The sequence below is a fragment of the Lithobates pipiens genome, unplaced genomic scaffold (assembly GCF_037356315.1).
Source record: "Lithobates pipiens isolate NorthernLeopardFrog02 unplaced genomic scaffold, aLitPip1_a1.2 Scaffold_35, whole genome shotgun sequence".
Classification (NCBI taxonomy): Eukaryota; Metazoa; Chordata; class Amphibia; order Anura; family Ranidae; genus Lithobates; species Lithobates pipiens.
Window position 1 is genome coordinate 13,526,437 of NW_027507811.1, and position 1,146,592 is coordinate 14,673,028.

At 45.9% G+C, this 1,146,592-nt stretch overlaps 37 protein-coding genes, 1 long non-coding RNA gene and 1 pseudogene across 61 annotated transcripts; 13 read left to right on the forward strand and 26 right to left on the reverse strand.

Annotated features, from left to right (window-relative positions):
• Nucleotides 1-3,093: 3,093 nt before the first annotated feature.
• On the forward strand, nt 3,094-27,252 carry LOC143955660 (uncharacterized). Its single transcript, XM_077465762.1, has 7 exons — nt 3,094-3,199; nt 14,528-14,665; nt 14,754-14,877; nt 15,404-15,456; nt 15,547-15,759; nt 16,064-16,205; nt 17,842-27,252. The coding sequence occupies exons 3-7, from the start codon at nt 14,793-14,795 to the stop codon at nt 19,332-19,334; spliced, it is 1,986 nt and encodes a 661-aa protein (XP_077321888.1). The 5' UTR covers nt 3,094-3,199; nt 14,528-14,665; nt 14,754-14,792; the 3' UTR covers nt 19,335-27,252.
• Nucleotides 27,253-45,557: 18,305 nt separating this feature from the next.
• LOC143955754 (uncharacterized) lies at nt 45,558-61,036 on the reverse strand. The gene is made up of 7 exons (XM_077465877.1): nt 60,838-61,036; nt 55,162-55,268; nt 54,535-54,669; nt 54,323-54,446; nt 54,091-54,206; nt 53,871-54,012; nt 45,558-47,800 (listed from the first exon to the last, which is right to left on the reverse strand). Exons 2-7 carry the CDS (start codon nt 55,252-55,254, stop codon nt 46,878-46,880), a joined length of 1,533 nt encoding a protein of 510 aa, XP_077322003.1. The 5' UTR covers nt 55,255-55,268; nt 60,838-61,036; the 3' UTR covers nt 45,558-46,877.
• Nucleotides 61,037-67,327: 6,291 nt separating this feature from the next.
• On the reverse strand, nt 67,328-76,110 carry LOC143955736 (uncharacterized). Its single transcript, XM_077465857.1, has 6 exons — nt 73,773-76,110; nt 73,559-73,656; nt 73,309-73,470; nt 73,056-73,203; nt 70,258-71,512; nt 67,328-70,113 (listed from the first exon to the last, which is right to left on the reverse strand). The coding sequence occupies exons 1-5, from the start codon at nt 73,855-73,857 to the stop codon at nt 70,413-70,415; spliced, it is 1,593 nt and encodes a 530-aa protein (XP_077321983.1). The 5' UTR covers nt 73,858-76,110; the 3' UTR covers nt 67,328-70,113; nt 70,258-70,412.
• An 11,846-nt stretch (nt 76,111-87,956) lies between these two features.
• On the forward strand, nt 87,957-521,011 carry LOC143955522 (uncharacterized). 5 transcript variants are annotated; one of them, XM_077465560.1, is made up of 13 exons: nt 87,957-88,061; nt 90,102-90,210; nt 90,780-90,944; nt 91,033-91,227; nt 91,339-91,518; nt 91,607-91,730; nt 352,894-352,991; nt 353,111-353,273; nt 353,390-354,804; nt 354,934-355,075; nt 355,651-355,844; nt 355,971-356,112; nt 361,078-362,462. In XM_077465560.1, the coding sequence occupies exons 2-13, from the start codon at nt 90,133-90,135 to the stop codon at nt 362,115-362,117; spliced, it is 3,936 nt and encodes a 1,311-aa protein (XP_077321686.1). In that variant the 5' UTR covers nt 87,957-88,061; nt 90,102-90,132; the 3' UTR covers nt 362,118-362,462. The 5 variants fall into 5 exon arrangements, with proteins under 5 accessions (XP_077321686.1, XP_077321687.1, XP_077321690.1 ...); XM_077465563.1 differs by lacking the exons at nt 352,894-352,991; nt 353,111-353,273; nt 353,390-354,804; ... (2 more) ...; nt 355,971-356,112; nt 361,078-362,462 and adding exons at nt 428,520-428,614; nt 428,742-428,880; nt 428,998-429,095; ... (2 more) ...; nt 429,756-429,834; nt 434,632-436,766 and having other exon boundaries at nt 87,973-88,061; XM_077465561.1 differs by lacking the exons at nt 352,894-352,991; nt 353,111-353,273.
• LOC143955385 (uncharacterized) lies at nt 137,332-283,811 on the reverse strand. The gene is made up of 27 exons (XM_077465444.1): nt 283,445-283,811; nt 283,140-283,310; nt 282,928-283,051; nt 282,064-282,281; nt 281,840-281,978; nt 278,408-279,159; nt 211,808-211,852; nt 211,372-211,491; nt 210,901-211,035; nt 210,689-210,812; nt 210,463-210,572; nt 210,232-210,370; nt 207,805-209,353; nt 171,761-171,783; nt 160,559-161,137; nt 160,422-160,514; nt 160,136-160,320; nt 159,876-160,045; nt 159,448-159,745; nt 158,729-159,251; nt 158,537-158,681; nt 158,145-158,236; nt 152,613-153,063; nt 144,278-144,350; nt 144,019-144,153; nt 143,807-143,930; nt 137,332-140,474 (listed from the first exon to the last, which is right to left on the reverse strand). Exons 1-27 carry the CDS (start codon nt 283,556-283,558, stop codon nt 137,770-137,772), a joined length of 9,336 nt encoding a protein of 3,111 aa, XP_077321570.1. The 5' UTR covers nt 283,559-283,811; the 3' UTR covers nt 137,332-137,769.
• LOC143955959 (gastrula zinc finger protein XlCGF66.1-like) lies at nt 152,900-159,270 on the reverse strand. Of its 2 annotated transcripts, XM_077466087.1 has the most exons (4): nt 156,887-159,270; nt 156,626-156,742; nt 156,343-156,537; nt 152,900-156,179 (listed from the first exon to the last, which is right to left on the reverse strand). In XM_077466087.1, the coding sequence occupies exons 1-4, from the start codon at nt 156,977-156,979 to the stop codon at nt 156,135-156,137; spliced, it is 450 nt and encodes a 149-aa protein (XP_077322213.1). In that variant the 5' UTR covers nt 156,980-159,270; the 3' UTR covers nt 152,900-156,134. The 2 variants fall into 2 exon arrangements, with proteins under 2 accessions (XP_077322213.1, XP_077322212.1); XM_077466086.1 differs by having other exon boundaries at nt 152,900-156,537.
• On the reverse strand, nt 165,201-169,767 carry LOC143955687 (uncharacterized). Of its 2 annotated transcripts, none has more exons than XM_077465798.1 (5): nt 169,708-169,767; nt 168,846-168,965; nt 168,608-168,742; nt 168,398-168,521; nt 165,201-166,903 (listed from the first exon to the last, which is right to left on the reverse strand). In XM_077465798.1, the coding sequence occupies exons 2-5, from the start codon at nt 168,927-168,929 to the stop codon at nt 165,408-165,410; spliced, it is 1,839 nt and encodes a 612-aa protein (XP_077321924.1). In that variant the 5' UTR covers nt 168,930-168,965; nt 169,708-169,767; the 3' UTR covers nt 165,201-165,407. The 2 variants fall into 2 exon arrangements, with proteins under 2 accessions (XP_077321924.1, XP_077321923.1); XM_077465797.1 differs by having other exon boundaries at nt 165,201-166,906; nt 169,708-169,765.
• LOC143955679 (uncharacterized) lies at nt 171,603-178,437 on the reverse strand. Its single transcript, XM_077465789.1, has 5 exons — nt 178,374-178,437; nt 177,869-178,010; nt 177,611-177,745; nt 177,399-177,522; nt 171,603-175,069 (listed from the first exon to the last, which is right to left on the reverse strand). Exons 2-5 carry the CDS (start codon nt 177,941-177,943, stop codon nt 173,520-173,522), a joined length of 1,884 nt encoding a protein of 627 aa, XP_077321915.1. The 5' UTR covers nt 177,944-178,010; nt 178,374-178,437; the 3' UTR covers nt 171,603-173,519.
• Nucleotides 181,812-191,891, reverse strand: LOC143955643 (uncharacterized). Its single transcript, XM_077465746.1, has 5 exons — nt 191,668-191,891; nt 187,521-187,638; nt 186,900-187,034; nt 186,688-186,811; nt 181,812-184,841 (listed from the first exon to the last, which is right to left on the reverse strand). The coding sequence occupies exons 2-5, from the start codon at nt 187,623-187,625 to the stop codon at nt 183,142-183,144; spliced, it is 2,064 nt and encodes a 687-aa protein (XP_077321872.1). The 5' UTR covers nt 187,626-187,638; nt 191,668-191,891; the 3' UTR covers nt 181,812-183,141.
• Nucleotides 193,327-200,205, reverse strand: LOC143956137 (uncharacterized). The gene is made up of 2 exons (XR_013269835.1): nt 199,602-200,205; nt 193,327-195,737 (listed from the first exon to the last, which is right to left on the reverse strand). It is a non-coding gene; the product is annotated as an uncharacterized LOC143956137 (long non-coding RNA).
• On the reverse strand, nt 223,076-228,292 carry LOC143955733 (uncharacterized). Of its 2 annotated transcripts, none has more exons than XM_077465854.1 (5): nt 228,238-228,292; nt 227,904-228,023; nt 226,587-226,721; nt 226,375-226,498; nt 223,076-224,573 (listed from the first exon to the last, which is right to left on the reverse strand). In XM_077465854.1, the coding sequence occupies exons 2-5, from the start codon at nt 227,997-227,999 to the stop codon at nt 223,330-223,332; spliced, it is 1,599 nt and encodes a 532-aa protein (XP_077321980.1). In that variant the 5' UTR covers nt 228,000-228,023; nt 228,238-228,292; the 3' UTR covers nt 223,076-223,329. The 2 variants fall into 2 exon arrangements, with proteins under 2 accessions (XP_077321980.1, XP_077321979.1); XM_077465853.1 differs by having other exon boundaries at nt 223,076-224,576.
• Nucleotides 245,935-263,386, reverse strand: LOC143955609 (uncharacterized). The gene is made up of 5 exons (XM_077465698.1): nt 255,828-263,386; nt 254,530-254,646; nt 254,195-254,329; nt 253,983-254,106; nt 245,935-252,219 (listed from the first exon to the last, which is right to left on the reverse strand). The coding sequence occupies exons 1-5, from the start codon at nt 255,909-255,911 to the stop codon at nt 250,376-250,378; spliced, it is 2,304 nt and encodes a 767-aa protein (XP_077321824.1). The 5' UTR covers nt 255,912-263,386; the 3' UTR covers nt 245,935-250,375.
• Nucleotides 263,414-270,949, reverse strand: LOC143955584 (uncharacterized; annotated as a pseudogene). Its single transcript, XR_013269807.1, has 5 exons — nt 270,533-270,949; nt 270,105-270,435; nt 269,419-269,553; nt 269,207-269,330; nt 263,414-266,537 (listed from the first exon to the last, which is right to left on the reverse strand). The product of XR_013269807.1 is annotated as an uncharacterized LOC143955584 (transcript).
• Nucleotides 287,685-296,139, reverse strand: LOC143955386 (uncharacterized). Its single transcript, XM_077465445.1, has 7 exons — nt 293,914-296,139; nt 293,651-293,785; nt 293,439-293,562; nt 293,224-293,321; nt 292,806-293,141; nt 292,595-292,727; nt 287,685-291,798 (listed from the first exon to the last, which is right to left on the reverse strand). Exons 1-7 carry the CDS (start codon nt 294,022-294,024, stop codon nt 291,026-291,028), a joined length of 1,710 nt encoding a protein of 569 aa, XP_077321571.1. The 5' UTR covers nt 294,025-296,139; the 3' UTR covers nt 287,685-291,025.
• LOC143955568 (uncharacterized) lies at nt 303,547-537,765 on the reverse strand. Of its 2 annotated transcripts, XM_077465645.1 has the most exons (9): nt 314,007-314,245; nt 312,075-312,186; nt 311,784-311,954; nt 311,572-311,695; nt 311,367-311,455; nt 311,173-311,263; nt 310,726-310,943; nt 310,148-310,286; nt 303,547-308,675 (listed from the first exon to the last, which is right to left on the reverse strand). In XM_077465645.1, the coding sequence occupies exons 2-9, from the start codon at nt 312,156-312,158 to the stop codon at nt 306,955-306,957; spliced, it is 2,637 nt and encodes an 878-aa protein (XP_077321771.1). In that variant the 5' UTR covers nt 312,159-312,186; nt 314,007-314,245; the 3' UTR covers nt 303,547-306,954. The 2 variants fall into 2 exon arrangements, with proteins under 2 accessions (XP_077321771.1, XP_077321772.1); XM_077465646.1 differs by lacking the exons at nt 311,784-311,954; nt 312,075-312,186; nt 314,007-314,245 and adding an exon at nt 537,761-537,765.
• LOC143955614 (uncharacterized) lies at nt 316,506-664,120 on the reverse strand. Of its 6 annotated transcripts, none has more exons than XM_077465703.1 (11): nt 664,007-664,120; nt 663,484-663,584; nt 663,178-663,348; nt 662,966-663,089; nt 599,469-599,743; nt 334,229-334,370; nt 333,895-333,992; nt 333,633-333,774; nt 332,378-332,475; nt 332,140-332,263; nt 316,506-324,602 (listed from the first exon to the last, which is right to left on the reverse strand). In XM_077465703.1, the coding sequence occupies exons 2-11, from the start codon at nt 663,559-663,561 to the stop codon at nt 323,593-323,595; spliced, it is 2,262 nt and encodes a 753-aa protein (XP_077321829.1). In that variant the 5' UTR covers nt 663,562-663,584; nt 664,007-664,120; the 3' UTR covers nt 316,506-323,592. The 6 variants fall into 6 exon arrangements, with proteins under 6 accessions (XP_077321829.1, XP_077321831.1, XP_077321830.1 ...); XM_077465705.1 differs by lacking the exons at nt 662,966-663,089; nt 663,178-663,348; nt 663,484-663,584; nt 664,007-664,120 and adding exons at nt 599,860-599,983; nt 600,072-600,209; nt 602,654-602,817; nt 606,868-606,922 and having other exon boundaries at nt 599,469-599,665; XM_077465704.1 differs by lacking the exons at nt 662,966-663,089; nt 663,178-663,348; nt 663,484-663,584; nt 664,007-664,120 and adding exons at nt 599,860-599,983; nt 600,072-600,209; nt 602,654-602,817; nt 606,868-606,922.
• Nucleotides 442,760-453,008, forward strand: LOC143955783 (uncharacterized). The gene is made up of 3 exons (XM_077465906.1): nt 442,760-442,976; nt 444,883-445,020; nt 451,360-453,008. The coding sequence occupies exons 2-3, from the start codon at nt 444,942-444,944 to the stop codon at nt 452,688-452,690; spliced, it is 1,410 nt and encodes a 469-aa protein (XP_077322032.1). The 5' UTR covers nt 442,760-442,976; nt 444,883-444,941; the 3' UTR covers nt 452,691-453,008.
• LOC143955781 (uncharacterized) lies at nt 526,907-533,386 on the forward strand. The gene is made up of 2 exons (XM_077465905.1): nt 526,907-527,002; nt 530,738-533,386. Exon 2 carries the CDS (start codon nt 530,931-530,933, stop codon nt 532,344-532,346), a length of 1,416 nt encoding a protein of 471 aa, XP_077322031.1. The 5' UTR covers nt 526,907-527,002; nt 530,738-530,930; the 3' UTR covers nt 532,347-533,386.
• Nucleotides 539,133-645,401, forward strand: LOC143955619 (uncharacterized). 4 transcript variants are annotated; one of them, XM_077465714.1, is made up of 7 exons: nt 539,133-539,234; nt 542,398-542,511; nt 543,072-543,203; nt 543,292-543,415; nt 543,532-543,629; nt 543,764-543,890; nt 545,941-551,031. In XM_077465714.1, exons 2-7 carry the CDS (start codon nt 542,422-542,424, stop codon nt 546,906-546,908), a joined length of 1,539 nt encoding a protein of 512 aa, XP_077321840.1. In that variant the 5' UTR covers nt 539,133-539,234; nt 542,398-542,421; the 3' UTR covers nt 546,909-551,031. The 4 variants fall into 4 exon arrangements, with proteins under 4 accessions (XP_077321840.1, XP_077321841.1, XP_077321838.1 ...); XM_077465715.1 differs by having other exon boundaries at nt 545,944-551,031; XM_077465712.1 differs by lacking the exons at nt 543,764-543,890; nt 545,941-551,031 and adding exons at nt 639,187-639,328; nt 643,544-645,401 and having other exon boundaries at nt 539,136-539,234.
• Nucleotides 575,636-588,576, reverse strand: LOC143955731 (uncharacterized). 3 transcript variants are annotated; one of them, XM_077465852.1, is made up of 6 exons: nt 588,458-588,576; nt 580,927-581,062; nt 580,019-580,253; nt 579,822-579,901; nt 579,624-579,738; nt 575,636-577,997 (listed from the first exon to the last, which is right to left on the reverse strand). In XM_077465852.1, the coding sequence occupies exons 2-6, from the start codon at nt 581,002-581,004 to the stop codon at nt 576,889-576,891; spliced, it is 1,617 nt and encodes a 538-aa protein (XP_077321978.1). In that variant the 5' UTR covers nt 581,005-581,062; nt 588,458-588,576; the 3' UTR covers nt 575,636-576,888. The 3 variants fall into 3 exon arrangements, with proteins under 3 accessions (XP_077321978.1, XP_077321976.1, XP_077321977.1); XM_077465850.1 differs by having other exon boundaries at nt 575,636-578,000; nt 588,458-588,575; XM_077465851.1 differs by having other exon boundaries at nt 575,636-578,000; nt 588,324-588,460.
• Nucleotides 609,429-627,882, reverse strand: LOC143955633 (uncharacterized). The gene is made up of 7 exons (XM_077465734.1): nt 627,816-627,882; nt 620,978-621,093; nt 620,353-620,487; nt 620,141-620,264; nt 619,930-620,024; nt 619,698-619,824; nt 609,429-618,839 (listed from the first exon to the last, which is right to left on the reverse strand). Exons 2-7 carry the CDS (start codon nt 621,062-621,064, stop codon nt 617,275-617,277), a joined length of 2,133 nt encoding a protein of 710 aa, XP_077321860.1. The 5' UTR covers nt 621,065-621,093; nt 627,816-627,882; the 3' UTR covers nt 609,429-617,274.
• On the reverse strand, nt 658,916-683,843 carry LOC143955551 (uncharacterized). 2 transcript variants are annotated; one of them, XM_077465609.1, is made up of 8 exons: nt 674,566-674,656; nt 673,680-673,799; nt 673,390-673,560; nt 673,098-673,301; nt 672,788-672,979; nt 672,578-672,701; nt 669,163-670,994; nt 658,916-659,926 (listed from the first exon to the last, which is right to left on the reverse strand). In XM_077465609.1, the coding sequence occupies exons 2-8, from the start codon at nt 673,758-673,760 to the stop codon at nt 659,114-659,116; spliced, it is 3,417 nt and encodes a 1,138-aa protein (XP_077321735.1). In that variant the 5' UTR covers nt 673,761-673,799; nt 674,566-674,656; the 3' UTR covers nt 658,916-659,113. The 2 variants fall into 2 exon arrangements, with proteins under 2 accessions (XP_077321735.1, XP_077321734.1); XM_077465608.1 differs by lacking the exons at nt 658,916-659,926; nt 674,566-674,656 and adding an exon at nt 683,737-683,843 and having other exon boundaries at nt 668,762-670,994.
• Nucleotides 681,289-682,745, reverse strand: LOC143955835 (uncharacterized). The gene has a single exon (XM_077465955.1). It carries the CDS (start codon nt 682,558-682,560, stop codon nt 681,511-681,513), a length of 1,050 nt encoding a protein of 349 aa, XP_077322081.1. The 5' UTR covers nt 682,561-682,745; the 3' UTR covers nt 681,289-681,510.
• Nucleotides 683,844-689,144: 5,301 nt separating the features above from the next.
• Nucleotides 689,145-695,286, reverse strand: LOC143955799 (uncharacterized). Its single transcript, XM_077465919.1, has 5 exons — nt 695,133-695,286; nt 692,712-693,201; nt 692,407-692,631; nt 692,163-692,307; nt 689,145-690,609 (listed from the first exon to the last, which is right to left on the reverse strand). The coding sequence occupies exons 3-5, from the start codon at nt 692,509-692,511 to the stop codon at nt 689,558-689,560; spliced, it is 1,302 nt and encodes a 433-aa protein (XP_077322045.1). The 5' UTR covers nt 692,512-692,631; nt 692,712-693,201; nt 695,133-695,286; the 3' UTR covers nt 689,145-689,557.
• Nucleotides 695,287-700,536: 5,250 nt separating this feature from the next.
• On the reverse strand, nt 700,537-756,475 carry LOC143955503 (uncharacterized). The gene is made up of 24 exons (XM_077465538.1): nt 755,710-756,475; nt 755,501-755,584; nt 755,289-755,412; nt 755,075-755,172; nt 754,790-754,996; nt 754,534-754,678; nt 747,257-748,463; nt 747,104-747,180; nt 735,200-735,250; nt 734,992-735,083; nt 734,705-734,911; nt 734,477-734,608; nt 734,250-734,379; nt 727,899-729,081; nt 726,260-726,264; nt 722,413-723,595; nt 717,248-717,262; nt 709,248-709,327; nt 707,780-707,973; nt 707,568-707,691; nt 707,354-707,451; nt 707,052-707,276; nt 706,817-706,961; nt 700,537-704,701 (listed from the first exon to the last, which is right to left on the reverse strand). Exons 1-24 carry the CDS (start codon nt 755,902-755,904, stop codon nt 703,050-703,052), a joined length of 7,653 nt encoding a protein of 2,550 aa, XP_077321664.1. The 5' UTR covers nt 755,905-756,475; the 3' UTR covers nt 700,537-703,049.
• Nucleotides 756,476-758,724: 2,249 nt separating this feature from the next.
• Nucleotides 758,725-765,849, reverse strand: LOC143955743 (uncharacterized). The gene is made up of 7 exons (XM_077465864.1): nt 765,790-765,849; nt 764,700-764,866; nt 764,490-764,613; nt 764,276-764,373; nt 763,993-764,190; nt 763,775-763,916; nt 758,725-763,083 (listed from the first exon to the last, which is right to left on the reverse strand). The coding sequence occupies exons 3-7, from the start codon at nt 764,572-764,574 to the stop codon at nt 762,044-762,046; spliced, it is 1,563 nt and encodes a 520-aa protein (XP_077321990.1). The 5' UTR covers nt 764,575-764,613; nt 764,700-764,866; nt 765,790-765,849; the 3' UTR covers nt 758,725-762,043.
• A 23,987-nt stretch (nt 765,850-789,836) lies between these two features.
• Nucleotides 789,837-824,069, forward strand: LOC143955504 (uncharacterized). Its single transcript, XM_077465539.1, has 12 exons — nt 789,837-789,900; nt 791,426-791,566; nt 791,678-791,848; nt 791,937-792,060; nt 795,037-796,893; nt 808,687-808,760; nt 812,879-812,998; nt 813,199-813,369; nt 813,458-813,581; nt 813,698-813,792; nt 813,895-814,027; nt 820,654-824,069. The coding sequence occupies exons 2-12, from the start codon at nt 791,462-791,464 to the stop codon at nt 822,141-822,143; spliced, it is 4,464 nt and encodes a 1,487-aa protein (XP_077321665.1). The 5' UTR covers nt 789,837-789,900; nt 791,426-791,461; the 3' UTR covers nt 822,144-824,069.
• A 646-nt stretch (nt 824,070-824,715) lies between these two features.
• LOC143955506 (uncharacterized) lies at nt 824,716-931,354 on the forward strand. The gene is given in 16 exon segments (XM_077465540.1): nt 824,716-824,870; nt 827,834-828,099; nt 828,992-829,110; nt 829,387-829,557; nt 829,646-829,769; nt 829,886-829,983; nt 830,103-830,241; nt 832,198-833,500; nt 847,761-847,890; nt 848,294-848,464; nt 848,553-848,756; nt 848,875-849,169; nt 849,286-849,374; nt 911,086-911,221; nt 916,342-917,770; nt 930,286-931,354. Coding segments are annotated over 14 exon segments (5,343 nt in total). The 5' UTR covers nt 824,716-824,870; nt 827,834-828,099; nt 828,992-829,032; the 3' UTR covers nt 931,262-931,354.
• On the forward strand, nt 873,329-885,682 carry LOC143955387 (uncharacterized). Its single transcript, XM_077465446.1, has 8 exons — nt 873,329-873,449; nt 877,431-877,537; nt 877,667-877,834; nt 877,921-878,109; nt 878,163-878,258; nt 878,353-878,580; nt 878,678-878,819; nt 882,249-885,682. The coding sequence occupies exons 2-8, from the start codon at nt 877,460-877,462 to the stop codon at nt 883,568-883,570; spliced, it is 2,223 nt and encodes a 740-aa protein (XP_077321572.1). The 5' UTR covers nt 873,329-873,449; nt 877,431-877,459; the 3' UTR covers nt 883,571-885,682.
• LOC143955860 (uncharacterized) lies at nt 923,343-929,173 on the forward strand. The gene is made up of 7 exons (XM_077465979.1): nt 923,343-926,656; nt 927,558-927,677; nt 927,789-927,959; nt 928,048-928,251; nt 928,347-928,532; nt 928,621-928,958; nt 929,049-929,173. The coding sequence occupies exons 1-6, from the start codon at nt 926,636-926,638 to the stop codon at nt 928,810-928,812; spliced, it is 894 nt and encodes a 297-aa protein (XP_077322105.1). The 5' UTR covers nt 923,343-926,635; the 3' UTR covers nt 928,813-928,958; nt 929,049-929,173.
• Nucleotides 931,355-938,136: 6,782 nt separating the features above from the next.
• LOC143956117 (uncharacterized) lies at nt 938,137-964,619 on the forward strand. The gene is made up of 8 exons (XM_077466251.1): nt 938,137-938,191; nt 939,193-939,309; nt 939,420-939,590; nt 949,890-950,013; nt 950,130-950,227; nt 950,339-950,486; nt 952,056-953,494; nt 963,199-964,619. Exons 2-8 carry the CDS (start codon nt 939,232-939,234, stop codon nt 963,820-963,822), a joined length of 2,682 nt encoding a protein of 893 aa, XP_077322377.1. The 5' UTR covers nt 938,137-938,191; nt 939,193-939,231; the 3' UTR covers nt 963,823-964,619.
• LOC143955767 (uncharacterized) lies at nt 939,624-942,324 on the forward strand. The gene is made up of 4 exons (XM_077465890.1): nt 939,624-939,882; nt 939,978-940,163; nt 940,252-940,375; nt 941,339-942,324. The coding sequence occupies exons 1-4, from the start codon at nt 939,718-939,720 to the stop codon at nt 942,322-942,324; spliced, it is 1,461 nt and encodes a 486-aa protein (XP_077322016.1). The 5' UTR covers nt 939,624-939,717.
• Nucleotides 959,115-961,317, forward strand: LOC143955973 (gastrula zinc finger protein XlCGF66.1-like). The gene is made up of 4 exons (XM_077466099.1): nt 959,115-959,330; nt 960,484-960,603; nt 960,722-960,892; nt 960,981-961,317. Exons 2-4 carry the CDS (start codon nt 960,508-960,510, stop codon nt 961,170-961,172), a joined length of 459 nt encoding a protein of 152 aa, XP_077322225.1. The 5' UTR covers nt 959,115-959,330; nt 960,484-960,507; the 3' UTR covers nt 961,173-961,317.
• Nucleotides 964,620-971,321: 6,702 nt separating the features above from the next.
• LOC143955818 (uncharacterized) lies at nt 971,322-976,860 on the forward strand. 3 transcript variants are annotated; one of them, XM_077465939.1, is made up of 6 exons: nt 971,322-971,549; nt 972,476-972,595; nt 972,719-972,889; nt 972,978-973,315; nt 973,409-973,465; nt 975,018-976,860. In XM_077465939.1, the coding sequence occupies exon 6, from the start codon at nt 975,050-975,052 to the stop codon at nt 976,034-976,036; it is 987 nt and encodes a 328-aa protein (XP_077322065.1). In that variant the 5' UTR covers nt 971,322-971,549; nt 972,476-972,595; nt 972,719-972,889; nt 972,978-973,315; nt 973,409-973,465; nt 975,018-975,049; the 3' UTR covers nt 976,037-976,860. The 3 variants fall into 3 exon arrangements, with proteins under 3 accessions (XP_077322065.1, XP_077322062.1, XP_077322064.1); XM_077465936.1 differs by having other exon boundaries at nt 971,324-971,549; nt 973,409-973,550; XM_077465938.1 differs by lacking the exons at nt 971,322-971,549; nt 972,476-972,595; nt 972,719-972,889 and having other exon boundaries at nt 972,896-973,315; nt 973,409-973,550.
• Nucleotides 976,861-997,212: 20,352 nt separating this feature from the next.
• LOC143955507 (uncharacterized) lies at nt 997,213-1,044,884 on the reverse strand. Its single transcript, XM_077465541.1, has 22 exons — nt 1,042,326-1,044,884; nt 1,042,114-1,042,237; nt 1,041,900-1,041,997; nt 1,041,653-1,041,812; nt 1,041,439-1,041,536; nt 1,039,431-1,039,572; nt 1,037,009-1,038,135; nt 1,022,097-1,022,180; nt 1,020,469-1,020,576; nt 1,020,181-1,020,348; nt 1,019,974-1,020,097; nt 1,019,760-1,019,857; nt 1,019,474-1,019,633; nt 1,019,260-1,019,357; nt 1,019,002-1,019,140; nt 1,015,599-1,017,220; nt 1,010,376-1,010,567; nt 1,002,556-1,002,676; nt 1,002,378-1,002,439; nt 1,002,153-1,002,296; nt 1,001,888-1,002,032; nt 997,213-999,925 (listed from the first exon to the last, which is right to left on the reverse strand). The coding sequence occupies exons 2-22, from the start codon at nt 1,042,196-1,042,198 to the stop codon at nt 998,712-998,714; spliced, it is 6,189 nt and encodes a 2,062-aa protein (XP_077321667.1). The 5' UTR covers nt 1,042,199-1,042,237; nt 1,042,326-1,044,884; the 3' UTR covers nt 997,213-998,711.
• Nucleotides 1,044,885-1,050,564: 5,680 nt separating this feature from the next.
• On the reverse strand, nt 1,050,565-1,061,804 carry LOC143955693 (uncharacterized). Of its 2 annotated transcripts, XM_077465804.1 has the most exons (9): nt 1,061,747-1,061,804; nt 1,058,971-1,059,078; nt 1,058,675-1,058,842; nt 1,058,463-1,058,586; nt 1,058,249-1,058,346; nt 1,057,963-1,058,122; nt 1,057,758-1,057,846; nt 1,057,500-1,057,638; nt 1,050,565-1,053,831 (listed from the first exon to the last, which is right to left on the reverse strand). In XM_077465804.1, exons 1-9 carry the CDS (start codon nt 1,061,759-1,061,761, stop codon nt 1,052,933-1,052,935), a joined length of 1,800 nt encoding a protein of 599 aa, XP_077321930.1. In that variant the 5' UTR covers nt 1,061,762-1,061,804; the 3' UTR covers nt 1,050,565-1,052,932. The 2 variants fall into 2 exon arrangements, with proteins under 2 accessions (XP_077321930.1, XP_077321931.1); XM_077465805.1 differs by lacking the exons at nt 1,057,963-1,058,122; nt 1,058,249-1,058,346.
• A 6,030-nt stretch (nt 1,061,805-1,067,834) lies between these two features.
• Nucleotides 1,067,835-1,077,043, reverse strand: LOC143955628 (uncharacterized). The gene is made up of 11 exons (XM_077465726.1): nt 1,076,964-1,077,043; nt 1,075,406-1,075,513; nt 1,075,115-1,075,279; nt 1,074,903-1,075,026; nt 1,074,689-1,074,786; nt 1,074,425-1,074,572; nt 1,074,220-1,074,308; nt 1,073,931-1,074,093; nt 1,073,726-1,073,814; nt 1,073,462-1,073,606; nt 1,067,835-1,071,753 (listed from the first exon to the last, which is right to left on the reverse strand). Exons 2-11 carry the CDS (start codon nt 1,075,496-1,075,498, stop codon nt 1,070,699-1,070,701), a joined length of 2,169 nt encoding a protein of 722 aa, XP_077321852.1. The 5' UTR covers nt 1,075,499-1,075,513; nt 1,076,964-1,077,043; the 3' UTR covers nt 1,067,835-1,070,698.
• A 28,283-nt stretch (nt 1,077,044-1,105,326) lies between these two features.
• Nucleotides 1,105,327-1,124,950, reverse strand: LOC143955572 (uncharacterized). Its single transcript, XM_077465649.1, has 14 exons — nt 1,124,871-1,124,950; nt 1,124,001-1,124,108; nt 1,123,706-1,123,873; nt 1,123,494-1,123,617; nt 1,123,289-1,123,377; nt 1,123,030-1,123,179; nt 1,122,750-1,122,912; nt 1,122,536-1,122,633; nt 1,122,269-1,122,431; nt 1,122,055-1,122,152; nt 1,109,784-1,109,943; nt 1,109,570-1,109,667; nt 1,109,298-1,109,439; nt 1,105,327-1,108,087 (listed from the first exon to the last, which is right to left on the reverse strand). Exons 2-14 carry the CDS (start codon nt 1,124,091-1,124,093, stop codon nt 1,107,039-1,107,041), a joined length of 2,595 nt encoding a protein of 864 aa, XP_077321775.1. The 5' UTR covers nt 1,124,094-1,124,108; nt 1,124,871-1,124,950; the 3' UTR covers nt 1,105,327-1,107,038.
• A 10,130-nt stretch (nt 1,124,951-1,135,080) lies between these two features.
• On the reverse strand, nt 1,135,081-1,140,808 carry LOC143955916 (uncharacterized). Its single transcript, XM_077466038.1, has 2 exons — nt 1,139,982-1,140,808; nt 1,135,081-1,136,551 (listed from the first exon to the last, which is right to left on the reverse strand). The coding sequence occupies exons 1-2, from the start codon at nt 1,140,109-1,140,111 to the stop codon at nt 1,136,064-1,136,066; spliced, it is 618 nt and encodes a 205-aa protein (XP_077322164.1). The 5' UTR covers nt 1,140,112-1,140,808; the 3' UTR covers nt 1,135,081-1,136,063.
• Nucleotides 1,140,809-1,146,592: the final 5,784 nt, after the last annotated feature.

Consider the following 1,146,592-nt stretch of genomic DNA (forward strand, 5'->3'; position numbering starts at 1 on the left):
GGGGTTAAACAACAGAGTATCTTGATTATTGTAGCCAGGTGCTCAGTCAAGAATGGAGAGTGGGAGGAACACTGGCTACAGCTGCTCTTTGTAGCTGCTGCCCTGCGGTGCTGAACTAATTAACAGCTATATCATCCAGAGGAGGGAGCTGCTGAGTAAGAATAGTTCAATAGACTGAGTCAGGCAGCACCGCACTGTGGGAACTGTAGTCCAGAGGAGAGAGACTCTACTGTAATCAAGAGCTTTTGAACTGCATTTCCCAGAGAGGAGATGTCAGAAACCATGAAACCAGACCGAGACAGAAGTACACTTAAATCACACTTGTTTAATAATAAAAGTAAAAAGAACAAACATAGTCAAAAACATAGCCAACGTTCAGTAACCGGAACGGATAGTCAGCCAAGCCAGAAGTCAGGGATCAATGTAGTGTAACAGCTAGCAGGATCTGGAGCCAGAAGGGAGGTCAGCAAAGCCAGTCTCGAACAGGATCGCAGGAGATAGTCTCTGTGATGTTGACCAAGGCAAAGGGAGAGCTCCTCTGGACTGGATGGCTTAAGTAGGCAGGACTGACTAGCAGGATATCATCAACAGTTGAGTAACTGTGGAGAGAGATGGGAGCTGGCAATTTGCAGACAGCTGAGTGGCCAGCTCAGAGAAGGAAGGGCTGAGCCCAGCCATGACAGGAGATTGCCGGGAGGAGAGGAAAGATTTGCTTTTTCCTGGGCTGTGCAAGAACTAACTTTTGCTGGGGACCACAGAGTGGATATCGCTGTCCAGCATGCACCGTCACTGCTGCATATCGGCGGTCAGAGCGAGATCCTGAGTGCTGAGTCCAGCCAGAATCACCTGGATGCAGAGCTGAAATATTGTTGGGACTAGTAAGTTCCTGCTGTGGAGACTGAGCCCTTTACGAGCTGACCATACAGCCATCTAGTAGCCTTATTGCTGCCTACAGGCTTGACTGAAACTCTTACTATGTGCGCCAACAGTACAGCTGGGCCCCACCGCTAGCCGGCTGAAGAGTTAGGACTAAAGACTATCCCTTTACAGCAGCTACAGAGAGACTTTCACCTATTGCTTATGTTAAGAGGCACCTCTCAGGGGACATTGCACCATATCCTAGCCCTCCTCCTAGACTGCACTCTAGACTAGTTATACACTATATTTCCAAAAGTATTGGGACACCTGCCTTTACACGCACATGAACTTTAATGGTATCCCAGTCTTAGTACGTAGGGTTCAATATTGAGTTGGCCCAAACTTTTTCAGCTATAACAGCTTCAACTCTTCTGGGCTGATCACAAGGTTTGTCAAACATTCCCATAGACACCCTCCTAAACCTTGTGATCAGCCCAGAAGTGTTGAAACTGTTAAAGCTGCAAAAGTTTGGGCCAACTCAATATTGAACAATATTGAGTGTGTCTATGGGAATGTTTGACCGTTCTTCCAGAAGAGCATTTGTGAGGTCAGGCACTGATGTTGGACGAGAAGGCCTGGCTCGCAGTCTCCGCTCTAATGCATCCCAAAGGTGTTCTATCAGGTTGAAGTCAGGCCAGCCAAGTTCCTCCACCCCAAACTCGCTCCATCCACGTCTTTCTGGACCTTGCTTTGCGCACTGGTGCGCAGTCATGTTGGAACAGGAAGGAGCCGTCCCCAAACTGTTCCCACAAATTTGGGGGGCGTGAAATTGTCCAAAATGTCTCGGTATGCTGACACCTTAAGACAGGGATATGGACCTCCAGCTGTTGCAAAACTACAAGTCCCATCATGCCTCTGCCTCTGGACATCATGCTTGTGGCTTTCAGAGTCTTGCTATGCCTCATGGGACTTGTAGTTCTGCAACAGCTGGAGGTCCGCTAATTGCATATCCCTGCCTTAAGAGTTCCCTTCACTAGAACTAAGGGGCCAAGCCCAACCCCTGAAAAACAACCGCCACGCCACAATCCCCCCTCCACCAAGTGATTTGGACCAGTGCATAAAGCAAGGTCCATAAAGACATGGATGAGCGAGTTTGGGGTGGAGGAACTTGACTGGCCTGCACAGAGTCCCGCCCAGAGCCCACCCAGTTGTGTGACATTAGTGAAGTAATATTCGCCAATGTCTTCCTGTTTCTCCTCCCCGGGCCAATCAGGAAGCAGGACCTGAGACCCGATTGGCCAGGAGTCCTGAGACCCCGATTGGCTGCAAGTCCTAAGTCTTGATTAGCCGGGAGGAGAAGCGACCGCCGGGACTCGGGAAGAGACGCAGGGAGGAGGAAGTCACCAAAGCCGCGACCTGGATGGGGTAAGGGCAGGGCTGGCAGGGGGCGATGCGACAATTGAGTGATGGGGGGGGGGGGAAGCGGTGTGGTTGGTGGGTTGGATGGATGGGGGGGAGGCTGGCTGGCTGGGTAGGGTTGCCACCTCATCCCTTTAAACCCGAACACATGAAGTACACAGGTTCTTAGACTAATTTAACGCAGATGAGACACCAAGTCAGTTTAATTACCACCGTAATTGGCCACGGAACCTGTGTAATTAATATGTGTTCGGGTTTAAAGGGGTGAAGTGGCAACCCTATGGCTGGGCGGTGGCTGAGGGGGGACCACGGCACCAGCTGCCCCTGGTGGGAAAAAGTTGTGTTAGAAAAATAGAAGAAAAACATGGATAGAGGAAAAGGCTATATATATAGGCGGCGCGGAGAATTTTATTTTATTTTTTTGTTGGATTTTGTTGTTGTTTTTAGGTATTGCATTGTGAATAATGACATGCATTTATTTCCCCAAATATTTTAGTATTTTTTCCCCAATTAAAAAAATAAAACAAAAATAAAAATACAAGTAATAAAATATTTAAAATGTAGATAAAATGTAAAAAAATATAATTATATATAAAAAAAAAAAAAATGTATGCAAATTTGATACCAAATTACTGGCCTATCTGTCGCCCCCGCCCCAAAAAATATGTTATCGCAGACTTCAAACTCTTAAAGGTATACACCAGACACCACCAAAAATGAAAAAAAAAAAAAAAAAAAACTCAGGCACTCAGGGGGTTAAAAAAAAAAAAAGCACGATTGCATGCAGTTTGTAGTTTGGCCATCAGGTGGCGATGTGAGATCACACAGGAAGAGGCCAAAAAAAAAACAAAAAAAAACAGGGAAATGGTGGTGGGGTTGGCGGAGTGGAGAGGAGACTTTGCTGGAAGTGGCAGTAGAGGAGGTAATAAGATCTCATTTTCTATTCATATCCCCCCTCCCCCGGGTAGGATGTGCGATTAGGCGGACGTATCGCAGAGATATGTGGAGGGGGGGAGATGTGAGGAACACAATTCCAGGTTCCTGGCTTGGGCCAAACATGGAGATGGCAGGAAATGGTGACAGTGAGGCCTAGAGACCGGCCTAGAGAGCGATATGGTGAGGACTCGGGAGGGATGGGCCGGGACTGGTTGGGGGGGTAGGGTGGCCACCTCATCGCTTTAAACCTGAACACATGTGAAGTAGTCGGGTTCTGAGGATAATTGAATGCAGATAAGACACCAAGTGAGTTTAATTATCACCTTAATCAGCCCCAGAACCCGAGTGATCAATGTGTGATCAATGTGTGATCGGGGATGAGGTGGCGGCTCTAGGAGGGTCATACTTTGGGTGCTACAAGAACCTTCAAGTGAGCGACCAAAGATGGAGGACTTCACACTGTGGTCATACATTTTCTCCTCTGTGGGGGGGGGGGGGGGCGGCGGCCTTAGCTCTGCTCCTGTGTGGGGGGGCTCTGCTCCTGTGTGGGGGGGCTCTGCTCCTGTCTGGGGGGCTCTGCTCTTCTATCCTCCTGTGGGGGGCTCCTCTCCTCTGTGGGGGCTTCACTCTGCTTCTCTGTCCAATGTCAGGGGGGGCTTCTGTCCTCTGTGGGGGGGGGGGGGGGCCTCCGCTCTTCTGTCCTCTGTGGGGGGGGGGGCTCAGCTCTGCTCCTCTGTCCTCCTGTGGGGGGCTCCGCTCCTCTGTCCTCTGTGGGGGCTTCACTCTGCTTCTCTGTCCAATGTCAGGGGGGGCCTCCGCTCTTCTGTTCTCTATGGGGGGCTCCTCTGTGGGGGGCTCTGCTCTTCTGTCCTCTGTGGGGGGCTCTGCTCTTCTGTCCTCTGTGGGGGGCTCTGCTCTTCTGTCCTCTGTGGGGGGCTCTGCTCTTCTGTCCTCTGTGGGGGGCTCTGCTCTTCTGTCCTCTGTGGGGGGCTCTGCTCTTCTGTCCTCCTGTGGGGGGCTCTGCTCTTCTGTCCTCCTGTGGGGGGCTCTGCTCTGCTCTTCTGTCCTCCTGTGGGGGGCTCTGCTCTGCTCTTCTGTCCTCCTGTGGGGGGCTCTGCTCTGCTCTTCTGTCCTCCTGTGGGGGGCTCTGCTCTGCTCTTCTGTCCTCCTGTGGGGGGCTCTGCTCTGCTCTTCTGTCCTCCTGTGGGGGGCTCTGCTCTGCTTTTCTGTCCTCCTGTGGGGGGCTCTGCTCTTCTGTCCTCCTGTGGGGGGCTCTGCTCTTCTGTCCTCCTGTGGGGGGCTCTGCTCTTCTGTCCTCCTGTGGGGGGCTCTGCTCTGCTCTTCTGTCCTCCTGTGGGGGGCTCTGCTCTGCTCTTCTGTCCTCTGGGGGGGCTCTGCTCTTCTCCTCTGTCCTCTGTGGGGGGCTCAGCTCTGCTCCTCTGTTCTCTGTGGGGGGGGGGCTCAGCTCTTCTGTCCTCTGTGGGGGGGGGGCCTCAGCTCTGCTCCTCTGTCCTCCTGTAGGGGGCTCCGCTCCTCTGTCCTCTGTGGGGGCTTCACTCTGCTTCTCTGTCCAATGTCAGGGGGGGCTCCGCTCTTCTGTTCTCTATGGGGGGCTCCTCTGTGGGGGGCTCTGCTCCTTTGTTCTCTGTGGGGGGCTCTGCTCCTCTGTTCTCTGTGGGGGGCTCTGCTCCTCTGTTCTCTGTGGGGGGCTCTGCTCCTCTGTTCTCTGTGGGGGGCTCTGCTCCTCTGTTCTCTGTGGGGGGCTCTGCTCCTCTGTTCTCTGTGGGGGGCTCTGCTCCTCTGTTCTCTGTGGGGGGCTCTGCTCTGCTCCTCTGTTCTCTGTGGGGGGCTCTGCTCTGCTTCTCTGTCCTCCTGTGGGAGCTCAGCTCTGCTCCTCTGTCCTCCTGTGGGGAGCTCAGCTCTGCTCCTCTGTCCTCCTGTGGGGGGCTCAGCTCTGCTCCTCTGTCCTCCTGTGGGGGGCTCAGCTCTGCTCCTCTGTCCTCCTGTGGGGGGCTCAGCTCTGCTCCTCTGTCCTCCTGTGGGGGGCTCAGCTCTGCTCCTCTGTCCTCCTGTGGGGGGCTCAGCTCTGCTCCTCTGTCCTCCTGTGGGGGGCTCAGCTCTGCTCCTCTGTCCTCCTGTGGGGGGCTCAGCCCTGCTCCTCTGTGGGGGGGCTCAGCCCTGCTCCTCTGTGGGGGGGCTCAGTTCTGCTCCTCTGTCCTCCTGTGGGGGGGCTCAGTTCTGCTCCTCTGTCCTCCTGTGGGGGGCTCAGCTCTGCTCCTCCTGTGGGGGGCTCAGCCCTGCTCCTCCTGTGGGGGGCTCAGCCCTGCTCCTCCTGTGGGGGGCTCAGCCCTGCTCCTCCTGTGGGGGGCTCAGCCCTGCTCCTCTGTGGGGGGGCTCAGCTCTGCTCCTCTGTCCTCGTGTGGGGGGCTCAGCTCTGCTCCTCTGTGGGGGGGCTCAGCTCTGCTCCTCTGTCCTCCTGTGGGGGGCTCAGCCCTGCTCCTCTGTCCTCCTGTGGGAGGCTTCACTCTGCTTCTCTGTCCAATGTCAGGGGAGGCTCTGTTCTGCTCCTCTGTGGGGGGGGGGGGGGGGGGGGCTCCGCTCGTCTGTTCTCTGTAGGGGGCTCCGCTCTGCTGCTCTGTGAGGGGAGGCTGTGCTTCTCTGTCCTCCTGTGGGGGCTCCACTGTCCCCTATAGGGCCCCCATTCCTCCCCCTGTATCATCCACAGCATTAACCCATACTGAACCCTTTAGTAATATTGGCACTTTCTATGATTTTCTCCATTTTGTTGTCACACTAGGGTGACAACGCTCAGTGCACTGTATCTATGGAGAGTTGTCACCCTAGGATGGGGATACGGGAGATCAGAACCGCCATGTGATGTGCTCTGGATAACCCCACCCCCTCCCCTACCCATTTGGCCAATCAGGTGAGTTTGCGGTCATGTGACACCCTGGTTTCCAAACCTTCTTCCCCCTGGACTTCATTTTGTGCGAGGACTTCTTCAAACCCCAAGTCTCTGCAGCATTGGCCCTTCAGTTACCATCCTTTGTTTTATTAACCCGAGGTGTGCCGAGTAAATCTGGCCTTGCAATGCCTCATGGGACTTGTAGTTCCTGCAACGGCTGGCCGGCCACAGGTTGAGCGCCCCATGACGTAACGCGTAGGGTGGGGCCAGGCCCTGTTTACACTGGCATTAAATCCAGGTGTTTTTGAGGCTTGTTTTTCTCAAGTCATCTTCCAGGACGGCACACCTGAGAGATGAGAGGCTCCTCCCTACAGGAAACACAATCAATCGACAGCTGTTTTAAGTCCCCACCCTTCCCCTTGATCCTCAGTTTTTTGATTGTGTTTCTCCCTACACAGCGAAACTGTTTGTTTTTTTCCAAATGACCCGAAGCCTGGGGCTGGTGGTCTCCCCCTGGGAGCCGGACCACAAGCCTGGGAAGCCTCTGGGTCTGGTAGGATATTCTTGTCCTTCCTGGGGGGTTCCCCTATCTTTTCCTCAGGGCGGGCAGCAGAAATTGGAAGAGCCGCCCTGAGAGCTGAAGGACCCTGGGTACAGTGGTGTACCCAGAACTTCAGGGGCCATTATCCTGTCTCCCCCTCCTTACCTGTACAGGTGGCTGTTCAGACGGGGGTGCTGGCCATCGGTTCTTTCCAGGGGGATCTTGTCCCCGACTCCTGGGTCCCCGGTAGCTCGCGTGGGCTGCCGGAGAGGGAGCGTGGCAACAAGCACCCGCGTCATTTTCAAACTTCGGGAAAATGGCAGCGGCGTTCTTACCCAGGAGGGAAGGCTGAGAGTCAGTAGGAGCAGGCGCCCACATCCTCCTTTCTCTAGAGCGAGGAGGCACCAGTTTACTACGGTGGATGTCTGCCTTAACCACCTCAGATATGAAGATGGGAATGAGGAATGGAAGGCATTGCCCCCCCCCCATGTATATAGACTGACTGACTGGTACAGTGCAGGACACAGCCTAACCTAGCACCTCCCTATGGGGACAGCAGTTGGGGGGGGGGGGAGCACGTTGGCGGCTATCCTCCTTGCGTGTGGACCATAAGGATGGAAAAGCAAGCCCGCTGGCTGTGGCAAAAAGAGGAAGACGACAACGGTGAGTACTTTACTTTCCTTTTGCCGTGGGAAATTATCTGCAAAATCCCCAATTCCAGCCAGAGGGTTTCTGGGCATTTGAGATCTCACCTGGGGTCTGGATTCAAATAGCCCTTAAGCTTCTGCTAAAAACACCAGCCGCAGCTCCCTCTTGCATCAGAGAAGCTGTATGGTGGACAGGTGGTGCAGAGGAACAAGTGTGCCTAAACCACCTCAGATGAGAAAGAGGTAGGTAGGCCATTGCTCCCCCTTCCCCGTGTATATACTGACTGGTGCAGTGCAGAACTTGGGGTCGGGATACAAATAGCGCAGACGCCACTGCTAAAACCACCAGCCACAGCTCCCTCTTACAGCAGAGACACTGTGGTTATCGCAGCAGTAGGTTGCCAGCCTCTCCCTACATGCCCAGTTGTGGTACATTTAGTAGGGATGAATATAGCGTACAGAGGGGACCTGGTAGATACAAAGTTACTTACAGGCCAGGTATACCACTGAACAGGTTATTAATTGGGCAGTGGTTGGTGGATTCAGAAGCTCCCCTGGTCAGCAGGTGCACTAGGTTACCGGCCCTATTAGCCCAGCTGCTAGGAATCTGAAGTTGCTTCACAATGTTTAAAAGCTGACCTAACATTCAAGGATGGGCAGAGACCAAGCTACTGTGTGGCACAGTAGGGGTTCCCTTGTCACAGATCCTCCTTTTGGGGGTTGCCTGCTATAGTTAACTTTCATAAGCTCCAACCTCCCACTCCACCTTTACACTGTGTTTATATTATAGTGTAGGAGGTAAGAAGAAACTTTTTTTATTGGTTTGGGCTACAATCCACTCAGTGGCAGATCTAAAGGCGATTCACCATAGATCGCTCCCTACATCCTTTTAATTGAGGATTTTCTGTGCAAACCTATGCAAGAGCTACATAATTGATTGTTTGAAGCCTGCAAATAGCTATTTACCTCCCAGGCTAAACTGGTAACCACCTCTTCTAGAGAGGTCTTAAATTGGTCTCTAGGGCTGGGCTCATTGAGACTTTAGTTGCTAATCAGCACCACCTGGATTTGTGCTGGCTAGCGTTTGCTCAGTCTATGGAGGTAAGGTAGGACAACAACTACTACTAATAGTAGGGTGTCCAACCATTTTAGGATCTGTTCCTTCACTGGTGGTGAAGGTTTAGTATCTACAGCCCAGGCTATGCCTATGAAATAAATTGCCTGTTGGTTATTTCATAAAGGGATAGACCATGACTCCTCATTGGCTGCACACCAGTAGATCAGTAGTGAAAGTTTGTCCTTGCTGGGATGTTTTTGTGGCACAGCAGAAATACACATTGAGATTTGTGACATCTCTGCTTAATAAGGACTATATTGCTGTACATCAGAAATGCACTGCACTGAAGCTTGTTTTCTGTCCTTTATATACTAAAGGTACTGCTTTGTTTGGCTACAGATCAGAAAAATACAACAGTGAAGGTGGTCTGTACTTTCTGGTTTTGTGTTGCACAGCAGAAATGCACATCATTGAGTCTGGTGACATCTCTGCTCATAATGGATATATTGCTGCACATCAGACATACACAAGATTGAGGTCTGTCTGTGGGGCTTTGTGTCCTGTTTTACTGCCTTGTTGGTTACTTATCAGAAAGGCAGCAGTGAAGTCTGATGGTCCTGATTTGCGTGGCGCTGTGCTGATTCAGACAGTGCTATTAACAGCAATGGCTGCCGAGTTTAAACATGCGATTTGACATGTTGAGTCGCATGACAAATCATTTCAATATGGATGTGCTATCTCTATTCATAGTGTTTTATTGTTGCACATCAGATTTATACAGCATTAAGGTCTGTGAGGTTTTTGTGTCCTGTATTATTGCCTTATCAGAAAGGCAGCAGTGAAAATTGATGGTTCGAATTTGTTGGGCTACATAGTAGAAATACAAATTGAACCCCTGCCAGGTGTAGTACATATACTGCCTTTGGTAATCCGTGTAGCACCAAAAAGTGGTGTTGTGCTGATTTTAGCCAATGCGATTTGACATGTTGAGTCGCAAGGCCAAATCGCTTCAATATGGATGTGCTATCTCTATTCAGAATTGTTATATTGTTGCACATCAGACATATACAAGATTGAAGGTTGTCTGTCCTTTTATGTCTTGCATATACTGCCTTATTGGCTGCATATCAGAAAGGACACAGCAGTGAAGGTTGCTTGTCTTTTTCTGATTTTGTTTTTGCTGCTCAGCTGAGAGACACATTGAGGATGGTGGCCTCTCTGCTCAGTATTGGTATATTACTACACATCAGACATACACAAAGATTGAATGTTTGTGTCCTGTATGTCCTATATTTACTGCCTTATTGTTTGTATATCAGGCTAAGCAGTGTTTCTCATGGATCTACCTTTCTGCATCTTGGGGATACACAGCAGGGGTTTGTTGGCTGCAATCCTCCAGGGAGTCACAGCATTGGGGACCCCTTACTTGTTCGACCTGAAAATTGCTATTTGTTTTTTTCCCTGCGACCTGTGTAATCTTGAGGTCTGTGGATCCAGGAATCAGGGACTGCTGGTGTCGCACAGACACAAATGGTACCCATTGGAAGCCATAGTATATGACTTCTCATGCGTCTTGCAGTCCCAAGTCGCAGGTTGGGTCGCACAGGTGTGGGAACCCTAAACTTATCTGTCCCTTCTGATTGAGGTTTTGCTACACAGCAGGAATACTCATCATGACGTTATTGTTTTATTTTGCAGCAGACCAGAAAGATTGCAGCTGTAAAGGCTGTCTGTCTTTTTCCTCAGTGTCTGCTTTTATGTTGTTGCACAGCAGAAATACTCAAGATTGAAGCTTGTTGGTGCTTTCTGTTTCAGAAAAACACAATGCTGCAGGTTGCTTGTGTCCTTTCTCAGTGTTGGTTCTATCTGAACTACACTACAGAAGTGCATGACGGAAAGGATTGTCTTGTGTTCCATATTTTTCCCTGTGGCATAGCAAAAATGCACAACACGGGAGTTTGTGTTCATATTAATCTTATAACTGTGGTGGTTTGTCAGAAATACACAACATAGAAGTTTGGGTCTTTCTGTCTTTATAGCCTTGTTTTGCTGTACATAGGTAAAGCACAACAGTAAAGGGGGTTCCTGTCCTTTCCGTATTTATATATCAGTTATGACCTAGCTAGCTGCACTAAAGAAATACGCAGCATTTAGGGTTTGCTTGAGTCTTAATGTTTTTACATCTTGGCAGCACATCAGAAAACCAGACTATGAGGACTGTTTGTCTACGTTGAGGTTCAGATTTGGGTCTCTTCCCATATTTGATATATTGGTTTAGCTAGTCACACACTCAGGCACACAACATTGTTGTCTATGCTTGTGTCCTTTCTGTCTAAATCTATTGTGCCGTGCCCACAATCTATGATCATTTTATTTGTGATATTAATAATACATGTATCACCTTTTTGTATTTCAGCCTTCTTTTCCATGGAGGGGCCAGGAGTTCGGGCTGCAGCTGCCACATGTCAGAAAACCTTGACCACTTGCATTCAGGGATGCCAGAACCATTTCCTAGGGTTGAAGCCCTGTAGGGTTATGGGACACTGGAGGAAGGGGATAATGAATCGCCCTGTTTAGTAAGAACTTGGAGAGTTCTGTTCAGAGGAGTATTAGGGCCCAAGGATGAAGTATAAAGATGTATACCCGATCGAATAGGTTTCGGCTCGGTGCATGGCCTTCATTTTGCCCTTTTAGCAAAACTAGACATAGCAATATGGGTAGTCTACTCCTGCTAGGGACTTTAATCTCCTGAAGAAGGCTCTCAGGCGTAAGTAAGGACATAGATTGGGGCGTGCCTTAAACCCAGGGTTCAAGCTTCTGTTAATCTATTTCCCTTAAGTAGGCTTCCCTTTAGTCTTTTGCTGACATAAAGATAAAAAGGAAGCAGTTTTATTTCCCTCAACAGGATAGTGTTAAGACAGGCCCTCTTATTGATTAATGTAGTGTCCTTGTCTTACACAGGTCTCTTATTTATCTTTTTAGTGGTTCTAAGTAGCACCTACAGGCATAATAGGCCATGGTTGTTAGATGTGTGAGATAGGCAACATTGCTAACCTACAAGTTTAACATGTTTTCTGATTCCATTTTTAAGAGCCCATTTCACCTAGATACTGCATCTGAAGCGGAAAAGGCAGGAACATCTGTGGAGCAGACCTGCAGATCAGCCGCATGATCCAGCTAAGATGCCTTCATCAAGCATATGAGCGTATGGAATGGAGGTAAAGCTCACTGCAGAGCCAAGGTTCGCCAAGAGGGTTTTGCAGTGGCCCCACCCTAAGGTAGGCCTGAGGTACTTGTTTATCCTCTCAGGTGTGCCGTCCTGGAAGATGACTTGAGAAAAGTACCAGTTACTTACCGGTAACTGTCTTTCTGGGAAATCTTCCAGGACGGCAGGCCTACTTCCCGCCCGTTGGAGGAGGGAAAATTCTAGAACACTAGAAGGTGAGTACCTATGAGGAATGATTTCCCTTGTGAACCTGGTTCAGGAGTTACTTCTCTACAAACTGAGGATCAAGGGGAAGGGTGGGGACTTAAAACAGCTCTCGGTTGATTGTGTTTCCTGTAGGGAGGAGCCTCTCATCTCTCAGGTGTGCCGTCCTGGAAGATTTCCCAGAAAGACAGTTACCGGTAAGTAACTGGTACTTTTTAACCCCCAAAGCGCCTCATAAAACGTCTGCAGTTGATAATATGGACAGCACACAGAGGTCTTCACATTATCAAAACATGAAGTCACGTGTTTTGAAGCATCTCAGCTTCTTCCATTCAACTCTATGGTAACATGCCAGAAACACGTTGGGTCTTGTTCACAAAAAAAAAAAAAAATGGAGGCACCTGGGACACGTTTTTAACGCACATTGGGCGTTTGGGGAGCTTTTTCGATGTGCATTCAACACTCGTAAAATGCGCCGAGCAACGCACATTTAGAAGTTTTAGGCTCCTTTTTCAAATTTCTTTGACTTGGGATACGACTTGTGAGACCCCCCCAAGTCGCAGGACATGTGAAATTCAATGTAGGTCTATGAGAGCCTTTCCTAGTGAAGCCGCTGAAGTCGGTGCGACTTCTTCAGAATAGGTTCCTGCACTAATTTGGTCCTTCTGAAGAAGTCTATTGAGAAATCATGTCAAGGCCAGTGAGGGTGCGGACACCGGGGAGAGTTTTTTTTTTTATTTTTTTTATTTTTTTCCTTCAAAATTCGGAGAGTTCACATTGGAGACTTTTTTTCAAAGCTCCTCCCACAAAAAAAAAATGGTGACCTCACAGTCCTGGTCACATGTTTTTTTGCTTCACTTCAAAAATGATCCCCCATGTCACTTTCTTGGTGCTTCAAAGCATCTACAAAACCTCCAAAGCACTGGAAGCTTTTGAGAGGCTTTTTTTTTTTTCAGCATTAGCCTCGCTTTGCTTTGGAGGTATTGCAAGTATGAGATATCCCAGAATGCACTGGGAAACCAAAAAACTAACCAGAAAGACGTCATTAGCAGTCACTTCCGGTTCATCTGTATATGTTCTGGGAGTGTCTGGTGCAGACGCCACATCGGGTGTGCATTATGAAGGTGAAGCGGGGTCTGGAGCCGAGCGAAGCAGCAGCACACATGGTGTGCAACATCGGAACGCTATAGAGGAAGGTGACTGGGGACTGGAGAGAGAGAGGACTGATCGGCGGAGGATCAGTAGAGCTGGGGGACCAGAGCAAGAGAAACAAGCAGACGTCGCACTTGGTGTGCAGCATGGGAACGCTATAGAGGAAGGTGACCGGGGACTGGAGAGAGAGAGAGGACCGATTGGAGGAGGATCAGTAGAGCTGGGGGACCAGAGCAAGAGAAACAAGCAGACGTCGCACTTGGTGTGCAGCATGGGAACGCTATAGAGGAAGGTGACCGGGGACTGGAGAGAGAGAGAGGACCGATTGGAGGAGGATCAGTAGAGCTGGGGGACCAGAGCAAGAGAAACAAGCAGACGTCGCACTTGGTGTGCAGCATGGGAACGCTATAGAGGAAGGTGACCGGGGACTGGAGAGAGAGAGAGGACTGATTGGAGGAGGATCAGCAGAGCTGGGGGACCAGAGCAAGAGAAACAAGCAGACGTCGCACTTGGTGTGCAGCATGGGAACGCTATAGAGGAAGGTAACTGGGGACTGGAGAGAGAGGACTGATTGGTGGAGGATCAGTAGAGCTGGGGGACCAGAGCAAGAGAAACAAGCAGACGTCGCACTTGGTGTGCAGCATGGGAACGCTATAGAGGAAGGTGACCGGGGACTGGAGAGAGAGAGAGGACTGATTGGAGGAGGATCAGCAGAGCTGGGGGACCAGAGAAGGAGAAACTAGCAGATGTCACATGGTGAGCGGCATGGGTGCAATATAGTGGGAGGTGAGTGGGGACTGGAGAGAGAGGAGGATCAGCAGACTTAAGGGTCTCTACTGGGGGTGGTCAACAGAGCTGGAGGTTACAACTGAGGAAGGTTTAGCAGAGCTGGGGGTCACTACTGAGGAAGGGCATCAGCAGACCTGGGAGTACTACTGAGCAGGGGATCAGCATTGCTGGGGTTACTACTGACCATGGCATCAGCAAAGTTGGAGGTTACTACTGAGTGAGGGATCAGCAGAGTTGGGGGTTACTACTGAGTGAGGGATCAGCAGACCTCACTATTTTTTTTTTTTTATAAATAAGAGGTCAACGGTGCTTGGACATAATAGAACTGCTCCTCCTGGGCGAATGGTTGTCCACATGTACACACCAATTGGCCTCCACCTTTTTAAAATTTGCTTCAATCTCCAGCAAGGCATTAAATCGGAAAAACTGTTCCATAGCGTAAAACTTTATCGATTTACAAGGTGGAAAATGTACTTAGAATTTCTTGATATAATAAAAAGCAGAACATCCACAGATACTATTTCAGTATACGTTCCTCTAGGAAATCCAAGATGGCGCCTCGTACAACGTGATGATATCACGCCTACCTGACGAGTTGCGTCCCTCCTGGACCTTCTCAAGGTCTTTCACTTATTATAATGGTGTGCCTTGAATTAGTCGTGTTTTTTTTTTTTTTTTTTTTGTGTGGTTGCTATGGTTGCCCACATTATTTTTACTGATTTTTTTAATTAACATCTGTCTACAGCTCCAGTGAAAATTTTAATTGTTACGATCTACTTCTACTTTTATGCAGTGTTATGAAGGAGTGAAGAAGGCAGATATCCATCAGTCATCCCCCCCATGTGCCATTTCCACCTCGGTCCCTGAGGAACACCAACAAAAAAAGATTCCCGAGGTCACCAACAAGATCTTTGAGCTGCTGACAGGAGAGGTGAGGAGGATTCTGGGAATTCTGGGACATTATCCAGTAACAGACAAGGGATGTGTCTGGATGGTGACTGTATCATTGTGTGTGTCAGGTTCCTATAAGGTGTCAGGATGTCACTGTCTATTTCTCCATGGAGGAGTGGGAGTATTTAGAAGGACACAAGGATCTCTACAAGGACGTCATGATGGAGAATCAGCCGCCCCTCACATCACCGGGTAAGAGGAGACTTTATTGTAAAGGAGAGAGCAGTACGGAGGCTCCACCTAGATCCCCCATCATCTGATAAACACATAGAAACAATGTATTCAGTCAGTGTGTGTGTTTCCTACAGATGGATCCAGTAATGGGAACCCACCAGAGAGATGTCTCTGTCCTCTGTATTCCCAGCTAACAGTGGGGCCCAAACTGTGCAGTGGTGCACATGTTGTCTTCTCTTTAGGACTGCATGCAATGATTACTTTAATGGCTGTAAGGGAAAGGCAGTCTCTGGTTGTTTTGAATCACTAGCAGTGGAACAAAAACACAGTTGAATCCACTAACGAGTCCTGGTATATCACAAACCTTGTCCTGGGTGCTTGGTGGTCTGCAGTCTTTAGGGTCCTGATCCTTGGTGGCTTACCTCTCTGGTGCAGGAACAGACAAGTCCAAACAGAGCAGTACGGAGGCTCCACCTAGATCCCCCCCATCATCTGATAAACACATAGAAACAATGTATTCAGTCAGTGTGTGTGTTTCCTACAGATGGATCCAGTAATGGGAACCCACCAGATAAGACCATCCCTCACCATCATCAGGTAGGTGGTTCACAATCCATTAATGGTCATGTTACGCTTTTAATAGGAGTTGCACTGTTGCATTTAAGACTATTTTCATTATATATTCAGAGTGGAAGCCTGAGCAATTTGAATGTCGATGTCAAAGAAGAGATCAAAGAGGAGGAGGATGAGGTCGGTGTGATGGACAAGTTTTTAGAAGGGCACAAGGATCTCAATGTGACGGAACCACCCGTTGACAAAAATCCTTCAGAGAGCTGTCCCAGTCTTTCTCATTCTTTGGACGGTACACAAGAAGGTCACAACTACACACATCATTATCAGGTAAATTGGACTGAGTGTTTTTAAGACGTGAAAGTGCCTCAAAACTCTTGAGTTGATCCTACAAGCCAATGTTCTTCTAGGCCAGGGATCTGCAATTAGCGGACCTCCAGCTATTGCAAAACTACAAGTCCCATCATGCCTCTGCCTCTGGGTGTCATGCTTGTGGCTGTCAGTCTTGCTATGCCTCATGGGAGTTGTGGTTCTGCAATAGCTGGAGGTCCACTAATTGCATATCCCTGTTCTAGGCGGTGTCACAATTCTTTGTATTTTGAATATGTTATTTTGTATCATTTTATGGTCTCAGAATGAAGACCACACGGATATAAAGGCTGAGGTGAAAGAGGAAGAAGGAAAGCCATATGTGAAGGATGATCAGCTGTCTACAAAGGAGAATGGAACTTTGGTGGTCATTAAGGAGGAGGAATCTTTTCTGGATAGCAGTTCAGGTAAACAATTTCTAAATGCAGAAAAAACATTTACAGTATATGCTTCATTTTCCAAGAGTCTGTGTTTCCTTCATCAATATAACATCACATTCCCAACAAATGAGGAGGAGATACTGTACACCATATGAAAGATCCATCTCCATTCCTCAATATAACGTCATGTTCCCAACAAATGAGGAGGAGATACTGTACACCATATGAAAGGTCCATCTCCATTCCTCAATATAACGTCATGTTCCCAACAAATGAGGAGGAGATACTGTACACCATATGAAAGGTCCATCTCCATTCCTCAATATAACGTCATGTTCCCAACAAATGAGGAGGAGATACTGTACACCATATGAAAGGTCCATCTCCATTCCTCAATATGACGTCATGTTCCCAACAAATGAGGAGGAGATACTGTACACCATATGAAAGGTCCATCTCCATTCCTCAATATGACGTCATGTTCCCAACAAATGAGGAGGAGATACTGTACACCATATGAAAGGTCCATCTCCATTCCTCAATATAACGTCATGTTCCCAACAAATGAGGAGGAGATACTGTACATCATATGAAAGGTCCATCTCCATTCCTCAATGTAACGTCATGTTCCCAACAAATGAGGAGGAGATACTGTACATCATATGAAGAGATCAGTAAAAACAATTCTGTAATAGGTCAATATACTTGAATGTATTTCAAGAAAAAGAAAAAAAGGAATTCAAAGAAAACCTGTGATCGGACTTTAAAGGGACAACAAACACGAGACATGAAAGAAGTAATAAAAATCACATATGGAAATAGAAATCAATGCATGATGTGAGCCCTAATGCGTCTACGCGTTTCGTTGTACACATCTTCAGGACACATTTGGGGTTCAGAAATTGCAAAGAAGAGAAGGATCTCACTATCTTGCAGGAGGATCACGTAAATACATGTTAATCAATCAGTGATTGGACAGAAAAAGTTTTCCAATAAAGAAAAACTTATGAAAATGCTCAGGGGCAATCGAAGCTGAATACCACCGAAACCTATAGAGGCCACCTGTGAGCTGATCATCAAAATCTCATTGAACAGGGGAATAATAGATGGGAGATGTTGTGGGCTGTGATGAATAGATCAAAAAGGATCCTTAAGTCACCAAAAAAGACCATAGGTAGAAGCCTAACTATTTATCCAATATGGTGGATCCAGATCCCAACTAGCATCATACCAAATAAGTATTTGGTGGTATCGCAAAAGTCCCCCAGGGGGAGATAGTGATAGATAGTGAGATCCTTCTCTTCTTTGCAATTTCTGAAGCCAAATGTGTCCTTAAGAAGTGTACAACGAAACGCGTAGACACATTAGGGCTCACATCATGTATTGATTTCTATTTCCATATGTGATTTTTTTTATTTTTTATTTTTTTTTATTACTTCTTTCATGTCTCTGGTCTTTATACTATATGTACTTTTCAATAAATGTTAAATATTTTTTTGTACTCCCGGTGTTTGTTGTGCCTTTAAAGTCCGACCACAGGTTTTCTTTGAATTCCCCTTTTTTTTTTTTTTTTTTTTTTCTACTTGTGAGTGCTTTTTCTCTTTTTTTTTTTTTTTTTTTTATTTGAATGTATTTCAATAATAAATTCTTTTTTTTTTACCAGCAGATGGACATGGTGCCAATGAGAAGATGCAGCCAGGGGAACATCCGTTTTTATGTTCAGTGTGCGGGAAATTTTTCACATCCGAGGCAGATTTTAACAGACATCAAAGACGACACGTTGAAGTGTGGCCCTACACGTGTAAAGAGTGTGGCAAATCTTTCCAAAAGAGATCGCAGTTTACCAGACATATGAGGAATCACACAAACGAGAGGCCCCACTCGTGCTCGGAGTGCTCTCGATGTTTTAAATTGAAGAGTCACCTGATGGCACATCTCAGACTTCACAGAGGCGACACCCCTTTCTCGTGCGCACAGTGCGGAAAATCTTTTACATCCAGGTCGCGGCTTTTTAGGCATCGGATGTATCACATTGGCGTGCGGCCCTATTCGTGTTCGGAGTGCGGGAAGTCTTTCACGGAGAAGTTCATGCTTGTCCATCATTTGAGAGTTCACACCGGCGAGAGGCCTTATCCTTGCCCGGAGTGCGGTCAACGTTTTAAGGATAAAAGCGTTCTGAAGGGGCATCTGAGGGTTCACACCGGAGAGACCCCCTTCCAGTGCCCTGTGTGCGGGAAATGTTTTACGCGGAAAGATATCCTCACCATACACCAAAGGAGCCACTTGGACAAATTGCCGTACACATGCGAAGAGTGCGGGAAAGGTTTTACGTGGAAGAGCACCTTCATCAGTCACCAGAAAACCCACACTGGCGAGCAGCCTTTTTGCTGCACAGAATGCGGCAAACGGTTCAGCCAAAGATCTTCTCTTTCGCAGCATCTGAAGCTTCACTCAAATGACGCTTCGTTGGCGTGTGCAGAGTGCGGGAAATCGTTTGAAACGAAATACGAACTTGGCATACATCGGAGAGGTCACACGGGCCAGGAGGTCTTTTCGTGTTCGGAGTGCAACAGGTGTTTTTTGCAGAAGGGACACCTTCTTATCCACCAGAGGAGTCACACGGGCGAGCGACCTTATACCTGTCCGGAGTGCGGCAAATCTTTCTCGCGGAAAGGAAACCTCCTTACGCACCAGAGGATCCACACGGGCGAGCGCCCTTTTTCCTGCTCGGAGTGCGGGAAGTGTTTCCCTCAAAAAGGATATCTGATTCAACACCAGAAAAGCCACGAGGGCGACCGCCCTTTCTCCTGCCTGGAGTGCGTGAAGTACTTCAAAACCAAATCTGAACTCCTCCTGCACCAGAGAGGTCACAACGGCGAGAAGGTCTTCTCCTGCCTGGAGTGCGAGAGGTCCTTCCTGAAGAAGTGGCAACTCGTCGAGCACCAGCGGGTTCACACCGGCGAGAAACCTTTTTCCTGTTCGGAGTGCGGGAGACATTTCTCGCACAAGGCCAGCCTCAAAACGCATCAGAAGCTTCACACCGGCGAGAAGCCATTTTCCTGTTCGGAGTGCGGGAAAAGTTTCTTGCAGAAAGGACATTTAACGAAACATTATAAAACCCACTCCCATTCCTGCCAGCCGAAAAATGTTTCTTAGCCTTTTTATAGGATGGGTTATTGTTTTTCATGGCATACGCGAGAAAGATCTAAAGCTTAAAGGCTTGTTCTTCTAAAAACTGATCTTCGGAGTTGTCAAGAGTTGATCATCTCCAAGTAATCCAATCGGAACTGTAATGTCACTGCTGGAAAATTGGTCCTCAAATATTCATAATTGGATTTCAAATTTTCAGATTTAAGAGCCGAGGAATATGTGTAGTGATACCACTGAATAAGTCAAAGGTTTGACCACACGGAAGGTTCCAAGTTAGGTCTTCTTCTCTCTGTTTATTTCTCAGAAATTTGCATGTAATAATAAAGAATTCCAATTGGCACAACTCGAAACGCAGCGTGTAGAATGATGGGAGAGATGACCACCATTTCCAAATAATCTTCCTATTTCTAAGAGATGGGGGGTGCGGAAGGACATTCCAAAGCTTGATGGGGTTCAGAGGCTTCAGTTATACTTGCCCAAGGCATAGACAGTCCTGTAGGACAAAACTTACCTTTTGACAATGCTTTTGAGACCTTCATTTTGACAATCCTGTTGAGTCCTTTGGTGACCAAGCCCTGGTGGAAAATCTTGGCAAGACCTACCTTTTTGACAGTCCCGTTCAGCCTTTTGGCTACAAAGACCTTCCTTTTTTGACAATTCTGTTCAGTCCTTTTGGCAAGCAAGCCCCTGGTGGAACATCTTGGCAAAACCCTTTTCTTTTTAATGGCACTGTTCAATCTTTTGGCAGCCAAGCCCTGGTGGAAAGTCTTGGCAAGACTTGCCTTTTGATGACAGTCCCGTTCAGTCCTTTTGACTACCAAGCCCTACCTTTTTGACAATCCTGTTCAGTCCCTCTGGCGACCAAGCCCCGGTGGGAAATCTTAGCAAGACCTTCGTTTTTAATGGCCCAGTTCAGTTCTTTGGCTACTAAGCCCTAGTAGAAAATCCTGGCAAGTCCTATCTTTGATGGTGTCGAAGAACATACTGAAACTTGATGGGGTTCAGAGGCTTTGGTCTATGTCTTCGGCAAGTAAAATTGTTCTGCACTGCCAAAGACTAAGCTACACAGCCCCGGTAGAAAATCTTGGCATGATCTACCTTTGACAGGCTTCAATTTTACTTGCCGAAAGCGTAGACCATTCTGCAGGGCCAAAGAGTAAGCTACAAAGCCCCGGTAGAAAATCTTGGCATGATCTACCTTTTGACAGTTCTGTTTGGTCCTTTTGGCTACCATACCCTGGTGGTAAATTTTTGGCAAGACCTACGTTTTTAGTGGTACTGTTCAGTCTTCTGGCTTCTAAGGCCTGGTGGAATATCTTGGCATGTTCCACCTTTTTGATGGTGTGGAAGGATATACCGAAGCTTGATGGGGTTCAGAGTCTTCAGTTTTTACTTGCCAAAGGCATAGATAGTCTTGTAGGGCCAAAGAGTATAATTTTAAGCTACAAAGCCCTAGTAGAAAATTTTGGCAAGATCTACCTTTTGACAGTTCCGTTCAGTTCTTTGTCTACTAGACTCTGGTGGAAAATCTTGGCAAGACCCACTGTTGATGGTGTGGAAGGACATCCCGAAACTTGTTGGGGTTCAGATGCTTTAATTTTATTTGCTGAAGGCATAGACAGTCCTGTAGGACAAAACTTACCTTTTGACAATGCTTTTCAGTCCTTTGGCTACCGAGACCTTCATTTTTGACAATCCTGTTGAGTCCTTTGGTGACCAAGCCCTGGTGGAAAATCTTGGCAAGACCTACCTTTTTGACAGTCCTGTTCAGCCTTTTGGCTACAAAGACCTTCCTTTTTTGACAATTCTGTTCAGTCCTTTGGCGAGCAAGCCCCTGGTGGAACATCTTGGCAAAACCCTTTTCTTTTTAATGGCACTGTTCAATCTTTTGGCAGCCAAGCCCTGGTGGAAAGTCTTAGCAAGACTTGCCTTTTGATGACAGTCCCGTTCAGTCCTTTTGGCTTCCATGACCTACCTTTTTGACAATCCTGTTCAGTCCTTCTGGCAACCAAGCCCTGGTGGGAAATCTTAGCAAGACCTTCGTTTTTAATGGCCCAGTTCAGTTCTTTGGCTACTAAGCCCTAGTAGAAAATCCTGGCAAGTCCTATCTTTGATGGTGTTGAAGAACATACTGAAACTTGATGGGGTTCAGAGGCTTTGGTCTATGTCTTCGGCAAGTAAAATTGTTCTGCAGGGCCAAAGACTAAGCTACAAAGCCCCGGTAGAAAATCTTGGCATGATCTACCTTTGACAGGCTTCAATTTTACTTGCCGAAAGCATAGACCATTCTGCAGGGCCAAAGAGTAAGCTATAAAGCCCCGGTAGAAAATCTTGGCATGATCTACCTTTTGACAGTTCTGTTTGGTCCTTTTGGCTACCATACCCTGGTGGTAAATTTTTGGCAAGACCTACGTTTTTAGTGGTACTGTTCAGTCTTCTGGCTTCTAAGGCCTGGTGGAATATCTTGGCATGTTCCACCTTTTTGATGGTGTGGAAGGATATACCGAAGCTTGATGGGGTTCAGAGTCTTCAGTTTTTACTTGCCAAAGGCATAGATAGTCTTGTAGGGCCAAAGAGTATAATTTTAAGCTACAAAGCCCTAGTAGAAAATTTTGGCAAGATCTACCTTTTGACAGTTCCGTTCAGTTCTTTGTCTACTAGACTCTGGTGGAAAATCTTAGCAAAACCCACTGTTGATGGTGTGGAAGGACATCCCGAAACTTGTTGGGGTTCAGATGCTTTAATTTTATTTGCTGAAGGCATAGACAGTCCTTTAGGACAAAACTTAACTTACCTTTTGACAATGCTTTTCAGTCCTTTGGCTACCGAGACCTTCATTTTTGACAATCCTGTTGAGTCCTTTGGTGACCAAGCCCTGGTGGAAAATCTTGGCAAGACCTACCTTTTTGACAGTCCTGTTCAGCCTTTTGGTTACAAAAGCCTTCCTTTTTGACAATTCTGTTCAGTCCTTTGGCGAGCAAGCCCCTGGTGGAACATCTTGGCAAAACCCTTTTCTTTTTAATGGCACTGTTCAATCTTTTGGCAGCCAAGCCCTGGTGGAAAGTCTTAGCAAGACTTGCCTTTGATGACAGCCCTGTTCAGTCCTTTGGCTTCCAAGACCTACCTTTTTGACAATCCTGTTCAGTCCTTCTGGCGACCAAGCCCTGGTGGGAAATCTTAGCAAGACCTTCGTTTTTAATGGCCCAGTTCAGTTCTTTGGCTACTAAGCCCTAGTAGAAAATCCTGGCAAGTCCTATCTTTGATGGTGTTGAAGAACATACTGAAACTTGATGGGGTTCAGAGGCTTTGGTCTATGTCTTCTGCAAATAAAATTATTCTGCACTGCCAAAGACTAAGCTACAAAGCCCCAGTAGAAAATCTTGGCATGATCTACCTTTGACAGTTCTGTTTGGTCCTTTTGGCTACCATACCCTGGTGGTACATTTTTGGCAAGACCTACGTTTTTAGTGGTACTGTTCAGTCTTCTGGCTTCTAAGGCCTGGTGGAATATCTTGGCATGTTCCACCTTTTTGATGGTGTGGAAGGATATACCGAAGCTTGATGGGGTTCAGAGTGTTCAGTTTTTACTTGCCAAAGGCATAGACAGTCTTGTAGGGCCAAAGAGTATAATTTTAAGCTACAAAGCCCTAGTAGAAAATTTTGGCAAGATCTACCTTTTGACAGTTCCGTTCAGTTCTTTGTCTACTAGACTCTGGTGGAAAATCTTGGCAAGACCCACTGTTGAGGGTGTGGAAGAACATCCCGAAACTTGTTGGGGTTCAGATGCTTTTAATTTTATTTGCTGAAGGCATAGACAGTCCTGTAGGGCCAAAGAGTAAGCCACAAAGCCTTAGTATAAAATCTAGGCAAGATCTACCCTTGACAGCTCTGTTCAGTCATTTGTCTACTAGGCCCTGATGGGAAAATCTTGGGAAGACCTACCGTTTTAATGGCCAAGTTCAGTTCTTTGCCTACTAAGTCCCAGTGGAACATCTTGGCAAGACCTACTATTTAACGGCCCAGTTAAGTCCTTTGTCTACTAAGCCCTAGTAGAAGATCTTGGCAAGACCCTCCTTGGATGGTGCGGAAGGACATACTGAAGCTTGATGGGGTTCAGAGACCTCAACTTTACTTGCCAAAAGCATTGAAATTCCTGTAGGCCCAAAGAGTAGCTCATTTTAAGCTGCAAAGCCCTGGTAGAATAACTTGACAGAACCTACATTTGACTGTTCTGTTCAGTCCCTTGGCTGGGCCCGGGTAGAAAATCTTGGCTAGACATATTTTGTAATGGCACTGTAAGTCATTTTGGTTACCAATCCCTGCTGGAAAGTCTTGGCAAGACCTACCTTTTGGTAGTTCTGTTCAGTCCTTTGGCTACAAAGCCCCGGTGTAACATCTTGGCAAGACATTCTTTTTAATGGTCCAGTTCAGTCCTTTGAATACTAAGCCATAGTAGAAAACCTTGACAAGACCTCTGACAGATCTGTTCAGTCCTTTGACTACCACGGCCCGGTAGACCATCTTGACAAGACCTACCTTTTTTTTTTTTTTTTTTTTTTTTGGTCTACTAGGCCCCTTTCCTGGAAAATCTTGGAAAGACCTACCTGTTGATGGTCTTGTTCAGGCCTTTGGCTACAATTTTTTTTTTTTTTTTGACAAATGAAGATCTTAAAATCAACCAGTCCCAGCCTTTACATTTCAAAATATAATGGGGTTCAATAGGGGCAATCTTATAAGAGGGGTGGAGAGTTTATTCAGTCCTCAGGCTACTAAACCCCATTGGAAAATATTGGCCAAGCCCACCTTTTGATGGTCCTGTTCAGCCCTTTTGGCTACTAATTTTTTGGCAAGTGGCAGTCCTCAAGTCAACCTGTCCAAGAGTGGCCAACTCAAACTGAGAATGTCCTGGGGTTCAGTGGGGGCTATCTTATTATAGGGGTGAAGAGTTTATTCAGTATCTTAAGAGGCGGCTATTTGGATATGATTCTTCTAGAAAGAAGGGCAGCTCGGCAGAGATCTGATTAGGTTTTGGAGATAGCAGTCGGTATAAAGAACCACCAAGTGAGCAAACCTCTACAAAGGCCTGGGGAATAGATGAGTACCCTGAATAGGACCTACCGTTTAGGTTTTTGGTAGGCCTGTTCAGCCCATTAGCTGTTAATTTTTAATAATCAAGGGTCTTAAAGTAGAACTGTTTCAAACTAAATATATATGGAAAAAAGTAGAGGTCTCCTCTCCATGTCAAAACGATGAGTAGATCCTATAGATTTAGCAATCTGGTGTAATTAGCAAATCTCCACTTTTCCTATAAGAGCCATCTCTGGTCCTGTACCCTCTTACCTCCCTAATGTCCCCTATTGGTCTATTAATCTGATAAGCAGTCTGACCAATAGCGAGGCTCAAAAGGAGACTCGGGCCAAGCTCGATATTCAGTAAAAAGTTCATAATAGGCAATTCCTAACTCCTCTTAGAAAAGTCCATCATTGTCCCACCTCATAAGTATTGCTGCTGGCCATCATTGCAATAGGGAGAAGGGCTGGGGGGGACCAGGTCTGACTTTTACAGGAAACCTTGAGACCTTTTAGCTAACTCCTGCTTGGTCCATCTCTGGATCTACAGATATTTTGATGCTGATGTGTTTTTCCCATTATATGTTGACTTTGAATTGCCCAGATTGGTGATGGGCTTGTTTTTGAGCCTCATTAGTACCATAGAGGTACAACCCACCCAAACAGGCTACAAGAAATGTTTGAGTTGTAGAAAGGCACTGTTGAGTAGGGCCCCCCCCTCAAAAAAAAACACCCCCTGGACTGTCCAAAATGACCTGTTTAGGTTTTGCCTGTAGTATTGGTACTTCCAAAATTTGGTTCCTGTTTGATGGCCATGCCTTGTTCCTTCAACAGGAAAACAAGCTGAATACAGTCAATTGGGTTACCATATTCCTACACCCTTTACTTGGAGGCCTGTACGGTCAGCGGTTAACCTATAGCTGGTTAATATGGAACATCACCATTAACACTATCCTGACCTCCTGAGCTCAAACCTTGAATATTGGTTCCACCATCACTTTCCATTTGGTCTTGTCTTTTGCCAAGTTGATATTCTGCTATAACCTGGATGTCATCTCTCCACCATGTTCGTCTCCTCCCTGACCCTTTATTTACCTTGCTCCCTTCCACAACCTCGCATAGCTCTTCTACTGCTGAGTTTATTGGGATATGGCCCCAAATAATTTTATTTTCTCATGAATATTACTTTCAATACACTTGAGTTTTTTTTCTTCATTTGCGGTTTAATGACTCTTTGGAGCCGTGATCCGAAGAGTCATGATTCTTATTTTTGTAGAGCCATCGAGAGGGAAAACCTTTTTTTTGCCATACCGGAGAACAGACCAGGCTTGTATTTGTAGAAGTCTTTCTTTTCTTTGTGCTTGGAGGAAGATTGTTCCTCATAAGCTCTTTGTATCTCCAGAAACTTTGGTCTTGGTGATTCCAGCTTTGATGTCAACCTCTACTGCAGTCAAAGGTCAACTGACCAACCGCCCCATGACAGTCGCCTTTTCTGGTCAGTCCTACACTAGCTAAAGATGAGATCAAAATCAACTCGCCAACCCATGGTTGTCCCCCTTTCTGTGGCCAGTTCTACACTAGCTAAAGGTCAACTGACCAACCACCCCATGGTTGTCCCCTTCTTTGGCCAGTCCTACACTAGCTAAAGATGAAGTCAAAGATCAACTGACCAACCACCCCATGGTTGTCCTCTTCTGTGGTCAGTCCTACACTAGCTAAAGATGAAGTCAAAGATCAACTGACCAACCACTCCATGGTTGTCCTCTTCTGTGGTCAGTCCTACACTAGCTAAAGATGAAGTCAAAGATCAACTGACCAACCACCCCATGGTCGTCCCCTTCTTTGGCCAGTCCTACACTAGCTAAAGATGAAGTCAAAGATCAACTGACCAACCACTCCATGGTTGTCCTCTTCTGTGGTCAGTCCTACACTAGCTAAAGATGAAGTCAAAGATCAACTGACCAACCCCCCCATGGTTGTCCCCTTCTTTGGCTATTCCTACACTAGCTAAAGATGAAGTCAAAGATCAACTGACCAACCACCCCATGGTTGTCCCCTTCTTTGGCCAGTCCTACACTAGCTAAAGATGAGATTAAAATCAACTCGCCAACCCATGGTTGTCCCCCTTTCTGTGGCCAGTTCTACACTAGCTAAAGGTCAACTGACCAACCACCCCATGGTTGTCCCCTTCTTTGGCCAGTCCTACACTAGCTAAAGATGAAGTCAAAGATCAACTGACCAACCACCCCATGGTTGTCCTCTTCTGTGGTCAGTCCTACACTAGCTAAAGATGAAGTCAAAGATCAACTGACCAACCACCCCATGGTCGTCCCCTTCTTTGGCCAGTCCTACACTAGCTAAAAATGAAGTCAAAGATCAACTGACCAACCACCCCATGGTTGTCCCCTTCTTTGGCCAGTCCTACACTAGCGAAAAATGAAGATTTTGGCAATGTGAGATCTGGTGCTCAGATTTTGACCCATAATTGGCCTGTAGTGACTTGGGCCCAGTCTCTCGGGATACAGTGGAAGCTCCATCTGTAATGTTTTGTCACCAGCTGACTAGACAGAGGTTATCTATACCGGAAAAATTGGACTATAGATTATAATGATTTATTGTGATAATATATTTTTTTTTTTCCCTATCGGCAAGCTTGTGATTTTGCAAAAAGAATGTTGATTGCACTGTCGACTTTACAATCGTCATTGGTGGATATAAATCAAGTGGTTTCTTGAGTGGCATAGGGCTATTTGTAACACGTTGTAGTTACAGACAGCAGGTTTATAGAATGTAATTGTTTGTTGTATGGAAATGCATAGTTCAACGAGCCAACCAATAAAGAAAATTCTATGTTGTGTGTGACTCTCTCTTTTGTGTCTCTCGCGCATGTCCAAAGTCTGGCCCATGGGCCGATTGTGGCCCGTGTTCCGGGTCATTGGACGACTGTTCTGTCTATCGTAGGAGGTGGGACTTTGTAATAAAGAGGCCGTCAAGTAAACAGGAGATTCTCTTGTATGTAATGTCAGGCTCTAATCTCCGCCCCCCCCCCCTCCGCGGCTGCAGAGGGGCACCGGTGAGGCTGCAGATGGGCACCGGTGAGGCTGCAGATGGGCACCGGTGAGGCTGCAGATGGGCACTGACCCTTGCTTCACAGTTCCTTATTTTTTCCTGAAACTTCCCTCTTAAAGTGAAGGTGCGTGTTATATATGCCGATAAATACGTATATCCAAATAACACACCCAAGCTCATCCTTAGTCCTGAGCGACGCTCTGGGATTAGTTGGGGGCCACAAAAGAGATAGAGATATATATATATATATATATATATATATATCTATCTATCTATCTATCCAAATAACACACCCGAGCTCATCTCTTCACCACACACTGCCATAAAGGCAGGAGAGTTCTTGTTGGGCCGTGTATTAGTCCTCGGATGAACACACTTACACCGAATTTTAATGGTTCAAAGAATGTCAAGCAAAATGGTCGCCCCCTCGCCCATGTTCACTTCATCAAATCTGGCCCTCTTTGAAAAACAAAAGTTTGGAACCCCTGGTGTGTGTGTGTGTGTATATATATATATATATATATATATATATGTATATATATATATACATACACACTATATGAGATAGTTGAAGAGGCACCATGCAAAAGGTCTATGGAAGATGTAGACGTGGTGCAGCGGTCAGAAGATCTAGGCCAGTGATGGCGAACCTTGGCACCACCAGATGTTTTGGAACTACATTTCCCATGATTCTCTGGCACTCTGCAGTGTGGAGGAGCATCATGGGAAATGTAGTTGCAAAAAACATCTGGTGGTGCCAAGGTTCGCCATCACTGGCCTAGGTTCTCGGGAGGATTTGCTGTACCCGTCCCGACACAAAGTTGCATTCCTTTGTTTCTATTGGTTGACATATCTAAAAGGAACCAAACATAAGGTACCATCCCATTGCTGATGGGGGAAGCGGTGGTGGCCCAATAGTTGGGTGATAGTATCGTTTTTGAGCTTAAACAGGAACTGAACTTGAGAAGCTGTGCCCAAAAGTGGGCAGGCCAAGGATTAGTCACCGGTATTGGCTGTGGTCTCCAAGCAGCTGATTCTTTCCTAACTATTGACCTACCTTACCCTGTTCTGCACATGGTGTCTCTCTGGGTAGAGGTGGCCATATTGATAGAAGAGTACCAACAGTGGGGCGTAATTTCTTCTACTCCTATATGGTGGGGCACTATTCCTTATACTGACACAAACAATGAGGCATATTTTCGCACACTGATACCAATGATGGGGCACTATTCCTCCAATTGATACCAATGACGGGGCACTATTCCTCCAATTGATACCAATGATGGGGCACTATTCCTCCAATTGATACCAATAACGGGGCACTATGCTTCTCATTGACTCCAATGATTGGTCACTATTCCTCCCATTAACCTCAATGATAGGACAATATTCTTCCCACTGATACCAAAGATGGGGGCACTTACTGAGGGTCTCTATGTATACAACGTATGCTCAACACATTTGTTCAGCAAATGTATACATAGAGACCCCCAGAAAGTGATAGCTATCATATAACTCCAGGGAGAGTAGAGGGGGCAATGAATCCTCAGCCCCCCCCCCTGAGAAGCTCTACTGCCATCACCTTCTATGAGTGGTAACTTACCTCCTCTACAAGCTGATTCTGGAAAGGGGTCATCTTGTGTTCAGTGTTCCTGCTTGTTTTATTTTGTGTAGAATCAATAAAATGGAATCAGTCCACCGAATATTATATATTTTTTTAATTTCTGTGCTGACTTCCCAGGTCTGTATACCTGATGTCCCCATTATGAGGGGTTCCCACCATCCCTGCTGTCCCCATTATGAGGGGTTCCCACCATCCCTGATGTCCCCATTATGAGGGGTTCCCACCATCCCTGATGTCCCCATTATGAGGGGTTCCCACCATCCCTGATGTGCCCATTATGATTGGTTCCCACCATCCCTGTTTTCCACATTATGAGGGGTTCTCACCATCCCTGCTGTCCCAATTATGAGGGGTTCCCACCATCCCTGTTGTCCCCATTATGAGGGGTTCCCACCATCCCTGATGTGCCCATTATGATTGGTTCCCACCATCCCTGTTTTCCACATTATGAGGGGTTCTCACCATCCCTGCTGTCCCAATTATGAGGGGTTCCCACCATCCCTGCTGTCCCCATTATGAGGGGTTCCCACCATCCCTGTTTTCCACATTATGAGGGGTTCCCACTATCCCTGATGTCCCCATTATGAGGGGTTCTCACCATCCCTGATGTCCCCATTATGGGGGGTTCTCACCATCCCTGCTGTCCCCATTATGAGGGGTTCCCATCATCCCTGCTGTCCCCATTATGAGGGGTTCCCACCATCCCTGATGTCCCCATTATGAGGGGTTCCCACCATCCCTGCTGTCCCCATTATGAGGGGTTCCCACCATCCCTGCTGTCCCCATTATGAGGGGTTCTCACCATCCCTGATGTCCCCATTATGAGGGGCTCCCACCATCCCTGATGTCCCCATTATGAGGGGTTCCCACCATCCATGATGTCCCTATTATGAGGGGTTCCCACCATCCCTGATGTCCCCATTATGAGGGGCTCCCACCATCCCTACTGTCCCCATTATGAGGGGTTCCCACCATCCCTGATGTCCCCATTATGAGAGGGTTCCCACCATCCCTGATGTCCCCATTATGAGGGGTTCTCACCATCCCTGATGTCCCCATTATGAGGGGCTCCCACCATCCCTGAAGTCCCCATTATGAGGGGTTCCCACCATCCATGATGTCCCTATTATGAGGGGTTCCCACCATCCCTGATGTCCCCATTATGAGGGGTTCTCACCATCCCTACTGTCCCCATTATGAGGGGTTCCCACCATCCCTGTTTTCCACATGATGAGAGGTTCTCCCCATCCCTGCTGTCCCCATTATGAGGGGTTCCCACCATCCCTGATGTCCCCATTATGAGGGGTTCCCACCATCCCTGCTGTCCCCATTATGAGGGGTTCCCACCATCCCTGATATCTCCATTATGAGGGGTTCCCACCATCCCTGATGTCCCCATTATGAGGGGTTCCCACCATCCCTGCTGTCCCCATTATGAGGGGTCCCCACCATCCCTGTTTTCCACATTATGAGGGGTTCCCACTATCCCTGCTGTCCCCATTATGAGGGGTTCCCACCATCCCTGATGTCCCCATTATGAGGGGTTCCCACCATCCCTGTTTTCCACATTATGAGGGGTTCCCACTATCCGTGATGTCCCCATTATGAGGGGTTCTCACCATCCCTGATGTCCCCATTATGAGGGGTTCCCACCATCCCTACTGTCCCCATTATGAGGGGTTCCCACCATCCCTGCTGTCCCCATTATGAGGGGCTCCAACCATCCCTGCTGTCCCCATTATGAGGGGTTCCCACCATCCCTGCTGTCCCCATTATGAGGGGTTCCCACCATCCCTGATGTGCCCATTATGATTGGTTCCCACCATCCTTGTTTTCCACATTATGAGGGGTTCTCACCATCCCTGATGTCCCCATTATGAGGGGTTCTCACCATCCCTACTGTCCCCATTATGAGGGGTTCCCACCATCCCTGATATCCCCATTATGAGGGGTTCCCACCATCCCTGATATCCCTATTATGAGGGGTTCCCACCATCCCTGCTGTCCCCATTATGAGGGGTTCCCACCATCCCTGCTGTCCCCATTATGAGGGGTTCCCACCATCCCTGATGTGCCCATTATGATTGGTTCCCACCATCCCTGTTTTCCACATTATGAGGGGTTCTCACCATCCCTGATGTGCCCATTATGAGGGGTTCCCACCATCCCTACTGTCCCCATTATGAGGGGCTCCAACCATCCCTGCTGTCCCCATTATGAAGGGTTCCCACCATCCCTGCTGTCCCCATTATGAGGGGTTCCCACCATCCCTGCTCTCCCCATTATGAGGGGTTCCCACCATCCCTGATGTCCCCATTATGAGGGGTTCCCACCATCCCTGCTCTCCCCATTATGAGGGGTTCCCACCATCCCTGATGTCCCCATTATGAGGGGTTCCCACCATCCCTGCTCTCCCCATTATGAGGGGTTCCCACCATCCCTGATGTCCCCATTATGAGGGGTTCCCACCATCCCTGATGTGCCCATTATGATTGGTTCCCACCATCCCTGTTTTCCACATTATGAGGGGTTCCCACTATCCCTGATGTCCCCATTATGAGGGGTTCTCACCATCCCTGATGTCCCCATTATGAGGGGTTCCCACCATCCCTGATGTCCCCATTATGAGGGGTTCCCACCATCCCTGCTGTCCCCATTATGAGGGGTTCCCACCATCCCTGATGTCCCCATTATGAGGGGTTCCCACCATCCCTGATGTGCCCATTATGATTGGTTCCCACCATCCCTGTTTTCCACATTATGAGGGGTTCTCACCATCCCTGCTGTCCCAATTATGAGGGGTTCCCACCATCCCTGCTGTCCCCATTATGAGGGGTTCCCACCATCCCTGTTTTCCACATTATGAGGGGTTCCCACCATCCCTGATGTGCCCATTATGATTGGTTCCCACCATCCTTGTTTTCCACATTATGAGGGGTTCTCACCATCCCTGATGTCCCCATTATGAGGGGTTCCCACCATCCCTACTGTCCCCATTATGAGGGGCTCCAACCATCCCTGATGTGCCCATTATGATTGGTTCCCACCATCCCTGTTTTCCACATTATGAGGGGTTCCCACTATCCCTGATGTCCCCATTATGAGGGGTTCTCACCATCCCTGATGTCCTCATTATGAGGGGTTCCCACCATCCCTGATGTCCCCATTATGAGGGGTTCCCACCATCCCTGCTGTCCCCATTATGAGGGGTTCCCACCATCCCTGATGTCCCCATTATGAGGGGTTCCCACCATCCCTGATGTGCCCATTATGATTGGTTCCCACCATCCCTGTTTTCCACATTATGAGGGGTTCCCACCATCCCTGCTGTCCCCATTATGAGGGGTTCCCACCATCCCTGCTGTCCCCATTATGAGGAGTTCTCACCATCCCTGTTGTCCCCATTATGAGGGGTTCCCACCATCCCTGATGTGCCCATTATGATTGGTTCCCACCATCCTTGTTTTCCCCATTATGAGGGGTTCCCACCATCCCTGCTGTCCCCATTATGAGGGGTTCCCACCATCCCTGATGTGCCCATTATGAGGGGTTCCCACCATCCCTGCTGTCCCCATTATGAGGGGTTCCCACCATCCCTGTTTTCCCCATTATGAGGGGTTCTCACCATCCCTGCTGTCCCCATTATGAGGGGCTCCCACCATCCCTGTTGTCCCCATTATGAGGGGTTCCCACCATCCCTGATGTGCCCATTATGATTGGTTCCCACCATCCTTGTTTTCCCCATTATGAGGGGTTCCCACCATCCCTGATGTCCCCATTATGAGGGGTTCCCACCATCCCTGCTCTCCCCATTATGAGGGGTTCCCACCATCCCTGTTTTCCACATTATTAGGGGTTCCCACTATCCGTGATGTCCCCATTATGATTGGTTCCCACCATCCCTGCTGTCCCCATTATGAGGGGTTCCCACCATCCCTGCTGTCCCCATTATGAGGAGTTCTCACCATCCCTGTTGTCCCCATTATGAGGGGTTCCCACCATCCCTGATGTGCCCATTATGATTGGTTCCCACCATCCTTGTTTTCCCCATTTATGAGGGGTTCCCACCATCCCTGCTGTCCCCATTATGAGGAGTTCTCACCATCCCTGTTGTCCCCATTATGAGGGGTTCCCACCATCCCTGATGTGCCCATTATGATTGGTTCCCACCATCCCTGTTTTCCACATTATTAGGGGTTCCCACTATCCGTGATGTCCCCATTATGATTGGTTCCCACCATCCCTGCTGTCCCCATTATGAGGGGTTCCCACCATCCCTGCTGTCCCCATTATGAGGGGTTCCCACCATCCCTGCTGTCCCCATTATGAGGGGTTCCCACCATCCCTGATGTGCCCTTTATGATTGGTTCCCACCATCCTTGTTTTCCACATTATGAGGGGTTCTCACCATCCCTGATGTCCCCATTATGAGGGGTTCCCACCATCCCTACTGTCCCCATTATGAGGGGCTCCAACCATCCCTGCTGTCCCCATTATGAGGGGTTCCCACCATCCCTGTTTTCCACATGATGAGAAGTTCTCACCATCGTTGCTGTCCCCATTATGAGGGGTTCCCACCATCCCTGAATCCCTGATGTCCCCATTATGAGGGGTTCCCACCATCCCTGTTGTCCATATTATGAGGGGTTCTCACCATCCCTGATGTCCTCATTATGAGGGGTTCCCACCATCCCTACTGTCCCCATTATGAGGGGCTCCAACCATCCCTGCTGTCCCCATTATGAGGGGTTCCCACCATCCCTGCTGTCCCCATTATGAGGGGTTCCCACCATCCCTGTTTTCCACATGATGAGAAGTTCTCACCATCCTTGCTGTCCCCATTATGAGGGGTTCCCACCATCCCTGATGTCCCCATTATGAGGGGTTCCCACCATCCCTGATATCCCCATTATGAGGGGTTCCCACATCCCTGCTGTCCCCATTATGAGGGGTTCCCACCATCCCTGTTGTCCACATTATGAGGGGTTCTCACCATCCCTGATGTCCCCATTATGAGGGGTTCCCACCATCCCTACTGTCCCCATTATGAGGAGCTCCAACCATCCCTGCTGTCCCCATTATGAGGGGTTCCCACCATCCCTACTGTCCCCATTATGAGGAGCTCCAACCATCCCTGCTGTCCCCATTATGAGGGGTTCCCACCATCCCTGCTGTCCCCATTATGAGGGGCTCCCACCATCCCTGCTGTCCCCATTATGAGGGGTTCTCACCATCCCTGATGTCCCCATTATGAGGGGTTCCCACCATCCCTGATGTCCCCATTATGAGGGGCTCCCACCATCCCTACTGTCCCCATTATGAGGGGTTCCCACCATCCCTGATGTCCCCATTATGAGGGGTTCCCACCATCCCTGATGTCCCCATTATGAGGGGTTCTCACCATCCCTGATGTCCCCATTATGAGGGGCTCCCACCATCCCTGATGTCCCCTTTATGAGGGGTTCTCACCACCCCTGTGCTGAGTTCCGGGGTCTGTACACCTGCTGTGCCCATTATGAGGGGTTAATTCTGTTTATTGTAAAATCTTACAAACAACAACTTATATACAATAAAACCATAATAAATAAATAAATAATACATATTTACAAAATAATTGAATATGACTATACAAAACAAAAAAACAACAACAAAATAAACGGTGCAAACCAAATTGCACACATCATCCCTACGGGAGAGCCAGACCAAGGAACATCACCGTCATGCAGCCTTTTAGCAAAAATATATTGGATCTGAAAATCTAGGGGAGTGAAAGAAGAATACAAAGAAAATCCACACACCCCGAGATCAACAGGCAGCAGCTACAGAGCCCTGATATTCCTCCAACGCCTTTATCCAGGCCTCCTGCTGCCATCTGTCATCTGCCACCGAATCTTCCCAACCTCACCCAGAATGTTCTGCATCACCACTTCCACAGGGAGGATTTTACTTCCTAAGGATACCTGGCACTCCACGTGAAATAACGGACTACTAGACTAACTAAAAAAAAGTGTTTCCAAATCATAATCCCGACGAGTCTGGAAAGCCCCATACACCCACTCTGCATAACTCATATGGGGGAGGAAGGGTATACTCAGAGCCCTCCCCACCCTCTTGTACACCTCTATATTAAAAGGGCACTGAAGTAAAAAGTGATCCATGGACTCCACCACTCCTCCACACCCCACTCTCGGGCAGCCCCGATCACTCGTGGAAAGAAACTTCAATTTGCCCTTCACATATAGTTTTCCATGAAAGGCAAGCCAAGCCTGATCCCTAAACTTCATTGGGATTCTCTCCAAATGAATCAATCGCAAACCCACCCCCAAAACCAGGCTTGGGCAATCCCTCAAGGCCAGCGGCTTCGCAAAAAGCAGAGCTTATTATCCGCTTCTCAAGAAGTTTCCTTGGAAGAGATCCGACTTCTCCTGCTGTTACTTGCCACTGCCGAAGCATTTTCAAACACGGGGGCAACATAAGGCGGGAAGCTTATCATGCTTGAGCCTCAGGCTCTTCACTGGCCCACCATTTTCCCAGTCTCGCAGAAAGGGCCTAAACCAGGACTGGAAAATACCAACCCTACCCAGGCGGTCTCTCTGCCAACATGTTACCAAGATTGTACTTCACCAACATCAGAGAGAAAAAGACTACAGGGTTGATCATCCCTAGACCACCCTCCCGCCTAGAAAGGTAAGTCACATTCCTTTTGACAAGATTTATTTTGTTCCCCCATAACAGCTGGAAGAAACAACCTGGTATAGAGAGAAGCTGGCAAAATGCAAACAAAACTGACATACAGAAAAATCGGAATCAGGCAAGTCTTTATAAGATCAACCTTTTCCCTTTAAGGAAAGCCACCAACCTTTCCATTGCCAATTGGAATCGGCAAGTCACTTGGGCCAAATGTAATGCCTGGAACTTTTTTGCTGGGGATCCGGGAGAACAAAACTCTCACCTTCCACGCCCATCCAGAAAGCTTCACCTTTGAACCTGATGCCTCTGTATACTGCTCTATCACTGAGACCACCTCCTGCGCCTCCCCAGTCCCAGAGACAAAAACAGAAACATCATCCGCATAGGCCACAACCTTTAAAGGAGGCTCACCAGTGATGCCCAAAGGTACCCCACATAATGGTCCACTCTCTAGCCTTCTAATGAAGGGGTCGATTGTAAAACACATATAGCAGAGGACTTATTAGACACCCCTGATGCACACCCGAGCCAACCACACAAAGGGCTACCTGACCCAACCATTAACCAGAGGAAAGCCTTCAGCCCCTTTGTACAAAATCTTGAGCCAATCAATGAAACCCCCCTCCCCCCCCAGGCCATATTTGCCTAGAAGGAGCCATAAGTACTTATGATTAACCCGATCAAAGGCCTTAGAAAAAATGTACCCCAACCAGCAGCCCTACAACGCTCCAAGGCCTCCCGGACAGCTAACACTGCTGAGAAAGTGCTTCTACCTTGGACCGAGCAGTGCTGGTGGCGGCATAACAAACTGCCTGCCACTGGTGGTAATCGCCAGAAAAAAAAAAAATCTTTGCCAGTATCTTTCTATCAACATTAAGAAGACTAATGGGGGCGCCAATTCCCAATCATTGAAGGATCTTTACCCTTTGACAGAAGGATCACTGCAGATTGCCTCATGGAGGGAGGGAGAGAACCCTCATGCAAACAGCCATTAAAAACCTCCGCAAGGTAGGGAGCCAGGATCATCTCAAAACATTTATAAAATTCGGCTGTCAAACCACCTGGCTCTGGCATTTTCTTGATGGCCAGTTTATCAATAGCCTGGACTACCTCATCTGCAGTGATTTCATCCATCAAATTCATCAAAGGAACATTACTTTCCAGACCTGGTGTAGAGTCCAAAAAAGCCAACATCCTTGTCCGATCAAGGTTCCTTCCTCCCAGGAGATCGGCATAGTATGACCTGACAACCTCCAGGATCCCTGACCTAGACTTCGTCAGAGAGCCCGTACTGTCCTTCAGGCCATTGACCGTCTTAACTGCTACGCTCTGTTTACAGTTTTGGTAAGGGTCAGGCGAATGGTATTTCCCGTAATCCCTCTCCTGAACCAAAGAGGTCATATTGATGTCTCCTACGGAGGAGCTTCACCTCAGAGATCGCCCCAGAATCTCCTCCATTCAAACAAGGTGGTCAAGTTTCCTCTGCAGATACTTATCTTGCTGCTTCTTTCTTCCTATGGCCTTGAAAAGCCCAACAGTCTACTATTTTACAAGCTCCCACCATTCTGACTTACTGTTGCAAAAGTCTAGGATCGTTAACTGTGCTTGAAAAAAAAATCCTCAAAGGATTGTCTTACTTTATCGTCTTCCAGGAGGGCTGAATTCAATCTCCAGATACCCCTACCCCTAGGTGGCATGTCTGAGGCATTCAGAGTCACAGATAGAATACAGTGATCAGAAAACTCCACTGCCCGACACACAGGTGCCGAAAAAGCAGAGACTCCCTTTAAAAAAAAAATCTATCCTACTCTGACTACTACCTCGCTGAAAAGTGAACCCCGTGCTGTCTGGGCAGCACTTAATGTGCGCATCTACCAGACCTGTTTCCCTAACTATCGCATTGAGAAAAAGGCTGTCATAGCCCAGCTTATCTCTGAAACCTCTCCTGTCTTTAGACCCAGTAATGGTGTTGAAATCCCCTCCAAAGATAACCTGCTGGGCCGTGAATAGAAAAGGCTTAATCTTTGCAAAGAGGCATTTCCTGTCCCACTTCGTCTGGGGACCATAGAGGTTAATCAGGCACAGGTCCTGCCCCCTCACAGAGACGTCCAAGACCATGCATCTCCCAATCTCTACCTCAATTAACCGCCGGCACGTTACCATACCAGAAAAAAGGACCACAACCCCGCTGTAAGGCTTGGCTGCAAGAGACCAAAATGAGGGACCACGTCTCTACTCCTTCTTTGCCAGATGTATAGCGGACAGACTACTCAGATTGGTCTCTTGCAAAAACAAAATGTCAGCATCAAACTCGCTGAGCAAAAATAAGGCCATATGACGAGCGCTTACTGATCTTAAGCTGGCAACATTAATGGTTGCCACTTATAACGGAGTGGGAACTGCCATTAGGGTAATTGAGGCAGCCATTTCTTAGCCTGACTACTCCCTCTTCCTGGAGAACCAGCGCGCTTTATTGCACCCTAAGACTCATCATAAATAGAGGATGCCATAATCAACGAGTCCCACTCATCATCATCATCCGACAGGACCTCACACTTTTTTGCCATGGTCCAAACCTTAGGACTTTCTTTTGCCCCTCCTCCTTTTATCCTCCAACCACTCCATATCATCCTTAGACAAACCGTAATCAACAGCTTCCCCACTCCTACCCTCCCCTCCCCCCACTCTCCCTTCCCTTACCTACCACTAGGCCAGCCTCTTCACCATCCTCCCCACTCCTCTGCACCCCACTATCCTCAATAGAAACCTTGCAGTGTCGAGGGAGGGGAACTGGCACTGCACTTGATGCACCAGCCTCAGCACCTCTTGATGCCGCTCCAATTTTGGAAGACATAGAAGGATTGGACACATTCTCGGTAACTGATACCTTACCTACAGACTGGGAAGACACGGCAACACTAGGTAAACGCACAGACTGGGGCACCACAGACTGGGAATACACAGACATATCGAGTATTGGCACAGACTCACAGGCACCCCAGCTGCTGAGCTCTGAGCATCCTCCATCTCCAGGCGGTAGAACCCTCTCATAAACTCATGCTTGTTATGCATTGCCTCAGGACACTGACTGTAAGGATGTCCCACCGCATTGCACAGATTGCACCTTATAATGTTACAATCCTTTGCCAAATGCCCTATACCCTGACACAGAGACCACTTTATCACTGGACAGGAGGATGCAAGATGCCCTTCATCTCCACACTTGTTGCATAGCTTTGGCTGGCCCGGGTAGAAGATGGTCAGCCTGTCCCTCCCCAGGAAAGGTGAGGATGGCAGATGCTGGACAACATTGTCAGTTACTTTTAATTTTAACTGCACAGACCATCCATATTCCCCGATCATCCAAAATCTTCTTTAGGGGGCTCAGGATGTCTCCATACCTCCTCAACCATACAGATAAATCCCCTTGGATTCATTGCGGACAAGAACTGTCACAATTGTAATGAGTGGATGGCGTGACACAAGCTTGGGGATGAGCCCTCTCCAGTTCGGCAGGCCCCTACACACATGCTCATATTTCTCCCAAAATATGTCCAAATTCTCCGGACGGCTAAAGGACAAATCATACTCGTAGGAACCGGCTGGACTGATCAGGGCGAAGATATCTGTGTGCCCAAACCTCATCTGCAGAATCTTATCCCCCCACTGCCTTCCTATGCGGAGGAAGTCCCCCACTCTCCCATCTAAGCTGCACAACATTCCTCCTTTTAAACAGGGAGGAAGATAAAACATTTCCATGCTCCTTCCCTGCTTGCTCCCCCTTCCCAGATCCTGTAGCAGAAACACCAGCATAAGTTTTCCTTACAGACACACCAATTGCAGTCTTGTCCTTAGACACAATCAAATCAGCTGGCAGAGAGTCTGATTCAGCTGGGATAGCAGTCTTTGGATTAACAAAGATGAGGCCCGCCCTCTCCCTCTGCTCTGAACGCTCAGCTTCTTTCCTGGGTTCAAGCACAGTCTTGGCTACTGCAGACTACTGGAGAGTTATAGCACTTCTGCTCCCAGCATCTCCTCCACCATTCTCAGGAACAGCCGCTGTGTCTGGTCAAGGCAAAAATCACTGTATTGTCCATGGCGGTCATCTCTGCAGACTCTTCCCCCCCAGAAGCTGACAGTTACTCTCACCAAATTCATCTGAAGCTTTGTTTTCAGCAGGTAATTCAGACCGCATTGCATGCTGTACATTGTCTATGGGTCTGGGCTGACTGCCCGTAGCACTACAACCTTCAGCAAGCCCATTGTCATTAAAGTTCACATCACCATCCTGCACAAAGAGGATTCCAGCTTAGTGATGAACTCCAGCATGCCAGTACCTCCCTGAACCTCCTGCTCACATGTTCCATATTTCTGCTGCAGAGGAATGGGGACAGGGGCCTCAGCCATTAAGGGCCCAGCAAATGCCAGAGGTGTTGGACAGCTGGGCTCATCCTCCGGGCCCACTTTCTCACTCTCTGCTGACTCTGTTGGTACCTGCCTCTCCTCATTGATTGGGTCACTTTCCATGCAGGAAGCGGCTCCTCTCCTCATTGATTAGGTCACTTTCCATGCAGGAAGCGGCTCCACTCTTCATTGATTAGGTCACTTTCCATGCAGGAAGCGGCTCCTCTCCTCATTGATTAGGTCACTTTCCATGCAGGAAGCGGCTCCACTCCTCATTGATTAGGTCACTTTCCATGCAGGAAGCGGCTCCTCTCCTCATTGATTAGGTCACTTTCCATGCAGGAAGCGGCTCCTCTCCTCATTGATTAGGTCACTTTCCATGCAGGAAGCGGCTCCTCTCCTCATTGATTAGGTCACTTTCCATGCAGGAAGCGGCTCCACTCCTCATTGATTAGGTCACTTTCCATGCAGGAAGCGGCTCCTCTCCTCATTGATTAGGTCACTTTCCATGCAGGAAGCGGCTCCTCTCCTCATTGATTAGGTCACTTTCCATGCAGGAAGCGGCTCCTCTCCTCATTGATTAGGTCATTTTCCATGCAGGAAGCGGCTCCTCTCCTCATTGATTAGGTCACTTTCCATGCAGGAAGCGGCTCCACTCCTCATTGATTGGGTCACTTTCCATACAGGAAGCGGCTCCTCTCCTCATTGATTGGGTCACTTTCCATACAGGAAGCGGCTCCTCTCCTCATTGATTAGGTCACTTTCCATACAGGAAGCGGCTCCTCTCCTCATTGATTAGGTCACTTTTCATGCAGGAAGCGGCTCCACTCCTCATTGATTGGGTCACTTTCCATGCAGGAAGCGGCTCCTCTCCTCATTGATTAGGTCACTTTTCATGCAGGAAGCGGCTCCTCTACTCATTGATTAGGTCACTTTCCATACAGGAAGCGGCTCCTCTCCTCATTGATTAGGTCACTTTCCATGCAGGAAGCGGCTCCTCTCCTCATTGATTAGGTCACTTTCCATACAGGAAGCGGCTCCACTCCTCATTGATTAGATCACTTTCCATGCAGGAAGCGGCTCCTCTCCTCATTGATTAGGTTACTTTCCATGCAGGAAGCAGCTCCACTCCTCATTGATTAGGTCACTTTCCATACAGGAAGCGGCTCCTCTCCTCATTGATTAGGTCACTTTCCATACAGGAAGCGGCTCCTCTCCTCATTGATTAGGTCACTTTCCATGCAGGAAGCGGCTCCTCTCCTCATTGATTAGGTCACTTTCCATGCAGGAAGCGGCTCCACTCCTCATTGATTAGGTCACTTTCCATACAGGAAGCGGCTCCTCTCCTCATTGATTAGGTCACTTTCCATGCAGGAAGCGGCTCCACTCCTCATTGATTAGGTCACTTTCCATACAGGAAGCGGCTCCTCTCCTCATTGATTAGGTCACTTTCCATGCAGGAAGCGGCTCCTCTCCTCATTGATTAGGTCACTTTCCATGCAGGAAGCGGCTCCTCTCCTCATTCGGCTAAACCGTTCCTCGTTTCTATATTTTTCTTTAAATATTCCGCTATTCTCCTTCAGAGGTGCTCACCAGTTCCTTCTGTTTCCTCATAGATTGCTCAAAGTCCTTCAACTCAGGCCTCAGAGCCGGTCTCTTCTTACTGTATACTTTGGCATAAATCAGTTTTTTCTTCCTGAATTCAGCCATCAAAACTAACAATTTCTCCTCTTCTTTCTCAATCCGTTTTACCTTACCGATAATCCTCTGTCTAAAGGCAGACATGGACTCATCTCTCCTTGAGCCAGGCCCAGTATCTTCCACAGGCGGAGGCCTAGTCATAGGCCTATCCAGGGGGCCCCCCGCCAGGGTCCTCCCCTGGGGCAGAGAAGCAACTCTGGCCCCTGGTCTATGGAAGCACAGGAGCTAAGGAACCAGCAACCTCCCGCCTCACTGTCAAGGAGCAGAATGGCAGGGTTCCCACCATCCCTGCTGTGTCCATTATGAGGGGTTCCCACCATCCCTGCTGTGTCCATTATGAGGGGTTCCCACCATCCCTGCAGCCCCCATTATGAGGGGTTCCCACCATCCCTGCTGCCCCCATTATGAGGGGTTCCCACCATCCCTGCTGTGTCCATTATGAGGGGTTCCCACCATCCCTGCTGTGTCCATTATGAGGGTTCCCACCATCCCTGCTGTGTCCATTATGAGGGGTTAATTTTGTTTATTGAAAATCTTACAAACAACAACTTATATACAATAAAACCATAATAAATAAATAAAACATATTTACAAAATAATTGAATATGACTATACAAAACAAGAACATAATAAATGGTGCAAACCAAAAAGCATACAACATAATCCCTACGGGAGAGCCAGACTAAGGAACATCACCATCACCATGCATGGAACCTTCTATAGAAACGGAGTGGGAACTGCCATTAGGGTAGTCGGGGCAGACGTTTCTTAGCCCGACTACTCCCTCTGCCGGGAGAACCAGCACGCTTCGTTGCACCCTGACACTCATCATCCATGGAGGACGCTGAACTGAACGAGTCCCAATCATCATCATCATCATCTGACAGGACCCCAAACTTATTTTCTACATGCAAAACCTCAGGACTTAAGGTAACTGCACCTCTTTTCTTCCCCTTCCTTTTGCCCCTCTTCCTTTTATCCTCCAACCACTCCATATCATCCTTGGACAAATCAGAGTCAACAACCTCCCCACACCTATCCTCCCCCCCACTCTCCCTTCCCTTATCTACCACCAGGCCAGCCTCTTCACCATCCACCCCACTCCTCTGCACCCCATGACCCTTAACAGAGACCCTGCAGCGTCGGGGGAGGGGGACTGGCACCGCACTTAATGCACCAGCCTCAGCACCTCTTGCTGCCTCTGCAATTTTAGAAGACACAGAAGGATAAGACACAGAAGGATTGGACACATTCTTGGCAACTGAAACCTTACCCACAGACTGGGGAGACACAGACACATTGGGTATGGGCACAGACTGGGGAGACACATTGGGTATTGGCACAGACTGGGGAGACGCAGACACATTGGGTATTGGCACAGACTGGGGAGACACAGACACATTGGGTATGGGCACAGACTGGGGAGACACAGACACATTGGGTATTGGCACAGACTGGGGAGACACATTGGGTATTGGCACAGACTCAGATGGGATCACAGGCCCTCCAGCTGATGAGCTCTGTGCATCCTCCATGTCCAGACGGAAGAACTCTCTCATGAGCTCCGGCTTGTTGTGCATTGCCTCAGGACACTGACTATAAGGATGTCCCACTGCATTGCACAGATTACACCTGATAATATTACAGTCCTTTGCCAAATGTCCTATACCCTGACACAGAGAGCACTTCATCACTGGACAGGAGGATGCAAGATGCCCTTTATCTCCACATTTATTGCAGAGCTTTGGCTGGCCCGGGTAGAAGATGGTCAGCCTGTCCCTCCCCAGGAAAGCTGAGGATGGCAGATGCTGCACAACATTATCAATGACTTTTAATTTCAGCTGCACAGACCATCCCCCTGTCCATATTCCCCGATCGTCCAAAATCTTTCTTAGGGGGCTCAGGACGTCCCCATACCTCCTCAACCATACAGTCAGATCCCCTTGTGGTATGGATTCATTGCGCACAAGTATTGTCACCATTTTAATGAGGGGCTGGCGTGAAACAAGTTTGGGGATGAGCCCTTTCCAGTCCGGCAGGCCCCTACACACGTGTTCAAACTTCTCCCAAAATATGTCCAGAGACTCGGGACGGATAAAGGACAAATCATATTCATAGGAACCTGCCGGACTGATCAGGGCGAAGATATCCGCAGGCCTAAACCCCATCTGCAGGATTTTATCCACCACCACCCTCCTATGTGGGGGGTTTCCATCACCTTCCCATTTCAATTGTACAACATTCCTCCTTTTAAACAGGGAGGAAGATAGAACATCCCCATGCTCCCTCCCTGCTTGTTCCCCCTTCCCAGAACTTGTGGCAGCAACACCAGCATAAGTTTTTCTTCCAGCTTTTGCAGTCTTGTCCTCAGATACATTCAAACCTGCTGGCAGAGAGTCTGAATCAGCTGGGATAGCAGTCTTCTGATTAGCAGGACCCACCCCCTCCCCCGAACACTCAGCTTCAATCCTGGGAGCCATCACAGTCTTGGCTGCTGTAGACTCCTGGAGAGTTGTAGTACTACTGCTCCCAGCATCTCCTCCACCATTCACAGGAACAGCCGCTGTGCCTGGTCCAGGCAAAGTCTCTGTATTGTCCATGGACCTCTCTGCAGACTGAAGCTGACAGTTATTTATTGCTTGCAGTACATTGTCTATGGGTCTGGGCTGACTGTCTGTAGCACTACAACCCTCAGCAGGCCCATTGTTATTAAAGATCCCACCATCCTGCACACACATTGTACCTGCACCTGCTCTCTCCACAGGTCTTTCTTCCACAGGACTAGGAATGGTGTCCATCTTCTCCTCACCTTCCTGGGGAGCTGAATCTGGACTGGCCTCTAGTTTATTGATCACATCCAACATGTCAGAACCTTCATCCTCCGGCTCAGATGTTCCACATTGCTGGGGAGGGAAGGGGACAGAGGCCTCCGCCATTGAGGGCTCAGCAGGTGTCTGAGGTGTTGAAACACTGGGCTCATCCTCCGGGCCCACTTTCTCACTCTCTGCTGACTCCGACTTTACTTGCATCTCCTCACAGGTTGGATCACCTTCCATGCAGGACGCGGCTCTTCTCCTCATGCGATTAAATCGCTCCTCATTCTTATATTTCTCTTTAAAAATGCCACTGTTCTCCTTCAGAGAGCTCACCAGCTCCTTCTGCCTCTTAACAGCTTGCTCCAAGTCCTTCAACTCAGGCCTCAGAGCTGACCTCCTCTTGCTGTACAATTTGGCACAAACTTGCTTTTTCTTCCGAAATTCAGTCATCAACATCAACAATCTCTCCTCTTCTTCCTCAATCTGCTTCAGCTTCCCAACAATCCTCTGTCTAACGGCAGGCAGGGACTCCTCACTCCTTTGGCAAGGCCCAGAATCTTCCACAGGCCTAGCCAGGGGACCCCCGCCGGGGTCCTCCCCAGGATCCAGCATCCCTCCTGGGGCAGAGGAGTAACTCTAGCCCCTGGTCTCTGGAAGCACAGGAGCAAAGGAACTAGCAACCTCTCACCTCACTGTCAAGGAGAGGAATGGCAGTTTCCCACCATCCCTGTGCTGAATTCCCGGGTCAGTACACCCGCTGTGCCCATTATGAAGGGTTCCCACCATCCCTGTGCTGAGTTCCCGGGTCTGTACACCCGCTGTGCCCATGATGAGGGGTTCCCACCATCCCTGTGCTGAGTTCCCGGGTCTGTACACCTGCTGTACCCATTATGAGGGGTTGCCACCATCCCTGCTGTGTCCATTATGAGGGGTTCCCACCATCCCTGATGTCCATTATTAGGGATTCACACCATCCCTGCTGTTCATTATTAGGGGTTCCCACCATCCCTGCTGCCCCATTATGAGGGGTTCCCACCATTCCTGCTGTCTTCATTATAAGGGGGTTCCCATCATCCCTGCTGTCCTCATTATGAGGGGTTTCCACTATCCCCGCTGTCCCATTATGAGGGGTTCCCACCATCCCTGCTGTGTCCATTATGAGGGGTTCCCACCATCCCTGCAGCCCCATTATGAGGGGTTCCCACCATCCCTGCTGCCCCCATTATGAGGGGTTCCCACCATCCCTGATGTCCATTATTAGGGATTCACACCATCCCTGCTGTTCATTATTAGGGGTTCCCACCATCCCTGCTGCCCCATTATGAGGGGTTCCCACCATTCCTGCTGTCTTCATTATAAGGGGGTTCCCACCATTCCTGCTGTCTTCATTATAAGGGGGTTCCCATCATCCCTGCTGTGTCCATTATGAGGGGTTCCCACCATCCCTGCAGCCCCCATTATGAGGGGTTCCCACCATCCCTGCTGCCCCCATTATGAGGGGTTCCCACCATCCCTGATGTCCATTATTAGGGATTCACACCATCCCTGCTGTTCATTATTAGGGGTTCCTACCTTCCCCGCTGTCCCCATTATGACAGGTTCCCACCATCTCTATTATCCCCGTTATGAGGGGTTCCCACCATCCCTGTTGCCCCCATTATGAGGGGTTCCCACCATCCCTGCTGCCCCCATTATGAGGGGTTCCCACCATCCCTGCTGTCTTCATTATAAGGGGGTTCCCATCATCCCTGCTGTCCTCATTATGAGGGGTTTCCACCATCCCTGCTGTCCCCATTATGAGGGGTTCCCACCCATACTTCCTGTCCTCATTATGAGGGGTTCCCACCATCCTGATGTCCATTATTAGGGGTTTACACCATTCCTGCTGTTCATTATGAGGGGTTCTCACCATCCCTGATGTCCTCATTATGAGGGGCTCCACCATCCCTGCTCTCCCCATTATAAAGGGTTCCCACCATCCCTATTATCCCTATTATGAGGGGTTTCCATCATCCCTGATAATTAATTTTGGATCAAAAGATGCTCATGTGTGTAAATACAGTATACATATATATATATATATATATATATAAAATCATTGTAGAGACATAAAAGTTCAACCATAAATTAGCCTCCACATGTGTGTCCTGGGTATGAACAGGTAAGTGTTCTCCAGTTATATGTGCTTCCTCTGGTGTTCGGTCAGATGTACTTTCCTCTTATACGTTTTCCCGCATATGGAACATGAAAACGGACGCTCTTCCGTGTGAATAGTCTGGTGTTCCCTGAGGTGAGCCTTCTGCGAGAAACATTTCCCGCACCTCAAACACGAATACGGCTTCTCGTCCGTGTGCGACCTCTGATGAGCGATTAAAACCTCCTTCCGCACAAAGCTTTTCCCGCACTCTGAGCAAGCGTGTGGACGCACCCCAGTGTGAAGGACCTTGTGCCGGGCGAGACTTGCCTTCCATATGAAACTTTTCCCGCACTCTGAACATGTATAAGGACGCTCGCCCGTATGATGCCTCTGGTGCGCCAGGAGATACTGCTTCTCGCTGAAACCTTTCCCGCACTCTGTACATTGGAACCGCTTATTCCCGGTGTGAAGTCTCATATGGAGGGTGAGGCCTCGATTTTGTGAAAAACATTTCCCGCACTCGGAACAGGAATAAGGCTTTTCATCAGTGTGAGTTACTTTATGTCTATAGAGCTTCTTCTTTTTCTGGAACAGTTTACCGCACACCGGGCAGGAAAACGGACCTTTGTCTAAGTGATATACATCAAGAGGAGGTACAGATATCATACATCCCGAAAACTTCATATCACCCATAGTGACCACAGAAAATTCCTCGGGATTGGGTGGATCTTTGGATTGATCTTCACTGTGAAATATTGGGATGATATCTTCAGAAATTGAATACGATTTATCAAAACCTTCTGCAGGATCCGAGGAACCCCTTCCGTGGTGCCATCTGCAACGTGAGGGTTTAAGAACCGGGTTCTGTCCTTGAGAATATGGCACTGACCCATGATCTTCTGCCTTACTGTCTGACGGTGATACACGATGTCCCTCCAGTGTCATCGGGAGATGGAAGTCATCTGGTGGGAAGTCAATTTATAATCATTATTTTATCCATTGTAGTTAAAAATTATATGTATTGGTCTAGTTATCAGTTGTATACCCTTCCTGAAGTGTTCCCAACAATGAGGAGGAGATACTGTACACCATATGAAAGGTCCATCTCCATTCCTCAATATAACGTCATGTTCCCAACAAATGAGGAGGAGATACTGTACACCATATGAAAGGTCCATCTCCATTCCTCAATATAACGTCATGTTCCCAACCAATGAGGAGGAGATACTGTACACCATATGAAAGGTCCATCTCCATTCCTCAATATAACGTCATGTTCCCAACAAATGAGGAGGAGATACTGTACACCATATGGAAGGTCCATCTCCATTCCTCAATATAACGTCATGTTCCCAACAAATGAGGAGGAGATACTGTACACCATATGAAAGGTCCATCTCCATTCCTCAATATAACGTCATGTTCCCAACAAATGAGGTGGAGATACTGTACACCATATGAAAGGTCCATCTCCATTCCTCAATATAACGTCATATTCCCAACAAATGAGGAGGAGATACTGTACACCATATGAAAGGTCCATCTCCATTCCTCAATATAACGTCATATTCCCAACAAATGAGGAGGAGATACTGTACACCATATGAAAGGTCCATCTCCATCCCTCAATATAACGTCATGTTCCCAACAAATGAGGAGGAGATACTGTACACCATATGAAAGGTCCATCTCCATTCCTCAATATAACGTCATGTTCCCAACCAATGAGGAGGAGATACTGTACACCATATGAAAGGTCCATCTCCATTCCTCAATATAACGTCATGTTCCCAACCAATGAGGAGGAGATACTGTACACCATATGAAAGGTCCATCTCCATTCCTCAATATAACGTCATGTTCCCAACCAATGAGGAGGAGATACTGTACACCATATGAAAGGTCCATCTCCATTCCTCAATATAACGTCATGTTCCCAACAAATGAGGAGGAGATACTGTACACCATATGAAAGGTCCATCTCCATTCCTCAATATAACGTCATATTCCCAACAAATGAGGAGGAGATACTGTACACCATATGAAAGGTCCATCTCCATCCCTCAATATAACGTCATGTTCCCAACAAATGAGGAGGAGATACTGTACACCATATGAAAGGTCCATCTCCATTCCTCAATATAACGTCATGTTCCCAACCAATGAGGAGGAGATACTGTACACCATATGAAAGGTCCATCTCCATTCCTCAATATAACGTCATGTTCCCAACCAATGAGGAGGAGGTACTGTACACCATATGAAAGGTCCATCTCCATTCCTCAATATAACGTCATGTTCCCAACCAATGAGGAGGAGATACTGTACACCATATAAAAGGTCCATCTCCATCCCTCAATATAATGTCATGTTCCCAACAAATGAGGAGGAGATACTGTACACCATATGAAAGGTCCATCTCCATTCCTCAATATAACGTCATGTTCCCAACCAATGAGGAGGAGATACTGTACACCATATGAAAGGTCCATCTCCATTCCTCAATATAACGTCATGTTCCCAACCAATGAGGAGGAGATACTGTACACCATATGAAAGGTCCATCTCCATCCCTCAATATAATGTCATGTTCCCAACAAATGAGGAGGAGATACTGTACACCATATGAAAGGTCCATCTCCATTCCTCAATATAACGTCATGTTCCCAACCAATGAGGAGGAGATACTGTACACCATATGAAAGGTCCATCTCCATTCCTCAATATAACGTCATGTTCCCAACCAATGAGGAGGAGATACTGTACACCATATGAAAGGTCCATCTCCATCCCTCAATATAATGTCATGTTCCCAACAAATGAGGAGGAGATACTGTACACCATATGAAAGGTCCATCTCCATTCCTCAATATAACGTCATGTTCCCAACCAATGAGGAGGAGATACTGTACACCATTTGAAAGGTCCATCTCCATTCCTCAATATAACGTCATGTTCCCAACCAATGAGGAGGAGATACTGTACACCATATGAAAGGTCCATCTCCATTCCTCAATATAACGTCATGTTCCCAACCAATGAGGAGGAGATACTGTACACCATATGAAAGGTCCATCTCCATCCCTCAATATAATGTCATGTTCCCAACAAATGAGGAGGAGATACTGTACACCATATGAAAGGTCCATCTCCATTCCTCAATATAACGTCATGTTCCCAACCAATGAGGAGGAGATACTGTACACCATATGAAAGGTCCATCTCCATTCCTCAATATGACGTCATGTTCCCAACCAATGAGGAGGAGATACTGTACACCATATGAAAGGTCCATCACCATTCATCAATATGACGTCATGTTCCCAACAAATGAGGAGGAGATACTGTACACCATATGAAAGGTCCATCTCCATTCCTCAATATAACGTCATGTTCCCAACCAATGAGGAGGAGATACTGTACACCATATGAAAGGTCCATCTCCATTCCTCAATATAACGTCATGTTCCCAACCAATGAGGAGGAGATACTGTACACCATATGAAAGGTCCATCTCCATTCCTCAATATAACGTCATGTTCCCAACCAATGAGGAGGAGATACTGTACACCATATGAAAGGTCCATCTCCATTCCTCAATATAACGTCATGTTCCCAACCAATGAGGAGGAGATACTGTACACCATATGAAAGGTCCATCTCCATCCCTCAATATAACGTCATGTTCCCAACAAATGAGGAGGAGATACTGTACACCATATGAAAGGTCCATCTCCATTCCTCAATATAACATCATGTTCCCAACCAATGAGGAGGAGATACTGTACACCATATGAAAGGTCCATCTCCATTCCTCAATATAACGTCATGTTCCCAACCAATGAGGAGGAGATACTGTACACCATATGAAAGGTCCATCTCCATTCCTCAATATAACGTCATGTTCCCAACCAATGAGGAGGAGATACTGTACACCATATGAAAGGTCCATCTCCATCCCTCAATATAATGTCATGTTCCCAACAAATGAGGAGGAGATACTGTACACCATATGAAAGGTCCATCTCCATTCCTCAATATAACGTCATGTTCCCAACCAATGAGGAGGAGATACTGTACACCATATGAAAGGTCCATCTCCATTCCTCAATATAACGTCATGTTCCCAACCAATGAGGAGGAGATACTGTACACCATATGAAAGGTCCATCACCATTCATCAATATGACGTCATGTTCCCAACAAATGAGGAGGAGATACTGTACACCATATGAAAGGTCCATCTCCATTCCTCAATATAACGTCATGTTCCCAACCAATGAGGAGGAGATACTGTACACCATATGAAAGGTCCATCTCCATTCCTCAATATAACGTCATGTTCCCAACCAATGAGGAGGAGATACTGTACACCATATGAAAGGTCCATCTCCATTCCTCAATATAACGTCATGTTCCCAACCAATGAGGAGGAGATACTGTACACCATATGAAAGGTCCATCTCCATTCCTCAATATAACGTCATGTTCCCAACCAATGAGGAGGAGATACTGTACACCATATGAAAGGTCCATCTCCATCCCTCAATATAATGTCATGTTCCCAACAAATGAGGAGGAGATACTGTACACCATATGAAAGGTCCATCTCCATTCCTCAATATAACGTCATGTTCCCAACCAATGAGGAGGAGATACTGTACACCATATGAAAGGTCCATCTCCATTCCTCAATATAACGTCATGTTCCCAACCAATGAGGAGGAGATACTGTACACCATATGAAAGGTCCATCTCCATTCCTCAATATAACGTCATGTTCCCAACCAATGAGGAGGAGATACTGTACACCATATGAAAGGTCCATCTCCATCCCTCAATATAATGTCATGTTCCCAACAAATGAGGAGGAGATACTGTACACCATATGAAAGGTCCATCTCCATTCCTCAATATAACGTCATGTTCCCAACAAATGAGGAGGAGATACTGTACACCATATGAAAGGTCCATCTCCATTCCTCAATATGACGTCATGTTCCCAACCAATGAGGAGGAGATACTGTACACCATATGAAAGGTCCATCACCATTCATCAATATGACGTCATGTTCCCAACAAATGAGGAGGAGATACTGTACACCATATGAAAGGTCCATCTCCATTCCTCAATATAACGTCATGTTCCCAACCAATGAGGAGGAGATACTGTACACCATATGAAAGGTCCATCTCCATTCCTCAATATAACGTCATGTTCCCAACCAATGAGGAGGAGATACTGTACACCATATGAAAGGTCCATCTCCATTCCTCAATATAACGTCATGTTCCCAACCAATGAGGAGGAGATACTGTACACCATATGAAAGGTCCATCTCCATTCCTCAATATAACGTCATGTTCCCAACCAATGAGGAGGAGATACTGTACACCATATGAAAGGTCCATCTCCATCCCTCAATATAATGTCATGTTCCCAACAAATGAGGAGGAGATACTGTACACCATATGAAAGGTCCATCTCCATTCCTCAATATAACGTCATGTTCCCAACCAATGAGGAGGAGATACTGTACACCATATGAAAGGTCCATCTCCATTCCTCAATATAACGTCATGTTCCCAACCAATGAGGAGGAGATACTGTACACCATATGAAAGGTCCATCTCCATTCCTCAATATAACGTCATGTTCCCAACCAATGAGGAGGAGATACTGTACACCATATGAAAGGTCCATCTCCATCCCTCAATATAATGTCATGTTCCCAACAAATGAGGAGGAGATACTGTACACCATATGAAAGGTCCATCTCCATTCCTCAATATAACGTCATGTTCCCAACCAATGAGGAGGAGATACTGTACACCATATGAAAGGTCCATCTCCATTCCTCAATATGACGTCATGTTCCCAACCAATGAGGAGGAGATACTGTACACCATATGAAAGGTCCATCACCATTCATCAATATGACGTCATGTTCCCAACAAATGAGGAGGAGATACTGTACACCATATGAAAGGTCCATCTCCATTCCTCAATATAACGTCATGTTCCCAACCAATGAGGAGGAGATACTGTACACCATATGAAAGGTCCATCTCCATTCCTCAATATAACGTCATGTTCCCAACCAATGAGGAGGAGATACTGTACACCATATGAAAGGTCCATCTCCATTCCTCAATATAACGTCATGTTCCCAACCAATGAGGAGGAGATACTGTACACCATATGAAAGGTCCATCTCCATCCCTCAATATAACGTCATGTTCCCAACAAATGAGGAGGAGATACTGTACACCATATGAAAGGTCCATCTCCATTCCTCAATATAACATCATGTTCCCAACCAATGAGGAGGAGATACTGTACACCATATGAAAGGTCCATCTCCATTCCTCAATATAACGTCATGTTCCCAACCAATGAGGAGGAGATACTGTACACCATATGAAAGGTCCATCTCCATTCCTCAATATAACGTCATGTTCCCAACCAATGAGGAGGAGATACTGTACACCATATGAAAGGTCCATCTCCATCCCTCAATATAACGTCATGTTCCCAACCAATGAGGAGGAGATACTGTACACCATATGAAAGGTCCATCTCCATCCCTCAATATAACGTCATGTTCCCAACCAATGAGGAGGAGATACTGTACACCATATGAAAGGTCCATCTCCATTCCTCAATATAACGTCATGTTCCCAACCAATGAGGAGGAGATACTGTACACCATATGAAAGGTCCATCTCCATTCCTCAATATAACGTCATGTTCCCAACCAATGAGGAGGAGATACTGTACACCATATGAAAGGTCCATCACCATTCATCAATATGACGTCATGTTCCCAACAAATATGGAGGAGATACTGTAGACCATATGAAAGGTCCATCTGCCTGTCAATTGCTGGGAACATGACGTTATATTGAGGAATGGAGATGGACCTTTGATACGGTGTACAGTATCTCCTCCTCATTTGTTGGGAACATGACATTACAGAAGGGAGAGTTATACAACTGACCACTAGACCTTTTTCTGCATTTATTACTCACCTGAGCTGATATCTAGAGAATATTCCTCCTGTTTCATTGCGGCCAACATCCCAACCTTCTCCATAGACTGCTGATCACTCCTCGCAGGTTCCTCCTCCTCCTCCTCTTCATCCTCAACTTTTATATCCACATCGTCTTCCCACTAAAGCAACACAAATGATTTGATGAAAATAGGGAGTACTTATAAACGAATATTACATATAATGAAACAAGGTCATACCTGGAGAATCGTGAGTTCTAGATCCTCATCTACCTGATGATGATCTTCCTGTGTGGAATCCCGGGAATACAGAGGACGGGGACGTCTCTCTGGTGGGTTCCCATTACTGGATCCATCTGTAGGAAACACACACACTGACTGAATACATTGTTTCTATGTGTTTATCAGATGATGGGGGATCTAGGTGGAGCCTCCGTACTGCTCTCTCCTTTACAATAAAGTCTCCTCTTACCCGGTGATGTGAGGGGCGGCTGATTGTCCATCATGACGTCCTTGTAGAGATCCTTGTGTCCTTCTAAATACTCCCACTCCTCCATGGAGAAATAGACAGTGATATCCTGACACCTTATAGGAACCTGACACACACAATGATACAGTCACCATCCAGACACATCCCTTGTCTGTTACTGGATAATGTCCCAGAATTCCCAGAATCCTCCTCACCTCTCCTGTCAGCAGCTCCATCATCTTCTTGGTGACTTCTAGAATCTTCTCCATGTTGTGTCTCTCGGGTTTTAGGGAGTCACGTGGAGGCACTGTGATGGTCATATGATCACCGGACTTCACAAGAGGAAATCTCTGTATTGAGGAACCAATAGGAACATCATGTTAGAATCCCAGAATCCTCCTCACCTCTCCGGTCAGGTCTGTGTTTTATTAATAGAGATAAGAGTGATGTCATGTGACCTCCCAGAATCCTCCTCACCTCTCTGGTCAGGTCTGTGTTTTATTAATAGAGATAAGAGTGATGTCATGTGACCTCCCAGAATCCTCCTCACCTCTCCGGTCAGGTCTGTGTTTTATTAATAGAGATAAGAGTGATGTCATGTGACCTCCCAGAATCCTCCTCACCTCTCCGGTCAGGTCTGTGTTTTATTAATAGAGATAAGAGTGATGTCATGTGACCTCCCAGAATCCTCCTCACCTCTCCGGTCAGGTCTGTGTTTTATTAATAGAGATAAGAGTGATGTCATGTGACCTCCCAGAATCCTCCTCACCTCTCCGGTCAGGTCTGTGTTTTATTAATAGAGATAAGAGTGATGTCATGTGACCTCCCAGAATCCTCCTCACCTCTCCGGTCAGCAGATAGATGATCTCCAGGGTGAGGTTTAGTATCTTCTCAGCCATGTGACTCCCACCTCTGTCCGTCATTGAGTTTATCATGTCATTTATCTTCTCTGCAGATGGAAAATAAAATGAGATTTCTCTGGACTTTAGTAGGACACATGATGTTTATGATAGAAAGTCAATCACAATACTTCTAAAAAACAAAACAAAATCTGTATCGTTTTAAAAAGAAAACGCTTCTGCTCCACGTTGATGTCACCAGTAAAGGTCCCATCTGTCATTCAGAAGCTGCAACCGATTATACAAGACATGTATTGATCTATAGATGGAAGTGAAGCCAGTGGCCAATGGTAAACCAGTGTGCCTTATGCACCCCTGTCTCTCCAATGTGTCCCCATGCACCCCCTTGTCTCCAAGTGTACCCCAGTATTTACAAGCAGGCCCTGTGCGCCCTTGTGTCCCCAGTTCATCCTTGGGCACATCCTTGTCTCCAAGTGCGCCCTATGCTACCCTGCATCTCCAGTGTGTCCCCGTGCACCCCCTTCTCTCCAAATGTAGACCACAATGTCTCCTAGTGTGCCCCTATATCTTCAAGTGTGCCCTATGTGCCCTGTCTCTCCAGTGTGTCCCCGTACACCCCCTTCTCTCCAAATGTAGACCCCAATGTCTCCTAGTGTGCCCCTATATCTCCAAGTGTGCCCTATGTGCCCTGTCTCTCCAGTGTGTCCCCGTGCACCCCCTTGTCTCCAAGTAAGTCCTGCAGACCCCCATGATTTCAAGTGTGCCCTATACTCCCTTGTGTCTCGAATGTGTCCCTGTGCACCCCCTTGTCTCCAAGTGTGCCCTCAATAACTTTGTTTTTCAAGTGTGCCCTATGTGCCTCCGTCTCCCCAGTGTTATCTATGCGTCCTTGTGATTCCAGTGCATCCTTGTGCACAACCATGTCTCCAAGCGTGCCCTATGGTCCCCTGTGTTTCCCCATGCACCCCCTTGTCTCTAATTGGGCCTTGTAGACCCCAATAAAAATATTGAACACTGGTGCCTCGGTGATAAACACAGTTGAACACACACGCCATGCTATAGGCAGCGACCACTACTTTCACACGTGCAGGGGTGTTTTTTGCTTTTGTGACGTTGAGTTTGGTCACATTTTTGACAATTCGATCAATAGCAATACAATTTTAATGGGTTTTTAACCATGTATAATGCCGATATTCAATAAATCGTTTGAAGATTTTATACTATGAGGAGCTTTTTTCTCCATATATCGCACATGTGTGCAATCTGATCCAGGAGCTCTGGGGTCACCATTGGAGGTGACTCCCCATCAGTGGGAGCCATCAGAGGATATCGCAGTGGGATAGGTCCCCATAAAGACCTACAAGCTCAGCAGACTCTGCTTGCTATATGGTAAGGGAGTCCATCATATCTGGTGAGTGTGGAGTGTTTACAGTCCCTCATGAGGTGGATGCACAGATACCATAGGGATACAGAGCACAACAGCGATTACAAGGAAAATACTTTGTTTTGCACAGCCGTCACTTTATATGTTACTTAAATTTTTTTTAAATATGCACTTTATATGTCACTCAAATTTTTTTTTTGACTTGATATATTTAGCACATGTTTGGTTTATGAATTGATATGGTTTAGCAATAGACACAGAGTATATATTATTATAGTACTGGTACTTTACCACATTATTAGGTGGTGCAAGCGCTGTCTATAATTCATTTATCCTGTAGATCCCAATGTCTCCAAGTGCGTCTCTATGTCTCCTAGTGTGCCCCATGCACCCTTGTCTCTCATGGTGTGCCTCTGTAACTCCAGTGTGTCCCTATGCACCCCCTTGTCTCCAAGTGTGCCCTTTTCTCTGGCGTTTCTCCATTGTGTCCCTGTGCACCCCATTGTCTGTAAGTGTGCCCCTGTGCCTCTAGTGTGTCCCTGTGCACTCCCACGTCTCCAAGTGTGCCCTATTGCGCTCCCGTGTCTCCAGTGTTTCCCCATGCACCCCCTTGTTTCCAAGTGTGTCCTGTAGACCATCATGTCTCCAATTGTGCCCCTGTGTCTCTCTGTGCACCCCCTTGTCTCCAAGTGTGCCCTATGCTCCCCTATCTCTCCAGTGTGTTCTCGTGAACCCTCATGTTTCCAAATGTGCCTGTGTCTCCCAATGTGCCCTGTAGACCCCCATGTCTCCAAGTGTGCCCTATGAGCCCTTGTGTCTCCAGTGTGTTCCCACGCACCTCCTTGTCTCCAAGTGTGCCCCTGTGTCTTCAGGTGTTCCATGTAGACCCCCATGTCTCCAAGTGTGCCTTATGCGCCCTTGTGTCTCCAGTGTACCCCCCCCCCCCCCGTGCACACCCTTGTTTCCAAGTGTGTCCTGTAGACCATAATGTCTCCAATTGTGTCCCTGTGTCTCTCTGTGCACACCCTGGTCTCCCAGTGTGCCCCTTTGTCTCAAAGTGTGGCCTATGCTCCCCTGTCTCTCCAGTATGTCCCCATGCACCCTCATGTTTCCAAATGTGTCTGTGTCTCCCAATGTGCCCTGTAGACCCCCATGTCTCCATGTGTGCCCCTATGTCTCCAAATGTGCCCTATGAGCCCTTGTGTCTCCAGTGTGTCCCTATGCACCCCCTTGTCTCCAACTGTGTTCTGTAGACCCCCATGTCTCCAAGTGTGCCCCTGTAACTCCAGTGTTTCCCTATGCACCCCCTTGTCTCCAAGTGTGCCTTTTTCTCTGGCATTTTTCCAGTGTGTCCCTGTGCACCCACTTGTCTGTAAGTGTGTCCCTGCATCTCCAAGTGTGCCCTATGCTCCCCTGTGCCTCTAGTGAGTCCCCGTGCACCCCCATGTCTCCAAAAGGGCCCTATTGCGCTTCTGTGTCTCCAGTGTGTCCCCGCGCACCCCCATCTCTCCAAGTGTGGGTTATGCACCCTTGTGTCTCCAGTGTGTCCCCGTTCCAAGAGTGTGCTGTAGACCATCATGTCTCCAATTGTGCCCCTGTGTCTCTCTGTGCACCCCCTTGTCTCCAAGTGTGCCCTATGCTCCCCTATCTCTCCAGTGTGTTCCCGTGCACCCTCATGTTTCCAAATGTGCCTGTGTCTCCCAATGTGCCCTGTAGACCCCTATGTCTCCAAGTGGGCCCTATAAGCCCTTGTGTCCCCGTGCACCCCCTTGTCTCCATGTGTGTCCTGTAGACTCCCATGTCTCCAAGTGTGCCTTGTGCGCCCTTGTGTCTCCAGTGTCCCCCCGTGCACACCCTTGTTTCCAAGTGTGTCCTCCTGTAGACCATCATGTCTCCAATTGTGTCCCTGTGTCTCACTGTGCACCCGATGGTCTCCAAGTGGGCCCCTTTGTCTCAAAGTGTGCGCTATGCTCCCGTCTTTCCAGTGTGTCCCCTTGCACTCTCATGTTTGCAAGTGTGTCCTGTAGACCATCATGTCTCCAATTGTGCCCCTGTGTCTCTCTGTGCACCCCCTTGTCTCCAAGTGTGCCACTGGAGACACGGCGCTCCCGTGTCTCCAGTGTTTCCCCATGCACCCCCCATGAACCCTCATGTTTCCAAATGTGCCTGTGTCTCCCAATGTGCCCTGTAGACCCCCATGTCTCCAAGTGTGCCCTATGAGCCCTTGTGTCTCTAGTGTGTTCCCACGCACCTCCTTGTCTCCAAGTGTGCCCCTGTGTCTTCAGGTGTTCCATGTAGACCCCCATGTCTCCAAGTGTGCCACTGGAGACACGGCGCTCCCGTGTCTCCAGTGTTTCCCCATGCACCCCCCATGAACCCTCATGTTTCCAAATGTGCCTGTGTCTCCCAATGTGCCCTGTAGACCCCCATGTCTCCAAGTGTGCCCTATGAGCCCTTGTGTCTCCAGTGTGTTCCCACGCACCTCCTTGTCTCCAAGTGTGCCCCTGTGTCTTCAGGTGTTCCATGTAGACCCCCATGTCTCCAAGTGTGCCTTATGCGCCCTTGTGTCTCCAGTGTCCCCCCCCGTGCACACCCTTGTTTCCTGTAGACCATAATGTCTCCAATTGTGCCCCTGTGTCTCTCTGTGCACACCCTGGTCTCCCAGTGTGCCCCTTTGTCTCCAATTGTGCCCCTGTGTCTCTCTGTGCACCCCCTTGTCTCCAAGTGTGCCACTGGAGACTTGGCGCTCCCGTGTCTCCAGTGTTTCCCCATGCACCCCCTTGTTTCCAAGTGTGTCCTGTAGACCATCATGTCTCCAATTGTGCCCCTGTGTCTCTCTGTGCACCCCCTTGTCTCCAAGTGTGCCCTATGCTCCCCTATCTCTCCAGTGTGTTCTCGTGAACCCTCATGTTTCCAAATGTGCCTGTGTCTCCCAATGTGCCCTGTAGACCCCCATGTCTCCAAGTGTGCCCTATGAGCCCTTGTGTCTCCAGTGTGTCCCCCTGCACTCCCTTGTCTCCAAGTGTGTCCTGTAGACCCCCTTGTCTCCAAGTGTGCCCCTGTGTCTCCAGGTGTTCCGTGTAGACCCCGTGTCTCCAAGTGTGCCTTATGCGCCCTTGTGTCTCCAGTGTCCCCCCGTGCACACCCTTGTTTCCATGTGTGTCCTGTAGACCATCATGTCTCCAATTGTGTCACTGTGTTTCTCTGTGCACCCCCTGGTCTCCAAGTGGGCCCTTTGTCTCAAAGTGTGCCCTATGCTCCCCTGTCTCTCCAGTGTGTCCCCGTGCACCCTCATGTATCCAAATGTGTCTATGTCTCCTGTGCCCTGTAGACCCCATGTCTCCATGTGCGTCCCTATGTCTTCAAGTGTGCCCTATGAGCTCTTGTGTCTCCAGTGTGTCCCCGTGCACCCCCTTGTCTCCAAGCGTGCCTTACACTCCACTGTGTTTCCAATGCATCTCCCCATGTCTCCAAGTGTGCCCCTGTGTTTCCAAGCATGCCATATACACCCCTGCATCTTCAGTGTGTCCCTGTGTACCCCCTTGTCTCCAAAATATGTCCCTGTGACTCTGTGTCCTGTGCACCCCAGTGTTTCCTGTTCACCTCCATGTTAACAAGTTTGTCTTTTTGACTCCAAGCATGCCCTCTGCACCCCTATGTCTTCAGTACACTCCCCATGTTTTCAAATGTGCCCCCCCCACTGTATCCAAGGGTGCCCCTGTGTTTCCAAGTGTGGCCTGTGCACCCCTATATTTCCAGAGCCTTCAGTGCACCGACGTGTCTCTAAGTGTACCCTGTGCACCCCTCAGTCTTTGGTGCACCCCAGTGGTTTAGGTGTAACCCAGCGCTACTAAGGTCATGCCCCGTGCACCCGTGTCCCCACTGCACCCCAGTGTTTCCAGCCCACACCCGTATCTCCAAGTGTGTCCTGTGGACCCCAGTGTCCCCAGCATACCCCTGTGTTTCTGTATCACCCCTGCGCACCTCCAGGACACCCATGTCCCCGCACAGCCTCCGGTACGCTCATGCAAACACTTGGACTGTCCATCTCTCAGTGGATACGGCCCTCAGTCCGCAAAACACTAAATATCTGAAAGTCACGATACGTTGCAATTCACGACCCGGAGAAGACGCTTCTCCTATCGATGTTTTCAATGAAAGTCCGGCAGCAATTCCCATTTTGTGGGATCAGCCAAAAAAAAAAATGCCAATCCTGGGAAATTATTATAAATAGCGTTGTAATATATTATTGAATAACTGCTCCAACTTATTACCTCCTCTGCTGCCAGTTCCAGCAATGGCTCCTCTCTACTTCCTCCCGACTCACCTCTCACCCGGAACTTCCTGTCTGTATGTGACGTCACTACCTGTCTGTGCGTCTTACGTCCAATACGACACGCGAACTGCGGCTTTATTTTTTTTAATAATTGGCTGAATTCCAGTTTTTCACATTTTTTTTTTTTACCATCCCTCTGTGCATCTTTCACATCCAAAATAAAATCTTATTAAAAATCATAACCGCTAACAAACTATTTTAATTACAAATATCTTTTTCTTTTGCAAAAATGTAAAACTAAAGTAAGAGCACAAGGAACACCAGCCAATGACATATATGTGAAGAAAAAAAAAAGCTTCAAGGTTACTATGTACACCTTACTCATTCACATCCCAACCATTACACTACCTGCCTGGATTTTCTGGAGTTTGCATGTTCTCCCTGTGCCTGCATGGGTTTCCTCCGGGTACTCCAGTTTCCTCCCACACTCCAAAGACAAGCAGGTAGGTTAATTGGCGTCTGTCCAAAATTGGCCCTAGTATATGAATGGGGACTTTAGATCATGGGCTCCTTGAGGGTAGGGTGAGTGTGCAATGTACAGGGATAGGGACAATTGTAGACACTCACATTTAGGTTGAACTGGATGGACTGGCGTCTTTATTCAACCTTACTAACTATGTAACATGGCAGTCAATATCTGGACACCCCCTTATTGTAAAATGGGATTCCACATTCTGATAAGCCCCCACTGCCTGTAGACCCCCCACACCAGGTCCAGGGTTGTGGGGAAGAGGCCCTTGTCCTACATCAGATTTGGAATAAAGTGCTTTGAGGACATGTGGCCTAGTATAGCTTACTATGTACCCTTTACCCATTCACATGGGGGGGGGGCAATATCTGGGTGCCCCCTTAATGTAAAAAGGGAGCCCACCCCACTTTAATGAGTGAAATAAGTATTTGACCCCTTCACAAAACATGACTTAGTACTTGGTGGCAAAACCCTTGTTGGCAATCACAGAGGTCAGATGTTTCTTGTAGCTGGCCACCAGGTTTGAAGACATCTCAGGAGGGATTTTGTCCCACTCCTCTTTGCAGATCCTCTCCAAGTCATTAAGGTTTCGAGGCTGATGTTTGGTAACTCGAACCTTCAGCTACCTCCACATATTTTCTATGGGATTAAGATCTGGAGACTGGCTAGGCCACTCCAGGACCTTTATGGGCTTCTTCTTGAACCACTCCTTTGTTGCCTTGGCCGTGTGTCTTTTGGGTCATTGTCACACTGGAATACCCATCCATGACCCATTTTCAATGCCCTGGCTGAGGGAAGGAGGTTCTCACCCAAGATTTGATGGTACATGGACCCGTACATCGTCCCTCTATGCCAGGGATCTGCAATTAGCGGACCTCCAGCTGTTGCAAAACTACAAGTCCCATCATGCCTCTGCCTCCGGGTGTCATGCTTGTGGCTGTCAGCATTTTGCTATGCCTCATGGGAGTTGTAGTTCTACCACAGCTGAAGGTCCGCTAATTGAATATCCCTGCTCTATGCGGTGAAGTTGTCCTGTCCCCTTAGCAGAAAAACACTCCCAAAGCATAATGTTTCCACCTCCATGTTTGACGGATAGGGATGGTGTGCTTGGGGGTCATAGGCAGCATTCCTCCTCCTCCAAACACAACGGGTTGAGTTGATGCCAAAGAGTGAGGATGAAGGATCAAGGTGTGAGGATGAAGGGGTACATGTTATAAAATGGGAAGGTGCACAAGTGAAGAGTTACATGTTATGGGATGGAGAGGTGCATGGATGAAATAAGTATTTGACCCCTTTACAAAACATGACTTAGTACTTGGTGGCAAAACCCTTAGCAATCACAGAGGTCAGACGTTTCTTGTAGTTAGCCACCAGGTTTGAACACATCTCAGGAGGGATTTTTGTCCCACTCCTCTTTGCAGATCCTCTCCAAGTCATTAAGGTTTCGAGGCTGACGTTTGGTAACTCGAACCCTTGAGCTACCTCCACATATTTTCTATGGGATGAAGGTCTGGAGACTGGCTAGGCCACTCCAGGACCTTAATGTGCTTCTTCTTGAACCACTCCTTTGTTGCCTTGGCCGTGTGTGTTTTGGGTCATTGTCACACAGGAATACCCATCCATGACCCATCTTCAATGCCCTGGCTGAGGGAAGGAGGTTCTCACCCAAGATTTGACGGTACATGGCCCCGTCCATCGTCCCTCTATCCGGTGAAGTTGTCCTGTCCCCTTAACAGAAAAACACCACCAAAGCATAATGTTTCCACCTCCATGTTTGACGGATAGGGATGGTGTGCTTGGGGGTCACAGGCAGCATTCCTCCTCCTCCTCCAAACACAGCGGGTTGAGTTGATGCCAAAGAGCTTGATTGTGGTCTCATCTGAACACAACACAGCGGGAGGACCTTGCGGGCGGTGCAGGATTTCAGTCCTTGACGGCGTAGTGTGTTACCAATTGTTTTCTTGGTGACTATGGTCCCAGCTGCCTTGAGTTAATTGACAAGATTCTCCCGTGTAGTCCTGGGCTGATTCCTCCCCGTTCTCATGATCATTGAAACTCCACGAGGTGAGATCTTGCATGGAGCCCCAGAATGAGGGAGTTTGACAGCTAATTTGTGTTTCTTCCATTTGCAAATAATCGCACCAATTGTTGTCACCCTCTCACCAAGCTGTTTGGCGACGGTCTTGTAGCCCATTCCAGCCTCGTGTAGGTCTACAGTCTTGTCCCTGACATCCTTGGACAGCTCTTTGGTCTTGGCCATGGTGGAGAATTTGGATCCTGATTGATTGCTTCTGTGGACAGCTGTCTTTTATACAGGTAACAAGCTGAGATTAAGAACACTCCTAATCTCCGCTTGTTACCTGTATAGAAGACACATGGGAGCCAAAAATCTTGCTGATTGATAGGGGATCAAATACTTATTTTACTCATTAAAATGCAAATCATTTTATAACTTTTTTGAAATGCGTTTTTCGGGATATTTTTGTTGTTTTTCTGTCTTTCACTGTTAAAATAACCTACCATTGAAATTATAGACTGATCGTTTCTTTGTCAGTGGACAAACGTACAAAATCAGCAGGGGATCAAATACTTTTTCCCTCACTGTATGTGTGTGTTATGGGATAGGGAGGTGTATGGATGAAGGGTCACGTGTTATGGGATGGGGAGTTGCACGGGTGTAGGGTTAGATGTTATAGGGTGGGAAGGCGTGAGGATGAAGGGGTACATGTTATGAAATGCACAGGTGAAAAGTTACATGTTATGGGATGAGGAGTTGCATGGATGAAGGGTTATGTGTTATGGGATGGGGAGGAACATGGATGAAGGGTTATGGGATAGGTAGGTGCAGGGATGAAGGGTTAAGTGTTATGGGATGGGGAGGTGCATGGATGAAGGGGTACATATTATGGGATGAGGAGGTGCATGGCGGAAGGGTTACGTGTTCTGGGATGGGGAGGTGCACAGGTGAAGGGTTACGTGTTATGGGATGGGGAGGTGCATGGATGAAGGGTTAAGTGTTATGGGATGGAGAGGTGCATGGCTGAAGGGTTACATGTTATGGGATGAGGAGGTGCACAGGTGAAGGGTTACGTGTTATGGGATGGGGAGGTGCACAGGTGAAGGGTTACGTGTTATGGGATGGGGAGGTGCATAGCTGAAGGGTTACATGTTGTTTGATGGGGAGGTGCATGGCTGATGGGTTATGTATTATGGGATGGGGAGGTGCATGGATGAAGGGTTACGTGTTATGACATGTGGAGGTGCACAGGTGAAGAGTTACGTGTTATGGGATGGGGAGGTGCACAGGTGAAGAGTTACGTGTTATGGGATGGGGAGGTGCACAGGTGAAGTTACGTGTTATGGGATGGGGAGGTGCACAGGTGAAGGGTTACGTGTTATGGGATGGGGAGGTGCACAGGTGAAGCGTTACGTGTTATGGGATGGGGAGGTGCACAGGTGAAGGGTTACGTGTTATGGGATGGGGAGGTGCACAGGTGAAGGGTTACGTGTTATGGGATGGGGAGGTACACAGATGAAGAGTTACGTGTTATGGGATGGGGAGGTACACAGATGAAGAGTTACGTGTTATGGGATGTGGAGGTACACAGGTGAAGGGTTACGTGTTATGGGATGGGGAGGTGCACAGGTGAAGGGTTACGTGTTATGGGATGGGGAGGTACACAGATGAAGAGTTACGTGTTATGGGATGGGGAGGTGCACAGGTGAAGAGTTACGTGTTATGGGATGGGGAGGTGCACAGGTGAAGAGTTACGTGTTATGGGATGGGGAGGTGCACAGGTGAAGGGTTACGTGTTATGGGATGGGGAGGTGCACAGGTGAAGGGTTACATGTTATGGGATGGGGAGGTACACAGATGAAGAGTTACGTGTTATGGGATGGGGAGGTGCATAGGTGAAGAGTTACGTGTTCTGGGATGGGGAGGTGCACAGGTGAAGAGTTACGTATTATGGGATGGGGAGGTGCACAGGTGAAGAGTTACGTGTTCTGGGATGGGGAGGTGCACAGGTGAAGAGTTACGTGTTATGGGATGGGGAAGTGCACAGGTGAAGGGTTACATGTTATGGGATGGGGAGGTACACAGATGAAGAGTTACGTGTTATGGGATGGGGAGGTGCATGGCTGAAGGGTTACATGTTATGGGATGAGGAGGTGCACAGGTGAAGAGTTACGTGTTATGGGATGGGGAGGTGCATAGCTGAAGGGTTACATGTTGTTTGATGGGGAGGTGCATGGCTGAAGGGTTATGTATTATGGGATGGGGAGGTGCATGGATGAAGGGTTAGATCTTATGGGATGGGGAGGTGCATGGCTGAAGGGTTACGTGTTATGACATGTGGAGGTGCACAGGTGAAGATTTACGTGTTATGGGATGGGGAGGTGCACAGGTGAAGAGTTACGTGTTATGGGATGGGGAGGTGCACAGGTGAAGAGTTACGTGTTATGGGATGGGGAGGTGCATAGGTGAAGGGTTACATGTTATGGGATGGGGAGGTACACAGATGAAGAGTTACGTGTTATGGGATGGGGAGGTGCATGGCTGAAGGGTTACATGTTATGGGATGGGGAGGTGCACAGGTGAAGGGTTACGTGTTATGGGATGGGGAGGTGCATAGGTGAAGAGTTACGTGTTATGGGATGGGGAGGTGCACAGGTGAAGGGTTACGTGTTATGGGATGGGGAGGTGCATAGGTGAAGTTACGTGTTATGGGATGTGGAGGTACACAGGTGAAGGGTTACGTGTTATGGGATGGGGAGGTGCACAGGTGGGGAGGAACACAGGTAAGGGGTTACTTGTTATGGGATGGGGAGGTGCACAGGTGAAGAGTTACATGTTATGGGATGTGGAGGTGCACAGGTGAAGGGTTACGTGTTATGGGATGGGGAGGTGCATAGGTGAAGTTACGTGTTATGGGATGTGGAGGTACACAGGTGAAGGGTTACGTGTTATGGGATGGGGAGGTGCACAGGTGGGGAGGAACACAGGTAAGGGGTTACTTGTTATGGGATGGGGAGGTGCACAGGTGAAGAGTTACATGTTATGGGATGTGGAGGTGCACAGGTGAAGAGTTACGTGTTATGGGATGGGGAGGTGCACAGGTGAAGGGTTACGTGTTATGGGATGGGGAGGTGCACAGGTGAAGGGTTACGTGTTATGGGATGGGGAGGAACACAGGTAAGGGGTTACTTGTTATGGGATGGAGAGGTGCATGGCTGAAGGGTTACGTGTTATGGGATGGGGAGGTACACAGGTGAAGGGTTACGTGTTATGGGATGTGGAGGTACACAGGTGAAGAGTTACGTGTTATGGGATGGGGAGGTGCACAGGTGAAGAGTTACGTGTTATGGGATGGGGAGGTGCACAGGTGAAGAGTTACGTGTTATGGGATGGGGAGGAACACAGGTGAAGAGTTACATGTTATGGGATGTGGAGGTGCACAGGTGAAGAGTTACATGTTATGGGATGTGGAGGTGCACAGGTGAAGAGTTACATGTTATGGGATGTGGAGGTGCACAGGTGAAGGGTTACGTGTTATGGGATGTGGAGGTGCACAGGTGAAGAGTTACATGTTATGGGATGTGGAGGTGCACAGGTGAAGAGTTACATGTTATGGGATGTGGAGGTGCACAGGTGAAGGGTTACGTGTTATGGGATGTGGAGGTGCACAGGTGAAGAGTTACATGTTATGGGATGTGGAGGTGCACAGGTGAAGAGTTACATGTTATGGGATGTGGAGGTGCACAGGTGAAGGGTTACGTGTTATGGGATGTGGAGGTGCACAGGTGAAGAGTTACATGTTATGGGATGTGGAGGTGCACAGGTGAAGAGTTACATGTTATGGGATGTGGAGGTGCGAAGGGGGAAAGGGTACATATGTTATTTTCTTCTAAAATGAATAATTTTAAAAAACTGTTAAAAAAAAAATAAGGTTCAAACCTCCACAAGCGAGAACTGGATTTATTGCGTCATCTATGCCAACAGAACAAGCTTTTACTCAAACAACGTTTTTTTCCACAGGATTATATAACTTTTACTGATAAAAGTCAACAGAGCGGCATTAGTAATTATCCTTAATGAAAATGTCTAGTCAATATGTCCACCATGTGCCTTTATCAGCGTGACATCAGCGTGACATCAGCGGGTTTCATGAATATAAAATGTCCAACATTACCGGAACCCGTCTAGGACTGGGTGGGTAGAGCTGTGCTGGTTACATAACATTCATGTGGCTCCCCCCAATCTCATAGCAACATTATCAGCAATCCTTGGTAAGAATAATCACTGTGTCAATAGGGAGAAAAATCCAGTGATGGACCTGCCAGGTCATAGGTCACATGACAGGAACACACTGGGTCAGCCAATCACTAAAAGCTGTAGCTAGTTCAAAAGACTAATGTAATGTCCAATATAACGTCACAGACACTGAAGATGTGCCAGCATAAGAAGCCAGAGGGGGAGACTTTTAGCTGAGTCTAAAAAATGGTGGAGAACATAAAGGACCATCGTCACAGGCTGATGGACCCACATCGTACAATGACCAGTCTTGTAGGAGGAACTGTGGGCTCTTAATAATGGTGTCTCCCATCTATGAAATGTTGTAGGATTGATTGAATAGGTATATTTCATTGTGTAGTTCTAGTTCTGACCTAAGATATATTATGGACGCTCCGAATAGTGATGGTCCACTAGAAACGTAGCCTCTGAACTCCATCTAGTTCCACTATGTCCTCCTACATCTCCTCCACCTTGTAGATTGTAGGATTGTTCAGCAAAGGTCCTCTTCTACTCTCGTGTTCAAGAAGGGCTCTATTCTCCTCTTGTGTTTGAGAAGGCTCTGCTTTTTCTATTATGTTTGGAAGGGGCTTTTATTCTTGTATTTGTAAATGGTCCTCTTCTCGTCTTTTGACCAACAACGCTCCTCTTCTTTTCTTGGGTTCTGGAGGTGTCTTGTTTGCCTCATAAGTTAAGGAATGGTCCTCTTCTCCTTTTAGCTTTGGGAAGGGTCCTCTTCTCCTCCCAAGTTCGGGACGGGTCCTCCTCCCCTCTCAAGTTCAGGAAGGGTCCTCTTCTCCTCTCAAGTTTTGGAAGGGTCTTCTTCTCCTTTCAAGTTCAGGAAGGGTCCTCTCAAGTTCGGGAAGGGTCCTCCTCCACTCTCAAGTTCGGGAAGGTTCCTCCTCCCCTCTCAAGTTCTGGAAGGGTCCTCCTCCCCTCTCAAGTTCTGGAAGGGTCCTCCTCCCCTCTCAAGTTCAGAAAGGGTACTCTTCTCCTCTCAAGTTCTGGAAGGGTTCTCTTCTCCTTTCAAGTTCAAGAAGGGTCCTCTCAAGTTTGGGAAGGGTCCTCTTTTCCTCTCGAGTTTTCAAGTTTGGGAAAGATCCTCTTCTCCTCTCCAGTTTGGGAAGGATCCTCTTCTCTCAAGTTTGGGAAGGGTCCTCCTCCCCTCTCAAGTTCGGGATGGGTCCTCCTCCCCTCTCAAGTTCGGGATGGGTCCTCCTCCCCTCTCAAGTTCGGGAAGGGTCTTCCTCCCCTCTCAAGTTCGGGAAGGGTCTTCCTCCCCTCTCAAGTTCGGGAAGGGTCTTCCTCCCCTCTCAAGTTCGGGAAGGGTCTTCCTCCCCTCTCAAGTTCGGGAAGGGTCCTCCTCCCCTCTCAAGTTCGGGAAGGGTCCTCCTCCCCTCTCAAGTTTAGAAAGGGTTCTCCTCCCCTCTCAAGTTCAGAAAGGGTACTCTTCTCCTCTCAAGTTTTGGAAGGGTCCTCTTCTCCTTTCAAGTTCAGGAAGGGTCCTCTCAAGTTTGGGAAGGGTTCTCTTTTCCTCTCGAGTTTTCAAGTTTGGGAAAGATCCTCTTCTCCTCTCAAGTTTGGGAAGGATCCTCTTCTCTCAAGTTTGGGAAGGATCCTCTTCTCTCAAGTTTGGGAAGAGTCCTCCACTCCTCTCAAGTTCGGGAAGGGTCATCTTCTCCTCTCAAGTTCAGAAAGGGTCATCTTCTCCTCAAGTTTATAAAGGGTCATCTTCTCTTAAATTCGCAAGAGGTCCTCTTCTCCTCTTAAGTTGGGGAAGGGTCCTCTCCCCTCCCAAGTTTGGGAAGGATGCTCCCATTCTCTCAAGTTCGAGAAGGGTCTTCTTCTCCAGTCAAGTATGGGAAGAGTCATCTTCTCCAGTCAAATTTGGAAAGAGTCCTCTTCTCCTCTTAATTTTGAGAAGGGTTCATTTCTTCTGCTGTTTTCAGGAAGAGTCCTTTTCCCTTCTCCTGTTTGTTTGGGCTCTTTTTTTCCACTTGTATTTGGAAAGGGTCCTCTTCTCCCATTGTGTCCTCCTCATGTTCCAAAGGGATCCTCTTCTTTTGTGTTTGGGAAGGGATCTCTTCTTGTGTTGGGGGAAGGCTTTTCTCCTCCTCTTTTTCGTCTTTTTTAGCTGAATGCTATGGTTGGCGTGCATAATTCATCCACTATAATTTGATGTACAGTACTGTGTAGTATATATACATATATAATATAAATAGACAAAGGCCTGACCTTGTGAAGACCACTGTGGGTTTGTGTCTGAAAAAAGTACCCCTACAACTTTTCTATTTACCTGTTCCATAGTGGAGCAAAAACAAAAAAAAACACTATCGAAAAAAGACCAGTCTCCTTTGGAGAATTAAACACCCCCAAAAGTTTCTTATATCTCTTCAGGGGCTTTGGTGGAGAGATCTCTGACAGGATCCCCCAGGTCTACACACATGCTGTGACTGTATAGGGCAGTGATGGCGAACCTTGGCACCCCAGATGTTTTGGAACTACATTTCCCATGATGCTCAACTACCCTTCAGAATGCATGAGCATCATGGGAAATGTAGTTCCAAAACATCTGGGGTGCCAAGGTTCGCCATCACTGGTATAGGGGATCCCCCGCTTGATGTTTATTTTTCAATATGGAAAATGGAACCAGTAGGGTTGGCACTCCCCGCCATTCCCCAGTGAAAGGGGCAGGAACTATGCCCAGCATGTCTCATTCATGTCCCCAGGAGATAAGGAGCAAGCATGTGACTTAGTTCACCACGTCTACTCCGTGTAAAGGGTTTCCCTCACTTGAGGCAGCAATGTGCTTCCCGCAAGCACGGCGTTTTAAATGTTTGTTAAGGCTTTCCTTTTGGGTAAAAAATCTGCCACAGGCAGGGCACGAGAAGGGCTTTTCACCCGTGTGAACCCTCAAGTGCCTGAGGAGATGTGTCTTTGTGGTGAACGATTTCTCACACTCGAAGCAGGCAAACGGCTTCTCCCCGGTGTGAGCCTTCTGGTGTCTCTGGAGCTTCTTCCTGGTTATGAACAGTTTTCCGCACTCTAAGCACGGGAAGGTCTTCTCGCCGGAATGGCTTCTCAGGTGTATGTCAAACTGCGACTGTGTTGGGAACGACAGCTCGCACTCGGTGCACGAAAAGATCTCCTCGGCAGCATGGATTTTGCGGTGGAGGGCAAGGGCGGACTTCAGGCGAAAGTCTTTCCCGCACTGCGGACAAGGAAACGGACGCTCGCCGGTATGGATCAGGCGGTGATGGATCAAGTTACCTTTCTGCTTGAAGCTTCTCCCGCACTCCATGCACATATACGGCATTTCGCCCGTGTGCGTTCGCCGATGCATGTTGAGCGTACTTTTCGCCGTAAATCCTTTTCCACAATCCTGACAAGAAAATGGAGTCTCTCCAGTGTGTCCCCTCAGATGCGTCATTAGATATGTCTTTCGCGTGAAGCACTGGCCGCACTCCGTGCATAAATAAGGCTTCTCGCCCGTGTGGCTCCTCAGATGCTGGACCAGGTCTGACTTCTCTTTGAAAGATTTGTCGCACTCTGGGCACGAATAGGGGCGCTGCCCGGTGTGATAGCGTTGGTGCCTAGCCAGATGCGATTTGGAGGTGAAACATTTCCCGCACTGTGCACATAGAAAAGGACGCTCGCCCGTGTGCATTCTCTGATGGACAATAAGATCGGACTTGTTTCTAAAGCTTTTATCGCATTCAGAACACCCGTGTTTGAGTGATACATCAACATGGCGGAGTCGGCCCATTCGGGTAGCAGGGTTCCCTTCTGGAGAGATGTCATCGTCTTCTTCATTATAATCGTCAGCCGAGTTGTCCTGGACATAACGTCCATCTGTAGAGAAAGAAAGTTTTCACATTAAAACATTTTCATCATTTGTGAGAGTCATGTATGTTGATCTTGTACATTGTCAACTATTTCACAGAACTATATTGAGGAATGGAGATGGACCTTTCATATGGTGTACAGTATCTCCTCCTCATTCATGGGAACATGACGTTATATTGAGGAATGGAGATGGACCTTTCATACGGTGTACAGTATCTCCTCCTCATTTGTTGGGAACATGACGTCATATTGAGGAATGGAGATGGACCTTTCATATGATGTACAGTATCTCCTCCTCATTCATGGGAACATGACGTTATATTGAGGAATGGAGATGGACCTTTCATACGGTGTACAGTATCTCCTCCTCATTTGTTGGGAACATGACGTCATATTGAGGAATGGAGATGGACCTTTCATATGATGTACAGTATCTCCTCCTCATTCATGGGAACATGACGTTATATTGAGGAATGGAGATGGACCTTTCATACGGTGTACAGTATCTCCTCCTCATTTGTTGGGAACATGACGTTATATTGAGGAATGGAGATGGACCTTTCATATGGTGTACAGTATCTCCTCCTCATTTGTTGGGAACATGACATTATATCGAGGAATGGAGATGGACCTTTCATATGGTGTACAGTATCTCCTCCTCATTTGTTGGGAACATGACATTATATCGAGGAATGGAGATGGACCTTTCATATGGTGTACAGTATCTCCTCCTCATTTGTTGTAAATAGGACGTTATATTGAGGAATGGAGATGGACCTTTCATATGGTGTACAGTATCTCCTCCTCATTTGTTGGGAACATGACGTTATATTGAGGAATGGAGATGGACCTTTCATATGGTGTACAGTATCTCCTCCTCATTTGTTGGATACATGACGTTATATTGAGGAATGGAGATGGACCTTTCATATGGTGTACAGTATCTCCTCCTCATTTGTTGGGAACATGACGTTATATTGAGGAATGGAGATGGACCTTTCATATGGTGTACAGTATCTCCTCCTCATTTGTTGGGAACATGACGTTATATTGAGGAATGGAGATGGACCTTTCATATGGTGTACAGTATCTCCTCCTCATTTGTTGGGAACATGACGTTATATTGAGGAATGGAGATGGACCTTTCATATGGTGTACAGTATCTCCTCCTCATTTGTTGGGAACGTGACGTTATATGGAGGAATGGAGATGGACCTTTCATATGGTGTACAGTATCTCCTCCTCATTTGTTGGGAACATGACGTTATATTGAGGAATGGAGATGGACCTTTCATATGGTGTACAGTATCTCCTCCTCATTTGTTGGGAACATGACGTTATATTGAGGAATGGAGATGGACCTTTCATATGGTGTACAGTATCTCCTCCTCATTTGTTGGGAACATGACGTTATATTGAGGAATGGAGGTGGACCTTTCATATGGTGTACAGTATCTCCTCCTCATTTGTTGGGAACGTGAAAATATTTAGGACAAATAAAAGAAAAGATGGCAACTGTTTGGAAAGCCCAGATTGGCTGAAAAGCTACCTGAGCTGATGTTTAGAAAAGGTTCCTCCACTTTGACGGTCACCATCATCCCATCCTCCTCTGTAGACTGCTGATCACCAATCACATAGAGGTCTTCTTCTTCCTCTTCCTCCTTGACCTCAACTTTCATATCCATTGGTTTGTCATCCTAAACTCACGGAATGATAAAAAAAAAGCATTAATTATCATAAACGAGCCTCGTGCACAGTAATAGGAGATAATATAGTCTCAGTTTCTTTGGGTCTGAACAAACCTCATGATGTTCTGGTGAACCGTCCTGGAAATTAAAAGGACTTCTGCTTCTGGGTGACTCTATCATGGCTTCCATGGGTCCTTCTGAAAGTTTCTCCATTACACAAACCTCCTCATATTCCTCTTTTATCTCTTGTTTTACAATAATATTAAGAGTACCATTCTGTAACCATAAAAAAATATAAACGTTAATTGTCAAGCTAAGGCGGAGAACAGAATGTCATTGTTGGTCATGTTCATCATACATCTACCTGATAATGGTGGGGGATGGTGTGATCTTCCTGTGTGGAATCCCGGGAATACAGAGGACGGGGACATCTCTCTGGTGGGTTCCCATTACTGGATCCATCTGTAGGAAACACACACACTGACTGAATACATTGTTTCTATGTGTTTATCAGATGATGGGGGATCTAGGTGGAGCCTCCGTACTGCTCTCTCCTTTACAATAAAGTCTCCTCTTACCCGGTGATGTGAGGGGCGGCTGATTGTCCATCATGACGTCCTTGTAGAGATCCTTGTGTCCTTCTAAATACTCCCACTCCTCCATGGAGAAATAGACAGTGACATCCTGACACCTTATAGGAACCTGACACACACAATGATACAGTCACCATCCAGACACATCCCTTGTCTGTTACTGGATAATGTCCCAGAATTCCCAGAATCCTCCTCACCTCTCCGGTCAGGTCTGTGTTTTATTAATAGAGATAAGAATGATGTCATGTGACCTCCTCATCCCTTGGTCAGTGTTTTCTGTACAGCACTTTGGTATATGTCAGAGCTATATAAATGTTACATAGTAGGTGAGGTTGAAAAGAGACACAAATCCATCAAATCCAACCCATGTGTGTGATTATATGTCAGTATTACATTGTATATCCCTGTATGTTGCGGTCGTTCAGGTGCTTACTTAATAGTTTCTTAAAACTATCGATGCTCCCCACTGAGACCACCGCCTGTGGAAGAGAATTCCACATCCTGGCCGCTCTTACAGTAAAGAACCCTCTACGTAGTTTAAGGTTAAACCTCTTTTCTTCTAATTATTCACCAGTCCGGTATTTATATATTGTGGGGTCACCAGTACGGTATTTGTATATTGAAATCATCTCCCCTCTCAAGCGTCTCTTCTCCACAGAGAATAAGTTCAGTGCTCACAACCTTTCCCCATAACTAATATCCTCCAGACCCTTTATTAGCTTTGTTGCCCTTCTTTGTAGTCGCTCCATTTCCAGTACATCCTTCCTGAGGACTGGTGCCCAGAACTGGACAGTATACTCCAGGTGCGGCCGGACCAGAGTCTTGTAGAGCTAGAGAATTATCCTTTTATCTCTGGAGTTGATCCCCCTTTTTTAATGCCAATATTCTGTTTGCTTTGTTAGCAGCAGCTTGGCATTGCACGCCATTGCTGAGCCCATCATCTCCTAGGACCCCCGGGTCCTTTTCCATCATAGATTCCCCCCAGAGGTTCTCCCCCCAGTCTATAGATTGCATTCAAATTTTTGCGACCCAAATGCATTATTTTACATTTTTCTACATTGAACCTAATTTGCCATGTAGTTGCCCCTCCCCCATTCATTTGTTCAGATCTTCTTGCAAGGTTTCCATATCCTGTATTTATCGAAGGCCTTCTCCTTTTGCTTTTATATGCATTCTTACGTTGGAGTTAAGCCACCCAGGACTTTTATTAGCTCTTTTAAAATGTATTTCCCATTGGGATGCATTGGCTAACGCTCTTATTTAATATGCTCTTAAAGCAAACCCATCTCTCCTACGTGTTCTTTGTTCTTAAGATTTTATCCCATTTAGTGGTTTCTCAGTCTACTGAAAAATTTAAAAAGGGGTTGAAGACTTTTCTTTTTAGCAAATGTTTTGTAAATTAAGCGGTTTGTTTGTTTTTATTGTAATTATGTAGCACTTTGAGGTCTTTTGATGGAAAGTCCATTATAAATAAAATGTATTATTATTATTATTATTATTTAGTATCTTCTAGCAACGATCGTAGTTTAGGGAAGTTGGCTCTTTAGAAAGTCAGTGTCCTTGTATTCCCCTTATGTTTCCTATTTGTGTGATTTATACTGAAACGAATTGAGCCGTGATCGCTGTTTCCTTAATTCCACATCCGTGATCAGGTCTGTATTGTTGGTAATCAGTAGGTCTAGTAACGCTTTGTTTCTAGTTGGTGCGTCTACCATCTGACCCATGAAATTGTCCTGCGAGACATTTAAGAACCGGCAAGCCTAGGACGAATGAGCGGTTCCCTCCGTCCAGTCTATGTCTGGATAATTAAAATCCCCCCATTATGATAACACTTCCCCTCCGCCGCCGCTAATCCAAATTGTGATTGGAAGTCCGTCTCCCCCCTCCTCCCTCAGGTTAGGGGGCCTATAGCATACTTGCAGTGTTGTTTTCCCCTTCATCCCTTTGGAGCTCTACCCATAAGGATTCCACCTCCTCCCTTAGTGATGTCACCTCTCACATTCATGTATAATAATAAAAGTGTGTGACTGTGGGGGAGGGGACATTAGAGTGTAAGCTCCTCTAGTACAGAGACTGATGTCACTGGCTCAGTGTTCTCTGCACAGCACTGTGGCATATGGAAGAGCTGAAAAAACAAATTAAATTATTATATGATACTGGGGGTCTTAATGTGCGTCTGCTGGAGATAAAAGACATCACAGTGACTATGGAGGAAGAGGACGGACATGACGGGGGGGGGTTACTGGGTGTAAATATAAAATAAGATCTCATTACCTCCTCTGCTGCCAGTTCCAGCAATGTCTCCTCTCTACTTCCTCCCGACTCCCCTCTGACCCGGAACTTCCTGTCTGCGTGTGACATCACTTCCTGCCATGAGATCCGCACCCAGTGGAGAATCTAGGAACTGCTTCCACGCTTAGGCACAGTTGCACACTTTTTGCCGCGTACATACACGATCGGACATTCCGACAACAAAATCCATGTTTTGTTTTTGTTTTTCCGACTGATGTTGGCTCAAACTTGTCTTGGTCACACAAATGTTGTCGGAAAATTCCGAACGTGGAGAACGCGGCGGATGCACAACGCGTACAAAGAGCCGAGAAAAGGGACTTTCAATAGCCAGTGCTTGATTCCCCAGCATGCGTGGAATTCTGTGAATTGTCTACACGCGCTCGGAATTTACGAGAACGGGTTTTGCATGTCGGGAAAATTTGAGATCCAGCTCTCAAATTTTGTTTGTTTCGGAAATTCCGACGGAAAATGTCCGATGGAGCCTACACGCGGTCGGGATTCCCAACAACAAGCTCCTATCGAACATTTGTTGTCGGAAATTCCGACCGCGTGTACGCGGCATAAGGTTTCTACTATACCGGAGGTGATTGTAGCCGTATTAGTGCACTTGCAGCAAAAACAATTGAGTATTGTCCGTAATCCTTGCTTTATTTGCACTAACTCTCGAGTTTTCCTTAACCCCTTCCCACCGAGCATACGCAGATGTGCGTACTCGGCTTCCAGGGGGGTATACCGGGATGATGCCCGCACCTGCAGGTACAGTCCCGTTACAGTTTTTTACAGCGGGCGATTGGCTTTCCAGCCATAACAACCGAAGCGGCTAAAAGCCGCTCGGCTGTTATGCCGGAGGAGCGGGAGGAGACGTTCCCCCCCCCCTCCCGCCGCTGTTTTACCGGTGCTCCCGCTCGATCGGGAGCACCGATTCGCAATCCGACGCCTCCGGCTGCTGGGGAGGAACATGAACGAAGCCGTAATCGGCTTCGTTCCAGTCTCCTCATAGTAAACACGGAAGCGACGTCATGACGTCACTTGCCGTTTACTCGGCTGCCAATGGCGCTGGTTTAAAAAAAATATCCGGTATTCAGAATCGCCGTTTTCGGTGATCTGAATACATTGAAGTGTAAAGGAGGGGTGGGGAGTCTTTTAGACCCCCGATCCCTCCATAAAGAGTACCTGTCACCAGGGATGTTTACATTCCTTGTGACAGCAATAAAAGTGATCAAATATTTTTATTTTTTTTAAAACAATTTATTAATTTTCAAATAAATAAAATAAAAAATAAAAAATTTTTTTTTAAAGCGCCCGCCGTCCCCGCGAGCTCGCAAAGCAAAGAAAACGCACACAGAAGTCGCGCTCGCATATGTAAACGGTGTTCAAATCACACATGTGAGGTATCGACGCGATCGTCAGAGCGAGAGCAATAATTCTAGCACTAGACCTCCTCTGTAACCCTAACCTGGTAACCGTAAAAAAAAATTAAAGCGTCGCCTATTGAGATTTTTAGGTACCGTACTTTGTCGTCAATCCACGAGTGCGTGCGATTATAAAGTGTGACATGTCTGGTATCTATTTACTCAGCGTAACATTATCTTTCACATTACGCAAAAAAATTGGGCTAATTTTACTGTTTCGTTTTTTTTAAATTCATGAAAGTGTCCCTTTTCCCAAAAAGTTGCGTTTAAAACACCGCTGCGCAAATACCGTGTGACATAAAATATTGCAACAATCGCCGTTTTATTCTCTAGAGTCTCTGCTAAAAATATATATATATATATATATATATATATATATATATATATATATATATATATATATATATATATATATAATGTTTGGGGGTTCCAAGTAATTTTCTAGCAAAAAATATGGATTTTAACTTGTAAACACCAAATGCCAAAAAATAGGCTTAGTCATGAAAGGGTTAATATTTGGCTAAAACGTGTGTAGCGGATGACATTTGGGATCAAATGTCACACGCATCCTAAATTTAGTTTTTTTGCCTCAGGACCCTACGGTACTGAGGGTTAATTGTGTAGGTAGACCGTAACAACCATTGAAGTTCTGCCTGGTCATGTGAGCGGTGAGGTGCACATGACGGGCTAGAACCAGGCCTGGTTGGATGTTTGGGTATCGGCCCTCTCAGAGCCAATCAGCGGGAGTGCCTGGGCACGCTGAGGAGTCTGGGAGGTGGTACTTAACCAGGTATGGGTCAGGTGTTCGGGGTTCCGGAGTTGTTCGTGAGACCCATGTGGTCTGTTCTGGTTCCAGGACCGGGGGTAGCCCCGCGAGGGGTCACGGTCACGGGGTGTCTGACATCCCGCAACATGTTCCTGTCAGTGGCCCCTGATAGACCTGCTTGGTCTGGGGTAGGGATCCGTCCGTTCCCGAGTCTCGGAACCGGCTGGTCCGAGGCGCAGTAACTGAGGGAGGACTCAAAGTGTCCGGGTGTGCTCTCGGCTTGGAGGGGCACCACAGCTTGTGCAAGTGAACGGGGGGAGGACCGGCAAGTGGCATCCTAAGAAGTGTCTGGTTACTGCGTCGGGAAGGACATTGACGAGTTCACACTTTTCCAGTTCCAGAAAAGAAGCGGGAAACGTTCCAGGTACGGTTGGAAAAAGGTTCCTGTCCGTCTTCATTTGCTTGTTCAAGTTTTGAGTCAACATGCTGACTGCCATGATCTCTGGCTAGAGATCTGTTCAGCGTTGAAGTACCCAGCTGCGAGTGGCTACTCTCTGGGTGGAAGTAGAGACTTTGTTAAACCTGCAGTTCAAGGTCCCTGAGTTCTTCACCCCGTGCCCTCTGTTCCCTAAGAGACTGTGTTTTGTGAAAGTTCTACTGCAAAATAAAACCTTTTGAAAGGACTTTATCTGTGTCAGTGTACAAGTCGTTGGGTATCAACCCTGGGAACGCCTAGACGCGGAAGAGCAGGCCAGGAGAAGGTAACTGGTAAGCTCATTTAGTCAAGGCCGCCCTGCAACGGGTTATGGCCGCTACACGTGTATCAGTGCTGCTTGGACCTTGAAGAAGGGGAGTTCACAAAGTTAGGGTTGCCACCTGTTTAGGATTCACCCGGACAGTACGGGTTTGGAATCATGCGTTCGGGTTTCAGACCACCTGCAACCCGGACACATTGTTCAGTCTGGACTGGCTGCAGTTGTGTAAGCCGAGAGTGTCTGTTACACTCTCTTTCACACTGCCCAAAGCCAACATTAACAATTACATCTCCCCCCACACAGACAGGAGAGGAGAGAGGGCTTGGTCTGCTCCTCTTTCTCTCGCCCCTACAACTCTGTGTCTGCCCACACCCCAGCAAGCTGAGATACATCTGGATGAGAGGTGCTGACTGCCAAGGAGTGAGTGAGCTCACCATCCATCCCTGTCTGTGACTGAAGTCTCCCTCCTTCTCCCTCCTGCCTCTGAGTGAGTACACTAAGGCAAATCAGGGTTCTCAGAGCACCCCTTACATCAGAGTTCACCTTTACACCAGAGGCCACAGTGTTCCCCCTTACATCAGAGTCCTCCATGTACATCACAGTTCTCAATGTTCCCCCTTACATCAGAGTTCTCAGTGTCCTCCCTTACATCAGAGTCCTCTCCGTACATCATAGTTCTCAATGTTCCCCCTTACATCAGAGTCCTCTCCGTACATCAGAGTTCTCAATGTTCCCCCTTACATCAGAGTCCTCTCCATACATCAGAGTTCTCAGTGTCCCCCCTTACATCAGAGTCCTCTCCATACATCAGAGTTCTCAATGTTCCCCCTTACATCAGAGTCCTCTCCGTACATCAGAGTTCTCAATGTTCCCCCTTACATCAGAGTCCTCTCCATACATCAGAGTTCTCAGTGTCCCCCCTTAGATTAGAGTTCTCTCCATACATCAGAGTTCTCAGTGTTCCCCCCTTAGATCAGAGTTCTCTCCATACATCAGAGTTCTCAGTGTTCCCTCCTTAGATCAGGGTTCCCAGAGCACCCCTTATGTCAGAGTCCCCAGAGTTCCCCCTTACATCAGAATCTGCAGTGTAAAGGAACTCTACGAGTTCTGAAGTAAAAAGGAGAACTCTGTGGACTCTGGGGGATTCTTGTGATTAACTTAATTTGATTAGAAATGTTATTTAATTGCACAATATATGTATAGTTCATACAATAAAAAAAGATTGCTTTGGGCCTCTAAAGTGTTCGGGGTTTGACTTGAAGAGAAGGTGGCAAGCCTTACACAAAGTAGGCATCCAGAGACCGAGTACCACAATTCCCAGTGCCCAGCACACAGCCATTATGGACTACGAGTCCCAGTGTCCAAATAGCAGCAAGCAGCCAGTGGAGAACTACAAATCCCAGCAGTCCTATCGCATAGCTCCCAACTGTCCTGGATTTCGAGGGACTGTCCCTGATTTGGAGCAATGTCCCCCTGTCCCTCTTTCCTCCTCATTTGTCCCTCATTTTGGTCTGATCTATATAGTTGTATATAAAATGCACTTTTTATCTTTCAGAAAGTGTTTCCCAGTGCTAAACCTTTCATACAAATTCTAAAACCCAATATAAAGGAATAGGAGTGGTGAAAAAAGTCCTTGTGGATTTAATTAACCTTTTTTTTTGGGTTAATTCTCCTTTAAGAGGGTGTGGCAGGGGGAGTGTCCTATGCCTCCATACGTTTGCTAGTAGGTGTCCCTCATTCCCATCTGAAAATGTTGGGAGGTATGCTATCGTTCAGATGGCTGCACACAGCCAATATGGAACTACAAGTCCCATTAGCTCAAAGCAGTGCAAGCAAGGAACTACAAATTCCAGCAGCTAGCACCATGGAGTCGATATGGAGCTACACGTTACTTGAAATCTCCTAGTAAGACCCTGTGACCATAAGTATCTCCATATCTATCACTGGAGTACACTCTGAACACGGAATTGTTCAGCACTCAAAGAGATTCCAACAGTCCCGTATTTTCTGGGACAGTCTCGTATCAATGTGCTCTGTCCCGACGATGTTGTGCCGCAGGCTATATCTCATCAGATTGTGCCACAAGGAAGACTGCTGTTCCCCTATTCACCTGAAGTCGATGTTGCCAAGGATGCCGTGCTATACCCACCGGGCTCTGGAGAGAGCGGGAACGGGTCTGTTTCTAACCACTGCGGACGCTACCCATGGCCATCATGATTAGCAAAAAGTGAGGGAACATCCAACCTTTTAAGGAAGGTCTTGAGACATGGAGCCAGGGGCTGACTGGCAACTTTTGGCCCCTGGGGGGCAAATAGAACCCAGAGCCCTATGGTGCAGCAACTTGGTCTCCCTCCTACTCTTCCTCCTCCTGACCCCCATCCCAGGCTGAAGCTCTGCTCCATGTACTCTCTGTTCCCCGGGCGGGTTGGGCTTGGCCGACTCGGGTTTCCCAAACTTGGCTGGCAAAGGCTGCAGAGGGGAGCTGTGGCGGCTTGGTCGGCGATGGCTGGGAGAGGGGAGCCTCCCGTGGGGCCTCTGATCGACCTGCACTCTGTCCTTATCCCGCACTTGGTAGGGCACCAGCTGGGACTTTTCACTCTTCTTCACCAGAAAGCGTTTAGGCATGTCTGCGGCAGAATCGCTGCGGCCTTTTTGCCCCCCCGGCCCAGTCCGCTTCTGCATGGGGCCCCCTCAACCACAAAAGAAAGACCGTCCCTCAGGCAATATACCTCCTCCTAATGGAGCAAGCAAAAATGATTGGCTATCTTCATGAGGGATCGCCTTCAAAGAGCTAGAAGCTCTTTGAAGGCGATCCATCTCTCAAGGGCTGTCCTGGAAGTCGACTGGGGGGGGAAAAAAAAGAGTATTACTGATGGAATTGTGCCAGTGATTCGAGAGGTTCCCACATAATTAGGGGCAGAACCACACAAAAAGTGAGCATGAACTGGCCAGTACCACCTGCAAAGAGGGCGGGATATGTGTAGGCCATGGACGGTGGGTAACAATGTCCCAGGGACTAGGACAAAGGTGTTGACAAGTACACAATCAGAGTCCTGAATCCAAATTCCTGGTGCCAAGGTGTTGTGTGCCCACCCTTCTGCCCTTTGTTACGGCTTCAACTTTACTAGGGCTCCTTTACACTTGCTTTGAATTTAACAAACATTAAAGAGGAAGTAAACCCTGATGAGTTTACTTCCTCTTTCATTCCCTGCAAAGGCAAAGCATAATGGACTACTATGCATTGCATCGCATAGTAGCCCATTATGTGTCACTTACCTGACACAGGAGCCAGCGATGTCACCGCTGTCCCCTGTAGTGCGGCGCATCCATCTTCTCGGTGGGGTCTCGCAGCCCCGCCACTGTCATTCGGCGAAACCGCGATGACGTCACTCCCGCGCATGCGCACGGGAGCCGAGACGCGCGGCATCGCGCGCCATCTTCGTCATCAATGATGCCATGCTCAGTGCGCCTGCACGCCGCTGTCTACGGCGCATGCGCCGTAGACAGCGGTGCCTGTCTTCGGCCAAATATCTCCTAAACCGTATAGGTTTAGGAGATATTTCTTGGACCTACAGGTAAGCCTTAATCTAGGCTTACCTGTAGGTCAAAGTGGTTTGTAAGGGTTTACAACTACTTTAAAGCACCTATGGCTTCAACATGCATTTTTGATTTGTTTTTGGTAGCTTCTGTGATTCTTTCTTGAAGCTTTAATGAAGTTTGGCAATTGCCCTGTGTGTTTCTTTTTTATTTGTTTTAAAGGGGCTCAGTAAAATCACCAGCTCAGCAATACCCCTGTTCAGCAGATTACCAGCTCGTTAGTCCACCAGTTCAGCAGATCCCCACCTCATTAGTCCACCAGTTCAGCGGATCCCCAGCTCATTAGTACCTTTGTTCAACAGATCCCATGCTAAGTAGTAAACCCCAGCTCTGCTCATGCCCCGCTCAGTAGTACCCCCAGCTCTGCTGATCCCCCACTCAGTAGTACCCTCAGCTCTGCAGAACCTCCACTGAATATGTAACCCCCAACTCTGCTGATCCCACACGCAGTAGTAACCCCCAGCTCTGCTCAACCTCTGCTTTGCTGATCCTCCTCACACCTCTTGCTATATTGTTTCCACACACATAGTTTCTCCTGCTCTGGTCCCCAAGCTCTGGCAATCCTCTACCGCTCAGTCCTCTCTCTCTCTGGTCTTTGCTCTGGTCTTTGCTCACCCTCTGCTATAGCCTTCCTATGTTGCACACCACATGCAGGGCGATCTTTAATATTGATTGGACCCTGGGCAAACGTTTTCTTGGGCCCCCCATACAATTCCACTCTCCACCTGCTCTGAGACGTACAATAAATAGCAGCTAAACTTAAAATCAGTTTACTGTATCAGATCAGGCAGCGATTGTGATTGGTTGCCAGAGCTTACAGTGCATCATTACCGCTTACTGACTGGAGGTTATAGCACACATTACCGCTCACTGATTAGTTGCTTACTGACTGGCTCCTAGAGGTTATAGCACACATTACGGCTCACTGATTAGTTGCTAGAGGTTATAGCACATAATTTCTGCTTGTTTGGTTGCTAGAGATTACTGTACAGTAATACTGCTGACTGATTGGTTGCTAGAGGTTAAAGCCCATCATCTCCTCACTGCAGGGGGCATGATATACACATGAATGCCACCTTTTTTTACATATCTATGCCGCCAGATGCAGCTATTTACATATGAATGCTGCCTCTATTTACATATGATTGCCAGTTATTTACATGTAAAAACAGGCTCTGCAGGTGAGTCATTTGTATAAAACAATAGGGCAGAGCTGGGCAGCATTCGTAGCAGCACTTCACACTGAGATATCAGGATACAGCAAGGGAATAAAACTTCAAGGGACAAGGGAATTTAAACTGGGATAGTTGGCAAGTATGAGGCAGCTGCTTTGGGCCCCACAACAATGACAGGGCCCAGGGCAGCTGCCCCTTTTGCCCTGACCACATGTTTCATCTTCTAATTGCTCCTCTCTGGTCTGGACCCTTGCTCGCCTCCCAGCAGCTCCATGCTGCACACCAGATGCGATGTCTGCACCAGATACTCCCAGAATATATGCACATGAAACCAGAAGTGACTGTTGATGATGTCTTTCTCGTTCACTTGTTGGTTTCCCAGTGCATCCTGGGATCTCTCATACCTACAATGGCTCCAAAACAAAGCAAAGTTGATGCTGAACAAAAGCCCCTCCAAAGCTTCAGGTGCTGTAAGCAGGCGTTGTCATAGACTTCTATGGAGGCTTTGGGAGATGCTCTAAAGAACCAAGAAGGCCACATGGGGTATGATTTTTGAAGCAAAGCAAACGCTACGTGTGAACAGGACTTTAAGTTTAGGCCGCGTACACACGGGCGGACTGTCCGCCCAACTAGGTTCGTCAAACAGTTTGACAAACAGTCCGTTCAAAATTAGCATGAACGGACTTGACCACACACGACGAACGAACAGTCCGCTGAAAACTTGCCCGATGACGTGAACGGCTTGTACGACGGGACGAGAGATTCGAAGTCCAATACACTGCAATGCAACCTTCGCCGTGTAAATTCTTTCTGAGCATGCGCGAGACTTAGTTTGTCGAACAAGCCTACACACGAGCGGACTGTCCGCTCAAACCAAGTTTCAGCGGACAGTCTTACGGAAATTCCGAAAAACTTTGTTCGTCAGACTGTCCGCTGAAACTGTCCGCTGAAGCCCACACACGAGCGGACTGTCCGCTGAAACACTGTTCAGCGGACAAAGTTGGGCAAACAGTCCGCCCGTGTGTACGCGGCCTTACTATTTTGTTTAGCAACAGGAGATTTGACTGGCATTTAGAGTGCTTTAAAAAAGCGTGTCCAATGCCACATTTGAAGCAATTGTAAATGAGGACTTCAGGTAATGTCTCCCACCTCTGTGAGTGGACATTGTTTTGATTGTTACCTGGTGGTAGGTAACAAATTCTTGCTGCTCAAATCCTGAAGACTGAGCAGGTAGTTTTGGTTAAAGTTTTACAATTTGGTATTGTTATGTTTGTCCAAGGTCTCATTCACACAGCTGCTTCAGGCCTCACGCCATCAGGAATGTATATCTCAGGTGGGTTCCATAAGTATATATGATCAGGTATTCAGCATTTTCAAATCAATGACAAGCAGATAATGCCACCATGGCTGTTCACATGTCAACTGATATCAGAGGTGATACGTGATGATTATGGAGCCGCTCAAGCCTGGGAGAGCTGCTTCCCATCCATTGGAAGACAGGGTGGTGGTATGTCCATATGCTGCTCCAGATGGCTAACTTGTAAGAATGGAAGGATCGCCGCTCCCCCAACCAGCCCACGTACACAAAAAATTTGAGGCGGCTTCAGCCTATATGCTTTCACCAAAACCCCACCCGCAGATGCATTTCATTCTGCTCACGTCCCCTGAGTAAGCCCTGATGGGTGGGGTGAAATGCGTCAGTTGGCCTGGTTTTGGCGCAGACTGAGGCCACCTCTTATTTTTGGTCTACACAAGGTAATCAGGAGAGCGGCAATCCTTCCATTCATACAGATATTAGAGATGTTCCATGCGATTAGTTACATATAACTGCCTCTTCCAGCGGGTTCATCTAAGCATCAGGACCTGCAAACACTTTCCAGAAAGTTTTACTCATGGGAAGAGTCAGAGACCCCCAATCTAACTTCTCAACAGAATTTACCAAAGGTATCAGCCCCAAGAGTGAGATCAGTTCCTCCAGAACAGTCTCTACAGTACATACGTTGGTTTTTGTGGTTCCCCCACACACACAAAGATATACTGTCGCTTCTACTTCATGACGGGACTGGCAGAGAGGGTTGGAAACCACTGAATGGAAGCCAGTGGAGGAATTGTCAGAGAGGGTTGGAAAACAATGAATGGAAGTCAGTGGAGGGATTGGCAGAGAGGGTTGGAAAACACTGAATGGAAGCCAGTGGAGGGATTGGCAGAGAGATTTGGAAAACACTGAATGGAAGTCAGTGGAGGGATTGGCAGAGAGGGTTGGAAAACACTGAATGGAAGCCAGTGGAGGGATTGGCAGAGAGAGTTGGAAAACACTGAATGGAAGCCAGTGGAGGGATTGGCAGAGAGGGTTGGAAAACACTGAATGGAAGCCAGTGGAGGGATTGGCAGAGAGGGGTGGAGAACACTGAATGGAAGCCAATGGAGGGATTGGCAGAGAGGGGTGGAGAACACAGAGCTGAGGACTGTTGAGGGATTGGCAGAGAAGGGTGGAGAATACAGAGAGTGGGCCAGTGGAGGGTTTGACAGAGAGGGGTGGAGGATACTAAATGGAATCTAATGGAGGAATTGGCAGAGAGCGGTGAAGGACACTGTATGGAGGCCAGTTGAGGGATTGGCAGAGAGGGGTAGAGAACACTGAATGGAAGCCAATGCATGGACTGTAAGAGAGGGGTGGAGGACACTGAATGAAAGCCAGTGAAGGGATTGACAGAGAGTGGTGGAGAACACCGAGCTGAGGCCTGTGGAGGAATTGGAAGAGAGGGGTAGAGAACACAGAGCATGGGCCAGTGGAGGGATTGGCAGAGAGGGGTGGAGGACACTGAATGAAAGCCAGTGAAGGGATTGGCAGAGAGGCGTGGAGAACACTGAGCGGAGACCAGTGGAGGGATTGGCAGAGAGGGGTGGAGAACACCAAGCAGGGGCCAGTGGAGGAATTGGCAGAGAGGGGTGGAGGACACTGAGTGGAGGCCAGTGGAGGGATTGGCAGAGAGGGGTGGAACACACTGAGTGGAGGGAGTGGTAGAGAGGGGTGGAGGACACTGAACGGAGGCCAGTGGAGGGATTGGCAGAGAGGGGTGGAACACACTGAGGGGAGGCCAGTGGAGGGAGTGGCAGAGAGGGGTGGAGTACACTGAGCGAAGGCCAGTGGAGGGATTAGCAGAGAGGGGCGGAGGACACTGCATGAAAGGAAATGGAGGGATTGGCAGAGAGGGGTGGAGGACACCAAACAGATTCCAGGGGACAACTGGTTAGGTGGCCATCTGAGAAAATGTGGTAACCTCTTCAGGTTCAAAAGATGAACCCACCAAAGATTTGCACTTATTCTAGTCAGTGCGCAGCGGTATGACTAAGACCTGAACTTAAAAGGTCCACTATCATACAGTTAAACCCCAATAAAGGGCAACAGCATTATTTTTCCACAATTCAGTTTCCCGTTGTTTTTCGATTATCGTTGATCAGTTTGTTATTGCATTGGTGGTATGGCAGTGTTTTTTTTGTAGGGTTATACAATCCCACATCACAGGAGATATAACATGGGAAACCTCTTCTGACCAAGACACGGAAAGGACTGACAGATTGATAGCTCTTTCTCGATTCTGTGGATGGTGGCGCATGGCCGTTCTTAGTTGGTGGAACAATTCATCTTTTTAATTCTGATACAGAATTACATACAGTACGTATGAAAAAGGGATCAAACCATCAGAAAACCATTCAGGGTGCCATAACTTTCCAAAGGGAAATGTTGGATGTGAGCTTGTTGTGGGAAAGTCCGACCGCGTGTAGGCTCCATCGAGCATTTGCTGTCAGACTTTCCGCCAAGAAATGTTTCTTAGCAGGTTCTCAAATTTTCCGCCAATAAAACTTTGATGTCGGAAAGTCCGATTGTGTGTACACAAGTCCGTCGCACAAATGTTCACGCATGCTCGGAATCAAGCAGAAGGAGCCGCACTGGCTATTGAACTTCCTTTTTCTCGGCTCGTCGTACATCTTGTACGTCACCGCGTTCTCACGTTCGTAATTGTTGGCCAACATTTGTGTGACCGTGTGTATGCAGGACAAGTTTGAACTTCAAACACAAATCCACGGTTTTGTAGGAGGAAAATCCGATCGTGTGTACGGGGCATTATTCTCCACACGAAAGCGCGTACTCCCAGACGGGAAGTGATGTCAGGCAAAGACAGGAAGTGATGTCAGGCACAGACTGGAAGTTCCGGGTGAGAGGTGAGTCGGGAGGAAGTAGAGAGCAGACATTGCTGGAACTGGCAGTGGAGGAGGTAATATATTTTTAATATATACACTGATGATGAATGATTGTGCTAGGGCTGAGACTATGCAAAGGGGAAATCAGTCAATGCTGATGAGTAGATAAAAGCGTTTATACAGAAAACACATAAAATGGGATTGCCTTATAGAAATATTGGGAGAAATGTGCTACTTCCAGGCACAGGAGGGTTTGGAATTCTGCATGAAATCCAATTACTCCTCCGGCATATCAAGCAATGAAGTCCACTCCAGTCCCCTCTGATGTCAAGTGCCAAAACCAAGAGCCTATGGCATAATCAGGGCCGAAATTAACTGGTAGAGATGTCCACAAGGGAAAAACGAGTTTTGTTTCGGTTTCATTTGTTAACCACTTGCTTACCAGGCACTTAACCTACCCCCCCCCCCCCCTACTGCCCAGACCAATTTTTAGCTTTCAGCGCTGTCACACTTTGAATGACAATTGCGCAGTCATGCTACAGTGTGCCCAAATGACATTTTGCTAAACAAACAAAAAACGTTTCATAGTTTGTTATAAAATTTTGCAAACAGGTAATTTTTCTCCTTTATTGATATTCGCTGATGAGGCTGCACTGATGGGCACTGATGGGGCTGCACTGATGGGCACTGATGATGCTGCAATGATGGGCTGCACTAATGGGCACCGATGAGGCTGCACTGATGATGCCGCAATGATGGGCTGCGCTAATTGGCACTGATGAGGCTGTAATGATGGGCTACACTAATGGGCACTGATGGGCTGCACTGACGGGGCTGTGCTAATAGGCACAGATAAGGCAGCACTGATAAGACGGCACTGATGAGCCCTGATGGGTTGCACTGATGGGCACCGATAGGTGGCACTGGAGGGTGGCACTGATGGGCACCGGTAGGTGGTATCTATAGGCAGCACTGGTGATGAGTAAGGATGAGCTCCGGCGTGTTCGCATACTCCACGTGCAGAGCCCGCCAGGAAGTCGGTACTGCGGTAATCACAGGCAGTGAGACATTGTCCCAATGCGCGGCTGCAGAGATCGGGAAATGTCTCACTGGTTGTGATTAGCGCGGCACAGTACCGACTTCCTGGCGGGCTGTGCGAACATGCCAGAGCTCATCCTCCGTGATATGGCACTGTTGGTGACATTTATAGGTGGCACTGTGGGCAATGATAGGTGGTGCTGGTGGGCACTGGTAGACGGCACTGTTGTGGTAACAGAAGCCTTTGCAGAGGCTCTCCATGATTGGGATTGATGTCCCTCTCACAGCCGCCGGCGATCTGCTTTTTTTTTTTCTCCTCACTCTAACAGTGTGAGGATAAAAAATTGCCGATTACCGGCTCTGTTTACATCGCATGATCAGCTGTCATTGGCTGACAGCTGATCACGTGGTAAGGGGTCGCGATTGACCCCTTTACTCCGATCTGTGATCCAGCGAGTCTCATAGACTTGGCTGATCACAGAGCGCGCCGCACGTGCCCTGCAGAGGGCGCGCAGGCCCCTCGAGCGCGAGAGGAGGTCTTCTATGGACGCGCTCCCGGCAAAGTAGGTCCCCGCTGTAGCCGTCATTCGGCTTGAGCGCGGACGGAAAGAGGTTAAGTAAATCATTTTGTTTTGCCATAATCATTATGCTAGACTGATTCGTTTTCGGAACGGTTTCGGAGAGAGTATGTATTCATCGTTCCGATTCGTATTTTCGGAAGTTCTGTTACTCCTTTGTTATCTCAGATATATTCGTTATGGTATTATGTTGAATTTGGTTCTCCAGTCCGTTGTCTTTGAATTCAGATATTCTTCAATCTCCTGCTGGGAATGAAAAAAAGGTTGAAATACTTTAACAATTTTAAACCTAAACTTCACTCAGCAAATTTACTTTATATTTGTTCCTCTGCAATAATAGCCAATGTTTTTATGTTTTTATGGGTTGTTTTTTTTTTTTGGTGATTCGGGTTTTTTTCCCCCAGCATTTTGAGATATCAGAGCTATGGAGGAGATTTGTGCAGACGTGATTCATACCAGTCTACTCTAGATAAATCTCAGTTTATTATTTGTCTACAGAGGGGAAAGTTACAAAGCCACATCTACAAGGATGGATGAGGACCAAAGTCACATGACCGAGAGGATATTAGACTTCACCTTGGAGATAATCCACCTGCTGACCGGAGAGGTGAGGAGGATTCTGGGAGGTCACATGACATCGCTCTTATCTCTATTAATAAAAACACAGACCTGACCAGAGAGGTGAGGAGGATTCTGGGAGGTCACATGACATCGCTCTTATCTCTATTAATAAAAACACAGACCTGACCAGAGAGGTGAGGAGGATTCTGGGAGGTCACATGACATCACTCTTATCTCTATTAATAAAACACGGACCTGACCGGAGAGGTGAGGAGGATTCTGGGAGGTCACATGACATCGCTCTTATCTCTATTAATAAAACAGACCTGACCGGAGAGGTGAGGAGGATTCTGGGAGGTCACATGACATCACTCTTATCTCTATTAATAAAACGCAGACCTGACCGGAGAGGTGAGGAGGATTCTGGGAGGTCACATGACATCACTCTTATCTCTATTAATAAAACACAGACCTGACCGGAGAGGTGAGGAGGATTCTGGGAGGTCACATGACATCACTCTTATCTCTATTAATAAAACGCGGACCTGACCGGAGAGGTGAGGAGGGTTCTGGGAGTATACATAGTGATGATATATGCTTTCATTTTGCACTCAGAACTATGAAGTAGTGAATAAAACCTCTGGTGAGCAGGCAACAACTAGCATCTATCCCCATGAGTTATCTCCTGCCACAGTGCCTCAACCCAACTTCTCAGAAAGACACAACATGCAGGAGCTTCTGGAAGTCACCAAGAAGATGATGGAGCTGCTGACCGGAGAGGTGAGGAGGATTCTGGGAATTCTGGGACATTATCCAGTAACAGACAAGGGATGTGTCTGGATGGTGACTGTATCATTGTGTGTGTCAGGTTCCTATAAGGTGTCAGGATGTCACTGTCTATTTCTCCATGGAGGAGTGGGAGTATTTAGAAGGACACAAGGATCTCTACAAGGACGTCATGATGGACAATCAGCAGATTTTATGTTGTCTGAAAAAGGAATTTCAATTGAATGAGAAAATATTGAAGTTGTCTTTGGAGGTCATCTGCCTTCTAATCAGAGAGGTGAGGAGGATTCTGGGACTGTCAAATGACATTGCCCTTATCTCTTTTATAGATAGGCTTGATCATAAAGGTGAGGAATTGTGGGTTTGTAATATCTGTTGAATCAAATAGGACTGTGCGGTAGTGATGAAGAAGTCTATTAAACATAAGGCAACAACTGGATCTCCACAGCTAAGCAAAAGCCAGAGCCCCATTATCATTCTATCACAATGCCACCTGAAACCTGAAATACTAAATGTCCAGAAGCTTCTAGAAGCCACCAAGAAGATGATGGAGCTGCTGACAGGAGAGGTGAGGAGGATTCTGGGAATTCTGGGACATTATCCAGTAACAGACAAGGGATGTGTCTGGATGGTGACTGTATCATTGTGTGTGTCAGGTTCCTATAAGGTGTCAGGATGTCACTGTCTATTTCTCCATGGAGGAGTGGGAGTATTTAGAAGGACACAAGGATCTCTACAAGGACGTCATGATGGACAATCAGCCGCCCCTCACATCACCGGGTAAGAGGAGACTTTATTGTAAAGGAGAGAGCAGTACGGAGGCTCCACCTAGATCCCCCATCATCTGATAAACACATAGAAACAATGTATTCAGTCAGTGTGTGTGTTTCCTACAGATGGATCCAGTAATGGGAACCCACCAGAGAGATGTCCCCGTCCTCTGTATTCCCGGGATTCCACACAGGAAGGTCACACCATCCCCCACCATCATCAGGTAGGTGGATTTGAGGGTCTGAAATGCCAAAGTGACTCTCAGATTGTATGTTTTCAGTGGCCATATTTTAAAGATATTATTTCTTTTGTGTGTTTAGCATGACAAACAAATGGATATAAAAGTTGAGGTTAAAGAGGAAGACGAAGAGACGTATGTGATGGATTATCAGCAGTCTATGACAGAATTTGGGACGATGGGGACAGCTAAACAGGAGAAACCTCCTCTACTTATCAGCGAGGGTGAGTGATGAACAAGACATTCAGAAACTGTTCAGGTATAAAGATTTATGATCTGTAGACCATCACATCATCAGATAAAAAAAAATTCTAGAACTTATTGTAAAGGAGAGAGCAGTACGGAGGCTCCACCTAGATCCCCCATCATCTGATAAACACATAGAAACAATGTATTCAGTCAGTGTGTGTGTTTCCTACAGATGGATCCAGTAATGGGAACCCACCAGAGAGATGTCCCCGTCCTCTGCATTCCCGGGATTCCACACAGGAAGATCACACCATCCCCCACCATCATCAGGTAGGTGGGACTGAGAGTCTAGAACTCAAGAATGACTCCAAACTTAATGAGATTGTATCCTTGTGTGTGTTCTTCGGTTATCAAAACACAACTTAGAGATGTTATCTTGTTGGTATAGAGTGAAGAATTGATTTATATGAAGGTTGAGGTTAAAGAGGACGAAGAGGAGACATCTGTGAGAGATGATCAGTCATCTACAGTTACCATTGGAGAGAGGCAATCTTCTCGAGATACCCGCACAGGTAGGTAACGCAAGTGTCTTTCACATTTTCGATATGCAATCCTGAAAGTATACAGGGTGACGAAAGATGATGGAGAATCCACAGAGCTTCTGTTCATTTGGTAGGAGATTGGATAATAAATGGAGGGCCAGAAAAGCATAGCTGGCAATTTCATATGCAAGAGTCCCCTTACTAGGAATGGCAGCTGATTATCTCTTACATTTCTTTAGAATTTTACTCCTAGCCAGGGCTAGGACAAGGAGTGGGCAGGAGAGGCAGCTGCCCTGGGCACAGTGGAGCAATGGAGGCAGAGAATCGACAGAGAGCAGTAAACCAATTCTAAGGCATGCATATATATAATTATATTTTCCAAGAATTCATTGGAGGACACGATAGACATCAGAGTACAGGCCCAGGCTCAAGGAGCATGGAGCCTAACCAAAAGCAGGAGGACCCTTTCCCTTGTAGCCTAAACTCCTCTGCCCAGAAGTAAGAGCTCAACTTTAGGTTAGTGTCTTAGGAAGAAGCATGTCTAATTCATTCTCCTAGCTTGTTGTGAAGGTTGACCCATTTCTACAACAGATCGAAAATTTCATGGAATTGGAGTTCTTCTATCTAGAAAAGTCTTGGAGGAGGAGATACTGTACACCATATGAAAGGTCCATCTTCAGTCCTCAATATAACGTCATGTTCCCAACAAATGAGGAGGAGATACTGTACACCATATGAAAGGTCCATCTCCATTCCTCAATATAACGTCATGTTCCCAACAAATGAGGAGGAGATACTGTACACCATATGAAAGGTCCATCTCCATTCCTCAATATAATGTCATGTTCCCAACAAATGAGGAGGAGATACTGTACACCATATGAAAGGTCCATCTCCATTCCTCAATATAACGTCATGTTCCCAACAAATGAGGTGGAGATACTGTACACCATATGAAAGGTCCATCTCCATTCCTCAATATAACGTCATGTTCCCAACAAATGAGGAGGAGATACTGTACACCATATGAAAGGTCCATCTCCATTCCTCAATATAACGTCATGTTCCCAACAAATGAGGAGGAGATACTGTACTCCATATGAAAGGTCCATCTCCATTCCTCAATATAACGTCATGTTCCCAACAAATGAGGAGGAGATACTGTACACCATATGAAAGGTCCATCTCCATTCCTCAATATAACGTCATGTTCCCAACAAATGAGGAGGAGATACTGTACACCATATGAAAGGTCCATCTCCATTCCTCAATATAATGCCATGTTCCCAACAAACAACCTTCACACGGCACAGTGGTGTAGTGGTTAGCACTCTCGCCTAGCAGTAAGAAGGGTCGCTGGTTTGAATCTCAACCCACGACACTCCCTGTGCCTGCGTGGGTTTCCTCCAGCTACTCCGGTTTCCTTCCACACTCCAAAGACATGCAGGTAGGTTAATTGGCTTCTGTCCAAAATTGGCCCTGGTATATGAATGGGGACCTTGGATTGTGGGCTCCTTGAGGGTAGGGACTGATGTGAGTGCGCAATGTACAGGGATAGGGACAATTGTAGACACTCACTCAGGTTGAACTGGATGGACTGGTGTCTTTATTCAACCTCACTAACTATGAAACGTGTAACTCTTGACTGTGAAAGAGGAAAAAGTCATTTACATTTAATATAATTAATTTCTAACAGATGGATGCCATGTCTGGAACACCTCAGATGGACATCTTACCTTGTCTACTGATTTTAACGCAGGAGATCGAGGCGGAAAAAAAGGAAGCGGTTATCGTTCCAAACTCCTCAATGGCGAGAAGCCCTTTTGCTGCCCGCAATGTGGAAAATGCTTCGTTTGGAGAGGAGACCTTCTTCGGCACCAGAGAAGCCACACGGGCGAGCGCCCTTTTTCGTGTACAGAGTGCGGGAAATGCTTCACCCAGAAAGCTAATCTCATTGTGCATGAACGATTTCACACTGGTGTGAGGCCCTATTCCTGCTCGGAGTGCGGGAAATGTTTTACTCGGAAAGGAGACCTCCTTAGACACCAGAGAACTCACACGGGCGAGCGTCCTTTTTCCTGTCTGGACTGTGGGAAAAGTTTCACGCAGAAAGCCAGTCTCATTCTGCACGAGCGGCTTCACACTGGAGTGCGGCCGTATTCCTGTTCGGAGTGCGGGAAAAGTTTCACCCAGAAGGGAGACCTTCTTACACACCAGAGCAGCCACATGGTGGAGCGTCCCTTTTCGTGTGCGGAATGTGAGAAGACGTTCAAAAAGAAATCTGAACTTGTTCTGCACCAGAGAGTCCACACCGGGGAGACCTTTGCATGCTCGGTGTGTGGGAAATCCTTCACAAAGAAATACAAGCTCGTTACGCACCAGAGAGTCCACACTGGAGAAAAACCCTTTCCTTGTTCCGAGTGCGGGAAATGTTTTTCGATTAAAGGGAACCTTAGTAAGCATATGAAGTGCCACACCAGCGAGAAGCCGTTTTCCTGTGCCACGTGCGGGAAATGTTTCACCTTTAAAAACAGTTTTATCAGGCATCAGAAAGTGCATTCTGGGGAGAATGCGGGCCCCAAAAGTGCGGGAAACGATGTTGATCAAAAGTCAACACTCCCCTGAGAGTTCCGGAGAGAAGAACCTTTATGTTTTATGTTGGGTGTGTGGACGTTGCTCTATGGTGTAGAGAAGCTCTTGACCATCGCCAAGGAATCCAGGCTGGCGCAGTCACGTGTTGCTTCTTGGAGTGCAGGAGAGTTGTTTGGCAAATGTTTTTAACTTTGTACAGAGGCGTAACTAGAACCTTCAGGGCCCCCGGTGCAAGAAACCATGAAGGGCCCCTCTGACTGCCAAGGGGGCCCTTCCCTCCGAGGCCCTTCCCACAGATCCCAGGGCCCTTTTTATAATCCCCAGTTCACACTGCCGTGACTTATCATGCGACTTGCGACACATAAAGCCGCATGACAATTTAAAACATTCCTTTCAATGTGGAGCCGCGTTAATCGATGCCACTCAAGTCACAGCAACAAAATGGGTTCCTGCTCTACTGCGATAAGAGTGCCATAGAGTGTAGTGTTAAATCACAAAAGTCGCAAGCAAGTTGCACGATTTTTGGGGTCCCAGCAGTGTGAACCGAGCTTTATGCTGCGTACACACGACCGGAACTTTTTTTCGGCGGACTGGAATCCGTCGAACAATTCGATCGTGTGCGGGCTCCAGCGGACATTTTTCTTCCCAAAAGTCCGGCGGACCTAGAAATAAGACTGGCTTCAAATGTTTCCGACGGACTCGAGTCCGGTCGAAAAATCCGGTCGTCCGTGTGCTAGTCCGGACGGGCTACAACCGACGCTAGGGCAGCTATTGGCTACTGGCTATGAACTTCCTTGTTCTACGTCATCACGTTCCAATCTGTCTGACTTTTGAAGTGATTGTGTGTGGCCAAGTCTGTTTGTTTGAAAGTCCGGCGGACCTCAGCTGCAAAGTCCGTCGGATTGTCCGCTGGACCTTGTCCGTTAAAGTCCGGACGTGTGTCGGCGGAATTACAGTTCTGCAGAGGACCCCCTTTCTGCCATCTTGAGGGCCCCCACCCTGGTGGCGAAATTTTAGGGCCCGATCGCAGTTGCTACCCCCGGTAGTTTCACCACTGACTTTGTAAGTCCTGGATTATTTTAGACCAGGGATCTCCAAACTACGGCCCTCCAGTTGTTACTGATCTACACGTTCCATGAGGCATTGTAAGATTCTTACATTCACAGACATGACTAGGCATGATGGGAATTGTAGTTCCCGAACAACTGGAGGGCCATCGTTTGGAGACCCCTGCTTTAGACAATCCTTTCTCAACCAGGGATTTGTAAAAGGGTTCCTACAGAGGTTGCCAAGGGTTTCTTAAGAAATGGTTAATTGACTTTCTCTTTGAGGGTCCATAATAACGGTAGCCGGCAACTCGGGGGCTTCTTAGTATAAATTCTTTATTGGTTTAATGAATGCTGATGCAGAATCCACAGTGCTAACGTGTTTCGGCTTATGCTATGAGGAAGGTTTTGTAAGCCGAAAACACATTTGCACTTTGGATTCTGTATCAGCATTCATATAACCAATAAAGAAGTTATACTAAGAAGCCCCTAGTTGCCGGCTACCATTATTATGGATTTACACTTTGAATGATGCACATCTTAGCCAGATCACCGGTCTCCTGTCTCCATACTTCTTAGCCTCCGTACACACGGTCGGACATTCTGCCAACCAAATCCATCGGATCTTGTCCAAAACTGTTGCATACACACGGTCGGACAAAGTTGTCGGAAAATCCGATCTTTCAGAACGTGGTGACGTAATTTTGTTACGACGGGACTACGTTCAGGCTAGTAGCCAATAGCTTTGATGTAGGAATTTGATCTGAGCATGATCGGAGTATGTCCGATTGGACCAGTTTGTCGGAAAATATTTCCAACAAGTTGGAAAATTGGGTCCGACGGACATTCCGACTGAATCAGTCCGATGCATACCACGCACAGTCGGATTATCCGACAACGTGGTCCGATAGGACACATTCCGACGGATTCTCCGACCGTGTGTACAAGGGCTAACACAGCAGTTGAGCTCGGGTAAGGTTTGTTTGAGGGTTTCTGGATAGTCCAACTGGAAGAGTCAATGGCATGACACCAATGGTGTTTTTAGTGATTTCTAAAGGAGACATTCTGACCACCATTGTAAAAAATCATTTAGCTCCCCTGACCGCGAGGGTGTTCCTATAGTTCCTATAGTAGACTTCCAGCTCCCCTTTATAGTTGGTGGTCTTCATAATCTCATTTAGAATTGGAAATCTGAATAGATCACATGGGGAGAAGCCACACTCTTGCTCCGAGACGAGAAGGTATGAAAATCAGATCATCTAGATATTAGAATGTTCAAAGACCTTAGGGATCTTTTTAGTCAAGGACTGATGGAGATGTTCTGGGAAGACGAGTGGTCCCACTCGAAGAATAAACTTCTTGTGACTGTAAACAGTATTGTCCATAGATGAATATGATTGGTTGACATTGAGGCGGTTCCTGCGGTGTACTTTCTCAGCTCTCACCTTGGTGGTCCTCTGGGATGAACTTTGGGCAGGCCCAAAGCAATTAAAAATAACGTGAGAGGATTGAACCAACGTTTCCCTTGTTGTTTTGTATATCATTTTTTTTTTTTTTATGAATTATGAAGAGATCTGTTACCACGTTATTTCTTTATAAGAAGATGTATGCCGATATTGTTTTTGTTGTGTGGATACTAGACTGCAAGCTTCTACTTTTTGAATAAACCGGGGAATAAAACCAGAGCAACCAATCGGAAATGGTCTTTCACTTCCAATAGTATGTGGTCACCTGACCATTACACCTACCATGTGGCCAGACATGTGTGGACGTCCCTCCAAATGATGGTTTTCCAGTGAAGGGTGCTGGTAATACTATGACAAACCCGTGTGGTAACATTTTGGTGAAGGCCCTTTTTTGTTCCAGTTTGACAGTGTCCATGTGTACAAGGCTAGCTCCTTTTTAAGACATGGTTTGACCAGTTGGGTGTGGAGAAAATTCGAAGAGTCTGGATGGAGTCCTGACCTCAGCCCTGACGTCAAACCTTACGGAACAATTTTGGGGTGACTTGGAATGTTGATTGGAAACCATGTCTTCTCATCCAACATCAACATCTCATCCAACATCATCCAATCTCTGACCTGCGACCTGGGTAAAGAGCTTAGAGCCCCACTCAAAGCTGAAGAGTAGCCTTTTTCTCTAGATTCAGAGAAAGGGAGCGACGGCATGTTAGTACACCCATTCCAGAAAGTAACACACATAAATAGAAAGGACGTGGCTCACCTGACCAGCCTGTGCAAGTTAGAAGTGAGAAGCAGCCTTAGCCTACCTTTCTCTGCCAGACCACGCCCCTCCGATGTGTTTTGCCCCACCCAGCGAGACCCCTATGACTAAGACCCAGTGGCAAAATGTATCGGAGCATGGTTTGGCGAAGAAATGTAGGCTCAGTAAGGCCGCTTCTTCCACTTTGCATGGGCTGGTCGGGAGAGCCGCGTCCTTTCTTTTCATCAGTACCTGACCTCACAAAGGGGCACAAATGCCAACAGGCACCCCCCAAAATATTAGGGAAAGACTTCCCAGAAGAGTGAAGGCTAAAATGGCCAGAAAGCAGGAGAAGGGAAGGGAGGAGGTGCTATTCCTCACTTATGTCCAGAAAATGGAATGTCCAACAAGCTCATACAGGTGTTCTTATGATCATATACAGGATATCTTTCATTTTGTTACTGGGCATATTACTTGACTCTTTGTAAATCTTCGGTTCCAGTTAATGACTCGTTGGATGTGTGCGATATTTGGATGTTGTAAATTTACTTAATAAATATGAGCCCTTAAATCTATAATCTGAGATCATTTCGTTTTTATCTACGTTATACAGATTCTTTTGGTATCTGGAAATTAGATGCTTCTAATTTGAGTGTAGGAATGGGCCATACCAAGTCCTTGATAGGAGGAGATAATGAGACGTTCTCAATGATGGAAACATTTTTCATCTTTATCGAAAATAATGGTGGGAGATGGCATTGATCCATTCCCTTTTTATGGTGATACGGAAGGAGTTGACCAACTTTCAGCTGTAAACTATCACTATTGGAGGTTTATTTCACCGCTCTGGGTCTTCTCTACTTAGATAATTGCTAGCCACTGCCTGGGGATCACTGTTGGGGTCTATGATGTCTCCATTGAGGAATGGACTATACCAAGTCCTGGGTAGACATGTGCGATTCGTTTCGTACGAATCTCAAATTCTGGGAAATTCGTACGTTCGGGAGGATCTGAAATACGAATTGCAGTGCGTCCGAATTCTGTACGCAATACGAACTTTTGTTTACGAATTTCGGATCAGTTGTCTCAGTCATTATGCTTATTATGAGGGGCTCCAACCATCCCTGTGCTATGCTGACTTCCTCCTGGGGCTGTACCTCTTCTGTGCTCATTATGAGGGGCTCCCACCATCCCTGTGCTGTGCTGACTTCCTCCTGGGGCTGCTTATTATGAGGGGCTCCCACCAGCCCCAGGAGGAAGTCAGCACAGCACAGGGATGGTGGGAGCCCCTCATAATATGCACAGCAGAGGTAAAGCCCCAGGACATCCCTGTGCTGTGCTGACTTCCTCCTGGGGCTGCTTATTATGAGGGGCTCCCACCATCCCTGTGCTATGCTGACTTCCTCCTGGGGCTGTACCTCTGCTGTGCATATTATGAGGGGCTCCCACCATCCCTGTGCTGTGCTGACTTCCTCCTGGGGCTGCTTATTATGAGGGGCTCCCACCATCCCTGTGCTGTGCTGACTTCCTCCTGGGGCTGCTTATTATGAGGGGCTCCCACCAGCCCCAGGAGGAAGTCAGCACAGCAAAGGGATGGTGGGAGCCCCTCATAATATGCACAGCAGAGGTACAGCCCCAGGAGGAAGTCAGCATAGCACAGGGATGGTGGGAGCCCGTCATAATAAGCAGCCCCAGGAGGAGCAGGCGCAAACTGGACCAGCGGTGCATGGCAGACAATACGCTTCTCTCTTTCTCATCTAATGAAACTTCGTATTTCGGATCGGAAATTCTTCAACGGAATTTCGTATTTCGGATAAAAACCAAACTTCCATCAGCATCCACATGTCATATTGAGGTATATTTTTGCCTTTAAATTCATCGTAAAGAACGTTCGTACACGTTAACGAACCTAATGACAATTCGTATTTCGTACGAAATGGAATGGAATTTCGGACACGAAATACGAAGTACAAATTCATTTTAATACGAATCGTAACGGAACAGAACTAAACGAATTTATTGACGGCGCCCATGTCTAGTCCTGGGTAGGGGGAGATAATGATTTCTTGGAAGATGGAAACATCTTCATTGAAAATATTGCTGAGAGCTGGTGTTGATCTATTCCCTTTTTATGGAGATAAGGGATTGGCCACTTTTCAGCTGTAAACGATCACGGTTAGAGGTTTATTCCACCACGTTAAGTCTTCTCTTCTTAGATAATTGCTAGCCACTGTCTAGTAATCACTGAGGTCCTTGGTAGGAGGAGATAATGAGACCTTCTCAATTATGGAAATATTTTCCATCTTCATTGATAATATTAGTGGGAGTTGGTGTTGATCCATTCCCTTTCTATGGCGATAAAGGGGTTGGCCACTTTTCAGCTGTAAACTATCATGGTTAGAGGTTTATTCCACCACTCTGGGTCTTCTCTACTTAGATAATTGCTAGCCACTGCCTGGTGATCACTGTTAGGGTCTATGAGGTCTCCATTGAGGAATGGACTATACCAAGTCCTGGGTAGGGGGGAGATAATGATTTCTTGGAAGATGGAAACATCTTCATTGAAAATATTGCTGAGAGCTGGTGTTGATCTATTCCCTTTTTATGGAGATAAGGGATTGGCCACTTTTCAGCTGTAAACGATCACGGTTAGAGGTTTATTCCACCACGTTAAGTCTTCTCTTCTTAGATAATTGCTAGCCACTGTCTAGTAATCACTGTTAGAATCTAATGAGGTCCTTTGTAGGAGGAGATAATGAGACGTTCTCAATTATGGAAACATTTTCCATCTTTATTGATAATATTAGTGGGAGTTGGTGTTGATCCATTCCCTTTCAATGGCGATAAAGGGGTTGGCCACTTTTCAGCTGTAAACTATCACAGTTAGAGGTTTATTCCACCACTCTGGGTCTTCTCTCCTTAGATAATTGCTAGCTACTGTGTGGTGATCACTGTTAGGGTCTATGAGGTCTCCATTGAGGAATGGACTATACCAAGTCCTGGGTAGGGGGAGATAAAGATTTCTTGGAAGATGCAAACATCTTCATTTAAAATATTGCTGAGAGCTGGTGTTAATCTATTCCCTTTTTATGGAGATAAGGGATTGGCCACTTTTCAGCTGTAAACGATCACGGTTAGAGGTTTATTCCACCACGTTAAGTCTTCTCTTCTTAGATAATTGCTAGCCACTGTCTAGTAATCACTGTTAGGTTCTATGAGGTTAACTCCATAATCTGAGATCATTTCATTTTTGTTTATGTAATACAGTTTTTTTTTAGATGCTTCTAATTTAAGGGGAGGAATGGGCCACACTAGTTCCTTGGCAGGAAGAGATAATAAGACCTTCCCAATGATGGAAACCTTTTCCATCTTCATTGAAAACATTGGTGGGAACTGGTGTTGATCTGTTGCCATTTTCTGGAGGTAGTGAAGTGGTAACCACTTTTCAGCTGTAAACTATCTTGGTTAGAGGTTTATTCCACCCCTCTGGCTCTTCTCTCCTTAGATAATTGCTAGCCACTGCCTGGTGACCACTGTGGGGCTCTGTGGGGTATCGGTTATAGAGAACAGAAAATAGAACCATTCAGTTGAAGATACAAATAATATTCCCACACAAGCAAACATTAGAAATCCTAGGAGCACCTACAGCCTAACTAATGTGCCCCCATCCACTACCCCCTGCCCATGTAGCCATTAGGGCAGGCTAAGCATTGTCACCCCCATTGATGGATGTGTGGTCTTTTTGGTTGGGCAACACTATGGTTTTTGCCGTAGTTCTTGTTTAACCACATAAAACTATAAGCTAATGGTTTTGTCCTCTTCTCGACTGTCCCCATCCTCCACATCTCCCAAATCACCTGACTGAAAGGAGGATACCTGTAGTAGACATTGGCAATGTTAGGATAAACATGGCACATTCCACTGAGGACCTGATGCACAGAAGTCATATGAAGTGATGCCAAAACACCATCTGCTTTCCCTGACGGGCCTGGAACCTCCTGCTGACCTGATGGGACCCTGTATGGGACTACCGCCTGTAACCCCTCTATTGGTGACTCATGTATTGTAAACCTATACAGAGTGCTCTCTGCCATGTTGAAAAAAACATGCAATTTCTGCAAAAATGTTGGTGTATTTGTCTTCTAAAGTAAGGGTTTATTTCTAAAACATTTGTTGGATGAATGTCGCAACCATTCGTCCAACCTACACAAATTTTCTCTAATACAATTATCTCCTATGATGGTCGGCTCTATCTAGTGTGCAGAATGCCATATTATATGGTATTTAAAAAAGAAAAAACTGCGTTTGGCCACTAGATGGGGCTGACGAATACGGGGCAAATTCGTGCAGGATGGACGACCACTTGTGACATTCGTCCAACAAATGTTTAAGAAATGGACCCCCCCCCCTTTGTGAAAGGGTAGCAAATATTTCAATAGTCACTCTGGAGATGAATGATAAGGGCTGTTTCCAGGCCTATGGAGTAAACTGGTGGTCACAGGAACTGACCAGTTCCTGTGAAAACCAGTCACAGTGGTGAGGGGGAAATTTTCCAATGGGGACACCTGTTCATGTGACAACTAACAATGTTTTTTCCCTCACTTTGGAGAGATCTCCTTTTACATGCTACTTCCTAAAACGAAGATAATTTCCCTGATGGCACACAAAAATCCTGACAGGAGTCCTAACAATTCCCAAATGTGGACACCCCTTCTACCCAAAGCAACAACATTTCCAGATGCATGCCGATCTATAAACGTGGCCACATAGTAGGTGTGATGGTCAGGTGACCACATAATATTGGGCTTCAAAGCATTATGTTTTACCCACATTTAATACTTTTCCACTTCCTGGTATAATGAGGCACTGGTGATATAGCCAGGGCCTTACATGTGCCTCCTGGGAAGGCTACATCACCCATGCCTTCAAGGAAGATGTATGTAAATTTAGAAATCTTGTGCCACATCTTGTACAGAACATGCCCCATACAAGATCTGGAACAATGTGTCATTGTCTAATAATGCGCAGTGTCAGATCTCTTATGGTGCATACTTCTGATGTCACATATTAACCGTATCAGATCTGGCGCAGTTTGGTATTGGCAAACAATACATTGGGCCAGATCTTGTGAGGTGCAGGCACAAACATCATTGGGGGGCCAGAACAGATTGACAACAAAGAAGCTGGCCATCTGTTTTGCATTGTTAGGGAAACGTTAGGTCCCCCTCACTAGTGACACTTTATGCCATGTACACACGGCCTGACTTTTCGACAGCAAAGGTCTGACGGAACGAATCCGTCGGACAATTCGACCGTGTGTGGGCTTCATCGGACCTTTGCTGTCGAAAAATCAGATGGACTTTAGATTTAGAACATGTTTCAAATCTTTCCGACGGACTTGATTTCGATTGAAAAATGATTTCGATTGTATGCTAGTCCAACGGACGAAAACCGACGCTAGGGCAGCTATTGGCTACTGGCTATGAACTTCCTTATTCTAGCCCGGTTGTACGTTATCACGGTCGAATCCCTCGGACTTTGGTGTGATTGTGTGTGGCCAAGTCCGTTCCTTCGGAAAGTCTGTTGGGAAGACCATCGGACCTAGTCTGCTGGAAAGTCCGGTCGTGTGTACACGGCATAACTGGAAATCACACCTCCACGCCTCCAGTCCACTGTTGACCCCTCCTGCAGGTGTGAGGTTAATGTCACAATCCTGACGCACTTAAAAGGGCCGCCTCTCGGGTCGAAGACCACTCACAAATACCATAACCACTCATCAATAAATACTGTATATATATAAATTTTTTTCAGAAATGTACTCAACATGAACACACAAATACTTCATTGGTTGATCCACACATTGTCTTGTGTTCTTCTTTTTTTTTCCCACTTGTTTATGTTTTAATATTTTAAGGGCCTCACTTTTGTTCACAAGCAAACTGACCATAGATGTGAAGGTGGCCATAGGTGTGAAGAAGTAAGCTGGACCCAAAAACTTCTAAGATAAGAGAAGGTCATAGATGTGAAGGTGGCCATAGGTGTGAAGAAGTAAGCTGGACCCAAAAACTTCTAAGATAAGAGAAGGTCATAGATGTGAAGGTGGCCATAGGTGTGAAGAAGTAAGCTGGACCCAAAAACTTCTAAGATAAGAGAAGGTCATAGATATGAAGGTGGCCATAGGTGTGAAGAAGTAAGGGGGACCCAAAAACTTCTAAGATAAGAGAAGGTCATAGATGTGAAGGTGGCCATAGGTGTGAAGAAGTAAGCTGGACCCAAAAACTTCTAAGATAAGAGAAGGCCATAGATGTGAAGGTGGCCATAGGTGTGAAGAAGTAAGGTGGACCCAAAAACTTCTAAGATAAGAGAAGGCCATAGATGTAAAGGTGGCCATAGGTGTGAAGAAGTAAGCTGGACCCAAAAACTTCTAAGATAAGAGAAGGCCATAGATGTGAAGGTGGCCATACAGTAGGTGTGAAGAAGTAAGCTGGACCCAAAAACTTCTAAGATAAGAGAAGGCCATAGATGTGAAGGTGGCCATAGGTGTGAAGAAGTAAGGTGGACCCAAAAACTTCTAAGATAAGAGAAGGCCATAGATGTAAAGGTGGCCATAGGTGTGAAGAACTAAGCTGGACCCAAAAACTTCTAAGATAAGAGAAGGCCATAGATGTGAAGGTGGCCATAGGTGTGAAGAAGTAAGGTGGACCCAAAAACTTCTAAGATAAGAGAAGGCCATAGATGTAAAGGTGGCCATAGGTGTGAAGAAGTAAGCTGGACCCAAAAACTTCTAAGATAAGAGAAGGCCATAGATGTGAAGGTGGCCATACAGTAGGTGTGAAGAAGTAAGCTGGACCCAAAAACTTCTAAGATAAGAGAAGGCCATAGATGTGAAGGTGGCCATAGGTGTGAAGAAGTAAGGTGGACCCAAAAACTTCTAAGATAAGAGAAGGCCATAGATGTAAAGGTGGCCATAGGTGTGAAGAACTAAGCTGGACCCAAAAACTTCTAAGATAAGAGAAGGTCATAGATATGAAGGTGGCCATAGGTGTGAAGAAGTAAGGGGGACCCAAAAACTTCTAAGATAAGAGAAGGTCATAGATGTGAAGGTGGCCATAGGTGTGAAGAAGTAAGCTGGACCCAAAAACTTCTAAGATAAGAGAAGGCCATAGATGTGAAGGTGGCCATAGGTGTGAAGAAGTAAGGTGGACCCAAAAACTTCTAAGATAAGAGAAGGCCATAGATGTAAAGGTGGCCATAGGTGTGAAGAAGTAAGCTGGACCCAAAAACTTCTAAGATAAGAGAAGGCCATAGATGTGAAGGTGGCCATACAGTAGGTGTGAAGAAGTAAGCTGGACCCAAAAACTTCTAAGATAAGAGAAGGCCATAGATGATTATGTGGCCGGTTGTGCTGCATGTATGCATGGCATGTTACATGTATGCATTGTGCATATGTGTGCACCCCACTTTTTCTTGGAGTGACCACTTACACCTGTCCATCTTTATGGTTGATGGGTGGCACGTGCACGCATGTGACGCGTTAATGCTGTATGTATGCGTGATGCGTCGCATATGTGCATGCCGCATGCTCATGCACCCCATCTCCCTCTGGAATGGGTGCATTCCACCTGCTCCCGTCCACCTTTGTGGTTTTGATGGGCTGTATGTGCATGTGTGTGATACATTGGTGCAGCATACAACTTCGTGCCCCGTGATCACTAGTCTGTCATATTTTTTATATACCAACCAGTAGATTTCTCCTTTTGTGTGCCCAGTTTATCTGTAGATTACATGCTCATTATGAAATGTTTTTCATTTATGTTTATTTATTGTTATTCTTTACTTGTGACATGTTGTTATTAAAATATACCTTTTTTTTTTGGATTTACTATCCCTTATGCTGTACGACGGAGGGTCCGGTTGCACTTTCCCAATTTTTCCACTAGATGGTGCCATGTGAGGTTATCTCCCATCCTTATCTATGTCGATTGGATGGACCAATGGGGTATGGCTTCACGACCAGAAGAGGGGAGTGGCAGTGGCGCGCGCTTGCCTCTCCCCATTAGGTCCCGGGGTACGAACGGGTGAGCGCTGCCCGTCTACCCGGGACGATAATTTCTGGTCGGCGGCATTCCGAACAGTATCGGACTGGTGACCTCACCGCGCACGCGCGTTCTGCGCGTGCGACGTGATGCACCCATGTCACGCTGGTGCGACGCTACCGTGCACTCTCCCGTTCTATCAGGAGAGTCATTTCCGGAACGCCGAGGGGACCACATCCGGTCGTCCCTCAGGCGACCAATAGTGGTCATGGGTTAACGGGTGGAGACTTCTGATTGACCTATCAACCCAACCTGGGCTATTTATATCCCACCCTTTCACACTGCACATCACTTCCTCATCCACAGGAGCACACGCACATCGTTTTCACGCAACTGGGTAAGTCCCTGGGTTCTTTTACCCTATGCTGTTCCACTCATTCTATTGCACTATATATAGTTCTGTTGGCAGGAGTATAAGACTATCTCTTGTCTATTTGCAGACTTAAGACCTCTCTCGCCCCATGGAAACATACTAATGTGAAGGGCTGTAGTGTAAAGGTCATCACTTTCAAGCCACTTTATCACTAATTATTTGAGTGTTCTCCTTCTGGCTCTGTTGTCCAATGTGGACCCATTGGTAATTGGCTATAGGTATATATACATTGTTCTATCCCTGCACCACTGTGGTCACGCTGTGATATTCTGAAGCTGTTACACCACTTCACTTTCCTTCCCCATTCACTTTTTTCTTTAGCTATGTTTACTGTTTGTTCATTTTTGCAGTTTTGTTTGGCACTAGTTTGTAGTCACTTCACCCCCTTTTCCCTTTCTTTTTCTTTCCCTCCTCTATCCTTTGTCCTTCCCCCCTTTCCCACTTTTTTGCATATGGTGTTTCGGTCTGGCGTTGGTCTTTCCTTTGGGCATTTTTCCTTTTGGGCATCTGCTCACACTCTAACCGAGTGAAAAATTCCACTCTGAAATGGCAGGATTCACTTGACATATGTGTATCCTCGACGTGTGTGTACTATTGACACTGCATGCGGGCATGTTCTATCTCTCTATACAGAGGTGATAGTTTTCTAAATAGGGCCCTTCTCTTTATATATACATATATACATACATATGTCTTATATCCTTTCTTTTCCTGTAGGTTGCCCTCTCTCCTAATCCCGTTCACCCATACCCATACCTTCCTCCATTATTGTGTTTTGGAGGTGGTAATAGGGATGTGATCCCTTGCAAGCTCTTTACCCTTTGGATCCATTTTCCTTGCTCTTCCCCCCTCTTTCGGGGTAGAGCTAGCCATTTTTTCCATCTACATAAGGTCGGCACATCTATGAAGATTATGGGAGAATGTACGGAATCCTGTCCGGTCTTTTAAAAGAGGATTTCCTTTGTGATCAATATAGGTATTTATTGTTACAATATGTATCACTTGATTGTTAACTGTGTAATCTTACAATGTTTTGATATATACTCTGCCTACAGCAGATTATTTTTAGTACAACACAGTGCATCATGTATTGTGATATATATTTATGCTTGTCTTTTTTCCTTTTTTCACAAATAGATAGTAACCTTCTGAAGAAGACCCCTGGGAGGGTTGAAACGCGTAAAGGGTTTTTACTATCTATACGCATATATCTCTTGTTGTATTGATACTATGTTTCAAGCATCACAATTCTATGTATATGTGTATTTCTGTTTATACATGTAATACCATACATTTTTACCTATTTAGTGGAGCTCAGTCTTTGACCACTGCGTGACCTATTTTATCCTCTTTTTTATTAATAAACATTTACAATATTAGTCTACTTTTCTACATGTCAATGTTATTTATATTACACAGGTTAAACTTTGCTGGTAAAAAGCCCCGCTCTGGGGACACCATTTTCTTTTTTTGTTTCTAAGATAAGAGAAGGTCATAGATGTGAAGGTGGCCATAGCTGTGAAGAAGTAAGGTTGACCCAAAAACTTCTAAGATAAGAGAAGGCCATAGATGTGAAGGTGGCCATAGGTGTGAAGAAGTAAGGTGGACCCAAAAAACTTCTAAGATAAGAGAAGGCCATAGATGTGAAGGTGGCCATAGGTGTGAAGAAGTAAGGTGGACCCAAAAACTTCTAAGATAAGAGAAGGCCATAGATGTAAAGGTGGCCATAGGTGTGAAGAACTAAGCTGGACCCAAAAACTTCTAAGATAAGAGAAGGTCATAGATGTGAAGGTGGCCATACAGTAGGTGTGAAGAAGTAAGATGGACCCAAAAACTTCTAAGATAAGAGAAGGCCATAGATGTAAAGGTGGCCATAGGTGTGAAGAAGTAAGCTGGACCCAAAAACTTCTAAGATAAGAGAAGGCCATAGATGTGAAGGTGGCTATAGGTGTCAAGAAGTAAGCTAGCCCCAAAAACATTAAGCAACAGGGTGACTGAGAACTCCAGTCGGGTCTGCCTAACCCAACTCCCAGTACAACCATACTGGACTCAGCATTTCCTTTTACCCCTGTTGTCCTGGATACAATACAGTGGTGTGAAAAAGTGTTTGCCCCCTTCCTAATTTCCTGTTCCTTTGCATGTTTGTCACACTTAAGTGTTTCGGAACATCAAACCAATTTAAACAATAGTCAAGGACAACACAAGTAAACACAAAATGCAATTTGTAAATGAAGGTGTTTATTATTAAAGGTGAAAAAAAATCCAAACCATCATGGCCCTGTGTGAAAAAGTGATTGCCCCCTAAACCTAATAACTGGTTGGGCCACCCTTAGCAGCAACAACTGCAACCAAGCGTTTGCGATAACGTGCAATAAGGCTTTTACAGCGTCCTGGAGGAATTTTGGCCCACTCATCTTTGCAGAATTGTCCTAATTCAGTTACATTAGAGGGTTTTCGAGCATGAACGGCCTTTTTAAGGTCATACCACAACATCTCAATAGGGTTCAGGTCAGGACTTTGGCTAGGCCACTCCAAAGCCTTCATTTTGTTTTTCTTCAGCCATTTGGTGGTGGACTTGCTGGTGTGTTTAGGATCATTGTCCTGCTGCAGAACCCAAGTTCGTTTCAGCTTGAGTACACGAACAGATGGTCGGACATTCTCCTTCAGGATCTCTTGGTAGACAGCAGAATTCATAGTTCCTTTTATCACGGCAAGTCTTCCAGGTCCTGAAGCAGCAAAACAGCCCCAGACCATCACACTACCACCACCATATTTTACTGTTGGTATAATGTTCTTTTTATGAAATGCAGTGTTCCTTCTACGCCAGATATACTTGGACACACACCTTCCAAAGAGTTCCACTTTTGTCTCATCGGTCCACAGAATGTTGTCCCAAAAGTCTTGGGGATCATCAAGATGTGTTGTGGAGAAATTGAGACGAGCTTTGATGTTCTTTTTGCTCAGCAGTGGTTTTCTCCTTGGAACTCTGCCATGCAGGCCATTTTTGCCCAGTCTTTTCCTGATGGTGGAGGCATGAACGCTGACCTTAACTGAGGCAAGTGAGGCCTGCAGTTCCTTGGACGTTGTTGTGGGGTCTTTTGTGACCTCTTGGATGAGTCGTCGCTGCGCTCTTGGGGTCATTTTGGGCGGCCGGCCACTCCTGGGAAGGTTCACCACTGTTCCATGTCTTTGCCATTTGTGGATAATGGCTCTCACTGTGGTTCGCTGGATTCCCAAAGCTTTGGAAATGGCTTTATAACCCTTTCCAGACTGATAGATCTCAATTACTTTCTTTCTCAATTGTTCCTGAATTTCTTTGGGTCTCGGCATGATGTGTAGCTTTTAAGGATCTTCTGGTGGACCTTACTGTGTCAAGCAGCTCCTATCCTAAGTGATGCCTTGATTGTGAACAGGTGTGGCAATAATCAGGCCTGGGTGTGGCTAGAGAAATTGAACTCAGGTGTGGACAACCACAGTTATAGTATGTTTTAACAAGGGGGCAATCACTTTTTCACACAGGGCCATGATGGTTTGGATTTTTTTTCACCTTTAATAATAAACACCTTAATTTACAAATTGCATTTTGTGTTTACTTGTGTTGTCCTTGACTATTGTTTAAATTAGTTTGATGTTCCGAAACACCTAAGTGTGACAAACATGCAAAGGAACAGGAAATGAGGAAGGGGGCAAACACTTTTTCACACCACTGTATGTGTGGTTCGTGCTGAAGGAAGGAAGGGGCTCTTTCACTTGGGACTATTGTATACTTTTAATAGATCGTTTGATGTGTGGTTGTACGGCGAGTCGGGTTAGGCAGACCGGACCAAGGTTCTCAGTCACCATGTGTCCCTAATAGACACAGGTTGACTTACACATAGGAGGGGCCCGGGGGGGAGCTGGACAAGGAGTTTCCAGTGCTCTCCCAAGGTAAGCTGGATTTCACAAACCCTCCGCCCAAAGTGACTCCCGTCATACATACCACCCTTAAAATGTATGGGAATCTGAATCCCCATAGATTAACTGTCCCCTCAAACCAATGCACTGTGCATTAACCCTTTTCTGTCCCTTTCCATTCACTGAACATTAATCTTTTTTTGCCCTCGCTCATCCATTGTACATTAACTCCTCACTGCCTGCTCCAATTCACTGTACACAACGCCTTCCCCTTTCTATCCACTGGAATGTCTCATAGTCTGCACAGGGGAGAAGGACTTCACTGGCCACTTGCCTGTAGGATGGGCTAACCAGGCACAATATCTCTTTTTATCACGAGTAATCATCAGTTACAACATTGCATTGTTGAATACCAAATGTGTAACTCCGCATAACAAAGCACTTCAGTCACAAGGCAGTTCCAGAATGGAGGGATTAAATACCGGAGGTCGATAGAGCTGTGTGTTCTTCAGCCTGCGCTCGTGAGGCTTTACAGGGGGGACTTCCATGAAAGGATGTGGTTCAGATTCCAGACTGACTCCACCGATGTCCAGGAACGTCCCTAAACTTTCCATACCCGACAGGAACCTGTCCCCAATGCTAGCCTTTACCACTCCCTCGCAAGCAGGACACAGCAAGAACTATATATAACCCCTCTCTCTCTCTCTCTCTCTCAAAGATGGCCATCCAAATCTCGAGAGAACCAATCAGATACAGGCTCTCCCAAAATGGCGCCCACTGCAGAGGACACACTGGTGCTGTGCCTGGCTCTGCACCTCAATAAAACCAAATATAAGAATCGCCCTAAAAAACAGTTCCAATGAAGTAACTAATGACATGTGAGTGGGCATCTAGTGGTGAATAGTGGGAACTACACCAAAATCTCACTAGAATGAAACATCAGAGACTAACACCCTGTGTCATGTACCTGGTATAGGAGCCCAGAATGCAGGGAGCGGCCTCTCGTAAGCCTCTGGCTCGAGAACCCCTGGGAGTGGGGACAGGGATTCAGGAGTTCAGAGGGCACAAGTGCCAAGCTGGTGCAGGACTGGTCCGGACCCAAGGGGAGTGGAGGATCCACAGGAGCGCTGGGTAGTAGACACTTGGCAGACAGGCCGGGACAGCAGGTGGCAGCAGGCACAGGCAGTCAGGCTGGAACAGCAGGCAGCAGACAGCAGCAGGCACAGGCGGTCAGGCTGGAACAGCAGGTGGCAGACGGCAGCAGGCACCGGCGATCAGGCTGGGACAGCAGGTGGCAGAAGACACTAAGCGGTCAGACTGGAACAGCAGGTGGCAGCAAGGAAGGTCAAGGTACAAGCCGGGTCGGTAGCAGGCGAACAACAAGGATACACAGGAAGAGGCAGAAGCGTAGTCAGACAGGCTGTAGGTCGGTGGCAGGCAGCAAGCAGACGTCGTCAGGAACAGGCCGGGTAACAGGAATCAAAGACAATCAGGTAGCAGATAGCAGAATAACCGGACACGCTGTAGACTGGACAGCAAGGAGGCACAGCAACAGGTTCTTTAAGTAGCCCTTTGGGCGCCAAAAACGGTCGCACGGCGTGTCTGCCCACGCCCGCGTGTAACCGTGCGCCCGTTTGTGACCCCGCGCACCTGCGTGCGCCCGTTCGCGCCAATGCGCGCCCATGGATACTGGTTAGTTCTTAACGTGGAGATTCCGCGGGCAGGTCTCCCATATGCCACTGGATTCTGGGGACGACCATGACACCCTGTTACATTTTTTAACCTCACTCCCTAAGCTAGGTACTGTAGGTGATGTAATCACACACAGCTAGGAAACGGGTGTTCATTGGAGAAATTTAGCAATGGCACCCCCGTGTTTCTCTCATGATGGGTTGACACCAAAATGTTTCCTAAGGTGTCTCCAGATGGGGCTAAGTACACATCAGTAGGGCTGCCACATGGGGAGAATCCATAGCCCAATGACTTGGAGCTCATACAGGCCTGATTCTTCTGCTGCCGGCACTGAGTGAAAAGCGAGTGTGTGCTGATGGGGGAGGGTTGAGTATAAAGAACCCAGAGGCACCATTGTGCTTCCTTACTGGAGTCCTTATCTTTCTGGTACCTTCGTAACAGAAACTGCCAGTCCTTTTGGAGTTTTTTTTTGCCTAAGGAGAGATATTGTCTATATAGTGTGGGTGGCTTTTTTGAACTGTGTATACAACAGTGTCCTGCTGGTCTAGATACAATATTGGTTCTATTGGGTTGTACTTTTGTGTCAACTCTCTTTTCCATCATGGCAGGAAGAAAGGCTGCCAACCATCAGTAAATTTAAGGACAGTTTGTAGAATTCATGGATTTTACAAACTGTTTTTGAATTTACTGATGGTTGGCAACCCTGGCGAGTAGAAATCAACCTTTTCACTCCCTGGTTTTTAGTACTCCATATGGTCGTTTGCCTTAGGTCCGTGATTTTTACATCTGTCCATTATGGACATGCATGTCTGTAAAGGACTTTACAGTGGTGTGAAAAAGTGTTTGCCCCCTTCCTCATTTCCTGTTCCTTTGCATGTTTGTCACACTTAAGTGTTTCGGAACATCAAACCAATTTAAACAATAGTCAAGGACAACACAAGTAAACACAAAATGCAATTTGTAAATTAAGGTGTTTATTATTAAAGGTGAAAAAAAATCCAAACCATCATGGCCCTGTGTGAAAAAGTGATTGCCCCCTTGTTAAAACATACTATAACTGTGGTTGTCCACACCTGAGTTCAATTTCTCTAGCCACACCCAGGCCTGATTATTGCCACACCTGTTCACAATCAAGGCATCACTTAAATAGGAGCTGCTTGACACAGTAAGGTCCACCAGAAGATCCTTAAAAGCTACACATCATGCCGAGACCCAAAGAAATTCAGGAACAATTGAGAAAGAAAGTAATTGAGATCTATCAGTCTGGAAAGGGTTATAAAGCCATTTCCAAAGCTTTGGGAATCCAGCGAACCACAGTGAGAGCCATTATCCACAAATGGCAAAGACATGGAACAGTGGTGAACCTTCCCAGGAGTGGCCGGCCGCCCAAAATGACCCCAAGAGCGCAGCGACGACTCATCCAAGAGGTCACAAAAGACCCCACAACAACGTCCAAGGAACTGCAGGCCTCACTTGCCTCAGTTAAGGTCAGCGTTCATGCCTCCACCATCAGGAAAAGACTGGGCAAAAATGGCCTGCATGGCAGAGTTCCAAGGAGAAAACCACTGCTGAGCAAAAAGAACATCAAAGCTCGTCTCAATTTCTCCACAACACATCTTGATGATCCCCAAGACTTTTGGGACAACATTCTGTGGACCGATGAGACAAAAGTGGAACTCTTTGGAAGGTGTGTGTCCAAGTATATCTGGCGTAGAAGGAACACTGCATTTCATAAAAAGAACATTATACCAACAGTAAAATATGGTGGTGGTAGTGTGATGGTCTGGGGCTGTTTTGCTGCTTCAGGACCTGGAAGACTTGCCGTGATAAAAGGAACTATGAATTCTGCTGTCTACCAAGAGATCCTGAAGGAGAATGTCCGACCATCTGTTCGTGTACTCAAGGTGAAACGAACTTGGGTTCTGCAGCAGGACAATGATCCTAAACACACCAGCAAGTCCACCACCGAATGGCTGAAAAAAAACAAAATGAAGACTTTGGAGTGGCCTAGCCAAAGTCCTGACCTGAATCCTATTGAGATGTTGTGATATGACCTTAAAAAAGCCATTCATGCTCGAAAACCCTCTAATGTAACTGAATTAGGACAATTCTGCAAAGATGAGTGGGCCAAAATTCCTCCAGGACGCTGTAAAAGCCTCATTGCACGTTATCGCAAACGCTTGGTTGCAGTTGTGGCTGCTAAGGGTGGCCCAACCAGTTATTAGGTTTAGGGGGCAATCACTTTTTCACACAGGGCCATGATGGTTTGGATTTTTTTTCACCTTTAATAATAAACACCTTCATTTACAAATTGCATTTTGTGTTTACTTGTGTTGTCCTTGACTATTGTTTAAATTGGTTTGATGTTCCGAAACACTTAAGTGTGACAAACATGCAAAGGAACAGGAAATTAGGAAGGGGCAAACACTTTTTCACACCACTGTACATATGTCATGGTACTACTTACAGCGAACCCACAGGCGAGCAGGTGACACAGGATCCCCCAGGGCGTGGAATCTAAGAGTCAGCCGGTGTTCCGCCAAGGACCCTCTCATGAAGGTTTGGACTTAGCTGCGTGCTGACACCAGGTCAGGACCCGCGGGTTCACCCTGCTCGATAGGGAAGTACCAGAAGACACTCTAGACAAGGATGGTTGGATGGATGAAGCAAGGAAAGCCAGATAGTTAGCCAAGGTCAGGGCGGGCTGCAGACAATGTAATCAGAACAAGCCGGGTCGGTACACAGAAGGTCAGTTCACGAGAAGTCAGGTAAACAGGTTACACAGGGGAGCTTGAGAAACAAACGTTGCTCAAGCAATGGTAGCAAGTTAGGAAGGGATTTAAATAGAGAAGCACATGAGGGGCTGGACAGGAAGTAGCAGGAAGGAAACATATATCAGGCAACAGGTGAAGGGCGTCGACGCCCATAGCTGCAGAGTGCACAGAGCTGAACACCTGACAGTGGACAACAGATGCCAGCCGACCCACTGCAGTAAAGGTGAGACACAGATCAGCTCCGCAGCTGATCTGTGACAACATATGGCCATTTGGCTAAGGTACCTGGATTAGTACACCATCGTCAATGGAGATTTTGTGGTGTGGATCTTGAAGAAGTGCATAGTGGTGAAACGCGTCGATCTCTAGTGCCATAATTGACTTCATGTGTTCTAAGTGATTATTATTTATTATTATTATACAGGTTTTATATAATGCCAACAGTTTGCACAGCGCTTTACAACATGAGGGCATACAGTACAGGTACAATACAATTCAATACAGGAGGAATCAGATGGCCCTGCTCATTAGAGCTTACAATCTAAGAGGGAGGGTCTGGTGATACAAAAGTTAATAACTGTGGGGGATGGGCTGATGGAGAAAATAATAGTACAGTTGTTAGGTGAAGGTAGGATGGGCTTCTCTGAAAAGAAAAGCTTTCAGGGATCGATTGCCAAAGGATGAGAGAAGCTCGAGAGAAGTCCTGGATGCGAGGATGGGACAAGGTGACGAGGTGATGAATGGCTTTTAAAGTTATTGTTCGTGTTTTGACTTTTATTTGTGTGTGTGTGTGGGGGGGGGGGGGGGGGCGGAAGCGGAAGCCAATGGAAGGAATTTTGAGAGGTGTACCAGATGGCGAGCAGTTGGTAATGTGGATGAGTCTGGCAGCAGCATTCATGATGAACTGAAGGAGGGATAGACTATGTAGAGATAATCCAATGAGGAGGGAGTTGCAGTAGTCGAGGAGAGAGATAACTAGGGAGTGAACTAGGAGCTAGTTGGTTAGGAAGGGACGTCCTTTGGAGATGTTGCAGAGGTAGCAAGCTTTGGAAAGGGATTGGATGTGGGGCCAAAAGGAGAGTTCAGAGTACAGGATAACACTTAAAGAGGAAGTAAACCCTGATGGGTTTACTTCCTCTTTGATTCCCTGCAAAGGTAAAGCAATATGGACTACTATGCATCGCATCGCATCGCATCGCATCGCATAGTAGTCCATTATGTGTCACTTACCTGACACAGGAGCCAGCGAAGTCACCGCTGTCCCCTGTAGTTCCGAGCGCCCATCTTCTTGGTGGGTCTCGCTGCTCCAGCGCTGTGATTCAACGGGGCAGCGATGACGTCACTCTCGCGCATGTGCACGGGAGCGGACACTCGCGGCATATCGTTGCGATCTGCGGCCTGCCCAGTGCGCATGCGCCGTAGACAGTGGTGGCTGTCTTCGGGTAAATATCTCCTAAACCGTATAGGTATAGGAGATATTTCTTGGACCTACAGGTAAGCCTTAATCTAGGCTTACCTGTAGGTCAAAGTGGTTTGTAAGGGTTTACAACCACTTTAACACCCTGGCATGCAGGGGTGGGCTGATAGTAGTGCCATTTCTCTTGATAGAGAAGTCAGGGGAAGGGGCACGTGGGGGAGGAAATATTATGAGCTCAGTTATAGACAGGTTGAGTTTGAGGAAGTGGTGTGACATCCAGGCTGATAGGTTTCTAGTAAATTAGTGATATGTGAGGAGACTGATGGAGTGAACTAAGGGATGGAGAGATAGATTTGGGTGTCATCAGCATAGAAATTATATTAAAAGCCATGGGGGGCTATCAACTGATCCAGGGAGGGGGTGTAGATTGAGAATAGGAAAGGTCCAAGAACAGAACCTTGAGGGACCCTGATGGAAGAGGAGAAGAAGAAGCAGAATTGTGACACTGAAGGTGCGGTGGGTAGGGATGAGCTTCGTGTTCGAGTCGAACGCATGTTCGACTCGAACATCGGTCGTTCGTGCGTTCGCCGAATTCCGAACGTTTGGGCCGTTCGCGGCAAAATTCGTGTGGCCCACAATGCACTGCGATGGCGCAATGCATTGCTGTCTCACGATTGGCCAAGCATGCACTGTGACCCCGCATGCTTGGCCAATCGCAGCGCCAGTAGCGGGAAGAGCAATGGTTGGTCACAGGCATCCTGCCTGTGGCCAATCATAGCTCAGACAGTGTAGTGCACGCCCCACACTATATAAAGCTGCCTTTCAGGCGGCCTCGTGTAGTGTTTGTTAGCATCTGAAGCAGTGGGTGTTCTGTGTACCTTCAACACAGTTACACACCAATCGTTTTTGGCTGATTTACTATTTTGCTCTTGTGTAGTGGTTACTGTCTGTGCCCTGACCGCAGTATACACCACTATATTCACCTCACCTATATAGCTAGTGATCTAGCTTTAATAATAGAGCTTGCAGTCAGTAGTGTTAGTGCGTGCTGTCTGCGTGCTCTGTACCCAGTACATACCACTATATACACCTACATAGCTGTTCTCTATTTGAGCCCGATTGTCATTTGCTGGAGTTATTGGAAGTTGTGTGTGCCTCCAGCACAGCACAGTATACAGCTGTATATGCCCCTTTAACTCTGCTGTTTTCTTGTTATTGTCTGCGTGCCCTGACCGCAGTATACACCGTGATATTCACCTCACCTATATAGCTAGTGGTCCATCTTTAACAATAGAGCTTGCAGTCAGCAGTGTCACTCAGGAGATAGTGCGTGCTGTGTGCCTGCTCTGTACCCAGTACATACCGCTATTATCCACCTACATAGCTGTTCTCTATTTGGGCCCGATTGACATCTGCTGGAGTTATTGGAAGTTGTGTGTGCCTCCAGCACAGCACAGTATACAGCTGTATATACCCCTTTAACTCTGCTGTTTTCTTGTTATTGTCTGCGTGCCCTGACCGCAGTATACACCGTGATATTCACCTCACCTATATAGCTAGTGGTCCATCTTTAACAATAGAGCTTGCAGTCAGCAGTGTCACTCAGGAGATAGTGCGTGCTGTGTGCCTGCTCTGTACCCAGTACATACCGCTATTATCCACCTACATAGCTGTTCTGTATTTGGGCCCGATTGTCATCTGCAGGAGTTATTGGAAGTTGTGTGTGCTTCCAGCACAGCACAGTATACATCTGTATATACCCCTTTAACTCTGCTGTTCTATAAAAAAGGCATCTGCAGGAGTTAGTGGGTGTTGTGTGCCTCCAGCACAATATAAACTACCCAACTACTGTTTTACCCAACTCCCTTCAGGCCATTACCATGTCTGGAAGGCCAGCAAGGAGAGGCAGACAGGCGCGAGCCGATAAAAGAGTGCAAGCAGGCTCTGTGTCTAGAGACAACAGTGCTGGTCGGGGACGCGGTGCATTGTCATCAGCACGTGGCCATGGGACATGCTTGTCCTTCTTTTCTGCAGCTGGACATGTTGAACCGCAACATGCCAACGACTTGGTAGAGTGGATGACCAAGCCCTCTTCATCCTCCTCATCCTCTCTCACCCAGTCTCAGGGTAGTAGAAAAGCAGCTGCCAACACATCGTCGTCCCTCCTCTCAATGTCATCATCAGTGACTCCTTCCCTAGACCCACCACGTCCTCCTGAGGAGTCTCCTGAACTCTTTGAGCACAGTGTTGGGTACATGCTCCAGGAGGATGCCCAGTGTTTGGTGGGCTCTGATGATGACACTCAGCTAGAGGAAGGCAGTAGCGTGAGCACAGAGAGAGGGGATGCTCAAGAAGGACAGCAATCTGGCAGTAATGTTCCACAAGCTGCAGCATACTGCCAGGTTTGCTACAGCGATGAAGAGGGAGGGGATGATGAGGGCACTGACTCCACGTGGGTGCCTGGAAGGAGGGAGGAGGAGGAGGAGGAGGAGGAGGAGGAGGAGGCACATGTCCAACGAGGCAGGATGCCCTCCGGGGGCCAGCTTAGGGGCAGCACACCGACTGAATCACACCGCAGAGCTCCGCCTGCGCAGAGCGCTTCCTCTGCGCAGAGCGCTTCCTCTGCGCGTTATTCTAAAAGTTCTTTGGTGTGGGCCTTTTTTGAGACGAGTGCATCAGATCGCACCGCTGCTATTTGCAACATATGTCTCAAGCGTATCTCACGTGGCCAAAACATCAGCCGCTTGGGCACCACATGCTTGACCAGACATATGTTGACCTGCCATGCAGCTCGTTGGCAAGCATACCTCAAAGACCCACACCAAAGAACAAAGCGGACCTCTCCTTGCTCCTCATCAGCTGGCATCTCCAACCCCACTAGACCTTCAGTCCTCTCTGAAACCTGCTCTGAGAGGAATGAAGGTGTAGAATTAGGTGTGTCACAGCCAAGTGCTTCCGGGAACTCTGCTAGTGGTACATCCACGTCCGATTATAGCAGACAAATGTCCCTGCCCCAGCTGCTGGACCGGCGGAAGAAATTTACTCCCAGCCATCCACATGCCCAGCGGTTGAATGCTAGCTTGGCTAAATTGCTAGCACTTCAACTGCTGCCTTTTCAGTTGGTAGATTCGGCCCCCTTCCGTGAGTTTGTACAATGTGCGGTTCCTCAGTGGCAGGTCCCCAAACGCCACTTTTTCTCACGGAAGGCAATTCCGGCTCTCTACCGGCATGTGGAAGGCAATGTCCTTGCCTCGCTGGACAGGGCGGTCAGCGGTAAGGTGCATATTACCGCTGACTCATGGTCCAGCAGGCATGGACAGGGACGTTACCTGTCTTTCACGGCCCATTGGGTCACTCTTCTGGCTGCTGGGAAGGATGCAGGACAAGGTGCAGTAGTATTGGAGGTTGTTCCGCCACCACGCCTCCAAAATGCTACTATTGGTGGTGACACACCTCTCTCCTCCACCCCCTCCTCTTCTTCTTCCTCCACGGCCTCTTCCAGTGCTCTGTCCTCAGAACCAGCGGTGCTCCGTAGGCGTTGCAGGGGCTACGCAAGTACGCAGGCAAAACTATGCCATGCCGTGCTTGCGCTGGTTTGTTTGGGGGACAGGAGCCACACTGGGGCGGATGTTTTGTCAGCTCTGCAGGGGCAGGCCGAGAGGTGGTTGACGCCACGCCAGCTTAAGCCAGGAATGGTGGTTTGCGACAATGGCACCAACCTCCTCTCCGCCCTCCGACAGGGACAACTGACCCATGTGCCCTGTGTAGCTCACGTCCTTAACCTGGTGGTGCAGCGGTTCTTGGGCAGGTACCCCGGCTTACAGGATGTCCTGAAACAGGCCAGGAGAGTCTGTGTGCATTTCCGCCGATCATTTAATGCCTGTGCTCGGCTGGCTGAGCTCCAAAAGGAGTTGAACCTGCCCAAGAACCGCCTTATATGTGACATGCCCACCAGATGGAACTCAACATTGGCCATGCTGCAGCGGCTGCACACGCAGCAGAGGGCCATCAATGAGTACCTGTGCGACTACGGCACCAGGACAGGGTCAGGAGAGCTTGGTTTTTTCTCACCACGCCAGTGGGGCATGATCAGGGATGCATGCACTGTCCTGTCACCGTTTGAGGAGGCCACAAGGATGGTGAGCAGTGACAGTGCATGCATCAGTGACACTATACCTCTTGTCCACCTCTTGGAGCATACGCTGCGTGGAATAATGGACAGGGCACTTGAGGCAGAACAGAGGCAGGAAGAGGAGGACTTCCTTGCCTCTCAAGGCCCCCTTTATCCAGACAGTGTTCCTGCTGTGCCACCCATCACACAGGAAGAGGGTGAGGAGGAGGAAGAGGAGGAGGAGGATGATTGTGTCAGCATGGAGGTGGAGGCTGGCACTCAGCATCAGCAGCAGCAGTCTTATAGGGATGATTTACAGTCCCAAGAAACACGTGGACTTGTACGTGGCTGGGAGGAGGTAGCTGCGGATCATGTTGTCCTTAGTGACCCAGAGGACTCCGGACCGAATGCCTCAGCTAACCTACGCTGCATGGCCTCCCTGATCCTGCAAAGCCTGCGGAAGGATCCTCGTATTCTTCGGATCAAGGAGAGGGACCATTACTGGCTGGCCACTCTCCTTGATCCACGGTACAAGGGTAAGGTTGCCGACCTTATCTTGCCATCGCAGAGGGAGCAGAGGATGAGACATCTCCGGGAGGCCTTGCAGAAAGGTCTGTGCAACGCGTTCCCAGAGACTGGGAGGTCACAAACTCCTGGTCCTGGACAACGTGTTGCTGAGGCATCAGTCAGAAGGAGCGGTGGAGAAGGTGGCCGTCTGACTGATGCGTTCAGACAATTTTTTAGTCCGCAGCCCCAAGGTATGATTGGTTCCAGCACCCATCGCCAGCGTCTAATTTACATGGTGCAGGAATACCTAGGGGCAAGGTCAGACTTGGACACCTTTCCCACTGAAAATCCTCTGGCTTACTGGGTCTTGAGGATGGATCACTGGCCAGAGCTTGCACAGTATGCAATTGAGCTCCTGGCCTGTCCTGCATCCAGCGTTCTTTCGGAACGCACCTTCAGTGCTGCTGGTGGCTTCGTTACCGATCACAGGGTGCGCCTGTCCACCGAATCAGTTGATTGACTGACCTTCATCAAGATGAATCAGTCTTGGATCACCCACAGCTACCAAGCACCTGAAGCTGATGTAACCGAATAATTTTTTTTGAAATACCACATCCCTTCAAGACTGCCTATGCTGATGCTGAGTGACTGTCCTGTTATGTTGATTGTCTATCCTCTTCCTCCTCCGCTGATATGTTGGAAGAACATTTTTGGTTCTGGGTGATGCCAGCAGCCCAATTTTTCTGCCCCTGTTTAACAGGGGTGTTTAAGTACAATTTTTGATGCAATGCTTTGCAGCAGGGCTAATTCCTGCAAAAAAACTAGAGTGTATGGCAGAGGTTGCAGTGTGATGGCACCAGTGCCTAAGGCCCAATTTTTCTGCCCCTGTTTAACAGGGGCGTTTAAGTACAATTTTTGATGCAATGCTTTGCAGCAGGGCTAATTCCTGCAATAAAACTAGAGTGTATGGCAGAGGTTGCAGTGTGATGGCACCAGTGCCTAAGGCCCAATTTTTCTGCCCCTGTTTAACAGGGGCGTTTAAGTACAATTTTTGATGCAATGCTTTGCAGCAGGGCTAATTCCTGCAATAAAACTAGAGTGTATGGCAGAGGTTGCAGTGTGATGGCACCAGTGCCTAAGGCCCAATTTTTCTGCCCCTGTTTAACAGGGGCGTTTAAGTACAATTTTTGATGCAATGCTTTGCAGCAGGGCTAATTCCTGCAATAAAACTAGAGTGTATGGCAGAGGTTGCAGTGTGATGGCACCAGTGCCTAAGGCCCAATTTTTCTGCCCCTGTTTAACAGGGGCGTTTAAGTACAATTTTTGATGCAATGCTTTGCAGCAGGGCTAATTCCTGCAATAAAACTAGAGTGTATGGCAGAGGTTGCAGTGTGATGGCACCAGTGCCTAAGGCCCAATTTTTCTGCCCCTGTTTAACAGGGGCGTTTAAGTACAATTTTTGATGCAATGCTTTGCAGCAGGGCTAATTCCTGCAATAAAACTAGAGTGTATGGCAGAGGTTGCAGTGTGATGGCACCAGTGCCTAAGGCCCAATTTTTCTGCCCCTGTTTAACAGGGGCGTTTAAGTACAATTTTTGATGCAATGCTTTGCAGCAGGGCTAATTCCTGCAATAAAACTAGAGTGTATGGCAGAGGTTGCAGTGTGATGGCACCAGTGCCTAAGGCCCAATTTTTCTGCCCCTGTTTAACAGGGACATGTAATTACAATTCTTGATATAATATTTCACAGGAGGGCCCCTTCCTGTGCCCACCCAGAGTAACTGTGAGGACTTATAGTGTTGTGGCACCAGCACCACAACCACCAAAGGTCAATTTTTCTACCACTGTTCAACAATGGCATGTAATTACAATTCTTGATATAATCGTTCACAGCAGGGCGCTCCAGCGGCCACCAAGAGTCACTTTGAGGGCTTACAATGTTGTTGCAAAACCAACACCTTGTTCCGCCATTTCTGCAGAGCATATAGGGCAGGCCCCTACTTTCAAACATCCAATTTACAAACATCTCCTACTTGCAAACGGAAGGAGACAACAGCAAGTGAGATGAAAAAAGATGGACGACAAAACAAATTATACAGGGGTGATAACCCTTCCCTATGTTTTCCAAAAAGCTTAAAGATATTTTTTTTGACTGGAGCTACACTTTAAAAATGTACCGCTTGAAAATGACAAACAGATTCAACTTAACACAACAAACCTACACAGTCCCTGTCTTGTTTGCACCGCCTGTATACTGCTGTTCTGAGTATATAGGGCCTGGGGGCCACACGCATTTCCTTTTTTTAATATGGGTACGGGGTTCCCCTTAATATGCGTACAAGACCCAAATAGGCTGGTAATGGGCAGGGAGGGCTACCCATGCCATTTTTCTGAATGATTTTCAACCATATTACAGGAACCATATATAACATTAAAACCGCAAGCAGTTTTAAATGGTGTTATTTCCGTTTAATGTCATTTTGTGCAGGGACTGTTCTAAACACGGGAAACACGTGGCACTTCACAGGCATACTATAGACACCCCCCAGGCACCATATTTAAAGGAATATTTCACTTTTTTTTTTTCACTTTAATCGTCATTAAAATCAGTGCTCCCGCCAAAACGGTAGTTTTTAAAACTTTTTTTTGCAGTGACCCATGTCCCCTGAGGCAGGAGGCAGATCGCCAAACCCTTTTTAGCACACTATCTTGCATATTAGCCGTTAAAATTAGCACTTTCCAATTCGAACGTTCGAGTCCCATAGACTTCAATGGGGTTCTAACGTTCGTGCCGAACGCGGGGGTCGTTCGCAAGTTCTGGTGCGAACCGAACCGGGGGGTGTTCGGCTCATCCCTAGCGGTGGGATAGCAAGAATGAGAACCAGCGAAGAGTACAGTCACGGAGACCAAAGGAGTACCTTTTTTTGAGGAGGGGGTGGTCAACCGTATCGAGGGCACCCGAAAGGTCCAGAAGTAGGAGTACAGAATAGTGTCCATTGGTTATTGCTGTTAGAAAATTGTTTGTGAGTTTAAATAAAAGCAGATTATGTGGAGTGCACACTGAAGGGGATCAAGAAGGTTATTCTTAATGAGGTGGTCACTCAGTTGGTTGTAGGCCAGGCAATCAAGGAGTTTGGAGGAAAAGAGGAGATGGGGACTAGGTTGTTAAGATTGGTAGGGTCCAAGGAAGGCCATCTCACATTTGTAAACACATGCAAGCTATATTTAACAGTTATTAGTCTTATTTTATATATAATAATAATGTTGTATGTTGAGCCCTTTGTGGATTTGTTGTCTCCATGTGGTAAAATTAAAAAAGCCCCATTATTACCCCTGCCCTGATTTTCTCTTCTGTTTAGGAGGTTTGGAAGTGTTTTTCCTCCTTTGTTCTGTATGAATCTGTTTTTTGGACTGTATGGTTCTGTAGAGGTTCACTAGTTCAAAAGGAGGTTCACTAGTTCAAAAGGATGTGGGTAAAAAAAGAGCACTGCAAGCATTTATTCTATGGTAGAGCTCCAAATTACAAAGACCAAACGTGTTTCCGAGGCTACAACCCCCCTTCCTCAGGGCTTATTATGTTACATGAGCTGAAAGAAAATATGCCTGTATGGACAAAGGAGGGGTTCTCTACTTAGTCCGTAGGGTTTAATATTAAGTCGCCCCCCCCCCCCCCCCCTTGCAGCTATAACAGCTTCAACTCTTCTTGGAAAGCCGTCCACAAGGTTTAGGCGTGTGTCTATGGGAATGTTTGACCGTTCTTCCAGAAGTGCATTTGTGAGGTCAGACGCTGATGTGGAGGAGAAGGCCTGGCTCAGCAGTCTCCAAACTAATTCATCCCAAAGGTGTTCTATTGGGTTAAGGTCAGGCCAGTCAAGTTCCTCCACCCCAAACTCACTCATCCATGTCTTTGTGGACCTTCCTTTGTGCACTGGTCCAAATCATTTGGTGGAGGGGGGATTATGGTGTAGGGTTGTTTTTCAAGGGTTGGGCTTGGCTCCTTAGTTTCAGTGAAGGAAACTCTTAAGGCGTCAGGGTTGAGGCCTGGGCCCAACCCCAGGAGGAAGTCAGCACAGCACAGGGATGGTGGGAGCCCCTAATAATAAGCAGCCCCAGGAGGAAGTCAGCACAGCACAGGGATGGTGGGAGTCCCTCATAATAAGCAGCCCCAGGAGGAAGTCAACACAGCACAGGGATGGTGAACTTTACAGGTTGAGGTTGATAGATATCTTACTCTAAAACCATGGACATTAATATAGAGTTGTCCCCCTTTGTGGCTATAACATCCTCCACTCTTCTGGGAAGGCTTCCCACAATATTTTGGAGGGTGTCTGTGGACTTTTGGCCCATTTGTAAATAGTGATGGACGAACTTCCGACGGGACGTTTCGCGAACGCGGACCGCAAACGCGGCCGATAGTTCACGAACCGTGACGTTCGCGGCGGGCCCCTTTGACTTCAATGGGAGGCGAAGTTTGCAAACCTACAGGTCAAATTTGCAGCCACAAAATAATTACTAGCTGTGCAAACATAGTCCCACCACATGGCCAATGACATAACACATGTATGAGGTGAATCTGGGATCGACAACTACAAGCATTCTTTTTTTATATGTGAAATTGTTGTGACAATTCAGGACTGTGGAGCGCATGAAGGCAATGGAGGAGAGGGAAGGTCAGGGTAGGCAAAGAAGAGGGTGCAGGAGATGATCACCAGCAGCGTGACATACAGCAATGACACCAGCACCGTGATATACAGCACTGACACCAGCACCGTGATAGAGAGCACTGACATCAGCAGCGTGACATACAGCAATGACACCTGCACCGTGATAGAGTGATCTGACACCAGCACTGTGATAGAGAGCACTGACATCAGCAGCGTGACATAAAGCAATGACACCTGTACCATGATAGAGAGCACTGACACCAGCACCGTGATATACAGCACTGACAGCAGCACCGTGATATACAGCACTGACATCAGCAGCATGACATACAGCATTGACACCTGCACCGTGATAGAGTGATCTGACACCAGCACCGTGATAGAGAGCACTGACATCAGCAGCGTGACATAAAGCACTGACACCAGCATCGTGATATACAGCACTGACACCAGCACCGTGATATACAGCACTGACATCAGCAGCGTGACATACAGCTATGACACTTGCACCGTGATAGAGTGATCTGACACCAGCACCGCGATAGAGAGCACTGACATCAGCAGCGTGACATAAAGCACTGACACCAGCACCGTGATATACAGCACTGACACCAGCACCGTGATATACAGCACTGACACCTGCACCGTTAGCAGCCCCAGGAGGAAGTCAGCATAGCACAGGGATGGTGGGAGCCCCTCATAATATGCACAGCAGAGGTACAGCCCCAGGAGGAAGTCAGCACAGCACATGGATGGTGGGAGCCCCTCATAATGAGCATAGCACAGGGATGGTGGGAGCCCCTCATAATATGCACAGCAGAGGTACAACCCCAGGAGGAAGTCAGCACAGCACAGGGATGGTGGGAGCCCCTAATAATAAGCAGCCCCAGGAGGAAGTCAGCACAGCACAGGGATGGTGGGAGTCCCTCATAATAAGCAGCCCCAGGAGGAAGTCAACACAGCACAGGGATGGTGAACTTTACAGGTTGAGGTTGATAGATATCTTACTCTAAAACCATGGACATTAATATAGAGTTGTCCCCCTTTGTGGCTATAACATCCTCCACTCTTCTGGTAAGGCTTCCCACAATATTTTGGAGGGTGTCTGTGGACTTTTGGCCCATTTGTGAATAGTGACAGACGAACTTCCGACGGGACGTTTCGCGAACGCGGACTGCGAACGCGGCCGATAGTTCACGAACCATGACGTTCGCGGCGGGCCCCTTTGACTTCAATGGGAGGCGAACTTTGCAAACCTACAGGTCAAATTTGAAGCCACAAAATAATTACTAGCTGTGCACACATAGTCCCACCACATGGCCAATGACATAACACATGTATGAGGTGAATCTGGGATCGACAACTACAAGCATTCTTTTATTATATGTGAAATTCTGACAATTCAGGACTCTTGAGACAATGGAGGTGAGGGAAGGTAAGGGTAGGCAAAGAAGAGGGGGCAGGAGATGATCACCAGCACCAGCACCATGATATAGAGCACTGACACCTGCACCGTGATAGAGTGATCTGACACCAGCACCGTGACAGAGAGCACTGACATCAGCAGCGTGACATAAAGCACTGACACCAGCACCGTGATATACCAGTCCTTAAGGATTAGCAGACTGTACCTCACTCAACCCTATGTACTGTAGTACCCTAGACCTTACCAGTCCTTATAAGGACCTTTGTGGAACAAGTAGGTTGTGAATGATTAGCAGACTGTACCTCAGTCCCTATACTCATAAAGGACGACTGCAGCAGTAGGGCAGCAGTCAGCAGTAGTGCACCTCAACCCTATGTATTGTGGACCTATACCAGTCCTTAAGGAATAGCAGACTGTACCTCACTCAACCCTATGTACTGTAGTACCCTAGACCTTACCAGTCCTTATAAGGACCTTTGTGGAACTAGTAGGTTGTGAATGATTAGCAGACTGTACCTCAGTCCTTATACTGATAAAGGACTACTGCAGCAGAAGGGCAGCAGTCAGCAGTAGTGCACCTCAACCCTATATAAATTGTGGACCTATACCAGTCCTTAAGGAATAGCAGACTGTAGCTCACCCAACCCTATGTACTGTAGTACCCTAGACCTTACCAGTCCTTATAAGGACCTTTGTGGAACTAGTAGGTTGTGAATGATTAGCAGACTGTACCTCAGTCCCTATACTGATAAAGGACTACTGCAGCAGAAGGGCAGCAGTCAGCAGTAGTGCACCTCAACCCTATGTATTGTGGACCTATACCAGTCCTTAAGGAATAGCAGACTGTACTTCACTCAACCCTATGTACTGTAGTACCCTAGACCTTACCAGTCCTTATAAGGACCTTTGTGGAACAAGTAGGTTGTGAATGATTAGCAGACTGTACCTCAGTCCCTATACTGATAAAGGACTACTGCAGCAGAAGGGCAGCAGCCAGCAGTAGTGCACCTCAACCCTATATAAATTGTGGACCTATACCAGTCCTTAAGGAATAGCAGACTGTACCTCACTCAACCCTATGTACTGTAGTACCCTAGACCTTACCAGTCCTTATAAGGACCTTTGTGGAACAAGTAGGTTGTGAATGATTAGCAGACTGTACCTCAGTCCCTATACTGATAAAGGACGACTGCAGCAGTCAGCAGTAGTGAACCTCAACCCTATGTATTGTGGACCTATACCAGTCCTTAAGGAATAGCAGACTGTACCTCACTCAACCCTATGTACTGTAGTACCCTAGACCTTACCAGTCCTTATAAGGACCTTTGTGGAACTAGTAGGTTGTGAATGATTAGCAGACTGTACCTCAGTCCTTATACTGATAAAAGACTACTGCAGCAGAAGGGCAGCAGTCAGCAGTAGTGCACCTCAACCCTATATAAATTGTGGACCTATACCAGTCCTTAAGGAATAGCAGACTGTAGCTCACCCAACCCTATGTACTGTAGTACCCTAGACTTTACCAGTCCTTATAAGGACCTTTGTGGAACTAGTAGGTTGTGAATGATTAGCAGACTGTACCTCAGTCCCTATACTGATAAAGGACGACTGCAGCAGTAGGGCAGCAGTCAGCAGTAGTGCACCTCCACCCTATATAAATTGTGGACCTATACCAGTCCTTAAGGAATAGCAGACTGTACCTCACTCAACCCTATGTACTGTAGTACCCTAGACCTTACCAGTCCTTATAAGGACCTTTGTGGAACAAGTAGGTTGTGAATGATTAGCAGACTGTACCTCAGTCCCTATACTGATAAAGGACTACTGCAGCAGTAGGACAGCAGTCAGCAGTAGTGCACCTCAACCCTATGTATTGTGGACCTATACCAGTCCTTAAGGAATAGCAGACTGTACCTCACTCAACCCTATGTACTGTAGTACCCTAGACCTTACCAGTCCTTATAAGGACCTTTGTGGAACAAGTAGGTTGTGAATGATTAGCAGACTGTACCTCAGTCCCTATACTCATAAAGGACTACTGCAGCAGAAGGGCAGCAGTCAGAAGTAGTGCACCTCAACCCTATGTATTGTGGATCTATACCAGTCCTTAAGGAATAGCAGACTGTACCTCACTCAACCCTATGTACTGTAGTACCCTAGAACTTACCAGTCCTTATTAGGACCTTTGTGGAACTAGTAGGTTGTGAATGATTAGCAGACTGTACCTCAGTCCCTATACTGATAAAGGACTACTGCAGCAGAAGGGCAGCAGTCAAGTATAATATTCTTTCTATATTTGGAAGAAAGAATATTATACGTGTACAAGCCTATTACCATACCAGTCCTGAAAAGAACCTTTGTGGACCTAATAGTAACAGCTACTGATTAAACTGACTGTCCCTCACTGCCTCACACACAGCTTCCTGCCTGTCCCTATTTAAACTGACAAAACAGAGGCTGCTGGAACAATAACTGGAATAGCACTTTTGTGGACCTAATAGTAACAGCTAATGATTAAACTGACTGTCCCTGCAGCACACAGCGTCCTGTCCCTCTCTCTACACTGACAAAAGACACTCAGGCTGCTGCAAAAATCAGTAGCACAGCAGTGCCTCAAACCTATATCCTGAACTACACCTAACACCTATACCAGTCCTGAAAAGAACTTTTGTGGACCTAATAGCTAGCGATTTCGGTCACTGCAATCTCTCCCTGCTCCACACAGCAACATCTCCCTATAGTGACAGAAGAAAGAATGTAAAATGGCCGCCGGATCGGGTCTATTTATAAGTTAGGGGGAATGTCCAAGTGTCCATGTGCTGTAATGTCTCAATTGGCTGTCCTCTACCCCATGATGGATGTGTCATCATAGGTCAAATTTCTTTTACACAGTAAACACGGAAGTCCGCCGGGCGAACGGCGGCAATAGTCCGCCGATCGGGCGGACCGCGAATAGCCGAAATTCGCTGCGAAACGACCGCCGGGCGAACCGTTCGGCCACCCCTATTTGTGAAGTCAGGTACTGATTTTGAACGGGAAGACCTGGCTCACAATTAGCAGTATGATTCATCCCAGAGGTGTTCCGTAGGGTTGAGCTGAAGGTTTTAAGCTTGTCGAAAATCCTATTCTAAAACCATGGCCATTGATATGAAGTTGTCCCTCTTTTTGACTAAAACATCCTCATCTCGTTTGGGAAGACTTTCCACAATATTTTGGAGGGTGTCTGTGGGAATTTGTTGCATTTGTGAGATCAGATTACAATGCTGGATGAGAAGATCTGGCTCACAGACATTCCAACTCATCCCAGAGGTGTTCGGTAGGGTTGAGATGAAGGCTCTAGGCTTGTTGAATACCCTATTCTAAAATCATGGCCATTAATATGAGGTTGCTTCTCAACATGGCCAATAATATGGAGTTGCCCCCCAACATGGCCATTAATATGGTGTTGCCCCTCCATATGTCAATTAATATGAAGTTGACTCCCAACATGGCCAAAAATATTGAGTTGCCCCTCAGCATGGCCATTAATATGGAGTTACCCTCAACATGGTCATTAATATGCAGTTCCCCCTCATTATGGCCAATAATTTAAAGTTGCCCCTTAACATGACCATTAATATGGAGTTGACACCAACATGGCTATTAATATGGAGTCGACCCCCAACATGGCCAATAATATGGAGTTGCTCCACAATGGGCAGTAATATGCAGTTACCACCCCCCCTCCAACCATGGCCATTGATACAGAGTTGTCCCCTTTGTGGCTACAACATCTACCATTCTTCTGGGAAAGCTTTCTACAAGATTTTGGAGGTGTCTGAGAGAATTGGGCCAATTTTGAGGTCAGGCACTAATATTGGAAGAAAACACCTGTCTCACTATTGCCATTCAAATTCATCCAAGGTGTATTCCGTAGGGCTCTGAGCTTGTTGGATATCCTACTTATTATGGAGTTGTCCCCTTTTGTAACTATAACATCTTCCACTCTTCTGGGAAGGCTACCCACAAGATGAAAGTGTCTGTGGACATTTGTCCCATTTGTGAGGTCAGGCACAGATGTTAGACACAATCAGCAGTCTAATTCATCCCAGAGGTGTTCAGTAGGGTTGAGGTGAGGGCTCTGGGCTTGTTGGATAGCCTACTCTAAAACCATGGCCATTGATACAGAGTTGCCCCTCTTTATGGCTTTAACTCCACTCTTTTGGGAAGGTTTCCCACAAGAGATTGGAGTGTGTCTGTGGGAATTGTGTTGTCCCATTTGTGAGGTCAGGTACTGATACTGGATGAGAAGACTTGGCTCGCAATCGGCCTTCTAACTCACCCCAAAGGCATTCAGTAGGGTTGAGGTGCAGGACACTCAAGTTTCACTTTCTACGCACCAAACTGGTCACACCATGTCTTTATGGAGCTGGCTTTGTACATGGGGGGGGGGGGGGCACAGTCATGCCAGAACAGAAAAGGGTCTTCACCAAACTGTTACCACAAGGTTGTCTACAGCATCTTTGCATTATGTAGTATTACCTCAACCCTTCACTGGAAATACTTGAAACCCAACCCTTGGAAGAGAGTTTGCATACTGTACTTGTGTCCATATAGTCGGTGTGATTGCCCTGTATCCACAAACCTATGATGGTTTTCAATAACTGTAGTTTTCACAAGTCACAAACTCCCTCAGTGCCCCATCTTCCTTGGTGCACCCAGAGCCTAAGCCCAGGGCTCATCTGCTAGATGTGGTCCACCCCTACCCACCACTGAGAGCTTTCTACTGGTCTTTGAGCCTGCCCATCACATTGTTAGACCAATAGGGAGTTCCAGAAAACCAGGAGAGGCAGATGTTTTAAGTCTAAACCCAAAGATGTACATTGAGAGAAAGAAGCAGTAATACAAAACTTTTGAGCTGTAAATTGCTAAGAAGGAAGCAGACTACGCGTAGGTAATGAGCAAACATATCTGCAATCACATACATATAGAATTGTACAATATACAGAGAAAGAAGGTTTTAAAAAGAAAATAACATATTATTGATACAATGATTTACAAGAAGCTCATTATCCACACAGGTTTGTTGCTTTTCAATCAGTTGCAGCCTTCCTTAAACTCTTTAACATGGAGGAACCCTTAAAACACATTTTCCCCTGCTACCTCCATGTTGGTAAATTAACTTCTAAAGTCGGATGGTATCACCCATTTGGGTAGTCCATTCCTTTATTGTGGGAGGCTGTGTAGACTTCCAGTGCCTCAAAATTTAATATACGGGCCTGAAAAAGGGGATTCCAGAGGACCTTAAACATTGTCTGTTGGGAATATTAGATAACCTTCAGGTTGAGGACACTCCCAGACAGGCCACTGCCAGAGACCATTTTCAGGCCATAAATTTAATTTTGAGGCACTGGAAGTCTACAGAGCCTCCCACAGTAAAGGAATGGACTACCCAAATGGGTGATACCATCCGACTTGAGAAGTTAATTTACCAACACGGAGGTAAATTTGATCAATTATGGTCTTCAGTTCCAGGTTCAGATTCCAGAGGACCCTAAACATTGTCTGTTTGGGAATATTAGATAACCTTCAAGTTGAGGACACTCCCAGACAGGCCATTGCCAGAGCCCCTTTTCAGCCCTGTGAATTACATTTTGAGGCACTGGAAATCTACAAAGCCTCCCACAGTAAAGGAATGGACTAACCAAATGGGTGATATCATTGGACTTGCAGGGGAAAATTTGATCAATTGTGGTTGTTAGTATCACAGTGTAGGTGGGGTCTTTTTTTTTCTCAGAGGATAATTCCAATAAAGTATCGTTGTTAAACCCTTGATATAGGACCACCTAGCTTAGAGTTCGATATCTTCTTAGCTATTAAAGAATACAGTCCATAACTAGGTCCACAGGAGCTAAACCCGGAAAACATCAAGCCACAAAGACCATAATTGATCACATTTTCCCCTGCTACCTCCATGTTGGTAAATTAACTTCTCAAGTCCGATGGTATCGCCCATTTGGGTAGTCCATTCCTTTATTGCGGGAGGCTCTGTATACTTCCATTGCCTCAAAATTTTATTTAGGGGCCTGAAAAAGGGCTCTGGCAATGGCCTGTCTGGGAGTGTCCTCAACCTGAAGGTTATCTAATATTCCCAAACAGACAATGTTTAGGGACAGGCCATTGCCAGAGTCCTTTTTCAGCCCAGTAAATTACATTTTGAGGCACTGGAAGTCTACAGAACCTACCACGGTAAAGGAATGGACTAACCAAATGGGTGATACCATTGGACTTGAGAAATTAATTTACCAACACGGAGGTCGCAGGGGAAAATTTGATTAATTAGGGTCTTCAGTTCCAGGTTCAGATTCCAGAGGACCCTAAACATTGTCTGTTTGGGAATATTAGATAACCTTCAGGTTGAGGAGGACACTCCCAGACAGGCCATTGCCAGAGCCCCTTTTCAGGCCCGTAAATTACATTTTGAGACACTGGAAATCTACAGAGCCTTTCACAGTAAAGGAATAGACTACCCAAATGGGTGATACCACCGACTTGAGAAGTTGATTTACCAGCACGGAGTTATCAGGGGAAAATGTGATCAATTATGGTCCTTATGGCTTGATGTTCCGGGTTTAGCTCCTGTAGACCTAGTTATGGACTGTATACTTCAATAGCTAAGAAGATATCCAACTCTAAGCTAGGTGGGCCTATAGCAATGGTTTAACAACAATACTTTATTGTAATTATCCTATGAGAAAAAAGAAAAATCCCCACCTACACTGTGATACTAACAATAATTGAGGCACTTGAAGTCTACAGAGCCTCCAACAGTAAAGGAATGGATTACCTATATGGGTGATACCATCCGACTTGAGAAGTTAATTTACCAACACGGAGGTCGCAGGGGAAAATTTGAGCAATTATGGTCTTCAGTTCCAGGTTCAGATTCCAGAGGACCCTAAACATTGTCTGTTTGGGAATATTAGATAACCTTCAGGTTGAGGAGGACACTCCCAGACAGGCCATTGCCAGAGCCCCTTTTCAGGCCCGTAAATTACATTTTGAGACACTGGAAATCTACAGAGCCTTTCACAGTAAAGGAATAGACTACCCAAATGGGTGATACCACCGACTTGAGAAGTTGATTTACCAACACGGAGGTATCAGGGGAAAATGTGATCAGTTATGGTCCTTATGGCTTGATGTTCCGGGTTTAGCTCCTGTAGACCTAGTTATGGACTGTATACTTCAATAGCTAAGAAGATATCCAACTCTAAGCTAGGTGGGCCTATAGCAATGGTTTAACAACAATACTTTATTGTAATTATCCTATGAGAAAAAAGAAAAATCCCCACCTACACTGTGATACTAACAATAATTGAGGCACTTGAAGTCTACAGAGCCTCCAACAGTAAAGGAATGGATTACCTATATGGGTGATACCATCCGACTTGAGAAGTTAATTTACCAACACGGAGGTCGCAGGGGAAAATTTGAGCAATTATGGTCTTCAGTTCCAGGTTCAGATTCCAGAGGACCCTAAACATTGTCTGTTTGGGAATATTAGATAACCTTCAGGTTGAGGAGGACACTCCCAGACAGGCCACTGCCAGAGCCCCTTTTTCAGGCCCGTAAATTAAATTTTGAGGCACTGGAAGTCTACAGAGCCAGAGGACCCTAAACATTGTCTGTTTGGGAATATTAAATAACCTTCAGGTTGAGGACACTCCCAGACAGGCCATTGCCAGAGCCATTTTTCAGGCCCGTAAATTTAATTTTGAGGCACTGGAAGTCTACAGAACCTCCCACAATAAAGGAATGGACTACCCAAATGGGTGATACCATCCGACTTGAGAAGTTGATTTACCAACACGGAGGTATCAGGGGAAAATTAGACCAATTATGGTCCTTATGGCTTGATGTTCCGGGTTTAGCTCCTGTGGACCTAGTTATGGACTATATACTTCAATAGCTGAGAAGATATCCAACTCTAAGCTAGGTGGTCCTATAGCAATGGCTTAACAACGATACTTTATTGTAATTATCCTCTAAGGAAAAAAAAGCCCCACCTACACTGTGATACTAACAATAATTACTTTGAGGCACTGGAAGTCTACAGAGCCTCCATCAATAAAGGAATGGACTACCCATATGGGTGATACCCTCTGACTTGAGAAGTTAATTTACCAACACGGAGGTCGCAGGGGAAAATTTGACCAATTATGGTCTTCAGTTCCAGGTTCAGATTCCAGAGGACCCTAAACATTGTCTGTTTGGGAATATTAGATAACCTTCAGGTTGAGGAGGACACTCCCAGACAGGCCACTGCCAGAGCCCCTTTTTCAGGCCCGTAAATTAAATTTTGAGGCACTGGAAGTCTACAGAGCCAGAGGACCCTAAACATTGTCTGTTTTCGGAATATTAGATAACCTTCAGGTTGAGGACATTCCCAGACAGGCCATTGCCAGAGCCCTTTTTCAGGCCCGTAAATTAAATTTTGAGGCACTGGAAGTCTACAGAGCCTCCCACAATAAAGGAATGGACTACCCAAATGGGTGATACCATCCGACTTGAGAAGTTGATTTACCAACACGGAGGTATCAGGGGAAAATTAGACCAATTATGGTCCTTATGGCTTGATGTTCCGGGTTTAGCTCCTGTGGACCTAGTTATGGACTATATACTTCAATAGCTGAGAAGATATCCAACTCTAAGCTAGGTGGTCCTATAGCAAGGGTTTAACAACAATACTTTATTGTAATTATCCTCTAAGGAAAAAAAGCCCCACCTACACTGTGATACTAACAATAATGACTTTGAGGCACTGGAAGTCTACAGAGCCTCCATCAATAAAGGAATGGACTACCCATATGGGTGATACCATCTGACTTGAGAAGTTAATTTACCAACACGGAGGTCGCAGGGGAAAATTTGACCAATTATGGTCTTCAGTTCCAGGTTCAGATTCCAGAGGACCCTAAACATTGTCTGTTTGGGAATATTAGATAACCTTCAGGTTGAGGAGGACACTCCCAGACAGGCCATTGCCAGAGGCCCTTTTTCAGGCCCGTAAATTAAATTTTGAGGAACTGGAAGTCTACAGAGCCAGAGGACCCTAAACATTGTCTGTTTGGGAATATTAAATAACCTTCAGGTTGAGGACACTCCCAGACAAGCCATTGCCAGAGCCCCTTTTCAGGCCCGTAAATTAAATTTTGAGACACTGGAAGTCTACAGAGCCTCCCACAGTAAAGGAATGGACTACCCAAATGGGTGATACCATTGGACTTGCAGGAGAAAATTTGATCAATTATGGTTGTTATAGGACCACCTAGCTTAGAGTTCGATATCTTCTCAGCTATTGAAGTATATAGTCCATAACTAGGTCCACAGGAGCTAAACCCAGAACATCAAGCCATAAGGACCATAATTTATCACATTTTTCCCTGATAACTCCGTGCTGGTAAATTAACTTCTCAAGTCGGATGGTATCACCCATTTGGGTAGTCCATTCCTTTACTGTGGGGGGCTCTGTAGACTTCCAGTGCCTCAAAATTTAAAGGGGTTGTAAAGGTTCGTTTTTTATTTTCTACATAGGTTCCTCTAAGCTAGTGCATTGTTGGTTCACTTACCTTTTCCTTCGATTTCCCTTCTAAATGTTTTTTTTTTTCCTTGTCTGAATATCTCACTTCCTGTTTCTCCTCAGTAAACTTCTCACCATCATCCGAGCGGTGGTTAGTCAACCAGAACAGCTTACTGAACAGCTTACTGAGGAGGAACAGGAAGTGAGAAATTCATTTATAAGGGAAATCGAAGGAAAAGGTAAGTGAACCAACAATGCACTAGCTTAGAGGAACCTATTTAGAAAATAAAAAACGAACCTTTACAACGCCTTTAATATTCTACAAGTCTACAGAGCCTCCCACAATAAAGGAATGGACTACCCAAATGGGTGATACCATTGGACTTGAGAAGTTATTTTACCAACACGGAGGTAGCAGGGGAAAATTTGACCAATTATGGTCCTTATGGCTTGATGTCCCGGGTTTAGCTCCTGTGGACCTAGTTATGGACTGTATACTTCAATAGCTGAGAAGTTCGGGAGTTCAGCTTTAAAGCCCAACCCCAGTTCCTGATATTCCCCATTTCCACAGAAGCAGAAGACAATGGAATCACCAATGGAAGTGCCAACTGCTGTCCAACTGGCCACAAAAGCCTCCAGAATCGAACATTAGCGAGGTTTGATCACCACCATATTGGCTTTCACCTCGAAGGGACGTCATGGCGCAAGCTAGATCAAGCCCTCTCAGACGCCGTGCTCAAACTGGTGTAGAATAAAGTCAGATTTCGTTTTGAACGATTTCCCACACTCCAAGCATGAAAAAAGAGGTTTGTTCGCGTGAGTCCTCTGGTGCCTTAGCAGGTGCACTTTCTGAAAGAAACATTTCCCGCACTCTGAACAGGAATAGGGTCTCACTCCTGTGTGAAGTCTACCGTGCCTTACGAGACCCTCTTTCCTCGTAAAGCATTTCCCGCACTGAGGGCACGGAAAGCGAAGCATGCCCGTGTGGCTACTTTGGTGCCTCTGAAGGTGTCTCTTCTGACTGTAACATTTCCCGCACAAAGGACACGCAAAGGGACGCTCTCCCATGTGGATCCTCTGATGCGAAAGAAGGTCCTGCTTTTGGCTGAAACATTTCCCGCACTGCGAGCAGGAATGCGGGCGGTCTCCGCTGTGAATTTTCTCGTGCCTAATTAGGCTATCTTTCCGAGTAAAACTTTTCCCGCACACCGAACAGGCGAAGGGATGCTCGCCCGTGTGACTTTTCTGGTGTTTAATAAGGTACCTTTCCTGGCTGAAACATTTCCCGCACTCTGAACAAGAAAAAGGCCGCTCGCCCGTGTGACTCCTTTGGTGTTTAATAAGCTGTCTTTCCTGATTGAACGATTTCCCGCACTCTGAGCAAGAAAACTTGCTTGCGTGACTCCTCTGGTGTTTTTTAAGGCATTTTTCCAGCCTGAAGGATTTCCCGCATTCTGAACATGAATAGGGAAGCTGACCTGTGTGGGTTTTCTGGTGCGTTAGAAGGTGTACTTTTTGATTAAAACATTTCCCGCACTCTGAGCATGAATATGGACGCACACCTGTGTGAAGTCTCTCATGCCTAATCAGACCTTCTTTCCGGGTGAAACATTTCCCGCACTGCAAACATGAAAACGGACGCTCCCCTGTGTGACTTGTCTGGTGTCTAAGAAGGTGCCTTTTCTGACTGTAACATTTCCCGCACAATAGACATGAGAAGGGACGCTCGCCCATGTGACTTCTCTGGTGTGCAAGAAGGTCTCCTTTCTGAGGGAAACATTTCCCGCACTCTGAACAGGTATACGGTCGCAATCCACTGTGGAGCTTCTTGTGCCTGAGAAGACTTTCTTTCCGCGTAAAACATTTTCCGCACTGTGAACACGAGAAAGCGCGCTCTCCAATGTGACTTCTCTGATGACTGACAAGATACCTTTTCTGACTGAAACACTTCCCGCACTCTGAACATGCAAAAGGAAGCTCACCTGTGTGAACTCTCTGGTGTGTAAGGAGGTGTGTTTTTTGAATGAAACATTTCCCGCACTCCGCACAGGAGAACGGCTTCTCACCTGTGTGGACTTTGATATGCACGTCAAGGCTTCCTTTCTGTGTGAAGCTTTTCCCGCACTCAGAACACGAAAAGGGCTTCTCGCCAGAGTGAACTCTCTGATGTCTAACAAGATCCGACTTCCTTACGAACAGTTTCTCGCACTCCGAACACGATAAGGTCTTCTCGCCCGCGTGAGCGCTTTGATGCACTTGAAGTTCCGATTTCGTTTCGAAGGTTTCCCCACACTCCAAACACAACGTCGAACTCTCTTCTACGTGAAGCTTCCAGTGCCGCTGCAGCGACATTTTCTGTTTGAAGCGCTTTCCGCACTCTTCGCACGAAAACGGCCGCTCGCCTGCGTGGGTTTGCCGGTGCATGATAAGCATACCCCTGTGTGCGAAACCTTTCCCGCACTTCTTACACGTGTACACCCTCTTGCTCATGTGGGTTCGCTGGTGTTTAATGAGGGTGTCCTTCCGGTGGAAACATTTCCCGCACTCCGAACACGAAAAAGGGGTCTCGCCCGTGTGAAGTTTGGAGTGCCTATTCAGGTGGGCTTTCTCTACAAAGGACTGTCCGCACTCCGCGCACACAAACGGCCTCTCACCTGTGTGATATCTCAGGTGTTTGACAAGGACGCATTTGTCTATGAAGGATTTCCCGCACTCCGAACAGGAATAGGGTCGCACTCCCGTGTGATGGCTTACGTGCCTGATAAGATGCGATTTCGATGTGAAACTTTTCCCGCACTCCGAACACACAAAGGGCCGCACTCTGCTGTGAACTGTCATGTGACGGACAAGATGCAACTTGGTGTCGAAACGCTTCCCGCACTCGGGACATGAGAACAGCAGATCTTCCATGTCTGTTCTCTGGTGTACTTCAAGAGCTGGCGTTGAGCCTTTCTCATCCAAAGACGATGGATATATCTCTTCAGATTTGTATATAACAGTATCTGAAGGACTATAAGGAGGTTCCTCGGGTTTCGGATCTGGTGTCCTAATGGAAGCTCCTGGAGACACACTCAGGGTAATAATGTGTAACTTATCAGAAACGTCCTCAGGATTAGAGGAATCTGCCGATGTATCCGTACTGTGAACTCCCGAAGAAATATTTGGGATATCAATATGTATCTCAGAAGGTTCCTCCAGTTTACATGGATCTTCTGGAGTAGACGTCCCGCGAAGGTCTTCAGAAATATTTGGGGCATCAACAAAAAGTTCCTCAAGATTAGAGGGATCTGCCGATCTATCCACACGGGAAAGTCCGTGATCTATGTGTTCAATAGTGGGCTTTATGTCTGGAGAACATTGTATGATCCTGAAATCATCTGTGGAGGACATAAGATGTTCCTCAGAGGTCTTCCACACATCGTGTCCATCTGATGGAAACAAGATGTAAATGTAAAAACAGAAATAGGTAAAAAAATAATCAATTAAACAACATCACACGGGGATACGCTGTATATACATTGATGACATTTGTATCGTGAAGAACGGAGATGGACCTTTCATATGATGTACAGTATCTCTTCCTCATTTGTTGGGAACATGACGTTATATTGAGGAATGGAGATGGACCTTTCATATGGTGTACAGTATCTCCTCCTCATTTGTTGGGAACATGACGTTATATTGAGGAATGGAGATGGACCTTTCATATGGTGTACAGTATCTCCTCCTCATTTGTTGGGAACATGACATTATATTGAGGAATGGAGATGGACCTTTCATATGGTGTACAGTATCTCCTCCTCATTTGTTGGGAACATGACGTTATATTGAGGAATGGAGATGGACCTTTCATATGGTGTACAGTATCTCCTCCTCATTTGTTGGGAACATGACGTTATATTGAGGAATGGAGATGGACCTTTCATATGGTGTACAGTATCTCCTCCTCATTTGTTGGGAACATGACGTTATATTGAGGAATGGAGATGGACCTTTCATATGGTGTACAGTATCTCCTCCTCATTTGTTGGGAACATGACATTATATTGAGGAATGGAGATGGACCTTTCATATGGTGTACAGTATCTCCTCCTCATTTGTTGGGAACATGACGTTATATTGAGGAATGGAGATGGACCTTTCATATGGTGTACAGTATCTCCTCCTCATTTGTTGGGAACATGACGTTATATTGAGGAATGGAGATGGACCTTTCATATGGTGTACAGTTTCTTCTCCTCATTTGTTGGGAACATGACGTTATATTGAGGAATGGAGATGGACCTTTCATATGGTGTACAGTATCTCCTCCTCATTTGTTGGGAACCTGACGTTATATTGAGGAATGGAGATGGATCTTTCATATGGTGTACAGTATCTCCTCCTCATTTGTTGGGAACATGACGTTATATTGAGGAATGGAGATGGACCTTTCATATGGTGTACAGTATCTCCTCCTCATTTGTTGGGAACATGACATTATATTGAGGAATGGAGATGGACCTTTCATATGGTGTACAGTATCTCCTCCTCATTTGTTGGGAACATGACGTTATATTGAGGAATGGAGATGGACCTTTCATATGGTGTACAGTATCTCCTCCTCATTTGTTGGGAACATGACGTTATATTGAGGAATGGAGATGGACCTTTCATATGGTGTACAGTATCTCCTCCTCATTTGTTGGGAACATGACATTATATTGAGGAATGGAGATGGACCTTTCATATGGTGTACAGTATCTCCTCCTCATTTGTTGGGAACATGACGTTATATTGAGGAATGGAGATGGACCTTTCATATGGTGTACAGTATCTCCTCCTCATTTGTTGGGAACATGACGTTATATTGAGGAATGGAGATGGACCTTTCATATGGTGTACAGTTTCTTCTCCTCATTTGTTGGGAACATGACGTTATATTGAGGAATGGAGATGGACCTTTCATATGGTGTACAGTATCTCCTCCTCATTTGTTGGGAACCTGACGTTATATTGAGGAATGGAGATGGATCTTTCATATGGTGTACAGTATCTCCTCCTCATTTGTTGGGAACATGACGTTATATTGAGGAATGGAGATGGACCTTTCATATGGTGTACAGTATCTCCTCCTCATTTGTTGGGAACATGACATTATATTGAGGAATGGAGATGGACCTTTCATATGGTGTACAGTATCTCCTCCTCATTTGTTGGGAACATGACGTTATATTGAGGAATGGAGATGGACCTTTCATATGGTGTACAGTATCTCCTCCTCATTTGTTGGGAACATGACGTTATATTGAGGAATGGAGATGGACCTTTCATATGGTGTACAGTATCTCCTCCTCATTTGTTGGGAACATGACGTTATATTGAGGAATGGAGATGGACCTTTCATATGGTGTACAGTATCTCCCCCTCATTTGTTGGGAACATGACGTTATATTGAGGAATGGAGATGGACCTTTCATATGATGTACAGTATCTCCTCCTCATTTGTTGGGAACATGACGTTATATTGAGGAATGGAGATGGACCTTTCATATGGTGTACAGTATCTCCTCCTCATTTGTTGGGAACATGATGTTATATTGAGGAATGGAGATGGACCTTTCATATGGTGTACAGTATCTCCTCCTCATTTGTTGGGAACATGACATTATATTGAGGAATGGAGATGGACCTTTCATATGATGTACAGTATCTCCTCCTCATTTGTTGGGAACATGACGTTATATTGAGGAATGGAGATGGACCTTTCATATGGTGTACAGTATCTCCTCCTCATTTGTTGGGAACATGACGTTATATTGAGGAATGGAGATGGACCTTTCATATGATGTACAGTATCTCCTCCTCATTTGTTGGGAACATGACGTTATATTGAGGAATGGAGATGGACCTTTCATATGGTGTACAGTATCTCCTCCTCATTTGTTGGGAACATGATGTTATATTGAGGAATGGAGATGGACCTTTCATATGGTGTACAGTATCTCCTCCTCATTTGTTGGGAACATGACGTTATATTGAGGAATGGAGATGGACCTTTCATATGGTGTACAGTATCTCCTCCTCATTTGTTGGGAACATGACGTTATATTGAGGAATGGAGATGGACCTTTCATATGGTGTACAGTATCTCCTCCTCATTTGTTGGGAACATGATGTTATATTGAGGAATGGAGATGGACCTTTCATATGGTGTACAGTATCTCCTCCTCATTTGTTGGGAACATGACATTATATTGAGGAATGGAGATGGACCTTTCATATGATGTACAGTATCTCCTCCTCATTTGTTGGGAACATGACGTTATATTGAGGAATGGAGATGGACCTTTCATATGGTGTACAGTATCTCCTCCTCATTTGTTGGGAACATGACGTTATATTGAGGAATGGAGATGGACCTTTCATATGATGTACAGTATCTCCTCCTCATTTGTTGGGAACATGACGTTATATTGAGGAACGGAGAGGAACTTTTCATATCATGTATAGCATCTCTTCTTCATTTTTGGGAACATCAGGTCGTATACAGTCAGTACAATCGTTTTATGAACAGCAATATAGATTTGTTTTCTCGTGCTTGAAGAATATGTTAATGAAGCAATACCTGTTTTCTTTGTTAGGGGACAGTATACAATGTGTGGAATTAAAGGATGTGTAGAAGACACAGACAACTGATTTTCCAATGTTTTAACCAAGTATGACATCATTTAAACATGCTATTAATCTGCCTACCATTCACAGTATAGTTTTCTCTTACCTGGTGATATAAGGGTCTCCTCGTTCTCTATCTTGACGTCCTTGTAGAGATCCTTGTGTCCCTCTAAATACTCCCACTCCTCCATGGAGAAATAGACAGTGACATCCTGACACCTTATAGGAACCTGACACACACAATGATACAGTCACCATCCAGACACATCCCTTGTCTGTTACTGGATAATGTCCCAGAATTCCCAGAATCCTCCTCACCTCTCCTGTCAGCAGCTCCATCATCTTCTTGATGACTTCAAGAATCTGCATGTTGTTGTTTTTCTCAGGTGTGAGGGATTGAGGTGGAGGGACTGTGATGGTCACCTGGTCACCAGACTTCACCGGAGGAAAACTCTGTAAAGACCAAAGTAAATCAGAATCATGTTCACAGAATCCTCCTCACCTCTCTCCGGTCAGGTCTGTGTTTTATTAATAGAGATAAGAGTGATGTCATGTGACCTCCCAGAGTCCTCCTCACCTCTCCGGTCAGCAGGTAGATGATCTCCAGGGTTAGGTTTAGTATCCTCTCAGTCATGTCCCCCTCCGTCATCCTTTAGGTGGTCATGTGATCTCTGTAGGACTCTTCTCTCTGTAGACGAAAAATAAATTGAGAATTATTTGGACTGTACTGGGATGAATAATGTCTGCACAGAGGTCCTCCATCGCTCCGATCCCTCCAATTATTCTGTTATAAGAAGTACGAACTCTACGGTGACACCACCAAATTGTAAAATGTACCCATTGAAATCATAAATAGAATTTATAAAAAAAATTAAGGTAAATTAATCTTGATTTATGTTTTTTAAATTAGGGTGGATCTCCTGCAGATGATCTCTGGATATGACCCCTTTTTTGTGTGATTTGACCACAACAATAGGAAGTAACCCAATAGAAGGTCTTTGATTGTTCATATCTATATATTATTTTATGTTATAAATGGGTTTAAGCAGATCTTTTATCACCTCCTCTGCTGCCAGTTCCAGCAATGTCTCCTCTCGACTTCCTCCAGACTCACCTCTCACCCAGGACTTCCTATTTATTCCTGACATCATTTCCTGTCTGTACGTGACATCACTTCCTGTCTGTGCGTTTCAAACGAAGTATTAGCGATGGCCACCTTGTGGCAGATTACATTTTTGCTGCGTACTCTTCAGTGTTTCTGTACTCTTGTTTTCTGTTCTGTTGACTGTATTTGAATTTTTTTTTTTTAACAAAACAAGTAAAAAGTTTTAAAAGTACTGATACGTTGATGACATTTTTTTTTTTTAAATCCAAATAACGTGATCCATGAAAATGAGGTGTTCTGAGTGCATGAAATATTGTAACTCTTTTTCGGAAATGTACACAGTGTCAGGGCTGGCTTAGCCCTTCCTTCTCTGGGCTGGCTGTTCAGCTGTCAGCTAATTGCCAGCTCTCATCTCTCTCCACAGTTACCAGCTGTTCCTGATGATGCTCGTCTGACCTGCCTACTGTCAGGTCACCTTGAGGCGAGGTGACAGATGCATACCGTAGGGATCAGGAGTTCACCGGAAGGTTGTGGACCCTAAGGCTGACTGCTGCGGACGAGAGACAGATCCCACCGAGGTTAGAGCGTAAGATTCCCTGGGGCGCGGAGTCTAAGAGCCAGCAGGTGTTCACCAGAGCCTCTAGTGGTGAGGATGGACTTGGCTGCAACTGGCTCCAGGTCGCGACCCCCCCAGGGTCCCCCAGCTCGCACCCACAGTAGGCAACAGGAGGATAGGGATAGTGAGGGATAAAGCCAAGGTCGGGGCCACAAGCAGACAGGAATAGTCAGGGACACGCCAATAGGTCAGGATCACAGGCAAACAGGGATAGTCAAGGACACGCCAAAGTCGGTAACGGAACAACAGAAGAGCACACGGCAGGTAACAGGAAGCTAACACACAAAGGAATACACAATGGTTGATCAGCAGGGTTGGCCTGCAGTGCACAGGTTAATATAGCGTTCTCTGATAGGAGCTAGGGTGGAGTCATGCCAGAGGATGGATTACAAAAGCAGTCAGGTGAGGGTCGGCTGGTCTCTAGAGGTGAACACATGGAAACAGGTAAGCAGACAAACTCTATTGCATAACCATGACACCTACTTAAAGCTGTCCAGCTCACTTCACCTCTGCTTTCGCCTTGGTCACATCACAAGAAACCATCTCCTGTGGCTCTGTTTAAAGACTGGCTTGCTGACATCTCTTCTGGCTCCTTATCCTGCTTGCTGTTGCTCTACTTGGATCCCTGACTTCTGGCCTCGCTGATTACCTGATCTGGTTATTGAACTCTGGCCTGGCTGACTACTCGATCCGGTTACTGGACTCTGGCTATGCTTTGACTACGCTTTTTCTATTTACCTTTTTATTTTTATTTAATAAACAAGTGGGATTTATGCCACTCTTCTGACAATCTTCTGAAATTCCGGTTTTAATGTCTCTTCTATTTCTTCTTAAAGTGAACTTGAAGGGGCCCCTAGTAATAACTATTTTTACCCAGAGGCTGCCCACCACTGCATGCACCAGTCTATTTACTAGTTCCAATAAGACAGTCCAGGGTTGCCAACCATCCGTAAATTTATGGACACTCTGTACACATGGGCCGATTCACAGGTTGTCTGTAAAAAAAAAAAGACTTTAGGACGTTTTTGGAGCTATGCATGCAGTTGGGCTTGGGCAGGGGTAGGGTTGCCACCTCATCCCTTTAAAACCGAACACATACTAATTACAAAGGTTCTGTGGCTGATTGAGGTGGTAATTAAACTTGGTGCCTTATCTACATTATATTAGCCTCAGAACCTGTGTAATTTATATGTGTTCGGGTTTAAAGGGATGAGGTGGCAACCCTAGTCACGCGGTGATGCCATTGTGCCATTTGGTGACTTTTAGGAATCACACAGCAGGACTGGATGGGGAGCCTGGACTCAGCAGCGGGAGGCGGGAGAGCCACTGGGAGTCGGTACTGTGTCACTTGAGTGGAGGAGGCTGGAGGAGAAGAGGTGGTGGTGATGAGGAGCCACCGGTACCGAGCTTCCCGGAATGGTCTGAATACCTGCCCCTTGTGCACCCAAGCGAACAATGGAGGAACCTGTAGGTCAGGTGATAGTTCCTAGCCAGCTAGGCCACACAAAGGCTGTGGTGGGGGGGGGTCACTGAGGTAAGGGGGAGTGAACACACTAAGGTAAGGGAGATACCCTTATATAAGTAACCCCCTCCCTTAACTTAATGCATTTACTCTGCAGAAGGTGGCCACCAGAATCCCCCCCCCCAACATCAGAGTTCCCAGCATTCCCCTAAATCAGAGTCCTCAGAGTTCCCCCCTAGATCAGAATCTGTAGGATTCCCTCTTACAGCGCAAGGGGGAACTCTACGGACCTTGATTTTATGCGTCGTGTCAGTTAAAAATTGGCTCTGTCAGTAAATTTTTGGTGTCGTGTCAGTAAATTTCACTTCGGGAGGTTGAAAACCCTGCCACAATCTAGGACAGTGTTGGCGAACCTTGGCACCCCAGATGTTTTGGAACTACATTTCTTATGATGCTCAACTACACTGCAGTGTAGTTGAACATCATGAGAAATGTAGTTCCAAAACATCTGGGGTGCCAAGGTTCACCATCACTTGTTTAGGGGATGTCTTTTTAAGATTAACCGCTTGAAGAAAAGTTAAAAGGAGAGGGGTTAGGGCATTGGGTACTTCAAAATAATTGGCACGTAGAAATTTGAGGACAATCTTTTCCTTATGTAGACAAGAATGTTGGACAGTTGAAACCGCCACAGCTGAAGACCACAAAGTAACTCTCTGAACAGGCTAAGACCTTACAGTTGGGGACCATGAGGCGCGTTTCAGTGGTATCTGCTTACCTTGTGCCTCTGCACAACTACTGCTAGCCAACACGATTTCCAGAACACTGCACAGTCACGGGGTTCAGTTTAAGGTCTTTACTCACAAGTCCCCAGGACAGCTTCCACCTTCCAGCTTCCTTCAGACACGACCCATTGAGTGAGCCTTCCCCAGACCAGATCCCTTTTTGTAAGGTCCTGCAATCAGCCTCTAGCAAAATCCATCCAGTCCCTCAGCCCTGACAGGCTCCAAGAACAGCTGTACAGTCCGAGGCCTGCCTGGGGGCAGCTGCTTTTTAGGCTCTGGAACCGTCCCAGGGAGAGATAACCCAACTATCCAGTGCACGGAGAAGGTGCCTAAAATGGTTGGAAGACAAGTCGCTGCTTCCAGAGATTCCATTATGACCAGGGCATGAAAGTTGCTGAATCTGGGCAATTCATCTTTTAACCACTTTCAGACCGGACCATTTTGCTGGTCAAAGACCAGACCACTTTTTGCGATTCGGCACCGCGTCGCTTTAACTGACAATTGCGCGGTCGTGCGACGTGGCTCCCAAACAAAATTGACGTCCTTTTTTTCCCACAAATAGAGCTTTCTTTTGGTGGTATTTGATCACCCCTGCGGTTTTTATTTTTTGCGCTATAAACAAAAATAGAGCGACAATTTTGAAAAAAACTCATTATTTTTTTACTTTTTGTTATAATAAATATCCCCCAAAAATATATAAAAAAACATTTTTTTCCCTCAGTTTAGGCCGATACGTATTCTTCTACATATTTTTGGTAAAAAAAAATCGCAATAAGCGATTATTGATTGGTTTGCGCAAAAGTTATAGCGTTTACAAAATAGGGATAGTTTTATAGCATTTTTATTAATAATTTTTTATTATTTTTTTTTTTACTAGTAATGGCGGCGATCTGCGATTTTTATTGTGACTGCGACATTGTGGGGGACCCATCGGACATTTTTGACACATTTTTGGGACCATTGTCATTTATACAGTAATCACTGCTATATAAATGCAGTGATTCCTGTGTAAATGACACTGGCAGTGAAAGGGTTACCCAGTGGGTGGCAGTGTAGGGGTTAAGTGTTCCTAGGGGTGTGTTACTAACTGTGGGGGGGTTGGGGGGGTACACTGATCTCTGCTCCAATCACATGGAGCAGAGATCAGCGTCACTAGTTGCTAGGCAGAATGGAGAAATGTTGTTTATACAGCATTTCCTCCATTCGGCCGCTCCGTGAGACGATCGCGGGGATGCCCGCGGCGATCGAGTCCGCGGGTCCCGCGACCGGACTCACGGGGGTCCCGACCAGCGCGGGAGCACGCCGCCGGCGGCGCGCTCCCGATGGCAGGGCGGCATCGAATATTGGACGTACCTGTACGCCAATATGCCTGCCCGTGCCATTCTGTCGACGTACATCGTCGTGCGCTGGTCAGGAAGTGGTTAAAGATTAACCCCTGGTGAAGAACATTTTGGATTTGTGGATTGGGAGTATCTTGTGCTATGACAACCAATACAGTATTAGTTGATATTGAGAGCACTGGGAGATTAGCCATTTACCAGAGACAAACTCATCAAATACCTTTTCAGTGGACTGGCTAATAATAGTTAGTCACATTCAACTGGACTAGAGAGGCACGGAATTAAGCCAGAGGCTGGGTGGAGGGCCGGACATGACAGATGCTGAGGGAAGAGCGTAGGGGGTTAATGTAATGAGGAGAATTAAAGAGGTGGAGTGTAGAGAGAAGAAAGGAAGAAGGGGGGCGGAGCATAATAAAAGGAAGGGGAGGAGCGTAGAAGGCAGCGTGGTTCAGTTTGGAAGAGAGTTGCCCACCCACCCGCCCCGTAATTTCAAAAAAAAAAGAAAAAAGGGCAAATAAATAAATAAATAAAGCAATACCTAAATGACTATGTGATTACATTATATATATATATATATATATATATATATATATATATATATATATATATATATATATAAAAAAATGAAGTGATATTTGGTGTTGTAGTCGTCGTTCTTGTTGTCTGGGTTTTTGTTTTCTTGCAGGTTCGGTGATGAGGGTCGTCATAGCAGCTGTAGCGGCGGTGTCTTTTGGTCTTTGATGGGGCAAAAGGAAACAGATGATGGAAATGTGGGGGGGGGGGGAGCTCATAGGGATATGGGCCCTCCCTTTTGGTGTATCCCAGCGGAAGGGTAGGCTGGAATACGGGATTTGGTGGCATTGCGGGAAAGTGGTTGTCTCCAGGCTTATAAACGTCCGGAAGGCCTGGTATGGTAAAAGGTGGTCCCGCAGTGTAATGGTGGAAAAGGTTATGTTTAAAAAGGTGGAACGTGGTACCGTCAAAGACCAACTGACTGGGAGTTCTTTTAAAATTGCCGTTACCAAACAGTTGTTTTATATATATATATATATATATATATATATATATATATATATATATATATATATATATATTTAATAAAGTTATTTAAGTTATTGGTTTGAAGAGTGTTAATAAAAGGCTGCTATGGCCATTTTTACTCCAAACTCCTGTGTGGCCTGATTATTGGGTTGGAGGGTAAAAATTTAGAGAGTAACAGTAATAGAATTATATAAAGGGAAAGAAGGGGTAATTACAAGGGGTAAAAAGTACAGAGAGGTATGTCCCTAATGCATTGGTCATGTTCTCTAATGTTGAGGATGTTTCCCTGTTGCTAACAGTGAGGGGAATAATGACCCAAGGGCCAGATAAAAGCAGGCAAAGGGCTAAGGACCACTGCCTTAGACAACCTTTCCTTGTGTCTTGTTTCTAGTGACCTTGAACTCTTTGCTCCTCCCATGAACTTTCTATTTCAGCCATGCCTTTGCACTTCCTGTTTGCCAGATTATTGTGCTCTCTCCAACCAATATCTCGCTCTTGTCACTTCTGCTGCCGTCCATATCTTCGCTTCACGACATTTGTCTTGTTCCTCGACTACGCTTTCTCTTGAACCTTACCTTCTATATCTGCAACTAGACCCCGGCTTGCCTTACCTCCTGGTTGGGCGATCCTGAGAACCGTGACCTGGTAGTAACATGCAGCACAACCCATCTTCACCATCATGAGCTCTGGTGAACACCGGTTAGTACTTAGCCCCTCATCTGCCGGGGTGACTTGCTTGTGTACTTATCCTACTGATTGATGGGAGCCTCTCTACTGCTATAGATACTGGTCTCCAAGCCTGACCCCTGACCATGATCTAACCACAGAATAACGAACCTTAGATTCCTACAACAAATTGAACAGCATCTGTTTGTGCCAATTAACTTGACTATAAAGCTACTGTATGACTTCTCTGTCAGTCTGAGAACTAGGAAAGTACACAGGTGTGCATCCCTAGCACGGGACATTCAACTTAAGGACTTAAAAAGTAGTGTTGCCATCACAAAGCGAAAAATAAATTAGGCTTTCTTTTGGTGGTTTTATCTTCCATAAATATTTTATTTTCTGAGCAGTTTACAGGTGAAAATAGGAAAAAACAGAAAATATATATATATATACATTTTTTTCAGTTATGAAACAGCTAAGATCTATAATACATACCTCTACCCCACTCAACTTAGGGACCGCTGTTTTTAGGTAATCACTTTCCCATCTCCACCATTCACCAATAAAATTAGATAGGAATTGACATTTTTCATCCCCAGAGCATATAAATGTAAAAATGTAAAGCCCAGCTCCAGGCTGAGCAGATCCCTCCCACCAACCTTTGAAACACCCATATATGTATATGTACCATTTTTATAAGGTTCCTATATCCAGGGCCTTCGGCCACACAGGTCTTCCTCATGGAGAGGGGAGGGGGGAGAGGCTGCAGAGACACAATCACACAGGAGAGGGGAGGGGGAGAGGCTGCAGAGACACAGTCATACAGGAGAGGGGAGGGGGTAGGCTGTAGAGACACAATCATACAGGAGAGGGGAGGGGGTAGGCTGCAGAGACACAGTCATACAGGAGAGGGGGAGAGGCTGCAGAGACACAATCATACAGGAGAGGGGGAGAGGCTGCAGAGACACAATCATACAGGAGGGGGGAGGGGGAGAGGCTGTAGATACACAATTATACAGGAGAGGGGAGGGGGGAGAGGCTACAGAGACACAATCATACAGGAGAGGGGAGGGGGAGAGGCTGCAGAGACACAATCATACAGGAGAGGGGAGGGGGTAGGCTGCAGAGACACAATCATACAGGAGAGGGGAGGGGGAGAGGCTGCAGAGACACAATCATACAGTAGAGGGGAGGGGGTAGGCTGCAGAGACACAATCATACAGGAGAGGGGAGGGGGGAGGCTGCAGAGACACAGTCACACAGGAGAGGGGAGGGGGGAGAGGCTTCAGAGACACAGTCACACAGGAGAGGGGAGGCTGCAGATACACAATCATACAGGAGAGGGGAGGGGGAGAGGCTGCAGAGACACAATCATACAGTAGAGGGGAGGGGGTAGGCTGCAGAGACACAATCATACAGGAGAGGGGAGGGGGGTAGGCTGCAGAGACACAATCATACAGGAGAGGGGAGGGGGAGAGGCTGCAGAGACACACTCATACAGGAGACGGGAGGGGGGAGGCTGCAGAGACACAATCATACAGGAGACGGGAGGGGGGAGGCTGCAGAGACACAATCATACAGGAGACGGGAGGGGGGAGGCTGCAGAGACACAATCATACAGGAGAGGGGGGAGGCTGCAGAGACACAATCATACAGGAGAGGGGAGGGGGTAGGCTGCAGAGACACAATCATACAGGAGAGGGAAGGGGGGAGAGGCTACAGAGACACAATCATACAGGAGAGGGGAGGGGGTTGAGGCTGCAGAGACACAGTCACACAGGAGAGGGGAGGGGGGAGAGGCTACAGAGACACAATCATACAGGAGAGGGGAGGGGGTTGAGGCTGCAGAGACACACTCATACAGGAGACGGGAGGGGGGAGGCTGCAGAGACACAGTCACACAGTCACACGCTCACCCGTGTGACCTCCCTGGTGTTTACAAAGGTCTCTTTCCTGACTAAAACATTTCCCACACTCTGAACATGCGAAAGATCCCTCAGTTCTGCTTCGTGTGAAGTCCAGATTCTTTAGGAACAATTTCTCACGCTCTGTACATGAAGAGTTCTTTCTGTCCCCATGGGTTCGCTTGTGTTTTGCAAGGGTGTCTTTACGGGAGAAACATTCCCCACACTCTAAACATGTAAAAGGTTTCTCACCCGTGTGAACCGGGAGGTGTCTCGTCAGCTGACTTTTGTCTTTAAAATACTTCCCGCACTCACACACAAAAATTTCTCCCATGTGACAGCTCAGATGTTTGGTGAGGTCCCATCTGTTCGTGAAAGATTTATCGCACTTTGGGCAGGGATATACTTCACTGTAGAGCTTTGTATGAGTGAAATTGTATCCTTCTGCTGGAAAGAAATTTAATTTAGTTAATGTAAAAACAATTTACCTTATTTGTTGGGAACATGACGTTATATTGAGGAATGGAGATGGACCTTTCATATGATGTACAGTATCTCCTCCTCATTTGTTGGGAACATGACGTTATATTGAGGAGTGGAGATGGACCTTTCATATGATGTACAGTATCTCCTCCTCATTTGTTGGGAACATGACGTTATATTGAGGAATGGAGATGGACCTTTCATATGGTGTACAGTATCTCCTCCCCATTTGTTGGGAACATGACGTTATATTGAGGAATGGAGATGGACCTTTCATATGATGTACAGTATCTCCTCCTCATTTGTCGGGAACATGACGTTATATTGAGGAATGGAGATGGACCTTTCATATGATGTACAGTATCTCCTCCTCATTTGTTGGGAACATGACGTCATATTGAGGAATGGAGATGGACCTTTCATATGATGTACAGTATCTCCTCCTCATTTGTTGGGAACATGACGTTATATTGAGGAATGGAGATGGACCTTTCATATGGTGTACAGTATCTCCTCCTCATTTGTTGGGAACATGACGTTATATTGAAGAATGGAGATGGACCTTTCATATGGTGTACAGTATCTCCTCCTCATTTGTTGGGAACATGACGTTATATTGAGGAATGGAGATGGACCTTTCATATGATGTACAGTATCTCCTCCTCATTTGTCGGGAACATGACGTTATATTGAGGAATGGAGATGGACCTTTCATATGATGTACAGTATCTCCTCCTCATTTGTTGGGAACATGACGTCATATTGAGGAATGGAGATGGACCTTTCATATGATGTACAGTATCTCCTCCTCATTTGTTGGGAACATGACGTTATATTGAGGAATGGAGATGGACCTTTCATATGGTGTACAGTATCTCCTCCTCATTTGTTGGGAACATGACGTTATATTGAGGAATGGAGATGGACCTTTCATATGATGTACAGTATCTCCTCCTCATTTGTCGGGAACATGACGTCATATTGAGGAATGGAGATGGACCTTTCATATGATGTACAGCATCTCCTCCTCATTTGTTGGGAACATGACGTTACATTGAGGAATGGAGATGGACCTTTCATATGATGTACAGTATCTCCTCCTCATTTGTTGGGAACATGACGTTATATTGAGGAATGGAGATGGACCTTTCATATGGTGTACAGTATCTCCTCCTCATTTGTTGGGAACATGACGTTATATTGAGGAATGGAGATGGACCTTTCATATGATGTACAGTATCTCCTCCTCATTTGTTGGGAACATGACGTTATATTGAGGTATGGAGATGGACCTTTCATATTATGTACAGTATCTCCTCCTCATTTGTTGGGAACATGACGTTATATCGAGGAATGGAGATGGACCTTTCATATGGTGTACAGTATCTCCTCCTCATTTGTTGAGAAAATGACGTTTTATTGAGGAATGGAGATGGACCTTTCATATGGTGTACAGTATCTCCTCCTCATTTGTTGGGAACATGACATTATATTGAGGAATGGAGATGGACCTTTCATATGGCGTACAGTATCTCCTCCTCATTTGTTGGGAACATGACATTATATTGAGGAATGGAGATGGACCTTTCATATGGCGTACAGTATCTCCTCCTCATTTGTCGGGAACATGACGTTATATTGAGGAATGGAGATGGACCTTTCATATGATGTACAGTATCTCCTCCTCATTTGTTGGGAACATGACGTCATATTGAGGAATGGAGATGGACCTTTCATATGATGTACAGTATCTCCTCCTCATTTGTTGGGAACATGACGTTATATTGAGGAATGGAGATGGACCTTTCATATGGTGTACAGTATCTCCTCCTCATTTGTTGGGAACATGACGTTATATTGAGGAATGGAGATGGACCTTTCATATGATGTACAGTATCTCCTCCTCATTTGTCGGGAACATGACGTCATATTGAGGAATGGAGATGGACCTTTCATATGATGTACAGCATCTCCTCCTCATTTGTTGGGAACATGACGTTACATTGAGGAATGGAGATGGACCTTTCATATGATGTACAGTATCTCCTCCTCATTTGTTGGGAACATGACGTTATATTGAGGAATGGAGATGGACCTTTCATATGGTGTACAGTATCTCCTCCTCATTTGTTGGGAACATGACGTTATATTGAGGAATGGAGATGGACCTTTCATATGATGTACAGTATCTCCTCCTCATTTGTTGGGAACATGACGTTATATTGAGGTATGGAGATGGACCTTTCATATTATGTACAGTATCTCCTCCTCATTTGTTGGGAACATGACGTTATATCGAGGAATGGAGATGGACCTTTCATATGGTGTACAGTATCTCCTCCTCATTTGTTGAGAAAATGACGTTTTATTGAGGAATGGAGATGGACCTTTCATATGGTGTACAGTATCTCCTCCTCATTTGTTGGGAACATGACATTATATTGAGGAATGGAGATGGACCTTTCATATGGCGTACAGTATTTTCACATCATTTGTTGGGAACATGACGGAATTTTGAGCAATGGAGATGGACCTTTTATATGATATTCAGGATTTCCACCTCATTTGTTGGGAACATGATGTCTGAAGATAGCAGACAAGTGTAATTGGATGATGTGTAGAAAATTCTAAAGATTACATTTTCTAATTCTTTTTTACTCAAGTTTAAAATCACTAGTGAACTCTTCCTCTCAAGCTTTGCTGGCCTATCTGTCCCAATTTAGATTCCTCTTACCCGGTGATGTGAGGGGCGGCTGATTGTCCATCATGACGTCCTTGTAGAGATCCTTGTGTCCTTCTAAATACTCCCACTCCTCCATGGAGAAATATAAAGTGACATCCTGACACCTTATAGGAACCTGACACACACAATGATACAGTCACCATCCAGACACATCCCTTGTCTGTTACTGGATAATGTCCCAGATAATGTTCCAGAATTCCCGGCACCGCTCACCTCACCCATCAGCAGTTCAATTATCTTGTTGGTGACTTCTACAATTTTCTGATTGTTGTTTCTCTCTAAGGTAAGAGAGTTAGGTGGGACTGTGATGGTCACCAGACTTCACAGGAGGAAAATTCTGTAAAGACCAAAGTTAATGTAAAATTACATTCCCAGAATCCTCCTCACCTGCCTAGTAGGAATTGTGCTTATTTAAGACTTTGTCAAGTCTTTTTTTTCACGATTAGGTCTATGTAAAAAAGATAAGTCATGTCATTGGACCCTCTGAGAAATTTCCTTACCTCTCCAATCAAAAGGTAGATGATCTCCAAGGACAACTTATGTATTTTCTTACTCAAGTGAATTTTCTTTTTTACACAACTCAAAATCTGCTGATTGTCCATCATGACGTCCTTGTAGAGATCCTTGTGTCCTTCTAAATACTCCCACTCCTCCATGGAGAAAGAGACAGTGACATCCTGACACCTTATAGGAACCTGACACACACAATGATACAGTCACCATCCAGACACATCCCTTGTCTGTTACTGGATAATGTCCCAGAATTCCCAGAATCCTCCTCACCTCTCCTGTCAGCAACTCCATCATCTTCTTGGTGACTTCTAGAATCTTCTTGCCATTGTTTAGCTTAATCATTAAGGAGCGAGGTGGAGGCACTGTAAAGGTAAGCTGGTCTTCGTCCTTCAGAGGAGGAAAAATATGTATGGAAAAAGCAACCTTGATGTTGGGATCCTCCTAGAACTGTCCTCATCCCTCTGGTCAAGTCAAACTTTTATTAAAAGAAATAAAAGGGATATTATGTGACTCTCCCAGAATCCTCCTCACCTCTCCAGTCAACAGAAAGATGACCTCAAGGGTGAGGTTTATTATCTTCTCCGTCATTTGACTCCACTGCTTCTCCATCCTGCTTGATCTCATCTATATACAGGGCAGTCTTTCTGTAGATGGATAAGGGATATAAATCAGTATATACACCAGAGGCTCTGGATGGACAGTTGGATAAATGGTTCTATACTTAGGATGTATCCGGTCTATAAACCAGAGGCTCTGTATGGACAGTTGGATAAATGTTTCTATATTTAGGATGTGTCCAGTCTATAAACCAGAGGCTCTGGATGGACAGTTGGATAAATGGTTCTATATTTAGGATGTATCCGGTCCATAAACCAGAGGCTCTGGATGGACAGTTGGATAAATGGTTCTATATTTAGGATGTATCTGGTCTATAAACCAGAGGCTCTGTATGGACAGTTGGATAAATGGTTCTATATTTAGGATGTATCCGGTCTATAAACCAGAGGCTCTGGATGGACAGTTGGATAAATGGTTCTATATTTAGGATGTATCCGGTCTATAAACCAGAGGCTCTGGATGGACAGTTGGATAAATGGTTCTATATTTGGGATGTATCCGGTCTATAAACCAGAGGCTCTGGATGGACAGTTGGATAAATGGCTCTATATTTAGGATGTATCCAGTCTATAAACCAGAGGCTCTGGATGGACAGTTGGATAAATGGCTCTATATTTAGGATGTATCCGGTCTATAAACCAGAGGCTCTGGATGGACAGTTGGATAAATGGTTCTATATTTAGGATGTATCCGGTCTATAAACCAGAGGCTCTACCTGGACAGTTGGATAAATAACTCTACATTTAGGATGTAGCTATATGTAATGTACATATTATGACTATATATATTTTTTATGAGGTAGAGGACAGACCGAATGGGGAGATAACTGAGCCTAAATATAAAATAATAGTAAAATAAAGTAATATATTGCAATGTTTTTTACCTCCTCTGCTGCCAGTTCCAGAAATGTCTTTTCTTAACTTCCTCCCAACTCAACTTTAACCCAGAAATTACTATCTTTATGTTACGTCACTTCCTTTCTCTGTGCTTTCCACTTAAAATACCTGCGCTCTCCATCTTGTGGAGAGTACGATAGTTGCAGGCTTTCTAATTTCTCATCAGTGAGTCCTCTTCTGGCTGATGTTCTGATCTATGTTGACCCTTACATGGATTATAACGGTAGCCTCAAATAAAGGGAAATACCAATAGAAACCCATAATGTCCTTCTTACCAGACTCTTCTGTCAAAGGAAGTTGTGAGATGTTACAGCTTTGTAACCTTATGGGGAAATTCTGCTTTCTGCTTCTCTTGTAGCGTTCACTGCTGGTGTTTGAATAAAAACATAAAAAAATACAACTTGTAAAAAAAAGAACTAAATCCAAATATGTTGAAATCATGGACACGGATGGTTCCCCATCGTGATGTGAATAGGTGTCCACAAACATCCTCATGGAGAACACAGTCTCTATCATCCTCAGAGGACATAGCTCTTATCCTCCTCATGAAGAACAGTTTCTATCATCCTCAGGGAACACTGTCCCTGTCATCCTCATGGAGAACGCAGTCTATAACATCTTCATGGAGAACACAGTCTTCAACATCTACATGGAAAACACAGTCTACTCTATAACATCTACATGGAGAACACAGTCTATAACATCTACATGGAGAACACAGTCTATAACATCTACATGGAAAACACAGTCTATAACATCTACATGGAGAACACAGTCTATAACATCTTCATGGAGAACACAGTCTTCAACATCTACATGGAAAACACAGTCTACTCTATAACATCTACATGGAGAACACAGTCTATAACATCTACATGGAGAACACAGTCTATAACATCTACATGGAAAACACAGTCTATAACATCTACATGGAGAACACAGTCTATAACATCTACATGGAGAACACAGTCTATAACATCTACATGGAGAACACAGTCTATAACATCTACATGGAGAACACAGTCTATAACATCTACATGGAGAACACAGTCTATAATATCTACATGGAGAACACAGTCTATAATATCTACATGGAGAACACAGTCTATAACATCTACATGGAGAACACAGTCTATAACATCTACATGGAGAACACAGTCTATAACATCTACATGGAGAACACAGTCTATAATATCTACATGGAGAACACAGTCTATAACATCTACATGGAGAACACAGTCTATAACATCTACATGGAGAACACAGTCTATAACATCTACATGGAAAACACAGTCTATAACATCTACATGGAGAACACAGTCTATAACATCTACATGGAGAACACAGTCTATAACATCTACATGGAGAACACAGTCTAACATCTACATGGAGAACACAGTCTTTAACATCTACATGGAGAACACAGTCTTTAACATCTACATGGAAAACACAGTCTATAACGTCTACATGGAAAACACAGTCTAATCTATAACATCTACATGGAAAACACAGTCTATAACATCTACATGGAGAACACAGTCTATAACATCTACATGGAGAACACAGTCTAACATCTACATGGAGGACACAGTCTATAACATCTACATGGAGAACACAGTCTATAACATCTACATGGAGAACACAGTCTATAACATCTACATGGAGAACACAGTCTATAACATCTACATGGAGAACACAGTCTATAACATCTACATGGAGAACACAGTCTATAACATCTACATGGAGAACACAGTCTATAACATCTACATGGAGAACACAGTCTATAACATCTACATGGAGAACACAGTCTATAACATCTACATGGAGAACACAGTCTTTAACATCTACATGGAAAACACAGTCTACTCTATAACATCTACATGGGAAACACAGTCTATAACATCTACATGGAGAACACAGTCTATAACATCTACATGGAAAACACAGTCTATAACATCTACATGGAGAATACAGTCTATAACATCTACATGGAGAACGCAGTCTACTCTATAACATCTACATGGAAAACACAGTCTATAACATCTACATGGAAAACACAGTCTATAACATCTACATGGAGAACACAGTCTATAACATCTACATGGAGAATACAGTCTATAACATCTACATGGAGAACACAGTCTTTAACATCTACATGGAGAACACAGTCTAACATCTACATGGAGAACACAGTCTACTCTATAACATCTACATGGAAAACACAGTCTATAACATCTACATGGAAAACACAGTCTATAACATCTACATGGAGAACACAGTCTATAACATCTACATGGAGAATACAGTCTATAACATCTACATGGAGAACACAGTCTATAACGTCTACATGGAGAACACAGTCTATAACATCTACATGGAGAACACAGTCTATAACGTCTACATGGAGAACACAGTCTATAACATCTACATGGAGAACACAGTCTATAACGTCTACATGGAGAACACAGTCTATAACATCTACATGGAGAACGCAGTCTACTCTATAACATCTACATGGAAAACACAGTCTATAACATCTACATGGAGAATACAGTCTATAACATCTACATGGAAAACACAGTCTATAACATCTACATGGAAAACACAGTCTATAACATCTACATGGAGAGCACAGTCTATAACATCTACATGGAGAACACAGTCTATATAACATCTACATGGAAAACACAGTCTATAACATCTACATGGAGAACACAGTCTATAACATCTACATGGAGAACACAGTCTATAACATCTACATGGAGAACACAGTCTATAACATCTACATGGAGAACACAGTCTATAACATCTACATGGAGAACACAGTCTATAACATCTACATGGAAAACACAGTCTATAACATCTACATGGAGAACACAGTCTATAACATCTACATGGAGAACACAGTCTATAACATCTACATGGAGAACACAGTCTATAACATCTACATGGAGAACACAGTCTATAACATCTACATGGAGAACACAGTCTATAACATCTACATGGAGAACACAGTCTATAACATCTACATGGAGAACACAGTCTATAACATCTACATGGAGAACACAGTCTATAACATCTACATGGAGAACACAGTCTATAACATCTACATGGAGAACACAGTCTATAACATCTACATGGAAAACACAGTCTATAACATCTACATGGAGAACACAGTCTATAACATCTACATGGAGAACACAGTCTATAACATCTACATGGAGAACACAGTCTATAACATCTACATGGAGAACACAGTCTATAACATCTACATGGAAAACACAGTCTATAACATCTACATGGAGAACGCAGTCTATCATCCTCGGAGGACATAGCTCCTATCATCCTTGGAGATGACTGTCCCTGTCATCCTCATGGAGAACACAGACTCTATCATCCTCATGGAAAACACAGTCCCCATCCTCATAGAGAACACAGTCTATAACATCTACATGGAGAACGCAGTCTATCATCCTCGGAGGACATAGCTCTTATCATCCTTGGAGATGACTGTCCCTGTCATCCTCATGGAGAACACAGACACCATCATCCTCATGAAGAACACAGTTTCTATCATCCTCAGAGAACACCATCCCTGTCATCCTCACAGAGAACACAGTGCTCAACCTCATTGAGAACACAGTCACCATCATCCTCATGGAGAACACAGTCTCTATCATTCTCACGGGGAACACAGTCTCTTCTTATCCTCATGGAGGAACACAGTTTCAATCATGCTCAGAGAACACTGTCCCTGTCATCCTCATGGAGTACACAGTCTCTGTCATCCACATGGAGAACGCAGTCCTCAGCCTCAAAGAGATCACAGTCACTATCATCCTCATGGAGAACTATCATCCTCATGAAAGCCTCATGAGAGCACAGCCATCATCCTCATGAAGAACACACGATCCTTGTATAGAACACAGTCCTCATAGAAAACACACTCTATGTCATCTTCATGTAGAACACAGTTCCTATCATCCTCGTAAAGAACACAGTCCCTATCATCTTCATAGAGAACACAGTTCCTATCAACCTTCGAAAAGAACGGTCTCTATCATCCTCATGGTCACCACAGTGTCTTAAAGAGACCAGTCACACTACTTGAGGGACCCTGAACCCCTAGACTGCATGAGCATTTAACCCCCCACTACAAGGGCAGATTTTGGCTAATTGCTGGAGTTAGGCTTAAATATTTATGGTCATTTACCAGAACACTATTATCAGGTATACCTAACTGATTGGGTTATCCAAGCACCATCTCCCAATCATATATATAGGGAAAAAAATATATAGAAAGTATTTATGAAGTATATCTAGAGAATATGCCCATGGTGATGTTACAGTTTATTTATGATCTGAATATAACCTAACAACTAAAGATTTTAACTAATTATATAACTGTCTACCTAGCTTTTCTAGAATAACCATAATCTGATGCCACATTTTAATAGTTGTGGGTTCCTCTTGAGATATCCCGGACAGTTCCCTCTCCATGCTGGTTGTTAGTTAATTTTTTTTTTGTTACCCCTTGACCCTACTATGTAAATATGGCTAATGCTCCATATGCCTGGTTATTATTTCTGAATATGACATTATAGATAGCACTTTCTTTGGTAGTCTGTGAAACGCGTTGAGATGGTCACCCTCATCCCACTGCTGGAATCGGTGCAAATGGATTGAAAACATATTTGAATGCTTCAGAATAGAACAATATGGATACATTTTAATGTCATATTGGGAAAAGGGGGACCGAGAACAGGGAGAAAATGTACTGAATGCATCTGAATTGGCCTTTTACTTATTCCAGTGTAAGCTCCTTCTTCAGTTTAGGTGCAAATAAAGAGGTGCAGCACTATCATCAAACAAAACTAAAAGTAAAAAAAAATCAACATGAAACATATTGTCTTTTGTGTCTTCTTTAACATCCCATGTCCATGAATATGCATTTCTATATTATATCCCCTTCACTCCTCCACCGTCTGTGACCAACCAACACCAGTTGTGCTCTCACCTGAAGTATATGATCCTCATAAAATGTTTCTGTCCCCTTTAAATGGGATCCTCCTTTCCTGCAGCCCACTTATACTCCACTTCTCTGATCCAAAGGTATGGCCCCTTTAACCACTTCAACACCGGGCACTTTCACCCCCTTCCTGCCCAGGCCAATGTTCAGCATTCAGTGCTGTCACACTTTGAATGACCATTGCGTGGCCATGCAATGCTGCACCCAAACTACATTTGTATAATTTTTTTGGAGACAGAGATTTCTTTTGGTGGTATTTAATCACCACTGGGTTTTTTTTTTTTTGCTAAACAAATTTAAAAAGTCCAACATTTTTGAACAAAAACGTTTTTATTAGTATTTTTTCTCCTTCACCGATGGCCTCTGATAGGCTGCACTGATGAGGTGACACTAATGGACACTGATGAGGAGGAGGGCATATGCACCACGGATGGGCACTGATAGGCACCACTTATGGGCAGCACTGATGGGCTCTGATGGGCTGCACCGATGAGGAGGCACACATATGCAGCACGAATGGGCACTGATTGGCAGTACTTATGGGCACTGATAGGCGGCACTTATGGGCAGCACTAATGGGCACTCATAGTCTGCTCTGATGAGGCAGTACTGAGGGGCATTGATGAGGGACTAATATGCAGCACTGATGGACACTGATAGGTGGCACTAAAGAGGTGGCACTAATGGGCACTGATGAAGAGGCACAAATATGCAGCACGGATGGGCACTGTTAGGCAGCACTGATAAGCAGTACTTATGGGCACTGATAGGCACCACTGATGAGGTGGCACTAATGAGGAGGCACGTATATGCAGCACAGATGGGCACTGATAGGCAGTACTTATGGGGACTGATAGGCAGCACTTATGGGCAGTACTGATGGGCACTCATAGTCTGCACTGATGAGGCAGTACTGATGGGCATTGATGACGGACTAATATGCAGCACTGATGGGTAGCACTGAAGAGGTGGCACTAATGGGCACTGATGAGGAGGCTCGAATATGCAGCACTGATGAGATGGCACTAATGAGGTATGCATATGTAGCACGGGTGGGCACTGTTAGGCAGCACTTATGGGCACTGATGAGGCAGCACTGAAGAGGTGGCACTAATGGAAACTGATGAGAAGGCAAGAAAATGCAGCACTGATGGGCAATGATAGGAAGCACTGATCAGTACTGATGAGGGATTAATATGCAGCACTAATGGGCACTGATAGGCAGCACTGATGGGCAATTATAGTTACTGATGGATGGCACTAATAAGCAGCACTGATGAAGAGGCACTGACGGGCATCGCTGATGGTCACTGGTGGGCATCACTGTGAGGAAATCTGCTTATTGGCTGATAACTAGCACTTCCTATTTACACTGTGATCACCCGTGATTGGACACAGCTGATCACATGGTAAAGAGCCTACGTCATTGGCTCTTTACCGTGATCGGTGATGCGGTGGAGAGCACGACTAATAGTTGTCCTGTGGACAGATTCTCCCCCCTGAGCTGTGGATCTCTGCAACTCCTCCAGAGTTACCATGGACCTCTTGGCTCTTCTCTGATGAATGCTCTCCTTGCCCGGCCCGGTCAGTTTAGGTGGGCGGCCATGTCTTGGTAGGTTTGCAGTTGTGTCCATACTCTTTCCATTTTCTGATGATGGATTGAACAGAGCTCCGTTAGATGTTCAAAGCTTGGGAGATTTTTTTTTTTTTTATCACCTAACCCTGCTTTATACTTCTCCACAACTTTATCCCTGACCTGCCTGGTGTGTTCCTTGGCCTTCACGATGCTGTCTGTTCACTAAGGTTCTCTAACAAACCTCTGAGGGCTTCACGAAACAGCTGTATTTATACTGAGATTAGATTACACACAGGTGGTCTCTATTTACTATTTAGGTGACTTATGAAGGGAATTGGTTCCTCTAGATTTTAGTCAGTCCGAGTAAAGGGGGCTGAATACAAATGCCCCCCCCCCCCACACACTTTCACATATTTATTTGCACCCAAACCCTAACTCCAACCCCAATCCTATCATTTTCCTTCCACTTCACAATTATGTGCCACTTTGTGTTGGTTTATCACATAAAATCCCAATAAAATACATTTACATTTTTTTTTTGGTTGTAACATCAGAAAATTTTAAGGGGTATGAATACTTTTTCAAGGCACTGTACCTTAATTGGCGGAGGTCAGGCTGGAGGAGTGGGCATTTCCAAACCGACTGTATTTGCATGCAGACCGCCCCCCCCCCCCCCAGGAAACACCCACACGTGACGCTGGACACTCACCCATGTCTATTCTCTGGTGTAATAAAAGGACTTTATTTATTTTTTTAAAACATATTTTTTGCAGTCCATAAATGATTATGGCGAGCTCTCTCGTGTGAATTATTTCTCCCTTTCCTGAACTATAAAAAGAATGCTCACCCTCAGGGAATTTTACTGCTGTTTAAAAAAAAAAAAAAAAAAAATACATCCTTTTTTTTTTGTGACAGAAATCATTTCCTTCCCTCTTAACATGAAAAAAACTTGTCCACGTGGGTCCTCTGGTGTCGAAGAAGGTCTCCTCTCTGGGTGAAACCTTTCCCGCACACCGGACACGAATGCGGGCGCACTCCGTTGTGAAACTTCTTGTGCCTGATCAGGCTCTCCTTCCACGTGAAACTCTTCCCGCACTGCGAACACGAAAAAGGCCGCAGGCCAATGTGGTTTCTTTGATGATTGACCAGGTATCTTTTCTCGTTGAAACGTTTCCCGCACTCTGGACACTTAAAAGGGAGCTCGCCCGTGTGAATTCTCTGGTGCGTAAGGAGGTGTCTTTTCTGACTGTAACTTTTCCCGCACTCTAAACATGAAAACGGCTTCTCTACAGTGCGGGCTTTGATGTGGGCGTGGGGGACGTGCTCCGAGGGTTCGTTGGCGGGGTGGACTCCCTGAGGTCCTACAAGGTCCGACATCTCGCTCTCCGACCATGGAAAGATCTTCTCAACACTTTGAAGCTCCCCACATTCAGATTTGGTTGGTTGCTCCCTTGAGTGGGTTCGCTGGTGTAGGATAAACATACTTCGGAGCGCAAAACCCTTCCCGCACTCCTTACACGTATACGAATTTTTGTCCATATGGACTTGCAGGTGATTGATGTACGTGTCCTTCCGAGGAAAACTTTTTCCACACTCCGAACACAAAAAGGGTTTCTCGCCCGTGTGAACTTTGAGGTGTCTGGTCAAGTGACCCTTCTGCATGAAATACAGGCCGCACTCCGAGCACACGTAAGGTCTCTCCCCCGTGTGGTGCCTCAGATGTCTGGCGAGGTCGCTTTTGTGCAAGAAAGATTTCCTGCACTCGGGGCAACAATAGTGCCGCGCCCCCGTGTGATTAATGGAATGTCTCGTGAGATGCGATTTCGAGGCAAAACTTTTCCCGCACTCCAAACACGGGTGGGGACGCACTCCGCTGTGTGCTTTTTCGTGGCAGTCGAGGTAGGATTTTGCGTTGAAACATTTCCCGCATTCGCAGCATGAAAACGGACGCTCTCCTGCATTCCCCTGTTGATGTGCAGCTAGAGCTGAGGCCGATGTTAAGCCGTTATCGTCCATGGAATATGGAAAGATTTTTTCGATTTTCACTACAACAGCGTCGAAATTATCAGGAGAAGGTTCCTCAGGTTTATAAGGATCTAGTGTCCTATCTTCAAGGTGAATTCTCGGAAAAATATCCGGGTTAATAGCATGGAACTTATCAAAAGGATACTCAACGGTAGATAGATCTTCTGGTCCATCCACATTACGATCGCCAGGATAAAAATGTGGGTTATCAGTATGGAAATTGTAGGAAGTATCCGTAGGATACGGAGGATCTACTGATATATCGGCACAGCAAACTATGTGGTGTCTATTTTGAGATGTGGGCTTTAGTTCTGGAGAACATCGTATGATCCCTTTATCTATAATGTTATAGTTTGGAGAGTACGCGAGATGTTCCTCTGAGGTATTCCGAACATTGTGTCCACCTGCTGGAAAGAGATTTTTATCATTATTATAGGAAACACATTAATTGTGTAAATGGTCTGCTCAGGTCCATCAACCAGTACAATTATGAATAATGATGACAATACTGTTGGGAACATGACGTTATATTGAGGAATGGAGATGGACCTTTCATATGGTGTACAGTATCTCCTCCTCATTTGTTGGGAACATGACGTTATATTGAGGAATGGAGATGGACCTTTCATATGGTGTACAGTATTTCCTCCTCATTTGTTGGGAACATGACGTTACATTGAGGAATGGAGATGGACCTTTCATATGGTGTACAGTATCTCCTCCTCATTTGTTGGGAGCATGACATTATATTGAGGAATGGGGATGGACCTTTCATATGGTGTACAGTATCTCCTCCTCATTTGTTGGGAACATGACATTATATTGAGGAATGGGGATGGACCTTTCATATGGTGTACAGTATCTCCTCCTCATTTGTTGGGAACATGACATTATATTGAGGAATGGAGATGGACCTTTCATATGGTGTACAGTATCTCCTCCTCATTTGTTGGGAACATGACGTTATATTGAGGAATGGAGATGGACCTTTCATATGGTGTACAGTATCTCCTCCTCATTTGTTGGGAACATGACGTTATATTGAGGAATGGAGATGGACCTTTCATATGGTGTACAGTATCTCCTCCTCATTTGTTGGGAACATGACGTTACATTGAGGAATGGAGATGGACCTTTCATATGGTGTACAGTATCTCCTCCTCATTTGTTGGGAACATGACATTATATTGAGGAATGGAGATGGACCTTTCATATGGTGTACAGTATCTCCTCCTCATTTGTTGGGAACATGACATTATATTGAGGAATGGGGATGGACCTTTCATATGGTGTACAGTATCTCCTCCTCATTTGTTGGGAACATGAAGTTATATTGAGGAATGGAGATGGACCTTTCGTGTGGTGTACAGTATCTCCTCCTCGTTTGTTGGGAACATGAGATTATATTGAGGAAGTGATGGACCTTTCATGTGGTCTACAGCATTTCCTTATATGTTGGGAACATGACGTTATATTGAGGAATGGAGATGGACCTTTCGTGTGGTCTACAGCATCTCCTCCCCGTTTGTTGGGAACATGAGATTATATTGAGGAAGTGATGGACCTTTCATGTGGTCTACAGCATTTCCTTATTTGTTAGGAACATGACGTTATATTGAGGAATGGAGATGGACCTTTCATATGGAGCACAGTATTTCCACGTCGTTTGTTGGGAACATGATATTATATTGAGGAATTGAGATGAACCTTTAATATGGTGTACAGTATCTCCTCTTTGTTTGTTGGGGACTTGGTGTTATATTGAGGAATGGAGATGGACTTTTCATATGGTGTAGAGTATCTCCTCCTCATTTGTTGGGAACATGTGGGTAGAACATGTTGACACACAATTTTCTCAGCTTTACCGGTCTACCATATATATTACACTGTTCTCTTACCCGGAGATATGAGGGGAGGATGATTGTCCATCATGACGTCCTTGTAGAGATCCTTGTGTCCTTCTAAATACTCCCACTCCTCCATGGAGAAATAGACAGTGACATCCTGACTCCTTATAGGAACCTGACACACACAATGATACAGTCACCATCCAGACACATCCCTTGTCTGTTACTGGATAATGTCCCAGAATTCCCGGCACCGCTCACCTCTCCTGTCAGCAGCTCAGTGATCTTCTTGGTGACTTCTAGGATCTTCTTGTTGCTATATTTCTTAGGTATCAGGGTGTGAGATGGAGGAACTGTGATGGTCACCCGGTCACCAGACTTCACAGGAGGAAAACTCTGTTTAAAGATAAAGTGAAATCCCAGAAAGCCCATCACCTCATGTGCTTTAGTGATAGAGATAATATTGATTATCATGTGACGCTTCCATAGTTCTCCTCACCTCTCCAGTCAGTAGGTAGATGATCTCCAAGGTGAAGTTTAATAACCTCTCAGTCATCTGACTTCGGTCTTCGTCCATCGTCATTGGTGTGGCCACCTGATCTCCACAGGCAGAGAATCTCTATAGAAGGTTATACACTTGATAAATAAATGGTTCTATAATTAAGATGTATCTGGTCTATAAACCCGAGGCTCTGGATGGACAGTTGGATAAATGGCTCTATATTTAGGATGTGTCAGGTCTATAAACCAGAGGCACTGGATGGACAGTTGGATAAATGGTTCTATATTTAGGATGTATCCGGTCTATAAACCAGAGGCTCTGGATGGACAGTTGGATAAACGGTTGTATATTTAGGATGTATCCAGTCTATAAACCAGAGGCTCTGGATGGACAGTTGGATAAATGGTTCTATATTTAGGATGTCTCCGGTCTATAAACCAGAGGCTCTGGATGGACAGTTGGATAAATGGTTCTATATTTAGGATGTATCCAGTCTATAAACCAGAGGTTCTGGATGGACAGTTGGATAAATGGTTCTATATTTAGGATGTATCCGGTCTATAAACCAGAGGCTCTGGATGGACAGTTGGATAAATGGTTCTATATTTAGGATGTATCCGGTCTATAAACCAGAGGCTCTGGATGGACAGTTGGATAAATGGTTCTATATTTAGAATGTATCTGGTCTATAAACCAGAGGTTCTAGATGGACAGTTGGATAAATGGTTCTATATTTAAGATGCATCTGGTTTATAAACTATATCAGACATCACAGTGACTATGGAGGAAGAGGACAGACATGATGGGGGGGGGGGGGGGGGGAGTTACTGGGTGTAAATATAAAATAAGATCTTATTACCTCCTCTGCTGCCAGTTCCAGCAATGTCTCCTCTCTACTTCCTCCCAACTCACCTCACACCCGGAACTTCCTGTTTATTCCTGACATCACTTCCTGTCTGTGTGCGTGCCACTGAAAATGGCCAAGATTACCATCTTGTGGAGACTGTGTTAGCTGCATATTTCATTATTTCTCATTAGTCTGACCGCTAGCGGATGATTCTCTTTCTTCCAGGATGATCCGTACATTAATAATATCCATAACTTTAACTAATCAAATATAACATTAGTAACCCATACTGTCCTTTTTATCGGACACAGCCTGAAGATTTTTATCAAATGTTACATAGGGTTGTTACATAGTAGGTAATGTTGAAAAAAGACACAAGTCCATCAAGTCCAACCTATGCGTGTGATTATATGTCAGTATTACATTGTATATCCCTGTATGTTGTGGTCATTCAGGTGATTAGCTAATAGTTTCTTGAAACTATCAATGCCCCCCGCTGAGACCACCGCCTGTGGAAGGGAATTTCACATCCTGGCCGCTCTTACAGTAAAGAACCCTCTACGTAGTTTAAGGTTAAACCTCTTTTTTTCTAATTTTAATGAATGGCCACGCGTCTTGGTAAACTCCCTTTTGCAAAAGTTTTCTCCCTATTGTGGGGTCACCAGTACGGTATTTGTAGATTGAAATCATATCCCCTCTCAAGCGTCTCTTCTCCAGAGAGAATAAGTTCAGAGCTCACAACCTTTCCTCATAACTAATATCCTCCAGACCCTTTATTAGCTTTGTTGCCCTTCTGTGTAGTCGCTTCATTTCCAGTACATCCTTCTTGAGGACTGGTGCCCAGAACTGGACAGCATACTCCAGGTGCGGCCGGACCAGAGTCTTGTAGAGCGGGAGAATGATCGTTTTATCTCTGGAGTTGATCCATTTTTAACGCCAATATTCTGTTTGCTTTGTTAGTAGCAGCTTGGCATTGCATGCCATCATCTACTAGGACCCCCAGGTCCTTTTCCATCCTAGATCCCCCCCAGAGGTTCTCCCCCCAGTCTATAGATTGCATTCATATATTTGCCACCCAAATGCATTATTTTACATTTTTCTACATTGAACCTCATTTGCCATGTAGTTGCCCATCCCATTAATTTGTTCAGATCCTTTTGCAAGGTTTCCACATCCTTCGGAGAAGTTAATGCCCTGCTTAGCTTAGTATCATCTGCAAATACAGAGATTGAACTGTTTACCCCATCCCCATCCTCCAGATCGTCTATGAACAAATTAAATAGGATTGGTCCCAGCACAGAACCCTGGGGGACCCTACTACCCACCCCTGACTATTCAGAGTACTCCCCAATTATCACCACGCTTTGAACTCGCCCTTGTAGCCAGTTTTCAATCCATGTACTCACCCTATGGTCCATCCACAGACCTTATTTTGTACAGTAAACGTTTATGGGGAACTGTGTCAAATGTCTTTGCAAAATCCAGATACACCACGTCTACGGGCCTTCCTTTATCTAGATGGCAGCTCACCTCCTCATAGAAGGTTAGTAGATTGGTTTGGCAAGAACGATTCTTCATGAATCCATGCTGATTACTGCTAATGATACCGTTCTCATTACTAAAATCTTGTATATAGTCCCTTATCACCCCCTCCATGAGTTTACATACTATTGATGTTAGGCTAACTGGTCTGTAATTCCCAGGGATGTATTTTGGGCCCTTTTTAATTATTGGTACTACATTGGCTTTTCTCCAATCAGCTGGTACCATTCCAGTCAGTAGACGGTCGGTAAAAATTAGGAATAATGTTGCAGCTTTTGTTTTTATAGAAAGGAAGATTTATGGTACAGTGTAGGTATGGTACAGCGTAAGTTCATGCAAAGGGTATGTAAAAAGGGAAGGCAAAATTTAAGCAGATTAAAATTCAGCTTTAATTATGATACCAACAAACATATACATTTTGTTTTACATAAACATCAGATACAAATGATATATAACAGGTAACACATATTTACTAAACCATTAATTTTAATAGACCTAAGGTCCATTGTTTTAGGGTGATTACCTTTCCATTTCCACACCTGGCAACTAAGAAACAGTAAAGTGCAAGTTTGAGTCAGCGGAGACACAGTCACAGAGGAGAGGGGAGAGGATGCAGAGACACAGTCACACAGGAGAGGGGAGGGGGGGGAGGCTGCAGAGACACAGTCACACAGGAGAGGGGAGGGGGGAGAGGCCGCAGAGACACAGAAGAGGGGAGGGGGAGAGGCCGCAGAGACACAGTCACACAGGGGAGGGGAAGGGAGAGGATGCAGAGACACAGTCACACAGGAGAGGGTACAGAGACACAGTCACACAGAGGAGGGGAGAGGGAGAGGATGCAGAGACACAGTCACACAGGAGAGGGGAGGGGGGAGAGGCTGCAGTGACACAGGGGAGAGGAAGTGAGAAGATGCAGAGACACAGTCACAAAGGAGAGAGGAGGGGAAGGGAGAGGATGCCGAGACACAGTCACACAGGAGAGGGGAGGGGGGGAGGCTGCAGAGACACAGTCACACAGGAGAGGGGAGGGGGGGAGGCTGCAGAGACACAGTCACACAGGAGAGGGGAGGGGGGGAGGCTGCAGAGACACAGTCACACAGGAGAGGGGAGGGGGGGGAGGCTGCAGAGACACAGTCATACAGAGGAGGGGAGAGGGAGAGGATGCAGAGACACAGTCACAGAGGAGAGGGAGAGGATGCAGAGACACAGTCACACAGGAGAGGGGAGGGGGAGAAGCTGCAGAGACACAGTCACACAGGAGAGGGGAGGGGGAGAAGCTGCAGAGACACAGTCACACAGGAGAGGGGAGGGGGAGAAGCTGCAGAGACACAGTCACACAGGAGAGGGGAGAGGCTGCAGAGACACAGTCACACAGGAGAGGGGAGGGTAGAGGCTGCAGAGACACAGTCACACAGAAGTGGGGAGGGGGAGAGGCTGCAGAGACACAGTCACACAGGAGAGGGGAGGGGGAGAGGCTGCAGAGACACAGTCACACAGGAGAGGGGAGGGGGGAGAGGCGGCAGAGACACAGTCACACAGGAGAGGGGAGGGGGGAGAGGCGGCAGAGACACAGTCACACAGGAGAGGGGAGGGTAGAGGCTGCAGAGACACAGTCACACAGAAGAGGGGAGGGGGAGAGGCTGCAGAGACACAGTCACACAGGAGAGGGGAGGGGGGAGAGGCTGCAGAGACACAGTCACACAGAAGAGGGGAGGGGGAGAGGCTGCAGAGACACAGTCACACAGAAGAGGGGAGGGGGAGAGGCTGCAGAGACACAGTCACACAGGAGAGGGGAGGGGGGAGAGGCTGCAGAGACACAGTCACACAGAAGAGGGGAGGGGGAGAGGCTGCAGAGACACAGTCACACAGGAGAGGGGAGGGGGGAGAGGCTGCAGAGACACAGTCACACAGGAGAGGGGAGGGGGGGAGAGGCTGCAGAGACAGTCACACAGGAGAGGGGAGGGGGGAGAGGCTGCAGAGACACACTCACACAGGAGAGGGGAGGGGGGAGAGGCTGCAGAGACACAGTCACACAGGAGAGGGGAGGGGAAGGGAGAGGATGCAGAGACACAGTCACACCGGAGAGGGAAGGGGAGAGGCTGCAGAGACAGTCACACAGGGGAGGGTAGAGTCTGATTATATGATTTCCTGCATTCTGAATAAGAAAAAGAAAACTCACCTGTGTGATTTGTCTTTCGAACATTTTGCACACTAAATATATGAAAAGGAATGCTCACCCAGATATCTTCTCTAGTGTGAAAAGAGGTTTTGTGGAAGCATGCCTATGTCTGCAACGCAATGTGAGATTTCCAATGCCTAATGTAACTATCTTTCCGAGAAAAAGATTTTTCACATTCCGAACATGAAAAAGGCCGCTCCCCCGTGTGCTTCCTTTGGTGAGTGATAAGGTTTCTTTTATCACGGAAAGCTTTCTGGCACTCAGAACATGAATATGGAAACTCGTTTGTGTGGATTTTCAGGTGTCTAATAAGGTGCGCTTTCAGTGAGAAACATTTTCCACACTCCCTGCAGGAATACGGACGCACCCCTGCATGAAATCTTTCATGCCTAATTAGGTTCTGTCTTCTTGTGAAACATTTCCCACACTGCAAACATGAAAAAGGACTCTCGCCCCTGTGAACAATCTGGTGTGTAAGAAGGTCTCCTCTTTCAGCAAAACATTTCCTGCACTCTAAACAACAATATGGGCGCACTCCAGTGTGAACTTTATTGTGCCTTATTAGACACTCTTTAAATGTGAAACATTTCCCGCACTCTGCGCATGAAAAAGGTTTCTCGCCTGTGTGAGTTTTAAAGTGTCTCACTAAATGTTCTTTCTGCATAAAAGACTGGTTACATTCCGAGCACGCATAAGGTCTTTCACCCGTGTGGCACCTCAGATGCTTGCGAAGGTTGTATTTCTGTAAGAAAGATTTCCCGCACTCTGGGCAGGCATACGGGCGCGCTCCGGTGTGGTGACTTACGTGTCTTGTAAGGTGGTATTTCGACAGGAAACGTTTCCCGCACTCTGGACAGGCATAGGGCCGCACTCCACTGTGAACTTTTGTATGGCTGACAAGATGCGCTTTTGAATAGAAACACTTCCCGCACTCGGAACATGAAAACGGTCTCTCTTTTGAGTTCACCTTCTGGTGTACGGCAAGAATTGATGTCGACGGTGAGCACGGATCATCCATAGTATAGGGAAATATTTCTTCAGTTTTGCATTTATCTTCCATAAAACAGGGAAATATCTCTTCAGTTTTGTATATAACAGTATCTGAATTCTCAAGAGAAGATCCCTTAGGACTAGGAGGACCTGGTTTCCCATCTCCAAAGTAAATTCTTGGAAGGATATTCGGGGTAATAGTATGTAACTTATCGTCAGGTTCTTTAGGATGAGAGGAATCTTCTGATTTTTCCATACTGAGGACTTCTGCCCAAATACTTGGGGTATCGGTACAGAACTTATCAGAAGGTTCCTCAGAATTAGAAGGATCTACTGATCTCCCCACACTGTGAACTCCTGAATAAATATTTGGGGTATCAGTAAAGAACTTATCAGAAGGTTCCTCAGGATTGGAGGGGTCCCCTGATCTATCCACACTGAGAACTTCTTTAAAGGTTTTTGAGTTATCAGTTCGTAACCCATCAGAAGGTTCCTCAGGTTTAGAGGGATCTGCTGACCTATCCACAACGTAAAGTCTACCATCTACATTTTGAGCATTGTGCTTTACTTTTGGGGAATAAGGTACAATCCTATTATCTATTGTGTTATAATCTGGAGAGGACATAATACGATCCATTGAGGTATTCCAGATGTCATGTCCATCTGTTGGAAAGAGATTTTCAGTGATTAATGTACAAATCACATTTATTTTTCATTGTCTGGCAGTAAGCACTTTCACAAACCTCTGTTGTAGAATTGGGTAGACCCATAAAGGCGATCTATGACGTAATATTGAGGAATGGAGATGGACCTTTCATATGGTGTACAGTATCTCCTCCTCATTTGTTAGGAACATGACGTTATATTGAGGAATGGAGATGGACCTTTCATATGGTGTACAGTATCTCCTCCTCATTTGTTGGGAACGTGACGTTATATTGAGGAATGGAGATGGACCTTTCATATGGTGTACAGTATCTCCTCCTCATTTGTTGGGAACATGACGTTATATTGAGGAATGAGATGGACCTTTCATATGGTGTACAGTATCTCCTCCTCATTTGTTGGGAACATGACGTTATATTGAGGAATGGAGATGAACCTTTCATATGGTGTACAGTATCTCCTCCTCATTTGTTGGGAACATGACATTATATTGAGGAATGGAGATGGACCTTTCATATGATGTACAGTATCTCCTCCTCATTTGTTGGGAACGTGACGTTATATTGAGGAATGGAGATGAACCTTTCATATGGTGTACAGTATCTCCTCCTCATTTGTAGGGAACATGACGTTATATTGAAGAATGGAGATGGACCTTTCATATGGTGTACAGTATCTCCTCCTCATTTGTTAGGAACATGACGTTATATTGAGGAATGGAGATGGACCTTTCATATGGTGTACAGTATCTCCTCCTCATTTGTTGGGAACGTGACGTTATATTGAGGAATGAGATGGACCTTTCATATGGTGTACAGTATCTCCTCCTCATTTGTTGGGAACATGACGTTATATTGAGGAATGGAGATGAACCTTTCATATGGTGTACAGTATCTCCTCCTCATTTGTTGGGAACATGACATTATATTGAGGAATGGAGATGGACCTTTCATATGGTGTACAGTATCTCCTCCTCATTTGTTGGGAACATGACGTTATATTGAGGAATGGAGATGGACCTTTCATATGGTGTACAGTATCTCCTCCTCATTTGTTGGGAACATGACATTATATTGAGGAATGGAGATGGACCTTTCATATGATGTACAGTATCTCCTCCTCATTTGTTGGGAACGTGACGTTATATTGAGGAATGGAGATGAACCTTTCATATGGTGTACAGCATCTCCTCCTCATTTGTAGGGAACATGACGTTATATTGAAGAATGGAGATGGACCTTTCATATGGTGTACAGTATCTCCTCCTCATTTGTTGGGAACATGACGTTATATTGAGGAATGGAGATGGACCTTTCATATGGTGTACAGTATCTCCTCCTCATTTGTTGGGAACATGACATTATATTGAGGAATGGAGATGGACCTTTCATATGGTGTACAGTATCTCCTCCTCATTTGTTGGGAACATGACGTTATATTGAGGAATGGAGATGGACCTTTCATATGGTGTACAGTATCTCCTCCTCATTTGTTGGGAACATGACGTTATATTGAGGAATGGAGATGGACCTTTCATATGGTGTACAGTATCTCCTCCTCATTTGTTGGGAACATGACGTTATATTGAGGAATGGAGATGGACCTTTCATATGATGTACAGTATCTCCTCCTCATTTGTTGGGAACATGACGTTATATTGAGGAATGGAGATGGACCTTTCATATGATGTACAGTATCTCCTCCTCATTTGTTGGGAACATGACGTTATATTGAGGAATGGAGATGGACCTTTCATATGGTGTACAGTATCTCCTCCTCATTTGTTGGGAACATGACAATATATTGAGGAATGGAGATGGACCTTTCATATGGTGTACAGTATCTCCTCCTCATTTGTTGGGAACATGACGTTATATTGAGGAATGGAGATGGACCTTTCATATGATGTACAGTATCTCCTCCTCATTTGTTGGGAACATGACGTTATATTGAGGAATGGAGATGGACCTTTCATATGGTGTACAGTATCTCCTCCTCATTTGTTGGGAACATGACGTTATATTGAGGAATGGAGATGGACCTTTCATATGGTGTACAGTATCTCCTCCTCATTTGTTGGGAACATGACAATATGGGGATTTCTCAATCTTTCTAAATCTTTTTAAAACGGAAGAATGTTCTCTATGTTTGATAACACAAGTCTGTTCTCAGTCATGGGATTGCACTGTATGGAATTATTGGTGGGCGCGACACTAGTTATGTGGAAAATGCTTGTACTCAATTTTTAAATATTATTAATATAGTTTAAAGTCACAAGAACGTAACAACAACCTGGTCTACCATTAATAGTCCAGTCTTCTCTTACCTGGTGATATGAGGATCTCCTGATTCTCCATCTTGATTTCCGTGTAGAGATCCTTGTGTCCCTCTAAATACTCCCACTCCTCCATGGAGAAATAGACAGTGACATCCTGACACCTTATAGGAACCTGACACACACAATGATACAGTCACCATCCAGACACATCCCTTGTCTGTTACTGGATAATGTCCCAGAATTCCCAAAATCCTCCTCACCTCTCCTGTCAGCAGCTCTGTGATCTTACTGGTGACTTCTACAATCTTCTGCTTACAGTTTTCCTCAGGTTTCAGGGACTGAAATGGAGGGACTGTGATGGTCACTTGGTCACCAGATTTCACCAGAGGAAAACTCTGTAAAGACCAAAGTAAATGTCAGATCATGTTCCATGATTCCTCCTCACCTCTCCGGTCAGGTCTGTGTTTTATTAATAGAGATAAGAGGGATGTCATGTGACCTCCCAGAATCCTCCTCACCTCTCCGGTCAGCAGGTAGATGATCTCCAGGGTGAGGTTTATTAACCGCTCGGGCAACTGACGTTTTTCATCCATACTTGTTCATGCGGTCACGTGATCTACGATGGCATTTCCTTATAGCTTCGGAATAGTTAATGTTTACCTGTCAAACCCCAAAAAAAAAAAAAGATTTGGGAAGATTTCAAATAATTAACCCGGAGGAGCCACTTTTCCCAATGTTGACTATTCGGCTTAGTCTGTGGCCGATGATTTTTGTATTTGGCCAAAGCAAAAGGACAAAAACCCCAAATATGTGCAAAAAAAAAAGTTTACTATATTAAGAGTCTATTTTAAATTTGCATTTGATTTGAGTATAAGGGGGTGTTGTTATATTTATATAGGTCTTTACTATATATGTGTGTATCATCATCTGCTGGAGAAAAAAGACATCACAGTGACTATGGAGGAAGAGGACAGACATGACGGAAGGCTTACTGGGTGTAAATATAAAATAAGATCTTATTACCTCCTCTGCTGTCACTTCCAACAATGTCTCCTTTCCACTTCCTGTTAACTCACCTTTAACCTGGAACTTCCTGTCTGTACCTGACGTCACTTCCTGTCTGTGTGCGCACAGCGTGCAGCTAGAGTAACCAAGATCACCATCTTGTGGAGAGCACGAAAACTGCAGAGATCGTTATTTCTCGTTAGACTGACCACTAGCTGATGATGTTTTCTTCCTCGATGGCCTGCAAATGATTCATATCCGTAGTTTCGACAGTAATAACCCATAATGTCCTTCTTACCCAGGCTCTGTATGAAGAAGTCGTGAAATTTCGATAGCTTTGTCATCTCTACTTTTCCATAAGTTAGATTTGTTCTTCTTGATAAATGGACAAATCTTTGAAGTTTATTCTTTGTGAAAATTGGTGAAACGTTGGAAAGTATGTATCACACGCGTTCATTATTTTGTTTTTTATAACCACTTCAGCTCTATCACCCGGACACCCAAAAAATGGACCAGAGCAATTTTTTAATTTTGCCCATGCACTGTTTATGCGGCAATAATTTGATCATTATTCAAGATAAAGTATATGTACACACATGCTAAAAAAAGTATGTATATATATATATATATACAGTGGCGTCGCTAGGGGGTGGCTTTTGGGGATATAGTCCCGAATCTGGGGCACATAGCCCCGCGAGTCTCTGCAGGGGTCCCCAAGGGGAGGGGAGGTTCTCTGGGGACCCAGATGTAAGTGGGGGGCTCTCTGGGGATCCTGATGCAACGGGGAGGCTCTCTGGGGACCATCATTTTAAGGGGGAGGCTCTCTGGGGACCATGATTTAAGGGAGAGGCTGGTGCAGGGGGGAGCTCTCTGGGGACTCTGATGTAAGGAGGAGGCTCTCTGGGGAATCTGATGTAAGGAAGAGGCTCTCTGGGGACCCTGGTGTAAGGGGGGGGGGGCTCTCTGGGGACCCTGATGTAAGTGGGGGGGGGCTCTCTGGGGATATATACACATACACACATATTACTGTATATACATGTTTATGCCCGCCCAAGCGTATGACTTTCTTTACTACGCAGCTATGGGCTCTAGCCCCAGATCTTTTGTAGACCTAGAAACGCCCTTTGTATTGTCTGTTTTTGAACGCTCCATCTATTACAGTGGCTGTATTTACACAGCAACTCCCGGCTGTCATTTTAAAAGCCGGGTATTACCAGCAAATGCAAGGCAGTGGTGGTGTTTTTTTTGTTGGGGGGGGTGGCAAACAACCGAACCCCCACCCCGCAGCAAATCACTTTTCCATGTCATCTACGACCCCACTGACACCGGCAGTAATGTTGGCATTAGTTGTAGTGCTAAATAGAGATTTACATTTATTTTCTTAATAAACAAGGCTTTCTTGCAAAAAGTATTTTATTTTCTATACATTTACAGGGAAAAATAAGAAGTAAAAACAAGAAAAATATGATTTATATTCTTTTGTTCACTTATTACGACTTGTAGTTTATAAACTGCCCCTATCTATAATACATTTATAGCCCACCCCTTGTTCCTCTTTATGGGCGCAAATTTTAGAGCGGATTTCCCATCCCCCCCAATCAATAAAAGAAGGGCGTACAGCGGGTAGAAAACAATAGAAGAAAAGAACACTTAGTAAAAAGTATAATAAATTCCTGTTCTCACAACTCTGTATAACTGAAACTGTTAGACGAGGGCTGAAGATTTTCACCTTCTGAGGATATAAATGTGAGCTCACTATTACATCTAAATCTTCCTCCCCCCATGGCCATGGGAGAGGGGAGGGGGGGGGGAGGTTGCAGAGACACAGTCACACAGGGGAGGGGAGGGGGGAGAGGCTGCAGAGACACAGTCACACAGAAGAGGGGAGGGGGAGAGGCTGCAGAGACACAGTCACACAGGAGAGGGGAGGGGGAGAGGCTGCAGAGACACAGTCACACAGGAGAGGGGAGGGGGGAGAGGCTGCAGAGACACAGTCACACAGGAGAGGGGAGGGGGAGAGGCTGCAGAGACACAGTCACACAGGAGAGGGGAGGGGGAGAGGCTGCAGAGACACAGTCACACAGGAGAGGGGAGGGGGAGAGGCTGCAGAGACACAGTCACACCAGAGAGGGAAGGGGAGAGGCTGCAGAGACACAGTCACACAGGAGAGGGGAGGGGGAGAGGCTGCAGAGACACAGTCACACAGGAGAGGGGAGGGGGAGAGGCTGCAGAGACACAGTCACACCAGAGAGGGAAGGGGAGAGGCTGCAGAGACACAGCCACACAGGAGAGGGGAGGGGGGAGAGGCTGCAGAGACACAGTCACACAGGAGAGGGGAGGGGGAGAGGCTGCAGAGACACAGTCACACAGGAGAGGGGAGGGGGAGAGGCTGCAGAGACACAGTCACACCAGAGAGGGAAGGGGAGAGGCTGCAGAGACACAGTCACACAGGAGAGGAGAGGGGGAGAGGCTGCAGAGACACAGTCACACAGGAGAGGGGAGGGGGAGAGGCTGCAGAGACACAGTCACACCAGAGAGGGAAGGGGAGAGGCTGCAGAGACACAGTCACACAGGAGAGGGGAGGGGAGAGGCTGCAGAGACACAGTCACACATTAGAGGGGAGGGGGAGAGGCTGCAGAGACACAGTCACACAGGAGAGGGGAGGGGGAGAGGCTGCAGAGACACAGTCACACATTAGAGGGGAGGGGGAGAGGCTGCAGAGACACAGTCACACAGAAGAGGGGAGGGGGAGAAGCTGCAGAGACACAGTCACACAGGAGAGGGGAGGGGAGAGGCTGCAGAGACACAGTCACACAGGAGAGGGGAGGGGAGAGGCTGCAGAGACACAGTCACACAGAAGAGGGGAGGGGGAGAAGCTGCAGAGACACAGTCACACAGGAGAGGGGAGGGGAGAGGCTGCAGAGACACAGTCACACAGGGGAGGGGATGGGAGAGGCTGCAGAGACACAGTCACACAGAAGAGGGGAGGGGGAGAGGCTTCAGAGACACAGTCACACAGGAGAGGGAAGGGGAGAGGCTGCAGAGACACAGTCACACAGGAGAGGGGAGGAGGAGAGGCTGCAGAGACAGTCACACAGGAGAGGGGAGGGGGGAGAGGCTGCAGAGACACAGTCACACAGGAGAGGGGAGGGGGGAGAGGCTGCAGAGACACAGTCATACAGGAGAGGGGAGGCGAAGGGAGAGGCTGCAGAGACACAGTCACATAGAAGAGAGGAGGGGGAGAGGCTGCAGAGACACAGTCACACAGGAGAGAGGAGGGGGAGAGGCTGCAGAGACACAGTCACACAGGAGAGAGGAGGAGGAGAGGCTGCAGAGACAGTCACACAGGAGAGGGGAGGGGGGAGAGGCTTCAGAGACACAGTCACACAGGAGAGGGGAGAGGGAGAGGCTGCAGAGACACAGTCACACAGGAGAGGGGAGGGGGAGAGGCTGCAGAGACACAGTCACACAGGAGAGGGGAGGGGGAGAGGCTGCAGAGACACAGTCACACAGGAGAGGGGAGGGGGAGAGGCTGCAGAGACACAGTCACACAGGAGAGGGGAGAGGCTTCAGAGACACAGTCACACAGGAGAGGGAAGGGGAGAGGCTGCAGAGACACAGTCACACAGGAGAGGGGAGGGGGGAGAGGCTGCAGAGACACAGTCATACAGGAGAGGGGAGGCGAAGGGAGAGGCTGCAGAGACACAGTCACACAGGAGAGGGGAGGGGGGAGAGGCTGCAGAGACACAGTCATACAGGAGAGGGGAGGCGAAGGGAGAGGCTGCAGAGACACAGTCACATAGAAGAGAGGAGGGGGAGAGGCTGCAGAGACACAGTCACACAGGAGAGGGGAGGTGAAGGGAGAGGCTGCAGAGACACAGTCACATAGAAGAGAGGAGGGGGAGAGGCTGCAGAGACACAGTCACACAGGAGAGGGGAGGGGAGAGGCTGCAGAGACACAGTCACACAGGAGAGAGGAGGGGGAGAGGCTGCAGAGACACAGTCATACAGGAGAGGGGAGGCGAAGGGAGAGGCTGCAGAGACACAGTCACACAGGAGAGAGGAGGGGGAGAGGCTGCAGAGACACAGTCATACAGGAGAGGGGAGGCGAAGGGAGAGGCTGCAGAGACACAGTCACATAGAAGAGAGGAGGGGGAGAGGCTGCAGAGACACAGTCACACAGGAGAGGGGAGGGGAGAGGCTGCAGAGACACAGTCACACAAGAGAGAGGAGAGGGGAGAAGCTGCAGAGACACAGTCACACAGGAGAGGGGAGGGGGAGAGGCTGCAGAGACACAGTCACACAGGAGAGGGGAGGGGGAGAGGCTGCAGAGACACAGTCACACAGGAGAGGGGAGGAGGGAGAGGCTGCAGAGACACAGTCACACAGGAGAGGGGAGGGGGAGAGGCTGCAGAGACACAGTCACACAGGAGAGGGGAGGGGGGAGACTGCAGAGACACAGCAGAGAGGAGGGGGGAGAGGCTTCAGAGACACAGTCACACAGGAGAGGGGAGGAGGAGAGGCTGCAGAGACACAGTCACACAGGAGAGGGGATGAGGGGGAGAAGCTGCAGAGACACAGTCACACAGGAGAGGGGATGAGGGGGAGAAGCTGCAGAGACACAGCAGAGGGGAGGGGGGAGAGGCTGCAGAGACACAGTCACACAGGAGAGGGGAGGGGGATAGGCTGCAGAGACACAGTCACACAGGAGACATTTTCCCATGTGTCACCTCCAATATGAAAGGAAGTATTTTTTATTATAAAGTTTCCCGCACTCCATACATGACTATGGCTCTCCGTAGTGATTTCTGACGTGCCTATAGAGACTATCTCTGCGAGTGAAATATTTACCGCAATCTGAGCAAGAAAAGGGGCGCTCGCCCGAGTGACTTTTCTGATGCTTAATAAGATATTTTTTGAGGCGGAAAGACTTCCCGCACTCTGAACAGGAATGAAGAAGCTTGTCCGTGTGGGTTCTCTGGTGTCTAAGAAGGTCCCCTTTCAGGGTGAAACTTTTCCCACAGTCTGAACAGGCGTACGGGCGAACTCCACTGTGAAATTTCTTGTGCCTTATAAGACTCTCTTTCCAGGTGAAACCTTTTCCGCACTCCGAGCACGAAAAAGCGTGATCGCCCGTATGACTATTCTGATGATTCATAAGGTATCTTTTCTCGCTGAAACCCTTCCCGCACTCTGTGCATGTAAAGGGAGTCTCACCCGTGTGAATTCTCTGGTGTGTAAGGAGGTGTCTTTTTTGACTGTAACATTTCCCGCACTCTGAACAGGAGTGTGGCTTCCCCCCAATTTCGACTTTGACGTCGGTATCCGGGCTTTCCTTTTGCGGGAAACTGTTTTCTTGCTCAGAGGGCTCGTCGTGAGAGTTAATTTCCTCCTGCTTAACAATGTCCAACGTCTTTATGAACAATTCCTCGCTCTCGAAGCATGAGGAGGTCACCCCGGCCGCGTTGGCATTTTGATTCTCCTGAAGCTTTGGTTTTGATTTTAAGGGTTTCCCACACACTGACTGTGTTGGCTGCTCCCCTGTATGAGTTCGTTGGTGTAGGATAAGCATACCTCTGATCGCAAAGGTCTTCTCGCATGTCCTACATGTGTACGTTTTTTTGCCCACGTGGGTTCGCTGGTGTTTGATGAGCGTATCTTTCCAAGAAAAACATTTCCCGCACTCGGAACATGAAAAAGGTTTCTCGCCCGTGTGAATTCTGAGATGTCTCCTCAGGTGGCCCCTCTGCATGAAAGACTGACCGCACTCTGTGCACACAAAGGGTCTCTCCCCCGTGTGGTATCTCAAATGACTGACCAGGTCACCTTTGCCAATGAAAGATTTCCCGCACTCCGGGCAGGGATAGGGGCGCACGCCTGTGTGTTGACTTACGTGTCTAGTAAGGTGGGATTTACAGATGAAGCGTTTCCCGCATTCTGAACACAGGTAGGGGCGCACCCCGCTGTGAATTTTTTTGTGAAAGACCAGATGTGATTTTGTGTTAAAACACTTCCCGCACTCGGAACATGAGAATGGCCGCTCTCCCGTGTTCATCTTCTGATGCCCAGTAAGAGTTGAGGTTGACGTTAGGCATTTTTCATCATTAGTATATAGAATGGTCTCTTCACCTTTGTGTATAATAATATCTGAATTGCCGTAAGGAGATTCCTTGAGCATCATCACATCTGGTGTCTCACCCGCAACGGGAGTTCTTGGAAGGATATTCAAGGTAAAAGCATTAAACTTATCAAAAGGGTTCCCCGAGGTCAAGGGATCTGCTGGACTGTCTGGATATATATTTGGGGTGGCAGTATGGAAACGATGAGGAAGAACATTGAAAGTATCTTCTGGTCTATCTGCACAGTTAGGTGTGTGAGCCGTGTGCTTCACTTCTGGAGAACATTCTACGATCCGGATATCTACTCCATCATAATCTGGAGAGACGAGAGGACATCTCTCCGAGGGATTGAAGACATCGTAGTCATCTAATGAAAAGAGATGAAAAAAAAACAAAAAAAAACATTGACATTGGTTTGGTGAGGAATGTTGGGAACATGACATTATATTGAGGAATGGAGATGGACCTTTCATATGGTGTACAGTATCTCCTCCTCATGAAAGGTCCATCTCCATTCCTCAATATAACGTCATGTTCCCAACAAATGAGGAGGAGATACTGTACACCATATGAAAGGTCCATCTCCATTCCTCAATATAACGTCATGTTCCCAACAAATGAGGAGGAGATACTGTACACCATATGAAAGGTCCATCTCCATTCCTCAATATAACGTCATGTTCCCAACAAATGAGGAGGAGATACTGTACACCATATGAAAGGTCCATCTCCATTCCTCAATATAACGTCATGTTCCCATCAAATGAGGAGGAGATACTGTACACCATATGAAAGGACCATCTCCATTCCTCAATATAACGTCATGTTCCCAACAAATGAGGAGGAGATACTGTACACCATATGAAAGGACCATCTCCATTCCTCAATATAACGTCGTGTTCCCAACAAATGAGGAGGAGATACTGTACACCATATGAAAGGTCCATCTCCATTCCTCAATATAACGTCATGTTCCCAACAAATGAGGAGATACCATACACTATATTTGTTGGGAACATGACGTTATATTGAGGAATGGAGATGGACCTTTCATATGGTGTACAGTATCTCCTCCTCATTTGTTGGGAACATGACGTTATATTGAGGAATGGAGATGGACCTTTCATATGATGTACAGTATCTCCTCCTCATTTGTTGGGAACATGACGTTATATTGAGGAATGGAGATGGACCTTTCATATGGTGTACAGTATCTCCTCCTCATTTGTTGGGAACATGACGTTATATTGAGGAATGGAGATGTACCTTTCATATGGTGTACAGTATCTCCTCCTCATTTGTTGGGAACATGACGTTATATTGAGGAATGGAGATGGACCTTTCATATGATGTACAGTATCTCCTCCTCATTTGTTGGGAACATGACGTTATATTGAGGAATGGAGATGGACCTTTCATATGGTGTACAGTATCTCCTCCTCATTTGTTGGGAACATGACGTTATATTGAGGAATGGAGATGGACCTTTCATATGATGTACAGTATCTCCTCCTCATTTGTTGGGAACATGACGTTATATTGAGGAATGGAGATGGACCTTTCATATGGTGTACAGTATCTCCTCCTCATTTGTTGGGAACATGACGTTATATTGAGGAATGGAGATGTACCTTTCATATGGTGTACAGTATCTCCTCCTCATTTGTTGGGAACATGACGTTATATTGAGGAATGGAGATGGACCTTTCATATGATGTACAGTATCTCCTCCTCATTTGTTGGGAACATGACATTATATTGAGGAATGGAGATGGACCTTTCATATGGTGTACAGTATCTCCTCCTCATTTGTTGGGAACATGACATTATATTGAGGAATGGAGATGGACCTTTCATATGGTGTACAGTATCTCCTCCTCATTTGTTGGGAACATGACATTATATTGAGGAATGGAGATGGACCTTTCATATGGTGTACAGTATCTCCTCCTCATTTGTGGGGAACAGGATAGAATCCCTGCATTATTTGCTAGTAGCACTGGGCAGTGTCTTAAAATACCAAGATTATTGTATTGTATTAAAGTACTGCAGATGTTTCACCTATATGAGGTATTGTGATATATACATCTGCTGGGCGCATAAGATGGGGGTGTAGGTATTTTGATGATGTTATTAGTGACAGCAATAAGGGTTAGTAAATCATATTATCATTGATGAATGTGCTTTTCTTTCATAATCCATTTTCCTCTTACCTGGTGATATGAGGATCTCCTGATTCTCCATCTTGATTTCTGTGTAGAGATCCTTGTGTCCCTCTAAATACTCCCACTCCTCCATGGAGAAATAGACAGTGACATCCTGACACCTTATAGGAACCTGACACACACAATGATACAGTCACCATCCAGACACATCCCTTGTCTGTTACTGGATAATGTCCCAGAATTCCCAGAATCCTCCTCACCTCTCCTGTCAGCAGCTCAGTGATCTTACTATTGATTTCTACAATCTTCTGCTTGCGGTTTTCCTCTGGCGTCAGGGAGCGTGGTGGAGGCACTGTGAAGGTCACCTGGTCACCAGACTTTACAGGAGGAAAACTCTGTATTGGAAAAACAAATTTAATACAAAATTATTCTCTATCCTCCTCACCTCTCCGGTCAGGTCTGTTTTATTAATAGAGATGAGAGTGATGTCATGTGACCTCCCAGAATCCTCCTCACCTCTCCGGTCAGGTCTGTGTTTTATTAATAGAGATAAGAGTGACGTCATGTGACCTCCCAGAACCCTCCTCACCTCTCCGGTCAGGTCTGTGTTTTATTAATAGAGATAAGAGTGACGTGATGTGACCTCCCAGAATCCTCCTCACCTCTCCGGTCAGGTCTGTGCTTTATTAATAGAGATAAGAGTGACGTCATGTGACCTCCCAGAATCCTCCTCACCTCTCCGGTCAGGTCTGTGTTTTATTAATAGAGATGAGAGTGACGTCATGTGACCTCCCAGAATCCTCCTCACCTCTCCGGTCAGGTCTGTGTTTTATTAATAGAGATGAGAGTGATGTCATGTGACCTCCCAGAATCCTCCTCACCTCTCCGGTCAGCAGGTAGATGATCTCCAGGGTGAGGTTTATGATCTTCTCAGTCATGTGACTCCGGTCCTCCTCCATCCTCATTGTGGTGCCCATGTGATCCATACAGGATGCTTCTCTGTTTAAATAAATAATAATAATAAATTAAGAATTATCTGGATAGTACCGGTATGATTAAAGTGGAAGTTCAGGCGCAACCTATTTAATTTTAAATATGCTCCCACCCCCATTCTAACTATCCTGTAGAGGAAAGATGTGTATACTTACCTATTCTCAGGGATCTTCTTACACTGGTGGTCATTGGGAAGAATTCCCGCACTACAGATAACTAAAAAGATCAATGGAGAAAGCTGAAAACAAATATATATTCCAGAAACAACAAGCATTTGGAGATCTCGACACCTTCCATGGTAACAAGGATCAGAATGGTAGAAGGTGGGATATCTACAAACAAGCTAGATATATTAGAGAGATTTAGAGCCTATTATGAGGATTTATATCACTCGAATCAGGATGAGAAGGGAGAAGAAATGGACACATTTTTTAGTGGGCTGACAATACCTCACCTCTCTAGGCAAGACAGGGATACTCTTGATGGTCCTATAACGATAGAAGAGATCAGGCGCATCGTACAGGAAATGGCAGGGCAAAAAGCTCCAGGCCCAGATGGTCTCCCGGTGGAGGTTTACCGCCACCTTGGTGAGGTGTTACTGCCTGAACTGTCAAAAGTTTTTAATTGGGCACTAAAAACAGGAGAGCTTCCGTCTTCAATGATGGAATCAATCATAATAGTGATACCGAAAGAAAATAAAGATCCCCTCAACCCCTCGTCATATAGACCTATCTCTTTATTGAACTTGGACGTAAAGATCCTAGCAAAGGTCTTGGCAGCTAGACTAAATGGAGTGATAGAAAACCTTATACATCCTGATCAATCAGGCTTCATTCCTGGTAGATCTACAAGTATAAATATCAGGAGGGTTTTCTTAAATCTCCAAATACCAGTGGATGGGGAGGGCCAGAGAGCCGTCCTATCTTTAGATGCTTCCAAGGCCTTTGATACTATAGAGTGGAGCTATATGTGGAGGGTTTCGAGGGAATTTCAGGTGGGTCCGGTATTTATAAAATGGGTGAAAATGCTATATAGGTCCCCGGAAGCAAGGATAAGAATAAATAATGGTAGCTCGGCAGGGATTCAATTGAAGAGAGGAATGAGACAGGGGTGCCCTCTGTCTCCTCTCTTGTTTGCCATGGCAATTGAACCCCTGGCCATGTCCCTTAGATTCAATTCGGGGATAAAGGGATTCAAGAGAGGGGATGAGGAAGAAAAAATTGTTGATCTCCTTTTGCTTCTTGGAGATGTGCAGCATTCTATAGGGGAGGTAATGTGTAGAATTAAAGATTTTGGACATCTTGCGGGATTAAAGATAAATTGGGAGAAATCTTGTATATTGCCCATTGACCCCCTGGATAGTCCTTTACCTTGTGAAGCTGCACATATCCAGATAGTGACACAAATGAAATACCTAGGCATATACATCACTAAAGACCCCAAACAGTATATAGTGGACAACCTGGCCCCTTTGTTACTTAAACTTAAACATAAAACTAATATCTGGAAGAGACTACCTCTATCAGCAGCAGGCCGATGTAACTTAATTAAAATGATAGTTCTACCACAACTTTTATACGTTCTACACAACTCTCCAGTATGAATCTACAAAAATGTAAAATTTAAAAAAAAAAGATCAATGGTGTCGGTGGGAACTTATCTGAGAGGCAGAAATTGCCCAATGCTCAAGAAACCCCTAGCAACCTCTGGAGCAACCCTGGGGTTCCATGGAGACCTTGTTGAGAAACTCTACACTATACTATGACTCTTAGTCATTTAGAACATTACATTTGTCTATTTCCACAGAAGTCAGAAATTTCTATTTTGGAAGCCTTGTCCCATTAGTGTCACTGGGAAGAGGATGCACCGTACCCATTGTTCTCACTCTGATATCAACTTCTTCAACGTAACTTTGGAGGCATCTATGGTGGGAATAGTATTTAAGTGGTTTTGGATCTAATTTTAAGCTGTATCTGGACTATAAACCAACAATTCTGGATGGACACCTTGATAAATGGGTAAGACAGCTTCCTGCATCAGCAAGAGAGGAGTGTGGAGGGTAGGACCTTGGGTATAGAGTTGCCACCTCATCCTTTTAAACCCAAACACCTTTGAAGTACACGGGTTCTGAGGCTAATTAAATGCAGATAAGGCACCAAGTGAGTTTAATTAACACCTTAATTAGCCACAGAACCTGTGTAGTTAATATGTGTTCGGGTTTAAAGGGATAAGGGAAGCAACCATACTTGGGTATTATGTGGAGGAGAGGTGTACGGAGGGTAGGGCATTGGGTAATATGTTAAGGAGAGGAGTGTGGAGTTGGGTAGGACATTAGGTAGTATGTGAAGGAGAAGAGTATGGAGGGTAGGTAGGACGTTGGGTAGTATGTGACGGAGAGGAGTGTGGAGGTAGGTAGTATGTTAAGGAGAGGAGTATGGAGGGTAGGTAGTACGTTGGGTAGTATGTGAAGAAGAGGGGTACGGAGGGTAGGTAGGACATTGAGTAGTATGTGAAGAGAAGAGTGTTGAGGTAGGTAGGTCATTAAGTAGTTTGTGAAGGAGAGGCGTGTGGAGGGTAGGACATTGGGTAGTATGTGAAGGAGAGGAGTGTGGAGGGTTGGACATTGGGTAGTATGTGAAGGAGAGGAGTGTGGAGGGTTGGATATTGGGTAGTATGTGAAGGAGAGGAGTGTGGAGGGTTGGACATTGGGTAGTATGTGAAGGAGAGGAGTGTGGAGGGTTGGACATTGGGTAGTATGTGAAGGAGAGGAGTGTGGAGGGTTGGACATTGGGTAGTATGTGAAGGAGAGGAGTGTGGAGGGTTGGACATTGGGTAGTATGTGAAGGAGAGGAGTGTGGAGGGTTGGACATTGGGTAGTATGTGAAGGAGAGGAGTGTGGAGGGTTGGACATTGGGTAGTATGTGAAGGAGAGGAGTGTGGAGGGTTGGACATTGGGTAGTATGTGAAGGAGAGGAGTGTGGAGGGTTGGACATTGGGTAGTATGTGAAGGAGAGGAGTGTGGAGGGTTGGACATTGGGTAGTATGTGAAGGAGAGGAGTGTGGAGGGTTGGACATTGGGTAGTATGTGAAGGAGAGGAGTGTGGAGGGTTGGACATTGGGTAGTATGTGAAGGAGAGGAGTGTGGAGGGTTGGACATTGGGTAGTATGTGAAGGAGAGGAGTGTGGAGGGTTGGACATTGGGTAGTATGTGAAGGAGAGGAGTGTGGAGGGTTGGACATTGGGTAGTATGTGAAGGAGAGGAGTGTGGAGGGTTGGACATTGGGTAGTATGTGAAGGAGAGGAGTGTGGAGGGTTGGACATTGGGTAGTATGTGAAGGAGAGGAGTGTGGAGGGTTGGACATTGGGTAGTATGTGAAGGAGAGGAGTGTGGAGGGTTGGACATTGGGTAGTATGTGAAGGAGAGGAGTGTGGAGGGTTGGACATTGGGTAGTATGTGAAGGAGAGGAGTGTGGAGGGTTGGACATTGGGTAGTATGTGAAGGAGAGGAGTGTGGAGGGTTGGACATTGGGTAGTATGTGAAGGAGAGGAGTGACGAGGGTTGGACATTGGGTAGTATGTGAAGGAGAGGAGTGTGGAGGGTTGGACATTGGGTAGTATGTGAAGGAGAGGAGTGTGGAGGGTTGGACATTGGGTAGTATGTGAAGGAGAGGAGTGTGGAGGGTTGGACATTGGGTAGTATGTGAAGAAGTGGGGTGTGAAGGCTATGACAGCAGAAGTGCGGACAGTGTACACAATGTGACGGCATGTGTTGGACACTGGGGGGTGAGTGAAACGTGTAGTTGGACTTGATTAGGATGGGATAACTGTTCTCGAAATTAGATGCCTGTTGAACCCATGGTACTTCCTTACTGCCCGTCATATACAGACCAATCTAAGCAAACTAAGAGCCCCGTTACACAGAATAGAAAACTCTATATAAGCATCTTCTGAAGATTGACTATGGAGGAAGAGGACGGACATGACGGGGGGGGGGGGGGGGTTACTGGGTGTAAATATAAAATAATATCTTATTACCTCCTCTGCTGCCAGTTCCAGCAATGTCTCCTCTCTACTTCCTCCCAACTCACTTCTGACCCGGAACTTCCTGTCTGTAGGTTACATCACTTCCTGTCTGTGTGCGTTCCACTGAAAACTTTGTAGTTAGCCACCCTGTGGCGAGTATGCTAGCTGAAGGCTTAATTATTTTATTAGTCGTCTGACCACTACCGGATGATGTTGGGAATAGTCAATTGAGTGAAACTAATGCCGCGTACACACGATCGGAAATTCAGCCAGCAAAAGACAGATGAGAGCTTTTGGTCGGAAAATGTGACCGTGTGTATGCTCGATCTGACTTTTGCTGGCTGAATTCCAGCCAGTAAAAGATTGAGAGCAGGTTCTCAATTTTTCTGTCGGAAAAAGTTCCGATCGGAAATTCCGATCGTCTGTACGAATTCCCACCCACAAAATTCCTACGCATGTTGGGAAACAATTTGACGCATGCTCGGAAGCATTGAACTTCAGTTTCTCGGCTCGTCGTAGTGTTGTAAGTCACCGTGTTCTTGACGGTCGGAAGTTCAGAGAATTTTTGTGTGACCGTGTGTATGCAAGCCAAGCATGAGCGGAATTCCATCGGAAAAACCATCCAAGATTTTCCTGACGGAAAATCTGCTCCTGTGTACGGGGCATAAGCCTGGTCTTCCTGATATAGAGGTGCAGGTTGGATAATGAAGACATTAAAGTCCCCATCCTTAGATATCCAGAGATTATGAAAAATTATGGACCTCTTGAACTTGATTTCAGGTGGTCAAGTCCTGTCATGGCTTCCAAAAAAACACTACATTTTCAGCCTGGTCTTCCCGATTTAGAGGTGCAGGTTGGTTAATGAAGACATCAAATTTCCCATCCTTAAATGGCCAGAGAATATGCAAAATAAGGGTTGAGGAAACTCTTGAATCTGACTTCCAGTGGTCAAGTCCTGTCTTGGTGTCCAATAAACGCTACATATTTAGCTTGGTCTTTCTGATTTAGAGGTACAAGTTGGTTAATGAAGACATAAAAGTACCCATCTTTAAATAGCCAGCAAATATGGAAAATTAAGGATGAGATAACATTTAAACCTGACTTTAGGTGGTCATGTCCTGTCATGGCTTCCAAGAAAACACTATATTTTCAGCCTGGTCTTCCCAATTTTAGAGGTGCGGGTTGGTTAATCAAGACATAAAAGTTTCCATCCTTAAATAGCCAGCGAATATGGAAAATTATGGATGAGGGAACTGTTGAACCTGACTTTAGGTGGTCATGTCCTGTCATGGCTTTAAAAAAACACTACATTTTCAGCCTGGTCTTCCTGATTTAGAGGTGCAGGTTGGGTTGGTTAATAAAGACATAAAAGTACCTGTAATGGAAATTTGTAGGTTCTGTATATAATTGTATTCTATTTTATATGTATTGCACAATGCCCTCACTGTGCACAGGGCACTAATAATGTTTTCAGTACATGTTTTTCATTCTTTCGAGTTCTGATTAGAATTAGCCTGCCTATGTAACGCCCCTTGTTACCATAAACGTACAATTGTAATTGTTAGGTTGCTCGACTTCTGTAAGTAACCCCTGGTAGCCTAGGCTAGGATTGAAGAGCGGAGGTCCCTTTCACCGGTGGACAAAACATTACACATACACTGTTGTACGTGAATAATGAATGTGCCTATTGAAGCACACACAACAATTTTATTTAGTTTGAACAGAAGGACAGCCCTGTGGTTTAACCAATCAGGGACTGCCACATAAAATATGCAAGATAGTATATTTTACTACGTCATCATGGTTTTTTTGTACAAGCAATTTCTGCCTAGTAACAAAAAGCTAAATATATACATTTTTATACAGTTTAAAATGTTTCTTAAGTCTGGTGCAAGACAGGCCTGTGGTTTTAACGCCATGGAGTTACTTCTGCTCTCAAAAAGGGAAGTAGCTTAACCGCATCCATCTGTTCTAAACAGATATCTAACCTTGTGATAAAATACCTTGTACAAGCAAAAAACACATATGACCTTAAGCAATAGGTTTCTATGTCATGCTAACAGTAATTTTCCAATACCCAAAATGGATGTCTTCTAACAAGATGGTTCCCTCATTTACCTTATAATCCTTCCTTTGATCATTCTGTGATTTACATAATGATCATTCCTTTTCTAATTTAATAGCACAGGCTTCATACTCCGAACCCTTGTGCTCTTGGTTTCTATACCATACCGTTGGATCCTTAACAATGGAAGTGAGTTTCAGATCCTTCGGAGCGACCGTGTTTCCCTTTTTACATAAACATTTGATTATCTTATAACAGGCATATAAAAATAGAATGAAGAGAATCACAGTGACAATTGTCATGGCAGCATTTCGGAGCCAAGATATTAATCCCCCAAAACTAAAACTGCTCGAGAAGGGATCCCAGTTTTTTCCTATGTTCCTTGCCTCTTTCTGTAGTTTATTTACCTCTTCCCTGTGTTGGGCAATAACGTCATAGTAGTCTGGGACTTCGATGCTGGTATTATGAATCCAGGTACAGCACTCATAATCCTCAGTAGTCTCACAGAGGCCAGTAAGGGCTGCACTCATACTTTCTATAGCCAACTCATGTAGTTCTAGTTGCTTCCTAATTGCCCTAGTTTCTAGATTTAGTTTGGTTATGTCATCAGAATTTTCCTCCAGAATCTCATCAATTATGCCAGTGTAATTATTTAATCTTTTCATTAGGTCAATTCCCCACCCTGTCCAGGAAGGGAACCATGCCCAGGCCATATCTTTTTCTAAAAACAATTCTCGTTTATTACGGTGTCTAAGGGGATATCTAGGATGCATGCTGGCTTCAAGGAGGTGACTTCCCTTGTTATCCCCTAATACCCCCATAATAGGAACCAGGGCTGCAAGGTAACACCACCCCTGGGGTTTGGTTGGGATCCAGGGGTGACAGAGTTTGCCGCAGCATATATATATGGTATTTCCTAGAGCTAGGGGTCGTTTATGGAACACGTTCCTAAGAGTATCAGAAAGGCCAGAGAGCACCAGTATTGACATTAATTGGTGTATTGTAGTCTTGGTACTGGAGCTAAGAAAGTCTAAAAAGGTGGCATTTAGGGTGGGATCTGAAGTATGGAAGAAAGAAGGACTGTTAAATGATGTCATTGAAATGTTAAGTTTTGCTTGTTTGCAAACCTCGGCTCCATCTGTGGTGTTTCCCAGTCGGAAACACCAGTCTGGGAAGTGGCTTCTACCTATAATTTGGAAAGTGAGGGTTTTATTTGGAAGGGTCCTAGTAACATTCGTTAGGACGATAGGGGGTGTTCCATTAAGGAGGGGGGTAAAATTCAAGGGGACTGCCATGAGAGGGATTCTAGCTGTACTGGGATGTAGCTTGCTGCAAATCCAGCATTTCTCAAAACCAGATTTTTGAGCATAGCTATATTTGAATTTTAGTAGTAACATCTTGTTAGTCAGTCCCTTAGGTGACTCATTAACGGGTACAATACTTCTACTATGTCTTTGGCCGGGGGTATTATTCATCTTAGGTGGTCCACATATCCCTTTTAATAAACCTAAATCTTCTGGATGATATATACAGTTGGCTATAAACCATGTGGGCAGGAATACAAATAGTACCAGACTACCCCAAAGGCATACAGCCTTCCCTGACACTGATGGAGAAAGCATCTTTGTTTTTTTAAAGTTCTGATTATTTGTTATCTAAGAGTTCTGTTCTTCTTCTTCGTTTCTCATCCCGGCAGTTGTTGGCTCTGTTTTGTCCTTTTGAGGGGGTGTGGGATCTTCCAGGGAAATTTGTTCTATGCCTCTCTGAACTTCTTGTAGATCTTGTTCTTGGGAGTTGCTGCTCTCTGTCACTGCCAGGGGCTCTGGAGTCGAGGGAAGCTGGGGACACTTTTTAAGACGGCTGGCGTGGATCCAGGTGTTTCCTAGGTCTGTTAACACTGCGGTCCTGGATACCTTTTCCACCTTCCATGGTCCTGAGAAAGCCGGTCCGATACTCTTTCTTTGTGCTAATTGTTTGATCAGCACTTTATCCCCAGGGATGAAGGGATGCGTTGGTTCTGTGGGAAGAGGGAAAAAAGGTGACAGAAACGTGTTCGTTCATTTCATGAAGCATACTTACCAGGTTTTTCACGTACATTTCCTGTTGGGAATAAATGTCAATATCAGTGTCTTGGTCTAATGGGGGTAATTCTATGTTTGCGGGGATTCCCATGAGGACCTCAAAGGGTGATAGTTTTGTTCTTGCATGTGGATCTTCCCCTCTTTTGACCAAAGACCTTCAGGGTCTTTGGTCAATCCTTCCTTTGTCCAAAAATGGACATCATCTTCTGTGGCCATTGATTGCATCTGTGCTATGACAGTTTTAAAGTTAGGTGCTGCGAAGTGTTCCTTGAAAAACATTGTTGTGGGGGCAGGTGGGTTAGGGGAAAAGGCAGCAGCTCTTTTAGCTTCTCTGTCAGCAAGAGCATTCCCTTTTGAAACACGACTGCTGTTAGAGGAGTGTGTCTTTACTTTACTTTAATTATGGCTACCTTTTCTGGAAGAAGAATGGCTTGGAGGAGAGCACTAATCTGTGTGGAGTTGCCAATTATTTTGTTGTCTGCTGTTTTAAAACCTCTATTGGCCCATATCACACCAAAATCATGCACCACTCCAAAAGCATATCTACTGTCTGTGTAGACGTTCACCTCTTTACCGGTGAATAGAATGCAGGCCCTAGTGAGGGCTTCTAACTCTGCTACCTGGGCTGAAGAAGGAGGTAATGATTTTGCCTCCAGTACGATGTCTGGTAGTTGAACAACTGCATAACCGGTTAAAAAGGTGGAGTCAGAGGGACGTGAGCAGCTACCGTCAACGAAAACATCCTCTGCACCTGAGATAGGGGTGTCAGTGAGATCCGGTCTGGGACTGGTAATAGCAGCAACCTTTTCCGAACAGTCATGTATAATGTCTGGGTCATGTGGTAAACGCAACATGGAATGCAAAAGGCGCACAGCGGGGTTGCTGGCAGGCACATATTTGAGTGTGAGGTTATCAGTGTTCATCAGTGTTATCTCATAACCACTAAGTCTTTGCGAGGTCATATGTTGGGTATTCATGTTCTGAATAAGATGCGTGACTGAATGAGTGGTATAGAGAGTCAATGGGTGACCTAGCACTAATTTGTTTGCATCTTGTACAGCCATTGCACAGGCAGCAAGATTTTGGAGACAGAATGGCATTCCCTGTACTTGGATGGGGAGTTTTTTTTTTAGATAGGTAGGAGACAGGGCGGTAGCCTGTTCCATGCTGTTGTGTTAGCACGGCGGCAAAAGAGGTCCCCGAGACTACACAGTATAGTTGAAAAGCTTTACCATAGTCTACCAACCCTAGGGCGGGAGCATTTGACAGACTGTTTAATAGAGCTTGAAAAGCTTGTAGTCTGTCTTCAGTCCAATCTATTAATTTAGGGGCTGTCGAGCCAGTAGCCTCTCTTAGGATACTATCATAATGAGAACAGTCAGGAATCCATTGGCGGCAATATACCATTGCACCCAAGAACGAGAGTAGGGCGGCTTTGTCTTTTGGGGGACTGAGAGCTCGAAGGGCTGCGGCACGTTTGGGGGACACTAGCCTTGTCCCTTCCTTTAGAATGCACCCTAGGTATTCTACCTGTGGCTGGCACCATTGTATTTTCTTCCTTGAGGCTAGATGCCCGGCGTGAGCTAGGTGTTGTAACAGTGATGTTGAATCGACCGCACAATCTTCAGCAGTTCGACTGCACAGGAGCAAGTCGTCCACATACTGTATCAGTACCGACCCTCGCTCAGATGTCCAAGACTTGACAGTCTCGTTGAGTACCATAGAGAAGGCGGCTGGACTGTCTACATACCCTTGCCAGGTTAGTTGGCCCCCGGCCCAGGAGAAAGCAAACATAGGTTGGGCTTCCTCTGCAATGGGAATGCTAAAGAAAGCATTCGCTAAATCAATTACTGTGTAGCATAGAGAGTCTGCCGGTATGCATGAAAAAATAAGTGATGTCTGAGACTAGGGGTGGGAGGGGAATCACTTGTTTGTTTACTGCTCTGAGGTCTTGGACGAGTCTCCACTCGCCACTGGCCTTCTTTACAGGGTAAATGGGTGTGTTCCAGGGACTGATGATTGGTCTCAGGATACCTTTTGATATGTAATCATTAATTTGAGGGGAGATGCCTTTGACTTTCTCTGGGGGTAGGGGATACTGTTTTTGATATTGTATCCCTGCATCTGACCGCATTTGGGGTGCATATGGTGTGCAATTAATAAAGCCCACACTACCTTTGTTTTCTGCCCAAATTGTGTGATGGTCAAGGGAGGAAGGTATCATTAGAAAGAAACTCCTGTGTGCATGTCTTTTTGGGAACCCTCTGTGTGCATGTCGCTTAGGGCCATGTAAGTCACATAATGGTGAACTAGCGGTAAGGGAACCTTCTTTATTAAACTTAATGGTAATACACAGTTGTGCCAAGAGGTCCCGTCCCATAAGGGGCACAGGGCATGAGGACAAGACGGCAAAAGTTTGGGTACATAATTTCTGTCCTTCTGGAGTGGCTACAGTCAGTGGTGGAGTGATGGGATGGGTGACAGGTGTCCCATTAATACCAACAGAGTTTCCCTCGGTGCATTATTTGTGGCTGTGTAGGATATTGGGGTAGTGGTTGACGAGGGTTCTGGTATGGCAGATAACGGGGATACTGTGGGCGGGTCTGGGGGTTAAATCCCCTGCCTCTGCCTCTTGCTCTAATCTGTCCAGTCCTATAAGGGCACTGGGATTTCCAATGTCCTTGCTGTCCACAATTGCCTATATTTTCCAAGGCATTTGTTCCATGCACAGAAACAATCCTTCATGTATTGTGGGTCAGCCCCTTTGCAGGGAGGATAAGAATGCTTATGTACCTGACAAATTTTACTGACTTCTTGCCAGTCTTCCTCTGAACAAGGACCTTGGGGTCCTGGGTCATGGATTCCCAATTGCTGACACCTTTCTCGGACTTGTGTCCAAAATGGTTCTACCTGGGGGCCAGGGATCATATTACTGACAAATTCATAGGGTGATGGGGTGGCCATAGCTTGGGTTGCTGCAGTATTCCCCATCTAGTAGTCTGGGCAGTGTGTGTCTAGTGGCAGGACACAGGTGATAACACCCGGTTTGTCCAACAATCCGGTCTCTGGTCTGGGAGTAGGATCCCTGATCTTTTTTGGGGCAGATGGACTTATATAAAAACTATGAAGATTCACCCTTAATATATGATAAAGGGTAAATTTTTCCTGGTGGCGGTATTTACCCCTCTTACACCAAGTCTGCAAGAGAACCCCCCTGGTCTGGTGGTCAGTAAAATCCACTTGTCATCTATTCTTAGGAAGAGTAGACCTAACGTGCAATGGGGGCAGGCGGATGCTATGTCACTACAAGAGGGCTCCTCATATTCTGCACTCATTTAAACAACAACAATTATTTTCCTTATACTCTATATTAAAACTTATACTCTATATACTTACACGTGTACCTAGAGAGAAACAGACATATTCTTAATATACTTTAAGACATGAAATAACCGTATTGCAATACATTTATCAATTTATAGTGCACTTTTTTTTTTTTTTAAAAAAAATTTTTTTCAAATGGGCGTCCACTCCACCAATCCCTTTGTCACGGGCGTAATCTACTACTTCCCGTGTTAAAAATACTATCACCAATAGTTTTAAGTCAGACCAACCTAGTCGGACTCCCCTAAACCTATAAATTCCTTGCGAGCCCTTTTAACCTCCCGAGGGACCAGCCTAGTTCCTCGCGAAGGCACAGTTACTTCTTTTAATTTTAAACTAAGTTCGTAGCGGCCGCCCGGACAGAGTAAGTGTTTACACCATTCACCAATCAGGTAAAAAAGAGTAAAGTGACTTACCTGTCGCAAGACGAGACGAACCCCACTTTGCTGGTACCAAAACTGTTAGGTTGCTCGACTTCTGTAAGTAACCCCTGGTAGCCTAGGCTAGGATTGAAGAGCGGAGGTCCCTTTCACCGGTGGACAAAACATTACACATACACTGTTGTACGTGAATAATGAATGTGCCTATTGAAGCACACACAACAATTTTATTTAGTTTGAACAGAAGGACAGCCCTGTGGTTTAACCAATCAGGGACTGCCACATAAAATATGCAAGATAGTATATTTTACTACGTCATCATGGTTTTTTTGTACAAGCAATTTCTGCCTAGTAACAAAAAGCTAAATATATACATTTTTATACAGTTTAAAATGTTTCTTAAGTCTGGTGCAAGACAGGCCTGTGGTTTTAACGCCATGGAGTTACTTCTGCTCTCAAAAAGGGAAGTAGCTTAACCGCATCCATCTGTTCTAAACAGATATCTAACCTTGTGATAAAATACCTTGTACAAGCAAAAAACACATATGACCTTAAGCAATAGGTTTCTATGTCATGCTAACAGTAATTTTCCAATACCCAAAATGGATGTCTTCTAACAAGATGGTTCCCTCATTTACCTTATAGTAATATTAATGTGATACCTACGTAATCATGTGTATAAAAACCTTCACATGCGTCATAATAAAGGAGAACGGTTATTTGGAAAGATGCTGAGCGTATCTTTTGTGTCTGTTCCCTACTGCAGTAGTTATTAATTTGGAACCACTAATCAATATGAGGATAGGAGTTGCCTATCATCAAAATATCCATGTATATTCTTAGCCCCCAAGTGCAGAACTTTACATTTATCAACATTAAACCTCATCTGCCACATAGTCGCCCAATTAGACAGAGCATTGAGGTCGGCTTGTAAATTGGAGACATCCTGTAAGGACGTTATTCCACTGCATATCTCGGTGTCATCTGCAAAGACAGAAATGTTACTTTTGATCCCAGACCCAATATCATTTATAAAGATGTAAAAAGTAAGGGTCCCAGCACTGAACCTTGGGGTACACCACTGATAACCTTAGACCATTCAAAGTAAGAATCATTAACCACTACTCTCTTAATTCTGTCTTTTAGCCAATTTTCTATCCATTTACAAACATGATCACTTTGTACTCAGAAAACACTCAAAATACCGATATACCATCCACTGCCGGCCAGAACTGGCAACAACGGACGGGACAGATCCATGGATTCCCACTTCGACACCAAATTCTGACACGATCGGACTTTCCGGCAGACTAGGTCCGACGGTCTTCCCGACTGACTTTTCACCAGAGTTCCGACTGACTTCCGAACTAACGGAATTGGCCACATGCGAACGGGCTAAGTCCGTTCGAAAGTCCGTTTTCGTTTTGAAGGTGATGAGGTAAGAAGGGACTAAAAAAAGGAAGTTCAATAGCCAGTAGCCAATAGCTTCCCTTGCGTCGTATTTGGTCCGTCGGACCAGCACACAGACGAACGGTTTTCCCCGATAGGAATTGAGTCCATCGGACAGATTTTTAACATGTTCTAATTCTAGGTCCACCGGATTTTTATAACGAAAAATGATCGGATTAGCCCACACATGATAGTCTGCTGGAAAGTCCAGTCGCGTGTGCGGCGTTACCCGACTTTTGGCTTTGTTAAATTGAGATTCCTCAGACCAGCTGGTCACCCCATGTTGGTGATCTGGTAACCCCGTTTTCCTGTTCTCAGCAGAAAGGAGAAGACCCTGGTGCAGTCTTCTATTAATGGAGTGCATCCCTCGTAATGTTCTCCAGGCTGGGTGTTCAGAAACAACCTTTTGCAGCACTGCTGTAAAGAGGGCAGTTACGGACCAAAAAAAGGCAAATAGATATTTATTTTTCGGTTTCAAATAGACTTTAATGGATATGTCTTGCTTTAGCCGAAATCAAACCAAAATTAGCTCTTTGCTAATCGAAAAACACTTCAGAAAGTTTGAGTTGACGTGCAAAATGTGTTCTATTTCAGCACTGTCGCCATAGATATATATATATATTTTTTTTAGTATTGGAGTTTTATCTTTTTTTTTATAAAAGAGAAGCAGCCCAAATACAAAACGCCCGGCCCCCACCCCGGGTTACAACCCCTGTAACAGCCCTACATAGTTGGAAGTAACATATCAAGAACATAAGATGTTCCATACAATAAATATACTTATACATAGTCAGTGGTGGACCTATCATATCTGACAACCAGGATAGTAACACCCCTCCCCTTCCCCCCACGCAATATAGCATTACAGACAGCATGCACAGTCAAGTTGTGGTTGTGGCCAAATGGCGTTAACAGTAGGAGGAGCCAAGAAGAGCATGGTTTAAAAAAAACGAAGCCTTCTTACTGTAGAGTATATACTATACGTAGTACAGTGGTCAGGAGTATGTCATATAAAGCCCAGTGTACAGAGTTCTGTGGCCAGGAGTGTGGTACGTACAACATAGTGTTTATAATGCAGGGACTCGGGAGTGCTTAATGCAGAGAGTGAAGGGGTCAGGAGTGTGTAGCGAACAGAGTGCAGGGCACAGAAATGTATAATGCAGGGGGTGCAGGATCTAGGAGTGCCTAACATAGTAAGTACACTGAGTGTGTAATGCAGATAGTGCAGGACTCAAGAGTTCGTAATGTAAAGAGTTCAAGGGTCAGCAGTACATAACACATAGAGTACAGGGGTCAGGAGTCAGTAACTGTCAGGGAAATCATATGCATAGTTATGCTCAAAGGCGTGCGCAAAGATGTGCACATGTTCATATGAGCTCTCGAGTGACAAGTATACATTCCCTGACTCACGCACATGCCTGTGCGCATGTGCATTAGCGTGAGCATGCATGAATACTTGGCGCTCACCTGCCTATTGCATTAGAGGGAAGAAGTGTGTCCATGTGGGTTCCCTGGTGTCTAAAAAGGAAGAAGCTTCTCCATGTGGATTCTCTGGTGTCTAAAAAGAAGGAAGCTTGTCTGTGTGGGTTCTCTGGTGTCTAAGACAATTGTTCAAATGTTCTCTGGTGTTTGAGACAGAAAAAACTTGCTGAAATGGTTTCTCTTGTGTCTAAGAGGGAACACAATTGTCTGTGTGGGTTCTCTGGAGTCTAATTAGGAAGAAGCTTGTCCGTGTGGGTTACCTAGTGTCTAAAAAGAAGGTTCTCTGTGTGGGTTCTCTGGTGTCTAAAAAAGACGAAGCTTGTCCATGTGGGGTGTCTGGTATCTAAAAGGGAAGACGCTTATCTGTGTAGGTTCTCTGGTGTCTAAGCCCTTGTACACACGGTCGGAGAATCCGTCGGAATGTGTCCTATCGGACCATGTTGTCGGATAATCCGACTGTGTGTGGTATGCATCGGACTGATTCCGTCGGAATATCCGTCGGACCCAATTTTCCAACTTGTTGTAAATATTTTCCGACCAACTCGTTCCATCGGACATACTCCGATCATGTGTAGAGAATTTTGATCGGACCAAGTGCCACGCATGCTCAGATCAAATTCCTACATCAAAGCTATTGGCTACTAGCCTGAACGTAGTCCCATCATAACGAAATTACGTCATCACGTTCTGAATGATCGGATTTTTCGACAACTTAGTCCGACCGTGTGTATGCAACAGTTTCGGACAAGATCCGACAGACAAAATCCAAAGGATTTGGTTGTCGAAATCTCCGACCGTGTGTACAGGGGCTTAGAGCTAATAAGCTTATCTATGTGGGTTCCCTGGTGTCTGAGAGGGAAGAAGTGTGTCCATGTGGGTTCCCTGGTGTCTGAGAGGGAAGAAGTGTGTCCATGTGGGTTCCCTGGTGTCTGAGAGGGAAGAAGTGTGTCCATGTGGGTTCCCTGGTGTCTAGGAGGGAAGAAGTGTGTCCATGTGGGTTCCCTGGTGTCTAGGAGGGAAGAAACTTGTCCATATGGGTTGTCTGGTGTCTAAAAAGGAAGAAGCTTGCCCATGTGGGTTGTCTGGTGTCTAAAAAGGAAGAAGCTTGCCCATGTGGGTTGTCTGGTGTCTAGAAGGCAAGACGCTTGTCCGTGTGGATTCCCTGGTATCTTAAACGAAAGAAGCTTGTCCATGTGGGTTTTCTGGTGTCTACGAGCTAAGAAGCTTCTCCATGTGGGTTCTCTGGTGTCTAAGAAGGAAGAAGCCTGTATGTGTGGGTTCTCTGGTATCTAAGAGGGAAGAAGCTTCTCCGTTTGGGTTGCCTGGTGTCTAAAAAGGAAGAAGCTTCTCCATGTGGGTTCTCCGGTGTCTAAAAAGAAGGAAGCTTGTCTGTGTGGGTTCTCTGGTGTCTAAGACAATTGTTCAAATGTTCTCTGGTGTTTGAGACAGAAAAAACTTGCGCAAATGGTTTCTCTTGTGTCTAAGAGGGAACACAATTGTCTGTGTGGGTTCTCTGGAGTCTAATTAGGAAGAAGCTTGTCCGTGTGGGTTACCTAGTGCCTAAAAAGAAGGTTCTCTGTGTGGGTTCTCTGGTGTCTAAAAAAGACGAAGCTTGTCCATGTGGGGTGTCTGGTATCTAAAAGGGAAGACGCTTATCTGTGTAGGTTCTCTGGTGTCTAAGCCCTTGTACACACGGTCAGAGAATCCGTCGGAATGTGTCCTATCGGACCATGTTGTCGGATAATCCGACTGTGTGTGGTATGTATCGGACTGATTCCGTCGGAATATCCGTCGGAACCAATTTTCCAACTTGTTGTAAATATTTTCCGACCAACTGGTTCCATCGGACATACTCCGATCATGTGTAGAGAATTTTGATCGGACCAAGTGCCACGCATGCTCAGATCAAATTCCTACATCAAAGCTATTGGCTACTAGCCTGAACATAGTCCCATCGTAACGAAATTACGTCATCACATTCTGAATGATCGGATTTTTCGACAACTTAGTCCGACCGTGTGTATGCAACAGTTTCGGACAAGATCCGACAGACAAAATCCGACGGATTTGGTTGTCGAAATCTCCGACTGTGTGTACAGAGGCTTAGAGCTAATAAGCTTATCTATGTGGGTTCCCTGGTGTCTGAGAGGGAAGAAGTGTGTCCATGTGGGTTCCCTGGTGTCTAGGAGGGAAGAAACTTGTCCATATGGGTTGTCTGGTGTCTAAAAAGGAAGAAGCTTGCCCACGTGGGTTGTCTGGTGTCTAGTAGGCAAGACGCTTGTCCGTGTGGATTCCCTGGTATCTTAAACAAAAGAAGCTTGTCCATGTGGGTTTTCTGGTGTCTACGAGCTAAGAAGCTTCTGCATGTGGGTTGTCTGGTGTCTAAAAAGGAATAAGCTTGTCCGTGTAGGTTCTCTGGTGTCTAAGAGCTAAGAAGCTTGTCTATGTGGGGTGTCTGATATCTAAAGGGGAAAAAGTTGGTCTGTGTAGGTTATCCAGTGTCAAAGAGCTAATAAGCTTGTCCATGTGGGTTCACTGGTGTCTAGGAGGGAAGAAACTTGTTCATATGGGTTTTCTGGTGTGTAAAAAGAAGAATCTTGTCCATGTGGGTTTTCTAGTGTCTAAGAGCTAAGAAGCTTGTCCATGTGGGTTCTCTGGTGTATAAAAGGAAAAAAGCTTGTGTGTGGATTCTCTGGTGTCTTAAAAGGAAGAAGCTTTTCTTTTCTCTCGTGTCTAAAAAAGAGGAAACTGATGTCCATGAAGAATGAAGCTTATCCATATGGGTTCTCTGGTGTCTAAAAGGGAAGAATCTTGTCCATGTGAGTTCTCTGGTATCTAAGAGGGAAGAAGATTCTCTGTTTGGGTTCTCTGGTGTCTAAGAGGGCAGAAGCTTGCCCATGTGGGTTGTATGATGTCTAAAAGAGAGGAAGCTTGTCTGTGTGGGTTCTCTGATCTCTAAGCCCCTGTACACACGGTCGGAGATTCTGCCAACCAAATCCGTCGGATTTTGTCCGTCGGATTTAGTCCGACGGATTGTGTCCGAAACTGTTGCATACACACGGTCGGACTAAGTTGTCGAAAAATCCGATCTTTCAGAACGTGATGACGTAATGTCGTCACGATGGGACTACATTCAGGCTAGTAGCCAATAACTTTGATGTAGGAATTTGATCTGAGCATGCGTGGCACTTGGTCCGATCAAAATTCGCTACACATGATCGGATTACGTCCGACCGGCCCAGTTGGTCGGGAAATATTTCCAACATGTTGGAAAATTGGGTCCGACGGATATTCGGACGGAATCAGTCCAATGCATACCACACACAGTCGGATTATCCGACGACACGGTCCGATAGGACACATTCCGACGGATTCTCTGACCGTGTGTACAAGGGCTAGGAGGGAAGAAGCTTATCCATGTGGGTTCTCTAGTGTCTAAGAGGGAAGAAGCATGTCCATGTAGCTTCTCTGGTGTCTAAAAAGGAAGAAGCTTGTCCATGTGGGTTGTCTGGTGTCTAAAAGGGAAGAAGCTTGTCCATGTAGGTTCCTTGGTGTCTTAAAGGAAATAAGTTTGTCCATGTGGGTTTTCTGGTGTCTAAGAGCTAAGAAGCTTCTCAAATGTGGGTTGTCTGGTGTCTAAAAAGGAAGAAGCTTGTCCATGTGGTTTGTCTAGTGTCTAAAATGGAAGAAGCTCATCCATGTAGGTTCTCTGGTGTCTAAAAAGGAAGAAGCTTGCCCATGTGGGTTGTCTGGTGTCTAAAAGGGAAGAAGCTTGTCCACGTAGGTTCCTTGGTGTCTTAAAGGAAATAAGTTTGTCCATGTGGGTTTTCTGGTGTCTAAGAGCTAAGAAGCTTCTCAAATGTGGGTTGTCTGGTGTCTAAAAAGGAAGAAGCTTGTCCATGTGGTTTGTCTAGTGTCTAAAATGGAAGAAGCTCATCCATGTAGGTTCTCTGGTGTCTAAGAGGGAAGAAGCTTGTCCACGTTGGTTCTCTGGTGTCTAAGAGGGAAGATGCTTGTCCATGTAGGTTCTCTGGTGTCTAATGCCGCGTACACACGGGCGGACTGTATGGCGTACTTAGTTCGTCATACAATCCGACGGACAGTCCGTCGTACTTTCGACTGAACGGACTTGACCACACACGGATGCACAAACAGTCCGTCGAAAGCTTGCGCGATGACGTGTACAGCACGTACGACGGGACTAGAAATAGGAAGTCCAATACACAGCAAAGCACCCTTCCGCCGTGTAAATCCTTTCTGGGCATGCGCCATTCTTAGTCCGTCGAACTAGCATACTGACGAGCGGATTGTCCGCTGAAACCAAAGTATGACGGACAGAATTTCGAAAAATCCGAAATTCTTAGTACGCCAGACTGCACGCTGAAAAAGTCCGCTGAAGCCCACACACGAGCGGACTGTCCGCTGAAATGTGTTTCGACGGACTAAGTACGCCATACAGTCCGCCCGTGTGTACGCGGCATAAGAGGGAAGAAGCTTGTCCATCTGGGTTCTCTGGTGTTTAAGAGGGAAGAAGCTTCTCTGTTTGGGTTGTCTGGTGTCTAAGAAGGAAGAAGCCTGTCTGTGTGGGTTGTCTGGTGTCTTAAAGGGAAGAAGTTTGTCTTTGGGGTTCTCTGGTGAAGGAAGAAACTGATGTCTAATGCTGCGTACACACGATAAAATTGTCCGGCGTACTTAGTCCACCGAAACGCATTTCACTGGACAAATTGATCGTGTGTGGGCTTCAGTGGACTTTCTCGGATTTGGGTTTCATACGTTCGTCAGTATGCTAGTCCGGCGGACTAAGAATGACGCATGCTCAGAAGCAAGTATGAAAAGGAAGCTATTGGCTACTGGCTATTGAACTTCCTTTTTCTAGTCCCGTCGTACGTGCTGTACGTCATCGCGCTAGCAAACGCTGGACTTTCTGTGTGTCCGTGTGTGGCCAAGTCCTTTGGGTAGAAAGTCCGCCGGACTATCCGCCGGATTGTTTGCCGGACTAAGTACGCCGGACAATTTGATCGTGTGTACGCGGCATAAGAAGGAAGAAGCTTGTCCATGTGGCTTATCTGGTGTCTTAGAGAGAAGAAACTTGTCTATGTGGGTTATCTAGTGTCTAAAAAAGGTTGTCTGTGTGGGTTCTCTGGTATCTAAGAGGGAAGAACTTGTCCATGTCAGTTATCTGAGCTCAAGGAAGTATCTTATCAGTGTGGACTCTCTGGTGTCTAAGGAAGATTACATTTGTTCATGTGGGCTTCTTTGTTGTCCTAAAGGGAAAAAAATTTGCCTCTGTAAGTTCTCAGATCTCTACGATGGAAGAACCTTGTCCATGTGAGTTCTTTGGTGTCTAAGGAGGTCTCCTTTCAGGGTGAAACGTTTTCCACAGCTTGAGCAGGCATGTGGCCGCACTCCACTGTGAAATTTCAAGTGCCTCATAAGACTCTCTTTCCAATTAAATCCTTTCCCGCACTCTGAACACGAAAAAGCAGGCTCTCCGGTGTGACTTCTCTGATGGTTAACGAGGTATCTTTTCTCATTAAAACTCTTCCCGCACTCAGAACATGTATACGGAAGCTCGCCTGTGTGAATTCTCTGGTGGGTTTTAAGATGTCCTTTCTGGCTATAACATTTCCCGCACTCTGAACAAGAAAACGGCTTCTCTACGGTGTGGTTTTTAAAAAGGGCATCAGGGCGGTCCTTCTGTGGGGAACATTTTCCTTGCTCAGAGGGCTCCTCGGTGGAGTGCGCTTCCTGATTACCAACAAGGTCTGGCTTCTTCCTGAACACTTCCTCGCTCTCAGAACACGAAAGGGTCTTCTCGGCTGTGTGATCATCTTGATGTTCTTGAAAACTTGATTTTGCTTTTAAGGAATTCTCACATTCAGATTTTGCTTGCTGCTCATCTGTGAGGGTCCTTTGGTGCAGGATAAGCATGCTTCTAAATGGAAAAGTCTTTCCGCACGCCCTACACGTGTATGTTTTTTTGGCTATGTGGGTCCTCAGGTGTTTGTTAAGTGTATCTTTCCAAGAAAAACATTTCCCGCACTCGGAACAGTAAAAAGGTCGCTCGCCCGTGTGAATTCTGAGATGTTTTTTCAGATGACCGCTCTGCATGAAGGACTGACCGCACTCTGTGCACACGTAAGGACGCTCTCCTGTGTGAAACCTCAAATGGCTGAGAAGGTCGCTCTTCCCTACGAAAGATTTTTCACATTCCGTACAAGGATAGGGCCGCACTCCAGTGTGTTGGCTTAAATGTCTAATAAGACCCGACTTCGATATAAAACGTCTCCCGCACTCTGAACATAGGTAGGGTCGCACCCCTGTGTGTATTTTTTTATGAAAGACGAGATGTCCTTTTGTCTTAAAACATTTTCCGCAGTCAGAACATGAAAATGGTCGCTCAGCTGTGTTTGCCTTCTGATGTATAGTAAAAGTCGATGACAACGTTGAACATTTTTTACCCTTAGAATGTGGAGAAATGGCCTCAGCTTTCTGGAAAACATGACAAGGTTTCTCAGGATTTCGAGGATCTGGTGCCTTATCTGCGATGTTAGTTTTTGAAACGATATTCTGGGTAATAGCATGTGACCTATCAGAAGGTTCCTCAGGAATAGAGGGATCTGCGGATGTGTCCACACTGGGAATTATTGGATATACATTTGGGTTGGTGGTATGTAATAGATGAGGAGTATCAAAAGGATTGGTTGATGTTTCTGCACTGTAAATTCTGTGATGTATATTTAGAGTTATGTTCTTGACTTCTGGAAAATTTTGCATCATCCTGTTATCTTTTGTGTTATCTTCTGAGGAAGACAAAAGATGTTCTTCAGGACTATTCCAGGCATCGTGTCCATCTTCTGTAAAGAGATTTCCATAAATAACCATTTAACTACAGCACACTGGGTTATCATGTACACACATTGATGACATTGTCTGGAAAGGAATGGAGATGGACCTTTCATATGGTGTACAGTATCTCCTCCTCATTTGTTGGGAACATGACGTTATATTGAGGAATGGAGATGGACCTTTCATATGGTGTACAGTATCTCCTCCTCATTTGTTAGGAACATGACGTTATATTGAGGAATGAAGATGGACCTTTCATATGGTGTACAGTATCTCCTCCTCATTTGTTGGGAACATGACGTTATATTGAGGAATGGAGATGGACCTTTCATATGGTGTACAGTATCTCCTCCTCATTTGTTGGGAACATGACGTTATATTGAGGAATGGAGATGGACCTTTCATATGGTGTACAGTATCTCCTCCTCATTTGTTGGGAACATGACATTATAATGAGGAATGGAGATGGACCTTCCATATGGTGCACAGTATCTCCTCCTCATTTGTTGGGAACATGACGTTATATTTAGGAATGGAGATGGACCTTTCATATGGTGTACATTATCTCCTCCTCATTTGTTGGGAACATGACGTTATATTGAGGAATGAAGATGGACCTTTCATATGGTGTACAGTATCTCCTCCTCATTTGTTGGGAACATGACGTTATATTGAGGAATGGAGATGGACCTTTCATATGGTGTACAGTATCTCCTCCTCATTTGTTGGGAACATGACGTTATATTGAGGAATGGAGATGGACCTTTCATATGGTGTACAGTATCTCCTCCTCATTTGTTGGGAACATGACCTAATATTGAGGAATAGAGATGGACCTTTCACATGGTGTACAGTATCTCCACCTCGCTTGGTCTTTAGTACTTACCTGAGCTGATAAATAGAGAAGAATCTTCCTCTTTAGCTGTCACCATCATCTCGACCTTCTCTGTAGATTGTTGAATACCCTTTACATAAGTCTTTTCTTCTGCTTTAACTTCAACCTTTGTATGAATCAAGTCTTCACTCTGAACCCAAAATAATAGAACATAACAACTGAAACTAAAAAAAGATACATAACTGTATACAATTTAGGGCCTCTTCTGTGCTTTATACCTACAGTCCCAACTACCTGATGATGGTGGGGGATGGTGTGATCTTCCTTTGTGGAATCCCGGGAATACAGAGGACGGGGACATCTCTCTGGTGGGTTCCCATTACTGGACCCATCTGTAGGAAACACACACACTGACTGAATACATTGTTTCTATGTGTTTATCAGATGATGGGGGATCTAGGTGGAGCCTCCGTACTGCTCTCTCCTTTACAATAAAGTCTCCTCTTACCCGGTGATGTGAGGGGCGGCTGATTGTCCATCATGACATCCTTGTAGAGATCCTTGTGTCCTTCTAAATACTCCCACTCCTCCATGGAGAAATAGACAGTGACATCCTGACACCTTATAGGAACCTGACACACACAATGATACAGTCACCATCCAGACACATCCCTTGTCTGTTACTGGATAATGTCCCAGAATTCCCAGAATCCTCCTCACCTCTCCTGCCAGCAGCTCCATCATCTTCTTGGTGACTTCTAAAACCTTCTTCTTGCTGTTTCTCTCAAGTGTGAGGGGGTGAGGTAGAGGCACTGTAATGGTCACATGGTCTCCAATCTTCACCGAAGGTAAATTCTGTATTGAAAAACTGAAGGTAAGTTGAGGTGATACTCACAAAATCTTCCTTAACAAACATAAGAGTGATGTTCCTGATGTGAATGAGTGATGTGACCTCCCAGAATCCTCCTCACCTCTCCGGTCAGGTCTGTGTTTTTATTAATAGAGATAAGAGTGATGTCATGTGACCTCCCAGAATCCTCCTCACCTCTCCGATCAGGTCTGTGTTTTATTAATAGAGATAAGAGTGATGTCATGTGACCTCCCAGAATCCTCCTCACCTCTCCGGTCAGGTCTGTGTTTTATTAATAGAGATAAGAGTGATGTCATGTGACCTCCCAGAATCCTCCTCACCTCTCCGGTCAGCAGGTAGATGATCTCCAGTGTGAGGTTCAAGATCTTCTCGGAAATGTGACCCTGGTCCTCCTCCATCCTCCCTAAGGTGGCCAGGTGGTCTGAACTGGATTCTTCTTTCTGTAGATAGTTAAAAATTTAGGAATTATCTGGATTTTATTTTATTTGAGTAATATTGTCTGTACAGTTCTGTCAAAGCACTGGACCGGTACCGATGAATAGAAAGCCCAGATGTCCTCAGGATGCTGGACACTTATGTGTTCTTTGTGTGTAGAGGATGTCACTGAATGGGTTATTATATTGACATATTATTGGACACTATATATGTGTGTATAATCATCTGCTGGAGCTAAAACATGTCACAGTGACTATGGAGGAAGAGGACGGAACATGACGGGGGGTTACTGGGTGTAAATAGAAAATAATATCTCATTACCTCCCCTGTTGCCAGTTCCACCAATGTCTTCTCTCTACTTCCTGTCTATGTGACATCATCTCCTGTCTGCGCTCGTTCTGCAGAAAAATAATGGAGACCGCCATCTTGTGGAGAGTATAGTAGCTGAAGGCTTCGTTATTTTCGACATCTGACTACTACCGGCTGATGCTGGAAATAGTAATTCGAGTGACGCTAAGCCTGGTCATCCTGATTTAGAAATGCAGTTTTGTTGCTGAAGACATCAAAAAAAGTCCCCCTTCTTTTAGAGTAAGAGCAGCGTTTGTCAACCTTTTCCACACAGAAGAACCCATGAAATAACTTTCCCATCTCAGAAAACCCCTGCTAAAATGGCTACATCTACAACTCATGATATATTAGTGTGATAGTCAGTAGGAAGAATTCTTCTTACACTTGTGGTCATTTGGGAAGAATTATTCCCTTGCAGATAGTTAAAAAGTTTAATGGTGTCATTAGGAACTTATATGAGAGGTAGAAAATTTCTCATTGCTCAAGGTACCCCTAGAAACCTCTGGAGGAACCCAAAGGTTGCATGGAACCCTGGTTGAGGAAGAACGCTCCTTAAACATGTGGTTATTGGGAAGAATTACCCCCTTACAGATAACTACAAAGATCAATGGTGTCCGTGGGAACTTATCCGAGAGGCAGAAGTTGTTCACTGCTCAAGGAACCCCTAGCAACCTCTGGAGGAACCCTAGCATTCCATGGAACCCTAGTTGAGGAAGAATTCTCCTTACACTTGTGGTGATTGGGAAGAATTACCTCCTTACAGATAGCTACAAAGCTCAATGGTGTCATTGAGAACTTATCTGAGAAGCAGAAATTTCTCATTGCTCAAGTAACCCCTACCAACCGCTGGAAGATCCCTAGAGTTCTATGGAACCCTGGATGAGGAAGAATGCTCTTTACACTTGTGATCGCTGGGAAGTATTATCCCCATTACAGATAGCTAAAAAGATGGTGTCAGTGGGAACTTATCACAGAGGCAGAAATTGCTCATTGCTCAAAGAACCCCTATCAACTTTTGAAGGAACCCTGGTTGAGGAGGAATACTCCTTACAGTTGTGGTGATTGGGAAGAATTACCCCCTTACAGATAGATAAAAAGATCAATGGTGTCAATGAGAACTTATCTGATAGGCAGAAATTTCTCATTGCTCAAGGAACCCCTAGAAACCCCTGGAGGAACCCTAGGGTTCCATGGAACCCTGGATGAGGAAGAATTATCCTTACACTTGTGGCGATTGGGAAAATAAACCCCTTACAGATGGCTAAAAAGATCAACGGTGCCACTGAGAAGCAGGAATTTCTCTTTACCTAAGGAACCCCTACCAACCTCTGGAGGATCCCTAGAGTTCCATGGAACCCTAGATGAGGAAGAATGCTCCTCACACTTGTGATCATTGGGAATAATTATCCCCTTGCAGATGAGGAAGAATGCTTCTTAGACTTGTGGAAGAATTATCTTCTTCCAGAGAGCTAAAAAGATCCATGGTGTCAGTGGGAACTTATCTGAGAGGTAGAACATTTCTCATTGCTCACGGAACCCCTAGAAACCTCTGGAGGAACCCAAAGGTTGCATGGAACCCTGGTTGAGGAAGAACGCTCCTTAAACATGTGGTCACTGGGAAGAATTACCCCCTTACAGATAACTACAAAGATCAATGGTGTCCGTGGGAACTTATCTGATAGGCAGAAGTTTCTCATTGCTCAAGGAACCCCTACCAACCTCTGGAGAACCCCTAGAGTTCCATGGAACCCTGGATGAGAAAGAATGCTCCTCACACTTGTGATCATTTGAAAGAATGATCCCCTTACGTAGACTTCTTAGACATGTGGAAGAATTATCCTTTTCCAGAGAGCTAAAAAGATCAATTTTGTCAGTGGGAACTTATCTAAGAGGCAGAAATTGCTCATTGCTCAAGGAACCCCTAACAACCTCTGGAGGAACCCTGGTTGAGGAAGAATTATCCTTAAACTTGTGGCAATTGGGAAAATAAACCTCTTACAGTTATCTAAAAAGATCAATGGTCTCACCGGTAACTTATCTGAGAGGCAGAAATGTCTCATTGCCCCAGGAACCCCCACCAACCTCTGGAGGATCCCTAGGGTTCCATAGAACCCTGGTTGAGGAAAAATTATCCTTAGCCCTTGTACACACGCTCTGAGAATCCGTCAGAATGTGTCCTATCAGACCGTGTTGTCGGATAATCCGACTGTCTGTGGTATGCATCAGACTGATTCCGTCGGAATATCCATCGGACCCAATTTTACAACTTGTTGGAAATATTTTCCGACAAACTGGTCCGATAGGACATACTCCGATCATGTGTAGAGAATTTTGATCGGACCAAGTGCCACGCATGCTCAGATCAAATTCCTACATCAAAGCTATTGGCTACTAGCCTGAATGTAGTCCCATCGTAACAAAATTATGTCATCACGTTCTGAAAGATTAGATTTTTCGACAACTTTGTCCGACTGTGTGTATGCAACAGTTTCGGACAAGATCCGACGGACAAAATCCAACGGATTTGGTTATCGAAATCTCCGACCGTATGTACAGGGGCTTACACTTGTGGCGATTGAGAAAATAAACCCCTTACAGATGGCTAAAAATATCAACGGTGCCACTGAGAACCTGAGAGGCAGGAATTTCTCTTTGCCCAAGGAACCCCTACCAACCTCTGGAGGATCCCTAGAGTTCCATGGAACCCTAGATGATGAAGAATGCTCCTCACACTTGTGATCATTTGGAAGAATTATCCCCTTACAGATGAGGAAGAATGCTTCTTAGACTTGTGGAAGAATTATCCTCTTCCAGAGAGCTAAAAAGATCAATTTTGTCAGTGGGAACTTATCTGAGAGGCAGAAATTGCCCATTGCTCAAGGAACCCCTAGCAACCTCTGGAGGAACCCTGGTTGAGGAAGAATTATCCTTAAACTGATGGTGATTGGGAAAATAAACCTCTCACAGATAGCTAAAAAGATCAATGGTCTCACTTGGAACTTATCTGAGAGGCAGACATTTCTCATTGCTCCAGGAACCCCCACCAACCTCTGGAGGATCCCTAGAGTTCCATGGAACCCTGGACAAGGAAGAATGCTCCTTACACTTGTGATCATTGGGAAGTATTATCCCCTTACAGATAGCTAAAAAGATCAATGGTGTCAGGGGGAACTTATCTCAGAGGCAGAAATTGCTTATTGCTCAAAGAACCCCTTTCAATTTCTGAAGGAACCCTGGTTAAGGAAGAATGCTCCTTACAATTGTGGTGATTGGGAACAATTGCCCCCTTACAGATAGATAAAAAGATCAATGGTGTCACTGAGAACTTATCTGATAGGCAGAAATTTCTCTTTGCTCAAGGAACCCCTAGCAACCCCTGGAGGAACCCTGGTTGAGGAAGAATTATCCTTACACTTGTGGCGATTGGGAAAATAAACCCCTTACAGATGGCTAAAAATATCAACGGTGCCACTGAGAACCTGAGAGGCAGGAATTTCTCTTTGCCCAAGGAACCCCTACCAACCTCTGGAGGATCCCTAGAGTTCCATGGAACCCTAGATGATGAAGAATGCTCCTCACACTTGTGATCATTTGGAAGAATTATCCCCTTACAGATGAGGAAGAATGCTTCTTAGACTTGTGGAAGAATTATCCTCTTCCAGAGAGCTAAAAAGATCAATTTTGTCAGTGGGAACTTATCTGAGAGGCAGAAATTGCCCATTGCTCAAGGAACCCCTATCTGGAAGAACCCTGGTTGAGGAAGAATTATCCTTAAACTGATGGCGATTGGGAAAATAAACCTCTCACAGATAGCTAAAAAGATCAATGGTCTTCACTTGGAACTTATCTGAGAGGCAGACATTTCTCATTGCTCCAGGAACCCCCACCAACCTCTGGAGGATCCCTAGAGTTCCATGGAACCCTGGACAAGGAAGAATGCTCCTTACACTTGTGATCATTGGGAAGTATTATCCCCTTACAGATAGCTAAAAAGATCAATGGTGTCAGGGGGAACTTATCTCAGAGGCAGAAATTGCTTATTGCTCAAAGAACCCCTTTCAACTTCTGAAGGAACCCTGGTTAAGGAAGAATGCTCCTTACAATTGTGGTGATTGGGAACAATTGCCCCCTTACAGATAGATAAAAAGATCAATGGTGTCACTGAGAACTTATCTGATAGTCAGAAATTTCTTTTTGCTCAAGGAACCCCTAGCAACCCCTGGAGGAACCCTAGGGTTCCATGGAACCCTGGTTGAGGAAGAATTATCCTTACACTTGTGGCGATTGGGAAAATAAACCCCTTACAGATGGCTAAAAAGATCAACGGTGCCACTGAGAACCTGAGAGGCAGGAATTTTTCTTTGCCCAAGGAACCCCTACCAACCTCTGGAGGATCCCTAGAGTTCCATGGAAGAATGCTCCTCACACTTGTGATCATTGGGAATAATTATCCCCCTTACAGGTGAGGAAGAATGCTTCTTAGCCCTTGTACACATGGAAAATGTCAGATCGGACCAGGTTGTCGGATAATCCGACCGTGTGTGGGCTCCATCGGACTGTTTCCGTCGGAATATCCGACAGACGAAGTTTTCCAGCTTGGCTATAAGCCCTTATACACACGGCTGGACATTCCCGACAACCAAATCCGTCGGATTTTGTCCAAAACTGTTGCATACACACGGTCGGACAAAGTTGTCGGAAAATCCGATCGTTCAGAACGTGATGACGTTATTTTGTTACGATGGGACTACGGTCAGGCTAGTAGCCAATAGCTTTGGTGTAGGAATTTGATCTGAGCATGTGTGGCACTTTGTCCGATTGGAATTCTCTACACATGATCGGACAATGTCCGATCGGATCATGTTGTCGGAAAGTTTTATAGCCAAGCTGGAAAACTTGGTCCGTCGGATATTCCGACGGAAACAGCCCAATGGTGCCCACACACGGTCGGATTATCCGACAACACGGTCCGATCGGACATTTTCCGTCGGAATGCCCGACCGCCTTTACAAGGGCTTAGACTTGTGGAAGAATTATCCTCTTACAGAGAGCTGAAAATATCAATGTGTCAGTGGGAACTTATCTGAGAAGCAGAAATTGCTCAAGGAACCCCTAGAAACCTCTGGAAGAATCGAAGGATTCCATGGAACCCTGGTTGAGAAACCCTGAGCCAGAGAATGTGAAAAGGGATGAGGAAACCCAATGCAACCTGACCTCAGATGGTCTTTCCCCTTCTCCACTTCCAAGAAATGCTTTGGTTTTATTAATAAATAAACATACATAGATTTGGCCCTGTTGATGGGAGCACCAATAGTGATGGCCGAACGGTTCGCCCGACGGTCGTTTCGGGGCGAATTTTGGCTGTTCGCGGTCCGCCAGTTCGGCGGACTATTGCCGCCGTTCGCCCGGCGGACTTCCGTGTTTACTGTGTAAAAGAACTTTGACCTATGATGACACATCCATCATGGGGTACAGGACAGCCAATTGAGACATTACAGCACATGGACACTTGGACATTCCCCCTAACTTATAAATACACTCGATCCGGCGGCCATTTTACATTCTTTCTTCTGTCACTATAGGGAGAGGTTGCTGTATGGAGCAGGGAGAGATTGCAGTGACCCAAATCGCTAGCTATTTGGTACACAAAAGTTATTTTCAGGACTGGTATAGGTGTTAGGTGTAGTTGAGGATATAGGTTTGAGGCAGTGCTGTGCTAGTGATTGTTGCAGCAGCCTGAGTGTCTTTTGTCAGTGTAGAGAGAGGGACAGGAAGGTGTGTGCTGCAGGGACAGTCAGTTTAGTCATTAGCTGTTACTATCAGGTCCACAAAAGTGCTATTCCAGTTATTGTCCAGCAGCCTCTGTTTTGTCAGTTTATATAGGGACAGGCAGGAAGCTGTGTGTGAGGCAGTGAGGGTCAGTTTAATCAGTAGCTGTTACTATATTAGGTCCACAAAGGTTCTTTTCAGGACTAGTATCAGTGGTATGGTAATAGGCTTGTACACGTATAATATTCTTTCTTCCAAATATAGAAAGAATATTATACTTGACTACTGCCCTTCTGCTGCAGTCTGCTAATCAGTCACAACCTACTTGTTCCACAAAGGTCCTTATAAGGACTGGTAACCTGGTGTAGGGTGCTATAGTACATAGGGTTGAGTGAGGTACAGTCTGCTATTCTGTAAGGACTTGTATAGGTCCACAATACATAGGGTTGAGGTGCACTACTGCTGACCGCTGCCCTATACTGCAGCAGTCCTTCATCAGTATAGGGACTGAGAGTTTTGTCACAGGGTCATTTAAAAAATGACAGGCAGAGGAAGAGGCAGGCCCTTCCGCAGGGGTGGTAGGGGTAGGGCAGGAGCAACAGGCTTGAGCCAAAGTGGGAAGTTGCAGAAGGTGCGTTCAATTACTTTAAAGGACGCACCAGACTTGGTTGAGTGGCTCGCTCAGCCTTACTCTTCTGCACCCTCCTCATCCTCTCGATCTGCACCCTCTTCTTCACTCTCTGCTATGTGCACCCCCAAAGACACTACCACCAACAACACCACCACCACCACATACCTTCCGCTTGAGTCACAGGAATTATTTTCCGATCCATATCAAGACATTTCTGATACGCAGCCACTCTTGGTATTGGATCAGGAAGAGGAGGTAGCAACAACCGCTACTCAGCAGTCTGACGACAGTACCCAGATCAGCCCAAGGAGGAGGTTGGTCCCCGGTGTTGCTGCCTACTCCGAGATCTCTACTTATAGCGGTGGGGAAGGTGACATCGATGATGACGTGTCTAGTGATGTCACGTGGGTGCCCACAAGAGAGGAAGAGGAGGGGAGTTCAGAGGGAGATATGGACCAGCAGATAGGGAGGAGAAGCAGGAATAACTTACATTGCACAGGAGGGACAAAGCAGACTGCAAATGTATCAGGAGTGAGTCATCAACCATGTACGGTCACATCTGGCGCTCCCAGGACACCGGCACATGGCTCCGCAGTGTGGGCTTTTTTTAACGTGTCCGCTGCTGACAATAGCGTTGCCATCTGCAATCTTTGCAGTCAACGCATTAGTCGCGGTAAGCCCAACACTCACCTAGGGACGACCGCCTTAAGAAGGCACATGAGCAGCCATCACCGAGCCCAGTGGGAGCAACGGAACACACAAAGCCACACTCCAGGCTCTCACCGTCCAGCCTCGTCTTCTACTTCTCCTTCTCCTCACAATTGTCCTCCACTCCACCTTCCATCACGCCAAGCTCACGTTTTTCTGCAAAAAGGCAGGCTTCCGTGGGCCTAATGTTCGAGCGTAAAAAAAAATGATGCCGGATAACCCTCTTGTCCAACGGTTGATGGCTGGCTTGTCAGAACTGATAGCTAACCCACTACTGCCATATAAACTGGTGGACTCAGAGGCCTTTCGAAAATTTGTGGCCATTGGAACACCACAATGGAAGGTCCCAGGAAGGAAGGATTTCTCACAGAAGGGCATCCCAGAGCTATATGGCCATGTTCAGCGGCAAGTGAATGTATCTCTGGCACACAGTGTCGGTGCCAAGATACATCTGACCACAGACACGTGGTCTAGCAAACACGGCAGGGAAGGTATATCACTTTTACTACCCACTGGGTGAACCTTCTGACGGCCGTCAAGCATGTAACCCGTGGCACCCGTGTAGATTTGGTTTTACCGCCACGGATTGCATGCAGGCCTGGCTCTTCTTCTCCTCCTCCTCCTCCTACTCAATCCTCCTCCCTCTCCTCCTCGGCTGACTCCTCCTTTTCCGCTGCTAGCATCTCTTCTGCTGCGCCGCCCAAGATCCCCAGAACCTATTCGACATGCCAGGTGAGACGTTGCCATGCCGTGCTGAGTCTGTTGTGCCTGGAAGCCAAGAGCCACACTGGCCCAGCACTCCTTTCAGCTTTGCGTTCAAAGGCAGATCAGTGGCTAACACCGCTCAATTTGACAGTTGGTAAAGTGGTGTGTGACAACAGTGCCAATTTGCTTAGCGCATTGAAACAGGGCAAATCACGCACGTGCCATGCTTGGCACACGTCTTAAACTTGGTCGTGCAGCGATTCGTTGTCAAATACCCTGGGGTCCAGGACATCTTGCGGCAGGCAAGGAAAATCTCGGCCCATTTCAGAAGATCTTACACGGCCATGGCTCGCCTTGCTGACATTCAGTGGCGACACAATCTGCCGGTCAGACGTCTTATTTGCGAATGCCCGACGCGATGGAACTCAACCTTCTATATGCTTGATAGGCTGCTCCAGCAGAAACGTGCAGTTAACGACTACCTGTATGAACTCTGCGGCAGAACAGGTTCTGGGGAGCTGGGGCTTTTTTCACCGTGTCAGTGGCTGCTCATGCGCGACGCATGCAGACTTCTGCGGCCATTTGAGGAGATCACCAAACTGGTCAGTCGCAGCCATGGCACCATCAGTGACAGGGTACCTTATGCCTTCCTTATGGAGCGTGCATTGCGGTGTGTCATTGATCAAGCTGTGGAGGAACAGGAGCGGGAAGATGAGGAAGTCGCAATGCTGGATGAATTACCAGGGGGGTTACTCTATCTGAGACAAGTCAACAACAGGAGTCTGAAGAGGAGTCAGAGGAGGATGGTGCCAGGGCGGATGAGGAGGAGCAAGAAGAGCATGCTTTAAACCTTTCTGGGATCCCTGTTGTGTGTGGATGGGGAGAGGAGAATGAAGAGGACGACATTATCCTGGATGATGAGCAGGAGCCAGGCCACCACACCGCTTCCAGTTTAGTGCAAATGGGGGCCTTCATGCTCCAGTGTTTTAATAGGGACCCCCATATAAAAAGCATAAGGGTCAAGGACCAGTACTGGGTGGCAACGTACTTAGACCCCCGGTACAAACACAAAATGGCGGAAATGCTACCGCCGTCACAGAGGGCTGTCAGAATGCAGCACTTCCAGGCCTTGCTTCGAGAAATGCTGCATTCTGCTTTTGCGTGCGCTGGCAGAGGAGCAATTCCCACTCCCAGAGAAGGAGTTGCGGGTACCAATCCAACAGCGCATGCAAGAAGAGGCCGGTTTGAAGATGTGTTGGTGACTTCGGATATGAGGTCATTCTTTCAGCTGACCCATCGACAGGTGTCATCCGGATCCAGCATCAAGGAACGCCTAGACCGTCAGGTGTCCCACTACATCGGGTTAACGGCCGATGTGGACGCTCTGAGGAGTGATGAACCCCTGGACTACTGGGTGGGCAGGCTTGACCTCTGGCCAGAGCTTGCCCAATTTGCAATCGAACTGTTGGCTTGCCCCTCGTCCAGTGTCCTGTCCGAAAGGACGTTCAGCGCAGCTGGGGGGATCGTGACCGATAAGCGTACTCGCCTAGCTCACGACAGTGTTAACTACCTCACATTTCTAAAAATGAATGAGGCATGGATCTCGGAGGAATTCAACACATGTGACCAGTAGACCATGTATATGTCTATAAACAATTTTTTAAATCGAGCACAGAGACCTTCTTTCTTCATTTGGCTCACTTCCTTGTCCAAAAAAAGCACACCGTAGTACATGCTCGTACCCTCCTCTTTGAAGAGGTTGAGCGGTGTCATATTTCTACTGGGGCTGCTTATTATGAGGGGCTCCCACCATCCCTGTGCTATGCTGACTTCCTCCTGGGGCTGCTTATTATGAGGGGCTCCCACCATCCCTGTGCTGTGCTGACTTCCTCCTGGGGCTGTACCTCTGCTGTGCATATTATGAGGGGCTCCCACCATCCCTGTGCTATGCTTATTATGAGGGGCTCCCACCATCCCTGTGCTGACTTCCTCCTGGGGCTGCTTATTATGAGGGGCTCCCACCATCCCTGTGCTGTGCTGACTTCCTCCTGGGGCTGTACCTCTGCTGTGCATATTATGAGGGGCTCACACCATCCCTGTGCTATGCTTATTATGAGGGGCTCCCACCATCCCTGTGCTGTGCTGACTTCCTCCTGGGGCTGCTTATTATGAGGGGCTCCCACCATCCCTGTGCTGTGCTGACTTCCTCCTGGGGCTGTACCTCTACTGTGCATATTATGAGGGGCTCCCACCATCCCTGTGCTATGCTTATTATGAGGGGCTCCCACCATCCCTGTGCTGTGCTGACTTCCTCCTGGGGCTGCTTATTATGAGGGGCTCCCACCATCCCTGTGCTGTGCTGACTTCTTCCTGGGGCTTTACCTCTGCTGTGCATATTATGAGGGGCTCCCACCATCCCTGTGCTATGCTCATTATGAGGGGCTCCCACCATCCCTGTGCTATGCTCATTATGAGGGACTCCCACCATCCCTGTGCTATGCTCATTATGAGGGGCTCCCACCATCCCTGTGCTATGCTGACTTCCTCCTGGGGCTGCTTACGGTGCAGGTGTCAGTGCTGTATATCACGGTGCTGATGTCAGTACTCTCTATCACGGTGCTGCTGTCAGTGCTGTATATCACGGTGCTGGTGTGAGTGCTTTATGTCATGGTGCTGATGTCAGTGCTCTCTATCATGGTGCTGGTGTCAGATCACTCTATCACGGTGCAGGTGTCATTGCTGCATGTCACGCTGTTGATGTCAGTGCTCTCTATCACGGTGCTGGTGTCAGATCACTCTATCACGGTGCAGGTGTCATTGCTGTATGTCACACTGCTGATGTCAGCGCTCTCTATCACGGTGCTGCTGTCAGTGCTGTATATCACGGTGCTGGTGTTAGTGCTTTATGTCACGGTGCTGATGTCAGTGCTCTCTATCATGGTGCTGGTGTCAGATGACTCCATCATGGTGCAGGTGTCATTGCTGTATGTCACGCTGCTGGTGATCATCTCCTGCACCCTCTTCTTTGCCTACCCTGGTCCCTGACCTTCCCTCTCCTCCATTGCCTTCATGCGCTCCACAGTCCTGAATTATCACAATTTCACATATAAAAAAAGAATGCTTGTAGTTATCGATCCCAGATTCACCTCATACATGTGTTATGTCATTGGCCATGTGGTGGGACTATGTTTGCACAGCTAGTAATTATTTTGTGGCTGCAAATTTGACCTGTAGGTTTGCAAAGTTCGCTTCCCATTGAAGTCAATGGGGCCCGCCGCGAACGTTACGGTTCGTGAACTATCGGCCGCGTTCGCGGTCCGCGTTCGCGAAACGTCCAGTCGGAAGTTCGTCTATCACTAAACACCAATATTTAATAAAAAGAATAAGCACAGACTTTATTGGCACAGAAAGGGACTCACACTCCAATGTATAAAACCATCAATAATTTTTATTTCGTAAAAAAATGCATATAGGTTAACAATAAAAACATTGTATAAAATTCCCTTAATTAAACATTTCCCGCACTTCGAACATGAAAATGGATGCTCATTTGCGTGCCTAGCCTGGTGTCTATAATGATTGTAACATTTCCCACACGATAAGCATTAACAGAAGACACCTGTCTTCTCTTGGGCAAAACAATAATTTTTTTTTTAACACATTTCCCACATTCCAAGCTCGATTATGAAGGCTCTCCGGAGTGAGTTCTCATATGCCTATGAAGCCCGTCTTTGCGTGCAAAATCTTTACCGCACACTGAACAGGAAACCCGCTCACCCGTGTGGTTCTTCTGATGTTTAATGAGATATTTTTGGAGACGGAACGATTTCCCACACTCTGAACATGAATAAAAAAGCTTGTCCGTGTGTGTGCTCTTGTGTTCAAGGAGGTCCTCTTTCTGCGTGAAACGTTTCCCGCAGTCTGAACAGCAATGGAGACGCACCCCACTGTGAAAATCCATGTGCCTTATAAGACTCTCCTTCCTGGTGAAACCTTTCCCGCAGTCTGAGCACGAAAAAGCGCGCTCGCCCGTGTGACTTTTCTGGTGTCTGCGAAGATCTGTTTTCTCAGCGAAACACTTCCCGCACTCCGAACAGGAATGCGGCCGCACTCCGCTGTGAATTTTCTTGTGCCTCATAAGACTCTCTTGCCACGTGAAACTCTTCCCGCACTCTGAACACGAAAAAGCACGGTCACCCGTGTGGCTACCCTGATGGTTAATGAGGTACCGTTTCTCGCAGAAACTCTTCCCACACTCGGAGCAAATGAAAGGTCGCTCGCCCGTGTGAACTCTCTGGTGGGTAAGAAGGTGCGTTCGCTGACTGAAACGTTTCCCGCACTCTGAACAAGGGAACGGTTTCTTTATCATTTGGACGATGACATGGGAATTGGGACAACATTTTTCGTGTTCTGAGGGCTCCTTAGTTGGGTGAACTTCATGTCTAATAAGGTTCAACTTCTCGCTCTCTGAGCTTGAAAAGATCTTCTCAACTGTGTCACCTTGACAAATCGATTTTGTTTTTAACGATTTCCCATCTTCAGATTTTGTCCCACATGTATCTGTCTCTTTACCCACATGAGTTTTCTGGTTTTTGATATTCCCATCTGGTGTCATACCTGCATTGTAAATTCTTGAGGAGTTATTATGGGTGAGAGCATGTAGCTTAGAAGAATTCTCACAATAATCGGAATCTCCCGATCTTTCCAAACCGTCAGTTATTGGATATACGTTTGGGGTAGCGAAATGGAAATTCTCTGAAAGATTATCAAAAGGCTCCGCAGACCTATCCAGGCAGGAAAATCCATGAGCTGTGTGCTTTACTTTGGGAGAATCTTGTACTATCCTTTCATTTATTAGGTTATCATCTGGAGAGGATGTGAGATGAGATGAATCCTCCAAAGTATTCCAGACATCTGTGTGTCCGTCTGCTGGAAAGAGATTTTTTTCATTATTGACCATTCAACTACAGAACCTCCTCATTTGTTGGGAACATGACGTTATATTGAGGAATGGAGATGGACCTTTCATATGGTGTACAGTATCTCCTCCTCATTTGTTGGGGACATGACATTATATTGAGGAATGGAGATGGACCTTTCATATGGTGTACAGTATCTCCTCCTCATTTGTTGGGAACACGACGTTATATTGAGGAATGGAGATGGACCTTTCATATGGTGTACAGTATCTCCTCCTCATTTGTTGGGAACATGACATTATATTGAGGAATGGAGATGGACCTTTCATATGGTGTACAGTATCTCCTCCTCATTTGTTGGGAACATGACGTTACATTGAGGAATGGAGATGGACCTTTCATATGGTGTACAGTATCTCCTCCTCATTTGTTGGGAACATGACGTTATATTGAGGAATGGAGATGGACCTTTCATATGATGTACAGTATCTCCTCCTCATTTGTTGGGAACATGACGTTATATTGAGGAATGGAGATGGACCTTTCATATGGTGTACAGTATCTCCTCCTCATTTGTTGAGAACATGACATTATATTGAGGAATGGAGATGGACCTTTCATATGGTGTACAGTATCTCCTCCTCATTTGTTGGGAACATGACATTATATTGAGGAATGGAGATGGACCTTTCATATGGTGTACAGTATCTCCTCCTCATTTGTTAGGAACATGACGTTATATTGAGGAATGGAGATGGACCTTTCATATGGTGTACAGTATCTCCTCCTCATTTGTTGGGAACATGACTTTATATTGAGGAATGGAGATGGACCTTTCATATGATGTACAGTATCTCCTCCTCATTTGTTGGGAACATGACGTTATATTGAGGAATGGAGATGGACCTTTCATATGATGTACAGTATCTCCTCCTCATTTGTTGAGAACATGACATTATATTGAGGAATGGAGATGGACCTTTCATATGGTGTACAGTATCTCCTCCTCATTTGTTGGGAACATGACATTATATTGAGGAATGGAGATGGACCTTTCATATGGTGTACAGTATCTCCTCCTCATTTGTTAGGAACATGACGTTATATTGAGGAATGGAGATGGACCTTTCATATGGTGTACAGTATCTCCTCCTCATTTGTTGGGAACATGACTTTATATTGAGGAATGGAGATGGACCTTTCATATGATGTACAGTATCTCCTCCTCATTTGTTGGGAACATGACGTTATATTGAGGAATGGAGATGGACCTTTCATATGATGTACAGTATCTCCTCCTCATTTGTTGGGAACATGACGTTATATTGAGGAATGGAGATGGACATTTCATATGGTGTACAGTATCTCCTCCTCATTTGTTGGGAACATGAGGTTATATTGAGGAATGGAGATGGACCTTTCATATGGTGTACAGTATCTCCTCCTCATTTGTTGGGAACATGAGGTTATATTGAGGAATGGAGATGGACCTTTCATATGGTGTACAGTATCTCCTCCTCATTTGTTAGGAACATGACGTTATATTGAGGAATGGAGATGGACCTTTCATATGGTGTACAGTATCTCCAGTATATTGAGAAACACTGGGTAGTGTCCTACATACCAAGACTACTTATATATTAAGGGCTGCATATTATTTAACTATATGCAATGATAATATATCTGTTAGGAATGTTAAATGGTGGGTTGGTTTTATTGAAGATTCTCCTATGAGCAGCAATGGTGATTTCTCAATCTTCTCATACATGAAAAATTAGCTTTCCTTTCATAATCCAGTCTCCTCTTACCCGGTGATGTGAGGGGCGGCTGATTGTCCATCATGACGTCCTTGTAGAGGTCCTTGTGTCCTTCTAAATACTCCCACTCCTCCATGGAGAAATAGACAGTGACATCCTGACACCTTATAGGAACCTGACACACACAATGATACAGTCACCATCCAGACACATCCCTTGTCTGTTACTGGATAATGTCCCTGAACTCCCAGAATCCTCCTCACCTCTCCTGTCAGCAGCTCCATCATCTTCTTGGTGACTTCTAGAATCTTCTCCATGTTTTGTCTCTCAGGTTTTAGGGAGTCACATGGAGGCACTGTGATGGTCATATGATCACCTGACTTCAGAAGAGGAAATCTCTGTATTGGAAAAACAATAGAAATATCATGTTAGAATTCCCAGAATCCTCCTCACCTCTCCGGCCAGCAGTTTCATCATCTTCTTGGTAACTTCTAGATGTCCCGGGTATCATAGAGTGAGGCTGAGGCACCATGATGGTGACATGATCACCAGACTTCATAGAAGGAAACCTCTATATTGAAGAAACAAAGAGTTCAAGCCAAATGATACTCCCAAGAATCCTCCTCACCTCTCCGGTCAGGTCTGTGTTTTATTAATACAGATAAGAGTGATGTCATGTGACCTCCCAGAATCCTCCTCACCTCTCCGGTCAGGTCTGTGTTTTATTATAGAGATAAGAGTGATGTCATGTGACCTCCCAGAATCCTCCTCACCTCTCTAGTCAGGTCTGTGTTTTATTAATAGAGATAAGAGTGATGTCATGTGACCTCCCAGAATCCTCCTCACCTCTCTAGTCAGGTCTGTGTTTTATTAATACAGATAAGAGTGATGTCATGTGACCTCCCAGAATCCTCCTCACCTCTCCGGTCAGGTCTGTGTTTTATTAATAGAGATAAGAGTGATGTCATGTGACCTCCCAGAATCTTCCTCACCTCTCTAGTCAGGTCTGTGTTTTATTAATAGAGATAAGAGTGATGTCATGTGACCTCCCAGAATCCTCCTCACCTCTCTGGTCAGGTCTGTGTTTTATTATTAGAGATAAGAGTGATGTCATGTGACCTCCTCCCAGAATCCTCCTCACCTCTGCGGTCAGGTCCGTGTTTTATTAATAGAGATAAGAGTGATGTCATGTGACCTCCCAGAATCCTCCTCACCTCTCCGGTCAGGTCTGTGTTTTATTAATAGAGATAAGAGTGATGTCATGTGACCTCCCAGAATCTTCCTCACCTCTCCAGTCAGGTCTGTGTTTTATTAATAGAGGTAAGAGTGATGTCATGTGACCTCCCAGAATCCTCCTCACCTCTCTGGTCAGGTCTGTGTTTTATTATTAGAGATAAGAGTGATGTCATGTGACCTCCTCCAAGAATCCTCCTCACCTCTCCAATTAGGTCTGTTTTATTAATAGAGATAAGAGTGATGTCATGTGACCTCCCAGAATCCTCCTCACCTCTCCGGTCAGGTCTGTGTTTTATTAATAGAGATAAGAGTGATGTCATGTGACCTCCCAGAATCCTCCTCACCTCTCCGGTCAGCAGGTAGATGATCTCCAGGGTGAGGTTAATTAGCCTCTCAGTCATGTGACTCCTGTTTTTGTCCATTCTTCTTAAGTTGGTCATGGGATCTCTACAGGATGCTCCTTTCTATAAATTGATAATCAACTGAGAATTACCTGGACTGTACTGGGATGAATAATATCAGGACAGAGTTCTTCTATCATTTTGATATCTTAGACAGCGTCTTATACTATATTACAGACCTAATTCATTAAGAATATGATACCAAAACAAATATGGAGGAAGAGGACGGACATGACAGGAGGTTACTGGGTGTAAATAGAAAATAATATCTTATTACCTCCTCTGCTGCCAGTTCCACCAATGTCTACTCTCTACTTCCTCCCGACTCACCTCTCAACTGGAACTTCCTGTCTTTATATGACATGGCTTCCTGTTTTCGCCTTCCTTTACTTCCTGTCTATGTCCCGCCACATCCTGCTAATTAGTGCGTTTCGCTGAAATAATGGAGATCGCCATCTTGTGGAGGCTACACTAGCTGAATACATTCCTATTATTATTAGTAGCCTGGACACTACTGGCTAATGTGTGAAAAAATTGTAATTTGAGTGAATCTAAACCCAGTTGTTAAGTACAATTCTCAAACCAATTGCTTTTCCTCTTTGTAATGCTGAGTTCAAATCTTATGCTTCTGATAGAAATGAAGTACAGGAGACCTTTTCTGTAGCTCAAATCCAAGGTGAATGGCCCCAGACGTTTATTGTTTGACAGTTTTATACACTCAAATATGACAAGTCATACTCTTCTTAGATAAGCAAAAATACCATAATAAGGAAAAAAACAGCCTTTCCCCATCGTGTGGTCAGCAGATGGGCGTAGTCTGAGTGACTTTACACTTTTCACAATACCTATCTCTTAACACAGTAATTTTGTACAAATAATGTCAAGTCATAACTTAAGCTAGAACTCTGATCCTATCATTTTCCCCCTTTGACATCATCCTTCTCCCAACTCTGGGTCCTTACTCATGAGTTACAGCCAATACTTTCCTGAGTACTATCCCTGACCGCGGGTTGTCAGAGGAGAACAATGTCCTCATCCCCCAGTTCCATATCAGCATCTCAAAAGAGAATCTAAGAGAAGGGTGAGGTCAACTCATAATCTCAAACTCAGAGTTCTATAGGGCACCCCTATTCATTCTTTTAACTTTCTTTTGAATTCTCTTGTATATACAACAATTAATAATTGTCATTATAGCAAAAGCAAACATAAGTATTAGTATAGGACTCAACATCCAATTAAGTATAGTAGTGGCGGTAGGAGACCATCCACTGAAAACATCGTACCAATGGTGGGTAGTTTCATCTCTTATCTGTGAGGATAAATGTATTAATTTTCCTTTATCTATAACTGCAGATATTAGATTATTTTGAAGGGTATGTTCCTGTGTCTCTATGTGTTTTCTAAGTATTTCGGACTCTCTTAAGATTTTTTGTAAGGGCTCTAATGATATTATGAAAGTCGTAGTATCAGTAAGGTTATCTACCGTCCATTCTTGATTAAATATTCTATGTGCATCTGGTTCAAAAAGGAAAGTTTCATTCTGCCATTTAAGCATTTTAACATTCTTTACACATCCTGAATAAGGAGCTGTTTTATTTAAACTTTCCATAGTTTCCTGATCATTTGTAATTAAACAAATATGTTGTGGTCCTATCTCCATAAATCTGTTTCCTACACTTACTGGTAGTCTCTGAAACTTACATATATTAGATTGATGTTTCAATAAGCAAGGTTCATAGACTGGAGAACTTCTTCCACAAACTATTCCCTTATTAGTTTTAGTACATAGACTTAGATCATGAGTCATGTTTTGTGTATCTACATAATGTCCATAGATCTCAGGATACCAAAATTCAGGTAGATCCTTTCCTATCAAGAGTGGCATTACTATTAACTTACACATTACCTCAACCCTCTCTACTTTATATACATCAAATCTTCCAGCACACCATCTTTCCTCACATTCCACTTCTTTTCCTGGTACTTCAAACCATGTACTTTCTAAATTTAAACCCTTGAAATAGTTCATCCAAGTGTGATAATTCCCCAATCGTAGCTCATCTCGAGCTCTATTAATTTGAATGTGATAAGATAGTGTAGAGAAAGCACATTGAGTAATGTTTATGAACTTCTGATTTGCTTTCCACAACTCCAAACTAGCTAGTGCTGTGTGATTAACCATAATATTGAGATATTTAGTTAACTGTACCTGGCTAATTTGTGTTTCAAATGTTGTAGGTAACCATTTGCTTGTGATTATCAAACTATCAGCTATGTGACTTCCTGCACGTTTCCACTTATTTTGTATCATTTCCATCTGTATCCCATTCATTACTCCCATTCCGGTTCCTGCAGCTCCCAGAACTGTATCATACAATCCTCGTCGATACCTACACTCTGGTAGCTGGGGAAAAGTTACATTAAATTTGATTTTTGTTTTCTGTAGTGATACCGAAACATTTATGCAAGATTTAGGAATAGGAGTTAATACAGAGGATTCAAAGATGGTAGGTAGAGTGTCCTCTATCTTTATATCGAAACCATAATGTTGCCATTGTATATATCCTCCTGTTGTTTTACCTGATTTCCTTATTGGTACAAAATACCATGCTGCACAAATATAAGTTGCAGATTGATTTGTACTAATAGGACCTGTTAGATTGAATTGTTCACTTCCACTTACTGGTCTGGGACCCTTTCCCCTCTGTAGGTTCCTGTAGGTTTGGGAATCTGGGGTAAAAAGTAACATTTGTGTTTTGTCAAATACTTCCCTCCATGTTTCAGATGGACCTAACTTATGACATTTATGTGGTGTGTTATTAAAGGGTGATGGTAAATTGTCCTTCCACTGGAAAGTTATGTTTACTTGTGCTTGTGACTTAGCTTTTATGAAGGCCACTGGTGAACGTGGATAATAGTCATTTTCTTTTACATAGAAAGGACCCTCCTGTCCTGACACAGTGAAATTTCCTACAGTGTATACCTCATATCGGGGATACTGCGTTATACTCTTATCCTGATTTATCCATTTAAGATCAGTACTGTTTTCATGAACTGTTACATTGATACCGGGAGTCCATGTGTAAACAAACATTTGAAAACATTCAAGCACTATCATCATAGTTAGAAAGATCGTCATTCTGTTTCTCTCGGTTCAGGACTCTTTTTGCAGTGTGATGCGTGGATCCAGGCTGCTCTTCCATCCAAATTGACCGATGTGGGAGTGGTCAGCAGTACTTGATATGGTCCTTCAAACCGTGGCTCTAAAGCTTTTCTGGTATGTTTCTTTACATAGACCCAATATCCGGGGCTCAGTGAATGAGTACCTGCTATAGAGTTGGGATCTGGAATGGAAGTATAAACACTCTTGTGGATCTTGGTTAGATGCTGTTGCAATTGTATCACATATGCAGTCAAACTATCACATTGCAATTGCATACTCTGTGGAAAGTATAAACCTAATCTAGGTGCATTCCCAAAAAGTATCTCATATGGAGACAACCCTGTTTTTCCTGTTGGGGTATATCTTATGGAGAACAAAGCCAAAGGCAGGCATTCTGGCCATGGCTTGTTTAACTCTTGCATGGCTTTCTGTATTTTTAGCTTTATTGTCCCATTTACTCTTTCTACTGATCCTGAACTCTGTGGGTGATAAGGGGTGTGGAAACTCTGTTGAACCCCTAACATGGTCATCACATTCTGCATTACTTCACCTGTAAAGTGTGTCCCCCCTATCTGATTCTATTGTTTCAGGTAATCCGAACCTTGGTATTAATTCAGTGATCAGTTTCTTAGCCGTGGCTTTTGCCGTGGCTGATTTTAACGAATATCCCTCTGTGGCCAGCCTGAAAATAAATCGATGCACACAAGTACAAATTCAAAGGGGCCACTTTTTGGCAACTGTATGTAGTCAATTTGCAGCCTTTAAAAGGGGTACTGGGCCCGAGCTTGGTGTTTTCGTGGCGTTTTTACCTTTTGTCCTGGATTATTCAGGAGACAGATTTGGCATGCTGCACAGTAGTTTTTGGCCATACTACTGAATCCTGGTGCAAGCCATCCTTGGTTCACAATTCTATACATGGAATTGGAACTGACATGGGTAGGTAGGTGGATTGCCGTGGCCATGGCTGGGTACAGAGATGCCGGTAGGCATACTTTACCTCCTGCCCTCCATACATTGTCAGGGTCAATTTGGGCTCCCATCCTTACCCACTTGTCTCTTTCACTGTCTGCCGCTTGCTCCTGTAGCTTGCTCAACTGTTGCCATGAAGGCTTTACTGTACTTACCTCTGCCACTGCCACTGTCTCAGGGTACATCTCTTTCTGGGCTGCCTGTTTCGCAGTTAAATCTGCAAAGGCATTTCCTTTTGCTTCCCTTGTCTTTGCACTTGTGTGTGCCGCTATCTTCAAGATGGCTACCCTTTTAACTTTTTGAAGATGTGTCAAAACCCGTTTTATTCCTTCCGCATGCTTTACTGGTGTGCCTGCTGCTGTCAGATACCCTCGAGCTCTCCATATATGGCCGAAATCGTGCGCTATGCCGTAAGCGTAGGCAGAGTCAGTGTAAATATTTCCTTCTTGTCCTTGCAAATATTCTAAGGCCGCGTACACACGCGCGGACTGTTTGCCCAACCTTGTTCGTCAAACAGTTTCGGCAAACAGTCCGCTCAAAATTTGCATGAGCGGACTTGCCCACACACGAGCGGACTGTTTGACGAACAAGGTTGGGCAAACAGTTCGCTCAACTTTTGAAATGAACGGACTCGCCCACGTAAGGAGGAGGCAAATCCGCCCATTTCGAGCGCGTGTACAGGTAGGCGGGGCCCGCGAAGGAGACGTCGCGGGCTCCGCCGCCTGGAATGGGCTTAAAGGGGAACCCCAACGCCGAAAAAAAATCGGCGTGGGGGTTCCCCCCAAGTCCACACCAGACCCTTGTCCGAGCACGCTACCCGGCCGGCCAGGAAAGGGGGGCGAGCGAGCGCGCCCCCCCTCCTGAGCCGTACCAGGCCGCGTGCCCTCAACATGGGGGGTGCCTTGGGGAAGGGGGGGCCGCGCGGCCCCCCCACCCCAAAGCACCTTGTCCCCATGTTGATGAGGACAAGGGCCTCTTCCCGACAACCCTGGCCGTTGGTTGTCGGGGTCTGCGGGCGGGGGGCTTATCGGAATCCGGGAGCCCCCTTTAAGAAGGGGGCCCCCGGATACCGGCCCCCCACCCTATGTGAATGAGTATGGGGTACAATGTACCCCTACCCATTCACCTGTGAAATAAAGTACAAAAAAAAACACAACACATGGAAAAAGTATTTTATTGCACAGCTCCGGGGGTCTTCCGTCTTCGGGGGTCTTCTCGCCGGACTCCTCCGCTATGTGTGTGTAGCTCTTTTACTAGCGGAGGAGTCCGGCTTTCTTCCTCCCCGCCGCCGGCCTCTTCTCCAGACTTCGGGGGTCTTGTCCCCCTCTTCGGTTCTTCTGCCGGGCCACCGCGCCTGGTCCGGTGGCCCGGTCTTCTGTCGCCGTCTTCCGTTCTTCTGTCGCCGCCTTCGGTTCTTCTGCCGGGCCACCGCGCCTTCTTGTAGCTCTTTTACAGGCGGTGGCCCGGTCTTCTGTCGCCGCCGCCGCCGCCTTCCGTTCTTGTTCTTCTTCTTGTTCTTCTTCTTCTTCTCCTGGAGATGTTGACTCGACGAGCTCTCCGGCCGGAATGCCAGAGCCGCGCTGTGCGGTCACTTATATAGTGACAATGGGGCGGTGTCACATGGTATATGTCACATGGGTTGGTCACATGGTGACCCCGCCCCCTTACGATGTCATAGTCCCCATGTGACATCAACCCATGTGACCAACCCATGTGACATATACCATGTGACACCGCCCCATTGTCACTATATAAGTGGCAGCGGAGCGTGTCCCTGGCATTCCGGCCGGAGAGCTCGTCGAGTCAACATCTCCAGGAGAAGAACAAGAAGAAGAACAAGAACGGAAGGCGGCGGCGGCGACGACGACAGCGGCGACAGAAGACCGGGCCACCGCCTGTAAAAGAGCTACAAGAAGGCGCGGTGGCCCGGCAGAAGAACCGAAGGCGGCGACAGAAGAACGGAAGACGGCGACAGAAGACCGGGCCACCGGACCAGGCGCGGTGGCCCGGCAGAAGAACCGAAGAGGGGGACAAGACCCCCGAAGTCGGGAGAAGAGGCCGGCGGCGGGGAGGAAGAAAGCCGGACTCCTCCGCTAGCAAAAGAGCTACACACACATAGCGGAGGAGTCCGGCGAGAAGACCCCCGAAGACGGAAGACCCCCGGAGCTGTGCAATAAAATACTTTTTCCATGTGTTGTGTTTTTTTTTGTACTTTATTTCACAGGTGAATGGGTAGGGGTACATTGTACCCCATACTCATTCACATAGGGTGGGGGGCCGGTATCCGGGGGCCCCCTTCTTAAAGGGGGCTCCCGGATTCCGATAAGCCCCCCGCCCGCAGACCCCGACAACCAACGGCCAGGGTTGTCGGGAAGAGGCCCTTGTCCTCATCAACATGGGGACAAGGTGCTTTGGGGTGGGGGGGGGCCGCGCGGCCCCCCCTTCCCCAAGGCACCCCCCATGTTGAGGGCACGCGGCCTGGTACGGCTCAGGAGGGGGGGCGCGCTCGCTCGCCCCCCTTTCCTGGCCGGCCGGGTAGCGTGCTCGGACAAGGGTCTGTTGTGGACTTGGGGGGACCCCCACGCCGATTTTTTTCGGCGTTGGGGTTCCCCTTTAAGCCCATTCCAGGCGGCGGAGCCCGCGACGTCTCCTTCGCGGGCCCCGCCTACCTGTACACGCGCTCGAAATGGGCGGACTTTCCGAGCGGGAACAGTCCGCTCATTTCGAAAGTACAGCGGACAAGCCCACACACGGGCGGACTGTTCGCTCAAACACAGTTTCAGCGGACAGTTTTTCGGAATTTCCGAAAGACTTTGTCCGTCCAACTGTCCGCTGAAACTGTCCGCTGAAAGCCCACACACGAGCGGACTGTCCGCCCAAACACTGTTCAGCGGACAGGGTTGGGCGAACAGTCCGCCCGTGTGTACGCGGCCTAAGGCTTGTTCTAAAGCTTTTAATTCTGCTTCATGTGCTGACATGTGGGCTGGTAAGGGCTGTGCTTCAATCACCTGTGTATCAGTTACTACTGCATATCCTGTGTGATATCGTCCTTTATCATCAGCAAATCTGCTGCCATCTACATACAAAGTGTGCTCAGCGTCTAAAATTGGTGTATCTATAACATGAGGGAACCCCATTGTCTCTTGTTCCATGAGCTGAAAACAGTCGTGCTCAACTATCTCTTTAAACAGAAGAGTGTCAGTTTCCTCATCTCCTTCCTCCTTATTCCCCCTTGTCAAATCTGGTGACTGAAGAGGCAAAAAGGTGGCCAAATTTAAAGTTGTACAGCGCTGAAAAGTGACATTTGGAGGTAAAAGTAAAGTACACTGTAACCTTAGTTGCCTAGCCATTGAAATGTGTTTGGGCTGTACTTGAGACAAGATTGCATGTATGTCATGTGTAGTGTGCACTACAACTGGATTGTCTAGAACAATTTCTGATGACTTATCTATAATTATTGACACTGCTGCTACCGCCCGTACACAGGACGGTGAACCTCTGGACACTGGATCTAGTGCTGCTGAGAAGTAAGCAACGGGCCTTTGTTTTATATGTGACTGTGTCAAAATTCCTGTTGCATGTCCGGTGATCTCAGCAATGTATAGATGGAATGTCTTTGTATAATCGGGGATACCTAGAGCCGGTGCAGAAATCAACAACTGTTTCAAAGTGACAAATGACTCATAAGCTACTTCTGTAAGCATATACGGTACAATTTTCAAACAATCGTATAATGGCTGCATCAAAAAGCTAGCGTGGGGTATCCATTGTCTACAATATGACACGATACCCAGAAACATACGCAATTGTTTGAAATTTTGTGGGGGTAAGATTCCGTTTATCGCCTGTACTCTCTCGTCTGTGAGATGTCTTGTTCCTTGTGATATGCAATGTCCTAAGAAGACAACTTTTTCCTGACACACTTGTAACTTTTTCCTGTTAACCTTGCAACCCTTTTTTGCCAAGAATTGCAAAAGTGCCAAAGTGGCATGGAGACATGTTTCCCTATCTGGACAGCATAGCAATAGGTCATCCACATATTGTAGCAATACACAAGAGTCTGGAGGTAACCATTCCTCTAGCACTGTTTGTAGAGCCTGTGAATAGAGGGTTGGCGAATGCGCCATTCCTTGCGGTAGGCGTGTCCAGGTTAGTTGTTTATTTTTGAAGGAAAATGCGAACCATAGTTGGCATTCTTCCGCCAATGGCACAGAAAAGAAGGCGTCAGCCAAGTCTATTACCGAAAAATGCGTACTGGTGGATGGCACCTGTGACAACAGTGTGTGGGGGTTTGGTACTAAAGGTGTAATGGGTACCAAGATTTTATTCACTGCCCGCAAGTCCTGCACCATTCTATATTTAACTTGACTGTCAGTGCCGGGCTTCTTTTTTACTGGATACAAGGGAGTATTAGCGGGTGATTTTACTTCCTTCAATGCCCCCGCTTTAAGCAGAGATTGTATTTGTGTAGCTATAGCTGCTTCTTGCGGCGCACTAAGGGGATATTGTTTCAGCTGGGGTAGGGCGGTACCTGGGATCAACTGTAATTTAACTGGGGAAACAGGTAGTAAACCAACATCTGCTTGATGACTTTCCCACAAATCTTCTGGGAGTGTCTGCAGAGCCTGATATATATCTGGAGGAGGGTGACACGGAATTTCGGGTTCCTCTTCAAAATATTGGATCACATTACACGTGTCGAGGTGTTGTTCCTCATCTATCGTTAATGTTACTGTACCATCTGTATGATATGCAATATTGGCTCCCAATTTTTGTAAAATATCTGCTCCCAGCAGATTTGTTGGTGCTCCCCGTGATATTAAAAACCGAGAAAGAAAAATCCTATTTCCAACTTTAACCTTCAGGGGCTTTGTCAGGGGAGCGTCAGATAAAATTCCATCATACCCCGTAATTAATACTGTTTCAGTGGACTCCTGGCCGGGCCGTATCACTGAGTCTGAAAGCAGGCTGCACGAAGCTCCACTGTCCACTAAACATGAGATGTTTTTATTGTCTATTTGTATTGGGATGTGTAACATTTTTGTATGTGATTTTCCTAAGACAGGAGCGAGTCATGCCCTCTGATCCTCCGATTGATTAGGAGGTCCGGAGGCCTGCCTACATCCATATCTAGTGTCAAACCTGGCTGGAGATGAAAAGTCATCTCCCTCATCTCTCATTCTTTTCCTACAATAGCGTTTCACGTGGCCAATTTTGTTGCAGTAGTGACAAGTCAAAGGTTTTCGATACTGTCCTTTTTCCCTATCGTGTGGGGTGGTTATGGCATTAACAGTAGAGTGTCTTCGGGTTTTCGTCTCTACCAGGTCCGCCTCTATTCCCTGTGCTTTTTGCAACAATGTTCCTCTATCTCTAGTTGCTCTCCACTCCGGTGTACAGGCTTTCAGTCTTTCACTTATCTGTGGAATTAATCCTTCCATAAATTGTCTATTGAAGGCTCGGATCGTAGTTGGCTGAGCCAAATCCAATCCTTCATCTGCCATCATACTTTCCATAGACAAGTAAAAGTCTGATACTGTCTGTCCTGGAGTTTGTTTCATGGGTGATATGGACCCTCTCTCTATTTGTTTTGCCGTACAGAAAGCTTCCAACCTAACAACAAATGGGGCCCTTGAATCTATGTGTCTGACGTGTCCTGCCTGTTGGTTGCCGTCTGCGTCAAACTGGTCTATAGGTCGGTGCGGACCTATTTCTGTCACAAATTGCTGAAACAGAGTAGGAGTCATTTTATGTCTACACAAATCTTCCCCGTCTTGCCATGTTGCATCATGTGTATCCATCAACTGTCTTACAAATCTACAAAACGCGGCTGGTTTCGCTACTGGGTCTGGGGCATTCTGTATTAGTGCCATAAGGGCGTCTGGTGTCCATGGTGCCGAGGTCCTTATCTGCATCCTACGAGTAACAGTAGGTGGGGCATTTGGATGGGCTACTTGTCCAAATTCCGGATTATTTACCTGTACAATGTGTGTATCAGTGCGTACGGGGGCTACAGTTTCTGGATGAGGTTTTTGTGCCCCACAATGCACACACTCTATTGCCCATTCTGGGTTTTGTGTTTCACAAACCTGACAAACCCATCCCCTGCCTTGGAGTGAAGGATATATCTTATGTGGTTTATGTTCTATGTCAGTGTATGGGGGTGGAATGGCTGAGCTGGGGTCAACCAGAGCCTCAGCATTTTTTGTTCTTCTATCCTTCATGTCCCAACCATCACAATCTGGGTTATATTTCCACCCCTCCTCTTTTGCTCTATAAGAGACCTTAACTAAGCACTGAACCTGACGCATCCATTGCTTCTCGAACACCTCTCCTTGTCTGTCCCTTTTTATTTCCTTCCACACGTCTGGGTCTAAACCCGCTGCTCCTTTTACCTTAAATTTATGAAGTATGGTTTTTAAATGTCGTGCTTCATCTGTCCCATATATGTTCTTAATTATCTGTGGCACCGTATAGTGGGCCACAGTTCCTTGATGGGGTTTTGTGTACCTCTGACCCATTCTAACAGTCCGTGCCTAGGTAGCGTGTGGGACACTGTTATATGTCCCAAAATAAAAAAATAAAAAAGTGTGTATGCGGGACCCTACAACAGTTCCTCGTTGCCTTCCTCCTAGGATGCTAGAATACTAAAAACCTCTCCGGGATGAGATTTCTGAAATCGAATTACTTTATATGCTAGCCAACTGACAAATATTATGACCAGACTGACGGCTACAACATATGCAAGCATTCCTTTAAGTGGCCAGGTATCCGACTAGATCTCCGGGCTTATGGAGACCTTATTCCCCCCCCCCCCCGTATCTGGGATCCCTCTCGTGCACTCTTATCCCCGCTTTATGGCGCAGACAGGGCTTATACTTTCAACCAGTCTTATGGTTTATGACTTAGATGTGAAGGTTGACCCCCCGAAAGGGCGCTTTCACTTGCCTAGTACAGCAATCCTCCTTCTAATTCATACCATCCTAAACATGGCTCATTCTTTCACCCAACATGGACAGACAACAAATTATCAGCAAAACAAAGGTATTACTTATAATAGTTCAAGACTCACCCCTACAGAGGTTGCAGTTAATATGCTGCGTGGAGACCCGTTTCTGAAAGAAATGACTAAAGGCACAAATCAGGGAAGCTCAGAGTATAAAGAGAAATAAAGGCTTTCTCTTACCTGGCCAGGCTTCGTGGTCTGTGGTTCCCGAAGTGCCCCAGTGTTATGGTTCCGTCAGCTCCGTTCGTCCACCTCTAGTAGGATCATTAATGAGTCCATGTTCGGGCGCCAAAATTGTTAAGTGCAATTCTCAAACCAATTGCTTTTCCTCTTTGTAATGCTGAGTTCAAATCTTATGCTTCTGATAGAAATGAAGTACAGGAGACCTTTTCTGTAGCTCAAATCCAAGCTGAATGGCCCCAGACGTTTATTGTTTGACAGTTTTATACACTCAAATATGACAAGTCATACTCTTCTTAGATAAGCAAAAATACCATAATAAGGAAAAAAACAGCCTTTCCCCATCGTGTGGTCAGCAGATGGGCGTAGTCTGAGTGACTTTACACTTTTCACAATACCTATCTCTTAACACAGCAATTTTGTACAAATAATGTCAAGTCATAACTTAAGCTAGAACTCTGATCCTATCACAGTCGTCCTGATTTAGAGATGCTGGTTGGTTACTGAAAAAAATAAAATAAAAGGCTACGTCCTTACGTAGCTCTGCCCTCTTGAGGGTCGCAAGATAGACCAATACCCCTCAGGCTGCCCCGACCCTGCGAGTCCTCTGACATCTCTGACACCCTGGGTTAAAAATGTCCTTTCAATTACAGCAACGATAAGGAAATGCACCAAAGTTTGTTAGATCATGTCTATTTTAGGTAGCACCAGGCATGTACTGGCCATTGGGACTACAGGGAGTTTCCCGGTGGGCCGATGGCTCAGTGGGCCGGTTTCAGTGACAAAGTAATGGCTGCGCGGCTCGCCCTCAACTTCACGCAGTGATGTGAGAAACATGAGAAAAATACAGAGGAGAATAAGTGAAATAATAAAAGAGGTCAGTGAGGACTCCTTATGTTAGGCTACTTATGTTTTTTTTGCACAATTACGTATAGTTTTATATACTGTTTTTGTGCTTGCTTGCAAAATTAAAGTGGGCTGGTCTGGATGAAGTCCAGGGCCAATTTTTTTTCCCAGTCCAGCCCTGGGTAGCACTATACAAGTCACTCATTCATTGATTCATTCAAACATTCAACAGTGCACACTGTATTTCCTATATCGAAATAAGTATATGTATATTCTATGTGGGTAGGCTACAGGAGAGCAGAGGAATGACTCTTCTTCCTCCATCTCCTCCATCTCAGGACTCATGGAACCACGTCTGGAAGGCTCTTCCTCTGGATTCCCCACTTTCAGCAAGGGTAGATTATGGGGCCCACCGGGCAATAGGGAAGATTATGGGGCCCTTGGGCAATAGGGAAGATTATGGGGCCCCTGGGCAATAGGGAAGATTATGGGGCCCCTGGGCAATAGGAGATTATGGGGCTCCCAGGCAATAGGAGATTATGGGGCCCCCAGGCAATAGGAGATTATGGGGCCCCCAGGCAATAGATTATGGGGCGACACAGACACACAATATACACACACAGTATACACACACAGAATACACATACACACATTGAAAAGGTACTGGAGAGGCGGGGCAGCTATAATCTTGGTATTTTTTTTAAAAACACTGATTTTTACATACTGTCCCTGGTTTTATTGAGGCTGGCAACCCTGATGGGGCCTCTTAGTGGCATGGGGCCCTCCGCCAGTGCCCGAGTGCCCGAATGGTCAGTCCGCCCCTGCATGTGAGTGTAATCGCCATTTGTTGTTGTCAAACTTTTTTGCATCGCATTTTGGTGTTGGGATTCATCACATATGGACTTTCAAGCTTGCTATATTTTGAATATTTGTATTTTTCCGATTCACTGACCATCACTAGCGCCTCACCCTTTAACCACTTGCCGACCGCTGCACGCCGATATACGTCGGCACAATGGCAGCGGTGGGTAAATAAGCGTACGTGTATGTTCCCTCTAACTGGCGGGGCTAGCAGGCATGCGCACCCGGAGCGTACAGCGTGAACGTGCCCGCTGGTCCTGCGGACTCAATGTCCACCAGGGGCCCGCGATCGTGCCACGGAGCCGCAGAACGGGGAGATGCCTATGCAAACAAGGCATTTCCCCGTTCTGCCTAGTGACATGACAGAGATCTACTGCTCCCTGTCATCGGGAGCAGTGATCGCTGTCATGTCAGTGGTAGATCCCCCCCTCACAGTTGGAATCACTCCCTAGGACACACTTAACCCCTTGATCGCCCCCTAGTGTTTAACCCCCTTCCCTGCCAGTGTCATTTACACAGTAATCAGTGCATTTTTATAGCACTGATCGCTGTATAAATGACAATGGTCACAAAAAATAGTGTCAAAAGTGTCCAATGTGTCCGCCATAATGTCGCAGTCACGATATAAATCGCTGATCGCCGCCATTACTAATAATAAAAAATAATACTAAAAATGCCATAAATCTATCCCCTATTTTGTAGACGCTATAACCTTTGCGCAAACCGATCAATATACGCTTATTGCAATTTTTTATTTTTTTTTTACCAAAAATATGTAGAAGAATACGTATCGGCCTAAACTGAGAAAGAATTTTTTTTTATATATATCTTTTGGGGGATATTTATTATAGCAAAAAGTAAAAAATATTGGTTTTTTTTCAAAATTTTCGCTTTTTTTGTTTATAGCGCAAAAAATAAAAAACCGCAGAGGTGATCAAATACCACCAAAAGAAAACTCTATTTGTGGGGGGGAAGAACGTCAATGTTGTTTGGGTACAACGTCGCACGACCGCGCAATTGTCGGTTAAAGCGCTGCAGTGGCGAATTGCAAAAAGTGCTCTGGTCGGGAAGGGGGTAAAATCTTCCCGGGGCTGAAGTGCATAAACCATCTGGGACTCTCAATCCCATAATCCACTTAAAATGAAACTTTCCTCCTAAAGAGCACACCACCATTCTTGGAAGTCTGCCCAGAGCTTGACTGAAATCGCTTACTCCAATTTCACTGCACACTGCGAGCTTCCCGTAAAGTGCATCAGAGGCTGCAGCAAGTCAGATGGAGCCCACCTCATTTCCCGGTGGAGGACATCCAGTGCCATCTAACCTGACTGTCCCTGGTCCTCTACCTTTCATTCATTGGTTTTGGGGCCCCTGGTTTGTCCCATATATGGAACCTGCAGTTCTTATTCGGAGGATTGGAGGGTTTTGTGTGATGGGTTTTACCATACCCATTCCTTCCCTCCTTCCCCCTTGGCATGTAGCTCTTTTGCTGCATATTTTTCCAGCCCAGGTGGGACTATTAGTGTGCCGTCATTGCCTTTGTGCGCTCTGACATCACCTGAGCACCATGTTTCACGTAGGTTGGACTTGATGGACTTGTTTTTCAACATCACCTACCATATGGCACAGCAGATATGACTTCACCGCACCTGGAAATGATGGGGATCAAAAGCCAGGATGTAGGAAGCAATTGTCTTCCTCCCCACAGACGTCCTTTTTGGCACCAGTCTTGACACATGGCACCAAATGTTTGCTTCCCACCCATGGAAGAACTTTCCAAGGCGTTTCGTCCTTGTGGGGCTTAATCGTAGATTCATCTGTTAAGGACAAATTTTGGCTCTTCAAGCTCCATCAACCACAAGAAAACAGCACCGAAAAGCCCATCACACCGCAGACAATTAAGCCCCACATGGTTTATGGGCATCACACGAGTGTTGTCCCTCCCTATTTACAGGGTATTTATGGTCTGAGACACATGTAATGGCGCTGACTACTTACTGTCTCGGATGGAACTATGGAACCACATAGGTTGAAACAATATGTTTCACGTAGGTTAGACTTGATGGACTTGTTTTTCAACCTCATCTACTATATGGCACAGCAGATATGACTTCACTGCACCTGGAAATGATGGGGATAAAAAGCCAGGATGTTGGAAGCAATTGTCTTCCTCCCCACAGACGTCCTTTTTGGCACCAGTCTTGACACGTGGCACCAAATGTTTGCTTCCCACCCATGAAAGAACTTTCCAAGGCGTATCGTCCTTGTGGGGCTTAATCGTAGATTCATCTGTTTAAGGACAAATTTTGGCTCTTCAAGCTCCATCAACCACAAGAAAAGAGCTCCCGTCCGCACTCAAAATCCCAGCACGCACCGCAGACGATTAAGCCCCACATGGTTTATGGGCATCACACGAGTGTTGTCCCTCCCTATTTACAGGGTATTTATGGTCTGAGATACATGTAATGGCGCTGACTACTTACTGTTTTGGATGGAACTATGGAACAACATAGGTTGGACTTGATGGACTTGTTTTTCAACCTCATCTACTATATGGCACAGCAGATATGACTTCACCGCACCTGGAAATGACGGGGATCAAAAGCCAGGATGTTGGAAGCAATTGTCTTCCTCCCCACAGACATCCTTTTTGGCACCAGTCTTGACATGTGGCACCAAATGTTTGCTCCCCACCCATGGAAGAACTTTCCAAGGCATTTCGTCCTTGTGGGGCTTAATCGTAGATTCATCTGTTTAAGGACAAATTTTGGCTCTTCAAGCTCCATCAACCACAAGAAAAGAGCTCCCGTCCGCACTCAAAAGCCCAGCACATCGCAGACGATTAAGCCCCACATGGTTTATGGGCATCACACGAGTGTTGTCCCTCCCTATTTACAGGGTATTTATGGTCTGAGACACATGTAATGGCGCTGACTACTTACTGTCTCGGATGGAACTATGGAACGACATAGGTTGAAACAACATGTTTCACATAGGTTGGACTTGATGGACTTGTTTTTCAACCTCACCTACCATATGGCACAGCAGATATGACTTCACCGCACCTGGAAATGATGGGGATCAAAAGCCAGGATGTAGGAAGCAATTGTCTTCCTCCCCACAGACATCCTTTTTGGCACCAGTCTTGACATGTGGCACCAAATGTTTGCTCCCCACCCATGGAAGAACTTTCCAAGGCGTTTCGTCCTTGTGGGGCTTAATCGTAGATTCATCTGTTTAAGGACAAATTTTGGCTCTTCAAGCTTCATCAACCACAAGAAAAGAGCTCCCGTCCGCACTCAAAAGCCCAGCACACCGCAGACGATTAAGCCCCACATGGTTTATGGGCATCACACGAGTGTTGTCCCTCCCTATTTACAGGGTATTTATGGTCTGAGACACATGTAATGGCGCTGACTACTTACTGTCTCGGATGGAACTATGGAACGACATAGGTTGGACTTGATGGACTTGTTTTTCAACCTCATCTACTATATGGCACAGCAGATATGACTTCACCGCACCTGGAAATGATGGGGATCAAAAGCCAGGATGTTGGAAGCAATTGTCTTCCTCCCCACAGACATCCTTTTTGGCACCAGTCTTGACATGTGGCACCAAATGTTTGCTCCCCACCCATGGAAGAACTTTCCAAGGCGTTTCGTCCTTGTGGGGCTTAATCGTAGATTCATCAGTTTAAGGACAAATTTTGGCTCTTCAAGCTCCATCAACCACAAGAAAAGAGCTCCCGTCCGCACTCAAAAGCCCAGCACATCGCAGACGATTAAGCCCCACATGGTTTATGGGCATCACACGAGTGTTGTCCCTCCCTATTTACAGGGTATTTATGGTCTGAGACACATGTAATGGCGCTGACTACTTACTGTCTCGGATGGAACTATGGAACGACATAGGTTGAAACAACATGTTTCACATCGGTTGGACTTGATGGACTTGTTTTTCAACCTCACCTACCATATGGCACAGCAGATATGACTTCACTGCACCTGGAAATGATGGGGATCAAAAGCCAGGATGTAGGAAGCAATTGTCTTCCTCCCCACAGACGTCCTTTTGGCACCAGTCTTGACACGTGGCACCAAATGTTTGCTCCCCACCCATGGGAGAACTTTCCAAGGCGTTTCGTCCTTGTGGGGCTTAATCGTAGATTCATCTGTTAAGGACAAATTTGGGCTCTTCAAGCTCCATCAACCACAAGAAAACAGCACCGAAAAGCCCATCACACTGCAGACAATTAAGCCCCACATGGTTTATGGGTCTCACATGAGTGTTGTCCCTCCCTATTTGCTTGGTATTTCTGATCTGGGACACAGGTAATGGTGCTGACTACTAACTGTCTCAGATGGAACTATGGAACACCTATTTTCACCAGCATTATGGATAATAATTTACATGGAGAAGATCGAGTTCTTTGCCTCTTGACCCTCATTCAGTTGAGATTTTGGATGGCTTTTGAGTTGATCGTATGCCCATTGATATCTACTGTATATTAATTAGGAAGGGCTTGAACCAATGGGTTCTTTTCCAATATATTTTTTACAGTTTACTCACCTGAGGGGACTCCGTGGTGATCCTTGGGATTTTTCCCTGGGTGGAACCTGTGACAACTTGCTGGACACCATTGTTTTTATGGGTTGGCCAACTTCATGTGTATATCTTGTCTCTGCTACGTAAGCTGTTCTTGTATCATTATGCATAAAAGGTGACCCATTTTATTGTATTGGAAGTATGAGATTAAAAAATAAATCTAGCACTTCTTCACCCCTGCAGAAATTTTTTGCCATAGTTGAAACGCGTCGCTTTTCTACATGTGATCATCTTTCATAATTTGACATATGGTGACAACATTTTAACATATGTGACTAAAGGAGCAGATAGACCTTTATATTTGCATACAGAGAAAGAAAAAACTTCAAAGAATACATCAGCCAATGTGTTTTAAATGTTCGGTTTTATGGCTATTTGTAATCAAAATTATACTTTTTATTCATATTTATTTAAATTGAAGCTTAGCACACCACCAGTATGTAATTCATGAGAAATAGCTTCAGTTCTGCTCGCCACCTGTGGAAGAACCCCCTCCTCAATACGTTTCACCCTTATGGGGCTTAACCATAGATTCGTCTAGTCAGGACCAATATTGGCTCTTCAAACTCCATCCAGACCACAAGAAAATGGTGCCTATCTGCACCCAAAAGCTCAGCACACCGCAAGTATGTAATTAAATGAGAAATGGCTTCACTTTGACTCTTCATTCGTGCAAAAAAACCTCCCCAATGTATTTTGCAGAATGTGGGGCTTAATCATAGGTGATTAAGCCCCACAAGAGCGAAATGTGTTAACAGGTACTTTAATGGATATGTAGTTAATAATAAATGGCTTCAGTTCGGCTCTCCATCCATGCATGTAATTAATGAGAAATGGCTTCACCTCGGCTCTCTATTCGTGCACGAGCCCCCCTCAACATGTCTTCGCCCAATGTGGAGCTTAAACAGCAATTAAGCCCCACAAGGGTTAAACACTTTAGGGGGTTCAGCTTGGCTCTCCAACCATGGAAGAACCCCCCAGCGTGTTTTGCCATTGTGGAGCTTAATCATAGGTGTTCAGCTCGGCTGTCCACCCATGAAAGAACACCCACCCAACATGTTTTGCCCAATGCGGAGCTTAATCATAGGCGATTAAGCCCCACAAGGACTAAATGCTTTAGCAGGTTCTTCCATAGGTAAGTAATAAGAAATGGCTTCAGCTTGGCTCTCCACTAATGGAAGACCCCCCCCACCAATGTATTTCGCCCTTGTTGGGATTAATTTACCCTTGTGGGGCTTACTTGTAGATGATTGGGCCCCAAAAGGGTGAAACACTTTAGCAGGTCCTTCCATGGGTAAGTAATAAGAAATGGCTTCAGCTCAGCTGTCCACCCATGAAATACAACCCCCTCCAACATGTTTCACCCTTGTGGGACTTACTTGTAGGCGATTAAGCCCCACAAGGGCGAAACATGTTAGTGGGTTCTTCCATGGGTATGTAATTAATAAGAAATGGCTTCAGCTGGGTTCTTCACACATGGATGTAATTAAGGAGAAATGGCTTCACCTTGGCTCTCTATTTGTGCAAGAACCCCCTCCTCCAACATGTTTCATCCAAACTGGATGAAGTGATTAACCCCCACATTGGGTGAAACATGTTGGAGGGGTACTCTTGCATGAATAAGGAGAAATGGCTTGACCTTGGCTCTCTAACTATATTTAAGCTTCATCCAGACCACAAGAAAATGGCGCCCGTCCACACTCAAAAGTTCAGCACACCGCAAGTATGTAATGAGAACTGGCTTCCCCTTGGCTTCAGCTTGGTTCTCCACCCATTGATGTAATTAAGGAGAAATGGCTTCACCTTGGCTCTCTATTCATGCAAGAACCCCCCCTCCCCCTTAATGTGGGGCTTAATCATAGGCGATTAAGCCCCACAAGAGCGAAACGCTTTAGCAGGTTCTTCCTTAGGTATGCAAATAATAAGAAATGGCTTTAGCTTGGCTCTCCACCCTTGGAAGAACCCCCCAACATGTTTTGCCCTTGTGGGGCTTAATCATAGGTGTTGAGCTCAGCTCCCCACCCATGGAAGAACAACCGCCCTCCCCCCAATGAATTTCGTCCTTGTGGAGCTTAATTTACCCTTGTGGGGCTAACTTGTAGTTGATTAAGTTCCATAAGGGGGAAGCGGGTTCTTCCATGGGTATGTAACGTGTAATTTATAAGAAATTACCTCATTTTGTCTCTCCACCTATGGAAGAACTTTAACCCCCCAACATGTTTTGTTTCTTAATCTAGATAAATTGAGCCCCACAAGGGTGAAACGCATTTTGAGGGAGGGGGAGTTCTTCCACGGGCAGATAGCCAACTGAAGCCATTTCACAAATAGAGAGCCAAGGTGAAGCCATTTCTCCTTAATTACATCCATGGGTGGAGAACCGAGCTGAAGCCAAGTTGAACCCATGTCTCATTAAATTACATACTTGCGGTGTGCTGAGCTTTTGAGTGTGGACAGGCGCCATTTTCTTGTGGTCAGGACTCACAGGAGGACGCTGTGTGGCCCCACTTTGGATGAAACATGTTGAGGGAGGGGATTCTTGCATAAATAGAGAGCCAAGATGAAGCCATTTCTCCTTAACCACTTACCTACTGGGCACTTAAACACCCCTCCTGCCCAGACCAATTTTCAGCTTTCGGTGCTCTCACATTTTGAATGACAATTACTCAGTCATGCAACACTGTACCCAAATGAATTTTTTGTCCTTTTTTTTCCCCACAAATAGAGCTTTCTTTTGGTGGTATTTGATCACCTCTGGGGTTTTTATTTTTTGCGCTATAAATGAAAAAAGACCGAAAATTTTGAAAAAAAATTTTTTTTTCTTTGTTTCTGTGATAAAATTTAGCAAATTATTAATTTTTCTTCATAAATTTTGGCCAAAATATATACTACTACATATCTTTGGTAAAAATAATCCAAATTAGTGGATATTATTTTTTCTTTGTGAAAGTTAGAGAGTCTACAAGCTGTGATGCGAATCATACAAAATTGATCACATCTGATGTACTGGTGGCCGATCTCGCTTCTTGTGACCCGAACAAGTCAGGAAAGTACAAATACCCCCCAAATGACCCCTTTTTTGAAAGTAGACATTCCAAGGTATTTAGTAAGAGGCATGGTGAATTTTTTGATGTTGTCATTTTTCCCCACAATTCTTTGCAAAATTAAGATTTTTTATTTTATTTAAATTTTTTCCACAAAATTGTCCTCCTGAGTATTACGATACCACATGTGTGGGACTTTTCCACAGCCTGGCCACATAGAGAGGCCCAACATGCAGGGAGCGCCATCAAGTGTTCTAGGAGCATAAATTACACATCTAACTTCTTGACTATGTATTACACTTTTGAAGGCCCTGGAGCACCAGGACAATGACACGTGACACCGACGTGGCACTGATGACAAATGCCACTAATATGTGGCACTGATGACACGTGACACTGACAGATGGCACTAATATGTGGCACTGATGACAGATGGCACTTATACGTGGCACTGATGACATGTGGCATTGATGAGACATGGCACTAATACGTGGCACTGACAGATGGCACTAATATGTGGCACTGATGACACGTGACACTGATGACAGGTGGCACTGATACCTGGCATTGATGACACGTGACACTGATAACAGATGGCACGTGACACTGACAGGTGGCACTGATGACAGATGGTACTGATACGTGGCACTGATGACAGATGGCACTAATATGTGACACTGATGATGCGTGACACTGATATGGCACTGATGACACATGGCACTATGTGGCACTGATGACAGGTGGCACTGATGATAGATGGCACTTATTCGTGGCATTGGGGACAGATGGCACTGAGGACAGGTGGCACTGATGACAGGTGGCAGTGGGGACAGATGGGCACTTTTTGTTTTATTTTTTTTATTTATTTTTTTACACAAACCGCTGCATCTCTGTCTGTGTGAGGAGGGAGAGCTGGCGATGAGAGATGATCTCATATGTTTACATATGAGATCATCTCTAATTGGGCACGCTGATCGCGCTGTAAACGGCCGCTGTGATTGGCCATTTACAGCGATCTGTGACTGGCCGTGTCCGGGGGACACGGGCAGCACAGAACTTCCCCGATGGGAAGTTAAAGGGAAGAAGAGGGGAAGTTAAAGGGAGGACGTCCAGGGACGCGCTCCCGGCAGATAGCGTCTGCGCTGTAGCCGTCTTTTGGCTATAGCGCGGACATGAAGCGGTTAATTACATCCATGTGTGGAGAACCGACCTGAAGCCAAGGTGAAGCCATTTCTCATTAAATACATACTTGTGGTGTGCTGAGCTTTTGGGTGTGGACGGGCGCCATTTTCTTGTGGTCAGCACTCACAGGAGGAAGCTGTGTGGCCCCACTTTGGTTGAAACATGTTGGGGGGGGGGGGGTTCTTGCACAAATAGAGAGCCAAGGTGAAGCCATTTCTCCTTAATTACATCGATGTGTGGAGAACCGAGCTGAAGCAATTTCTTATTAAATTACATACCCATGGAAGAACCCACTAACATGTTTTGCCCTTATGGGGCTTAATCACTTACAAGTAAGTCCCACAAGGGTGAAACCTGTCGGGGGGTGGGGGTTGTATTCCATGGGTGAACATCTGAGCTGAAGCCATTCCTGGAGCCTTTGGAGTCCACTTCCTTTTTTATAGATTTTGCTGCATTTTTGCAAATCTGCAGACCAGAACTTTCAATGAAAACGGATCTGAAGGTTAGATGGATCAGCTATGTAATTCGCACTTCCTGTTTTATGTAAAAAATCCCCCCCCCCCAATCAAAGATCGTGATATCTCTGGTGAAGATCAAGTTCGGATTTTTTGCTGAACGACTTCTCACAGTTCAAGCACGAAAAAGGAAATTTTTTTCCCGTATGAACTTTCTGGTGTTTAAGCAGATGTCCTCTTTGATTAAAACATTTCCCGCACTCTGAACAAGAATACGGGCGCTCGCCCGTGTGAACTCTCTCGTGCGTCATAAGAGTTGCTTTTATGCGAAAAGATTTCCCGCACTCGGAGCAAGAATAAGGAAGCTCACCCGTGTGCCTTCTCTGATGTGCAACAAGGTGCTCCTTCCGACTGAAACTTATCCTACACTCTGAGCACGAATACGGACGCACTCCAGCATGAATCCTCTTATGCGCGATGAGGTTTCCTTTCCGTGAAAAACATTTCCCGCACTCCGAACATACGATAGGACACTCTTTCATGTGACTCAGGAGGCGGCTGTTGTCCTTGAAACATTTCCCGCACTCTGAGCAGGAGAAAGAACTTTCCTCGGCGTGACTTCTCTGGTGTTGAAGCAATTCTTCTTCCCGAGCGAAACATTTCCCGCACTCCGAACAGGAGAAAGGGCGTGCCTCTTTGTGGATCCTCAGGTGCTGGAGGAAGTCTTTTTTTAGGGCGAAACGCTTCCCGCACTCTGGGCAGGAAAACGGCTTCTCGCCGGTGTGGCGCTTCAAATGGTCGCGAAGGCTTCCTTTTTCTGAAAAGCTTGCGCCGCATTCAGGACACTGGAAGGGCTTTTCGCCGGTGTGGGTTCTCTGGTGCATGGCAAGCTTCCATTTCTTCGGGAAGGATTTCCCACACTCCGAACATGAAAAAGGTTTTTTATTATGGGGGTGAAGTTTTTGGTGCTCCACCAGCTGCGATACGTCTGTGAATGATTTCCCACACTCCGAGCAGGAGAAGATCCCCTCCGCAGCGTGAACGCTCTGGTGTGCACAGAGCTCGGATTCGGTTTCAAAGCATTTCCCACACACCGGACACGACGCCGACCCCTTGCCAATGTGACATTGCAAATGCTTAGTAAGACACGAGTTCCTCCTGAAACGTTTTCCGCACTCGTCACAGGAAAACAGTCGCTCGCCTGCGTCAGTACCTCGGTCGGATTTTCGCGCGTTTGGGATTTCATCCATGTGTGTCCTCTGGTGTATCCTGAGGGTGGCCCTCCGAGCGAAACACTTCCCGCACTCTGAACACGAGAAGGGTCTCTCCCCCGTGTGACACCTGAGGTGTATCGTCAGGTTAGCTTTGTTGGTAAAGGACTGGCCGCACTCTGAACACGCATGAGGTCTCAGACCTATGTGACCCTTCACGTGGGTCACCAAATCCGATTTGGTTATGAAAGATTTGCCGCACTGAGAACATGAAAAGGGGCGCTCTCCAGAATGGGAACGTTGATGTCTAAGGAGGAGCGATTTCGAACTGAAGCGTTTCCCGCACTCCGAACACGAAAAGCGATAATACCCGGTGTGATATCTTTGGTGGTGTAGAAGATCCGATTTCCACATGAAAGCTTTGCCACATTCCGAACACGAAAACGGACGCTTCCTGGATTGCTTGGGATGAGACATATCTGGAGATCGATCTACACCGGGAAAACCCGGAGGGACATTCGTCTCAATAGCGCGTGCCCTAAAAGACAATTCCTCAGCATTAGAGGGGGCTGGTAATTCTTCCGTATGGCAATGGCTGTGAGGGAAATTGTAAGAAACGGGTTTTACATCCAGAGAACATTGTGTGAGGTCATCATCATCATCATCATCATCTTCTTCTTCTTCTTTACATTCAAGGGGTAAAATTGGATGACTTTCCGAGGTATTCAAAACGTCAGGTGAATCTGTTGGTCAAAAAAACATTTATTCATAAAAAAAATGGGCAATTATTCAAAGTCAGAAGTCATGTGTGTTAGTCTAGAACAGCCTCTCTCAACCTTTTCAACACAGAGGAAATCTCAATATAACTTTGTGGTCTTGGGGAACCCCTACTAAAAAAATGACCATATCTATAACTCATGATGCATTATTAGTGTGATGATCAGTGGGAAGAACGCTCCTTACACTTGTGGTCATTGGGAAGAATTACCCCCTTACAGATAGCCAAAAAGATCAATGGTGTCAGTGGGAACTTATCTGAGAGGCAGAAATTGCTCAATGCTGAAGGAACCCCTACAACCTCTGGAGGAACCCATCTTCCATGGAACCCTGGTTGAGAAACTCTGGTCTAGGAGTTAATGTTTTACAAGATCTTCACTATGAAATCAGGAGCAGTAGTAACACTAACATAAGAAGAGAAAAAGTATACATACATCGATTGCATCATTTTACTGAGGAATACCCCCATCTTATTTGTTGGGAACATGACGTTATATTGATGAATGAAGATGGACCTTTCATATGGTGTACAGTATCTCCTCCTCATTTGTTGGGAACATGACGTTACATTGAGGAATGGAGATGGACCTTTCATATGGAGTACAGTATCTCCTCCTCATTTGTTGGGAACATGACGTTATATTGAGGAATGGAGATGGACCTTTCATATGGTGTACAGTATCTCCTCCTCATTTGTTGGGAACATGACGTTATATTGAGGAATGGAGATGGACCTTTCATATGGTGTACAGTATCTCCTCCTCATTTGTTGAGAACATGACGTTATATTGAGGAATGGAGATGGATCTTTCATATGGTGTACAGTATCTCCTCCTCATTCATGGGAACATGACGTTATATTGAGGAATGAAGATGGACCTTTCATATGGTGTACAGTATCTCCTCCTCATTTGTTGAGAACATGACGTTATATTGAGGAATGGAGATGGACCTTTCATATGGTGTACAGTATCTCCTCCTCATTTGTTGAGAACATGACGTTATATTGAGGAATGGAGATGGACCTTTCATATGGTGTACAGTATCTCCTCCTCATTTGTTGAGAACATGACGTTATATTGAGGAATGGAGATGGATCTTTCATATGGTGTACAGTATCTCCTCCTCATTCATGGGAACATGACGTTATATTGAGGAATGGAGATGGACCTTTCATATGGTGTACAGTATCTCCTCCACATTTGTTGGGATCATGACGTTATATTGAGGAATGGAGATGGACCTTTCATATGGTGTACAGTATCTCCTCCTCATTTGTTGGGAACATGACGTTATATTGAGGAATGGAGATGGACCTTTCATATGGTGTACAGTATCTCCTCCTCATTTGTTGGGAACATGACGTTATATTGAGGAATGGAGATGGACCTTTCATATGGTGTACAGTATCTCCTCCTCATTTGTTGGGAACATGACGTTATATTGAGGAATGGAGATGGACCTTTCATATGGTGTACAGTATCTCCTCCTCATTTGTTGAAAAAAATTGGACTGGATACCAAATGTTATAAATTCTTGCTCTTTATGCGTTTGTCACATTAGGTTATAGATAAATCTACAATGTTTTGTATGGGCAGAAATGTCCTTATGTTGATAAGACATTAAATGTTTCTATCCAACTGCTTAAACATGGACAAATTATTTATTCAATTAAAATTTCTCTGGTTACTCTACTGGCTGTTTCAGCTTTAAAGTAGTCTCCTCTTACCCGGTGATGTAAGGGGCGGCTGATTGTCCATCATGACGTCCTTGTAGAGATCCTTGTGTCCTTCTAAATACTCCCACTCCTCCATGGAGAAATAGACAGTGACATCCTGACACCTTATAGGAACCTGACACACACAATGATACAGTCACCATCCAGACACATCCCTTGTCTGTTACTGGATAATGTCCCAGAATTCCCAGAATCCTCCTCACCTCTCCTGTCAGCAGCTCCATCATCTTCTTGGTGACTTCTAGGATCTTTCTGTGGATGTTTCTCTCAGGTTTCGGGGAGTGAGGTGAAGGCACTCTGATGGTCGCCTGGTCACCAGACTTCACAGGAGAAAAACTCTAGATTAAAAAAGATAAAGATTAAAATTGTGACCCTCCCAGAATCCTCCTCACCTCTCCGGTCAGGTCTGTGTTTTATTAATAGAGATAACAGTGATGTCATGTGACCTCCCAGAATCCTCCTCACCTCTCCAGTCAGGTCTGTGTTTTATTAATAGAGATAAGAGTGATGTCATGTGACCTCCCAGAATCCTCCTCACCTCTCCGGTTAGCAGGTAGATGATCTCCAGGGTGAGGTTTATTATCCTCTCGGTCATGTGACTCCGGTCCTCATCCATTTTTGAAGTGGTCACGTTGTCTATATAAGATGTTTCTCTCTGTAGACGGATAATAAACTGAGCATTATCTGGACTGTACTGGGATGAAAAATGTCCTCCATAGTTTCAACATCTCAGATTGCTTCCTTTACTACATTATTGTAGCACCCTCCTTGTTAGTGCAGGTTGCTAGGCAAATTGAGTGTAGCTCCTCTGTACTCAGTGGAGCAGAGGTTTATTTCTCTAGCCTGGGGACAAAGGTCTGATTGCTTCCCCCTGCACTATGGAAGGTTCTAGGTTCTTACAGTGGGAGAGCAGCTTGAATATTTACAGGAACCCAGCCAATTCCTGGAAAGGTCTGTCCAGAAGGTAGTTGGAGAAGCCATAAATACCCTGAGGCACTAGAGCATAGGGGTCTTGGATCCTGGGTTAGCCTTGCCAGAGGAATCCCTTCTGGGCAGTCTACTGAGCTGCTGTATGGAGATCATCGAGGTCCCTACCAAAGCTTAGGCTGGAGAGGCCTATTCCCTAAAATCTGTGGTTTCTCACATATGGTCTGGAAGAGCACTCTGGAGGATACCCAGTAGAGGCTGGATGGAATAGGGGCCAGTGGTTGTTGTATTGTGAGTTTGAGTCTGCCTAGTGGATGTCAGAAGGTGGCAGCTGATGATCCTGAAGCCTTGTGAGTACTGACCCAAGTCCTGTGCCCTATGTGCCGCTACCAGTTTCACCCAGAGGCAAATCCAAAGCATTTCTCTTAGCAAATAGTGACTCTGTGAAAGTTCTCCACCAGCATAGCAAGAAAAGTCCTCAGCTACTTTGGTTCCTTTGGGGTATCCCATGCCTCCTCCACCCCCCCATACCTATCCAATTTTTAAAAAATTTAAAAATACAAAAGATACCCTTAGACTCTTATTGAGTCGATGATAGAGAAGAAAAGTCTGGGGTGAAACAGGACTATTCAAGACCAGCGGCTGTTTTCGGGGACACCCTACATTACCATCATTGCTTAAATGCTATAATAATAATAATAATATTACAGCATCTCTTAACACATAGATGGGAAAATTGCTCTATATTTAGATGTCATTTGTAAACATATGAAGGTATAAATTTTCACTTCTGATTTTGCATATTATCATCATCCGTTGGAGATAAAAGAAGTCACAGTGACTATGGAGGAAGAGGATGGACATGACGGGGGGGTTACTGGGTGTATATATAAAATAATATCTTATTACCTCCTCTGCTGCCAGTTCCAGCAACGTCTTCTCGGTACTTCCTCCCGACTCCCTCACCCGGTACTTGCTATTTATACCTGACATCACTTCCTGTCTGTACCTGACGTCACTTCCTGTCTGTATCTGACATCACTTCCTGTTTCCCCCCTTACTTTATTTCCTATCCACAACCCTTTCCTACCAGTACCAGTACGTTCCACTTAAAAATAATGGATGTTGCCATCTTGTGGAGATTACGCTAACTGTATACATCCCTATTTTTCGTAATCTAAACATTACTGACTGATGTTGGAAATAGCAATTTTAATGAAGTTGAAGCTGGTCTTCCCAATTTAGAGATGCTGTTTGATTACTGAAGAAATAAAAGATCCCCCCCCTTCTTAGGCTTGATTCACATCTTTACGTGTTGCTTTTGAACGTTTCTCCAGTGCTTTTTGATGTGCTCGTTGCGTTTTTGGACACGTGTTTTTACTGCGATTTGCGTTTTTGAATTTTTCTGCTACACTGTATATAGCTGATTGCTAAGGAAGAGGCCATGAATGTGGCCGTCGCGTCCTTAACAACAGATGAGTCATCAGCTGTCAGTGGGCTTCCCCGCTGACAACTGAATGTAAAAAATATAATTGCCATCTAAAAACAAATTGTGAAAAAAAACAGCGTGGGCCCAGGCCCTTGGGTCTAGTATGGATTCAGAGGGGACCCCCATGCCAAAGTTAAAAAAAAAAAAATGGCATAGTGTCCCCCCCAAAATCCATGCCAGACACTTATCAGAGCATGCAGCCTGGCAGGTCAGGAAAGGGAGGGGACGAACAAGCAACGGTTGTTAAAGGGATTGTAAAGGGAATTTTTTTTTTTATTTAAAATAACAAACATGTTATACTTACCTCCACTGTGCAGCTCGTTTTGCACAGAGTGGCCCCGAACCTGGTCTTCTGGGGTCCCTCGGCGGCTGTCTCTGCTTCCTCCCGCAGATGCTTCTCACGTTCATGCGAGCTCCCTCGCATGGTGAGAAGCATCTGCGGGCACGCTCCCGTGATACAGCCGGAGGCTATAGCGGCTCTGGCGCTCCGCGTCAGTGGATGTGATTGACAGCAGCGCGAGCCAATGGCTGCGCTGCTTTCCATCCATCCACTCCAGCCAATCAGCGGCCAGGCTGAACGGTGGAAAGGATGTCGGGGGACGAGCGTGGGACTTTCGAGGGGTCAGGTAAGTAAAACGGGGGGGCTGAGGGCGCCGGGACTGTCAGATGTTTTTTCACCTTAATGCATAGAATGCATTAAGGTGAAAAAACATTTACCTTTACAACCCCTTTAAGGACATGGCGGCCAGCTTCCCGGCCCCCTCCTTAGCAACCAACTATATACAGTGTATAACGCAAATTGCGTAAAAATTTGGGTAAAAACACGGTACTTGTGCTCTGGATTGGACTGAATTTGATTGAAGCCTAATACATGCAAGACGCTGCATTTTGCGTGAAAAAATGTCCCCCAATCCTTTCCAAAAATGCATTGATATGAACGCGTTCCATAGGAACCCATGTTAAAAAAATTCCCTGCATTTCTGCAAAATGCACCAAAAAACGCATTAGTGTGAATCCAGCCTTATATAGCCTGTGAAGGTGAAAGACAATTGACAAGAGAACCTTTGAAACTGACGTCAGGAGGGTAAGTTACCTATAGAACCCTCAAACCTGACCTCAGGAGGGTAATTTCCCCATAGAGCCCTTGAATATAACCTCAGGAGGGTTATTTCCCTATAGAACATTTGAACCTGAACTCAGCAGCATAGTTAAGGGGGGAGAGGCTGCAGAGACACAGAAGAGGGGAGGGGGGAGAGGCTTCAGAGACACAGTCACACAGGAGAGGGGAGGGGGGAGAGGCTGCAGAGACACAGTCACACAGGAGAGGGGAGGGGAGAGGCTGCAGAGACACAGTCACACAGGAGAGGCGAGGAGGGGGGAGAGGCTGCAGAGACACAGTCACACAGGAGAGGCGAGGAGGGGGGAGAGGCTTCAGAGACACAGTCACACAGGAGAGAGGAGGGGGGAGAGGCCGCAGAGACACAGTCACACAGGAGAGGGGAGGGGGAGAGGCTGCAGAGACACAGTCACACAGGAGAGGGGAGGGGGGAGAGGCTGCAGAGACACAGTCACACAGGAGAGGGGAGGGGGGAGAGGCTGCAGAGACACAGTCACACAGGAGAGAGGAGGGGGGAGAGGCTGCAGAGACACAGTCACACAGGAGAGGGGAGGGGGAGAAGCTGCAGAGACACAGTCACACAGGAGAGGGGAGAGGCTGCAGAGACACAGTCACACAGGAGAGAGGAGGGGGGAGAGGCTGCAGAGACACAGTCACACAGGAGAGGGGAGGGGGAGAAGCTGCAGAGACACAGTCACACAGGAGAGGGGAGAGGCTGCAGAGACATAGTCACACAGGAGAGGGGAGGGGGAGAGGCTGCAGAGACACAGTCACACAGAAGAGGGGAGGGGGGAGAGGCGGCAGAGACACAGTCACACAGGAGAGGGGAGGGGGAGAGGCTGCAGAGACACAGTCACACAGGAGAGGGGAGGGGGGAGAGGCTGCAGAGACACAGTCACACAGGAGAGGGGAGGGGGGAGAGGCTGCAGAGACACAGTCACACAGGAGAGGGGAGGGGGGAGAGGCTGCAGAGACACAGTCACACAGGAGAGGGGAGGGGAAGAGGCTGCAGAGACACAGTCACACAGGAGAGGGGAGGGGGAGAGGCGGCAGAGACACAGTCACACAGGAGAGGGGAGGGGGGAGAGGCGGCAGAGACACAGTCACACAGGAGAGGGGAGGGGGGAGAGGCTGCAGAGACACAGTCACACAGGAGAGGGGAGGGGAAGAGGCTGCAGAGACACAGTCACACAGGAGAGGGGAGGGGGAGAGGCGGCAGAGACACAGTCACACAGGAGAGGGGAGGGGGAGAGGCTGCAGAGACACAGTCACACAGGAGAGGGGAGGGGAAGAGGCTGCAGAGACACAGTCACACAGGAGAGGGGAGGGGGAGAGGCGGCAGAGACACAGTCACACAGGAGAGGGGAGGGGGGAGAGGCTGCAGAGACACAGTCACACAGGAGAGGGGAGGGGGGAGAGGCGGCAGAGACACAGTCACACAGGAGAGGGGAGGGGGGAGAGGTTGCAGAGACACAGTCACACAGGAGAGGGGAGGGGGAGAGGCGGCAGAGACACAGTCACACAGGAGAGGGGAGGGGGGAGAGGCTGCATAGACACAGTCACACAGGAGAGGGGAGGGGAAGGGAGAGGATGCAGAGACACAGTCACACAGGAGAGGGGAGGGGAAGGGAGAGGATGCAGAGACACAGTCACACAGGAGAGGGGAGGGGGAAGAGGCTGCAGAGACACAGTCACACAGGAGAGGGGAGGGGGGAGAGGCTGCAGAGACACAGTCACACAGGAGAGGGGAGGGGGGAGAGGCTGCAGAGACACAGTCACACAGGAGAGGGGAGGGGGGAGAGGCTGCAGAGACACAGTCACACAGGAGAGGGGAGGGGGAAGAGGCTGCAGAGACACAGTCACACAGGAGAGGGGAGGGGGAAGAGGCTGCAGAGACAGTCACACAGGAGAGGGGAGGGGGGAGAGGCTGCAGAGACACAGTCACACAGGAGAGGGGAGGGGGGAGAGGCTGCAGAGACACAGTCACACAGGAGAGGGGAGGGGGGAAGAGGCCGCAGAGACACAGTCACACAGGAGAGGGGAGGGGGAAGAGGCTGCAGAGACACAGTCACACAGGAGAGGGGAGGGGGAAGAGGCCGCAGAGACACAGTCACACAGGAGAGGGGAGGGGGAAGAGGCTGCAGAGACACAGTCACACAGGAGAGGGGAGAGGCTGCAGAGACACAGTCACACAGGAGAGGGGAGGGGGAAGAGGCTGCAGAGACACAGTCACACAGGAGAGGGGAGAGGCTGCAGAGACACAGTCACACAGGAGAGGGGAGGGGGGAGAGGCTGCAGAGACACAGTCACACAGGAGAGGGGAGGAGGAGAGGCTGCAGAGACAGTCACACAGGAGAGGGGAGGGGGGAGAGGCCGCAGAGACACAGTCACACAGGAGAGGGGAGGGGGAGATTCTGCAGAGACAGTCACACAGGAGAGGGGAGGAGGAGAGGCTGCAGAGACACAGTCACAAAGGAGAGGGGAGGGGGGAGAGGCCGCAGAGACACAGTCACACAGGAGAGGGGAGGGGGGAGAGGCTGCGACACAGTCACACAGAAGAGGGGAGGGGGAGAGGCGGCAGAGACACAGTCACACAGGAGAGGGGAGGGGGAGAGGCGGCAGAGACACAGTCACACAGGAGAGGGGAGGGGGGAGAGGCCGCAGAGACACAGTCACACAGGAGAGGGGAGAGGCTGCAGAGACACAGTCACACAGGAGAGGGGAGGGGGGAGAGACTGCAGAGACACAGTCACACAGGAGAGGGGAGGGGGGAGAGACTGCAGAGACACAGTCACACAGGAGAGGGGAGGGGGGAGAGACTGCAGAGACACAGTCACACAGGAGAGGGGAGGGGGGAGAGGCTGCAGAGACACAGTCACACAGGAGAGGGGAGGGGGGAGAGGCTGCAGAGACACAGTCACACAGGAGAGGGGAGGGGGGAGAGGCTGCAGAGACACAGTCACACAGGAGAGGGGAGGGGGAAGAGGCTGCAGAGACAGTCACACAGGAGAGGGGAGGGGGGAGAGGCTGCAGAGACACAGTCACACAGGAGAGGGGAGGGGGGAGAGGCTGCAGAGACACAGTCACACAGGAGAGGGGAGGGGGGAAGAGGCCGCAGAGACACAGTCACACAGGAGAGGGGAGGGGGAAGAGGCTGCAGAGACACAGTCACACAGGAGAGGGGAGAGGCTGCAGAGACACAGTCACACAGGAGAGGGGAGGGGGAAGAGGCCGCAGAGACACAGTCACACAGGAGAGGGGAGGGGGAAGAGGCTGCAGAGACACAGTCACACAGGAGAGGGGAGAGGCTGCAGAGACACAGTCACACAGGAGAGGGGAGGGGGAAGAGGCTGCAGAGACACAGTCACACAGGAGAGGGGAGAGGCTGCAGAGACACAGTCACACAGGAGAGGGGAGGGGGGAGAGGCTGCAGAGACACAGTCACACAGGAGAGGGGAGGAGGAGAGGCTGCAGAGACAGTCACACAGGAGAGGGGAGGGGGGAGAGGCCGCAGAGACACAGTCACACAGGAGAGGGGAGGGGGAGATTCTGCAGAGACAGTCACACAGGAGAGGGGAGGAGGAGAGGCTGCAGAGACACAGTCACAAAGGAGAGGGGAGGGGGGAGAGGCCGCAGAGACACAGTCACACAGGAGAGGGGAGGGGGGAGAGACTGCAGAGACACAGTCACACAGGAGAGGGGAGGGGGGAGAGACTGCAGAGACACAGTCACACAGGAGAGGGGAGGAGGAGAGGCTGCAGAGACAGTCACACAGGAGAGGGGAGGGGGGAGAGGCCGCAGAGACACAGTCACACAGGAGAGGGGAGGGGGAGATTCTGCAGAGACAGTCACACAGGAGAGGGGAGGAGGAGAGGCTGCAGAGACACAGTCACACAGGAGAGGGGAGGGGGGAGAGGCCGCAGAGACACAGTCACACAGGAGAGGGGAGGGGGGAGAGACTGCAGAGACACAGTCACACAGGAGAGGGGAGGGGGGAGAGACTGCAGAGACACAGTCACACAGGAGAGGGGAGGGGGGAGTGTGTAAAAGTCTGTAGAAGTAAAAACACAGAATAATCTTTATTGTAAGCTGAATCCATTAGACGTAGTGGATTACATACTAAAGCTTTCCATTTCAAACTTAAAATACAAACAGATTTTCTCATGAATAAAATGAGAGTAGAATGTATATCCAGGGGCACCACCCAGAACCAGAGGGGGCTTTGACTTTCCGCGGTCTGGTGGGCCCAATATCTCTTTAGGAAATGTTTACTTTGAGTGCAAAATACTATCCCTTCCAACAATATGGTCCCGGATCCCGGGACACTTTTATTCCTACCGACGGTCTTCATTTCACCCTCTCGAAAAAGACACCAACTTTATAGGTTGGTCCTTCCCAGACCCCACCACTAGATATCCCGGGACCATCCACTCACAGCCCCACAACCAATGCCTTTTTGAGTTGATGCGCATGTGATGCTGCAATCCCAGGACATGGCCCTGGACAAAGATAAAGGCAGGACGGGGGGCTTATCCGGGACAATTGGCATGTATGGAAATAGCTGGCCCCAGGGGCCGCCACCTCGGGTTCCTTGTCAGTTTATGGCACTCCAATATGCAGACACCTTCTCAGTCAGAAGGGTCAACTCCACCCCCTCTGACCTCCTAAAACTCACTATTGGCCCATTGCTGTGATAGGTGGCGTCAACAGAAAATAGTGAGGCAGGAGGAGGGGGTTATGATGTGAAGGGGGGCTGGGGACACTGATGTAAAGGGGGGGGGGCTGTGATTTGAAGGGGGACTGAGGAAACTAATCTAAAGGCGAGAGGGGTTGGATGTGAAGGGGGGGCCTGAGGACACTGATGTTAATGGGGGACTGTGATGTGAAGGGGGACTAAGAGCACTGATGTAAATGGGAGGGGGCTATGATGAAAAAGGGGACTGAGGACACTGATGTATTGGGGGGGCTGTGATGTGAAGGAGGACTAAGGGCACTGATGTATCGGGGGGCTGTGATGTGAAGGTGGGACTAAGGACACTATTGTAAAGGGGGACTATGATGTGAAGGGGGACAGAGGACACTAAAGGAAAGGGGGACTGTGATGTAAAGGGGGACAGTGATGTAAAGGGGATGGAGGCCATTGATGTAATGGGGGGGAGGCTGTGATATGAAGGGGGACTGAGGACACTCATGTAAAGAGGGACTATGATTTGACGGGGGACTCTGATGTAAGGGGGGGACTTTGATGTAAAGGGGGACTGAGGACACTGATGTAAATGGGGACTGTGATGTGAAGGGGGACAGAGGACACTAAAGGAAAGGGGGGACTGTGATGTGAAAGGGGACGGAGAACATTGATGTAATGGGGGGAAGCTGTGATGTGAAGGAGGACTAAGGGCACTGATGTATCGGGGGCCTGTGATGTGAAGGTGGGACTGAGGACACTATTGTAAAGGGGGACTATGATGTGAAGGGGGACAGAGGACACTAAAGGAAAGGGGGACTGTGATGTAAAGGGGGAGAGTGATGTAAAGGGGATGGAGGCCATTGATGTAATGGGGGGGGGAGGCTGTGATATGAAGGGGGACTGAGGACACTCATGTAAAGAGGGACTATGATTTGACGGGGGACTCTGATGTAAGGGGGGGACTTTGATGTAAAGGGGGACTGAGGACACTGATGTAAAGGGGGACTGTGATGTGAAGGGGGACAGAGGACATTAAAGGAAAGGGGGGACTGTGATGTAAAGGGGACAGAGAATATTGATGTAATGGGGGGAAGCTGTGATGTGAAGGTGGACCGAGAACACTGCCCCCCTTCACATCACAGTCCCCCTTTACAGCAGTGTCCTCAGTCCCCCTTTACGTCACATTCCCCCCTTTACATCAGTGCCCTCTGCCCCCCTTCACATCACAGTCCCCCTTTACAGCAGAGGACACTGATGTAAAGGGTGGAATGTGACGTAAAGGGGGACTGAGGACACTGATGTATTGGGGGGACTGTGATGTAAAGGGGGGCTAAGGGTGCTGATGTATTGGGGGGATGTGATGTGAAGGGGAACTGAGGACACTGATGTAAAGGGGGACTATGATGTGAAGGGGGACCGAGGACACTAAAGGAAAGGGGGACTGTGATGTAAAGGGGATGGAGGCCATTGATGTAATGGGGGGAGGCTGTGATATGAAGCGGGGCAGAGGAGACTGATGTAAATAGGGTACTGTGATGTAAAGGGGGGCTGTGACATGAACCTTTTTTTGGTCTTCCCCCTTGCCAGGACATCGACTAACAAACCTTGCTTTGTGCTCTGGTGGGCAGTCATGTTGGAACAGGAAGGGCCCACCCCCAACCCCTGAACTCTTCAGGTGTCAGCATTAAGACATTTTGGACAATTTCATGCTCCCAACTTTGTGGGAACAGTTTTGGGGGATGGCCCCTTCCTGTTCCAATATGACTGCCCACCAGTGCACAAAGCAAGATCCATAAAGACATGGATGAGCGAGTTTGGGGGTGGAGGAACTTGACTGGCCTGCACAGAGTCCTGACCTCAACCCGATAGAACACCTTTAGGATAAATTAGAGGGGAGACTGCGAGCCAGGCCTTCTCGTCCAACATCAGTGCCTGACCTCGCAAATGCGCTTCTGGAAGAATGGCCAAACATTCCCCATAGACACTCCTAAACCTTGTGGACGGCCTTCCCAGAACAGTGGAAGCTGTTATAGCTGCAAAGGGCGGAGCCAACTCAATATTGAACCCTAGGGACTAAGACTTGGATGTCATTAAGGTTCATGTCCGTGTAAAGGCAGGCGTCCCAATACTTTTGGTAAAAAATATATATATATATATATATATATTGTGTGTGTTTCCCTCACAGATGGTGATCTCTCTGGTGAAGATCGAGTTTGGACTTCGTGCTGAACGAGTTCTCACAGTTTAAACACGAAAACGGAAAACTTCCCGTATGAACCTTCTGATGTTTAAGAAGATGTCCCTTCTGATTAAAACCTTTCCCGCACTCCGGACAAGAATACGGGCGCACGCCCGTGTGAAGCCTCCCGTGCCTCAAAAGACTTGCGTTCCTGGTAAAACATTTCCCGCACTCCTCACAGGATTAAGGAATCGCTCCCACGTGCCTTCTCTGGTGTGCGAGAAGGTGCCTTTTCTGATTGAAACCTATCCCGCACTCTGTGCATGAATACGGACGCACTCCGGCGTGAAGTCTCTTGTGCCTATTGAGATTCTCTTTCCGCGTAAAACATTTCCCGCACTCCAAACAGAAAATAGGACGCGCCATGGTGTGACTTTTCTGGTGTCTTAGAAGGTGCCTGTTGTCGCTGAAACATTTCCCGCACTCTGAACAGGATGAAGGTCGTTCCTCTATGTGAGCTCTCTGGTGTTGAAGATAGTCTTCTTTCTGGGTGAAACATTTCCCGCACTCTGAACAGGATGAAGGTCGTTCCTCTGTGTGAGCTCTCTGGTGTTGAAGATAGTCTTCTTTCTGGGTGAAACATTTCCCGCACTCTGAACAGGATGAAGGTCGTTCCTCTGTGTGAGCTCTCTGGTGTTGAAGATAGTCTTCTTTCTGGGTGAAACGTTTCCCGCACTCGGAACACGAAAAAAGTTCTTCCTCTGTGTGAGTTCTCCGGTGTTGAAGAAAGTCTTCTTGCTGAGCGAAACTTTTCCCGCACTATGAACAGGAAAACGTCTCCTCGCCCGCGTGAAGCTTCATGTGGTCGAGAAGACTTCCATTGCGCGCAAAACTTGCGCCGCACTCAGAACACAGAAACGGCTTCTCACCAGCGTGAACTCTCTGGTGCACAACAAGGACCGATTTCGTTTTGAAAGATTTCCCGCACTCCGAACAGGAAAAGCTTTTTTTTTTGCGAGGATGACGTTTTTGGTGTTCCGCCAGCTGCGATAAATCTGTGAACAATCTCCCGCACTCCGGGCACGGGAAGATCCCCTCCGCGGCGTGAACGCTCCGATGCGCACGGAGCTCGGATTCCGTTTCAAACCATTTCCCGCACGCCGAACACGACGTCGACCGCTTGGCCGCGTGCCCTTTCAAATGTCGAGCGAGGCACAGTTTCTTTCTGAAGCGTTTCCCGCACTCGTCTCAGGGAAACGGTCGCTCGCCCGTGTGGGTTCGCCGGTGCGTGGCGAGGTCGGGTTTTCGCGCATAGCCTTTTCCGCACTCTTGGCACACGTATGGCATTTTTTCCATGTGGGACCTCTGGTGTATGGTGAGGGTATCTCTCCGAGCGAAGCATTTCCCGCACTCTGAACACTTGAAGGGCGTCTCGCCGGTGTGGAGCCTGACGTGTCTCGTCAGGTGAGCTTTCTCTATAAAGCACTGGCCGCAATCCGAACACACAAAAGGTCTCAGGCCCGCGTGATACTTCACGTGGGTCACCAGGTCCCATTTGCTTTTGAAGGACTTCCCGCACTCTGAGCATAGGAAAGGCCGCTCGCCGGAGTGGGAACTTTGATGTCGGAGAAGGTGCGACCTGGAACTAAAGTCTTTCCCGCACTCCGGACAGGAATAAGGGCGATAGCCGGCGTGATACCTTTGATGCCTTGTGAGATCGGACTTCCATGTGAAGGTTTTCCCACATTCTGGACATGAAAGCGGGCGGTTCCTGGTGCGCGCCCTCTGACGCACGGAACGCGAGGACTTTGCAGGAGAAGATTCGTCTTCTTCGGGTCTCCGGAACATCTCACCGGTCCCCTGTGCAGCAACACCACCAGAAGATTCTGCGGGAATCGAAGAGTCTGGGGGTCCATCCAAGATGTGAAGACCTGGAGGGACGTCGTTCTCCATCACTTCATCAGACGATTCCTCCCGGAAAGAGGGGGCTGGTAATTCTACCGTATGGTAATGGCTGTGAGGGAAATGGGAAGAAACGGGTTTTACGTCCAGAGGAGATTGTGTGAGGCCATCATCGTCTTCTTCTTTATATTCCTCAGGAAAAATGGGAGGAGAGCTTTCTGAAGGACTCAAAACATCAGATGCATCTGTTGGGCAGAAGATTTTTACTCAGATTAAAATAAGCGTCATTTTTTATAGTCAGAAGTAATGACGTTATATTGAAGAATGGAGATGGACCTTTCATATGGTGTACAGTATCTCCTCCTCATTTGTTGGGAACATGACGTTATATTGAGGAATGGAGATGGACCTTTCATATGGTGTACAGTATCTCCTCCTCATTTGTTGGGAACATGACGTTATATTGAGGAATGGAGATGGACCTTTCATATGGTGTACAGTATCTCCTCCTCATTTGTTGGGAACATGACGTTATATTGAGGAATGGAGATGGACCTTTCATATGGTGTACAGTATCTCCTCCTCATTTGTTGGGAACATGATGTTATATTGAGGAATGGAGATGGACCTTTCATATGGTGTACAGTATCTCCTCCTCATTTGTTGGGAACATGACGTTATATTGAGGAATGGAGATGGACCTTTCATATGGTGTACAGTATCTCCTCCTCATTTGTTGGGAACATGACGTTATATTGAGGAATGGAGATGGACCTTTCATATGATGTACAGTATCTCCTCCTCATTTGTTGGGAACATGACGTTATATTGAGGAATGGAGATGGACCTTTCATATGGAGTACAGTATCTCCTCCTCATTTGTTGGGAACGTGACGTTATATTGAGGAATGGAGATGGACCTTTCATATGGAGTACAGTATCTCCACCTCATTTGTTGGGAACGTGACGTTATATTGAGGAATGGAGATGGACCTTTCATATGGTGTACAGTATCTCCTCCTCATTTGTTGGGAACATGACGTTATATTGAGGAATGGAGATGGACCTTTCATATGGTGTACAGTATCTCCTCCTCATTTGTTGGGAACATGACGTTATATTGAGGAATGGAGATGGACCTTTCATATGGTGTACAGTATCTCCTCCTCATTTGTTGGGAACATGACGTTATATTGAGGAATGGAGATGGACCTTTCATATGGTGTACAGTATCTCCTCCTCATTTGTTGGGAACATGACGTTATATTGAGGAATGGAGATGGACCCTTCATATGGTGTACAGTATCTCCTCCTCATTTGTTGGGAACATGACATTATATTGAGGAATGGAGATGGACCTTTCATATGGTGTACAGTATCTCCTCCTCATTTGTTGGGAACATGACGTTATATTGAGGAACGGAGATGGACCTTTCATATGGTGTACAGTATCTCCTCCTCATTTGTTGGGAACATGACGTTATATTGAGGAATGGAGATGGACCTTTCATATGGTGTACAGTATCTCCTCCTCATTTGTTGGGAACATGACGTTATATTGAGGAATGGAGATGGACCCTTCATATGGTGTACAGTATCTCCTCCTCATTTGTTGGGAACATGACGTTATATTGAGGAATGGAGATGGACCCTTCATATGGTGTACAGTATCTCCTCCTCATTTGTTGGGAACATGACGTTATATTGAGGAATGGAGATGGACCTTTCATATGATGTACAGTATCTCCTCCTCATTTGTTGGGAACATGACGTTATATTGAGGAATGGAGATGGACCTTTCATATGGTGTACAGTATCTCCTCCTCATTTGTTGGGAACATGACGTTATATTGAGGAATGGAGATGGACCCTTCATATGGTGTACAGTATCTCCTCCTCATTTGTTGGGAACATGACGTTATATTGAGGAATGGAGATGGACCTTTCATATGGTGTACAGTATCTCCTCCTCATTTGTTGGGAACATGACCTTATATTGAGGAATGGAGATGGACCTTTCATATGGTGTACAGTATCTCCTCCTCATTTGTTGGGAACATGACGTTATATTGAGGAATGGAGATGGACCTTTCATATGGTGTACAGTATCTCCTCCTCATTTGTTGGGAACATGACGTTATATTGAGGAATGGAGATGGACCCTTCATATGGTGTACAGTATCTCCTCCTCATTTGTTGGGAACATGACATTATATTGAGGAATGGAGATGGACCTTTCATATGGTGTACAGTATCTCCTCCTCATTTGTTGGGAACATGACGTTATATTGAGGAACGGAGATGGACCTTTCATATGGTGTACAGTATCTCCTCCTCATTTGTTGGGAACATGACGTTATATTGAGGAATGGAGATGGACCTTTCATATGATGTACAGTATCTCCTCCTCATTTGTTGGGAACATGACATTATATTGAGGAACGGAGATGGACCTTTCATATGGTGTACAGTATCTCCTCCTCATTTGTTGGGAACCTGACGTTATATTGAGGAATGGAGATGGACCTTTCATATGGTGTACAGTATCTCCTCCTCATTTGTTGGGAACATGACGTTATATTGAGGAATGAAGATGGACCTTTCATATGGTGTACAGTATATTGGAAACAGTGGGTAGTAGTGTGGCATGTACAGAGATTGTATTCTCCTGGTGAGGACTGGATATTGGTCTACCACATGGTACAATTTTTAGTCTTCATTTGTTTGCCATATTAGGTATTGTTGTAGGTACATTGATGATGTTCTCATAGACAGAAATAGGGATTCTGAATTAGTCTTTCATGCTCTTGAGACATTACTTGTTTATAGCAAACTGCTCAAAAATTACATATTCAATTACAATTTCCCTCATTATTACGCTGGTAATTCCATCTTTAATTTAGTCTCCTCTTACCCGGTGATGTGAGGGGCGGCTGATTGTCCATCATGACGTCCTTGTAGAGATCCTTGTGTCCTTCTAAATACTCCCACTCCTCCATGGAGAAATAGACAGTGACATCCTGACACCTTATAGGAACCTGACACACACAATGATACAGTCACCATCCAGACACATCCCTTGTCTGTTACTGGATAATGTCCCAGAATTCCCAGAATCCTCCTCACCTCTCCTGTCAGCAGCTCCATCATCTTCTGAATGACCTCTAACATCCTCTTGTCGTTGTTTCTTTCGGGTGTCAGGGAATGAGCTGAAGGCACTGTGATGGTCACCTGGTCACCAGACTTCACTGGAGAAAAACTCTGTAAAAGGAAAACAATAATGTTTATGTCACTCCCAGAATCCTCACCTCTCCAGTCAGGTCTGTGTTTTATTAATAGAGATAAGAGTGATGTCATGTGACCTTCCAGAATCCTCCTCTCCTCTCCGGTCTGTGTTTTATTAATAGAGATAAGAGTGATGTCATGTGACCTTCCAGAATCCTCCTCACCTCTCCAGTCAGGTCTGTGTTTTATTAATAGAGAGAAGAGTGATGTCATGTGACCTCCCAGAATCCTCCTCACCTCTCCGGTCGGGTCTGTGTTTTATTAATAGAGAGAAGAGTGATGTCATGTGACCTCCCAGAATCCTCCTCACCTCTCCGGTCAGGTCTGTTTTATTACTAGAGATAAGAGTGATGTCATGTGACCTCCCAGAATCCTCCTCTCCTCTCCGGTCAGGTCTGTGTTTTATTAATAGAGATAAGAGTGATGTCATGTGACCTCCCAGAATCCTCCTCACCTCTCCGGTCAGGTCTGTGTTTTATTAATAGAGATAAGAGTGATGTCATGTGACCTCCCAGAATCCTCCTCACCTCTCCGGTCAGCAGGTAGATGATCTCCAGGGTGAGGTTTAGTATCTTCACATGACTCTGGTCCTCATCCATTTTTGATGTGGTCTTCATAGTACATTCCAGTCTGTAGACGGATAATAACCTCCGAATTATCTGGAATGTTCTGGGATGATTAATGTCTTCCAGAGTTCCTCCTTAGCTCCGAATCCTTGGACGTCTTCCTATACTTATTACTGATCCCGTTTTTTATGCTATAATCCAGCATCTTTTAATGTACAGTTAGATAAATGGCTCTATACTTAGACTGTACTTTCTAAAGTAAAATTATGTTTAAATGTTTGTGTATCATCACCTGTTGGAGATAAAAGACGTCACAGTGACTATGGAGGAAGAGGACGGAACATGACGGGGGGGTTACTGGGTGTAAATATAAAATAAGATCTTATTACCTCCTCTACTGCCAGTTCCAGCAATGTCTCCTCTCTACTTCCTCCCGACTCACCTCTCACCCGGGAACTTCCTTTTTATACCGGACATCACTTCCTGTCTGTAGATCGTGTTCGCCCCCCTCCTGGCAGGATAGATGAATTGCAGCGGTCTATCATGGAGTGAATGCATGTCGTGTCCCAGCTGTATATTACTTATGTCATTACACATTTTGGATAAAGATCAATAAATACGGGAAATGTTTGGAATAAAATGAGAAAACGTTGGGATGTCTCATGTTCATCTCCAGAAAATATAGATGATAGTCCCATGAATAAAGACTAGAGCAGAAAAATGTCTTTCCTTTTCCGGATAGATTTGTTGTTACTAATTTTGATTTGTTTGGGAATAAATTTAGTTTCATTTAATTTTGCTTATAAATTTTCTAACGAATTCCAAATTTTTGAGATGATTCGAATTCTGTGTGAAGAATTGCTGGTCGTCAAGCAGCAGGCCGGGAAGCCGCCCGCCAGGTCCTTAACAACCGATGACTCATTATCTGTCGGAACTCTTCCCCACTGACAGGTGAAATGTAAACGAAAGAATGGCGGCAATGAAAAAGTCAGAAAAAAAACAGTATGAGGTTCCCCCCCCCCCCAAGCCATACCAGGCCCTACGGGTATGGTATGGATTTTAAGGGGAACCCAATGCCAACATTTAAAAAAAAAAAGACGTGGGGTCCCCCTCCCCAAAGTCCATACCAGACCCTTATCTGAGCATGCAGGAAAGGATGGGGACAATCAAGCGCCCCCCCCCCCCCCTCTTGAATCATACCAAGCCACATGCCCTCAACATGGGGGGTGCTTTGAAGCCCCCACACCAAAGCACTCTGTCCACATGTTGATGGAGAAAAGGGCCTCTTCCCCACAACCCTGGACGGTGGTTGTGAGGGTCTGTGGGCGGGGGTTTATTAGAATCTGGAAGCCCTCTTTAACAAGGAGTAAGGCTTGTGGGGAAGAGGCCCTTGTCCCCATCAAAATTCCCCCACCCCGCGCAGCCCCAAAGCACTCCCCCCATGTTAAGAAAATGTGGCCTGGTATGGTTCAGGAGGGGGGGGGGGAGGCGCTTGCTCGTCACCTCCCCTTTCCCAGACTGCATGTTCGAATAAGGGTCTGGTATGAATTTTTTTTAAATTTTGGCATAGGGTTCCCCTTAAAATCCATACCAGACCTGAAGGACCTGGTATGGACTGGGGGGGTGGGGCCCACGCTGTTTTTTTTTCTGACATTTTCTTTGCCGCCATTCTTTTGCTTACATTTCAGCTGTCAGTAAGGAAGCCCGCTGACAGCTGATGACTCATCGGTTGTGAAGGACGCAGCGACCGGCTTCCCGGCCCACTCTCCTTAACAACCAGCTATTCTTCACACAGAATTCGAATCGGCCGATCATTTTTCAACCAAATCCAAATTAGAATCGTTCCAAAAATGTGTAATTCGTTAGTAACGACTTTTGTTTTATTTATTCGTTTTCTATTTCACTTGGAGATTCGGATACATCCGAATAACCAAAATTTTGTCCGAATTTATATATGGACCGAAATGAATTGCACATGTCTAATAAAGACATCAGTCCATCCAGTTCAACCTGTGTGTGATATCTCTACGACTTCCCATATCCCTGTATATTGTGTTCAATAAGATGTACTTCAAATCATTTTTTGAAATCAGCAACATTATCAATTGCAACCACCGATTGTGGAAAGGAGTTCCATCCTCACCGCTCTAACAGTAAAAAAAAAAAAAAACCCTTATGCAGTTTAAGGTTGGACCTTTTCTCGTCCAACTACATTGAGTGGCCACGTGCCTTCCTAAGGGACCTGAGACTGAATAGTTTCCTTCCAATGTTGGAATCACCATTATGATATTTGTATATCGCTATCATATCTCCTATTAATCTCTTCTACATGGAGAATACATTTAATGTTTGTAGTTGTTCCTCGTAATTGAAGTCCTCCAAAACTGAGGTCCTCCATAACTGAGGTCCTTCATAACTAAGGTCCTGCACCCTTCATAACTGAGGTCCTGCACCCTTCATAACTGAGGTCCTCCACCCTCCTTAACTGAGGTCCTCCACCCTTCATAACTGAAGTCCTCCACCCTCCTTAACTGAAGTCCTCCACCCTCCATAACTGAGGTCCTCCACCCTTCATAACTGAGGTCCTCCACCCTTCATAACCAAGTTCCTCCATCCTCCATAACTGAGGTCCTCCATAACTGAGGTCCTTCATAACTAAGGTCCTGCACCCTTCATAACTGAGGTCCTGCACCCTTCATAACTGAGGTCCTCCACCCTCCTTAACTGAGGTCCTCCACCCTTCATAACTGAAGTCCTCCACCCTCCTTAACTGAAGTCCTCCACCCTCCATAACTGAGGTCCTCCACCCTTCATAACTGAGGTCCTCCACCCTTCATAACCAAGTTCCTCCATCCTCCATAACTGAGGTCCTCCACCCTCCACAACCGAGGTCCTCCACCCTTCATAACTGAGGTCCTTCATCCTCCACAACTGAGGTCCTCCACCCTTCATAACTGAGGTCCTCCACCCTCCACAACTGAGGTCCTCCACCCTTCATAACTGAGGTCCTTCATCCTCCACAACTGAGGTCCTCCACCCTTCATAACTGAGGTCCGTCACCCTCCATAACTGAGGTCCTCCACCCTTCATAACTGAGGTCCTCCACTCGTCATAACTGAGGTCCTCCACACTTCATAACCAAGTTCCTCCATAACTGAGGTCCTCCACCCTCCACAACTGAGGTTCTCCACCCTTCATAACTGAGGTAATTCACCCTCCACAACTGAGGTCCTCCACCCTGCATAACTGAGGTCCTTCACCCTCCACAACTGAGGTCCTCCACCCTCCATAACTGAAGTCCTCCACCCTTCATAACTGAGGTCCTCCACTCTTCATAACTGAGGTCCTCCACTCTTCATAACTGAGGTCCTCCACCCTTCATTACCAAGTTCCTCCATAACTGAGGTCCTCCACCCTCCACAACTGAGGTTCTCCACCCTTCCTAACTGAGGTAATTCACCCTCCACAACTGAGGTCCTCCACCCTGCATAACTGAGGTCCTCCATCCTTCATAACTGAAGTCCTCCACCCTCCTTAACTGAAGTCCTCCACCCTCCATAACTGAGGTCCTCCACTCTTCATAACTGAGATCCTCCATCATTCATAACCGAGTTCTTCCATAACTGAGGTCCTCCACCCTTCATAACTGAGGTCCTTCACCCTCCACAACTGAGGTCCTCCACCCTTCATAACTGAGGTCCTTCACCCTCCATAACTGAGGTCCTCCACCCTTCATAACTCAGGTCCTCCACTCTTCATAACTGAGGTCCTCCACCCTTCATATCCAAGTTCCTCCATCCTCCATAACTGAGGTCCTCCACCCTTCATAACTGAGGTCCTTCACCCTCCACAACTGAGGTCCTCCACCCTTCATAACTGAGGTCCGTCACCCTCCATAACTGAGGTCCTCCACTCTTCATAACTGAACTGAGGTCCTCCACTCTTCATAACTGAACTGAGGTCCTCCACCCTTCATAACCAAGTTCCTCCATAACTGAGGTCCTCCACCCTTCATAACTGAGGTCCTTCACCCTCCACAACTGAGGTCCTCCACCCTTCATAACTGAGGTCCTTCACCCTCCATAACTGAGGTCCTCCACCCTTCATAACTGAGGTCCTCCACTCTTCATAACTGAGGTCCTCCACCCTTCATAACCAAGTTCCTCCATCCTCCATAACTGAGGTCCTCCACCCCTCATAACTGAGGTCCTTCACCCTCCACAACTGAGGTCCTCCACCCCTCATAACTGAAGTCCTCCACTCTTCATAACCGAGTTCCTCCATCCTCCATAACTGAAGTCCTGCAGTCCTATTATTAGCTTGGTCACCCTTCTTTGGACTCTCTCCAATTCCAGCACATCCTTCCTGAGGACTGGTCACCAGAACTGGACAGAATATTCCAGGTGTGACCAAACCAGAGTTTGATGAAGTGGCAGGATTATCGTTTTATCTCTTGAATAAATACTTTTGTTAATGCATGCCAATATTCTACTGGCAAGGGAAGATATGTACAGCTGTAGGGAGTGAGGGGAAGGTATGTACAGCTGTAGGGAGTGAGGGGAAGGTATGTACAGATGTAGGGAGTGAGGGGAAGGTATGTACAGCTGTAGGGAGTGAAGGGAAGGTATGTACAGATGTAGGGAGTGAGGGGAAGGTATGTACAGCTGTAGGGAGTGAGGGGAAGGTATGTACAGATGTAGGGAGTGAGGGGAAGGTATGTACAGCTGTAGGGAGTGAAGGGAAGGTATGTACAGATGTAGGGAGTGAGGGGAAGGTATGTACAGATGTAGGGAGTGAGGAGATGATATGTACAGCTGTAGGGAGTGAAGGGAAGGTATGTACAGCTATAGGGAGTGAAGGGAAGGTGATGCTGTGCAGCTGTAGGGAGTGAAGTGAAGGTCAGTATATACAGCTGTAGGGAGTGAAGGGAAGGTCAGTATATACAGCTGTAGGGAGGGAAGGGAAGGTCAGTATATACAGCTGTAGGGAGTGAAGGGAAGGTCAGTATATACAGCTGTAGGGAGGGAAGGGAAGGTCAGTATATACAGCTGTAGGGAGTGAAGGGAAGGTCAGTATATACAGCTGTAGGGAGTGAAGGGAAGGTCAGTATATACAGATGTAGGGAGTGAAGGGAAGGTCAGTATATACAGCTGTAGGGAGTGAAGGGAAGGTCAGTATATACAGATGTAGGGAGTGAAGGGAAGGTCAGTTTATACAGCTGTAGGGAGTGAAGGGAAGGTCAGTATATACAGATGTAGGGAGTGAAGGGAAGGTCAGTATATACAGCTGTAGGGAGTGAAGGGAAGGTCAGTATATACAGCTGTAGGGAGTGAAGGGAAGGTCAGTATATACAGATGTAGGGAGTGAAGGGAAGGTCAGTATATACAGATGTAGGGAGTGAAGGGAAGGTCAGTTTATACAGCTGTAGGGAGTGAAGGGAAGGTCAGTATATACAGATGTAGGGAGTGAAGGGAAGGTCAGTATATACAGCTGTAGGGAGTGAAGGGAAGGTCAGTATATACAGCTGTAGGGAGTGAAGGGAAGGTCAGTATATACAGCTGTAGGGAGTGAAGGGAAGGTCAGTATATACAGCTGTAGGGAGTGAAGGGAAGGTCAGTATATACAGATGTAGGGAGTGAAGGGAAGGTCAGTTTATACAGCTGTAGGGAGTGAAGGGAAGGTCAGTATATACAGATGTAGGGAGTGAAGGGAAGGTCAGTTTATACAGCTGTAGGGAGTGAAGGGAAGGTCAGTATATACAGATGTAGGGAGTGAAGGGAAGGTCAGTTTATACAGCTGTAGGGAGTGAAGGGAAGGTCAGTATATACAGATGTAGGGAGTGAAGGGAAGGTCAGTTTATACAGCTGTAGGGAGTGAAGGGAAGGTCAGTATATACAGATGTAGGGAGTGAAGGGAAGGTCAGTATATACAGCTGTAGGGAGTGAAGGGAAGGTCAGTATATACAGCTGTAGGGAGTGAAGGGAAGGTCAGTATATACAGCTGTAGGGAGTGAAGGGAAGGTCAGTATATACAGATGTAGGGAGTGAAGGGAAGGTCAGTTTATACAGCTGTAGGGAGTGAAGGGAAGGTCAGTATATACAGATGTAGGGAGTGAAGGGAAGGTCAGTTTATACAGCTGTAGGGAGTGAAGGGAAGGTCAGTATATACAGCTGTAGGGAGTGAAGGGAAGGTCAGTTTATACAGCTGTAGGGAGTGAAGGTAAGGTGAGTATGTGCAGCTGGTGGGGAAGCTCCTATGGTACAGAACTTTCCAGTTTTTATATTAAAAACAAGACCGTGAAACTCAAAATATGTAAGGACCGCCCATCGTGCCCACTTTACTAGTTGGCCCTGCCCTGACCCTGCCTCTATATATGTGGGGGCTACCTACTGCCTCCCTGATCCCTGTAATTAATTAGTAGTTTCTTAAGCTACTGCACATTTACAGTAACCAAAAAAAGGTTGATACTGTGATTCCAGGACACAGCACCAGCGGGTTAGAGGGCCAAGATGCGGGACTGTCCCTGTAAATCCAGTACAAAGCATCAGCGGGTTACAGGGCCAAGATGCAGGACTGTCCCAGCAAATCCGGGATGCAGCGTCAGTGGGTTAGAGGGCCAATATGCAGGACTGTCCCAGCAAATCTGGGACACTGCATCAGCGGGTTAGAGGGCCAAAATGCAGGATTGTCCCAGCAAATCCAGGACATAGCCTGGGACGCAGCATCAGCAGGTTAGAGGACCAAGATGCAGGACTGTCCCAGAAAATCCGGGACGCAGCGTCAGTGGGCTAGAGGGCCAAGGTGCGGGACTGTCCCAGCAAATCTGGGACACAGCATCAGCAGGTTAGAGGACCAAGATGCAGGACTGTCCCAGAAAATCTGGGGACACAGCGTCAGTGGGCTAGAGGGCCAAAATGCGGGACTGTCCCAGCAAATCCAGGACATAGCCCAGGACACAGCATCAGCAGGTTAGAGGGCCAAGATGCAGGACTGTCCCAGAAAATCCAGGACGCAGCGTCAGTGGGCTAGAGGGCCAAGGTGCGGGACTGTCCCAGCAAATTGGGGACACAGCATCAGCAGGTTAAAAGTCCAAGATGCAGGACTGTGCCAGAAAATCCGGGACACAGCATCAGGGGGATAGAGGGCCAAAATGCGGGACTGTCCCAGCAAATCAGGGACACAGCGTCAGAGGGTTAGAGGGCCAAGATGCAGGACTGTCCCAGCAAATCCGGGACACAGCATCAGCAGGTTAAAAGTCCAAGATGCGGGACTGTGCCAGAAAATCCGGGACACAGCATCAGGGGGATAGAGGGCCAAAATGCGGGACTGTCCCAGCAAATCAGGGACACAGCGTCAGAGGGTTAGAGGGCCAAGATGCAGGACTGTCCCAGCAAATCCGGGACACAGCATCAGCAGGTTAAAAGTCCAAGATGCAGGACTGTGCCAGAAAATCCAGGACACAGCATCAGGGGGATAGAGGGCCAAAATGCGGGACTGTCCCAGCAAATCAGGGACACAGCGTCAGAGGGTTAGAGGGCCAAGATTCAGGACTGTCCCAGAAAATCTGGGACACAGCATCAGTGGGCTAGAGGGCCAAGGTGCAGGACTGTCCCAGAAAATCCGGGACACAGCATCAGCAGGTTAGAGGTCAAAGATGCAGGACTGTGCCAGAAAATTCAGGACACAGCATCAGGGGGTTAGAGGGCCAAAATGCGGGAGTGTCCCAGCAAATCCGGGACAGTCGGAAGCATATTACAGTCAGGAGCTCATTCATCCCACTTTTACATGAAATAACTCGTTCACACCATGTAAAAAAATCTTTATACAACAATTGGAGTATGAACAGAAAATTACAACTTATACCATGCAAGTGTCTATTTACTGATGTACAGTTAGGACATCGGAGGGGCTTCTGGCCAGTGTGAGTCCTTCTGTATAAAACGAATAGTGATCTATATATAATATTTTAATTAACAGTTTCCCGCACCCTTAGCTGGAAACGATTGTGTTGCTGGTGCGGACTCTCTGGCCTACAGTAAGTTTGGATTTTATATTACAGGATTTCTCCCATGATCAAGAACTTTCTTCAACATGGAGCTTCAAATGCTGGGCAAAATAAAATTTCCAACGTAAGCTTTTTCCTCACTCTAAAAGGTAAACCTTTTTAGAAGGAACCTTTCCCGCACTCTGTATTTGCATGGCGTGCCTATTCCATTTGTGTTTGTTGGTGCTTGTTTCATCACCATGAAAGGTTTCCCTCAGTCTGCGCATACGTATGACATTTGGTCTGTGTGCGTCTTCTGGTGCGCAGTGAGATTGTTCTTCCTCGTGTAACACTTCCCGCACTCCGAACATGAAAAAGTCTCACCCGTGTGAACCCTGAAATGGCTCGTCAGATGAGTCTTGCGTTTAAAACGTTGCCCGCACTCCGAGCAGCCATAAGGCCTCTCCTCTCTGTGACTTGTCTGATGCATGACGAGGTCAACCTTCTCTCTGAAAACTTTCCCGCACTCGGAACACGAACAGAGGCTCACGCCGGTGTGCCGCCTCTCGTGTTTCAGCAGGCCGAACTTCCACGTAAAGGATTTGCCGCACTCCGAGCACGAATATGGGCGCACCCCGGAGTGCTGCTGCTGATGCCTAATGAGAACCGATTTCGAAGTGAAACATTTTCCGCACTGCAAGCACGGAAAGGGGCGCTCGCCGCTGTGTAGTCTCTGGTGTAGGACAAAACGGGACCGCACTCCGAACAACTTATTGCATACAGAACATCTATAGCCAACATTATGAGGTTCCTCGGGACGACACGCACTCGGGGGTGGATCCACCACTGGAGGTGAAGTTAGGTTGGTAATGTGTGCTTTATCAGAAGACTCATCGGGATCGGTTGATCGGTCTCCATTGGAAGGTCTTTGAGTGATGGGACTTTCTTTGGGAGGATCTTGTGCCAGACCGTTATCTTCTGCTTTATAATATGAGGCGAAAATGAGATGTTCTTCTGAGGTGTCCTCAACATCTGGTGAGAAAGGAAAAAACATGAAAATATAATGTGGAGGAAATTGAGAACATGACGTCATATTGAGGAATGGAGATGGACCTTTCATATGGTGTACAGTATCTCCTCCTCATTTGTTGAGAACATGACGTCATATTGAGGAATGGAGATGGACCTTTCATATGGTGTACAGTATCTCCTCCTCATTTGTTGGGAACATGACGTCATATTGAGGAATGGAGATGGACCTTTCATATGGTGTACAGTATCTCCTCCTCATTTGTTGGGAACATGACGTTATATTGAGGAATGGAGATGGACCTTTCATATGGTGTACAGTATCTCCTCCTCATTTGTTGGGAACATGACGTTATATTGAGGAATGGAGATGGACCTTTCATATGGTGTACAGTATCTCCTCCTCATTTGTTGGGAACATGACGTTATATTGAGGAATGGAGATGGACCTTTCATATGATGTACAGTATCTCCTCCTCATTTGTTGGGAACATGACGTTATATTGAGGAATGGAGATGGACCTTTCATATGGTGTACAGTATCTCCTCCTCATTTGTTGGGAACATGACATTATATTGAGGAATGGAGATGGACCTTTCATATGGTGTACAGTATCTCCTCCTCATTTGTTGGGAACATGACGTTATATTGAGGAATGGAGATGGACCTTTCATATGGTGTACAGTATCTCCTCCTCATTTGTTGGGAACATGACGTTATATTGAGGAATGGAGATGGACCTTTCATATGGTGTACAGTATCTCCTCCTCATTTGTGGGGAACATGACGTTATATTGAGGGATGGAGATGGACCTTTCATATGGTGTACAGTATCTCCTCCTCATTTGTTGGGAACATGACGTTATATTGAGGAATGGAGATGGACCTTTCATATGATGTACAGTATCTCCTCCTCATTTGTTGGGAACATGACGTTATATTGAGGAATGGAGATGGACCTTTCATATGGTGTACAGTATCTCCTCCTCATTTGTTGGGAACATGACATTATATTGAGGAATGGAGATGGACCTTTCATATGGTGTACAGTATCTCCTCCTCATTTGTTGGGAACATGACATTATATTGAGGAATGGAGATGGACCTTTCATATGGTGTACAGTATCTCCTCCTCATTTGTTGGGAACATGACGTTATATTGAGGACTGGAGATGGACCTTTCATATGGTGTACAGTATCTCCTCCTCATTTGTTGGGAACATGACGTTATATTGAGGAATGGAGATGGACCTTTCATATGGTGTACAGTATCTCCTCCTCATTTGTTGGGAACATGACGTTATATTGAGGAATGGAGATGGACCTTTCATATGATGTACAGTATCTCCTCCTCATTTGTTGGGAACATGACGTTATATTGAGGAATGGAGATGGACCTTTCATATGGTGTACAGTATCTCCTCCTCATTTGTTGGGAACATGACATTATATTGAGGAATGGAGATGGACCTTTCATATGGTGTACAGTATCTCCTCCTCATTTGTTGGGAACATGACATTATATTGAGGAATGGAGATGGACCTTTCATATGGTGTACAGTATCTCCTCCTCATTTGTTGGGAACATGACGTTATATTGAGGACTGGAGATGGACCTTTCATATGGTGTACAGTATCTCCTCCTCATTTGTTGGGAACATGACGTTATATTGAGGAATGGAGATGGACCTTTCATATGGTGTACAGTATCTCCTTCTCATTTGTTGGGAACATGACGTTATATTGAGGAATGGAGATGGACCTTTCATATGGTGTACAGTATCTCCTCCTCATTTGTTGGGAACATGACGTTATATTGAGGAATGGAGATGGACCTTTCATATGGTGTACAGTATCTCCTCCTCATTTGTTGGGAACATGACGTTATATTGAGGAATGGAGATGGACCTTTCATATGGTGTACAGTATCTCCTCCTCATTTGTTGGGAACATGACGTTATAAAGAGGAATGGAGATGGAGCTTTCATATGATGTACAGTATCTCCTCCTCATTTGTTGGGAACATGACGTTATATTGAGGAATGGAGATGACTTTTCATATGGTGTACAGTATCTCCTCCTCATTTGTTGGGAACATGATGTTATATTGAGGAATGGAGATGGACCTTTCATATGATGTACAGTATCTCCTCCTCATTTGTTGGGAACATGACGTTATATTGAGGAATGGAGATGGACCTTTCATATGGTGTACAGTATCTCCTCCTCATTTGTTGGGAACATGACGTTATATTGAGGAATGGAGATGGACCTTTCATATGGTGTACAGTATCTCCTCCTCATTTGTTGGGAACATGACGTTATATTGAGGAATGGAGATGGACCTTTCATATGGTGTACAGTATCTCCTCCTCATTTGTTGGGAACATGACGTTATATTGGGGAATGGAGATGGACCTTTCATATGGTGTACAGTATCTCCTCCTCATTTGTTAGGAACATGACGTTATATTGAGGAATGGAGATGGACCTTTCATATGGTGTACAGTATCTCCTCCTCATTTGTTAGGAACATGACGTTATATTGAGGAATGGAGATGGACCTTTCATATGGTGTACAGTATCTCCTCCTCATTTGTTGGGAACATGACATTATATTAATGATGGGTATGCAACTGATTACTAAACATTACTAGACCCTTTTCTGCATGTATTACTCACCTGTGCTAATATCTAATGAAGACTCCTTCCCTGTCATTGTCACTATCATCCCAACCTCCTCCATAGACTGTCGATCACCCCTCAAATGTGTCTCTTCTTCCTCTTTAACCCAAGCTTTTATATTCATATCTTCTTCACGCTAAAGAAACACGGAGTATTAAATGCAAATAGCAGGTGCAATAAATGGTACAGGGTCATAACTGAAGTTCTAGAACTTTATCTACCTGATGATGGTGGGGGATGGTGGGACCTTCCTGTGTGGAATCCCGGGAATAGAAATGTTGGGGACATCTCTCTGGTGGGTTTTTGTAACTCAATGGCTCCACAGTGATGTCCTTGTAGAGATCCCAGTGTCCTCCTGAAAGGTCATCAATAAAACGATTACATTCTGGATATGAAGTAAGATGTCTCTTTGATTGATTTTGAATGTCATGACCATATGCTGGAAAGAAAAATGTAATTCATTAAAAGAAACATTTTATTCTTCATGTTCTGCACTCAGGAATCAAACGTCAGTCTATTCGTATTGGTCTCATAAAGCTGTGACATTCAATTTGATACAACCATATGGAGGTGGACCTTTCATATGGTGTACAGTATCTCCTCCTCATTTGTTGGGAACAGGACGTTATATTGAGGAATGGAGATGGACCTTTCATATGGTGTACAGTATCTCCTCCTCATTTGTTGGGAACATGACGTTATATTGAGGAATGGAGATGGACCTTTCATATGGTGTACAGTATCTCCTCCTCATTTGTTGGGAACATGACGTTATATTGAGGAATGGAGATGGACCTTTCATATGGTGTACAGTATCTCCTCCTCATTTGTTGGGAACATGACGTTATATTGAGGGATGGAGATGGACCTTTCATATGGTGTACAGTATCTCCTCCTCATTTGTTGGGAACATGACGTTATATTGAGGAATGGAGATGGACCTTTCATATGGTGTACAGTATCTCCTCCTCATTTGTTGGGAACATGACGTCATATTGAGGAATGGAGATGGACCTTTCAGATGATGGGGGATCTAGGTGGAGCCTCCGTACTACTCTCTCCTTTACAATAAAGTCTCCTCTTACCCGGTGATGTGAGGGGCGGCTGATTGTCCATCATGACGTCCTTGTAGAGATCCTTGTGTCCTTCTAAATACTCCCACTCCTCCATGGAGAAATAGACAGTGACATCCTGACACCTTATAGGAACCTGACACACACAATGATACAGTCACCATCCAGACACATCCCGCGTCTGTTACTGGATAATGTCCCAGAATTCCCAGAATCCTCCTCACCTCTCCTGTCAGCAGCTCCATCATCTTCTTGGTGACTTCTAGAATCTTCTCCATGTTGTGCTTTTCAGGTATTTGGTAGTAAGGTGTAGAAGTTGGGATAGCAGGTGGTCCATGTGGGAGACTGTTGGGTGCCCATTGTTCACTAGAGGTCTTCTTCACCACTTCAAAGTCCTGTGGAAAAGAAAAATACAATATGAGTGATCACTACTTACCATCCCAGAATCCTCCTCACCTCTCCGGTCAGGTCTGTGTTTTATTAATAGAGATCAGAGTGATGTCATGTGACCTCCCAGAATCCTCCTCACCTCTCCGGTCAGCAGGTAGATGATCTCCAGGGTGAGGTTTAGAATCTTCTCAGTCATGTGGCTCCCACCTCTGTCCTTGTTAGGACTCCTTCCTGTGTCCGCGATGAGTGTCATTGCTTTCCAGATGTTGCCCGTGACAGGCAGACCTACGACAGAGGTGGAGGTGTTGGAAGGGGACTTATTGGGGAGGAAGTCTGGTTCTGCAGGACAAAGCGATGGTGGAGAATGACTGGAGCTCCTCTTTATGGCATCACCAAACCCATCAGCACAGGTTCACTTCCATACAACAGGATAAGACATCACAGTGACTATGGAGGAAGAGGACAGACATGACGGGGGTTACTGGGTGTAAATATAAAATAAGATCTTATTACCTCCTCTCCTGCCACTTCCAGCAATGTCTCCTCTCTACTTCCTCCCGACTCACCTCTCACCCGGAACTTCCTGTCTGTATATGACGTCACTTCCTGTAACTCACATCACTGTCCGTGTTTCGTCAGATTAGGCGGCCCGTAACGGAAGCGATGTTCCGTCGCCGCCATCTTGCTCCACCCCGCACTCCTCCACAGTAAGGATACATGAGAAGGCGGCAAGCGGACATCTTGTTACACCCACCGGAGTTTTGCATTTCACACTTTTTTTTTTTTTTTTGAACAGTAAACTTAGGTTATATCTTGAAATTCGGTATTTAGAAATCCGTCTGACTGGTTAGATGTTGAATTTTAAAAGCAGCAGCAAGCCTGCTGATCTCACAGGTTTGCTGATCTGACAGAACACCGCTGCTTTGAAAAAATCAACATCAAAACAGTCTGGGAGATTTGAAAATTCTGAATTTCACTATATAAGCTGACTTTACTGGTAGAAATAAGTGTGAAATGCAAAACTCCAGTGGGGGTAGCAAGATGTCCGCTTTCCCCCTTCTCAATGCATCCTTACTGTGGAGGAGTGCGGGGTGGAGCAAGATGTCCGCTTTCCCCCCCTTCTCACTGTATCTTTACTGTAGAGGAGTGCATGAATGAATTAAATACTTGTATAGCGCACAATGCGAACTGAATCGCCTCTAGTGCAGGGTGGAGCAAGATGTCCGCTTTCCCCCTTCTCACTGTATCCTTACTGTGGAGGAGTGCGGGGTGTAGCAAGATGGTGGCTACGGCACGTCACTTCCGCTACACATCCTGACGGGTCGCATAATGTGACGGAACATCCTGTGTATACCTGACATCACTTCCTGTATGGTCTCCCCCTTCTGGTGAGAGAAAGTGCAGTGTTCTAGAAATAAAACCGATGGATGCTCTGTCCTACCATGACGATGAGCATGTGCAACTGGATTGAGCAAAAGGAAGATGAGCATGTGCAGCTGGAATAAGCAAAGGGGAGATGAGTATGTGCATTAGGATGGTGCAAAAGGAAGATGACTATGTGCAACTGGAGGAGCAAAGAGAACATGAGCATGTGCAGCTGGAGGGAGCATTGGAAGGATGAGTACGTGCAGCGGCAGATGATTATGTGCATTAGGATGGTGCAAAGGGAAGAGGAGTATGTGCAACCTGGATTGAGCAAAAGGAAGATGAGTATGTGCAGCTGGAATAAGCAAGGGGGGAGATGAGTATGTGCAAAAGTGAAGAGGAGTATGTGCAGCTGGATTAAGCATAGGGAAAAAGAGTATATGCAACTGGGTTGAGAAAAACAGATTATGAGTATGTAAAGCTCAAGGAGCAAAGAGAACATGAGCATATGCAACTGGAATAAGCAAAGGGAAGAGGAGTATGTGCAATAGGATGGTGTAAAGGGAAGGTGAGCATGTGCAACTGGATTAAGTAAAGGGAAGAGAAGTATATGAAACTGGGTTGAGCGAAGGGAAAATGAGTATCTGCAGCTGGATGATGCAAAGGGAAGATGAGTATGTGCACTAGCATTGCGCAAAGGGAAGATGAGCATGTGCGCAGCTGGATGGTGAAAAAGGGAAGATGAGTATGTGCAGCTGAGTTGAGCGAAGGGAAAAAAAATAGTATGCGCAGCTAGATGTTGCAAAGGGAAGGAGAGCATGTGCAGCTGGAATAAGCAAAGGGAAGATGAGTATGTGCAGTTGGAGGGCGTAATCAGAGGATGAGTATGTGCAGCTCGAGGAGCAAAGAGAACATGAGCATGTGCGACTGGAGGGAGCATTGGAAGGGTGAGTATGTGCAACTGGAGGGAGCATTGGAAGAATGAGTATGTGTAGCTGGAATAAGCATATGAAACTGGGTTGAGCGAATGGAAGATGAGTATGTGCATTAGCATGGTGCAAAGGGAAGATGAGGATGTGCGCAGCTAGATGGTGCAAGAGGGAAGATGAGTATGCACAGCTGTAATAAGGAAAGGGAAGATAAGTATATGCAACTGTGTTTAGCGACTAAAATATGAGCATGTGCAGCTGGAATAAGCAAAGGTGTGATGAGCATGTGCCGCTGGAATAAGGGAAGATGAGTATGTGCAGCTGGATTAAGCAAAGGGAAGAGGAGTATGTGCAACTGGGTTGAGCGAAGGGAAAATGAGTATGTGCACCAAGATGATGCAAAGGGAAGATGTGCATGTGCAGCTCGATTAAGCATAGGGAAGAGGAGTATGTGCAGCTAGGAGGAGCAAAGAGAACATGAGTATGTGCAGCTGGAGGGAGCATTGGAAGGATGAGTATGTGCAGCTGGAGGGAGCACTGGAAGGATGAGTATGTGCAGCTGGAGGGAGCACTGGAAGGATGAGTATGTGCAGCTGGAGGGAGCACTGGAAGGAGGAGTATGTGCAGCTGGAGGGAGCACTGGAAGGATGAGTATGTGCAGCTGGAGGGAGCACTGGAAGGATGAGTATGTGCAGCTGGAGGGAGCACTGGAAGGGTGAGTATGTGCAGCTGGAGGGAGCACTGGAAGGATGAGTATGTGCAGCTGGTTGTGGAGTGAAGTGTGGGATTGTATATGCAGCGCGTCGATTGGTTTTAGTGGCCGCAGAATGAACGATTATTCCGGCCAATGAAAAGAAGTGACGCCGAAGCATTTGATGCAGCTAAACCCACCTGGACACCACCGGCTGTATCCTTCAATCATCTCGGGGGGGGGGCTGCGATTTGTTTTTAGGAAGGTATGTACAGCCCCCCCCCCACCAGCCACGATCTGCCCACATTGCATAGAGAATCGCAGAGAGCCAGTGATGACATCACCGGGTCTATAGTAAGCGATGGAAGGAACACAGACAGGTTTTATTTCATATTTTATTATAGAACCAGAGAAGACAAAATACAACCAGAAGGAACTGTAAACTTTTAGTACTATTTGTTCAAAAACACAGAAAAAAAAGAAATAATACGTATAAAAATATTTCATGTTTAATAAATGACATAGGAGACGATCGCTGCGTTATGGAAATCCACCTTCTTAAAACATTTCCCGCACTCTGAACAGAAACCAAAAAAAAAATTAAAATAAAAAATAAAAACAAAACACGGCTTCCTCACCCGCACCTAGGCCTCCACATAGCGGAACGAGAAGCCTCAGGAGAAGGAGGACTTCTCACCGCTGGGACCTCCCTGCTGTCTATAAAGTTCTGATCATTTCCCGCTCTACGACCACCTAAAGAGATTTTGCCCGGAGTGACTTCTTCCAAAGTTAGACCGCTTCTTCCACGAAAAAAACAAAAAAACAAACAAAAAGGGACCCGACTCGACTCTGGTGTGATATTCGAGTGGAACACTTCCCGAACATCGGGGACACGGAGGAGAAGAACTCTCCTCTAAAAAAGGAAGAAGAGCTTCTCTAAGTTCGAATGAAACATTTCCCTCACTCCGAACAGAGGTCCTCTCAAAAACTAGTGGGGGGGGGGGGGGTGAGAAATGATGATTAGATCTCCTGCAGACCACCTACAAACAAATGAAGGGTCCATCGTTTTTATCAGAAGTGTATTTTATACGATAAGAGACAGAAGATCAACCAAAAATCCAGAAAAAAAAAACAAAAAACACATAAACGTTATAAATGGAGTTGCATTTCAGTGAGTAAAATAAGTATTTGATCCCCAAGCAAAACATGACTTAGTAGTTGGTGGAGGGACTTGGTGGACTTGATGGTCTTGCGTCTTTTTTCAACCTCGCCTACTATGTAACCCTTGTTGGGAAGCACAGAGATCAGACGTCTCTTGTAGTTGGTGACCAGGTTTGCAGACATCTCAGGAGGCATTTTGGTCCACTCTTCTTTACAGATCTTCTCCAAATCCTTAAGGTTACCTGGAATCTCAAAGTCTCAGCTCCCTCCATACATTTTCTGTAGGATTAAGGTCTGGAGACCGGCTCCACGACCTTAATGTGCTTCTTCTTGAGCCGCTCCTTTGTTGCCTTGGCGGTATTGTTTTGGTCATGCTGGAGAAGACCCATCTTCAGTGTTCTGGCTGAGGGAAGGAGGTTCTCCTCCAAGATTTTACAATACATGGCCCCCTGTCCATTGACCCCCTCAATGCAGCAAGGTCGGTCTGTACCTTTAGTAGAGAAACAGCCCCAAAGCCTAATGTTTCCACCTCCGTGCTCGACTGTAGGGATGGTGCTCTTAGGGTCGTAGTCGGCATTGGTCTTCCTCTAAACAAGGCGAGTCGAGTTAATGCCAAAGAGCTCAAATTTTGGTCTTGGAATTTTGCCAGTGAACATCGAAATGATTCAGAGAAGGGTTGGGAGAAGGTGATGTGGTCAGACGAGACCTAAATGGAGCTCTTTGGCATCAACTCGACTCGCGTTGTCAGCATTGGTCTTCCTCTAAACAAGGCGAGTCGAGGCAAAAGAGCTCAAATTTGGGTCTCGTCTGACCACATCACCTTCTCCCAACCCTTCTCTGAATCATTTAGATGTTCATTGGCAAAATTCCGAAACCAAAATTAAGCTCTTAGGGTCATAGTCGGCATTGGCCTTCCACTAAACAAGGCGAGTCAAGTTAATGCCAAAGAGCTCAATTTTGGTTTCGGAATTTATCCAGTGAACATCTAAAATGATTCAGAGAAGGGTTGGGGGAAGGTGATGTGGTCAGATGAGACCTAAATTGAGCTCTTTGGCGTCAACTCGACTCGCGTTGTCAGCATTTGTCTTCCTCTAAACAAGGCAAGTCGAGTTGACGCCAAAGAGCTCAAATTTGTGTCTCGCCTGACCACATCACCTTCTCCCAACCCTTCTCTGAATCATTTAGATGTTCACTTGCAAAATTCCGAAACCAAAATTGAGCTCTTTGGCATGAACTCAACTCGCCTTGTTTAGAGGAAGACCAATGCTGACTATGACCCTAAGAGCTCAATTTTGGTTTCAAAGGTTTGCCAATGAACATCTAAATGATTCAGAGAAGGTGCTGTGGTCAGACGAGACCTCAATTGAGCTCCTTGGCATTAAACTTGACTTGCCTTGTCAGCATTGGCATTAACTCGACTTGCCTTGTTTAGAGGAAGACCAAAGAGCTCAATTTTGGTCTCGGAATTTTGCCAATGAACATCTAAATGATTCAGAGAAGGATTGGGAGAAGGTGCCGTGGTCAGACGAGACCCAAATCGAGCTCTTTGGCATCAATGTGACTTGCCTTGTTTAGAGGAAGACAAATGCTGACAAGGCAAGTCGAGTTGACGCCAAAGAGCTCAATTTGTGTCTCGTCTGACCACATCACCTTCTCCCAATCCTTCTCTGAATCATTTAGATGTTCATTGGCAAACTTCTGAAACAAAAATTGAGCTCTTTGGTCTTCCTCTAAGCAAGGCAAGTCGAGTTAATGCCAATGCTGACAAGGCAAGTCAAGTTAATGCCAAGGAGCTCAATTGAGGTCTCGTCTGACCACAGCACCTTCTCCCAATCCTTCTCTGAATCATTTAGATCAGGGATCCTCAAACTACGGCCCTCCAGCTGTTGCGGAACTACGCATCCCATGAGGCCATGTGAAACTCTGACATTCACAGACTAGGCATGATGGGGAATTGTAGTTTCTGAACTTTGAGGGCCATAGTTTGAAGGCTGATCTAGATGTTCATTGGCAAACTTCCAACCGACCAAAATTGAGCTCTTTGCCATTAACTCGACTCATCCTGTTTATAGAGGAAGACCAATGCTGACTATGACCCTTAGACCACCATCTCTACAGTCGAGCATGAAGGTGGAAACATGATGCTTTGGGGCTGTTTCTCTGCTAAAGGTACAAGCCGACTGTGCCGTGAGGGACCAATGGAATGTGTTTGGAGAAATGAAAAAATGCCGACTAACACAATACGCCGCCATGGATTGAAATCCTGCAGCGCCCGCAAGGTCCCCCTCCTCAAGAAGACACATGTACAGGACTGTCTGCTAAATAATTCGGAGAAGGATTGGGTGAAAGTGTTGTGGTCAGATGAGACTCACCGTGTTTGGAGAAAGAAAAAGGCCGACTATGACCCTAAGAACACCATCCCTACAGTCAAGTACGGAGGTGGAAACATGATGTTTTGGGGTTGTTTCTCTGATAAAGGTACAGGCCGACTTTGCCGTATTGAGGGACCAAGAGAACTTGTACTGTAAAATCTTGGGAGGAGAACCTTCTTCCCTCAGCCAGAACACTGAAGATGGGTCGTAGATGGGTCTTCCAGCATGACAATGACCCAAAACATACCGCCTAGGCAACAAAGGAGTGGCACAAGAAGAAGCACAATAAAAGGTCATGGAGTGGCCTAGCCAGTCTCCAGACCTTAATCTTATAGAAAATTGATGGAGGGAGCCGAAACTTCAAGTTGCCAAGAGACAGCCAAGAAACCTTAAGGATTTCGAGAAGATCTGTAAAGAAGAATGGACCAAAATGCCTCCTGAGATGTGTGCAAACCTGGTCACCAACTACAAGAAACGTCTGACCTCTGATCGCCAACAAGGGTTTCTCCACCAACTACTAAGTCATGTTTTGCTTGGGGCTCAAATACTTGTTTTACTCACTGAACTGCAACTCCATTTATACAAAAAAGATCTTATGTGATTTTTTGTCGATATTCTGTCTCCATGATAAAAATGATAGACCCTTCATTTCTTTGTAAGTGGGCAAATTTAGACAATCTGCAGGGGGAACAAATCATGATTCCCCCCCCACTGTAGGCCTTCAACTTGACTATGAAGCCTGAACTTTCACGAAGAAGCATCTGCCACACTCCGAACAGAAAAAAGGGCTTCTCACCAGGGTCAACTCTCAGGTGTCTATAAAGCTTTGACCATTTCCCGTACTATGAGCACGTGAAGGCTTTTTGCCCGTTCTGACTTCCCTGAGTTTTAAACCACTTCTTGCACACTGGGATGTAGAAAAAGGACACTACTACTCTGCCGCTATTTCCATGTGTAACACTTCCCGCACATTGAAAATGGATAAGAACTCTAATTTCTGTGAACTATCCTATAAAAGAAGAGGTTCTCCTTTTCGAATTAAACATTTCCCACACTCTGAACAGAAAAAAAAAAAAAAAAAAAAGCGAGAAGCCTCTGCCACACTTCCTAACAGGAAAAGTGTCTGTCTCTAAACAGCGTACACCCTTTTGAACTTTTCCCCCGCACTATATGCATGTAAAGACTATTTGACTGGCGTGCCCTCAGAAATTCAGGTTTTGGTTTGAAAGAGGTGCCGAACGGGCGGAGGAGGAGCCCCTTTTCCCGTGGAGCTTCTGATGCCGGACAAGACAGAACTGCAGTTTGAAGCGCTTGCCGCACTCCGTGCAGGAAAACGGGCGCTCGTTCACATGTCCCCGCTCGTGCAAGGTGAGCATATCTTTCCGCGTAAAACCTTTCCCGCACTGCTTGCAAGAGAAAGGGGTCTCGCCGGTGTGAACTCGGAGATGTCTCATCAGATGGGCATTCTGGACGAAGCGCTGACCGCAATTGGAGCAAGGAAATGGCCTGTCGCCGCTGTGAATTCTCAGATGCTGGACGAGGACTGATTTTTCCTTGAAGGACTTCCCGCACTCTAGACATGGGTAGGGCCTCAGTTCGCTGTGATATCTTTGATGTCGAAGAAAATACGACTTGGAGATAAAGCTTCTGCCGCACTCCAGGCACGTAAATGGGCGCGGTCCGTCGTGTATCCGCTTATGGATGGCGAAATACGCTTTTGTTGTAAAAGATTTACCACATTCAGGACAGGAAAACCTCTTCTTGTTTCTTTGACGTGTAACCTTCTGCGGATTGCCAACGGAACGTTCTTTAGGAACCGAGAGATCTGCTGACCTCATATCAGGGGGTACCGGGAGATGTTTAGTAACCGGGCCCATTCCCCGAGATTTTTGGTTTGCGCCATTATTTTCTGTGTTATGGATTGGACGTGAGCGGAGACGTCTTTTTGAGGTAAACTGAACGTCACGACCTTTTTCTGTAAAGAAAAAATTTAATTAACGGTAGAGGTCATATGGTGTACAGTATCTCCACCTCATTTGTTGGGAACATGACGTTATATTGAGGAATGGAGATGGACCTTTCATATGGTGTACAGTATCTCCACCTCATTTGTTGGGAACATGACGTTATATTGAGGAATGGAGATGGACCTTTCATATGGTGTACAGTATCTCCTCCTCATTTGTTGGGAACATGACGTTATATTGAGGAATGGAGATGGACCTTTCATATGGTGTACAGTATCTCCTCCTCATTTGTTGGGAACATGACATTATATTGAGGAATGGAGATGGACCTTTCATATGATGTACAGTATCTCCTCCTCATTTGTTGGGAACATGACGTTATATTGGGGAATGAAGATGGACCTTTCATATGGTGTACAGTATCTCCTCCTCATTTGTTGGAAACATGACGTTATATTGAGGAATGGAGATGGACCTTTCATATGGTGTACAGTATCTCCCCCTCATTTGTTGGGAACATGACGTTATATTGAGGAATAGGGATGGACCTTTCATATGGTGTACAGTATCTCCTCCTCATTTGTTGGGAACATGACGTTATATTGAGGAATGGAGATGGACCTTTCATATGGTGTACAGTATCTCCTCCTCATTTGTTGGGAACATGACGTTATATTGAGGAATGGAGATGGACCTTTCATATGGTGTACAGTATCTCCTCCTCATTTGTTGGGAACATGACGTTATATTGAGGAGAGTTATATACAACTGATCACAAGACCTTTTTCTGCATTTATCGCTCACCTGAGCCGATATCTACGGAAGATTCCTTCTTTTTCATTTCTGCCAACATCCCAACCTCCTCCATAGACTGCTGATCACCCCTCACAGGTTCCTCCTGCTCCTCCTCTACTTTTATATCCACATCGTCTTCCCACTAAAGCAACACAAATGATTAGAGGAAAATAGCGAGTACCGATAAACGAATACTACAGATAATGAAACAAGGTCATACCTGGACAATCGTGAGCCCTAGATCCTCATCTACATAACGATGGTGACGGATGGTGTGACCTTCTTGTTTGGAATACAGAGGACGGGGACTTCTCTCTGGTGGAGGACGGGGACTTCTCTCTGGTGGAGGACGGGGACTTCTCTCTGGTGGAGGACGGGGACTTCTCTCTGGTGGGTTTCTGTAGCTGGATGACCCCACCTTGGTGTCCTGGTACAGATCTTTGTGTCCTTTTGGTAACTCTGACTCCTCCATCACCCCATCCTCATCATCCTCCTCTATCAACTCTTCTTTATCTTTCACTTTAGAATCTCTCAGGTCTCCACTCTGAATACATAATAAAAAATGACATCAATGGTAACAATGCAGATAGATAATGTACAGATCCTAATGATACTATCAGTGATTGTTCCTCATCTACCTGATGATGGTGGGGGATGGTGTGACCTTCCTGTGTGGAATCCCAGGAATACAGAGGACGGGGACATCTCTCTGGTGGGTTCCCATTACTGGATCCATCTGTAGGAAACACACACACTGACTGAATACATTGTTTCTATGTGTTTATCAGATGATGGGGGGATCTAGGTGGAGCCTCCGTACTGCTCTCTCCTTTACAATAAAGTCTCCTCTTACCCGGTGATGTGAGGGGCGGCTGATTGTCCATCATGACGTCCTTGTAGAGATCCTTGTGTCCTTCTAAATACTCCCACTCCTCCATGGAGAAATAGACAGTGACATCCTGACACCTTATAGGAACCTGACACACACAATGATACAGTCACCATCCAGACACATCCCTTGTCTGTTACTGGATAATGTCCCAGAATTCCCAGAATCCTCCTCACCTCTCCTGTCAGCAGATCCATCATCTTCTTGGTGACTTCCAGAATCTTCTCCATGTTGTGTCCCTCAGGTTTTAGGGAGTCACATGGAGGTACTGAGGGGATCATATGATCACCTGACTTCAGAGGACAAAATCTCTGTATTGGAAAACAAAATAGGAATATCATGTTAGAATCCCGGAATCCTCCTCACCTCTCCGGTCAGGTCTGTGTTTTATTAATAGAGATAAGAGTGATGTCATGTGACCTCCCAGAATCCTCCTCACCTCTCTGGTCAGCAGGTAGATGATCTCCAGGGTGAGGTTGAGTATCTTCTCAGTCGTATTACTCCAGCTGTCCTTGTTAGGACAACTTCCTGTGTCAGCAATGAGGGTCATCCTCTCGGAGCGTCTTCTCAGTCATGTGACTCCGGTCCTCGTCAGTCGTCACTTATAGAGATCCTGTGGAGATGGACAGTAAACAACGATCAGATCTGTTGAACCTCTGATGTGAATGGTCAGTCTGCTGCCATGTAGGTCATCCATTGTGGAGACAACCTCCTGGGACATGACCATGGCTATCTACTGTCTCAGAACTTCACAAGTCCCATCACATCCAACTTAAGTATCTCCTGTATATGTAGACCTACAGGACCCAACATGACACATCTCCTCTCCCTGTACTACTACAACTCCCAGCAGGCCCCCCAACGATGCACGTCTTGTCTCCGCACCACTACATATCCCAAAATAAATATACTACATTGTCATACAATTCTCCATTAAAGAACAGGTCCACTTTGGGGCAAAGTCCACCTTTTTGCCCCTGACCTGATCTCATCTCGCCTCCATCAATGGATACTTTCCACAGCCTTCTTTGTCTACACCAGTGTTTCTCAACTCCAGTCCTCAAGGCGCCTCAACAGGTCATGTTTTCAGGATTTCTCTCAGATGAAAAACGGCTGTGGTAGATACCAAAGGCTGGCCATACATGGGTGGAATTTCGAAAGAATTTTCTTCTGAAAACTTGTGCGTTTTGTGATCCAGTTGGTACCACCATTGGATTTTGAAATTCGGCCAACCAAGCCTTCAATGTTGCTACAGAAAATCATTTTCGTGGCTGGGAATCTTTTTTTCTCTCCGTAAATTTTCTTTTCTTGCACATGCCCATTTCTTTTTTTTTTGTGTGAAATATAGATTTTATTAAATGCCAAACATGGGGTGAAGACCCCGCAGTACAAACATCGGTGCATATATTACCAAGGTTACATCAAATGTGCCAGGTCTCCATGGTGACCAGCTTAGGCTGGTGCCTGAATGCTCCACCACACCCCCCGTGCAACCACCCACCTCCCCCGGTATGTATCCCGGGCTCCGCTTGCCCATCTGTGGGCCTAGGACCTCGGCATAGCAGGTAGAGGGAGGAGAGCAGACACGTGTCCACTCTCCTCCCCTTCATTTTGTTGACCCGGACGTGATGTGTGACGTCACTTTCTGGTCCTTGCTGACAGTTCCTCCGGCCATCAAGGCCAGTTGTTCTGTCAGAATACCGCTACTCATCGGGAAATGGAATGGAAGTGCCGTTCCGACCAAAAAATGCTTACTGCGCTATGAGCTCCAACATGGCCGCCATGCGCTCCGGTAGGTTTCCTAATCTGACAGAACACAAAGGCGTCAGCAGACATCTTGTTACACCCAGGCAAGTCTCGAATTTCACACTTATTTTAGCAGTAGACTCCCCTTATATACTGAAATACGTGGATCCGGAAGTGACGTCACACATCACTTCCCTTCTTGTTGTTGACTCGGACGGGATGTGTGACGTCACTTCCTGGTCCCTGCTGACAGCTCCCTCGGCCATCAAGGCCAGTTGTTCTGTCAGAATACCGCTACCCATCTGGAAATGTATTTGAAGTGCCGTTCCGACCAAAAAATGCTTACTGCGCTATGAGCTCCAACATGGCCGCCATGCGCTCCGGTAGGTTTCCTAATCTGACAGAACACAAAGGCGGCAGCGGACATCTTGTTACACCCAGGCAAGTCTCGAATTTCACACTTATTTTAGCAGTAGACTCCCCTTATATACTGAAATACGTGGATCCGGAAGTGACGTCACACATCACTTCCCTTCTCGTTGTTGACCCGGACGTGATGTGTGACGTCACTTCTTGGTCCCTGCTGACAGCTCCCCAGGCCATCAAGGCCAGTTGTTCTGTCAGAATACCGCTACCCATCGGGAAAATGTAATGAAAGCGACGTTCAGACCAAAAATGCTTACTGTGCTCTAACATGGCCGCTATGCATTCCGACATCTGACAGAACACGAAGGCGGCAGCGGACATCTTGTTACGCATAGGCAAGTCTTGAATTTCACACTTATTTTAGCAGTAGACTCCCCTTATATACAGAAATCAACTATTTCACAGAGACCGAGTAAGGGTGTCAGTCATTTGGCGCTGAGGGACATTTTCCATCAGTTTGGTGCTCAGCAGTGTAAGGTGTACCAAGATGGCTGTCGGCACCTTCTGACTAGGGATGAGCTCCGGCGTGTTCGCACACCCCACGTGCAAAGCCCGCCAGGAAGTCGGCGCTGCACTGCGCTAATCACAGGCAGTGAGACATTGTCCGGAGGCGCAGCTGCAGAGATCGGGCAATGTCTCACTGCCTGCGATTAGCGTAGTGCCGACTTCCTGGCCGGCTCTGCACGCGGGGTGTGTGCGAACACGCTGGAGCTCATCCTTACTCCTGACTGCAGGCTTGCCGCTGCTTTTCAAATACAGTATTTTTACATCTGTGACACTGTTTTGATGTTGCATTTGAAAAGCAGCGGTAAGCCTGCAGTCAGAAAGCGCCGACAGCCATCTTGGTACACCTTACCCTGCTGAGCACCAAACTGATAGTCATTTAGTGCCGAGGGACATTTTCCGGCACCCTTACTCGCTTGCGGTGAAAGAGTCTATTTCAGTATATAAAGGGGAGTCTACTGCAATAGACTATTTTACCGCGACTAAGGGTTTCGGAAAATGTCCCTCGGCGCCAAATAACTATCAGTTTGGTGCTCAGCAGTGTAAGGTGTACCAAGATGGCTGTCGGCGCTTTCTGACTGCGGGCTTGCCGCTGCTTTTCAAATGAAGCATCAAAACAGTGTCACGGTTGTAAAAATACTGTATTTGAAAAGCAGCGGCAAGCCCGCGTCACGACACATTTGGCTACCCATCACATTTTGCTACCCGCTGGAGTGCGCATGTGCGACGCCGCCATATGCGTTCCAACTCACGGCTCCTCGCTACACTTCGGGCACGGCCTCGCTTGGCATAATTATAATCAAACTCTATGTCCACTTGGATGGTGGGGCTTGAACCTGGGCTCAGGGGGTGGAACGCACACAGCAGGGGTCGCACATGCGCAGTCCAGCGGGTAGCCAAATGTGACGAAACACCTGCAGTCAGAAGGTGCTCGACGGCCATCTTGGTACACCTTACACTGCTGAGCACCAAACTGATGGTAAAATGTATCTCAGAGGCCTTTGATCGGAATGCAGAGCGGCCATGCTGGAGCGCATGCGCTGTAAGCATTTTTTGGTCGGAACCTCACTTCCATTACATATTCTTATGGGTTGGTTTTTTTAAAATAAATAAAAATAATATTTTTACTGTCTGCTATAAAAACCACATCAAAAAACAAAAAGGCAATTTTGAAAATAAATAAAGTGTATACACTTTGTTATAAAACACATAAAAAAATAAAATAAAATCCCAATAAGCGTATATTGATTGGTTTGCGCAAAAGTTATAGCGTCTATAAACTATAGGATAGAAAAAAAAAACATGACGGGGGGGGGGGGGGGTTACTGGGTGTAAATATAAAATAAGATCTTATTACCTCCTCTACTGCAACTTCCAGCAATGTCTCCTCTCTACTTCCTCCCGACTCACCTCTCACCCGGAACTTTCTGTCTGTAGCTGACATCACTTCCTGTCTACCATAGAGACTTCCTGTCTACCATAGAGACTTCCTGTCCATATTGTCATAGAGACTTACTCTCTGCGCCTTGGATTGGGCCATCAAGATTTGAACGAAGCCCATTTTATATGCCTTTACAATGTTTTTTTTATTACAATGATATGTACCATTTGCAACAATCTTAATTGTTATGTTCTCTTTTGATAAAATAAAATGAAAAAATTATGGATAAGCCTCGTACACACGATCGGATTTTCGGCTGGGAATTGTGTGATGACAGACTGTTTGCCTAAAATCCGACCGTTAGTTCGCTCCTTCAGACAATTGTTGTCCAACTTTCCGCCAACAAAAATGTTGGACGGCAGGCTAGTAAAATTTTCGGTCTGTTGTCAGATTTTCGTACATCGTGTGTACACAAGTCCATCACACAAAAGTCCAAAGTACAAAACACGCTCGGAATCGATGTTCGCCAAACACGACATTAGAAGAAGGTGCCCAAAGGGGTGGCGCTCAAGAGCTGAAGTTCCTCATAGTACGTCATTACGTTCGTGTTTGTTGGCCGACCATTGCGTGCCGTTTTGTATGCAAGACAGGTCCCCGGCACACACCCCTTCGGACAAAAGTCTGATGGTCTGTTGGCCAACGATCCGATCGGGTGTACGTGGCTTTACTCTGACATCACTTCCTGTCTATGCGTAGAGACTTAAGCCTCGTACCCACAATCGGATCGTTGGCCAACAGAGCGGCAGACTTTTGTCCGAAGGGGCACGTGCCGGGAACTTGCCTTGCATACAAACGGCGCACAGTTGTCAGCCAACAAACACGAACATAGTTGTGTTCAGACTGAGGCACTCAAAAACTGAACATTTGGCAATTTTTGTGGCGCTTTAGCGCCGTTTATTGCAGCATTTTTTTTTTTTAACGCTCACCTGACCTTAACCACTACCGGACCGCCGCACGTCGATAAGCGTCCTAACTTTGAGGAGGAATATCATTGTTATGGCAGCAGCTAGCATGGCTTTGTCGCAAGATCACTTTTATCGGTGGTGGGAGAGGGGGCTCCCCCCCACACCAGCTCCGGTGCCCTCCGCCGCGCATCGGAGCCGTCGGCAGCGATCGGGTCCTCTTCCGTGTGTGGCATGGAGATGAGTGATGGGAAGAAGGTCACCACCCGTCTCCATATCATTTCAGGGTGGAAGCGACGTCAAAAATGTCACATCCGCCCACAGCTCTTAAAAGGGCCATTTTATTTATTTTTATTTAAATTACTATTTTTTTTATTTTATTTTTTATATTGCATTTTAGTGTAAACATGAGGTCTTTTTGACCGCAGATCTCATATTTAAGAGGTCCTGTCATGCTTTTTTTCTATTACAAGGGATGTTTACTTTCCCTGTAAATAGGAATAAAAGTAACTCACATTTTTTTTTTTTTTTTAAAGAACAGTGTAAAAATAAAAAAGGTAAAATAAGCAAAAAAAATTTTTTTTTAAAAAAGTAGTTAACTTACTTGAACAACTCATCCCCTCCCGGTTATTACTTTTCATATCACACCCCCTTCCCTTTAGATCCGGGGTATCAAAGTCGATTTCATCAGCATTATGGTTGCCCCAAAAGGGTCGGTTTTTATCTGTAGGACTAGATGTTCAGAGCACTCCAACCCACCGTCAGAAGCCAGGAGCCACCACCGTCATCAGTAGCCAGGAGCCACCACCGTCATCAGTAGCCAGGAGCCACCACCTTCATCAGTAGCCAGGAGCCACCACCTTCATCAGTAGCCAGGAGCCACCACCACCATCAGTAGCCAGGAGCCACCACCACCATCAGTAGCCAGGAGCCACCACCACCATCAGTAGCCAGGAGCCACCACCACCACCATCAGTAGCCAGGAGCCACCACCACCATCAGTAGCCAGGAGCCACCACCACCATCAGTAGCCAGGAGCCACCACCACCATCAGTAGCCAGGAGCCACCACCACCATCAGTAGCCAGGAGCCACCACCACCATCAGTAGCCAGGAGCCACCACCACCATCAGTAGCCAGGAGCCACCACCATCAGTAGCCACCACCATCAGTAGCCACCACCATCAGTAGCCACCGCCATCAGTAGCCACCGCCATCAGTAGCCACCGCCATCAGTAGCCACCGCCATCAGTAGCCACCGCCGTCAGTAGCCACCGCCGTCAGTAGCCACCGCCGTCAGTAGCCAGGAGCCACCGCCATCAGTAGCCAGGAGCCACCGCCGTCAGTAGCCAGGAGCCACCGCCGTCAGTAGCCAGGAGCCACCGCCGTCAGTAGCCACCACCATCAGTAGCCACCACCATCAGTAGCCACCGCCGTCAGTAGCCAGGAGCCACCGCCGTCAGTAGCCACCACTATCAGTAGCCACCACCATCAGTAGCCACCACCATCAGTAGCCACCACCATCAGTAGCCACCACCATCAGTAGCCACCACCATCAGTAGCCACCACCGTCAGTAGCCAGGAGCCACCGCCGTCAGTAGCCAGGAGCCACCGCCGTCAGTAGCCAGGAGCCACCGCCGTCAGTAGCCAGGAGCCACCGCCGTCAGTAGCCAGGAGCCACCGCCGTCAGAAGCCAGGAGCCACCGCCGTCAGTAGCCACCGCCGTCAGTAGCCAGGAGCCACCGCCGTCAGTAGCCAGGAGCCACCGCCGTCAGTAGCCAGGAGCCACCGCCGTCAGTAGCCACCACCATCAGTAGCCACCACCATCAGTAGCCACCGCCGTCAGTAGCCAGGAGCCACCGCCGTCAGTAGCCAGGAGCCACCGCCGTCAGTAGCCAGGAGCCACCGCCGTCAGTAGCCACCACCATCAGTAGCCACCACCATCAGTAGCCACCACCATCAGTAGCCAGGAGCCACCGCCGTCAGTAGCCAGGAGCCACCGCCGTCAGTAGCCAGGAGCCACCGCCGTCAGTAGCCAGGAGCCACCGCCGTCAGAAGCCAGGAGCCACCGCCGTCAGAAGCCAGGAGCCACCGCCGTCAGAAGCCAGGAGCCACCGCCGTCAGAAGCCAGGAGCCACCGCCGTCAGAAGCCAGGAGCCACCGCCGTCAGAAGCCAGGAGCCACCTCCCCCCACCCATCGGAAGTCAAGAGTAGGGATGAGCTCAGGTGTGTTCGCACACTCCACGTGCAGAGCCCGCCAGGAAGTCGGCGCAGCGATGCGCTAATCACAGGCAGTGAGACATGGTCCCAATGTGCAGCTGCAGAGATCGGGCAATGTCTCACTGCATGTGATTAGCGCTGCGCCAACTTCCTGGCAGGCTCTGCACGTGGACCATGCGAACACGCCTGAGCTCATCCCTACCCCCCACCATCGGAAGTCAGGAGCCACCTCCCCCCCCACCATCGGAAGTCAGGAGCCACCTCCCCCCACCATCAGAAGTCAAGCTTCCCCCACCCCCTTACCTTGTGCTGCTGCTGGGAAAGAAGCTTGGAAGCAGAAAGTGCAAGGTCTGGCGGAGGACCAGAGGAGGAGGACTGGAATCAGCTGAATGCTGAGACCAGGGAAGAGGTGCTGTGCCTACAGGATCTGTAGGAAGAGTTCTGTCTCCCTCACTGTGACAAGGTGGGGGGCGGAGATGGCTGAGGTGCCGCAGCTGCAGGTAGGGTGGCCACCTCATACATTTAAACCTGAACACATATTAATTACACGGGTTCTGTGGCTGATTGAGGTGGCAATTAAACTCACTTGGTGCCTAATCTGCAATAAATTAGCCTCGGAACGTGTGGAATTATTATGTGTTCGGGTTTAAAGGGATGAGGTGACAACCCTAGTTGCAGGAGAGGTGCAAGGGCCACATGAAATGGCCTGGCAGGCCGCATTTGGCCCCTGGGCCTTGTGTTTGACACCTGTGCTTTAGATTGTAACCTCTGATGACAAGGGTCCTCCTAACCGTCTTGTCTTCAATTGTATTGGTGCTAATATAAATCTTGAATAATAATCCAATACTTTACCTCCAGTGTAGAAGAACTGAGGGATCTGGCTGGCTTAGCTGACCAGTGACCACTAAGCGCACTCCATTTGGTGGCCGAGTTGTAAATTTTCTCTTGAACCAGGAAAGATTTCCTTTCACTTCCTGTCCCATAGCCAAAACAGGAAGTGAGAGAAAATCTCTCCAAACTGAGGGGAAATCCCTGGTTGTGGTCTCCGTCTGAAGATTTCCCCTTGTTTCCTGTTCTGGTGACAACTCTGATAGGGGTTCTACTCCTTCTCTACTTTCTCTAAAATGTTAAAAAGTTTTTCCTTTAGTTCTTCTTCAAGCTGGAGTGTGGAATGTCCTGTTGTTTAGAGCTTTATATACATTTTCTGGACTCCGTAGGTCTCTCCTTGGCTCAGGTCAGGATTGTTTCTTCCTGGTTCTGTTGAGTTGCCTCCAGTGGTTAGCGGGAGAGGTAACAATGTATGAGTGATGACGATTTGTCTTCTCTGGCTAGTCACATTTTGACTAGCCAGAGACTGACTGAAGGATAGTTTATATTACCATAAGTATTGGGACGCTTACCTTTACACGCACATGAAGTTTTAATGGCATCCCAGTCTTAGTCTGTAGGGTTCTATATTGAGTTGGCCCCGTCCTTTGCAGCTATAACGGCTTCAACTCTTCTGGGAAGGCCGTCCACAAGGTTTAGGAGTGTGTCTATGGGAATGTTTGATCATTCTTCCAGAAGCGCATTTGTGAGGTCAGGCAGTGAGGTTGGACATGAAGGCCTTGCTCGCAGCCTCCAGTCTAATTCATCCCAAAGGTGTTCTATCAGGTTGAGGTCAGGACTCTGTGCAGACCAGTCAAGTTCATCCACCCCAAACTCGCTCATCCATGTCTTTATGGACCTTGCTTTGTGCACTGGTTGGCAATCATGTTGGAACAGGAAGGGGCCGTCCCCATGGGCTTGAGTCCAGTCAAGCTTAATGGTAAGTCCTGCCCTGACTACAATACTTGCTAGTAGAAGACCTGAGGCTATCATGTCCATTATTGAATCATCTTTTACCCTTAACCCCTTTAATCTAGAGTTTATTGAGCAAATAAACCATGAAGGCCCCCCTGGCCCCCAGCCCTTTCTACTGATTTCGGGGCCCTTTACTCCCATCGTGAGACTCTTTATTATGGTCCCCCCACAGTGGCGGAATGCCAGGGCCTGGTCACGACCTTTGAGACCCTAGTAGTTCCGTCACTGGTGTCAGTATTTTTTTTATTTTTGTTGTTTGTTTGTTTTTTACTATTTTATTTTATTTATTTACAATTTTTTTTTTTTTTTTATTCTAAGACCCCCCGATTGGGGGCTTTGGTGAAATATCAGGGATCTAAACAGACCTCTCGCGTTTCACCTTTGAGACAGAGACAGGGGATTGAGGACACCTCATCCTCCATCTCTGCAGCCTTAGCATCACAGAATGAATGAACAGGAATAGCTCTGTACAGAGCTTCCCATTCATTCGTAAACTGAAGCATAGTGAACACAGTTGACTATGCCTCAGCTATGAATGGTGGGGAAAAAAAACGAGTTAGTGATCGTTACCGATCACCGACTCTCTCCATCCTGACAGTATTCCCCACGGTGGGAGGGGAAAACCCGGAAGTTCTCCAGGGGGCAGGGGATCACAGAAGGGCCTGGGGGACAGGGATAGGGAGGCAACAGGAGTGGCATGTAGAGGAATTATTGAGCTCTATTTCCTTAGTACGCCCAATAAATGTCTGCAAGAGGGAGAGAAGAAGCTCTACATGCCGCCGCCCCTCCTATCCAGGTGTACCCGGGGGGGGCGCATGGGCCCCCTGGATCATGGGGACGGGTCGCAATGGCAACTCCTGCGACCCCTGTATGTACGCCCCTGATTCTGCCCTAAGTGTTAAAGGCTAATGCCAAACCAATTTGGAAGTCATCCTATGCTGCTCAGAGAGGTGTGCTAATATCTGAAATAATTACGTTTAGGAGCGAACACAGAATTTTAATACACCCGTTTTTATTATAGTATTTTCCATAGGTATGAGAATACATCTTTGTAGAACGGTTCATCTAGCATATGAAGTCTCCAGATGATCCAACGTGCAAGAGAACTGAGAACCAGAATTCCAGCAAAACGAAAACAACTTCATTCTCTTGTTTGTCTTGCCTGACCATACAATTTATTGTGAAGATGTACAGGCATGCACAGGTGGACATCAAAGAAGAAACCTTGACGCTTTTCGCAAAAAGCCCGCAATTGTAAGGAACTGAGAAGCCTTTGGGACAGCTGGAGAGGTCATATTTGTGTTCTTTTCCTCCATGTAACTACCATCTCATCAATAACTAGATCTATGGATGGAGCGAGAAGGGTGAGGACACCCTCCAGTATAGAGATTCTCACTGACCAGGACAAAAAGTGAGGAACATCCCAACCATTGATAGGTGTCACCAAACCTGGAGGAGTGGAGGCTGCCCAATGACAACTGGAAGATTTAGGAAGATCGCCTTTCACTTTCTGCTGCCCCCCGAGGTCAGGGTGGTCAAATTTCCCTAACAGGGTACGAACCTCTTAACCTGACCCTCTTTTTAGAGGAAAATCCCAACAATTGATAGGCTTTACCAAACCTGGAGGAGTGGAGACTTCTCAACCGGGGTACGAACCTCTTAACCTGACCCTCTTTTTCAAGGAAAATCCCAACCATTGATAGGCTTTACCAAACCTGGAGGAGTGGAATCTTCTCAAGCGGGGTACGAACCTCTTAACCTGACCCTCTTTTTAGAGGAAAATCCCAACCATTGATAGGTGTGACCAAATCTGGAGGAGTGGAGTCTTCTCAACCGGGGTACGAACCTCTTTACCTGACCCTCTTTTTCAAAGGAAAATCCCAACCATTGATAGGCTTTACCAAACCTGGAGGAGTGGAATCTTCTCAACCGGGGTACGAGCCTCTTAACCTGACCCTCTTTTTAGAGGAAAATCCCAACCATTGATAGGTGTCACTAAACGTGGAGGAGTGGAGTTCTTCTCAACCGGGCTACGAGCCTCTTAACCTGACCCTCTTTTTAGAGGAAAATCCCAACCATTGATAGGTTAAAATTTTCCTAACCGGGTACAAGCCTATTAACCTGACCTTCTTTTTAGAGCAAAATCCCAACCATTGATAGGCATCACCAAATCTGGAGGAGTGGAGTCTGCCCAATGAGAAGATTTAGGAAGCTCTCCTTTCACTTTTTGCTGCCTCCCCAGGTCAGGAAGGGTGGTCACATTTCCCTAACAGGGTATGAACCTCTTAACCTGACCCTCTTTTTAGAGGAAAATCCCAACCATTGATAGGTGTCACCAAACCTGGAGGAGTGGAGTCTTCTCAACCGGGGTACGAACCTCTTAACCTGACCCTCTTTTTAGAGGAAAATCCCAACCATTGATAGGTGTCACCAAACCTGGAAGAGTGGAATCTTCTCAATGACAACTGGAAGATTTAGGAAGATCGCCTTTCCTCTTAACCTGACCCTCTTTTTAAAGGAAAATCCCAACCATTGATAGGTTAAAATTTCCCTAACCGGGTACAAGCCTATTAACCTGACCTTCTTTTTAGAGCAAAATCCCAACCATTGATAGGCGTCACCAAATCTGGAGGAGTGGAATCTTCTCAATGACAACTGGAAGAATTAGGAAGATCTCCTTTCACTTTCTGCTGCCTCCCCAGGTCAGGAAGAATGGTAAAATTTCCCTAACAGGGTACGAACCTCTTAACCTGACCCTCTTTTTAGAGGAAAATTCCAACCATTGATAGGCGTCACCAAATCTGGAGGAGTGGAGTCTTCTCAATGACAACTGGAAGATTTAGGAATGTTTCCTGTCACTTTCTGCTGCCTCCCCAGGTCAGGAAGGGTGGTCAAATTTCCCTAACAGGGTACGAATCTCTTAACCTGACCCTCTTTTTAGACGAAAATCCCAACCATTGATCAGTGTCACCAAACCTGGAGGAATGGCGTCTGCCCAATGACAACTGGAAGAATTCGGAAGATCTCCTTTCACTTTCTGCTGCCTCCCCAGGTCAGGAAAGGTGGTCAAATATCCCTAACAGGGTACAAACCTATTAACCTGACCCTCTTTTTAGAGGAAAATCCCAACCATTGATAGGTGTCACCAAACCTGGAGGGGTGGAGTCTGCCCAATGACAACTGGAAGATTTAGGAAGATCGCCTTTCACTTTCTGCTGCCTCCCCAGGTCAGGAAAGGTGGTAAAATTTCCCTAACAGGGTACGAACCTTTTAGAACTCTGACACTACCTCCTGTGACTAAGGCCATGGGAGGGTGAAATGCGTCAGCCTCTGATACTACCTCCTGTGACTAAGCCCGTGGGAAGGTGAAATGCATCAGCCTCTGATACTACCTCTGTGACTAAGCCCGTGGGAAGGGGAAATGCATCAGCCTCTGATACTACCTCTGTGACCAAGTCTGTGGGAGGGTGAAATGCGTCAGCCTCTGATACTACCTCTGTAACTAAGCCCGTGGGAGGGTGAAATGCGTCAATATCTGATACTACCTCTGTGACTAAGCCCGAGGGAAGGTGAAATGCATCAGCATCTGATACTACCTCTGTGACTAAGCCCATGGAAGGGTGAAATGCGTCACTTGGGCGTGGCTTGGGAGGAGACAAGCTGAAGCCAATCTCCCATATATGGTGACTGGACTGATTATTGGTGTGTGGCTCCATACCTCTTCCGATACCGGAACCCGGAAACACTGAAGTCACCAATTAGAACGCTGACACTACCTCCTGTGACTAAGCCCATGGGAGGGTGAAATGCGTCAGCCTCTGATACTAACTCTGTGACTAGTGGGAAGGTGAAATGCATCAGCCTCTGATACTACCTCTGTGACCAGTGGGAAGGTGAAATGCATCAGCCTCTGATACTACCTCTGTGACCAAGTCTGTGGGAGGGTGAAGTGCGTCAGCCTCTGATACTACCTCTGTGACCAAGTCTGTGGGAGGGTGAAGTGCGTCAACCTCTGATACTACCTCTGTAACTAAGCCCGTGGGAGGGTCAAATGCATCAGTTTCTGAAACTACCTCTGTAACTAAGCCTGTGGGAGGGTGAAATGCATCAGTTTCTGATACTACCTCTGTAACTAAGCCCGTGGGAGGGTGAAATGCGTCAGCCTCTGATACTACCTCTGTGACTAAGCCCGTGGGAGGGTGAAATGCGTCAGCCTCTGATACTACCTCTGTAACTAAGCCCGTGGGAGGGTGAAATGCGTCACTTGGGCGTGGCTTGGGAGGAGACAAGCTGAAGCTGCTCTTCCATATTGGATGGTTGGGCTGATTATTGGTGTGCGGTTCCCACTACACATAGGGCAGAATGTCGTGTTTTTGTCCGATTTTATTTTGAAAGGTTTCTCACGTTGAGTATGGAGAAGAATGTCCGCACGTCAGACTTCTCTGGTGTTTAAGGAGGTGTGCCTTCTGACTGAAACACTTCCCGCACTTTGAACACGAATACGGCCGCACTCCAGTGTGAATTCTCTCATGGCGCAGGAGACCGGCTTTCAGCATAAAACACTTCCCGCACTCCGCACATGAAAAAGGAAGCTCCCCCGAGTGGCTTTTCTGGTGCCGTAGAAGGCCCGCCTTCTGAGGGAAACATTTCCCGCACTCTAAACACGAAAACGGGCGCTCGCCTGTGTGAACCCTCTGGTGTCTACGAAGGTCTCCTTTCTGCGTGAAGCACTTCCCGCAGACCGAACACGAGAAAGGACGCTCGCCGGTGTGTTTCCTCTGGTGCCTTAGGAGGTCTCCTTTCCACACGTAACATTTCCCGCACTCTAAACAGGGATAGCTGTGCCCAGTCGTGTGAGACTGCTGGTGCCTGAGGAGCTGCCTTTTCAGGCTGAAACATTTCCCGCACTCCTGGCACGAAAAGGGGCGCTCACCCGCATGAGTTTTTTGGTGCAGGACCAGAACCGCTTTCTGAGCGAAGCGCTTCCCGCACTCTTGGCAGGAGAACGGCTCTCCGCCGGTGTGGAGTTTCATGTGGTCGTTGAGGCTCCCTTTTTGGGAAAACTGTTTCCCACACTCGGAACAGGCGAACGGCTTCTCGCCGGTGTGGACCCTCTGGTGCCTGATAAGCAGCCATTTCTTGATGAAGGACTTATCGCACTCCAGACAGGAAAAGAGCTCCTCCCCGGTGTGACCCCTCCAATGTATCTGAAGCTCGGATTTTGTTTGGAAGGATTTCCCGCACTCTGTACACAACAGTGGACTCTCCTCAGCGGGAAGTTTCCGTTGGGTATCTTCGGCATTTTTCCTATACTCCGCGCACCTGCCGCCGTAGGCCCGCTGATGCTTGACGAGCGAATTCTTCTGAACGAAGTCCTTCCCGCAGTCCGCGCAGGCGTGCAGCATCTCCCGCGTGTGCGTTCTCTGGTGAAACAGGAGGTGGTGCTTCCGACCGAAACACTTCCCGCACTCAAAACACGAAAAGGGAGTCTCGCCCGTGTGGACCCTGTGGTGCGACTTCAGGTGAGTGATCTGCCTGAAGCGCTTTCCGCACTCCGAGCAGCAGTAGGGCCTCTCGTCGGTGTGTTTCCTCAGGTGGCGCACAAGGTGCGACTTGTGCCGGAAGGCTTTCCCGCACTCCGAGCACAGATAGGGCCTGGCCCCGGTGTGGTACGATTGATGTCTCGAAAGTTCTGATCTCCATTTAAAGCGTTTCCCGCACTCCGCGCAGGAAAACGGAGCCCCGCCGCTGTGTAACGTCTCGTGAGCGGCGAGGTGGGAACTTGTGGTGAAAGATTTTTCACATTGAGGGCAAGCAAACGTTCTAACGCTTGGTGTGAAGGCATCTGACTTATCAGAAGAGGATCCTTTTAGTGATGGATTCTCACTTTTCTGACCTTCTGGGTAAATATTAGAGGTCATAGTGTGTGGTTCATCAGAAGAGTCCTCAGGAGGGTTAATGGGATCCATGGACCTCTCGGTTTGGTAAAGTCCTTCAGTTATACTTTGTACAAGAGAGAAGAATCCTCCTGAAGAACGTCGTATGATGTCATTATCTCCTTCATCTTTATCTGGCAATAAAATAAGATGCTCCTCCGAGGCGTTCTGGACATGGTAGACATCTGTTTTAAAGAGAAATTTCTATTAAAATTAACAAAAATACAATTTATTCTCGTTGTCAAGAGTCATGCATGCTGAATCGGTAGTGCTGAGGAATGGAGATGGACCTTTCATATGGTGTACAGTATCTCCTCCTCATTTGTTGGGAACATGACGTTATATTGAGGAATGGAGATGGACCTTTCATATGGTGTACAGAATCTCCTCCTCATTTGTTGGGAACATGACGTTATATTGAGGAATGGAGATGGACCTTTCATATGATGTACAGTATCTCCTCCTCATTTGTTGGGAACATGACGTTATATTGAGGAATGGAGATGGACCTTTCATATGGTGTACAGTATCTCCTCCTCATTCATGGGAACATGACGTTATATTGAGGAATGGAGATGGACCTTTCATATGGTGTACAGTATCTCCTCCTCATTCATGGGAACATGACGTTATATTGAGGAATGGAGATGGACCTTTCATATGGTGTACAGTATCTCCTCCTCATTCATGGGAACATGACGTTATATTGAGGAATGGAGATGGACCTTTCATATGGTGTACAGTATCTCCTCCTCATTCATGGGAACATGACGTTATATTGAGGAATGGAGATGGACCTTTCATATGGTGTACAGTATCTCCTCCTCATTTGTTGGGAACATGACATTATATTGAGGAATGGAGATGGACCTTTCATATGATGTACAGTATCTCCTCCTCATTTGTTGGGAACATGACGTTATATTGAGGAATGGAGATGGACCTTTCATATGGTGTACAGTATCTCCACCTCATTTGTTGGGAACATGACGTTATATTGAGGAATGGAGATGGACCTTTCATATGATGTACAGTATCTCCTCCTCATTTGTTGGGAACATGACGTTATATTGAGGAATGGAGATGGACCTTTCATATGGTGTACAGTATCTCCTCCTCATTTGTTGGGAACATGACGTTATATTGAGGAATGGAGATGGACCTTTCATATGGTGTACAGTATCTCCTCCTCATTTGTTGGGAACATGACGTTATATTGAGGAATGGAGATGGACCTTTCATATGGTGTACAGTATCTCCTCCTCATTTGTTGGGAACATGACGTTATATTGAGGAATGGAGATGGACCTTTCATATGGTGTACAGTATCTCCTCCTCATTCATGGGAACATGACGTTATATTGAGGAATGGAGATGGACCTTTCATATGGTGTACAGTATCTCCTCCTCATTCATGGGAACATGACATTATATTGAGGAATGGAGATGGACCTTTCATATGATGTACAGTATCTCCTCCTCATTTGTTGGGAACATGACGTTATATTGAGGAATGGAGATGTACCTTTCATATGGTGTACGGTATCTCCTCCTCATTCATGGGAACATGACATTATATTGAGGAATGGAGATGGACTTTATAGTAAGGAGGGAAATATCACAGATTATTAGACCTGTTTCTGCATTTCATACTCACCTGTGCTGAGATCTAGAGAAGACTCCTTCGCTGTCATTGTCACTATCATCCCAACCTCCTCCATAGACTGCTGATCACCCCCCAAATGTGTCTCTTCTTCATCTTTAAGCCAAGCTTTTATATCCATATCTTCTTCACGCTATAGAAACATAAATTATCAACATTAAAATAGACAGAACTAAAAATCTAATACTACAATGTTTTAACTGGAGATTCTTAAAACCTCATCTACCTGTGGGGCAGCACAGCGGTGTAGTGGGTAGCACTCTCATCTAGCAGTAAAAGGGTCACTGGCTCGAATCCCAACCATGACACTACCTGCCTGGAGTTTGCATGTTCTCCCTGTGCCTGTGTGGGTTTCCTCCGGGTACTCCGGTTTCCTCCCACACTCCAAAGACATGCAGGTAGGTTAATTGGCTTCTGTCCAAAATTGGCCCTGGTATATGAATGGGGACCTAGGATTGTGGGCTCCTTGAGGGTAGGGACTGATGTGCAATGTACAGGGATAGGGACAATTGTAGACACTCACTCAGGTTGAACTGGATGGACTGGAGTCTTTATTCAACCTCACTATGTACCTGATGATGGTGGGGGATGGTGTGACCTTCCTGTGTGGAATCCCGGGAATACAGAGGACGGGGACATCTCTCTGGTGGGTTCCTGTAACTCAGTGGCTCCATAATGGCGTCCTTGTAGAGATCCTTGAGTCCTTCTGAAAACTCCTCTGTAAAACCATTAATTTCTGGATATGAGTCAAGATGTCTCTTTGGTGTATCCTGCATGTCGTGGTCATATGCTGGAAAGAAAAATTAAATTCATAGTAGAAACATCTTCAATCTTCTTCTGCAATCAAGAGTCACATAAGTCCGTCTATTCGTTGTGGTTTTTATAGCTGTGAAATGAGATTTGATTTGACCAAAACACCAATACAAGATAAGAGATCAAGTAAAATGTACATTGTAACCAAACCAACGATGGTGCCCTGAGTCATGGTGTACAGACACTGCTTAGTGTTTACTACTTACCTGTCTCCTCCGTAGACAACAACGCATCTCCTGAATAAGCTTCTTCTTTTTCCTCCTTACACTCAACTTTCACATCAATAAGGTCCTCATCCTAAACCCACAAAAACGACAACAAATAATATCTGTGAATACAGAAAAGGTCCTAAACGTTCATAGTTTGAAGTCTTTGTTGACTTCCAGATTCTTGGAAATACCTGGTCCTTAGGTAAGATGCTTTGACCTTCCTGCGTGGAATCCAGAGGACGGGAACATCTCTCTGGTGGGTTCCCATTACTGGATCCATCTGTAGGAAACACACACACTGACTGAATACATTGTTTCTATGTGTTTATCAGATGATGGGGGATCTAGGTGGAGCCTCTGTACTGCTCTCTCCTTTACAATAAAGTCTCCTCTTACCCGGTGATGTGAGGGGCGGCTGATTGTCCATCATGACGTCCTTGTAGAGATCCTTGTGTCCTTCTAAATACTCCCACTCCTCCATGGAGAAATAGACAGTGACATCCTGACACCTTATAGGAACCTGACACACACAATGATACAGTCACCATCCAGACACATCCCTTGTCTGTTACTGGATAATGTCCCAGAATTCCCAGAATCCTCCTCACCTCTCCTGTCAGCAGCTCAATGATCTTCTTGGTGACTTCTAGAATCTTCTTGTCGTTCTTTCTGTCTGGTGTTAGGTAGTGAGTTGGAGGCATCGCTGTAGAGATTGGACATTCTGGATGGCTGCTGGGTGTCAATACTTCACCAGATGTCTTCTTTACTACTACAAATTCCTTTATCAAAGGGGATTGTAGGAATAATTACTATGAATGTTGCCAGAATTACTCACCTCTCCAGTTAAATCTATGTTTTATTAAGAGTGATGTCATGTGACCTCCCAAAATCCTCCTCACCTCTCCGGTTACCAGGTAGATGATCTCCAGGCTGAGGTTTATTATCTTCTCTATTGTGTGACTTTCATCCTTCTTCATCTTCATGATGCGGTCATGTGAAGGACGCTTTTCTCTGTACATAGATAAATGGTTCTATAATTAGAATGTATCCGGTCTATAAACCAGAGGCTCTGGATGGACAGTTGGATAAATGGCTCTATATTTAGGATGTATCCGGTCTATAAACCAGAGGCTCTGGATGGACAGTTGGATAAATGGTTCTATAATTAGAATGTATCCGGTCTATAAACCAGAGGCTCTGGATGGACAGTTGGATAAATGGCTCTATATTTAGGATGTATCCGGTCTATAAACCAGAGGCTCTGGATGGACAGTTGGATAAATGGTTCTATATTTAGGATGTATCCGGTCTATAAACCAGAGGCTCTGGATGGACAGTTGGATAAATGGTTCTATATTTAGGATGTATCCGGTCTATAAACCAGAGGCTCTGGGTGAACAGTTGGATAAATGGTTTCCTGAGTAAAAAATGTGGAAAAATAGGCATTTAGTACAGTTGCCTTCTTTGTGTTATCTGCAACCATCTTCCCATCCTCATCTTTTAAGTGTGCAATGTGCGCTGATTTTGTCTTTTTACTGTTAATATATCTAAAAAATGTTGATGGGTTGTTTTTACTCTCTTCCACTATGTGTCTCTCGTAATGTTTTTTAGCCACACTGGTTTGCGATTTTACATTTCTTATTGCATTCCGTGTAGTGCTGGAATGCTGATAGTGACCCATACTTTAGGATGTATCAGGTCTATAAACCAGAGGCTCTGGATGGACAGTTGCATAAATGGTTCTATATTTAGGCTGTATCCGGTCTATAAACCAGAGGCTCTGGATGGACAGTTGGATAAATGGTTCTATATTTAGGATGTATCCGGTCTATAAACCGGAGGCTCTGGATGGATAGTTGGATAAATGGCTCTATATTTAAGATGTATCTGGTCTATAAACCAGAGGTTCTGGATGGACAGTTGGATAAATGGCTCTATATTTAGGATGTATCTGGTCTATAAACCAGAGGCTCTGGATGGACAGTTGGATAAATGGTTCTATATTTAGGATGTATCCGGTCTATAAACCAGAGGCTCTGGATGGACAGTTGGATAAATGGCTCTATATTGAGTAAGTTTCTGGTCTATAAACAGAGGCTCTGGGTGGACAGTTGGATAAATGGTTCTATAATTAGGATGTATGCAGTCTATAAACCAGAGGCTCCGGGTGAACAGTTGGATAAATGGTTTCCTGAGTAAAAATTGTGGAAAAGAAGGCATTTAGTACAGTTGCCTTCTTTGTGTTATCTGCAACCATCTTTCTATCCTCATCTTTTAAGTGTGTAATGTGCGCCGATTTTGTCTTTTTACTCTTAATATATCTAAAAAATCTTTATGGGTTGTTTTTACTCTCTTCCGCTATGCGTCTCTCGTAATGTTCTTTAGCCACCCTGGTTGCGATTTTTACATTTCTTATTGCATTCCCTGTAGTGCTGGAATGCTGATAGTGACCCATACTTTAGGATGTATCAGGTCTATAAACCAGAGGCTCTGGGTGGACAGTTGGATAAATGGTTCTATATTTAGGATGTATCAGGTCTATAAACCAGAGGCTCTGGATGGACAGTTGGATAACTGGCTCTATATTTAAGATGTGGCCAGTCTATAAACCAGAGGCTCTGGTTGGACAGTTGGATAAATGGCTCTATATTTAGGGTGTATCCGGTTTATAAACCAGAGGCTCTGGATGAACAGTTGGATAAATGGTTCTATATTTAGAATGTATCTGGTCTATAAACCAGAACAGACATCACAGTGACTATGGAGGAAGAGGACGGACATGACGGGGGGGGGGGGTTACTGGGTGTAAATATAAAATAATATCTTATTACCTCCTAAGCTGCCAGTTCCAGCAATGTCTCCTCTCTACTTCCTCCCTACTCAACTTTCACCCGGAACTTCCTATTTATACCTGACATCACTTCCTGTCTAACATTTCCTGTTGGTACGTTCCACTCGAAATACCTTAGTCCTCCATCTTGTGGATAATGTATAACATTGCAGCTTGCATTGTTTTGCAGTAAAATACTTCTTGCCTCGTAGTGTCTTTTCAGTGATGTTGAACAAATTGGAACAGTACGTAGTAAATCAAAGTAAATGTATAATTTTAATTAAAGTGTACGGACCGGGTAATATCCCCAGCCATGTAAGCAAAGTAGAAAAAAAAAGGTGTGGGGTTCCCCCCAATTCATACTAGACCCTTCACGATCTGGTATACATTTCTCAGGTAACCCCATGAAAAAAAAACAGCGTGGGAACCCCCCAAATTCCATACCAGACCCCAAGAGTCTGGTATAGATTTAAGAGAAACCCCATGCAAAACTCAACAAAAAAAAGTGGGGTGCCCCAGAAAAATCTTTACTGGACTCATATTTGAGCAAGCAGCATGGCTGGCCAAAACAAAGGAGGCGGCGAGCATGTGGCACCTATTTTATCATACCTGGCCACATGCCCTCAACATGGGGGACAACTTCCTCTCCAGTAAAGCATCAACAGGCCAGGGTTGTGGGGAAGAGGCCCTTGTCTTCATCAAAAAGTGTACCCCTCCATTGTTGGAAGAGCTGTACTGGGGGAACCCAGTATTTGGGGGGGGCTTTACTGGGGAAATTTGTACTATAGAGATCCCTACTTGGGGAATTTGTACTGGTGGAGATCCATACTAGTGAGGGGCATGTATTTGAGGGAGAGTTGTTCTGGGGGAGTTTTGTAATGGGGGAGAGCTGTACTGGGGTAGATCTGTACTCTGAAGAGCTGTAATGGGGGAGAGCTGTACTGGGGTAGATCTGTACTCTGAAGAGCTGTAATGGGGGAGATCTGTACTGGGGAGATCTCTACTGGGGGAGATCCATACTAGTGGGTGATCTGTACTTGAAGGAGAGCTGACCTGGGGGAGATCTCTAGGGGTAGAGCTGTACTGGAGAAGAACTGTACTGGGCGAGCTGACCTGAGAGAGAGCTGCACTGGGGGAGAGCTGTGCTGGGGATTGCCTGTGCTGAGGACGTTTGTACTGGAGGAGATCTGTACTGAGAAGAGCTGTACTGGGAAGAGAGCTGTAATGTAATAGGGGTAGAGTTAATGGGGGAAATCTGTACTGGTGGGGTTGTACTGGTGGGGTTGTACTTTCCCCCCTTTATTGGGGGAAAGCTGTACTGGGTAGAGCTGTACTGGTGGAGTGCTGGACTCGGAAGAGAGCTGCAATGGGGGAGAGGTGTACTGGGGGACAGTGTTTGTACTAGAGAGATCTGTACTTGGAAGAGAACTGTAATGAGGGAGATCTGTACTTAACTGTGATCTGCACTGGGGGGAGAACTGTATGGGGGGGGGGGATTTGGGATTTTGGCTCAGAGAGGGAGGTCATTTTTGCTGTATTCTTTCTACTGACCCCTGCACTCTGTGCTTTAACGTATTCCAACCCCTGTATTCTGTTCATTATACACCCCTGCACTATATACACTATGCTGTGTATTTTGTAATTAGAACCACTGCAATCTGTACTTTGGGATGTATATCAAATGTACTCCTGACCACTGCACTGTAAGTACCTTATATACCCCTGACCACTGCACTCTAAGTACCTTATATACACCTGACCATTGCATTCTAAGCATATTATATACTCCTGACCACTGCATTCTAAGCACATTATATACGCCTGACCACTGCACTTTTTTTAATATTGTACATCAGTTGCTGGTTGCTAATTAACCACAATGTTCATGAAGTTCTTCTTCAAGGTTGGTTGTGTGCAGAAAGAGCATATGTAACGGAAGCGACTCATTTTCTACAAATGGGTTTGCTTAGGTTCTTATGTGTCTTTATAGACTCTTGAGTGTGGCACAGTAGTTAAAGCATATTTTTCGGGGTACAAGGAGTGTGATATGCATTACTGTGTAAACAGTAAGAACACTCAAGTTTTAGACCCCCCCCTCCCACCATTATCATGGCGTGCTGCACAACGTCTATTTCTTCTCTGCGTGCCCAAGGCTGAAACCTTCTCCTAAAGAAAAAATAAATTATCTACAGCATGCAATCATAGGGAAACCTCCATGTACATAGTGTCCAGGCTGGGATTCCAACCAAGGACCACACTATTGCAAGACAGAAGGTCTAACCCAAGGGCCTTCAAACTATGGCCCGCCAGTTGTCCAGGAACTACAATTCCCATCATGTCTAGTCATGTCTGTGAATATCAGAGTTTTACAAAGCGTCAAGGGATGTGTAGTTCCTCGACAGCTGGAGGGCTGTAGTTTGAAGATTCCTGGTCTAACCACAAAGTCACTGTAATGCCCAATCATTTATGGCCTTCAGAAAATCATCAATAAATGGAAACATTTATAATTAGGATTTTCATTTTAATAAGATTTATGGAACACAAAAAAACACATGTAGCACCTCAAAAGGAAACAATCCCAATAGAAAAAAAATGTATCTCAAAAAACAAATTCATGCAAAATTCAAGCAAATACGGCAAGCTGAGGTAGGTGTTGGTCACAAGTGGAACTATATCTGACCTAAAAAAAAAAAAAAATTATAATGGGGTTATCAAGGAAACTGCAACCACTTGGAAAATGATGCCATTCATGAATATTGCTCATTTGCTACATAAAAGATAAATGATAAAATATCATAAATCTAACAGTGTAAATCTTAAAACGAACTTGTGGTCGAAACTGACCTAATCAAAATTTCTTTTTAAAACTGATATAGAATGTAGCAAGTGAACCATCAGATTATTCCTCTGAGGTGGTCGGGTCCACTTTTAAGACAGGTAGCTGTTCATCCACCTGGTTGCTGTCATAGCCCTTGTACACACGGTCGGACCGAACTTGTGGTCGAAACTGACCTAATCAAAATTTCTTTTTAAGACTGATATAAAATGTAGCAAGTGAACCATCAGATTATTCCTCTGAGGTGGCGGGTCCACTTTTAAGACAGGTAGCTGTTCATCCACCTGGTTGCTGTCATAGCCCTTGTACACACAGTCAGACCGAACTTGTGGTCGAAACTGACCTAATCAAAATTTATTTTTAAAACTGATATAGAATGTAGCAAGTGAACCATCAGATTATTCCTCTGAGGTGGCGGGTCCACTTTTAAGACAGGTAGCTGTTCATCCACCTGGTTGCTGTCATAGCCCTTGTACACACGGTCGGACCGAACTTGTGGTCGAAACTGACCTAATCAAAATTTCTTTTTAAGACTGATATAGAATGTAGCAAGTGAACCATCAGATTATTCCTCTGAGGTGGCGGGTCCACTTTTAAGACAGGTAGCTGTTCATCCACCTGGTTGCTGTCATAGCCCTTGTACACACGGTCGGACCGAACTTGTGGTCGAAACTGACCTAATCAAAATTCCTTTTTAAGACTGATATAGAATGTAGCAAGTGAACCATCAGATTATTCCTCTGAGGTGGCGGGTCCACTTTTAAGACAGGTAGCTGTTCATCCACCTGGTTGCTGTCATGGCCCTTGTACACACGGTCAGACATTCCAATGGAAAATGTCCGATCGGACCGTGTTGTCGGATAATCCGACCGTGTGTTGGCTCCATCGGCCTATTTCCGTCGGAATATCCGACCTACAAAGTTTTAGAGCTGGGCTATAACATTTTCCGACAACATGATCCGATAGGACTTTGTCCGATAGTTTGTAGAGAATTCCAATTGGACAAAGTGCCACACATGCTCAGATCAAATTCCTAGACCAAAGCTATTGGCTACTCGCCTGAGCGTAGTCCCGTCGTAACGAAATAACGTCATCACATTACGAACGATCGGATTTTCTGACAACTTTGTTAGACCATGTGTATGCAACACCAGTTTCAGACAAAATCCGTCAGACAAAATCCGATGGATTTTATTGTCAGAATGTCCGACCGTGTGTACAAGGGCTTAGAGGACCAACAGCTGAAGGACATCTGGAGATCCATTATAGGAACCCCTCACAGTCAGGGTCAACAAAAATTTTTTTTCTGCAGATGACACCTTTCAACTTCACACAATGGTTTTTGAGTGTGGCCTCTTTTTCTACCCAGCTTTGCTTTTAGAACATCTCCAGGAATCCTTGCTGGAAAAGATCCCTCAGCCCTTTGAACAGCCTGATGTCTAGAAGATCATTTGATTTCCATACCAAGGGTGTCTACGTCTCGAAAAAGTGTTTGCCTTCTTCTCATATGATGGAATTGGAAGTCCACTATAGGCATCCCTTGCAGTCTGTAGATGACAACGTTTAACATCACAATGTTCTTCTCTTGAGTGTTAACTTGTTCAAGCCAGCTTGTTTTCAGAACATCTCCAGCAAATCTTCCTGGAAAAGATCCCTCAACCACTTGAACATTCTGATGTCTAGAAGATGATTTGATTTCCCTACCAAAGCCTTCTGCATCTCAAAACAAAAATGTGGCTTTTCCCCATATGATGCATTCATATTTCTAATTCTGATATTATAAATACGAGGGCCACCAATATGAAGAGGGCTGGGAGGAAACCCCTCATGGTCAGGGGCAGCAAACAATGTTTATCTGTAGATGGCACCAATCAACTACCCAAGACATTCTTCTTTTGACTGCAACCTCTCTTTCTAGCCAGCTTTGTTTTCAGAATATCTCCAGCAATCCTTCCCGGAAAAGGTCCCTCAGATCTTCGAAAATTCCAATGTCTAGATGATGATTTCCATACCAAAGCCGTCTATATCTTGGAACAAGAGTGTGGCTTCTTCCCATATGATGTATTCGTCTTTATAATTCTGACATAAATATGAGGGCCAACTGGAGAAGAACTGGAAGTCCAATACAGGAACCCCCTTGTAGTTAGGGGTGCCTTTTTCTTGACACATGTATGTCAAGTGTTTTCAGCTTTGCACAGGCTGAAAGCCACTGTCACCAAATATTTTAGGCTAATTAAGAATAACTACAAGTGGAATATGCATTTAGAGTCAAGGAAAGCCTCATAAATAAGTCAGATTTGGCAATATGAATCCATTATATGGGGAGCAGCCACACTCTATGGACACCCTTGTCCAAAGATGACACCGTTCGTACCTAGAGATGTTTTTAAAAACATCTCTGGGAATCCTTGCTGGAAAAGAAGCCTCAGCCCTTTGAACATTCTGATGTCTAGAAGAGGATTTGATTTCCATACAAAGGCCTTCCGCATCTCAGAAAAATTCTGTGGTTTCTCGCCATATAATGAATTCGTATTTCCATTACTAATGTAAATATAAGGACCGCCGGCTGGAGGAGAGCTGGAAGTCCTCTATAGGACCCCCCTTGCAGTCAAGGGTAAGCAAACATCTTTATCTGTACATGACTCTATTCAACATCACAAGACGTTCTTCCTTTGAGTGCGACCTCTTTTCTAGCAAGCCTTGTTTTTAGAACATCTCCGGCTATCCTTGCTGGAAAAGAACCCTCAGCCCTTTGAACATTCTGATGTCTAGAAGATTAGTTTATCTCCATACCAAGGCCTTCCACGTCTCAGAAAGAGACCGTGGCTTCTCCCCATATGATATATTCAAATTTCCAATTCCGACGTGAATACAATGAGGTTCTTCTTTTAAATGTGGCCTCTCTTTCGAGCCGGTTTTGTTTTTTAAAAACATCTGTAGGAACCCTTGCTGGAAAAGATCCCTCTGACCTTTGAACATTCTGATGTCTAGACGATTCGTTTATCTCCATACCAAGGCCTTCCACGTCTCAGAAAGAGACAGTGGCTTCTCCCCATATGATATATTCAAATTTCCAATTCCGACGTGAATACAATGAGGTTCTTCTTTTAAATGTGGCCTCTCTTTCGAGCCGGTTTTGTCTTTTAAAAACATCTGTAGGAACCCTTGCTGGAAAAGATCCCTCTGACCTTTGAACATTCTGATGTCTAGAAGATGATTTGATTTCAATACCAAGGCTGTCTACATCTTCACTGTCTACATCATCCGTTCACTGGCTTCCCCCACCCCACGGTGTAAAATTCAAAATGCTAACCATAACATACAAGGCCATCCACAACCTCGCCCCGATCTACATCACCAACCTCATCTGCAGATATCGCCCAAATCGTCCCCTCCGCTCCTCTGAGGACCTCCTGCTCTCTAGCTCCCTTGTTACCTCCTCTCATGCTCGCCTTCAAGACTTCTCCAGAGCCTCTCCCATCCTCTGGAACTCCCTGCCCCCGTCTGTCCGCTCAGCCCCTACCCTGTCCACCTTTAAGAGTTCCCTGAAAACTCATTTATTCAGGGAAGCCTATCTCACACCTACCTAACTGTCCCTGAGCCACCCCCATCCAATCATTCCCTGCAGCTATTACCTTTTGTACCACCACCCCCTCCCTTTAGAATGTAAGCTCTATGAGCAGGGCCCTCCTGTACCTTTTGTATTGTACTGTAATTGTGTTGTCCCCCCTATACATTGTAAAGCGCTGCGTAAACTGTTGGCGCTATATAAATCGATAATAATAATAATCTTGAAAAAACAGTGTGCCTTCTCTCCATATAATGTACAGGCAGTCCCCGGGTTACGAACACATTAAGGACTGTAGGTTTGTTCGTAAGTGGAATTGTTTGTAAGTCGGAACACTGCTTGTAAGTGTAACTTCCACCTGTGCAGGGATGTGGGATGTTCCGGGCGCTTCTGGGGCTCTTCTGGCCATGCAGTACATGAAGTACTGCAATGTGAAATGTGGCAAGATAGCTGCTCGGAGGTATCCAGGACCAGTGTTGAGAACAAGCAGCCAGCATTGAGGCCGTTCGTAAGTAGGAGTCGTTCGTAAGTCGGGGACTGCCTGTATTCATTTTTCCCAATTCCGACATAAATATGAGGGCCACCAACTGGAGGAAAACTGGATGTCCACTACAAGAGCCCCCTTGCGATCTGTAGATGACAACATTCAACATCACAAGAGATTCTTCTCTTGAGTGTGACCTCTCGTTCTAGCCATCTTTGTTTTCAGAACATCTCCGACAAACCTTCCTGGAAAAGGTCTCTCAGCCATTTGAACATTCTGATGCCTAGAAGTTGATTACCGTATTTATCGGCGTATAACACGCGCCGGCGTATAACACGCACCCCAAGTTTAGGAGGGAATTTTAAGGAAAAAAACTTTTAGGAGGGAAATTTAAGGAAAAAAAACTTACATTTAAATGCCCATCAATGCAGCCTGATCAGTGTCCATCTGAAGCCTTGTCATGCAGCCAGTGAGTCCCGCAGCTAGCATCCACAAGGGGGAGGTAGGCATAGGGACGGCATGACATGTGCTGGACTGCACAGTCGCCGTTTTAAGGGGGGTGTATGGCCGCTTTAAGGGTTAGGGGTGGGCGGAGCCACAGCGTCTATTACGTGTTAGCAGGGACAATGCTGGCAGTTGGAAAGCGGAGGAGGAAGCAATCCCCACCCACCCTCCCTGGTTTGGTACGGGGCTTCGGTCTCGGGTGACAGTGTGTTTCATTGGGCGGTTCTGGGGGCTTTAGATGAGGAAGTGAGGTACAAATAAAAGGCCTGTTGTACCCATCCATGGGATGGGGGTGGTTGTATATACTTCCAGGTTACGAGGGTTTAACCTGGAAGGGTTTAAAACGGGTGGGTCACTGCTACAGTTGGTTATAGCCTCCGAGACAGGGGTTGCCGTCTGGAGGTCAAGAGGTTACAGTTGAAGTTGTTGGCAGCGACCATTTTATGTTGTGATGCTACGTACCCATGACCCCTTGGAAAGGCTGGGAAAGTTTTACCGTATTTAAATGTTGGTATTTATTAAAGATTATATTTTTGTTAATAAAGTTTAGGCCTGATGGCCATTTACTCCAAAATCTGTCCAGTCATTTGTTAAGAGGGACAAGGTTTGGAGGGGGGCGGGTAAGCCGGGTTATGAAGGTTCTGAGGTAATATAAAAATATAACACTGGGTTGAGTCCTACAAATGTCATGTCTATCATTGCAGCCTTGTCATGCAGCCTGTCCGTCATGCAGCCTTGTGCATCGTTGTCCCCTCAGTGATAACGTCAGCTTTTATTTTTAAAAATGGCGCCGCCGAGATGTCCTGTGTATCTCAGCGGCGCCCGGTAGTTCTCGGCCGCCTTCGGCCATACTCGGCAGCTTTGGGCTGCCTTCGGCCGTACTCGGCGGCTTTGGGCTGCCTTCGGCCGTACTGGGCGGCTGTGGGCAACCTTCGGCTGTACTGGGCAGCTGTGGGCCGCCTTCGGCCGTACTGGGCGGCTTTGGGCCGCCTTCGGCCGTACTGGGCGGCTTTGGGCCGCCTTCGGCCGTACTTGGCAGCTTTTGGCCGCCTTCAGCCGTACTCTGCGGCTTTCGGCCGTACTCGCCGGCTTTGGGCCACCTTCGGCCGTACTCGGCGGCTTTGGGCCACCTTCGGCTGTACTCAGCGGCTTTCAGTGATAACGTCAGCTTTTATTTTTAAAGATGGCGCCGCCGAGATGTCCTGTGTATCTCGGCGGTGCCCGGTAGTTCTCGGCCGCCTTCGGCCATACTGGGCGACTTTGGGCCTCCTTCGGCCGTACTGGGCGGCTTTGGGCCGCCTTCTGCCGTACTTGGCGGCTTTTGGCCGCCTTCGGCCGTACTCGGCGGCTTTCGGCTGTACTCGTCGGCTTTGGGCCACCTTCGGCCGTACTCGGCCGCCTTCGGCCTTACTAGAAGGGCCGAAGGCGGCCGAAAGCCGCCAAGAAGGGCCGAAAAAGGCCGAAAGCCGCGAGAAGGGCCGAAGGCGGCTGACAGCCGCCCAGAGCCCAGAAATCGCGGAGGATCGGCGTATAACACGCACCCACAATTTCCCCCTGATTTTAAGGGGAAAAAAGTGCGTGTTATACGCCGATAAATGCGGTAATTTCTCCATCAAGGCATTTCGCATCTTGGAAAAAGATTGTGGCTTCTCCCCATATGATATACTGTATTCATCTTTCCTATTCTGACATGAATATAAGGACAACCACCTGGAGGAGAGCTGGAAGTCCACTATATGAACCCCCTCACGGTCCTGGGCGACGAATGAACTTTATCTGTGGATGACACCATTCAATATCACAAGAGTTTCTTCTCTTGAGTGTGATCTCTTGTCTCTGGCCAGCTTAGCTTTCAGAACATCTCCAGCTTTCCTTGCTGTAAAAGGTCCCTCAGCTATCTAAACTTTCCGATGTCTAGAAGATGATTTGATTTTCTTTCCAAGGTCGAAAACAAGAGAGTGTGGCTTCTCCCAAATGTTGGATTCATATTTCTAATTTCGACTTGTATTTGAAGCTTCTTCTTGACTCTAAACACATATGCCATTTCCAGAAGCTGTGAGCCATCCTAAAATACTTGGTGACAGCAGCTTCCAGCCCTTGCGAAGACTAAAACACTTGACAAAAAATGGCACCTCACCAGTGTGGACTGTTTGGTGTTGCACAAGAACATCTAAATGAGTCTTCTGTTTCAACCCTCAGAGTGATGCCTTTTGATTCGGCTCTATAACGTTGCCTGCACTTTGGAGGCCCACGTTGCCTCCAGAGTGGACCTTCTGATGCCTGAGAAGACTGTTTTTGAAAGTGAAGCATTTCCCGCACATGGAACAGGAATATTGCTTCTCCGTAGTGTGAGAGTCCTGATGCGAAATCAGGCAGGCTTTCCTGGTGAAACGTTTCCCGCACTCCGTACAGGAAAACGGCTTCTCGCTGGTGTGGCACTTCAAATGGCTACTGAGGTTCTCCTTAGATGGAAAACATTTCCCGCACTCGGGACAAGGAAAGGGTTTTTCCCCGGTGTGGACCCTCTGATGTGTAACGAGCTTATATTTCTTTGTGAACGATTTCCCACACACCGAGCATGAAAAAGTCTCCCCGGTGTGGACTCTCTGGTGAAGAGCAAGTTCGGATTTCTTTTTGAACGTCTTCTCGCAGTTCGCACATGAAAAAGGACGCTCAACCATGTGGCTGCTCTGGTGCGTAAGAAGGTCTCCTTTCTGGGTGAAACTTTTCCCGCACTCCGAGCAAGAATACGGCCGCACTCCGGTGTGAAGCCGCTCGTGTAAAACGAGACTCGCCTTCTGCGTAAAACTTTTGCCGCAGTCTGAACACGAATAAGGACGCTCGCCTGTGTGAGTCCTCTGGTGCGTAAGAAGGTCTCCATTCCGAGTGAAGCATTTGCCACACTCGGAGCAAGCGTACGGTCTCACACCAGTGTGAAATCGCTTGTGCACGATGAGGTTTGCTTTTTGCGTGAAACATTTCCCACACTCTGAACATGAGAAAGGACGCTCGCCCGTGTGGATTCTCTGGTGTCTAAGAAGGTCTCCTTTCCAAGTGAAGCATTTCCCGCACTCTGGACAGGAAAACAGTTTCTCGTTATTGGAACGGGAGTGGATGTTTCCCTTTTCTATGCCAGCATTTGCTGCATTAGAACCTGGAGGTATGACAGGATGTCCTTTCGAGGTGTCCTGAACATCGCGTCCACCTGTTGGAAAAAAAAATGTATATATCATAGTCGGTAAGGTTGAATAAAGACAATAGTCCACCCTGTTCAACCTAAGTAGTTGTTCGTGTGTCAGTGTCGGTAATCATTTCCCATATCTCTGTATGCATGGGCGTCCGCTGGTAGGGGTAAGAGGGGGCTAGTGCCCCCTCACCCCCCTGGAGCAAGGTGTCCGCACCTGGACACTCAGGAGCCAGGCTGATCCTGGGCTGGTACAGAGCTGGCACCAGCATAAGGGAGGAAAGGCCACCAGGAGAGGGAGGGCACTAAAGCCACGGGTCCCTCAAGAAAAGCTGATGCTGACGCCGGCCTCACTCACACCTTTACATCAGCCGCTGCCTCCAGGTCACACTAGCTTCCATTTTCTCTCCACTCCAAGCTGCTACTGTGCCCAGAGCCATCTTAAGGCATGGGCACTGCCTAGGGGCCCCAGGTGCATGAAGGCCCCAGAATAATCTTGCATAACATCATACTTGCCAACCGTCCCGGATTTGCCGGTACAGTCACGCTTTTTACTAAGCTGTCCCGGGATGGCCGTGTCGAGGGCAGCTTCCCCGTACCTGTACTGTGCCCTCCTGATCCCCTCTGCACTGCGCCCTCCCACCTACCCATCTCCTGGGCACTGCCCAGGGGCCCCAGGTGCATGAAGGCCCCATAATAATCTTGCATAACATTATACATGCCAACCGTCCCAGATTTGCCGGTACAGTCACGCTTTTTACTAAGCTGTCCCGGGATGGCCGTGTCGAAGGCAGCTTCCCAGAACCTGTACTGTGCCCTCCTGATCCCCTCTGCACTGCGCCCTTCCACCTACCCATCCCCTGGGCACTGCCTAGGGGCCCCAGGTGCATGAAGGCCATATAATAATCTTGCATAACATTATACATGCCAACCGTCCCGGATTTGCCGGTACAGTCACGCTTTTTACTAAGCTGTCCCGGGATGGCCGTGTCGAGGGCAGCTTCCCAGAACCTGTACTGTGCCCTCCTGATCCCCTCTGCACTGCGCCCTCCCACCTACCCATCTCCTGGGCACTGCCTAGGGGCCCCAGGTGCATGAAGGCCCCATAATAATCTTGCATAACATCATACTTGCCAACCGTCCCGGATTTGCCGGTACAGTCACGCTTTTTACTAAGCTGTCCCGGGACAGTCGTGTCGAGGGAAGCTTCCCGAGAACCTGTACTGTGCCCTCCTGATCCCCTCTGTATGGCCCTGCCTGAAAAACTGACAGGCAGACTCGATCAGACCACACGGTGCCAGGATGTGCCACCCCCCTCCCCTGCCACCCACTCACCTATATGCCATCACTTAGGGGCTAACATGTGATAACGATAAAGTCACGAACAAAAAAAATAATAAATACATTTTAAAATATTTTAACTGTTTAAATGGACACAAACAATAATACATTTTTTGTAGAGGCCCCCCCACCACCACACACACATGCAAAAACACATGTGTTAGGTCACCTACATAGAAAAATGGTGTTTGCCCTACACATATATCAATGCGCACATCAGAATGAGGGTAATCATTTTAATCCTAAAATGATGACCTAATGGGGTGAGATAGAGAGATATAGATCCAGGCGGCGCGGCACCGCCCACTCAAGCCCCTCCCCTCCATGATGTTGTCAAAAGGGGGTGGGGCATGGTTGACCTTAAAATGATGATGACCTTACTGGAGCGAGATAGAGATATGTAGATCCAAATGATGACCTACTGGGGCAAGACAGAGAGATGTGGATCCAAATGATGACCTAGTGGGGCAAGATGGAGATCCAAATGATGACCTAGTGGGGCAAGATGGAGAGATGGAGATCCAAATGATGACCTACTGGGGCAAGATGGAGAGATGAAGATCCAAATGATGACCTACTGGGGCAAGATGGAGAGATGAAGATCCAAATGATGACCTACTGGGGCAAGATGGAGAGATGAAGATCCAAATGATGACCTACTGGGGCAAGATGGAGAGATGAAGATCCAAATGATGACCTACTGGGGCAAGATGGAGAGATGAAGATCCAAATGATGACCTACTGGGGCAAGATGGAGAGATGAAGATCCAAATGATGACCTACTGGGGCAAGATGGAGAGATGAAGATCCAAATGATGACCTACTGGGGCGAGATGAAGAGATGGAGATCCAAATGATGACCTACTGGGGTGAGATGGAGATCCAAATGATGACCTACTGGGGTGAGATGGAGAGATGGAGATCCAAATGATGACCTACTGGGGTGAGATGGAGAGATGGAGATCCAAATGATGACCTACTGGGGTGAGATGGAGAGATGGAGATCCAAATGATGACCTACTGGGGCGAGATAGAGAGATGAAGATCCAAATGATGACCTACTGGGGCGAGATAGAGAGATGAAGATCCAAATGATGACCTACTGGGGAGAGATAGAGAGATGTAGATCCAGCCGTCATGGCACTACCCACTCAAGCACCTCCCCTCCACGATATTGACAAAAAGGGGCGGGGCATGGGTGACCTTAAAATTATGATGACCTACTGGGGCGAGATAGAGAGATGTGGATCCGAATGATGAACTACTGGGACGAGATGGAGAGATGTAGAGCCAGCCGGCGTGGCACCACCCACTCAAGCCCCTCCCCTCCATGATGTTGACAAAAAGGGGCAGAGCATGGGTGACCTTAAAATTATGCCCCCCCCCCCCCATCCCTGAAAAAAGTTCTGCGGACGCCCATGCCTGTATGCTGTGTTCACCAAGGAGTTAAATGTGTTCCCTGGGCGTGTTTACAAACTGTATGGGGGATGGTCTCCCTCGAAAAACACACAGATGCGTCTTCATGCATGGCAGAAAGACAGAATGGAAATCTACCTTGTTTTCTTTGGCAGATCCCCGTTCTGCCTCTGTGGGGAACGATCGCAGGCGGCCGGTGCGCTCCCACAGAAAGCCGAGAACGAGCCCAACGTACACCTACGGTGATTCACGCAGCCAAGCCAACCTGCCGCAGTATAACTGCAGTGGCTGGTCAGTAAGCGGTTAATGGAATCCCAGTCTTAGTCCGTAGGGTTCAATATTGAGTTGGCCCGCTCTTTGCAGCTATAACAGCTTCAACTCTTCTGGGAAGGCCGTCCACAAGGTTTAGGAGTGTGTCTATGGGGATGTTTGACCATTCTTCCAGAAGAGTATTTGTGAGGTCAGGCACTGATGTTGGATGAGAAGTCATCCTGAAGGTGTTCTCTGTGCAGGCCAGTCAAGTTCTTCCACCCCAAACTCACTCATCCATGTCTTTATTGTCCTTGCTTTGTGCACTGGTCCAAATCATTTGGTGGAGGGGGAATTATGGTGGGGGGGTTGTTTTTCAGGGGTTGGGCTCGGCCCCTTAGTTCCAGTGATGGGAACTCTTAAGGCGACAGCATACCAAGAGATTTTGGACAATTTTATGCTCCCAACAGTTTGGGGATGGTCCCTTCTTGTTTCAACATGACTGTGCACCAGTGAACAAAGAAAGGTCCATAAAGCAAGGATGAGCAAGTTTGGGGTGGAGGAACTTGACTGGCCTGCACCGAGTCCTGACCTCGGGAACACCTTCGGGATGAATTAGAGTGGAGACTGTGAGCCAGACTGTCATGGTTATACAGTAGTGTTTGTCTGTCAGCTTATCTCTCCATGTGTTCAGATTAAGAGGCCATCCACTCTCACCTGGCTGCTTAACCACTTACAGGCCGGACCATTTTGCTGGTCAAAGACCAGACCACTTTTTGCGATTCGGCACTGCGTCGCTTTAACTGACAATTGCGCGGTCGTGCGACGTGGCTCCCAAACAAAATTGACTTCCTTTTTTTCCCACAAATAGAGCTTTCTTTTGGTGGCATTTGATCACCTCTGCAATTTTTATTTTTTGCGCTATTAACAAAAATAGAGCGACAATTTTGAAAAAAACGCATTATTTTTTACTATTTGTTATAATAAATATCCCCCAAAAATATATAAAAAAACATTTTTTTCCCTCAGTTTAGGCCGATATGTATTCTTCTACATATTTTTGGTAAAAATAAAAAAAAATCGCAATAAGCGATTATTGATTGGTTTGCGCAAAAGTTATAGCGTTTACAAAATAGGGGATCGTTTTATGGCATTTTTATTAATAATTTTTTATAATTTTTTTTTTTTTTACTAGTAATGTCGGCGATCAGCGATTTTTATTGTGACTGCGACATTGCGGCGGACACATGGGACATTGTTGACACATTTTTGGGACCATTGTCATTTTTACAGCAATCAGTGCTATATAAATGCAGTGATTCCTGTGTAAATGACACTGGCAGTGAAGGGGTTAACCAGTGGGTGGCAGTGTAGGGGTTAAGTGTTCCTAGGGGTGTGTTACTAACTGTGGGGGGGGCTGGGCTTTCATTTAGTGAACACTGATCTCTGCTCCAATCACATGGAGCAGAGATCAGAGTCAATAGTTGCTAGGCAGAATGGGGAAATGCTGTTTACACAGCATTTCCTCCATTCAGCCGATCCGTGAGACAATCGCGGGTATGCCCGCGGCGATCGAGTCCGCGGGACCCGCGACCGGACTCACGGGGGTCCCCGACCGGCACGCGAGCACGCCGCCGCGCTCACGATGGCAGGGCGGCATTGAAGATTGGACGTACCTGTACGCCAATATGCCTGCCCGTGCCATTCTGCCGACGTACATCGGCGTGCGCTGGTCGGGAACCGGTTAAATAATCTCTTCTCAAAGCATGGCTCCACCCCAGCCCCTATCAGGGAACTCTATATTAACCTGTGCACTGCAAGCTTGCCCTGCTGATCAACCATTGCGTGTTTAGCTTTTGTGTGTGACTTGCTGCGTCTTCTACGGCTGATTCCAGTTAGCGACCTTGGCTTGTTCTTGACTTTCCCAGCTTGCTTGTCGCCCTGACCTTTTGGCGTGTTCCCTGTCTATCCTTGTCTGCAAGTCGCCCTGACCTTTTGGCGTGTTCCCTGTCTACCCTTGTCTGCAAGTCGCCCTGACCTTTTGGCGTGTTCCCTGTCTATCCTTGTCTGCTAGTCGCCCTGACCTTTTGCTTATCTCCTTACTATCCCTTGTCTCTGTCCTCCCGTAGCTTACCTTGACCGTGAGCTGGGAGACCCTGGGGGCCGCGACCTGGAGTCAGTTGCAGCTCAGTCCATCCTCACCACTAGAGGCTCTGGTGAACACCTGCTGGCTCTTATGCCGCGTACACACGATCGAATTGTCCAGCGTACTTAGTCCGGCACACAATCCGGCGGATAGTCCGGCGGACTTTCTACCGAATGGACTTGGCCACACACGGACACACAGAAAAAGGAAGTTCAATAGCCAGTAGCCAATAGCTTCCTTTTTCGTACTTGCTTCTGAGCATGCATCATTCTTAGGCCGCGTACACACGGGCGGATTGTCTGCCCAACTTAATCCGCTGAACCGTGTTTCAGCGGACAATCCGCTCGTGTGTGGGCTTCAGCGGACTTTTTCAGCGGACAGTCCGACGGACTTTGTCTTTCGGAATTTCCGTAATTTTGTCCGCTGAAACTTGGTTTTGTCCGTCCAAACTTGGTTTCAGCGGACAGTCCGCTCGTGTGTAGGCAAGTTGGACGGACTAAGTATGGCGCATGCTCAGAAAGGGTTTACACGGCCGAAGGTTGCATTGCAGTGTATTGGACGTCGTTTTTCTAGTCCCGTCGTACGTGCCGTACACGTCATCGCGCACGTTTTCAGCGGACTGTCTGTTCATCGTGTGTGGTCAAGTCCGTTCATTCAAAAGTTGAACGGACTGTCTGTCGGATTGTCTGACGAACTTAGTTGGGCAGACAATCCGCCCGTGTGTACGCGGCCTCAGTCCGCCGGACTAGCATACCGACGAACGTATTGTCCGCTGAAACCCAAGTCCGGCGGAAAGATTGGAGTGCAAAACTACTTTCTAAGTCCGCCGGACTTTACGCTGAGAAAGTCAGCTGAAGCCCACACACGATCGAATTGTCCGGTGAAATGCGTTTCGGCGGACTGAGTACGCCGGACAATTTGATCGTGTGTATGCGGCATTAGACTCTGCACCCTGGGGAATCTTATGCGCTACCTCCCAGTGGGATCCGTGCTGGTCTGCAGTGGACCTGCCTTCCTGAACCACCCAGAGTTCCATCCGCAGCAGTCAGCCGTAGGGTCCACTCCTGACTCCCAACGGTGTGCATCTGTCACCTGGACCTGGAATCTTGTTGTCCAACAACAATGCCTGACCTCAAAAATGCGCTTCTGGAAATAAGGTCAAACATTCCAATAGACGCACCTTGCTGTCCACAAGGTTTAGGAGCGTGTCTATGGGAATGTTTGACCATTCTTCCAGAAGCGCATTTGCTTGCTGTCCAGAGCGGAGACTGCGATCCAGGCCTTCTCGTCCAACGTCAGTGCCTGACCTCACAAAATGCTCTTCTGGAAGAACGGTCAAACATTCCCATAGACACTCCTAAACCTTGTGGACGGCCTTCCCAGAAGAGTTGAAGCTGTTATAGCTGCAAAGGGCGGGGCCAACTCAATATTGAACCCTACGGACTAAGACTGGGATGCCATTAACATTCATGTGCGTGTAAAGGCGGGTGTCCCAATACTTTTGGTAATATAGTGTATCTCCTCTCAAGTGTCCCTTTTCAGGGAGAATCAATTTAGCGCTTGTTCCTCATAATTGAGGTCCTTCAGTCCCCTTATTCATTTAGTTGTCCTTCTCTGGACTCTCTCTGGCACATCCTTCCTGAGGATTGGTGACCAGAACTGGACGGAATAGCCTAGATATGGCCGAACCAGAGTTGGGACCAGAGAACTAGACCAAGTGGCATATTTACATGCTTAAAATATTAAACATGTTATTTTTTCCCTGTTTCATGGTCAGGAGGCATGTACGGTATATGGTCTAATATGCAACAATCTCGCAATGTTCTCCCAGGACTAATAAAGACATTTTAAGTGGAACACAATATTGATGGCATCATATAATCACACACATAGGTTGGACTTGATGGACTTGTGTCTTTTTTTTTCGACCTCACCTACTATGTAACTTCCTGAGCTATGTACTGGTGTTTACATCAACAAAAGCCGGTCAGCGGGTTCCGGCCAATGGATGTCCGCCAGCAGCCGCCAACCGTTGCGAAAGCTCTATTTGTGGGGGGAAAAAAAGGACATAAATCATATTTTGGTCGCATGACTGCGCAATTGTCAAAGTAACGTAGTGCCGTACCGCAAAAAAAATGGCCTGGTCATGACGAGGGGGGGGGGGGGCTGGTCTTCCTGAGGTCAAGTGGTTAAAGACACAGTAAGCTTCCATTTATATAAGATGTAATTTTTTTTACGATGTAACGTTGCTGGTCTACCATTTCCAACCCATTCTCTTCTTACCAACCAATGAGAAGGTCCATCCATCCTCCACCACTTTCATTCACTTAGTATTCTCCCAACTTTCTGGAGTAAAAGGAAAATGTGAACAGTTTCTACATCCCCCCCCCACCGTGTATCACTTACCCCTGCTGAGGTCTAGAGAAGCTTCCTCCTCTTTAACCGTGACCTTAGACTGTTGATCACCCCTCGTACATGTCTGCTCTTCCTCCTCTTTAGCCTCAACTTTAATATTAATCAGGTCTTCAACCTAAACCGACACATTAGTAGAAGATAACATGCAAGCGATACCAAGTACACAGAAAACAAATATCTCATATAGTTTGGAGTCACCATTGAACCCTGGACTCAAATTCCCACCTACCTGATGATGGTGGGGGATGGTGTGACCTTCCTGTGTGGAATCCCGGGAATACAGAGGACGGGGACATCTCTCTGGTGGGTTCCCATTACTGGATCCATCTGTAGGAAACACACACACTGACTGAATACATTGTTTCTATGTGGTTATCAGATGATGGGGGATCTAGGTGGAGCCTCCGTACTGCTCTCTCCTTTACAATAAAGTCTCCCGAGTGCCTCTTGTGCTTCAGACTGTGGGGGTACAGACTGGCTTCTCGGATCTGTCTGTTCCTGCACCAGAGAGGTAAGCCACCAAGGATCAGGGCCCTGATGACTGCCAACCACCCCAGGACAAGGTTTGCAGTATACCAGGACTGGTAAGTGGATCCATCTGTGTTTTTTTCCACTGCTAGTAATCCATTACAACCAGAGACTAACAGCCCTGAAAGTAGTTTATTGCATGCAGTCCTAAAGAGACAGTAACGCGCACCACCGTACAGTTTGGGCCCCACAGTTATCCTGGAATACAGAGGATGGGGATCTCCCTGGTGGGTTCCTGCTACTGAATCCATCTGTAAGAAACACACACACTGACTGAATACATTGTTTCTATGTGTTTATTAGATGATGGGGGATCTAGGTGGACCCTCCGTACTGCTCTCTCTTTTACAATAAAGTCTCCTGAGTGCCTCTTGTGCTTCAGACTGTGGGGGTACAGACTGGCTTCTCAGACATGTCTGTTCCTGCACCAGAGAGGTAAGCCACCAAGGATCAGGGCCCTGATGACTGCAGACCGCCAACCCCCCCCAGGACAAGGTTTGCAGTATACCAGGCCTGGTGAGTGGATCCTTCTGTGTTTTTTTCCCACTGCTAGTAATCCATTACAACTAGAGATTAACAGCCCTAAAAGTAGTTCATTGCATGCAGTCCTAAAGAGACAGTAACGCGCACCACCGTACAGTTTGGGCCCCACTGTTAACCTGGAATACAGAGGATGGGGCCATCTCTCTGGTGGGTTCCTGCTACTGAATCCATCTGTAAGAAACACACACACTGACTGAATACATTGTTTCTATGTGTTTATCAGATGATGGGGGATCTAGGTGGAGCCTCCGTACTGCTCTCTCCTTTACAATAAAGTCTCCTCTTACCCGGTGATGTGAGGGGCGGCTGACTCTCTATAATGTGTTTGATATTATCCCACCTGAAGAAGGTATACAGATCCTACCATCATCAATCCACATACCTGAAATGTTTCTGTATTTAGGATTTCTTACCTGTGTTCAAATCTGAGGCAGATTCCTCCCGTTTCATAGTCACTACCATCCCAACCTCCTCTGTAGACTCCTGGTAACCCATCACATATGTCTCCTCTTCTTCCTCTTTAACCTCAACTTTCATATACATCTGTTCTTCATGCTAAACCAACAGAAGGGTAGAAAATAATATCTTAAAAATGGGAGCACCGATAACCTAAGACTTGTAGAAGAATCTTATTTTTTTAGAGTCTGGTGTCAATTCACTGTTCTAACCACCTACCTGATGATGGTGGGGGATGGTGTGACCTTCCTGTGTGGAATCCCGGGAATACAGAGGACGGGGACATCTCTCTGGTGGGTTCCCATTACTGGATCCATCTGTAGGAAACACACACACTGACTGAATACATTGTTTCTATGTGTTTATCAGATGATGGGGGATCTAGGTGGAGCCTCCGTACTGCTCTCTCCTTTACAATAAAGTCTCCTCTTACCCGGTGATGTGAGGGGCGGCTGATTGTCCATCATGACGTCCTTGTAGAGATGGGTCTACAGATCCTCAAACATCAATCCATATAACTGAACAGATTTTGTATCTAGTGGCCGGCACTCACCTGATCCGATGTCTAGAGAAAATTCGTCCTGTTTAACTTTGTCCGTCATCTCAACCTCCTCCTTGAACTTCTGATCACCCAACGCATACGTCTCTAATTCTTCCTTCTTCACCTCAGCTTTTATATCCATCAGTTCTTCACCCTAAAACCACCAAATGATAAGAAAGACCATCCTCCAAACATGAGCACTAATACCTTGAGAGCTCAGAGATGTTTATCTTATACAATTTGGAATCATTTGTAATGCTCCAATTCCACCTACCTGATGATGGTGGGGGATGGTGTGACCTTCCTGTGTGGAATCCCAGGAATACAGAGGACGGGGACATCTCTCTGGTGGGTTCCCATTACTGGATCCATCTGTAGGAAACACACACACTGACTGAATACATTGTTTCTATGTGTTTATCAGATGATGGGGGATCTAGGTGGAGCCTCCGTACTGCTCTCTCCTTTACAATAAAGTCTCCTGAGTGCCTCTTGTGCTTCAGACTGTGGGGGTACAGACTGGCTTCTCAGACATGTCTGTTCCTGCACCAGAGAGGTAAGCCACCAAGGATCAGGGCCCTGATGACTGCAGACCGCCAACCCCCCCAGGACAAGGTTTGCAGTATACCAGGCCTGGTGAGTGGATCCTTCTGTGTTTTTTCCCACTGCTAGTGATCCATTACAACTAGAGATTAACAGCCCTAAAAGTAGTTCATTGCATGCAGTCCTAAAGAGACAGTAACGCGCACCACCGTACAGTTTGGGCCCCACAGTTATCCTGGAATACAGAGGATGGGGATATCTCTCTGGTGGGTTCCTGCTACTAAATCCATCTGTAGGAAACACACACACTGACTGAATACATTGTTTCTATGTGTTTATCAGATGATGGGGGGTCTAGGTGGAGCCTCCGTACTGCTCTCTCCTTTACAATAAAGTCTCCTCTTACCCGGTGATGTGAGGGGCGGCTGATTGTCCATCATGACGTCCTTGTAGAGCTCAATGGTGGCAGGAGATCCTTGAAATTGGGACCGTGGTTTGTTTATATGAGCAGTTCTTTGATGGAATTTTATCAAACAAGGGCCTGACCTCCTAAAAACTGAGAGTCAACCGTCATCTTCAACCTTCTGCAATACAAATAAAGCAAGGATACAATCACATCCTATGGTGTCGGTGTTCCCTGAATATGGATCTAAACTATAATGGGAGAAGATCCCTGAATAGTCTAGAGGGAATCCATTTACTGAGCATCCTCCGACTTGGGGCATTGAAGGATCTGCAACATGATATGGGAAATACGACTCCATTGAAGTTTCCAACGTTTGTGTACGATTGGCACCTTCTCTGAGGACATATACTCTACCAGCTGGATCATCTCTATCCTATTGACAATGACAAGTCCCGGTGTTACCGGAGACCGGGAACGTGTGCAGACGTCTCAGTCCCCCTCCTGAGGTGCCACCATTGTAAGCCCTGAAATGATACAGCAGCTCATAGGTAACATTTGGAGACTCTCAGATCCTGTATTGGATCACGCCTGAAAAAGGGACAATGTACAGGCTCTTGAAGGGGGCATCTAGTCGGGGGATGGAGGACATTATGGAGAACCTTTACACACAGAAATGCAGAGACTGAAGAACAAATATACTGACCGGCAACTTCATCCAATCTATAGGCAGCCATTATCCCGCCCACTTCCATCATGTGACCTTTAACAACTCAGTGTGGGCAAGACCAGAATCCAACATGGCCACCGGGGGACCAGACAGAGGAACTATCCTGTAGTGTCATGTGACCACACACCACCATTTTCTTGTAGTCATTTGGAGGCGACCTACTGCACCCCTCCTAACCCCCATCCTTTAACCCTGTACTGCCCCCCTTTATGTACAGTAACCCTTTATTACCCCCTTCCTATCCACATTACATTAACCCTTTACTGGCCCCAAGGTAAATTAACTCTTTCCTGCCTCCCATCCAACCTACATTAACCCTTTACTACCCCTCCCATCTAACGTGCATTAATCCTTTACTACCTCCTCCCATGTAACATGCATTAACCCTTTACTCCCCCCTCCTGTCCAACGTACATTAACCCTTTACTACCTCCTCCCATGTAACGTGCATCAACCCTTTACTACCCCCTCCTGTCCAACATGCATTAACCCTTTACTCCCCCTCCCGTCCAACGTACGTTAACCCTTTACCCCCCCCCATTCAACATGCATTAACCCTTTACTACCCCCTCCTGTCCAACGTACATTAACCCTTTAAGCCCCCCTCCCGTCCAACATACGTTAACCCTTTACTACCTCCTTCCATGTAACGTGCATTAACCCTTTACTCCCCCCTCCCATCTAACATACATTAATCCTTTACTGCCCCCTCCTGTCCAACGTGCATTAAACCTTTACTCCCCCCTCCCATTCAATGTACATTAACCCTTTACTGCCCCTACCATCTAACATGCATTAACCCTTTACCGCCCCTTCCTGTCCAACGTACATTAACCCTTTACCCCCCCATTCAACATACATTAACCCTTAACTGTCCCCTCCTGTCCAACGTGCATTAACCCTTTACTCCCCCTCCTATTCAACATACATTAACCCTTTACTGTCCCCTCCCATTCAATGTGCATTAACCCTTTACTGCCCCTCCTGTCCAAATGTACATTAACCCTTTACGACCTATCCCATTCAACGTACATTAACCCTTTACTGCCCCTCCCATCTAACATGCATTAACCTTTACTGCCCCCTCCCGTCCAACGTGCATTAACCCTTTACTTCCTTTCAACATACATTAACCCTTTACCACCCACTCCTGTTCAATATGCATTAACCCTTTACTCCCCCTCCCATTCAACGTGCAATAACCCTTTACTCCCATTCAACGTGCATTAACCCTTTACTGCCCCCTCCCATCAGGTGTGAATGGGGGGGCTGAGAGCGTACAGGTGTGTAGGGGGGCTGAGAGCATACAGGTGTATAGGGGGGCTGAGAGCGCACAGGTGTGAAGGGGGGCTGAGAGCGTACAGGTGTGAAGGGGGGCTTAGAGCGTACAGGTGTAAAGGGGGGCTGAGAGCATACAGGTGTGAAGGGGGGCTGAGAGCGTACAGGTGTGAAGGGGGCCAGAGAATGTACAGGTGTGAGGGGGCTAAGAGCATACAGGTGTGAAGGGGGCTGAGAGCGCACAGGTGTGAGGGGGCTGAGAGCGTACAGGTGTGAGGGGGCTGAGAGCGTACAGGTGTGAGGGGGCTGAGAGCGTACAGGTGTGAAGGGGGGCTGAGAGCATACAGGTGTGAAGGGGGCTGAGAGCGTACAGGTGTGAGGGGGCTGAGAGCATACAGGTGTGAAGGGGGGCTGAGAGCGTACAGGTGTGAGGGGGCTGAGAGCGTACAGGTGTGAGGGGGCTGAGAGCGTACATGTGTGAGGGGGCTGAGAGCGTACAGGTGTGAGGGGGCTGAGAGCGTACAGGTGTGAAGGGGGGCTGAGAGCGTACAGGTGTGAGGGGGCTGAGAGCGTACAGGTGTGAGGGGGCTGAGAGCGTACAGGTGTGAAGGGGGGCTGAGAGCATACAGGTGTGAAGGGGGCTGAGAGCGTACAGGTGTGAGGGGGCTGAGAGCGTACAGGTGTGAAGGGGGGCTGAGAGCGTACAGGTGTGAGGGGGCTGAGAGCGTACAGGTGTGAGGGGGCTGAGAGCGTACAGGTGTGAGGGGGCTGAGAGCGTACAGGTGTGAGGGGGCTGAGAGCGTACAGGTGTGAAGGGGGGCTGAGAGCGTACAGGTGTGAGGGGGCTGAGAGCGTACAGGTGTGAGGGGGCTGAGAGCGTACACGTGTGAAGGGGGGCTGAGAGCGTACAGGTGTGAAGGGGGGCTGAGAGCGTACAGGTGTGAAGGGGGGCTGAGAGCATACAGGTGTGAAGGGGGGCTGAGAGCGTACAGGTGTGAAGGGGGCCAGAGAATGTACAGGTGTGAGGGGGCTAAGAGCGTACAGGTGTGAAGGGGGGCTGAGAGCGTACAGGTGTGAAGGGGGGCTGAGAGCGTACAGGTGTGAAGGGGGGCTGAGAGCGTACAGGTGTGAAGGGGGGCTGAGAGCGTACAGGTGTGAAGGGGGGCTGAGAGCGTACAGGTGTGAAGGGGGAATGAGAGCGTACAGGTGTGAAGGGGGGCTGAGAGCGTACAGGTGTGAAGGGGGGCTGAGAGCATACAGGTGTGAAGGGGGGCTGAGAGCGTACAGGTGTGAAGGGGGCAAGAGAATGTACAGGTGTGAGGGGGCTAAGAGCGTACAGGTGTGAAGGGGGGCTGAGAGCGTACAGGTGTGAAGGGGGGCTGAGAGAGTACAGGTGTGAAGGGGGGCTGAGAGCGTACAGGTGTGAAGGGGGAATGAGAGCGTACAGGTGTGAAGGGGGGCTGAGAGCGTACAGGCATGAGAGGGACTGAGGCACTGAAAGACTTGGTGGGATTGCTAGTGGGCAGATTCAGTGGGACGGAGAGTGGGCGGGACCCTGGGGAATCTTGGGGTCAGGTTCGGGGGGGCCCAGGCCTAAAGCTGTGCAAGGAGACCCACAATTTCTGATGGCTGCCCTGCACGCCACCAATGCGTTTTGCTCTGCCCTAAAGCTTAGTTCCCCATGACCCCTGTGGCGCTCCCATGTTGTGCACCAGGTGTGTTGTCTGCTAGTTGCTCCGCTCCGGTCTGGAACCTGCTCACCTTCCTGCTGCTCCACTCCGTGCACCAGATGTGACGTCTGCACCAGACACTCCCGGAATATGTATACATGAACCCGGAAGTGACTGCTGATGTCTTCCTAGTTCGCTTGTCGGTTTCCCAGTGCATCCTGGGATATCTCATACCTGCAATTCCTCCAAAACAAAGCAAAGCTAATGCTGAATAAAAGGCCCTCAAAAAGCTGCAGGTGCTGTAAGTGAGCTTTGTCATAGACTTCTATGGAGGCTTTGGAGACACTTTAAAGCACCAAGAAAAAAGTGCTTGTGTAAACAAGACTTTGAATGGCATTCAGAGCCCTTTAAAAAAAAGTGTGTCCAGTGCCACATTTTGACGCTAGTGTAAAAGAGCCCTAACAGTAACGTCTCTCTGTCACAATGTCCTTGTAGAGATTATTTCGCCTGATGCTGTGAAGGTCTACTGATCTTCAACCATCAATCCATATATCAGAACAATGTATGTATTTAGTGTCCATTATGCCGCGTACACACGATCAAACTATCCGGCCGTGTGTGGGCTCCGGCAGACTTAGAAAGTAGTTTTGACTCAAAAACTGTCTGCCGGACTCACAGCTAGCTCTTTTACTAGCGGAGGAGCCCGGCTTTCTTCTTCCTCGCCGCCGCCCGGGGGTCTTCTTCCGACTTCGGGGGTCTTGTCCACCTCTTCAGTTCTTCTTGCCGGGCCTCCGCGTCTTCTTCCAGTTCTTTTACAAGCGTGGCCCGGTCTTCTATCGCCTCCACCACCTTCTCTTCTTCTTGTTCTTCTTCCTTGAGATGTTGACTCGACGCGCTCTCTGGCCGCAATGACAGGGACGCGGCGTGCAGCGACTTATATAGGGACATCGCCGGGTGATGTCCCTGCCCATTATGATGTCACAGTCCCAGAGGATTCTGGGACTGTGACATCATAATCGGCGGGGACATCACCCGGGGACCCCGCCCATTGTCCCTATATAAGTCGCAGCGCAACACGTCCCTGTCATTACGGCCAGAGACGAGTCAACATCTCAAGGAAGAAGAAGAACAGAAGGCGGCGAAGACAGCAGTGACAGAAGACCGGGCCACCGCCAGTAAAAGAGCTGGAAGAAGGAGCGGAGGCCCGGCAAGAAGAACCGAAGAGGGGGACAAGACCCCCGAAGTCGGAAGAAGACCCCCGGGCGGCAGGGAAGAAGAAAGCCAGGCTCCTCCGCTAGTAAAAGAGCTAGCAGAAGATAGTGGAGGAGTCCGGAGAGAAGACCCCCCAAGACAGAAGAAGACCCCCGGAGCTGTGCAATAAATTATTTTTAACCCTTATGTGTTGTGTTTTATTTACATTTTTTCACAGGTGAATGGGTAGGGGTACATTGTACCCCATACTCATTCACATAGGGTGGGGGCCGGTATCCGGAGGCCCCCTTATTAAAGGGGGCCCCCCGCCCGCAGACCCCGACAACTAACGGCCAGGGTTGTCGGGAGGAGGCCCTTGTCCTCATCAACATGGGGACAAGGTGCTTTGGGGTGGGAGCACCCCCATGTTGAGGGCAAGCGGCCTGGTACGGCTGAGGAGGGGGGGGGGGCGCTCGCTCATCACCCACCCCCTTTCCTGACTGGCTGGGCTGCGTGGTCGGATAAGGGTCTTATATGGACCTAGGGGGGACCCCCACGCCATTTAAGGCCATATTAGGTCATCCCTTTTATAGGCTGAACCAACGGGACAATAGAAAGTAACATCTTCAAACTACAAGCACTAATTACATTAACAAATAAAATCTCATAGTCGAGATGGTGTGACCTTCCCGTGTGGAATCTCGAGAATATAAAAAAAGGGATCTCTGGTGGGTTCCCATTACTGGATCCATCTGTAGGAAACACACACACTGACTGAATACATTGTTTCTATGTGTTTATCAGATGATGAGGGATCTAGGGGGACCCTCCGTACTGCTCTCTCCTTTACAATAAAGTCTCCTCTTACCCGGTGATGTGAGGGGCGGCTGATTGTCCATCATGACGTCCTTGTAGAGATCCTTGTGAACCGCCTGGCCAAATGATATTTTCCTGGCTCCAGCATGGCAGGGTACATGTGGTAGTATGCTGCTATGGGTTGGCTCCAAGAAAGGAAAATTAAGGTAAGTATCTGTTAAAATGTTCAATTTTCTGAGTTTCCTCTGGGGCTTTGAAGAATCTGAACCATGGTGTAGGAATTGTCCTCCCCCTAGACAAACCAATGACAAAATCTCACTGAATCCCATTTAACCAGAAGCTTCCACCTTAGTACAATGCATACTAGGGCGGCCACCTCTCTGAGGACACATACCAGCTGGATCGTCTCTATTCACAATGATAAGCCCCCAAGTTACTGGCTGGGTGAAGACCCCTCCGGGTATGTCTGGACAAGCTGTGTTAGTTCCTCAGTAAATCCTGAAATAAGCGACTTGTAGATCACATTACATTGGGTGACTCTCAGATTCCATATTGGATCACACCTGTGACCCAATGATGGACTCTTAAAGGGGTATCTAGTGGAAGGTGGAGGACATTACGAAGGATCTCTACACACAACAACGGAAGGGCCCGAAGAACAAGATTACCGACCAGCAACTTCTTATCTATAGGCATCCATTATCCCGCCCCATTCCATCATGTGACCTTTAACCACGCAGTATGGGCTGTACCAGGATCAAACATGGCTTCTAGGGGACTGGATAGATGAGGAGTGTCATATAACCACATGCCCCCACCCCCCCCGCCATTTTCCTGTAATCATTTTGTGTTCACAGCCGATCCCTACAGTAACCCTTTACTGAACGCCTCCCAACCACCGTACAGTAACCCTTTACTATCATCTCCCATCCGCCGTTCGTCAACCCTTTACCGTCCCCCTGCCATCCACCTTGCATTAACCCTTTACTCCCCTCCCATCCACCATACATTAACCCTTTACTGTCCTATGTCATTTTAAAACTTTCATTAAAAGAATCTCTACTGATCCCGTCAGGTGGTCTGATGATATCATGAACTCTGTCTTAGCCAGACGTTGCTTTGCATCCATTCATAGAATACAAAGCTTCCTGTGAATGGCGGGGGAAGCGCTCGGCCTGACTATGTAGCAGAGGCTATTTGCAGCTCATACAGCCCTAAGAGCAACTCTTGGGCATTATTTAGCCATGTGGTTGGGGGGGGGCTGTAATAATTCACAGTTGAGATGCATTTTTACTACCCCAACTAAAAAAAAAAAAAGTTCTATGTTACAGCTTACCAATCATTAGATGTGATGGCTGCATTGGTTTCCTTTATTTTTTTAGGCTGATCACGCCTTAGAGAAGGTGTAGATTGAGACACACATCTAAATCTACCATTACTGAGGCAAATAGTTGTTTGGACCAGCTTGGTCCTCACAAAGTATTTAAAATTAAATGAAACTCAGAGATCAGCTTAAATAAGCTCTTAGTTATAATTTGCATATTGTCCACCAGGTGGTGGGCCACACACGGGAAGTGATGTATTATGTGCCTAGGAAACGATGTAAGGAGAACACAGGAAGTGATGTATTGCGTGCCTAGGAAGTTATATCGGGCGAACACAGGAAGTGATGTAAGCTGGACACAGGAAGTGATGTAATGCGGGCCTAGGAAGTGGTGTAAGGTGGGCACAGGAAGTGATGTAATGTGGGCCTAGGAAGTGATGTAAGGTGGGCACAGGAAGTGATTTAATGTGGGCCTAGGAAGTGGTGTAAGATGGGCACAGGAAGTGATGTAATGTGGGCCTAGGAAGTGGTGTAAGATGGGCACAGGAAGTGATGTAATGTGGGCCTAGGAAGTGGTGTAAGGTGGGCACAGGGAGTGATGTAAGCGTATATAAGCAAGGCACTTCTGACCAGAGAACAGTTGGCAGGAAGTAGAAGTAGTAGTAGGAGACATTGCTGGAACTGGAGTAGTGAGAGTGTTAGAAGGAGCCCTAGGGTTGCCGCCTCATCCCTTTAAAACCCTTTAACACATATTAATTACATATTAATTACACAGGTTCTGTGGCTGATTAAGGTTGGCGGTCATGGCAATACATGGGGCAACAAGCAGACAATCATAATTCATAGGCCAACAAGTGAGCTATTTTGACAATACATGGGGTGACATTTCAGCAATCATGACAATACATGGGACAACAAGGGGGCAATCTTGACAATACATAGGACAACTAGTGGTCAATCTTGATGATATCCAGAACAACAATTGGGCAATCATAACAATACACAGGACAACAAGGGGGCAATCTTGACAATATATTTGACAGCAAGGAGTAATCATAACAATACACAGGACAACAAGGGGAAAATCATGACAATACATTTGACAGGAAGTGAGTGAGCATGACAATACATGGGACAACAAGTGGACAATCATATTACATGGGACAGCAATTGTGACAATACATGGGGCAACATTTTGGCATTCGTGACTATTCATAGGACAATAAGTGAGCAATCTTGGCAATACATGGGACAACAACTGGGCAATTGTGACAATACATGGAACAACATGTGGGCAAACTTGACAATACATGGGGCAACAAGTAGGCAATCATGAGAATACATGGCACAATAAGTGGGTATTAGGGACAATACATGGAGCAACAAGTGGGCAATCATGACAATACATGGCACACCAAGTGAGCAATCATGACAATACATGGGATAACAAGTGGGCAATCATGGCAATACACGGGACAACAAGTGGGCAATTATGGCAATACATGGGACAACAAGTGGGCAATCATGGCAATACATGGGACAACAAGTGGGCAATCATAATACAAGGGACAGCAAGTGGGCAATTGTGACAATACATGGGGCAACATTTCAGCATTTGTGACAGTACATGGGACAATAAGTGGGCAATCATAATACATGGGCCAACAAGTGAGCTATTTTGACAATATATGGGGTGACATTTCCGCAATCATGACAATACATGGGACAACAAGTGGGAAATCATGACAATACATAGGACAACTAGCGGGCAATCTTGACAATACCCAGGACAACAAGTGGGCAATCATAATACATGGGCCAATAAGTGAGCTATTTTGACAATACATGGGGCGATATTTCAGCAATCATGACAATGCATGGGACAACAAGTGGGCAATTGTGACAATACCCAGGACAACAAGTGGGCAATAATAACAACACAGAGGGCAACAAGGGGGAAATCTTGACAATACATTTGACAGAAAGTGAGTAATCATGACAATACATGGGACAACAAGTGAGCAATCATAATACATGGGACAGCAATTGTGACAATACATAGGGCAACATTTCGGCATTCGGGACAATACATGGGACAACAACTGGGCAATTGTGACAATACATGGAACAGCAAGTGGGCAAACTTGACAATACACGGGACAACTAGTGGGCAATCATGACAAAACATGGGACAATAAGGGGGCATTAGGGACAATACATGGAGCAAGAAGTAGGCAATCATGACAATACATGGCACACCAAGTGAGCAATCATGACAATACATGGGACAACAAGTGGGCAATCATGGCAATAAATAGGACAACTAGTGGGAAATCTTGACAATACCCAGGACAACAAGTGGGCAATCATAACAATACACAGGACAACAAGGGGGTAATCTTGACAATACATTTGACAGCAGGAGGGTAATCATGACAATACATGGGACAACATGTGGACAATCATAATACACGGGACAGCAATTGTGACAATACATGGGGCAACATTTCGGCATTCATGTCAATACACAGGACAATAAGTGAGCAACCTTGACAATACATGGGACAAGAACTGGGCAATTGTGGCAATACATGAAACAACAAGCGGGCAAACTTGACAATACATGGGACAACAAGTGGGCAATCATGACAATACATGGGACAACAAGTAGGCAATCATGAAAATACATGGGACAACAAATGGACAATCGTGACAATACATGGGACAATAAGTGGGCAATCATGACAATACATGGGACAACAAATGGGCAATCGTCACAATACATGGGACAATAAGTGGGCAATCATGACAATACATGGGACAACAAATGGGCAATCATGACAATACATGGGACAATAAGTGGGTATTAGGGACACACATGGAGCAACAACTGGGCAATCATGACAATACATGGGACAAGAAGTGGGCAATCATGATGATACATGGGACAACAAGTGAACAATATCGACAATACATGGGGCAACAAGTGAGCAATCTTGACAATACATGGTGAAACAAGTGGGCAATCATGAGAATCCTTTGGTCAAAAAGTGAGTATAAGGAATAATACATGGTGCAACACGTGGGCAATCATGACAATACATGGGACAACAAGTGAGCAATCTTGACAATACACAGGGCAACAAGCGGGCACTCTTTATAATACATGGGGTAACAAGTATTCATATTATTATATTGTGTTCATCAGTTTGATTTTGTAAGATGAAGCAGACATCGCTACACTTTACAATATTCTTCCCTTTTTTTATCAAATAACTATCATTCTCTTATGATCGGTGATTGGAATGTGATTGGCTCATAGACAGTCATCCATTTGGGGTTTTTATTCTAAGATGGAGCATCTAGAAGGTCCAGTTCCACACGTGTCGGCTGATATTCTAAGTATACAATTTCAATAAAGGAAGACCGCCAGTTGTTGTTACCCTGAGTGCCGACTTTTCCTCTAGCGATTCAGTCTGGGCGTGACCTTAAGGCAGTAGGTACCGCTTGTGGTGATTTTGAGACCTCGTTCTAGTAAAATTTAGCCACAGAGCATTTCCAGGTCCAGAAGTGCTACCCTGGGCCCCAGCGCCTGCCCTAGTCTCTGAAGACCCATTCTGTGAGTCGGTACACAGGGTGCCTTTAAACTTTCCACTTCTGTCAGTTTTACGGCAAAAGGGATTAACACCGAGGGACTGAGCTCCGATTTCATCTGCTGGGTGGAGATTTGAACCGACGCACTTTATGCCCGTTTTCCAGCCAGTGTCCAAAAAGCACCTTCCTGCCACTGCTCTGGCTTGCAAGAGCCATGTGGAGCTCTGTTTCTACTACCCACCTACAGTGACTTGGTCATCTCCAGCCATCTGATCCTCAAACACTGCCCAGGGGTAAGGAGGTGCTACACTGCATTTCACATGGGTGTACTTAAACTGCCACCTCAGTTTGGGTTGCCCCTGCAACCTCAGCTGAGGCTCTGTCAGTCTTTTGCCCGAAATCTCACAAATATATAACCATTTTGGGAATCCTTCCCATGCAATAGCATGCGGCAGAAGCCCTGAAGAAGGGAGAGCCTTCTCTCCCGAAACACGTTGGCTTGATGTACTTTTCGCTACTCTCACTAAAAGCCTCTTAATCTACCATCAAACTTGTATTCTTTTAGACACCAGGCACTCCTCCTTTCTTACTATTCCAAGTTTACATGTGGAAGCGACCTTAGGGTCGTACCAAAAAGCCCAAGCCCTAAGATGGCTCACCGTCAGTATCTATCATTGTGTCAAGCATTTGCGGTAGTGAGCCCTTGTGGATCGCCAACTCCTGGTTCCCCAGGGCGCGGAGTCTAAGCCCCAGCCTGCTTTTTCTACAGAGCCCCTGATGGTGGAAATGGATTTGAACCAAGGTTGCGACCCACCCAGGTATGCCCAGCTGAGGACGCAGAGACCACTCGCGTGTGCAGACTGAAACAGCAGGAGATCCAGGAGACAAGCCGAGGTCAGGACGGGCAGCAAACATGCACGGATGGTGAAAGAACCCAGGTCGGTACATGGGTAGTCAGCAGGGCAGTTTTTAAGGCAGGGCAAAAGGGGCAGCTGCCCTGGGCCCTGTAATTGTTGTGGGGCCCAAAGCAGATGCTTCATACTTGCCAACTATCCTGGTTTAAATTCCCTCGTCCCTTGAGGTTTTAGTCCTGTGCTGTGTCCCAGATGACTCACCTGCAGACCCTGTGTTTACATGTAAATTACCGGCATTCATATGTAAATAGAGGCGGCCAGCGGCATTTATATGTATATCATGCCCCCCTGAGGTCATAATCACAGTAATCTCTAGCAACCAATCAACAAGCAGAATTCATGTGCTGTAACCTCTAGCAACTAACCAGTGAGCTGTAATGTGTTCTGTAACCTCTAGCAACCAGTCAGTGAGCGGTAATGATACACTGAAACCTCTGGCAACCAATCGCAATAGCTGCCTGATCTGATTCAGTAAACTGATTTAGAGTCTAGCTGCTATTTATTGTATGTCTCAGAGCAGGTGGAGAGCGAAACTGCATGGGGAGGGGGCCCCCCAAGAAAAATTTTGCCCAGGGTCCAATCAATATTAAAGACGGCCTTGGTAGTCAGGCACATGATATTCAAGTAACAAGCGAACGGGAGCTCAGAGAACTGTGAAGTTGCTCAGGCAATGTGGACTACATTGAGAGTAAACTAGGAGGCGGGCCAGGAAGTGATGGAAGGGAAGGAAATAAAAGCACAAAGAATAGCGGGCGACGCCCATAGGTGAGCACAGCCAAACCGCACGTGGTTACATAGTAGGGGAGGTTGAAAAAAGACACAAGTCCATCAAGTCCAACCTATGTGTGTGATTATATGTCAGTATTACATTGTATATCCCTGTATCTTTCGGTCTTTCAGGTGCTTATCTAATAGTTTCTTGAAACTATCGATGTCCCCCGCTGAGACCACCACCTGTGGAAGGGAATTCCACATCCTGACCTCTCCTACAGCAAAGAACCATCTACGTAGTTTAAGTTTAAACTACTTTTCTTCTAACTTTAGTGAGTGGCCACATGTCTTGATAAATTTCCATACACGGAAAAGTTTTATCCCTATTGTGGGGTCACCAGTCCGGTATTTATATATTGTGGGGTCACCAGTACGGTATTTGTATATTGAAATCATATCCCCTCTCAAGCGTCTCTTCTTCAGAGAGAATAAGTTCAGAGCTCACACCCTTTCCTCATAACTCCTTTATTAGCTTTGCCCTTCTTTGTAGTCGCTCCATTTCCAGTACATGCTTCCTGAGGACTGGTGCCCAGAACTGGACGGCATACTCCAGGTGCGGTCGGACCAGAGTCTTGTAGAGGGGAGAATTATCGTTTTATCTCTGGAGTTGATCCCCTTTTTAATGCCAATATTCTGTTTGCAGCAGCTTGGCATTGCACGCCATTGCTGAGCCTATCATCTACTAGGACCCCCAGGTCCTTCTCCATCCTAGATTCCCCCAGAGGTTCTCCCCCCAGTCTATAGATTGCATTCAGATTTTGCATTATTTAAATTTTTTCTACATTGAACCTCATTTTCCATGTAGTTGCCCACCCCATTAATCTGTTCAGATCTTCTTGCAAGGTTTCCACATCCTGCGGAGAAGTTATTGCCCTGCTTAGCTTAGTATTGTCCGCAAATACAGAGATTGAACTGTTTACCCCATCCCCATCCTCCAGGACGTTTATGAACAAATTAAATAGGAATAGTCCCAGCACAGAACCCTGGGGGCCCCCACTACCCACCCGCGATCATTCCGAGTACTCCCCATTTATCACCACCCTCTGAACTCGCCCCTTGTAGCCAGTTTTCAATCCATGTACTCACCCTATGGTCCATGCCAACGGACCTTATTTTGTACAGTAAACGTTTATGGGGAACGGTGTCAAATGCAAAATCCAGATACACGGCATCTACGGGCCTTCCTTTATCTTGATGCACCACATCTACGGGCTTTCCTTTATCTAGATACACCACGTCTACGGGCCTTCCTTTATCTAGATACACCACGTCTACGGGCCTTCCTTTATCTTGATGCACCATGCCTACGGGCCTTCCTTTATCCAGATACACCACGTCTATGGGCTTTCCTTTATCTAGATACACCACGTCTACGGGCCTTCCTTTATCTAGATACACCACGTCTATGGGCCTTCCTTTATCTAGATACAACACGTCTACGGGCCTTCCTTTATCCAGATACACCACGTCTATGGGCCTTCCTTTATCTAGATACAACACGTCTACGGGCCTTCCTTTATCTAGATACACCACGTCTACGGGCCTTCCTTTATCTAGATACACCACGTCTACGGGCCTTCCTTTATCTTGATGCACTACGCCTACGGGCCTTCCTATATCCAGATGCACCACGTCTACGGGCCTTCCTTTATCTAGATGCCAAATCACCTCCTCATAGAAGGTGATTGGTTCCATGCTGATTACTGCTAATGATAACGTTGTCATTACTAAAATCTTGTATATAGTCCCTTATCATCCGCTCCATAAGTGTGAATAGGAGGCCTTGGGGATAAGCTAATGGTTTGTTTGTTTTCCCCAAACATTCGTCTGAACGTCGGACTTTCCAATCTTCTCGAACTTTCCAACATTGGTCCGATCATTTCTCGGTCGCAATTTGCAAGTTGACCAGCAGGTGGCGATCTCAGCGACTTTAGCAGAGAACGTGCGCAGGGCGTGATGTGAGATACAGGAAGTGATGTCAGGAGCAGGCAGGAAGTGATGTCAGGAACAGGCAGGAAGTGATGACGGTGCAGAAAGGAAGTGATGTCATGTGCGGACAGGAAGTGATGACAGCTTCAGACAGGAAGTGATGTCAGACATAAGTAGGAAGTTACGGGGAGGAAGTGGAGAAGCGACGTAGCTGGAACTGGCAGCAGAGGAGGTAATAAGATCTTATTTTCTATTTACACCCAGTAATCCCCCCGTCATGTCTGTCCTCTTCCTCCATAGTCACCGTGATGTCTTTTATCTCCAGAAGATAATGTGACAGACATCCTATATATTATAAAAGCTAAAACCATCTTTCCTTCTGTATCTGAACACCCCAAACCTAAAGAAAATCCCTATCAACTTACAAGAAAGACCAAAAATACCCCCAAAATGAAAAGATAAACAAAAAAAAGACCCCATGAAACAAAAGCCAACTTTTTTTTATAGGTTTAGGTGTGCAAAAAAAAAAAATATTTTTTATTTTTTGCTATGTAAAAATAAAAATAAAATAAAAAAAGGCGACAGCTGCCCTCACATCAACCATGTAATAAAATAATAGTAAAAAAAAAAAAATATTAAGAAAACGCAAAAATAAAAAAGCAGAAAAGGAGGTGATTGCCCCAGAGCTGTCAATCAAAAGTCCTGCTGATACCAATAGTTCCAATAAGGACTTTTTGGGTAATTAAAGAGCTACAGTATCTCACAAAAGTCAGTACACCCCTCACATTTCTGTAAATCTTTTCTTTTATCTTTTCACATGATAACACTGAAGAAATGACACTTGTCTACAATGTAAAGTAGTAAGCGTACAGCTTGTATAACAGTGTAAATTTGCTGCCCCCTCAAAATAACTCAACACACAGCCATAAATGTCTAAACTGCTGGCAACAAAAGTGAGTACACCCCTAAGTGAAAATGTCCAAATTGGGCCCAAAGTGTCAATATTTTGTGTGGCCGCCATTTTTTTTCAGCACTGCCTTACTGCCTTAAGGGCATGGAGTTCACCAGAGCTTCACAGGTTGTCACTGGAGTCCTCTTCCCCTCCTTCATGATGACATCACGGAGCTGGTGGATGTTGGAAACCTTGTGCTCCTCCACCTTCCGTTTGATGCCCCACAGATGCTCAATAGGGTTTAGGTCTGGAGAAATGCTTGGCCAGTCCATCACCTTTACCCTCAGATTCCTTAGCAAGGCAGTGGACATCTTGGAGGTATGTGTGGGGTCGTTATCCTGTTGGAATACTGCCCTGTGGCCCAGTCTACGAAAGGAAGGGGATCATGCTCTGCTTCAGTATGTCACAGTACATGTTGGCATTCATGGTCCCCTCAATGATCTGTAGCTCCCCAGTGCCGGCAGCTCATGCAGCCCCAGACCATGACACTCCCACCACCATGATTGACTGTAGGCAAGACACACTTGTCTAGATAGAAGATAGAAGAAAAGATTTACAAAAATGTGAGGGGTGTACGATACTATATGAACCTCACCCCACCACCGCAATTTGCAGGAGTAAAGGACAGTTTCCTAACTAACCATAATCTCTTTCCCCATCGTTTCCCATACACTGACACTATGGCTGCAATGAGACCCCTTTAGAATGAGGGGGCTGGGTTATCCATTTCCCCCATTATTGGCTCTTCTTAATCTGCCGGACGTGGGCCAAAGGATATGCCATGCGTTATGGGGGGGTTTTAAACAATTGATCAAGCCGATTCAACCCAGAATATTCCCATTTGGGCACATTTGAATCCCAGGGGTTTACTGCAGATGCATGGTAGGGCAAATCCAAACCTCCTCCCTGGCGATCATCAACCTGCTGACCAGAGAGGTGAGGAGGATTCTGGGAGGTCACATGGCATCACTCTTATCTCTATTAATAAAACACAGACCTGACCAGAGAGGTGAGGAGGATTCTGGGAGGTTACATGACATCACTCTTATCTCTATTAATAAAACACAGACCTGACCGGAGAGGTGAGGAGGATTCTGGGAGGTCACATGACATCACTCTTATCTCTATTAATAAAACACAGACCCGATTGGGCTCAGGCATGTTCGCAACTCCACGTGCCCGCCAGGAAGCTCCCGTGGCGGGACAGATCGGGAAATGTCTCACTGCCTGTTATTGGCAATGCTCAGTGTCAGCTTCCTGGAGGGCACGTGGAGTTGCGAGCACGCCTGAGCCCCCTTACAGGAGAGGTAAGGAGGATTCTGGAAGGTCACATGACATCACTCTTATCTCTATTAATAAAACACAGACCTGACCGGAGAGGTGAGGAGGATTCTGGGATGGGATGTAGTGACCGTTGTTATTTTTTTACCTAGGATTTTGCAGTGATAAAGCCATCTTGTGCGCAATGGGCACCCAACAGCCTTCCTCATAGACCATCTGACATCACAACATCTACATCCTCAATACTGGATACTAGAAAAACACAACAAGCAGACGATTCTAAAAGTCACCAGGAAGATCACAGAGCTTCTGACAGGAGAAGCGAGCGGTGCCGGAAATTCTGGGACGTTATCCAGTAAATGACAAGGGATGTGTCTGGATGGTGACTGTATCATTGTGTGTCTCAGGTTCCTATAAGGTGTCAGGATATTCCTGTCTATTTCTCCATGGAGGAGTGGGAGTATTTAGGACACAAGGATCTCTACAAGAACGTCATGATGGACAATCAGCCGCCCCTCAGATCACCGGGTAAGAGAACAGGGTAAAATATATGGTAGACCGGTAAAGCGGAGGAAATTGTTTGTCAACATGTTCTACCGACATGTTCCCAATAAATGAGGAGGAGATACTGTACACCATATGAAAAGTCCATCTCCATTCCTCAATATAATGTCATGTTCCCAACAAATGAGGAGGAGATACTGTACACCATATGAAAGGTCCATCTCCATTCCTCAATATAACGTCATGTTCCCGACAAATGAGGAGGAGATACTGTACACCATATGAAAGGTCCATCTCCATTCCTCAATATAATGTCATGTTCCCAACAAATGAGGAGGAGATACTGTACACCATATGAAAGGTCCATCTCCATTCCTCAATATAACGTCATGTTCCCGACAAATGAGGAGGAGATACTGTACATCATATGAAAGGTCCATCTCCATTCCTCAATATAACGTCATGTTCCCGACAAATGAGGAGGAGATACTGTACACCATATGAAAGGTCCATCTCCATTCCTCAATATAACGTCATGTTCCCGACAAATGAGGAGGAGATACTGTACACCATATGAAAGGTCCATCTCCATTCCTCAATATATCGTCATGTTCCCAACAAATGAGGTGAAGATACTGTACACCATCCCTCACATCACCGGGTAAGAGGAGACTTTATTGTAAATGAGAGAGCAGTACGGAGGGTCCACCTAGATCCCCCATCATCTGATAAACACATAGAAACAATGTATTCAGTCAGTGTGTGTGTTTCCTACAGATGGATCCAGTAATGGGAACCCACCAGAGAGCTGTTCCATTCCTCTGTATTCCCGGGATCCGGCACTGGATGATCACAACTATGCGCGCTGTTACCAGGTCGGTTGGAGCATCTACAACATGAATGTGACTCAAAAAGACAAGTTGCAAGTTGATGTTTTTTTTCCCTTATGGTCGTTCATTAATTCTTATATTTGCAACCCATTTTCTTGACTTAGGGTAAAGATCTGATAGATCTAAAAGTTGAGTTTAGAACAGAAAAGCAAGAAACGTATATGAGGTGTGACCTTTCCCTGGAAGAAGGTAAAATGACGAGGCCAATTAATGAGAAGGAATTTATCCATGTCATTATGAAGAGTTGGCGGCCCCTCACATCACTGGGTAAGAGGAGACTTTATTATAAAGGAGAGAGCAATACGGAGGGTCCACCTAGATCCCCCATCATCTGATAAACACATAGAAACAATGTATTCAGTCAGTGTGTGTGTTTCCTACAGATGGATCCAGTAATTGGAACCCTCCAGAGAGATGTACCCGTCCTCTGTATTCCCGGGATTCCACACAGGAAGATCATATCTACGCACACCATGATCAGGTAGATGGATCCAGTAATGGAAACTCACCAGAGAGATGTCCCCATCCTCTTTTTTCGCGAGACTCCACACAGGAAGATCATATCTATGCACACCGTGACAATGTAGATGGATCCAGTAATGGGAACCCACCAGAGAAATGTCTCCGTCCTCTGTATTCCTGGGATTCCATACAGGAAGATCACATCTACGCACACCAAGATCAAGTAGATGGATCCAGTAATGGGAACTCTCCAGAGAGATGTCCTCGTCCTCTGGATTCCACACAGGAAGATCATATCTACGCACACCATGACAAGGTAGATGGATCCAGTAATGGGAACTCACCAGAGAGATGTCCCCTTCCTCTTTACTCCCCGGATTCCACACAGGAAGATCATATCTACGCACCCCATGATAAGGTAGATGGATCCAGTAATGGGAACTCACCAGAGAGATGTTCCCATCCTCTTTATTCCCAGGATTCCATACAGGAAGATCATATCTACGCACGCCATGACAGGGTAGATGGATCCAGTAATGGAAACTCACCAGAGAGATGTCCCCATCCTCTTTACTCCCCGGATTCCACACAGGAAGATCATATCTACGCACCCCATGATAAGGTAGATGGATCCAGTAATGGGAACTCACCAGAGAGATGTTCCCGTCCTTTTTATTCCCAGGATTCCACACAGGAAGATCATATCTACGCACGCCATGACAGGGTAGATGGTTCCAGTAATGGGAACTCACCAGAGAGATGTCCCCTTCCTCTTTACTCCCCGGATTCCACACAGGAAGATCATATCTACGCGCCCCATGATAAGGTAGATGGTTCCAGTAATGGGAACTCACAAGAGAGATGTTCTCGTCCTCTTTATTCCCAGGATTCCACACAGGAAGATCATTTCTACGCACGCCATGATTATGTAAATGGATCCAGTAATGGGAACTCACCAGAAAGATGTACCCATCCTCTGAATTTCCGGGATTCGACACAGGAAGATCATATCTACGCCCAACATGATCAAATAGATGGATCCAGTACTGAGAACCCACCAGAGAGATGTCCCCATCCTCTGTATTCCCAAAAGTCCACACAGGAAGATCATATCTACGCCCAACATGATCAAATAGATGGATCCAGTAATGAGAACCAACCGGAGAGATGTTCCCGTCCTCTTTATTCCCGGGACGTTACACAGGAAGATCATAGCTACGCATACCATGATCAACTAGATTTATCCAGTAATGGGAACCCACCAGAGAAATGTCCCGGTCCTCTGTATTCCTGGGATTTCACACTGGAAGATCACAACTATGCTCAACGCTATCAGGTAGGTGGAACATATATGGTCCTCTATTCTGTGCCATCTTCTCAGATAAAGTGCAGATCTCATACAGTAGGTTAATGTTCTGTTTTTGAGTTTCTAAGTCATTCTTTTTCAATATTTTCGTGATGGAAGTGTGATGACCTGATGAATATGGAAGTTGGGAGTAAAGCAGAAGAAGCAGAGGTTAATATGAGGGGTGATCAGAAGTCAACGGAGGAAAGTGGGTTGATGGTGACAGACATTGAGAAGAGGCTTCGTCTGGATGACACTGAAGGTGATTGTAATTGTTATATAGAGCACTGATTTATTTATATATATATATATATATATATATATATATATATATATATATATTTTTTTTTTTTTTTTGCTTAGTTGTTTTCTTAAAGCCAAACTCCAGGAGTGATCTTATTTTAAACCTACATTTGTCCAGCTTGGTTCCATCTAACACTTAATTTCTCCTAACCTGAGATGTGGACATTCACTGACGTACATACAGTCAGCGCTGGTGTCTTCCAAGTGCCGCTCAAGCGACTTACCTTCTACAGTATATACTGAACACAGGTCGCTTTCTTGGCAGGTCTACCATTCAGAGAACATCTTGAATTTTTTTTCAATGACCACAAGAAGTTCTCTGATTGGACAAGGTAGAGATTTTCATCATTTGTCCCTCCTCTCTGCCTCATCCAATGGCCTTGTATTAATTTAAAAAGAAATACAAGATGTAAAGTATGTAGGTTGTCATTGATTATATTCTTGGTAGTTGCCTGGCTAGTTCAGTTTATTGAAAAGAGCAGAACGAACGTTCAACCTAGATCTTTCTTCATCCCGCATATCTGTTTCTTGCAGATGGATCCAGTAATGGAAACCAATCAGAGAGATGTACCAGTCCTCTGTATTCCCGGGATTCCACACAGGAAAATCATATCTACGCACACCATGATCAGGTAGATGGATCCAGTAATGGGAACCCACCAGAGAGATGTTCTGTGTATTCCCGGGATTCCACACAAGAAGATCACCCCATCCCTATCCATCGTCAGGTAGGTGTGACTGAGCATGTAGGAAAGTGATTCCATACTCTGAAAGATAACAGTCTTCTATGTACAATATGCAAACTTAAAGTTAACATTCTAAGGGTTTTATATTTTGTCATTGTGTTGGTTAAGGATGAAGAATTGATTAATAAGAAAACTGAGGTTGAAAAGGAGAAAGAAGAGACATATGAGAAGGGTGATCAGCAAATTATGGAGAAGGATGAAATGATGGACACTGGTAAAGAGGTGGACTCTTCCCCAGATATCAGCTCAGGTAAATATTCATCACTAGATGCAATAACATATTAACCTTTTACTTCTACAAATGGAAGATATATTGACTGATTGGATGAATGTGGGGAATAAGCAGACCTGCATACTCACGCCTTTTGCTGGAAAGATCCATCTCCATTCCTTGATATAGTGTAATGTTCCCAACAAATGAGGAGGAGATACTGTACACCATATGGAAGGTCCATCTCCATTCCCCAATATAACGTCATGTTCCCAACAAATGAGGAGGAGATACTGTACACCATATGAAAGGTCCATCTCCATTCCTCAATATAACGTCATGTTCCCAACAAATGAGGTGGAGATACTGTACTCCATATGAAAGGTCCATCTCCATTCCTCAATATAACGTCATGTTCCCAACAAATGAGGAGGAGATACTGTACTCCATATGAAAGGTCCATCTCCATTCCTCAATATAATGTCATGTTCCCAACAAATGAGGAGGAGATACTGTACAACATATGAAAGGTCCATCTCCATTCCTCAATATAACGTCATGTTCCCAACAAATGAGGAGAAGATACTGTACACCATATGAAAGGTCCATCTCCATTCCCCAATATAACGTCATGTTCCCAACAAATGAGGAGGAGATACTGTACACCATATGAAAGGTCCATCTCCATTCCTCAATATAACGTCATGTTCCCAACGAATGAGGAGGAGATACTATACACCATATGAAAGGTCCATCTCCATTCCTCAATATAACGTCATGTTCCCAACAAATGTGGAGGAGATACTGTAGACCAGTGTTTCACCAATGTAACTCCAGTCCTCAAGTACCAGCGGGTCATGTTTTCAGGATTTCCCTCAGATGAAACAGCCGTGGTAAATACTAAGACCATGAAACTGATCAAATCACCTGTGCAGAATAATGGAAAGCCTGAAAACATGACGTTTTAGGGGTATTTCTCCATTCCTCAATATAACGTCATGTTCCCAACAAATGAGGAGGAGATACTGTACACCATATGAAAGGTCCATCTCCATTCCTCAATATAACGTCATGTTCCCAACAAATGAGGAGGAGATACTGTACACCATATGAAAGGTCCATCTCCATTCCTCAATATAACGTCATGTTTCCAACAAATGAGGAGGAGATACTGTACACCATATGAAAGGTCCATCTCCATTCCTCAATATAACATAATTTTCCCAACAAATGAGGAGGAGATACTGTACACCATATGAAAGGTCCATCTCCATTCCTCAATATAACGTCATGTTCCCAACAAATGAGGTGGAGATACTGTACACCATATGAAAGGTCCATCTCCATTCCTCAATATAACGTCATGTTCCCAACAAATGAGGTGGAGATACTGTACATCATATGAAAGGTCCATCTCCGTTCCTCAATATAATGTCATGTTCCCAACAAATGAGGAGGAGATACTGTACACCATATGAAAGGTCCATCTCCATTCCTCAATATAACGTCATGTTCCCAACAAATGAGGAGAAGATACTGTACACCATATGAAAGGTCCATCTCCATTCCCCAATATAACGTCATGTTCCCAACAAATGAGGAGAAGATACTGTACACCATATGAAAGGTCCATCTCCATTCCCCAATATAACGTCATGTTCCCAACAAATGAGGAGGAGATACTGTACACCATATGAAAGGTCCATCTCCATTCCTCAATATAACGTCATGTTCCCAACAAATGAGGAGGAGATACTGTACATCATATGAAAGGTCCATCTCCGTTCCTCAATATAATGTCATGTTCCCAACAAATGAGGAGGAGATACTGTACACCATATGAAAGGTCCATCTCCATTCCTCAATATAACGTCATGTTCCCAACAAATGAGGAGAAGATACTGTACACCATATGAAAGGTCCATCTCCATTCCCCAATATAACGTCATGTTCCCAACAAATGAGGAGGAGATACTGTACACCATATGAAAGGTCCATCTCCATTCCTCAATATAACGTCATGTTCCCAACAAATGAGGAGGAGATACTGTACTCCATATGAAAGGTCCATCTCCATTCCTCAATATAAGGTCATGTTCCCAACAAATGAGGAGAAGATACTGTACACCATATGAAAGGTCCATCTCCATTCCCCAATATAACGTCATGTTCCCAACAAATGAGGAGGAGATACTGTACATCATATGAAAGGTCCATCTCCATTCCTCAATATAACGTCATGTTCCCAACAAATGAGGAGGAGATACTGTACATCATATGAAAGGTCCATCTCCATTCCTCAATATAACGTCATGTTCCCAACAAATGAGGAGGAGATACTGTACACCATATGAAAGGTCCATCTCCATTCCTCAATATAACGTCATGTTCCCAACGAATGAGGAGGAGATACTATACACCATATGAAAGGTCCATCTCCATTCCTCAATATAACGTCATGTTCCCAACAAATGTGGAGGAGATACTGTAGACCAGTGTTTCACCAATGTAACTCCAGTCCTCAAGTACCAGCGGGTCATGTTTTCAGGATTTCCCTCAGATGAAACAGCCGTGGTAAATACTAAGACCATGAAACTGATCAAATCACCTGTGCAGAATAATGGAAAGCCTGAAAACATGACGTTTTAGGGGTATTTCTCCATTCCTCAATATAACGTCATGTTCCCAACAAATGAGGAGGAGATACTGTACACCATATGAAAGGTCCATCTCCATTCCTCAATATAACGTCATGTTCCCAACAAATGAGGAGGAGATACTGTACACCATATGAAAAGTCCATCTCCATTCCTCAATATAACATAATTTTCCCAACAAATGAGGAGGAGATACTGTACACCATATGAAAGGTCCATCTCCATTCCTCAATATAACGTCATGTTCCCAACAAATGAGGGGGAGATACTGTACACCATATGAAAGGTCCATCTCCATTCCTCAATATAACGTCATGTTCCCAACAAATGAGGAGGAGATACTGTACACCATATGAAAGGTCCATCTCCATTCCTCAATATAACGTCATGTTTCCAACAAATGAGGAGGAGATACTGTACACCATATGAAAGGTCCATCTCCATTCCTCAATATAACATAATTTTCCCAACAAATGAGGAGGAGATACTGTACACCATATGAAAGGTCCATCTCCATTCCTCAATATAACGTCATGTTCCCAACAAATGAGGTGGAGATACTGTACATCATATGAAAGGTCCATCTCCGTTCCTCAATATAATGTCATGTTCCCAACAAATGAGGAGGAGATACTGTACACCATATGAAAGGTCCATCTCCATTCCTCAATATAACGTCATGTTCCCAACAAATGAGGAGAAGATACTGTACACCATATGAAAGGTCCATCTCCATTCCTCAATATAACGTCATGTTCCCAACAAATGAGGAGGAGATACTGTACACCATATGAAAGGTCCATCTCCATTCCTCAATATAACGTCATGTTCCCAACAAATGAGGAGGAGATACTGTACACCATATGAAAGGTCCATCTCCATTCCTCAATATAATGTCATGTTCCCAACAAATGAGGAGGAGATACTGTACACCATATGAAAGGTCCATCTCCATTCCTCAATATAACGTCATGTTCCCAACAAATGAGGAGGAGATACTGTACACCATATGAAAGGTCCATCTCCATTCCTCAATATAATGTCATGTTCCCAACAAATGAGGAGGAGATACTGTACACCATATGAAAGGTCCATCTCCATTCCTCAATATAACGTCATGTTCCCAACAAATGAGGAGGAGATACTGTACACCATATGAAAGGTCCATCTCCATTCCTCAATATAATGTCATGTTCCCAACAAATGAGGAGGAGATACTGTACACCATATGAAAGGTCCATCTCCATTCCTCAATATAACGTCATGTTCCCAACAAATGAGGAGGAGATACTGTACACCATATGAAAGGTCCATCTCCATTCCTCAATATAACGTCATGTTCCCAACAAATGAGGAGGAGATACTGTACACCATATGAAAGGTCCATCTCCATTCCTCAATATAATGTCATGTTCCCAACAAATGAGGAGGAGATACTGTACACCATATGAAAGGTCCATCTCCATTCCTCAATATAACGTCATGTTCCCAACAAATGAGGAGGAGATACTGTACACCATATGAAAGGTCCATCTCCATTCCTCAATATAATGTCATGTTCCCAACAAATGAGGAGGAGATACTGTACACCATATGAAAGGTCCATCTCCATTCCTCAATATAACGTCATGTTCCCAACAAATGAGGAGGAGATACTGTACACCATATGAAAGGTCCATCTCCATTCCTCAATATAACGTCATGTTCCCAACAAATGAGGAGGAGATACTGTACACCATATGAAAGGTCCATCTCCATTCCTCAATATAACGTCATGTTCCCAACAAATGAGGAGGAGATACTGTACACCATATGAAAGGTCCATCTCCATTCCTCAATATAACGTCATGTTCCCAACAAATGAGGAGGAGATACTGTACACCATATGAAAGGTCCATCTCCATTCCTCAATATAACGTCATGTTCCCAACAAATGAGGAGGAGATACTGTACACCATATGAAAGGTCCATCTCCATTCCTCAATATAACGTCATGTTCCCAACAAATGAGGAGGAGATACTGTACACCATATGAAAGGTCCATCTCCATTCCTCAATATAACGTCATGTTCCCAACAAATGAGGAGGAGATACTGTACACCATATAGAAAGTCCATCTCCATACCTGAGTATACCGTCACGTTATGAGGTAGATAAAGGTTTCTCTCCATTCTCCACCATAAAATTGTCATCATTGCAGAAATACTATGACCCGGTGATGTTTGGGTGTATTGTATCTGGTTTGTGTTCCTAGTTTGGTGTTATAATTTCACCCAATTTCATGCCAGAGATGGACATAGTGCTCAGAATAGGAATACCTCAGAGATATATTTTATTTTTTCTTCAGGTTATAAGGCAGAAGATAAAGGCATCACACAATGTCCTCCAGAAGCAAATCCTATTACAGATAATATACATGACAGACCTCACCATTTGGAGGAATCAATGGATACGTCTAATCCTGAGGAATGTTCTGATAAATCCCAGTCTAGGACTTCTAATTGCCAACCAATATCTGAAAGTGCGGGTACAAGAGATCCATCTAAGGAATGTCACACGGATGAAGGTCCTTCTTCCTGTTCAGATTTTGCTCGGAAAGAAAAGCCTAATCTACCCCAAGAAAGTCACACAGGCAAGGACTTATTCCCATGTTTAGAGTGTGGAAAAAGTTTCATCCACGAAGTGGATCTTCTGAGACACCAGGAAATTCATTCAAAGATTTTTACCTGTTCGGAGTGTGGAAAATGCTTCACTCGTAAAGGATATCTTCTTGACCACCTCAGAATTCACACTGGGGAGTCTCTTTATTCGTGTTCGGAATGCGGGAAATGTTTTGCTCAGAAAGCAAAGTTTAAGAGACACCAGAAATGTCACACAAATGAGCGCCCATACTCTTGCTTAGACTGCGGGAAGACTTTCACTCAGAAAGGGAGACTTCAAAACCATCAAAGAATTCATAGAGGTGAGGACCCTTATGCCTGTTTAGAGTGTGGAAAATGTTGCTTTGATAAAAAAGCACTTCTTGCACACCAGAGACATCACACAGGTGAGCGCCCCTTCTCTTGTAACGAGTGCGGGAAGAGTTTCATTCACAAGGAATACCTTCATAACCACTTCAAAATTCACACAGGCGTGCGTCGTTTCTCCTGCACAGAGTGTGGGAAATGTTTCCTTTACAACAGAGACCTTACTATACACCACAGAGTGCACACGGGTGAGCGCCCCTTTTTATGTTCAGAGTGCGGGAAGTGTTTCCCTTTCAAAAGTGGACTCGTTACACATCAGAGAGTTCACACGGGTGAGCGCCCCTATTCTTGTGCAGAGTGCGGCAAATGTTTCAACGAGAAAGGAGGCCTTCTTAAGCATCTGAGGATTCACATGGGTTGAACGTCCCTTTCAATATTCAGAGTGTGGGAAGTGTTTCACTTACACAGGGGAGCTTCCCTACTCTTCTTATTCTCCACCTAGCCTCTCCAGAAGTCACACTCCTACGGGTCCTCTTGATGTTTTCCGAGATTGAAAATGAAAGATAAAATAAAAAGATAAAATAAGTAAATAAGTAAAATAAATTTGATTAGACAGAGTACTCACAGCTGCTGACAAGGCTGAAAAAGTACAATGGCAGCAAATGTATATCTTGTACAACTGAGGGCTAAAGTGTATGTAAACCCGAACGGTGATTTTCTTTTGCGTTATCCCCTTTTTGTTCTGTTAAATAAACCATTGAAAGCATTTCGTTATATTCGTTCAATACGTTCAATATACTGCCTGTACTATGGTCCTAACATCTCCTCCCCCTGTGTTATCAAGGTGGATTGGGGCCTTACCATATTATGACAACATTGCTCTTCAAGATATACTATATTGTCGAAAGTATTGAAACGCCTGCCTTTACACGCGCATGAACTTTAATGGCATCCCAGTCTTAGTCCGTAGGGTTCAATATTGAGTTGGCACCACCCTTTGCAGCTACAACAGCTTCAGCTGTCCTGGGAAGGCCGTCCACAAGGTTTAGGAGTGTGTCTACGGGAACGTTTGACCATTCTTCCAGAAGCGCATTTGTGAGGTCAGGCGCTGATGATGGAGAGAAGGCCTCTCGCCTCAAATTCATCCCAAATTCATTGAGGACTCTGTGCAGGCCCGTCAAGTTCCTCCATGCCATACTCCCTCATCCACACTACATTGTCAAAAGTATTGGGCCACCCCTCGAAATCATTTGGTGGAGGGGGGATTATGGTGTGAGGATGTTTTTCAGGGGTTGGGCTTGGCCCCTTCATTCCAGCGAAGGGAACTTTAAGGCGTTGCCATACCAAGACATTTTGGACAATTTCATGCTCCCAACTTTGTGGGAACAGTTTGGGGTTAGTCCATTCCTGTTCCAACATGACTGCGTATCAGTCAAGTTCCTCCACCCCAAACTCGCTCATCCATGTCTTTATGGACCTTGTTTTGTGCACTGGTGCGCGGTCATGGTTGGAGCAGGAAGGGACCAAACTGTTCCCACAAAGTTGGGAGCACGAAATTGTCCAAAATGTCTTGGTATGTTGACGCTTTCAAGTGGTTGTAAACCCTTACACACCTTTCTTACCTATAAGTAAGCCCATAATAAGGCTTACTTGTAGGTACTGGAAAAATCTCCTTAACCTGCACGGTTTAGGAGATATATTTACCATAAACGTTTGCGCCAGGGTCATCGGCGCATGCGCACTGAAGAAAGGGCACGATCGTGCCATTTCTAAAGGGCCCGTGCCATGACCGCCGGCTCCCATGCGTGACGTTACATGTCTTCGGCCAGTCACGGAGTTGGAGTCTACGGCCCTGGAAGGAAGAGGGGTGAAGATGGACGCGGCCACCAGTGGGGACATCGCGGACTTCGTTTTGGCGGTAAGTGCAACATAATTGGCTAGTATGCGATGCATACTAGCCCATTATGTTTTTACTTTGCAGGGGAAAAAAGAGGAAGTAAAACTTATCAGGGTTTACTTCCTCTTTAAGAGTTCCCTTCACTGGAACTAAGGGGCCAAGCCCAAGCCCTGAAAAACAACCCCACACCATAATTCCCCCTCCACCAAATGTTTTGGTGGGGTGGCCCAATACTTTTGGCAATGCAGTGTGGGTGAGCGAGTTTGGGGGTGGAGGAATTTGACTGACCTGCACAGAGTCCTGACCTCAACCCAACAGAACACCTTTGGAATGAAGTAGAGTGGAGACTGCGAACCAGCCATTCTCGTGCCTGACCTCACAAACGCTCTTCTGGAGGAATGGTCAAACATTCAGAATTGTGGTATCAGAATAGTCGCTAGGCAAGCCAAGGTCATAAACAGGACAGGAGACAAGAGGAGATCCATGAGCAATCCAAAGCCAGAGCTGGGGGCGAGACAAGAAGTGTCAAATGGCAAACCGGGTCGGTAACAAGTGATCAGAAGAAAACACAGGAACAGGGAGCAGGAAGCTGAAGACCAGTCAGCAATGTCCATCTGCCGCAGTCATCCTTTTGAAGGCCAGAGGGCACCAGGATCTGCGGCTGTGGTCATATTGGGAACTGTGGTCTGCAGGCAGACAGCTATCCTGCGGCTTGTTCCCTGACAAAACACTTCTGAGTATTGAGGGCATTAAAATATCGTAGGGGTGTAGTTAGATTGTTATTGGTCTTCGTGGATTACATTATAGGCAGGGCCGTCTTTAATATTGACTGGACCCGGGGCAAACATTTTCTTGGGCCCCCTCTTCCATGCAGTTTTGTTCCCCGCATGCTTGGAGACATACAATAAATAGTAGCTAGACTCAAAATCAGTTTACTGAATCAGATCAGGCAGTGATAGCGATTGGTTGCCAGAGGTTACAGTGTATCATTACCGCTCGCTGACTGGCTGCTAGAGATTACAGCACACATTATGGCTCACTGTTATTTTCCAGAGGTTACAGCACATGACTCCTGCTTGTTGATTGGTTGCTAGAGATTACTGTACATCAATACTGCTCCCTGATTAAATGCTAGAGGTTACTGAACATCTATACCACTCACTAATTGGTTGTTAGAGGTTACTGCACATTATTACTGCTCACTAATTGGTTGCAAGAGGTTAGTGCACAGCATTACTGCTCGCTGATTGGTTGCTAAAGGTTACAGCACATCATCTCCTCACTGCCTGTCTGCATATTCACATGCACCAAAATTCAGGTTGCTGTGGCACCATGATATTTTGAAGAATCCACCTCCAATTAGCTTACATTTGCAAAATATGAAGCTTAACCACTTGCAGACCGGACCATTTTGCTGGTCAAAGACCAGACCACTTTTTGCGATTCGGCACTGCGTCGCTTTAACTGACAATTGCGCGGTCGTGCGACGTGGCTCCCAAACAAAATTGACGTCCTTTTTTTCCCACAAATAGAGCTTTCTTTTGGTGGTATTTGATCACTCCTGCGGTTTTTATTTTTTGCGCTATAAACAAAATTAGAGCGACAATTTTGAAAAAAGCGCATTATTTTTTACTTTTTGTTATAATAAATATCCCCCAAAAATATATAAAAAAACATTTTTTTCCCTCAGTTTAGGCCGATACGTATTCTTCTACATATTTTTGGTAAAAAAATCGCAATAAGCGATTATTGATTGGTTTGCGCAAAAGTTATAGCGTTTACAAAATAGGGATAGTTTTATAGCATTTTTATTAATAATTTTTTTTTTTTTTTACTAGTAATGGCGGCGATCAGCGATTTTTATTGTGACTGCGACATTGTGGGGGACCCATCGGACATTTTTGACACATTTTTGGGACCATTGTCATTTATACAGTAATCACTGCTATATAAATGCAGTGATTCCTGTGTAAATGACACTGGCAGTGAAGGGGTTAACCAGGGGGGTGGCAGTGTAGGGGTTAAGTGTTCCTAGGGGTGTGTTACTAACTGTTGGGGGGGGTTGGGCTTTCATTTAGTGAACACTGATCTCTGCTCCAATCACATGGAGCAGAGAGCAGCGTCACTAGTTGCTAGGCAGAATGGAGAAATGCTGTTTACTCGGCATTTCCTCCATTCGGCCGTCCCGTGAGACGATCGTGGGGATGCCCGCGGCGATCGAGTCCGCGGGTCCCGCGACCGGACTCACGGGGGTCCCGACCAGCGCGGGAGCGCGCCGCCGGCAGCTCGCTCCCGATGGCAGGGCGGCATTGAATATTGGACGTACCTGTACGCCAATATGCCTGCCCGTGCCATTCTGTCGACGTACATCATCGTGCGCTGGTCGGGAAGTGGTTAATGACTACAATTGTAGGCAGGACTTTCAAGCATGCTCCTTTACCTTCCCAGTGGGCAGCATTCAGCAGAAGTGATGGTGGATGTGACCTCAGGGGGACATGATATACATATGAATGCCGCGGCCCACGGCTATTTACATATAAATGCTGCCACTATTTACATATCAATGCAGGCTATTTACATGTAAACACAGGGTCTGCAGGTGAGTCATCTGTACATGGCAATAGGGCAGAGCTGGGCGGCAGCAGCAGCAAAAGTTTACACTGAGATATCGGGACACAGCACGGGACTAAAACTTCAAGGGATAAGGGAATTTAAACTGGGATAGTTGGCAAGTATTAGGCAGGTGCTTTGGGCCCCACTACATTGATGGGGCCCAGGGAAGCTGCCCCTTTTGCCCTGCCTTAAAAACGGTCTTGATTATAGGAGTATGGTCCTTAAAACGAACCGAGCTGTGGTCCCACCCTCACAAACGACCCCATAGAACTCAACTCTTGTCATGTGTGGCCAGATATGACAATATCTGGACAATGAATTGACAACTGTGTCAACCGGTGGGCATCAAAGGTGGAAAGCAAATGCACGACATAATATACTTACCATGAGATCCTTTCCTTGGAGTCCTTTGAGGGGCACAGAAATTCAGATACACTCAGGTTATGCTGTCACCTACACGAGGATTGGACACTGGAATTTTTTTTTTAAGCCAGCCTCCAGTACAGCATTGGAACTACCAGAGTCTCAAAGGTGGACCCTTGTGTTCTGCCACTGTGAGGGAGCCCGTTGCAACCCCAAAGTCTTTGCTTGTGATTTCCTTGCGGCTTTTGTGACTTAACAGTCTATGTCCCTCAAATCCCACCAAAGTTGCCGAAAAATAGCGCAGGAGCTGTTTTTTTTTTTCAGGCACTCATTGAAATTAATGTTTTGACTTGTCATGCAACTTTGGGTTGCAGTGTGACCTGGGGTTTATAAAACGCTATAAAGGAGTAAAGGATCTGTTAGAAAGAACCTGGGCCAAAGGGAAGGGCCTCGGGCTCAGAGGGAAGGGCCCTGGGCTCAGAGAAAAGCACACAGAGACCAATAGAAAGGGCCTCTGGACCGATGGAAGGGCCCTAGCAGGAGCCATTCATGGTTTCTGAAGGGCCCTGAAGCTTCTAGGTATGCCTGTTTTGTGAAAAAGTAGTACTAAGGGCATGAATAGAATGCAATAATTACAAAAATCATGTTTTCCTTTTCATCCATTGCGGTACAAAGGAATTCAAAACAGTTTGGATGTCCAAAAAGCATTCCAACTGACAGGTGGGCAAAATAACGAAACCTTACTAGGACTAAGGAAGTCCAAAAGTTGCCTGAAGAACCAGTGCCAGAATCTGAATTAATAAGTTGAGGCTTCCTAATAAGGTAGCCTACCAATACTACCAAGGGTTCAACCTGATGCCCCAGACCAGGATGAAAAGGACAACACCAGAGGATATGCCTTCACATGGAAGGACAAACCGAATCTGAGGCTGTGAGAAGCTGATTAGACCAGAACCTACCAAAACCAAGTGAAACAATAAAAAATTCCCAACAAATCGAAAAACGGACCCACAACCTAATGGGGTCAACAGAACCAACAACACTGGGAATAATCCCAAGGAGTAATAGGTGCCAAAGCGACCCTAGTAAAAAAAAAACATAGGTCCAGGCAAGAAGGCCAGCTGGTCGAAATGAGAAGATGGCAGGTCTATTAACCACAACCTTTTGGGTCAAGGGGACAAATAAATAAATTGTGAATAAAAGAGGTTGTCAAGCAACACAATCAACCACAACAAGCGAGGTTTACCAGAGAATGCACAGCCCAATTACAACCCAATAGCCCACAAGGGTATAAAGCGACCTCTGAGCCCACTAGAGGGGCCAGAGGAGACTAGATTGACTACTCCAGGCACCTGATGAGGTTGAGTGATTACGTCAAAGGCTGCCTGAGCCACAGAGACACGGCCACAGGGTTGTCTAAAATTCAGACCTGTTATTGCAACGAGGGGGTCAGAAGAAAGCCGGGATGGAAAGGAAGGCCTTACCTCGTTCCATCTACCATTATTAGACCTTGTGAAATGCTCTCTATTCCCACTAATGCCGCATACACACAACCAGACTTTTCGAGGGACTAGGTCCGGCGGTCTTTCCGACGGATTTGCGGCGGAGTTCCGATGGACTTTCCGAATGAACGGACTTGGCAACACACAATCACACCAAAGTCCGTCGGATTCGAACGTGATGATGTACAACTGGACTAGAATAAGGACGTTCCTAGCCAGTAGCCAATAGCTGCCCTAGCGTCAGTTTTTGTCCGTCGGACTAGCATACACACGAACTGATTTCTCGGTCCGGCGGAGTTCCGGTGGAAAAATTTAAAACATGTTCTATTTCTAAAGTCCGCCGGATTTTTGGCAAGCAAAGGTCCGATGGAGCCCACACAAGATCGAATTGTCCGACGGACTCGTTCCGTCTGACCTTTGCTGTCAAAAAGTCCGGTCGTGTGTACGCGGCATGAGGGTGACTCACCAGGCACATTTAGATGGATAAATAAGGAATTTACAGACATGTACTCACTATTGTCTTTTGATGGCATGAAATCCTTTCATTTCGGGAGATGACCTCAAGCAAGAACATTACCGTAATATACAACTACAACCCTTTGTCTCCTCTTACTGTTTTAAACCCTACTGGTGACCAATTTTTGAAAATGAATGTTGTACAGACCCCCACTCGCCAGGTCTTATGCCACGTACACACAACCAGACTTTTTGACAGCAAAGGTCCAACAGAACGAGTCCGTCGGACAATTCGATCATGTGTGGGCTCCATCGGACCTTTGCTTGCCAAAAATCCGGCAGGCTTTAGAAATAGAACATGTTTTACATTTTCCCACCGGAACTCCGCCGGACCGAAAAATCAGTTCGTGTGTATGCTAGTCCGACGGACAAAAACCGACGCTAGGGCAGCCATTGGCTACTGGCTATGAACTTCCTTATTCTAGTCCGGTCGTACGTCATCACGTTCAAATCCGTCAGACTTTGGTGTGATTGTGTGTGGCCAAGTCCGTTCCTTCGGGAAAGTCCGTCGGAACTCTGCCGAAAGTCCGTCGGAAAGACCGTCGGACCTAGTCCCTTGAAAGGTCTGGTCGTGTGTACGTGGCATTACTGTTTTAAACCCTACTGGTGACCAATTTTTGAAAACGAATGTCGTACAGACCCCCACTCTCTAGGTCTTAGAAGCTGAATAAAACCCTGCCTGATGAAGATTGAGAGGGGTTCAAAGTTTATTTCATATTTTAGCCTTGGAGAATTCATAAAAAGTACTTTTTTGTTGGTACCTCACTGCACTTATGTACCCCTAATACTTGCCATTCTGCTTTCATAATTGTGGACAATATTCTTTGCTCCCAGACACAGAGCTTATGTAACCAAGCCAACTCTTTAGTGGACAAAGTAGCTGGTTGCAACTTACGCAAAGGTCCATTGGAAGCTTTGTTGAACAAACCTAAAAGCCCAAAATCTAAAATGTCCCATGGTCTACCAATAAACAAATTAGCTTTGTATTCAATTATACCAAACAAACCATAGCTCCCCTTTGGAAATTTCCAGTGCTAAACTTCTCAAGGCCCACCTTAATAGGACCATGAATAATAAAAAAATGAATGGCTATTATATTGGACACCCACAAGGGATTCCTTAAAACCTGGTCCCTGTGGATAGCCTACTCTCAATAATACAGCCTTTCACTTATAAAGCTGAGTAAATTATCTAGGAGCCCTTGGGGATAAGGATCAATCACTCCCCTCCCCCCATGAAAACTCTGCCCTTCTATCCCTGTCGCTTCCTCTTTCTCCCTTGTCCACCCACCCATAATTTTGGCATTCAGTTGGGGGGTGGTCAGTAGAGAAGTGTCCTCTTACATTAGTGGTAAAAGAAGAAGTGTCATCTTACATTAATGATCAGTAGACAAGTGTCATCTTACAATAGCTGTCAGTGAAGAAGTGTTATCTAACACTGATGGTCAGTAGAGAAGTCCCCCTTTCATTGGTGGTCAGTTGAGAAGTGTCATCTTACATTGGTGGTCAGTAGAGAAGCCCCCCTTTTTATTGGTGGTTAGTTGAGAAGTGTCCTCTTACATTGCTGGTCAGTGGCGAAGTCCCAATTTCATTGGTGGTCAGTAGAGAAGTCCCCCTTTCATTGGTGGTCAGTTGGTAAGTGTCCTCTTACATTGGTGGTCAGTGAAGAAGTGTCCTCTTACATTGTTGGTTAGTGAAGAAGTGTCATCTTACATTGGTGGTACGTAGAGAAGTGTCATCTTACATTGGTGGTCAGTTGAGCAGTGTCATCTTACATTGGTGGTACGTAGAGAAGTGCCATCTTACATTGGTGGTCAGTTGAGCAGTGTCATCTTACATTCAGAGGCGGCTCTTTAATTAGGCAAATTAGGCGATTGCCTTAGGCCTCGCCCACAGGAAGGGCCTCGCCATCGAGCGATTGCCTAATTTGTCTCTGAGGTGTTGTGCTGCACTGTCTGCTGCTGTGTGGAGTGTCTCTCAAACGGCGGGGTGAGCGAGCGGCGGGCGCGCTGCACACAGCTGCAGACAGAGTGAGCTCCGCGGCGGTGGATGAGGGGGGTGATAAGAGTATGTCCGACTGTCTAATATGCATGGCTTAGGCTGCCTGTGTGTCCAATAGCAGCAGCGCTGTCCTCCGAGTCCTAGCCCTTCCTTCCCCTAACGGCGGCCCCATTGCATGCCGGGAATTGTAGTTCTCCCACAGAGCACAGGCACATAGACTTTAACATGGCCGTCTGGTGCCTGTGCTCTGCAGAGACTACAACTCCCAGATTGCACTGCAGGGCAGAGCTAGAACATCATGTGTTGCTTCTCCAACTGAGTCCTGCTGCCTTTACCAATTTGTCACCAAGGCGAGGAGCAGGATCATCAGGTACAGTTTATATATAGGTTTTTCATATATATATATATATATATATATATATATATATATATATATATATATATATATATATATATATATATATATATATATATATATATATATATATATATATATATATATATATATATGAAAAACCTAACAACAATGCACCCCCACCAAATCTAAGAGTCCAAAGGCCATATTAACTCTGCATTGACAAGACAGTTTTATTTTCACACATTCTAAAAATAACTTTTCATCTGCTTTACTGAGGATGCTTTACAGTGGCTGTGTTTGATGGCATGGTGGCTGCAATTGATGGCACAGTGGCTGGGTTTAATGGCACAGTGGCTGCAATTATTGAGCACAGTGGCTGCGTTTGATGGCACAGTGGCTGCATTTGATGGGCACGGTGGCTGTGTTTGATGGCACAGTGGCTGCGTTTGATGGCACAGTGGCTGAGTTTGATGGGCACAGTGGCTGCGTTTGATGGCACAGTGGCTGCGTTTGATGGGCACAGTGGCTGCGTTTGCTGGCACAGTGGCTGCATTTGATGGCGCAGTGACTGCATTTGATGGGCACAGTGGCTGAGTTTGATGGCACGGTGGCTGCAATTGATGGCACAGTGGCTGCATTTGATGGGCACAGTGGCTGAGTTTGATGACACGGTGGCTGCATTTGATGGGCACGGTGGCTGTGTTTGATGGCACAGTGGCTGCAATTGATGGGCACAGTGGCTGCGTTTGATGGCACAGTGGCGGCGTTTGATGGCACAGTGGCTGCGTTTGATGGCGCAATGACTGCATTTGATGGGTACAGTGGCTGAGTTTGATGGCACGGTGGCTGCAATTGATGGGCACAGTGGCTGAGTTTGATGGCACGGTGGCTGCAATTGATGGGCACAGTGGCTGAGTTTGATGGCACGGTGGCTGCAATTGATGGGCACGGTGGCTGCAATTGATGGGCACAGTGGCTGCATTTGATGGGCACGGTGGCTGTGTTTGATGGCACAGTGGCTGCGTTTGATGGCACAGTGGCTGCATTTGATGGCACAGTGGCTGCGTTTGATGGGCACAGTGGCTACGTTTGATGGCGCAGTGACTGCATTTGATGGGCACAGTGGCTGAGTTTGATGGCACGGTGGCTGCAATTGATGGCGCAGTGGCTGCATTTGATGGGCACGGTGGCTGCATTTGATGGGCACAGTGGCTGAGTTTGATGGCACAGTGGCTGCAATTGATGGGCACAGTGGCTGTGTTTGATGGCACGGTGGCTGCTTTTGTTGGCACGGTGGCTGCGTTTGATGTCGCAGTGGCTGCGTTTGATGGGCACAGTGGCTGCGTTTGATGGCACAGTGGATGCGTTTGATGGCACAGTGGCTGTGTTTGATGGCGCAGTGGCTGCATTTGATGGGCACAGTGGCTGCAATTGATGAGCACAGTGGCTGCGTTTGAGGGCACAGTCGCTGCGTTTGAGGGCACAGTGGCTGCGTTTGAGGGCACAGTGGCTGCGTTTGATGGCACAGTGGTTGCGTTTGATGGCACAGTGGCTGCGTTTGATGGCGCAGTGGCTGCATTTGATGGGCACAGTGGCTGAGTTTGATGGGCACAGTGGCTGCAATTGATGGGCACAGTGGCTGCGTTTTGGCACAGTGGCTGCGTTTGAGGGCACAGTGGCTGCGTTTGATGACACAGTGGCTGTGTTTGATGACACAGTGGCTGCGATTACTGGCACGGTGGCTGCTTTTGATGGCACAGTGGCTCCTGTATCATTGTCCGCCCACAGTCTCTGACCATTTCCTGTATCATTATCTGCGCACAGTATCTGACCATCTCCTGCATCTTTGTGGCATGATTGTCTGTCAGCACCCTGTCAGTGGCTCCAACTTTTCATACCGTGTTAGCCAGGTAAGAGTTTGCTTGTTATTACCATAATAAAACCGTCTCCTGTATCATTGTCTCTGCAAGTCTCTGACCGTCTCCTGTATCCTTGTCCACACACAGTCTCTGACCGTCTCCTGTATCCTTGTCCACACACAGTCTCTGACCGTCTCCTGTATCATTGTCCACACACAGTCTCTGACCGTCTCCTGTATCATTGTCCACACACAGTCTCTGACCGTCTCCTGTATCATTGTCCACACACAGTCTCTGACCGTCTCCTGTATCATTGTCCACACACAGTCTCTGGCCATCTCCTTATTCATTGTCCACACACAGTCTCTGACCATCTCCTGATTCATTGTCCACACACAGTCTCTGACCATCTCCTGTATAATTTTCCGCAGTCTATGACCATCTCCTGCATGATTGTCTGTCAGCACCCTGTCAGTGGCTCCAACGTTTGATACCATGTTAGCCAGGTAAGAGTTTGCTTGTCATTACCATAATAAAACCATCTCCTGTATCATTGTCCACAGTCTCTGACCCTTGCCTGTATCATTGTCTGCACAGTCTCTGACCGTCTCCTGTATAATTGTCTGCATAGACTCTGACCATCTCCTGTATCATTGTCCACACACAGTCTCTGACCATCTCCTGTATCATTGTCCACACACAGTCTCTGACCATCTCCTGTATTATTGCCCGTACACAGTCTCTGACCATCTCTTGTATCATGGATGTGAGGTCGGTGACTGTCCTTTAGCTGGATTGGACTGTCTCTTAGCTGGGCTGTCTCTTATCTGGGACTGTCCCTTAGCTGGATTGGATGGGTCGGACTATGTCTATCAGCTGGGTTGGACTATGACTATATCCCTCAGCTGGGACTGCTCCTTAGCTGGATTGGACTTGTTGCATTAAACAGGTTATGTTTTAGAATATGTTGTAAAATTACTTTTTTTTTTGTTTTATACTTTGTTGACAAATTAATTTCACATTTATGAGACAGCACAAAGGATAATGAGTAGGCAGCTGCACAATTTGATCTATATCTGTGTGCGTGTAACATATATACCCACCCACCCTATGTTTAATGATATTTGATTAAAGAATAATTGGCTAGAGAAATTTATAGAAACGGTGAATTCATAGTTCATAGGAATTAAGTTAATATATGCATTCATACAGTTAATTTTTATCATTTTTATAATATTTTTCCCATTATGGGCGTGAGTGGGGCCTCATGTCTAAGTTTTGCCTAAGGCCTCAGAAAGTCTAGAGCCGCCTCTGCTTACATTGGTGGTCAGAAAGAAGCCTCCCTTAAATTGGTGGTCAACAAGAGTAGTGTCCTCTTATTGAACATGGTCAGTGTCATCTTACGTGTCATCTTACATTGGTGGTCAATAAAGAAGTGGTCAGTAGAGAAGTGTCCTCTTACATTAGTGGTCAGTAGAGAAGACCCCCTTACATTGGTGGTCAGTAGAGAAGTGCTATCTTACATTGGTGTTCAGTAGAGAAATGTCCTATTATGTTGGTGGTCAGTAGAGAAGCAGAAGCCCCCCCTTAGATTGGTAGTGGGTAGAGAAATGTCCTCTTACATTGGTGGTCACTGGTCAATATAGAAGCCCCCCTTACATTGGTGGTCAACAGAGAGTGTCCTTTTATATTGGTGCTCAGTAGTGAAGTGTCACCTTACATTGGTGGTCAGTAGAGAAGCGCCCCTTAGATTGGTAGTTAGTAGAGAAATGTCCTCTTACATTGGTGGACACTGGTCAGTACAGAAGCCACCCTCACATTGGTGGTCAACAGAGAAGTGTCCTCTTATATTGGCGCTCAGTAGAGACGTGTCATCTTACATTGGTGGACAGTAGAGAAGCGTTCTCTTACATTAGTGGTCAGTAGAGACGTGTCATTTTACATTGGCGGTCAGTAGAGAATTGACCTCTTACATTGGTGGTCACTGGTCAGTATAGAATCCACCCTTACATTGGTGGTCAACGGAGAAGTGTCCTCTTATATTGGTGCTCAGTAGAGACGTGTCATCTTACATTGTGGACTGTAAAGACAGTAAAGAAGTGTTCTTTTACATTAGTGGTCATTAGAGGAGTGCCATCTTACATTGGTGGTCAGTAGAGAAGCACCCCTTACATTGGTGGTCAGTAGATAAGTACCATCTCACATGTCAAATATTCAAGTATGTATTCTCAATCTTCCATTGCTCTCAGTCTCCTCCAAATGTTCAAGTTTAATCCCTTTGATGCTGTGATAGGACTTCTTATTAGAGGGTAGTTACGTTCGTTCTGCATGGTGCAAATTACGTAAATGGTAAGATATACAGATTTTTTTTTTTCTTATTTCTAAAATGTATTTCCAATCAGAGTCAAGGAAACAAAAATATGTGTATCCAAATTGGCTCCCAAATCAGGTTATTACTAGAGATATGAGTGATGTCATGTGACTTCCCAGAATCCTCTTGACTCCTACGGAAAGCCCTAACCATATAGATCAGCGGTGGCCAACCAGACAAAGACCAAGAGCCACATTTTTTACCAAGTTACCGCAAAGAGCCACATCATACGCATGGGCACACATGAACATCACCCCATCCCTTCCTCATACACACATACGTTTGCTCAGCTGGATTTATTGTAAATATCACACACTGTTTTAACACTAAAAAGGGCCACAGGCCAGTCATTTTCAACAATGAACACTGTGTGCACTCTCACACAGACAAACTCTGTTTAACCAAATCCATAACAAGAATAATAGAACAATTTACAAAACATTTTACCTTTTATTATGCGCATTATATGTGTTATTTAGTGAGACTTCTGGCAATCCTTGTCTTGAACAATCCTGTTCAAATCTGGCTTGTACTCCGTTGTTGTAACTCGAAGCAATTCTTTCGCATGGGTGTCGGTCAGAACAGACCGATGCTTCGATTTCACGTGTTTCAGGGTGGAAAACACAGACTCGCAGACATATGTTGACCCAAACATTGACAGTATCTTAAGTGCAGCTCGTTTGACATTGGGGTATTTTTCCATTGGCACAAGTTTCCAAAACTCAATGGTCCCTTCCTTTAAAGCAGGTTTCAGTTTGTCCTCTTCACGAAGATCAATCATCTCCATCTCAGCCACACCCTCATCTATGACTAGCGGGGCTTTCAAACAGTCCGTCTCAGCGTTAAATGGGTCGACAAGGAACGTAATCTGTGGCCTTTTCAGTTGTAGATCACGGAACCGGGCCACAAAGCTTTCGTGCAGCTTTTCAACCAGTGTTGCATATCTGGCTCTTTGCTTGTTCAGGACGGCGCTGGTGACCTGCCCGCTGGCTTTTAGTAGAGTGGGAAAATGTGTTAAATCTCCCTTTTGAATATGCGCCTTGAACAAATTCAGTTTGTTGACAAATGCAAACACACTTTGCACCAGATCAGGCAGCATTTTTAACTTACCCGGCAAGGTCAGGTTCAGTTTGTCCAAGTGACACAGCATGTCAACCAAAAAGGCCAGATCCATAACCCACTCGAGGTCCGAGAGCTGTGGATAGTCCTTGTTCTTCTCTTCCATGAACAGTTTCACAGCATCCAAAAGCTGAAAGAAGCGAGAGAGTACCTGGCCTTTTGACAGCCACCTTACAGTGCAGTGTTGCGCCAGGTCACCTGGAAGCCCTTGGTCCAGCTCAGCGATGAGATTCTTGAATTGCCGGTGGTGAAGCGCATGTGTACGGATGTAGTTGAGGATTGCCATCACAGGCTTCATGACACTGTCCAAATTCAATGTTTTAGACACAAGTTGCTCGCTGTGTATGATGCAGTGGAAATTCCAAAACTCTGGAAATGTTTGGTCAGCTTTGCACAGCCCCACAAGCCCATTCACAGATCCAATCATGGTTGGCGCTCCATCTGTGGCTATTGCAGTTAGTTTCACTATGGGCAGATTTGCTTTCAAAAATGCATCCATCATTGTATCTTTCACATCTATGCCACGGGTTCTGTCCTTTAAAGGCATAATATCGAGGAGTTCCTCTTTGATCAAACAATCGTTTGACACAGACCGTACAAATATTGCCAATTGAGCCTTGTCTTGTATGTCACAACTCTCATCCAATGCGACACTAAAATACTCACAAGCTTGAAGATCAGAGTGCAACTTTGACTGAATAGACGTGTTAATGTCTGATATTCTGTGCTCAACAGTGTGGCGGGACAGTTGGAGGTCTGATACCATTCGTTTTAGTTTGTCGTTTTCAGGAGACAAGATTTCAACAATGTCACAGAGGCGTTTTTTAATGAACTCCTCTTCATTGTATGGCTTTTTGGCCCGTGCAATGTTCCAAGCCAGTTGATACGATGCAAGCGTTACAGTCTCTGTGTGCTTTGTAAGTTTTTTGAAAAACTTTGCCTGCTTTTCTGTCTGACTTTTCAAAGTAACCAACTTGTGCTTGCGAAGTTCAGTCCCTTTTGGAAATTCCCAGTCGATGTTAGCATGGAGTGAGCTGAAGTGGCGCTGAAGGTTTGAAGCTTTGAAATGCGACAAGGACACCTGACATATAAGGCAGAATGGCTTTCTATTACGTTCAACAAAAAAATATAAACTCTCCCACTCTGTTAAAAACGTCCTGTGTTCTTTTTCATATTTTCGTTTTGCTGTGCATTTTTTCCCTGCCATTTTGCTGTTACTGAAAAACTGCCCACGTGTGCATTTGACGTAAATACAGAGCAAGGGGGCGGGGTAGTGAGAGTGAGGGGTGAGCGGAGGTGTGTATGAGAGCGGATGGCGAATGGCAGAGTTCTGGCCGAAAAATTCGAAGCATGTTTTGCAATTCTGACGGACTTTCCGAATGAGCGGACTTGGCCACACACAATCACACCAAACTCCGACGGATTCGAACGTGATGACGTACGACTCGACTCGAATAAGGAAGTTCATAGCCAGGAGTAGCCAATAGCTGCACTAGGGTCGGTTTTAGTCCGTCGGAATAGCACACACACGAGCAAATTTCTCGGTAGGAACTGGGTCCGGCAGAGTTCTGGCCGAAAAATTTGAAGCATGTTTTGCAATTCTGACGGACTTTCCGAATGAGCGGACTTGGTCACACACAATCACACCAAACTCCGACGGATTCGAACATGATGACGTACAACTCGACTCGAATAAGGAAGTTCATAGCCAGTAGCGTAAGTAACGTAAGAGCTGCACGGAACCGGGCAAAGAGCCGCTTGCGGCTCGGGAGCCGCGGGTTGGCCACCCCTGATATAGATGATCTCCAGGTTGATTTGCTTGCTGTCCACTAGATGGCGATCTTGGGTAGCGTAGGTGGATTACACACACAGGAAGTGATGCAACACAGAGACAGGAAGTGATGACGTGTAGAAACAGGAAGTTCCTGGTGAGAGGTCAGACTACTAGAAATAAGGATGCGCTGCATTAGCATACTCTCCACAAAGATGGCCAAGTTTAGTTTGACAGGCAGGAAGTGATGTAACATTGACAGGAAGTGATGTTGCAGACAGACAGGACGTTCTAAGCGAGTTGAAAGGAAGTGGAGAAGAGGCATTGCCCGAATCGACAGACCAGGTAATAAGATATTATTATTTACTCTAGAGTTGCCACCTCATCACTTTAAAACTGAACACATATTAATTACACGGGTCCTGTGGATGTTTAAGGTGGTAATTAAACTTACCATGTTGCTATATAATATAAAAGCTAAGAACCTTATTCCTTCTGTCGCTGCTTCTGAGCCTTTGATAAGAAGGTCAATGGCAGGACAGGATGAACTGGCAATAATAGGCCCAACCCGTGTATGTCTAACTTTTAAATAGGTCTGACGAGTGCATGTCTAACTTTTATTTTATCTATGGGGATGGAGGGTGCAAGGAATGGGAGTGATATAATGTGAAACGGTTTAGGCGCACACTGTCGTTTCCTAAATGACGCGACGGTGTGTATTGCAAACAAAAGGCAGCTCAGGTGGACAGAAGTGAACGCTACGATACGAGCATCCAAAACCCAAAAAAACTCTATTAACATACTGTAAAAAAAGTATACCCTCACAAAAATAAATAACAATTCCAAAACACCGCCCCTAGAAACAAAAGCCAACTTATTTTATAGGATAGTCTTCCAAAAATATTAAGAAAAGCAGCTTGCCATGACCAGGAACACTGCCATGATATCAAGTTTAAAAAGCCCTCCAAGGCACAGAGGCTATGGATCCAAGTCTACTCATGAATAGGGAAGGTACTGTGTTGCAACCCATAGAAAGATCCAGTGGAAGGTTTACTGAACAAGCCTATCCAAAATGTGCCACCATCTACCACTAAACCATTTGTGCTACTAAAGGAACCGTAGCTTACTCTTAGAAATCTCAGTTTTTTGCTTTTTGGAAGTCAAAATCCACCTGAACGGGACCATGACTAATAGGAAATTGATGGCTAGTAGATTGTAGACGTGTGCGATTAGGTTTCGTACGAATCAAAAATTCGTACAAATTTCTGTACAATCGGGAGGATCCGAAATACGAATTTCTATGCTTCCAAATTTTGTACGAAATTTTGTTTCTATGAATTTCGGATCCAAATTCCGTTACAACGGAAAACGTGACTGGTGTTTTGTTGACCAATCAGACGTTTTCTTCTGCTGCTGAGTGAGGATTGGGAATATTACCTTTTTTTTAATATTACCTTTTTTAATATGGGAGTGGGAGACTGGTACTGGTAGTCGATGGGAGATTCAGAATCAGACAAAATAAGAATTTTCGTTAATTACGATTATTATTCGTTATGATTCGATATAAAAACCCAGGAAGTCGGCACAGCACAGGGATGGTGGGAGTCCCTCATAATGAGCAGAGCAAATAACGAACGTTCGTAATTGTAATTGTTATGAAAAGTTAACGAAAATTCGTATTTTGTACCAATCCAAATAGAATTTTGGACACAAATTACGAAATACGAATTAACGGCTAATACGAATCAAAACAAATTTATTGATGGCGCACGTGTCTAGTAGATTGGACAAACACAAGAGATCCCTTTTTAAAATCTGATTTACTAGCCTACTCCCGATACTAGAGCCATACAATTTCATAAAGATGGATAAATGACCGAAACGCCCTTGGAGATGATCCATTAAAGTCTATAGGTGACCACCAAAGTTAAAATCTTGTTCATCTGTGACTCCCACTTCAGTGTTCCACCGCCAAAAAAAGACACAATAACCACTTACCAGATGGTTAAAGGACCCCTGATAATAAGAAGTCTCAAAATATACCAGGAACACTGAGAGAATCCAGTGGAAGGTCTACTGAACGAGTCTATCCAAAATCTCCCACCATCTACTACTAAACTATTTAGTTTTAGATTCAGTGCTACTAAAGGAACTGTAGCTCCCTCTTGGAAATCTCCAGTACTGAACTTCCTAGAAGTCAAAATCCGCCGGAACGGGACCTGACTAAAAAAAAAATCGATGGCTAGTAGATTGGACAAACACACAAGAGATTCCTTAAAATATGGTTTACTAGCCTACTCCCGATACTAGAGCCATACCATTTATAAAGATGGGTAAATGACCGAAACACCCTTGGAGATGATCCATTAAAGTCCATAGGTGACCACCAAAGTGCGAATCTTGTTCATCTGGGACTCCCACTTCAGTGTTCCACCACCAAAAACTACACATTTACCACTTACCAGATGGTTAGAGGACTCCTGATAATAACAGGCTGCAAAATATGCCAGGGATGCAAACAGGTAGACAACATGTGCAGAAAGAAAACAATTACTTTCTTTTCCGATCAATTTAAGTTACTAATTTTGTTTTGATGCATTCGTAATGGAATTCATTTAATTTAGTTTTGTTCATTCGTTTTCGACCGGATTCAAATTTTTCCAATGGATTCGGAGTATTCGAATAGAATTTGAATCGAAAATGTCAAATCGATCCGAATTCATTGTGAAGAATAGCTGTTTCTATTCTCCAAGAAATTCAAATGATGATTATATTCTTTCTATTTGTTTTTCTATTCTACTCATTTCTATTCTAGTCTTTTTTTCTATTTTATTCTATTCTTTTATGTGCTATTATTTTCTATTTCATTCTTTTGTTTTATTCTCTATTCTATTTTATTCTACTCTTCTTTTTTTTCTGTTATTTTCTATTGTATTCCCTTATTTTCTATTCCACTTTTTCTATTTTTTTTTTTTTTATCTATTCTTCTGCTTTTTTACTCTATTCTTTTTTTCTATTCTGATTTATTGTATTATATTCTTTTTGAAATTCAAATTTATGAAGACAGCTATATTCTTTCCATTTTATGCGATTCTATTGTATTCCTTTATTTTCTATTCTATTCCTATATATTATTATATTCTGTTTTGCTCTTCTTTACTGTATTCTTTTCTATTCTGTTTTATTCTATTCTTTATGAATTCATGAAGACAGCTATATTCTTTCTATTTTATTCTATTAAAATCTATTCTATTCCTTTTTTTTCTATTCTATTCTTTTATTTTCTATTCTATTTCTTTTGAAATTTGAATTCGTGAAGACAGCTGTATTCTTTCTATTCTATTCTATTTCTTTACTTTCTATTCTTTTCTTTTCTATTGTTCTATTCTGTTATTTTCAAACTTTGGCTAAGATGGCTATATTCACTGATACACTTAGTCTTTAAAGGAAATCAACAATATGTGGTTAATGGTCAGTAGAGAAATGTCCTATTACATTGTAAGCAGTATAAACCCCCCCCCCCTATCATCCCCATAATGGTAATCGGTGGAGAAGTCGCCCTTGCATTGGTGGTCGGTGGAGAAGTCGCCCTTGCATTGGTGGTCTGTGGAGAAGTCGCCCTTGCATTGGTGGTCTGTGGAGAAGTCGCCCTTGCATTGGTGGTCTGTGGAGAAGTCGCCCTTGCATTGGTGGTCTGTGGAGAAGCCGCCCTTGCATTGGTGGTCTGTGGAGAAGCCGCCCTTGCATTGGTGGTCTGTGGAGAAGTCGCCCTTGCATTGGTGGTCTGTGGAGAAGTCGCCCTTGCATTGGTGGTCTGTGGAGAAGTCGCCCTTGCATTGGTGGTCTGTGGAGAAGTCGCCCTTGCATTGGTGGTCTGTGGAGAAGTCGCCCTTGCATTGGTGGTCTGTGGAGAAGTCGCCCTTGCATTGGTGGTCTGTGGAGAAGTCGCCCTTGCATTGGTGGTCTGTGGAGAAGTCGCCCTTGCATTGGTGGTCTGTGGAGAAGTCGCCCTTGCATTGGTGGTCTGTGGAGAAGTCGCCCTTGCATTGGTGGTCTGTGGAGAAGTCGCCCTTGCATTGGTGGTCTGTGGAGAAGTCGCCCTTGCATTGGTGGTCTGTGGAGAAGTCGCCCTTGCATTGGTGGTCTGTGGAGAAGTCGCCCTTGCATTGGTGGTCTGTGGAGAAGTCGCCCTTGCATTGGTGGTCTGTGGAGAAGTCGCCCTTGCATTGGTGGTCTGTGGAGAAGTCCCCCTTGCATTGGCCCCCTTGCATTGGTGGTCAGTAGAGAAGTGCTATCTTGCATTGGTGGTCAACAGAGAGGTATCCTCTTACATTGGCGGTCAACAGAAAGGTGGCCTCTTACATTGGCGGTCAACGGAGAATTGCCCTCTTACATTGGCGGTCAACGGAGAATTGCCCTCTTACATTGGCGGTCAACGGAGAATTGCCCTCTTACATTGGCGGTCAACGGAGAATTGCCCTCTTACATTGGCGGTCAACGGAGAATTGCCCTCTTACATTGGCGGTCAACGGAGAAGTGCCCTCTTGCATGTCAAATATTAAAGTATGTAGTCTCAACTCAAAAAATACCTTCTATTGCTCTCAGCCTCCTCCAAATGTTCAAGTTGAATCCTTTTGATGCTGTGATGTGTCTTCCTATTAAAGGTGTGGCTAGGTTTGTTCTCCATGGTTTTACCATGCGCAGGAACATAGCCACCCCCTCGATGGACATGGGTCTATGGGATGTGTAGTGTGCATAGAGCAGTGCCCATGGCCACAACTAATGTGGAATGCTTGTTCTATACACAAATGGAAGAGGAGGGGAAAAGGAGAGGCTTGCAAGCTCAGGTAAACAAAAGGCCAATATGCAACAATTTCATGAAAATCAGATTACACGGCCATAAGTATTGGATGTGTATGGCTTGTGTTTGGAGAATAAGGATATAGTTTAGCATCACTTTAATGTTATATTGATGTTACAATTTCTGAGAACCATTTTTCTCCCCGCGTGCTTCACAATATGGCATCAAAAGGGGAATAAAGCTCTCCTAGAATGTACATGTTCCCATTGAACGTTACCATTCCTCTACATAAAAATCACGTTAAAGCGGAGGTCCACCCTAGAGTGGAGCTTCCACTCATTGGAACCCTCCCCCCCCCTCCGGCGCCACAATTGGCACCAGGGGGGAGGGAGGTGCAGGTACCTGTACAGTTATCTGCACCCACTTCCGGCATAGATATCTGCAGAATATACGCCCCTTTCCGCAGATATCTACGCCCCTTTCCGAAGGTCCCCCGCTGTCTGCTGGGAAACACACGGATCCCAGAGACAGCGGGGACCATCCTTATTGCGCAGCGCGACTCGCGCATGCGCAGTAGGGAACCGGGAAATGAAGCCGCACTTCCTGATTCCCATAGCCAAGATGGCGACGGCAGCACCCGAGAGACGATCGAGAGATCGGCTTCGGGTGCCGACATCGCAGGCGCGCTGGGCGGGTAAGTGGCATTATTTTAAAAGTCAGCAGCTGCAGTATTTGTAGCTGCTGGCTTTTAAAAAAAAAAAAAAAAAAACGGCGGAACTCCCGCTTTAATGTAATATAATGTGAATGGTCAGACTTTCGTATTATAAATTGCGGTAAATATGGGGGTGGGGGGGTGCAAATTACGTTGATGGCAAAAATTACAGAGATTTTTTTTTTTATTCTTAATTTTATCATTTTTTATCAATTTATTCCCAATAAGAATCAAGGAAATAAAGATCTTTGTATCTAAATTGACTACCAAATCAGGTTAGGTCTTATTACTAGAGACACGAGCGACGTCACGTGACTTCCAAGAATCCTCTTCACTCTTACGGAAAGCCCCAACCATAGATGATCTCCGGGGTGATTTGCTTACCATCCACCAGTTGGCGATCTTTGCTGGATTACGCACACACAGGAAGTGATGCAACACAGAGACAGGAAGTGATGAGGTGTAGAAACAGGAAGTTCCAGGTGGGAGGTCAGACTACTAGAAAAAGGGATGCGCTGCATTAGCACTCCACAAGATGGCCAACCTTAGTGTGACAGACAGGAAGTGATGTAACATTGACAGATAGGAAGTTGGAAGGAAGTGGAGAAGAGACATTGCCGGACTCGACAAACAACGAGGTAATAAGAAATTATTATTTGCACTCAGTAACGCCCCATCATGTCCATCTTCGTCCTCCATTGTCAAATCTTTGTGATGTCTTTAATTTCCAGCAAGTGTTGCTATTCGGGATTAGCCGAACACCCCCCCCCCCCCCCCCCCGTCCGGTTCGCAGCTGACATTCCATTTGAATGTCAGCCAGCCGAGCACTGGCATTGTATGATCGGGGGAAATTACCACAGACTAAGTCTGGGTACCTGCTCAAGAACCGCTTCACCACCAAATTAAAGGGGTTGTAAAGGTTCGTTTTTTATTTTCTAAATAGGTTCCTATAAGCTAGTGCATTGTTGGTTCACTTACCTTTTCCTTCGATTTCCCTTATAAATGTTTTTTTTCTTTGTTTTCTTTGTCTGAATTTCTCACTTCCTGTTCCTCCTCAGTAAGCTGTTCAGTAAGCTGTTCTGGCTGACTAACCACCGCTCGGATGATGGTGAGAAGTTTACTGAGGAGAAACAGGAAGTGAGATATTCAGACAAAGAAAAAAAACATTTAGAAGGGAAATCGAAGGAAAAGGTAAGTGAACCAACAATGCACTAGCTTAGAGGAACCTATGTAGAAAATAAAAAACAAACCTTTACAACCCCTTTAAGGACATGCGCTGAACATGGGTCAAGTGTCCCTGTCAGGGCGGACAGAAGGTTGATGCCATTGTCGCATACAACCATTCCTAGCTGAAACTGGCATGGCACCAGCCACCTCTGAGCCTGCCCCTGCAAAGCAACTCAAGCACTATATGGCATCTTTTAGTCTGACTGCTTGCGTAGCCCCCTTGAACGCTTACAGAGCACCGCTGGTTCAGAGGACGAATCTGCAGAAGAGGCCATAGAGGAAGAAGAGGAGGGGGTGGAGGAGAGAGCTGTGGCAGAATAACCACTACCATTTTAGAGGCTTGGTGGCGGAACAAGCTCCAACAATACTGAACCCTGTCCTGCATCCTTCCCAGCTGCCAGCAACGGTAACGTCCCTGTCCATGCCTGCTGCACCATGAGTCAGCGGTAATATTATGCACCTTACTGCTGACCACTCTGTCCAACGAGGCCAAAACATTGCCTTCTACATGCCAGTAGAGAGCCGGAATGGCCTTCTGTGAAAAAAAAAAAGGCATTTTGGAACCTGCAACTGAGATGCAGCACATTCCACAAATTCTCGAACGGGGGGGCAGAGTCTAACAGCTGAAAAGGCAGCAATTGCAGTGCTAACAATTCGGCCAAGCTAGCATTTAGACTCTGAGCATGTGGCTGGCTGGGACCAAATTTATTTTCACGGTTCAGCAACTGGGGTAGGGAAATTTGCCTGCTAAAATCAGATGGTGGTGTACTGCTAGCAGATTGGCTGCAAGTACTTGGGACACCTATTGCTATACCTTCATTCCTCTCAGTGCAGGTTTTTGAGAGGACTGGAGGTATAGTAGGGTTGGAGATCCCAGATGAGGAGCAAGGAGAAGTCCTTCTTTTTCTTTGATGTGGGTCTTTCAAGTGCTGTTGTCAACGAACTGCATGGCAGGTCATCGTATGTCTGGTCAAACATGTGGTGCCCAAGCGGCTGCTGTTCTGGCCACACGTTATCCGCTTCAGACATAGGTTGAAAACAGCAACGGTGCGATCTGCTGCACACGTGTCACAAAAGGCCCACACCAACAAACTTTTAAAAGTCAGCGGGGAGTCAGCAGTGCCCCCTGCACCTGCGGTGTGATGCCATAGGGTGGCTGCCCCTAAGCTGCCCCCTAGAGGACATCCTGCCTCTTTGTAGTTGTTCCTCCCCCCTCTCTTCTCTCAGGCACCCAAGTACAGTCAGTGACCTCATCACCCCCTCCCTCCAGTATGCTGCAGCTGGAGGAACATGACTGCCAGTTTCTTGTCCTTCTTGGGCACCCCCTCTTTCTAGGCTCACGTTAGTCCCTTCCTCAACCTGGGAACCAACACCTGAGCCTTGAAATCACTGCGCATCCTCCAGTAGCACTGGTTGAATAATTCTGGGTACTCCTCCATTCATGATGGGGGGGGGCTACGGAAGGAGTGGCTGTGGACAAGGAGCCGGTAGAAAGGCCACTTTGGCAGCTGCGTTGGAAGGCAAACTACTCTGAACCTGGTTGACCGAGGATAAGGAGGATGAGGACGGCTTTATTATCTACTTCCCCAACTCTTCTACATGTTCTGGCTCAATAACACGGCCAGCAGCAGAAAAAAGTGCCCCAACCACCACCTGCAGAGGATGCACAATGTCCACGACCAGCACTGTTTACTGTAGACACAGAGGCTGCTTGCCCTCTTTTAGTGGCCTATGAGCGTCTGCCTCTCCTTGGTGGCCTTCTGGACATGATTTATATTTTGTTTTGCAACACCACACTACACTGTATTAGATACTTTGTATACCACCAGAAGTGTAGTAGAAACTGTACACACTGTATTAGATACCGTGTACACTGCCTGCACTGTATTAGCAACTGTACTATGGCTGCACTGTACTGTGTACACCACCAGAAGTGCAGTAGAAGTGCAGGAGAAACTGTACACACTGTATTAGATACTGTGTACAGTGGCTGACGTGTATTAGAAACAGTACACCACAGAGTGCACTGTAGATATAGGCTACACTGGATGCAGAGTATATATATTATACAGTATCTCACAAAAGTGAATACTCCCCTCACAACACTGAAGAAATTACACTTAGCTACAAAGTAAAGTAGTGAGTGTACAGCTGGTATAACAATGTAAGTTTGCTGTCCCCTAAAAATAACTCAACACACAGCCATTAATGTCTAAACCACTGGCAACAAAAGTGAGTACACCCCTAAGTGAAAATGTCCAAAGTGGGCCCAATTAGCCATTTTCCCTCCCCGATGTTATGTGACTCGTTAGTGTTACAAGGTCTCAGGTGGGAATGGGGAGCAGATGTGTTAAATTTGGTGTTATCACTTTCACTCTCTCCTACTGGTCACTGGAAGTTCAATATGGCACCTCATGACAAAGAACTCTCTGGGGATCTGAAAAAAAGAATTGTTGTTGTACATAAAGATGGCCTAGGCTATAAGAAGATTACCAAGACCCTAAAACTAAGCTGCAGCCTGGTGGCCATGACCACACAGCAGTTGAAGAGGACAGGTTCCACTCAGAACAGGCCGCGGCATGGTCGACCAAAGAAGTTGTGTGTACGTGCTCAGCGTCCTATCCAGAGGTTGTCTTTGGGGAAATAGACGTATGAGTGCTGCCAGCATTGCTGCAGAGTTTAAAGGGGTGGGAGGGTCAGCCTGTCAGTGCTCAGAGCATACGCCGTACACTTCCTCACATTGGTCTGCATGGCTGTCGTCCCAGAAGGAAGCCTCTTCTGAAGATGATGCACAAGAAAGACCACAAACAGTTTGCTGAAGACAAGCAGACTAAGGACATGGATTACTGGAACCATGTCCTGTGGTCTCTCGAGACCAAGATATACTTATTTGGTGTCAGATGGTGTGAAGCGTGTGTGGCGGCAACCAGGTGAGGAGTACAAAGACAAGTGTGTCTTGCCTACAGTCAAGCATGGTGGTGGGAGTGTCATGTTCTGGGGCTGCATGAGTGCTGCCGACACTGGGGAGCTACAGATCATTGAGGGAACCATGAATGCCAACATGTACTGTGACATACTAAAGCAGAGCATGATCCCCTCCCTTCGGAGACTGCACCGCAGCCGCAGGGCAGTATTCCAACATGATAACGTCCCTAAAATACACCTCCAAGATGACCACTGCCTTGCTAAAGAAGCTGAGGGTAAAGGTGATGGACTGGCCAAGCATGTCTCCAGACCTAAACCCTATTGAGCATCTGTGGGACATCCTCAAATGGAAGGTGGAAGAGCGCAATGTCTCCAACATCCACCAGCTCCGCGATGTCGTCATGGCGGAGTGGGAGAAGACTCCAGTAGCAATCTGTGAAGCTCTGGTGAACTCCATGCCCAAGAGGGTTAAGGACGTGCTGGAAAATAATGGTAGCCACACAAAATAATGACACTTGGCGCCCAATTTGGACATTTTCACTTAGGGGTGTACTCACTTTTGTTGCCAGCGGTTTAGACATTAATGGCTGTGTGTTGAGTTATTTTGAGGGGACGGCAAATTTACACTGTTATACAAGCTGTACACTCACTACTTTACATTGTAGACAAGTGTCATTTCTTCAGTGTTGTCACATGAAAAGATAGAAGAAAATATTTACAAAAATATGAGGGGTGTACTCACTTTTGTGAGATAGTGTGTGTGTGTGTGTGTGTATATGTATGTATGTATGTATGTATGTATGTGTATGTGTGTGTGTGTGTATGTATGTGTGTATATATATATATATACATACATTTTCTATCAAATACACAGCCATTAACTGAATAACCTGCCTGCTTAATCTAAATCAAGCTATCTCTCTGTCCACACCAACAATAATACCCATGGCCGCCGTGTAAACAGCCTTTGGTCAATTATGGCTCTCTTAGCAGAGGGCACTGTGATTGGTGCTGCATGCTTTGGCCAATCAGCATACAGCAATGCACTGCGATCTTGCAGTGCATTATGGAGCGTTTCGCAGCACTCGAGTTTGCTGCGAATGCCCCATAATGTCCGCTAGTTTGCAAATGTGTGAACACCCGATGTTCGACCCGAACATCAAGCTCATCCCTAGTTGCTATATAATATAAAAGCTAGGTACCTTATTCCTTCTGTCGCTGCATCTGAGCCTTTGATAAAAAGGGCAATGGCAGGACAGGATTATTGGCAATAATAGGTCTAACGGGTGTATGTCTAACTTTTACTTTATCTATGGAGATGGAGGGTGCGGTGGATGGGAGTCATATAATGTGAAATGGTTTTGATGATTTTTTTTTTTTTCTGTTGTGGTTTTTTTATTTATTTTTCTCTTAAACTACGCATGATGGCATGTTGCAAACAAGAAGCAGTTCCAAGAACAGATGGTCAGAGGTGAATGCTTAGATTTGATCAGTAGTCTCCCTTACATTGGTGGCCAGTGGAGAGGTCCCCCTTACATTGGTGGCCAGTGGAGAGGTCCCCCTTACATTGGTGGCCAGTGGAGAGGTCCCCCTTACATTGGTGGCCAGTGGAGAGGTCCCCCTTACATTGGTGGCCAGTGGAGAGGTCCCCCTTACATTGGTGGCCAGTGGAGAGGTCCCCCTTACATTGGTGGCTAGTGGAGAGGTCCCCCTTACATTGGTGGCCAGTGGAGAGGTCCCCCTTACATTGGTGGCCAGTGGAGAGGTCCCCCTTACATTGGTGGCCAGTGGAGAGGTCCCCCTTACATTGGTGGCCAGTGGAGAGGTCCCCCTTACATTGGTGGCCAGTGGAGAGGTCCCCCTTACATTGGTGGCCAGTGGAGCGGCCCCCCTTACATTGGTGGCCAGTGGAGCGGCCCCCCTTACATTGGTGGCCAGTGGAGCGGCCCCCCTTACATTGGTGGCCAGTGGAGCGGCCCCCCTTACATTGGTGGCCAGTGGAGCGGCCCCCCTTACATTGGTGGCCAGTGGAGCGGCCCCCCTTACATTGGTGGCCAGTGGGGAGGTCCCCCTTACATTGATGGCCAGTGGAGCGGCCCCCCTTACATTGATGGCCAGTGGAGCGGCCCCCCTTACATTGGTGGCCAGTGGAGCGGCCCCCCTTACATTGGTGGCCAGTGGAGCGGCCCCCCTTACATTGGTGGCCAGTGGAGCGGCCCCCCTTACATTGGTGGCCAGTGGAGCGGCCCCCCTTACATTGGTGGCCAGTGGAGCGGCCCCCCTTACATTGGTGGCCAGTGGAGCGGCCCCCCTTACATTGGTGGCCAGTGGAGGGGTCCCCCTTACATTGGTGGCCAGTGGAGAGATCCCCCTAATGCTGGTGGCCAGTGGAGAGATCCCCCTTACATTGGTGGCCAGTGGAGCGGCCCCCCTTACATTGGTGGCCAGTGGAGCGGCCCCCCCTTACATTGGTGGCCAGTGGAGGGGTCCCCCTTACATTGTTTTCTTTTTAAGAACACAGGGTAATTTTATGGTGCCAAAATACATCAAACTTTATATAAAACCCATTTCTTTTATTTTTCAAATGTTAAAACTGGGGGCATACAAATTGCACCCCAATGGAACATTGATTAAAATCCTCAAAAAACACATAATACATATCTATACATATGTTGTGCTTTTCGAATGTGCCTGTTGCTCAACATGTTTCGCTATACTGCTTCTTCAGGAGCTGTAAAGCATATGTAGCTATGAAGAACTGGATGTCATCAGTACAGTTATCACATATAAATTGCATACATTTATAACCATATGTTTGCTTTTGCTACCAAGGTTTTTTAAATAAAGACAACACGGTGTGTATCAAAAAATCCTGACAACAGATGAAAATCGAGTATTAGGTCTGAGTAGTGGTCTAGAACTCATCCAGAGGGATATACAGTATATAGTTAAAAACTCACCCGCTATGTATAGCAGGAAAATTCTAAATGGATATTGAAAATTGAAACAGATCCTGGAATTTAATGAAGACATTGAAAAGGAAGCACCACAAACAGTGATTTGAAAAAGTGTTCATACCCCTTGACATTTTCCACACTTTGTCATGTTACAACCAAAAACGTAAATGTATTTTATTGGGATTTTATGCGATAGACCAACACAAAGTGGCACATAATTGTGAAGTGGAAGGAAAATGATAAATGGTTTTCCAAATGTTTTTACAAATAAATACGTGAAAAGTGTGGGGGGGGGCATTTGTGTTCAGCCCCCTTTTTTCTTTAATACCCCTAACTCAAATCTAGTGGAACCAATTGCCTTCAGAAGTCACCTAATTAGTAAATCGAGTCCACCTGTGTGTCATTTTTAATCTCGGTATAAAAGCAGCTTTTCTGTGAAGCCCTCAGAGGTTTGTTAGAGAGTTTTAGTAAACAAACAGCATCATGAAGGCCAAGGAACACACCAGGCAGGTCAGGGATAACGTTGTGGAGAAGTATAAAGCAGGGTTGGGTTATAAAAAAAAAAATCTCCCAAGCTTTGAACATCTCATGGAGCTCTGTTCAATCCATCATCTGAAAATGGAAAGAGTATGGCACAACTGCAAACCAAGACATGGCCGTCCACCTAAACTGACCGGGCCGGGCAAGGAGAGTATTAATGTGAGAAGCAGCCAAGAAGTCCATGGTAACACTGGAGGAGCTGCAGAGATCCACAGCTCAGGTGGGAGAATCTGTCCACAGGACAAATATTAGCCGTGCTCTACACAAATCTGGTCTTCAGAGTGGCAAGAAGAAAGACCTTGTTAAAAGAAAGCCATAAGACGTACCATTTGCAGTTTGCGAGAAGCCATGTGGAGGGCACAGCAAGCATGTGGAAGAAGGTGCTCTAGTCAGATGAGGCCAAATTGAACTTTTTGGCTTAAAAGCAAAACGCTATGTGTGGGGGGAAAACGAACACTGCCCATCCCCCTGAACACACCATCCCCACCGTGAAACATGGTGGTGGCAGCATCATGTGGTGGGGATGCTTTTCTTCAGCAGGGACAGGGAAGCTGGTCAGAGTTAATGGGAAGATGGATGGAGCCAAATACAGGACAATCTTAGAAGAAAACCTGTTATGCCGCGTACACACGATAGGATTTTCCGACAACAAATGAGTAGACATGTGCATTTCGTTTCGTTCCGATTCGAAATTCAGACGAATTTTCATTATTCGGACATTCGGATGCATCCGAATTACCGAATTACAATGCTAATGAATTCAACCGCATTCGGCCGAAATTCGACTCAATACCAGATTCGAAATGATTTCAACCGCATTCGAAATGATTTCAACATGATTCGACATTATTTCAACTGCATTCGAAAATATTTTGTGACCCGACTTTAGGGCCATGTATCTCGGGGTCACTTGGTGCTAGAAACTCTAAATTTAGATATGTTGTAGTGCTAGTACTATTGTGTTTGCATACCGCTGCAGAAAAGTGCTTGACATTTTGTGACCCGAATTTGGGGCCATGTATCTCAGCATCACTTGGTGCTAGAAACCCCAAATTTGGTATGCAAACGCAATAGTACTAGCACTACAACATATCCAAATTTGGAGTTTTTAGCACCAAGGGACCCCGAGATACATGGCCCTAAAGTCGGGTCACAAAATATTTTCAAATGCGGTTGAAATCATTTCAAATCATGTTGAAATCATTTTGAATCATGTTGAAATCATTTCGAATGCGGTTGAAATAATGTCGAATCATGTTGAAATCATTTCGAATGCGGTTGAAATAATTTCGAATCATGTTGAAATAATTTCGAATGCGGTTGAAATAATGTCGAATCATGTTGAAATCATTTCGAATGCGGTTGAAATAATTTCGAATCATGTTGAAATCATTTCGAATGCGGTTGAAATAATTTCGAATGCGGTTGAAATATTTTCGAAATGTGGTTGAAATTATTTAGAATCATGTTGAAATAATTTCGAATGCGGTTGAAATAATTTCGAATCATGTTGAAATAATTTCGAATGCGGTTGAAATAATTTCGAATCATGTTGAAATCATTTCGAATGCGGTTGAAATCATTTCGAATGCGGTTGAAATCATTTCGAATCATGTTGAAATCATTTCGAATCATGTTGAAATAATTTCGAATGCGGTTGAAATAATTTCGAATGTGGTTGAAATAATTTAGAATCATGTTAAAATAATTTCGAATGCGGTTGAAATAATTTCGAATCATGTTGAAATAATTTCGAATGCGGTTGAAATAATGTCGAATCATGTTGAAATCATTTCGAATGCGGTTGAAATCATTTCGAATGCGGTTGAAATAATTTCGAATCATGTTGAAATCATTTCGAATGCGGTTGAAATAATTTCGAATCATGTTGAAATCATTTCGAATGCGGTTGAAATCATTTCGAATGCGGTTGAAATCATTTCGAATGCGGTTGAAATCATTTCGAATCATGTTGAAATAATTTCGAATGCGGTTGAAATAATTTCGAATGTGGTTGAAATAATTTAGAATCATGTTGAAATAATTTCGAATGCGGTTGAAATAATTTCGAATCATGTTGAAATAATTTCGAATGCGGTTGAAATAATGTCGAATCATGTTGAAATCATTTCGAATGCGGTTGAAATCATTTCGAATGCGGTTGAAATCATTTCGAATGCGGTTGAAATAATTTCGAATGCGGTTGAAATAATTTCGAATGCGGTTGAAATATTTTCGAATGTGGTTGAAATAATTTAGAATCATGTTGAAATAATTTCGAATGCGGTTGAAATAATTTCGAATCATGTTGAAATAATTTCGAATGCGGTTGAAATAATTTCGAATCATGTTGAAATCATTTCGAATGCGGTTGAAATCATTTCGAATGCGGTTGAAATCATTTCGAATGCGGTTGAAATCATTTCGAATGCGGTTGAAATCATTTCGAATGCGGTTGAAATAATTTCGAATGTGGTTGAAATAATTTAGAATCATGTTGAAATTTCAAATGCGGTTGAAATAATTTCGAATCATGTTGAAATCATTTCGAATGCGGTTGAAATAATGTCGAATCATGTTGAAATCATTTCGAATGCGGTACAAATATTTTCGAATTTGGTTGAAATATTTTCGAATTCGGTAGAAAACTAAACGAAATCCGAAAACTAAGGAAGTTAACGAATATATAACTAAACGAAATTAATGAATTAACGAATTAAAACGAAACGAAACTAAACAATTTTTTTTTTCCTTTTGCACATGTCTACAAATGAGCTTGTTGTCGGAAAGTCCGACTGTGTGTATGCTCCATAGAACATTTGTTGGTGGAATTTCCGCCAACAAATGTTTGAGAGTAGGTTCTCAAATTTTCCGTCAACAAAACTTGTCGGAAATTCCGAGTGTGTACGTAAGTCCAACGCAAAAAAAGTCTACGCATTCTCGGAATCAAGCAAAAGAGCCGCACTGGCTATTGAACTTCATTTTTCTTGACTCGGCGTACGTGTTGTAGGTCACCGCGTTCTTGTGTGACCGTGTGTAAAACAAGTTTGAGCCAACATCCTTCGGAAAAAAAATCCACGGTTTTGTTGTCGGAAAGTCCTATCGTGCAAAAGGCTTGAGACCGGGGTCGGAGGTTCACCTTCCAGCAGCACAACGACCCTAAACATACAGCCAGAGCTATAATGTAATGGTTTCAATCAAAGAAAATACATTTGTTAGAATGGCCCAGTCAACGTCCAGACCTAAATCCAAATGAGAATCTGTTGCAAGATTTGAAAATTGCTGTTCAGACGCTCTCCATCCAATCTGACAGAGCTTGAGATATTTAACCACTTGCTTACTGGGCACTTAAACCCCCCTCAATCCCAGACCAATTTTCAGCTTTCAGCGCTGATGCACTTTGAATGACAATTGCGCGGGCATACAACACTGTACCCAAATGAAATTTTTATCATTTTTTTTCCCACAAATAGAGCTTTCTTTTGGTGGTATTTAGTTACAGCTCGAAGTTTTATTTTTTGCTAAACAAACAAAAAAAGATGCAAAAAAATTTTAAAAAATCATGTTTAATAGTTTGTTATAACATTTTGCAAACGGGTCATTTTTCTCCTTCATTGAAGTGCGCTGATTAGGCGGCACTGATAGGCTGCACTGGTGGGCACTGATGGGCTGCACTGATAGGCATAGTTAAGGCGGCAGTAATAGGCACAGATAAGGCGGCACCGATGGGCAAAGATGGGCACAGATAAGATGGCACGGATGGGTGGCACGGATGGGCACTGATGGGTACCACTGATGGATGGGACTGATGGGCACTGATAGGTGGCTCTGATAGGTGGCACTGATGGGCGGCACTGCTGGGCACTGGTAGATGACACTGATGGACACGGATATGTGGCACTGGGGTGCAGCACCTTTGTTGAGGCAGATTGTGGGCACTGCTGGGTGGCACTGTGGGCACTGCTGGGTGGCACTGACAGGGGGCACTAACTTTTTATTAATGATTTACTGGCAGGGGGCAGGTGGGCACTGGCAGGGGGCAGGTGGGCACTAGCAGGGCTGGCTGTGATCGGGACTGATGTCCCGATCACGGCCGCCGGTGATCGGCTTTTTCTTTTTCTCCTCGCGCTGACAGTGCGAGGAGGAATAATAGCCGATTACCGGCTCCGTTATATCACATGATCAGCTGTCATTGGCTGACAGCTGATCACGTGATAAGGGGGTCGGGATCGACCCCTTACACGGATCTGTGATCAGGCGAGTCTCACAGACTCGCCGATCACAGAGCGCGCCGCGCGCGTCCCTCAGGGGGCGTGCAGGGCGCTCGAGCACGGGACTACGTCTATTGACGTCGTCCCGGAAAAGGAGATCCGCGCTGTAGCCGTCATTCGGCTGTAGCGTGGGTCTCAAGTGGTTAACAAAGAAGAATGGGCAAAAAATGTCCCTCTCTAGATGTGCAAAGCTGGTAGAGACATCCCCAAAAAGACTTGCAGTGAAAAGGTTCTACAAAGTATTGACTCCGGGGGGCGCCATATAAATGCCCCGCACACTTTTTTCACAAAATTTGAAAACCGTTTATCATTTTCCTTCCACTTCACAATTATGTGGTCTATCACATAAAAAAAAACCCCCAATAAAATACATTTTCATGTTTGGTTGTATCATGACAAAATGTGGACGATTTCAAGGGGTATGAATACTTTTTCAAGGCACTGTATGGCGATAGAGACCGCGGGGTGAGCACCAGGAAGTACGTGTTTCTGTATAATAAAAAAACAATAAGACCATAAAAATGTATCTAACATTGGGTAATAACGGACGCAAGAAGCAGCGGCTCAAAAAAGGGGCCCCTCAATTACCTTAAACTGATTATCAATTTTGCTACAAATGTCCAAGACAATAGAAGAGAAGGGATGTTACATCCTAAGAGCCTTCCACCAAAGTGTATAGAGCAGACTGTCATCATATCAACCTTCCACAAGCTCACCAGCCAAGTCCTAGACTCGCTTACAGCCCGTGTCCCATCTGGTGACGAACAAGACATCAGGGGGATGAATATACAAATACTTCTAAAGCCACATACAGCAACAACACCCTAACAGAGAGGAAAAGGGCTCAGTCATTTGTATGACTTGCCAACAGACCTGCAAATGATGCCTACCCACGACCTCCCAGCTCCAAACAGGCGCCGTGGCTGAGCCACCAACAGCCCTGTTTTAACCACTTCGCGCCCAGGCCAATTCTGACATTTCTCTCCTACATGTAAAATTCCAATTTTTTTTGCTAGAAAATTACATAGAACCCTCAAACATTATATATGTGTTTTTTTTTTTTTTGTTTTTTTTTTTTTGTTTTTTTAGCAAAGACCCTAGAGAATACAATGGCGCTTGTTGCAACTTTTTATCTTGAACGGTATTTGCGCAGCAATTTTTCGAACACGTTTTTTTCAGGAAAAAAAAAATGTTTCATGCTTAAAAAAAAAAAAAAAAAAAAACAGTAAAGTTAGCCCAATTTTTTTTACATAATGTGAAAGAGGAGGATACGCCGAGTAAATAGATACCGAACATGTCACGCTTCAAAATTGCACGCGCTCGTGGAATGGCGCCAAACTTTGGTATTAAAAAATCTCCATAGGTGACGCTTTAAATTTTTTTTACTGGTTACATATTTTGGGTTACAGAGGAGGTCTAGGGCTAGAATTATTACTCTCGCTCTAACGTTCGCGGCGATACCTCACATGTGTGGTTTGAACACCGTTTTCATATGTGGGCGGGACTTACGTATGCGTTCGCTTCTGTGTGTGAGCTCACGGGGACAGGGGCGCTTTAAATTTATTTATTTTTTTTTTGTTAATTTTTTATTTATTTTTTTAGTTTTACACTTAAAAAAATAAAATAAAAAAAATGTATGACTTTTATTCCTATTACAAGGAATGTAAACATCTCTTGTAATAGGAATATGGCACGATCGGACATATTTACAGTGAGATATGGGGTCAATAAGACCCCATATCTCACCTCTAGGCTGGGAAGAATTAAAAAAAAAAAAAAAAAAATGATCCTGGCTTCCTAGCCAGATCGGCGCCGTTAATTTGAATACAGAGGCCGGGCGTGATGTCATAACATCGCGCCTGGCCACAGAACGATCATAGAGACTCTGGGGACGATCTGGTCCGCCGGAAATCTCTATGGTAACTTGCTGGGTCCAGCGGATCCTGTGACCGACTCACCGATGGAAGCGGTGAGTCGGTACAAGCACTGGAGGGCGGCGGGAGGTGCCCGTAAGAACGATCAAGTGGTGGAACAGCCGCTATGATCATTCTTATGGTGCAGGGAATCGCCGGCTGAAAACGGCAATATCTGAATGATGTCTGTGACCTCAGGCATCATTTAGATATAACCACTGAAAGCCCATGACGTCAATAGATGTAGTATGGGCACCAAGTGGTTAAACGTGCTCACCCCAATCCACCAGCGCCTGATGCCACCCGCGGATCGCGGGCGCGATGTACCACACCGTGCATGTGCGACCAGCTAGTGACGTTGTGCACACGTGCCACGAGTACTGACCCGCCATCTTTAGAAAATCTATCAATCAGGGTGGACATCTCACAGGCGGGAACCTCCCCGCACGTCCACCAGGTGGGACTGGGGCAGATGACGAACATGCTGGGAAGCGGAAGCGCCCACTTGTGCGTCACCAGATGGCGAGGTCCTGGTCCACCATATTTGAAGATCCAACCAGATGGACATCTCACGGACGGGGGAATGGGCCAGCAATCCCCACGATGGAGTTGAAGGGGAAGGAAAGGGGCGGACCCAATCCAGCCCCAAATCCAAGACCCCATGGGAGAGCACTGGAGCACTAGTTGCACAGGTACGATGGGCACTGGTGCCCACCTCAGGCGGGGAAAAAGGACAGAGCATCTAAGATGCATATCCAACCTGGGAGGGGAGACACCCCACACGTCCGTATGATCCACAAGTCACAAACATGGTGACTCCCAATTATCCAAAATGTCAAAACTGGAAAATACTAATAAAATATGTAAACAAAAGAATATAAGTGTTTATATTGAGCAAGTTGGTTAAAATAAGGCCCTCAAGCCAGGTCTAAGAAGGAAAAAAAAATTTGAAGATTTGAAACCAGAGGATATTAACAACAGATCAATTGACACCAACCAGTCCCAACTACTACCACCTAGGCACATATCTCTCTGGTAGGTAATCAGACCACAGATCAGAGTAGCATACAAGTACATACATCTACATATATATCAATAGTATTGGCATAGCAAAGGAAACAACCTGGGAGGAGAGTTCATTGGCAGGCTTTTGGAATTCTATAAAAAAAAAATTTGAAGCTCATATCTTCATTCAGGCCTGGATACTTGATGGCCGATAACTTATAAATCTACCTCCCCTCACTTTGTAAAAGTTATTTTTTTTATCAATGTCTCCTCCTCTTTCATCTGGGGGACATGATCAAGAGCGAAAAAATGGACATTAGACAGATTGAATCCATGCGTCTTCTGATAGGGGGTTTCCATTTTCTTCTTACAGATCGGGGAAACGTGATCCCTGATCCGATGGAAGAAGGGTCTCTTCCTTTTCCTAATGTAGTGAGCACCACAGTTGCATTGCCTGATATAGACAATGCCAATTGGCAAAAAAATCAAACCAGGCCGATGGGGTAGCGTGATCTGGCAGGCCTTTAAGGACGTAAGTTCAAAAATTGCACTTACCACAAGGGGCAGTGCCCAACGTACTAGTTTTTCAAGGTGTCTTTCCTACATGATGGCTATGTACTAATGGATCTCTTAATGACCGAGATCTACGGAAAGTATTTTCAGGGTAGGAGTTAATATATTTGGAGACCACCTCATCAGCAGTAAGTAGATGCCAATATCTTTCCATTATGTGTTGATTTTTTGATGTTGTCCTGAATATCTGGTAATCAACCTGGTAATGGACGTGGTAGATTGATGTTTTTTATTTTTATGGATTAATCCATCCCTAGCCTACAATTTAGCATGGTTTATATGCTTTTTTTCAAACAGGATCTACCGTAACCCCAATTATAAAGACGGTATTAAAGAGCTTTGGCTTCCCTCTCAAAATCCTCCTGTCTAGTACAGTTTCTCCTGATACGCAAGTATCGACTATACGGAATACTGTGTATCAATGGAGTAGGGTATGAGCTGGCCACATGGAGAATAGTATTTCCAGAGGATTTTTTTCTGAATAGAGAAGAGCCCAAGCTCTGGTCCTCGTTAATGAAAATACTAACATCCAAAAATTCAATGGACTGTTGATGGCACTTCAAAGTAAACTTGAGATTGAAATCTTTGTGTTCCAAAATAGTTAGAAAAAAGTCAAATTCCTGTCTAGTACCGGTCCACACAAAAAATATGTCATCTATGAACCTTTTCCATATTAGAATCTTATCAATGTATTCATATATTGCCTCATCAAAGAGGTTCTGCTCCCACCCACCCCCAGATAGAAGTTTGCATAAGAGGGGGCACATCTGGTCCCCATAGCTACCCCCTGAACCTGGAGGTAGTGGGAGCTTAGAAACGTGAACAAATTGTGGGTCAGGAGAAAAATCAACAGATCAAGTACAAATTGGTTATATGGTTCCATTAATGTATCCTGCCGGTAAATGAAACCCTCAATTCCCCCTGTCATGGGGATGGAGTTGTAGAGGGCCTCCACATCGACTTCAACCAACCATGAATTTGCGGGCACATGGATGCCATTGAATACCTTCAAAAGGTTGACTGGCTTGTTGATTCTGTAAGGCAACCATTGCCTGACACAATAGGCCTGCCAGGTGGCCGATCCAATTTTTTCTCAGTCTTGAGTAAGGCGTGCAGAGTGGGAGTCCTTGGATTGCAGACATTCAAAAACTCCCACGTAGATTTATCAATTGTACCTTTTTATTGTAAGCTCGGTCAATAACATTTTTATATTTGATCTGAGTAGTATCTACAAAAGATGAAGGGACCCGTCTATACCAGTCCATATTCTTTAAAATTTTATGTACCGTGGATTCATACTGTCGTGTCCATACTCACTATGTTTCCACCCTCGGATGGTTTGATCACAAGCTGACGGTTCTGTCTTAATGAAGATATGGACTCTAATTGTAAGTGGGGAAAGATTGGAAACTTCGGTGACTCTCCAATCGGTTTGTTCTCTCTCTAACAACTTGCTGTGTAAAGGCCCAAATGTTTGGGTTGCCTTGCAGTACGAGAAATGCTCAGGATTTAGATTTGTATATCTGTGAAGGTGAGAAGCAAGTCAATCCAGAGGGGTCTAACCCACCACAACCAGCACCAATGGAACCGGGTGCTAGCTGGGGAGGAAGATCCCCCTATGGTATTGCTCTCCTTCCATATCTCTATTAAGTCCTCCAATGTTTTTATATCATTAGTGGAAAATTCTTTCCATAAGGGATTATACAATGAATTCTGTCCAGAAGTTTTTAGAATCTTTATCATACAGCACCTTAAACCACAGTCTCCGGGCAAATAGGTGGACATCCTTAATCAAATAAAAGTAGTCCACTCCCTGCTCAGGACAGAAAGAGAGGCCCAGACCGAGGACTTGTGTCTGGGCTTCTGTCAATTGAAAGGAAGAAAGGTTAATTACTTCAAGTTTTGTTTGTTCAAATTCTGCTTGGGTGTAGTACTCTCCACATTGAATACTTTCTTGGGGTCTATCATGGGATTGGGTACAAAGATGGGTGCTGGACGTAATCCCCCCCCCCCCCGAAACCGTGCTGATATGTGATACGCTTACCTTGGCCTCAGAAGATAAGTTAGGTGGAAAAGTAGATGAGGAAACAGGGCTAGGTGCCACGGGTGGTAAACCACCTTGTGTACACGAAGAAGAGTGTTCAGAAATTGAGGATTGTAAACAACGTGAAGGGTGATGTGCCCGATCAGAACTGGGAGTGCTTTTAGGTGCAGATGAGTGTATACCCAGAACTTAATTTTTCTGTTTTATGTAACAAATGGGACTGCTGTCTTGGATGAGTAGCTTGAGCCTGAGATGAGGAAGCAGAGGAGAAAGAAGATGCATCAGAGTCATTAGTATCATTTATTGCTAGATTGGGTTGGAGAGCTATTTCTCCCTCTTCTCATGGTGGACAATGAGAGGAGTTGGAGTGATCTTCATGGTCCCACTGTACGTGGAAACAAAGCCATCCTCTCGATGGACATGGGTCTATGGGATTTGTAGTGTGCAGAGAGCAGTGTAATACTCATTGTAAGCGAATGGAGGTGAAAGGGAAAAGGAGAGGTTCGGGAGCTCATGGAGAATACAAACACAGTAAGCAACAATTACACTAATGTGATAAAATGTGAATGGTCAGGCTTGCTGATTATATATTGTGGTAAATATAACGGGTGGGGAGGTTGGGTGCACAAATTGCATATATGGTAAAAATTACAGAACATTTTTATTTCTTATTTTTAACAATTTTATTACCAATAAGAATCAAGAAAACAGAAATTTTTGCATCCAAATTGGCTCCCAAATCTGGTCTTACTATTGGAGACACGAGTGATGTCATGTGACCTCCCAGAATCCTCTTCGCTCCTAGGGAAAGCCCCAACCATAGATAATCTCCAGTGTGATTTCCTTACTCTCCACCAGTTGGCGATCTTGCATAAGGCTGGTGGATTACACACACAGGAAGTGATGTAGCATTCAGACAGGAAGTGAGGACACGTAGAAACCGGAAGTTCCAGGTGAGAGGTCAGACTACTAAAAGCAAGGACGCGCTGTATTAGCATACTCTCCACAAGATGGCCAACATTATTTTGACAGGCAGGAAGTGATGTAACATTGACAGGAAACAAAGAAATACGATGATAGGAAGTTCCAGACGAGTGGAGAGGAGACATTGTTGGAATCGACAGATGAGGTAATAATATTTTTTTTTACACACAGTAATGCCCCATCATGTCCATCCTCGTCCTCCATCATTGTGATGACTTTTATCTCCCAGGAATGTAGATATTTTAAATAAAATCTAAGTACCTTATTCCTTCTGTCTCTGGATCTGAGCCTTTCATAAGTAGGTCAACAGCTGGACAGGTTTAAATGGCAATAATAGGTCCAACCTGTGTATGTCTAACTTTAAATAGATCCAAACAGCTTATGTCTAACTTTTATTTTATCTATGTAGATGGAGGGTGCGGTGGATGGGAGTGAAAAAATGTGAAATGGTTTAGGCGCACGCTGTTTCTTAAATGACGCAGCGGCGCGTGTTGCAAACAAAAAGGCAGCTCCAAGAACAGATTGTCAGAAGTGAATGCTGCGATTCGAGCACTCAAAATCAAAAAAAAAAAAACTATTAACATATAGTTAAAACAAGTATACCCCCCCAAAAATAAATAATTCCAAAACGCCACCCCTAGAACCAAAAGCCAACTTATTTTATAGGATAGTCTTCCAAAAAAATAATTAATAAAATCGGCTTATTATTAACAGGAACACTGCCCTGAAATCAACCAAATTTGAAGTTAAAAAAAAAACAAGTCTACTCAAGAATGGAGAGGGTACTGGGTTGTAACTTACAGAAAGATCCAGTGGAAGCTTTTATTGATCAAGCCTATCCAAAATGTCCCACCATCTACCACTAAACCATTTAGCTTTATATTCAATGCTACTAAAGGAACCATAGCTCACTCTTTAAATCTCTGGTACTGAGATTTTATAGAAGTCAAAACCCACCTGTACGGGATCATAACTAATATGAAATTGCTGGCTAGTAGATTGGACAAACACAAGAGATCCCCCTAAAATCTAGTTTACTAGCCTACTCCCGATACTAGAGCCATACAATTATAAAGATGGGTAAATTACAGACATGCCATTGGAGATTAAAGTCCATAGGTGATCACCAAAGTGCAAATCTTGTACATCTGTGACTCCCACTTCAGTGTTCCACCACCAAAAAGACACATTAACCACTTATCAGATGGTTAGAGGACTCCTGATAATAAGAGGTCTAATGGGTCTCAAAATATGCCAGGAACACAGAGGAAATCCAGTGGAAGCTCTACTGAACAAGCCTATCCAAAATCTCCCGCCACCTACTACTAAACTGTTTAGCTTTATATTCAATGCTACTTAAGGAACCGTAGCTCCCTCTTGCAAATCTCTAGTACTGAACTTCCTAAAAGTCAAAACCCGCCTGAACGGGACCATGACTCATAAAAAAAATTGATGTCTAGTAGATTGGACAAACACAAGAGATCCCCCTAAAATCTAGTTTACTAGCCTACTCCCGATACTAGAGCCATACAATTATAAAGATGAGTAAAAGATCGAAACCCCCTTGGAAATGGTCCATTAAAGTCCATAGGTGACCACCAAAGTGCAAATCTTGTTCATCTGTGACTCTCACTTCAGTGTTCCACCACCAAAAAAAAGACGCATTAACCACTTACCAGATGGTTAGAGGACTCCTGATAATAGGAGGTCTAACAGGTTTCAAAATAAGCCAGGAACACTAATGCCGCGTACACACGATCGAATTGTCCGGCAAACTTAGTTCGGCAAACAATCTGGCGGATAGTCCGGCGGACTTTCTACCGAACTGACTTTGCCACACACGGACACACAGAAAGTCTGGTGTTTGCTAGCGCGATGACGTACAACACGTACGACGGGACTAGAAAAAGGAAGTTCAATAGCCAGTAGCCAATAGCTTCCGTCTCGTACTTGCTTCTGAGCATGCGTCATTCTTAGTCCGCCGGACTAGCATACTCACAAACGTATTGTCCGCTGAAACCCAAGTCCAGCGGAAAGATTGGACTGCAAAAATACTTTCTAAAGCCGCGTACACATGGGGCGGACTGTCTGGCCAACTTAGTCCGTCATACAATCCAACGGACAGTCCGTCATACTTTCGAATGAACGGACTTGACCACACACACCACTTTTTGAGCGGACTAATACGGCGTACTAAGTCCGCCATACTATCCGCCCTACTTTTGAAATGAACGGACTCACACACGCGGAGGAAAGTCCGCTCATTTCGAGCGCGTCTCCAGGTAGGCGGGGCCCGCGAAGGAGACGTCGCTGACCCCGCCGCCTGGAATGGACTTAAAGGGGAACCCCAACGCTGAAAAAAATCGGCGTGGGGGTCCCCCCCAAGTCCACAACAGACCCTTGTCCGAGCACGCTACACGGCCAGCCAGGAAAGGGGGGCGAGCGAGCGCCCCCCCTCCTGAGCCGTACCAGGCCGCGTGCCCTCAACATGGGGGGGTGCCTTGGGGAAGGGGGGGCCGCATGGCCCCCCCACCCCAAAGCACCTTGTCCCCATGTTGATGAGGACAAGGGCCTCTTCCCGACAACCCTGGCCGTTGGTTGTCGGGGCCTGCGGGCGGGGGGCTTATCGGAATCCGGGAGCCCCCTTTAATAAGGGGGCCCCCGGATACCGGCCCCCCACCCTATGTGAATGAGTATGGGGTACAATGTACCCCTACCCATTCACCTGTAAAATAAAAGTACAAAAAAAAACACAACACACGAGATAAAATACTTTATTGCACAGCTCCGGGGGTCTTCCGTCTTCAGGGGTCTTCTCGCCTGACTCCTCCGCTATCTTCTTGTAGCTCTTTTACTAGCGGAGGAGTCCGGCTTTCTATCTCGCCGCCGGCCTCTTCTTCCGACTTCGGGGGTCTTGTCCCCCTCTTCGGTTCTTCTGCCGGGCCACGCGCCTTCTTATAGCTCTTTTACAGGCGGTGGCCCGGTCTTCTGTCGCCGCCGCTGCCATCGCCGCCGCCGCCTTCCGTTCTTCTTCTTCTTCTTCTTCTCCTCCTCCTCCTCCTCCTCCAGATGTTGCCTCGACGATCTCTCCGGCCGGAATGCCAGGGACGCACTGCGCGGCCACTTATATAGGGACAAGGGGCGGTGTCACATGGTGACCCCGCCCCCTTACGATGTCATAGTCCCCATGTGACATAAAGCCATGTGACACCGCCCCTTGTCCCTATATAAGTGGCCGTGCAGTGCGTCCCTGGCATTCCGGCCGGAGAGATCGTCGAGGCAACATCTCCTGGAGAAGCAGAAGAAGAAGAACGGAAGGCGGCGGCGACGGCAGCGACAGAAGACCGGGCCACCGCCTGTAAAAGAGCTATAAGAAGGCGCGGTGGCCCGGCAGAAGAACCGAAGAGGGGGACAAGACCCCCGAAGTCGGGAGAAGAGGCCGGCGGCGAGGAAGAAAGCCAGACTCCTCCGCTAGTAAAAGAGCTACAAGAAGATAGCGGAGGAGTCCGGCGAGAAGACCCCCGAAGACGGAAGACCCCCGGAGCTGTGCAATAAAGTATTTTATCTCGTGTGTTGTGTTTTTTTTTTTGTACTTTTATTTTACAGGTGAATGGGTAGGGGTACATTGTACCCCATACTCATTCACATAGGGTGGGGGGCCGGTATCCGGGGGCCCCCTTATTAAAGGGGGCTCCCAGATTCCGATAAACCCCCCGCCCGCAGACCCCGACAACAAACGGCCAGGGTTGTCGGGAAGAGGCCCTTGTCCTCATCAACATGGGGACAAGGTGCTTTGGGGTGGGGGGGCCGCGCGGCCCCCCCTTCCCCAAGGCACCCCCCATGTTGAGGGCACGCGGCCTGGTATGGCTCAGGAGGGGGGACGCTCGCTTGCCCCCCTTTCCTGGCCGGCCGGGTAGCGTGCTCGGACAAGGGTCTGTTGTGGACTTGGGGGGTACCCCCACGCCGATTTTTTTCGGCGTTGTGGTTCCCCTTTAAGTCCATACCAGGCGGCGGGGCCAGCGACGTCTCCTTCGCGGGCCCCGCCTACCTGGATACCCGCTCGAAATGAGCGGACTTTTCTCCGGGCGGGAAAAGTCCGCTCATTTCAAAAGTACGGCGGACTGGCACACATACGGGCGGATTGTCCGCCGAAATGCGAGTCCGACGGACAGTATTACGGAAATTCCGAAATACTTAGTCCGCCAGACTGCACGCTGAAAAAGTCCGCTGAAGCCCACACACGAGCGGACTGTCCGCTGAAATGTGTTTCGGCGGACTAAGTAGGCCAGACAGTCCGCCCGTGTGTACGCGGCTTAAGTCCGCCGGACTTTACGCTGAGAAAGTCCGCTGAAGCCCACACACGATCGGATTGTCCGGTGAAATGTGTTTCGGCGGACTAAGTACGCCGGACAATTCGATCGTGTGTACGCGGCATAAGAATTGCAAACAGGTAGACATATGCAGAACTAAAAAAATTTGGTTCGTTTCGGAGAGATTTGTTAAAGAGGAAGTAAACCCTGATGGGTTTACTTCCTCTTTTTTTCCCTGCAAAGGTAAAGCATAATGGACTACTATGCATCGCATAGTAGCTCATTATGTGTCACTTACCTGACACAGGAGCCAGCGAAGTCGCCGCTGTCCCCTGTAGTCCGCCGCATCCATGTTGCTTGTGGCGTCTCGCAGCTCCGACCAATCACAGCGGCGCAACCGCGATGACGTCACTCCCGCGCATGCGCAGGGGAGTCGCGCCTCGCAGCTCCGCCGCTGTCATACGGCGAAGCCGCGATGACGTCACTCCCGCGCATGCGCACGGGAGTCGACAAATTTGGCAAATCCATTCTTGGATTTGCCGCATTTAGTGCGCATGCGCGCCGCTGTCTACGGCGCATGCGCCGTAGACAGCGGTGCCCATTTTCGGGCAAATATCTCCTAAACCATATAGGTTTAGGAGATATTGCTTGGACCTACAGGTAAGCCTTAATCTAGGCTTACCTATAGGTCCAAGTTGTTTGGAAGGGTTTACTTCCTCTTTAAGTTTCTAATTTAATTTAGTTGCATTCGTAACAAAATGAATTTAGTTTTGTTTTTTGTTTATTTGTTTTTGACCGGATTCCAATTTTTCCAGTGGATTCGGAGTAGTCAAATCGTATGCGAATAGAAAATATCAAATCAATCCGAATTCATTGTGAAGAATAGCTGGTCCTGTTCTATAAGAAATTTGAAAGAAGGTTATATTATTTCTATTCTGTTCTATTGTCTTCTATTCTATTCTTTTATTCTTAATTCTATTCATTTATATTCTTTTTTTCCATTATTTTCTATTTTGCTCTGTTGTATTCTTTTCTATTTTATTCTATTATCTAGGTAAAGTTGATCCAGGGAAAATCCGATTGCCTCTTGGGGGATCAGGAAGGAATTTTTTTTCCCCCTTCTGTAGCAAATTGGAGCATGCTCTGCTGGGGTTTTTTTTCGCCTTCCTCTGGATCAATTGTGGGCATAAAATTGGGTATTTGGATTGTACGATTATTTTTTATTTTATTTATTTGTTTTTAAGGTTGAACTGGATGGACTTGTGTCTTTTTTTCAACCTGACTAGCTATGTAACTATTCAAATTTATGAAGACTGCTATATTCTTCGATTAAATTCAAATCTATTCTATTTTCTATTATATTATATTCCTTTTTTTTCTATTATATTAATTTCTATTGTATTCTATTTTTTTTTTTTCGAAATGTGAATTTTGTAAATGGCTATTTTCTAACAATAATACACACTAGTCTTTGAAGGAAATCAGCAATATGTTTTATACTTTGAATTTGTTTTCTAATTCGATATCGTTTTCAAATTTGATTCAAATTTCAGATGAAATTTTAATTTTGGTTCATTTGGATTTGTTTAAATTTGTTACTATTACAATTTGGATACATCCGAAACTTCGGAATAATTAAAAATTTTGTTCGAATTTCAATTTGGAGCTAAACGAACCGCACATGTCTACAAACAGGGACTCTTCTGCTGCTATGTTCACAGTCACTCAAACCACATCAAGAATCTGTGTGGGGGGGGGAAGAACCCAAGGACTTTATAGTGCAGTATAAAATAACACTATTTAAAAGAAAAAAAAAATGTACTCACAAACCTCCAGCCGAGTAAGCGTGATGACGTGTCAACGCTAGGCTTCACCCTTAATTTCCTCACTGCCTCTTGTACAAAGTTTTATTTTCATATTTTCTTACTTTCTCTCTCTCTATCTATCTATCTATCTATCTATCTATCTATCTATCTATCATATATATATATATATATATATATATATATATATATATATATATATATAATTACTCTATCCCCTACCAGCACACGCTTTCTTTTATGGCAACTAAATCAATATCTAGATCAACCATTCTCAACTAGGGCCCTGTGGAACCGTAGGGTTCTTCCAACGGTATCTATGGGTTCCTCAGTTTGTGGCTGACTGACCTCCCAGTTTATGGTGCCAGCGTAATTCCAGTACTAACTCCACTTGGCAAAGCCAGCTGCGTAACACAAAATAATAATTTTAGCTGTCTGTAGGGGGTGAATTCTGACCACCACTGTACAGGAGGCCACTGGCCACGTGATAAGGGGCATTTTTCACATTGTCTCCCAATGTATTGGATTCAGCAGGGGTTCCTGAGACCTGAAAAATTATTTCAAGGGTTCCTCTGGAGTAAAAAGGTGCCAAAGGCTGATCTATACGTTCCAACCAAGGATTTCAAGTATTCCTCTAGAGTAAAAAAGGTTGAGAGAGGCTGATCTATACTCTCCAACAAAGGTTTTCATGCATTTCTATGAGGTAAAAAGATAGAGAGGGGCTAATTTATACTTCCAACAAAGGTTTTTAAGGGTTCCTCTGGAGTAAAAAAGGTTGAGAGAGGCTGGTCTATATTCTCCAACAAAGGTTTTTAAGGGTTCCTCTGGAGTAAAAAAGGTTGAGAGAGGCTGGTCTATATTCTCCAACAAAGGTTTTTAAGGGTTCCTCTGGAGTAAAAAAGGTTGAGAGAGGCTGGTCTATATTCTCCAACAAAGGTTTTCAAGGGTTCCTCTGAGGTAAAAAGGTTGAGAGGGGCTAATCTATACCCTCCAACAAAAGTTTTCAAGGGTTCCTCTAGGCCAGTGATGGCGAACCTTTTTGAGTCTGAGTGCCCAAACTGAAATAAATAAGTTGGTTTTGTGTTGTAAAGTGCCAACACGGCAATTCGCGAGAGAGGGGTGCTGAGCAAAAGAGAGGGGGTGTGTGAGAGAGATGGGGGTGTGTGTAAGAGAGAGGGGGGTTGTGAGAGAGAAAGGGGGGTGTGAGAGAGAGAGAGAGGACACATAGAGAAAGGTGACCGAGAGTGAGGGGGGGACAGATATATAGTGATAGGGGACACACACACACAGGGGGGACACACGGGGGGCAGAGAGAGATGGGGGCACAGAGAGGGGGAGGGGGAAAGAGGGGGAGGGGTGTGAGATGCTGAGAGAGATGGGACAGAGAGAGAGATATGGGACAGATAAAGGGGAGGGCACAGTGACAGAGAGAGAGGGGACAGAGAGAGGTGACGGAGTGAGGGGGGACAGATAGAGATAGGGGACACACACAGAGAGGGGGACAGAGAGAGAGGGGGGACAGAGAGATGGGGGAACACAGAGGGGGAGGAGTGTGAGAGATGCTCAGAGAGAGAGAGATATGGGACAGAGATAAAGGGGAGGGCACAAAGAGAGAGGGGACACAGAGAGAGAGAGAGGGGGGACACAGAGAGAGAGAGAGGGGGGACACAGAGAGAGAGAGAGGGGGGACACAGAGAGAGAGAGAGGGGACACAGAGAGAGAGAGAGGGGACACAGAGAGAGAGGGGGGACACAGAGAGAGAGAGAGGGGGGCACAGAGAGAGGGGGAGCAGGAAGAGGGGGACACGGGGGCTGAAAAAGAGGAGAGCAGTTAATTTCCCGCACCTCGCCGCTGTTTGCTGCCATGTTCTCCCCACTGTGAACCAGGACCCTCTCACGTGCCCACAGAGATGACTCTGCGTGCCAGCTGTGGCACGCGTGCCATAGGTTCGCCATCACTGCTCTAGGCTAAAAAGGTTGAGAGAGGCTGATCTAGACTCCCCATTAAAGGTTTATACTTCATTCCCACTTCAATACTGTATATATCAATAGGCCCATGCATACGTCGCCTCATTACATATGGTAATCCTCCATTGAAGACCCAATATAGTCAGGGCAGGGTGATGCTTGTTGACCCCAACGAAAATGTTCAGTAATACATTTCATCTTCATGGTCAGATGTGCTTTCCAATTTTCATAAAGGATGTGTAAACCCTGATTTCTCACTGTATCCATTGAATGTATGTTGTTTTCCCATATGTCCCTATTCAATCCTTAATAAAAACGACTGAACAAGAATATTTACATTTTTGCCATCTTGGTTCTCTTCCTCATGGTCACCTTGATGGTCTCCATAATTTTACAGTCATTCATCTCCATGAGTGATACAGAAGCCTTCCCCGTCAGTGGCTTACAGAGTCAGTGATCAGTCCTGTGATAGTCACAATTGCTTCTCACAGAGATTATTCTGGTCAGTGCTACAACAGTTCAATCCATCTCTGTAGGTTTAGACGGTATCGGTGTTATTTTTATCATCTTCAAATCCACAGCAAAGGATGTTGGCATTGCTCATGTATTTAACATCTAGGGGTGGGTAATTTTGGCGGTCAGTGCAGAAGGGCTTCCTTACATGGGTGATCAGAGGAGAAGCCCCCTTACATTGGTGGTCAATATGAAAGCCCCTTTACAATCGGCAAAGAAGACCCCTTCCCTTTTGTGCTCAGTAGAGAAATGTATTCTTACATTGATGGTTGGTAGAGCAGTCCAGCTTAGATTTGGGATCAGTGGAGAAGCCCCCCATACATTGGTGGTGAGTAGAGAAGTGTCATCTAAGCCCTTGTACACACGGTCGGAGAATCTGTTGGAGTGTATCCTATCGGACCATGTTGTCGGATAATCCGACTGTGTGTGGTATGCATCGGACTGATTCCATTGGAATATCCGTCGGACCAAGTTTTCCAACTTGCTGGAAATATTTTCCGACAAACTGGTCCGATCGGAATTCTCTACACATGATTGGAGTATGTCCGATCGGACCAGTTTGTCGGAAAATATGTCGGACAAAGTGCCACGCATGCTCAGATCAAATTCCTACATCAAAGCTATTGGCTACTAGCCTGAACGTAGTCCCATCGTAACGAAATTACGTCATCACGTTCTGAAAGATCGGATTTTCCAACAACTTGGTCCGACCGTGTGTATGCAACAGTTTCGGACACAATCCGTCGGACAAAATCCAACGGATTTGGTTGGCAGAATGTCCGACCGTGTGTACAGGGGCTTACATTGGTGGCCAGTAGAGAAATACCCCTTAAACTGGTGGTCGGTAGAGACGTCCTCCTTAAATTAGTGATCAGTGGAGAAGTCCTACTCATAATGGTAGTCAGTAAAGAAGTATCAGCTTGCATTGGTGGCCAGTAGAGAAGCCCCCGCTTACATTGGTGGTCAGTGGAGACATGTCATCTTGCTTTGGTAGTCGGTAGAGAAGTGCCATCTTGCAATGATGGTCAGCAGAGCAGCGTCATATTACATTTGTGATCAGTAAAGACGCTCCCCCTTACATTGATGGTCTGTAAAGAAGCCCTCTTACATTGATGGACAGCAGAGAAGACCTTTGGTCAGTAGAGAAATGTCTTCTTACTTTGGTAGTCAGTAAAGAAGTGTCATCCTACATTGGTGGTTAGTGGAGAAGCTCTCCTTACATTCGTGGTCAGTAGATAAATGTGCTCTTACTTTATTAATCAGCAGAGACGTGTTCTCTTACATTGGTGTCAGTAGAGAAGCTCCCCTTACATTGGTGATTGGTAGAGAAGCTCCCCTTACATTGGTGCATTGATGGTCAGTAGAGAAGTGTCATCTTACATTGGCGGTCAGTAGAGAAATCCACCTTAAACTGGTGGTCAGTAAAGAAGACCCCCTTACATTGGTGATCAGTGGAGAAGTCCTCCTCAAAATAGTAGTCAGTCAGTAAAGAAGTGTCATCTTACATTGGTGATCGATGGATAAGTCCTCCTTACAGTACATCAGTGGTCAGTAGAGAAGTGTCATCTTACATTGGTGGTCAGTAGAGAAGCTCCCCCTTACATTGGTGGTCAGTAGAGAAGCTCCCCCTACATTGGTGGTCAGCAGAGACATGTCCTCTTACTTTGTAGTGTGCATAGAGCAGTTTACATGACCTTTATCTAATGTGTACTGCCTGGGAACAAGTGAGGGAGAAAAGGAAAGATTCAGGAGCTCATAGAGGATATTACAAGGAGGCATAAAAAATAAAGTAAGAAAGATTTAATAAAAAACAGATGACAGGGCCATTACGTACTAGATAAGGATATCATTTAGCATTACTTTAATGTTATGCTGAAGTTACAATTGACACAAACCATTTTCTTTCCTATTTCTAACAATTTATTCCCAATAAGAACCAAGGAAATAGAAATATATGTAGCCAAAGTGGCTACCGTATCAGGTTGGGTGATATTAATGGAGACGAGAGCGATGTCATGTGACCTTCCAGAATCCTCTTCACGTCTACGGCAAGCCCCATTGATAGACGATCTCCAGGGTGATTCACATATTGTCCACCAGTTGGCGATCACAGCTACTTTTGGTGGATTACACACACAGGAAGTGATGTAATCTAGAAACAGGAAGTTCCGGGTGAGAGGTCAGACTACTAAAGATAAGGATGTGCTGCGTTAGCTTAGAGCAAAGGTTCTTTTTTTACTGACAGGAAGTGATGTCACGTACAGACAGGAATTTCCAAGCGAGTTGGAAGGAAGTGGAGAGGAGACAGTGGTGGGACTGGCAGACGAGGTAATAAGATATTATTATCATTATTATTATTATTAATACTGGATAACCCCCCCATCATGTCTGTCCTCTTCATCCATTGTCAAGTCATTTTGACGTCTTATCTCTAGTGAATGTTGCTATCTAATATACAAGCTAAATACCTCTTTCCTTCCGCATCTGAGTGTTAAATAAGCAGGTCAGCAGCAGGACAGGTTTAATCTGGGATAATAGGTATTAATGATGTATATCTAACTTTAAATAGGTCTAACTGGTGTATGTCTAACTTTTATTTTATCTATGGGGATGGGTTGACATAATAATAGGTGGTTCAGGTGCACACTGTTTGCTGTGAACAAAAGGTCAGAAGTAAAGCTATGCTTCGAGCACAACAAACCTAAAAAAAAAATCCCTCTTAATATACCATAAATATTAATATACCTCCAAAAAAAAGAAATAATAACCCCAAAATATCACCGTAAGCAACGAAAGACAAATTATTTTATAGCATGGTCTTCAAATAAAAAAAAAAAAAAAAAAAAAGCAGTTTGCTATGGACAACCAAAGTGTCCCAAAGTCAACCACATCCTAAGTTAAGAAGACCGTAATTTGAATCTCTATGATCCCTGATGATACTGACCTTTAGGGTGTATGAAGACGTTGTGAACATGAGGGGGAATCACACATGACAATGTTCCTCACCACTGAAATTTACAGGAATTGGGTTATTTTTTTTTTTTGGGGTCTGTTGGTCATTGGTAAAAGGTTTGTTAAAAATCCAGCCACGCCAAGTTGGCAAAAAATATGTCCATTTGGGTGAATTTGAATCTCAATGATCCCTGATGATACTGAGGCAGAAAATGGGTGATTGCCCAAGATGTAGCAACCATAATGGTCACTAAACTTGACAGTAGTCTTAGTAAAGACCTTTTTTGGAGTGTGCGAAAAGCCTGTATATTCTCCTCTACTTCCTGGTTTTCGAGCACGCTCCCTGCATCTACGTCACGGCTTCAAAGGAGCTACAATTCCCTTAATGCGTAGCGGCATGAGCAGTGCTGCTTTTTCGCTGTGAGAAAACGAGAACGTGCCTAGTTCTCGTTTCTATTTCTGCCTTGCACAGATGCCAGACGTCTCCCAGTTAACATGCCCATTCCCGCCTCCCCAGCACGCCCATAGTCGGAGCTACAGCGTCTTAAACACGCCCTCGGCTCCCCTGCCTGTGAACACGCACAGCGTCTCTACACAGGGATGTAGTCCCAATAGAGGGGATGAGCATGCATAGTAACCCCCATGGAAGAACGACTCGGATGAGGGGGCAAGCTTACAGTGGAGGAACAGGAAGTTAACAATTCACACACAGAAAAAAAGCATTTATAAGGGAAAATTGAGGAAAAGGTAAGTGAACCAACAGTACACTAGCTTAAAGGAACCTATTTAGAAAATAAAAAACAAACCTTTTAGTATCACTTTAATCTCCCCACATGCCGTTTGTCTGCTTTTCTCATTCTTGCCTTAGAGCAGCTTTCATTTCATTGACACAATGGAAGCTCTGAGCCCAACCCTCCATCCCTAATAGAGAGGGAGCTGGGTTATGGCTCCTCCACGTCTGCTAGCCATGGGTCAAAGAGTTGTTAAAAATTCGACCATGCCAATTTGGCCAAAAAAAGTGTCCATTTGGGTGAATTTGAATACCAATGATCTGGAGGCAGAAAATGGGTGATTGCTCATGATGTAGCAATAAAAACAGTCGCTGAGCTTGATAGTCGTCCTAGTAAAGACATTTAGGGTGTGTGAAGACCTTGTAAACATGGGGGGGGGGGAAATCCCTCAAGACAATGTTCCTCACCACCAAAATTTGACAGGAGCACAGTTTCCTAACTTATCGTAATCTCGGTGTATGCAGTTTGTCGGCTTTTCTCCTCCTTTCCTTAGAGCAGTGTGGAAGCTCTGAGCCCAACCCTCTATCCTTTTATAGAGGGGGCGCTGGGTTATGGCTCTTTCTCACCTGTTGGCCAAGGGTCAAAGGGTTGGAAAAAATCCAGCCACGCCAATTTGGCTAAAAATTTGTCCATTTGGGTCAATTTGATCCCGATGATACTGAAGCAGAAAATGGATGATTGCCCATGATGTAGCAATAAAATTGTCACTGAGCTCAACAGTAGTCCTAGTAAAGTGTGAAGATCTTGTGAACATAGTTACATAGTAGGTGAGGTTGAAAAAAGACACAAATCCATCAAGTCCAACCTCTGTGTGTGATTATATGTCAGTATTACATTGTATATTCCTGTATATTGCGGTCGTTCAGGTGCTTATCTAACCGTTTTTTGAAACTATCGATGCTCCCTGCTGCGACCACCGCCTGTAGAAGGGAATTCCACATCTTTGCCGCTCTTAGCCCTTGTACACAAGGTCGGACATTCTGACAACCAAATCCGTCGTATTTTGTTCGTCGGATTTTGTCCGATGGATTTTGTCCGAAACTGTTGCATACATACGGTCAGGCAAAGTTGTCGGAAAATCCGATAGTTCAGAACGTGATGACGTTATTATTTCGTTACGACGGGACTACGTTCAGGCTAGTAGCCAATAGTTTGGTGTAGGAATTTGATTGCATGCGTGGCACTTTGTCCAATCGGAATTCTCTACACATGATTGGACAAGGTCCGATCGGATCATGTTGTCGGAAAAATTTTACTGACAAGTTGGAAAACTTGGTCCGTCAGATACTTCAACAGAAACAGTCCGATGAAGACCACACACAGTCGGATTATCCGTCAAAACGGTCCGATCGGACACATTCCGTCGGAATCTCTGACCGTGTGTACAAGGGCTAACAGTAAAGAACCCTCTATGTAGTTTAAGGTTAAACCTGTTTTCTTTTAATTTTAATGAGTGGCCACGTGTCTTGTTAAATTCCTTTTTGCGAAAAAAAAGTTTTATCCCTATTGTGGGGTCACCAGTAGAGTATTTATACATTTAAATCCTATCCCCTCTCAAGCGTCTCTTTTCCAGAGAGAATAAGTTCAGTGCTCTCAAACTTTCCTCATAACTAATATCCTACAGACCCTTTATTAGCTTTGTTGCCCTTCTTTGTACTCGCTCCATTTCCAGTACATCTTTCCTGAGGACTGGTGCCCAGAACTGGACAGCATACTCCAGGTGTGGCCGGACCAGAGTCTTGTAGAGCGGGAGAATTATGGTTTTATCTCTGGAGTTGATCCCCTTTTTAATGCATGCCAATATTCTGTATGCTTTGTTAGCGGCAGCTTGGCATTGCATGCCATTGCTGAGCCTATCATCTACTAGGACCCCCGGGTCCTTTTCCATCCTAGATCCCCCCCAGAGGTTCTCCCTCCAGTGTATAGATTGCATTCATATTTTTGCCACCCAAATGCATTATTTTACATTTTTCTACATTAGACCTCATTTGCCATGTAGTTGCCCACCCCATTAATTTGTTCAGATCTTTTTGTAAGGTTTACACATCCTGCAGAGAAGATATTGCCCTGCTTAGCTTAGTATTGTCCGCAAACACAGAGATTGAACTATTTACCCCATCCTCTAGGTCGTTTATGAACAAAATAAATAGGATTGGTCCCAGCACAGAACCCTGGGGGACCCCACTACCCACCCCTGACCATTCCGAGTACTCCCCATTTATCACCACCCTCTGAACTTTGCCCTTGTAGCCAGTTTTCAATCCATGTACTCACCCTATGGTCCATCCACGGACATTATTTTGTACAGTAAACATTGATGAGGAACTGTGTCAAATGCTTTTGCAAAATCCAGATACACCACGTCTACGGGCCTTCCTTTATCTAGATGGAAACTCACCTCATAGAAGGTTAGTAGATTGGTTTGTCAAGAACGATTCTTCATGAATCCATGCTGATTACTGCTAATGATACTATTCTCGTTACTAAAATCAAAAGCTTGCATACTATTGATGTTAGGCTAACTGGTCTGTAATTCCCAGGGATGTATTTTGGGCCCTTTTTAAATATTGGTGCTACATTTGTTTTTCTCCAATCGCCTGGTACCATTCCAGTCAGTAGACTGTCAGTAAAATCTTGTATATAGTCCCTTTATCATCCTCTCCAAGAACCATGGGTGGGAAATCACACAAGACAATGTACCTCATCACCGAAATTTAGAGGAACACAGTTTTCTAATTGACCGTATTCTCCCTGTATGCAGTTTGTGGACTTTTCTCATCCTTTCTTTAGAGCATCTTCCATTTCAGTCCAACCCTCCATCCTTTATAGACTGTATGGTCAGGCGAATCCAAACCTCAACCCGTAAAGCTAATCAACCTACTGAAAATGGGTGATTGCCCATGATGTAGCAATCAAAATGGTCTCTGAGCTCAATAGTAGATCTAGTAAAGGCCTTTAGGTTGTGTAAAGACCTTGAGAACATGGGGAGAAACACACAAGACAATGTTCCTCACCACCAAAATTTACAGTAGTGCAGTTTATTAATTGACTGTAATCTCTCCAGTTTGTCGGCTTTCCTTATCCTAACCTACAGCAGCCTTCAATTCATTGGTGCTAAGGTGGCTTTGAGCCCAGCCCTCATCCTTTATAGAGAGGAAGCTGGGTAATTGCTCTTTTGGGTCTGGTGGCCATGGGTCAAAGGGTTGTCAAAAATCTCAATCACGTGAATTAGGCCAATAAATGTGTATATTTAGGTGAATTTGAATCCTGATGATCCCCGATGATATGGAAGCAGAACATGGGTGATTGCCCATGATGTAGCAATCAAAATAGTCACTGAGCTTGATAGTCTTCCTAGTAAAGACCTGTAGGGTGTGTGAAGAACTTGTGAACAAGGGGGGAAATCACACAAGACAATGTTCCTCACCACCAAAATTTACAGGAGCTGTGTTTATCATTCTTCATTTTTCATTTGGGTGAATTTTAATCCTGATGATCCCTAATGATATGGAGGCAGAAAATGGTTGAATGCCCATGATGTGGCAATAAAAATGGTCTTTAAGCTGGATAGTCGCCCTAGTAAAGACTTTTAGGGTGTGTGAAGACCTTGTGAACATGGGGGGGGGGGGGGGGGGTGGAGCACAAGACACTGTTCCTCACCATCATAATTTACATGAGCTGGATTATGGTTCTTTTGGGTCTGCTAGCCATGGATGGAAAGGTTAAAAATTCAGGCCCCGTCAATTTGGCAATAAATGTGTCAATTTCACTGAATTTGAATGATCCCCAATGATATTGAGGCAGAACATGGGTGATTGCCCATGATGTAGCAACCAAAATAGTCAATGAGCTTCGTGGTGGTCCTAGTAAAGACCTTTTAGGGTGTGTGTGTGAAGACCTTGTGAACATGGGGGAGCACAGTTTCCTAAATTACCATAATCTCTCCGTGTGCAGTTTGTTGGCTTTTCTCATTTCATTAGCACTATGGCAGTTCTGAGCCCAACCCTCCATCCTTTTATAGAGAGGGGGCTGGGTTATGGCTCCTTCACGTCTGTTGACCTTGGGTCAAAAGGTTGTTAAAAATTCAGCCAAAAATGTGAATCCCGATGATCCCTAATGATATGGAGGCAGATAATAGGTGATTGCCCATGATATAGCAATCAAAATGGTCACTGAAATGTAGAGACATGTCATCTTACATTGGTGGTCAGTAGAGACGCTCTCCTTACATTGGTCAGTAGAGAAACCCCCCTTACATTGGTAGTCAGTAGAGAAGTGTCATCCTACATTATTGGTCAGTAGAGAAGTGTCATTGTACATTGGTAATCAGTAGAGAAATGTCTGCTTACATTGGTGGTCAGTACATCAATGTCCTCTTACTTTGGTAGTTAGTATAAAAGTGTCCTCTTACACTGGTGGTCAGTAGAGAATTGTCACCGTAGAGCAATGTCCTCTTTGGTAGTCAGTAGAAAAGTGTAAGTTTTCATTGGTGGTCAGTCACAAAGTTCCCTTTACTTCGGTAGTCCAGTAGAGAAGTGTCCCCTTACAATGGTAATTAGTGGAGAAGCCCCCTTTACATTGGTGGAAAGTAGAACAATGTCCTCTTTATTAGTCAGTAGAAATGGACTATTGTTGGAAAAATAAGGATATCGTTTAGCCTCACTTTAACCATTTTTACCCGTGTGCTTCACAATGTGCCATCAAAGGGAAACTAAAGTTCTCCTAAAACACACACATTCTCTTTGAGCATTACCATTCCTCTATATTACATAAAAGTCACACTAATGTGATATAATGTATATGTAATTCATCAGACTTGCTGATTATATATTGATGTAAATATGGGAGGGGGTGCGAAAACTACATAAATGGCAAAAATGTCAAAAAATGCATTTTCCTTCTTATTTATAACAATTTATTCCCAATAAGAATCAAGAAAATATAAATAAATGTATCTAAACTGGCTACCAAATCAGGTTGGGTCCCATTATTAGAGACAAGAGCGATGTCATGTGACCTCCCAGAATCCTCTTAGCCTCTACGGCAACCCCCAACGATAGACAACCTCCAGGGTTGGTTCACATATTGTCCACCAGTTGGCGATCACAGCTACTTTTGGAGAATTGCACACTCACACAGGAAGTGATGTCACCTACAGGCAGGAAGTGATGTCGTCTAGAAACAGGAAGTTCCGGGTGAGAGGTCAGACTACTAAAGATAAGGACGTGCTGCGTTAGCGTAGGTCAAACTGTCTTTTTCACTGGCAGGAAGGAAGTGATGTAACATTGGCAGGAAGTGAGGTAAAATGACGGCAGGAAGTGATGTCTCGCACAGACAGGATTTTCCAGGCCAGTTGGAAGGAAGTGGAGAGGAGACGTTGCTGTGACTGGCAGACGAGGTAATAAGATATTCTTATTAATACTCGATAACCCCCCCGTCATGTCCATCCTCTTCATCCATTGTCAAGTTATTTTAATGTCTTTTTATCTCTAGTGAATGTTCCTATCTAATATAAAAGCCAAGTACCCATTTCCTTCCTCATCTGAGTCTTAAATAAGCAGGTCAGCAGCAGGACAGGTTTAATCGGGATAATAGGTGTAAATGATGTATATCTAACTTTAAATAGGCCTAATCGGTGTAAGTCTAACTTTTTTGTTTTATCTATGGAGATGGGGGTGACATAATGTGAGGTGGGTTAGGTGCACACTGTTTGCTGCGAACAAAAGGCAACCCCAAGAACAGATGGTCAGAAGTAAAGCAATGCTTCAAGCACCGCAGACCAAAAAAAAAACTATTAATATGCAACAAATATCAATATGCCTCCAAAAAGGAAACGATAACCCCCAAAATACCACCCTCAAAAACAAAAGCCAACTTATTTTATAGGTCTGCTATGGAGAGGAAAAGTGCCCCGAAGTCAACCACATCCTAAGTTAAAAAGCCCTCAATAATATGAGCACCCATAAATAAAGCAGAAAATGGGTGATTGCCCATGATGTAGCAATCAAGATGGTCAATGAACTCGATAGTCATCCTAGTAAAGACCTTTAGCGTTTGTGAAGACCTTAAGACCTTGTAAACATGGGGGGGGGAGAATCACACAAGACATTGTTCCTCACCACCGAAAATTTACAAGAGTTGGGTTATGGTACTTTTAGGTTCTGTTGGTCATGGGTAAAAGGATGAATCTCAATGATCCCACAATGATATTGAGGCAGAAAATGGGCGATTGCCCATTATGTAGCAACCAAAATGGTCACTGACCCTGACAGTACTCGTAGTAAAGAACTTTTAGGTTGTGTGAAGACCTTGTGAAATCACACAAGACAATGTTCCTCCCCACCAAAATTTGCAGGCACATAGTTTCCTCACTGACCATAATCTCTCAGTGTGCAGTTTGTCAGCTTTTCTCATCCTTTCTTTAGAGCAGCTTTCATTTCATTGGCACAATGGCAGCTCTGAGCCCAACCCTCCATCCTTTTATAGTGAGGGATCTGGGTTATGGCTCTTTTACACTTGTTGGCCATGGGTCAAAAGGTTGGTAAAAATTCAGCAACGCCAATTTGGCCAAAAATTTGTCCATTTGAGTAAATTTAAACCCAATTATCCTTGATGATATGTAGCCAAATGGGGTGATTGCCCATGACGTAGCAATCAAAATGGTCACTGAGCTTGATGGTCATCCTAGTAAAGACCTTTAGGGTGTGTGAAGACCTTGTGAACATGGGGGGGAATCACATAAGACAGTATTCATACCACCAAAATTTACAGGAGCTGGGTTATGGTTCTTTTGGGTCTGTTGGCCATGGGTAAAAGGGTTGTTAAAAATATGGCCACACGAATTTGGCCAAAAATGTATCCATTTGGGTGAATTTAAATCCCAATGATCCCCATAGATATGGAGACAGAAAATGAGTGCTTGCCTATGATGTGCAAATAAAATGATCACTGAGTTTGATAGGTTTTTCTAGTAAATACCTTTTAGGGTGTGTGAAGAACTTGTGAACATGGGGGAGAAAAATCACACAAACCTAAAAAAAAAAAAAAATCCCTATTAATATACAATAAATATACCTCCAAAAAAGAAATAAAAAAAAAACAAAATACCACCCTCAGAAACAAAAGCCAGCTAATTTTTTTAGTATGGCCCACCAATAAAATCTAAAAAAGAGCAGTTTTTGCTATGGACAGGAAAAGTGCCCCGAAGTCAACCACATCCTAAGTTAAAAAGCCCTCAATAATGTGAGCACCCATAAATAAAGAAGGCAGAAAATGGGTGATTGCCCATGATGTAGCAATCAAGATGGTCATTGAACTCGATAGTCATCCTAGTAAAGACCTTTAGGGTGTGTGAAGACCTTGTAAACATGGGGGGGAAAAAATCGCACAAGACAATGTTCCTCACCACCGAGTTGGGTTATGGTTCTTTAGGTTCTGTTGGTCATGGGTAAAAGGTTTGTTATAAATTCGGCCACCCCAATTTGGCCAAAAATTAAAAAACAAAACAAAAAAAACTGTTTGCTATAGACAGGAAAGGTACCCCAAAGTCAATCACACCCCAAGTTAAAAAGCCCCCAATGTGGGCAATTTTTTTTTGTTCATTTGGATGAATTTTGAATCTAGATGATCCCTGATAATATTCAGGCAGAAAATGGGTGATTGCCCATGATGTAGCAACCAAAATGGTCACATACCCCAACAGTACTCCTAGTAAAGACTTTTAGGTTGTGTGAAGACCTTGTGAAGATTGGGGGGAAATCACACAAGACAATGTTCCTCACCACTGAAATGAGCAGGCACATACTGCAGTTTCCTAACTGACCGTAATCTCTCCGTATGCAGTTTGTCAGCTTTTCTCATCCCTTTTCTTACAGTAGCTTTAATTTCATTGGCACAATGGCAGCTCTGAGCCAATCCCTCCATCCTTTATAGCGAGGGAGCTGGGTTATGGCTCTTTTACGCCTGTTGGCCATGGGTCAAAAGGTTGGTAAAAATTCAGCCATGCCAATTTGGCCAAAAATGTGTCCATTTGAACAAATTTAATACTGATGATATGGAGGCAGAAAATGGGTGATTGCCCATGATGTAGCAATCAAAATGGTCACTGAGCTTGGTCGTCATCCTAGTAAAGACCTTTAGGGTGTGTGAAGACCTTGTGAACATGGGGGGAATCACACATGACAATGTTCCTTACCACCGAAATTTACAGGAGCTGGGCTTTTGTTCTTTTGGGTCTGTTGGCCATTGGTAAAAGGGTTGTTAAAAATTTGGCCACACCAATTTGGCCAAAACTATTTCCTTTAGGGTGAATTTGAATCTCAATGATCCCCGATGATATTGAGGCAGAAAATTAGTGATTGTCCATGATATAGCAAACAAAATGGTCACCGATTTCGACAGTAGTCCTAGTAAAGACCTTTTTAGGGTGTGTGAAGACCTTGTGAACATGTCTAATCGCACAAGACAGTGTTCCTCACCACCAAAATTTACAGGAGCACAGTTTCCTAACTGACCTTAATCTCTCTACATGCAGTTTGTTGGCTTTTCTCATCCTTTCCTCAGAGCAGCTTTGATTTCGTTGACACAATGGCAGCTCTGAGCCCAACCCTCCATCCTTTATAGAGAGGGTGCTGGGTTATGGCTCCTTCACGTCTGTTGGCCATGGGTTAAAAGGGTTGTTAAAAATTCAGCCATGCCAATTTGGCCAAAAATGTGTCCATTTGGGTGAATTTGAATCCCGATGATATTGAGGAAGAAAATGGGTGATTGCCCATGATGTAGCAACCAAAATGGTCACTGACCCTGAAAGTAAAGACCTTTTAGATTATGTGAAGACTTTGTGAACATGGGAGAAATCACACAAGACAATGTTCCTCAACACCAAAATTTTCAGGCAGTTTCCTAACTGATCCTCGTTCCTTTATAAAGAAGGAGCTGGGTTATGGCTCTTTTACGCCTGTTGGCCATGGGTCAAAGGGTTGGTAAAAATTCAGCCAGGCCAATTTGGCCAAAAATGTGTCCCGATCATATGGAGGCAAAAAATGGGCGATTGGCCATGATGTAGCAATCAAAATGGCCACTGAACTTGATAGTCATCATAGTAAAGACCTTAAGGGTGTTTGAAGACCTTGTGAACATGGGAGAAATCACACAAGACAATTTTTTTAATTACCACCGAAATTTACAGGAGCACGGTTTCCTAAATGGCCGTAATCTCTCTGTATGCAGTTTGTCGGCTTTTCTCATCCTTTCCTTAGAGCAGCTTCCCTTTCATTGGCACTATGGCAGGTCTGAGCCCAACCCTCCATCCTTTATAAAGAGGGAGCTGGGTTATGACTCCTTCACAACTGTTGGCCATGGGTCAAAGGTTTGTTAAAGATTCAGCCATGCCAATTTGGCCAAAAATGTGTCCATTTGGGTGAATTTGAATCTCGATGATCCTCAATGATATGGAGGCAGAAAATGGGTGATTGACCATGATGTAGCAATCAAAATGGTCACTGAACTGTAGAGAAATTTAATTTTACATTGGTGGACAGTAGAGAAATATCCTCTTACTTTGGTTGTCAGTCGCAAAGTTTTCCTTACATTGATGGTCAGTAGAGAAGTGTCATCCTACATTGGTGGTCAGTAGAGAAGCCCCCCTTATATTGGGTGTTCGTAGAGAAGTGTCATTGTACATTGGTGCTCAGTAGAAAAGTGTCACTTTACATTGGTGCTCAGTAGAGAAGCCCACTTACATTGGTGGTCAGTAGAGAAATATCCTCTTACTTTGGTAGTCAGTCGCAAAGTTCATCTTACATTGGTGGTCAGCAGAGACGTTTAATTGTACATTAGTGGTCAGTAGAGCAATGTCCTCTTACTTTGGTAGTCAGTAGAAAAGTTTCATCTTACATTGTAGGTCAGTAGAGAAGGTCCCCCTACATTGGTGGCCAGTAGAGAAGGTCCCCCTACATTGGTGACCAGTAGAGAAGCTCCCCCTACATTGGTGGCAAGTAGAGAAGCTCCCCCTACATTGGTGGCCAGTAGAGAAGCTGCCCATAAGTTGGTGGCCAGTAGAGAAGCTCCCCCTACGTTGGTGGCCAGTAGAGAAGCTCCCCTTACGTTGGTGGCCAGTAGAGAAGCTCCCCCTACGTTGGTGGCCAGTAGAGAAGCTCCCCCTACGTTGGTGGCCAGTAGAGAAGCTCCCCCTACGTTGGTGGCCAGTAGAGAAGCTCCCCCTACGTTGGTGGCCAGTAGAGAAGCTCCCCCTACGTTGGTGGCCAGTAGAGAAGCTCCCCCTACGTTGGTGGCCAGTAGAGAAGCTCCCCCTACGTTGGTGGCCAGTAGAGAAGCTCCCCCTACGTTGGTGGCCAGTAGAGAAGCTCCCCCTACGTTGGTGGCCAGTAGAGAAGCTCCCCCTACGTTGGTGGCCAGTAGAGAAGCTCCCCCTACGTTGGTGGCCAGTAGAGAAGCTCCCCCTACGTTGGTGGCCAGTAGAGACATGTCCTCTTATTTAAGTAGTCAGTAGAGAAGTCCCCCTTACAATAGTGGTCAGTAGAGAAGTGTCATATTACATTGGTAGTCAGTAGAGACCTGTCGTGTTACCTTGGTGATCAAATATTCAGGTATGTATTCTTGATATAGAAAAACAGGAATTCTCCGCCGTTTTTTAGTGCTGTGATCTGACTTCCTGTTAGAGGGTGGCTATGTTCGTTGTCCTTGGTCCCACTGTATATAGGAACCCACCTCTCTTGCTTGCCCCCCCGAGATGGACTACAGATTATGGGATCTATAGTGTGTATAGAGCAGCACCCATGACCCCAACTAACATGCAATGCTTGTTCTACACAAATGGAAATGAGGGGAAAAAGGAGAGGTTTGGGAGCTCATGGAGGATGTTACAAGGAGGCATAAAACGTAAAGTGTGATACAATTTAATGAAAAACAGATTACAGGGTCGTTAAATTGTGGATGTGTATGGATTATTTTTGGAAAGATAAGGATATTGTTTAGCATCACTTTAATGTTATATTGATGCTACCATTGACACAAATCCGTTTTTTGTCCCGCGTGCTTCCCAATGTGACAACAAAAGACTAATAAAGCTCTCCTAAAATGCACACATTCCCTTTTGAGCGTTACCATTCCTCTACATTAAAGTCACACTAATGTGATATAATGTAAGTTGTCGTTTATATATTGCTGTAAATAAGGGAGGGGGAGGGGGTGTGAAAATGACATAATTGCAAAAATTTCAAGAAAATGCATTTTCTTTCCCAAGAAAATAAAAATAAATGTATCCAAATTGGCTACCAAATCAGGTCAGGTTAATTTAATAGAGACGAGCGATGTCATGTGAATTCCCAGAATCCTCTTTGCCTCTACGGTAAGCCCCAACAATGGACGCTCTCCAGGGTGATTCACATATTGTCCACCAGTTGGCGATAAAACAGCTACTTTTTGGTGGATTGTGCGCACACACAGGAAGTGATGTAACCTACAGACAGGAAGTGATGTAATCTCGAAACAGGAAGTTCCGGGTGAGAGGTCAGACTACTAAAGATAAGGACGTGCTACGTTAGCGTAGGGCAAACAATGCTTTTCACTGGCAGGAAGTGATGTAACATTGGCAGGAAGTGAGGTAAAATGACAGCAGGAAGTGATGTCACGCACAGACAGGAATTTCCAGGCCAGTTGTAAGGAAGTGGAGAAGAGACGTTGCTGGGACTGGCAGACGAGGTAATAAAGATTATTATTATTAATACTCGATAACCTCCATTGTCATGTCCGTCCTCTTCAACCATTGTCAAGTCATTTTGATGACTTTTATCTCTAGTGAATGTTGCTATCTAATATAACAGCTAAGTACCTCTTTCCTTCCGCATCTGAGGGTTTAATAAGAAGATCAGTAGCAGAACAGGTTTAATCAGGGATAATAGGTATAAATGGTGTATGTCTAACTTTAAATAGGTCTAACAGGTGTATGTCTAACTTTTATTTTATATATGGGGGTGACATAATATGAAGTGGTTTAGGTGTACACTGTTTTCTAAGAACAAAAGGCAACTCCAGGAACAGATGGTCAGAAGTAAAGCTATGTTTCGAGCACCACAAACCTAAAAAAATAAAAATCCCTATTAATATACAATAAATATACCTCCAAAAAAGAAATAAAAAAAAAAAAAATACCACCCTCAGAAACAAAAGCCAGCTAATTTTTTTTAGGACGGTCCACCAATAAAATAAAAATAAAGAGCCATTTGCTATGGACAGGAAAAGTGCCCCGAAGTCAACCACATCCTAAGTTAAAAAGCCCTCAATAATATGAGCACCCAAAAATAAAGAAGGCAGAAAATGGGTGATTGCCCATAATGTGGCAATCTAGATGGTCATTGAACTTGATAGTCATCCTAGTAAAGACCTTTAGGGTGTGTGAAGACCTTGTACACATGGGGGGGGGGGGGGGAAATCGCATAAGACATTGTTCCTCACCACTAAAATTTACAAGAGTTGGGTTATGGTTCTTTAGGTTCTGTTGGTCATGGGTAAAAGGTTTGTTATAAATTCGGCCACCCCAATTTGGCCAAAAATTTGTCCATTTGGGTGAATTTGAATCTCGACGATCCCCCAATGATATTGAGGCAGAAAATGGGTGATTGCCCATTATGTAGCAACCAAAATGGTCACTGACCCTGACAGTACTCGTAGTAAAGACCTTTTAGGTTGTGTGAAGACCTTGTGAAATCATACAAGACAATGTTCCTCCCCACCAAAATTTGCAGGCCTCCCTGACCATAATCTCTCCGCGTGCAGTTTGTCGGCTTTTTTCATCCTTTCTTTAGAGCAACTTTCATTTAATTGGAACAATGGCAGCTCTGAGCCCAACCCTCCATCCTTTATAGTGAGGGAGCTGGGTTATGGCTCTTACACTTGTTGGCCAAGGTTGGTAAAAATTCAGCAACGCCAATTTGGCCAAAAATTTGTCCATTTGAGTAAATTTAAACCCAATAATCCTTGATGATATGTAGCCAAATGGGGTGATTGCCCATGACGTAGCAATCAAAATGGCCACTGAGCTTGATGGTCATCCTAATAAAGACCTTTAGGGTGTGTGAAGACCTTGTGAACATGGGGGGAGGATCACATAAGACAGTATTCATACCACCAAAATTTACAGAAGCTGGGTTATGGTTCTTTTGGGTCTGTTGGCCATGGGTAAAAGGGTTGTTAAAAATATGGCCACACGAATTTGGCCATAAATGTATCCATTTGGGTGAATTTAAATCCCAATGATCCCCATAGATATGGAGACAGAAAATGAGTGCTTGCCTATGATGTGCAATTAAAATGGTCACTGAGTTTGATAGGTTTTTCTAGTAAATACCTTTAGGGTGTGTGAAGAACTTGTGAACATGGGGGGAAATCACACAAGACAATGTTCCTTACCACCATAATTTTACAGGAGATGGGTTACTCTTCTTTTTTATGGTTCTTTTGGTTCTGCTGGCCATGGATACAAATTTGGCCCCACAAATTTGGCCAAAAACATATCCATTTGGGTGAATTTGAATCCCAAAGATTCACCACAAATTTATGGTCTGGGGAATTCAAAACTTCGACCTGCTGACGAGAAGGGTGAGGAGGATTCTGGGACTGTAGGTAATATATTTGTTGCTGTTATTTTTTATACAGCTTTATAAAGTATTGAAGACATCTGGGGAGTGGCTGACAGAAGACCGCACCAAAGACCATTCACCATCACGGTTCCTCTCTGATTCTTTCGAGAAACAACCAGAAGATTATTTAAGCAATCAACAAGGCCAGTTGACAGGAGAGGTGAGCGGTGCCGGGAATTCTGGGACATTGTCCAGTAACAGACAAGGGATGTGTCTGGATGGTGACTGTATCATTGTGTGTTTCAGGTCTCTATAAGGTGTCAGGATGTCACTGTCTATTTCTCCACGGAGGACTGGCAGTATTTAGAAGGACACAAGGATCTCTACAAGGACATCATGATGGAGAATCGGCCGCCCCTCACAACACCGGGTAAGAGGATACTCTATTGTAAAGGAAAGAGCAGTACGGAGGGTCCACCTAGATCCCCCATCATCTGATAAACACATAGAAACAATGTATTCAGTCAGTGTGTGTGTGTTTCCTACAGATGGATCCAGTAAAAGAAACCCAGAGAGATGTTCCCGCCCTCTGTATTCCCGGGATTCCACGCAGGAAGATCACAACTATGCACACCATTATCAGGTTGGTGGAAAGAAGCATCTAGAACGAGAAAGTTGACTTGACAATGCAAGACCCTACAAGCTGATGTGACTTTGTAAAATTAAATCTTATGTTTTCCATCCATTTTTTTTTTTTTTTTTCGGCTTAGGGTAAAGATCTGATCGATTTAAAAGTTGAGGTCCAAGTAGAAAAAGAAGAAACGTATTTGAGGGGTGAAATGATGCTGCAAAGAGAGAAGGAATCTTTCCATGCCTTTATTAAGAATCATCTAGCTCTTACATTACCAAGTAAGAGGAGACTTTACAATAAAGTAGAGAGCAGTACGGAGGGTCCACCTAGATCCCCCCATCATCTGATAAACACATAGAAACAATGTATTCAGTCAGTGTGTGTGTTTCCTACAGATGGATCCAGTAAGGAGAAGCCACCAGAGGGATGTCCCAGTTCTCTGCATCCCCGGGATTCCACACAAGAAGATCACAACTATGCACAACTTTATCAGGTAGATGGAACAGAACATCTGGAATATATATGGTCATCTTCTCAGATGAAGTCCAGATCTTATCGGCTGATGGTCTTTCTGATGTATTAATACAGTTTTTTCAATATTTTGTTGAAGTGTGAACATGTGATGAGTGTGATGAAAGCTGACAGTAAAGCAAAAAAAGAAGAAATGATTCGTTTGAGGGGCAATCAGCAGTCAACGGAACGATCCTCACTGCTTATCACCAAAGGTGATTGTAAATGTTATATACATCAGTGGTTTATATTTACTTTATTTTTATTTTTTTCTCGAACCTATCATAAAAGAAGTATGTAGATGTTCATTCATTTCATTCTTGTGAAAATCAATGACCTGGCTGAAGAGAGATTAGTTTATTGGAAGACGCAGAATAGAGGTCCACCTACATCCTCTATCATCCCCTATAACTCTTTCTTACAGATGGATCCAATAACGGGAACAAACCAGAGAGATGTCTCCGTCCTTTGTATTCCTGGGATTCCACACAGAAAGCTCTTACTATCCCTCACCATCATCAGGTAAGGCTGAACTGACCATATCGGGGGGGGGGGGGAGATCCCAAACACTAAAAAAGGCAAGATTCTTAAATATCGACGATTACATTTTTTAAAGATATTTTCTGACGTTTCATTGGTTTAGATTGAAAAACTGATTCGAATGAAAATTAAGCTTAAAAAGGAAGAAGAAAAGAAGAAATCCTCCCCCTTTCTCATCTCAGGTAAATAATCGCTAGATGCAAAAGATGGTTTAACCTTTTACTTTTATAAATGTAAGATGTACCTATCGGTCAAACATTGTGTGGGATCCACAGACCTTCACAGCATTGAGTTAACAAAATTGTTTTTTTTGTTTTTTTAAATGATAGACCACAAAAGGGGAGATGCCAGTCTTTGTTTGAGGAAGGCCAATGTCTCCCATTGACATCTCATGTTAGTCTTGCTGCTCATCCTAGTGGTAATTCTCTGGCATTCTCACACTTTTAGGTGCACGCTCATGTCTTTTGCTGCAGAGGTCCACCTTCATTCCTCAATATAACGTCATGTTCCCAACAAATGAAGTGGAGATACTGTACACCATATGAAAGGTCTGTCTCCATTCCTCAATATCACATAACGTTCCCAACAATTTATAAGGGGATACTGTACACCATATCAAAGGTCCATTTCCATTCCTTGGTATAACGTCATGTTACCAAAAAATGAGGTGGAGATACTGTATACCATATCAAAGTCCCATCTCCATTCCTTATTATAAGGACATGATCTCAACAAATGACATGGAAATACTGTACACCATATGAAAGGTCCATCTCCATTCCTCAATATAACGTCATGTTCCCAACAAATGAGGAGGAGATACTGTACACCATATGAAAGGTCCATCTCCATTCCTCAATATAACATCATGATCTCAACAAATGACATGGAAATACTGTACACCATATGAAAGGTCCATCTCCATTCCTCAATATAACGTCATGTTCCCAACAAATGAGGAGGAGATACTGTACACCATATGAAAGGTCCATCTCCATTCCTCAATATAACGTCATGTTCCCAACAAATGAGGAGGAGATACTGTACACCATATGAAAGGTCCATCTCCATTCCTCAATATAACATCATGATCTCAACAAATGACATGGAAATACTGTACACCATATGAAAGGTCCATCTCCATTCCTCAATATAACGTCATGTTCCCAACAAATGAGGAGGAGATACTGTACACCATATGAAAGGTCCATCTCCATTCCTCAATATAACATCATGTTCCCAACAAATGAGGAGGAGATACTGTACACCATATGAAAGGTCCATCTCCATTCCTCAATATAACGTCATGTTCCCAACAAATGAGGAGGAGATACTGTACACCATATGAAAGGTCCATCTCCATTCCTCAATATAATGTCATGTTCCCAACAAAAGAGATGGAAATGCGGTCCAAACATGAAAGGTCCATCTCCATTCCTCAATATAACATAATTTGTACCCAACAAATAAGGTGGAGGTACCATTCCTCAATATAATATTTTGTTCCTAACAAATGAGGTATAGATACTGAACACCGTATCAAAAGCCCATCTCCATTCTTCATTGTAATGACATGATGCCAACAAATGAGTAAATACTGTATACCATATGAAAGGTCCATCCCCATTCCTCCATATGATGTCATGTTCCCAACAAATGAGGAGAAGATACTGTACACCATATTAAAGGTTTGACTCCATTCTGCAATATAACATAATGTTCTGAACAATTTATAAGGTGATACCGTACACCATATGAAAGGTCCATCTCCATTCCTCAATATAATGTCATGAATAACAAATGAGGAGGAGATACTGTACACCAGTGGTTCCCAACCCTACCCTCAAGTACTCCCAACAGGCCATGTTTTTGGAATTTCTCTTGGATAAAATAGCTGTCCAAATTACCAAGCCATTGATTCTGATTTAAGACACCCTTGCAAGATAAAGGAAAACCTGCAAACATGGCCTATTGGGGGTACTTAAGGACAGGGTTGAGAACCACTGTGTACACCATATGAAAGGTCCATCTCCATTCCCCAATATAACGTCATGTTCCCAACAAATGAGGTGGAGATACTGTACATCATATGAAAGGTCCATCTCCATTCCTCAATATAATGTCATGTTCCCAACAAATGAGGAGGAGATACCATTCCTCAATATAATATTGTGTTTCTAACAAATGAGGTAGAGATACTGAACACCGTATCAAAAGCCCATCTCCATTCTTCATTGTAATGACATTATCCCAACAAATGAGTAAATACTGTACATCATATGAAAGGTCCATCTCCATTCCCCAATATAACGTCATGTTCCCAACAAATGAGGTGGAGTACTGTACACCAGTGGTTCTCAACCCTGCTCTCAAGTACCCCCAACAGGACATGTTTTGGGAATTTCTGTCCAAAATACCAAGCCATTGATTCTGATATAAAGCACCATTGCAAGATAAAGGAGAACTTGCAAAACATGGCCTGTTGGGGGTACTTAAGGACAGGGTTGAGAACCACTGCCGTACACCATATGAAAGGTCCATCTCCATTTCTCAAAATAATGTTCTCAACAAATGAAGAGAAGTTTTGCCGCGTACACACGGCCGGACTTTCCGGCAGACTAGGTCCAACGGAATCAGTCCGTCAGACAATCCGATTGTGTGTGGGCTACTCCGATAGTTTTACACATAAAAAAATCAGACGGACCTAGAAATAGAACATGTTTCAAATCTGTCCGACAGACTAAATTCCTATTGAGAAAACCGTTCGTCTGTATGCTGGTCTGACAGATCAAATACAACGCAAGAGAAGCTATTGGCTACTGGCTATTGAACGTCCTTGTTTAGTCCCGTTTATGTCATCACTTCCAAAACAAACTGACTTTTGAACGGGCTTAGTCCGTTCATGTGTGGCCAAGTCCATTTGTTCAGAAAGGTCCATCGGAACTCCGCCGAAAGTCCATCAGGAAGACCGTCGGACCTAGTCTGCCAGAAAGTCCGGTCATTTGTACGCGGCAATACTGCACACCATATGGAAGGTCCATCTCCATTCCTCAATATAACGTCATGTTCCCAACAAATGAGGAGGAGATACTGTACACCATATGAAAGGTCCATCTCCATTCCTCAATATACTGTCATGTTCCCAACCAATGAGGAGGAGATACTGTACACCATATGAAAGGTCCATCTCCATTCCTCAATATAACGTCATGTTCCCAACAAATGAGGAGGAGATACTGTACACCATATGAAAGGTCCATCTCCATTCCTCAATATAACGTCATGTTCCCAACAAATGAGGTGGAGTACTCTGTACACCAGTGGTTCTCAACCCTGCCCTCAAGTACCACCAACAGGCCATGTTTTGGGATTTTCTGTCCAAAATACCAAGCCATTGATTCTGATATAAAGCACCATTGCAAGATAAAGGAGAACTTGCAAACATGGCCTGTTGGGGGTACTTAAGGACAGGGTTGAGAACCACTGCTGTACACCATATGAAAGGTCCATCTCCATTTCTGAAAATAATGTAATGTTCTCAACAAATGAAGAGAAGTTTTGCCGCGTACACACGGCCAGACTTTCCGGCAGACTAGGTCCGACGGAATCAGTCCGTCGGACAATCCGATTGTGTGTGGGCTACTCCGATAGTTTTACACATAAAAAAATCAGACTGACCTAGAAATAGAACATGTTTCAAATCTGTCCGACAGACACAATTCCTATTGAGAAAACCGTTCTTCTGTATGCTGGTCTGACAGATCAAATACAACGCAAGAGAAGCTATTGGCTACTGGCTATTGAATGTCCTTGTTTAGTCCCGTTTATGTCATCACTTCCAAAACAAACTGACTTTTGAACGGGCTTAGTCCGTTCATGTGTGGCCAAGTCCGTTTGTTCAGAAAGGTCCATCGGAACTCCGCCGAAAGTCCATCAGGAAGACCGTCGGACCTAGTCTGCCAGAAAGTCCGGTCATTTGTACGCGGCAATACTGCACACCATATGGAAGGTCCATCTCCATTCCTCAATATAACGTCATGTTCCCAACAAATGAGGAGGAGATACTGTACACCATATGAAAGGTCCATCTCCATTCCTCAATATAACGTCATGTTCCCAACAAATGAGGAGGAGATACTGTACACCATATGAAAGGTCCATCTCCATTCCCCAATATAACGTCATGTTCCCAACAAATGAGGAGGAGATACTGTACACCATATGAAAGGTCCATCTCCATTCCCCAATATAACGTCATGTTCCCAACAAATGAGGAGGAGATACTGTACACCATATGAAAGGTCCATCTCCATTCCTCAATATAACGTCATGTTCCTAACAAATGAGGAGGAGATACTGTACACCATATGAAAGGTCCATCTCCATTCCTCACTATGATGTCATGTTCCCAACAAATGAGGAGGAGATACTGTACACCATATGAAAGGTCCATCTCCATTCCTCAATATAACGTCATGTTCCCAACAAATGAGGAGGAGATACTGTACACCATATGAAAGGTCCATCTCCATTCCTCAATATAACGTCATGTTCCCAACAAATGAGGAGGAGATACTGTACACCATATGAAAGGTCCATCTCCATTCCTCAATATAATGTCATGTTCCCAACAAATGAGGAGGAGATACTGTACACCATATGAAAGGTCCATCTCCATTCCTCAATATAACGTCATGTTCCCAACAAATGAGGAGGAGATACTGTACACCATATGAAAGGTCCATCTCCATTCCTCAATATAACGTCATGTTCCCAACAAATGAGGAGGAGATACTGTACACCATATGAAAGGTTCATCTCCATTCCTCACTATGATGTCATATTACGAGGTGGAGGAAGTTCTCTCTCTTACCCCCGATCTATGCCAGAGCTCTGTTAATAATGTAAACATTTGACCCCCATATATGACTGATGAATAGAAGATTTATGTTTTTATTTGAACATCTTCTCTCTGACAGATGAAGACTACTCTGGGAGTCGGAACGCCTCGGAGGTGCTTTTTCTTTTATCTCCAGACTGTAATAAAGAAGACGAAGTCATCGCTCAGTGTTCTCCAGAAGCGAATCCCATTACTGATAATACTCCTCAGACAACTTACCTTTCGGAAGGATCCATGGATCTGCCCAATCCTGAGGAATCTCCCGATAAGTCACAGACTGGGTCTTCCTGTAGTCCTCAAACCTCAGACAGTATGGAAACATCGGGAGATCCACCTCATCCCAAGGAACCTTCTTCAAGCCATAAAGGAGAACATTCATTGTCATGTCCAGAGTGCGGGAAATGTTTCACTCAGAAAGGAAACCTTATCAGGCACCAGAAAATTCACACGGGCGAGCGTCCGTTTTCATGTTCAGAGTGCGGGAAATCTTTCATACAGAAAGTAAGCCTTCTTCTACACCAGAGAAATCACACCGGCGAACGTCCCTTTGAATGCGCGGAGTGCGGAAAAAGTTTTAACGGGAAAAGCCTACTTCATAGACACCAGAAAATTCATGTGGGCGAGCGACCTTTCTCGTGTTTAGAGTGCGGGAAAAGTTTTTTCCAGAAAGGAGGTCTTCTGTTGCACCAGAGAAACCACGCCGGCGAACGTCCCTTTTTATGTTCGGAGTGCGGGAAAAGCTTTAACGAGAAGAGCGTGCTTCTCAGACACTCGAGAATTCACACGGGGGAGCGCCCCTTTTCGTGTTCGGAGTGCGGGAAAAGTTTCTCTCTAAACCGAGACCTTGTTAGGCATCAGATGGATCACAAAGGGGAGCTCCAGTTTTCCAGTTTGATATCCGGGAAACCCTTTATTAGGAAAAGCGTAGTCATTAGAAACAAAAGAATCCACAATCGTCAGGGTCCCTTTCAATGTCCCGAGTGCGGGAAATGTTTTGCAGAGAGAGGAGAGCTTTCTGAACACCAGAGAAGTCACGCGACGGAATATCCTTGTTCAGAGTGCGGGAAATGTTTCGGTCAGAAAAGAGCACTTCTTACACACCAGAGAGCACACACGAGGGTGGATCCTTATTCATGTTCGGAGTGCGGGAAATCTTTCACTGTAAGAGCAAAGTTTCTCGCACACCAGAGAATCCACACGGGCGAGCGTCCTTTTCCGTGTTCCGAGTGCGAGAAAAGTTTCGCCGTGAGAGCGAGGCTCCTTATACATCAGAGGATCCACACAGGCGAACGCCCTTTTCCGTGCCTGGAGTGCGGGAAATGTTTTGCCGAGAAACGCGTGCTTCTCATACACCGCCGGGTTCACACGGGCGAGCAGCCCTACTCCTGCTCAGAGTGCGGGATGCGTTTCGCCGAGAGGCGACAGCTTCTTCGGCACCAGAGGTCCCACACGGGCGAGCGCCCTCACTCGTGTCCCGAGTGCGGGAAGTGTTTTGCCCTAGAGGGAGACCTTTTGAAGCACCAGAGCAGCCACGCCCCCAAGGGCCCCTTCCCGTGCGTAGAGTGCGGGAAAAGTTTCCACGTCAAAGCGAGGCTTCGCCTGCACCATCGGACTCACACGGGCGAGCGCCCCTACTCGTGCCCGGAGTGCGGAAAGCGCTTCACTCAGAGGGGGAGCCTTCTGATACACCAGAGGGTCCACACGGGCGAGCGCCCCTTTTCGTGCCCGGAGTGCGGGAGGTGCTTTTCCGAGAAAAGCATGCTGCTCATACACCAGAGGGTCCACACGGGCGAGCGCCCCTTTTTGTGCACGGAGTGCGGGAGGCGCTTCAGCCAGAAGGCCAGCCTTCGCAAGCACCAGAGAAGCCACGTCCGCAGGGGTCCCTTTTCGTGTGCGGAGTGCGGGAAATTTTTTAAACACGAAGGGAATTTCATTCGGCATCAGAGCGCTCACGCTTGCTGAAACCGTTGCAAAAAAAGCATGGCGGCTTCCAACAGGTGGAATGGATTGGTCCACAGAAGGAGCGTGGGAGGAAGTGGTACGTCCCGCCACCGAACGACTGTTCACGTCTATGAAATCCATCGATCTTCTTCTCTCTCTCTCTCTTTTTTTTTTTTTTTTTTGACCCCAGTTTGGCTCGTTAAATAAACAAATTGTAATAATTTTGTTATATCTATTAAGTGTAAATAAAGAACCTGTTGATCCTGCCAGAAACCTTTTTTTGTGGGCTGATAACTTCCTGTGCTGCACTCCTATCAGTTACATTGTTCCCAGCTGTCTCCATGGACGGAAAAACGCTTCTGACTCAATCAATGGGGAAACGAGTGTCGGTGCCAGTACCAGTTTTGTAGGAGGACCAGGGGCGTGTAATACCACGGGTGACCACAAGAGGGCGAGGGATCTCCATACAAGTGATTGTTAACAATATACGGCAATGTGTGTAGTTTACACTATTTTCCCGCCACAAAAAAAATAAAAAAAGAGGTCCCTGGACTACTCTTCTTCTGGGGCTTTGGTGCAACCTGAGTGCCGTAGACAGTCATTGGGAAATCACAAAAGTCGCAAACAAGTAACACAACTTTGGGGTCGTAGCAGTGTGAGCCCGAGCCTGAGAGTCCACTGGTGGGATCTTCTAGCTGTAGTCCTTGGTCCTCTTACACCCCCCACCCCACCCCACCCATGACCCACCCCACCACCGTTCCTGTTCCTTTTTTCCCATTCTCCATAATATTTTATAAAGCCTTTATGGTGGGAAGATGTACAGCAAACAGAGATACACGAGACAGCAAAGCCATGGTGTCATAGGTCATAGGTCAGACCAGTGGTCTCCAAACTGTGGCCCAGGGGGTTCAATGTGGTCCTTTGCTTGTTGGGGCACCATTCCATTCACTGACACCAACGAAAGGGACACAATTCCTCCCAATGACACCAACGATGGAGCTCAAGGACACCGATGATGGGGCACAATTCCTGCCAATGACATCAAAGATGTGGCACAATTCCTACCAATGATACCATTGATGGAGCACAGCTCCTCCCAATGTCATCAACAATGGAGCTCAAGGACACTGATGATGGGGCACAATTCCTATCAATTATGGAATTATGGGACACAATTCCTCTCACTGACACCAAAGATGGGGCACAGTTCCTCCCAATGACACCATAGATGGGGCACAGTTCCTCCCAATGACACCATAGATGGGGCACAGTTCCTCCCAATGACACCATAGATGGGGCAAAGCTTCTCCCAATGACACCATAGATGGGGCACAGTTCCTCCCAATGACACCATAGATGGGGCACAGTTCCTCCCAATGACACCATAGATGGGGCACAGTTCCTCCCAATGACACCAAAGGTGGGGCACAGTTCCTGCCAATGACACCAAAGGTGGGGCACAGTTCCTCCCAATGACACCAAAGGTGGGGCACAGTTCCTCCCAATGACACCAAAGGTGGGGCACAGTTCCTCCCAATGACACCAAAGGTGGGGCACAGTTCCTCCCAATGACACCAAAGGTGGGGCACAGTTTCTCCCAATCACACCATAGATGGGGCACAGTTTCTCCAAATGACACCAAAAATGGGGCACAATTCCTACCATGGATAGGACACAGTTTCTAACAATGATGGCATTATTTCTACCATTCACACCAATGATGGGGCACCATTCCTACCAATGACACCAACATGTGGTCCACTGACACCAATAACAGGGCATTATTCCAATTATGGGACACAATTCCTCTCATTGACACCAAAGAAGGCACTATTCCTACCAATGATGAGGCACAATTCAAACCAGTGACACCAACAATGTGTTAGGGTACTAATTATACCAGAGATGGGACACGATTCCTATCACTGACACCAAAGATGGGGCACAATTCTTCCCAATCACACCAATGATGGGACACGATTCCTAACAATGATGGCATTATTCCTACCAATGACACCAAGGATGAGGCACCATTCCTACCAATGACGCCAACCTGCGGTCCACTGACACCAATAACAGGGCATTATTCCTACCAATGACACCAATGATGGGGCACAATAGTGTGTAGGAGGAGCACACAGAGGGGTCAGTCATGAACGAGAGCACACAGGAGGTCACAGTTCCGCCCAATGACACCAATGATGGGACACTATTCTTAACAATGATGACATTATTCTTACCAATGGCACCAATGATGGGGCACCATTCCTACCAATGACACCAACACGTGGTCCACTGACACCAATAACGGGGCACTATTCCTCTCATTGACACCAAAGATAGGGTGCTATTCCTTTGAATGACACCAATGATGGGGCACAATAGTGTGTAGGAGGAGCACACAGAGGGGTCAGTCATGAACAAGAGCACACAGAGGGGTCGGTCGTGTAGGAGGAGCACGCAGAGGGGTCAGTCGCGTAGGAGGAGCACACAGAGGGGTCAGTCTCGCGTAGGAGGAGCACACAGAGGGGTCAGTCGCGTAGGAGGAGCACACAGAGGGGTTAGTCGTGTAGGAGGAGCACACATAGGGGTCAGTCATGTAGGAGGAGCACACATAGGGGTCGGTCGTGTAGGAGGAGCACACAGAGGGGTCAGTTGTGTAGAGGGAGCACACAGAGGGGTCAGTCGTGTAGGAGGAGCACACAGAGGGGTCGTCGTGTAGGGGGAGCACACAGAGGGGTCGGTCTTGAAGTGGGAGCACACAGAGGGGTCAGTCGTGTAGTGGGAGCACACAGAGGGATCGGTCATGTAGGAGGAGCACACAGAGGGTCGGTCGTGTAGGGGGAGCACACAGAGGGGTCGGTCGTGTAGGGGGAGCACACAGAGGGGTCGGTCGTGTAGGGGGAGCACACAGAGGGGTCAGTCATGAACGAGAACACACAGAGGGGTCAGTCGTGTAGGAGGAGCACACAGAGGGGTCAGTCGTGTAGGAGGAGCACACAGAGGGGTCAGTCGTGTAGGGGGAGCACACAGAGGGGTCAGTCATGAACGAGGGCACACAGAGGGGTCAGTCGTGTAGGAGGAGCACACAGAGGGGTCAGTCGTGTAGGAGGAGCACACAGAGGGGTCAGTCGTGTAGGAGGAGCACACAGAGGGGTCAGTCGTGTAGGAGGAGCACACAGAGGGGTCAGTCATGAACGAGAGCACACAGAGGGGTCAGTCGTGTAGGAGGAGCACACAGAGGGGTCAGTCGTGTAGGGGGAGCACACAGAGGGGTCAGTAGTGTAGGGGGAGCACACAGAGGGGTCAGTAGTGTAGGGGGAGCACACAGAGGGGTCAGTCGTGTAGGAGGAGCACACAGAGGGGTCGGTAGTGTAGGAGGAGCACACAGAGGGGTCGGTCGCATAGGAGGAGCACACAGAGGGGTCAGTTGTGTAGAGGGAGCACACAGAGGGGTCGTCGTGTAGGGGGAGCACACAGAGGGGTCGGTCTTGAAGTGGGAGCACACAGAGGGGTCGGTCTTGAAGTGGGAGCACACAGAGGGATCGGTCGTGTAGGAGGAGCACACAGAGGGGTCGGTCGTGTAGGGGGAGCACACAGAGGGGTCGGTCGTGTAGGGGGAGCACACAGAGGGGTCGGTCGTGTAGGGGTAGCACACAGAGGGGTCGGTCGTGTAGGGGGAGCACACAGAGGGGTCAGTCATGAACGAGAACACACAGAGGGGTCAGTCGTGTAGGAGGAGCACACAGAGGGGTCAGTTGTGTAGGGGGAGCACACAGAGGGGTCAGTCGTGTAGGAGGAGCACACAGAGGGGTCAGTAGTGTAGGGGGAGCACACAGAGGGGTCAGTAGTGTAGGGGGAGCACACAGAGGGGTCAGTCGTGTAGGAGGAGCACACAGAGGGGTCGGTAGTGTAGGAGGAGCACACAGAGGGGTCGGTCGCATAGGAGGAGCACACAGAGGGGTCAGTCGTGTAGGAGGAGCACACAGAGGGGTCAGTTGTGTAGGAGGAGCACACAGAGGGGTCGGTCATGTAGGAGGAGCACACAGAGGGGTCAGTCGTGTTGGAGGAGCACACAGAGGGGTCAGTCATGTAGGGGGAGCACACAGAGGGGTCAGTCGTGTAGAGGGAGCACACAGAGGGTTCAGTTGTGTAGAGGGAGCACACAGAGGAGTCAGTCGTATAGGAGGAGCACACATAGGGGTCGGTCGTGTAGGAGGAGCACACAGAGGGGGTCAGTCATGAACGAGAGCACACAGAGGGGTCAGTCGTGTAGAAGGAGCACACAGAGGGGTCAGTTGTGTAGAGGGAGCACACAGAGGGGTCAGTCGTGTAGGAGGAGCACACAGAGGGGTCGTCGTGTAGGGGGAGCACACAGAGGGGTCGGTCATGAAGTGGGAGCACACAGAGGGGTCAGTCGTGTAGTGGGAGCACACAGAGGGGTCAGTCGTGTAGGAGGAGTACACAGAGGGGTCAGTTGTGTAGAGGGAGCACACAGAGGGGTCAGTCACGTAGGAGGAACACACAGAGGGGTCGGTCGTGAAGTGGGAGCACACAGAGGGGTCGGTCGTGTAGGAGGAGCACGCAGAGGGGTCAGTCGTGTAGGAGGAGCACACAGAGGGGTCGGTATTGTAGAAGGAGCACGAAGAGGGGTCAGTCGTGTAGGAAGAGCACGCAGAGGGGTCGGTCGTGTAGGAGGAGCACACAGAGGGGTCGTCGTGTAGGGGGTGCACACAGAGGGGTTGGTCGTGAAGTGGGAGCACACAGAGGGGTCAGTCGTGTAGTGGGAGCACACAGAGGGGTCAGTCGTGTAGGAGGAGCACACAGAGGGGTCAGTTGTGTAGAGGGAGCACACAGAGGGGTCAGTCACGTAGGAGGAACACACAGAGGGGTCGGTCGTGAAGTGGGAGCACACAGAGGGGTCGGTCGGGTAGGAGGAGCACGCAGAGGGGTCAGTCGTGTAGGAGGAGCACACAGAGGGGTCGGTATTGTAGAAGGAGCACGAAGAGGGGTCAGTCGTGTAGGAGGAGCACGCAGAGGGGTCGGTCGTGTAGGAGGAGCACGCAGAGGGGTCAGTTGTGTAGGAGGAGCACACAGAGGGGTCGGTCATGTAGGAGGAGCACACAGGGGTCAGTCGCGTTGGAGGAGCACACAAAGGGGTCAGTTGTGTAGGGGGAGCACACAGAGGGGTCAGTCGTGTAGTGGGAGCACACAGAGGGGTCAGTCGTGTAGGAGGAGCACACAGAGGGGTCAGTTGTGTAGAGGGGGAGCACACAGAGGGGTCAGTCGTGTAGGAGGAGCACACAGAGGGGTCAGTTGTGTAGAGGGAGCACACAGAGGGGTCAGTCACGTAGGAGGAACACACAGAGGGGTCGGTCATGTAGGAGGAGCACACAGGGGTCAGTCGCGTTGGAGGAGCACACAGAGGGGTCAGTTGTGTAGGGGGAGCACACAGAGGGGTCAGTCGTGTAGGAGGAGCACACAAAGGGGTCAGTCGTGTAGGGTGGCATAAAGAGGGGTCAGTCTTGTAGGGGTAGCACGCAGAGGGGTCAGTTGTGTAGGAGGAGCACACAGAGGGGTCAGTCGTGTAGGAGAAGCACACAGAGGGGTCGGTCGTGTAGGGGGAGAACATCCATGTAGGGGGAGCACACAAAGGGGTCAGTCGTGTAGGGTGGCATACAGAGGGGTCAGTCTTGTAGGGGTAGCACGCAGAGGGGTCAGTTGTGTAGGAGGAGCACACAGAGGGGTCGGTCGTGTAGGGGGAGAACATCCATGTATCCATGTAGGGGGAGCACACAGTGGGTTGAATTCCTGATAAGAGCTGTCACAGGAGGTCCCTCGCACAGGACACATGGCAGGCATGGCAGTGAGGTTGGTTGATCAGGTTCCTGTTCTTAGGGGAGGTGGGGTCCCTAGGTGAGATGGAGTCCCCATTGCCAGGGGAGATGGGGTTCCTGTCCGTAGGGAAGATGGGGTCCTCTTCCCCAGGGGAGATGGGGTTCCTGCCCCCAGGTGAGATGGGGGTCCTGCCCCCAGGGGAGATGGGGTCCCTTGTGACACTGACATTGGAAATAATGCTGCCCCATGTCTCTAAGTTTCCAGGCAGTCACACTTCTGCCAGCCGGGGGTTGGTGGAACTATTATCGGCCACCATTGTTACCACGCCCGTCTCCTTTGTATTTGTATTATGTGTATCTTGCAGGAAGACTGGGGGCAGGGCAGGGCAGAGGGGAATTCCTCCAACAGCTCTCCTTGATGATTGGACAGTTTACTTCCAAAGGGAGGGGCGATTGTCCTCTGAGCATTGATCTGTATATGTGTTCCTGTGTTTGTATAAAGAGTTTGAGGTTTTTGCCCCTACAAAGAGTTCCAACTAAGGACCGGGTGCTGGAGGGATCCTGGATCGGGCTGGTTCCGGACGGAGGAAGCATTTACGGAGGACACAATCCCGTCAAGGACCGAGATCTGTCACACTATCCCCAGGTGAGAAGGGGTTCCCTGTCTTCGGAGGAGAAGGGGGTTACTGTCCTCGGGAGAGAAGGGGGTCCCTGTCCACGGGGGAGAAGGGGGCCCCTGTCCTCGGGGGAGAAGGGGTTCCCTGTCCTCGGGGGAGAAGGGGTTCCCTGTCCTCGGGGGAGAAGGGGGTCCCTGTCCTCGGGGGAGAAGGGGTCCCTGTCCTCGCAGTCCCCAGGTTATAAGGGGGTCCCTGTCCTCGGGGAGAACAGTGGGTCCCTGTCCCCAGCAGAGATGGGGGGGCCCCTGTCCTCGGGGGAAAATCCACCACAACTAGCTTTACTGGTAAGGTATCATTTATTAACTACTTGACTACTAAATGTGTCCTCTTCCTAGTTGACTTCCTGTCCCCTGCACTGCTGTCCCCGTTCCTCTTCCCATCTGACCCCCCCTGTCCTCTTCCCATCTGACCCCCCCCTGTCCTCTTCCCATCTGACCCCCCCCTGTCCTCTTCCCATCTGACCCCCCCTGTCCTCTTCCCATCTGACCCCCCCTGTCCTCTTCCCATCTGACCCCCCCTGTCCTCTTCCCATCTGACCCCCCCTGTCCTCTTCCCATCTGACCCCCCCTGTCCTCTTCCCATCTGACCCCCCCGGTCCTCTTCCCATATGACCCCCCCTGTCCTCTTCCCATCTGACCTCTGTCTGCTGCCCCCCTGTCCTTTTCCCATCTGATCCCCTATCCTCTGCCCTGCTGAGCACTGTCTATTGCCCTGCTGACCCCTGTCCTCCGCCCTGCTGACCACTGTCTATTGCACTGCTGACCCCGTCCTCCATCCTGCTGACCCCTGTTCTCTGCCCTTCTGAATCCTCTTTCCTCTTCCCAGTTGACCCCGTATCCTCTGCCCTGCTGACCCCTGTCCATTATATTACTGATCCCCTGTCCTCTGCCCTGCTGACCCCTGTCCATTATAATACTGACCCCCTGTTCTCTGCCCTGCTGACCCCTGTTCATTATAATACTGACCCCCTGTCCCCTGCCCAGCTGACCCCCTGTCCTCTGCCCAGCTGACCCCCTGTCCTCTGCCCAGCTGACCCTTGTACACTGCCCATCTGACCCCCTGTACCCTGCCTTGCTGAACACTGTCCTCTTCCCTGTTGACCCCCTGTCCATTGCGCTGCTGACCCCTGTCCTCCGTCTTCCTGTCCCCTGTCCACTACCCAGCTGACCCCTGTCCTCTGCCCTGCTGACCCCATGTCCATTGTACTGCTTACCCCTGTCCTCCATCCTGCTAACCCCTGTCCTCTGCCCATCTGACCCCCTGTACCCTGCCCTGCTGAACACTGTCCTCTTCCCAGTTGACCCCTGTCCATTGCACTGCTGACCCCTGTCCTCAGTCTTCCTGACCCCTGTACCCTGCACTGCTGACCCCTTTTCCTCTGCCCTGATGACCCCTGTCCTCTGCCCTGTTAGCCCCTGTACATTGCCTTGATAATCCACTGTACATTGCTTTACAAACGAATGTCCTCTTTATACTGCCCTACAAACTTCTGACCCTATCCTTTGCCATGCTGACCCCTGAACACTGCCCTACTGACTCCTATACACTGCCCTAAAGACGTCATATCCTCTGCCCCCCTGCACACCCGCATCAGACAGTTTACACTTGGCCCTGGTTACGCAGTCCATACTTTCAATGATAATTTTATTGTATTAAATAAATTTTACACAGAGCTCAGGAAGATAATCGAGCCACTATGGTTCTTATCTATTAATTGGTTTTAAGCTAATTAGCACGCCTTAAGGCTGAACGCACGCTCGTATATCGACAAATGAAATCATCAATACTGCCGTTGATTGATTGTTTCATCTTCCTGACAGCATATTAAAGTTTACATTTTAATGAAATTATTTTCTGGCCATTTTGTTGGTTTAGGATGAAGATCTGATTAACGTAAAAATTGAGGTTATAAAGGAAGACGAGAGACGTATGTGATGTGCGATCAGAAGTTTACGGAGCAGGTTGGAATGATGGACGCAATTAAAGAAGAAACTTCTCCAGATAGCGGCTCAGGTACATCATCATCACTAGATCCAAAAATGGCTTTATAGGCGACCTACACACCCCAAATCCACCTTCCATCTTCTCAGTTTTGAAACCCATTTTCTTTTGTTTATTTTTTTCATGAAGATACTGTACACCATATGAAAGGTCCATCTCCATTCCCCAATATAACGTCATGTTCCCGACAAATGAGGAGGAGATACTGTACACCATATGAAAGGTCCATCTCCATTCCTCAATATAACGTCATGTTCCCAACAAATGAGGAGGAGATACTGTACACCATATGAAAGGTCCATCTCCATTCCTCAATATAGCGTCATGTTCCCAACAAATGAGGAGGAGATACTGTACTCCATATGAAAGGTCCATCTCCATTCCTCAATATAATGTCATGTTCCCGACAAATGAGGAGGAGATACTGTACACCATATGAAAGGTCCATCTCCATTCCCCAATATAATGTCATGTTCCCGACAAATGAGGAGGAGATACTGTACATCATATGAAAGGTCCATCTCCATTCCTCAATATAACGTCATATTCTCGAAAAAATGAGGAGGAGATACTGTACACCATATGAAAGGTCCATCTCCATTCCTCACTATGATGTCATGTTCCCGACAAATGAGGAGGAGATACTGTACACCATATGAAAGGTCCATCTCCATTCCTCACTATGATGTCATGTTCCCGACAAATGAGGAGGAGATACTGTACACCATATGAAAGGTCCATCTCCATTCCTTAATATAATGTCATGTTCCCAACAAATGAGGAGGAGATACTGTACACTATATGAAAGGTCCATCTCCATTCCTCAATATAACGTCATGTTCCCAACAAATGAGGAGGAGATACTGTACACCATATGAAAGGTCCATCTCCATTCCCCAATATAATGTCATGTTCCCAACAAATGAGGAGGAGATACTGTACACCATATGAAAGGTCCATCTCCATTCCCCAATATAATGTCATGTTCCCGACAAATGAGGAGGAGATACTGTACATCATATGAAAGGTCCATCTCCATTCCTCAATATAACGTCATATTCTCGAAAAAATGAGGAGGAGATACTGTACACCATATGAAAGGTCCATCTCCATTCCTCACTATGATGTCATGTTCCCGACAAATGAGGTGGAGATACTGTACATCATATGAAAGGTCCATCTCCATTCCTCACTATGATTTCATGTTCCCGACAAATGAGGTGGAGATACTGTACACCATATGAAAGGTCCATCTCCATTCCTCAATATAACGTCATGTTCCCAACAAATGAGGAGGAGATACTGTACACCATATGAAAGGTCCATCTCCATTCCTCAATATAATGTCATGTTCCCAATAAATGAGGAGGAGATACTGTACACCATATGAAAGGTCCATCTCCATTCCTCACTATGATGTCATGTTCCCGACAAATGAGGTGGAGATACTGTACACCATATGAAAGGTCCATCTCCATTCCTCAATATAACGTCATGTTCCCAACAAATGAGGAGGAGATACTGTACACCATATGAAAGGTCCATCTCCATTCCTCAATATAACGTCATGTTCCCAACAAATGAGGAGGAGATACTGTACATCATATGAAAGGTCCATCTCCATTCCTCAATATATCGTCATGTTCCCAACAAATGAGGAGTAGATACTGTACACCATATGAAAGGTCCATCTCCATTCCTCAATATAACGTCATGTTCCCAACAAATGAGGAGGAGATACTGTACATCATATGAAAGGTCCATCTCCATTCCTCAATATATCGTCATGTTCCCAACAAATGAGGAGTAGATACTGTACACCATATGAAAGGTCCATCTCCATTCCTCAATATAACGTCATGTTCCCAACAAATGAGGAGGAGATACTGTACACCATATGAAAGGTCCATCTCCATTCCCCAATATAATGTCATGTTCCCGACAAATGAGGAGGAGATACTGTACATCATATGAAAGGTCCATCTCCATTCCTCAATATAACGTCATATTCTCGAAAAAATGAGGAGGAGATACTGTACACCATATGAAAGGTCCATCTCCATTCCTCACTATGATGTCATGTTCCCGACAAATGAGGAGGAGATACTGTACATCATATGAAAGGTCCATCTCCATTCCTCACTATGATGTCATGTTCCCAACAAATGAGGAGGAGATACTGTACACCATATGAAAGGTCCATCTCCATTCCTCACTATGATGTCATGTTCCCGACAAATGAGGTGGAGATACTGTACACCATATGAAAGGTCCATCTCCATTCCTCAATATAACGTCATGTTCCCAACAAATGAGGACGAGATACTGTACACCATATGAAAGGTCCATCTCCATTCCTTAATATAATGTCATGTTCCCGACAAATGAGGTGGAGATACTGTACACCATATGAAAGGTCCATCTCCATTCCTCAATATAACGTCATGTTCCCAACAAATGAGGAGGAGATACTGTACATCATATGAAAGGTCCATCTCCATTCCTCAATATATCGTCATGTTCCCAACAAATGAGGAGTAGATACTGTACACCATATGAAAGGTCCATCTCCATTCCTCAATATAACGTCATGTTCCCAACAAATGAGGAGGAGATACTGTACACCATATGAAAGGTCCATCTCCATTCCCCAATATAATGTCATGTTCCCGACAAATGAGGAGGAGATACTGTACATCATATGAAAGGTCCATCTCCATTCCTCAATATATTGTCATATTCTCGAAAAAATGAGGAGGAGATACTGTACACCATATGAAAGGTTCATCTCCATTCCTCACTATGATGTCATGTTCCCGACAAATGAGGAGGAGATACTGTACATCATATGAAAGGTCCATCTCCATTCCTCACTATGATGTCATGTTCCCAACAAATGAGGAGGAGATACTGTACACCATATGAAAGGTCCATCTCCATTCCTCACTATGATGTCATGTTCCCGACAAATGAGGTGGAGATACTGTACACCATATGAAAGGTCCATCTCCATTCCTCAATATAACGTCATGTTCCCAACAAATGAGGAGGAGATACTGTACACCATATGAAAGGTCCATCTCCATTCCTTAATATAATGTCATGTTCCCGACAAATGAGGTGGAGATACTGTACACCATATGAAAGGTCCATCTCCATTCCTCAATATAATGTCATGTTCCCAACAAATGAGGAGGAGATACTGGACACCATATGAAAGGTCCATCTCCATTCCTTAATATAATGTCATGTTCCCGACAAATGAGGAGGAGATACTGTACACCATATGAAAGGTCCATCTCCATTCCTCAATATAACGTCATGTTCCCAACAAATGAGGAGGAGATACTGTACACCATATGAAAGGTCCATCTCCATTCCTCAATATAACGTCATGTTCCCAACAAATGAGGAGGAGATACTGTACACCATATGAAAGGTCCATCTCCATTCCTCAATATAACGTCATGTTCCCAACAAATGAGGAGGAGATACTGTACACCATATGAAAGGTCCATCTCCATTCCTCAATATAATATCATGTTCTCAACAAATGAGGAGGAGATACTGTACTCCATATGAAAGGTCCATCTCCATTCCTCAATATAACGTCATGTTCCCAACAAATGAGGAGGAGATACTGTACACCATATGAGAGGTCCATCTCCATTCCTCAATATAACGTCATGTTCCCAACAAATGAGGAGGAGATACTATACACCATATGAAAGGTCCATCTCCATTCCTCAATATAACGTCATGTTCCCAACAAATGAGGAGGAGATACTGTACACCATATGAAAGGTCCATCTCCATTCCTCAATATAACGTCATGTTCCCAACAAATGAGGAGGAGATACTGTACACCATATGAAAGGTCATCTCCATTCCTCAATATAACGTCATGTTCCCAACAAATGAGGAGGAGATACTGTACATCATATGAAAGGTCCATCTCCATTCCTCAATATAACGTCATGTTCCCAACAAATGAGGAGGAGATACTGTACACCATATGAAAGGTCATCTCCATTCCTCAATATAACGTCATGTTCCCAACAAATGAGGAGGAGATACTGTACATCATATGAAAGGTCCATCTCCATTCCTCAATATAACGTCATGTTCCCAACAAATGAGGAGGAGATACTATACACCATATGAAAGGTCCATCTCCATTCCTCAATATAACGTCATGTTCCCAACAAATGAGGAGGAGATACTGTACACCATATGAAAGGTCCATCTCCATTCCTCAATATAACGTCATGTTCCCAACAAATGAGGAGGAGATACTGTACACCATATGAAAGGTCATCTCCATTCCTCAATATAACGTCATGTTCCCAACAAATGAGGAGGAGATACTGTACACCATATGAGAGGTCCATCTCCATTCCTCAATATAACGTCATGTTCCCAACAAATGAGGAGGAGATACTGTACACCATATGAAAGGTCCATCTCCATTCCTCAATATAACGTCATGTTCCCAACAAATGAGGAGGAGATACTGTACACCATATGAAAGGTCCATCTCCATTCCTCAATATAACGTCATGTTCCCAACAAATGAGGAGGAGATACTGTACACCATATGAAAGGTCCATCTCCATTCCTCAATATAACGTCATGTTCCCAACAAATGAGGAGGAGATACTGTACACCATATGAAAGGTCATCTCCATTCCTCAATATAACGTCATGTTCCCAACAAATGAGGAGGAGATACTGTACACCATATGAAAGGTCCATCTCCATTCCTCAATATAACGTCATGTTCCCAACAAATGAGGAGGAGATACTGTACACCATATGAGAGGTCCATCTCCATTCCTCAATATAACGTCATGTTCCCAACAAATGAGGAGGAGATACTGTACACCATATGAAAGGTCATCTCCATTCCTCAATATAACGTCATGTTCCCAACAAATGAGGAGGAGATACTGTACACCATATGAAAGGTCCATCTCCATTCCTCAATATAACGTCATGTTCCCAACAAATGAGGAGGAGATACTGTACACCATATGAAAGGTCATCTCCATTCCTCAATATAACGTCATGTTCCCAACAAATGAGGAGGAGATACTGTACACCATATGAAAGGTTCATCTCCATTCCTCAATATAATGTCATGTTCCCAACAAATGAGGAGGAGATACTGTACACCATATGAAAGGTCCATCTCCATTCCTCAATATAACGTCATGTTCCCAACAAATGAGGAGGAGATACTGTACACCATATGAAAGGTCCATCTCCATTCCTCAATAGAACGTCATGTTCCCAACAAATGAGGAGGAGATACTGTACATCATATGAAAGGTCCATCTCCATTCCTCAATATAACGTCATGTTCCCAACAAATGAGGAGGAGATACTGTACACCATATGAAAGGTCCATCTCCATTCCTCAATATAACGTCATGTTCCCAACAAATGAGGAGGAGATACTGTACACCATATGAAAGGTCCATCTCCATTCCTCAATAGAACGTCATGTTCCCAACAAATGAGGAGGAGATACTGTACATCATATGAAAGGTCCATCTCCATTCCTCAATAGAACGTCATGTTCCCAACAAATGAGGAGGAGATACTGTACACCATATGAAAGGTCATCTCCATTCCTCAATATAATGTTATGTTCCCAACAAATGAGGAGGAGATACTGTACACCATATGAAAGGTTCATCTCCATTCCTCAATATAACGTCATGTTCCCAACAAATGAGGAGGAGATACTGTACACCATTTGAAAGGTCCATCTCCATTCCTCAATATAACGTCATGTTCCCAACAAATGAGGAGGAGATACTGTACACCATATGAAAGGTTCATCTCCATTCCTCAATATAACGTCATGTTCCCAACAAATGAGGAGGAGATACTGTACATCATATGAAAGGTCCATCTCCGTTCCTCAATATAATGTCATGTTCCCAACAAATGAGGAGGAGATACTGTACACCATATGAAAGGTCCATCTCCATTCCTCAATATAACGTCATGTTCCCAACAAATGGAGAAAATATGATGAAGCTTCTGCGCTAGAAACCCCTGAGGGTGTCCTGTTGGACGAAACACGTAGGGTCAGAGTCTCAGCGCTGAAAGCTCCATTTCTATTTCTCAATATAACACCACGTTACCACCAAAAGAGAATAAGATACTGTACACCATATGAAAGGTCCATCTTCATTCATCAAGGCCCATCTTCATATGGTGTACAGTATCTCCTCCTCATTTGTTGGGAACATAATATGAAAGGTCCATCTCCATTCAGACCTTTTTATAAACATCTACGACTCTTGAAAAATATGAATAATTTTTATTGCCTTCTTACAGATGGACTCTGTGGTGGGAATAGAAGAACATCGGAGAAAGATGTGGATGATAAGGACATTGGATGTTCTCCAGAAGTAAATCCCATTCCTCATAATACACATGACAGACCTCCCCGTTGGAAGAGATCATTGGATATGTCCAATTCTGAGGAATCTCCTCATAAATCACCTACTTGGACTTCCGATAGTCCTCTAATATCTGACAGTGCGGATGGATGTGGAAATCCATCTAATCTCAAGGAATCTTCTTTAAGCCATAAAGGGGTTCATACAGGAGAGAATTCCTTGACATGTTCAGAGTGCGGGAAATGTTTTACGCAGAAGGAACACCTTCTAAGCCACCAGAGATGTCATGTGAGCGAACATCTTTATTCCTGTCCAGTGTGCGGAAAATGTTTCCCCCGGAAAGCAAGTCTTATTTCACACCAGAGAAATCACACAGCTGAAGATCCTGTTTCATGTTCAGAGTGCGGGAAATGTTTTAATGGGAAAAGTGAACTTCTTAGACACATGCAAACTCACACTAGTGAGCATCCTATTTCATGTGCAGAGTGCGGGAAATGTTTTAGTTCGAAAGCAGTCCTTCTTATACACCAGAGGAGTCACACGGGTGAGCGTCCCTATTCATGTTCAGAGTGTGGGAAATGTTTTAGCAGTAAAGGAAACCTTTCTCAGCACCAGAGAATTCACACTGGTAAGCATCCTTATTCATGTTCGGAGTGCGGGAAATTTTTTAGTCGAAGAGTAGACCTTCTTCAGCACCAGAGAATCCACACTGGTGGCGAGTGTCCTTTTTTATGTTCAGAGTGCGGGAAACGTTTTGCATCGAAAAGTTACCTTGTTAGGCATCAGAAAGTTCATACAGGCGAGCGTCCCTATTCATGCCCAGAGTGCGGGAAAGGTTTCCCTCACAAAGGAGGTCTTCTTAGACACCAGAGAATACACACTGGTGAGCGTCCTTTTTCATGTTCCGAGTGCGGGAAATGTTTTCGTGGAACAGAAACCCTTCTAAGGCACCTGAGAGTTCACACAGGGGAGCGTCCCTATTCGTGTTCCGAGTGCGGGAAAAGTTTTTCTGAAAAAAAGCTGCTTCTTGGGCATCAGAGAGTTCACACAGGGGAGCGTCCCTATGAATGTACAGAGTGCGGGAAATGTTTCACCGAGAAAGGAGGTCTTCGTTTACACCAGAGAATACACACAGGTGAGAATCCCTATTCGTGTTCAGAGTGCGGGAAATCGTTTAGACTTAAAGGAGGCCTTGATTACCACCAGAGAACTCACGTGGCGAGCGTCCCTTTTCATGATCCGTGTGCGGGAAATGTTTCCCTGTGAAAGGAAGCCTCCTTCTGCACCAGAGTGTTCACAATGGTTAGCGTCCTTTCTCATGGTCTGGAGTGCGGGAAATGTTTGTTTTTTCTTACATAAAGATATTTCTTAGACATCAGAGAGTTCAGACGGGCTCCATTCATGTTCAGGGTGCGGGAAAGTTTAAGAAATAAAGGAACTATAATGAAACCTCAGAGTACCGCCCCCTGCTGGAAGTGTGAGAAACGGACAGTGGATTCTAACAGGTGCAACTCTCCCCACCCCCCCCCCCCATGTGCCAATCCCTTCGTCTCATCTTCTCCAATAAACAATCATCTCTCCTGAGTCTTGTTTTCTGTTCCCAGCTCATCGCTGATTGTAATCTCATCCATTGGGGGGTTATTAGAGGGGTGGAGAGTCCTCCGAGGTCCCCTAAATCCCCCTTCTAGTACAAATCCTCCTCCTCTGCCCTCCCCCAATCCCCCCCCCCCCCCCCAGTATTAATCCTTCTCCCCCAAATCCCCCTTCTAGTACAAATCCTCCTCCTCTCCCCTCCCCCAACCCCCCCCCCCCCCCCAGTATTAATCCTTCTCCCCCAAAGCCCTCTTTCCAGTACAAATATCCTTATTCCCCACAAATACCCCCTTCCACCCCCTCCCCCAGCATAACCCCTTTTTCTAGCAGAAATTCTCTTAATCTCTCCTTAAATCTCCCCCTTCCAGCACAAATCCTCCTACTCTTTCTCCAAATATCTTTGAGCATAACACCCCCCCCTCCACGCCTCTAACCCCTCCTACTACGAAACCTCATATTCTCATCCCAAATCCCCCCTCCCAGCACAAATCCCCCCAAATTTCCTTATTCGCCCCCCCCCAAAAAAATACCCTCTCCCAGCACAACCCCCCAGCATAAATTCCCTTCAAACCCCTTTTTCTAGCAGAAATTCTCATTCTTTCCCTAACCCCCCCCCCCCCCCCCAAAAAAAACACTTCTTTGAACATAAATTCCCCCCCACCCCTCCTTCCAGTACAAATCCCCTTATTCCCCCCCCCCCAAATACCCTCTCCCAGCACAACTCCCCAGCATAAATTCCCTCCAAGCCTAGGGTTGCCACCTTTTCTTCAAGCCAAACCCGAACACTTTAGCAGCACACGGCAAATATTTTTTTTTGTATTAAAATTGCATTAAATTCATTACCACTGTACATTGTAATAAACAGCATTTTTTTATGTTGTTTAAACTATACATATAGTTTTGTGATTAAATAACATTTCTGGGGAGGGGGGGGATGATGGGGGCAGTATGTACAGGAGAGGAGTGTGAAGGGGTGATGGGGGCAGTATGTACAGGAGAGGAGTGTGAAGGGGTGATGGGGGCAGTATGTACAGGAGAGGAGTGTGAAGGGTATGATGGGGGCAGTATGTACAGGAGAGGAGTGTGAAGGGGTGATGGGGGCAGTATGTACAGGAGAGGTGTGTGAAGGGATGATGGGGGCAGTATGTACAGGAGAGGAGTGTGAAGGGGTGATGGGGGCAGTATGTACAGGAGAGGAGTGTGAAGGGGTGATGGGGGCAGTATGTACAGGAGAGGAGTGTGAAGGGTATGATGGGGGCAGTATGTACAGGAGAGGAGTGTGAAGGGGTGATGGGGGCAGTATGTACAGGAGAGGTGTGTGAAGGGGTGATGGGGGCAGTATGTACAGGAGAGGAGTGTGAAGGGGTGATGGGGGCAGTATGTACAGGAGAGGAGTGTGAAGGGGTGATGGGGGCAGTATGTACAGGAGAGGTGTGTGAAGGGGTGATGGGGGCAGTATGTACAGGAGAGGAGTGTGAAGGGGTGATGGGGGCAGTATGTACAGGAGAGGAGTGTGAAGGGTAGGATGGGGCAGTATGTACAGGAGAGGTGTGTGAAGGGGTGATGGGGGCAGTATGTACAGGAGAGGAGTGTGAAGGGGTGATGGGGGCAGTATGTACAGGAGAGGAGTGTGAAGGGGTGATGGGGGCAGTATGTACAGGAGAGGAGTGTGAAGGGGTGATGGGGGCAGTATGTACAGGAGAGGAGTGTGGAGGGTATGATGGGGGCAGTATGTACAGGAGAGGAGTGTGGAGGGTATGATGGGGGGCAGTATGTACAGGAGAGGAGTGTGGAGGGTATGATGGGGGCAGTATGTACAGGAGAGGAGTGTGAAGGGGTGATGGGGGCAGTATGTACAGGAGAGGAGTGTGGAGGGTATGATGGGGGCAGTATGTACAGGAGAGGAGTGTGGAGGGTATGATGGGTGTAGTATGTACAGGAGAGGAGTGTGAAGGGGTGATGGGGGCAGTATGTACAGGAGAGGGGTGCAGAGGGTATGATGGGGGCAGTATTTACAGTAGAGGAGTGTGGAGGGTATGATGGGGGCAGTATGTACAGGAGAGGAGTGTGGAGGGTATAATGGAGGCAGTATGTACAGGAGAGGAGTGTGAAGGGTAGGATGGGGGCAGTATGTACAGGAGAGGAGTGTGAAGGGGTGATGGGGGCAGTATGTACAGGAGAGGAGTGTGAAGGGTATGATGGGTGCAGTATGTACAGGAGAGGAGTGTGAAGGGGTGATGGGGGCAGTATGTACAGGAGAGGGGTGCAGAGGGTATGATGGGGGCAGTATGTACAGGAGAGGAGTGTGAAGGGGTGATGGGGGCAGTATGTACAGGAGAGGAGTGCGGAGGGTATGATGGGGCAGTAAGTACAGTAGAGGAGTGTGGAGGGTATGATGGGTGCAGTATGTACAGGAGAGGAGTGTGGAGAGTATGATGGGGGCAGTATGTACAGGAGAGGAGTGTGGAGGGTATGATGGGGGAAGTATGTACAGGAGAGGAGTGCTATGATGGGGCAGTATGTACAGGAGAGGAGAGTGGAGGGTATGATGGGGGCAGTATGTACAGGAGAGGAGTGTGGAGGGTATGATGGGGGCAGTATGTACAGGAGAGGAGTGCTATGATGGGTGCAGTATGTACAAGAGAGGAGTGTGGAGGGTATGATGGGGGCAGTATGTACAGTAGAGGAGTGTGGAGGGTATGATGGGTGCAGTATGTACAGGAGAGGAGTGTGAAGGGGGTGATGGGGGCAGTATGTACAGGAGAGGGGTGCAGAGGGTATGATGGGGACAGTATGTACAGGAGAGGAGTGTGGAGGGTATGATGGGGGCAGTATGTACAGGAGTGCTATGATGGGTGCAGTATGTACAGGAGAGGAGTGTGGAGGGTATGATGGGGGCAGTATGTACAGTAGAGGAGTGTGGAGGGTATGATAGGTACGGTATGGAGAGGAGTGCAAAGGGGGTGATGGGGGCAGTATGTACAGGAGAGGGGTGCAGAGGGTATAATGGGGCAGTATGTACAGGAGAGGAGTGTGGAGGGTATGATGGGTGCATTATGTACAAGAGGGGTGCAGAGGGTATGATGGGTGCAGTATGTACAGGAAAGGAGTGTGGAGGGCATGATGGGGGCAGTATGTATAGGAGAGGAGTGTGGAGGGTATGATGGGGGCAGTATGTACATGAGAGGAGTGTGGAGGGTATGATGGGGGCAGTACGTACAGGAGAGGAGTGTGGAGCGGATGATGGGGCAGTATGTACAGGAGAGGAGTGTGGAGGGGATGATGGGGGCAGTATGTACAGGAGAGGAGTGTGGAGGGGATGATGGGGGCAGTATGTAAAGGAGAGGGGTGCGGAGGGTATGATGGGTGCAGTATGTACAGGAGATGAGTATGGAGGGTATGATGGGGCAGTATGTACAGGAGAGGAGTGTGGAGGGTATGATGGGGGCAGTATGTACAGGAGAGGAGTGTGGAGGGTATGATGAGTGCAGTATGTACAGGAGAGGAGTGCAGGGGGTATGATGGGTGCAGTATGTACAGGAGAGGAGTGTGGAGGGTATGATGGGGGCAGTATGTACAGGAGAGGAGTGTGGAGGGTATGATGGGGGCAGTAAGTACAGCAGATGAGTGCGGAGGGTACTATGGGGCAGTATGTACAGGCGAGGAGTATGGAGGGTATGATGGGGCAGTATGTACAGGAGAGGAGTGTGGAGGGGATGATGGGGGCAGTATGTACAGGAGAGGGGTGCAGAGGGTATGATGGGGGCAGTATGTACAGGAGAGGAGTGTGGAGGGTATAATGGGGGCACTATGTACAGGAGAGGGGTGCAGAGGGTATGATGGGTGCAGTATGTACAGGAGAGGAGTGTGGAGGGTATAATGGGTGCAGTATGTACACGAGAGGAGTGTGGAGGGTATAATGGGGGCAGTATGTACAGGAGAGGGGTGCAGAGGGTATGATGGGGGCAGTATGTACAGGAGAGGGGTGCAGAGGGTATAATGGGTGCAGTATGTACAGGTGAGGAGCGTGGAGGGTATAATGGAGGCAGTATTTACAGGAGAGGGGTGCAGAGGGTATGATGGGGACAGTATGTACAGGAGAGAAGTGTGGAGGGTATGATGGGGGCAGTATGTACAGGAGAGGAATGTGGAGGGTATGATGGGGGCAGTATGTACAGTAGAGGAGTGTGGAGGGTATGATGGGTGCGGTATGGAGAGGAGTTTAAAGGGGGTGATGGGGGCAGTATGTACAGGAGAGGGGTGCAGAGGATATGATGGGGCAGTATGTACAGGAGAGGAGTGTGGAGGGTATGATGGGTGCATTATGTACAAGAGGGGTGCAGAGGGTATGATGGGTGCAGTATGTACAGGAGAGGAGTGTGGAGTGCATGATGGGGGCAGTATGTATAGGAGAGCAGTGTGGAGGGTATGATGGGGGCAGTACGTACAGGAGAGGGGTGTGGAGGGTATGATGGGTGCAGTATGTACATGAGAGGAGTGTGGAGGGTATGATGGGGGCAGTAAGTACAGCAGATGAGTGCGGAGGGTACTATGGGGCAGTATGTACAGGCGACGAGTATGGAGGGTATGATGGGGCAGTATGTACAGGAGAGGAGTGTGGAGGGGATGATGGGGGCAGTATGTACAGGAGAGGGGAGCAGAGGGTATGATGGGGGCAGTATGTACAGGAGAGGAGTGTGGAGGGTATAATGGGGGCACTATGTACAGGAGAGGGGTGCAGAGGGTATGATGGGTGCAGTATGTACAGGAGAGGAGTGTGGAGGGTATAATGGGGGCAGTATGTACAGGAGAGGGGTGCAGAGGGTATGATGGGTGCAGTATGTACAGGAGAGGAGTGTGGAGGGTATGATGGGGGCAGTATGTACAGGAGAGGAGTGTGGAGGGTATGATGGGGGCAGTATGTACAGGAGAGGAGTGTGAAGGGGTGATGGGGGCAGTATGTACAGGAGAGGAGTGTGGAGGGTATGATGGGGGCAGTATGTACAGGAGAGGAGTGTGGAGGGTATGATGGGTGTAGTATGTACAGGAGAGGAGTGTGAAGGGGTGATGGGGGCAGTATGTACAGGAGAGGGGTGCAGAGGGTATGATGGGGGCAGTATGTACAGGAGTGGAGTGTGGAGGGTATAATGGGGGCACTATGTACAGGAGAGGGGTGCAGAGGGTATGATGGGGGCAGTATGTACAGGAGAGGAGTGTGGAGGGTATAATGGGGGCACTATGTACAGGAGAGGGGTGCAGAGGGTATGATGGGTGCAGTATGTACAGGAGAGGAGTGTGGAGGGTATAATGGGGGCACTATGTACAGGAGAGGGGTGCAGAGGGTATGATGGGTGCAGTATGTACAGGAGAGGAGTGTGGAGGGTATAATGGGGGCAGTATGTACAGGAGAGGGGTGCAGAGGGTATGATGGGGGCAGTATGTACAGGAGAGGAGTGTGGAGGGTATAATGGGGGCAGTATGTACAGGAGAGGGGTGCAGAGGGTATGATGGGGGCAGTATGGGGAGGGATTTCTTGCAGTGTCTGTGGGGTGACTATGGAATGAAGTCCCTCAGCTGGGGGGTAGTAAGCAGCTTGGAGTGATGTCTGTATGAAGTGGTCTGGGGGTAATATAAGCTGGGGGGTAGTTGGGGGCTGAGAAGTGGTCAGATAGGGATGTCTATAGTTTTTTTAAAAAGCTATTGTGGTCATGTACTAAAATATACACAACAATACTAGTCAATGAAAACAATGTGCTATAAGATGCTGCCCCCAGCACTCTGTATGTACAGATGATGGGGAGGTCATGTATGACCATTCATATATCCCTGTGTTATCCAGGCTCTGAGTCTGGACTATCGGGGGTGTAAACTCACCACATACACAAGGGGTTAAGTGAATGGCCATAAATGACATCACATAATCAGACAGAGGATGGGGGAAGTTTGTGTACATAGATAAGTGTGCTGCTTGGGAGATCCTGTGATTGGACTGCAGACCCCCCACCCACACTCACTGCTGTCTCTTCTGATTCTTAAACCTTCATAAAAGAAACCCTCCTGGAACTTTGCTTAGTAAAATAAAAAGTCGGCTCACCTCTTGATGAGCAAAAGCCCGACAGCAGCTCCAGTGATCTCCTCCGCTCCGCCTCCCCCTTCTTCCAGACCACGGCACTAGTGATTGCAGAGGGGGGGGAACAGAGACAATTGAGACCCTGCAGGAGCCTGGAGGGGGGCAGAAAGGATCTTCAGATTCTCAATACACACACACATAAAAGCTCAGTGTGTGTATTTATTGAGAAGTAATGATACTGCTGCTGCTGTGACTGTCTCCACGGTGGCATGTATTCTAATGAAGCTCCCCCCTGCCAGAATGGTCTGTCCGGGTTTCAGGCAGTCTGAAAACTGGGCAGATGATTCAGAACCCGGACTGTCCGGGTGAATCCCGTACAGGTGGCAACCCTATCCAAGCCCCTTTTTCTAGCATAAATTCTCTTATTCTCTCCTTAAACCCCCCCCCCCCCCCCAGCACAAATCTCCCGCCCCTCCCCCAAAAAAACACCTCTTCAAACATAAAATCCCCCACACCCCTCCTAGCACAAATTCTCTTATTCTTTATCCAAATCACTCCTTCCAGTACAAATCCCCTTATTCCCCCCCCCCAAAATACCCTCTCCCAGCATCCCCCCAGCACAAATCTCCCGCCCCTCCCCCCCAAAAAACACCTCTTCGAACATAAATTCCCCCACACCCCTCCTAGCAAAAATCCTCTTATTCTCTATCTAAACCCCTCCTTTCAGTACAAATCCCCTTATTCCCCCCCCAAAAAAATACCCTCTCCCAGCACAACTCCCCCAGCATAAATTCACTCCAAATCCCTTTTTCTAGCAGAAATTCTCTTCTTCTATCCCTAAACCCCCCCCCCCCCCCCCAACAAAAACACATCTTTGAACATAAATTCCCCCACACCCCTCCCAAAACCCTTCCTTCTTTTTCCGCAACAGGAACACCGTTCCCGTTAGCAGCTGCGTCCTGCAGGACTGTGAGCTGTGGCAGGCAGTGTGGGTGTGCGGGAAGGGGAGGGAGTCCATGCCAATGGGGGATGGTCCACCCCGGGTGTCACAGCCACACATTGGGGGGGGGGGGGTCATCCCAGTGCGTCCGTCCTCCTCCTCCAGCGGCCGCTGTAACAAAGTCCCGCCTCCTAGATTCAGTGATAGGCCGAAACACTGATCCAATGCCATATGCAAATTGAATTAGTGTGATGTGTATTATAGGAGGCGGGGCCTTGTTACAGCAGCCACTGGAGGAGGACCAAGGGAAGGGGGGACGGGCTGGCACTGGTAAAAGCTGCATTGCTGTGCACTGGTAAGGCTGCATTGCTGGGCACTGGTAAGGCGGCATTGCTAGGCACTGGTAAGGCTGCATTGCTGGGCACTGGTAAGGTGGCATTGCTGGGCACTGGTAAGGCTGCATTGCTGGGCACCGGTAAGACGGCATTGCTGGGCACTGGTAAGGTGGCATTGCTGGGCACTGGTAAGGCTGCATTGCTGGGCACTGGTAAGGTGGCATTGCTGGGCACTGGTAAGGCGGCATTGCTGGGCACTGGTAAGACGACATTGATGGGCACTGGTAAGACGACATAGTGCAAGAGGGGCCCCCAGACCTCAGAAAGACCCTGCATGGAGAAGTAGTGCAGGAGGGGCCCCCAGACCTCAGAAAGACCCTGCATGGAGACATAGTGCAGGAGGGGCCCCCAGACCTCAGAAAGACCCTGCATGGAGACATAGTGCAGGAGGGGCCCCCAGACCTCAGAAAGACCCTGCATGGAGACATAGTGCAGGAGGGGCCCCCAGTCATTGCAACTTGTTTTAGAAATTCCCTGCGATGGAACCGTCATCACATTGTGTTTCTTCTCCCCAAATTCCCCTTCCCAGCATTAATTCTGCCCCCCCCCACACACACACTTTAAGCATAAATCCCCCCAAAAACTCCTCCAATCACAAAGCCCCTTATTCTTCTCCCCAAATTCTTGTCCACAAAACTCCACCCCCCATATTCCCACCTCATTCTAATACAAATCCTCTAATTAATTCCCTCCCCCCCCCAATGCTCCCCTCCCAGTACAAGTCATATGAGATGGTGGTAGAATGAAGCCTCATCAGATCCACCTCATACATTTGGTAAAGCCCCGGAAAGATAATGAACCCCCAACCACTCTGGTGACTGCAAGACGTGAGCCTCAGGTTGCTCATGTGGTAGACGGACACCTCCCTTACCTGGGGGGCCCTGTATTTTTTAAAGAGGGCTTCCAGATTCCGATAAGCCCCCCCCCCCCACCCACAGACTCCCCACAACCACCTGGCTCGGGGCTGTGGGAAAAAAAGCCCTTGAGCTCATCAACTTAGGTACAAGGTGCTTTGCCGGGGGGCTTTTCTCAATGGATAAGAAGGAAGGAGAGGAGAAGGTGCTTTGCCGGGGGGGCGTTTATCAATAGGAAAGAGAGAAGGAGAGGACAAGGTGCTTTGCCAGGGGGGCTTTTCTCAATGGATAAGAGGGAAGGAGAGGAGAAGGTGCTTTGCCGGGGGCTTTTCCTGATGGATAAGAGAGAAGGAGAGGACAAGGTTCTTTGCCGGTGGGCTTTTCTCAATGGATAATAGACATGTGCGATTCGTTTCGTACGAATCTCAAATTCGTACGAATTTCCCAAAATTCGTACGTTCGGGAGGATCCGAAATACAAATTGCCGTGCGTCCGAATTCTGTACGGAATACGAGCTTTTGTTTACGGATTTCGGATCAGTTATCGTCGAATCGACGACGACTCAGTCATTATGCTTATTATGACTTGCAAAAGACTTCTGTAATAGAAGTCAATGTAAGTTGCCTGAAGACATCAGTGAAGGACTTTCCTCCTCTCTGGGCTGCTGCCAAGAAAAGAACAAAGTGATACAATGTTTCTTCTTCAATGGGCTGAACTCCCTGTGTAGAAGTTCTCAGTTTAACCATTTAAAGACTAAATCTTTTCTGACACTTGTTGCTTACAAGTAAAAATCCAGTATTTTCTGCTAGAAAATCACTCAGAAGCCCCAAAAATTATATATATATATATTTTTTAGCAGAGACCCTAGGAAATAAAATAGCGGTTGTTGCAATATTTTATGTGACTCGGTATTTGCGCAGAGGTCTTTCAAACGCAAGTTAGCCCTTTTTTTTCCGTTCAACCTCTAGAGAGCACTGACATCAGCAGCGTGACATAAAGCACTGACACCAGCACCGTGATATACAGCACTGACACCTGCACCGTAAGCAGCCCCAGGAGGAAGTCAGCATAGCACAGGGATGGTGGGAGCCCCTCATAATAAGCAGCCCCAGGAGGAAGTCAGCACATCACAGGGATGGTGACCTTTACAAACCTACAGGTCATATTTGCAGCCACAAAATAATTACTAGCTGTGCACACATAGTCCCACCACATGGCCAATGACATAACACATGTATGAGGTGAATCTGGCTCGACAACTACAAGCATTCTTTTTTTTATATGTGAAATTCTGAAAATTCAGGACTCTTGAGACAATGGAGGGGAAGGAAGGTGAGGGTAGGCAAAGAAGAGGGTGCAGGAGATGATCACCAGCACCATGATATAGAGCACTGACGCCTGCACCGTGATAGAGTGATCTGACACCAGCACCGTGATAGAGAGCACTTACATCAGCAGCGTGACATAAAGCACTGACACCAGCACCGTGATATACAGCACTGACGCCTGCACCGTAAGCAGCCCCAGGAGGAAGTCAGCATAGCACAGGGATGGTGGGAGCCCCTCATAATAAGCAGCCCCAGGAGGAAGTCAGCACAGCACAGGGATGGTGGGAGCCCCTCATAATGAGCATGATCACGGTGCAGGTGTCAGTGCTCTATATCACAGTGCTGGTGCTGGTGATCATCTCCTGCACCCTCTTCTTTGCCTACCCTGACCTTACCTCGCCTCCATTGTCTCAAGAGTCCTGAATTTTCTGAATTTCACATATAAAAAAAGAATGCTTGTAGTTGTCGATCCCAGATTTACCTCATTACCTCATCGTGTTATGTCATTGGCCATGTGGTGGGACTATGTGTGCACAGCTAGTAATTATTTTGTGGCTGCAAATATGACCTGTAGGTTTGTAAAGTTCACCATCCCTGTGATGTGCTGACTTCCTCCTGGGGCTGCTTATTATGAGGGGCTCCCATCATCCTTGTGCTATGCTGACTTCCTCCTGGGGCTGCTTACGGTGCAGGTGTCAGTGCTGTATATCACGGTGCTGGTGTCAGTGCTGTATATCACGGTGCTGGTGTCAGTGCTTTATGTCACGCTGCTGATGTCAGTGCTCTCTATCACGGTGATGGTGTCGGATCACTCTATCACGGTGCTGGTGTCAGATCACTCTATCACGGTGCAGGTGTCATTGCTGTATGTCACGCTGCTGATGTCAGTGCTCTCTATCACGGTGATGGTGTCAGATCACTCTATCACGGTGCTGGTGTCAGATCACTCTATCACGGTGCAGGTGTCATTGCTGTATGTCACGCTGCTGATGTCAGTGCTCTCTAGAGGTCGACCGAAAAAAAAGGGCTAACTTGCGTTTGAAAGACCTCTGCGCAAATACCGCGTCACATAAAATATTGCTATTTTATTCCCTAGGGTCTCTGCTAAAAAAATATATATAATTTTTGGGGCTTCTGATTGATTTTCTAGCAGAAAATACAGGATTTTTACTAGTAAGCAACAAGTGTCAGAAAAGATTTAGTCTTTAAATGGTTAAACTGAGAACTTCTACACAGGGAGTTCAGCCCATTGAAGAAGAAACATTGTATCACTTTGTTCTTTTCTTGGCAGCCCAGAGAGGAGGAAAGTCCTTCACTGATGTCTTCAGGCAACTTACATTGACTTCTATTACAGAAGTCTTTTGCAAAACATAATAAGCATAATGAGCAATATTTTTGCCTTTAAATTCATTGTAAAGAATGTTCATAGTCATACACGTTAACGGACCTAACGACAATTTGTATTTCGTATGAAACAGAACGGAATTTCGGACACGAAATACGAAGTACGAATTAATTTTATTACGAATCGAAACGGAACAGAACGAAACTAATTTATTGACGGCGCCCATGTCTAATGGATAAGAGAGAAGGAGAGGACAAGGTGCTTTGCCGGGGGGCTTTTCTCAATGGATAAGAGGGAAGGAGAGGAGAAGGTGCTTTGCCGGGGGGCTTTTCTCAATGGATAAGAGAGAAGGAGAGGAGAAGGTGCTTTGCCGGGGGGCTTTTCTCGATGGATAAGAGAGAAGGAGAGGAGAAGGTGCTTTGCCGGGGGGCTTTTCTCGATGGATAAGAGAGAAGGAGAGGAGAAGGTGCTTTGCCGGGGGGCTTTTCTCAATGAATAAGAGAGAAGGAGAGGAGAAGGTGCTTTGCCGGGGGGCTTTTCTCGATGAATGAGAGAGAAGGAGGACCAGACATCCCTGCACTGAAGATGTCTACAGGCTCCAGCTGCACAATGTGGGATTTTGGGGTTCAATTCTCACCGTGGGTCTCCCCCTCGCCTCACCTTGGCCTCGGGGCCCTGGCAGTCTGGCTTATTCAGACACACGGACCCCAGAGGGAAGAGCAGAGACTTGTTTATTGGGCGTGGCTCATCATGTTAAGTATTCCAAGGACATGTGGGTGGGAACATCTCTGCCCACCAATCAGATACAAATATAATACATAGCATCATAAGTACATTCGATGACATATTTCCTTTACTAGAAGGAGAAAGCCTCCTTTATTCATTTACCCAATCATAACCATACACATATTATAACATATTCATTATTCATAGTTACATAGTAGGTGAGGTCGAAAAAAGACCATCAAGTCCATCAAGTCCAACCCATGTGTGTGATTATATGTCAGTATTACATTGTATATCCTGTATGTTGTGGTCATTCGGGTGCTTATCTAATCGTTTTTTGAAGCTATCGATGCCCCCTGCTGAGACCACCACCTGTGGAAGGGAATTCCACATCCTTGCCGCTCTTACAGTAAAGAACCCTCTACATAGTTCATTCAAGGTTAAACCTCCTTCATCATGATCTACAGAATAGTCTCATCCTAAAAATTTTCCATTAGACGGCTTCCTCGTCTCGCTGCTCGGCTTTTGTTCGACTTAGAAGTTCCTCATTTAAGTTTCACTTTTACTCCATAACTGTCTCAAATACGCTTCGAACAAACCACTTCCAACCAGAACACTAGCACTCGACAGCCTGAAATAGGACTCATAATTCTATTAACCACTTTCCGCTCGCCCTATAGGCAATTGACGGCTGCAAAGTGGTTTCATAATCCTGACCGGACGTCATATGACGTGATCAGGATTATGAACCCCTGCGCGCCCCCGGGGGCGCGCATCGCGGCGATCGTTGTTGCAGGGTGTCAGTCTGACACCCGGCAACTACGATCTCGGTAAAGAGTCTCCGACGGAGACTCTTTACCACGTGATCAGCCGTGTCCAATCACGGCTGATCACAGTGTAAATGGGAAGAGCCGGTGATCGGCTTTCCCTCACTCGCGTCTGTCAGACGCGAGTAGAGGAGAGCCGATCGGCTGCTCCTCTGACAGGGGGGGGGGTCTGTGCTGATCGATTATCAGCACAGCCCCCCCGAGGATGCCCACACTGGACCACCAGGGACGCCACCAGACCACCAGGGAAAAGGTAATCCTCCCTAGACCACCAGGGATGCCAGTCAGCACAATGGATGCCAATCAGTGCCCATAATGGATGCCAATCAGTGCCCACAATGGGCATCACTGATTGGCATGCATTATTGTTTGGCACTGATTGGCATCCATTACTATAGTATAACACCAATGCCGCCTATGAGTGCCCACCTGTGCCGCCTATGAGTGCCCACCTGTGCCGCCTATGAGTGCCCACCTGTGCCGCCTATGAGTGCCCACCTGTGCCGCCTATCAGTGCCCACCCATGCCCATCTGTGCCGCCTATCCATGCCCATCTGTGCCGCCTATCCATGCCCATCTGTGCCGCCCATCTGTGCCGCCCATCCATGCCAATCCGTGCCAGCTATCAGTGCCAATTTGTGCCACCTATCAGTGTCCGTCCGTGTCGCCCATCAGTGCCGCCTATCAGTGCCACATATCAGTGTCCATCAATGCCACCTCATCAGTGCAACTTCATTGGTGCCACATTGGTGCCCATCAGTGCCGCCTTATCAGTGCCCATCAGTGAAGGAGAAAACGTACGTATTTACAAAGTTTTGAAACTGAAACAAAAAAAAAACATTTTTTTTTCAAAATTTTCGGTATTTTTTTATTTGTAGCGCAAAAAATAAAAACCGTAGAGGTGATCAAATACCACCAAAAGAAAGCTCTATTTGTGGGGAAAAAATTATAAAAATTTCATTTGGGTACAGTGTAGCGCGACCGCGCAATTGTCATTCAAAGTGCGACAGCGCTGAAAGCTCAAAATTGGTCTGGGCAGGAAGGTGTTTAAGTGCCCCCCGGTATTGAAGTGGTTAAACAATTCGGGAACCCTTCATGGGATATACATCATAATAATTATTATTATACACGATATATATATATATATATATATATATATATACACAGTATATAGAGCGCCAACAGTTTGCACAGCACTTTACGAAATTAAGGTAGAGGGTACAGTTACAGTTACAATTCAATACAAGGAGGTTAGGAGAGCCAGCACCAGAAGGAGACCATGTGCCGTCTGTTCCTGTGAGGGGCCAGAATCACCACTAGAGGAAGTCCATATGCCGTGTGAGAGAAGGAAGTGTCCTCAGTGCAGGAAGGGTGGCGGCCATTTTGTTGTAGCTCAAAAGCAACATACGAAGGATCATGTCTCCTCTGGGGAGTGTGCAGAGTGTGAGAACAGAGAGGAGGAGGTACTATTATCTTATTATTAGGAGTGTCTGCACCCCCCCCCTCAACACCCATTCTTTCTGCACCCCTCCTCCTACCTCTTCATCTGTACATGCTTCCCCCTGATCTTACCTGCACCGCACCCCTCCCTCACCACTGGCCCTGTGTATGCTCCAATGTCTGCATGATGACTCCCCAGATCTCAGATATCCACCATAATTCCCCCCCACCACCCAATACCTTCACCCCCCCCCCCCCCTATAATTGCACCATGAGGTCAGGAGAATGTTATATATAGCCCAGTGTACAGACCCAATCGGAGAGGTGAGGAGGGTTCTAGGAGGTCACATGACATCGCTCTTATCTCTATTAATAAAACACAGACCTGACCGGAGAGGTGAGGAGGATTCTGGGAGGTCACGTGACATCACTCTTATCTCTATTAATAAAACACGGACCTGACCGGAGAGGTGAGGAGGATTCTGGGAGGTCACATGACATCACTCTTATCTCTATTAATAAAACACAGACCTGACCGGAGAGGTGAGGAGGATTCTGGGAGGTCACATGACATCACTCTTATCTCTATTAATAAAACACAGACCTGACCGGAGAGGTGAGGAGGATTCTGGGAGGTCACATGACATCACTCTTATCTCTATTAATAAAACACAGACCTGACCGGAGAGGTGAGGAGGATTCTGGGAGGTCACATGACATCACTCTTATCTCTATTAATAAAACACGGACCTGACCGGAGAGGTGAGGAGGATTCTGGGAGGTCACATGACATCACTCTTATCTCTATTAATAAAACACAGACCTGACCGGAGAGGTGAGGAGGATTCTGGGAGGTCACATGACGTCACTCTTATCTCTATTAATAAAAACACGGACCTGACCGGAGAGGTGAGGAGGATTCTGGGAGGTCACATGACATCACTCTTATCTCTATTAATAAAACACAGACCTGACCGGAGAGGTGAGGAGGATTCTGGGAGGTCACATGACATCACTCTTATCTCTAATCTTTAGCAGGGGGTTCCCTGAGACCGGAGAACAATTTCAAGGCTTCCTCTGTGTTGAAAAGGTTGAGGAAGGCTGCTCTAGATCATTCTCTTTCAATCATTTATGATGGAAAGCTGAGGGCGGGATAATCAATCAGACAACAAAGATCTCATCTCTGAGAAAACACAAAGTCTGTCTACCCAGCTGGGAGAAACCCGACTTTCTGAATTGTCTCAGCTCCTTGCATTGTCCAAACATCGAAAAATGCTAACAAGCTAATCATTGACCACCTGACCCCCTCCCCCCCCCTCCCCGCCCCCCATGGGCCAGTTCTGACATCTCTCTCCTACATGGAAAAATAATTATTTTGCTAGAAAATGACTTCGAGCCCCCGGAGAATAAAATGGTGGTTGTTGCATTTTTATTATGTCCCGTAATGTTTGCACAGCCATTTTTAAAACACACAAAAATAGATTTTTTACATGTAGGAAAGATGTGCCAGAATAGGTTTGGGGCTATTATTATTAATAATAATCAAAATATGAATCAATAATAAAAAAAACAACAATAATAATCAAAAATATCAATCAATAATTTAAAAAGAAAATAATAATAATAAACTAAAATATGAATCAATAATTAAAAAAAACAACAACAATGATAATAATAATAATAATCAAAAATATCAATCAATAATTAAAAAAACAAACAATAATAATAATAATACACAAAAATATGAATCAATAATTTAAAATAATAATAATAATCATAAATATTAATGAATCATTTAAAAATAATAATAATAATACACAAAAATATGAATCAATAATTAAAAAAACAACAACAATAATAATAATAATACACAAAAATATGAATCAATAATAAAAAGAAAACAATAATACACAAAAATATGAATCAATAATGAAAAAAAAACAACAATAATAATAATAGTACACAAAAATATGAATCAATAATTAAAAAAAACAACAATAATAATAATAATACACAAATTGTAAGCTCTAACGAGCAGGGCCCTCTGATCCCTCCTGTATTGATTTGTATTGTAAGTGTACTGTCTGCCCTCATATTGTAAAGCGCTGTGCAAACTGTTGGCACTATATAAATCCTGAATAATAATAATAATAATAATACCCAAAAATATGAATCAATAATTAAAAAAAAACAATAATAATAATACCCAAAAATATGAATCAATAATTAAAAAAAACAATAATAATAATAATAATACCCAAAAATATGAATCAATAATTAAAAAAAAACAATAATGGTAATAATAAGAACAATAATACTCAAAAATATGAATCAATAATTTAAAAAAACAACAATAATAATAATAATAATACACATAAATATGAATTAATAATTAAAAAAAACAATAATAATAATAATTCACAAAAATATGAATCAATAATTAAAAAAAACATCAACAACAATAATAATAATAATACACAAAAATATGAATCAATAATTAAACAATAATAATAATACACAAAAATATGAATCAATAATTAAAAAAAAACAATAATAATAATAATACACAAAAATATGAATCAATAATTAAAAAAAACAATAATAATAATAATAATATAGTATTATTGCTATTGTTTTTTTATTGATTAATATTATTGTTTGTTATTATTAATAATAATAATAAATAATAAAAAAATAAAAACTATCCAAAATTGCAAAAATCACCATTTTTTTTCCTCCAGGGTCTCTGCTTTCAAAAATATACATAAATATTTTCTAAGTAATTTTCCAGCCTAAAAAAAAATGGTGATTTTTACCTGTCAGAGAAGTGTCAGAATAGGCTTGCAGCTGAAGTGGATAAAGTGTATGTTTATTCCTGAAAACTGGCGTTTTAAAAAAAATGGCTGTGCAAATAATAATAATAAAAAAAGTTACTATTATTATTTATGCAGCCATTTTTCAGGAAAAAAAAAAAAATGACACTTGAATAAGTTTTAGTGCACACAAAACACAATAAAATATCCAATTTTATTGGTAAAATATCAAAGATGATGTTGTGCCGAGTAAATAGATACCAGACACGTCATGTTTTTTAAATTGCCTATGCTCATGGGACGGCGACAAATTATGGTACATAAAAATTTCCATAGGTGACCTTTATAAGCCTTTACAGGTTACCAGTTTAGAGTTACAATAGAGGCCAATAGAGAATTATTCTTAAAAATCAAATAAATGGTGTTGCGCTACCTGCAAAGATTAAACTAAACTATACTAAACTAAAAAAAAAAAAAGTGCCTTGTGCTTAAATATATATTACCAATAGTGCTAAGTAACACTCCTGTTAGGTGAGTGTGATAAAGTCACCCTGAACTGGACAATTATATATTACACACAGTATGTATATATAAAAATAATCCAAATATATAAAGTGCCTCCAACAGATTAAATCGTGAACAATCAAATAGGTGAATAAAGATTCCAGTGTTTAAGTATAGCAACAGAGATAACCAAATTATAAAGTGTCATGTGCTTTAAATATTCAAGTAAATATCTCCAAAATAATAAACTCATAAAATTCTTCTTATAATAAAACGTGCACTGCGTGCACTGCGTGTTGCACGTTTTATTATAAGAAGAATTTTATGAGTTTATTATTTATAGGCTTAGGGTGCCACCTGCTGGGCAACTATTGTCAACACCTAAACAAACATTAGGTTAATCAATAGAAGTGCCTTCCAATCAGATGTGAGTAAACATTCTGAACGACGCCCTCTAGGCGAGTCCTTAGAAAAAGAGAATAAAAGGTGAAGTTCAGAGAGGGAGGAGATCACTCGGACACACTCCCTCAATCGCTCTGAGACGGAAAACTCTCTCTCACTCAGAAGACGCTCTCTCACTTACGCTGGAGACACACCATCTCGATCGATCGCTCTCACAACCTCACAGATCGGCATTCTCACACAATAGAACCGTCTCTCTCGCTTTGTCTCTAGCCAGAGAAACCCTCTCGCTCTCTCCGTCTAAGGCTCTGTCCATTGATCTCCTTGGAAGCTCTCTGAAAATTCTCTGCAGGTCATCACATAAGGAGCCCTGCCAATCCCGCGTGTGGTTATAATCCACCACAACTTTACTTTTACACTTTACTGGTAAGGTATCATTTATTAACTACTTTGCATTTGTTGTAGTCTCTGTGGGGGGCAGTCTCTGTAGTGTAGTCTGTGGGTGCAGTCTGTGTAGGTGTAGTCTCTGTGGGGGGCAGTCTCTGTAGTGTAGTCTGTGGGTGCAGTCTGTGTAGGTGTAGTCTCTGTGGGGGACAGTCTCTGTGGGGGGGCAGTCTCTGTGGGGGGGCAGTCTCTGTGGGGGGCAGTCTCTGTGGTGTAGTCTGTGGGTGCAGTCTGTGTATGGGTAGTCTGTAGGTGTAGTCTGTCTCTGTGGGGAGAAGGTCCCTGTGGGGGGCAGTCTCTGTAGTGTAGTCTGTGGGTGCAGTCTGTGTATGGGTAGTCTGTAGGTGTAGTCTGTCTCTGTGGGGAGAAGGTCCCTGTGGGGGGCAGTCTCTGTAGTGTAGTCTGTGGGTGCAGTCTGTATGGGTAGTCTGTGTAGGTGTAGTCTCTGTGGGGACAGTCTCTGTGGGGTGTAGTCTCTGTGGTGTCTCTTAGTGTCTAAGGAAGTAGTCTCTGTAGTGACCTTGTCGTAGTTCTGTCCACACTGCACACAGCAGAGATTGGATTCCCTTACAGACACGGCCTTGGATCTGCACAGTGTGTAGCTGGCTGTTGTGTTGCAGTTCTGACCTGTGAAATTCCCAGATTGGAATGGCAGAGCAGCTGCAGTAGCCAGCTGCACAATGTGCAGATCCAGGCTGTCTGTAAGGGAATCGGATCCCATCTATGTGCTGTGTGGAGGAGGAAGAGCTCTATTGACCCCTGTCCTCTGCCCAGTGACCCCCTGTACCCTGCCCTGCTGACCCCCTGTACCGTGCACTGCTGACTTCTATCCTCTGCCCTGCTTACCCCTGTCCTCCATCCTGCTGACCCCTGTACACTGCCCTTCTGACCCCTGTCCTCTGCCCATGTGACCCCTACTCCCTGCCCCACTGACACCTATAAATTGCCCTGATGACCCCTATCCTCTGTCCTGTTGACCTCTGCACACTGCCCTGCTGACCCCCTTTTATCTGCCCTGCTGACCCCCATTCCTCTGCGCTACTGACTCCCTTTCCTCTGCTCACCCCCTGTACCCTGCTCTGCTGGCCCCTGCACATTGCCCTGCTGACCCATGTCCATTGCACTGCTGACTTCTATCCTATGTCCTGTTGACCACTGTACAATGCCCTTCTGACCACTGTCCTCTCCCTTGCTGACCCCCTTTCCTCTGTCCTGATGACCCCTGTCCATCTTTCTGACCCCTGCATACTGCTGATGTGACCCCCTGCCCTGCTGACCCCTTTCCATTGCTTTGCTGACCCCTGTGCTCCTTCCTACGGACCCCTGTACACTGCCCTTCTGATCCCTTTCCATTTCACTGCTGACCCATGTCCTCCCACTTGCTGACCCCTGCCCTTTTAACCCCTGTCCCCTGCCCAGCTGACCCCCTATATCCTGACCCCTGTACATTGCCCTACTGACTCCTGCCCACCATCCTGTTGACCCCTGTCTTCCTGACCCCTGTCCTCTGTCCTACTGACCCCAGTACACTGCCCTTCTGACCCCTAGCCTCTCCCCTTGTGATCTGTGTCCTCTGCCCTTCTGACCCCTATCCTCTACACTGCTGACCCCTATACACTGCTCTCCTGACCCACTGCACATTGCCTTGCAAACCAATCGCCTCTGAATACTGCCCTACAAACTGCTGACCCTCTCCTCTGTCCCGCTGACCCCTGTACACTGCCCTATTGACTCCTATACATTACCCTGCTGACTTTGCCTCCTCTGCCCCCCTGCACCCCCATGTCAACAGGTTAGATCCAGGCCTGGTTACGTAGTCCATACTTTCACAGAAAATATTTACTGTGCTAAAAAAAACTCAACACAGAGTTAAGTTGAAGGAAGATAATCAAGCCAGTGTGGTTAATATCTATTAATTTGTTTAAAGCTAATTAGCAAGTCAGAAGACTGGAGGCACTGTTGTGTATCGATGAATGAAATAATTGATACTGACCGATTAAACTTCCTAACAGCATATTAAAGTTTACATTTTAAAGAAATAATTTTATGCCATTTTGTTGGTTTAGGATGAAGATCTGATTAACGTAAAAATTTAGGATATAAAGCAAGAAGAGACGTATATGATGGGTGTTCAGAAGTTTACAGAAGAGGTTGAGAAGATGGACGCCAGTAAAGAGGAAGAAACTTCTCCAGATATCATCTCAGGTACATCATCATCACTAGATCCAAAAATGGTTTAAAGCCGACCTACACACCCCAAATCCACCTTCCATCTTCTCAGCTCTAAAAGTAATTTTCTTTTGTGTATTTTTTTTTTCATGAAGATACTGTACACCACATGGAAGGTCCATCTCCATTCTTCATTATAACGTCATGTTCCCAACAAATGAGGAGGAGATACTGTACACCATATGAAAGGTCCATCTCCATTCCTCAATATAACGTCATGTTCCCAACAAATGAGGAGGAGATACTGTACACCACATGGAAGGTCCATCTCCATTCTTCATTATAACGTCATGTTCCCAACAAATGAGGAGGAGATACTGTACACCACATGGAAGGTCCATCTCCATTCCTCAATATAACGTCATGTTCCCAACAAATGAGGAGGAGATACTGTACACCATATGAAAGGTCCATCTCCATTCCTCAATACAACGTCATGTTCCCAACAAATGAGGAGGAGATACTGTACACCATATGAAAGGTCCATCTCCATTCCTCAATATAACGTCATGTTCCCATGAATGAGGAGGAGATACTGTACACCATATGAAAGGTCCATCTCCATTCCTCAATATAACGTCATGTTCCCAACAAATGAGGAGGAGATACTGTACACCATATGAAAGGTCCATCTCCATTCCTCAATACAACGTCATGTTCCCAACAAATGAGGAGGAGATACTGTACATCATATGAAAGGTCCATCTCCATTCCTCAATATAACGTCATGTTCCCAACAAATGAGGAGGAGATACTGTACACCATATGAAAGGTCCATCTCCATTCCTCAATATAACGTCATGTTCCCAACAAATGAGGAGGAGATACTGTACACCATATGAAAGGTCCATCTCCGTTCCTCAATATAACGTCATGTTCCCAACAAATGAGGAGGAGATACTGTACATCATATGAAAGGTCCATCTCCATTCCTCAATATAACGTCATGTTCCCAACAAATGAGGAGGAGATACTGTACACCATATGAAAGGTCCATCTCCATTCCTCAATATAACGTCATGTTCCCAACAAATGAGGAGGAGATACTGTACACCATATGAAAGGTCCATCTCCATTCCTCAATATAACGTCATGTTCCCAACAAATGAGGAGGAGATACTGTACATCATATGAAAGGTCCATCTCCATTCCTCAATATAACGTCATGTTCCCAACAAATGAGGAGGAGATACTGTACACCATATGAAAGGTCCATCTCCATTCCTCAATATAACGTCATGTTCCCAACAAATGAGGAGGAGATACTGTACACCATATGAAAGGTCCATCTCCATTCCTCAATATAACGTCATGTTCCCAACAAATGAGGAGGAGATACTGTACACCATATGAAAGGTCCATCTCCGTTCCTCAATATAACGTCATGTTCCCAACAAATGAGGAGGAGATACTGTACACCATATGAAAGGTCCATCTCCATTCCTCAATATAACGTCATGTTCCCAACAAATGAGGAGGAGATACTGTACATCATATGAAAGGTCCATCTCCATTCCTCAATATAACGTCATGTTCCCAACAAATGAGGAGGAGATACTGTACATCATATGAAAGGTCCATCTCCATTCCTCAATATAACGTCATGTTCCCAACAAATGAGGAGGAGATACTGTACACCATATGAAAGGTCCATCTCCATTCCTCAATATAACGTCATGTTCCCAACAAATGAGGAGGAGATACTGTACACCATATGAAAGGTCCATCTCCGTTCCTCAATATAACGTCATGTTCCCAACAAATGAGGAGGAGATACTGTACATCATATGAAAGGTCCATCTCCATTCCTCAATATAACGTCATGTTCCCAACAAATGAGGAGGAGATACTGTACACCATATGAAAGGTCCATCTCCATTCCTCAATATAACGTCATGTTCCCAACAAATGAGGAGGAGATACTGTACATCATATGAAAGGTCCATCTCCATTCCTCAATATAACGTCATGTTCCCAACAAATGAGGAGGAGATACTGTACACCATATGAAAGGTCCATCTCCATTCCTCAATATAACGTCATGTTCCCAACAAATGAGGAGGAGATACTGTACACCATATGAAAGGTCCATCTCCATTCCTCATTATAACGTCATGTTCCCAACAAATGAGGAGGAGATACTGTACTCCATATGAAAGGTCCATCTCCATTCCTCAATATAACGTCATGTTCCCAACAAATGAGGAGGAGATACTGTACATCATATGAAAGGTCCATCTCCATTCCTCAATATAACGTCATGTTCCCAACAAATGAGGAGGAGATACTGGACACCATATGAAAGAGAAAAGAGTTATTCCTGCGCCTAATCAGAAAAGAATCTGATATTCGTACTGCTGCACACACTGAAGTGGGGTGCTTGAGTCCCAGTAACAGAGTAAAAAGATAAAAAAGTAGTGATGCCCGGTACTATGACAGGAAATTGGCCTAGGAGGCTAATAAATTCTATAGGCACTAAGATTGTGAGTGATATATATATTCCCGTATAAAGTAAGAGAAGGTATATAAAAAGTTGTGCGTATTTTATGAGGGGGTGGTGGAAGACTCTCACCACTATAGCATAATGATGTTCAGGGTAAGAGACAAATGTAATAAATAAGCATAAAAAAAGGAAAGGGTCACAATACTTAGAACTAGTGATCCCTAATGCGATTTGTTAAAACTGACAGAATCGCATAAAGTGCCAGTGCTAGAGGATAAATAGAATCATGGAGGTATCTACTACACCATAGAGTAAATAAAACAATATACTTAAAGCAGTCACAAAGAATAGTGAATCGCAATGCGATTTGTTCAAGCTGACAAAATCGCATAAAGTGCCAGTGCTAAAAGGTGAATGGGTACGTGAAATGTTCTGCTACACTATAAGGTAAATTGAATAATATATATAAAACAGTCACCAACTCAATAAAACATATGTGCAGGAAGTGGTGGGTTGTAGCTGACAAAAGTCGCATAAAGTGCTAGTGCCACAAAAGTGGTAGAACAAGATCCGTGCGGGTGTCCTCTGCCATAAAATAATCAGAACAATATTCATGCGACAGTGAGCAGCTCAATAATTCAATTGTGCAGAAAAATGACAAAAAATCAAAGTAAACGCATAAGCAATATTGGTGTTAGGGGAGTAAAGAAAATCCCTCCAAATAATCAAAAAACTGTGTACAATACCTACAAGAAATTATATAGAAAATTAAACAATAACATTTATCGGAGTGTGTCCATTCTGCTTTGTGCGATAACCAGTGGCGATTATGTCAAAAGTCGCATATATCAACAAATCGCATATAGTGTCAGTGTCTATATATATATGTGCACAGAGCATACCAGGATACCAGGATCTGTGGATACCAGGATCTGTGGATACCAGGATCTGTGGATATCGGGACAAGACCTCGAGGGATAAAGAACAGGAGTTCTGAGGATATATATATCACATGCTGTTACCTTACAGCTGTAAGGTAAGGGGACACCCATACTCCAACCACACAGGACCACGTGGGATATACTCACCTCTCTCACCACCATCACCGATTATATTGCTCTGTGCACATATATATAGACACTGACACTATATGCGATTTGTTGATATATGCGACTTTTGACATAATCGCCACTGGTTATCGCACAAAGCAGAATGGACACACTCCGATAAATGTTATTGTTTAATTTTCTATATAATTTCTTGTAGGTATTGTACACAGTTTTTTGATTATTTGGAGGGATTTTCTTTACTCCCCTAACACCAATATTGCTTATGCGTTTACTTAGATTTTTTGTCATTTTTCTGCACAATTGAATTATTGAGCTGCTCACTGTCGCATGAATATTGTTCTGATTATTTTATGGCAGAGGACACCCGCACGGATCTTGTTCTACCACTTTTGTGGCACTAGCACTTTATGCGACTTTTGTCAGCTACAACCCACCACTTCCTGCACATATGTTTTATTGAGTTGGTGACTGTTTTATATATATTATTCAATTTACCTTATAGTGTAGCAGAACATTTCACGTACCCATTCACCTTTTAGCACTGGCACTTTATGCGATTTTGTCAGCTTGAACAAATCGCATTGCGATTCACTATTCTTTGTGACTGCTTTAAGTATATTGTTTTATTTACTCTATGGTGTAGTAGATACCTCCATGATTCTATTTATCGTCTAGCACTGGCACTTTATGCGATTCTGTCAGTTTTAACAAATCGCATTAGGGATCACTAGTTCTAAGGCGGCGTACACACGGGCGGACTGTCTGCCCAAACTAAGTTCGTCAAACAGTCCACTCAAACTTTTGAATGAACGAACTTGCCCACACACGGCACTTTTTGAGCGGACTAATACGGCAAACTAAGTTCGTCGTACTAAGTCCACGCAACTTTTGAAATGAACGGACTCGCCCACACACGCGGAGGACAGTCCGCTCATTTCGAGCGCGTGTCAAGGTAGGCGGGGCCCGCGACGGAGACGTCGCGGGCTCCGCCGCCTGGAATGGACTTAAAGGGGAACCCCAACGCCGAAAAAAATCGGCGTGGGGGTCCCCCCAAAGTCCACAACAGACCCTTGTCCGAGCACGCTACTCGGCCGGCCAGGAAAGGGGGGCGAGCGAGCGCGCCCCCCCTCCTGAGCCGTATCCAGGCCGCGTGCCCTCAACATGGGGGGTGCCTTGGGGAAGGGGGGGCCGCGCGGCCCCCCCCACCCCAAAGCACCTTGTCCCCATGTTGATGAGGACAAGGGCCTCTTCCCGACAACCCTGGCCGTTGGTTGTCGGGGTCTGCGGGCGGGGGGCTTATCGGAATCCGGGAGCCCCCTTTAATAAGGGGGCCCCCGGATACCGGCCCCCCACCCTATGTGAATGAGTATGGGGTACAATGTACCCCTACCCATTCACCTCTAAAATAAAAGTACCCAAAAAAAAACAACACACGAGATAAAATATTTTATTGCACAGCTCCGGGGGTCTTCCATCTTCCTCTTTACCGCCTGTAAAAGAGCTATAAGAAGGCGCGGTGGCCCGGCAGAAGAACCGAAGAGGGGGACAAGACCCCCGAAGTCGGGAGAAGAGGCCGGCGGCGGGGAGGAAGAAAGCCGGACTCCTCCGCTAGCAAAAGAGCTACAAGAATATAGCGGAGGAGTCCGGCGAGAAGACCCCCGAAGACGGAAGACCCCCGGAGCTGTGCAATAAAATATTTTATCTCGTGTGTTGTGTTTTTTTTTGGGTACTTTTATTTTACAGGTGAATGGGTAGGGGTACATTGTACCCCATACTCATTCACATAGGGTGGGGGGCCGGATTCCGATAAGCCCCCCGCCCGCAGACCCCGACAACCAACGGCCAGGGTTGTCGGGAAGAGGCCCTTGTCCTCATCAACATGGGGACAAGGTGCTTTGGGGTGGGGGGGCCGCGCGGCCTGGTACGGCTCAGGAGGGGGGGCGCGCTCGCTCGTCCCCCTTTCCTGGCCGGCCGGGTAGCGTGCTCGGACAAGGGTCTGTTGTGGACTTTGGGGGGACCCCCACGCCGATTTTTTTCGGCGTTGAGGTTCCCCTTTAAGTTCATACCAGGCGGCGGAGCCCGCGACATCTCCTTCGCGGGCCCCGCCTACCTGGAGACGCGCTCGAAATGAGCAGACTGTCCTCCGGGCGGGAACAGTTTGCTCATTTCGAAAGTACAGCGGACTGGCCCACACACGGGCGGATTGTCCGCTGAAACAAAGTTTCAGCGAACAGTTTTACGGAAATTCCGTAAGACTTTGTTCGTCAGACAGTCCGCTGAAACTGTCTGCTGAAGCCCACACACGAGCGGACTGTCCGCTGAAACACTGTTCAGCGGACAAAGTTGAGCGAACAGTCCGCCTGTGTGTACGCGGCCTCAGTATTGTGACCCTTTCCTTTTTTTATGCTTATTTATTACATTTGTCTCTTACCCTGAACATCATTATGCTATAGTGGTGAGAGTCTTCCACCACCCCCTCATAAAATACGCACAACTTTGTATATACCTTCTCTTACTTTATACGGGAATATATATATCACTCACAATCTTAGTGCCTATAGAATTTATTAGCCTCCTAGGCCAATTTCCTGTCATAGTACCGGGCATCACTACTTTTTTATCTTTGTACATCATATGAAAGGTCCATCTCCATTCCTCAATATAACGTCATGTTCCCAACAAATGAGGAGGAGATACTGTACACCATATGAAAGGTCCATCTCCATTCCTCAATATAACGTCATGTTCCCAACAAATGAGGAGGAGATACTGTACACCATATGAAAGGTCCATCTCCATCCATCAATATAATGTCATGTTCCCAACAAATGAGGAGGAGATACTGTACTCCATATGAAAGGTCCATCTCCATTCCTCAATATAACGTCATGTTCCCAACAAATGAGGAGGAGATACTGTACACCATATGAAAGGTTCATCTCCATTCCTCAATATAACGTCATGTTCCCAACAAATGAGGAGGAGATACTGTACACCATATGAAAGGTCCATCTCCATTCCTCAATATAACGTCATGTTCCCAACAAATGAGGAGGAGATACTGTACTCCATATGAAAGATCCATCTCCATTCCTCAATATAACGTCATGTTCCCAACAAATGAGGAGGAGATACTGTACACCATATGAAAGGTCCATCTCCATTCCTCAATATAACGTCATGTTCCCAACAAATGAGGAGGAGATACTGTACACCATATGAAAGGTCCATCTCCATTCCTCAATATAACGTCATGTTCCCAACAAATGAGGAGAAGATACTGTACACCATATGAAAGGTCCATCTCCATTCCTCAATATAACGTCATGTTCCCAACAAATGAGGAGGAGATACTGTACACCATATGAAAGGTCCATCTCCATTCCTCAATATAACGTCATGTTCCCAACAAATGAGGAGAAGATACTGTACATCATATGAAAGGTCCATCTCCATTCCTCAATATAACGTCATGTTCCCAACAAATGAGGAGGAGATACTGTACACCATATGAAAGGTCCATCTCCATTCCTCAATATAACGTCATGTTCCCAACAAATGAGGAGGAGATACTGTACACCATATGAAAGGTCCATCTCCATTCCTCAATATAACGTCATGTTCCCAACAAATGAGGAGGAGATACTGTACACCATATGAAAGGTCCATCTCCATTCCTCAATATAACGTCATGTTCCCAACAAATGAGGAGGAGATACTGTACACCATATGAAAGGTCCATCTCCATTCCTCAATATAACGTCATGTTCCCAACAAATGAGGAGGAGATACTGTACACCATATGAAAGGTTCATCTCCATTCCTCAATATAACATCATGTTCCCAACAAATGAGGAGGAGATACTGTACACCATATGAAAGGTCCATCTCCATTCCTCAATATAACGTCATGTTCCCAACAAATGAGGAGGAGATACTGTACTCCATATGAAAGATCCATCTCCATTCCTCAATATAACGTCATGTTCCCAACAAATGAGGAGGAGATACTGTACACCATATGAAAGGTCCATCTCCATTCCTCAATATAACGTCATGTTCCCAACAAATGAGGAGGAGATACTGTACACCATATGAAAGGTCCATCTCCATTCCTCAATATAACGTCATGTTCCCAACAAATGAGGAGAAGATACTGTACACCATATGAAAGGTCCATCTCCATTCCTCAATATAACGTCATGTTCCCAACAAATGAGGAGAAGATACTGTACATCATATGAAAGGTCCATCTCCATTCCTCAATATAACGTCATGTTCCCAACAAATGAGGAGGAGATACTGTACACCATATGAAAGGTCCATCTCCATTCCTCAATATAACGTCATGTTCCCAACAAATGAGGAGGAGATACTGTACACCATATGAAAGGTCCATCTCCATTCCTCAATATAACGTCATGTTCCCAACAAATGAGGAGGAGATACTGTACACCATATGAAAGGTCCATCTCCATTCCTCAATATAACGTCATGTTCCCAACAAATGAGGAGGAGATACTGTACACCATATGAAAGGTCCATCTCCATTCCTCAATATAACGTCATGTTCCCAACAAATGAGGAGAAGATACTGTACACCATATGAAAGGTCCATCTCCATTCCTCAATATAACGTCATGTTCCCAACAAATGAGGAGGAGATACTGTACACCATATGAAAGGTCCATCTCCATTCCTCAATATAACGTCATGTTCCCAACAAATGAGGAGAAGATACTGTACATCATATGAAAGGTCCATCTCCATTCCTCAATATAACGTCATGTTCCCAACAAATGAGGAGGAGATACTGTACACCATATGAAAGGTCCATCTCCATTCCTCAATATAACGTCATGTTCCCAACAAATGAGGAGGAGATACTGTACACCATATGAAAGGTCCATCTCCATTCCTCAATATAACGTCATGTTCCCAACAAATGAGGAGAAGATACTGTACATCATATGAAAGGTCCATCTCCATTCCTCAATATAACGTCATGTTCCCAACAAATGAGGAGGAGATACTGTACACCATATGAAAGGTCCATCTCCATTCCTCAATATAACGTCATGTTCCCAACAAATGAGGAGGAGATACTGTACACCATATGAAAGGTCCATCTCCATTCCTCAATATAACGTCATGTTCCCAACAAATGAGGAGGAGATACTGTACACCATATGAAAGGTCCATCTCCATTCCTCAATATAACGTCATGTTCCCAACAAATGAGGAGGAGATACTGTACACCATATGAAAGGTCCATCTCCATTCCTCAATATAACGTCATGTTCCCAACAAATGAGGAGGAGATACTGTACACCATATGAAAGATCCATCTCCATTCCTCAATATAACGTCATGTTCCCAACAAATGAGGAGGAGATACTGTACACCATATGAAAGGTCCATCTCCATTCCTCAATATAATGTCATGTTCCCAACAAATGAGGAGGAGATACTGTACACCATATGAAAGGTCCATCTCCATTCCTCAATATAACGTCATGTTCCCAACAAATGAGGAGGAGATACTGTACACCATATGAAAGGTCCATCTTCATTCCTCAATATAACGTCATGTTCCCAACAAATGAGGAGGAGATACTGTACACCATATGAAAGGTCCATCTCCATTCCTCAATATAATGTCATGTTCCCAACAAATGAGGAGGAGATACTGTACACCATATGAAAGGTCCATCTCCATTCCTCAATATAACGTCATGTTCCCAACAAATGAGGAGGAGATACTGTACACCATATGAAAGGTCCATCTCCATTCCTCAATATAACGTCATGTTCCCAACAAATGAGGAGGAGATACTGTACTCCATATGAAAGATCCATCTCCATTCCTCAATATAACGTCATGTTCCCAACAAATGAGGAGGAGATACTGTACACCATATGAAAGGTCCACCTCCATTCCTCAATATAACGTCATGTTCCCAACAAATGAGGAGGAGATACTGTACACCATATGAAAGGTCCATCTCCATTCCTCAATATAACGTCATGTTCCCAACAAATGAGGAGGAGATACTGTACACCATATGAAAGGTCCATCTCCATTCCTCAATATGACGTCATGTTCCCAACAAATGAGGAGGAGATACTGTACACCATATGAAAGGTCCATCTCCATTCCTCAATATAACGTCATGTTCCCAACAAATGAGGAGGAGATACTGTACACCACATGAAAGATACATCTTCGTTCCTCCATAATTGTCATGAATCTGCAGTGGTGTTTCATGGCCTGTCTTCTTACCTCTCTGGTCGGTGTATCAGCTTGGGGATCATGCCCTCACTCCTGTGTTTAAGTAATCTTCTCTCAGCATGGCTCCACCCCAGCCTCTAAGAGCAAACACTATTTAACCCCGCGCACTGCAAGCCAGCCTTGCCCGAGCAACAGTTGTGTTTAGACTTTTGTGTGGTGTCCTGCTGTATGTTTATCTCTGACTTCCGTGTACCGATCTTGGTGCGTTCTTCTGACCATTCCTGTCTGCTAGTTTCCCCGACCTGTCTTGTTCTCCTGACTATCCTGTGTTTAACCCTGAACTGTTGCTTCCGGTCTGTCCACCAGAGCCAGTCCATAAGCATGAGCTGAGGGACCCCGGGGGTGCCCGCGACCTGGAGTCGGCTTCAGCCAAATCCATCCTCACCACCAGAGGCTCTGGTGAAAACCTGCTGGTTCTTCGATTGTTATTGATCTGGTTTGTTGTCATAGTTTTGTATTATAATTGCAGCTGGTTCCATGTTAGATCTCTTTTAAACTTTTAAATGCTCGACCAACATATACATGAGTCTCAAAAAACATTTATAATATTTATTTAGGGCTGGGGAAATTAAAGATTAATTTCTCGATTAATCATTAATTTTTTTTTGATCGATCAACATTTTTTTGATCGGTATTCACCTCTCCGCCAGCTTCCGTGGTCTTCAGGGAGTTCCGTTGGAGATCCGGTGACGTCACGGACATCGGCGTCACTGGACTCCTCCCCCCTCCCCTAAGTGCCTCCGTCTACTAACGAAGGGAACGGGGGAGGAGTCCAGTGACGTTGATGTCCCTGACTCCTCCCCCTCCCCAAGTGCCTCCGTCTGCTAACTAAGGGAATGGGGGAGGAGTCCAGTGACGTTGATGTCCCTGACTCCTCCCCCCTCCCCTAAGTGCCTCCGTCTGCTAACGAAGGGAATGGGGGAGGAGTCCAGTGACGTTGATGTCCCTGACTTCTCCCCCCTCCCCTAAGTGCCTCCGTCTGCTAATGAAGGGAAGGGGGGAGGAGTCCAGTGACGATGTCCCTGACTCCTCCCCCCTCCCCTAAGTGCCTCCGTCTGCTAACTAAGGGAAGGGGGGAGGAGTCCAGTGATGTTGATGTCCCTGACTTCTCCCCCCTCCCCTAAGTGCCTCCGTCTGCTAACTAAGGGAAGGGGGAGGAGTCCAGTGACGTTGATGTCCGTGACTCCTCCCCCAAGTGCCTCCGTCTGCTAACGAAGGGAAGGGGAGGAGTCCAGTGACGTTGATGTCCATGACTCTTCCCCCTCCCCTAAGTGCTTCCGTCTGCTAACTAAGGGAAGGGGGGAGAAGTCCAGTGACGTTGATGTCTGTGACTCCTCCCCCCTCCCCTAAGTGCCTCCGTCTGCTAATGAAGGGAAGGGGGAGGAGTCCAGTGATGTTGATGTCCGTGACTCCTCCCCCCTCCCCTAAGTGCCTCCGTCTGCTAACTAAGGGAAGGGGAAGGAGTCCAGTGACGTTGATGTCCCTGACTCCTCCCCCTCCCCTAAGTGCCTCCGTCTGCTAACTAAGGGAAGGGGGGAGGAGTCCAGTGACGTTGATGTCCCTGACTCCTCCCCCCTCCCCTAAGTGCCTCCGTCTGCTAACTAAGGGAAGGGGAGGAGTCCAGTGACGTTGATGTCCCTGACTCCTCCCCCCTCCCCTAAATGCCTCCGTCTGCTAACTAAGGGAAGGGGGAGGAGTCCAGTGACGTTGATGTCCATGACTCCTCTCCCCTTCCCTAAGTGCCTCCGTCTGCTAACGAAGGGAAGGGGGGAGGAGTCCGGTGACGTTGAAGTTCTGATTGAACGTAACGCGTACGGGGGAGGAACTACGCATGACTTCACCCGCTGCTGCCCTACGGAACTAACACGATTGTCGGCTTTACACGCTGTGTTTTTATCATCTTTATGTGAGTAGTTTGTGTTTGAACACAAAAATGAAATCTTATACTTAAGCGATGAGCACTTCGATCTTTTCTTTCTACCCATGACCTGGTATCCTTGCTGAGATCTAAGGAGACGTGAGAGAAGTTTATGGTCCATGTTAACCCTTTTGATACCCGCTTGCATAACCACCTGTTTGCACAGGAGTCCATGCCATAAGGCGAGAGTGATTACCCTGTTTCCCCGAAAATAAGACCTAGCGTGATTATCGGTGATGGCTGCAATATAAGCCCTACCCCCCCAAATAAGCCCTAGTTAAAGTCCTCGTAGACCTTATTTTCAGGGTAGGGCTTATTTTCAGGGGAAACAGGGTAGGGTTTTTTGGGGGGAGGTAGGGCTTATATTGCAGCCATCACCGACAATCACGCTAGGTCTTATTTTCGGGGGAAACAGGGTAGTAAGACCGGAGGTGGAGGGATTGTCGCGCTACTGTGGAAAAAAAAAAAAAGACTTACGTCAGAGCTACAGTTTGAATTGAAAACTTATTTGTGTGAACTGTGAAGTTAAGTCATGGATTGTGGAAACTAACTAGTGTCAGGTGATTGTATATTGTGTATACCACATTTACCACTGACTAATGCAAAGCTGCAATGCAAGGAGATCAGCTAAACGTAGTTGGATCTGTATGTGCGTTATAATTAATCGAAATGAGTCGATTAATCGATTAAAAAAAAAAAATCGATTAATCGAACGTGAAAATTTTAATCGGTAACAGCCCTAATTTATTTAAAATTTGCTTTCCAACAGATGGACTCTGTGGTGGGAGTAGAAGCACATCGGAGAAAGATGTGGATGATAAGGACATTGGATGTTCTCCAGAAGTAAATCCCATTCCTCATAATACACATGACAGACCTCCCCGTTGGAAGAGAACATTGGATATGTCCAATTCTGAGGAATCTCCTCATAAATCACCTACTTGGACTTCAGATAGTCCTCTAATATCTGACAGTGCGGATGGATGTGGAAACCCATCTAATCTCAAGGAATCTTCTTTAAACCATAAACACCTTCTTTTACACCAGCGAAATCACACCGGCGAGCATCCTTTTTCATGTTCTGAGTGCGGGAAAAGTTTTAGTGGAAAAGGAGGCCTTCTTAAGCACCAGAAAGTTCACACAGGTGAGCGTCCTCATTCATGTTCTGAGTGCGGGAAATGTTTTTCTGAAAAAAATTTGCTTCGTAAGCATCAGAGAGTTCATACAGACGACCGTCCCTATTCATGTTCAGAGTGCGGGAAATGTTTCACTGAGAAGGGACAACTTCTTAAACATCAGAAAATTCACACGGGTGAGCGTCCCTATTCGTGTTCAGAGTGTGGAAAATGTTTTAATCGAAAAGGAAACCTTGTTGAGCAACAGAGAGTTCACACAGGTGAGCAAACCTTTTCATGTTCCGAGTGCGGGAAATGTTTTCGATTCAAGGGTTCGCTTGTTAGTCATCAGAGAGCTCACAGCGGCGAGCGTCCCTATTCTTGTTCAGTGTGCGGGAAATGTTTTGCTGAGAAAAGAAACCTTCTTCAGCACCAGGGTGTTCACATTGATTAGCGTCCTTTTTTTTGCGGGAATTTTTTTTTTTTTACAAATAGAGACATCAGTGAGTTTTCAGACAGGCGAGATTCATGTTCAGAGTGCGGGAAACGTTTCACTCTTTTTGTACGTTTCATCAGCTCTGTAAACAGCAGAGAAACCACAATTCTAAGAGGCTCCATTTTCATGTTCAAAGTGTGGGAAAGTTTAACAATAAAGCAAATATGTTCATGAGTTCATGTTCAGAGTGTGGGAAATGTTTCACTGCTTTTGCCTGTTTTATCACCTTTTTACATGGCGAAAGGTTCACGCTTATAAGATTCTTTGTCTTCATGTTCAGGGTGTGGGAAAGATTTCCGTGAGGTGGCTTCACATTTTGGATTAAGCCTCGTGTGCTTAAAATGTCCAACGAATGCCCGTGCGGCCCTCAATAGCATTGTTATTTCGTTCCTATTGACTGCTGCACGTTGTTGTTCCTTTTTCATGTATTGAACTAGCCTACTTTTTATTAGACCAGCCAATGTAGAATTATTGATTTGATATATTTTGTTAATTCTATTATAAAATATTTGATTGTACGGTGTGCTAATCAGTTATTCTGAATTTTTTTTAAAAAGTTATTTGTAAAATAAAAATTCCATCCAATATTCTGTTCTGAGTCTTGTCAATCAATGACCGTAATTCTTATAGGATTGGTGATTGGAATGTGATCAGTTCCTACAGAGCCATTGATTGGGGTATTATTAGTCAGACGGAGAAAGGTCCAGGAGGTCCAGTTCCGAAGAGCTCAGGAGGTCCAGCTCCGAAGAGCCCAGAAGGTCCAGCTCCAAAGAGCCCAGAAGGTCCAGCTCCAAAGAGCCCAGAAGGTCCAGCTCCAAAGAGCCCAGAAGGTCCAGCTCCGAAGAGCCCAATAGGTCCAGCTCCGAAGAGCCCAGAAGGTCCAGCTCCGAAGAGCCCAGAAGGTCCAGCTCCAAAGAGCCCAGAAGGTCCAGCTCCAAAGAGCCCAGAAGGTCCAGCTCCAAAGAGCCCAATAGGTCCAGCTCCGAAGAGCCCAGAAGGTCCAGCTCCGAAGAGCCCAGAAGGTCCAGCTCCGAAGAGCCCAGAAGGTCCAGCTCCGAAGAGCCCAGCCGGTCCAGCTCCGAAGAGCCCAACCGGTCCAGCTCCGAAGAGCCCAGCCGGTCCAGCTCCGAAGAGCCCAGCCGGTCCAGCTCCGAAGAGCCCAGCCGGTCCAGCTCCGAAGAGCCCAGAAGGTCCAGCTCCAAAGAGCCAGGAAGGTCCAGCTCCGAAGAGCCCAGAAGGTCCAGCTCCGAAGAGCCCAGAAGGTCCAGCTCCTAAGAGCCCAGAAGGTCCAGTTCCCCCTAATCCTCCTTATAGTACAAATTATCCTTTCTCCCCAATCCCCTCCCCCCAGCACAATCTCCTATTGCTAGTAAATCCTCCCCTATGAGCATTAACCCTTCTCCCCAAAACCCCTCCTTCCATTACAATCTCTCATAATGTTCTCCCCAAATCCCCCCTTTGAGCATAACACCCCCCAAACCTTCCTTCTAACACAGATCCTCTTATTCTCTCCCCAAAATACCCCTCCCAGTACAGATTCCCCCTTTAAGCATACCCCTCCCAAACATCTCCTACCCCCTACAACACTCCTCCTAGCACAGATCCTCCTTTTCTCTCCCCAAAATCCCCCTCCCATGACAAATCTCCCCCTCCCAGCACTGATTCCCCCAAACACCTCCTTCTAGCCCCCAAAACCCTCCTTCTATCACAGAGCCTCTTATTCTCAACCAAAAATCCCCCTGCCAGCAAAGATTCCCCCTTTAAGCATAAATCTCCCCCAAAAACGAATTCTAGCCACCCAAAACCCACTCTCTAGCATAGATCCTTTTATTCTCTCCCCAAAATCTCCCTCCCAGCACATATCCCCCTCCTCCCAGCAGAGATTTTAAGCATAAATCCCCCCAAACACCACCTAGCCCCCCAAAACCCTCCTAGCACAAATCCCCCTCCCAGCACAGAGTCCCCGTTTAAGCATAAATCCCCCAAACACCTTCTTCTAGATCCCCAAAACCCTCCTAGCATAGATCCTCTTATTCTCTCCCAGAAATCCCCCTCCAAGCACATATCCCCCTCCTCCCAGCACAGATCACCCCTTTTAAGCATAAATGCCCCCTAAACACAGCCTACCCCCCCCCCAAAACCCTCCTTCTACCACAGAGCTTCGTATTCTCTCCCAAAAATCCACCTCCCAGCACAGATTGCCTCCTTAAGCATAAATCCCCCCAAACACCTCCTAGCCCCACAAAACCCTCACTCTAGCACAAATCCTCAGATTATCTCCCCCAAATCCACCTCTCAGCACAAATCCCCCCTCCCAGCAAAAATGTCCCCCTTAAGCATAACCCCCCAAACATCTCCTAGCACAGAACCTCTTATTCTCTTCCCAACATCCCCCTCCCAGCACAAATCTCCCCCTCCCAGCACAGATTCCTCCTTTAAGCATCAACCCCCCAACACCTCCTTCTAGCCCCCCAAAACCCTCCTTCTAGTACAGATACTCTTATTCTCTCTGCAAAATCCCCCTCCCAGATTCCCCCTTTGAGCACACCCCCCCCCCCAGACACCTCCTTCTAGCCCCCCCCAAATCCTCCTAGCACAGATTCTCCTATTCTCTCCCCAAAATCCTCCTCCCAGTACAAATCCCCCCTCAAATCCCCCCCTCCTCGAGCATACCCCCCCCCCAAATGCCTCCTTCTAGCACAAAGCGTCTTATTCTTCTTCCCAAATACCCCCTCCCAACACAAATCCCCCCTTTAAGAATTAATCTACATCAAACCCCTCCTTTGAGCATGATTCCTCTTATTTTCTTCCCTAATCCTCCCATCACAAATCCCCCCCAATTCACCCTTTGGGCATAAATCCCCCCCAAGCCCTCTATCTAGCACAAAGCCTCTTATTCTCTCCCCAAATCCCCCCTCCCAGTAAAAATCCACCCTTTGAGCATAAATCCCCCAACTACTCCTTCGAGCACAAATACTCTTCTCCAAGCACATTTCCTCCCACCAAATCCCTCGTTTGAGCATAAATCCCCCCCAAACCCCTCCTTCTAGCAAAAAGCCTATTATTCTTCTCTTCAAATCCCCCTCCCAGCTCAAATCCCTTCTTTGAACAGAAATCCCCCAACCCCTCCTTTTAGCACAAATCCTCCTATTCTCTTCCCAAAGCCCCCCTCCCAATGCAAATACACCCCCAAGTCTCCAATGTAGACATACATTTGCTTCTTCTGCTAGCACCAAGCCCCCTATTATTCTCCCCAAAATAACCCTCCCAGCATAAAAACCCTACACACCCCACTTTGAGCGTAAATCACCTCTCAAACAACTTCTTCTAATACAAATCCTCTAATTTATTAGTCCTCCCCCTCAATGTCCCCCTCCCAGCACAAGTCTTCTTCCCCTCCCCCCCAATGAGGAGGAGATACTGTACACCATATGAAAGGTCCATCTCCATTCCTCAATATAACGTCATGTTCCCAACAAATGAGGAGGAGATACTGTACACCATATGAAAGGTCCATCTTCATTCCTCAATATAACGTCATGTTCCCAACAAATGAGGAGGAGATACTGTACACCATATGAAAGGTCCATCTTCATTCCTCAATATAACGTCATGTTCCCAACAAATGAGGAGGAGATACTGTACACCATATGAAAGGTCCATCTCCATTCCTCAATATAACGTCATGTTCCCAACAAATGAGGAGGAGATACTGTCCACCATATGAAAGGTCCATCTCCATTCCTCAATATAACGTCATTTCCCAACAAATGAGGAGGAGATACTATACACCATATGAAAGGTCCATCTCCATTCCTCAATATAACGTCATGTTCCCAACAAATGAGGAGGAGATACTGTACACCATATGAAAGGTCCATCTCCATTCGTCAATATAACGTCATGTTCCCAACAAATGAGGAGGAGATACTGTACACCATATGAAAGGTCCATCTCCATTCCTCAATATAACGTCATGTTCCCAACAAATGAGGAGGAGATACTGTACACCATATGAAAGGTCCATCTCCATTCCTCAATATAACGTCATGTTTCTCACAAATGAGGAGGAGATACTGTACACCATATGAAAGGTCCATCTCCATTCCTCAATATAACGTCATGTTCCCAACAAATGAGGTGGAGATACTGTACACCATATGAAAGGTCCATCTCCATTCCTCAATATAACGTCATGTTTCTCACAAATGAGGAGGAGATACTGTACACCATATGAAAGGTCCATCTCAATTCCTCAATATAACGTCATGTTTCCAACAAATGAGGAGGAGATACTGTACACCATATGAAAGGTCCATCTCCATTCCTCATTATAACGTCATGTTCCCAACAAATGAGGAGGAGATACTGTACACCATATGAAAGGTCCATCTCAATTCCTCAATATAACGTCATGTTCCCAACACATGAGGAGGAGATACTGTACACCATATGAAAGGTCCATCTCCATTCCTCAATATAACGTCATGTTCCCAACAAATGAGGTGGAGATACTGTACACCATATGAAAGGTCCATCTCAATTCATCAATATAACGTCATGTTCCCACCAAATGAGGAGGAGATACTGTACACCATATGAAAGGTCCATCTCCATTCCTCAATATAACGTCATGTTCCCAACAAATGAGGAGGAGATACTGTACATCATATGAAAGGTCCATCTCCATTCCTCAATATAACGTCATGTTCCCAACAAATGAGGAGGAGATACTGTACACCATATGAAAGGTCCATCTCCATTCCTCAATATAATGTCATGTTCCTAACAAATGAGGAGGAGATACTGTACACCATATGAAAGGTCCATCTCCATTCTTCAATATAATGTCATGTTCCTAACAAATGAGGAGGAGATACTGTACACCATATGAAAGGTCCATCTCTATTCCTCAATATAATGTCATGTTCCTAACAAATGAGGAGGAGATACTGTACACCATATGAAAGGTCCATCTCCATCCCTCAATATAACGTCATGTTCCCAACAAATGAGGAGGAGATACTGTACACCATATGAAAGGTCCATCTCCATTCCTCAATATATCGTCATGTTCCCAACAAATGAGGAGGAGATACTGTACACCTAATGAAAGGTCCATCTCCGTTCCTCAATATAACGTCATGTTCCCAACAAATGAGGAGGAGATACTGTACACCATATGAAAGATCCATCTTCGTTCCTCAATATAATGTCATGTTCCCAACAAATGAGGAGGAGATACTGTACACCATATGAAAGGTCCATCTCCATTCCTCAATATAACGTCATGTTCCCAACAAATGAGGAGGAGATACTGTACACCATATGAAAGGTCCATCTCCATTCCTCATTATAACGTCATGTTCCCAACAAATGAGGAGGAGATACTGTACACCATATGAAAGGTCCATCTCCATTCCTCAATATAACGTCATGTTCCCAACAAATGAGGAGGAGATACTGTACACCATATGAAAGGTCCATCTCAATTCATCAATATAACGTCATGTTCCCACCAAATGAGGAGGAGATACTGTACACCATATGAAAGGTCCATCTCCATTCCTCAATATAATGTCATGATCCCAACAAATGAGGAGGAGATACTGTACACCATATGAAAGGTCCATCTCCATTCCTCAATATAACGTCATGATCCCAACAAATGAGGAGGAGATACTGTACACCATATGAAAGGTCCATCTCCATTCCTCAATATATCGTCATGTTCCCAACAAATGAGGAGGAGATACTGTACACCATATGAAAGATCCATCTTCGTTCCTCAATATAATGTCATGTTCCCAACAAATGAGGAGGAGATACTGTACACCATATGAAAGATCCATCTTCGTTCCTCAATATAACGTCATGTTCCCAACAAATGAGGAGGAGATACTATACACCATATGAAAGATCCATCTTCGTTCCTCAATATAACGTCATGTTCCCAACAAATGAGGAGGAGATACTGTACACCATATGAAAGATCCATCTTCGTTCCTCAATATAACGTCATGTTTCCAACAAATGAGGAGGAGATACTGTACACCGTATGAAAGGTCCATCTCCATTCCTCAATATAATGTCATGTTCCCAACAAATGAGGAGGAGATACTGTACACCATATGAAAGGTCCTTCTCCATTCCTCAATATATCGTCATGTTCCCAACAAATGAGGAGGAGATACTGTACACCATATGAAAGGTCCATCTCCGTTCCCCAATATATCGTCATGTTCCCAACAAATGAGGAGGAGATACTGTACACCATATGAAAGGTCCATCTCCATTCCTCAATATAACGTCATGTTCCCAACAAATGAGGTGGAGATACTGTACACCATATGAAAGGTCCATCTCCATTCCTCATTATAACGTCATGTTCCCAACAAATGAGGAGGAGATACTGTACACCATATGAAAGGTCCATCTCCATTCCTCAATATAACGTCATGTTCCCAACAAATGAGGAGGAGATACTGTACATCATATGAAAGGTCCATCTCCATTCCTCAATATAACGTCATGTTCCCAACAAATGAGGAGGAGATACTGTACACCATATGAAAGGTCCATCTCAATTCATCAATATAACGTTATGTTCCCACCAAATGAGGAGGAGATACTGTACACCATATGAAAGGTCCATCTCCATTCCTCAATATAATGTCATGATCCCAACAAATGAGGAGGAGATACTGTACACCATATGAAAGGTCCATCTCCATTCCTCAATATAACGTCATGATCCCAACAAATGAGGAGGAGATACTGTACACCATATGAAAGGTCCATCTCCATTCCTCAATATATCGTCATGTTCCCAACAAATGAGGAGGAGATACTGTACACCATATGAAAGATCCATCTTCGTTCCTCAATATAATGTCATGTTCCCAACAAATGAGGAGGAGATACTGTACACCATATGAAAGATCCATCTTCGTTCCTCAATATAACGTCATGTTCCCAACAAATGAGGAGGAGATACTATACACCATATGAAAGATCCATCTTCGTTCCTCAATATAACGTCATGTTCCCAACAAATGAGGAGGAGATACTGTACACCATATGAAAGATCCATCTTCGTTCCTCAATATAACGTCATGTTTCCAACAAATGAGGAGGAGATACTGTACACCGTATGAAAGGTCCATCTCCATTCCTCAATATAATGTCATGTTCCCAACAAATGAGGAGGAGATACTGTACACCATATGAAAGGTCCATCTCCATTCCTCAATATATCGTCATGTTCCCAACAAATGAGGAGGAGATACTGTACACCATATGAAAGGTCCATCTCCATTCCCCAATATATCGTCATGTTCCCAACAAATGAGGAGGAGATACTGTACACCATATGAAAGATCCATCTTCGTTCCTCAATATAACGTCATGTTTCCAACAAATGAGGAGGAGATACTGTACACCGTATGAAAGGTCCATCTCCATTCCTCAATATAATGTCATGTTCCCAACAAATGAGGAGGAGATACTGTACACCATATGAAAGGTCCTTCTCCATTCCTCAATATATCGTCATGTTCCCAACAAATGAGGAGGAGATACTGTACACCATATGAAAGGTCCATCTCCATTCCCCAATATATCGTCATGTTCCCAACAAATGAGGAGGAGATACTGTACATCATATGAAAGGTCCATCTCCATTCCTCAATATAACGTCATGTTCCCAACAAATGAGGAGGAGATACTGTACACCATATGAAAGGTCCATCTCCATTCTTCAATATAACGTCATGTTCCCAACAAATGAGGAGGAGATACTGTACACCATATGAAAGGTCCATCTCCATTCCCCAATATAACGTCATGTTCCCAACAAATGAGGAGGAGATACTGTACACCATATGAAAGGTCCATCTCCATTCCTCAATATAACGTCATGTTCCCAACAAATGAGGAGGAGATACTGTACACAAAAGGAAAGGTCCATCTCTATTCTTCACCATAACATTGTCCTCGTTGTAGAAACACTATCACTCAGTGATGTTTGGTTGAGTTGTATCATTGATTTGGTTTGTTGTCATAGTTTGATGTTGTAATTGCACCCAGTTCCATGACAGAGCTACTTTAAAATTTTAAATTCTCGACCAACATATATGACTCCTGAAAAATACTTATATATATTTTTTTTAATTGCCTCCTTACAGATGGACTCTGTGGTGGGAGTAGAAGAACATCGGAGAAAGATGTGGATGATAAGGACATTGGATGTTCTCACAGGCGAGCATCCTTTTTCATGTTCAGAGTGTGGGAAATGTTTTACTCTTAAAGGAAACCTTCGTACACAGCAGAGAATTCACACAAGGGAGTGTCCTTTTTCATGTTCAGAGTGCGGGAAATGTTTCGCTCAGGAAAGTTACCTTCTTATCCACCAGAGAAGTCCCACTGGTGAGCGTCCTTTTTAATGTTTAGAGTGCGGTAAATGTTACAGTAAGAAACTGATTCTACTTGCACACCAGAGAATTCACACGGGTGAGCGTGCTTTTCCATGTTCAGAGTGCGGGAAATGTTTTACCCCTAAAGGAGGCCTTTTTCGACACCAGAAAACATCACACAGGTGATCGTCCTTATTCATGTTCCGAGTGTGGGGAGCATTATTTTTGTACAAAAGTGACCTTCTCAGACACCAGAAAGTTCATCCAGGTGAGCGTTGATGTTGACTAAAACCACAGCTCCACCACCTATTTTTAGGCCCCCCCCCCCCACCAACTGCAGGTGGATTCTAGATTGCAGAAAAATTCAGCTGCACTCCTTGTGCAAAACATACACTTACCGGCCACCTTATTAGGTCCCCATTGCTAGTAGCAGGTTGGACCCCATTTGGCCTTCATTCTTGGTGGCATATACACAACAAGGTGTTGGAAATGTTCCTCAGAGATTTTGGTCCATAGTGACATGATAGCATCGCAAAGTTGCTGTAGATTTGTCGACTGCACATCCATTATGCCAATCTCCCGCTCCACCACATGCTAAAGGTGCTCTATTGGATTGAGATCTGGTGAGTGTGGAGGTCACTGGATCTGGTGAGTGTGAAAGCCATTGGAGTACAGTGACCTCATTGTCCAGTGGTGAGATGATTGGAGGTTTGTGACATGGTGCATTATCCTGCTTGAAGGAGCCATCAGAAGATGGGGACATTGTAGTCATAAAGGGAAGGACATGGGATGGACATGGTCAGCCACAATACTCAGGTAGGCCGTGACATTTAAACCATGCTCAGCTGGTACCAAGTGTGGTAAGAAAATTATCCCCCACACCATTACACCACCACCACCAGCCTGAACTGGTGATACGATGCAAGATGGATCCATGATTTCATGTTGGTTACACCAAATTCTGAGCCAACCATCTGAATGTCGCAGCTGAAATGGAGACTCGTCAGACCAAGCAGCATGTTTACAAGTGCAAGCAATTTATAGCGTTATTACGACTGCGATAAGAATACTCTGATTTCAAGGAGCTCGTTGGTTTACACGCCAAATTCAACCAATTCCACCACATGCTAAAGGTGCTCTATTGGATTGAAATCTGGTGAGTGTGGAGGTCACTGGATCTGGTGAGTGTGGAGACCATTGGAGTACAGTGACCTCATTGTCCAGTGGTGAGATGATTTGAGCTTTGTGACATGGTGCATTATCCTGCTTGAAGTAGCCTTCAGAAGATGGGGACACTGTAGTCATAAAAGGGAAGGACATGGGATGGACATGGTCGGCCACAATACTCAGGTAGGCCGTGACATTTAAACCATGCTCAGCTGGTACCAAGTGTGGTAAGAAAATTATCCCCCACACCATTATACCACCACCACCAGCCTGAACCGGTGATACGAGGCAAGATGAATCCATGATTTCATGTTGGTTACACCAAATTCTGAGCCAACCATCTGAATGTCGCAGCTGAAATGGAGACTCGTCAGACCAAGCAGCATGTTTACAAGTGCAAGCAATTTATAGCGTTATTACGACTGCGATAAGAATACTCTGATTTCAAGGAGCTCGTTGGTTTACACGCCAAATTCAACCAATTCCACCACATGCTAAAGGTGCTCTATTGGATTGAAATCTGGTGAGTGTGGAGGTCACTGGATCTGGTGAGTGTGGAGGCCATTGGAGCACAGTGACCTCATTGTCCAGTGGTGAGATGATTTGAGCTTTGTGACATGGTGCATTATCCTGCTTGAAGTAGCCTTCAGAAGATGGGGACAATGTAGTCATAAAAGGGAAGGACATGGGATGGACATGGTCGGCCACAATACTCAGGTAGGCCGTGACATTTAAACCATGCTCAGTTGGTACCAAGTGTGGTAAGAAAATTATCCCCCACACCCTTACAAAACCACCACCAGCCTCAACCGGTGATACGAGGCAAGATGGATCCATGATTTCATGTTGGTTACACCAAATTCTGAGCCAACCATCTGAATGTCGCAGCTGAAATGGAGACTCGTCAGACCAAGCAGCATGTTTACAAGTGCAAGCAATTTATAGCGTTATTACGACTGCGATAAAAATACTCTGATTTCAAGGAGCTCGTTGGTTTACACACCAAATTCAACTGGAATCTACATTTCCGAGAGCTCCCGTGTGAGTTATATGGGATTATTTATTGTTTCTAGGGGTTAGGGTGTTACGTTTTCTCAAATTATTGTATTTAACTAAAGATATACACTCATCGGACACTTTATTAGGTACACCTGTTCAATTGTTTGGTAACACAAATTACTAATCAGCCAATCACGTGGTAGCAACTCAATGCAGACGTGGTGAAGATGACTTCCTGAAGTTTTAGAACGGGGAAGAAAGGGGGTTTAAGTGACTTTGAACGTGGCATGGTTGTTGGTGCCATTTTTCACAAATTACCATAATTCTCAGATGATCGGTGATTGGAATGCGATCAATTCATAGAGTCATCCATTGGGGATTTATTAGTCAGACGGAGAGTCCAGAAGGTCCAGTTCCAGCTGATATCTAAGGATACATGGAGCCACTACAAATACCTCATAGAATATTCCCAACACCGTTATCTTGGTTTTCCTCCTCATGGTCACAGTTATTGGCTCAATAATTTCACATTTATGGTCTTCATCAGTCATATGGAGGTCATCATCATCATCGGTGGCTTACAGAATATATCAGTGTCATGATTGGTCCCGTCATTGTCATCGGCTGTACCAATTATTTATTAAGTATCTTTATAACTGTCTCTTCCATGTTCTGTAGCTACAATGTATTTCCACGTTCATTGAGGGACACAGGAATTCAGTCTTTTGGGTTACTGAGACCTACAGGAGGATTTGAACACTAGCAAGCAGACTAGTAGAAACCGTCCTATGTCCATTGTCTAAAGTTGAGTCTCTTAAAGCGGAGTTCCACCGAAAAAAATATATTAAGTCAGCAGCTACAAAAAGTGTAGCTGCTGACTTTTAATAATCGGACACTCACCTGTCCTATGGTCCAGCGATGCGGGCATACGAAGCCCTGCTCCTCTCTCCCTCCTCTCCACGGCACCGGCATTCTTACTGTGGGTGCCCGGCTGTGGCTTCACAGTTGGGCACGCACTGCCCATGCGCAAGCCGCACTTGTGAATAGCTGGACAATCTTCTGGGACCTGTGATGTGTTCCAGAAGATTGCATGGAGGGAGGGGGTAGAGGTGAACTTCCTTCCGGTTCTGCGGAACCCCGGGAGCAAATGGGATCTGGGTTCCTCTAAAAAGAGGGTATCCCCCCCCCCAAAAAAATGACATGTCAGCTGTGGCATGTCAGGGAGTCACCTGCACTTAAAGCGGAAGTTCCATTTTTAGGTGGAACTCTGCTTTAAGTCCTTTTGGGTTACTAAGACCTACAGGAAGATTTGGACACTGGCAAACAAAGATATTTTGCCCAGCCTAGTATATACCCTTCTTCTATTATGGAGTCTCTAAAATCCTTAACTGACGAGGCTCCATCTAAAGAGTCGCAGGCCACTGCCATTACACTAAGATTAGAGTCTCGGCACCTATTGGTGTGCTTTACACCACTTTAAAACTCAGGATCAGCCTACAGCTTCTACCAGTGCCTATTTTAGGCTCCTTTAAGGTCCCCGAGACCTTTGTGCACCTGCTGTTTGACATTATTCTTTATGGAGCTGTAAGATACCTGAAAGTGGACTTCCCAGGATGTGGATCTGGCAGTATCCCATCTTAGGAAAGCCTCAATGATCCCTGTGGAGGACGCCCCTGTGTTTAAGGACCATATTGACAAGCCATTGGAGGCCCACCCTAAAACCTTATTCTTTTTGGCAGGCCCTTCCTTGCAACCAGTCTGGGGCACTAGTCTACCAAACTCTAGCTCACTGAGCTAAGGCCATTGAAAGGGTTTCACTTACTATTCAAGCTGATTGCTTACTTTTTGAGTGTCTTGACCTCATGCCTGCAGCCTTGAAGTACTCTGTGGATGGGTTGTTAGAGGTTCTCTGTCTAATGTCAGTAAAAATGAGGACTCTAAGATGGAGATCTGCAGAACTGGCATGCAAAAAGTGACTGCTTTGCACTCCCATTGAGGGATATTCTTATGAAGAATGTCACCAGGGGAAAGAGTACCCATCTGCCCTATAGTCTAGAAAGGCTCATCCTTCTTCAGAGTCCAAGAAGAGTCCCTTTACTTACTTTCAGGCCTCCAAAGCCAAGCCTGGTTCCCGGCCTGTCCACAAACCAGTGACTAGCAAACCTTCATACAAGTCTTTTTCAGCCTGAAGGGGTGCCCCCTTTTCCAAAAATGGGGGACATCTGTTAGCCTTTAAAGACATGTGGACTGCCAGTATCTCATGCTTGGATATAGGAGGTCGTTTCCAGGGGCTAGGTGTTCACCATGGTGCTGACCCTGTGAGGGCCTTGCTGTTCTCCCAGGACATCCCCATTGTGGGATATATGGATGAACTCCTTTAGCTCAGATTCTGTCTGACAGCATCTTTTGAAATGTCCTCACATTGCAAAGGTTCGGCTGGGTCATGAACCTTCAGAACATAGTGCTGAAACCAACTTATGGCTTGGAATATCTGGGTCTCATCCTAAACATAGTTCAAGCCAGAGGTCTTCTTCCCCAGAAGTGACTTCAAACTCCCTGCTCCCAGGCTTGGGCTCTTCTGTCCAGGAGCCAACCAATTTTTTGTTCCTGCATATGAGTTCTGGAGCTGATAGTAGTCTCCTTCTAGGCAGTCCTATTTGCAAAGTTCCACTCCATACCCCAACAACATAACATCCCATCACTGTAGGACATTGTGGTCAAGTCCTTGGACAATTCAGTTCACCTGACACTGAAAACCAGGTTGTCCCCGACCTGGTGGTTTAGGAATCTTGTTCTGTCGAAGGGATGAGCTTGCGGTTCTTGCTTGATTGTTAACCCAAATGCCAGACAATTAGCCCACTTGTTGGGAGCTGAAGGTCATATAGAGACGTTTTTTTTTACCGACAGTTTCCTTATTCCGCTGTCAATGGTTGTTAAGGAAGCAGCAGGTGCCGGCAGCCGCTGTGCTCTTAGCGACCAGTGACCTTACCTAGCTACATTCAGTGGTGAGTGAGTGATAGGAATCGGACATGTTGGTGGGAATCGGTTATTGTGATTGATCAACATTACTGGGCAATGTGGTTGCAGTGTGCTAGTGCGGGGTTAAAGCAAGCAGTGCAGAGGGGATACAACGCCTCCTCACCACCTTTGGGTAATTTGTTATGTACGTTATTTTTTTTCGGTACTTTTTCTTTTCAATAAAGTTTATTTCGGATTTGTTGAAATTCAATACTATTGGGATTTGGAGAGTCAGATACATCTGAATAACGCAAATTTCATCGCAATTTCGATTGGTAACTAAACGAACCATACATGTCTACAGACAAAGCAAGTGTGAACGAGCCCTATCATTCCATTGCCCTCTCCATTCCCTACCAACGTTCTCACTTTAATAACCTTTTGTGTGTTTGAGTGTGTCTTCTTTTTACCAGAGATTGTTGTTCTTAACATTTTGCTAAAGCTTTGTGTATCAACACCGCTTGGGACCAAGACGAAGGGAACACCCCGAAATCCAGTCCTGAAAATTTTGTTAGAGCAAATAACCAAAGTATCGTGGACAGTACTCAACTGTTTTGCTGCGAGTGCCAATAATACGGCTACAATCACCTCAGGTACACTAAGTACAAATTTTCCCTATATGGTTCACAAGGTGGGGATTTATCTCACGTGGAACGCACAGACAGGAAGTGTTATGAGGTACAGGCAGGAAGTGATGTAGGTCAGGCGAGGAAGTCGTAAAGGTGCAGACAGGAAGTCCCTATGGAAGACAGGAAGTGATGTCAGGTATAAATAGGAAATTCCGGGGTGAGAGGTGAGTCGAGAGGAAGTGGAGAGAAGACTTTGCTGGAACTGGCAGCAGAGGAGGTAATAAGATCTTATTTTTTTCCATTCAAAGCCTTTAATTACGTAAACAAAAAATGTCCTCCTTCCATTTTACCTCTTGGGGGAGCAGAAGGCTGTACCGATACACGTAGCAAACAGCTTTCCCGCTAACGCAAGCCATCAGCCCTGCTGGGATATCCTTGTGCTCAATGATTGGAGACATTTCGATGACCTCGAATACTTTTTAATAAATGGCGAGAACATAAACGTGCTTCACCGTGGCATTTGTTTTTCTATCCCTCGTTACTATACCGCAATCGGCAATTGTCCACACGCTGGACGCCATTCCCTAAAGTTATGACACATGCGAGGTACACCCTTATAATCTATCTTCCAACTCTTCTGGAAAGAGCGGTCTGTCAACTGTTTCTATCTGGTGGTGGATTTTCGCTTATCTCCATTGCACAACTGCACTTTTTGGATCAATATAATGAATTAAATCTGTATTTGAATGGACTGTTATTTTATTTTTTCAATGGACTTTTGTTTATATGAATTTTTGAGTCTTTATGCGTAAGAGCTCACTATATATGTATGCACTGATTTTCTGCATGTTTGCACTTCTATATAGGTTTTATTTTATATGTATTTTTCAGTATTTATTTTACTTTATTATTAAAGCTGATTAATTTCCATCTAACACTGTTGTCCTCCACTCCTCAACCCTCATCTAACGCTGCTGTCCTCCACTCCTCAACCCTCATCTAACGCTGCTGTCCTCCACTCCTCAACCCCCATCTAACACTGCTTCCTCAACCCCCATCTAACACTGCTGTCCTCCACTCCTCAACCCTCATCTAACACTGCTGTCCTCCACTCCTCAACCCTCATCTAACGTTGCTGTCCTCCACTCCTCAACCCTCATCTAACGTTGCTGTCCTCCACTCCTCAACCCTCATCTAACGCTGCCAGCCTCCACTCCTCAACTTCCATCTAACACTGCTGTCCTCCACTCCTCAACCCTCATCTAACGCTGCCAGCCTCCACTCCTCAACTTCCATCTAACACTGCTGTCCTCCACTCCTCAACCCTCATCTAACGCTGCCAGCCTCCACTCCTCAACTTCCATCTAACACTGCTGTCCTCCACTCCTCAACCCTCATCTAACACTGCTGTCCTCCACTCCTCAACCCTCATCTAACGTTGCTGTCCTCCACTCCTCAACCCTCATCTAACGCTGCCAGCCTCCACTCCTCAACTTCCATCTAACACTGCTGTCCTCCACTCCTCAACCCTCATCTAACGCTGCCAGCCTCCACTCCTCAACTTCCATCTAACACTGCTGTCCTCCACTCCTCAACCCTCATCTAACACTGCTTCCTCAACCCCCATCTAACACTGCTGTCCTCCACTCCTCAACCCCCATCTAACACTGCTTCCTCAACCCCCATCTAACACTGCTTCCTCAACCCCCATCTAACGCTGCTGTCCTCCACTCCTCAACCCCCATCTAACGCTGCTGTCCTCCACTCCTCAACCCCCATCTAACACTGCTGTCCTCCACTCCTCAACCCTCATCTAACGCTGCTGTCCTCCACTCCTCAACTTCCATCTAACATTGCTGTCCTCCACTCCTCAACTTCCATCTAACGTTGCTGTCCTCCACTCCTCAACCCTCATCTAACATTGCTGTCCTCCACTCCTCAACCCTCATCTAACATTGCTGTCCTCCACTCCTCAACCCTCATCTAACGTTGCTGTCCTCCACTCCTCAACCCTCATCTAATGCTGCCAGCCTCCACTCCTCAACTTCCATCTAACACTGCTGTCCTCCACTCCTCAACCCTCATCTAACGCTGCCAGCCTCCACTCCTCAACCCTCATCTAACACTGCTGTCCTCCACTCCTCAACCCTCATCTAACGCTGCTTCCTCAACCCCCATCTAACACTGCTGTCCTCCACTCCTCAACCCTCATCTAACACTGCTTCCTCAACCCCCATCTAACACTGCTTCCTCAACCCCCATCTAACACTGCTGTCCTCCACTCCTCAACCCCCATCTAACACTGCTGTCCTCCACTCCTCAACCCCCATCTAACACTGCTGTCCTCCACTTCTCAACCCTCATCTAACGCTGCTGTCCTCCACTCCTCAACCCTCATCTAACGCTGCCAGCCTCCACTCCTCAACTTCCATCTAACACTGCTGTCCTCCACTCCTCAACCCTCATCTAACGTTGCTGTCCTCCACTCCTCAACCCTCATCTAACATTGCTGTCCTCCACTCCTCAACCCTCATCTAACACTGCTGTCCTCCACTCCTCAACTTCCATCTAACGTTGCTGTCCTCCACTCCTCAACCCTCATCTAACGTTGCTGTCCTCCACTCCTCAACCCTCATCTAACACTGCTGTCCTCCACTCCTCAACCCTCATCTAACACTGCTGTCCTCCACTCCTCAACCCCCATCTAACGTTGCCGTCCTCCACTCCTCAACTTCCATCTAACACTGCTGTCCTCCACTCCTCAATCCTCATCTAACGCTGCTGTCCTCCACTCCTCAACCCTCATCTAACACTGCTTCCTCAACCCCCATCTAACACTGCTTCCTCAACCCCCATCTAACACTGCTGTCCTCCACACCTCAACCCCCATCTAACACTGCTGTCCTCCACTCCTCAACCCCCATCTAACACTGCTGTCCTCCACACCTCAACCCCCATCTAACACTGCTGTCCTCCACTCCTCAACCCCCATCTAACACTGCTGTCCTCCACACCTCAACCCCCATCTAAAACTGCTGTCCTCCACTCCTCAACCCCCATCTAACACTGCTGTCCTCCACTTCTCAACCCTCATCTAACACTGCTGTCCTCCACTCCTCAACCCTCATCTAACACTGCTGTCCTCCACTCCTCAACTTCCATCTAACACTGCTGTCCTCCACTCCTCAACCCTCATCTAACGTTGCTGTCCTCCACTCCTCAACCCTCATCTAACATTGCTGTCCTCCACTCCTCAACCCTCATCTAACACTGCTGTCCTCCACTCCTCAACTTCCATCTAACGTTGCTGTCCTCCACTCCTCAACCCTCATCTAACGTTGCTGTCCTCCACTCCTCAACCCTCATCTAACACTGCTGTCCTCCACTCCTCAACCCTCATCTAACACTGCTGTCCTCCACTCCTCAACCCCCATCTAACGTTGCCGTCCTCCACTCCTCAACTTCCATCTAACACTGCTGTCCTCCACTCCTCAATCCTCATCTAACGCTGCTGTCCTCCACTCCTCAACCCTCATCTAACACTGCTTCCTCAACCCCCATCTAACACTGCTTCCTCAACCCCCATCTAACACTGCTGTCCTCCACACCTCAACCCCCATCTAACACTGCTGTCCTCCACTTCTCAACCCTCATCTAACACTGCTGTCCTCCACTCCTCAACCCCCATCTAACACTGCTGTCCTCCACACCTCAACCCCCATCTAAAACTGCTGTCCTCCACTCCTCAACCCCCATCTAACACTGCTGTCCTCCACTTCTCAACCCTCATCTAACGCTGCTGTCCTCCACTCCTCAACCCTCATCTAACGTTGCTGTCCTCCCACTCCTCAACCCTCATCTAACGTTGCTGTCCTCCCACTCCTCAACCCTCATCTAACGTTGCTGTCCTCCCACTCCTCAACCCTCATCTAACGCTGCTGTCCTCCACTCCTCAACCCTCATCTAACGTTGCTGTCCTCCCACTCCTCAACCCTCATCTAATGTTGCTGTCCTCCCACTCCTCAACCCTCATCTAACGCTGCTGTCCTCCACTCCTCAACCCTCATCTAACGTTGCTGTCCTCCCACTCCTCAACCCTCATCTAACGTTGCTGTCCTCCCACTCCTCAACCCTCATCTAACGCTGCTGTCCTCCACTCCTCAACCCTCATCTAACGTTGCTGTCCTCCACTCCTCAACCCTCATCTAACGTTGCTGTCCTCCCACTCCTCAACCCTCATCTAACGTTGCTGTCCTCCACTCCTCAACCCTCATCTAACGTTGCTGTCCTCCACTCCTCAACCCTCATCTAACACTGCTGTCCTCCACTCCTCAACCCTCATCTAACACTGCTGTCCTCCACTCCTCAACTTCCATCTAACACTGCAGTCCTCCACTCCTCAACTTCCATCTAACACTGCTGTCCTCCACTCCTCAACCCTCATCTAACGCTGCTGTCCTCCACTCCTCAACCCCCATCTAACACTGCTTCCTCAACCCCCATCTAACACTGCTTCCTCAACCCCCATCTAACACTGCTTCCTCAACCCCCCATCTAACACTGCTGTCCTCCACTCCTCAACCCTCATCTAACGCTGCTGTCCTCCACTCCTCAACTTCCATCTAACGCTGCTGTCCTCCACTCCTCAACCCTCATCTAATGTTGCTGTCCTCCCACTCCTCAACCCTCATCTAACACTGCTGTCCTCCACTCCTCAACCCTCATCTAACGCTGCTGTCCTCCACTCCTCAACCCTCATCTAACGTTGCTGTCCTCCACTCCTCAACCCTCATCTAACGTTGCTGTCCTCCACTCCTCAACCCTCATCTAACATTGCTGTCCTCCACTCCTCAACCCTCATCTAACACTGCTGTCCTCCACTCCTCAACTTCCATCTAACACTGCTTCCTCAACCCTCATCTAACGCTGCTGTCCTCCACTCCTCAACCCCCATCTAACACTGCTTCCTCAACCCCCATCTAACACTGCTGTCCTCCACTCCTCAACCCTCATCTAACGCTGCTGTCCTCCACTCCTCAACCCCCATCTAACACTGCTTCCTCAACCCCCATCTAGCACTGCTGTCCTCCACTCCTCAACCCTCATCTAACGTTGCTGTCCTCCACTCCTCAACCCTCATCTAACACTGCTGTCCTCCACTCCTCAACCCTCATCTAACACTGCTGTCCTCCACTCCTCAACCCTCATCTAACGCTGCCAGCCTCCACTCCTCAACCCTCATCTAACGCTGCCAGCCTCCACTCCTCAACTTCCATCTAACGCTGCCAGCCTCCACTCCTCAACTTCCATCTAACACTGCTGTCCTCCACTCCTCAACCCTCATCTAACGCTGCTGTCCTCCACTCCTCAACCCTCATCTAACGTTGCTGTCCTCCACTCCTCAACCCTCATCTAACGTTGCTGTCCTCCACTCCTCAACCCTCATCTAACATTGCTGTCCTCCACTCCTCAACCCTCATCTAACACTGCTGTCCTCTACTCCTCAACCCTCATCTAACACTGCTGTCCTCCACTCCTCAACTTCCATCTAACACTGCTGTCCTCCACTCCTCAACCCTCATCTAACACTGCTGTCCTCCACACCTCAACCCCCATCTAACACTGCTGTCCTCCACTCCTCAACCCTCATCTAACACTGCTGTCCTCCACTCCTCAACCCTCATCTAACGTTGCTGTCCTCCACTCCTCAACCCTCATCTAACGTTGCTGTCCTCCACTCCTCAACCCTCATCTAACGTTGCTGTCCTCCACTCCTCAACCCTCATCTAACGTTGCTGTCCTCCCACTCCTCAACCCTCATCTAACACTGCTGTCCTCCACTCCTCAACCCTCATCTAACACTGCTGTCCTCCACTCCTCAACCCTCATCTAACACTGCTGTCCTCCACTCCTCAACCCTCATCTAACACTGCTGTCCTCCACTCCTCAACCCTCATCTAACACTGCTGTCCTCCACTCCTCAACCCCCATCTAACACTGCTTCCTCAACCCCCATCTAGCACTGCTGTCCTCCACTCTCATCTAACGTTGCTGTCCTCCACTCCTCAACCCTCATCTAACACTGCTGTCCTCCACTCCTCAACCCTCATCTAACACTGCTGTCCTCCACTCCTCAACCCTCATCTAACGCTGCTGTCCTCCACTCCTCAACCCTCATCTAACGTTGCTGTCCTCCACTCCTCAACCCTCATCTAACATTGCTGTCCTCCCACTCCTCAACCCTCATCTAACGCCGCTGTCCAGCACTCCTCAACCCCATTCTAACACTGCTGCCTCCCACTCCTTCTTTCCCCTCTTCCCATACTGCTCTCCTATACTCCAAACCCCCTCATCCTCCCCTGCTGTCCCCTGCTCCTTGGCAGCTCATCTGACACTGTTGTCCTCCACTCTTCACCCTGCTTTCTCTTACTCCTCACCTGCTTATCCCCCACTCCTCCACCTGATTGTATGCTGTTTTCCCTCATCCAACAATCCCCCCTTCTCTATCAGGAACCTGGCCAGAGAGGGGAGGAGGAGGACAGGAAAGCCATTGTTAATTCCAAAGTTGTTGCGATTTTATCACAGCAGATCAGGTTCTTCATGGAGGACGAGGAATAGGCTGATTCTAATTGCTCCACAGCCATCTGCCACCCACACAACAAGCATCACCCCAAATCTCCCATATATCCACTGTTTATAAATGTAGTGTGGTAGAAAACAGGTTAATAAAATCAGGGAGGTGAGGAGGATTCTGGGAGGTCACATGACATCACTCTTCTCTCTATTAATAAAACACAGACCTGACCGGAGAGGTGAGGAGGATTCTGGGAGGTCACATGACATCACTCTTCTCTCTATTAATAAAACACGGACCTGACCGGAGAGGTGAGGAGGATTCTGGGAGGTCACATGACATCACTCTTCTCTCTATTAATAAAACACAGACCTGACCGGAGAGGTGAGGAGGATTCTGGGAGGTCACATGACATCACTCTTCTCTCTAATAATAAAACACAGACCTGACCGGAGAGGTGAGGAGGATTCTGGGAGGTCACATGACATCACTCTCATCTCTATTAATAAAACACAGACCTGACCGGAGAGGTGAGGAGTATTCTGGGAGGTCACATGACATCACTCTCATCTCTATTAATAAAACACAGACCTGACCGGAGAGGTGAGGAGGATTCTGGGGGGTCACATGACATCACTTTCATCTCTATTAATAGAACACAGACCTGACCGGAGAGGTGAGGAGGATTCTGGGAGGTCACATGACATCACTCTTATCTCTATTAATAAAACGCAGACCTGACCGGAGAGGTGAGGAGGATTCTGGGAGGTCACATGACATCACTCTCATCTCTATTAATAAAACACAGACCTGACCGGAGAGGAGAGGAGGATTCTGGGAGGTCACATGACATCACTCTTATCTCTATTAATAAAACACAGACCTGACCGGAGAGGTGAGGAGGATTCTGGGAGGTCACATGACATCACTCTTATCTCTATTAATAAAACACAGACCTGACCGGAGAGGTGAGGAGGATTCTGGGATGTTGACTGTATCATTGTGTGTGTCAGGTTCCTATAAGGTGTCAGGATGTCACTGTCTATTTCTCCATGGAGGAGTGGGAGTATTTAGAAGGACACAAGGATCTCTACAAGGACGTCATGATGGACAATCAGCCGCCCCTCACATCACCGGGTAAGAGGAGACTTTATTGTAAAGGAGAGAGCAGTACGGAGGCTCCACCTAGATCCCCCATCATCTGATAAACACATAGAAACAATGTATTCAGTCAGTGTGTGTGTTTCCTACAGATGGATCCAGTAATGGGAACCCACCAGAGAGATGTCCCCGTCCTCTGTATTCCCGGGATTCTACACAGGAAGGTCACACCATCCCCCACCATCATCAGGTAGGTGGAATGGAACATCTGAAACATGTATGGGCCTCGCTTCTCTGTCATCTTCTCAGATGAAGTGAAGACCTTATAAGTCGATGTTCTTTCTGTGGTTTTAATTCATTGTTTTTCAATACTTTGTAATGGAAGAGTGACAATCTGATGAATGTGAAAGTTGAGAGTAAAGCAGAAGAAGAAGAGATTAACGTGAGGGGTGATCAGCAGTCAACAGAGGAGATGATGATGACCAAAAAGCAGACAGAATCCTATCTGCATATCACCAAAGGTGAATGTAAATGTTATAAACAGCAATGATTTCATTGTCTGCTTGGTTGCTGACTTATAGGTAACCTATCTTAACAGACCCCCCTATCTCTTACCCTATACCTTTTTTATTCTTACAGAGGAATCCAAAAATGGGAACCCACCAGAGAGATGTCCCCGCCCTCTGTATTCCCGGGATTCCACACAGGAAGATCACACCATCCCCCACCATCATCAGGTACCGTAGGTGCAGAGGCGGCTCTAGGCTTTTGTGAGGCCTTAGGCAAAACCTAGACACGAGGCCCCACTGATGCCCTAGAACTGCGCAGCAGGCCTTCACAGATTGAGATCCTCGTGCGGTGGATGGGAAAAGTGACGTGCGTGGACGCAACATCACTCCTCATTGTCCAGGCAGAACATCAGGTGTCTTAGGTTACGTGAGAAGTTAGTGTAACAGGGCTCTTAAAGCGGAGGTCCACCCTAAAATGGACCTTCCGCTCATCGGAATCCCCCCCCCCCCCTCCGGCGCCACAATTGGCACCTTTCAGGGGGGAGGGGGGTGCAGTTACCTGGATAATCCAGGTAACTGCACCCACTTCCGGGATAGCTCTCTGCGGAAAGGGGCGTAGATTACGCCCCTTTCCGCAAGTGCCCGCCCCTTTCCGCAAGTGCCCCGCTGCCTGCTGGGAAAACACACAGATCCCAGAGGCAGCGGGGACCGTCCTTATTGCGTAGCGCGGCTCGTGCATGCGCAGTAGGGAACCGGGAAATGAAGCCGAAAGGCTCCATTTCCTGATTCCCACACCCAAGATGGCGGCGGCAGCAGCTCCCGAGAAACGATCTACAGATCGGCTTCAGGTGCCGACATCGCGGGCGCGCTGGACAGGTAAGTGTCACTATTTTAAAAGTCAGCAGCTGCAGTATTTGTCTCCCGGCGTAACGTTGCCTGCACACAGCGGCATTAAGATGTCCTGTCACCTCTAAAATAAAGTGCTGCAGATCAGATGTTTGGCACGTCAATGCCTGAGCACTGTCAATGAAAAGTGGGGTAATGTGTGTGGCACTACCCCCCGAAAGAGCCGCCTGATAATTTTGAGTTCCCTGTTCTGCGCCTCAACCCCAAGAACACCCTCAGCCCCTCTGACACACCTGGTTGATTGAATCAGTACAGACACACATAGCGTATAGTGCCTTTCACCTTACTGTAGGATATAGGAAAATTACACACATGCTTAGTGGTAGACACTATTTGTCTAGAATTAGAAACTTGCATAAACGACAAAAAGTGCAGTTCACAAAGCAGAGTAGAACTGCCCTCAGGTAATAAAAGGTAAACAAATAGATCTATAAAAGCAGCTCTATTTCAATAGCAAAAAAAGCAATACGAGACTAGGTAAATCAATATTTTAGCAACACAACTGTAATCTAAACGTGTCTAAAGGAATAGTGGTTTTCGAGTGCACGCGAAAAAAATTAGAGAAGGTGGGGGCCCCCCTTTTAAATGGCAACAACTGTTATCCCCGGTCCAAGAAGTGATGTCATACAGGGGAGGGCTGGTAGCCTGTCCAGTCAAGTGGCCCATTGAACCACCGAATCAGCTCATGCATGCCCATTAAAGTGGTTGTATGCTCAATTTTTTAACTTTTACCTACAGGAAAGCCTATAATAAGGCTTACCTGTAGGTAAAAAAAATATCTCCTAAACCTGTACGGTTTAGGAGATATTCCCCTCGGTATGCGCCACTGACTGCAGCGGCGCATGCGCACAAGGGATTTCTCGCCGTGAAAATCTGGCAGGTTGGCCGGTCGGCCGGACGGCCGGACTGAAATCTCCCGCGCGCATGCGCGGGAGTGACGATATCGCGGCTCCGGCCACTCACAGCGCCGGAGCCGCGATACCCAGAAGAAACGCCGAGGGAGCATGTCAGCTCCCTCGGCGTGGATCGGGCCAGATGTCGGGGCCTCGTTCTAAGGTAAGTATTTCATAATGAGCGAGTATGCGGTGCATACTCGCTCATTATTCCTTTTGCTTTGCAGGTTTAAAAAAATAAATAAAAAATTTGCGGGTTTACTACCGCTTTAATGCAGATTTACCGGTGTCCATAAATGCAGCCACACCAGTGCCCATCAATGCAGCCTCACCAATGTACCTAAATGCAGGCTCACCAGAGTTGTAGTTTCCTCTGCCCTGTTCGGGAACTTGTGTGGACTAACTTTCTACATGAGGAAAAATAAAAAGGCAGCGGCTTCCGGCTGTTTTCAACATAGGTTAGAGTGGCCTAGGCGGCAATTGCCACTCTGCCCCCCCCCCCCCCACCCTCGGCCCAGCCCACCCCTGACGTCATACATGACACTTCCCGGTCTGTGTACAGGAGGGCGGCTGAGTGGACGAAGGTCTGCTAAGCTACTGCCACCCTTCCCAGTGTGCCACCCACCATGACAGCACTGGGCCCGCAGGTGGGACAGTGGTGCCCGGTAAACGTGGTGAAGGGGGTTGCACATCGTGTCAGTACTGGAAGTGATAGGCTGCTTCCCAGCCACTTGTAACACTTCCAGATGAAAGGCGACAGTCAGCTTTACTAAAGTACACACACTCCCAGCTGCTATAGGGGCTGGAAGTGTGTAAAAAAAATAAAAATAAAAATAGAGCACTGTAAAAAATCTAATTTTACTGCCCCCCCTATCCTGGCGTCCTGAGGTGGCTGCTTAAGCTGCCATATGGTAGTGCCGGCCATAGCCCTGGGGCCGCTACAGTTATAGGGCAGTCTTTAGGCTCGGTTCACACCAGTGTGCTGTGCAATCTCACATGTGATTCACACCACACCACACTGCAGTGCAAGTCACATGTGAAGTCTGTGCTATGCGATTTCTGCCATACAGATAGTATGGCTGAATTTGCATCGCATTTGGACCAAAGTCATGCAGGACCCTTTTTTTTTGGTCTGCACCAGAATCGAATCACATAGGTGTTCACACCCAATGCGATCCGATTCATGTCTGAATTGACAGTTTGCACAGCAATATGTGAACCGATCTGGGGGTGTCATTAAAGAGGAGTTCCCCCTTAAAAAAAAAAAAAAATTAAAGTCAGCAGCTACAAATACTGCAGCTGCTGACTTTTAATAAATCGGACACTTACCTGGCCCAGGGTCCAGAGATGTGGGGGAACGAAGCCCCGCTCATTCCCCCCCCCCCCCCCGTCCTCTGCTCGGTGGCGCCGGCATTCTAACTGTGAGCACCTGGCACCCACAGCACATGCGCAAGAGGGGCCGCGCGCCGTGATTGGCCACACAGTCATCTGGGACCTGTCACGTGTCCCAGATGATTGACAGGAGGGAGGGGACACAGAGCTGAGCCCTTCCTGCGACAAGGGGAAGTGATGTCACCAGCCCAGGCACTGAAGGAGGCAGACTACAAGGGACCCCCTAGCAACAGACATTTAGAGGTGAGTTTAAAAAAATCCATTTTTATTTTTTTATTTTTTTTAGGAATTTTCATGATTTTTTTTTTTTTTTTTTTTATGTGCAACACCACTTTAACTTTGTATTGACACTTTCAGTGGTTCACATAAGGCAGTGTGAACCACTTGCGAGTTAAGTGCGATGTGGGAACCCACAGTGGATTCGCGGGGTTCTCGCATCACACCAGTGTGAACCGAGCCTTAGGGCCGGTTCACACAGCGAGGCGATGCGAGGCGACACGGCTCGCCTCGCCTCGCTCCCGCAAGTCGCCCCCGTTCTGTACAATGGAACCGTTCTGAGAGGAGCGACTCGAGTCGCTCCGACTCAGAAAAAAGGTTCCTGTACTACTTCGGGGCGACTTCGGGGGCGACTTGCATTGACTTCTTTACAGAAGTCCTCTGCAAGTCGCCGCTGAGGTCCCCGCAGGTCGCGGCGAGGCAAGTCGGAGACGCCTCGCCGCGCCTCGCTGTGTGAACCGGCCCTTAGTGTTGGTTCACACTGCAGTGATGTGGGAACCCTGCAAATCCACTGTGGGTTCCCTCATCGCATTGCCCTATGCAAATTGCTGGGAGTGTCAATACGATGTTAATGACACCCCCCCCAAATCAGTTTGCATAATCGCAGTGTAAACTACAAATTCGGACAGGAATCAGATCACATGGATGTGAATACCCATGCATTCCGATTCTGCTGCAGATCAGAAAAGAGGTCCTGTGTGAGTTTGGTCCGAATGCCATATGAATTCAGCCAAACAATCTGTATTGCTGAAATCACATCGCACAGAGATCGCATGTGATTTGCACTGCAGTGTGGTACAAATCACATCCGATGTTGTACATCGCTGCAGTGTGAACCAGCACTAAGTCCTAAATCTTCCTCTCTAATCCCTGGTGTATGTTGAAACTGTGAATAGGACGTGTGGGCAGTATCAGGGCCAAAGAATAACAGGGTGGGCAGTTCCTATAGATGTCAGTAGATAATGGCCGACCGGCCCTCTTACCAGACCCGGGGATGCAGCAACAATGGTTCCACCGATCAGGAGTAAGCTCATTCTGGGTTGCCTGCGGCGACTCCGCTGGGTAGTGTCCTGATCTGTATTCTGGAAATAACCTCATGCCTTTCACCCGGACAGTTCGAGTTTGGAATCATGTGTCCGGGTTTCAAACTGCAAGAAACCCGGACACATTATTCAGACTAGGCTATGGCTTCTTAGCAGGGTTGCTGGCTGCAGTTGTCGAAGCCGAGAGTGCCTGTTACACTGTCTTTCACACTGCACAGAGCCAGCACAACAACCCCCCCCCCCCCCCCAACACACACACACAGACGGGAGAGGAGAGCGGGCTTGATCTGCTCCTCTTCCATCCCGCCCCTACCCCTCTGTGTATGCCCACATTCCAGTCCCTGACACCGTGCCTCAGAAAAGGAAAGTGGTAGCCGGAAATTTGAAGTCCAGCAGCCTCAGATACATCTGGATGACAGCTGCTGACTGCCAAGGAGTGAGTGAGCTCACCATCCATCCCTGTCTGTAACTGAAGTCTCCCCCCCTTCTTCTCTCCTGCCTCCGAATGAGTACACTAAGGTAATTCAGGGTTCTCAGAGCACCCCTTACATCAGAGTTCCCCTTTACACCAGAGGCCACAGTGTTCCCCCTTACATCAGAGTTCTCTCCATACATCAGAGTTCTCAGTGTTTCCCCTTACATCAGAGTTCTCTCCATGCATCAGAGTTCTCAGTGTTTCCCCTTACATCAGAGTTCTCTCCATACATCAGAGTTCTCAGTGTTTCCCCTTACATCAGAGTTCTCTCCATGCATCAGAGTTCTCAGTGTTTCCCCTTAAATCAGGGTTTCCAGAGCATCCCTTATGTTGGAGTCCCCAGAGTTCTCCCTTACATCAGAGTCTGCAGAGTCTCCTCTTACAATGTAAGATAACTCTGCAAGTGGATTCAGATGTAAAAGGGGAACTATGTGGACTCTGATGTAAAGGGGGATTCTTGTGATTAATTTCATATGATTAGAAATGTTAGTTTATTGTAAAATATATGTATAGTTTATACTATAAAAAAAAAAAAAATTCTATGCCCTGCTAAAGTGTTCGGGTTTGACTTGAAGAAAAGGTGGCAACCCTAGGTGCAGTGCAGTGGGATTCTCTTTCTGATGGAGTCCTGGGTGCACTTCCCCAAAATTCTCCCGGGCTTCTGCTTTTCTCTCTCTCCTCTTCAGCTGGGCATGCTGGGGGGGCTGCAGTTTCTTCCCTTAGTGTTGCAATGTCCAGCCCTCGGGACTACATTTCCCACAATCCTCCTCTCAGCTTAATTTTAGTGTTGTTTCTCCCTGTCCAATAAGAAGGAGGGGGAAGAAACACTAGTACAGTGGTGAGGAGGAGGAGGAGGAGACACATAGACACAACCACTCCGATCTTCTGCTCAACACTGACAGGAGGAAGGAGGGGAATGGGCAGGAAGCAGAGAGAGAGAAAGAGAGAGCTCTCCATTCTTTTAGCGGCAGCTCGAGCAGGAGGTGAAGGAGATCTCCTCGGACCGCTCCTGTCATTTGCCGGCAGGGAGAGCAAGCGGGATGGGGATCCACGGCACCCGCTTACACATATCAGGCAAATTCGGCGACTGCGAGGCCCCTGCGATCGCGAGGCCTAAGGCGATCGCCTAATTTGCCTAATTGGAGAGCCGCCTCTGCGTAGGTGGGACTCAGAAAGTTGAGATAACAAATATATATTTATTAATGTTTAATGTCTCCAGTTATACTATCTTACATATATGGGACGCCGTTTCCCCAAAAAAAAATTTCAATAAGATCTGGTCAACCTGGGTGGATGCCAGGAAACTTATTCTTCAAATGGAGAACCATTGCCCGGTCCCTAACAAGGGGAATGTGAACTGCTTCCCCCTTCTTATCTAAGTGACTCTATAAGAGGTTTCAAAATATCTCTTCCTCTCCTATATGGGAGTTTAGTAGGCGCTTAATTTAGAGTGCTTACTTAAATCATTTGTCTATAAGTTTAGTAGATGAGGTCGAAAAAAAGACAGAAGTCCATCAAGTCCAACCTATGTTACTTTTGGCTAAATCTCTGGTTTGGATCTGAACGTTCCAATGAATAATTTGTCCATATGGTAGTCCCTTCTTTCTAATTGTTGGTTTGGTAGATGTCTCCGTTAGATCTACAATGGCCTATGACTGATCCCGCACATCAAGACCTATCTCACCTGTCATACACTTGTATAACGTTGCATATGTCTCAATATAATATCTTTCTGTTAAAAAACTAAATTTTTTTTAACATAAAATAAAATTTTTGAACGAGAAAAAACAAAAAAACAAAAACAGTTTACATTTTAAAAATATTGTTTTCTTGGTTGGTTTAGGATGAAGATCAGATTAATGTAAAAATTCAGATTATAAAGAAGGAAGAAGAGATGTATGTGATGGTTGATCAGCAGGTTACAGAGGAGCTTGGGATGATGGATGGAGTTAAAGAGGAAGAAACTTCTCCAGATATCAGCTCAGGTACATAATAATCATCACTAGATGCAAAAATGGTTTAAAGCCGACCTACACACCCCAAATCCACCTTCCATCTTCTCAATTTTACAAGCCATTTTTTTTTTGTCTACCTTTTGCTTGACATGGAGATGCTGTACACCATATGAAAGGTCCATCTCCATTCCTCAATATAACGTCATGTTCCCAACAAATGAGGAGGAGATACTGTACACCATATGAAAGCTCCATCTCCATTCCTCAATATAACGTCATGTTCCCAACAAATGAGGAGGAGATACTGTACACCATATGAAAGGTCCATCTCCATTCCTCAATATAACGTCATGTTCCCAACAAATGAGGAGGAGATACTGTACACCATATGAAAGGTCCATCTCCATTCCTCAATATAAAGTCATGTTCCCAACAAATGAGGAGGAGATACTGTACACCATATGAAAGGTCCATCTCCATTCCTCAATAGAACGTCATGTTCCCAACAAATGAGGAGGAGATACTGTACACCATATGAAAGGTCCATCTCCATTCCTCAATATAACGTCATGTTCCCAACAAATGAGGAGGAGATACTGTACACCATATGAAAGGTCCATCTCCATTCCTCAATATAACGTCATGTTCCCAACAAATGAGGAGGAGATACTGTACACCATATGAAAGGTCCATCTCCATTCCTCAATATAATGTCATGTTCCCAACAAATGAGGAGGAGATACTGTACACCATATGAAAGGTCCATCTCCATTCCTCAATATAACGTCATGTTCCCAACAAATGAGGAGGAGATACTGTACACCATATGAAAGGTCCATCTCCATTCCTCAATATAACGTCATGTTCTCAATAATTGAGGTGGAGGTACACTACACAGCATGAAAGGTCCATAACATGGGGCAACAAGTGGGCAATCATTACAAATACATGGGGGAACGAGCAGACGATCGTGATAATACATGGGGCAACAAGTGGGCAATCATTACAAATACATGGGGGAACAGGCAGACAATCATGATAATAAGACATGGGGCAACAAGTGGGCAATCATTACAAATACATGGGGGACAGGCAGATGATCGTGATAATACATGGGGCAACAAGTGGGCAATCATTACAAATACATGGGGGAACAGACAGACAATTATGATAATAATACATGGGGCAACAAGTGGGCAATCATTGCAAATACCTGTGGTAACAGGCAGACAATCTTGATAATACATGGGGCAACAAGTGGGAAATCATTACAAATACATGGGGGAACAGGCAGACAATCATGATAATAATACATGGGGCAACAAGTGGGCAATCATTACAAATACATGGGGGACGGGCAGATGATCGTGATAATACATGGGGCAACAAGTGGGAAATCATTACAAATACATGGGGGAACAGGCAGACAATCATGATAATAATACATGGGGCAACAAATGGGCAATCATTACAAATACATGGGGGACGGGCAGATGATCGTGATAATACATGGGGCAACAAGTGGGAAATCATTACAAATACATGGGGGAACAGGCAGACAATCATGATAATAATACATGGGGCAACAAGTGGGCAATCACTACAAATACCTGTGGTAACAGGCAGACAATCTTGATAATACATGGGGCAACAAGTGGGAAATCATTACAAATACATGGGGGAACAAGTGGGCAATCATTACAAATACCTGGGGTAACAGGCAGACAATCTTGATAATACACGGGGCAACAAGTGGGCAATCATTACAAATACATGGGGGGACAGGCAGACAATCTTGATAATACATGGGGCAACAAGTGGGCAATCATTACAAATACATGGGGGGACAGGCAGACAATCTTGATAATACATATGGCAACAAGTGGGCAATCATGGTAAATACATTGGCCACTGGCAGACAATCACGACAATACTTGGGGCAACAAGTAAGCAATATAACATTATGTTCTCAATAATTGAGGTGGAGGTACACTACACAGCATGAAAGGTCCATCTCTGTTCTTAACCATAACATTGTCATTGCAGAAACATTATTACTTAGTGTTGTTTGGTTGGGTTTTATCATTGATCTGCTTTGTTGTCTTAGTTTGGTGTCGTAATTGCACCCATTTCCTTGTCAGACCTCTTTTGAACTTTGAAATGCTCGACCTTCATACATGACTCCCGAAAAAAACCTTTATAATTTTGTTTTTAAATTGTCTTCCGACAGACAGACTCTGTGGTGGGAATAGAAGAACATCGGAGAAAGATGTGGATGATAAGGACATTGGATGTTCTCCAGAAGTAAATCCCATTCCTCATAATACACATGACAGACCTCCCCGTTGGAAGAGAACATTGGATATGTCCAATTCTGAGGAATCTCCTCATAAATCACCTACTTGGACTTCAGATAGTCCTCTAATATCTGACAGTGCGGATGGATGTGGAAATCCATCTAATCTCAAGGAATCTTCTTTAAGCCATAAAGGGGTTCAAAAAGTAGCAAATTTATTGTCATGTTTGGAGTGCGGGAAAATTTTTACTCAGAAAAGAAACCTTCTTAGACACAAGAGAATTCACACAGGTGATCGTCCTTTTTCATGTTCAGAGTGCGGGAAACGTTTTTTTAGGGAAAGCGCTCTTCTCATACATCAGAGAACCCACACGGGTGAGCGTCCTTTTTCATGTCCAGAGTGCGGGAAATGTTTTACGGAGAAAGGCATACTTCTTAGACACCAGAGTATTCACACAGATGAACGTTCTCTCTCGTGTTCAGAGTGCGGTAAATGTTTCCGTCACAGAGCAGCACTTATAACACACCAGAGAAGTCATAAAGATGAGCGTCCTTTTTCATGCCCCGAGTGCGGGAAATGTTTCTCCTACAGAAGTATATTGCTTAGACATCAGAGGGTTCACACAGGCGAGCGTCCCTTTTTGTGTTTAGAGTGCGGAAAACGTTTGACTACGAAAGAACATCTACTTTCACATCAGAGAGTTCACACAGGCGAGCGTCCTTTTCCATGTTCTGAGTGCGGGAAATGTTTCACACAGAAAGGAGAGCTTCTTATACACCGGATGATTCACACAGGTGAGCGTCCCTATTTGTGTTCAGAGTGCGGGAAATGTTTCATTAAGAAAGTGAACCTCCTTGCACACCAGAGAATGCACACAGGTGAGCGTCCTTTTTCATGTACGAAGTGCGGGAAATGTTTTTCTTACAAAAGTGTACTTCTGAAACATCAGAGAGTTCACGCAGATGAGCGTCCCTATTCGTGTTTAGAGTGCGGGAAATCTTTTACTCGTAAAGAAGACCTTTGTCAGCACCAGAAATATCACACGGGTGAACGTCCTTTTTCGTGTTCGGAGTGTGGGAAGCGTTTTTTGTACAAAAGTTTCCTTCTTAGACACCAGAAAGTTCACACAGGCGAGCGTCCCTTTTCATGTCCAGAGTGTGGGAAATTTTTCACGAATAAAGGAGACCTTTGGCAACACCAAAAATATCACACGGGTGATCGTCCTTTTTCATGTTCGGAGTGTGGGAAGTGTTTTCTGTACAAAAGTTTCCTTCTTCGACACCAGAAAGTTCATACGGGCAATCGTTGCTAGTGGTAAAACCATAGCTCCACCACAAACCAATATGCCACTTATAACTGGCAGCACTGTTCCTAGTGTTGTATCCCTAGAATAGGAAGTGAGGTACTGGCAGGATCACACACTGGGGTGTCCCTGTTTCTCTTTTTCCTTTCTCCATAAGAGGGCAATCATGATAATAATACATGGGCAATAAGTGGGCAATCATTACAAATGCATGGGGGAACAGGCAGACAATCATGATAATAATACATGGGGCCACAAGTGGGCAATCATTACAAATACATGGGGGACGAGCAGACGATTGTGATAATACATGGGGCAACAAGTGGGCAATCATTACAAATACATGGGGGAACAGGAAGACAATCATGATAATAATACATGGGGCAACAAGTGGGCAATCATTACAAATACCTGTGGTAACAGGCAGACAATCTTGATAATACATGGGGCAACAAGTGGGAAATCATTACGAATACATGGGGGAACAGGCAGACAATCGTGATAATAATACATGGGGCAACAAGTGGGCAATCATTACAAATACATGGGGCAACAAGTGGGTAATCATTACAAATACCTGTGGTAACAGGCAGACGATCTTGATAATACATGGGGCAACAAGTGAGCAATCATTACAAATACATGGGGGAACAGGCAGACAATCATTATAATAATACATGGGGCAACAAGTGGGCAATCATTACAAATACCTGTGGTAACAGGCAGACAATCTTGATAATACATGGGGCAACAAGTGGGAAATCATTACAAATACATGGGGGAACAGGCAGACAATCATTATAATAATACATGGGGCAACAAGTGGGCAATCATTACAAATACCTGTGGTAACAGGCAGACAATCTTGATAATACATGGGGCAACAAGTGGGAAATCATTACAAATACATGGGGGAACAGGCAGACAATCATGATAATAATACATGGGGCAACAAGTGTGCAATCATAACCAATACATGGGGGAACAGCAGACAATCTTGATAATAATACATGGGGCAACAAGTGGGCAATCATTACAAATACATGGGGGGACAGGCAGACAATCTTGATAATACATGGGGCAACAAGTGGGCAATCATGGTAAATACTTTGGCCACTGGCAGACAATCACGACAATACTTGGGGCAACAAGTAAGCAATCACGACAATACATGGCACAACAGATAGGTAATCAAGACAATACAGGGGACAGCAGGCTGGCACTCGTGATAATCCATGGAGCAACAAGTGGGCAATCTTGATAATTGGCCAACTGCCAGACAATCGTGACAATGCATGGGGCGACAAGTGAGCAATCACGACAATACCAATGTATGATTATTAATACATTTGTTAATTCTATTATAAAAGATTGGAGCTTTATTCTAGTTATATAATGTACTTTGTGGTAATTGGTTATTCTGATCTTGTAAAATAAAACAAAATTTTCTTCCTTGAGTCTTCTTTTTTACCAATGACCATAATTATCAGATGATCGGTTCATAGAAAGTCATCCATTGGGGTTTTATTTGTGAGATGGAGGGTCCAGTTTCAGAGTCCAGAAAGTCCAGTTTCAAAGAGTCCAGAAGGTTCAGTTTCAAAGAGTCTAGAAGGTCCAGTTTCAAAGAGTCTAGAAGGTCCGGTTTCAAAGAGTCTAGAAGGTCCGGTTTCAAAGAGTCTAGAAGGTCCGGTTTCAAAGAGTCTAGAAGGTCCGGTTTCAAAGAGTCCAGGAGGTCCAGCTCCAAAGAGTCCAGGAGGTCCAGCTCCAAAGAGTCCAGGAGGTCCAGCTCCAAAGAGTCCAGGAGGTCCAGCTCCAAAGAGTCCAGGAGGTCCAGCTCCAAAGAGTCCAGGAGGTCCAGCTCCAAAGAGTCTAGAAGGTTTAGTTCTAAATAGTCCAGAAAGTGCCATTGCAAAGAGTACAGATGGTCCAGTTGCAGAGGGTCCACTAGGTCCAGTTCCAAAGAGTCCAGAAATTTCAGTTCCAGAGGGTCCAGGAGGTCCAGTTCCAGAGGGTCCAGGAGGTCCAGTTTCAAGGAGTCTAGAAGATCCAGTTCCAAAGAATCCAGGAGGTCCAGCTCCAAAGAGTCCAGAAGGTCCAGCTCCAAAGAGTCCAGAAGGTCCAGCTCCAAAGAGTCCAGAAGGTCCAGCTCCAAAGAGTCCAGAAGGTCCAGCTCCAACGAGTCGAGAAGGTCCAGCTCCAAAGAGTCGAGAAGGTCCAGCTCCAAAGAGTCGAGAAGGTCCAGCTTCAAAGTGTCTAGAAGGTTTAGTTCTAAATAGTCCAGAAAGTGTCGTTGCAAAGAGTACAGAAGGTCAAGTTGCAGAGGGTCCACTAGGTCCAGTTCCAAAGAGTCCAGAAATGTCAGTTCCAGAGGGTCCAGAAGGTACAGTTCCACACATGTGTCAGCTGCTATCTAAGAAAACATGGAGCCACTACAAGTACCAAAAAGATTATTCCCATCCCCGCCATCTTGGTTCTCCTCCTCCATGTTTTCAGCAGTTGGCTCCATAATTTCACATTCGTTGTATTCATCAGTGATATGGCGGTTATCATCATCATCATCATCATCACACGTCTGCTCTCCTCCCCTTCTTGTTGGTGTCTCTGAAAGTGACATGTATGACGTAATACAAATGTTACATGCCGAAGTGAGAGCAATAAATCTAGCTCAAGACCTCCTCTGTAACACTAAGCTGATGATCTATAGGGGGGCTTTTGAAGCGTTGCCTATAGAAAATAATGGGTGCCGAAGTTTGTTGCCATTTCGCGAGCTCACGCAAATTTAAGTGTATATAATAAATAGAACTCGCGCTAAGTGGAATAGTAAGTGAATAAACTGCAGCAGCTATTACAAAGGTGCTAAAACCTCAAAACGAAATGTATAAATTAACAGCGCTAGCAGAATATTAAACAACAAGCTGAACAATGTGCTCAAAAATTATTAGCTGTCACAATATTAACAAAAATAAGTATAATAATAAAGTGCTCAGTGCTCCAAAACAAGGTACTTCTGTGATTCAGGATAAAGTGTTCAAGTGCCACACTCTCCCTTTTGTGACCCCCACTCACCAGAGTTAATGAACCCTCAGCTTTACAGTCTGGGGTCAATAAAGGTGTGATCCACAAGATCTGGTGAGTGCGGAATGGACTCTCTTAGAAACCTCCATATGGGTGTTCACGTGGATGGACCGAGGTAGACCAATCATAATGGGGAAAACAGAAAAAAGCCAAATAGTGACGTACCGCCGGTACTATGTGTACTGCGCAATCAAACAACGCCGCCCACGAGACAACTGTATTAAACAGGCATCGGTGTACGTTCCAGGTCTGCCACTGGACGACAGTAAGCGTTCCACGGATGGCGGAAGTTGTATCACTGGTTCAAGAAACCGAAAATGCGTCAATGCATTTCGCACCTCCTCCAGGGCATCCTCAAGGGCAAAAATTTAAGGTTTGGCATGTTGGGCATTCCTTTTTTACTCTTTATACTTGTAGCGCCACCCCCGCAAGGGCCACTGTAATATACGGGTCTTCTGTCCCACACCAGTGCTGGCTCACCCTCCCCAGGATCTCAGTAACACCAAAACACTGTTTAAACTTTTAGCTGGGCTTTATTAGAACTGGCAAAAAAAAAGCCCTGAAAAGAGATCTTTTGATTAACAGAATACAAATATTAAAGCGGGAGTCCGCCGGGACTCCGCGTTTTTTTTTTTTTTTTTAAAGCCAGCAGCTACAAATACAGCAGCTGCTGACTTTTAAAATAGTGACACTTACCCGTCCAGCGCGCCCGCGATGTCGGCACCCAAAGCCGATCTCTCGATCATCTCTCGGGTGCTGCCGCTGCCATCTTGGGTATGGGAATCAGGAAGTGGAGCCTTTCGGCTTCATTTTCCGGTTCCCTACTGCGCATGCGCGAGTCGCGCTGCGCAATAAGGATGGACCCGCTGCCTCTGGGATCTGTGTGTTTCCCAGCAGGCAGCGGGGGACTTTCGGAAAGGGGCGTAATCTACGCCCCTTTCCGCAGAGAGCTATCCCGGAAGTGGGTGCAGTTACCTGGATTATCCAGGTAACTGCACTCCCCTCCCCCTTGAAAGGTGCCAATTGTGGCGCCGGAGGGGGGGAGGGTTCCAATGAGCGGAAGGTCCACTTTAGGGTGGACCTCCGCTTTAAGTGCAATAATATACTACAACTTCTCAGTAAAGGAAAACAGGATTTGTGTTCATTCACTTTAAAGCGGGAGTCCGCCGGGAGTTCCGCCGTTTTTTTTTTTTTTTCAAAGCCAGCAGCTACAAATACTGCAGCTGCTGACTTTTAAAATAATGACACTTACCCGCCCAGCACGCCCAGCGATGTCGGCACCCGAAGCCGATCTCTCGATCGTCTCTCGGGTGCTGCCGCCGCCATCTTGGGTATGGGAGTCAGGAAGTGGAGCCTTTCGGCTTCATTTCCCGGTTCCCTACTGCGCATGCGCGAGTCGCGCTGCGCAATAAGAATGGTCCCCGCTGTCTTTGGGATCCGTGTGTTTCCCAGCAGGCAGCGGGGGGGACCTTCGGAAAGGGGCATAGATTCTGCGGAAAGGGGCGTACCTTCTGCAGAATCTACGCCGGAAGTGGGTGCAGATACCTGTACTGTACAGGTACCTGCACCCCCCCTCCCCCCTGAAAGGTGCCAATTGTGGCGCCAGAGGGGGGGGAGGGTTCCAATGAGCGGATGGAGCTCCGCTTTAACCGCCAGTGGGAGGCCTTGCCTGAAATGCACTGAACAAGTGGTGAACAAACTGTACAATACAATACAAAGAATGTTCAACAATTCCCCTAAAAGTGATATTACTGACTATAAGATCCTACCTAAGTCTTGTAGGTTCTAGCTAACCACTGGCCAGTGGGAATTCTATTCACACACACAGAGTCTGCCAGCGTTGGAGCCCTTTAAATCCTGTGTTTGAGTACTCAGACTTTTGTGAAGTAATATTTGTAATCCACAGAATGGAAAGGGGTATCTTTACAAAGTGTCACAAAGATTTACAGATGTGGAGATCCACCTTCAGATAAAGCTGCATTAACAGTAAATAGGACCTAGCAGCTAGATCCACATACACAAGGATGGCAGAAGATCTCTCACCATTAGATGCACTTGATATATCTTCCTTCCAGCAATTGGTAGATTGATCGCTGTCTCAGTTGACTGGATGGTGATGTGAGCAACACAGGCCACAGAAACCTCCAAACAGAATAATAATAATAATGATGATTGCTGCAGCACTGAAACCGGTCTCTAGATTTCTCTGCACTGTTATCACATCTTCAGTAATCAGGCAGAATAACACACTGCAAACTCCCCTCTCAACCTTCCTTTAGGAGAGTCACAGGCTCTGGAAGTGCTCAAGAGATAAACACATGGGATACTTTTTTCTGTCTGCCTGCCACCATGCCAGTCTGTCTCTCCTCCTCCTGTGTCCTCCTCTCTCTCCCCCAATCACAGCTCTCCTGAGTAGCTATCCAATCCTGTCTTTCATTGTTTTTGTTGTTAGGGGGTGGGCTTCTTTCTTAGCTACAGCAGGACCCAATCTGCCTTCAATCCTGCAGCTATCAGTTTAGCCAGAAAATGCAATGCAATGTTTCAGAGAGCAATATTCTGCATATATTACAGAGGCAATACTAAGCCTGTGCTACATACTCTTTTATATTTTACCAAAAATTTGGGTCATTTATTGCGTTTGTTTGCCCTAAAATTGTGTTTTTTACTGTGTGACATAAAAAAATGTTTTAAAGCTGACCTACACAACCCCAAAACCTCCACTCCATTCCTCAATATGACGTCATGTTCCCAACAAATGAGGAGAAGATACTGTACATAAAAAATTGGAACTACCACTATTTTATTTTCTAGGGTTTCTGTTTTCAGAAACTATATAATGTTTGGGGGTTTTGCGTAATCTTCAGGCCTAAAAATTAACATGTATGCAAAAAAAGGTACAGGGGCGCATTTGACGCCCAACAATAGTGGCTGAAGGCATCCAGTGCGCCCCACACCAATTCAACCAACTGTACAAAAAAAGTGGCAACCACCCCAATCTATACCTAGCCTTTGCAGCAAGGTGCCAGTCCTGGAAATGTACCGTTAGAGAAAATAACGAAAGTATTTGTCAGGGCTGGGGTCAGCCCTTCCTTCTCTGAGCTGGCCACTCAGCTGCCGGCTGATTGTCAGCTCCTATCTCTCCACAGTTACTCAGCTGTTGATGATATCCTGCTCGTCAGTCCTGCCTACTTAAAACGGGAGTCCGCCGTTTTTTTTATTTTTTAAAAGCCAGCAGCTACAAATACTGCAGCTGCTGACTTTTAAAATAATGACACTTACCCGCCCAGCGCGCCCACGATGCCGGCACCCGAAGCCGATCTCTCGATCGTCTCTCGGGTGCTGCCGCCGCCATCTTGGTATGGGAATCAGGAAGTGGAGCCTTTCGGCTTCATTTCCCGGTTCCCTACTGCGCATGCGCGAGTCGCGCTGCGCAATAAGGATGGTCCCCGCTGTCTCTGGGATCCATGTGTTTCCCAGCAGGCAGTGGGGGGACCTTCGGAAAGGGGCGTAGATTCTGCGGAAAAGGGCGTACCTTCTGCAGAATCTACGCCGGAAGTGGGTGCAGATACCTGTACTGTACAGGTACCTGCACCCCCCTCCCCTCTGAAAGGTGCCAATTGTGGCGCCGGAGGGGGGGAGGGTTCCAATGAGCGGAAGGTCCTCTTTAGGGTGGACCTCCGCTTTAAGCCGTCTAATCCAGAGGGTCTCTGCCTTCGCCTTGGTCAACATCACAGAGTGGATCTCCTGCATTCCTGTTTAAAGACTTGCTTTGCTGACATCCCTTCTGGCTCCAGATCCTGCTTGCTGTTTCATTACTTTGATCCCAGACTTCTGGCTTGGCTGACTATCCATTCCAGTTACTGAACTTTGGCTATGTTTTGACATTTGTTCTTTTTACTTTTATTATTTACGTTCTGGTTACTGAACTTTGGCTATGTTTTGACTACATTTGTTCTTTTTACTTTTATTATTAAATAAGTGCGATTTAACTGTACTTCTGTCTCGGGCTGATTTCATGGTGTCTGACCGTATCACAGACAGTACTCAATTGTTTTGCTGCGAGGGAACTAATACGGCTACAATCACCTGAAGTACGCTAAGTACAAAAATCCCATTATGGTCCACAAGGTGGTGATCTGACTTATCACCGGCGGAACGCATAGACAGGAAGTGATGTAGGTCTTAGAGGAAGTGATGTGGGTACAGAGAGGAAGTGATGTAGGTACAGACAGGAAGTCCCTTTGGAAGACAGGAAGTGATGTCAGGTACTGACACAAGTGATGTCAGGTACAAAAATGGGAAGTTTCCGTGAGAGGTGAGTCGGGAGGAAGTAGAGAGGTGACATTGCTGAAACTGGCAGCAGAGGAGGTAATAAGATATTATTTTACATTTATAATCTTTAATTGCATAAAGAAAATGTCTTCCTTCTGTTTTGCATCCAGGGGGGAACGGAGACAGGGGGACACATACATAGTTGCCAACATTGTAAAAAAAAAATTCAGGACACTTTTTTGGCAGTAGGCGGAGTTGTATTATAATTAGGGGGCGGGGCATGTGGTTATAGGTGTGGCATAGTAAAAGGTGAAAATGCGGCACGCGGACCTCTAGAGGCCGGCAGCGAAAAACGGGAAATTTGAATTTCCTGGGACAAACCGAATTTCCCGGGACAAAATTAATTCAGGACAAATGTCCTAATCCCGGGAATGTTCTGGGAAATTCGGGACCGTTGGCAACTATGCACATAATGCTGAGAAGCTATTTCTGACTCCCAAGGAAAAAATATAAGTAGGCTGCACAGCACACTTCCCAAAAGCAAAACTTCCCCCAGCTCCCCTATAGCGCCCCCACCAGGCAGTGCTTAAGTACTTGCAATGTATCTAAGCAAGAGTCAGAGCTCAGAGTGACCTGGTGTCAGAAACAATGAAATCAGACCGAGACAGAAGTACAGTTAAATCACTTGTTTAATAACAAAAGTAAAAACAACAAACGTAGTCAAAACATAGCCAAAGTTCAGTAACCGGAACGGAGAGTCAGCCAAGCCAGAAGTCAGGGATCAATGTAGTGAAACAGCAAGCAGGATCTGGAGCCAGAAGGGAAGTCTGCAAAGGATTGCAGAAGATGTTGTGCTCTGTGATGTTGACCAAGGCGAAGGCAGAGATCCACTGGGCTGAACAGCTTTAAGTAGGCAGGACTGATCAGCAGGATATCATCAACAGCTGAGTAACTGAGGAGATATAGAAGCTGGCAATTAGCCGACAGCTCTGAGAAGGAAGGTCTGAGCCCACCCATGACACCTGGAAACATTCAGCCGATTTCCCCCCTCCTTCCCCATAGAGTGCACAGCGCACTTCCTCGTAGCGAAGGGCAGCAATAGCAAAACTTCCCCCAGCTCCCCTGTAGTGCCCCCACCAGGCAAAGCCGAGGTACTCATAATCTATCTGGAGAAGAGGCAGCGACAAGGGTAACCCGAACACTCACTTCTGGAAATATTCAGCAGCTTTCTCCACCAACCCTGGTCACTACTAACATTAATCCCATACTCTGCCCACTGCCTGAACGCCAACTGGGCCCCCAGATCTGTATATTACATAGTTAGTCTGGTGGAAAACAGACACTAGTCCATCTAGTAGTTCAACCAATAGAAGATAAACAAATACTCTCAAAGAGAAAACCTCCAGGATACACAATCCTATTCCCATAGTTCAGGGGTCCTCAAACTATAGCCCTCCAGTTGTTCAGGAACTACAATTCCCATCATGCCTAGTCATGCCTGTGAATGTCAGAGGTTTACAATGCCTCGTGGGAAGTGTAGTTCTGCAACAGCTGGAGGGCCGTAGTTTTTAGATCCCTGCCATAGCTGATCCAGAGGAAGGCAAAAAAAATAAAAAAAATCAATATAGCGTGGTCTGATTTGCTCCAGAGGGGTAAAAATGTTCTTCCTGATTCCCCAGGAGGCAATCAGATATCCTTTGGATTAACTTACCCTGGTGCAGACAGTCCCTAGTTACAGTGCCTTGCGAAAGTATTTGGCCCCCTTGAACTTTTCAACCTTTTGCCACATTTCAGGCTTCAAACATAAAGATATAAAAATTTTATTTTTTGTGAAGAATCACAACAAGTGGGACACAATTGTGAAGTGGAATGAAATCTATTGGATTTTTGAAACTTTTTTAACTAATAAAAAAATGAAAAGTGGGGCGTGCAAAATTATTCGGCCCCCTTGCGTTAATACTTTGTAGAGCCACCTTTTGCTGCGATTACAGCTGCAAGTCGCTTGGGGTATGTCTCTATCAGTTTTGCACATCGAGAGACTGAAATTCTTGCCCATTCTTCCTTGCAAAACAACTCGAGGTCAGTGAGGTTGGATGGAGAGCGTTTGTGAACAGCAGTTTTCAGCTCTTTCCACAGATTCTCGATTGGATTCAGGTCTGGACTTTGACTTGGCCATTCTAACACCTGGATACGTTTATTTGTGAACCATTCCTTTGTAGATTTTGCTGTATGTTTGGGATCATTGTCTTGTTGGAAGATAAATCTCCGTCCCAGTTTCAGGTCTTTTGCAGACTCCAATAGGTTTTCATCCAGAATGCCAGAATGGTCCTGTATTTGGCTGCATCCATCTTCCCCTCAATTTTAACCATCTTCCCTGTCCCTGCTGAAGAAAAGCAGGCCCAAACCATGATGCTGCCACCACCATGTTTGACAGTGGGGATGGTGTGTTGAGGGTGATGAGCTGTGTTGCTTTTACGCCAAACATATCGTTTTGCATTTTGGGCAAAAAGTTCGATTTTGGTTTCATCTGACCAGAGCACCTTCTTCCACATGTTTGGTGTGTCTCCCAGGTGGCTTGTGGCAAACTTTAGACGAGACTTTTTATGGATATCTTTGAGAAATGGCTTTCTTCTTGCCACTCTTCCATAACGGCCAGATTTGTGCAATGTATGACTGATTGTTGTCCTATGGACAGACTCTCCCACCTCAGCTGTAGTTCTCTGCAGTTCATCCAGAGTGATCATGGGCCTCTTGGCTGCATCTCTGATCAGTCTTCTCCTTGTCTGAGCTGAAAGTTTAGAGGGACAGCCAGGTCTTGGTAGATTTGCAGTGGTCTGATACTCCTTCCATTTCAAAATGATCGCTTGCACAGTGCTCCTTGGGATGTTTAAAGCTTGGGAAATCTTTTTGTATCCAAATCCGGCTTTAAACTTCTCCACAACAGTATTACGGACCTGCCTGGTGTGTTCCTTGGTCTTCACGATGCTCTCTGCACTTTCAACAGAACCCTGAGACTATCACAGAGCAGGTGCATTTATACAGAGACTTGATTACACACAGGTGGGTTCTATTTATCACCATCAGTCATTTAGGACAACATTGGATCATTCAGAGATCCTCGCTGAACTTCTGGAGTGAGTTTGCTGCACTGAAAGTAAAGGGGCCGAATAATTTTGCACGCACCACTTTTCAGTTTTTTATTTGCTAAAAAAGTTTAAAACATCCAATAGATTTCGTTCCACTTCACAATTGTGTCCCACTTGTTGGTGATTCTTCACAAAAAATAAAAATTTTATATCTTTATGTTTGAAGCCTGAAATGTGGCAAAAGGTTGAAAAGTTCAAGGGGGCCGAATACTTTCGCAAGGCACTGTATGTTGGTTTCTTGTGGGCCTGTTAACTTTTTTTTTTTTGCTGTTGCTCGCCTCTCAGTTGGACTGTAGTTAGATATCCCGGCACTCAATGAATTCCTGTGCCTCTCAATAAACAAGAAAGAAAATTGGATTTCCATACTTCTTGTGAAACTTTTTTCTTTGAGTTCATTGAGGGATACAGATCCCACCTCTTTGTGTCTATGATCCTGATCTTGGATCTGCTTTTCCACAAAACTCAGGGCGTATACTGGGAGTTGGAAGGGGATATACTGGGCTGGCCCACAATTTGTTTGTTTGCCAGTGTCCAAATCCTCCTGTAGGTGGCAGTACAACACACCAGTCTCTGAATTCCTTTTGTATTCCTACTTTGGTGCTAAGAATAACTAACATTTACAACTCTTAAATGTGAAACATGAAAAATTATTATAATTATTATTTTAAACATTGTTTTCCAACAGATGAACTCAGGAATTCTCCAGGAAAGTTTCCCATCACCCAAAATATATATCATAGACCTTACCATTTGAAGAGATCAATGGACCCCTCTAATCCTGAAGAATCTTCTAATAAATCCCATGCTTTGACTTCGGATGACCATCTAAGATCAATGGATCCTTCTAATCCTTAAAATCTTCTGATAAATCCCATACTATGACTTCAGATGTCTATCTAAGATCAATGGATCCTTCTAATCCTGAGGAAACTTCTAATAAATCCCATACTATGACTTCAGATGTCCATCTGAGATCAATGGATCCTTCTTATCCTGAGGAATCTTCTGATAAATCCCATACTATTACTTCAGATATCCATCTGACATCAATGTATCCTTCTAATCCTGAGGAACCTTCTGATAAATCCAATAATATGACTTCAGATGTCCATCTAAGATCAATGGATCCTTCTAATCCTGAGGAACCTTCTGATAAATCCCATACTATGACTTCAGATGACCATCTAAGATCAATGTATCCTTCTAATCCTGAGGAATCTTCTGATAAATCCCATACTATGACTTCAGAGGTCCATCTGAGATCAATGGATCCTTCTAATCCTGAGGAACCTTCTGAGAAATCCCATACTATGACTTCAGATGACCATCTAAGATCAATGTATCCTTCTAATCCTGAGGAACCTTCTCATAAATCCCATACTATGACTTCAGATGTCCATCTAAGATCAATGGATCCTTCTAATCCTGAGGAACCTTCTTATAAATCCCATACTATGACTCCAGCTATCCAAATGAGATCTCACTGTACGGACAGATCAGCAGATCATTCTAATCCCAAGGAATCTTTTTTAAGCCGTGAAGGAAGCGGGAGTTCCATGTCATGTCTGGGGTGCGGGAAATCCTTTACAATGAAATCTGAACTTCTTCTACACCTCAGATCTCACACCAGTGTGACCTACACTTGTTCAGAGTGCGGGAAATCCTTCAATGAGAAAAGCGAATATCTGACACATCAGAAAATTCACAATCCTTATTCGTGTTCAGCGTGCGGGAAATCTTTCGCTCTGAAAGGAGATTTTAACAAACATCAGAGAGTTCACACGGGCGAGCGTCCTTTTTCTTGCTCGGAGTGTGGGAAAGGCTTCACTCAAAAACCACACCTTCTTACGCACCAGAGAATTCACACTGGGGAACGTCCTTTTGCGTGTTCAGAGTGCGAGAAATGTTTCACATTAAAAGGAAGCCTTCTTATACACCAAAGAATTCACACGGGGGAGCGCCCTTATTCGTGTTCGGTGTGCGGGAAAGCTTTCGCCGTGAAAGGAGACCTTGTTAAACACCAGAGAGTTCACACTGGTGAGCGTCCTTATTCGTGTTCAGAGTGCGGGAAGTGTTTCACGTGGAGAAGAGACCTTCTTAAACACCAAAGAAGTCACACAGGTGAATGCCTCTACTCGTGTTTAGAGTGCGGGAAATGTTTCACCGAGAAAGGAAAACTTATTAGGCACCAGAGTAGTCACACAGAAGACCGTCCTTATTCATGTTCAGAGTGCGGAAAATGCTTTAGATTTAAGGGGAATCTAAAAAAACACCAGAGAACACATCTACGTTGATTATCTTGACAAATGTATTTAACAGGTTGAAATTCCATAGAACAACTTTCTAATTAAAACCTAATTTTTAATGGGTGCGTCCCTGAAAAGTGACATTCCTGGAGACTCCAGTAGTGAGGTCTGAGGGTTCCCGGACATCTTGGGATGATCGGCAAAGTAGCTTTGGATGGTTTCATCTTCCAAAAGGTTTTAAAAGGGTTATTTAACTAATCTCCCCGCCCAGGTGGGCATCGCCTCTCCCGTGCGATTGGGGAACCGGAAAATGAATCCGGGGGCAGTGGCAGTTTATAATAGAGCTGGCCATGGACCAGGCCATCTCTATGACCCTTGGAGGCCAGAAGTGACGTCATGACGTCACTTCCAGTGCCGGCAGATGTAAATGCTGCCATTTTTATTGCTGGGAAACCTGATTTTTATTTTTTTTTTATCTGATGCTTTCCAGCATAGAGGAGAGATGTGGGGACTTGTAGATCCCCATATCTCTCCATAAAGAGGACCTGTCATGCTTATTTCTATTACTAATTACTAAAACAAATTTATTATTTAGGGATGCTTACCTTCCTTGTAATAGGAATAAAAGTGATCAAAACATAAAATAAATTTAAAGGGAAAGCATAAATATAAAAAAAAAAAAATTAAAATTAAAAAAATATATATAATGTTTGGGGGTTCTGAGTAATTTCCTAGCAAAAAAAAATAAAAATTAATTAATTAATTAAAGTGCCCCCGCCCCCCAGTAGTGAACGCATAAGTTTGTCGCCATTCCACGAGCGGGCGCAATTTTGAAGCATGAGATGACATGTTAGGTGTCTATTTACTCGGCGTAACATTATCTTTCACAATATAGAAAAAAAAATGGCCTAACTTTACTGTTTTCCTATTTGTTAATTAAAAAAAGTGAAGCTAGATATATACAAAAACACTGCGCAATAGCCAACAATGGAAAAATCTAAGAAACCAAAAACTGAAAAGAAAGGCTGCTAACACACTAAAACTGGGATCCTTTTAGCTCAGAAAACTTCAAAAATGCAAAAGTGTAAGCGCCAAGCATATATAAATATTGCCCTTATGATTGGCAAAAAATAAATAAACAATAATGTGTATATCTATAACAAACAAATACAATGTGACCCAAAATATGAAAATCTCATATTATGTGTAAGAAATGATGATAATAAATATATAAACAATGAAGTCTATATAGATCAAAAAACTAGACATATATCATACTAAACAAAAAAGAATTCAATTATACAGTGAAATAATCCAACAAACAAAAAAAAAGGGGAAATGAAAAAGATACGGTGAATATCCACGTGAATGTGAAATAAGATGAAAAAAGATAAAAAAAGTTTTTTTCAAGAAAAACATTAAAGTTCAATAATAGAAAAAAATGTATAGAGTGTGAGTCCCAATAGACTTCGGTGTCCACAAGAGTATCACTTCACTATGACCAGAAATGACTTCACCCGGTGAAACTCCCACCACCTTAAAGCGGTTCTTCACCCTAAGGCCGCGTACACACGCGCGGACTGTTGGCCCAACTTTGTCCGTCCAACAGTTTGAGCGAACAGTCCGCTCAAACTTAGCATGGACGGACATGGCCACACACGACGGACGAACAGTTTGCTGAAACCGTGCGCGATGACGTGAACGGCACGTACGACGGGACGCAAAATACGACGTCCTATACACTGCATTATAACTTTCGGCTTGAAAATCCTTTCTGAGCATGCGCGGAACTTAGTTTGACGAACAAGCCTACACACGGGCGGACTGTTCGTTGAAACAAGGTTTCAGCGGACAGTTTTTCGGAATTTCCGTAAAACCTTGTCCGTCCAACTGTCCGCTGAAACTGTCCGCTGAAAGCCCACACACGAGCGGACTGTCCGCCCAAACACTGTTCAGCGGACAAGGTTGGGCCAACAGTCCGCGCGTGTGTACGCGGCCTAAAGGGGAAGTTCCGCTAGTATTATCCCTCCCCCCCTCCGGTGCCACAATCGGCACCTTTCGGGGGGGAGGGGGGTGCAGTTACCTGGATAATCCAGGTAACTGCACCCACTTCCGGCCAGACCGCCGCATGGCTCCGCCCACCGCCGCATGGCTCCGCCCCCCGTTGTGTTCTGGGAAACACACAGTTCCCAGAGACACAGCGGGGAACCAGCGCAGCGCGACTCGCGCATGCGCAGTAGGGAACCGGGCAGTGAAGCCCTCTTGCTTCACTTCCCGATTCCCTGACAGAGGATGGCGGCGGTGGCTGCAGCGAGACGAGCGATCGCTCGTCATCTGCCGCCGACATCGCTGGAACCTGGGACAGGTAAGTGTGATATTATTAAAAGTCAGCAGCTGCAATATTAGTAGCTGCTGGCTTTTAATATTTTTTTTTTGTTGTGCAGCTCCTCTTTAAGAAGCGCAGGCTTACCAGATGCACGTGACCCAAAAAGACATACGCCTAGAGGGTCAGAAATAGCTTGCAATCGCAATTACTGCAACTTTGGATACGGCATTCCACCAAAAAAGAAGTCCCACCGTAAAGGATTCATTCAGCGTCACGAGATGCGTATAATCACCGTTATTGTGTATATAAACAGCTCCCGTAGCAATTCAGGCATAGAAATAAAAGGATATGGCCAACATAGCGCAATAACGTTTAACTTTTTTCATTTTATTTCACATTCAAGTGGATATTCACCGTATCTTCCCCTTTTTTTTTGTTTGTTGGATTATTTCACTGTATGATTGAATTCTTTTTTGTTTAGTATGATATATGTCTAGTTTTTTGATCTATATAGACTTCATTGTTTATATATTTATTATCATCATTTCTTACACATAATATGAGATTTTCATATTTTGGGTCACATTGTATTTGTTTGTTATAGATATACACATTATTGTTTATTTATTTTTTGCCAATCATAAGGGCAATATTTATATATGCTTGGCGCTTACACTTTTGCATTTTTGAAATTAAAAAAAGTGTACTTTTCCCCAAAAATTGCGTTTGTAAGACCACTGCGCAAATACCGTGTGATATGAAACATTGCAACGCCATTTTATTCCCTCTGGTGTTTTTTTGAAAAGAAAGAAATATAATGTATATATATATATATTCACTTATATATTTGTACTCTAACACTTTGATTTAGCGCTACACGTGATTTTTTCTCAAAAAAAATAAAAAAAAAATATATATATATATATTTATTTATTTATTTAATATATAGAATGTTATTACATATTTTAATAATATTATTATTATTATTATTATATTAATATTATATTTTTTAATATATATATATTTTAATATATATAATATACATATATATATATATATATATATATATATATATATATATATATATATATATATTCACTTATATATTTGTACTCTTTGATTTAGACACTTTGTATTTGTATTTGTATTTGTATTTGTATTTGTATTTGTATTGTATTGTATTGTATTGTATTTGTATTTGTACTTATATATTTGTACTCTTTGATTTAAACACTTTGATTTAGTGCTACACGTGATTTTTTTCTCAATATATATTGTCTTGGGTGGCAAGGGGTTCATTTATGTCAAAGATTTGCTTTGGTACAATGAGTTGCACCAGTCCAAACTGTATTTCAGGGCAGGAGCAGCCCACTTTTAACGAACGGAAAGCTCACATAAATATTAGTTGCCCAGGCATGGGTTCTTCCACATTAACATGAAGAGTCAACGAAAAAACGCTGAGCCACTTGGCTCCCACCGTTGTACTTCTCACCCGTTCCTCTAAATGTTGGCCAGCTCTCCTTGGTTCTCTCGGCTTGCTTAGCCTTTTGTCGAAGCGCCTTGCTGCAAAGACCACTCCTGGCCTTTGGATAGAGTTTCTCCTGACACCCCAATAGGAGCCCACCTGACTCCCAGGACAAGACCTCCAGGCTCCTGGCTGGTGCCCCTCTCACCCCTGGGTGAGACCTGCTGTCTCCAAACTTAAAGCCCTCAACTATCCTCAGGATTAAAGCAGAACTCCGGTCAAATTTTCTGCCTTTGGATAGAGGTTCTCCTGACACCCCAATAGGAGCCCCCCTGACTCCCAGGACAAGATCTCCAGGCTCCTGGCTGGTGCCCCTCTGACCCCTGTGTGAGACCCGCTGTCTCCAATTTGGGAGCCCTCAACTATCCTCAGGATTAAAGCAGAACTCCGGTCAAATTTTTTGCCTTTGGATAGAGGTTCTCCTGACACCCCAATAGGAGCCCACCTGACTCCCAGGACAAGACCTCCAGTCTCCTGGCTGGTGCCCCTCTGACCCCTGTGTGAGACCCCCTGTCTCCAAACTGGGAGCCCTCAACTATCCTCGGGATTAAAACCATGTGCAGTGGAGCTGTACCCACACTGCATGGGTTAACTGCTCATTTTGTTCTAGGGGACAGGGCAGTGAAGATGTACTTACCTGACCCACCAATCCTCCCCACACAAGACTGGTGCCATCGGCTCCTAAACCACCCCCCCCCCTCCCGCATGGCCCAGCGGTTTTGAAAATGGACTGTTCCTGACGTCAGCACGTTCAGAGCTTTCTAAACAGAGAGGAACAATCCACCTCTGGACCGGAGTATAATGCTTTACCTGTGGGGACCCCGATATGTAAGACCTTCTGCATACACCAGCCACAGAGTCCATCATATCTATGGGCATACCTACAGGGTTTCTCAAGTGTTCACATAATTTTCACCTAGGTGGGACAATGCCCTATATTTATGGAATTATTTGATATGCACTTACATTTTTTGATTTTAACATGTTTTTATGATGATGTTAAATAAATGTGGATTTTTATTCAATTGAGTGCTCTCTCTTTCAGCTTGTGGCTACCAATTTAAAGTCAACATTCACCCTTGAGTTTTTCTTTTTTGCTTACATTTGGATGTGGTGCCACATTCTGAGTCATGTCTCAACCATTTCTCACTAGGAGTTCTGAATGACCTACTGAAGAAGTCCTTATAGGGGGACGTAACGCGTAAGAGTGTTTGGGAGCCAACGTCATCACGCTTGTTATATTGTAGTACACAAGATTGTGCTGCATATTTTATGATGTTAAAGGGGTTGTAAAGGTAAATGTTTTTTCACCTTAATGCATTCTATGCATTAAGGTGAAAAAACATCTCACAGTGCCGGCACCCCCCCACCGTTATACTTACCTGACCCCTCGAAAGTCCCACGCTCGCCCTGACTTCCTCTTCACCACTCAGCCTGGCCGCTGATTGGCTGGAGTGGATGGATTGAAGGCAGCGTGTAGCAGAGCTGGTTTTAGAAGTGCCGACAGCATCTGTCCTAGGGGGCGGAATGCAGTCTGGCTGGCCCGGACCCAACTGGGGAGGTCTCCAGGTAGGATGGCTTGTCCCTATCCTTTCCCTACTCATTAGGAACCTCTCCTTCAGGCTAATCACTGTCCCTGTCAGACGGGTGTAAAAATAGTTGAAATTGAAGCGCCGCACACACTGCTAAGAGGTCCAGATTCCATTAAAGGTCAGGGGTACAATTCAAAAAGTAGCCAACGCGTTTAAGGGGTCTAAGTGCCTAGAAAGAACATAAGAAGATTTTCATATCAATCTGATATCGATGAAATATAAAATGTAATGAGAGTGTCAAAATAATTACACAAAAACTAGAACATAAGGCGCTGAATGAACGGGTAACCTGTTCCTTAACTACCCACATGCGAAATGCACGCTAAACCTGGGAGAAAGGGTCTTAAACAGGCTTTGCCTGTCCCAAGATGGCTGCTAGAGTCACATTGGGAGGTAGCATCCAATGAGATACCTTCCCCAATGACCCTGGAAACCATGGAGGAACCCCGTTCCTCTTGACTTCCCCTCCCCTGCAATGCAACTGCGGTTGAGCGCCACCTGCAGTGGAGAAAATAGACTGCACCTGCCTACATCACCGTGATTAACTTTATTTTGGAAAATTTGTGAGGTCAGCCTGCGCTCTAATTCATCTCAGAGGTGTTCTGTCGGGTTGAGGTCAGGACTCTGTGTAGGCTAGTCAAGTTCCTCCAAGCTCACTCATCCATGTCTTTATGGACCTTGCTTTGTACACTGGTCCAAATAATTTTGGTGGAGGGGGTATTGTGGTGTGGGGTTGTTTTTCAGGGGTTGGGTTTGGTCCCTTAGTTCCAGTGAAGGGAACTCTTAGGGCGTCAGTATACCAAGACATTTTAGATAATTTTTTGCTCTCAACGTTGTGGGAACAGTTTGGGGACGACCCCTTTCTGTGCCAACATCACGGCCCACCAGTGCACAAAGCAAGGTACATAAAGACATGGATGAGCGAGTCCTGACCTCAACCCGATAGAACACCTTTGAGGTGAATTCGAGCGGAGTCTCCATTCTAATTCATCCCAAAGGTGTTCTATTGGGATGAGGTCAGGGCTTCTCGTCCAACATCAGTGCCTGACCTCACAAATGCCCTTCTGGAAGAATGGTCAAACATTCCCATAGACAACCTTGTGGACGGCCTTCCCAGAAGAGTTGAAGCTCAATATTGAACCCTAAGACTGGGATGCCAATTAAAGTTCATGTTCGTGTAAAGGCAGGCGCCCCAATACTTTTGGTAATATAGTGTAGGTTAAACTGGATGGACAGTTTTGGACGGTGGACTTTTTTCAGCATTATAAGCTGTGGAAACTGTGTGCCACTTATCACCTGAGGAACACACAGACGTTATCTGAGGTACAGACAGGAAGTCTCTTTGGAAGACAGGAAGTGATGTCAGGTAGAGACAGGAAGTGATGTCAGGTATAGATAGGAAGTGATGTCAGAGTATAAACAGGACGTTCCAGGTTAGAGGTGAGTCGGGAGGAAGTAGAGAGAAGTCATTGCTGGAACTGGCAGCAGAGGAGGTAATAAGATCTTATTTTATATTTATTTTTAATTACATAAAGAAAATGTCCTCCTTCTGTTTTGACGCTGGAGGAACAGGAACATATAACACTGAGAATCTGTTTAAATATAAGTATGGACGCACAGCAGCACAGTTCCTCGTAGCGAGGTGCAGCAAACAGCAAAACTTCCTCCAGCTCCTCTGTAGCGCCCCCACCAGCCAGGGCCGGGGGTGCTCACAAACTACATGGGCAAGAGGCAGAGCTCAGAGTGACCCAACCACTCTCCCCTGGAAGATTCAGATCCTCGTCACTAGTCTACTAAGGCTAGGTTCACACATATACGGTAGAGTTGCCACCTCATCCCTTTAAACCCCGAACACATATGAATTACACATGTTCTGTGGCTGATTAACCACTTACAGACCGGACCATTTTGCTGGTCAAAGACCAGACCGCTTTTTGCGATTTGGCACTGCGTCGCTTTAACTGACAATTGCGCGGTCGTGCGACGTGGCTCCCAAACAAAATTGACGTCCTTTTTTCCCCACAAATAGAGTTTTCTTTTGGTGGTATTTGATCACCCCCGCGGTTTTAATTTTTTGCGCTATAAACAAAAAATAGAGCGACAATTTTGAAAAAAACGCATTAATTTTTACTTTTGGTTAATAATAAATATCCCCCAAAAATATATAAAAAAAAAAATTTTTCCCCTCAGTTTAGGCCGATACGTATTCTACATATTTTTGGTAAAAAAAATCGCAATAAGCGATTATTGATTGGTTTGCGCAAAAGTTATAGCGTTTACAAAATAGGGGATAGTTTTATGGCATTTTTATTAATAATTTTTTTTTTTACTAGTAATGGCGGCGATCAGCGATTTTTATTGTGACTGCGACATTATGGCGGACACATCAGACATTTTTGACACATTTTTGGGACCATTGTCATTTATACCCCAATCACTGCTATATAAATGCAGTGATTCCTGTGTAAATGACACTGGCAGTGAAGGGGTTAACCAGTGGGTGGCAGTGTAGGGGTTAAGTGTTCCTAGGGGCGTGTCACTAACTGTTGGGGGGTTGGGCTTTCATTTAGCGAACACTGATCTCTGCTCCAATCACATGGAGCAGAGATCAGTGTCACTAGTTGCTAGGCAGAATGGAGAAATGCTGTTTACAACAGTATTTCTTCATTCGGCCGCCCCGTGAGACGATCGCGGGTATGCCCACGGCAATCGAGTCCGCGGGACCCGCGACCGGACTCATGGGGGTCCTGACCAGCGCGGGAGCGCGCCACCGGCAGCGTGCTCCCGATGGCAGGGCAGCAAATTTAAAGGGACGTACAGGTACGCCCATTTGCCTGCCCGTGCCATTCTGCCGACGTACATCGGTGTGCGCTGGTCGGGAACTGGTTAAGGTGGTAATTAAACTCACTTGGTGCCTTATCTGCCATAAATTAGCCTCAGAACCTGTGTAATTCACATGTGTTCAGGCTTCAAAGGGGTGAGGTGGCAACCTTACTGTCCTCAGTGCCTCCAGAAATGCAGGGAAAGGGTTCCTGCAGAATTTTTGCGCACGTGTGGTTCCTGGAATTGCCTCCTCATCCCTTTAAACCCAAACACATACGAATTACACAGGTTACGTGGCTGATTAAGGTGGTAATTAAGCTCACTTGGTGCCTTATCTGCATTTAATTAGCTTCAGAACCCGTGTAATTCACATATGTTCGGGTTTAAAGGGATGAGGTGTCAAGCCTAGTGGTTCCCGGTGCGGGTGTGGATTTTCAGTGCATTCGGCGTGCCATTAGGATTAATGGATACTAGGTACCCGCCCCCCCCCCCCCCCCAGAAGGTGCCAAATATGGCATCAGAGAAGAGACGAGGCAGACAAGCGGAGCTTCTCCTTTTGGGTCTCCTTTAATCCCATCCTCTGCCTAAACACCAACTGGGCCCTCAGATCTAGATATACTGCTTGAACAGGAACCCTACCGTGTCTCCTCATCCTTACCCCCATCTGATACTGCTGTCCATCACTTCTCACACCGACCACATGTTGCTACCCTCCACTCCTCAACACCCAATCTGACCCCATTTCCTCCACTCCTAAGCCCTCATTTCACGTTGATGTCCCCACTTTTCACCCCCCATTTGATTCTGCTGTCCCTCACCCCCAACCACATGCTGCTGTCCTCCACTCCTCAACCCCAATCCGACCCCATTTCCTCCACTCCTCAACCCCACTCTGACCCCATTTTCTCCACTCCTCAACCCCAATCTGACCCCATTTCCTCCACTCCTCAACCCCAATCTGACCCCATTTGCTCCACTCCTCAACCCCACTTTGACCCCATTTTCTCCACTCATCAACCCCAATCTGACCCCATTTTTCTCCACTCCTCAACCCCAGTCTGACCCCATTTTTCTCCACTTCTCAACCCCAATCTGACCCCATTTCCTCCACTCCTCAACCCCAATCTGACCCCATTTCCTCCACTTCTCGACCCTAATCTGACCCCATTTTTCTCCACTTCTAAGCTCCTATGTCACACTGCTGTTCCCATCCCCTCCATTTGATTTTGCTGTCCGACCTTTTTTCACCCCTGACCAGATGTTGCCGCACTCAACTTGTCAACGCTGATCTGACCCCATTTCCCCCCCCCCCCCACTTCTCACCTCTCCATCCCATGCTGCTCTCCTTTGCCTGGAATCCCCCACCCAACACTTCCCCATCTGGCAAAAGAGAGGAGGATGAGTTAGCAAGGAGAGGGTGAAAGGAGAGAGTTTCATTTCCCACCCACCCAAGTCTCAGCACCTTTCAGCTCAACCCAATTCTTACCAGTCATATTGCCCCCACTTTACCAGTCACTTCACTCACAGCACTTCCTCTTACCCTCCAAATGGGACAGGAGACGGCCATTACTGTTAAGTCAAAAGTCTTATTTTAGGTTTAAACAGATTGGAGGAAGTCACAAGCTCTGTGGAGGTTTTTCATTTTGGCCTATGATCCTAGTGGGGGGGGGGGGGGGGGGGTTGATCAGCACTCACATCCTTTTCTATCTTATAACTGATGCCAGTGATATACCATAACAAGTTCTCTCTGGTATCAGAACTAAACAAATGCTATGCAAACTTTATTCACCTCAGGAAAATCCAAAAAAGTCTCAGTGTATTATTTTTCTACAGGGAGAGGCATTCTGTATTGACCAAATGACAATGAGGATGGACAAGGAACAGAGTCAAATGGCAGAGAAGATCATAAACCTCACCCTGGAGATCATCTACCTGCTGACTGGAGAGGTGAGGAGGATTCTGGGAGGTCACCTGACATCACTCTTATCTCTATTAATAAAACACAGACCTGACTGGAGAGGTGAGGAGGATTCTGGGAGGTCACATGACATCACTCTTATCTCTATTAATAAAACACAGACCTGACTGGAGAGGTGAGGAGGATTCTGGGAGGTCACATGACATCACTCTTATCTCTATTAATAAAACACAGACCTGACCGGAGAGGTGAGGAGGATTCTGGGAGGTCACATGACATCACTCTTATCTCTATTAATAAAACACAGACCTGACCGGAGAGGTGAGGAGGATTCTGGGAGGTCACCTGACATCACTCTTATCTCTATTAATAAAACACAGACCTGACTGGAGAGGTGAGGAGGATTCTGGGAGGTCACATGACATCACTCTTATCTCTATTAATAAAACACAGACCTGACCGGAGAGGTGAGGAGGATTCTGGGAGGTCACATGACATCACTCTTATCTCTATTAATAAAACACAGACCTGACCGGAGAGGTGAGGAGGATTCTGGGAGGATAAGCTAATATAATTGTTGCTCTTGCAGAGTTTTCCTCCTGTGAAGTCTGGTGCCCAGTTGACCATCACAGTGCCTCCACTTCACTCCCTCAATCCTGAAAGAAACAACAATAAAATTCTAGAAGTCACCAAGAAGATGATGGAGCTGCTGACAGGAGAGGTGAGGAGGATTCTGGGAATTCTGGGACATTATCCAGTAACAGACAAGGGATGTGTCTGGATGGTGACTGTATCATTGTGTGTGTCAGGTTCCTATAAGGTGTCAGGATGTCACTGTCTATTTCTCCATGGAGGAGTGGGAGTATTTAGAAGGACACAAGGATCTCTACAAGGACGTCATGATGGACAATCAGCCGCCCCTCACATCACCGGGTAAGAGGAGACTTTATTGTAAAGGAGAGAGCAGTACGGAGGCTCCACCTAGATCCCCCATCATCTGATAAACACATAGAAACAATGTATTCAGTCAGTGTGTGTGTTTCCTACAGATGGATCCAGTAATGGGAACCCACCAGAGAGATGTCCCCGTCCTCTGTATTCCCGGGATTCCACACAGGAAGGTCACACCATCCCCCACCATCATCAGGTAGGTGGGATTGGGCACCTAGAAATTTAAAAGCAATCCTAAACTCTCTGAAATAACATTGTTCAGTGTAGTCTCTTGATATTAATGCAAACTTTTTATAAACATAGTTTTTAATAATTTTTTGGGGAGTTTAGAGTGAAGACCTAATTCCTATAAAAGAGGAAGAAGAGACGTATGTGATGGGTGATCAGCAGCCCACAAAGGATTTTGAGATGACTATGAACAATAAACTGGAGCAATTTTTTCTAGATATCGATACAGGTAATGAACATTAAAGCCCAAAAAGCTAACATTTTTTTTTTTACTTCTATAGGTATGAGGTATGTAGTTTGACCAAAAGTCCTGGGGATTTAGCAGTCACATCATCCAGTAAAATGAGATTGAATTATAAAAAGTAAATCACCAAAGTTGGGAAGACAGTTGTATTTGAAAAAGTCACCTTATCTATATTAATCTAAAGTAGAGGGGGGCATCATTTTCTGGATTAATTTTTGTAGCAGATAAACTCTACTCAAATGGTTTACTTACAGTATTGACTTGTAAATGTGTTGCCTCTAAGTCACATAATTCCCTAATTTCTGTGCTATCCTTGTTTAACAAAAGAACGTCACCTCCTTAATTTAGGAGATTAAGGTGATGACCATAACAACATCATCAATATATCTACTCCACAAATAAATGTTCCATATAAGAGGGCCATCTCCATTCCTCAATATGTCTTGTTCCCAACAAATGAGGTGGAGTTACTTTACAATTTATGAAAGGTCCATCTCCATTCCTCAATATAACGTCATGTTCCCAACAAATGAGGAGGAGATACTGTACACCATATGAAAGGTCCATCTCCATTCCTCAATATAACGTCATGTTCCCAACAAATGAGGAGGAGATACTGTACATCATATGAAAGGTCCATCTCCATTCCTCAAAATAACGTCCTGTTCCCAACAAATGAGGAGGAGATACTGTACACCATATGAAAGGTCCATCTCCATTCCTCAAGGCCCATCTTCATCCCTCAATACGTTACGTTCTCAACAAACGAGGTGGAGATACTGTACACCATATGAAAGGTCCATCTCCATTCCTCAATATAACATCATGTTCCCAACAAATGAGGAGGAGATACTGTACACCATATCAAAGGTCCATCTCCATTCATCAAGGCCCATCTTCATCCCTCAATACGTTACGTTCTCAACAAACGAGGTGGAGATACTGTACACCATACGAAAGGTCCATCTCCATTCCTCAATATAACGTCATGTTCCCAACAAATGAGGAGGAGATACTGTACACCATATCAAAGGTCCATCTCCATTCATCAAGGCCCATCTTCATCCCTCAATACGTTACGTTCTCAACAAACGAGGTGGAGATACTGTACACCATACGAAAGGTCCATCTCCATTCCTCAATATAACGTCATGTTCCCAACAAATGAGGAGGAGATACTGTACACCATATGAAAGGTCCATCTCCATTCCTCAATATAATGTCATGTTCCTAACAAATGAGGAGGAGATACTGTACACCATATGAAAGGTCCATCTCCATTCCTCAATATAACGTCATGTTCCCAACAAATGAGGAGGAGATACTGTACATCATATGAAAGGTCCATCTCCATTCCTCAATATAACGTCATGTTCCCAACAAATGAGGTGGAGATACTGTACACCATACGAAAGGTCCATCTCCATTCCTCAATATAACGTCATGTTCCCAACAAATGAGGAGGAGATACTGTACACCATATGAAAGGTCCATCTCCATTCCTCAATATAACATCATGTTCCCAACAAATGAGGAGGAGATACTGTACACCATATGAAAGGTCCATCTCCATTCCTCAATATAACGTCATGTTCCCAACAAATGAAGAGGAGATACTGTACACCATATGAAAGATCCATCTCCATTCCTCAATATAACGTCATGTTCCCAACAAATGAGGAGGAGATACTGTACACCATATGAAAGGTCCATCTCCATTCCTCAATATAACGTCATGTTCCCAACAAATGAGGAGGAGATACTGTACACCATATGAAAGGTCCATGTCCATTTCCAAGTTTATCACGAAGATCCTTCATTATAACAATGTAATGAATACACAAACACCGTTACCCATTATCAAATAAATTGGATGTGTAATAAACCCTAAATCTGTTTCGTACTCTTACTCTGGTGGAATGACTGTACTCATTTCCTTCCCAGAACCTTTAGAACTGTTGACTTATAGACCAATGTGCATGATTCTGAATTGGAAAACATGAAAAATAACGAATTCTTTAAAATTGTTTTCCAGCAGATGGCCTTAATTTCAGGAATACCTCAGAGAAACATCTTTTATTATCTCAAGATTTTGTGGAAGATAATGGCATCCCACCATATTCTCCAGAAGTAAATGCCATTACTCATAATATAATACATCAGGGACCTTACCAATTAGAGTGGTCAATGAATCCCTCTAATCCTGAGGAAACTTCTGATAAATCCCATACTATAAAACCAGAAAAAAATCTGAGCTCTCGCAGTATAGATACATCAACAGATCCATCTAATTTTAAGGAATCTTCGTTGGGTCTTGAAGAAGCCTACACAGGAGAGAATTCATTGTGTTCAAGGTGCGGGAAATCTTTTACTAATCTTTCTGAACTTCTTCTACATCTCAAATCCCACAGCAGTGTGACCTACACTTGTTCGGAGTGTTGGAAATCTTTCCCTGAGAAAAGTGAACTTCTTAAACACCAGAAAAGTCACATGGGGGACAATCTTTACCCATGTTCCCAGTGCGGAAAATGTTTCACTCAGAAAGGAGATCTTAACAGACACCAGAGAGTCCACACGGGGGAGCGTCCTTTTCCTTGTCCGGATTGCGGGAAATATTTTGCTCAAAAAGCCAACCTCGTTACGCACAAGAGAATTCACACCGGGGAACGTCCGTATTCATGTTCGGAGTGCGGGAAGTGTTTTCGTGACAGAGGGAAGCTTATCGTGCACGAGAAAATTCACACGGGTGAGCGTCCTTATTCGTGCTCAGTGTGTGGGAAATGTTTCATTCGGAAAGGAGGCCTTCTTGTACACCAGAGGAGCCACACGGGCGAGCGTCCGTATTCGTGTTCGGAGTGCGGGAAATGTTTCACGGAGAAAGGAAAACTTATTAGACACCAGAGTAGTCACACAGGGGAACGGCCTTTTTCGTGTCCGGAGTGCGGGAAATGTTTCTCCCTTAAAGAAAACCTAAATAAACATCAGAAAACACACGTCCGTTAGTTGTGTTGACAAATGTACTGTGCTATTAACCAGGTTCACCGAGGCAAAAGCTGCCGCTCAAACCAACTCAATGTAAATCGCAGTGTATGGCCATCTTTTCCTCGGCTTATGCCCGTTCCCGTGTTCTGAGTACTGTCAGGGATATCCTGCTTCGCCAACGATTACTGACGTGTTTCGTCCCGGTCACAGAGGTGGGTGCCATACACCGTGACTATATCGGGTCGGTTTGAGCGGAGTCTTTTCCTTGGCTTACCTACGCTTCTGGATTGGTGCACTTTAGACGCGCGCTCCCATGTTCTGTGTACTGTCAGGGAGATCCTGCTCCAGCCACCCTCACTGACGCGTTTCGTCCCCACTGGGGCTTAGTCACAGAGGTGGGGCCATGCGCTGTGACTATATCAGGTCTTTTTGAGTGGCGACTTTTTCTTCGGCTTACCTACGCTTCTGGATTTGTGCACTCAGGTGCCTGCTCCCGTGTTCTGAGTACTGTCAGGGAGATCCTGCTTCGGCCACGCTCACTGACGTGTTTCGTCCCACCCACCTGGGCTTGGTCACAGAGGTGGGGCCATACACCGTGACTAAAATGGGTCGGTTTGGGCAGAGTCTTTTCCTTGGCTTACCTACACTTCTGGATTGGTTCTCAGATGCCTGCTCAGATGCCTGCTCCCGTATTCAGAGATTCTGAAGCCTCCAGCTTGGAGCGGCGCTACAAGTCTTTCACTAACCAGGTTGGACTGCTCTGTTCGGGGGAAAAACCATCTGGTAAAAATTAGTTTTTAAAGGCGTATATCCCTGAAAAGTGACCTTCTTGGAGACTCCAGTGTCGAGATCTGCCTGCTACAGTTCCTGTCCATCTTGGGGTGGTTGGGAGGGTATGTTAGATGTTGTCAATCTCTGGTGACTTCAAAAACCGAACTCTCAGGATTACTGTATACAGATTGAATATGTGGTGTCACACAAGTTTGAATCAAGGAATGCATAGCAATGACCCCCCCTCCAGGAGCTGTTGGATTTAAACAGGCCCTCCTAGCCCACCTTATGATGACCTGCCCTATACTTGCACCTAGACACTCAACGACTCACAAGCTGTGTCCACTCCAATAGACAGTCTTCTAATCCTTCTTTTGAGAAATGTATTGGGCCCCTATGTCTAGGGAGAGAGGATAAAGGGGTACAGGCAGGACCTGGACAAGGGAGGGGCGGGTGACCTGAGCGCAATGGTTTATTGTAGGGATGGGTGTGCCTTCCTTCTGTTACAAGGCTGACAGGAGTAGTGACAGCAGCATCACTACTCCTATCTTCAAATCTTCTTTTGAGAAACGGCTTGTATGTCTAGGGAGAAAGGGTAAGGGCTACAGGTACAAAAGAAACAAAAATTCACCCCTCCTAGCACAAATCCTCTACCCCTAAAATGTTCCCTCCTAGTACACATGCCCCCGCCCCCCCCCCTTCAAATCCTTCCCTTCCAGCACAAGTTCACCCCTCCTAGCACAAATCCCCATAGATCACCACTCTTCGCACCCCCCCCCCCCCCCAATGTCCTCTCCTAGAACATTACTTACCACCTAACACCCCCTAATGTCTCCCCTCCGTCACAAATCCCCTCCTCCCAACCTCCTTGTGGCTCCCTCCCCCACCTAACATGATACCACAGTACCCAGGGCAACCCCCCTCCTTCCCACCCATTGTCCCAGCCCTGGGCCCTAGGTACTGCAGTAGCAGCCTCCCAGTAGGATCTGGTTTTCAGACCCTAAGCAAACAATCAGACACCTTAAAGCGGTAATAAATTAGGCTCCCATTCAATGTCCAGCAAGCAGAAGCCTGAGGGAGCAGCCTCAGCTCGCTCCATCTGGTCCATGCCCCAGCGCGTTTCATCCCGCTCCATGGAGGTCCATGATTAAGTCCCGGGGATGGTGTGAGACCCGTTGGGGCATGGCCTAGATCAGTGATCTACAAATTACGGAGCTTTACTCTCCCAGACTTTCTTCTGAAGATGCTCCCTCTGGGTAGCCACCTTCCAGATTCTCCAGGCTCTGTCACAGGCCAGCTCAGGTTATTTGATCTTTGGCTTTCTCCTCCAGGCCAAAGGGACTTACAAGACAAAGAACTCAAGAACTCTCCATGCTCATACCAGCCCCGGACACAAGGCTTGAGACCAAAAACCTAGACCTTTTTATACTGTGACCCTAACTATTTATCTGGTGGGGGCTCCCTCAGGCTACCGTACTGCTGTGAGGAGCATTCCACTCTAAGGGGGTAGGCTGGAAACGAGAACGTCCTGACTCAAAGCACGCTGTAGAGATAAAGAGATGCCCCGGCAGCTGCACACCTTTCCCGGCCGTGTAAATATTGAGCAAAAGCAACCACAGCTTGCTCCATCTATGCCATGCCCCTAACGTGTTTTGCCCCACCTTAGGGCTTAATCATGGACCTTCATGAGCATGGAGAAACGTATTGGGGATGCAGACTGGATGGAGCTAGCTGCGGCTGCTTTTGCTTGATAACTACTCTGCCTGGAAAGGTGTGTGGCTGCAAAAGCAACCTCAGCTTGCTCCATCTTGGCCATACTCCATCCGTGTTTTGCCCCACCTTAGGGCTTAATCGTGGACCTTCATGAGCATGGAGAAACGTATTGGGGGCGCAGACTGGATGGAGCTAGCTGAGGCTGCTTTTGCTTGATAACTACTCTGCCTAGAAAGGTGTGTGGCTGCAAAAGCAGCCTCAGCTTGCTCCATCTGGTCCACGCCCCCAACGTATTTTGCCCCACCTTAGGGCTTAATCGTGGACCTTCATGAGCATGAATAAAACGTGTCAGGGGCGCAGGCTGGATGGAGCTAGCTGAGGCTGTTTTTTGCTTGATGACTACTCGTCTGGAAAGGTGTGTGGTTGCAAAAGTAGCCTCAGCTCGCTCCATCTGGTCCACGCCCCTAATGTGTTTTGCCCCACCTTAGGGCTTAATCGTGGACCTTCATGAGCATGGATAAAACGTGTCAGGGGCGCAGACTGGATGGAGCTAGCTGAGGCTGTTTTTGCTTGATAACTACTTGTCTGGAAAGGTGTGTGGCTGCAAAAGTAGCCTCAGCTCGCTCCATCTGGTCCATGCCCCTAACGTGTTTTGCCCCACCTTAGGGCTTAATCATGGACCTTCATGAGCATGAAGAAATGTGTTGGGCGCAGACTGGATGGAGCTAGCTGAGACTGCTTTTGCTTGATAACTACTCCTGCCTGGAAAGATGTGTGGCTGAAAAAGCAGCCTCAGCTCGCTCCATCTGGTCCATGCCCCAATGCGGTTCGTCCCTCTCCATGGAGGTCCATGATTAAGCCCCGGTAATGGGGTGAGACCCGTTGGGGCATGGCCTAGATCAGTGATCTCCAAATTATGGTGCTCCAGCTGTTACAGAACTGCACATCCCATGAGTCATTCACAGACATGACTAAGCATGGTGGGAATTGTAGTTCCTGAACAACTGGAGGGCCATTGCTTGGAGACTCCCCTGGCCTAGATGAAACAAGCTGAGGCTGCTTTTGCTTCGCTAACTAACTGGCAAAGGTGTGCAGCTGTTGGGACATCTCTTTATCCCCCTAGACCTTTTTATACATACATCTTCTCCAAAGCAGAGACCCTTCTACAAAGTTAGCCTTAAATATTTATCTCCAGCGTTGGAATATACCCCTCAGTGATTGGCCAACACAGAATAAAATATTTATAAATCCCATTCATTGTATATTCTCTATCTGCTGGATAAAGAACTCTCCCGACGACAGCAGGCAGAAGCAATCAACGTTGAGGGCCTAGGTAAATTCCCAACGATCACAGATGAGGCAGCTCAGGCTGACTACAGCCTATCTTCAAACACTACATTTAAATATGGACCCTCCCAGCTCATCACAGGGTCGGTACATAATGTACATTCTCCATTTCCAATGATTATCGCTCCGTGATTTTGAGCAGCTCTTCGGGGGTTGGACACCTTTACAATAATGCAGAGGGCGGCGCTGTCCATCGCGTGAAATAAGCCAATGGTTCATTTGCAATGTTCTATATATTTTTACCATCTTTATGATGAATTGATGATATGCCGATATTTTATTAAAAATGTGCCTATGTATCTAGGCCACTGGATCCAACGCCGTCGCCGTTCTTTTTTTTTTTTTTTTTTTTTTTTAAAAGCAGTATTATCCAATCAAAATTTATTTTACTGGTGTACCTTTTTGGTTGGCTGCTTCTCATTGCTCGTTATTTTACTTTACTGAAGATGTTGACTCGTCAACGCTCAACACACTGTATAGCTGTTAAGAAATATTATATATTTGAATTTTTTTAACTTAATTTAAACATTTGGTTTTATTGTGCGTTAATCAGTTTTTCTCATTTTCTAAATTAAAGGGTTCTATGCTGTTCAGTATTCTTCTCTTATGCCCCGTACACACGGTCAGACTTTCCGATGGGAAATGTTGGCGGAAAGTCCGACCGCGTGTATGCTCCATCCAACATTTGTTGTCGGAAATTCCACCAACAAACGTTGGCCAGCAAGTTCTCAAATTTTCCGCCAACAAATGTTTGCTGTTGGAAAGTCCAATCGTGTGTACACAAGTCCGACGCGCAAAAGTCCACGCATGCTCAGAATCAAGTACAACCCGCGGTCTTGTAAAACTAGCGTTCGTAATGGAGCTATCACGTACGTCTTGTACGTAACCACGTTCGCAATTGTTGGCCAACATTTGTCTGACCGTGTATATGCAAGACAAGGTGGAGCCAACAACCTTCGAACAAAATTCGAATGGTTTTGTTGTCTGAAAGTCCGATCGTGTGTATGGGGCATTAGTCACTTAGATCATAATTCCATGAATTTGATCTTAAAAAAATGGGATCCATTCATAGAGAGTCATCCGGTGGTGTTTGATAAGTGAGATGGAAAGGGGAGCCCAGACGGTCCAGTTCCACAAGTATCTCAGCTGATGTTCCAAAGGCTACACGGAGCCACTACGTAGAATATTCCAATTGTTGTCTTCTCGTGATCCTTCTAGAAGTCGACAGTTACAGTATATCCTCAATAATTACCTTCATCAGAGATATGGAGGATATCCTGATTAGTGGCCAGTGTCATGTGATCAACCCCAGACCAGCCGCTCCGGGTATACCATGATTCAGAAGAACGTAAAGAGAGGAGAAAGAGCCCCGAACTCACCAAACACCAGGGAAAGGGATAAAGGAGGCAAAATGTAGTGTCCTCATTGACAGAAGGAAAGAGGCAAAGCAGAAGGATCTCCTCCTGCTGGTGATCCCTCCAGTGATATATAGGTCTAAATAGAGGAATCAGGACCTCCTTCCTCCTGCTGATGACCCCTCTAGTGATATAAAGATCTATATAGAGGAATCAGGACCTCCTTCCTCCTGCTGATGACCCCTCTAGTGATATAAAGATCTATATAGAGGAATCAGGATCTCCTTCCTCCTGCTGGTGACCCCTCTAGTGATATAAAGATCTATATAGAGGAATCAGAACCTCCTTCCTCCCCTTGTTGATCCCTCTAGTGATATAAAGATCTATATAGAGGAATCAGGATCTCCTTCCTCCTGCTGGTGATCCCTCTAGTGATATAAAGATCTATATAGAGGAATCAGAACCTCCTTCCTCCCCTTGTTGACCCCTCTAGTGATATAAAGATCTATATAGAGGAATGGGACCTCCTTCCTCCTGCTGGTGACCCCTCTAGTGATTTAAAGATCTATATAGAGGAATGGGACCTCCTTCCTCCTGCTGGTGACCCCTCTAGTGATATAAAGATCTATATAGAGGAATCAGGACCTCCTTCTTCCTGCTGGTGACCCCTCTAGTTATATAAAGATCTATATAGAGGAATCAGGACCTCCTTCCTCCAGCTGGTGACCCCTCTAGTGATATAAAGATCTATATAGAGGAATCAGGACCTCCTTCTTCCTGCTGGTGACCCCTCTAGTTATATAAAGATCTATATAGAGGAATGGGACCTCCTTCCTCCTGCTGGTGACTCCTCTAGTTATATAAAGATCTATATAGAGGAATCAGGACCTCCTTCCTCCAGCTGGTGACCCCTCTAGTGATATAAAGATCTATATAGAGGAATGGGACCTCCTTCCTCCTGCTGGTGACCCCTCTAGTGATATAAAGATCTATAAAGAGGAATCAGGACCTCCTTCCTCCTGCTGGTGACCCCTCTATTGATATAAAGATCTATATAGAGGAATCAGGACCTCCTTCCTCCTGCTGGTGACCCCTCTAGTGATATAAAGATCTATAAAGAGGAATCAGGACCTCCTTCCTCCTGCTGGTGACCCCTCTATTGATATAAAGATCTATATAGAGGAATCAGGACCTCCTTCCTCCTGCTGGTGACCCCTCTAGTGATATAAAGATCTATAAAGAGGAATCAGCAGAGCAGGACTTACCATTGGGCTTGACTGGGCTCAAGCCCATGGGCCCCGCCCAATAGGGGGCCCGCAGAGATACATAGCCAAGTGTACTCGGCTCGGCTCCGCTCACAGTCCCGCCCTATGATGGACATAACACAGGGACTGGGCGTGACTGTGAGCCAAGCCAAGTACTCTCGGCTACTCTCGGCTCCGCTCGGGACTACGAGAGGACCCGAGAGCCGCCAAGAGGACCCGAGAGCCATCAAGAGGACCCGAGAGCCGCCAGGAGGACCAGAGAGCCACCAAGATACTAAAACTCTGTATCTCAGCGGCGCCATTTTTAAACTTCAAGACTGCAATGACAAGGCTGCAAATGACACTGACAAGGCTGCAAATGACACTGACAAGGCTGCAGATGGATGGGCAAGGCTGCAGATGGACACTGATAAGGCTGCATTGATGGGCATTTAAATGTAAGTTTTTTTTTCCCTTAAACTTCCCTCCTAAAAGTTTTTTTCCTTAAAATTCCCTCCTAAACTTGTTATATGCCGGCGCGTGTTATACGCTGATAAATACGGTAATGTATAGAAGGTAGGGCCCGAAAGTGACTCAAGCCCTGGGGCCCCCACCACCCTAAGTCCTGCCCTGGGAATCAGGACCTCCTTCCTCCTGCTGGTGACCCCTCTAGTGATATAAAGATCTATATAGAGGAATCAGGACCTCCTTCCTCCTGCTGGTGACCCCTCTAGTGATATAAAGATCTATATAGAGGAATCAGGATCTCCTTCCTCCTGCTGGTGATCCCTCTAGTGATATAAAGATCTATAAAGAGGAATCAGGACCTCCTTCCTCCTGCTGGTGACCCCTCTAGTGATATAAAGATCTATATAGAGGAATCAGGACCTCCTTCCTCCTGCTGGTGACCCCTCTAGTGATATAAAGATCTATATAGAGGAATCAGGATCTCCGTCCTCCTGCTGGTGATCCCTCTAGTGATATAAAGATCTATATAGAGGAATCAGGATCTCCTTCCTCCTGCTGGTGATCCCTCTATTGATATAAAGATCTATATAGAGGAATCAGGACCTCCTTCCTCCTGCTGGTGACCCCTCTAGTGATATAAAGATCTATAAAGAGGAATCAGGACCTCCTTCCTCCTGCTGGTGACCCCTCTAGTGATATAAAGATCTATATAGAGGAATCAGGACCTCCTTCCTCCTGCTGGTGACCCCTCTAGTGATATAAAGATCTATATAGAGGAATCAGGATCTCCTTCCTCCTGCTGGTGATCCCTCTAGTGATATAAAGATCTATATAGAGGAATCATAACCTCCTTCCTCCCCTTGTTGACCCCTCTAGTGATATAAAGATCTATATAGAGGAATGGGACCTCCTTCCTCCTGCTGGTGACCCCTCTAGTGATTTAAAGATCTATATAGAGGAATGGGACCTCCTTCCTCCTGCTGGTGACCCCTCTAGTGATATAAAGATCTATATAGAGGAATCAGGACCTCCTTCTTCCTGCTGGTGACCCCTCTAGTTATATAAAGATCTATATAGAGGAATCAGGACCTCCTTCCTCCAGCTGGTGACCCCTCTAGTGATATAAAGATCTATATAGAGGAATCAGGACCTCCTTCTTCCTGCTGGTGACCCCTCTAGTTATATAAAGATCTATATAGAGGAATGGGACCTCCTTCCTCCTGCTGGTGACTCCTCTAGTTATATAAAGATCTATATAGAGGAATCAGGACCTCCTTCCTCCAGCTGGTGACCCCTCTAGTGATATAAAGATCTATATAGAGGAATCAGGACCTCCTTCTTCCTGCTGGTGACCCCTCTAGTTATATAAAGATCTATATAGAGGAATGGGACCTCCTTCCTCCTGCTGGTGACTCCTCTAGTTATATAAAGATCTATATAGAGGAATCAGGACCTCCTTCCTCCTGCTGGTGACTCCTCTAGTTATATAAAGATCTATATAGAGGAATCAGGACCTCCTTCCTCCAGCTGGTGACCCCTCTAGTGATATAAAGATCTATATAGAGGAATGGGACCTCCTTCCTCCTGCTGGTGACCCCTCTAGTGATATAAAGATCTATAAAGAGGAATCAGGACCTCCTTCCTCCTGCTGGTGACCCCTCTATTGATATAAAGATCTATATAGAGGAATCAGGACCTCCTTCCTCCTGCTGGTGACCCCTCTAGTGATATAAAGATCTATAAAGAGGAATCAGGACCTCCTTCCTCCTGCTGGTGACCCCTCTAGTGATATAAAGATCTATATAGAGGAATCAGGACCTCCTTCCTCCTGCTGGTGACCCCTCTAGTGATAAAAAGATATACAGTAGCTCACAAAAGTGAGTACACCCCTCACATTTTTGTAAATCTTTTCTTCTATCCTTTCATGTGACAACACTGAAGAAATGACACTTGTCTACAATGTAAAGTAGTGAGTGTACAGCTTGTATAACAGTGTAAATTTGCCATCCCCTCAAAATAACTCAACACACAGCCATTAATGTTTGGTAACAAAAGTGAGTACACCCCTAAGTGAAAATGCCAAAATTGGGTCCCCAATTAGACATTTTTCCCTCCCCATTGTCATGTGACTCATTAGTGTTACAAGGTCTCAGGTGTGAATGGGGATCAGGTATGTTAAATTTGGTTTTATCGCTCTCACTCTCTTATACTGGTCACTGGAAGTTCAACATGGCACCTCATGGCAAAGAACTCTCTGAGGATCTGAAAAAAATAAAAAAGAATTGTTGCTCTACATAAAGATGGCCTAGGCTATAAGAAGATTGCCAAGACCCTGAAACTGAGCTGTAGCACGGTGGCCAAGACCATACAGCGGTATAACAGGACAGGTTCCACTCAGAACAGGCCTCACCATGGTCTACCAAAGAAGTTGAGGTCACGTGCTCAGCGTCATATCCAGAGGTTGTCTTTGGGAAATAGACGTATGAGTGCTGCCAGCATTGCTGCAGAGGTTGTAGGGGTGGGGGGGTCAGCCTGTCAGTGCTCAGACCATACGCCGCACACTGCATCAAATTGTCATCCCAGAAGGAAGCCTCTTCTAAAGATGATGCACAAGAAAGACCGCAAACAGCTTTCTGAAGACAAGCAGGCTAAGGACATGGACTACTGGAACCAGCTCCTGTTGTCTGATGAGACCAACATAAACATTTAGTTCAGATGGTGACAAGTGTGTGTGGGGGCAACCAGGTGAGGAGGACAAAGACAAGTGTGTCTTGTCTACAATCAAGCATGGTGGTGGGATTGTCATGGTCTGGGGGCTACATGAGTGCTGCCGGCACTGGGGGGGGCTACAGATCATTGAGGGGACCATGAATGCCAACATGTACTGTGACTAGGGATGAAAACGAACCGAACATATTAATATTCCTGGCTATGCACACTTTCGGAGAGACAAGGTAAAAAGAAAAGGTGGAGGGGTCTGTCTCTATGTGAGAAGTGATCTCAAAGCGAGTGAGAATGAGGACTTAATTGATGGAGAGTGTGATGAGTCTGAAGCATTATGGGTGGAACTGCATACAGATGTGCGTAGTTCAAAGTTAACCATTGGGGTTTGTTATAGTCCACCCAATGTTAATGAGGAGGTGGAGACCTAGCTCCTTGCACAGATGAAAAAGGGCTGCAAGGGCTGGGACGATGATAATAATGGGGGATTTTAACTACCCCGAAATGAACTGGCGTAATGGCACTGCTGGATCAGTTAAAGGGCAAACATTTATAAACCTATTACAGGAAAATTTTGTGGTCCAGTTTAATGAGGCCCCAATTACCGTATTTATCGGCGTATAACACGCACTTTTTTCCCCTTAAAATCAGGGGAAAATCACGGGTGCGTGTTATACGCCGATACTCCGCGATTTCCGCACAATTTTTTGGGATCTGGGCGGCTGAAAGCCACCCAGAGCCCTTCTCGCGGCTTTCGGCCGCCTTCGGCCCTTCTCGCCGGCTTTCGGCCACCTCGGCCTTTCTCGGCTGTTATAGGGCCGCTCTCGGACCTTCTCTGCGGCTTTCGGCCACCTCGGCCTTTCTCTGCGGCTTTCGGCCACCTCGGCCTTTCTCAGCGGCTTTCGGGCCACCTCGGCTTTTCTCAGCGGCTTTCGGCCGCTCTCTGACCTTCTCGGCGGCTTTCGGCCACCTCGGCCTTTCTCAGCGGCTTTCGTCTACCTCGGCCTTTCTCGTGGCTTTCGGCCGCTCTCGGACCTTCCGAGAGCGGCCAAAAGCCGCCGAGGTCCGAGAGCGGCCGAAAGCCGCTGAGAAGGGCCGAGGCGGCCGAAAGCCGCCGAGAAGGGCCGAGGTGGCCGAAAGCTGCCGAGAAGGTCTGAGAGCGGCCGAAAGCCGCCAAGAACTTCCGGGCACCGCCGAGATACACAGGACATCTCGGCGGCGCCATTTTTAAAAAAATAAGCGCACAATGCACTAAGGCTGCAATGAGGACAGGCTGCATGACGAGGCTGCAATGAGGACAGGCTGCATGACAAGGCTGCAATGAGGACAGGCTGCATGACGAGGCTGCAATGAGGACAGACTGCATGACAAGGCTGCAATGAGGACATGCTGCATGACAAGGCTGCAATGAGGACAGGCTGCAATGACAAGGCTGCAATGAGGACAGGCTGCAAATGACGCTGACGAGGCTTCAGATGGACACTGATAAGGCTGCATTGATGGGCATTTAAATGTAAGTTTTTTTTCCTTAAATTTCCCTCCTAAAAGTTTTTTCCCAAAATTCCCTCCTAAACTTGGGGTGCGTGTTATACGCCGATAAATACGGTAGGAATGAGGAATGTTTACATTACTTGTAATAGAAATAAAAGTGACACCATTTTTAATTTTTTTTTAAAGAACAGTATAAAAATAAAAAAATAAAAGGTAAAATAAACAAGAAAAAAAAATGTAAACACGCCCCGTCCCACCAAGCTCGCTTGCAGAAGCGAACGCATACGTGAGTAGCGCCCGCATATGAAAACGGTGTTCAAACCACACATGTGAGGTATCGCCGCGATCGGTAGAGCGAGAGCAATAATTCTAGCCCTAGACCTCCTCTGTAACTCAAAACATGCAACCTGTAAAAAAATGAAACGTCGCCTATGGAGATTTTTAAGGGTAAAAGTTTGTCACCATTCCACGAGAGGGGAGATGTTGGGTATCAATTTACTCGGCGTAACATTATCTTTTGCAATATAAAAAAAAAATTGGGCTAACTTTACTGTTGTCTTATTTTTTAATTCAAAAATTATTTTTTTCCAAAAAAAAAAAAAAGTGCGCTTGTAAGACCGCTGCACAAATATGGTGTGACAGAAAGTATTGCAACAATCGCCATTTTATTCTCTAAGGTGTTAGAACCCCCAAACATTATAAAAAAAAAAATCGAAGTAATTTTCTAGCAAAGAAAAATGTTTTTAACTTGTATACAACAAATCTCAAAAAGAGGCCCGGCGCTTAAGTGGTTAAAAGGCTAAAAATAAAACCTATGTGGCTCACAGGCAACGTTAAAAAAAAGCTATAAACAATAGGAAAAGAGCTTTTAAAAAATATAAAAAATGAAGGAACATTAGTGTCATTTAAATGTTAGAAGGAATATAACAGAATATGTAAAAAGGAAATTAAGGATGCAAAAACTCAAAATGAGCGACAGATTGCAAAAGACAGTAGGACAAACCCCAAAAAATTCTTCAAATATAATAAAAGTAAAAAGGTCAAGTCTGAGCATGTAGGCCCTTTACAAAATAATCTGGAGTGGGTGACTGGGGACAAAGAGAAGGCAAATGTATTAAATACTGACACATAGTGATGGCCGAACGGTTCGCCCGGCGGTCGTTTCGCGGCGAATTTCCGACTTTCGCCGTCCGCGGGTTCGAACGCCTTTTTCCGTCGTTCGCCCCGGCGGACTTACGTGTTTAATGTATACAAGAACTTTAACCTTTCGTGACACGTTTATCATGTGTTACAGGACAACCAATTGAGACATGACAGCTCATGGACACTTGGACATTCCCCCTAACCTATAAATACACCCGATCCGGTGGCCATTTTACATTCTTTCTTCTGTCACTGTAGGGAAAGGATCCTGTGTGGAGTAGGGACAGAGAAAACGCTAGCTATTTGGTACACAAAAGTTCTTTTCAGGACTGGTATAGGTGTTAGGTCAGCAGCCTGAGTTTCTTTTGTCAGTTTAGATAAAGGGACAGAGCGCTGTATGCTGCTATTTTAGGGACAGCTCAGCCAGATTAGTCTTTCTTCATCATCATCATCATCATCATCATTAGCTGTTACTATCAGGTCCACAAAAGAGCTGTTCCAGCTAATCGTTCCAGCCTACTCTTTTTTGCCAATTTGTATAGGGACAGGCAGGAAGCAGTGTGTCAGGCAGTGAGGATAATTTTAAAGACTTGCTGTTACTATTAGTTCCACAAAGGTTCTTTTCAGGACTGGTATCAGTGGTACGGTAATAGGCTTGTACACGTATAATATTCTTTCTTCCAAATATAGAAAGAATATTATACTTGACTGCTGCCCTTCTGCTGCAGTCTGCTAATCATTCACAACTCACTTGTTCCACAAAGCTCTTTATCAGGACTGGTAACTTGGTCTGTCTAGGGTGCTACGGTACATAGGCTTGGGTGCGGTACAGTCTGCTGTTCTGTAAGGACCGCTATCGGTCCACAATACATAGGGTTGCCGTGCACTACTGCTGACCGCTGCCCTATACTGCAGCAGTCCTTCATTGGTATAGGGACTGACGTACAGTCTGCTAATCACTAACACACAACCTGCTTGGTCCACAAAAGTTCTTATAAGGACTGGTAACTTGGTATAGGGTGCTACGGTACATAGGCCTGAGTGCGTTACAGTCTGCTGTTCTGTAAGGACCGCTATCGGTCCACAATACATAGGGTTGCCGTGCACTACTGCTGACCGCTGCCCTATACTGCAGCAGTCCTTCAGCGGTATAGGGACTGACGCACAGTCTGCTAAACACTAACACACAACCTGCTTGGTCCACAAAAGTTTTTATAAGGACTGGTAACTTGGTATAGGGTGCTACGGTACATAGGCCTGAGTGCAGTACAGTCTGCTGTTCTGTAAGGACCGCTATCGGTCCACAATACATAGGGTTGCCGTGCACTACTGCTGACCGCTGCCCTATACTGCAGCAGTCCTTCAGCGGTATAGGGACTGACGCACAGTCTGCTAAACACTAACACACAACCTGCTTGGTCCACAAAAGTTTTTATAAGGACTGGTAACTTGGTATAGGGTGCTACGGTACATAGGCCTGAGTGCGTTACAGTCTGCTGTTCTGTAAGGACCGCTATCGGTCCACAATACATAGGGTTGCCGTGCACTACTGCTGACCGCTGCCCTATACTGCAGCAGTCCTTCATTGGTATAGGGACTGACGTACAGTCTGCTAATCACTAACACACAACCTGCTTGTTCCACAAAAGTTCTTATAAGGACTGGTAACTTGGTATAGGGTGCTACGGTACATAGGCCTGAGTGCGTTACAGTCTGCTGTTCTGTAAGGACCGCTATCGGTCCACAATACATAGGGTTGCCGTGCACTACTGCTGACCGCTGCCCTATACTGCAGCAGTCCTTCATTGGTATAGGGACTGACGTACAGTCTGCTAATCACTAACACACAACCTGCTTGTTCCACAAAAGTTCTTATAAGGACTGGTAACTTGGTATAGGGTGCTACGGTACATAGGCTTGAGTGCGGTACAGTCTGCTGTTCTGTAAGGACCGCTATCGGTCCACAATAGATAGGGTTGACGTGCACCACTGCTGACCGCTGCCCTATACTGCAGCAGTCCTTCAGCGGTATAGGGACTGACGTACAGTCTGCTAAACACTAATACACAACCTGCTTGGTCCACAAAAGTTCTTATAAGGACTGGTAACTTGGTATAGGGTGCTACGGTACATAGGCTTGAGTGCGGTACAGTCTGCTGTTCTGTAAGGACCGCTATCGGTCCACAATAGATAGGGTTGACGTGCACCACTGCTGACCGCTGCCCTATACTGCAGCAGTCCTTCAGCGGTATAGGGACTGACGCACAGTCTGCTAAACACTAACACACAACCTGCTTGGTCCACAAAAGTTTTTATAAGGACTGGTAACTTGGTATAGGGTGCTACGGTACATAGGCCTGAGTGCGTTACAGTCTGCTGTTCTGTAAGGACCGCTATCGGTCCACAATACATAGGGTTGCCGTGCACTACTGCTGACCGCTGCCCTATACTGCAGCAGTCCTTCATTGGTATAGGGACTGACGTACAGTCTGCTAATCACTAACACACAACCTGCTTGGTCCACAAAAGTTCTTATAAGGACTGGTAACTTGGTATAGGGTGCTACGGTACATAGGCCTGAGTGCGTTACAGTCTGCTGTTCTGTAAGGACCGCTATCGGTCCACAATACATAGGGTTGCCGTGCACTACTGCTGACCGCTGCCCTATACTGCAGCAGTCCTTCAGCGGTATAGGGACTGACGCACAGTCTGCTAAACACTAACACACAACCTGCTTGGTCCACAAAAGTTTTTATAAGGACTGGTAACTTGGTATAGGGTGCTACGGTACATAGGCCTGAGTGCAGTACAGTCTGCTGTTCTGTAAGGACCGCTATCGGTCCACAATACATAGGGTTGCCGTGCACTACTGCTGACCGCTGCCCTATACTGCAGCAGTCCTTCATTGGTATAGGGACTGACGTACAGTCTGCTAATCACTAACACACAACCTGCTTGTTCCACAAAAGTTCTTATAAGGACTGGTAACTTGGTATAGGGTGCTACGGTACATAGGCTTGAGTGCGGTACAGTCTGCTGTTCTGTAAGGACCGCTATCGGTCCACAATAGATAGGGTTGACGTGCACCACTGCTGACCGCTGCCCTATACTGCAGCAGTCCTTCAGCGGTATAGGGACTGACGTACAGTCTGCTAAACACTAATACACAACCTGCTTGGTCCACAAAAGTTCTTATAAGGACTGGTAACTTGGTATAGGGTGCTACGGTACATAGGCTTGAGTGCGGTACAGTCTGCTGTTCTGTAAGGACCGCTATCGGTCCACAATAGATAGGGTTGACGTGCACCACTGCTGACCGCTGCCCTATACTGCAGCAGTCCTTCAGCGGTATAGGGACTGACGCACAGTCTGCTAAACACTAACACACAACCTGCTTGGTCCACAAAAGTTTTTATAAGGACTGGTAACTTGGTATAGGGTGCTACGGTACATAGGCCTGAGTGCGTTACAGTCTGCTGTTCTGTAAGGACCGCTATCGGTCCACAATACATAGGGTTGCCGTGCACTACTGCTGACCGCTGCCCTATACTGCAGCAGTCCTTCATTGGTATAGGGACTGACGTACAGTCTGCTAATCACTAACACACAACCTGCTTGGTCCACAAAAGTTCTTATAAGGACTGGTAACTTGGTATAGGGTGCTACGGTACATAGGCCTGAGTGCGTTACAGTCTGCTGTTCTGTAAGGACCGCTATCGGTCCACAATACATAGGGTTGCCGTGCACTACTGCTGACCGCTGCCCTATACTGCAGCAGTCCTTCAGCGGTATAGGGACTGACGCACAGTCTGCTAAACACTAACACACAACCTGCTTGGTCCACAAAAGTTCTTATAAGGACTGGTAACTTGGTATAGGGTGCTACGGTACATAGGCTTGAGTGCGGTACAGTCTGCTGTTCTGTAAGGACCGCTATCGGTCCACAATAGATAGGGTTGACGTGCACCACTGCTGACCGCTGCCCTATACTGCAGCAGTCCTTCAGCGGTATAGGGACTGACGTACAGTCTGCTAAACACTAATACACAACCTGCTTGGTCCACAAAAGTTCTTATAAGGACTGGTAACTTGGTATAGGGTGCTACGGTACATAGGCTTGAGTGCGGTACAGTCTGCTGTTCTGTAAGGACCGCTATAGGTCCACAATAGATAGGGTTGACGTGCACCACTGCTGACCGCTCACCTATACTGCAGCAGTCCTTCAGCGGTATAGGGACTAAGAGTTTTGTCACAGGGTCATTTAAAAAATGACATGCAGAGGAAGAGGCAGGCCCTTCCGCAGGGGTGGTAGGGGTAGGGCAGGAGCAACAGGCTTGAGCCAAAGTGGGAAGTTGCAGAAGGTGCGTTCAATTACTTTAAAGGATGCACCAGACTTGGTTGAGTGGCTCGCTCAGCCTTACTCTTCTGCACCCTCCTCATCCTCTCGATCTGCACCCTCTTCTTCACTCTCTGCTATGTGCACCCCCAAAGACACTACCACCAACAACACGACCACCACCACCACCACCACATACCTTCCGCTTGAGTCACTGGAATTATTTTCCGATCCATATCAAGAGGACATTTCTGATGCGCAGCCACTCTTGGTATTGGATCAGGAAGAGGAGGTAGCAACAAGCGCTACTCAGCAGTCTGACGCCAGTACCCAGATCAGCCCAAGGAGGAGGTTGGTCCCCGGTGTTGCTGCCTACTCTACTTATAGCGGTGGGGAAGGTGACGTTGATGATGACGTGTCTAGTGATGTCACGTGGGTGCCCACAAGAGAGGAAGAGGAGGGGAGTTCAGAGGGAGATATGGACCAGCAGATAGGGAGGAGAAGCAGCAATGACTTACATTGCACAGCAGGGACAAAGCAGACTGCAAATGTATCAGGAGCGAGTCATCGACCATGTACGGTCACATCTGGCGCTCCCAGGACACCGGCACATGGCTCCGCAGTGTGGGCTTTTTTTAACGTGTCCGCTGCTGACAATAGCGTTGCCATCTGCAATCTTTGCAGTCAACGCGTTAGTCGCGGTAAGCCCAATACTCACCTAGGGACGACCGCCTTAAGAAGGCACATGAGCAGCCATCACCGAGCCCAGTGGGAGCAACGGAACACACAAAGCCACACTGCAGGCTCTCACCGTCCAGCCTCGTCTTCTACTTCTCCTTCTCCTCTCTCCTCACAATTGTCCTCCACTCCACCTTCCATCACGCCAAGCTCACATTTTTCTGCAAAAAGGCAGGCTTCCGTGGGCCTAATGTTTGAGCGTAAAAAAATGATGACGCCGGATAACCCTCTTGCCCAACGGTTGGCGGCTGGCTTGTCAGAACTCATAGCCCGCCAACTACTGCCATATAAACTGGTGGACTCGGAGGCCTTTCGCAAATTTGTGGCCATTGGAACACCACAATGGAAGGTCCCAGGAAGGAAGTATTTCTCAGAGAAGGGCATCCCAGAGCTATATGGCCATGTTCAGCGGCAAGTGAATGTATCTCTGGCACACAGTGTCGGTGCCAAGATACATCTGACCACAGACACGTGGTCTAGCAAACACGGGCAGGGAAGGTATATCAGTTTTACTGCCCACTGGGTGAACCTTCTGACGGCCGTCAAGCATGTAACCCGTGGCACCCGTGTAGATTTGGTTTTACCGCCACGGATTGCATGCAGGCCTGACTCTTCTTCTCCTCCTCCTACTCCATCCTCCTCCCTCTCCTCCTCAGCTGCCTCCTCCTTTTCCGCTGCTAGCGTCTCTTCCACTGCACCGCCCAAGCTCCCCAGAACCTATTCCACATGCCAGGTGAGACGTTGCCATGCCGTGCTGCGTCTGTTGTGCCTGGAAGCAAAGAGCCACACTGGCCCGGCACTCCTTTCAGCTTTGCGTTCACAGGCAGATGAGTGGCTAACACCGCTCAATTTGACAGTTGGTAAAGTGGTGTGTGACAACGGTGCCAATCTGCTTAGCGCATTGAAACAGGGCAAAATCACGCACGTGCCGTGCATGGCACACGTCTTAAACTTGGTCGTGCAGCGATTCCTTGTCAAATACCCTGGGGTCCAGGACATCTTGCGGCAGGCAAGGAAAATCTCGGCCCATTTCAGAAGATCTTACACGGCCATGGCTCGCCTTGCTGACATTCAGCGGCGACACCATCTGCCGGTCAGACGTCTTATTTGCGATTGCCCGACGCGATGGAACTCAACCTTCTATATGCTTGATAGGCTGCTCCAGCAGAAACGTGCAGTTAACGTCTACCTGTATGAACTCTGCGAAAGAAACGGTTCTGGGGAGCTGGGTTTTTTTTCACCGCGCCAGTGGCTGCTCATGCGCGACACATGCAGACTTCTGCGGCCATTTGAGGAGATCACCAAACTGGTCAGTCGCAGCCATGGCGCCATCAGTGACATGGTACCTTATGCCTTCTTTCTGGAGCGTGCATTGCGTCGTGTCATTGATCAGGCTGTGGAGGAGCAGGAGCGGGAAGATGAGGAAGTCGCAATGCTGGATGAATTCCCAGGGGGGGCTACTCTATCTGAGACAAGTCAACAACAGGAGTCTGATGAGGAGTCAGAGGAGGATGGTGCCGGGGCGGATGAGCAGGAGCAAGAAGAGCATGCTTTAAACCTTTCTGGGATCCCTGTTGTGCGAGGATGGGGAGAGGAGAATGAAGAGGACGACATTATCCTGGATGATGAGCAGGAGCCAGGCCACCACACCGCTTCCACTTTAGTGCAAATGGGGGCCTTCATGCTCCAGTGTTTTAATAGGGACCCCCGTATAAAAAGCATGAGGGTCAAGGACCAGTACTGGGTGGCAACGTACTTAGACCCCCGGTACAAACACAAAATGGCGGAAATGTTACCGCCGTCGCAGAGGGCTGTCAGAATGCAGCACTTCCAGGCCTTGCTTCGAGAAATGCTGCATTCTGCTTTTGCGTGCGCTGGCAGAGGAGCAATTCCCACTCCCAGAGAAGGATTTGCGGGTACCAATCCAACAGCGCCTGCAAGAAGAGGCCGGTTTGAAGATGTGTTGGTGACTTCGGATATGAGGTCATTCTTTCAGCCGACCCATCGACAGGTGTCATCCGGATCCAGCATCAGGGAACGCCTAGACCGTCAGGTGTCCGACTACATTGGGTTAACGGCCGATGTGGACGCTCTGAGGAGTGATGAACCCCTAGACTACTGGGTGGGCAGGCTTGACCTCTGGCCAGAGCTTGCCCAATTTGCAATCGAACTGTTGGCTTGCCCCTCATCCAGTGTCCTGTCCGAAAGGACGTTCAGCGCAGCAGGGGGGATTGTGACCGATAAGCGTACTCGCCTAGCTCACCACAGTGTTAACTACCTCACATTTCTAAAAATGAATGAGGCATGGATCTCGGAGGAATTCAACACATGTGATCAGTAGACCATGTATATGTCTATAAACAATTTTTGGAATCAAGCACACAGACCTTCTTAATTCATTTGGCTCACTTCCCTGACCCAAAAAAGCACACCGTACTATATGCCCCTACCCTCCTCTTTGAAGAGGTTGAGCGGTGTCATATTTCTACTGGGGCTGCTTATTATGAGGGGTTCCCACCATCCCTGTGCTGTGCTGACTTCCTCCTGGGTGTTCTTATTATGAGGGGCTCCCACCATCCCTGTGCTGTGCTGACTTCCTCCTGGGGGTTCTTATTATGAGGGGATCACACCATCCCTGTGCTGTGCTGACTTCCTCCTGGGGCTGCTTACGGTGCTGCTGTCAGCGCTGTATGTCACGGAGCTGCTGTCAGCGCTGTATGTCACGGAGCTGCTGTCAGCGCTGTATGTCACGGAGCTGCTGTCAGCGCTGTATGTCACGGAGCTGCTGTCAGCGCTGTATGTCACGGAGCTGCTGTCAGCGCTGTATGTCACGGAGCTGCTGTCAGCGCTGTATGTCACGGAGCTGCTGTCAGCGCTGTATGTCACGGAGCTGCTGTCAGCGCTGTATGTCACGGAGCTGCTGTCAGCGCTGTATGTCACGGTGCTGCTGTCAGCGCTGTATGTCACGGAGCTGCTGTCAGCGCTGTATGTCACGGAGCTGCTGTCAGTGCTGTATGTCACGGAGCTGCTGTCAGCGCTGTATGTCACGGAGCTGCTGTCAGCGCTGTATGTCACGGAGCTGCTGTCAGCGCTGTATGTCACGGTGCTGCTGTCAGCGCTGTATGTCACGGAGCTGCTGTCAGCGCTGTATGTCACGGAGCTGCTGTCAGCGCTGTATGTCACGGAGCTGCTGTCAGCGCTGTATGTCACGGAGCTGCTGTCAGCGCTGTATGTCACGGAGCTGCTGTCAGCGCTGTATGTCACGGTGCTGATGTCAGTGCTCTGTATTACGGTGCTGCTGTCAGTGCTCTGTATCTCCTGCACCCTCTTGTTTGCCTACCCTGGTCCCTGACCTTCCCTCTCCTCCATTGCCTTCATTAGCTCCATAGTCCTGAATTGTCAGAACAATTTCCCAAATAAAAAAAAAATGCTTGTAGTTATCGATCCCAAATTCACCTCATACATGTATTATGCTATTGTCCAGGTGGTGGGACTACGTGCTACCCCCTAATAATTACCCCGTGGCCGCAAATTCGACCTAAAGGTTTGCGAAATTCGCCTCCCATTGAAGTCAATGGAGCCCGCGGCGAACGGTCGTTTTCGCGAACGTTTGTGTCCGTTCGCGTTTCGCGTTCGCGAAACGTCCCGTCGGAAGTTCGTCCATCACTACTGACACAGCCCCAAATGATCCACAATGGCTCAAAAGTGATATGGTCCAGAAATATTTATATAAAGGTGGATAAAGCACCTGGACCAGATGACCCACGGATCCTAAAAGAATTGAGCTCTGTAATTTCAAAGCCATTGTATCTAATTTTTAGGGACTTGTTAATGAAGGGAATGGTACCACTGGATTGATGTAGGGCCAATGTGGTGCCTATATTTAAAAAGGGAACAAAGTCTTTACCGAGTAACTATAGACCTGTTAGTTTAACTTCTATAGTTGGGAAGATACTGGAGAGATTAATAAAAGACCACATAGACGAGTTCTTGCTGGAAAAAAAATATTTTAAGCAACAGACAGTATGGATTCATGAAAGACAGAAGTTGTCAAACAAATCTGATTTCTTTTTATGAGGAGGTAAGTAAAACCTTGGACAGAGGGGTGGCTGTGGACATGGAATACTTGGACAGAGGGGTGGATGTGGACCTGGTATACTTGGACAGAGGGGTGGTTGTGGATGTGGAATACTTGGACAGAGGGGTGGTTGTGGATGCATTAGACTTGGACAGAGGGTTGGTTGTGGATGTGGTAGACTTGGACAGAGGGGTGGATGTGAATGTGGTATACTTGGACAGAGTGGTGGCTGTGGACATGGAATACTTGGACAGAGGGGTGGATGTGGACATGGTACACTTGGACAGAGGGGTGGTTGTGGATGTGGAATACTTGGACAGATGGGGGTGGTTGTGGATGTGGTAGACTTGGACAGAGGGGTGGATGTGGACATGGTACACTTGGACAGAGGGGTGGTTGTGGATGTATTAGACTTGGACAGAGGGGTGGTTGTGGATGTATTAGACTTAGACAGAGGGGTGGTTGTGGATGTGGTAGACTTGGACAGAGGGGTGGATGTGGATGTGGTATACTTGGACAGAGGGGTGCATGTGGATGTGGTATACTTGGACAGAGTGGTGGCTGTGGACATGGAATACTTGGACAGAGGGGTGGATGTGGACATAGTACACTTGGACAGAGGGGTGGTTGTGGATGTGGAGTACTTGGACAGAGGGGGGTGGTTGTGGATGTGGTAGACTTGGACAGAGGGGTGGATGTGGACATGGTACACTTGGACAGAGGGGTGGTTGTGGAATACTTGGACAGAGGGGGGTGGTTGTGGATGTGGAATACTTGGACAGAGGGGGGTGGTTGTGGATGTATTAGACTTGGACAGAGGGGGGTGGTTGTGGATGTGGTAGACTTGGACAGAGGGGGGTGGTTGTGGATGTGGTAGACTTGGACAGAGGGGTTATAGTGGATGTGGAATACTTGGACAGAAGGGGGTGGTTGTGGATGTGGTAGACTTGGACAGAGGGGTTGTAGTGGGCATGGAATACTTGAACAGAGGGGTGGATGTGGATGTGGTAGACTTGGACAGAGTGGTGGCTGTGGATGTGGTATACTTGGACAGAGGGGTGGTTGTGGATGTGGAATACTTGGACAGAGGGGGGTGGTTGTGGATGTGGTAGACTTGGACAGAGGGGTTGGTGTGGACATGGTATACTTGGACAGAGGGGTGGTTGTGGATGTATTAGACTTGGACAGAGGGGGGTGGTTGTGGATGTGGTAGACTTGGACAGAGGGGTTATAGTGGATGTGGAATACTTGGACAGAAGGGGGTGGTTGTGGATGTGGTAGACTTGGACAGAGGGGTTGTAGTGGGCGTGGAATACTTGAACAGAGGGGTGGATGTGGATGTGGTAGACTTGGACAGAGGGGTTGTAGTGGGCGTGGAATACTTGGACAGAGTGGTGGCTGTGGATGTGGTATACTTGGACAGAGGGGTAGGGGTGGATGTGGTATACTTGGACAGAGGGGGGTGGTTGTGGACGTGGTATACTTGGACAGAGGGGGGTGGCTGTGGACGTGGTATACTTGGACAGAGGGGGGTGGTTGTGGACGTGGTATACTTGGACAGAGGGGGGTGGTTGTGGACGTGGTATACTTGGACAGAGGGGGGTGGCTGTGGACGTGGTATACTTGGATTTTGCAAAAGCGTTTGACACAGTTCCCTGCACACGGCTCATGTGTAAGGTAAAGTCCACAGAGTCGTGGTTAATGATTCTTACTCTGAATGGTGTAAGGTTATCAGTGGTGTACCCCAAGGTTCAGTGCTGGGGACCCTTACTTTTTAATATCTTTATAAATGATATTGGGTCTGGGATCAAAAGTAACATTTCCGTCTTTGCAGATGACACCGAGCTATGCAGTGGAATAACGTCCTTACAGGATGTCTCCAATTTACAAGCCGACCTCAATGCTCTGTCTAATTGGGCGACTATGTGGCAGATGAGGTTTAATGTTGATAAATGTAAAGTTCTGCACTTGGGGGCTAAGAATATGCATCATACATGCTAGGGGGAGTACAACTGGGGGGATCCGTGGTGGAGAAGGATCTGGGGGGATGCATAGTGGAGAAGGATCTGGGGGGATGCATAATGGAGAAGGATCTGGGGGGATGCATAATGGAGAAGGATCTGGGGGTTTAACATGCAATGCCAAGCTGCGGTTTCCAAAGCGAGTAAAGTCCTTTCCTGTATAAGAGAGGTATGGACTCCAGAGAGAGAGATATCATCTGTACAAATCATTAGTAAGACCTCACCTGGAATATGCAGTTCAGTTTTGGGCACCAGTTCTCAAAAAGGATATCAGGGAACTGGAGAAAGTGCAGAGAAGGGCAACCAAACTGATAAGAGGCATGGAGGAACTCAGCTATGAGGAAAGATTAGAGGAACTGAATTTATTCACTCTTGATAAGAGGAGATTAAGGGGGGATATGATCAACATGTACAAATATATAAGGGGTCCATATAGTGAACTTGGTGTTGAGTTATTCACTTTACGGTCAACACAGAGGACAAGGGGGCACTCTTTACATCGAGAGGAAAAGAGATTTCATCTCCAAATACGGAAAGGTTTCTTCACAGTAAGCCCTTGTACACACGGTCGGAGAATCTGTCGGAATGAGTCTTATCGGACCGTGTCGTCAGATAATCCGACTCTGTGTGGTATGCATCGGACTGATTCTGTCCGAATCTCCGTCCGACCCAATTTTCCAACATGTTGGAAATATTTCCTGACCAACTGGCCCGATCGGACATACTCCGATCATGTGCAGAGCATTTTGATCGGACCAAGTGCCACGCATGCTCAGATCAAATTCCTACATCAAAGCTATTGGCTACTAGCCTGAATGTAGTCCCATTGTAACGAAATTACGTCATCGCGTTCTGAAAGATCGGATTTTTCGCCAACTTGGCCCGACCGTGTGTATGCAACAGTTTCGGACACAATCCGACAGGCAAAATCCGACGGATTTGGTTGGCAAAATCTCCGACCGTGTGTACAGGGGCTAAGAGCTGAAAATGTGGAATAGACACCCTCCAGAGGTGGTTCTGGCCAGCTTAGTGGATTGCTTTAAGAAAGGCCTGGATTATTTCCTAAATGTACAGAATATAATTGGGTACTGACATTTATAGGTAAAGTTGATCCGGGGAAAATCCGATTGCCTCTCGGGGGGGGATCAGGAAGGAATTTTTTTTCCCCCCCTGCTGGAGGAAATTGGATCATGCTTTGCTGGGGGTTTTCGCCTTCCTCTGGATCGATTCTGGGTATAGAATTGTGTGTGTGTAGATGGGATTGTTTGATATTATTTATTATTTCTTTTTATGGTTTAACTAGATGGACTTGTGTCTTTTTTTTTCAGCCCGACTAACTATGAACATTATATGGGTCGTTCGCCAGAAATTAAAGAGCCGCGGAATGTCCGATAATGCATTGCTGTTTGATGACTGGGCAAAGCATGCACCTGGCTTACATGCTTTGGCCAATCACAGCACACTCTGAGTCATAATTGGCCAATCATGGTTCAGGGGGACTAATTCCACGCCTCTACACTATATACAGGGCCGTTACCTAAGCAGCCTCATAATGTGTGGAGTCTGTGGACGGAGATAGATTGAGCTAGGTTAGGAAGGCAGGTTAGTTAGTGGCAGTATATTTGATACATATATATATATATATATATATATATATATATATATAGTGTAGAGTCTATATCCAGTCAGTGCATTTCATATATACAGTCTAGTGTATATATACATGAAGTCTAAATTCAGTGTAGCCTATATATTCAGTCACTGCAGGCAGTGTAGTTTATATTATTGAAGTGGTTAAAGTGGAAGTAAACCCTCCTATCGTTTTCAGTCAAGGAAGCCGCCATCTTGGCCTCTAATGATTCCTCAACTGCCATAATGCTGCACATGTGATCAGTTATGACACCAGCCATTGGATGGTTTGAAAGTTTGGTTGAGAGCACAACCAATGTGAAAGTTACATTCCCGGCATGCCGGAAATGCTCAGAGTTTTTTGAAACAGGGTTTACTCCCGCTTTAAGGAAAGCACTGCGAAAAAAAAATGGCGTGGGGGACCCCCAAATTCCATACCAGGTCCTTCATGCCTTGTATGGATTTTAAGGGGAACCCCACTCCCCCCCCCCCCCCCCCAAAATCCATACCAGACACTTATCCGAACATGCAACCTGGCAGGTCGCAGGAAAAGGGGGGGGGGGGGGAGAGAGAACCGTACCAGGCCACATGCACTCAACATGGGGAGGGTGCTTTGGGGCATCATCCCCACAACCCTTGCTTGTGGGGGGGAGTCTGCGGGCAGGGGGGCTTACCAGAATCTGAAAGCCTTCTTTAATAAGGGGATCCCAGATCATGCCCCCCCCCCTATGTGAATAGGTATCAGGTACATTGTACCCCTATCCATTCACCAAAAAAAAGTGTCAAATTATTTATTTTTTAAATTCCTTTATAAAAATAAAAAAAAAAAGGTGTCCATTCATCTTCAATCATGGCATGGACAGACCCAAAAAATGGAAAAAAAAAAAAAAAGTTCCGCCTCAATGGGAGGCATCCCGCCGACTGCTGTCTTTTTGCGGTGACAGCCGTTATATAGCCAAGGGAGGGGTCACCCGTTTATGTCACCAGGTGGCCCCGCCATTCTCTATATAACAGCTGTCAAAAGCGGAAAAAAACGGCAGTCGGGACGCCTTCCTTGGAGGAAGAGTTTTTCAGTTTTTTTTTCTCTCGGGGCCATTGCACGCTGTGATTGACGATGGATTTACATTGTGGGACACTTTTTGTTTTTTCAATTTTTTCAGGAATTATCAAAAACTGTCTCCTGTCGTTTTACTTTTTTGGTGAATGGGTAGGGGTACATAGTTACATAGTTAGTCAGGTTGAAAAAAGACACAAGTCCATCCAGTTCAACCTTAAAAACAAATAAATAAAATAAAAAATAATCGTACAATCCAGATACCCAATTTTATGCCCACAATTGATCCAGAGGAAGGCGAAAAAAAACCCAGCAGAGCATGCTCCAATTTGCTACAGCAGGGGAAAAAAATTCCTTCCTGATCCCCCAATAGGCGATCGGATTTTCCCTGGATCAACTTTACCTATGTTAGTACCTAGTTACATTATGTACCATCAGGAAAGTATCCAAGCCTTTCTTAAAGCAATCTACTGAACTGGCCAGAACCACCTCTGGCGGGAGTCTATTCCACATTTTCACAGCTCTAACTGTGAAGAAACCTTTCCGTACTTGAAGATGAAATCTCTTTTCCTCTAGACGTAAAGAGTGCCCCCGTGTCCTCTGGGTTGACCGTACAGAGAACAACTCAACACCAAGTTCACTATATGGACCCCTAATGTATTTGAACATGTTGATCATATCCCCCCTTAATCTCCTCTTCTCAAGAGAGAATAAATTTAGTTCCTCTAATCTCTCCTCATAGCTGAGCTCCTCCATGCCTCTTATCAGTTTGGTTGCCCTTCTCTGCACTTTCTCCAGTCCCCCGATATCCTTTTTGAGAACTGGTGCCCAAAACTGAACGGCATATTCCAGGTGAGGTCTTACTAATGATTTGAACAGGGGGGCAAAATTATATCTCTTTCTCTGGAGTCCATACCTCTCTTAATACAAGAAAGGACTTTGCTCGCTTTGCAAACAGCAGCTTGGCATTGCATGTTGTTATTGAGCTTATGGTCTACCAAAACCCCCAGATCCTTCTCCACTATGGATTCCCCCAGTTGTACTCCCCCTAGCATGTATGATGCATGCATATTCTTAGGCCCCAAGTGCATAACTTTACATTTATCAACATTAAACCTCATCTGCCACATAGTCGCCCAATTAGACAGTGTATTGAGGTCGGCTTGTAAATTGGAGACATCCTGTAAAGACGTTATTCCACTGCATATCTCGGTGTCATCTGCAAAGACAGAAATATTACTTTTGATCCCAGACCCAATATCATTTATAAAGATGTTAAAAAGTAAGGGTCCCAGCACTGAACCTTGGGGTACACCACTGATAACCTTAGACCATTCAGAGTAAGAGTCATTAACCACTACTCTCTGAATTCTGTCTTCTAGCCAATTTTCTATCCATTTACAAACTGATATTTCCAAACCAGTAGACTTTACCTTACACATGAGCCGTGTGTGGGGAACTGTATCGAATGCTTTTGCAAAATCCAAGTATACCACGTCCACCGCCACCCCTCTGTCCAAGGTTTTACTTACCTCCTCATAAAAAGAAATCAGATTTGTCTGACAACTTCTGTCTTTCATGAATCCATGTTGTCTGTTGCTTAAAGTGTTTTTGTTCAGCAAGAACTCGTCGATGTGGTCTTTTATTAAACGCTCCAGTATCTTCCCAGCTATAGAAGTTAAGCTAACAGGTCTATAGTTACAATGTACCCCATACCTATTCACGTAGGGGCGGTGGCCGAAACCTTTGGGGCCCCCTTGTGAAAGGGAGCTTCCAGATTCCGATAACCAACCTGCCCACAGACCTCCACAACCACCGGGCAAGGGTTGTGGGGGATGAGGCCCTTGTCCCCATCAACATGGGGAACAGCAAAGCACCCTCCCCATATTGAGGGCATGTGGCCCGCGCTCTCGGCCGCCCACCCCCCCTTTTTCCTCCAGCCTGCCAGGTTACATGCTCCGATAAGGGTCTGGCATGCCTTTTTTTTTTTTTAAATGCTGGTGTGGCGTTCCCCTTAATAGCCATACCAGATCCAAAGTGATCATGTGATGGTGGTCTCCAAACTGCGGCCTGGGGGCCAAATGCGGCCCTTTGCTTGCTTGAATGGCCCTTCGGGCACTATTTTCATTCGCTGATACCAAATATGGAGCAATGGGGCATAATTACACTCCCCCCCCCCCACTGATCCCATTGAAGGGGCACAATTCCTCCCAACGACACCAATAATGAGGAAAATTCCTTCCAATGACACCAATGATAGGGCACAATTTCTCCCAATGACACCAACAATAAGGCCCAATGACACAAATGATAGGACACAATTCCAAAGGACACCAAGTATGGGGCATAAGTCCTCCCACTGACACCACCAAAGATGGGGCTTTTTTCTTTCCCCCACTTACATTGGGACCTTTTCTACTCCTAATGGCCATAGTCTGCCCCCCCCCTCCCCCAAAAAAAGTCTGAAGGAGTCTGAGGAGCAAAGATTATTATTCTCTCTGCACAGGGAGTCGCCCCTGAAAATGTTACTCTACAGGCTGCAGATGAGAAGCGATTCAGGAACTTTGGTGTGAATCGCTCGGAGATGCTCCAGGCCTTGGGATCATTAGGACAATAATAAAGGATTAAACCACAAGTCCTATAGTTTACCAAAATTTATTAAAATTTAATGTATTTATATGTTGAACCAACACATTCCACAGTCCCCACGTAGGGATGCCGGAACCACAGTCTTTGCCCCAGAGGAGCTTGCAATGTAAGGTCCCCACCATGGTAATACTGACACACGTGGACAGTAGGACCAAAAATGGACCAAACCATTTGACCTAGAGGCCTCACAAACATGGGACTAACCTGTGAAAGGCCCTGGTGGAAGCTGCCCCCAGGGCCCCAGTGCATGCAAAAGGCAAGAACTCAGACTGCTAAGCCATCACACTGCCTTGGCTCTATAGACATTCCTGATATCCCAGAATCCCCCGGACAAGGCATTACTGTGCAGTATAGTCACTGGATACAAAGCCCGAGCTCTACTGCTTTATAAAGTAGTCTGCAGCTGAAGACCAGTGCAATGACAAATGCTAGCCGGCAACTCTGTGTGCTCCAAAGTTCAAGTCTTTATTGCTACACGTCAAATACATAGTATAAACGTCGAACGCGTTTCGTCCCTAGCCACTTGATGCCAAATCACGTACATGTACCTGACTGGCTTCAAGTGGTTATACTGTTGTTAAGGCTGCAGCTGTAGGCCATAACTCCTGTATTTATTTATTTTTTTCCTTTAATTCTTTATTTTTTTGCAGGAATACATAACATAGGTTATTAGTAATGCTTACGTATAATTACTTATATATTTTCTTTTTTACAGCCAGCGATGCTTTTTCATCTAAAAAGCGATCCTAGCGGCTGATTAGCCACTGGATTGCATTTACAAGTGGTAAGGGGGGACCCCCCTCCCCTACTGCCACCCATCGCCACTGCTCTGGGCTCTCCCCATTGATCGGGAATCTGGTCTGGGTGTATATAAATAATATGTTTGGAGGCTCTAAGTAATTGTCTAGCAAAAAAATTCAGATTTTTACTTGTAACCAATAAAGACTTGAACTTTGGAGTACACCGAGTTGCCGGCTAACATTCGTCATCACTGTGGTGTAACAGAGCCGAGGTCACATCACCACCCAGTAGCTTTCATAAAATTAGCCCATTTTTGGTGTTTTCTTTGGACCCTGACCTACAGCAGTGTCTGCAATGGAGGATAGGGTTTACACACCACCTCCTAGCAGCTGAAGGTCAGTCTCTTATTGTTTATATTTTACAGGTTGCTTTGTGAATTGTGTTTTTGGCCAGGAGGAGTCTTCTTTGGATGAAACACCCTACAAATAAAGTTTTCCCTTTTTCAGTGAGTGTGAGTTCTCTGATGGTTGAGAAGGTTGGCCTTCTGTGCGAAGGTTTTGCCGCAGGTCGTGCAGGGGAAAGGTTTGACGTCCCTGTGGATCCTCTGGTGGATGGTGAGGTCAGATCGGTGCTTGAAGCACTTCCCACACTCCGGGCAGGGGTAAGGCCTCAGGCCTGAGTGGATCCTCAGGTGCCGGACCAGGTCTGACTTGAACCGGAAACACTTGCCGCATTCGGGGCATGGGAAAGGTTTCTCGCCTGTGTGAATCTTGCGGTGCTCGGCGAGGTGGGACTTGTGGCGGAAATACTTCCCGCACTCGGGACAAGGGAAGGGCTTTTCCTGGGAGTGAAAGCGCTGGTGCGCCACGAGGATGGACTTCCGGGAGAAAGATTTGCCGCACTCGGTGCAAGGGAAAGGGCGCTCGCCCGTGTGAGTCCTTAGGTGCTTGGTGAGGATGGACTTCTGGCTGAAGCACTTCCCGCAGTAGTCACAGGGAAACGGCCTTTCGCCATTGTGGACTCTGTGGTGCTGATTAAGGACTGATTTCTGGGCAAAGCATTTGCCGCACTCTGAGCAGGTAAAAGGCCGCTCCCCGGTGTGGGTCCGACGGTGGCGGACAAGGTCCGACTTGTGGGAGAAGCTCCTCCAGCACTCCGAGCAAGGAAAGGGACGCTCAATGGTATGAATCTTCTGGTGCTCCTCCAGGTCTGGTTTCTGGGCGAAGCGCTTGCCACACTCTGGACAAGAAAAGGGCCTCTCTATCAGGGTAATCTGCTGAGTCGGCTTTACGCTTTTATCAGAGTCACAATGTTGAAGGCCTTTGTTCCAACCCAATGACCTGCTGAGAGAAGACTCCTTGGGGTGAGAGGGATCCTGGGATATTTCTTCTTTGTGATGGACATCTGAGGTGATGGTGTTTGATATATCAGGGGAAGGTTCTTCTTTGGGTTTTGAAGAATCTGATAATCGATTCATACTATGAAGTCCCTGATGTAGATTTGTGGTAAAGTGGTTTTCTTCTGAAGACTCTTGTGTGACATCATCTTCTGTCTTACACTCTGAAGATAAGAAGGGCTGTTCTTCAGAGCGGTTCTCCGTGTTAACTCCATCTGCTGGAAAAAGAAAAAAGACCAACGGTCATTTGAAAAGAGAAGAAGAAGAGCATCTGTCATTTGGGAAGAGAAGAAGAACAACGGTCATTTGGGAAGAGAAGACGACCAGCTGTCATTTGGGAAGAGAAGACGACCAGCTGTCATTTGGGAAGAGAAGACGACCAGCTGTCATTTGGGAAGAGAAGACGACCAGCTGTCATTTGGGAAGAGAAGACGACCAGCTGTCATTTGGGAAGAGAAGACGACCAACCGTCATTTGGGAAGAGAAGACGACCAACCGTCAATGGGGAAGAGAAGACGACCAACCGTCAATGGGGAAGAGAAGACGACCAACCGTCAATGGGGAAGAGAAGACGACCAACCGTCAATGGGGAAGAGAAGACGACCAACCGTCAATGGGGAAGAGAAGACGACCAACCGTCAATGGGGAAGAGAAGACGACCAACCGTCAATGGGGAAGAGAAGACGACCAACCGTCAATGGGGAAGAGAAGACGACCAACCGTCAATGGGGAAGAGAAGACGACCAACCGTCAATGGGGAAGAGAAGACGACCAACTGTCTTTTGCTGCTAGAAAAAGTCATTGGTGACATTAAACATCATACTCAGAAAGTTCTCAGGGACTGGTAAATTGTGTGTTTGGACTCCTTACCATTTGGTTTTACTCTTGTACAGGCGTGATAAAGTCAAAAACAGCTATAGAGAGAAGTCTACACCGGCATTGTAGGACAAGTTGGGAGTTCAATCACTAGATTACACTAATAATCTGATTTTACCCAACATTTTGGTGACCTGTGGATGAACTTGAGGACCTTGGAGCTTCACTAGAAAAACCAAGATACTCTTTTTGACCACTCTTAAAGAATGGTCCCATAAACTTGACTTTTGGAACCTTGTTGGAGCCCATGTTGAACTACAACCAGTAAATTGAAGTAACCGTGCGCATACAAAATATCAGGAAAGATCTGTTAAGTTGGTAAAGCCTACAAAAGAATATCATTTTGGCATTAAGATGGGGGAGATGTTCTACCTATGATGAAGACTCATCTGCAAGACAACATTTGTCATTGTCACTGATGTAGCTATGATAGATGCCACCTGGTCATTAGGTCAGATGTCAGCAATGTGGGCACTGAGGTTGAACTTCTGTTATCTTCTGATAAGATAATGGTATTGATAACTTCAGTTATATGTGTGTGAATACTGGAAGCGTGCAAGAAGGCAAGAGATTCCAGAGAGAAACCTGTAGAGTGTTTTTGAGTTGTAGGTGGTTGGAGGTGATACATTTGGCCTTCTAAGGTTGTGACCGGTAAAAGAAATTCAGAGATGAAGGACTCCATCATAGGTTCTTCTGAGATGGACAAGACTCAAGAATGGCAAAATCATCAGCACACGTCACTGACTAAACAAGAAGGATGTATACATTTTATCACCAATGAAGGACTTTGGGGACCTGCACTAATGTATGGAATTAATCAATTCATGCAACAGGTGGCACACCACGAAAAGTTGTAAGGGCAACAAACAAGACTCCATGAAAGAAGAATGAGCAGCTGGGGATTGTCGTGAAGATGAAACAAGACGAATCACAGAAAATCAGAAAAAGTCACATTCATTGCTCACCTGTGCCGATCTCCAAAGGAATGTCCTCAGCCTTACATGGTTTATAGACCACCGAATAGGCCTCTTTTACTTCCTCCTCTATATCTTCTACTTTAATATCAAGAAGAAGTTCACTCTAAGATGACAAATTTAACAACAATGAATTGTGACCTACAGCATACAGGAACTCCAAGTTTGACAAGCTGGTATTCCACTTACCCGAGGGATGGTGTGATTTTCCCGTGTAGAATCCAGAGGACGGGGACATCTCTCTGGTGGGTTCCCATTACTGGATCCATCTGTAGGAAACACACACACTGACTGAATACATTGTTTCTATGTGTTTATCAGATGATGGGGGATCTAGGTGGAGCCTCCGTACTGCTCTCTCCTTTTACAATAAAGTCTCCTCTTACCCGGTGATGGAAAGGTTTGGCAATTTTCAGTCTTCACATCCTTATGGAGGTCTTTACCATCTTCTAAACATCCCCAACGCTCTCTTTTCAGCAGCTCAATAATCCTGTTGGTGAGTTCTAGAATCTTTAGCTCCTTATTCTTTTCGGCTGTGTGATCCATGGAGGAGTTTTGTCCTCCCGACAAATATTTTACACGTGTAACACATTCGCCTGACTTTTTCATAATCATATAATCCTAAAAAAAAAAAAAAATCAAGAAAGAAAGGGAACATATAAATATGGTTACCCATACCATAGGACATCTCCGGAATATGTGACCTCCCCACCCAACCCAGGATCTGCCTCACCTCTCAGAAATATGTCACCCCTCCACCCGACCCAACCTAGGACCCTTCTCATCTCTCCGATCAGGTCTGGGTTTTATTAGAGATAAGAGTGATGTCATGTGACCTCCCAGAATCCTCCTCACCTCTCCCGTCAGGTCTGTCTTTTATTAATAGAGATAAGAGTGATGTCATGTGACCTCCCAGAATCCTCCTCACCTCTCCCGTCAGGTCTGTCTTTTATTAATAGAGATAAGAGTGATGTCATGTGACCTTCCCGGAATCCTCCTCACCTCTCCGGTCAGGTCCGTGTTTTATTAATAGAGATAAGAGTCATGTCATGTGACCCTCCGGAATCCTCCTCACCTCTCCGGTCAGGTCTGTGTTTTATTAATAGAGATAAGAGTGATGTCATGTGACCTCCCAGAATCCTCCTCACCTCTCCGGTCAGGTCTGTGTTTTATTAATAGAGATAAGAGTGATGTCATGTGACCTCCCAGAATCCTCCTCACCTCTCCGGTCAGGTCTGTGTTTTATTAATAGAGATAAGAGTGATGTCATGTGACCTCCCAGAATCCTCCTCACCTCTCCAGACAGCAGGTAGATGATCTCCAGTGTGAGGTTTAATATCTTTTCTGTCACGTAACTCCGGTTGTTGTCCATCTCGAGGACTTGGAGTGTGGTGTCCGGTCAAGGTGGGAGTCTTGTGTCCCGCTGCCTCCTGGGTACATATACAGTCAATGTTACAAATTAAAGAACGTTTTTTGCATTTCTCTGCAAAGTTTTGTGCACTTTTCTACTCTAATTTCCTGGGCAGATAACGTGGGGCAATGACCTCCATAAAAGAAATGGACAACAATAACCATTTGATTTTAGAAAGTTGGAGAAGTGTGAGAATCTCGTCAGATCTGTGTCTGAGGGATATCCCCTTACGTCCTGTCCCAGTGGCCAGTTCCGAACCAATTTGCAGATTTGTGGGACAGCAAATCTGGGATGAGCTCCATGTAGAAGTTCCTTCTCAACATCAGATTATTATTGCATAGTCATAATGAGTAAAAACTACAACTAAAACTGTCTGATTGGACAATGGACGGTCACGGGACATGTTTCAGAGAGGGCAATGGGCAATAAGAACACACATAAGTGGACCATCCTATTTCCTAATGCAGGAAATAATGACTTCTAGGAGGGTCACAAAGAGGTTCCATGGTGTTACAAGAACCTTTACAAGAGCTCTTCAGATGGTGGACATGCTCACCACGACTGTAGTAGTAACCCATTACATATGATTGGGACAAGTCTAAGTCATACATGGTCAGGATGATTTCCATGGGGCTGATAGGCAATAAGTAGCTGGAACATGCGAAGGAATGACCTGTCCTTTTCCCCACAGCAGCAAATGGAATGACTTCTAGATGACCACAGAGAGGTTCCAAGGTGTTAGAGGAACCTTTGCAAGAGGTGGAAATGTTTACCACAGCTGGAGTAGTGACCCATCACAGATGATGAAGACAAGTCTAGGTCATGCGTTGTCAGGATGATTTCCCTCTCTTTCTTTTGGAGAAGGTCTGTCCCACTCCCCAAAGCAGCAAAACGAATAAATTCTAGATGACCGCAGAGAGGCTCCAAGGTGTTGGTAGAACCTCTGTAACAACTCTTATACTGAAAGAGCTCACCACAGCTGGAGTAGTAACTAGTCAAAAAAGACTGGGACAGGTCTAGGTCATGTGTGGTCAACAGGGCCGCCATCAGGGGGGGTACAGCCCACACACTTGCAAGGGGCCCGAGAGACAGCAGAAAACACCAGAAACAGCAGCGCCTTCCAAGTAAGAAATAACGTACAACTGAAGAGGAACAAGGGTGGGGTGGTGTACATGTGTGTGTCTGTGTACATATGTGTGTGCCTATGTGAATGTGTACATGTGTGTGTCTGTGTACATATGTGTGTGCCTATGTGAATGTGTACATGTGTGTGTCTGTGTACATATGTGTGTGTGTGTGTGTATGTTTGTGCCTGTGTGCATGTGTGTGTCTGTGTACATATATGTGTGTGTATGTTTGTGCCTGTGTACATGTGTGTGTCTGTGTACATATGTGTGTGTGTCTATGTGCATGTGTACATATGTGTGTGTGTGTGTATGTTTGTGCATGTGTGTGTGTCTGTGTACATATATATGTGTGTGTGTATGTTTGTGCATGTGTGTGTCTGTGTACATGTGTGTGCCAGTGCATGTGTACATATGTGTGTGCCTGTGTACATGTGTGAGGGGGGCTGAGAGTGTACAGGTGTTGGGGGGGGCTGCGAGCGTACGGGTGTTGGGGGGGCTGCGAGCGTACAGGTGTTGGGGGGGGCTGCGAGCGTACGGGTGTTGGGGGGGGCTGCGAGCGTACGGGTGTTGGGGGGGGCTGCGAGCGTACGGGTGTTGGGGGGGGCTGCGAGCGTACGGGTGTTGGGGGGGGCTGCGAGCGTACGGGTGTTGGGGGGGGCTGCGAGCGTACAGGTGTTGGGGGGGTTGCGAGCATACAGGTGTTGGGGGGGCTGCGAGCGTACAGGTGTTGGGGGGGCTGCGAGCGTACAGGTGTTGGGGGGGCTGCGAGCGTACAGGTGTTGGGGGGGGCTGCGAGCGTACAGGTGTTGGGGGGGGGCTGCGAGCGTACAGGTGTTGGGGGGGGGCTGCGAGCGTACAGGTGTTGGGGGGGCTGCGAGCGTACAGGTGTTGGGGGGGCTGCGAGCGTACAGGTGTTGGGGGGGCTGCGAGCGTACAGGTGTTGGGGGGCTGCGAGCGTACAGGTGTTGGGGGGGCTGCGAGCGTACAGCTGCTGGTTTGGGATGTCTCTTTTGGGCAAAATATAAATATGAAAGCACTGATGACTTATAATACACTGTTCATTTTCATATATGACGTTGTAAGTGCTAAAAAATGGCTAGTGGGTGGATTTGGTGGGACAGCCAGTGTGGAATGTTGGCGGTCAGGCCTGGGGTGGCCAGGCCTAAAGCTGTCTAAGGGGCCCCACAATTTCTGATGGCTGCCCTGGTGGTCAGCATTATTTCCCTCTTAGCCCTTGTACACACGATCGGAGATTCCGATGGAATGTGTCCGATCGGTGCGTTTTGTCGGATATTCCGACTGTGTGTGGTCTGCATGAGACTGTTTCCGTCAGAATATCCGTCGGACCAAATTTTCCAACTTGCCGGAAATATTTTCCGACAACATGCTCCGATCGGATATACTCCCATCATGTGTAGAGAATTCCGATCGGACAAAGTGCCACGCATTGCTCAGATCAAATTCCTACACCAAAGCTATTGGCTACTAGCCTGAATGTAGTCCCGTCGTAACGAAATAACGTCATCACGTTCTGAACGATCGGATTTTCCGACAACTTCGTCCGACCGTGTGTATGCAACAGTTTCGGACAAAATCCGTCGGACAAAATCCGACGGATTTGGTTGTCGGAATCTCCGATTGTGTGTACAAGGGCTTTGTCTTTCAGAGGGGGCGATAGACAATACGAACCTGGTATGTACAGGGGGGAGTGGTCTTTCCTGTTCCCCAAAAAAGCAAAGGGAATAACTTCTAGATGACCACAGAGAGGTTCCAAGGTGTTGGAGAAACCTCCGCAAGAGGTGCAAATGCTTACCACAGGTGGAGTAGTGACCGGTCACAGATGATTAAGACAAATCTAGGTCATGTGTGGTCAGGTTGCCCTCATATTTTATTCCCCAACCACTTTTTAAAGCACTACAGTGCCTTGCAAAAGTATTCACCCCCCTTGGCTTTTTACCTATTTTGTTACATTACAGCCTTTAGTTCAATGTTTTTTTTTAAATCTGAATTATATGTGATGGATCAGAACACAATAGTCTAAGTTGGGGAAGTAAAATTAGAAAAATATATACATAAAACTATTTTTCAGAAATAAAAATCTATGTGCGTATGTATTCACCCCCTTTGTTATGAAGCCCATAAACAAAACTCTGGTGCAACCAATTACCTTGAACTAGTGAAATGACGTCCACCTGTGTGCAATCTAAGTGTCACATGATCTGTCATTACAAAGACACACCTTTTTGAAAGGCCCCAGAGGCGGCAACACCTAATCAAGAGGCACCACTAACCAAACTCTGCCATGAAGACCAAGGAACTCTCCACACAAGTAAGGGACAATGTTGTTGAGAAGTACAAGTCAGGGTTGGGTTATAAAAAAAAAATACCCAAATCTTTGATGATCCCTAGGAGCACCATGAAATCTATCATAACCAAAAATGGAAAGAACATGGCACAACAGCAAACCTGCCAAGAGACGGCGGCCCACCAAAACTCACGGAGTGGGCAAGGAGGGCATTAATCAGAGAGGCGGCACAGAGACCTAAGGTAACCCTGGAGGAGCTGCAGAGTTCCACAGCAGAGACCGGAGTATCTGTACATAGGACGACAATAAGCCGTACGCTCCATAGAGTTGGGCTTTATGGCAGAGTGGCCAGAAGAAAGCCATTACTTTCATTAAAAAAAACAAAATGGCGCGTTTTGAGTTTGCGAAAAAAAGGCATGTGGGAGACTCCCAAAATGTATGGAGGAAGGTGCTCTGCTCTGATGAGACTAAAATTTTACTTTTTGGCCATCAAAGAAAACGCTATGTCTGGCACAAACCCAACACATCACATCACCCAAAGAACACCATCATCCCCACTGTGAAACATGGTGGTGGCGTCATCATGCTGTGGGGATGTTTTTCAGCAGCCGGGACTGGGAAACTGGTCAGAGTTGAGGGTAGGGTTGCCACCTCATCCCTTTAAACCCGAACACATATTAATTAAACGGGTTCTGTGACTAATTAAGGTGGTCATTAAACTCACTTGGTGCCTTATCTGCATTTAATTAGCCTCAGAAACCATGTAATTAAAAAGGTGTTTGGGTTTAAAGGGATGAGGTGGCAACTCTAGTTGAGGGAAAGATGGATGGTGCTAAATACAGGGATTTTCTTGAGCAAAACCTGTAGCACTCTGCGTGTGATTTGAGGCCTAGGACGGAGGTTCACCTTCCAGCAGGACAATGACCCCAAACACACTGCTAAAGCAACACATTAAGGGGAAACATGGAAATGTGTTTGGAATGGCCTAGTCAAAGCTCAGACCTCAATCAAATAGAAAATCTGTGGTCAGACTTAAATATTACGGTTCACAAGCGCAAACCAGTGCCGGGACAAGGTCATTCGGTGCCCAGGGCAAAGATGAAAAACTGCACCCTTGCCCCCCCACCCCACCCCGCTGTGAAAAGCTACAGCGCCTACAGACGATGGGATCTATACTAATGCATCAGTGACGGTGCATTAACCCCCTTGCTGCTGCATATTACCAATACCATTGCTAATTAAGCAAACTCCCATCAGAGACTTCAGACATGATATAAGATAAGAGATGGTTAGAGACTGAGGACATGACACAGGGGATGGTCAGAGACTGCCGACATGATACAAGAGATCAATGCAGTCTCACCAGTGCCCATCAATGCCATCTCACTGCGCTCATCAATGGCGTCTCACTGCGCCCATCAATGGCATCTCACTGCGCCCATAATCACAGGCTTTCTGTGACCATACTTGCAGCCTCTAGGTTCACATAATCGCAGCCTCTCTGTAACCATAATCACCGCCTCTAGGTACCCATACTCGCAGGCTCTAGGTGCCCATAATCACAGCCTCTAGGTACCCATACTCGCAGGCTCTAGGTGCCCATAATCACCGCCTCTAGGTACCCATACTCGCAGGCTCTAGGTGCCCATAATCACAGCCTCTAGGTGGCCATAATCACAGCCCCTCTGTGACCATAATCGCCGCCTCACTGGGACCATACTCGCAGCCTCTAGGTGCACATGCTTGCAGCCTCACTGTGACCATAATCGCAGCCTCTAGGTGCCCATACTCGCAGCCTCTAGGTGCACATGCTCGCAGCCTCACTGTGACCATAATCGCAGCCTCTAGGTGCCCATACTCGCAGCCTCTAGGTGCACATGCTCGCAGCCTCACTGTGACCATAATCGCAGCCTCTAGGTGCACATGCTCGCAGCCTCACTGTGACCATAATCGCAGCCTCTAGGTGCCCATACTCACAGCCTCTAGGTGCACATGCTCGCAGCCTCACTGTGACCATAATCGCAGCCTCTAGGTACACATACTCGCAGCCTTACTGTGACCATAATCACAACCTCTAGGTGCACATACTCGCAGCCTCACTGGGACCATAATCGCAGCCTCTAGGTGCCCATACTCGCAGCCTCTAGGTGCACATGCTCGCAGCCTCACTGTGACCATAATCGCAGCCTCTAGGTGCACATACTCGCAGCCTCACTGTGACCATAATCGCAGCCTCTAGGTGCCCATACTCGCAGCCTCTAGGTGGCCATTATCGCAGCCTCTAGGTGCACATACTCGCAGCCTCACTGTGACCATAATCGCAGCCTCTCAGTGCCCATAATAGCAGAATCACTGTGTCCATAATCGCAGCCTCACTTTGCCTATGAATGCAGACTCACCATAGCCTGCCCTGGATTACACATCTCCTGCAGCACTGTGTGCCACACGCTGTGTGTGTGTTGAGCGGCACTATAACAAAGTCCCGCCCCCCTAGACCAGCTCATGTGATAGGCGGAACATAGATTCAATCTGCTACCACATGAGCTGGTGTTCTGGCAGATAGTGTCCTGCCATCATATAGTGTCTGCCCCGTACTACGCATGCGCAGTACGGGGCAGAAGAAGCTTTGGAAAATCTCCGAAGATGAACGGCGCCTGCGCCATGAGTGGAGGTGGTAGCCCCACCATCCAAATGGGCATAGGGTTGCGAAAATTAGAGGGCCCCTCGCGGGCGAGCTTCACTCGCCTCGCTGCGCTCGGCTCTTTTATATTCCAACTCTATGTCCACTTGGATGGTGGGGCTAGAACCTGGACTCACGGCGCAGGCGCCGTTCATCCTCAGCTATTTTCAGAATCTGTGTGTGCTGTGTACCGCGCATGCGCAGTACACAGCGGACACTATCCAATGGGGGACCATACATGATAGGACACTGGTCTAAGGGAGCGGGACCTTGTTACGGCGCTGCCAAACACACACAGATCCAGCTCCCCGACACACGGCGCTCCCGGCGCTGTGCGACACACAAGAGGAGGAGGTGGGAGGACAGGCAGACTGTAGCGTGGCCTCTACTGCGCCTCCTTCCTCCAGTAAATGGTCCCGCCCAGGGCATCCGTCCCTTCTGCCCACCCCTTGTACCGGCTCCGGCGCAAACCATCCAACTTGAAGGAGCTGGGAGCAGTTTTGCAAGGAGGAACGGGCAAAAATCCAGGTGGTAAGACGTGGCAAGCTCATAGAGCAGAGTTTCTCAACCAGGGTTCCTCCAGAGGTTGGTGGGGGTTCCTTGAGCAATGACCAATTTTTGCCTCGCAGATAAGTTCCCATCTACACCAATGATCTTTTTAGCTATCTGTGGTGGTGGTGGTGGGGTCGGGGGGATGGGGGGATTCTTCCAGAAGACCACAGATGTAAGAAGCGCTCTTCCACTGACCATGCCACCAATGTATCACGAGTTGTAGATATAGACGTTTTTAACAGGAGTTCCCTGAGACCGAAAGGTTATTTCAAGGGTTCCTCCATGTTGAGAAAGCCTATCATAGAGACTTATCCAAAGCGACTTGGAGCTGCGATCGCCGCAAAAGGCGGATCTACAAATGATCGACTTTGTCCTATTTGCTGTTTGCTTCACAATAAAAAGAAAAACAACATCTTCGAAGTTGTGGTCACGTTCTTTAAATTTAAATGATGCAAATCCTCAAAACAATCCATGTTAATTCCAGGTTGTGAGGCAACAAAACACGAAAAATGGCAAGGGGGGGGTGAATACTTTTGCAAGGCACTGGATTTATTACGCACCCTCTAAACCGTGTCCACTAAAAAGAGGGGGACCATCGGAAAAAAAAAAGCATTACCACTGTACTCCAATCCAGAGACTTCCAGGAGGAAACGATGTCAAAATGTGACCGTAGAAAAGAATGGCGTCACGGGGTGGTGGGGGGGATCGGCGTGTGGGATAGGGATGAGGCTCACGCCTCTGGATACATACCTCTCTCCCTCTCGGTGATCCGGGCTTTGTTTGATGACACAGTGACATTCAGAGGGAGGGTGGGAGGAGGAGCAAAGGATTCTGGGAAGTGTAGTTTAGCAGGAAGGGGGGGAGGGGCAGCATGGCTTCTGGTGTTACAATGTGTCTACACAAGGTTCTCCTCTTCTGATGTTTAGGAAGTCCTTGTTCTCCTCTTCTGATGTTTAGAAAGTCCTTGCTCACCTCTTCTGATGTTTAGGAAGTCCTTGTTCTCCTCTTCTGATGTTTAGGAAGTCCTTGTTCTCTTCTGATGTTTAGGAAGTCCTTGTTCTCGTCTGATGTTTAGGAAGTCCTTGTTCTCCTCTTCTGATGTTTAGGAAGTCCTTGTTCTCGTCTGATGTTTAGGAAGTCCTTGTTCTCGTCTGATGTTTAGGAAGTCCATGCTCACCTCTTCTAATGCTTAGGAAGTCCTTGTTCTCTTCTGATGTTTAGGAAGTGCTTGTTCTTTCCTGATGTTTAGGAAGTCCATGCTCACCTCTTCTGATGTTTAGAAAGTACTTGCTCTCCTCTTCTGATGTTTAGGAAGTCCATGCTCACCTCTTCTAATGCTTAGGAAGTCCTTGTTCTCTTCTGATGTTTAGGAAGTCCTTGTTCTTTCCTGATGTTTAGGAAGTCCATGCTCACCTCTTCTGATGTTTAGAAAGTACTTGCTCTCCTCTTCTGATGTTTAGGAAGTCCTTGCTCACCTCTTCTGATGTTTAGGAAGTCCTTGCTCACCTCTTCTGATGTTTAGGAAGTCCTTGCTCACCTCTTCTGATGTTTAGGAACTCCTTGTTCTCTTCTGATGTTTAGGAAGTCCTTGTTCTCTTCTGATGTTTAGGAAGTCCTTGCTCTCCTCTTCTGATGTTTAGGAAGTCCTTGCTCTCCTCTTCTGATGTTTAGGAAGTCCTTGCTCACCTCTTCTGATGTTTAGGAAGTCCTTGTTCTCTTCTGATGTTTAGGAAGTCCTTGCTCTCCTCTTCTGATGTTTAGGAAGTCCTTGCTCACCTCTTCTGATGTTTAGGAAGTCCTTGTTCTCTTCTGATGTTTAGGAAGTCCTTGTTCTCGTCTGATGTTTAGGAAGTCCTTGTTCTCGTCTGATGTTTAGGAAGTCCATGCTCACCTCTTCTAATGCTTAGGAAGTCCTTGTTCTCTTCTGATGTTTAGGAAGTGCTTGTTCTTTCCTGATGTTTAGGAAGTCCATGCTCACCTCTTCTGATGTTTAGGAAGTACTTGCTCTCCTCTTGTGATGTTTAGGAAGTCCTTGCTCACCTCTTCTGATGTTTAGGAAGTCCTTGCTCACCTCTTCTGATGTTTAGGAAGTCCTTGTTCTCTTCTGATGTTTAGGAAGTCCTTGTTCTCTTCTGATGTTTAGGAAGTCCTTGTTCTCTTCTGATGTTTAGGAAGTCCTTGTTCTCTTCTGATGTTTAGGAAGTCCTTGTTCTCATCTGATGTTTAGGAAGTCCTTGTTCTCTTCTGATGTTTAGGAAGTCCATGCTCACCTCTTCTAATGCTTAGGAAGTCCTTGTTCTCTTCTGATGTTTAGGAAGTGCTTGTTCTTTTCTGATGTTTAGGAAGTTCATGCTCACCTCTTCTGATGTTTAGGAAGTCCTTGTTCTCTTCTGATGTTTAGGAAGTCCTTGTTCTCTTCTGATGTTTAGGAAGTCCTTGCTCTCTTCTTCTGATGTTTAGGAAGTCCTTGTTCTCTTCTGATGTTTAGGAAGTCCTTGTTCTCTTCTGATGTTTAGGAAGTCCTTGTTCTCTTCTGATGTTTAGGACGACTTTGTTCTCTTCTGATGTTTAGGAAGACTTTGTTCTCTTCTGATGTTTAGGAAGTCCTTGTTCTCATCTGATGTTTAGGAAGTCCTTGCTCTCCTCTTCTGATGTTTAGGAAGTCCTTGCTCACCTCTTCTGATGTTTAGGAAGTCCTTGCTCTCTTCTTCTGATGTTTAGGAAGTCCTTGCTCTCCTCTTCTGATGTTTAGGAAGTCCTTGTTCTCTTCTGATGTTTAGGAAGTCCTTGTTCTCCCTCTTCTGATGTTTAGGAAGTTCTCAACTAGGGTTCCTCCAGAGATTGCTAGGGGTTCCTTCAGCATTGGGCAATTTCTGCCTCTGAGATAAGTTCCCACTGACACCATTGATCTTTTTAACTATCTGTAAGGAGGTAATTCTTCCCAATGACCCAAAAACGTAAGAAGCATTCTTCCTCAACTAGGGTTCCATGGAACCCTTGGTTCCTCCTGAGGTTGCTAGGGGTTCTTTGAGCAATGAGCAATTTCTGCCTCTCAGATAAATTCCCACTGACACCATTGATCTTTTTAGCTATTTGTAAGGGGGTAATTCTTCCCAATGACCACAAGTGTAAGGAGCATTCTTCCTACTGACCATCACACTGGGTTCCTCGAGACCGGAGAACTATTTTGAGGGTTCCTCTGGGCGTAAAACAGTCTTTCTCAACTTTTTCAACACAAAGATCTCTCTATTTCTATAACGGTGGACCCCACCGACTGTGTCCCAGCTACTTACCTACGCTTGGGTTGTCCGGTGTTCTAAAAATCGATGGAACCTCACCGCCGATGACAGATTGTTTATCGGTTTATTACCAATAGAAGACTGTCTTATAGAGCAAGTGGTTCTTAAGCTTCCAGTCCTCACGGACCCCCAACAGGCCATGTTTGCAGGTTTTCCTTTATCTTGCACAGGTGCTTTGAATCAGAGTCACTGGCTCGGTATTTGAGGACAGCTATTTTATCCCACAGAAATTCCCAAAACATGGCCTGTTGGGGGTACTTGAGGACCGAAGTTGAGAACCCCTGTTATAGAGCGCTGACGTAGTCTGCGGCTTAGTACAAAACACAGAATCTGCAACAGGGGGGGGGGGGGGGGGAACCCCTCATAATGAGAACAGGGGTGGTGGGAACCCCTCATAATGAGAACAGGGATGGTGGGAACCCCTCATAATGAGAACAGGGATGGTGGGAACCCCTCATAATGAGAACAGGGATGGTGGGAACCCCTCATAATGAGAACAGGGGTGGTGGGAACCCCTCATAATGAGAACAGGGATGGTGGGAACCCCTCATAATGAGAACAGGGGTGGTGGGAACCCCTCATAATGAGAACAGGGATGGTGGGAACCCCTCATAATGAGAACAGGGGTGGTGGGAACCCCTCATAATGAGAACAGGGATGGTGGGAACCCCTCATAATGAGAACAGGGATGGTGGGAACCACTCATAATGAGAACAGGGATGGTGGGAACCCCTCATAATGAGAACAGGGGTGGTGGGAACCCCTCATAATGAAAACAGGGATGGTGGGAACCCCTCATAATGAGAACAGGGATGGTGGGAACCTCTCATAATGAGAACAGGGATGGTGGGAACCCCTCATAATGAGACAGGGATGGTGGGAACCCCTCATAATGAGAACAGGGATGGTGGGAACCCCTCATAATGAGAACAGGGATGGTGGGAACCCCTCATAATGAGAACAGGGATGGTGGGAACCCCTCATAATGAGAACAGGGATGGTGGGAACCCCTCATAATGAGAACAGGGATGGTGGGAACCCCTCATAATGAGATCAGGGATGGTGGGAACCTCTCATAATGAGAACGGGGATGGTGGGAACCTCTCATAATGAGAACAGGGATGGTGGGAACTATTCATAACAGACAGAAGGGATGGTGAGAACCTCTTATAATATACACAACAGATATAGTAAGAACCCGTAGTAATGAGGACAGCAGGGATGGTGGGAACCCCTCAGAATGAGGACAGTAGAGATGGTGGAAGCCCATCATGATGGACACAGTACAGGGATGGTGGGAACCCCTCATAATGGGGACAACAGGGATGGTGGGGACCCCTCATAATGGGGACAGCAGGGATGGTGGGAACCCCTCATAATGGGGACAGCAGGGATGGTGGGAACCCCTCATAATGAGGACAGCAGGGATGGTGGGAACCCCTCATAATGAGAACAGGGATGGTGGGAACCTCTCATAATGAGAACAGGGATGGTGGGAACCTCCCATAATGAGAACAGGGATGGTGGGAACCTCTCATAATGAGAACAGGGGTGGTGGGAACCCCTCATAATGAGAACAGGGATGGTGGGAACCCCTCATAATGAGAACAGGGATGGTGGGAACCTCTCATAATGAGAACAGGGATGGTGGTAACCCCTCATAATGAGAACAGGGATGGTGGGAACCCCTCATAATGAGAACAGGGATGGTGGGAACCACTCATAATGAGAACAGGGATGGTGGGAACCCCTCATAATGAGAACAGGGATGGTGGGAACCCCTCATAATGAGAACAGGGATGGTGGGAACTATTCATAACAGACAGAAGGGATGGTGAGAACCTCTTATAATATACACAACAGATATAGTAAGAACCCGTAGTAATGAGAACAGCAGGGATGGTGGGAACCCCTCAGAATGGGGACAGTAGAGATGGTGGAAACCCATCATGATGGACACAGTACAGGGATGGTGGGAACCCCTCATAATGAGAACAGGGATGGTGGGAACCCCTCATAATGGGGACATCAGGGATGGTGGGAACCCCTCATAATGGGGACAGCAGGGATGGTGAGAACCCCTCATAATGGGGAGAGCAGGGATGGTGGGAACCCCTCATGATGAGGACATCAGGGATGGTGGGGACCCCTCATAATGGGGACAGCAGGGATGGTGGGAACCCCTCATAATGGGGACAGCAGGGATGGTGGGAACCCCTCATAATGGGGACATCAGGGATGGTGGGAACCCCTCATAACAGACAGAAGGGATGGTGAGAACCTCTTATAATACACAACAGCGATAGTGGGAACCTATAGTAATGAGAACAGCAGGGATGGTGGGAACCCCTGAAAATGGGACAGCAGGGATGGTGAGAACCCCTCATAAAAGACACAGCAAGCGATGATGGGAACTCATCATAATGGGGACAGCAGGGATGGTGGGAACCCCTCATAATGGGGACAACAGGGATGGTGGGAACCCCTCATAATGGGGACAACAGGGATGGTGGGAACCCCTCATAATGGGGACAACAGGGATGGTGAGAACCCCTCATAATGGGGACAGCAGGGATGGTGAGAGCCCCTCATAATGGGGAGAGCAAGGATGGTGGGAACCCCTCAGAATGGGGACAGTAGAGATGGTGGAAACCCATCATGATGGACACAGCACAGGGATGGTGGGAACTCCTCATAATGAGAACAGGGATGGTGGGAACTCCTCATAACAGACAGAAGGGATGGTGAGAACCTCTTATAATACACAACAGAGATAGTGGGAACCCGTAGTAATGAGAACAGCAGGGATGGTGGGAACCCCTCATAATGAGAAGAAGGATGGCGGGAACCCCTCATAAAAGACACAGCAAGCGATGATGGGAACTCCTCATAATGGGGACAGCAGGGATGACGGGAACCAATCATGATGGACACAGCAAGGGTGGTAGGAACTCATTATTATGTGGACAACAGGGATGGTGGGAACCCCTCATAATGGGAACAGGGATGGTGGGAACCCCTCATAATGGGGACAGCAGGGATGGTGGGAACCCCTCATAATGGCGACAGCCGGGATGGTGGGAACCCCTCAATAATTAGACAATAGGGATGGTGGGCATCTCTCATAATGAGGAGAGCAGGGATGGAGGGAACCTCTCACAATGGGGACAAAACAGGGATGGTGGGAACCCCTGAAAAAGGAGACAGTGGGGATGGTGGGAACCCCTCATAATGAGGACAGTGGGGATGGTGGGAAACTCTCATAATGAGGACAGTGGGGATGGTGGGAACCCCTCATTATGGGAACAGTAGGGATGGTGGGAACCCCTCATAAGGGGCATAGCAATGTTAGTGAGAACCCCTTCTAATGGGTATAGCAGGGATGGTGGGAACCCCACTTATTGAGGACAATAATCTTTTCTATTACTTACCTCCACTGAATTCCCACTTTCTGGTCTTCTCAGGAACTGGTGATGTAGCCTGGAGCTCACTGGTGCCCCCTGTGGAGGCCACTTGAGATTTCTCTAGAAGGCCCCTGGTGATGTAGCCTTCCCAGGGGGCACCAGTGAGCTCCAGGCCACATCACCAGCCCATCCAGTGAGATCTCAGGTAGTTAAGTTCCATTTAAGCCGGCAACGAGGCCTCGGAAGACATTTCTGGGTTCTTACTAATGGGCACTTATCTTTTTTGAAGGCTACACCCCACCCCCCCAAAAAATGACTCCACCCCATGCTTTGTTTTTCATATGATGTCTTTAATTCCAGTTCATTGTAGGATCTACCAGACGTGAAGATGGAAGACACAGAAGATACCTAAAGCTCAAACCGATATACGTGATAGAGAGAGAGAGAGAGAGAGAGAGAGAGAGAGAGAGAGAGAGAGACACCTCCAGAACAAATCACCAACACCCCTCCCCCCTCCAGTACACACAATGGCAGACAAATACAGTAAAAACCCAGCAGTTTCTGCACTTTGCCAGAATCGGGCTGTTAAGTTTTTTTTGTTTTTCCCCCTCACCGGGTTCAATTTATTAATAGGTCTAATTACCAATTGAAATGACTCACAGAGCCATACAGAGCAGGGAGGGGGAGGAGTCATGAGGTGAACATTTTATGCTTGAGTTATTGAGCTCTGTAAACACCAGGAGTTGTCAGGTTAAAAACAACATCACTGCTCAGTATTGTAGTGATATAGGGGTGGAAGGAGCTAGAGCATGGGGGGGGGGGGGCATCCCAGGAAATGTCCAATGAGGAGGAATCTTCAGGTGATTGCTCCATCTCCCTATGTGACCCCTCCCCCCCTCTCAACATGTATCCTGAGCTCCTCTATCCCACCGACAGACCCGATACCCACATGGCAGGTGTTGATGGGTAGAGAGGGAGGAGGCCAGTGAATGTATGTTCACCAACCTTTCCTGGTTAGTAAGAATCTAGGAAGGACAAGAATTAAGGGTCTAATATACCCCTGATGTCTCATTAAAAAGAGAATGTCACAGTATATATATATATATATATGCTATCACATAGGGGGCTATTGGAGGAGCCCAGCTATATAGAAGACCACCAGCAATTCCTCAAAGCTGAACCAATGATGGGACACTATTCCTCCCACTGACACCAATGACGGGGGCACTATATCTCCAACTGATACCAATGATGGGGCACTATTCCTCCCACTGATATCAATCATGGGGCAATATTCCTACCACTGATACTAATGATGGGGCACTATTCCTCCAACTGACACCAATGGGGCACTATTGATACCAATGATGGGGCACTATTCCTCCCACTGACACCAATAATGGGGCACTATTCCTCTCACTGATACCAATGATGGGACACTATTCCTCCCACTGATACCAATGATGGGGCACTATTCCTCCCACTGATACCAATGATGGGGCACTATTCCTCCCATTGATACCAACGATGGGGCACTATTCCTCCCACTGATACCAATGATGGGGCACTCTATCTCCCAATGACACCAATAATGGGGCACTGTTCCTCCCACTGACACCACTAATGATGCACTATTCCTCCCACTGATACCAATGATGGGGCACTATTCCTCCCACTGACACCAATGATGGGGCACTATGCCTCCCACTGACACCAATGATGGGGCACTATTCCTTCCACTAACATTAATGATGGGGCACTATGCCTCCCACTGACACCAATGATGGGGCACTATTCCATCCACTGACACTAATGATGGGGCACTATGCCGCCCACTGACACCAATAATGGGGCAGTGGGAGGGGAGGGGTGGGGGAGCAAAGCACAGAAATTGCCCTGTTTATCAGTCCATAAATTGCCCTCTATTATCTTTACTAAGAGGCTCATTCTGATTAGGGATGAGGCTCCCAGTGCTACCTGGCCAGTGTCTACCACCTCCTGGCAGAGTAGAGCCGGGACGTCAGATGTCAATGCTTAGCAAATAGCCCAGAGGCTTTTCACAGTCTTGTAGGTGCTCGGGACTACATTTGTTGGACGAATGTCACAAGCATTCGTCCAGCCTGCACCAATTTTTCCTGTATTTTCTCTAATATGATTATTTTCTGACTGCCAGCTCCATCTAGTGGCCAAAAGGCAGTGTTTTTTTCCCCCGAAATAGCTCAATCAGAAAAAAAAACACAACAGCATTTTGGCCACTAGATGGAGCTGACGATCAAAGGAAATAATCCTACCAGAGAAAATGCGGGGAACAATTCTGTTGGCTGGGCGAATGCTTGTGACATTGGAAAAACTCATAGACCTCTTAGTGTTTAAGGAAAGTATGGCTAAGCACTGACACCCATGTGCATCGCTCATCTATCGCCTCCAACAGGCGGTCAGCATGGGCCTAATGGAGAGGCACTTAGAAACACTACTGAGGCCCTGACCCAACTCCAGTCAGTTCAATATGATCTCTATGGTGCAGTCAATTGGGTGTCCAGGGGAAGCCTTTCCCGGGTGCACAAACAACTTCTGTGTTGTGAGATCTCAGATGCGAACTTCAGAGCCTCTAGATGCCCCCAATCGCTTGGAGATCCAGATCTGGCTCCACAGCAGTTCCAAGAGCTCTCAGGTGTTCACAAAATTTCTAATCCTCTAGACACACCCAATCATTTAGAGATCTGGATTTGAATCTACGGTAGTTCCAAGAGCTCTCCAGTGTTCCCCAAATTTCACTTCCTCTAGATGCCCCCAATCACTTGGATGCGGATTTGAATCTACGGTAGTTCCAAGAGCTCTCCAGCGTTCACCAACTTTCACGTCCTCTAGATGCCCCCAATCACTTGGAGATGTGGATTTGAATCTACGGTAGTTCCAAGAGCTCTCCAGTGTTCACCAACTTTCACGTCCTCTAGATGCCCCCAATCACTTGGAGATCCAAATTTGAATCTATGGTTGTTCCAAGAGCTCTCAGGTGTTCACCAAATTTCACTTCCTCTAGATGCCCCCAATCACTTGGAGATCTGAATTTGAATCTACGGTAGTTCCAAGAGCTCTCTGGTGTTCACCAAATTTCACATCCTCTAGATGCCCCCAATCACTTGGAGACCTGGATTTGAATCTACGGTAGTTCCAAGAGCTCTCCGGTGTTCACCAAATTTCACTTCCTCTAGATGCCCCCAATCACTTGGAGATCCAAATTCAAATCTATGGTTGTTCCAAGAGCTCTCAGGTGTTCACCAAATTTCACTTCCTCTAGATGCCCCCAATCACTTGGAGATCTGGATTTGAATCTATGGTAGTTCCAAGAGCTCTCCGGTGTTCACCAAATTTCACGTCCTCTAGATGCCCCCAATCACTTGGAGATCTGGATTTGATTCTATGGTAGTTCCAAGAGCTCTCAGGTGTTCACCAAATTTCACTGCTGCAAGCTCTCTGGTGTTCGCCCGCTTTCAGAATCCCCGTCCTGTCCCCCGGGACCCTCAGCCTCTTTGTGCTGTTGCATGTGTTTAACAAGCTGTGTCTTCCTCTGGAACCTTTTCCCACACTGCAAACAAGGGAAGGGCCGCTCGCCCGTGTGTGTCCTCCGGTGTGCCACCAAGTCCGCGTGGCGTGAGAAACACTTGTTGCACTCCGAGCACGAGTGCGGTTTCTCTCCTGTGTGGATCCTCATGTGGTTGACCAGCGTCGGTTTGTGGCCAAAGCATTTGCCGCACACCGAGCAGGAAAAGGGCTTCTCCCCCGTGTGAGACCTTTGGTGAGCGATCAACTGGGACTCCACCGCATAGTTCTTCCCGCAGTAGGAGCACGTGTAAGGCTTGGCCCCCACGTGCCCCCTCAGGTGCTGGACGAGCTGCGACTTGCCCCGGAAGCACTTCCCGCAGTGGCTGCAGGCGTACGGCTTCACTCCCGTGTGGACCTTCCAGTGTTTATTCAGCCCCGATTTACCCGAGAAACACTTCCCGCACTCCGAGCAGGAATACGGCTTCTCCCCCGTGTGAAACCTCTCGTGTGCGGTGAGCTGCGACCTGTCCACGAAGCACTTCCCACAGTCTGGGCAAGAGAAAGGGCGCTCCCCCGTGTGGGACCTCCGATGCCTCAGGAGGTGGGACTTCCGGGAGAAGCCTTTCCCGCACTCAAAGCAGGAGAAAGGAAACTCCCCGGAGTGGGTGAACTCGTGAGTCTGCAGGTCGGACTTCTTGGCAAAGCCTCTGCCGCACTCGGAGCATTTGAACGGCCGGTCGCCGACGTGGGTGGTCTGGTGGACATTAAGGTGAGTCCTGCGCAAGAATCGCTTCCCGCACACGAGGCACGGGAACGGCCGCTCGCCTGTGTGGACCTTCTGGTGGCCGCGGAGGGTGGACTTGGACGTGAAGCATTTGCCGCATTCGGAACAGGAAAACATCTCGCTGCCTCGATCTCGGGCCTTGTGGAGCGCGGCGTCTGTTGGACTGAGGGAGGCTTCCTCGGGATTAGAGGGATCCGCTATTCTGTAGGCATTGTAACGCCCCGGATGGACTTTCCGAGTGGGAAATTTGCGGCTCGGGTCTGTAGATCCGTCCGCCCTGCGAAGTCTCGTGTTGGGGGTGATGGGGTTTTCCGCTCGGTAGTCTTGTGCGAAGCCACCATCTTCCATTTTACGATATGGCGGTAAGGAGAGACAATGGTCCAGGGTGGTTTTGACGCTGTGCCCATAGGCTAAACACAAAAAAAAGAAAGATTCATCAGCTTGATAGGACTGATCTTTGTTACTTCCCCCCACCCCGAAGCGTCAAAAAAATAACTGTTGTGAGTCCATCGTTTACCTGTCTCGAAATCCGAAGAAAAGTCCTCCTCTTTAATTGTCACCATCATCACCTCCTCCTCCGTAGACAGCCGATCGCCTATCACATTCGTCTTTTCTTCTTCTGCTTTACGCTCATCTTTCATATCAAGTCCAACCTAAAGCCACAAAATAACATCTTAATCTTTGATGCCAAAGAGTTTTCCATCACTTTGGAGACTCCCTGGCCCACCTACCTGATGATGGTGGGGGATGGTGTGATCTTCCTGTGTGGGATTCCGGGAATACAGAAGACGGGGACATCTCTCTGGTGGGTTCACGTTACTGGATCCATCTACCTTATGATGAGGAAGGTGTTGATCTTCTTGTGTGGAATCCCGGGAATACAGAGGATGAAGACCTCTCTCTGGTGGGTTCACGTTACTGGATCCATCTACCTGATCATGATGAGGGTTGGTGGAATACAGAGGACAGGAACATCTCTCTGGTGGGTTCCCATTACTGGATCCATCTGTAGGAAACACACACACTGACTGAATACATTGTTTCTATGTGTTTATCAGATGATGGGGGATCTAGGTGGAGCCTCCGTACTGCTCTCTCCTTTACAATAAAGTCTCCTCTTACCCGGTGATGTGAGGGGCGGCTGATTGTCCATCATGACGTCCTTGTAGAGATCCTTGTGTCCTTCTAAATACTCCCACTCCTCCATGGAGAAATAGACAGTGACATCCTGACACCTTATAGGAACCTGACACACACAATGATACAGTCACCATCCAGACACATCCCTTGTCTGTTACTGGATAATCTCCCAGAATTCCCAGAATCCTCCTCACCTCTCCTGTCAGCAGCTCCATCATCTTCTCGGTGACTTCCAGAATCTTTCGCTTCTTGTGTTTCTCCGGAGTCAGGGAGTGAAGTGGAGGCACTGTGATCGTCATGTGGTCACCAAACTTCTTGACAGCAGGGAAACTCTGTATTGGAACAGAAATAGCAATGTCACTCAACCAATGGCATACATAGGGGGAGAGGGTGTGCAGGTACATACTCCTGACCCCTGCATTCTGTGTGTTATACACTCCTCGCCCCTGAAATCTGTGGATACACACTGCTGACCCCTGCACTCTGTGCCTTATACACTCTTCGCCCCTGAAATCTGTGGATACACATTCCCGGGCCCCTGCACTCTGTATGTTATACCCTCCTTGTCCCTGAAATCTGTGGATACACACTCTGACCCCTGCACTGTGTGTGCTATACACTCCTCGCTCCTGAAATCTGTGGATACACACTCTGACCCCTGCACTGTGTGTGCTATACACTCCTCGCTCCTGAAATCTGTGGATACACACTCTGACCCCTGCACCGTGTCTTATACACTCCTCGCTCCTGAAATATGTGGATACATACTTCTGACCCCTTCACTGTGTGTGTTATACACTCCTCGCTCCTGAAATCTGTGGATACATACTCCTGACCCCTTCACTGTGTGTGTTATACACTCTCCACTCCTGAAATCTGTGGATACATACTCCTGACCCCTTCACTGTGTGTTATACACTCCTCGCTCCTGAAATCTGTGGATACACACTCTGACCCCTGCACCGTGTGTCTTATACACTGTTCTCGCTCCTGAAATATGTGGATACATACTCCTGACCCCTTCACTGTGTGTGTTATACACTCCACGCTCCTGAAATCTGTGGATACATACTCCTGACCCCTTCACTGTGTGTGTTATACACTCCCCACTCCTGAAATCTGTGGATACATACTCCTGACCCCTTCACTGTGTGTGTTATACACTCCTCGCTCCTGAAATCTGTGGATACATACTCCTGACGGCAACCCTGTGTCCTGCATTATGCACTCCTGGGATCAGCACTCTATGGCTCCTGCACGATCTGCGATACACATGTCCCTGAGCCCTGCACTCTCTCCATGACATACTTCTGAGCCTTGCACTCTGTGCGGGCGATGCACACTCCTGACCCCTACATTTTCTTGGGATAGAAGGGGGTTGTTAAAAAAAAAAAATTATCGGCCTTGGGTGCCAGATATGCTAGGTACCCCACTGCATGTGACCTCCCAGAATCCTCCTCACCTCTCCGGTCAGGTCCGTGTTTTATTAATAGAGATAAGAGTGATGTCATGTGACCTCCCAGAATCCTCCTCACCTCTCCGGTCAGGTCTGTGTTTTATTAATAGAGATAAGAGTGATGTCATGTGACCTCCCAGAATCCTCCTCACCTCTCCGGTCAGGTCCGTGTTTTATTAATAGAGATAAGAGTGAAGTCATGTGACCTCCCAGAATCCTCCTCACCTCTCCGGTCAGGTCCGTGTTTTATTAATAGAGATAAGAGTGAAGTCATGTGACCTCCCAGAATCCTCCTCACCTCTCCGGTCAGGTCCGTGTTTTATTAATAGAGATAAGAGTGATGTCATGTGACCTCCCAGAATCCTCCTCACCTCTCCGGTCAGGTCCGTGTTTTATTAATAGAGATAAGAGTGAAGTCATGTGACCTCCCAGAATCCTCCTCACCTCTCCGGTCAGGTCCGTGTTTTATTAATAGAGATAAGAGTGAAGTCATGTGACCTCCCAGAATCCTCCTCACCTCTCCGGTCAGGTCTGTGTTTTATTAATAGAGATAAGAGTGATGTCATGTGACCTCCCAGAATCCTCCTCACCTCTCCGGTCAGGTCTGTGTTTTATTAATAGAGATAAGAGTGATGTCATGTGACCTCCCAGAATCCTCCTCACCTATCCGGTCAGGTCTGTGTTTTATTAATAGAGATAAGAGTGATGTCATGTGACCTCCCAGAATCCTCCTCACCTCTCCGGTCAGGTCTGTGTTTTATTAATAGAGATAAGAGTGACGTCATGTGACCTCCCAGAATCCTCCTCACCTCTCCGGTCAGGTCCGTGTTTTATTAATAGAGATAAGAGTGAAGTCATGTGACCTCCCAGAATCCTCCTCACCTCTCCGGTCAGGTCTGTGTTTTATTAATAGAGATAAGAGTGATGTCATGTGACCTCCCAGAATCCTCCTCACCTCTCCGGTCAGGTCTGTGTTTTATTAATAGAGATAAGAGTGATGTCATGTGACCTCCCAGAATCCTCCTCACCTCTCCGGTCAGGTCTGTGTTTTATTAATAGAGATAAGAGTGACGTCATGTGACCTCCCAGAATCCTCCTCACCTCTCCGGTCAGGTCCGTGTTTTATTAATAGAGATAAGAGTGAAGTCATGTGACCTCCCAGAATCCTCCTCACCTCTCCGGTCAGGTCTGTGTTTTATTAATAGAGATAAGAGTGATGTCATGTGACCTCCCAGAATCCTCCTCACCTCTCCGGTCAGGTCTGTGTTTTATTAATAGAGATAAGAGTGATGTCATGTGACCTCCCAGAATCCTCCTCACCTCTCCGGTCAGAAGGCAGATGATCTCCAGGGTGAGGTCAAATATCCTCTCCATTATAGTACTCTTTTCCGTCCTCCGTACCATCATTAGGCGGCCTATGTAATAATTCTTCTACAAGCGGTTCCGCCCTCCGTTTCTTACACGGCGCTCACAGCTTAGCTGACCTAAAAACCAAGGAGAAGCCGACTGTGTTATAAATATATATATATATATATACAGAATCTCACAAAAGTAAGTACACCCCTCACATTTCTGTAATTATTTTCTTCTCTCTTTTCATGTGACAACACTGAAGAAATGACACTTGTCTACAATGTAAAGTAGTGAGTGTACAGCTTGTATAACAGTGTACATTTGCCGTCCCCTCAAAATAACTCAACACACAGCCATTAATGTCTAAACCGCTGGCCACAAAAAGTCAGTACACCCCTAAGTGAAAATGTCCAAATTGGGCCCAAAGTCTCAATATTTTGTGTGACCGCCATTATTTTCCAGCACTGCCTTAACCCTCTTGGGCATGGAGGTCACCAGAGCTTCACAGGTCACCACTGGAGTCCTCTTCTACTCCTCCATTATGACATCACAGAGCTGGTGGATGTTAGAGACCTTGCGCTCCTCCATCTTCCGTTTGAGGATGTCCCACAGATGCTCAATAGGATTTAGGTCTGGAGACATGCTTGGCCAGTCCATCACCTTTTACCCTCAGCTTCTTTAGCAAGGCAGTGGTGGTGTTGGAGGTGTGTTTGGGGTGGTTATCATGTTGGAATACTACCCTGCGGCCCAGTCTCTGAAGGGAGGGGATCATGCTCTGCTTCAGTATGTCACAGTACATGTTGGCATTCATGGTTCCCTCAATGATCTGTAGCTCCCCAGTGCCGGCAGCACTCATGCAGCCCCAGACCATGACACTCCCACCACCATGCTTGACTGTAGACAAGACACACTTGTCTTTGTCCTCCTCACCTGGTTGCCCCCACACACGCCTGACACCATCTGACACCAAATAAGTTTATCTTGGTCTCATCAGACCACAGGACATGGTTCCAGTAATCCATGTCCTTAGTCTGATTGTCTTCAGCAAACTGTTTGCAGACTTTCTTGTGCATCATCTTTAGAAGAGGCTTCCTTCTGGGACAACAGCCATGTGGACCAATTTGATGCAGTGTGTGGCGTATGGTCTGATCACTGACAGGGTGACCCCCCACCCCTATAACCTCTGCAACAATGCTGGCAGCACTCATACGTCTATTTCCCAAAGACAACCTCTGGGTATGACGCTGAGCACGTGACCTCAACTTCTTTGGTGGACCATGGCGAGGCCTGTTCTGAGTGGAACCTGTCCTGTTATACCGCTGCATGGTCTTGGCCCCCGTGCTGCAGCTCAGTTTCAGGGTCTTGCCAATCTTCTTATACCCTAGGCCAGGGATATGCAATTAGTGGACCTCCAGCTGTTGCAAAACTACAACTCCCATGAGGCATAGCAAGACTCTGACAGCCACAAGTATGACACCCAGAGGCAGAGGCATGATGGGACTTGTAGTTTTGCAACAGCTGGAGGTCTGCTAATTGCATATCTCCGGCCTAGGCCATCTTTATGTAGAGCAACAATTCTTTTTTTTTTCAGATCCTCAGAGAGTTCTTTGCCATGAGGTGCCATGTTGTTGAACTTCCAGTGACCGGTATGAGAGAGTGAGAGCGATAACACTAAATTTAAACACACCTGCTCCCCATTCACACCTGAGACCTTGTAACACTAACGAGTCACGTGGCACCGGGGGAGGGAAAATGGCTAATTGGAGGGGCCCCGATTTGGACATTTTCACTTAGGGGGTGTCCTCACTTTTGTGGCCAGCGGTTTAGACATTAATGGCTGTGTGTTGAGTTATTTTGAGGGGATGGCAAATTTACACTGTTATACAAGCTGTACACTCACTACTTTACATTGTAGACAAGTGTCATTTCTTCAGTGTTGTCACATGAAAAGAGAGAAGAAAATATTTACAAAAATGTGAGGGGTGTACTCACTTTTGTGAGATACTGTGTATATATATATATATATATATATATACCGTATATACTCGAGTATAAGCCGAGATTTTCAGCCTCTTTTTTGAGGCTGAAAGTGCCCCCCTCGGCTTATACTCGAGTCATCGCTGTCTGCCCGCTCGATCAGCGTGTCGAGCAGACAGACAGCGGCCATTCTATAATTCAAAAGCCGCGCCTCCGGCTCCGCCTTCGCCTGTGATAGGCGGAACACTGAATTTCCCAGCAGCCTGTGTTCCGCCTATCACGGACATCGTATCATCCTCGTACTACGGACGAGGATGATACGATGTCCGTGATAGGCGGAACACAGGCTGCTGGGAAATTCAGTGTTCCGCCTATCACAGGCGAAGGCGGCGGCGCAGCTTTTGAATTTTACAATGGCCGCCGAGGCGCCGACGAAGAGGGCACGGGACGGAGGCAAGGCAAGGCACGGCACGGGACGGGACGGGACGGGACGGGACGGAGGCAAGGCACGGCGGCAAGGCACGGCACGGGACGGAGGCAAGGAGGCAAGGCACGGGACGGAGGCTCGGGACAAAGGCTCGGGACACAGGTAGGCTGGACACACACACACACACACACACACACACACACACACACATGGATGGAGACACACACACACACAGGGATGGATGGATACACACACACAGGGATGGATGGATGGAGACACACACACACAGGGATGGATGGATGGAGACACACACACACAGGGATGGATGGATGGATGGATGGAGACACACACACACAGGGATGGATGGATGGATGGACACACACACACACAGGGATGGATGGACGGACACACAGGGATGGACGGACACACAGGGATGGACGGACACACACACAGGGATGGACAGGCATGTCTCACCCTCGGCTTATACACGAGTCAATAAGTTTGCCAGTTTTTTTGGGGGTAAATTGGGGGCCTCGGCTTATATTCGGGTCGGCCTATACTCGAGTATATACGGTATATATATATATAAAAAATACAAGAAAAATACTATGTAAGTAAGTATATACAAAATATATGTGTATATCTATCTAGCTATATACATACATATACACATACATACATATATATATATATATATATATATAACACTATGTATATACAGTGTACACCCATACAATATATAATACAATGTATATACATTAAATATTATAATATAGTATATATATATATATATATATATATATATATATATATATATATATATATATATATATACACACACACACACACACACACCATAATGTATATACAGATAGTACAGTGTACCAAACTATAATATATACACAATACACATAGAACACTATGAATATACAGTGTACACACCTATATAATATATACATAAAATACTATAATATAGTATATAAACAATATATAATATAAAATATATATATAAAATAATGTATATCCAGATAATACAGTGTATCAAACTATAATATAAACAATAAATATACACAGAACACTATGTATATACAGTATACACCCATATAATATATACAATGTATATGCATAGAACACTATAATATATATATATATATATATATATATATATCAATATGTATATACAGTGTACACCCAAACAATATATAATACAATGTATATACATAAAATACTATAATATAATATATATATATATATATATATATATATATATATATATATATATACACCATAATGTATATACAGATAATACAGTGTATCAAACTATAATATATACACCATACACATAGAACACTATGTATATACAGTATACAGTGTATCAGACTATAATATATACAATAAATACACACAGAACACTATGTATATACAGTATACAGCCATATAATATAATATATACAATGTATATACATAGAATACTATAATATAGTATATAAACAATATATAATACAACATATATATATATAACATAATGTGTATACAGCTAATACAGTGTACCAAACTATAATATATACAACAAATACACATATAACACTATGTATATACAGTGTACACACCTATACAATATACATACACATATGACACAATGCACAGCCCTATAATACAATATATACACATATAACACAATGTATATACAATAAACAGCCACATAATACATATATAGAATGCACACAGAGGCTTGCATGCACTGTGCACTCCTCTATGGAGGGACACCAATACTGACCAGCAACTTCTCCCCCTCTCCATAAGAAGCCATTTACCCACCCCCCTCCCTTGGGAGCGCCCCGCCCACTTCCGCCATGTGGCACGCACACAGGCTTAGTTTTCCTGCCTGTGCGTTCCACGCCTCTCTTCCGCCAGAATCCAACGTGGCCGCTCGGCGGTCCGAGCGCGCATGCTCGTTCGGCGGCCATTTTGTCGTAGCCCCAGGACTCTAAAGACACATGGTTGTTAGGCTTGCGGAGGGTACAGAAGGTGATAGGGCTTTTTTTTTTCTTTTAGATAAAGCAGAGTCACTGCAGATGGAATGTGTATAAAGAGGAAATGTAATGAGTGAAGAGGGGGTGATGTTGTATAGGGGTCATCTAGGACCCCAAATCTCATGGATGGGGGTTGCGGAAGGAGCACAGCGACTTCCTGCTATGGTTGGTGGCTCCGGCTTGCGCCTCTCAGTGCTCACCACAGGGGGTCACCCGATCACAGCAGAACATGCAACTGCAATACTCACCTTCAATCCAGAGCTGTCCCCTTGCAGTACTGAGTTTTCACCACTAGGTGTCCTCAGTCTCCGGGAGCCGAATGACACCAGGAGTGACCCAACTGTGAGTGCAGGGTGTCACGGTCCCGCCCCTAAGACCGAGGTCCACTCTCAGCTGTAGATCAGACACGGGAGGGAAGAACTCCCCCGCTTCAGATCTGAATATTTCTCGCTCAGCTTTCTGTAATCGCAGTATTAGAGGTAGAAGACAATCCTCTGTCCTCATTTTACCATTCCTGACACTTGGTGTGTGGGGATCCTTCAGCTCCCCTCCTCTTACTGCAAAGAACCCTTCCCATGTGATGGGAACCCTTCCCACTGGTCAGCTGACTATGCCGGGTCCGTACACCGCTTTTCCAGGTTCCGCCACTAATAGGCCAGGATAAGGATGCCGGTGTTCTAGCTGTGGGGCATATCCTATTTATAGGAGGTGGTGGCTTACTGCATTATAGCCTTTATATGGGGGGGAGTGGCTTACAGGAGCATACCCTGTCTATGGGGGAGTGGTTCATAGGACCATATCCTACCCATGGGGGAGTGGTTCATAGGACCATATCCTATCCATGGGGGAGTGGTTCATAGGACCATATCCTACCCAAGGTGGAGGGGCTTATTGGACCATATCCTACCCAAGGGGGAGTGGCTTATAGGACCATATCCTATCCATGGGGGAGTGGCTCATAGGACCATATCCTACCCATGGGGGGAGTGGTTCATAGGACCATATCCTACCCATGGAGGAGTGGTTCATAGGACCATATCTTACCCATGGGGGAGTGGTTCATAGGACCATATCCTACCCATGGGGGAGTGGTTCATAGGACCATATCCTACCCATGGGGGAGTGGTTCATATGACCATATCCTACCCACGGGGGAGTGGTTCATAGGACCATATCCTATCCATGGGGGAGTGGTTCATAGGACCATATCCTGCCCAAGGGGGAGTGGCTTATAGGACCATATCCTACCCATGGGGGAGTGGTTCATAGGACCATATCCTATCCATGGGCGAGTGGCTCATAGGACCATATCCTATCCATGGGGGAGTGGTTCATAGGACCATATCCTATCCATGGGGGAGTGGTTCATAGGACCATATCCTACCCAAGGGGGAGTGGCTTATTGGACCATATCCTACCCAAGGGGGAGTGGCTTATAGGACCATATCCTATCCATGGGGGAGTGGTTCATAGGACCATATCCTACCCATGGGGGAGTGGTTCATAGGACCATATCCTACCCATGGGGAAGTGGTTCATAGGACCATATCCTACCCATGGGGGAGTGACTTATAGGAGCATATCCTATTTATGAGGGGTGTTTTATTAGAGCATATCCTGTCTATGCAGGAGTGGCTTATAGGGGCATATCCTATTTATAGGAGGTGGTGGCTTACTGCATTATAGCCTTTATATGGGGGGGAGTGGCTTACAGGAGCATACCCTGTCTATGGGGGGGGGGGGGGGGGGCTTATAGTTTGTTTTCTTTGTAAAGCACTTTGAGAAGCTACCTTTAAAGGTTCTACCTAAAATAACGTTTATTATTATAGGAGCATATCTGTCTATGGGGGAGTGGCTTACAGGAGCATATCCTATTTAAGGCGGGCGGCGGCTTATGGGATTATATCCTATCTATCGGGGATAGGCTTCTTAGAGCTTATCCTATCCACATGGGAGTGGCTTATAGGTGCATATCCGATTTATGGGGAGTGGCTTATATCCTATCTATGGGGGAATGGCTTACAGAAGCTTATCCTATTTTTGGGGAGTGGCTTATATCCTATCCATTGGGGAGTGACTTACAGAACCATATCCAGTGTATGGGGAAGTGGCGTATAGGACTATATCCTATCCATTGGGGAGTGACTTACAGAACCATATCCTGTGTATGGGGGAGTGGTTTATAGGAGCACATCCTATCCATTGGGGGAGTGACTTATGGGGCCATATTCTGTGGGGGGAGTGGCTTATAGGACCATATCCTGGCTTATACTATAGTAGTTTGTAGAAAACACACAGGCACCCATTTATTAGAAAACTTTTATTGCAGTTCATCAGAAGATTATAGTCTTTGTTTGCTAAAACAACCATCCTCCGACCCGTAGTTCTAGACACGTGCCCAACAATATTAAATTATGACACCCCACCCGGGGTGGCCATTAATCCTTTACAGCAAGGAGAGGACATGCACACCATTTAAGAGAATGCCAGGTACACTGGTAGGGACCAGGACCACCCCGATCCCGGGAAGGGCATGAAGAGAGAACAAGGGTTTGTTAAAAAAAAAAAATTAGGTGTCTGCTTCCAAATGGCAATTTTTAGAGTAGGGGCCCGAATGGGGAGCAAATATTATTAAAATTCTTCTATCACTGATATCTGTACGAGTGGAAAGTCATCGGAGATTCTGAAGGATCTGGACACGTTCCTGAGATAGGCCAATAAGGTGGATCAGAAAAGTTCTTCACTAACATCGTACGCCGCCGACATGTAAATGGTGTTCCAATGGGGACATGCCTACCGGATGGTAGGATTGGGTACGTTGAGTGGTTACTCCACCTCATAATAGTCTACTGGTGAGGAAAGGGCACCTACTTAACTCAGGTTTACCTACATCAACTTTATGGAAAAACTAGCCAGACTGAGTGAAAAGTGTCCCATGTTGCTGAAAACAGGAAGTACAATTCATATTTGGTGTCCTCTCGAAAAATAGTATAGGTGTTAACTCCGCCCTGTAATGCAATGCAATGTAATGACCTGGGAATGTGCAGTCAGGAATAGTCACCACTGGTGCCATTTTCATGAGGGCACCAACTCCGGCATCCCCAGCACATGACATACCACACCTCCGCTGTTCAAATAGTTGCTCCTGCCCCCTTCCATACATGTAGGCCTTGCCAACCCTTCTTAGTACCCCTCTTCCATCTTAGCGGCAGGATGGGCCACCACCTGTAGACAGTGCGTTCACTCAGCCGCTCATGGACCAGTAGACCAGACCGCTTCTAACATCCAATACGGCAGGGGTGTCCAAACTTTTTTCAAAGAGGGCCAGATTTGATGAAGTGAACATGCGTGAGGGCCGACCATTTTGCCTGTCATTCTTCGAACCATTAAAATTCAGTCTAAGTGTGTTCGTCTGAGCCCTAATACACTGCCCAACAAGAATTATCTTGCCTTTGTGGCTGTGTGTGGGGAAGAGATGAGCTTCGGGCATATTATTTGGATATACCGTATTTATTGACGTATAACACGCACCTTCACTTTAAGAGGGAAGTTTCAGGAAACAAACGTAAATTTTAAATATAAAGAACTGTGAAGCAAAATAAGGGTCTGTGCCCATCAATGCAGCCTAATCAGTGCCCATCTGCAGCCCCACCATTGCCATGAATGCAGCACCCCCATAGCCATGAATGCAGCACCACCCCCATAGCCATGAATGCAGAATTACCATTGCAGTACCCCCACAGCCATGAATGCTGCACCCCCACAGCCATGAATTCAGCCTTACCATTGCCATGAATGCAGCACCCCCATTGCCATCAGTGCAGCCTTAGCCATGCTCATCTATGCAGCTTTGGAGGGTAGAGGGAGGGGTCAGGACGAGTGCCTTACACACAGGAGTATTTCCTGTTTACGAGGCGGCCGCCTCTTTAATACAAAATCCCACCTCCTATGATGGACAGAACAGTCGGCCAGTGGTGGCGCAGGAGACGGGACTTCCTATTGCAAGGCCACCTCGTGAACAGGAAATACTCACTATATGTACTGCACTAGTCCCGCCCCCTGCCTGTCCCCTCCAAGGCAGCCAGCATATATATCTTTTTCTGCCCCTCCCCCGGCGCACAGGCATTCGTTGGGGGCCACAAAAGATATACATGTTCAAATTACCAGACGGGCCGTTTCGAAAACCGGAACGCGGGCCGGACTTTGGACATGCCTGCAATACAGGTTCGTCTAGCACCCGGGGCAAGGAGGTGGAACTGCGCTCCCTTTTCCCACTAATGGGTTTACTGCCCTCTGTCCATTCTTTGTCCCCTTGCTCCGCTGTGCCCAGGGCAGCTGTCCCTCCTGCCCACCCCTTGCCCGGCCATGCTTACATCTATCCTATCCTGCCACGGAGCTACTAAGGAGTTTTTTTTAGTTTTGGATAGGCTGCGCAGAGCCTACATGTACTGAGGAGACAGGGGCACCTATCTGATTGGTGGAGGAGCGGGATGTAATCTGCTGGGGATGTTAAAATATATAAAGGAAACAGCAGATGGCGCCAACTAAGTGCAGTATATAGGAAGAGCCTAGAGGGCACCATCTAAGTGCAGTATAGAGGAAGAGACCAGAGGGCACCATCTAAGTGCGGTATATAGGAGGAGACTAGATGGCACCAACTAAGTGCAGTATATAGGAAAATACTTTATTAAAAGTCACAAGTGTATTTCTGTTTAAAAAAAATAAAATAAAAATCACAAATGGCAACTCAGAAGATTCATCAGGATAAGAGCATGTCCTCCACCCAGTGCAGTTTACTGTTGAGCCTCATTGTGTCTTTAGCAGCCAGGAAGCAGATTCCGCTGCCATGAGCTGTGTAGGACACCAGAAAGGAAACTGGAAATGCTGGCGTGCATGGACTGCGCAAGATTGGAAGTGACATCACACCCGAGAGGGCCCTAACGTGGGGAGAATGAGTACATGTTTCAGGGCAAGGTGGCTCCAGGATTTCCAGTTTCCTTTCTGGTGTCCTACACAAGCACCTGACTTGAAACCAGAAATCCTGGAGCCACCCTGCTCCGAAAAACATGAAGCCACGCTCCCCCCCGTTGCGGCCCTCTCAGTTGTGACGTCACTTCCAGTCTTGCTCAGTCTATGCGCTCCAGAATTTCCGGTTTCCTTTCTGGTGTCCTACACAGCTCCCGACACGAAACTGGAAATCCTGGAGCCACCCTGCTCGAAATATGAAGATACGCTCCACACGTTGCGGCCCTTTCAGGTGTGACGTCACTTCCAGTCTTGAGCAGTCCATATGCTCCCGAATTTCTGGTTTATTTCTGGTGTCCTACACAGCTTCTGACACGAAACGAGCAATCCTTGAGCCACGCTGCTCCAAAACATGAAGACACGCTCCCCATGCTGCAGCCCTCTCAGGTGTGACGTCACTTCCAGTCTTGAACAGTCCATATGCTCCCGAATTTCTGGTTTATTTCTGGTGTCCTACACAGCTTCTGACATGAAACAAGCAATCCTTGAGCCACGCTGCTCCAAAACATGAAGACACGCTCCCCATGTTGCGGCCCTCTCAGCTGTGACGTCATTTCCGGTCTTGCTCAGTACACGAGCTCCAGGATTTCCAGTTTGCTCTCTGGTGTCCTACACAAGCTCCTGACATGAAACCAGAAATTCTGGAGCCACCCTGCTCCGAAACATGAAGCCACGCTCCCCACATTGCGGCCCTCTCAGTTGTGACGTTACTTCCAGTCTTAAACAGTCCATACACTTCAGAATTTCCAGTTTCCATTCTGGTGTCCTACACAGCTCCTGACACAAAACTGGAAATCCTGGAGCCACCCTGCTCGAAAAATGAAGCCACGCTCCCCACTTTGCGGCCCTCTCAGTTGTGATGTCACTTCCAGTCTTGCTCAGTCTATGAGCTCCAGAATTTCTGGTTTCCTTTCTGGTGTCCTACACAGCTCCTGACACAAAACTGGAAATCCTGGAGCCACCCTGCTCCAAAACATGAAGCCACGCTCCCCACATTGCGGCCCTCTCAGTTGTGACGTCACTTCCAGTCTTGAGCAGTCCATACACTCCAGAATTTCAGGTTTATTTCTGGTGTCCTACACAGTTCTGACATGAAACGAGCAATCCTTAAGCCACGCTGCTCCAAAACATGAAGACACGCTCCCCATGTTGCGGCCCTCTCAGTTGTGACGTCACTTCCAGTCTTGAGCAGTCCATAGACTCCAGAATTTCCGGTTTCCTCTCTGGTGTCCTACACAAGCTCCTGACATGAAACCAGAAATCCTGGAGCCACCCTGCTCGGAAACATGAAGCCATGCTCCCGAATTTCTGGTTTATTTCTGGTGTCCTACACAGCTTCTGACATGAAACGAGCAATCCTCGAGCCACCCTGCTCCAAAACATGAGGCCATGCTCCCCAAGTGGTGGCCCTATCAGGTGTGACGTCACTTCCGGTCTTGCTCAGTCTATGAGCTCCATGATTTCCAGTTTCCTCTCTGGTGTCCTACACAAGCTCCTGACATGAAACCAGAAATCCTGGAGCTACCCTGCTCCAAAACATGAAGCCACGCTCCCTACGTTGCGTCCCTTTTAGGTGTGACATCACTTCCGGTCTTGCTCAGTCCATGAGCTCCAGGATTTCCGGTTTCATTTCGGGTGTCCTACACAGCTCCCGACAGTGGCGCCTCCTTCCTGATGACACGCTGAAGCTCAACAGTTACCCACACTGGGTGGATGAGATGCTCTCATCCTCATGCATCCTGTGAGTTGCAGCTTGTTATTTTTAATAAACTCTTTCTCTATATACTGCTCATAGTTGGCGCCTTCTAGGCTTTTTTTGATATACTGCACTTAGTTGGTGTCCTCTGCTGTTTCCTTTATATATTGCAGAGATTACTTCAGTCTCATTTAGGAGCTGCCAAGTATATCTTTGTACCTATTGACTTTTTAGTATAATTCTTCACCCCACAGCACAATCACATGTATGATTATATTGCAGTTCAGCTGTATCCCTACCTGCGCCATTCTCCATAATTCCCTGTGGGGGGAACATTTTGAAAAAAAAAATAGCCTTTCGAGTTGCATTAACCCTTTAAATAAACTGTCACTAAAACGTATCACTGCATTAGTAAGGCCAACTCACCCACTGTAGACCTGGGAGCCCATTGAAGAACATAAGAATTCAGATAGTCAGGTTATACTGCCACCTACAGGAGGACTGAACACTGGGAAACAGGAAAATTGGAACCCCGCCTATACCCAGCATGCCTCAGTTTTGTGTAAAACCAGTACCAAGAGCCTTATTAAATACAGAGAGGTGGCATCTGCGTCCCTCAACAGGTTCCAAAAAATAATTATTTTACGGAAACTACAAAAATCATAATTTTCTTCCTTGTCTATTGAGGGACACAGAAATGCAGATACAACTGGGGCATCGAAAAGCAGTTCAAATGAGGACAGTCCAGCAAAAAACGCCTCCCTAAGAGGACTGGGAACCGCTTGCAGCCCAAAAGCCATCTGAAGGACCAACACCGGGATCCTAATGGAAGAAGGGGCCCACAATCTTTTCTCAGCCGGGCATTCTTATAGGGCATCCAGTAGGGAAAAAGGAAGTCCTAAAAGTCACACCAAAACCCTGTGGAGGAGGATTATGACAGCCTGGACCACCAGGCTACCCCCCCAACGCGTTTCACCGTCCCATGTTCCCCAACCACTTAAGGACCAGGTCTAATCTGACACTTTTTGTTTTGTTTTGTAAAAATCAGAGGGTTTTTTTTTTTGCTAGAAAATTACTTGGAACCCCCAAACATTATATATATATATATATATTTTTTTTAAGCAGAGGCCCTGGAGAATAAAATGGCAGTCGCTGCAATTTCCTAGGTCACAGGGTATTACCACAGCGGTGTTTCAAACGCAATTAAAACATGCCTTGTGATAAAAAATATGGGATGACAGGTCCTTTTTTTTGGAGACATCTGGGGTCAATAAGACCCAAAATCTCTCTACAATGGAAAGCATCAGATCAAAAAAACATTGATCTAATGCTTAAAAAAAAAATAAACAAAAAAAACGCCCTGTTCACATAAGCCGTGAACTGGAAGTGACGTCATGAGGTCACTCCAGTCCTCCCAGGTCATAGAGATGAGTGGAGGCCATTATTCCTATGCTAATCTCTATGGCCAGCTGCTGTGACCGCCGGATCGGTTCTTGGGCTTCCCGATGAGACAGGTTAGCCTGAAAACTACTGGAAAGCGGCGGGAGGGGTCGTTCTCCCCCCTCTCCAAAACGTGATCCAGCGGCTAATGAGCCACTTGGATCACTGTTACCAGAAAGAGCAGCGGATGCAGAAAATTGTAATACCAGGGGAAATGGCGTCTAGCTGCAGCCATAGCTCTGGTATTAAACGTCAAAGTAATGGTGTATTTTCCCAGTTAGGCGGTCAAGGGGAGGAGTGAAATGCTTTGGGTGGGCGTGGCCTGGTTGGAGTCCGGGTTGAGGCTGTCAAACCTCCTCAGTTTTACTGAGATGAGCGACTTTTACGACTTCCTTTCCCCCACTGCATGTTTTGAACTGGGATGAGCTTTGTCCTTGTCAGCACTTCTATCGGTCTGTCATGCAAAAGGTACTGGTGGAGCCTTTGTTGTGGATCCTCATAGAAAACTCGCAAAAAATAACAGAGGCATGCTGGGTAGGGGAGGGGTCATGTAGGGGCTGGCTTACAATTTTTGTGTTTGCAAGTTCTCCCACCTCCTGTAGGGGCAGTATAACCCAACTGTGTCTGAATTCCTGTGTCTCTTAAAGTGGTTGTAAACCCTTACAACCAACTTTGACCTACAGGTAAGCCTAGATTAAGGCTTACCTGTAGGTCCAAGAAATATCTCCTAAACTTACACAGTTTAGGAGATATTTGCCGAAAGACAGGCACCGCTGTCTACGGCGCATGCGCACTGAGCGTGCCGCGCTCAACGGGAAATGCCGCGAGTGGCGGCTCCCATGCGCGGGAGTGGCGCCATCGCTGAATGACAGCGGCGGAGCAGCGAGACCCACCGAGAAGATGGATGCGCCGGACTACAGGGGACAGCGGTGACTTTGCTGGCTCCTGTGTCAGGTAAGTGACACATAATGGACTACTATGCGATGCATAGTAGTCCATTATGCTTTACCTTTGCAGGGAATGAAAGAGGAAGTAAACTCATCAGGGTTTACTTCCTCTTTAATGGATGAGAAGGAACAAGGGTTTTAGGTGAAGGCCCTTTCCAGGGACACGGTCCTTTTGCCCTGCATGGGCAAGGCTAACATTGTCTCCTTAAACTATGTATTAACATGTCCATGGAGGTAAGTTTGAGATGAGGACCTGAACCACCTTCAAGATACGGCAAGGTGACATATTAAGCTACACATGATCATGTCCATGAGGAAATTTTGAGATGAGGACCTGGACCATGTTAAGATACGGCAAGGTGACATTAAACTACACATGAACATGTCCTTGAGGAAATTTTGAGATGAGGACCTGGACCACTTTCAAGATATGGCAAGGTGACATTAAGCTACACATGATCATGTCCATGAGGACATTTTGAGATGAGGACCTGGACCACCTTCAAGATATGGCAAGGTGACATTAAGCTACACATGATCATGTCCATGAGGACATTTTGAGATGAGGACCTGGACCACCTTCAAGATATGGCAAGGTGACATTAAGCTACACATGATCATGTCCATGAGGACATTTTGAGATGAGGACCTGGACCACCTTCAGGATACGGCAAGGAGACATTAAGCTACACATGATCATGTCCATGAGGAAATTTTGAGATGAAAACTTGGGCCACCTTCAAGATAAGCGTCCATCCAGGAAGGTGTTCTCTTTTGCTAGAGTGCCATAAAACGATGTTGGTCCTGGCCAATGGAGTTTTGCTGTATATTTTTGCATAGACTCCAGTGTTAGTAAAAAAACAAAAAACAAACAAACATTAAAACCAAATGTCCTTCTATTGTGCTTAAAATTCCATTGTATTGTCCCACGGCGACGTCTCTGGAATAAAACTGCAAAAACCTCAAAAAGGAAGACCTCACTCCATGCTCTCGACATCGAAGGGTCAACATGTGCCGGCCAGTACCAGCCTGAACCCAACCAGTCAAGGATGACAATCCCTCCTATGTACAGCGTGCGAGTATTCCGTGGAAAAGCTTTTCCCGCACGCCTGACATATGTATGGCTCCCCGGTGTGAGTCCTAAGGTGCTTCTGAAGGTCTGATTTCCATGAAGTACGATAATCACACTCCGAGCACGCAAACGGCTTCTCGCCCGTGTGAGTCCGTTGGTGCTCGGTGAGGAACCATCTCTTCTTAAAGCGTTTTCCGCAGTCCGGGCACGGGAACGGAAGTTCGGCAACATGCGTTTCCTGATGGGCGACCAAGTCTGAATTCTCTAAAAAGCATTTCCCGCACGCCGAACACAAAAACGGTTTCTCCCCGACGTGGATCTTCATGTGACCGAGGAGCGCGCGCTTCCGAGGGAAGGGATCCCCGCATTCGGAGCACACAAACATATTCTCTCCCGTGTGGGTCTGGAGATGAGACGCGAGGTCCGACTTCTTCCTGTATCGCTTCCCGCACTCGGAGCAACAAAACGGACGCTCGTCGGAGTGCGTCTTCTCATGCTCCGTTAAATCCGGCTTATAGAGAAAGCCTTTTCCGCAGTGCAAACACTCGAAGGGTTTGACCCCGGAGTGCTCCGCCCGGTGCCTTTCCAGCTTTCTTCTATCTGTATATCTCTTCCCGCACTCCGAACAGGAAAACGGCTTTTCTCCAGTGTGCCCTCTGAAATGCCGGTCTAGAATGGCTTTCTTGGAAAAACTCTTCCCGCACTCGGAGCAGGTATAAGGCAGGTCTCCGCTGTGGGCCCGCTGATGGACGACTAAATTACACTTGAACATGAAGGCCTTCCCGCACTCAGAGCAAGAATACGGCCTGAACCCTGAATGAGTCCTCTGGTGAGCCCCCAGTTGGGATTTAGACAGAAAGCATTTGTCGCACTCAGGGCACGGAAACGGGCGCTCCCCCGCGTGCATGCCCTGATGTTTGAGAAAGTACGACTTCCCGACAAAACTCTTCCCGCAGTCGCTGCAAATGAACGGCTTGACGCCCGTGTGGGTGAACCGATGTTTCACCAGCGTGCCCTTCTCTCCGAAGCACTTCCCGCACTCGGAACACGAAAATGGCTTCTCGCCCGAATGGGTCTTCACGTGTCGGAGGAGATCAGCTTTCCGCACGAAACATTTCCTGCACTCGGAACACCGAAACGACTTTTCGACGTGGGAGGCTTGGTGCCGAACGAGGTAGATTTTCTGCGTGAAACCTTTCCCGCACGCGGGGCACGTAAATGGTGGCTCACCCGTGTCAAGCGTTTTCAGGTGGTTACAGAACGCCGATTTCAGCGTGAAACATTTGGCACATTCAGTACATGAAAATGTCCCACCCTCTTCGTCTTCCACAATGAGTTTCCTGATTTCCGGTTTAATGGGACACGACTCCTCAGGGTTGGTGGGATCTGCTGATCTGTTAGCGCTGTGAGGACCTGGATGAATGTTTGGTGTCACGGGATTGTCTCGTAGAGAATCGCATGCGGTGGCTTCATCTTCTATTTTACAGTCTTGAGATGAAGTCAGACGACCCTCAGACGTTTCCACGTGACCGCATGCTAAAAATATAAAAAGATTATCACTATAAAAAATGGTGTATAGTCTTCTCTTTCCCTTCCTTTTCCATAATACCCCAACCCCCCCCCCCCCCCCCCACACACACACACACACACACACACACACACACACACACACACACACACACACTTACTTTCTTCACCCCGCTTTCCCATGATCCTCCCCTCATATTATTTTGCAACACCTTCCCTAGATGCATGGGCCTTGATAGGTGGCCGAAAGACCAGGGGCTTCAGCCTGAAGTCCAAAGCCGGGGGGGGGGGGGGGGGGTTGTGGCGCAGGGTTTTTTAAATGGGTGGTGTAGTTGTGTGGCGGGGGGTAAGCTCACTTGCTGGTTGCTGCCCGGCTTACCAGTGCCCATCAATTCTGATTGCTAAACTCACCTGCCTGATACACGGACCATTACACTAACCTACCTACCTGACATACATACGCTGACCTACCTGACCAGGAGACAGACTTCATGTGTCCTGCAGAAGCTCAGCTCAGCTGTGGTGTGAGGTGCGCCCTTCATCACAGCAGGCAGGCAGCCAGAGGAGGAGAGGAGATCTCACAGTGATGTGGCGCGGCGGCCGCAATGTAATTCCCGCGTTCTGGAGCCTGCAGCGTCTATGATGGACATCACCTGTCCCGCCATTGGACCAGTGGGACGTCCATCATAGGCGTTGCAGGCTCCAGAAGGCGGGACCTGCTATGTCATTTGGCCGCACTGGGGACAAGATCGGTCCCCACTCTGCGGCAATAATGGAATGCTGCATGCTGGGGACCCATTTGGGGCTCCAGCCCCCCCCTCCCGACGCCACCGCCTAGACTTCCTGTAACTAACATTTACCACCCACCATTGCTGATATCCACAGGAAAGACCTCCTCTTTAATGGCCACCATCGGTCCGCCAGCCACCGTGGATGGCCGATCGCCCATCTCTTCTTCTTCCTCTTTATTTTCCACTTTCACGTCACTTTTACTCTACATTAATGGAATTATTACAAATATAAAAGTTATCATGAGGCTGGGAACAACAGAAGAATACAACTTGTAGGATGTCCACGTTTTCTTCCCGTTAAACCATACCTGATGGTGAGGGATGGTGTGACCTTCCTGTGTGGAATCCCGGGAATACAGAGGACGGGGACATCTCTCTGGTGGGTTCCCATTACTGGATCCATCTGTAGGAAACACACACACTGACTGAATACATTGTTTCTATGTGTTTATCAGATGATGGGGGATCTAGGTGGAGCCTCTGTACTGCTCTCTCCTTTACAATAAAGTCTCCTCTTACCCGGTGATGTGAGGGGCGGCTGATTCTCCATCATGATGTCCTTGTAGAGATCCTTGTGTCCTTCTAAATTCTTTTGGTTTTCCATGGAGAAATAGACAGTGACATCCTGACACCTTATAGGAACCTGACACACACAATGATACAGTCACCATCCAGACACATCCCTTGTCTGTTACTGGATAATGTCCCAGAATTCCCAGAATCCTCCTCACCTCTCCTGTCAGCAGCTCCATCATATTCTTTATGACTTCTAGAATCTTCTGTGTGTTATTTCCCACCGGAATCAGAAAGTGAGGTGCAGGAACTCTGATGGTCATATGGTCACCAGACTTCAAAGGTTGAAAGCTCTGTTTTGAAAAAGCATCAAATCAATTAATGTGACTCTTCAAAACTTCCTCATCTCCGGTCAGGTCTGTGTTTTATTAATAGAGATAAGAGTGATGTCATGTGACCTCCCAGAATCCTCCTCACCTCTCCGGTCAGGTCTGTGTTTTATTAATAGAGATAAGAGTGATGTCATGTTACCTCCCAGAATCCTCCTCACCTCTCCGGTCAGGTCTGTGTTTTATTAATAGAGATAAGAGTGATATCATGTGACCTCCCAGAATCCTCCTCACCTCTCCGGTCAGGTCTGTGTTTTTATTAATAGAGATAAGAGTGATGTCATGTGACCTCCCAGAATCCTCCTCACCTTTCCGGTCAGGTCTGTGTTTTATTAATAGAGATAAGAGTGATGTCATGTGACCTCCCAGAATCCTCCTCACCTCTCCGGTCAGGTCTGTGTTTTATTAATAGAGATAAGAGTGATGTCATGTGACCTCCCAGAATCCTCCTCACCTCTCCGGTCAGCAGGTAGATGATCTCCAGAGTGAGGTCTAATATCCTCTCTGTCACATGACACTTGTCCATCCTGAGTGCCATCATAAGGGTCTTGTTCGTCTTTCATCGATCACCTAGTTTGGAAATGGTTGATATTTTAGGCGCAATCCTTAAACTAGATCCACGATTTTGTCAATTCTGAATTTCAGGCAAGTGTAAATTTTGTTAATTATTCTTTGCTTGATTTGCTCTTCATACCCAACCAAAGGCACTTCTACCATTATCACATGACACAAGGAACAGTCAGATGACCACCTGTCCCCGTCCCTCACCACTGGGAAGGAGAGTGGGGAACGGGAAGGAGAACAGGAAGGAGACTGGAGAACGGGAAGGAGAGTGGAGGTCGGGAAGGAGAGTGGGGAACGGGAAGGAGAGTGGGGAACGGGAAGGAGAGTGGGGAACGGGAAGGAGAGTGGGGAGCGGGAAGGAGAGTGGGGAGCGGGAAGGAGAGTAGTACGGGAAGGAGAGTGGAGTACGGGAAGGAGAGTGGAGTACGGGAAGGAGAGTGGGGAAGGAGAGTGAGGAAGGAGAGTGAGGAAGGAGAGTGAGGAAGGAGAGTGAGGAAGGAGAGTGAGGAAGGAGAGTGAGGAAGGAGAGTGGGGAAGGAGAGTGGGGAAGGAGAGTGGGGAAGGAGAGTGGGAAAGGAGAGTGGGAAAGGAGAGTGGGAAAGGAGAGTGGGAAAGGAGAGTGGGAAAGGAGAGTGGGGTACGGGAAGGAAAGCAGGGAACAGTAAGGAGAGTGGAGTACGGGAAGGAAAGCGGGGAAGGAGAGTGGAGTACGGGAAGGAGAGTGGAGTACGGGAAGGAGAGTGGGGAACGGGAAGGAGAGTGGGGAACGGGAAGGAGAGTGGGGAACGGGAAGGAGAGTGGGGAACGGGAAGGAGAGTGGAGTATGGGAAGGAAAGCAGGGAACAGTAAGGAGAGTGGGGAATGGCAAGGAGAGTGGGAAACAGGATAAAGAGTGGGAACTGGTATGAAAAGCTGGAAACGGTAAGGAGGGGCAGGAATGGTGTTAGGAGCGGAGAACAGGATAACGAGCAGGGAATGGTATGAAGAGCGGGGAACAGCATGGAGTGTCAGAAACGGTATGAAGAGCGGGGAACGGTATGAGAAAGTTGGGAATAATATGTAGAGCTGAGAGAGGTAGGAACTTGGAGTCGAGGACGGTAAGTAGAAGCAAACGGTATGAAGAGTGGGGAATGGTAAGGAGAGTGGGAAACAGGATGAAGAGCGGAGACTGTTATGAAAAGCATGGAACGGTAAGGAGGGGCGGGGATGGTATGAAGAGTGGGGAACAGGCTCAACAGTTGGAAATGGTAACCAAAATGTGCAAAGAGCCGAGACTCAGAAGAAGAGCAGAGAATGGTAAGGAAATCAGAGAGCAGGATGAAGAGTGGAGAATGAGACAAGGAGCGGGGGACAGGACGAAGAGCGGAGGATGGGACGAAGAGCGGGGGACAGGATGGATAGTGAGCATGGGAAGAAAAGCGAGCAGGGGACGGGACGGAGAGTGAGCGGGGGTAGGAGAGTGAGCGGGCGACGGGACGGAGAGCGGGCGATGGGACGGAGAGCGGGCGACGGGACGGAGAGTGAGTGGGGGAAGGACAGTGAGCAGGGGACGGGGCGGAGGGTGAGCGGGGGAAGGAGGGTGAGCGGGGAAAGGAGAGTGAGCAGGAGACGGGGCGAAGAGCGGGGGACAGGACGAAGAGCGGGGGATGGGACGGGGAAGGAGAGTGAGCGGGGGACGGAGAGTGAGCAGGGGACGGGACTGAGAGTGAGCAGGGGACGGGACGGAGAGTGAGCAGGGGACGGGACGGAGAGTGAGCAGAGGAAGGAAAGTGAGCTGAGACTCAGAAGAAGAGCGGAGAATGGTAAGGAAATCAGGGAGCAGGATGAAGAGTGGAGAACGAGACAAGGAGCGGGGGACGGGACGAAGAGTGAGCGTGTGAAGGAGAGTGAGCAGGGGACGGGACAGAGAGTGAGCGGTGGTAGGAGAGTGAGCGAGCGACGGGACAAAGAGCGGGCGACGGGACGAAGAGCAGGCGACGGGACGGAGAGCGAGCGGGAGACGGGACGGAGAGTGAGCGGGGGAAGGAGAGTGAGCGGGGGGCGGGGCGAAGAGCGGGGGACGTGACGGAGAGTGAGCTGGGGAAGGAGAGTGAGCGGGGGAAGGAGAGTGAGCGGGGGACGGGATGGAGAGTGAGCGGGGGAAGGAGAGTGAGCAGGGGACGGGACGGGGCGAAGAGCAAGGGATGGGACGAAGAGCGGCGGGCGGGATGGAGAGTGAGCGGGGGAAGGAGAGTGAGCGGGGGACGGGACGGGGCGAAGAGCAAGGGATGGGACGAAGAGCAGGGGGCGGGATGGAGAGTGAGCGGGGGAAGGAGAGCGAGCGGGGGACGGGACGGGGCGAAGAGCAAGGGATGAGACGAAGAGCAGGGGGCGGGATGGAGAGTGAGCGGGGGAAGGAGAGTGAGTGGGGGAAGGAGAGTGAGCGGGGGAAGGAGAGTGAGCGGGGGACGGGACGGGGCGAAGAGCAAGGGATGGGACGAAGAGCGGGGGGCGGGATGGAGAGTGAGCGGGGGACGGAGAGTAAGCGGGGGAAGGAGAGTGAGCAGGGGACGGGGCGAAGAGCAAGGGATGGGACGAAGAGCGGGGGGCGGGATGGAGAGTGAGCGGGGGAAGGAGAGTGAGTGGGGGAAGAAGAGTGAGCGGGGGACGGGACGAAGAGCGGGGGACAGGAAGAAGAGTGAGCGGGGAAAGGAAAGTGAGCTGAGACTCAGAAGAAGAGCGGAGAATGGTAAGGAAATCAGGGAGCAGGATGAAGAGTGGAGAATGAGACAAGGAGCGGGGGACAGGACGAAGAGCGGGGGACGGGACGAAGAGTGAGCGTGTGAAGGAGAGTGAGCAGGGGACGGGACAGAGAGTGAGCGGGGGTAGGAGAGTGAGCGAGCGACGGGACAAAGAGCGGGCGACGGGACGGAGAGCGAGCGGGGGATGGGACGGAGAGTGAGCGGGGGAAGGAGAGTGAGCAGGGGGCGGGGCGAAGAGCGGGGGATGGGACGGAGAGTGAGCTGGGGAAGGAGAGTGAGTGGGGGAAGGAGAGTGAGCGGGGGAAGGAGAGTGAGCGGGGGACGGGACGGGACGAAGAGCAAGGGATGGGACGAAGAGCGGGATGGAGAGTGAGCGGGGGACGGAGAGTAAGCGGGCGAAGGAGAGTGAGCAGGGGACGGGACGGGGCGAAGAGCAAGGGATGGGACGAACTGCGGGGGGTGGGATGGAGAGTGAGCGGGGGAAGGAGAGTGAGCGGGTGACGGGACGGGACAAAGAGCAAGGGATGGGACGAAGAGCGGGATGGAGAGTGAGCGGGGGACGGAGAGTAAGCAGGGGAAGGAGAGTGAGCAGGGGACGGGACGGGGCGAAGAGCAAGGGATGGGACGAAGAGCGGGGGGCGGGATGGAGAGTGAGCGGGGGACGGAGAGTAAGCGGGGGAAGGAGAGTGAGCAGGGGACGGGGCGAAGAGCAAGGGATGGGACGAAGAGCGGGGGGCGGGATGGAGAGTGAGCGGGGGAAGGAGAGTGAGTGGGGGAAGAAGAGTGAGCGGGGGACGGGACGAAGAGCGGGGGACAGGAAGAAGAGTGAGCGGGGAAAGGAAAGTGAGCTGAGACTCAGAAGAAGAGCGGAGAATGGTAAGGAAATCAGGGAGCAGGATGAAGAGTGGAGAATGAGACAAGGAGCGGGGGACAGGACGAAGAGCGGGGGACGGGACGAAGAGTGAGCGTGTGAAGGAGAGTGAGCAGGGGACGGGACAGAGAGTGAGCGGGGGTAGGAGAGTGAGCGAGCGACGGGACAAAGAGCGGGCGACGGGACGGAGAGCGAGCGGGGGATGGGACGGAGAGTGAGCGGGGGAAGGAGAGTGAGCAGGGGGCGGGGCGAAGAGCGGGGGATGGGACGGAGAGTGAGCTGGGGAAGGAGAGTGAGTGGGGGAAGGAGAGTGAGCGGGGGAAGGAGAGTGAGCGGGGGACGGGACGGGACGAAGAGCAAGGGATGGGACGAAGAGCGGGATGGAGAGTGAGCGGGGGACGGAGAGTAAGCGGGCGAAGGAGAGTGAGCAGGGGACGGGACGGGGCGAAGAGCAAGGGATGGGACGAACTGCGGGGGGTGGGATGGAGAGTGAGCGGGGGAAGGAGAGTGAGCGGGTGACGGGACGGGACAAAGAGCAAGGGATGGGACGAAGAGCGGGATGGAGAGTGAGCGGGGGACGGAGAGTAAGCGGGGGAAGGAGAGTGAGCAGGGGACGGGACGGGGCGAAGAGCAAGGGATGGGACGAAGAGCGGGGGGTGGGATGGAGAGTGAGCGGGGGAAGGAGAGTGAGTGGGGGAAGGAGAGTGAGCGGGGGAAGGAGAGTGAGTGGGGGAAGGAGAGTGAGCGGGGGAAGGAGAGTGAGTGGGGGAAGGAGAGTGAGTGGGGGACGGGACGAAGAGCGGGGGGGGCGGGATGGAGAGTGAGCGGGGGACGGAGAGTAAGCGGGGGAAGGAGAGTGAGCAGGGGATGGGACGGGGCGAAGAGCAAGGGATGGGACGAAGAGCGGGGGGCGGGATGGAGAGTGAGCGGGGGAAGGAGAGTGAGTGGGGGAAGAAGAGTGAGCGGGGGACGGGACGAAGAGCGGGGGACGGGACGAAGAGCGGGGGACAGGAAGAAGAGTGAGCGGGGAAAGGAAAGTGAGCTGAGACTCAGAAGAAGAGCGGAGAATGGTAAGGAAATCAGGGAGCAGGATGAAGAGTGGAGAATGAGACAAGGAGCGGGGGACAGGACGAAGAGCGGGGGACGGGACGAAGAGTGAGCGTGTGAAGGAGAGTGAGCAGGGGACGGGACAGAGAGTGAGCGGGGGTAGGAGAGTGAGCGAGCGACGGGACAAAGAGCGGGCGACGGGACGGAGAGCGAGCGGGGGATGGGACGGAGAGTGAGCGGGGGAAGGAGAGTGAGCAGGGGGCGGGGCGAAGAGCGGGGGATGGGACGGAGAGTGAGCTGGGGAAGGAGAGTGAGTGGGGGAAGGAGAGTGAGCGGGGGAAGGAGAGTGAGCGGGGGACGGGACGGGACGAAGAGCAAGGGATGGGACGAAGAGCGGGATGGAGAGTGAGCGGGGGACGGAGAGTAAGCGGGCGAAGGAGAGTGAGCAGGGGACGGGACGGGGCGAAGAGCAAGGGATGGGACGAACTGCGGGGGGTGGGATGGAGAGTGAGCGGGGGAAGGAGAGTGAGCGGGTGACGGGACGGGACAAAGAGCAAGGGATGGGACGAAGAGCGGGATGGAGAGTGAGCGGGGGACGGAGAGTAAGCGGGGGAAGGAGAGTGAGCAGGGGACGGGACGGGGCGAAGAGCAAGGGATGGGACGAAGAGCGGGGGGTGGGATGGAGAGTGAGCGGGGGAAGGAGAGTGAGTGGGGGAAGGAGAGTGAGCGGGGGAAGGAGAGTGAGCGGGGGAAGGAGAGTGAGCGGGGGAAGGAGAGTGAGCGGGGGAAGGAGAGTGAGTGGGGGAAGGAGAGTGAGTGGGGGACGGGACGAAGAGCGGGGGGGCGGGATGGAGAGTGAGCGGGGGACGGAGAGTAAGCGGGGGGAAGGAGAGTGAGCAGGGGATGGGACGGGGCGAAGAGCAAGGGATGGGACGAAGAGCGGGGGGCGGGATGGAGAGTGAGCGGGGGAAGGAGAGTGAGTGGGGGAAGAAGAGTGAGCGGGGGACGGGACGAAGAGCGGGGGACGGGACGAAGAGCGGGGGACAGGAAGAAGAGTGAGCAGGGAAAGGAAAGTGAGCTGAGACTCAGAAGAAGAGCGGAGAATGGTAAGGAAATCAGGGAGCAGGATGAAGAGTGGAGAATGAGACAAGGAGCGGGGGGCAGGACGAAGAGCGGGGGACGGGACGAAGAGTGAGCGTGTGAAGGAGAGTGAGCAGGGGACGGGACAGAGAGTGAGCGGGGGTAGGAGAGTGAGCGAGCGACGGGACAAAGAGCGGGCGACGGGACGGAGAGTGAGCGGGGGAAGGAGAGTGAGCAGGGGGCGGGGCGAAGAGCGGGGGATGGGACGGAGAGTGAGCTGGGGAAGGAGAGTGAGTGGGGGAAGGAGAGTGAGCGAGGGACGGGACGGGACGAAGAGCAAGGGATGGGACGAAGAGCGGGATGGAGAGTGAGCGGGGGAAGGAGAGTGAGCAGGGGACAGGACGGGGCGAAGAGCAAGGGATGGGACGAAGAGCGGGGGGTGGGATGGAGAGTGAGCGGGGGAAGGAGAGTGAGTGGGGGAAGGAGAGTGAGTGGGGGACGGGACGAAGAGCGGGGGACAGGAAGAAGAGTGAGCGGGGACGGGACGGAGAGCAGGGGATAAGAATAGCAGGGAAATTTGAAGAGAGTGGGGGGTGGGTGGTCTAGGCTCCTCGGGGAATGGGTGGTCTGGACTCCTCGGGGGAGAGGTTTCTGTGCAGCCAATCATACTGGCCTCCAGTTTCTGAACTGGGCGGGTCATCAGTGGACACACCCTTCAGGGTCTCCCCACCTACCATGGCCCTGGCTGACCTTTCCACCCCCCAGAATTAGTTGCAGTTCCCCTTCCATAGACTGACCAGAGGTCACATCTCCATGGTAACCAGTCAGTGCCTCCTGCAGAGGACTCAGTGTTCCCCGGAGGACTCCCTTAGCAACCACATACACTACACAGGGACGCAGAGCTGTCTGGTTGCTATGGGTGACCGCACCGAATCTCTGGACAGCAGAACGATATTTTCCGGGGCACAAGGTGTTAACTCGCCACTCACCGACCCTCACACACGGTTCCTCACCGACCACTCAATCCCACTTCCGGTTCATGGAACGCACCTCACTTCCGCGCTGTGCGTTCCACGCCTCGGAGCGAGAGAACCACCCGAGACCAACATGGCCGCTGGGGACCGCCCGCGCTAGTGCGCATGCCCCGCAGTCCAAGACGCAGTCTTTGTTATCCCGAGGAAACAGAAAGGGGCGGGAGTTTGCGTTAACCCTTCCACTACGCAATACACATTAACCCTTTACTGCCCCCCACACAACTTTACCCCTTTACTATCCCCTCTATTACTTTAACCTCTTCTTAATACCTCTTATCTTCCATTCCTGAAATAAATGTCCAGCTAAAACTCTTATTTTAATTTTAGACGGTGTGTAGAGGGGTTAGAGCCCCTGTCAGGGTTTTTTTTTTGCTCTCCAGGATTCTGTTAGAGACATTTCCACTCACTTCCTGTCCTGATGACAACGGTTTCATCAGACAGGAAGGCTCGATTCACATCTATGCATGTTGCTTTTGAGCGTTTCTGTAGTGCTTTTGGCGGTGTTTGCTGCGTTTTTGGACACGATTTTGGCGCGATTTGCTTTTTTTTTACACTGTATATAACTGGCTGCTAAGGAGGAAACCGGGAAGCCGGCCGTTGCATCCTTAACAACCCATGAGTCATCAGCTGCCAGCCTGCCCTTGGGTCTTAGATAACGATGGGGCGTGGCCATCGGAAGATGTTATCCGGAGGCCCCGCCCACTTGTGATATCACCTCCTGGCATGATGGGTCTGTGACGTCACGAGGGGGCACGGCCTCAGGATGATGTCATCCGGTGGCCACACCCCCATCGTTATCTAAGAAATGCTTGACATTGGCGCGGACAGATCAGCAGGACGCAGCATCGGAGGAGGGTCGTCTGCGGGACTGGCGGTGGAGGAAGAAGAACACCAAACAAAGAATATAGGAGAAAGAAGAAGACCGGAAGAAGAAGCGGGAGAAGGAGAAGACCGGAGGAGGAAGATGGAGGAAAACCAGAGAAAAAAGAGGGAGAAGGAGAAGACCGGGAGGAGGAAGAAGCGGGAGAAGGAGAAGACTGGAGGAGGAAGACCAGAGGAAGAAGCGGGAGAAGGAGAAGACCGAAGGAAGAAGCGGGAGAAGGAGAAGACTGGGAGGAGGAAGATGGAGGAAGACTGGAGGAAGAAGCGGGAGGAGGAAGATGGAGGAAGAAGCGGGCGAAGGAGAAGACTGGAGAAAGATGGAGGAAGAAGTGGGAGAAGATCGAAGGAAGAAGCGAGAGAAGGAGAAGACTGGGAGGAGGAAGATGGAGGAAGACCGGAGGAAGAAGCGGGAGGAGGAAGATGGAGGAAGAAGCGGACGAAGGAGAAGACCGAAGGAAGAAGCGGGAGAAGGAGAAGACTGGGAGGAGGAAGATGGAGGAAGACCGGAGGAAGAAGCGGGAGGAGGAAGATGGAGGAAGAAGCGGGCGAAGGAGAAGACTGGAGAAAGATGGAGGAAGAAGTGGGAGAAGATCGAAGGAAGAAGCGAGAGAAGGAGAAGACTGGGAGGAGGAAGATGGAGGAAGACCGGAGGAAGAAGCGGGAGGAGGAAGAAGCGGACGAAGGAGAAGACCGAAGGAAGATGGAGGAAGAAGTGGGAGAAGGAGAAGACTGGAGGAGGAAGAAGTGGGAGAAGGAGAAGACCGAAGGAAGAAGTGACAGAAGGAGAAGACCGGGAGGAGGAAGACCGGAGGAATAAGCGGGAGGAGAAAGATGGAGGAAGAAGCGGGAGAAGGAGAAGACCGGAGGAAGAAGCGGGAGAAGGAGAAGACCAGAGGAGGAAGATGGAGGAAGACCAGAGGAAGAAGTGGGAGAAGGAGAATATCAGAGGAGGAAGATGCGGGTGAAGATGGAAGAAGACCAGAGGAAGAAGTGGGAGAAGTAGAAAACCTGAGGAGGAAGATGCAGGAGAAGATGGAGGAAGAAGCGGGAGAAGGAGAAGACCGAAGGAGGAAGACCGGAAGAAGAAGTGGGAGAAGGAGAAGACCAGAGGAGGAAGATGTGGGAGAAGATGGAGGAAGACCAGAGGAAAAAGCGGGAGAAGGAGAAGACTGGAGGAGGAAGATGTGGGAGAAGATGGAGGAAGACTAGAGGAAGAAGCGAGAGAAGGAGAAGACTGGAGGAGGAAGATGGAGGAAGAAGCGGGAGAAGGAGAAGACTGGAGGAGGAAGATGCGGGAGAAGATGGAGGAACATCGGAGGAAGAAGCGGGAGAAGGAGAAGACCGGAGGAGGAAGATGCAAGAGAACATGGAGGAAAACTGGAGGAAGAAGCGGGAGAAGGAGAAGACCAGAGGAGGAAGATGCTGGAGAAGATGGAGGAAGACCGGAGGAAAAAGCGGGAGAAAGAGAAGACTGGAGGAGGAAGATGCGGGAGAAGATGGAGGAAGACTGGAGGAAGAAGCGAGAGGAGAAGACTGGAGGAGGAAGATGCGGGAGAAGACGGAGGAACATCGGAGGAAGAAGCGGGAGAAGGAGAAGACTGGAGGAGGAAGATGCGGGAGAAGATGGAGGAACATCGGAGGAAGAAGCGGGAGAAGGAGAAGACCGGAGGAGGAAGATGCAAGAGAACATGGAGGAAAACTGGAGGAAGAAGCGGGAGAAGGAGAAGACCAGAGGAGGAAGATGCTGGAGAAGATGGAGGAAGACCGGAGGAAAAAGCGGGAGAAAGAGAAGACTGGAGGAGGAAGATGCGGGAGAAGATGGAGGAAGACTGGAGGAAGAAGCGAGAGGAGAAGACTGGAGGAGGAAGATGCGGGAGAAGACGGAGGAACATCGGAGGAAGAAGCGGGAGAAGGAGAAGACCAGAGGAGGAAGATGCGGGAGAAGATGGAGGAAGACTGGAGGAAGAAGCGAGAGGAGAAGACTGGAGGAGGAAGATGCGGGAGAAGACGGAGGAACATCGGAGGAAGAAGCTGGAGAAGGAGAAGACCGGAGGAGGAAGATGCGAGAGAACATGGAGGAAAACTGGAGGAAGAAGCGGGAGAAGGAGAAGACCAGAGGAGGAAGATGCGGGAGAAGATGGAGGAAGACCGGAGGAAAAAGCGGGAGAAAGAGAAGACTGAAGGAGGAAGATGCGGGAGAAGATGGAGGAAGACTGGAGGAAGAAGCGAGAGAAGGAGAAGACCAGAGGAGGAAGATGCGGGAGAAGATGGAGGAAGAAGCAGGGAAGAAGAAGATATTTTTAATTAAAAACTGTCTACTGTATTTTGTCACACTTCGCTACTTTTTTGTGGTGAGCGGGTAGGGGTACAATGTACTCATTCACCTGGGGGGGAGGCCGGGATCTGGATGCCCCCTTGTTAAAGGCGGCTTCTTGATTCTGATAAACCCCCCCACCCCGCTCTCTCGTCCCCTCCCTTTCCTGACCTCCTGGGCTGCATGCTCAGGTAAGGGTCTGGTATGGATTTTGGGGGGGGCCGCACACCTTTTCTTTTTTTTTTTTGCCGTGGGGGTCCCCTCCAAATCCATACTAGACCCAAGGGCCTGGTATGGACCACAATTTATTTTTTGCCAGCAATTCATTTTTTTTACATTCAGCTGAATGTACAGCTAAAAAAACACAAATCGCCGTAAAAACGCAGAACTTGCATTTTGGATGCGGGTCCATTGAGCGCTGCATTTTGTGGGGGCCAAAAAAGTCCCGGACCCTTTCCAAAAACGCAGAGGCACAAAAATGCATTCATGTGAACGTGTTCCATAGGAACTCATGCAAAAGAATTCCCTGCATTTCTGCAAAATGCATCAAAAAACGCATTAGTGTGAATGGAGCCGAAAGGAGGAGAATGACATCGGGGACAGATTTCTCCTCACTTCCTGTCCTGGTGACAACGGTTTCAACAGAAAGGAAATGTGGGTAACTCTTCAACATCATCAGAGACAGACTTCTCCTCACTTCCTGTCCTGGTGACAAAAGTTTCACCAGACAGGAAATTAATGCAACTCTCCAACGGCATCAGGGACAGATTTCCCTTCACTTCCTGTCCTGGTGACAAAAGTTTCAACAGACAGGAAAAAGAGGAACTGTCCAACAGCATCGGGGACAGATTTCCCCTCACTTCCTGTCCTGGTAACAATGGTTTCCCCAGACAGGAAATGAGGGGAACTCTCCAACATCATCGGGGACAGACTTTCCCTCACTTTCTGTTCTGGTGTCAACGGTTTCCCCAGACAGGAAATGAGGGGAACTATCCAACGGCATCGGGGACAGATTTCCCCTCATTTCCTGTCCTCCTGGCAATCTTTTACCAACCAGGAAGTGAGGATAATGCGGAGGCCTGCAGCAGATCCTCCAACCTGAGGGTGGCACTGCGCTGTGTTTTCAGGCGGGGCCGGAGCCCATTGAGGACTAACCACTTGTCGCCCACGCCTTTTCTTTGCTTAAAAGTTTAAAAACTGGATTTTTTTCTAGAAAATTACTTTGAACTCCCAAAAATTATATATTTTTCAGCAGAGACCCTAGAGAATAAAATGGCGGTCGTTGTAATATTTTATGTCACACTGTATTTGTGCAACAGTCTTACAAACGCAATTTTTTTGGAAGGAGCCATCAGAAGATGGGGACACTGTAGTCATAAAGGGATGGACATGGTCAGCAACAATCCTCAGGTAGGTGACGTCTAAACCATGCTCAATTGGTACTGAGAGGCCCAAAATGTGCCAAGAAAATATCCCCCCCCACCACCATTACACCCCCACCAGCAGCCTGAACCGGAGATACAAGGCAAGACGGCTCCATGCGCCAAATTCTGACCAGACCATCTGAATGTCGTAGCTGAAACCCAGGCTCATCAGACCAGGCTAAGATTTTCCAATCTTCTATTGTCCAATTTTGGTGAACCTGTGCCAATTGTAGCCTCAGTTTCCTGTTCTTAGCTGGCAAGAGTGGCGCCCGCTGTGGTCTTCTGCTGCTGTAGCCAATCTGCTTCAAGGTTCGACGTGTTATGCATTCAGAGATGGTATTCTGCACACCTTGGGTGTAACAAGTGGTTATTTGAGTTACTGTTGCCTTTCTATCATCTGGAATCGGTCTGCCCATTGTCCTCTGACCTCAACAAGGGATTTTCCTCCACACAACTGCCGCTCACTGGATATTTTCTCTAATCCCCACCCTTCTCTGTAAACTCGAGAGATGGTTTTGTGTGAAAATCCCACTAGATAGGCTAGCCTGTCTGGAACCAACAATCATGCCATGTTGAGTCACTTAAATCCCCTTTCTTTCAGTTCTGATGCTCGGTTTGAACTTCAGCAAGTCGTCTTTACCAGGTCTAGATGCCAAAAAGCATTGAGTTGCTGCCATGTGATTGGGCGATAAGCAAATTGTGTTACCAAGTAATTGAACCGGTGTACCTAAGAAAGTGGCCGGTGAATGTATATTTCTTAAAGAAATTGGATAAATGGAGCCGAAGCCCTAGAAATACGTTAGTGGGGTTACAGCCAGGGAGAGCCAAGACCCAAATCAAATAGAGAGATCCAAGACCAGGGTCAAGCAGGGTGATCCAAGACTAAGGGCAGGCAGGGAGATCCAAGACTAAGGGCAGGCAGGGTGATCCAAGACTAAGGGCAGGCAGGGTGATCCAAGACTAAGGGTAGGCAGGGAGATCCAAGACTAAGGGCAGGCAGGGAGATCCAAGACTAAGGGCAGGCAGGGTGATCCAAGACTAAGGGCAGGCAGGGAGATCCAAGACTAAGGGCAGGCAGGGTGATCCAAGACTAAGGGCAGGCAGGGTGATCCAAGACTAAGGGCAGGCAGGGAGATCCAAGACTAAGGGCAGGCAGGGAGATCCAAGACTAAGGGTAGGCAGGGAGATCCAAGACTAAGGGCAGGCAGGGTGATCCAAGACTAAGGGCAGGCAGGGAGATCCAAGACTAAGGGCAGGCAGGGTGATCCAAGACTAAGGGCAGGCAGGGAGATCCAAGACTAAGGGCAGGCAGGGAGATCCAAGACTAAGGGCAGGCAGTGAGATCCAAGACTAAGGGCAGGCAGGGTGATCCAAGACTAAGGGCAGGCAGGGTGATCCAAGACTAAAGGCAGGCAGGGAGATCCAAGACTAAGGGCAGGCAGGGAGATCCAAGACTAAGGGCAGGCAGTGAGATCCAAGACTAAGGGCAGGCAGGGTGATCCAAGACTAAGGGTAGACAGGGAGATACAAGACTAAGGGCAGGCAGGGAGGTCCAAGACTAAGGGCAGGCAGGGAGATCCAAGACTAAGGGCAGGCAGTGAGATCCAAGACTAAGGGCAGGCAGGGTGATCCAAGACTAAGAGCAGGCAGGGTGATCCAAGACTAAGGGCAGGCAGGGAGATCCAAGACTAAGGGCAGGCAGGGAGATCCAAGACTAAGGGCAGGCAGGGAGATCCAAGACTAAGGGCAGGCAGGGAGATCCAAGACCAAGAACAGATGGGGAGATCCAAGACTAAAGGTCCGCTGGGAGAGCCAAGACCCAAATCAAATGGGGAGATGCAAGACCCAGAACAGACAGAGATCCAAGACCAGCGGCAGGCAAACTGAACCAAGACCAAGGGCAGGCAGGGAGATCCAAGACCCAGGACAGACAGGGAGATTCCAGGGTCAGGCAAGGTGATCCAAGACCCAAAACAGGCAGGGCGATCCAGGACAGGCAGGGAGATCAAAGACCCAGGACAAGTGGGGGGATCTAAAATAGACTGTAGGACAGCTAGGGAGATCTATGACCTAGGACGAACAGAGAGATCAAGGACACACAATGTTCTAATGGACCCTAAATTAAAATCCCGGTCATCTACTGTATGGATCTAAGGCTATCCAAGACTAAGGGCAGGCAGGTAGATCCAAGACCAAGAACAGATGGGGAAATCCAAGACTAAAGGTGGGGCATGGAGAGCCAAGACCCAAATCAAATGGGGAGATCCAAGACCCACAACAGACAGGGAGATCTAAGACCAGGAGCAGGCAAACTGAACCAAGACCAAGGGCAGGCAGGGAGATCTGAGACCCAGGACAGACATGGAGATTCCAGGGTTAGGCAAGGTGATTTAAGACCCAAAACAGGCAGGGCGATCCAGGACAGGCAGGGAGATCAAAGACCCAGGACAACTGGGGAGATCAAAAATAGACTGTAGGACAGCTAGGGAGATGTATGACCTAGGAGTAAGAGAGAGATCAAGGCCTTTTGATGTTCTTATGGACCCTAAATTAAAACCCCAGTCCTCCATTGTATGGATCTAAGGTGATCAAAGACTAAGGGCAGGCAAGGAGATCCAAGAACAGATGGGGATATCCAAGACTAAAGGTGGGCAGGGAGAGCCAAGAACCAACTCAAATGGGGTGAGCCAAGACCCAGGACAGACAGGAAGATCCAAGACCAGGGGCAGCCAAACCAAACCAAGATCAAGGGCAGGCAGGGAGATCCGAGACCCAGGACAGACAGGGAGATTCCAGGGTTAGGCAAGGTGATCCAAGACCCAAAACAGGCAGGGCAATCCAGGACAGATGGGGAGATCAGAGACCCAGGACAAGTAGAGAGATCAAAGATCTACTGTAGGACAGCTAGGGAAATCCATGGCCTAGGGCAAACAGAGAGATCAAGGCCTCTTGATGTTCTTATAGACCCTACATTAAAATCCCAGTCCTCCATTGTATGGATCCAAGGTGATCCAAGACTAAGGACAGGCAGGGAGATCCAAGACCAAGAACAGATGCGGAGATCCAAGACTAAAGGTGGGCAGGGAGAGCCAAGACCCAAATCAAATGGGGAGATCCAAGACCCAGAACAGACAGGGAGATCCAAGACCAGGGGCAGGCAAACTGAATAAAGACCAAGGGCAGGCAGGGAGATCCGAGACCCAGGACAGACAGGGAGATCCAAGACCAGGGGCAGCCAAACCAAACCAAGATGAAGGGCAGGCAGGGAGATCCGAGACCCAGGACAGACAGGGAGATTCCAGGGTTAGGCAAGGTGATTCAAGACCCAAAACAGGCAGGGCAATCCAGGACAGATGGGGAGATCAGAGACCCAGGACAAGTAGAGAGATCAAAGATCTACTGTAGGACAGCTAGGGAAATCCATGGCCTAGGGCAAACAGAGAGATCAAGGCCTCTTGATGTTCTTATAGACCCTACATTAAAATCCCAGTCCTCCATTGTATGGATCCAAGGTGATCCAAGACTAAGGACAGGCAGGGAGATCCAAGACCAAGAACAGATGGGGAGTTCCAAGACTAAAGGTGGGCAGGGAGAGCCAAGACCCAAATCAAATGGGGAGACCCAAGACCCAGAACAGACAGGGAAATCCAGGACCAGGGGCAGGCAAACTGAATAAAGACCTAGGGCAGGCAGGGAGATCCAAGACTCAGGACAGACGGAGATTCCAGGGTCAGGCAAGGTGATCCAAGACCCAAAACAGGCAGGGTAATCCAGGACAGATGGGGAGATCAAAGACCCAGGACAAGTGGAGAGATCAAATGTCTACTGTAGGACAGCTAGGGAGATCTATGATCTAGGACAAACAGAGAGTTCAAGGCCTCTTGATGTTCTTATGGACCCTAAATTAAAATCCTAGTCCTCCATTGTATGGAGGTTGTTCTCTATGTCCATATCCCAGTTAAAATAGGTTGGGCACAATGAATGGTCAGATAGATACATCAACTATGATCTTATGAAAAGCTACAGAGTCTGAGCAACACATTGGGTGGTGGTGCAGATACATCGATGATGTTCAATATATTTTTGAGTCACATTGGCAGGTGCTGGCTATTTCTGGATCTGCAGGTATAAAACGGTGTCCCCGTTAGCCAAGTACAACACTCTTGTGGATGTAAGTGTATGGATTGCACCTGACAGTGGCGCTAATCCCTCACTATTCCATCCAAGACCAAAAAAAAAAAAAATTGGTCTTGGGTACACTTTTGCATTTTAATCTGCTTATATTTAGCTTTCCCCGATTCCTTCCTCTCCATTCCCCAACATGCTTAAGATAAAACCTTTCAGTTTTCCTGTTATTTTATTTGTTGTCATCACTGGGTCTCTGTGCTTCTCTATGCAACGCAGGCAGATCGTGGCTGAGGGTTGTTACATGAGAACGAAGCTTGATACTGAAAATATCAATCTGTCGAACCAGCTGCGCTTTTCCAAAAATTCCATCTCTACCGTCAGTGGGCGTTCATTCCCCTACGTTGGAAAGTGTGCTCCTGCTTTCGAGCGTTGACTGTCTACAAGAAAATGGCCACCACTCTGTAGGATCACATGACTTTGACCCTAGTGGTTGTCTGTCTGTCATCCAGCGGCCATGTTGGATGCTGGCACTGCCCATACTCTGATCCTTTGATGATCATGTGACTGGAGTGGGAGGAGTAGGAGGGATCCTGAGAGCCATGGGATGTACACAAGAGAAGTAGATGAGAAATTTGGAATTATGGCTGCCCCCGGAGAGATAAAACCGTTTCTGGTCAGTATGTCAGGTTTGACATTCATGTATACTGATTGTTGTACATTGAGATACTCCATGCTAGCCCTACACTGGTCTACCTCCCAGTCTTGTCAATGTTGTACGCCGACTTCGGCATTGATGTGAATGAGCCCTTAGGCTAGGTTCCCATGTGTGCGTCTGCTTTTTACAGATGGGCCTTTATTATACCCACCGGGGTCTCTGGGGTAAGTCACATGGAAGCGGGTTGCATAGGTGTGACCCGGCTCTATAGACAATAATGAGTTTTGGCGGCCAAAGTGCGACAAATCAGGTGAATTGAGACCTGCAGTGGCAACACGCGGATCAATAAATGGCAAAATTTCTTTTCCGATCGATCTCTCCTGATAGAAAAATAGTTATCTATAGTTGACAACCCATGTGATCGATAATGCATGAGGAGAGGTGGATTTCAAGTTATGGTTAAAAGATATAATTGTAAGATGCGATGAAGGGATCCTGATGTAAGGGGGGGGGGGCTCTTATGGGGCCACTAATGTGATGGGGACTTTAGTGGGGAACCTGGATGTAAGGGGGGATTCTGATGGAGAAACGCATATAAGGTAGGACCCTGATGTAAGGGGGGACTCTGATGGGGACCCTGATGTAAGGATGGACTCTGATGAGGACCCTGATGTATAGGGGGGACTCTGATGAGGACCCTGATGTATAGTGGGGACTCTGATGAGGACCCTGATGTATAGGGGGGACTCTGATGAGGACCCTGATGTATAGGGGGGACTCTGATGAGGACCCTGATGTATAGGGGGGACTCTGATGAGGACCCTGATGTAAGGAGGGTCTCTGATGATCCCATATAATGTGAAGTGTGTAATGATTCAGTAGAGGATGTAGGAAAATGTGAGAGTCTATGGAGGAGTTTTGTTAGAGACTGTCCAATGTCCCACTGATGAGGGTCAACCTCCACACCCAGCTGCCATTGTTTTTTTCAGCCCAAAAAAAGCACTGGATCAATAAGCTTTAGAGCCCAAAAACTTTTAATGTTGCAGTTTGCTCAGCAAGCCAGTGCGTTCCGGGGGTTCTAAGGTACCCCCATCTTTAGGGCTCTGATACTTCATAAGCTTAAGGGGACTCAAAAATTCTGCTGCCATTTTGCTTCTGGACATTGTGTCATTTTTTTTCCATCAAACAAATCCTGAAAGAGGGGGATACATTCGAAACCTGTTGACTGTTTTATATTGTCTTTCTAAAGGAACTCCAACATCTTTGGACTCTCAGCTCACTGGTCATGTGCTCTTTTTGGATTTGTAGCTTCCAAGCTGTAGGTCCCCCGTTTGTCTCGGCACCTAGTTTGTGACCAACCTCACAAGAGCCAATGCACCCCATATGAACTTGTTTGACCTTCTCCAACCATGGTCCATGGATGAGTCAACTCCAGTACCTCAGTTGCTCATGTTCCAGTTTATTATTTTGCAGGACATTCCTGTCTTTTTGACCATAGAGGAGTGAAAATATTTAGAAGGACACAAGGATCTCTACAAGGACGTCATGATGGACAATCAGCCGCCCCTCACATCACCGGGTAAGAGGAGACTTTATTGTAAAGGAGAGAGCAGTACGGAGGCTCCACCTAGATCCCCCATCATCTGATAAACACATAGAAACAATGTATTCAGTCAGTGTGTGTGTTTCCTACAGATGGATCCAGTAATGGGAACCCACCAGAGAGATGTCCCCGTCCTCTGTATTCCCGGGATTCCACACAGGAAGATCACACCATCCCCCACCATCATCAGGTAAATTGAAAAAAGTTCCTTGAAACTGCATCGGGGTGAATATACTGTATGTTGTATATTCTTAAATTAAACGTCAGGTTTTTAGTTCTCAGAAAATTTTAGTTAAAATTTTCTCTATAATTCTATTTAGCCTAAAGAACTCATAAATATGAATGATGAAACTAAAAAGGAAGAAGGAAAGACAAATGTGAAGGATGATCAGCTTTTTACGGAGGAGGTTGGGATGAGAAAGACAATTAAACAGGAGAACCCTATCCTGGATATCAGTATAGGTCAGTGATGAACTCTAAATTCAGAAACTATTACAATATCCATTTTTTTTTCTTCCTCCTACATTTAGAGTATGTGGATTGATGATCGAGTCTCTGCAGGCCCTCAAATCACCAGGTGAGACGAGACTGGATTATCAATGGTAGACCAGCCAACTATAGACACTGATTACAATTGAGAAACTCATGCTGTCCAACCTATTTTATGTTGACGCTAAAGGGATAAAGTTTTTCGTGAAGCTGATCTCTGAATTGGAGCTGGGAATTAACAAAATGGTTATATATACTGGCCCAACAAATGAGGTAGAGATCCTGTACACCATATGAAAGGTCCATCTTCATTCCTCAATATAACGTCATGTTCCCAACAAATGAGGAGAAGATACTGTACATCATATGAAAGGTCCATCTCCATTCCTCAATATAACGTCATGTTCCCAACAAATGAGGAGGAGATACTGTACACCATATGAAAGGTCCATCTCCATTCCTCAATATAACGTCATGTTCCCAACAAATGAGGAGGAGATACTGTACACCATATGAAAGGTCCATCTCCATTCCTCAATATAACGTCATGTTCCCAACAAATGAGGAGGAGATACTGTACACCATATGAAAGGTCCATCTCCATTCCTCAATATAACGTCATGTTCCCAACAAATGAGGAGGAGATACTGTACACCATATGAAAGGTCCATCTCCATTCCTCAATATAACGTCAATATATTCCTCAATATAACGTCATTCCAACATTCCAACAAATGAGGAGGAGATACTGTACAGCATATGAAAGGTCCATCTCCATTCCTCAATATAACGTCATGTTCCCAACAAATGAGGAGGAGATACTGTACACCATATGAAAGGTCCATCTCCATTCCTCAATATAACGTCATGTTCCCAACAAATGAGGTGGAGATACTGTACACCATATGAAAGGTCCATCTCCATTCCTCAATATAACGTCATGTTCCCAACAAATGAGGAGGAGATACTGTACACCATATGAAAGGTCCATCTCCATTCCTCAATATAACGTCATGTTCCCAACAAATGAGGTGGAGATACTGTACACCATATGAAAGGTCCATCTCCATTTCTCAATATAACCAGGGATCCACTGATCCACAAATGACTTTAGGAATGTACTAGAGCTTTTCTTCTGCTCCGTACTTCCCTGACTAAAAAAAAACTACTTCAGTAGTCACAAAGAATCTTTGAGGAAGGTGAACATAATGGTAGGCTGCTAGCCTGGCTGGCCCCGTGAGTAGTTGCCCTCTAGGAGTATTCCCTGCATAGTTTACACAAGCGGGATCCGACAGATGGTGTCCAGGACAATTACTGACTGCTTGGCTTCTTACTACACTGAAATTTACTCCTCCAAGGTAAACTATTCAACGGGAGACCTTCACATATACCTTTCTGACATTGACTTCCCTGTACTCACCTCAACTTATAGAGACCAGCTTGATTCGGCCTATTACCCTTAAGAAAGTTAAGTGGGCAATGTCCTTTCTCCAGACAAGCAAGACGCCAGGGTCTGACAGGTTTCCTACCAAATTCTAGAGGAGCTACGTAGAGGACCTGGCACCTAGAATCCTATGTTATTGTCCTCCCTGGGAGAGGGATCCCTGCCGGCCTGTCGGAGGCCGTGATAGTAGTGGTCCCCAAACCTGGCAAGGACACGGAACTCTGTAAATCCTGCCGTCCAAAATCACTGATAAATGTGGTTGCCAAGCTTCTAGTGAAGATATTGGCAAACCGTTTGAATACGGTAATTACATCCTTGGTCCATCCGGACCAATCCGGGTTCATGCCGGGTAGGGGGACGGACATTAATATTCGTATACTGTTCACTCATATAGACATGGCCGAGGAGGGCTGCTCAGGGGTGGTTGCAACGTTACACGCCGAGAAGACATTCGACTTGGTCGAGTGGCTCTTTCTCTGGTAGGTACTAGAATGCTTAGGACCTAGGTTAATTTCCTGGATCCAACTCTTGTACAGGAACCCAACTCCGCCAGAGTCAGAGTAAATGGCTTATTGTCTGCTCCCTTCAATTTGAGCAGGGGAACCAGACAGGGTCCACCCCTCTCCCCGGGTGGTCTTTGCCTTGGCAATAGAGCCCCTGGCAATCCTCTTGCACCAGCACCCCAGGGTGAAGGGAATCCCAGTCGGAGTCCTTCAAGAAAAGGTGTCTCTTTATGCAGGCGACACGTTGTTCTACCTGGCTGACGCGGGTGTCCCCTTGAAGTCTGCTTTGTAGATAAATGACCAGTTTGGTCAATATTCCGGCATCCGTGTCAATTGGGACTAGTCAGTCCTGTTTTCCCTTCACCCCTCAGGCACTGGAGTGGACTCTCAGACCCCCCTCCAGTGGGTAGACCTGGGGTAAAAATCAGAGGATCCCTACCTGCTTATTTAGAAGACAACCTTCTGCCCTTGGTCACTCAGTTCAATAGGAAGTGCCAATCATGGAAGACCCTGCCACTGTCACCAGTAGGTAGAGTAAACCTGCTGAAAATGGTCTACCTTCCCAAATTCTTATACTTTTTTTTTTTCAGAAACACACCGATCCCTATCCCTAAGTAAATTTTCCATAGATTGGACACTCTCTCATAACTATTTTTGTCTTGGCAGGGAAAACCCACACAATTGGCAAAACGAGCACTACAACTCCCTCTTTCCCAGGGGGGCTGGCAATGCCTCATTTCTAACTGGGCGGCAGTACTAGTGACTGTCCAATGGTGGTTTGGCCAACCCAAACAAAACCCTGCAGTGACGCTGGAGACAGCCATCTTAGGGTCTTATGCAGCCCCAAGCAATCTAGTTTATAGGGGACGCAAAGCCCAAAATGCAGTGACAACCCTGATGAAAATGACTGTTCGTGTATGGCCACAGGCAGGGGTTATATATAAGATGGATTCTACCTTCTCCCCACATACGAATACGATTATGGGGTAATCCAGAGCTTAGGCACTATTTTCAATTGTCAGACCCCCCCAGCTCTGGGCAACCAAGGGAATTGTTACTCTTAAACATATTTTAACAGTTTGAAGTTTGAACAGGAAGTTTGAAGCTCAGCAACTCAGCTCAGATACATGGTGGAATGTGGGTCTCGATGCCTCAGCCTCCATTCTCAGTCTCCCCTCTCCCTCTCTGCTCTCTCCTGCCTCCAAGCAAGTGATTACACTAAGGTAAGGGGTGCACTGTGGACTCTGATGTAAAGGGGCTTTAAGGACCCCAATTTAAAGGGGAATGCTGGGAACTCTGATGTAAGTTGGAGGTTTTGTGAGCAGTAACTCCTTTACATCAGAGTTCCCCTTTAAACCAGAGTCCACAGTGTTCCCCCTTGTTGGAAGGCAACATGATTTAATATCATATTTCTGGAGTTTCTTTCTGGTTGATACAACCAAGCTATTGCTTTCTTGGGGACGGTCTGGCATGTAGCAGGTTGCACATCAAAGCTTTGTAGCACATCTGAAAGAAGAGATCCAGGCCTCCATCAAGACTGAACAACTCTTGGCTCTAGGCCATCTGTTGTTATAATGCTATGCAAGCAAACTTGAAAAGGGGCAATAGCTGACAAGATGATTGAATGTCCTGCTACAGAAGATCAAAGGCATTGAAGAATGGCATGGACAATGCTGCCCCTAGAGGCCAATACAGCAGGACAAACAGTAATATAATATATTGAGGAGGACTGCCCCCAAGTTCTGTGATTCGTCAAAAGTCTAGATGGGATGGCAATGGGGTTGGGTTTGGATGGTGAATGATTGAAGTATAAAAGTACTGAACGAGTCAGAGAGCCTCCTCTCTCTCTACCCTTTTCGCTCTTGGCTCAAGCCTGGTGGCTCTCTGAGCCGCATGGCTCCCTCTTTTGCCATCTTGAGCCCAGCGGACGAAACACTATCTCAAGGAAAGCATTGTGATAAGTATCTTTTGATGTTCTTTGTCATATACTCTGTATAATTCTCTATAGTATTTCCATGCTAGCATACTCCTATTTTCTTGGGAAATAAATAAGACATTGTTTTACTAAGCAGTGCATTTGTTTTCATAGCTAACCTTATATCATTGTGTATGTGTATAATTCTTTTTAGTTCTTTTTGAATAAAAATTAATCTGTTTAAAAAAAAAAATCTGTCGTACCTTTTTGTTTTAATACATATATAAAAAAATAAAATAAACAAACTATTGTTTTTTTACTGACAGGTGATGTCCAAAATGGCGCAGTGGTAGATCATAAAGCAGAAGATGATGGAGTTACACAATGTTCTCCAGGAGAGAACCCTAACCAGCAAAATATACATTGTGCAGATTCCTGTGGGGAGAGCTCAATGGATTACTCCAATCTTGAGAAATCTGAGATGTCATATTCAATTTTTTCCAATGCTGATACAATACCCGGTCCCTCTAAACTTGAGAAATCACACCCAACATTTTCCGATGCTGATACCATACCAGATCCCTCAAAGTCAGAGAAATCGCCTCCACTTGTTTCCAGTGCTGATATCATACCAGATCCCTCAAAGTCCAAGAAATCGCCTCCAGTTTTTTCCAGTGCCGATACCATACCAGACCCCTCAAAGTCAGAGAAATTGCCTCCAGTTTTTTCCAGTGCCGATACCATACCAGACCCCTCAAAGTCAGAGAAATTGCCTCCAGTTTTTTCCAGTGCCGATACCATACCAGACCCCTCAAAGTCAGAGAAATTGCCTCCACTTGTTTCCAGTGCTGATATCATACCAGACCCCTCAAAGTCAGAGAAATTGCCTCCAGTTTTTTCCAGTGCCGATACCATACCAGACCCCTCAAAGTCAGAGAAATTGCCTCCAGTTTTTTCCAGTGCCGATACCATACCAGACCCCTCAAAACCCGAGATACGGAATTCAATTGCTTCTGGTGGCGATGAAATTCACGATCCCTCCAAACCTGAAAAGCCTTCCAAGAAATCCCATCCAAATGTTTCCAGTGCGGATCCATCTAATCCTGGGGAATCGTCGCCTACCGGTAAACCCAAATCCGATAAGCCATTTAAATGTTCTAAATGCGATCGATGGTTCAGAATGAAGGCAAACCTTGCTAGGCATCAGAGCATGCACAAAGAGAAGGTTCCTCTTACACGTGAGGAGGTCTGGAATACGGTCAAAGTGCGCCCTTTCTCCTGTCCGGAGTGCGGGAAACGCTTTGCACGCAAAGGAAACCTTCTAAAGCACCAGAAGATCCGTAAAGGCAAGCATGTTTATCCTTGTTCCGAGTGCGGGAAAAGCTTCATCCACCACGCGGAACTTCTAAAGCATCAGAGAACTCACACAGGTGAGCGCCCATTTACCTGCACCGACTGCGGGAAGGGTTTTGCCCAGAAAGTAACTCTGGACGCGCATCGAAGGCTGCACACGGGAGAGCGCCCCTTTTCATGCTCAGAGTGCGGGAAATGTTTCAGTGGAAGCGGAAACCTTGCTAAACATCAGAGAGTCCACACGGGCGAGAAGCCTTACTCATGCTCGGAGTGCGATCGGTCTTTCACGCAGAAAGGAGAACTTGTTAGACACCAGACGACCCACACGGGCGAAAAGCCTTATTCGTGCCCCGAGTGCGGGAGGCGTTTCCCCTATAAAGGGATACTAAATGTGCACCTGAGGCGCCACAAAGGCGAGCGGCCTTATTTGTGTTCGGAGTGCGGGAGGTGTTTCTCTGAGAAGGGAAACCTCCTTATGCACATTAAAAGGCATCAGGGCGAGCGTCCCTTCCCATGTCTGGACTGTGGGAGAGCTTTCTCACTCAAAAGTGACCTTGTGAGACACCACCTTCGAAAACACCCCGACAAATGAACAAAATGACAAAGGTTTCACTCACAAGAGAGACCACCTTAGTGCTGGGAATGTTTCACTCACAAAAGAGACCTTCTTAGTGCGGGGAATGTTTCACTCAAAAGAGAGACCTTCTCGAAGCTGGACCTCCAGCCTTGGCTTCAAATAAAATCTGGATTTTTCATAATTTAAGACATTCTCTAAAAGTCTCAAGATATTTTTAATAAAATTTAAGATATTTTATTTATGATGTAAGAGAAGCGTGTCATGTATTCCTTTTTTTCTTTTTTTAATTGGAGCATGATCTTCATTTAGCCACTCCCCTACATGTAAAAATCAGTATTTTTTTTTTTTTTGCTAGAAAATTACTTTGAAGCCCCAAACATTATATAACGACAATTCATTATAGCCGAGGGTATTTTTAAATGACTTTTTTCCTTTAGAAATGTCATTTTGCTGTCAGACTGTTCTAAACACGGGAAACATATATTTCCTGACAGACTCCATGGCAGCCTACGTGTGGGTTTAGTCCCGCCTCCATTACCCTATAGGACGACACTCCCATAAATCTTTGCTCCCTGCCACAGGCCGTGTTCTTTTTTGTCCTCCTCCATAGGACCTAACATGTGTCTTTTTACCCTGAAGACTTACTTTTTTCTACGTTACGGACCGGCCGTGCGACTTGGAAGTCGCAGATTTCCGATAAGCTCTAGCTACTAGCGGAGTATGGAAAAGGGGCATGTGGAAGAGGCGCTGAAGAAGGTGTATGCCTAGTCACTGACAGGTGAAACCGCGTTTGAGTCATGAAACCTTGCTACTAGCAGGTGACTGTTCGCCCCCAACGTCCCCCCCCTCCTCCTCCTCTTGAAGTCCGGCGTGTGTGGGGACCTACCTCGGCTGGTGTCCGTCTTCTGGAGTGGTGAGCCGTTTTCTTTCCATGGCAGCCTGTGTTTGTTTGTTGTATCTTTTCTTTGCAGGTTCGCAGTGTCCCTTCGTTTCCCCCATACAGCGCCGTGCGGTGTATCTGGCTTTTCGGGCGGCTGGTTTCCGTGCGTTCCAGCCGCCCAGTTACTTCCTGGTTTCGCCGCTCGATCGTTCTGCGCATGCGCGAGACCGGAGCGAAGACGAGGCTTGGTTCGCGCATGCGCGATGCGGGCTTCGCGCATGCGCACTAGCGTTTTAGTGACGAAAATTGTGACGTCACTTTGGCGGCGAATTTAAAAACAGAAAACAGCTGATAGTATGCCTGGGATGTTTGTAAGCCTGCAACATCATTCCTGAGCTCTGTTTCTTCAGTGTTAAGGTATGTGTCTTTATGGGATCAGTTTTTCCTCTGCCTCCTTAGCTGGTTTTCTGTGTTTAAATTAGGCTGTTTCTTTCTCCAGCCCTATGGATCCTGGGGATGCCTCACCGCTTGCTAGTGGCCAGCCCTCTCGGAGAAGGTACTTCTTTTGGGGTTACCTACCGGGGGGGGGGGAAGCAGTGGAACATTAGGGAATGTTCCACTAACGCTGCTGGTTTGTTCTACAGCCCTTCTAGGTCTACTCAACGGCGAAGTTCTCACCGAGGAAGTGACTCGTCTAAGTCCCACCGCCGGCATTCCTCTTCCAGGTCCAGACGACATGATTCTCCTGAGAGAACCAGTCTCCGTAGCCGGGAATCTTCCCGCCCTTCATCAGCTCACCCAAGTCACGTAGCTGAAGGTGTATGCTGGGGGTGCAAGACGCAGGTTCCTGCTGACAAGTCCCTTTGTGATGCCTGTTATATCAAAGCGACGGGTGAAAGGAGTGACTCTGACCAACAGCTAAGGTCTATGGTGGAAAGATTGGTTAAGGACAGTCTTAAGAAGTTTGAAGCCCCCCAGTTGTCTCCCATAGAGTCTCCTAGGTCTCCAGGGAGGGATGCTCAGGCCCAGGACACTTGGGATTCCTCGCTGCCTAGCCATCCATCTGCTGTCCTTTCAGAGAGTGAGTCTGAAGAGGAAGAGTCTGGTTCAGGTTTTGACTTTGCCCTGCTCCCTCCTTTGGTCAAAGCCATTAAGGAAACACTGAGCTGGGAAGAGCCGGTGGTGGCCCCGGCAAAACAAAGAAAATTCTTCAAACAATTGAAGAAAGAACGTATTAGCTTCCCCTTCCTCTCGGAACTGGGAGAAGTGATTTCAGATGAGTGGAGCAAGGTAGAGAAAAAGAATTCTCTTCTTTCTAAAATCCAGAGACTTTATCCCTTCAAGGAAGAAGAAGTTAAGAATTTGGAGTCTCCTCCTCTAGTGGACGCAGCAGTAATGCGATTGGGCAGACATGTTACCCTTCCCCTGGAAGACACAGTCTCTTTTAAGGACGCTTTGGATAGAAGAATTGATTCTGACCTAAAGCGGATCTACCTTACGGCCGGGATGGCCTGCAAGCCGGCCTTGGCTGTAGCGGCTCTGTCTAGAGCAATGGAAGTTTGGTCCAATAATGTTGAGGATTCACTCAGAAATGTTTCCGAAGATCTGGCAAGGAGTTCCCCATTCAGGAATTGAGACTAGCTTCAGCTTTCCTGGGAGAGGCCTCGATCGACATTATCCGTCTGGTGGCTCGAGTTATGCTCTCCTCTGTAACTGCCAAGCGTGCCCTTTGGCTCCGTCCTTGGTTAGCCGATCCCGCTTCTAAGCAGGTTTGGTGCCGTATTCCTTTTGATGGTTCTTCCCTTTTTGGCAATAAGCTGGATAGTGCCATAACTCGAGCCACTGGAGGTAAGTCGGGGTTCCTTCCTCAGGATAGACGCCTGCAGGGTCAAAGAAGATCGTTCCCTAGGAAGCAGGCTCATGATCGTGCTAGGGAGGCGCGCACTTACAGGCCTGGACGTGAATTTTCTAGATCTTGGAGGTCCAGACAGACATCTCTCAAGAAGTCTGCGAAAGGCAGTTCAATGGGGGAAAAGGAGCCGACTAAGTCCTTTTGAGATCAAGCCCGTCCAGGCGGTTCGGGTAGGAGCACGTTTGTTCCACTTTCGACACGTTTGGGCGGCCTTGATCCAGGATTTTTGGACCGTCAAGACGGTCTCTTCCGGACACACGTGGACATTCAGCAGTGTACCCAAACTCAAGTTTGTTCCCACATCCATTCCAAAGTCAGAAGAAAAAAGGCAAATTCTTCTAGCTTACATAAAATCTTTGTTGGATCAAGGCGCCGCTATTCCTGTTCCAGATGTCCAGCGCGGCAGGGGAATGTATTCACCTCTTTTTCTAGTCCAGAAGAAGAACGGCACTTGGAGACCCGTAATAGACCTAACGCGTCTAAATCGCTACATAAAAAAGGAGAAGTTCAAAATGGAAACGCTGTCCACGATCCAACAATCAGTGCAGCCAGGGGACTGGCTTGTCTCAATAGACCTCAAAGACGCCTATTTTCACGTCCCAGTGGCTGCAGAGTTCCAACAGTTTCTCCGTTTTTCCATTGGCCAGTTCCATTTTCAGTTTACTTGCCTTCCTTTCGGTCTGTCAACCTCTCCTCGCACTTTCTCGAAAGTCCTTCTGGCAGTCGTAGCCTTGTTGAGAATCAGAAAGATCCGGATTCATCATTATCTAGATGATCTGCTTCTTCTCGCTCAGGACAAGGAGTGTCTCTTGAGCCACAGGGATCAAGTCATCGCAACCCTCGAAGAATTCGGTTGGCTCCTGAATTTAGAGAAGAGCCAGTTGGTTCCTACGCAGTCTCTCGTGTTCCTCGGTGCCCTGTTCAACACAGCAAGAGGTACCATCTCTCTGCCCGAGGAGAAAATTGCAGTAATCCGAGACAGGATCCACCTAGCTCTCTCCTCTTCTCGTCTCAGTGCTCTTCACTGCCTAAAGATCATAGGCACCATGGTGTCTACTATACCCATGGTGAAGTGGGCACAATGGAGGATGCGCCCCTTTCAGGTGGGGTTTCTCCATCAATGGTCGGGAGAGAAGGCTCAGTCCATCGTAGTTACTCAGTCCATGAGAGGTTCCCTCCTTTGGTGGCTTCATCGGGAGAATCTACTGAATTGTCACTCTCTTCTGCCAATCAAATGGATCTCAGTAACATCAGATGCCAGCAACAAAGGCTGGGGGGCACATTGCCTTTCGGAAGTGGCCCAGGGCGTTTGGGATTTTCCCTCTCGGGGAATAGTGTCGAATGTGTTGGAACTACGAGCAGCCTTCCTAGCGCTATTGGCGTTTCCACATCTGATAGTGGGTGCATCCGTAGTCCTCAGGCTGGACAATACGTCTGCGGTCGCATACGTGAGGAAGCAAGGGGGCACCAGAAGTCGGTCTTTGCTGAAGGAAGTGGAGCCAATAATGCATTGGGCTCAGAGGAACCTGTCCAACCTAACAGCAGCCTATGTACCCGGAGTTCTCAATGTCCAGGCGGACTTTCTATCACGAGTTCACTTGGACAACAACGAATGGACCCTTCACGAAGAGGTGTTTCAGTGGGTTCTATCCCTGGGAATGTCTCCAGAAGTGGACCTTTTTGCCTCTCGTTTCAACAAGAAGCTAACAAAGTTCTATTCGAGGTTCAAGGATCCGCAGGCCTACGGGATAGATGCCCTAACGGAGCAGTGGCGATTCCACAAGGCATATGCCTTTCCCCCAACGCCAATCATCTTCCAATTTCTGAAGAGACTCAGATGGGAAGGAGTGGAAGTACTGGCAATAATTCCGTATTGGCCCAACAGGCCCTGGTTCCCTCTCCTATCTCTCCTCAGCTTGAGGGACCCGGTTCCTCTTCCGTCCAGACGGGATCTTCTCTCCCAAGGGTCGGTTCTCCATCCATGTCCGGCTCAGCTCCGGTTGAAGGTCTGGTTCTTGAGAGGGGAAGGCTGGAAGCTCTAGGGTGTCCTAAGGAAGCCATTCCTACTCTCCTAAGTGCAAGGAGAAGAAGCACTAATAAGGTGTATGAACGAATCTGGGCCAAGTTTGTTTCTTATGTGTCCTCCAGAACCAGTTCCTATGTTTCACCCACGGTTCAAGATGTGTTGGGGTTCCTGCAATCTGGCTTGGACTTACCTTTATCAGTTAGCTCCCTTCGGGTTCAAGTTTCAGCTATTTCCGCTTTTACAGGGGTTCAGTGGGCCAGCCACGCCCTCATTCAGCAGTTTTTCAAGGGTGCAGTAAGATTGAGACCCCAAAGGAAACCCAGATTCCCCAAATGGGATCTTCCTCTAGTCCTGGACTTCTTTTCTCTGCTCAGTACGGATCTCTCCATCCGAGAACTTACCCTGAAAACCGCGTTCCTGGTGGCGGTCACCTCAGCGAAACGAGTTTCGGAAATTCAAGCTTTGGGAGCCAAGGAGCCTTTTCTAACCTTTTTTCCGGATAGAGTGGTCCTAGTTCCAATGTTAGGGTCGGTCAAACCCTAAAGTCACTTCAGTCTTTCATAATAATCAAGAAATCTCTCTACCCCTATTCAGATCCTCGGATTCCTCAGATATTCATCCTCTTGATGTTGGAAGCTCTCTAAAGCTCTACTTGGAAGCTACAGCTCCGTTCCGGCAGTCGGACTTCCTGTTCGTTCTGTTCTGTGGTAAGAACAAGGGCACTAGAGCATCAGTCAGGGCAATCGCTGCATGGATAGTTCAAGCAATCCAGTGGGCATACAGAGATAAGGGCTTGGCTCCTCCTCAGGCGGTGACGGCACATTCAACCAGAAGTCTTTCGACCTCGTGGGCGGCTTCTCGCCATGTGGCCCCTGACGTGATATGCAGGGCAGCCTCGTGGTCTTCCATTCACACCTTTATGTCTCATTATTGTGTTGAGCCAGCGGCTTTATCCTCAGTTGATTTTGGTGTTAAAGTTTTGTCAGTTGACGGTGTCAAATAAATCTTTGTTAAGCAGCATTTTTGCCCACCCGAGTGTGTCTTGGCGAGTTATTTCCCACACGTAGGCTGCCATGGAGTCTGTCAGGAAAACGGAAAATTTATGTCAAATACTTACCGTAATTTTCCTTTCCTGATGGACTCCATGGCAGCAGGAGTTCCCTCCCAAATGGCTGGAGTAGGATAGTTACCGAACACGGCCTGTGGCAGGGAGCAAAGATTTATGGGAGTGTCGTCCTATAGGGTAATGGAGGCGGGACTAAACCCACACGTAGGCTGCCATGGAGTCCATCAGGAAAGGAAAATTACGGTAAGTATTTGACATAAATTTTCCGTTATATATATATATATATATATATATATATACACACACACACATATTTGTTTGTTTGTTTGTTTGTATTTTTATGTATTTTCTTTTTAAATATAAATATATATATATATATACACACACACACACACATATTTGTGTGCAATTAAATTCATAAAAGTGTATTTTTTTTAAAATTGCATTGGAAAAAACTCTGAGCAAATACCGCTTGAGGTCAAAAAATTGCAACAACCGCCACTTTATTCCCTAGGGCCTAGGGAATAAAATGGTGGTTGTTGCAATTTTTTACGTAGAAATAAATTGAAAAAAAAAAAAAACATAAAAAAGGAAATAAATATATTTAATGATTTATTTTTATGTATTTTCTTTTTAAATATATATATATATAAAAGAAAATACATAAAAATAAATCAATATATTACTTTTTTTTTTTTATGTATTTGATTTCTTTCTATTTATTTTTATATGTGTATGTACATTTACGGCGGGTGCCTCTTTGTTTTCTTTTTCTCTTTTTCGGTCCATCGGCAGAGCGAGAGAAGAAGAAGAATGGACTTCGTGGGACGTTTTTATTTTTTTCATTTTTTAATAAAGGACTTGTCTCAAGCCGTGTCTTGTCATTTGTACCATTTTGACGCTTTTTTTGTGAAATGGTAGGGGTAGGGGTACAGGCGGGGGGAGGCCGGGATCTGCGGGTCCCCTTGTTAAAGAGCGCATCCAGATTCCGATAAGCTCCCCCGCCTGTAGACCCCCACAACCACCGGGCAAGGGTTGTGGGGATGAGGCCCTTGTCCCCATCAACATGGGGACAAGGTGCTTTGGCTACCCCAAAGCACCCTCCCCATGTTGAGGGCATGTGGCCTGGTATGATCCAGGGTGGTGTTGCTCTCGTCCTCCCCTTCATTTCTTGGGGCCTGCCAGGTTGCGTGCTCGGATAAGGGTCTGGTATGGATTTTTGGGGGGAACCCCACACAATTTTTTTTTTAATTTTGCCGCGGGGTTCCCCTTAAAATCCATACCAGACCTGAAGGGCCTGTTATGGAATTTAGGGGGACTCCCACGCAATTTTTTTTTTACATTTTGGTTCGGGGTTCCCCTTAATATTCATACCAAACCCAAAGGGCCTGGTAATAGACTGGGGGATCCCATGCCGTGTTTTTTCAATGACTTCTTTTATCTGTATTGCCGGGACCAACAATTCATTATAGCCACGGGTAGATTTAAATGACTTTTTTTCACCTGCTTAGCGTCATATCCAGAGGTTGTCTTTGGGAAATAGACGTATGAGTGCTGCCGGCATTGCTGCAGAGGTTGTAGGGGTTGGGGGTCAGCCTGTCAGTGCTCAGACCATACGCCGCACACTGCATCAAATTGGTCTGCATGGCTGTCGTCCCAGACCTACTCTCAAGAATTAATCGGTTCCCGACCGGCGCACGCCGATGTACGTCGGCAGAATGGCACGGGCAGGCAAATGGTCGTACTTGTATGTCCCTTTAAATTTTCCCGCCCTGCCATCGCGAGCGCGCCACCAGTCGGGACCCCCGTGAGTCCGGTCGCGGGTCCACGGACTCGATCGCCGCGGGCATACCCGCGATCGTCTCACGGGGGGCGGCCGAATGGAGGAAATGCCGTTGTAAACAGCATTTCCCCATTCTGCCTAGCAACTAGTGACGCTGATCTCTGCTCCATGTGATTGGAGCAAAGATCAGTGTTCACTAAATGAAAGCCCAGCCCCCCCCCCAACAGTTAGTGACATGCCCCTAGGAACACTTAACCCCTACACTGCCACCCGCTGGTTAACCCCTTCACTGCCAGTGTCATTTACACAGGAATCACTGCATTTATATAGCAGTGATTGCTGTATAAATGACAATGGTCCCAAAAATGTGTCAAAATGTCCGATGTATCCGCCATAATGTCGCAGTCACAATAAAAATCGCTGATCGCCGCCACTACTAGTAAAAAAAAATTTATAAAAATGCCATAAAACTATCCCCTATTTTGTAAATGCTATAACTTTTGCGCAAACCAATCAATAATCGCTTATTGCGATTTTTTTTTTATACCAAAAATATGTAGAAGAATACGTATCGGCCTAAACTGAGGGGAAAATTTTTTTTTTTATATATATTTTTGGGGGATATTTATTATAACTAAAAGTAAAAAAATAATGCGTTTTTTTCAAAATTGTCGCTCTATTTTTGTTTATAGCGCAAAAAATAAAAAACGCAGAGGTGATCAAATACCACCTGTTTGTGGGAAAAAAAAGGACGTCAGTTTTGTTTGGGAGTCGCGTCGCACAACCGCGCAATTGTCAGTTAAAGCGACGCAGTGCCGAATCGCAAAAAGTGGTCTGGTCTTTGACCAGCAAAATGGTCCGGTCTGAAGTGGTTAAAGTAATTAACACAAGGACGCAGTACGGAGGGGGGGGGGCGGGGGCAGAAGGGCACAGTAAAGGGTGATCGGGAGGGCACAATACAGGTTTCGGGATGCTGCCCTGGACACAGCCATCCCGGGACAGCTTAACAAAAAGCGTGACTGTCCCGGCAAATCCGGGACGGTTGTGCTGTCCTGGACACAGCCACCCCGGGACAGCTTAACAAAAAGCGTGACTGTCCCAGCAAATCTGGGACGGTTGTGCTGCCCTGGACACAGCCACCCCGGGACAGCTTAGCAAAAAGCGTGACTGTCCTGGCAAATCCGGGACGGTTGTGCTGCCCTGGACACAGCCATCCCAAGACAGCTTAACAAAAAGCGTGACTGTCCCGGCAAATCCGGGACGGTTGTGCTGCCCTGGACACAGCCATCCCGGGACAGCTTAACAAAAAGCGTGACTGTCCCGGCAAATCCGGGACGGTTGTGCTGCCCTGGACACAGCCATCTTGGGACAGCTTAACAAAAAGCGTGACTGTCCCGGCAAATCCGGGACGGTTGTGCTGCCCTGGACACAGCCATCTTGGGACAGCTTAACAAAAAGCGTGACTGTCCCGGCAAATCCGGGACGGTTGTGCTGCCCTGGACACAGCCATCCCGGGACAGCTTAACAAAAAGCGTGACTGTCCCGGCAAATCCGGGACGGTTGGAAAGTTTGATGTTATGCAAGATTATCATGGGGCCCCCCATGCACCTGAGGCCCCTGGACACTGTGGACTAGCAGCTCTTAGTCCCCTTTGGAAAATAGCACAAAATGTTGTAGAACTGCTCCCGCTCCCACTGTTTGCAGGTACTACTAGCTGTCCTGGTTGCTCCGAGGATCTCCAAGGACAAGGGATAAAAGGGTTATGTACAAAGATGTCCTCCTGAAATTTTGATACATGTGGCAGTCTCTCCCCTTGTGGATCCCTTGGGGTGCTGATGTACTCACTGATGTACTCACTCTGTCCTCCTTGCCCCCTGCTGCTCTTAGGATTCCTTCTCAAACCGGAAAATAAAGGGATTCTTCCCAGGTAGCCCGAGCCCAGTCTGGAGGCAAAGCCCCCCCCCCCTTAGACCTATGGGACCCCACCTAGGCCACCCACAGCCACCCTAGCACTCCATCTTACATGCAACTCCCAGCTGGCATGGCACCGCCATATTTAAGGGCTGACCCAAACCACCCTATCGGGACATTCTGGCTGGGGATTAGCCAAGTTCCCTCAAGAATGCAGCTCAGGACCTCCTGGCCTCCACCCACTAACTTCCACATGCTTCTACAAGCTTCTAGATCCAAGGGAGGTCCAAGAGACCTGCCTCTGTGAAGTCACCCAGCCAGGACCACCAGGTGGAAAAGGCCTGAAATAAGGAAACTGTTGCAATTTCCTCTTGGGATTAGATACACTTTCAGAAAGCTCTCTAAATTTGTGAGGGTTGTCCTTTGTGTGGTGAAGTCTTGGATTTAATGTCATGTCTTCAGCTTGGGATAAGGTCCTTCAAAAATGTTAAGCTTTATTTTCTGCAGACATTTCTACAATGCAAGCTGTGCTACCTGTACCTGTTCAAAGCATAGACTGCCTACAAAAAAAAGGAGCCACTCACAACTCAGGTCACAAGACATCACAGAGAATGTATTTGTCCATATGTGGTCATGGTGGGTATCTGTGCCCCTGCATCATGTATGTTACATGAACCTGACCCCTGCACAATGTACGTTTAATATACCTTGACCCCTGCACCCTGTACATTACATACACCTGACCTCTGCACCGTGTACATGACATACACCTGACCTCTGCACTGTGTACCTTACATACACCTGACCCCTGCACTGTGTACATGACATACACCTGACTCCTGCACAGTGTATCTTACATACACCTGACACCTGCGCTGTGTATGTTACACACACCTGAACCCCTGAGCTGTGTATGTTACACTCATCTGTGCCCTTGCATCATGTATGTTACATGAACCTGACCCCTGCACCATGCACATTTAATACACCTGACCCCTGCACCGTGTACATTACATACACCTGACCCCTGCACCACGTATATTACATACACCTGACCCCTGTACCGCATATATTACATACCCCTGACCCCTGCACCGCATATATTACATAACCTGACCCCTTCACTGTGTACATTACATACACCTGACCCCTGCACCACATATATTACATACACCTGACCCCTGCATCGTGTACCTAAAGCCGCGTACACACGTAGCCGTCTGTCCGACGTACTTAGTCTGGCGGACGTCCGCCAAACTGTCCGTCGGAATTTTCGAACGGGCTACTTGCCCACACACGCCACTTTTTCAGCGGACTAATACGGCGTACTAAGTCCTCCGTACTTTAGAAATGAACGGACTCGCCCACACACGCGGAGGAAAGTCCGCTCATTTCGAGCGCGTCTCCAGGTAGGCAGGGCCCGCAAAGGAGACGTCGCTGGCCCCGCCGCCTGGTATGGACTTAGAGGGGAACCCCCAACGCCGAAAAAAAACGGCGTGGGGGTCCCCCCAAGTCCACAACAGACCCTTGTCCGAGCACGCTACCCGGCCGGCCAGGAAAGGGGGGCGAGCGAGCGCCCCCCCCCCCCTCCTGAGGCCGCGTGCCCTCAACATGGGGGGTGCCTTGGGGAAGGGGGGGGCCGCGCGGCCCCACCACCCCAAAGCACCTTGTCCCCATGTTGATGAGGACAAGGGCCTCTTCCCGACAACCCTGGCCGTTGGTTGTCGGGGTCTGCGGGCGGGGGGCTTATCGGAATCCGGGAGCCCCCTTTAATAAGGGGGCCCCCGGATACCGGCCCCCCACCCTATGTGAATGAGTATGGTTTACAATGTACCCCTACCCATTCACCTGTAAAATAAAAGTACAAAAAAAAACACAACACACGAGATAAAATACTTTATTGCACAGCTCCGGGGGTCTTCCGTCTTCGGGGGTCTTCTCGCCGGACTCCTCCGCTATCTTCTTGTAGCTCTTTTGCTAGCGGAGGAGTCCGGCTTTCTTCCTCGCCGCCGGCCTCTTCTCCCGACTTCGGGGGTCTTGTCCCCCTCTTCGGTTCTTCTGCCGGGCCACCGCTCCTTCTTTTAGCTCTTTTACAGGCGGTGGCCCGGTCTTCTGTCGCCGCTGCCGCCGCCGCCTTCCGTTCTTCTTCTTCTTCTTCTCCAGGAGATGTTGACTCGACGCTCTCTCCGGCCACAATGCCAGGGACGCACTGCGCGGCCACTTATATAGGGACAAGGGGGCGGTGTCACATGGCTTTATGTCACATGGGTTGGTCACATGGGTTGATGTCACATGAGGACTGTGACATCGTAAGGGGGCGGGGTCACCATGTGACACCAACCCATGTGACATAAAGCCATGTGACACCGCCCCTTGTCCCTATATAAGTGGCCGCGCAGCGCGTCCCTGGCATTGTGGCCGGAGAGAGCGTCGAGTCAACATCTCCAGGAGAAGAAGGAGAAGAAGAAGAAGAAGAACGGAAGGCGGCAGCAGCGACAGAAGACCGGGCCACCGCCTGTAAAAGAGCTAGAAGAAGGCGCGGTGGCCCGGCAGAAGAACCAAAGAGGGGGACAAGACCCCCGAAGTCGGGAGAAGAGGCCGGCGGCGAGGAAGAAAGCCGGACTCCTCCGCTAGCAAAAGAGCTACAAGAAGATAGCGGAGGAGTCCGGCGAGAAGACCCCCGAAGACGGAAGACCCCCGGAGCTGTGCAATAAAGTATTTTATCTCGTGTGTTGTGTTTTTTTTTGTACTTTTATTTTACAGGTGAATGGGTAGGGGTACATTGTACCCCATACTCATTCACATAGGGTGGGGGGCCGGTATCCGGGGGCCCCCTAATTAAAGGGGGCTCCCGGATTCCGATAAGCCCCCCGCCCGCAGACCCCGACAACCAACGGCCAAGGTTGTCGGGAAGAGGCCCTTGTCCTCATCAACATGGGGACAAGGTGCTTTGGGGTGGGGGGCCGCGCGCCCCCCCCTTCCCCAAGGCACCATCCATGTTGAGGGCACGCGGCCTGGTACGGCTCAGGAGGGGGGGGGGGGCGCTCGCTCGCCCCCCTTTCCTGGCCGGCCGGGTAACGTGCTCGGACAAGGGTCTGTTGTGGACTTGGGGGGGACCCCCACGCCGATTTTTTTCGGCGTTGGGGGTTCCCCTTTAAGTCCATACCAGGCGGCGGGGCCAGCGACGTCTCCTTCGCGGGCCCTGCCTACCTGGAGACCCGCTCGAAATGAGCGGACTTTTCTCCGGGCGGGAAAAGTCCGCTCATTTCAAAAGTACGGCGGACTGGCATACACACGGCCGGATTGTCCGCCGAAATGCGAGTACGGCGGGCAGATTGATGTGCAACACGAAATTCTAAGTCCGCCGTACTGTCGGGTCAAAAAAGTATGCCGGAGGCTACACACGGGGGGATTGTTTGGCGGACTTGAGTTTGCCGGACTTTTCCACTGGATTGTTTGATCGTGTGTACGCGACATAACATACACCTGATCCCTGCACCATGTACATTACATACATCTGACCTCTGCACCATGTACCTTACATACAGCTGACCCCTACACCATCCACCTTACATACACCTGACCCCTGCACAGTGTACATTACATACACCTGACCCCTTCATTGTGTAAATTACATACACCTGACCCCTTCATCGTGTACATTACATACACCTGACTGTTGCACCTTGCACCTTACATACACCTGACCACTTCTCCGTGTACATTACATACACCTGACCACTTCACTGTGTACATTACATACACCTGACCCCTGCACCGTGTACATTACATACACCTGACCCCTGCACCGTGTACATTACATACACCTGACCCCTTCACCGTGTACATTACATACGCCTGACCCCTGCACCTTGTACATTGCATACAACTGAGCCCTTCACAGTGTACATTACATACACCTGACCCTTTTCTCTATGTACATTACATACACCTGACCCCTTCTCCGTGTACATTACATACACCTGACCCCTTCACTGTGTACATTACATACACCTGACCCCTGCACCATGTACATTACATATACCCGACTCTTTCTCTGTGTACATTACATACACCTGACCCCTGCACTGTGTACATTACATACAACTGCGCCCTTCACCTTGTACATTACATACACCTGACCCCTGCACTATCAATGTTGAAAAGCTTATAGGAAATGGAGATAGAGGCAATTTACATCATGTTTTATTTTGAGCCATGGTAAGCTTTAGGTATGAAAACATAAAAAAACTTTATGAGTGCTTTTGATTTAAAACATTTTCCACACTCCAGACCAAGAAAGAGGTCTTAACCATTTCCCACACTTTGGACATGAAAAGGGCAATGTTCGGGCGTGAGTTTGTTGGTGTGCAAGGAGGTCTCTTTCCTCAGTGAGCCATTCCCCGCACTCCGGAGTGAACTCTCTGGTGCTGAAGGAGCTCGTCTTTCCGCCCGAAGCACTTCCCGCACTCCGAGCAAGAGAAAGGTCGCTCGCCTGTGTGAATTCGAAGGTGCTTCACCAGGTCCCCTTTGTGAAAGAAACACTTCCCGCACTCCGAACAGGAAAAAGGTCGCTCGCCCGTGTGACTTCTATGGTGAGCTGCAAGTACGGTTTTCCGAGTGAAACATTTCCCGCACTCTGAACATGAAAAAGGACGCTCGCCAGTGTGAACTTTCTGGTGTGCAGTGAGTCCAGTTTTTTGAGCGAAACCTTTCCCACACAAAGCGCATGAAAAAGGACGCACGCCGGTGTGAGTTCTCTGGTGTATAAGCAGTTTTCCTTTCTGCCTGAAGCTTTTCCCGCACTCCGAACAAGAAAAAGGACGCTCCCCCGTGTGACACCTTTGGTGTAAAGCAAGTCCATCTTTTTCAGCGAAACATTTCCCACACTCAGAGCATGAAAAAGGACGCTCCCTCGTATGTCCTCTCAGATGTCTAATCAGTTGTCCTCTCCGCCCAAAGCACTTCCCGCATTCTGAACATGAAAAAGGACGCTCACCCGTGTGGCATTTCCGGTGTGCGATCAGCCCAGATGTGTCAGTAAACCGTTTCCCACACTCGGAGCATGAAAAAGGACGCTCGCCTGTATGAATCCTCTCATGTCTGACAAGGTCTCCTTTCTGATAGAAACTTTTTCCGCACTCTGAACATGAAAACGGACGTTCTCCGGAATGGATTCTCTGGTGAGCAACGAGGCTTGCCTTCTCGGTGAAACGTTTCCCGCACAACGGACATGTAAAACGGTGAGCTTCTCCTTTATCAACTGCCGGTTGTTGAAGGTCACCTTCCTGTGAGAATTGTTTCCCGAACTTTGAAGTGTGAATTAAAGCGTGCCTAGAAAGGTCTCTTTCCACTTTGAAACATTTGCCACAGTCGGGGCAGGAAAGAGGACCTTCTCCCCCATGGGTCCTCTGGTGGTGAAGAAGACGACCTTTCGTTATAAATTGTTTCTCGCAATGGGAACACCAAAACGGCTTTTTTTGAGAGTGGATTTTCGCATGGGCACCAAGGCTTTTATTATGGGGAAAACTCTCTGGACCTAAAAAAGGAAGTCCTTCGTCTTCGTAAGGCTTCCCGCCCTTCGTAAGTGGAAGAGGACGCTGCCCTGTGTGAACTTTCTGATGTCTAACAAGGCTTGACTTCCTCATAAAACATTTATGGCATTCAGAACATCGAAACATCTTCTGACCTCCGTGTGTACCAGCAGGCAATTCATTAGAAGATAACCCCTCGATATTAGAGGGGTCGGGTAATTTATCAGTATTGTAAAATCTTGGGTGTGATTTTTCGGAAGATCTCTCGGGATTCGAGGTATCCATTGATCCGTCTACACAAGAAAGTGCGTAACGCATATTTCGAACATCAGGACATGGAACATCTCCTGGAGAACATTGTGTAATACCATCGTCTTCTGCTTCAGAATCAGCTTCTGAGGTATTCCGAACACCCTGTCCACCTGTTGGCGAAGAAGTTACAAAAAAAAAAATAAAAAAAAATATTGTTTAATGTTTAGTAGAGAGGAATCATGAAGGTTGAGAGAGGATCAACATATCGGGGAGAGGAGAATGGAGAAGGATGACTTGAAACATTAGCGCAGCACTGGATGAAAGATGCAAGGGTGAACAAATTCGCAAAGTTCTGCCATGGATTTGGGAGTATTGAAAACATGACGTTATATTGAGGAATGGAGATGGACCTTTCATATGGTGTACAGTATCTCCTCCTCATTTGTTGGGAACATGACGTTATATTGAGGAATGGAGATGGACCTTTCATATGGTGTACAGTATCTCCTCCTCCTTTGTTGGGAACATGACGCTATATTGAGGAATGGAGATGGACCTTTCATATGGTGTACAGTATCTCCTCCTCATTGGTTGGGAACATGACGTTATATTGAGGAATGGAGATGGACCTTTCATATGGTGTACAGTATCTCCTCCTCATTTGTTGGGAACATGACGTTATTTTGAGGAATGGAGATGGACCTTTCATATGGTGTACAGTATCTCCTCCTCATTTGTTGGGAACATGACGTTATATTGAGGAATGGAGATGGACCTTCCATATGGTGTACAGTATCTCCTCCTCATTTGTTGGGAACATGACGCTATATTGAGGAATGGAGATGGACCTTTCATATGATGTACAGTATCTCCTCCTCATTTGTTGGGAACATGACGCTATATTGAGGAATGGAGATGGACCTTTCATATGGTGTACAGTATCTCCTCCTCATTTGTTGGGAACATGACGTTATATTGAGGAATGGAGATGGACCTTTCATATGGTGTACAGTATCTCCTCCTCATTTGTTGGGAACATGACGTTATATTGAGGAATGGAGATGGACCTTTCATATGGTGTACAGTATCTCCTCCTCATTTGTTGGGAACATGACGTTATATTGAGGAATGGAGATGAACCTTTCATATGGTGTACAGTATCTCCTCCTCATTTGTTGGGAACATGACGTTATATTGAGGAATGGAGATGGACCTTTCATATGGTGTACAGTATATCCTCCTCATTTGTTGGGAACATGACGTTATATTGAGGAATGGAGATGGACCTTTCTTATGGTGTACAGTATCTCCTCCTCATTTGTTGGGAACATGACGTTATATTGAGGAATGGAGATGGACCTTTCATATGGTGTACAGTATCTCCTCCTCATTTGTTGGGAACATGACGCTATATTGAGGAATGGAGATGGACCTTTCATATGGTGTACAGTATCTCCTCCTCATTTGTTGGGAACATGACGTTATATTGAGGAATGGAGATGGACCTTTCATATGGTGTACAGTATCTCCTCCTCATTTGTTGGGAACATGACGTTATATTGAGGAATGGAGATGGACCTTTCATATGGTGTACAGTATCTCCTCCTCATTTGTTGGGAACATGACGTTATATTGAGGAATGGAGATGGGCCTTTCATATGGTGTACAGTATCTCCTCCTCATTTGTTGGGAACATGACGTTATATTGAGGAATGGAGATGGACCTTTCATATGGTGTACAGTATCTCCTCCTCATTTGTTGGGAACATGACGTTACATTGAGGAATGGAGATGGACCTTTCATATGGTGTACAGTATCTCCTCCTCATTTGTTGGGAACATGACGTTATATTGAGGAATGGAGATGGACCTTTCATATGGTGTACAGTATCTCCTCCTCATTTGTTGGGAACATGACGTTATATTGAGGAATGGAGATGGACCCTTCATATGGTGTATCTCCACCTCATTTGCCTGAAGATTTTTCTGTTGAGCATAAATGATTGGCTTATCAAATGGTAGCAAATATCTCAACTTCATTTGATGGGCACATTAGGTTGTGGGTTAGGTACATTGATGATGTTCTTATGAACAGTAAAAGGGATTTCTCAACCTTTAAAAAGCTGAGGAATGTTTACTATGTTGCTCAAACATTAGGAGTTTTTCTTTCTGTCAATGGATTGGGCATAATCTTTTGAAATTTTTTGACTGACACAGATTTAGAAACCCAAACTATGCAAAGGCAGCTTAAAAAAAATCATTGCAAATGATAATTGGGAATCCCGGGAATACAAAAGAGGGGGACATCTCTCTGGTGGGTTCCCATTACTGGATCCATCTGTAGGAAACACACACACTGACTGAATACATTGTTTCTATGTGTTTATCAGATGATGGGGGATCTAGGTGGAGCCTCCGTACTGCTCTCTCCTTTACAATAAAGTCTCCTCTTACCCGGTGATGTGAGGGGCGGCTGATTCTCCATCATGACGTCCTTGTAGAGATCCTTGTGTCCTTCTAAATACTCCCACTCCTCCATGGAGAAATAGACAGTGACATCCTGACACCTTATAGGAACCTGACACACACAATGATACAATCACCATCCAGACACATCCCTTGTCTGTTACTGGATAATGTCCCAGAATTCCCAGAATCCTCCTCACCTCTCCTGCCAGCAGCTCCATCATCTTCTTGATGACTTCTAGGATCTTCTTGAAGTTGTTTGTTTTAGGAGTCTGCAAATTAAGTAGAGGCACTCTGATGGGAGATGATCCAAGAAGATGCCTGCTGGGTGTCAACTGTTCTCCAGATGTCTTCTTTAGCACTTCATAAACCTTCATAAAAATACACTCATAGTTATTGCCACAAATATCCCAGAATCCTTCTTACCTACATTCTTACCAGTCAGGTCCGTGTTTTATTAATAGAAATGAGAGTGATGTCACATGACCTCCCTGATTCCTCCTCACCTCTCCGGTCAGCAGGTAGATGATCTCCAGGGAGAGGTTCAAAATCCATTCAGTTATATGACTTTGGTCTTTGTCCATCGTTATAGGTGTTGTGGTGGGATCTATAGAGATAAAAGATGGAATATAAACTGAAAATGATCTGCACTGCACCAGGATGGTAAATGGTTGTATATTTAGGATGTATCCGGTCTATAAACCAGAGGCTCTGGATGGACAGTTGGATAAATGGTTCTATATTTAGGATGTATCCGGTCTATAAACCAGAGGCTCTGGATGGACAGTGGGATAAATGGTTCTATATTTAGGATGTATCCGGTCTATAAACCAGAGGCTCTGGATGGACAGTTGGATAAATGGTTCTATATTTAGGATGTATCTGGACACATATTATAATACAGGATGTGATATGTCTGTAGTAGTGGGCATTGGAGATAAAAGACATCACAGTGACTATGGAGGAAGAGGACGGACATGACGGGGGGGGGGGGTTACTGGGTGTAAATATAAAATAAGATATTATTACTTCCTCTGCTGCCAGTTCCAGTAATGTCTCCTCTCTACTTCCTCCCGACTCACCTCTGACCCGGAACTTCCTGTATATATATGGACATCACTTCCTGTCTTTGCGCTCAACTGACAATCAGCGATCTCCACCTGGTGGAGAATATGAAGACCAAAGCCTACGTAGTACATTCTTTGGCTTCGATGCATATAATAATATCACCCACGCCTTATACCTTAGTTAAAGTTCCATATCATTCTATATCAAGTTCTTCTTACCAGGGATAAATTCCTTATTCAGATAAATCACTCTACAGAAGAACAAAGGGACGAAATTTAAATGTTAGGAACATTCTCTAACCAAGCTCCAGAAATCCACAAGATTCTATAGATATATTGACCGATTCTGTGACCTCGTGCTTTGTGAGGTTTTATGAACACATCTGACTAATGTATAAGGGGGATAGTTAATTAAAAAAAAAATGTTATTACTTATTTATTATTTCGTTTTTGTATTATTTTTTACAATTTTGTTTTACAATCATTCTTTATTATTTTTTTACAGTTTTTTTAGGAGCCCCATGGGGGGGGTTATGGTGTATGATATTGTTAGTATTTTTAATTAATTTTATAAGTTGGGCAATGGGAATCCAGTGGAAGGATTGGCAGAGAGTTGTGGAGGACACTGCATGGGGATCAATGGAGGGATTGGCAGAGAGGGGTAGAGGACACTGAATGGAAGCCAATGGAGGGATTGGCAGAGAGGGGTGGAGGACACTAAATGGAATCCAGTGGAGGGACTGGCAGAGGAGTGGAGGACACTGAATGGAAGCCAATGGAGGGATTGGCAGAGAGGGGTGGAGGACACTGAATGGAAGCCAGTGGAGGGATTGGCAGAGAGGGGTGGAGGACACTGAATGGAAGCCAGTGGAGGGATTGGCAGAGAGGGGTGGAGGACACTGAGTGGAAGCCAGTGGAGGAAATGGCAGAGAGGGGTGGCGGACATTGAATGGAGGCCAGAGGAACGAATAGCAGAGAGGGGTGGAGGACACTGAGTAGAAGTCATTGGAGGGTTTGACAGAGAGGGGTCGAAGACACTGAATAGAAGCCAGTGGAGGTATTGGCAGAGAGGTATTTGCAGAGAGGGGTGGAGGACACTGAATGGAGACCAGTGGAGGAAATAGCAGAGAGGGGTGGAGGACACTGAATTGAAGCCAGTGGAGAGATTGGCAGAGAGGGGTGGAGGACACTGAATGGAAACCAATGTAGGGTATGGCAGAGAGGACTGGAGGACACTGAGTGGAAGCCAGTGGAGGTATTGGCAGAAAGGGGTGGAGGACACTGAGTGGAAGCCAGTGGAGGTATTGGCAGAAAGGGGTGGAGGACACTGAGTGGAATCCAGTGGAGGGATTGGCAGAGAGGGGTGGAGGACACAGAATGGAAGGCAGGAGGAGGGATTGGCAGAGAGGGGTGGCAGAAACTGAATAGAATCCAGTGGAGGGATTGGCAGAGAGGGGTGGCGGACACTGAATGGAATCCCGTGGAGGGATTGGTAGAGAGGTCTGGAGGACACTAACTGGAAGGCAGAGGAGGGATTGGCAGAGAGGGCTGGAGGACACTGAATGGAAGCCAGTGGAGGGATTGGCAGAGAGGGGTGGAGGACACTGAATGGAGGCCAGTGGAGGGATTGGCAGAGAGGGCTGGAGGACACTGAATGGAGGCCAGGGGAGGGATTGACAGAGAGGGGTGGAGGTCACTGAATGGAGGCCCGTGTAGGGATTGGCAGAGAGGGGTGGAGGGCACTCAATAGAAGCCAGTGGAGGGATTGGCAGAGAGGGGTGGAGGTCACTGAATGGAAGCCAGTGGAAGTATTGGCAGAGAGGGGTGGAGGACACTGAATGGAAGCCAGTGGAGGGATTGTCAGAGAGGGGTGGAGGACACTGAATGGAAGCCAGTGGAGGGATTGTCAGAGAGGGGTGGAGGACACTGAATGGAAGCCAGTGGAGGGGTTGTCAGAGAGGGGTGGAGGACACTGAATGGAAGCCAGTGGAGGGATTGTCAGAGAGGGGTGGAGGACACTGAATTGAAGCCAGGGGAGGGATTGGCAGAGACTGGTGGCAGAGACTGGTGGCGGACACTGCGTGGAGGCATTGGCAGAGGGGGGTGGAGGAGGGATTGGCAGAGAGCAAGAGAGTTCATTAAAGCGTACAGTCCCTGAGACTGGTATCTAGGCCAAAGTCCCATCTGCCCACATCAATTGCACTGTTCCAGACTGTTGAGTAACAGATTTCCAAGAGAGTGGGCCGCTGCAGACTACTGGTGCACACTGATCATGTAATACGGTCAGCTAGCATGTCAATGTGTTTTAGGAGAAAGAGTCCGACTCCGTTCCTCAGGACCAAAGTGCTTTTGTTAGTAGTCCTAATCTTTCAAATACTGATGGTCATGGTAACCCTTTTACGGGTATTAGTGTTGGTAGGTACAAATGATATGGTGGAGGAGAGCTGTCAGAGAATGGAAGGGTGATCCTAGAAAACACCATGTGGATGGTATATGGACCACCTGTGCCCTTAGCATATCGGCAATCTGACTATTAATTGCAGACAGGCTCCATATTGGTGAGACCAGGGCTTTGTGGATGGCAAGTGGGAGGTTCATTGTATTGATGGACACAATCGAAAGAACAATAATCTGTGATTATTTGCTACAACAAAGGTTTTTATTTCTACAAAATGTATACACAGCCAAACCACTCAACACATTGTAGATCAAACACGTTTTTTTCACAACAATATATGTTAGAAGGTATTATGGGACTCGGCCTAAAACGGTATCTGTGAATAAGATCAGGCAATGCAACTGGTTTGAAGGACAGACTATTAGTATTGGGAATCACCATCTGTGCTGCAAGCTTTGGATGATCCCCTCCGACACTATCAAAATCGACAGAACCAGAACCGCCAGGCAGAAGATCTTCTCAGAACCAGAACAGCCAGGTAGAAGATCTTCTCAGAACCAGAACAGCCAGGTAGAAGATCTTCTCTGAACCAGAACCGCTAGGCGGAAGATCTTCGCTTAGTTCCAAATTCGTTTTGTTTTTTTTAACTAATTTTGACAAGTTCATTAATTCTGGAATGTCCGAGTTTCCAATTTCCAAAATTTCGTAAATTACAAATTTTCGTAAATTCTGAATTTTGGAATTTCGGAAATTCGGACTGTGGGAAATTCGGAATTGCAGAAATTGGAAAATTAAAAAGTGTGGAAATTGGAAAATTAGACATTTTGGAAATTGGAAAATGAAAAATTTCGAAAGTAAGAGTGAAAGTCTGAAAATTCAAAAGAATGAAAATCCGAAAACCCGAAAACTGAAAAAACTAATAATAACTATTAAATTATAGGTATTGGAATTTCCTTTCAAATTTGGTTGTTAGTGAACGTAGTGAGTACGAATTTATCCGAAGTTACGAATTATCTGAAATAACGAATGCCGCATCGAATCTTCTCGGAACCAGAACCGCTAGGCGGAAGATCTTCTCAGAACCAGAACCGCCAGGCAGATCTTCTCATGGTAACTACAGAGTGTTATTACAAAGAACTGCTACATAAAGTTATCCTCATGTCAACATGCATATATTGGCAATAACATATAGTCCTATAACCTGGACTGTGATGGACAGCACTCAATGTTTTTTCGGGAGCAATGGTGCCAGTTTCCCCTCCCCGGTTTGACCACTTTACATATTGTAGAAATGACGTCATGATGTTATCTTCAGGTTTAGTCCCCAACACAAGAATTGATAGCATCACAATTGCTTCCTCCGATGGTTGGCAAACTCAAAAAATATTGGCAACCAAAATATGGAAAAAAAAAGTTCAGATTTCGATGGCAGTTGACTAAAAGAAAACTAGCGTAAAAAGTTCCCAGCGCTCCTCGCATAATATAACATGCATAAAACAGGTACAAAAAACTGTTAAAAAGGACCAATTGGCCAAAAAAGGATAAATAAAATAAGGAAATCATTATAGGGCCTTCACCACTGGCCCCAGTTGTACGGGAACCATTCTCCACCGAAGACCAATGTAAGGTTACCCTTCACCACCAATGTAAGGAGGTCCTTCTCTACTGATTAGACATGTGCAATTAGTTTAGTTCCGAATTCGTTTTTTTTAAACAAATTTTGACAAATTTGTTAATTCTGAAATGTCTGAGTTTCCAATTTCCAAAATTTCGTAAATAACAAATTTTCGTGAATTCGGAATTTCGGACTGTGGGAAATTCGGACTGTGGGAAATTCGGACTGTGGGAAATTTGGAATTTCAGAAATTGGAAAATTAAAAATTGTGGAAATTGGAAGTTTTAGACATTTTGGAAATTGGAAAATTTAAAATTTCGGAAATTGGAAATTAAAAATTTCGAAAGTAAGAGTGAAAGTCTGAAAATTCAAAAGAATGAAAATCCAAAAACCCGAAAATCTGAAAAAACTAATAATAACTATTAAATTATAGGTATTGGAATTTCCTTTCAAATTTGGTTGTAAGTGAACGTAGCGAGTACGAATTTATCCGAAGTTACGAATTATCTGAAATAACAAATGCTGCATCTAAACAAATGGAATGTAACGATCTAATAATAATAATAAATGTTAATAATAAAACCTTTTTATTATTATTATTTATTATTAATTTGTTCTATTCCATGTTTAGATGCGGCATTTGTTGTTTCGGATAATTCATAACGTCAGATAAATTTGTATTCGTTACGTTCACAAACAGCCACATTTGAAAGGAAATTCCAATACCTATCATTTAATATCATTTAATAGTTCGTTATTTAAAATTGTACAGATTTTCTTTCTTTTTTTCAGATTTTCGAATTATTGGATTTCGAATTCCGAAAATTCGAAATTTGGAATTCGAAATTTGAATTTTGGAAATTTGTAAAAATTGGAAAACGAATTGGTCCATCTACCGCACTTTGGTGTGACTTTTCTGGTGCTCACGAAGTTCTTCCTTCTCACCGAAGCGTTGCCTGCACTTTGAGCACGGAAAAGGGAACTCGCCGGTGTGCCGTTTCAGGTGTATGTTGAGGTTTCCCTTCTGAGTAAAACATTTCCCGCACTCTAAGCAAGGGAAAGGGCGCTCCCCCGTATGGACTATCTGGTGCTGGACAAGGGCTGCTTTGGAAATGAAACCTTTCCCACACTCTATACATTTGAAAGGGCGCTCACTCATATGGTTTCTCTGATGTACATGAAGTGCTTTCTTCCCAGTAAAACTTTTTCCGCACTCTGAACATGAATAGGGACGCTCGCCTGTGTGAATTCTCTGGTGAGTAAGCAGTATTGCCTTCTCGGCAAAGCATTTCCCGCATTCTGAACATGAAAAGGGACGCTCGCCGGTGTGACTTCTCTGGTGTATAAGGAGGCTGCTTTTCTGAATGAAACTTTTCCCGCACTCTGAGCATAAAAAAGGACGCTCCCCTGCGTGAATCTTCTGGTGCGTGCTAAGTTTTTTTTTCTCGGTAAAACATTTCCCGCACTCTGAACATAAATAAGGACGCTCGCCCGTGTGGGTTCTCTGGTGTTTAATGAGGCTCACCTTCCCAGGGAATCCTTTCCCGCACTCCGAGCATGAAAAACGATATTCGCCTGTGTGAATCCTTTGGTGTGCGAGAAGCACACTATTGTGAAGAAAACATTTCCCGCACTCGGAGCAGGAAAAAGGGCGTTCCCCCACATGACTCTTCTGGTGTCTCTGAAGGTCTGCTTTGTGAATGAATGATTTCCCACACTCTACACATGAAAAAGGACGCTCACCCGTGTGTTTTTTCTGGTGTAAATAAAGTTTTCTTTTATCTGCAAAACATTTCCCGCACTCCGAACAGGGGAAAGGAAGCACACCCATGTGAATTCTCTGGTGTGCAAGAAAGTGTCCTTTCTGACTGAAACATTTCCCGCACTCTGAACACGAAAATGGACGTTCACCCGTGTGAGTTGTCTGGTGCAAGCGTAGCGCTCCCGTCTGAGTGAAGCCTTTCCCGCACACTGAGCATGAAAAGGGACGCTCCCCTGTGTGGACTCTCTGGTGTGCCACAAGTGATCCTTTCAAAGAGAAACATTTCCCGCACTCTGAACATGAGAAAGGACGTTCACCTGTATGAACTCTCTGGTGTTCAAGAAGCTTTCCTTTCTTAGAGAAGCCTTTTCCGCACTCTGAACATGAATAAGGATGCTCGCCCGTGTGTATTATCTGGTGTCTCTGGAGGTCTACTTTCTGAATGTAGGTTTTGCCACATTTTGAACACGAGAAAGGACGCTCGCCCGTGTGAATTCTCTGGTGGTTTAGAAAGTGTCCTTTCTGAACGAAAGATTTCCCGCACTCTGAACAGCAATAAGAACGCTTACTCTTGTGATATTTCTCATGTTTAAGAAATGCTTTTTTGTCGGTGAAAGATTTTCCACACGTCGAACATGACATTGAACTCTCTTCTGTGTGAATTTCTTCATGGATCAAAGAAGGTTTCTTAGGATTTGATGGATCTGTTGATCTATCTGTAGTGTGAGATCTCTGAGGCATTTCTGGAGTAACAGTATGGAATTTATCAGAAGATTCTTCGGAATTAGAAGGATCCATTGATCTTAGATGGACATCTGAAGTCATAGTATGGGATTTATCAGAAGGTTCCTCAGGATTAGAAGGATCCATTGATCTTAGATGGACATCTGAAGTCATAGTATGGGATTTATCAGAAGGTTCCTCAGGATTAGAAGGATCCATTGATCTTAGATGGACATCTGAAGTCATAGTATGGGATTTATCAGAAGGTTCCTCAGGATTAGAAGGATCCATTGATCTTAGATGGACATCTGAAGTCATAGTATGGGATTTATCAGAAGGTTCCTCAGGATTAGAAGGATCCATTGGTCTCACCAACTGGTAAGGTCTGGGGTGTATTGTTCTGTTTAAGGATTTTGTTCCAAGAAGATTCCTTTTATCGTCTGCTTTATATTCTGAAAAAATAAGATGACTGTCAGAAGTTTTCAAGAAAAAAGTGTCCATCTTTTGGAAATCAGTTTTAAAAAGGAATGTGATAAGAATTGTTTAGGGAGCCCCGTAATGATCCACCCCAAGGGGAGGGGTAATGGAGCGGCGGGCATGACCTGGTGCCTAAGGAACCAGGAAGATAGAAGAGGGAGTGGCAGGTAAGAAAATAGAAGAAGGGGAGGAGCGGTATAAAAGGGGGGCGGAGCTAGAGCGGGCACCAGTGCACGAGGGAACTCAGCGGAGGAGGCAGCTTTCCCACCCTCCCTCCCTACTGTGGAGTTGTTCTTTAGTGCAAGGGGTTTTTTGTATCTGGCTGGTGTTTTTTTCGTTTCTGTTTTTTCTTGCAGGGGCAGATGGCTGGTCGTCACAACAGTGGAAGACGGCCCTTTTGGGGGGCTGCAGCGGTATCTTTCTGGTGGTCTTTGACGGTGGCGGTAAACGGAGGTGATCAAAAAGGGGTGGGGGGCTCATCGGTAATATGGGCCCCTCCGGTGTATTCCTGAACGGAATACTGGGATGTTTTTCACTGCAGGAATTGGTTGTCTCTGAGCGGTCACAGCTGGAGGCCTGGTATGTTAAAGGTACCGCAGTGAGGTTGGTGTTTTTGGTTTAAAGTGGGTCACCGTCAGAGATCACCAGACTGGAATCTAGTTTAAAAATGTTGTTTATGGTTTGATATACATGTTTATATATTTATATATTTATATAGATATCTTTGGAGTGAGTAAAAAGTTTGGGTTGTGTTAATAAAGGCTGTTGTGGCCAGTTTACTCCAAAGAGAAGGTGTGGTCTCATTATTATTAAGGTTGATAAGAAGGTCGAGGTGGCAGAGGGTCAGAAAAAGGGGACCTTTGGGCTACGCAGGTCATGCATAAAATCATATATCTTCGTAAAAGGTCATCAAATTCTTAGACACTGCTATGGAGAAAAATGAGGATAGATCTTCCCCCACCTGATACTGAACAACAACATTGGATCTCTTCTATAATGTAAAGTATGGTAATCTCAGTTATATAAATATATATATTGAGGAATGGAGATGGACCTTTCATATGGTGTACAGTATCTCCTCCTCATTTGTTGAGAACATGACGTTATATTGAGAAATGGAGATGGACCTTTCATATGGTGTACAGTATCTCCTCCTCATTTGTTGGGAACATGACGTTATATTGAGGAATGGAGATGGACCTTTCATATGGTGTACAGTATCTCCTCCTCATTTGTTGGGAACATGACGTTATATTGAGAAATGGAGATGGACCTTTCATATGATGTACAGTATCTCCTCCTCATTTGTTGGGAACATGACGTTATATTGAGAAATGGAGATGGACCTTTCATATGATGTACAGTATCTCCTCCTCATTTGTTGGGAACATGACGTTATATTGAGGAATGGAGATGGACTTTAATATGGTGTACAATATCTCCTTATTTGTGAGGAACATGACAATATGAGGAGGAATGGAGATGAACCTTTCACTATTCTCTGTATGATTAGGACCCTCCGTACTGCTCTCTCCTTTACAATAAAGTCTCCTCTTACCCGGTGATGTGAGGGGCGGCTGATTGTCCATCATGACGTCCTTGTAGAGATCCTTGTGTCCTTCTAAATACTCCCACTCCTCCATGGAGAAATAGACAGTGACATCCTGACACCTTATAGGAACCTGACACACACAATGATACAGTCACCATCCAGACACATCCCTTGTCTGTTACTGGATAATGTCCCAGAATTCCCGGCACTACTCACCTCACCCATCAGCAGTTCAATGATTGTATTGGTAAGGTTTAGAATTTCTTCTTTGTTGCTTCTCTGAAGAGTAAGGAAGGTGGGTGGAAGTACGGTGTTGGGGCACTGTGTTTCTCTCAGTCTTCTGGACAAGCGTTGACTTCTCCTTCCTCTGCTATTTTCAATGGAGGTCTTCATAACTACAGCACAGTCCTAGTTATACAGTAATACATATAATAGCATTAGAATCCTTTTAACCTCCAATATTAGGTTTGGATTTTGTTTGTAAAGATAAATGTGGTGTCTGTGATCCTCCCAGAATCCTCCTCACCTCTCCAGTAAGCAAACAGATGACATCCAGAGTGTGCTTCACTAGCGTCCCATTTGAGGAAGAATTCTTTTTTCTCATTTTAATAAGATTGAGAAGGATCCGATTGTCCATCATGACGTCCTTGTAGAGATCCTCGTGTCCTTCTAAATACTCCCACTCCTCCATGGAGAAATAGACAGTGACATCCTGACACCTTATAGGAACCTGACACACACAATGATACAGTCACCATCCAGACACATCCCTTGTCTGTTACTGGATAATGTCCCAGAATTCCCAGAATCCTCCTCACCTCTCCTGTCAGCAGCTCAGTGATCCTCTTGAGGGCTTCTAGAATCCTCTTGGCATTGGTTACTTTTGTTCTCAGGCAGTGAGGTGGAGGCGCTGTGATGGGTGATGTCCCCTGAAGACATCTACTGGGAGTTAGTGGATCACCAGATATTTTCTTCACTACTTTATAATCCTGTGTAAAGAGAAAAAAGTAATAGACTACCCAGAATCCCCCTCACCTCTCCAGTCAGGTCTGTGTTTTATTAATAGAGATACGACGGATGTCATGTTACTTCCCAGAATCCTCCTCACCTCTCCGGTCAGCAGATAGATGATCTCCAGGGTGAGGTTTAGGATCTTCTCGGTCATGTGACTCCGGTCACCCGCCATCATTCACGAAGTGGTTATGTGATGTACACAGGATTCTCCTCCCTGTAGATGGGTTATAAACCAAGAATTATCTGGACTGTACTGGGATGAATAAAGTCTGCATAGAGTTCCTCCGTAGTTCTGACATCTGAGAAGACTGCTTCTAATAAAGACATTGTTTACCCATGTAAATTTCTTCTCTTTTAAATACGAGTTTTAAAGAAATAACAAATTTACTAAATTGTATTGTATACTGTATCTAGTCTATAAACCAGAGGCTCTGGATGGACAGTTGGATAAATGGTTCTAGATTTAGGATGTATCTGGTCTATAAACCAGAGGCTCTGGATGGACAGTTGGATAAATGGTTCTATAATTAGGATGTATCCGGTCTATAAACCAGAGGCTCTGGATGGACAGTTGGATAAATGGCTCTATATTTAGGATGTATCCGGTCTATAAACCAGAGGCTCTGGATGGACAGTTGGATAAATGATTCTATATTTAGGATGTATCTGGTCTATAAACCAGAGGCTCTGGATGGACAGTTGGATAAATGGTTCTATAATTAGGATGTATCCGGTCTATAAACCAGAGGCTCTGGATGGACAGTTGGATAAATGGCTCTATATTTAGTATATAACTAGTCTATAAACCAGAGGCTCTGGATTAAAATCTGAATATATTATTTTACATACACATAATACAAAAGAGATATTTATGTTTGGATATATTTTTTGCAGTAACATATGATGGAGATAAAAGACATCACAGTGACTATGGAGGAAGAGGATGAACATGACGGATGGGGATAATAATATCTTATTACCTCCTTTGTTGCCAGTTCCAGCAATGTCTTCTCTTTAGTCCTCTCTCACCCGGAACTTCTTGTTTTACCATACCTCACTTCCTGTCAGTGCCTTACATCACTTCCTATTAGTGCCTTACCTCACTTCCTGTCAGTGCCTTACCTCACTTCCTATTAGTGCCTTACATCACTTCCTGTCTTGCTGTAGTAAGACTTTTTGAGCGTTCCACTGACAATAAATGAGATCACCTTCTAGAGAATGTAAATCTTCAGCCGGTGTTGTTTTTCAGTGGCGCGCTTCTTGTCGCTCTCTTCTGTTCTGTTAATTTCAGCAAAGCATTTGATATGGTTCTATGTGATGATCTTATAGGGAAGTCGTACGATCTAGGACTTAACCCCTGGGTGATTGAGTGGATATGCAGTTGGCTAAAGAATAGATACCAGAGTGTGATTGTAAATGGGGTTCATTCAGAACAGAGACCAGTCACTATTGGGGTACCACAAGGCTCGGTACTGGGCCCCGTTCTATTTAATCTCTATGTAAGTGATATAACTAAAGGTTTGGTGGGTAAGGTAAGTCTTTTTGCTGATGACACAAAAGTGTGCAATAGAGTTCATCTCCCTGTAGGTGTCTGTAACATGGCACATGATTTGGCTGTGCCAGATGATTGGTCAAAGAGGGAAAAGATTTAGTGGTTCTTTTATTCAGGTGATTGCAAAATGGGCAAACAGTGTGGCCAGGCAGTGGGAAAAATTTGTAAAATCACCAGAAGTTGTAAGGCGATCCGGTTCCCTCTATAAAGATCTTTATATCACTAGAGGGGTCTACAGCAGGAGGAAGGAGATCCTGATTCCCTTATATAGATCTTTATATCACTAGAAGGGTAACCAGGAGGAGGAAGGAGGTCCTGATTCCTCTATATAGATCTTTATATCTCTAGAGGTATCAGCAACCGGAGGAAGGAGGTCCTGATTCCCCTATATAGATCTTTATATCACTAGAAGGTTCACCAGCAGGAGGAAGGAGGTCCTAATTCCTCTATATCAGGGGTGGCCAACCCGCGGCTCTCAAGCCACATGTGGCTCTTTGGTCGGTTTCCTGCGGCTCTTCGGGCTGGTTCGGGCTGTGTCGATCGGTTTCCTTCGGCTCTTCAGGCTGTGTCGATCGGTTTCCTTCGGCTCTTCGGGCTGGTTCGGGCTGTGTCGATCGGTTTCCTTCGGCTCTTCGGGCTGTGTCGATCTATTTCCTTCGGCTCTTCGGGCTGGTTCGGGCTGTGTCGATCGGTTTCCTTCGGCTCTTCGGACTGGTTCAGGCTGTTTCATTGCGGTGACAGGCAGCCCGAGTCTCTGCACTCCTCCGCTCCTCCCACACATCAACAGCCAATCAGCGTGTAGTGTCCCCCAGCCCGCCACATTTGAATACATAGGCGCTGGAGTGAGGCTGAAGGGGGGCAGAGGAAGGAGAAACACGCTGTATCTGAAGCCGATGAGATACAAAAAGGTATGGCCACAAGTGTGCAGGTTACTGATCTGTCCTCCCTTCTCCCTCTGTCTTGCTCTGTACTTTTTTTTTTTCACCTGAACACTGATAAGATCTGCTCAGCACATTCTTGGTCTGTTGATAGTGTGACACACTGCTGGCTGTTAACCATTTCAGCTTCTTTTCACTTATTTATCCAGCATGCGTATGATGTGGCTCTTTGCGGTAACTCGGTAAAAAATGTGGCTCTTGGTCTTCGTCTGGTTGGCCACCCCTGCTCTATATAGATATTTATATCTCTAGAGGGATCAGCAACCGGAGGAAGGAGGTCCTGATTCCCCTATATAGATCTTTATATCACTAGAAGGTTCACCAGTAGGAGGAAGGAGGTCCTGATTCCTCTATATAGATTTTTATATCACTAGAAGGTTCACCAGCAGGAGGAAGGAGGTCCTGATTCCTAGACATGTGCAGAGTGAAATATTTCGTTTCGGAATTTCGTTTCCGTCCGAAAAAAAATGTATTTAGTTACTCCCGAAATTAGTTTTTATTTATTTCGTTTTTCGTTCAAAAATTGCATTCGTCCGAAAATCCACATGAATTACGGTCGAATCTGTCTTTTGAAGGCTTATGGTGTCTGTCGAATGTATAAAGAAGATTCGACAGAGCTGCTAAACTCTATATAGCCTATAGGTGGAGCGTTTGACTCCAGAAATGTACGATTGCAGTGTCGTACAGTTTCGATGCTCCGTCGAATATTATTATAAACGTGTGTGTTTTTCGTTGCTTTGTCAAAACTCCATCGTTCATGTTGAATGAATGGTCTAAGTCTCACAGTGTCAGACGTCATCTTTTCTCTCTGTCGAATCTTTTCTTTCTATGTCGAATATTTTCTCTCTGTCGAATATTTTCTCTATATAATCTCGGACTAATAGAGGTAAGGTTAGGCACATTCGACCACAGGTTCAATAGACACAGATTGTTATTGTCAGAGTCACGTCGAATCTCCTATTCTATATCGAACTGTTGTAACAACGAAAACGAAAATAAAGCATTTATTTATGTCGGATCTTTCATTTTTAGGATTCTGCGCTTTCGTTATCGTTTGTCAAAACGAAAACGAAAATACCTGAAATTCGGACGAAAATGCATTCGGACGAAAACGAATGCACATGTCTACTGATTCCTCTATATAGATCTTTATATCACTAGAAGGTTCACCAGCAGGAGGAAGGAGATCCTGATTCCTCTATATAGATCTTTATATCACTAGAGGGATCACCAGGAGGAGGAAGGAGGTCCTGATTCCTCTATATAGATCTTTATATCACTAGAGGGATCACCAGGAGGAAGGAGGCCCCGATTCCTCTATATAGATCTTTATATCACTAGATGGATCAGCAACCGGAGGAAGGAGTTCCTGATTCCTCTATATCAGGGGTGTCCACACTTTTTTCAAAGAGGGCCAGATTTGATGAAGTGGACATGCGTGAGGGCCAACCATTTTGCCTGACATTCTTCACTGCAGTCGCGCCCTGTTAGCTTGTCGTATGTGCTATGTCTTGACTGGTAGTGTCTCTTGACATTAAATTCCTTATAAACAGCCACAGTCTCTTGTCATATCAGACAAACACAGTGATTCTGTATTTCAGTGAAGAAATATCCCATTTTCCACCTGTCCTGGAAGCGGCGGCCCTCACTGTCAACTATCCTTCTCTTATTTACAGTAGCCATTTTAGAAATTGTCCAGAAGGGGAAGGGATCTTGTGAGCGCAGTGCCAGAGGTTTTGGAATAAGTGTGTTTCTCCGATACACTAATACACTGCCTAACAAGAATTCTCTTGCCTTTGTGGCTGTGTGTGGTGAAGACACAGTGCATGGAGAAGGAACGCACCAAATCCCGTGGCGTCCGAGAGATCGGCAGAACGCAGACTGAGGACGTGCGGTTCCTGCAGCGTCTGAGAGATTGCAAGAACGCCGACTGAGGACGTACATCCCCGCGGCGTCGGCGTTGAGAGATCGCCGGGATTGGGGGCCACAAGAGATAGATTTTACAAAATTTCCCAAGGGGGCCGCATTAAACCAGAACACGGGCCAAAATTGGCCCGCGGGCCAGACTTTGGACATGCCTGCTCTATATAGGTCTTGATATGACTAGAGGAGTCACCAGCAGGAGGAAGGAGGTCCTGATTCCTCTATATAGATATTTATATCACTAGAGGGATCACCAGCAAAAGGTCCTGATTCCTCTAGATAGATATTTATATCACTAGAGGGGTCACCAGCAAGAGGTCCTGATTCCTGTATATAGATCTTTATATCACTAGAGGAGTCACCAGCGGGAGGAAGGAGGTCCTGATTCCTGTATATAGATCTTTATATCACTAGAGGAGTCACCAGCAGGAGGAAGGAGGTCCTGATTCCTCTATATAGATCTTTATATCACTAGAGGGGTCACCAGCAGGAGGAAGGAGGTCCTGATTCCTCTATATAGTATAGATCTTTATATCACCACCAGAAGGAAGGAGGTCCTAATAGGAATATATTAAGGAGGCGGCTGCCGTCCACTCCTTAACAACCACCAATTAATAATTTGTTAAGGAGCCTTTCTTTATGTTTTTTGTGCGGATCCATTGAAGTCTATTGCACGCAAAATGCAATCTGCTGCAGGAAAAAAGTCCTTGACCCATTAATAAAATTCAGCAGCTGAAAAATGCATAGATGTGAATGTGTCCCTTAGGAAACCATATTACAGTAAATAGACTGTAATGCGTTTCTGCAAAACGCACTAAAAAACAAACAAACGCATAGGTGTGAACCTAGCCTTAGACCTTGTCTCTCGAACACATGGGTGTCATCTCTCTGTAGACGGGCTAGGAGGATGAGACTTTACTATACCGATGACGGGGCTGTGTAGTGAAGATTCTGTGTGCGTGGCCTGGTATAGTGACTGGCAGGAGTACCGGGAGAGAAGGTCATGGGTGCAGCAAAGCCCAGTGGGGACTGGAGGTGTAGATGGGGAAGGTTTTCATAGTTTTTTTCTGAAAAAGGAGAACTTAACCCTTTAAGAGTCATTCTTGCTTATAGTATGGAGACCCAGATCCAGGAACTCACATGGAGATGGTGGGAACCCCTTCGGATGGGTGTAGTAGGTGTGGAGACCCTGATCCAGGAACTCACACAGGGATGGTGGGATCCCCTTCGGATGGGTGTAGTAGGTGTGGAGACCCAGATCCAGGAACTCACACAGGGATGGTGGGATCCCCTTCGGATGGGTGTAGTAGGTATGGAGAACCAGGAACTCCCACAGGGATGGTGGAATCCCCTTCGGATGGGTGTAGTAGGTGAGGAGAACCAGGAACTCCCACAGGGATGGTGGAATCCCCTTCGGATGGGTGTAGTAGGTGTGCAGAACCAGGAACTCCCACAGGGATGGTGGAATCCCCTTCGGATGGGTGTAGTAGGTGTGGAGACCCAGATCCAAGAACGCACACAGGGATGGTTGGAACCCCTTTGGATGGGCATAGTAGGCGTGAAGACCCAGATCCAGGAACTTACACAGGGATGGTGGGAACTCCTTTGGATGGGTGTAGTAGGTGTGGAGAACCAGATCCAGGAACTCACACTGGAATGGTAGGATCCCCTTCGGATGGGTGTAGTAGGTGTGGAGACCCAGGAACTCACATGGGAATGGTGGAAAGCTCTTCGGATGAGCGCAGTAGAGTAGGTGTGGAGACCCAGATCCAGGAACTCACACAGGGATGGTGGGATCCCCTTCGGGTGGGTGCAGTAGGTGTGGAGATCCAGGAACTCACATGGGGATGGTGGGAACCCCTTCGGATGGGTGCAGTAGGTGTGGGGACCCAGATGCAGAAACTCACACAGGGATGGTGGGGAGCCCTTCGGATGGATGTAGTAGGTGTGGAGACCCAGATCCAGGAACTCACACAGGGGTGGTGGGATCCCCTTCGGATGGGTGTAGTTGGTGTGGAGATCCAGGAACTCACACAGGGATGGTGGGAACCCCTTCGGAGGGGTGCAGTAGGTGTGGAGACGCAGATGCAGGAACTCACGCAGGGATGGTGGGAACCCCTTCGGATGGGTGTAGTAGGCGTGAAGACCCAGATTCAGGAACTCACACAGGGATGGTGGGAACCCCTTCGGAGGGGTGCAGTAGGTGTGGAGACGCAGATGCAGGAACTCACGCAGGGATGGTGGGAACCCCTTCGGATGGGTGTAGTAGGCGTGAAGACCCAGATTCAGGAACTCACACAGGGATGGTGGGAACCCCTTCGGATGGGTGCAGTGGGTGTGGAGACCCAGATCCAGGAACTCACACAGGAATGGTAGGATCCCCTTCGGATGCGTGTAGTAGGTGTGGAGACCCAGGAACTCACATGGGAATGGTGGGAACCTCTTCGGATGAGCGCAGTAGAGTAGGTGTGGAGACCCAGATCCAGGAATTCACACAGGGATGGTGGGAAGCCCTTCGGATGGGTGCAGTAGGTGTGGAGACCCAGATCCAGGAACTCACACAGGGATTGTGGGAACCCCTTCGGATGGGTGCAGTAGGTGTGGAGACGCAGATCCAGGAACTCACGCAGGGATGGTGGGAACCCCTTTGGATGGGCGTAGTAGGCGTGAAGACCCAGATTCAGGAACTCACACAGGGAACCCCTTTGGATGGGTGCAGAAGGTGTGGAGAACCAGGAACTCACACAGAGATGGTGGGAACCCCTTCTAATTGGACATAGTAGGTGTGGAGATACAGGAACTCACACGGGATGGTGGGAACCCCTTCGGATGGGTGTAGTAGGTGTGGAGACCCAGGAACTCATTCAGGGATGGTGGGATCTCCTTCTAATGGACGTAGTAGGTGTGGAGACACAGGAACTCACACGGGGATGGTGGGAACCCCTTCTAATGGGCACAGTAGGTGTGGAGACTCAGGAACTCATTCAGGGATGGTGGGATCCCCTTCTAATGGACGTAGTAGGTGTGGAGACACAGGAACTCACACGGGGATGGTGGGAACCCCTTCTAATGGGCACAGTAGGTGTGGAGACCTAGGAACTCATAGAGGGATGGTGGGATCCTCTTCGGATGGGTGTAGTAGGTGTGGAGACCCAGGAACTCAGCCGAGATAGTGGGAATCCCTTATTATTGGCACAGTAGGTGTATAGACCTGGGAGCTCAGTGTGCAAATATTTCATCACCAATTATCTAAGATTTATTGTAATATTCCAAAAAACACTCAAAACAGATTATTAATACTATCACACAGGATTTATATAGCGCCAACGGTTTTTACAGCATTTTACAATATAAAGGGAGACCGTAAAAATTCCATAAAAGAGGGTTTAGGAGGAGCCTGCTCATGGGAGCTTACAATCTAAAGGGCGGGGGAAGTGATACAAAGGTAATAGAGTTCAGTTATTAGGTGGTGGTAGAGATTAATTTTTTTAAATTAAACATTTCCCGCACACTCAAGATGGAAGCTGTTCACCTGTGTGAATTCTTTGGTGTTTATGAAGATCTCCTTTCTGAAAGAAACGCTTCCCGCACTCTGAACATGGAAAAGGACGCTCCCCAGTGTGAGTTCTCTGGTGTATCAGAAAGTGTCCTTTCTGAATAGTACATTTTCCGCACTGTGAGCATGAATAAGGACGGTCACCTGTGTGAATTCCCTGGTGTATAGCAAGGTGTTCTTTCTGTATAAAAGATTTCCCGCACTCTGCACAGGAATAGAGACGCTCACCCGTGTGGCTTCTTTGGTGCTTAACAAGGCCTCCTATGTAAATGAAACGTTTCCCGCACTCGGAACACGAATGGGGACGCTCGCCTGTGTGACTTTTCTGGTGTGTAAGAGGTACTTTTTTTTGAGTGAAGGATTTCCCGCACTCTGAACACGAAAAGGGACGTTCGCCCGTGTGAATTCTCAGATGCTTAAAAAGGTCTCCTTTCTGTATGAAACATTTCCCGCACTCTGAGCACGAAAAGGGACGCTCATCCATGTGAATCCTCTGGTGTCTAAGAAGGTCTCCTTTGTGAACGAAACATTTCCCGCACTCTGTACATGAATGGGAACGCTCACCTGTGTGGATTCTCCGATGTTGAAGAAGGTGTTCTTTATGAGTGAAACATTTCCCGCACTCTGAACATGCATGGGGACGCTCTCCTGTGTGAATTTTTTCATGCCTGAGAAGTGCCCAGTTTTTGGTAAATGATTTCCCACACATTGGACATGAGAACGAACTCTCCGCTGTGTGAACTCCTTCGTGGCTTAAAGAAGATTCATTGGGGAAAGTTGGATCTGTATTGTGAGATCTCGGAGTCCTGGGATGGGATTTATCGGAAGATTCCTCGGGATTGGAGGGATCCATTGATCTTTCCAATTGGTCAGGTCTGTGATGTCCGTTATCTGTAATGCGATTTACTTCTGAAGGAGGTCGTGTGAAGCCATTATCTTCTACAGTATAATCTGGAGATAAAATCTGGAGATGTTCCTCAGAAGTATTCTGGGCATGTTTACCCATTGGAAAGCAATGTTAAAATAAACCTTGTAAGTATTTTTCAAACCTTCCACTCGGAATTCATAAGAGTTGGTCTAGAACTAAAAATTCTATAAGAGCTCCGGCAGAGACCAAGAATTATGAATAGAAACCAAATAAAGGACAGAATGTATTCAAACCACACTGGGGACAGTGTTTGTGCATTAATTGCATTGTTAGGAAGGGAGATGGACCTTTCATATGGTGTACAGTATCTCCTCCTCATTTGTTGGGAACATGACGTTATATTGAGGAATGGAGATGGACCTTTCATATGGTGTATCTCCTCCTCATTTGTTGGGAACATGACGTTATATTGAGGAATGGAGATGGACCTTTCATATGATGTACAGTATCTCCTCCTCATTTGTTGGGAACATGACGTTATATTGAGGAATGGAGATGGATCTTTCATATGGTGTACAGTATCTCCTCCTCATTTGTTGGGAACATGACGTTATATTGAGGAATGGAGATGGACCTTTCATATGGTGTACAGTATCTCCTCCTCATTTGTTGGGAACATGACGTTATATTGAGGAATGGAGATGGATCTTTCATATGGTGTACAGTATCTCCTCCTCATTTGTTGGGAACATGACGTTATATTGAGGAATGAAGATGGACCTTTCATATGGTGTACAGTATCTCCTCCTCATTTGTTGGGAACATGACGTTATATTGAGGAATGGAGATGGACCTTTCATATGGTGTACAGTATCTCCTCCTCATTTGTTGGGAACATGACGTTATATTGAGGAATGGAGATGGACCTTTCATATGGTGTACAGTATCTCCTCCTCATTTGTTGGGAACATGACGTTATATTGAGGAATGGAGATGGACCTTTCATATGGTGTACAGTATCTCCTCCTCATTTGTTGGGAACATGACGTTATAGTGTCATGTTCCCAACAAATCACCTGCAAGGTGATTGATGTGGTCAGTCACCTGTTATAAGCAAGCCAAATGCTTGTGATAGAAAGTTATACGTGTGTTGCTCCTGATGGTGTATGATATCTCACCCTCATTATTATTTTTCTTTTTGGTGAATTTGGTAGCCATATACCTTGACTCAACTGACGTAACAATTTAAAATACAAAACAGAAATAACATTTTAAAAAAATGTGACGTTTCTGCATTTAGCCTTTATGACTTACTTGTGTCCATATGCAGAAAAGGTTCCTCCTGTTTACTTTCCATAATCATCTCCCCCTCCTCCATAGACTGCTGATCTCCACTCACCAACCTCTCTTCTTCTTCTTCCTCTTTAACCTCAACTTTGATGTCTTTCAGTTCCTCACCCTAAACCCCAAAGATGACAGAACAAGAAGTTACATAGAAGAATGTCCTCTCATACCTTGGAATTATTTTTGAGTTCTAGTTGCTCATTCCCAACTACCTGATGATGGTGGTGGATGGTGTGACCTTCCTGGGTGGAATACAGAGGACGGGGACATCTCTCTGGTGGGTTCCCATTACTGGATCCATCTGTAGGAAACACACACACTGACTGAATACATTGTTTCTATGTGTTTATCAGATGATGGGGGATCTAGGTGGAGCCTCCGTACTGCTCTCTCCTTTACAATAAAGTCTCCTCTTACCCGGTGATGTGAGGGGCGGCTGATTGTCCATCATGACGTCCTTGTAGAGATCCTTGTGTCCTTCTAAATACTCCCACTCCTCCATGGAGAAATAGAAAATATTCTGACACCTTTTATGATTCTGACACGTACAATGATACATACATCTAGAATTTTCTCAGCACTGTTTTCCTCTGTTGTCAGGCAGCGAGGTGGAGGCATTCTGATGTCCCATGAAGACGGCTGTTGGGTGTTAACGGCTCACCTGCTATTTTCTTCACTATTTTATAATCCTGAGTAAAAACACAGAAAGTAAAAATTGGCACTCATGACCTCCCATAATCCTCCTCCTCTCTTCCTTAAATTCTGTGTTTTTATTACACAGGTAACTGTGATGTCATATGTTCTCCTAGAGTCCTCCTCAAATCCACCGGATCTGTATAGAGGAGGACTTTCCTCTCTGCTTAAAAATAATGAGCTGAGAATTTTATGGACTGACCTGGGATGCCCAATGACTGTGTAATGTAGGAGAAGTAACATGACATCATAAACCAGAGGCTCTGGATGGACAGTTGGATAAATGGTTCTATATTTAGGATGTATCCGGTCTATAAACCAGAGGCTCTGGATGGACAGTTGGATAAATGGTTCTATATTTAGGATGTATCCGGTCTATAAACCAGAGGCTCTGGATGGACAGTTGGATAAATGGTTCTATATTTAGGATGTATCCGGTCTATAAACCAGAGGCTCTGGATGGACGGTTGGATAAATGGTTCTATATTTAGGATGTATCCGGTCTATAAACCAGAGGCTCTGGATGGACGGTTGGATAAATGGTTCTATATTTAGGATGTATCCGGTCTATAAACCAGAGGTTCTCTATGGACGGTTGGATAAATGGTTCTATATTTAGGATGTATCCGGTCTATAAACCAGAGGTTCTGGATAGACGGTTGGATAAATGGTTCTATATTTAGGATGTATCCGGTCTATAAACCAGAGGTTCTGGATGGACGGTTGGATAAATGGTTCTATATTTAGGATGTATCCGGTCTATAAACCAGAGGTTCTGGATAGACGGTTGGATAAATGGTTCTATATTTAGGATGTATCCGGTCTATAAACCAGAGGTTCTGGATGGACGGTTGGATAAATGGTTCTATATTTAGGATGTATCCGGTCTGTAAACCAGAGGTTCTGGATGGACGGTTGGATAAATGGTTCTATATTTAGGATGTATCCGGTCTATAAACCAGAGGTTCTGGATGGACGGTTGGATAAATGGTTCTATATTTAGGATGTATCCGGTCTATAAACCAGAGGTTCTGGATGGACAGTTGGATAAATGGTTCTATATTTAGGATGTATCTGGTCTATAAACCAGAGGCTCTGGATGGACAGTTGGATAAATGGTTCTATATTTAGGATGTATCTGGTCTATAAACCAGAGGCTCTGGATTAAAATTTGGATATATTATTTCATATACACATAATACAATAGCGAATTCTATGTTTATATATGTTTTTTTGCAGTAGCATCTGCTGGAGATAAAAGACGTCACAGTGACTATGGAGGAAGAGGACGGACATGACGGGGGCGGGGAGATTACTGGGTGTAAATATAAAATAATATCTTATTACCTCCTCTTCTGCCAGTTCCAGCAATGTCTCCTCTGTACTCGCCTCTCACCCGGAACTTCCTGTTTTACTATACCTCACTTCCTAGCAGTGCCTTACATCACTTCCTGTCTTGATCTAGAATGACTTCCTTTGCATTCCTTTGACCATAAATGAGATCACCTTTCGTCTGCAAAGTGTAAATCTTCAAGCCGTGTTGTCTTTCAATAGTTTGACAGCCAGTTCTTGGTGCTCTCTTTTTTGTTTTGTTGACTTCAGCAATGCAGTTGATACGGTTCCATGTAACGATCTCGTAAAGAAGCTGTACGATCTAGGACTTAACCCTTGGGTAGTTGAGTGGATACGCAGTTGGATAAAGGATAGATATCTGAGTGTGGTTGTAAATGGGGTTCACTCAGAACAGAGAACAGTCATTATTGGTGTACCCCAAGGCTCCATACTGGGTCCTGTTCTATTTAATCTGTATGTAAGTGATATATTCCTTCTGGCTCCAGATCCTGCTTGCTGTTCTACTACGCTAATCTCTGGCTCCCTGATGTTTTGGCTTGTCTGACTATCCGTTACGGTTCCTGAACTCTGGCTATGTTTTGACTACGTTTACCTTTTTATTAGTATTATTAAACAAGTGTGATTTAACTATACTTCTGCCTCGCTCTGATTCATGGTTTCTGACAGGAAGATGATTTGGGCTTCATGGAAGATTGGACAAAGCAGTGGAAGCTCCAGTTTACTGTTTCTAAATGTAAAATAAAGCATCTAGGGCAAAATAATCCTTTGCTACAGTACAATATTGGGGGCACAGTGTTGGCCAGAACTACAGAGGAAAAAGATTTGAGGGTACTTATTTCAGATGATTGCAAAATGAACAGTGTGGTCAGGCAATGGGAAAAATAAATAGAATTCTAGGATGTATTGCCAGATGGGTCACCAGCAGGAGGAAGGAGGTCCTGATTCCTCTATATAGACCTTTATATCACTAGAGGGGTCACCAGCAGGAAGAAGGAGGTCCCATTCCTCTATATAGATCTTTATATCAATAGAGGGGGCACCAGCACGAGGAAGGAGGTCCTGATTCCTTCATATAGATCTTTATATCACTAGAGGCGTCACCAGCAGAAGGAAGGAGGTCCTGATTCCTCTATATAGATCTTTATATCGATAGAGGGGGCACCAGCAGGAGGAAGGAGGTCCTGATTCCTCTATATAGATTTTTATATCACTAGAGGGGTCACCAGCTAGAGGAAGGAGGTCCTGATTCCTTCATATAGATCTTTATATCACTAGAGGGGTCACCAGCAGAAGGAAGGAGGTCCTGATTCCTTCATATAGATCTTTATATCAATAGAGGGGGCACCAGCAGGAGGAAGGAGGTCCTGATTCCTCTATATAGACCTATATATCACTGGAGGGGTCACCAGCAGGAAGAAGGAGGTACTGATTCCTCTAAATAGATCTTTATATCACTAGAGGGGTCACCAAGAGGAGGACAGAGGTCCTGATTCCTCTATATAGATCTTTATATCATTAGAGGGGTCACCAGCAAGAGAAAGGAGGTCCTGATTCTTCTATATAGATCTTTATATCACTAGAGGGGTCACCAAGAGGGGGAAGGAGATCCTGATTCCTCTATATAGATCTTTATATCACTAGCAGGGTCACCAGCCGGAGGAAGGAGGTCCTGATTCTTCTATATGGATCTTTATATCACTAGAGGGATCACCAGCCGGAGGAAGGAGGTCCTGATTCTTCTATATAGATCTTTATATCACTAGCAGGGTCACCAGCCGGAGGAAGGAGGTCCTGATTCTTCTATATGGATCTTTATATCACTAGAGGGATCACCAGCCGGAGGAAGGAGGTCCTGATTCCTCTATATAGATCTTTATATCACTAGAGGGGTCACCAGCAGGAGGAAGGAGGTCCTGATTCCTTCATATAGATCTTTATATCACTAGAGGGGTCACCAGCAGGAGGAAGGAGGTCCTGATTCCTCTATATAGATCTTTATATCACTAGAGGGGTCACCAGCAGAAGGAAGGAGGTCCTGATTCCTCTATATAGATCTTTATATCAATAGAGGGGGCACCAGCAGGAGGAAGGAGGTCCTGATTCCTCTATATAGATTTTTATATCACTAGAGGGGTCACCAGCAGAAGGAAGGAGGTCCTGATTCCTCTATATAGATCTTTATATCAATAGAGGGGGCACCAGCAGGAGGAAGGAGGTCCTGATTCCTCTATATAGATCTTTATATCAATAGAGGGGTCACCAGCTAGAGGAAGGAGGTCCTGATTCCTTCATATAGATCTTTATATCAATAGAGGGGGCACCAGCAGGAGGAAGGAGGTCCTGATTCCTCTATATAGACCTATATATCACTGGAGAGGTCACCAGCAGGAAGAAGGAGGTACTGATTCCTCTAAATAGATCTTTATATCACTAGAGGGGTCACCAAGAGGAGGACAGAGGTCCTGATTCCTCTATATAGATCTTTATATCATTAGAGGGGTCACCAGCAAGAGAAAGGAGGTCCTGATTCTTCTATATAGATCTTTAGATCACTAGAGGGGTCACCAGCCGGAGGAAGGAGGTCCTGATTCTTCTATATAGATCTTTATATCACTAGAGGGGTCACCAAGAGGGGGAAGGAGATCCTGATTCCTCTATATAGATCTTTATATTACTAGCGGGGTCACCAGCTGGAGGAAGGAGGTCCTGATTCTTCTATAAGGATCTTTATATCACTAGAGGGGTCACCAGCCGGAGGAAGGAGGTCCTGATTCTTCTATATGGATCTTTATATCACTAGAGGGATCACCAGCCGGAGGAAGGAGGTCCTGATTCCTCTATATAGACCTTTATATCACTAGAGGGATCACCAGCAGGAAGAAGGAGGTCCCGATTCCTCTATATAGACCTATATATCACTGGAGGGGTCACCAGCAGGAAGAAGGAGGTACTGATTCCTCTAAATAGATCTTTATATCACTAGAGGGATCACCAGAAGGAGGAAGGAGATCCTGATCCCTCTATATAGATTTTTATATCACTAGAGGGGTCACCAAGAGGAGGACAGAGGTCCTGATTCCTCTATATAGATCTTTATATCAATAGAGGGGTCACCAGCTGGAGGAAGGAGGTCCTGATTCCTCTATATAGATCTTTATATCACTAGAGGGGTCACCAGCCGGAGGAAGGAGGTCCTGATTCTTCTATATGGATCTTTATATCACTAGAGGGGTCACCAGCCGGAGGAAGGAGGTCCTGATTCCTCTATCTAGATCCTTAGTTAGACCTCATTTAGAATACTGTGCGCATTTCTGGAGACCAGACCTGGGAGCTCAGTGTGCAAATATTTATTCACCAATCATCTAAGAATTATCGTAATATCCCAAAAAAAACTCAGGACAGAATAATACTATTATTGAAACCACACAGGATGTATATATATCGTCAATGGTTTTCACTGCATTTTACAATATATAGAGACAGTACAGTTAAAATAAAAGAGGGTTAGTAGGGTCCTGCTCACAGGAGCTTACAATCTAAAGGGCGGGTGAAGTGATACAAACGGGTAATACTTGTGAAAGGGATTAGCTGATAGAGAAAGAAAAAGTTCAGTTATTAGGAGGAGGTGGAGATGAATTTTTAACAAATTAAACATTTCCCGCACCCTCAACATGGATGACGTTCACTTTGCCGTTTACGAAGGTCCCCTTTGTGACGGAAACATTTCCCACACCCTTAACATGAACTAAGGACGGTCACCCGTGTGAGTTCTCTGATGGGTAAGGAGCACTTTTTTTTGCGTGAAACATTTCCCGCACTCTGAACATGAATAAGGACGTTCACCCGTGTGAATCCTCAGATGTTTAAGAAGATCTCCTTTCTGAATGAAACGCTTCCCGCACTCCGAACACGAATAAGGGCGCTCACCCGTGTGAATTCCCTGGTGTATTGTAAGGTGTTCTTTCTGTCGAAAAGATTTCCCGCACTCCGAACATGCATAGAGACGCTCACCCGTGTGACCTCTTTCGTGCTTAACGAGATCTCCTTTGTGAATGAAACACTTCCCGCACTCTGAACACGAATGGGGACGCTCACCCGTGTGACTTTTCTGGTGTGTGACAAGCACTTGTTTTTGAGTGAAACATTTCCCGCACTCCGAACACGAAAAGGGACGTTCGCCCGTGTGAATTCGCTGATGTTTAAGAAGGTCTCCTTTCTGAATGAAACATTTCCCGCACTCTGAACATGAAAAGGGACGCTCGTCCATGTGAATTTTCTGGTGTCTCAAAAGGTCTGCTTTCTGAATAAAGCATTTCCCGCACTCTGTACACGCATAGGAACGCTCACCTGTGTGAATTTTCTGATGTTGAAGAAGGTGTTCTTTGTGAGCGAAACATTTCCCGCACTCTGAACATGAATGGGGACGTTCCCCGGTGTGACTTTTTTTGTGTCTAAGTAGTGCCCAGTTTTTTGTAAATGATTTCCCACACAATGAACATGAGAAGGAACTCCCCCCTGTGTGAATCTCTTCCTGGTTTAGAGAAGATACATTGGAAAAAGTTGGATTTATTAAAGTATCTGTATTGTGAGATCTCGGGGTCCTGGGATGGGATTTATCGGAAGATTCCTCGGGATTGGAGGGATCCATTGATCTTTCCAATTGGTCAGGTCTGTGATGTCTGTTATCTTTAATGGGATTTACTTCTGAAGGAGGTCGTGTGAAGCCATTATCTTCTACAGTATAATCTGGAGATAAAATCTGGAGATGTTCCTCAGAGGAATTCTGGGCATGTTTACCTATTGAAAAGCAATTTTAAAATAAATGTGAGCAGATTTCAAACCTTTTATTTAGGATTCAAGTTGGTCTACAACTAAATATTTTTTAAGATTTCTGGCAGAGAACTGGATGCAATTAGGACCAAAGATTATGGACACATATTGAGGAATGGAGATGGACCTTTCATATGATGTACAGTATCTCCTCCTCATTTGTTGGGAACATGACATTATATTGAGGAATGGAGATGGACCTTTCATATGGTGTACAGTATCTCCTCCTCATTTGTTGGGAACATGATGTTATATTGAGGAATGGAGATGGACCTTTCATATGGTGTACAGTATCTCCTCCTCATTTGTTGGGAACATGACGTTATATTGAGGAATGGAGATGGACCTTCCATATGATGTACAGTATCTCCTCCTCATTTGTTGGGAACATGACATTATATTGAGGAATGGAGATGGACCTTTCATATGGTGTACAGTATCTCCTCCTCATTTGTTGGGAACATGACGTCATATTGAGGACTGGAGATGGACCTTTCATATGGTGTACAGTATCTCCTCCTCATTTGTTGGGAACATGACGTTATATTGAGGAATGGAGATGGACCTTTCATATGGTGTACAGTATCTCCTCCTCATTTGTTGGGAACATGACGTTATATTGAGGAATGGAGATGGACCTTTCATATGATGTACAGTATCTCCTCCTCATTTGTTGGGAACATGACATTATATTGAGGAATGGAGATGGACCTTTCATATGGTGTACAGTATCTTCTCCTCATTTGTTGAGAACATGACATTATATTGAGGAATGGAGATGGACCTTTCATATGATGTACAGTATCTCCTCCTCATTTGTTGGGAACATGACGTTATATTGAGGAATGGAGATGGACCTTTCATATGGTGTACAGTATCTTCTCCTCATTTGTTGAGAACATGACATTATATTGAGGAATGGAGATGGACCTTTCATATGATGTACAGTATCTCCTCCTCATTTGTTGGGAACATGACGTCATATTGAGGAATGGAGATGGACCTTTCATATGGTGTACAGTATCTCCTCCTCATTTGTTGGGAACATGACGTTATATTGAGGAATGGAGATGGACCTTTCATATGGTGTACAGTATCTTCTCCTCATTTGTTGGGAACATGACGTTATATTGAGGAATGGAGATGGACCTTTCATATGGTGTACAGTATCTCCTCCTCATTTGTTGGGAACATGACGTTATATTGAGGAATGGAGATGGACCTTTCATATGGTGTACAGTATCTCCTCCTCATTTGTTGGGAACATTGGTAGTAATGTAAATATGATTGTTTCCTCTCAGGAGACTAGGAGTTATTTTTTTATATGGTGTACAATAACCCCAATACATAGGCAACGGGGTGGGTACATTGATGATGATTGTTGTTTTTACTATCAGCAGTTAATTTTAAAAGACATATACCTTTTCTCAATGAATGTAATAATTTAAAAAACATACTTTTTGCGAAGAGAAACAAAATAAAAATGTGAACCATTTCTGCATTTACTGTTTATGACTTACTTGTGTCCTCATGTAGAGAAGATTCCTCCTGTTTACTTTCCATAATCATCTCCCCCTCCTCCATAGACTGCTGATCTCCACTCACCAACCTCTCTTCTTCTTCTTCCTCTTTGATCTCAACTTTGATGATTTTCAGTTCTTCACCCTAAACCCGCCCAAAAAAAATATAACAAGAAGTTAGATAGAAGATGTCCTCTCATAAACTGAAAATATTTTTGAGTTCTAGTTGATCAGTCCCACCTACCTGATGATGGTGGGGGATGGTGTGACCTTCCTGTGTGGAATCCCGGGAATACAGAGAACGGGGACATCTCTCTGGTGGGTTCCTGGTATTAGGTGATTCCATCATAATGTCCTTGTAGAGATCCTTGTGCACTTCAAGAAGCTCCTTTCTTGCACTACGCTCCTCATCCTCCTCTTTATACTCTTCTTTAACAACAACAATATTATATTCCCCAAGGTTTCCACTCTGAAAATATAATAAAATATTCAATGTAACAAACATGCGTGTATATAAATCATAGCTACCTATAATCATTAATCACCTACCTGATGATGGTGGGGGATGGTGTGACCTTCCTGTGTGGAATACAGAGGACGGGGACATCTCTCTGGTGGGTTCCCATTACTGGATCCATCTGTAGGAAACACACACACTGACTGAATACATTGTTTCTATGTGTTTATCAGATGATGGGGGATCTAGGTGGAGCCTCCGTACTGCTCTCTCCTTTACAATAAAGTCTCCTCTTACCCGGTGATGTGAGGGGCGGCTGATTGTCCATCATGACGTCCTTGTAGAGATCCTTGTGTCCTTCTAAATACTCCCACTCCTCCATGGAGAAATAGACAGTGACATCCTGACACCTTATAGGAACCTGACACACACAATGATACAGTCACCTACAATCTTCTTGCCACTGGTTACCTCTGTCATCAGGCACTGAGGTGGAGACACCGTGTTGGGTGATGGGTCCTATGAAGACGGCTGTTGGGTGTTAACGGCTGACCTGCTATTTTCTTCACTATTTTATGATTCCTGAGTAAAAACACAGAAAGTAAAAATGATCTCTCGTGATCTCCCATAATCCTCCTCATCTCTCCCTTAGGTCTGTATTTTTATTACAAAGCTAACTGTGATGTCATGTGACCTCCTAGAAATCCTCCTCACATCCACCGGATCTATATAGAGGAGGACTTTCCTCTCCGTTAACAAATGATAAGCTGAGATATATCCGGACTGTCCTGGGATAAATAATGTCTGTATGATGGAGGATATGTAACATGAAATTGTTGTGAGCACAGTGGCCGGGAATGTCTATGTTGTGAGCCCCGTCCTAATATTGTCACTGGACACGGCGTGTACTGTACACATTGATGTCACCCGGACAGCCAACTCCACCAATATAGGTCTGGGTGTATCTGTGCTGTGGGAAGCAGCTCTACATGGACAGTTGGATAAATGGTTCTATATTTAGGATGTATCCGGTCTATAAACCAGAGGCTCTGGATGGACAGTTGGATAAATGGTTCTATATTTAGGATGTATCCGGTCTATAAACCAGAGGCTCTGGATGGACAGTTGGATAAATGGCTCTATATTTAGGATGTATCCGGTCTATAAACCAGAGGCTCTACATGGACAGTTGGATAAATGGTTCTATATTTAGGATGTATCCGGTCTATAACGCAAAGGCTCTGGGTGGACAGTTGGATAAATGGTTCTATATTTAGGATGTATCCGGTCTATAAACCAGAGGCTCTGGATGGATAGTTGGATAAATGGTTCTATATTTAGGATGTATCCGTTCTATAAACCAGGGGCTCTACATGGACTGTTGGATAAATGGTTCTATATTTAGGATGTATCCGGTCTATAACGCAAAGGCTCTGGGTGGACAGTTGGATAAATGGTTCTGTATTTAGGATGTATCCGGTCTATAAACCAGAGGCTCTGGATGGACAGTTGGATAAATGGTTCTATATTTAGGAGGTATCCGGTCTATAAACCAGAGGCTCTGGATGGACAGTTGGATAAATGGTTCTATATTTAAGATGTATCCGGTCTATAAACCAGAGGCTCTACATGGACTGTTGGATAAATGGTTCTATATTTAGGATGTATCCGGTCTATAAACCAGAGACTCTGGATGGACAGTTGGATAAATGGTTCTATATTTAGGATGTATCCAGTCTATAAACCAGAGGCTCTGGATGGATAGTTGGATAAATGGTTCTATATTTAGGATGTATCCGGTCTATAAACCAGAGGCTCTGGGTGGACAGTTGGATAAATGGTTCTATATTTAGGAGGTATCCTGTCTATAAACCAGAGGCTCTGGATGGACAGTTGGATAAATGGTTCTATATTTAGGATGTATCCGGTCTATAAACCAGAGGCTCTGGATGGACAGTTGGATAAATGGTTCTATATTTAGGATGTATCCGGTCTATAAACCAGAGGCTCTGGATGGACAGTTGGATAAATGGTTCTATATTTAGGATGTATCCGGTCTATAAACCAGAGGCTCTGGGTGGACAGTTGGATACATGGTTCTATATTTAGGACATATCCAGTCTATAAACCAGAGGCTCTGGATGGACAGTTGGATAAATGGCTCTATATTTAGGATGTATCCGGTCTATAAACCAGAGGCTCTGGATGGACAGTTGGATAAATGGTTCTATATTTAGGATGTATCCGGTCTATAAACCAGAGGCTCTGGATGGACAGTTGGATAAATGGCTCTATATTTAGGATGAATCTGGTCTATAAACCAGAGGCTCTGGATGGACAGTTGGATAAAGATAAATACCTCTCTCACTCTATATATATATATATATATATATGCAATAAATATATTTTTGGATCATCTGTTGGCGGTAAAAGAAGTCACAGTGACTATGGAGGAAGAGGACGGACATGACGGGGGGATTACTGGTTGTAAATATAAAATATTATCTCATTACCTTCTCTGCTGCCAGTTCCAGCAATGTCTCCTCTCTACTTCCTCCCAACTCTTCTCTCACCTGGAACTTCCTGTTTATACTATGACATCACTTCCTGCATGTCCCTCTTATCACTTCCTGTCTTTGCGTTCCACTGACAATACATAGAATTGGAGTTCTTTTCGGTAAAACTTTCACAATAATATACAATATATATTTTAATGTCTTTAAAGCAGAACTTTACCCATAACAACTTGATTAAAAAACGAACATTCCACATTAGCAATTATGCTGCCAAAATAAGTGTGTACTGTAAATGATCTCCAGCATTGTTCCTGTTTCTTCTTCCTGGAGGCTGCCATTTTGTTGAATCCCAGAGCCCCTGAGCAGCAGTAAACCTTTAGGCTGTCAGCAGATTGGCCTCTACATATTATTTTATATATATATACTGTATATAATCCCCGGATCAACAATCTTCTGTGTTATTACCTATAAACGTAAATAATAATCAATTATATAATGCATGGGTACTCAACCTATGGTCCTCCAACTGCTGTGAAATTAGAAATCCCAAGAAGCATTGCAAAGCGCTGATAATTACAAGCATGACTACTAAAAAGGGAAGCATGATGGGAATTGTAGTTTGGCAATAGCTGGAGGGCCACAAGTTGAGCACCCATGATATCATTTCTTTTTGCGATGGAGAGAAAAAAAAAAAGCAACTGGGACCCGATTGCTCCCCCGTTTTAGGTCCAATGGGCCCCAAACTTTGCATGCATACTGGGAATAAAATTAGAGGGAATAAAATTCGACAACATTACTAAGAAGAGGAGGTTGCGGAGATAGAGTATGATAAATTGTTCTCCATGGAAAAAGGGTGCCAAGGGTGACAAGACAAAGGTAGCCATTTTGTATCATCAGCATCTCCGCAAAGCAGGTATTCTGGAGCAGAGAGATGTTTCCAGATGTTCAGTCAAAGTTCTCCTATAGAAGTAGAACCCACCAAAGTGAGGATGAGGAAGGCGTGGGAACTGAGTACATCCGTCTTTTTTCCCTATTGATACTAGGGGGACATGTTCATCAGCTCTGTTGGCTCAGAACCCACTGGGACCCTGGTGCACCCATTTACAGTACAGAGAAGTCTTATCAGAAGTGGTCTTCAAGAAAGCAACCACAATACCAACTCTCACCAATACACCTGCACCACCACCACCACCACCTCACCCGCAGTTCTCTCACCCCACATTTGTACAAACCCCTTCCATAACACCATATGGCCTCAAGCCCTCTTCTAATTTCCTTGGCTGAGCCACCACCATCACTTAGCGTATGCACACTTCTCTCTATGACTCTAGGAAGTGCACCCCCTGGACCCCCAGTCACCCTCACCCTCCCTTCCTGCTTTAAACACTAGAGGGGCATTAGAGTGTAAGCTCCTCTGGTACAGAGACTGATGTGACTGGCTCAGTGTTCTTTGTACAGCACTGCGGTATATCTCAGAGCTATATAAATGTATAATATTAATAATAGTGTGTGACTGTGGGGGGGGGGGGGGGGGTAGGGTTGCCACCTGTCCAGGATTCACCCGGACAGTTCGGGTTTGGAATCATGCGTCCGGGTTTTAGACTGCCTGAAACCCGGACACATTATTTAGACTGGACTATGGCTTCCCAGCAGGGTTGCTGGCTGCAGTTGTCTAGGCTGAGAGTGTCTGTTACACTCTTTCACACAGCACGAACAATCCACCCCCAAACACATGCACAGATGGGAGAGGACTCGATCAGCACATCATCCTCCCACCCCTACCCCTCTGTGTCTGCCCACACTCCAAACCCCGGTGCTGTGCCTCAGAAAAGGAAAGTTGGGGCCGGAAACTTAAATTCAGCAGCCTCAGATACATCTGGATGAGAGGTGCTGACTGCCAAGGGGTGAGTGAGCTCACCATCCATTCCTGTCTGTCACTGAAGTCTCCCCCCTTCTCTCTTCTGCCTCTGAGTGAGTACACAAAGGTAAATCGGGGTTCTCAGAGCACCCCTTATATCACAGCTCCCCTTTACACCAGAAGCCACAGTGTTCCCCCTTACATTAGAGTCCTCTCTGTACATCAGAGTTCTCAGTGTTCCCCCTTAAATCAGGGCTCTCAGAGAATTGCTTATGTTAGAGGCCCCAGAGTTCTCCCTTACATCAGAGTCTGCAGAGACCCCCCTTACAGTGAAAGGGAACTCTGCGAGTTCAGATGTAAAATGGGAACTCTGTGGACTCTGATGTAAAGAGGGACTCTTGTTATTAACTTCATATGATTAGAAATGTTGTTTAATGGCAAAATATATATAAAGTTTATACTATAAAAAAAATTGGCGTGCTCCGCGAAAGGGTTCGGGGTTTGACTTGAAGAAAAGGTGGCAACCTTTGGGGGGGGGGGGGACATTAGAGTGTAAGCTCCTCTGAGACAGAGACTAATATGATTGGCTCAGTGTTCTCTGTACAGCACTGCGGTATATGTCAGAGGTATATAAATGTTTAATAATAATAGTGTGTGACTGTGGGGGAGGGGACATTAGAGTGTAAGCTCCTCTGGTGCAGAGACTGATGTGACTGTGTGGGGGAGGGGACATTAGAGTGTAAGCTCCTCTGGTGCAGAGACTGATGTGACTGTGGGGGGATTTTAGAGTGTAAGCTCCTCTGGTGCAGAGACTGATGTGACTGTGGGGGGATTTTAGAGTGTAAGCTCCTCTGGTGCAGAGACTGATGTGACTGGCTCAGTGATTTCTGTACAGCACCACGGTATATGTTAGAGCTATATACATGTATAATAATAATAATAATAGTGTGTGACTGTGTAGTGGTCTGAGGAGATTCTCTGTGGAGAGCAGAATCTGCCCAGCGACTGTGATCCCGCTCTATGATTGGTTGGTGTGGAGAGAGTACAGCCAGTGGCAGTGGAGAGGTCTGAGTTGAGTCTCTGTGGAGAGTGGAATCCGCACAGTGACTGTGATCACGCTCTGTGATTGGATGGTGTGGAGGGAGTGCAGCCAATGGCAGTGGAGGAGGTGTGAAGCAGGAACTCTGAGGTGTCTGGCTCTCCTCGGCTCTTCTATGACTGAATCCTCCATTTTGTTTTTCATTGGTGACAGAAGTGACGGTGGAATGGGTTCTGTTTTCTGTCACAGGAAATGTGGTAAAGGTAAAATAATATCAGTGTCGCGTGTTTATATCCCTCTACATGTATTTGTAGTATCTGCTGGAGATAAAAGACATCACAGTAACTATGGAGGAAGAGGACGGACATGACGGGGGGGTTACTGGGTGTAAATATAAAATATTATCTTATTACCTCCTCTGCTGCCAGTTCCAGCAATTTCTCCTCTCTACTTCCTCCCGCCTTGGAACTTCTTACCTGCATGTGACACCACTTACTTTCCCCATGTGATACCACTTCCTGTCTGCAGGTGACACCATTCCTGCCTGGTCATTCCACTCAGTAGAGGAGAAATCACCAGCTACTGGACAGCGTGAGCATTGCAGTTGCCGATAATGCGTATCTCCAATGACGCTGAAAGACAACCAATCCCCTTCAGGTAATATCTATACACTGTAAACAGGTAAAAGCACCGAATCCTAACTACTAGACAGCCAGGGAGGACTCCTTATATGTGGCTGCTATGGGGGCGTGGGGGGGAAACTTGGTATATATGGCTGCTACGGGATACACCCCAACTTTAGAATGTGAGAATGAGGGACAGTTTAGGAAGACGGCGAAAAGCGAGCATTGGGCGAATTATGCTTATTATTGGGTGTGGTTTAAGAGACTTTCCGATTATAAACAAGAAACCGACCACTATCACTCCTTTCCCCATCTCTCCCAACCACTTTTGTGCACCCAACTACTTCACTTGACACCCGTTCCCTTCTCACTCCCACCCCCTTGCCCAACCACTTAATTTAACACCCATTCCCTTCTCACTCTCACCACCATGCCCAACCACTTCACTTGACTCCCATTCCCTTTTCACTCCCACCACCGCACCCAACCACTTCACTTGACCCCTGTTCCCTTTTCACTCCCACCACCGCACCCAACCACTTCACTTGACCCCGTTCCCTTTTCACTCCCACCACCGCACCCAACCACTTCACTTGACCCCCGTTCCTTTCTCACTCTCACCCCTTTGCCCAACCACTTCACTTAACACACATTCCCTTCTCACTCTCACCATCATGCCCAACCACTTCACTTGACCCCCGTTCCCTTTTCACTCCCACCACCACACCCAACCACTTCACTTGACCCCTGTTCCCTTCTCACTCTCACCACCACACCCAAACACTTCACTTGACCCCTGTTCCATTCTCACTCTCACCACCACACCCAACCACTTCACTTGACCCCCGTTCCCCTCTCACTCTCACCACCACACGCAACCACTTCACTTGACCCCCGTTCCCCTCTCACTCCTACCACCGCACCCAACCACTTTACTTGACTCCTGTTCCCCTCTCACTCTCACCACCACACCCAACCAATTTACTTGACCCCCTGTTCTCTTCGTACTTCCACCACCGCACCCAACCACTTCACTTGATCCCCATTCCCTTCTCACTCTCACCACCATGCCCAACCATGCCCAACCACTTCACTTGATCCCAATTCCCTTTTCACTCCCACCACCGCACCCAACCACTTCACTTGATCCCCGTTCCCTTCTCACTCTCACCACCATGCCCAACCACTTCACTGGACCCCATTCCCTTTTCACTCCCACCACCGCACCCAACCACTTCACTTGACCCTCGTTCCCCTCTCACTTCCACCACCGCACCCAAACACTTCACTTGACCCCATTTCCTCCTCACTCTCACCACCACACCCAACCAATTCACTTGACCCCCATTCTCTTCGTACTCCCACCACTTTACTTTACCCTCGTTCCCCTCTCAGTTCCACCACCACACCCAACCTCTTTACTTGACCCCTGTTTCCTTCTCATTCCCACCACCGCACGCAACCACTTTACTTGACTCCTGTTCCCTTCTCACTCCCACCACCATACCCAACCTCTTTACTTGACCCCTGTTCCCCTCTCATCCCAACACCAAGCCTACCAACACTTTAGTCCCTTGCAGCTGACACCATCTCAACACCCTCTGCTTTACTTGACCCATGTTCCCTTTTCACTCCCACCACTGCACCCAACCAGGTCACTTGATCTCCATTCCCTTCTCACTCCCACTACTGCACCTAACGACTTCACTTTACCCCCATTCCCCTCTCATCCCACCACCAAGCCTGCCAACACTTTCATCTTTTTCAGCTAACACCCTCAGCTCTCCCCACCGCACTTGCCAACATCCCAATACCCAACCTTGCCCATTTTGGAGCAGGCAGACATTTGCTAGTTTGAAAAAAAAGGGACTCTGGACAAAATGCTGGAAGATGTGGAGCTTTCCTTTTTATTTTAGAAAATCTGAATAGATGACTAATACACAATTAAATACTAAGACTGAATGTAATTCAAATCTTGTATAACTGAAGAAGAAAACATAAAATTTATTAACAATGACGTATAGCAGATAAATAGCAACCTATGAAAAATGCTACCCATGTACAATACCATGTACAGTATTATGATATTTGGTCATGTAGTAGGTAGTATATGTAGTATAGTTTAGTATGATGGAGCCATCTGTGAGAGTGTGGGAACAAGTCAGAGTTGTATATTTAGAGGTCCATTTTATTATGATTTCAGCCGTGAAGATGTGTAACCAACTAAATCACCAAAAATATTAATATATAATTGCCCACCTGCAATACCCCACAGTTCACATAGTGCAGGGGTGGCCAGTGGGAATAATAAAGGCCACAGCATTGGTTTTAGTGGGAGAAATAGTGCCCCGATGTTGGTATCAGTGGGAGAAATAGTGCCTCATTATTGATGGCAGTGGGAGTAATAGTGCCCCATTGTTGATGTCAGTGGGAGTAATAGTGCCCCATTGTTGGTATCAGTGTGAGGAATAGTGCCCCATTGTTGATGTCAGTGGAAGGAATAGTGCCCCACTACTGGTGTCTGTGGTGTCCCATCATTGTTGTATGTTGTAGATGAACTAGTGCCCCAAGGGCCGGATAGAGGCAAGCAAAGGGCCACATCTGGCCCCAGGGCTGCATTTTTGAGACCACTGACATTGCACTGTTTTGGCCTCTTCTCTCCCTGTTGAAGATAATCTGAAGTTTGTGCAATTGCAAATGTTTTCTGGTACACCAATATATCTTGAGTTCGGGGGATTTTTTTAGAAAAAACGCTGCTCTCCCAAACTCAACTCTCCCAACCAGCCACCATAACCTGTGTATGAGGATCGGTGTCAGCCTACATGTCACGCCAAGAAACCACCCCCCCAATGCATGTTGCCCTGCCCACTGGGGGTGGGGCTTAGTCATAGGGTCTTATGCAAGGGTCTCAAACTGGCGGCCCTCCAGCTGTTGCCAAACTACAAATCCCATAATGCCTCTGCTTGTGGGAGTCATGTTTGTAACTATCAGCCCTGCAATGCCTCATGGGACTTGTAGTTTCGCAACAGCTGGAGGGCCACCAGTTTGAGACCCCTGGTCTTATGACTAAGCTCTGGTGGGCGAGGCGAAACACGTCAGAGGGTATGGTTTCTTGGAGGAGGGGAGAAACACGTCAGAGGGTATGGTTTCTTGGCAGAGGGGATAAACACGTCAGAGGGTATGGTTTCTTGGAGGAGGGGTGAAACATGTCAGAGGGTATGGTTTTTTGGAGGAGGGGAGAAACACGTCAGAGGGTATGGTTTCTTGGCAGAGGGGATAAACACGTCAGAGGGTATGGTTTCTTGGAGGAGGGGTGAAACACATCAGAGGGTATGGTTTCTTGGCAGAGGGGATAAATACGCCAGAGGGTATGGTTTCTTGGCGGAGGGGGCGAAACACGCCAGAGGGTATGGTTTCTTGGAGGAGGGGAGAAACATGTCAGAGGGTATGGTTTCTTGGCAGAGGGGATAAACACGTCAGAGGGTATGGTTTCTTGGAGGAGGGGTGAAACATGTCAGAGGGTATGGTTTCTTGGAGGAGGGGAGAAACACGTCAGAGGGTATGGTTTCTTGGCAGAGGGGATAAACACGCCAGAGGGTATGGTTTCTTGGCGGAGGGGGCGAAACACGCCAGAGGGTATGGTTTCTTGGCGGAGGGGTTAAACACGTCAGAGGTTATGGTTTCTTGGCGGAGGGGAGAAACACTTCAGAGAGTATGGTTTCTTGGCGGAGGGGGCGAAACACGTCAGAGGGTATGGTTTCTTGGCGGAGGGGTTAAACACGTCAGAGGGTATGGTTTCTTGGCGGAGGGGAGAAACACTTCAGAGAGTATGGTTTCTTGGCGGAGGGGGCGAAACACGTCAGAGGGTATGGTTTCTTGGCGGAGGGGGCGAAACACGTCAGAGGGTATGGTTTCTTGGAGGAGACATGTAGGCTGAAACGGATCCTCATACTCAGGTTATGGTGGCTGGTAGGGAGAGTTGAGTTTGGGGGATGTTCATAGATGCTGCATCCAATAGATAGGGCTCCCACTCTCCTTGCTAAATTTATTTCTCAAATTATAGGAACTGCAGAAAGATAAATGGGGACACCCCAATGTGGGACAGTGTAGGATGGGAGCCGGGACCTGTGGCTGGAAGATCTCACCACGGGAAGCTCCAAGCATTAGAAGAAGCTACAGGAGACTTAGGCCACCAAACTCTTCATATCACTTACTTTTATCAAACTTTTTTTTTTTTTTTTTACAAACTAAACATTTTCACTTATTCAATGGCAGCTCTGATGTCCAATTATAGATTTCCTTTGTGTTTAAAACATTTCCCACACTCTGAACATGAAAAATGTCCCTCATGAGCACAGTTTAGAGGTTGGTCACACTAAATATTAAATAGAAGACTAGCGCGTATGAATTCTCTGGTGTACAACAAGCGCTCCTTTCTCAATGAAACATTTCCCGCACTCTGAGCATAAATAAGGGCGCTCCCCTGTGTGAATTCTCTGGTGTGTGCGAAGTATTCCCTTCTCAATGAAACTTTTCCCGCACTCTGAACACGAGTAAGGACGCTCCCCTGTATGAATTCTCTGATGTTTATTAAGTTTCCCCTTCTCAGCGAAACATTTCCCGCACTCTGAACATGAATAAGGACGTTCACCGGTGTGGGTTCTCTGGTGTATATTAAGGCTTCCTTTCGCAGCGAAACATTTCCCGCACTCTGAACACGAATAAGGGCGTTCACCGGTGTGAGTTCTTTGGTGTATAAGAAGAGCTCCTTTCATAAGAAAACATTTCCCGCAGTATGAACATGAGAAGGGTCGCTCACCACTGTGAATTCTCTGGTGTTTAAGAAGCTGTCCGTTCTTAATGAAACGTTTCCCGCACTCTGAACATGAGAAAAGAAGTTCGCCTGTGTGACTTGTCTGGTGTTTAAGGAGATGGCCTTTCTTAGTGAAACGTTTCCCGCACACTGAGCATGAAAAAGAGAGTTCAGTTGTGTGACGTGTCTGGTGTGTAAGAAGGTCTCCTTTTTTAATGAAACATTTCCCACACTCCGAACATGAATAAGGGCGCTCACCCGTGTGAATTCTCTCGTGTACTACAAGCGAACTTTTCACACTGAAGCATTTCCCGCACACTGAACATGAATACGGACGCTCACCTGTATGAATCCTATGGTGTATTACAACCGCAGTTTTCATGAGGAAACCTTTACCGCACACTGAACATGAATAGGGACGCTCACCTGTGTGACATTTGTGGTGTATTACAAGGCTTCCTTTCTCAGTGAAACATTTCCCGCACTCTGAACACGAATAAGGACGCTCGCCTGTGTGAATTCTCTGGTGTTTAACAAGGTTTACTTTGTGAGTGAAACATTTTCCACACTCTGAACATGGATAAGGACGCTCTCCCGTGTGACATCTCTGGTGTAGAGAAAGTTTTCCTTTATCAATGAAACATTTCCCGCACTCTGAACAGGGGAAAGGACGCTCACCCGTGTGACGTCTCTGATGTATAATAAGTTTTGCTTTCTCAACAAAACATTTCCCGCACTCTATACATGAGAAACAACGCTTTTCCGGCTTCTCTGTGTGAGTTTTTTGGTGGTTTATTAAATGTCCTTTCCGAATGAAGCTCCTCCCACACTCAGAGCATGAGTGGGGACCTTCATCTTCGTGAACTTTTTGGTGTCTAACAAGTGATCTGTTTTCACTGAAAGATTTTCCACACTTTGAACACGTTAATGAACTGTCTCCTGTATGAACTCCTTTATGGCTTAAAGAAGATTGCTTGGGATTAGATGGTTCTGTTGATCTAGCCGTACTCTGATATTCTAGATATATTTCTGGAGTAACAGTATGTAATTTATCAGAAGAATCCTTAGGATTGGAGGAATCAGTTGAACTCTTCAAATTGTCAGGTTTGTGATCTATATTTCGAGTAATACAGTGTGCTCCTCGGGGATACAGAGTGACTCCGGCATCTTCTGCTTTATAATCTCGAGATGAAATTAGATGTTCCTCAGAGGTTTTCGAGACCTTGTGTTCATCTATTGGAAAACAATTGTTAACTAAATGTTGTAAGTATTTTTAAGTCAGGTTTGTGTATTAATGACATTATTACAGTGAGAATGGAAATGGACCTACCTACAGTACCTACATTTTATATGTTATAAAACAGGACTTTATATTGAGGAATGGAGATGGACCTTTCATATGGTGTACAGTATCTCCTCCTCATTTGTGAGGAACATGACGTTATATTGAGGAATGGAGATGGACCTTTCATATGGTGTACAGTATCTCCTCCTCATTTGTTGGGAACATGACGTTATATTGAGGAATGGAGATGGACCTTTCATATGGTGTACAGTATCTCCTCCTCATTTGTTGGGAACATGACGTTATATTGCGGAACGGAGATGGACCTTTCATATGGTGTACAGTATCTCCTCCTCATTTGTTGGGAACAAGATGTTATATTGAGGAATGGAGATGGACCTTTCATATGGTGTACAGTATCTCCTCCTCATTTGTTGGGAACATGACGTTATATTGAGGAATGGAGATGGACCTTTCATATGATGTACAGTATCTCCTCCTCATTTGTTGGGAACATGACGTTATATTGAGGAATGGAGATGGACATTTCATATGGTGTACAGTATCTCCTCCTCATTTGTGAGGAACATGACGTTATATTGAGGAATGGAGATGGACCTTTCATATGGTGTACAGTATCTCCTCCTCATTTGTTGGGAACATGACGTTATATTGAGGAATGGAGATGGACCTTTCATATGGTGTACAGTATCTCCTCCTCATTTGTTGGGAACATGACGTTATATTGAGGAATGGAGATGGACCTTTCATATGGTGTACAGTATCTCCTCCTCATTTGTTGGGAACATGACGTTATATTGAGGAATGGAGATGGATCTTTCATATGGTGTACAGTATCTCCTCCTCATTTGTTGGGAACATGACGTTATATTGAGGAATGGAGATGGATCTTTCATATGGTGTACAGTATCTCCTCCTCATTTGTTGGGAACATGACGTTATATTGAGGAATGGAGATGGACCTTTCATATGGTGTACAGTATCTCCACCTCATTTGTTGGGAACATGACGTTATATTGAGAAATGGAGATGGACCTTTCATATGGTGTACAGTATCTCCTCCTCATTTGTTGGGAACATGACGTTAAATTGAGGAATGGAGGTGGACCTTTCATATGGTGTACAGTATCTCCTCCTCATTTGTTGGGAACATGACATTATATTGAGGAATGGAGATGGACCTTTCATATGGTGTACAGTATCTCCTCCTCATTTGTTGGGAACATGACGTTAAATTGAGGAATGGAGGTGGACCTTTCATATGGTGTACAGTATCTCCTCCTCATTTGTTGGGAACATGACGTTATATTGAGGAATGGAGATGGACCTTTCATATGGTGTACAGTATCTCCTCCTCATTTGTTGGGAACATGACGTTATATTGAGGAATGGAGATGGACCTTTCATATGGTGTACAGTATCTCCTCCTCATTTGTTGGGAACATGACGTTATATTGAGGAATGGAGATGGATCTTTCATATGGTGTACAGTATCTCCACCTCATTTGTTGGGAACATGACGTTATATTGAGGAATGGAGATGGACCTTTCATATGGTGTACAGTATCTCCTCCTCATTTGTTGGGAACATGACGTTATATTGAGGAATGGAGATGGATCTTTCATATGGTGTACAGTATCTCCTCCTCATTTGTTGGGAACATGACATTATATTGAGGAATGGAGATGGACCTTTCATATGGTGTACAGTATCTCCTCCTCATTTGTTGGGAACATGACGTTATATTGAGGAATGGAGATGGACCTTTCATATGGTGTACAGTATCTCCTCCTCATTTGTTGGGAACATGACGTTATATTGAGGAATGGAGATGGACCTTTCATATGGTGTACAGTATCTCCTCCTCATTTGTTGGGAACATGACGTTATATTGAGGAATGGAGATGGACCTTTCATATGTTGTACAGTATCTCCTCCTCGTTTGTTGGGAACATGACGTTATATTGAATAATTATTAAATAATTACTTTACACTAATAGAAATAAAATGAAATGTTCTTGCTTTAGTGTTTATAACTTACTTGTTTCCATGTGTGGAGAAGATGTCTCCTGTTTAATTTTAATATCCAACTCCCCCTCCTCCATAGACTGCTGATCTCCACTCACCAACCTCTCTTCTTTTTCTTCCTCTTTAACCTCAACTTTGATGTCTTTTAATTCTTCACCCTAAAGACAATAGCATTGCAAGCAAAGAACAAAAGATTTGATGGAAAAATATAGTCTAATAGAATTTTTTTGGGAACTGCATGCATCTACCTGATGATGGTGGGGGATGGTGTGATCTTCCAGTGTGGAATCCCGAAAATACAGAGGACGGGGACATCTCTCCTGCAGGGTTTTATTACCAGATGGCTTCAATATGACATTCTTGTAAAGATCCTTTTGTCCTTCTGAAAACTCCCCCTTTAAACCATATTCATCGGCTTCATTTTTAAACTCTTCTTTAAGAACAACAATATTATAATCCCTGAGGTTTCCACTCTGAATATACAAAAGACATTAGATGTAATGAACATTCTTCTGTAAAAGTCATAACTTAGTGCTTTAATTCCACCTACCTGATGATGGTGGGGGATGGTGTGACCTTCCTGTGTGGAATCCCGGGAATACAGAGGACGGGGACATCTCTCTGGTGGGTTCCCATTACTGGATCCATCTGTAGGAAACACACACACTGACTGAATACATTGTTTCTATGTGTTTATCAGATGATGGGGGATCTAGGTGGAGCCTCCGTACTGCTCTCTCCTTTACAATAAAGTCTCCTCTTACCCGGTGATGTGAGGGGCGGCTGATTGTCCATCATGACGTCCTTGTAGAGATCCTTGTGTCCTTCTAAATACTCCCACTCCTCCATGGAGAAATAGACAGTGACATCCTGACACCTTATAGGAACCTGACACACACAATGATACAGTCACCATCCAGACACATCCCTTGTCTGTTACTGGATAATGTCCCACAATTCCCAGAATCCTCCTCACCTCTCCTGTCAGCAGCTCAGTGATCTTGTTGGTGACTTCTAGAACCTTCTTAGCACTGGTTACCTCTGTTGCCAGGCAGTGAGCTGGAAGCACTGTAATGGGTGATGTCCTCTGAAGAATGATAGGTGTTAATGACTCGAAAGATGTTTTCACTACTTTAATAGCCCTGTTTAAAAAGAGAAAGTAAAACAGTTATCATTATACATCAACAGACATCCCAGAATCCTCTTCCCTTCTCCAGTCGGCAGGTAGATGATCTCCAGAGTGAGGATTAATATCTTCTCAGTCACATGTTCTGTCTAATTGCATAATGGTGGTCATGTGGTCTCTATAAAGAATTTTCCTCTCTGCAGTTATGACACCCCAGATTTAGGATGTCTTCGGTCTATAAACCAGAGGCTCTGGATGGACAGTTGGGTAAATGGTTCTATATTTAGGATGTATCCGGTCTATAAACCAGAGGCTCTGGATGGACAGTTGGATAAATGGCTCTATATTTAGGATGTATCCGGTCTATAAACCAGAGGCTCTGGATGGACAGTTGGATAAATGGTTCTATATTTAGGATGTATCCGGTCTATAAACCAGAGGCTCTGGATGGACAGTTGGATAAATGGTTCTATATTTAGGATGTATCCGGTCTATAAACCGGAGGCTCTGGATGGACAGTTGGATAAATGGTTCTATATTTAGGATGTATCCGGTCTATAAACCAGAGGCTCTGGATGGACAGTTGGATAAATGGTTCTATATTTAGGATGTATCTGGTCTATAAACCAAAGGCTCTGGATGGACAGTTGGATAAATGGTTCTATATTTAGGATGTATCCGGTCTATAAACCAGAGGCTCTGGGCGGACAGTTGGATAAATGGTTCTATATTTAGGATGTATCCGGTCTATAAACCAGAGGCTCTAGATGGACAGTTGGATAAATGGTCCTATATTTAGGATGTATCCGGTCTATAAACCAGAGGCTCTGGATGGACAGTTGGATAAATGGTTCTATATTTAGGATGTATCCGGTCTATAAACCAGAGGCTCTGGATAGACAGTTTGATAAATGGTTCTATATTTAAGATGTATCTGGTCCATAAATGAGAGGCTCTGGATTAGGGTTGCCACCTCATTCCTTTAAACCTGAATACACATGAATTACACGGGTTCTGAGGCTAATTTAATGCAGATAAGGCATCAAATGAGTTTAATTAACACCTTAATCAGCCACAGAACCTGTGTAATTAATATGTGTTCGGTTTTAATGGGATGAGGTAGCAACCCTACTCTGGATGGACAGTTAGGTTAGTTTTTCATTGCTCCACCCATTGCCTTTAATTTTAGAACATACATAAATTAAAGCTGATGGAGAAAGAGGATGGACACGACGGGGGGTTACTGGGTGTAAAAAATAAAATAATATCTTATTACCTCTTATGTTGTCAGTTCCAGTAGCGTCTCCTCTCTACTTACCTTTGACTCGTAATTTCCTGTCGGTATCTAACATGACTTCCCGTCTTTGCCTCCTATTGCTTCCTGGCTGTGCGTTCCACCTGACAATAAGTGAGGACACCATCTTGTGGAAAATGTAAGAACTGCAGCCTCCGTAGTTTGACATCTGCTTCTTGCTGCCTTTTTTGTTTCATATACCCGCATTAAAACCCTAAAACCCAAATAATTGAAGAAAAAAAATATGTGTTGAAATTATAATACTGTCATTTAAAATGTATAAGTAAGGGACAATAACGAATGAGCAACCCAATTTATAAAAAAAAAAAAAAGGGAGTACAGCAAATGGACACAAGATTGCCATCAACGTGTCCTCCAGGCAGATATTCTGTGGACAAATGTCGTGTATGAACTCTTTTGAAGAACAAACCAGCAAGCAAGCTTGAGAACTCGGCCTAGTAAACATAGTGGTCTGTCACGGGAACTGAGTGCAGTAGACAAGACATCACTTCTAGCTTCTTCCCCTTGGGTCTACAAGACATCCATTATCACTATCGGCTCAGATTTGGCACACCTAATGGGACCCAGGTACACCCATCTACAGACCAGAGAAGTATTTTGTTCTCTTTGTCTCCAATGCTTATGGAGAGAATCAGCTATATGGCCAGCAGCTGAAATAAAATTGAAATAGCCTTCAATCTTTCCCGTGTCTTCAATTTCTGTGAAAAACTGCAGATTATTGTTGTCAGAAACCATGAAATCAGACCGAGACAGAAGTACAGTTAAATCACTTGTTTAATAATAAAAGTAAAAAGAACAAACGTGGTCAAAACATAGCCAAAGTTCAGTAACCGGAACGGATAGTCAGCCAAGCCAGAAGTCAGGGATCAATGTAGTGGAACAGCAAGCAGGATCTGGAGCCAGAAGGGATGTCAGCAAAGCCAGTCTTTAAACAGGAACGCAGGAGATGTTTCTTGTGATGTTGACCAAGGCGAAGGCAGAGCTCCTCTGGATTGGACGGCTTAAGTAGGCAGGACTGACGAGCAGGATATCATCAACAGCTAACTGGAGAGAGAGATAGGAGCTGGCAATTAGCCGACAGCTGAGTGGCCAGCTCAGAGAAGGAAGGGCTGAGCCCAGCCCTGACAATTGTTCCATACTATCTGCTCTGTAAGAGACTAATGAGATGGCCATTTGGAATATGCTGTAAGTGTACGATGATGTTGCCAAGTAGGGATGTTCTGAGAGGGGGGAGAATGCAGGTTGTTGATGAGGGATCTGTTGTGAATGGGTTGTAATCAGGCCAGGGAGATGACATCACTTTGAGGAAGTAGTAACATGGCACTAGTGGTGTGTCTCTTCTCATCTCTCAGGTATGTACCTACTGACAACGACGTTTCAGCTGGTTGCGTGTAAACATTCTTCCAACTGACCTCCAATGTAAGGGACATGCTTTCTACTGACCGCCAATGTAAAGAGCATTCTTCCCACTGGCCACCAATGTAATGGACATTCTTCCCACTGACCACAAATGGAATGGACATTCTTCCCACTCACCACCAATGTAAGGAGCATTCTTCCCATTTCTTCCCACGTATCACCAATGTAAGGGACATTCTTGCCTACTGATCACCAATGTAAGGAGCATTCTTCTCACTGACCTCCAATGTAAGGAACATTTTTCCCAGTGACCACCACTTTAGAGGAGAGTCTTCCCACTGAACATCAATGTAAGGGCCATTCTTCCCACTGACCACCAATGTAAGGAGCATTCTTCCCACTGATCACAAATGTAAGGGGCATTCTTCCCACTGATCAAAATGTAAAGGGCATTCTTCCCAATGACCACCAATGTAAGGAGCATTCTTCCCACTGATCACTAATGTAAGGAACATTCTTCCCATTGATCACCAATGTAAGGAGCATTCTTCCCATTTCTTCCCACTGATCACCAATGTAAGGAACATTCTTCCCACTGATCACCAATGTAAGGGACATTCTTCCTACGTATCACCAATGTAGGGGACATTCTTCTCACTGATCACCAATGTAAGGAGCATTCTTCTCACTGATCACCAATGTAATGGACATTCTTCTCACTGATCACCAATGTAAGGAGCATTCTTCCCACTGATCACCAATGTAATGGACATTCTTCCCTCTGACCACAAATGTAAGGAGCATTCTTCCCACTGATCACCAATGTAAGAAACATTTTTCTCACTGACCTCCGATGTAAGGGGCATTCTTCCCACTGACCTCCAAATTTAAAGGACATTCTTCCCACTGACCACCAATTTAGAGGAAAGTCTTCCCACTGACCATAAATGTAAGGGCCGTTCTTCCCACTGACCACCGATGTAAGGGGCATTCTTCCCACTGATCACCAATGTAAGGGGCATTCTTCCCACTGATCACAAATGTAAGGGGCATTCTTCCCACTGATCACAAATGTAAGGGGCATTCTTCCCAATGACCACCAATGTAAGGAGCATTTTTCTCACTGACCTCCCAATTTAAAGGACATTCTTCCCACTGACCACCAATTTAGAGGAAAGTCTTCCCACTGACCATCAATGTAAGGGCCGTTCTTCCCACTGACCACCAATGTAAGGAACATTCTTCCCACTGATCACAAATGTAAGGAACATTCTTCCCACATGACCACCAATGTAAGGAGCATTCTTCCCACATGACCACCAATGTAAGGAGCATTCTTCCCACATGACCACCAATGTAAGGAACATTCTTCTCACTGATCACCAATGTAAGGAACATTTTTTCCAATTTTTCTTTATTAAAAATCTTGCAATCAATAAGCATAAAATCACTATATATAATATACATAAATATATACATATTTACATAAATGAGAATAAATATAGCAAATCTGCTCTCAAACAAAAAAAATACTTTATATTTACAGCAAAAACAAAACTCATCATGAGCATGTCATTATTGGGAATAATCTTACTACGACTCACACCATTATACCAGACAAACCTGTGAGGTCGAGAAACAAACCCGCACATATTATGCATGCAGCCCTTCTTCAAAAAGAAGATACTATCATACTAACCAACAAAAGCTAAGGGAGTGAAAGAAACAGAAAAAGAAAAGAGCTCCTCACCCAGAGATGGGCAGTTCACCAAAGGCAGGTCTGATATTCCTCCACGCCCTTATCCAGACTGTCTGAGGCCCCCTGCCCTTCTCAAGACCCCGAATTTTCCCAACCTCACCCAGAATATCGTGCACCCCCACTTCAACAGAGAGGACTTTCTTCCGCAGGGTAATCTGGCACCATGCATTCCATGTGAAGTAACGGACAACTATACTAACTAAAAACAGTGTATCCAAATCAAAATCTCAGCGAGTCGGGAATGCCCCATACACCCACTGCGCATAACTCATGCAATAGAAAAAGGGGATGCCTAGAGCCCTCCCCACCCTTTTATACACCTCTATGTTAAAGAGGAAGTAAACCCTGATGGGTTTACTTCCTCTTTTTTTCCCTGCAAAGGTAAAGCATAATGGACTACTATGCATCGCATAGTAGCTCATTATGTGTCACTTACCTGACACAGGAGCCAGCGAAGTCGCCGCTGTCCCCTGTAGTCCGCCGCATCCATCTTGCTGGTGGCGTCTCGCAGCTCCGACGAATCACAGCGGCGAAGCCGCGATGACGTCACTCCCGCGCATGCGCACGGGAGTCGCGTCTCGCAGCTCCGCCGCTGCCATTCGGCGAAGCCGCGATGACGTCACTTTAGGCAAATCCAGGCAAATACGGCAAATACGGCAAATACGGCAAATAGGCAAATACGTCACAATTAGGCAAATCCATTCTTGGACTTGCCGCATTTAGTGCGCCTGCGCGCCGCTGTCTACGGCGCATGCGCCGTAGACAGCGGTGCCCATTTTCGGGCAAATATCTCCTAAACCATATAGGTTTAGGAGATATTGCTTGGACCTACAGGTAAGCCTTAATCTAGGCTTACCTGTAGGTCAAAGTGGTTTGAAAGGGTTTACTTCCTCTTTAAAGGGACACTGGAGCAAAAAGTGGTCCATAGACTCCACTTTACCAACATACTCCACTCTAGGACAATCCCGATCATCCATAGGGCGATGCTTCAAGTTCCCTCTCACATAGAGCCTTCCATGGAAAGCGAGCCAGGCTTGATCCCTAAGCTTCAAGGGGATTCTTTCTAAATTGATTAAACGCAACCCCTCCTTCATTACAGACCCTGGGCAATCCCTTAAAGCCAGTGACACACTGAAAGCAGAGCTCAAATCCTCTTCTCCAGAAGCTTCCTGGGGAGGGACTTGATATCCTCCATTGTCACTTGCCACTGCCAAAGTATTTTCAGACACGGGGGAACATAAGGCGGGAGCTTGCCATGTTGGACTCTTAGACTTTTCACTGGCCCGCCATCTTCCCAGCATCGCAGAAAAGGCCTAAAACAAGATTGAAAAATACCCACCCATTCCGGCAGGGATTCTCTGCTAGCATGTTACCAAGACTGTACTTTAAAAACAGCAGAGAAAAGAAAACTATTGGGTTGACCATTCCTAGGCCACCCTCCCGCCTAGACAGGTAAGTTACATTGCGTTTGATCAGGTTCAGCCTACTTCCCCATAACAGTTGGAAAAAACAGCTGTACACCCTTGCATAGTGAGATACTGGCAAGATACAGACGAAGGTGACATATAAAAAAAATTGGGACCAGGTACGTTTTGATCAAGTCAACCCTCTCCCTCAAGGAAAGCTTCCATTTCTTCCAGCTTGCTACTTTGGCATTGGCACACACCAACCTGCTTTCCCAAATTCGATGACCATAGTCACCAGGACCAAATTTGATGCCGAACACTTTAATTTCCTGCTGGGGCTCTGGGAAGGCACCCGGAAGTTCAAAGCTTTCACCCTCCTCACCCATCCAGAAAACTTCACTCTTTTCATGGCTGACTTTAGAACCAGAAGCCTCCGTGTACTGCTCTATTATTGAGACCACCTCCTGCACCTCCTCCGTCCCAGAGACAATAAGACACATCATCAGCATAGGCCACGACCTTCAAAGTCGGCACACTAGCAATGCCCAAAGGCAACCCGCACAAAGATTCACTCTTTAGCCTTCTTATGAAGGGGTCGATTGCGAATGCATATAACAGGGGGCTCAGAGGACATCCCTGGCGCACTCCAGAGACAACCTCAAAAGGGCGTCCAACCCAACCATTAACCAGTGGGAAGCTCTCAGCCCCTCTATATAATGTCTTCAGCCAATCTATAAACCTCCCCTGCAGGCCGTAGCTACCAAGTAGCAAATACAGGTACTCTTGATAGAGTCAATCAAAAGCCTTCGCCTGATCCAATGCCAGCAAGTACTTTCTCCATCCAGCAGCCTTGCATCGTTCCAAAGCCTTCCAGACAGCTAAACCGCTGAAAAGGTACTTCTACCTTGGACTGCTGATGACTGGACAACAAATCGCCTGCCACTGACGACAAGCGCCAAAAAAGAATCTTTGCCAAGATCTTTCTATCAACATTGAGAAGACTGATGGGGCGCCAATTCTCAATCATTGAGGGGTCTTTACCTTTTGACAGAAGAATCACAGCGGATTGCCTCATGGAGGGAGGGAGCGAACCTTCTTCTAGACAGTTGTTATAAAAATCTGCTAAAAAGGGAGCCAGAATGGACTTAAAACACTTGTACAATTCAGCTGTCAACCCATCTGGCCCAGGCGATTTTTTGGTAGCCAGCTTCTCTATAGCTCGAACTACCTCATCCACTGAAATTGGTTCTGTCAAATCCATCAAAGACAATGTACCACTTCCCAATCCTGGAGTAGAATCCAGAAAGCTTTCCATCTTGTCCCAACAAAGGTCCTTTCTTCCCAGAAGGTCTGCGTAATATGATCTGAAGATCTCCAGGATCCCTGATCTGGACTTCACCAGGGAACCCGTACTATTCCTCAGGCCTATGACCGTCTTAAAGAGGGAGTCCGCCGGGAGTCCGTTTTTTTTTTTTTTTAAAAGCCAGCAGCTACAAATATTGCAGCTGCTGACTTTTAAAATAGTGACACTTACCTGTCCAGCGTGCCCGCGATGTCGGCACCCAAAGCCGATCTCTTGATCGTCTCTCGGGTGCTGCCGCCGCCGCCATCTTGGGTATGGGAATCAGGAAGTGGAGCCTTTCGGCTTCATTTCCCGGTTCCCTACTGCACATGCGCGAGTCGCGCTGCCCAATAAGGATGGACCTGCTGCCTCTGGGATCTGTGTGTTTCCCAGCAGGCAGTGGGGGACTTTCGGAAAGGGGCAGAATCTACACCCCTTTCCGCAGAGAGCTATCCCGGAAGTGGGTGCAGATACCTGTACTGTACAGGTACCTGCACCCCCCTCCCCCCTGAAAGGTGCCAATTGTGGCGCCGGAGGGGGGGAGGATTCCAATGAGCGGAAGGTCCACTTTAGGGTGGACCTCCGCTTTAACTGCTATGCCTTGCTTACAGTTCTGGTAAGGATCAGGCGAGTGATATTTTCCATAATTCCTCTCCAGAACCAAGGAGGCATGTCGGTATTGACACTTTCTAAGAAGAAACTTCACCTCAGAGATCTCCCCTGGATCTCCTCTATACGAGACAAGACGATCAAGCTTCCTCCGCAAATGCTGTACATACCAAGCTGCTTCTTCTTACTTATGGCCTTGAAAAGTCCAATCGCCCTTTGTTTCACAAGTTCCCACCACTCTGACTTAATGCTACAAAAGTCTAGAATAGAAACCTGTGCCTGAAAAAAATCCTCAAAGGATTGTCTTACCTCTTCCAGGAGAGCTGAATTCAGTTTCCAGGTACCCCTTCCCCTGGATGTCACAGACAGTATACAGTGGTCAGAGAACTCCACCGCCCTCAACTCCGGAGCCGAGAAAGCAGAGTTCTCCTTTAAAAAAAAAAACTATCTATCCTACTCTGACTATTCCCTCTCTGAAATGTGAATCTTGTGCTGCCAGGGCAGTGCTAAATATGCACATCTACCAGGCCTGCTTGTCTCACCATATCTCTAAGAAAAACGCTATCGTAACCCAGCCTGTCTATGGAGCCTCTCCTGTCTTCAGGCCTAATTATGGTGTTAAAATCACCTCCAAAGACAACCTGCTGGGACGTAAAAAGGAAGAGCTTGATCTCTGTGAGGAGGCATTTCCTGCTCCATTTTGACTGCGGTCCATAGATATTAATCAGACGCAGGTCCTGCCCCCCAACAGAGACGTCCAAGACCATGCATCTCCCAATCTCTACCTCAATTACCCGCCGGCACGTTACCATATCGGTTTTAAAAAGGACCGCAACTCCGCTGCAGGGCTCAGCCACAAGAGACCAAAAGGAGGGACCGCATCTCCACTCCTTTTTGCTAGATGGACATCAGCCAAAGTATTGAGCCAGGTCTCTTGCAAAAATAAAATCTCTGCATCAAATTCGCTGAGCAAAAATAAGGAAATATCACGAGCTCTTGCAGATTTAATGCTGGCGAAACCTTTATCGGAGTGGGAACTGCCATCAGGATGATTGGGGTAGTAGTTTCTTAACCTTTGCCACACTCTCATCACCAGAAACAGCTCTCTTCAGACTATGTGACTCCCCCTCATCCATGGATGATAAAGAGAAGGATATATCAGACATCCCATCACCTGACAAAACTGAAAAAGTATTACCAAGAGGAACCCCTCCTGGGTCCGGCTCTGAGGAATAAAATAACCACTTTATTTGTTTTCCTCTTCTTCTTTTTCTTCCTCCTAAACTTCTCCCACCCCTCATCATCCGAATCCCCCTCAACAGAGGGCGAGACATGGGATATGGACACCCTTCCATCAGCCCCACCCCCATCCAGCACCCCCACATTCCCCTGACCACGTTTGCGCTGCTGAAGGACAGGGACTGGAGGCTGAGTGGGAAGATCCGCTAAACCTGCCCCCCCAGCAGCTTCTGCTAGTCTGGAGGATCTACGTACAGCAGGACCAGGGACCACCACAGGAGGGACAGACTCTGGGACCACATCACTAGGGGAAACAGAATCCGAAACAACAGATCCAACAGACACAGGAGGGACAGACTCAGGGACCACATTACCAGGGGAAACAGAATCCGAAACAACAGATATAACAGACACAGGGGGGACAACAACAGTTTCAGTGGCCTCATCCTCCTTATCTAGCCTCTGCAGCTCAGCCTCCAATCCTGGCAAGTTATGTAAAGCCTCAGGGCACTGACTATAAGGATGACCAAGCTTTTGGCACAAATTGCACCGAATTTGGGTAAAATCCTTTGCCAAATGGTCCAGATCTTGGCATAGTGAACACTTCTTACAGGTACAGGTAGATGCAAAATGGTCTTTTTCACCACATTTATTACAGACTTTAGGCTGACCCTGGTAGAATATTGTCAGCCGATCCCTCCCCAGAAAGGCTGAACAGGGGAGATGTCAAACTACATATCCCAGCATCCCCAATTTTAGTGACACTGTCCAGGCCCCTGTCCATATCCCATGTTCATCCAGGACCTTCCGCAGTGGAGTGGGGACCTTACCATATCGGCGTAGCCATACTATTAAATCAGCCTCTGGTATGGATTTGTTGCGCACCAGGATGGTCACCGATTTTATCAGAGGCTGCCTGGAAATCACCTTTGGCACCAAACCACTCCACTGCGGAAGGCCCTTGCACCTCCTATATCGCTCCCAAAATAAATCCAAGCCCCCAGGCTTTACAAAGGACAAATCAAACTCATAACTCCCCACTGGGCAAATCAAAGCAAATATATCCAAGGCTTTAAACCCCATTTCCAAAACCAGCTCAGCCACCCTCCTCCCTTACTGGTGGGGTCCCCTCCCCCTCCCACTTCAGCTGAACCACATTTCTCCTCCTGTACCCGCCAACCATCCCACCACCAAACCTCCCCAAATTGTGACCACCAATATTTACAAAATTCCCTTCACCTTCCTTGGTGCGACTCCCCAAAACTGACGTGTAACTCCCCACATTCCTCCCAGCAGAAGAGACATTTGTGTGTTTTGAACCATCTGACACATTTCTAGCAGATATCGATTGTACAGATTTGGTCTGCACAATCGATGAGTCTTTCCTCTGAGCAGAGAGAGAAATGTCATTTTTGACATCCATGGCTTCCACTGCACATGGTGCAGTATGCTGACCCCCTCCCCCACCAACATCAGTCCACTCTGCTGGAACACAGGGAAGCTCAGGTGAGGCAATCACATTGCAGGTGTCAGTCATAGTGTGTGAAACTGCAGCAAACTTGGTAGAGGGACTACAGGTCTCAGCAAATGCAGGTGTGGTAACATCCCTGTTCAGGGGGTTTGGTGCAGGTTCATTCCCTGCCTTGGTTGATTTTTCTTCTCATCCTCAGGGACCTCTGATGGATTATCAGAAATGGCCAACTTGTCTCCTCTCAGGGGTGACTCCATCCGCTGGATGAAGGTCAGGGTGCCATGCTCACTCTCAACCCCCTGGCTGGTTGCCACTGGCGATTCCAAGGCCTTACATGGGGGGAGAGGAGCAGAGGCAGATGGACCCGGGTCATCCATTACCTGAGGCTGATCCACTGAACATGCTGAGGACTGGCTGACAAATCTCCTCTCGTTGTCAAATTTTTCTTTAAAAACTCCACTTTTTTCTTTCAACTTCTCCAACAATAAAGTTTGCTGCTTTACCTTTTCCTCCTAATCCTGTAACTCAGGCTTCATGGCTGTGCGATTTTTTTTACTCCAGGCCTGGAAGTATTTGGCTTTGAAGTTTTTATGCTCAGCTTTCAAAACTTTAAGCTTCTCCTCCGCTCTCCCAATCGCCTTAAAGCGATTGACAACCTTCTGGCTGAAAACACTGGCATCCACACCAGGGCCTGGACCTACAGACAGATCCTCCACCTCCTCCTCACTGGGCCCTGTGTCATCAGGGGGATCCCTCCCAGGGCCTCCCCCAGGATCAGGCATTATTCCTGGGCCAAGCTAGCAGGCAAGGCCCAGGCTTGAAAAAGGGTGGTTCTCAAAGAGAGCTCTTTGGGGGTGTCCTCCTCCTCCTTCCCACTGACCTCCAACGTAAGGGACATTCCTCCCACTGACCTCCAATGTAAGGGACATTCCTCCCACTGATCACCAATGTAAGGGACATTCTTCCCACTGATCTCCCAGTTTAAGGGAGAGTCTTCCCACTGACCATCAATGTAAGGAACATTCTTTCCACTGATCACCAATGTAGGGAACATGGAAATAAACTGTGGTATTTGTAGTGGCTCCATGTATCCATAGAATATCAACTTACATACTTCTGAAAGTGGATCTTGTAGGTTCTCTGTCTCGCTAATAACCCCCCACCATTCAATGGATAATGGGCAATCAAGGATCTGATCAAATTCCAATCATCGATCATCAGTGGCGTAACTAGAACCTTCAGTGCCCCGATGCAAGAAACCATGAAGGGCCCCCCTGAACCCCAGCCAGGGCCCTTCCCTCCGAGTCCAGCGGTGGAACTCCAGGGTATGGTCACAGGTATGACCTTTATGAGCCCTGTAGTTCCACCACTGGTATCAGTAGTTTTTATTTATTTATTTTTTAATTTTTAGGTGCCCCATTGGAGGACTGTCCCTAGGCAGGATGGGGTCCCCGTCCCCAGAAGAGATGAGGTCCTTTTCTCCAGGGCAGATGAAGTTACTGCCCCCAGGTGAGAAGGGGTCCCTGTTCCCAGGGGAGGTGGGGGTCCCTGTCCCCATGTGAGAAGGGGTCCCTGTCCCCAGGGGGAGATGGAGGGGGTATGTGTGTGGGGGATGGTGTCCTCTCACTCACCATGACCAAGCTGTAGGCCGTGCACTCATCCATGTTGGCCTGGGCTCCATCCAGTGTGCTGGACGGGCGATCAGCATATCTCCCAGAAAGACCTTTCATCATCTGTGTATGACGGGGGAGGAGAGGGGCTGGCAGACAAGCCTGCAGTGTCCTCTGGGGGGCTCTCATAGGGCTGCACTGCATCTGTGTGCAGTGTGGGCCGGACCCAGGGGGGGGGGGCGGGACTCTGGCTGGGGAGAACAGACATCAGACTGAGCGGCAATGCATGGAGCAGGAGAAGGGTACTCTGAGGAGCCGGCCGAGGACACAGGTCATGCGGGGAATGCACAACTAAAGAGCAACCAGGGTGATAGTCGAGTATGGAGCTCTGCTAGTCACCCTCCACCTCCAGCCACCCGTGTGCATGGTGAACTGGTACCCCTAGCTGCCTATGCTGCTGGCCGCCATATGTAGAGGGAGCTGCATGGGCCCCCTGCATCACAGGGCCTGGTTGCAGTCACGACTGCTACACCCCCTATAGTTACGCCCCTGCCAATCATCTGAAAATTACGGTCATTAATAAAAAGGACAAATTATCGCAATGTGTACAGCATTCTTTTTTTATTTCACAAAATAAGAGAGTAACACACAATAAGACCATTATTGAATCTAAATCAAATCTTATATAACTGAATTAAAACCTTATATCTAAATTGATTAATAATTATACATTGGCTGGAACATGAAAGTCTTCAGTTAAAACGTCAAAGAACAGCGACATACGGCAACCAATAGAGATCTACTTGCCCATGCCTTAGTTCTGTGGTGTCGTCTGTGTGAGTGCGGGACCAAATCAGCCCCATTTATTTAGAGGAGCATTTTACGCAGACCTATAAACCATCACATCCCCGAAACCCAAAAAATACATGATTAATGAACCCCCAATACACACTGGTAGACGAAGCCAGACACTTGGGCTCATCCGTCTTCCTCCCTCAGAGCTTCTGAGGCCCCCCTTGAGCTCCAAACATTCTCCAACTTGTCTATTTGTCTTAAATGACTGGTTCTGGCACCTTCCTTGTGCTCTATGAGGGCTTCCCACCCATTGAGAACTCAATGTTGGTCTTTTATTTTATTCTAAGAGGAAAGCAAAACAGAGGAACGAGGACATCCAAGTGTGGGCAGGAAGAGAGCCCGGGAACCACCAGGATCTCCAAGAAATACGCTATATTACCAAAAGTATTGGGACACCTGCCTTTACACACACATGAACTTTAATGGCATCCCAGTCTTAGTCTGTAGGGTTCAATATTGAGTTGGCCCACCCTTTGCAGCTACAACAGCTTCAACTCTTCTGGGAAGGCTGTCCACAAGGTTAAGGAGTGTTTGTCCATGGGAATGTTGGAACATTCTTCCTGTGAGATCAGGCGCTGATCTTGGACAAGAAGGCCTGGCTCGCAGTCTCCGCTCGAATTTATCCCAAAGGTGTTCTAATGGGGTTGAGGTCAGGACTCCACCCCAAAAAACTTGCTCATCCATGTCTTTATGGACCTTGCTTGTGCGCTGGTTCAAATCATTTGGTGAGTGGGGATCATGGTTGTTTTTCAGGGGTTGGGTTTGGTCTCTTAGTTCCAGTGAAGGGAACTCTTAAGGCGTCAGCATACCAAGACATTTTGGACCATTTCATGCTCCCAACTTTGTGGGAACAGTTTGGGGATGGGCCCTTCCTGTTGTAGTTACGTGTCCTGACCACAACCCGATAGCACACCTTTGGGATGAATTAGAGAGGAGTCTCCGCTCGAATTCGTCGCAAAGGTGTTCTATCGTGTTGAGGTCAGGACCTCTCATCCAACATCAGTGCCTGACCTCACAAATGCCCTCGACCTCAATGACCTCAACCCAATAGAACACCTTTGGGATGAATTAAAGTGGAGACTGAGAACCAGGCCTTCTCAGTGCCTGACCTCACAGATGCTCTTCTGTAAGAACGGTCAAACATTCCCATAGACACACTCCTAAACCTTGTGGACAGCCTTCCCAGAAGAGTTGAAGGTGTTATAGCCGCAAAGGGCGGGCCAACTCAATATTAAACCCTACGGACTGAGACTGGGATGCCATTAAAGGCCAGTGTCCCAATACTTTTGGTAATATAGTGTACATACGAGTTAGAGACTCAGCCCAATAGACACCACCTGTAACTAAAGAGGTAACGTTTCCTAGCAGGAATCCCTACATACCGTATTCTTATAACACAGTTTTTCTATGTACTAAACAATTCTACATGTTAAATACTTCTTCTGGTACCTAATTAGATTTTATATATGTTTAAAGTTTTCCCGCACTCTGAACGTAAAAAAAAAAAAAAAGGGACACTAATCATCATGAAGCCTCCGATGTTTAACAAGGTTTCCTTTCTCAGAGAAACTTTTCTTGCACACAGTACACGAGAAAGGACGCTCGCCTGTGTGAATCCTCTGGTGGTTAACAAGGTCTCCTTTCTTAATAAAACACTTCCCGCAGTCGGAGCACTGGTAAGGACGCTCACCGGTGTGGCTCCTCTGGTGTTTAATAAGAGTGCCCTTTTCGTTAAAGCGTTTCTCGCACACCGTGCACGCGTAAGGGCGCTCGCCTGTGTGAATTCTCTGGTGAGTCATAAGGTCGGCTTTCTGCACGAAACCTTTCCCGCACTCTGAGCACGAGTACGGGCGCTCACCTGTGTGAATCCTCTGGTGCACAACGAGGGAGTTTTTCACCCTGAAACTTTTCTGGCACACCGAGCACGAATAAGGGCGCTCGCCCGTGTGAATTCTCTGGTGAATAACAAGCGAGGTTTTCATTATGAAACCTCTACCGCACACGGAACACGTATGGGGGCGTTCACCTGTGTGACTTTTTTGGTGTATATGAAGGCTTCCTTTCTCGGTAAAAGATTTCCCACACTCTGAACAGGAAAAAGGACGCTCTCCTGTGTGAATTCTCTGATGCTTAAGGAGGTCTCCCTTTTGAACAAAACTCTTCCCACACTCAGAACATGGAAAAGGACACTCCCCCGTGTGTCTTTTCTGGTGCAGAAGAAGTTTTGCTTTCTCAGCAAAACATTTCCCGCACTCCGCGCATGAGAAAGGACGCTCACTCGAGTGCCTTTTCTTGTGTGCAAGAAGCTTTGCTTTGTCAGCAAAACTTTTCCCACACTCTGGGCATGTGAAAGAACTCTCACCCGTGTGAGTTTTCTTGTGTACTACAAGCTTTCCATTGTCAGTAAAACATCTCCCGCACTCTGCACATGAGAAACGTTCCTTGTCTGTGTGAAAATTCTGGTGGTTAACTAAATTTCCTTTACGCGTAAAAGTTTTCTCACACTCAGAACAGGAATAGGGGCCTTCGTCTATGTGAATTTTTTGGTGTCTAAGAAGTTTTCCTCTCTCAGCAAAACGTTTCCCGCAGTCTGAACATGAATAAGGGCGTTTATTCTTGTGAGTCTTCTGGTGTTTTACAAGATCGCCTTTGTTGTCGAATGTTTTTCCGCACTCTGAACATTTTGGGACATAGTGTCCATCTATGGAAAAAACATTTTTAAGGAAATGTTTAAAGTATTTTTCATGCTTTACGTTAAAGGAGCCATATATGCTGGTCTAGCATTCAACAGTATCAAATAAAAGTTGGCATAAAATAGAGTGCAATCACAGCAAACAATATGAATACAACACAGATCAATGACCCAATACTCCCGAACCACAGATCATGATGTTATATTGAGGAATGGAGATGGACCTTTCATATGGTGTACAGTATCTCCTCCTCATTTGTTGGGAACATGACGTTATATTGAGGAATAGAGATGGACCTTTCATATGGTGTACAGTATCTCCTCCTCATTTGTTGGGAACATGACGTTATATTGAGGAATGGAGATGGACCTTTCATATGGTGTACAGTATCTCCTCCACATTTTTTGGGAACATGACGTTATATTGAGGAATAGAGATGGACCTTTCATATGGTGTACAGTATCTCCTCCTCATTTGTTGGGAACATGACGTTATATTGAGGAATGGAGATGGACCTTTCATATGGTGTACAGTATCTCCTCCTCATTTGCTGGGAACATGACGTTATATTGAGGAATGGAGATGGACCTTTCATATGGTGTACAGTATCTCCTCCACATTTTTTGGGAACATGACGTTATATTGAGGAATAGAGATGGACCTTTCATATGGTGTACAGTATCTCCTCCTCATTTGTTGGGAACAGGACGTTATATTGAGGAATGGAGATGGACCTTTCATATGATGTACAGAATCTCCTCCTCATCTGTTGGGAACATGACGTTATATTGAGGAATGGAGATGGACCTTTCATATGGTGTACAGAATCTCCTCCTCATTTGTTGGGAACATGACGTTATATCAAGGAATGGAGATGGACCTTTCATATGGTGTACAGTATCTCCTCCTCATTTGTTGGGAACATGACGTTATATTGAGGAATGGAGATGGACCTTTCATATGGTGTACAGAATCTCCTCCTCATTTGTTGGGAACATGACGTTATATTGAGGAATGGAGATGGACCTTTCATATGGTGTACAGTATCTCCTCCTCATTTGTTGGGAACATGATGTTATATTGAGGAATGGAGATGGACCTTTCATATGGTGTACAGAATCTCCTCCTCATTTGTTGGGAACATGACGTTATATTGAGGAATGGAGATGGACCTTTCATATGGTGTACAGTATCTCCTCCTCATTTGTTAGGAACATGACGTTATATTGAGGAATGGAGATGGACCTTTCATATGATGTACAGTATCTCCACCTCATTTGTTGGGAACATGACATTATATTGAGGAATGGAAATGGACCTTTCATATGGTGTACAGTAGAAGAGGCACGTGGGGGAGGAAATATTATTATAAGTTCAGTTTTGGACAAGTTGAGTTTAAGGAAGTGTTGTGACATCCATACAGATATGTCTGTTAGTAGGTTAGTGATGCGTGAGGAGAGTGATTGAGTGAGTTGAGGGGGTGGAGAGATAGATTTGTGTGTCATCAGCGTAGAAATGATATTGAAAGCCGTGAGAGGCTATCAGCTGACCCAGGGAAGAGGTGTAGATTGAAAGTAAAAGAGGTCCAAGAACAGAACCTTGGGGGACTCCGACAGAGAAGGGAAGAGGAGTGGAGGAAGTAGAATTGTAAGTGACACTGAAGGTGCGTTGGGATAGGTAGGATGAAAGCCACTGAAGAGCACAGTCATGGAGACCAAGGGAGTAACGTTTTTTTGAGGAGGAGAGGGTGGTCAACCGTGTCAAAGACAGCTGAAAGGTCCAGAAGTAGGAGTACAGAATAGTGTCCGTTGGTTTTTGCAGTTAGTAGGTCATTTGTGAGCTTTAAAAGAGCAGTTTCTGTTGAGTGTTGAGGGCGAAATCCAGATTGAAGGGGATCAAGAAGGTTGTTTTAAATGAGGTAGTCACTCAGTTGGTTGTAAACCAGGCGCTCAAGGAGTTTAGAGGAAAATGGGAGCAAGGAGATAGGGCGTAGGTTGTTAGGATTGGTAGGGTCCAAGGATGTCTTTTTAAGTATGGGGGTGACCAGTGCATGTTTTTGAGCATTGGGGAAAATGCCAGAGGTGAGGGAGAGATTGAAGATGTGGGTTAGAGAGTGTAGTATAGAGTCAGATGGCGACCGTAGTGTTTGAGAGGGAATAGGATCCAGGGGGCAGGTGGTTAGGTGGGCGTTAGAAAGGAGTTTAGCAACTTCGTCTGTAGTAGCAATTTTGAATAAGGGGAGTGTTGAGAGTACCTGTTGTAGTGGGGTCTTAACTGGGGGAGATACCTGTAGAGTGGAGATTTCATCACGGATTGTATCAATCTTGTTTTTGAAGTGATTAGCAATCTCCTGGGCAGTAAGTGAGACAGGGGGTGGAGGCGGCAGAGGACGGAGTAGGGAGTTGAACATAGAGAAAAGTTTACGGGGACTGGACGAGAAGGTGTTAATAAGAGTTGTAAAGTAGGTCTGCTTGGCAGTGTGGGGGAAAGAGTAGTATTTTTGGAAATTTGGAAATTTTTTGGAAAAAGGACAACTTATCGCAATGTGTACAGCATTCTTTTTTTATTTCACAAAATAAGAGAGTAACACACAATAAGACCATTATTGAATCTAAATCAAATCTTATATAACTGAATTAAAACCTTATATCTAAATTGATTAATAATTATACATTGGCTGGAACATGAAAGTCTTCAGTTAAAACGTCAAAGAACAGCGACATACGGCAACCAATAGAGATCTACTTGCCCATGCCTTAGTTCTGTGGTGTCGTCTGTGTGAGTGCGGGACCAAATCAGCCCCATTTATTTCGAGGAGCATTTTACGCAGACCTATAACCATCACATCCCCGAAAACCAAAAAATACATGATTGATGAACCCCCAATACACACTGGTAGATGAAGCCAGCCACTTGGGCTCATCTGTCTTCCTCCCTCAGAGCTTCTGAGGCCCCCCTTGAGCTCCAAACATTCTCCAACTTGTCTATTTGTCTTAAATGACTGGTTCTGGCAGCTTCCTTGTGCTCTATGAGGGCTTCCCACCCATTGAGAACTCAATGTTGGTCTTTTATTTTATTCTAAGAGGAAAGCAAAACAGAGGAACGAGGACATCCAAGTGTGGGCAGGAAGAGAGCCCAGGAACCACCAGGATCTCCAAGAAATACGCTATATTACCAAAAGTATTGGGACACCTGCCTTTACACACACATGAACTTTAATGGCATCCCAGTCTTAGTCTGTAGGGTTCAATATTGAGTTGGCCCACCCTTTGCAGCTACAACAGCTTCAACTCTTCTGGGAAGGCTTTCCACAAGGTTAAGGAGTGTTTGTCCATGGGAATGTTGGAACATTCTTCCTGTGAGATCAGGCGCTGATCTTGGACAAGAAGGCCTGGCTCGCAGTCTCCGCTCGAATTTATCCCAAAGGTGTTCTAATGGGGTTGAGGTCAGGACTCCACCCCAAAAAACTTGCTCATCCATGTCTTTATGGACCTTGCTTGTGCGCTGGTTCAAATCATTTGGTGAGTGGGGATCATGGTTGTTTTTCAGGGGTTGGGTTTGGTCTCTTAGTTCCAGTGAAGGGAACTCTTAAGGCGTCAGCATACCAAGACATTTTGGACCATTTCATGCTCCCAACTTTGTGGGAACAGTTTGGGGATGGGCCCTTCCTGTTGTAGTTACGTGTCCTGACCACAACCCGATAGCACACCTTTGGGATGAATTAGAGAGGAGTCTCCGCTCGAATTCGTCGCAAAGGTGTTCTATCGTGTTGAGGTCAGGACCTCTCATCCAACATCAGTGCCTGACCTCACAAATGCCCTCGACCTCAATGACCTCAACCCAATAGAACACCTTTGGGATGAATTAAAGTGGAGACTGAGAACCAGGCCTTCTCAGTGCCTGACCTCACAGATGCTCTTCTGTAAGAACGGTCAAACATTCCCATAGACACACTCCTAAACCTTGTGGACAGCCTTCCCAGAAGAGTTGAAGGTGTTATAGCCGCAAAGGGCGGGCCAACTCAATATTAAACCCTACGGACTGAGACTGGGATGCCATTAAAGGCCAGTGTCCCAATACTTTTGGTAATATAGTGTACATACGAGTTAGAGACTCAGCCCAATAGACACCACCTGTAACTAAAGAGGTAACGTTTCCTAGCAGGAATCCCTACATACCGTATTCTTATAACACAGTTTTTCTATGTACTAAACAATTCTACATGTTAAATACTTCTTCTGGTACCTAATTAGATTTTATATATGTTTAAAGTTTTCCCGCACTCTGAACGTAAAAAAAAAAAAGGGACACTAATCATCATGAAGCCTCCGATGTTTAACAAGGTTTCCTTTCTCAGAGAAACTTTTCTTGCACACAGTACACGAGAAAGGACGCTCGCCTGTGTGAATCCTCTGGTGGTTAACAAGGTCTCCTTTCTTAATAAAACACTTCCCGCAGTCGGAGCACTGGTAAGGACGCTCACCGGTGTGGCTCCTCTGGTGTTTAATAAGAGTGCCCTTTTCGTTAAAGCGTTTCTCGCACACCGTGCACGCGTAAGGGCGCTCGCCTGTGTGAATTCTCTGGTGAGTCATAAGGTCGGCTTTCTGCACGAAACCTTTCCCGCACTCTGAGCACGAGTACGGGCGCTCACCTGTGTGAATCCTCTGGTGCACAACGAGGGAGTTTTTCACCCTGAAACTTTTCTGGCACACCGAGCACGAATAAGGGCGCTCGCCCGTGTGAATTCTCTGGTGAATAACAAGCGAGGTTTTCATTATGAAACCTCTACCGCACACGGAACACGTATGGGGGCGTTCACCTGTGTGACTTTTTTGGTGTATATGAAGGCTTCCTTTCTCGGTAAAAGATTTCCCACACTCTGAACAGGAAAAAGGACGCTCTCCTGTGTGAATTCTCTGATGCTTAAGGAGGTCTCCCTTTTGAACAAAACTCTTCCCACACTCAGAACATGGAAAAGGACACTCCCCCGTGTGTCTTTTCTGGTGCAGAAGAAGTTTTGCTTTCTCAGCAAAACATTTCCCGCACTCCGCGCATGAGAAAGGACGCTCACTCGAGTGCCTTTTCTTGTGTGCAAGAAGCTTTGCTTTGTCAGCAAAACTTTTCCCACACTCTGGGCATGTGAAAGAACTCTCACCCGTGTGAGTTTTCTTGTGTACTACAAGCTTTCCATTGTCAGTAAAACATCTCCCGCACTCTGCACATGAGAAACGTTCCTTGTCTGTGTGAAAATTCTGGTGGTTAACTAAATTTCCTTTACGCGTAAAAGTTTTCTCACACTCAGAACAGGAATAGGGGCCTTCGTCTATGTGAATTTTTTGGTGTCTAAGAAGTTTTCCTCTCTCAGCAAAACGTTTCCCGCAGTCTGAACATGAATAAGGGCGTTTATTCTTGTGAGTCTTCTGGTGTTTTACAAGATCGCCTTTGTTGTCGAAAGTTTTTCCGCACTCTGAACATTTTGGGACATAGTGTCCATCTATGGAAAAAACATTTTTAAGGAAATGTTTAAAGTATTTTTCATGCTTTACGTTAAAGGAGCCATATATGCTGGTCTAGCATTCAACAGTATCAAATAAAAGTTGGCATAAAATAGAGTGCAATCACAGCAAACAATATGAATACAACACAGATCAATGACCCAATACTCCCGAACCACGGATCATGATGTTATATTGAGGAATGGAGATGGACCTTTCATATGGTGTACAGTATCTCCTCCACATTTTTTGGGAACATGACGTTATATTGAGGAATAGAGATGGACCTTTCATATGGTGTACAGTATCTCCTCCTCATTTGTTGGGAACATGACATTATATTGAGGAATGGAGATGGACCTTTCATATGGTGTACAGTATCTCCTCCTCATTTGTTGGGAACATGACGTTATATTGAGGAATGGAGATGGACCTTTCATATGGTGTACAGTATCTCCTCCTCATTTGTTGGGAACATGACATTATATTGAGGAATGGAGATGGACCTTTCATATGGTGTACAGTATCTCCTCCACATTTTTTGGGAACATGACGTTATATTGAGGAATAGAGATGGACCTTTCATATGGTGTACAGTATCTCCACCTCATTTGTTGGGAACATGACGTTATATTGGGGAATGGAGATGGACCTTTCATATGGTATACAGTATCTCCTCCTCATTTGTTGGGAACATGACGTTATATTGAGGAATGGAGATGGACCTTTCATATGGTGTACAGTATCTCCTCCTCATTTGTTGGGAACATGACGTTATATTGAGGAATGGAGATGGACCTTTCATATGGTGTACAGTATCTCCTCCTCATTTGTTGGGAACATGACATTATATTGAGGAATGGAGATGGACCTTTCATATGGTGTACAGTATCTCCTCCTCATTTGTTGGGAACATGACGTTATATTGAGGAATGGAGATGGACCTTTCATATGATGTACAGAATCTCCTCCTCATCTGTTGGGAACATGACGTTATATTGAGGAATGGAGATGGACCTTTCATATGGTGTACAGAATCTCCTCCTCATTTGTTGGGAACATGACGTTATATCGAGGAATGGAGATGGACCTTTCATATGGTGTACAGTATCTCCTCCTCATTTGTTGGGAACATGACGTTATATTGAGGGATGGAGATGGACCTTTCATATGGTGTACAGAATCTCCTCCCCATTGTTGGGAACATGACGTTATATTGAGGAATGGAGATGGACCTTTCATATGGTGTACAGTATCTCCTCCTCATTTGTTAGGAACATGACGTTATATTGAGGAATGGAGATGGACCTTTCATATGATGTACAGTATCTCCACCTCATTTGTTGGGAACATGACATTATATTGAGGAATGGAAATGGACCTTTCATATGGTGTACAGTAGAAGAGGCACGTGGGGGAGGAAATATTATTATAAGTTCAGTTTTGGACAAGTTGAGTTTAAGGAAGTGTTGTGACATCCATACAGATATGTCTGTTAGTAGGTTAGTGATGCGTGAGGAGAGTGATTGAGTGAGTTGAGGGGGTGGAGAGATAGATTTGTGTGTCATCAGCGTAGAAATGATATTGAAAGCCGTGAGAGGCTATCAGCTGACCCAGGGAAGAGGTGTAGATTGAAAGTAAAAGAGGTCCAAGAACAGAACCTTGGGGGACTCCGACAGAGAAGGGAAGAGGAGTGGAGGAAGTAGAATTGTAAGTGACACTGAAGGTGCGTTGGGATAGGTAGGATGAAAGCCACTGAAGAGCACAGTCATGGAGACCAAGGGAGTAACGTTTTTTTGAGGAGGAGAGGGTGGTCAACCGTGTCAAAGACAGCTGAAAGGTCCAGAAGTAGGAGTACAGAATAGTGTCCGTTGGTTTTTGCAGTTAGTAGGTCATTTGTGAGCTTTAAAAGAGCAGTTTCTGTTGAGTGTTGAGGGCGAAATCCAGATTGAAGGGGATCAAGAAGGTTGTTTTAAATGAGGTAGTCACTCAGTTGGTTGTAAACCAGGCGCTCAAGGAGTTTAGAGGAAAATGGGAGCAAGGAGATAGGGCGTAGGTTGTTAGGATTGGTAGGGTCCAAGGATGTCTTTTTAAGTATGGGGGTGACCAGTGCATGTTTTTGAGCATTGGGGAAAATGCCAGAGGTGAGGGAGAGATTGAAGATGTGGGTTAGAGAGTGTAGTATAGAGTCAGATGGCGACCGTAGTGTTTGAGAGGGAATAGGATCCAGGGGGCAGGTGGTTAGGTGGGCGTTAGAAAGGAGTTTAGCAACTTCGTCTGTAGTAGCAATTTTGAATAAGGGGAGTGTTGAGAGTACCTGTTGTAGTGGGGTCTTAACTGGGGGAGATACCTGTAGAGTGGAGATTTCATCACGGATTGTATCAATCTTGTTTTTGAAGTGATTAGCAATCTCCTGGGCAGTAAGTGAGACAGGGGGTGGAGGCGGCAGAGGACGGAGTAGGGAGTTGAACATAGAGAAAAGTTTACGGGGACTGGACGAGAAGGTGTTAATAAGAGTTGTAAAGTAGGTCTGCTTGGCAGTGTGGGGGAAAGAGTAGTATTTTTGGAGGGCAGATTTGTATTGGTTGAAGTCTTTGAGAGACTTGGTCTTGTGCCACAGACGCTCAAGAGCGCGACTACGTTTTTTGAGAATTCTAGTGTCATCTGTTTGCCAGGGTTGTAGGGGTCGAGGTCTGATTCTGCGTGTAACGATTGGAGCGAGCTTGTCCATGGTGGAGGACAGGGTTTTATTATAGATGGAAGTGGCTTGGTTGATGCAGGACAGGGGAGAGATTTTGTCATAGAGGTGATCAGCAGCAGAATAGAGGAGAGAAGAGTTGAAGTTACGAAAGTTTCTACGGGTGATGGTTAGGCGATTGGAGGTAAAGGTGTTGGAAGACAGGGAGAGAGAGAAATTAATTAGGTGATGGTCGGAAAGAGGAGAAGGATTATTTGAGAAGTTGCGTGGAGTGCAAAGGTAGGAGAAGACAAGGTCAAGGGTGTTGCCATCAGAATGAGTAGAAGCCTGTACCCATTGCTTCAGGACAAATGAAAAGGTTAGACTAAGAAGTTTAGGAGTAGCAGGAGTGTTTGTATTAGCAGGGATGTTGAAATCACCAAGAAGGATTGTGGGAATTTCTGAAGACAGAAAGTAGGGTAGCCAGGCAGAGAACTCATCAAGGAAAGTGGATAATGGTCCAGGGGGCCGGTAGATCACAGCAATTCTTAGGGAAGTAGGAGAGAATAGACGAATACAGTGAGCTTCAAATGATGAGAGGGAAAGAGAGGGAGGGGAGTGAATAACCTGGAAGGTGCATTGGGGGGAGAGGAGGAGTCCCATTCCACCTCCCTTGTGTCCATTAGGCCTAGGGGAGTGAGTCCAGTGAAAGCCACCCTGGGAGAGGGAAGCAGGAGAAGGGGTGTCAGATTCGTGGAGGCAGGTTTCTGTGAGAGCAAGTAGATTAAAGGAATTAGTGACAAAGAGGTCATGAACAGCGGTGAGTTTGTTGCAGACAGAACGAGCATTCCAGAGGGCGCAGGAGAGGGGGAAGCTGGTTTTGGGAAGAAGAGGAATCGAGACTTAATTGCATAGATTGCGACTGCCAGAGGGTGTAGGGTGATGGGTGTGTTGGGTACAGTTAAATAAGGTAGGCCCAGGGTTAGGGGAAATATCTCCAGCGGTTAGCAGAAGTAGAAAAGTAAGGGAGGTAATATGAGAGTAGGCTTTGTATGAGGGGACATGCTTCAGTACCCTGGGGGGTTTGTTAGCAAGTGGGTTTAGAGTTAGAAAGAGGTGATGAGTGCAGTAGTAAGGAGAGGGGAGAAGTGATGGCGATATGTACAGATTGTGGGGTGGAGCGGGGGGGGGGGGGGGGTGGTGAAGAAAAGGGAGTTTGAGGAGAGAGGCTGCAATTGTGAAAAGGAGGAAAAGTAAAGAGTGCATGTTTCAGAGAGGAAGGTGAGAAAATTTGGAAATAAGGTCACCTGCAGTCTGCTGTGGGTTGCTTTGTGCAAATCGCTGAAGTGCAAGAGCAGAAGTGCCACTTATTTAAAGAACCCCACTTCTTTGGAAGCACCGCCTGTATGTGCAGCCCCCCCTGTATGTGTTCCCCCGTAAAGAAGGCCTTGTTCTTATACTGTGTTGGGTGTGGGTTGAATCTGGCAATTAATCAATCAGGAGGTAATATTGGGCACACATCTAGCAGAGCAAATCTTTTCACATCACATTCAAATTGAAACAGGACCAAAAGGCCAAAATTGTAAAGATAAGACAAGCCATAATTTAGGTAAGACTTACTAGCTAAATAAACATTGAAATAATGTGAGCATGCCTGCAGATTGAGATTGAAACAGCAGTGAAAAACATGAGGTTATATTAAGGAATCGAGATGGACCTTTCATATGGTGTACAGTATCTCCTCCTCATTTGTTGGGAACATGACGTTATATTGAGGAATGGAGATGAACCTTTCATATGATGTACAGTATCTCCTCCTCATTTGTTGGGAACATGACATTATATTGAGGAATGGAGATGGACCTTTCATATGGTGTACAGTTATCACCTACTCATTTGTTGGAAACTTTGTTTAACAAAAACAAAGACTGCATCCTTCTGGTAAGGATTATAGCTTTGAATACAATATAGTGTGCAAAACCTGCACTTAATTTGCTGGGAATATGCACTATTGGGTTGGGTACATCGATGATGTTCTGTCAGCAATTTAGGTTTCTTAATCTCTCCCTTATTGAAGCAACTGAAGATTTCTAACAAAGATCTTTAACAAAGGCACCGTAGAACAGGCTGAGGAAAAAAAGGGTTAGTCTCTGTATATGGAAGGGTTCTTTACTATACAAGCTGTGAAAATGAGGCTTAGTTTTCCACAGAGACTTGTGTTAGGAGACTCAATACATTACAGCAAAACCCGACTAGTTGTGTTTCAAAATACAAACTATATGAATGACTATTAATATAAAAACATGATTAAATGTGTTCCTGGGAGGCATTCAATTGCGGTTTAGGATCAGGAAGGAATTCTTTTATCCATGTTGAGAAAAAAATTAGGCCCAGTTTTATGTGGGTTTTTTCTGGGGTAACTGAAACCCTATGTTTAGAGAAGTATAATGAAATTGTGAGATGTTTTTGAATTTAGTGTTTATTACTTACTTGTGTCGATTTGTAGAGCAGATTTCTGTTTACTTTTCGTAGTCCTCTCCTCTTCCTCCTGCTGATCGTCACTCTCAAACATTTCGTCTTTTATTTTAACCTCAATTTTTATGTCTTTCAGATCTTCTTCCTAAATCCCAAAGATGACAAAATATAACAATAGGAAAAATAACAGCCAAGAACGAGAGGTTACATATTTTTGAGTTCTATTACCCAGTGCCATCTACCTGATCATTTTCTGTATAGTTGTCATCTTCATGTGTGGAATCCTGGGAACACAGAGGAGCACTCTCCACCTCTCCACTCACCAAAGTCTCTTCTTCTTCCTCTTTAACTTTGATGCTCTTTGGTTCTTTATCCTAAACCCCAAAGATAGATAACATTTTAGTATGAAATAACATAGATCTCATTTTGAGAGAATAAATACGTAGTTCTAGTCTCTGAATTCCATCTACCTGATTATGGTGAAGGATCACGAGATCTTCCTGTGTGGAATCTGGGGAACCTCTCTCTGGTGAGTGTTCATTACTGGGTGGCTCCTTCATGACATCCATAGAGAGGTCCTTGTGTCCTTCAGAAGACTCCTCCATCACACCATATTCCTCATCTTCATCTTTATACTCTTCTTTAACAATAATATTAAAATCTTCAAGATCTCCACTCTGGATAGATGATAAAACTTTCATTGTAATAAACATGCATCTGTATAAATTATAACTACCAGTGATGGTTAATCATCTACCTGATCAAGGTCAGAGTTGGTGTGATCTTCTTGTGTGGAATCCCGGGAATACAGAGGACATCTCTTTGGTGGGTTCCCATTACTGGATCCATCTGTAGGAAACACACACACTGACTGAATACATTGTTTCTATGTGTTTATCAGATGATGGGGGATCTAGGTGGACCCTCCGTACTGCTCTCTCCTTTACAATAAAATCTCCTCTTACCCGGTGATGTGAGAGGGGGCCGTTTCTTCATCATGACGTCCTTGTAAAGTTCTTTATGTCACCTCTTCAGTCAGGTCTCTTTTTTAATAGAAATAAGAATGATGTCACGTGACCTTACCAGAATCCTCCTTTATTCCTTATTTTGTTTACTATAAGAACATTTACTCCCTATGTTGTCTTGATTAAAACTTGTACTGTAATCTTTTTCCTCCCCATATCCTGATCCAGGGAAGACATGGTGCCCATTATCTCACAGTGATGAGAGCCAACAACCTCCAGACAGCTTTATGGAGGATAGATAAATGGTTCTATATTTAGGATGTATCCGGTCTATAAACCAGAGGCTCTGGATGGACAGTTGGATAAATGGATCTATATTTAGGATGTATCCGGTCTATAAACCAGAGGCTCTGGATGGACAGTTGGATAAATGGCTCTATATTTAGGATGTATCCGGTCTATAAACCAGAGGCTCTGGATGGACAGTTGGATAAATGGCTCTATATTTAGGATGTATCCGGTCTACAAACCAGAGGCTCTGGATGGACAGTTGGATAAATGGTTCTATATTTAGGATGTATCTGGTCTATTAAAGTATAAAGAATATATGAATATACATATGTCATCATCTGCTAGAAATAAGGCTCGTAGCCCAGTGTACAATTAGATTTCCAATATGTTTACATTTTTAACCAGAATTATATGATTAAAAATAAAAACTTTCAGTGCGATTATTTCGTGAAACTTGGATATGGTTTGTATATTCTATGGAAGCAAAATCGAGCTGAAATTGCGGCAAAGTATCACAGGAACCTCTTACAAAATTGCACTGATGTGAATGGCCACCATTGAAAACAATGTGGTTTCCTTTGTTAAGCTGCTCAAGTCACATCTGAAATTTCACAAGTGTGAACGGAGCTTAAAGGATATCACAGTGACTATGGAGGAAGAGGACGGACATGACGGAGGGTAACCGGGTGTAAATATAAAATAAGATCTGCTCACCTCCTCTACTGCCAGCTCCAGCAATGTCTGATCCCTACCTTCTCCTAATCTCTCACCCAGAACTTCCTGTCTTCAGCTGACATCATTTCCTGTCTGTGTTTGGTATCACTTCCTGTGTTTGCGTTCCACTGGCGATAAGTGAAATCGCCATCTTGTGGGGAAAATAATAACTACAGCACACAGTTTTAATACTTTGGTGGCTGCTCCTTTATGCATAGTTTTTTTGGGGGGTTTCTTCCTATATTACATAAAGAAATAAAGTCTATTAAAGATAATTTGAAGAGGACTGAAAATAAAAATTGAAAAAAAAAATTATGTTTAAGAGGAACTTCACCTCCTGGGATTAATTTTGCACTCTATGTATCTATATCTCTATCTATCATCTATCTATGTCAAGCTTTCTCAACCAGGGTTCCATGGTACCCTAGGATTCCTCCAGAGGTTGCTAGGGGTGCCTTGAGCAATGAGCAAGTTCTGCTTCCCAAATAAGTTCCTACTGACACAGTTGATCTTTTTAGCTATCCAGAAAGGGGCAATTCTTCCCAGCGACCACAAGTGTAAGACAAATTCTTGCCATTGATCTTCACAGTAATGTATCATGAGATGTAGATATAGGAATTTTAGCAGGGGTTCCCTGAGACCAGAAAGTTATTTCAAGGGTTCCTCTGTGCTGTATAGGGATGAGCGTCGTGTTCGAGTCGAACATACGTTTGACTCGAACATCGGCTGTTCGTCCGTACGGGGAAGTCTGAACGTTTTGGTCCGTTCGCGCCAAATTCGTGTGGCACTCGCGGCCCACAATGCACTGCGATGGTGCAGTGCATTGCTGGCTCATGATTGGCCAAGCATGCACTGTGACCCCGCATGCTTGGCCAATTGCAGCGCCAGAAGCAAGGAGAGCCATGATTGGCCACAGGCAGGATGCCTGTGGCCAATCATAGCTCAGGCTGTGTAGTGCACGCCCCACACTATATAAGGCCGCCAGCGCGGCGGCCTTGTGTAGTGTGTTGGCGTCTGAAGCAGTGGGTGTTCTGTGTACCTTCAACACAGTACACACCGATCGTTTTCGGCCGATTTTGGATCTTGCTGTTGTGTAGTGGTTGTTGTCTGCGTGCCCTGACCGCAGTAAACACCGCTATATTCACCTCACCTATATAGCTAGTGATCTATCTTTTATAATAGAGCTTGCAGTCAGTAGTGTTAGGAGCTAGTGCGTGCTGTCTGCATGCTCTGTACCCAGTACATACCGCTATATCCACCTACATAGCTCTTCTCTATTTGAGCCCACTTGCCATCTGCAGGAGTTATTGGAAGTTGTGTGTGCCTCCAGCACAGCACAGTATACATCTGTATATACCCCTTTATCTCTGGTGTTCTATAATAAAGGCATCTGCAGGAGTTAGTGGGTGTTGTGTGCCTCTAGCACAATATACACTACCCAACTGCTTTTTTACCCAACTCCCTTCAGGCCATTACCATGTCTGGAAGGCCAGCAAGGAGAGGCAGACAGGCGCGAGCCGATTAAAGAGGGCAAGCAGGCTCTGTGTCTAGAGACAACAGTGCTGGTCGTGGACGCGGTGCATTGTCATCAGCACGTGGCCATGGGACACGCTTGTTCTTCTTTTCGGCAGCTGGACATGTTGAGCCGCAACATGCCAATGACTTGGTAGAGTGGATGACCAAGACCTCTTCATCTTTCTCATCCTCTCTCACCCAGTCTCAGGGTACTAGCAAAGCAGCTGCCAACGCATCGTCTTCCCTCCTCTCAATGTCATCATCAGTGACTCCTTCCCTAGACCCACCACGTCCTCCTGAGGAGTCTCCTTAACTCTTTGAGCACAGTGTTGGGTACATGCTCCAGGAGGATGCCCAGTGTTTTGTGGGCTCTGATGATGACACTCAGCTAGAGGAAGGCAGTAGCGTGAATGCAGAGAGAGGGGATACTCAAGAAGGACAGCAATCTGGCAGTCATGTTCCACAAGCTGCAGCATACTGCCAGGTTTGCTACAGCGATGAAGAGGGAGGGGATGATGAGGGCACTTACTCCACGTGGGTGCCTGGTAGGAGAGAGGAGGAGGAGGCACATGTCCAACGAGGCAGGATGCCCTCCGGGGGCCAGCTTAGGGGCAGCACACTGACTGAATCACACCGCAGAGCTCCACCTGTGTAGGGCGCTGCCTCTGCACGTTATGCTAAAAGTTCTTTGGTGTGGGCCTTTTTTGAGACGAGTGCATCAGATTGCACCGCTGCTATTTGCAACATATGTCTCAAGCTATCTCGCATGGCCAAAACATCAGCCGCTTGGGCACCACGTGCTTGACCAGACATATGTTGACCTGCCATGCAGCTCGTTGGCAAGCGTACCTCAAAGACCCACACTAAAGAACAAAGCAGCCCTCTCCTTGCTCCTCATCAGCTGGCATCTCCAACCCCACTAGACCTTTAGTCCTCTCTGAAACCTGCTCTGAGAGGAATGAAGGTGTAGAATTAGGTGTGTCACAGCCAAGTGTTTCCGGGCACTCTGCTAGCAGTACACCCACGTCCGATTATAGCAGGCAAATGTCCCTGCCCCAGCTGCTGGACCGGCGAAAGAAGTTCACTCCCAGCCATCCACATGCCCAGCGGTTGAATGCTAGCTTGGCTAAATTGCTAGCACTTCAACTGCTGCCTTTTCAGTTGGTAGACTCGGCCCCCTTCCGTGAGTTTGTACAATGTGCGGTTCCTCAGTGGCAGGTCCCCAAACGCCACTTTTTCTCACGGAAGGCGATTCCGGCTCTCTACCGGCATGTGGAAGGCAATGTCCTTGCCTCGCTGGACAGGGCGGTCAGCGGTAAGGTGCATATTAACGCTGACTCATGGTCCAGCAGGCATGGACAGGGACGTTACCGGTCTTTCACGGCCCATTGGGTCACTCTTCTGGCAGCTGGGAAGGATGCAGGACAAGGTGCAGTAGTGTTGGAGGTTGTTCCGCCACCACGCCTCCAAAATGCTACTATTGGTTGTGACACACCTCTCTCCTCCACCCCCTCCTCTTCTTCTTCCTCCATGGCCTCTTCCACTGCTCTGTCCTCAGAAGCAGCGGTGCTCTGTAGGCGTTCCAGGCGCTACGCAAGTACGCAGGCAAAACGATGTCATGCCGTGCTTGCGCTGGTTTGTTTGGGAGACAGGAGTCACACTGGGGCGGATGTTTTGTCAGCTCTGCAGGGGCAGGCCGAGAGGTGGTTGATGCCACGCCAGCTTAAGCCAGGAATGGTGGTTTGCGACAATGGCACCAACCTCCTCTCCGCCCTCCGACAGGGACAACTGACCCATGTGCCCTGTGTAGCTCACGTCCTTAACCTGGTGGTGCAGCGGTTCTTGGGCAGGTACCCCGGCTTACAGGATGTCCTGAAGCAGGCCAGGAAAGTCTGTGTGCATTTCCACCGATCATTTAATGCCTGTGCTTGGCTGGCTGAGCTCCAAAAGGAGTTGAACCTGCCCAAGAACCGCCTTATATGTGACATGCCCACCAGGTGGAACTCAACATTGGCCATGCTGCAGCGGCTGCACACGCAGCAGAGGGCCATCAATGAGTACCTGTGCGACTACGGCACCAGGACAGGGTCAGGGGAGCTCGGATTTTTCTCACCACGCCAGTGGTGCATGATCAGGGATGCATGCACTGTCCTGTCACCGTTTGAGGAGGCCACAAGGATGGTGAGCAGTGACAGTGCATGCATCAGTGACACTGTACCTCTTGTCCACCTCTTGGAGCATACGCTGCGTGGAATAATGGACAGGGCACTTGAGGCAGAACAGAGGCAGGAAGAGGAGGACTTCCTTGCCTCTCAAGGCCCCTTTATCCAGACAGTGTTCCTGCTGTGCCACCCATCACACAGGAAGAGGAAGAGGAGGAGGAGGATGATTTTGTCAGCATGGAGGTGGAGGCTGGCACTCAGCATCAGCAGCAGCAGCAGCAGTCTTGTAGGGATGATTTACAGTCCCAAGAAACACGTGGACTTGTACGTGGCTGGGAGGAGGTAGCTGCGGATCATGTTGTCCTTAGTGACCCAGAGGACTCCGGACTGAATGCCTCAGCTAACCTACGCTGCATGGCCTCCCTGATCCTGCAAAGCCTGCGGAAGGATCCTCGTATTCTTCGGATCAAGGAGAGGGACCATTACTGGCTAGCCACTCTCCTTGATCCACGGTACAAGGGTAAGGTTGCCGACCTTATCTTGCCATCGCAGAGGGAGCAGAGGATGAGACATCTCCGGGAGGCCTTGCAGAAAGGTCTGTGCAACGCGTTCCCAGAGACTGGGAGGTTACAAACTCCTGGTCCTGGACAACGTGTTGCTGAGGCATCGGTCAGAAGTCGCGGTGGAGAAGGTGGCCGTCTGACTGATGCTTTCAGACAATTTTTTAGTCCGCAGCCCCAAGGTATGATCGGTTCCAGCAACCATCGCCAGCGTCTGATTTACATGGTGCAGGAATACCTAGGGGCAAGGTCAGACTTGGACGCCTTTCCCACCGAAAATCCTCTGGCTTACTGGGTCTTGAGGATGGATCACTGGCCAGAGCTTGCACAGTATGCAATTGAGCTACTGGCCTGTCCTGCATCCAGCGTTCTTTCGGAACGCACCTTCAGTGCTGCTGGTGGCTTTGTTACCGATCACAGGGTGCGGCTGTCTACCGAATCAGTTGATCGACTGACCTTCATCAAGATGAATCAGTCTTGGATCACCCACAGCTACCAAGCACCTGAAGCTGATGTAACCGAATAATTTTTTTTGAAATATCACATCCCTTCAAGACTGCCTATGCTGATGCTGAGTGACTGTCCTGTTATGTTGATTGTCTATCCTCTTCCTCCTCCGATGATATGTTGGAAGAACATTTCTGTTTCTGGGTGATGCCATCAGCCCAATTTTTCTGACCCTGTTTAACAGGGGCGTTTAAGTACAATTTTTGATGCAATGCTTTGCAGCACGGCTAATTCCTGCAAAAAAAAACTAGAGTATATGGGAGAGGTTGCAGTGTGGTGGCACCAGTGCCTAAAGTCCAATTTTTCTGCCCCTGTTTAACAGCGGCGTTTAAGTACAATTTTTGATGCAATGCTTTGCAGCAGGGCTAATTCCTGCAATAAAACTAGAGTATATGGGAGAGGTTGCAGTGTCGTGGCACCAGCAGCAGTGCCTAAGGCCCAATTTTTCTGCCCCTGTTTAACAGGGACATGTAATTACAATTCTTGATATAATATTTCACAGGAGGGCCCCTTCCTGTGCCCACCCAGAGTAACTGTGAGGACTTATAGTGTTGTGGCACCAGCACCACAACCACCAAAGGTCAATTTTTCTACCACTGTTCAACAATGGCATGTAATTACAATTCCTGATATAATCGTTCACAGCAGGGCGCTCCAGCGCCCACCAAGAGTCACTTTGAGGGCTTACAATGTTGTGGCAAAACCAACACCTTGTTCCGCCATTTCTACAGAGCATATAGGGCAGGCCCCTACTTTCAAACATCCAACTTACAAACATCTCCTACTTGCAAACGGAAGACAACAGCAAGTGAGATGAAAAAAGATGGACGACAAAACAAATTATACAGGGGTGATAACCCTTCCCTATGTTTTCCAAAAAGCTTAAAAATTTTTTTTTGACTGGAGCTACACTTTAAAACACAACAAACCTACACAGTCCCTGTCTTGTTTGCACCGCCTGTATACTGCTGTTCTGAGTATATAGGGCCTGGGGGCCACACGCATTTCCTTTTTTTAATATGGGTACGGGGTTCCCCTTAATATGCGTACAAGACCCAAAGGGGCTGGTAATGGGCAGGGAGGGCTACCCATGCCATTTTTCTCAATGATTTTCAACCATATTGCAGGAACTAGATATAACATTAAAACCGCAAGCAGCTTTAAATGACGTTATTGCCGTTAAATGTCATTTTGTGCAGGGACTGTTCTAAACACGGGAAACACGTGGCACTTCACAGGCATACTACAGACACCCCCCCCCCCAGGCACCATGTTTAAAGGAATATTTCACTTTTTTTTTCCACTTTAATCGTCATTAAAATCAGTGCTCCCGCCAAAACGGCAGTTTTTAAAACTTTTTTTTGCATTGACCCATGTTCCCTGGGGCAGGAGGCAGGTCCCCAAACCCTTTTTAGGACAGTATCTTGCATATTAGCCGTTAAAATTAGCACTTTTAATTTCGAACATTCGAGTCCCATAGACTTCAATGGGGTTCTAACGTTTGTACAAATTTTGGGTCCGTTCGAAAGTTCTGGTGCGAACCGAACCGGGGGGGTGTTCGGCTCATCCCTAGTGCTGTATTAACCGGGACCTAGAAGTCCCTCCAAAAACCATTCTATATTTCTATAAACTGGTTCTCTAGATGTAAAGAGACCGACCAGGTTGAATAGGACCAATCAAAAGGCAGCCCTTAGATTAGTCTATGTTTTTTCTTCAACCAGTGGGTTGAGGAGAAAGAAAATATACTCGATTCCCCCATCCACCTCAAGTGTGGTAGGTCCTGACCATCAATATAAGGCAAGCCTTTCTTCACTGACCATCAATGTAAGGAAGTCCTTCTCCACTGACCACCAATGAAAGGGAAGCATTTTTCAAGAGCCCTCAAAAGTGAGGGGGTCTGTCTCCATTGATCAACGTATGGGAACTCTTACATTGTGACAATGATAGAACAAGTCAACTGACACTGACTAAGGCAACCTTTAGATTATTCAATTTTCTTTGTTCAACCAGTGGGTTGAGCTAAGAAGAGGTACTCAAATCCTCCATCCACCTCAAGTGTGGTAGATCCTGACCATCAACATAAGGCGAGCCTTTCTTCACTGACCATCAACGTAAGGAGGTCCTTCACTGACCACCAATGAAAGGGGGCTCTTTTCCAAAGACCCCCAAAAGTGAGGGGCCCACCTCCCCATACAGTGGTAGTCAGTGGAGGTGGCCCCCCTAATTTTTAGGGGTCTTTGGAAAAGATACCCCTTACATTGGTGGTCGGTGAAGGACCTCCTTACAGTGATGGTCAGTGAACACCTTATATTGTGACAAGTATGGGACCGACCAATCAACTGACACTGACTAAGGCAACCCCTCAATTATTCAGTTATTTTCATTCAACCAGTGGGTTGAGTGAAAACAAAACGTACTCACTTCCCCCATCCACCTCAAGTGTGATAGGTCCTGACCACTAATGTAAGGCGAGCCTTTCTTTACTGACCATGAAATTAAGGAAGTCCTTCTCCACTGATCACCAATGAAAGGGGGCCCTTTTTCAAGGACCCCCACAAGTGAGAGGGCCTGTCTCCACTGACCATCAATGTATGGGAACCCTTACATTGTGACAATGATGGGGCCAATCAACTGGCACTGAGTAAAGCAGCCCTTAGATCAGTGATTCTCAACCAGGGTTCTGTGGAACCCTAGGGTTCCTCCAGAGGTTGCTAGGGGTTCCTTCAGCCTTGGGCAATTTCTGCCTCTCAGATAAGTTCCCACTGACACCACTGATCGTTTTAGCTATCTGTAAGGCGTTAATTCTTCCCAATGACCACCATTCCTCTCACTGACCATCACACTAATGTATCATGATCTACATATGCTCGAAACCTTGGTGTCTTATCTGTCACCTTGAGAAAAAGAATATGGATGTTCTCAAAACTTTGGTGTACTATCTATCACCTTGAGAAAGAGGATCTGCATATTCTCGAAACCTAGGTCTTTTACCCGTCACCTTGAGAAAGAGGATCTACATTTGCTCGAAACCTTGGTGTCCTGTCACCTTGAGAAATAGGATCTGGATATTCTCAAAACCATGGTGTATTATCTGTCACCTTGAGAAAAAGAATCTGGATATTATCGAAAATTTGGTGTACTATCTATCACCTTGAGAAAGAGGATCTGCATATGCTCAAGACCTTGATCTTTTATCTGTCACGTTAAAAAAAGAGGATTTGCATATTTTCGAAACCTTTGTGTTTTATTTGTCACCTTGAGAAAGAGAGGATCTGCATTTTCTCGAAACCTTGGTCTTTTATCTGTTACCTTGAGATAGAAGACCTGCATATTCTCGAAACTTTGGTGTTTTTAGGGACTTCTGTAAATGGTCATTCTAGAACAGTGGTTGTCAAGGGGGCCTCAAATGCGGCCCCTGACATCACCTAAGGATCACATATAACGTTCAGTATATGTAATGCTTGAGAGGACAGTCAGAAACTGCAGACCTAATAGAAAAAAATGAGGGTCAGAGAGTGAGGACAGGATACATTTTTGGCCAGTGATATGCTGCAGAAGACAATACAAAACCGGGAATATGTTACATGACACTAGTAGAGATCAATGTGATTATGCTAATCAACTTTCCCACTACAGACTGCTGGGGTCCAAGGGCCACACATTATATACCAAAGGGCCTCATGTAGTCCTTTGGCCGTATACCTGCCCTACCCATCATGAGCTGTTCCCACTTCCTAATAGATATTGATATTATGGAAGAGAGCCAAGAATTGTAGCAGATCGATCTCTCTACCACGCAGATCACCTCTACCAGGATACACCCCTTTAAAAATTAATTTATTGTTTAGCATACATGGACTTACCTATCCCACTTGTTCAATCCCACCGTATATTTATCAACAGCTTCAGCAGGCATGCGTAGTCCAATGTACAATTAGATTTCCAACATGTTTACATTTTTTACCAGACTTTCAGAATGAAAAATATTTCTTCCTATGTTGTTTTATCTGGTGTGTAAGAAGTTTCCCTTTCCCATTGCAATGTTTCCCACACTCTTAAACCTTGAGAAAGAGGATCAGCGTGTTTTCGAAAGATGGGTGTCTTGTCTGTCACCTTGAGAAAGAGGATCTGCATATTTTCGAAACCTTGGTGTTTTATCTATCACCTTGAGAAAGAAGACCTGCATGTGCTCAAAACCTTGATGTTTTATCTGTCACCTTGAGAAAGAGGACCTGCATGTTCTCAAAACCTTGATGTTTTATCTGTCACCTTGAGAAAGAGGATCTGCACATGCTCAAGACTTTTATCTTTTATCTGTCACCTTAAAAAAAAAGAGGATCTGCATATTCTCGAAACCTAGGTTTTTTTATTTGTCACCTTGAGAAAGAATATCTGCATATTCTCGAAACCTGGATGTTTTTTCTGTCACCTTGAGAAAGAGGACCTGCATGTGCTCGAAACCTTGGTGTTTTACATGTTAACTTGAGGAAGAGGATCTGCATATTCCCAAAACCTTGGTGTACTATCACCTTGAAAAAGAGGATCTACATATGCTCGAAACCCTGGTGTTTCACCTGTCACCTTGAGAAAGAGGACCCGCATGTGCTCAAAACCATGCTGTTTTACATGTTACCGTGAGAAAGAGGATCTGCATATTCTCAAAACCTTGGTGTACTATCTATCATCTTGAAAAAGAGGATCTACCCATGCTCGAAACCCTGGTGTTTCATCTGTCACATTAAGAAAGAGGACATGCATATTCTCAAAACCTTGGCGTTTTTAGGGACTTTAAAAAAAGTTAATTCTATAACTGTGGTTGTAAACTTATGAGCTAAAGTGGACCTCAAATGTGACCCTGGACACTACCAGGGGGGCACATATAATGTTCAATATATGTAATGCTTAAAAGGACTGTCAGAAACTGCAGGCCTAATAGAGGAAATGAGGGTCAGAGTGAGGACAGGATACATTTTTGGCCGGGGGATATGCTACAGAAGACAATACAAAACTGGGAACATGTTACATAAGGGCTAGTAGAGATCAATGCTATTACTCTAATCCATGTTCCTACTACAAATTACTATGGTCCAAGGGCCACACGTCATATACCAAAGGCACCTGTGTTCTAGAACATTGTTGGAGTGCTGTTTTTTCTCAGTGTTTAGGTCTGTATACCCACCCCATCCATCATGAATGGCTCCCACCCTTCCTAATGGATATTGATATTATGGATGAGAGCCAGGAACTGTAGAAGGCCAATCTCACTACCAATTCTATCAGTATGCACCCATTTAAAAATGTTTTTATTTTTTTAACATACATGGACTTAACTATCCCACTTGTTCAATCCCACCATACATTTGACAACAGCTTCAGCAGGTATGCGTAGTCTCAGTGTCTAATTCGATTTCCAATATGTTTACATTTTTTACCACACTTTGAGAATGAAAAGCGGCTCATCCTAGAGTGTGTTATCCAGTGTGTAAAAAGTTTTCCTGTCCCATTGAAACGTTTCCCATGCTCTGAAACCTTGAGAAAGAGGATGTGCATACGCTCGAAACCTTGGTGTTTTATCTGTCACCTTGAGAAAGAGGAAGTGCATTTACGCTCGAAACCTTGGTGTTTTATCTGTCTCCTTGAGAAAGAGGAAGTGCATATACGCTCAAAACCTTGGTGTTTTATCTGTCTCCTTGAGAAAGAGGAAGTGCATTTACGCTCGAAACCTTGGTGTTTTATCTGTCTCCTTGAGAAAGAGGAAGTGCATATACGCTCAAAACCTTGGTGTTTTATCTGTCTCCTTGAGAAAGAGGAAGTGCATACGCTCGAAACCTTGGTGTTTTACCTGTCTCCTTTAGAAAGAGGAAGTGCATACGCTCGAAACCTTGGTGTTTTACCTGTCTCCTTTAGAAAGAGGAAATGCACACGTTCAAAACCTTGGTCTTTTAACTGTCTCCTTGAGAAAGAGGAAGTGCATACGCTCAAAACCTTGGTGTTTTAACTGTCTCCTTGAGAAAGAGGAAGTGCATACGCTCAAAACCTTGGTATTTTATCTGTCACCTTGAGAAAGAGGAAGTGCATACGCTCGAAACCTTGGTGTTTTATCTGTCCCCTTGAGAAAGAGCATATGCTCGAAACCTTGGTGTTTTATCTGTCACCTTGAGAAAGAGGAAGTGCATACGCTCGAAACCTTGGTGTTTTATCTGTCACCTTGAGAAAGAGGATCTGCAGTCCACTGTGTGACTTTCCTGGTGTTTAAGAACTTTTTCCTTTTCTGTAAAACATTTCCCGCACTCTATGAAAAAGGACGCTAACTTGTATGACTTTTAAAGTGATGGAGAAGTTTTCCTTTCGCAGCGAAACCTTTACCGCACTCTGAACATGAGAAAGGCTGCTGCCCGTTGTGAATTCTCTCATGTTTAACGAGGTCTCCCTTCTCAATAAAAGATTTTGCGCAAACTGAACACGAGAAAGGACGCTCACCCTTGTGAATTCTCTCGTGTCTAACAAGAGCATTTCTCAGTATGAAACTTTTCCCGCACACTGAACACGAATAAGGCCGCTCACCCGTGTGAATTCTTTTGTGCTTACGAAGGTCTCCTTTGAGAATGAAACTTTTCCCACATTCTGTACATGAATAAGGACGCTCGCCTGTGTGACTTCTCTGGTGTATACGGAGGTCCGATGTCTGAATAAAACATTTCCCGCACTCCAGACATGCATAAGGACGCTCGCCCGTGTGACTCCTCTGGTGTCTAAGAAGTGTTTTTTTCTCACTAAAAGATTTCCCGCACTCTGAACATGAATAAGGCCGCTCGCCCGTGTGGGTCTTCAAGTGTCTCACAAGTATATTTTTCAGAATGAAAGATTTCCCGCACTCCAAACACGAAAAGGGACGCTCGCCCGTGTGCGTTCTCTGATGTTTAAGAAGGTCCCCATTCGTAATAAATCCTTTCCCGCACTCTGAACACGAATAAGGAAGTTCACCTGTGTGAATTTTCTGATGTTTTTGAAGGTCCCCTTTATGGATGAAGCTTTTCCCGCACTCTGAGCACGAATGGGGACGCTCACCCGTGTGAATTCTTTGGTGTTTAATAAGAACTCCTTTCTGAATGAAACATTTCCCGCACTCTGAACATGAGAAAGGCCGCTCGCCCGTGTGAATTTTTTGGTGCCTAAGAAGTGTTCGGCTTCCGGTGAAAGATTTTAGGCAAACTGAACATGGCCATGAAGGCTCTTCCATGGGATCTCTTCCATTCCGTAAAGATTCCTTGGCATTAGATGGACCCGTTGCTCTATCGTCTCTTCTATGTAAAGCTGGAGTGTTAGTATGTGAATTATCAAAGGGTTCCTCGGGAATAGAGGGGTCCATTGATCTCTCCAAATGACAAGGTCCCGAACGTCTATTTACAGCAATGAGATTTACTCCCGGAGAACGTTGTGCAATGCCTTTATCTTCTGCGTTATAATCGGGAGATAATAGATGTTCCTCAGAGATATTCCAGGTATAGTGCCTACCTGTTGGAAAAGATAAATATATTTTTTAAAACGTATTCTTCACATTTTTTTCACATTCAGGAATCGTACATGCTCATAGCTCTGAAAAAGAAGTGAATACAATTACTACACAAATATAGGACTATAAGCTGGATAAAGGTTACAAAACAACCAAACTACAGTGAGCAACATGGTACAGGAGGTGGTCCTAGGCTCTGCAGACATGGTACAGAAGATGTTTATCAGAAGGTGGAAAGAAGGCAAATCTAACACTTGAAATGCAAACAAAGACACCTAGTGGCGCTAAACAAAATCCACACTGTTGAATAGCCGTGTGCTATAATACTCAACGTGAAAAAAATGTGCATAAAACAATGATCAACAATACAATAAATAATGATGAAATAGCAGAGTAAAGTGACAATCAAATAGAAATATGCAATCAGAAAAATTATACAAATCGCATAAATAGTATTGCTGTGAATAAGTGACAACGTGAAAAATCAAAAATGAACACAAGGACAAATAGTGCTCTAAAAGAATATGTGGTTCCAAAGTGAGTTCAATTAATCTTCAATCAAGGAGAATCAATGAAAAGCAGCAATCCCAATGGTGGCAATAGTTCAAAGATTGATTAATTCAAACTAAACATTCTGTAGCCAAGTGTCCATCAAGTGTAAAGCCTCCACCGTACCCTTGGTGCTCGTGCCCCCCTTGTATAAAAAACTCACCAAAGGTATTGCCCAGCACTCTCGTGTCAGGCAAAAGCGCTTATAGTGTATGCAAATGATGATTAATTTCTCCAAATCGCTTCTTATGAGAACTCCGCAGGCAGAGGGTAGTCACTTATTATCTCAAAATTACCTCAAGGAGACAAAAGGAAACTTCCCATAGTGTAATAATGTAAAACTAGTTTAATAAACGTAAAAGTTTAAAATCACACTCACATGGGTTCAATTAAAAACAGGCACTTCAAAAAGACAATCCACTGGTCAATTCAAAGGTTCTTCCCTCATGAACATTAGTGAGTAAGCTGGATGCAGGCTAGGAAGTGTCACATAGCACCGTCTCTATACAAGGTATCTGTGTGGTACCTGACAGCAGATATCTCAAATCGAAAACAGCGCCAAAAAACGTCCTTCAATCTGTATGTTCTCCTCCCTCCGCCTTCTATCAGCTTGATTACTGTGTGTGCTGGTCGCCGTATAGCCACGCCCCCGACATGTTTCGTCCAATGGACTTCCTCATGGGTTTGGCTATCCAGCTGTAACATCCCACATCCAACTTTTGGATTTGGATGACATCTTTATGGAGGGCAGTGCTAATGACTGAAAATAACCAATATTTGTTTTTCCACGATATCGCTGAGTGCATGATGTCTGCGCAGGTCATGTGACTGTGACTTGTTTGGGTGTATCAAGATGGCGCGGGTGTAGGAGGATAGCCTTATCTAGGACGTGGGCATAAGGGGGAAGTCTCTTTAGCCGCTCACCATAGATGTAGTTTAATCACTGACGCTTGCGCAGCTCATCAGTGACACCGGGGTGTACTATAATGGCGCGGGTGTAGTGGGCGGTTTGGTGAGATGGGCGGTGTCTTACGTGATGACAGTGACGCCTAGGTTTGGCCAATCAGCACACGTAATTTACGAGCGCCCTTGAATGCTCCACGCATGCGCGCCGAGTAAATAAAAAACATCCACTGCTATGATCGGCCAATGAGGTAAAAGGGTAGGTTTGATGTGCCTCCCTCACATTATGTGACTTATTTGTTTGATCGCTATGTGAGCAATGGGGGTGTTATTGAGAGTGCCTGCTATACCTAAAATTTGTTCGGGGTTGGTGATGGCATTTACAGTGATCCACCCATTGTGGAAGTTTGTCGGCCAATTAGAAGCTATGGGGGGGAGTGGTCACTTGAAGGGGGAGTGTCTGGTCACCTGTGGCTGCAAATAAAAGGGGGGATGTTACAGCTGGATAGCCAAACCCATGAGGAAGTCCATTGGACGAAACATGTCGGGGGCGTGGCTATACGGCGACCAGCACACACAGTAATCAAGCTGATAGAAGGCGGAGGGAGGAGAACATACAGATTGAAGGACGTTTTTTGGCGCTGTTTTCGATTTGAGATATCTGCTGTCAGGTACCACACAGATACCTTGTATAGAGACGGTGCTATGTGACACTTCCTAGCCTGCATCCAGCTTACTCACTAATGTTCATGAGGGAAGAACCTTTGAATTGACCAGTGGATTGTCTTTTTGAAGTGCCTGTTTTTAATTGAACCCATGTGAGTGTGATTTTAAACTTTTACGTTTATTAAACTAGTTTTACATTATTACACTATGGGAAGTTTCCTTTTGTCTCCTTGAGGTAATTTTGAGATAATAAGTGACTACCCTCTGCCTGCGGAGTTCTCATAAGAAGCGATTTGGAGAAATTAATCATCATTTGCATACACTATAAGCGCTTTTGCCTGACACGAGAGTGCTGGGCAATACCTTTGGTGAGTTTTTTATACAAGGGGGGCACGAGCACCAAGGGTGCGGTGGAGGCTTTACACTTGATGGACACTTGGCTACAGAATGTTTAGTTTGAATTAATCAATCTTTGAACTATTGCCACCATTGGGATTGCTGCTTTTCATTGATTCTCCTTGATTGAAGATTAATTGAACTCACTTTGGAACCACATATTCTTTTAGAGCACTATTTGTCCTTGTGTTCATTTTTGATTTTTCACGTTGTCACTTATTCACAGCAATACTATTTATGCGATTTGTATAATTTTTCTGATTGCATATTTCTATTTGATTGTCACTTTACTCTGCTATTTCATCATTATTTATTGTATTGTTGATCATTGTTTTATGCACATTTTTTTCACGTTGAGTATTATAGCACACGGCTATTCAACAGTGTGGATTTTGTTTAGCGCCACTAGGTGTCTTTGTTTGCATTTTTCAAGTGTTAGATTTGCCTTCTTTCCACCTTCTGATAAACATATTTAATTTTTTAAGTGGCAGCTGGAGGGAGGGGGTATATGAGCGCTGTGATGATACACCAATTGGGAGGTTATTGAGGGTGTAGCTCAAGTTGTTTATGGTACAGAAGATGTCAGAGGCTGTGCGAAAAGGGTTCAGGAGGTGGTCATAGGCTGTGCGGACATGGTAGAGGAGGAGATGTCAGAGGCTGTGGACAAGGTACAGGAGATGTCAGAGGCTGCGGACATGGTACTGGAGATGTCAGAGGCTGTGGACATGGTACTGGAGATGTCAGAGGCTGTGGACATGGTACTGGAGATGTCAGAGGCTGTGGACATGGTACTGGAGATGTCAGAGGCTGTGGACATGGTACTGGAGATGTCAGAGGCTGTGGACATGGTACTGGAGATGTCAGAGGCTGTGGACATGGTACAAGAGATGTCAGAGGCTGAGGACATGGTACAGGAGATGTCAGAGGCTGCAGACATGGTACAGGAGGAGATCTCAGAGGCTGCGGACATGGTACAGGAGGAGATCTCAGAGGCTGCGGACATGGTACAGGAGATGTCAGAGGCTGAGGACATGGTACAGGTGATGTCAGAGGCTATGGACATAGTACAGGAGATGTCAGAGGCTGTGGACATGGTATAGGAGATGCCCAAGTCTGTGGACATGGTACAGGAGGTGTTAGAGGCTGCAGAGTGACCTTTCTCCTCCTTTTTTGGAAACAATGTAAAAGGAAAAAAAAAAGAGATGGACCTTTCATATGGTGTACAGTATCTCCACCTCATTTGTTGGGAACATGACGTTATATTGAGGAATGGAGAAGGACCTTTCATATGGTGTACAGTATCTCCTCCTCATTTGTTGGGAACATGACGTTATATTGAGGAACGGAGATGGACCTTTCATATGGTGTACAGTATCTCCACCTCATTTGTTGGGAACATGACGTTATATTGAGGAATGGAGATGGACCTTTCATATGGTGTACAGTATCTTCTCCTCATTTGTTGGGAACATGACGTTATATTGAGGAATGAAGATGGACCTTTCATATGGTGTACAGTATCTCCTCCTCATTTGTTGGGAACATGACGTTATATTGAGGAATGAAGATGGACCTTTCATATGGTGTACAGTATCTCCTCCTCATTTGTTGGGAACATGACGTTATATTGAGGAATGGAGATGGAACTTTCATATGGTGTACAGTATCTCCTCCTCATTTGTTGGGAACATGACGTTATATTGAGGAATGAAGATGGACCTTTCATATGGTGTACAGTATCTCCTCCTCATTTGTTGGGAACATGACGTTACATTGAGGAATGGAGATGGACCTTTCATATGGTGTACAGTATCTCCTCCTCATTTGTTGGGAACATGACATTATATTGAGGAATGGAGATGGACCTTTCATATGGTGTACAGTATCTCCTCCTCATTTGTTGGGAACATGACGTTATATTGAGGAATGGAGATGGACCTTTCATATGGTGTACAGTATCTCCTCCTCATTTGTTGGGAACATGACGTTATACTGAGGAATGGAGATGGACCTTTCATATGGTGTACAGTATCTCCTCCTCATTTGTTGGGAACATGACGTTATATTGAGGAATGGAGATGGACCCTTCATATGGTGTACAGTATCTTCTCATTTGTTGGGAACATGACATATATTGAGGAATGGAGATGGACATTTCAAGACCTCCTACTCTCATCTCCTCCTCTCAAGCTCATCTTCAGGATTTCTCCTGAGCCTCTCCCATCCTCTGGAACTCTCTACCTCCACTGGTCCGGCTATCCCCTACTCTTGCTACCTTCAGGCGATCCCTGAAAACTCATCTCTTCAGGGAAGCATATCATGTCTCCAACTAATCTCCTACCCCTTCCATCAGCTCATTCCCCACAGTTCTAACCTTTTGTACCACTTGCCCCACCCTATTAGATTGTAAGCTCTTCTGAGCAGGGCCCTCTTAATCCTCTTGTATTTTATTGTATTGTAACTGTATTGTCTCCTTTTATATTGTAAAGCGCTGCGTAAATTGTTGGCACTATATAAATCCTGAATAATAATAATATGATGTACAGTATCTCCTCCTCATTTATTGGGAACATGACGTTATATTGAGGAATGGAGATGGACCTTTCATATGGTGTACAGTATCTCCTCATCATATGTTGGGAACATGACGTTCTATTGAGGAATGGAGATGGACCTTTCATATGGTGTACAGTATCTCCTCCTCATTTGTTGGGAACATGAAGTTATATAGAGGGATGGAGATGGACCTTTCATATGGTGTACAGTATCTCCACCTCATTTGTTGGGAACATGACGTTATATTGAGGAATGGAGATGGACCTTTCATATGGTGTACAGTATCTCCACCTCATTTGTTGGGAACATGACGTTCTATTGAGGAATGGAGATGGACCTTTCATATGGTGTACAGTATCTCCTCCTCATTTGTTGGGAACATGAAGTTATATTGAGGGATGAAGATGGACCTTTCATATGGTGTACAGTATCTCCTCCTCATTTGTTGGGAACATGACGTTCTATTGAGGAATGGAGATGGACCTTTCATATGGTGTACAGTATCTCCTCCTCATTTGTTGGGAACATGACGTTATATTGAGGAATGGAGATGGACCTTTCATATGGTGTACAGTATCTCCTCCTCATTTGTTGGGAACATGACGTTATATTGAGGAATGGAGATGGACCTTTCATATGGTGTACAGTATCTCCTCCTCGTTTGTTGGGAACATGACGTTTAATGCTGAAAAGAGATGGATGCTTAGTAGAGCATAAGGTTTCTTGTTTTTTTTTTACTGGAAACACTGCATATTTTTGCAAATACAAATATTAAATTCTTTGGGTTAGTACTGACAAGTATCAGTACAATTAGCGTACAATTCCTCCACCTCATTTTTTGAGTGCATTAGGTACTGGTGTAGGTGGTACATAGATGATGTTCTTACTGTAAGGAGTTTAGAAGTCTATTCCTTACTGAAGCATTTCAATTTTTTTTATCCTGAACATGGACAGCATACATTGAGTAATAAGAGGAAAACATTGTGAACCCTTTTAACTTACTTGTGTCCATATGTTTAGAAGATTTCTCCTGTTTACTTTCCGTAATCATCTCTCCCTCCTCCATAGACTGCTGATCTCCACTCACCAACCTCTCTTCTTCTTCTTCCTCTTTAACCTCAACTTTGATGTACTTGAGTTCTTCTCCCTAAACCCCAAAGATGACGGAATACGTTTGTAAAAAGTAACAAAAGTGGTTACATATAATATCATCTCACACCTTATAATTTTTGTGCTGTTTACCATTAGCCCTACGTACCCGATGATGGTGGGGGATGGTGTGACCTTCCTGTGTGGAATCCCGGGAATACAGATGACAGGGACATCTCTCTGGTGGCTTTTTATTAACTATTGCCTCCTTGTTCAGTTCCTTGTGTTCTTCTGAAAACTCTTCCATCAAACTGTATTGCTGTTTCTCTTTTTTAAACTCCTCTTCAACAACATTATAATCCCTGAAGTTTTCACTCTGAATATAGAATTAAACGATAATAGTAATAAAATAGCTTGAGTAAAAAAGCATAATTGCCAGTCATTGTTAATCTACCTGATGATGGTGGGGGATGGTGTGACCTTCCTGTGTGGAATCCCGGGAATACAGAGGACGGGGACATCTCTCTGGTGGGTTCCCATTACTGGATCCATCTGTAGGAAACACACACACTGACTGAATACATTGTTTCTATGTGTTTATCAGATGATGGGGGATCTAGGTGGAGCCTCCGTACTGCTCTCTCCTTTACAATAAAGTCTCCTCTTACCCGGTGATGTGAGGGGCGGCTGATTCTCCATCATGACGTCCTTGTAGAGATCCTTGTGTCCTTCTAAATACTCCCACTCCTCCATGGAGAAATAGACAGTGACATCCTGACACCTTATAGGAACCTGACACACACAATGATACAGTCACCATCCAGACACATCCCTTGTCTGTTACTGGATAATGTCCCAGAATTCCCAGAATCCTCCTCACCTCTCCTGTCAGCAGATCAGTGATCTTGTTGATGACTTCTAGAATCTTCTTGGCACTCGATAGTTTCTTCATAACTTTATAATCCTGTATGAGAAAGTAACAATTATCTCAACAGACTTCCTAGAATCCTCCTCACCTCTCCGGTCAGGTCTGTGTTTTATTAATAGAGATAAGAGTGATGTCATGTGACCTCCCAGAATCCTCCTCACCTCTCCGGTCAGCAGGTAGAAGATCTCCAGGGTGAGGTCCAATATCCTTTCAGTTATTTGAGCATTATCGTGGTCCATCCTTGATGCAATGGGCATGCGATCTATACAGGAAGCTCCTCTCTGTTGGTTGAATAATGACTTGAAAATGATCTGGACTGTACTGGTATGAACAATGTCTGCACAATGTTCTTCCATAGTTCTGGCACCTCAGACAGCTTCTCATATTATATAATAGATCTTGTGAATCTCACTGAAAGAACACCAGAAACTGCAGATAACAGTTGGATAAATGGTTCTATATTTAGGATGTATCTGGTCTATAAACCAGAGGCACTGGATGGAAAAGTTGGATAAATGGTTGTATATTTAGGATGTATCCGGTCTATAAACCAGAGGCTCTGGATGGACAGTTGGATAAATGGTTCTATATTTAGGATGTATCCGATCTATAAACCAGAGTTTGTGGATGGACAGTTGGATAAATGGTTCTATATTTAGGATGTATCCGGTCTATAAACCAGAGGTTGTGGATGGACAGTTGGATAAATGGTTCTATATTTAGGATGTATCCGGTCTATAAACCAGAGGCTCTGGATGGACAGTTGGATAAATGGCTCTATATTTAGGATGTATACGATCTATACACCAGAAGCTCTGGGTGGACAGTTGGATAAATGGCTTTATATTACAGTATAATCCTCCATATTTTATATGGATCATCATCTGCTGGAGATAAAAGACATCACAGTGACTATGGAGGAAGAGGACGGACATGACGAGGGGGGGGGTTACTGGGTATAAATATAAAATAAGATCTTATTACCTCCTCTGCTGCCAGTTCCAGCAATGTCTCCTCTCTACTTGCCCCGGATTCACCTCTCACCCGGAACTTTATATGTGACATCACTCCCTGTCTCTGCATTCCACGGACAACAAATGAGATCACGCCGCCTTGTGGAAAGTATAAAAACTGCAGCTTAACCTCGTTTTTGAGTGTGTTGGTTGCTACTTCTTGGTTCGTTGTTTAGGTTTGTTTCACTTATTTAGCGAAAGCTCCGACAATGGAGATATTCCAAGAAAATAATTTGATTGTGGTTTAAAAATTAATACATTTGTGATAAGTTAAAAAAAAAAAAGGGAAGCAAAAAAATGTTTTGGAAATTAAAATACAAAAAGACAATTTATATTTAAAAAGAACATAATTGATTGATATCCTCAGCACAGCAGTGATGGAAGGTTTCGAGGTGGAGGAGCAGGTTCGAACCCTTCCTCTTTATAGATAAAAAAAAAAGGCCCGATTATGAATAGATCTCACAAAGGTACATTATACCAGGGGTCTCCAAACTGTGGCCCTTTGCTAGCCTTTCTCTGACCCTTGGGGCACTATTCTTTCCATTGGCACCAACAATGGGGCACTATTCCTTCCACCGATACCAATGATAGGATACTGTTCCTGTTACTAATTAGGGACACTATTCCTATTCACCACCAACCCCAAGGCCATATTTATTCTCACTCATGCCAAGCCAGAGAAATTTTCTGCCCCTGCAGAACACACAGCACTCCTGGCAGGAGTGCTGTGTGTAGTCCACCTTGGTATACCACCTGATTCCAGGTCCACCTCGGCATAACATATTAAAGAGGATTGATCTCCTCCCCATTGTCTGCCTAGATCCAGCACCAGTGGTGCATCTCCCCACATTTCTCAGGTAGGTCTCGATCCTCAATGAAAGTTGGACCTTAACCAATGGCCACTAATGTAAGGTGGGCCCTTCTTCGCTGATCTTCAACGTAAGGGAGCCTTCTCCACTGACCACCCATGTAAGGGATCCCTTTTTCCACTAACCCCAAAAGTAAGGGGGCCCTTCTCCACTGACCACCAATGTAAAGGAATCCTTACATTGGAAAAATCAGTGTGACAATGATGAGATCTTTGAGACAACATTGACCTACTCAGTAACGCACTGATGATGATGATGATGACATGTGAGTTTTTTTGAGCCAATTAATGTGACCATGAGAAGAACCAAGATGGCAGCTAGGGGTATATTCTATATGGCCTTTGTATTGAATCCATATATCCTTAGAACATCACCTGACACATATGTGAAACTGGACCTTCTGGGTTCTCTGGAGTTGGACCTTCTGGACTCTTTGCAACTTGACCTTCTGAAATCACAGAAGCTGGACCTATTGGACTCTTTCAAAGTGGACCTTCTGGACTCTTTGCAACTTGACCTTCTGAAATCACAGAAGCTGGACCTATTGGACTTTTTCAAACTGGACCTTCTGGACTCTTTGCAACTTGACCTTCTGAAATCACAGAAGCTGGACCTATTGGACTCTTTCAAACTGGACCTTCTGGACTCTTTGCAACTTGACCTCCTGAAATCACAGAAGCTGGGCCTATTGGACTCTTTCAAACTGGACCTTCTGGACTCTTTGCAACTTGACCTTCTTAAATCACAGAAGCTGGACCTATTGTACTCTTTCAAACTGGACCTTCTGGACTCTTTGCAACTTGACCTTCTGAAATCACAGAAGCTGGACCTATTGGACTTTTTCAAACTGGACCCTCTGGACTCTTTGCAACTGGACCTTCTGAAATCACAGAAGCTGGACCTATTGTACTCTTTAAAAGTGGACATTCTGGACTCTTTCATTCTAGACCTTCTGAAATCTCTGGAGCTGAAACTTCTGGACTTTTTGGAACAGGACCTTCTGGACTCTTGGGAACTGGACCTTCTGGATATTTTGGAACCAGACCTTCTGGACTCTCTGACAGTCGACCTTCTGAAATATCCTGAGCTGGACCTTCTAGACTCTCTGTCTCACCGATTAACCTCAATGAATGACTTCTATGAACTGAGCACATTCCAGTAACCAATCATATTAGAATTACTGTCATTTGTAAACGTTTCTGGACTCTTCGCCTAACTAATAAAACATTGGATGACCCCCTATGAATTGAGTAACCAATTATTTATTTTATAAAAAAGGCACTCAAGAACAAAATGTTGTAAAGATTTCTTGTTTATTTTAGCAAATAAGATCAACTGATTTATACATGATGCATGAATCTAATCAAATCGTGTATAAGGAAAGTAAAATATATTTCATATTATTAACAATTGCTTATTAGCTGGAACGATAAAGTAAAGAAAAAAAAAGGAATAATTTACAAAAACGAATAGTAACTTGTGTTCCATGTACGAGGGGAGGCCAATAAGTTTTTTACCCTCACCATGATCTAGATGTGCTAGGGATCTGAAATTTGGCAGGTTTATAGGTTGATATCTTCGTAATATTCATGCCGATTCTAGTTTTTGGAGGTCGTGGTGAACTATAGTCAAAGCCAAGAGAAATGGGAGTAGGTGTCATGCCTGGGCAAAGTTGAATACCAAGCCGTGATTATGGTCCTCCATCTTCAAGGGAAATCTGCCCAAATATTCCATGAAGAGATGTCAGCTGTGTATGGACCACGGGTGAAAGCTGGGTATAGCTATATGATCCTGAGACTAAAGAAATGAGTAAAACAAGGAAACATGCTTCATCACCCACCTCCGAAGAAGACTAAAGTGCAACATTCATCCATTGATCACGACACGGTATTCAACTTTGTCCGGCATGACACCTACTCCATTTCTCTTGGCTCTAACTATAATTCACCGCGACCCCTCTATGTAGGACCAAGCCAGCACCGTTTCTATAGGAGGATCATATTACTATAATTTAATCCCAGTGGACCTAGAACTATCATTCCACTCCATGAAAAGCTTCAACTATTTCACCACGACATTGAACATCCTACAGCACCATTTGGGCCTATCTAAGAATCAGAGGCTCATGGGGGTTACAAAGAGTATTCTTCTAGATTAGTGATTCTCAACCAGTGTTCCTCCAGAGGTTGCTAAGGGTTCCTTCAGCATTGGGCAATTTCTGCCTCTCGGATAAGTTCCCACCGACACCATTGATCTTTTTAGTTATCTGTAATCAGGTAATTCTTCCCAGTGACCACAAGTGTAAGGACCATTCTTCCCACTGACCATCACACTAATGTATCATGAGTTATAGATTTCACATTTTTTTAGCAGGGGGTTCCCCGAGATTGGAGAACTATTTCAAGGGTTCCTCTGTGTTGAAAAGGTTGAGAAAGGCTGTTCTAGATCATGAATTTGAAGGTCTGGACGAGATGAGACAATTTAATTCCCGAAATAGCACTATGGTGGTGGAGTCACACAGCCAATCACACTCTAGCTGTTCTGAGCAGTGGACTCAGTCTTTATGGAGTAGTAGAAGAAACAACAGTGTGTACATTCCGCTGCTGGTGGAAAATGAGCGACGGGGATCTGGAACATCAAATTTTGCGTGAATATTGGCAAAAGTGCCAATAGCTTGGTTACAACAGGCTTATGGTGAACATTCCATGGAGAAATCATCTTTTTTTTTTTTTTTTTTTTTTATGAATGGCGTAGGCGGTTTAAGGAGGGGGCGGGAAGATGTTCGGGATGACGCAAGAAGTGGGCAGCCAAAAGACGGACGCAAATGCGGAAAGAGTGCGAACCCTCGTAGGGGACAATTCACTCAGACTCGGAGCACACTGGAACCGGCTGCAGATCGCACAGGAGTGATGTGCGTCCCTGTTCTCCGTTTCAGGGACGAATTAGGGCCGAATCTATGCCTGAATTCGACCCTGAAACGAAGCCAAAGACGCACAGCGTTTCTGTGCAGTGCGCTCCGCTGCCCGCTATCTTACCGCATCTGAATACACATTAAGATACCACATAGCGTTTTTCAAGACGTTTTTTGGCATTCATGCTACGAAATTACCGCATACGCCATTTTATTAAGTCATACAGTATTTTAGCAGTGAAAGCCTGCGGTAATATACCGCTGGCAGCAGCCAGCATCTTAAACAGACAGTGTAAATAGATGGTTGTTAAGGACACTGGCGGCTGCCCGCTCCTTGACAACCAGTAACTGTCATGGTTGTTAAGGAGCGGGGCAGCCGCCGCATCCTTAACAACCACCGAGTCATCAGCTGTGAGCGGGATTCTCCGCTGACAGCTGAATGTAATGAGAAGATTACCAGCATTATATATATATCATATAAAAAAAAAACAACAGGGGAAAAAACCATACCAGGCCTGATTGGGGGGGGGGGGGGGGATTTGGGGTACTTCATGCCGTTTTTACCCCCATTTTTGTTTTTTTGTAATGTCGGCCCTGCTGGCCTGGTATGGATTGGGGGGGAACCCATGCCATTTTTACCCCATTTTTATGTTTTAATGCCGGCCCCATGGGTCTGGTATAGATTGGGGGGTGATCTCATGCCATTTTTACCCCGTTTTTAAAGGTTTTTTTTTAATGCCGGCCCTGCGGGTCTGGTATGGATTGGGGGGGGGGGGAACCCACGTTGTTATTTTCCCTGTTTTTTAAATTATTTTAATACCGGCCCTGCGGGCCTGGTATAGATTTTTTAATCCCGGCCCTGTTGTTCAGGTATGGATTGGGGGGACCCCACGCCATTTTTACCCTGTTTTTTTTTTTTTCTTTAATGCCGGCCCTGTGGGCCTGGTATGGATTGGGGGGACCCTACGCCATTTTTACCCTGTTTTTTTTTTTTTAATGCTGGCCCTGCAGGCCTGGTATGGATTGGAGGGGGCCATGGCGTGTTGACTTGGTTTCGTTTTTTAATGCTGGCCCTGTAGGCCTGGAATGGATTGGGGGGGGGAACCCCGTGCTGTTATTACCGTTTTATTTTTTTAATGCCAGCCCTGCGGATCTGGTATGTATTGGGGTAGGGGGACCCCATGTCGTTTTTACCCTGTATTGTTTATTTATTTTTTAATATTGGCCCTGCGGGCCTGGTATGGATTGGGGGGGACCCCACGCTGTTTTCACCCTGTTTTTTTTTTTGTTTTTTTTTAATGCCGGCCATGTGGGTCAGATATGGATGGGGGGTGGGGGGCCATGCCGTTTTTACCCTATTTTTTTTTGTTAATGCCGGCCCTGCAGACCTGATATGGATTGGAGGGGACCCCATGTAATTTTTACCTTTTATTTTATTTTGAAGGGAACCCCACTCGTAAAAATAAAAAAATAAAATTAGCGTGCCCCACCCCCCAGTCCATACCAGAAACCAAAGGGCCTGGTATGGATTGTTGGGGTGGGGGGGGGGGGGTAACCACGCCTTTTTTACTCAGATTTTTTTTTTAATGCCAGTAATTGTTTTCATTACATTTAGCTGACAGCTGATGGCTCATCCGCACTGTGAAAAATGGACACCCACCATTCTCTGTAAAACATTTCCCGCACAGTATGACAAAGGAGGCTAGCTCGTATGAATTTTCTGGTGCTTCAGAAGCTTTGCTTTCTCTGTGAAACCTTTTCCGCACTCTGAACAGGAGAAAGGCTGCTCCCCAGTGTGAATTCTCTGGTGTTTAACAAGATCTCCCCTCTGAATAAAAGATTTAGCACAATCGGAACAAGAGTAAGGACGCTCACCCGTGTGAATTTTCTGGTGTCTAACAAGTGCATTTCTCAGAGTGAAACTTTTCCCGCACACAGAACATGAATACGGGCGCTCGCCCGTGTGGCTTCTTTTGTGTTTGCGAAGGTCTCCTTTCAGAATGAAACTTTTCCCGCACTCCGTGCAGGAATAAGGACGTTCGCCTGTGTGACTTCTCTGGTGTTTGCGAAGGTCGGTTGTCTGAATAAAACATTTCCCGCACTCCGGACACGAGTAAGGACGCTCGCCCGTGTGACTTCTCTGGTGTGTGAGAAGTGTTTTTTTCTCACTGAACGATTTCCCGCACTCTGAACATGAGTAAGGGCGCTCTCCTGTGTGGGTTCTCTGGTGTATAAGAAGTTTGCCTTTCTCAATGAAACATTTCCCGCACTCTGAACAGGAGAAAGGACGCTCGCCTGTGTGACTTCTCTGGTGAGTAAGAAAGTGTCCTTTCTGAATGAAACATTTCCCGCACTCTGAACATGAAAAACGACGTCCACTCTTGTGATTTCTCTCATGTCTAAGAAGTGCTTTGTTTTCAGTGAATGATTTCCCACACACTGAACATGACAATGAACTCTCTCCCGCATGAACTCTTTCCTGGCTTGAAGAAGATTCCTTGGAATTAGATGGAACCTTTGATGTATTTGTACGGTGTATATCTGGAGTAATAGTATGTGATTTATCAGAAAATTCCTCAGGATTAGAGGAACTCGTTGATCTTTCCAAATGGCGAGGTCTGCATTGTCTATTACGTGTAACCGGATTTACTTCTGGAGGATGTTGTCTGTTACCTTTGGTTTCTCCATTATAATCGGGAGATAAAATAAGGTGTCCAGAGGAATTTCGGGCATAGTTTCCATCTGTTAGAAAAGAGTTTTGAAATAAAAAATATTCAGGAGTCATATGTGTTGGCCTAGCTCTAATTTTGTGATAGACAGTGGATGGAGATGGACATTTCACAATGTGGACTGGACAGTATGGCCTCATTTGTTGGAAACATGGAGGTATATTGAGGAATGGAGATGGACCTTTCATATGGTGTACAGTATCTCCTCCTCATTTGTTGGGAACATGAGGTTATATTGAGGAATGGAGATGGACCTTTCATATGGTGTACAGTATCTCCTCCTCATTTGTTGGGAACATGACGTTATATTGGGGAATGGAGATGGACCTTTCATATGGTGTACAGTATCTCCTCCTCATTTGTTGGGAACATGACGTTATATTGAGGAATGGAGATGGACCTTTCATATGGTGTACAGTATCTCCTCCTCAGTTGTTGGGAACATGACGTTATATTGAGGAATGGAGATGGACCTTTCATATGATGTACAGTATCTCCTCCTCATTTGTTGGGAACTTTACAATATATTAAGGAATGGAGATGGACCCTTCAGATGGTTTACATGATCTCCACCTTGTTGATAGGGGACATGACATTATTGTTAAGGGTCTTATATGAATTTTGAGAAGGGGCCCCAAAATTATTATTTTTTTCTTCAGGCCATGTGGTATGAAAAGTTTTTGAATTTAGTGTTCATAACTTACTTGTGTCTATATATAGAGAAGATTCCTCCTGTTTTCTTTTCACCATCATCTCCCCCTCCTCCATAGACTGCTGATCTTCACTCACCAACATCTCTTCTTCTTCCTCCTTAACCTCAACTTTGATGTATTTCAGTTCTTCATCCTAAACCCCAAAGATGATAGAATACATTTGTAAAAGTGCAACAAGATATAACAAAGAAATGTCAAGGAATATCTACCTGATCATGGTAAAAGATGGTGTGATCTTTCTGTGAGGAATACAGAGGACTGGGGCATTTCTCTGCTGGTTTTATGTTTCTAGGTGACTCCTTTACGACATCCTTGTGTCCTCCTGAAAACTCCTCCATAAAACCATATTCTTCATCATTATTTAACTCTTCTTTAACAACAATATTATAATCTCCGAGGTTTCCACTCTGGATAATATAATAAGACATTGATTTACCAAACAAACTTGTATAGACATCATAACTACCAGTGATTGTTACTGTACTCATTTACCTGATGATGGTGAGGGATGGTGTGACCTTCCTGTGTGGAATCCCGGGAATACAGAGGACAGGGACATCTCTCTGGTGGGTTCCCATTACTGGATCCATCTGTAGGAAACACACACACTGACTGAATACATTGTTTCTATGTGTTTATCAGATGATGGGGGGTCTAGGTGGAGCCTCCGTACTGCTCTCTCCTTTACAATAAAGTCTCCTCTTACCCGGTGATGTGAGGGGCGGCTGATTGTCCATCATGACGTCCTTGTAGAGATCCTTGTGTCCTTCTAAATACTCCCACTCCTCCATGGAGAAATAGACAGTGACATCCTGACACCTTATAGGAACCTGACACACACAATGATACAGTCACCATCCAGACACATCCCTTGTCTGTTACTGGATAATGTCCCAGAATTCCCGGCACCGCTCACCTCTCCTGTCAGCAGATCAGTGATCTTGTTGGTGACTTCTAGAAACTTCTTCTCATTGCTCTCAAGAATCAGGCAGTAAGGTGGAGGCAACGTGATGATTGATGAACCATGAAGACAACTGCTGGGTGTTAATGACTCATCCGTTACTTTTTCACTACTTTATTATCCTGAGAGTGGGAAAAAAAGAAAAAACATTCAACTACAGACGTCACAGAATCCTCCTCACCTCTTCAGTCAGGATTGCGTTTTCATTTCAGAGATAAGAGTGATGTCATGTGACGTCCCAGAATCCTCCTCACGTCCTGCTGGTCTATACAGGACCTTTCTGTAGGTCTGTATTTAGGATGCATCCAGTCTATATACCAGAGGCTCTGGATGGACAGTTGGATAAATGGCTCTATATTTAGGAGGTATCTGGTCTATAAAGCAGAGGCTCTGGATGGTCAGTTGGATAAATGGTTCTATATTTATGATGTATCCAGTCTATAAACCAGAGGCTCTGGATGGACAGTTGGATAAATGGTTCCATATTTAGGATGTATCCGGTCTATAAACCAGAGGCTCTGGATGGACAGTTGGATAAATGGCTCTATATTTAGGATGTATCTGGTCTATAAACCAGAGGCTCTGGATGGACAGTTGGATAAATGGTTCTATATTTATGATGTATCCGGTCTATAAACCAGAGGCTCTGGATGGACAGTTGGATAAATGGCTCTATATTTAGGATGTATCTGGTCTATAAACCAGAGGCTCTGGATGGACAGTTGGATAAATGGTTCTATATTTATGATGTATCCGGTCTATAAACCAGAGGCTCTGGATGGACAGTTGGATAAATGGTTCTATATTTAGGATGTATCTGGTCTATAAACCAGAGGCTCTGGATGGACAGTTGGATAAATGGTTCTATCTTTAGGATGTATCTGGTCTATAAACCAGAGGCTCTGGATGGACAGTTGGATAAATGGTTCTATATTTAGGAGGTATCTGGCTTATAAACCATACCAGATGTCACGGTGACTATGGAGGAAGAGGACGGACATGACGGGGGGTTACAAGGTGTAAATATAAAATAAGATATTATTACCTCCTCTGATGCCAGTTCCAGCAATGGCTCCCCTCTACTTCCTCCCAACTCACCTCTCACCCGGAAATTGCCATTTATATGTGACATCACATCCTGGTTGTACTTCACATCACTTCCTGTCCGTGACTCCTATCGCTTCCCATCTCTGCGTTCCATTGATAATTACGTAGAATCACCTCCTTGTGAAGAATATTAAATCTGTACTCTGCTTTGCTTTTCAATTCTTTAAAAGACACCTTGTGGTGCGTTCTTCAAATTTAGTTGCAGATATTACACATGCGTTGAAACCCAAAACGATAAAAAGATATCATAAAAAAAATATTAAAAAAAATAATATGGTTATGGTTTTAAAAAAAGTAAAAGTAAATAATTAAAAAATGTAACTACAGCATTATCAACAATAAATAAAATGATGTTATGTATATGATACTAGATATTTCAAGGAGACTTTTTCCTTTTTTTCTGTTTGGCTTCTGGATTAATAAATCAATTTAATAGTGTATTTTAAGGTACCAAATGTTCTTTTAACAAAAACATGAGCGATATAGTAAAATATGACGTGAACTATTGTCATGGTAGCCAGGTGTCACCAGATGTTCCTTGGGTTCTTGATCTTCAGACAGCACAACCAATTTTACTTTCCTTAATTCGATGTCTTATCAGAACTGAGGACATTGTCAGAAGTTTGTCTTTGAGTTATTGCTCTGCTGTATCTCCAGGGTATCTGTAGTTACCACTACTTGGAAGGCCTCCTGCTTTCTCCCAGTTAAAGATCTCATTTTAGAAAGGCTGGGTCAGTGGGGATGGTTAAAGTATATCTGAATCCAAAACAGTTTTTCTCTAGTTTTGGAAAGTGGGGAAGGCTTAAAACTCAAGGTTTCCCATTAGGGAGGTATGAGCTTCCGGCGGCCATTTTACATTCTTTCTTCTGTCACTATAGGGAGAGGTTGCTGTGTGGAGCAGGGAGAGATTGCAGTGACCCAAATCGCTAGCTATTTGGTACACAAAAGTTATTTTCAGGACTGGTATAGGTGTTAGGTGTAGTTCAGGATATAGGTTTGAGGCACTGCTGTGCTACTGATTGTTGCAGCAGCCTGAGTGTCTTTTGTCAGTGTAGAGAAAGGGACAGGACACTGTGTGCTGCAGGGACAGCCAGTTTAATCATTAGCTGTTACTATTAGGTCCACAAAAGTGCTATTCAAGTTATTGTTCCAGCAGCCTCTGTTTTGTCAGTTTATATAGGGACAGGCAGGAAGCAGTGTGTGAGGCAGTGAGGGTCAGTTTAATCAGTAGCTGTTACTATTAGGTCCACAAAGGTTCTTTTCAGGACTGGTATGGTAATAGGCTTGTACACGTATAATATTCTTTCTTCCAAATATAGAAAGAATATTATACTTGACTGCTGCCCTTCTGCTGCAGTCTGCTAATCATTCACAACCTACTTGTTCCACAAAGGTCCTTATAAGGACTGGTAACTTGGTCTAGGGTGCTGCAGTACATAGGGTTGAGTGAGGTACAGTCTGCTATTCCATAAGGACTGGTATAGGTCCACAATACATAGGGTTGAGGTGCACTACTGCTGACCGCTGCCCTATACTGCAGCAGTCCTTCATCAGTATAGGGACTGACGTACAGTCTGCTAATCAGTCACAACCTACTTGTTCCACAAAGGTCCTTATAAGGACTGGTAAATTGGTCTAGGGTGCTACAGTACATAGGGTTGAGTAAGGTACAGTCTGCTATTCCGTAAGGACTGGTATAGGTCCACAATACATAGGGTTGAGGTGCACTACTGCTGACCGCTGCCCTATACTGCAGCAGTCCTTCATCAGTATAGGGACTGACGTACAGTCTGCTAATCAGTCACAACCTACTTGTTCCACAAAGGTCCTTATAAGGACTGGTAACTTGGTCTAGGGTGCTACAGTACATAGGGTTGAGTGAGGTACAGTCTTCTATTCCGTAAGGACTGGTATAGGTCCACAATACATAGGGTTGAGGTGCACTACTGCTGACCGCTGCCCTATACTGCAGCAGTCCTTTATCAGTATAGGGACTGAGAGTTTTGTCACAGGGTCATTTAAAAAATTACAGGCAGAGGAAGTGGTAGGTGTAGGGCAGGAGCAACAGGCTTGAGCCAAAGTGGGAAGTTGCAGAAGGTGCGTTCAATTCATTTAAAGGACGCACCAGACTTGGTTGATTGGCTCACTCAGCCTTACTCTTCTGCACCCTCCTCATCCTCTCGATCTGCACCCTCTTTTTCACTCTCTGCTATGTGCACCCCCAAAGACACTACCACCAACAACACCACCACCCCCACCACATACCTTCCGCTTGAGTCACAGGAATTATTTTCCGATCCATATGAAGACATTTCTGATGCGCAGCCACTCTTGGTATTGGATCAGGAAGAGGAGGTAGCAACAACCGCTACTCAGCAGTCTGACGACAGTACCCAGATCAGCCCAAGGAGGAGGTTGGTCCCTGGTGTTGCTGCCTACTCCAAGATCTCTATTTATAGCGGTGGGGAAGGCGACATCGATGATGACGTGTCTAGTGATGTCAAGTGGGTGCCCACAAGAGAGGAAGAGGAGGGGAGTTCAGAGGGAGATATGGACCAGCAGATAGGGAGGAGAAGCAGGAATAACTTACATTGCACAGGAGGGACAAAGCAGACTGCAAATGTATCAGGAGCGAGTCATCGACCATGTACGGTCACATCTGGCGCTCCCAGGACACCGGCACATGGCTCCGCAGTGTGGGCTTTTTTTAACGTGTCCGCTGCTGACAATAGCGTTGCCATCTGCAATCTTTGCAGTCAACGTATTCGTCGCGGTAAGCCCAACACTCACCTAGGGACGACCGCCTTAAGAAGGCACATGAGCAGCCATCACTGAGCCCAGTGGGAGCAATGGAACACACAAAGCCACACTGCAGGCTCTCACCGTCCAGCCTCGTCTTCTACTTCTTCTTCTCCTCTCTCCTCACAATTGTCCTCCACTCCACCTTCCATCACGCCAAGCTCACGTTTTTCTGCAAAAAGGCAGGCTTCCCTGGGCCTAATGTTCGAGCGTAAAAAAATGATGACGCCAGATAACCCTCTTGCCCAACGGTTGACGGCTGGCTTGTCAGAACTCATAGCCCGCCAACTACTGCCATATAAACTGGTGGACTCGGAGGCCTTTCACAAATTTGTGCCCATTGGAACCCCACAATGGAAGGTCCCAGGAAGGAAGTATTTCTCACAGAAGGGCATCCCAGAGCTATGCCGTGCTGCGTCTGTTGTGCCTGGAAGCCAAGAGCCACACTGGCCCGGCACTCCTTTCAGCTTTGCGTTCACAGGCAGATCAGTAGCTAACACTGCTCAATTTGACAGTTGGTAAAGTGGTGTGTGACAACGGTGCCAATCTGCTTAGCGCATTGAAACAGGGCAAAATCACGCACGTGCCATGCATGGCACACGTCTTAAACTTGGTCGTGCAGCGATTCGTTGTCAAATACCCTGGGGTCCAGGACATCTTCTGGCAGGCAAGGAAAATCTCGGCCCATTTCAGAAGGTCTTACACGGCCATGGCTCGCCTTGCTGACATTCAGCGGCGACACAATCTGCCGGTCAGACGTCTTATTTGCGATTGCCTGACGCGATGGAACTCAACCTTCTATATGCTTGATAGGCTGATCCAGCAGAAACGTGCAGTTAACGTCTACCTCTATGAACTCTGCGGCAGAACAGGTTCTGGGGAGCTGGGTTTTTTTTCACCGCGCCAGTGGCTGCTCATGCGCGACGCATGCAGACTTCTGCTGCCATTTGAGGAGATCACCAAACTGGTCAGTCGCAGCCATGGCGCCATCAGTGACATGGTACCTTATGCCTTCTTTATGGAGCGTGCATTATGTCGTGCCATTGATCAAGCTGTGGAGGAGCAGGAGCGGGAAGATGAGGAAGTCGCAATGCTGGATGAATTCCCAGGGGGGGCTACTCTATCTGAGACAAGTGAACAACAGGAGTCTGAAGAGGAGTCAGAGGAGGATGGTGCCGGGCGGATGAGGAGGAGCAAGAAGAGCATGCTTTAAACCTTTCTGGGATCCCTGTTGTTGTGCGTGGATGGGGAGAGGAGAATGAAGAGGACGACATTATCCTGGATGATGAGCAGGAGCCAGGCCACCACACCGCTTCCAGTTTAGTGCAAATGGGGGCCTTCATGCTCCAGTGTTTTAATAGGGACCCCCGTATAAAAAGCATAAGGGTCAAGGACCAGTACTGGGTGGCAACGTACTTAGACCCCCATTACAAACACAAAATGGTGGAAATGTTACCGCCATCACAGAGGGCTGGCAGAATGGAGCACTTCCAGGCCTTGCTTTGAGAAATGCTGCATTCTGCTTTTGCGTGCGCTGGCAGAGGAGCAATTCCCACTCCCAGAGAAGCAGTTGCGAGTACCAATCCAACAGCGCCTGCAAGAAGAGGCCGGTTTAAAGATGTGTTGGTGACTTCGGATATGAGGTCATTCTTTCAGCCGACCCATCGACAGGTGTCACCCGGATCCAGCATCAGGGAACGCCTAGACCGTCAGGTGTCTGACTACATTGGGTTAACGGCCGATGTGGACGCTGAGGAGTGATGAACCCCTGGACTACTGGGTGGGCAGGCTTGACCTCTGGCCAGAGCTTGCCCAATTTGCAATCGAACTGTTGGCTTGCCCCTCGTCCAGTGTCCTGTCCGAAAGGACGTTCAGCGCAGCAGGGGGGATCGTGACCGATAAGCGTACTCGCCTAGCTCACGACAGTGTTAACTACCTCACATTTCTAAAAATGAATGAGGCATGGAATTCAACACATGTGACCAGTAGACCATGTATATGTCTATAAACAATTTTTTTAATCGAGCACACAGACCTTCTTTCTTCATTTGGCTCACTTCCTTGTCCAAAAAAAGCACACCGTACTATATGCCCGTACCCTCCTCTTTGAAGAGGTTGAGCGATGTCATATTTCTACTGGGGCTGCTTATTATGAGGGGCTCCCACCATCCCTGTGCTGTGCTGACTTCCTCCTGGGGCTGCTTATTATGAGGGGCTCCCACCATCCCTGTGCTATGCTGACATCCTCCTGGGGCTGCTTATTATGAGGGGCTCCCACCATCCCTGTGCTGTGCTGACTTCCTCCTGGGGTTGTACCTCTGCTGTGCATATTATGAGGGGCTCCCACCATCCCTGTGCTATGCTCATTATGAGGGGCTCCCACCATCCCTGTGCTATGCTCATTATGAGGGGCTCCCACCATCCCTGTGCTATGCTGACTTCCTCCTGGGGCTGCTTACGGTGCAGGTGTCAGTGCTGTATATCACGGTGCTGATGTCAGTGCTTTATGTCACGCTGCTGATGTCAGTGCTTTATGTCACGCTGCTGATGTCAGTGCTCTCTATCACGGTGCTGTTTTGACCTGTAGGTTTGCAAAGTTCACCTCCCATTGAAGTCAATGGCGCCCGCCGCGAACGTTATGGTTCGCAAACTATCGGCCACGTTCGCGGTCCGCGTTCGCGAAACGTCCCATCGGAAGTTCGTCCATCACTACTCAGGATGCTCTGGAATCACATAGGTCACACAGGATTCTTAGGGTGCTCTGGAATCACAGGGGTCACACAAGATGCTCAGGGTGCTCTGGAGTCATGGAAATCCTACTGGATTCTTAGGGTGCTCTGGAATCACAGGGGTCATACAAGATGCTCAGGGTGCTTTGGATACACAGGAGTCACACGGGATGCTACGGGTGCTCTGGAGTCATGGAGATCCTACTGGATTCTTAGGGTGCTCTGCAATCACAGGGGTCATACAAGATGCTCAGGGTGCTCTGAATACACAGGGGTCACACAGGATGCTCAGGGTGCTCTGGAATCACATGGGTCACACAGGGATGCTCAGGATGCTCTGGAATCACAGGGGTCACACAGGATGTTCAGGGTACTCTGGAATCACAGGGGTCAAACAAGAGGCTCAGGGTTCCCTGGAATCACAGGAGTCACACAAGATGTTCAGGGTGCTCTGAAGTCATGAAGATCCTACTGGATTCTTAGGGTGCTCTGGAATCACAAGGGTCACACAAGATGCTCAGGATGCTCTGGAATCACAGGGGTCACACAAGAGGCTCAGGGTTCTCTGGGGTCACACAGGATGCTCTGGAATCACAGGGGTCACACAAGATGCTCGTGATTGCTCTGGGGTCATAGAACTCATACTGGATGCTCAAGTTGCTCTGGTGTCACAGGGGTCACAAAGGATGCTCAAGGTTCTCTGGAGTCATATAGAATGCTCAATGTGCTCTGGATTCAAGGGGTCACACACAAGATGCTCAGGTTGCTCTAGAGTCGCAGGGTCACACAGGATGTTCAGGGTGCCCTGGAGTCATAGGCAATCACAGTCACTGGCATGACACAAGGACTGGAGGCCGGCATGGAGGATATAGTTAACATCAGGATACAGATGAGTGCAGTAGCGGGAGGAGACATGGCTGAAGCACAGAGATGTATTGCCTCAACATGGAGCCCCTCATTGTTTTGTAACTTAAAGCCAAATCAGCCAGGAAAACTGTGCCCTATGGAACTGACACTCCATGTGAAGGTCCAGAAACCCCAGTGTGACGGACTGGGGTTTATATGGTCACAAAACAGACACCCCAAAGCAAAGTACATATTCATTTTTTTTTTTATATTTCTAAACATATCCCTTCTGGGGGCGTGTCCGGATGTGAAGAAGAGCGGACGTGTGTCTGGGGAGCTCCGGCCATCCGCATATTAATCCTGTGCCATCCTGCTCATTCCTTGGCCCAAAAGGAGTTTTTTTTGCCCGGAGGGACTACTGCCCTGCCGTAAGGTGTCCGGAGAGGTTATTGTGGAGCGGGGGACCGTGGAGCCGGAGATATGGCCGTTCATCCTCCTCGTGCCGGACGCCATCTTCCCAGCCTGTGCGGAGCAAACGGAGCTGATCCGGGGCCTGTGGAAGAGGTAAGGGGCTCCTCTTCACTAATCCGCTGCCCCCCTTGTCCCCCTGGGCTGTCCCATTGTTCCGCGGGCCGCTGGAGTGATTTTCGGGCCTGAGGCCTAGCGCGGCCTAGTGAAGCCTGCCGCGGACCGGACTTTCCTGGTCGGCCGGCCGGCGGGCGAGCACCGCGATCGGCCAGCGGAGCGGCGGAGGCGGCTGTCGGCCGGTGGGGAGCCGAATCCTGCATCACAGGCCTGGCAGGAGCTGGTGGGGAAGCTGTGGAGCCGTAAGAAAGACTGCCCCGGCCTGGTCCGGCCTAACGCAGCCTGGGCATCAATTACAGCCTGCATCCAGTGGCTGGGGGGGATGTGCTGTGGTCGGCCTGGCCCCTGTGCTTTGGTAGCTGCTCCTTTTATTTAGTTCTGGACACTGCTTCTCATTGCAGGGGGGGCTGTTCTGGTGCACTGACTGAGGGCCCTGGCTATCCTCCCTTGCTGACGGACATTGCATCCATCCATCCTGCCATATTGAGTCACTGCCTGAGCCTTGCTACCTAGGAACTGCAGCTGTGAGGAGCGGAGGCTCACGGACGCCTGCGGCCCACATCCCTTCATGGGCCCTAAACATCGGCCCAAGAGCTCTTCTGCGTTGAGCTGTCCTGCTCCTGATCCGCCCGCTCAACCGGATCCCTCTCTTATTGGGAGGGTGCAGTCGCTGCTTGCGGAATTAGCCATGGAGTCCGGTTCCCCCTCTGGGGCGGCTTTGCCTACCCCTCCCTCCCAGGACAGTACTGCGGTGATACTGGCTGCCATTGAACAGAGTAAAGCCTCTATGCTGGTACGAATTGACCGCCTTGCAGAAGAATGTACTTTTATTAGGAATGACCTGGACAAGATCAGGGGCAGGCTGACTGAATCAGAATCACGAATCTCTGCAGCTGAGGACCTCACGGCTACCCATACCAACAACATAGCGGACCTGCAACACACGGTGCAACTGCTTGTCGCTAAGGCTGATGATGCGGAGAATAGAGCAAGACGCAACAATATCCGTGTCTTAGGTCTGCCGGAGGGGGAGGAGGGTGATCGGCCAGCGGAGTTTGCTGAAGATTTTTTCAAGAAGCTGTTGAGCCTCCCGGAAGTCTCCCCGACATATGTTGTTGAGCGTGCTCATCGGGTTCCTACAGGACGTTACATCCCAGGGGCGACTCCCCGACCCTTCCTGGTCCGCTTTCTGAATTTTAGGGACCGGGATAGGATCCTCTCCGCAGCCCGTAAGCTCCCTTCTTTACCATACGGCAACTCCTCAATCCTACTGTTCCCGGACTTTTCGGCAGATTTGCAGCGCAAGAGAAGGTCCTTTAATGATATCCGCAGGCGCCTACGGGACAAGGATATTAAATACAGCATGTTATACCCCAGCCGCCTTCGGGTGCCTTATAACGGATCATTGAAGTTCTTCGACACCCCGGAGGAAGCAAATGTCTGGCTGATCACTCTACGTTAATCTTCTACAGCTTTCCCTACGTTGATGGGGGGTACTACTACTTGCCTGCATTGTTATCCTGCTGTGGGCTCCTGGCCCTTTTTTTGTTTTTTGTTTTTGTTTTTTTGTTTTTTCCTGGCGGGTTGTTGACACGGCAGCTGCGGAACTCACGGGATGCTACTTCCCAATGGATGGGTGGACGCCTTTGCTTCATCCTTCCTGCCAGCGGACGGCGTACTGATCTCCGCCTCTCCTAGGGCTGCTGTGGTGCCTTGCCATCTCTCAAGTTGATCCTGCCTGACTCTGCTCTGCTTTTTGGGTTTTTGGGTTTTTTTTTTTTTTTTTTGTTATAGGTCCTTTAGCTGCCTCCTTTTAGCTCGGAGCTCCCCGGACGTGGGACACTGAAGGACTTATTAGTTTTTCCCCTCAATACAGGGTTTTTGACCTGACAAGAATAAGCGGCTTTGAGCGGCCGCTGCTTCGGAACTTTTTTTTTTGACTAAAGTCTGGAGGTTTAAGTTTTGATTAAGTTTTTGGGTATCAAACTGGTCATGTTTTTTAGTGCCCGATTGGTTTTTGTTTTTCACCGATTGGGGCACTCTTGGCTGGTAGGGAGTTGTGGGTTTTCTTTTTTTCTTCTTTTTTGTTGTTTTAATTATGTTGCTGTTTTCTTGTTCTTTTTTCTTTTTTTCACTGTGCGCTCTGAATCCACTGATAAATGCACCTGTTTTGAATGTTGTGCTGACCTGTACCATGCTCGCTGGCAGGATACTGGGATATTGTATGTGTATTACTGTACTATCATAATTATTAATTGCTTCCATGGCGTTGAGACTAGTGTCTTGGAACGTGCGGGGCCTTAATGATAAGGTAAAAAGGGCGTTGATGTTTAAATACCTGAATAATCACAGACCCCATGTACTTTTTCTTCAGGAGACTCATCTCCTGGGGAATAAAATCCTTGCCCTGCGCAGGCCTGGGTGAGACAGGCATTTCATGCCACATACTCTAGTTATGTGAGGGGAGTGGCCATCTTGCTAAACAAATCACTAGCTTACAAAGTTGTTCACCTGCATACTGACCAAGGGGGTAGATTTATTGTCCTACTGTTAGAGATTGGCCAGGTGGTTTATGCTTTGGTCAACGTATATGTGCCCCCCCTTTCAATCCACAGATTTTGTAAAAGATTGCTGAACTGCTGGCTCCCCTACAGTTCTCCAGATTGTACATAGCTGGGGATTTTAACTCTATTTTAGACCCGTCCCTGGACTCGTCCAACCCGAACAGGGCTTATTCGTCAGATCTACTGCAGTGGGCCCAAACGTTTAACTACACTGAGATCTGGAGATGGAGGAATGTGGGCGTTCGGGCCTATTCTTTCCACTCCTCCACACATAGATCGGGCTCTCGGATTGATTTGGTCTTCGGCAACTCTGGGGCCCTGACGTCGGTGAGGGGGGCCCTGTACCTGCCTGCAGGCCTCTCTGACCACGCACCTTTGGAGGTCACCTTGCAGTTGTCGGACACCAGGGGTACAGGTTGTTGGCGTCTGGCGTCCAAATGGGTACAGGATTTGCGGGTGGGGGAGGAGGTCGCTCCTAAGCTGAAACAATATTGGGATCTGAATGAGGGTTCTGCCTCGGTACAGATGGTCTGGGATGCTTTTAAGGCCAATACCAGGGGGGAATATATTTCGGCTATCAAGGCGGTCCGCTCTGAGATGTCATCTCGGATGCGGCAGCTTGAGGGGAGCGAGGCCGAGGCGGCTGAGGCCTTTTCCACCTCGCTGACCCCGGAGCGCTTTACTCGGCTGGCTGATTCAAGACGGGCCTTATCCCTTCATCTTGCAGAGGCCACACACTTAGATCTGAAGTCTGTGGCAGGAAAAATCTTCGAATCCGGGGACAAAAATGGTAAGCTTCTGGCAAATCTAGTAGCTGATTCTAAAATGCAGACAGTTGTCTCGGAGATATGTGGGTCGGATGGTCAGTTGGTGTCCGCGCCTGACATGATACTTTCTGAGTTCAGGGCCTTCTATGAACAACTGTATGCTGAGGTTCCAGGGGGGTCGGTGGAACCGCAGAGGGAATTTCTTTCCTCTTTAAATTTGCCCTCTCTATCACAGGAGGACCGGGAATTCCTAGATAAGGATTTTACTTTGGAGGAAGTGGAGGAGGCAATTCGCTCACTCCCTGGTGGGAAGACTCCTGGACCTGATGGTCTACCTGGCGACTGGTACAGGATGTATGCCCCACTGATTGCTCCCAAGTTGCTAAAAGTGTTCTCCGATAGCAAACTTCAGATGGGGCTTCCCCCATCCATGTATCAAGCACATATAGTGCTTATCCCTAAGCCTGGCAAGGATATCTCCCTGTGTGCTTCCTATAGACCGATCTCCCTGCTAAATTATGACCTGAAAATCTTGACGAAAATTCTGGCCACCAGGTTACGGACGGTCCTGTCATCCCTGATTGATATGGATCAAACTGGATTTATGCCAGGGAAGTCCACTGATATAAATCTACGACGGGTGTTTACACATTTGCAGTTGCCGGCCACTGAGTCTTCTACGAGGGTCATAGTTACACTAGATATTGAAAAAGCTTTTGACTCTGTGGCCTGGCAGTTTATGTCCTTAGTTTTGGAGGCCATGGGTTTTGGAGTGGGATTTTGTAATTGGATACATATTTTATATAAGGAGCCCTTGGCGCAGATTAAGATAGGTGGCGCCTTGTCAGAGCCTTTTGCTGTTAGGAGAGGAACGCGGCAGGGTTGTCCATTGTCACCGGCTCTGTTTGCCCTGGCAATGGAGCCACTCGCGTCGGCCCTCAGGAAGGCGGAGGGAGTTAGAGGGATACAGGTGGGTTCCATACAGGAGAAGGTAGCCTTATATGCAGATGACCTCATACTCTTTTTAAGTGACCCGGCCCAGTCTCTCAGGGAGACGCTACTTATTCTTTCTCACTTCACTGACTGTTCAGGGCTTAAGGTAAACTGGGATAAATCTCAAATTATGTCAATAGATAGGGAAGCCAAGGCAGCTGCGGATCCCAACCTGCCACTCATGTGGACAGATACAATGAAATATTTGGGGATTTACATTTCCCCCTCTACCTCTGATTTTTGTGCCCTTAATCTGGATCCACTGGTGCGGAGGATGAGGACTAGACTGAAGGCATGGTCGCATCTCCCTCTCACTTTGATTGGGAGAATTAATTTATTTAAGATGAAGCTTTTGCCTGCTTTTCTCTATGTTCTCAGACATGCTCCAGTCTGGATTCCTAAAAAAATATTTTGCACAATAAATTCTCTTTTGGTGTCCTTTCTCTGGGGCGCTGGTCAGCCACGGTTTAAGCTCACGGTATTGCAGAGGCCTTGGGGGGAGGGCGGGTTAGCTTGCCCGGATTTGCACTCCTACTATGTGGCGGCTCTTCTGTCCCATGCTCATAATTGGCTGGTTTCAGACGAGTCCAATGCGGCGGTGGTCCTGGAAGCGGCGTGGTTGGGGTCGTATGAGGCACTAAGACACTTGGTGTATCGTGGTCTACGAGCCCCTTTTCCTCTTACTGCTGCAATGAGGGCGGTTATAAGGGCATGGAAGGCTGCCAATCTGATGCGCCCCGTACCCTCGGGACACATCTCCCCGCATAGTCCTCTTTGGTTCAACCCGAATTTACCGGAATTTGGCTCTATTCCCGACCCTAGTGTATGGGCAAGCAGGGGTATCAAATATATTGATCAACTCTGTGTTGAGGGCAAAATACAGACCTTTGATAGGCTGAAACAACAGTATACACTGCCCAACTCACACTTATTCAGATACTTACAACTTAATCATGCCTTTCGAACGCAGTTTGGAAATGCCCCCGTCGCATTTTACACCTCAAGGTTGGAATCTCTGCTCAGAGATGTTGATCTGTCCAAACCGTTGTCTGCTATCTACAAGGTATTACTCCCAGGTGTCCATACCGGTTTGGAACTCCAAAGGGCAAGGTGGGAGGCTGATTTTCCCTCCTTGGATACGGAGGACTGGGAAGATGTATGGGAGTATCCTTTCCTACAGTTAGTGTCAGCCAGAGATAGATTGGTGCAATTCAAAATAGTACATAGGGTATATTACACTCCGCAACGTCTTCACAGAATCTATCCATCTGTCCCTGATTCTTGTTGGAGATGCAACTCACTTTCGGCGGATTTCATACACATGTTCTGGAGCTGTCCTCAGATAGCTGGGTTCTGGGTGGAGGTGACTAATTTTATTCTGGCGGTTACCACCGTTCACATACCTTTGTCGGTCGAGATATGCCTCTTAGGACTGGTCGAGCCGCTGGCTCCACGCCGAGCGCTCAGAACACTCCTGGGCTTATTGCTGTACTATGCCCGTAAGTCGATTGTTCTTAAATGGAAGGCCCCGGTACCCCCCTCTATTAATTTTTGGAAGCACTTAGTGAATACGGCTCTCCCTCTTTACAGGGCCACCTACCTTTCGCGAGGGTGTGGCACTAAATTTCATAAAGTATGGGGCATTTGGACGGAGTCGCGTGACACCAACGCTGACTTGAATCCGGACTGATGGAGTTTCATTAGTGACTAGTGGAAGAGTTCTAAGTTGTGTGATATTCATGTAACCCTGGGTCATTATTTACGTGGGCAATAGGGGATAGGTAGGTGAAGGGTGATGCTTGCATATTTTATCCTGGGTCTGAGTGTGGACTGCGGTGGAGCATGGGCGAATTAAGTAACTGTCCTGAGTAATGTGCAGTGGTGCTGGAGCGTACAGGGGGAGGGGGGGTTTTTCTTTTTTCTGTTTGGATGCACACGCCGGTGGCGGTGTATCAGGTGGGGGGAGGGGGAGGGTTATTTGATTGTTCCCTGATTGTTTGACTCAGGGTTTTTTTTGTAATAATCAGCCTGGGTATGCCCAATAGGCTGTAGGTTGTTTTATTGTTTACTTGCAAATTAATAAAAATAATAAAAAAAAAAAAAAAAAGCATATCCCTTCTATTCTATTAATAACCAGTAGATGGCAGAGAAGGTACACAAACAGAGTCTATATAAGGCCACACACCATGTGACTGGAAATTAAACTACTTCCAGCCATAAAGTCAGTGGTCATATCTCATGCTGTTTGTGTGATTCTTTGCAGGTATGTACTCTAAATTGTTCCTAATCTGTATTAACCTGTGATAGAAAGATTCCTAAACATCTTGAGCAGATGCAGAAAAAGTCTCAGCAGATTTTATGCTATAGTTTTGCTGTAATTAGAAGTTTAGAACAGTATGTGTCAGAAACAAGTGAAAAGTGCATAAGAACATGAAAATACTGCATTAGTCAGAACAAATGTCTATGATAAACACTAAACCTTTCTAAATAGGTATATTTAAACCTGATTTATTGGAAATTGCATAGATTTATAGAAGCACATGCTTTCTGTTATTTAATATAGAAAAAACCTATTGTATGTAAAGCTTATGTATTGCATCATACAGACATGCAATGTGCACCATCTAGTGGTTAAAAAAAGAGTACTACCATGAAAATATTTGTATTAAAGCAATGCATTCCTAGTATGATTATTGCACACTTAAAGTGTACCAGAGAGATAAAGATAATTATCTATAACACTGAATAACAGGGATCTTTATGTTATTAAATTTAGTAATGTTCATTGTTATAACTACGTTTTAAAATACTTTAGTTAAAATCGGTATTATATATATTGTTAATGTTTATAAACATGTGACTATAAAAATGTAAAAGATGTATTGTTATGTAAAAATTAAACTACTTCCAGCCATAAAGTCAGTGGTCATATCTCATGCTGTTTGTGTGATTCTTTGCAGTCCACGCCAAGCTGATCACCTTATCTCATCGCGTCTACAATCATCGGCTCTCTTAATCCACATTTTGAGGCCGGTAACATTTTGGGGGCTCGTGTGCCGGGATTCGTTGTGTTACCAGTGAGAAGGAAGTGCGAGTCAAGCGTGAGCCTGCTACAGAGCTACAAGGAGAGTCGTGAGAGTCGTCTGCCTCGTGAGTGCAAGTCTTCAGATTGCAACAGAGATGGCGTCTCCTCGTCGTGCGCTGATGTGGGATATCCAGAAACAAATTCATCTGCTTAATGAAGAACAGCTGCATAGCCTCGCTATTACGCTGGAAGATGAAAGAGACGTGGACGTTCCATCAGTGACTGGTACCAACGAAATGGAACTTGTTGAATTTATTGAAGACTACTTGAGAAGTGATCAGCTGGAAAAGTTGGAAGATCAAGGTATGTCTTACCTACTCATCATCCAAGACAAGATCAATGAACTATAACTTAACAAGGAAAGTACACCAACTGTGGACATTGCAACCGCTGCAAAAAAAATAAGTAGTGGGACTGCAAGGACTGAACAGGTATCGGGGGTGGTGAGATTAACTGATGTTGTTGCTCTATTGCCACGTAGAGAATTTAAAATGCATGGTGGTGTAATTTCAGATCATGGTTCGGACATGAGTTACAGTAGCCTGTGCAGACAAATTGACGAGGGTCTAACAGAAAAATTCCCTGAATCTGAAATTATACGCACAGTGTTGAGAATAATCAAACCTGGTAATTTTAAAGATATGTTGACTGACAAAGATGATCTTACTGTTGCTGAATTGAAAAGGTTTTTGAAGTCACATATGAGAGAACGAAGTGGTAATGAGTTATTTCAGGACCTTAGCAATGCTGCCCAGCAAGAAAGAGAAACAGCACAACAATTTGTTTACAGGCTAGTGGGGTTAAAACAAAAAGTTCTGTCTACATCACAACATGATAGGCAAGAGTTTAACTATGACAAAAAACTGGTGCAAGGCATATTCCTTCATACACTGTATCAGGGACTAAATGAGAAAAATTCTAATGTTAGACGAGATATCAAGCCTTATGTGTCTGATTTGACAGTAACAAGTGACTTTATCATAGAGCAAGTCACCAGATCAGTTGATGAGGAAACAGAAAGGCAGAGACGCTTAAACAGTGCACCTAAACATAAATCTCTTACTGTTCATTCATCACAGACACCAGGGAATAGCGAAAAAGACACCTTGCAAAAGAGAGTTGAGGGAGATGTTAAAGCAAATCACACTGCATTAATGGAACTAACAACACAGGTCTCTGCTCTCACAAAGAACCTGGAAAAGATGATGAAGCTAACTCCTATTGTTGGAAACCAAATGACTAAGCCACTAACCAATGTTCAAGTTCCAGATACAACTCACTGCAAGCCCAGGTGTGATGATTGCATTAAACGAGAGAGTCAGAACTGCTACCATTGTTTCTACTGTGGTTGGACAGGACACAGAGTGGTTGATTGCTTGAAGAAAAGAAGGCAGTCGGGAAACGACAGACGGTCACTGGGAAAGGGACAACCAGTGACCACCTCAAATGATCTGTCCCATGCTAAGGTAAACAGGGTATTCACCCACCGGTCAACTAGAACACTCCCAAAAGAGAATGGATTCTCCAAACAACACGTAGCACAATTAATTGGAGGAAAATGCCTACTGTCATGTCGGATGAATGGTGTACCGGTTGACATGTTGATGGATACAGGAGCTCAGGTCAGCATTGTCGGGAAGGCATGGTTAGAAAAGTTTCTACCCAGTGTCTCCATTATGCACATACAAGATTTACTTTGTGATGACAACTTATCCATTACAGCTGCAAATGGTTCTCTCATTCCATTCATCGGATGGATTGAAGTCTGCCTGGAATTCGAAAGTAGTGGACATGGAAACTTAGCCATTTATGTGCCAATGCTGGTGAGTGACTGCTGTAATGACAATCCAATTCTTGGGTTTAATGTTATCGAAGAATTGATCAGAGAAAACCGTGACCGACCAAACAGCACCCAAAACCTGACTATCTTGCTGAGTGAAGCTATGAAAGTAAGACAGAGTGTAGCGAATAACATTGTAAATGCTGTCAGTCAAGCAACTGACCCAGGAGAAATATTCGATAGTCGTATGGTCAAAGTGGGGAAGAAGGGACTCCAGATTAAAGGAGGCGAGCTCTGTGAAGTCAAATGCAGAATTAGAGCGTGGCCGAAAGGAGGAATCATGCCATTTGAACCACTTCCCGAATATCCAATTGAGGAAGGACTTGAACTATTTCCTTCAGTGGTAGATGTGCCAAATGGGTTCTCTAAACTGGTGAAGATACCTATACTGAACCGTGCTCAACATGACATCTACCTTCCACCCAGAACAGTATTGGGTACCATTTCTCCAGCAGCTGAGATTCTACCATTGTCTCCAAACAAGGACGATGGAAAGGGAATTGATCAGAAGAAAAGGGTGTTTCATGTAAACCAGTTGAATCAAGTGGACACTGGAAATCAGCTACCCACTAACAAATCTGTTAAGTGGCACCCACCTGTCAATTTGGAAGATCTCTCAGAAGAAGAACAGGAGATAGCGAGACAAATGTTATATGATGAATCAGATGTCTTTGCTCGAGATGAGGGAGACATAGGATGCATCCCTAACCTGAAACTGAGGATAAATCTGAAAGATGAAACTCCTGTCCAGAAACGCTACAATTCGATACCGAAACCCCTATACAAAGAAGTGAAAGAATATATCCAAAACCTTCTTGACCGAGGTTGGGTAACAAAATCCTCTTCCGCGTACTCATCACCAGTTGTTTGTGTTCGAAAGAAGGACAGTAGCCTACGACTATGTGTTGACTTTAGGGAGTTAAACCGAAAGACTATCCCAGATAGACATCCACTACCCAGAATACAAGATCTGCTGGATAGCTTAGGAGGATTTACGTGGTTCTCAATCCTGGACCAGGGTAGTGCGTATCATCAAGGCTTTGTGCATGAAGACTCCAGACATCTGACGGCTTTCAGCACCCCCTGGGGACTCCTGGAGTGGAACCGTATTCCATTTGGATTAACGAATGCCCCAGCAGCTTTTCAGAGATGCATGGAGAATGTATTAGAGGGCATCAGAGACAAATGTTGTTCTCCATACTTGGATGACGTACTTTGCTACTCCAAAACTTTTTAGGAGCATGTCAATGATATTAGGCAAGTGCTTAGTCGAATGCGTGAGCATGGTATCAAACTTAGACCGAAGAAGTGTGAACTCTTTAAACGACAGATTCGATACCTTGGACGAATGGTGTCAGAAGAAGGCATAAAAATTGACCCAAAAGATCTTGAAGCGGTATTACATTTGAAAAAGAAAGAACCAAAAACAGTGGGAGGAGTCAGATCTTTGTTAGGATTCCTGAGCTACTACCGGTCCTTCATTCAAGATTTCTCTCGACTTGCTAAACCACTGTATGAACTTTTGCAGAACACTGAGAAAGAATCTGCTACATCCATCCCCAAAAACAATCGGATGGAATCTATGAAGAAAAACGGGAACAAAGCACAAGTGCCATCTAAAACACTGATTCAATGGACACCCAAACATCAAGCTGTAGTATCCAGACTGGTGGACATGCTAACCAATCCACCAATTCTAGCATACCCTGATTTTGACTTACCCTTCGTCTTACACACTGATGCTTCCAATGAAGGCCTAGGTGCTGTACTATACCAACGACAAGGAGAAAAACTTCGTGTTATTGGGTTTGGCTCCAGAACATTGACTCCAGCAGAGCGCAATTACCATCTTCACTCTGGTAAACTTGAGTTTTTAGCTCTCAAGTGGGCAGTCTGTGACAAATTCAGAGATTACTTGTACTACGCTCCAACATTCACCGTTTACACAGACAACAACCCATTGACATATGTATTGAGTACTGCCAGATTGAATGCTGTGGGTCATCGCTGGGTTGGCGAGTTGGCTGATTTCCACTTCAATATCAAGTACAGGCCAGGTAAACAGAATGCAGACGCAGATACACTGTCACGATTTCTGGAGGAACTCACGAAGAATCTGAGTGAGTACACAGAGCTTGTACCATCTGAGGTTGTGTCAGCTATGTGGCAAGGGAGCAAAGCTGTTGACGAAGAAGAGGCATTATGGGTGGCTTCATTGACTCTTCACTCAGAAAGTGATGTGGCCGAAGAATTGCTGAAAGGACAGACAATCTGCCCAATGACTCAGGAGAATATCAGAGTATTACAACAAGACGATACCAACATTAGAGAAGTGGTCTGGCTTAAGGAGAACGACTGGATTCCAAACCACAAAGAAAAGGAGAGTATGACCAGCAAAACAAGACGTTTGATACATGAATGGAATAAACTCAGAGTCAATGAAGGAATCCTCTACCGACACTCTGGAACCCGAAAACAGCTAGTTCTACCAGAAAAGTTAAAACCATTGGTCTTAAGAAATCTTCATGATGACATGGGTCACATTGGTACTGAGAAGGTAACCCACCTAGCACGTGAACGATTTTACTGGCCATTTATGCAAAAAGACATTGATGAATATGTGCTGAAGAAGTGCAGCTGCATCAAACGAAAGCGTCCAAATATCACCGAAAGAGCACCTATGGGTTTGATTACTACCAGTTCACCTTTGGAGTTAGTATCCATTGATTATCTTCACTTGGAGAAAAGCAAAGGAGGATATGAGTATATACTTGTAATAGTTGACCATTTCACACGCTTTGCACAAGCGTATCCAACTAAGAACAAATCTGGAAAAACGGCGGCAGAAAAGATCTTTCAAGATTTCATACCACGTTTTGGCTATCCAGAGAAACTCCACCATGACCAAGGAAGAGAATTTGAAAACAACTTATTTCAGACATTGCAACGATTGGCAGGGATTTCTCATTCAAGAACTACTCCATACCATCCACAGGGTAACCCAGTGGAGAGACTGAACCGTACTTTGTTACAGATGCTTCGCACCTTAGAGGAAGAGAAAAAGTCAGATTGGAAAGAACATCTTCCACATATGGTTCATGCATATAATTGCACCAGGCATGAAGCCACAGGATACTCGCCATTCTTTCTATTGTATGGAAGATCTCCTCGTTTGCCAATTGACCTAATGTTCAACCTAAATTTGGAAAAGGAATCAGAAAGTCAACCAATATTTACTCAGAAATGGGCATCTAGAATGCAAGAAGCTTACAAAATCGCATCCGAGAATAGCAAAAAATCATCTGCTAAAGGGAAGAAGTACTATGACAAAAAGATAAAAGGAGCACCTCTTCAACCGGGTGATCGGGTCTTAGTACGAAATCTCTCTGAAAGAGGAGGACCTGGTAAACTTTGTTCATACTGGGAAGAATCAGTACACAAAGTGGTAGAAAGAATCAAAGATGGGCCTGTGTACAAAATTCAGCCTGAAAGTGGTAAAAAGACTATTCGAGTACTGCACAGAAATCTTTTACTACCAGTAAATGACCTACCAATTGAAGGACACATTCCAAGAGTACCGATGAAACAAAGACAATCAAGTAACAGAAAGGATGCCAGAATGGATGTGGACCAGGAGGAGAAATGTTCAGATGAAGAAAGATGGTATTATCCTTATATACCAGAGACTACAGAAAGTCATGATTGTGTTATGTCTCAACCAAACTCTCAAAACGTACAGAAAATCCCATTAAGAGTTTCTGCTGAAGAGTTCTATCCTACAACTACCACACCCAATCTTGAACAAGAACAAAATGATGGAACAGTAGTTGGCGACCAAATCTGGGCTACAGACATGGTGGGACTAGACACTGCAGAATTACCCTCATTAAGTCAAGACTTACCTGTGAACCAAGATATGCAAATGGAGAATGATGTTGATGGAGAAGACTCAACTCCTGTCAGAAGATCTACCAGACAAGCTAAGCCTAAAGAGATCTTTACGTATGACACACTAGGTCAGCCAAGATATATACCAAGTCAGATTCACACCATACAAACTCCCACAATGCTAGCTACTCCCAGGACATGCCAGGTAGTTAACGTAGCTCCTTGGTGGCAACAAGTACCTATTTGGGTTACTTAAATCACTAAATAGTGTTCAGATACCAATTGAGTTTAATGTCGGGAGCCATTAACTGAAGGAGGGGAGAGTGTGACGGACTGGGGTTTATATGGTCACAAAACAGACACCCCAAAGCAAAGTACATATTCATTTTTTTTTAATATTTCTAAACATATCCCTTCTATTCTATTAATAACCAGTAGATGGCAGAGAAGGTACACAAACAGAGTCTATATAAGGCCACACACCATGTGACTGGAAATTAAACTACTTCCAGCCATAAAGTCAGTGGTCATATCTCATGCTGTTTGTGTGATTCTTTGCAGGTATGTACTCTAAATTGTTCCTAATCTGTATTAACCTGTGATAGAAAGATTCCTAAACATCTTGAGCAGATGCAGAAAAAGTCTCAGCAGATTTTATGCTATAGTTTTGCTGTAATTAGAAGTTTAGAACAGCATGTGTCAGAAACAAGTGAAAAGTGCATAAGAACATGAAAATACTGCATTAGTCAGAACAAATGTCTATGATAAACACTAAACCTTTCTAAATAGGTATATTTAAACCTGATTTATTGGAAATTGCATAGATTTATAGAAGCACATGCTTTCTGTTATTTAATATAGAAAAAACCTATTGTATGTAAAGCTTATGTATTGCATCATACAGACATGCAATGTGCACCATCTAGTGGTTAAAAAAAAGTACTACCATGAAAATATTTGTATTAAAGCAATGCATTGCTAGTATGATTATTGCACACTTAAAGTGTACCAGAGAGATAAAGATAATTATCTATAACACTGAATAACAGGGATATATATGTTATTAAATTTAGTAATGTTCATTGTTATAACTACGTTTTAAAATACTTTAGTTAAAATTGGTATTATATATATTATTAATGTTTATAAACATGTGACTATAAAAATGTAAAAGATGTATTGTTATGTAAAAATTAAACTACTTCCAGCCATAAAGTCAGTGGTCATATCTCATGCTGTTTGTGTGATTCTTTGCAGTCCACGCCAAGCTGATCACCTTATCTCATCGCGTCTACAATCATCGGCTCTCTTAATCCACATTTTGAGGCCGGTAACACCAGCAGCTGTGCTACAGAGATGAGAACCAGTGCTGGATCCCAGAGGAGGTAATAGAAGAGCCACCAGGTACCATCTCAGAGTCTGAAATTGCTGGGAATGTAGTTCTTCATCTTACAGCATTCTAGTTTCCCTTCATCCAGCAGTGGAACCGAACCCTCATAATCCATTGTCTCGCACAGGCACTGGAGGTTTAGGATGGTTTACATCTTTCCTCTGGCATCTTTCATTTCAAAAGTATTGGTGAAGGCTCAATGGGAGTGCATGCTGGTGGTTTCTATTTTGACCGAGGAGGCCTGGTTTCCTCTGCTACCACAAATGGTGATACCCCCTGGAAAAACAATGTTCTTTAAGCGAGATCTCCTGACTCAAGCGCGCCGGGTCCTTTCACACCTAAAATATCTTCATTTAATTGTGTAGAAACTGAGAGGGATAGGCTGCCCCAATTCAACCTTCCAACTTTATTCATAGCTCCCCTTCCAAAGTCAACGGAAACCACATACCGTATCAAAGAATACGGAGGAAGCCTTTGGGAACCACATCTAAGCCCTTGTACAAACGGTCGGAGAATCCGTCAGAATGTGTCCTATCGGACCGTGTTGTCGGATAATCCGACTGTGTGTGGTATGCATCGGACTGATTCCGTCGGAATATCCGTCGGACCCAATTTTCCAACTTGTTGGAAATATTTTCCGACCAACTGGTTCGATCGGACATACTCCGATTATGTGTAGAGAATTTTGATCGGACCAAGTGCCACGCATGCTCAGATCAAATTCCTACATCAAAGCTATTGGCTACTAGCCTGAACGTAGTCCCATCGTAACGAAATTACGTCATCACGTTCTGAATGATCAGATTTTTCGACAACTTAGTCCGACCGTGTGTATGCAACAGTTTCGGACAAGATCCGATGGACAAAATCCGACGGATTTGGTTGTCGAAATCTCCGACCGTATGTACAGGGGCTTAGACTTCCTGGAATCAGTTTGGCAATCAGGGAACAAGTTACAGCTCTCTCATGCCGCGTACACATGATCGGAATTCCGGCCAGAAAAAGACCGATGAGAGCTTTTCATCGGAAAATGCGACCGTGTGTAGGCTCCATTGGAATTTAGCTGTCCAAATTTCCACCAGCCAAAAATTGATAGCATGTTCTCAATTTTCCAGACGGAAAAACTTTCTATCGGTAATTCCGATCGTGTGTATGCAATTCCGACACGCCAAAGCTACGAGACAGAAGCTATTGGCTACTGGCTATTGAACTTCCTTTTTCTAGTCACGTTGTACGTCACCGCGTTATAAATGATCGGAATTTGATGCAAACCGCGTGTAGGCAAGACAGCTTGAGCCGAATTCCGTCGGAATTCCGTCAGGAAAACCATCAGAGCTTTTTGCGACGAGAATTCCGATCACGTGTACGCGGCATCAGAGTACAATGCCCCGTACACACGGTCAGAATTTCTGACCAAAAGCTCACATCGGACTTTTCTTGGTCGAAATTTCCAGTTGTGTGTACGGGGCATTAGCCTCTGCTCTTTTAGCCCGTACAACGTACCAGACTTTTCCCATTTTCAAAGTTTCCAAAAGCAACTACTATAACCAAACAAAATGGGGTTGGTGTTCCCAAATTGGGATTTGCCAGTTGCCACTAGTTGCCCTCGTCTTATGGCCCTTGCCTCAGACAGCTGTGTTGCTAAACTTGCAACTGTTTGGATTTAAAAACCGCCATTTACACCTGATCTTCTTGAACGTGTTTTTGTGCCTAGGGCCTACACGTGACAATGCTCAGGAATGGGAATCCCACTGTATTCCGTATAGAATGCTCACATCTCTACGTTCAGTCGCTCAAAGCTTTGCCATTGAAACTCAAAAAAAAAAAGGTTCATGGGCTTTTTTTAGGGCTGTGTTGAGCTTTAAAGGCCTTGCCTGTACATGCGGGACATAAGCATTTTCTAACACATTAGAATGCTTTAAAATACTTTTAAAAGTCCATGTAAGCGCTAATACGTACAATAAAATGAAAGAATGGTCCCAGAAACAGCTGTCTCATACCTCCCAACTTTTTGAGATGGGAATGAGGGACACCTATCAGCAAAAGTATGCAGGCATAGGACACACCCCTTGCCACGCCCCCTTAAAGGGGAATTGTACAAAAAAACAAACCAGATTGGTTAAACCCGCACATGCTTTTTTACCACTACTATTCCTTTATATTGGCTTTTGGAATTTACAAATGCAGCAAATTTAGAAATCAGATGAAAGGTTTAGCACTGCGAAAACACTTTTTTGACAGATAAAAAGTGCATTTTATATACATCTATACAGATCAGACCAAAATGAGGGACATGTGAGGAGGAAAGAGGGACATTGCTCCAAATCATTGACAGTCCCTCTAAATCAGGGACAGTTGGGAGCCATGGCTGTCTATACTGAAAAACAACGTGAGCTGCAGGTTTTAAATTCTCCACAAGGAGGCAATCGCACTCATCGCCAGTGGAACGCAGTGACAGGAAGTGATAATAGATAGAAACAGGAAGTGATGCAACATACAGACAGGAAGTTCCGGGTAAGAGGTAAATAGAGAAAAGACAAAGCTGGAACTGACAGCAGAAAAGGTAATAAATTGTATAGCTTTATAGATGAGATATATCTTAAATATAGAACCATTTATCCAACTGTCCATCCAGAGCCTCTGGTTTATAGACCGGATACATCCTAAATATAGAGCCATTTATCCAACTGTGCATCCAGAGCGTCTGGTTTATAAACCGGATACATCCTAAATATAGAGCCATTTATCCAACTGTCCATCCAGAGCCTCTGGTTTATAGACCAGATACATCCTAAATATAGAACCATTTATCCAACTGTCCATCCAGAACCTCTGGTTTATAGATCGGATACATCCTTAATATAGAACCATTTATCCAACTGTCAATCCAGAGGCTCTGGTTTATAGACCGGATACATCCTAAATATAGAGCCATTTATCCAACTGTTCATCCAGAGCCACTGGTTTATAGACCAGATACATCCTAAATATAGAACCATTTATCCAACTGTCCATCCAGAACCTCTGGTTTATAGACCGGATACATCCTAAATATAGAGCCATTTATCCAACTGTCCATCCAGAGCCTCTAGTTTATAGACCAGATACATCCTAAATATAGAACCATTTATCCAACTGTCCATCCACAGCCTCTGGTTTATAGACTGGATACATCCTAAATATAGAGCCATTTATCCAACTGTCCATCCAGAGCCTCTGGTTTATAGATCGGATACATCCTAAATATAGAACCATTTATCCAACTGTCAATCCAGAGCCTCTGGTTTATAGACTGGGTACATCCTAAATATAGAGTCATTTATCCAACTGTCCATCCAGAGCCAATGGTTTATAGACCGGATACATCCTAAATATAGAACCATTTATCCAGCTGTCCATCCAGAGCCTCTGGTTTATAGACCGGATACATCCTAAATATAGAGCCATTTATCCAACTGTCCATCCAAAGCCTCTGGTTTATAGACCGGATACATCCTAAATATAGAACCATTTATCCAACTGTCCATCCAGAGCCTCTGGTTTATAGACCGGATACATCCTAAATATAGAGCCATTTATCCAACTGTCCATCCAGAGCCTCTGGTTTATAGACCGGATACATCTTATGCCGCGTACACACGATCGGAATTCGGGGCAGAAAAAGACCGATGAGAGCTTTTCATCAGAAAATGCGACCGTATGTATGCTCCATCGGAATTTAGCTGTCCGAATTTCCACCAGCCAAAAATTGATAGCGTGTTCTGAATTTTCCCGCCGGAAAAACTTTCTATCGGTAATTCCGATCGTGTGTATGCAATTCCGACACGCCAAAAATTACGCATGCTCAAATTCAACTACGAGACAGAAGCTATTGGCTACTGGCTATTGAACTTCCTTTTTCTAGTCACGTCGTACGTGTTATAAATGATCTTGAGCCGAATTCCATCAGAATTCCGTCGGGAAAACCATCAGAGCTTTTTCCGACGAGAATTCCGATCGTGTGTCCGCGGCATTAAATATAGAGCCATTTATCCAACTGTCCATCCAGATCCTCTGGTTTATAGTTTATGTTTATTATCCTTCCACAGAAAAGAGAGTCCTGTGTAGATCTCATGTCCACCTAAATGGATCACATGACCCCATCAGTAAGTATGGACAAGAGCCAAAGTCACATGGCTGAGAGGTTATTAGACCTCACCCTGGAGATCATCTTCCTACTGACTGGAGAGGTGAGGAGGATTCTGGGAGGGTCTCTTGGCATAACTCTTGTCTCTGTAACCACACCCCAGACTGGACAAGAGTTATGCCAAGTCTGTAGAGGTTTTTTTTTTTCTTCTTAGGATTATAAAGTAGTGAAGAAAATATCTGGTGAGACATTAACACTCAGCAGCTGTCTTCATAAGATGTCACCAATCACAGTGTCTCCACCTCACTGCCTGACAACAGAGGTAACCAGTGCCAAGAAAATTCTAAAAATCATCAACTTGATGATGGAGCTGCTGACAGGAGAGGTGAGGAGGATTCTGGGAATTCTGGGACATTATCCAGTAACAGACAAGGGATGTGTCTGGATGGTGACTGTATCATTGTGTGTGTCAGGTTCCTATAAGGTGTCAGGATGTCACTGTCTATTTCTCCATGGAGGAGTGGGAGTATTTAGAAGGACACAAGGATCTCTACAAGGACGTCATGATGGACAATCAGCCGCCCCTCACATCACCGGGTAAGAGGAGACTTTATCTGAGAAAAATGCAGAAAATCCATATAAAGCTTGACCCAAGTTTACATCAAGGATAAATGAATTACTTCACTTCACATCCTTTAATGAGGAACATACTGTGAAAACCTAACTTCTAGTAAGAACATTGTCATTGTACCTACCCTAGCACCCCAATGTCCCCAACAACCGAGGTGGAAGAAAAGTACACCAGGAGCAGATACTGTACACCATATGAAAGGTCCATCTCCATTCCTCAATATAACGTCATGTTCCCAACAAATGAGGGGGAGATACTGTACACCATATGAAAGGTCCATCTCCATTCCTCAATATAACGTCACGTTCCCAACAAATGAGGAGGAGATACTGTACACCATATGAAAGGTCCATCTCCATTCCTCAATATAACGTCATGTTCCCAACAAATGAGGAGGAGATACTGTACACCATATGGAAGGTCCATCTCCATTCCTCAATATAATGTCATGTTCCCAACAAATGAGGAGGAGATACTGTACACCATATGAAAGGTCCATCTCCATTCCTCAATATAATGTCATGTTCCCAACAAATGAGGAGGAGATACTGTACACCATATGGAAGGTCCATCTCCATTCCTCAATATAACGTCATGTTCCCAACAAATGAGGGGGAGATACTGTACACCATATGAAAGGTCCATCTCCATTCCTCAATATAACCTCATGTTCCCAACAAATGAGGAGGAGATACTGTACACCATATGAAAGGTCCATCTCCATTCCTCAATATAACGTCATGTTCCCAACAAATGAGGAGGAGATACTGTACACCATATGAAAGGTCCATCTCCATTCTACAATATAACGTCATGTTCCCAACAAATGAGGAGGAGATACTGTACACCATATGAAAGGTCCATCTCCATTCCTCAATATAACGTCATGTTCCCAACAAATGAGGGGGAGGTACTGTACACCATATGAAAGGTCCATCTCCATTCCTCAATATAACGTCATGTTCCCAACAAATGAGGGGGAGGTACTGTACACCATATGAAAGGTCCATCTCCATTCCTCAATAAAACGTCATGTTCCCAACAAATGAGGAGGAGATACTGTACACCATATGAAAGGTCCATCTCCATTCCTCAATATAACGTCATGTTCCCAACAATTGAGGAGGAGATACTGTACACCATATGAAAGGTCCATCTCCATTCCTCAATATACCTTCATGTTCCCAACAAATGAGGAGGAGATACTGTACACCACATGAAAGGTCCATCTCCATTCCTCAATGTAACGTCATGTTCCCAACAAATGAGGAGGAGATACTGTACACCATATGAAAGGTCCATCTCCATTCCTCAATATGACGTCATGTTCCCAACAAATGAGGAGGAGATACTGTACACCATATGAAAGGTCCATCTCCATTCCTCAATATAACGTCATGTTCCCAATGATGAGGTAGAGATACTGTACATCATATGAAAGGTCCATCTCCATTCCTCCATATAACGTCATTTTCCCAACAAATGAGGAGGAGATACTGTACACCATAGGTTTGGTCCATCTCCATTCTTCAATATAACGTCATGTTCCCAACAAACGAGGAGGAGATACTGTACACCATATGAAAGGACCATCTCCATTCCTCAATATAACGTCATGTTCCCAACAAATGAGGAGGAGATACTGTACACCATATGAAAGGTCCATCTCCATTCCTCAATATAACGTCATGTTCCCAACAATTGAGGAGGAGATACTGTACACCATATGAAAGGTCCATCTCCATTCCTCAATATAACGTCATGTTCCCAACAAATGAGGAGGAGATACTGTACACCATATGAAAGGTCCATCTCCATTCCTCAATATGACGTCATGTTCCCAACAAATGAGGAGGAGATACTGTACACCATATGAAAGGTCCATCTCCATTCCTCAATATAACGTCATGTTCCCAATGATGAGGTAGAGATACTGTACATCATATGAAAGGTCCATCTCCATTCCTCCATATAACGTCATTTTCCCAACAAATGAGGAGGAGATACTGTACACCATAGGTTTGGTCCATCTCCATTCTTCAATATAACGTCATGTTCCCAACAAACGAGGAGGAGATACTGTACACCATATGAAAGGTCCATCTCCATTCCTCAATATAACGTCATGTTCCCAACAAATGAGGAGGAGATACTGTACACCATAGGTTTGGTCCATCTCCATTCTTCAATATAACGTCATGTTCCCAACAAATGAGGAGGAGATACTGTACACCATATGAAAGGACCATCTCCATTCCTCAATATAACGTCATGTTCCCAACAAACGAGGAGGAGATACTGTACACCATATGAAAGGACCATCTCCATTCCTCAATATAACGTCATGTTCCCAACAAATGAGGAGGAGATACTGTACACCATATGAAAGGTCCATCTCCATTCCCCAATATAACGTCATGTTCCCAACAAATGAGGAGGAGATACTGTACACCATATGAAAGGTCCATCTTCATTCCTCAATATAACGTCATGTTCCCAACAAATGAGGAGGAGATACTGTACACCATATGAAAGGTCCATCTCCGTTCCTCAATATAACGTCATGTTCCCAACAAATGAGGAGGAGATACTGTACATCATATGAAAGGTCCATCTCCATTCCTCAATATAACGTCATGTTCCCAACAAATGAGGAGGAGATACTGTACACCATATGAAAGGTCCATCTCCATTCCTCAATATAACGTCATGTTCCCAACAAATGAGGAGGAGATACTGTACACCATATGAAAGGTCCATCACCATTCCTCAATATAACGTCATGTTCCCAACAAATGAGGAGGAGATACTGTAATTTGGTGCTGCAGTTGCTTCCAATTCTATGCCGGGGCTCTTTGAAACAGTTGAGTACTCTAACTACGTACAAGTATATATGACTCCTGCATGTAAAGTACCTATAACAGAAAATTGCTTTCCAACAGATGGACACGATGGTCAGAACAGGAATACCTCTGAGGGACAATCTGTTCCATCTCCAGGTAATCATGAAGAAGATAATGATGGAGAAGATAATGATGGAGAAGATAATGATGGAGAAGATAATGATGAAGATAATGATGGAGAAGATAATGATGGAGAAGATAATGATGGAGAAGATAATGATGGAGAAGATAATGATGGAGAAGATAATGACATCACACAACCTTCTCCAGAAGTAAATCCCATTACTGATAATACCCATCACAGGGCTGATGATATAAAAAGATCAAAGGATCCCTCCAATCCTAAGAAATCTGATAGATCTCATACTGTTGCTCCAGAAATACATCTCAAACCTCAGCGTACAGATAGACCAACAAAGCCATCAAAGTCCAAGGAATCTTCTTTAAGACGCGAGGGGAATCACACAGGTGAACAATCGCTGTCATGTTCGGTGTGTGGGATATCCTTCACCCAAAAAAAATACCTTCTTATACACCAAAGAACTCACAAAAGCGAGCGTCCTTTCTCATGTTCAGAGTGCGGGAAATGTTTCACTTTAAAAGGAAACCTTGTCCGACACAAGAGACTCCACACGGGTGAGCGCCCTTACTCGTGTTCAGAGTGCGGAAAGGATTTCACTGTTAAAAAATCACTTGATATTCACGAGAGAACTCACACAGGCGAACGCCCCTTTGCCTGTTCGGTGTGCGGGAAGCGTTTCAGTGAGAAAAGGTGTCTTCAGAGACACGAGAGAAGTCACACAGGCAAGCGCCCCTATTCATGTTCAGTGTGTGGGAAGTGTTTCGCCGATAAAGGAAACCTCCTCCTACACCAGAGAATTCACACGGGTCAGCGTCCTTTTTCATGCTCGGAGTGCGGGAAGTGTTTCACTCAGAAAGGACACTTTCTGTCACACCAGAGAAACCACACAGGGGAGCGTCCTTTTTCGTGTTCAGAGTGCGGGACTAGTTTTGTTCACAAAGGAAGCCTTGTTGCACACCAGAGAAATCACACGGGTGAGCGTCCATTTCAATGTTCGGAGTGTGGGAAATCGTTCAGTCAAAAAGGAAACCTTACTAAACACCTGAGAAGTCACACGGGTGAGCGTCCTTTTTCATGTTTAGAGTGCGGGTTTTCCTTTACTGCAAAATCAGATCTTATTAATCACCAGAGAAGTCACACGGGTGAGCGTCCTTATTCCTGCTCAGTGTGCGGAAAGTGTTTCATTCTGAAAAAGACTCTTCTTCAACACCAGAGAAGTCACTCGGGTGAGCGTCCTTATTCATGTTCAGCGTGTGGGAAATGCTTCACTCACAAAATCAATCTGGTGGAGCACCAGAGATGTCACACGGGTGAACGACCTTACTCGTGTCCCGAGTGTGGGAAAAGTTTCACGCACAGGGCAGGCCTTATTTCGCACCAGAGAAGCCACACAGGCGAACGCCCTTATAAATGTTCGGAGTGCGGGAAAAGTTTCACTCACAGAGCAGGCCTTGTATCACACCAGAGAGGTCACACCGGTGAGCGTCCTTATTCTTGTTCGGTGTGCGGGAAAAGTTTCCCTGAGAAAGCCAAACTTCTTATACACCACAGATGTCATACGGGGGAGCGTCCTTATCCGTGCTCGGTGTGTGGGAAATCTTTCACCCAGAAGGGAGCACTTGGTATACACCAGAAGCTTCACACAGGCGAGCGTCCTCATTCATGTTTGGTGTGCGGTAAAGGCTTCATTATGAAAACTGCGCTTGTTATACACCAGAGAAGTCACACGGGTGAGCGTCCTTTTTCATGCTCGGAGTGCGGGAAAAGTTTTGTTCACAAGGGAGGCCTTGTTCAACACCAGAAAACTCACAAATAGAAGGACGGCTGTTCATTGCTATGAGTTCGTTCAACTGAGTCACTGATGAAGCCTCCAGTGGTGAGATCTGCTTTCTACAGTTCCTGGCTATCTCACCCCCCCCCCAACATTGGGGTGTCCTCATTATTTTTTGTGCATGGTCCACAGTATTAAATAGAAAATCCAGCAGGGCTGTTCGTTCTGAGAGCTAGTTCGACTGAGTCACTAATGAAGCCTCCAGCAGTGAGATCTGTGTTATACAGTTCCTGGCTCTCTCACCCCATCCCCCCCCCCCCCCCCAACATTGGGATGTTCTCATTATTCTTTGTGCATGCTCCACAATATCAAATAAAAAATCCAGCAGGGCTGTTCATTCTGAGATTGCGTTAGACTGAGTCACTGATGAAGCCTCCAGCAGTGAGATCTGTGTTATACAGTTCTTGGCTCTCTCACCCCATCTCCCCCCCCCCAACATTGGGATGTTCTCATTATTCTTTGTGCATGCTCCACAATATTGTGTTGTTCATTCTGAGAGTGCGTTCGACTGAGTCACTGATGAAGCCTCCAGCGGTGAGATCTGTGTTATACAGTTCCTGGCTCTCTCACCCCATCTCCCCCCCCCCAACATTGGGATGTTCTCATTATTCTTTGTGCATGCTCCACAATATTAAATAAAAAATCCAGCAGGGCTGTTCATTCTGAGAGTGCGTTCGACTGAGTCACTGATGAAGCCTCCAGTGGTGAGATCAGCTTTCTACAGTTCCTGGCTCTCTCACCCCACCCCACCCCCAACATTGGGATGTCCTCATTATTCTTTGTGCATGCTTCACAATATTAAATTAAAAAAATCCAGCAGGGCCGTTCATTCTGAGAGTTAGTTCAACTGAGTCACTGATGAAGGCTCCAGTGGTGAGATCTGCTTTCTACAGTTCCTGGCTCTCTCACCCCATACCGCCCCCCCCACCCCCAAAATTGGGATGTCCTCATTATTCTTTCTGCATACTCCACAATATTAAATTGAAAAATGCAGCAGGGCTGTTCATTCTGAGAGTTAGTTCAGCAGAGTCACTGATGAAGGCTCCAGTGGTGAGATCTGCTTTCTACAGTTCCTGGCTCTCTCACCCCATCCCATCCCCCCTCCAACATTTGGGTGTCCTCATTATTCTTTGTGCATGCCTCATAATATTAAATAAAAAAATCCAGTCAGAGACCCTCGTAATGGACTCACTGAGATTGTAGGCCCAGGAACTCAAGACATATAAGCATTTCAGGGAATGATTGCATCCCTACGCATTTCACATTCTCTTGGGGAGGGAGTTCTATAGGAATATGGTCCTCTAAACAATCAGTACTGACAGGCAGAGCTGCTGTTAGAAACCCACGGGGGCCCCATACAGCCAACCTGACTCCCAAATAAACACAGCTTACTATGCTTCAATTACGAATGAACACAGTGAGTGATCGGTACTAATCACTCCTTGTGTTCATTCAGGAAAGGAAGGGGCTGCTAAATATATACACTACATTTTCAAAAGTATTGGGACACCTGCCTTTACACGCACATGAACTTTAATGGCATCCCAGTCTTAGTCCGTAGGATTCAATATTGAGTTTGTCCACTTTATGCAGCAATAACCTTCAACTCTTCTGGGTGGCTGTCTACAAGGTTTAGGAGTGTCTATGGGAATGTTTGACCATTCTTCCAGAAGCACATTTGTGAGGTCAGGCACTGATGTTGAACGAGAAGGCCTGGCTCGCCGCCTCTGCTTTAATTCATCCCAAATCTGGTCTATCGGGTTGAGGTTAGGACTCTGTGCAGGCCAGTCAAGTTCCTCCACCCCAAACTCTGGGCCTGTGGCAAGGGGTAAATGTATGGTGCACAGGGAGGGTGATCAGTGCGGCGGAGGGGCAATTGTTGGAACCAATCCCCTATATGGCTCCTAAGCCGGCGAGAGAGAAAAGAGAAGATGCTGGCTTTCAGCTGCTGCAGAGAAAGACATACAGGGGATTGGTTCCAGTAATTACCCCTCCTGCCCACATCCGATTCATCCTGCTGCCTGGGCCCCCTGCTGGCCCGAGCCCCATACAGCAGGACCCCCTTATCCACAGTCCTGCTGCCTGGGCCCCCAACTGGCCTGAGCCCTGTACAGAAGGACCCCCTTATCCCCAGCCCTGCTGTCTGGCTCCCCTGGTGGCCTGAACCCCGTACAGAAGGACCCCCTTATCCACAGCCCTGCTGCCTGAAGCCCCTGCTGGCCTGAGCCCCGTAAAGCAGGACCCCCTTTTCCAAAGCCCTGCTGCCTGGCTCTCCTGCTGGCCTGAGCCCTATACAACAGGACCCCCTTAGCCACAGCCCTGCTGGCCTGAGCCCCTTACAGCAGGACCTCCTTATTCACAGTCCTGCTGCCTGGGCCCCCTACTGGCCTGAGCCCTGTACAGAAGGACCCCCTTACCCCCAGCCCTGCTGCCTGGCTCCCCTGCTGGCCTGAGCCCCGTACAGAAGGACTCCCTTATCTACAGTCCTGCTGCCTCGGCCCACTACTGGCCTGAGCCTTATACAGAAGGACCCCCTTATCCTCAGCCCTGCTGCCTGGCTCCCCTGCTGGCCTGAGCCCCGTACAGAAGGACCCCCTTATCTACAGTCCTGCTGCCTGGGCCCCCTACTGGCCTGAGCCCTGTACAGAAGGACCCCCTTATCCCCAGCCCTGCTGCCTGGCTCCCCTGCTGGCCTGAGCCCCGTACAGAAGGACCCCCTTATCTACAGTCCTGCTGCCTGGGCCCCCTACTGGCCTGAGCCTTATAGAGAAGGACCCCCTTATCCCCAGCCCTGCTGCCTGGCTCCCCTGCTGGCCTGAGCCCCGTACAGAAGGACCCCCTTATCTACAGTCCTGCTGCCTGGGCCCCCTACTGGCCTGAGCCCTGTACAGAAGGACCCCCTTATCCCCAGCCCTGCTGCCTGGCTCCCCTGCTGGCCTGAGCCCCGTACAGAAGGACCCCCTTATCTACAGTCCTGCTGCCTGGGCCCCCTACTGGCCTGAGCCTTATACAGAAGGACCCCCTTATCCCCAGCCCTGCTGCCTGGCTCCCCTGCTGGCCTGAGCCCCGTACAGAAGGACCCCCTTATCTATAGTCCTGCTGCCTGGGCCCCCTACTGGCCTGAGCCCTGTACAGAAGGACCCCTGTATCATCAGCCCTGGTGCCTGGGCCCCCTACTGGCCTGAGCCCTGTACAGAAGGATCCCCTTATCCTCAATCCTGGTGCCTGGGCCCCCTACTGGCCTGAGCCCCGTACAGAAGGACCCCCTTATCCCCAGCTCTGGTGCCTGGGCCCCCTACTGGCCTGTGCCCTGTAATGCAGGACCCCCTTTTCCACAGCCCTGCTGCCTGGCTCCCCTGCTGGCCTGAGCCCCATAAAACAGGATCCCCTTAGCCACAGCCCTGCTGCCTGGGCCGCCTACTGGCCCGAGCCCCGTACAGAAGGACCCCCTTATCCCCAGCCCTGGTGCCTGGGCCCCCTACTGACCTGAGCCCTGTAAAGCAGGACCCCCTTTTCCCAGCGGACATGGTCTCACAATCACACATGGCGCCATACAACTAATATATGGGAATACATAGACAACTGTTTTATTTCCTTTTAAGGTTGTTATTGGCTGCTGCATGTCATTGCTCGTGCTTGTTTTACTGAAGTAGCCGGCTTTTCATTGGTCCAGTCAATGTACACTTATTATCTTTTGGTATTGATATATGTGATACTTCAGTATGGAAGATTTGATTCAGATTCAAGCTTTGTATTATTATGCGGCAATTGTTCGTTCTGGATTTGGAAAATAAACAAGAAATCTCTATACCTTACGATATTCTGGTCTGAGTCTTTTTATTTAAAATTTTTTTTTTTACAAATGACAATGTCCTCAGTTCATAGAGAGTCATCCATTGAGGTTTATTCCCAGGTATGGTGTCCACTGATGTACCTACCTGTCCATGCTCTGTGTCTCACGTTGTCTCTGCCAGAACTAGTATGCTCATGCCGAGCAGAAGATCACAACAAAATAGCTAGAAATCAGCATTCTGGTAATCATCTGGTAGGGGGGGGGGACACCCCAGATCCGTTGGGTTTTTACCAAAATTCCAACACAGTCTACCGAACTACTCGCATTGAACTGGCCTATTTGGGCTCCTAAAGCTTTGGCCAGCCCTACTTTTTCTCTGGAACTTATGTTTTTCTTGTCTAGGGTCCCAATAGGCTGTGACAGTAGGAGATGCTGTCATGGTAAAATTGGTAGGTTTGGGGGGGGGGGGGGGGGGGGGGCTGGCACAGGGTGTGCACATTTGTTTGGTGCAAGACTGCAGAGCATAGATGTGGACTGGAGAAGACTTGCTTTCACAGCATTCTCCAGGTTTTGGTATTCCGTCATGGGGCTCTGTAGCTTGGGTTGGGTTTGGGACGGGTTTTCCAACCCTGTGTCCAGACTTTGTAGATGACCAGCAGGGTGTGTGCTCGGGGTGAACGCAGCCCTTATAATGAGTTTATGAGAAGAATACCTCAGGGCTCCCAGTTGGAGATGGCTTCCACGCCGAGAGACGTGAGGTCTCCAGGAGTCAGAGGGGCTGTAGGAGGCAGCCAGAACATATGTGACTGCAAGAGGCCGTGAAACGGCCTGAGGACTAAGGCGGAGCTGTGGGCGCTAAACTAAAGCCGTCCACACTGAAGGATCCAGTGGCTTGTGTGACCAGGATAAAGAGCAGAAGTACTGCTACAGAGAGCCAGGTGGGCTAGCATTTTCCATTGTGTTTATTTGCTGGAAAAGAACCCCTGCGTGGGAAACCTTTATTAGACATGTGCAGAGTGAAATATTTTGTTTCGGAATTTCGTTTTTGTCCGAAAAATTTATTTATTTAGTTACTCCGGAAATTCGTTTTTATTTATTTTGTTTTTCGTTCAAAAATTGCATTAGTCTGAAAATCCACATGAATTACGGTCGAATCTGTCTTAGAAGGCTAAAGCCGCGTACACACGGGCGGACTGTCTGGCCAACTAAGTCCATCAGACAATCCGACGGACAGTCCGTCCTACTTTCGAATGAACGGACTTGACCACACACGATGAACAAACAGTCCGTCGAAAGCTTGCGCGATGACGTGTACAGCACGTACGACGGGACTAGAAATTTGACGTCCAATACATAGCAATGCAACCTTTCGCCGTGTAAATCCTTTCTGAGCATGCGCCATACTTAGTCCGTCGAACTAGCCTACTCACGAGCGGACTGTCCGCTGAAACCAAAGTTGGACGGACTGTATTACGGAAATTCCGAAAGACTTAGTCCGCCAGACTGTCCGCTGAAAAAGTCCGCTGAAGCCCACACACGAGCGGACTGTCCGCTGAAATGTGTTTCAGCGGACTAAGTTGGACAGACAGTCCGCCTGTGTGTACGCGGCTTTATGGTGTGTGTCGAATGTATAAAGAAGATTCGACGGAGCTGCTAAACTCTATATAGCCTATAGGCGGAGCATTTGACTCCGGAAATGTACGATTGCAGCGTCGTACAGTTTCGATGCTCCGTCGAATATTATTATAAACGTGTGTGTTTTTCATTGCTTTGTCGAATCTCTGTCGTTCATGTTGAATAAATGGTCTAAGTCTCACAGTGTCAGAGGTAAGGTTAGGCACATTCGACCATAGGTTCAATAGACACAGATTGTTATTGTTAGAGTCACGTCGAATCTCCTATTCTATATCCAACTGTTGTAACAACGAAAACGAAAATAAAGCATTTATTTATGCCGGATCTTTCGTTTTCTTCGGATTCTGCACTTTCGTTATCGTTTGTCAAAACGAAAACGAAAATACCTGAAATTCGGACGAAAATGCATTCGGACGAAAACGAATGCACATGTCTAATTTTTATGTGCCTTTTTAATAAAAATGGGCTACCATGCCCTAAAATATAGTTCCTGACTGGTTTGAATCACTGGCAAAAGCATCTACTACGAGAGCTGAACAACCCCCAACTTTACAAGGCCAATAAAGGTCAAAGGGCAGGACTCACCGGTCCATGGCTCTGGACCCAGAAAACGCTCTCTGTGGCTATCTAACACAGTGCACTTAGGTCTGGGAAGTGCCGCAGTACTAAGCCCGATAGCTGAAGGTCACATTCCAGGCTAGCCCCTTAGGCCCAGTTTAGCGAAGTCTGGGTATGATGACCTCCAAAGCTAGCCAGTATTGGGGAGCTTAAAGACAGTATGGCAAGGAGTCTCGATTAAAGTCACCAAGGTTAGCAGGCAATGAGGTTTGTTAGACTTTGTTTAGGAGAACTAAAGGAAAGGCATGCAAACTTCTGGGACACTAGCAAAAAAACGAGGCATGCTGAGCAGAGGTGAGGGTCATGCAAGTAAACATAATAGGGGTTGATTTACTAAAACTGGAGAGTGCAAAATCTGGTGCAGCTCTGCATGGCAGCCAATCAGCTACTACCTTTTAGCTTGTTCAGTTAAGCTTTGACAAAAAAAAAACCTGGAAGCTGATTGGTTTCTATGCTGAGCTACGCCAGATTTTGTACTCTCCAGTTTTGGTAAATCAACCCCAATATGTGAAAAAAAGATGGCGCAACACCGAGTAAGTTCTGGTCATTAACTGCCCAAAATGAAGTCCTAAAAAGCCCAAATGTGGCCAAAGGGAACACTTTAAGCTCCTGCTCCTCTCAACTCTCCTGCTCCTCCCAACTAAAGGAACCTGGGTAAATATCCACAAAAAATAAAGTAGTGGGTGCTCCTAAAGTGTAGTTTATTAGTAACTGAATAAAGCACAAATATAATCCAGTCACCGTAGGCGTGTGCACAGGGTGTGGGGCACACCCTAATCACCCCATGAGCATTAGGCTCGGTTCACACAGGGGCGGCACGACTTGCAGCGCCGCGACCTGCACATGATCAGTGGCGACTTGCAAAATGACTTCTGTATAGAAGTCAATGCAAGTCGCCTGAAGTTGCCCCAAAGTAGTACAGGAACCTTTTTTCTAAGTCGGAGCGACTTGAGTCGCTCCTATTAGAACGGTTCCATAGTACAGAACGGGGCGCGACTTGTCAGGCGGCGAAGTCGCCTGGACAAGTCGCCCCTGTGTGAACCGAGCCTTAGCATTATCGGTCTGTGTGCCAGTTAGAAGATGGGAAAGATCTCCATCGTACTGGCACTGCCATAAGAGAACTGTTTACGTACTTGTCTTTTATTGTGCCGGTGATGTATCGAATAGTGTCCCCCATCAGATAGTGTCCCCCATCAGATAGTACTGAGCTTGCGCAGTATGGAGGACAAGGACTTTCCAAAAGTCTCCGAAGATGAACAGCGCCTGCGCTGTGAGTCCAGGTTCAAACCCCACCATCCAAGTGGACATAGAGTTAGAATAAAAAATAGCCGAGCGAAGCGAGGCCGCGAGGGGCCCTGTTACTATGTGCAACCGTATGTCCACTTGGATGGTGGGGTTTTCACCTGGACTCAGTGCTCAGGTGCCGTTCTTCTTCGAGTCTCCTTCTCCTCCGTACTGCACAAGCAATGCTCCTGCGCAGTACGGGGTGGACGCTATCCGATGGCCGGACGCTTTTTGACAGAACACCGGCTGTGTTTCTTAATGCCCATCAGGCTTCACTCACTCTCAGCATCACTGGTAGCTAGAAGGCTGTCGACTGTGAAGCGAACAGCCAACAGCCCCCTTGACAACCGGTGAGGTGCGGAGGGGCAAAACATACTGCCTGCTATACAAGGTACAGAGACAGGCTCTCTGCCTGTTTCTGCATGCCAACTTAGAGCTGGTCTCAATTACTATAGTTTCATTATCTACGACTTGGAGGTAATTCTTTTTGAATCTGGTGTAACCATACAAAGTGGTGCTCTCTGCCTCCCCTGCACAGAACTCCTACCATTGGCAGGTCAGAGGCTATTCTCAATAGACATGTGCGATTTAGTTTTGTACGAATCCGAAATACGAATTTTTATGCATACGAATTCCGTACGTAATTTCGTTTACGAATTTCGGATCCAAATTCATAACGAAAGTTCGTAATTAATGAAAAGTTAACAAACCTAAAAGTTAAAAACCCAGGAAGTCAGCACAGCACAGGAATGGTGGGAACCCCTCATGATGATAAATTCATCATAACAAAAAGTTTACGAATCTAATGAGAATTTTTTTTCGGACGTAACGAAACGGAACAAAACGAAAACCATGTCTAGTTCTCAATCCGTGTGTCCTCACCCGATTACCTGCTTGTTAATATTAAAAGACTCGCGATCTCCATTTCGATCTGCAGCACCTTCTGCCCCTGCCTGCTGATTGGGTGTCAACATTTGCTGGGCAGGGGGAGCTGAGAGAGGACACAGGGCATGGCCGCACAGCAGGAGGTTAGCAGCGACTGCGGTCTGTGGTAGACCTGTGCGGGCCGGTCATCACCGGGCCATGGACCGGCACCGGTCCGCGGCCTGGGGATTTGGGACCCCTGAAGTACAGTATATGCTTTTTAATTGTGGACCAGCCACTGTACATATACGGCCGATCTAGTCCCCTACTGTTATGGAAGGACGTACTAGTATGTTATCCAGGAACTGAGCTCTTGTTGATCAGGAAGGCCTCACACTCCGACCAGTTTGTGAGAGCATCTACCCATCTAGTGCTCATTATGAGGGGCTCCCACCATCCCTGTGCTGTGATCATTATGAGGGGCTCCCACCATCCCTGTGCTGTGATCATTATGAGGGGCTTCCACCATCCATGTGCTGTGCTGACTTCCTGCGTTTTTAACTTCATCATAACTAATAATCGTAATTATCATGACAATAATAAAACAATATTAACGAACATTCTTATTTTGTCCAATTCTGAATCTCCCATCCATTACCAGTACCAGTCTCCCACTCCCATATTAAAAAGGTCATTTTCCCAACCCTCACTCAGCAGCAGAAGAAAACCTCTGATTGGTCAACAAAACACCAGTCACATTTCCGTTGTAACGGAATTTGGAACCGAAATTCGTAAACTAAATTTCGCATATTTCTAATACAATTCAGAAGCCTAGAAATTTGTATTTCGGATGCTTCCGAATGTACGAATTTTTTGGAAATTCATACCAATTTTCGGAAATTTGTACGAAACAAACCGCACATGTCTAGCGAGAACCATAATGCTGCGTACACACGACCGGACTTTCCGGCAGACTAAGTCGGACGGTCTTCCCGACGGACTTTCGGCAGAGTTCCGATGGACTTTCCGAACGAACGGACTTGGCCACACACGAACGGACTAAGTCCCTTCGAAAGTCCGTTCATTTTGAACGTGATGACGTAAGACGGGACTAAACAAGGAAGTTCAATAGCCAGTAGCCAATAGCTGCTCTTGCGTCGTATTTGATCCGTCGGACCAGCATGCAGATGAACGGTTTTCCCGATTTGAGTCTGTCCGATAGATTTGAAACATGTTCCATTTCTAGGTCCGTCTGATTTTTTTTTTTCTGAAAAAAGGATCGGACTAGCCCACACACGATTGGATTGTCCAACGAACTGATCCTGTCGGACCTGGTCTGCCGGAAAGTCTGGTCGTGTGTGTGCGGCATAATAGCTCAAGATCACTGGAGGTAAGTCAGGGGCGGACTGACAACTCATGGGGCCCCCGGGCAATAGGAGATTATGGGGCCCCCAGGCAATCAGAGATTATGGGGCCACACAGTATACACACACAGTATACAATCACACAGTATACACATACATGTACACACAGTAGACACAGACATGTTTCTATTGGCTGAGAAGGTACTGGAGAGGTGGGGCAGCTATAATCTCTGGATTTTTAGACCAAAAGGATGTCAGTAAGGGATATTTCAGAAACAGATGTAAAAAAAAAACACAGATTTTTACATACTGTCCCTGGTTTTAGTGAGGCTGGCAACCCTGATGGGGCCCCCTAGTGGCCCGGGGCCCTCGGGCAGTGCCCGAGTGGGCCAATGGTCAGTCCGCCCCTGAGGTAAGTACAGCGGGGGACCAGGGGGGTTGGGAGGTGGTCTGGTGTTGGGTCACTTTTATAGATTTTCTGTGAAGGAGAACAAATTAAAAAGAAACTTCACTCTGCCCAAACCCCTATTTAATTTAATTTTTTTCACTGCTCCCTTTTAATCCAGGTTTTAAACAAAAAGTGCAATATCATGCTTGGCAATCCATCATTGTTCCCACGTAATCCAGTGCTTCCCAACAGTACAACCAATCCCATGCCACCCCCTTTCTTCTGGTGTCACCAGAAGGTGTTCTCTTCTGGGTTGTGCAGGGTCATGTAATGCCACATCATCGGGAAGGAGGGGGGGGGGGATGGGGCTGAAAAAAACATGGCTAGCAACCAGGCTATCCAACGACATGAGGAATACCCCAAAACCTCCTGGGACCTGTGATGTGGGTATCCCAGGAGCCTACGGGCACCAACACATAATTCTTGCCTAGGCGATAAATTAGGAATCTGCAGGGTGGGGTCCCAAAAAATTGATTCTCCCCTCCAAAACGAAAATGTAAAAAAACGTCCACCTCGGGTTAGAGGGGCAGAAGAAAGAATGTTATAAAGTTGATAAGGAGAATGAAGTCCACTTTAACGTATTTTGTGCACCATTACTGAGTTCCATGTTTTAACCCCTTAAGAGTCCATTCAAACAGGGGCAACTTTGGATCCGACTTCAAGTCGCCCCAAGTCGCCTCAAGTTGCGCTACATGAAAAAAATCAATGTAAGTGAATGGATCCGTCTTAATGCGCACTACTGCAGTCGCTCCGACTTCAGAAAAGGTTCCTGTACTACTTCAATCCGACTTCTAGGCGACTTGCACCCATAGAATTCAATGGAAGTTGCCACCAAGTTGGATCTCCATCTATATTGAAGCGACTTTACAGGAAAAGTTTCCTCTATAATAATAAAAACCCGGCATGGGTTCCCTCTAGGGACAAACCAGGCCCTTTGGTCTGGTATGGATTTTAAGTGGAATCCCCCTACGCTGAAAGAATGGCGTGGGGGTCCCCCCAAAATCCATACCAGACCTAAGGGCCTGGTATGCTCTTGGAGGGGAACCCATGTCGGTTTTTTATTTAAAAGAGTTCCCCCTCGAGAGCTGATTATTCTGTGATTGGCCACAGCCAAAGTCACCTGGCCCTGGGGGCGACTTGAAGTCGTGTTGTAAGTCGCCACAAGTCGCGCTGTGATTCATACTCAAGACGTGTCCAAGTTGCCTCCCAAAGTCGTGCTGCAAGTCGTGTTGCCCCTGTGTGAATGGACTCTAATAGTGGCACGTTTCCTGATTTCCAAAAAACTGTGGCAAAAAAACAAACAAATCAGATTACCTCGAGGTGTCTACTTTCCAAAAACGGTCATTTTAGGGGTGAATGTATGGTCCCGACATTTTTATTCAATTAAAAAAAAAACAAACAATAGTGATTAGAAGAAAGTTCTACCGATATATAAAATTGGTTTGGGTACAGTGTCACGTGACTGATTGTCGGAGGATTCCGGTACTGAAGTGGTTAAACGTTATATTCGTCTTCAATTTGTGATTTTAATTTTTTAATTTTTGCTAAATTCTTAATAATTAAATAAATCATTTCTTTATATGTTACATTGTTTTTATTTCCCCAGAGTGTAATTTAGAACAAAAGAACAGAAGAACGCAGCAAAAAAAAAAGGACGCAACATAGGCTACAGATTTTATATTCTCTACAACAGGCGATTCGATGTATTGTCAGTGGAACGCAGAGACAGGAAATGATCTGAGGTAAAAAACAGGAAGTGATGTAAAACAGACAGGAAGTTCCGAGGGAGAAGTGAGTCAAGAGGAAGTAGAGAGGAGACATTGCTGGAACTGGCAGCAGAGGAGGTAATAAGATATTATTTTATATTTACACCCAGTAACCTCCCCGTCATGTCCATCCTCTTCCTCCATAGTCACTGTGATGTCATTTATCTCCAGCAGATGCTGTTTTCTCTCACCATCTCGCTTTATAATGTATATGTGGCACCATTAATAAAAAGATATTTTAGGTGTATATACTGTATAGCAATGTTTATATTCTAATAGGCTGGATACATCCTAAATATAGAACCATTTATCCAACTGTCCATCCAGAGCCTCTGGTTTATAGACCGGATACATCCTAAATATAGAGCCATTTATCCAACTGTCCATCCAGAGCCTCTGGTTTATAGACCGGATACATCCTAAATATAGAACCATCTATCCAACTGTCCATCCAGAGCCTCTGGTTTATAGATCGGATACATCCTAAATATAGAACCATTTATCCAACTGTCCATCCAGAGCCTCTGGTTTATAGACCAGATACATCCTAAATGTATCGCCGGTACTCCTAATGAGTATGCGCTATGTTGTAAATTCAGTTTTTGGCCAAAACTATAGTTACGTTTTGGGGCTAATTGTTCTAAATTGTGCTTTGGCATCAGTTTGGCTGGGCTGTATTAAGGTTCTGCCTGGTCATAGGTGGGGTTCACCCCTGTGAGAGGCCTTAGGTTGGTTGGATGCATTGGGTACCAATCTCTCTCTCGGAGCCAATCAGTGGGCGTTTGTCTCGCTGTGTATTCCGGGAGAGGGTACTTAAGGTGCTGAAGCCATGTGGTTCTGGGTTCTGGTCCAGAAGTTGTTGCTGACTCCATGGTCCTGGTCCTCCTGACCAGCCCCCGGGGGCCCTCATGGCCTGGGGTGCGGATCCATCCATTTCGGAGCCTCAGAACTGGCTAGTCCGAGGCGCAGTAACTGGAAGGAGGATTCTAAGGTGTTCCGGTGCCGCCTTGGGTTTGGAGAGGCCCAGCAACTCTACACGCGACCAGGGGAGGACTCTTCAGTAAGAGAGCCACGCACAAGGCTGGCTGCTCGGTAAGAGCCTGGAAGCTGAGCTGTCATGGACATTGATTGAATCCGCATTTCTTACGGTATCGCCGGACCGGCTGAAAGATTCTGGTACAGTAAGAAAAGTTCCTACTTCTATCCTTCCAGTTAAGTTCTTCAACCAAGTCTGTGTGAGAGACTTTGCAAAGCTAGAATTACCTGTTGGCTGCTAAACCCAAACTCAAGGATTTATCCAATAGTTAAAGAGTCCAGTTGCGAGTGGCTATTCCCTAGATTATGTACCAGAAAGAGACTTTCATTTTAAGTCAGCAGTTCCGAGCACCTGAGCTAAACTTTACCCTGATGCCCTCTATTCCCAACTTAGAGACTGAGTTTGTTCAACTGTTTTATGCAAAATAAAAATCCTGACAAGGAATTCAAGGTCTCTACAGTTACTGGGTCATCAACCCTGGGAACCCCTAGACAAGGACAACGAGGACGAGCTGGTGGAGGTAATCGGTAAGCCCAGAAAAATTCAGCCGCTCCTTCAGGGGTAAGTGCTACATAAATATAGAGCCATTTATCCAACTGTCCATCCAGAGCCTCTGGTTTATAGACCGGATACATCCTAAATATAAAACCATTTATCCAACTGTCCATCCAGAGCCTCTGGTTTATAGACCGGATACATCCTAAATATAGAACCATTTATCCAACTGTCCATCCAGAGCCTCTGGTTTATAGACCGGATACATCCTAAATATAGAACCATTTATCCAACTGTCCATCCAGAGCCTCTGGTTTATAGACCGGATACATCCTAAATATAGAACCATCTATCCAACTGTCCATCCAGAGCCTCTGGTTTATAGACCGGATACATCCTAAATATAGAACCATCTATCCAACTGTCCATCCAGAGCCTCTGGTTTATAGATCGGATACATCCTAAATATAGAACCATTTATCCAACTGTCCATCCAGAGCCTCTGGTTTATAGACCAGATACATCCTAAATGTATCGCCGGTACTCCTAATGAATATGCGCTATGTTGTAAATTCAGTTTTTGGCCAAAACTATAGTTACGTTTTGGGGCTAATTGTTCTAAATTGTGCTTTGGCATCAGTTTGGCTGGGCTGTATTAAGGTTCTGCCTGGTCATAGGTGGGGTTCACCCCTGTGAGAGGCCTTAGGTTGGTTGGATGCATTGGGTACCAATCTCTCTCTCTGAGCCAATCAGTGGGCATTTGTCTCGCTGTGTATTCCGGGAGAGGGTACTTAAGGTGCTGAAGCCATGTGGTTCTGGGTTCCGGTCCAGAAGTTGTTGCTGACTCCATGGTCCTGGTCCTCCTGACCAGCCCCCGGGGGCCCTCATGGCCTGGGGTGCGGATCCATCCTTTCCGAGCCTCGGAACTGGCTAGTCCGAGGCGCAGTAACTGGAAGGAGGATTCTAAGGTGTTCCAGTGCCGTCTTGGGTTTGGAGAGGCCCAGCAACTCTACACGCGACCAAAGGAGGACTCTTCAGTAAGAGAGTCACGCACAAGGCTGGCTGCTCGGTAAGAGCCTGGAAGCTGAGCTGGCATGGACATTGATTGAATCCACATTTCTTACGGTATTGCCGGACCGGCTGAAAGATTCTGGTACAGTAAGAAAAGTTCCTACTTCTATCCTTCCGGTTACAACTAAGTTCTTCAACCAAGTCTGTGTGAGAGACTTTGCAAAGCTAGAATTACCTGTTGGCTGCTAAACCCAAACTCAAGGATTTATCCAACAGTTAAAGAGTCCAATTGCGAGTGGCTATTCCCTGGATTGTGTACCAGAAAGAGACTTTTATTTGAAGTCAGCAGTTCCAAGCACCTGAGCTAAACTTTACCCTGATGCAGAGACAAAGAATTCAAGTGTCGGTCTCTACAATTACTGGGTCATCAACCCTGGCAACCCCTAGACAAGGACAACGAGGACGAGCTGGTGGAGGTAATCGGTAAGCCCAGAAAAATTCAGGAGCTACTTCGGGGATAAGTACTACATAAATATAGAGCCACTTATCCAACTGTCCATCCAGAGCCTCTGGTTTATAGACTGGATACCTCCTAAATATAGAACCATTTATCCAACTGTCCATCCAGAGCCTCTGGTTTATAGACCGGATACATCCTAAATATAGAACCATTTATCCAACTGTCCATCCAGAGCCTCTGGTTTATAGACCAGATACATCCTAAATATAGAACCATTTATCCAACTGTCCATCCAGAGCCTCTGGTTTATAGACCTGATACATCCTAAATATAGAACCATTTATCCAACTGTCCATCCAGAGCCTCTGGTTTATAGACCGGATACATCCTAAATATAGAACCATTTATCCAACTGTCCATCCAGAGCCTCTGGTTTATAGACCGGATACATCCTAAATATAGAACCATTTATCCAACTGTCCATCCAGAGCCTCTGGTTTATAGACCGGATACATCCTAAATATAGAACCATTTATCCAACTGTCCATCCAGAGCCTCTGGTTTATAGACCGGATACATCCTAAATATAGAACCATTTATCCAACTGTCCATCCAGAGCCTCTGGTTCATAGACAGGATACCTCCTAAATATAGAACCATTTATCCAACTGTCCATCCAGAGCCTCTGGTTTATAGACCAGATACATCCTAAATATAGAACCATTTATCCAACTGTCCATCCAGAGCCTCTGGTTTATAGACCTGATACATCCTAAATATAGAACCATTTATCCAACTGTCCATCCAGAGCCTCTGGTTTATAGACCGGATACATCCTAAATATAGAACCATTTATCCAACTGTCCATCCAGAGCCTCTGGTTTATAGACCAGATACATCCTAAATATAGAACCATTTATCCAACTGTCCATCCAGAGCCTCTGGTTTATAGACCAGATACATCCTAAATATAGAACCATTTATCCAACTGTCCATCCAGAGCCTCTGGTTTATAGACCAGATACATCCTAAATCTGTAGATTCATGTATGCAACTTTCTATCCAGTGTTGTTGGTTTATAGTCCAGATTTAATATTAATATACAGTACTACACGTGATCTTAGCCAAAAGCCCAAGAATTGAGTTTTGAAGACTTATGCTTCAGATAATTGTCAATTTTTTATTTATCCACAGAAAGGAGGGTGCAGAACAGATCCAATGGCCACATCAACAAGGATGGATAAAGACCAAAGTCCCATGACTGAGAGGATATTGGACCTCACCCTGGAGATCGTCTACCTGCTGACCGGAGAGGTGAGGAGGATTCTGGGAGGTCACATGACATTACTCTTATCTCTATTAATAAAACACAGACCTGACCGGAGAGGTGAGGAGGATTCTGGGAGGTCACATGACACCACTCCTAATTTTGTAACTAAACCCAAGACCACATCTATGCATTAAGGAGGATTCTTGGAAGTCTGTAGCAATAATTGTTTCTTTTTCTCTCTCAGAATTGTAAAGTTGTGAAGAAAATATCTGGTGATCCGTTAACACCCAGCAAATGTCTTAATGGAACGGCACCCATCACAGTGCCTCCACCTCAGTGCCTGACAACAGAGATCAGCAATGCCAAGAAGATACTAGAAGTCATCAAGAAGATGATGGAGCTGCTGACAGGAGAGGTGAGGAGGATTCTGGGAATTCTGGGACATTATCCAGTAACAGACAAGGGATGTGTCTGGATGGTGACTGTATCATTGTGTGTGTCAGGTTCCTATAAGGTGTCAGGATGTCACTGTCTATTTCTCCATGGAGGAGTGGGAGTATTTAGAAGGACACAAGGATCTCTACAAGGACGTCATGATGGACAATCAGCCGCCCCTCACATCACCGGGTAAGAGGAGACTTTATTGTAAAGGAGAGAGCAGTACGGAGGCTCCACCTAGATCCCCCATCATCTGATAAACACATAGAAACAATGTATTCAGTCAGTGTGTGTGTTTCCTACAGATGGATCCAGTAATGGGAACCCACCAGAGAGATGTCCCCATCCTCTGTATTCCCGGGATTCCACACAGGAAGGTCACACCATCCCCCACCATCAGGTAGGTGGAAATGGAGTTCATTTAAAGCATGAGATGACATTCTTCTATGTAAATCTCTATTGTTGCTTTTTGAAAATGTATTCTATCATTTTTGGCGGTTAGGGTGTGAAACAAAAAGACTTTAAAGAGGAAGAAGAGACATCGGTGAATGGAGCTCAGAAGTCTATGAAGAAGACTGAAAGGAAAAAGAAAAAGAAAAGTAAACAGGAAGAATGTTCTCTACATATGGACACAAGTAAGTAATAAACCTTAAGGGCCTCCTTCAATCTCAGAAAATGATATATTAACCTACAAGAGACACATACTAATGTGGGGTCCTGGGTGGATGGTGGCTTTGAACACCGCCAAGGCTTTTGATTCGGTGGAGTGAAGATACCTTTGGGGATGCTTACGTAGCTTTGGATTCGGAACCTAATTTGATCAAGTGGGTCCAATTATTATATTTGGCGCCCGATGGTATAAAGTAGTGTCCAACGGGATGACCTCCCAGATGTTTGACTTATCCAGGAGCACTAGGCAGGGCTGCCCACTGTCTCTGCTCCTCTACGCCCTGGCGGCGGAGCCCCTTGCAATTTCCATTAGAGAAGACCCCCAAGGTCCAGGGTCTTTTGCCCTGTACACACGGTCAGACTTTCCGACAGGAAAATTTACGATTGGATCTTGTTGTCGGGAAATCCGATCGTATGTGGGCTCCATCTGACTTTTTTCCGTCGGAATTTCCAACACGCAAAGTTTGAGAGCGGGATCTAAAATTTTCCGACAACAAAATCCGAACATTTAAATTCCGATCGTGTGTAGACAGTTCCAACGGACAAAGTGCCACGCATGCTCAGAATAAATTACAAGACAAAAGCTATTGGCTACTGGCCCCTTTATAGTCCCGTCGTATGTGTTGTACGTCACCGCGTTCAGAACGATATCAGATTTTCCGTCAATTTTGTGCGACCGTGTGTATGCAAGACAAGTTTGGGCCAAAATCCGTAGGAAAAAAATCAGACGAATTTGGTCGTCCGAATGTCCGACCGTGTGTACAGAGCATAAGTCTTGGATCCCTGACTGAGAAAATGAGCTTGTACGCAGATGACAAACTACTATATCCAACCGACTTCACCACATCTCTCCAGAAGACATTACAAACGATCAAGTACTTTGGTCAGTTCTCCGGGCCCTAAAATGAATTGGGAGAAATCCCAAATATTGCCAATGGACAGCTTCCCCTCTCCCAAGCTACGGGAGAAATTAAAACTCCAGTGAGTAAACACAATCAAATATCTTGGAGTAATGGTGAATAGGACACCGGCTATATATTAACAGAGAGCCCCTTTTCAATCTCATCAAGTCTAAAACTCAGATGTGGGCGAGACTGCTGCTCGGTGTGGGGGTCCACATTAATATTGTTAAAATGATATTACTACCCAAAATATTCTACATGCTTCGGCACACACCCATATACTTACCCTTAAAACTTTTTAAATCAATGGAGGCCATACTCAGGACATTCATTTGGGGTACCAAGAGACACAAGCTGGCCTGGAGAGTCCTTAAGAACCCTACTGACCAGGGCGGAACGGCCCTCCCTGACCTGAATCTCTATTATCTCGCATCCCAACTATCTCAGCTATACCACATAGACAAAACCGACAGACTAAAGCCTCATACACACGATAGGACTTTAGTACAAACTTTCCCTTGGATTTTTGTACAAAGGGCATCGGCCGTGAACTTGTATTGCATACACACAGCAGGACTTTTTCAGCCAACTTTCACCAAATCATGTGGTTTTTCTGCTCTTTACCGCCACCTTTGGTCAACTTCTGTATTGTTGTCTGATCTTTTGCATTGGTTCTGAGCATGCCTGTTTGTACTTTGTACAAAAGTCCTATGGTTTTCTGTACACACGATCAGACTTTGCTCCGTCTGACTTTTGTTGCCAGAAAGTTTGTCCGTTCGCATAGCCAACAAAAGTCCAATGAAAACGGAAAAAGTTTGTCCGATGGAGCGTACACACGGTCGGATGTTGCTCCAAAACAGCTAATTTGCGTGTTTGTTGTCAAAAAGTCTGATCGTGTGTATGGGCCTTTAGATTCCTCACGCTCCTTTGTCCACAGTGGGCGCAACTAACCACAGATCCACTTAGGGCAATCGCAATGGGTCATAGTGGGAATAACTGTAAAAGAGATTGTGGGGCCCTCCTGAACCAATATAGGCGCATATGAGCCACTAAAATTCTGTCAACACCCAAATACAACGACTATACCCCTCTATGGCACAATAAACTACTCTCCGAATTCCTCTTGATCCCTGACACAGAGAGAGCGAACACAGGATATATTACTTACACCTAGACATGCGCATTCGTTTTTGTCCGAATTTCGGGTATTTTCGATATCGTTTTAACAAGCGATCGCTATAACGAATGTGCAGAATCCGAAAACCCGAAAGATCCGACAAAAACAAATGCTTTATTTTCCTTTTAGTTGTGACAACAGTTCGATATAGATGCTGACAATAGCGATCTGTGTCCATCAAACCTGTGGTCGAATGTGCTTAACTTTAGCTCTATTAGTCCAAGATTATTCGACATAGAGAGAAAAGATTCGACATTATAGAGACAATAGGAAAAAAGGTTGAATGTGCCTAACCTAACTCTATTAGTCCAAGATTATTCGACATAGGAGAGAAAAGATTCGACATTATAGAGACAATAGCAAAAAAGGTTGAATGTGCCTAACCTAACTCTATTAGTCCAAGATTATTCGACATAGGAGAGAAAAAATTCGACATTATAGAGACAATAGCAAAAAAGGTTGAATGTGCCTAACCTAACTCTATTAGTCCAAAATTATTCGACATAGAGAGAAAAGATTCAACCTAGAGAGAAAAGATTCGACATAGAGAAAAAAGATTCGACATAGAGAGAAAAGATTCGACATTATAGAGACAATAGGAAAAAAGGTTGAATGTGCCTAACCTAACTCTATTAGTTCAAGATTATTCGACATGAAGATTCGATGAAGCAGTCTCCGCAAGCGGACATTTATGGTCAAATGCTCTACCCATAGGCCATAGAAGAATTCTAATGTTGGTTGACTAGTAATAATAATCAATAAATAGAATTATTACTAGTGTCATACAGCATTAGAATTCTACTATAGCTTGTAGGCGGAACATTCGACCAGAAATGTACGATCGCGGCGTCATACAGTTTAGCTGCTCCGTCGAATCTTCTCAGAACATTCACCAGACGCCATAAGCCTTCAATGACAGATTCGACCTTTAATTATTTTGGATTTTTGGACGAATGCATTTTTTAAGGAAACAAAATAAATAAAAATGAATTTCGGGAGTAACTGAAATATTTAGTTTCGGAATTTCATTTTCGTCAGAAAAATAAAATTTATTTAGTGTGCAGCTGTCTACTTACACCACATAATTTCCGATTGGCACACTTGAAAACTTTGAGGGCCTCCAAAATGAGTTCCTGCTGCCCGATTCCCTGCTCTTTCGATTATTTCAAGTGCGTCACGCAGCTCAAACTCGGTTCCCCCATCCTTTGCCACAGTCTACCCCCATTGTCATTATGACGGTAGTCAAGGGGGATGATCCACGGAGGCCGATTTTGGATTTTTATGTCATGCTCCTAACCCCAACATCAACCACGCTAGCTTATAGCCTTAAACCAAGATGGGAAAGAGAGGTAGGTCCGTTAGAGGACGAGGAGTGGATTGAAGCACTGGATTCATGTAAGACTGTAGCCTCCAAACTTTCTGACAGGTTGGCCCAGTTGTACATTCTGCAGCGGCCATATCTTACCCCTCTAAGAGTCGCCCGCTTTAAGCAACAGTCTTCTACCTCGTGTACGATGTGTAAGAGGGCGACGGGCACATTCTTACATTTAATTAGGGCATGCCCGGTCCTTCAGAGTCTATGGAAGCAGATCGTAGATGTCCTCCATGATGACATGTGATCCCCTTTGACCCTTGACCCCAAACCTTGCCTCCTGGGGATATTTCCCGACTCCGAGATAGACAAATTTACCAAAACGTTCCTGCATGAAACACTGTTTTCTGCCAACAAAAAAATATAGCCAGATAGTGAATGAGACCCATCCCCCCCCCAGCTTCAACGACTGGAAAATAGATATAAATAACACACTCCCCTACAAGAAGTTCATCTACATTAACAGAGGTTGCCCAGACAAGTACAATAAAATATGGGATAGGTGGCTTGCGTCCGCGGACACATGCACTGAGAGTTCGTAAAGCCATAATTCTTCCCAGCGTGGAATCACACGAATAATATGGACAGAAGGTTTTCCACCCAATTGATAGTTACTGAGTTCATTGTTCATTCTGTATAAATTTCATTACATTGTTTATATGCATTTCTACAGTATTGCCTTATAACCTGCAGAAATATGTTCAAACTGGAAATTGTTCAATAAAAAACTTTGTTCGAGGAAAGAAAAAAAAAAAACTAAGCCTTAAGGGCAAGCTTCGCTCTTAGAAAATCTGTTGACCCAAAGAAAGGCCAAAAACCCATATAAAGCTTGGCCCAATTTGCCATCAAAGATAAATTCATTGATTCCCGATTAAAAAAAACAAAAAAAAAAAAACAATCATGTAATGTAAGAACATCACCAATATACCTACCCCACTACAAGGTGTCCACAAAAATTGAGGTGGAAATATTGTGCACCATATAATATAGAAACCTCCAATTCTCATTGGCAAAAAAAGTATTCTTTATGTTTACCTCAATAGTCTGGATGTGGTATGTAAATTCCATCCTCGTTCTGCAGTGTTACATTGTTGTGAACAGATAAAGTGGAGATACTACACCATATGAAAGGTCCATCTTCATTCCTCAATATAACGTCATGTTCCCTACAAATGAGGAGGAGATACTGTACACCATATGAAAGGTCCATCTCCATTCCTCAATATAACGTCATGTTCCCAACAAATGAGGAGGAGATACTGTACACCATATGAAAGGTCCATCTCCATTCCTCAATATAACGTCATGTTCCCAACATATGAGGAGGAGATACTGTACACCATATGAAAGGTCCATCTCCATTCCTCAATATAACGTCATGTTCCCAACAAATGAGGAGGAGATACTGTACACCATATGAAAGGTCCATCTCCATTCCTCAATATAACGTCATGTTCCCTACAAATGAGGAGGAGATACTGTACACCATATGAAAGGTCCATCTCCACTCCTCAATATAACGTCATGTTCCCAACAAATGAGGAGGAGATACTGTACACCATATGAAAGGTCCATCTCCATTCCTCAATATAACGTCATGTTCCCAACAAATGAGGAGGAGATACTGTACACCATATGAAAGGTCCATCTCCATTCCTCAATATAATGTCATGTTCCCAACAAATGAGGAGGAGATACTGTACACCATATGAAAGGTCCATCTCCATTCCTCAATATAACGTCATGTTCCCAACAAATGAGGAGGAGATACTGTACACCATATGAAAGGTCCATCTCCATTCCTCAATATAACATCATGTTCCCAACAAATGAGGTGGAGATACTGTACACCATATGAAAGGTCCATCTCCATTCCTCAATATAACGTCATGTTCCCATGAATGAGGAGGAGATACTGTACACCATATGAAAGGTCTATCTCCATTCCTCAATATAACGTCATGTTCCTAACAAATGAGGAGGAGATACTGTACACCATGTGAAAGGTCCATCTCCATTCCTCAATATAACGTCATGTTCCCAACAAATGAGGAGGGGATACTGTACACCATATGAAAGGTCCATCTCCACTCCTCAATATAACGTCATGTCCCCAACAAATGAGGAGGAGATACTGTACATCATATGAAAGGTCCATCTCCAATCCTCAATATAACGTCATGTTCCCAACAAATGAGGAGGAGATACTGTACTCCATATGAAAGGTCCATCTCCATTCCTCAATATAACGTCATGTTCCCTACAAATGAGGAGGAGATACTGTACACCATATGAAAGGTCCATCTCCACTCCTCAATATAACGTCATGTTCCCAACAAATGAGGAGGAGATACTGTACACCATATGAAAGGTCCATCTCCATTCCTCAATATAACGTCATGTTCCCAACAAATGAGGAGGAGATACTGTACACCATATGAAAGGTCCATCTCCATTCCTCAATATAATGTCATGTTCCCAACAAATGAGGAGGAGATACTGTACACCATATGAAAGGTCCATCTCCATTCCTCAATATAACGTCATGTTCCCAACAAATGAGGAGGAGATACTGTACACCATATGAAAGGTCCATCTCCATTCCTCAATATAACATCATGTTCCCAACAAATGAGGTGGAGATACTGTACACCATATGAAAGGTCCATCTCCATTCCTCAATATAACGTCATGTTCCCATGAATGAGGAGGAGATACTGTACACCATGTGAAAGGTCCATCTCCATTCCTCAATATAACGTCATGTTCCCAACAAATGAGGAGGGGATACTGTACACCATATGAAAGGTCCATCTCCACTCCTCAATATAACGTCATGTCCCCAACAAATGAGGAGGAGATACTGTACATCATATGAAAGGTCCATCTCCAATCCTCAATATAACGTCATGTTCCCAACAAATGAGGAGGAGATACTGTACTCCATATGAAAGGTCCATCTCCATTCCTCTAATATAACGTCATGTTCCCAACAAATGAGGTGGAGATGTTGTAAACCATATGGTCCATCTCTGTTCTTCAGTAAGTTTCCTAGACATGAGGTGCCAACAATACAGTATATGACTCCTAAATGTAGAATAAAATAGATCTTTAACATGGTTTTTATAAATTGCTTTTCAGCAGATGACCACTCTGCACAGAACAGGAATACCTCTGAAGGACTTACTTTACCTCTGAGTTGTAATGCAGAAGATAATGGCCTCACACAACCTTCTCCGGAAGTAAATCCCATTACTGATAATGGACATCAAAGACCTCAGCATTTAGATCAGTCAATAGATGTCTCTAATCTCGGGGAATCCTCCAACAAATCACAAACTATTGCTCCAGAAATACAGCTAAAGACTTCGAGAAAGGTTAGGTCAAAAGGTCCATCTAATTCCAAGATATCCAAAAGTAATGGAGGAGTTCACACAGAAGAGCGTTCATTGTCCTGTTCAGTGTGCGGGAAATCTTTCACCAAAAAGAAAGACCTTCTTATACACCAGAGTAGTCACAAGAGTGAGCATGCTTTCTCATGCTCAGAGTGTAGCAGACGTTTCACTGAGAAAAGGTACCTCATTAGACACCAGAAAAGTCACAAGAGCAAAAGTCCGTTCTCATGCTCAGAGTGTGGTAAAAGCTTCACTGAGAAAAGATACCTTGTTAGACACCAGAGACGTCACAGGGGTGAGCGTCCTTTCACATGTGGAGAGTGCGGGAAATGTTTTACTGATAAAAAAAATCTTCACGGACACGAGAGAAGTCACACAGGTGAGCGCCCCTTTTCCTGTTCGATGTGCGGAAAGTGTTTCGCTTTGAAAAGCAACCTCATTAGACACCAGAGACATCACACGGGCGAGCGTCCCTTTTCATGCTCAGAGTGTGGGAAAAGTTTTACTCAGAAAACTGGCCTTGATAGACACGAGAGAAGTCACACTGGTGAGCGTCCTTTTTCATGTTCAGTGTGCGGGAAGCGTTTTGCTCAGAAAGGAAACCTCCTGTTGCACGAGAGAAAACACACAGGCGAGCGTCCATATCCATGTTCAATGTGTGGGAAGAGCTTCGCTGATAAAGGAAGCCTTTTTCTACACCAGAGAAATCACACTGGTGACCTTCCTTATTCATGTTCCGAGTGTGGGAAATGTTTCCTTCACAAAGGTGGACTTGTAGCACACCAGAGAATTCATACAGGTGAGCGTCCCTTCCCGTGCCCGGAGTGCGGGAAACGCTTTAGTCAGAAAGGGAATCTTACTAAACACCTGAGAAGTCACACGGGCGAGCGTCCCTTTCCATGTTCGGAGTGCGGGAATTCTTTCACGGTCAAAGGTGATCTTGTTAACCACCAGAGAAGTCACACGGGTGAGCGACCTTATCCGTGCTCGGTGTGTGGGAAACGTTTCATTCTGAAAAAGACACTTCTTACACACCAGAGAAGTCACACAGGTGAGCGTCCTTATTCATGTTCGGTGTGTGAGAAATGTTTCATTCACAAAGTAAACCTTGTTGAGCACCAGAGACGTCACACAGGTGAGCGCCCTTATACGTGTTCGGAGTGCGGGAAAAGTTTCATTCAAAGAGCTGGGCTTGTTATACACCAGAGAAGTCACTCTGGTAAGCGTCCTCATTAGTAATGAGCCGAACATACCGGGGTTAGATCCGAAGGTAGATAGGCACATCATCTAGTTGGTGAAATATTGAAAGCTTTTGAGATGTGATGTGATGACCTGTAATGGAAAATCCCCCCTCATCCTCCAAGGGCAGCTTCGTTTCAGGCAATCTTCTAATTTTGGGTTGGGTAAGCAGAGCCCTGATCATACCGAACATCACATAAATCATTGCTTGGCATTTCTGTAACATCCTCTGATGGTCTCTTCTGGCCATCCTCTGATGGTCTCCTCCGGTCATCCTCTGATGGTCTTCTCCGGTCATCCTCTGATGGTCTTCTCTGGTCATCCTCTGATGGTCTCTTCTGGTCATCCTCTGATGGTCTCTTCTGGTCATCATTTGATGGTCTCCTCTGGTCATCCTCTGATGGTCTTCTCTGGTCATCCTCTGATGGTCTCTTCTGGTCATCCTCTGATGGTCTCTTCTGGTCATCCTCTGATGGTCTCCTCTGGTCATCATCTGATGGTCTCCTCTGGTCATCCTCTGATGGTCTCCTCTGGTCATCCTCTGATGGTCTCCTCTGGTCATCCTCTGATGGTCTTCTCTGGTCATCCTCTGATGGTCTTCTCTGGTCATCCTCTGATGGTCTTCTCTGGTCATCCTCTGATGGCCTCCTCTGGTCATCCTCTGACCGCCTCTGGTCATCCTCTGATGGTCTCCTCTGGTCATCCTCTGATGGTCTCCTCTGGTCATCCTCTGATGGCCTCCTCTAGTCATCCTCTGATGGCCTCCTCTGGTCATCCTCTGATGGCCTCCTCTGGTCATCCTCTGATGGTCTCCTCTGGTCATCCTCTGATGGTCTTCTCTGGCCATCCTCTGATGGTCTCCTTTGGTCATACTCTGATGGTCTCCTCTGGTCATCCTCTGATGTTCTTCTCTGGTCATCCTCTGATGGTCTTCTCTGGTCATCCTCTGATGGTCTCCTCTGGTCATCCTCTGATGGTCTCCTCTGGTCATCCTCTGATGGTCTTCTCTGGTCATCCTCTGATGGTCTTCTCTGGTCATCCTCTGATGGTCTCCTCTGGTCATCCTCTGATGGTCTTCTCTGGTCATCCTCTGATGGTCTCTTCTACCCATTATACATTATATTACCAAAAGTATTGAGACACCTGCCTTTACACGCACATGAACTTTAATAGCATTCCAATCTTAGTCCGTAGGGTTCAATAATTGAGGTGACCCACCTTTTTCAGCTATAACAGATTCAACTCTTCTGGGAAGGCTGTCCACAAGGTTTGGGAGTGTGACTATGGGAATGTTTGACCATTCTTCCAGAAGCGCATCTGTGAGTTCAGGCACTGATGTTGAACGAGAAGGCCTGGCTCACAGTCTACACTCGAATTCATCCCAGAGATGTTCTATGGCAGTGATATGCAATTAGCGGACCTCCAGCTGTTGCAGAACTACAAGTCCCATGAGGCATAGCAAGACTGCGACAGCCACAAGCATGACACCCAGAGGCATAATGGGACTTGTACTTTTGCAACAGCTGGAGGTCCGCTAATTGCATATCCCTGTTCTATGGGGTTGAGGTTAGCACTGTGCAGGCCAGTCAAGTTCCTCCACCCCAAACTCACTCATACATGTCCTTATGGACCTTTCTTTGTGCACTGGTCCAAATCATTTGGTGCAGGGGGGATTATGGTGTGGGGTTGGGCTTGGCCCCTTGGCTCCAGTGAAGGGAAGTTTTAAGGAGTCAGCATACCAAGACATTTTGGACAATTTCATGCTCCCAACATGACTGCCCACCAGTGCACAAAGGTCCATAAAGACATTGATGAGCGAGTTGGGGTTGGAGGAACTTGACAGGTCTGTGCCTCAACCCGATAGAACACCTTTGGGATGAATTAGAGCGGAGACTACGAGCCAAGCCTTCTCGTCCAACAACAGTGCCTGACCTCACAAATGCACTTCTGGAAGAATGGTCAAATGTTCCCATAGACAACACACCTAAACCTTGTGCACGGCCTTCCCAAAAGAGTTGAAGCCGTTATAGCTGCAATGGGTGGGCCAACTCAATATTGAACCCTACGGACTAAGACTGGGATGTCATATAAAGGCAAAACTTTTGGTAACTAAGTGTATATCTACAGGGATTACGTTATAGTAATATGGTCCTCTAAACAAACAGTGCTGACACAGTCCCACACTCATATATGACTTCATAGAACAAATACATGGGCAAATATGGGAATACATAGACAACTCTTTATATAGGGTTCTCTTGATTGTTGTACATCATTGTTACTTGTTGGTCCATCTAATGTACTGTATATTTATTATAAATTTTGATATATTTATCACTTTTACAAGATTTCAATTAGAATCAAGCTTTGTGGTATTGTGTGATAATTGTTCAATTAAATTTTGCAAAATTGTGTAAAATAAACAATAAAGCTTGACGCTTTACGATATTCTGGTCTGAGTCAATTTTTTTTTCTTTTTACAAATGACCAAATTTCTTAGATTGGCGATTGGTATTTGCTCACATCATGGAGAACCGTCCATTCAGGTTTTTCATATTGAGACGTAGAGTCCAGAAGGTCCAGACAAATTTGCGACAACTGTTGTTCTAGGGAAGCCTTTCTCAATCTTTTCAACAAAGAGGAACCCTTGAAATAACTTGCCAGTCTCAGGGAACCCCTGCTAAAAATGACGACATCTACCTCTCATGATACATTAGTGTGATGGTAAGTGGGAAGAATGCTCCTTACACCTATGGTCATTGGGAAGAATTACCCCCTTGCAGATAGGTAAACAAAAACAATGGTGGCAGTGGGAAACTTATCTGAGAGGCAGAAATTGCTCATTCCTCAAAGAACACCTAGCAACCTCTGGAGGAACCCCTTGTTACCTCTGGAGTTACAAAAGGGTTCCACAGAACCCTGGTTGGGGAAGAATGTTCCTTACGCTTGTGGTCATTGGGAGGAATTATCCCCTTACAGATAGCTAAAAAGATAAATAGTGTCAGTGGGAACTTATCTGAGAGGCAGAAAATGCTCATTCCTCAAGGAACCTGTAGGAACTTCTGGAGGAACCCCTTGCAACCTTTGGAGGAACCAAAGGGTTCCATAGAACCTTGGTTGAGGAAGAATGTTCCTTACACTTGTGATCATTGGGAAGAATTACCCCCTTAGCCCTTGTACACACACGGTCGGAGATTCCGTCGGAATGTTTCCTATCGGAACGTTTTGTCGGATATTCCGACTGTGTGTGGTCTGCATCGGACTGTTTCCGTCGGAATATCCGACGGACCAATTTTTCCAACTTGCCGGTAAAATTTTCAGACAAAATGCTCCGATCGGACATACTCCGATCATGTGTAGCTTACTCCGACGGACAAGGTGCCACGCATGCTCAGATCAAATTCTTAGACCAAAGCTATTGGCTACTAGCCTGAACGTAGTCCCGTCCTAACGAAAAATGTCATCACGTTATGTACAATCGGATTTTCCAGCAACTTAGTCCGACTGTGTGTATGCAACATCACTTCCGGACCTCTTCCGGAATTAATCCGTCTGAATTACTCAGACGGATTTGGTTGTCGGAATCTCCGACCGTGTTTACAAGGGCTTACAGATAGCTAAAACGATATATAGTGTTAGTGGGAACTTATCTGAAAGGCAAAATATGCTCATTGCTCAAGGAACCCCTTGCAACCTCTGGAGGAACCCAAAGGTTCCATGGAAATCTGGTTGAGGAAGAATGTTCCTCACACTTGTGGTCATTGGGAAGAATTACCCCCTTACAGATAGCTAAAAAGATCAACAGTGTCAGTGGGAACCTATATGAAAGGCAAAAATTGCTCAAGGAACCCAGGTTAAGGAAGAATGCTCCCCTTATAGATAGATAAAAAGATCAATGGTGTCAGTGAGAACTCATCTGAGAGACAAAAATTGCTCATTCCTCAAGGAACCTCTGGAAGAACGCCTTGCAACTTTTGGAGAAACCCAATGGTTTCATGGAACCCTGGTTGAGGAATAATGCTCCTTACACTTGTGGTTATTGGGGAGGATGGCTCCCTTACAGAAACCCCAAAAAACCAAGCTCAAACACTGTTCCTTGTTTCTGGATGAACGTGGGAATTGCTTGTCATCGGGCTGTGCAGGAGTGGGGAAAGCAGTCATCGGCGGCCCTTTTGGGGGTGGGTGGGGGTGCGCCTATGGTGGTAAGTAGTTCCTGTAGTCATGGGAGGCTAAATTTTGGTGCACTTGACTCTGGTGCATCTTCACAGTTGGTGTGCTTCACTTTTTTATAATTTGTCTCAAAGTGGGTAGATAGGAGTTGGCACATTTTTCGGCATGCCACAGTCTTTGTTATTTCCCACTTGGTAATGCCTATCTGAGCTAAAGCACACAGCTTTGCCTAAAAGTGAAGAGCACAAGGCAGAAAACAAGAAGCTGTGTGTTGCATCTGTTTTCAGTTTAGATCACACTAGACAGCATAAGACACGACCTGTACTGTACATACTGCTCACTGTCATGCCCGCCACACTCCTCTCCTGTACATACTGCCCACTGTCATACCCTCCACACTTCTCTCCTGTACATGCTGCCCACTGTCATACCCTCCACACTTCTCTCCTGTACATACTGCCCACTGTCATACCCTCCACACTCCTCTCCTGTACATGCTGCCCACTGTCATACCCTCCACCCTTCTCTCCTGTACATGCTGCCCACTGTCATACCCTCCACACTTCTCTCCTGTACATGCTGCACACTGTCATACCCTCCACACTTCTCTCCTGTACATGCTGCCCACTGTCATACCCTCCACACTCGTCTCCTGTACATACTGCCCACTGTCATACCCTCCACAGTCGTCTCCTGTACATACTGCCCACTGTCATGCCCTCCACACTCCTCTCCTGTACATACTGCCCACTGTCATGCCCTCCACACTCCTCTCCTGTACATACTGCCCACTGTCATACCCTCCACACTTCTCTCCTGTACATGCTGCCCACTGTCATACCCTCCACACTCGTCTCCTGTACATACTGCCCACTGTCATACCCTCCACACTCGTCTCCTGTACATACTGCCCACTGTCATGCCCTCCACACTCCTCTCCTGTACATACTGCCCCCTATCATACCCTCCACACTTCTCTCCTGTACATACTGCCCACTGTCATACCTTCCACACTCCTCTCCTGTACATACTGCCCACTGTCATGCCCTCCACACTCCTCTCCTGTACATACTGCCCACTATCATACCCTCCACACTTCTCTCCTGTACATACTGCCCACCGTCATGCCCTCCAAACTCCTCTCCTGTATAAAAACTACCCACTGTCATCCCCTCCTCTCCTGTACATACAGCCCCCGTCATACCCTCCACACTCCTCTCCTGTACATACTGCCCCGTCATACCCTCCACACTCCTCTCCTGTATAAAAATTACCCACTGTCATACCCTCCTCTCCTGTACATACTGCCCACTGTCCCACCCTCTACACTTATGTCAGGCACCTAATACCCCTATACTACAGTCTACACTCTTCTCCTGCACATTTTTGCTTGGAGAAGGGGTTAGAGAATATATGTTTTTTTTTAACATAATGTTCTGTTTTAATTCTTATTTTTGTAATTTCACATATTTATGAATAACATCAAGTTCTTTTCATTATATTTTTACATTGTTTAGATTTTACCTCGGGTGTTTTATAGACAAGAAAATGGAAGAACGCCAAGAAGCAGCTGTTAAAGTATGGAAAAACAAAATAAGCTGCAGATTTTATTGTCTCAACCAGTAGGTGATCTACGTAATCGTATTGTCGGTGGAACGCAGAGACAGGAAGTGATCGTGCGTAGAAACAGGAAGTGATGTAACATACGGACAGGAAGTTCCAGGTGAGAGGTGAGTTGGGAGGAAGTAGAGAGGCGACATTGCTGAACCTGGCAGTAGAGGAGGTAATAAGATATTATTTTATATTTACACCCAGTAACCCCCCCCCCCCGTCATGTCCGTCCTCTTCCTCCATAGTCACTGTGATGTCTTTTATCTCTAGCAGATGCTGTTTTCTCTCACCCTCTCTCTTTATAATGTATATGTGCAGCCACTAATCCAATTATACATTTATAGATTAAATACATCCCAAATTGAGAGGCATTCATCTAAATTTTAATCCAAAGCCTCTGGTTTATAGACCAGATACATCCTAAATATAGAACCATTTATCCAACTGTCCATCCAGAGCCTCTGGTTTATAGACCGGATAGATCCTAAATATAGAGCCATTTATCCAACTGTCCATCCAGAGCCTCTGGTTTATAGACCGGATACATCCTAAATATAGAACCATTTATCCAACTGTCCATCCAGAGCCTCTGGTTTATAGACCGGATACATCCTAAATATAGAACCATTTATCCAACTGTCCATCTAGAGCCTCTGGTTTAAAGACCAGATATATCCTAAATATAGAACCATTTATCCAACTGTCCATCCAGAGCCTCTGGTTTATAGACCAGATACATCCTAAATATTGTTTGCAGAGCTGGAAATGTTCTCTATTTATTTTCAGCTCCAGTTTTCTTTTGGTAACAGTGACTCCCCCTCCTATGTTGGCGGTTATTATTGCATCCACTGACAAGGCTGGGGCTTACATTCGTCCCTCTTTCTCCTCAGTTTACCCCCAGGCCCTATTTTGTCTAAAACGTAGTAAAGTTACATTGATAGATTAGGCCTGGGATATATAGTACAAGAAGCAATTTGAGGTGTCAGAACTGTGAAGGAACTCTGGGTAGATATTTTTCATCCCAATACAGTCCAGATAATTCCCAGTTTATTATCCATCTACAGACAGGAGAGTCCTGAATAAATCACATGACCACTTATTAAGGATGGATAAAGACCAAAGTCACATGACCGAGAGGATATTGGACCTCACCCTGGAGATCATCTACCTGCTGACCGGAGAGGTAAGGAGGATTCTGGGAGGTCACATGACATCACTCTTATCTCTATTAATAAAACACAGACCTGACCGGAGAGGTGAGGAGGATTCTGGGAGGTCACATGACATCACTCTTATCTCTATTAATAAAACACAGACCTGACCGGAGAGGTGAAGAGGATTCTGGGAGGTCACATGACATCACTCTTATCTCTATTAATAAAACACAGACCTGACCGGAGAGGTAAGGAGGATTCTGGGAGGTTTGTATTAATACATGTTTCTGTCTCTCCCTAAACAGGATTATAAAGTATTGAAGAAAACATCTGGTGATCCATTAACACTAAGCAGCTCTCTTCATGGGACATCACCCATCACAGTGCCTCCACCTCACTGCCTGACAACAGAGGTAACCAGTGCTAAGAAGATTCTAGAAGTCACCAAGAAGATGATGGAGCTGCTGACAGGAGAGGTGAGGAGGATTCTGGGAATTCTGGGACATTATCCAGTAACAGACAAGGGATGTGTCTGGATGGTGACTGTATCATTGTGTGTGTCAGGTTCCTATAAGGTGTCAGGATGTCACTGTCTATTTCTCCATGGAGGAGTGGGAGTATTTAGAAGGACACAAGGATCTCTACAAGGACGTCATGATGGAGAATCAGCCGCCCCTCACATCACCGGGTAAGAGGAGACTTTATTGTAAAGGAGAGAGCAGTACGGAGGGTCCACCTAGATCCCCCATCATCTGATAAACACATAGAAACAATGTATTCAGTCAGTGTGTGTGTTTCCTACAGATGGATCCAGTAATGGGAACCCACCAGAGAGATGTCCCCGTCCTCTGTATTCCCGGGATTCCACACAGGAAGATCACACCATCCCCCACCATCATCAGGTAGGTGGGACTGAAGGCTGGGGTAAGATCAAAAATCATCCTAAAGTAGGAAATGACATTCTTCTACCTAATCTCTTTTTCTCTTTTTGGGAATGTATACTACCACTTTGGGGTTTTAGCCCGAAAAGCCAAAAAACATTAAAGAAGAGGAAGAAGAAGAAGAAGAGAGGTTGGTGAGTGGAGATCAGCAGTCTATGGAGGAGGGGGAGATGATTATGGGAAGTAAACAGGAGGAATCTTCTCTACATATGGACACAAGTGAGTAATAAACAGTAAATTTCACATTTCCATTCTTCTATAATGAGTAGAAAGTGCGTATTCCTCATTACATGGGTGTAAAAAAAAAAAAAAAAAACATAAAAAAATTTGAAAGCTACTGATCCAACGGAAGGCAAAAAAAATCATAGGAAGTTTGACTCCGTTTTTTTTTACCAGGAATAAATGACCTCTTTCTTTCAAAAGATAATAATATCCCTCGTTTCCACAGCGATTACAAGAAAAAAACATTTCTGAATTAGGTTCATTTGTAATTTATTGGAAGTATGGTTGCAAATTATTTATGGTGTGTAAGGAAGGGGTGCCACGCTTGTATAAGGGTAAAATGAAGGGTAAAATCGAGGCGGCAACTTGGTGTCATCCAAATATAAATGACTTTGTTTGCTACATGGTCAAACACAGTGCAAATGCTCTAACGCGTTTTGGCCATCAGGTCTCACTCATGCTATGATTAAGGCCTGCCATCCAAAACGCGTTATTCTATTTGCACTGCGTTTGACCATGTAGCTAATAAAGTCTTAAATAAAGTTCCTCCACCCCAAACTCGCTCATCCCAGTCTCTATGGACCTTGCTTTGTGTACTGGTGGGCAGTCATGTTGGAACAGGAAGGGGCCGTCCCCAAACTGTTCCCACAAAGTTGGGAGCATGAAATTGCCCAAAATGTCTTGGTATGCTGATGTCTTAAGAGTTTCCTTCACTGGAACTAAGGGGCCAAACCCAACCCCTGAAAAACAACCCCCACACCATAATCCCCCCTCCACCAAATGATTTGGACCAGTGCACAAAGCAAGGTCCATAAAGACATGGATGAGCGAGTTTGGGGTGAAGGAACTTGTCTGGCATCAATCCGCTGGAACACGTTTGGGATGAATTAGATTAGAGATTGTGAGCCAGGCCTTCTCATCCAAGTCCAGTCAAGTTCCTCCACCCCAAACTCGCTCATTCGTGTCTATATGGACCTTGCTTTGTGTACTGGTGGGCAGTTATGTTAGAACAGGAAGGGGCCGTCCTCAAACTGTTTCCACAATCTTGGGAGCATGAAATTGTCCAAAATGTCTTGTTATGCTGACGCCTTAGGAGTTTCCTTCACTGGAACTAAGGGGCCAAGCCCAACCCCTGAAAAACAACCCCACACCATAATCCCCCCTGCACCAAATGATTTGGACCAGTGCACAAAGCAAGGTCCATAAAGACTTGGATGAGCGAGTTTGAGGTGGAGGAACTTTCACTAATGTGACTCTAATTCATCCCAAAGGTGTTCTATTGGGTTGAGGTGTAGGCCAGTCAAGTTCCTCCACCCAAAACTCGCTCATCCATGTCTTTATGGACCTTGCTTTGTGCACTGGTCCAAATCATTTGGTGGAGGGGGGATTATGGTGTGGGGGTTGTTTTTCAGGGGTTGGGCTTGGCCCCTTAGTTCCAGTGAAGGGAACTTTTAAGGAGTCGGCGTACCAAGACATTTTGGACAATTTCATGCTCCCAACTTTGTGGGAACAGTTTTGGGGACGGCCCCTTCCTGTTCCAATATGACTGCCCACTAGTGCACAAAGCAAGGTCCATAAAAACATGGATGAGCGAGTTTTGGGTGGAGGAACTTGACTGGCCTACACCTCAACCCAATAGAACACCTTTGGGATGAACTGCAAGCCAGGCCTTCGAATCCAACCTCACTTCTGGAAGAATGGTCAAACATTCCCATAGACACACTCCTAAACCTTGTGGACGGCCTTCTCAGAAGAGCTGAAGGTGTTATAGCTGCAAAAGGCGGAGCCAACTCAATATTGAACCCTACGGACTAAGACTGGGAGGCCATTAAAATTCATGAGCGTGTAAAGGCAGGTGTCCCAATACTTTTGGTAATATAGTATATATGACTCCTGAATGTAAATCAGAAACATGACTATAACATTTCTTTTTTAAAAATTGCTTTCCAACAGATGAACATAACTGGAACAGGAATACCTCTGAGGGACCTTTTCGTTTATTTCCAGATTATAATGCAGAAGATAATGGCGTCACACAATGTTCTCCAGAAGAAAATCTCGTTACTCATAATATAAGTCAAAGACTTTACAAAGTGGATAAATCCTTGAACCCCTCCGAGGAACCTTCTAATAAATCACATGATGTGACTCCAGAAATCCATCTAAAATCTCAGAGTACGGAAGGATCTACAGATCTATCCAATCCCCAGGAACCTTCTTTAGGACATGGAGGAGTTCACATAGGAGAGCATTCATTGTGTGGGAAATCCTTCTCTGAAAACAGAGACCTTATTACACACCAGAGAAGCCACCCAACTGAGCGGCCTTTCTCATGCTCAGATTGCGGGAAAAGTTTCACTTTGAAAGGTAACCTCGTTAGACACCAGCGGCTTCATACGGGCGAGCGTCCTTTCTCATGTTCGGAGTGTGGGAAATGTTTCATTGAGAAGAGATGTCTTCTCAGGCACGAGAGAAGTCACACGGGAGAGCGTCCTTATTCATGTTCAACGTGCGGGAAGCGTTTTGCCGATAAAGGAAACCTTCTCTTGCACCAGAGAAGTCACACCGGTGAGCGCCCTTATTCATGTTCAGAGTGCAAGAAAAGCTTCACCGATAAAGTTAAACTTCTTCTCCACCAGAGAATTCACACGGGCGAGCGCCCTTTTTCGTGTTCCGAGTGCGGGAAATGTTTTAGCCAAAAGGGAAACCTTGTTAAACACCAGAGGAGTCACACGGGCGTTCGCCCCTTCTCGTGTTTAGAGTGCGGTTTCTCTTTCACTGCCAAAGGAGACCTCCTCAATCACCAGAGAAGCCACACGGGCGAGCGCCCTTATGCATGTTCAGTGTGCGGGAAATGTTTCATTTTGAAAAAGACACTTCTCACGCACCAGAGAAGTCACACGGGCGAGCGTCCCTATTCGTGTTCCGAGTGCGGGAAATGTTTCATTCACAAAGGGAGCCTTGTCAAACACCAGAAGACTCACACAGGCGAGCGGCCCTTTTCATGCTCAGAGTGTGGAAAGTGTTTCATTCATAAAGTAGGCCTGGTTACGCACCAAAGAATTCACACGGGTGAGCGTCCGTTTTCATGTTCAGTGTGCGGGAAATGTTTCACTGAGAAAGCAAAACTTCTAATACATCACAGAAGTCACACCGGCGAGCGCCCTTTTCCATGCTCGGTGTGCCGGAAATGTTTTATTGAGAAAAGGCAACTTGTTCAGCACCAGAGAACTCACCAATCTCGAACACTCAACCAGTAATGCTGTTGATTGTTACATTTCACAGGTGGAACGGTTTACTCCATAGAAATAATATATCAAAACAAGTAATTTATGAAGGAGTACATGGGAAAGGGTAAACGGCAAAGTGGCATTTCCGTTATCACTGGGGTCTCTTGGTTTGCGTCTCTTTTTTTGAAGACGCCAATGGGGTAAGATTTGGTTTCTACGGTTCCTGGCTCCCGATCTCCTCGTTTTTTGGGTTCTCCATCAATGCTAAAGATCCAGCAAGGATGATCCCTCTCATAATGGGCCAAGTGGATACGTAGACCCAGGAAGTCAAGAGAAGTATACCAGACCAGAACCCTAGGAGCTTCAGATTCAATGGGGGAGGGAGTTGGATAGGCGTATGAGGTGGATAGGTGGATTAGCATGATGAAGATATTAAATGTTTCTATGGTTTACTCCATAGAAATAATATATCAAAACAAGTCATTTACGAAGGAGTAAATGGAAAAGGGTAAACGGCAAAGGGGAATTTCTCGGCTTAAGTCTCTTTTTGGAGGCGCCAACGGGGTAAGGTTTGGTTTCTACGGTTCCTGGCTGCGATCTCCTCGTTCTTTTGGTTCTTCACAATGTTAAATAAAGTTTCAGCAAGGATGGTCCCTCTCATAAAGTAACGTAGACCCAGGAAGTCAAGAGAAGTATACCAGGGAATGATCAAAACCCCAGGAGCTTCAGATTCAATGGGAGAGGGAGGTGGATAGGCGTATGAGGTGGATAGGCATATGACCTTGATGAAGATATTAATTGTTTTTATAGTTTACGCCATAGAAATAATATATCAAAATAAGTCATTTACGAAGGAGTACATAGGAAATGGTAAATGGCAAAGGTGGCATTTCCGTTATCACTGGGGTCTCCTTTTTGGAGACACCAATGGGGTAAGGTTTGGTTTCTACGGTTCCCGTCTCCAAATCTCCTTGTTTTTTTGGTTCTTCACAATGTTAAAGATCCAGCAAGGCTAAGCCCTCTCGTAATGGGTCAACTGGATACGTAGACCCAGGAAGTCAAGAGAAGTATACCAGGGAATGATCAGAACCCTAGGAGCTTCAGATTTAACGGGGGAGGGAGTTGGATAGGCGTATAAGGTGGATAGGCGTATTAGCATGATGAAGATATTAATTCTTTCTATGGTTTACTCCATAGAAATAATATATCAAAACAAGTAATTTATGAAGGAGTACATGGGAAAGGGTAAACGGCAAAGTGGCATTTCCGTTATCACTGGGGTCTCTTGGTTTGCGTCTCTTTTTTTTGAAGACGCCAATGGGGTAAGATTTGGTTTCTACGGTTCCTGGCTCCCGATCTCCTCGTTTTTTGGGTTCTCCATCAATGCTAAAGATCCAGCAAGGATGATCCCTCTCATAATGGGCCAAGTGGATACGTAGACCCAGGAAGTCAAGAGAAGTATACCAGACCAGAACCCTAGGAGCTTCAGATTCAATGGGGGAGGGAGTTGGATAGGCGTATGAGGTGGATAGGTGGATTAGCATGATGAAGATATTAAATGTTTCTATGGTTTACTCCATAGAAATAATATATCAAAACAAGTCATTTACGAAGGAGTAAATGGAAAAGGGTAAATGGCAAAGGGGAATTTCTCGGCTTAAGTCTCTCTTTGGAGGCGCCAACGGGGTAAGGTTTGGTTTCTACGGTTCCTGGCTCCGATCTCCTCGTTTTTTTGGTTCTTCACAATGTTAAATAAAGATCCAGCAAGGATGATCCCTCTCGTAATGTAACGTAGACCCAGGAAGTCAAGAGAAGTATACCAGGGAATGATCAAAACCCCAGGAGCTTCAGATTCAATGGGGGAGGGAGTTGGATAGGCGTATAAGGTGGATAGGCGTATTAGCATGATGAAGATATTAATTCTTTCTATGGTTTACTACATAGAAATAATATATCAAAATAAGTCATTTACGAAGGAGTACATAGGAAATGGTAAATGGCAAAGGTGGCATTTCCGTTATCACTGGGGTCTCCTTTTTGGAGACGCCAATGGGGTAAGGTTTGGTTTCTACGGTTCCCGGCTCCCAATCTCCTTGTTTTTTTGGTTCTTCGCAATGTTAAAGATCCAGCAAGGCTGAGCCCTCTCGTAATGGGTCAACTGGATACGTAGACCCAGGAAGTCAAGAGATCTAAGTATACCAGGGAATGATCGGAACCCTAGGAGCTTCAGATTCAATGGGGGAGGGAGGTGGATAGGCGTATAAGGTGGATAGGCGTATTAGCATGCTGAAGATATTAATTGTTTCTATGGTTTACTCCATAGAAATAATATATCAAAATAAGTCATTTACGAAGGAGTACATAGGAAATGGTAAATGGCAAAGGTGGCATTTCCGTTATCACTGGGGTCTCCTTTTTGGAGACACCAATGGGGTAAAGTTTGGTTTCTACGGTTCCCGGCTCCCAATCTCCTTGTTTTTTTTGGTTCTTCACAATGTTAAAGATCCAGCAAGGCTGAGCCCTCTCGTAATGGGTCAACTGGATACGTAGACCCAGGAAGTCAAGAGAAGTATACCAGGGAATGATCAGAACCCTAGGAGCTTCAGATTCAACGAGGGAGGGAGTTGGATAGGCGTATTAGCATGATGAAGATATTAAATGTTTCTATGGTTTACTCCATAGAAATAATATAGCAAAACAAGTAATTTACAAAGGAGTGTATGGGAAATGGTAAACAGCAAAAGGTGCATTTCCGTTATCACTGGGGTCTCTTGGTTTGAGTCTCTTTTTGGAGATGCCAACAGGGTAAGGTTTGGTTTCTACGGTTCCTGGCTCCCGATCTTTTTTTTGTTGGGGGGTTTTTCATCAGTGTTAAAGATCCAGCAAGGATGACCCCTCTCATATTGGGCCAAGTGGATACGTAGACCCAGGAAGTCAAGAGAAGTATACCAGATCAGAACCCTAGGAGCTTCAGATTCAATGGGGGAGGGAGGTGGATAGGCATATGAGGTGGATTAGCATGATGAAGATATTAAATGTTTCTATGGTTTACTCCATAGAAATAATATATCAAAACAAGTCATTTACGAAGGAGTAAATGGAAAAGGGTAAACGGCAAAGGGGAATTTCTCGGCTTAAGTCTCTTTTTGGAGGCGCCAACGGGGTAAGGTTTGGTTTCTACGGTTCCTGGCTCCGATCTCCTCGTTTTTTTGGTTCTTCACAATGTTAAATAAAGATCCAGCAAGGATGATCCCTCTCGTAATGTAACGTAGACCCAGGAAGTCAAGAGAAGTATACCAGGGAATGATCAAAACCCCAGGAGCTTCAGATTCAATGGGGGAGGGAGGTGGATAGGCGTATGAGGTGGATAGGCATATGACCTTGATGAAGATATTAATTGTTTTTATAGTTTACGCCATAGAAATAATATATCAAAATAAGTCATTTACGAAGGAGTACATAGAAAATGGTAAATGGCAAAGGTGGCATTTCCGTTATCACTGGGGTCTCCTTTTTGGAGACACCAATGGGGTAAGGTTTGGTTTCTACGGTTCCCGGCTCCCAATCTCCTTGTTTTTTTGGTTCTTCACAATGTTAAAGATCCAGCAAGGCTAAGGCCTCTCGTAATGGGTCAACTGGATACGTAGACCCAGGAAGTCAAGAGAAGTATACCAGGGAATGATCAGAACCCTAGGAGCTTCAGATTCAACGGGGGAGGGAGTTGGATAGGCGTATAAGGTGGATAGGCGTATTAGCATGATGAAGATATTAATTCTTTCTATGGTTTACTACATAGAAATAATATATCAAAATAAGTCATTTACGAAGGAGTACATAGGAAATGGTAAATGGCAAAGGTGGCATTTCCGTTATCACTGGGGTCTCCTTTTTGAAGACGCCAATGGGGTAAGGTTTGGTTTCTACGGTTCCCGGCTCCCAATCTCCTTGTTTTTTTGGTTCTTCACAATGTTAAAGATCCAACAAGGCTGATCCCTCTCGTAATGGGTCAACTAGATACATAGAGCCAGGAAGTCAAGAGATCTAAGCCCTTGTACACACGGTCGGAGAATCTGTCGGAATGAGTCTTATCGGACTGTGTCGTCAGTTAATCCGACTGTGTGTGGTATGCATCGGACTGATTCCGTCCGAATCTCCGTCCGACCCAATTTTCCAACATGTTGGAAATATTTCCCAACCAACTGGGCCGGACGGACCTAATCCGATCATGTGTAGAGCATTTTCATCGGACCAAGTGCCACGCATGCTCAGATCAAATTCCTACATCAAAGCTATTGGCTACTAGCCTGAATGTAGTCCAATCATAACGAAATTACGTCATCACGTTCTGAAAGATTGGATTTTTCGCCAGCTTGGCCCGACCGTGTGTATGCAACAGTTTCGGACATAATCCGTCGGACTAAATCCGACGGGCAAAATCCGACGGATTTGGTTGGCAAAATCTCCGACCGTGTGTACGTGGGCTAAGAATGATCGGAAACCCTAGGAGCTTCAGATTTAATGGGGGAGGGAGGTGGATAGGCATATGAGGTGGATAGGTGGATTAGCATGATGAAGATATTAAATGTTTCTGTGGTTTACTCCATAGAAATAATATATCAAAACAAGTAATTTACGAAGGAGTACATAGGAAATGGTAAATGGCAAAAGTGGCATTTCCGTTATCACTTGGGTCTCTTGGCTTGAGTCTCCTTTGGGAGGTGCCAATGAGGTAAGACTTGCTTTCTACCCTTTCTGGCTCCCGATCCTTTTTTTTGGGGTTCTTCACAATGTTAAATAAAGATCCAGCAAGGATGATCCCTCTCATAATGGGCCAAGTGGACACGTAGACCCAGGAAGTCAAGAGAAGTATACAAGGGAATGATCAGAACCCTAGGAGCTTCAGATTCAACGGGGGAGGGAGTTGGATAGGCGTATTAGCATGATGAAGCTATTAAATGTTTCTATAGTTTACTCCATAGAAATAATATAGCAAAACAAGTAATTTACAAAGGAGTGTATGGGAAATGGTAAACGGCAAAAGTGGTAGTTACGTTATCACTGGTGTCTCTTGGCTTGAGTCTCTTTTTGGAGACACCAACAGGGTAAGGTTTGGTTTCTACGGTTCCTGGCTCCCGATCGTTTTTTTTTTTTTGGGTTCTTCATCAGTGTTAAAGATCCAGCAAGGATGATCCCTCTCGTAATGGGCCAAGTGGATATGTAGACCCAGGAATTCAAGAGAAGTATACCAGGGAATGATCAGAACCCTAGGGGGGGAGGTGGATAGGCGTATTAGCATGATGAAGATATTAAATGTTTCTATGGTTTACTCCATAGAAATAATATATCAAAAACAGTAATTTATGAAGGAGTACATGGGAAATGGTAAATGGCAAAAGTCGCAGTTTTGTTATCACTGGAGTCTCTTGGCTTGAGTCTCTTTTTGGAGACGCCAACGGGTTAAGGTTTGGTTTCTATGGTTCCTGGCTCCCAATCCTCTTTTTTGGGCTTTTCATCAATATTAAATAAAGACCCAGCAAGGATGATCCCTCTTGTAATCGGCAAAGTGGATACGTAGACCCAGGAAGTCAAGAGAAGTATACCAGGGAATGATCAGAACCCTAGGAGCTTCAGATTCAATGGGGGAGGGAGGTGGATAGGCGTATGAGGTGGATAGGCGTATGAGGTGGATAGGCGTATTAGCATGATGAAGATATTAATTGTTTCTATGGTTTACACCATAGAAATAATATATCAAAACAAGTAATTTACAAAGGGGTACATAGGAAATGGTAAATGGCAAAAGTGGCATTTCCGTTATCACTGGGGTCTGTTGGCTTGAGTTTCCTTTTGGAGGCACCAACAGGATAAGACTTGCTCTCTACCATTTCTGGCTCCCGATTCTTTTTTTTTTGGGTTCTTCACAATGTTAAATAAAGATCCAGCAAGAATGATCCGTCTCTTAATGGGCCAAGTGGATACATAGACCCAGAAAGTCAAAAGAAGTATACCAGGGATTGATAGGAACCCTAGGAGCTTCAGATTTAATGGGGGATGGAGGTGGATATCCGTATTAGCATGATGAAGGTATTAAATGTTTCTATGGTTTACTCTATAGAAATAATATTTCAAAACAAGTCATTTACGATGGAGTATATGGGAAATGGTAAACGGCAAAAGTGGCATTTCCTTTATCACTGGGGTCTCTTGGTTTGAGTCTCTTTTTGGAGACGCCAATGGGGTAAGATTTGGTTTCTACGGTTCCTGGCTCCCGGTCTCCTCGTTTTTGGGTTCTTCACAATGTTAAATAAAAATCCAGCAAGGATGATCCCACTCGTAATGGGCCAACTGGATAAGTAGACCCAGGAAGTCAAGAAAAGTATACCAGGGAATTTTCGGAGCCCTAGGAGCTAAAGATTCAACGAGAGAGGAAGGTGGATAGGCGTATTTAGCATGATGAAGATATTAATTGTTTCTATGGTTTACTTCATAGAAATAATATATCAAAACAAGCCATTTACAAAGGAGTATATGTGAAATGGCAAAAGTGGCATTTCCGTTATCACTGGGATCTCTTGGTTTGAGTCTCTTTTTTTGGGGACGCCAATGGGGTAAGATTTGGTTTCTACGGTTCCTGGCTCCCGATCTCCTAGTTTTTTTGGTTCTTCACAATGTTAAATAAAGATCCAGCAAGCATGATCCCTCTCGTAATGGGCCTAGTGCATATGTAGACCCAGGAAGTCAAGAGAAGTATACCAGGGAATGATCGGAACCCTAGGAGCTTCAGATTCAACGGGAGATGGAGGTGGATAGGTGTATTAGCATGATGAAGATATTAATTGTTTCTATGGTTTACTCCTTAGAATTAATATATCAAAACAAGCCATTTACCAAGGAGTACATAGGAAATGGTAAACGGCAAAAGTGGCATTTCCTTTATCACTGGGGTCTCTTGGTTTGAGTCTCTTTTTGGAGACGCCAATGGGGTAAGATTTGGTTTCTACGGTTTCTGGCTCTCGATCTCCTCGTTTTTGGGTTCTTCACAATGTTAAATAAAAATCCAGCATTTATGATCCCACTCATATTGGGCCAACTGGATACGTAGACCCAGGAAGTCAAGAAAAGTATACCAGGGAATTTTCAGAGCCCTAGGAGCTAAAGATTCAACGAGAGAGGAAGGTGGATAGGCGTATTAGCATGATGAAGATATTAAATGTTTTTATGGTGTGATGTTATAGTTCTTGGTCTTCAGGGATTATAGTACTATAGTCCTTTAAGCAAACAGTGATGACTTGGTCCCACACTCACCATAGAACTAATACACTCACCGACCACTTTATTAGGTCCACCTAGTACCGGGTTGGACCCCCTTTTGCCCCTTTTGCATTCTTCATGGCATAGATTCAACAAGGTGTTGGAAACATTCCTCAGATAGTTTGGTCCATAGTGACATGAGAGCACCACACGGTTGCTGCAGATTTGTCGGCTGCACATCCATGATGCGAATCACACGTTCCACCACATCCCAAACGTGCTCTATTGGATGAAATCTGGTGAGTGTGGAGGCCATTGGAGTACAGTGACCTCATTGTCCAGTGGTGAGATGATTTGAGCTTTGTGACATGGTGACATTATCCTGCTGGAAGGAGCCATCAGAAGATGGAGGACACTGTAGTCATAAAGGGATGAATGTGGTCAGCAACAATACTCAGGTAGGCCGTTGCATGCAAACCATTCTTAATTCATACTAAGGGGCCCAAAGTGTGCCAAGAAAATATCCCCCACACCATTACACCACCAGCCTGAATCGTTGACACAAGGCAGGATGGATCCATGCTTTCATCAACAAATTCTGACCCCATCATCTGAATCTTGCAGCTGAAATCAGACCAGGCAACATTTTTTCGATCTTATATTGTCCAATTTTGGTGATCCTGTGTGACTTGTAGCCTCAGTTTCCTGTTCTTGGCTGACAGGAGTGGCACCCGGTGTGGTCTTTTGCTGCTGTAGCCCATCTGCTTTGAGGTTCGATGTGTTGTGTGTTCAGAGATGGTATTCTGCATACCTTGGTTGTAATGAGTGGTTTGCATCATCTCAAACCAGTCTGCCCATTCTCCTCTGACATCAGCAAGGCATTTTCCTCCACGCAACTGGACATCTTCTCTTTTTTCCACCATTCTCTGTAAACCCGAGAGATGGTTGCGTGTGAAAATCACAGAAATACTCAGACCAGCTCCGTCTGGCACCAGCAACCATGCCACGTTCAAAGTCACTTAAATCCCCTTCCTCCCCCATTCTGATGCTCCGTTGGAACTTCTTCACCATGTCTAGATGCCTAAATGAATTGAGTTGCTGCCATGTGGTTGGCATAGTTTGCATAAAAAAAAGGGAATTTACTCAAGAGTTAAAATGATAACCCTGCCACTTTTTATAAAACTCTGGTTCTGCTGCATCTGGAGTATTCCGTCCAGTTCTGGTCTCCAAGCCTCAAAAAGGATGTGCTGGAGCTGTAGAGAGTCCAGAGAATGAAGAGATGAATAAGGGGACTGGAGGACCTCAATTACAAGGAACAACTAAAGGCACAAAATTTACGTAAGGACTCTCTTCCACAATTAGCGGTCTCAGCGGGGGAGTATTGATATTTTTAAAGGACTCTTGGATGCGCATCTTAGAAAACACAGCACACAGGGATCTGGGAAATGATTACTGACACACACGCACACCTACACAGGTTGAACTGGATGGACTATTGTCTTTATTCAACCTTACCGACTATGAAACTATGATTAGCAATTGGTATTACCAAGCAGTTGAACAGGGTTACCTAATAAAGTGTCTGGTGAGTGTATACGGGCAAGTATGGGAATATATAGGCAACTCCTTTGTATAGGTTCACGTCATTGCTCTTTGTTTTAAAAAAGTAGTCGGCTTTTTCGGTCGTCCAGTCAATGTGTAATATTTAATAACTTTGATTGTATTTATTACTTTAGTTATGCAAGATTTGGTGTCCAGCATTCATTCTGAATTTCGAAAATAAACAAGAAAGCTCTAAACCTCACCGTATTCTGGTCCTGTGTTTTTTGGTGTCCTGTTTATTTATTTTTTTTCATAAATAACCACAATTCTTGGATGATTGGCGACGGGAAGGTGATCAGTCCATAAAGGCTCATCCATTGATGATGTATTGGGCAAAAGTAGAGTCCAGAACAGGCCCGAACTGGCCATAGGGCGCTCACCCGGTGAGCCAGTGGGTGAGAGAAAGTGAGTGCGGCTCCCCGTGTGCCTGGATAGGAGGAGCGGCGGGCAGCTGTATATAGAAGAATCAATCTCTCCATTTTCCCTTATGCGGCCTCTTAAAGCCCAGTTCTCCTCCTCTCCCTCCCGCAGGCATTCAGAGGATGCAGGAGGAAAATGGAGAGATTAATTTCTTGTATATGCAGCCGCTCCTCCTATCCAGCTTCTTTCTGCTGCCCCCCAGTTCTCTCTGCTCCCCCTAGCCCTCAAGCTCCACCAGTGCTCTCTGTCTCCCCCTTTGCTCTCCAGCTCCCCAGTGCTCCCCATCCCCCTGTGATCTCCAGCTGCCCCCCCCCGCTCTCGAACTCCCCCCACCTGCGCTCTCCAGCCCCCCAGTACTCTCAGGCTCCCCCCAGTGCTCCCTGTACCCCCCTTTTCTCTCCAGCCCCCTAGTGCTCCCCACTGCCCTTCAGCTCCCCCAGTGCTCTCCGCCTCCCCCTTTACCTCCTACCTCCCCATGCTCTCCAACCCGCCAGTGCTCTCTGCCCCCCTGTGCTCTCAGTCCCACTGTTCTCAGACTCCCCCCACCTCTGCACTCCAGCCCCCCCCTCACTCTCATACTCCCCCCCCCCCCCACCTGTGCTCTCCAGTCCCCCCTGCTTAGACTCCCCCACCTATGTTCTCCAGTCCCCCAGGGCTATCTGCCCCCCCATGCTCTCTAGGTAACCCTGTGCACTCAGGCTCCCCCCAGTGCTCTCTGCCCCCCTGTGCTCTCCGGGCCCCACCCTCTGTGCTCTTCAGGGCCCATCATGTGCTCTCCAGTGCCCCCAGCCGCGCTCTCCCCCCCCCCCCCCCGGCCATTGCTCTCTGTCAAGGGCACTTTCATTCTGTTACAAGGCTGGCAGGAGTAGTGACAACGGCAGTGATTTTGACATGTTACTAAACATTGGGCGCAAGATCACCTAAGCTTGCACATCATGAACGGGGGGGGGCATAGTTTGGCATCTTCGTCCTGGGCGCTGGGTGACCTTGTCCCGGAACTGCTGTAGCAGTACCTCCATAGGTGCTGCTGGATATTGTAGTCCACCTGTCACCCTGCCCAGCCCGGCATTCACTTTCTAGTCACTCGTGAGACAATGAACAGTCCTTATGTTTGTTTTGTATTATGGGATTTTGAACTTGGATAGGGTAAGGGAAATTATGGGATGCCCAGAATCAATAATGGAATCGATAGGATGATCAGATGGAACCTCTATTTACACTTCTAGAGCTCCGGTCTCCTCCAGCACCATGCTTATTTGCAGACTGCTTCTCTCTCTCTCCTGTACAATACTTGGTTCCTGGTACAGCTAGCACATGGTAGGCCCAACTCTGACTCTGTCAGGCCTTAGCAACTGCCATTTGCAGGCAGGGACCACGGGCCCCTTTAGTGTAGCAACATAAATAGGAAAGTCTTTAGTGCTAGCTGACCTTTTGGTGGACTACTGCTCCTAGTCAGTCCTCTTCAGGCCCTGCCAGCCCTCCTGGCTGCAACTGCCCGACTCCACTGCCGATGAAATCACAGTCCCCCCTGCTGGCTCTACATCCATCTCAGACTGCACTCTCCCAGTCCACTCCGGCATGCCTACCCAGCTCTCCCAACTGTGCCTCACCAGTCCTCCTGGCTGCATGCCGATGGATCTCTCCTGGAGACTTGCCCGGCAACACTAGCTCCCATTTTCCTTCTTGGTCCCTCTCGGTGCCTCCTGTCCAGATCCTTCTTTGTTACTCAGAAATGCTCTGACCTGAAACCAAACCCCACAGGCCCAATGTCACCCACCAGGCTGGGGAGTGCCTCAAAGGCCCCCGACAACCTAGTGCTCCATCTCCAGATTCATCCTCCTGACAACTCCCCCCCAGCTGGGCTGACTCTAGGTATTTAAGGAGGCCTGCCCCCTGCCAATCCAGGTTGGGGATTGGTAAGGGCTCCTTAGAACACCCCAGGCAGCTCCACCTTTCTTCCCCTCTTTCCTGCCGGAATCCTCTAGAAGCAGAAGGGAGGTAACCAAAAGATGATGCTATCTGTGAGTCACCAACCTACTCTGAGCCACTCCCAGCCCACGCAGATCAAAACAAACAAGCCTAGCTTACAGCTATGCCTGGTTAAATTTATCTGCACTACAAAATAAAACCCTACTTCTAGCACCTTCCTAAAGTAGTGTCAGGGCTGGGCTCAGTCCTTCCTTCTCTGAGCTGGCTGCTCAGCTGTCAGCTAATTGCCAGCTCCTATCTCTCCACACTTACCCAGCTGTTGATGATATCCTGCTTATCAGCCCCTCCTACTTAAGGCGTCCAGCCCAGACAATCTCTGCCTTTGCCTTGGTCAACATCACAGAGACGCTCTCCTGTATTCCTGTTAAAAGACTTGCTTGGCTGACATCCCTTCTGGCTCCAGATCCTGCTTGCTGTTTTACTATTCTCATCTCTGGCTCCCTGACGTTTGGCTTGTCTGACTATCCGTTCCGGTTCCTGAACTCTGGCTATGTTTTGACTATATTTTGTTCTATTTACTTTTATTATTAAACAAGTGGGATTTAACTGTACTTCTGTCTCGGTCTGATTTCATGGTTCCTGACAAGTAGAGGTTGCTACACTGCTCTCACCTCAGTCATGCAAGACTTTTTGGGGCCAAATAGTTCTGATGTTTGCTAACTCAAGTCAAAAGGCAATCACAAGTGCTACCTTTCCTCTGGATACTATATCCAATCCCTGCAGCTTTAGTGGTCTCTAGACATCTGCCACTGAGACTCTGATGCCGAGTCTCTCCAGTCTCTACCGGATGAACCTTCCCCTGAGAAGTCACAGTTTTCTGCCATCACTCCTCAACTGCAAGAGACCATTTCGGCTCTTGTTGATGAGGTAGGCACTATCTCGAAACTAGGGGGATCAGCCTGTCACTTCTACTAGCGCTATTCCTGAAGTAGAAAAGATGTAGCTGGATAGCCGCACTCTGAATTATTCAACTTTATTTCAAAAATATAATTAAAATCATAGCATCTAGGCTGGTAAACAGACTAACTGCACAGCCGCTGACATGTTTCACACCGAACACGGTGCTTATATGACTAAGCACCGTGTTCGATCTTATTTTCTATTTACACAAAGTAAACCCCCCGTCATGTCCGTCCTCTTCCTCCATAGTCACCGTGATGTCTGGTATGGTTTATATGCTTATATGACTAAGCACCGTGTTCGGTGTGAAACATGTCAGCGGCTGTGCAGTTAGTCTGTTTACCAGCCTAGATGCTATGATTTTAATTATATTTTTGAAATAAAGTTGAATAATTCGGAGTGCGGCTATCCAGCTACATCTTTTCTACTTCAGTTCCTGTTGCAAACAGAGCCAGCACCCTGTGGGACTTTGGAGACAGCTGTTTTGGGAGAAGTCATTACCTTAGAGCGGTAATTCTTTGTACTAGCGCTATTCCTGGTCTAGGATTCTTTAGAGCACCTATGATCACCGAGACCTTTCAGGTGCACCTGCCGGTCTCATTCTTCTTTATGTTTGAATTTTATTTGGGCGTGTGTTGGTATGTTTCCACAATAGGTTCATGTTTACTGAAATTTAAAATGCAATAAAAACGTATTTTCGTTTTCTTTACTTATTGTCTGGATTTCAAATTGAACAAAAAAAAAAAAAGGACGCACCAAGAATCTGTCAGAAGATCTGCAGACTTTATATTCTCCACAAGGAGGTGATCCTAGTACGTATCGTCAAAGGAATGCAGAGACAGGAAGTGACGTAATGAACAGACAGGAAGTTCCAGGTCAGAAGTGAGATGGGAGGAAGTTGAGAGGAGACATTGCTGGAACTGGCAGTAGAGGAGGTAATAAGATCTTATTTTCTATTTACACAAAGTAAACCCCCCGTCATGTCCGTCCTCTTCCTCCATAGTCACCGTGATGTCTGGTATGGTTTATAAGCCAGAAACCTCCTAAATATAGAGCCATTTATCCAACTGTCCATCCAGAGCCTCTGGTTTATAGACTGGATACATCCTAAATATAGAACCATTTATCCAACTGTCCATCCAGAGCCTCTGGTTTATAGACCGGACACCTCCTAAATATAGAACCATTTATCCAACTGTCCATCCAGAGCCTCTGGTTTATAGACTGGATACATCCTAAATATAGAACCATTTATCTAACTGTCTATCCAGAGCCTCTGGTTTATAGACCGGACACCTCCTAAATATAGAACCATTTATCCAACTGTCCATCCAGAGCCTCTGGTTTATAGACTGGATACATCCTAAATATAGAACCATTTATCTAACTGTCTATCCAGAGCCTCTGGTTTATAGACCGGATACATCCTAAATATAGAACCATTTATCCAACTGCTCAGCCAGAGCCTCTGGTTTATAGACCGGATACATCCTAAATATAGAACCATTTATCCAACTGTCCATCCAGAGCCTCTGGTTTATAGACCAGATACATCCTAAATATAGAACCATTTATCCAACTGTCCAGTCAGAGACTCTGGTTTATAGACCGGATACATCCTAAATATAGAACCATTTATCCAACTGTCCATCCACAGCCTCTGGTTTATAGACCGGATACATCCTAAATATAGAGCCATTTATCCAACGGTCCACCCAAAGCCTCTGGTTTTTAGACCGGATACATCCTAAATATAGATGCCCACAGACCTATATTGGTGGAGTTGGTTGTCAGGGTGACATCAATGTGCACAGTACATGCCGTGTCCAGTGACACTAATGTGACGGGGCTCACAATATAGACATTCCCGGCAATGTTACGTCTACATATCCTACTTCACACAGGTTCAGTAATATTTAGTAAAGCTTTCTCTACAAACCAATATATGTAGGGTAATACTTCTCTAAAAAGCCCATCTAGTGATACAACCCTTAACAGAAGATCTAACCCTTCTCCGCTCCATCTATGCCTAGCATAAAAAGTTTTGTCTAGGGTTGCTTATTAAATGAAATCTCTCATTTTCTTGCAGTTGCATCGATACATTGGGCCTATGATGTAATATAAAACTTGGAACGGAGCTCTTTTTTTTTTTAGATCATATACCGCATCAGTGAGGATGGAGGAAGACGGGAGTCACATCACTGAGAGGACATTGGACCTCACTTTGGAGATCATCTACCTGCTGACCGGAGAGGTGAGGAGGATTCTGGGAGGTCACATGACATCACTCTTATCTCTATTAATAAAACACAGACCTGACCGGAGAGGTGAGGAGGATTCTGGGAGGTCACATGACATCACTCTTATCTCTATTAATAAAACACAGACCTGACCGGAGAGGTGAGGAGGATTCTGGGAGGTCACATGACATCACTCTTATCTCTATTAATAAAACACAGACCTGACCGGAGAGGTGAGGAGGATTCTGGGAGGTCACATGACATCACTCTTATCTCTATTAATAAAACACAGACCTGACCGGAGAGGTGAGGAGGATTCTGGGAGGTCACATGACATCACATTTCTGTAACTAAACCACAGACCTTATCAGAAAGGTGAGAAGTCGTTCATTCTAATTGTTACTTTCTCTCTCTCAGGATTATAAAATAGTGAAGAAAAAACCTGGGGAACCATTAACACCCAGTAGCTGTCTTCAGGAGACATCATCCATCACAGTGCCTCCACCTCACTGCCTGACAAGAGAGGTAGAGCGCCCCAAGAAGATCCTAGAAGTCATCAACAAGATCATTGATCTGCTGACAGGAGAGGTAAGGAGGATTCTGGGAATTCTGGGACATTATCCAGTAACAGACAAGGGATGTGTCTGGATGGTGACTGTATCATTGTGTGTGTCAGGTTCCTATAAGGTGTCAGGATGTCACTGTCTATTTCTCCATGGAGGAGTGGGAGTATTTAGAAGGACACAAGGACCTCTACAAGGACAACACGATGGTGGATCAACAGAAATTAAGTGAACTAAAAACTAGAAAGAAAATCTTTTACTTGAAGGAGATGATTTTGAACCTTGCTCATGAGATTATCAAGCTGCTGATTGGTCAGGTGAGGAATTCTGGGGATTAGCATTTACCAACTTTGTTTGTCGTCGTTAAGAGAGCGATGTGCTAACCAGAGAGGTGGCAGAGTCTAAGAATCTCATATTTATTATTTTATCACACAGGATTGTACCGTAGAGAAAAGGCCATCTTCAGAGCATAACCCAACAAAGAGAGATCACTGTTTGCCTTCAAACTTGACTAACAGCCTGAACTCTATTACTGAGTCGCCTTATTTGAGAACTGAAATACAGAATAAACAAAACATTATAGAAGTTGCCAACAAGATAATTGGGTTGATGTCTAAAGAGGTGAGCGGGGAGAATTCAGGGACATTATCCAGTAACAGAATTTTTGATGGACACAAAGATCTCTACAAGGACGTCATGATGGACAATCAGCCGCCCCTCACATCACCGGGTAAGAGGAGACTTTATTGTAAAGGAGAGAGCAGTACGGAGGCTCCACCTAGATCCCCCATCATCTGATAAACACATAGAAACAATGTATTCAGTCAGTGTGTGTGTTTCCTACAGATGGATCCAGTAATGGGAACCCACCAGAGAGATGTCCCCGTCCTCTGTATTCCACACAGGAAGGTCACACCATCCCCCACCATCATCAGGTAGATGGAACAGAACATGTAGACCTAACTTTTAATTCCAAACAATAAAAGGCCAGTTTTCTATGTAATCTCCTGTTCTTTTTTTTTTTTTTTCTACAAATGTATTCTGTCATCATTGGGGTTTTTAGGATGAAGAATTGCAATACATAAAAGTTGAGATTAAAGAGGAAGAAGAAGAGATGTTGGTGAGTGGAGATCAGCAGTCTATGGAGGAGGAGGAGAGGATTATGGAAAGAAAACAGGAGGAATCTTCTCAACAAATGGACACAAGTAAGTCATAAACAATAATTGTGCAAATAGTTCACATTTGTGCTTTACAATGTTACATGAGTGGAAAAATGTCATGGGTTCATCAAACTTAACCAAAAAAAACATAAAAGTTCCACCTCCATTCCCTAATATAACACCATGTTCCCAATAAATGAGGAGGAGATACTGTACACCTTATGAAAGGTCCATCTCAATTCCTCAATATAACGTCATGTTCTCAATAAATGAGGAGGAGATACTGTACACCATATGAAAGATACATCTCCATTCCTCAATATAACGTCATGTTCCCAACAAATGAGGAGGAGATACTGTACACCATATGAAAGGTCCATCTCCATCCCTCAATATAACGTCATGTTCCCAACAAATGAGGAGGAGATACTGTACACCATATGAAAGGTCCATCTCCATTCCTCAATATAACGTCATGTTCCCAACAAATGAGGAGGAGATACTGTACACCATATGAAAGGTCCATCTCCATTCCTCAATATAATGTCATGTTCCCAACAAATGAGGAGGAGATACTGTACTCCATATGAAAGGTCCATCTCCATTCCTCAATATAATGTCATGTTCCCAACAAATGAGGAGGAGATACTGTACACCATATGAAAGGTCCATCTCCATTCCTCAATATAACGTCATGTTCCCAACAAATGAGGAGGAGATACTGTACTCCATATGAAAGGTCCATCTCCATTCCTCAATATAACGTCATGTTCCCAACAAATGAGGAGGAGATACTGTACACCATATGAAAGGTCCATCTCCATTCCTCAATATAACGTCATGTTCCCAACAAATGAGGAGGAGATACTGTACACCATATGAAAGGTCCATCTCCATTCCTCAATATAAGGTCATGTTCCCAACAAATGAGGAGGAGATACTGTACTCCATATGAAAGGTCCATCTCCATTCCTCAATATAACGTCATGTTCCCAACAAATGAGGAGGAGATACTGTACACCATATGAGAGGTCCATCTCCATTCCTCGAAAAAACATCATGTTCCCAACAAATGAGGAGGAGATACTGTACACCATATGAAAGGTCCATCTTCATTCCTCAATATAACGTCATGTTCCCAACAAATGAGGAGGAGATACTGTACACCATATGAAAGGTCCATCTCCATTCCTCAATATAACGTCATGTTCCCAACAAATGAGGAGGAGATACTGTACACCATATGAAAGGTCCATCTCCATTCCTCAATATAACGTCATGTTCCCAACAAATGAGGAGGAGATACTGTACACCATATGAAAGGTCCATCTCCATTCTTCAATATAACGTCATGTTCCCAACAAATCAGGAGGAGATACTGTACACCATATGAAAGGTCCATCTCCATTCCTCAATATAACGTCGTGTTCCCAACAAATGAGGAGGAGATACTGTACACCATATGAAAGGTCCATCTCCATTCCTCAATATAACGTCGTGTTCCCAACAAATGAGGAGGAGATACTGTACACCATATGAAAGGTCCATCTCCATTCCTCAATATAACGTCGTGTTCCCAACAAATGAGGAGGAGATACTGTACACCATATGAAAGGTCCATCTCCATTCCTCAATATAACGTCATGTTCCCAACAAATGAGGAGGAGATACTGTACACCATATGAAAGGTCCATCTCCGTTCCTCAATATAACGTCATGTTCCCGACAAATGAGGAGGAGATACTGTACACCATATGAAAGGTCCATCTCCGTTCCTCAATATAACGTCATGTTCCCGACAAATGAGGAGGAGATACTGTACACCATATGAAAGGTCCATCTCCATTCTTCAATATAACGTCATGTTCCCAACAAATGAGGAGGAGATACTGTACACCATATGAAAGGTCCATCTCCGTTCCTCAATATAACGTCATGTTCCCAACAAATGAGGAGGAGATACTGTACACCATATGAAAGGTCCATCTCCATTCCTCAATATAACGTCATGTTCCCAACAAATGAGGAGGAGATACTGTACACCATATGAAAGGTCCATCTCCGTTCCTCAATATAACGTCATGTTCCCAACAAATGAGGTGGAGATGACACTGTATGAAACAATGTCTTCAATGTCCAAGCACCATTACCAAGTGTATTTTGCATGTTGTGTTGTTAATCATAGTTTGGTGTTCCATTTGCTCCCAATTTAGTGGCAGAGTTTTATGAAACTGTTGAGTGTTGGACCAACATATATGACTTCTGAATATAACACAAGAAACATCCCTATAACAATTTTTTTATAAATTGCTTTTCAACAGATGCTAAGGAACACTATATTTGGAACAGGAATACCTCTGAGGGACATTTTATTTTAGTTCCGGGTTATAATGCAGAAGATAATAGCTTTGCACAATATTCTCCAGAAGTAAGTCCTTTTACGGATAATAGACATCGGGGGCCTTACCATTGGGTGAGATCAATGGACCCCTCCAATACTGAGGAACCTTCTGATACATCACAAACTGTGACCCCAGAAATACAATTCACGCCCCGTAGGAGACAGAGAGGAAGTCCCAAGATTCAACGTTCTTTCTCGTGTTTAGAGTGCGGGAAATGTTTTGTTGACAAAAAAGGTCTCCTCAGACACCAGAGAAATCACACAGGGGAGCGTCCTTTCTCGTGTTCAGAGTGCGGAAAAAGTTTCACCGATAAAGTATACCTTCATCTGCACCAGAGAAGTCACACGGGTGAACGACCCTTTTCCTGTTCAGAGTGCGGGAAATGTTTTAGCCAAAAAGGAATGCTTCTTGCGCACCAGAGAATTCACACGGGTGTGCGCCCTTTCGCATGTTCGGAGTGCGGGAAATCTTTCACCGCCAAGAAAGAGCTTCTTCAACACCAGAGAACTCACACGGGTGAGCGTCCTTTTTCGTGCTCCTTGTGCGGAAAATGTTTCACTGCTCAAGGAAACCTTCTTAGACACCAGAGAGGTCACACAGGTGTGCAACCTTTTTCGTGTCCAGAGTGCGGGAAATGTTTTACTTCGAAAGGAGGCCTTCTTAGACATCAGAGAAGCCACACGGGTGAGCGTCCTTTCTCGTGTTTAGAGTGCGGGAAGACTTTCATAGTGAAAGGAGACCTTATTGTACACCAGAGGAGTCACACGGGGGTGCGTCCCTATTCATGCTTAGTCTGCGGCAAATGTTTTGCTGCAAAAGGAAACCTCCTTAGGCACCACAGATGTCACACAGGCGAGCGTCCTTATTCGTGCTCCGCGTGCGGGAAATGTTTCACTGAGAAAAGAAACCTCCTTTTACATCAGAGAAGTCACGCAGATCTGCAGCCTTATTTATGCTCCAAGTGCGGGAAGTCTTTCGCCACGAAAGAAAACCTTCTTGAACACGAGAGAAGTCACACAGATGTGCATTCTTATTTATGCTCCGAGTGCGGGGGGTCTTTCACTACGAAAGAAAACCTTCTTGAACACGAGAGGAGCCACAGAGATGTGCATTCTTATTTATGCTCCGAGTGCGGGGGGTCTTTCACTACGAAAGAAAACCTTCTTGAACACGAGAGAAGTCACACAGACGTGCATCCCTCTTTGTGCTCAGAGTGCGGGGAGTCTTTCCCGACTAAAGAAAACCTTCTTGAACACGAGAGAAGTCACGCGGTTGAGCGTCTTTAATAATGCTCGGGGTGCGGGAAACCTTCCTCATCAACAGAATTCACACAAGTAGGCTTCCTTTTTAATGGTCAGTGTGCAGTAATAACTTTCACTACAAAAAGGAAACCTTCTTAAACACAAGAGATGTAAAATAACAATAAAGGGGTACATGTCAGAAGTGACATTTTAATTATCAATGGAGTCTACCCCACCCCCCACGTTGGGGAGGGGGGGGGGGTGTCCTTTATGCCTCTTTTTGTATTCTTCACCTTTTTTTAAGTCCAGCAGGAAGAGTAGGAGCCCCTTGTAATGGGCTCAGTGGGTATGTAGATCAAGGGGAACTCAAGATATATATATATAAGCATGCCGAGGAATGATTGTACCTCTACGAGCTTCAGATTTTACGAGGAGGGAAGGTAGATAGGCATTTTATCAGTATTATAAAAATATGGAAAGTGTTTCGGGCGTGATGTGATAGAAGTAGTCGGGGACTCGATTATAATAATTTCATCCTCCAAACCAGCTTTTCTCAACCTTTTCAACACAGAGGAACCCTTGAAATGACTTTCTGGTCTCAAGGGAACCCCTGCAAGGAATGTCTATATCTTCAACTCATGATACGTAGGTGTAGGGTTTCTCAACCATGGTTCCACGGAACCCTAGTGTTCCTCCAGAGGTTGCTAGGGGTTCCTTGAGCAATCAGCAATTTCTGCCTCTCAGATAAGTTCCCACCGACACCATTGATGTTTTTAGCTATTTGTAAGGGGGTCATTCGCCCCAATGACCACAAGTGTAGGGAGCATTTATCCTCGACTAGAGTTCCGTGGAACCCTTTGGTTCCTCCAGAGGTTGCTAGGTGTTCCTTGAGCAATGAGCAGCTTCTGCCTCTCAGATAAGTTCCCACTGACACCATTAATCTTTTTAGCTATCTGTAAGGAGGTAATTCTTCCTAATGACCACAAGTGTAAGGAGCATTCTTCCTCAACTAAGGTTCCATGGAACCCTTTGGTTCCTCTAGGGGTTCCTTGATCAATGAGCAATTTCTGCCTCTCAGATAAGTTCCCACTGACACCATTGATCTTTTTAGCTATTTGTAAGGGGGTAATTCTTCCCGATGACCCACAAGTGTAAGGAGCATTTATCCTCGACTAGGGTTTTGTGGAACCCTTTGGTTCCTCCAGAGGTTGCTAGGGGTTCCTTCAGCATTGGGCAATTTATGCCTCTCAGATAAGTTCCCACCGACACCATTGATCTTTTTAGCTATTTGTAAGGGGGTAATTCTTCCCAATGACCCCAAGTGTAAGGAGCATTCTTCCTCAACTAGGGTTCCATGGAACCCTTTGGTTCCTCCAGAGGTTGCTAGGGGTTCCTTCAGCATTGGGCAATTTATGCCTCTCAGATAAGTTCTCACTGACACCATTGATCTTTTTAGCTATTTGTAAGGGGGTAATTCTTCCAAATGACCCCAAGTGCAAGGAGCATTCTTACTCAACTAAGATTCCATGGGAAACTTTGGTTCCTCCAGAGGTTGCTAGGGGTTCCTTGAGCAATGAGAAATTTCTGCCTCTCAGATAAGTTCCCACTGACACCATTGATCTTTTTAGCTATTTGTAAGGAGGTAATTCTTCCCAATGACCACAAGTGTAAGGAGCATTCTTCCTCAACTAGGGTTCCATGGAACCCTTTGGTTCCTCCAGAGGTTGCTAGGGGTTCCTTGAGCAATGAGCAGTTTCTGCCTCTCAGATAAGTTCCCAAAGACACTATTGATCTTTTCAGCTGTCTATAAGGGGAGTATTCTTCCTTAACCTGGGTACCTTGAGCAATTTTTGCCTTTCATATAAGTTCCCACTGACACCATTAATCTTTTTAGCTCTATGTAAGGGGGTAATTCTTCCCGATGACCCACTAGTGTAAGGAGCATTCTTCCTCAACTATGGTTCCATAAAACCCTTTGGTTCCTCCAGAGGTTGCTAGGGGTTCCTTCAGCATTGGGAAATTTCTGCCTCTCAGATAATTTCCCACTGACACCATTGATCTTTTTAGCTATTTGTAAGGGGGTAATTCTTCCCAATGACCACAAGTGTAAGGAACATTCTTTCTCAACCAAGGTTCTATGAGACCCTTTGGTTCCTCCAGAGGTTACTAGGGATCTCTTTGGTTCCTCTAGGGGTTCTTTGAGTAATGAGCAATTTCTGCCTTTCAGATAAGTTCCCACTGACACCATTGATCTTTTTAGCTATTTGTAAGGGGGTAATTCTTCCCAATGACCACAAGTGTAAGGAGCGTTCTTCCTCAACTAGGGTTCCATGGAACCCTTTGGTTCCTCCAGAGGTTGCTAGGGGTTCCTTGAGCAATGAGCAATTTCTGCCTCTCAGATAAGTTCCCAATGACACCATTGATCTTTTTGTATCTGTAAAGGGGTCATTCGTCCCGAAGACCACAAGTGTAAGGAGCATTTATCCTCGACTAGGGTTCCGTGGAACCCTTTGGTTCCTCCAGAGGTTGCTAGGGGTCCCTTGAGCAATGAGAAATTTCTGCCTCTCAGATAAATTCCCACTGACACCATTGATCTTTTTAGCTATTTGTAAGGGGGCAATTCTTCTCAATGACCCCAAGTGTAAGGAGCATTCTTCCTCAACTAGGGTTCCATGGAACCCTTTGGTTCCTCCAGAGGTTGCTAGAGGTTCCTTGAGCAATGAGCAGTTTCTGCCTCTCAGATAAATTCCCACTGACACCATTGATCTTTTTAGCTGTCTATAAGGGGAGCATACTTCCTTAACCTGGGTACCTTGAGCAATTTTTGCCTTTCATATAAGTTCCCACTGACACCATTAATCTTTTTAGCTCTATGTAAGGATGTAATTCTTCCTGATGACCCACTAGTGTAAGGAGCATTCTTCCTCAACTATGGTTCCATAAAACCCTTTGGTTCCTCTAGGGGTTCCTTGATCAATGAGCAATTTCTGCCTCTCAGATAATTTCCCACCGACACCATTGATCTTTTTAGCTATTTGTAAGGGGGTAATTCTTCCCAATGACCACAAGTGTAAGGAACATTCTTTCTCAACCAAGGTTCTATGGGACCCTTTGGTTCCTCCAGAGGTTACTAGGGATCCCTTTGGTTCCTCTAGGGGTTCTTTGAGCATTGAGCAATTTCTGCCTCTCAGATAAGTTCCCAATGGCGCCATTGATCTTTTTAGCTATTTGTAAGGAGGAAATTCTTTCCAATGACCACAAGTGTAAGGAGAATTCATCCCACTGACCATCACACTAATGTATCATGAGTTGTAGATATAGTATTTTTTTTAGCAGGGGTTCCCTGAGACAGGAAAGTTCCCACTGACACTATTGATCTTTTTAGCTATCTGTAGGGGTCAATTCTTTCCAATGACCACAAGTGTAAGGAGCATTCTTCCTCAACCAGGGTTCCTCCAGAGATTGCTAGGGGTTTCTTAACCACTTGCTTACTGGGCACTTGACCCCCCTCCTGCCCAGACCAATTTTCAGCTTTCAGCGCTGATGCACTTTGAATGACAATTGCGCGGGCATACAACACTGTACCCAAATGAAATTTTTATCATTTTTTTCCCACAAATAGAGCTTTCTTTTGGTGGTATTTAGTTACAGCTGGGAGTTTTATTTTTTGCTAACAAACAAAAAAAGATGCAAAAAATAAATAAAAAATCATGTTTCATAGTTTGTTATAAAATTTTGCAAACAGGTCATTTTTCTCCTTCATTGAAATGCGCTGATGAGGCGGCACTGGTGGGCACTGATAGGCTGCACTCGTGGGCACTGATAGGCATAGTTAAGGCGGCACTAATAGGCACAGATAAGGTGGCACCGATGGGCACAGATAAGATGGCACTGATGGGTGGCACGGATGGGTGGCACTAAGGGGCACTGATAGGTACCACTGATAGATGGGACTGATGGGCACTGATAGGTGGCACTGATAGGTGGCTCTGATAGGTGGCAACTGCTGGGCACTGATGGGCGACACTGATGGGCACTGGTAGATGACACTGATGGGCACGGATATGTGGCACTAGGGTGCAGCACTGTTGTTGAGGCAGATTGTGGGCACTGATAGGTGGCACTGTGGGTACTGATGGGTGGCACTGATGGGTGGCACTATGGGCACTGATGGGGGGCACTTTTTTATCATTTAGGTGGCACTGGCAGGGGGCTGGTGGGCACTGACAAGCTGGCCATGATCGGGACTGATGTCCCGATCACGGCCGCCGGTGATCGGCTTTTTTTTTTTCTCCTCGTGCTGTGGAAAAATAGACGATTACCGGCAGTGTTGTGTCACATGATCAGCTGTCATTGGCCGACAGCTGATCACGTGGTAAGGGGTCGGGATCGACCCCTTGCTTCGCTCCGTGATCAGGCGAGTCTCATAGGCTTGCTGATCATAGAGTGCGCCGCGCACGCCCTCAGGGGGGCGCGCAGGCCATTCGTGCACGGGACGACGTCAATAGACGCAGTCCCGGCAAAGCAGGATCCCTAGTTGTTAAACAATGAGCAATTTCTTCCTCTCTGATAAGTTCCAACTAACACCATTGATCTTTTTAGCTATCTGTACGGGGGGTAAATCTTCCCAATGACCACAAGTGTAAGGAACATTCTTTCTCAAACAGGGTTCCAGGGAACCCTTTGGTTCCTCCACAGGTTGCTAGGGGTTCATTGAGCAATGAGAAATTTCTACATCTCAGATAAGTTCCCATTGACATCATTTATTTATTTTTAGCTATCTGTAAGGAGGGAATTCTTCCCAATGAGCACAAGTGTAGGGAGCATTCATCCCACTGACCATCACACTATTGTAGCATGAGTTGTAGATATGGTATTTTTTAGCAGGTGTTCCCCGGAGACAGGAAAGATATTTCTTTTACAAAAGTTTTTATTATTATTAAGTGCATTTGAATACAATAGGCTTTCATACAAATCACAGTTCAGGTGTTTCACAGTATAATATTAAGTAAAGCAGGCTGTTGCCCAAACGATGCCAACATTTTCTGTGTCCGGGTGGACCCGGGTGTTCACATGACTGCAACAGAAGCTTGTCGTTCAATACTTTGACAGCCCATAGTAACCATCTACTGTAAATTGGAAAGAGCAAAGAAAGAAAGAGAAGAAAAAAAGAGGGGGAGGTTGAGGAAGAGAGAGGGGAGGGGGGGAAGAGATTGGGCTCACAGGGTATGCACAGCCGATTCTTACAATGACAATATAGCTACATCGAATCTAGGAGAATAATGATACGCGATCCAGGGCTGCCAGACACGCAGAAACTTGGCATGAGTGTCAGAAAGAACAGAAGACAATTTTTCGTTGACCATAACCTCATTTAGCCGATTCTTAACTGCCTCGAAGCTCAGGGCTGGGGTTCTCCATGCTCTGGCTATTGTCAATTTAGCTGCAGTAAAAAGATGTTGCGCCAATTGGCGCTCTGGGCGCAATAGCGCATTGATTGGTTTGCCAAGGAGCGCCTCAAACGGATCCCCTTTAAGATTTACTCGAAGCAGGCTACGGAGCAATGCATACACCCTGACCCATAGTCTGCACACTCGCGGGCACGTCCACCAAATATGGGCCATAGTGCCCTCTTGTGCACACTCCCTGAAACAAAGAGGGGAATAGGATGGGGCAAAGCGAGCCAGGCGCACCGGGGTGTAATACCACCGGTATAACACCTTATATGCATTTTCCAGAATTACTACGTTGCGTGAGCATTTGGATATGGCTAGGGTCATTGCCCGCCAGTCCTCCGGATCCAGCTTCCTCCCAAACTCCCTCTCCCATTGCAAATGATAAGTCCGCACTGGAGGTCTCCTCTTAGAGATCAGAGCTGAGTAAATCATAGATATCAGACCAGGAGAATGGGGCCTGGATCTGCAGATGCTCTCAAACGGTGTCAACCTGTAAGGGGCGTCCTGCGATCTAAGGAGACTCTGGAGGAAATGACGGATCTGCAGATATCTGTAATATTCTCGTAGCGGCAGGTCATGCGACGAGCGCAGAACATTATATGTTAAAATCCTAGTGGGAGTAAGCAAGGAATGTACATCGCCAAATCCATTAATGGTCCACCACTTGAATTGTGCTGGGTGATCAAGACCCGGAGGGAAAAGCGGGCAACGCAAAAGCCGCAACAGTGGGAGATGGGGGGAAGCCAGTCCCGCCGAGTACTTCACCGAGTCCCAAACTCGCAGCGTATGAATCATACAAGGCCCCGTTATCTTAGGGCGATGTACAGGTGGGAGCCATGGTAATGAAGAGATTGGGATGGGGTCAGTCTCAAGCAGATCAATAGCCGCCCATAGCGGGAGTTGATACGTCTCATGGAGGTGAGAGAGCGGAGCAATGGTGGCAGCTACATAGTAGTCTCTTATATTCGGGACCGAGAGGCCCCCATCACGTCTGCTGGCGAACAGGATTTGTTTATTAATACGGGGGCGAGACGATCCCCAGATAAATTGCAGGATCCTACGCTGGTGGGTATTGAGGACGTGGGAGGGAATCGGGACGGGGAGAACCCTAAAATAGTAAAGTAGCTTTGGAAGGTACGCCATTCTGACGGCCGTTATTCTCCCAAACCACGAAAGAGGAAAAGAGGACCACGCCGACAACATATCCGTTAATTTCGTGAATAATGGTGGATAATTCGCCTGATATAAAGCCTGATATGTTGATGTGAGATGGATTCCCAAATAAGGCAAGGAGGAGACCCACTGGTAAGGAAAGGCCGATTGCAAGTCCCTCAGTAACTCCGCAGAGAGGTTAGTCGACAATGCCTTCGATTTAGATGAGTTAATCTGGAGTCCTGAGAGAGACGCAAAGGTTTGCAACAATGCGTGTAAATTTGGCAGGGAAGTTCTAGGAGAGGTGACAGAAAGAAGAATGTCGTCTGCAAATAAGGAAATCTTGTGGGGGCAACCTGCTATTTCTATGCCCTTGATATCTGGATGAGCTCTGATTGCCTCCGCCAGAGGTTCCAGTGCCAACACAAAAAGAAGGGGAGACAGTGGACACCCCTGACGGGTTCCCCTGCTGACATTAAACATGGGGGATTCAAATCCATAATATTTAACTTTTGCTCGAGGGGAATCATATAGGGCAGACATCCAAGCCATAAAGGAAGTCCCGAATCCATAATGCCGTAGGACAGACATGAGATAGGGCCAGGATAAGGAGTCAAAGGCCTTATTTATATCAAGGGAGAGAAGCAGGGATTCCAGAGATCGAGTCTGGGCTATATGTTGGAGTTGAACTATACGTCGTATTGCATCTCCCGCCTGTCTCTGAGGTACAAAGCCCACCTGATCTTTTTTTATTAACCGGGGAAGAAAAGAGTTTAATCGATTCGCCAGGATTTTTGTCAAGAGTTTCATATCTACATTAATGAGTGAGATAGGCCTGAAATTGGCCCAAGATGAGTGGTCACGGTCCGGTTTAGGAATCATCACCACATTTGCTGTCAGAAGATCAGGGGTGAGAGGATAGCCGTTTTTCACCGAATTGTACATTGCCACCAGGTGGGGAGCTATCACCGATGCCAGCTTCCTATAAAAAAGCGCAGTATACCCGTCAGGCCCAGGACGTTTGCCCACCTTGAGTTCTTTTATTGCTTGTAGAACTTCGGAGAGCAGAATATCTCTGTCCATGAGGGTAACGTGAGCCTCCGTTAAGGATGGGAGCGAAAGGCTTTCCAGGAAGTCCGTCGCGCCCCGAGCCACACTCCCCCCTGGTGCCTCGTATAGTTTCGCAAGGCGAAACGCGAATTCCTCCAGGACATGCTTTGGGTTTCCCGATAGGACATTGTGTCGATCCCATAGGGTTATCGGGTTCAATCTAGGAGCAAAGGTTCGGAGTCTGTTAGCTAACATACGGTTTGGCCTATTTGCTCTCACATACCACCTCTGGCGGGACCAGCGCAATACACGCTCAGCGCCCTCCGTGAGACACAGATCAAGCTCCGATCTAGCTAATTCCAGCAACTTGCGGTTGCCCGGAGTGGGGGATTGTTTAAAGTTCTCTGATAGAGACACCAATCGGGACTCAAGCTCTTTCTGCTTTGCTTCTCTAGCCCTCTTACGGGCCGAAGCCAGACCAATTATCCGACCCCGCAACACCGCTTTATAAGCCTCCCAAAGGACCACCGGAGACTGCACCGAGCCCAAATTTTCACGAAAGTAGTCCTCCGAAGCCTTAACAATATCTGCTGTCACCCCCGCATGTGAAAGAAGGGAATCATTCATCACCCAGGGAGAAAACCGAGGTCTATCTAGGATAGAGTGACAGACTACTAACACTGGATCATGATCCGACCAAGGGACAGCCAAAATTGAAGCCGATACCACCAACGGAAGATGACGTCTGAGCATAAACATATGGTCTATCCGTGAGTGAACCTGATGGGGGTGAGAGTAATGGGTGTAGTCCCTGCCCTGTGGATGACACTCCCTCCACAGGTCGACCAAGTCCAGCGCCAGTAAGGAGGACGCAAATTTCTTAGCCCCCGCCGATTGTCCATTTCTCTCGGGCGGATGCTTATCTAGTTTGGGATTTAATATAAGATTCGAGTCACCTGAAAGAAGGAGGGTGCCCCTGCAGTGGGACATAAGCAGGGCGCAGACATGGGTCAAGAAAGGCCCCGGATTTACATTCGGGGCATAGTACGTAAGTATGGTAACCTCCGTGTCATGAATGGTGCCTTGGAGCAAAAGATACCGTCCGTTAGGGTCTGCAATCTGTTTAGTGCAACTAAATGGAACAGATTTTCGAAAAGCCACGAGAACCCCCCTTTGTTTAGTGGGAGCATTTGCGAAAAATACCTGAGGGAACTGAGCATCGAAGTACTTAGGATGAGAGGTCTCGGAAAAATGTGTCTCCTGTAAACAAGCAATGTCAATTTGTTGCTTGCGCAGATATTTAAAAATCTTCACCCTCTTATGGGGTGAGTTCATGCCCTGAACATTCAGGGACAACCAGTTAATCGTCATTGGGACCGCACTGAATGGCCATCAACCTTGAACCAGAGCACACGCCCTGCGAACCCAGAGGGGAAAAAAAGGGATAGAAGCAGTGAAGATAGAGAGGGAAGAAAGAAGTAACGTATCACATCAGGAAAGGTAGTAGAGTCATGCAATGCTGTGAACAAATAACTCTGTAACATTAAGGTTGCTATGAGTCGTGGGTTAACCATCCCACTACCTGGTCGGGTGTTGATTCGAACGTTAGTTCGGATCAAGTACCACATCATGAGGGTGCAGTGGTCCGTCGGAGACCACTTGGCTTAACTGAAACCATAACCATGAATATAAAGAACATGTCAACAATGGCATATAGATGTAAACCCCAAGAGCTAGTAAAAAACTGAAAACAATAACTAAAGACAAAAAGAGAAAAATTTCACCATCCCCCTCCCCCCCCAAAAAAAAAACAGGTCAATACATGTGGTGACCCCCTGTCCATAAATAATCAACATGAACATGCGGTGTCAGCTAAGTGGAACCCAAACAATGCCTCAGTATACAGAGATCAGGGCCATGAGGGGCGAGGGGGGGGGGGAAGAGGAGAAGAGAAAAAAAAAAAAAAGGGGGGGTAGAAAAGGGAATGAGGATTTGAAAAAGCCTATGCAATCAGGGGGGGGGGGGAGGGGGGCGGCAGTCAATACCATAAGTGCATCATTTGTCCAAAAAATAAAAATAAAAGGACCAAAACAGGTACCCTGCCAGTCATCAGCAGCTGGCAAGGTGGATCTTTACCGTCCAGAGGTGAAAACCAGCACAGTCTGACTGTAATCAAATACCGACCAGCTTACCACTCCTCAGTATCGTGGGTCGGAGGTGTCTTGCTCCAGTCTCCTGGTGGCGTTAGTCGCAGCTTGTTCAAGAGGCTGAGGTCTCTCTGCTGTACAAAGGCAGGGAAAAAGAACAAAAACAAAGCACAAACTTGCAAAAGGTAGGGACAACATGTTTCTAGCGATGTCCGTCTGTAGAGGCTTCATGAAACCTCTGAGCCTTGAGAGTGCGGAGGGCTTGGGATCCGTGCTGTGAGGATTGTGAGGATCTCGGTGGGGCCCGAGAGGGACCCGGTCGGGCCACTGCTGCTTCGGGTTGAGAAGGAGGGAGGTCAAACTGTAGCTCCTGGAATTGCCGCCTCAGATCCGGCAAAGATGAGGCATGAAACTGACGTCCCAAATGATAAAAGGAGAGTTTAAAGGGGAACCCCCACCGGTAGCGGATGTTTCTGGCTTGCAGGATTTGCAGATAGGGCTTCATATTCCGCCGTTTAGCGATAGTGACCGGGGAAAGATCTGCGAACAATTGGAGGGAGTTTCCCTGGAATGTAATGTCCGGTAATTCCCTGGCCGCCTGGAGAAGTCGTTCCTTGGTTCTGTAGAAATGAAATTTTATAATCACATCTCTGGGGGGGCCCTCAGTTGGTTTGGGAGCGAGGGACCTATGGATCCGGTCGAATTCCAGGCGTTCCGTGGGAATATCAGGCGCAAGCTCCTGAAAGAATGCTGTAGCTGTACCCTGGAGATCCGTAATGGTCTCTGGGAGGCCGCGAATACGCAAATTTCCTCTGCGGGCCCTATTTTCTGAGTCCTCAAGTTTGTCCTGGAGTGTTACAAGTTCCGCATTCAGTTTCTCCACCTCTTCCTCATGACCCTCCAGTACCGTGGTTGTTAGGTCCATCCGTTCCTCCAACTGATTAGTGCGGTGGCCTAGCTCCTTAAGACCCTTCACCAGTTCAGCAGACAGTTTACGAGAGGCCGAGGTGATCTCGTCCCTTACTATGGTGCGGAATTTCTGTAGCAAAGCATCAGAGTTAGTGTCCACAGGGCTGGCTAGGTTAGAGGGAAACTGTGACAGGCTATCGTCAGAGTGCTGTGTGGTGTCATCAGGTTCCGGCGGTTCGGGCGCCATCTTACCCTTCCCTTTCGCCTTCCCACGGACCGGAGAGGATTTCTGCTGTGATCTGTTGCGGGGACGGTTCCGGGGTGTATTATACATACCCGCCAGCAGCCCAAAAGCGCATGCAGTAGTTGGGGCAGATGTGACAAGAAATGCTAGATGAATATGCCTTATCAGCCAAGTGTAAAGTTCCGACGGCGCGGTGCTAGGGAATTACGTTGCCATTTTCCCTGCTACCGCGTATGCACTCCCAGTTAAGGTGTACGTTATCACATGTCCATCACTAGGCCCTCCAGGGCCTCTATATACTGGGAGGATGGTATGCAGTACAGGGGGGGGAGCAGAAAGTGCCTTAGGAAGTGTGAGGGGCCTGTAATGGTGGACTGGGTGTACCAAGATGGCCACCGCCTACCTCAGTCTGCAGTGTGTCCTCAGTGGTAGTGTGCAGGCTGCCAGCACCAGTCCTCTCCACCGAATTCCACTCCCAGGCCTCAGGGGGGCTCCTCCGACACCCGCTGGGTGGGTGCGTGTCACCGCTGTCCGCGCGGCCCGCGGTACGCGAGCGCGGAGGCTCCGGCGTCCCTGTAGGCCCCAAGATGGCGGCCGGCGTCCAGGCAATGCGGCAGGCCTCGGGCCTAAACGCGGGGCTCCGGCCGGACCGGAGCAGTAATATCGGGATAAAAACGTTCCCGGGACTCTTGGGGAGTAGGCTGAGGTGCCCGCCGGCCTGAATCTTGCCTTGGAACGGCGGATGGATGAGGATTAACTCCCGGCCGGCGGAGCTCAGCCGAGATGCGTCCTCTGACAGGAAAGATATTTCAAGTGTTCCTCGGTATTGAGAAGGGTGAGAAAGGCTTTATTAGTGTAATGGAATTACAGTACCTCCTTACAGATAGCTTAAAAGATCAATGGTTTATGTGGGAACTTATCTGAGAGGCAGAAATTGATCATTGCTTAAGGAACCCCTAGCAACCTCTGAAGGAATCCCAAGCGTTTCATGGAGGCCTGGTTGAGGAAGAATGCTCCTTACACTTGTGGTCAATGGGAAGGATTAAAAAGATCAATGGTGTCAGTGGTTACTCATCTGAGAAGCAGAAATTGCCCATTGCTCAAGGAACCCTCATCAACCTCTGGAAGAATCAAATGGTTCCATGGGGCCCTGGTTGAGGAAGAATGCACCTTATGCCGCGTACACACGATCGAATTGTCCGGCGTACTTAGTCCACCGAAACGCATTTCACCGGACAATTCGATCGTGTGTGGGCTTCAGCGGACTTTCTCAGCGTAAAGTCTGGCGGACTTAGAAAGTATTTTTGCAGTCCAATCTTTCCGCCGGACTTGGGTTTCAGCAGACAATACGTTCGTCAGTATGCTAGTCCGGCGGACTAAGAATGACGCATGCTCAGAAGCAAGTACGAAAAAGGAAGCTATTGACTACTGGCTATTGAACTTCCTTTTTCTAGTCCCGTCGTACGTGCTGTACGTCATCGCGCTAGCAAACGCCAGACTTTCTGTGTGTCCGTGTGTGGCCAAGTCCGTTCGGTAGAAAGTCCGTCGGACTATCCGCCGGACTAAGTACGCCAGACAATTCGATCGTGTGTACGCGGCATAAGACTCGTGGTCAGTGGGAAGAATTACCCCCCCTACAGAGAGCTAAAAAGATCATTGGTGTCATTGGGAACTTATCTGACCTCTGGAGAAACCCTAGGGTTCCATGGAACATTGGTTGAGAAACCCTGGTCTAAACAAAGTGCTGACTTGGTCCACAATGACGCACGGCAACATAGAAATAATACATGGGCAATCACACGAATAGACAAACAACTCTTTTTATAGGTTGCTATTGGCTGTTGCATGTCATTGTTTGTTGTTTGTTTTACTGAAGTAGCTGTCTTTTCATTGGTCCAGCCAATGTATAATAATTAATAACTTTTTATATATTTATTATTTTAGTCATATAAGCTATAACTTGTATTTAATCTTCGCATTATTATATGTTAATCATTCATTCCAGTTTTGTAAAATAAACAATATTTTGACCCGAGTGCTGTTTTTCTTTTTTACAAATTACCATAATTCTTAAATGATCGATGATTGTAATTTTCATAGAGAGTTATTCATTGGTGTTAGTGAGAAGGAGAGCCCAGAAGGTCAAGTTGTAGTGAGTCCAGAAGGTCCAGTTTCAGGAAGTCCAGAAGGACCTGTTTCAGAGAATCTAGAAGGTCCGGTTTCAGGGAGTCCAGAAGGTCCTGTTTCAGGAAGTCCAGAAGATCCAGTTTCAGAGGGCTCAGAAGGTCCAGTTTCAGAGAGTCCAGGAGGTCCAGTTTCAGAGAGTCCAGGAGGTCCAGTTTCAGAGAGTCCAGGAGGTCCAGTTTCAGAGAGTTCAAAAGATCCAGTTTCAGAGAGTTCAAAAGGTCCAGTTTCAGAGAGTCCAGAAGGCCCAGTTTCAGGGAGTCCAAAAGGACCAGTTTCAGGGAGTCCAGAAGATCGAGTTTTAGAGAGTCCATAAGGTCCAGTTCCACACATGTGCCAGCTGAGATTCTAAGGATACAGCAATTAAAAATACCACATAGAATAATCCCATGACCACCATCTTGGTTCTCCTCCTCATTGTGACAGTGTTAGACCTTGTAAACACGGTCGGAGATTCCGTTGGAATGTGTCCGATCGGAGCGTTTTGTCGGATATTCCGACTGTGTGTGTTCTGCATAGGACTGTTTCCGTCGTAATATCCGTCGGACTAACTTTTCCAACTTGCCGGAAATATTTTCCGACAAAATGCTCCGATCGGACATGCTCCGATTATGTGTAGAGAATTCCGATCAGACAAAGTGCCACGCATGCTCAGATCAAATTCCTACATCAAAGCTATTGGCTACTAGCCTGAACATAGTCCCGTCGTAACGAAATAACGTCATCACGTTCTGAACGATCAGATTTTCCGACAACTACGTCCGACCGTGTGTATACAACAGTTTCGGACAAAATCCGACGGATTTGGTTGTCGGAATCTCCGACCGTGTGTACAAGGGCTTAGACTCCATAATTTCACAGTCATTATTTTCATCAATGATATGGAGCGATTCCCCTCCCATGGAGGCTTACAAGGTATGTTAGTAACATGTGAGTGGGACAACATATTTCAAGAGTCTCTGAGAACTTTCATACTTGTACAGTATGTATAATCAGATGAAGGAAAATGTCAAACAAGCTCCTTAACTCTGGCGAGGCGGCATCCACACAACAAGGCTTCCATCAATGAGCACCCGACAGTAGCTCAAGCCATAGAAAAACAAGAAGCACCAGACCAAAACCGGATGAAAGAGTCCAAGAGAAGTCCTATTGGATGTGTATGGAATATTTTTGAAGATTAATGCCGCGTACACACGACCGGACTTTTCGACATCAAAGGTCCGACGGAACGATTCCGGCGGACCATTCGATCGTGTGTGGGCTGCAGCGGACCTTTGATTTGCAAAAATCCGACAGACTTTAGAAATGGAACATGTTTCAAATTTTTCCGCCGGAACTCCGCCGGACCCAGTTCCTACCGAGAAATCCGCTCGTGTGTATGCTAGTCCGACGGACAAAAACCGTCGCGAGGGCAGCTATTGGCTACTTGCTATGAACTTCCTTATTCTAGTCCGGTCGTACGTCATCATGTTCGAATCCGTCGGACTTTGGTGTGATTGTGTGTGGCCAAGTCCGTTCATTCGGAAAGTCCGTCAGAACTCTGCCGAAAGTCCGTCGGACCTAGTCCCTCGAAAAGTCCGGTCGCGTGTACGCGGCATAAGGATATCATTTAGTGTCACTTTATAGAATAAGAGCACTTTCAGACAAAGTAGACCTATTCTTTTTGCCCTTTGCCCTGACCTAAACTGACCCAGCCTCACCATATACAGTATGTATTCTTATCGAACTCCAATGGTTATGGAGTTTGTTGAAATCCAACATGGCTGGTCCTCTTGCTCCTGGCCCTGCGCGCGCATTACAGAAAAACTTACGGGGCTGTAGTGCATAAGCATGACTTCAAGAGAGCCGCACCGCCCAGCCGTCATTTGACAGTGGGCGGACGGCAAGTGGTTAAAAAAAATATGTTACTTTTGAAAAAAATTATTTAATTCATCTCTAGAATTTCTCCTATTTAGAATTAAACCAACAAACATAATTGTGGTACAAAGCATTGCAAAGTCAGTAAAGGTTTTTTTTTTTTCAATATTTGAGTTTAAAAAAATTACACAAAGTGAATATAAACCAAAAAACATTAAAGATGCGCAGTATGTACCCAATTCTGATTCACGTTGGGGGTCGGTATCTTATTGATAAAAGGGGAATTCGGATTTCAATAAGCCCCTCGCTCACAGACCCCCACAACCACTGGGCCAGGGTTGTGGGAAAGAGGTTGCCCACAGGGTCCCTGAAGTGAGGCGACTCCCATTTTTTCTTGTGTGGGGTCTGGAATAAAAAAAAGATTTAGTCAGTGATTGGATGTGGGGCCCAAAGAAGAGGTCAAAGCTTACATTTATCACCCTAGTATGTGTGGAGGCACTGATAGTTGTGCTATTGATCCCAATGGTAAAGTGAAGGCAATGGGAATACAAATTATGACAAGCTCGGTTTTTGACAGATGGAGTTTGAGGAAGTGGTGTGACTTCCATACTGATATTGGAGGAAATTGAAAGGATGAGCTGAGAGTTTAAAGGCAGTAATGGAAGCCATGGAAGATTATCAACTGGGGCCCTAAGATAGAGCCTTGGGGTATCTCTATGGAACGGGGAAGAGGAGAGGAGGAGACAGAGTTGTAGGCAACAATGAAGGTGCGATGAGATAGGTAGGAGGAGAACCAGGAAAGAGCAGAGATGCAGAGTTTTTTTTTAGGAGGACCGGGTGGACAACTGCATCAACAGAAGTGGAAAGTCTGTGAGTATGGATATTAAGTATGGATATGGAAGTCATTAGTAGGTCTTGGTAGGGCAGTTTCAATAGAATGCTGTGGGCAGAATCAAGACTGTAGAAGGTCAAGAAGGTTGTCACCAAAGTTGTGGGGAGGCCTCCCTTGCACCACCTCGGGTCCTTGAAGCCTCTGGAGATGGAGACAGAGACTTGGTGGACACCAAGTGGCATGGGTGCCGGCGGTGCGGAGCACCGTGCAAGCCTTAGTCCGAGATCCGAGCCAAGGTCAAGTCCAGTTTGGCAACGAAGTATAAAAGGGTTAATCAGAAGAAGAATGGTCGAGATCCAAGCGGGGGTCGGGTTCCAATCTGGCAGCTGAGTACAAAAGGGGCAAAGAAGTAGAATGGTCAAGGTACAAATCCGAGGTCAATGGCAAGCAGCAATCAAGAGTAGTCAGCAATCAAGTCGAATAGGTTTCAAGGTCACAACAAGTTTAGACAGATCCCACACCAGCACAGGAACAAGGGGGGACTGAAGATAATCCAGCAATTTGGCAGTGTCTGGGCTGGGCTTATACAGGGAAGTTTGAGGTCACTTCCTGTGCGCCTCCCGGGCTTTTTTTTTATGCCTTTTTCCATCAGGTTGAGGTCACTTCCTGTGCACCTCCTGGGCATTTTCCCACCTTTTTCCATTAAGTCTTCTGCGCTGGTGCAGGTTGGTGCACTGAGGCGTGTTTGGCACATGCTCAGTTGGCACGGATTTCCTCTTGCGGCAATGCGCCATTGGTGCATGCCTAGTAAGCCCTGGACTCTTACAAAGGTAAGTAAGGTAGAAAGATGCAATTGGATCTACTCAGACACCACAGACAGAATTGCCCAATTGGAACATAATCCAATGACAACCAACACATAGGCCAGGAAAGTAGCTAAGCAGTCTTTAACACTATAAAACAGACAGAAAATGAGAATCAAGTTGCTCTAGTTATCAACTGCAGCCCATGTCTTGAAGGAGCTCAGAAGCACTAATAACTATGAAAGGTCCAAAATAAGTATATTCTGCCATGAAGGCACCAGGAAACACCATTACTATCGTATCAACAATTGGCTAACTGAAGACAACTTTTTGTGAAAAGTACACTAAACAGGCCAATACCAAATTAGAACATCGACATGCATGCATAAAAGGTATGAGACCTGCACACGTATCCACAGCACCTATACGGCACCAATTTTGGGATCACAGCTGAAGAACACATGGTAACTTCTGTTCTAGATCCCCAAAGGGTCATATACCAGATATTGTGTGCCCCTTGGGGATCTAGAGCTCGGTCAAACCCTTCACCAACAAATGGACCTTCATAAGTTCACAATGAACAACGACGAAGCAGGTGGCCTTGTGGCGGATCATTTCTGCAGCACAAACCCAGGGCCGGTGCTACCACTTGGCGGATTAGGCAGCCGCCTATGGCGCACTGCCACCCAGGGCCCAACCATGGCTGCTGTGTATAAAGCTCTCTGGTGTGGAGATGACAACGGCCTTGTGTGTAGAGCCGGGTGTCTCAGTCTGACAGGACAGACAAACACAATCACATTGTACAGATCAGGGCACGGCAGGTTGGAAGCAGAGGGTGTGTGTGAGTGATCGGTCCTGGTACACGTGCTATCAGCTCCAGTAATACCATTGCTGTGCAGGAGCGGCCAGTGTGTCGGCTCTCTTTATGTTTCTGTCTTCTGCTGGTGACCACCGGTGGAAAACACTGCCTATCGATCAGGCTGCTGCCCACTAGTCCATATGTATTCTCCTGGTTACTGCCGATACTAGTCTTTTTTTTTTTTTGGTTGTTTGGTTTGTACATGTTTCACGTTTGATCAGTAGGGTGTAGGTCCTCGGGCCTACAATTAACGTCTTGGGAGGGGGTAGACAAGGCCTTCTGGCTTGGTTTGCCCTCTATCATGGGGTCTCCCTTCAGGGAAGCCCCACCTAGTACTTGGGGTGGTCTGCTTAGGCAGACCTCCCAGAGAACGGGGTCTGTCTGGTTTGGACCAGTCCCTGTCTGGAGCCTAATGCCCCAGAGGATCAGGTCAAAGGTCCCTTCTCTTCGGAGGAGGACCATATGTATACCCTGTGCACTTTTTGTATCTCACTTTTTGGTGTGCAACTGGTGGAGTTTTTGGAGTGTGTTCACACACCACGGGCTTTAAAAAAATACTGCTGCTACTGGTACAGCCTGGGGGTGCAGCATTTACTAGAACTGGGCTGTATTTTCCTCCATCTCCACCTCCATCCAGCATCTGAAAGCTATCTTCTCCTCCTCTCCCTTCCACCAGCAGCTGCAGGAAGAAACTATAGCCAATCGGTTCTAGTAAATGCTGCACCTTCCTGTACACCCGCTGCTCCTATTATGAGGGGTTCCCACCATCCCTGTGTTGAATTCCTGGGTCTGTACACCTGCTGTGCCCATTATGAGGGGTTTCCACCATCCCTGTGCAGGTTTCCCGGATCTGTAAACCCGCTGTGTCAATTATGAGGGGTTCCCACCATCCCTGTGGTTAATTCCTGGGTCTGTAGACCTGCTGTGCCCATTATGAGGGGTTCCCACCATCCTTGTGCTGAGTTCCTGGGTCTGCATGCCCGATGTGCCCATTATGAGGGGTTCCCGCCATCTTTGTGCTGAGTTCCCGGGTCTGTACACCCGCTGTGCCCATTATGAGGTGTTTCCACCATCCCTGTGCTGAGTTCCCGTGTCTGTACACCCGCTGTGCCCATTATGAAGGGTTCCCTTCATCCCTATGCTGAGTTCCTTGGTCTGTGCACCCGCTGCACCCATTATGAGGGGTTCCCATCATCCTTGTGCTGAGTTCCCAGGTCTGTATACCTGCTGTGCCCATTATGAGGGGTTCCCACAATCTCTGTGCTGAGTTCCCAGGTCTGTACACCCACTGTGCCCATTATGAGGTGCTCCCACCATCCCTGTACTGAGTTCCCCATTCTGCACACCTCCTGTGCCCATTATAAAGCGTTCCCCACGATGGGCACTTATGAGGCTGTACTGATGGGCACTGATGAGGCTGCACTGATGGGCATTGATGAAGACTTATAGGTGGCACTCAGCTGATCATCAGTGCTTTGAATACCTGTGTACACATACCCTGTACAGGGCCGTCGCTACCTATAGGCAAGGTAGGCACCAGCCTAGAGCACACATCAGTCAGGCGCCCCCCCGCCACCTCCAGGCTCCTACATAAGCTGCATGCGTATCATGCACCAGACCAGTGACTGACTCCACCCCCAAAATGGTAGCAGTCTATAAAAAGGTGGGATATACACGGGCAGGCCAAAGGGGTTGGAGTCAGGGGCGGAGTCAGGGGCGGAGCCAATGGGGGCGGCAAAATGAGGTTTCGCACCAGCCCTGCACAAACCATATATATACAGTAACTGGTGAGGAACTTCAAGTCAAGGAAAGAGAGCCTAGAATGGGAACTCATAGACAAATTCAAAACTTTGGACCGGTGTCCGAATCAGGACAGTCGTTTTTTTTTGTGTCGCTATGGTTTTTATTTATTTTCAGACCTTAATGAATTTTTCGGGAACCTTTGACCAAAAGGATGGACAGGCAAGAGTTGTAAATCGTTGCTTTTATGGACATTTCAAAAGGATTGTCATTGAAGCTGAGACCTGTGCCTGGAATCCTTATCTCCGAGACAGTTACCCCAATAACACTTCTAAACTCTAAATCAATTCTTACAACAATGTTATATACAAAATCTATATAAAACTGTTTGTTTTTTCAATGTGTATATTTCGTTTCTCCTCCTTTGTGTATTAATATGTGGTTTTCAGAACCATTCATAGGAAATGTAGAAAGTTGCTTCGAAAAACTTGCATCTTTAATAACTTCCGGTACCCAATTTATTTTTATAAATTCATTTTTATTTATTATATTTTTATCTTATTTTTTACATTTTATATATATATATATATATATATATATATTTCGTTTTTAATTATATTTTATAGGTACTGTCCATTTATGCATCGCTTTACCTACATTCACATCAGTCCCTGCCCTCCAGGAGCTTACCATCGGGGGTTTCAATTATATTCTTAATACGTTTTCATTGTTTAAATTTAAACTTGAGATTTTTAGACGCAATAAAATTTGAAGAAGGTTTTATGTGTTTTTCTTATTGATTTTATGTTTTGCGCAAGGCGGTGATCCTACGTATCGTCAGTGGAGCGCAGTGACAGGAAGTGATAGGAGCCACAGACAGGAAGTGATGTCACATACATTACAGACAGGAAATTCCGGGTGAGAGGTACGTCGAGAGGAAGTAGGAGACATTGTTGGAACTGGCAGCAGAAGAGGTAATAATATCTTATTTTGTATTATTAAATCCAATAACCCCCAACCCCCCCCCCCCCCCGTCATGTCCGTCTTTTATCTACAGAAGATGCTACTACATAGATATGTAGTATGTTTATAGAACCATTTATCCAACTGTCCATCCAGGGCCTCTGGTTTATAGTCCAGATACATCCTAATTATAGAACCATTTATCCAACTGTCCATCCAGAGCCTCTGGTTTATAGACCGGATACATCCTAAATATAGAACCATTTATCCAACTGTCCATCCAGAGCCTCTGGTTTATAGACCGGATACATCCTAAATATAGAACCATTTATCCAACTGTCCATCCAGAGCCTCTGGTTTATAGACCGGATACATCCTAAATATAGAACCATTTATCCAACTGTCCATCCAGAGCCTCTGGTTTATAGACCGGATACATCCTAAATATAGAACCATTTATCCAACTGTCCATCCAGAGCCTCTGGTTTATAGACCGGATACATCCTAAATATAGAGCCATTTATCCAACTGTCCATCCAGAGCCTCTGGTTTATAGACCAGATACATCCTAAATATAGAGCCATTTATCCATCCTCCATAGAACTGTCTCGGGGTTGTTGGCTCTCATCACTGGGAGATAATGGACACCGTGTCTTCTCTGGATCAGGACATGGAGAGGAAGAAGACTGAACTACAGTACAAGTTCTATTAAAGGCAGCAGAAGGAACGAACATCCCTACAGTAAATATCATGTATAGAGGGATTGGACAGATGTTGGTGACAAAGTGTACAGTCCCCGCCCCGCCTCTTCATGGATCGAGCACCTATTCCCCTGTCTTTGTAGCTACCATATTGGACACACATCTCCTGGCCATATAGGCCGCTCACAACATTCCCGTCCAGAGGCCTTCATACTCACAATAAAGGGACGTCCACACACAAATGCATTTAGCACTTTACTGCAACTTCTTATCTTTACAATGCTTCCCTTTTGGAATCCCATGTTTTCTTCAGGTTGCGTTGATACTAGGGATGCACCGAAATTTCAGCCGCTGAAACATATCGGCCGAAAATGCCCTTTTTGGCAATTTGCCGAAAGAGAAAAACGGCCGATAATGGAGCCGAAAATGGGGCGGGGCCAGGGTAGGGGGCGGGGCTCCGTTCCCCGCCCATCATGAAAAGCTATATCAGGCTATAATGCAGGAGAGCCATCTCCACCACCTGTTTGATCACAGCGCGGGAACATCACAGCTCTTTCAAGTGGAAGTAAACCCACTTTTTTAACTTTTACCTACAGGAAAGCCTATAATAAGGCTTACCTGTAGGTAAAAAAAATATCTCCTAAACCTGTACGGTTTAGGAGATATTCCCCTCGGTATGCGCCGCTGACTGCAGCGGCGCATGCGCACAAGGGGGTTCTCTCCGTGAAAATCCGGCAGCGCTCGCCCGGCCGGATTTAAATCTCCCGCGCGCATGCGCGGGAGTGACGATATCGCGGCTCCGGCCACTCACAGCGCCGGAGCCGCGATACCCGGAAGAGACGCCGAGGGAGCATGTCGGCTTCCTCGGCGTGGATCGGGCGAGATGTCGGGGCCTCGTTCTAAGGTAAGTATTTCATAATGAGCTAGTATGCGGTGCATACTAGCTCATTATGCCTTTTGCTTTGCAGGTTTAAAAAAAAAAAAAAAAAAAATGCGGGTTTACTACCGCTTTCAGTTCAATAGCTGTGTGTTCCCGGCCGCGCGCCGTCACGTACAGCCCCTCCCCCTTGTCCGGGCACTTTGATAGACAGATCACCCGTAGGATTGGACGGATGATCTGTCTATCAAAGTGCCCTGACAAGGGGGAGGGGCTGTACGTGACGGCGCGTGGCCGGGAACACACAGCTATTGAACTGAAAGCTGTGATGTTCCCCTGCTGTGATCAAACAGGCGAGGGAGGCGACTCTCCTCTTCTCTCTTCTCTTCACAGGTTAGCTGCTATGAGGGGACACACTGGCTGCTATGAGGGGACACACTGGCTGCTATGAGGGGACACACTGGCTGCTATGAGGGGGGACACTGGCTGCTATGAGGGGAGACACTGGCTGCTATGAGGGGAGACACTGGCTGCTATGAGGGGAGACACTGGCTGCTATGAGGGGAGACACTGGCTGCTATGAGGGGACACACTGGCTGCTATGAGGGGACACACTGGCTGCTATGAGGGGACACACTGGCTGCTATGAGGGGACACACTGGCTGCTATGAGGGGACACACTGGCTGCTATGAGGGGGGACACTGGCTGCTATGAGGGGGGACACTGGCTGCTATGAGGGGACACACTGGCTGCTATGAGGGGACACAGTGGCTGCAACGGGGGGATACACTGGCTGCAACGGGGGGACATACTGGCTGCTATGAAGGGGACACACTGGCTGCTATGAGGGGGACACACTGGCTGCTATGAGGGGACACAGTGGCTGCAACGGGGGGACACACTGGCTGCTATGAGGGGGACACACTGGCTGCTATGAGGGGACACACTGGCTGCAACGGGGGACACTGGCTGGCTGCATTGTATCAATTGTATCATGTGTCATGTATCATGTGTGCAATTTCTGACCATTTCCTGTACCACGTCCGCAGTCTCTGACCATCTCCTGTACCACATCTGCAGTCTCTGACCATCTCCTGTACCACATCTGCAGTCTCTGACCATCTCCTGTACCATGCCCCCTGTCTCTCACCATCTCCTGTACCATGCCCCCTGTCTCTCACCATCTCCTGTACCATGTCCCCAGTCTCTGACCATCTCCTGTACCATGTCCCCAGTCTCTGACCACCTCCTGTACCATGTCCCCAGTCTCTGACCACCTCCTGTACCATGTCCCCAGTCTCTGACCACCTCCTGTACCATGTCCCCAGTCTCTGACCACCTCCTGTACCATGTCCCCAGTCTCTGACCACCTCCTGTACCATGTCCCCAGTCTCTGACCACCTCCTGTACCATGTCCCCAGTCTCTGACCACCTCCTGTACCATGTCCCCAGTCTCTGACCACCTCCTGTACCATGTCCCCAGTCTCTGACCACCTCCTGTACCATGTCCCCAGTCTCTGACCATCTCCTGTACCATGTCCCCAGTCTCTGACCATCTCCTGTACCATGTCCCCAGTCTCTGACCATCTCCTGTACCATGTCCCCAGTCTCTGACCACCTCCTGTACCATGTCCCCAGTCTCTGACCACCTCCTGTACCATGTCCCCAGTCTCTGACCACCTCCTGTACCATGTCCCCAGTCTCTGACCATCTCCTGTACCATGTCCCCAGTCTCTGACCATCTCCTGTACCATGTCCCCAGTCTCTGGCCATCTCCTGTACCATGTCCCCAGTCTCTGGCCATCTCCTGTACCATGTCCCCAGTCTCTGGCCATCTCCTGTACCATGTCCCCAGTCTCTGGCCATCTCCTGTACCATGTCCCCAGTCTCTGGCCATCTCCTGTACCATGTCCCCAGTCTCTGGCCATCTCCTGTACCATGTCCCCAGTCTCTGGCCATCTCCTGTACCATGTCCCCAGTCTCTGACCATCTCCTGTACCATGTCCCCAGTCTCTGGCCATCTCCTGTACCATGTCCCCAGTCTCTGGCCATCTCCTGTACCATGTCCCCAGTCTCTGACCATCTCCTGTACCATGTCCCCAGTCTCTGACCACCTCCTGTACCATGTCCCCAGTCTCTGACCACCTCCTGTATAAAAATATTTTTTAAAAACAGTAATTTTCGGTATCGGTGCTGTTTCGGTATCGGTTTCGGTTTTCGGCCTAGTGTATTTTTCATTTTCGGTATCGGTTTCGGCACCAAAAAACCCATTCGGTGCATCCCTAGTTGATGCATGAGGCCTGTAATATTATATAAAACCAATCTGAGATGTCAGAACTACGTAGGAACTCTGTTCAGACATTATTCATCCCAGTACAGTCCAGATAATTCTCAGTTTATTATCCGTCTACAGAGATTTCATTATAGATCACATCAATAAGGATGGACAGGGGCCAAAGTCACATGACTGAGAGGATATTAAACCTCACCCTGGAGATCATCTACCTGCTGACCGGAGAGGTGAGGAGGATTCTGGGAGGTCACATGACCTTATCCCTGGCTCTGTAATTAAAACACAGACCTGACAGGAGAGGTGAGGAGGATTCTGGAAATTCTGTTTAAATTAATGTTGCCTTCCACTTTGTACAGGAATATAAAGTAGTGAAGAAAACACCTGGAGAACCTTCAACAACCAGTAGCCATCTTCACGGAACGTCATTCACCACAGTGCCTTCACCTCACTGCCGGACAACAGAGAGAAAAGAGAAGAAGATTCTAGATGTCACCAACAAGATCATTGATCTGCTGACAGGAGAGGTGAGCGGTGCCGGGAATTCTGGGACATTATCCAGTAACAGACAAGGGATGTGTCTGGATGGTGACTGTATCATTGTGTGTGTCAGGTTCCTATAAGGTGTCAGGATGTCACTGTCTATTTCTCCATGGAGGAGTGGGAGTATTTAGAAGGACACAAGGATCTCTACAAGGACGTCATGATGGACAATCAGCCGCCCCTCACATCACCGGGTAAGAGGAGACTTTATTGTAAAGGAGAGAGCAGTACGGAGGCTCCACCTAGATCCCCCATCATCTGATAAACACATAGAAACAATGTATTCAGTCAGTGTGTGTGTTTCCTACAGATGGATCCAGTAATGGGAACCCACCAGAGAGATGTCCCCGTCCTCTGTATTCCCGGGATTCCACACAGGAAGATCACACCATCCCCCACCATCATCAGGTAGATGAGGAACAATCACTGATAGTACCATTACGATCTGTACATTATCTGCATTGTTACAATTGATGATGCCATTTGTATTATATATATCCAGAGTGAAAACATTAGAGATTCTAAAGTTGAGGTAAAAGAAGAGTATAAAGAGGAGTATGGTGAGGATGGGATGATGGAGGAGTCAGAATTTCCAAAAGGACACAAAGACCTGCACCAGGACAATATGGTGGATTCATCCCGCTACAGAAACCCACCAGAGAGATGCCCTCGTAATCTGTATTCCCAGGATTCCACACAGGAAGGTCACACCATCCCTCACCATCATCAGGTAGATGGGAGTGACCATGAGGCCTAAAAATGTATTCTAAGCCATGAGATGACATTCTTCTGAGTAATATCTGGGTTCTGTCATTTTTGGGGTTTAGGAAGAGGAACTGAAAGACATCAAAGTTGAGGTTAAAGAGGAAGAAGAAGAGACATTGGTGAGTGGAGATCAGAAGTCTATGGAGGAGGGGGAGATGATTATGAAAATGAAACAGGAGGAATCTTCTCTACTTATAGATACAGGTATGTAATAAACCTTAAATGCTGAAACAGCTTATATTTGTGTTGTTATTAGCAAGTGACAAATCAAAAACATAAAAGGTCCATCTCCATTCCTCAATATAACATCATGCCCCCAGCAACTGAGGGGGAGGTACTGTCCACCATATGAAATGTCCATTTCCATTCCTCTAATGTCATGTTCCCAACAAATGAGGAGGAGATACTGTACACCATATGAAAGGTCCATCTCCATTCCTCGATATAACGTCATGTTCCCAACAAATGAGGAGGAGATACTGTACACCATATGAAAGGTCCATCTCCATCTCTCAATATAACGTCAACAAAGGAGGTGGAGGTACGGGACATCACATCAATGTTCTATATCCATTCCTCAAAAGAACATCAAGGACTGAGGAAGAGATACTGTACACCATATGAAAGATCCATCTCCATTCCTCAATATAACATAATTTTCCCAACAAATGAGGAGGAGATACTGTACATCATATGAAAGGTCCATCTCCATTCCTCAATATAACGTCATGTTCCCAACAAATGAGGAGGAGATACTGTACACCATATGAAAGGTCCATCTCCATCTCTCAATATAACGTCAACAAATGAGGTGGAGGTACGGGACATCACATCAATGTTCTATATCCATTCCTCAAAAGAACATCAAGGACTGAGGAAGAGATACTGTACACCATATGAAAGATCCATCTCCATTCCTCAATATAACATAATTTTCCCAACAAATGAGGAGGAGATACTGTACATCATATCAAAGGTCCATTTCCATTCCTCAATATAATGTCAACTAATGAGGTGGAGGTACGGGACATCACATCAATGATCTATATCCATTCCTCAAAAGAACATCATTTTCCCAAGGATTGAGGAGGAGATACTGTCCACCATATGAAAGGTCCATTTCCATTCCTCTAATGCAGTAATTCTCAACTAGGGTTCCTCCAAAGGTTGCTAGGGGTTCCTTCAGCATTGGGCCATTTCTGCCTCTCGAATAAGTTCCCACCGACACCATTGATCTTTTTAGCTATCTGTAAGGAGGTAATTCTTCCCAATGACCACAAGTGTAAGGATAATTTTTCCCACTGATCATCACACTAATGTATCATGAGTTATATATTTCTATTTTTTAGCAGGGGTTCCTCATGACTCAAATTAATTCAAGGATTCCTCTGTTTTGAAAAGGTTGAGAAAGGCTGCTCTAATGTAATGTTCCGAACAAATGAGGAGGAGATACTGTACACCATATGAAAGGTCCATCTCCATTCCTCAATATAACGTCATGTTCCCAACAAATGAGGAGGAGATACTGTACACCATATGAAAGGTCCATCTCCATTCCTCAATATAACGTCATGTTCCCAACAAATGAGGAGGAGATGCTGTAGACCACGTGAAAGGTCCATCTCCATTCCTCAATATAACGTCATGTTCCCAACAAATGAGGAGAAGATACTGTACACCATATGAAAGGTCCATCTCCATTCCTCAATATAACGTCATGTTCCCAACAAATGAGGAGGAGATACTGTACACCATATGAAAGGTCCATCTCCATTCCTCAATATAACGTCATGTTCCCAACAAATGAGGAGAAGATACTGTACACCATATGAAAGGTCCATCTCCATTCCCCAATATAACGTCATGTTCCCAACAAATGAGGAGGAGATACTGTACACCATATGGAAGGTCCATCTCCATTCCTCAATATAACGTCATGTTCCCAAAAATGAGGAGGAGATACTGTACACCATATGAAAGATCCATCTCCATTCCTCAATATAACGTCATGTTCCCAACAAATGAGGAGAAGATACTGTACACCATATGAAAGGTCCATCTCCATTCCTCAATATAACGTCATGTTCCCAAAAATGAGGAGGAGATACTGTACACCATATGAAAGATCCATCTCCATTCCTCAATATAACGTCATGTTCCCAACAAATGAGGAGGAGATACTGTACACCATATGAAAGGTCCATCTCCATTCCTCAATATAACGTCATGTTCCCAACAAATGAGGAGAAGATACTGTACACCATATGAAAGGTCCATCTCCATTCCCCAATATAACGTCATGTTCCCAACAAATGAGGAGGAGATACTGTACACCATATGAAAGGTCCATCTCCATTCCTCAATATAACGTCATGTTCCCAACAAATGAGGAGGAGATACTGTACACCATATGAAAGGTCCATCTCCATTCCTCAATATAACGTCATGTTCCCAACAAATGAGGAGAAGATACTGTACACCATATGAAAGGTCCATCTCCATTCCCCAATATAACGTCATGTTCCCAACAAATGAGGAGGAGATACTGTACACCATATGGAAGGTCCATCTCCATTCCTCAATATAACGTCATGTTCCCAAAAATGAGGAGGAGATACTGTACACCATATGAAAGATCCATCTCCATTCCTCAATATAACGTCATGTTCCCAACAAATGAGGAGGAGATACTGTACACCATATGAAAGGTCCATCTCCATTCCACAATATGACGTCATGTTCCCAACAAATGAGGAGAAGATACTGTACACCATATGAAAGGTCCATCTCCATTCCTAAATATAACGTCATGTTCCCAACAAATGAGGAGGAGATACTGTACACCATATGAAAGGTCCATCTCCATTCCTCAATATAATGTCATGTTCCCAACAAATGAGGAGGAGATACTGTACACCATATGAAAGGTCCATCTCCATTCCACAATATGACGTCATGTTCCCAACAAATGAGGAGAAGATACTGTACACCATATGAAAGGTCCATCTCCATTCCTCAATATAACGTCATGTTCCCAACAAATGAGGAGGAGATACTGTACACCATATGAAAGGTCCATCTCCATTCCTCAATATAATGTCATGTTCCCAACAAATGAGGAGGAGATACTGTACACCATATGAAAGGTCCATCTCCATTCCTCAATATAATGTCATGTTCCCAACAAATGAGGAGGAGATACTGTACACCATATGAAAGGTCCATCTCCATTTCTCAATATAAGGTCAACAAATGAGGTGGAGGTACGGGACATCACATCAATGTTCTATATCCTTTCCTCAAAAGAACATAGTTTTCCCAAGGACTGAGGTGAATATACATCACATAAAAGGTCCATCTTCATTGTGCTTCCTAGAAATTATGAAGGTCTATCTCCATTCTCACAGTAAAACATGTCATCGGTGTAGAAACTCTATTACCCAGTGTAGTTGGGGTGTATTGTATCATTGATCTGGGTTGTTTTCATAGTTTAGTGTTATGACTGCTCCCAGTTTTTTCTGCCAGGTCTTTGAGAAACTTTTAATTGCTGTACCAACATAGATGACGACCTTCATTTAAGTCATGAAACCTACCTATAACATTTTTTGAATACTGTAAATTGCTTTCCAACAGATGGACACTACGCTCAGAACAGGAATATCTCTGAGGGACATTTCATTGTATCTCCAGATTATGATGCGGAAGGAAAAGCCATTACTCAGAATAGACCTTATCATTTGCAAAGATCGGTGGCTGGGGGATCGTCTGATAAATCGAATACTGTAATTCCACAAATATATCTGTACACCGGGATTTTAGGAGTATCGACCGATCGACCTAATCCCAAGGAACCTTCTTTAAGCCATGAAGGGGATCAGATAGGACAGCATTTATTGTCCTGTTCAGTGTGTGGGAAATCTTTCACTAAAAACCGAGACCTTCTTTTACACCAGAAAAGTCACAAGAGTGAGTTTCCCATCTCGTGCTCAGAGTGTGGGAAATGTTTCGCTGAGAAGGGAAACCTTCTCATGCACTGGAGAATTCACACGGGTGAACGTCCTTTTTCGTGTACGGAGTGCGGGAAAAGTTTTATTCAAAAGGGGAATCTTCTTGCACACCAGAGAATTCACACGGGCCTGCGTCCTTTTTCATGTTCAGAGTGCGGGAAATGTTTCACTACAAAAGCAGACCTTCTTAAACACCACAGAAGCCACACGGGTGAGCGTCCTTATTCCTGCTCATTGTGCGGGAAATGTTTCACTGCGAGCGGAAACCTCATTAGACACCAGAGACGTCACACGGGTGAACGCCCCTTTACGTGTCCAGAGTGTGAGAAAGGTTTCCCTGATAAAGAAAGCCTTCTTAAACACCAGAAAACTCACACAGGTTTGCGTCCTTTTTCATGTTCGGAGTGCGGGAAATGTTTCACTGCAAAAGCTGACCTCCTTCGACACCAGAGAAGTCACACGGGCGAGCGTCCTTTTTCGTGTACGGAGTGCGGAAAGTCTTTCACTACAACTGGAAGCCTTCTTGTACACCAGAGAATTCATACAGGCGAGCGCCCTTTTTCGTGTTCAGAGTGCGGGAAACCTTGCATCACAAAAGGAGACCTTCTCCAACACCAGAGGATTCACACGGGCGAGCGTCCTTTTTCTTGTTCAGAGTGCGGGAAATGTTTCACTACGAAAGGCAGCCTTCTTATACACCAGAGGAGTCACACAGGCGAGCATCCTTTCTCGTGCTCGGAGTGCGGGAAGCGTTTTAAGCAGAGAGGAAATTTTCTTAGGCACCAGAGAAGTCACATAGGCGATCGTCCTTTCTCGTGCTCGGTGTGCGGGAAAAGTTTCAAACAGAAAGGAAATTTTCTTAAACACCAGAGAGCTCACACAGACGAGCGTCCTTATTCAATTAGTGCTGATCCCACGCTCGCACATGGCTCCATAGAACCAATTTAATGAGCAAGTATGGCAATACGTAGACGACGTCTCTTTTTATAGGTTGCCGTATGTCATTGCTCTTCCTTTGTTTTCCTGACGTGGATGGGTTTTCATTGGTCCAATCAATGTATAATTATAACTGACATTTTTTTTTTGTAGTTGGCCAATGTGAGGATTAGACTTGAAGCAGCCATACAAAGTCCAATTTTGTGTTTGTTTTAGAATAGAAAACACGTAGCAACAGGCTTCCGGACGCAAAGATAAAGCAAGCGTTTGCTCCACCGAGCCTTGTTTATTCCAGGTTGTGAACAAAAGTCCCTTGTTTTGGGTAAAGTTCCTTTTTTAGAACGTCAGCGGTCCATTCACAAGATCCTTTCCCACCGTAAAACGTTCAGTGAGCCTTTAGCTCTCCAGGCCACCATGTCTCTTTTGACCTACAGCATGGACCAGCGGTGGTAATTGCGAAAACCTGTGGGAAAGACCAAAACCTGGTCCATGGGTTTGAGAATACACTATATCGCCAAAAGTTTTGGGGCGCCTGCCTTTACACACGCATGAACTTTAATGGCATCCCAGTCTTAGTCCGTAGGGTTCAATATTGAGTTGGCCCCACCGTTTTTGCTGCTAGAACAGCTTCCACTCTTCTGGGAAGGCCGTCCACAAGGTTGAGGAGTGTGTCTGAGAATGTTTGACTGTTCTTCCAGCGGTCCATTCACAACATCCTTTCCCACCGGAGAACGTTCAGCGAGCCTTTAGCTCTCCAGGCCACCATGTCTCTTTTGACCTACAGCATGGACCAGCGGTGGTAATTGCGGAAACCTGTGGGAAAGACCAAAACCTGGTCCATGGGTTTGAGAATACACTATATCGCCAAAAGTTTTGGGGCGCCTGCTTTTACACGCGCATGAACTTTAATGGCATCCCAGTCTTAGTCCGTAGGGTTCAATATTGAGTTGGCCCCACCGTTTTTGCTGCTAGAACAGCTTCCACTCTTCTGGGAAGGCCGTCCACAAGGTTGAGGAGTGTGTCTATGAGAATGTTTGACCGTTTCTTCCAGCGGTCCATTCACAAGATCCTTTCCCACCGAAGAACTTCAGCAAGCCTTTAACTCTCCAGGCCGCCATGTCTCTTTGACCTACAGCATGGACCAGCGGTGGTAATTGCGAAAACCTGTGGGAAAGACCAAAACCTGGTCCATGGGTTTGAGAATACACCATATCGCCAAAAGTTTTGGGGTGCCTGCCTTTACACGCGCATGAACTTTAATGGCATCCCAGTCTTAGTCCGTAGGGTTCAATATTGAGTTGGCCCCACCGTTTTTGCTGCTAGAACAGCTTCCACTCTTCTGGGAAGGCCGTCCACAAGGTTGAGGAGTGTGTCTGAGAATGTTTGACTGTTCTTCCAGCGGTCCATTCACAACATCCTTTCCCACCGGAGAACGTTCAGCGAGCCTTTAGCTCTCCAGGCCGCCATGTTTCTTTTGACCTACAGCATGGATAAGCGGTGGTAATTCCGGAAAACCTGTGGGAAAGACCAAAACCTGGTCCATGGGTTTGAGAATACACTTGCCATAAGTATTGGGGTGCCTGCCTTTACACGCCCATGAACTTTAATGGCGTCCCAGTCTTAGTCCGTAGGGTTCAATATTGAGTTGGCCCCACCGTTTTTGCTGCTAGAACAGCTTCCACTCTTCTGGGAAGGCCATCCACAAGGTTTAGGAGTGTGTCTATGAGAATGTTTGACCGTTCTTCCAGAAGAGCATTTGTGAGGTCAGCCAATGATGTTGGAACGAGAAGGCCTGGCCCAGAGGTGTTCTATTGGGTTGAGGTCTGGCCAGTCAAGTTCCTCCACCCCAAACTTGCTCATCCGTATATATCCCACCCAAATCTCTTTAAGGGTCACCAATGAAAACCAGCCACCCTGGTACAAGACTTCTACAAGTATGAGCTAAGGAACTTTATTTCTTTACCATCTGGGACTTTCTTGCTTCATCTTAATACGAATATTGAAGTAGTCATGGGGCTACCTACCTCCCATCTCCAGGATTTGATTTAGATTCAAGCTTCGTTTAGCTGTGTGGTAAATTATTCATTTTGGTTTTGTAAAATAAACCGTAAAGTTCTTCACTGAGTCCTGTGTTTTATTTTTTTTATTTTTTTATTTTAACAAATGACCCTAATTTTCAGATGATTGGTGATTGGATGTGCTCAGATCATAGAGTCCTCCTTTGGTATTGTATTGTACCATGGGCCAATTCAGGCGGGAGATCCTTTAAGTCTTTTCCCCGCAATCTTCTGGGCTCCCGCTCATGCCCAGGAGGTAGAAATTGCCCTCCTCCCACCCCTGGTGCTCAGAAAGACCACATCTGATGAGACAGCAGTGACTGGGCATGACAGGTCTTCCTAAGTAGTGATGGCCGAACGGTTCGCCCGGCGGTCGTTTCGCGGCGAATTTCCGACATTCGCGGTCCGCACGTTCGAACGCCTTTTTCCGTCGTTCGCCGCGGCGGACTTACGTGTTTAATGTATACAAGAACTTTAACCTTTGGTGACACGTTTATCATGTGATACAGGACAGCCAATTGAGACATGACAGCACATGGACACTTGTACATTCCCCCTAACCTATAAATACACCCGATCCGGTGGCCATTTTACATTCTTTCTTCTGTTAAGATAGGGACAGGTTCCTGTGTGGAGTAGGGAGAGATAAACCACTAGCTATTTGGTACACAAAAGTTCTTTTCAGGACTGGTATAGGTGTTAGGTGTTGATAGGTTTGCTGTGCTGCTGATTCTTGCAGCAGCCTGAGTGTCTTTTGTTAGTTTAGAGAAAGGGAAAGGACGGTGTATGCTACAGGGACAGCCAGATTAGTCTTTCATCATCATCATCATCATCATCATCATTAGCTGTTACTATCAAGGTCCACAAAAGAGCTGTTCCAGTAACCACTAATCGTTCTCTTTTTTTGCCAATTTGTATAGGGACAGGAAGGAAGCAGTGTTGTCAGGCAGTGAGGGTAATTTTAAAGACTTGCTGTTATTATTAGTTCCACAAAGGTTCTTTTCAGGACTGGTATCAGTGGTACAGTAATAGGCTTGTACATGTATAATATTCTTTCTTCCAAATATAGAAAGGATATTATACTTGACTGCTGCCCTTCTGCTGCAGTCTGCTAAACATTCACAACTCACTTGTTCCACAAAAGTTCTTATAAGGACTGGTAACTTGGTATAGGGTGCTACGGTACATAGGCTTGAGTGCGGTACAGTCTGCTGTTCTGTAAGGACCGCTATCGGTCCACAATAGATAGGGTTGACGTGCACCACTGCTGACCGCTCACCTATACTGCAGCAGTCCTTCAGCGGTATAGGGACTGACGTACAGTCTGCTAATCACTAACACACAACCTGCTTGTTCCACAAAAGTTCTTATAAGGACTGGTAACTTGGTATAGGGTGCTACGGTACATAGGCTTGAGTGCGGTACAGTCTGCTGTTCTGTAAGGACCGCTATCGGTCCACAATAGATAGGGTTGACGTGCACCACTGCTGACCGCTGCCCTATACTGCAGCAGTCCTTCAGCGGTATAGGGACTGACGTACAGTCTGCTAAACACTAATACACAACCTGCTTGGTCCACAAAAGTTCTTATAAGGACTGGTAACTTGGTATAGGGTGCTACGGTACATAGGCTTGAGTGCGGTACAGTCTGCTGTTCTGTAAGGACCGCTATCGGTCCACAATAGATAGGGTTGACGTGCACCACTGCTGACCGCTCACCTATACTGCAGCAGTCCTTCAGCGGTATAGGGACTGACGTACAGTCTGCTAATCACTAACACACAACCTGCTTGTTCCACAAAAGTTCTTATAAGGACTGGTAACTTGGTATAGGGTGCTACGGTACATAGGCTTGAGTGCGGTACAGTCTGCTGTTCTGTAAGGACCGCTATCGGTCCACAATAGATAGGGTTGACGTGCACCACTGCTGACCGCTGCCCTATACTGCAGCAGTCCTTCAGCGGTATAGGGACTGACGTACAGTCTGCTAAACACTAATACACAACCTGCTTGGTCCACAAAAGTTCTTATAAGGACTGGTAACTTGGTATAGGGTGCTACGGTACATAGGCTTGAGTGCGGTACAGTCTGCTGTTCTGTAAGGACCGCTATCGGTCCACAATAGATAGGGTTGACGTGCACCACTGCTGACCGCTGCCCTATACTGCAGCAGTCCTTCAGCGGTATAGGGACTGACGTACAGTCTGCTAAACACTAATACACAACCTGCTTGGTCCACAAAAGTTCTTATAAGGACTGGTAACTTGGTATAGGGTGCTACGGTACATAGGCTTGAGTGCGGTACAGTCTGCTGTTCTGTAAGGACCGCTATCGGTCCACAATAGATAGGGTTGACGTGCACCACTGCTGACCGCTCACCTATACTGCAGCAGTCCTTCAGCGGTATAGGGACTGACGTACAGTCTGCTAATCACTAACACACAACCTGCTTGTTCCACAAAAGTTCTTATAAGGACTGGTAACTTGGTATAGGGTGCTACGGTACATAGGCTTGAGTGCGGTACAGTCTGCTGTTCTGTAAGGACCGCTATCGGTCCACAATAGATAGGGTTGACGTGCACCACTGCTGACCGCTGCCCTATACTGCAGCAGTCCTTCAGCGGTATAGGGACTGACGTACAGTCTGCTAAACACTAATACACAACCTGCTTGGTCCACAAAAGTTCTTATAAGGACTGGTAACTTGGTATAGGGTGCTACGGTACATAGGCTTGAGTGCGGTACAGTCTGCTGTTCTGTAAGGACCGCTATCGGTCCACAATAGATAGGGTTGACGTGCACCACTGCTGACCGCTGCCCTATACTGCAGCAGTCCTTCAGCGGTATAGGGACTGACGTACAGTCTGCTAAACACTAATACACAACCTGCTTGGTCCACAAAAGTTCTTATAAGGACTGGTAACTTGGTATAGGGTGCTACGGTACATAGGCTTGAGTGCGGTACAGTCTGCTGTTCTGTAAGGACCGCTATCGGTCCACAATAGATAGGGTTGACGTGCACCACTGCTGACCGCTCACCTATACTGCAGCAGTCCTTCAGCGGTATAGGGACTGACGTACAGTCTGCTAATCACTAACACACAACCTGCTTGTTCCACAAAAGTTCTTATAAGGACTGGTAACTTGGTATAGGGTGCTACGGTACATAGGCTTGAGTGCGGTACAGTCTGCTGTTCTGTAAGGACCGCTATCGGTCCACAATAGATAGGGTTGACGTGCACCACTGCTGACCGCTGCCCTATACTGCAGCAGTCCTTCAGCGGTATAGGGACTGACGTACAGTCTGCTAAACACTAATACACAACCTGCTTGGTCCACAAAAGTTCTTATAAGGACTGGTAACTTGGTATAGGGTGCTACGGTACATAGGCTTGAGTGCGGTACAGTCTGCTGTTCTGTAAGGACCGCTATCGGTCCACAATAGATAGGGTTGACGTGCACCACTGCTGACCGCTGCCCTATACTGCAGCAGTCCTTCAGCGGTATAGGGACTGACGTACAGTCTGCTAAACACTAATACACAACCTGCTTGGTCCACAAAAGTTCTTATAAGGACTGGTAACTTGGTATAGGGTGCTACGGTACATAGGCTTGAGTGCGGTACAGTCTGCTGTTCTGTAAGGACCGCTATCGGTCCACAATAGATAGGGTTGACGTGCACCACTGCTGACCGCTCACCTATACTGCAGCAGTCCTTCAGCGGTATAGGGACTGACGTACAGTCTGCTAATCACTAACACACAACCTGCTTGTTCCACAAAAGTTCTTATAAGGACTGGTAACTTGGTATAGGGTGCTACGGTACATAGGCTTGAGTGCGGTACAGTCTGCTGTTCTGTAAGGACCGCTATCGGTCCACAATAGATAGGGTTGACGTGCACCACTGCTGACCGCTGCCCTATACTGCAGCAGTCCTTCAGCGGTATAGGGACTGACGTACAGTCTGCTAAACACTAATACACAACCTGCTTGGTCCACAAAAGTTCTTATAAGGACTGGTAACTTGGTATAGGGTGCTACGGTACATAGGCTTGAGTGCGGTACAGTCTGCTGTTCTGTAAGGACCGCTATCGGTCCACAATAGATAGGGTTGACGTGCACCACTGCTGACCGCTGCCCTATACTGCAGCAGTCCTTCAGCGGTATAGGGACTGACGTACAGTCTGCTAAACACTAATACACAACCTGCTTGGTCCACAAAAGTTCTTATAAGGACTGGTAACTTGGTATAGGGTGCTACGGTACATAGGCTTGAGTGCGGTACAGTCTGCTGTTCTGTAAGGACCGCTATAGGTCCACAATAGATAGGGTTGACGTGCACCACTGCTGACCGCTCACCTATACTGCAGCAGTCCTTCAGCGGTATAGGGACTAAGAGTTTTGTCACAGGGTCATTTAAAAAATGACATGCAGAGGAAGAGGCAGGCCCTTCCGCAGGGGTGGTAGGGGTAGGGCAGGAGCAACAGGCTTGAGCCAAAGTGGGAAGTTGCAGAAGGTGCGTTCAATTACTTTAAAGGATGCACCAGACTTGGTTGAGTGGCTCGCTCAGCCTTACTCTTCTGCACCCTCCTCATCCTCTCGATCTGCACCCTCTTCTTCACTCTCTGCTATGTGCACCCCCAAAGACACTACCACCAACAACACGACCACCACCACCACCACCACATACCTTCCGCTTGAGTCACTGGAATTATTTTCCGATCCATATCAAGAGGACATTTCTGATGCGCAGCCACTCTTGGTATTGGATCAGGAAGAGGAGGTAGCAACAAGCGCTACTCAGCAGTCTGACGCCAGTACCCAGATCAGCCCAAGGAGGAGGTTGGTCCCCGGTGTTGCTGCCTACTCTACTTATAGCGGTGGGGAAGGTGACGTTGATGATGACGTGTCTAGTGATGTCACGTGGGTGCCCACAAGAGAGGAAGAGGAGGGGAGTTCAGAGGGAGATATGGACCAGCAGATAGGGAGGAGAAGCAGCAATGACTTACATTGCACAGCAGGGACAAAGCAGACTGCAAATGTATCAGGAGCGAGTCATCGACCATGTACGGTCACATCTGGCGCTCCCAGGACACCGGCACATGGCTCCGCAGTGTGGGCTTTTTTTAACGTGTCCGCTGCTGACAATAGCGTTGCCATCTGCAATCTTTGCAGTCAACGCGTTAGTCGCGGTAAGCCCAATACTCACCTAGGGACGACCGCCTTAAGAAGGCACATGAGCAGCCATCACCGAGCCCAGTGGGAGCAACGGAACACACAAAGCCACACTGCAGGCTCTCACCGTCCAGCCTCGTCTTCTACTTCTCCTTCTCCTCTCTCCTCACAATTGTCCTCCACTCCACCTTCCATCACGCCAAGCTCACATTTTTCTGCAAAAAGGCAGGCTTCCGTGGGCCTAATGTTTGAGCGTAAAAAAATGATGACGCCGGATAACCCTCTTGCCCAACGGTTGGCGGCTGGCTTGTCAGAACTCATAGCCCGCCAACTACTGCCATATAAACTGGTGGACTCGGAGGCCTTTCGCAAATTTGTGGCCATTGGAACACCACAATGGAAGGTCCCAGGAAGGAAGTATTTCTCAGAGAAGGGCATCCCAGAGCTATATGGCCATGTTCAGCGGCAAGTGAATGTATCTCTGGCACACAGTGTCGGTGCCAAGATACATCTGACCACAGACACGTGGTCTAGCAAACACGGGCAGGGAAGGTATATCAGTTTTACTGCCCACTGGGTGAACCTTCTGACGGCCGTCAAGCATGTAACCCGTGGCACCCGTGTAGATTTGGTTTTACCGCCACGGATTGCATGCAGGCCTGACTCTTCTTCTCCTCCTCCTACTCCATCCTCCTCCCTCTCCTCCTCAGCTGCCTCCTCCTTTTCCGCTGCTAGCGTCTCTTCCACTGCACCGCCCAAGCTCCCCAGAACCTATTCCACATGCCAGGTGAGACGTTGCCATGCCGTGCTGCGTCTGTTGTGCCTGGAAGCAAAGAGCCACACTGGCCCGGCACTCCTTTCAGCTTTGCGTTCACAGGCAGATGAGTGGCTAACACCGCTCAATTTGACAGTTGGTAAAGTGGTGTGTGACAACGGTGCCAATCTGCTTAGCGCATTGAAACAGGGCAAAATCACGCACGTGCCGTGCATGGCACACGTCTTAAACTTGGTCGTGCAGCGATTCCTTGTCAAATACCCTGGGGTCCAGGACATCTTGCGGCAGGCAAGGAAAATCTCGGCCCATTTCAGAAGATCTTACACGGCCATGGCTCGCCTTGCTGACATTCAGCGGCGACACCATCTGCCGGTCAGACGTCTTATTTGCGATTGCCCGACGCGATGGAACTCAACCTTCTATATGCTTGATAGGCTGCTCCAGCAGAAACGTGCAGTTAACGTCTACCTGTATGAACTCTGCGAAAGAAACGGTTCTGGGGAGCTGGGTTTTTTTTCACCGCGCCAGTGGCTGCTCATGCGCGACACATGCAGACTTCTGCGGCCATTTGAGGAGATCACCAAACTGGTCAGTCGCAGCCATGGCGCCATCAGTGACATGGTACCTTATGCCTTCTTTCTGGAGCGTGCATTGCGTCGTGTCATTGATCAGGCTGTGGAGGAGCAGGAGCGGGAAGATGAGGAAGTCGCAATGCTGGATGAATTCCCAGGGGGGGCTACTCTATCTGAGACAAGTCAACAACAGGAGTCTGATGAGGAGTCAGAGGAGGATGGTGCCGGGGCGGATGAGCAGGAGCAAGAAGAGCATGCTTTAAACCTTTCTGGGATCCCTGTTGTGCGAGGATGGGGAGAGGAGAATGAAGAGGACGACATTATCCTGGATGATGAGCAGGAGCCAGGCCACCACACCGCTTCCACTTTAGTGCAAATGGGGGCCTTCATGCTCCAGTGTTTTAATAGGGACCCCCGTATAAAAAGCATGAGGGTCAAGGACCAGTACTGGGTGGCAACGTACTTAGACCCCCGGTACAAACACAAAATGGCGGAAATGTTACCGCCGTCGCAGAGGGCTGTCAGAATGCAGCACTTCCAGGCCTTGCTTCGAGAAATGCTGCATTCTGCTTTTGCGTGCGCTGGCAGAGGAGCAATTCCCACTCCCAGAGAAGGATTTGCGGGTACCAATCCAACAGCGCCTGCAAGAAGAGGCCGGTTTGAAGATGTGTTGGTGACTTCGGATATGAGGTCATTCTTTCAGCCGACCCATCGACAGGTGTCATCCGGATCCAGCATCAGGGAACGCCTAGACCGTCAGGTGTCCGACTACATTGGGTTAACGGCCGATGTGGACGCTCTGAGGAGTGATGAACCCCTAGACTACTGGGTGGGCAGGCTTGACCTCTGGCCAGAGCTTGCCCAATTTGCAATCGAACTGTTGGCTTGCCCCTCATCCAGTGTCCTGTCCGAAAGGACGTTCAGCGCAGCAGGGGGGATTGTGACCGATAAGCGTACTCGCCTAGCTCACCACAGTGTTAACTACCTCACATTTCTAAAAATGAATGAGGCATGGATCTCGGAGGAATTCAACACATGTGATCAGTAGACCATGTATATGTCTATAAACAATTTTTGGAATCAAGCACACAGACCTTCTTAATTCATTTGGCTCACTTCCCTGACCCAAAAAAGCACACCGTACTATATGCCCCTACCCTCCTCTTTGAAGAGGTTGAGCGGTGTCATATTTCTACTGGGGCTGCTTATTATGAGGGGTTCCCACCATCCCTGTGCTGTGCTGACTTCCTCCTGGGTGTTCTTATTATGAGGGGCTCCCACCATCCCTGTGCTGTGCTGACTTCCTCCTGGGGGTTCTTATTATGAGGGGATCACACCATCCCTGTGCTGTGCTGACTTCCTCCTGGGGCTGCTTACGGTGCTGCTGTCAGCGCTGTATGTCACGGAGCTGCTGTCAGCGCTGTATGTCACGGAGCTGCTGTCAGCGCTGTATGTCACGGAGCTGCTGTCAGCGCTGTATGTCACGGAGCTGCTGTCAGCGCTGTATGTCACGGAGCTGCTGTCAGCGCTGTATGTCACGGAGCTGCTGTCAGCGCTGTATGTCACGGAGCTGCTGTCAGCGCTGTATGTCACGGAGCTGCTGTCAGCGCTGTATGTCACGGAGCTGCTGTCAGCGCTGTATGTCACGGTGCTGCTGTCAGCGCTGTATGTCACGGAGCTGCTGTCAGCGCTGTATGTCACGGAGCTGCTGTCAGTGCTGTATGTCACGGAGCTGCTGTCAGCGCTGTATGTCACGGAGCTGCTGTCAGCGCTGTATGTCACGGAGCTGCTGTCAGCGCTGTATGTCACGGTGCTGCTGTCAGCGCTGTATGTCACGGAGCTGCTGTCAGCGCTGTATGTCACGGAGCTGCTGTCAGCGCTGTATGTCACGGAGCTGCTGTCAGCGCTGTATGTCACGGAGCTGCTGTCAGCGCTGTATGTCACGGAGCTGCTGTCAGCGCTGTATGTCACGGTGCTGATGTCAGTGCTCTGTATTACGGTGCTGCTGTCAGTGCTCTGTATCTCCTGCACCCTCTTGTTTGCCTACCCTGGTCCCTGACCTTCCCTCTCCTCCATTGCCTTCATTAGCTCCATAGTCCTGAATTGTCAGAACAATTTCCCAAATAAAAAAAAAATGCTTGTAGTTATCGATCCCAAATTCACCTCATACATGTATTATGCTATTGTCCAGGTGGTGGGACTACGTGCTACCCCCTAATAATTACCCCGTGGCCGCAAATTCGACCTAAAGGTTTGCGAAATTCGCCTCCCATTGAAGTCAATGGAGCCCGCGGCGAACGGTCGTTTTCGCGAACGTTTGTGTCCGTTCGCGTTTCGCGTTCGCGAAACGTCCCGTCGGAAGTTCGTCCATCACTATTCCTAAGTTAAAGTAGAACAACAATAGGCAAAACAACTTTTTTTTGTTCCATTTTGGATAGAGTAAGGAAGTGTTATAACCCCTGTTGGTTAATTATTTTTATTTTTTTGCCATACCTTCACTTCCTGTCCCATAGGCAAAATAGGAAGTGAGAGGAGATCATTGCAAATTAAGGGAATTCCTTGGGGACCCCAAGGCCACCAGAACTAGTGTCCCCATTGGAAGATTTCCCCTCTATTACTTTTCTGGGGACAAACCAAATTTTGTGATTTTATGAATTTTTGGGATTTTTAAAAGTATTGAAAGCTTTCACTTTCAATACTTTTCGTAAACAGGACAAATAGAGAGGGTGAATCTCCGAAACGGGGGCACAGACAGCAATAAAAACCCGACATCCCACTCTATCCAAAACAAAGTTTTAGTTATACTTTAATCCAGGTGTGCGGAGGGATGCCTAGTAGGAGCACAAGAGAACTCCCTTCCAAGTCCCAATCCCTACATACAGTACTGTGCCAGCTGTGCCAAGGGTGCCATGCCTGAAGTGGGGTGGTCTTGTGCATGTAGTTCTTAGCCTGTGCATCTGGAGCCGAGACTGTGGAGGGATCTCTTCAGCTGCTCAACTGGACTACCAGACTTTTCCCACCTCACTGCGAAGGAGTGTTGCCCACTGTCATACCCTCCACACTCCTCCTGTACATACTGCCCACTAACATACCCTCCACACTCCTATCCTGTACATAATGCCCACTGTCATACTCTCCACATTCCTCCTGTACATACCGCCCACTGTTATACCCTCCACACTCCTCTCCTGTACATAGTGCCCACTGACATACCCTCCACACTCTTCTCCTGTACATAATGCCCACTTTCATACCCTCCACACTCCTCTCCTGTACATAATGCCCACTGTCATACCCTCCACACTTCTCTCCTGTACATAATGCCCACTGCCATACCCTCCACACTCCTCTCCTGTATATAATGCCCACTGTCATACCCTCCACACTCCTCTCCTGTACATAATGCCCACTGTCATACCCTCCACACTTCTCTCCTGTACATACTGCCCACTGTCATACCCTCCATACTCCTCTCCTGTACATAATGCCCACTGTCATACCCTCCACACTCCTCTCCTGTACATAATGCCCACTGTCATACCCGCCACACTTCTCTCCTGTACATAATGCCCACTGTCATATCTCCACACTGCTCTCCTGTACATACTGCCCACTGTCACACCCTCTCCTGTACATACTGCCCAATCCGTCACCTGCTTGGCTGAAACGTCAGTTGCTACAATTTGATGCCAGGAGAAGGGGAGGAGACGCACGGAGGACACAGGAGCCTCTGTCTAACCCAAAGCAAGGTCCCACCTCTTGCCGTCACCACCCCCTGCCACAGAGACAAGGTAAGTGCCAGGCAGACGGCGAGTGAGCGGGGGGGTCACAGTGGCACTATTTGATAGGCACAGTGGCAGCATTTGATGTGGCACAGTGACAGAATTTGACGTGGCACCATTTAAAGGGCACAGTGGCAGCATTTGATGGCATAGTGACTGTGTTTGATGGGTACAGTGAGACTGCAATTGATGTTTTTTTTTCAGAATTTTTCAGTTTGCCCCCGCCCCCAAAATATTTAGAGCACCAGCCACCACTGAGCAGCAGACATCTTGTTACAGGCTGGGTGTAACAAGATGTCTGCTGCTGGCTTACTGCAGCCGAGTGCAGGGTGTACCAAGATGGGCGTCGCAATGTTCAACCGCTGACGGTGACACGGACCTCCGTTGTTCCGCTCGCTGGTTTCTGGTTGCGCCGCTTTTCCTAGGTATCGGATTAGGCATCGGGAGCATTTGTGCGAGTACAACTACTCTCACAAATGCTCGGTATCGATCTCGATACCGATACTAGTATCGGTATTGGGCCAACCCTAGTTACTTTACTGTCTGCTCTCATGTTGAAAAGCGCCGCATAAACTGTTGGTGCTATATAAATCCTGTATAATAATAGTAGAGGTACGCCGAATGGAAATTTTGGTGCCGAAACAGAAACCAAAAATGTGGGATGCAATTGGCCGAAAATGACAGTTTAAAAAAAAAATATTTATATATAATTATATTATATTTGACTCTTTAATTAATATCACCAATATAAATGAATATGAATTTATTGTCAGGCATTTTTGACACCTTAAAAATCTGAGTGAATTTGTGGCAAAATCACATGCATTTTCAGCGCCATTATCGGCGCCCTTTTTCTCTTATCGGCAAAAAGCCGATAACACAATTTTCGCCCCAATATGTTTCAGTGGTCGAAATATCGGTGCATCTCTAATATTAATAATAGGGTAATCCTATAAACTGTCAATGGAACGCAGAGACAGGAAGTGATTAGGAGTATAAACAGGAAGTTCCAGGTGAGTCGGGAGGAAGTAGAGAGGAGCCATTGCTGGAACTGGCAGCAAAGAAGGTAATAAAATATTATTTTCTATTTACACCCAGTAACCCCCCCGTCATGTCCCTCCTCTTCCTCCATAGTCACTGTGACGTCTTTTATCTCCAGCAGATGATGCTTTCTCTCTCTATATAAAAAATATATAGAGCCATATACCCAACTGTACATCCAGAGCTGCTAGTTGATAGACCAATATATGGACCAATAAATATAGAGCCATATATCCAACTCCAACTGAACACCAGTCACACCATAGATTATTTTCTTTTTTTTGAAAGCCCATGGCGTGTGAAACACACTCAAAAACTTCACCCGGTGCCAAAAAAATATGTGCACACACATAAAGAGTGAAACACGAAAACGTGCAACGGGTATACACAAGCCCTCTGAAATCAGAGGGCCTTGCCCTGAATCCCCCGGGGTGTTAGGCTCCTGACGGGGACTGGAGTACTTACACTTGGTCCATCAGGCCGAAAACAAGACGGACCCCTTTCTCTGGAGGATCTGCCGAAACCGACCCAACCAAGAACTCGGTGTGGGGCTCCCCCGAAGGGAGAATCCATGAGAGAAGGTGAACTAAGCCAAAAGGCCACGCCAACCCCCTCCCAAGACTTTCAGGGCAGGCCCGAGGACCTGCAACCCTACCAGTCACCCAGTGCAAAACCGTGTACAAGCTCAAAAATACAAAAACGTGACAAATCATGGTGCCTTAAATCAAAGTGACCCTCACTCACAGTGATCTTCAGGCACCCCTGCACTGCCACTCCAGGGGCACATACACCATAGGCTTTCAATACCAACGACCCAGACCACATTGCATGACAATGCTATCACACCACAAAAACATTCAGTATTTTCATCATATGTTTTTTGTTTTTTTCGAGATTAATCACCATATCGAGTGGAGCACCACTAAAAATCCAGAACCAGGGAGGACGGTGTTGAAGTCCTTGGTCTATATTGGACTTGAGGGGATTGAGGATCTTTGGAATGGCATTTTATATGGAATGGGGTGTGAAGGACCTTTAACCACTTCCCGACCAGCGCACGACGATGTACGTCGACAGAATGGCACGGGCAGGCATATTGGCGTACAGGTACGTCCAATATTTAATGCCGCCCTGCCATCGGGAGCGCGCCGCCGGCGGCGCGCTCCCGCGCTGGTCGGGACCCCCGTGAGTCCGGTCGCGGGACCCGCGGACTCGATCGCCGCGGGCATCCCCGCGATCGTCTCACGGAGCGGCCGAATGGAGGAAATGCCGTGTAAACAGCATTTTTCCATTCTGCCTAGCAACTAGTGACGCTGATCTCTGCTCCATGTGATTGGAGCAGAGATCAGTGTTCACTAAATGAAAGCCCAACCCCCCCACAGTTAGTAACACACCCCTAGGAACACTTAACCCCTACACTGCCACCCACTGGTTAACCCCTTCACTGCCAGTGTCATTTACACAGGAATCACTGCATTTATATAGCAGTGATTACTGTATAAATGACAATGGTCCCAAAAATGTGTCAAAAATGTCCGATGGGTCCCCCACAATGTCGCAGTCACAATAGAAATCGCTGATCGCCGCCATTACTAGTAAAAAAAAAAAAATTATTAATAAAAATGCTATAAAACTATCCCTATTTTGTAAACGCTATAACTTTTGCGCAAACCAATCAATAATCGCTTATTGCGATTTTTTTTACCAAAAATATGTAGAAGAATACGTATCGGCCTAAACTGAGGGAAAAAAATGTTTTTTTATATATTTTTGGGGGATATTTATTATAACAAAAAGTAAAAAATAATGAGTTTTTTTCAAAATTGTCGCTCTATTTTTGTTTATAGCGCAAAAAATAAAAACCGCAGGGGTGTTCAAATACCACCAAAAGAAAGCTCTATTTGTGGGAAAAAAAGGACGTCAATTTTGTTTGGGAGCCGCGTAGCACGACCGCGCAATTGTCAGTTAAAGCGACGCAGTGCCGAATCGCAAAAAGTGGTCTGGTCTTTGACCAGCAAAATGGTCCGGTCTGCAAGTGGTTAAGCCCTTGTACACACGGTCGGAGATTCCGACAGAATGTTTCCTATCGGACCGGTTTGTCGGATATTCCGACTGTGTGTGGTCTGCATCGGACTGTTTCCGTCCGGAATATCCAACGGACCAACTTTTCCAACTTGCCGGTAAAATCTTTCGACAAAATGCTGCGATCGGACATACTCCGATCATGTGTAGCCTACTCCGACGGACAAAGTGCCACGCATGCTCAAATCAAATTCCTAGACCAAAGCTATTGGCTACTAGCCTGAACGTAACGAAATAACGTCATCACGTTACGTACAATCGGATTTTCCGACAACTTAGTCCGACCGTGTGTATGCAACATCACTTCCAGACCTCTTCCGGAATTAATCAGTCGAAATTAATCCGACGGATTTGGTTGCCGGAATCTCTGACCGTGTGTACGGGGGCTAACAGTTTTCGGCGATTTTTTTATTTATTGGTGTATACATGACACAGCCGCAATGTTTTGCTTTGTGGCAATGGCAGAAACTATACCCCCTTTTGAGCTCAATGGGCACTAGCACCCACCAAATGTAAACCCTTTGAATGGATGGGGCCGCACAGTAGCCATACACAACGTATTGGGGCTGTGCCAACTCTACATTGGTTCCTCCCAAGACCTCCTGCATTCTAGCTCTCTTGTGACCCCCCCATCCCCCCCATATTCACCTCCAGGACTTCACCTGAGCCTCTCCCATCTTCTGGAACTCCCTACCCCAATCTATCCAACTACAGTATCTCCTACTCTGTCAACTTTTAGTTGATTTCTGAAAACCCTTCTCTTCGGAGAAGCCTATTCTGCCCCCCACCTAACAACTCTACTATTATTTTCTCCATCAGCTCATCCTTCAAGCTGGGTTCACACTGCTGCGGTTATGAGAACCGGATGTGATTCGCACCGCACTGCAGTGCAAATCACATCCGATCTCTGTGCGATGCGAGTTCAGCCATACAGATAGTATGGCTGAATTCGCATCGCACCCGGCCCAAACTCGCACAGGACCCTTTTTTTGGTCCGCAGCAGAATCGGATCGCATGGGTGTTCACACCATGCGATCCGATTCCTGTCCGAGTTTGCAGATCGCACTGCGATATGCGAACTGATCTGGGGGTGTCATTAAGGTTTCACTGACACTCCCAGCAGTTCGCATAGGGCAGTGTGAACTGCCGCCGGGAGGCATGCGATGCGGGAACCCGCAGCGGATTCGCGGCGTTCCCGCATCGCTGCAATGTGAACCTACCCTCACAGTTATCATCTTTTGTTTCACTTGACCCTCCCTTCTAGATTGTAAGCTCTAAGGAGCCGGGCCCTCGGATCCCTCCTGTATTGAATTGTATTGTAACTGTACTGTCTGCCCACAAGTTGTAAAGCGTTGCGCAAACTGTTAGCGCTATATAAATCCTGTATAATAATAATCAGACTCCGTCTCTTAACATATAGAAGAAATGTACTCCCTAATTTTGCCCCCTTACCCCTTCTGATAAGGCTGGAGCCCCTAAGGCGACAGCATCATCATGCTTTTTGCTGGTCCATTCTGAAATAAACATATGCACAGGGCCATCTTTAATGCAGGGCAAAAGGGGCAGCTGCCCGGGGCCCAGTTGGTGTTGTGGACCCCGCACTGCACGAAAATAAGTTGATAAGTGGATTTAGGAGGGCCCAAAAAAATGTTTGCCCAGGGTCCAATCAATATTAAAGACAGCCCTGCACTTTGCATCTATGTTTGCCCAAGTTTACATCCCAAAACAGAAATCCTCTACTTATTCACCTTCCATGAGAAAGGACCCGTAAAAAAAAAAAATAGGTTCTGCCGACATACAGCGGTCAGCAAATCACCTGACACCGACTGCAAATTTAAGTTCAAGTTCAAGTTTAACCACTTGCTTACTGGGCACTTAAACCCCCCTCAGTCCCAGACCAATTTTCAGCTTTCAGCGCTGATGCACTTTGAATGACAATTGCGCAGGCATACAACACTGTACCCAAATGAAATTTTTATAATTTTTTTCCCACAAATAGAGCTTTCTTTTGGTGGTATTTAGTTACAGCTCGGAGTTTTATTTTTTGCTAAACAAACAAAAAAAGATGCAAAAAAAAAAACATGTTTTAATAGTTTGTTATAAAATGTTGCAAACGGGTCATTTTTCTCCTTCATTGAAGTGCGCTGATTAGGCGGCACTGATAGGCTGCACTGGTGGGCACTGATGGGCTGCATTGGTGGGCACTGATAGGCTGCACTGGTGGGCACTGATAGGCATAGTTAAGGCGGCACTAATAGGCACAGATAAGGCGGCACTGATGGGCAAAGATGGGCACAGATAAGATGGCACGGATGGGTGGCACGGATGGGTGGCACGGATGGGTACGGATGGGCACCACTGATAGATAGGACTGATGGGCACTGATAGGTGGCACTGATAGGTGGCACTGCTGGGCACTGATGGGCGGCACTGCTGGGCACTGATGGGCGGCACTGCTGGGCACTGATGGGCGGCACTGGGGTGCAGCACCTTTAAAGCAGATTGTGGGCACTGCTGGGTGGCACTGTGGGTGGCACTGCTGGGTGGCACTGTGGGTGGCACTGCTGGGTGGCACTATGGGCACTGCTGGGTGGCACTGACAGGGGGCACTTACTTTTATTAAGTGGGGCACTGCAGGGGGCAGGTGGGCACTGTCAGGGGGCAGGTGGTTGCTAGCAGGGCTGGCCGTGATCGGGACTGATGTCCCGATCACGGCCGCCGGTGATCGGCTTTTTTTTTTTCCCCTCGCGCTATCAGCGCGAGGAGGAATAATAGCCGATTACCGGCTCCGTTATATCACATGATCAGCTGTCATTGGCTGACAGCTGATCACATGATAAGGGGTCGGGATCGACCCCTTGCACGGATCGGTGATCAGGCGAGTCTCATGGACTCGCCGATCACAGAGCGCGCCCCTCAGGGGGCGCGCAGGGCTCTCGTACACGGGACGACGTCAATAGACGTAGTCCCGGAAAAGGAGATCCGCGCTGTAGCCGTCAATTGACTATAGCACGGATCTCAAGTGGTTAAACAGTCCTTGGCAGCATTTGCTGTGTCATGTGACACAACGTGCGCCCCCCTCCCCCGAGGAAGTGGGGATGCTCCTAACACTGTGCCAAAGCCACAAAAAAGCCTGGCTACCATAAAGTGCGTCCAGAAAGTATTCACAGCGCTTCACTTTTTCCACATTTCACAGTCTTATTCCAAAATGGATTAAATTCATTATTTTCCTCAAAATTCTACAAACAGTACCACATAATGACAAAGTGCAAGAAGTTTGAAATCCTTGCAAATTTAATAAAGATAAAAAATTGAAAAAAAGTCCCATGTACAGTAAGTATTCACAGCCTTTGACATGACACTCAAAAGTGAGTTTAAGTGCATCCTGTTTCCACTGATCATCCTTGAGATGTTTCTACAACTTTATTGGAGTCCACCTGTGATGAGTTCAGTTGATTGGACATGATTTGGAAAGGAACACACCTGTCTATATAAGGTCCCACAGTTATCAGTGCATGTCAGAGCACAAACCAAGGAATTGTCTGTAGACCTCCCGGATAGGATTATATGGAGGCACAGATCTAGGGAAGGGTACAGAAAATGTTCTACAGCATTGAGGGTCCCAATGAGCACAGTGGCCTCCACCATCCGTAAATGGAAGAAGTTTGGAACCACCGGAACTCTTCCTAGAGCGGGCCACGCGGCCAAACTGAGCGACCGGGGGAGAAGGGCCTTAGCCCTTGTACACACGGTCGGAGAATCTGTCGGAATGAGTCTTATCGGACCGTGTCGTCAAATAATCTGACTGTGTGTGGTATGCATCGGACTGATTCCGTCCGAATCTCCGTCCGACCCAATTTTCCAACATGTTGGAAATATTTCCCGACCAACTGGGCCGGACGGACTTAATCTGATCATCTGTAGAGCATTTTCATCGGACCAAGTGCCACGCATGCTCAGATCAAATTCCTACATCAAAGCTATTGGCTACTAGCCTGAATGTAGTCCCATCGTAACGAAATTACGTCATCACGTTCTGAAAGATCGGATTTTTCGCCAACTTGGCCCGACCGTGTGTATGCAACAGTTTCGGACACAATCCGACGGATTTGGTTGGCAAAATCTCCGACCGTGTGTACAGGGGCTTAGGGAGGTGATCAAGAACCTGATGGTCACTCTGACAGCGTTCCGTTTCTCTGTGGAGAGAGGAGAACCTTCCAGAAGAACAACCATCTCTGCAGCACTCCACCAATCAGGCCTGTATTGTAGAGTGGCCAGACGGAAGCCACTTCTCCGTAAAAGGCACATGACAGCCCACCTGGAGTTTTCCAAAAGGCACCTGAAGGATTCCCAGACCATGAGAAACAAAATTTTCTGGTCTGATGAAACAAAGATTGAACTCTTCGGCTCAAATGATTGTTCATTTTTTCCCCCGTATGCTAGTCTCATATCAAAAACGAATAGGTTACTAAAGTTATGAAAATTCTCGTAAGACAGAATACAAATTTGTCAGAGCACAAACCAAGCCATGAAGTCCAAGGAATTGTCTGTAGACCTCTGAGATAGGATTGTATGGAGGCACAGATCTGGGGAAGGGTTTCAGAAAAATTTCTACAGCATTGAAGGTCCCAATGAGCACAGTGGCCTCCATCATCCGTAAATGGAAGAGGTTTGAAACCACCAGGACTCTTCCTAGAGCGGGCGGCCCCCAGCCAAACTGAGCGATTGGGGGAGAAGGGCCTTAGTCAGTGAGGTGTACAAAGAACCCCCGATGGTCACTCTGACGGAGCTCCAGCGTTTCTCTGTGGAGAGAGGAGAACCTTCCAGAAGAACAACCATCTCTGCAGCACTTCACTAATCAGCCCTGTATGGTGCAGTGGCCAGACGGAAGCCACTCCTCAGTAAAAGGCACTTGGAGTTTGCCAAAAGGCACCTGAAGGACTCTCGGACCACGAGAAACAAAATGCTCTGGTCTGATGAAACAAAGATTGAACTCTTTGGCTTGAATTATCGTTTATTCCTCCCCCCCCCCCCCCCCCCGTATGCTAGTCTCATATCAAAAACGAATAGGTTACTAAAGTTATGAAAATTCTCGTAAGACAGAATACAAATTCGTCAAGGCATGAAGTCCAAGGAATTGTCTGTAGACCTTCAAGACAGGATTGTATGGAGGCACAGATCTAGGGAAGGGACAGAAAAATTTCTACAGCATTGAAGGTCCCAATGAGCACAGTGGCCTCCATCATCTGTAAATGGAAGAGGTTTGAAACCACCAGGACTCTTCCTAGAGCGGGCCGCCCGGCCAAACTGAGCAATCGGGGGAGAAGGGCCTTAGTCAGGGAGGTGACCAAGAACCTGATGGTCAATCTGACAGAGCTTGAGCGTTTCTCTGTGGAGAGAGGAGAACCTTCCAGAAGAACAACCATCTCTGCAGCACTCCACCAATCAGCCCTGTATGGTGCAGTGGCCAGACGGAAGCCACTTCTCAGTAAAAGGCACTTGAAAAACCCGCCTGGAGTTTGCCAAAGGGCACCTGAAGGACTCTCAGACCACGAGAAACAAAATTATCTGGTCTGATGAAACAAAGATTGAACTCTTTGGCCTGAATTATCATTCATTTTCTCCCCCCCCCCCCCTCCGTATGCTAGTCTCATATCAAAAACGAATAGGTTACTAAAGTTATGAAAATTCTCGTAAGACAGAATACAAATTTGTAAAGCCATGAAGTCCAAGGAATTGTCTGTAGACCTCCAAGACAGGATTGTATGGAGGCACAGATCCTGGGAAGGGTACAGAAAAATGTCTACAGCATTGAGGGTCCCAATGATGGCCTCCATCATCCGTAAATGGAAGAAGTTTTAAACCACCAGGACTCTTCCTAGAGCGGGCCGCCCGGCCAAACTGAGCAATCGGGGGAGAAGGGCCTTAGTCAGGGAGGTGACCAAGAACTTGATGGTCAATCTGACAGAGTTTGAGCGTTTCTCTGTGGAGAGAGGAGAACCTTCCAGAAGAACAACCTTCTCTGCAGCACTCCACCAACCAGACGGAAGCCACTCCTCCATAAAAGGCACTTGAAAACCCGCCTGGAGTTTGCCAAAAGGCACCTGAAGGACTCTCGGACCACGAGAAACAAAATTCTCTGGTCTGATGGAACAAAGATTGAACTCTTCGGCCCGAATGATCGTTCTTTTTTTTTTTTTTTTCCTGCATGCTAGTCTCATATCAAATACGAATAGGTTACTAAAGTTATGAAAATTTTCGTAAGACAGAATACAAATTTGGAAGTGATGTAATGTTTTGTAATGTATTTCTACATTTCTGAGCATAAACAGTCTTGGTCACTCAATTTTTTCATACAAATACTATACTAATTACACGAAAATCATTCTGTTATGAGAAAAATATTTGTGCGTGTCCCTTCAGATATCTTCACAACGAACGTCGTGATTGGCTCTCGAATGCTGTCTACTAATCAATAGATTATCGAAACGAAAGCTCTAAATTCATTTATTTTCGTCCAATTTTCTCATTGTGTACTAGGCTTAAAGTGATTGGAAAGTCTTCTTTTTAACCACTTGCCGACCAGCCACCGATTGGCTCCGTTGTATTGTAGGGCGGAAGCGACGTCAAACGTCACTTCCGCCCAATGCTCTTAAAGGAGAATTTTTTTTTTTTTTTTTTTAATTAAATTTTTTTTTATTGCATTTTAGTGTAAATATGAGATGTGAGGTCTTTTTGACCCCCCAGATCTCATATTTAGGAGGTCCTGTCATGCTTTTTTTCTATTTCAATGGGTGACCCAAATTTTTTTAAAAAATTAATAAAAAGTCAAATAAATAAGGAAAAAAAAATTTTAAAATGTAAAGCGCCCCGTCTCGACGAGCTCGCGCGCAGAAGCGAATGCATTAGTGAGTAACACCCGCATATGAAAATGCTGTTCAAACCACACATATGAGGTATCGCCACGATCGAGAGCAATAATTCTAGCACTAGACCTCCTCTGCACCTCAAAACATGCAACCTGTAGAATTTTTTAAACATCGCCTATGGAGATTTTTAAGGGTAAAACGTTGTCGCCATTCCGGGAGCGGGCGCAATTTTGAAGCGTGACATGTCGTGTATCAATTTACTCGACTTAACATCATCTTTCACAATATATATAAAAAAAAAAATTGGGCTAACTTTACTGCTGTCTTATTTTTTAATTCAAAAAAGTGTATTTTTCCAAAAAAAAGTGCGCTTATAAGACTGCTGCGCAAATACGGTGTGACAGAAAGTATTGCAACGACCGCTAATTTTATTCTTTAGGGTTTTAGAAAAAAAATGTATAATGTTTGTGGGTTCTAAGTAATTTTCTAGCAAAAAAAATAAAAAATGATTTTAACTTGCAAACAGAGTCTAAAAAAAATAGGCCCGGTTAATATTTACCACAAGGAGGCGATTTCAGCAGAATGCAGAAACAGGAAGTCATATCAAGCCGACAGGAAGTAATACTAACAACAACAGGAAGAGGAAAAAACAGGAAATTATATAACAAAGAGGAAGTAACAGACTAGAAGTTCTGGGTGAAAGTTGAATCGAGAGGAAGTAGAGAGGAGACATTGCTGGAACTGGAAGCAGAGGAGGTAATAAGATCTTATTTTCTATTTACACCCAGTAACCTCCCCCGTCATGTCCGTCCTCTTCCTCCATAGTCATTGTGATGTCTTTTATCTCCAGCAGATGATGACACACACAAAAGCATTTTAAATATATAGCTATTTATCCAACTGTCCATCCAGAGACTCTGGTTTATAGACCGGATACATCCTAAATATAGAACCATTTATCCAACTGTCCATCCAGAGCCTCTGGTTTATAGACCGGATACATCCTAAATATAGAACCATTTATCCAACTGTCCATCCAGAGCCTCTGGTTTATAGACCGGATACATCCTAAATATAGGACCATTTATCCAACTGTCCATCCAGAACCTCTGGTTTATAGACCGGATACATCCTAAATATAGGACCATTTATCCAACTGTCCATCCAGAGCCTCTGGTTTATAGATCGGATACATCCTAAATCTAGAACCATTTATCCAACTGTCCATCCAGAGCCTCTGGTTTATAGACCGGATACATCCTAAATCTAGAACCATTTATCCAACTGTCCATCCAGGGCCTCTGGTTTATAGACCGGATACATCCTAAATATAGAGCCATTTATCCAACTGTCCATCCAGAGCCTCTGGTTTATAGACCGGATACATCCTAAATCTAGAACCATTTATCCAACTGTCCATCCAGGGCCTCTGGTTTATAGACCGGATACATCCTAAATATAGAGCCATTTATCCAACTGTCCATCCAGAGCCTCTGGTTTATAGACCGGATACATCCTAAATATAGAGCCATTTATCCAACTGTCCATCCAGAGCCTCTGGTTTATAGACCAGATACATCCTAAATATAGGACCATTTATCCAACTGTCCATCCAGAGCCTCTGGTTTATATACCAGATACATCCTAAATATAGGACCATTTATCCAACTGTCCATCCAGAGCCTCTGGTTTATAGACCGGATACATCCTAAATATAGAACCATTTATCCAACTGACCATCCAGAGCCTTCTGTGTAACATAAATGTAGGAGTCGGGTAGGTGGCCAGTACATGAGAGGTAATGTGATCTGTAGAAGTATGGAATTGTAGATCTATAATTCTGTGTTATTAGAGATCCAGTATTCAGTAATCAGTCAAAGAAAAACAGAATGTCACCAATTAGTATTTGGAAAGCCTTGAGGTGAGAGGTGACACCGAAGTGCTGATAAAATGATCTCCTCCATGGGGCCACACAGTATACACACACACATACAGTATACACACACACAGACACACAATATACACACACAGAATACACACACTGAAAAGGTACTGGAGAGGCGGGGCAGCTATAATCTTGGGATTTTTAAATATTTTTTTAAATATTTTTATATACTGTCCCTGGTTTTATTGAGGCTGGCAACCCTGATGGGGCCCCTTAGTAGCATGGGGCCCTCCGGCAGTGCCCGAGTGCCCCAATGGTCAGTCTGCCCCTTCCTCCATGTAGACACAAATTTCTCACCTTCCTGAACCTCAGAGATTACTGGTCATTCTGGCTACAAAGACCAGCAGGGGGCAGTCAGGAGGACAGCTTCGATTTATATCACCAGATCTGAGGTCGGGATGTGTCAGGCCCATTTGAGACTGGTCACTTCAGAACACGGAACCGTCCTGTGAGCTTGGACGGGAACCCCCCCCCCCCCCCCCCCCCCCCCCCCCAGGGTTGAATGGCCAAAGTCCAACCAACATCCATATTCCAATATATTGAGGAGCACGGGATATGGACGGGGTCATTCCTACGAAGACGGTTCAACTGGAGAATTACTTCAGTCACAGGATAAATCTTGCTAAAGTTTTATTTCTGCTTGTATACCTTTTTATTTTCATAGTGAATAGCCCACCTTGACTGTCCCCTTTTTTTTGTCACTGTCGGGTGATGGGAAGCTACTGTTTCTTGTGTATTAGGGTTTTAGCTTGTAGGATAGCTGGAGGAATCCTAGAAGGGTTTGCTAATGGCTAGACTGCTCCTCAACCCTACAATATGTATCCTCCTGAGTAAGCTCCGGTGGGTGGAGCGAAACCCGTTGGGGAGGTGGCCTGGCAGGTGTCCAAGCTAAGACTGGCATTTGTTCGTACACACACAACGGATCTTATTCTGATGTGTGGCTCCTGGAAACCTTTAGCCCGTGTGTGTGTGTGTGTGTGTGTGTGTGTGTGTGTGGTCAGCCAGCTGGATTGGAAAGAGTCTTCCTCTAGGAGTGGACAGAGGTAGTGCGGGCTGTAAAAGTGCGGGCCGGTCCGACTTGGTCAGTTCCCCCTCATTCCCCTCTACCCAAGTCAAGGGCCACTCCCTAGTTAGATAGCCACTGCGGGTGTGCATTTTGTGGCGCTCTGCTTTGTAGACCAGATACAAATGATGTATAAAATGTTATGGCTAGGGGTTGCAGGCATTAGATGGAATCTCTTTTTCTTCCAGTTGCCTTGATACGCAAGTCCTCTAATATAATAGAAGAAGCTGTCTGAGATGTCAGAACTGTGCAGAAATGATCAATCCCATTAAAGATAATTCTCAGCTTTTTATATCTATAGAAAGGAGTGTCTTGTCACATGACCAGATCAATAAGAATGGATGAAGGCCAAAGTCACATGACTGAGAGGATACTAAACCTCACCCTGGAGATCATCTACCTGCTGACCGGAGAGGTGAGGAGGAATCTGGGAGGTCACATGACATCACTCTTATCTCTATTAATAAAACACAGACCTGACCGGAGAGGTGAGGAGGATTCTGGGAGGTCACATGACATCACTCTTATCTCTATTAATAAAACACAGACCTGACCGGAGAGGTGAGGAGGATTCCGGGAGGTCACATGACATCACTCTTATCTCTATTAATAAAACACAGACCTGACCGGAGAGGTGAGGAGGAATCTGGAAGGTCACATGACATCACTCTTATCTCTATTAATAAAACACAGACCTGACCGGAGAGGTGAGGAGGATTCTGGGAGGTCACATGACATCACTCTTATCTCTATTAATAAAACTCAGACCTGACCGGAGAGGTGAGGAGGATTCCGGGAGGTCACATGACATCACTCTTATCTCTATTAATAAAACTCAGACCTGACCGGAGAGGTGAGGAGGATTCTGGGAGGTCACATGACATCACTCTTATCTCTATTAATAAAAACACAGACCTGACCGGAGAGGTGAGGAGGATTCTGGGAGGTCACATGACATCACTCTTATCTCTATTAATAAAACTCAGACCTGACCGGAGAGGTGAGGAGGATTCTGGGAGGTCACATGACATCACTCTTATCTCTATTAATAAAACACAGACCTGACCGGAGAGGTGAGAAGGATTCCGGGAGGTCACATGACATCACTCTTATCTCTATTAATAAAACACAGACCTGACCGGAGAGGTGAGGAGGAATCTGGGAGGTCACATGACATCACTCTTATCTCTATTAATAAAACACAGACCTGACCGGAGAGGTGAGGAGGATTCTGGGAGGTCACATGACATCACTCTTATCTCTATTAATAAAACTCAGACCTGACCGGAGAGGTGAGGAGGATTCCGGGAGGTCACATGACATCACTCTTATCTCTATTAATAAAACTCAGACCTGACCGGAGAGGTGAGGAGGATTCTGGGAGGTCACATGACATCACTCTTATCTCTATTAATAAAACTCAGACCTGACCGGAGAGGTGAGGAGGATTCTGCAGAGTCTGTGGTGATATTTTTTTCTTTCTGTCCCTCAGGATTATAAAGTAGTGAAAAAAATATCTGGTGAACCATTAACACCCAACAACTGCCTGCCCATCACAGTGCCTCCACCTCACTGCCTGACAACAGAGGTAACCAGTGCCAAGAAGATTCTGGAAGTCACCAAGAAGATGATGGAGCTGCTGACAGGAGAGGTGAGGAGGATTCTGGGAATTCTGGGACATTATCCAGTAACAGACAAGGGATGTGTCTGGATGGTGACTGTATCATTGTGTGTGTCAGGTTCCTATAAGGTGTCAGGATGTCACTGTCTATTTCTCCATGGAGGAGTGGGAGTATTTAGAAGGACACAAGGATCTCTACAAGGACGTCATGATGGACAATCAGCCGCCCCTCACATCACCGGGTAAGAGGAGACTTTATTGTAAAGGAGAGAGCAGTACGGAGGCTCCACCTAGATCCCCCATCATCTGATAAACACATAGAAACAATGTATTCAGTCAGTGTGTGTGTTTCCTACAGATGGATCCAGTAATGGGAACCCACCAGAGAGATGTCCCCGTCCTCTGTATTCCCGGGATTCCACACAGGAAGGTCACACCATCCCCCACCATCATCAGGTAAAGGAACCTAAGCTATAAGAGGATATTCTTCTAAGTGATCTCTTTTTTTCATTCTACAAATGTATTCTGTCATCTTTGGGGTTTAGGGTGAAGAACTAAAAAACATCAAAGTTGAAGTTAAAGAGGAAGAAGAGACATTGGTGAGGGGAAATAAACAGTCTTTGGAGGAGGGGGAGATTATGAATAGTAAACTGAAGGAATCTGCTCCTTATTTAAACACAAGTAAGTTACACACACGGAATGTAGGAAAAGTTCACATTTGTGTTTTTACTTTCTGATATGAGTCAAAAAAAATACAAAAGATCCATCTCCATTCCTCAATATAACGTCATGTTCCCAACAAATGAGGAGGAGATACTGTACACCATATGAAAGGTCCATCTCCATTCCTCAATATAACGTCATGTTCCCAACAAAGGAGGAGGAGATACTGTACTCCATATGAAAGGTCCATCTCCATTCCTCAATATAACGTCATGTTCCCAACAAATGAGGAGGAGATACTGTACACCATATGAAAGGTTCATCTCCATTCCTCAATATAACGTCATGTTCCCAACAAATGAGGAGGAGATACTGTACACCATATGAAAGGTCCATCTCCATTCCTCAATATAACGTCATGTTCCCAACAAATGAGGAGGAGATACTGTACTCCATATGAAAGGTCCATCTCCATTCCTCAATATAACGTCATGTTCCCAACAAATGAGGAGGAGATACTGTACACCATATGAAAGGTCCATCTCCATTCCTCAATATAACGTCATGTTCCCAACAAATGAGGAGGAGATACTGTACACCATATGAAAGGTTCATCTCCATTCCTCAATATAACGTCATGTTCCCAACAAAGGAGGAGGAGATAGTAGAAAAGATGTAGCTGGATAGCCGCACTCCAAATTATTCAACTTTATTTCAAAAATGTAATTAAAATCATAGCATCTAGGCTGGCAAACAGACTAACTGCACAGCCGCTGACATGTTTCACACCGAACACGGTGCTTAGTCATAGCTAATGAGCAGAATATACATACAGAGCTATATACACACACACACAAGCAATTAGACAAATGAATAAAATATGTGTATGACAAGATAGCAATTAAGGAAACACTTGTGAACATCCAAAGTCTAAAGATTAACATTTAAATGAATGAAAGGAAAAATACTTTTTCCCCTAAAACACCAAAATCAAGCTGACACATTGAAAGCATACATAATGGTAATAAATGAATGACATGATAAATCTTATCCTTAGGTGAAGAGATATAGGTGTAACCTAAAGAAATAAAAAATGACAAGTAAAAACATTTTTCATTTTGTATGTAAAAAAATGTTATATATTTTTTCACACGCATTGGCAGACACACAAAAAAAAAGGGAGAGAAAGAAACAAACTCTCAATGTGTGTGCAATGCCAATACATGGGCTCATTGAATGTCAAACCCACCAGAGAAAAACACACAAAAAATATTCCCTAAAAATGACACATCCCAAAAAAGGTTTCATAATAAAAAGATTGCAAATATTGCATTATTGGATGTGTCTGCTTAGGTCGTCTCCTATGATACAATGCATAGATATCAAAAATAAAAGTAAATATAAATATAGGAATAGACCAAATGAACGATCGATATCGAATGTTCTAAAACCAAGGGCAGGTTCAATGCGAATATCACTATACCGACAGGTATAAGAAGCTGATACAAAAACCCTGTTGATTTATCACACACCCAACATAATATATTAGCTGTGTGATTATCAAACGAATGACAAACATGTCTAATAGGATATTAGTTAACATAAAAAATACTGATATTCATAAACATTGCAGAGAAAAATGCCGCAATATATGCATGCAGCCCTATTCAAAAAACTGTTTCAATCGAATAATTGGCCTGTCCTCAATGTAAAGCAATTATAATAAATGGAAAATGGTGAATAAACTCTGGCAGAAACATATTAAAATGAGCCCAGCAGAACCAGATGAAAAAACCTGTCAGCACCAGACCGACAACCAGTGAAATGGGAGCCATACATATTGGCTTAGTATATACTGGGCAATCAATATGTGGAAAATTCACTCATAAAAGAATGAAATGTCCCACTCAAAGTTAAGGCCCTTAGGCTGCCTCGTATGGAGATGGAATATCCAATAAACCTCCCTTTTGCATAACAGACTAAACCTATCACCCCCTCTTTTAGATAAAGTGACTTTTTCCACCCCCTGAATGCGTAAGCCACTGACATCCTTATCATGGCAAAGATTCCAATGCTTCGCCACATTAGTGGGGTGGTTTTTGGAAATGTCATAGAGGTGGTCATATAATCTGTCTCTCAGTCTTCGTGTTGTGCGTCCAACATACTGTATGCAACATTGTTCACACGTGATCACGTAAATAACAAATTTAGTGTTACAGTTAATAAAGGCCATGGCTTTAAAATCCTTATTTAGAGACCTAGAAAGGATGGTATCGCCTCGTAAAATGTGGGGGCAACATGGACAATTATTGTCCCCACATCGAAACGATCCTTTAAACTGTAACCAATTGGGGCGTTGAATGCTGCTCGAATAGAGGCTGGGAGACAACATGCCACCAATAGTTGGGGCCCTGCGGGAGACTGATCTAATACCCTTAGATAGAATTTGAGCATAGACAGGATCGTTGTAGAGAATAGGTAAATATTTCTCCACGATCCCTTTAATTTTACTAAACTCTAAACTATAAGGCGTGGAAAACACCGGAATTTTTAAGGATTTGTCAGTTACCCGCCTTCTCCCATCTCCATTCTTGACCTTATCACGAAGGAGATGACATCTATCCGTATTAAGGGCTATATTGAACGCCCTATCAAGTACAGGGGCTGAATAACCTCTTTCTATGAAACGCTTTTTCATAGCAGAGGCTTCTTTCAAAAAAGATGATTCATCACTACATACCCGTTTTAACCTCAAAAACTGTCCCACAGGGATGCCCTTAATGGTATGCCTTGGATGGCCTGAATCAGCCCTTAACAAGGCATTACCAGCAGAAGGCTTCCTGAAAGGTTTGGAGGAAATAGATTCCCCCTCACCCATCAGAACAACATCTAGAAATTCAATTTGTTTAGGGTCCATAACACCTGTAAATTTAAGATTGAGGGTGTTGTCATTAAGATACAGAAGCCATTCATCTAATTCACCAACACTCCTGGTGCACACAAAGATTAAGTCGTCTATGTGGAGGAGGAGGAGATACTGTACACCATATGAAAGGTCCATCTCCATTCCTCAATATAACGTCATGTTCCCAACAAATGAGGAGGAGATACTGTACACCATATGAAAGGTCCATCTCCATTCCTCAATATAACGTCATGTTCCCAACAAATGAGGAGGAGATACTGTACACCATATGAAAGGTCCATCTCCATTCCTCAATATAACGTCATGTTCCCAACAAATGAGGAGGAGATCCTGTACATCATATGAAAGGTCCATCTCCATTCCTCAATATAACGTCATGTTCCCAACAAATGAGGAGGAGATACTGTACACCATATGAAAGGTCCATCTCCATTCCTCAATATAACGTCATGTTCCCAACAAATGAGGAGGAGATACTGTACACCATATGAAAGGTCCATCTCCATTCCTCAATATAATGTCATGTTCCCAACAAATGAGGAGGAGATACTGTACACCATATGAAAGGTCCATCTCCATTCCTCAATATAACGTCATGTTCCCAACAAATGAGGAGGAGGTACTGTACACCATATGAAAGGTCCATCTCCATTCCTCAATATAATGTCATGTTCCCGACAAATGAGGAGGAGATACTGTACATCATATGAAAGATCCATCTCCATTCCTCAATATAACGTCATGTTCCCAACAAATGAGGAGGAGATACTGTACACCATATGAAAGGTCCATCTCCATTCCTCAATATAACGTCATGTTCCCAACAAATGAGGAGGAGATACTGTACACCATATGAAAGGTCCATCTCCATTCCTCAATATAACGTCATGTTTCCAACAAATGAGGAGGAGATACTGTACATCATATGAAAGATCCATCTCCATTCCTCAATATAACGTCATGTTTCCAACAAATGAGGTGGAGATACTGTACATCATATGAAAGGTCCATCTCCATTCCTCAATATAACGTCATGTTCCCAACAAAGGAGGAGGAGATACTGTACACCATATGAAAGGTCCATCTCCATTCCTCAATATAACGTCATGTTCCCAACAAATGAGGAGGAGATACTGTACACCATATGAAAGGTCCATCTCCATTTCCTCAATATAACGTCATGTTCCCAACAAATGAGGAGGAGATACTGTACACCATATGAAAGGTCCATCTCCATTCCTCAATATAACGTCATGTTCCCAACAAATGAGGAGGAGATACTGTACACCATATGAAAGGTTCATCTCCATTCCTCAATATAACGTCATGTTCCCAACAAAGGAGGAGGAGATACTGTACACCATATGAAAGGTCCATCTCCATTCCTCAATATAACGTCATGTTCCCAACAAATGAGGAGGAGATACTGTACTTCATATGAAAGGTCCATCTCCATTCCTCAATATAACGTCATGATCCCAACAAATGAGGAGGAGATACTGTACACCATATGAAAGGTCCATCTCCATTCCTCAATATAACGTCATGTTCCCAATAAATGAGGAGGAGAGACTGTACACCATATGAAAGGTCCATCTCCATTCCTCAATATAACGTCATGTTCCCAACAAATGAGGAGGAGATACTGTACACCATATGAAAGGTCCATCTCCATTCCTCAATATAACGTCATGTTCCCAACAAATGAGGAGGAGATACTGTACACCATATGAAAGGTCCATCTCCATTCCTCAATATAACGTCATGTTCCCAACAAATGAGGTGGAGATACTGTACACCATATGAAAGGTCCATTTCCATTCCTCAATATAACGTCATGTTCCCAACAAATGAGGTGGAGATACTGTACACCATATGAAAGGTCCATCTCCATTCCTCAATATAATGTCATGTTCCCAACAAATGAGGAGGAGATACTGTACACCATATGAAAGGTCCACCCTTGGACCTCTTAGAGGAAGGTCCATCTCCATTCTCTCAGCACTTATGTAATTGTTGTACTTACACGAATACAAAGCATAGTTTGGGGGTATATTGTATTGTTGATTTGGTTTGGACTCGTAGTTTGGTGGTATAATTTCTCCCGTTTCCATACCAGAGCTTTTTAAATCCGCTGTACCATCATGTTTGGCTCTTAAATATAAGACTTAACAGATACCGGTAACATTTTCTTTAAATTTCTTTCCGACAGATGAACACTGTCCACAAAACCGGAATCCCTCTGAGGGACAATATTTGTTATCTCCGGATTATAACGCAGAAGATGATGTCATCACACAACATTCTCCAGAAGTAAATCCCATTACTCATAGTAGACACCACAGACCTCACCGATTGGGGAGATCAATGGATCCCTCCAATCCCGAGGAACCTTCTCATAAATCACGTTCTCTAACTCCAGAGATACATCTACAATCTCAGAGTACAGACAAATCAACAGATCCATCTAATGCCAAAGAATGTTCTTCAAGCCATGAAGGAGTTCACAAAGGAAAGCATTCATGTAGTGAAAAGAGAGGCCGAAGAGTTTGTAGGAGCGAGCGCCCTCATTCATGTTCAGAGTGCGGGAAATGCTTCAAACAGAAATACCACCTTCAAATACACCAGAGAACCCACACAGGCGAGCGTCCTTTTTCATGCTCGATGTGCGGGAAATGTTTCACTATTCAAAAAAATCTCCTTAGACACGAAAGAAGTCACACAGGGGAGCGTCCTCATTCGTGCACAGAGTGCGGGAAACGTTTTGCTGAAAAGTTAAACCTTCTTCTGCACCAGAGAAGCCACACGGGTGAGCGTCCTTTTTCATGTTCAGAGTGCGGAAAATGCTTTAGTCAAAAGGGAAACCTTCTTCAGCACCAGAGAATCCACACGGGCGTGCGTCCTTTTTCCTGTTCGGAGTGCGGGAAATCTTTTGCGACGCAAGGAGAACTTGTTCCGCATCAGAGAAGTCACGCGGTTGAGCGTCTTTATTCATGTTCGCAGTGCGGGAAATCTTTCAAGACAAAAAGCAACCTTATTAGACACCAGAGAGGTCACGCAGGCGAGTATCCCTTTTCGTGCCCAGAGTGCGGGAAATGCTTCAGACAGAAACAAAGCCTTCAAAACCATCTGAAATGTCACACGGGCGAGCGTCCCTTCTCGTGTTCAGAGTGCGGGAAATCTTTCATTATTAATGCAAAGCTTCTTGAACACCAAAGGATTCACACGGGTGAGCGTCCTTATTCGTGTTCAGCGTGCGGGAAGGGTTTCAATGTGAAAGCCAGCCTCCTTACCCACCAGAGAACTCATTCCGGCGAACGTCCTTATTCGTGCCCCGAATGCGGGAAATGTTTCTTCGACAGGGGAACCCTTCGCAAACACCAGAGAAGTCACACGGGCGAGCGTCCTTTTTCATGCTCGGAGTGCGGGAAATGTTTCGCTACAAAAGGAGAGCTGGTTCAGCACCAGAAAGTTCACACCGGCCTGCGTCCTTATTCGTGCTCAGAGTGCGGGAAACGTTTTGCTGCCAAAGGAAACCTTCTTAGACACGAGAGAGGTCACACGGGCGAGCGTCCTTATCCCTGCTCAAGGTGCGGGAAGTGTTTTACTGCGAAAGCAAACCTCCTTCAACACCAGAAAAAGTCACACGGTTGAGCGTCCTTTTTTTTCACGTTCAATGTGTGGGAAAAGCTTTAGAAAAAGACCATTTGTTCAGCACTAGAGAATTTACAATCGGAAGTGCCTTTTTTCATGCGCGGAGTGTGAGAATTGTTTTAAATATCAATGGAATTTCATTAGACATTCGACAAAGATCAGCTGCTGATGTTGACAAAACTATGGTGGTATTTTCACCGGCGGCAATGTTTAAAAGAAAGGGTAGCGTCTGGCCAAAAAAAAGACGTTTTGGTTATCAGTTGGGTCTGTTGGGTTGAGTCCCTTTTTTGAAGGCTTCATTGATGAGATCGGCTACTACAGTTCCTGGCTCTCTTACCACCACCCCCCTCACATTGGGGGGCCTTCATTCCTCTTTTTGCATTCTCCACAATGTTAACCTCCTCGATACCGGGAACTTGGGGTTGGACCCCCTTTTATCTTCATTCCTGGTGGCATCGATTCAACAAGGCCTTGGAAACGTTCCTCAGAGACTTTGGCCAACAGTGACATGATAACATCACACAGTTGCTGTAGATTTGTGGGCTGCTCATCCATGATTTCAAGTTGGCGTTCCACCAAGGGCGCTCCTATGGGATGAAGATCTGGTGAGTGTGGAGGTCACTGGATCTGGTGAGTGTGGAGGCCACCGGAGGACAGGGACCTCATTGTCCAGTGGTGAGATGATTGGAGCTTTGCGACATGGTGCATTATCCTGCTGGAAGGAGCCATCAGAAGATGAGGACACTGTAGACATAAAGGGATGGACATGGTCAGCAACAAGACTCGGGTAGGCCGTGGAGTTTAAACGATGCCCAGTTGGTACTAAAGGGCCCAAAGTGCGCCAAGAAAATATCCCCCCCCCCCCACACTATTATGCCCCGTAGACGCGATCGGATTTTCCGACAACAAATGTTGGATGTGAGCTTGTTAGCGCAAAGGCCCGACCGTGTGTAGGCCCCATCGAACATTTGCTGGCGGACTTTCCGCCAACAAATGTTGGCTAGCAGGTTCTCAAATTTTCCTCCAAGAAATGTTTTTGTTGTCAGACTTTCCGATCGCGTGTACACAAGTCCGTCATGAAAAAAGCTCAAGCATGCTCGGAATCAAGTACGAATCGAAGATATAACCAGCGTTCGTAATGGAGATATCACGTACGTCTTGTACGTAAACCACGTTCGTAATTGTTGGCCAACGTTTGTGTGATGGTGTGCAGGGCTGGACTGGAACAAAAGTTTGGCCCTGGACTTCATCCAGACCAGCCCACTTTAATTTTGCAAACACGCAAAAAAACAGTATATAAACTGTACGCAATTGTGCAAAAAAGCCCCTAGAGAGTCCCCCTTACATCAGGGTCCCCAGAGAGCCCCTCCTTACATATGGGTTCCCAGAGAGCCCCCCACTTACATCAGGGTCCCCAGAGAGCCTCCACTTACATCAGGGTCCCCATATAGCCTTCCCCTTACATCAGGGTCTCCAGAGAGCCCCTCTTACATCAGAGTTCCCAGAGATCATCCACCTTACATCAGGGTCCCTAGAGAGCCAACCCCTTACATAGGGGTCCCCACAGAGCCCCCCCTTACATCCGGGTCTACAGAGAGCCCCTCCTAATATCAGGGTTACCAGAAAGAGGGCAGGTAGTGGGCCAGGACCCTGTGGTTGGGGACTCCTGGACTGACTCGGGGCTATGGGCCCCAGATTCGGGGCTACAGCCCCAAAAGTCCCCCCCCAGTGATGCCACTGGCTGTCACTGAAACCGGCCCACTGAGCCATCGGCCCACCGGGATACTCCCTATAGTCCCTATGGCCAGTACATGCCTGATGGTGTGTATGCAAGACAAGTTGGAGCCAACACCCTTTGAAACATAAATACACGGTTTTGTTGGAGGAAAGTCTGATCGTGTGTACGGGGCATTACACCACCACCAGCCTAAACCGGTGACACAAGGCAGGATGGATCCATGCTTTCATGTTGTTTATACTAAATTCTGACCCCCACCATCTGAATGTCGCAGCTGAAATCCAGACTCAGAGCAGTCAACGTTTTTTCCAATCTTCTATTGTCCAATTGTGGTGATCCTGTGCGAATTTTAGCCTCAGTTACCTGTTCTTAGCTGACAGGAGTGGCACCCGGTGTGGTCTTCTGCTTCCGTAGCCCATCTGCTTCAAGGTTTGATGTGTTGTGTGTTCAGAGATGGTATTCTGCATGCATTGGGTGTAACGAGTGGTTATTTGAGTTACTGTTGCCTTTCCATTTCTATTACATGGGACGTCATATGATGTCCACTCAGAAGGACGAAAGTCCTGCCCAGCCTATAGTAGATTCCTGGCTGGGCGGACCTTTCATCCTTCTGAGTGGACATCAAATGAAGCTCTGCCAGAAGGGGTGGCAATATCTATTAAATAAAAGTCCAGCAGTGGAGAATAGAAGCCCCTATAATTGGTAGACATGTGCATTCGTTTTCGTCCGAATGCATTTTCGTCCGAATTTCAGCTATTTTCGTTTTCGTTTTGACAAACGATAACGAAAGCACAAAATCCGAAAAACGAAAGATCCGACATAAATAAATGCTTTATTTTCGTTTTCATTGTTACAACAGTTCGATATAGAATAGGAGATTCGACATGACTCTGACAACAATCTGTGTCTATAGAACCTGTGTTCGAATGTGCCTAACCTTACCTCTATTAGTCCAAGATTATATAGAGAAAATATTCGACAGAGAAAAAAGATTTGACAGAGAGAAAAGATTCTGCAAGATACTGTCCTAAAAAGTGTTTGGGGACCCGGGTCCTGCCCCAGGGGACATGGATCAATGCAAAAAAAAGTTTTAAAAACGGCCGTTTTTTCGGGAGCAGTGATTTTAATAATGATTAAAGTGAAACAATAAAAGTGTAATATTCCTTTAAATTTCGTAAGGGGGGGGGGTATCTATAGTATGCCTGTGAAGGGGCGCATGTTTCCCGTGCTTAGAATTGTCCCTGCACAAAGTGTCATTTATGCAGGAAAAAAAGTCCTTTAAAATCACTCGCAGCTATAATGAATTGTCGGCTCCGTAATACAGAGAACACTCATTGAAAGTCATTGATAAAAAAATAAATAAATAAATAAATAAAAAAAAAAGCGTGGGGGTCCCCCAAATTCAATTACCAGGCCCTTCAGGTCTGGTATGGATATTAAGGGGAACCCTGCCTCAAATTTAAGAAAAAATTTGACGTGGGGTTCCCCCTAAATATCCATAACCAGACCCTTCAGGTCTGGTATGGATATTAAGGGGAACCCCGCGTCAAATTTAAAAAAAAATTGACGTGGGGTTCCCCCTAAAAATCCATACCAGACCCTTTATCCGAGCACGCAACCTGGCAGGCCGCAGGAAAAGAGGGGGGGACGAGAGAGCGGCCCCCCCTCCCTCCTGAACCGTACCAGGCCACATGCCCTCAACATTGGGAGGATGCTTTGGGGGTCTGTGACCCCTCAAAGCACCTTGTCCCCATGTTGATGAGGACAAGGGCCTCATCCCCACAACCCTGGCCGGTGGTTGTGGAGGTCTGCGGGCGGGGGGCTTATCAGAATCTGGAAGCCCCCTTTAACAAGGGGACCCCCAGATCCCGGCCCCCCCCCTGTTTGAAATGGTAAGGGGGTACAAAAATACCTCTACCATTTCACAAAGAAAGTGTAAAAAATGTTTAAATAAAACAAACACACTTTTGAAAAATTCCTTTATTAAAAATAAAAAAATAAAAAAAAGATTCCAGCGGCGGTAATCCACTCTTCCTATCCAGCGACGGACGGTCATATCTCCAGCGATGTCTCATGTCATCCAGCGCAGCTCAGCATCCTTCTTCTGTCTCCGTGTAGGAGACATTGCAGGCATTCCGGCGGCTGACGTTTGTTATATACGGAGGGCGGGGCCACCCGTCACCTGACCCCGCCCCCCTCTGACGCAAGGGGAAACCCGGGGTTCCCTGTGACGTAGGGGTGACCCGCACCCCTCTGATGTAACACAGGCAGGTTTCCGTTACATCAGAGGGGGGCGGGGTCACCTATACGTCACGGGGAACCCCGGGTTTCCCCTTGCGTCAGAGGGGGGCGGGGTCAGGTGACGGGTGGCCCCGCCCTCCGTATATAACAAACGTCAGCCGCCGGAATGCCTGCAATGTCTCCTACACGGAGACAGAAGAAGGATGCTGAGCTGCGCTGGATGACATGAGACATCGCTGGAGATATGACCGTCCGTCGCTGGATAGGAAGAGTGGATTACCGCCGCTGGAATCTTTTTTTTATTTTTTTATTTTTAATAAAGGAATTTTTCAAAAGTGTGTTTGTTTTATTTAAACATTTTTTACACTTTCTTTGTGAAATGGTAGGGGTACTTTTGTACCCCCTTACCATTTCAAACAGGGGGGGGCCGGGATCTGGGGGTCCCCTTGTTAAAGGGGGCTTCCAGATTCTGATAAGCCCCCCGCTCGCAGACCTCCACAACCACCGGCCAGGGTTGTGGGGATGAGGCCCTTGTCCTCATCAACATGGGGACAAGGTGCTTTGAGGGGTCACAGACCCCCAAAGCATCCTCCCAATGTTGAGGGCATGTGGCCTGGTACGGTTCAGGAGGGAGGGGGGGCCGCTCTCTCGTCCCCCCCTCTTTTCCTGCGGCCTGCCAGGTTGCGTGCTCGGATAAAGGGTCTGGTATGGATTTTTAGGGGGAACCCCACGTCAATTTTTTTTAAAATTTGACGCGGGGTTCCCCTTAATATCCATACCAGACCTGAAGGGTCTGGTTATGGATATTTAGGGGGAACCCCACGTCAAATTTTTTCTTAAATTTGAGGCAGGGTTCCCCTTAATATCCATACCAGACCTGAAGGGCCTGGTAATTGAATTTGGGGGACCCCCACGCTTTTTTTTTTATTTATTTATTTATTTTTTTATCAATGACTTTCAATGAGTGTTCTCTGTATTACGGGAGCCGACAATTCATTATAGCTGCGAGTGATTTTAAAGGACTTTTTTTCCTGCATAAATGACACTTTGTGCAGGGACAATTCTAAGCACGGGAAACATGCGCCCCTTCACAGGCATACTATAGACAACCCCCCCCTACGAAATTTAAAGGAATATTACACTTTTATTGTTTCACTTTAATCATTATTAAAATCACTGCTCCCGAAAAAACGGCCGTTTTTAAAACTTTTTTTTGCATTGATACATGTCCCCTGGGGCAGGACCCGGGTCCCCAAACACTTTTTAGGACAGTAACTTGCAAATTAGCCTTTAAAATGAGCACTTTAGATTTTGAACGTTGGAGTCCCATAGACTTTAATAGGGTTCTAAAGTATGCTATATACTAGCTCCGTCGAATCTTCTTTATACATTCGACAGACACCATAAGCCTTCAAAGACAGATTCGACCGTGATTCATGTGGATTTTCGGACGAATGCAATTTTTGAACGAAAAACGAAATAAATAAAAACGAATTTCGGGAGTAACTAAATAAATTAAGTTTTCAGACGAAAACGAAATTCCGAAACGAAATATTTTACTCTGCACATGTCTAATAATTGGTTCAGTGGGTATATAGACGTGAGAACTCAAGAGAAACAAGAGTGGCACAGAGGATTGCAACCACATGAGTGTCAGATTCCCAGGGAAGGTACGTGGTTGGACATAAAAAATGTTTTATTAGGTTGCTATTTGCTGCTATGCATCTTTTTTTTACTGAAGTAGCTGGCTTTTCATTGGTCCGGCCAATGTATAATTTTTAATAAGTTTGATATCATTTTTGTTTTATTATACAAGATTTGATTTAGTTTTATCATTCATTCTGGTTTTATAAAATAAACAAGAAATCTCCTCACTTTGCAATGTTCCGTTCTGAGTCCTGTTCTTTTTTTTATTACAATAGAATATGACTAATAAATATTCGGTGATTGGAATGTGATCAGTTCATAGAGAGTCGTCCATTGGGGTTTTATTAGTGAGATGGAGAGTACAGAATGTCCAGTTCCAGGAGGTCCAGTTCCAAAGATTCCGGAAGGTACAAAGTCAGAAGGTCCATTTCCAGAGAGCCCAGAAGTACCAGTTCCAAAGAGTCCAGAAAGTCTAGTTCAAAAGTGTAGACTGTAGAGAGTCATCCTTTGGGGATTTATTAGTGAGATGGAGAGTCCAGAAGGTCCAGTTCTGGAGGGTCCAGAAGGTCCAGTTCTGGAGGGTCCAGAAGGTCCAGTTTCAGAGAGCCCAGAAGGTCCAGTTTCAGAGATCCAAGAAGGTCCAGTTTCAGAGATCCAAGAAGGTCCAGTTTCAGAGAGTCCAGAAGGTCCAGTTTTAGAGAGTCCAGAAGGTCCAGTTCCACACATGTGCCAGCTGAGATTCTAAGGATACAGCAATTAAAAATACCACATAGAATAATCCCATCACCGCCATCTTGGTTCTCCTCCTCATTGTGACAGTATTAGCCCTTGTACACACGGTCGGAGATTCCGACAGAATGTTTCCTATCGGATCGTTTTGTCGGATATTCTGACTGTATGTTGTCTGCATCGGACTGTTTCCGTCGGAATATCCGACGGACCAAGTTTTCCAACTTGCCGGTAAAATTTTCCGACAAAATGCTCCTATCGGACATACTCCGATCATGTGTAGCCTACTCCGAAGTGCCACGCATGCTCAGATCACATTTCTAGACCAAAGCTATTGGCTACTAGCCTGAATGTAGACTCGTCGTAACGAAATAACGTCATCAAGTTATGTACAATCGGATTTTCCGACAACTTAGTCCGACCGTGTGAAGGTCCAGTTTCAGAGATCCAAGAAGGTCCAGTTCCAAAGAGTCCAGGAGATCTTGTTCCAAAATGTAGAGAGTCATCCACTGAGTTGAGAGGTATCTTAATATAGCACGGTCTTATCCCGAAGGGTCCCGACGCGCATAGCAAAGATCCTGGGAAGAGAGGGCCCAGGGACCAGAAGCAGCATAGAGCAGCAGAAGGGTAGAAGAGAGAGACTACGCAGGAAAAGCCAAGTCTTCAGTAACCCATGGAAGACCGGAATAGTGGGGGCCTCCTGGAGCTCGACAGGGAGGCTATTCCATAGTACGGCACCCTGGTGGGAGAAGGCCCGACCACCACGTCGGATCTTAGAGGGTCTATTAGGGTTTTATTAGTGAGATGGAGAGTCCAGAAGGTCCAGTTCTAAAGTTTCCAGAAGGTGCCATTCCAGAGGGTCCAGAAGGTCCTGTTTCAGAGAGCCTGGAAGGTCCAGTTTCAGAGAGCCCAGAAAGTCCAGTTCCAAAGAGTCCAGAAGGTCTAGTTCCAAAGAGTGCAGAAAGTGCAGTTCCACACGTGTGTCAGCTGATATTCTAAGGCCGTGTACACATGACCGGACTTTCCAGCAGACTAGGTCCGGCAGTCTTCCTGACGGACTTCCGACTGACTTTCTGAATGAACAGACTTGGCCACACACAATCACACCAAAGTCCGACGGATTCGACCGTGATGACGTATGACCGGACTAGAATAAGGAAGTTCATAGCCAGTATCCAATAGCTGCCCTAGCGTCGGTTGTTGTCCGTCGGACTAGCATACAGACAAACTGATTTTTCGACCGGACTCGAGTCCGTCGGAAAGATTTGGAACATGTTTTAAATCTAAAGGCCGTCTGATTTTTCGACAGCAAAGGTCCGATGAAGCCCACACACAATCGAATTGTACTCTCCTGTACATACTGCCCACTGTCATACCCTCCACAAGCCTCTCCTGTACATACTGTCTACTGTTATACCCTCCACACTCCTCTCCTGTACATACTGCACAGTTTCATACCCTCCACACTCCTTTCCTGTACATGCTGCCCACTGTCATACCCTCCACACTCCTCTCCTGCATATAATGATTTGATCCCCTGCAGATTTTGTAAGTTTGCTCACTAACAAAGAAATGAAGGGTCTATAATTTTTATCATAGGTGTATTTTTAATGATAGCGACAGAATATTAAGCAAAAATCCAGAAAAAAAACACAGGATGCAAATCTTATAAATGGAGTTGTGGTTCAGTGAGTAAAATAAGTATTTGATCCCCAAGCAAATCATGACTTGGTGGAGAAACCCGTGTTGGCATGCATAGAGGTAAGACGTTTCTTGTAGTTGGTGACCGGGTTTGCACACATCTCAGAAGGGATTTTGGTCCACTCTTCTTTACAGATCTTCTCTAAGTCCTTAAGGTTTCTTGGCTGTCTCTTCGGAACTCAAATTTTTTAGCTCCCTCCATAAATTTTCTATAGGATTAAGGTCTGGAGACTGGCTAGGCCACTCCATGACCTTAATATGCTTTTGCTTGAGCCACTCCTTTGTTGTCCTAGCGGTATATTTTGGGTCGTTGTCATGCTAGAAAACCCATCCATGACCCGTCAGGTCTAGGGTTGCCACCTCATCCCTTTAAACCCGAACACCTTCGAATTACACGGGGTTCTGGGGCTGATTAAGGTGGTAATTAAACTCACTTGTTGCCTTATCTGCATTTAATTAGCCTCAAAATAATCTTGCATTTTTATTCTCATTTTTCAATCAATAATTGCTTTTATTGATTTATTTAAAAAAAAAATAATTCATTATATTTTTTTAATTGTTTGGATATTACCTTGGATGTTTTATAGACAAGAGAATTTCAGAAAGAAGCTGTCAAAAGTATAGAAAAAAAATAATATAGGCGGCAAATTTTATATTATCCACAAGGAGGTGATCCGACATATTGTTGGTGGAACGCACAGGCAGGAAGTGGTAAGAGGAAAAGAAAGGAAGTGATGTCACATACAGTTAGTTCCGGGTCAGAGGTGAGTCGAGAGGAAGTAAAAAGGAGACATTGATGGAACTGGCAGCAGAGGAGGTAATGAGATCTTATTTTAAATTTACACCCAGTAACCCCCCCGTCATGTCCGTCCTCTTCCTCCATAGTCACTGTGATGTCATTTATCTCCAACATTCACTACTACAGACATATCACATCCTGTATATTTAAGTTATATTAATAATATGTGCCCAGATACATCCTAAATATAGATCCATTTATCAAACTGTCCATCCAGAGCCTCTGGTTTATAGACTGGATACGTCCTAAATTTAGAACCATTTATCCAACTGTCCATCCAGAGCCTCTGGTTTATAGACCGGATACATCCTAAATATAGAACCATTTATCCAACTGTCCATCCAGAGCCTCTGGTTTATAGACTGGATACGTCCTAAATATAGAGCCATTTATCCAACTGTCCATCCAGAGCCTCTGGTTTATAGACCAGATACATCCTAAATATAGAGCCATTTATCCAACTGTCCATCCAGAGCCTCTGGTTTATAGACCGGATACATCCTAAATATAGAACCATTTATCCAACTGTCCATCCAGAGCCTCTGGTTTATAGACCGGATACAACCAAGATATTAAACTGTTTGGCCAGGGTTGCTTATTGGGAATGAATATTAGTAATATTATGTTTTCTTCCAGTTCCGTTGATACACAATAGGGGTTGATTTACTAAAACTGAAGAGTGCAAAATCTGATGCAGCTCTGCATGGAAACCAATCAGCTTCCAGTTTATTTTTTGGCAAAGTTTAACTGAACAAGATGAAGTTAGAAGCTGATTGGCTGCCATGCACAGCTTCGCCAGATTTCGCACTCAACCCATTGTCTTAGGGATAATATAGGAAGCTGTGTCAGATGTCAGAACTATGGAGGGACGATTAATCCCAGTACTGGGCAGATAATTATCAACTTTCTACTTCTATAGAAAGGAGTCTCCTGTATAGATCACATGACCAAATCAATAAGAATGAATGAGGGCCAAAGTCACATGACTGAGAGGATCTTAAACCTCACCCTGGAGATCATCTACCTGCTGACCGGAGAGGTGAGGGGGATTCTGGGAAGTCACATGATATCACTCCTTATTCTATCTGATTGAAGAGGTGAGGAGGATTCTGGGAAGTCTGTAGTGATAAGTTTTCTTTCTGTCCTTCAGGATTACAAAGTAGTGAGAAAAATATCTGGTGAACCATTAACACCCAACAACTGCCTTCACAGGACATCACCCATCACAGTTTCTCCACCTCCCTGCCTGACAACAGAGGTAACCAGCGCCAAGAAGATTCTAGAAGTCACCAAGAAGATGATGGGGCTGCTGACAGGAGAGGTGAGGAGGATTCTGGGAATTCTGGGACATTATCCAGTAACAGACAAGGGATGTGTCTGGATGGTGACTGTATCATTGTGTGTGTCAGGTTCCTATAAGGTGTCAGGATGTCACTGTCTATTTCTCCATGGAGGAGTGGGAGTATTTAGAAGGACACAAGGATCTCTACAAGGACGTCATGATGGACAACCAGCCGGCCTTCAGTGATCTTATAACTGGAAAGAAAATATTTCACTTACCAAAGAGGATATTGAACCTCGTTCTAGAGATTCTTGAGCTGCTAATTGGTCAGGTGAGAAATTCTGAGATGTAGCCTCACTTTAATGTTTGAGGGCAAGAGGAGTCTGAGGATTCTCAGATTTTTATATTTATTATTTTATTGCACAGGATTGTATAATAGAGAAAAGGCCGTCTGCAGAGCAGAACGGAACCAGGAGAGATCACTGTTTGACACCAAAATTGAGCAACAGCCTGATCCTCATTACTGAGCCTTCTACTTTGATGCCCGAGATACAAAATGAGCAAAATATTCTAGACCTCACCAAGAAGATGATGGAGCTGCTGGCAGGAGAGGTGAGGAGGATTCTGGGAATTCTGGGGCATAAACCAGTAACAGACAAGGGATGTGTCTGGATGGTGACTGTATCATTGTGTGTGTCAGGTTCCTATAAGGTGTCAGGATGTCACTGTCTATTTCTCCATGGAGGAGTGGGAGTATTTAGAAGGACACAAGGATCTCTACAAGGATGTCATGATGGACAATCAGCCGCCCCTCACATCACCGGGTAAGAGGAGACTTTATTGTAAAGGAGAGAGCAGTACGGAGGCTCCACCTAGATCCCCCATCATCTGATAAACACATAGAAACAATGTATTCAGTCAGTGTGTGTGTTTCCTACAGATGGATCCAGTAATGGGAACCCACCAGAGAGATGTCTCCATCCTCTATATTCCCGAGATTCCATACAGAAAGATCACACCATCCCCCACCATGATCAGGTAGGTGGGACTGAGCTGCAGGTAGAGATTCTTTAAAGTTATCTCTCGTTTCTTTTCACACTCACGTATTTTGTAATCTTTGGGGTTCAGGATGACATACTGAAAGATATCAAAGTGGAAGTTAAAGAGGAAGAAGAAGCAAAAGGAGCTCAACAGTCAATGGAGGAGGGAGAGATGATTATTAAAAGGAAACAGAAGGAATATTCTCTATATATAAACACAAGTAAGTAATAAATACTAAATGGAGAAACGTTCTTTGTTAGAGGATTAGAAAAATGATATGCCCATTAAACTGAGCAAAAGATCCATCTCTATTCCTCAATATAACGTCATGTTCCCAACAAATGAGGAGGAGATACTGTACACCATATGAAAGGTCCATCTCCATTCCTCAATATAACGTCATGTTCCCAACAAATGAGGAGGAGATACTGTACACCATATGAAAGGTCCATCTCCATTCCTCAATATAATGTCATGTTCCCAACAAATGAGGAGGAGATACTGTACACCATATGAAAGGTCCATCTCCATTCCTCAATATAATGTCATGTTCCCAACAAATGAGGAGGAGATACTGTACATCAAATTAAAGATCCACCTCTGTTACCTACACAAGTAACCAATGTGATCATTGTACAAACTCTATTATCCGGTGTAGTTTAGGTGTATTTGTATTGTTGATCTGGTTTGGACTCGCAGTTTGGTGGTTTAATTGCTCTCAAATCGATGCCGGAGTTCTGTGAAAATGTTGATTGCTGTACCATCAAGTATGACTCCCGTTTGTAAGACATAAAAAATACTTATCACTTTTTTCTATCTATTTTCCGACAGATGAACACTGTCCACAAAACCGGAATACCTCTGAGGGACAATATTTGTTATCTCCGGATTATAACGCAGAAGATGATGTCATCACACAACATTCTCCAGAAGTAAATCCCATTACTCATAGTAGACACCACAGACCTCACCGATTGGGGAGATCAATGGATCCCTCCAATCCTGAGGAACCTTCTCATAAATCACGTTCTCTAACTCCAGAGATGCATCTACAATCTCAGACTAATTCCAAGGAACGTTCTTTAAACCATGAAGGAGTTCACACGGGAAAGCGTTCATTCAATGGAAAGAGAGGTCCTCTTACGCACCGGAGAAGTCGCAAGGCCGAGCGTCCTCATTCGTGTTCGGAGTGCGGGAAATGTTTCACCCAGAAAGGAAGCCTCCTTATACACCAGAGAATTCACACAGGCGTGCGTCCTTTTTCATGCTCGGTGTGCGGGAAATGTTTCACTGCGCAAGGAAACCTTCTTAGACACGAGAGAAGTCACACGGGTGAGCGTCCTTTTTCATGTTCGGAGTGCGGGAAGTGTTTCACGGATAAAGTAAACCTCCTTCTGCACCAGAGAAGCCACACGGGGGAGCGTCCCTTTTCATGTTCGGAGTGCGGGAAATGTTTTAGTCAAAAAGGAAACCTCCTTCAGCACCAGAGAATCCATACGGGCGTGCGTCCTTTTTCGTGTTCGGAGTGCGGGAAATCTTTCACTACAAAAGGAGAACTTCTTCAGCACCAGAGAAGTCATATGGGCGAGCGTCCATATTCGTGTTCAGAGTGCGGGAAATGTTTCACTGCGAAACGAAACCTTCTTAGACACCAGAGGAGCCACACAGGTGAGTGCCCCTATTCGTGTCCAGAATGCGGGAAGTGTTTCACTCAGAAAGTAAGCCTTCTGAAACACCAGAAAAGCCACACCGGAGAGCGTGCCTTCTCGTGTTCCGAGTGCGGGAAATCTTTCATTACCAAAGGAGAGCTTCTTCAACACCAAAGAATTCACACGGGCGTGCGTCCTTATTCATGTTCCGTGTGCGGGAAAGGTTTCACTGCGAAAGGAAGCCTCCATAAACACCAGAGAACTCACTCGGGCGAGCGTCCCTTTTCGTGCTCCGAGTGTGGGAAATGTTTCACGGACAAAGGAAACCTCGTTCAGCACCAGAGGAGTCACAGGGACGAGCGTCCTTTTTCATGCTCCGAGTGCGGCAAATGTTTCACTACAAAAGGAGAGCTGGTTCAACACCAGAAAATTCACACAGGCGTGCGTCCTTATTCGTGCGCCGTGTGCGGGAAATGTTTCACCGCCAAAGGAAACCTTCTTAGGCACGAGAAAAGTCACACGGGCGAGCGCCCTTACCCATGCTCCGCCTGCGGGAAATGTTTTACCGCGAAAGCAAACCTTCTTCAACACCAGAGAAAGTCGCACGGTTGACCGTCCTTTTTTCACGTTCAATGTGTGGGAAATGCTTGAGACAATTTATTCAAACACCTGAGAATTTGCAAGTGCAGTTTTTCATGCTCAGAGTGCGGGAAATGTTTTCAATAAAAATGGAATCTAATTAGACATCCGACTTTGTTTAGCTTCTGATGCTGTTCATAAATGTATGGTGGTATTTCACGGGTGGATCTATTTCGTCTATAGACAGCACAATGAAAAAGTATTCATACCCTGTGAAATTTTCCACATTTTCTCATGTTTTTTCTTCACATTTTATTGGGATTTTATGTGATGGACCAACACAAAGTGGCTCATAATTGTAAATTGTAATTGGAAAATTATAAATGTTTTTCAAAAATGTTTACAAATAAATATGTGAAAAGTGTGGGGGGGGGGCATTTGTATTCAGCCCCCTTTACTCCGATACCCCTAACTAAAATCTATTGGAACCCGTTGCCTTCAGAAGTCACCGAATTAGTAAATAGAGTCCATCTGTGTGTAATTTAATCTCAGTATAAATACAGCTGTTCTGTGAAGCCCTCAGAGGTTTGGAGAACATTAGTGAACAAACAGCATCATGAAGGCCAAGGAACACACCAGGCAGGTCAGGGATAAAGTTTTGGAGAAGTATAAAGGAGGGTTAGGTTATAAAAAAAAAAAATATCCCAAGCTTTGAACATCTCACGGAGCTCTGTTCAATCCATCATCGGAAAATGGAAAGAGTATGGGCACAACTGCAAACCTACCAAGACATGGCCGTCCACCTAAACTGACCGGGCCGGGCAAGGAGAGCATTCATCAGAGAAGAGCCAAGAGGTCCATGGTAACTCTGGAGGAGCTACAGAGATCCACAGCTCAGGGGGGAGAATCTGTCCACAGGACAACTATTAGCCGTCTCTCCACAAATCTGCCCTTTATGGAAGAGTGACAAGAAGAAAGACATTGGAGGAAGAAAATCATAAGAAGTCCTGTTGGTGAGAAGCCATGTGGAGGACACAGCAAACATGTGGAAAAAGGTGATCTGGTCAGATGAGACCAAAATTGAACTTTTCGGCCTAAAAGCAAAACGCTATGTGTGGGGGGAAAACTAACACTGCCCATCCCCCTGATCACACCATCCCCACCGTGAAACATGGTGGTGGCAGCATCATGTGGAGGGTATGCTTTTCTTCAGCAGGGACAGGGAAGATGGTCAGGGTTGGTGGGAAGATGGATGGAGCCAAATACACGACAATCTTAGAAGAAAACCTGTTAGAGTCTGCAGAAGACTTGAGAACGGGGTCGGAGGTTCCCCTTCCAGCAGGACAACGACCCGAAACATCCAGCCAGAGCTACAATGGAATGGTTTACATCAAAGCATATTCATGTGTTAGAATGGCCCGGTCACAGTCCAGACCTAAATCCCATTGAGAATCTGTGGCAAGACTTGAAAATTGCTGTTCACAGACGCTCTCCATCCAATCTGACAGAACTTGAGATATTTTACAAAGAAGAATGGGCAGAAATGTCCCTCTCTAGATGGGCAAAGCTGGTAGAGACATCCCCAAAAAGACATGCAGAGCTGTAATTGCAGTGAAAGGGGGTTCTACAAAGTGTCGACTCAGGGGGGCGCCGTACAAATGCCCCCCCACACGTTTCACATATTTATTTGTAAAAAAATGTGAAAACAATTTATCATTTTCCTTCCACTTCACAATTACGTGCCACCTTGTGTTGGTCCATCACATAAAACCCCAATAAATTATTTTTACGTTCTTGGTTGTAACGTGACAAAATTTGGAAAATTTCATGAGGTGTGAATACTTTTTCAAGGCACCGTATGAAAACAACACATATATAAAGGGGTACCTCCAGGCCAAAGGGACATTTCTGTTATTGGCACGTCTCTTGGGTTGAATCTTATGAAAGGCTCCAGTGGGGAGGTCTGTTTCTACAGTCCCTCTCACATTGGGGAGCCCTCATTCCTTTTCCCCTTTTTTTCTTTGCATTCTCTACGATGTTAGATTAAAGTCAAGCAGGGAGAGATGGAGCCTCTCGTAATGGGCTCAGTGGATATGTAGACTCAGAGAACTCAAGAGACATGAGAATAGCAGGGAATGATTGTAACCACTACGAGCATCAGATTCCCCGGGGAGGTAAGTGGCGAGACATACACTCAATGCCCACTTTATTGGATACACCTTACTAGCCCCGGGTCGGACCCCCTTTTGCCTTCATTCTTGGTGGCGTAGATTCAACAAGGCGTTGGAAACGTTCCTCAGAGATTTTGGTCCATAGTGACACGATAACATCAAACGCTTGCTTCAGATTTGTCAGCTGCTCATCCATGAGTTCAATCTCCCGTTCCACCAAAGGTGCTCCATTGGATGAGATGTGGTGAGTGTGGAGACCGGTGGAGTACAGCGACCTCATTGTCCAGTGGTGAGATGATTGGAACTTTGCGACATGGTGCATTATCCTGCTGGAAGGAACCCCTAGCAACCTCTGGAGGAACCCTAGTCGAGAACTTCCTAAACATCAGAAGAGGAGAGCAAGGACTTCCTAAACATCAGAAGAGGAGAGCAAGGACTTCCTAAACATCAGAAGAGGGAGAGCAAGGACTTCCTAAACATCAGAAGAGGAGAGCAAGGACTTCCTAAACATCAGAAGAGGGAGAGCAAGGACTTCCTAAACATCAGAAGAGGGAGAGCAAGGACTTCCTAAACATCAGAAGAGGAGAGCAAGGACTTCCTAAACATCAGAAGAGGGAGAGCAAGGACTTCCTAAACATCAGAAGAGGGAGAGCAAGGACTTCCTAAACATCAGAAGAGGAGAGCAAGGACTTCCTAAACATCAGAAGAAGAGAGCAAGGACTTCCTAAACATCAGAAGAGAACAAGGACTTCCTAAACATCAGAAGAGAACAAGGTCTTCCTAAACATCAGAAGAGAACAAGGTCTTCCTAAACATCAGAAGAGAACAAGGACTTCCTAAACATCAGAAGAGGTAAGCAAGGACTTCCTAAACATCAGAAGAGGTGAGCATGTACTTCCTAAACATCAGAAGAGGAGAACAAGGACTTCCTAAACATCAGAAGAGAGCAAAGACTTCCTAAACATCAGAAGAGAACAAGGTCTTCCTAAACATCAGAAGAGAGCAAGGACTTCCTAAACATCAGAAGAAGAGAGCAAGGACTTCCTAAACATCAGAAGAGGTGAGCAAGGACTTCCTAAACATCAGAAGAGGTGAGCAAGGACTTCCTCAACATCAGAAGAAGAGAGCAAGGACTTCCTAAACATCAGAAGAAGAGAGCAAGGACTTCCTAAACATCAGAAGAGGAGAGCAAGGACTTCCTAAACATCAGAAGAGGAGAGCAAGGACTTCCTAAACATCAGAAGAGGAGAGCAAGGACTTCCTAAACATCAGAAGAGGAGAGCAAGGACTTCCTAAACATCAGAAGAGGAGAGCAAGGACTTCCTAAACATCAGAAGAGGAGAGCAAGGACTTCCTAAACATCAGAAGAGGTGAGCATTATCCTGCTGGAAGGAGCCATTAGAACAGTGATTCTCAACCAGGGTTCCATGGAACCCTAGGGTTTCTCCAGAGGTTGCTAGAGGTTCCTTCAGCACTGTGCAATTTCTGCCTCTCAGATAACGTCCCACTCACACCATTGATCTTCTTAGCTCTCTGTGAAGAGGTAATTCTTCAAAATGACCACAAGTGTAAGGACCATTCTTCCCACTGACCATCACACTAATGTATCATAAGTTGTAGATTTCAAATTTTTAGCCGGGGTTTCCCCGAGACCAGAGAACTATTTCAAGGGATCCTCTGTGTTGAAAAGGTTGAGAAAGGCTGCATTAGAAGACGGAGGACACTGTAGTCATAAAGGGATGGACATGGTCAGCCACAATACTCAGGTAGGGCGTGGTGTTTAAATGATGATCAATTTGGTACGAAGGAGTCAAAAGTGTGCCAAGAAATTATCCCCCACACCATTACACCACCAGGCCGAACAGTTGATACAAGGCAAGATGAATCCATGCTTTCATGTTGTTTACTTCAAGTTTTGACCCTACCATCTGAATGTCGCAGCTGAAATCGAGACTCATGGGACCAGGCAATGTTTTTCCAATTTTCTATTGTCCAATTTTGGTGAGCCTGTGCCAATTGTAGCCTCAGTTTCCTGTTCTTGGCTTACCGGAGTGGCACCCAGTGTGGTCTTCTGCTGCTGTAGCCCATCTGCTGCGGGGTTCGATGTGTTGTGCATTTAGAGATGGTATTCTGCATACCTTGGTTGTAACGAGTGGTTATTTGAGTTACTGTTGCCGTTCTATCATCTGGAACCAGTCTGCCCATTCTCCTCTGACATCAACAAGGCATTTTCCTCCACACAACTGCCGCTCACTGGATATTTTCTCTTTTCCCCACCATTCTCTGTAAACCCGAGAGATGGTTGTGTGTGAAAATCCCAGAAATACTCAGACCAGCCCCGTCTGGCACCAACAAGCATGCCACGTTCAAAGTCACTTAAATACCCTTTCTTCCCCATTCTGATGCTCGATTTGAACTTTAGCAAGTTACCTTCACCAGGTCTAGATGACGAAATGCATTGAGCTGCTGCCATGTGATTGGCTAATTAGCAGTCTGTGTTACCAAGCAACTGAATAGGTTGCTATTTGCTGCTATACATCATTGCTCATGGTTTTTTTTTTGTTGTTTTTTTTTTTTTACTGAAGTAGTTGGCTTTTCATTGGTCCAGCCAATGTATAATTATTAATAACTTTGATATAATATTTGTTTTAGTATTATCATTTATTCTGATGTTATCAAATAAACAAGAAATCTCCACATTTTGCAATATTCTGAATCCTGTTTTGTTTTTCTTACAATAGACTGTGTGTATTATATGATTGGTGCTTAGATATGGTCAGTTCAGAGAGTCATCCATTGGTATTGCATTGGTGAGATAGAAAGTCCAAAAGGTTCATTTCCAGAAAGTCCAGAAGGTTCATTTCTAGAAGGTCCAGATCCAGGGAGTCCAGAAGGTTCAGCTCCAGAGAGTCCAGAAGGTTCAGCTCCAGAGAGTCCAGAAGGTTCAGCTCCAGAGAGTCCAGAAGGTTCAGTTCCAGAGAGTCCAGAAGGTTCAGTTCCAGAGAGTCCAGAAGGTTCAGTTCCAGAGAGTCCAGAAGGTTCAGTTCCAGAGAGTCCAGAAGGTTCAGTTCCAGAGAGTCCAGAAGGTTCAGTTCCAGAGAGTCCAGAAGGTTCAGTTCCAGAGAGTCCAGAAGCTTCAGTTCCAGAGAGTCCAGAAGGTTCAGTTCCAGAGAGTCCAGAAGGACCTGTTCCAGAAGGTTCAGTTTCAGAGTGCCCAGAAGGTTCAGTTTCAGAGAATTCAGAAGATTCAGTTCCAGAGAGTCCAGAAGGTTCAGTTCCAGAGAGTCGAAAAGGTCCAGTTTCAGAGAGTTCAGAAGGTCCAGTTTCAGAGAGCCCAGAAGGCCTGGTTACAGGGAGTCCGAAAGGTTCAGTTCCATGTATTATATGATTGGATATGATCAGTTTATAAAGAGTCATCCATTGGTAATGCATTTGTAAGATAGAGTCCAGAAGGTCCAGTTCCAGAGAGTCCAGAAGGTCCAGGTCCAGAGAGTCCAGAAGGTCCAGGTCCAGAGAGTCCAGAAGGTCCAGGTCCAGAGAGTCCAGAAGATTCAGTTCCAGAGTCCAAAAGGTCCAGTTTCAGGGAGTTCAGAAGTTCCAGTTTCAGAGATTTCAAAAGGTCCAGATCCAAGGAGTCCTCAAGGTTCGGTTCCAGAGAGTCCATAAGGTTCAGTTTCAGAAGGTCCAGTTTCAGGGAATTCAGAAGATTCCATTCCAGAGAGTCCAGAAGGTTCAGTTCCAGAGAGTCCAAAAGGTCCAGTTTCAGGGAGTTCAGAAGGTCCAGTTTCAGAGAGTCCAGAAAGTCTGATTTCAGAGAGTCCAGTTCCAGAGTGTCCATAAGGTTCAGGTGCAGAAGGTCCAGTTCCAGAGTCAAGTTCCAAATGTGTGTCAGCTAATATTCTAATGCCACATATACACGGTCGTAAAATGCACCAGCAAAAGACCGATGAGAGCTTTTGGCAGCAAAATGCGACGTGTGTACGTTCCATCGGACTTTTGCTGAATTCCAGCCAGCAAAAGATTGAGAGCATGTTCTCAATTTTTCGGTCAGAAATTCCAATTATCTGTAACAATTACGATGCGCAAAATTCCTACGCATGCTTGGAAACATTTTGACGCATGCTCGGAAGCATTGAACTTCATTTTCTCAGCTCGTCGTAGTGTTGTACGTCACCATGTTCTTGGCGGTCGAAAGTTCAGGGAACTTTTGTGTGACCGTGTGTTTATGCAAGCCAAGCTTGAGCGGAATTCTGTCGGAACAACCATCCAAGATTTTTGTGACGGAAAATCCGCTTGTGTGTACGCGGCATAAGGATACATGGAGCCACTACAGATACCACTTGGAATGTTCACACAAAGCCGCCATCTTGGTTCTCCTCATGGCCACAGTCATTATCATTATTAGTGACACAGAGGTCATTCTTATCAGTGGCGTTTTAGGATGAACACCAGACTCCTTACCATTGTGAGTGTAATTCTTTTGGTTTTACAGTGCTGGCTTCTAGGAGAGTTAAATAAACATCTGGTGTGCATGAGACATAAGACAATGTTCCTTTTAATGTTTGGGTTTAATTCTTTTTTTTACAAATACATTTTATCGTTATTTGAATTTTACGTTGGCTGTTTTAGAGAAGCAGCTGTCAAAAGCATTAAAAAAAAAACAATATAGGCAGCTGATTTTATATTATTATTACATTATAAAGAGGAGATTCTATGTATGGTCAATGGAACGCAAAGACAGGAAGTGATGTCACATATAAAAAGGAAGTTCCGGGTGAGAAGTGAGTCAGGAAGTAGAGAGGAGACATTACCGGAACTGGCTGCAGAGGAGGTAATAAGATATTATTTTATATTTACACCCAGTAACACCCCCGTCATGTCCGTCCTCTTCCTCCATATCCACGGGTGACATCTTTTATCTCCAACATCCACTACTACAGACATATCACATCCTATATATTGGAGATATTTTATAATATGTGTCCAGATACATCCTAAATATAGAACCATTTATCCAACTGACCATCCAGAGCCTCTGGTTTATAGACCGGATACATCCTAAATATAGAGCCATTTATCCAACTGTCCATCCAGAGCCTCTGGTTTATAGACCGGATACATCCTAAATATAGAACCATTTATCCAACTGTCCATCCAGAGCCTCTGGTTTATAGACCGGATACATCCTAAATATAGAATTATTTATCCAACTGTCCATCCAGAGCCTCTGGTTTATATACCGGATACATCCTAAATATAGAGCCATTTATCCAACTGTCCATCCAGAGCCTCTGGTTTATAGACCGGATACATCCTAAATATAGAACCATTTATCCAACTGTCCATCCAGAGCCTCTGGTTTATAGACCGGATACATCCTAAATATAGAACCATTTATCCAACTGTCCATCCAGAGCCTCTGGTTTATAGACCGGATACATCCTAAATATAGAGCCATCTATCCAACTGTCCATCCAGAGCCTCTGGTTTATAGACCGAATACATCCTAAATATAGAACCATTTATCCAACTGTCCATCCAGAGCCTCTGGTTTATAGACCGGATACATCCTAAATATAGAACCATTTATCCAACTGTCCATCCAGAGCCTCTGGTTTATAGACCAGATGCATCCTAAATATAGAGCCATCTATCCAACTGTCCATCCAGAGCCTCTGGTTTATAGACCGAATACATCCTAAATATAGAACCATTTATCCAACTGTCCATCCAGAGCCTCTGGTTTATAGACCGAATACATCCTAAATATAGAACCATTTATCCAACTGTCCACCCAGAGTCCAGATAATTCTCAGCTTTTTATATCTATAGAAAAGGAGTGTCCTGCATAGGTCACATGACCAACTAGAAATGGACGAGGGCCTACTTCACATGACCGAAAGGATTTTAGACCTCACCCTGGAGATCATCTACTTGCTGACCGGAGAGGTGAGGAGGATTCTGGGAGGTCACATGACATCACACTTATCCTATCTGATTGGAGAGATAAGGAGGATCCTGGGAAGTCTGTAGTGATTATTTTTCTTTCTGTCCTTCAGGATTATAAAGTAGTGAGAAAAATATCTGGAGAACCATTAACACCCAACAACTGCCTTCACAAGACATCACCCATCACAGTTCCTCCACCTCACTACCTGACAACAGAGGTAACCAGCGCCAAGAAGATTCTAGAAGTCACCAAGAAGATGATGGAGCTGCTGACAGGAGAGGTGAGGAGGATTCTGGGAATTCTGGGACATTATCCAGTAACAGACAAGGGATGTGTCTGGATGGTGACTGTATCATTGTGTGTGTCAGGTTCCTATAAGGTGTCAGGATGCCACTGTCTATTTCTCCATGGAGGAGTGGGAGTATTTAGAAGGACACAAGGATCTCTACAAGGACGTCATGATGGAGGATCCACCGAAACGCAGTGATCTTATAACTCGAAAGAAAATATTTCACATAAAAAAAATTATATTGAACCTCGTTCAGGAGATTCTTGAAATGCTGATTGGTCAGGTGAGAAATGCTGGGATGTAGCCTCATTTTTTTCTTTGAGGACCGGAGAAGTGGGATGATTCTAGGATTTTCATATTTATTATGTTATTACACAGGATTGTACAATAGAGAAAAAGACAGCTGTAGAGCAGACCGTAACTAGGAGAGATCACAATTTGCCACTGAACTTGAGCGACAGCCTCATCCCCATTACTGAGCCTTCTACTTTGATGCCTGAGATACAAAATGAGCAAACATTTTTAGACATCACCAAGAAGATGATGGAGCTGCTGACAGGAGAGGTGAGGAGGATTCTGGGAATTCTGGGACATTATCCAGTAACAGACAAGGGATGTGTCTGGATGGTGACTGTATCATTGTGTGTGTCAGGTTCCTATAAGGTGTCAGGATGTCACTGTCTATTTCTCCATGGAGGAGTGGGAGAATTTAGAAGGACACAAGGATCTCTACAAGGATGTCATGATGGACAATCAGCCGCCCCTCACATCACCGGGTAAGAGGAGACTTTATTGTAAAGGAAAGCAATACGGAGGAGGAGATACTGTACACCATATGAAAGGTCCATCTCCACTCCTCAATATAACGTCATGTTCCCAACAAATGAGGTGGAGATACTGTACACCATATGAAAGGTCCATCTCCATTCCTCAATATAACGTCATGTTCCCAACAAATGAGGAGGAGATACTGTACACCATATGAAAGGTCCATCTCCATTCCTCAATATAACGTCATGTTCCCAACAAATGAGGTGGAGATACTGTACACCATATGAAAGGTCCATCTCCATTCCTCAATATAACGTCATGTTCCCAACAAATGAGGAGGAGATACTGTACATCATATGAAAGGTCTATCTCCATTCCTCAATATAACGTCATGTTCCCAACAAATGAGGAGGAGATACTGTACACCATATGAAAGGTCCATCTCCATTCCTCAATATAACGTCATGTTCCCAACAAATGAGGAGGAGATACTGTACATCATATGAAAGGTCCATCTCCATTCCTCAATATAACGTCATGTTCCCAACAAATGAGGTGGAGATACTGTACACCATATGAAAGGTCCATCTCCATTCCTCAATATAACGTCATGTTCCCAACAAATGAGGAGGAGATACTGTACACCATATGAAAGGTCCATCTCCATTCCTCAATATAACGTCATGTTCCCAACAAATGAGGAGGAGATACTGTATATCAAATTAAAGATCCACCTCCGTTACCTACACAAGTAACCAATGTGATCATTGTACAAACTCTATTATCCGGTGTAGTTTAGGTGTATTTGTATTGTTGATCTGGTTTGGACTCGTAGTTTGGTGGTTTAATTGCTCTCAAATCGATGCCGGAGTTCTGTGAAAATGTTGATTGCTGTACCATCAAGTATGACTCCCGTTTGTAAGACATAAAAAAATACTTATCACTTTTTTCTATCTATTTTCCGACAGATGAACACTGTCCACAAAACCGGAATACCTCTGAGGGACAATATTTGTTATCTCCGGATTATAACGCAGAAGATGATGTCATCACACAACATTCTCCAGAAGTAAATCCCATTACTCATAGTAGACATCATCAAAGACCTTACCAATTAGGGAGATCAATGGATCCCTCTAATCCCGAGGAACCTTCTCATAAATCACGTTCTCTAACTCCAGATGTACATCTAAAATCTCTGAGTACAGACAAATCAACAGATCCATGTAATTCTAAGGAATGTTCTTTAAGCCATGAAGGATTTCAAACAGGAAGGCCTTTATTCAATGAAAAGAGAGGTCCTCTTATGCACCGTAGAAGTCACAAGACTGAGCAGCCTCATTCATGTTCAGAGTGTGAGAAATGTTTCACACAGAAAGTATGCCTCCTTATACATCAAAGAATTCACACAGGTGTGAGTCCTTTTTCATGCTCGGTGTGTGGTAAATGTTTCACTATTCAAAGAAGTCTCCTAAGACACCAGAGAAGTCACACAGGTGAACGTCCTTATTCATGCACAGAGTGTGGGAAATGTTTTACTGATAAAGTAAACCTTCTTCTACACCAGAGAATTCACACTGGTGAGCGTCCTTTTTCATGTTCAGAGTGTGGGAAATGTTTTAGTCAAAGAGGAAACCTCCTTCAACACCAGAGAATTCACACGGGCGTGCGTCCTTTTTCATGTTCAGAGTGTGGGAAATCTTTCACTACAAAAGGAGGACTTCTTCGGCATCACAGAAGCCACATAGGTGAGTGTCCTTATTCATGTTCAGAGTGCGGGAAATGTTTCACTGCAGCCCGAAACCTTCTTAGACACCGGAAAAGTCACACAGGTGAGTGTCCTTATTCCTGTCCAGAGTGCGGGAAATGTTTTACTCGGAAAGCCGGCCTTCAAAAACACCAGAAAAGTCACACAGGTGAGCATCCTCATTCATGCTCTGAAATGTTTCACTGATAAAGGAAACCTTGTTCAACACCAGAGAAGTCACAGGGGGAGCGTCCTTTTTCATGCTCAATGTGTGGGAAATGTTTTATTGGAAAAGCAAGCCTTCTTCGACACCAGAGAAAGTCACAAAAGGAGAGCTAGTGCAACACCAGAAAATTCACAAAAGTGTGCGGCCTTATTCGTGCTTAGAGTGCGGGAAATGTTTCACTGTGAAAGGGAACCTTCTTAGACACCAGAGAAGTCACACGGGTGAGTGTCCCTATTCTTGTCCGGAGTGCGGGAAATGTTTCCTTCTAAAACACCAGGAAAGTTATACGGTTGAGTGACCCTTCTCATGTTCAGAGTGCGAGAAATCTTTCATTACCAAAGGAAAGCTTCTTCAACACCAAAGAATTCACACGGGTGAGCGTCCTTATCCATGCTCAACGTGTGGGAAATGTTTTATTGGAAAAGCAAGCCTTCTTCGACACCAGAGAAAGTCACATGGTTGAGCGTCCTTTTTTCATGGTCATTGGGCAGTAAACATTTTTTTATGTGGAAAAGACAACTTCAACAGAAGAGAATTCAGAATTAGGAGGACGGTTTTGGCCAGAATGTGGTAAATGACCACATTCAGCTGCTGATGCTCTTGATAAAAGTATGGTGGTATAGCACAGGTGAAAAACTAATTTATAAATGGGTAGCGCCTGGCCAAAGGCTAGTTATCAGTGGGGTCCCTTGAGTTGAGTCCATTTTTAAGGCTCCAATGATCAGATCTGCTTCTACGGTTCTTGTGGCCAAAGGCTAATTATCAGTGAGGTCTGTTGGGTTGAGTCCATTTTGAAGGCTCCAATGATCGGATCTGCTTCTACGGTTCCTGTGGCCAAAGGCTAATTATCAGTGGGGTCTGTTGGGTTGAGTCCATTTTGAAGGCTCCAATGATCAGATCAGCTTCTACAGTTCCTGTGGCCAAAGGCTAATTGTCAGTGGCGTCTGTTGGGTTGAGTCCATTTTGAAGGCTCCAATGATCAGATCTGCTTCTACAGTTCCTGTGGCCAAAGGCTAATTATCAATGGGGTCTGTTGGGTTGAGTCCATTTTGAAGGCTCCAATGATCGGATTGGCTTCTACAGTTCCTGTGGCCAAAGGCTAATTATCAGTGGGGTCTGTTGGGTTGAGTCCATTTTGAAGGCTCCAATGATCAGATCTTCTTCTACAGTTCCTGTGGCCAAAGTCTAATTATCAGTGGGGTCTGTTGGGTTGAGATCATTTTGAAGGCTCCAATGATCGGATTGGCTTCTACAGTTCCTGTGGCCAAAGGCTAATTATCAGTGGGGTCTGTTGGGTTGAGTCCATTTTGAAGGCTCCAATGATCAGATTGGCTTCTACAGTTCCTGTGGCCAAAGGCTAATTATCAGTGGGGTCTGTTGGGTTGAGTCCATTTTGAAGGCTCCAATGATCAGATCTTCTTCTACAGTTCCTGTGGCCAAAGTCTAATTATCAGTGGGGTCTGTTGGGTTGAGTCCATTTTGAAGGCTCCAATGATCGGATTGGCTTCTACAGTTCCTGTGGCCAAAGGCTAATTATCAGTGGGGTCTGTTGGGTTGAGTCCATTTTGAAGGCTCCAATGATCAGATCTTCTTCTACAGTTCCTGTGGCCAAAGTCTAATTATCAGTGGGGTCTGTTGGGTTGAGATCATTTTGAAGGCTCCAATGATCAGATTGGCTTCTACAGTTCCTGTGGCCAAAGGCTAATTGTCAGTGGCGTCTGTTGGGTTGAGTCCATTTTGAAGGCTCCAATGATCAGATCTGCTTCTACAGTTCCTGTGGCCAAAGGCTAATTATCAATGGGGTCTGTTGGGTTGAGTCCATTTTGAAGGCTCCAATGATCAGATCTGCTTCTACGGTTCCTGTGGCCAAAGGCTAATTATCAGTGGGGTCTGTTGGGTTGAGTCCATTTTGAAGGCTCCAATGATCAGATTGGCTTCTACAGTTCCTGTGGCCAAAGGCTAATTATCAGTGGGGTCTGTTGGGTTGAGTCCATTTTGAAGGCTCCAATGATCAGATCTTCTTCTACAGTTCCTGTGGCCAAAGTCTAATTATCAGTTGGGTCTGTTGGGTTGAGTCCATTTTGAAGGCTCCAATGATCAGATTGGCTTCTACAGTTCCTGTGGCCAAAGGCTAATTATCAATGGGGTCTGTTGGGTTGAGTCCATTTTGAAGGCTCCAATGATCAGATCTGCTTCTACAGTTCCTGTGGCCAAAGGCTAATTATCAGTGGGGTCTGTTGGGTTGAGTCCATTTTGAAGGCTCCAATGATCGGATCTGCTTCTACGGTTCCTGTGGCCAAAGGCTAATTATCAGTGGGGTCTGTTGGGTTGAGTCCATTTTGAAGGCTCCAATGATCAGATTGGCTTCTGCAGTTCCTGTGGCCAAAGGCTAATTATCAGTGGGGTCTGTTGGGTTGAGTCCATTTTGAAGGCTCCAATGATCAGATCTGCTTCTACAGTTCCTGTGGCCAAAGTCTAATTATCAGTGGGGTCTGTTGGGTTGAGTCCATTTTGAAGGCTCCAATGATCAGATTGGCTTCTACAGTTCCTGTGGCCAAAGGCTAATTATCAGTGGGGTCTGTTGGGTTGAGTCCATTTTGAAGGCTCCAATGATCAGATTGGCTTCTACAGTTCCTGTGGCCAAAGGCTAATTATCAATGGGGTCTGTTGGGTTGAGTCCATTTTGAAGGTTCCAATGATCAGATCTGCTTCTACAGTTCCTGTGGCCAAAGGCTAATTATCAGTGGGGTCTGTTGGGTTGAGTCCATTTTGAAGGTTTCAATAATGAGATTGGCTTCTACAGTTCCTGGCTCTCCCCCGCCATTCCTCTTTTTGAATTCTCTACAATAATTAAATAAAAGTGTGTCAGGGAAAGTATGAGTCCCTCATAATGGGCTCAGTGGGTACGTTGACCCCGGGAACTCAAGAAATATGAGAGTCGCAGGAAATTATTGTAATCCCATTAGTGTCATATTCCTCTGGGAGGTAAGTGGTTGGGCATATTAATGAATGCTGGGCAATTATGGGAATACATAGTAACATATAAGAAAGAGTTGCTATTAGCTGCTACATTTAATTTTTTTTTTTTTTAAACTGAAGTAACTGATTTTTTATTGGTCCAACCAATGTATAAATTTGATATAATTTTTTCTTTAATTCTATGAGATTTCATTTAGTTTTATTATTTATTCAGAATTTCTAAAATAAACAAGAAATCTCCAGACTTTAATATTTATAGTTCTGTTTTTTATTTACAATAGTACATATGTATTAAACGATTGGTGAATGAAATGTTCTCAGTTCATAGACAGTCATCCTATTGGTGTTGCATTAGTGAACTGGAGAGTCCAGAAGGTCCAGAGAGTCTAGAAGGTCTAATTCCAGGGAGTCCAGAAGGTCTAATTCCAGGGAGTCCAGAAGGTCTAATTCCAGGTAGTCCAGAAGGTCTAGTTCCAGGTAGTCCAGGTCTAGTTCCAGGGAGTCCAGAAGGTCTAGTTCCAGGGAGTCCAGAAGGTCTAGTTCCAGGGAGTCCAGAAGGTCTAGTTCCAGGGAGTCCAGAAGGTCTACTTCCAGAGAGTCCAGAAGGTCTAGTTCCAGAGAGTCCAGAAGGTCTAGTTCCAGGGAGTCCAGAAGGTCTAGTTCCAGGGAGTCCAGAAGGTCTAGTTCCAGGGAGTCCAGAAGGTCTAGTTCCAGGGACCCCAGAAGGTCTAGTTCCAGGGACCCCAGAAGGTCTAGTTCCAGAGAGTCCAGAAGGTCTAGTTCCAGGAAGTCTTGAGGGTCCACTTCCAGAGAGTCCAGAAGGTCCAGTCCCAGAGAGTCCAAAAGGTCCAGTTTCAGGGGGTCCAGAAGGTTTAGTTCTAGAGCACCCAGAAGGTCCGGTTTCAGGGAGTCCAGAAGGTCTAGTTCCAGGGAGTCCAGAAGGTCTAGTTCTAGAGTCATACCCTCTGCACTCCTCTCCTGTACATACTGCCCACTGTTATACCCTCCTTTCTGCTCTCTTGTACATACTGCCCACTGTCATACCCTCCACGCTCCTCTTGTGTACATACTGCCCACTGTCATATTCTCTACACTCCTCTCCTGTACATATTGCCCACTGTCATACCCTCTACACTCCTCTTCTGTACATACTATACCCACTGTCATACCCTCCACACTCCTCTCCTGTACATACTACCCACTGTCATACTCTCCACACTCCTCTCCTGTATGTACTGCCCACTGTCATACCCTCCACACTCCTCTCCTGTACATACTGTCCACTAATTCATGAATATTAAATCACAATGTATTTTTTTTTTCTGATTTTTGGGGATTTTACCTCAGGTGGTTCATAGACAATAAAATTGAAGTTTTTAGAAATTACAAAAACTGCAGATTTTATATTCTCCACAAGGAGGCGATGCTACGTATTGTCCGTGGAGCGCAGAGAAAGGAAGTGATACTAGGCAGAGGCAGGAAGTGGTTTTACCACAAACAGGAAGTGATGTCAGGTACAGACAGGAAGTTCCAGGTTAGAGGTGAGTCAGGAGGAAGTAGAGAGGAGACATTGCTGGAACTGGCAGCAGAGGAGGTAATAGGATATTATTTTCTGTTTACACCCAGTAACCCCCGTCATGTCCGTCCTCTTCCTCCATAGTCACTATGATGTCATTTATCTCCAGAAGAAGCTGCTATACACGCACATCTCTCTCTCTCTCTCTCTCTCTCTCTCTCTCTCTATATATATATATATATATATATATATATATATATATAGATGTGCAGCATAGTGCCATTTATCCAATTGTACATCCAGGGCTGCCTTTTTCAGGTCCATCTGGGTCGGCTTCTAATTCAGAGTGAAATCAGAATGGGCACAGGGTACCTTAGTTTTAACACGCTTATCCACCTAGAGATGGTAAAACGTGATGTGTGACTGCTCTTGTGAGAGCCCACAGGTCGAACAAACAGAGAATCTGAGGTTCGGATGGTGGTACCTATGCCTCTTGCATGCCATTGTCATTCAGAGTAGAGATTTTCCACATCAAGTCTACAATAGAGGCAGAAAATTCCTCTAGTTTAAGAGGAGTGGGGAGTACCAGTGGAGATAACGGGAAACTCCAAGGCGTGGAGCCTAGGGTCTCCACATCAGGGGCAGAGTTCAGTTCCCTCAGTCTCCACAACTCAGAATCACCCATTATCTCCTCTGGTACTCCCCATTCCTCTAAAACTAAACCTCAGTCGCCACACCTCAGAATCACCCATTATCTCCTCTGGTATTCCCCATTCGCCCTAAACGAAACATCAGTCTCCACACCTCAGAATCTCCCGTTATCTCCCCTGGTACTCCCCATTCATCCTAAACTAGACCTCAGAATCTCCCATTATCTCCTCTGGTGCTCCCCATTCCTCTAAAACTAAACCTTAGTCTTCACACCTCAGAATGTCCCATTATCTCCTCTGGTACTCCTATTCGTCCTAAACTAGACCTCAGTCTCCACACCTCAGAATCTCCCGTTATCTCCTCTGGTGCGCCCCATTCCTCTAAAACTAAACCTCAGTTGCCACACCTCAGAATGCCCCATTATCTCCTCTGGTACTCCCCATTCGTCCTAAACTAGACCTCAGAATGTCCCATTATCTCCTCTGGTACTCCCCATTCGTCCTAAACTAGACCTCAGAATGTCCCATTATCTCCTCTGGTACTCCCCATTCGTCCTAAACTAGACCTCAGAATCTCCCATTATCTCCTCTGGTACTCCCCATTCGTCCTAAACTAGACCTCAGAATCTCCCATTATCTCCGCTGGTGCTCCCCATTCCTCTAAAACTAAACCTTAGTCTTCACACCTCAGAATGTCCCATTATCTCCTCTGGTACTCCTATTCGTCCTAAACTAGACCTCAGTCTCCACACCTCAGAATCTCCCGTTATCTCCTCTGGTGCGCCCCATTCCTCTAAAACGAAACCTCAGTCTCCACACCTCAGAATCTCCCGTTATCTCCTCTGGTACACCCCATTTGCCCTAAACTAGACCTCAGTCTCCACACCTCAGAATCTCCCGTTATCTCCTCTGGTGCGCCCCATTCCTCTAAAACGAAACCTCAGTCTCCACACCTCAGAATCTCCCGTTATCTCCTCTGGTACACCCCATTTGCCCTAAACTAGACCTCAGTCTCCACACCTCAGAATCTCCCGTTATCTCCTCTGGTGCTCCCCATTACTCTAAAACGAAACCTCCGTTTCCACACCTCAGAATCTCCCGTTATCTCCTCTGGTACTCCCTATTCGTCCTAAACTAGACCTCAGAATCTCCCATTATCTCCGCTGGTGCTCCCCATTCCTCTAAAACGAAACCTCAGTCTCCACACCTCAGAATCTCCCGTTATCTCCTCTGGTACTCCCTATTCTTCCTAAACTAGACCTCAGAATCTCCCATTATCTCCTCTGGTACTCCCCATTCCTCTAAAACGAAACCTCAGTCTCCACACCTCAGAATCTCCCGTTATCTCCTCTGGTACTCCCTATTCTTCCTAAACTAGACCTCAGAATCTCCCATTATCTCCTCTGGTACTCCCCATTCCTCTAAAACTAAACCTGTCTCTACACCTCAGAATCTCCTGTTATCTGCTCTGGTACTCCCCATTCCTCTTAAAGCGGTTGCAATTATAGGATGCAATTGCTACCAGTTGCATCCATACGCAAGGCCTCTAATATAGTATAGGAAGCAGTTGGAAAATATGGAGGAAAATGCATGTTAGAAATACGCAGAAACTCTGTGCAGACATTATTCATCCCAGTACAGTCCAGATAATTCTCAGTTTATTATCCATCCACAGTGAGGAGAGTGCTGTACAGATCCCGTGACCACGTCTACAATGACGAGCAAGGACCAAAGTCACATGACTGAGAGGATAATAGACCTTACTATGGAGATCATCTACCTGGTGACCGGAGAGGTGAGGAGGATTCTGGGTGGTCACATGATATCACTCTTATGTCTATTTATAAAACACAGACCTGACCGGAGAGGCGAGGAGGATTCTGGGAGGTCACATGACATCACTCTTATCTCTATTAATAAAACACAGACCTGACCGGAGAGGCGAGGAGGATTCTGGGAGGTCACATGACATCACTTTTATCTCTATTAATAAAACACAGACCTGACCGGAGAGGTGAGGAGGATTCTGGGAGGTCACATGACATCACTCTTATCTCTATTAATAAAACACAGACCTGACCTGAGAGGTGAGGAGGATTCTGGGAGGTCTGTGGTGATAATTGCTTCTCTCTCTTTAAACAGGATTATAAAGTAGTGAAGAAAACATCTGGTGAACCTTTAGCACCCAACAGCTCTCTTCATGAAACACCAGCCATCGCAGTGCCTTCAACTCGCTGCCTGACAACAGAGGTAACCAGTGCCAAAAAGATTCTAGACGTCACCAAGAAGATCATTGATCTGCTGACAGGAGAGGTGAGGAGGATTCTGGGAATTCTGGGACATTATCCAGTAACAGACAAGGGATGTGTCTGGATGGTGACTGTATCATTGTGTGTGTCAGGTTCCTATAAGGTGTCAGGATGTCACTGTCTATTTCTCCATGGAGGAGTGGGAGTATTTAGAAGGACACAAGGATCTCTACAAGGACGTCATGATGGACAATCAGCCGCCCCTCACATCACCGGGTAAGAGGAGACTTTATTGTAAAGGAGAGAGCAGTACGGAGGCTCCACCTAGATCCCCCATCATCTGATAAACACATAGAAAAAATGTATTCAGTCAGTGTGTGTGTTTCCTACAGATGGATCCAGTAATGGGAACCCACCAGAGAGATGTCCCCATCCTCTGTATTCCCGGGATTCCACACAGGAAGGTCTCACCATCCCCCACCATCATCAGGTAGGTAAAATAGCTTGTAGACCTAAAAAATCATTCCAAGCTCTGACAGGACATTCTTCTATGTAATCCTTTTCCTTTTAACAAGTATATTCTGTTATCTCTGGGATTCAGGGTGAAGAACTGAAAGACATTAAAGTTGAGGCTAAAGAGGAAGAAGAAGAAGAAGAGAGGTTGGTGAGTGGCGATCAGCAGTCTATGGAGGAGGGGGAGAGGATTATGGAAAGTAAACAGGAGGAATCTTCTCTACATACGGACACAAGTAAGTCATAAACACTGAGGGTGTTTAAATAACATGTTGCGTAACAGCCTATAATGTAGAGTCTGTTAACATTTGTATTTTAATTTATTTATTATTTATTAATGTTATTACGTGGGTCGAAAAATGATATATGGCCATCAAGTTCACTGACGAAAAAAACTCTCTCTTAATCCAGAGGAAGGCAGAAAATGTACAGTATATAAAGCTTGGCCAAATTTTAGTCCAACAAAGTTAAATAGTTCCTTCCTAATCCCAATAGAAAAAAGGCAATTCAATAACATTCTTCGTTTTCACTACTTTTACAGCAACGGATACTTTCTGTAATAGATTCAACCTCTATTCCTCTGATTAGGCAAAGTCTGTGCTGCCCTTGTTCAACATAGGGATCTTCACATGCTTTAGTAAGGGAAAGACTGAAAAATGTGAACTGCTAAGAAGAACTTTATGATTGTATTTTCCCTACTGCCCAATGTTCTCAACAAATGAATAGTATATGTTGCATATGCCATATGAAAGATCCATCTCCATTCCTCAACATAACATCATGCTCCCAAACGAGGAGGAGATACTGTACATCATAGCAAAGGTCCATCTCCATTCCTCAATATAACGTCATGTTCCCAACAAATGAGGAGGAGATACTGTACACCATATGAAAGGTCCATCTCCATTCCTCAATATAACGTCATGTTCCCAACAAATGAGGAGGAGATACTGTACACCATATGAAAGGTCCATCTCCATTCCTCAATATAACGTCATGTTCCCAACAAATGAGGTGGAGATACTGTACACCATATGAAAGATCCATCTCCATTCCTCAATATAACGTCATGTTCCCAACAAATGAGGTGGAGATACTGTACACCATATGAAAGATCCATCTCCATTCCTCAATATAACGTCATGTTCCCAACAAATGAGGAGGAGATACTGTACACCATATGAAAGATCCATCTCCATTCCTCAATATAACGTCATGTTCCCAACAAATGAGGAGGAGATACTGTACACCATATGAAAGATCCATCTCCATTCCTCAATATAACGTCATGTTCCCAACAAATGAGGAGGAGATACTGTACACCATATGAAAGGTCCATCTCCATTCCTCAATATAACGTCATGTTCCCAACAAATGAGGTGGAGATACTGTACACCATATGAAAGATCCATCTCCATTCCTCAATATAACGTCATGTTCCCAACAAATGAGGTGGAGATACTGTACACCATATGAAAGATCCATCTCCATTCCTCAATATAACGTCATGTTCCCAACAAATGAGGAGGAGATACTGTACACCATATGAAAGATCCATCTCCATTCCTCAATATAACGTCATGTTCCCAACAAATGAGGAGGAGATACTGTACACCATATGAAAGATCCATCTCCATTCCTCAATATAACGTCATGTTCCTCACAAATGAGGAGGAGTTTGGTGTTATAGTTGCTCCTGATTGGATGCCAGAGATCTGTGGAATGTTGTACCAACATATATTCCTCCTTAATGGAAGGCAGGGATCACACCGATAACATTTTGTTTTTAAATTGCTTTCCGACAGATGGACACAATGCCGGGAACAGGAAAACCTCTGAGGGACATTTTGTTTTATCTCCAGAAGTCGATGTCTTCATAAAATATTCTCCAGAAGTAAATCCCATTATTGATAATATACATCGCAGACCTTACAGTTCAGATAAATCGATGAATCCCTCAGATCCCGAGGAATCTTCTGATAAATCACATCATGTTACTTCAGAAATACATCTAAAACCTCAGAGAAAGGATAGGTCAACGGGTCCATCTAATCCGAAGGAACCTTCTTTAAGCCATGATGGAAATCACACAGAAGAGCAATCGCTGTCATGTTCGGTGTGCGGGAAATCATTTACTGAAAACAAAGCGCTTCTCATACACCGGAAAAGTCACAAGAGCGAGCGTCCTTTCTCATGTTCAGAGTGCGGAAAATGTTTCACTTTGAGAGGAAACCTTGTTATCCACCAGAGAAGTCACACGGGCGAGCGTCCTTTCTCGTGTTCAGAGTGCGGGAAGTGCTTTAGCCAAAAAGGAAACCTTGTTAAACACCAGAGGATTCACACCGGTGTGCGCCCTTTTCAGTGCTTAGAGTGTGGGAACTCTTTTACTATGAAGGCCGACCTTCTTAATCACCAAAAAAGCCACACGGGCGAGCGTCCTTATTCATGCCCAGTGTGTGGGAAGTGTTTCATTCTGAAAAAGACACTTCTTACACACCAGAGAAGTCACACGGGTGAGCGTCCTTATTCATGCTCAGAGTGTGGGAAACGTTTCATCCACAAAGGAGGCCTCATCAAACACCAGAGAAGTCACACGGGTGAGCGTCCTTTTTCATGTTCAGCGTGTGGGAAATGTTTCACCGATAAAGTAAAACTACATCTGCACCAGAGAAGCCACACGGGCGAACGTCCTTATTCATGTTCCGAGTGTGGGAAGTGCTTTAGTCAAAAAGGAAACCTTATTAAACACCAGAGAATTCACACAGGTGAGCGTCCTTTTTCATGTCTAGAGTGCGGGCATTCTTTCACTATGAAGGCCGACCTTCTCAATCACCAGAGAAGTCATACCGGTGAGCGTCCTTATTCATGCTCAGTGTGCGGGAAATGTTTCATCCTGAAAAAGACACTTCTTCAGCACCACAGAAGTCACACGGGCGAGCGTCCTTATTCGTGTTCGGAGTGCGGGAAAAGCTTCATTCACAAAGGAGGCCTTGTTCAACACCAGAAAGGGCACACCGGGGAGCGTCCTTATTCATGTTCGGAGTGCGGGAAATGCTTCATTCACAAAGGCGCCCTTGTCAAACACCAGAAAATTCATACAGGCGAGCGTCCTTTCTCGTGTTCAGAGTGCGGAAAATGTTTCTCTGAAAAGGGTAAACTTCTAACACACCATAGGAGTCACACGGGTGAGCGGTCTTTTTCATGTTCAGAGTGCGGGAAATGTTTCACTGAGAAAAGACAGCTTGTTCAACACCAGGGAACTCACAATTAGGACAGTTTTTGAGGCTCAGAGTGTCGTAATTGTTTTAAAGATAAAGGAAATAAGACATTGGAGAACTCTCAGCTTCGGATGCTGTTGGTAACTGGAATTAGTGAGTCCATAGAAGGAATGTATGAAAACAATATATTTATTAGGGGGGTACATGTTAGGCTCGGTTCACACCTATGCGTTTTATACTACAGTCCATTCAACAGTTTCCCATGGGACACGTTCACATCTATGCGCCTTTCAGCCGGCCACCATGCCCTTAACAACCGATGGGTCATCAGCTGTCAGAGGGCTTTCCCGCTGACAGCTGAATGTAAAAACAAGCATTGCCGGCAATAAAAAATTTGGCAAAAAAACGACGTGGGGTCCCCCCCATCCATACCATGACCCCAACCCAAAGCACCTTGTCCCCAAGGGCCTCTTCCCCCTGTTAACGGCGTGGGGTCACCCTATCCATATCAGGCCCTTCAGGTCTGGTATGGATTTTAAAGGGGAACCTCATACCAAGATTTTTTTTTAAAATGGCATGGAGCCCCCCCACCCCCCCCAAAATCCATACCAGACCCTTATCCGAGCATGCAGCCCAGTAGGTCAGGAAAGGGACTGGATGAGCTAGCCCCCCACCCCCACTGAACCATACCAGGCCACAAGACCTCAACATGGGGGAAGGGGCTCTGCACCCCCACCCCAAAGCACCTTGTCCCCAAGGGCCTCTTCCCCCTGTTAAAGGGGGCTTCCAGATACAGATAAGCCCCCACAACCACTGGCCGAGGTTGTTGGGAAGAGGCCCTCGTCCCCATCAACATGGGGGGAAAAGGTGCTTTGCCAAAAAAGCGGCGTGAGGTCCCCCCCCCCATCCATTTTAGACCCTTCAGGTCTGGTATGGTTTTTAAAGGGGAACCTCATTCCAAGATTTGAAAAAAAATGGCGTGGAGCCCCCCCCCCCCAAAAAAAAATCCATACTAGACCCTTATCCGAGCATGCAACCCAGCAGGTCAGGAAAGGGAGGGGACGAACAAGCGCCCCCCCCCCCCCCCCCCCACTGAACCATACCAGGCCACTAGACCTCAACATGGGGGAAAGAGCTAAGGTGCTTTGCCAAAAAAATGGCATGGGGTCTCCCCCCATCCATATCTGGCCCTTCAGGTCTGGTATGGATTTTAAAGGGGAACCTCACAGCAAGATTTTAAAAAAATGGTGTGGAGCCCCCCCCCCCCCATACCAGACCCTTATCCGAGCATGCAACCTAGCAGGTCAGGAAACGGAGGGGTCGAGCTAGCACCACCCCCCCCCCCCCCCCCCCCACTGAACCATACCAGGCTACAAGACCTCAACATGGGGGAAGTCCCCTCCCTTTTCTGACCTGCCGAGTTGCATGCTCAGATAAGGGTCTGGTATGGATTTTGAGGGGAACCTCACACCAAGATTTAAAAAAAAGGCATGGAGTCCCCCCCAAAATCGATACCAGACCCTTATCCGAACATTCAGCCCAGCAGGTCATGTCTGGAGTGGACAAACAAGCGCCCCCGCTACACTGAACCATACCAGGCCACATGCCCTCAGCATGGTGGAGGGAGTTCTGCACCCCCACCCCAAAGCACCTTATCCCCAAGAGCCTCTTCCTCTTGGTAAAGGGGGCTTCCAGATAACGATAAGCCCCCACAACCACTGGCCAGGGTTGTGGGGAAGAGGCCTGTTTCCCCATCAACATGGGGACAAGGGGTTGGGAGGGCACCTCCCTCAAGCTGAGGGCATGAGGCCTGGTATGGTTCAGGAGGAAGGGGGGCACTTGCTCTTCCCCCTCCGAGCTGCATGCTCAGATAAGGGTCTGGTATGGGTGGGGGGAATTTTTTTTTCTTTTTATTGTGGTGTGGGGTTCTTCTTAAAATATGGTATGGATCAGGGGGGACCCCACACCGTTTTCTTGCTGATTTTTTTTTTTTATTGCCGTTGATGCTTGGTTTTACATTTAGCGGTCAGCAGAGAAGCCTGCTGACAGCTGATGACTCATCGGTTGTTAAGGACATGGCGGGCGGCTTCCCGGCCTGCTCATTAACAACCAGCTATACGGGGTTTGTTAAAGAGGGGGAAAAAAAAAAAACACACGTACAAAAACGCAGTGCAAATTGTAGAATGCATCAATTGCAAACTGCAGATGTGAACCGAGGCTTAAGGTGGTTAATGACAAAATTGACATTTCAGTTATCACTGGGGCCTCTCCGGTTGTGTCCTGCTGGCTGGTGACATCTCTTTTCTACAGTTTCTGGCACTCGCACCCCACTCATTGGAGCGTTCCTTTTTGCCTATTTTGCATTGTTCACAATATTAAATAAAAATATTTAGGGGAAGTAGGTGCCCCTCGTAACGCGCTTAGTAGGTATGTAGACCAAGATATGTAAGCATGCCAGGGAATGACTGTAACCCAATTAGCTTTAGATTCTCAGAGGGAGGGAGGTAGATAGGCATGTTAGTAGTCTGTTTTCAGGGTGTGATGTGATAGCTAAAGGTCTGCATGGATTACATTATAGTAATATAGTCCTCTAAACAAACAGTGCTGAGGTCCCACACTCACACAGATAGCACCTGGAATCCAATATAAGGTGGCCACGCCTAGAAATACATAGACATCTCTTTTTATAGGTTGCTATTGGCTGCTGCACGTCATTGCTCTTTGGCTTTTCATTGGTTCAATGTATTAACTTTGATATATTTATTTTTTACTTTAGTTATACAAGATTTGACATACATAGATCCCATCTTCATTTAATTGTGTTAATTATTTGTTCTGATTTTCTAAAATAAATTAAAAAAAATCTTCATACTTTACAATATTCTGAGTCTTGTTTTCAAACAAATTACCATAATTCTTAGATGTTTAGCGATCGAAATGTGCTCAGTTCACAGAGGGTCATCCATTGGTGTTTCTAATACTGAGACTTGCTGTTATCTTGTTTCTCCTCCTCGTGGTCAGTGTCCAGTTCCACACGTGTGTAGGCTGATATTCAAAGGATTCATGGAGCCACTACAACTTCTACATGGAATATTCCAATGGCTGCCATCTTGGTTCTCCTCCTCATGGTCTATGGTAGGCTCCATAATTTCAGTCATTATCTTCATCAGGGATACGGGAGTCATCATGTTCAGTTCATAGAGAGTCAACCATTGATGTTGTATTTGAGAGATTGAGAGTCCAGAAGGTCCAGTTCTATACGTCAGCTGATATTCTAAGGATTCATGGACCAACTACAAGTCAACCATTGGTGTTGTATTCCTTAGATGGAGAGTGCAGAAGGTCCAATTCCACACGTGTGTCAGGTGATAGTCTAAGGATTCATGGGGCCACTATTATACATGGAATATTCCCATTGCTGCCATCTAGGTTCTCCTCCTGATGGTCAGTGATAGGCTCCATAATTTCAATCATTATATTCATCAGTAATATGGGGGGGTCACCATGCTCAGTTTATAGAGAGTCAACCATCTGTGTTATATTCCTTAGATGGAGAGTCCAGAAGGTCCAGTTTCACACGTGTGTCAGGTGATAGTCTAAGGATACATGGGGCCACTACAAATTATACATGGAATATTCCCATGGCTGCCATCTTGGTTCTCCTCCTGATGGTCGGTGATAGGCTCCATAATTTCAATCATTATCTTCAACAGTAATATGCGGGTCATCATGCTCAGTTTATAGAAAGTCAACCATGGGTGTTGTATTCCTTAGATGGAGAGTTCAGAAGGTCCAGTTCCGTATTTGCCAGCTGATGTTCTAAGGAATTATGGAGCCACTACAAATTCTCCATGGAAATTTCCCATGGCTGCCATCTTGGTTCTCCTCTTCATGGTCAGTGATAGGCTACATAATTTCAATCATTATCTTCATCAGTAATATGGGGGTCATCATGCTCAGTTTATAGAAAGTCAACCAATGATGTTGTATTTGAGAGATGGAGAGTCCAGTAGATCCAGTTTTATACATGTCAGCTGGTATTCTAAGGATTCACAGAGCCACAAGAAATTCTACATGGAAAATTCCCATGGCTGCAATCTTGGTTTTTCTCTTCATGGTCAGTGATAGACTCTATAATTTCAATCAATATCTTTATTAGTGATATGGGGGGTCATTCTGCTCAGTTTATAGAGAGTCAACCATTGGTGTTATATTCCTTAGATGGAGAGTCCAGAAGGTCCAGTTCCATACGTGTTAGCTGATATTCTGAGGATTCATTGAGCCACAACAAATTCTACATGGAATATTTCCATGGCTGACATCTTGGTTCTTCTCATGGTCCCAGTGATAGGCTCCATAATTTCACAGTAATTATCTTCATCAGTGATACAAAGATCATCTCTATCAGTGGCTTGCCGATTATATCAATGTCATGTGATCAGTCCCATCGTTATCACAACGATTGGTCTTGTCGGTGCGATAAAAACTTGGATACTAGAACAGAAATCTGGAATTCCAGTCTAAACATTTATTTGAGGATTTCTACTTTATACCTGGGGAGAAAAAGGGGGTGGCATAGCCACCCATGCTTCTATTTCATTCTGCTGTTCTCTGGCTGATAGGGGGAGTCATGTAAAGTCAGCACACTGCTGCAGTAATGCCCACTGCAACAATAACTAGCATATTGCAGACATAATGCCGTAATAATGACATCGTCAAAGTTAACGTAGACAGACTTGCCAGAATCGTGAACAGCCCAAGAACGTGAACCAGACATTGCGTGTTACACAGGTTTTTATTTTTTTTATTGAATTTAAAAGATGTAGTTATACTAAACAAAGCGTATTGGGCATACCCAGGATTAAAAAAAAACAAAAACTATACAATCTAAGACTTAACACGAAAAACACAATTTGTACGGCAACCAATGTTGGGAGGCCAAACAAGTGTAATCAACTTAAGGTAAATCCCGTAATATGATGGGATAATTAGTCCCACAGCACACTGGGATGATCCCTATCCAGTACCAAGGAAGTAATACAAAACTTCTTAGGGTGGTAAGGTGACGGAAGCCTCAAGCCACCGTCTCTTTAGATTTGGTCCAAATGTGCCAGACCTTGGAGAATTTAGTGGGGCATCCTCTAGACTCAAGAAAAATGTATGGGTGGTTCTGAGCAAAATGGCTAGATGTTTTAGGAGCCGCTGCCCCTCCACCTAGGTGGAGTATAAGATATAGGTTTAAAAAAAGTGTAGGTGTGGCGCTGTTCTTGTGTTCTAAAGTGTAAGTGGTCCCAACTCACTTACTTTCTCCAGCTTTGTAACTAAAAGCTTGCATGAGCCGAAAGCTGGAGAAAGACTCTGCAGGAGCCTGATACTGTGCCTGCAATCCACTGATCGAAGGTGCAATGTTTTGCAGGCTTCTGAAGGAAGGAAATGAAGGAGTGTATATTTGTAAAGATAATATTCTAGTTATTTTTATTTTTTTTTCAATTTATAAATTGTGCACACAAATTACTTTCATTATTTGGAAATAAAAAAATGCACCAAGAAGCAGCTGTCAGAGTACTGTAGAACAGTGTAGACTGCTGATATTCTATTCTCCGTTAGTGATGTCCAGTTCGTTCCTTTGGATCGATTCTTTTCAGGTGGCTTGGATGAATCGATTCTTCTGACTGAACTTTCCGTCAGGTGATCCAACCAATTGTCAGTGGACCGCAGAGACAGGAAGTAATAAGAGGAACAGACAGGAAGTTATATGAGGAAAAACAGGAAGTGATGTCTCAAACAGACAGGAAGTTCCGGGTCAGAGGTAAGTCGGGAGGAAGTAGAGAGGCGACATTGATGGAACTGGCAGCAGAGGAGGTAATAAGATCTAATTTTATATTTACACCCAGTAACCCCCCCCCCCCCCCTCATGTCCGTCCTCTTCCTCCATAGTCACTGTGATGTCTTTTATAATTCAGATACATTCTAAATATAGAACTATTTATCCAACTGTCCATCCAGAGGCTCTGGTTTATAGAGCGGATACATCCTACATATAGAACCATTTATCCAACTGTCCATCCAGAGCCTCTGGTTTATAGACCGGATACATCCTAAATATAGAGCCATTTATCCAACTGTCCATCCAGAGCCTCTGGTTTATAGACCAGATACATCCTAAATATAGAGCCATTTATCCAACTGTCCATCCAGAGCCTCTGGTTTATAGACCGGATTACATCCTAAATATAGAGCCATTTATCCAACTGTCCATCCAGAGCCTCTGGTTTATAGACCGGATTACATCCTAAATATAGAGCCATTTATCCAACTGTCCACCCAGAGCCTCTGGTTTATAGACCGGATACATCCTAAATATAGAACCATTTATCCAACTGTCCATCCAGAGCCTCTGGTTTATAGATAGAGTTGCCACCTCATCCCTTTAAACCCGAACACATATAAATTACACATGTTCTGAGGCTAATTAAATGCAGGTAAGGCACTAAGTGAGTTTAATTACCACCTTAATCAGCCACAGAACCTGTGTAATTAATATGTGTTTGGGTTTAAAGGGATGAGGTGGCAACTCTATTTATAGACCAGATACATCCTAAATATAGAACCATTTATCCAACTGTCCATCCAGAGCCTCTGGTTTATAGACCGGGTACATCCTAAATATAGAACCATTTATCCAACTGTCCATCCAGAGCCTCTGGTTTATAGACCAGATACATCCTGAATATAAAGCCAAGACATGAGCCTGTACACCTATGCAAAACTGAATGGGAAGACCAGAGTTTAGATTTTACAAAGGATCTAACCCTTCTCTTCTCTATCCAGACCTAAAAAAAAACTTGTCTAGGGTTGCCTATTAAAGGGGATCTCTCATTTTTTTTCAAGTTGTAATAATACAAAAAGACACAATATAGTTTAAGAAGTTGTCTGAGGTCTCCAACTTTTGGAGGAACTCTGTGCAGACATTAATCATTAAAGTCCAGATAATTCTCAGTTTATCTGTCTACAGAGAGGAGAGTTCTGAATCAATCACATGACCACTTTATTAAGGATGGATAAAGACCAAAGTCACACGACTGAGAGGATATTGGACTTCACCCTGGAGATCATCTACCTGCTGACCGGAGAGGCGAGTAGGATTCTGGGAGGTCACATGACATCACTCTTCTTCTCAATCTTTTCTTACCAGGAAGATGAGGAGGATTCTGTATTGATATTTTTTCTTTCTCTCTCTCTCTCTCTCTCAGGATTATAAAGTCGTGAATAAAATATCTGGTAAACCATTAACACCCAACAGCTTTCTTCATGAAACATCGCCCATCATAGTGTCTCCACCTCACTGCCGGACAGCAAAGGTAACTAGTGCCAAGAAGATTCTAGAAGTCACCAACAAGATCACTGATCTGCTGACAGGAGAGGTGAGGAGGATTCTGGGAATTCTGGGACATTATCCAGTAACAGACAAGGGATGTGTCTGGATGGTGACTGTATCATTGTGTGTGTCAGGTTCCTATAAGGTGTCAGGATGTCACTGTCTATTTCTCCATGGAGGAGTGGGAGTATTTAGAAGGACACAAGGATCTCTACAAGGACGTCATGATGGACAATCAGCCGCCCCTCACATCACCGGGTAAGAGGAGACTTTATTGTAAAGGAGAGAGCAGTACGGAGGCTCCACCTAGATCCCCCATCATCTGATAAACGCATAGAAACAATGTATTCAGTCAGTGTGTGTGTTTCCTACAGATGGATCCAGTAATGGGAACCCACCAGAGAGATGTCCCCGTCCTCTGTATTCCCGGGATTCCACACAGGAAGGTCACACCATCCCCCACCATCATCAGGTAGGTGGGAGTGAGCATTTAGACCTACAAAAGGTATTCCAATCAATAAGAGGACATTATACTATGCAATCTATTGGTCTTTTTTACAAATGTATTCTGTCGTCTTTGGGGTTTAGGATGAAGATTTAAAAGACATCAAAGTTGAGGTTAAAGAGGAAGAAGAAGAGACGTTGGTGAGTGGAGATCAGCAGTCTATGGAGGAGGGGGAGACGATTATGAAAAGCAAACAGGAGGAATCTTCTCTACATATAGATACAAGTAAGTCATAAACAATAAATACAGAGACATTTTACAATTGTGTTTTTACAATATTGTTACACGAATGGAAAAAAATTGCATATGTCAATGAAGCCCCCCATATGAAAGGTCCATCTCCATTCCTCAATATAATGTCATGTTCCCAACAAATGAGGAGGAGATACTGTACACCATATGAAAGGTCCATCTCCATTACTCAATATAACGTCATGTTCCCAACAAATGAGGAGGAGATACTGTACTCCATATGAAAGGTCCATCTCCATTCCTCAATATGACGTCATGTTCCCAACAAATGAGGAGGAGATACTGTACACCATATGAAAGGTCCATCTCCATTCCTCAATATAACGTCATGTTCCCAACAATGAGGAGGAGATACTGTACACCATATGGAAGGTCCATCTCCATTCCTCAATATGACGTCATGTTCCCAACAAATGAGGAGGAGATACTGTACACCATATGAAAGGTCCATCTCCATTCCTCAATATAATGTCATGTTCCCAACAAATGAGGAGGAGATACTGTACACCATATGAAAGGTCCATCTCCATTCCTCAATATAATGTCATGTTCCCAACAAATGAGGAGGAGATACTGTACACCATATGAAAGGTCCATCTCCATTCCTCAATATAATGTCATGTTCCCAACAAATGAGGAGGAGATACTGTACATCATATGAAAGGTCCATCTCCGTTCCTCAATATAACGTCATGTTCCCAACAAATGAGGAGGAGATACTGTACACCATATGAAAGGTCCATCTCCATTCCTCAATATAACGTCATGTTCCCAACAAATGAGGAGGAGATACTGTACACTCCTACCCCATGTAGTTGGGGTGTATTGTATCATTGCTATGGTTTTTATTCATAGTCTGGTGTCATAATTGCTCTTTGTTCCATGCCAGATCTCTGTGAAATTGTTGAGTGTTGTACCATCATATATGGCTCCTGAATGTAAGGCATGAAAAATACCTATAACACGTTTCTTTAAAAAATTGCTTTCCAACAGATGGCCACTATACTCATAACAAGAATATCTCTGAAGGACATTATATTTTATCTCCAGATTATAATGCAGACGATACGGGCATCACACAACATTCTCCAGAAGTAAATCCCATTCCTGATAACATACATCGGGGACCTTACCATATGAAGAGGTCAATGCACCCCACTAATCCTGAGGAATCTTCTGAAAAATCCAATCCTGTTACTCCAGATGTACAACTAAATCCTCAGTGTATGGTTGGATCAACAGATCCGTCTAATTCCCAGGAAACTTCTTTAAGTCGTGAAGGACTTCCCACAGGAGAGAGTTCCTTGTCCTGTTCAGTGTGTGGGAAATCTTTTACTGAAAACAAAGACCTTGTTACCCACCAGAGAAGTCACACAAGTGAGCGTCCTTTCCCATGCTCAGAGTGCGGGAAATGTTTTACTGAGAAAATATACCTTCTCCGCCACGAAAAACGTCACATGGGCGAACGCCCTTTCTCATGTTCGGAGTGCGGAAAATGTTTCACCGAGAAACAATCGCTTCACAGACACGAGAGAAATCACACCGGCGAGCGCCCCTATTCATGTTCCGAGTGTGTGAAATGCTTCACCGATAAGGTAAAGCTTCTTCTCCACCAGAGAATTCACACGGGCGAGCGTCCCTATTCGTGTTCAGAGTGCGGGAAGTGCTTTAGCCAAAGAGGAAACCTTGTTAAACACCAGAGAATTCACACGGGCGAACGTCCCTTTTCGTGTTCAGAGTGCGGGAATTCGTTCACTGCGAAAGGAGACCTTCTGAACCACCAGAGAAGCCACACGGGCGAGCGTCCTTTTTCATGTTCAGTGTGCGGGAAGTGTTTCATTCTGAAAAAGACACTTCTCACGCACCAGAGAATTCACACCGGCGAGCGACCGTTTTCGTGTTCAGAGTGCGGCAATTCTTTCACAACGAAAGGAGACCTTCTTAATCACCAGAAAAGCCACACGGGCGAGCGCCCTTTTTCATGTTCGTTGTGCGGCAAATGTTTCATTCTGAAGAAGACACTTCTTACACACCAGAAGAGTCACACGGGTGAGAGATCTCATTCGTGTTCGGAGTGCGGGAAAAGTTTTATCCACAAAGTAAGCCTTGTTAAACACCAGAGAATCCACACGGGCGAACGTCCTTATTCGTGTTCAGAGTGCGGGAAGCGTTTTTTCGAGAAAAGACAACTTGTTAAACACCAGAGACTTCACAATTAGGAGGATGGGTTCTCATGCTCGGATTGTGGGAAATGTTTTAATCAGAAATGGAATCTTAATTTGACATCATTGGTGGCACAGTGGTGTAGTGGTTAGCACTCTCACCTAGCAGTAAAAAGGGTCACTGGTTTGAATCCCAACCACGACACTACCTGCCTGGAGTTTGCATGTTCTCCCTGTACCTGTGTGGGTTTCCTCCAGGTACTCCGGTTTCCTCCCACACTCCAAAGACATACAGGCAGGTTAATTGGCTTCTGTCCAAAATTGGCCCTAGTATATGAATGGGGACCTTGGATTTGGGCTCCTTGAGGGTAGGGACCAATGTGAGTGTGCAATGTACAGGGATAGGGACAATTGTAGACACTCACTCAGGTTGAACTGGATGGACTAGTGTCTTTATTCAACCTTACTAACTATGAAACTATCAATTGCAGGTAATTCCCAGCTGTCAAAATGACAGCAGGAATTTGCTATATAAAGAAAAGGGACCGTCAGTATTTATGTGCAAGTTAGGCCACTTTGTTCCAATCATCTGTAAACCAAAAGGATGCGTGTCATGTTTCGTCAGATTTTGTTACGGAAGGGACGTTCCGTTGCCGCCATCTTGCTACATCCCACACTCCCCTATAGTAAGGATACACTGAGAAGGGGTAAAGTGGACATCTTGTTACACCCACGAAGTTTTGCATTTTACACTTATTTTTAACAGTAAAGTGAGTTTATATAGTGAAATACAGTACTTAGAACTCCGCTGCTTTTAAAATTCAACATCTAAACAGTCAGACGGAGTTCTAAGTACTGAATTTCATTATATAAACTCGCTTTACTGTTAAAACATAAGCGTAAAATGCAACACTCCGGTGGGTGTAGCAAGATGTCCGCTTTCCCCCTTCTCAGTGTATAATTACTATGGACGAGTGCGGTGGTGTGGCAAGATGGCATCGACGGAATGTCACCTTTGTTACAAAATCTGACGGGTCGTCAAATCTGACGAAACGCGTCATGCCTTCAGCAAGGTTTTTATTATGTTCCTTTGTTAATTGTTGAGTATGTAAAATACATTTTAATAATCGCCATCTAGTGGTTCTTTTACATACTTAGTATCTGTGAACAATTTACTGAAGGTAGGTAGAGATTGTTGCTTAACAGCCACCGTAGCTTCCCATAATTCCACTGGTCTATACCATGAGGTCTGAGAGACAGCCCCCAGTAGCCATCTTCCTTTTTCATTCTATGTATCTTCTCCAGAGGACTCCACACCTATTAAGCTGCAATTCTAATGTCAGCCTAACCGAAACATCGTCGGCATGTTTATAACCCCTTTCCCTAGTTAGAACTAGTGTGTAAGGACTGTATATTTTGTATATACTCGTATGCTATTTCTTTTATTTTAGTTTTACTCTAACTTCCCTGCAATAAAAGTTGAAAAAAGGAACTTGCGCCTGCCTCAATGAGTTGTTAAGGGAGGAGAGTTAGCTGTCTGTCAGCCACATTTACTCCTTTTTCCCCTTTTCCTTTTAACTATTATTTTCCTGATTTTTTTTATTATTTTTTTTATTTTATTTAATATTTTTATATTGTGCAAGAATTATCGTGTCTACAAACTATGGGATATTGGAATGATTGGAATGTGCTCAGTTCATAGAGGGTCATCCATTGGTGTTTTCATACAGAGATTCTCACTAATTCTGAGGATATGTGGAGCCACTACAAATACCATATAGGACATTCCCATCAGTGCCATGTTGGTTCACCACCTTATGGTCAGTGATAGGCTCCAAAATTTCAAACATTATCTTCATCAGTTAAATGGAGGCCATCATGCTCAGCTCATAGAGGGTCATCCATTTGTGTTTTAGTACTGAAACGGGAATCTCAATAATTCTATGAATACGTGAAACCACAATATATTCCCATTGTTGCCATCTTGGTTCTTCCCCTCATTGTCAAAGATAGGATCCATAATTTCAATCATTATTTTCATCAGTAATATGGAGGCCATCATGCTCAGTTCATAGAGGGTCATCCATTGATGTTTTAGTACTGAGACGAGAGTCTCACTAATTATAAGAATACATGGAACCACTACAAACACAAGATATTCCCAATGCTGCCATCTTGGTTCTCCTCCTGATGGTCAGTGATAGGTTCCATAATTTGACTCATTATCTTCATCAGCGCTATGGAGGTCATAATGCTCAGCTCATAGAGAGTCTTGTGGTTTCTGAGGATAGGTTGAACCACTACAAATACCACAAAAGAAAATTCCCATCACCACCATCTTGGTCCTCCTCCTCATGGTCAATGAGAGGAAACATCATTTCAATCATTACCTTCATCAGTGATATGGAAGCCATCATGCTTAGCTCATAGAGGGTCATCCATTCGTGTTTTAATATTGAGACAGAAATGCTCTCGATTTCTGAGGATACATGGAGCTACTACAAATACCATATAGGATATTCCCATCAGTGCCATCTTGGTTCTCCTCATGGTCAGCGATAGGCTCCAAAACTTCAATTATTATCTTCATCAGCATTATGGAGGCCATCATGCTCAGTTCATAGCGGGTCATCCATTGGTGTTTTAATACTGAGACAAAGAGTCTAATGCCGCGTACACACGGGCGGACTGTATGGCGTACTTAGTCCGTCTAAACACATTTCAGCGGACAGTCCGCTCGTGTGTGGGCTTCAGCGGACTTTTTCAGCGTGCAGTCTGGCGTACTAAATATTTCGGATTTTTCGAAATTCTGTCCGTCGTACTTTGGTTTCAGCGGACAATCCGCTCGTCAGTAGGCTAGTTCGACGGACTAAGAATGGCGCATGCCCAGAAAGGATTTACACGGCGGAAGGGTGCTTTGCTGTGTATTGGACTTCCTATTTCTAGTCCCGTCGTACGTGCTGTACACGTCATCGCGCAAGCTTTCGACGGACTGTTTGGGTATCCGTGTGTGGTCAAGTCCGTTCAGTCGAAAGTATGACGGACTGTCCGTCGGATTGTACGACGGACTAAGTACGCCATACAGTCCGCCCGTGTGTACGCGGCATAACTAATTCTATGAATACATGGAACCACTACAAGCACCACATAGGATATTCCAATTGCTTCCATCTTGGTTCTTCCCTTGGTCAGTGATAGGATCCATAATTTTTTCAATCATATCTTCATTAGCGATATAGAGGTAATCATGCTCAGCTCATAGAGGGTCATCCAGTGATGTTTTAATACTGAGGCGAGAGTCTCACTAATTCTAAGAATACATGAAACCACTACAAACGCAAGATATTTCTATTGTTGCCATCCTGATTCTCCTCCTCATGGTTGATGATAGGATGCATAATTTCAATCATTATCTTCATCAGCGATATGGAGGCCATTGTCGTAGAGGTAGGTCATCCATTAGTGTTTTAATACTGACACAGAGAGTCTCACTAATTCTGAGGATACATGGAGCCACTACAAATACCACATAGGATATTCCCATCACTACCATCTTGATTCTCCCCTTGGCAAGTGATAAGATCCATCATTCAAACATTATCTTCATCAGTGATATGGAGGTCATCATTCTCAGCTCATAGAGGTTCATCCATTGATGTTTTAATACTGAGACGAGAGTCTCAGTAATTCTAAGAATATGTGAAACAACTACAAACACAACATTTCCGATTGTTGGCATCTTGGTTCTCCTCCTCATGGTCAATGATAGGATCCATAATTTCAAAAATTATCTCCATCAGTGATATGGAGATCATCACGCTCAGCTCATTCATAGAGGGTCATCCATTAGTGTTTTGATACTGAAACAGAGAGTCTCACGGTTTTTGAGGATACATGGAGCTACTACAAATACCACAAAGGATATTCCCATCACTGCCATCTTGGATCTCCTCCTCATGGTCAGCGATAGGCTTCAAAATGTCGATCATTAGCTTTGTCAGTGATGGGGAGGTGATCATGCTCAGCTCATACAGGGTCATCCATTAGTGTTTTAATATTGAGACAGAAAGTCTCACTAATTCAATGAATACATGGAACCACTACAAGCATTACATTAGCTATTCTCATCCCCGTCATCTTTGTTTTCCCCTTTGTCAGTGATTGGATCCATACTTTCAATTGTTTTCTTCATCAGTGATATGGAGGTCATCATGCCCAGCTCATAGAGTGTCATTCATTGATTTTTTTTAATACTGAGACGAGAATCTCACTAACTCTTAGCCCTTGTACACACGGTCGGAGATTCCGATGGAATGTGTCCGAAAGGACCGTTTTGTCGGATATTCCGACTGTGTGTGGTCTACATCGGACTGTTTCCATCGGAGTATCCGACGGACCAAGTTTTCCAACTTGTTGGTAAAATTTTCTGACAAAATGCTCCGATCGGACATACTCCGATCATGTGTAGAGAATTCCGATCGGACAAAGTGCCACGCATGCTCAGATCAAATTCCTACACCAAAGATATTGGCTACTAGTGCGAACGTAGTCCCGTCGTAACGAAATAACGTAATCACGTCGGATTTTCCGACATCTTTGTCCGACCGTGTGTATACAACAGTTTCGGACAAAATCCGTCAAACAAAATCCGATGGATTTGGTTGTCGGAATCTCCGACCGTGTGTACAAGGGCTAAGAATACAGAAACCACTACAAATACAAGATATTCCCAGCCTTGCCGTCTTCGTTCTCCTCCTCATGGCCAGCGATAGGCTGCAAATTTCAATCATTGCCACTCCAAATACCATATATGATATTCCCATCATCGCCATCTTGGTTCTCTTCCTCATGGTCAATGATTGGCTCCAAAATGTCAATCATTATCTTCATCCTTCTGAAGAAGCAACAATTTTCCGGCGAAAATAGTTAAGGATAATCGTCAAGACGCATCATATTCAACACCCCACTTCAACACTGGGGGTCACCTTCATTTCATTTTTTTGTATAATTGTTTGAAGCAGATTAAAAGGCTGTAATTATCAACTGTATCTAAGTATTTTGTCAATGTGGTTTTCTCCCACAATGTTTTTATATTCTATATATTATTACATTTCTTTTATATAAAACTATACTTATCCTTGTCTACGTCCTTGAGGTACTGAGATAGTCCAAACTTTTCTCCCTTTTTCCAGGGGCACTTCTGAGGTGACCCCAGGCACCCAATTTCATCAGTGATATGAAGGTCATCCCCATCAAGCTTGATGGGGGGGGGGGGATACAGAGTATGTCAGTGTCATGTGGTCTGTCCCGTCATTGTTGCTGTGATTGTTCATTTTAGTTATACGACAATTCAAAACTAGGCTGTCTACGAGTTCTCCCGGATAATGGAAACCCTATCAATAACACCACTCCTGGGCTGAAGGACATTGGGCTCCTCCATATTTCTGTTGCCTTCAGCCAACACTCTGGGGCACCGCAATGGCTCAGTGGTTTTGTTAGCGATAGATTGTAAGCTCCTTCTTGGCAGGGAATGATATGAATGTATAATATGTAAAGCGCTGTGTAAACTGTCAGTGATATACAAGTAACTGTAGTAAATTAAGGAAACAAAATAAAAAAAAGATATGCTGAACTCCAGTCTGTATCTGTATTTCAACATTTATCTGAGCATTTTTACTTCAAAATTTGGGAGAAAGAAAAAAAAAGTCACGTGACTATCCAGGCTTCTATTTCGGCCTGCTGTGCACTTGGGTGGTGGGAGGATTCGGGAGAGGTCAGCACATCAAAGTCCACGGAAACAAGAACTGACCGGCTATATAGTGACTTTGTATCTCTGGCCATCTGACCCGTCATCTGCTTTAAAATGGTTGGGTTTTGTGAGTACCTGAGGCCTTGTCTTGTACCTTTTAGTTATGCTGCTTTAAGGCCGTGTGACTGCAACATGTCTGAGTCTAGCCAACAGAGAGAGCAGTTTGCTGTGCTTCCAGCTGGCTCTGGTGCTGCTTGTAGCTTATGCACTAATGAGACTCATGGCTACCATCTGGAATCTCCAGCCTGGAGATCATCTACCTTCTGACAAGAGAGGTGAGGAGGCTTCTGGGAGGTCACATGACATCACTCTTATCTCTATTAATAAAACACAGACCTGACCGGAGAGGTGAGGAGGATTCTGGGAGGTCACATGACATCACTCTTATCTCTATTAATAAAACACAGACCTGACCGGAGAGGTGAGGAGGATTCTGGGAGGTCACATGACATCACTCTTATCTCTATTAATAAAACACAGACCTGACCGGAGAGGTGAGGAGGATTCTGGGAGATCACATGACATCACTCTTATCTCTATTAATAAAACACAGACCTGACCGGAGAGGTGAGGAGGATTCTGGAAAGTCACATGACATCACTCTTATCTCTATTAATAAAACACAGACCTGACCGGAGAGGTGAGGAGGATTCTGGGAGGTCATATGACATCACTCTTATCTCTATTAATAAAACACAGACCTGACCGGAGAGGTGAGGAGGATTCTGGGAGGTCACATGACATCACTCTTATCTCTATTAATAAAACACAGACCTGACCGGAGAGTTGAGGAGGATTCTGGAAAGTCACATGACATCACTCTTATCTCTATTAATAAAAACACAGACCTGACCGGAGAGGTGAGGAGGATTCTGGGAAGTCACATGACATCACTCTTATCTCTATTAATGAAACACAGACCTGACCGGAGAGGTGAGGAGGATTCTGGGAAGTCACATGACATCACTCTTATCTCTATTAATAAAACACAGACCTGACCGGAGAGGTGAGGAGGATTCTGGGAAGTCCTTCTCCTAAGAATTTTCTCATCATCGAAAACGACCATCACTTAGACTTCACTAACGATTAGAAAATCAAATGTATGTTCCAAAAACAGAAGCTTTTGTACTAAATTTTGATTCAAATAGCTGACCAAGTAGAAACATGTTGATGCTAAAAAAAAGTAAGGGACCCGGTGTGATCAGATGTTTTACAAGCCGGTAATGATTTGTAAACAGCAAACCCAAACAGGGCGGGGGGTGTCAGGCAGACGACTTGCCTTCCATGCCCTGTAGAAGTGATCAGTTGGCTGTAGAGCTGCTTGGATCACTTCTACAAGAAAACCCATCACTGGCTGAAAAGCTGCATCTATGACCTTGGCATCTCCGCTTCTTCCCGAGGGTAGACCTTAAAGACGGGAAGCCGGTAATTAGTCTCTTTAAAAATGACGCTAAAATTACGATTCTAGTGCAAAGCCTTGCAAAGTTAATTTTCAAATGCAATGAAGACCGTTTTCTCATTTTTGTGCATTTTATTTTATTTTTATTTGTAATGCAACAATAAAAAAATTAACAAACAAAATGAATAAAAACAGAGAAGCAGAAGGACGGGACATACCAGACACGTAGTAGTACGCAACAGGTACATTTTTTACTAATGGGTGAATTTTTACACATAAAATCATTTTCATTATATTTTCTCTTTGGATTTTAACTTGGGTGTTTTATAGACAACTTCACACCCCCGAAGCAGCTGTCCTAGTCCTGAAAAACAACCTAAGCTGCAGGTTTTATATTCGCCACATGGAGGAGAGCTCTACTTACTCAATGGAACACAGGAAGTGATGGATGGCAAAGACAGGAAGTCGATAATACATACACAGGAAGTGATGTCGCAAACAAACAGGAAGTTTTGGGTGAGAGGTTATATGGGAGGAAGTAGAGAGGAGACATTGCTGGAACTGGCAACAGAGGAGGTAATAAGATATTATTTTATATTTACACCCAGTAACCCCCCCGTCATTTCCGTCCTCTTCCTCCATAGTCACTGCGAGGTCTTTTATCTCCAACATCCACTACTACAGACATATCACATCCTGTATATTGGAGTTATTTTATAATATGTGTCCAGATACATCCTAAATATAGAACCATTTATCCAACTGTCCATCCAGAGCCTCTGGTTTATAGACCGGATACATCTTATATGTAGAACCATTTATCCAACTGTCCATCCAGAGCCTCTGGTTTATAGACCGGATACATCCCAAATATAGAACCATTTATCCAACTGTCCATCCAGAGCCTCTGGTTTATAGACCGGATACATCCTAAATATAGAACCATTTATCCAACTGTCCATCCAGAGCCTCTGGTTTATAGTCCAGATACATCCTAAATATAGAACCATTTATCCAACTGTCCATCCAGCGCCTCTGGTTTATAGACCAGATACATCCTAAATATAGAACCATTTATCCAACTGTCCATCCAGAGCCTCTGGTTTATAGACCGGATACATTCTAAATATAGAGCCGTTTATCCAACTGTCCATCCAGAGCCTCTGGTTTATAGTCCAGATACATCCTAAATATAGAACCATTTATCCAACTGTCCATCCAGAGCCTCTGGTTTATAGACCGGATACATCCTAAATATAGAACCATTTAGCCATCTTCCATAAAGCTGTCTCGGGGTGGTTGGCTCTAAATACTGTGAGATAATGGACTCTGATTTGGTCTAGGGTTGCGTATTAGTTGGAATCTCTTTTTTTCACAGTTGTATTGATACACATTTATATCAAATAAAAATTCTGAGATATGGGAACTATGGAGGAACTCTGTGCAGACATTTTTCACCCCAGTATAGTCCAGATAATTCTCAGTTTACTATCCATCTACAGAAAGCAGGGTGCTGAAAAGATCACATGACCACTTTAGCAAGGATGGATAAAGACCAAAGTCACATGACTGAGAGAGTATTAAATCTCACCCTGAAGATCATCTACCTGCTGACCGGAGAGGTGAGGAGGATTCTGGGAGGTCACATGACATCACACTTCTAATTAAAATACATAATTGACTAGAGAGGTGAGGAGGTTTCTGGGAAGTCTATATTGATACATTTTCTTTCTCCCTTTACACAGGATTATGAAATTGTGAATAAACTATCTGGTAAACCATTAACACCCAAAACCCGTCTTCATGGGACATCGCCCATCACAGTGCCTCCACCTCACTGTCTGACAACAGAGGTAACTAGTGCCAAGAAGATTCTCGAAGTCACTAAGAAGATGATGGAGCTGCTGACAGGAGAGGTGAGGAGGATTCTGGGAATTCTGGGACATTATCCAGTAACAGACAAGGGATGTGTCTGGATGGTGACTGTATCATTGTGTGTGTCAGGTTCCTATAAGGTGTCAGGATGTCACTGTCTATTTCTCCATGGAGGAGTGGGAGTATTTAGAAGGACACAAGGATCTCTACAAGGACGTCATGATGGACAATCAGCCGCCCCTCACATCACCGGGTAAGAGGAGACTTTATTGTAAAGGAGAGAGCAGTACGAAGGCTCCACCTAGATCCCCCATCATCTGATAAACACATAGAAACAATGTATTCAGTCAGTGTGTGTGTTTCCTACAGATGGATCCAGTAATGGGAACCCACCAGAGAGATGTCCCCGTCCTCTGTATTCCCGGGATTCCACACAGGAAGATCACACCATCCCTCACCATCATCAGGTAGGTGGGACTGAGTAACTAGAACTCAAAAATAATTCCAATTTATGAGAGGAAGTTCTTCTATCTTCTTGTTCTATCATCTTTGGGGATTAGGGTGAAGAAATGAAAGACATCAAAGTTGAGGTTAAAGAGGAAGAAGAAGAGAGGTTGGTGAGTGGAGATCAGCAGTCTATGGAGGAGGGGGAGATGATTATGAAAAGTAAACGGGAGGAATTTTCTCTACATATGGACACAAGTAAGTAATAAACGCTAAATGTAGAGACATTTCAAATTTGTGTTGATACATGATTAGGCTCTTCCGGCCCGTACTATAGCTGAAAGACAGTGACATCTCCATTCCGCAATATAATGTCATGTTCCCAACAAATGAGGAGGAGATACTGTACACCATATGAAAGGTCCATCTCCATTCCTCAATATAACGTCATGTTCCCAACAAATGAGGAGGAGATACTGTACTCCATATGAAAGGTCCATCTCCATTCCTCAATATAACGTCATGTTTCCAACAAATGAGGAGGAGATACTGTACACCATGTGAAAGGTCCATCTCCATCCCTCAATATAACGTCGTGTTCCCAACAAATGAGGAGGAGATACTGTACATCATATGAAAGGTCCATCTCCATTCCTCAATATAACGTCATGTTCCCAACAAATGAGGAGGAGATACTGTACTCCATATGAAAGGTCCATCTCCATTCCTCAATATAACGTCATGTTTCCAACAAATGAGGAGGAGATACTGTACACCATGTGAAAGGTCCATCTCCATCCCTCAATATAACGTCGTGTTCCCAACAAATGAGGAGGAGATACTGTACATCATATGAAAGGTCCATCTCCATTCCTCAATATAACGTCATGTTCCCAACAAATGAGGAGGAGATACTGTACACCATATGAAAGGTCCATCTCCAGTCCCCAATATAACGTCATGTTCCCAACAAATGAGGAGGAGATACTGTACACCATATGAAAGGTCCATCTCCATTCCTCAATATAACGTCATGTTCCCAACAAATGAGGAGGAGATACTGTACACCATATGAAAGGTCCATCTCCATTCCCCAATATAACGTCATGTTCCCAACAAATGAGGAGGAGATACCATACACCATGTGAAAGGTCCATCTCCATCCCTCAATATAACGTCATGTTCCCAACAAATGAGGAGGAGATACTGTACACCATATGAAAGGTCCATCTCCATTCCCCAATATAACGTCATGTTCCCAACAAATGAGGAGGAGATACCATACACCATGTGAAAGGTCCATCTCCATTCCCCAATATAACGTCATGTTCCCAACAAATGAGGAGGAGATACCATACACCATATGAAAGGTCCATCTCCATTCCTCAATATAACGTCATGTTCCCAACAAATGAGGAGGAGATACTGTACACCATATGAAAGGTCCATCTCCATTCCTCAATATAACGTCATGTTCCCAACAAATGAGGAGGAGATACTGTACACCATATGAAAGGTCCATCTCCATTCCTCAATATAACGTCATGTTCCCAACAAATGAGGAGGAAATACTGTACACCATATGAAAGGTCCATCTTCACTCTCTGCTATCATGATTTCACCAAATCCCATGCTGGAGGTCTGTACCAACATACTGTATATGGTTGCGGAATACAAAATATGAAGAATATTTATAACATTTATTTAAAATTTGTTTTCCAACAGGGGGAAATTGTGCTCGGGATAGAAGTCCCTTAATGTTATCTCCGGATTATAAAGTAGAAGATAATGGCATCACACGATATTCTCTAGAAGTAATTAATGGAAATATACAGCACCTACCTTACCATTTACAGATCTCCATGGATCCCTTTAATCCCGAGAAATCTTCTGATGAATCACAGATTATTTCTCAGAGTGTGGAGAAATCAGCAGATACATCTAATCCCGAGGAATCTTATTTACTCCATACAAACATTCACTCAGGCGATGGTCCTTTTTCATTCTCAGAGTACGAGAAGTGTTCCACTCGGCAAGGAGACCCTTTTAACATGAATAATCAGATGGGTGGCCATCTTTACTCCTGTGCAGTGTGCGGGAAAGGTTTCATTCTGAAAAGCAAACTTGCTAGACACAAGAAAACTCACACGGGTGAGCGTCCCTATCCATGTTCAGTGTGCGGGAAATGTTTTATTTTAAAATGCACACTTCTTCAACACCAAAAAATTCACACCGGTGAGCGTCCTTACACTTGTACAGAGTGCGGAAAAAGCTTCACTCACAAAGCTGACCTTGTCAGACACCAGAAAATTCACACGGGTGAGCGTCCCTTCTTGTGTTCAGAGTGCGGAAAATGTTTCATCGAGAAGGGAAAACTTGTTATACACCAGAGACGTCACACGGGCGAGCGCCCTTATTCGTGTCCCGAGTGCGGGAAATGTTTCGCCGAGAAAGGAAAACTTGTTATACACCAGAGACTTCACACGGGCGAGCGCCCTCATTCGTGTCCCGAGTGCGGGAAAGGTTTTGCTGAGAAAAGAAGACTTCTTATACACCAGAGACTGCACACAGGCGAGCATCCTTATTCGTGTCCAGAGTGCGGGAAATGTTTCACTGAGAAAAGAAACCTCCTGAAACACCAGGAAACCCACAATCAGAAAGAAAGTCTCTCATGTTCAGAGTGCGGCAAATGTTTTAAATATAAAGGAAATCTAATGATACATCAGAGTACGCACACCCGCTGAAGCTGTTGACAAACGTACGGGTGAAACGGTTTAGTCTACTGAACAGGTGTATCAGAAAACCAGTTTATAGAGGTAAACGTCCCGGAAAAGATGACATTTCTGCTATAGATGGAGCCTGAAGACATGAGACATCTGGTGGCTTCTATTTCTTGGAGACCCAAATGGAGAAATCTGCCTTCTACAGTTCCTGGCTTTCATTCTACCAACAGTGGGCTGTCCTCATTCCAGTGGGCTGTCCTCATTCCAATGGGATGTCCTCATTCCAGTGGGCTGTCCTCATTCCAATGGGATGTCCTCATTCCAGCGGGCTGTCCTCATTCCAGCGGGATGTCCTCATTCCAGCGGGATGTCCTCATTCCAGCGGGATGTCCTCATTCCAGCGGGCTGTCCTCATTCCAGCGGGCTGTCCTCATTCCAGCGGGCTGTCCTCATTCCAGTGGGCTGTCCTCATTCCAGTGGGCTGTCCTCATTCCAGCGGGCTGTCCTCATTCCAGCGGGCTGTCCTCATTCCAGCGGGCTGTCCTCATTCCAGCGGGATGTCCTTATTCCATTTGGATGTCCTCATTCCAATGTGATGTCCTCAATTCCTTTGCATTCTCCATATTATAGAATATAAATTCAGAAGAGAGAGTGGAAGCCCCCTTGTAATACACCAGGGAATGCATGTACCCCACATGCCTGATTCTGCTGGGCAGGAGGACAAATAGGCGTATTGGGAGTGTGGTGATCGTACTATATTTTTCAGGGTGTGATGTCATCATTTTATGATGTGATCATCTCTTATCCTGATTTTCTAAAATAAACAAGAAAGCTTTTATACCCTATCCTGTCCCGAGTCTTGTTGTTTACTAATGGCTATAATTCTCAGGTGATCGGAGATTGGAATGTTTTCTGTTCATAGAGAGACGTCCATTGGTGTTGTGTTGATGAGACAGATATTGCAGAAGGTCCAGTTCAACACCTGTGTCAGCTAATGTTCTAAGAATACATAGAGGCGCTATAGATACTACATAGAATATTCTCATCACTGCCATCTTGGTTCTTCTCATCATGGTCAGTGATAGGCTCCATAATTTCAATCATTATCTTCATCAGCACTAGCACCAGCACCCAGCAATACCCTGCCAATACTCTAGCAATACCCTGCCAATACTCTAGCAATACTCAGCAATACCCTGCCTGCCAATACTCCGCGATACCCTGCCAATACCAATACTCTGCGATACCCGGCCAATACTCTGCGATACCCTGCCTGCCAATACTCTGCGATACCCTGCCAATACCAATACTCTGCGATACCCTGCCAATACTCTGCGATACCCTGCCTGCCAATACTCTGCGATACCCTGCCAATACTCTGCGATACCCTGTCAATACCAATACTCTGCGATACCCTGCGATACCCTGCCAATACTCTGCGATACTCTGCAATACCCTGCCTGCCAATACTCTGCAATACTCATCGATACCCTGCCAATACTCAGCGATACCCTGCCTGCCAATACTCAGCGATACCATGCCTGCCAATACTCTGCCAGCCAATACTCTGCGATACCCTGCCAATACTCTAGCGATACCCTGCCAATACCAATACTCTGCGATACCCTGCCAATACTCTGCGATACCCTGCCTGCCAATACTCTGCGATACCCTGCCAATACTCTGCGATACCCTGCCAATACTCTGCGATACCCTGCCAATACCAATACTCTGCGATACCCTGCCAATACTCTGCGATACCCTGCCAATACTCTGCGATACTCTGCAATACCCTGCCTGCCAATACTCTGCAATACTCATCGATACCCTGCCAATACTCAGCGATACCCTGCCTGCCAATACTCTGCCAGCCAATACTTTGTGATACCCTGCCAATACTCTAGCGAAACCCTGCCATACTCTGCGATACCCTGCCAATACTCTAGCGATACCCTGCCAATACCAATACTCTGCGATACCCTGCCAATACTCTGCGATACCCTGCCTGCCAATACTCTGCCAGCCAATACTCTGCGATACCCTGCCAATACTCTAGCGAAACCCTGCCATACTCTGCGATACCCTGCCAATACTCTAGCGATACCCTGCCAATACCAATACTCTGCGATACCCTGCCTGCCAATACTCTGCCAGCCAATACTCTGCGATACCCTGCCAATACTCTAGCGAAACCCTGCCATACTCTGCGATACCCTGCCAATACTCTAGCGATACCCTGCCAATACCAATACTCTGCGATACCCTGCCAATACTCTGCGATACCCTGCCTGCCAATACTCTGCGATACCCTGCCAATACTCTGCGATACCCTGCCAATACTCTGCGATACCCTGCCAATACCAATACTCTGCGATACCCTGCCAATACTCTGCGATACCCTGCCAATACTCTACGATACCCTGCCAATACTCTGCGATACTCTGCAATACCCTGCCTGCCAATACTCATCGATACCCTGCCAATACTCAGCAATACTCAGCGATACCCTGCCTGCCAATACTCAGCGATACCCTGCCTGCCAATACTCAGCGATACCCTGCCTGCCAATACTCAGCGATACCCTGCCAATACTCTAGCGAAACCCTGCCATACTCTGCGATACCCAGCCATGCTCTGCAATACTCAGCCATACCCAGCCATACTCAGCCGTACCCAGCCATACTCAGCCAATATTACAGTGGGGGAGATTGTGGATATTACTGTGGGGACTATATGGTGGTGGAATTTTCACAGGTTTTTGCAAATTAAATTATTATTTGCTGATCCGAAAAATGATCCGATCCGTGACTCCGATCCGAGGAACGATCCGATCCGTGAGTTTTTTGATCCGTTGCACCCCTAATCAGCACTATGGAGGTCATCATGCTCAGTTCATAAAGGGTCATCCATTGGTCTTTTAATACTGAGACAGAGAGTCTCTCAATTTCTGAGGATAAGTGGAGCCACTACATGTACCACATAAGATATTACCATCGCCCCCATTTTGATTCTCCTCCTCATGGTCAGCGCGCGTTTTTGTATGCGATTTTGTACAGGTCAAATCATCACCAATGTAAAAAGAAGAAAAACGCCTGAAATCTGCCTAAAAAGAAGTTACAGACGTTGTCTGAGCTTCAGGCTTTTTGGAGCTTCTAGCTTCAGGCGTTTTGGAGTGGAAATGTAAACCTTCTCCATAGAGAATAATACATTTTTTCCCCTCCAGTGTTTTGTAGCTTGAGGCTTCAAGCTACAAAACGCTCAGGTGTGAATGGGGCCTTAGTGTTTTAATACTGAGACAAAGAGTCTATCAATTTCTGAGGATACGTTGAGCCTCTACAAGCACCACATAAGATATTACCATCACCGCCATCTTGGTTCTCCTCATCATGGTCAGTGATAGGCTCCATAATTTCAATCATTATCTTCATCAGCGCTATGGAGGTCATTATGCTCAGTTCATAAAGAGTCACCCATTCGTTTTTTAATAATGAGACAGAGAGTCTCTCGATTTCTGACCATATGTGGAGACACTACAAGCACCACATAAAATGGGGGTGATGGTGATATCTTATGTGGTTCTTGTAGTGGCTGCACATATGCTCAGAAGTCGAGAGACTCTGTCTCATTATTGAAAGACTAATGGATGACCCTTTATGAACTAAGCATGATGACCGCCATTGCGCAGATGAAGATAATGTTTGAAATGATGGAGCCTATCAATGACCATGAGGAGGAGAATCAAAATGGGGGTGATGGTAATATCTTGATTCTCCTCCTCATGGTCAGTGATAATGATTGAAATTATAGAGCCTATCACTGACCATGAGGAGGAGAATCAAGATATTACCATCACCCTAATTTTGATTCTCCTCCTCATGGTCAGTGATAGGCTCCATCATTTCAAACATTATCTTCATCAGTGATATGTGGGTCATCATGCTAATTTTATAGAGAGACATCCATTGTTGTGTTGATGAGACAGAGATTCCAGACGGTCCAGTTCCACATCTGTCGGCTAAGAATACATAGAGCTGATACAGATACCACATAGAATATTCCCATCACCGCCATCTTGGTTCTCCTCCTCATTGCTATACTGATAGGTTCCAAAAAGTCATTATATTCATCAGTGATATGGAGGACATCCCCATCAGTGGCAAAGTATGCAGTGTTATGTGATTAGTCCCGTCTTTGCTTTCCCCTTGCTGTTGGTTTCCTTATCATCACTCAGTGTCTGCTCCTGTCTTGTCTCATTCCATTGGTTGTGTTTTTCCACACTTGTTCTAATTACGTAACGCTTTTGTTTTCTGATCCCTGACCATCTTCTGTACGAAGAGCTCCTGTCTTGTTCCAGGTGCCTAAGTATTTAGTCTTACTCTTGAATTGTCTGTTTGCTTTTCCTGCCTTGCTCGTGTCTCATTTGCTCTCCTAGCTTTGCTCTTGTCTAGTCTGGTTGCTCTTCTTGAAATGGTCTGCCCCGATTGGTTTACTCTGATTACCTTGGTTTTATCTTGTCTGTCCTCCAGCATTGCTTTGTCTAGTCTGTTTTCTCTCCTAGTATTGCTCTTATCTTGTTTGTCAGCTCTTCTTGTCATGGTCCTATTTTGTCTGTTTGCTCTGATTGCCTTGGTTTTGTCTCATTTGCTATCCTGGTATCAAGAAAATATCATGGCAAGAAGATAAAACAGACAAGACAAGAGCAAGACAAGATCCGTTTGCCTGGCTATTGTCCTGTCTGTTTTATCTTCTTGTCATGGTATTTTCTTGTCTGTTCTCCTAGCTTTGCTCTTGTTTTAGTCTGTTTGCTCTCCTTGCGATGTCTAGTCCGTTGCTCACCTTGCTTGCTCTTGTCTGTTTTATCTTGCTTATTCTCATTGTCTTCCTCTTGTTATGTCTGTTTGCTCTCCTTGCTTGCTCTTGTCTTTTCTGGTTTGTCTTCTTGCCATGGTCTATTCTTGTCTGTTCTCCTAACTTCGCTCTTCTCTAGTCTGCTCTCCTTGCTTTGGTCCTATTTTGTCTGCTCTGATTGCCTTGATCCTACCTTTGCTCTCGTCTTGTCTGTTTTCTTTTCTCTCTTCTTGTCTATTTTTTCTCCTTGCTTGCTCTTGTCTGGTCTTTTTTGCCATGGTCCTATTTTGTCTGTTCTCCTAGCTTTGCTCTTGTCTAGTATGTTTGCTCTCCATGCCTTGTCTAGTCGGTGTGCTCTCCTTGCTTGTCTTGTCTTTTTGCCATGGACGTATCTCATCTGTTCTCCTTTTCTTCCTCTTGCCTTGTCTGTTTGCTCTCGTCAGTTGCTCTTGTGTTCTCTGTTTTTTCTCCTTGCCATGGTCTTATTTTGTCTGTTCTCCTAGCCTTTCTCTTGTCCAGTCTGTTCTCCTTGCTTGCTTGTCTTGTCTGTTTTGTCTTCTTGCCATGGTCTTATCTCGTTTTTTCTCCTTGTCTTCCTCTTAATTTGTGTGTTTGCTCTGCTTGCTATTGTATTGTCTGTTTTGTCTTCTTGCCATGGTCTTATCTCATTTGTTCTCCTTGTCTTGCCTAGTATGTTGCTCTTCTTCCTTGCTCTTGTCTGTTTTGTCTTCTTGCCATGGTCTTATCTTGTCTGTTTTGTCTTCTTGCCATGGTCTTATCTTGTCTGTTTGCTCTCCTAGACTTGTTCCTCTCTTGTCTGTTTGCTCTCCTAGACTTGTTCCTCTCTTGTCTGTTTGCTTTCCTAGCTTTGCTCTTGTCTGTCTGTTTTCTCCCCTAGCCTGGATGTTGTCTTGTCAGGTTTCCATTCTTGGTCTGGTAAGCCCTGATCTTCTTTCGTTTGTCTACCTGTCTATCTCGTATTGAGCTTTGGGGTACTTTCCTAAAGACCTTTTGCCTGTTTGTTTCTTTTGAGCCAGTATTGAGTATGTCTCTTAGCCCTTGTACACACAATCGGAGATTCGGACGGAATGTGTCCGATCAGAGCGTTTTGTCGGATATTCCGACTGTGTGTGGTCTGCATCAGACTGTTTCCGTCGGAATATCCGTCGGACCAAATTTTCCAACTTGCCAGAAATATTTTCCGACAAAATGCTCCGAGCGGACATACTCCGATCATGTGTAGAGAATTCCGATCGGACAAAGTGCCACGCATGCTCAGATCAAATTCCTACATCAAAGCTATTGGCTACTAGCCTTACTTTGTCCGACCGCGTGTATGCAACAGTTTCGGACAAGGTCCGTCGGACAAAATCCGATGGATTTGGTTGTCGGAATCTCCGACCGTGTGTACAAGGGCATAGTCTGTTTGTCTCTGTGATGCCACGAGTGAAGACTTCTGCCTGGGAAGGTCAGCTGCACAGCTCCATCTCCACCAACAGCATACAGTAAGGGAAAAACATACTTGATCCCCTGATGACTTTGTCCACTGACAAAGAAATGATCAGTATATAATTTTAATGGTAGGTTATTTTAACAGTAAGAGACAGAATAACAACAAAAATATCCAGAAAAACGCATTTCAAAAAAGTTATAAATTGATTTGCATTTTAATGAGTGAAATAATTATTTGATCCCCTATCAAACAGCAAGATTTCTGGCTCCCAGGTGTTTTCTATACATGTAAGGAGCTGAGATTAGGAGCACTCTCTTAAATGGAGTGCTCTTAATCTCAGCTTGCTACCTGTATAAAAGACACCTGTCCACAGAAGCAATTAATCAGATTTCAATCTCTCCACCATAACCAAGACCAAAGAGCTGTCCAAGGATGTCAGGGACAAGATTGTAGACCTACACAAGGCTACAAGACCATCGCCAATCAGCTTGGTAAAAGGGTGACAACAGTTGGTGCGATTATTCGCAAATGGAAGAAACACAAAGTAACTGTCAATTTCCATCATTCTGGGGCTCCATGCAAGATCTCACCTCGTGGAGTTTCAACGATCATGATGTAGGTGAGGAATCAGCCCAGAACTACACGGGAGACTCTTGTCAATTAGGGATGAGCCGAACACCCCCCGGTTCGGTTCGCACCAGAACTTGCGAACGACCCCCGCGTTCGGTACGAACGTTAGAACCCCATTGAAGTCTATGGGACTCGAACGTTCGAATTGGAAAGTGCTAATTTTAACGGCTAATATGCAAGATAGTGTCCTAAAAAGGGTTTGGCGACCTGCCTCCTGCCTCAGGGGACATGGGTCACTGCAAAAAAAGATTTTAAAAACTACCGTTTTGGCGGGAGCACTGATTTTAATGACGATTAAAGTGAAAAAAAAAAAGTGAAATATTCCTTTAAATATGGTGCCTGGGGGGTGTCTATAGTATGCCTGTGAAGTGCCACGTGTTTCCCGTGTTTAGAACAGTCCCTGCACAAAATGACATTAAACGGAAATAACACCATTTAAAACTGCTTGCGGTTTTAATGTTATATCTGGTTCCTGCAATATGGTTGAAAATCATTCAGAAAAATGGCATGGGTAGCCCTCCCTGCCCATTACCAGCCTATTTGGGTCTTGTACACATATTAAGGGGAACCCCGTACCCATATTAAAAAAAGGAAATGCGTGTGGCCCCCAGGCCCTATATACTCAGAACAGCAGTATACAGGCGGTGCAAACAAGACAGGGACTGTGTAGGTTTGTTGTGTTAAGTTGAATCTGTTTGTCATTTTCAACCGGTACATTTTTAAAGTGTAGCTCCAGTCAAAAAAAATATCTTTAAGCTTTTTGGAAAACATAGGGAAGGGTTATCACCCCTGTATAATTTGTTTTGTCGTCCATCTTTTTTCATCTCACTTGCTGCTGTCTCCTTGCGTTTGCAAGTAGGAGATGTTTGTAAGTTGGATGTTTGAAAGTAGGGGCCTGCCCTATATTATAGCGGTATGTACTGGGTACAGAGCACGCAGACAGCACGCACTATCTCCTAACACTACTGACTGCAAGCTCTATTATTAACCACTTGTTAGCCCAATGTTTGCATAAAGTGAAAGATGAAGTTATGCTGAGTAAATAGATATCAAACATGTCACTCTTCAAAATTGCACATGCCCGTGGAATGGCGCCAAACGTCGCTACTTAAAAAATCCCCATCGGCGACACTTTAAATATTTTTTTACTGGTTACATGTTTTGAGTTGCAGAGGAGGTCTAGGACTAGAATTATTGCTCTCGCTCTAACATTCTCGGCGATACCTCACATGTGTGGCACATGCGAGCACATGGGGACATGGGCGCTTTAATTTTTATTTTATTTTTTTATTGTTCATTTTACTTTATTTATTTTAGTTTGACATTTTTTTTCCCAAAAATATATTTTTGATCACTTTTATTCCTATTACAAGAAATGTAAACATCCCTTGTAATAGGAATATGGGGTGACAGGTCCTCTTTACAGTGAAATCTGGGGGGTCAATATGACCCCACATCTCACCTCTAGGCTGGGAAGCCTGAAAGAAAAAATAAAAAAAAGATTCTGGCTTTGATCGTACTGGCGAGTTGGTAGAAGCACCGGAGGGCGGTGAGGGGTGGGGGGTGTCTATGGCTGGGTATTTCAGGGTATCACCGAGTATGGCTGGGTATCTCTGAGTATGGCTGGGTATGGCAATTTATGGCAGGGTATTACAGAGTATTGGCGGGGTATTGGCGGGGTACTACAGAGTAATAGCAGGGTACTGCAGAGTATTGGGGGTACTGCAGAGTAATGGCGGGTACTGCAGAGTATTGGGGGTACTGCAGAGTAATGGGGGTTACTGCAGAGTAATGGGGGGTACTGCAGAGTAATGGCGGGGTACTGCAGAGTAATGGCAGGGTACTGCACTGCAGAGTAATGGCAGGGTACTGCACTGCAGAGTAATGGCGGGGTACTGCAGAGTAATGGCGGGGTACTGCAGAGTAATGGCAGGGTACTGCACTGCAGAGTAATGGCGGGGTACTGCACTGCAGAGTAATGGCGGGGTACTGCACTGCAGAGTAATGGCGGGGTACTGCAGAGTAATGGCAGGGTACTGCACTGCAGAGTAATGGCGGGGTACTGCACTGCAGAGCAATGGCGGGGTACTGCACTGCAGAGTAATGGCGGGGTACTGCAGAGTAATGGCAGGGTACTGCACTGCAGAGTAATGGTGGGGTACTGCACTGCAGAGTAATGGCGGGGTACTGCAGAGTAATGGCGGGGTACTGCAGAGTAATGGCAGGGTACTGCAGAGTATGCACTGGTATTGCAGAGTATTGGCAGGGAATTGAGGGGTTAAATTCGGTGAGCAGCGATGTGGGCACTGCAGATGCAGCCCACATCGCTGCTGACACCGATCTCTTTCCCCTCCGCTGTACTGATCGGTACAGAAAGGGGAGGGAGGAACAGGCGTCATAACATGACGCCGGTTTGTTTCCAAGTGATCACTCCGTCATTTGACGGAGCAATCACGTGGTAAACGGCCGCTATGAGCGGCCGTTTACCGTGATGCGCCGGGTCCTGTGGACCCGGCGGTCACGGATGCTCTCGAGTGCGCACACCTCGGGGCACGCGAGAGCAGAATTCTGGGAGGCCGTTAATTAACGGCCTCTCTGAGTTAAACAACCGCCCTGAAGCCGTTAATCGGCAATGGGCAGTTGTTAAGTGGTTAAAGCTAGATCACTAGCTATATAGGTGAGGTGAATATAGTGGTGTATACTGCGGTCAGGGCACAGACAACAACCACTACACAGCAGCAAGATAGGAAATCAGCCAAAAACAATTGGTGTGTACTGTGTTGAAGGTACACAGAACACCCACTGCTTCAGATGCAAAGTAACACACTACAGGAGGCCGCCTTAAAGGCGGCCTTATATAGTGTGGGGCGTGCACTACACAGCCTGAGCTATGATTGGCCACAGGCAGGATGCCTGTGGCCAATCATGGCTCTCCTCGCTGCCGGCGCTGCGATTGGCCAAGCATGCGGGGTCACAGTGCATGCTTGGCCAATCATCGGGCAGCAATGCACTGCGCCAACGCAGTGCATTGTGGTCCGCGCGCGCGTCACTCGAATTTTGACGCGAACGGCCAAAACGTTCGGAATTCGCCGAACGCACGAACAGCCAATGTTCGAGTCGAACGTACGTTCGACTCGAACACGAAGCTCATCCCTATTGTCAATGATCTCAAGGCAGCTGGGACCATAGTCACCAAGAAAACAAAGAAATCCTGCAGCGTCCGCAGGGTACCCCTGCTCAAGAAAGCACATGTACAGGCCCATCTGAAGTTTGCTAATGAACATCTGAATGATTCAGAGGAGAACTGGGTGAAAGTGTTGTGGTCAGATGAGACCAAAATTGAGCTCTTTGGCATCAACTCAACCCGCTGTGTTTGAAGGAAGAGAAATGCTGCCTATGACCCCCAAGAACACCATCCCCACCTTCAAACATAGAGGTGGAAACATTATGCTTTGGGGGTGTTTTTCTTCTAAGGGGACAGGACAACTTCACCGCATCAAAGGGATGATGGAGCTGAAGGTTCGAGTTACCAAACGTCAGCCTCGAAACCTTAAGGACTTGGAGAGCACCTGCAAAGAGGAGTGGGACAAAATCCCTCCTGAGATGTGTGCAAACCTGGTGATCAACTACAAGAAACGTCTCACCTCTATGATTGCTAACAAGGGTTTTGCCACCAAGTACTAAGTCGTGTTTTGCATAGGGGCCACTCACTAAAATACAAATCAATTTATAACTTTTTTGAAATGCGTTTTTCTGGATTTTTGTTGTTGTTATTCTGTCTCTCACTGTTATAATAAACCGACCATTAAAATTATAGACTGATCATTTCTTTGTCAGTGGGCAAACGTACAAAATCAGCAGGGGATCAAATACTTTTTTCCACTCACTGTATCTGGTAAAAGCCAGGCACTCTCAGGTCCTGCATCCCCACAATGAGCCCTTGCGCTCTCACCAGTTCGATTTAACAATAGATAATGAGGAGAAATCAATTTTAGTTTCGACTGTGTGGATGAGAGAATTCAAACATTCAAGATGTAAATGTTTTCTTATTTCTTATCTGAATGAACCAGGGATGTCGGGAACCCCTCATAATGGGCACAGCAGGTGTAAAAACCCAGGAACTTAAAACAGAGATGGTGGGAACCCCTCATAATGGGCACAGCAGGTTTCCAGACCCGGGAACGCAGCACATGGATGGTGGGAACCCCTCATAATGGGCTCATAAGGTGTACAGAGCCGGGAACTCAGCACAGGGATTGTGGGAACCCCTCATAATGGGCACAGCAGGTGTACAGACCCAGGAACTCAGCACATGGATGGTGGGAACCCTCATAATAGGCACAACAGGTGTACAGACCTGGGAACGCAGCACAGGGATGGTGGGAACCCTCATAATAGGCACAACAGGTGTACAGACCCGGGAACGCAGCACATGGATGGTGGGAACCCCTCATAATGGGCACCGTAGGTGTACAGACCCTGGAACTTAGCACAGGGATGGTGGGGACCCCTCATAATGGGCACAGCAGGTTTACAGACCAGGAAACTGAGCACAAGGATGGTGGGAACCCCTCATAATGGGCACAGCAGGTTTACAGACCAGGAAACTCAGCACAAGGATGGTGGGAACCAGTGGCGTAACTAGAACCTTCAGGGCCCCGATGCAAGAAACCATGAAGGGCCACCCTGAACCCCAGTCAGGGCCCTTCCCTCTGAGTCCGGCAGTGGAACTCCAGGGCATGGTCACAGGTATGACCTTTGTGAGCCCTGTAGTTCCACCACTGGTATCAGTAGTTTTTTTTTATAGTTTTTTTACATTTTTAGGTGCCCTATTGGGGGACTGTCCCTAGGCAGGATGGGGTCCCCGTCCCCAGAAGAGATGAGGTCCTTTTCTCCAGGGCAGATGAAGTTACTGACCCCAGGTGAGAAGGGGTCCCTGTCCCCAGGGGAGGTGGGGGTCCCTGTCCCCACGTGAGAAGGGGTCCCAGCCCCAGGGGGAGATGGAGGGGGTATGTAATTGTGTGTGGGGGATGGGGTCCTCTCACTCACCATGACCAAGCTGCAGGCCGCGCACTAATCCATGTTGGCCTGGGCTCCATCCAGGGTGCTGGACGGGCGATCAGCATATCTCCCAGAAAGACCTTTCATCATCTGTGTATGACAGGGGAGGAGGGGGGGGGGGGGCTGGCACACAAGCCTGCAGTGTCCTCCGGGGAGCCGTCTCTCATAGGGCTGCACTGCATCTGTGAGCTTAAAGTTTGTTTACCTGGGAGAAGTATGCAGTGCAGTGTGGGCCGGACTCAGGGGGGGCTGGGGAGAACAGACATTGGACTGAGCGGCAATGCATGGAGCAGGAGAGGGGTACTCTGAGGAGCCGGCCGAGGACACAAGCCATGCGGGGAATGCACCACTAAAGAGCAGCCAGTGCGATAGTCGAGCATGGAGCTCTGCTAGTCACCCTCCACCTCCAGCCACCCGTGTGCATGGTGCACTGGTACCCCTAGCTGCCTATGCTGCCGCCGGCCATATGTAGAGGGGGCTGCATGGGCCCCCTGCATCACAGGGCCCAGTTGCGGTCGCGACTGCTGCACCCCCTATAGTTACGCCCCTGGTGGGAACCCCTCATAATGGGCACAGCAGGTTTACAGACCAGGAAACTCAGCACATGGATGGTGGGAACCCCTCATAATGGGCACAGCAGGTTTACAGACCCAGGAACTCAGCACAGGGATGGTGGGAACCACCTTTATACTGGGCACAGCAGGTGTACAGACCCAGGAACTCAGCACAGGGATGGTGGGAACCCCTCATAATGGGCACAGCTGGTGTACAGACCCGGGAACTCAGCACAGGGATGGTGGGAACCCCTCATAATGGGCACAGCTGGTGTACAGACCCGGGAACTCAGCACAGGGATGGTGGGAACCCATCATAATAGGCACCGTAGGTGTACAGACCCAGTAAATCAGCACAGGGATGGTGGGAACCCCTCATAATGGGCACAGCTGTTGTACAGACCTGGGAACGCAGCAGAGGGGTGGTGGGAACCCCTCTTAATGGACACAGCAGGGTGGATGCTTTAGCCCCCATTCACACCGGTACAACTTTGACAGGATCAAATCGCATGACAAGTCGCACCCTATTGTTGGCGATGGAACTGTCAAAATCAGTGCGACTTTGACTTTGCGGTGCCGCACCGATTTGAAGAAAAAAGGTTTGTGCGCTATTGTTTGCAGTTTCAGGTACAACGTGCATAGACATCTGTGCATTAAGTCACATAGATGTCATCCAAGTCGCACCCGAAGTCTTGAAATCATGCGAGTTCAAGTGAAGTCACTCGATTTCAAAGTTCAGTTTCAGTGTGAATGGGGGGGGGGGGGGGGGGGGGCTTTGTGCAATAAAATGGAGGAGGCCCATCGCTGTGAGAGAAGACGCGTGTAGCTGACTGAACTATAACACGGAATATCACACACACATACATACAGACGTGTCCCAGGAACATGAATGAGATGATATAATGGGAGTTGTGGCTCAGAGAATGATCTCTTACCTGACATGACATGGAGGAAACTCATCTCTCTGAGGTAACGTGTCTGAGGTAATCTCTGAGGTAACATGTCTGAGGTAATCTCTGAGGTAACATGTCCGAGGTAATCTCTGAGGTAACATGTCTGTCTGAGGTAATCTCTGAGGTAACATGTCCGAGGTAATCTCTGAGGTAACATGTCTGTCTGAGGTAATCTCTGAGGTAACGTGTCTGAGGTAATCTCTGAGGTAACATGTCTGAGGTAATCTCTGAGGTAACATGTCCGAGGTAATCTCTGAGGTAACATGTCTGTCTGAGGTAATCTCTGAGGTAATCTCTGAGGTAACATGTCTGTCTGAGGTAATCTCTGAGGTAACGTGTCTGAGGTAATCTCTGAGGTAACATGTCCGAGGTAATCTCTGAGGTAACATGTCTGTTTGAGGTCATCTCTGAGGTAACATGTCTGAGGTAATCTCTGAGGTAACATGTCCGAGGTAATGTCTGAGGTAACGTGTCCGAGGTAATGTCTGAGGTAACGTGTCCGAGGTAATGTCTGAGGTAACATGTCTGAGGTAATCTCTGAGGTAACGTGTCCGAGGTAATGTCTGAGGTAACGTGTCCGAGGTAATGTCTGAGGTAACGTGTCCGAGGTAATGTCTGAGGTAACATGTCTGAGGTAATCTCTGAGGTAACATGTTTGAGGTAATCTCTCAGGTAACGTGTCTGAGGTAATCTCTGAGGTAACATGTCTGAGGTAACATGTCTGAGGTAATCTCTGAGGTAAAAGTGGGGGGTGTAATTGACAGGAAGTTCCCTCCAGAAACACGTAACTGAGTTCCTGCTTACACTTACTGTACAATGAGGGTTATTTAGGAAAGGCCAATCCACTTTGCACAGCAAGTGCACTTGGAAGTTGGAAGTGCAGTCACTGTAGATCTGAGCTGGACATGCAAGGAAAATAAAAAACAGCATTTTAGCCTGCATATGATTGGATGATAAAATCAGCAGAGCTTCCCCCTCATTTCAGATCTACCCCTCAGATTTACAGCGACTGCACTTCCAAGTGGCAATTTCAAGTGCACTTTGCACTTGTAGTTTGCACTTGTAGTGCAAAGTGGATTTGCCTTTTCGTAAATAACCCCCACTGTTTCCTCTCCCTACAGACCGAATCCATACCTCCCAACTTTCAAACTTGAGAATGAGGGACACTTGGGGGAGGTAGAAGCCTTCGGCGTGTGAAGCCGTGGCAAAAAATGGGTGTGCCCAAACTTTAATGTGGGAGGGTTTTAAGGGGCATGGTTAAAAAAAAAAAAAAGCTTCTGGTATGTGCTGGGGGGGTCACTTTGGGAGGTAGAGGTCTTATGCTAGAATGTGGTGTAGAGTGTGGGGGGGGGGGACTTTGGGAAGGGAGAGGATGTGTGCTAGAAGGTGGGGTGAAGGGGGATTGGATAAGTGCTGGGGGGTGCTTTGAGAGGGGAGTAGACTTGTGCTTGGGGAGTCAGATACATACTGGGGGGGTGCTTTGGGAGGGAGAGAACTTTTGCTATAAGGTGTGGGGCAGATATGTACTTGGGGGGAGGGGGGGTGCTTTGAGAGGGGAGTGGACTTGTGCTAGAAGGTGTGGGGCAGATATGTACTTGGGGGGGCACTTTGGGAAGGAAGTGGACTTGATCTAGAGGTGATATACATACCGGGGAGGTGCTTTGGGAGGGGACTGGACTTGTGCTGGAGGGTGGGGCCATCAGATATGTACCAGGGGGTGTTTTGGGAGGGGGAGAGGACTCGTTCTAGTAGGTGGAGTAGGGGGCATATATGTGCTTGGAGGGGCACTTTGAGAGGGGAGTGAACCTGTACTGGGGGGGTGAGGGGGTCAAATAAATTCTGGCTGGGGGGGGTGCTTTGGGAGGGCTGTGGAATTGTGCTGGGGGGTGTCAAATATGTACTTGGGGTACTTTGGAAAGGGAATGGACTTGTGCTGGGTGAACAGATATGTGCTAGGGGGTGCATTGGGAGGGGAGCAGACTTGTGCTGGGGGTGGGGAGGATCAGATACATACTAGGAGGCGTGCTTTGAGAGGGGAGAGGACTTCAAATCCAATCCCCCCCCAGCAAAAGTTCTCAAGGGGGGTGGCCATTGCAAACACATCTGTACCGAGAGCGTGCGCCCTACGCACTCCTGGCACAGTTGCCGCCGGTGTTTCTCAGATTAGCGAACCCGTCAGATAATGTAACGGAAGTGACATTCTGTCAGCTGTGCATGCGTTCCACCGCTACCAGGTTTGCTAATCTGACAGAACGTCTGCAGTCAGAAGAAAGCAGGGGACATCTTACTACACCCAGCTTTGTCTTGAATAAGGAACACCGGCTAACAGAAAGCTCCCGATCACCAGCAGCTTTCCAATCATGGGACCACCATGACAGCCAATCACAGCGGTCACATGATCATAAACCCTGCCCACTCTCCCGGCATCTTAAAGCAGAAGTAAACCCATCCATACAACAGTTACATTTCCGGCACATGCCCGAAATGTGACCCTCCCATTGGTTGTGCTCTTAACCAAACTGTCAAACCATCCAATGGCTGGTGTCTTAACTGATCACATGTGCTGCAGTTGTAGATTAAACAGAGGCCAAGATGGCAGCTTCCTTGGCTGAAACCGGCAGGTGGGTTTACTTCCACTTTAAAGGGTCGGGAGGCGCCAGCCCCAAGGAGTTAGGAAAAACTTTTTTTTATAGGTTTGAATAGAGTGGAGAGGGATTAGTACACCCTCACCCTCGCTATATTTGTCCTGTTCACCATTATCATTGAAAGTGAAAGTAAAATAAAACCACAAATTGTCCCCGGAAAGATAATAGAGGGGAAATATTCCAATGGAGACACTAGTTCTGGTGACCTGGGGGGGTCCCCAAAGGAATTCCCTTATTATGCAGGGATTTCCTCTCACTTCCTGTTTTGGCTATGGGACAGGAAGTGAAGGTAAATCTCAGCAATGGGACACAGGTGCTGATAAAAAACCCTTGCTCTATCCAAAAAAATAAAAAGTTTTGCTTATAGTTCTACTTTAAAGCTGCCTTCAGACCCAAGCAGAGTGATTTTTTTAGGTGTTCTTATTGGAGAATTTGCAAGCATTTTAGAAGTGCATTACAGGCTCTGGTTTTGTTTTAGCCAATAGAAAACACTATGGGGAGGAGATTATGCTTGGTTCCCATCTATGCGGGTGCGGGAATCACAGCTATTCCCACGCCTGCAACCACCCGCAGTAACAACACGCTGCTGTGACTGCGGGTGGTTGAAAGTTCCCGAATGGCACCCCCTCTGCATGCAAAAATGCAGCGTGTTTGCGAGTGCAGGAACCGCATACCCGCCTTCGTCTCACGGGGCGGCTGAATGGAGAAATGCCGTTTTAAACAGCATTTCTCCATTCTGCCTAGCAACTAGTGACACTGATCTCTGCTCCATGTTATTGGAACAGAGATCAGTGTTCACTAAATGAAAGCCCAACCCCCCCACAGTTAGTAACGCACCCCTAGGGACACTTAACCCCTACACTGCCACCCACTGGTTAACCGCTTCACTGCCAGTTTCATTTACACAGGAATCACTGCATTTATATAGCAGTGATTGCTGTATAAATGACAATGGTCCCAAAAATGTGTCAAAAATGTCCGATGTGTCCGCCATAATGTCGCAGTCACAATAAAAATTGCTGATCGCCGCCATTACTAGTAAAAAAAAAAATTATTAATAAAAATGCCATAAAACTATCCCCTATTTTGTAAACGCTATAACTTTTGCGCAAACCAATCAATAATTGCTTATTGCGATTTTTTTTTTACCAAAAATATGTAGAAGAATACATATCGGCCTAAACTGAGGGGAAATTTTTTTTTTTATATATTTTTGGGGGATATTTATTATAGCAAAAAGTAAAAAATAATGCGTTTTTTTCAAAATTGTCGCTCTATTTTTGTTTATAGCGCAAAAAATAAAAACCGCAGGGGTGATCAAATACCACCAAAAGAAAGCTCTATTTGTGGTAAAAAAAGGACGTCAATTTTGTTTGGGAGCCACGTCGCACGACCGCGCAATTGTCAGTTAAAGCGACGCAGTGCCGAATCGCAAAAAGTGGTCTGGTCTTTGACCAGCAAAATGGTCCCGCCTGTAAGTGGTTAAACGCTGCCAAATCCTGTGTCCCCTCTAACTGGAAGAGTCCACAACCACTGACCATTGGTCTTTGGCTTAATAAAGTAGAGGAAATCAACAGGATGGAAGACTTGGTCCTCACTTCGCAGCATAAACGTGAAAAATACACTGAAACTTGGACATTATGGACTATGTTGGTCTACTCTGATGAGGGTAAAGCCCTGTTTGAATCATAAATTTGCTGATTGTAAGTTGCTTCTGAGTTCCACCTTCAGGTTATCAACCCCCTCCCCCTTACTTTCTCTCTTTTCTCTGTCTTCTATCTATTTCTGCATATCCATCTATTTATTTCCCTACCATAGAGCTTTAATAAAACTAAAAATGGAAGGATTGTCCTACTACGTTCTCCTCGTAATGACCAGTCTCATTAGGTTTTTTTTTACCTTCTATAGCCTATCAAAGGTTTTGTTGCATGTATACTGAATGGTGAAAAATGTGGCGTTAACTAGTATTCATGTATGACAATATACACATAATAGCTGTGTAAAAGCCCTCTTGGCTCTCCGCTTCCCACATTGCCTTTTTTACTCTATGATCACAGTCTTTATACTTACCCATGTATGTTGGTTTTTATAATAAAAAATACACTTTTTGACCTACACCATATGGAGGCATTTTTTCTTTCTATACCCTCCCGGATGAGAGTTCTTCAACCGTCCAGCTTGGCTTCCAACACCTGAGTTCCAGCCTTGGTGTTCCTTACGTCCGCGTTCCGGTTTGTCGTTTACCTGCACACCCCTTGGAGTCGTGTTTGGAGGCTTTTGGTTTCCCTGGAGATCTGTCCATTTGCCAATCTTGGCACCCTCACTTGACTGACTCGTTGTCGCTGACATTCAAGCCCACCTTTTCCGGTAAGAGTAGATATACTTCTCCCTTTGGTTGAAGATGTACCATCCTTGATGCTCTACATGCCGGATAGTGCCAGTGTATTCCATCCCTGAGTAAGCACCTTCCGGTGGTGGACTTACATCGGTCCTCTCCAGGACCTTTCCACAATTGGACTTCCTTTTCATTCACATTTTCATTCACTTTTGATTTTTATGTATGATTGATTTGCCATCACCTGGCTATTATGTAGCAGCTTTTTATTGGGGCCTAAATGGTTCTGTATGTGTGGTGGGGTAGGGGAGGCAAAAAGAATCGACGATCAGGAGACCATTGTGTTTGGCTATCGCAGTGTTCGCATTATCGTGAGCTAGCTCAGTCGTTGTGATCACTGAGTGCGCTCTCAGCACAGAAACCTTGGCTGCCCGTTGATGCATATGTGTGCTGTGTGGACATTAAAGCCCACCCTTTTGCAGCCACACATGTGTGTTAAGCGGGCAGCAAGAAGTTAAGCTGGAAAGGCAGTGGTTGGGGGTTTTTTACATGCCACGGTTATGATGTTTTGGGTCCATGACAAAAATAATTGCTCCTTGACTGAAGTGTGGTTGCCTTTTCCAAGGGAGTACGTAGCTGAACCAACAAGTATCTTTGAGGATTCTTTACATGGAATTTATTCTCTCTCGTGGAGGCAGTTACATTTACTCCATCAATGAACAGATACAGGAATTGGCTAGATACAATACGAGTAAATAAAGAGCCTTTCTCCAGTAATCCATGGGTCCTCTGTTTTCTTTGTCCCACACTGGATCATCTTCTTCAGTAAGACCTTTCCTTTGGGTCCTCCATATGCCTGAAGCCCCCAAATACATTATAACAATGCAAGTGTGGAATTTTGGCAGATTACTGTGATCCAATCCCAAAGTTATGACATAAATAAATCAATAAAAGGGGGCCAAAAATCCTTCACCGAGCTAACACGTTTCTTTTAGGGTGTTGACTGGATTTAGCATATAGTATAATTACCAGATGCTCTGGGCAGGTACAATACGCTGGTCACATGTTGGTCACCACTACCTAGATACTAAGATGCTAAGATGCCTTCAGCCCTGGTTCACATTGCAGCAATTTGGCATGTGATTTGACATGTCAAATCACATGGAAAATTGGCGGCAAGGGCACACCGATTCCCAAAAGTAGTTTCTGTACTACTTTTGGCGACTTCGGGGTGCGATCTCCATTGACATCTATGCAGGATGTCTCTGAAATTGCCCCCGAAGTCGGGACTGACCTGAAGGAATGAAATTGTGCGAGTTCAGTTGAACTCGCACAATTTCATTCCCGCTGTCAGTGTGAACTTAGGCTCAACCATAGTTTGGTGGGATGAGTCACACAGAGATAAAACAACAAAATATCGAGTAGCAAAAAAGGTCATCATTCTACTCCAATCCAGAGGGGGCAAATCCCTTTGTTCAAAAGTGCTTTATTTTATTTGTTGTAACCATAGCCAATGCATTTTGGGTGTTTAAGATCTCTCCTTCATCAGGACCTGAGATGAAAATGGATTAAAACAGACCTTAAAGCAGAACCAATTATCCCTTGCTTACCTAATTGCAGGTCCTGCACAGGTAACATACTTACCTGCCCACCAGATCCAGTAGTGGCCTCCTCCTTGCTGCACCAATATAAGGGGGACTTTCAGGACTAACTGTAAGGGGGCTCGTTTGTAATGATCACCAATGTAAGAGCAGCCTTGGCCAATGCCCACCAGTGTAAAGGGCTCTTCCCCAACTCACCATCAATCTAGAGGGTTGCTCATCACCATCTACCAATGTAATGGGCCCTTTTCCACTGGTTTTCAATGTGAGGGAGCCTTTCTCGATTGCGAATGTAAGGGGGACCTTCTTCAATAACCACCAATGTAAGGGGGACCTTTAGCACTGACTATAAGGGAGCTCTTCTCTAATGATCACCAATGTAAGGGCAGGCTTGCCCAATGCCCACCAGTGTAAAGGGCTCTTCCCCAACTTGAAATTAACGCATAAGGTTCTTTACCACAATCTACCAATGTAATGGGCCCTTCTCCAATGGTCCTCAATGTGAGGGGGACCTTCAGGACTAACTGAAAATTGGGTTTTCTGTAATGATCACCAATAATAGGGAAGGCTTGCCCAATGCCCACCAGTGTAAAGGGCTCTTCGCCAACTCACCATCAATGTAAAGGGGCCTTCACCAACATCTACCAATGTAATGGGTCCTTTTCCATTCATCCTCAATGTGAGGGAGCCTTTCTCCACTGATTATGAAAGTAAGGAGGACCTTCTTCGATGACCACCAATGTAAGGGGGACCTTCAGTAGTGACTGTAAGGGGGCTTTTCTCTAAAGATCACCAATGTAAGGGTACACCATTCTCACTGTTGACCAATATAAGCAGACACACTGATTACATGAAACTGATGTGGTAGACGTCTATAAAATTAAGGAGCCCATCATTGTGAACTCGAGGAGCAGAACCAATATGGCAGCCATGGGAATATTCTATGTGGCTTTTGTAGTGGCTTCTTCGATATCAGTTGACGCACATGTGGAATTGGACTTTCTGGATTCTCCATCTCACAAATACAACACCAATGGATGGGTCTGTATCAAGTTAGAAGATTCCAATCATCTAAGAAATATGGTCATTTGTAAGAAAAGGGACTCAGAACAGAAGATTGTTAAGTGTGGAGCCTTCTTGTTTATTTAAAAAATAAACAGAATTACTAATTAACATACAATACGACTAAGCTTGAAACTAAATTTTATACATTGTATACGTGAAACAAAAAACACGTCACATTTATTGAGGATTATACAATCGGCCAATGAAAAGCCAGGTTCTTCAGCCAAGCAATAAAAGAGCAACAACGTGCAGCAACCAGCAACAAGGGTATTGTCCTTATATTGATGAAATTGGCCATATACTTGTCAACTTACACCCAGAAACGTTTTTTTTTCCCGGTTCCTACCATTCCCAAACCCCCCCCCCCCCCCCCAGAGAATCCGTCTCCTGGAGCTTCAAATTTCCCTGGTTAATTTCTTGTGTTCCTTGATATGTACACCACCCACCATGATGGTCCTGGATATGTACACCAACCGCCATGATGGTCCTGTATGTGTTCACCAACCGCCATGATGGTCCTGTATGTGTTCACCAACCGCCATGATGGTCCTGTATGTGTTCACCAACCGCCATGATGGTCCTGTGTGTGTTCACCAACCGCCATGATGGTCCTGTATATGTACACCAACCGCCATGATGGTCCTGTATATGTACACCAACCGCCATGATGGTCCTGTATGTGTTCACCAACCACCATGATGGTCCTGTATGTGTTCACCAACCGCCATGATGGTCCTGTATGTGTTCACCAACCACCATGATGGTCCTGTATGTGTTCACCAATCACCATGATGGTCCTGTATGTGTTCACCAACCGCCATGATGGTCCTGTATATGTACACCAACCACCATGATGGTCCTGTATGTGTTCACCAACCGCCATGATGGTCCTGTATGTGTTCACCAACCACCATGATGGTCCTGTATGTGTTCACCAACCGCCATGATGGTCCTGTATGTGTTCACCAACCACCATGATGGTCCTGTATGTGTTCACCAACCGCCATGATGGTCCTGTATGTGTTCACCAACCGCCATGATGGTCCTGTATATGTACACCAACCACCATGATGGTCCTGTATGTGTTCACCAACCGCCATGATGGTCCTGGATATGTACATCAAATGCCATTATGGTCCTGTATGTGTTCACCAACCGCCATGATGGTCCTGTATGTGTTCACCAACTGCCATGATGGTCCGGGATATGTACACCAACCGCAATGATGGGGGATGGGTTGGGAATCCTGGCTTTGCCAGATTTTTATTGATATCATGAAGAACCCAAAAGGAAATTGGGCCATTACAATGTAGGTGGCCTAAAAACTATCTACGGGCGATTAAAATCCACCTGTTTAATGACATTGTATGATTGTCAACAAGGTGCATATAAGCTGATGTCTAGTCAAATATCCTAGAGGCATAAAACATTTCCCGCACACCAACATGAAAAAAAATAACTCCTACAAGCGTGAGTTGTCTGGAGTCTTAGAAGGTTTCCTTTATTGGGAAAAATGTCTCTTACGGCCTGAACTTGGGGGAAAAAAGGACTTTATTTTGCGTGAACTTTCTCGTGTTGAACAAGTGCTTTCCTGTAGGTAAAACATTTCCCACACTCTGCACATGAGAAAGGCCGCTCACCCGTGTGAGTTCTCATATGTGATAAAAGTACACTTTTCTCAGTGAAACTTTTCCCGCACTCAGAACATGAAAAAGGGCGCTCGCCCGTGTGACTTCTTAGGTGTAAATTAAGTTTCGCTTTTTCTGTATAAGATTTCCCGCACTGCTCACACGAATAAGGGCGCTCACCTGTGTGAGTTCTCTGGTGTTTAAGAAGGTCTCCTTTCTGAAAGAAACGCTTCCCGCACTCCGTACACGAAAAAGGGCGCTCGCCTGTGTGCATTCTCTGATGTGTAAGAAGGTATCTTTTGTGAATGAAACACTTTCCGCACTCTGGGCATGCATAGGAACGCTCACCTGCGTGAATCCTTTGGTGTGTACGAAGTACGCTTATCTCGGTGAAACTTTTTCCGCACTCTGTACAAGTATAAGGACGCTCACCCGTGTGAGTTCTCTGGTGTTTAAGTAGGGAATTTTTTAAATTGAAACATTTCCCGCACACCGTACATGCAAAGGGGCGCTCACCGGTGTGAATTCTCTGGTGTTTAACAAGGTCTCCTTTATGCATGAAAGTTTTCCCGCACTCTGAACATGGATAGGGACGCTCACCCGTGTGAATTCGCTCATGTTTACGCAGGTCTGCTGTCTGAATAAAACTTTTTCCGCACTCTAGGCATGAATAAGGACGCTCGCCCGTGTGACTTCTCTGGTGTGTAAGAAGTGTTCTTTTCTCACCGAAAGATTTCCCGCACTCTGAGCATGAATAGGGACGCTCCCCCGTGTGAGTTCTCTGGTGTATGAGTAGTTTTCCTTTCTCAATAAAAGATTTCCCACATTCTGAACATGAAAAAGGCCGTTCGCCCGTGTGAATTCTCTGGTGTATAAGCAGGACTTTTTTTTTACTGAAACACTTCCCACACTCTGAACATGGGAAAGGACGCTCGTCTGTGTGATTTTTCTCATGTCTAAGAACTGCCTTTTTGTCAGCGAAAGATTTCCCACACACGGAACACGAGAATGAACTCTCTCCTGTGTGGACTCCTTGGCGGTTTGAAGATCTACCCCCACTGCGAGCTGGAGTAACACGATTTACGGCTGGAGATAATGTAAGATGTCCCTCAGAGGTATTCCAGGAATAACGTCCGCCTGGGTGACACAAAAAAATAAAATGTAAACAAATCTTATAAATATTCTTCTGGCGTTTCATTCAGAAGTCATGTATGTTGATGTAGAACCCAACAGTGTCTCAGAGCTTTGGTATTGAATTAGCATATTTACCAAACTATAAATACAAGCCAGATAAAAGGGCACAAAAGACACATGACGTTATATTGAGGAATGGAGATGGACATTTCATATGGTGTACAATATCTCCTCCTCATTTGTTGGGAACATGACGTTATATTGAGGAATGGAGATGGACCTTTCATATGGTGTACAGTATCTCCTCCTCATTTGTTGGGAACATGACATTATATTGAGGAATGGAGATGGACCTTTCATATGGTGTACAGTATCTCCTCCTCATTTGTTGGGAACATGACGTTATATTGAGGAATGGAGATGGACCTTTCATATGGTGTACAGTATCTCCTCCTCATTTGTTGGGAACATGACGTTATATTGAGGAATGGAGATGGACCTTTCATATGGTGTACAGTATCTCCTCCTCATTTGTTGGGAACATGACGTTATATTGAGGAATGGAGATGGACCTTTCATATGGTGTACAGTATCTCCTCCTCATTTGTTGGGAACATGACATTATATTGAGGAATGGAGATGGACCTTTCATATGGTGTACAGTATCTCCTCCTCATTTGTTGGGAACATGACGTTATATTGAGGAATGGAGATGGACCTTTCATATGGTGTACAGTATCTTCTCCTCATTTTGTTGGGAGCATGACGTTATATTGAGGAATGGAGATGGACCTTTCATATGGTGTACAGTATCTTCTCCTCATTTTGTTGGGAGCATGACGTTATATTGAAGAATGGAGATGGACCTTTCATATGATGTACTGTTGGGAACATGACATTATATTGAGGAATGGTGATGGATCTTTCAGATAGTGTACAGAGGTGGACCTTTCATATGGTGTACAGTATCTCCACCTCATTTGTTGGGAACATGACGTTATATTAAGGAATGGAGATGGACCTGGTGATTCATGGCTGGTGGGGTAGATACGTTGATGATGTTCTTATGGTCAGATTTTAAGGTTTATCAAAGTATCTACTTTACTAAAGGAGGTGAAAATCCCTATCTTGAACAAGGGACAGCACAGCCTTTGCTTAAAGCAGTTGTATAGTCCTTTTTACAACTTTTACCTACAGGTAAAGTTTTTTAAAAGGGTTACCAGGTAAAAAAAAAAAAAAAATATATCTCCAAAACCTGTACGGTTTAGGAGATGTTCACCTCGCAATGCGCCGCTGACTGCGGCGGCACTTGCGCACAGGGGATTCTCAGCTAAAAATTCCGGCAGATGCCGGACCCTGCCGGGAAGAAGTCTCCCGTGCGCATGCGCGGAAGGGACGATATCGCGGCTCCAGCAACTCACAGCGCCAGAGCCGCGATACCCGGAAGACACGCCGAGGGAACATGTCAGCTCCCTCGGGCCTCATTATAAGGCAGGTATTTCATAATGAGCTAGTTTGCTGTGCATACTAGCTCATTATGCCTTTTCCCTTGCAGGTATGGAAAAAAAAATAAAAAAAAAATAAAAAATAAAAAAAACACCTCAGTGGCTTTACTACCGCTTTAATTTGAGGGGAATCAGGTTTAACATCTTTGCTGTAAGAAGCTATGAAAATTTAAATTATTTTTCAATGGAAATGGTTCTGACTGTATTCTGCAAAAAGTGACTGGATGGTTTCTAAATACAACATATATAAACGGCTGCCAATATTTGTACGAAAACCAAAAATAAATGGAATTTATCCATTTAGGATAAAATTGGGCTAAACCTTATGTGGGTTTTCTGGATCGACTGAGGGTTAGCATTTTTTTTTAACCCATAGAACAATGTACAGTATATAAATACTTTATACTCATAAAAGTAAAATATAAATGTTGAACTTATGAATTTAGTGTTTATTACTTACTTGTGTCAATATATATAGAAGATCCATCTTTTTTACTCGTATTCATCTCCTCCTCCTCCTCCTCCTCCTCAGGCTGGTCTTCACCCACCAATACCTCCTCCACTTCCTCTTTAATCTCAACTTTGATGTGTTGAAGTTCTTCATCCTATAACCCAAAGATGATAGAACACATTTATAAAAAAAAAAAGGAAGAAGAAATTAGACAGGAGGATGTTTCATGTCTTTGAACAAAAACGTAGAGTTCTAGATGCTCAATTCCACCTACCTGATCGTACTCAAGGGTGGTGTGATCGTCCTCCATGTCTTTGTAGGGATCCTTGTGTCCTTCAGAATGCTCTTTCATCACACCATACTCATCATCCTCATTTTTAAACTCTTCTTTAACGATAATATTACTAAACCCAAGGTTCTGAATACATAAAAAAGGCATTTATTGTAACAAATATGCTTGTGTATAAATCATAACTGTCAACGATTGTTAATCATCTACCTGAGCACGGTGAAGGATCTCCTGATCTTCTTGCGTGGAATCCTTCTCATTACTGGATCCATCTGTAGGAAACACACACACTGACTGAATACATTGTTTCTATGTGTTTATCAGATGATGGGGAATCTAGGTGGAGCCTCCGTACTGCTCTCTCCTTTACAATAAAGTCTCCTCTTACCCGGTGATGTGAGGGGCGGCTGATTGTCCATCATGACGTCCTTGTAGAGATCCTTGTGTCCTTCTAAATACTCCCACTTCTCCATGGAGAAATAGACAGTGACATCCTGACACCTTATAGGAACCTGACACACACAATGATACAGTCACCATCCAGACACATCCCTTGTCTGTTACTGGATAATGTCCCAGAATTCCCACCACCGCTCACCTCTCCAGTTTAACGATCTTGTTGGTGTTTTGTACCATCATCTGAATACTTGAGTTAACTGAGGTCACATGGAGATCTAAGGTCACCTCTCTTTGTTCTGTACATGAATGAAATAAATACTATGTAACAGTAATATTGTTATGTTGTATTTTTCAGTGAGGGGTCCAAACACTTTTTTGGTATAGAGCAAGTCCCGGCTTTTATTTTGACAGCCATGATTTGTTATCAATAAGGGTGGGGTTTGGCAGTGGTGGAAGCAGAGTGGGGTGTCTGGAGTACGCCCTAGGTCACGTGTAGGCAACCTTGGCACTCCAGCTGTTTTGGATCTCCAAGTCCCATGAGGCACTAGAGGACTGTCAACCACAGGCATGACTCCTAGAGGCAGAGATCCGGTGAGGTTCATGACTCCTAAAGGCTAGCATGCTGAGGTTTTTACCCCTTCTTTAGGTCCTCCACTGGTTAATCCTCTCTGGACATGCCCCCCAACTGAAACCATTTATCTGTTCCCACTGACCTGTTTCTCAAATACTCACCGCTTCTTCATGCTGCTTTTTTTCCCCCTCGGGAACTCTCTTCCTCAAGCTACTGTTATCAGTGGTCTCCAAACTGCGGGCCCAGGGGTTGGATGCAACCCCTTGCTTGCTTTTATCTGGCCCTTGGGGCATTATTCCCCCCACTGTTGCTGACATAGTTCATGCTACCGACACCAGCGACGGGGCACCGTTCCTCCCACCGACACCAGCGACGGGGCACCGTTCCTCCCACCGACACCAGCGACGGGGCACCGTTCCTCCCACCGACGGGGCACCGTTCCTCCCACCGACACCAACGACGGGGCACTGTTCCTCCCACCAACAGGGCACCGTTCCTCCCACCGACACCAACGACGGGGCACCGTTCCTCCCATTGACACCAACAACGGGGCACCGTTCCACCCACCGACACCAACGACGGGGCACCGTTCCACCCACCGACACCAACGACGGGGCACCGTTCCACCCACCGACACCAACGACGGGGCACCGTTCCACCCACCGACACCAACGACGGGGCACCGTTCCACCCACCGACACCAACGACGGGGCACCGTTCCACCCACCGACACCAACGACGGGGCACCGTTCCACCCACCGACACCAACGACGGGGCACCGTTCCACCCACCGACGGGGCACCGTTCCTCCAACAATGCAATTTTTTTTTTACTCCCACTGACCACCAAGCCTATGGCATTGTTTACTCCTACTGACATCAGGACATTTTCTTCTCCCACTGGCCACAGTGCACCCCCCCTAAAGTTTGAAGGACAGTAAACTGGCCCTTTGTTTAGAAAGTTTGGAGGCCCTTGACCATCAGCTTCCTGTCTTTAGAAAACCTTGAAGATTTTTCCTTTATGTTTTTAAAATTGTCCCTCTGCTGATTGGTGGGAAATCCATGTTGCAAGGGTCACTTGGCTTTTCACCCATCTACAAAATATTGTCAAAAGTATTGGGACGCCTGCCTTTTACATACACACACTTTAATAGCTTCTTAGTCCATAGGGTTCAATATTTAGTTGGCCCACCCATTGCAGCTATAACAGCTTCAACTCTTCTGGGAAGGCTGTCCACAAGGTTTAGGAGTGTGTCTATGGGAATGTTTGACCATTCTTCCAGAAGCGCTTTTGTGAGGTCAGGCACTGATGTTGGATGAGAAGGCCTGGCTCACAATCTGTGCTCTAATTCATCCCAAAAGGTGTTCTATCGGGTTGAGGTAAGGACTCAGGTCCTTACCTCAACCGATCCTTACTCGGTGCAGGCCAGTCCAAGTTCCTCCACCCCAAACTCGCTCATCCATGTCTTTATGGACCTTCCTTTGTACACAATCATGCTGGAACAGGAAGGAGTCCTGACCTCAACCCGAGAGAACACCTTTGGGATGAATTAGGAGCGGAGACTGTGAGCCAGGCCTTCTCGTCCAACATCAGTGCCTGACCTCACAAATGCGCTTCTGGAAGAATGGTCAAACATTCCCATAGATACACTGCTAAACCTTGTGGACGTCCTTCCCAGAAGAGTTGAAGCTGTTATAGCTGCAAAGGGTGGGCCAACTCAATATTGAACCCTACAGACTAAGACTGGGATGCCATTAAAGTTCATGTGCGTGTAAAGGCAGGCGTCCCAATACTTTTGGTAGCATAGTGTAGATAGATAGAGCTGTACATAGAGATATCCCCATACACATAAATATTTTATCCCGCTTCTATAACGTCTATAGTTCTAGAACATTGACCATAGAGGACTATGGGATAAATAAATAAAAAATTTAAAAAAGACATTGGCCATTATAACGTTACCCATAGATGGATCAGATTTTTGGACCCACCAGTTAGATGATGAAAAAATAAATAAAAAATATCGGCTTTCCCCATCAACACAAATGAGGTCGTTAGAGGAATCCTCCCCATTGAGCTATTGTATTAGGACAGCAAGTCTCCTCTGCTGCCAGAATACACGAATCGGTGCTACAGATCGAATGAACATTTTTCCAACGCTTGGGAGAAGCCGATCCCTGCTGAACTGGCTGAATTTCCATCCATCTATGGTCAGCTTAGGTAAGTACGAGGTCCTTAGACCACTATAGTCCAGTACGGAGAATGTCTACACAAAGAAACGGACATACTGACCACCAACGCCTCCACTCCCTGCCACCAGCCATCGCTCCTATGAACGTTCCCCTTCCTGCTTCCTCTTTGTGCTGTAGGCCTCTTTTGCTGGTCACAAAAAAAAAAAAATGTCCTCCCACCACAGTCACATGGTCAAAAGGCCAATGTCTCATTGGATTGAGGGCACTGCCAGCATCCAACATGGCTGCTTGGGTAGCACATGGCCTTTCATGTCATGTGATCTCTTGGAGCAGAGGTGGGGGTAGTAGTCTACTACACGCCCTGAGCTAACCTATTGTCTCTAAATTGGAGCCAAACCCTTCAGGTCCTCTTCTGTTGTCCTTCCCGTGTTTGGTTTATTTGCACATCAATCAGTTACATAGTAGGTGAGGTTGAAAAAAGTCCATCAAGTCCATCAGTCCAAGTGCCAAAGAATTTTGAATATATTATAACGAATAAACAACGAAAAAAAAAAAACATCAAAAAAAAAAAAAAATGAATGAAGGCTGTAATAGTGATACATACACTCACCGGCCACTTTATTAGGTCCACCTTGCTAGTACGGGGTTGGACCCCCTTTGGCCTTCATTCTTCTTGGCATAGATACAACAAGGTGTTGGAAACGTTCCTCAGAGATTTTGCTCCATAGTGACATGATAGCATCACGCAGTTGCTGCAGATTTGTCGGCTGCACATCCATGATGCCAACCTCCCATTCCACCACATCCCAAAGGTGCTCTATTGGATTGAGATCTGGTGGGTGTGGAGGTCACTGGATCTGGTGAGTGTGGAGGCCATTGGAGGACAGTGACCTCATTGTCCAGTGGTGAGATGATTGGAGCTTTGTGACATGGTGCATTATCCTGCTGGAAGGAGCCATCAGAAGATGGGGACACTGTAGTCATAAAGGGAAATCCCAGGAGAGGAGCTCAGGTGCGGGGAGCTGAGTGATATCTCCCTCCAGCCAATCCCAAGAGAGGAGCCTAAAGGCAGGAACTCCTGAGGTAACAACTATAAATTGACACCACCCCCCCCCCCCCCCGGCCAATCCCAGAAGAGGAGAAGGAAGGTGGGAAATTCTGAGGTAATACCCTGTTTCCCCGAAAATAAATCCTACCCTGAAAATAAGACCTAGCGTGATTTTCAGGGATGGCTGCAATATAAGCCCTACCCCCAAAATAAGCCCTAGTTAAAGTCCTTGTAACATGTAATCCGTTTTGTAAAAAAATAATATAATGTGCAGGGCGTCTCTTTGTGTAACTTTATTGGGGAAAATACATTATTTACAGCACCGCTGGGCGCTCACGTGACCTGCCGGAGATCTTCTCCTCTCCTCCTAGTATTTGGAGCAGGGAAGAAGAGCTCCAGTGGTTCACGTGAGCGCCCAGCGGTGTTGTAAATAATTTTCCACAATAAAGTTACACAAGGAGGCACCATGCACATTACTGTATATAATCTTTATACAGTACAGATTAAATAATTTTACAAGAACTTTAACCAAGGTTTTGGTATTACAGAATTTCATAATGCTGACAGGGGGAGAGAAGACAGGGGACTCAGGAACTTTAAAAAAAAAAAAAACATTTTATTTTTTTATTCCAGGTTATTAGTACACATAAATAAATAAGACATCCCCTGAAAATAAGCCCTAGCGTGTTTTTTGTAGCTAAAATGAATATAAGACCTGGTCTTAGTTTTGAGGAAACAGGATAACGGCCATGAACTGAGTGGTATCTTCCTCCAGCCAATCTCAAGAGAGGAGCTTGAAGGCGGGAACTCCTGGGGTAACAACCATGAACTGACGCCCCCTGGCTAATCCCAGAAGAGGAGAATTAAGGTGGGAACTCCTGAGGTAATAGCTGTGAGGTGAGGTGAGTGACATCACCCTACCGCCAATCCCAAGAGGGGAGCTTGAAGGTGGGAAATCCTGAGATAACAGCCATGAACTTAGTGGTTTCTTCCTCCAGCCAATCTCAAGAGAGGGGCTTGAAGGCGAGAACTCCTGAGGTAACAGCCATGAACTTAGTGGTATCTTCCTCCAGCCAATCTCAAGAGAGGAGCTTGAAGACGAGAACTCCTGAAGTAACAACTGTGAATTGACATCAACCCCCCTCGGCCAATCACAGAAGAGGAGAAGGAAGGCTGGAACTCCTGAGGTTACAGCTGTGAGGTGAGTTGAGTGACATCTCCCTACCGCCAATCCCAAGAGAGGAACTCTTGAGGTAACAGCCATGAACTTAGTGGTATCTTCCTCCAGCTAATCTCAAAAGAGGAGCTTGAAGGCGGGAACTCCTGAGTTAACAACTGTTAACTGACATCTCCCTCCCCGGTCAATCCAAGAAGAGGAGAAGGAACGAGAACTCCTGAGGTAATAACTGTGAGGTGAGTGACATCTCCCTACCGCCAATCCTAAGAGAGGAGCTTGAAGGCGGGAACTCCTGAGATAATAGCTATGAGGTCAACTGACTGAAAATTCCCTTCCGCCAATCTCAAGAGGGGAGCTTGAAGGCGAAAACTTCTGAAGTAACAACTGCGAATTGAAATCTGCCCCCCCCCCCCCAGCCAATCCCAGAAGAGGAGAAGGAAGGCATGAGCTCCTGAGGTAACAGCCATGAACTTAGTGGTATCTTCCTCCAGCCAATCTCAAGAGAGGAGCTTGAAGACGAGAACTCCTGAAGTAACAACTGTGAATTTACATCAACCCCCCTCGGCCAATCACAGAAGAGGAGAAGGAAGGCTGGAACTCCTGAGGTTACAGCTGTGAGGTGAGTTGAGTGACATCTCCCTACCGCCAATCCCAAGAGAGGAACTCTTGAGGTAACAGCCATGAACTTAGTAGTATCTTCCTCCAGCTAATCTCAAAAGGGGAGCTTGAAGGCGGGAACTCCTGAGGTAACAACTGTTAACTGACATCTCCCTCCCCGGCCAATCCAAGAAGAGGAGAAGGAACGAGAACTCCTGAGGTAATAACTGTGAGGTGAGTGACATCTCCCTACCGCCAATCCCAAGAGGGGAGCTTGAAGGCGGGAACTCCTGAGATAATAGCTATGAGGTGTGCTGACTGACAATTCCCTTCTGCCAATCTCAAGAGGGGAGCTTGAAGGTGAGAACTCCTGAAGTAACAACTGCGAATTGAAATCTGCCCCCCCCCCCCCCAGCCAATCCCAGAAGAGGAGAAGGAAGGCATGAACTCCTGAGGTAACAGCCATGAACTTAGTGGTATCTTCCTCCAGCCAATCTCAAAAGAGGAGCTTGAAGGCGGGAACTCCTGAGGTAACAACTGTTAACTGACATCTCCCTCCCCGGCCAATCCAAGAAGAGGAGAAGGAACGGGAACTCCTGAGGTAATAGCTGTGAGGTGAGGTAAGTGACATCTCCCTACCACCAATCCCAAGAGGGGAGCTTGAAGGCGGGAACTCCTGAGATAATAGCTATGAGGTGAGCTGACTGACAATTCCCTTCTGCCAATCTCAAGAGGGGAGCTTGAAGGCGAAAACTCCTGAAGTAACAACTGCAAATTGAAATCTGCCCCCCCCCCCCCCCGGCCAATCCCAGAAGAGGAGAAGGAAGGCATGAACTCCTGAGGTAACAGCCATGAACTTAGTAGTATCTTCCTCCAGCCAATCTCAAAAGAGGAGCTTGAAGGCGGGAACTCCTGAGGTAACAACTGTTAACTGACATCTCCCTCCCCGGCAAATCCAAGAAGAGGAGAAGGAACGGGAACTCCTGAGGTAATAGCTGTGAGGTGAGGTAAGTGACATCTCCCTACCGCCAATCCCAAGAGGGGAGCTTGAAGGCGGGAACTCCTGAGATAATAGCTATGAGGTGAGCTGAGTGACAACTCCCTTCCGCCAATCTCAAGAGAGGAGCTTGAAGGCGAGAACTCCTGAAGTAACAACTGTGAATTGAAATCTGCCGCCGCCCCCCCCCCCCCCCCCTGTCCAATCCCGGAAGAGGAGAAGGAAGGCATGAACTCCTGAGGTTACAGCCATGAATTGAGTGGTATCTTCCTCCAGCCAATCTCAAGAGAGGAGCTTGAAGGCGGGAACTCCTGAGATAGCCATGAACTTAGTGGTATCTTCCTATTTCAGGGCTCAGATATTAAATCATTCAATAGTTTAAAATTGGAGTTCTCATTGTCGAACCGTTCGTTTTTTAAATACCTTCAGGTCAGACATGCAGTCCAGTCACAATTTGGATCTCAAAAGGTCCAGTGGATTCAGATTCCTGTGCTATCACAAATTATGTCCCAGGATCTTGAAGGAGGGAACTCCTGAGATAACAGCCATGAACTTAGTGGTATCTTCCTCCAGCCAATCTCTAGAGAGGATCTTGAAGGAGGGAACTCCTGAGATAACAGCCATGAACTTAGTGGTATCTTCCTCCAGCCAATCTCAAGTGTAGAGCTTGAAAGCGAGAACTCCTGAGGTAACAGCCATGAACTTAGTGGTATCTTCCTCCAGCCAATCTCAAGAGAGGAGCTTGAAGGCGAGAACTCCTGAAGTAACAACTGTGAATTGACATATTCCCTCCCCCCTCGGCCAATCCCAGAAGAGGAGAAGGAAGGTGGGAACTCCTGAGGTAATAGCTGTCAGGTGAGCTGTGGGACATCTCCCTTCCACCAATCCCAAGAGAGGAGCTTGAAGGTGGGAACTCCTAAGGTAACAGCCATGAACTGAGTGGCATCTCCCTCCAGCCAATCCCAGAAAGTGGCTGGTAAAGTGGAACTTTCCGCCTGTTCACTACAAATCACAGATATGATATGAAATCATATATGAAAGGAAAACAGACAGGCTGGTTGTACTGAAGTCAATTGATAGATCGTCTTCAGTACAACCAGCCTGCCCATAAATGGATCAAAATTCATCCAGTTACTGCTGATTCGTTTACGGCCTGTGTTCTGTCGAAAGCCCCAAGCCATCAAAATCTCCAACCACATCACTTCCGGTGAGTCACGGTCATCAAACACTGCGCATGCGCAGATCATAAGAGGTTGAGGAAAAACGTTTGAACACTGTCATGTTGGTACACCTCCTAAAACATTTCTGATCCCCTGTCCTATTGGTAAACTCTGGACCATCTGATTTTCCTCTATAGTTCAAGGAATGGGTCTTTGCCGCCATTTTATAATACAATTCCAATGAGCAGTTGCTGTTTACCTGAGTTTACCAACAGGACGGGGGAATCAGAAATGTTTTAGGTGTACCAACCTAGTGGTGCTCCATAATTTTGCTCAAACTCTGACTATCTGCGCATGTTTGCTGATCAGGATTCGGCCGCACCGGAAGTGACATGGTTGGAGATTTTGACGAGTTGGAGTTATCGACAGAACACCAGCTTAAGCTAGTCTAAGAGTCTCCCCTACTGTTTTCCCACTTCCTGATTGAGTATCAAGCCCTGGCCTTACATATGCAACCTGGGAAGGCTACACCACCAGTGTCTCCCCTCACGGATGATCTGCACTGTCACATGTTCCCGGAGCAGACCTGGATTTCCTTAAAGTAAAAGGAGATGGATTAATCTGCCCTTAGTAAAAATGGCCACCTTGATAAGAATGGGGAGGAAAAGACAAATAAGGTATTCAAAGAATAAACGGCCTACAATTATAAGTATCTGCTTGTAGGTAGCAGTGGCATCACTAGGGTTGGTGTCACTCGGTGCTGTAAAACATGGTGTGTGTCCCCCCCCCCCCCCCCCTTCATCAGGACCTCTCTCTTGTCGAGCTTAGCCACAGGCTAGTTTTGGGCCAATGTTCTGCCAACAACTCCAACTCGCCAAAATCTCCAACCACATCACTTCCTGTGACTCTCCAGCAGCAATAATTGAAGATTTCGAGGAGTTGGCTGTTTTCACAGAAAGCCGGCAGCGTATACACTACAGTACACAATGAGTCGGCTGTTTTGACAGAACACCGGGTAAGGAGGAAAAAAGTTTTCGCCAGCTTGGAGGGGGCCATGTTGTTAGTTACTAGCAGGTGGACTAACAATGTCCACTCGTTATATCGTGTACCGTAGTGTATACGCTGCCGGTGTTCTGCGAAAAAAACCAAGTCGTCCAAATCTCCAATTACTGATGCTGGAGAGTCACCAGAAGTGACATGGTTGGAGATTTTGGTGAGTTGGACTTTTCGGGCAGAACACTGGCACAGATAGGGGTGACACCATCATGGTCGGATACCACTTCCTACTTTATAGTATCACCCCTCTGGCGGGCGTCACCCAGGTGCGATCTGCAACCCCATAGCAACGACACTAGCAGGTTGCAGTTACTTAACATTTTCAAAGGTACCTTTGTTGTAATTTTTTAAGATAAGGGTGAAGTTACTCTCTAGGGGGCCCTTGCACATGGGACCATCTAGGCACAGAGCATCCTTTCCAGCGTTCAAGTGTGACTGGGAGGAACTCTTCTAGATGTGGTTGAATGCTGTACCATGGGGTACCTATGTTTAGGTCCCTAGGCATTTAGGGACTAATGCATGGAACGCAGCTAGACAGCCCCCATGTGCAAGGAAGAGTTAGTGGCCCCCAAGGCCTAAGGAGGAGTTAGAGTCCCCCCCCGAGGTCTAAGGAAGAGTTAGTGGCCCCCTGAGGTCTAAGGAGGAGTTAGAGTCTCCCCCCTGAGGTCTAAGGAAGAGTTAGAAGCCCCCCGAGGCCTAAGGAAGAGTTAAGAGGCCCCAGAGGCCTAAGAAACAGTTAGAGGCCCCCGAAGGCATAAGGAAGAGTTAGAGGTAAGTTTTCCACCTCATCCCTTTAAACCCAAACACATATTAATTACACAGGTTCTGAGGCTAATTTAATGCAGATAAGGCACCAGTTTCGTTTAATTACCACCTTAATCAGCCACAGAACCTGTTTAATCAATATGTGTTTGGGTTTAAAGGGATGAGGTGGCAACCCTAGTTAGAGGCCCCCCGAGGCCTAAGGAAGAGTTGGAGGCAGCCGAGGCCTACGGAATAGTTAGAGGCCCCCGAGGCCTATCGGGATAGTTAGAGGCCCTCAAGGCCTAAGGAAGAGTTAGAGGTCTTGTTTTCCCATCCCATGCAACATAGACGTTTTTTTTCCTATCTCAGAAAGTTGGGCCGCATTCACGCAGTACAAGATGTGTTGTACCAATATCAGAGATTATTATACACCGGTCAGCCATAACATTATAACCACTGACAGGTAAAGGGACTATCTTGTTACAGAGGCATCTGAAAATTGGTGGGATATATTAGGCAGCAAGTGAACATGTTGTTCGTGAAGTTGATGTGGTGAAAGCAGAAAAAAAAAAAATGGGCATCACAGTTTGTTGTGTATGGGGCTATGAAGCCCATGGTGACCCATGTCCACAGCCAAAAGCTTCTACAATGGTCACGTGAACATCAGAACTGGACTACGGAGCAATGGAAGGTGGCCTGGTCTGATGACTCATGCTTTCTTTTACATCATGTGGATGGCCGGGTGCGTCACTTACCTGGGGAAGACATGGCACCAGGATGCGGTATAAGAAGTCAAGTCGGCAGAGGCAGTGTGATGCTTTGGGCAATGTTCATCTGGAAAACCTTGGGTCTTGCCATTCATGTGGATGTCACTTTGGTGTCCATGCCTCAATGGGCCAGGGTTGTTTTAGCAAGTAGGGGCCATACTTAATATTTAGGTGGGTGGGCATAATGTTATGGCTAATCAGTGTATTTTGGAAGTTTCTGAATCGGAATAAATACATTTTCTAGTAATGGCGGTGATCAGCGACTTATAGTGGGACTGTGATATTGCGGCGGACAGTTGGGACACTTTTGTGCTTTGCCTTGTTTACATAGGTAGATCGGCGTTCTGCCTGTGTCGGGAATGATTGGCGGGGATCGCGCCCGCCAGACCCGCTGATTGGCTCCTGCTGTGTCCAATCACAGCTGGAGTGGGTCACTGGCGATGTGCGTGCATGCCTCAGACCCGGAAGTGCTGGATCACAAACTAGGTATGGGATTCTGCTCTGGGGGGACGCTTTACCGCTGTACATTTACTGTACAAGGTTGGCAAGCGTTTAAAGTGGTAGTAAAGCTCCGGGGGTTTTTTTCGCCCCAATCCTCTTTTTTTGGTGTCACTCGGCTCTCCTGGCTCTGCCCCTCAAGATTGAAATCTGCTTGCCCTTGGGGCACCATAAGACACATAGAGCTGTGGCTCGACCCGCCCCCCTCCCTCCCTTGGCTCTTTCCTCATTGGCTCACTGGCTGTGATTGACAGCAGTAGGAGCTAATGGTCCCTCTGCTATCTCAGCCAACTGAGGCTTGTTGTTATAGAACCTTCAGCCTTTAGAATCACTTTAACCACTTGCCGACCAGCCGCTGTCGTTATAAGGTGGCAGGTCGGCTCCTTTCCACGAATCGCTGTAGCTTTACATCGGCTCCTCCATAGCGGTGGGGGACCCGATGCCCGTGGTTGGTGGCGGCAATGTCTGCCGGCCACCCGCGATCGCTCCACAGAGAGCCAGAATGGGGATCTGACAGAGGAGGAGAGACAGATCTGCTGTTCCTAGTGATTAGGAACAACGCTCTCTCTCCTCCTCCAGTCAGTCCCATCCCCCATACAGTTAGGGAACACATTTAACCCCTTGATCGCCCCCTAGTGTTAAACTCCTTCCCTGCCAGTGACATTTACACAGTAATCAGTGCATTTTTATAGCACTGATCGCTGTATAAATGACAATGGTCCCAAAATAATGTCAAAAGTGTCCGATGTGTCCGCTATAATATCGCAGTCACCATAAAAATCGCAGATCGCTGCCATTACTAATAATAAAAAAGAAGAAGAATGCCATAAATCTATCTCCTATTTTGTAGACACTATAACTTTTGCGCAAACCAATCAATATACACTTATAGCAATTTGTTTTTCCACGAGCAGGCGCAATTTTAAAGTGTGACATGTTAGGTATCTATTTACTCGGCGTAACATCATCTTTTACATTATACAAAAAAATTGGGGTAATTAACGCGTTTTATTTTTTTAATTCATTAAAGTGTACATTTTTCCCCCAAAAAAATGCATTTGTAAAACCACTGCGCAAATACCATTTAAATAATCGCAACAATCAACATTTTAATCCCTAGGGTCTCTGCAAAAAAAAATGTATAATGTTTAGGAGTTACAATTAAACAAAAAGCCAGCCACTCGATGCTTCTTCCTTAGTTAACTTTATTAAAGCACAACAGCAATGACAGAGTCCATATGTGCTAACGCGTTTCAGCAGATATGAGTAATTTTCTAGCAAACAATTCCGATTTAAACTTGTAGAAAAAAAGTGCCAGAAAAAGCCTGACATTCAAGTGGTTAGAAATGCAAAAAGAAGAAAATGGAAGAACCAGGAAGTGTAGAAGTCAGATCACACCACTGAAGTCTCTAAGAAAAAAGAAGTAAATGAGGACTACCCCGACGTGGGTGAAAGGAGAACCTGGAAGTGTAGAAGTCGGATCTCACCACTGAAGTCTCTAAGAAAAAAGAGGAAAATGAGGACACCCCAATGTGGAAGAGTGGAGAACCAGCAAGTGTAAAAGTCAGATCTCACCAATGGGGTCTCCAAGAAAAAGAATATAATGAGGAAACCCCGATGTGGTCAAGAAGAGAGCCAGGAACTGTAGATGTCAGATCTCACCACTGGAGTCTCCAAGAAAAAGAAGAAAATGAGGACACCCCAATGTGCAAGAGAAGAGAACCAGGAAGTGTAAAAGTCAGATATCACCACTGAAGTCTCCAAGAACAGGAAGAAAATAAGAACACCCGGATGTAGTTGAGAGGAGAACACCGTAAGTGTAGAAGTCAGATCTCAACACTGGGGTCTCCAAGAAAAAGAAGAAAATGAGGACACCCCAATGTGGTCAAGAAGAGGGCCAGGAACTGTAGATGTCAGATCTTACCACTGGAGTCTCCAAGAAAAAGAAGAAAATAAGTACACCCCGATGTGGTTTAAGAAGAGAGCCAGGAACTGTAGAGGTCAGATCTCAACACCGGAATCTCCAAGAAAAATAAGAAAATTAGGACACCCCGATGTGGTTTAAGAAGAGAGCCAGGAACTGTAGAGGTCAGATCTCAACACCGGAATCTCCAAGAAAAAGAAGAAAATGAGTACACCCCAATGTAGTCAAGAAGAGAGCCAGGCCTGTAGATGTCAGATTTCACCACTGGAGCCTCCAAGGGAAGAAGCCAATGGCAGCGTCAGCCCACCAGTTTTCTTTCCAAGACTTTTTTTTCGTCCTTTGAACAGTCCTCGACAAAATCAGCAACTGTGTGTATCTTTTGATGTCTATGTAAATTTCCTATATGTTTAAAACTTTTCTGGCACTCCGAGCATGAAAAGGGGCCCTTCCGAGAGTGACGTCTCTGATGTGTAAGAAGGTTTCCTTTCCGGGAGAAACATTTCCCACACTCTGAACAAGAGTAAGGGCGCTCCCCTGTGTGACTTCTTTGGTGTGTAAGAAGGTCCCATTTCTGAATGAAACCTTTCCCGCACTCCATACAACAGAAAGGACGCTCGCCCGTGTGAATTCTTTGGTGTTTGAGAAGATCTGCTTTCTGTGTGAAACTCCTCCCGCACTCTGAACATAAATAAGGAACCTCGCCTGTGTGAATTTTTTGGTGCCGAAGGAAATTATCTTTGCGAAAAAAGCATTTTCCGCACTCTGAACAGGAGAAAGGAAGCTCACCAGTGTGAACTGTCTGGTGTTTAAGAAAGTCTTTTTTCCAAATGAAACTTTTCCCGCACTCAGGACAGGAGTGAGCACGCTCCCCTGTGTGAATTTTCTGGTGTTTCAGGAGGTTTTCTTTGCGGAAAAAACACCTTTCGCACTCTGTACATGGAAAAGAACGACTGTCTGTGTGAACTGTCTGGTGTTTACGAAGGTCTCCTTTCCGAGTGAAACTTTTTCCGCACTGTGAGCACGAGAAAGGACGTTCGCCTCTGTGAACTACACTGTGCTTAAGGAGGTCAAATTTATCTTTGAAACATTTCTTGCAGTCGGGACAAGGAAAAGGACGCTCTTCTGAGTGCCTTATCTGGTGTTTGCGAAGGTCGGCGTTCTTCATGAAGCGCTTCCCACAATCGGAACAGGAAAAAGGACACACACCGGTGTGAAATCTCTGGTGACTCGAGAGGTGACTTTTCTGTACAAAACATTTCCCGCACTCTGAGCAGGAGAAAGGACGCTCTCCGGTGTGATATCTCCGATGATAAACCAGTTGACTTTTCTGTATGAAACATTTCCCACATTCGGGACAAGAAATTTTTTCGCCCGAGTGCAGCTTGAAATGGGCATTCAGGCTTTTTTTATGCAGAAAACGTTTGTCACACTCCGAACATGGAAAAGGACGATTGTGTGCATGGGTTTCCTGGTGGGAAAGAAGGTCTTCCTTCTGAGTGAAACATTTCTCGCACTCAGGACAGGGAAAATGGCCCTCGTCAGTCTGACTTTCTTGGGGCGTAAGGTGTCCATTACTTTTAAAAGATTTCTCATCCACTGTTCCTGGAAGAGGACTTGACTTCTTTCTGACACATTTGTTGTACTCAGGGCATATCTCATCACCCTTATGTGTAACAGTAGGAGATTTCTGACGATTATCTATATCAGCTATTTTATTAGCACTATAATGTGAATGTGATATCTCAGAAGATTGGTCATGATTGGAAGGATCCATTAATCTATCCGCACAGGAAAGTGGATAACATAGATTCCGAATATCTGGGTTTTTTCTGGCAGAACATTCAGTAATACCATCATCTTCTGCTTTATGCTCTGGAGTAAAGATCGAATGCTGCTCTGAGGTATTGAGGACATCATGTCCATCTGTTGGTAAAGAAGTTTATAAAATGTTACATTTCTCATATTTCGCAGTCAGGATTCATGTATGCCGATCTATTACATTAATAACACAAATATAGGGAGAATAAATCTGATAAAATTATATTGAGGAATGGAGATGGACCTTTTATATGGTGTACATACAGTATCTGCTCCTCATTTGTTGGGCACATGACCTTATTTTGAGGAACTGAGGTCGACCTTTCATATGGTGTCCAGTATCTCCTCCTTATTTGTTGGGAACATGACGTTATATTGAGGAATGGAGATGGACCTTTCATATGGTGTACAGTATCTCCTCCTCATTTGTTGGGAACATGACATTATATTGAGGAATGGAGATGGACCTTTCATATGGTGTACAGTATCCCCACCTCATTTGTTGGGCACATGACGTTATATTGAGGAATGGAGATGGACCTTTCATATGGTGTACAGTATCTCCTCATTTGTTGAGAACATGACGTTATATTGAGGAATAGAGATGGACCTTTCATATGGTGTACAGTATCTCCACCTCATTTGTTGGGCACATGACCTTATTTTGAGGAACCGAGGTCGACCTTTCATATGGTGTCCAGTATCTCCTCCTTATTTGTTGGGAACATGACGTTATATTGAGGAATGGAGATGGACCTTTCATATGGTGTACAGTATCTCCTCCTCATTTGTTGGGAACATGACGTTATATTGAGGAATGGAGATGGACCTTTCATATGGTGTACAGTATCTCCTCCTCATTTGTTGGGAACATGACGTTATATTGAGGAATGAAGATGGACCTTTCATATGGTGTACAGTATCTCCTCCTCATTTGTTGGGCACATGACCTTATTTTGAGGAACCAAGGTCGACCTTTCATATGGTGTCCAGTATCTCCACCTCATTTGTTGTGCACATGACCTTATTTTGAGGAACCAAGGTCGACCTTTCATATGGTGTCCAGTATCTCCTCCTTATTTGTTGGGAACATGACGTTATATTGAGGAATGGAGATGGACCTTTCATATGGTGTACAGTATCTCCTCTTCATTTGTTGGGAACATGACGTTATATTGAGGAATGGAGATGGACCTTTCATATGGTGTACAGTATTTCCACCTCATTTGTGGGGAACATGACATGACAACAGAAAAGAGACAACAATAAAATAGCTAAATAAACGGAATTAAGAATTAGCGCATTTATCAGGGGAAAATCGTGGGTGCGTGTTATACGCCGATCCCTGCTGTCTCTGAGGAAAGAGGAGCGAGCGCCGATGAATTACATAGAGCCGCGATCTCCTGTGTACCCAGTGCTCCGCCACTCACAGCCACGCCTCCTGGCCCCACATTGGGCCACTGTTCTGTCCATCATATGAGCAGGGCCAGGAGGAGTGGCTGTGAGTGACGGAGCGCCAGGTACACAGGAGATCGCGGCTCTGTGTAATTCAGCGGCGCTCGCTCCTCCTCTTCCTTCGGAGACAGCAGGGATAATCCAATACTGGCGAGGCTGCAATAATGGGAAAGGTGAGGCTGCAGATGGGCACTGAACAGGCTGCATTGTTGGTCAATTTAGAGGCTGCAGATGGGCACTAAGCAGGGTGCATTAATGAGCTATGACCCTAATTTTTCTTCAAAGTTCTTTATTTTAAATGTTAGTAATTTTTCCTTAAACTTCCCACCTAAAATTGGGGTACGTGTTATAAACTGATAAATACAGTACTTTAGGCAATCAGTAGTGTATCTTACACCAGTATAAGTTTGCATATAATGATGGTTATTTACCTGTATTGATATCTAGAGGTTTCTCTTCTTTAACTGTTGCCATCACCCCAACCTTTTCTGTATGCTGATGATCTGCCCTCGCATGCTTTTCTTCTTCTTCCTCTTTAACCTCAACTTTCACATCTACCTGTAAATCATGCTAAAGAAAGTTCATGTTTGAAAGTAAACATCTTTAGATGTGAGCATCAAGAACAAAATAATAAATAAAATAACTTAATCTCTTGCAGTTTAGATACATTTTATGTACTCCCCATCTACCTGATGATGGTGGGGGATGGTGTGACCTTCCTGTGTGGAATCCCGGGAATACAGAAGATTTGGACATCTCTCTGGTGGGTTTCCATTACTGGACCCATCTGTAGGAAACACACACACTGACTGAATACATTGTTTCTATGTGTTTATCAGATGATGAGGGATCTAGGGGGACCCTCCGTACTGCTCTCTCCTTTACAATAAAGTCTCCTCTTACCCGGTGATGTGAGGGGCGGCTGATTGTCCATCATGACATGAAAAGCTTCCTTGACTTTAACTGGCACTATAATGGGACCCTCTTCCGTGGACTGGTCGCCTCTCATATATTTTTCTTCTTCTGCTTTAACCTCAACTTTTATATCTATCAGATCTTCACCCTAAAACAAGCAAGTGTTTGGAAAATATAAGGTTTAAAGATACTAGACCACAAATAAAATATTTTGTAGGTATCCAACTGTCTTGCATTGTTGAGTCACGTTCATGTTCTAGATGCTCCAACCAACCTGATAACAGTGTGCATAGTTGTGATCTTCCTGTGTGGAATCCCGGGAATACAGAGGACGGGGACATCTCTCTGGTGGGTTCCCATTACTGGATCCATCTGTAGGAAACACACACACTGACTGAATACATTGTTTCTATGTGTTTATCAGATGATGGGGGATCTAGGTGGACCCTCCGTACTGCTCTCTCCTTTACAATAAAGTCTCCTCTTACCCGGTGATGTGAGGGGCGGCTGATTGTCCATCATGACGTCCTTGTAGAGATCCTTGTGTCCTTCTAAATACTCCCACTCCTCCATGGAGAAATAGACAGTGACATCCTGACACCTTATAGGAACCTGACACACACAATGATACAGTCACCATCCAGACACATCCCTTGTCTGTTACTGAATCTCCAAGAATTCCCGGCACCGCTCACCTCTCCTGTCAGCAGCTCCATCATCTTGTTGGTGGCTTCTATAACTTTTTGCTTGTGTTTTTCATTTGGTTTCTGGAAATACAGTGGAGGTGCACTGCTGAGGGATGTCCCATGTTGATAGTTGTATGGCAATTGCTCACCAGAAGCCTTCTTCACCATATCATAATCCTTTCATAATTTGACAGTAACAGTTATTGTGCACTCTCAAAATCCATCAATGTTTAGTCACACATATTTTATTAATAGAGATAAGAGTGATGTCATGTGACCTCCCAGAATCCTCCTCACCTCTCCAGTCAGTAGGTAGATGATCTCCATAATGAGGTCTAGTATCTTCTTGACATAGTGATCTTGGTCCTCCTCCATCCTCTTGTGATCCATACAGGACACTTCACTCTGTAGATGATTAACGAACTGAAAATTATCTGCACTGTACTGGGAGGAATAATGTTTGCACAGAGTTCCTCCATAATATGGACATCTCAAAAAGCTTGTGATATTAACAAGGAAGTACTACCTGGTAAATATTCGTTTTATAGAGAATACAGAATTCACCCGGTAAGCGGGTCACCCAACCCACCGGAGGTGGGGTGTGGCTGTACTGGTTGCCGCCCCCTCCAAAGAAATATACCACCAGCTGCCACTGGTTTGCCGTGTATGTACTTTAAACCAGAGGCTCTGGATGGACAGTTGGACAAATGGTTCTATATTTAGGATGTATCCGGTCTATAAACCAGAGGCTCTGGATGGACAGTTGGATAAATGGCTCTATATTTAGGATGTATCCGGTCTATAAACCAGAGGCTCTGGATGGACAGTTGGATAAATGGTTCTATATTTAGGATGTATCCGGTCTATAAACCAGAGGCTCTGGATGGACAGTTGGATAAATGGTTCTATATTTAGGATGTATCCGGTCTATAAACCAGAGGCTCTGGGTGGACAGTTGGATAAATGGCTCTATATTTAGGATGTATCCGGTCTATAAAACAGAGGCTCTGGATGGACAGATGGATAAATGGTTCTATATTTAGGATGTATCCGGTCTATAAACCAGAGGCTCTGGGTGGACAGTTGCATAAATGGTTCTATATTTAGGATGGATCCGGTCTATAAACCAGAGGCTCTGGGTGGACAGATGGATACATGGTTCTATATTTAGGATGTATCCGGTCTATAAACCAGAGGCTCTGGGTGGACAGTTGGATAAATGGTTCTATATTTAGGATGTATCCAGTCTATAAACCAGAGGCTCTGGGTGGACAGATGGATACATGGCTCTATATTTAGGATGTATCCAGTCTATAAACCAGAGGCTCTGGGTGGACAGATGGATACATGGCTCTATATTTAGGATGTATCCAGTCTATAAACCAGAGGCTCTGGGTGGACAGATGGATACATGGCTCTATATTTAGGATGTATCCGGTCTATAAACCAGAGGCTCTGGATGGACAGTTGGATAAATGGCTCTATATTTAGGATGTATCCAGTCTATAAACCAGAGGCTCTGGGTGGACAGTTGGATACATGGCTCTATATTTAGGATGTATCCAGTCTATAAACCAGAGGCTCTGGATGGACAGTTGGATACATGGCTCTATATTTAGGATGTATCTGGTCTATAAACCAGAGGCTCTGGATGGACAGTTGGATAAATGGTTCTATATTTAGGATGTATCCGGTCTATAAACCAGAGGCTCTGGGTGGACAGATGGATACATGGTTCTATATTTAGGATGTCTGAATTCTGAACAAGAAATTTTTTTGAGTTTATAACTCTAATTATATATCTTTGCGTGCGAATCATCATCTGTTGGAGATAAAAGACATCACAGTGACTATGGCGGAAGAGGACGGAACATGACGCGGGGGGGGGGGTTACTGGGTGAAAATAGAAAATAATATCTTATTACCTCCTCTACTGCCAGTTTCAGCAATGGCTCCTCTCTACTTCCTCCCGAATCACCTCTCACCCGGAACTTCCTGTTTATACTATGACATCACTTCCTGTCTTTACCCGATATCTGCGTTCCACCAACAATACGTAGAATCAGCTCCAATGCTTCTTTGTCCGCTCTTTAATTTTATTGTTTATGTAACACCCAAGTTAAAGCCCAAACCATTATTTTTTTTTGATAAGCCTCGTTTTAAAATGAGAAAAACTAAAGAGTGAAAAAAATAAACTGAAAAAACATTTTCAAAACTAAAAAAAAAAAGTATAGTATATATAAATAGTATAGTATACAGAACACATTTTTTTAAGATTCCTGGGCTCCTCCCCGTGTCACCATACTACAGGTTCTCTCTGGCTCTAACCCCCCCCCCTTCTCAGCACAGACTCATAACAGAGCACTTGGGTGAGCATTATACCATTGTGAGGAGCCAAGGATAATTATGGTAACTACCTAAAAAAAAAAAACGATTTTCTGGCCCTCCTTCTCAGTCAACCCCAAAGCTGTGACAGAAATAAAGGAAATTCATATTATTGATCATGATGGAGAAGTCCTTGCTAGAGATACATCATATTTTGATATCAGCCAAATCAGTAGATGTAAAATGACTGATACATTATAATTACCATAAGATGTTTCTGTTGCCAACCAATGTAAGTTGTGTCCTTCTCTACTGACCACCAATGCAAAGAATCCCTTCTATACAGACCTCCAATGCCAGGAGTCCATTCTCTACTGACCACAAATGCAACAAAAATCCCTTCTCTACTGACCACCAATGCAAGGAGTCCCTTCTCTACTGGCCACTAAAGCAAGGAGTCCCTTCTCTACTGTTCACCGATGCAAGGAGTCCCTTCTCTACTGAACACCTATGCAAAGAGTCCCTTCTCTACTGACCACCAATGTAAGAAGTTCCTTCTCTACTTAAAACCAATTCAAGGAGTCCCTTCACTACTGACCACCTATGCAAGGAGTCCCTTCTCTACTGGCCTCTGATGCAAGGAGTCCCTTCTCTACTGTCCACCGATGCAAGGGGTCCCTTCTCTACTGACCACCAATACAAAGAGTCCCTTCTCTACCGGCCACCAATGCAAGGAGTCCTTTCTCTACTGTCCACCGATGCAAGGAGTCCCTTCTATACTGACCACCAATGTAAGAAGTTCCTTCTCTACTAAAAACCAATTCAAGGAATCCCTTCTCTACTGACCACCAATGGAGTTCCGTCTCTATTGGTCACCACTGTAAGGGGGCCCTTCTCTACTGACCACCAATGTGAGGAGTCCCTTCTCTACTGACCACTGATGTAAGAAGTTCCTTCTCTACTTAACACCAATTCAAGGAGTCCCTTCACTACTGACCACCAATGTAAGGAGTCCCTTCTCTACTCACCACTGATTCAAGGAATCCTTTTTCTACTGACTACCAATGTAAGAGGGCCCTGCTCCACTAACCACCAATGTAAGAGAGACCTTTTTTTTTACCAACCTCCAACATAACACAGCCCTTTTCTACCAACCACCAATGTAAGGGGTCCCTTATCCACTGACCACCAATGTAAGAGAGCCCTTCTCTACCAACCACCAATGTAAGGGGGCATTTCTCTACTGATCACCAATGTAAAGAGATGTTTCTGCACTAATCACCAATAAAAATGGCCCTCTCCATTGACCATTAATGTAAGGGCAGATTTCTACACACAGGTCCTTCTCCACTAACCACCAATTTAATGGGAAAATTCTCCAAAAATCCTCAGTGGAAGGGAGCAACAGTCTCGCTGGCCACCATTGTAAAAGGGCATTATTCTGTATCTCTCCACTGACTCCTAATGCAAGGGGGACCTTCTTCACTGTCCACCGTTGTAAGGGGGGGCCTTCACCACTTACTAACTAAAAGGCTCTTCTCCAATGGCCATCTGCGTAGAGGGCACTAGGCTTGATGATCACCAGTGTAAGTGGGCACACCAGTTACATGGCATTGACATACTCTGTATGCCACGGATGGGGATGACCTCAGTAATGAAGATATTGACCATTACATTTTGAAACTAACCACTGTGACCACGAGGAAGAGAACAATAGGAATATTCAATGTGGCTTTTGAAACCGCCCCATGTATCTTTAGAATATCAGCTGACAAACATATGGAACTGGACCTTCTAGACTTTCCGTCTCACTAATACAACACCAGTGGAAGACTGTCCATGAACGGAGCTCAATTCCAGCCCCTGACCATCTACAGAAAACAGGACTGCAACCAGATTATTGTAAAGTGTAGAGCTTTCTTGTTTATTTTACAAAGTCAAGAGAACTGATTAACACACAATAAAACAAATCTGGGAATCCAGGGCTTTTGGTGTTACAAAGGTTTCCTGGTTTATCTTCTGCATCTTGAGTAGAGGTCGACCGATATGGGTTTTTCTCTGGCCGATGCCAATACCGATATTTAGAAATGGCCGATATATGATGCCGATTTTTTGGGGCCGATATGTTAGGCCGATTATTTTTTTTTTCCCCTTCATCTCATAAAATCTAACAGTTCGACACCTTTCCCACTGGGGCGTTTTTCAGGCGCTTTAAAATAGCGCCTGTAAAGTGCCTGCAAAATGGCTCCCCTGCAGTCTGTGTGGAAGCCCCGAGTGCTTTCACACTGAGGCGATGTGCTGGCAGGACGTTAAAAAAAAAGTCCTGCAAGCAGCATCTTTCGAGTGGTGTATACCGCTCCTCCACCACTCCTGCCCATTGAAATGAATGGGCACCGCTGCCGAAGCACCTGCAAAGCGATTTGGCAGCGGCGCTTCACGGGCACATTTAACCCCTTCCTGGGCCGCTAGCTGAATTATAAGTGCCCCGGTAAAATGACGGTAAAGCGCCACTAAAACTGGCAGCGTTTTACCGTCAACGCCTGCTCGCTCCAGTGTGAAAGCAGCCTTAAGACCCCTTTCATACCAGGGCATTTTGCAGGCGCTATAGCGTTAGAAATATCGCTTGCAATCCGCCCTAAAGAAGCTGCACCATTGTGTGTAATGTGAAAGCCCCGAGGGCTTTCACACTACAGCGGTGCGCTGGCAGGACGTCAGAAAAAAGTCCTGCCAGCAGCTTCTTTGGAGCGGTGAAGGAGCGGTGTGTTTACCGCTCCTCCACCGCTGCTCCCTATTGAAATCAATGGGGCAGCGCTGTAATACTGCCGGCAAAACGCCGCTATTGCGGCGTATTAAACCCTTTCGCGGCCGCTAGCGGGGGGTAAAAGCACCCCGCTAGCGCCCGAAATGCGCTGCAAATCCGGCGGTAAAACGCCGCTAAAAATAGCGGCGTTTTACTGCCCACGCTATCGGCGGTGTGGTGTGAAAGGGGTCTTAGTGATACAGAAAATGTCTTACATTTATTAAACAAAACAAGCATCCAAACAGTTCACGTGTATGTATAATTTAAAATGATATATATATATATATATATATTACACAAAAATAGGTAATCAAAACTTTTGGATGAAAAAAATGGGCTAGCTTTACTGTTTTCTTTTTTAAATCTGTGTATTTTTTCCCCAAAAAATTGAGTTTGAAAGACTGCTGCGCAAATACCGTGTGACATAAAATATTGCAACAACCGCTATTTTATTCCCTAGGACAGTGATGGCGAACCTTGGCACCCCAGATGTTTTGGAACTACATTTCCCATGATGCTCCACTACACTGCGGATTGCCTGAGCATCATGGGAAATGTAGTTTCAAAACATCTGGGGTGCCAAGGTTTGCCATCACTGCCCTAGGATCTCTGCTAAAAAAATTATATATAAGTTTTGGGGGTTCTAAGTGAATTTCTAGCAGAAAATACAGGATTTTTATTTGTAAGCATCAAGTGTCAAAAAAGATTTAGTCTTTAAATGGTTAAACTGAGAACTTCTACACACTGAGATGAGTTCATTCATTCAGAAGTGTAAACATTGTATCTCTTTGATCTTTTCTTGGCAGACTGCCCAGAGAGGAGACAAGTCTCTTCACTCAAGTCTCCAGGCAACTTGCACTGACTTCTATTACTGAAGTCATTTGCAAGTCGAGCTGAATATATCATCGGCCTTTTTTAACAGCACAATCGGCCGATGCCGATTAATTAAAAAAATGCCAAATATCGGCCGATATATCGGTCGACCTCTAATCTTGAGTTCTCAGGTCTGCATTCCTGTCACACCCATCATGAGGGGCTTCCATCCTCCCTGCTGGAATTTTATTTGATATAATTAGGAATGTAAAAAGAGGCAATGAGGACACCCCAATGTGGGTGAGAAGAGAGCCAGGAACCGTAGAAGGAAGATCTCAGCACTGGAGTCCAGGGCTGCTGATATGGCAGTAGGGCTAACCCTCCTGTACTGGGCCCAGCCCCATCGGTTCAAAAAGGTGGCCGGGCACCTGCTGAGTAGGGGGGACAGTTGTATTGCAAACACTGATAATCTGCTTCTCCTCCAGTGCTGCCAGCTTCTCCTCTGCTCCCTCACTCTGGTTGTGCTGCAGGGGCATCAGTTGTAGCCAGGGCTTTTTTCCTCCACTGGCCTCTGCTCAGTGTCCTCCACCCCTCCCTGCCAATCCCTCCTCTGGCCTCCATTCAGTGTCCTCCACCCCTCTCTACCAATACTCTCCACTGGGTTTCATTCTGTGTCCTCCACCCCTCTCTGGCAATCCCTCCACTGGCTTCCATTCAGTGTTCTCCACCTCTCTATGTCAATCCCTCCACTGGTCTCCGCTCAGTGTCCTCCACCACTCTCTGCCAATCCCTCCACTGGCCTCCGCTCAGTGTCCTCCACCCCTCTCTGCCAATCCCTCAACTGGCCTCCGCTCAGTGTCCTCCACCACTCTCTGCCAATCCCTCCACTGGCCTCCGCTCAGTGTCCTCCACCCCCCTCTGGCAATCCCTCCACTGGCTTCCATTCAGTGTTCTCCACCTCTCTATGTCAATCCCTCCACTGGTCTCCACTCAGTGTCCTCCACCCCTCTCTGCCAATCCCTCTACTGGCCTCCGCTCAGTGTCCTCCACCCCTCTCTGCCAATCCCTCCACTGGTCTCCGCTCAGTGTCCTCCACCCCTCTCTGCCAATCCCTCCACTGGTCTCCACTCAGTGTCCTCCACCCCTCTCTGCCAATCCCTCCACTGGCCTCCGCTCAGTGTCCTCCACCCCTCTCTGCCAATACCTCCACTGGCCTCCGCTTAGTGTCCTCCACCCCTCTCTGCCAATTCCTTCACTGGTCTCCGCTCAGTGTCCTCCACCCTTCTCTGCCAATCCCTCTACTGGCCTCTGCTCAGTGTCCTCCACCCCTCTCTGCCAATCCCTCCACTGGTCTCCACTCAGTGTCCTCCACCCCTCTCTGCTCATCCCTCCACTGGCCTCCGCTCAGTGTCCTCCACCCCTCTCTGCCAATACCTCCACTGGCCTCCGCTTAGTGTCCTCCACCCCTCTATGCCAATTCCTTCACTGGTCTCCGCTCAGTGTCCTCCACCCTTCTCTGCCAATCCCTCTACTGGCCTCTGCTCAGTGTCCTCCCCCCCTCTCTGCTAGGGTTGCACCAATACCGTTACTAGTATCGGTGCCGAACATTTGCATGAGTAGTTGTGCAAATGCTCCGATGCTTGACTCGATACCTGGCCAGTCAGGGATGATCGGTGCGGCGGTGGGGGCATTTACAAGCACCAATCTCCCTGTATAGATTTCAATAAAGCAGCTGACAGCCGCTTCTCCTCCTCTCCCCCGTAGCTTTCAGATTCTTTATTGAAATCGAAACAGGGAGATCGGTGCTTTAACTCCCTCTACCACCGCACCAACCATCGACTGTCCCTTGTGTCCTCCTCTGTGCTTCTCCGGTCCCCCTCTGTGTGCTACACCGGTCCTGCTCCGTGTCCTCCGTGCTCAAGTCCCCCCCCCTGTCCCGGATCTGTCAGGATTGAGAGTGGAGGAAGGAGCCAGTAAATCTGTCATTTACCGGACCCTTCCTTTCTGAATGCAATGTGATCACTGACTCTGTCCTTTCATAACTGAGCATAATAAACTGTGTTTACGATGACTCCGTTTATGAATGGAGAGGAGCCTTTGTCTCCTGTCCATTCATTTTCCGTACAGCTGAGGTGCAGAGAAAGGGACTGGGGAATCTGTGTCCTCAGTCCCTTTCTCTGTCTCAAAGGGGAGATGTCAGGGGTCTTTTTTGACCCCTGATATCTCACCAAAGTCACCCCCCAACAGGGCTGATAAAAAAAATAATAATAATAATAAAAAAACTTGTAATAAATATTTAAAAGTTAAAATTGTATAAAAAAAACACAAAAAAAACAAAACACTGACACCGTCCAGCCCCCTCCCAAAAAAAAAAAAACACTGTAAAAAAATAAAAAATATATATAAAAATTGTAAAAAATTTAAAAAATTAAAAAACGACTCACACAGTCCATGCATAATCAGTGCCGCATATTAGTGCCACTGTCATATGACATTAATTGGTAATCGATATCGGCGAGTACTTGAAAAAAAGTATCCTTACTTCTTACTCGATCTTAAAAACTTGGTATTGGTGCAACCCTACGCTCTGCTGATCCTATCACTGGCTTCTGATCGTCCAGCAAATTGTATTCAATATACAACATAAAAAGCCATTCAGAACTCTGCCCCCCCCCCCCCCCCCATCTACATCACCAATCTTGTCTCCAAATATCACCCAAACTGTCCGCTCCGTTCTTCCCAAGGCCTCTTGCTCTCTAGCTCTTGTCTCCTCCTTCCATGCTCATCTTCAGGTTTTCTTCAGAGCCTTCTCCCATCCTCTGGAACTCTCTACCTCAATCTGTCTGGCTATCTTCTACTCTGGACAGCTGTCTCCCTGTGACCGCAAGAAGTCATAGAGGTACCAAGTTCCTGATAACTTCTTCCCCCTTTCTGCTTCGGGTCGAGCGCCACCTACAGTGGGTTATACAGACTGCACCTGTCTGCAAGAGATTCTCAGCTCCACTCTGTGTTGTGATAGAGTCCTATGGAGACTATACTGTGCAGCCACGTTACCCTGATTGAGACAGTGCTGTGAAGAGTCCATATTTGTGCAGATTTCATAATCTGTTTTGTAGTATGGGGGGGGGGGGTTAATGGACAGTACAGTGGGGGGGGGGGGGGGAGATGATGTGAAGAGGGGCAGAGGAAACTGTTTATGTTTTTATGTTTTTGGGGGGTTATCAGACAATACAGTGGGAGGGAGTGATATGAAGGGGGCAGAGGACACTGCTTTAAGGGGGCAGAAGAAACTTTATGAAGGGCAGATGACACTGTTTTGGGGGGGGATACGGGACACTACAGTGGGGGGAGTGATGTAAAGGGGGGGCAGAGGACACTCTTTTGGGGGAGTGATGTAAAGGGGGGCAGAGGACACTGTTTCGGCAGGGTACAGGACACAACAGTGGAGGCGGATGATGTGAAGCGGGCAGAGAACAATACAGTGGGAGGGAGTGATGTGAAGGGGCAGAGGAAACTTTATGAAGGGCAGAGGAAACCTTATGAAGGGCAGAGGACACTGCTATTTGGGGGGGGGGTGATGTGAAGGGGGACAGAGGACACTGTTTTGGGGGGGGGGTACGGGACACTACAGTGGGGGGGTGATGTAAAGGGGGGCAGAGGACACTGTTTTGGGGGGAGTGATGTAAAGGGGGGCAGAGGACACTGTTTTGGGGGGTACAGGACACTACAGTGGGGGGGGGAGTGATGTAAAGGGGGCAGAGGACACTGTTTTTGGGGTTACAGGACACTACAGTGGGGGGGAGTAATGTAAAGGGGGGCAGAGGACACTGTTTTGGGGGGAGTGATGAAAGGGGGGCAGAGGACACTGTTTTGGGGGGAGTGATGTAAAGGGGGCAGAGGACACTGTTTTGGGGGGAGTGATGTAAAGGGTGCAGAGGACTCTGTTTTGGGGGGTACAGGACACTACAGTGGGGGGAGTGATGTAAAGGGGGAAAGAGGACACTGTTTTGGGGGGAGTGATGAAAGGGGGGCAGGGGACATTGTTTTGGGGGGAGTGATGTAAAGGGGGGCAGAGGACTCTGTTTTGGGGGTACAGGACACTACAGTGGGGGGAGTGATGTAAAGGGGGGCAGAGGACACTGTTTTGGGGGGTACAGGACACTACAGTGGGGGGGGAGTGATGTAAAGGGGGGCAGAGGACACTGTTTTGGGGGGAGTAATGAAAGGGGGGCAGAGGACACTGTTTTGGGGGGAGTGATGTAAAGGGGGCAGAGGACACTGTTTTGGGGGGAGTGATGTAAAGGGGGGCAGAGGACACTGTTTTGGGGGGAGTGATGTAAAGGGGGCAGAGGACTCTGTTTTGGGGGGTTCAGGACGCTACAGTGGGGGGGATTGATGTAAAGGGGGTAGAGGACACTGTTTTGGGGGGAGTGATGAAAGTGGGGCAGAGGACACTGTTTCGGCAGGGTACAGGACACTACAGTAAAGCCGGGTGATGTGAAGTGGGCAGAGAACAATACAGTGGGAGGGAGTGATGTGAAGGGGCAGAGGAAACTTTAAAGGGCAGAGGACACTGCTAGTGATGGACGAACTTCCGACGGGACGTTTCGCGAATGCGGACCGCGAACGCGGCCGATAGTTCGTGAACCGTAACGTTCGCGGCGGGCCCCATTGACTTCAATGGGAGGCGAACTTCGCAAACCTATAGGTCAAATTTGCAGCCACAAAATAATTATTAGCTGTGCAAACATAGTCCCACCACATGGCCAATGACATAACACATGTATGAGGTGAATCTGGGATCGACAACTACAAGCATTCTTTTTTTATATGGGAAATTGTTGTGACAATTCAGGACTGTGGAGCGCATGAAGGCAATGGAGGAGAGGGAAGGTCAGGGACTAGGGTAGGCAAAGAAGAGGGTGCAGGAGAAGATCACCAGCAGCGTGACATACAGCAATGACACATGCACCGTGATAGAGTCATCCGACAACAGCACCGTGATACAGAGCACTGACATCAGCAGCGTGACATAAAGCACTCACACCAGCACCGTGATATACAGCACTGACAGCAGCACCGTGATAGAGAGCACTGACATCAGCAGCGTGACATACAGCAATGACACCAGCACCGTGATATACAGCACTGACAGCAGCACCGTGATAGAGAGCACTGACATCAGCACCGTGATATCCAGCACTGACAGCAGCACCGTGATAGAGAGCACTGACATCAGCAGCGTGACATACAGCAATGACACCAGCACCGTGATATACAGCACTGACAGCAGCACCGTGATAGAGAGCACTGACATCAGCACCGTGATATACAGCACTGACACCTGCACCGTAAGCAGCCCCAGGAGAAAGTCAGCATAGCACAGGGATGGTGGGAGCCCCTCATAATGAGCATAGCACAGGGATGGTGGAAGCCCCTCATAATAAGCAACCCCAGGAGGATGTCAGCATAGCACAGGGATGGTGGGAGCCCCTCATAATGAGCAGCATAAGGAGTAAGTCAGCACAGCACAGGGATGGTGGGAGCCCCTCATAATGAGCATAGCACAGGGATGGTGGGAGCACCTCAAAATATGCACAGCAGAGGTACAGCCCCAGGAGGAAGTCAGCACAGCACAGGGATGGTGGGAGCCCCTCATAATATGCACAGCAGAGGTACAGCCCCAGGAGGATGTCAGCACAGCACAGGGATGGTGGGAGCCCCTCATAATAAGCAGCCCCAGTAGAAATATGACACCGCTCAACCTCTTCAAAGAGGAGGGTACGGGCATATAGTACGGTGTGCTTGATTAAAAAAATTGTTTATAGACATATACATGGTCTACTGGTCACATGTGTTGAATTCCTCCGAGATCCATGCCTCATTCATTTTTAGAAATGTGAGGTAGTTAACACTGTCGTGAGCTAGGCGAGTACGCTTATCGGTCACGATCCCCCCTGCTGCGCTGAACGTCCTTTCGGACAGGACACTGGATGAGGGGCAAGCCAACAGTTCCATTGCAAATTGGGCAAGCTCTGGCCAGAGGTCAAGCCTGTCCACCCAGTAGTCCAGGGGTTCATCACTCCTCAGAGCGTCCACATCGGCCGTTAACCCGATGTAGTCAGACACCTGACGGTCTAGGCGTTCCCTGATGCTGGATCCGGATGACACCTGTCGATGGGTCGGCTGAAAGAATGACCTCATATTCGAAGTCACCAACATATCTTCAAACCGGCCTCTTCTTGCAGGCGCTGTTGGATTGGTACCCGCAACTCCTTCTCTGGGAGTGGGAATTGCTCCTCTGCCAGCACACGCAAAAGCAGAATGCAGCATTTCTCGTAGCAAGGCCTGGAAGTGCTGCATTCTGACAGCCCTCTGCGACGGCGGTAACATTTCCGCCATTTTGTGTTTGTACCGGGGGTCTAAGTACGTTGCCACCCAGTACTGGTCCTTGACCCTTATGCTTTTTATACGGGGTCCCTATTAAAACACTGGAGCATGAAGGCCCCCATTTGCACTAATGTGGAAGCGGTGTGGTGGCCTGGCTCCTGCTCATCATCCAGGATAATGTCATCCTCTTCATTCTCCTCTCCCCATCCACGCACAACAACAGGGGTCCCAGAAAGGTTTAAAGCATGCTCTTCTTGCTCCTCCTCATCCGCCCCGGCACCATCCTCCTCTGACTCCTCTTCAGACTCCTGTTGTTCACTTGTCTCAGATAGAGTAGCCCCCCCTGAGAATTCATCCAGCATTGCGACTTCCTCATCTTCCCGCTCCTGCTCCTCCACAGCTTGATCAATGACACGACGCAATGCACGCTCCATAAAGAAGGCATAAGGTACCATGTCACTGATGGCGCCATGGCTGCGACTGACCAGTTTGGTGATCTCCTCAAATGGCCGCAGAAGTCTGCATGCGTCGCGCATGAGCAGCCACTGGCGCGGTGAAAAAAACCCCAGCTCCCCAGAACCGGTTCTGCCGCACAGTTCATACAGGTAGACGTTAACTGCACGTTTCTGCTGGAGCAGCCTATCAAGCATATAGAAGGTTGAGTTCCATCGCGTCGGGCAATCGCAAATAAGACGTCTGACCTGCAGATTGTGTCACCGCTGAATGTCAGCAAGGCGAGCCATGGCCGTGTAAGATCTTCTGAAATGGGCCGAGATTTTCCTTGCCTGCCGCAAGATGTCCTGGACCCCAGGGTATTTGACAACGAATCGCTGCACGACCAAGTTTAAGACGTGTGCCATGCATGGCACATGCGTGATTTTGCCCTGTTTCAATGCGCTAAGCAGATTGGCACCGTGGTCACACACCACTTTACCAACTGTCAAATTGAGCGGTGTCAGCCACTGATCTGCCTGTGAACGCAAAGCTGAAAGGAGTGCCGGGCCAGTGTGGCTCTTGGCTTCCAGGCACAACAGACGCAGCACGGCATGGCAACGTCTCACCTGGCATGTGGAATAGGTTCTGGGGAGCTTGGGCGGTGCAGCGGAAGAGACGCTAGCAGCGGAAAAGGAGGAGTCAGCTGAGGAGGAGAGGGAGGAGGGTGAAGTAGGAGGAGGAGGAGAAGAAGAGTAAGGCCTGCATGCAATCCGTGGCGGTAAAATCAAATCTACACGGGTGCCACGGGTTACATGCTTGACGGCCGTCAGAAGGTTCACCCAGTGGGCAGTAAAAGTGATATACCCTCCCTGCCCGTGTTTGCTAGACCACGTGTCTGTGGTCAGATGTATCTTGGCACCGACACTGTGTGCCAGAGATACATTCACTTGCCGCTGAACATGGCCATATAGCTCTGGGATGCCCTTCTCTGAGAAATACTTCCTTCCTGGGACCTTCCATTGTGGTGTTCCAATGGCCACAAATTTGCGAAAGGCCTCCGAGTCCACCAGTTTATATGGCAGTAGTTGGCGGGCTATGAGTTCTGACAAGCCAGCCGTCAACCGTTGGGCAAGAGGGTTATCCGGCGTCATAATTTTTTTACGCTCGAACATTAGGCCCACGGAAGCCTGCCTTTTTGCAGAAAAATGTGAGCTTGGCGTGATGGAAGGTGGAGTGGAGGACAATTGTGAGGAGAGAGGAGAAGGAGAAGTAGAAGACGAGGCTGGACGGTGAGAGCCTGCAGTGTGGCTTTGTGTGTTCCGTTGCTCCCACTCGGCTCGGTGATGGCTGCTCATGTGCCTTCTTAAGGCGGTCATCCCTAGGTGAGTGTTGGGCTTACCGCGACTAATGCGTTGACTGCAAAGATTGCAGATGGCAACGCTATTGTCAGCAGCGGACACGTTAAAAAAAGCCCACACTGCGAAGCCATGTGCCGGTGTCCTGGGAGCGCCAGATGTGACCGTACATGGTCGATGACTCGCTCCTGATACATTTGCAGTCTGCTTTGTCCCTCCTGTACAATGTAAGTTATTCCTGCTTCTCCTCCCTATCTGCTGGTCCATATCTCCCTCTGAACTCCCCTCCTCTTCCTCTCTTGTGGGCACCCACATGACATCACTAGACACGTCATCATCAACGTCACCTTCCCCACTGCTATAAGTAGAGATCTCGGAGTAGGCAGCAACACCGGGGACCATCCTCCTCCTTGGGCTGATCTGGGTACTGTCGTCAGACTGCTGAGTAGCGGTTGTTGCTACCTCCTCTTCCTGATCCAATACCAAGTGGCTGCGCATCAGAAATGTCCTCTTGATATGGATCGGAAAATAATTCCTGTGACTCAAGCGGAAGGTATGTGGTGGTGGTGGTGGTGTTGTTGGTGGTAGTGTCTTTGGGGGTGCACATAGCAGAGAGTGAAGAAGAGGGTGCAGATCGAGAGGATGAGGAGGGTGCAGAAGAGTAAGGCTGAGCGAGCCATTCAACCAAGTCTGGTGCATCCTTTAAAGTAATTGAACGCACCTTCTGCAACTTCCCACTTTGGCTCAAGCCTGTTGCTCCTGCCCTACCCCTACCACCCCTGCGGAAGGGCCTGCCTCTTCCTCTGCCTGTCATTTTTTAAATGACCCTGTGACAAAACTCTCAGTCCCTATACCAATGAAGGACTGCTGCAGTATAGGGCAGCGGTCAGCAGTAGTGCACCTCAACCCTATGTATTGTGGACCGATACCAGTTCTTATAGAATAGCAGACTGTACCTCACTCAACCCTATGTACTGTAGCACCCTATATACCTTACCAGTCCTTATAAGGACTGTTGTGGACTAAGCAGGTTGTGTGTGAGTGATTAGCAGACTGTACGTCAGTCCCTATACCGATGAAGGACTGCTGCAGTATAGGGCAGCGGTCAGCAGTAGTGCACCTCAACCCTATGTATTGTGGACCGATACCAGTCCTTATAGAATAGCAGACTGTACCTCACTCAACCCTATGTACTGTAGCACCCTAGACAGACCAAGTTACCAGTCCTTATAAGGACCTTTGTGGAACAAGTGAGTTGTGAATGATTAGCAGACTGCAGCAGAAGGGCAGCAGTCAAGTATAATATTCTTTCTATATTTGGAAGAAAGAATATTATACGTGTACAAGCCTATTACCATACCACTGATGCCAGTCCTGAAAAGAACCTTTGTGGACCTAATATAGTAACAGCTACTGATTAAACTGACCCTCACTGCCTGACACACTGCTTCCTGCCTGTCCCTATATAAACTGGCAAAACAGAGGCTGCTGGAACAATAACTGGTTACTGGAATAGCACTTTTGTGGACCTGATAGTAACAGCTAATGATTAAACTCACTCTCCCTGCAGCACACACCGTCCTGTCCCTTTCTCTAAACTGACAAAAGACACTCAGGCTGCTGCAACAATCACTAGCACAGCACTGCCTATCCTGAACTACACCTAACACCTATACCAGTCCTGAAAATAACTTTTGTGTACCGAATAGCTAGCGATTTGGGTCACTGTAATCTCTCCCTGCTCCACACAGCAACCTCTCCCTATAGTGACAGAAGAAAGAATGTAAAATGGCCGCCGGATCAGGTGTATTTATAAGTTAGGGGGAATGTCCAAGTGTCCATGTGCTGTAATGTCTCAATTGGCTGTCCTGTACCCCATGATGGATGTGTCATCAGGTCAAAGTTCTTTTACACAGTAAAAACACGGAAGTCCGCCGGGCGAACGGCGGTAATAGTCCGCCGATCGGGCGAATCGCGAACAGCCGAAATTCGCCGCGAAACGACCGCCAGGCGAACTGTTCGGCCATCACTAGACACTGCTATTTAGGGGGGGGGGTGATGTAAAGGGGGCAGAGGACACTGTTTTGGGGGGGGGTACAGGACACTACAGTGTGGGGAGTGATGTAAAGGGGGGCAGAGGACACCGTTTTGGGGGGTAGGGGGCATTAAAGTGTGGGGAGTGATGTAAAGGGGGGCAGAGGACACTGTTTTGGGGAGGGGGGGTACAGGACACTACAGTGTGGGGAGTGATGTAAAGGGGGGGCAGAGGACACTGTTTTGGGGGGTAGGGGACATTAAAGTGTGGGGAGTGATGTAAAGGGGGCAGAGGACACTGTTTTGGGGAGGGGGGGGGTACAGGACACTACAGTGTGGGGAGTGATGTAAAGGGGGGGCAGAGGACACTGTTTTGGGGGGTAGGGGACACTACAGTGTAAAGGGCGCGCCCCCAACCCCCAGGGATCTTTGCTTTCCTCCATGTAGATCTCAATCTCCGGAAAGGTTGCCTATCCCTGGTCTAAAAATGATGGTCAATAGTAAAAAAAAAAGCGAGACTCAGAACAGAACCTTGTATGGAACTTTGTTGTTTTATTTTACAAAATAAGATTCACGATTATCACATAATAAATCAAAAGCTTGAATTTAAATATTTTCATAATTGAAGTCAAAAAATATATCCCATTTATTAATTCAGTTTAAAACATTTCCCGTGCTCTGATCATGAAATACTGTCCTTCCGATTGTGCATTCTTAGGTGTTTAACAAGGCTTCCATGTTGAGTAAAACATTTCCCGCACTCTGAACATGAATAAGGTCGCTCGCCCGTGTGAACTCTCTGATGTATATGAAGTTTTCCTTTCTCGGCGAAACATTTCTCGCACTCTGAACACGAGTAAGGACGCTCGCCCGTGTGACCTCTCTGGTGTAATTGAAGTTTCGCTTTTTCGATAAAGCTTTTCCCGCACTCTAAACATGAGAAAGGGCGCTCTTCCGTGTGAATTTTAAGGTGCCTCACAAGTATATTTTTCAGAACGAAACATTTCCCGCACTCCGAGCATGAAAAAGGACGCTCACCCGTGTGAATCCTCTGGTGTATAACAAGATTGCCTTTCTCAGAAAAACATTTCCCACAGTCTGAACAGGAATAGGGACGCTCGCCGGTGTGGCTCCTCATGTGTATAAGAAGTTTTCCTTTCTCAACGAACGTTTTCCCGCACTCTGAGCATGAGAAAGGACGCTCCCCAGTGTGACTTTTCTGGTGTAGAACAAGCAAGCTTTTCACCCCGTAACTTTTCCCGCACAAAGAACACGAATAAGGACGCTCACCTGTGTGAACTCTCTGGTGTATGAGAAGGTTTCCTTTCTCAGCAAAACTTTTCCCACACTTTGAACATGAATAGGGACGCTCACCTGTGTGGCTTTTATGGTGTCTAGCAAGTGCGCATTTCTGAATGAAACTTTTGCCACACAAGGAACAGAAAAAAGGACGATCGTCCTTGTGACTACTTAGGTTAAGAAGGTCTCCTCCTTGGGTGAAACCTTTCCCGGACTTGGAACATGAGAAAGGACCATCGACAATGTGAACTCTTTCATGGCCTAAAGAAGAGTCCATGGGATGAGATGTATCTAGTGTATCTGTACTCTGAGGTCTTCTATGGATATCTGAAGGTCCATCAGGATAAGATGGATCCATTGATGTTGGTAGATGGTGAGGTCTGGGATATATATTATGAGTACTGGAAGCTACTTCTGGAGAAGATGGTGGGATACCGTTATCTTCTGTAATATGATCTGGAGATAAAATAGGATGTCCTTCTGAGATATTCCTATTCGGAGCATAGTTCCCATCTGTTGGAAAGAAGTTTTAAAATATAATTTGTTGGGAACATGACGTTATATTGAGGAATGGAGATGGACCTTTCATATGGTGTACAGTATCTCCTCCTCATTTGTTGGGAACATGACGTTATATTGAGGAATGGAGATGGACCTTTCATATGGTGTACAATATCTCCTCCTCATTTGTTGGGAACATGACGTTATATTGAGGAATGGAGATGGACCTTTCATATGGTGTACAGTATCTCCTCCTCATTTGTTGGGAACATGACGTTATACTGAGGAATGGAGATGGACCTTTCATATGGTGTACAGTATCTCCTCCTCATTTGTTGGGAACATGACGTTATATTGAGGAATGGAGATGGACCTTTCATATGGTGAACAGTAGCTCCTTCTCATTTGTTGGGAACATGACGTTATATTGAGGAATGGAGATGGACCTTTCATATGGTGTACAGTATCTCCTCCTCATTTGTTGGGAACATGACGTTATATTGAGGAATGGTGATGGACCTTTCATATGGTGTACAGTATCTCCTCCTCATTTGTTGGGAACATGACGTTATATTGAGGAATGGAGATGGACCTTTCATATGGTGTACAGTATCTCCACCTCGTTATATTGGGGAAAGTTAGGGTTTAAGGAAAAATAGAGATGGACCTTTATATGCTGTACATATCATATCCAGCTCATGTTGAAAAAAGCAGGTGGTGTCACAGATGAAGTTCTGGGGCAGTGATGTCACAATCTCTACTTTTTCCAATTAGAGAACACTGTATTTATTGAGAAAATACAAAGCCCTACCTGTCTTAGCCCTTGTACACACAGACGGACATTCCGACGGAATGTGTCCGATCGGAGCGCGTTGTCGGATATTTTCCAACTGTGTGTGGTCTTCATCGGACTGTTTCTGTCGAGTATCCGACGGACCAAGTTTTCCAACTTGTCGGTAAAATTTTCCGACAACATGATCCGATCGGACCTTGTCCGATCATGTGTAGAGGATTCCGATTGGACAAAGTGCCACGCATGCTCAGATCAAATTCCTACACCAAAGCTATTGGCTACTATCCTGAACGTAGTCCCGTCGTAACGAAATAACGTCACCACGTTCTGAACGATCGGATTTTCTGACAACTTTGTCCGACCGTATGTATGCAACAGTTTCGAAAAAAATCCGACGGACAAAATCCGACGGATTTGGTTGTTGGAATGTCCAACCGTGTGTACAAGGGCTTCGGCTTAACAATGTAAAAACACAAATGGGAAACGGTTTCAACATTTAGTGTATATTACTTACTTGGGTCTATATATAGAGAAGATTCCTCCTGTTTACTTTCCATAATCATCTCCCCCTCCTCCATAGACTTCTGATCTCCACTCACCGACCTCTCTTCTTCTTCCTCTTTAACCTCAACTTTTATGGTTTTCAGTTCTTCACCCTAAACCGCAAAGATGATGGAATGCATTTTTAAAAAGAAACAGGAGATCACATAGAAGAATGTCCTCTCATAGCTTAGACCAGCCTTTCTCAACCTTTTCAACACAGAGGTACCCTTGAAAAGGTTATCCAGTCTCGGGGGAACCCCTGCTAAAAATTTGAAATCTACAACTCATGATACATTAGTGTGATGGTCAGTGGGAAGAATGCTCCTTACTAGGGATGGCCTTGCGGTTCGCCCAGGGGTCGGTTCGCGGCAAATTTTGCATGTTCGCGATTCGCCAAACCGGCGGACTTCTGGCGCTGTTCGCGTGGTGGACATATGCGTTTACATTGTGAAAGAACTTTGACCCATGATGACACATCCCATCATGGGGTACAGGACAGCCAATTGAAACATTTCAGCACATGGACAATTGGACATTCCCCCTACCTTATAAATAGACCTGATCTGCCGGCCATTTTACATTCTGTCTTATGTCAGTGTAGGGAGAGGTTGCTGTGTGGAGCAGGGACAGACTGTAGTGACACAAATCGCTAGCTATTAGGTCCACAAAAGTCCTTTTAAGGACTGGTATAGGTGTACAGTATATAGGGTTCTGGTGCACTGCTGCTGATTGCTGTGCTGCTGATTGCTGAGTGAGTGCACTGCTGACCGATTCTGCAGCAGTCTTTTGTCAGTGTAGGGACAGGACGCTGTGTGGAGCAGGGACAGTCAGTTTAATCACTTGCTATTACTATTATGTCCACAAAGGTCCTTTTAAGGACTGGTATAGGTGTACAGTATATAGGGTTGTACACGTATAATATACTTTCTTTCAAATATAGAAAGCCTATTAGAATTGACTGCTGAACGATTCTGCAGCTGTCTTTTATCAGTGTAGGGACTGAGGGACAGTCTGCAAATCACTAGCTACTAGTGTCAGTGCTCTCCATCACGGTGCTGGTGTGGTGTCAGTGCTCTCTATCTCGGTGCTGGTGTCAGTGCTCTCTATCACGGTGCTGGTGTCAGTGCTCTCTATCTCGGTGCTGGTGTCAGTGCTCTCTATTTCGGTGCTGGTGTCAGTGCTCTCTATCTCGGTGCTGGTGTCAGTGCTCTCTATCACGTTGCTAGTGTCAGTGCTCAGTCTCTATCGAGGTACTGGTTTCAGACAGTGAGGGAGATGGCAGCGGAGAAGCCAATCAGCAGGCAGTGGCAGCACCATGGCTGAGGATCAGCACTGGACTGGCACCTCCGGACCACTGCAGTGGAGCCCTGCATAGGTGGGGGTAAGGGCCGGGCAGAGGGAGGGGCTCAAGCACAGGTTGGCACACTGGGACAGGACTGTGCTGCCCTGACTGTGGCACTGATCATTTCCTGCACCCCCTTCATAGCCTGGCCTGACCTTTCTTCTCCTCCATGGCCTTCATGCGCTCCTGAATTGTCAAAATTTCACAGATAAAAAAAAGAATGCTTGTCGTTGTCGATCCCAGATTCACTTAATACTTTTATTATGTCAGTGTCCATGTTGTGGGACTATGTGTGCACAGCTAGTAAGTATCTTGTGGCAGAAAATATGACCTGTAGGTTTTTAAGGTTCGCCTTCCATTAAAGTCAATGGGGTACCCTGCGAACTTTGCGGTTCGTGAACTTTTGGCCACGTTCGTGAAACATTCCGTTGGAAGTTCATCCATCACTACTCCTTACACTTGTGGTCATTGGGAAGAATTACCTCCTTACAGATATCTAAATAGATCAATGGTGTCAGTGGGAACTTATCCAAGAGGCAGAAATGGCCCAATGCTGAAGGAACCCCTAGCAACCTCTGGAGGAACCGTAGGGTTCCACGGAACCCAGGTTGAGAATCACTGGCTTAGACGCATCTACCTGATGATGGTGAAGGATGGTGTGACCTTCCTGTGAAGAAACCTGGGAATGCAGAGGACGGGGACATCTCTCTGGTGGGTTCCCATTACTGGATCCATCTGTAGGAAACACACACACTGACTGAATACATTGTTTCTATGTGTTTATCAGATGATGGGGGATCTAGGTGGAGCCTCCGTACTGCTCTCTCCTTTACAATAAAGTCTCCTCTTACCCGGTGATGTGAGGGGCGGCTGATCCTCTATCATGACATGAAAAGATCCCTCCTCTTTATTTGGCACCATCAATCCACTCTCCTCCGTGGACTGTATGCCCCTCATATACGTCTCTTCTTCTACTTTAACCTTAACCTTTATATCAATCAGGTCTTCACCCTAATCCCACAATATGACAAAAATACCATCAATTGCTACATAAAAAAAAACGAATTTCATAAAATGTTAAGGTTTCTCTTCATCTACCTGATGATGGTGGGGGATGGTGTGACCTTCCTGTGTGGAATCCCGGGAATACAGAGGACTGGGACATCTCTCTGGTGGGTTCCCATTACTGGATCCATCTGTAGGAAACACACACACTGACTGAATACATTGTTTCTATGCGTTTATCAGATGATGGGGGATCTAGGTGGAGCCTCCGTACTGCTCTCTCCTTTACAATAAAGTCTCCTCTTACCCGGTGATGTGAGGGGCGGCTGATTGTCCATCATGACGTCCTTGTAGAGATCCTTGTGTCCTTCTAAATACTCCCACTCCTCCATGGAGAAATAGACAGTGACATCCTGACACCTTATAGGAACCTGACACACACAATGATACAGTCACCATCCAGACACATCCCTTGCTTGTTACTGGATAATGTCCCAGAATTCCCAGAATCCTCCTCACCTCTCCTGTCAGCAGCTCAAGAGCCCTTTTAGTAACATCTAGAATCTTCTTGGCGCTGGTTACCTCTGTTGTCAGGCACTGTGATGGGTGATGTCCTGTGATGACCACTGCTAGATATTAATGGATCACCAGATATTTTATTAACTATTTTAAAGTCCTTTATAAAAAGAGAGACACATTTATCACTACAGAGTTCAGAGAATCCTCTTCACCTCTCCGGTCAGGTCTGTGTTTTATTAATAGAGATAAGAGTGATGTCATGTGACCTCCCAGAATCCTCCTCACCTCTCCGGTCAGGTCTGTGTTTTATTAATAGAGATAAGAGTGATGTCATGTGACCTCCCAGAATCCTCCTCACCTCTCCGGTCAGGTCTGTGTTTTATTAATAGAGATAAGAGTGATGTCATGTGACCTCCCAGAATCCTCCTCACCTCTCCGGTCAGGTCTGTGTTTTATTAATAGAGATAAGAGTGATGTCATGTGACCTCCCAGAATCCTCCTCACCTCTCCGGTCAGGTCTATTTTATTAATAGTTGAGAGTGATGTCATGTGACCTCCCAGAATCCTCCTCACCTTTCCGGTCAGCAGGTAACTGATCTCCAGGATGAGGTCCAATATGGGCAGTGCTCAAACCCCCACATTATGCACTAATCATAATCCCCTGAGCATATACACAATATACTAAATATTAATATTATAATGCAAGGAATTTTAAAAAGTTTTTTTTTGAAAGCCCATAGTGTGTGAACTCAACACACTCAAAAAACATCAACCAGTGCCAAAAAAATGTGCACACACAAAGAGTGAAACACAAAAACGTGCAGACGGGTGTACACAAGTCCTCTAAAATCAGAGGACCTTGTCCTGATCCCCCCGGGGCTTTAGGCTCCAGATGGGGTACACTTGGTCCATCTGGCCGAAACAGACCCATCCAAGTACTAGGTGGGAGACCCCCACGAGAGAGGGTGAACCAAGCCAGAAGGCCTGGTTAAATGGTTCTATATTTAAGATGTATCCGATCTATAAACCAGAGGCTCTGGATGGACAGTTGGATAAATGGCTCTATATTTAGGATGTATCCGGTCTATAAACCAGAGGCTCTGGATGGACAGTTGGATAAATGGCTCTATATTTAGGATGTATCCGGTCTATAAACCAGAGGCTCTGGATGGACAGTTGGATAAATGGCTCTATATTTAGGATGTATCCGATCTATAAACCAGAGGCTCTGGATGGACAGTTGGATAAATGGCTCTATATTTAGGATGTATCCGGTCTATAAACCAGAGGCTCTGGATGGACAGTTGGATAAATGGCTCTATATTTAGGATGTATCCGATCTATAAACCAGAGGCTCTGGATGGACAGTTGGATAAATGGCTCTATATTTAGGATGTATCCGGTCTATAAACCAGAGGCTCTGGATGGACAGTTGGATAAATGGCTCTATATTTAGGATGTATCCGGTCTATAAACCAGAGGCTCTGGATGGACAGTTGGATAAATGGTTCTATATTTAGCATGTATCCGGTCTATAAACCAGAGGCTCTGGATGGACAGTTGGATAAATGGTTCTATATTTAGCATGTATCTGGTCTATAAACCAGAGGCTCTGGATGGACAGTTGGATAAATGGCTCTATATTTAGGATGTATCCAGTCTATAAACCAGAGGCTCTGGATGGACAGTTGGATAAATGGTTCTATATTTAGGATGTATCTGGTCTATAAACCAGAGGCTCTGGATGGACAGTTGGATAAATGGCTCTATATTTAGGATGTATCCAGTCTATAAACCAGAGGCTCTGGATGGACAGTTGGATAAATGGTTCTATATTTAGCATGTATCTGGTCTATAAACCAGAGGCTCTGGATGGACAGTTGGATAAATGGCTCTATATTTAGGATGTATCCAGTCTATAAACCAGAGGCTCTGGATGGACAGTTGGATAAATGGTTCTATATTTAGCATGTATCTGGTCTATAAACCAGAGGCTCTGGATGGACAGTTGGATAAATGGTTCTATATTTAGCATGTATCTGGTCTATAAACCAGAGGCTCTGGATGGACAGTTGGATAAATGGCTCTATATTTAGGATGTATCCAGTCTATAAACCAGAGGCTCTGGATGGACAGTTGGATAAATGGCTCTATATTTAGGATGTATCCAGTCTATAAACCAGAGGCTCTGGATGGACAGTTGGATAAATGGTTCTATATTTAGCATGTATCTGGTCTATAAACCAGAGGCTCTGGATGGACAGTTGGATAAATGGCTCTATATTTAGGATGTATCCAGTCTATAAACCAGAGGCTCTGGATGGACAGTTGGATAAATGGTTCTATATTTAGCATGTATCTGGTCTATAAACCAGAGGCTCTGGATGGACAGTTGGATAAATGGCTCTATATTTAGGATGTATCCAGTCTATAAACCAGAGGCTCTGGATGGACAGTTGGATAAATGGTTCTATATTTAGCATGTATCCGGTCTATAAACCAGATCTGCATGTGTATCATCATCTGCTGGAGATAAAAGTCATCACAGTGACTATGGAGGAAGAGGACGGACATGACGGGGGGGGTTACTGGGTGTAAATAGAAAATAATATCTTATTACCTCCTCTGCTGCCAGTTCCAGCAATGTCTCCTCTCTACTTCCTCCTAAACTCTCACCCGGAAATGCCTTTTTCATATGTGACATCACTTCCTGTCTATGCAACACGTAGAATCCCCACATTGTGGAGGATAACAAGTCTGCAGCCTACGTTATTTCTCAATTCTTTGATTGCTGCTTCCTGTTTATTGATGTTATAATAGCCAAGTAAAAACCCCAAGCATAAAAATAAATCATAAAAATATGACCGAAAATAAGATTTTCGATAATTTAATAATAAATAAATATTCACACACGAAGGAGCTGCTGGTTTTGTTTGGCTTACCATTACCTTCTTGACCTCGCCTCCGTCTAGGGGTTCCCGTAGTAGATGGCCCAAAGAACTGCAGAAACTGACACTGGATCCTCTTTTTGGGATATTTATTTAAAAGAACAGTTTCTTAATGAAGGGTAGAGGGTTAGGAAGGAAGTTCAGGTACTTTTGGAACTGCAAAAATAGGAAGTCTCTCCCTATAGAAATCCAGAGAATTACCGTTTCACAACTGGATTCTTACAACAACTGGATAGACCTCCTCTCACTAGGACTAGCAGCCGGTAGGGTGTTAAGTAAAGCAAAGTCTCTGCCACAGACTTGGATGTAGAACACTTGAAAAGCAAAAGTCTCTGCCACAGACTTGAATATAACTGAGGGACGTATAAATTTAGAGAACTAAGATAAGGAACCAGTAACTCTCAGGCGGTCCAGCGATACTGTATAAAAATAGATCCGCAAAGTGTCCTTCAACTGAGCCTCCAGGCTCCTTCTGAGAAACCAGCCTTACGCATGGCCTTCTCCCGAAAAGTCCCCTCCTGGATGCTTCTCCAGTTGCTGGGCCTCTCCCTAGATGAGATGGCACCGGACCACCTGTGAATCACTATGGCCTCATATCCATTCAGACCTGTCCCTGCAGTTACTTCGCCTCGGGCTATCCAGCCCTGAGACTCGGAATTGCATGGATCCACACCCCAGGCTAGGAGGGCCATGGGGGCTGGTCAGGAGGACCAGGACCGAACAGACGGAAAATCTCTTCTGGACCGGAACCCAGAAGCACGTGATGTCAGTACCTTAAATACCCTCTCCCAGAATGCACAGCAAGACGACACTTCCACTGGGCTAGTTCCCGAGAGAAAGGAGGCATTCAATGCACCCAGCCAAACTGCGTTCTCATACCCAACGGCGGTGACAGCTACACCCACGGTCAAGGAGAACTCAGTGCAATCCAGCTAGACTGGTACTGAAACCATAATTTGGCAAAATTAGCCCTAAAACCCAATTGTGGCTTTAGGAATATTAATTTTCAAAACAAATAGCCTGTGCTCTTCAGCAGCTGGCGCTACATTTAGGTAGGCAAGTGGTTAATGACTACATATACCAAGGTACTGTGCATGAGCTCTTGTTAGACCCTTTGATGACCTTTTTGTACACTGGAGGTATGTACTGTTGTCAACCTAATTATCAAACTCACTCTTCTACTTAGTGAAGGTTATAGGTGTATAAGGCCTCATTCACATAGACAACGTCAGTTTAGCTACGTTAAAAACGGATCAGTTCTTATCCGTTGCTTCATCCGGCTCCTGTTAATCTCCGTCTTCCGTTCCGTTAACATCCATTTTTGCATCCGCATAACTCCCAACTGTCCTTGATTTGGAGGGACTGTCCCTGATTTGGAGGATCTGTCCCTGATTTGGAGGGATTGTCCCTGATTTGGAGGGACTGTCCCTGATTTCGAGGGATTGTCCCTGATTTCGAGGGATTGTCCCTGATTTCGAGGGATTGTCCCTGATTTCGCTGGGACTGTCCCTGATTTATAGGGATTCTCCCTGATTTCAAGGGACTGTCCCTGATTTAGAGCAATGTCCCTCTATCTCTCTTTCCCCCTCATTTTGGTCTGATCTAAATAGTTGTATATAAAATGCACTTTTTATCTTTCAAAAAATGTTTTCCAGTGCTAAACCTTCCAATTTCAAAATTGCTGCATTTGTAACTTTTAAAATTCAATATAAAGGAACAGTAGTGGTAAAATTAGCCCTTGTGGATTTATTAACTTTTTTTTTGGTTAGTTCTCCTTTAAGGAGGTGTGGTAGGGGGGCGTGTCATATGTCTACATACATTTGCTAGTAGGTGTCCCTCATTCCCATATCAAAATGTTGGGAGGTATGCATCCGTTTCGATCCGTTTACAGCAGTTTCTGGGGCTTTGATGAGATTACCCAGAAAGCATTGTTCCTCCCATGCTGCATTGCAGTTTTCAGTGAGTGATTTCTCCTTTCCGTGTCCTCCCTTTGTCCTTGTGTGGGCTATCTGCGTTGGGCGATGGATTCTGACAATTTTTGGGACAGCGTGACATCGTTTGTCATATTTGCCTATATGTGGAGAAAGGAGAGCAAAAAAAAGCAGATTGTGAGCAGGAGCTGCACCTGGGAGACATCTCTGGCCATGGTTCTCCTTGGGAATGTTCTTCCAATTGTCTTCCTATTTTCCAACTACTGCCTGGGTCATAGGTTGAGTTGAAAAAAAAAAAAAGATTTCTTCAAAATGGATCTTAACTGATCGGACGTTGACATTGTCCGTTAACGTCAGTTAATATCCATTTTTACGGATCTCAAAGTAGCCTTGTACGTTGGTTGAAATCGGAAGTGGATGGTCATCCGTTTGCCCATAGGAATGCATTGTCGTCTGTTGTCGGATGGAAGAAGGTTGATAGAAGACGAGAAGGTCTGAACGTTGATGAAAGACGAGAAGGTCTGAACGTTGATGGAAGACGAGAAGGTCTGGCTCGAAGCCTCCACTTTAATTCATCCCAAAGTTGTTCTATTGGGTTGACGCCAGTCAAGTTCCTCAATCTCAAACTCACTAATCCATGTCTTTATGGACCTTGCTTTGTGCGCTGGTGGGCAGTCATGTTGGAACAGGAAGGGACCATCCCCAAACTGTTCCCACAAAGCTGGGAGCATGAAATTGTCCAAAATGTCTTGATATGCTGACGCCTTAAGAGTTCCCTTTCACTGGAACTAAGGAGCCAAGCCCAACCCCTGAAAAACAACCCCACACCATAATCCCCCCCACTCCACCAAATGATTTGGACCAGTACACAAAGTAAGATCCATAAAGACACGGATGAGCGAGTTTGGGGTGGAGGAACTTCACTGGTCTTCACAGAGTCCTGACCTCAATACTTTTGACAATATAGTATGTACTGTAAAAGCAAGGGTGGAGCTACCCCAATTTACGCTGCCATGGAGTCCATCAGGAAAGGAAAATTACGGTAAGTATTTGATAGGAAATTTTCAGTTTTCCTGACAGACTCCATAGCAGTGGCAGCTGGTGGTATATTTTTTTTAGGGGGGGGTGGCAGTAGGGTCTCCCGTGCTCCCCCAGATCGGTCCCTGCACTTACCCCATCTAGGTCGCGGGCTTCCTCTGAGCGGCAGGCCTCTGCGTCTCTTCCTTCCTTGGCTTCACGGAGGCGTGACTTTCCCTGCATCTCCTCCCTCCTCGCTTCTCCTCTCAGCCAACAGGGTCTCAGGACCTGCTTTCTGAGCTGGGATTGGCCGGGAGGAGGAGAAAAAGGAAGACAATAGCGAATATTAATTTGCTATTGTCACACAACATAGTGACCCCGAGCCCACCCTTTTTTGAAGCCAATTAGAGCCTCAGGCTCTAATCATGTGCTTCTAAAAAACAAAAAACCCCATTGGAATCCATGCGTCCAGCACCCTGTATGTAAATTAGAGGCCGGGCGCATGGATTAGGAGGGCGGCGTCTCTGTGCCCCGTATGGATGGGCTGCTGCTGCTCCATGGCAGCATACGTCTGGGAACTAGCTAGCCTACAAAAAGGGTGGGATCCTTAAAAAAAGGATAGTTTCGATCATAGCACCTAGCCAACAGAAACCTTAAGGATAGATATTAACAGTATAACTTCCTTATACTGTTAATAAATGTAACTAGCTACACCCCACTAGACATGTGCAATTTGTTTAGTTACGAATTTGTTTTTTAACAAATTTTGCCAAATTTGTTAATTTCTGAATTTTCAAAATTTCGGAAATTTGAAATTCTAAAGTTCGGAAATTCGGAAGTTCGGAAATTCTAAAGTTCGGAAATTCTAAAGTTCGGAAATTCGGAAGTTCGGAAATTCTAAAATTCTAACATTTGGAAATTTGAAAATCTGAACATTCAAAACAATGAAAATATGAAAATTCGAAAACACGAAAATCAAAATTATAATTAACTAATAATTAATATTAAATTATAGGTATTTGAATTTCCTTTCAAATTTGGATGTTAGTGAACGTAACGAGTACGAATTTATCCGAAGTTATCTGAAATAACAAATGCCGTATTTAAACGAATGGAACGTAATGATCTAATAATAACAAATAACAATAATAAAACCTTTTTATTATTATCATTATTTATTATTCATTTGTTCCATTCCATTTGTTTAGATGCGGCATTCCTTATTTCGGACAATTCTTAACTTCAGATAAATTTGTACTCGTTACGTTCACAAGCAACCAAAATTGAAAGGAAATTCCAATACGTATAATTTAATAGTTATGCCGCGTACACACGAGCGGACTTTTCAACGTCCGAAGGACTGAGTCCGTCAGACTATACGATCGTGTGTGGGCTGCAACGGACTTTTGACTCACCGAAGTCTGAAGGACTTTAGAATATGGAACATGCTTCAAATTTTCCCGACGGAACTCCGCCGGACCCGGTCCCCTTCGAAAAATCCGCTCGTGTGTATGCTACTCCGACGGACTAAAACCGACGCTAGGGCAGCTATTGGCTACTGGCTATGAACTTCCTTATTCGAGTCGGGTCGTACGTCATCACGTTCGAATCCGTCGGAGTTTAGTGTGATCGTGTGTGGCCAAGTCCGTTCGGCCGAAAAGTCTGTCAGAACTCCGTCGGAACTCCGTCGGAACTCCGGCAGAACTCCGGCGGAACTCCTTTGGAAGTCTGTCGGACATAAGTCCTCTCGTGTGTACGGGGCTTTATTATTCGTTAGCTATTATTTAGAATTTTACAGATTTTCTTTCTTTTTTTCAGATTTTCGTATCTTCCAACTTCTGAATTTACGAATTTTTCGAATTCCCGAAAATTGGTAATTCGAAAACTCGTAAATTTGAAAATTGGTAATTTGAAAATTCGGAATTCGTAAATTTGCAAATTTGAAAATTCGTAAATTTGCAAATTCGTAAATTTGCAAATTCGTAAATTTGCAAATTTGAAAATTCGTAAATTTGAAAATTCGTAAATTTGAAAATTTGAAAATTCGTAAATTTGAAAATCCGAATTTTCGCATTTACGAATTTCTGAAAAAAGCAAAAACACGAAAATGAACACATTTTTTTCTCAATGCACATGTCTACACCCCACAATGAGCCAGAACAGCCCTAATGGAAGACATCGTCATGATGTCTACAAACATTCCTGGCGCCCTTTCACAGCGAGCCCGCCAAATCTACACACTTCTGGTTGAGTGCGTTGTCACTGCTTCCGTAGGAACCAAGACCTAAGCTCTATAAGCCTATTGGCTAGCTGGAATGACCCAACCAGCGATGGTAGGAAAAGTTCTTGTTGAATGATTTATTGAGTAGAAAAAAAAAAGGGGGGGGTAATACAAACATAGGTCCATACCTGGACTAGAGACAAATGGATATAACAGTGGTAGATATGCAATAGCACAATAAGAAAAACAAAACAAAACAAAACCGAGAGAGCGAAGATGAATCTTAAAACATAGGTTGGAATGTGTGTAAGGTGCACAGATAAAACAGAGGTATAGGCGTAAAACGCGTGGTCCATACTTGAGCGTTTGTAGGGAACAGGACAAGATGTAGCAGGTTGTAATAGGTGGGGGGGTCTTCAGGCTGTAAGGCAATAGAGGAGCTCGTGCTCGTGGTATTTGAAGCTTCGGAGTAAAGAAGGTGCAATAGAAAAAGAACAAAAAACAAAACAAATAAGAACACTAAAGAAAGAAAGAAAGGGGGGGGGGGAATGGGTTTAACCCGCTAACTTAGAGATAGAGCAATTTTATTTGTAAACAGAAGATCAGTGAGGGGGGGTGCAGGCATTGGCCATCTCTCGACTAGGCGACGTGAGCGTCTATTGTGGTAAACAGCTAGCAGAAGAAAGAAGAAGGAATCAGGCAGAGAAGGAAAAGAAACTGAGAGAGAGAAGAGTAGAGGAGGATGGAGAAGGTCAAGAAAGGTGGAGAGGAAAAAAGGGTAAAAAAGGAGTGGGGAGAGGGAGAGCCTCAGGAACTACCAGCTTGAGACCTAAGATAGGTAATATATTGTAACGTATTGGGACACCTGCCTTTACACGCACATGAACTTTAATTGCATCCCAGTCTTAGTCCGTAGGGTTCAATATTGAGTTGGCCAACCCTTTGCAGCGATAAGAGCTTCAAGTCTTCTGGGAAGGATGTCCACAAGGTTTAAGAGTGTGACTATGGGAATGTATGACCATTCTTCCAGAAGCGCAGTTGGTGAGGTCAGGCATTGATGTTGGATGGGAAAGCCTGGCTCGCAGTCTCCGCTACAATTCATCCCAAAGGTGTTCTATTGGGTTGAGGTCAGGATTCTGTCAAGGCCAGTCAAGTTCCTCCACCCCAAAACTTGCTCATGCATGTCTTTATGGACCTTGCTTTGTGCACTGGTGGGCAGTCATGTTAGAACAGGAAGGGGCCATCCCCAAACTGTTCCCACAAAGTTGGGAGCATAAAATTGTCCAAAATGTCTTGGTATGCTGATGCCTTAAGAGTTCCCTTCACTGGAACTAAGGGGCCAAGCCCAACCCCTGAAGAACAACCCCACACCATAACCAGTCCTCCACCAAATTCATCCCAAAGGTGTTCTATCAGGTTGAGGTCAGGACTTTGTGCAGGCCAGTCAAGTTCCTCCACCCCAAACTCGCTCATCCATGTCTTTATGGATCTTGCTTTGTTCACTGGTCCATGGATGAGCGAGTTTGGGGCGGAGGAACTTGACCGGCAAACACAAAGTCCTGACCTCAACCTGATAGAACACCTTTGGGATGATTTTGGTGGAGGGGGGATTATGGTGTGGGGTTGATTTGTCAGGGGTTGGGCTTGGCCCCTTAGTTCCCGTGAAGGGAACTTTTAAGGCGTCAGCACACCAAGACATTTTGGACAATTTCTTGCTCAATCTTCTCCCTCAACTTTGTGGGAATGGTCTGAGGTTGTTCCACTCCTGTTCCAACATGACTGCGCAACCAGTGCACAAAGCAAGGTCCATAAAGACATGAACAAGCAAGTTTGGGGTGGAGGAACTTCACTGGCTTGTACAGAGTCCTGACCTCAACCCAAGGGAACACATATAGATGGAAATAAGCTCATGTTGCGTGTAAAGGCAAGCGTCACAATACTTTTGGCAATATAGTGTATCTCCATTTAGACTTGAAGGAGTTGCCAGTCATGGGAGCAATAGAGGCTCATCAAAGTTAGGTGGCAGGTAGTTGGTCACTAAAGGTGTGATGGTAGGAAAACTTCAAACAAAATGGTCCTATGAGCTAGGAGGACAAAAAAAGAAGCTCGGCCTCAATATTTGTAGGACTGGGGTTCTATGGGGTAGGAACGAGGGTGGAACTACCCAAACGTATGCTGCCATGGAGTCTGTCAGGACATAAGGGTTGCTCGTTTACGTCTCTTGCCTGGATGGACCTTCTAAATGAAACATTTTCCACATTTGGAACATGAAGAAAATACATTGACCGGTATACATTCCATGAATTGCTGGGAAACCTTTCCGAAACACTGAATATGAATAAAAATTCTCACTTGTGTGACTTATCTAACAAGTTTTAATTTGCCAAGGAAACCTTTCCTGCACTCTGATCTTGAAGAAGGAAGCTCACCCATGTTAATTGTTGGTCTCCAAAAGAGGTCTTCTTTATGAATAAAGCATTTCCCGCACTTTTAACATGAAAGGGGATGTTCGTCATTGTGACTTGTGTCGTGTTTAAGAAGAGCATGTTTTTCACTAAAGGTTTTCCCGCACACTGAACACGAATAAGGTCGCACCCCTGTGTGTGTCCTTTGATGTCTAGCAAGTGTAGTACTTAGAATGAAAGATTTCCCACACACTGAACAAAAATAAGGGCGCTCACCCGTGTGACTTCTTTGGTGGTTAACAAGGTCTCCCTTCGCAGTGAAGGAATACCCGCACTCTGAACATGAAAAAGGACGCTCACCCGTGTGAATTCTCTGGTGCCTGAGTAGGTTCTTTTTTTCACCAAAACATCTCCCGCACTCTGAGCATACATACGGACGCTCTCCTGTGTGGACTCTCTGGTGTCGAAGAAGGTTTTCTTTTAGGCTAAAACTTCTCCCACACTCTGAGCACGAGAACGGACGCTCACCTGTATGAGTTAAATTGTGTCTTAGAAGAAATCTTTCCTGATTGAACACTTTCCCGCACTCTGAGCATGAGAAAGAACGTTTAGAACTTTTACCCCTGTGAATTCTCTTGTGCATAAAAAGTTCTCCAAGTTCAGTGAAGGAATTCCCGCACACTGTACATGAAAATAAACTCTCCCCGGTGTGGCCTAAAGAAGATTCCTGGGGGTTGGATAGATTTATAGATCCATCCGTACTCTGAGGTTTTAGATGGATTTCTGGAGTCACAGAATGTGAAGATTCCTTCGGATTAGAGGGGTCCATTGATTGCTTCAGATGGTCAGATCTGTGATGTATATTATAAATAACGGAATGGACTACTGAAGAACATTGTGTGAGGACAATATCTTCTACATTATAAGATGGAGATAAAATAAAAAGTCCCTCAGAGGTTTTAGAGTTCCGAACATCGTGTCCATCTGTAGAAAGAAATGTTAAATATATATTACAGGTATTCTTCATATCATGTATGGTGTACAGTATCTCCTCCTCATTTGTTGGGAACATGACATTATATTGAGGAATGGAGATGGACCTTTCATATGCTGTACAGTATCTCCTCCTCATTTGTTGGGAACATGACGTTATATTGAGGAATGGAGATGGATCTTTCATATGATGTACAGTATCTCCTCCTCATTTGTTGGGAACATGACGTTATATTGAGGAATGGAGATGGACCTTTCATATGATGTACAGTATCTCCTCCTCATTTGTTGGGAACATGACGTTATATTGAGGAATGGAGATGGACCTTTCATATGATGTACAGTATCTCCTCATCATTTGTTGGGAACATGACGTTATATTGAGGAATGGAGATGGACCTTTCATATGATGTACAGTATCTCCTCCTCATTTGTTGGGAACATGACGTTATATTGAGGAATGGAGATGGACCTTTCATATGATGTACAGTATCTCCTCATCATTTGTTGGGAACATGACGTTATATTGAGGAATGGAGAAGGACCTTTCATATGGTGTACAGTATCTCCTCCTCATTTGTTGGGAACATGACATTATATTGAGGAATGGAGATGGACCTTTCATATGGTGTACAGTATTTCCTCCTCATTTGTTGGGAACGTGACGTTATATTGAGGAATGGAGATGGACCTTTCATATGGTGTACAGTATCTCCTCCTCATTTGTTGGGAACATGACGTTATATTGAGGAATGAAGATGGACCTTTCATATGGTGTACAGTATCTCCTCCTCATTTGTTGGGAACATGACGTTATATTGAGGAATGGAGATGGACCTTTCATATGGTGTACAGTATCTCCTCCTCATTTGTTGGGAACATGACGTTATATTGAGGAATGAAGATGGACCTTTCATATGGTGTACAGTATCTCCTCCTCATTTGTTGGGAACATGACGTTATATTGAGGAATGGAGATGGACCTTTCATATGGTGTACAGTATTTCCTCCTCATTTGTTGGGAACGTGACATTATATTGAGGAATGGAGATGGACCTTTCATATGGTGTACAGTACCTCCTCCTCATTTGTTGGGAACATGACGTTATATTGAGGAATGGAGATGGACCTTTCATATGGTGTACAGTATTTCCTCCTCATTTGTTGGGAACGTGACATTATATTGAGGAATGGAGATGGACCTTTCATATGGTGTACAGTATCTCCTCATTTGTTGGGAACATGACGTTATATTGAGGAATGAAGATGGACCTTTCATATGGTGTACAGTATCTCCTCCTCATTTGTTGGGAACATGACGTTATATTGAGGAATGGAGATGGACCTTTCATATGGTGTACAGTATCTCCTCCTCATTTGTTGGGAACGTGACATTATATTGAGGAATGGAGATGGACCTTTCATATGGTGTACAGTACCTCCTCCTCATTTGTTGGGAACATGACGTTATATTGAGGAATGGAGATGGACCTTTCATATGGTGTACAGTATCTCCTCCTCATTTGTTGGTAAATGACGTTATATTGAGGAATGGAGATGGACCCCCCCCCCCCCCCCCCGCCTGCTGCTATCAATCTATCCAATGAGGACCTGAGACAGCAGCTGGAGCTGCTGTGCTCGTTCCCGTCACTGGAAAGACCGGGTCCAGGTAAGTAAAACAGGGGCTCTGGGGGGTGGCACTACAGAGAAGGTTTTTCCCCTTAACCTCCTTAGCGGTAATCCCGAGTCTGGCTCGGGTTGGAATTTTAATTACAATAGCGGTAACCCCGAGCCAGACTCGGGCTTGCACCGCTCGATGCAGGGGAGGACACAGGTAACGTTACTTACCTTGTCCCCTGGATCCAGCGATGTCCGCCGCGCTGTGTGATCGAGCCGTCCTGCGCTCGATTCACAGTGCCGAATGCCGCCGAGCTCCGTTCCCTGCGACGTTACGACGCACGGGAGCGGAGAACGGCGGCAAATTCAAAAATGTAAAAAGACACAAAACACACACAGCACTGTAATCTTACAGATTACAGTGCTGTAGTAAAAAATACACACCCCCTTTGTCCCTAGTGGTTTGTGCAATGCCCTGCATGCACTTTTATATTATAAATACTGTTTTTTACTGCTTGGAATTTGGAGATTGTCCATAGCAACCAAAACATGTCCCTTTTTCATTTTTTTTTGGATTTGATTACATTATTGAATAATTTTTATTATTCTTTATTATATTATAAACTTTATCATACCCGGGATGTCCACTAGACTCTGGTTTGAAGAGATTTCAGAGCGTTATTCCTAAGAATTACAGGACTACAAAATAAAAGCCAGATTTCCATGCAAAATAATTGTACCGCTTTCAGCACCTTATTCCAGACTGAATCATACCGCCAGGGAGGTTAATGCCTTGTGGGTTTACAACCCGTTTAATGACTGTGAGGCGTGCCATCATCTGATGGCTCATTTGTCAATGTACAGAGCAGATCCGAGCATCTCTATGCCCGGTGATCGATATGATGACCAATGTGCTGTTTACATTGAAAAGCCCGCCCCTTCCTCAGAGGGAGGAGAGTCATTCATTCATTGGTTTCAGGTCATCAGAAACAGATATTCGAGTTTGTGGGACTTTCTTTAACACTTTCACCACTCCCTACGTTCCTGTATATCGCCCCAAAAATGTTTGCAAAAATAAGATCATGTGACAGTCAGGAAGGGGTTAATGTGAGATCTTCTTGGGTCAAAAGACCTCAGATTTCACATTTACACTTTAAAGCAATAATAAAAAAAAAATAACAATAATAAAATTGTCCTTTAAAGGCTGTTGGGCAGAAGTGGCGTTTGACATCGCTCCCATCATCCAATGGTATGGAGTCGAGTGGGGGGCCATCATTCCCCTCACTCGACTTCCTACCTATCAGGGGATAGGATCGTATCGGATCATTTCCACTGCTACCGACGGATACGGTAAACGGGGGAGATGACTGAGGCGAAGAGCGAGGGGGGTGGACACCTCTCCCGCTACCTATAAAAATGATCTTGGGGCGAATCCGCCACGGAGACCACTTTTATATCAAAACGGTGCGCCCGCCATTGAAGAAAATACCAGGGTTATGGCAGCTGTCTGCTGCCATAACAATGGTATGTAACGCCAAAATACCGACGTATATTGGCGGCGGGCGGTCCGGAAGTGGTTAATGTACGGAATGCACCATTACCAAGCTCCATACTTTTACTCCCTCAATGCCAGCATGTTTCTTCATTTCCCACCCCAAAAAATTTTGCATAATAAGATCACATTGAGGTGTTTACTATCCAAAAAGGGGTCATTTGGGTTTCTTTTTGTATTTTTCTGGCATTTTTATATGACATATTTTATATGACATATTTTACAACGTATGATAAAAAGTAAAGGAAACAAGCTACTTTCAAAATTTGTGGTCCTTTTACCTTCATAAAAGTAAATAAAAAGTAAGAACTCAGTGGCTATCAAATACCACCCAACAAGGCTTTATCTGTCTCAAAAAAAGTGATAAAAAAATTAAGTCGGGCACAGTGTTGCTGGACGTGAGTGATTGTCTGTCAAACTATTACGATGCTGAGCTGACAACTGTTGGACAATGGTCTGATAATAAAGGGGTATTAGGATGACTAGTTACCTGTGCCGGTTTCTAAAGAAGACTCATCCTCTATGGGTGACTCCATCACCCCAACCTCCCCTGTAGGCTGAGGATTAGAACTGGAATATGTCTCCTCTTCCTCTGTAACCTCAACTTTCACGTCTGCAAGTTCTTCACCCTAAATAAACAAAATGTTTGAAAATAATATCCTTAAATATCGGCACCAATAACAAAAAGAAGACATAGAAGATCGTATTTAAAGTAGTTTGAAGTCTCGTTCCTTTATATTTCACCTACCTGATGATGGTGGGGGATGGTGTGATCTTCCTGTGTGGAATACAGAGGACGGGGACATCTCTCTGGTGGGTTCCCATTACTGGATCCATCTGTAGGGAACACACACACTGACTGAATACATTGTTTCTATGTGTTTATCAGATGATGGGGGATCTAGGTGGAGCCTCCGTACTGCTCTCTCCTTTACAATAAAGTCTCCTCTTACCCGGTGATGTGAGGGGCGGCTGATTGTCCATCATGACATGAAAAGCTTCCTTGACTTCATCTGGCACTATAATGGGACCCTCTTCCATTGACTGGTCGCTTCTCTTATATTTCTCTTCTTCTGCTTTAACCTCAACTTTTATATCTATCAGATCGTCACCCTAAACCAAGGAAATGTTTGGCAAATATAAGGTTTAAAGATACTAGACCACAAATAAAATATTTTGTAGGGTTCAAACTGTCTTGCGTTGTTGAGTCACGTTCATGTTCTAGATGCTCCAACCAACCTGATAACAGCGTGCGTAGTTGTGATCTTCCTGTGTGGAATCCCGGGAATACAGAGGACGGGGACATCTCTCTGGTGGGTTCCCATTACTGGATCCATCTGTAGGAAACACACACACTGACTGAATACATTGTTTCTATGTGTTTATCAGATGATGGGGGATCTAGGTGGAGCCTCCGTACTGCTCTCTCCTTTACAATAAAGTCTCCTCTTACCCGGTGATGTGAGGGGCGGCTGATTGTCCATCATGACGTCCTTGTAGAGATCCTTGTGTCCTTCTAAATACTCCCACTCCTCCATGGAGAAATAGACAGTGACATCCTGACACCTTATAGGAACCTGACACACACAATGATACAGTCACCATCCAGACACATCCCTTGTCTGTTACTGGATAATGTCCCAGAATTCCCAGAATCCTCCTCACCTCTCCTGTCAACAACTCAGTGATCCTCTTGGTGACGTCTAGAATTTTCCGCTTGTATTTTACCTCTGGTTTCCGGAAATAAGGTGGAGGTACATTGCTCGGGGATGTCCCATGTTGATAATTGTATGACAATCGCTCTACACAAGTCTTCTTTGCTATTTCATAATCCTTGAAAAGCAGACAGTAACAATTTACTTCTATGTACACCCTCAGAATCCATCAAACCTTTGGTCTCATTTCAGTTTTATTAATAGAGATAAGAGTGATGTCATGTGACCTCCTGGAATCCTCCTCACCTCTCCAGTTAGTAGGTAGATGATCTCGATGGTGAGGTCTAATATCTTTGTGATACAGTGATCCTGGTCCTCCTCCATCCTCATGATATCCATACAGGACACTTCTCTCTGTAGGTGATTAACAAACTGAGAATTATATGGACTGTACTGGTGGTGAATAATATCTGCACACAGTTCCTCCATTTCATGGACATCTCAAAAAGCTTGGGATATTACAGGCTTTAAGGAAATACTATATTTTGTAGAGAATTTTGCATTTGTGTGTTGCATTCATGGATTTGGATACATGGCTCTATATTTAGGATGTATCCAGTCTATAAACCAGAGGCTCTGGATGGAGAGTTGGACAGTTTACATCCTAAATATAGAACCATTTATGCAACTGTCCATCCAGAGCCTCTGGTTTATAGACCGGATACATCCTAAATATAGAACCATTTATCCAACTGTCCATCCAGAGCCTCTGGTTTATAGACTGGGTACATCCTAAATTTATAACCATTTATCTAACTGTCCATCTAGAGCCTCTGGTTTATAGACCGGATACATCCTAAATATAGAACCATTTATCCAACTGTCCATCCAGAGCCTCTGGTTTATAGACCAAATACATCCTAAATATAGAACCATTTATCCAACTGTCCATCTATAGCCTCTGGTTTATAGACCAGATACATCCTAAATTTATAACCATTTATCTAACTGTCCATGCAGAGCCTCTGGTTTATAGACCGGATACATCCTAAATATAGAACCATTTATCCAACTGTCCATCCAGAGCCTCTTGTTTATAGACCAGATACATCCTAAATATAGAACCATTTATCCAACTGTCCATCCAGAGCCTCTGGTTTATAGACCGGATACATCCTAAATATAGAACCATTTATCCAACTGTCCATCCAGAGCCTCTGGTTTATAGACTGGGTACATCCTAAATTTATAACCATTTATCTAACTGTCCATCTAGAGCCTCTGGTTTATAGACCGGATACATCCTAAATATAGAACCATTTATCCAACTGTCCATCCAGAGCCTCTGGTTTATAGACCGGATACATCCTAAATATAGAACCATTTATCCAACTGTCCATCCATAGCCTCTGGTTTATAGACCAGATACATCCTAAATTTATAACCATTTATCCAACTGTCCATCCAGAGCCTCTGGTTTATAGACTGGGTACATCCTAAATTTATAACCATTTATCTAACTGTCCATCCAGAGCCTCTTGTTTATAGACCAGATACATCCTAAATATAGAACCATTTATCCAACTGTCCATCCAGAGCCTCTGGTTTATAGACTGGGTACATCCTAAATATAGAGCCATTTATCCAACTGTCCATCCATAGCCTCTGGGTTATAGACCAGATACATCAAAAATCTATAACCATTTATCCAACTGTCCATTAGACATGCGATTAGTTTTTCGTACGAATCTCAAATTCGTACGAATTTCCCTAAATTCGTACGTTCGGGAGGATCCGAAATACGAAATGCCATGCGTCCGAATTTTGTACGAAATACGAACTTTTGTTTACGAATCCCCAGGAGGAAGTCAGCACAGCACAGGGATGGTGGGAGCCCCTCATCGAAATGAAAATTCGTATTTCGGATAGAAAATTCTTCAACGGAATTTCGTATTTCGGATAGAAACCAAACTTCCATCAGCATCGACTGTCATATTGAGGTATATTTTTGCCTTTAAATTCATCATAAAGAATGTTGGTACAAGTTAACAAACCTAACGACAATTCGTATTTCGTACTAATTGAAATTGAATTTCGGACACGAAATACGAAGTACGAATTAATTCTAATACGAACCGTAATGGAACGGAACGAAACAAATTTATTGACGGCGCCCATGTCTACTGTCCATCCAGAGCCTCTGGTTTATAGACTGGGTACATCCTAAATATCGGGACATTTATCAAACTGTCCATCCAAAGATTCTGGTTTATAGACCAGATACATCCAAAATCTAGAACCATTTATCCAACTGTCCATCCAGGGCCTCTGGTTTATAGACTGGGTACATCCTAAATATAGAGCCATTTATCCAACTGTCCATCCAGAGCCTCTGGTTTATAGATTGGATACATCCTAAATATAGAGCCATTTATCCAACTGTCCATCCAGAGCCTCTGGTTTATAGACCGGATACATCCTAAATATAGAGTCATTTATCCAACTGTCCATCCAGAGCCTCTGGTTTATAGACCGGATACATCCTAAATATAGTGCCATTTATCCAACTGTCCATCCAGAGCCTCTGGTTTATAGACTGAGTACATCCTAAATATAGTGCCATTTATCCCACTGTCCATCCAGAGCCTCTGGTTTATAGACCGAAAACATCCTAAATATAGAACCATTTATCCAACTGTCCATCCAGAGCCTCTGGTTTATAGACCGGATACATCCTAAATATAGAGCCATTTATCCAACTGTCCATCCAGAGCCTCTGGTTTATAGACCGGATACATCCTAAATATAGAGCCATTTATCCAACTGTCCATCCAGAGCCTCTGGTTTATAGACCGGATACATCCTAAATATAGAACCATTTATCCAACTCAAAATGCTAAATTGAGATGTATCTGATCTAATAACCAGTAGCTATTGATAGTTTATAAAACTTGAAATATATGTGTCTGTGTGCGTGTATCAGGATCTGCTGGAGATAAAAGACATCACAGTGACTATGGATGAAGAGGACGGACATGACGGGGGGATTACTGGGTGTAAATACAAAATAATATCTTATTACCTCCTCTGTTACCATTTCCACCAATGTCTCCTCTCTACTTCCTACTAACCTTTCACCCGGGAAGTCCTATTTATATGTGACATCACTTCCTGTTTGTATCTTACATCACTTCCTGTCTGTGCGTTCCACTGACAATGCATAGAATCACCTCCTTGTGGAGAATATTAAATCTGCAGCCTACATTGTTTTTCAATTCTTTGACTGCTGCCCCTTGGTTCATTCGTTATCTTTATTGATTATATAATACTCATCTTTAAACCAAAACCATAAAAATAAATAATATAAATAATTTTATTTTTTTATGTTTTATTTACAATGTTTTTGTTAAATGAAAGTGATTATTACAATGTCAATTTTTTTTTTTTCCCAATACAATATTTTATTTCCAACAAGTTCTTTTTGTTGGCTTCTCCCAATGTCAGCATTCTACAAGTCATCTATATATCTCAACCCCACAGGGTAGGCCCCCTTATTCCTTTCCATTCAGTCCCCTGCAGTGTAGACCTAGAATTCCATTTTGGCCAGTTTGACTGCATGAACCTCAGTCTTCGTACAGCTATATGTCAGTCAGTTAGAGATGGTATCATTAAAATGACAGCTTCCTGCCACCGGCCTGCTTGTTTCAAATTGTAAGCAAGCCGGCGTCCTGGGTGACGTCATTGACCACATATGACTAAGTGTAACCCACATGAACCCCAGTCTTCTACAGCTGGATGTCTTTCATTTACTGGTGGTATCATTACTGCCACCAAATGACAGCTTCCCGCCACCTTCCAGCTTGTATCAAGTTGTAAACAAGCCCGGTGGGCATCTTGGGTGACGTCAATGACCACATCGTGACCATATGTAACCAATGAAGTCAGCCAGCATCCCTGGCCGGTTTGTTGACATTTAGCAGCTGGCAAGGGAATAGTCATTTATGACAGGAGAGGTGGCAGAAAGGATCGTAGTGATGAGGGTAGTCATGTTCACGGGTGTGTCTCTCATCATGGTGAAGGTGACTTGTTGAAGTTCAAACCGAGCATCGGAATGGGGAAGAAAGAGGATTTAAGTGACTTTGAACGCGGCATGGTTGTTGGTGCCAGGAGGGCTGGTCTGCGTATTTCTGTGATTTCTCCTCTCTCGTGTTTACAGAGAATTGTCTGAAAAAGAGAAAATATCCAGTGAGCGCCAGTTGTGTGGAGGAAAATGAGGTTAGAGGAGAATGGGCAGACTGGTTCCAGATGATAGAAGACAACAGTAACTCAAATAACCACTCGTTACACCCAAGGTATGCAGAATACCCTCTCTGAATGCACAACGCATCGAACTTTGAAGCAGATGGACTACATCAGCAGAAGACCACACCGGGTGCCACTAATGCCGCGTACACACGTTCAAACAATCCGGTGGAAAAGTCCAGCGGACTCAAGTCCGCCGGACAATCCCCCCGTGTGTAGCCTCCGGCGGACTTTTTTTACCCAAAAGTACGGCGGACTTAGAAAGTAGTTTTTCACTCCAATCTTTCCGTCGGACTCGCATTTCGGCGGACAATCTGGCCGTGTGTGTGCCAGTCCACCGTACTTTTGAAATGAGTGGACTTTTCCCTCCCGGAGAAAAGTCCGAATGTCTCCAGGTAGGCGGGGCCCGCGAAGGATACGTCGCTGGCCCCACCACCTGGTATAGACTTAAAGGGGAACCCCAACGCCGAAAAAAATCGGCGTGGGGGTCCCCCCAAAGTCCACAACAGACCCTTGTCCGAGCACGCTACCCAGCCGGCCAGGAAAGGGGGGGACGAGCGAAGGAGGCGTCGCTGGCCCCGGCTACCTGGAGACGCGCTCAAAATGAGCGGACTTTCCTCCGCGTGTGTGGGTGAGTCCGTTCATTTCAAAAGTACGGCGGATAGTCCGGCGGACTTAGTACACCGTATTAGTCCGCTGAAAAAGTGCCGTGTGTGGGCAAGCAGCCCGTTCGGAAAGTCCACCGGACTAAGTCCGCCGGATAGTCGGCTACGTGTGTACGTGGCATTAGAGTTGCCACCTCATCCGTTTAAACCTGAACACCTTTGAATTACACAGGTTCTCAGGCTAATTAAATGCAGAGAAGGCACCAAGTGAGTTTAATTGGCACATTAACCAGCCACAGAACCTGTGTAATTATTATGTGTTCGGGTTTAAAGGGATGAGGTGGCAACCATAGTGTAAGAACAGGAAACTGAGGCTATAAATGGCACAGGCTCACCAAAATTAGCTAATAGTGGATTGGAAAAACATTGCCTGGTCTGATGAGTCTCGATTTTAGCTGCGACATTCAGATGGTAGGGCCAGAATAAACAACATGAAACCATGGATCCATCCGGCCTTGTATCAACAGTTCAGGCTGGTGGTGGTGGTGTAATGGTGTGGGGGATAATTTTTTTGGCACACTTTGGGCCCCTTATGCCACGTACACACGATCAAACAAGCGGGTGGAAAAGTCCGGCAAACTCAAGTCCGCCAAACAATCCCCCCGTGTGTAGCCTCCGGCATACTTTTTTGACCCGAAAGTACGGCGGACTTAGAATGTAGTTTTACACTCCAATCTTCCCGCCAGACTCGCATTTTGGTGGACAATCCGGCCGTGTGTATGCCAGTCCGCCGTACTTTTGAAATGAACGGACTTTTCCCGCCCGGAGAAAAGTCTGCTCATTTCGAGCGGGTCTCCAGGTCGGCGGGGCCCGCGAAGGAGACGTCGCTGGCCCCGCCGCCTGGTATGGACTTAAAGGGGAACCCCAACGCCGAAAAAAATCGGCGTGGAGGTCCCCCCAAAGTCCACAACAGACCCTTGTCCGAGCACGCTACCCGGCCGGCCAGGAAAGGAGGGGCGAGCGAGCGCCCCCCCCCCCCCTCCTGAGCCGTACCAGGCCACGTGCCCTCAACATGGGGGGTGCCTTGGGGAAGGGGGGGCCGCGCGGCCCCCCCATCCCAAAGCACCTTGTCCTCATGTTGATGAGGACAAGGGCCTCTTCCCGACAACCCTGGCCGTTGGTTGTCGGGGTCTGCGGGCGGGGGGCTTATCGGAATCCGGAAGCCCCCTTTAATAAGGGGGCCCCCGGATACCGGCCCCCCACCCTATGTGAATAAGTATGGGGTACAATGTACCCCTACCCATTCACCTGTAAAATAAAGTACAAAAAAAACACAACACACAAGATAAAATAATTTATTGCACAGCTCTGGGGGTCTTCCGTCTTCGGGGGTCTTCTCGCCGGACTCCTCCGCTATCTTCTTGTAGCTCTTTTACTAGCGGAGGAGCCCGGCATTCTTCTTCGTCGCCGCGGCCTCTTCTTCCGACTTCGGGGGTCTTGTCCCCCTCTTCGGTTCTTCTGCCGCCGCCTTCCGTTCTTATTCTTCTTCTCCTGGAGATGTTGACTCGACGTTCTCTCCAGCTGCAATGCCAGGGACGCGCTGCACTGCCACTTATATAGGGACAAGGGGCGGTGTCACATGGGTTGATGTCACATGGGTTGGTCACATGGGTTGATGTCACATGGCGACAGTCCCAGCATCCTCTGGGACTGTGACATCGTAAGGGGGCGGGGTCACCATGTGACACCAACCCATGTGACATCAACCCATGTGACACCGCCCCTTGTCCCTATATAAGTGGCAGCGCAGCGCGTCCCTGGCATTGCGGCCAGAGAGAACGTTGAGTCAACATCTCCAGGAGAAGAAGAAGAACGGAAGGCGGCGGCGGCGGCGACAGAAGACCAGGCCACCGCCTGTAAAAGAGCTATAAGAAGGCGCGGTGGCCCGGCAGAAGAACCGAAGAGGGGGACAAGACCCCCGAAGTCGGAAGAAGAGGCCGCGGCGACGAAGAAGAATGCCGGGCTCCTCCGCTAGTAAAAGAGCTACAAGAAGATAGCGGAGGAGTCCGGCGAGAAGACCCCCGAAGATGGAAGACCCCCGGAGCTGTGCAATAAATTATTTTATCTTGTGTGTTGTGTTTTTTTTTTGTACTTTATTTTACAGGTGAATGGGTAGGGGTACATTGTACCCCATACTCATTCACATAGGGTGGGGGCCGGTATCTGGGGGCCCCCTTATTGAAGGGGGCTCCCGGATTCCGATAAGCCCCCCGCCCGCAGACCCCGACAACCACGGCCAGGGTTGTCGGGAAGAGGCCCTTGTCCTCATCAACATGAGGACAAGGTGCTTTGGGGTGGGGGGGCCGCGAGCCCCCCCCCTCCCCAAGGCACCCGCTATGTTGAGGGCACGCGGCCTGGTACGGCTCAGGAGGGGGGGGGCGCTCGCTCACCCCTCCTTTCCTGGCCGGCTGGGTAGCGTGCTCGGACAAGGGTCCGTTGTGGACTTTGGGGGGCCCCAACGCAGATTTTTTTCGGCGTTGGGGTTCCCCTTTAAGTCCATACCAGGCGGCGGGGCCAGCGACGTATCCTTCGCGGGCCCCGCCGACCTGGAGACGCGCTCGAAATGAGCGGACTTTTCTCCGCGTGTGTGGGCGAGTCCGTTCATTTCAAAAGTAGGGTGGATAGTACGGCGGACTTAGTACGCCGTATTAATCCACTGAAAAAGTGCCGTGTGTGGGCAAGTAGCCCCTTCGGAAAGTCCGCCAGACTAAGTACGTCGGACAGACGGCTACGTGTGTACGCGGCTTTAGTACCAGTTGAGCATCGTTTAAATGCCACGGCCTACCCAGTATTGTTGCTGACCATGTCCATACCTTTTTTGACTGCAGTGTCTCCATCTTCTGATGGCTCCTTCCAGCAGGATAATGCACCAGGTCACAAAGCTCCAATCATCTCACCACTGGACAATGAGGTCCCTGTACTCCAATGGCCTCCACAGCCATCAGATCTCAATCCAATAGAGCACCTTTGGGATGTGGAGGAAAGGGAGATTCCCATTAGAAATGTGCAGCCGACAAATCTGTAGCAACTGCCTGATGCTATCATGTCACTATGGACCAAAATCTCTGAGGAATGTTTCCAACACCTTGTTGAATTTATGCCATGGAGAATGAAGACAAAAGGGGGTCCAACCCGGTACGAGCAAGGTGTACCTAATAAAGTGGCCAGTGAGTGTATATTCTTAATCTGTGTCTCACCTTTCAAGCACCAGACCCTACAGATCTATGAGCATTTGTATAGGCTTATGTTATTAATTTGATTTTATGTGTTTGCACCTTTGCACCCCTTTGAGGTGGGATCATATACTTAATAATTAGTTCATCTTTTAACTGATAGTGCTGCACTTATTAAGCGCAGGTTTTGTCTGTTATTTTTAATCCCTCCATTAATTGGCAAAATTACAGAGATACATAATAACGGGAGTGATCGCATGACATACTCGGTAAACCACTGATGGCGATGACTTCTGTATCTCCGAAGAAGATAATGACTGTGAAAAGGAGAAGAACCAAGATGGCAGCAATGGGGATATGACCATGAGTAGAACAACCAAGATGGCGGTGATGGGAATATGACCATGAGGAGAACAACCAAGATGGCGGCGATGGGAATATGACCACGAGGATGAGAACCAGGATGGCGGCGATGGGAACATGACCATGAGAAGCAGAACCAAGATGACGGTGATGGGAATAGGACCATGAGGAGAACAACCAAGATGGCGGTGATGGGAATATGACCATGAGGAGGAGAACTAAGATGGCGGCGATGGGAATATCACCATGAGGAGGTGAACCAGGATGGTGGTGATGGGAATATGACCATGAGGAGGAGAACCAAGATGGTGGTGATGGGAATATGACCATGAGGAGGAGAACCAAGATGGTGGTGATGGGAATATGACCATGAGGAGGAGAACCAAGATGGTGGTGACGGGAATATGACCATGAGAAGCAGAACCAAGATGGCAGCGATGAGAATATGACCATGAGGAGGAGAACCAAGATGGTGGCGATAGGAATATTCTATGTGGCATTTGTAGTGGCTCCATGTATCCTTTAATATCAACTGTGGAAATGGACCTTTTGGACTCTCCATCTCACCAATAAAACACAATGGATGGCTCTCCATGGGCTGATTACATTCCAATCACTGATTACATAAAAATGATAATTATTTAAAAAAAGAAGACTCCGGACTAAATATTGTAAAGCTTTTTTATTTAACAAAATTAGAATAAGTGACTAATACACAATATAACAAATCTTGAACTTGATATAACTGAAGTATTGGTCGAACTGGATGGACTTTTTCAACCAGACTATGTAATTATTAAGTAAAGGCCCTCTGTTCCTGAGGAATCTGAGACACGTGGGGTACAAGCATTACCCTGTGTATTATAAAGGGGGCTCCCACTCGTCTTTCTTTATTATATGGAGAATGGCAAAAGAGGAATGAGGATACCCCAAAGGACGAGAGCCAGGAATTTTAGCAAGCAGATTTCACCATTGGAGTCTCCAAGACTAAGGTCATCAGGCTCCACCTATGGAAGAAATGTCACTTTTGACAGAAGATAAACCTCTCTAAACTAATTTTTTATAATATGCTTGTTTTTTGGACCTAGCTACTTTTACCTGCACCTTTGTTAACATCTACAGCAGGTGTGACTACTCTGATGTCTAATTAGATTTTGCTTTATATTTACAACATTTCCCTCACTCTCAACATAAAAAGCTGTCCTTCCGATGATTAATTCTCTAGTGTTTATGAAAGTCTCCTTTTTGGGTTAAACATTTCCCGTACATTGAACATGGGTTGAGGTCAGGCCAGTCAAGTTCCCTCAGTCTAAACTCGCTCATCCATGTCTTTATGGACCTTGCTTTGTGCACTGGTCCAAAACATTTGGGGGGGGGGGGATTATGGCGTGGGGTTGTTTTTGAGGGGATGGGCTTGGCCCCTTAGTTCCAGTGAAAGGGAACTCTTAAGGAGTCAGCTTACTAAGACATTTTTGGACAATTTCATGCTCCCAATTATGTAACAGTAAGCCCTTGTACACGCGGTCGGAGATTCCGACGGAATGTGTCCTATCGGACCATTTTGTCGGATATTCCAACTGTGTGTGGTCTCCATCGGACTGTTTCTGTCGGAATAACTGACGGACCAACTTTTCCAACTTGCCGGTAAAATTTTCTCACAAAATGCTCCAATCGGACATACTCCGATCATGTGTAGCCTACTCCGACGGACAAAGTGCCACGCATGCTCAGATCAAATTCCTAGACCAAAGCTATTGGCTACTAGCCTGAACATAGTCCCATCGTAACAAAATAACATCATCACGTTATGTACAATCGGATTTTTTGACAACTTTGTCCGACCGTGTGTATGCAACATCACTTCCGGAATTAATCTGTCGGAATTACTCCAACAGATTTGGTTGTCGAAATCTCTGACCATGTGTACAAGGGCTTAGGGGTTGGTCCCTTCCTGTTCCAAAATGACTGCCCACCAGTGAACAAAGCAAGGTCCATAAAGACATGGATGAGTGAGTTTGGGTTGGAGGAACAACTTTCTAAGAACAGTTTGGGGATGGTCCCTTCCTGTTCCAACATGACTGCCCACCAGTGCACAAAGCAAGGTCCATAAAGACATAGATGAGCGAGTTTGGGGTGGAGGAACTTGACTGTTCTGACCTCAACACCTTTGGGATGAATAAGCCCTTGTACACACGGTCGGAGAATCCGTCCGAATGTGTCCTATCGGACCGTGTTGTCGGATAATCCGACTGTGTGTGGTATGCATCGGACTGATTCCGTCGAACCCAATTTTCCAACTTGTTGGAAATATTTTCCGACCAACTGGTTCGATCAGACATACTCCGATCATGTGTAGAGAATTTTGATCGGACCAAGTGCCACACATGCTCAGATCAAATTCCTACATCAAAGCTATTGGCTACTAGCCTGAACGTAGTCCCATCGTAACGAAATTACGTCATCACGTTCTGAATGATCGGATTTTTCGACAACTTAGTCCGACCGTGTGTATGCAACAGTTTCGGACAAGATCCGACGGACAAAATCCGACGGACTTGGTTGTCGAAAGCTCTGACCGTGTGTACAGGGGCTTAGAGAAGAGACAGAGCCAGGTCTTCTGGTCCAACATCAGTGCCTGACCTTACAAATGTGCTTCTGGAAGAACGGTCAAACATTCCCACAGACACACTCCTAAACCTTGTGGACGGCCTTCCCAGAAGAGTTGAAGCTGTTATACCTGCAAAGGGTGGGCCAACTCAATATTGAACCCTACGGACTAAGACTGGGATGCCATTAAAGTTCATGTAAAGGCAGGTGTCCCAATACTTTTGGCAATATAGCGTAGACGTTTACCTGGGTGATATTTTCTGGTGTACAAGAAAGCTTACTTTCTGAATGAAACGTGTAAAGGAGGGGGTCCCAATACTTTTGATATTATAGTATATATAAGGACTCTCACTTGTGCGACTTATCTGGTATTTAACAAGGCTTCAGTTGTGAAGGAAACACTTCCTACACTCCGAACTTGACAGAGAATGCTCATTCATGGAAAATATTGATGTTTTAACAAGGTCTTCTTTATGAGTAAAACATTTCCCAAAAGGGGAAGTTCCTCTTGTTTTCACCCCCCCACATTTGGCACTTTTTGGGGTGGGGGGGGAAGGGGTACCTGGTTTTGACGGGCACCTGCTCCTACTTCCGGCTCAGAGTGCCCCGGAAGCTCAGCCCCCTTCCTTCCCCGAAGTCTTCCGGGACACATCACGGGTTCCAGAAGACTACGGGACCATCCACAAGGCACAGCTCGACTCTCGCAGTAGGAAGCCGACTGTGAAGCCTCAAGCCTTCACTGCCTGTTTCTTTTACCTGAGATGCCTGCGCCTGCACCCGAAGCCGATTGAAGAATCAGCTCGGGTGAGGACATTGCTGGATCCCTGAACAGGTAAGTGTCCTTATATCAAAAGTCAAAAGCTATAGTGTTTGTAGCTGCTGACTTTTAATGTTTTTGGGGTGGGGGGGGCCTGGAGCTCCTCTTTAACATGAATGAGGATGTTCACGATTGTGACTTGCGTCATGATTTAGAAGCGACTGTTTTTTACTAAAAGATTTCCCGCACACTGAACAAGAATAGGGACGTTCACCAGTGTGAATCTTCTGGTGTTTAACAAGGTCTCCTTTATGCATGAAATTTTTCCCGCACTCTGCACATGAAGAGCGCACACCCATGTGAATTCTCTTATGCTTACGAAGGTCTGCTGTCTGAACAAAACTTTTCCCGCAATCTGGACACGAATAAGGACGCTCACCTGTGTGCCTTCTCTGGTGTGTAAGACATGATCTTTTCTCGCTGAAAGATTTCCCGCACTCGGAACAAGAATAAGGGCGCTCACCCGTGTGAATTCTTTGGTGAGTAAGAAGATCTCCTTTCAAAAGGCAAGAATACCCGCACTCTACACATGAGAAGGGGCGCTTACCGGTGTGAATTGTCTGGTGCCTAAGGAGGTTATTTTTTTCAGCAAAACTTCGACCACACTCTGAGCATACAAACGGACGCTCACCAGTATGAGTTTTCTGGTGTCTAAGAAGGTTTTCTTTTAGACTAAAACTTCTCCCGCACTCTGCGCAAGCGAACGGACGCTCGCCTGTATGAGTTAAATGGTGCCTATGAAGAAATCTTTCCTGATTGAACACTTTCCCACACTCTGAGCATGAGAAAGAACGTTTACAACGTTTGGCCCTGTGAGTTTTCTGGTGTATAAAAAGTTCTCCAAGTTCAGTGAAGGAATTCCCGCACACTGTACACGAAAATAAGCTCTGGCTTAAAGAAGATTCCTGGGGGTTGGATAGATCTGTAGATCCATCCGTACTCGGAGGTTTTAGATGGATTTCTGGGGTCACAGAATGTGAAGATTCCTTCGGATTAGAGGGGTCCATTGATTGCTTCAGATGGTCAGGTCTGTGATGTATATTATAAATAACGGAATGGACTACTGGAGAACATTGTGTGAGGACAATATCTTCTACATTATAAGATGGAGATAAAATAAAAAGTCCCTCAGAGGTTTTAGAGTTCCGAACATCGTGTCCATCTGTAGAAAAAAAAATGTAATTAATGTTGTAAGTATTCTTCATATCATGTATTCGACAGTTATAGGTTGGTACTGAGCTCTGGCATTAAATTGCAAACATAACAAAAAATAGAAAAACAAACCATATAAAAGGATACAACAAAGCTAAAACCATGTTGGGTAACAGTGTTTGTACATTAATGGCATTTTTACTGTGAGACAGGAGATGAACCTTCCTCTACCTCACTTTAAGGAAACATGACAACATACTGAAAAAAAAGAGATGGACCTTTCATTTGGTATAAGGTATCACCTCCTCATTTGTTGGGAACATGACGTTATATTGAGGAATGGAGATGGCCCTTTCATATGGTGTACAGTATCTCCTCCTCATTTGTTGGGAACATGACGTTATATTGAGGAATGGAGATGGACCTTTCATATGGTGTACAGTATCTCCTCCTCATTTGTTGGGAACATGACGTTATATTGAGGAATGGAGATGGACCTTTCATATGATGTACAGTATCTCCTCCTCATTTGTTGGGAACATGACGTTATATTGAGGAATGGAGATGGACCTTTCATATGGTGTACAGTATCTCCTCCTCATTTGTTGGGAACATGACGTTATATTGAGGAATGGAGATGGACCTTTCATATGGTGTACAGTATCTCCTCCTCATTTGTTGGGAACATGACGTTATATTGAGGAATGGAGATGGACCTTTCATATGGTGTCCAGTATCTCCTCCTCATTTTTTGGAGACATGACGTTATATTGAGGAAGTGATCCTCCCCTCTATTGATACAAGGTTAGTTATCTAGTTGTTCATCTTCCATTTGCAGATACATCACGTGCTTGCGCCTGACGAAACGCGTTGAACTAATTATTGCTGTGTACCATGGTACTACAGCTCTAACAGATTCCAATGTTTATATATTCATACTACCACATCATGTGACAGGGATCAGTAAGGTCATAGGCCATGCAGATGTCACCTTGCAACATTTCTGTACCCAACAGTGACATATGGTGGATTCTGTAACCCTATCAGGTTTTAATCATGTTATTACCAATTACAGCTGTTTTAGGAATTGACAGCACGTTTTGTGTGTATTCCTATTTGTATTTCTATGGAAATGATGTATGTAATCTTGTTATTTTCCGGAATATTAAATATCTCAATTTCCGCCATTGTATTCATTTCGACCACGTGCCTCGTTCAAAGTCCCACCCTCTTGCTTCCAATTTTAATAATATTTTTATATGGGTAGGGATGGAGGTACATGACCTCACCAGGCCATGGCCTCATTTAAAGTCCCAATGTCCCCCCCCCCCCCTTTTCCCCAATTTTCTCTCCATTCCTCAGAAGAAGGAGAAAAAAACCCATGTATTAATGAATCATGCATTTACTACTTCCAGATTCTAGGTGGAGAAGCAAACATTCTAGGTCAGTGATGGCGAACCTTGGCACCCCAGACGTTTTGGAACTACATTTCCCATGAGCATCATGGGAAATGTAGTTCCAAAACATCTGGGGTGCCAAGATTCGCCATCACTGTCCTAGGTTGCAGAATTGTCTTTAACCCTTTCATCACCCTATACGCTCCGGTATATCTCAGCTAAATCTGGTCTCCGTAGTTAACTGTATATTAAAACTATTACGGTGCTGAAAACTGAAGAATGGCCTAATAATGACGGGGTATTATGGTTATTAATATTTACCTGGGCTGATATCTAAGGAAGATTCCTCCTCTTTGACTCTCTCCTTCACCCCAACCTCCTCTGCAAAAGACTGATGATCAAAACTCACAGACGTCTCTTCTTCTTCCTCTTTAACCTCAACTTTCACATCTGCCAGTTCTTCGTGCTGAATAAAGAAGTTCTTTGAAAATTACATCTTTAAAATATCAGCATTAATAATAAAAAATAAAATAGAAGATCGTAATTTAATGCAGTTTGAAGCAACTTTCCATTCTCTCCACCTACCTGATGATGGTGGGGGATGGTGTGACCTTCCTGTGTGGAATTCAGAGGACGGGGACATCTCTCTGGTGGGTTCCCATTACTGGATCCATCTGTAGGAAACACACACACTGACTGAATACATTGTTTCTATGTGTTTATCAGATGATGGGGGATCTAGGTGGAGCCTCCGTACTGCTCTCTCCTTTACAATAAAGTCTCCTCTTACCCGGTGATGTGAGGGGCGGCTGATTCTCCATCGTGACCTGAAAAGATTCCTTCTCTTTAATTAGCACCATTGTGGCACCTTCTTCTATGGACTGATCGCCCCTCACATATGTCCCTTCTTCTTCTGCTTTAACCTCAATTTTTAGATCTATCAGATCGTCACCCTAAACCAAGAAAAAGGTTTTCAAATATAAGATTTAATAACGTAAGACTGCAAATACCATATTTTGTAGGGTTTTGCATTGTTGAGTCACATTCATGTTCTAGATGTTCTAGATGCTTCAACCAACCTGATAACCCCGTGCATAGTTGTGATCTTCCTGTATGGAGTACAGAGGACGGGGACATCTCTCTGGTGGGTTCCCATTACTGGATCCATCTGTAGGAAACACACACACTGACTGAATACATTGTTTCTATGTGTTTATCAGATGATGGGGGATCTAGGTGGAGCCTCCGTACTGCTCTCTCCTTTACAATAAAGTCTCCTCTTACCCGGTGATGTGAGGGGCGGCTGATTGTCCATCATGACATGAAAAGATTCCTTCTCCTTGATTGGCACCTTCATTTCACCCTTTTCAATGGACTGATCACTCATTTCCTCAGCTTTAACCTCAACCTTTAAATCCATCACATCTTTACCCTAATTATTGAAAATGGTTGGGAACAAGTGATTTCATAATGCAATACCAATATCATCTACATATGGTCTTTCATTGTTGAATCACTTTAATATTGTAGATGCTCCATCCAACCTACCTGATAATTGATTGCATAATTAGGACCTTCCTGTGTAGAATTCTGGGAATACAGAGGACGGGGACATCTCTCTGGTGGGTTCCCATTACTGGATCCATCTGTAGGAAACACATACACTGACTGAATACATTGTTTCTATGTGTTTATCAGATGATGGGGGATCTAGGTGGAGCCTCCGTACTGCTCTCTCCTTTACAATAAAGTCTCCTCTTACCCGGTGATGTGAGGGGCGGCTGATTGTCCATCATGACGTCCTTGTAGAGATCCTTGTGTCCTTCTAAATACTCCCACTCCTCCATGGAGAAATAGACAGTGACATCCTGACACCTTATAGGAACCTGACACACACAATGATACAGTCACCATCCAGACACATCCCTTGTCTGTTACTGGATAATGTCCCAGAATTCCCAGAATCCTCCTCACCTCTCCTGTCAGCAGCTCCATCATCTTCTTGGTGACTTCTAGAATGTTCTGCTTGTATTTTACCTCTGGTTTTAAGACATAAGGTGGAGGTACACTGGTCGGGGATATCCCATATTGATAGTATGACAATCGCTCTATACAAGTCTTCTTTGCCATTTCAAAATCCTTAAAAAGTTGAAAAGTAACAAGTATTTTTATGTTTCACCCTCAGAACCCATCAAATCTATGTACAGATGTTTAATAAGTAGAGATAAGAGTGATGTCATGTGACCCTCCCAGAATCCTCCTCACCTCTCCGGTCAGTAGGTAGATGATCTCCATGGTGAGGTCTAATATCTTTGTGATACAGTGATCCTGGTCCTCCTCCATCCTTATGTGATCCATACAGGACACTTCTCTCTGTAGATTGTTAACAAACTGAGAATTATATGGACTGTACTGGGACGAGTAATATCTACACAGAGTTCCTCCGTAATATGGACATCTCAGAAAGCTTGTGACATTCCAGGTTATTCTACCCTGCAAATAATATTTTGTAGGGAATTTTGGTTGTATAAATAGTTCTGCATGTTTGCAGTGTATTTATGTTAAACCAGAGGCTCTGGATGGACAGTTGGATAAATAGCTCTATATTTAGGATGTATCCGGTCTATAAACCAGAGGCTCTGGATGGACAGTCGGATAAATGGCTCTATATTTAGGATGTATCCAGTCTATAAACCAGAGGCTCTGGATGGACAGTTGGATAAATAGTTCTATATTTAGGATGTATCCCGTCTATAAACCAGAGGCTCTGGATGGACAGTTGGATAAATGGCTCTATATTTAGGATGTATCCGGTCTATAAACCAGAGGCTCTGGATGGACAGTTGGATAAATGGCTCTATATTTAGGATGTATCCAGTCTATAAACCAGAGGCTCTGGATGGACAGTTGGATAAATAGTTCTATATTTAGGATGTATCCCGTCTATAAACCAGAGGCTCTGGAAGGACAGTTGGATAAATGGCTCTATATTTAGGATGTATCCAGTCTATAAACCAGAGGCTCTGGATGGACAGTTGGATAAATGGTTCTATATTTAGGATGTATCCGGTCTATAAACCAGAGGTTCTGGATGGACAGTTGGATAAATGGCTCTATATTTAGGATGTATCTGGTCTATAAACCAGAGGCTCTGGATGGACAGTTGGATAAATGACTCTATATTTAGGATATATCTGATCTATAAACCAGAGGCTCTGGATGGACAGTTGGATAAATGGCTCTATATTTAGGATGTATCTGGTCTATAAACCAGAGGCTCTGGATTAGGGATGAGCTCAAGCGTGTTCGCATGGAACACGTGCAGAGCCCGCCAGGAAGTGAGCGCAGCGCTGCGCTAATCACAGGCAGTGAGACATTGCCCGATCTCTGCAGCCACGCATCTCACTGCCTGTGATTAGCGCAGCGCTGCGCTCACTTCCTGGCGGGCTCTGCACGTGTTCCATGCGAACACGCCTGAGCTCATCCCTACTCTGGATGGACAGTTGGATAAATGGCTCTATATTTAGGATGTATCCGGTCTATAAACCAGAGGCTCTGGATGGACAGTTGGATCAATGGCTCTATATTTAGGATGTATCTGGTCTATAAACCAGAGGCTCTGGATGGACAGTTGGATAAATGGTTCTATATTTAGGGTGGATCACGCCTATAAACAGTTGCTATTGACAGTTTACACAAGCCAAAGTGTATATCGTCATGTGAATAGCAGTGTTTGCTGGAGACATTACGGTCACTATGGAGGAAGAGGACGGACATGACGGGGGGGTTTACTGGGTGTAAATATAAAATAATATCTTATTACCTCCTCTGCTGCCAGTTCCAGAAATGTCTCCTCTCTACTTCCTCGTAACCTCACACTTGGAAATTCCTTTTTGTGAGCAATCACTTCCTGTTTGTACCTTACATCACTTCCTGTCTCTGCGTTTCATTGGCAATGAGTAGCAAGTCCTCCTTGTGGAGAGTATAAAATCTGCAGCCTACATTGTTGTTCATTTATTTGATCGTTGCGTTTTGGTCCACTGTTCGTTATTATTCTTTATATAATATCCACATTAGAATCCAAACCATAAAAATCAATAATGGGAATAATTTGTTTTCAGTTCTTTCTCGATCATTTTTTTGCGAAACAAAATTTATATACAGTAGATATATATATATATATATATATATATATATATATATATATATATATATATATATAATTTTATTTTATTTTCCAAAGCAACATTTTTGATTCCGATGCTTACTGTAAGTTTTCTTTTTTTGGCTTCTCCACGTGTCATCTATATCCCTCAACACCCAACTGCCCCCTAAATCTTTTTCATTCAGCCCCCCCCCCCCCCACAATATTGATTTACAGTATAACAGAACACTAGAATAGAAAGGTTTGGTCAGTTGGCAGTTGTCACCAACATGAACCCCAGTCTTCTACAGCTGGATGTCTTTCATTTAGTGGTGGCATCATTACTGCCTCCAAATGAAAGCTCCCTGCCACCTTCCAGCTTGTTTCAAATTGTAAACAAGCCCAGTGGGCATCTTGGGGGATGTCAATGACCACATCATGACCATGTGTAACCAATGAAGTCAGCCAGCATCCCTGGAAAGAACCTTGACATTCAGCAGCTTGCAAGGGAATAGTCATTTTTGACAGGAGAGGTGGGAGAAAGGATCGTAGTGACGATGGTGGTCCATCGCTCGTTATGATCATACATGGATCTTCATCGCTAGACAACTTGACTGACATTTGATTTACTATATTCTATATTTATTTTTTTTGTGTGTGTTACTTTGCTAACTTAACACCTCCCAGAACACGATGATGAATGAATGAAGGATTTGTATAACGCTGCAATTGTGAACTGAATCGCCTCAAGGCGAGTTGTCGAGTTGTCTAGCTTCTTAGAAGAGGCGGGTCTTGAGTTTTTTCCTGAACGCCTGTGGTTTCCTTTCATACAGATGTAAGTTGGTAGAGCGTTCCATAGCCATGGTCCTTGGACTGCGAATCTTCATTCTCCCTTTGATTTGTAGCGGGAATGAGGTGGAGGTTTTGGTTAGATGATCAAAGACTGCAGTTGGGTGTGTAGTGTATCATCTGCTCGCTTAGGTATTGAGGAGAGTTTCCTTGTATGCATTTGTGGGTGAGGCAGAGGGTCTTCTGTAATCTGATTCTTTATGGTTAGCCAATGTAGGCTCCTCCGGGTGGGGGAGATGGATTCCCAGGTTTTTTTTCCAGTTATCGGTCTTGCCGCCATGTTTTGGATGAGTTGTAAGCACGCAAGTTGATATTGGGGTAGCCCTATGTAGAGGGAGTTTGCATAGTCGAGTCGGGAATTAATTATTGTTCCAACTACTGCTGCTTTGTCCTCTGTTGGAATGAAGGGGATGAGTCTACGTAGCAGGCGGAGTAGATGGTGAGATCCGCTGACCACGGATCCTATTTGTGCATACATTGACATTTCTGAGTCAAAGATAACTCCGAGACTCTTGGCTTTGGTCTGTTCAAAGATGGTGGGAGGTGTCCATGGGGTCTTAGTTTTGGAATTTTGGTTTGCGTGTTGGAGAAGAAGCTGTTTTTGATCCGTTGAGTTTGAGGGAGCTAGAGGTCATCCAGTCGTCTATCAAAGTGAGGCCTTTTTCTAGTTGCTGATGATGGTCTTTTTGTCTGGTGATGCGAAAGTAAAGTTGACTGTCATCAGCGTATGAGTGGAAGCTGATATTCTGATGAGTTTGAGGAGTGGGCGGTTGTAGATGTTGAAGAGCACTGGTGACAGGGGTGAACCTTGAAGGACTCCACAAGAGATTGCCCGGGTGTCACGTACCTTCTAGTAGCGAGCCCGGATTGCGGAGAGAGGCCTCCTTTACGACTCCCACTACCGGTTTCCTGGCAATACAACAGGGAACACAGGAGTAAGGAGGAGGGGTACAGGTGCCTGGCAGGATCAACAGATGGGTAGGATGGGTAGGCGAGGATCAGTGGAGCAGGTGATCACAGTGAAGGGATCAGCAGGTAGTTTATAGCAGATACACAGTTCAAGGGAACAGGCAGGAGAGTAGTCACAACAAGCCGAGGTCGGGTGCAGGCGGATAGCAGATGGGTCACAGGCAGGCCGGGTCAAACAGGAACAACAACAACACAGATCAGGTCTCACAGGTATAACGCTGTTGAGCAGACAGCAAAGACTGTTGGCAAGAGGCTGGTTTAAATAGGCCGTTTGGCGCCAATACGGACGCACGCACGCGACCGTGCGCGTGCCCGCGCACGCGCACCTGTGTACGAACGTAAGGGCGTTCGTACGATCGTGCGTACCCGCGACGATCGTACATCAGAGGACCTGGAGGACAATCTCTTCGTGAGATTTTCATTACATTGCCCCCTCCCAAGGGGCAGCCTCCGGATGCCCTTTTGGGCAAACTTTTCCGGATGGGCCCTTTTAAAGGATCGAATCAAATCTTTCGCATGAATGTTGTCCTCAGGCTCCCAGGAGTTCTCTTCAGGACCATATCCTTTCCATTTGATTAAGAACTGGTTCTGGTTTCCTCTTCTTCTGGATTTTAGGATGGCTTCAATTTCAAATTCTTCTTCACCATCAACCAAGATCGGATCAGGAGGAGTGGTTTTTCGGTTAGGAAATGGATTGGGAGTGAAAGGTTTCAATAAGGATACATGGAATACCGGATGAACCTTTAGTGAGTCTGGAAGTTCTAGTTCAAAAGCAACTTCGTTAATCTTCCTTTTGACTGAGAAAGGTCCTAAAAACTTGGGACCTAGTTTCCTTGAAGGACACGCCATTTTCAAGTTTACCGTGGATAGCCACACCAAATCACCAGGTACCAGTACTAACTCTCCTCGTCTCTTCCTGTCAAAGGTTGCCTTGTTGTGCTCTTGAGTTTTAGTCATTGTTTCTTGTAGAAGTTTGTTATTGGTTGAAAAAAAGTTCATCTTTTCATGGACTGCAGGTACTGAACATTCAGGAAGGGAGTTGGGTAAAAATGAAGGGTGGAAGCCATAATTGGCAAAAAAGGGTGTCTGTTTGATGGCGGAATGGAGAGAATTATTATACGCAAATTCAGCTACCGGAAGTAGGGAGATCCAATCATCTTGTGCAAAAGAGGAAAAACTGCGTAAATATTGTTCGAGAGTTTGGTTTGTCCTCTCTGTCTGCCCATTGGACTGAGGATGATAAGCGGATGAGAACGATAGCTCAATATTCAAGGCCTTGCAGAGGGACTTCCAGAATCGAGAGGTGAACTGTACTCCTCGATCCGAAACTATATTGGCTGGTACCCCATGGAGCCTAATTATTTCTTTGATAAACACTTGTGCAGTTTCAGAGGCTGAAGGGGTACCCTTCATGGGAATAAAATGTGCCATCTTTGACAGACGATCGACCACCACCAAGATAGTGGTATGATCGTCTGCCGGAGGTAATTCAACAATGAAGTCTAGAGACAGCATTTTCCATGGCCTGTCCGGAACAGACAACGGTTTAAGGAGGCCCCAGGCCTTGGTTTTACAGTTCTTACTCCTAATGCACGTAGTGCAGGTGTTCACGTATTTCTTGCAATCCTCCCGTAACTGAGGCCACCAAAAAGTACGCTGTACCAAATCAATGGTCCTAGTGATACCAAAATGTCCGGCGAGTGCGTGGTCATGACACAGCTCTAGAACAGATACCCGCAGAGTTTCGGGGATGTAGATCTTGTCTTTATACCACAGTAACCCACCTCTGGTTTGTAGTTCTGGTTCTGGGAAGGGTCTTTGTCCCATGGAAGCTTGTCTAAGCCGAGAGAGAAGATCTTCCTGAAGCAGAAGGAAATTCCCAGGAGCGAGAATGGTATCCGGAGGAGAATTCTCCTGGGACTTGTGGAACATCCGTGACAAGGCATCTGGTTTTATATTTTTAGACCCTGGGCGATACGTCACATGGAAAGAGAACCGGGAAAAGAAGAGTGCCCACCTGGCTTGTCTTGGTTTTAGTCTTTTTGCAGATCTTAAGTACTCCAGGTTTTTGTGATCTGTAAATATTAGAATTGGATGAGAAGCTCCTTCCAACAAATAACGCCACTCTTCTAATGCGGATTTAATGGCCAACAACTCCCGGTCTCCAACATCATAATTTTTCTCGGCTGCAGATAACTTACGTGAAAAGAAAGCCACAGGATGAAGCAGGGCCTTAGTTCCTTGTCTCTGGGATAATATAGCTCCTACGGCGATTTCGGATGCATCCACTTCTAAAACAAATGGCAGGGAGGAATCTGGATGTCTTAAAATAGGAGCGGAGGTGAAAAGTCCCTTGAGAGTCTCGAATGCTTTTTGAGCTTCAGAGGTCCAATGAAAACGGGTTCCTTGTCTAGTTAGTTGTGTGATGGGTGCAACAATAGCTGAGAAACCTTTAATAAATTTGCGGTAGAAGTTGGCGAATCCAATAAAACGTTGGATTCCTTTCCTGTCTACAGGAGTCGGCCAGTCCAAAATTGCAGCAATCTTCTGGGGGTCCATTTTGATACCCTTACTAGAGATGATCAACCCCAGGAATGGTATACTTTCCTGTTCGAACAAACACTTGTCTGCTTTTGCATATAGTCCATGTTGGCGGAGCCGACCCAACACGCTTCTGACGTGCTTGCGATGGGCTTCAAGGGAGGAAGAAAAAATCAAAATATCATCTAAATAAACGACAGCAAATAAGTCCAGAAAGTCCCGGAGCACATCATTGATAAAGTATTGGAAGGTGGCGGGGGCATTACACAAACCGAAGGGCATCACCAAATACTCGAAGTGTCCGAATCGAGTACGGAAAGCAGTCTTCCACTCATCTCCGGCCTTGATACGGATCAAGTTGTAAGCCCCACGGAGATCGAGTTTAGTGAACACCGTAGCAATTCCCAGTCTTTGGAATAACTCTGGAAAAAGAGGGAGAGGGTACCGGTTCTTTATAGTGATGTTGTTTAATTCACGGTAGTCTACGCAGGGTCGGAGAGTGTGGTCCTTTTTCTCAACAAAGAAAATACCTGCACCTGCTGGGGACGTAGACGGGCGAATGAACCCCTTCTTTAAATTTTCTTCGAGGTATTCTTTGAGTTTCTCCTGCTCTACCTCTGTTAAGGGAAAAACCCTTCCAAACGGAATCTTGGCTCCAGGAAGTAACTCAATGGGGCAGTCATAAGCCCGGTGGGGCGGGAGCACCTCTGCCTTTTGTTTACTGAACACGTCCAAAAATTCATGGTAGACTTCGGGAATGGCTTGACGTAAATCGATCTCTGAGTCAATAGATAATAAAGTTGCTGGTCTCAGAGAACCGGATGAACCACAGAACTTCTGGCAATACGGTGAAGAAAAGGTAATTTCTCCTGTAGTCCAATTTATGGTTGGATTGTGAGCCTGTAGCCAGGGCATCCCAAGGATTACAGGAAAAAGAGGGGAGGTGATAATGTCCATCCGGAGAAGTTCTCGATGAGAACCAGAGATAACAGTAGATAGAGGTGCAGTTTCTCGAGTTACAGGACCAGATTTAATAGCGGAGCCATCGGCCAAATGAATAGAGAGTCCACGGGTCTTAGGTAGGAGAGGAATCTGATGTTGGGTAGCAAAGGATGAATCCATAAAACAGCTGCATGCCCCGGAATCAATAATGGCGGGTGTCTGTAAAGTCTTTCCTGGGAACTGAAAGGAGACAGAAATGATAAGGTGAGATGGAAACTTTATTAGAGAGTCCGGGAGATCAGGAGGCATGGATGGACACTTACGAAGTTTTATTGGACAGTTCCTGACGTAATGTCCAGATTCCCCGCAATAGAGACATAAGTTATTATTCCGCCGGCGTTGACGTTCTTCGGGGGTAAGAGATGGCCGCAAGACTCCAAGTTGCATTGGCTCAGGTGTGTCAGACGTGGATCGGGTGGCAGGTGCTGGATGTAAATGGCTTGGGGCCTTTGGAAGCATCCAGGTTGGATGAGAGAAACCAGTGGCCCTCTCAGCTCTCCTCTCTCTCAGACGACGATCGATCTGTATCGCCAAGTCAATTAGTGTGTTTAATGTCTGTGGAACACCGACTCTAGCAAGCTCATCCTTCAAAGAATCAGAGAGTCCCAAGCGGAACTGATGGCGAAGGGCAGCATCATTCCAGTTCGTATCCGCAGCCCATCGCCTGAACTCGGCCACATAATCTTCCACCGCCCTTCGTCCCTGCTGGAGGGTCCGCAAAGCGGTTTCTGCAGTTGCTGAAAGTTGAGGATCTTCATACAATTGAGCCATAGCATCAAAAAAGGTAGAAAGATTAGTCAACGCTGCGTCCTTGTTTTCTAACAGGCGGTGGGCCCAGGTCTGGGGGTCTCCAGAGAGTAGAGACACCACAAAACCCACCTTGGTAGCTTCTAAAGAGAAGGTCCGTGGTTGGAGGGCAAAATATAATTCGCAGGAGTTGCGGAAGGCCCTGAAGCCACTGCGATTCCCAGAAAATCGCTCGGGTATGGGAACTTTAGGTTCTGGTGGTAACATCACAACTGTAGGTGTTGGAACTGCTTCAGCTGAAGAAACTGATGGTTGAGGGGCCCCCAAGGATCCGGAGGGGTTGGAAAGAGCAATTACCCGTTCCTCCAGCCGAGTGTAGCCTTGTTGAAGGCCCTTAACTGCCTCAGACAGTCCTGCCAGGTGTTGACAAAGTTCTTCCATGGCGGAGGCTCCCCGCTCGGGCTCAGACATTGGCTGTCTGCTACTGTCACGTACCTTCTAGTAGTGAGCCCGGATTGCGGAGAGAGGCCTCCTTTACGACTCCCACTACCGGTTTCCTGGCAATACAACAGGGAACACAGGAGTAAGGAGGGGTACAGGTGCCTGGCAGGATCAACAGATGGGTAGGATGGGTAGGCGAGATTCAGTGGAGCAGGTGATCACAGTGAAGGGATCAGCAGGTAGTTTATAGCAGATACACAGTTCAAGGGAACAGGCAGGAGAGTAGTCACAACAAGCCGAGGTCGGGTGCAGGCGGATAGCAGATGGGTCACAGGCAGGCCGGGTCAAACAGGAACAACAACAACACAGATCAGGTCTCACAGGTATAACGCTGTTGAGCAGACAGCAAAGACTGTTGGCAAGAGGCTGGTTTAAATAGGCCGTTTGGCGCCAATACGGACGCACGCACGCGACCGTGCGCGCGCCCGCGCACGCGCACCTGTGTACGAACGTAAGGGCGTTCGAACGATCGTGCGTACCCGCGACGATCGTACATCAGAGGACCTGGAGGACAATCTCTTCGTGAGATTTTCATTACACCGGGTTTCAGAGGTGAAGGCTCCTAGTTTCACTGTTTGAGAACGATTTCCTAAGAATGATGCGAACCATTGTAGATCTGCATTGGAGACTCCTGCTGCTTCTGCGAGGCGGATGAGTAGAGTATTGTGGTCCACTGTATCAAACCCTGCACTGAGGTCCAACAGTACTAGGAGACATGATTCTCCGTCATCTGCTGCTTCGAGGGCATCGCCCTATATTTTGAGAAGTGCCGTTTCTGTGCAATAGCCTTGGCGGAAGCCGGATTGCAGAGGGTCCAAAAGTTTGTGTGTGTCCAGGTGGTGTTGTAGCTGTTGTACTACCGCTTTTTCTATAATCTTGGAGATGGTGTTAAGGCTTGTTATCGGTCTGAGGTAGTTAGGGTCTCGAGGGTCGAGGTTGGGTTTCTTTAGCAGGTGTTTTATGATGCCTTGCTTGAGGGTGGTCGGAAAAGTCCTTTCTTTGAATGACTGATTTATGAGGTGCGTTATGGTAGGCGCCAAGATGTCGGCACATTCTTTCAGGAGTTTTGTGGGAATGATGTTGATGGGTGATGTGCTGTCTCGGAGGCTTTTGATTATGTTTTTAGTGGTGTCAGTGGTGATTGGGGTTAGAGAAAAATTCTGTGATTTTGTAATGTTCGTGTCGATATCTTTGTTTTGCTTTGGTTGAATGAGGTTGGTTGTTTTTTTCTGGTGAATTGTCTTCCTGAGGTTGATTTTGTTGATGAAAAAATCTGATAACTTGCAGAATTCTTGAGTTTCGTTTGCTGGGGGCTCTAAACAGGTAGGGTTCATTGCATGAGCGACTATTTTGAAAAGTTCCCAAGGGCAGATTAAGGCAGATGAGATAGTGTTCGAAAAATTATATTTTTTAGCTTTGAAGATTAGTGATGGAAGAACTTCCGACGGGACGTTTCGCGAACACGGACCGCGAACGTGGCCGATAGTTCGCGAACCGGAACGTTTGCGGCGGGCCCCATTGACTTCAATGGGAGGCGAACTTCGCAAACCTACAGGTCAAATTTGCAGCCACAAAATAATTAATAGCTGTGCAAACATAGTCCCACCACATGGCCAATGACATAACACGTGTATGAGGTGAATCTGGGATCGACAACTACAAGCATTCTTTTTTTATATGGGAAATTGTTGTGACAATTCAGGACTGTGGAGCGCATGAAGGCAATGGAGGAGAGGGAAGGTCAGGGACCAGGGTAGGCAAAATAGAGGGTGCAGGAGATGATCACCAGCAGCGTGACATACAGCAATGACACCTGCACCGTGATAGAGTCATCTGACAGCAGCACCATGATAGAGAGCACTGACATCAGCAGCGTGACATACAGCAATGACACCTGCACCGTGATAGAGTGATCTGACAACAGCACCGTGATAGAGAGCACTGACATCAGCAGCGTGACATAAAGCACTCACACCAGCACCGTGATATACAGCACTGACAGCAGCACCGTGATACAGAGCACTGACATCAGCAGCGTGACATAAAGCACTCACACCAGCACTGTGATATACAGCACTGACAGCAGCACCGTGATAGAGAGCACTGACATCAGCAGCGTGACATAAAGCACTCACACCAGCACTGTGATATACAGCACTGACAGCAGCACCGTAAATAGAGAGCACTGACATCAGCAGCGTGACATAAAGCACTCACACCAGCACTGTGATATACAGCACTGACAGCAGCACCGTGATAGAGGGCACTGACATCAGCACCGTGATATACAGCACTGACACCTGCACCGTAAGCAGCCCCAGGAGGAAGTCAGCATAGCAAAGGGATGGTGGGAGCCCCTCATAATGAGCATAGCACAGGGATTGTGGTAGCCCCTCATAATAAGCAGCCCCAGGAGGATGTCAGCATAGCACAGGGATGGTGGGAGCCCCTCATAATAAGCAGCCCCAGGAGGATGTCAGCATAGCACAGGGATGGTGGGAGCCCCTCATAATAAGCAGCCCCAGGAGGAAGTCAGCACAGCACAGGGATGGTGGGAGCCCCTCATAACGAGCATAGCACAGGGATGGTGGGAGCACCTCAAAATATGCACAGCAGAGGTACAGCCCCAGGAGGAAGTCAGCACAGCACAGGGATGGTGGGAGCCCCTCATAATAAGCAGCCCCCAGTAGAAATATGACACCGCTCAACCTCTTCAAAGAGGAGGGTACGGGCATATAGTACGGTGTGCTTTTTTTGGACAAGGAAGTGAGCCAAATGAAGAAATAAGGTCTCTGTGCTCGATTAAAAAAATTGTTTATAGACATATACATGGTCTACTGGTCACATGTGTTGAATTCCTCTGAGATCCATGCCTCATTCATTTTTAGAAATGTGAGGTAGTTAACACTGTCGTGAGCTAGGCGAGTGCGCTTATCGGTCACGATCCCCCCTGCTGTGCTGAACGTCCTTTCGGACAGGACACTGGATGAGGGGCAAGCCAACAGTTCGATTGCAAATTGGGCAAGCTCTGGCCAGAGGTCAAGCCTGCCCACCCAGTAGTCCAGGGGTTCATCACTCCTCAGAGCGTCCACATCGGCCGTTAACCCGATGTAGTCGGACACCTGACGGTCTAGGCGTTCCCTGATGCTGGATCCGGATGACACCTGTCGATGGGTCGGCTGAAAGAATGACCTCATATCCAAAGTCACCAACACATCTTCAAACCGGCCTCTTCTTGCAGGCGCTGTTGGATTGGTACCTGCAACTCCTTCTCTGGGAGTGGGAATTGCTCCTCTGCCAGCGCACGCAAAAGCAGAATGCAGCATTTCTCGAAGCAAGGCCTGGAAGTGCTGCATTCTGACAGCCCTCTGTGACGGCGGTAACATTTCCGCCATTTTGTGTTTGTACCGGGGGTCTAAGTACATTGCCACCCAGTACTGGTCCTTGACCCTTATGCTTTTTATACGGGGGTCCCTATTAAAACACTGGAGCATGAAGGCCCCCATTTGCACTAAAGTGGAAGCGGTGTGGTGGCCTGGCTCCTGCTCATCATCCAGGATAATGTCGTCCTCTTCATTCTCCTCTCCCCATCCACGCACAACAGGGATCCCAGAAAGGTTTAAAGCATGCTCTTCTTGCTCCTCCTCATCCGCCCCGGCACCATCCTCCTCTGACTCCTCTTCAGACTCCTGTTGTTGACTTGTCTCAGATAGAGTAGCCTCCCCTGGGAATTCATCCAGCATTGCGACTTCCTCATCTTCCCGCTCCTGCTCCTCCACAGCTTGATCAATGACACGGCGCAATGCACGCTCCATAAAGAAGGCATAAGGTACCATGTCACTGATGGCGCCATGGCTGCGACTGACCAGTTTGGTGATCTCCTCAAATGGGCGCAGAAGTCTGCATGCGTCGCGCATGAGCAGCCACTGGCGCGGTGAAAAAAACCCCAGCTCCCCAGAACCGGTTCTGCCGCAAAGTTCATACAGGTAGACGTTAACTGCACGTTTCTGCTGGAGCAGCCTATCAAGCATATAGAAGGTTGAGTTCCATCGCGTCGGGCAATCGCAAATAAGACGTCTGACCGGCAGATTGTGTCGCCGATGAATGTCAGCAAGGCGAGCCATGGCCGTGTAAGATCTTCTGAAATGGGCCGAGATTTTCCTTGCCTGCCGCAAGATGTCCTGGACCCCAGGGTATTTGACAAGGAATCGCTGCACGACCAAGTTTAAGACGTGTGCCATGTATGGCACGTGCGTGATTTTGCCCTGTTTCAATGCGCTAAGCAGATTGGCACCGTTGTCACACACCACTTTACCAACTGTCAAATTGAGCGGTGTTAGCCACTGATCTGCCTGTGAACACAAAGCTGAAACGAGTGCCGGGCCAGTGTGGCTCTTGGCTTCCAGGCACAACAGACGCAGCACGGCATGGCAACGTCTCACCTGGCATGTCGAATAGGTTCTGGGGAGCTTGGGCGGCGCAGCGGAAGAGACGCTAGCAGCGGAAAAGGAGGAGTCAGCCGAGGAGGAGAGGGAGGAGGATGGAGTAGGAGGAGGAGGAGAAGAAGAGTCAGGCCTGCATGCAATCCGTGGCGGTAAAACCAAATCTACACGGGTGCCACGGGTTACATGCTTGACGGCCGTCAGAAGGTTCACCCAGTGGGCAGTAAAAGTGATATACCCTCCCTGCCCGTGTTTGCTAGACCACGTGTCTGTGGTCAGATGTATCTTGGCACCGACACCGTGTGCCAGAGATACATTCACTTGCCGCTGAACATGGCCATATAGCTCTGGGATGCCCTTCTCCGAGAAATACTTCCTTCCTGGGACCTTCCATTGTGGTGTTCCAATGGCCACAAATTTGCGAAAGGCCTCCGAGTCCACCAGTTTATATTGCAGTAGTTGGCGGGCTATGAGTTCTGACAAGCCAGCCGTCAACCATTGGGCAAGAGGGTTATCCGGCGTCATCATTTTTTTACGCTCGAACATTAGGCCCACGGAAGCCTGCCTTTTTGCAGAAAAACGTGAGCTTGGCGTGATGGAAGGTGGAGTGGAGGACAATTGTGAGGAGAGAGGACAAGAAGTAGAAGACAAGGCTGGACGGTGAGAGCCTGCAGTGTGGCTTTGTGTGTTCCATTGCTCCCACTCGGCTCGGTGATGGCTGCTCATGTGCCTTCTTAAGGCGGTCTTCCCTAGGTGAGTGTTGGGCTTACCGCGACTAATGCGTTGACTGCAAAGATTGCAGATGGCAGCGCTATTGTCAGCAGCGGACACGTTAAAAAAAGCCCACACTGCGGAGCCATGTGCCGGTGTCCTGGGAGCGCCAGATGTGACCGTACATGGTCGATGACTCGCTCCTGATACATTTGCAGTCTGCTTTGTCCCTCCTGTGCAATGTAAGTTATTCCTGCTTCTCCTCCCTATCTGCTGGTCCATATCTCCCTCTGAACTCCCCTCCTCATACTCTCTTGTGGGCACCCACGTGACATCACTAGACATGTCATCATCAACGTCACTTTCCCCACCGCTATAAGTAGAGATCTCGGAGTAGGCAGCAACACCGGGGACCAACCTCCTCTTTGGGCTGATCTGGGTACTGTCGTCAGACTGCTGAGTAGCGGTTGTTGCTACCTCCTCTTCCTGATCCAATACCAAGAGTGGCTGCGCATCAGAAATGTCCTCTTGATATGGATCGGAAAATAATTCCTGTGACTCAAGCGGAAGGTATGTGGTGGTGGTGGTGGTGTTGTTGGTGGTAGTGTCTTTGCGGGTGCACATAGCAGAGAGTGAAGAAGAGGGTGCAGATCGAGAGGATGAGGAGGGTGCAGAAGAGTAAGGCTGAGCGAGCCACTCAACCAAGTCTGGTGCGTCCTTTAAAGTAATTGAACGCACCTTCTGCAACTTCCCACTTTGGCTCAAGCGTGTTGCTCCTGCCCTACCTCTACCACCCCTGTGGAAGCGCCTGCCTCTTCCTCTGCCTGTCATTTTTTAAATGACCATGTGACAAAACTCTCAGTCCCTATACCGATGAAGCACTGCTGCAGTATAGGGCAGCGGTCAGCAGTACTGCACCTCAACCCTATGTATTGTGGACCGATACCAGTCCTTATAGAATGGCAGACTGTACCTCACTCAACCCTATGTACTGTAGTACCCTATACCTTACCAGTCCTTATAAGAACCTTTGTGGACCAAGTAGGTTGTGTGTGAGTGATTAGCAGACTGTATGTCAGTCCCTATAGCGATGAAGGACTGCTGCAGTATAGGGCAGCGGTCAGCAGTAGTGCACCTCAACCCTATGTATTGTGGACCGATACCAGTCCTTATAGAATGGCAGACTGTACCTCACTCAACCCTATGTACTGTAGTAACCTATACCTTACCAGTCCTTATAAGGACCTTTGTGGACCAAGTAGGTTGTGTGTGAGTGATTAGCAGACTGTACGTCAGTCCCTATACCGATGAAGGGCTGCTGAAGTATAGGGCAGCGGTCAGCAGTAGTGCACCTCAACCCTATGTATTGTGGACCGATACCAGTCCTTATTGAATGGCAGACTGTACCTCACTCAACCCTATGTACTGTAGCACCCTAGACAGATCAAGTTACCAGTCCTTATAAGGACTTTTGTGGACCAAGTAGGTTGTGTGTGAGTGATTAGCAGACTGTACGTCAGTCCCTATACCGATGAAGGACTGCTGCAGTATAGGGCAGCGGTCAGCAGTAGTGCACCTCAACCCTATGTATTGTGGACCGATACCAGTCCTTATAGAATGGCAGACTGTACCTCACTCAACCCTATGTACTGTAGTACCCTATACCTTACCAGTTCTTATAAGGACTTTTGTGGACCAAGTAGGTTGTGTGTGAGTGATTAGCAGACTGTACGTCAGTCCCTATACCAATGAAGGACTGCTGCAGTATAGGGCAGCGGTCAGCAGTAGTGCACCTCAACCCTATTTATTGTGGACCGATACCAGTCCTTATAGAATGGCAGACTGTACCTCACTCAACCCTATGTACTGTAGCACCCTAGACAGACCAAGTTACCAGTCCTTATAAGGAGCTTTGTGGAACAAGTGGGTTGTGAATGATTAGCAGACTGCAGCAGAAGGGCAGCAGTCAAGTATAATATTCTTTCTATATTTGGAAGAAAGAATATTATACGTGTACAAGCCTATTACCATACCACTGATACCAGTCCTGAAAAGAACCTTTGTGAAACTAATAGTAACAGCTAATGATTAAACTGACCCTCACTGCCTCACACACTGCTTCCTGCCTGTCCCTATATAAACTGACAAAACAGAGGCTACTGGAACAATAACTGGAATAGCACTTTTGTGGACCTGATAGTAACAGCTAATGATGATAACTAAACTGACTGTCCCTACAGCAGACACACCGTCTTGTCCCTTTCTCTAAACTGACAAAAGACACTCAGGCTGCTGCAACAATCGCTAGCACAGCACTGCCTATCCTGAACTACACCTAACACCTATACCAGTCCTGAAAAGAACTTTTGTGTACCAAATAGCTAGCGATTTGGGTCACTGTAATCTCTCCCTGCTCCACACAGCAACCTTTCCCTATAGTGACAGAAGAAAGAATGTAAAATGGCCGCCGGATCGGGTGTATTTATAGGTTAGGGGGAATGTCCAAGTGTCCATGTGCTGTAATGTCTCAATTGGCTGTCCTGTACCCCATGATGGATGTGTCATCATAGGTCAAAGTTCTTTTACACAGTAAACACGGAAGTCCGCCGGGCGAACGGCGCCAATAGTCCACCGAATTTGCGGACCGCGAACAGCCGAAATTCGCCGCAAAACGACCGCCGGCCGAACTGTTCGGCCATCACTATTAAAGATTGCTTTGTGGTATTTCTCCGTCAGTGCTTTGTAGTTTGTGTGGTTTTCCTTGGTAGGATTTCTTCTCCATGCTCTTTCAGCTCTTCTGCATTCTTGCTTGAGTAGAGTGAGCGTGACATTAAACCATCCCGAGTTTTTTTCTGGATGTGTGTTCTGCATTTTGGAGCCACTGGGTCTGCTGTTTGTAGTATTGCCTTGTTTAGGGAGTTGAGTGTTTGTTCCGTTGAGAGGTTTAAACTTAGCCTTGCTATTTTGTTTGATAGTGTGGTTTTGAAGAGTTCGGAGTGAAGTTTCTTCTGAGATCTCAGAGGTCATGTAGAATAAAAAGATAGAGGTTTCAACCATTTTTTTTTTTGCGCTGCACATATTTGTACAACTGTTTCTGACAGCCTTATTTACAGACAAAATATTAAAAAAAAAATTTTTGTTGAATACAAAAGCAAATTTAATTTGTGTAATTGAGGTAGTGTCAAGTAAATGGATACCAAATACATCAAGCGTTGTGGACTTCCCATTGGGTTGGGTAAAAATCCAGTGAAGTTAACTTTGCTTGGTTTGCTCATCCATATTGACCACCAGTCTAAGGGAGCCTTCATCTACTGACCACCAATCTAAGGAGTCCCTTCTCTACTGACCACCAATCTAAGCAGTCCCTTCTCCACTGACCACCAATCTAAGGGAGACCTTCTCTACTGACTACCAATCTAAGGAGTCCCTTCTCTAGTGACCACCAATCTAAGGGAGACCTTCTCTACTGACCACCCATCTAAGGAGTCCCTTCTCCACTGACCACCAATTTAGAGGGCCCTTCTCCACTGACCAGCAATGTGAGGGGCCAATAGGATCCCAGATGTTTTATCCATTTACCACCAACGCATGAGGGCCCTTCTTCACCCACCACCATTGTAAGGGGAGCCCTTCTCCTCTGATCATTAACGTAAGGGGGTCCACCTCCACTGACCACCATTTTAAGGGGGTAGACGTGTTTAATTTGGTTACAATTCATTTTTCGTACGAAAATGTCATTTTTGGAGATTCAGATGTACCCGAATCTCCAAATGGACATAGTAACGAATGTCAGACAAAATAGTTATAAAGACATTAAAGTGGTAATAAAGTCCGCTTTGTTATTTTTACCAACAGGTAAGCCTATAATAAGGTTTACCTGTAGGCAGAATGAATATCTCCTAAACGTGCACTGTTTAGGACAGGGATATGCAATTAGCGGACCTCCAGCTGTTGCAAAACGACAAGTCCCATCATACCTCTGCTTCTGGGTGTCATGCTTGTGGCTGTCAGAGTCTTGCTATGCCTCATGGGATTTGTAGTTCTGCAACAGCTGGAGGTCCGCTAATTGCATATCCCTGGTTTAGGAGATATTCACCCTGCATGCAGCCGCTGATGTCATTGGTGCATGCGCTCTGAAGGACCTTCAGAGCTTCTTGCCGAAACCGAGGGCTCCCACACGTGGAGTGTTTGGAGTGATGTCATCGCAGCTCTGGCAACTCACATCGTCGGAGCCCGTGAACCCAGAAAAAAGGCCCGGGGGAAGATCAGCAGGGGCCGGCCAATGATTGACCACTAGCACCCGCTGATCCATAAAGAGGATGACAGGACAGAGCTCTGTGAATGTAAACAATACAGAGCTCTGTCCTGTCAGCAGGCATGTGCCGGTTTACGGATAACGAATAGATCTGAATTTCATTCCATTCGTTAAATGCACATGACACCGGTCAATACTGTCCAATCAGCTCATGCAATTTCTCTTGGTGAGTCGTACTAGTGTCTGAAAATATTGAATCCGTCCGATTCTAAAATATATCGCCTATATAGCAATCTTTTGGAAAAACTGCAAAATTTTTGGAATCCACCCGGTCCAACTAATATATATGAACCAATGCTGAAGTTACGAAAGGACTGACCACCAATATAAGGAGTCCCTTTTCTACTGACCACCAATGTAAGGAGTCCCTTCTCCACTGACCACCAATCTAAGGGAGACCTTCTCTACTGACCACCAATCTAAGGAGTTCCTTTTCTACTGACCACCAATCTAAGGAGTCCCTTTTCTACTGACCACCAATCTAAGGAGTTCATTCTCTACTGGCCACCAATCTAAGGTAGCCCTTCTCTACTGACCACCAATCTAAGGAGTTCATTCTCTACTGGCTACCAATCTAAGGAGTCCCTTCTCTACTGACCACCAATCTAAGGAGTTCATTCTCTACCGGCCACCAATCTAAGGTAGCCCTTCTCTACTGACCACCAATCTAAGGAGTTCCTTCTCTACTGACCACCAATCTAAGGAGTCCCTTTTCTACTGACCACCAATCTAAGGAGTTCATTCTCTACTGGCCACCAATCTAAGGTAGCCCTTCTCTACTGACCACCAATCTAAGGAGTTCCTTCTCTACTGACCACCAATTTAAGGAGTCCCTTTTCTACTGACCACCAATCTAAGGAGTTCATTCTCTACTGGCTACCAATCTAAGGAGTCCCTTCTCTACTGACCACCAATCTAAGGAGTTCATTCTCTACCGGCAATCAATCTAAGGTAGCCCTTCTCTACTGACCACTAGTGATGGCCGAACGGTTCGCCCGGCGGTCGTTTCGCGGCGAATTTCCGACTTTCGCCGTCCGCGGGTTCGAACGCCTTTTTCCGTCGTTCGCCCCGGCGGACTTACGTGTTTAATGTATACAAGAACTTTAACCTTTCGTGACACGTTTATCATGTGTTACAGGACAACCAATTGAGACATGACAGCTCATGGACACTTGGACATTCCCCCTAACCTATAAATACACCCGATCCGGTGGCCATTTTACATTCTTTCTTCTGTCACTGTAGGGAAAGGATCCTGTGTGGAGTAGGGACAGAGAAAACGCTAGCTATTTGGTACACAAAAGTTCTTTTCAGGACTGGTATAGGTGTTAGGTCAGCAGCCTGAGTTTCTTTTGTCAGTTTAGATAAAGGGACAGAGCGCTGTATGCTGCTATTTTAGGGACAGCTCAGCCAGATTAGTCTTTCTTCATCATCATCATCATCATCATCATTAGCTGTTACTATCAGGTCCACAAAAGAGCTGTTCCAGCTAATCGTTCCAGCCTACTCTTTTTTGCCAATTTGTATAGGGACAGGCAGGAAGCAGTGTGTCAGGCAGTGAGGATAATTTTAAAGACTTGCTGTTACTATTAGTTCCACAAAGGTTCTTTTCAGGACTGGTATCAGTGGTACGGTAATAGGCTTGTACACGTATAATATTCTTTCTTCCAAATATAGAAAGAATATTATACTTGACTGCTGCCCTTCTGCTGCAGTCTGCTAATCATTCACAACTCACTTGTTCCACAAAGCTCTTTATCAGGACTGGTAACTTGGTCTGTCTAGGGTGCTACGGTACATAGGCTTGGGTGCGGTACAGTCTGCTGTTCTGTAAGGACCGCTATCGGTCCACAATACATAGGGTTGCCGTGCACTACTGCTGACCGCTGCCCTATACTGCAGCAGTCCTTCATTGGTATAGGGACTGACGTACAGTCTGCTAATCACTAACACACAACCTGCTTGGTCCACAAAAGTTCTTATAAGGACTGGTAACTTGGTATAGGGTGCTACGGTACATAGGCCTGAGTGCGTTACAGTCTGCTGTTCTGTAAGGACCGCTATCGGTCCACAATACATAGGGTTGCCGTGCACTACTGCTGACCGCTGCCCTATACTGCAGCAGTCCTTCAGCGGTATAGGGACTGACGCACAGTCTGCTAAACACTAACACACAACCTGCTTGGTCCACAAAAGTTCTTATAAGGACTGGTAACTTGGTATAGGGTGCTACGGTACATAGGCCTGAGTGCAGTACAGTCTGCTGTTCTGTAAGGACCGCTATCGGTCCACAATACATAGGGTTGCCGTGCACTACTGCTGACCGCTGCCCTATACTGCAGCAGTCCTTCATTGGTATAGGGACTGACGTACAGTCTGCTAATCACTAACACACAACCTGCTTGGTCCACAAAAGTTCTTATAAGGACTGGTAACTTGGTATAGGGTGCTACGGTACATAGGCCTGAGTGCGTTACAGTCTGCTGTTCTGTAAGGACCGCTATCGGTCCACAATACATAGGGTTGCCGTGCACTACTGCTGACCGCTGCCCTATACTGCAGCAGTCCTTCATTGGTATAGGGACTGACGTACAGTCTGCTAATCACTAACACACAACCTGCTTGTTCCACAAAAGTTCTTATAAGGACTGGTAACTTGGTATAGGGTGCTACGGTACATAGGCTTGAGTGCGGTACAGTCTGCTGTTCTGTAAGGACCGCTATCGGTCCACAATAGATAGGGTTGACGTGCACCACTGCTGACCGCTGCCCTATACTGCAGCAGTCCTTCAGCGGTATAGGGACTGACGTACAGTCTGCTAAACACTAATACACAACCTGCTTGGTCCACAAAAGTTCTTATAAGGACTGGTAACTTGGTATAGGGTGCTACGGTACATAGGCTTGAGTGCGGTACAGTCTGCTGTTCTGTAAGGACCGCTATCGGTCCACAATAGATAGGGTTGACGTGCACCACTGCTGACCGCTGCCCTATACTGCAGCAGTCCTTCAGCGGTATAGGGACTGACGCACAGTCTGCTAAACACTAACACACAACCTGCTTGGTCCACAAAAGTTTTTATAAGGACTGGTAACTTGGTATAGGGTGCTACGGTACATAGGCCTGAGTGCGTTACAGTCTGCTGTTCTGTAAGGACCGCTATCGGTCCACAATACATAGGGTTGCCGTGCACTACTGCTGACCGCTGCCCTATACTGCAGCAGTCCTTCATTGGTATAGGGACTGACGTACAGTCTGCTAATCACTAACACACAACCTGCTTGGTCCACAAAAGTTCTTATAAGGACTGGTAACTTGGTATAGGGTGCTACGGTACATAGGCCTGAGTGCGTTACAGTCTGCTGTTCTGTAAGGACCGCTATCGGTCCACAATACATAGGGTTGCCGTGCACTACTGCTGACCGCTGCCCTATACTGCAGCAGTCCTTCAGCGGTATAGGGACTGACGCACAGTCTGCTAAACACTAACACACAACCTGCTTGGTCCACAAAAGTTCTTATAAGGACTGGTAACTTGGTATAGGGTGCTACGGTACATAGGCCTGAGTGCAGTACAGTCTGCTGTTCTGTAAGGACCGCTATCGGTCCACAATACATAGGGTTGCCGTGCACTACTGCTGACCGCTGCCCTATACTGCAGCAGTCCTTCATTGGTATAGGGACTGACGTACAGTCTGCTAATCACTAACACACAACCTGCTTGTTCCACAAAAGTTCTTATAAGGACTGGTAACTTGGTATAGGGTGCTACGGTACATAGGCTTGAGTGCGGTACAGTCTGCTGTTCTGTAAGGACCGCTATCGGTCCACAATAGATAGGGTTGACGTGCACCACTGCTGACCGCTGCCCTATACTGCAGCAGTCCTTCAGCGGTATAGGGACTGACGTACAGTCTGCTAAACACTAATACACAACCTGCTTGGTCCACAAAAGTTCTTATAAGGACTGGTAACTTGGTATAGGGTGCTACGGTACATAGGCTTGAGTGCGGTACAGTCTGCTGTTCTGTAAGGACCGCTATCGGTCCACAATAGATAGGGTTGACGTGCACCACTGCTGACCGCTGCCCTATACTGCAGCAGTCCTTCAGCGGTATAGGGACTGACGCACAGTCTGCTAAACACTAACACACAACCTGCTTGGTCCACAAAAGTTTTTATAAGGACTGGTAACTTGGTATAGGGTGCTACGGTACATAGGCCTGAGTGCGTTACAGTCTGCTGTTCTGTAAGGACCGCTATCGGTCCACAATACATAGGGTTGCCGTGCACTACTGCTGACCGCTGCCCTATACTGCAGCAGTCCTTCATTGGTATAGGGACTGACGTACAGTCTGCTAATCACTAACACACAACCTGCTTGGTCCACAAAAGTTCTTATAAGGACTGGTAACTTGGTATAGGGTGCTACGGTACATAGGCCTGAGTGCGTTACAGTCTGCTGTTCTGTAAGGACCGCTATCGGTCCACAATACATAGGGTTGCCGTGCACTACTGCTGACCGCTGCCCTATACTGCAGCAGTCCTTCAGCGGTATAGGGACTGACGCACAGTCTGCTAAACACTAACACACAACCTGCTTGGTCCACAAAAGTTCTTATAAGGACTGGTAACTTGGTATAGGGTGCTACGGTACATAGGCTTGAGTGCGGTACAGTCTGCTGTTCTGTAAGGACCGCTATCGGTCCACAATAGATAGGGTTGACGTGCACCACTGCTGACCGCTGCCCTATACTGCAGCAGTCCTTCAGCGGTATAGGGACTGACGTACAGTCTGCTAAACACTAATACACAACCTGCTTGGTCCACAAAAGTTCTTATAAGGACTGGTAACTTGGTATAGGGTGCTACGGTACATAGGCTTGAGTGCGGTACAGTCTGCTGTTCTGTAAGGACCGCTATAGGTCCACAATAGATAGGGTTGACGTGCACCACTGCTGACCGCTCACCTATACTGCAGCAGTCCTTCAGCGGTATAGGGACTAAGAGTTTTGTCACAGGGTCATTTAAAAAATGACATGCAGAGGAAGAGGCAGGCCCTTCCGCAGGGGTGGTAGGGGTAGGGCAGGAGCAACAGGCTTGAGCCAAAGTGGGAAGTTGCAGAAGGTGCGTTCAATTACTTTAAAGGATGCACCAGACTTGGTTGAGTGGCTCGCTCAGCCTTACTCTTCTGCACCCTCCTCATCCTCTCGATCTGCACCCTCTTCTTCACTCTCTGCTATGTGCACCCCCAAAGACACTACCACCAACAACACGACCACCACCACCACCACCACATACCTTCCGCTTGAGTCACTGGAATTATTTTCCGATCCATATCAAGAGGACATTTCTGATGCGCAGCCACTCTTGGTATTGGATCAGGAAGAGGAGGTAGCAACAAGCGCTACTCAGCAGTCTGACGCCAGTACCCAGATCAGCCCAAGGAGGAGGTTGGTCCCCGGTGTTGCTGCCTACTCTACTTATAGCGGTGGGGAAGGTGACGTTGATGATGACGTGTCTAGTGATGTCACGTGGGTGCCCACAAGAGAGGAAGAGGAGGGGAGTTCAGAGGGAGATATGGACCAGCAGATAGGGAGGAGAAGCAGCAATGACTTACATTGCACAGCAGGGACAAAGCAGACTGCAAATGTATCAGGAGCGAGTCATCGACCATGTACGGTCACATCTGGCGCTCCCAGGACACCGGCACATGGCTCCGCAGTGTGGGCTTTTTTTAACGTGTCCGCTGCTGACAATAGCGTTGCCATCTGCAATCTTTGCAGTCAACGCGTTAGTCGCGGTAAGCCCAATACTCACCTAGGGACGACCGCCTTAAGAAGGCACATGAGCAGCCATCACCGAGCCCAGTGGGAGCAACGGAACACACAAAGCCACACTGCAGGCTCTCACCGTCCAGCCTCGTCTTCTACTTCTCCTTCTCCTCTCTCCTCACAATTGTCCTCCACTCCACCTTCCATCACGCCAAGCTCACATTTTTCTGCAAAAAGGCAGGCTTCCGTGGGCCTAATGTTTGAGCGTAAAAAAATGATGACGCCGGATAACCCTCTTGCCCAACGGTTGGCGGCTGGCTTGTCAGAACTCATAGCCCGCCAACTACTGCCATATAAACTGGTGGACTCGGAGGCCTTTCGCAAATTTGTGGCCATTGGAACACCACAATGGAAGGTCCCAGGAAGGAAGTATTTCTCAGAGAAGGGCATCCCAGAGCTATATGGCCATGTTCAGCGGCAAGTGAATGTATCTCTGGCACACAGTGTCGGTGCCAAGATACATCTGACCACAGACACGTGGTCTAGCAAACACGGGCAGGGAAGGTATATCAGTTTTACTGCCCACTGGGTGAACCTTCTGACGGCCGTCAAGCATGTAACCCGTGGCACCCGTGTAGATTTGGTTTTACCGCCACGGATTGCATGCAGGCCTGACTCTTCTTCTCCTCCTCCTACTCCATCCTCCTCCCTCTCCTCCTCAGCTGCCTCCTCCTTTTCCGCTGCTAGCGTCTCTTCCACTGCACCGCCCAAGCTCCCCAGAACCTATTCCACATGCCAGGTGAGACGTTGCCATGCCGTGCTGCGTCTGTTGTGCCTGGAAGCAAAGAGCCACACTGGCCCGGCACTCCTTTCAGCTTTGCGTTCACAGGCAGATGAGTGGCTAACACCGCTCAATTTGACAGTTGGTAAAGTGGTGTGTGACAACGGTGCCAATCTGCTTAGCGCATTGAAACAGGGCAAAATCACGCACGTGCCGTGCATGGCACACGTCTTAAACTTGGTCGTGCAGCGATTCCTTGTCAAATACCCTGGGGTCCAGGACATCTTGCGGCAGGCAAGGAAAATCTCGGCCCATTTCAGAAGATCTTACACGGCCATGGCTCGCCTTGCTGACATTCAGCGGCGACACCATCTGCCGGTCAGACGTCTTATTTGCGATTGCCCGACGCGATGGAACTCAACCTTCTATATGCTTGATAGGCTGCTCCAGCAGAAACGTGCAGTTAACGTCTACCTGTATGAACTCTGCGAAAGAAACGGTTCTGGGGAGCTGGGTTTTTTTTCACCGCGCCAGTGGCTGCTCATGCGCGACACATGCAGACTTCTGCGGCCATTTGAGGAGATCACCAAACTGGTCAGTCGCAGCCATGGCGCCATCAGTGACATGGTACCTTATGCCTTCTTTCTGGAGCGTGCATTGCGTCGTGTCATTGATCAGGCTGTGGAGGAGCAGGAGCGGGAAGATGAGGAAGTCGCAATGCTGGATGAATTCCCAGGGGGGGCTACTCTATCTGAGACAAGTCAACAACAGGAGTCTGATGAGGAGTCAGAGGAGGATGGTGCCGGGGCGGATGAGCAGGAGCAAGAAGAGCATGCTTTAAACCTTTCTGGGATCCCTGTTGTGCGAGGATGGGGAGAGGAGAATGAAGAGGACGACATTATCCTGGATGATGAGCAGGAGCCAGGCCACCACACCGCTTCCACTTTAGTGCAAATGGGGGCCTTCATGCTCCAGTGTTTTAATAGGGACCCCCGTATAAAAAGCATGAGGGTCAAGGACCAGTACTGGGTGGCAACGTACTTAGACCCCCGGTACAAACACAAAATGGCGGAAATGTTACCGCCGTCGCAGAGGGCTGTCAGAATGCAGCACTTCCAGGCCTTGCTTCGAGAAATGCTGCATTCTGCTTTTGCGTGCGCTGGCAGAGGAGCAATTCCCACTCCCAGAGAAGGATTTGCGGGTACCAATCCAACAGCGCCTGCAAGAAGAGGCCGGTTTGAAGATGTGTTGGTGACTTCGGATATGAGGTCATTCTTTCAGCCGACCCATCGACAGGTGTCATCCGGATCCAGCATCAGGGAACGCCTAGACCGTCAGGTGTCCGACTACATTGGGTTAACGGCCGATGTGGACGCTCTGAGGAGTGATGAACCCCTAGACTACTGGGTGGGCAGGCTTGACCTCTGGCCAGAGCTTGCCCAATTTGCAATCGAACTGTTGGCTTGCCCCTCATCCAGTGTCCTGTCCGAAAGGACGTTCAGCGCAGCAGGGGGGATTGTGACCGATAAGCGTACTCGCCTAGCTCACCACAGTGTTAACTACCTCACATTTCTAAAAATGAATGAGGCATGGATCTCGGAGGAATTCAACACATGTGATCAGTAGACCATGTATATGTCTATAAACAATTTTTGGAATCAAGCACACAGACCTTCTTAATTCATTTGGCTCACTTCCCTGACCCAAAAAAGCACACCGTACTATATGCCCCTACCCTCCTCTTTGAAGAGGTTGAGCGGTGTCATATTTCTACTGGGGCTGCTTATTATGAGGGGTTCCCACCATCCCTGTGCTGTGCTGACTTCCTCCTGGGTGTTCTTATTATGAGGGGCTCCCACCATCCCTGTGCTGTGCTGACTTCCTCCTGGGGGTTCTTATTATGAGGGGATCACACCATCCCTGTGCTGTGCTGACTTCCTCCTGGGGCTGCTTACGGTGCTGCTGTCAGCGCTGTATGTCACGGAGCTGCTGTCAGCGCTGTATGTCACGGAGCTGCTGTCAGCGCTGTATGTCACGGAGCTGCTGTCAGCGCTGTATGTCACGGAGCTGCTGTCAGCGCTGTATGTCACGGAGCTGCTGTCAGCGCTGTATGTCACGGAGCTGCTGTCAGCGCTGTATGTCACGGAGCTGCTGTCAGCGCTGTATGTCACGGAGCTGCTGTCAGCGCTGTATGTCACGGAGCTGCTGTCAGCGCTGTATGTCACGGAGCTGCTGTCAGCGCTGTATGTCACGGTGCTGCTGTCAGCGCTGTATGTCACGGAGCTGCTGTCAGCGCTGTATGTCACGGAGCTGCTGTCAGTGCTGTATGTCACGGAGCTGCTGTCAGCGCTGTATGTCACGGAGCTGCTGTCAGCGCTGTATGTCACGGAGCTGCTGTCAGCGCTGTATGTCACGGTGCTGCTGTCAGCGCTGTATGTCACGGAGCTGCTGTCAGCGCTGTATGTCACGGAGCTGCTGTCAGCGCTGTATGTCACGGAGCTGCTGTCAGCGCTGTATGTCACGGAGCTGCTGTCAGCGCTGTATGTCACGGAGCTGCTGTCAGCGCTGTATGTCACGGAGCTGCTGTCAGCGCTGTATGTCACGGAGCTGCTGTCAGCGCTGTATGTCACGGAGCTGCTGTCAGCGCTGTATGTCACGGAGCTGCTGTCAGCGCTGTATGTCACGGAGCTGCTGTCAGCGCTGTATGTCACGGAGCTGCTGTCAGCGCTGTATGTCACGGAGCTGCTGTCAGCGCTGTATGTCACGGTGCTGCTGTCAGCGCTGTATGTCACGGAGCTGCTGTCAGCGCTGTATGTCACGGAGCTGCTGTCAGTGCTGTATGTCACGGAGCTGCTGTCAGCGCTGTATGTCACGGAGCTGCTGTCAGCGCTGTATGTCACGGAGCTGCTGTCAGCGCTGTATGTCACGGTGCTGCTGTCAGCGCTGTATGTCACGGAGCTGCTGTCAGCGCTGTATGTCACGGAGCTGCTGTCAGCGCTGTATGTCACGGAGCTGCTGTCAGCGCTGTATGTCACGGAGCTGCTGTCAGCGCTGTATGTCACGGAGCTGCTGTCAGCGCTGTATGTCACGGTGCTGATGTCAGTGCTCTGTATTACGGTGCTGCTGTCAGTGCTCTGTATCTCCTGCACCCTCTTGTTTGCCTACCCTGGTCCCTGACCTTCCCTCTCCTCCATTGCCTTCATTAGCTCCATAGTCCTGAATTGTCAGAACAATTTCCCAAATAAAAAAAAAATGCTTGTAGTTATCGATCCCAAATTCACCTCATACATGTATTATGCTATTGTCCAGGTGGTGGGACTACGTGCTACCCCCTAATAATTACCCCGTGGCCGCAAATTCGACCTAAAGGTTTGCGAAATTCGCCTCCCATTGAAGTCAATGGAGCCCGCGGCGAACGGTCGTTTTCGCGAACGTTTGTGTCCGTTCGCGTTTCGCGTTCGCGAAACGTCCCGTCGGAAGTTCGTCCATCACTACTGACCACCAATCTAAGGAGTTCCTTCTCTACTGACCACCAATCTAAGGAGTCCCTTTTCTACTGACCACCAATCTAAGGAGTTCATTCTCTACTGGCCACCAATCTAAGGTAGCCCTTCTCTACTGACCACCAATCTAAGGAGTTCCTTCTCTACTGACCACCAAATTAAGGAGTCCCTTTTCTACTGACCACCAATCTAAGGAGTTCATTCTCTACTGGCTATCAATCTAAGGAGTCCCTTTTCTACTGACCACCAATCTAAGGTGTTCATTCTCTACTGGCTACCAATCTAACGAGTCCCTTCTCTACTGACCACCAATCTAAATAGTCCCTTCTCTGCTGAACACCAATCTAAGGAGTCCCTTCTCTACTGACCACCAAAGTAAGGCGGGCTTTCTCTACTGACCACCAGTGTAAGATGATACTACAGTTTTTACCCTCTGCATTTATTTTGACCATTATTAATTTCATTAATAATTTAAATAAGGCCTCATTCACATTAGTTGTGGCGCGACAAGAACCTTGTAGAAAACAGCGACTGGGATACCAGTTGTGCATGGAAAGTCACATCCGGGAAACCTGCAAAAAGCATGGACAGACTCAGAGCAACCAAAACTGTCCACTGGATTTCTCATGTGATCACATATGGAGCAATTACCTGAGGTTAGGGACAGATGATCAGCTCTGGATGTAAGTAGCTTGTGTCCATAGACAATCAGCTGTACTTAGCCGCAAGCAATACCTCCATCAATGCAGCCTCTTACCATAAGGATTTGACCACCCCCAAAGAATGGTCAAATAGTGCAGTTTTAGGCCTCTAGATGAAAGTAATCAATTGCCTGTATCTGCACCATTGTTTCCAGATCCAATAAAAGAAAAGCCAGATCTCTCTCAAAACAATATGTGATAAAAAAGAAACAAGGCCATCTCATAGTGTAGTAAAAACTGCAAAGAGATCATTTATTGAAGGTATTGCACTGAAAAACATCATTTAAAAAGCCAGCATGTCAAATAGAAGTTTTAAACCATCAGGGTGACGGTGATCCGTTGCAGGTGCGTGATAACGTCACATGCCGTGACTCCAGCCTACGCGTTTTGTCATTTACGGATCTATGAGCAATTACATGAACTTTTGTTCTTAATCTGTGTCTCACCTTTCAAGCGCCAGTCCCTACGAATCTATAAGCATTTGCATGGACTTATGTTATTATTTTTATGTGTTTGCACCTCTCAACACCTTTGAGGTGGGATTATATGCCTATTAATTATGTAATCTCTTAATTGAGAGCGCTGCACTTAGTACTACAATCTTTATGGAAGTGTTTTGCCTACATATTGGGCTAGCTGCTTTTCTACGTTCTTTATATTTTATACATTTAACTCTTGAGCCCAAGCATATGTGTTTGTCTGTTATTTTTAATCCTTCCATTAATTAGGAAAATGACTGAGATACAGGATAAGGGACTGATCACATGACATACTCAGGTAGCCAATGATGGGGAGGATCTTTGTATCTCTGGATGAAGATAATAACTGTGAAAATATGAAAGCCCACCACTGTGACCATGGGAAGGAGAACCAAGATGGCGGTGATGGGAATATTCTGTGTGGCATTTGTAGTGGCTCCATGTATCTTTCAATATGAGTTGACATACGTGTGGTCTCATTAACCACTTGAGCTCTGGGGCCTTTTTCTGACGCTTTTGTTTACAGGTAAATATCAGTATTTTTGTTGCTAGAAAATTAGTTAGAAGCCCCAATTATTATATACACTATATTGTCAAAAGTATTGGGACACCTGCCTTCACATGCACATGAACTTCAATGGCATCCCAGTCTTAGTCCATAGGGTTCAATATTGAGTTGGCCCACCCTTTGCAGCTACAACAGCTTCAACTCTTCTCTTCGGGGGGGGGGGGGGGGGAGGCAGTTCACAAGGTTTAGGAGTGTGTCTATGGGAATGTTTGACCATTCTTTGGTGAGGTCAGACACTGATGTTGGAAAGAAGGCCTGGCTCGAGGTCTCCACTTAAATTCACCCCAAAGGTGTTCTATTGGGTTGAGGTCAGAGCTCTGTGCAGGCCAGTCAGGTTCCTCCACCTCAAACTCGCTCATCCTTGTCTTTAGGGACCTTGCTTTGTGCACTGGTCCAAATCATTTGGTGGAGGGGGGATTATGGTGTGGGGTTGTTTTTTCAGGGGTTGGGCTCGGCCCCATAGTTCCAGTGAAGGGAACTCTTAAGGCGTCAGCACACCAAGACATTCTGGGCAATTTCATGCTCCCAACTTGTCAGGGCTGGGCTCAGCCCTTCCTTCTCTGAGCTGGCCGCTCAGCTGTCGGCTAATTGCCAGCTCCTATCTCTCCACAGTTGCTCAGCTGTTGATGATATCCTGCTCGTCAGTCCTACCTACTTAAGCGTCCAGTCCAGAGGATCTCTGCCTTGGTCAACATCACAGCAACTATCTCCTGCGATCCTGTTTCAAGACTGGCTTTGCTGACATCCCTTCTGGCTCCAGATCCTGCTTGCTGTTCCACTACATTGATCCCTGACTTCTGGCTTGGCTGACTATCCGGTTCCTGAAACCTTGGCTATGTTTTGACTACGGTTGTTCTTTTTACTTTTATTATTAAACAAGTGGGATTTAACTGTCTCGGCCTGATTTCAAGGTTTCTGACACAACTTGGTAGGAACAGTGTGGGGATGGCCCCTTTGTGTTCCGACATGACTGCACACCAGTGCACAAAGCAAGGTCCATAAAGACATGGATGAGCGAGTTTGGGGTGGAGGAACTTGACTGGACCTGGACAAGAAGGCCTGGCTCACAGTCTCTGCTCTAATTCATCCAAAAGGTGTTCTATCGGGTTGAGGTCAGGACTCCATGCGTTCCCTTCACTGGAACTAAGGGGTCAAGCCAACCACTGTTTGGGGGTGGACCCTTCCTGTTCCAACATGACTGCGCACCAGTGCACAAAGCAAGGTCCATAAAGACATGGATAAGCGAGTTTGGGGTGGAGGAACTTGACTGGCCTGCACACAGTCCAGACCTCAACCCAACAGAACACCTTTGGGATGAATTAGAACAGAGACTGCTATCTATGCCTTCTCGTTCCAACATCATTGCCTGACCTCACAAATGCACTTCTGGATAAATGGTCAAACATCCCCATAGACACACTCCTAAACCTTGTGGACGGCCTTCCCAGAAGAGTTGAAGCTGTTATAGCTGCAAAGGGCGGGGCCAACTCAATATTGAACCCTACAGACTAAGACTGGGATGCCATTAAAGTTCATGTAAAGGCCACCGTCCCAATACTTTTGGCAATTTAGTGTAGATGTTTACCTTTGTGATTTTTTCAGGTGTAAAAGAAAGCTTACTTTCTGAATGAAACATTTCCCGCACTCTGAAGATAAATAGGGGGTTGCTTAATTATGTGACTTCCCTGGTGTATACGTTTTCCTCTCCCAATGAAACATTTTCCACACCCGGAACATTAACCAGGTCTTCTTTATAAATAAAACACTTCCCACACTCTTAACATGAATGGGGGTGTTCATGATTGTGACTTGTGTGGTGATTAAGAAGTGACTGCTTCTCACTAAAAGATTTCCCGCACACTGAACAAGATTAGGTACGGTCACCTGTGTGAATGCTCTGGTGTTTAACGAGGTCTGCTTTATATGTGAAAGATTTCCCGCACTCTGAACACGAATAAGGGCGCTCACCCGTGTGGATTTTCTCGTGTTTAACAAGGTCTCCTTTATGCACGAAATTTTTTCCGCACTCTGAACACGAATGAGGGCGCACCCCCGTGTGAATTCTCTTATGCTTACGAAGGTCTGCCTTGTCGACAAAACTTTTCCCGCACTCTGGGCACGGATAAGGACGTTCGCCTGTGTGTCTTCTCTGGTGTGTGAGAAATGATTTTTCCTCAATGAAAGATTTCCCGCACTCGGAACAAGAATAAGGGCGCTCCCCCGTGTGAATTCTTTGGTGAGTAATAAGCTGTCCTTTGAAAAGGCAATTATACCCGCACTCTAGACAGGAAAAGGCGCGCTTCCCGGTGTGAATTGTCTGGTGCCTAAGAAAGTTGTGTTTTTCACCGAAACTTTTCCCGCACTCTGAGCACACAAACGGACGCTCACCGGTATGAATTCTCTGGTGTTTAAGAAGGTTTTCCTTTTGACTAAAACATTTCCCGCACTCTAAGCATGAGAAAGGGCGCTCGCCTGTGTGAACCCTGTGGTGTCTAAGGAGAAATCTTTCCTGATCGAAAACTTTCCCGCACTCTGAGCATGAGAAAGACCGTTTGCCACGTTTGGCCCTGTGAGTTTTCTGGTGTATGAATAAAAGTCCAAGTTCAGTGAAGGAATTCCCGCACACTGTACACGAAAATAAACTCTGGCTTAAAGAAGATTCCTGGGGGTTGGATAGATCTGTAGATCCATCCGTACTCAGAGGTTTTAGATGGATTTCTGGGGTCACAGAATGTGAAGATTCCTTCGGATTAGAGGGGTCCATTGATTGCTTCAGATGGTCAGGTCTGTGATGTATATTATAAATAACGGAATGGACTACTGGAGAACATTGTGTGAGGACAATATCTTCTACATTATAAGATGGAGATAAAATAAAAAGTCCCTCAGAGGTTTTAAAGTTCCAAACATCGTGTCCATCTGTAGAAAGAAAAATGTAATTAATGTTGTAAGTATTCTTCATATCATGTATTCGACAGTTATAGGTTGGTACTGAGCTCTGGCATTAGATTAAGTGCAAACATAAGAATAATTTGAAATATAAACCATATTAAGGATACAACAAAGCTAAAACCATGTTGGGTAACAATATCTGTGTAGTAATGACATTGTTTCTGTGGGAATAGGGAAGAACCTTCCTCCACCACACTTCCAGGACACATGACAACATACTGAGGAACAGACATGGACCTTCCATATGGTGTACAGTATCTCCTCCTCATTTGTTGGGAACATGACGTTATATTGAGGAATGGAGATGGATCTTTCATATGGAGTACAGTATCTCCTCCTCATTTGTTGGGAACATGACGTTATATTGAGGAATGGAGATGGATCTTTCATATGGAGTACAGTATCTCCTCCTCATTTGTTGGGAACATGACATTATATTGAGGAATGGAGATGGACCTTTCATATGGTGTACAGTATCTCCTCCTCATTTGTTGGGAACATGACGTTATATTGAGGAATGGAGATGGACCTTTCATATGGTGTACAGTATCTCCTCCTCATTTGTTGGGAACATGACGTTATATTGAGGAATGGAGATGGACCTTTCATATGGTGTACAGTATCTCCTCCTCATTTGTTGGGAACATGACGTTATATTGAGGAATGGAGATGGACCTTTCATATGGTGTACAGTATCTCCTCCTCGTTTGTTGGGAACATGACGTTATATTGAGGAATGGAGATGGATCTTTCATATGGAGTACAGTATCTCCTCCTCATTTGTTGGGAACATGACGTTATATTGAGGAATGGAGATGGACCTTTCATATGGTGTACAGTATCTCCTCCTCATTTGTTGGGAACATGACGTTATATTGAGGAATGGAGATGGATCTTTCATATGATGTACAGTATCTCCTCCTCATTTGTTGGGAACATGACGTTATATTGAGGAATGGAGATGGACCTTTCATATGGTGTACAGTATCTCCTTCTCATTTGTTGGGAACATGACGTTATATTGAGGAATGGAGATGGACATTTCATATGGTGTACAGTATCTCCTCCTCATTTGTTGGGAACATGACGTTATATTGAGGAATGGAGATGGACCTTGAAAATTTAAAAATGGTTTGATAATGAAGGTGGTAGTATGATAATTATGATAAGCATTTACCTGGGCTGACATCTAAAAGAGATTCTTTCTCTTTAACGGTCTCCTTCACCCCGACCTCTTCTGCACGCTGATGATAGTCCCTCACATACGTCTCTTCTTCTTCCTCTTTAACCTTAACTTTCACATTTGCCAGTTCTTCAGGCTGAATAAAGAAAATGTTTAAAAATAATATCCTTAAATATCAGCCTCAATAACAAAAAAATAAATAAATAAATAAATAGAAGATCATCATTTAAAGCAGTTTTATGTTGCCTTCCATTCTCTCCACCTACCTGATGATGGTGTGCATAGATATGATCCTCCTGTGTGGAATCCCGGGAATACAGAGGACGGGGACATCTCTCTGGTGGGTTCCCATTACTGGATCCATCTGTAGGAAACACACACACTGACTGAATACATTGTTTCTATGTGTTTATCAGATGATGGGGGATCTAGGTGGAGCCTCCGTACTGCTCTCTCCTTTACAATAAAGTCTCCTCTTACCCGGTGATGTGAGGGGCGGCTGATTGTCCATGGCATGAAGAGATTCCTTCTCCTTGAGTGGCATGATCATTCCACCTTCCTCCATGGATTGATCACCCATCACATACATCTCTTTTTCTTCAGCTTTAACCTCAACCTTTATATCCATCAGATCTTTAACCTGATTATTAAAATGGTTGGGAACAAGTGATTTCATTATTCAAAATCAATATCATCTACATATGGTCTTTTATTGTTAAGCCACTTTATTATTCTAGATGCTCCATCCAATTTACCTGATGATGGTGGGGGATGGTGTGATCTTCCTGTGTGGAATCCCGGGAATACAGAGGAGGGGGACATCTCTCTGGTGGGTTCCCATTACTGGATCCATCTGTAGGAAACACACACACTGACTGAATACATTGTTTCTATGTGTTTATCAGATGATGGGGGATCTAGGTGGAGCCTCCGTACTGCTCTCTCCTTTACAATAAAGTCTCCTCTTACCCGGTGATGTGAGGGGCGGCTGATTCTCCATCAAACCATGAACAGATTCCTCATCTTTAATTGGCATCATCGTGGTGCCCTCTTCCATAGACTGGTCGCCCCTCACATACGCCTCTTCTTCTTCTGCTTTAACCTCAACTTTTATATCTATTGGATCGTCACCCTAAACCAAGGGAATGGTTGGCCATTATATGTTTTAATGATGCAAGACTACAAAAAAATTAAAATATTTTGTAGGGTTCACACACAGTCTGTTAAGACACGTTCATGTATTATATGCTCCAACCAACCTGATAACAGTGTGCATAGTTGTGATCTTCCTGTATGGAATACAGAGGACGGGGACATCTCTCTGGTGGGTTCCCATTACTGGATCCATCTGTAGGAAACACACACACTGACTGAATACATTGTTTCTATGTGTTTATCAGATGATGGGGGATCTAGGTGGAGCCTCCGTACTGCTCTCTCCTTTACAATAAAGTCTCCTCTTACCCGGTGATGTGAGGGGCGGCTGATTGTCCATCATGACGTCCTTGTAGAGATCCTTGTGTCCTTCTAAATACTCCCACTCCTCCATGGAGAAATAGACAGTGACATCCTGACACCTTATAGGAACCTGACACACACAATGATACAGTCACCATCCAGACACATCCCTTGTCTGTTACTGGATAATGTCCCAGAATCCTCCTCACCTCTCCTGTCAGAAGCTCAGTGATCTTCCTGGTGACTTTTAGAATTTTCTGCTTGTATTTTACATCTGGTTTCCAGAAATAAGGTGGAGGTACACTGCTTGGGGACAACCCATGTTGATAGTTGTTGTATGCCAATCGCTCTACACAAGTCTTCTTTGCTATGTCACAACCCTTTAAAAAATTGACAGTAATAACTACTATGTACACCCTCAGAATTCATCATATCTTTAGTTACTTTTGTGTTTTAATCATAGAGATAACAGTGATGACCCTCCCAGAATCCTCCTCACCTCTCCAGTTAGTAGGTAGATGATCTCCATGGTGAGGTCTAATATCTTTGTGATGCAGTGATCCTGGTCCTCCTCCATCCTCTTGTGATCCATACAGAACACTTCTCTCTGTAGATGGTAAACAGTGTATTTATTTTAAATCAGAGGCTCTGGAAGGACAGTTGGATAAATGGTTCTATATTTAGGATCTATCCGGTCTATAAACCAGAGGTTCTGGATGGACAGTTGGATAAATGGTTCTATATATAGGATGTATCCTGTCTATAAACCAGAGGCTCTGGATGGACAGTTGGATAAATGGTTCTATATTTAGGATGTATCCTGTCTATAAACCAGAGGCTCTGAATGGACAGTTGGATAAATGGTTCTATATTTAGGATGTATCCGGTCTATAAACCAGAGGCTCTGGATGGACAGTTGGATAAATGGTTCTATATTTAGGATGTATCCGGTCTATAAACCAGAGGCTCTGGATGGACAGTCGGATAAATGGTTCTATATTTAGGATGTATCCGGTCTATAAACCAGGGGCTCTGGATGGACAGTTGGATAAATGGTTCTATATTTAGGATGTATCCGGTCTATAAACCAGAGGCTCTGGATGGACAGTTGGATAAATGGTTCTATATTTAGGATGTATCAGGTCTATAAACCAGAGGTTCTGGATGGACAGTCGGATAAATGGTTCTATATTTAGGATGTATCCGGTCTATAAACCAGGGGCTCTGGATGGACAGTTGGATAAATGGTTCTATATTTAGGATGTATCCGGTCTATAAACCAGAGGCTCTGGATGGATAGTTGGATAAATGGTTCTATATTTAGGATGTATCCGGTCTATAAACCAGAGGCTCTGGATGAACAGTTGGATAAATGGTTCTATATTTAGGATGTATCCGGTCTATAAACCAGAGGCTCTGGATGGACAGTTGGATAAATGGTTCTATATTTAGGATGTATCCGGTCTATAAACCAGAGGCTCTGGATGGACAGTTGGATAAATGGTTCTATATTTAGGATGTATCCGGTCTATAAACCAGAGGCTGTGGATGGACAGTTGGATAAATGGTTCTATATTTAGGATGTATCCTGTCTATAAACCAGAGGCTCTGGATGGACAGTTGGATAAATGGTCCTATATTTAGGATGTATCCGGTCTATAAACCAGAGGCTCCGGATGAACAGTTGGATAAATGGTTCTATATTTAGGATGTATCCGGTCTATAAACCAGAGGCTCTGGATGGACAGTTGGATAAATGGCTCTATATTTAGGATGTATCTGGTCTATAAACCAGAGGCTCTGGATGGACAGTTGGATAAATGGTTCTATATTTAGGATGTATCCGGTCTATAAACCAGAGGCTCTGGATGGACAGTTGGATAAATGGCTCTATATTTAGGATGTATCCGGTCTATAAACCAGAGGCTCTGGATGGACAGTTGGATAAATGGTTCTATATTTAGGATGTATCCGGTCTATAAACCAGAGGCTCTGGATGGACAGTTGGATAAATGGTTCTATATTTAGGATGTATCACGTCTATAAACCAGTTGCTATTGACACTCAAATCATATATCTTTGTGTGAATAGCAGTGTTTGCTGGAGATAAAAGACGTCACAGTGACTATGGAGGAAGAGGATGGACATGACGGGGGAGGTTACTGGCTGTAAATATAAAATAATATCTTATTACCTCCTCTGCTGCCAGTTCCAGCAATGTCTCCTGTCTTGCTCCCTACTAACCTTTCACCCAGAATTTTTAAACGCCATCACTTCCTGTTTGTACCTTACATCACTTCCTGTCTGTGCGTTCCACTGACAATGCGAAGAATCTCCCCCTTGTGGAGAAGATAAAATCTGCAGCCTACATTGTTTTTTAATCCTTTGACGCTGCCCCTTGGTTTGTTTTTTTTATTTATATAATACCCAAGTTAAAAACCAAATTATAAAAATAAATAAGGAAAATAATTAGATTTTTCTTATTTTGTAATTTTTTTTCTAAAATAAAAAACAAAATACACAGACTAATAATACATATATTATTTCTGATGCTTACTATATATTCTCTTTCTTGGGGTCTTGGCTTCTCCCCATGTCAGCATACTATAATAAATCTAATAATATATCTAAATAGATAACATAAACATGAAGACTTAAAATTATGTGAATTTCTCTACGGAGAAAAATTACAGTACTCGAGATTATCAATAGGTGGCATTTTAAATGCCTCCACAGCGATCATTTAGAGTAAATCACAAATGAGAAACCTAGAATTATTACTCTCATTGCAGCATTTTTGTGTTTTTTTTTCCGTTTATTTTATTATAATTGAAATGTTTTTATTATTACAGGTAATTAACCCACCAGCATGTCTATTTTTCACATTTAACTTTATTGCTGTCATTTTGGGGCTTACAAGTCCCCTATGTGATAGAACTGGGAAGGTAACAGGTCCTCTTTAAACGCCCCCCCCCCCCCCCCCCCCCCGCAAATGTCTTTACTGCCATCCACTGCAGCCAGTTAAGCACAGATTGTGCTTGATTAGCTGACTCCCTGGCCACAGCAGTCATGGAATGACAAGTCTGAAGCCGGAAATGCTCAGAGCTGAGCACTTCCGGCTTCATGCACAGCAGAGGTGATCGAGGAACGAATGCTTAATGAAAGTACTGTAAAAGCTATCAAGAGGCTATACAGCCACTTGGAACCCTTTTACAATAAAACCGGGACCCCGCTGTGAGCTGGATTTAAACCATTCAGACCGTAGTTGAAGTCCTGTGTGTTTTATTCACCTAACAAGCCTCTTGAATTCCTTTACAATCAACCCAGACAGATGAAAGTAAATACAGTATACAGACCTTACATTAAGCTTCAAAGGTTTTTTTTTTTTTTTTACCAAAACAAGGACTATTAACACCTTTTAGCTGTGAACTACACAGCGTTGTTCACACTTGCGCTCAGTGGCAGCTGGTGGTATATTTTTTTTTGGGGGGGGGGGGTAAACAAATATTAATTCGCTATTGTCACACAACTGGTTGGGCTCGGGGCGCAGTGCCCTGCGCCCCGTGCCCACCCATTTTTAAAGCCAATTAGAGCCTAAGGCTCTGCTTCGAAAAAAAAAAAGGAACATTGGTATCCATGCGTCCGGCACCCTGCATGTAGATTAGGGGGGCAGAGCCCCTGCGCCCCGTATGGACGGGCTGCCACTGCTTAGGCTACAGCTACTGTAAAACTAGTCATTAAAGCGGGAGTCCGCCGGGACTCCGCGTTTTTTTTTTTTTTTAAAAGCCAGCAGCTACAAATACTGCAGCTGCTGACTTTTAAAATAGTGACACTTACCTGTCCAGCGTGCCCGCGATGTTGGCACCCGAAGCCGATCTCTACATCATCTCAAGGGTGCTGCCGCCGCCATCTTGGGTATGGGAATCAGGAAATGGAGCCTTTTGGCTTAATTTCCTGGTTCCCTACTGCGCATGCGCGAGTCGCGCTGCGCAATAAGGACGGTCCCCGCTGCCTCTGGGATCTGTGTGTTTCCCAGCACGCAGCGGGGCACTTGCGGAAAGGGGCGGGCACTTGCGGAAAGGGGCGTAATCTACGCCCCTTTCCGCAGAGAGCTATCCCGGAAGTGGGTGCAGATACCTGTACTGTACAGGTATCTGCACCCCCCTCCCCCCTGAAAGGTGGCAATTGTGGCGCCGGAGGGGGGGGAGGGTTCCGATGAGCGGAAGGTCCACTTTAGGGTGGACCTCCGCTTTAAAGCATTTCAGTTTAAAGTGTATTCAGGTGTAGGTAACAAAATCGGTTAGCTGGTACCTGGCAATAAGAGCACTGGTCATAATTGATGTTGTAAAGCCATTTAGGCATAATCCACACATCGTATTCTGGGTCACGTGACCTGAAAATGCCTTTTCTGGAACTTCCAGTTCTCAAAATCCACCCATAATTCATAAATATGGTTGCAACTATATTAATAAAAATAATATATGCATATGTTTTAGAAAATTTTGGTTGTGCAGGCACCATATCGTACCCCGATGACGTCAGATGTGACAAACCCCATAGGGTGGAGCTTACGCATGTGATGTCACCACTCTTGCTTGAATCAGGAAGTGAGTTGTGAGTTTCCCTGATTTACTTTCCACTCTGGGCCACTGGATGGGACCCCAAAGGTGGACTCCTATTATGTGGCGTAACTCTCCATGGACAGTGATGGGTGGGGGGGGGGGGGGGTATCGTATCCATGGGGTCCATATCTGAGAAAATGTATTTTGCATATCCAAGAGGATACTGGTTAGATTTTCATTGATGGAAAAAGCCCATCCACACGTTGACAAACTTCCTCAAAGGAGACCAATTGTTTCTTCCAGGCTTTGGCGATAGTCTGTTTTGCCGCCAGCAGAATGTAGGTCACCAGTTTGAATTGGGGTTTGGTTAAATTTGGGGGTTTAAGGTGTTAAAAGGCATACCATGGATCCCTGGGAAAAGGCTGGTTGAACAAGGAATGTATGAGTTTCAGGACCCTGGACAAAAACCACATGAGCATGGGACATGTTCACCAGGAGAGCGCTCAATTTTCCATAAACACACACCTACATATGCCGAAATTAATTCTGAGAGCCATTGACTCTGATACACTGGATTGAATTTACGCTATATCAGTTAGGACTCTGGAAACACAGGCCAGGCGAAACCTTGTTAAAGTGGTTCATCAGCCCACCCACCCCCCCCCCCCCATAACTTATCTGTGCCCGTCTCTCTCCAGCGATGTTGCACGAGAGACTCGGCTGCCCAGGACTCTCCTCCTCATTGGCCGAGACAGCAACGTTGCGCCATTGGCTCCTGCTGCTCTCAAAGTCAGTGAGCCAATTAAGGAGATAGAGGGTACGAGGCCCAGCGGGGGCTCCATGTCTGAATGCCCCCATAGCTTGCTTTCCTGTCCATCATGCTGAGTACGGAATTTCCGGTGTTATCCAACTTATTGCTGAAAAGGGAGGACCCCTCAAATGGAACTCGGCACCACACCGCCGGGTCGGCCAGCCACCGCTTGGCAGTGACGGCTGAAAGCATAACCATATAGATGGAAGCCTCCCCCAGAAAGGCAGTTGCCAATTTTTGATCCTGGAGGGATGAACTCCTGACCAATTCTTCCGAGACGTTCCCAAGCGTCTCATCCACGTTCTCTGTGCAAATTTCCATGGCTTTTGACATTGCAGCCAGAGCTAAGGCTAGCTTGCAGGCCATACCTGCTGTTAGGTAGACCCGGTTAAGGTCAGAATCGATCCGCCTATCCATGGCGTCCCTGAAAGATGTTTTCCAGGGGAAGGGTCACATGTCTGACCAGCCTCATCATGGCTGCATCCACCAGAGGAGCTGATTCCAAATGCTTGACCTCTTCCTCTTTGAAGGGATATAAAGCTTCAGCACTTTTGACAGCATAAGAGTTCTTTTTCTCCACTTTGCCCCACTCATCCAAAAAGACTTCACCCAGCTCAGTAAGAAATGGGAAATTGGGCACTATTTTCCAAATTTTTTGGGAATGTTCCAAACTACAAACTTTCTGGCAACCAGCCCTTCGACTCATTCACAGACATTTCCCTAACCACCGACCCTACTGCAGTGCTACTAAACCTCACTCCCATGTCAAGAAAGCGCTACCACAAATCTCTTCTTAAACACCTTCTCAATGCTGCTAGAGCTTGCATACCGAGCCAATGGAAGCAGCAATCTGCCCCCACAGTGGCCCAATGGTTTGCAAGGGTTAATGATATTGAACAGATGGAAGATTTGACTGCTACAATTCGGGATAACTCTGAGGAACATAAGGCAAGGTGGTTTTAGTGGAACCTTTTTCGCTTCTCAGGGGAATACCTCTGCTATACATAGTCCGGACTTATTGGTTTTCAAAAGCTTTAACTTTAAACCTAGCCTTCGCACTGCTTGATGAGCTGCGGTGCCCCTCACCCCCCAGGTGGGGCCTCGCCCCCTCCCTTCCTCATAAGCCCCCCCTTCTTCCTTCCCCCTTTTTTTGATCATCTCCAGGCTGTGGTAAGGTGTACAAGCCGCACTTGGGGGGGATAGGGTCACCTGCTGGTAGCTAGGCTATCTGGCCAACGTGCCTCTTGCCTGCCAGTGGCTAGGCCTCTAGCTTCTTCCATTTGCCCACTCCATACCCTGCTAATAGCTTGCACTCTTCTTCCCTGGGGTCACAGCTCAGCCAGTCCTGATCGTAGGAGGAGAATCTTCTGGGAAGAGGACCATCAACTCGGTCCTTCGGAGGAGGATAAAAAAAGAACAAGGCCGTTGCCTCGGAGTAAAGATTTATGGGAGTGGAGTCCTATAGGGTAGTAGTAGAGGCAGGGCTAAACCCACACGTAGGCTGCCATGGAGTCTGTCAGGAAAATAGGATCTTCCAACGACTCAACATGCCTCTCCGCAAATACCATGGAGTGTCTCCTTTCCAAAAAGGGGTCATTTGGGGGGTGTTTATAATGTCCTGGCATTGAGGGCCTTCCGAAAATGTGACGGGTAGTCAAGAAATCTAATGTTTAATTAATGCCCCTTGAGAACCTGAAAGTGCTCATTGGATTTTGGGACCTTGTTTGTAGCTAGGCTGCAAAAAATTCTCACACATGTGGTATCACCATACACGGAAGAAGTAGCAGAATGTGTGTTTGAGGTGTAATTCCATCTATACCCATGGCATGCCTGAGAAAAAAAGTCTCCAAAAACGTATGCCCAAAAATAAGACCTTCTATAAATTCAACATGCCTTTCATGAAATACCTTGGGGTGTCTGCTTTATAAAAAGGGGTCATTTGGTAGCGTTTATACTGTCCTGGCCTTTTAGGGCCTCCAAAAATGTGATAGGCAGTCAGGAAATTCAATGTTCAATTAATTCTCCTTGAAAGCCTGAAGGTACTCACTGGATTTTAGGCCCCAGTACGGGGCTAGGCTTTACACAAAAGTGTCACACATGTGGTATCCCCAACTGCCGAAGAAGTAGCAGAGTGTGTTGTGAAGTGTATTTCCACATATATCCAAGGCATGTGAAAGAAATATCTAATTAAAATGCATTTTCCAAAAACTTGTGGAAAAACAAAAAATCTTCCACGTACTCAACATGCTTCTCAAATACCTTGGGTTGTCTACTTTCCAAAAAGGGGAAATTTGGGGGTGTGTGAACTAAAAACATTATGTGTACGGCCATAAATAGAAGTTTCTGCCACACTCCTAATGTTGGGCATACGTGTAATGTTTTTTTTTTTTTTTTTTTTTCGGCTAGCCTTAGGGTTGACCGAGAAAGAGCATAACAGATTCCTTCATTCAAATCCGTGTGGATGAAGAAATCTCTGCCACAAAAAGTATATGCCCAACATTAGAATGATTCACCATACATCCACCCCATGTTTCTAATGTTGGGCATAAGTCTGTGGGCTGAAAGAAAAAAAGTACCCAACAAGTTCCTCCATTCAAATGAATTGCTGTGCATGAAGAAATCTCTCCCATAAAGTGAAGAAAAGTATATGCCGAGCAAGTACCTCCACCTGACCACCCTACTACGCTCCTAATGCTGGGCATACATGTTCTTTTTTTAATAGTGGATGAGAAATCTCCCCCTGCAGCGCTGCAGCCACTGATGTATGTATTCTGAGAGCAACACCCTGTTGCTCTCATAATACACAAATCAGTTCTGCAGCTGATTGGCGTTCCTGCAAAGCAAACAACAGTAAACAATAACACACAGTAACAATATAACATTAACTCAATAAAACAACTTTTTTTTTACTTTTTTTTTGTAGCTTTTTGGTAACAACTTTTCCAGCCTTTGGTTTTAAAGTCTCTGATAGTTTCCTGACTACCTAACATATTGAGGAGGCATAGAATTGTGTGGATCCCTTTAATGTGCTGTACCCAAGACTAATAGTTCACTAAGGTATGGTAGCGCCGGAAGCAGTTCTTGATGCAGAGACCCGGGTGGTTAGGACAAGATGGACAATAATATCGGGTGTCACGCCTCATTCCACGTTTACTACAAACACGACATCTTCTTTGTGGTGCCCTTTGTGTTGGGGTGGGTTGGAGGATATCTGGAAAATGCCTCTCGTGGAGACGGCTAGCTGCCTCTGGGTTTGGGCGTTGGGCCACAGCACCTTCAGGACACAAACAAAACCAGAATCAGTGACTAGCGCACAATAGAACGGATCTTGAATCATTTATATCTAAAAAAAATATATATAAATTTGATTTCTGTTAAAATTACGAACTTAAAATTAAAACATTTCCCGCACTCGGCGGACCGAAAAGCTCTGCTCCCGTTGGTGAATTCTCTGCCATTTTTTGAAGGTCCTCTTTTATTGGGTGAAACATTTCCTGCAATCTGAACATCTAAGGAGACCTACAGCTGTGTGATTTCTCTGGTGTAAAAGGAGGCTCTCTTTCTGAGTGAAACATTTCCCGCACTCTGAAGATAAACAAGGGTTGCTCATTTATGTCACACTCGGATCTTGAGGAAGGATGCTCAACCATGTGAATTATTGGTGTTTAACAACACCTTCTTTATGAAGAAAATGTTTCCCACACTCTTAACATAAATGGGGATGTTCAGGTTTGTGACTTGTGTGGGGATTAAGAAATGGCTCTTTTTCATGAAAAGATTTCCCGCACCCTGAACCGAAATAGGGGCGTACTGTCCTCTGGTGTCTAGCAAACGTAATATTCAGACACCCATGTGAATTCTTCGGTGCTTGAGAAGGTCTCCTTTTGAAATGCAAGAATACCTGCACTCTGAACACGGAAAAGGACGCTCACCTCTGTGAATTCTCTTGTGCCTACGAAGGTTATTTTTTACATTAAAACATCTCCCGCACTCTAAGCATACATATGGACGCTCTCCCGTGTGAATTGTCTGGTGTCTAAGAAGGTGTTGTTTTTGACTAAAACTTTTGCCGCACTCCAGGCATGAAAAAGGACGCTCACCTGTGTGAACCCTGTGGTGTCTAAGAAGAGATCTTTCCTGGCTGAAAATTTTCCCGCACTCCGAGCATGAGAAAGAATGTTTATCCCTGTGAGTTTTCTGGTGTATAAGAAGTTCTCCAAGTTCAGCGAAAGAATTCCCACACACTGTACATGAAAATAAACTCTCCCCGGTGTGGCTTAAAGAAGATTCCTGGGGGTTGGATAGATTTGTAGAAACGTCCGTACTCTGAGGTTTTAGATGTATTGCTGGGGTCACAAAATGTGATTTATCAGAAGATTCCTTCGGATTAGAGGGGTCCATTGATTGCTTCAGATGGTCAGGTCTGTGATGTATATTGTAAGTAATAGAGTGTACTACTGGAGAATATTGGACAACAAAGTCTTCTGCATTACGATATGGAGATGAAATAAAAAGTCCCTCAGAAGAGTGCGGAACATGGTGTCCATCTGTTGAAAGTAATTTTAAATAACGGTTATAAGTATTCTTCATATCATGTATTCAACAGTTATAGGTTGGTACTGAGCTCTGGCATTAGATTGGGTGCAAACATAACAAAAATAATTATAAAATATAAACCATATTAAGGACACGATACATCCAAACCATCTTTGTGTAGTAATGACATTGTTACTGTGAGAATGGGGGATAAACCTTCCTGAACCACACTTCCAGGACACACAGCAACATACTGAAGAACTGACATGGACCTTTCATGAATATAACATGATATTATGTTGAGGAATGGAGATGGACCTTTCATATGGTGTACAGTATCTCCTCCTCATTTGTTGGGAACATGACGTTATATTGAGGAATGGAGATGGATCTTTCATATGGTGTACAGTATCTCCTCCTCATTTGTTGGGAACATGATGTTATATTGAGGAATGGAGATGGGCCTTTCATATGGTGTACAGTATCTCCTCCTCATTTGTTGGGAACATGACCTTATATTGAGGAATGGAGATGGGCCTTTCATATGGTGTACAGTATCTCCTCCTCATTTGTTGGGAACATGATGTCATATTGAGGAATGGAGATGGACCTTTCATATGGTGTACAGTATCTCCTCCTCATTTGTTGGGAACATGATGTCATATTGAGGAATGGAGATGGACCTTTCATATGGTGTACAGTATCTCCTCCTCATTTGTAGGGAACATGACGTTATATTGAGGAATGGAGATGGACCTTTCATATGGTGTACAGTATCTCCTCCTCATTTGTTGGGAACATGATGTCATATTGAGGAATGGAGATGGGGCTTTCATATGGTGTACAGTACATCCTAGACTCTCTGCTTTTCTGGTATGACATTTGGAAATCATTTACATAATGTTGTGAAGGTCTACAGATTCTTCATCACTTTTAAACAATTAGTATCTCTTACACTAGAAAAAAATATTTCCTCAGTATATTTAATCCCTCAATACCAGCAGGTTTCTTCATTTAAAAAAAAAATGTAGCAAAATCAGATGACCTTAGCTGAGTGATTGTCAGTCAGACTATTATGACACTGAAAGAGGATAATGAAGGGGCCGTTACAATGACCATTTACCTGTGCTGATATCTAAAGAAGACTCCTCCTCCATAGGTGACTCCATCATCCTAGCCTTTTCAGCAGGCCAATGATCAGAACTCACATACGTCTCCTCTTCTTCCACTTTAATCTCAACTTTCACATCTGCCAGTTCTTCATGCTAAATAAAGAGAATATTTGAAAAATAACATCCTTAAATATCAGCACCAATAACAAAAAATTAAATAAAGGGCCATAATTTAAAGCAGTTTGAAGTCACTTTACATTCTCTCCACCTACCTGATGATGGTGGGGGATGGTGTGACCTTCCTGTGTGGAATCCCGGGAATACAGAGGACGGGGACATCTCTCTGGTGGGTTCCCATTACTGGATCCATCTGTAGGAAACACACACACTGACTGAATACATTGTTTCTATGTGTTTATCAGATGATGGGGGATCTAGGTGGATCCTCCGTACTGCTCTCTCCTTTACAATAAAGTTTCCTCTTACCCGGTGATGTGAGGGGCGGCTGATTCTCCTTCATGGCATGAAAAGATTCCACCTCTTTAATTGGCATCATCATGGCGCCCTTTTCCACGGACTGATCACCCCTCACATACCTCTCTTCTTCTTCTGCTTTAACCTCAACTTTTATATCTATCGGATCGCCACCCTAAACCAAAGAAATGGTTGGCAAATATGAGGTTTAATCATAGGGTTTCGCAACACTGTCTTGTATTGTTGAGTCACGTTGATGTTCTAGATGCGTCAACCAACCTGATAAAAGCGTGCGTAGTTGTGATCTTCTTGTGGGGAATCCTGGGAATACAGAGGAGGAGGACATCTCTCTGGTGGGTTCCCATTACTGGATCCATCTGTAGGAAACACACACACTGACTGAATACATTGTTTCTATGTGTTTATCAGATGATGGGGGATCTAGGTGGAGCCTCCGTACTGCTCTCTCCTTTACAATAAAGTCTCCTCTTACCCGGTGATGTGAGGGGCGGCTGATTGTCCATCATGACATTAAAAGACTCCTTCTCTTTATTTGACACCATCATTTCAACCTTTTCCATGGACTCATCACCCATCACATACGTCTCTTTTTCTTCAGCTTTAACCTCAACTTTTATATTCATCAGATCTTTAACCTGATTCATGAAAATGGTTGGGAAAATATGATTTCACAATGCTAAAATCAATACCATATACATATGATCTTTTATTGTTGAGTCGCTATGATATTCTAGATGCTCCATCCCACCAACCTTGTAATGGTGAGAGATGATGTGACCTTCCTGTGTGGAATCCTGGAAATACAGAGGACCTCCCCCTCCTATAGACTGCTGAGCTCCGTTTATAGACGTCTCTTCTTCTTCCTCTTTAATCTCAGCTTTGATGTCTTTCAGTTCTTCACCCTAAACGACAAAGATGATGGAATATATGTGTAAAACAGAACAAGAGATTACATAGAAGAACGTCCTCTCATCGCTTCGAATTCTGTTCTAGTTGTTCAGTCCCACCTACCTGATGATGGTGGGGGATGGTGTGACCTTCCTGGGTGGAATCCAGAGGACGGGGACATCTCTCTGGTGGGTTCCCATTACTGGATCCATCTGTAGGAAACACACACACTGACTGAATACATTGTTTCTATGTGTTTATCAGATGATGGGGGATCTAGGTGGAGCCTCCGTACTGCTCTCTCCTTTACAATAAAGTCTCCTCTTACCCGGTGATGTGAGGGGCGGCTGATTGTCCATCATGACGTCCTTGTAGAGATCCTTGTGTCCTTCTAAATACTCCCACTCCTCCATGGAGAAATAGACAGTGACATCCTGACACCTTATAGGAACCTGACACACACAATGATACAGTCACCATCCAGACACATCCCTTGTCTGTTACTGGATAATGTCCCAGAATTCCCAGAATCCTCCTCACCTCTCCTGTCAGCAGATCAATGATCTTCTTGGTGACTTCTACAATCTTCTGCTTGTATTTTAGCTCTGGTTTCCATAAATAAGGATGAGGTACACTGGTCAGGGATGTCCCATGTTGATAGTTGTATGGCAGTTGCTCACCAGAAGCCTTCTTTGTTATTTCGTAACCCTTGAAAAAGCAGACAGTAACAACTACTTCTATGTACAACTTCAGAATCCATCAAATCTTTAGGCACAGATGTTTAATAAGTAGAGATAAGAGTGATGTCATGTGACCCTCTCAGAATCCTCCTCACCTCTCCAGTTAGTAGGTAGATGATCTCCATGGTGAGGTCTAATATCTTTGTGATGCAGTGATCCTGGTCCTCCTCCATCCTCTTGTGATCCATACAGGACACTTCTCTCTGTAGACGGTTAACAAACTGAGAATTGCTTGCTGGGATGATACGTGCACAGAATTCCTCTATACAGACATCTTAGAAAGCTTGTGATATTGTGGGCTATTCTACCCTCTGCATCAACAGTTGGATAAATGGTTCTATATTTAGGATGTATCCAGTCTATAAACCAGAGGCTCTGGATGGACAGTTGGATAAATGGCTCTATATTTAGGATGTATCCGGTCTATAAACCAGAGGCTCTGGATGGACAGTTAGATAAATGGCTCTATATTTAGTATGTATCCGGTCTATAAACCAGAGGCTCTGGATGGACAGTTGGATAAATGGCTCTATATTTAGGATGTATCCGGTCTATAAACCAGAGGCTCTGGGTGGACAGTTGGATAAATGGTTCTATATTTAGGATGTATCTGGTCTATAAACCAGAGGCTCTGGATGGACAGTTGGATAAATGGCTCTATATTTAGGATGTATCCGGTCTATAAACCAGAGGCTCTGGGTGGACAGTTGGATAAATGGTTCTATATTTAGGATGTATCTGGTCTATAAACCAGAGGCTCTGGATGGACAGTTGGATAAATGGTTCTATATTTAGGACGTGTCCGGTCTATAAAAACATAAACAACATATAAACTTAAATTATATACACATATTTTATGTGTATCATCCTTTGTTGGCAATAGAAGACATCACAGTGACTATGGAGGAAGAGGACAGACATGACGGGAGGTTACTGGGTGTAAATATAAAATAAGATCTTATTACCTCCTCTGCTGCCACTTCCAGCAATGTCTTCTCTCTACTTCCTCCCGACTCCCCTCTCACCCAGAACTTCCTGCTTCTACCTGCCATCACTTCCTGTTTGTAGCCTACATCACTTCCTGTCTTTGCTTCACTTCATTTCCTGTTTCTGCAGTGCTTTGACAATTCATAGTATCACCCCCTTGTGGGGAATATGATTACCACAGCCTTTGTTTTTCCAAATACTTTACTGCTTCTTAGTGCATTCTTCATTTTTATTGTTATTTTCAACACCCAAAAATTGTATTTTAGATACTTTACAATAAATTCCCTTTCTCGGGTCCTCCTTATGTCTGTGTATTACAGGTCAGTTCTGGCCTTGACCCCACAGGATGGTCCAATAACTAGTCGGCCATTTTTTTCCATTCAGCCCCTCCGCAGTGTGGACTCGTAATGGAACACAAAGGTGGGAATTCCAGCATGACAAGGAGCCAAGAAACAATAACAATGGGGACTATCTAAAAAACTATTTTCTGGCCCTCCTTGTGTCAGTTGATCCCAACGCTATGACGAACATAAATGTAATAAGTATCATTGATCATCATGGAGAAGTCTCTCCCAGAATTACAACACACTGACGTCTACCTCTGAGCAGGTCATATACTCTGGTCGGACATTGGTCACAGCTACCTGGACTTTAAAAACAACCTACAATGATAATTTGGTGGGGTAATCACTTTGGCACCGAGGAGATCTTCTGTAACTGGGAAGTTATTTCGGAGCCATCTTTCCTCCCCCGCTTCCTACTAAGGGGAAGCTCGAAGCCTTACAATCTACCTCCTTGCTGTAGCCTGGTCCTCCAGACACTTCCCATGATGACCTCACCAGCCCTACTTAGGGAGGTGCCCCACACCAGCATTGGCAGGACTGGTACTACCTCCTATGGTACCGCTCCATCTAGCAGAAACCTTGGATATTACACTAACCCCTCACCATAGGGGTCCCTAAGCCTACACTCCGCCATTAATGTTCGCCCTCTGGCCCTCCAGCTGTTTCAAAACTACATCCCACTCCCTTTGGGAGTCATGCTTTTAACTATCAGCCTTGCAATGCCTCATGGGACTTGTATTTCCGCAACAGCTGGAGGGCAATAGGTTGAGCTATAGTAACGCCTAGTGGAAAAACTGGGTGACTACACTGCACTCTCCTGTGCCCCTACTCTACACTATTACAACTACACCCTTTTCACAGTTCTAGTCCCACACTGGCAAAGGCAGGGGTGACATTACCTATCTCTCATCTTACACCACTACTACTCTGGAGGGCATCTAGCGGCTACTTGGGATATTAAACTGACTGCCCATCATAAAAGGTCCCTAAGCCTACACTCTAAGCCAGTGATGGCGAACCTTGGCAACCCATTTCTCATGATGCTCATGCACTCGGCAGTAGAGTTGAGCATCACCGGAAATGTAGTTCCAAAACATATGGGGTGCCAAGGTTCACCATCACTGCTTTAAGCTGTGGTAGCACCTAATGGCCAAACTGGGTGACTACACCGGGCGCTCCTGTGCCCCTACCCTGCACTTTTACAACTACAACTTTTTCACAGCTCTCATCCCACACTGGCATAAGCAGAGGTGGCACTACCTATCTATCATCTCACCCTACTATGTGAGGGCATCTAGCGGTTAAACCTACACTCTACTATGGGTTCTCAACCTCTGGCTCTCCAGCTGTTGCGAAACTACAAGTCACATCGATGTCTGCCTTGCAATTCCCCATGTAACTTTGTTCCCCATTGTATTTCCGCAACAGCTGGAGGGCAAGAGGTTGAGCTATGGTAACACCTAGTGGTAAACCTGGGTGACTACACCGAGCTCTCCTGTGCGCCTACCCTACACTATTACAACTACAACTTTTTTCACAGCTCTAGTCCCACACTGGCATAGGCAGGGGTGGCATTACCTATCTATCATCTCACCCTACTACTATTGTGAGGGCATCTAGCGGCTACTTGGGACACTAATGTGACTCCTTGCCATGAAGGGTCCCTAAGCCTACACTGTAAGCTTTGGTGGCACCTAGTGTCAAAATTGGGGAAACTACAATAAGTGCTTCTGTGTCCCTAACGTACACTACTGCAACTTTTTCACAGCCCTAGTCCCACATTGTCAGAGGCAGGTCTGGCACTACCAACCTATCATCTTACCCCACTACTACCTTGAGGGCATCTATCGGTTACTTGGGATACAAAACTGACTCCTCACCATAACGGGTCCCTAAGCGTACACTCCAAGCTATGGTAACACCTAGTGGTAAAACTGGGGAACTACACTGGGTGATCCTGTAACCCTACCCTACACTACTAGAACTTTTTTCTTTTTTTTTTTTGTGGTTGAACTGGATGGACTTGTGTCTTTTTTCAACCTGACTAACTATGTAACTACAACTTTTCCACAGCTCTAGTCCCACACTGGCATAGGAAGGAGTGGCACTACCTATCATCTCACCCCACTATCACCGTTAGGGCATCTGGCAGCTACTTGAGATACTAAATTGACTCCTCAATATCAAAAAGTCCCTAAGTCTACACTCCAAGCTATGGTGACAACTTGTGGCACTGGGGAACTATGCCAGGTGCTCCTATGTCCCTACCCTACACTACTACAACTAAAACTTTTTCACAGCCCTAGTCCCACAGTGGCATAGGCAGGGGTGACATTACCTATATATCATCTCACCTCACTACTACCGTGAGGGCATTAAGCAGCTACTTGGGATACTAAACTGGCTCCTCACCATAAAGGGTCCCTAAGCCTACACTCCAAGCGGTAAACCCTAGTGGCAAAACTGGGGAACTACACCAGGTGCTCCTATGTCCCTAACCTATACTACTACAAATGTAACTTTTACACTGCTTTAGCCCCTAGTAGTGTACTATGTTGACAACTCACCTGCTGTCTGTCTTTAGTTTAGGCATACTCTGTGTTAGGATTAGGGATGAGCCGAAAACCCCTCGATTCGGTTTGCACCAGAACCTTCGAATGGACCAAAAATGTATACGAACTTTAGAACCCTATTAAAGTCTATGTGGCTCGAACGTTCGAAATCAAAAGTGCTAATTTAAAGGCTAATATGCAAGATATGCAACAGACAACACCAGCAATAAGGGGTATCTTCAGGTGTATACTGTGCTGGAGGCACACAACACCCACTTTAACTCCTGCAGATGGCTGGCTGTATAAGCCCACGTACACACGGTCGGAGATTTTGCCAACCAAATCCGTCGGATTTAGTCCTATGGATTGTGTCGGAAAATGTTGCATACACACGGTCGGGCCAAGTTGGCGAAAAATCCGATCTTTCAGAACGTGATGACATAATTTTGTTACGATGGGACTACATTCAGGCTAGTAGCCAATAGCTTTGATGTAGGAATTTGATCTGAGCATGCGTGGCACTTGGTCCGATCAAAATGCTCTACACATGACCGGATTAGGTCCGTCCGGCCCAGTTGGTCGGGAAATATTTCCAACATGTTGGAAATTTGGATCGGACGGAGATTCGGACGGAATCAGTCCGATGCATACCACACACAGTCGGATTATCTGACGACGCGGTCAGATAAGACTCATTCCGACAGATTCTCCGACCGTGTGTACAAGGGCTTAGAGAACACCAGCAATAAAGGGTAGACACAGATGTATACTGTGCTGGAGGCACACAACACCCACTTTAACTCCTGCAGATGCCTGTATTAGAGAACACCAGCAATAAAGGGTAGATACAGGTGTATATTGTGCTGTGCTGGTGGCACACAACACCCACTAACTCCTGCAGATGGCTGTATTAGAGAACACCAGCAATAAAGGCTAGATACAGGTGTATACTGTGCTGGAGGCACACAACACCCACTAACTCCTGCAGATGCCTGTATTAGAGAACACCAGCAAAAAAGGGTAGCTACAGATGTATACTGTGCTGGAGGCACACAACACCCACATTAACTCCTGCAGATGCCTGAGAAAAGAACACACTGTCCCTGCCTATCTTGCTCTTTCCCTGCACGCCGGAACACACTACAGAAGGCCGCCGCGCTGGCAGCCTTATATAGTGTGGGGCGTGTACTAAACCCCCTGAGCTATAATTGGCCACAGGCATCCTGCCTGTGGCCAATTATTGCTCTCCTCGTTGCTGGCGCTGTGATTGGCCAAGCATGTGGGGTCGCATGCTTAGCCAATTATGAGCCAGCAATGTACTGCGATGGCGTAATGCATTGTGGGCCATTCGTGCCACACGAATTTGGTGCGAACGGTCCACAAAGTTCTGAATTCGCCGAACAGACGAACGGCCAATGTTCGCGTCGAACACCGAGCTCATCCCTAGTTAGGATCAATGACATGTATTGGCACAACTGCAGAGTGAGGTCACGGGGCGAGGCGCTTAAAAATGATGCTGTGGGGACCCAAGACTTGTAGATATGTTATACAGTGCATCCGGAAATTATTCACAGCACTTCACTTTTTCCACATTTTGTTGTGTTACAGACTTATTCCAAAATGGATTAAATTAATTATATTACTCAAAATTCATAATGACATCCCCCATAATGACAACGTGAAAGAAGTTTGTTTGAAATCTTTGCCAATTTATTAAAAATGAAAAATGAAAAATATCCCATAAACATAAGTATCTCGGCCTTTGCTCAGTACTTTGGTGAAGCCCCTTTGACACCAATTACAGCCTCAAGTCTCTTGGAGTATGATTCTACAAGCTTGTTACACCAATTTTTGGGCAGTTTCTCCCATTCTTCTTTGCAGGACCTCTTAAGCTCCATCAGGTTGGATGGGGAGCGTCGGTGCACAGCCATTTTCAGATCTCACCAGAGATGTCCAGACGGGTTCAAGTCCGGGCTCTGGCTGGGCCACTCAAGGACATTCACAAAGTTGTCCCGTAGCCACTCCTTTGTTATCTTGGCTGTGTGCTTAGGGTCGTTGTCCTGTTGGATGATGAACCTTCATCCCAATCTGAGGTCCAGAGCGCTCTGGAGCAGGTTTTCATCAAGGATGTGTCTGTACGCTGCTGCAGTCATCGTTCCCTCGATCCTGACTAGTCTCCCAGTTCCTGCTGCTGCAAAAACACCCCCACAGCATGATGCTGCCACTACCATGCTTCATGTCATATGACGACGCCCAGTGTTAGCTGCTCAAGAGCACCTGTGGGGGTGCGCAGCGCAGTGATTGTGGGTGTGCCATGTCCCAGGGACACAGCCATGGCTCTTTACCCATGTCCTTGTTTACATGTGACCTGCTCTGATTGGACACAGGCGGGCAACATGTAACCATTTATCGGTTCTCCTGACCTCACACTGACAGAGTGTGAGGAGAGCTGATCAGTGGCATCTCCTTACAGGGGAGACATGTATAGGTAATCAGGGCACTGATTACAATGCAGCCCTAACAGTGCCCATCAGTGATGCCACTCAGTGCCCATCAGTGACGCCAGTCTGTGCCTATCAGTGAGGCCAATAAATACTGCCTTTCAGTGCCTATCGGTGCCGCCCATCCAAACCACCTATCATTGGCCAAAAGTGTTGCATATCAGTGTCCATCAGTGCGGCATATTAGTGCCACCTCACAAGTGCCACCCCATCAGTGCAGCCTATCAGTGCCCATCAGTTCAGTCTCACCAGTGAAGGAGAACAATTACTTATTTACAAAAAATTTCCGACAGAAACTAAGAAAACTTTATTTTTTCAACATGTTTGGTCTTTTTTGCATTTTTTCTAACAAAAAATAAAAAGCCCAGCAATGATTAAATACCCATAAAAGAAAGCTCTATTTGTGTGAAAAAAAATTATAAAAAAATCATATGGGTACAGTGTTGCATGACCGCGCAATTGTCATTCGCTGAAAAGCTCTAAAAGCTTAAATTGGCCTGGGCGGGAAGGGGGTAAAAGTGCCCGGGAATTAAAGTGGGTAATAAATTTGCAAAGATTTCAAACAAACTTCTTTCACGTTGTCATTATGGGGTATCGTTTGTAGGATTTTGAGGAAAATAATGAATTTAATCCATTTTGAAAAAAGGCTGTAACATAAAATGTGGAAAAAGTGAAGTGCTGTGAATACTGTAATGTATGTTTCCCTCTCTCTACCATGCTATATAATGTGTGTATGTAATAAAGCCACACAGGAGACTGCCACTGTTATATTTTATGTTTTATATTTTATGCTGCATATTTGTATCCAGATGTCTTTTCATACTTTTATGAACATTTATAGACTTTTATACATGTGTACAACTGTTAAAAAAATAAATCTCAAAAAAGTGTTGCACATGTATTGCACGAAGTGAGTTCTATGGTGTCATCTGTGTGAGTGCAGGATGAAGTCTGTGCTGCTTGTTTGGGGGCCCACGTTACTCTTAACCTCTTTATGTTGTAGTTGGTGCTTTAAATGGTCTTTGATGTTCGAGACCAATAGGAGTGGCTCCCGATATTTCTCCACTGTGACATCACATGCCTGAAGAGGCTCGCAAGCAATGCTTCTGCTGTAACAATATGATCTCCTGACGACGTCACTTTATGACGAAACGCATATGGAGGAGTCGGAACGTTGGAACATTGCTGTGGTGGGAACACCAGAGGACATCCTTGAGGTGGACTGCAGGTGGAGTGAACCCCCCTCAACATCCATTGCTTACTGATTTCTGGTTATGACGTTTTGTTATGGTGGAGGCGCCAGGTGACACCCCTAAAACGGTTTTCTGCTGAGATTGTTATTGATTGACATCCATTGCTTATTATTCTTTGGTCTCCTCGCACTATTGATGTCATTGCTAAGAATACCTCCTTGAGTACTCATGGACCCTATTTAGTTTAAGCTCTGCACACAATTTTCCTGGCGCCAATCCATGGCAGCATACATGTGGTAGAACAAAAAAAATGAAAGTGGTCAGCCTTCGCGCCGCTAAGTGGTAATGAGTGACTAAAGTGGAACAAAATCCAAAATCAGAATTAATGAAACACAGATGCTGTGAAAAAGAACCTGAGTGATATAAAGTGCAAATGCTAACTAAAAAATGCAGCAGGACAAAATAGTGAACACAAGCTATCAAATAATGGATATAGAGGGGTGGGTCCTGCGCAAATCGTGTCACTCAAATAAAATACACAAATTCAAACTAATATAAATATGTGCATACATATAATGCCGTGAAAAATATAGTCCATAAAACAGCACGGATAAAAATATAAAAAATGGAGAAGGGATCAATGATAGATTAATGATAGAATGTCCGCTACTCAAGGCTCCCAAAACTCTCACCTTCAAACGAAGTGAATAAGCAAATCAAACAAACTCCAGGATTCTCTTATTTCATTCATAAACAATAGCCATCAGGAAATCCAAAGGAGGGATGTAGTGATACAATTCCGCCACTAGAGGGCCAGTCCCAGCTTATAGAATAGGTAATATGGATCTTCACTTCTATTCCACACTGTATGGCTCAAAATAAGAGAGAGGAGGGGGAGAGAGAAAAACAGGAGACTTCCATAGTGTAGTAGTTTGAAGAACGGCAGGTAGATTTATTAAGAAGCAGTAAAGACTCTCACATTTTGATTGCAAAAAACAAACACAATCAGGAAGAGGGTGTAATGGCAACTTCCGCCCGTCTTACTCTACTTCCATTTCGTCCTCTGGCCACTCCCTATGCGTTACGTCATGTGACTTCTTCATGGGGAGCAAGAGCATGTGCTGTTTTATGGACTATATTTTTCACGGCATTATATGTATGCACATATTTATATTAGTTTGAATTTGTGTATTTTATTTGAGTGGCACGATTTGCGCAGGACCCACCCCTCTATATACATGTGGTAGCTTATTCCCTGTTGGCGCCAAAATCATATCCAATACTTACCGGAATTCTTCTTTCCTGGCACCGATTCATGCCAGCATACACGTGGTAGCCCATTACATGCAGCAGTATGCTGCCATATTAGCACCAGGAATTTGGAAAATTTTACCAATACTTACTGAAATTTTCCTTTCCTAGGGGCCAATCCATGGTACCATACATGCGGTAGCCCATTCCCTCTGGTAGTATGCTGCCATGTTGGTGCCAAGAAAATCATATCCAATACTTACCGTAATTCTTCTTTCCTGCCACGATCCATGCCAGCATACACGTGGGTAGCCCATCACATGCAGTTGTATTCTGCCATATTGGTGCCAGGAATTTGGAAAATTTTACCAATAATTACTGAAAATGTCCTTTCCTGGGGGCCAATCCATGGTAGCATACATGTGGTAGCCCATTCCTTCTGGTAGTATGCTGCCATGTTGGCGCCAGGAAAATCATATCCAATATTTACCGTAATTCTTCTTTCCTGGCACTGATACATGCCAGCATACATGTGGGTAGCCCATCACATGCAGTGGTATGCTGCCATATTGGTGCCATGAATATGGAAAATTTTACCAATACTTACCGTAATTTTCCTTTCCTGGGGCCAACCCATGGCAGCATACTACCACAGGGAATGGGTTGCCACATGTTTTCTGCCAGGAATGCATGTGATAGACCATTCCCTGCCGTAGCATGCTGCCACGTTGGTGCCAGGAAAATGGAAAATCATAGCCAATACCTATCGTAAATTTCCTTTCCTGGCACCAATCCATGGCAGCTTATTACCACAGGGAATGGGCTACCACATGTATGCTGCCACGTTGGCACCAGGAAAATGGAATGTCGTATCCAATACTTACTGGCACCAATCCATGGCAGCTTACACATGGTAGCCTATTCCCTGCAGTGGTACGCTGCCATGTTGGCGCCAGAAAAATGGAAAACAGAATCCAATACTTACCGTCATTTTTCTTGTCACATCCCGCCAAGCCATGTTTTTCCACACGCAATTTTCGTGCTGCAAATGAAAGTGCCTGATCAAACATGATGGATTTTTATTAGAAAAAAAAACAATTGATGGCAGAATCGTATGAGCTATTGTCTTTTTCGCTCAACAGAACTTTCAGATTTCTACTCGTCTATGGCTTTCCTTACCGTAATTTTCCAGTCTTACCGTAATGCTGGCGCCAGGAAAATGGGAAAGTGTATCAAATACTTACTGTAATTTTCCTTTCTTGGTGCCAAGCCAATTTTCCTGCCTTACCGTAATGTTGGAGCCAGGAAAATGGAAAAGTGTATCCAATACTTACTATAATTTTCCTTTCCTGGCGCCAAGCCAATTTTCCCGCCTTACCGTAATGTTGGCACCGGGAAAATGGAAAATTGTAATCAATACTTACTGTAATTTTCCTTTCCTGGCACCAAGCCAATTTTCTTGCCTTACCATAATGTTGGCTCCAGGAAAATGGAAAATGATATCCAATACTTACTGTAATTTTCCTTGCCTGGCGCCAAGACAATTTTCCTGCCTTACTGTAATGTTGGAGCCAGGAAAATGGAAAATTGTATCCAATACTTACTGTAATTTTCCTTTCCTGGCACCAAGCCAATTTTCCTGCCTTACCGTAAAGTTGGTGGCAGGAAATTGGAAAATTTGATCCAATACTTACTATAATTTTTCTTTCCTGGCGCCAATCCATGGCAGCATACAGTACATGGGGTATCAAGTATAAAGTGTAAGCGCTAAACATATGTGGCTGTGAAAATCAAAAAAGTGCCCCTAAATAATCAATGAAGACAACTCAAAATCATGAAGCTTAAAGATAAATACCATATATACTAGAAAAGAAGTATATATGGACCTAATATGGTGTATACATATAACTATAACTTGTTAGTGAGACATGACCCCAAATCTGAGGATAACAACTTCAAAAGAAGAAGAGAAAATAGATACATAAACAATCAAGTCCATATATTGATACAAATAGATGTGCAGATGTGAATCCCAACGATTTCAGTGAAGACAAGAATTCCAATCTGTTGTAACCATAAACAATTCCACCGCAGTGTAGATCCCACCACCTTAAGAAGTACAGGCTTACCGGATGGAAATGACCCGAATAGACTTATATCTAAGGGGTCAACAATAGCTTATGATTTCAACTACTGAGGCACTGGATTCAGCATTCCATCGTTGAGTGGGTCCCAGGGCAAGTAGTTCTTTCAATATGGCGGACTATATATAATCACCGTTTTTAGAGAGACAACTCCGGCATCAGCTCAGACATAGAAATGGAAGGATAGAGCCAAGATGGTGTAATAACGTTTAAAAATCGCTTTAATAAAAATAAAGTATCAAACTCACATTTCCATAGTTGCTAACAAACATGTCAGAGGAAATAGGCAGTGGTAGAGTCTTTCCGACGCGTTTCGACCTACAGGTCATCATCTGATCACCCCAGATGATGACCTGTAGGTCGAAACACAAAAGGTAGCTCCCTTGTGTGGATCCTCTAGTTTGTAAGGAGTTTGGTTTTCTGTGTGAAGCATTTCCCGCACTCTAAACAGCAAAATGGATTTTCTCCAGTCCCCTCTTGATCAACTAGATTATTTTTTTCAGAACGTTTTTCGGCAAAGTGGAGTTTTAAGCAGTCATCAAGGCTTTTTTGGTGTGAGGAACATCTGCCAACCTCTGAACTTGAAACATTAGGCTCGTTGAGGTGGGTTTCCTGGTGTGAGAGAAGGCGTTTCTTCTGAGTGAAACATTTCCCACATTTTAAACAGTAGAATGGATTTTCTCCAGTCCCCTGTTGCTCAATAACTAGGTTATTTTTTTCAGAATTTTTTTTTTCTGCAGGGTGGACTTTTAAGTAGTCATTAGGGCTTTTTTGGTGTGACGAACATCTGCCGCCCTCTGAACTTGAAAAATGAGGTTCGTTGATGTGGGTTTCCTGTTGTGAGAGAAGATGATCCTTACGGGCGGCACAGTGGTGTGGTGTGGTGGTTAGCACTCTCGCCTAGCAGTAAGAAGGGTCGCTGGTTCGAATCCCAACCACGACACTACCTGCCTGGAGTTTGCATGTTCTCCCTGTGCCTGCGTGGGTTTCCTCCGGGTACTCCGGTTTCCTCCCACAATCCAAAGACATGCAGGTAGGTTAATTGGCTTCTGTCCAAAAATTGGCCCTAGTATATGAATGGGGACCTGAGATTGTGGGCTCCTTGAGGGTAGGGACCCATGTGAGTGTAAAGTGATAGGAACAATTGTAGACACTCACTCAGGTTGAACTGGATGGACTGGTGTCTTTATTCAACCTTACTAACTATGAAACTATGGATGAAACATTTCCTGCACTCGGGACTCGAAAAAGAGTCCTGACTTCTCTGGTGTATGAGGTGTTCTTTGACTTCAGAAGGTGTCCCACCCTCTGTACATGCAAGAGGATTCTTCACTATGTGGGATCTTGGATGTCCAACAGGACCGTTCACAAAGCTTTTTTCACATTCAGAAGACAAAAATGTATCAACAGTAGGTGATCTATCTACAAATGATTCCTCAGGATTATAGGGATCAGGTGTTTTATCAGCACTGTAAAAAATTGCATGTGAGGTCTCAGAAGAATTTTCAGGATCAGTGGAAGCCACCGATCTATCCACACGGGGACGTGTGCAAAGTATACATGGATGACCGAGGTTCTCTTCCGGAGAACATTGTGGAACACCATTGCCTTCTGTTTTATAGTCTGGAGATAGCATGAAATGTCCCTCTGAGGTAATCTGGACATCACCTCCACCTGTTGGTAAAGAATAATAATAAAAAATATATAAAAAAAGCGTACAATACATTTTTAAGTTTTTCTCTCAGAAATCAAGTATGTTGGTCTTCTAGATAACCAATACACACAGGTCTACCATGGAATTGGGAACATTCGTGAAACCAAAAGAACTATAAAATTCTTGTAAAATATAAAATACAATTGTTACATTTGCCTCCTCTCCGGCATGACAACCAGAATGCAGGTACAGCAATACTTTGCCATGTCTAAGCCGAGACCCCCTACTACCTGCCTGCCATGTCTCCAGTGACCCTAGTGCTGCAATGACTTCAGTCACCCTAATGCCGCGTACACACGGGCGGACTGTATGGCGTACTTAGTCCGTCGAAACACATTTCAGCGGACAATCCGCTCGTGTGTGGGCTTCAGCTGACTTTTTCAGCGTGCAGTCCGGCGTACTAAGAATTTCGGATTTTTCGAAATTCTGTCCGTCATACTTTGGTTTCAGCGGACAATCCGCTCGTCAGTAGGCTAGTTCGATGGACTAAGAATGGTGCATGCCCAGAAAGGATTTACACGGCGGAAGGGTGCTTTGCTGTGTCTTGGACTTGCTATTTCTAGTCCCGTCGTACGTGCTGTACACGTCATCGCGCAAGCTTTCGACGGACTGTTTGTGCATCCGTGTGTGGTCAAGTCCGTTCAGTCGAAAGTAGGACGGACTGTCCGTCGGATTGTATGACGGACCAAGTACGCCATACAGTCCGCTCGTGTGTACGCGGCATTAGTGTTTCTAGTGAACCCAGTGCTCCAGAGTCTCCAGTGACCCAAGGCCTCCAGTGTCCTATACAGTGACCCTAGACTCCAGTGACCCATGCGCTCCAAAGTCTCCATTGACTCCGATGTCTTCAGTTATCCCAGTGCTCTGGTGTCTCCAGTCAACCCAGCGCTCCAGTATCTTCAGTGACCCCAGTGCTCTGGTAATTCCTTTGGCCATCAATGTCTCCAGTTATCCCAGTGCTCTGGTGTCTCCAGTCAACCCAGCGCTCCAGTATCTTCAGTGACCCCAGTGCTCTGGTAATTCCTTTGGCCATCAGTGTCTCCAGTTATCCCAGTGCTCTGGTGTCTCCAGTCAACCCAGCGCTCCAGTATCTTCAGTGACCCCAGTGCTCTGGTAATTCCATTTACTGACAATGTCTCCAGTGACCCCAGAGCTCCGGTGTCTCCAATGACACCAGCACTCTGGTGTCTCCAGTGACTGTCAATGTCTCAAGCTAAAAGAAACAAAAGGGTTTGTGTTGCGCTTCCTTAATACCAAATGAACTAACACAATCAATAAAAAATATAAGAATAAGTATCAAAGCAAAAAGTGCAATAGTGCTTTGTAAACTACAACTATCCTTAGTGCTTATGAAAAAGGTGCATCTGTGCATTGCATAAACCAGCTAGTATAAAGTGTCTCTGTGCATCACTCAGGTGTCAAAAAACAAGCAAATCTGTGCTTAAAACCATACAGTGCATATAACAGGTTAAAAATGCAATATATAAAGAAATAAATATTTGTGATATAAACGTAGAAAAAATTCTGTTCTATAAACGCAGAAAAAACATTTTTTGTGATCTAAACGCAGAAAAAATGCAGAAAAAATGCAGAGAACAAAATTCATTAATTAAATAACTGAGTAATTAAAAACAAAAATCAATAGCAGCAAATAAGTGAATCTCGATAAAGTGTCCCATACATAGTCCAATCGTGCAATTTTGGATGCAATATCACAATCAAAATTAAGGTGCAATGTGCCAAGCCAACTCTCTTCCAGTGGTATTCCATGCTAGTGCTAGTTACACTAAGTAATTACCTCATGGCTGCGAGGTATGCAGCAAAACAGCTAATTTGCAGGGGGTACTTGGAAGGATCAGGGGGACTACAGAGAGGACTTCTGACGGTGCCGCTTTCCTCGTAGTTGTTTACCAGCGAAAATGCTCAAAATGACAGGTAAAAAACATCCTCCATAGTGCAGTATTTAAAATAAATGATTTTATTAAAAAGCAACTTTAACTACTCACAAGAGGAAACGAGAAAGCAGGCACACAGCTAACAACAGATCAATGAGCGACTTGCTCGGATGTAGACGTCACTTCTGGTTTCCTACGCGTTACGTCACACAAGGACTTCAACTGGGATGAAGTACTCTGGTGTCTCCAGTGACTGTCAATATCTCCAGCTACCCAAGGACTCCGATATCTCCAGTGACCCCAGTACTCTGGTGTCTCCAGTGACCGTCAATGTCTCAAGCTACCCAAGGACTCCGATATCTCCAGTGACCCCAGAACTCTGGTGTCTCCAGTGACCGTCAATGTCTCAAGCTACCCAAGGACTCCGATATCTCCAGTGACCCCAGTACTCTGGTGTCTCCAGTGACCGTCAATCTCTCCAGCTACCCAAGGACTCCGATATCTCCAGTGACCCCAGTACTCTGGTGTCTCCAGTGACTGTCAATCTCTCCAGCTACCCAAGGACTCCGATATCTCCAGTGACCCCAGAACTCTGGTGTCTCCAGTGACCGTCAATGTCTCAAGCTACCCAAGGACTCCGATATCTCCAGTGACCCCAGTACTCTGGTGTCTCTAGTGACCGCCGATGTCTCCAGCTACCGAAGGATTCCAGTGTCTCCAGTGAACCCAGCACCCCAGTATCTTCATTGACCCCACTGCTCTGGTGATACTATTGACCATCAGTGTCTCCAATGACCCCCGAGGCTCTGGTGTCTCCAGTGACCCCAGTGCTCCGATGATTCTATTGACCATAAATGTCTCCAGTGACCCTCGCATTCTGGTTTCTCCAGTGACCCCAGTTCTCCTGTGTCCCCAGTGACTCCTGAGCTTCCTGTGTCACACAGTGAATACAGAACGTCCTGTCTTACATGATGACCCCAGAGTATCCTTTATCACCGTGTACTTCTAATGCACCTTGTGCATCACTGTCACACCCACATCTCCACGTAGACTCAGGTACCTACCTGAACTGTGTCTCTCTTTGTGGATACAGACCACTCTCCATGACAATTAAACCAACCACAGCATACCGTGCATTGTGGTGTGCTGCATCACAAAAAAATATGCTGTGTGTACAGTTTTTGGTGCGGTCTAATGTGCTTTGGCATGAATGGGCTGCTTTAATGCAATGCAGGAGACTACAACCATGAGAATGGGTTCTAAATGAAAACTAACCAAGATATGAAGACCCTTTCAGCAGAGAACAGATCAAGGAGTGTTCAGTTCTGTGTTGAAATTGGCCTCTTTATTTTACTGGTCTGCTATTATTAATCCTCTTATCTCACCTGATGATGGGAAGGTCTACAGATCCTCAATCATCAATTCTCATACTTTAATCTCATGGAATTAAAAATGAATATGTAAACAGTTTCAGCATTTAGTGTCCATTACTCACCTATGCTGATATCTGGAGAAGATCCCTCCTCTTTAATCGTTCCCATCATTCCATCCTCCTCCTTAGACTGCCGATCACCCCTCACATACATCTCTTCCTCTTCCTCCTTTACCTCAACTTTTATATCCATCAGTTCTTCAACCTATACCAACACAATTGTAAAAATATTGCCTTTAAATGCCAGCATTGATATCATTAGTGTAGAGAATATAATCAGATGTAGTTTGGAGACACGTTTAGACCCTCAAATCTACCTACCTGACAGAGGCGGCTCTAGGTTTTGTGAGGCCCTAGGCAAAACATAGACATGAGGCCCCACTCACGTCCATAATGGAAAAAATAATTCAAGCAAGTTATGAGTGGTGGATGAGACAATAGAGCCAGGGGTGGGTCTGGGCTAGGACAGGAGTCCCACCATTGCTGGGGAAGCTTGACAGGCAGGATAGGGATCCTCCTCTTGTCAGCTCCTTTCCTGTCTGTAGACATCAGAGCTGAGGAGGCAGCCAGCATCTCTCACTGAGTTCAGATTGCAGTGTGTTGGACACCAAACAGCCCACACACGCTGAGGGCAGGTTTGTCCACATTAGCGCCCCCCTAGGGAATTCACTGGAGCCACTTGGCTCTGCTCCAGCAGAATTTGGCCTGGATACACAAGGTCCTGGCAATGCAGGTAATTTACCAGAGCAGAGAGGATCTCCACTTACGGAGAGAGACATTCCCCAAAAAGTGATGCTCCGTGTCTGGGTCGGCCAAATTAGGCAGCCGTGAGGCCCTTGTGAGAGTGAGGCCTTAGGCCACCGCCTAATTTGCCTAATTAAAGAGCCGCCTCTGCTACCTGATGATGGTGAGGGATGGTGTGACCTTCCTGTGTGGAATACAGAGGACGGGGACATCTCTCTGGTGGGTTCCCATTACTGGATCCATCTGTAGGAAACACACACACTGACTGAATACATTGTTTCTATGTGTTTATCAGATGATGGGGGATCTAGGTGGAGCCTCCGTACTGCTCTCTCCTTTACAATAAAGTCTCCTCTTACCCGGTGATGTGAGGGGCGGCTGATTGTCCATCATGACGTCCTTGTAGAGATCCTTGTGTCCTTCTAAATACTCCCACTCCTCCATGGAGAAATAGACAGTGACATCCTGACACCTTATAGGAACCTGACACACACAATGATACAGTCACCATCCAGACACATCCCTTGCTTGTTACTGGATAATGTCCCAGAATTCCCGGCACCGCTCACCTCTCCTGTCAGCAGCTCCACCATCTTGTTAATAACCTCAAGAATCATCTCCATATTATTTCTCTTAGATGTCAGGGTTTGAGATGGAGGTACCCGGATGGTCACCTGGTCACTAGACATAAACAATGGATTAATCTGTATTGAAAGAAACAAAATGATGTCAAGTTACCCTCCCATGATCCTCCTCACCTCTCTGGTCAGGTCTATGTTTTATTAATAGAGATAAGAGTGATATCATGTGACCTCCCAGAATCCTCCTCACCTCCCCGGTCAGGTCTGTGTTTTATTAATAGAGATAAGAGTGATGTCATGTGACCTCCCAGAATCCTCCTCACCTCTCCGGTCAGCAGGTAGATGATCTCCAGGGTAAGGTTGAGGATATTCTTGGTTACATGACTCCAGTCCTCATCCATCCTCATTGGAGTTGTCATGTCAGGAGACTCCTCCTTGTTGGCGGGAAATAAACTGAGAATTATCTGGAACAATCAGCATGGTGGAGATTACTGTCTGGTGATGCAATATTGTAGGTTACTGCGGTAAGTGCATGCTTGGCTGCATGCCTTCCTAGAGTACATACAGTCTTAAACAGTTTACTTCCTGATCTTCCTGCAATCACTCAGCCTGCTGGAATATTCTAGCATGCGATTTGCTGGGTTCCCGACATTTGTTGACATTTGGGGGCTACCGGACACTGCACTCAGCCTGGCCTAACCAGCAACCCTGAGGTTGTACAGTCTACAGTACACCTTGTAGATGTCCAAGAACAGGACAGAGTTTGTGGACAATCAACATCAACACAATCCATGAAACGTGTAGAAAGTGATTGTCCAAGAATGGGACAGGATTCATAGACAGTCAACATCAACACATTCCATGGAACATGTAGACGGTGACGGTCCAAGAACGGGACAGGATTAATGAGCAATTAACATCAACACATTCCTTGGCACATGTGGAAGATGAGCATCCAAGAACGGGACAGGGTTCATGGACAATCAAAATCAACACATTCCATGGAACATGTAGACAGTGATTTTCCCAAAAAAATGGACAGGGTTCGTGGACAATCGACATCAATACATTCCATGGAATAGGACATGGTTCTTGGACAATCAACATCAACACATTCCATGGAACTTGTAGATGGCGATTGTCCAAGAACGAGACAGGATTTATGGGAAATCAACATAAACACTACCCATGGAACATGCAGAAGGTGATTGTCCAAGAACAGGACAAGATGTATGGACAATTAACACCAACACATTCCATGGAACATGTAGATGGTAATTGTCCAAGAACAGGACAGGATTCATAGACAGTCAACATCAACACATTCCACGGAACATGTAGACGGTGACTGTCCAAGAACGGGACAGAATTCATAGACAGTCAACATCAACACATTCCATGGAACATGTAGACAGTGACTGTCCAAGAACGGGACAGAATTCATAGACAGTCAACATCAACACATTCCATGGAACATGTAGACGGTGACTGTCCAAGAATGGGACAGGACTAATGAGCAATTAACATCAACACATTCCTTGGCACATGTGGAAGATGAGCATCCAAGAACGGGATAGGGTTCGTGGACAATCAAAATCAACACATTCCATGGAACATGTAGACAGTGATTTTCCCAAAAAATGGACAGGGTTCATGGACAATCGACATCAATACATTCCATGGAACATGTAGAAGGCGATTGACCAAGAACAGGATAGGGTTTTTGGAAATCAACACATTAAATGGAACGTGTAGATGTTGATTTCCAAGACCAAGATGGGGTTCTTGGACAATCAACATTAACACCTTTCATGATGATTGGTTGAAGGCGTCTTAAAGGTATCTTCTTGACACACATTAGAACTGAGGCTTCGGAAGCTACGAAACGTCTTCAACATTACATAATAAGTCCAATTAAATGTGACCAAACAAACACATGTATGGCACAAGCCAGGAGAGTCCCGTCCCAACTTCTAGGGCAGGGGTCTGCAAACTTTTTAAACAAAGGGCCAGTTTACTGTCCTTCAGACCTTAGGGGGGCCAGACTGTGGCCAGCAGGAGTAGAAAATGGCCTCTGGCGTCAGTGGGAGGAATAGTGCCCCATCGTTGGTATCAGTGGTAGGAATTGTGCCCCATCATTGGTGTCAGTAGGAGGAATAGTGCCCCATCATTGGTGTCAGTGGAAGGAATAGTGCCCCATCATTGGTGTCAGTGGAAGGAATAGTGCCCCATCATTGGTGTCAGCAGGAGGAATAGTGCCCCATCATTGGTCTCAGTAGGAGGGATAGGGTAAAACTCTGAGTTCTCCCAGTGGTAAGCAGTTGCAGCACGCATACCCTCTGGATGAGCCACCAGACTTCTTGCAGTGCTCAAGCCTTCAACTTGCTCTTTGGAACATTCCCCAGCAGATGAAATTCCTCCTTAGTGCTTCAGTTTAGGTTTCACCTTCTATCTTCCCCAGTAGACCCTTCAGCCATGCAATGTAAGCTGATGTAGTACCCTCTTATGTACATGGTTGTGTAGTGTAGAGAGAGGCTAGCTAGAAGCCTGGATGTGAGTTTCCTTAAGGTCAGGCTGGAGGGCTCTACAGATCAGGTCCCTAGTACCGCCCCCTCTGGTTCTAGAAGCTTGGAGGAGTTTCTAGAAGCTAGTGGGTGGAGGTCAGGAGGTGCTGATCTGAATATTTATGGAAATCTGGCCAATACCTAGGCAGGAGGCCTGGCAAGGTGGCTGGATCAGCCCTTAAATATGGTGGTGCCTTTGCCAGCAGGGGAGTCGGGTGTTAGATGGAGTGCTGCTGTGTGTAGCCTAAAAGGCGGCCCCAGAGAAGGGGATGTCTGCTTCAGGGAGGCTGGAGGAAGGAAGGAAGTTGAAAGAGGGAGAGGGCTGATAGGTGCCATACCCGAACCAGTTTCCAGAAGGTTTCCCCGGATACTTACACTCTTCCCCAAAGAGAAGAAGGAGCTCCTCACGGTGACATGGCACTTTTGCTTGTTGAAACGCAGGTGGAAGGCAAACAGCGTACCTGTGTGTCTTTTCCTGGGCAAATTGAGTTTTTAATTGTCTTATGCTACTTTATGGAATAATACTACACCATGAAGAGCTTCTTCTTCTCTTTTTGATCTACGTTGGTGATCGTTGGGTGTTTCTCACGCCGGGGACCATTTCCCACTGGAGAATATACTCACGTTGACATCAATGCCTGTTTGACTACCTGTAATGGGTGCCACGATGGTCTGGTGAGTCGGATGTTTGCTTGATACTGGTGGAAGATGGCACTTACCTCACCCAGCAACAAGACATGTGCGATTCGTTTCGTACGAATCACAAATTCGTACGAATTTCCCAAAATTCGTATGTTCGGGAGGATCCGAAATACGAATTGCCATGCGTCCGAATTTTGTATGCAATACGAACCTTTGTTTACGAATTTCTGATCAGTTGTCGTCGCATCGACGACTCAGTCATTATGCTTAATATGAGGGGCTCCCACCATCCCTGTGCTATGCTGACTTCCTCCTGGGGCTGTACCTCTGCTGTGCTCATTATGAGGGGCTCCCACCATCCCTGTGCTATGCTGACTTCCTCCTGGGGCTGTACCTCTGCTGTGCTCATTATGAGGGGCTCCCACCATCCCTGTGCTATGCTGACATACTGAGCACAGCAGGGGTACAGCCCCAGGAGGAAGTCAGCACAGCACAGGAATGGTGGGAGCCCCTCATAATGAGCACATGGCTGCCATGCACAGCTGCTCCAGTTTTGATCCCCCGCACTGTACGGGGTCACCGGGGATGTGTGGGGTCACTGGAATTTCGTATTTCGGATAAAAACCAAACTTCCATCAGCATCGACTGTCATATTGAGGTATATATTTTTGCCTTTAAATTCATCGTAAAAGAACATTCGTACAAGTTAGCGAACCTAACGACAATTCGTATTTCGTACGAATTGAAATAGAATTTCGGACACGAAATACGAAGTACGAATTAATTCTAATACGAATCGTAACGGAACGGAACAAAACTAATTTATTGATGGCGCCCATGTCTACCAGCAACTAAGGATCCTTCACTATTTTCACTTGGATTGAAGATTTCTGGTGGTGGTTTTTATGGACATTATATACACTTACCTGATGTAATATATTTACATATGAACACTAGTATTCAACCAATTATTTATACGTTTATTTATATATTTATTGTTTGTTAGAGCGCGGTATGACATCATTATTTAATATTTAGTTTCCTTTACACATTTAGACTTTGGTCTCACTACCAGCTGCTCCACACAGATTTATATTTTCAGTATATTGTTGGTCTAGGGTGCGCAGCTTATAGGTAATACCTATATTGTTGTCAATAGAAGCAAACAATAATCTGAATTTAAGAACTTTCTGTTAAGAGATGGACTTTAACTTGAAAAAGGGGTCATCCGCAAAATGTAGTCTCAATAAGCCACCTCCTAGAGTCAGAGAGTTTCCTTTAGGTCAAACTGGAGGGCTCTGCAGGTCTGGTCTCTAGTACCTCCATCTGGTTCTAGAAGCTCGCGGGAGTTTCTAGAAGCTAGTGGGTGGAGGTCAGGAGGTGGTGATCTGAATATTTATGGAAATCTGGCCAATCCCTAGGTATTGGTAGGATACCTAGGGATCTGGCCAATCCTAGGGATCTGCTGCCAGGTGTCCATTTGTGGTGACTCTTATCCCTAATGTTGCTTCTTGGAATTGTATAACTTTTCACACGTGCTTCGGGAACTTAGCACAGGGATGATGGGAAGCCCTCATAATTGGTTCAGCAGGTGTGCAGGCCTGAGAACTTAGCACAGGGGTGGAGGGGGTCACTCAGAAATTGCATTTTTATTTGTTCATAAGTGGGAAGAGCAGGTATGCAAAAATGGAAACTCGTTGTAGGGATAGTGAGAACCCCTCATAATGGGGACAGCAGGGATAGTGAGAATCCCTCAAAATGTGGACAGCAGAGATGATGAGAACCCCTTATAACAGGGACAGCAGGAATCGTGGGAACCCCTCATAATGGGGACAGCAGGGATGGTGGAAACCCCTCATAATAGGGATAGCAGGGATGGTGACAATCCCTCATAATGGGGACAGCAGGAATGGTGGGAACCCCCTTTATAATGGGCACAGCAGGTGTACAAACCCAGGAACTCAGCACAGGGATGGTGGGAACCCCTAATAATGGGGATAGCAGGGATGGTGAGAACTCCTCATAATGGGGACAACAGGAATGGTGGGAACCCCCATTATAATGGGCACAGCAGATGTACAGACAGGGGAACTCAGCACAGGGATGGTGGGAACCCCTCATAATGGGTACATCAGGTGTACAG

Coding starts and splice junctions, on each gene's coding strand:
- LOC143955660 (XM_077465762.1), top strand. CDS start 14,793: ATGGAGGAGTGGGAGTATTTAGAAGGACACAAGGATCTCTACAAGGAC. Junction 15,457..15,546: donor CCATCCCTCACCATCATCAG/GTAGGTGGTTCA, acceptor TTATATATTCAG/AGTGGAAGCCTGAGCAATTT. Junction 15,760..16,063: donor ACTACACACATCATTATCAG/GTAAATTGGACT, acceptor TTATGGTCTCAG/AATGAAGACCACACGGATAT.
- LOC143955754 (XM_077465877.1), bottom strand. CDS start 55,254: ATGATAAACTCAATGACGGACAGAGGTGGGAGTCACATGGCTGAGAAG. Junction 54,670..55,161: donor TCTATCTGCTGACCGGAGAG/GTGAGGAGGATT, acceptor TCCTCAATACAG/AGATTTCCTCTTGTGAAGTC. Junction 54,207..54,322: donor GCCGCCCCTCACATCACCGG/GTAAGAGGAGAC, acceptor TGTTTCCTACAG/ATGGATCCAGTAATGGGAAC.
- LOC143955736 (XM_077465857.1), bottom strand. CDS start 73,857: ATGGAGGAGTGGGAGTATTTAGAAGGACACAAGGATCTCTACAAGGAC. Junction 73,657..73,772: donor GCCGCCCCTCACATCACCGG/GTAAGAGGAGAC, acceptor TGTTTCCTACAG/ATGGATCCAGTAATGGGAAC. Junction 71,513..73,055: donor TTTTCTAAACATCAGCTCAG/GTAGCTTTTCAG, acceptor CTTTCTCTACAG/ATGGACGTTATGTCCAGGAC.
- LOC143955522 (XM_077465560.1), top strand. CDS start 90,133: ATGGATGAGGACCAAAGTCACATGACCGAGAGGATATTAGACTTCACC. Junction 90,211..90,779: donor TCCACCTGCTGACCGGAGAG/GTGAGGAGGATT, acceptor TTTTGCACTCAG/AACTATGAAGTAGTGAATAA. Junction 353,274..353,389: donor GCGGCCCCTCACATCACTGG/GTAAGAGGAGAC, acceptor TGTTTCCTACAG/ATGGATCCAGTAATTGGAAC.
- LOC143955959 (XM_077466086.1), bottom strand. CDS start 156,979: ATGAGATCAAGCAGGATGGAGAAGCAGTGGAGTCAAATGACGGAGAAG. Junction 156,743..156,886: donor TCTTTCTGTTGACTGGAGAG/GTGAGGAGGATT, acceptor CCTCCTCTGAAG/GACGAAGACCAGCTTACCTT. Junction 156,538..156,625: donor TGGAGTTGCTGACAGGAGAG/GTGAGGAGGATT, acceptor TGTGTGTGTCAG/GTTCCTATAAGGTGTCAGGA.
- LOC143955687 (XM_077465797.1), bottom strand. CDS start 168,929: ATGACGATGGACGAAGACCGAAGTCAGATGACTGAGAGGTTATTAAAC. Junction 168,522..168,607: donor CTGAGCTGCTGACAGGAGAG/GTGAGCGGTGCC, acceptor TGTGTGTGTCAG/GTTCCTATAAGGAGTCAGGA. Junction 166,907..168,397: donor TCCTCCCCTCATATCTCCGG/GTAAGAGAACAG, acceptor ATCTCTTTCCAG/CAGGTGGACACAATGTTCGG.
- LOC143955679 (XM_077465789.1), bottom strand. CDS start 177,943: ATGGATGAAAAACGTCAGTTGCCCGAGCGGTTAATAAACCTCACCCTG. Junction 177,746..177,868: donor TCTACCTGCTGACCGGAGAG/GTGAGGAGGATT, acceptor TGGTCTTTACAG/AGTTTTCCTCTGGTGAAATC. Junction 177,523..177,610: donor CAGAGCTGCTGACAGGAGAG/GTGAGGAGGATT, acceptor TGTGTGTGTCAG/GTTCCTATAAGGTGTCAGGA.
- LOC143955643 (XM_077465746.1), bottom strand. CDS start 187,625: ATGGATCACATGGGCACCACAATGAGGATGGAGGAGGACCGGAGTCAC. Junction 187,035..187,520: donor TCTACCTGCTGACCGGAGAG/GTGAGGAGGATT, acceptor TTTCCAATACAG/AGTTTTCCTCCTGTAAAGTC. Junction 184,842..186,687: donor GGAGATCCTCATATCACCAG/GTAAGAGGAAAA, acceptor TCTTTTCATTAG/ATGACTACGATGTCTTCAAT.
- LOC143955733 (XM_077465853.1), bottom strand. CDS start 227,999: ATGACCAACTTAAGAAGAATGGACAAAAACAGGAGTCACATGACTGAG. Junction 226,499..226,586: donor TGGAGCTGCTGACAGGAGAG/GTGAGGAGGATT, acceptor TGTGTGTGTCAG/GTTCCTATAAGGTGTCAGGA. Junction 224,577..226,374: donor GCCGCCCCTCACATCACCGG/GTAAGAGGAGAC, acceptor ATCTCTTTCCAG/CAGACGGACACACAGATGTC.
- LOC143955609 (XM_077465698.1), bottom strand. CDS start 255,911: ATGTCAGGTATAAATAGCAAGTACCGGGTGAGGGAGTCGGGAGGAAGT. Junction 254,330..254,529: donor TCTACCTGCTAACCGGAGAG/GTGAGGAGGATT, acceptor TTTTTAATCTAG/AGTTTTTCTCCTGTGAAGTC. Junction 254,107..254,194: donor TGGAGCTGCTGACAGGAGAG/GTGAGGAGGATT, acceptor TGTGTGTGTCAG/GTTCCTATAAGGTGTCAGGA.
- LOC143955385 (XM_077465444.1), bottom strand. CDS start 283,558: ATGACACTCATCGCGGACACAGGAAGGAGTCCTAACAAGGACAGAGGT. Junction 279,160..281,839: donor TTCATTAGATATTAGCACAG/GTGAGTAATACA, acceptor CTTTCTCACCAG/ATGTTGAGGACACCTCAGAA. Junction 211,853..278,407: donor AAATGTCATACGTATGCGCA/GACTGAGGGAAA, acceptor GATGTCACATAG/ACAGGAAGTAGAGAGAAGAC.
- LOC143955386 (XM_077465445.1), bottom strand. CDS start 294,024: ATGACCCTCATTGCTGACACAGGAAGTTGTCCTAACAAGGACAGCTGG. Junction 293,786..293,913: donor TCTACCTGCTGACCAGAGAG/GTGAGGAGGATT, acceptor TTTCCAATACAG/AGATTTTGTCCTCTGAAGTC. Junction 293,142..293,223: donor CCATCCCCCACCATCATCAG/GTAGATGAGGAA, acceptor TGTCATTTTTTA/TTATGTATTCAGAGTGGAGA.
- LOC143955568 (XM_077465645.1), bottom strand. CDS start 312,158: ATGAAGATGAAGAAGGATGAAAGTCACACAATAGAGAAGATAATAAAC. Junction 311,955..312,074: donor TCTACCTGGTAACCGGAGAG/GTGAGGAGGATT, acceptor CCTTTGATAAAG/GAATTTGTAGTAGTAAAGAA. Junction 310,944..311,172: donor GTTGTCTACGGAGGAGACAG/GTAAGTAGTAAA, acceptor TTTTCTTTCCAG/CATATGACCACGACATGCAG.
- LOC143955783 (XM_077465906.1), top strand. CDS start 444,942: ATGTGCGATCAGAAGTTTACGGAGCAGGTTGGAATGATGGACGCAATT. Junction 445,021..451,359: donor TTCTCCAGATAGCGGCTCAG/GTACATCATCAT, acceptor GCCTTCTTACAG/ATGGACTCTGTGGTGGGAAT.
- LOC143955781 (XM_077465905.1), top strand. CDS start 530,931: ATGACTTCAGATGTCTATCTAAGATCAATGGATCCTTCTAATCCTGAG.
- LOC143955619 (XM_077465712.1), top strand. CDS start 542,422: ATGACAATGAGGATGGACAAGGAACAGAGTCAAATGGCAGAGAAGATC. Junction 543,204..543,291: donor TGGAGCTGCTGACAGGAGAG/GTGAGGAGGATT, acceptor TGTGTGTGTCAG/GTTCCTATAAGGTGTCAGGA. Junction 543,416..543,531: donor GCCGCCCCTCACATCACCGG/GTAAGAGGAGAC, acceptor TGTTTCCTACAG/ATGGATCCAGTAATGGGAAC.
- LOC143955731 (XM_077465850.1), bottom strand. CDS start 581,004: ATGGACAACAACCGGAGTTACGTGACAGAAAAGATATTAAACCTCACA. Junction 580,254..580,926: donor TCTACCTGCTGTCTGGAGAG/GTGAGGAGGATT, acceptor TTTTTTTTTTAG/GATTATATGATTATGAAAAA. Junction 579,902..580,018: donor CCAAACCTTTCCATCACCGG/GTAAGAGGAGAC, acceptor TGTTTCCTACAG/ATGGATCCAGTAATGGGAAC.
- LOC143955633 (XM_077465734.1), bottom strand. CDS start 621,064: ATGATGGCACTCAGGATGGACAAGTGTCATGTGACAGAGAGGATATTA. Junction 620,025..620,140: donor GCCGCCCCTCACATCACCGG/GTAAGAGGAGAC, acceptor TGTTTCCTACAG/ATGGATCCAGTAATGGGAAC. Junction 619,825..619,929: donor ACACCATCCCTCACCATCAG/GTATGGTTTAAC, acceptor CCATTAATGTAG/AGTAAAAGTGACGTGAAAGT.
- LOC143955614 (XM_077465703.1), bottom strand. CDS start 663,561: ATGGACAAAGACCAAAGTCATATAACTGAATGGATTTTGAACCTCTCC. Junction 334,371..599,468: donor CCATCCCCCACCATCATCAG/GTAGGTGGGCCA, acceptor TGGTGGTTTTAG/GGTGAAGAACTGATGGATAT. Junction 332,264..332,377: donor CCATCCCCCACCATCATCAG/GTAGGTGGGAAT, acceptor GTGTCGGTTTAG/GTTGAAGACCTGATTAATAT.
- LOC143955551 (XM_077465609.1), bottom strand. CDS start 673,760: ATGATGGCGGGTGACCGGAGTCACATGACCGAGAAGATCCTAAACCTC. Junction 673,561..673,679: donor TCTATCTGCTGACCGGAGAG/GTGAGGAGGATT, acceptor CTCTTTACACAG/GATTATAAAGTAGTGAAGAA. Junction 670,995..672,577: donor GCCGCCCCTCACATCACCGG/GTAAGAGGAGAC, acceptor TTATTTTTTCAG/AATATAAAGCAGACGATAAA.
- LOC143955835 (XM_077465955.1), bottom strand. CDS start 682,560: ATGGGTAAACATGCCCAGAATACTTCTGAGGAACATCTCCAGATTTTA.
- LOC143955799 (XM_077465919.1), bottom strand. CDS start 692,511: ATGATGGAATCACCTAATACCAGGAACCCACCAGAGAGATGTCCCCGT. Junction 692,308..692,406: donor CCATCCCCCACCATCATCAG/GTAGGTGGGACT, acceptor GGGCGGGTTTAG/GGTGAAGAACTGAAAATCAT. Junction 690,610..692,162: donor TTCTCTACATGAGGACACAA/GTAAGTCATAAA, acceptor GCTTTTCAATAG/GTAAACATGCCCAGAATTCC.
- LOC143955503 (XM_077465538.1), bottom strand. CDS start 755,904: ATGGAAGAACATTGTGCAGACATTGTTCATACCAGTACAGTCCAGATC. Junction 748,464..754,533: donor TTCTAAACATATGGACACAA/GTAAGTTAAAAG, acceptor CTTTTCCAACAG/GTAGGCACTATACCTGGAAT. Junction 734,912..734,991: donor CCAACTCTGACCTTGATCAG/GTAGATGATTAA, acceptor TCATCTATCCAG/AGTGGAGATCTTGAAGATTT.
- LOC143955743 (XM_077465864.1), bottom strand. CDS start 764,574: ATGGAGGAGTGGGAGTATTTAGAAGGACACAAGGATCTCTACAAGGAC. Junction 764,191..764,275: donor CCATCCCTCACCATCATCAG/GTAAATGAGTAC, acceptor TATATTATCCAG/AGTGGAAACCTCGGAGATTA. Junction 763,917..763,992: donor CCATCTTTTACCATGATCAG/GTAGATATTCCT, acceptor TTTGGGGTTTAG/GATGAAGAACTGAAATACAT.
- LOC143955504 (XM_077465539.1), top strand. CDS start 791,462: ATGGATCACATGACCCCATCAGTAAGTATGGACAAGAGCCAAAGTCAC. Junction 792,061..795,036: donor GCCGCCCCTCACATCACCGG/GTAAGAGGAGAC, acceptor GCTTTCCAACAG/ATGGACACGATGGTCAGAAC. Junction 796,894..808,686: donor ACACCAGAAAACTCACAAAT/AGAAGGACGGCT, acceptor GATGTAAAACAG/ACAGGAAGTTCCGAGGGAGA.
- LOC143955387 (XM_077465446.1), top strand. CDS start 877,460: ATGGACAGGGGCCAAAGTCACATGACTGAGAGGATATTAAACCTCACC. Junction 877,538..877,666: donor TCTACCTGCTGACCGGAGAG/GTGAGGAGGATT, acceptor CACTTTGTACAG/GAATATAAAGTAGTGAAGAA. Junction 877,835..877,920: donor TTGATCTGCTGACAGGAGAG/GTGAGCGGTGCC, acceptor TGTGTGTGTCAG/GTTCCTATAAGGTGTCAGGA.
- LOC143955860 (XM_077465979.1), top strand. CDS start 926,636: ATGGAACTGGCAGCAGAGGAG. Junction 926,657..927,557: donor TGGAACTGGCAGCAGAGGAG/GTAATGAGATCT, acceptor CTACTTCTATAG/AAAGGAGTCTCCTGTATAGA. Junction 927,678..927,788: donor TCTACCTGCTGACCGGAGAG/GTGAGGGGGATT, acceptor TCTGTCCTTCAG/GATTACAAAGTAGTGAGAAA.
- LOC143956117 (XM_077466251.1), top strand. CDS start 939,232: ATGGACGAGGGCCTACTTCACATGACCGAAAGGATTTTAGACCTCACC. Junction 950,487..952,055: donor TTCTCTACATACGGACACAA/GTAAGTCATAAA, acceptor GCTTTCCGACAG/ATGGACACAATGCCGGGAAC. Junction 953,495..963,198: donor TCACTGAGAAAAGACAGCTT/GTTCAACACCAG, acceptor TTCACCGATAAG/GTAAAGCTTCTTCTCCACCA.
- LOC143955767 (XM_077465890.1), top strand. CDS start 939,718: ATGGAGGAGTGGGAGTATTTAGAAGGACACAAGGATCTCTACAAGGAC. Junction 940,164..940,251: donor TGGAGCTGCTGACAGGAGAG/GTGAGGAGGATT, acceptor TGTGTGTGTCAG/GTTCCTATAAGGTGTCAGGA. Junction 940,376..941,338: donor GCCGCCCCTCACATCACCGG/GTAAGAGGAGAC, acceptor ATTTTCCGACAG/ATGAACACTGTCCACAAAAC.
- LOC143955973 (XM_077466099.1), top strand. CDS start 960,508: ATGACCACTTTATTAAGGATGGATAAAGACCAAAGTCACACGACTGAG. Junction 960,604..960,721: donor TCTACCTGCTGACCGGAGAG/GCGAGTAGGATT, acceptor TCTCTCTCTCAG/GATTATAAAGTCGTGAATAA. Junction 960,893..960,980: donor CTGATCTGCTGACAGGAGAG/GTGAGGAGGATT, acceptor TGTGTGTGTCAG/GTTCCTATAAGGTGTCAGGA.
- LOC143955818 (XM_077465936.1), top strand. CDS start 973,418: ATGAAAGACATCAAAGTTGAGGTTAAAGAGGAAGAAGAAGAGAGGTTG. Junction 973,551..975,017: donor TTCTCTACATATGGACACAA/GTAAGTAATAAA, acceptor GTTTTCCAACAG/GGGGAAATTGTGCTCGGGAT.
- LOC143955507 (XM_077465541.1), bottom strand. CDS start 1,042,198: ATGGAGGAGTGGGAGTATTTAGAAGGACACAAGGATCTCTACAAGGAC. Junction 1,002,440..1,002,555: donor GCCGCCCCTCACATCACCGG/GTAAGAGGAGAC, acceptor TGTTTCCTACAG/ATGGATCCAGTAATGAGAAG. Junction 1,002,297..1,002,377: donor AGATCCTTCACCGTGCTCAG/GTAGATGATTAA, acceptor TTATGTATTCAG/AACCTTGGGTTTAGTAATAT.
- LOC143955693 (XM_077465804.1), bottom strand. Junction 1,057,847..1,057,962: donor GCCGCCCCTCACATCACCGG/GTAAGAGGAGAC, acceptor TGTTCCCTACAG/ATGGATCCAGTAATGGGAAC. Junction 1,053,832..1,057,499: donor TTCTTTAGAAACCGGCACAG/GTAACTAGTCAT, acceptor TTCTTTCTACAG/ATGGACACGATGTTCGGAAC.
- LOC143955628 (XM_077465726.1), bottom strand. CDS start 1,075,498: ATGGATCACATAAGGATGGAGGAGGACCAGGATCACTGTATCACAAAG. Junction 1,074,094..1,074,219: donor ACTATGCACGGGGTTATCAG/GTTGGTTGAAGC, acceptor TTCTTGGTTTAG/GGTGACGATCTGATAGATCT. Junction 1,073,607..1,073,725: donor CCATCCCCCACCATCATCAG/GTAGGTGGAGAG, acceptor TTCTTTATTCAG/CACGAAGAACTGGCAGATGT.
- LOC143955572 (XM_077465649.1), bottom strand. CDS start 1,124,093: ATGGATCACAAGAGGATGGAGGAGGACCAGGATCACTGCATCACAAAG. Junction 1,123,180..1,123,288: donor CCATCCCCCACCATCATCAG/GTAGGTGGGACT, acceptor TTTGTCGTTTAG/GGTGAAGAACTGAAAGACAT. Junction 1,109,944..1,122,054: donor CCATCCCCCACCATCATCAG/GTAGGTGGAGAG, acceptor TTTAATAATCAG/GTTAAAGATCTGATGGATAT.
- LOC143955916 (XM_077466038.1), bottom strand. CDS start 1,140,111: ATGGATATAAAAGTTGAGGTAAAGGAGGAAGAGGAAGAGATGTATGTG. Junction 1,136,552..1,139,981: donor TTCTCCAGATATCAGCATAG/GTGAGTAATGGA, acceptor CTTTACCAACAG/GTGGAGGTGATGTCCAGATT.